Genomic DNA, 1153433 nt, shown 5'->3' with positions numbered 1-1153433 from the left:
GAGTACCAGTCTTTTCAAGTTAGCTAGTTCTCCTAGATGTTGAAAAGAATAATCCTTATGTGCTGTACTGTGGGCTTGACTTCTTTCTTGAAGTGAGGTCTAAGCTGCTGTCCCTTGGCTTGGCTAAAGTATGAAACTATTTTGGAAACATGTTAATGACATAAGTGCCTTCTGAGTTCTCTGTTCAGGCAAGTAATGAACAGAATACTTGAAGCTTAACTGCAGTCCAAAAAGAAACAAACAAGCATCATGTAACAACATCTTTATTAGCAACGTATACATCAATCACTGAGCCACACTTCATGTGTACTCGAAGCTCTGTAGTATTACCTGCGAGTGGTTGAAAAGATGCTTATGCACAGATTTGCATCCTTAAGTGAAATGCCACAGGGTTGGTTGGTGAATTCCTCATCAGTCATTACATTAACGCAAGACCCAGTGTCAACTGGAAATTGGACTTTCCTGCCACAGAGAATAATGTTCAACAGAAAGATTCTATAGTGTCATTGTCTTAAGCAATCATGGTATTGGGGATAAAGAGCGTTTTAATGTTATGATAGAGTTGCATTTCTTAAGGCTAAATGTGTCAGAGACACAGAAGATTTGCTTGTAAGGTTGTCTTGCGTAGTGACATCTTACATGATGATGTGATTTATCATTAAGGTTTCTCAATGCACGTGAATGCTTAAGAAAACAAGCATTTGCAATGCAATAGGTCTCGCATTATTAAACTTTGAGCTATAGGCATTGTTAAATAATGCAACACCAATAGCTCAAACTTTAATAATGCGAGACCTATTGCATTGCAAATGCTTGTTACCATTGGTCTTCACGTTTGAATATATGAATGACAGTACATGAAGTTGTAAAGTGTAGCCAAGGGATTTTTTTCCGTTAGAAGAGGAGTATACAAACACAAGGATTTTACACAATCTTTGTGTGCAGTCAGGTTATGCACAAAACCTTAGTCCATCCTGCTACCATCCTTTGTAGCCTCCATCTCACCTGTCTTTACACATACCTCTTCCATGCGAGGCGCAGCCTTTGCTCCAAGACCCACTCTGGACTCAGACTCCCCACTTTTAGAAGCCCTACCTTGGGGATCCCTCATTCACTGTGCAGATTATGATGGGATGGAACTCTGCCACGGAGCAAATCTGCAGCATTGGCAATCACCTTGTATTCCAAAGGGGAATCAAAACTTGTTGTTTTAATCTGGAAAGTGTTACTTCTCAGTCCACCTACGCAACTCAAATGTACATGAGCGGTGGCGCCTCCACCAGCGTTCTCACCCACAAGCAAATCACAAGTACATGATAATGGCACAATCCTTGTACTATTCGGTCGACTGGATGGAGCATCACATGGACTGCGACATAATCCCGGTACACCCTTGGCCCTCAAGTACCATATCAACTCCCACATTCAGGCACTGCCGCCACTCACCCTCCTTTTGCCCACACAAATGTGCTTTCAGTGATCACTCAAGAGAACCTTTGCAAATTACACATGCATTAACTGTAAAACACATCTTTCATAGACAATGGCTTTCATTGACGAAGATTCAAGTTCGCCACAACACACTAAGAGTACTTCTTTGTCCCGCAGCCGTCCTAGACAAACAACAATACATCTCGCTACTGCGCGTCCATGCATGCGATCCTCACACAAGACAGTACCATTACCGAGACACAGTAGGGGCAGCGGAGGGTAGAAAACATATGTAGCTCTGTTCCCACAAGCATTTGTTAGGCCTTCATCACACATCAGGTCCTTATCTTGATTCGGTGGCGAAGTGACATTTGCGACCGAATAGGAATTACAAGTTGTGTGCAAACTGAGCACCTCACTGTTTTTGGATCGCACTGTTTTCATTAAGTAAAGCCGGGCACATGTTGTGCAGGGAGACTGTGCACATTTCTAGTTTTCACACTGCATAATAAGAGAAAACAGTGCCTTTAGTGTATTCACCTCCATTCCAAGATTTGAAAATCGGAATGATGTGGTAATTGTACCTTAGTTAATTACTTCAGCTACCAATATCGGTATTTACGGGGAGCGCAATTTGCACCCACAATTATGCGGTACATGGACCTTTCAAAGAATTGTGTTCGGCAAATAGTTGAATGTGGCATTAATATTGGACTACTTACTAGACATGAGAACTGGAACAAACATTGGGAAGGTAGGTGCAAATTTTGTCACAAAATCAATGCGCTTGGTACAGGAAATTTCCAATTATAGGTAAACTCCACTCACGAGTGACAGGTAATATTCAGAGCACTTAGTATAGAGAGCAATTGCACTATGAAGAACTGTATAAACCTGCACCTACCTCTCAGTGCCCTCACTGCGTTGCGAAACTTCTCGATGCCGGCCAGGAAGAGAGCAGTGATCGGCGCGTGGCGGAGACGCTGTCGCGTGAGCGTGCGCGCGACTGAATCTGCGCGTGGCCAGCACTTGTCGCTCCCTCTCCCATTAGGAATGCTGGGCACGTGCCCAGCTCTTGTCTCCTTTTTGCCGGCTTTGGCGGCTGACATGATTACAATAGTTCTCTGCCGAGAACGCGCTTCGCGCGTCTCTAGGCCGAGACCTAAAAACCAGCAGTTGGGCAAGTACTTGATGGCACTTTATGTTTACACAGTTGTATGACCGAACCATGCATGCCTTTACTACGCATGCCTTTACAATGCGGTCAATACAAATTTGTGATTACCACACATCCCTTTACCACGCAAGTTGTTACAATGACTTGCCTTAAGGAGGCGCTTAACTTTGGGAAAGTATAATTTACTATTCCAACTCCAGTCTGCGCAACAGTAGGGAAAAGGGAAAGTGTTGTATGTAAAATCCAACACCAGTCCAACAACGCGTTCCCTAAAGCAAGTAGTTCCATCCTTGTACTTGCCATAGAGCACTTGACTCTCACATGACCTACCTGATCCTGCAAAGCAAGAGAGTCTGTGGAAATGTATTATTTTAGCTTGAATATCTACAGTATGGGCAAGCATGAGACTATCTCAAACTGTTAGGGCTTCTGTAGATGTTTGAATCGCAAATTGAGAATGACATCCCATTCAGCCCATAGGCATGAATGGGATGGTATTCCTTAATTGCAATTTCGCAATTTGCTAATCGCAATTAAGGAATACTAAGAAATCGCAAAATATTAGTGAATTTTTAAATACATCCCGTTTTGCGATTCTCAAATAGCGATTCTCAAATAATCGGTATTTGAGAATCACAAAAACGGATTCCGATACATATGCCCCTAAGTCCCCTATGGGCATCCAGAGAACACTAGATGGGTTATGTGGGTTCTGTAGGCACAGGGGGTTGGAGATCAACATAGAAAAGACAAAATAAATGGTATTCAACCCTAGTAGATCAACTCGCCCCAACCCGTATATGAATGGCTCTCCCCTGGAGTGGGTATCTGTCTTTGACTACCTGGGCCTTACTTTAACATAAAACACTGCTTGGGGGCCACAAACAGACAAGCGGACAAGTCAAGCCTTAAACTGGCCCAGACCGCTGGTGGCCTGGCCAAGTTTTATTGAAACTTTATTCACAAGCCTGCAAGTCCAGTAATAGAGATCTATCAAACTCAACTCAGGAGTGCTGCCCTGTATGGGGCTGAACTCTGGGGGCACTGTCACCGAGGTCTATTAACAAAACAGGGAACAGCTTTCACAGGCAGCTTTTCGGTGTACCGGGGAGCTCCCCACTAGTGCCACTGCATCTGGATTTAGGGGTGAGACCCATCGCAGAGGAAATTGGGCACAGACGCTTATTATTTTGGTGACGCCTATGGGCGACACCTGAACTGGCCGAGTACCGGTCTGAGCTTCTAGAACTTTTGAGACTCCCTGGCATAGGTAAGCTGGCTTGGTTTGCACATATCAGGGAAGCTCTTAGTACCAATGGCAGAGACAACCTATGGTACAACCCGGAGTCAGCCTGTGCGGCAATCACGCGCACATAGCTAGTTATAAGTTACAGGCGGGGGTTATCTTGCCAAACTTCATGAAAACTCCACCACTGGATCCCTCACTGTAAATATCCTGGCAGTCAAGGACATGCACTCTACAGAGCCATGCCCTGATGAAATACGACCAGCACTAGCCAGGAAACTGAAAGTGCAATTTCGGCATGGCTCTCTCCCCTTGCGCACATTCACTAATAAATGGTCAAGTAGCGCCACTCTGGGGTGTCCAGCTTGCATTTCGGTAGAGGAGACAGAACTCCATGTATTCTTCTTTTGTCCAGGATATCACAAAATCAGACACAGATGGGTGATCCAATTGTGCAGGAATCTCGGTACACGTCACTGCAAAGAAGCATTCAAGCTCCTAAAATATAACACCGAACTCCACATTGTTTATGCTGTATCCCGTTTTTTAAGCTCTATGTGGTGGGCACGGATGACATTTCTTAAAGACGAAACATTGACCACTAACTGATTGACTTTCTTCTTGTTTTAACCCCAATGGTCTTTTTAATCTAAACCTGTTTTTATCATGTCCTTTTAGCTCTTTTTATCTGTTTTATATCCATTGTATACCATTGTGTATGTTCTTTTTTGGTACACCAACCAAAATATAGAAACTATACAAATAATCCTGGCAACCGGGGTATAGACAGGGCACACTACCGTCAGTAAGGGTATAGTAACTATAACTCATGTATTTATAGTGCCTCAAAAGGGTGGAAAGTGGTCGGCTACCAGACAACCCCACAGCACCCACAAAGTGGGTCTTCAATTAATATACAGATCATTCCTCCCTGAGCACTTCCACAAATAAACTGTGAATTGATAATAGTAATCATTTAACATTAGGTACAGCCAAAAAGAAACAATATTAGTCACAAGTTGTAGATCTCAAAGTACATATGGTGGATCGCCAATCAGTCCTTATTGTTATTCAAAACGTAGATTCTTCCAGATTTGTCTCGAACAAATAATCCAAAAGTAGAGGCATCCAATGTCTTTTATTTAACAAATGTCAGTAATTCCAATGAATCCAAAGGACAAACCCAATTCATCATCAATAGCAAAAAACAGCGAACACGTGTTTCGTCAAGCACTAATCTGTGCTACTTGACTTCGTCAGGGCTGCAACCCAAAAGAAACAATACACAAATCAATATGGTATAAGTGTTAACACTATTATTAAAGTCACAATTTCATAGTCAAAGTGAACGAAGTTAAGAAATAGTTTAGACCAGTCGAGAGTTGTCTCCATATTGGTGTCCAGATAGAGAAACAAAGGTATAGAGAAACAAAGATATACAAAAGACACCAAGGGTTAAGATTCACAGTAGTGCACAATTCCACCAAGAAGTAAGAACTACTGAGATAATAAATATATTTCACCTTTAAACTCAAATTCAAAACTTAACAGTATTAACGTCCTTAGATAATATGTAATTCTCACCACTGTAAAAGAAATAAAGGTTCCAAAATTTTAAACTATTGCTTAAGATTTACTAATAACCAAAAGCATTTTGTGAAGTAATGATAAGCATTCCTCCTTAAGAGACAACATCCTTTTCGATATCATAAGGATTGTTATATTTGTTATTATCGTTTAAAAAGTACACATCTTGTTATATATCACACAGGTTTCCCTCAATTCTAACCCTATCAGAATCTTGCTCTAAATGGCACTCAGACAGTAAGCTATTTTAATCAGAAATTTTCATGATGGAGCGCTAATCCAACCGACACTTATGTAAATATTTATAAACTTAACTGTTATTAACCTGCCCATCTGGGTCTTTTATCCAAAACGACAATAAGAGAGTAGTATATATCCCGCATATATCCAGCAGTCAGCAATAATAAAAGTCAATCCGAAAATATCCTACAATGTGAGTAGTAAAAACAATATACTCCCCGTATTCCAAAGTCCTTTCTAAATTATTAAAAAGCTGCATGAGAATCCGATCACCACATAAATCGAGATACTTATGTATATCCCATATCCTGATACTCATGGTAATAAAAGTGCAAAGATAATTTTCAAGCACCTACTTCATCTCTCCTCAAAATATCTCGTAATCACTAGTTCACGAGTTGTGATGAATAAGTATGACTATAATCAGGAAGTTTTATCTCAACTTAATGATGACAAATATTATGAGAGATTGACAGCTAACCCTTTACAGTCTGTTACGAACAAGATTAACTGTAAACTTAAAGAGGGGTATGACTTATCTTTATTAGATCACTAGCAGCCCGTCCCGACGTTATCCGGGTATGAGTTGCTGTCGGCCAGTAGTATATTGTTTTGTAGGATATCGTTTTGATAACATTTCTTATCTGTGACAGGCCTGTGAAACGCTCCGATTCACAGTGCACTGCTGATGCACTTAAGAGTGCGCGTTCAGTAGTGTGTGAACTTGTAGTGTAGTTCCTATTATCCCAATAGGCTCTGCGCATTGGAATAATACCTTCAATAGTATAGGCCTAGACCAGACGTTAACTAGGTCTACTACTGTCGATATTAGACTTAAAGTGGGTTTGCCAGCTAGCTCAGAGTTCACTAGAAACTTTCTCGAATAGGCAAGGAGGAGTTGAACCTCCCTGGATAGACAAGAAGGGATTTAGTTTCTGACAACCATAGAACATGACAACTTTGCTCTCCCCTAATCAAGAGTGTATCTCTAGAGTCGTGTGAAAACAAAAGACGACTTATTTTACTCAGTCAGTACGTGCATTCTTAGTCTCATCAGATTGTAGAGAAAAGGAAGAGACGGGCGTGTTCAATAAAAGATGGTATTTATTGATCAGTCTCTTTTCTCATACAAGAGAAATGGATCGATATTATTGCAATACTTATGGTTAAGTAAAGTGCATACATTAGAAGCAGAAGTATAAAATAATACTGTAAAAACATTGATATGGTTTCTAAGCCATATGATGGTTTAAAATGGATAAAATAGATACATACACATATACATTTGACTAATCGTACTCAACTGGTGTTTCTAACTACGCCTACCCCAGATGTACCTGACCTAAGCCTAATACGTGGGCGGGAATAGAAAGTAGCAGTTTAAGTTAAGTTTGTTTTGCCAAGTGACTGACTAAAGAATTCTCTGCAAGGGGTTATTCAGTTCTGTACCTGGAATCTAGGATGAATGAGGGATGGTATCTCTCGTCTCTGGTCTCGATATTCCAGGCTGCCTGCGAGGGCTACCCGGAAGCGCCGGAGATGGATTTCTCGGCAGGAGAAAGCAGCGTCTCGTTCTCAGATCGTCAGGAAGGCGGGGCTGCGCCAGCGGGGTCTGCTCTGCTTTGGGCTTCGGCAAGTCTGGCTGCTCCGATCTCGTCACCACCGTGTGTGTTTGCATAGGGCAATATCGGTAATATTTATACCTTTAAGGTGCCGAGATTGACGTAAGGATGGACATAGATACGTCAATAAGGATGTCATACGACTTGGTCGTTAGCACATTCTTTTGCTGAAGTTCTCGATGAAATCAAAACAATGGCCGCAGGGTTTTTCCCAGGTTGTCATAGGTTTGATTTGTTTTGAGAACTCCGTATGCCTTATATGGGGCTGGAGGAATATCGCTTGTCTAATTAGATGGCAAGCGTTATGACCTAATCAGATAACACGTTCCTGTGCCGTAGTGTGGCTTAATCAGATAACGGTTCCTGCATCATGGGGGTTTTCTGCCTCATGGGATGGCTGCTAGTTAACTTGTTAACCAGAATAGGGTCAGGAATAGGGGGATCGATACAGAACCTATAGGAATACATCACACCCACTCCACGCTAACTATGGACATATTTACGAATCTATGCATAGGAAAACATACTGTAGAGTATCATGTATACCTTACCACCCCAAAATACATAAATGCATTTTGAAATTATCAAATATACGGAAAAAACAGTCACATGTATTATATGCACTCAAGCTGTAGAATAATGCTAAAGTAATCACGCATATCTATACATTATAACTAAATTGTATATGAGAATTTACACATGAAATGGCTCTTAATACAGAAAAAAGGTTCGAGACCATTCCATCACAGAATAAAATAATTATGAACATACCAGCGGGCAGCTAATGTCTATAAAGTATCTAAAAATAGAAATTTTAGTTCTCTAAGAATAGTTCTTACTTTAAGCAGAAAATAAGTGTCCCGAAAAATTCGTAAAAATATTTTGGGGCTGCTGAAAAAAATTGCTGTCCGTGAACTGGAGGGAAAATTGTTCATGGTATTTTGCTATTCTAGTTGAAGGCCAAATTCAGGGAACGCCGTGTGCGAGCTTGCTCAAAAGTCTCTATTTCTGCTCTGGTGAGAACATCATATCATTTAGACTGTCGAAAAAGCTGTCAACAGCTTCCTGGGAGAGTTCCACTAACTCGGAAAAAGGTGTAACCATGCATTCGTGCGCATGATTGTCTCCATTGACGTTTTGATTAGAATTGCTGACAGAAGGTCGTACCTGATCAATGCTGCTTTCATCTTGAACTTCACTACCCCTTAATCTTAGTGGTGAAGCTTCCACGAATGCCGTCATCAGGATTGGTAGCCGTTGAGGGCAGCACAAAGCATGAGCCTTTATTGGACTCAACAATGTTTCTGCATCCATTGGCGCATCCGATTGTAGCGTCAGACAGGTGTCTAACACGCATTCTTCTCCGCATAGCAAGCACCTTAATACAGGTAAAACACATCGTTGCCACATTGGTCGAAATGAAAGATACCAAGTCATGTTCAGGTCTCTAAGCCGGGATAGTCCCAGGATTTTTGATATCCGGTCCCGGTATCCAATGGCTAGGATGGTTTCTTCCCTTGTCGCAGGTGTTTTGTCTGTGACATGGTTTGCCATAACGAAATATAAGGACTAGGAATAGGATTCCTGCAATTAGTCCCAAAAGGAGGGGAAGTCCGCCAAAAATCGAATGGACGAAATCTGGAAAAATACCCAGTATGGCTTTGAATGGTGTTAATGCCATCGAAAATACTGTCTTAAATACTTTTGAGACTCCACTGGTATCAGAAATATTTAAGATTTCATTCAGGATTTCTGCGAAATGTATGGGGGAATTAGTTGATAACAATGAGTGAATCTCTGCAGTCGTCCTTGCGACTAGGAGATCATACGTTTCTTTTGATGACGTGAGCCTGGTCGGCGTCTGAAGAAGCACTGTTTTCATTCTGCTTAAAGTATCTATTCGAATAGAAGTAATTTTCAAGTTAGGCCATGCCCTTGCCTCCCTGTCTGGAAGGGAGCTGGGGAACAATAAGCGTCCACAGCACTTGACCTTCGCAGTCGTAGTTACGAGATAAGGAGTCCCGGGCATAAGACTACAACATCTGCGGTCCACAATTAGAATGTAACTCCCATTATAGAGTCTTTGAAAGAATGGTTCTATCTCTGTTGCAGGTGCGCCTAGTTGGTGACATGAAAGGTTATTTGAGTTCCCTTCACAGGCTTCATGCAAACTAATTCCATTACACAGAAGTGTACCGCTCAGTGACATCGCACAATTATTGCCACTAAGAAACACTTTCTGTCCTTTATTACTGACACATGCATGTGAATAGGGCAAGTTCCATGTTGTTTTAATGTACCCTTTTCCCAATTTTTCGTACATGCCAGCCTGTATATATTTTTGGCAGTATTGAAACCTGAAGGTAGATATTGGAATATTAATTATCCCATGTATTATCCATTCACTGACAGGTCGTTCTGACATTGTCACTGGTAATCTCTCGAGTTTCTCAATGCTCAGGATTGTATAATCAGCACCCTTTTGTGCCATACTGATTTGTTTATCAGTGAGGTTAAAGATATTGAATAGTGACGTTGTGTTGATTAAACGCCAAGGCACATAGCCTGAACGCAGATTTTGTAACGTCCAGCCAAGCTGTACAATAGAACGCAATTGGGACTGACCGTGTTGTAACAACAGTAAGTCTTGCGATAATATGTCGATTGCTGAAGACACAATGCTGTCCAGAGAAAAAATTCTGGAGGACAGAGTCATTAACCCATTGTCCACTACAGAAAGTGATTTTTCCAAATTAATACGGTCAATTTCCCGTATACTTTCTGCTGTCTCAATTTGAGTCACCTTCCAGGCCTCGTTGTATGCTGCATATAGAGAGGCTGCTATGAAACGTTTCTGACGCTGTTTGCGCGGTCCCATAATGAAATCACGCAAGTCAGCACCATCAGTAAGTAAAGTTAGGTGTTGCTTAATTTCTGCCAGTGTGGAAGTTTGTAGCCACTGAAGGCATAATTTGCCCACACTGTAGGTGGTTATTATCCCTGGGTGTTGTCTTTGGGAATATCTAGGGTCTGGCCTGGTCATTTTGAACCCCTGTGTTTTGTTCAGGAATCTGTCTTGACAGTTATTAGTATCTGTGGGCCAGATCAACCACTTTTTCCAATCAGGATGTGTTCTGTTTTGGTTTAATACATAATTTACGTCTATCACTTCATCTGTAGAGCTATTGCTGTTCATTGTTGGTTTTGGAATAGACGGTTTATTTAAGTCTTTGATTTTGGCTAGGCCAAGACAGGTAGTTTGTTGAACAGTGTCATTTAAAAATATAATTTGTTCTGGGATCATGCAGGCTCTAAACAAAGATTCTATACCCTGTACTTGCCATTCTTTTGTACCCCAAACACTCTTTACTTCAACATTTTTGTCCCAATAATCAAAACCAAAAGTATTCATTTGTTCAAAGAATGAGTCTGAATATATCAATTTCGTGTTTGTTATCATGGTCTTTGTCCCTGTCTTATTTGACAATTTGAAATAAAATGTTTCAGCATTACTTGTGTTAAAACCTGAAAAGTATGAATATTCGTCATAAACGGTTCTTGAGCTTCCTTTTGGAGGGGTTGCACAATGTTCCCATTGATTATAATTTAAAACATTTCTAGGTTGTGCAGATCTATGTAGAAAATGGTTACCATAGTGGTTATAACAGTACATACTATCATAATTTGTCGAACCCTGCAAATAATCATGTTTGGTAAATTTAGCAGACATCACTAAGTCAGACATCATATTATTTATACTTTCAAAGTCCCAATCATCAGCAAATGAGCTTGGTTTTACAAAGTCACTCAACGAGATCTTAATTTGGTGTGGATATTTCAGGATTTCAACCGGACCATAAATTTCGTAGTCAGTGTTGTCCCATGCTACCCCACCTGGTATAGGATTGGCTGTGAAGTTGACTGAAGAAAGTTCTCTTTTCTCGACGTGTGAAGATGTGTGTGGTTTGAGGATCAAGTTGATTTTCTGACTTGCTGTGTCCATTTTAGCATATTTTCCCTCAATGAAGCGTCCCAAAGTTAGTACCATGATGAGCCAAAGTATGAGGATAAATGCACCAAAACCCACCCAAAATTCAATCCATGGAGAAATCAGATATGTTTCTTTCAGTTGTTTCAAAAGTACTTTAACTTTATCTTTAAAGGTTTTTGTTGATGGCTGTGTGTTTGATTCAGTGAAGCCTTCAGAGGAATCATCGAAGTTTATGAAGTAGCCGGATGCAGTTCTGTCAATTGTTCCAATTGCTTCAGGATTACTGTTTCTTGCATAGTCGTTTGTTACTTCATTATAGATTGGTGTGTCTCTGCTAAATGTTTTTATTTGGGTTTTCAGAGGTCTAAGTTCCATTGCATTGTTGCATAGTCCTTGTTGTAGTTCTGTAGGCGTTTCGAATGTGATTAGCCTTCTAGATTGAACCTCTGTGTTTGTAGCAAATCTTGGTGTTCTACTACTTATCGGGAGTCCACTTGGCCTACTATTTGTTATCGGCCACATGATTGTGGTTTTACCAGGTCGATGGATACAACTCGGTTCTCCTTTTTACCAGCAAGCGGCGGTAGTACAACTGATCTTGTCCCGTTGATAGACAAGACAGGAACTGCTTTTCTGTAAGAAGGCCCAAATTCCTTCTTTACCGCGATCTTTTCTCTGACTAGATCCCCGACTTTTGGAATCCAGACAGGTCTTGCTGGGACAGGTGGTGGTTCTTCAGTGGTTGTTGGCTGCTGTTTCAACTTTATGTTGCTCAGGTCTTTTCTTGTTTCGTTTAAGTCCTGCAAAATAGCCAAACGATCTTTGATATCAAAGCTTTTTTCCTTCACCACTGAAGTCTGACTGTCGAGGTCTAAGACTAACATCCTAGTTCCAAACAATAATTTGTACGGACTGAATCCCTTCAGAGAATTTCTTGGCAGGTTATTTAGACTACGTTGGACACTTATTAGATGTTTGACCCACCCAGCTCCCGAACCTAATACCTTTGCCGTTATAGATTGCTTTATGTCACGGTTTTTTCTTTCAACAATTCCGTTCCCCTCAGGGTGAAATGTACAAGAGTACCGCAATGTAACGCCCATGCTGACCATGGCCTCCTTATAAGCTCTAGAGCTAAAAGCAGGACCATGGTCCGAATGCAGCATGCCAATTGCGTATGTGCCGATAAAGACTCGCAAATCTTTTATAACAGTTCTGGCGTCAGCCGTTCGCTGGGGCCACATCCATATGAATCTCGTGCATGAGTCCACTGCAACCAAGATATATTTATAGTTACCATCCCTTTGTAAGGGACCACAGTGGTCTAGGTAAACACAGGCTAATGGTTTATCCGAGATTAGAAGGGGCGTCTGCGCTGGACGTCTCACCGTTGATACTTTCATTCTTTGACATATTTCACATTCTAAAACATAGTTCCTTGTTTGTCTTCTCATTTGTGGCCACCAGTATCTCTGTTTTAATAATGATACTGTGGCTGAGACGCCAGCATGTATAGAAGCAAGCCCTTCGTGTGCCGCTATTATCAGTCCTAACCTATGTTCCATGTTTGGAATTGCCCTATCCCCCACTCCAGGGATTCGAGCAAAAGGAACATTGTTTGCATCAGTTATGTATGAGTATTTTACTGGAAAGCCTTTCGGGAGTGTTTCTATCGAATCCTTTTCTGTAGCGCTGACAGCCTGTAATATTTCGCTGTCTATTTTTGTTTTTGACCGTGTGATGGCAGCTACGGAAGCCGTTTGCACAGCTGCCTTCGCGGCCTCATCAGCCAATGAATTCCCTGCAACGTGAACGCCATCACGTTGATGACTCAGTGTATGTATCACGTGAGTCTTTGGTAGTTCTTTTTGTAATAGAACTACTTGTTCCCAGAGCATCTTATGCTTGATTGTGCCTCCTTTTGCATCCTTAAAGCCATTCTGAAGCCAGATCTGCAAGTATTCATTGTAAGACTGAACGCAGTAATACGAATCGCACACTATGAGTGTGGGGAATTCTCGATCGGTATTTTCAAGCGCCATCTTGAACGCCAGTAGTTCAGCTCGCTGAGCTGTACAATCTCCTAGAGATTGTGTCTTAGTGATAGCTGGTTTGAATTTTCCTTCGTGCCAGCGACCTTTAACAATCGCGCACGCAGCACTGTAAGCTTGTTTACCCCCTACTGCGGGTTGTGCTGATCCGTCTGTATATATTATACAGCCGTAATGTTCTAGAGGCAGAATTTCGGTCGGCGGAGGACATTCAAATTCATATTGGAGAAATTCTTGTGTTTTTAAGTTAGGATCAAATTCGTATGCCACGTCTGTTGCAGCAAGAGAATTAGCCCATTGTATCCATCTCGGATGGAGCGCTTTAGCATTTGGAATGCTTGCTTTTGTTACAGCCTCTAGGGCAGGTATCGGTGTCACGATTATTATTCGTTTACCTTGTGCCAGGGCTCGTTCTTTTGCTATAGCTGTCTGTGTTGCAGTAAGAATTTTTTCCGTTGGGGTAAATTTCATTTCAGCCTTAGTGTACAAGTGTGATTTGAATGCAATTGGTACCTTTTCTCCCTCATTAGAGGTCAGGTATGTGAATCCGCATCTTCCTGGGATGACTCGAATCACAAGATTGCGTGTGTTATCACGTGTTTCTAATTTTGTTTTAATTAACATGTCTGTTTGTAAGGATCTCAGAATTTCTGTGTGTATTTGAGTCCAATTGGTTCTTTTAAAATCTGGTTTTATTAGATCATAAAGGGGTTTGACCCTTTCTGCGTAATTTGCAATGTATGTTCTTCCGAAATTTAGGAAGCCTAGAATTGACTGTAGGTTTTTTAGTGTTCTAGGTGCTTGGAGTACGGCACATTTCTCTAGGAAATTGTCAGCCAGGCTTTTGCCTTCACTTGATAATTCATATCCTAAGAACAGGACTGTTAGATGGGCAATTCTAGATTTTTTTAAAGTTGAATTTGTAACCCTCTGCTGCGAACCCAAGTATTATGGTGTTCACTCTCTTCAAGTGAGTATCCAAGTCATCATCTGTTAGGTATATGTCATCGACATAAGATAATGCTTCGTCATCATATGTTTGTAGTAACTCTGTTACTCTCGCTGAGAATACCCCTGGGCTATTCTTGTACCCCTGGGCTAACCGACAGAATTGTTTTTGAGTGCCATTTATTGAGAACGCAGACAAATATCTGCTCTCTGGTGCTATGTTTTGACAAAAGAATCCATTAGAGATGTCTAATGTTGTTTTGTATTTTTTGCGCACTATGTTATTCATTAGTGCAGCACTATGCGAGTTTTGCACTGCAAAAGTTTTGCAACATGAGTTAAGGTGTCTGTAATCCAAAACTAGACGATATGAATTGTCTGGTTTGGAGACAGGAAACAAAGGGTTGTTCATTTGTGAGGTGCAAGTTTCAATCACCCCTTGGTATTCTAATTGATCTAGAATTTCTTTTACCTGTTTTTTAGCTTCTTGCTTGATTGGATACTGCCTTTGTGCAGTAGGTTGTGATTTTAACTGGATTTTGTGAGGAGGAGAGTCCTCATCCCATCCTACATGATTTTTATATAAAGCAGGAGCTTGAGCTACTGCCCACTTTCTGGCAAGTGTGTATTTTTTATGAATTGGGATATGATTTGAGAAGGCAGGCATAATTATTTCTTCGCCATGAGGGCACTCCCTGACAAACTCTGGTGGCCAGTCTTTTTCAGCTAGAAGGATGTCATAGCCCTTGGAGAGATTATCCCAAAATAGTCCCCTTATTTTTCTAGTCTTATCCCCTTCTATACGTAAAGTTATTTCATATATTTTGTGAGGTTTGCTAACCCTGGTGTCTGCAGTTTCCACTTGAAGATATTCATTCGTGTCCACTGTCTCCAGATGATTCATAAGGACTTTGCGAGCTATGCTCACTTCTGCTGCGCTGTCTAGCATTGTCTGAGCCCATTCTCCGTTTTTCAGTTGTGTCCTCAGTATTCTCTGCATTGTTTACTACCTTGATACTGGCTACCTTCTTTTTTGGAAATTGTAGTTTCTTTTTTAGATGAGCAGATTCCTTGTCTTTGGACTTGGCGTGCTCTTCTCTTTGTTCTGATCGTCCTCTTCTTTCCGATTTCTGCGAGGAAGTCTGAAAAGATTGAGAGGGACGTGTATCAATGTCTTGATATCTATCAGGTTTCTTTATATTATCCCTATTTCTAAGGTTATATCTTTTCCCAGAGGGGTCACTTTGGGGTGACCTGTGTCTTTGGTTCGGAGATTTTTCTCTCCGCCGAGGAGACCTTCCTCTGGACTGGAATTTCTTTTCTTTAGGATTGGATTGTTTGTTTCCATCCCAGCTCTTTTTTTGTGATGTTGAATTATTATTAAAAAATATTTTTCCAGGACTTTCAATCAGTTGTGGTTTTACTGGTATTCCACCTAAACTATCTCTACCTAGTTCCTCATAGGATTTTTCTATAATTCTGGCAATTTCAGCTGGTTGGTCTGCTATATCTGTCTCCTTTAACCTCTGGCGGATCGCCACGTTTGCCTCTTCTCCCTTTATGTTGGCTAATAATATAGCCGAGACCTGCTTGAAGTCTTTTAGTAATTTCATACCAAGAGTTAAAGCGGGTTCTGGACCGTATTTGTCTTGAATTTGTTTTAGCACATCTGGTATTACCGAAATGGATGGAACACCGTGCATTTTTGTGTAGATGGAAGCAAAGACTGTACCCCAAGTGTCACAGTCCTCCACGTGTGGTGCGATTCCCATTGGAAGGCAGATAGTCAGAATCCTGTGTTTTTCTAACGGGGTGGTGTCTGGAAACACCGCCTCTATTTGGGTGATTTTTTGTGCTAACCAGAATGGTATTTGTTCCCGTTTAGCTGGTACCTTACCTAGGCAGGATTGTATGTTCTGTGGTGTAATTTTATTTGTGTTCCCCTGATGAGGGGTCAGCTGTGGAATTTTAATTGCTGGTTGAATTGTTGAAGTCCGCATCACATATTGGACTAATTGTCTATGTAATTTTATTAATTGTTTTAGCTGTGTTAAAAGCTCTGCTGCAGACATCCCATCGATGTCTGGATGTGGTGTGTATCCGGCTAGAACCGGCCACGTTGCTCCTGGTCTACCTAATGGACCGAGCCTGGTGATGTGATTATTATGTTTTAGGGCGCCATTAAATAAGAGCAGATGCTCTTGAAATTTAAGTGGTACTTCCACCTCCTCGAAAGGAGTGTACTCATTAGGAGGTTCCTCTGTTTTGTAATAGTGGAAAACCTTTGTTACAGCATTAGCTGCTGGAAAGTTTATCCATGTGTAGAATACCTCTGTCTGCCGAAATTCGTGTGCCTCAATTACGAATATGACTGTGCCACCTCTAGGTGTCAGTGCATTTGTGTCAGTGCATTTTCTATAAGTTTTAAAGTTATAGATTTTCTTGTGTTGACCGGGATGATTATTATACCCGGGTCTGCTTCTTGCATAGCAGTATCAGCTGCTGCGAGTTCAGTTGCTATTCTAACTGCCTCTCTTTCTCCTTCATTGTCTGACATTGTACTGTCCAGAAGGTTATTTTGTTTGTTTGCAGATCAGGTTCTTATGGAAACAAAGATTAGATGCACAATATTTTGGAACAGTGTATCCTTCAACGTTGACTAAACCAAGGACCATACATAGGAGTCTCCTCCTGCGAGGTCTGGCGGATATTACCTTTCACCCACTCCAGACGTCTTTGGAGTATTATGGGAAAAAAAGGGGTCTGAGTGAAAAAGCACAACTGAGTTACTCTAAATGTCTTACGTTAGTTTTATCGCCTATCCAAACGCGTTGGGCGCCATGTAGTGTAGTTCCTATTATCCCAATAGGCTCTGCGCATTGGAATAATACCTTCAATAGTATAGGCCTAGACCAGACGTTAACTAGGTCTACTACTGTCGATATTAGACTTAAAGTTTTGGGTTTGCCAGCTAGCTCAGAGTTCACTAGAAACTTTCTCGAATAGGCAAGGAGGAGTTGAACCTCCCTGGATAGACAAGAAGGGATTTAGTTTCTGACAACCATAGAACATGACAACTTTGCTCTCCCCTAATCAAGAGTGTATCTCTAGAGTCGTGTGAAAACAAAAGACGACTTATTTTACTCAGTCAGTACGTGCATTCTTAGTCTCACCAGATTGTAGAGAAAAGGAAGAGACGGGCGTGTTCAATAAAAGATGGTATTTATTGATCAGTCTCTTTTCTCATACAAGAGAAATGGATCGATATTATTGCAATACTTATGGTTAAGTAAAGTGCATACATTAGAAGCAGAAGTATAAAATAATACTGTAAAAACATTGATTTGGTTTCTAAGCCATATGATGGTTTAAAATGGATAAAATAGATACATACACATATACATTTGACTAATCGTACTCAACTGGTGTTTCTAACTACGCCTACCCCAGATGTACCTGACCTAAGCCTAATACGTGGGCGGGAATAGAAAGTAGCAGTTTAAGTTAAGTTTGTTTTGCCAAGTGACTGACTAAAGAATTCTCTGCAAGGGGTTATTCAGTTCTGTACCTGGAATCTAGGATGAATGAGGGATGGTATCTCTCGTCTCTGGTCTCGATATTCCAGGCTGCCTGCGAGGGCTACCCGGAAGCGCCGGAGCTGGATTTCTCGGCAGGAGAAAGCAGCGTCTCGTTCTCAGCGCGTCAGGAAGGCGGGGCTGCGCCAGCGGGGTCTGCTCTGCTTTGGGCTTCAGCAAGTCTGGCTGCTCCGATCTCGTCACCACCGCGTGTGTTTGCATAGGGCAATATCGGTAATATTTATACCTTTAAGGTGCCGAGATTGACGTAAGGATGGACATAGATACGTCAATAAGGATGTCATACGACTTGGTCGTTAGCACATTCTTTTGCTGAAGTTCTCGATGAAATCAAAACAATGGCCGCAGGGTTTTTCCCAGGTTGTCATAGGTTTGATTTGTTTTGAGAACTCCGTATGCCTTATCAGGGGCTGGAGGAATATCGCTTGTCTAATTAGATGGCAAGCGTTATGACCTAATCAGATAACACGTTCCTGTGCCGTAGTGTGGCTTAATCAGATAACGGTTCCTGCATCATGGGGGTTTTCTGCCTCATGGGATGGCTGCTAGTTAACTTGTTAACCAGAATAGGGTCAGGAATAGGGGGATCGATACAGAACCTATAGGAATACATCACAAACTCGAGTTTCCCTACTTTATTTTTCCTTGCAATATTATATAGCGCGAACTCGACAACATGGCATGAGCACAATTTACATTACAGAAGAACACATTCATTTGTGGTAGGCACGGCGAGACAAAGCGATTTGCCTGGAATCACAGGATTTTGAGCTGATGCCGAGATTCGAACGTAGCTCCCCAGCTCTAAAGTTCGCAATTCTAGAACTTATGGTGGGAGGTGTGTCTAAAAGTGTATGTCGGTGCTGGCCATCAATGAGAGAGACCTGTGCATTTTTCAAGTCGGTGGTGAAAAAATATGAGTATGTTGCTGGAGATGTGGGCCACCGTGCCACCAATGTACTTACTGGGGGAGGGTAAACACCCATTATTCCGTACCTTTCTTTCCGCATACCATCACTCCGCATACTTTCATTACGAAAGTACCAGGGGCCTTATTTATGAAGTACTAGCGCCGCCGGTGCATCACTTTTAACATGGGAAAAAGTGACGCACCGGTGGCGCAAGGCTTTCATAAATGAGGCCCCATGACTCCGCAATGCCATTACAACGCATGGCATTACATTTTATATGCTTTTACCACGCATACATTTACAACGAAATTCGTTGTAAATGCATGAATGGTAAAAGCATGTTTTTTTTAATGTTTGGATAAGGTAAGTATGGGTATAGGGGTATATGTTTTGGGGTACTGAGGTATATGTTTTGGGGTGTTTGGGTATTTTAAGGGTTCAGATATAGTTTTGGGTTATGGGGTACAGGGGTCGTTTTAGGGTTTAGGGATAGGTATGGGTTTTAGGGTACAGGGCTAGGTTTGGGTTTTGGTGTATAGGGGTATTTTTAGGGTTCAGGGGTAGGTTTGGGTTTTGGGGTACAGGGGTATTTTAAGGGTTCAGGGCTAAGTTTGGGTTTTGGGGTACAGGGGTATTTTTAGGGTTCAAGGCTAGGTTTGGGTTTTGGGGTACAGGGGTATTTTAGGTTTCAGGGGCAGGTTAGGGTTTTGGGGTACAGGGTTATTTTATGGTTCAGGGCTAGGTGTGGGATTTGGGGTACAGGGGTATTTTTAGGGTTCAGGGCTAGGTTTGGGTTTTGGGGTACAGGGGTATTTTAGGTTTCAGGGGTAGGTTTGGGTTTTGGGGTACAGGGGTATTTTAGGTTTCAGGGGCAGGTTTGGGTTTTGGGGTACAGGGTTTTTTTTATGGTTCAGGGCTAGGTTTGGGTTTTGGGGTACAGGGGTATTTTAAGGGTTCAGGGCTAGGTTTGAGGTTTGGTGTACAGGGGTATTTTAGGGTTCAGGGGTAGGTTTGGGTTTTGGGGTAAAGGGTTATATTTAGGGTTCAGGGCTAGGTTTGGGTTTTGGGGTACAGGGGTATTTTTAGGGTTCAGGGGTAGGTTTGGGTTTTGAGGTACATGGGTATTTATAGGGTTCAGGGCTAGGTTTGGGTTTTGGAGTACAGGGGTATTTTTAGGGTTTAGGGATAGGTTTGGGGTACAGGGTACAGGGTATATTAATATGGTTAAGATGGGTTAGTGCTTAAGGGTTTTGGGGTATTTTAAGAAGTAAGGGAGGATTATGATTATGGGGTGCAGGGGTATTTAAAGGGAGCAGGGTAGACACCCGGAGCTGGAATGTACAGAACCTGGGAAGAAAAAACAATGAAATATTTTTTCCGTAATCCCGCGCCCCGCACACACCCACGCCCCCAGCACACACCCACAGCACACAATATGAGACATGGCATGAAGGGCGGAACGTACCACACGCCCCCAGCATTTGTCACGACCCCAGCACACGCCCACATGAGGTACTGAAATTCTGAACCCGTTTCATAAAATGCATCGTACCATGACGATTTTGGTAGCATCAGACCGAAAATGGCGAGTGTAAGGTGTACAAGTATTATCGTCATATTCGAGTGACGAGATCACCGTGAAATCAGAGTTTCCGTTCTGAACCCTCGGGTTCCATCTTGCGTACGGCAGCCATTTTGTGGTTGCCCTCACATAGGCCGATGACAGTGGCCGAACGAGTCTCCAAGCACACGTACACTTTAGCTGACTTCAGAATGACCTGAGCGAGCGACCCTCTTGCCTGAAGCCAAACTTGTTAAGCCAGTTCCTTTCCCAGTAGCTGATCAAGATTGCTGATCAAGACACAAGACACCATCAAACCCTTTTATTACGCACAGCTATGTCTTATCTTGCTCACACCTGTCTCTGCTCCTTTCTTTATGGTCCATTTACGATGGGGATGTGCCCGTTTTTAGGGTAGGTTCGATCGACCTGTCTGATGAAGAATGTTGGGTTTGACTAAAAATTGATTGTGGGCTGGATAAACTGAAAAATGGGCTTTTCATCATGATTCTGCGGTTTTGTCGTGAAAACATGTGAATGGCCAACTGTAAAATAAGGAATGTTCGCCTGAAGCATAATATTTGGTATAAAAAGGGATGACTAGCTTTGTAAAGTTGAGCAGTCTCCTGAGAACATACACCGTGTTGTACTTCTAGGATACCTGTTACTGGCTGCAGCCAATAAATCTGATCTTTGACGTCACCAAGAAGTTTCTGTGTTTCTGTAGTCTGAGACAGGAGAATCCGAAGTCTTCAGGTGTGTCCCCTGGCACCGCTGGGTTCTAAATACCCCGGTACTTCATTTGGCGCCCAACGTGGGGCGATTTCAGCGGTACCGGTCCAAGCCTGAGGTTCGTGAGGAGCTTCGTGTGAAAATTCTGGAGGAAGGCCAACCACTTCATCGACCCCTGTATGTCGTCGTGGTCCGAAAGTCTTTGCTGCGAGGTTCCCCGCTTTCCGACGGCTACGAAGGACTGCTGCCCTGACTATCACCCTGTCTTGGACCCTTTGATGATTTGTAGAGCGAGACGATAGACGAGTCTTCTGGTGACGTCATCGATACCTCAGTTGAGTATGAGTGGAGCGTCTCCCAGTCCTTAGTTTTTGGGTATCCCCTTGGGATCTTTGATTTGGAACTTGCAAGTACCAAAGCCGAGGGACTCGTGTATTTCACGAGACTATCGTTTTTGATATTCCCTTGAATTTTGAAGCTAGGCTAGTGAGCGAAGATGCCTAGTCTTAGCAGACTTGGAAATTTGTTTTGTTGTGGTTATAATGGGGATTCCCGATTGGATGACTCGTGTCCGGTTCCTCCAATTGGAACTCCAACCTATGAGCTCTATGTGAAGCATGGCGTGTACCCCATCGCATATAACGTAGTATGGATTCGTTACACAAAGAAGGACGGTGTCCTACAATGGCCCCGATATGGTAGTTTCGACACGGAAATTTTAGATAACCTAGAGGTTAGACTTTTTAAGAAGAAAGCCCGGCCGGCGATGTTTGACTCTTTCCGCCTATGGCAAAAAGAAGCCAAACAGAAAGAAATTAAATTAGCGAAGAGAAATAAAAGAGAAAGGGGTATCTCGATAATGCAAGCTGCTATGCAGTATAAGGATGATGAAGAGGAACAAGCGAGTGAACAGTTGCACAGGCAACGTAAACTGGCGATTGATAAATGCTATCCAGTCTTGCCACCTCTTCAGCAAGATGCAACGAAGGAACTTGAGAAAGATCCTTTAATGTCACATTTGTTGAATTCGCCACCCCCTTATGCGCAGAGTGCTACAGCACCTCCGCATCCTTTAGTTGCGCAACAGGTTGATTTGCCTCTTACTATTGCACAGCCGCCAGCTCCTCTTCAGCTGGCTCCTACTCCTCTAGTGCAGCCTTCTCAAGGGCTGCCGACTTTGCTACCTGTTCCGTCTTTAATACCTATGACTTTTTCACCTGTTCTTGCTGCTTCCTCTGCTACTGCTCCTACATTAGCTTCTTCTCAGTCCGCTTTATCTCCTGTTCTGTCAACTTCTCCTTCTGTCCGACAGAGAATGACGGACACTGTTACTAGTCTTTTGTCTCCTTTCTTTGGGTCATTAAACACGACCCCCGCTTCAGAGCATAAACAGTTGCGTAGCCAACTGCCTGATTCTAGAGAGAAGGGAGTATTGGACCACTTGGCGCATAGATGGGTTACCGACCCTACAAGATATGAGTTAGAGTCTGTTATGGATGTCTTCCGCCAATGGGAAGCACCAAAGCAGAGATATGTTTTTGATAAAATGTGTGTTTTTCTTCTCGAAGAATTGGAGGATCGTGATTTGGAACCCAATCCACCTGAGTTGTGTCATGTACAGTTCGAGTTTGCGAATTGTGGGTTCCGACGTTGAGAGAGCAGTTGCGACATTGTTGTCATTTAGGAATGAGGCTATTTCTCGATCGTTGTTTGATCCTGATCCCTCTGTTAGGAGGAAAGTGAGACAGTATCCCATGAGAGAAGTTCCCCAGTTTGGAAAGAAGGGGATCTAACCGCTAATCCACCTGTTCAGCCTCATTTTCAGCGTGTTTGGGTACATGTTCCATGGAAGCGAGCTGAAGTCTTGGCCCTTAAACAGACCTTACCTGTCCCCCGTAAAAATCCTGCAGGCTATTATAAGGAATTATCACAGACTGCAGACTCATGTGTTATGAATTTAGCTGATATAGACATGTTGTTTGGAAATGTGGTCCCACAGCCTTTGTGGGGTTTGATTCGTCACACGGATCATGTGCAGGAGTTAGGGGACACATGGGCTAATATTAGTGCGGCAAATGACAGACAAGTAGGCGGTGCTAAACCTGAGCCTTTAGTAGCAGAACTCCCTAGTAAGATCGTTACTTACATGAAGACTTTAATGCCTGTGATGCGTGTAAATTGGGATAAATTGTCTGCATGCAAGCAGAAGAAAGAGGAAACTGTGTCTGATTTCTTCACTAGGTTTGAAGAAACGTTTATCGACCACAGTGGTCAAGACATGAGTACAGAAGGCGGTCAACGGTTGTTCGTTGACAAGTTTGTGCACAATTTGCTTCCCGAGTTGTGTAAGAAATTGAAAGACTCAGAGAGTTCTTGAGCCGTTTCCTCTTCAGCACAGATATTGGCTACTGTACAATACTACGAAAATAGAGATAAGGATGAGAAGGACAGAGCAGACAAGAAAACGAAAGAGTTAAAAACGAAGGTTCTTTTACAGCAAGCGTATCCGCCCCGTAGTAATGAGCGTGACTATCAGCAACCTCAGCAATTTCAGAGAAACTCGCAAAGGTTCGAGTCTTCTCAACCACATTTTCCTGTAGGCCCTAATCAGTGTGCATATTGCAAAGAAGCGGGTCATTTTAAAAGTAGCTGCCCTGTGTTGTTACAGCGCACAAATGGTGTTTCTAGCGCAAGAGGTCGGGGTGTTCCACAAGCTCTTAGAGGTAGAGGGCGTGGAGGGTTCTCCCAGAACGCACGTCCATTTCCTCCTCAAAATTCAATGAATAGTTTTGATCAGCAGAATAACGCATCTGGTAGGACGACTCAGTACTATGCCGATGACTACTATGCAGAAGGTGAGAATATGGAAGGTGATGATTGCTAGGACAGCCATAGACAAAGAGAGGGAGTTGTTTCAGTTCCAGTAGATCAGAGTGGACCTTATGTTGAGGTGATTACATCAGGTGTGTCAGAGCCTTTTCTGTTGGATACTGGTGCTACGAAGAGTTCTATTATGCACTCTAAACTCCCTGGCGCACCTTTGTCTGGCGAGACAAATGTTTCAGTAGGTTTTTCTGGCGCCCCGGTTAGGAACCCGATTTCTAGTCCTATGTCTCTTGTTGTTGGACCTTGTGAATTTGAAGCACCCCTTATTCTGACGACAGGTTGTGGACGAGAACTTGTTAGGATTGGATCTGTTGAAAAGATTGTATGCAACATTGTATTGTTCTCCTTCGGGAGTACAACTCACATTGGGTAAGAAAGTGGTCTCCCCGATGTATTTGTCGAAGGATAAACTTCCGGCAGAATTGTCATCTCTTCCTGATATTCTGTGGGCTACTGGTCCTAATGACGTGGGTCTTTTGGAAATACCACCATATGTTGTGACGTTGAAAGCGAATGTTAAAATGCCGCGCATTCCCAATACCAGGCAAGACCCATAATCTCTAGCGCAGCGCTTAGATCAGTAGCGCATTTCTAATCATCAGCCTCGAATTCTGACTAATTTTAAAATAACCCGTTTTGTATTTTATTTAAGTAATACGTTATTTCTACCCTGTTTTTAGCGCCACTCACTTGCTCAATAATTGTTTAATCACCGCATTTCGCGGGCCTTCTTCCCTCGGTTTGTATTGGCAGCGCCATCGTGGGGGTATTTTCTTCACGGCAGCGCCACTCAGGGCAGCGTGCTAGGCGGCGTGAATACTGCAAGGTACTTAAGGTGGCTGGACTGGGAATCGGACCTTTGACCAGGCAAGACCCATAATCTCTAGCGCAGCGCTTAGATCAGTAGCGCATTTCTAATCATCAGCCTCGAATTCTGACTAATTTTAAAATAACCCGTTTTGTATTTTATTTAAGTAATACGTTATTTCTACCCTGATTTTAGCGCCACTCACTTGCTTAATAATTGTTTAATCACCGGTTTGTATTGGCAGCGCCATCTTGGGGGTATTTTCTTCACGGCAGCGCCACTCAGGGCAGCGTGCTAGGCGGCGTGAATACTGCAAGGTACTTAAAACGGCCATGGCAGCGCGCAGCGTTCGCGCACAGCGGGAGCACGCCGGAGTCACGCCAGAGTCCAGCCCGTCTGTGCCCGCCCGTGCACGAACGGGCCCAGGGGCTAGGACTCCTGGTCGTAGTATCACGTATTCGTCGGATACTCTACATGGTTTACACTCCAATAAGGTGAGGTTGAGTCCAAATATTATTAGCACGCTTAAAGATATACATATCTTGAAACCCATCAAAGCAAGTTCCAATTTAGGTCAACTTGTATTGAAGGTGGGGAGTTTGAATACCCGGTCTCTCCATAAGCACCACCTGGAAATATTTACCCTTCTGCAAGAGGGAGATATAGATATCCTAACCCTAACTGAAACTTGGTTGGATGGTAATTCAGTACCGGACATCATAGCAGCCCTTCCGGAAGAGTATGATGCGGGCTGGCATAATCGTGCTTATAGCTCACGTGGCGGAGGAGTTGCAATTTTATTTAAAAAGTACTTGAGAGTCGAAAATCTCATAGCGGAATCGGTGGAACTGGCAGACCTACTTGGAATAAAGGTGATTTTTAATAACTCATGTTTTGCGCTTCTTACAATCTATCGGCCCCCTAACACTACTTTAACATTTAATGATCTTTTCGCCCCTATTCTATCAGATATCTGCACTAGATTCCAAAAGGTAGTGGTAACCGGTGATTTCAATCTACACTGGGAAAAAACGCCTAAAGATTCGATATCTCGACAATTGGAGTTTTCTATGTCCTCAATTGGCCTGAAGCAGTTGGTAGAAGGTCCCACGCATAACAGGGGACACACGCTTGACCTTGTCTGGACCGCGGACCCTGAAGTGACGATTCAAGACATCCTACCCTGCGTTTGGTCGGACCACTACCTGATCAAGTATGTTATTCCCATTAATGGGAATTCTGTGACCAAAGCTCCAGAAATGAAGAAAGTCCGCCAATGGAAGAAGGTTGATTTGCAAACCTTGACAGGCACTCTTCTATATTGTATTAATCCCCTTAGCGGCAATTTAGATCAGGATTATATGAAGTTAACTCAAAATTTAACTCAGGCGATCGATCAAATTGCCCCGGAGAGGCTACACAAAGCTAAAGGGCTGGGGAAAGGTGCGCCGTGGTTTACCTCTTTTTTGAGAGAACATAAGAAAGAGCTTCGTCGTGTGGAAAGGAATTGGAGGAAGACAAAGGAGGAAATTGATCGTGAACATTACAAAGTCAAATTAAACACCTATAAGAAATTGATTCTGACAGTTAAAGCAAAATATTTTGACACTCGTATAAAGCAGGTGCAAAATGTTCAGAAGGAAACGTTTAACATCTTGAGAGAATTGACAAAGATACCGGTTAAAGCTGATACAAAGATTGACAGTAACACCTTCCAACAGTATTTCTCAGAGAAAGTGCAAACTATTCTCTCTGAGATCAAAAATAACACAGTAAGGGGATTTATCCCACTGCGGAATACTGAAGTTCCTCAAGATTGTATCATTTCAAGCTTTCCTGAAATTTACTCTACAAAGCTTGAGCAATTGATGAATAGCATTAAATCAGGTTCACCAGCTGACCCCTGTCCCCCTAGGGTCTTCCGGGCGGCGCGTCCCATCTTGGAAAATCATATTGTTTCCTTTCTCAATATGTCATTGTTGAAGGGATATCTTCCACCTAGTCTGAAGGAGGCTCGGGTTAGACCTTTGATAAAAAAAACAGGAGCGGATTCAGCTAACTTCAAAAATTATCGACCGATTTCCCAATTACCATTTATATCTAAAATTCTAGAACAACATGTGCTGCAAGACCTTTCTTCTTTTTTGGAGTCTCACAACCTCCTTCATGGGCGTCAGGCAGGCTTTCAAGCACACCATAGCACCGAGTTAGTGATGCTCTCGGTGCTGGATGAGCTTAGAGGCATGGCTGACAGTAGGAAACCAAGCGCCCTGATACTTTTAGATCTGTCAGCGGCGTTTGATACTGTCAGCCATGACCTGCTCCTGAAAAGAGTGGCCAGCTCGGGAATAAAGGGCGCAGCTTATAAGTGGCTAGAATCCTTCCTAACAGGAAGGCAACAGAGGATCCAACAGGGAGATGATCTCTCCGATGTAGGTATGGTGGAGTGTGGAGTCCCGCAGGGCTCAGCACTATCGCCACTACTTTTTAATCTTTACCTACAACCTCTGATTGAGTCTTTAGTGCACATGGGTTGTCGAGTGTTTAATTACGCCGACGATACTCAGCTGCTTTTTAGCATTGAGAACTCTACTACGGCTCAGGCGCATGTGCTAGAAGTTCTTAGGTATACAGTCAGTTGGATGACTGTCAACCTACTGAAAATTAACCCCCGAAAAGACGGAAGTTTTGGTGGTATCTACTGGTACATCACCTTGGGGTGATTTGTATTGGCCGCAAGAACTTGGTCCTACTCCAACACCAGCAGCAAATGTAAAAAGTCTTGGCATAAAAATTGACTGCGACCTGTCAATGTCTACCCAGATTTCTACGGTAGTTGGCGTATGCATTGGTCTAATCAGGCAATTGCGCAAGCTAGTCCCTCTCCTATCTCAATCGATGCTTCGCACGGTAGTTTCAACCACAATTATATCACGATTGGACTATGGCAACGTCCTTTATTTAGGCCTGCCAAACAGTCTGATCAAGAGATTGCAGGTCGTCATGAACGACGCGGCATGTTTATTCTTTAAACTTCCCAGAAGAGCTCATGCCTCCCCCCTATTGCTTAGGCTTCACTGGCTCCCCGTGAAGCAGAGGGTGGAATTTAAGAGCTTGTGTGTAGCACATAAGGCAATATATGGACAAGCGCCGGTCTATATAAAGGATCGTTTGATGCCTTATAATCCTAAACGATCGCTTAGATCTTCGGACGCTCAGCTGCTGGTTTGCCCTCGCTTTAAATTGGCAACAAAGGGCGGAAGATCCTTTTCCACACTAATTCCACAGCTGTGGAACAAGCTGCCAGACATGCTTTGTAAAGAGACTAATCTTTTACAGTTTAGAAAGCAGTTGAAAACAATTCTGTTCAGGGAAGCCTTAGGCCCCTTGTAATCATATGATATTCTATTCCTCTTCTAGCCGGGAATTGTTGTGTTTTCTTGGTCTGAAAGCGTCTTGAGACCTGTGGGTGAGTTGGCGCTATACAAACTAAAGTAACAATAACAATAACAAGATCTCTAATGAAGGTGAAAAGGCGTTGCTAGCGATCATTTATGATTTGATTGAGAAAGATGTAATTGAAGAAACGAGAGGTAATGTTTGCAATAGCCCTGTTTTACCTGTCTTGAAACGTACTGACTCTTCTCAGCCACCCGTTTATAGGTTTGTGATCGATCTTAGAGAGGTGAATAAAATCGTTGTGCCACAATTTCCTGTTGTTCCTGATATCACAGCCTTATTAACTATGATTCCAGCTTCCGCCACTTGGTTTTCAGTGATTGATTTAAAGAATGCCTTCTTCAGCATCCCAATTGCCGAGGAGAGTAGGGATATTTTTGGTTTCTCTCTACGAGGTCGAAGCTTCCGGTTCAAGCGCGCTCCTCAAGGCTATTGTGAGAGTCCGTCAATCTATAGTCAGGCTTTGAAAACACAACTTGATACGATTGTTCTACCTGATGGTGCTGCTCTTATTCAGTACGTCGACGATTTGTTAATCGCTGCAGATACTGAGGAGATTTGTAAAGAAGCCACCTTATCGTTGTTACGTCATTTGTCTAATTTGCATCATAAAGTGTCTCTTTCGAAATTACAGTACTGTCGACAAGAAGTGACCTACTTAGGTCATTTCTTATCGAAGGAGGGAAGAAGATTGACCCCAGAACGAATTCAAGCAATTGCAAAAATGAGTGTGCCAGTTACACAGAGAGAAGTGCGTGCCTTCTTGGGTATCACGTCATATTGCAGACAATGGATACCGAATGTTTCCCTACTGGCCAAACCTTTGGTGGCATTGACTTGTAAAGATACACCAAATCCCCTTCCGTGGTCCGAAGAGTGTCAGAAAAGTTTTTCGGAATTGCGCGATGCATTGTGTTCGGCTCCTGTGTTGGGTACCCACGACTACAGTAAGCCCTTTACACTGTATGTCCATGAGAGAGAAGGATGTGCATTGTCAGTGTTGACGCAATCTTTTGGGGATAAGCAGCGTCCATGTGCGTATTTCTCGTCGACTTTGGATCCGGTAGCTAGAGCGTTGCCGAGTTGTCAGAGAGCTACAGCGGCAGCAGCTGTTTCTATTCGACAGTCTGCTGGTTTGGTGATGAATAATACGTTGATTGTAATGGTTCCACATGCAGTGGATACTTTGCTAAACAGAACCAAGACACAGCACTTAACTAGTGCTCGATTGTCAGGTTATGAGCTGACACTTTTAGCGAGCCATGTGCACATAAAGAGATGCAACACGCTGAAACCAGCTACGTTGTTACCGATTGTAGCAAAGTCAGATGTTTCTGAACAACATGATTGTTTTCTCAGGACAGAAGAGGAAACAAAAGGGAGAGTAGATCTTAGGGACACTCCTCTTGTGAAGTGTGATGGTACCTTATGGGTGGATGGTTCGTGCTTCAAGCTTCCGAATGGTGATACGACTGCGGCATATGCTGTTACGACTTTGCATACGATTGTTGAAGCTGCACGTATCCCACATAATTCCGCTCAAGCAGCAGAGTTGATTGCACTTACGAGAGCGTGTGTACTATCAAAAAGAATGAAAGTAACCATATATACTGACAGCCAGTATGCGTTTGGTGTGGCTCACAGTTTTGGACGATTGTGGAAGGAACGTGGGTTCCTCACGTCTCATGGAACTAAGATTCAGCATGGTCAGTTGGTAAATGAGCTCCTCGAGTCACTTACTTTGCCATTGCAAGTTGCGATTGTGAAATGCAGTGCACATAAGAAGGTTACTGACGACGTTGGTCGCGGTAATGCGTTTGCTGATGAGGTTGCGAAAGAAACGGCAAGAGATGTGAAAAGTCGAATGTATGTTGCGGGCCCTGCAAGATGGATTGGTGACGCTGGAATGTGTGAAGATACGATAGAGAGTGTGAAGTCTATCCACGCTGAAGCTACAGAGAAAGAATTGAGTGTGTGGCGAGAGTACGGGTAAATTGGATGCAAATGGTTGTTGGGTTGAGTTGTCAAAGCATCAGCGATGGTTGTTACCCGATGCGTACGTGCTTGCAGTGGTTACAATGGCACATGGAATGGCTCACATCAGTGTGAAAGGGATCTGTAAGTTGTTGGCTCCAGTATGGCAAAATGCTGGAATTCCCAAGTGTGCAGAGAATGTGGTTAAAAATTGAATGGTTTGTCTGAGATACAATCCTGGTAAGGGAACTCTAACTCCAGCTGGTTATTTTGCGCCTCCAACGTATCCGTTCGAGGTTTTGCAGCTAGATTTCATCCACATGGAGAGGTGCAACAACTTGAAATACGTACTCGTTGTTGTTTGTGCCATTTCGAGATGGGTAGAAGCATATCCCCTAAAAGATAATACTGCCTTGTCCACAGCGAAAGCCCTTCTCAAAGAGTTCTTCCCTAGGTTTGGTTTGCCGAGAATGGTTTGGAGTGACAATGGGAGTGAATTTGTGGGTCAAGTGATGAAGAGAGTGTGTGAAGGGCTAGGAATCCGCCAGAAGTTATATGCTGCAAATCACCCCAATCTGCTGGACTAGTAGAGTGCTATAATGGCACTCTTAAACTAAAACTGGCCAAGATACAAGCAAGCTCTGGCCTTAAATGGCCTGATGCTTTGCCATTAGCACTTTTGTCAACTAGGATGACTGTACATTCCCGAGTAGGACTTAGTCCTTATGAGATTGTGTTTGGTCGCTCGGCCAACATATGGGGAGTGCCGAGGCCGACGAAATTTAGCGAGATTGAACACCCTGTACTGCTTGATTACTTGTATGATCTGACGGCTAAATTGCGTGTCTTACACCAACAGGTTCATGATACACTGCCTCAGGCTTCTGAAGATCCAGGGCATGCAATCGATCCTGGATCGTGGATACTAATCAAGAACTTCCAGCGGACAAAGAACGATCAGCCCCGCTGGATCGGCCCCTACTTGGTGCTTTTGTCCACAAGAACTGCAGTACGAGTGCAAGGAAAAAAGAACTGGATCCACGGCGTACACTGCAAGAGGGTCCCTTTGCCTCTGCCGTACGACCGGGTCCAGGAGGGTATTGCTGATTCTGAAACTGAGACTGTGCCTCGTTTTCTGCCTTTCACCGATGCACGTTTAATTGGGACAAGTTCTGAGCGTGAAAGCGACGACCTTTTGCAAGAAGCCGTGCCACCGTCAGTTCGATTGGACACTACCGGGCCTGAACTCCTATTCCAAGACCAGACGTTATCTGGAAAAAGCCGTTATAATTTGAGACCAAGAACCATGGACAAATAAAAATTATTTTTTACTTTTTTTAAAAAAAGGTTCAGCTCTCCCATCCGAGAAACTGTTTTGACCGATTTTTGTTTTTCGAACCGCCATCCGGGTTCAGCTGTAGGGTCGCGGCGTCAAGTCTCTGGAGTGCAAGCCGAAGGCACAAGGTCGACGGTTCTGGTTGGTCCTAGGGCGCTCTCCTGGACTGACAGACGCATTCCTTAGCACGGAACACCCTACCTCCGCGAGCAGCAAGGTTAGAGGATGGAGTTTTTCGAGATGGAGAGACCTACCAAAGAGATGAATTTTAGAGCCAAACTGTGTACAGTGATGACTAGAAAACGTTTTCTGATATTATGCATTTTCATGTTGCTTAGCGTGATGATTTTTTTAATGGGATATGTTATATTCTCTTTTCAAGTGACGTTTGCACCCACTACACAGCCCATACTTTCTTCTACTGTTTCTTCGCATTCTTTTCATCCTCTGCCTGAACATGAGACCGTTAGAAGTTTGGAGTTTATTAATAACTCTTTCGTTCAGCTGCTGCACCAACACCAATTAGTAGTGAACACGACTAACTGTTGGGTGTGTGGTCTTATGCCTCATACTACTGATAAAGGTATTCCTTACCTAGTCCTGCCATTCAGCTATAATGGTTCTGTGTGGGCATACCGAACGATGTTCATCTATGCTCGCGAAGTCCACCCCCTACGTTCTGTGAAAGACAACCCAAAGAATAGTGCTCTAGTCAAGGGAATAGTCGACATGATAAAGGGAGCTAGTTCCTATGAGGCTATCCCGAAAGATGAGACACTAGCATATATTGGATGGAAAGTGACTGGATATGGAGCGAGTCTGAGCGAGAACCAGCGAGCAAAAAGATCCTCTACGATTTGGATTGTACCCCATCAGGGTCATCTATGTCTGCAAGGTAATGGCAAGAATCCAAGAGCTCAGTTAGGGAAGAGTATCTGCACTGAGACGTATGTTTTTGCGTCTCAGACTTCCCCATCGTTCCTAGCAGCTAAGGGTATCTATTTCATCTGTTATGACAGAGCATACACATGGTTTCCCCCTGATTTCTCGGGCACATGTTTTGTCTCGTTCCTGTTGCCTCCCACCTAGACAGCTGCGGCAGATTACCACAAGACAAGGGTAGTTAGAGGTGTCTTCAGTAAGGAAGATACTGCAGGACAAGAATTGAGTGACTTCTTGAAGGGTTTTCTGCATTTTGGGGACCTATGGTTAACAGCAGGAACATACGGCAATTGACGAGGGTGGTTGAGTCCACCGTAGTTGAAACTGCCGGTGCCCTTAGTAACTTGACTGCTGAGCTCCAGTCGGATCGTCTTATGACACTCCAGAACAGAGTTGTGTTAGACGTCATACTTGCAGATCGAGGTGGGGTATGTAAAGTGATCCAATCAAGTTGCTGTGTCTTCATTCCAGATAATGCTCCGACAGTGTACCAGGCCATTTCCAGACTGCATAAGATCTCCGAATCTATACATGTGGATAAGGAGATTGGTCGTTGATGGGATAATTCTGGGGACTGTTATCCACGTGGGGATGGAAGATTCTGATGATCATTGGGATGATCTTAGCTATTATTTTCCTGTTCTGTCTGTGCGTACAGTGTGCTCCTGCTATATGTGGCCTCTGTGCTACATCGTGTGTAAGGAAACCTGTATCAAGAGACGTGCTAAGTAATAGGATGATGCTACAGCAACATCTTAATGACCTGATGAGTATAGACCTAGACTCAGACTAACATGGGTTTAGGTTATTGCCTATGTAAGGGCAAAAGGAGGGTCTGAGGTACTGAAATTCTTAACCCGTTTCATAAAAGTCATCGTACCATGACGATTTTGGTAGCATCAGACCGAAAATGGCGAGTGTAAGGTGTACAAGTATTTTCGTCATATTCGAGTGACGAGATCACCGTGAAATCAGAGTTTCCGTTCTGAACCCTCGGGTTCCATCTTGCGTACGGCAGCCATTTTGTGGTTGCCCTCACATAGGCCGATGACAGTGGCCGAACGAGTCTCCAAGCACACGTACACTTTAGCTGACTTCAGAATGACCTGAGCGAGCGACCCTCTTGCCTGAAGCCAAACTTGTTAAGCCAGTTCCTTTCCCAGTAGCTGATCAAGATTGCTGATCAAGACACAAGACACCATCAAACCCTTTTATTACGCACAACTATGTCTTATCTTGCTCACACCTGTCTCTGCTCCTTTCTTTATGGTCCATTTACAATGCCCGTTTTTATGGTAGGTTCGATCGACCTGTCTGATGAAGAATGTTGGGTTTGACTAAAAATTGATTGTGGGCTGGACAAACTGAAAAATGGGCTTGTCATCATGATTCTGCGGTTTTGTCGTGAAAACATGTGAATGGCCAACTGTAAAATAAGGAATGTTCGCCTGAAGCATAATATTTGGTATAAAAAGGGATGACTAGCTTTGTAAAGTTGAGCAGTCTCCTGAGAACATACACCGTGTTGTACTTCTAGGATACCTGTTACTGGCTGCAGCCAATAAATCTGATCTTTGACGTCACCAAGAGGTTTCTGTGTTTCTGTAGAGACAGGAGAATCCGAAGTCTTCGGGCGTGTCCCCTGGCACCGCTGGGTTCTAAATAACCCGGTACTTCACACAGCACAACGCAGACACGCCCACAAGGGGTACTTTGCTGGCACAGTTCTTTTACCTTTTAAATGTATATGGTGGGCGTCTGCATAGCCTATGTCCTTCTGCTGCAACTGCCCTTTCCAACGCTGTATTGGGTGTTGTGATTGATGCTGTGGTTCCTGAGATTACTCGCCTCAAAGGTTTGGGCTCTCTCTTTATTATATTAGTATATAGATGATGAATACTTGTACTTACGTGTTGAAAGCCCTAGATCCCCTTGTATGTATTGTGTGCCTAAAGTTCATAAATACAAACAAAAAACCCCTGGGAGACCTATAATCTCGGGGATTGGGGGGCCAACCGAGAAGATTTCACAGTTTATTGACATCTACTTGAGACCGTATGTACAGAACTTACCCTCACATATAGAGGATACTAAGCATATTCTCAATTTAATGAATGATATTGTTTGTGAACCAGGAATGTTACTTGCGACACTGGATGCAGTGTCATTATATTCGAATATAGAACACGAACTGGGACTCAAGGCACTGGAAAGCGTTTTGAATAAAAGACCAGTAGAACTATTTAACCATACGAACATGTTACTAGAAATGACTAAGTTGGTGTTAGATAACAACATTTTCATGTTTAATGACAAATGGTACAAACAAAAGCTTGGTACTGCGATGGGTTCCAGATTTGCTCCGTCTTTTGCCAACCTCTTTATGGGGTGGTTCGAGGCGGAGTGGATCTGGGTCCCAAGAGGCACAAAGTGGATTGATCATATCTACTATTGGGGGCGGTTCATAGATGACTGCCTCCTTATTTGGAGAGGGTCAGTAGAACAAATTAAGGAATTATTTGTCTATCTGAACACAAATGATGTGAATATGCGATTTACAACTACATTTGATCTACATTTGATTCTGAACATGTGATCTTTCTAGATGTTGAACTGTTGGTGGAGAAGGGCAAACTGTGCAGCAGATTATTTCGCAAGGAGACTAGCTGTAATTCATTGTTACATGCTGATAGCTGTCATCCTAGGAGTCAAATTAATGCCATCCCATATGGGGAGATGTTAAGAGCAAGGAGAAACTGCTCAGAACAACGAGACTTTGAAAATAACTTAGATGATATTGCATTCAGATTTAGGACCTGAGGATATAATGAGAAGGTCATAAACAAAGCGAAATCAAGGCGATTAGACTTGAGAGAGAACAAACTTTGAGGATGAAGATTAAATTACCAGTGACTGAAAACAAGCGAGAGGTAGTAAGAATGGTTACTAACTATGGTGAGGAAAGCCATAAATTATATGGAGTACTCTCCAAATATTGGCATCTATTAAATAGCCATATGGATATTTCCCCGTTTTTGAAAGATACACTGAGTATTACCTTTAGGAAAGGAATTACACTATCTAATATTGTTAGCCCTAGCTATCCTAGAGAGGTTTAAGAACTAACTGGTTAAGCAACCAACTTAAAGGTTTTTATTGTTGTGGCGATTGTAGCTCATGTAGATTGGCCGTGAGGAGAATTAATGAATTTAGCTACAACAATACAGGTGTATACAGGATTAATACTTTTATTAACTGTGATACGACTTTTGTCGTATATGTGATTGTGTGCACCTGCATGAAAATTTATGTGGAAAGCACCATTCGGAGATTGAGAGACAGGATGGTTGAACACTTTCGAGCGCTCAAAAATGGTGATACCAGATATCCAATAACAGCACATGTGGTACAAAATCATGATGACAAGCATATTCATAAATTTAGTTATCATGGAATTGATCATGTTAAGGTGAATAAGAGGGGTGGTAATAGAACACTGCAATTAAGACGTAGAGAGGCCGTGTGGATAATGAAACTTCGGACTTGGAACGGGGATTGAATATTGATTCAGAATTACAATACTTTTTGGGCAAATAATATGAGAGTTTTTGATGAAGATAGGAATCAGTAGAACAATAGATTTGTACAGATTGTTGTATGTATTTATTACATGTGAGTGTATATGGTTATATTTACACTAGTTTATTGACTGACTATTGCAAATGTGATACTATGTTTGTACATTTCTGTTTTTACTAAACTTGCTTTGCCCTTGACATGGTTTTTATATGTATAAATATTTGTCTTAGTTATTGTAACACTACCTTGTTTCTTCTCTTGACCTCAAACTTCCTTTTCATACCTTGTTACTTTAGTTGCGTTTTGGAGCTTTGAACATGTGAAGAGAGCAGAGCTGTCTCTCAAATACGTACTTAACCAAGTGTAATATGATTGGCCCAGTGGAGCGGTCCTTATATCTTTAGTGCAGGATATAGCGGGTTCGAAATCGGGTATGGACGTGCCGATGGACCTGACTTTAACCTCCCATTTAAGAATGTATATTTTATCTTAATAATTAGAGATGTATATGATTTTAAATTGGGAGGTTTAATTAGGATATTATATTTCTAGTTTTCGGCGAATTTGTGAAAGGAATTACCGCGATTTATAATAATGAAAATGGATGACGGACTTAGATACATTATGAGGAATGTGAATGTGGATTGAGTGTTAGTTTTATATAACTTTTCAAATATATATCACAAAAATATGGACCAGCATAAATACATTTCTAAGTCTGGTATGACTAGAAAAACGGTAATGAGTCCTTTTTTGTACATTTTCACTAGTTTTTTACTTCTCAAAGATGGTGCCCACTGGTTTTAGCGTATAAACATTGTCCGTAATGACGCTCATGCAGTACGCGAATCAACTTTGTCGGAGGGACAGATACGTTGGTCTCGGTGAGTGATACTTGTACTGTTTAGTACTGATAAGAATTAGATATGTTTATGGTAGAGTCCTTGTTGACTGATGTTTTATTTATATTTTTTGTAGGTCACGTACTCGTGAACTAGTGATTACGAGATATTTTGAGGAGAGATGAAGTAGGTGTTTGAAAATTATCTTTGCACTTTTATTACCATGAGTATCAGGATATGGGATATACATAAATATCTCGATTTATGTGGTGAGCGGATTCTCATGCAGCTTTTTAATAATTTAGAAAGGACTTTGGAATATGGGGAGTATATTGTTTTTTCTGCTCACATTGTAGGATATTTTCGGATTGACTTTTATTATTGCTGACTGCTGGATATATGCGTGATATATATTGCTCTCTTATTGTCGTTTTGGATAAAAGACCCAGGTGAGCAGGTTAATAACAGTTAAGTTTATAGATATTTACATAAGTGTCGGTCGGATTAGCGCTCTGTCATGAAAATTTTGATTAAAATAGCTTACTGTCTGAGTGCCATTTAGAGCAAGATTCTGATAGGGTTAGAATTGAGGGAAACCTGTGTGATATATAACAAGATGTGTACTTTTTAAACGATAATAACAAATATAACAATCCTTATGATATCGAAAAGGATGTTGTCTCTTAAGGAGGAATGCTTATCATTACTTCACAAAATGCTTTTGGGTATTAGTAAATCTTAAGCAATAGTTTAAAATTTTGGAACCTTTATTTCTTTTACAGTGGCGAGAATTACATATTATCTAAGGACGTTAATACTGGAAAGTTTTGAATTTGAGTTTAAAGGTGAAATATATTTATTATCTCCGTAGTGCTTACTTCTTGGTTGTCAGGGCTGGGGTGGCTTGCGGTCTAGGGCCCGCCCCACTCAGCATTCGGGGGTTCCCGTGTGGCAAAATGCATCTGTCGTCCTTGGGTGGGCGTTGGTGGATGATGTGCTCTAGGCCTGCTTGTACATCTGTCTTGCATCCCTGTTAGAATGTCTGTGCAGGCTGCCTGTCCTTAAACTGCTGTTTAATGCTATTCCGCCTAATGCGTGAGGTTTGGCATGTCGGAAGCGTCCGCCTAATGCGTGAGCTTTGGTAGCCTGGTCGCATGCGTGAGCGCCGTAGGCACGTTATCCTACGCGACCGCGCCCTGTCTCCTGTGCTCACTATTCTAGTGCTTTCTGAGAGGCAGCAGGTGGGTTCTTGTGCTCCGTGTTCATTGCCTTTGCAGATCCAGGCCTTGGGAGGAGATCGTCATCGGAGGCTTTCGGTGAGGAATCCAGGGGGTGTGTCAGTTCCAGCTTCCTTCCGTTTTGCTGATTCTTTGGGAGTATGACCATCCTGTGAGTCCAGAGAAGATAGAGACCTTCACAGAAAGCAGAGTAGGTCGTACTCTGCAGGTAGGCAGAAGAAATCAGAGTAAACTGCGCTTTATTAAACTAAATGGTAAAATTCCTGATTTAAGACAACCTTTGTCAAAAGAAGAAAAAGACAGTCGACGTAAAAATGGTCAATGTCTTTATTGCGGACGAAAGGGTCATTTTGTAAAGGACTGCCTAACTAAGCCTAAAGGAAGATTTCCCAACCCTAGTAAGTCAGCAGCTCTGGAAAAAACTGATCAAAAGTCGGAAAACTAGTTGGCCCAAGATGTTTGAAGGGAGATCTCTTGGGAACCATTGCTTTCCCTTCTGTGAACTCATGTGTCTCTAACTACAAAGCACATTTCAGATTAGCAGTACAAATCAGGTTAATTCGGGAAACATGCCAAATGGAAGTTTTAGTTGATTCAGGGGCTACAGGTAATTTCGTGGACTTAGAAACTGCCCAACGCCTGGGAATTATCTGTGAACAAAAAGAGACTCCAGAAATTGTCCAAGCAGTGGATGGAAAAATATTAGCTGGAGGACCAGTAACCATGCAAACTTCTAAAGTCGTTATGTTCTGCGAAGATGCTAAGCAGCAATTGCATAAGGAAGAGCTTCAATTTGACGTTATTCAAGCACCACAATATGGTTTCATTCTTGGAATGCTTTGGCTCTGTCTACATAATCCAACCATAGATTGGCGGAAGAGAGAACTGGTTTTTCTGTCTGATTTTTGCCATTCTTCTTGTCTAAACACCTCAAAACCAACTTTAAGTCAATTGGCCACAGCAGAAGAAAAAGAAACACTTTTACCTAAAACGTACAAGGAATACGCAGAGGTTTTCAGTGAAGCTAAGGCAGCCCTCCTTCCTCCTCATCGTAGCTATGACTGTCAAATTGATCTCGTACCAGGTTCTAGTGTCCCAAATTGCCGCATCTATGCTCTGTCAGAAAAAGAGAACCAACATTTAAGACAGTATCTTGATCAATATTTAGAGAATGGTTTCATCCGCCCCTCCAAGTCCCCGGCAGCATCTCCGTTGTTCTTCATTCCAAAAGCAAATGGAGAATTAAGAACCTGTATCGACTATAGGGCGTTGAATAAAATCACAGTCAAAAATAAATGTCCATTACCACTCATCCCCGTACTCTGGGACCAAGTTAAAAAGGCCGAAATTTACACCAAATTGGACCTTAGAGGGGCCTACCATTTGGTTCGTATCAGGCACGGTGATGAATGGAAGACTGCTTTCCAAACTCGATATGGATTGTTTGAATATTTGGTAATGCCATTCGGACTGTGCAATGCCCCAGCGGCTTTCCAGTTTTTTCTAAATGATGCCTTAAAGGAATTTTTGGATCTTTTTGTTATCGTCTATATAGACGATATTTTGATTTATTCCGATTCTGAAGCTCAACATGAAGTCCACGTCAAAAAAGTTTTGAGCACTCTTCAGTCTCACAACTTGTATTGTAAACTATCTAAGTGTGATTTTCATGTTCGAGAAGTTGAATTTTTGGGAGTTCTCCTCACACCAACTGGAATGAAAATGACTGACAGGAAGATTAAAGCAGTTGCTGAATGGCCTACTCCGACATCAGTTCGAGACATACAATGCTTCTTGGGCTTTGCGAATTTTTACCGGCGCTTCATTGATCACTTTTCTGCTGTGGTGGCTCCTATTACACGTTTGTTGAGGAAGAAGGTGAAATTTGAATGGACCTCAGAAGCTGAAAATGCGTTCCAGAAGCTAAAAAAAAGCCTTTACTGAAGCACCCGTTCTCATGCATCCCAACGTAGAAGAACCTTTCATCGTTGAAGCTGACGCTTCTGATGTAGCCATTGCAGCCATTCTCTCTCAAAGGCATCACACTACTGGTCAAATGCATCCAGTTGCTTACATGTCTCGAAAACTAAATCCCGCAGAGCAAAACTATGTTATAGCTGAAAAAGAATTGCTTGCTATACTCGAGGCCTTCAAAGAATGGAGACACTACATAATGGGAGCGAAATTTACTGTAACAGTTTATACAGATCATAGAAATCTACAGTTCATGAGTTCAGCTAGAATGTTAACCCCGCGACAACTCAGATTGATGATGTTCTTTGCCGTGTATGATTTCATAGTAGCTTTTCGCCCAGGACAAGACAATAAGAAAGCTGATGCCTTGTCCAGAAAAGACTCTTCTTTGCATCGCTTTGAAGGGACACCACAACCTATAATCGATCCTGGCAAGGTAATCAGTGTGCTCTCAGCAGATCAGTTTCTGGAGAATATTCATGAAAGTTTTCCTCCTTCTCAGTGGAAACTGTGGTTGAACCCCGAAAAAGATCAAACTATCAAAGAAGGAATACCTTTCCATGGAAAACAAGTATATCTGCCCTCTTTGAAATTACAGGAAACTGTGTTCAACTGGTTACATTCACATCCTATGGCAGGACATCCAGGCCCCAGAAAGACTGTGGAGAAAATACAAAAGATGTTTTGGTGGCCTACGCTGCAGAAGGATGTAATGAAGATGTCTAATGATTGTGAAGTCTGCGCAAGATTTAAATCCGATCACACGAAACCAAAAGGTTTTTTGCAGGTTTTACCAACACCAACTGAACCATGGAAACATATTTCATTGGATTTCATTACTGACTTGCCACCAATCAATCAGCATACTGTGATTCTAGTAGTTGTGGACAGTTTAACCAAATATGCACATTTCATTGCTTGTAAGCAATTACCTTCTGCTGGACAATTAGCGCAGTTATTCTTGCAACATGTGGTGCGCTTACATGGCTTGCCTTCAGTTTTGCTTTCAGATCGTGGTTCTCAGTTTTCTTCCAAGTTCTGGCAACAATGGTGTAAAAATCTACAGATTACTTCCAATATGTCCACCAGTTATCATCCTCAAACTGATGGGCAGACTGAAAGACTGAACCAAACTTTGAAGCAATACTTGAGATGTTATGTTACGGACTCTAAGAAATCTTGGTTAGATTTACTTTGGATCGCTGAGTTTGCATACAATACTTCGCCTCATTCGTCAACCGGATCCTCTCCGTTTGAGGCTCTTTACGGCTATGTACCTAACACCATTCCATTGACTCTACCCAATGATGGGAGTGGTGTGCCGGCAGTTAGAGACTCTGTGAAACTTATGCAGACTATTCACCGTCAGATTCAAGATCGCTTATTACAAAGCAAAAGAAAGTATAAAGAGCAGTATGATAAAAGACATCGTTCAGGTCCTGAGTATGCCCCTGGAGACAAAGTTTGGCTCTCCACAAAGAACTTGAACTTTAAACATAAGAGTATGTTTCAACCTAAGTTCATTGGTCCTTATCCAGTCCTGCGTCAGGTGAACCCTGTGACATTCAAACTGTTGTTGCCCAGGTCCCTGCGCATTCATCCGGTCTTTCATACTTCCCTTCTTAAGCCTGCTAATCAGAACCTGGCTCCCCGTCCAGCACCAATTTTAGTTCATGGCAATTGGGAATATGAGGTGCAGAACATTTTGGATTCTAAACGTCGGGGCTCCAGGTTGTGGTATCTTGTCTCCTGGAAGGGGTACGGTGCTGAGAATGATTCCTGGGAGCCGGCTGTCAATGTTCATGCCCCTCGCTTGTTACGCCGTTTCCACCTCCTTCACCCTCTGAAGCCGGGCCCTAGACCGCTCTTGGGAGGGGGGAGTACTGTCAGGGCTGGGGTGGCTTGCGGTCTAGGGCCCGCCCCACTCAGCATTCGGGGGTTCCTGTGTGGCAAAATGCATCTGTCGTCCTTGGGTGGGCGTTGGTGGCTGATGTGCTCTAGGCCTGCTAGTACATCTGTCTTGCATCCCTGTTAGAATGTCTGTGCAGGCTGCCTGTCCTTAAACTGCTGTTTAATGCTATTCTGCCTAATGCGTGAGGTTTGGCATGTCGGAAGCGTCCGCCTAATGCGTGAGCTTTGGTAGCCTGGTCGCATGCGTGAGCGCCGTAGGCACGTTATCCTACGCGACCGCGCCCTGTCTCCTGTGCTCACTATTCTAGTGCTTTCTGAGAGGCAGCAGGTGGTTTCTTGTGCTCCGTGTTCATTGCCTTTGCAGATCCAGGCCTTGGGAGGAGATCGTCATCGGAGGCTTTCGGTGAGGAATCCAGGGGGTGTGTCAGTTCCAGCTTCCTTCCGTTTTGCTGATTCTTTGGGAGTATGACCATCCTGTGAGTCCAGAGAAGATAGAGACCTTCACAGAAAGCAGAGTAGGTCGTACTCTGCAGGTAGGCAGAAGAAATCAGAGTAAACTGCGCTTTATTAAACTAAATGGTAAAATTCCTGATTTATGTTAAAGGTATAAATCTAAATACTAATTAAGTGTTTGAATACACAAGATTTTTGGCTCTTCATTCATGTTCTGCTTGGCACTCGTAATTCTTCTCATTGCTGGCAATGGTTGTTACATTATATACGTGTAGTGCATAGCTTTTTGTGTCGCGTATTCACAAGGGTGATATTGTGATTTTGGCGCAATTCAGAATAGATATATTTTGCGTAAAGGTGTTTGTTTTCTGAGTATATGAAAACGTGTAACTGTGTGATATGATATGTAATCCCTACAACTTTGGTAAAGGAGACAATTTACTAAAGCATATTTCTAATTCTTTAAAGGGAAGAATCTGTCGCTATTCGCAACCAAAGGAATAAACGGATTAGTGAATAGGAAATTGTGTAATGCTTTGAATTGCAAGAAACCTATGGAAAACTAAAGATAATAAGTTTACAGTCTTGTATTTATGTAATTCCCGGTTTGGGGGTTAAAGGTCAAGAAACAGACTTTCAACAAGAAGAGTGTGTTGCTAACTTTTCCTTTTCAGATCTCCTTCCCTGCTGTTCCCTTCCTAATTCCCTTTCCCCCCCCGCTTGATCACTCCAAGATTCTGTGTATTTACTACATTCGGAATCGGAGGTATCGAGAGGTGGGTCCTTATTACTTCACGACAGACCCTGAGGAAGACTTCGCCTGACATTGGTGGAATTGTGCACTACGGTGAATCTTAACCCTTGGTGTCTTTTGTATATCTTTGTTTCTCTATATCTTTGTTTCTCTATCTGGACACCAATATGAAGACAACTCTCAACTGGTCTGAACTATTTCTTAACTTCGTTCACTTTGACTATGAAATTGTGACTTTAATAATAGTGTTAACATTTATACCATATTGATTTGTGTATTGTTTCTTTTGGGTTGCAGCCCTGACGAAGTCAAGTAGCACAGATTAGTGCTTGACGAAACACGTGTTGGCTGTTTTTTGCTATTGATGATGAATTGGGTTTGACCTTTGGATTCATTGGAGTTACTGACATTTGTTAAATAAAAGACATTGGATGCCTCTACTGTTGGATTAATTGTTCGAGACAAATCTGGAAGAACCTACGTTTTGAATAACAATAAGGACTGATTGGCGATCCACCATATGTACTTTGAGATCTACAACGTGTGACTAATATTGTTTCTTTTTGGCTGTACCTAATGTTAAATGATTACTATTATCAATTCACAGTTTATTTGTGGAAGTGCTCAGGGAGGAATTATCTGTATATTCACCAAAATATAGAATTGGAATTGGAGAAAGTAAACGTTCCACGGGACTAATCAAGGACTATATCCGACCCGTGCTCCATTGCAGTCGGCCTGAATTTTTACTTTCACCCAGTCAAGAATGACCAGATAGCCGTGGTTTATGATTTATGCTTTTACGCACTATATTGCAGTTTATGCTTTAAAAATTCATAACTCCGGTTCTACTGCTTGGATTTTTGTCATGGACTTTTATCATTTTCATCTTGTTTTATTTATTAAATTAAGCTCTATTTTTCTAACCTGGTGTGGGATCTTTTTGCATTGTGTTTTCACTGGTTAGTGTTTTAAGTGTTGCGAAAAAGATTGTACACATTGCCTCTAAGTTAATCGTGCCTGCTCTGACACAATACCAGGAGGTTAGGCACAGGTTAATTTGGGATTTTGATTGTGCCTTGCTCTGACTAGGATTGTGACTGCTGCTTAACCAGGGCTCACACCAGTGACCCGATTTGTAACAGTGACCATCGTGGGGTCTAGTTCAGATGTTGTAGCCACTTTTTACTCAATCAGTGGTGTGGAGCACACAGCCCACAAAATATCCTATAATACTCCTTAAATAGAGGTTGTCTGAGAGGCTGTTTCAGGAAGTAGGCCACTTAGGGGATAAGTTCCCATTTTGAGGAACATGGGTGATGTATATCTTCGGGATCAAACAGGTCAGGGGGTTGAGCCCTGTCTTTGGAGAGCTTTTCATAGTCTCTTCTTGGCTTTTTTCTGACCTCTCCTGAGGAATGCCAATCCCTCATACTCTTGGACTCTGTGTCAGACGAAGGAGAGTTTGTGTCTCCTCGGTCTTTTGTGGCCACTGACAGAAATGCTATATTGTCAGGTGGGAAAAAAGACCACTAAGACCAGCCACTTCCTCTAACCCCAGGTCTAGCTGAGGGAGGTGGATAAGCTTGCGTAATTTTTCAAAAGAGTCTGACTTATCAGAATGACCTTCTGGTTCTGGCTTCTCAATGGGTGGCTTACCTGCATCCCTGTGGCTCATCTGTGCTTGACCGCAATGCGAGCCCTGAGTGGTCGAGGCAGGAGAGTCAAACAGATTCTGCCGGGCTCTTGCCCATGCAGAGTCAAAAGATTTGTAAACCTATTGGTCTATAAAATAGTTCATTTCGGGGTCCATCTCAAATGACTCTGACTTAGAGTCCTGCCTAACATATCCATGGTCTGCAGCCAAAGTGGTAAGTATGGGTCTTGCTACCTAGCTACTCCCCAGAGCTTACATGGGGAAAGGAGCCCTCACTAGCTGTCTCCTGCAAAGGGGGCGGAAGAGGGGAAAAGAAATCCCTCAGCAGAAAATTTTGGTTTTAGGAATAGGAATTGGAATTGTCCGCCACGGGCACAAGAGATTTTAACTCATCAGTTGCAAAGAGCGTGCCGGCCAATAATGCACCTAAAATGGCTGTTGCGCTCCCTCACAGAAAAACTGGAGGTCAAGAGCGGACTAGGAGCAATCTCCCTGCTCTGCTCTCGACTAAGGGATCAGCAGGAATAAACAACTTGAGCCCTCCTGGTAGAAGGACGGCTAGGAAGGCAAAATAGCAGCTGCCTGTAGGCCCACCACCCGCTGGGCAATCTGCGCCTCACAGTCATGAATGAAGCAAGAGAGAAAAAACTCTGATAACAGAGTGCTGACATGCTAGATGGAAAAGTGTTAAGTGAAAATGAATGTTCAATACAATTCCACAACGAAAAGCTAATGAAATATGAAGACCAGAAAAGGCTTAATCGAGCTGCTGTGAGGAAGGACTAAATTCAGAGGGACATATTTACAATAACTGGCACATCCCTGCATATCAGCAGGGATGCACCAGTTATTGTGCGCCACGGCTCCGCCACCATGGATGCACCGCATTTACAATGCGGCGCACCATGGGGCAAAAACGGCACTGATGCGTGACGCATCTGTGCCCTAAAGGCGGCACATTGCTGGAGTTGCGTCGCAAACCCGACGCAGCTCCAGCAATGCTCTGGGGGGCCCTATCTTTACAATGCTGCGTCAATCCTTATGCTTGCTTCAAGCAGGCGCAGGGTTTTGACGAAGCTTGGGCTCAAAAGTGAATGAGTGAAATCTTGTACATTTCACTCAGCCACTATGGAAGGCGTTCCTTCGCCGGAACGCCCCCACTGCGCAGGATCGCCTACTTCTGGCGCAGGGCTTAAATACCCCGCAGCATGGCGCATCCTTGCACCGCCGCTGTGTCACAAAAGTGACGCAACAACGGCGTAAAAGAGGCGCAAGGGGCTTGTAAATCTACCCCAGAGTGTTATATATTATTACTGAGGTTATGATTGGTCAGTTTGGAGTCATGTGTTTGTAATTTTTGGTACCTGCCTGTTGGGTAATGTAGCTTTTTAATGGCTGCTGTGAGAAAACAGTAAAGAAAGTTCAGCATAATCTGAGCCATTGGTCCTGACATAGAATCCATTATTTCTATTTCAGCAGCACTGCGTTCTCCCTTTGCTTTACACGTGAACTCCGGACATCGCTATAGTTCATTAATACACCATGACCGTACACGTTTGTTTTGACATCCTGACATGCAGCCCTGCCAGGTACCACACATCAGGCATTTGACTAACACATTTTAATGTGGTGGTCCGCATCACCACACTAAAATGCATTAGTCATGCATTTGCAGCTTCTCCAATCGATGAATGTACAAGGAGGCGCCGCGCTAGAACGATTAACACCACCAAAAGCGCTTCAGGATCTTGTCGTGCAGCTGCTGGTAGTGACCCAGTCAATTTCCTTAGCCACGCTTGGCGCTCGCCACCACTGTATGGCAAGTCTTAATGTTATACATTGTTTCCCCTGCGGTGAGCTGGAATCAAAACAAGCATTTTCAATGCAATAGGACACGCATTAGTGAAACTTTGAGCTTTTGACCATTGCAAATGATGTTTGTTGTTTATTATTTTTTTACACCACAGCGTAATTCTGTTTCCATATTAGGCTTCAAAGAAAGGGTGCAGTACCACAGGCTGTTACTAGGTTTGGAGTTGTAAAGTACTGCACCCTTAATGCAAATATAAACAGATACATTACAGTTGAGCTTACGTTTCCATTTGTTATTATTCAAAGTGAAATTTTTGTTCGCTTGCGTTTTAAAAATGTACCATTGTGGCTTAGTTAGCTTTATTTCACCAGCAAAAATAAATAAACAACAATGATGCATTTTCAAAACGAAAACTAACAAAAATCTCACTTTTTATGAAAACAAATGAAAATGTATGCTACAATCTTGTTCTTTAAAATTCCATTTAGCGTGCACTACCTAATGTGGCTAATAGAGGCCCCTTTACAACTCCATAGGGACACCTAGTAACAGCCTGTGGTTCCGCACCCTTTCCTTCATTCATGGAATTTCATTTACTATTACTTATGCTATTACTCGGATATTTTAAAAAATAAACAAAAAAACTCAGCAAAAATTAGCATTTGCAACGCAAACAGCTCAGAGTTTCTCTAATGAGAGACCTATTGCATTGCAAATGCTTGTTTTCATTTGGCATTGGCTTTTTATTTCTCCCTGCCATCTTTATCCCAAACATACTTATGGGGACGTACATGAAACTAGTTTGCCCCACTGAGGAACAACAGAAGAAATCTCTACTTCGTAAGAACAAAAACCTACTTGTAGCCAGAGGTCAAACCACATGCCGAATTGGGAGCAAAACACCAAGCAAACAATAATCGGGCAGAAGCAAAGACTCTGCAAGTTAGGCACTCAAAGCGTCAAACACAGATCAGGTTGTTGGTCAGGTTTCATTTTATGTAGTAGCGCTGAAATGCCTGTGATCCAGCGAAAGGCCAGGATGAAAATTTCACAATCAACACATTTTTTAAAATGGGCCCACATACATTAGAGTTTTCTGGCTGTTTCGCTAGGGGTAAAGTTTTATATTCACTTTGATCTTGATTAGTCAATGCCTAACTAATCTTCACAGATCAACACTCTTCCTTTGGTCAATGAACCATTAGTCGAGCAGTTGATGGTGATATTAACAAATTAACTAACTATCTTTACAGATCTTAATGAAATAACCACAGACTCTTGGGTAAGATTTAATGGATTTTATATAAGTCTCAGTCATAAGTGAATGCTCATTTGTACAAATTCACATTGCAAACTCCATCAACTTTCATGGGAGAGAAAATTTATTTATCAAATACATTCAATTCACAAACTCATTCAACTATTCAATGTATTGAGAGTGATAGATGAAGTGACAAAGGACATAATAAATCATACATTTGCAAAAGATATGCAAATTTAAGACAGAATAATATTTACCCAATGGTGAAACGGGAAACCCAACCCTCTGGCCAAAGGACTGGTGGAGGTCTCCTGACTAAAGAATCAGGTGACAAAGACTAAAGGACAGAATGAGGATAGGATAATACTTACTAAACTTCTCTAGAACCCCGATGCACCGGAACACATCCCTCTCTTACACTCTCTCCCTCCTCAATACTCTTACGGTATCTTCAATCTAATCATGCTGTCTTTCCAGGGTGAATCTTCTCAGTCTGTTCTCTCGTTTCTCTCCCTCTCGTCTCTCGCATCATCTCTAGAAATCTCCAGCAGCATTAACTTTTAATCTTTCAGACACCTCAATTATACTCTTCGTTGCTGCATGTCCCACCCTCAAAATTTGCAAATATCGGTAAATATTAAATATGATTGGTCGAGACTAGGGGAGTTCACATCATACTATCATGACACAGCCAATTTCTAAAGACCCTTTGTTTTGTAAACCCTTCCCCTTTAGCGCATTGATGTCTTTCTTTCCCATATATATTTTTTTGCGAACTAAATATCATTTTATTCAAGCTCTATTGACAAATATCACACGTTCCCATGTTCACACAGCTGCTGTTCTTAGTCTTTGGCAGTTATTCAACTCTCCGGGCAATAGGTCTCATTACGTCTCTTTCTGGACATGCGCAGTACGATTTTTCTTCCAGCGCCATTTTCTTTCATTGCCAAGGTATACCAGCCCAAATGTACACTATTAATAAAAGAATCATAAACAGATGTTAATTTCTCAAAAATGTGATTGTCACTATTGACCGCCCACTTCTACTCTTCCCCATGTTAAATTATTTTTTCTTTAAGCAAAAGCATTAGCAGAACTAGCTTCTTTTAAAGTTCAGGCAAGCATATGCCCGACACGCGGTGCCTCAAGACTTGCAGTTAGTAACTCTTGCGCATGAATGACAGTTTTTCCTCTCAAACGAGTTAGTCACATGGTTGTTTACGCGGTTCTGGGTTGCACATGTGCAAAAAGGTTTTTCGGTTTCAAGCGGGATTCAGTTGCCTAGCAAATTATTCTTTGTTATTCAAGCATGCGTAAAGCAAGTTTCTTTTTCTTGAATCCTTGCTCCATCAATCCCCCCTATGGTGGCATTTTAGAGCCATCATAAAATAACCATTATTACAAAGTGCCAACTTTATCATTTAATCTTGGTATCTACGTTATTCTCTACACACTCTTTATTTCTCTCTTTTATGTTCACCTCTTTCTTCTTATATAACTGAACTCACAGACACCACTGTGTCCTATGCAGGAATGCACTGTTCAAACTTGCTCAAGTGCAACACCTTTTGTGACTCTCTTTCCAATTACGTGTCAAAATATAAACATACACAATTAATTCTTCATACGTTCCACTTTCTCAAATGTGTAACAGGACAACAATGCAACGTACTGTAAAATTCATTGTTGTATTTTGTTTTCTGCAATTCTTAACAGTACAAGGTTGTTCAAATCATGAAACTTGTAAAACATATTAACAATTAGTTCTCATTGCAAATATGGTTCAAATATTCTTAACAAGTATCTGATTACTACGAGAACAAAACAGCAATTTCATCTGTGCTTGCGTGGATTCCCAATGCATTTCGATGCATCTGCATCTTCATCAGGGGAATTACTGTGTACAAAAATAATGATAATGTAACCATTTGTCCTTATGTCATCTTTTATCATTATGAACATCAGTTTTATAAACATGAAAACACAAGATTCCTTTCGAGATAAAGCAACTACTCTACTGTGTCCAAACATACCAGCTGCCCAAGCAGTAATGTAACAGTTCCTACTGTGGTATCCTAATACATGCCACCAGATTCAAACAAGTGCAATCAACGTCCATGTCGCCTCTGTAATGAAATAACATAACTGGGAGAATAAATAAAAAATAGATGAAAAAGACGTACCCTCCAATCAGGCACTAATACTTGTATCCAGTGTCATAAAATGAACGGCCTGCCCTGCAAACCAAAAAACGAAACTACCGTAAGTGGATGTGAAGAGTCCTGAGCCAACATCATGGCTAAATTCAACTATTTACTTACTTCAAGTGTTTGGGTGTTAAACTCGAGCCTCTTGTTTGCACTGCTCTACCTAGTAACAAAGTAAAAACAGAAACCCACTTTACTAAATAGGTGAGTGTATATATTTACACTCACAAAAACATTCTCATTTAGTCTAAGTGACTCGTTTTGTGTTGACCATACCTTCTTATATAGCTCTGTTCCGCAAACGCTGGATTCCTTGTTCACCACAACTGAAGTGGAGACGCCGCTAAGCAGCGTGTAATGCCGGGATGAGATTAAAACCCGACATCGACAACGGACCGGTGTCCCCGCCCCCTGCTCGTCACAAACTGTATTGCAAAAACGGCTGCAGTACTTCTAATTGAGCGGTTCTCTAATAGATTGTCTTAAATGTTATGTGTAAAAATATAGTAAGAGTAAATTCTATTTTATTTGAAGGCTGACAGCGTTGTGTGAATGAACGCAACGTCCGTCAATAGTCATAAAAAGAGGACTCTCGTGAAAACTACTATAACCCAACTAGGACCGCTGTAATTACAGATCTCCCTCAACCCCCAAATCGCAGATCCAATCCATCCTACATATCCTACGAGCTACCCTAGGGTACATAGTCTATAATGCTCATATATCTCTGTCAGTTAAAAAGAATGAAAAGATAAAGAAAAAATAATGAAATGAAATGAAATGAAAAGGGAAATGAGAACGTGAAATGCTATGTACATAAACGTTGATAGCGCTTAGTCAAAACCTAATCCTGTATTCACAAATCACTTAATTACCACAGACATTGTCACAAAAATTATAAATAACACGCAAATTCAATTTTGTCATTGAACCCACCAGGTTTTACGGTATTTAAATATCTCATCCAAAATGTCTCTCTCTGAGCTATTCTTGTATTGGGATCCACATGAGGTTCAACCAACACCTGCTCGAGTATAGTAAATCTTAGTTGGGGAATGGTGTGTTGTCTCTCCTTCCAATGTTGTGCCAAGCTTGACTTCTCCTGGCCTAGCCTTATGTTTGATTTATGTTCTGTAATCCTTATCTTAATTTTTTATTTGAGGTGCGGCCTACGTAAACTAGGCCGCACGGACATTTGATGGCGTATATCACTGAGCTAGTGTTACAATCATAAGTGTGCCTGAGTTTTATGTGTTTTCCAGTGTGTGGATGTGCGAATGTATCTCCCAACTGTACATTTCCACAATGACCGCTATTGAAACATTTGCGCATTCCTTTCGCCTTCTCTTGTGAGACCTTCTTGTCTCTTTGTTTCAGCAGTTCCTTCAAGTTCCTGGATCTTGACAGTGCGAATATAGGTTTATCAACAAATACTGTTTTGAAATCTTCTTCTTGTTCAATTAACTCCCACCTCCTCAGTATACATTTCTTGATCTTAGGTGTGAGTGTCGATTGTTTCAATACACAAACTTCTCTCCTTGTTGGAGTTTTTTGAACTTTTTTCAGTAGAACTTCTCGTGTTTGTCGTGAGGCTTTTTGCTTAGCTTCTTTGAGTACCTGATCAGGGTATCCTCTCTTACTGTATTGTTGTGCCATTTCATCTATGTCCTCCATCGCCTGTGCTTCGTCACTACAGATCCTCTTTATTCTGGTGAACTGTGAGAATGGCAGATGGTTCTTCAAATTTATTGAATGGAAACTCGAATAATGCAACGCATTATTTCTGTCGGTCGGTTTCTTGAACAGTTTAGTTGAAATTTGTTCTCCTGACTTGGTTATAGTGATATCCAAAAAATTAATGTTATTCCGATCAATGTTATTGGTGAATTTGATCATGGGATGACATCCATTCAGAATCCCAATTGCTTCTTCTAGCTGTGTCTTTGTCCCTTGCCAAACTATCAAGATTTCATCTATGTACCGGACGTACATCTTTAGGTGTTCCGTCCAGTTCAAATTTTCCAAAATATGTGTATGTTCAAATTTGGCCATGAAGATATTTGTGTATGCAGGCGCCCCCGTAAATCCCATTGACGTTCCCGTCTTCTGTAGGTAGAACTTTGATTGCCACGAAAAGTACCCATGATAGAGGCAGAATTGTAAAATTTCCAATAGAAAAATGTTTAGTGACTCTTCATATTCACTTTTTAACAGCATCCATTCCACTGCTTCTATTCCCTCTCCATGGGGAATCGATGTGTAAAGCGCAGTAACATCAATAGTGGCCAGCCATGTTTCACAATCCTTCGGTATTGTCACATTGCTAAGTTTATTGAGGCAGTCCGTGGTGTCCTGTATATATGATACCCACTGTTGTACCAATGGTTGCAGGTAGTGGTAGTATTTTGTTTTCTGCAATTCTTAACAGTACAAGGAACCTTGTACTGTTAAGAATTGCAGAAAACAAAATACAACAATGAATTTTACAGTACGTTGCATTGTTGTCCTGTTATACATTTGAGAAAGTGGAACGTATGAAGAATTAATTGTGTATGTTTATATTTTGACATGGTAATTGGAAAGAGAGTCACAAAAGGTGTTGCACTTGAGCAAGTTTGAACAGTGCATTCCTGCATAAGACACAGTGGTGTCTGTGAGTTCAGTTATTTTAGAAACCTGGCAGGGGTTAGTCAGGGAGCAGGTCTGCACCAATGTGTTGAAGAGACAGAATACAGGTTTCATACACGGTGGTGTGCAGGTTACGCACATATCCTATTTCATAGTCATTTACCCCACCTGTAAACCAGCACCCCAAGAACTAGAGTAAAAAATGAATTTCGAGGAAATATCGCACTTAACAGCCAATCAAGCAGAAGTCAAAGGCTACACTGACGAGGAAGCAAAGAGTATCTACTCTTTGATTAAAGAAACAAGGGCTTTCCAAGCAGCCCCAGGCACAACCAGCAAAACCCTCAAGCAACTGCAATATACTCTTAGGAAAGAGGTAAATCAGAGGCTGCACGCCTCCATGCTCATTCAGTACCACCGGGTTAAACGGATCCCACGAGGACTAAGGATCGCTCTAAAACCGATGCTCTTCAAATTTAATAAACCGTTTATGGTTAAGTGGTATTCGATTCTAAATAAATGCTCACTTGATCTTATACTTTTAATCATAGAAGAGCTATCTGACATTCTTAAAGAACTAGCAACTGAGATTCAGGACCTAAAAACCAACCTGGAAGCACGGATGACGAAGGAAGAATTGGATCAAGCACTTAAGGAAATTAATGAAACAATAGATGCGCATGAGAAAGAAGTACACAAGAGGAAGTTGAGAAAGTTTCGTAGAGACACAATTGATTATAAGCTGGACGAAGTGTACACATGGGCGGAAGTGTATGCTCAAAGACGTCCATTCAAGAAAATGCAGGCCTCTTTGGAAGAAAGTGTGGCAACCGAACAGGATACCCTCCCAAACAGACCACCAGTACCAGCCACAGGAACCACTTTGACGACTGGGAATGGAGCATCCACCAGTGGATCCATTAGGGAGCCTTTTTTAGAGGCAGGTCAGAGGAGCGACCATCCTCCTCAAGAGGACGAAGTAGGCAGGGTAAACGAGTCAGAAGGGGACAAGGCACAACAACAGCAAAAAAAGCCCAAGCCGAAAGGGAGAAACCGCTAGAAGATTTGGTGGTAAACATTTCAAGCTTGGAACTCACGGACAATCAATTGAAAATTCTCAATAAAGGAATGTCTTTCGTACCAACTTATAATACCAATCCATTGGAAACGGAAATAGCATTGTACAAATTTACAAGGAAACTCCGTCTAAGATGGTTCTTTCACAACGTACCTCAAACACCAGAACATGATGCCTCTACGAAGGTGTTTAAACCCAAAAGTACATTAATTCCTCCGACATCACATAAGACTTTGGATTTATTCGAGTTACTAGTGAAAAAAGATTTGGTGGAGACACACAAGAGTGTACCAAAGCAAATGAATTTGACGAAGAAGGAATTGGCAACCTTAACCACACTAAGGAATGATCAGAATTTAACATTTCAAGCGGCAGACAAGGGAGGAGCCCTAGTGGTAATGGATACCATTTATTACAACCAAAAGGTATCGGCCCATGTGGGGGACACTGACACATATATTGCTCTGGATACAGACCCAACAATGACCTTCCAAACCACACTACATGATATTCTGAGGAGAGCAAAGGACTTAGGATGGATCAACGAAAAGACTCACAGATATCTAATCACAGAATATCCAAAGAGACCTCACATCTACATGCTACCCAAGTTGCATAAAGATGCTCGAGACCCTCCTTTCCGCCCTATTGTGGCAGGATGCGGCTCACTACACGAGCCTATAGGAAGATTTATAGATCACTACCTGCAACCATTGGTACAACAGTGGGTATCATATATACAGGACACCACGGACTGCCTCAATAAACTTAGCAATGTGACAATACCGAAGGATTGTGAAACATGGCTGGCCACTATTGATGTGACTGGGCTTTACACATCGATTCCCCATGGAGAGGGAATAGAAGCAGTGGAATGGATGCTGTTAAAAAGTGAATATGAAGAGTCACTAAACATTTTTCTATTGGAAATTTTACAATTCTGCCTCTATCATGGGTACTTTTCGTGGCAATCAAAGTTCTACCTACAGAAGACGGGAACGTCAATGGGATTTACGGGGGCGCCTGCATACGCAAATATCTTCATGGCCAAATTTGAACATACACATATTTTGGAAAATTTGAACTGGACGGAACACCTAAAGATGTACGTCCGGTACATAGATGATATCTTGATAGTTTGGCAAGGGACAAAGACACAGCTAGAAGAAGCAATTGGGATTCTGAATGGATGTCATCCCATGATCAAATTCACCAATAACATTGATCGGAATAACATTAATTTTTTGGATATCACTATAACCAAGTCAGGAGAACAAATTTCAACTAAACTGTTCAAGAAACCGACCGACAGAAATAATGCGTTGCATTATTCGAGTTTCCATTCAATAAATTTGAAGAACCATCTGCCATTCTCACAGTTCACCAGAATAAAGAGGATCTGTAGTGACGAAGCACAGGCGATGGAGGACATAGATGAAATGGCACAACAATACAGTAAGAGAGGATACCCTGATCAGGTACTCAAAGAAGCTAAGCAAAAAGCCTCACGACAAACACGAGAAGTTCTACTGAAAAAAGTTCAAAAAACTCCAACAAGGAGAGAAGTTTGTGTGTTGAAACAATCGACACTCACACCTAAGATCAAGAAATGTATACTGAGGAGGTGGGAGTTAATTGAACAAGAAGAAGATTTCAAAACAGTATTTGTTGATAAACCTATATTCGCACTGTCAAGATCCAGGAACTTGAAGGAACTGCTGAAACAAAGAGACAAGAAGGTCTCACAAGAGAAGGCGAAAGGAATGCGCAAATGTTTCAATTGCGGTCATTGTGGAAATGTACAGTTGGGAGATACATTCGCACATCCACACACTGGAAAACACATAAAACTCAGGCACACTTCTGATTGTAACACTAGCTCAGTGATATACGCCATCAAATGTCCGTGCGGCCTAGTTTACGTAGGCCGCACCTCAAGAAAGATTAAGATAAGGATTACAGAACATAAATCAAACATAAGGCTAGGCCAGGAGAAGTCAAGCTTGGCACAACATTGGAAGGAGAGACAACACACCATTCCCCAACTAAGATTTACTATACTCGAGCAGGTGTTGGTTGAACCTCATGTGGATCCCAATACAAGAATAGCTCAGAGAGAGACATTTTGGATGAGATATTTAAATACCGTAAAACCTGGTGGGCTCAATGACAAAATTGAATTTGCGTGTTATTTATAATTTTTGTGACAATGTCTGTGGTAATTAAGTGAGTTGTGAATACAGGATTAGGTTTTGACTAAGCGCTATCAACGTTTATGTACATAGCATTTCACGTTCTCATTTCCCTTTTCATTTCATTTCATTTCATTATTTTTTCTTTATCTTTTCATTCTTTTTAACTGACAGAAATATATGAGCATTATACACTATGTACCCTAGGGTAGCTCGTAGGATATGTAGGATGGATTGGATCTGCGATTTGGGGGTTGAGGGAGATCTGTAATTACAGCGGTCCTAGTTGGGTTATAGTAGTTTTCACGAGAGTCCTCTTTTTATGACTATTGGCGGACGTTACGTTCATTCACACAACGCTGTCAGCCTTCAAATAAAATAGAATTTACTCTTACTATATTTTTACACATAACATTTAAGACAATCTATTAGAGAACCGCTCAATTAGAAGTACTGCAGCCGTTTTTGCAATACAGTTTGTGACGAGCAGGGGGCGGGGACACCGGTCCGTTGTTGATGTCGGGTTTTAATCTCATCCCGGCATTACACGCTGCTTAGCGGCGTCTCCACTTCAGTTGTGGTGAACAAGGAATCCAGCGTTTGCGGAACGGAGCTATATTGTGATGTATTCCTATAGGTTCTGTATCGATCCCCCTATTCCTGACCCTGTTCTGGTTAACAAGTTAACTAGCAGCCATCCCATGATGCAGAAACCGTTATCTGATTAAGCCACACCACGGCACAGGAACGTGTTATCTGATTAGGTCATAACGCTTGCCATCTAATTAGACAAGCAATATTCCTCCAGCCCCTGATAAGGCATACGGAGTTCTCAAAACAAATCAAACCTATGACAACCTGGGAAAAACCCTGTGGCCATTGTTTTGATTTCACCGAGAACTTCAGCAAAAGAATGTGCTAATGACCAGCTCGTATGACATCCTTATTGACGTATCTATGTCCATCCTTCCGTCAATCTCGGCACCTTACAGGTATAAATATTACCGGTATTGCCTTAAGCAAACACACGCGGTGGTGACGAGATCGGAGCAGCCAGACTTGCCGAAGCCCAGAGCAGAGCAGACCCCGCTGGCGCAGCCCCGCCTTCCTGACGCGCTGAGAACGAGACCCTGCTTTCTCCTGCTGAGAAATCCAGCTCCGGCGCTTCCGAGCAGCCCTCGCAGGCAGCTTGGAATATCGAGACCAGAGACGAGAGATACCATCCCTCATTCATCCTAAATTCCAGGTACAGAACTGAATAACCCCTTGCAGAGAATTCTTGAGTCAGTCACTTGGCAAAACAAACTTAACTTAAACTGCTACTTTCTATTCCCGCCCACGTATTAGGCTTAGGTCAGGTACACTGGGGTAGGCGTAGTTAGAAACACCAGTTGAGTACGATTAGTCAAATGTATATGTGTATGTATCTATTTTATCCATTTTAAACCACCTTATGGCTTAGAAACCATATAAATGTTTTTACAGTATTATTTTATACTTCTGCTTTTATTGTATGCACTTTACTTAACCATAAGTATTGCGATAATATCGATTCATTTCTCTTGTATGAGAAAAGAGACTGATCAATAAATACCATCTTTTTATTGAACACGCCCGTCTCTTCCTTTTCTCTACAATCTGGTGAGACTAAGAATGCACGTACTGACTGAGTAAAATAAGTTGTCTTTTGTTTTCACACGACTCTAGAGATACACTCTTGATTAGGGGAGAGCAAAGTTGTCATGTTCTATGGTTGTCAGAAACTAAATCCCTTCTTGTCTATCCAGGGAGGTTCAACTCCTCCTTGCCTATTCGAGAAAGTTTCTAGTGAACTCTGAGCTAGCTGGCAAACCCAAAACTTTAAGTCTAATATCGACAATAGAAGACCTAGTTAACGTCTGGTCTAGGCCTATACTATTGAAGGTATTATTCCAATGCGCAGACCCTATTGGGATAATAGGAACTACACTACATGGCGCCCAACGTTTGGAAAGGCGATAAAACGAACGCAAGACATTAGAGTAACTCAGTCGTGCTTTTTCACTCAGACCCCCTTTTTCCCATAATACTCCAAAGACGTCTGGAGTGGGTGAAAGGTCATATCCGCCAAACCTCGCAGGAGGAAACTCCTATGTATGGTTCTTGGTTTAGTCAACGTTGAAGGATACACTGTTCCAAAATATTGTGCATCTAATCTTTGTTTCCATAAGAAACCTGATCTGCAAACAAACGGAATAACCTTCCTGACGGTAAAATGGTAGACAGTGATGAAGAAAGAGAAACAGTTAGAATAGCAGCTGAACTCGCAGCAGCTGAAACTACTATGCAAGAAGCAGACCCGGATATAATACTCATCCCGGTCAACATAAGAAAATCTATAACTTTAAAACTTATAGAAAATGGACTGACACCTAGAGGTGGCACAGTCATATTCGTAATAGAGGCACACGAATATCGGCAGACAGAGGTATTCTATTCATGGATACACTTTCCAGCAGCAAACGCTGTAACAAAGCACTTCCACTATTACAAAACAGAGGAACCTCCTGAAGAGTACACTCCTTTCGAGGAGGTGGAAGTACCACTTAAATTTCAAGAGCACCTGCTCTTGTTTAATGGCGCCCTAAAACATAATAATCACATCACCAGGCTCGGTCCACTAGGTAGACCAGGAGCAACGTGGCCGGTCCTAGCCGGATACACACCACATCCAGACATCGAAAGAATGTCTGCAGCAGATCTTTTAATACAAATAAAACAATTAATAAAAGTACATAGACAATTAGTCCAATATGTAATGCGGACTTCAACAATTCAACCAGCAATTAAAATTCCACAGCTGACCCCTCATCAGGGGAACACAAATAAAATTACACCACAGAACATACAGTCCTGCCTAGGTAAAGTACCAGCTAAACGGGAACAAATACCATTCTGGTTAGCACAAAAAATCACCCAAATAGAGGCGGTGTTTCCAGACACCACCCCGTTGGAAAAACACAGGATTCTGACTATCTGTCTTCCAATGGGAATCGCACCACACGTGGAGGACTGTGACACTTGGGGTACAGTCTTTGCTTCCATTTACACAAAAACGCATGGTGTTCCATCCATCTCGGTAATACCAGATGTGCTAAAACAAATTCAAGATGAATACGGTCCAGAACCCGCTTTAACTCTTGGTATGAAATTACTAAAAGACTTCAAGCAGGTCTCGGCAATACTATTAGCCAACATGAAGGGAGAAGCAGCAAACGTGGCGATCCGCAAAAGGTTAAAAGAAACAGATATAGCAGACCAACCAGCTGAAATTGCCAGAATTATAGAAAAATCCTATGAGGAACTAGGTAGCGATAGTTTAGGTGGAATACCGGTAAAACCCCGACTGATTGAAAGTCCTGAAAAAGTATTTTTTAATAATTTAACATCACAAAAAAAGAGCTGGGATGGAAACAAACAATCCAATCCTAAAGAAAAGAAATTCCAGTCCAGAGGAAGGTCTCCTCGGCGGAGAGAAAGATCTCCAAACCAAGGACACAGGTCTCCCCAAAGTGAGCCCTCTGGGAAAAGATACAATCTTAGAAATAGGGATAATATTAAGAAGCCTGATAGATATCAAGAAATTGATACACGCCCCTCTCAATCTTTTCAGACTTCCTCGCAGAAATCGGAAAGAAGAGGACGATCAGAACAAAGAGAAGAGCACGCCAAGTCCAAAGACAAGGAACCTGCTCATCTAAAAAAGAAATTACAATTTCCAAAAAAGAAGGTAGCCAGTATTAAAGTAGTTAACAATGCCGAGAATACTGAGGACACAACTGAAAAACGGAGAATGGGCTCAGACAATGCTAGACAGCGCAGCAGAAGTGAGCATAGCTCGCAAAGTCCTTATGAATCATCTGGAGACAGTGGACACGAATGAATATCTTCAAGTGGAAACTGCAGACACCAGAGTTAGCAAACCTCACAAAATATATGAAATAACTTTACGTATAGAAGGGGATAAGACTAGAAAAATAAGGGGACTATTTTGGGATAATCTCTCCAAGGGCTATGACATCCTTCTAGCTGAAAAAGACTGGCCACCAGAGTTTGTCAGGGACTGCCCTCATGGCGAAGAAATAATTATGCCTGCCTTCTCAAATCATATCCCAATTCATAAAAAATACACACTTGCCAGAAAGTGGGCAGTAGCTCAAGCTCCTGCTTTATATAAAAATCACGTAGGATGGGATGAGGACTCTCCTCCTCACAAAATCCAGTTAAAAACACAACCTACTGCACAAAGACAGTACCCAATTAAGCAAGAAGCGAAAAAACAGGTAAAAGAAATCCTAGATCAACTAGAATACCAGGGGGTGATTGAAACTTGCACCTCACAAATGAACAACCCTTTGTTTCTGGTTTCCAAACCAGACAATACATATCGTCTAGTTTTGGATTACAGACACCTTAACTCATGTTGCAAAACTTTTGCAGTGCAAAACTCGCATAGTGTGGCACTAATGAATAACATAGTGCGCAAAAAATACAAAACAACATTAGACATCTCTACTGGATTCTTTTGTCAAAACATAGCACCAGAGAGCAGATATTTGTCCGCGTTCTCAATAAATGGCGCTCAAAAACAATTCTGTCGGTTACCCCAGGGGTTTAAGAACAGCCCAGGATTATTCTCAGCGAGAGTAACAGAGTTACTACAAACATATGATGACGAAGCATTATCTTATGTCGACGACATATACCTGACAGATGATGACTTGGATACTCACTTGAAGAGAGTGAACACCATAATACTTGGGTTCGCAGCAGAGGGTTACAAATTCAACTTTAAAAAATCTAGAATTGCCCATCTAACAGTCCTGTTCTTAGGATATGAATTATCAAGTGAAGGCAAAAGCCTGGCTGACAATTTCCTCGAGAAATGTGCCGTACTCCAAGCACCTAGAACAGTAAAAAACCTACAGTCAATTCTAGGCTTCCTAAATTTCGGAAGAACATACATTGCAAATTACGCAGAAAGGGTCAAGCCCCTTTATGATCTAATAAAACTAGATTTTAAAAAAACCAATTGGACTCAAATACACACAGAAATTCTGAGATCCTTACAAACAGACATGTTAATAAAAACAAAATTAGAAACACGTGATAACACACGCAATCTTGTGATTCGAGTCATCCCAGGAAGATGCGGATTCACATACCTGACCTCTAATGAGGGAGAAAAGGTACCAATTGCATTCAAATCACACTTGTACACAGAAGCTGAAAACAAGTTCAGCATTAAAGAAAACATTGTTCATGCAGTTCAAACCGCAATAGCTAGAGAAAAAGATAAAGCTGACGGTAGACGTATTACAGTCAGAACAGCAGAATAAGCCTTTGAGGCATTAACAACACCGTGTAATTTACCAACAACAGCATTGAATCCGGAATGGATACAATGGGTGAATTCAATTACAACGGACAAAGTAAAATACTACTTTGATCCAGAATTAAAAGAATTGAAAAATCTAGAATATGAAAGAACATTCCCTCTGCCAATCGACATTCTGCCCTTACGACAATACGCCTGTGTAATCTATACAGACGGACATGCTCAACCCTCCGTTTGGGGAGAACAAGCATACAACCCCACATGTGAGATTACAAAAGAAGTGTGGCGCGGAGGTAAACTAAGACCTCTATTAACAAAAACACACTCAGTAGAAACTAATTCAGAACAACAGACTGAAATAATAGCATTGAAAATGGCGCTAGATAATGCAGATCGCGAATTCCCGACACTCATAGTGTCCGATTCATATTACTGCGTCAAATCATATAACAACGATTTGCAGACATGGATTCAAAACGGTTACAAAGATGACACAGGTGCAACAATAAAGCAAAAACTGCTTTGGGAACAAATAGTTCTGTTAAAAAAAGAACTACCAAAGACTCACGTGATACACTCACTGAGTCATCAACGTGATGGCGTTCACGTTGCAGGGAATTCATTGGCTGAGACAGCCACAGCGGTAGCAACTAAATCGGCTTCCGTAGCTAGAAAAAAGCGTACAGTGAAACACATTGACGGTGAAACAATGCTGGCGGTGAAAACGTCATCAAAAGGCGACTGCTCAGCGCTACCGATCAACTATCCACTCAATTATACATACATAATCGATGCAAACTCCGTCCCTTTTGCTCGAATCCCTGGAGTGGGGGATAGGGTAATTCCAAACAAGGACAGGAGAACGTTGTTAATAGCAGACGCACATATGGGCGAGGGTCTCAGACACCTCAAACTAAAAGATTCTCTGGAAGAATTACAATCAGTGTACTGGTGGCCAGGCATGAGCCTGCAGTATCACATTTTTGTAAAAAATTGCCCGAACTGCAACAGAAATCGCAGTGGCGAGAGAAACGGTATACTACCGTGGCGTTACTCTCCAGAAAGGATCAACAGTAATAAGCCAAGCGTCCGATTAACATATACAGGCTAGTTTCCACTTATAATGTAGATCCCCAGCACTCGGCTGACGTCTGGACTGTTATACAAAGATTTGCGAGTCTAAATGGCATATACGCTAGGAGCATGCTACGTTTGACCAATGTTTTCACTTTAGCCCTCAAGCCTGTGGGGAAACATGGCTAAATGAGCATAGCACAGCGGGATTCTTCTCACTTCCTTCCTGAGGGATACGGGATGGTGTAAAGAAAAAACCAAGGCATAAAGCTATCTATAACGGAAAGGATATTAGGTTCGGGAGCTGGGTGGGTCAAACATCTAATAAGTGTCCAACATAGTCTAAACAACCTGCCAAGAAATTCTCTGAAGGGATTCAGTCCGTACGAATTATTGTTTGGAACTAGGATGTTAGTCTTAGATCTTGACAGTCAGACTTCAGTGGTGAAGGAAAAATGCTTTGATATCAAAGATCGTTTGGCTATTTTGCAGGACTTAAACAAAACAAGAAAAGACCTGAGCAACATAAAGTTGAAACAGCAGCCAACAACCACTGAAGAACCACCACCTGTCCCAGCAAGACCTGTCTGGATTCCAAAAGTCGGGGATCTAGTCAGAGAAAAGATCGCGGTAAAGAAGGAATTTGGGCCTTCTTACAGAAAAGCAGTTCCTGTCTTGTCTATCAACGGGACAAGATCAGTTGTACTACCGCCGCTTGCTGGTAAAAAGGAGAACCGAGTTGTATCCATCGACCTGGTAAAACCACAATCATGTGGCCGATAACAAACAGTAGGCCAAGTGGACTCCCGATAAGTAGTAGAACACCAAGGTTTGCTACCAATACAGAGGTCCTAACTAAGAGGCTAATCACATTCGAAACGCCTACAGAAGAACAACAAGGACTGTGCAACAATGCAATGGAACTTAAACCTCTGAAAACCCAAATAAAAACATTTAGTAAAGACACACCAACCTACAATGAAGTAACAAACGAATATGCAAGAAACAGTAATCCTGAAGCAATTGGAACAATTGACAGAACTGCATCCGGCTACTTCATAAACTTCGATGATTCCTCTGAAGACCTCAGTGAATCAAAAACACAGCCATCAACAAAAACCTTTAAAGATAAAGCTAAAGAACTTTTGAAACAACTGAAAGAAACCTATCTGATTTCTCCATGGATTGAATTTTGGGTGGGCTTTGGTGCATTTATCCTCATACCTTGGCTCATCATGGTACTAACTTTGGGACGCTTCATTGAGGGAAAATATGCTAAAATGGACACAGCAAGTCAGAAAATCAACTTGATCCTCAAACCACACACATCTTCACACGTCGAGAAAAGAGAACTTTCTTCAGTCAACTTCACAGCCAATCCTATACCGGGTGGGGTAGCATGGGACAATACTGACTACGAAATTTATGGTCCGGTCGAAATCCTGAAATATCCACACCAAATCAAGATCTCATTGAGTGACTTTGTAAAACCAAGCTCATTTGCTGATGATTGGGACTTTGAAAGTATAAATAATATGATGTCTGACCTAGTGATGTCTGCTAAATTTACCAAACATGATTATTTGCAGGGTTCGACTAATTATGATAGTATGTACTGTTACAACCACTATGGTAACCATTTTTTACATAAATCGGCACAACCTAGAAATGTTTTAAATTATAATCAATGGGAACATTGTGCAACCCCTCCAAAAGGAAGCTCAAGAACCTTTTATGACAAATATTCATACTTTTCAGGGTTCAACACAAGTAATGCTGAAACATTTTATTTCAAATTGTCAAATAAGACAGGGACAAAGACCATGCTTACAAACACGAAATTGATATATTCAGACTCATTTTTTGAACAAATGAATACTTTTGGTTTTGATTATTGGGACAAAAATGTTGAAGTAAAAAGTGTTTGGGGTACAAAAGAATGGCAAGTACAAGGTATAGAATCATTGTTTAGAGCCTGCATGATCCCAGAACAAATTATATTTTTAAATGACACTGTTCAACAAACCACCTGTCTTGGCTTAGCCAAAATCAAAGACTTAAATAAACCGTCTATTCCAAAGCCAACAATGAACAGCAATAGCTCTACAGATGAAGAGATAGACGTAAACTATGTATTAAACCAAAACAGAACACATCCTGATTGGAAACAATGGTTGATCTGGCCCACAGATACTAATAACTGTCAAGATAAATTCCTGAACAAAACACAGGGGTTCACATTGACCAGGCCAGACCCTAGATATTCCCAAAGACAACACCCAGGGATAATAACCACCTACAGTGTGGGCAAATTATGCCTTCAATGGCTACAAACTTCCACACTGACAGAAATTAAGCAACACCTAACTTTACTTACTGATGGTGCTGACTTGCGTGATTTCATTATGGGACCGCGCAAACAGCGTCAAAAACGCTTCATAGCAGCCTCTGTATATGCAGCTTACAACGAGGCCTGGAAGGTAACTCAAATTGAGACAGCGGAAAGTATACGGGAAATTGACCGTATTAATTTGGAAAAATCACTTTCTGTAGTGGACAATGGGCTAATGACTCTGTCCTCCAGAATTCTTTCTTTGGACAGCATTGTGTCTTCAGCAATCGACATAATATCGCAAGACTTACTGTTGTTACAACACGGTCAGTCTCAATTGCGTTCTATTGTACAGCTTGGCTGGACGTTACAAAATCTGCGTTCAGGCTATGTGCCTTGGCGTTTAATCAACACAACGTCACTATTCAATATCTTTAACCTTACTGATAAACAAATCAGTATGGCACAGAAGGGTGCTGATTATACAATCCTGAGCATTGAGAAACTCGATAGATTACCAGTGACAATGTCAGAACGACCTGTCAGTGAATGGATAATACATGGGATAATTAATATTCCAATATCAACCTTCAGGTTTCAATACTGCCAAAAATATATACAGGCTGGCATGTACGAAAAAGTGGGAAAAGGGTACATTAAGATAACATGGAATTTGCCCTATTCACATGCATGTGTCAGTAATAAAGGACAGAAAGTGTTTCTTAGTGGCAATAATTGTGCGATGTCACTAAGCGGTACACTTCTGTGTAATGGAATTAGTTTGCATGGAGCCTGTGAAGGGAACTCAAATAACCTTTCATGTCACCAGCTAGGCACACCTGCAACAGAGATAGGACCATTTTTTCAAAGACTCTATAATGGGAGTTACATTCTAATTGTGGACCGCAGATGTTGTAGTCTTATGCCCGGGACTCCTTATCTCGTAACTACGACTGCGAAGGTCAAGTGCTGTGGACGCTTATTGTTCCCCAGCTCCTTTCCAGACAGGGAGGCAAGGGCATGGCCTAACTTGAAAATTACTTCTATTCGAATAGATACTTTAAGCAGAATGAAAACAGTGCTTCTTCAGACGCCGACCAGGCTCACGTCATCAAAAGAAACGTATGATCTCCTAGTCACAAGGACGACTGCAGAGATTCACTCATTGTTATCAACTAATTCCCCCATACATTTCGCGGAAATCCTGAATGAAATCTTAAATATTTCTGATACCAGTAGAGTCTCAAAAGTATTTAAGACAGTATTTTCAATGGCATTAACACCATTCAAAGCCATACTGGGTATTTTTCCTGATTTCGTCCATTCGATTTTTGGCGGACTTCCCCTCATTTTGGGACTAATTGCAGGAATCCTATTCTTAGTCCTTATATTTCGTTATGGCAAACCATGTCACAGACAAAACACCTGCGACAAGGGAAGAAACAATCCGAGCCATTGGATACCGGGACCGGATATCAAAAATCCTGGGACTTTCCCGGCTTAGAGACCTGAACCTGACTTGGTTTCTTTCATTTCGACCAATATGGCATCGATGTGTTTTACCTGTATTAAGGTGCTTGCTGTGTGGAGAAGAATGCGTGTTGGACACCTGTCTGACGCTACAATCAGATGCGCCAATGGATGCAGAAACATTGTTGAGTCCAATAACGGCTCATGCTTTGTGCTGCCCTCAACGGCTACCAATCCTGATGACGGCATTCGTGGAAACTTCACCACTACGATTTAGGGGTAGTGAAGTTCAAGATGAAAGCAGCATCGATCAGGTACGACCTTCTGTCAGCAATACTAATCAAAACGCCAATGGAGACAATCATGCGCACGAATGCATGGTTACACCTTTTTCCGAGTTAGTGGTACTCTCCCAGGAAGCTGTTGACAGCTTTTTCGACAGTCTAAATGATATGATGTTCTCACCAGAGCAGAAATAGAGACTTTTGAGCAAGCTAGCACACGGCGTTCCAAACACCCTGAATTTGGCCTTCAACTTTAATGATAAAATTACATGAACAATTTTCCCTCCAGTTCACGGACAGCAAATTTTTCGGCAGCCCCAAAATATTTTTACGATTTTTTCGGGACACTAATCATCTGCTTAAAGTGAGAACTATTCTTAGAGAACTAAAATTTCTATTTTTAGAAACTTTATAGACATTAGCTGCCCGCTGGTATGTTCATAATTATGTTTATTCTGTGATGAAATGGTCTCGAACTGTATTAAGAGCCATTTCATGTGTAAATTCTCATATACAACTTAGCAATAGTGTATACATATGCGTGATTACTTTAGCATTATTCTACAGCGTGAGTGCATATAATACATATGACTGCTTTTTCCGTATATTAGATAATTTCGAAATGCATTATGTGTATTTTGGGGTGGTAAGGTATACACGATACTCTACAGTATGTTTTACTATGCCTAGATTCGTAAATATGGCCATAGTTAGCGTGGAGTGGGTGTGATGTATTCCTATAGGTTCTGTATCGATCCCCCTATTCCTGACCCTGTTCTGGTTAACAAGTTAACTAGCAGCCATCCCATGATGCAGAAACCGTTATCTGATTAAGCCACACCACGGCACAGGAACGTGTTATCTGATTAGGTCATAACGCTTGCCATCTAATTAGACAAGCAATATTCCTCCAGCCCCTGATAAGGCATACGGAGTTCTCAAAACAAATCAAACCTATGACAACCTGGGAAAAACCCTGCGGCCATTGTTTTGATTTCACCGAGAACTTCAGCAAAAAGAATGTGCTAACGACCAGCTCGTATGACATCCTTATTGACGTATCTATGTCCATCCTTACGTCAATCTCGGCACCTTACAGGTATAAATATTACCGGTATTGCCTTAAGCAAACACACGCGGTGGTGACGAGATCGGAGCAGCCAGACTTGCCGAAGCCCAGAGCAGAGCAGACCCCGCTGGCGCAGCCCCGCCTTCCTGATGCGCTGAGAACGAGACGCTGCTTTCTCCTGCCGAGAAATACAGCTCCGGCGCTTCCGAGCAGCCCTCGCAGGCAGCTTGGAATATCGAGACCAGAGATGAGAGATACCATCCCTCATTCATCCTAAATTCCAGGTACAGAACTGAATAACCCCTTGCAGAGAATTCTTGAGTCAGTCACTTGGCAAAACAAACTTAACTTACACTGCTACTTTCTATTCCCGCCCACGTATTAGGCTTAGGTCAGGTACACTGGGGTAGGCGTAGTTAGAAACACCAGTTGAGTACGATTAGTCAAATGTATATGTGTATGTATCTATTTTATCCATTTTAAACCACCTTATGGCTTAGAAACCATATAAATGTTTTTACAGTATTATTTTATACTTCTGCTTTTATTGTATGCACTTTACTTAACCATAAGTATTGCGATAATATCGATTCATTTCTCTTGTATGAGAAAAGAGACTGATCAATAAATACCATCTTTTTATTGAACACGCCCGTCTCTTCCTTTTCTCTACAATCTGGTGAGACTAAGAATGCACGTACTGACTGAGTAAAATAAGTTGTCTTTTGTTTTCACACGACTCTAGAGATACACTCTTGATTAGGGGAGAGCAAAGTTGTCATGTTCTATGGTTGTCAGAAACTAAATCCCTTCTTGTCTATCCAGGGAGGTTCAACTCCTCCTTGCCTATTCGAGAAAGTTTCTAGTGAACTCTGAGCTAGCTGGCAAACCCAAAACTTTAAGTCTAATATCGACAATAGAAGACCTAGTTAACGTCTGGTCTAGGCCTATACTATTGAAGGTATTATTCCAATGCGCAGAGCCTATTGGGATAATAGGAACTACACTACAATATAAGAAGGTATGGTCAACACAAAACGAGTCACTTAGACTAAATGAGAATGTTTTTGTCAGTGTAAATATATACACTCACCTATTTAGTAAAGTGGGTTTCTGTTTTTACTTTGTTACTAGGTAGAGCAGTGCAAACAAGAGGCTCGAGTTTAACACCCAAACACTTGAAGTAAGTAAATAGTTGAATGTAGCCATGATGTTGGCTCAGGACTCTTCACATCCACTTACGGTAGTTTCGTTTTTTGGTTTGCAGGGCAGGCCGTTCATTTTATGACACTGGATACAAGTATTAGTGCCTGATTGGAGGGTACGTCTTTTTCATCTATTTTTTATTTATTCTCCCAGTTATGTTATTTCATTACAGAGGCGACATGGACGTTGATTGCACTTGTTTGAATCTGGTGGCATGTATTAGGATACCACAGTAGGAACTGTTACATTACTGCTTGGGCAGCTGGTATGTTTGGACACAGTAGAGTAGTTGCTTTATCTCGAAAGGAATCTTGTGTTTTCATGTTTATAAAACTGATGTTCATAATGATAAAAGATGACATAAGGACAAATGGTTACATTATCATTATTATTGTACACAGTAATTCCCCTGATGAAGATGCAGATGCATCGAAATGCATTGGGAATCCACGCAAGCACAGATGAAATTGCTGTTTTGTTCTCGTAGTAATCAGATACTTGTTAAGAATATTTGAACCATATTTGCAATGAGAACTAATTGTTAATATGTTTTACAAGTTTCATGATTTGAACAACCTTGTACTGTTAAGAATTGCAGAAAACAAAATACAACAATGAATTTTACAGTACGTTGCATTGTTGTCCTGTTATACATTTGAGAAAGTGGAACGTATGAAGAATTAATTGTGTATGTTTATATTTTGACACGGGAATTGGAAAGAGAGTCACAAAAGGTGTTGCACTTGAGCAAGTTTGAACAGTGCATTCCTGCATAAGACACAGTGGTGTCTGTGAGTTCAGTTATTTTAGAAACCTGGCAGGGGTTAGTCAGGGAGCAGGTCTGCACCAATGTGTTGAAGAGACAGAATACAGGTTTCATATACGGTGGTGTGCAGGTTACGCACATATCCTATTTCATCTCTTTCTTCTTGCCATACAGATTGTCTCTCATTTCCTCTAGCTCTATTTCCTCTCTTTTTTTCTTTCTTCCCATCTTTCTATTCTTGTTTTCAATCATTGACCCAGTTCTCATTTTTCCGCTGCAACATTTTTAGGTCATTATTATCATTAATATCACCAATGCTATTGAAATCACGGGGATTAATATTTTCCCTAATAAACTTCTTCCAAAAGTGGAAAACCAGTTACCTATTTTGCACAGACTTTTACTTAGTTTTTCCCAAACACCGTCAACCTCCAGTTGGGTCCAATCTTTATGAATCTTCATAATATTCTCGATATATCCCTCAATACCTTTACTTTTGTTATGTTATGTTAAAATCACTTATTAAGCGCACGTACACCAAGTGGTTTCATGGCGCTAGAGTCACGGCGAGGCAGCGGCAAGGTGGTTTGCCTAGTCATCATATGCCTGGGAAAACAGCCAGGTCTTAAGCTGTTTTCTGAACTGTGCATAAGAAGTCAAGGACCTCATCTCCAGAGGGAGGGAGTTCCAGAATTGTGGGGCCAAAACTGCAACCTTAAACCACCATGCTTCTTACGTTTGAAGGAGGGGGTTGCCAACAGGCTCAGATGGGAAGACCTCAGGTCTCGAGATGGAACGTAGCGTTGAAGCCTAGACAAAATAAAACTGGACTATTGCCATAAAGAGCTTTAAAAATAGTGGATCCCAACTTGAAGGCACAGCGCTTGACCACTGGGAGCCAATGGAGGCTTTTCATAAGTGGCCTACCATGATGCCACTTGGGTTGGTGAAAAATCAGCCTGGCAGCTCGGTTCTGAACCAATTGAAGGTGTCTCAGTTGGTACGCCGGGAGTATAAAAAAGGGGTAAATGTCTTTTTTTAGTATGACACGTTATTCCGCATACCATTTTTATTACTAGGCAAGTTTTTACTTCGTATACATTAACGCTTTCATTGTAATGGTATGCAAACTAAAAACCTGCATAGTAATGGTTATTGCTAAGTAATAACCGCGTAGTAATGGCATGCAAATTAACGTGTCATATTCCTGAGGCAGCCCTTTCCTGCGTACGTACTGCTCCCTGAGTGGCGCGATAGTATTTAGAGTGTCTCCAATGGAGGCCTCCCATTTTTCTAAGGCCTTATCACCTACCTCTCCTCTGTCAAAGGAGGGGGGACTAAAAGCCTGACTGAACACCACAGGGGTGGCTTTCCTCCAAGCTCTACAAGGACTCACTCTACATTGGGGCTTGCTACCTCTGTCTGTCCTGCTAACTGTAAACTTGAGTGCGAAATGATCGGTCCAGGTTAGTGCCCACGGAGGTTCTGCTGATAGGCCGATATTTGAAAAGATGCTGTCCAGGGACTGCCCTCCTATGTGAGTAGGTTCATGGATCTTTGGTAATAGACCTAGCGACTCCATGGCCAATAACAAGCATTTCGTGTCTGTGTTGGAGGGGTCGTCTAAATGATGATTAAGGTCGCTGACCAAGAAGAAGAATTCCGATTGTAGAATATACGGGGTGAGGGTCTCTAGTAGTGAGGTGCAAAACATTTTATTACTTTCTCCTAGAGGATGATACACTACCGCCCCCATCCCGCTAGCCCCTTTCCAAGACTGCAACCGGAACACCATCAGTTCCATACCGTCTGTCAACACTGTATCGATTACTTTGATGTGATGAGGGGCACACGTGGCTATAGCCAGGCCCCCCCCCCCCCTCTTATTCACCCTGTCAAGTCTCGTGACGGTAAATTCCTCAGGAAACGCAAGGCCAGGACTTGTGTGGAGTGACTCTGCAGACAGGTCTCCAAGATGAGACACAAATCCGGCTTCAAATCCTCTAACAGGTCCCATATTGCCGCAAAATGCTTCGGAATAGATCTAGCATTATTATACAGGGTCTGGAGGGGCTCCTGTTCTACTTTTCACTGTGTATTGTTCCTCAAACGTAAAACTTTGTTGGGTTTATTGCCTTTCTTGCTTCGGGTCTGAGAGTGGAAGGGTTCAGCTTTTGCCTAAGTTGTGTAGCCGACCACCCATATTGACCACAACTCCCGCCTAGTGTTTCAATTTCCCCAGAAAGCTCTCTCATACAACCCCTGCCCTGAGTTTTCTCACTTAAATACAGCAACTTCTCCTTAGAAAAGCTTCGAACCGTCATTTTCCATCTGTTGAGGAGGGCAGTTTCCTGGCAGCCGGCACCATCCAGGCGCGCACGAGCGCAGACAGTCTTGCCTTAGACGGACCAGCGGCATGCCCGCCGCGCACGTCCAAGCACACACTGGATTTATGCCCCCAGAGAGTTAGCAACTAGAGCGCTAACCTCTCCAAAATGGCAGCAAAAGTCAGGTCGCCCCTACCCCTACCTGGCAGCCTCTCTCCACTCAAACAGCCGTTTGTGAGTGCGACCGCGGTGGACTGTAGAGTTGCCACCCCCTCACTAACTTTCCCCGGATCGGTAATTACAGTTTGCGCTAGCTAAAAAGTGTTTAAAAATCTTTAAAATCCAATGCAATCAATACACTCAAGTGCAATCGCAATTTTTAAAACTGGCAGCGCCTAATTATTAGTCAGTTGCTGCGTGTGCCATGCAGCTGTGCGTCCAAGCACACACTGAATTTATGTGCCCAGAGAGTTAGCAACTAGAACACTAACCTCTCCAAAATGGCCACCAAAGTCAGGTTGCCCCTAACCCTACCAGGCAGCCTCCCTCCACTCAAACGGCCATTTGTGAGCGTGACCGCGGTGGACCGGAGAGTTGCCCCCCTTCATTGACTTTCCCCAGATCAGGTAATTACAGTTTGCTCTAGCTAAAAAGTGTTTAAAAATCTTTAAAATCCAATGCAATCAATACACTCAAGTGCAATCACAATTTTTAAAAATGGCAGCGCGTAATTATCAGTCAGTTTCCGCCGAGCACACACTGGATTTATGCCCCCAGAGAGTTAGCAACTAGAACGCTAACCTCTCCAAAATGGCCACCAAATTCAGGTCGCCCCTACCCCTACCAGGCAGCTTCTCTCCACTCAAACATCGAACACCAGTTGAAGATCATCGGCATAGTTGAAGATCATCGGCATAGTTAAACGTTTCAACCTTACTTTCTCTCAGGGAGCAAATTAAAGGAAGTAGGTACAGGTTAAAAAGAAGTTTAGAGAGAGAAGAGGCCTAGGGAATCCCACAGGTCATTTCCCTCTTATTAGATGAGAAGTTGGAGAGACGCACCGCTTGAAGCCAGTTGCTAAGAAAGAAGGAGAGCCACTTCAACGCCAGACCCTGGATTCCGGTATTGCTGACACAGTCAATCAAGATGTCATGATCGACCATGTCAAATGCTGCTGACAGATCCAGGAGAACCAGGGCCTGGGTGATGCCATTATCAGCCCCCCTCTAAATTTGTCCATGACAGCAGAATAACAGACTATGTAGAATGTGCGGGTCTAAAACCAGCCTGATGGGAGTCCAGAACCTCGAAATGTTCAATGAAGGAACTGAGGCAGTTTACTACATGAGCCTCTAGAACTTTACCCAGGTAGGGAGCAAGAAAATGGGGTGATAGTTACTGAGGACCGACGGGTCCGCGCCAGGTTTCTTCAGGATTGGAACAATTTCTGCCCTTTTAAATTAATCAGTGACGATGCCGAGCTTAAGCGAGTTGTTAAGAGATGAAAGGGGAGGGTCCGGACAAGTGGTGAAGGCTTCTCGAAGAATGTGAGGGGGACAACAATCAGTGGGGGAGCTGGAGCCAACCTTTTTAAGTAGATCAAAAAAGATCTCCTTAGAGATCGGATGAATTTGATCGAGCCGATGTGGTTTCTTACCAATGTTTGAATCCTGTATGGGAGAGGCAGGGGGAATGATACTCGCCTTAATGGCGAAAATTTTCTCAATTAAATATGAATTGAGGGAGTCACATAAGGACTGTGAAGGGGCAGGTTTTATCATGACCCTGTATGGTTTAGCGAGCTCGTCAACTATAGAGAAGATCTCTTTAGACTTATTTGTTGAGTTAATGATTTTTTGAGGGAAGTAGTTTGCCTTAGTTTGAAGAATCATATTTTTAAATTCTTTCAACAGGGTTAAGTATATGTCCTTTTTATCTGAGCTATAATGGCGTTGCCATTGGCGTTCCACTTCTCTTAATGCAAGTTTCTTAATTTTTAGGTCGTCACCGTTGTGGGGGCTCATGATCTTTGTTTTCGTACAAGGAGCGACACAGTCACTGGCCGATTCAAGCCTTATCTTAATGCTCTCTGCCGGATTCTGAAATTACTCCAGTACAGACGGTGGTCGATGTCCTTGCGTCTCCAATTTGTGGTCATTTGGTTTTGTCTGGGATATATGTTCAACAGTGTTGTACTTTTCAACATGTCACAGACTCCACCCTCCTTTGCCAATAGAATATCAAGGGCAAGTCTATTTTGTAAAACCATAGATCTGATCGCAACCATTTCAGTATTGATCATTAAGAACCCTCCAGCAGTATCTGTTGATAAACCAATGTGTGGACAATTGACATATCTCATGTGAATTCAATACGACTCCAACTGATGGTATCAGTGTACCAAATATATCACCTACTATTTCTGAAAAACTTGCTCTTTTATTTCTTGTTAATCCTTTACTTATTTCATTCATTTCATTGTTCTTAGTGATGTGGTATACCTTTGGAAATACAATGGCATTGTAACAACTACCATACCATTGTGCAGGTAACCTATAATAGGCATTCTTACCGCTTGCATAATAAATTCTGGGGAATTCAGGATCAGTTCCCCCTTTTAGTCCCCATCCCCCATTGTTAGGAAGGTATGTTCACATTCGCTAGTACCAATGAAAACACTATTATACTCGGTTTTTAATCTATGTAGAAAGAATTTCCCCAATTTTTGACAAGTCCAGGGACATTGCAGCATGAGTCTCGCCTTTCTTATAATCCCCTTCTAAAGTAGCCCATGGAGGTACATGGGACTTTTTCTCAACAGCTTTCTTTTGGAAATCCTGCCTTCTTTCTTCTACTAAGTTTAAGAAATCTTTTTCTTCATCACGAAACAGACTTGTAAGGTTATTTCTATGTGCGTGTGTCATGTCTATTGGATTTGTTGTTAGGAAAAATTCACCCATAAATTCTGCATTCATACTACTAAGTACGGGATTTAAATTTCTACGAATAGGGATTTCTGAAAAGACTAAATCCATGTTACTATAATAGTATTTCAACTTACCAGTAACATAAAACTACATATCACACCATAAGTTGAATGAATGAATGAATGAATTACGGACTTGTACCGCGCACAGCTACCCAAAGGCATCCCGGCGCCTTTCGCTCACACATTCAATAGATTAGACAAACAGGTGAGTTTTTACCAGCCTCCTGAATTTTTGGTGGTTGGATTCCAACCTGATGAAGTCAGGAAGGTTGTTCCAGAGGTTGGTCGCTTGAAGGGAGAAGCGTCTCCCGCCCGTACGTACTCTCCTTGTTTTTGGGACCACTAACAGATTTTTGTTGCTAGATCTGAGGGTCCGTGAGGGGAGGTAGGTGGAGAACATGGCTTGAATTAATCCAGGTCCAGTCTTATAGAATGCTTTGTGTACAGTGATCAAAGCCTTGAACTCTACCCTCCTTTGCACGGGTAGCCAATGTAAATGGCGCAACCAAAGTCTGGCGGATGTTCTCCGTGGGATGTCCAGCAATAGACGTGCGGCACAATTTTGCACAGTCCGAAGGGTTTTCAAGGTATTTTGCGGAGCTCCCAAATAGAGGGCGTTAGCGTAATCAAGCCGTGATAATATCAAGGCTTGTACCAAAATCCGCCTGGTATCGAATGGGAGGAGTTTGATGACTTTTCTGAGTTGTCTCAGCAAGGCAAAGCAGGTCCCTGCTACCTTGCGAACCTGTACTCCAAGGTTAAGAGCGGGGTCGAGCCAAACCCCAAGGCTCTTAATTTGGTTTCTTGGCGGGGGAGGCTGACCAAGGCATAATGGCCACCAATCATCAATATTAGACGGGGGCTTGTGTCCCAGAAGCATCACCTCCGTTTTGGCACCATTCAATTTTAAGAAGGAACTGTCCATCCAAGCATGAATGTTTTCCAGACAAGAGGAGAGGTTATTATAGGGGGCGTTCTTAGATGATAGCGAGATGATCAATTGTGTGTCATCTGCGTATGTCACCAGTTGTACTCCCCAGGGCAGAACCACCTCAGCCAGAGGCCTCATATAGATATTAAAAAGGGTGGGGCTGAGGGAAGAGCCCTGAGGAACACCACACTGGAGACACATTTGAGGGGAGGACACATTGTCCTCAAAGACTGCAAAGGTCCTTTCCGTTAGGAAGGAGCGAAGCCAGTTAAGTACCTGGCCCCCAACCCCTACTTCTCTTAGCCTCTGGAGCAAGATGTTATAATTCACGGTATCAAAAGCCGCGCTGAGATCTAAGAGAAGTATTGCGGCGTTTCCTCCATTGTCAAGGATTGTCCTAGTTTCCTATACTACCGTGATGAGGGCGGTTTCTGTACCCTGGAGGCTACGAAAGCCAGTTTGCGTGGAATGAAGAGCATTCCTTTCCTCCAGGAAGGTCGAGAGCTGGGAATTCACATATTTTTCAGCTAGTTTGCTGACACATGGTAGTAGAGATATCGGCCGGTAATTTGCCCAATCCTCAGGATTGAGATTCGGTTTTTTTAAGAGTGCCTTTACTCTAGCTTGTTTCCACACAGGGGGCACCATACCAGATTTCAATGAGGAATTTATCACCTCCTGAACCAGTGGGGTAACGGTCTCTGAAACCAGATGAAGGAACACCGGGGATGCAGGGTCAAGAGGAGAACCCGATTTTAAATTTTTAAGCAGTGCCTGAGTGGTCGGGCCATCTATAGGAGGGAAATCCTTAAGCTCTGCCATGTCTTCTGCCGGCCCAACACAAAATTCCGGAGGGGAATGAGGGAAAGAGGAGTAGATATTTATAACTTTTTGGGAGAAAAAGGTGGCAAGTTCATTGCAGCGTAATTGTGCTTTACTGGGATCGACTAGGGAGGCAGGTGGTGTAATCAATGATTTAAAGATTTTAAAAATTTCGCTGGGAGCATTGGCTCAGGTGTTAATTTTTTCCTGGAAATAGTTGGCTTGGGTAGTTTTAATTTCATGTTTATATCTCTTCAATGCTAACTTATAGCTCTCCTTACTAGCAACAGTGAAGCTTTTCCTCCATTTCCTTTCCTCTTGTTTACAGCACCGCTTAAGTACTCTGAGTTCTTTGGTATACCATGTTTTTTTTTTCTCTCCTTGTTTATGAGAGAGTTGAGACTTGGGGAGGGTCAAGTCTAGAGAGTTTTCGACCCACTGATTGAATTGGGTGTTAGCTTCTGTGGGGTCGTTCTTTAGGCTAGGTAAGGATTCCCTAAGGTTGGAATTCCAGCTGTCTACCGAGAGCTTGGACCAAACTCGAGTTATCCTCTTAGAGGCAACTGCAGGTCTGTCCCTTCCCATCAAGGACAGACTGAAACGTAGCAGTTTATGGTCTGACCAAGGGATTCTGATTGAGTCGGTGAACTTCAAATTTCCTAGATTAGTGTAGCAGTGATCCAGGGTATGTCCAGCTTTATGCGTGGGCCCTACGACTATGTGGAAAAGTAAATTTTGCCATGTTCTGTGTCCCTACGCGTCCTCCATCATATGTTATGTGTGCATGATTAATATGCATATGTATTCCCCATGTTCGATTAAAGACGCAATTATATTTGTGCCCACCTCTAGTATGCCAGTTTCCGGTTCTCGTGAATACTACGAATATCAGGCCTATTTAAAGCTACGTTGCCACGTTTCTCAGTGTGCACGTTATTTCATTGTAAAGTTCCCGTTTCTAGGCCTCAAAAGGGCCTGGACACCAGATTCAGCTTCTGTCTCCTGAGCCTCGCTGAGGAGCGATACAGCCCCCACCTGTGTTCCTGACCCTTCACTTACTTCCTGCCTCACAGTGCCCGGTTCAGCCTGGCTCTGCCTCTGAGTCTGCCAAGAGTATGTTATGATTCTAGTTATCAGTCCAGCCCTCCTTCTCTGCATTCTTAAAGCTACTGAATCGCATCAATAGTTACCGTCATAGTCTAGCCTTTACGTCTCCATGTTAGAGAAATACTGCATTTAATGGTCATTTAATATTCTTCATCACGCACTACATGTAGAATAATGCATGCTCCAATCTTAGAGTCTGTTCGCCTTTACCCCGATAACTTTTGGATTCTATCAACATGTTCTCTAAACATCAGATACTAGATACTGCTTAGGTACATGTCGCCCTGACTCTCCAGACTTCAGTCTCTGCTCCTAGCACAGAGTTCGTAGCCCCCAGCTTCTCCTAGTAACACGTCATTGCCAGTTTGCGCGCACCATTAGGTTAGAGGTCCCGGCTCCTTAGGTAGCCCCCTCCATGTTTCCGCCCCATTTATGACATATTCTGTTACGTTTGCATCACATGTCTATGTATACGCCCCTGTTACACCCATTTTCACACTTATCTTTCGCGACTGCTATTGACCACACCCACTGCTCCGCCTATCGTATGTATTGTAATGCAACTGTTTTAGTATATATGATCGTGTATTGTTATTAAATGTTAGCGCGCTCATCCCAGATCCAGCCCCGGCAGCTGCCGGGCCCTGCCATCCTACTCCTGTGCAGGTTGTCCTGTTCCTGTCCTTTATGCTGTAATAAACCTGCAAAACTCCTACTACCTCGAATCTTGACTCTTATTTATTGAGCTATCTGTTATTCATTTATCCATTCAAAAATAGAGGTATTATTTATTTATTTACCACATAATGGCGCCCGAACAGGGACTTGCCCTTTCCCCACGCGTCGGTGAAGCCACGCCGACCCCCTGACCCTCTGCAGTCGTGACGGAACTCTTCTGCGCACCGTCAGATATTTCTGCTTCAAGTATCCCTCAGGCCCACGGAGGAGACGGAGGAGGCGGTCCAGCATCCAGACGAGACGGTGGAGGAACGCGGCGAGTCCCGACCAGAGCCCAAGCCGAGAGTCCAAGGTCCGAGGTATCCGGAGGCCCACCTGTAACAGAAGTCTGAAGTTCGTCCGTTCGGCGTCGAAGCAGTCCAGTCCAGTCCGAGGCCTTCCGTTCTTGCTGCCCGGTGAGTACCGTTGCTGGGGTAGTATCTAGACAGGGTCAATCTAATTGACTCTGGTCCGTGGGTTGGTGGTACACAGACCCACAAAACGAAGTGTCCACTTCGGTGGATGCGGGTCCTGACGTGTCTCTGTATGAGACCGGTAAGTTTCGTACTGTTTCAGCAGTGCATCTAGTTTCTGTTCTAGTCAGTTCTGTTCTCGAGAAAATTCATGTATTCTGTTTTCCGTATTCCAGGTAGTATTCTGTTCGAACTGTTATTCTGAATGTTATTCATGTATTTTAATGTCGTGGTATGAGTGTGAAGTAATTATCGTGTTTATTGTGTATTGTGTTGTGTCCAGATTATAGTTCAGTCATGCCGCTCTTTTCAAAACTGCGTCAGTTAAAAACCAGAAAAGGTCTGCTAGAAGCAGCAGTTCCTGTTCCGCCTAGGGACAGTCCAGGTCATTTCATGTATCAGAAGCATGGCATAAGCGCCATATTGTATCTAGATTTATGGGTAGAGTACACCAAAGGTTTGGAAGAAAAGTATAGATGGCCCGTATCAGGTACGTGGGATGCCGAGTGCATCATGAGAGTAGAAGAGGCATTATGGAAAAAGAAAGCCAGACAGTCACAGAAAGATGCCATCGAGTTATGGCGCAAAGAATCTCATAAAAGAACCGAAAAAGAAATCAGGACGTCTGAATTAAGTAGAGAATCCTTAGAGCGAGCCCAAGAAAGGGAATTAATCGAGATAGGTGAACGAGTTAAAACCGAACAGTCAGACAGACAGAGGCATGCTCTTATTAAGGGTATGTACCCTCTTCTTGCCGAGGGCTTGCCAAAAGCGACCCCAGAGGCATCCAGTAATTTCCCGCCACCACTAGTTCCGACCAAGCTACGTCACAAACCGACCGCAGCTGATATTTTCATTTCGTCCTATTTGGACGACACAGTCCCAGAATATGCAAATCCTGTTCCTGCTCCGCCAGTCCCTGTAAATCAGACACTTCCCGCTCCTCCAGACACCGGAGTACCTGTTACGGTACCCCCGGTCCAGCCCGCCATACAAGTCCAGCCTGCATTTCCATTTCCCACTCTGCCAGGACGAAGAGCATCAGTAGACAACTCTAGTTTAGGGGCCGCAGGGGGAGGTCCTCCAGGAACCCCGCCGCCACACAAGCGTTTAACGTTAGCCGAATTACATGCACAAGCGTCACAGCGTACGCCCAGATATCAGTCTGTTGCAGAAATAAGAAAAGCCCTTACCGAATGTGGCTATGATCCAGTCCCAGGCGAGGATAATATGGTTTTATATTCATTACGCGTGAGAAAGGTGACCGAGTATCTAGTCACCCTACCAGATATGAAAGAAGATCTAGACAGAATATATTGTTTCATCCGTACAGGGAATGATCCAGAAAGTATTAGTGACGTCATGTGCCAAAGAAAAGTTGAAGTCCAGCTCATGCTATTAAAGTTTCTGATTAATTGTTTAATACGAGAACAAGATTATCCGACCAAAGATCGAGCCGAAATGAAAGTCCTGACAAGGTGGAGTGATAATATAGCCGAGGGTAAGCATAAGACCATCAGTAGTATAGAGAGTATGTACAAGAAGATTCGTAAAGAAATAATAAGGATACACGAACAACGTAAAGAAGCACGAGTAAGCGAGAAAGAAAGTAACTCTGATACTGAAGAGGTAGAGGACGAGAATCCCGACAGAATAGCGTATGTAGGAAAATCTAGATTTCCAGATCGCCATTTACGTCTAGAATACAAGCCAGTTTTTCACCATCCAGCACTAGAACAAGGTTCTCTAGAACAAGTATTTCAAGCTACCGATTACATTCTGAAATCACGAATCGGTTATAGCGAGTTAAGTACCATGCATGAACAAGAACTAGTCCGATCAGTAGTCCGATGGATAACTGATTCTACCACTTTTCCAGACGAAATAGTGGCACAAATGTTTCTGAAAATGCCCCCAGCCGAGCAACGACTGGCGGGTATGTATATGATCCAGCACCTCATTACATTGTATGAGGGTCAACATTCTGATCCAGGTCCGTTACACGATGTCTTGAACGAGTTACTACAGTATAAATGGAAAGGTTTAGGTACCGATTTAATTAGTGTCATTCTAGAACAGCGCCACAAATACAGAACGTTTCTGAACCCACATTTTGTTCATGTCTCACCCCCAGAAAGTAAACCCTTTTACATAGACAGACAGAATCCGTTACGAGAAGTACATCCAGTTAAGACAGAGGGTGGTGAAATGCAACGAGTGTTTGTTTACACCCCTATCACAAAGATGGAACTCTTAGAGATGAAAAAATGTATTCCCTGTCATGATAAAGATCCAGCAGGGTTCCACCGAGAATTAAAAGACATGCTCCGTATGGGAGAATACACGTATCCAGATATTATTAAAATGTTAAAGGTCCTGTTGCCCGCAGGGGTATATGAGAAACTCAAAGAAAAAGAATGGGAGGTGGGAGAGAAAAAGATCGATTGGGCAGTTCTAGAAGCCGAAGACAAGGCACGAGTACCAGGTACCGGTCTTGGAGATAAATGTAAAGAATTACCAGAATTATTAATACAAGTTTTGCCTAGGTTATTGACAACTAGAAAAGAAGACTGGGATGCAATCTCAGCCTGTAAACAGAAACAAGATGAAGATATTAGTGATTATTATTCCAGATTTGAGAAATGTTTTACCATAAACAGTGGCCTCAAGACAAGTAGCGAATCATACCCTCATCTTTTTGTTACTAAATTAGTCGAGAATTCAAGTCCACAAGTTAAGAATCGAGTTTTGAAAGTCGAAAGTACCTGGCAAGCTAATACCCCGTCCCAAATGTTACAGATGCTTCAATATCACCAGAATAGAATCAGAGAAGAGCAAGAACATGAAAGGAAACGTATGAAAGACACGAAAATGAAAGTACTAGTTGCACAATCCGTTCCTCAAGACAGTCAGAAGAGGGGACCAAATCAAGCCAGTCATCCTGCAGCTCCCGTTAAAGGGAACTGCAATTATTGTAAACAGCCAGGTCATTTTATAAACGAGTGTGCAGTTCTGAAACACAACATAGCTACCGGTAAGACTAAAGAAAGACCACGTCCGCCTAGACAAGAACAAGTTACACAGACTCCTCAGTCACAGAATGCACCACAGACAGTTACAGCACCGCAGCCTATTGCTGCAACACAGCATGTTACACAGCAGATGTACCAGTATGCACAATCCGAGTATCCAGAGTATCAACCGTATTCATGAAACAGCCTAGAGAGGGAGGTAGGCTTGCCTCTCATCGAGATACCTGTAGATCAAGAAGGTCCCTATGTTCACAGTCAAGTATTAGGGAAAGATAGAAAGTTTCTGATTGATACAGGGGCAAGTAGGACCACTATAAGTCACGCCGAAGTTCCAGGGGCTCCGCTCTCAGGCTCTAGAAATGTTTCCCTTGGATTTTCAGGAAAACCTATTGTAAATGAAATATCAAAGCCAGTTACTCTAGAAGTAGGTCCATTGTCCCGCACTACTGATCTGTTACTTACTAAGTCCTGTCCAGAAAATTTGTTGGGCATTAAAACACTGAAAGAATTAGGTGCAGTTATATGCTGTTCCCCAGAGGGAATACGATTGTTCCTACGTGACTTCAAGGGTCACTATGTATTACGAGATTTTGATCCGAGATTGTCTAATGTTCCGCAGCATCTATGGGCGCAAGGTCCAACTGATGTTGGCTTTATGCAAATCACACCCCATCGTGTGACTCTCAAGCCAGGTGTAGTCCTGCCACGAATAAGACAGTACAGACTGCCACCTGAGGCTGTAGCAGCCTTATCCAAAATTATTGACGAGCTCATGGCTCAAGGAGTAGTTGTAGAAACCGACTCCAATGTATGTAATTCTCCGATCATTCCTGTTATGAAACGTACTGATCCAAATGCACCTCCAGTATATCGATTAGTGATTGACCTTCGGGAACTTAATAAATGTATTATTCCCCAGTATCCAGTTGTCCCAGATATCTCTTCCCTATTGACAGCCATTGATTCCGAAGCCACATTTTTTTCAGTCATAGACCTCAAGAACGCGTTTTTCAGTGTCCCCATTCATCCAGACAGCCAGTTTCTTTTCGGATTTTGTTTAAATGGAAGGAGCTATATGTTCACACGCGCTCCTCAAGGTTTCACAGAAAGTCCTAGTATTTACAGTCAAGCACTCAAGAGACAACTAGACAACATTCACATGCCAACTGACACTGCCCTGCTCCAGTATGTCGATGATCTCCTGATCACAGCCCGTTCTGAATGTGCTTGCAAGCGAGCATCCCTTACAGTCTTGTATTTCCTAGCCGAGATGGGACACAAGGTGTCCCCTTCGAAGCTTCAATTCTGTGTCCAGCAAGTGGTCTACTTAGGACACTTACTGTCCAAGAGGGGTAGGCAGTTGACACCAGACCGTATCCAGTTAATAGCGAGTCTTCCTCAGCCCAAGACCCAGAAGGAGGTACGTGCTTTTATCGGCCTTACTTCTTATTGCAGACAATGGATTCCTCAGTATGCATTTCTAGCTAAACCACTGATACAGTTAACGACACAGGAGGCAGCCGTATCGACTGTCCTCCCTTGGACATCTGAACATACACTTAGTTTCAATGAGTTAAAGAAAGCCCTATGTCAAGCTCCAGTTCTAGCAACACCGAACTACAGTAAGTCTTTTACACTTTTCGTCACAGAACGCGAAGGTACAGCATTATCTGTCCTCACACAAGATCAAGCAGGACAATACAAGCCTTGTGCTTATTTTTCGAGCACATTAGATCCTGTAGCCCAGGCTCTGCCTGCGTGCCTCAAGTCAGTTGCAGCCACAGCACTAGCTATCAGACAAAGTGATTCCATAGTATTAGGACACTCCCTGACAGTACAAGTTCCACACTCCGTGGAAGTTCTTTTAAACCGAACACAAACTCAGCACTTGACAATTGCACGTTTAACAGGTTATGAATTGACACTGTTCCAGCCACACATAGAAATCAGACGCTGCAACGTTTTAAATCCTGCTACATTGTTACCATCAGTTACTTCGAATTCTGCCACACACGACTGTGTGGAAGTAGTTAACATCATGACAAAGCCAAGACAAGATCTGACAGATATTCCATTACCAGATCCAGACCTGACACTTTATGTGGATGGTTCATGTATGAGAACAAGTACCGGAGAACTAGTAGCCGCGTATGCAGTGACTACTGACACTGAAGTTATTGAAACACACCGCATTGACACCCTGTCTGCTCAAGCAGCAGAGCTAGTTGCTCTGACTCAAGCCTGCATACACGCCAAGAACCTGAAAGTTAATGTTTACACAGATTCACGTTACGCATTTGGAGTCGTACACGACTTTGGAGTGCTCTGGCAGGAGAGAGGTTTCATGACTTCTCATGGAACCAAGATTCAGCATGGTCTCCTTATTCAGGCTCTGTTAGATGCTATACATTTACCGACATCTATTGCTATCATGAAGTGCAAAGCACATACGAAAGTTACTGACATTATTTCCCAAGGTAATGATCTAGCAGATCGCACAGCCAAGCTTACAGCACAGACACCAGACATTCCAGTTCATAAGACACCGACATACACTCCAGATCTGACTACCTGTATGACAGTTAAAGACCCTACTCAAGATGTCATAGATATCCAGTTACATGCTACTCCCGATGAAATCAAGAAATGGTCCGAACAAGGAGGGGTCCAGACAGATCAAGGATGGTTAACGAAGGGTAAAGCCACATGGTTTCTCCCCGACTCTATGGTTCAAGTCATTATTAATACCGCACATAGTCCAGCACATTTAGGAGAAAAAGCTATGTTAGACAGTATCCAGAATATTTGGTTCAACAAGCATTTACGAGCTGCAGCCAAGCAGAAAGTCTGTACCTGTATGATATGTTGTCAGTTTAATCCAGGTAAAAGTGTCCCGGTGGAACAAGGTGGATTCCAGCCTCCTGACCACCCTTTTGAAGTCCTCCAGATGGATTACATTCAGATGGAGCGATGTCGAGGTTTCAAGTATGTCCTTGTAGTTGTATGCGCTTTGTCCAGGTGGACGGAGGCATATCCAGTTCCAGACTACACAGCCACGACCACTGCCAAGCAGTTGGTTCGTGAGTTCTTCCCCCGTTATGGACTCCCTAGGGTCGTATATTCTGACAACGGCCAGCCATTCTCATCCGAGTTGATGAAACATGTTTCCCTTTTGTTAGGGTACCAGTGGAAGTTCCATTGTGTACGCCATCCAGAAGCAGCCGGTCTCGTAGAGAGACATAATCAGACCCTGAAAATCCGCATTGCAAAAGTTTGTCAAGAGAAAGGTGTGGACTGGCTAGTAGCTCTGCCGGTCGCCCTGTTCTATATGCGCATGGTCGCACATTCCAGATCAGGTCTGTCCCCGTAAGAGGTCGTTTTCGGCCGCCCCCCTAACATGTGGGGTACTCCTAGACCCCGAAGTATTACCGATGTTTCAAGTAATATGCTGACAGATTACCTAGCTTCCTTGGTGTCTGCCCTCAACTCTTGTCGTTCACAGGTTGCCGCCGCATTTCCAGACAATACCGAGGTGGCACCGCATGAAATCGTTCCCGGATCCATGGTCTTAGTGCGAAACTTTGATCGTTCAAGTCCGCTGGAGCCTCGCTGGAAGGAGCCTCGACAGGTCCTCCTGGCCACCCGTACAGCCGTGAAGTTGGAGGGACGCAAAGGCTGGGTGCATCTTTCGCATATCAAAAGGTTTTATGGATTGAAACCAGTTTCAAAGAACATTTCCGAGGATTTAAAGGACTGCCAAAGTACTATTCTTAAGGACTGTCCCGCAAAAGACACTGATACTGCACCCTCCCTGTTAGAGACAACTCCGCAACAGGAGTATAAGAAAAAGTTAAGGTCTAGTAAAATAAGTCAGCCAGTTTGATTGTCTAAGTCCTCCCCTAGGTGAAACGGTTAGACCGGTTTCTGACATGTATAAAATAGACCCCCATAGTGAGAGAGTTAGTCAAAACTCAATCCGATGTATCATTTTTCTAAGTTTCGTTTTATTTCTCAGTATTATGATTTCCTGCACCAGTTATGCGTTTTATCTGTATTTTTCAGTTCCTCATGTAAATAAGTCTTCTAATGTTACAGTAGAGCACACGTTTAGTGATCTGCCTCTTCATGAACTCTCTTACCGCCTCGCTATGCGTAACAATTCTTTTATCCGCATGTTACATTATTCACACCAGACCAGCAATGCCACTAATTGTTGGGTGTGTGGTCGACTCCCCCCTTTCCAGACACCGAAGGGAGTTCTGCCACTCTTTCCTTATCCATTTTCACATAATGGTTCGTGTGAAGCATGGTCCACGTTAACGTCATCCTCAACAGATATGTCTTTTCTTAACAGTACATGTTTCCCAGACAAGCAAGGTCTTCCCCACAGAACAGGGTTAGATCTAGAAAACGAAGTTTACAATTTAGGTAATTATTCTTCGAATTTCATGGTCCTGAATGTTCAGTCTGATTCCACTCCAGACTTACCTGCTATTTCAGTACTACCAGTCAAAGGCGAATTATGTGTTAGAAATAATGGTTCCGTACATGTAGGACATAGTGATTGTACTACTATTGTCAAATATAGTGACAGTGGGAAATCTATTTTCAAAGCTTCACGTCATTCTTATTTTATTTGTGGTCAGACCGCTTATGTTCGTCTGCCCCTCGATTGGGAGGGAACCTGTTACATTGCCTTCCTACTGCCACCTGTTTTCCTAGCCCCATCTGATTATCATAGAAACACACATCTAGTACACATTAGACATAGAAGGGAGTCCCCCATTGTCGATTATACTGAAACTGCTCTAGAACAGTATACAGATTTCAATAGAGGTTTCTTCTTCTTTATAGGACCTATCCAGAATAGTAAGCTAATTCGTAGATTAACCAGAACCCTTGAAGCAGTAGTAAATGAGACTGCCTCTGCTCTAGGTAACTTAACTGAAGAGCAATCTGCTATGAGATTTGTCGTTTTACAGAATCGTCTCGTCCTTGACGTCATACTGGCCGATAGGGGCGGGGCCTGTAGAGTCATCGGATCTAGTTGCTGCATTTTCATTCCAAATAACGTGCCGTCTGTTTATTCAGCTATAACCAGACTCCATAAAATTGCCCATCTGTTACACCAAGATCCAGGCACCTGGACATGGTCCGGTTGGTTCTGGAATATAATTTCCGCCTGGGGATGGAAAGTAATGTCCTTTCTAGGTATTGCAGTAGCAATCATATTCAGCTGCTGCCTCTGTATACAATGTGGCCCTGCGATTTGCGGCATTTGTGCTACCTCTTGTATTCCTAGTCCCAAGTCCCGTTCTAAATCCCGTTCCAAGAAAATTCGAGACGAGCAAATGATACTGTATGAAATGATAGATGGTATCATGAATATTGATGTTTCCTGATGGAAACGTAGTGACAAGGAGGGAATGTGGAAAAGTAAATTTTGCCATGTTCTGTGTCCCTACGCGTCCTCCATCATATGTTATGTGTGCATGATTAATATGCATATGTATTCCCCATGTTCGATTAAAGACGCAATTATATTTGTGCCCACCTCTAGTATGCCAGTTTCCGGTTCTCGTGAATACTACGAATATCAGGCCTATTTAAAGCTACGTTGCCACGTTTCTCAGTGTGCACGTTATTTCATTGTAAAGTTCCCGTTTCTAGGCCTCAAAAGGGCCTGGACACCAGATTCAGCTTCTGTCTCCTGAGCCTCGCTGAGGAGCGATACAGCCCCCACCTGTGTTCCTGACCCTTCACTTACTTCCTGCCTCACAGTGCCCGGTTCAGCCTGGCTCTGCCTCTGAGTCTGCCAAGAGTATGTTATGATTCTAGTTATCAGTCCAGCCCTCCTTCTCTGCATTCTCAAAGCTACTGAATCGCATCAATAGTTACCGTCATAGTCTAGCCTTTACGTCTCCATGTTAGAGAAATACTGCATTTAATGGTCATTTAATATTCTTCATCACACACTACATGTAGAATAATGCATGCTCCAATCTTAGAGTCTGTTCGCCTTTACCCCGATAACTTTTGGATTCTATCAACATGTTCTCTAAACATCAGATACTAGATACTGCTTAGGTACATGTCGCCCTGACTCTCCAGACTTCAGTCTCTGCTCCTAGCACAGAGTTCGTAGCCCCCAGCTTCTCCTAGTAACACGTCATTGCCAGTTTGCGCGCACCATTAGGTTAGAGGTCCCGGCTCCTTAGGTAGCCCCCTCCATGTTTCCGCCCCATTTATGACATATTCTGTTACGTTTGCATCACATGTCTATGTATACGCCCCTGTTACACCCATTTTCACCCTTATCTTTCGCGACTGCTATTGACCACACCCACTGCTCCGCCTATCGTATGTATTGTAATGCAACTGTTTTAGTATATATGATCGTGTATTGTTATTAAATGTTAGCGCGCTCATCCCAGATCCAGCCCCGGCAGCTGCCGGGCCCTGCCATCCTACTCCTGTGCAGGTTGTCCTGTTCCTGTCCTTTATGCTGTAATAAACCTGCAAAACTCCTACTACCTCGAATCTTGACTCTTATTTATTGAGCTATCTGTTATTCATTTATCCATTCAAAAATAGAGGTATTATTTATTTATTTACCACAACTAGTTGAGTTAGCTGGAGTGCTTCCAAGCTGGAAGTTAGTTTGAGACAGGCGGGGGAATCGGGCTCATCAAGATGTATATTGAAATCACCTAGGATTGTGAAGTTGGAGGAAGTGCATGCAAGGGTGATTGCATTAATAAACAGTTCCTCACAAAATTGCCCATATGTACCTGGGAATCTATATACTAGCAGTCCTGATAGGGTGCAGGTGGGGGAGAGTGCAATGGTGAACATAAAACTTTCAGCTCCAGAGATGTACACTTTCTCAATTCTGCCTGTCATTTCTTCTCTTAGAATAATGCCGATGCCTCCACCTCTCGTATCCATCCGGTTTTGCCTTAGGATAGTATAGCCAGGGGGGAGTGCGCGGACAATATCAGGGTCGGAACTCTCGGTGGTCCAGGTTTCCGTAAGAAATAGGACATCGAGCTCTTGTTCCTCTAAGAGTAAATGAAGCTGGATCGCATGACCAGGAAGGGATCTACAATTGAGTAGTCCAAAGGAAATTGGGTGGGGAGAGGCTTCATTGTGCCTGGTGATGTCCTGGGTAAAGCTGAACTCGCACCCTGTACATGAAGGTAAAGTTCTAGTGTGTGTTGTTAATATTCCACATTGAGTGTTTACATTATTCCTTAGTGACAGTAGGGTATTGCGACTGTACGTTATGTGACGGTGGATAAGGTCTGAAGAGGCAGAGTGGTTGGGCCCTGGGTCCGTCCTGGCCTGGACGGGCGCAGACGGGCTTACCTCAGGCGCACCTCCGGCGCTATTACGGCGCGTCCGCACTGCGCGTCCGCTGCGCGGAGGCATGGGGGCGTGTTTAAGTATCTGCACCGAGTGCCTGGGTTAATCAGGACTAGAGCGCCAACCGACCATGGGGAACCTCCCCAAGATGGCCGTCGCGTACAGTGCCCTTCGCCTCCTAGTTCGAGGTTGTACTAAGCCCTATGTGGGTCTAAAATGAAATGTCAGCGTGTCCCTGATTAAAATTGCCACAAAGCGAAAATAAAATGAGAACACAATGACAAAATGCAATTTTTAAAATCGGCCTGGAAGCAGGCTATGTAGCGAGTGTAATGGGTGTAAAAGCTGGTGTAAGCTCTCCCGGCAGCCGCCTACGAAGAGCGAGCGAATCTCGCGAGGCCTGAATCTGGTTCCTTAAGTATCTGCACCGAGTGCCTGGGTTAATCAGGACTAGAGCGCCAACCGACCATGGGGAACCTCCCCAAGATGGCCGTCGCGTACAGTGCCCTTCGCCTCCTAGTTCGAGGTTGTACTAAGCCCTATGTGGGTCTAAAATGAAATGTCAGCGTGTCCCTGATTAAAATTGCCACAAAGCGAAAATAAAATGAGAACACAATGACAAAATGCAATTTTTAAAATCGGCCTGGAAGCAGGCTATGTAGCGAGTGTAATGGGTGTAAAAGCTGGTGTAAGCTCTCCCGGCAGTCGCCTACGAAGAGCGACCGAATCTCGCGAGGCCTGAATCTGGTTCCTTAAGTATCTGCACCGAGTGCCTGGGTTAATCAGGACTAGAGCGCCAACCGACCATGGGGAACCTCCCCAAGATGGCCGTCGCGTACAGTGCCCTTCGCCTCCTAGTTCGAGGTTGTACCAAGCCCTATGTGGGTCTAAAATGAAATGTCAGCGTGTCCCTGATTAAAATTGCCACAAAGCGAAAATAAAATGAGAACACAATGACAAAATGCAATTTTTAAAATTGGCCTGGAAGCAGGCTATGTAGCGAGTGTAATGGGTGTAAAAGCTGGTGTAAGCTCTCCCGGCAGCCGCCTACGAAGAGTGAGCGAATCTCGCGTGGCCTGAATCTGGTTCCTTAAGTATCTGCACCGAGTGCCTGGGTTAATCAGGACTAGTCAAGTCAAGTCATAAAATTTATATAGCGCACTACATACCCAGAGGGTTTCAAGGCGCTTAGGAAGGGGAGGAGGATTATTTGTCAAATATCCACGTTTTAAGCTGCTTTCTGAACGCTAGGTGATTCTGGGTGAGGCGAAGGTAAGCGGGGAGTGAGTTCCATGTTTTGGCAGCCAGGTATGAGAAGGATCTGCCTCCCATGGTGGTCTTGTTGATGCGAGGTACAGTGGCGAAGGCTAGGCTGGAAGAGCGAAGTTGGCGGGAGGGGGTGTAGAAGGACAGTCGAGAGTTGAGGCAATCTGGTCCGATGTCGTAGAGTGATTTGTGTGCGTGGGTAAGCAGACGGAAAGTAATCCTCTTATTGACGGGTAGCCAGTGGAGGTCTTTAAGGTGACCAGAGATGTGTTCGTTGCGTGGGATGTCTAATATGAGCCTGGCTGAGGCGTTTTGGATTCGTTGTAGTTTCTTCTGGAGTTTAGCGGTGGTACCTGCGTAGAGGGTGTTTCCGTAGTCCAGTCGGCTCGTGACTAGAGCGTGGGTGACTGTTTTCCTTGTTTCGGAGGGGATCCAGCGAAATGTTTTTCTGAGCATGCGAAGAATGTTAAAGCAGGAAGAGGATACGGCGCTGACTTGTCTGTTCATTGAGAGTGAAGAATCCAGGATGACGCCAAGGTTCCGTGCGTGGTCTGTCGGGATGGGTGCATTTCCGAGGGCTTCCGGCCACCAGGAGTCGTCCCATGCAGAGGGGGATTTACCTAAGATGAGGACTTCTGTTTTGTCTGAGTTCAGTTTCAGACGGCTTTGTTTCATCCATTCGGCGACTTCTTTCATTCCTTCGTGTAGGTTAGTTTTGGCGGTGCTGGGGTCCTTGGTGAGAGATAGGATCAGTTGGGTGTCATCCGCGTAAGAGATGATGTTGAGGTTGTGTTGGCGGGCGATGGCCGCGAGGGGGCTCATGTATACGTTGAAGAGGGTGGGACTGAGTGAGGATCCTTGTGGTACGCCGCAGATGATTTCAGAGGCCTCGGACTTGAATGGTGGGAGGCGGACTCTCTGGGTCCTTCCGGTGAGGAACGAGGTGATCCATTCCAGTGCCTTTCCTTGGATTCCGATGTTTCTGAGGCGTTGTAAAAGGGTGCTGTGGCAGACTGTGTCGAAGGCTGCAGAGAGGTCGAGGAGGATGAGGGCGACTGTGTCTCCATTGTCCAGTAGAGTTCGAATGTCGTCTGTTGCTGCGATGAGGGCGGTCTCAGTGCTGTGTTTGGCTCGGAAGCCAGATTGTGAGGGGTCGAGTGATTTGTTGGCTTCGAGGAAGGCGGCGAGCTGGTTGTTGACAGCTTTCTCGATGACTTTGGCCGGGAATGGAAGAAGCGAGATGGGGCGGTAGTTTTTGAGTTCGGTGGGGTCTGCTGTTGGTTTTTTCAGAAGGGCGGTGAGTTCAGCGTGTTTCCAGTCTTCTGGGAAGGTAGCGGAGTTGAAGGAGCAGTTGATGACGTCTCGGAGGTGCGGAGCTATGATGGAGTCTGCTTTGTTGAAGATGTGGTGAGGGCATGAGTCTGTGGGGGATCCAGAGTGGATGGAATTCATCAGGCGTATGGTGTCCTCCGTGGAGATTGGGTTCCAGGCGTTAAGGGTGTTAACGAGGGGAAGATGGTCAGCTGATGGTAGGGTGGGTTGGCTTCCGGGTTGTTTGTCAAAGCTGTTGTGGATGTCAGCAATCTTGTTGTGGAAAAAAGAGGCTAGGGAGTCGCAGAGGGTTTGAGAGGGGGTGATGTCGTTGGAGTTGGCCGAGGGGTTGGAAAATTCCCTGACGATGTTGAAAAGTTCCTTGCTGTTGTGGGCGTTGTTGTCAAGTCGATCCTTGAATGCTGTTTTCTTGGCTTTTCGGATTAGTTGGTGGTGAGTACGGATGGCGCTTTTGAAGGCGTCCTTGGTGCTGGTGGATGGGTCTTTTTTCCAGGCCTTTTCAAGGGAGCGGCACAGTTTCTTGGACTTCTTGAGGTCATCGTTGAACCATGAGGCCTTCTTGATGCCAAGTTTGTGTTGACGTTTTTTCAGTGGTGCTAAGGTGTCGGCGGTGTTGGATAACCAAAGGGTGAGGTTGGAGGCGGCTTCGTTGGCGTTAGAAGAGAGGGCTGGGGAGGTTTGAAGGAGCGATGTGGAGATCTGCTCCGTGGTGATTTTGTTCCAGTTTCTTTGTAGAGTTGGTTGGAGGTGGATGATGGGTTTCGGCTTGTTGTAGGTGAAGTGAACGCAGCTGTGGTCAGTCCAGAGGAGATTCGTAGTGTGGCTGAAGGAGACATGGTTGCTGGAGGTGAAGATGGGGTCAAGTGTGTGACCTGCGATGTGGGTGGGGGAAGTGACCAGTTGTTTAAGTCCGAGGTTGGCGAGGTTGTCCAAGAGGGTGGCGGTGTTGCGGTCGTTGATCTTTTCAAGGTGGAAGTTGAGGTCTCCCAGAAGGATGTAGTCTTTGGAGGGGAGCGCGTGTGGGGTGATGAAGTCCGTGATGTCTTCACTGAATTTTGCGCGGGGTCCTGGTGGTCTGTAGAGGAGGGTGCCTCGGAGTGTGGTTTTGGGGTCGATGTGGATCTGGAAGTGAAGGTGTTCGGAGTTAGCGAGGTTAGCGTCAGAGCTGGTTGAGATGCGGATTGATTTTTTATGGACGATAGCGATTCCTCCTCCTGTATGGTCGGTGCGGTCCTTGCGTGTGATCTTATAGTCATCAGGGATAGCGATGGCGATGTCAGGGGCGGAGGAAGCGTTCATCCATGTTTCCGTTAGGAAGGCGACGTCAGGAGAGATGGTGTCTAGTAGGTTCCAAAGGTCAATGGCGTGCCTGTGGACCGAGCGGGTGTTGAGAAGGATGCATTCTAGGTGGTTGGGGTCGGGAATCTGTGTTGTGATCGCAGCGGAGATGTTGTCGGTGCCGCTAAATTTGCAGGAGAGGCAGGAGAACGGTCCATGGGTGCGTCCAGGAGCGGCTTGGACGCAGGTGGGGGCGCGACCGGGGTTAAGGGCTAGGAGGGTGGCGGCATCGTAGGTAACGCGGGGGGGCTGGGCAGCGCGAGGGGCAGGGGGACTGGCGCAGGGCGCGGTCCGGGCGCGGACGGGCGTAGACGGGCTTACCTTTGGCGCACCTTCGGCGCGGCCGTAGCGCGTGGACGCTGCGCGTGGGGGCATTGGCCATAAATGGAAGGTGGGGGGGGGAGGGGCGAGGGCGCTTCAGCTGGGAGGCGGGGCGGGCAAAGGAGGACGACAACAACAACAAAATGGAGGTGGAGGGGTCAGGGCGGCAGGAGCGCTAGGGGGGAAACGCAAATATTACAATAGTGTCACGCTACGGAGCAAAATGCTAATGAGATAAAGCGGCGAGATGAAAACACAATATGCAACAGAGTCACGCTAGCAATATCGCACTGTAAATGGGCAAATCGGTAAATTCAGCAATTAAATGGGCAAAGCGGCAGTTCCAGCACGCAGCGGTAATGAGGGCACACAGCAGGCAGTGATTATAATCGCAGACCAGGTTAGAGCGTAAGCGCTGCACAAACGATACCTCAGCAGCAGGGGAGCGACCACTCAGCTTGGAAGCAGAGAGTGAGTCACTAGAGCGCCAACCGACCATGGGGAACCTCCCCAAGATGGCCGTCGCCTACAGTGCCCTTCGCCTCCTAGTTCGAGGTTGTACTAAGCCCTATGTGGGTCTAAAATGAAATGTCAGCGTGTCCCTGATTAAAATTACCACAAAGCGAAAATAAAATGAGAACACAATGACAAAATGCAATTTTTAAAATCGGCCTGGAAGCAGGCTATGTAGCGAGTGTAATGGGTGTAAAAGCTGGTGTAAGCTCTCCCGGCAGCCGCCTACGAAGAGCGAGCGAATCTCGCTAGGCCTGAATCTGGTTCCTTAAGTATCTGCACCGAGTGCCTGGGTTAATCAGGACTAGAGCGCCAACCGACCATGGGGAACCTCCCCAAGATGGCCGTCGCGTACAGTGCCCTTCGCCTCCTAGTTCGAGGTTGTACTAAGCCCTATGTGGGTCTAAAATGAAATGTCAGCGTGTCCCTGATTAAAATTGCCACAAAGTGAAAATAAAATGAGAACACAATGACAAAATGCAATTTTTAAAATCGACCTGGAAGCAGGCTATGTAGCGAGTGTAATGGGTGTAAAAGCTGGTGTAAGCTCTCCCGGCAGCCGCCTACGAAGAGCGAGCGAAGTTAATGGAAGATGGTGATAGGTTACACCTTCCGAGACAGAAGTAGGTAGTTTCATGGACATGTAACAATCACTCACATCCATTGTATCTACGTAATGATAAAGGAGTTTAGTGGATACATTTAATGACAAATCACTACTCGATTTATCACGATAATACATGCTTTTATCCTTTTGTTCTAAATCTGTAGTAGTAGTTCTCTTAGTAACTGCACTCACTCTTTCACTAGTATTTGTGTTATTCTGATTACTAGTTACCATTAGAACAGGTATCACAACTGTTAATAATAACCACATCAATATTAGTATTGTAATACTACATTTAACAGATCATCGTTTTAAGTTAGATTTTGGATGTTCAGTCACTTTTACTTCCGCCATTTTTAGTATCTAGAATGTATTTCTAAAAAATGTTTTTTTTATTCTTCTCTATAGAAATTATAAGATTGAAAAAAATCTTTGTGTGATCCCACACTTCAAAGGCTTTCAGCTTTTGATCAGTCCCTCCTCTTTTCGATCCTTTCTTCTTTTGATAATTTCTCAATTAGTCCACCCTTTGTACAAAAGTCTTTTCTTTAAGGTGGGTGGTCTCAATTCCCTTTCATTAGATCCTTCAACAATGTTATTTGCTGGTTCTCCATTGTCCTGGGTTCGTTAGGATTGGAGAGGGAGGAGGGGACTGAGAGGAAGAGATGGAGTCAGAGACTTTATAAAAAGTTTTAAGTGAGGGTTTTATTTTTATATAGGACTTCCTCCTTCTGATGGTAATCCTCTCTCGGGCAAACGCAGCCGGGTCGATGGGTGGTTTTCTGATGGACTCCAGCTTGCTCTCACTTCAGGTGTCCGCTTGTCACGCAGTTTCCGGAGCAGTCACCGAAATGAAAGGATAAAGAGGACGGATTTAGTGGAAGGATAGGGTACTCGTAAAGATAAGGACCGGGAGTGAGGGTAACCAGTGCTCACAGTGAAAATATACAGCCATAGTGCGGTGTGCTCGTGCAGGGAACAGGGGAGTCGAGGACTATACACAAGGCTATGCTATATACACTGTACAGGTTACTCGGTAGGCGGTGTCCTACGTCCCACCCAGCCCGCCACTCTGCCCCGTACCTGTTGGAGCCACACTCCTCCCGTGGGAGAGCGTGGCGGGCGACTCGTGGGAACAGTGGCCTCTTGGCTTCTCCGTCTCCTTCCTGGTCTACCGGGCTCTTTCGAAACTCTCCTCTTCGGTCTTCGTCTCATCTCCGATGTAGCAATCTTCTTTCTCCTCCAGGAAAACGCCGTTCGCCACTTCCTGGGTCTTCTCCTCTTTTGACGTCGTGACGCGCGTGGAGGGTGTGTCTACGTGCGGTGTATACTCCCACTTAAAGGGCTCCGTTACGTCCAGCTCCTCATCTTGCCCCCAGCGGTCTTGTACTGCCCACGCATCCGCGGGCCGGCTTCAGGCTGCTGAGACAAGGAAAGGGAAGTATGTGAAAGCGGGGTGGCTGACCACCAGTCCATGTCCTGGGACTGTACCCCCATTGGGGAACCCACCCCATCACATCCATTTAGATCAATTTTTTCAAAATCTTCCAGTATAATATAGGTCCACTCTGGAGCCTTATATTTTCTATTTTGTACTCTCCCTTTTTTTGACAATCTCAACAATATTCTTCTTGTTTTTCTTTGTCTACCTGATTTGACACCTCATTTACTTGTTCTAATTCTTTCCGTGTTTTCCTTTTCAAAATGTATCTCATTCTTTTCACTCCATTCGGCCAGTGATCACCCTTTCTGACCCTCTGTGATTGTACTACCTTTTCACCTTCTTCACCTATTTCAAGTGTTCTTTTATTTTCTCTTTCCTTTGGTTGGTTTGGTTCTGAATTCCCTACTTTTTCTTTTTCTGTTGTTTGTCTTTGTCCTGGGCTCCCTACTCTTCTTTTTTCTTCTTCTGACTGTCTTTGATCAAAATTTTCTGTACTTGGTTTTATTTTGTATTTATTTATTTATTTGAGTTTTATATAGCACTGGCTAGACCCGGAGGTATCAGAGCGCTTTACATGAGGATCATTAAGTTACGTCAGTTACAAGAGCATATTAAAAATATAGGAAAAGGAGTAACAGTGTTACACAGTAAAATGAGTGTTACAAGAGCATGGAATACCAGATACTCCGAAGATTGGCAGAACATTGGTAATTCGTCGGGAGACAGAGGGAGGCAGGAGATAACAGTGGGGAGACGAGGAGAAACAGTGTCCAATGTCCGGCTGGGTAGGTGACGGCCGAGGGGGGGAACTAGAGCCGATCTCCTCTATAGCTGACTGTGTCTCCCCACCGGGTATTGGCCATGTTGCTCGGTCTCAAACACACATGGATAAGTGTCTGTACCATCAAATGTATCGATTATTTTGCCAAGATAAAGCCCTCTTTCGGTCTTTCATTTTGCAGGTCACATTAGGCCTAGGAGTTCAAGCAAGAAAATTCCACCGATCAGTAGTGACACAAACCAACATAAGCTGCCAGAGAATAAAAACACAGCACAGAGAAAGACCGAGCCACAGAAATACATCCATTGCTATGATATCAAACAACAATTGAGAGCAAGTCCCAAGGAACGTGGAGGGGAGTGGAGGAACAGTAAAGGTGTTACAATGAAGATCAGTACTACAGGGGATACCAAAAGAAGTCAGAGTAAGCAAGCCTACAAACTGGCATGGGACCAGTGAAAAAACAACAACTAGTGCCGGACCTCAACACTTCATCGGGTCAAAACAACAAATGGCGTGGGTCCGAAACGGGTCACAAGGGTGCCTCACGTGACCAAAACAAGAAGTGAAAGGTGCAAGAGTCTCCAGAAGTGGTTGACCAGGGCAACGGACCAACTGGCGGCACAGGCGGAGACCAGCGGCAAGAATCGATCAGAGGAATCTGCAGTAGCCGCAAGATGGAGGATCCAAGTTGTGGACCCCAAATGAATTCGCAAACAAAATGGCAGGATTGCAGGAGAACAGAGATATTAACCCAAAGTCACCACGGAAACATACCTCCGGAGCAGGGTTGAAAAGTGGAAGGCAGCCATTAGATCAGGCGGGAGTAAGTCTGGTGGGCGCCAAAACTTCTTCGGGTTGTCACAGTCAGGGGAAGTCAGCGCAGCCACGTCCATGCAGCAACAGCTGCCCACTCTACTTGACTTGTGCTTAGTTGTTCATCATCAATGCGCGCTTCAGAGTCTGTTTCTCTGATTTATTTGCCTTCATAACCTTCAGCTTCTGGCTCTTTTCTTTGTTCTACCAGTTGCAGCTTTTGTCGTTCAGGTGGACTTGGGACTCTTGGGATATGCCTGGCATGGATCCAGTTTGGTAAACCAGCACACTTCAATGCTGTTGTTGTGACCAAAATGATTTGATGTGGTTCTTTCCACCCGGGCTCCGAACACGATTTTCTCGTGTGTTTATTCACCACGACCCAATCTCCAGGACACAAATCATGAGCTTGATTTGGCTGATGTGTGATTGCATCTTCTCCAACCTGGTAAGACACAGAACGTACCAGATCAGCTAGTCCCTTATAATAGTCCAAAACTAGATCATCAGTTATATTCATCAATTTGTTTCCAGGCACAAAGGCTCGTCTCATTGCTCTTCCCATGAGGATTTCGTGAGAACTTAATCCTGTTCTTCGATCAGGAATGCTTCTAAGGCTCATTAATACAATCGGCAAAGTATCAGGCCATTTCAGTGAAGTGGATGCACACACTTACCCTAACCTGGATTTTTTTGTGCCATTTAGATGCTCAACCACTACAGAAGCTTCTGGTCAATAGGCACAATGTAATTTTTGCTCAATTTTGAAAGCTTCACAAATCAATTTGATTATCTCATTGTTAAAATGAGGTCCTCTATCCGATTCAAAGTGACGCGAAATCCAAAACGCGGAATGAGCTCCCTCAACAGTAGTTTGGCAACTGTGAGACTGTCATTCTTCCTCGTGGGATAGGATTCTACCCATCAAGAAAACAGACACACATTGACAAGGACATACTTCAAACCATTGCACGGTGGCAACTCAATGAAGTTAAGTTGCAATCTGGTAAATGGAACCTCTGCCATTCCAATTTTTCCCCAACTAACCACTGTCTTTCTCCCTGGGTTTCATAGTTTACAGGTTAAACATCTTTGGCAGAGACTCTCTGCAACAACCCTAAACTTGGGATTAAACCAGGTCTGTCTGAAATGTCTAATCATGGCATCCCTCCCAATGTGTGTGGTTCCATGATATACCCTAGCCATTTGTGATAACAAGCTATCTGGCATTATTAGTCTACCATCTGGACACACCCATACTTTATCGTCAGCCCTTCTTGTGCAACCTGTTTTGATCCAGTATTCCTTTTCTTTTATGTCTGCCTCGTTCTGTAATTGTCTAACTTCATCCCATGTTTCAAAAGCAGAAAAAACATTAGTTGACAATTGGTAACTTCTTTTTCCAGCCCTCTGTTCAAAGACATTTTATTGCTAGCACAAAATTGCGCCACTTGGTCTGCCTACCGATTACCCAGTGTCACATAATCATTTCCTGACTTATGTGCGGCACATTTGACCACTGCAATTTCTTTTGGCAACTGCAATGCTTCCAATAGTTCTTTAACATCTTTGCCATTTCTTATAGGAGATCCTGAAGAAGTCAGAAATTCCCTTTGTAGCCACAATTGGCCAAGGTCCTGCACAACCCCGAAACCATATTGACTGTCCGTAAATATGGTTACTCTCAACTTCTTCCCAATTTTACATGCTTTTGTTAAAGCGAACGATTCGGCTATTTGTGCAGACTTGACTCCTCTTAGACAGGAAGCTTCTATGATTCCTGACACTGTGCATACAGCATAACCAGACATCAATTCCCCATTTACTCTTTTCCAACATGACCCATCAACAAACAGTACAAAGTTTGATTCTTCCAGTGGAACGATCAGGCCTTGGCTTTGTACACATTTCTGTCACATCCAACAAACAGTCATGATCAACTTCCTCTTTCACTTCTTCACAATAGGGAACGGGCAACAAGGTTGCTGGATTCATCATGGTGCATCTTGTCACACTTACATTTTCAGTGCCCAAAATTATTCTTTCATATTTAGTCAGCCGACTAGGCATCAAATGTCGAGGACGAGTCCTCGTTAAAAGGATCTCAACTGAATGTGATACATATACCTTTATAGGATGTCCCATCACAATTGATGCACTCTGTTCCAAACTCCCACAAGTAGCAGCTACTGCTTTGAAGCAGCCAGGTAACGCCTCAGCCACTGGATCAAGAGTAGCAGAAAAATATGCTACTGGACGTCAGCCAATCCATGTCTCTGGGTTAATACTGAAAGTGCACAAACTTTCCTTTCACAACAGAACAAAGCAAACTCTTTTGTATAGTCTGGCATTCCTAATGCTGGTGCTTGACACAAACAAATTCTCAATTTTATGAACGCTTCCTCACTTTCATCATCCCACTCAATCGGATCCGTCATATCTTTTCGTGTTAACCTTATTAAAGGTTTTACAAGCAGTGAAAATCAACTTATCCATTGACAACAGTATCCAACCACTCCCACAAACATTTGCACTTCCTTTTTAGTTGTAGGTATACTCATTTGTCGAATCACTTTTATTCTTTCTGGTGTCACTTTTCTGGCGCCTCTCTCTATCTTATGTCCAAGATATTGAACTTCTTGTTGGCAAATTTTTTATTTTTCTGGGGACACCTTGTAAATGTAAATGTACATGGATTTGTATAGCGCAAATCACCACTGGTTTCTAAGCGCTTGCTTAGGGAACCCGTCCTGGTATTCCCCTGTGAGATACCCCGGCAGGGTACCCGCAAGGTGAAAGCCAGGCATCCCGCCGCGAGGGGCCGTTGTGGAGATTAAGCAATCTATTGCCCAGAGTCGCAGAGTGTGAACCCATGAATTGATTAGGCACCGGAGCGAGAATTGTCGAGTCCATGGACATTTTAGGACTCAAGACCCCGCCAAGCCGGGAATTGAACCCTGGTCCCGGGCTGACCTCTGCTTCCAGGTCTGCCTCCTCTAACCAGTGAGCCACACTTCTCCTTGTGTTCTCCTTCTGCCAAATGGTTCAGTAAAGCTATTGTGTGAGTGACACAAGCTTCTAGTGTCTTTGATGCCACCAATAGGTCATCAATGTACTGAACCAAAATCGAATTTCCTGGCATAACCAAAGTTTCTAAACATTTTTTCAAAATCTGTTTGAAAATCGAAGGACTATGTATACTATTGAGGAACTCAGCACCATGCCAAAACACGGTCTCCGAACCGGAAAGCAAAAATATATTGGCTATCAGGATGTAATGGAATCAAAAAGAATGCTTCGCACAAATCAATCACAGTATACCAATGGGCATCCCACAGTATATGATAAAGAATCACTGCAGGGTTTGGTACTGCAGGACATCAGGGTAATATTAGCCTATTAATTTTCCTCAAATCTTGCACTATTCTATATTTTCCACTAGGCTTTTTGAAGTCCCATGATCGGTGAATTACAAGGACTGCTCAATATTTCTTTTAAAATACCCTGTTCAATCCAATCATTTGATCAATTACTGCGGCAACTCCTGCTTTTACTTAGTAGGGTCATTCTGTATCGTGGTGTGTTTGGTATATATATTGTACCTTCTTTTTCCACTATTTTGACTGTGTCTACCTTTGGCATTAGACCAATTTCTTTTCCTGTAAAATCCCACACATCTGACCTCACTGCATTTCTTAATTCATTAGGTAAATCATTTCCGGTAAGAAGTGAAAACATCTCATCCACTTCTGTTCCCTGTTTAGCTAGCATCATTTTGAAAGCCACGTCTTCATCTGGTGTTTGGAAAGCCACACCATCAGGCGTACAAAAGATGGTGCAATTCATTTTGCACAATAAGTCCCTACCTAATAGGTTTACTGGACTCCAGTCGCATATCACAAATCGATGCATGTCTCTGAAATTTCCAATATTCACTTCTATTGGTTTTGTGACTGGGGTCCTAATATCCTTATTTGAGACTCCTACAACTTGGATAGTTTCTCCCAAGCAGGACCTGACTGATCTACCTCCAAGAATGCGGCAAACACGCACTCCTCCTCCCCTCTCAGGCACCGTCATTGTGACATTCCCAATTCACTCGCATCACTTTGCATCCAATATTGTTGAACGGTCTGTGTAATCTTACCACTTTCCCCACAGAATCCGGTGGTCACACTGTATCTCTGCACCTGAGCGCTCACATTGTTGGGCAAAGGGGCTTGTGGCACCTGTAACTGAGGAGTAACTATTAGTTGTTGTTGCTGTTCGTTCACAACAACCTCATTCTGCATCTCCGGATTTAAAATTTGATTTACCCCATTACTCTCTTGAATATTTCTACACTCATTCTTCCAATGTCCAAGCTTTCCACATCCATGACAAGGATATTTCTTTCTTGCTTCGTCTCTACTCTTTCGTCCTCTTCCCTTATTTCCGTTCGATACCTGACTATTCTGAATATTCTGATTTTGCACATCCGTCTGGTTGTCATTTTGAGATCCAGAGGCTGCCTCTTGTTGCTCTGCTACCTTCACTTGTGCCCACATCATTTTCTTCTATAGCTTTTTATGTTTTGCATCAATGTCATCACTACAGTACTTTGCGTACTTTAGGATTTCATTGATTGGCTTGCTTTGCCAACAAAGCTTATGCTGTTGAATCATCTGACTAATTTCTGATCTTAGCCCATACACAAACCTATATACGAAATGTCCCATGTCTTTGTCACTAATATTCTCAAATCCACTATACTGCCTAAACACCTGCAACAACCTTTCATAATATGCATGCACTGACTCCTTAGGTTCTTGAGTTGTTCTATGTATTTTAACCCAATCTGTTTCTTGTGGGGGAATTTTTCCTTTTAGAAAAGTAATCACTTGATTATATTTCTTCATTACATCCTCTAAAGGCGCACCTGTCTTCGCGTCTCTAGGATATTCTTCAGTTGGCCAATCAACTGTAATTTTACATTCTGTCCACAAATCTGTTGGTACTACTATGTCAAACATCCAAATCTTTCAACAAAACCTTTGAAACCTTAACAAATCTCTCTACCTGCTTGTACCAGTCAATTGGTTTATCTTCTAATCTAGGGAAATCATTTGTAAAGGATAGAATATCCTGTCTACTCCATGGTACATGAACATATCCACCACCAGGGACTTCTCTCATTGGACACATCCGTTCTACCTTTTCCACCTCCCTCAATGGAAATGTAGATACTTCCTTTGTAGCTGCTTCATCTCTTTTCTTTGTCCATCTACTTATCCATCGATCTACATCTCTCAATTTCTTCAAAAGTTGTAATAATTCCATCATTTGTAATCTCCTTCCTGACACATTCAAGCTTTCTAAGTCCTTCCCAGTAAATTCTGATCTATGGGGTTTTTGTAGTACTTTTGAGTTCTCTATATCTATACCAAATTCTGAAGCTGCTTCTGCTATTTTCTCAGGAAAATTCTTTGCCTCCAAGTTATTTTTTTGCACAAAAACAACAACTCTTCATCTCCTTATCGACCTAATATGTCAAGACTTATCATACCAATGAGCATTTTTTCTAGATCCACCCTCAACTTGCTTACATCTATAGTTTTGGTGGTGTTTTCTGTTTTGTCAATCCTTTTGCCCATTCCTCCAGATCTTCAGGAGAAAATCGAGCACAACTTCTCCTGCCACTGGAGTGACAGTTGATACTTTCCTCCTTGCATCTATGGGTGAAATTCTCTTTGGGGTTTCAGCCACAGTGTCAGTATTTGGGAGATCTAATAATGAAACATTTGAATCAGTCTCGCTAGTTTGATCTTCTAACATTAATATCTCCCTTTTAGTACTATTCTATTAAACTACTGCACTTTGTGATTTTGGTGTACCTCGTTTATCACCATACAATGGAATAACAGGACCAATAGTTACTAGTACTGTCAGTGCTTCCGCATTTAAACCTAAATGATTTATTTTCTAAATTATCTTTTCTTTGGTTTTATTCAATGCATCCCTTTCTTTTTCTTGTGATGCAAGAATGACTGTTGGATCATATAGTACATGTTGAACCAATGGAGTTCCCATCATAGGGGCACTGGGAGTTGTATCTCTAACACTTTCTTGATAAGGCGGAGGTCTCTTTACTAGAATATCCTCTGACAATTCATCACCCGACTCATCACACCCTGTTCCTGTCACACCTACGTGTTTCGTTTTTTCCTTACACTTACTCCTCCCTTCTTTGTCTTCAGCCATCAATACTAGTTACAAACCCTCCAATACTACAGCCCTTCGCCATCTTTTCATTTGATCTCCTCGGGTGTCGAATGGGGATCTGGGTAAAACTCCTCTATTTATTCTTCTGCCTCCTCTGTATTTCTCTTGTTCAAATGCCTCAACTTCCCATTCTTCCAAAGCCTCATACTGTGTTACCTAGGATTTGGTTCTAACAAATTCATCCTGTTTCTCAAATTCTGAAGAATCCTTACATTAAATGTACCATATGAAATGAAATGAAATGAAAAAGAAACTTAAAAAAGTGCACTGCGGCCACGCGGCTTTCTGGCGCTAGGGACTAAACCTGACTCTGCAGAGGGATCGGGGGGAGCTAGCAGGGGAATGCTTGAGAGAACAAAAAAGTTTTCAGGGCTTTACGAAAGTGGGTGTAGATGGGGATAGAACGAGTGGAGAGAGGAAGACTATTCCAGGTCTGGGGCGCCAAGACCGAGAAACGGGTGCCACCCGTTCTGGATTTGCGGAAACGAGGAACGTGCAGAAGGGAGAGAGAAGAGGAGCGAAGAGTGCGGGTTGGGGTGTAAGGAGTAATCATAGAGCTAATAAAGAGGGGAGCAGAGTGGGTATAAGCCCGAAAAGCCAGGCAGGCCAATTTGAAGAAGGATCTGAGGTGAACAGGAAGCCAATGGAGGGATTTAAGTGCGGGCGTAATGTGGGAAGATTTGGGAAGACGAAGGATGAGGCAGGCTGCCTGATTTTGAATGGCCTGTAGACGTCGAATTTCATAGGCAGGTATGCCCATGTATAGGCTATTCCCATAGTCGAGGCGGGAGGTGATGAGGGCCATGACTATGGATTTAAGGGCGTCCGCTGTAAAATACCGAGAGATCTTCCGGATGAGACGGAGGGACAAAAAACAAGAAGATACAACGGAGTTGACTTGGGCATGCATGGTAAGGTCATGGCTGACCTTGATGCCCAAAGTCCGAACGGAGGAAACCGGAGAGGGAGGGGAACCAAAGTAAGGGGGCCAGTGAATCGAGGACCAAGGATTGGAGGGGCCACCCATGAGGACAAGCTCCGTCTTGTCAGGATTGAGCTTCAAATGGTTAGTGCTCATCCATTCAGAAATAAAAACTAAAGTGGAGCAGAATTTGGGAAGGGAATCCGAGGGAGAGGAGAGATCAAAGACGAGCTGGAGGTCATCCGCGTAATTATACACGCAGACCCCCAGCTCGCGGAGAGAAATGATAAGGGGGTGGATATAGAGGTTAAAGAGGAGAGGGGAAAGGGAGGAGCCTTGAGGGACCCCGCAGGTGACTGAGCGAGGGGGAGCGGAGAAACCCGAGAGGTGGACCGCTTGGGTCCTCCCTTGAAGAAAAGACGCAAGCCAGGAAAAGGCTACACCCCGAATGCCCGCTGCGCTGACACGGTCGAGAAGAATGGCATGGTCGACCGTGTCAAACGCAGCGGACAGATCGAGGAGAACCAGGGCTTGGGGAAAATTGGTGTCAGCTTTCCCCTTAAGTTCGTCCAGGACCGCGATGATCACTGTCTCCGTGGAGTGTCCTGGTTGAAAGCCCGCCTGGTGGGAGGCCAGGAGTTGGTTCTCCTCGATGTAGGAGGACAGGCAAGATGTAACGTAACTTTCAAGGATCTTCCCCAGGTAAGGAAGAAGAGAAATAGGCCTGAAGTTAGAAGGGAGAGAGGGGTCTAGACCGGGTTTCTTAAGAATAGGAAGAATCATAGCGGTTTTGAAAGGAGGAGGAACAGAACCCAGGGCCAAGGAGGCGTTAAGAAAGGCAAGGGGAGGAGCGGGACAGCTGGTAAAAAGAACTTTGAGGATCCGTGCCGGGGCACAGTCCGCCGGAGAGCCAGACTTGACTTTAGAGAGCAGGTTAAGAAAACAATCGTTGGGAATGGGAGGGAAATGATCCAAAGAAGAGGAGGGCAGAGGGAGGGGACAGGAGACACCGGGTTGACGCGCCACGGGAATGATGGCCTTTATGTTGGCAATCTTGTCAATAAAATAATCGTTGAGTGAAGAGCAGAGGGCCTGGGTGGGGACAGGACTGGTGGTGGTGCGGTCAGAAGTGGCAAGGTGATGGACCAGAGAGAAAATTTCACGGGGTTTGTTAGCAGAGAGAGCAACTCTCTCGGTGAAATATTTAGTTTTGGCCGTCAAGATTGCTTTTTTATAGTCGTTAAGGAGGGATTTGTATTTAGCACGGAGAGTGGGGCAGTAGTTTTGTCTCCAATGGCGTTCTGAACGCCTGAGATCTAGCTTAAGATCTTTGAGCTCCATGGTGAACCATTTATGTGCGTCGTGGGGGCGGACGGATTTGACCTTTTTAAGCGGGGCGACCTGATCGCAGGAGGAAGAGAGCCAGGTGCTGATGGCTTCTGTCTGCGAATCTAAGGAGAGGCCAGTGAGATCTGGCACTGAGGAGGCCAAGGAAGACGAGAGAAGGTTAAGATCCGTTTGGTTCCAGCTACGAGCTAGTAAGTTTTTGGGTGAGGGCGGTTTAACAGTTGAAGCAGAAAAAATGGAAAAAGAAATAATGGAATGATCAGACCAAATGCAGGGGAGTATAGAAGGGGGTGAGACATCACGACGCAATGACCAAATTTGTTCAAGAATGTGACCCTTGACATGGGTGGGGGCCAAGGTATGTGACGAGAAGTTCAGACACTGGAGGGTGGCAGAGAAGTCTTTAGAAGAAGAGTCTTCCCTTGGGTCACCTGGCCAGTAGTTGAAATCGCCAAGTAAGATAACCGATGAATTATTGACCGCCAGAGTGGCTAAGAGATCCTGAAAGGTAGCAACAAATAGGGGCATGGGTTGAGGGGGACGATACATGAGGACAACAGTGAGAGGATCGGGGAGGTTGAGGGATCGGGCCACCAGGTAGTCCACATTGGGTATGGGTGGGTGATCAAGGAGCTGAAATTTCAGGGTCTACACGAATAATCATTGCCACACCACCCCCAGCCTTCCCTGTCGGGCGATCCGCTCAAAGAGCATAGTAAGTGTCAGGGAGAATAGCCAGGAGATCCGGAATAGAGTCGGTGGAGAACCAGGTTTCAGTGAGAAATAAATAATCTGGAGAATCAGTGCTCAAAAGATTAAAAAGTTCCATCTGATGCCTGACTGCCGAGCGAGTGTTGAGCAGGCAGGCAGCAGCTGCACAGGGGGTAGGTGAAAAGCAGGATGCAGGCGGAAGAACGGGGAGGGAGAAATAGGGCTGTGAGTGGAAAGAGGTGGACAGGGAGAATGGGAGGCAAGAATACCAAAGGAATCAAGGCGTTGCAGCAAAGAGGGGGGGAGAGGGAAGGGGGCCAGATGTGCAGAAAGTTGTGCTGATGAGTAGACCAGAGGACGGGCAGGGTCTGTAGCCCCTGGTCCCGGCCAGTCGCGGACGGGCGCAGACGGGCTTGCCTTAGGCGCGCCCTCTGCGCCCGTCCGCTACGCGTACGTGGGAGGCACAAGGTTTGCAGCAGTGTTCAGGGCGTGGCCTCGCACAGATGGGCGTAGCCTGAGGGGAGGCTCGCTGATGGCAGCGAGTGGGGAGAGCCTGTCCCGCAGCAGCGCTCACCTCGGCTGTGCGGGGGGCAGGAAAACGAGCAGGAATCCCAGAGGGAGGTAAGGGACAAAAGTTTAAAAACGAACAGATAAACACAAGTTTTTTTTAAAAAGGACAAGAATGGGTTGAGCTATGCTCCCGGAGGAGCCTCAGGAGAGTCTAGTGAAGGGCCGAGCTCGTAGTCAGCTCCTAGTTAAATATGGCGATGGGCGTGGCCTCGCACGGATGGGTGTGGCCTGAGGGGAGGCTCGCTGATGGCGGCGAGTGGGGAGAGCCTGTCCCGCAGCAGCGCTCACCTCGGCTGTGCGGGGGGCAGGAAAACGAGCAGGAATCCCAGAGGGAGGTAAGGGACAAAAGTTTAAAAACGAACAGATAAACACAAGTTGTTTTTAAAAAGGACAAGAATGGGTTGAGCTATGCTCCCGGGGGAGCCTCAGGAGACTCTAGTGAAGGGCCGAGCTCGTAGCCAGCTCCTAGTTAAATATGGCGATGGGCGTGGCCTCGCACAGATGGGCGTGGCCTGAGGGGAGGCTCGCTGATGGCGGCGAGTGGGGAGAGCCTGTCCCGCAGCAGCGCTCACCTCGGCTGTGCGGGGGGCAGGAAAACGAGCAGGAATCCCAGAGGGAGGTAAGGGACAAAAGTTTAAAAACGAACAGATAAACACAAGTTTTTTTTAAAAAGGACAATAATGGGTTGAGCTATGCTCCCGGGGGAGCCTCAGGAGAGTCTAGTGAAGGAAAAGGAAAAGCTGGAACACTATCCTCTTTTGTATACTCCACCCAATTCTCCAACCATACACACGTATGATATCCACTTTCCATCATCATAAAGGAAGCAGGCTTATTAGGAGGTGGCATAAGACCTCCCTCCCTAGTCACTACTCTTTTGTCCCTTTTAAAGAAATTCTTAATTTTATTAATCAGTTTAATTTTTCCGATTCTTGTAATTTAACAAATTTAGTCGGCAAAATCCCAAAAACTCTTCTGTATTTTCACAGACCCGGTTGGTTAATCCTCGTCCTATACTAGCGCGTCTCACACCAACAGTCCAATCAGGGCTCACTAGGTATTCCCTTCTTCCACCAATACCAGCACGCTACCTGTCTACTGACCAATCAGAGCTGACAACACACCCACTTGTCTGACCAATGCCAGCGCAGCTCTCTGTGACGTCAGTATTAATCCTTCTACTGACCCTCCCTTTGCAATCTGCAGTTTTCTCACGCCCGTTGCTTCAACGAATACCAGCACGGCTCTCTCTGTGACATCGGTTTGGCTCCTGCTACTGACCCTCCCTTCACACGGTAATACAACAATTTCTTTTCTAACTTTTATTTACAAAATTCTTGTAAGTAACAACGCTGCTCCACTAAACCAAAGATAGTTTCTTCACTCGCTTCCAAGAAAAAATTCCTTCCTGTCACTACGAGTAAAAACCACTGTTTACCCTTCAATTAACTCGGGGAGGGACGGCTACTCCTCTAGGGATGTTCCTCCTTTGGATAAGGCCAAAGACTCACAGACGGGCACTCTGCTGTCATTCACACGCTACTCTTATATGATATAGTCCCTAATATAATACTGCCAGCCCTGCGTAGCTTCTCAGTATTATGACAACAGACGAGTAACCTTCTGCAGTGTGATTTCTTTACCACACTCTTCTAAATTCCGTTCCCAGGATTCCCAGGTATCTCTGTACCTGTGCTTCTTAGACAACATAAAACCCAGCACTAACTCTTAGTGTTTAACATATTGTCTATCAATCAAAAAACAATAATTAATAATCAATGATCAATAATCACCAAACTAATGGATAATAACCATCGCCCTCTTACCAGAAAAACTGGCCAGGATGAACATTTCACAATCAACACATTTTTCAAAATGGGCCTACATACACTCAAGTTTCCTGGCTGTTTCACTGGGGGTCAAGTTTTATATTCACTTTGATCTTGATTAGTCAATGCCTAACTAATCTTCACAGATCAACACGCTTCCTTTGGTCAATGGACCATTACCTCCTCGTCCGTCTTCCTCACCACAGTAATTACTAATGAGCATCCTGCTCCCACAGAAACTCCAAGCAAAAGTTAACATACTAGTCTCCCTATCCCTTCAACATGGCCCCCAGTGGCAACCACCAATCACATAAAAGGATACAAGATCCACAACACAACCTGTTTTTTTGTTTCTGCACTACTCCGAGTGCTGTTCATGTTCCTGTTGATCAGGTATGTTGGGGGCGACGGTCCTGCTATAGCGGACTCTTGTGCCCCGTTCTGAGGGGGGGGTACTGTTTCATTGTTGTACTGTTTGTTCCCCCCTTGGTGGGCACTTTTTCCTTTATCTCCTGTCATGCTCTAGCTGCCTTGTGGGGTCTTGGGGTTGTTTGTGCCATTTTGGTTTTGCCTCCGTGTCCTGCTCTGTCGGATTCTGTGTCTTTTCCTTTTGTTTTGCAGCTGGTGTGTGTGCCGATTCCTGCTCTAGCAGACTCGGCGTCTTTTACTTTTCAACTGATGCGTGTGCTGAGTCCTGCTCTCGCGGACTCGGCGTCTTCTCCTTTTTAGGATAGTGCGTGTACTGAGTCCTGCTCTAGCGGACTCGGTGTATTTTGCTAATGGTTGTTAGCTTCTTGCTCAGCCCTGCTCAGCGGCTCGGGCGTGTTTCTTGATTCGGCCTCCCGCATTAACCCGGCACCATTCGGGTTGTCTTTAGTGTGTCCTGCATTAGCGGACTCGACTTACCGGGTTCGGGGGGCCTTCCGTTCCTTCAGCAGCTAGGCTTCGGGCCGTCTGGATGCAGATGGGCGCATTGGTTGAGTCGCAGTTGCAGGGGTGCATGGAAGTCCCCGTTTTGATCAGTCGTTAGGGCATCCGTCTTTTGCTCTGTGGTCCCGGGGTTTGTGTCCCTGTTCGGGCTGCTGGGTATGTGCAATTATCCTCTTTTTGCATACTCTGCTCCTACTAATTGCTGGAGGCCGGCCATTGGCACGCCCATAACACAGACAGACGGGCATACAATGGTAATGTGGTCCTGTTTCACATTTTGCAGGCTATGGTGCGCCTTTTCGGCGCTCTTGCTTACCGTGGGTGTTTTGCATGCCATTTTGTGTGTGTGCTTTGTTTGGGTCGCAGGTGCTGCGTTGGATTCTGCTGCCGCTCTGAGGTCTTCTGGGTTTCTGGACGCTGCCCCTTCGCTTTCCTTGATCTGGCTACTGTTTCTTTCTGCGATGACTGCCATTTTGGATGATGTGGCCTGGGTTCCTCCCTCTGTTACGGCCGTTTGTGACCCTGGTATCTCCCTTGTCTTGTTGGGGCGGGGATGTGGGTCTTGTAGGTCGTTTTGAGGGGGGGGCTGGTCTTGGTGATTTTCTTCTGTACCTTCGTTCCACACAGTTGTTTTCCGAGTCTGTGGTGGATGTGGTGATCTCTCTTTTCTTTTCGCATGTTGGAGGCTGCATGGATGGGTGTTGTTAGACATGTTTTCCTCCGGTTCTGAGGAACCCTGCTCCCTTGCAGGACTTTCCCGTTGGTTTTCCTGCTTATGTTGTATGGCCGTGGTCGTTTTCCCGCTCTCGGCCTGATGGGATGATGGGGCAGTTTCTTTCTTTCATTTCCTTTGCCTCCTTGGGCCTGTGTTGATTGGAGGTTGCTGGCTGCGCCGGGTTGGTGCCTGGTTAGCCAGCCGCCTTGTGATGCCGGGTGCTGGGAGCTGACGCCTGTTGTGGTTCGGGTCTTGGGGGGCCGTTGCTGCACTGCGAGTTTTGTTTCTGTGCCTTTCTCTTTCTGGTGTTCGCCTTTTGGTGCTCACTTGGTGGTTCTGATCTGTGATTCTGCACCTGCTCATCATGGGCGGGCTCCTCTGACTTTCGTGGTCTTGGGTGTGGCCGGGGTACTTCTTCCTCTGGCTGGTCCCCGTTGCCTGCCACCTCTTCCTCCTCTTCTGCTTCCGCGGGTTGCTCCATGTGTGGATCCTGTGGGAGGTCGGCTGTCTCTCTTTGTGGTCGACTGGATGCGGACTGTGTTGGTCCAATGGGCTCTCCTGGTGGTGTTGACTGGTTTTCTCCTTGTTTTCGTGCTGTCTCCCCTTGATGGGATGTCTCACGGAGGCCTATGTCCGGTGATGGGTCTGCCTTGGTTGGTTTGATGTTTTGATCCCGTCTAATTCCGGTTGGTGTCCTTGCAGGTGTTCCTGCCTCTGCTCATTCATTGGGTTTCTGGATTCCTTCGGTTGGCAGAATGCTTATTTCCATACCCCTGTCCTTTTGACCTCTCGTATTGGTTTGCCCTTGGGACTGTTTTCCTCCCCTCGTGTCTTTGCTGCTGTTCTGGCACCTCTGGTTGGGCTTTTTGGTCGGAGGGGGATTTTGCTCTTCCTTCCCTGATTGTTTGGTTGGGTCTGCTTCTTTTTTCACTGACCCATGAGCTGTAGCTCAATGGTACGTCTTGTGCCTGTGGTGGTTACGGTTCTCACAGGACACTGGTTCGAATCCTGCTAATGCTGTCAAAGTGTCCTACAGTGGCACATTTTCAAACCCTGCTTTAGATGGGAAATGCTCCAGGTCCGGGTGAGTTGCCTGGTCCTCGTGGGTCACGGATTCTCTTGCTTCCTTGTGCCTGCCCAAGTGAGGGTGGTTCTGTGTTGGTGGCTGGGTTTCAGTCATCTGTTCGGATGTCGTCCGTTTCCGTGTGTTCCCTCTCGGATGGTCACTGCGTGTGCCTGTCTGTTGCCCTGGGGGGGGGGCTACTCTGGCCGGTTCTTGGTTGCATGGCTGGTGGTAGGTGGCTCTGCTTTCTTGTTTCTCCGTTTGCAGGGAGCTGACGGCTGTTCGGTTGGATCGCTTGGCATTTCCTGCCTTGATGGAGGTTCACCGTGTTGGTGTCCGGACGGACTCATGTTGTCGTTTTCTGCTTCTCTCTTTGGGGGGGGGGGGTTTGCGATGTTCGATCCCTCTGTTTCCTCTGTCCCCTCTGTTGTTTCTGGACGGGGTCATGGTTGGCCTCCCTGTCTGCGGTTTCTCTCCCAACCGGGAGAATGTGATGACGGGCTGTCTGTATGAGATCTTTCCCTCCTTGGGTTCTTTTTCTCTGTTCTGGCTGATATTCCAGCCATTGAGGCGGTGATTTGGGTGTCCGTTGGTGGCCTTGTCTGCGTCTTCGGGCCATGCCACTTTACGTTGTTTCTGCGCATTTATGCAGTTTTCCATGGGCTTGGGGGATGGTTGCGATGTCCTTCCGGTGGCCGACGGGCCAGTTGTATGCCTGCCTCTGGTTCCCTTGATTCCAGCGATTGTGCTGAGGTTTCGTTGTGGGGGGCTTTGGTGCCTCTGGTGGTTCCGGGTTGGCTTCGCCCCCGTGGTTTCCTCTATTGGTGGCGGCATTGCGTCTGGGTTGGGCGTTGCCGTTCCTTTCCTATCCAGTTGTTGGGCCCTCTGGTTCCTCTTCCAGTGTCTGGTTTGTGTTTCTTCTGGGTTGGCTCTTGTACAGTGTTCCCTGTTCCTGCATGTTTGTTCTTTTGGAGTTGCGGGTCTTATCCCGCTGTGCTGGCGCCCCTCTGCTTGTTGTCTTTCACTCCGCATTGGGTCTCTTTTGCTTTTGGGGTCTGCACTGTGGTTTGGCTCCTGTTCGGGTCCTGGATATTTTTTTGGGGGGGTCGGTGTTGGTTGGGCTTGGCCCTTCCTCCCCTCAATGTTCGTGGGGGCTGCCTTTGGTGCTTTTCTTGGTCTCCCTTTTGTGTCTGGGGGGCCTTTTGATGGCTCGTCTTTCGCTTCTCTGACACTTCTATGCCCTTGTCCTGGGTTGTCTCCTCCCTGTGGGACCTTCCGTTGTTGTTGGGTGCATTGCACGGGGTTCCCGTTGGTCAATTGGAGTAAAGGGACTTGCTGTTTTTGGCCTTATGAAGGTTTCGGTGCTCTTGCGTGCTCTTCCTTCTTTTGTGCCTGCTTGCGCTCTTATTAGTCAGTCGGTGGAGGTGATGCTTCCTGTTGACTCCTTTGCACATTTTTGGTTGGGTGGCGTGCCTTGGTGTTTTTCTTTGTCTCGCATGGCTGCTTTTTCTGTGGTGGCCTCTTGTTTGTCGTTTGGCTGCTCCATCAGGGTCTGTTGCCGTCTCTTCCGCTCTCAATCGGTGGATTTGGATGACTCTCCTTTTGGTGTCTGTTTCAGTTGGTGGTTCCCTCTTGTTTGTTTCGGGGGCGTTCTACTAGTTTTGTTGCGGTTTCTTGGACCGCCTTTCCGGTTGTTTCCATGGGTGTTTTGCGGGTCCACCTCTTGGTCTTCCCCTCCGGCCTTCTTTTCTCATTACCGACTTGAAGTTGTTGCTTCTGTTGCCATTTGCCTCTTTGGTTCTGTGTTTAGTGGTTTCTTGAGGTGTATATCTCTCCTTTATTATCACTGCCATTTTTGTTGTGCTGCCTTCTGTGTGTGGGATGTGTTTTCTATCCATGAAGCTGATATTGCTTTGGTATCTGCTCATTGGTAATTCTTGTGGCGAGGAAGACGGACGAGGAGGTAATGTCCCGGTTACTTACCGGTAATCCTCATTACTCCGAGTCCTAGTCTTCCTCGCCACAGTATGTTATGTTATGGCTATTTGTAAAGCGCAACTGTTACCAAAAAGGTGTCCTGGCTCTGGGAGAAGACCTAAGTAAGGAGTCAAGCCGGATGGGGGGATCAATTGCGTTGGTGAAGATCACTTTGTAAAAAGCCAGGTTTTAAGTGTTTTTCTAAAAACAAGGAGGTTAGTCGTGCTTCTTAATGAAAAAGGAAGTGCGTTCCACGCCTTTGCGGCATTGACTGTGAAGCTTCTGCCTCCCCAGTTAGCCTTTTTCACCCTAGGTACTATAACCAGTTTGGCGTCAGAAGATCGTAGAGTTCTAGTCGGGGTGTAACAGTGGGTAATTTGTCTAAGGAATTTCGGCCCTATACCATGAAGGGCCTTGAAAACCAAGCACAAGGCTTTGAATTGGATACGTTTTCTTACTGGAAGCCAGTGTAGGGCTTTGATTTGGGCAGAGATGGGTATCCTGGTGAGTAGTCTGGCTGCCGCGTACTGAAGAACCTGTAGCTTGTTTAGCGAACCCTCATGTATTTTTAGATACAGACTGTTGCAGTAGTCCAACCTAGGCATGATTAAAGCAGTGACAACAGGTTTTTTTGCCGCTTTAGGGAGAAAAGGTAGTATTTTTTTTACAGGATTGTTGATCTGATCCCTACAACTCAATTTCTCATCAACCCAAAAGCCTAGATTTTTCACTTTTCTGACTGGCTTGGGAAGCTGGCCCATGTCTGTTGGCCAGCAGTCTGGCGTTCAGAGATTGGGATTATTACCGAAAAGCACCACCTCAGTTTTGTTGGAATTTAATTTAAGCAAATTTTGGGCCATCCAACCTCCCACGGCATTCATGCAACTTTGAAGCCTCAAAGAGGTTGCCTGAGTGCCGCCTGGAAGAAGGTTCACCACTATTTGGGTGTCGTCGGCATATGATGTTAGAGTGAACCCAAATGATTCAATGAGGGGTGCTAGTGATGAAACATAAATATTAAAAAGGGTGGGACTCAAAGATGAGCCCTGTGGAACACCGCAAGGCAGAGAGAATGGCTTAGCTTCAAATTCTTCAAGAGCTATGGTTTGTAATCTGTCTGTTAACAAGGAGTTGAGCAGTTTCCAGGCCGAGCCCTTCACACCTATCTTCTGTAGATGGTCCATCAATACCACGTGATGGACCCTATCGAACGCCGCCGAGAGGTCCAACATGATCAGTGCAGCATTACCTCCTTGATCTAAAATCCTTCTAATCTCTTCTGTGGATTTTACGAGCGCCACTTCCGTACTGTGACCTCCTCTAAACCCAAACTGAATTGGGTCTAGGGCAGTGCTTAATTTGAGCCGGAGCTTACCGGTGCTGAGCACCAGCACTTAATTTGTAATTGTCAATGCTACACTTAGGGCAGTCTGCCACAAGGTGGCGCTGCTCATGTAATTTAGAGAGGAGCATTATAACAACTGTGTAGGGAAACAATATACATAAAAAAAATTATTAATACCTGCCTCCCCAGCCATTTATTTAGCTTTGGGGACCAGGAATAATCTTTACTGTCGCATTTACATGCGAGAGCGATGGTTAGTAGTTGTTATGGCACGAATGCGAGGGACGATGGGTGGTGCAATGCTGCAGTGCCTGCTGGTCAGAGCCCTGGCACTTAATATTTTATAAATTATGCACTGGTCTAGGGCCTGCGTGTCTAAGAGAAAGGAGTTAAGTTGAGCATTGATGTTCCTTTCTATGACATTTGCTGGGAGAGGGATTCTAGAAATAGGTCTAAAGTTATTAGGGTCGGTGACGTCCAGATTGGATTTTCTTAGTAGAGGCAGGATTGAGGCCTGTTTCCAAGCTTTAGGGAAATATCCCTCCAGATACATGGTATTAAAAATAGAAGTCAGAATTTTTGAGACAGGTTCTGCAGCTGAAATAACTACTGAAGTGGGGCATGGGTCAGTTGGGGATCCTGATTTTGATTTCTTTATTAGTTTGCATGTGTCTAGTTCTGTTAAAGGGCTAAAGTTAAGCAGAGTCAGGCTTTTTTTGTTAGTTTCTGCAGAGACTGATGCTAAGCTATGTGTAGATTTAAGGGTGGATTCAGAGAAGGTGATGTTGTTCACCTTCTCAAAAAAGCAGTTGGCAATTTTGTTACATAGCTCTTGGCTAGCTGTGAAGGATGGGGTGCATGGGTGTGATAGTTGTTTCACTATTTTAAATATTTCTTTGGAAGAATTTTTGGCTTGGGTGATTCTGTCGGAAAAGTATACTTGTTTTGCTTTGTGAAGCAGCTGTTTGTATACTGCTAGACTAGTTTTATGGTCCTGCTTGTCCTTATCGTTGTAGCCCTTTCTCCACTTTCTTTCTAGGAGCTTACAAGCAAGTTTCTGGTCTCTGAGTTCAGGAGAGTACCATGGAGCAGAGGGATTTTGTCTAGTGCGGTGGAGATGTTTTATAGGTGCTAGTTCCTTACCAGCCTCTGCTAACCAGTTAGTGTAAGAGCTGGTGACCTCATCTAAGTCTTTTGGCATTGATGGTAGGGTTGAGGTGAGTAATTGGTGTATTTCCCTGGTATCTAACTTGTTCCAAGCTCTGGTCACTGAGTTTATTTTCGGGGGTTGAGGGATCACACGGTCGGGCAGTGTAATCTGATATATACCTGCTGAATGGTCTGACCATACCAAGGGAAGGACATAAAGAGTTGCCAATAGTGAGGTATTAAAAAAATCCCATCTAGGGTGTGACCTGCTATATGAGTGGTTTCCTTCACTAGTTGCTGTAGGTTTGCACCTTCCATTAATTCCATCAGTCGGAGGGTGTCTGGGTATAGAGATGATTCCAGGTAGAAATTAAAATCCCCCAGAATGGTGTAGGAGTCAAGGCTAATCCCTCTTTCTAATATACCTCCTATTTGTGTCAAGAACCACCCTCTTGGACCAGGGGGTCTATAGATGAGGGCTCCTCTGAAAGAGTGGTGGTGTGAGAGATTGAGGCAAAATTCTAGGGCTTCGCAATCCTCCATGATAATGGGGCTAAAGGACGCAGAGATGGAGTTGTGATATATGATTGCCAGCCCCCCTCCTTATTTATTGGGTCTATTCAAAGTGTAGCAGAGGTAATTAGGTGGCATGGCTTTAACTAGGTCAGGTCCGGAAGAATCATCCATCCATGATTGCGTAATAAATGCGACCAGGAGTCCTTCTTCTTCGATTAGCGATGCACACTCTATGCTGTGTTTAGCCAGGGATCAGGCATTAAGCAGGGTGCATTTCTGCGCCAGATGAGAGATGTTCCCAACATCGCTAGTTACCTGCGGCTGTAGGGACGCTATAGGTTCCAGAAGAAGTACTGGAAGCATGCTGTTGCACTCTGGGCAAGGTCTACTGCCCTGAGGGACTGCAAAATCCATGTGCAAAATCGAGCATTTTTGTGCTGAGCTTTTGGGATTGAGGGCTTTAAGCAATGTATTTGTGTATTGAATCGTAACTTTACCTGGAGTAATTCGACCAGGGGGATTGGCGTTAGGCGCGGGTCTGGCGCGGACGGGCTTGCCTATGGCGCGCCCGCTGCGCACGTCCGCTGTGCGTACGTGCCTGCATTTGTTTATGTACCGGTAGGGTCTCCAACCACTAGACCGCTGAGCGGAGTACACCTAAAATGGCGGCGGTGCCGCGTTTCGACTGCGGGGAAGAGGAGCTGTGGGCTAGAGGTAGGTATGCCCCCAAAGTGCAAAGTGCAATTTAAAATCACCTAGGCATGCGAAATGACAGTTAAAAACACACAAACATCGTATTTAAAACTGGTTCCCACATGCCCCAAATCGGATTGCAAAAAGCAGCAGTGCTTCAATGAGAGGACAGAAGATAATACAAAGTGAATAGCAAGATTTTTAACGCAATATACCATCTCTCCCGGCTGAGCCTCAGGAGGACTTCACCTTTCTCGCTTGCGCCGGCCTTAGTTATGTACCGGCAGGGTCTCCAACCACTAGACCGCTGACCGGAGTACACCTAAAATGGCAGCGGTGCTGCGTTTCGACTGCGGGTAAGAGGAGCTGTGGGCTAGAGGTAGGTATGCCCCCAAAGTGCAAAGTGCAATTTAAAATCACCTAGGCATGCGAAATGACAGTTAAAAACACACAAACATCATATTTAAAACTGGTTCCCATATGCCCCAAATCGGATTGCAAAAAGCAGCAGTGCTTCAATGAGAGGACAGAAGATAATACAAAGTGAATAGCAAGATTCAGGAGTCAGGAGTATAGTTTCCCTTCCCTCCCGGCCCTTTGTTGTGGCTTCATGTATACAGCTTTGGTTTACCGGTTGTGTTGTGGATCTTGTATCCTTTTATGTGATTGATAGTCGCCACTGGGGGCCATGTTGGAGGGATAGGGAGACTAGTATGTTAACTTTTGCTTGGAGTTTCTGTGGGAGCAGGATGCTCATTAGTAATTACTGTGGCGAGGAAGACTAGGACTCGGAGTAATGAAGATTACCGGTAAGTAACCGGGGCATTAGTCGAGTAGTTGATGATGATATAAACAAATTAATAAACTATCTTTACAGATCTTAATGAAATAACCACAGACTCTTGGGTAAGATTTAATGGGTTTTATCTAAGTCTCAGTAAGAAGTGAACACTCATTTGTACAAATTCACAGTGCAAACTCCATCAACTTTCATGGGAGAGAAAATTCATTTATCAAATACATTCAATTCACAAACTCATTCAACAATTCAATGCATTGAGAGTGATAGATAAAGAGACAAAGGCCATAATACATCATACATTTTCAAAAGATATGCAAATTTAAGACAGAATAATATTCACCCAATGATGAAACAGGAAACGCAACCCTCTAGCCAAAGGACTGGTGGAGGTCTCCTGAATTAAGAATCAGGTGACAAAGACTATAGGACAGGATCAGGATAGGATAATACTTACTAAGCTTCTCTAGAACCTCGACGCACCCGAACGCATCTCTCCCTTACACTCTCTCCCTCCTCGATATCCTTCCGGTATCTTCAATCTAATCAGGCTGTCTTTAAAGGGTGAATCTTCTCAGTCTGTTCTCTCGTTTCTCTCCCTCTCGTCTTTCGCATCATCTCTAGAAATCTCCAGCGGCATTGACTTTTAATCTTTTGGACACCTCAATTATAGTCTTCATTTCTACATGTCCCACCCTCAAAAGTTGCAAATATCGGTTAATATGAAATATGATTGGTCGAGACTAGGGCAGTTCACATCATACTATGCTGACACGGCTAATTTATTAAGACCCCTTTGTTTTGTAAACCCTTCCCCTTTAGCTCATTGGTGTCTTTCTTTCCCATACATATTCTGCTGCAAACTAAATATCATTTTATTCAAGCTCCATTGACAAATATCACATGTTCCCATGTTCACACAGTTGCTGTCCATGGTCTTTGGCAGTTATTCAACTCTCCGGGCAATAGGTCACATTAAGTCTCTTTCTGGACATGCACAGTACAATTTTTCTTCCAGCGCCATTTTCTGGTATACTGGCCCAAATGTACACTATTAATAAAAGAATCATAAACAGATGTTAATTTCCCAAATATTTGATTGTCACGGTTGACCGCCCACTTTTACTCTCCCCCATGTTAAATTATTTTTTCTTCAAGGAAAAGCATTAGCAGAACTAGCTTCTTTTAAAGTTCAGGCAAGCATATGCCAGGCATGCGGTGCCTCAAGACCTACAGTTAGTAACTCTTGAGCATGTGTGAGAGTTTTCCCTTTCAAACAGGTTAGTCACATGGATATTTACGTGGTTCTGGGTTGCACATGCGCAAAAGCGTTTTTCGGTTTTGAGCAGGATTCAGTTGCGCAGCAAATTATTCTCTGTCATTCAAGCATGCGTAAAGCTCTTTTCCCCATATGTGAATGTCGTGTGCATGTTAATTTTCTCTTATTTACTATTTCTAGTTATTAGTACCAGCTAATGAGAGATTGATAAGAGCAAGTTTATTTTTCTTGAATTATTGCTCCATCACCTGCAGAGTGATTTTTAAATGACTCTTTGTTTGCTTTCTTGATCTAGAGTTACTGATGCACAAGGCAGTTCTTTATTCACTGATCCCTACCAGACAAATGTTCTTTGCACAGCCATCGGTGTGTCCCCACGCAAAAATGTTGCTGTAGGTGAAAAGCAATAATTTAGGTGTGCGCATGCCTAAACAACAGTGGCCGTGTATCTTTTAACCCCATGCCAGTTTTTATCTGTCACCAAGTTTTTTTCCCTGTTGGTAGATAAATATTCTCCCTTCACATGGGATCGGTCCTCTGTGATTCTGATTTGACCTGCATCGTTTGCTTCTCTCCGGTAATGATGCAACAGTATCGACAGGGAACATTCAAACCAGATTAAGCAGCTGTTGACGACACCAGTAGACGGTGACGTGGAAGATTAGTCAGATATAGAAGCAGCATATCAAGCGGCGGGGGGCGTGGGCGAATGGGCAGGGCAACAATACCTTAACCAAGAATTGGCAAAAGAGATGGGACATAACCAGTCTAGGGGCACTGTGTTGCAGGGGGTAACTCGTAAGAGTCCAGTGTGTGCTGGACCCCAGCATCAGGGCAAGCTACACCCTGGAATGCTGCAGCATAGGACGAGGGGTAGTGGGGTTAATTGCAAGTGGAACGGTTAAGGGTTGCAGCTCAGTGAGTTGCAAGGGGTGGGGCACAATGGGCAAATTGCTGGCCATGTAAAGGGCGAGTTGAGGGGACACAGCAGCAGAAACATTCTGTTGGGCCTGCAGTGTGTAAGAAGTCAGTGTGTGATGTCCCTGCGACTCGCAGCATCAGCTATGGCTAAAGCAACACCAGCATTTCCACTGTTAGGCGCTAGTCCAGTAGTTCCCAATCTGTGCGCCGCGGCACCCCAGTGCGCTGTCAAAACTAGTCAGGGGCGCTGTGAACAGATGCGCACCAATCACACAGTTTGGGAACCACTGCTAGGTGAACACTTCTGTGATGTCGGATATCTCTAGCACTGAAAGAGTTACAGCTGTTGCTGTCACTGGACACACACACGAACATTTCAGCAGCGTGGAATCCTAGCCTCAGAAAATGCTGCTACTGTGCATCTATTAAACGTGGGACTTTTCCCCGAAATGACTCCTACACAGCCTCGTCTGCCATGGACATGAGGAATCAAAAATTTGCTAGCATTCGCGACAAGAATTTTCAATTCTATTAAGGACACGGAGGCGAGGATTATGCTTCTCAATCTTTACTGCATAAACACAGCAGCCAATGAAAATGTATATTTTCAGTAAACATTAACACAAAAAACTTCATTACCCATGAACACCATGAGTATAGGCACGCCCCCACAGTCCATAAGAACCCCTTGCGTGCTCCCATCATCCTCTTTCTTTGAGGCGAAACAAGTCCAACAAAACTTGAACAGTCACAATCCTCCAACGTGGAAGAACAGCTTCAGGTGTAACATCCTGACATCCGGAGTCGATCAATCCGACTTCTTATCAGATCCTGAAATAAAGGAAATAACACCCCGTAATTCTTGCATAAAAGGGTGGGCAAGCTTAATACATACAGTACATTAAGCCGGGTGGGATAATCCTCGCCTCCGTGTCCTTAATAGAATTGAAAATTCTTGTCGCGAATGCTAGCAAATTTTTGATTCTATTACAGGACCGGAGGCTTCAGATTATGCTAGTTTAACGCTGATTAAATACCACTGAAGTAATATCTCCCACCGGCTTATAATAAAACGTTTTAAACGTTGAATCAGAGGACCAATCTGCACAACGCATGATATCTTGGATACTGGATCACAAACCATATGATTTAGACGCCATCGCGCCTCTAACTGAATGAGCACCAAAGATGGTTGTATCAACACCAGCTTCCTTCATAATGAACCGAAGCCATCTAGCAATAGTGGCAGCCGCCACTGGTTTAAAGGGCTTTTGAATAGCAATCAACAATTGTGAACAGCCCTGCGGCCGCAAGGCCTTTGTACATGCCTCGTAGGTCTTTAAACATTGGACCACACACAGTTTTTCATTTTCAGGAAAAGCATTATAAGATATATGCCTAGACAATGTTTTAGTACGACCTGTAATATGAAATGAAACCCCTTCCGGGGTAAACACTCTACCTGTTACGTCGAGCGCTCTGACATCTGAAGATCTTCTGCAAGATGATAAGCAAAGCAACATGGCTAGTTTAGCCGACAACTGCTTCCTGGACAGGAGGGAATTAACCGGCCATTTGTCAAGCAAAGAGATTACAACTGAGACATCCCACAAACCCGTATACTTGGGTTTGGGAGGGTTAGCCACCCTGATGCCCTTCAACAGTTTACAAACCACCGGGTGCATGCCCACTGGCCTACCGTCCACTTGGGCATGCCCCGCCGAGATGGCCGAGCGAAAGTTGTTGACAGAACGATATGCCAAACCATCGGCCGCCTTTTCCGATAGGAAATTCAAAATTTGGGATAACTCTGCCCCCACGGGATCCAGATGTCGTCCCACGCACCAACCCATCCAGTTCTTCCAGGCAGCGGAATACCGCTTCCTGGTGGAAGGTGCCCAAGCCTGTTTGATAAAATCGGCAGTCTGGCCCGAAATGCCTGGCAACTGCCACTGTTCCCGGAAAGCCTCCATGCCATCAGGGTTAACCTGCCCTCCAGCAGCAACGGGTGCTGTTCCTGACGAGGGCCCTGCAACAGCCACTTCAAATCCGGTAATAGCCGGGGGCGGTCGCAGCTCCACTGTAACAATTTGGGAAACCACGCTTGTGACGTCCACCAAGGAGTCACCATGACTATCTCCGCCCCTTGTCGTATCACCTGAGTCATCACTCTGGGAATCAACAGGAAGGGGGGAAAAGCATACTGGATCCCTTGCGACCACTCCTGTAGGAATGCGTCCGTCGCTGTCGCAAGCGGATCCGGTCTCCAACTGAAGAATCGGGTTAGTTGGTATGTCAACCTGGAGGCGAAAAGGTCCGTCTGAAATGGACCCCAAATCGCTTGTAGCCAAAGGAAGACCTGGGGAAGCAGCTTCCAGTCGCTGAAATCCCTCAAGTGTCTGGAGTTCCAGTCCGCCACCTGATTGGCTTGTCCCGGAATATACTCCGCGATGACTGATATCTGGTTCTGAAGGCAGTAGTGCCAGAAATCCTTGGCTATTTGGACAAGAAGAGACGACCTCGTGCCGCCCAACTTGTTGATATACCTCACCGCTGACACATTGTCCAGACGCAGGAGGATACAACATGATGTCTGCTTCGGGGATAGCGTGCGGACCGCGAACGATCCCGCCAGTAATTCCAAACAATTTATGTGAAGTTCCAGGTCCTGTGATGACCACCTGCCGCCTGTGGAAACCTCTCCACAACGCGCACCCCAGCCCCATCGGCTGGCGTCTGACTCGATTACTACGTCCGGCCGCGACCCAAAGATCGCCCTGCCGTTCCAGGCATCCACGTGGCCTAGCCACCATTGGAGTTCGTGCCGAACCTCGTCCGTAAGCGGGACCGAGTCCGTATATGAGAGACCCTTCTGAAGGTGCCTGATCTTCAGGCGTTGGAGGGCCCTGTAATGTAAAGGACCCGGGAATATCGCCTGAATTGACGACGCCAGAACCCCTACAATCCTGGCCAGGGTTCTGAGCGTGACCAATTGACTGTCCAGTAATTTCCTGATCTCCTTCTTCAGCTCCCTCAACTTCGCTTGCGGAAGATGCAGCTGCGCCGTGAGGGAGTTGATCGTGAACCCCAGAAAATCTATCACCTGAGCCGGGGTCACCACTGACTTCGCTAGATTTATCACAAACCCCAGGCTTTGCAACAAGGAAATAGTCATGGTCAAGTGTTGCAGCAACACTGACCGGTCCTGTGCCATGATCAGTATGTCGTCTAGGTAAATGATCATTCGCACTCCCCTTTCTCTGAGGAAGGCTACCACTGGTTTCATGACCTTGGTGAAACACCAGGGAGCCGAGGAGAGACCGAAAGGAAGAGCTAAATACTCGTACCACCGGCCGTTCCAATGAAACTGCAGGAATCTGCGGTGCGGAGGAAAAATTGGAATAGAAAGATATGCATCTTTCAGATCTAGTCGCACTAACCAATCTCCTTCTTGTAACAAATCCGCTAACATGTGAATACCCTCCATTTTGAAATGGTTGTACACCAGATACTGGTTGAATTCTCTGAGGTTGAGTACAAGCCTGTTGCCACCTCCCTTCTTTTGGACTAGAAAGACATTGCTGGCGAAGCCGCGAGGGCTTCTCTGGCAAATAGCGATCGCGCCCTTCCTCAGCAAGTATGCCACCTCTGCCTCTATAAAACTGTGATCTAGTTGGGAAAAATGGAGAGGTGGCGGGGGGGACGTTTGCGCAGGAGGAGAATAGAATTCCAGCCGGAACCCCTGAACAGTCTGCAAGACCCAAGCATCTTGAGTTAACACCTGCCATTGCAGCAGACAATGCTGCGTGCGACCCCCCAATGGAAGGAAAGACACATCTGTGAGACTCACCGGAACTTTGATGGGCCTTGAAATTCGCCCTGTTGTTTCCCGACTGGAAACGGCCTTTGTTGAAGCCTCTTCGTGATGGATAGAAGGTTCCTCCGCGGGTAGAGTCCCACTCACCGCGGCCGCGGCCAAAATCACCTCTCTGGGAGCCTCTCTGGAACCCTCGGCCTGACGAGCGACCCCCGCCTCGCCCGGCCCTGTTGAAAACACCCTGCGTGAGGGCGCGCTTAATACCGCTCTGGGCCTTATCCAACGCGGTGAAGGTGCCAACATACTTGGTGACATCTTTCACGAACCTGTCTCCAAAGAGACACCCACCGGCCAGAGGGCCCGGTTCTGCCTCCGCCAGTTCCGTTAAATTGCTGTCCATGCGCATTAGTAAGGACTTGCGCCTCTCCGAAGAGACAGCGCAATTCGCGTTGCCCAGAAAGCAAATCGCGCGCTGAGTCCACTCAGCCAAGATGTCCGGATCCACAGGAGTCGCCCCTTCCTTGGCCGCTAAGGCCATCTCTAGGATCTTCGCCAGGGGCCCAATGACATCAAGCCTTTTGTCTTGACAGCCCCGCCAGGCCCTGTCAAGCCCTCTTTTAGGATCCTTGGAAAATTTCTTTAGGAATGTCAGCATACTTGCGTCTATTTCCGGTGTGTCCGCGACACAGTCCGGAATATCTGGACGCGGGCATTCCGACCGCAGCCGGTTGCGCACCTCCCGAGTGAAACTCTTCCGGAGGTGGTCATGAATATAATCAGAGACGTCCGCCGGCGGAACCCAGTCCGAAGACCGCGGATGAACGATGTCAGAAGGGTCAAAGTGGAAAGCCTTAGAGGCTTTGTCCTCCACTGACTTGGGAGCCGGCTTGGCCTTCTTAGGGGGAGGAGGCTGCTCCTCCGAGGAATCAGTGTCCGTATTGGTATCCGTAGTAGTGTTGGTAGTATCCGCGTCTACCACGATCTGGCGCTTACTTTTCGCTTTGCCACCAGAACGATGCTCAGTTGGGACGTCACGAGTCGGCAATGAGGCCATGGATTGTGCATGTGGCCACAGTTGGCGCTCGTCTGAAATGGAAGTAGAGGTAGAGGGAGTAGCTCGCTTCTGCTTCCTACTCTTGTCATATCCGTGGCGCTTAGCAAAGCCTTCTAACTGCTTGCGAATGGGGCGCAGGGCCACTGCGAGTGCTTGCTGCACAGTCTGGGGGACCTTCGTCTCCATTGCTCTCTCAACTCAAGCTTGGACCGAGGCATCCAAAGCTTCGACAATATTGTCCTCAAGAACAGCTTCCTGCTGCCCGTCATTGTTGTCCTCCCCATCTGCCTCCCCCTCTTCGGGGTATTTAACCCAATTTTCCATGGTTACTCAATTAGAAAATACTACTGAGGCAGGTGTAGGGGGTGGTGGGGGGGTCAGCCCACTGCACACAAGAAGGTAGTAAATAGGCAACTGTACCCAAACCCCCTCAGCAAAGCTGTAGTCAGCAAGGTCAAAGACCTAGGTCCCAAATATATGAAGAGTGTGTGCTCACTCTGGACCCTGGATTAATACAGCCAGCACTGGCGGTAAAACGAGGGGCCAGCCGGTGTGTGGAACGAGTAAACGCGCGTTCCAGTAAGCCTGGGGAACGTGCCGAGGCGCGCCGCCCAAAACGCTACCAAATGCTACTAAAAAGCAGCCCAATTGATCAGCGTTTTTGGGCGCGCGCGTCGGCCGTGAGCCACCCGGCCATTACACAGGGCGCATTAGGGAGCTCCTGCGCGCCCTCAGGCTGCCGGCGAACGGGCCCAACTGGTGATCGCGGCGGCCCCCCGCCGGTCAGAGACCGTCCTGATAGCGCTGGACGCGCGCGCTCCACAGCGGGAGCTGCCTGAGGCAAAGCCGGCCCAATACGAGCACAGCGCAAGGTGAGCGCTCGCGATCCGCCTCGCACCACAAAAAGCCCCCAAACACCACAACAGGATAAATAACACCAATAAGCACACCATATAAGACTTATGTCCTCAATCAAGCAGCGGAGCGACCCGCCTCAATCCAAATATATATACACAACAGTCTCCCAAGCACCCCCAAACCAACAAGCAGAGTGAGGGGACAGGGAAGGTGCACTTAACTCTGGCTTGTGAGCAGCAAAGAAAGAGGATGATGGGAGCACGCAAGGGGTTCTTATGGACTGTGGGGGCGTGCCTATACTCATGGTGTTCATGGGTAATGAAGTTTTTTGTGTTAATGTTTACTGAAAATATACATTTTCATTGGCTGCTGTGTTTATGCAGTAAAGATTGAGAAGCATAATCTGAAGCCTCCGGTCCTGTAATAGAATCCTACAGTTGCAAATGCCTTTTTGAACTATTTTCTCACAAGCGGCTATCTCCACTTTCACTTTTGAGTATGTTTATTTGTAGCAGTGCGCAGTGAAAGAGGATAACTTCAGTAAAATATTATCATGGAGTACGCAGACTGGTAGAAACATAAAACGGAGTAATGTCTTCTAGCATGTCGAATTTCAGGTTTGCTGCAGAAAGCAGATAGTTTTTATTAATATGTCTTATTAATGAGGCATGATCTACTGAGGGTGTGTAATTGTTAAAGAGACATGACATACTGACTTGTCATTTTGTTATATAGATGTGCTCTCTACAATCCCATCTGCCCAAGATTGACCCCATAATTTTTACTTTTGGACGCCCTAGATTTTTTTACCTCTGTCAGTGATTGGCACCTACTGAACAGGCCTTAGCCCCTGTATGCTCATTTTAAAATAGCATTCACATCTCATACAACGCAACACTGGTTAGCATTGTCCTGCCCATATTAATAAACAGGACACCATAAATTGGCTGCATACAGCCACTACTATTGGCTTTTTATGGAGGGGGAGTATGTATTCTTTTTCTTGCATTGCCTAACATTGTTTAAAACTTTATTTTTGTCAACTGTGACTTTTTAGCACGTGGCTTGGTGTTAACAAAGCAGCTGGTTCCATACAAAGTCCCAAATATACTATTTATAATTTATATATTATATTTTGATTAGCAGCAGCATATACACACACATTTATATTCAACCCTAGTCTAAATGCCACAGGTAAGTCTAGGATCTTCAGATTTTTCCTTTTGTGCATTATGGAGTGGTGTCCATGTGATCATTTTGGGCAATTTCTTGTGATAAATAAAGTTAGAGGTACCACACTACTATGGCTGCCGCTATCTGCCATATATATGGAGATCGGACGGACGCTTTATCTACATATCATAATTTGCAGATTATACGTTTGAATCCTCAGAAGGTGACTCACAACTCTTCTGTTATAAGATTGGCAAAATCAATACATTTACAGATAGTAATACCAATAGGACTGGGCGCCTCTGGAAAATGTAACATGCCCTCTATCCTCACTCTAATTACCAACAAGAGAAAAAAAGTGTCTTCTCCTCCAACATGCTAGAGGCCATTTTTTAAAACAAAAACAGTGAAAAAATTCCATATGGACGCTCCAGTGCTAAATAGTATTGTTTCTGACTTAACTAACCAATTCAAGTTTTTTTATTAAACAATTGTTATATTTTTATTTTGTTACATCAATGATTATAATACCTTGATCGGCCTGAGGCAGCTCTTGAATCCCTCCAGCCACCCAAAGAAAGTAACATAATGGGGAGCGCGGCCAGCGACCAATAGGTCAAGGGAGCCGTGAGTTGAAAAAGTTTGGGAACCACTGCGCCAATCCATTGACCACTGCTAGATAGCGATATGTAATGGAATGAAGGGATCTGTGATGGAATGGAATGGAAGGAATGTGGGATGCATCCTGTAGCATCTTCCTGATAAGGAATTAAGTTATTGAATTATACGCTCCAATTGTTTCTACCTAGTAGCTCGTAAGACCATTGCACCAAAACGGACAAAGATAAAAATGCTGAAAGCTGCTGCGGTATGTGCTTTGGGTGGTCATGCAGAAGAACGTAAATCCGATGTATTTAAAGGTGATGGCAGTGGCCAATTGGAGGAGGGAGAACAGCATGCATTTTAAAGGGACGGTGATCTGTTGAATAGGCGCATGGGCGCCATTGTTAGCGTAAAAGCCTGACATGGCGTGCTGTTAAAAAACGAAAGAATGTTTTAAAGGTTAATCTAAGCGAGCCGCACAGCACAAAAGAAAGGCGTGCGTCCGCCATGCTAAATATGAATCATAGTGTGGCGCATTGCAAAAATAAACAGAATTAAAGTTAAAGCATGATGTTGTAATGTGCAGCGAGTGCTTTTTGTAAATATAAAGTGTCGTGTCGTGCTGCCACGAATAACACCGACACACAGGTAGGGTGCAAATAATATTTATTCTGCTCGCTGTGCTTGGATACACGTCTGCTCCTGCTGCCCCCTCCCCACACCCTGACCTATGTGGTGTCCTGTGACCTCCTTGCCCCTTGTCCAGCTCGGGGTCCTAGTGCCCACTCCAGGACACTACATCTCCCCCCTTTGTCACAAAGACATGACGAGAAACACACAGTCAGAAGTCAGAGATGGAGTGATAGAAGCAAAGATGGAACAATAGATAGATACATGGAGAGGTGTATCACATTTCTTCTATTAGTCTTTTCGGTCTCATTGCCGCTCTTCTTGGTCGTGCCTCCGTGTCCTGGCCTCCGGCTGGCCCCTTGTCATCTTCTGTTTCCTTTTCATTTCGCTCCAGCTCGGCCGTCCCTTCTGTGCCTGGTGTTCGCACTTCTTTCACCTCCTCTTTTAGTCCTTTGAAGTGTGAGCTGTTTCGTGTGATCCTTTGGCGTTCTGACTCTGCCGTGATCATTGTTCCCTTCATCTTTGTGATTGTCAGCGGATCCTGTGAGAACATGCTGTCAGGCTTCCGGTGCTGTCGCTGTCGCACTATCACGGTGTCTCCTTCTTGTAGTTGTGATGTGGTGGCATGTCGTCTTCTGTCCGCATACTCTTTCATTCTCTCTTTGGCCTCCTTATCTTTTTCTGCTATGCTTCCATGCCCTGACGGTGTTGTTGCTTCTCCTTGTGGGAGTCTTGTCATGCTTGTCCTCCCCAATACTAGCTCCGCCTGGCATTTTCCTGTGGAGCCGTGTGGTGTGTTCCTGTAGTCTCATAGCACCTGGCACAGTACTTGGCCCAGTGAGATCTGTAACATCTTCGCCCTCTGTACCGCCTTCTTGATATTTCCCATGAACCGTTCAACCATGCCATTTGCCTGTGGCCACTGCGGTGTTATTTTCTTGTGTTGTATTCCGAGGTAGGCCATGAATCTGCTAAATTCATCCCTCGAGAACGGAGGACCATTGTCTGTTTTCAAAGTTTCTGGTGAACCCCAGGCTGCAAATATGGCATCCAAAATCGGTAGTGTGGCTGTTGCTGACGTTGATGAGACTGGCCTCACGATGGGGAATCTGGAATACTCATCAATGATCACCAGTAGATAGTTTCCTGTATCCAGCGGTCCAAAGAAGTCAGCTGCTAGTGTTGTCCATACCGCTCTTGGCAGTTCCGACATGTGCAGTGGTTCTCCCCTTGCTGGCTGTCCTGTCACTTGACAGAGGTGACAGGTTGTGATAGTGTCTTCAACTAGACGATCTAGCCCAGGGAACCATACTTTCTCTCTCAGCAACTTTTTGGTTGCAACGATGCCTCTGTGTGATTCATGCGCAATGTTGACCACTTAGCGCCGTAGTGAATTTGGTACCACTATCCTGGTGCCTCGCATTATTATTCCTTGATGTGTCTCTGGCAGTTCTTTGCTTATCTTCTGCAGTGCAAGCATCTCTTCTTTGTTCACTCCCCTTCTCCATGTGCAATTGTTGTCAGCATGTCTCCACCTTTGTTGTCTCATTGTTTCCTGGCCATTTGTAGCGTGGCATCTTCCTTGGTTTCTTTTTCTATCTCCACTAGTGTTATTGGTGCTGGAGTGCTTTGGTTTAGCACGAAGTTGAGGTATTCCTCGGCTACTGACGCCTTCTCTTCCACATGTGGTAATGGGTGTCTCGACATGTAGTCCACTGGATTGTGCTCTTTCCCTGGTTTGTGTACAATCTTGAAGTCATAGTCCATTAGTCGGATGCCTCAGCGCTCAATCCATGGCGGCATCTTTGCTGACGGGTTGCCATATATTGTTACGAGTGCTTGGTGATCCGTGATGATAGTGAACTGCTTCCCATATATGAACATGTGATAATGCTCACACGCCCATACCACCGCTAAGCTTTCTTTCTCTGGCTGTGAGTACGCCTGTTCAATGTCTGTCAGGCTTTTGCTGGCGTAGGCAACAATTTTCCTTGGCAAGTCTCTCCCTGGCAGCTGTTGCGCTAATACCGCCCCTAGCCCTACTGGGCTTGCATCAACCGTCAGCTCAGTGCAGAGCAGAGGGTCAAAGTAGGCAAGATGTTCCATAGTCATCACGGCACTCCTGATCTCCTCAAACGCCTCGTTGCATTGCTGAGGCCAGATGAACTTTTGGCCCTGTTTGGTCAGTTCTCTTAGAGGGGTGCTCACCGTGGCAAAGTCTTGTATGTATCTTGCGCAGTAGCTGGCCAATCCTAAAAATGACCTTATTTCTGCTACATCTGTCAGGGGTTTTGTGTTCTTCAGCGTCTCCACTTTGCTGGGATCTGGCCTCATCCCCTTTTTGGAGAATAGGTGTCCAGAAAATACAAGTTCTTTTCATCCTAGTTCGCACTTTTCTCCATTCAAGGTCAACCCTGCTTGTTCTAGCTACTTGCATACTTGACGTAGAGCACTGTTATGTTCCTCATCGGACTTCCCAAATACTAGAATGTCGTAGCTGTAGTTGAAACTGTTGTGTACTGGCCGTATTACCTGCCTGATCGTCTTTTGGAATATCTCAGCAGCCGACGATATTCCAAAGCTTAGTCTTTTGTATCTGAACAGGCCTATGTGCGTGGAGAATGTTGTTATGTATCTTGATTGGGGGTCTAGTTCTAGTTGATGATACCCTTTACACAGATCTAGCTTCGAGAACCTGCACGCCCCTGTTAGACGGCTGATCATGTCATTCAAGTGTGGTCCCGGGTGGCGTTCTCTTGAGATGGCTGTGTTTGGTATTCTCACGTCTACACAGATGCGTATTTTGGAGGTGTTCTTCTTCGGAACTACCACTATTGGTGATACCCACGATGTGGGTCCTTCCGCGGGCACAATTATGTCTTGCGCTAGTAGGTTGTTTATTTCTTCTTCTACTTGTGGTTGTAAATGTATCGGTACCCTCCTGTGGTGCTGGGCCACCGGCCGGACTGCTTCATTGATATGTAGCGTGATCTGCTTGCCTTTCAATTTTCCCAGACCTTTTAGTATTGCCGGAAATTCTTGCAGTATGTTCTCCTTTCCTGACATGTGATACGTCATAGCAAGTAGCCCCATGACCTGTGCTGTTACATTGCTCAGCAGGCAAGGTCCTGGGATGTCACCTTTCAGCATGTGTATTTCTTCTTGGTGTGTCTTGCCCTGGTATGTTAAAGTCTCGGTGAATTTGCCCATGTTTTCAACCGGTTTCATTGATCCCCATGTGAACATATCCACAGCTGACGGTAGTAAGGTTGGTTTGACTCTCATTTTCATGTATTCAGAAACGCATATGATGTTGCACGTGGCTCTGCTGTCAAGCACGAACTTTGCTATGTGGTTCCCGACCTCGATGTCCACAGTGGCGGTCTTCTTTATTTGCTGCTTCTCCACCAGCTGGATGTGCTCTTGCCGTCTTCCTTCTTTGGGCGTGTCGGGCTTATCTTGTGCTGGTCATCCTTGGTCAGGCTGCTCGTCCCCTCTCACTTCTGAACTGTCTGCTCATGCACGTGCTTGCGAAATGGTTGTCCCTGTTGCATTTTCTGCATTTCTGGCCCATTGCTGGGCACGTACCGACATGTGGGAACTCAAGGCCACACCTGTAGCATGTGTTGTTGGTCTTCCTGGGAGGTAATGGCTCTCGGTGTTCTCTTTTTTTAAAATTTCCAGTGACATGATGTGCTAGTGCCATTCCTTTTTCTTTGCCCATTTGTACTTGCTTGGCATGCTCTGTGGCCCGTGCTTCTGTGTGAGCCATCGTCAAGATCTTCTCAAGCGTCGTCGGTTCCTTCAGGATGCGTGCTCGGAATTCCATCGACTGGCATCTGAAGAGGCGCACACGTATTGCTTGTTCGTTGTCAAACTTCTCAAATTCGCAATACCTGACCAGTTTTCGTAGCCTTGTCGCAAAGTCATCCATGCTCTTCTCTGTTTGTTGGCACGCCATGTTAAACGTGTACCTCTCAAAATCAATATTGCTCTGCGGGTCAAATTTCTCTGTGAGGCATGCTTTTGCGCCTTTGTAGTCTGTTGCTTTGTCACTGGGGAATGTTAGGAGCAAGTCCTCTATTTCATCCCCCGCGAGATTTACAAGCAGATCCAGTCTCTTGCCCTCCACGACGTCCGTTTCTCGCATGTAGCATTCGAATTCCTCTATCCATTTCTCCCATCTGATACTTGCTTGAGGTTCCAATATGCTGATTGGTAGTGGCCTGCGGAATACAGCTTGTGTTCTCTTTGTGTCGTCGTCATTCATCTTCCTTCTTTATTCTTTGTCTTTGTTTCCTTTTCTATTTCCTTATTGCACCTTTTTATTTGCTTGTTTGTCCTTTTCTTGTCCCACTCTTTGCCGTTATTTGCTGTTATTTCCTTTTAATTCTGTCTTTTTTGCAGTCTTTTGGACTATTGCCTGACTTTAAAATGGCTTCCCAGGTTTTCTCTGCTCTGATTGGCTCTCTTTGCCTGACCCTAAGATGGCCGCCACAATCTCGGGTGATTTCGGGCTGCTTTGGAACTTGCCTGGCCTCTCAAAATGGCCACCATGTTTTTCTGGCTGCCGATTGGTCCGTTTGCCTGACCTCAAAATGGCCGCCTTCGGTCTCGCAATATTTTGTCAATTCAGGCGCGCAATATCCTTATCTCCCCAGTTCACCGCTCTTCAGCCTCGCATTAAGTTCCCTCGTTTCCACTTCCCAACTCTGTGGCTTACTTGCTCATTTGTGGTTGCGGCCGGGGTGGGCACCCGCGCCGATGCTTGTTCGTCCTTCTCTCGGCGCTCCGGACCAGGGTGGGCTCCTGGCTCTGATTTTCTGCAACCGGGTGGGCTCCGACAGTCGCAGCAACGACGTGCCTTGCAGATCCCACCTTCGTCGCCATATGTTGTGTCGTGCTGACACGAATAACGCCGCCACACAGGTAGGGTGCAAATAATATTTATTCTGCTCGCTGTGCTTGGATACACGTCTGCTCCTGCTGCCCACTTCCTTCGTTCTGCCCCCTTCCCACACCCTGACCGCATGTGGTGTCTGGTGACCTCCTTGCCCCTTGTCCAGCTCGGGGTCCTAGTGCCTACTCCAGGACACTACATCAAGCAGCCGCATGAGGCGCTGCCACCATATTTTAAGTTAGAGCGTGACGTCGCGGCGTGTGCTTTTTGTAAATGTTAAGTGTCAAATAAAGCACGACCTCCAAAGCAGCTGTAGCCAAGGCGGGGAGCGAGAGTTAAATGAAAAAAGAGTGCTCAGACACTAATAAATAACATGACGAGTAACACCACATGTAAGAGGGGCAGTCCTCAAGGGAGGTCTCAAAAGTAAACAAGAATTATCAATGCCATCGGTCTCACATTTGTGAAAGTTAGAGCTATTGGTGTTGTAAATGGTAATGTTTTTTGCTATAGGAGTCTAGAGGACTAAGAATGAGGAATTACCACTGGGTAGAGAGACACAGTTGCAGCACAGCCTAGAGTACTTAGAATGAGGAATAGCCATTATAACAAGCATTTGCAATGCAATAGGTCTCGCATTAGAAAAGTTTGAGCTATTGATATTGTAAATGACAAATTTTTTATTTATGTTTTGTTTTTGAAAATAGCGAAATTAATAGCATTGTCATTTACAATGCCAATAGTTATAACTTTCGCAAATGTGACACCTATAGCATTTGTAATGCAATATGTGTTGTATTTACGTGACTTACATGTATTGATATTACAAATAACAATGGCTTTTAATTTTTTTAAATAATTAATACTCAAATAAAAGTTATTGTAATTCATAATGGCAATAGCTTAAACTTTTGTAAATAACTTTTGTGAAGATTATGTTCAGTGTATTTTATTGTGACGAAAATCCAAGAACAGAAGTGAAATATTAACATCTTTTTGTTGCATTTGTAATAAAGCTTGAAACATTGAGAGAACATATTTGAACCAGTTGTTGTTGAATGGTTGCACAGATTGATGCTGTGGTGGAGCTGAGTGATGTTGTGATGGCAAACAAGTGATGCTGTGGCATTCAATGATGCTGTTGTAGCGCATAGTGATGTTGTGGTGCCCCTGAGTGATGCTGTGGTGGTGCTGAGTGATGCTGTATGCTATGCTATGTTTTGTTTTGCTATCCTATTTTTTGTTTTGTTATGCTATGCTATGTTTTGCTATCCTATGCTTTGATTTGTTATGCTATGCTATGCTGTGTTTTGTTATGCTCTGCTATGTTTTGTTATGCTATGCTATGTTTTGCTATGCTATGCTTTGTTATGCTATGCTATGTTTTATTATGCTATGCTATGTTTTGTTGTGTTTTATTATGCTATGCTTTGTTTTGCTATGCTATGTTTTGTTATGCTATGCTATGCTATGTTTTGTTGTGTTTGGTATGCTATGTTTTGCTATGCTATTATATGTTTTGTTTTGCTATGCTATGTTTTGTTGTGTTTTGTTAAGCTATGCTATGTTTTGTTGTGTTTTGTTATGTTTTGTTATGCTATGTGTTGTTGTGTTTTGTTATGCTATGTTTTGTTATGTTATGCTATGATTTGTTATGCTATGCTACGTTTTGTTTTGCTATCCTATGCTTTGTTTTGTTATGCTATGCTGTGTTTAGTTTTGCTTTTCTATGCTTTGTTTTGTTTTGCTATGCTATGTTTTTTGTGTTTTGTTATGCTATGCTATGTTTTGTTGTGTTTTGCTATGCTATGCTATGCTTTGTTGTGTTTTGTATGTTTTGTTTTGTTATGCTATGCTATGCTGTGTTTTGTTATGCTATTCTATGTTTTGTTATGCTATGCTGGTGAGGGTGAGTGAGGGTGTGTGAGGGTGAGTGAGGGTGAGTGAGGGTGTGTGAGGGTGTGTGAGGATGTGTGAGGGTGAGTGAGGGTGAGTGTGGGTGAGTGAGGGTGTGTGAGGGTGTGTGAGGGTGTGTGAGGGTGAGTGGTTGTGAGGGTGTGTGAGGGTGAGGATGTGTGAGGGTGAGGGTGAGGGTGGGTGAGGGTGAGAGGGTTGTGAGGGTGAGGGTGTGTGAGGCTGAGGTGTGAGGGTGAGTGAGGGTGTGTGAGGGTGTGGGGATGAGGGGGGTGTGAGGGTGAGGGTGTGTGAGGATGAGGGTGGGAGGGAGGGTGAGGGGATGTGAGGGTGAGGGGGTGTGAGGGTGAGGCTAAGAGGGTGTGTGAGGGTGTGTGAGGGTGGGGGTGTGTGAGGGTGAGGGTGTGTGAGGGTTGTGAGGGTGTGTGAGGGTGAGGGGGGTGAGGGTGTGTGAGGATGAGGGTGTGAGGGTGAGGGGGTGTGAGGGTGAGGGGGTGAGGGTGAGTGAGGGTGCGTGAGGGTGGGTGAGAGTGAGGGTGTGAGGGTGAGTGAGGGTGTGTGAAGGTGTGTGAGGGTGAGAGGGTGTGAGGGTGTGTGAGGGTGAGAAGGTGTGAGAGTTAAGGTGTGTGAGGGTCCAAAGTAAATGGTGGCAGGGCAGACATCATAAGACAGAGAGAAACACAAATGTTAAGATAACAGTGATCGAAGGGGTTGTGAGAAGGTGGAAATGGGATTAAAGGAGAAAGGATGAAAAGTTAAGTAGGAAAGAGGCCAGAAAGGAGACACAAAGGAGTGGAGTGTGTGGCGGAAACAGGGAAAAGCAGAAAAGAATGAAGATGGATCCGAGAGGGTGCTAGTAGGGTTACATGCGGGAGAAGGAAGACTTGTTAGGAGAGTGTGATGAGGGTGGTGCTAGAGAGAACAAACAAGAGGACACGAGTGTGCAGAAAAAAAGAGCTTAAATTAGACATGAGCACAGGCATGACAGGAGGAAGAGCAAGTGGTTCGTATGGGAAAGTCTGCAAAAGAGAACACACAAAAAGATAAGACATAGAGAGAGCAATGGGATGTTACAGAATAAATAGTAGAAGGGGAGTGCGTGGGGTATGATTAGAATAAAACAAGGACTGGGCGAGAAGGGAGGGGGGAATGCCAGCAGGAAGGGAGGTGGTGACAAATGGTGAGCATTTCGCGGCCGCTTAGATGTTCTCAGTGGCTGCGCGGCTCACTGAGAACATCAAAGCGGCCGCAAAATTGCTCCCAAAGCTGCAGGCAGACAAATGGTGCGCGCGCCCGAGCACATGCACTGTGTCCGATCTGCAGACTTTGGGAGCATTTTTGAAAGCCCTACTATACTCTCGCAGAACAACGCATGCACGTTGGTTCTACGAGACCTAAAAATGGACTTTGCAAAGATTGTTGAGTTTCTGGCAAAGCAAAAGAATATTTCGACCAAAAATCTGTATAGCAATGATAAAAGTTCACAGGGAATGAATGTGTGGCTGGTTACATGATAGGGGAGCACATGTATGTTTCATATATCCACATGTAATACCAGTGAAATGGCTCTGAATAAGATACACCTCAGAGCACACAGAAGGACCTTGATTATCAGCCCTTCAATATTGCTCGCTATCGATCACACCTGATACAAATGGCACCTTGATCACTAATATTTATTGGATGCAATAAAGATCATCAATTATGAGCTGTACAGTGAAAATGGGGCAAAACATGGAATTTAGTGCTGATTGCATCAAATCTGCATGTCCCAGAATTTACATTTTCACCCCCTTCAGCTCTGACAGGTTTGACCTGCTGAAATTTATTTGGAGAAAAAAATCAGACTTTTTGATTTGACCTGTGCAAATCTGACACCCGTGCAAAGCAAGGCTTGCGCATGTGCCGGAATTGAATAAGGAACTTATTTTGTAAAATTCTTATATCTGATGCAAGACGTCTGTGTGTCTTCTACTTTTAGGTGTATTTTCTTTGTGTGTGTATTTGCGCTTTGTAATCGGAGTGGGCTTGGTTGTGTTGCGTGATTGGACCCACCTCTTGTGTATCTGTCCGTTCTGTCCTTTCGTTATGTTGGGATTGTATCATCTGTTGCTGCAGCCTTGTGTTTGTGTGATGCATAGGGAGGGAGGTATGTGTTATTATGAGCAGTGCTTAATTTGTAAAAAAAATAAGTGCAGGTGCTGAAAATTTTGCCAAGGAGGCCACTGCTCAAGTCTTCCTCCGGTGATTCACACTTTCAACACTCTCACTGCCTCAGTCTCTATCTTCTAACCTTGATCTATTGTATGTCCCCCACGTCTTTGCTCTAAGAGTCTATTCTCTCACCTCTCTAATTGTTTTCTATCACCTTTGTCACACCCTGTATTTCTGATTTGCCCTTTATTCATTTTAGCCCTGCCCTTTTTTCTCTTCACTTGTATCCATGCTCTGCTCGCTCTCTCTTTCGATCTTGGCTCTTTACTCTCACTCTCTAGCAGTAATTAGCTGTGTCTCCATTTTATCATTTGTCTGTTTCTTTTCCTCTGTCCTGTCCTCCAGATCCTTTCATTCTATCTTCTCTCTTCTCAATGCTCTCTTCTTCACATCATGGCTGCTTTCTCTTTGTATCTGATTTGCTCTCCTCCTTTTCTTCTACTTTGCTCCATTTTATCTCTCTCATCTCTTGTTGTTTCTTCTCCTCTTTACTCTCGCTGTCTCTCATCTCCAACACTGCTGCTGCCTGTGACCCCTGTCGTCAGTCTGTCCATGTCCCTGCTATTTTGAACTCTGCGTTTTCCTGTTGTCATTCCTAAAGAAGCGGAAGATGTTTTACTTTCTTACCAACACTGAGTGCAAAAACAAAATGTACACCTAATGAAAATGTTTTTTTCATATATTAATCAGTGTGGTATGACTGGGTTTATTGCGGAACAGGCGGCTGCTTAAGCACAGCAGGTCATGTCACTGCTAGTGCTGCCTGCAATTAGTAGGTCCAGGGATGGCGGTGGCATCGGCATCCACTGCTCAGCTTGCTGTGATCCTGCCTGCTACAGCACAGGCATTGTCCCTAGCAGTAATGCTGCCAATGCTGGTAAGTATGGCTGTGGTGCCAACTGGACTCACTCAAGCTCAGCAATTACCATGCTGGGGTGCAGCGCACAGATTCTACTGGTGATGCCATGGCGCACAAAAGTTGTGTTGGGCCACAGCCTCATCGAGCACATTGAGTATAGCAGCATTGCAGGGCTGCCGGATATGCTACTCTGGCTACGCAACAAGTGGAAAGTCCACACTTACTTTCATTTATTCTTCCTCAAGAGCCCTCCCTCCCAAGTTCCAAATGCGCTCTTGCAGCTTCCTTGCCTCAACTCTGTCATGAGCCAGCCCCCAGCTACAATTATTCAATGGGAGGTTTAGGCTCAGGCAGTGGCATGGTGCAGCAGACGAGGGGAATAGAATGTAAGCCATAGTTTGTCGATGACTTCTTGGATTTGTGATCAGCGTGATGACATCATCACTAACGTGGTGATACGCAATCATGCTTGCCTGGACAGGCATATGCTGGCCTGCCTATGAACATTTACCAGCCAGTCATCATGCAATGTATGTTATTCTCTTAATTTTGAATTGAACAATTAATATTGTTCAATTCAGGTTCGGAAATTGTAGCCCCGGCCCTGGGAAAGAAGTGCAGGTGCTGAGCACCTGAAAGCACCTGTTCAAATTAAGCACTGATTATGAGCCTGTTTCCTCTTTCTTGTCATTCAAGGTCGACAAATTGAGCATCAAGGAGTAACAGGGACACGTGGTATTTACAACTCTAGGAACCTGCAAGATTGTGCCAGCCAGAACCACGCATAAAGGAAACATTCCCTTTGTGGTCCTTCATAAACTTATCTCTCCTCTGAGTTTAACTCATTGCAGCCTGAATTTACAGGTTATGGCTCTGTATATTATTCCATGAGTTACTTGCAAAATGCCTAACTAGTTCATTGTTCTCGTGCGCTATATGAATATGGTTAATAAACTTAGGTGTCTCCTACAACACCTCAAGCTAAGATTGTAAGACCTTATTCAAAGAATTAGTTTCTGAGGAAATCTACCAGTGGAATGAATTTAGTTCTATGGAAGGTTTTCCGTGGTAGTAAATGTAGGGTTTAGAATGGGACAAAGGTGTGCCACATATAGGTTTCTGATGCATTTTGCATGGAGTGTTCCAACCCGGAAGCGCACACAGCACTTCTTCGGCAAAAGGCATGAGTAAGGACGTTTCTGGGTGGGACAGGACATTGGAAGTGGAGTGAACGTGTTAACGCACTGGCACAGCATTTTTCCTTCAGGGAAAAAAAGAGTGACATTTCTTGGACAAATGTATAATTCCAGCAAACATTTGTGCGGGATTGTCCACTCTTCAGATAATTCTCAGGATAAAATGTAATATTGATACAGATGGACACGTAACATCTGCCCAGATGTACTGCAAAGTTCTGTGGATTTTTGTGACTCCCCCAAGTAGACAATTCTACAGATCAGAGGACTACATCTGAAGAGCAAAGATTTCCAACTTTTCAAAACTGAATGAAATTCGGCTCCTTGGTTATAAATGGGAGACAGACATTTGCTCCTACTGACAGTGAGAGTGCCCACTAGTAATGTACGCCTACTCTGTGGAGTGAGCTCAGCCTTTCAGCGGAGACATGGGAGGTATAGGATAGAAGTGTCCTTTGAGTTGGCCAATGGTGGCTACTTGTGCTAAGATTATGATGTGATTGCTTGTCCTCAGGATGTTATTAGTAGTCTTGGGCCACCAATTTACACATTATTGTTTTCAGGTCTTGAAGTACAATTGGTTCATTGAGATATACTACAACTACCAGAATGCTTTTCTTTGTTGACGAAAAGACTAGGGATGGAAAACTCTTATTCTTGACATGGAGCCCTCTGTTATTCTTATTTCAAGCTGTGTAAAATTGCAAGATGCTATTTAAAAATGAGGTAGGTTAACTGGCAAAACCCGGAGGTGGGAGTCAGGCACAAGAATGTAGCAGTTTATTTTTTCAAATTATCATGATTCACAGATGGAGTTTATTGCTTAGCAAGTGTTGAACTGTAACCTTCTATCCACACTCCACATTGAGGATTTACTGTCACATATCTGTGGTAATCCGATGGCAGCAATTGGGAACAAAGAAGAGACTTTTCAAATAAATAATCCTAGGAATGTGATGTTCCCATTAAATTACAATGTATGAAACGGCTTTAAACAGGAGATATTAAATAAAAGCATATTTTTGTTTTTAAAATCCAGGATTATTCATCCCAAATGGGGTGTGTCGGCGTGTATAGCTGATAACAGACTATGGCATGAGTTCTGGGACCAGATTTAAGGCTGTAAAATCACTCCAGTACTTAGACGTCACTCTGTGATTTCACACCACATGGCAACAGACACTGGAATGGCTTGAGCAGCCTGGCTTGAGATTAAAATGTAACTTCAGGAACCTGAGTCCACAATGCGTCAACAATAAACATCTGTTATTCAGCGCCAAGATGCCTCTGGGCGATGGTGCGCTTTACAAATACATGTGCCATGTAATGCCGGACTGTGACATCCATTTAGGGAACCTGAGACCAGACATCAATCCTAGAACACAGACTATGACATTACTCTTTCATCTCACAACAGGATACAACATCTCTAGGGGAAATCATTGCCAGACATTTCAGGAGCCTAACTTTAGACAGCGACGTCATCAGAGGAACATGACATTACGCCAGACGTGACGTTTCTGCATGCGTTCGGACAGGATTCCTCCATTCTGAAAGCAACGTGTCTAACTACTCAGGTCGCCGAAGAATGGAAAATGATTCATTCAAACGGATTAACACACTGTGCTTTACCGAAACCAAGTAAAAATTAAAGCGTGCACATTGAAATAAACAACAGTAAAAGAGGAGGATAGAAACTAGCAGGAGGCGGAATTGTCAGGCCAGGAGGATCCAATTATGCTTTCTCATTTCTTTATTAGAAATGCTCAGCAGCCAATTGGAAAACAGTATGTAAAACAAAAAACTACAATACACATGACCACTTGGGTATCACATGACAGATCATAGAGTCACCAGTATAAAAGGACACATAGAGAATACCAAATCCTCTTTCTTTGCTGCTCCACAGCCAGTTAAGTCCATTTATTCCATTACTGCTTTATTCATGTCAATCGGGCAGGGCGCATCTCATAAGGAACATAAATTGGCTTTAAAAGCTAAAGCCCAATCATTAATTTACGAGTACAGACTACTACGTAAAAAACTGCACTGCCCGAACTATACTCATCTGCTAAAAGTTATGGCCGCACAAATTCAGCCCAGCCTATCGTATGGTTTAGTCACCTGGTGCGGAAAGGAAGCGAATTTACTAAACGAGCTTCAGACAAGGATTTACATGGCCGTTTTTGAGCTGCCAAAATCTGCCTCTCCTTCTCAGGTCCGACTGGAATTCGGCCTCCAGCACCAGAAATTCCGGGGAATGTGTAGCATTGTCAAACTTTGTCCGCTTCTCAGCATAATCCTTGAACAGATTATGCTGGGCCGAAATTAAGCACCAGATGAACCTTGAAACACCGATCTCGTGGGGAAGCTTCCTGAGAACATCGTTGACTGAGCTGGAATTACAAACAGTATGGGAAAACGGGGATGACAGAGTAAGCTTCGGCAAAGCCGCAAACGCCGCAGATAAAAAGAAATCCTTGCTGGTTGACAAAAAAGTAATTTTAAAGCACCGGCACGGGTGGGCAGTCATCAACTCGTATAGAACCCTAAGGCCTCAAGCTTATCTATCTGCTCATTTCAGCTTGCAGTTAAAAAAGAGCTTTACAAACTTCCGAATGGGTTTGCACGACTCAAAAGACCTGCATCCAACCTGGAAAAAGTATTTTCTATCTGCGAATTGTCGACTATGTGGTTTTAAATCAGAATCCTTAACTCACTTATTATGTGCCTGTCCAGCAGTCCTGGAACAAAGGAGACAGTATTTAAAATTAATCTTTAACGATTTGAACATTCGTTCAAGCAGGCAAGCGGTGATATGCTGGCTGGAAGGCACATCCATCATCTTGGCCTGCCGGGGGGTCAAATATATGACAATAGTCAGAAGACTCTTATGGCAAGTTGATTTAGAGCAAACTCAATAAGTATGATCGAAGTCACCTGTCGACAGTCGACCTATTACACTAAAGAGTGGTCAGTACACTAATCTACGTCTAGCTGCAGGCTGCAAATAGTCGGCCAAGAACATAACAGTCTTGAACATTGGGGCTTCATCAATATAATCGCTTTCCTTAAGGGGTTCCTATATTTTAAATTATGCTGTTCTAAGTTTTAAATCGCAGCCCCCACTGGAGTTGTAATGTGCTGCTAAATTGATAATCCGTCTTTTATATTTTCTATTCAGAAGATGGGGAGAGATTGCATCAAATATGTTAAGAAGCTATTAAGGTTTTAAGCTAGGAGTATGACTCTGTAAGTAGGAATACCTATACATAAGTTTTAAGGAAAAGCAATTGTACTTTTGTTAAATAATTAAGGTATCGTGATAAAATTAGGTGTATTTATAAATGTAATGATATTTTTACTATGATTTTTAAGGATACTGGGGGGAATTGTAATGATTTTAATTATTCAAACAATAAAACATTGACTTGACTTGATAACATACTGTGCTTAACCGAAACCAAGTAAAAATTAAAGCGTGCACATTGAAATAAACAACAGTAAAAGAGGAGGACAGAAACTAGCAGGAGGCGGAATTCTATGTCAGGACAGGAGGATCCGATTATGCTTTCTCATTTCTTTATTAGAAATGCTCAGCAGCCAATTGGAAAACAGTATGTAAAACAAAAAACTACAATAACCATGAACACTTGGGTATCACATGACAGATCATAGAGTCACCAGTATAAAAGGACACATAGAGAATACCAAATCCTCTTTCTTTGCTGCTCCGCAGCCAGTTAAGCCCATTTATTCCATTAATGCTTTATTCATGTGTGTTTATGGCTTATTTCATGTTTAAAGTGCTTACTGTTTTGCCGTTTTGCCGTACACTTTGCTAGCGCTTTGCCCTGTTTCAGCCGATTTTCATTGCTGCATTTGGCACGTATTGTTCTTTGTTGTGAGCAACGTTGCAGGGAGCACGCATTCGACTCCCTGGTTCTGGCGCTACGCGCCCGCATCCTTCAGTTTCTTGTGGAGTGGGAGATATGGGGCAGGGACGCCTGTGCGCGGCGCGCGAGAGCGTCTCCATTCTTCTTGGCAGGCGGTCGTTACCGCGCATGCGCGGCGGCCATTTTCGGTGTTTTGTAACCGATAGCAACACGGACAGCTGCTTCAGACCGGCGTTTATCACCTCGTATGCCCACAGCCAGCATTTTGCCCCTCTTTACGCCCAAACATTGCAATAATTTGCTTGGGCTGCACAATTTTCATAGGCTTTGCCTAGAGTGGCTATTTTAAGCAACCCCTCCCTACACACTTAATTATATTTGTTTACACAGGTTTCTGCCTGCGTGCTGTTGGCTTGCTTTGGGGTTTGGTCACTCCCCCTGCATTGTGCCTTTGTCCGCCTTGATTTCAGTCTCCTCTGTGGTCATTATTGTCGCACTTTGTGTGATTATGACGGAATACTATGAGGAGGATCACTACTATTATGATGATGACGCCTCTGGCTCTATGGAGAAGGATTTGGTTGAGGCTTTGGATCAGGGGGTTCAACACTCTGTCAACAAAGCGCTTGTTCGCTCCCTTGAAATGCCACCTTTCGCAATATGCGCAACAACAAGGTTGGTTGCCATCCACCTCCACTCGTGCTTCCTCTAAGTCTCCCAGTAACCCACATAAGTCTGATTTTCAAAAGTTAGCGAAGGCTTTGTCCTCTGACCGGTCTTCTGCTAAGTCCTCCGTGGGGGTTTCTGCGTCCCAAGTTCAGCATACTGATACTGATGACACTCATTCCTCTTCGTCTTCTGATCAAGATGGTCCTCCACCTTCAAAGAAGACTCGTAAGGAACATTATGTAGATGCTCCCATGCATCCTCCCCTGCTCACCTTTGAATCTTCTGAGATCGCTCACCCCAATTCGTCTTCCTGGCTTCCGTCCCCAGCCGTGGCAGAATATGTTCAGGCACATATTCGCCAGCCTTTTGAAAAGGATGTCAGAGCTCGTCTTCGGTCCGAGGGTCCGCGTCCTGATTTGGCCGACAACTTAGCTGACACTCCAGAGGTTGACCCTACGATGGTCACGTACCTTAAAAAATATGCCAGGGACCCGAAAAAGGGTATTGACAGAGCATGGCGTTCCTGCCAAGATAAGATGTTAGATTTACTGGGGCCTCTTACTAAAATCTTAGACCTGGGGTTTCAGGCCAAGGAGTCCTCCGCTCTTGTGGATCCGGATGAGTTGATTGAATGGTCCCAAAGGGCTATTTGTCAATTGGGAAATGCCAATTGTGCAATATCTTGCGAGCGGCGCTGCTCCATCCTTCTGAAATTGGATCCCAACTTGGCGGGACTATCCTCATCCGAGTCGGTCCACTGGCTCAAGGTTTACTATTTGGCCAGCCTTTCCTGAAGGAATTGACGAAATTTGTAGCTACCTTTAGTGGTCTGGATAAGGCTCAAGCTTCTCTAAGAAGAGCCTTTCACCCGGTTTTTGCTAGGGGCCGGATGACACAGGGGACGATCGTTCGGCCAGAGCTCTAACCAGAATTCCCAGCGGGGATTCCAGTCCCAAAGAGGTGGAGGATACCGGTTACAATAACAGAACCAACTTCTACCCCTCTCGCAAAGGGAGAGGTCAGTATAAGAAAGCAAGATACGGCGAAAATCAAGGAGGTCATCAGGATTCCAACACTTCAGATGAGGTTGATTCCAGATTCGGAAGTTGTATTAGGGAGCAGGATTAAATTTTTTCTACAAAATTGGCATCTGATCTCCAGCGATGCATGGGTGTTGGAGACTGTACAGGGTTACAAGATAGAATTCTACCATCCCCAGCATCAGTCCCACCCTCCTATTCCCCTAGTTTTTTCCCTTCAAGATCAAAAGTTCATTTCAGCAGAGATCGCTTCCCTTCTGAAAAAAGGGGCAATTCTTCGGACCTCCCGCCATCCCAAGGGTTTCGTGAGCACGGTTTTTCTGGTCCAGAAAAAAGGGGGCGGGTCCCGGTTGGTACTAAATCTCAAGGATTTCAACGGAGGGGTGGTTTATTGCCATTTCAAGATGGAAGGCATCCACCTTTTGCGGGATTTTCTTTGGAAAGGGGACTGGATGGTCCGTCTCGATCTAAAAGACGCGTATTTGTCAATTTCGATTTACGGTCCACATCGTGGGTTCCTGCAGTTCCAATGGCAGGGGAATTGGTTTGAATACAAAGTTCTCCCGTTCGGCCTCTCGTCGGCACCTTGGTGCTTCACGAAGCTTCTGAGGCCCCTCGTGGAATCCTTGCGTGCTTGGGGCGTTCGTCTGATTATCTATCTAGACGACATTCTGATTATGGCCGATTGTCCTAAAAAACTGATGACGCACTTGGAGTGGTCTATCACTCTCTTACAGTCTCTGGGTTTTCTAGTGAATCCTCAGAAGTCTGTCTTCCTTCCTTCTCAGGTGATAGAATCCATGCGTTTCCAGGTCAATTCCCTCTATTGTCAGCTCCTCTTGCCCAACCAGAAGATTCGTTCTATCAAGAGGGAGTTGAATTTAGTTATATCCAGACAGAATGTGTCGTTGAGATCTGTAGCACAAATTGTCGGTCTGTTAGCATCCTCGATTCAGGCAATTTTCCCGGGCCCTCTACATTACCGGGCACTTCAACGAATGAAGATCCGTCATCTCCGGAAAGGCCTTCGCTATTCGGATCTGGTCCCTCTTTCAGAGGAAGTGAGGTGGGAGATGCAATGGTGTTTGGACCACATGGATGCCTGGAATTGTGAGGACTGACGAGCCACGCCTGCATGGAAATAGCTATAAACTTCATTTCCCATGATGCAATGGGAAAGGAAGTATTTAGGCGGGTGACGCACAGCTGCCGATGCGCGTAATTCTTGTTTCCGTGTTGTTCGTGTCGGCATGAAGGGAATGCCGGCAGTCTTGGATTCGCGACCGCAAGTTCCATGAAGGTGCGTCTAGGAGTCTGGGGAAAGGCACCGTCCGTCTTGAACGCTCACGGTAGGATTCTTGAGAAAGCGGAGCGCTGTGGTGACAGCCACGCGCTGCCGTTTGTCTCTGCTGTTTCTTCTGGGGTTTTCACAAATAGAGCGTAGTGGTAACAGGAACTACAAGCTGCTGTTTGATTTACATTTGGATATTTTCGTAGGTTAATGGAAAGCTGTGGCGGTCGCAGCTTCGTGTTACCATTATAGTTATCTTGAATTATTGTCCTTTGTTTGAGGCTTGTGACAGGAACACGTTGGCGGTCGCAGCCATGTGTTACCAGGTCATACTTTGTCCACAAGTGTGCATATATATATTGGAAGGGAGCACATTCGTATTGGGAACAAGCGCTGCCCTGGACATTTGTGTTCCGGTTGGAATAAGAAGCTGAACATTGTGGTAGCTGCTACGTGTTACAGTATTCTCTATCTTTTTTTAACTTAATTGGAAGGATTGTATACAGTGGTGATGTAACCATTTCTCCTTTTACAGCCTGGATTATCATTTCCTTTTATTTGGGAACAGTTACATTTGAACTAAAACACCTTATGTGAAATAGACTCCTTATCTTGGATGACTGCTCTATCCTTGATATATATGTTCTATTCAGGTCAACAGGAAAGAGAAGGTCTATTCTCCAGCAATCCTTCTGCGTACCTATGATTGTCCTATATGGTATGTGTGTGGGTTAGAAGAGTGGAATCAGAGTTTATGTGTCTTCAGTGTTGGAGATATTCTCAATCCTCGTTTTGTATATTTCAGATTGCTTGTAGAGTCGTACAAACGGTCTGGGGAGCCAATCATACTGGACCTGTTCATATCGTTTTTCAGGTACACTTGAGTTTAGTGAGACCTAATGAGAGTAGACATATTTTCTATGCAATTGTTATATTGTTATCTTTTGTTGTTTCAGATCTCCCTCCCTGCTGTTCCTTCCCTCATCTGTTCCCTCACCTGATGGTTCGAACACCCTGTATATTTATATCAGTGTGTTGGTAACGTCTGGAGGTGGACCCTTATTTGCATCAACCAAATTCTGTGGAGCACAACCTGACAGAATTACGCGCCCAAGAATACTGCTCCACACGATTTGGTTGATTGCGGTAATGGCTACCATGGAGGACGTCCTCCAAGCCTTAGTCTTGGTCCAACAAGAATTAGCGTCTTCAAAAGTAGAGACCGCAGCTCTAAGAGAGAAAGTAGACAAATTAACGAGGAATCCATTTGACGTTGCCAAGGTAAACACTCAAATACAGGTTACTGTTCCCCCCCCCCCAATTCCTTTGGCCAGTCCAGAAAGATATTCAGGGGACCCTTCAAAACTCAAGTTTTCTTGACACAAATAATGTTGCATTTTTCATGCAAACCTGCTTCCTTTCCTAACAACCATTCCAGGGTAGCTTTTGCTATATCATATCTAGTGGGGGATGCGGCTAACTGGGCTGTACCTCTAGTCAGGAACAACGATGCAGTTTTATCAGATTGGGCTGCCTTTAGAACAGAATTCGAGAGAGTGTTCGATCGGAGAGCCACTACGTTCAGTGCAGACAAGGAATTACTCAAACAAGGGAGAAATGATCTTGTAACCTATTTAACGACCTTTAATAGGTTGGTGGCCGAAACTGCTTGGCCGGAAGAAAAGCGGATGTCCTTGTTTTATCAGGGGTTGAGAGAAGGGTTAAATGATATCATAGCCCAAATAGATCCTCAACCTGTAACATGTGCTGACATGATTAACTTTACATTAAGATTGGATGGGAGGTTATCAGAGAGAAGTGGAGACAGAAGAAAGTGGGATAGAGGGTTTTACAGGTCAGAAAATATCCCACGCAAGTCTTTGCCTTCATCCGAGACAGTAAGTGAACCAATGGAAATAGGAGCTGTTCGAGCTCCCTTATCCAAGGAGGAAAGAGAGAGTCGCAGAGTGCAGGGACTCTGCATGTACTGCGGTAAAAAAGGACATTATGTGAGGGAATGCCCCGCCAAACCAAAAAGCATGGGCGGTTGATCCAGAAACAAAAGAAAAGCCTTATCAACGGTTCATACAGTTGAAGATGGTGGGGAACAGGTCACCAGAGATAAAACCTGGAAAATCCCTTCCCTGACCATCATGACCCTGAGTGATACAGAATCACACATAGTACTTCCCATGAGTCTAGAGACCAATCACAGTCATTGGTAATGATAGATTCGGGAGCTACAGGGAACTTTATTGACAGTGGGCTAGTGACTAGTCTTGCATTAAAGAGGGTGGCTAGGGAAAACCCTGAGGAGGTAGTAGCAGTAGATGGTAAACCTTTGAAGTCCGCACCCATTACTGTACAAACTGAAGTGGTGGTATTAACTGTAGCGGTTGACCAGGGTAAACACAGAGATGAACTGACTCTAAACATCATTGAAGCCCCTCAATACGAAGTCATTCTAGGAATGCCCTGGTTGAGCCATCACAACCCTTCCATTAATTGGAAAACCAAGGCTGTGCAGTTCTTGTCCAAAGAATGCCAAACCCATTTCCTTCCCCGTGAATCTAAAAACACAGCTCCCTTGATGATCCCTTATATAGTGGCTACAGCAGTAGAAAAAGAGGTAGTTCTGCCTATTGAATACCACTCTTACAGAGATGTTTTTAGCGAAACCCAGGCTGAGCAGTTGCCCCCTCATAGAGAGTATGACTGCCGGATAGATCTGATAGAGGGAGCTACCATTCCATCGTGTAGGATTTATGCGCTGTCGGTACCAGAGACACAACATTTAAAGGAATATTTGGATCATTATGTAAAGATAGGATTCATAAGACCTTCCTGTTCGCCAGCAGCTTCCCCTTTATTTTTTATGGCAAAGGCAAATGGGGACTTGCGGGTGTGTGTAGATTATCGCATGCTAAACAAAAACACTGTACGCAACAGATACCCTTTGCCCCTTATATCTGTGTTGCTTGATCAAGTGAGAAATGCTAGGATTTACACCAGGCTAGATTTGAGGGGGGCCTATCACTTGGTCAGAGTGTGTTCAGGGGACGAGTGGAAAACTGCTTTCAAGACTCGTTATGGGCTTTATGAATATACAGTCATGCCGTTCGGCCTTTGTAACGCCCCGGCGGCCTTTCAGTATTTTTTAAATGATGTTTTGAAGGATTATGTGGTGGTCTACATAGACGTTATTTTGATCTATTCTGAGGAAGTAGGGAATCACACAGATCAAGTGAGAGAAGTGTTGCAGAAGTTGCGAGATTACAAATTATTCTGTAAATTGAGTAAGTGTGAATTTGGGGTGACTGAAGTAGAATTTCTGGGAGTGATGCTTTGCCCGGAAAGTTTGCATATGTCTGAGAGAAAGGTACAGGCTGTACAAACATGGCCCACTCCGAGAAATGTAAAAGATGTCCAGTGTTTTCTGGGGTTTGCGAACTACTATCGTAGATTCATTGTCATGTTTTCACAGGTAGCAGTCCCTTTGACACGTCTACTCCGAAAAAGTGTTCCTTTCCTATGGTCTAGTGAAGCAGAGGCCACCTTTGAATATCTCAAGCAGGCTTTCATGTCTGCTCCTGTGCTGGCTCATCCCAAACCAGAATTCCCTTTCGTGGTAGAGGCTGATGCATCTGATGAAGGAGTTGGGGCTATACTATCACAGAGAGATCAAGTCACGGGTCAACTCCATCCTGTTACATATCTATCTAAAAAACTAAGTACTTCCGAAAGAAAGTACACCATAGCTGAAAAGGAGTTGTTGGCAATCAAAAGAGCCTTTCAGGAATGGAGGCAGCATTTGTGGGGTGCGATCTTTCCAGTTACTGTGTATTCCGATCATAGGAATTTGCAATACATGAAGACCGCCTGGCATCTCACTCAGAGACAAATGAGATGGATGCTATTCTTTGCAGAGTACGACTTTATCATTACTTTTAGACCAGGGGCAGAAAATCGGAAGGCCGACTCCCTGTCTCCACAGATAAACATTGAAAACTCTGCAGATCAACCCACTTTAGAGTCCATTATTGAACCTACAAAGGTGATATGTGTGGTACAAGCGGAAAACTTTCTAGATCTGATCAGACAAACAAAGACCCCAATACAATGGTTGTCCTGGGCCAAGAATGAGATGGGTCGCAAGATTAAACAGGGGCTTCCGTTTGTTAACAACAAATTGTATGTGCCCAATACTGAACTACAGAAGCGAGCATACTCCTGGTGTCATGATTCTCCCATGGCAGGACATCCTGGAATACATAAGACAGTTCAACTAGTGCAAAGATATTTTGGGTGGAAAACTATGAAGACTGACCTTTCTTCTTGGGTAGCTCGTTGTGAGGTCTGTGCCAGAGCCAAGACTGAAACGGGTAAGAAAGGGAAACTGGTAACAATGCCTACTCCCCGAAAACCATGGCAGAACATCAGTCTAGATTTCGTAACAGGGTTACCACTTAATCAAGGAAAAACAGCAATATTGGTGGTCATTGACAGCCTCACCAAGTTGGGGCATTTTATTCCTTGTGTTAATCTGCCTACTGCAGGACAAACTGCTCAATTGTTGTTGAGTAACGTCAGTCGGTTACATGGAGTGCCGGAGGTGATTGCCTCGGACAGGGGACCTCAATTCATAGCTAGGTTTTGGAAAGGCTGGTGTCAAGCTCTTCATATCACCTCGGCATTGTCCACCAGTTTTCACCCACAAACTGATGGGCAAACGGAGAGACTCAACCAACCCCTTAAAAAGTTTCTTCGTTGCTACGCTGAGGAGGCTCAGGATTCATGGGTGTCGCTTTTATGGATGGCAGAAGTGGCTTATAACAATGCTTGGCATAGTTCGCTGGGAGTCTCTCCCTTTTGTGCCACTTACAGTTATGATGCAAAGATCCTTCCCATCAACATTCCGGAAGTAGTGGAGAATCAGCCGTCTGTCCTGGCTCAAGTGAAGCATCTGCATGCGGTACACAAGAAAGTCAGACATCATCTTTTACAAGCAAAAAAGGATTACAAAAAATGGGAAGATCACCATAGGAAAGATGGGCCCGAATATCTGGTGGGGGATAAGGTGTGGCTCTCCACCAAAAACATCTGTTTCAAGTTACGGAGTGTTTTCCATCCTAGATTCATTGTACCTTATGTCATTCAGAAAAGAATCAATCAGGTGACCTACAAACTGAAACTGCCTGGTACACTGCGCATCCATCCAGTGTTCCATTGCAACTTGTTGAAACCCGCCTTGTCGGCCAGGCGTCGTGCCCCTCCATCTGTACTCTGTGATGGGGGATTCGAGTACGAAGTATGTAGCATCAAGGATTCCAAGCGCAGAAGGGGTGTTCTGTGGTATTTGGTGTCCTGGAAGGGGTATTCGGCTGAAGTTGACTCCTGGGAACGGTGTCAGGATGTGCATGCCCCTGTGGCGGTACGCTCTTTTCATCATAGGTTCCCCGCGAAGCCTGGCCCTAGCAGGCGCTAGGAGGGAGGGTCTACTGTGAGGACTGACGAGCCACGCCTGCCTGGAAATAGCTATGAACTACATTTCCCATGATGCAATGGGAAAGGAAGTATTTAGGCGGGTGACGCACATCCGCCGATGCCCGTAATTCTTGTTTCCGTGTTGTTCGTGTCGGCATGAAGGGAATGCCGGCAGTCTTGGATTCGCGACCGCAAGTTCCATGAAGGTGCGTCTAGGAGTCTGGGGAAAGGCACCGTCCGTCTTGAACGCTCACGGTAGGATTCTTGATAAAGCGGAGCACTGTGGTGACAGCCACGCGCTGCCGTTTGTCTCTGCTGTTTCTTCTGGGGTTTTCACAACTAGAGCGTAGTGGTAACAGGAACTACACGCTGCTGTTTGATTTACATTTGGATATTTTCGTAGGTTAATGGAACGCTGTGGCGGTCGCAGCTACGCGTTACCATTATAGTTATCTTGAATTATTGTCCTTTGTTTGAGGCTTGTGACAGGAACACGGTGGCGGTCGCAGCCACGTGTTACCAGGTCATACTTTGTCCACAAGTGTGTATATATATATATATTGGAAGGGAGCGCATTCGTATTGGGAACAAGCACTGTCCTGGACAATTGTGTTCTGGTTGGAATAAGAAGCTGAACATTGTGGTAGCTGCCACGTGTTACAGTATTCTCTATCTCTTTTTAACTTAATTGGAAGGATTGTATACAGTGGTGACGTAACCATTTCTCTTTTTACAGCCTGGATTATCATTTACCTTTTATTTGGTAACAGTTACATTTGAACTAAAACATCTTATGTGAAATAGACTCCTTAACTTGGATGACTGCTCTATCCTTGATATATATGTTCTATTCAGGTCAACAGGAAAGGGAAGGTCTATTCTCCAGCAATCCTTCCGCCTACCTATGATTGTCCTATATGGTATGTGTGTGGGTTAGAAGAGTGGAATCAGAGTTTATGTGTCTTCAGTGTTGGAGATATTCTCAATCCTCGTTTTGTATATTTCAGATTGCTTGTAGAGTCGTACAAACGGTCTGGGGAGCCAATCATACTGGACCTGTTCATATCGTATTTCAGGTACACTTGAGTTTAGTGAGACCTAATGAGAGTAGACATATTTTCTATGCAATTGTTATATTGTTATCTTTTGTTGCTTCAGATCTCCCTCCCTGCTGTTCCTTCCCTCACCTTTTCCCTCACCTGATGGTTCGAACACCCTGTATATTTATATCAGTGTGTTGGTAACGTCTGGAGGTGGACTCTTATTTGCATCAACCAAATTCTGTGGAGCACAACCTGACAGGAATGGGCGAGCCCTGTTCCGAGCGTCTCCAGAGGTAGTGATAGAGTCCGATGCCAGCCTGTGGGGCTGGGGAGCCCGTTGCGGTCCGTTGTCGACAGGGGAACGGTGGTCTCGGAGCGAGTTGTCTCTCCATATAAATTGCCTGGAGCTCCTAGCGGGGTCTTTTGCGATCCGTTGTTTATCTCCTCACCGGTCCAATTGTTGCATACTTCTCCGCATGGACAATGTTTCGGCGGTTTGGTATGTCAACAAGTTGGGCGGGACGAACTCCAAGATATTGGCGGAGATCGCCAAAGATTTCTGGCACTTTTGTCTCCAGAGGAAGATCACAGTTATTGCAGAGTATCTTCCCGGTCGCAACAATCTGATTGTGGACTGGAACTCGCGACATCTTCGGGACTTCAGCGATTGGAGACTTCACCCTCACATGTTCTGCTCTCTGTCCCGTGTTTGGGGCCAGTGTCGGATCGACCTGTTTGCCTCTCGTCTCAGCGCTCAGCTTCCCCTGTTTTACAGCTGGAGACCGGATCCGGAAGCCCTGGCCACGGATGCTTTTCTGCAGACTTGGCCATCGCTCCTGTGTTACGCTTTTCCCCCGTTTATGATGATTCCCAGAGTCCTGGCTTGCACAAAGCATTATCAGTCAGAGCTGATTCTGATCACTCCTTTGTGGAGGGCTCAAACTTGGTTCCCAGTTCTCCTGGAAATGTGTTGTGCAGTGTAGTGCAGTTTGTCCTGCTGGACCCTCTCGGCAATCCGCATCCCCTGATTGAGTCCGGCCAGCTTCCCCTAGTTGCATGGCGAATTTCGGGGATCGCTGGCACGTTCCAGGCCTTTCGCGAGACGCTACCAGATTTATCAGCGAGGCTTGGTCACCCAACACTCACAAACGTTATGCAGGGTCTTGGAAACGATGGTGTGATTGATGTGCTCAATTGGAGGTGGATCCCGCTTCAGCAGATGTCTCTCTGATCGTTAATTTTCTGGCTTCCATCGCCTCATCCGGTCTTGCTTATCAAACGGTTAATAATTTCCGTTCAGCCATTTCGGCGGGTCATATCCATATTGATGGCAAGCCTGCGGGTGAACATCCACTGATTTCTAAGTTGCTTAAGGGTATTCGCCTAGCAAAACCTCCTTGTCCAAAATATGTGGCCCTGTGGGATGTTTCCATTGTTTTGCGCTTCTTGGAGGCCTGGCCTTCCAATTCTTTGTTATCCCGCAAACAGCTTTCAGCGAACCTGACTATGCTATTATGTCTTGTTTCATGCAAACGCGTGTCTGATGTTTGGGCACTGGACCTGGCAGGTCGCAGTTTCACGCCTGAGGGTGTTACTTTTGCCATTTCCAGACGCACTAAATGTAGTACGTCTTCTGTTACCTATACGTCTTTTCCCAATAATCCCAAACTTTGCGTTGTCAATGTGTTAAGGATTATGAGGTGAGTACTGCTCCTTTTCGTCAGGATTTGCACGGTAATTGTTAATTGCTTTACAGAAGCCTTTTCGTCCTGCCGCCCCAGCTACGTTGGCCCATTGGGTCAGATGGCTCATGTTTGAGGCTGGTATTGATATCTCTGTCTTTGGTGCGCATTCCGCACGAGGGGCTATGGCTTCTAAAGCTTTTTCAATGGGAGTGACTTTGATTGACATCATGAAGGCCGCTGATTGGTCGTCTGATCCTGTGTTTAAAACCTTTTATTATAAACCGATTGCTCATATTGCTTCTGTTGTGGTGGATCAGCTTTGAACAAGCATAATCGGAGCCTCCTGTCCTGATATAGAATTCAAAATTTGCGAACATACGTGACAAGAATTTTCAATTCTATTAAGGACAAGGAGGCAAGGATTATCCCACTCATCTTTCTGCATTTTACATGTGTTACCTTGTTATTGATCATTGCTAATTGCATATGGTACTTTGTTTATTACTGTTCCTTGTTTTTACCCCCCCTCTTTATTGGTCTTCTGTGCACAAAGTATGTGTATTACGGCTCTACATCTCTTTTCAGGTTCTGACCCTAAATAGAGGTTTATGTCCAGCCTGGTTTGTCCTGCCTGCCGGTTCTCTTCAATTTCCAGTTGTCTGCGGCTGCAAGCATCCTTTTTTTCCTCTTTCTGGATTTCTGGTGCCAGTGGTTACTTCCTTCTGATCTTCATATTGGACTGCTGTTTTTCATTTTGAGCTGTTTTAGTTGCCAAAGAAAGAGGGTTTGGTATTCTCTATGTGTCCTTTTATACTGGTGACGCTATGATCTGTCATGTGATACCCAAGTGTTCATGGGTATTGTAGTTTTTTGTTTTACATACTGTTTTCCAATTGGCTGCTGAGCATTTCTAATAAAGAAATGAGAAAGCATAATCCTCGCCTCCTTGTCCTTAATAGAATTGAAAATTCTTGTCACGTATGTTCGCAAATTTTTAATTCTCAATAAACACGAAGCTAGATGGTGTGCTTCAAATGTCATCGCGATCACGATCGCTGTGAAAGCGAAAGTGATCGCGATGACGCTCTAAAACACGCAAGGGATGCGCACACATGCGCGCGTCCTTGTGCGTGTTCCTGCAAGCTGGTCGCCGCTTTGGGAGCACTTCAGAAAGCAGCTTCTAAATGTCTCTACGATCAGCGCATGCGCGCTGATTCAGCGAGACCTAAAAAGAAAGTTATAGATGCATGCCCTCTTTTGTCCGCACCGAAAAGAAGCAGAGATCTTGTGTGGCCTGTTCAATAATTAAACTGACACAAGAAACAGGAACCTCAATAAGTGCACCAGAAACATGACTGGTCAGAGTTCTTAGTTTAACAATGAGCATAAGGATCAGAATGTCACCCTTGGGTTTGCGTCATATAGTACAGCTTGGTACGTGTTTTCAATGCACATATGAAAATATCTGAGTTAAAATATATATATATATATATATATATATATATATATATATATATATATATATATATGGGAAAATAAACACAAAAGTAATAAATAACTATTAAGACAGCAGCAACACGTGCTATGAAACAAAAAAAAATAGTGTGAGGATGGCACAGCAGCAACCTGTTTTGCAGATATCCGAGCACTCTTAAGGTGGCATAAAGTGCCATACAGCTAACTAGCTGCTCATAACTTCCTGCTATAAAGTGGGAAGGTCACATTTTCCCAGAGCAAGCTTTTATTATATAAAGTGTACTTCTCTTTTTAATGCCTCATTTTTGTTCCCCAGCCCGCTATCACATGCAATGTGAGCAGCGAAAGCAACGTAGTCCTCCTGCTGGAAAGAAAAAATATTGCCTACGGGTGCTTGTGGAAGACAATTTATATAGACTGGAATCCATAGAATGCTAAAGTGATTCTGGTATTTTACTGACCTCTGCTGGTCGTTTTCGATCAAGAAAGTTTATTAGAGGCAGTTGCCAGAAAATTTTTAAAAAGTAAAGTTCCTCAGCAGAAAGCAATTCAGGTATTTTACTGACCTCTACTGGTCGTTTTCTATCAAGACAGTTAAATAGAGGCAGTTGAACAGAAAACAAGTCCGTAAGTGGAAGCAAACCAGTCCTAGGGCTGATTTTCAAAGCCCATAAAGTACATATACATATAAGTATATACTGAAGTATATACTAGAGGTCTTGAATGCTAGACTAAAAACCTTCCTTTATATTCCTAAAATTCTGCATGAAATATTGTTCTTTACTTAAAGCTACTGATTGCTGCTTCGGTTTTCCTTTAACAGACCCCCTGCTTTACTTCCATATTCTGCATACCACTTCTCTGTGTACCTTTCATCTAAGTCACATGCATGTTTGCCCTAATCTCTATAATTGTATCTCTGCAAATTGCCTACAGTTCTTTTCAAAGACCACAACTTCTTCTTCGTTGAACGGTATACCACTGGAGCCAACAAGTCATTTCCTCTATACCATCTATTAACCCCACAACCATCAGCAAGACCTCAAACACTGCCCCGCCCCGCATGATCACACCCAATTCCAATTAATGTAAACTATCACAAAGAAACTGGAGCAAATACATAAAATGGCCTACTTGAGAACACATGAATACCAATAACCAACAATAACCCATAACACTGGACTACCACCAACTTTGGTACACAGAGCAGGGCACTGGCCTGGCCAGCATAAGCAGCTTTAATGCCATGTCCGAGGCAGTAAACGCCGTATAAATGCAATTACCGTAGAACACAGGACTCCAGCTAAACAGCTTCAATGTCATGTCCGGGGTAGTAGGCGCTGTATAAATGCAATTACCGTACAACACAGTACTCCCTCCGCTAGCTTATCTGGGTTATAGTGCTGTGTATACGACCTCCAGCCTTTTACATTCGAGCAACACCTTTATTCAAGAATCTTTACCACTCTCTCCAAACGTTCACTTGAGAAGCTTGAAGATGCTGGCTGTTTTACAGCAAGATCTACAATCACTACAAAGGGAGGAAATGCGGCCATGAGTCTAGAGCTGCCGACATTGGAACTGGGAAAGTAGGTTTGAATCCCGGCCTCAGCTCAACATTCTGTGATTCCCGCTAAAACAGTTTCTGTCTGTCTATTAAAAAAAAAGCCTAACATTGGTTTCTCTTGTAAAACGGGAAATATTGGTCTAGATGCAACTGAAAACAAGAAGGGAAAAAAACAGGTAGTATGATAAATGTCCTTTAAGGAGCAATTTTGAGGTGCAACTCTTCCCAATGTCCCTTACGTTTTTCCAAACCATTTTACACCTTCCGGTATTCTGAAAATATCAACGCTTATTTCCATGGTTTGAAGTTTTAGATTCACTCTCTTCCGGGCATTTTAGGCCAGACTGAATGCTCCTTGAGAATGCTAGATACCGGATTTGGAAGATATGTTACAACAAGGGTATTCAACGCACATCTGGGAGGGCTGGGACCAGGTCAGATGTTCAAAATAACAAATATGTTAAAAAGCTCCATTTAGATTAACTGCGTGTACATTTACAGTGTTTCACCAGTTTTAATGTGTGTGGCATGGATTCAGGCTCTCCTGGGCCTTTGTTGTACACCTGGGTCGTAAAAAATGCAGTCCAAATTCACTTACAAATGTTAAAAGGTTCCTGGATATCCTGGCTTGGCATGGATGCTGCTGTATGTACAATCAAGAGACCCTTATAACCTTGTTAATATCGGGGGGAAAAAACCTGAAAATTCCTGAGAGTCAAATCAAAATTAAATCTTAGGGCATACAGACATTTGTCCTAGATTATAAACTTAGGGGTCCTTCCCTCCCCTAGGCCATGGGTATTTACTGTCTGATAGCAGATATGATAGTCCAATTCTGTTTAACTAGACACTAACAAAATACCAGTGCAGACATCTCAGCACCCCACTATGAATTATGGGGAGTTTGCCTTTGCCAGCCGAAAAACACAATCACTTCACCCTACTGCAAGAATAATTTTCCATGCGCCTTGAGAGCGGGAACCTTCATGGAGAATATCTACTGCATTTAACTTTGTTGGTGGGTATTAGCTTGCTGTTGTGTTCATCCTTCCACCCTTCCACACCTGAGCACCTCCTCCCAGGCCCCAACTCCGGTTTACTCATGTAGAAAAAAAAACTTCAGTTAGCATTTTTTTTTTCGCATGAGCGAGTGGAGTTAAACATTAAGGGCCAGATGTAGGAGAGCAAATACCGGTCGGTAACGGCCGAAATCGGCCGTTACCGACCGGTATTTGGGTTTTCACATGTAGGGGCCATTATTTTACAGAATCTGTAAATTTACCGATTCTGTAAAATACCGAATGGGTAATTTTACCGATTCGGTAAATCCAAATGTAGGTAACACTCCTGAGAGTGCCACAGGCCCTTAAGAGTCGGTATTTTACCACACAATCCTATTGTGTGGTAAAATACCGAATCCAGGTGTGCATGCACATCTGTGCATGCACACTGTGCATGCACACTGTGCAACGTGACACACAGACATGCCCTTAGGGCATGTATGTGTGCCACATGTCACACATGCCTTTACTTGGGGTGCTAGAGGTTGTCAAAGTGACACCCCCTGCACCCTTGCAACATTCGTTATTTACCGATTCGGTAAATACCAAATCGGTATTTCCCAGCCCATAGGAATCAATGGGAAATACAGATTCGGTATTTACCGAATCGGTAAATACCGAATGTTACCGATTCGGTAAATCAAATTTAAAAAATACCTACATCTCCCTCCTTCATATTTACCGATTCATAAATACTGAATCGGTAAAATTCGGTATTTATGAGTCGGTAAATTGAAGTTACCTACATCTGGCCCACAAACATCTAATCAGTGACTCAAGTTACCACAATTATATTGGAAAAAGTTGTCTTTGTTTTGTAACACCCTAAAATAAAAAAAATTTAAAAAGTGATTTCGGCCATTTTTTCTAGTCTACTTTTGTCAGCGCATGTTGAAGTCCAAGCACGTTCCCATTATCTGCAACTCAATTCTCGCTTTCTGCATAAACACCGTACTTTGACTTCCCAAGGTGACGTGCACGCGCATGGCAGCCATCACCTCGCACCTATTACATCGTGTTCTTCGGGCCTGCCAGGCCCAGGAGCCGGATTGTGCGGGCTTCCTCTCCAGCAGCCTGGTAATGGAATGGAAGTGAAATGACCCATTGTTGCAGCGAGAGCCATTTCCAGTCGATGGACCGGAAACCCTGGGGCAATGGACTTTCGCCATCACAAGAGGAAACTACCTTCCTTTTTGTTCGAGGCTGATAAATTGCGTCATGGGAGCCTTCCGTAGAGTGACAACCTCAGCAGTAAACAAGGCCAGAACTCCACCGAGAATCAAAGGGCGTTTGTATTTTACAGAAACTCTGTCCATAAATGGAGTTTGCATGCTTAATTGTTCTCCAGCTATAAAATGAATCCATGAAATAATTTATTTTATAACGGATCAAAAGCAAAAGCTATTTTACGATCTCGTAAATAGTGCTTTCTTTGCGTGACTTTCGCCGCCTATGCAAAATTACACAGGGAACAATTTGCTTTAGTGAAATAGCTGGAAAATTATGCAAAATTACACGAAAAGTGAATCCATCATTTAGTGTTATATTTTAGTGTTAAATGTGTCCTCGTGTCAATTTAGGTCTGAAGGACACATTTTGTGCACAAAAAAAAGCACAAAGATTAACTGCTGTGTAAAACAGTCACTCGCATACTGATTTTTCACGTCCTTCATGTGTTATCATTTTGCTACAAACTGTGGTGCATTACGTGTGGCGCACTGGTGTCATTTCAGAAATTTGAAGTAACAAGTGCAACAAGAAGTTAGTAATTAAAATTTCACCCAGGCCTGCTAACAATCTTGGCTGTCCTCGGGCTCCGCCGCACGCGCTCTCCCCTGGAGGGTGGGGGCAGCTCGCGCTGCGGCCATTACAAGCACAGGGGTGCTCGCGCCTGCTGCCGCCGCTGATGGTGACGTGAGAAGCAGCCGGGCTAGCGCTGCTGATGCTGTGCCCAGGCACAGGCAGTGAGAGCTCCCAGGCCCCTCCCACCGACCCACCCACCTACGCCTTGGCTGAGGTCGCGTGCACGTACTTGACCGAGAGGAGCGGGCGGACTGCAGAGAAACAAGCGCGTCTCAGAAGCGCGTCCACAGACCAGAATCTGCTGTGCCACTTGGTCGGCAACACAACCACAATAAGTCTCGCTGGCGACAGCGCTTCGCGCTGCAACGCCAGGCGAGACCTAAAAAGACTAAAAACTCGTGTCTAAATTCAGGTAGCCACGTCGGCTTTATAAGGAGAATTTATTACTAAGAAATATAAAATTAACTCAAATGTGAAGAAAATGCATGGGGTCACTGCACAGCCTCGTCCAGCCACCCTCTTGTGTGTGGTTTGAAAGTGTGAGCTGATGTTTTCACCGCATCACAAATATATTAAACAAGCCAACTCTCTGCTATACAAGAAGCATGTATTGCTAAGAAATAAGAAATGAGCCCAAATGCAGAGAAAATGCATGGGGTCATCGCACAGCCTCGTCTTAGCCACCCTCTTGTGTGTGGTTTGAAAGTATGAGCTGATATTTTCACAGCATCATAAACAGTGCTTAATTTGTAAGAAAAATAAGTGCAGGTGCTGAAAATTTTGCCAAGGAGGCCACTGCTCATGTCTTCCTCCGGTGATTCACACTTTCAACACTCTCACTGCCTCAGTCTCTATCTTCTAACCTTGATCTATTGTCTGTCCCCTAAGTCTTTGCTCTAAGAGTCTATTCTCTCACCTCTCTAATTGTTTTCTATCACCTTTGCCACACCCTGTATTTCTGATTTGCCCTCTATTCATTTTAGCCCTGCCCTTTTTTCTCTTCACTTGTATCCATTGTATCCATGCTCTGCTCTCTCTCACTTTCGATCTTGGCTCTTTACTATCACTCTCTAGCAGTAATTAGCTGTGTCTCCATTTTATCATTTGTCTGTTTCTTTTCCTCTGTCCTGTCCTCCAGATCCTTTCATTCTATATTCTCTCTTCTTAATGCTCTCTTCTTCACATCATGGCTGCTTTCTCTTTGTATTTGATTTGCTCTCCTGCTTTTCTTCTACTTTACTCCGTTTTATCTCTCTCATCTCTTGTTGTTTCCTCTCCTCTTTACTCTCGCTGTCTCTCATCTCTAACACTGCTGCTGCCTGTGACCCCTGTCGTCAGCCTGTACATGTCCCTGCTGCCAATGCTGGTAAGTATGGCTGTGGTGCCTACTGGACTCACTCACGCTCAGCAATTACCATGCTGGGGTGCAGCGCACAGATTCTACTGGTGATGCCATGGCGCACAAAAGTTGTGTTGGGCCACAGCCTCATCGAGCACATTGAGTATAGCAGCATTGCAGGGCTGCCGGATATGCTACTCTGGCTACGCAACAAGTGGAAAGTCCACACTTACTTTCATTTATTCTTCCTCAAGAGCCCTCCCTCCCAAGTTCCAAATGCGCTCTTGCAGCTTCCTTGCCTCAACTCTGTCATGAGCCAGCCCCCAGCTACAATTATTCAATGGGAGGTTTATGCTCAGGCAGTGGCATGGTGCAGCAGACGAGGGGAATAGAATGCAAGCCATAGTTTGTCGATGACTTCTTGGATTTGTGATCAGCGTGATGACATCATCACTAACGTGGTAATACACAATCATGCTTGCCTGGACAGGCATATGCTGGCCTGCCTATGAACATTTACCAGCCAGTCATCATGCAATGTATGTCATTCTCTTTATTTTGAATTGAACAATTAATATTGTTCAATTCAGGTTCAGAAATTGTAGCCCCGGCCCTGGGAAAGAAGTGCAGGTGCTAAGCACCTGTTCAAATTAAGCACTGATCATAAATATGTTAAACGAGACGAGAGTGCGTTATACAGATTTCTGAAATATTCATGACCGAACATGCTTATTACTCACTGCAAAACCACAGCAAAAACTTAACAAGATTCTTTAAAAGTAAAAGCAATAGTAACATTTTTTTGTAAAGTTACATTTATTGCTTTTAGCAGAGCCTTCCGTATTAAGACAAGCATAAATAAAAATAGAGATTACGCCGAGAAAAAAAATGAAAATAAAGTGCGCTCACCAGTTGTTTTAAAATGTCCACGGGGTATTTTTAGTACTAGGAGGAGGGGACTCGAGAATGAGAGAAACAAGTGTTTGCCATGCAATAGGTCTAGCTTTTGTGAGAGTTTGAGCTATTCGCATTGTAAATGACAATGCTTTTTATTTATGTGTTTTGAAAACTTGCAAGGAGGTGCGTAAACATGCACACTGTAGTGATAGCCTTTGCTTATGAGAAGCAAGGCTGGCAATAACGGTGCCTCTTTTACTGCCAGCCTTGCTTCTCGTAAGCAAGTACTATCTGTACAAAGTGCGTGTTCACGCACCGCTTGCAGGTTTTCAAATCACATAAAAAAAAGGCATAATCATTTACAATACCAATAGCTCAAACTCTTGCAAATGCGAGACCTATTGCATGGCGAATGCTTGTTTTCCCTTGCGATGGAGGCACAGGTGGCCAAACTCTGAGCATGGAGCTTGTCTTGGAGAATCCCTCTCCCGGATGGATTTTATTTAGAAGATTCCCGTTCCCTTGCTGCTGACATACCACAATTGTTTGAAAACTTTGCGGCAGCATCTATTGTTTGAGTTAACTAGACCAAACCATGCACGTTTCCATTGTTCCCCAATATGCCATTCACTCATCATAGCCTAGGCGGCGACCCATTACGCTGCGAGAGCAAAACAATTAGCCATCTGGGCATTAGCGTATACCACTCCCATCAGAGCCTCCTAGCGATTAACTTGTCTAGGACAGTGTCATCCCTCTTTTACCAGATAGAATTTTGTAATAGGGCTAATTGGACGCATACCGCTGTTGAAAATGGTGGTCCTTGCCCAACCGCTTTATTCCATTTCCAATCTTCCGCAAGCCTTGCCCCCTCCTTCTTTAAGGACCTCAATTAACTCCTTGCCGAACTGATCTGGGGTGTGAATAGACAGAGGGTGACTCTTGCAAAATGTTGTCGCCTAGCCAATGAGGGTGGTTTTAGTGCTCTACTTCTAGAGTTTTACTATCTCGCTTCCCAAGTTCAATGGTTGAGGAGGTGGCTTTGAGGCCTCTCCCTTGAAGAGACATCTACTTGTTCACCACTGCTGAAACACAAAAACCTGAACATATATGATTACTCTTGGATCCTAGGCGATCTCATTTACAGCCTCATCTTCTCAGGCTGTGCTGTACTGTTACTTGAATGCTTTGCACCTGACTAAGAAACTCACCTCATATGCACAGCCAATTTCTTTGCTGGGTCTCCCTACATCTACCAGTTCACTTACCATGACCTCTCTTACTCACTGGCACAAGTCTAACCTCTTGACAGTGGGTGACCTATTTGGTGAGGAAAACTTGCTCCCCTTTCCAGAGCTTATAGACACTCACAGGCTCCATCTGGGTCAATTCTTACTCTGCAATACTATCTACTGCGCCCTGAAGAGGCTTTGGCGCATCTCAGATTCCATCCGTGAACCTCACTCATTCATCCAAGTGTTATATACCATGTGTCTAGAACTTTGGTACAACTCTTGGTTCTATAGATTTTTTCTCCACTTGGCACCTCTATGCTAGGGGACTTTAGAGAGAGGCGGGCGGATGAGGCAGGTAGACTCTTTCATGTAAGGAATGGTATCTCACCCTAGAGGTCTCCCAGCTTATATCTAGAAATGCCACATTTAAATTGATGCAGTACTTTGTACTCCACAGATCCTACCTAACTGTGCTCGATCTGCATAACTACCTTCTGCAGGCGGCCTCTATATATCCAAGACGTTCAACCTAAAATGCTGACCTCATGCGTATGCTATAGAGCTGCCTCCTCCACACCCTCTTCTAGACTTACATAACAAAACCTGCTTACATCCATCATATGCAAACCCATCTCTTAGATTGGCCTCCCATAGCACTAGGCATGTACAAGAGGTCCAATTTTGTGCTCCTTCTGGCAAAACTAGCGATAACTCTACATTGGAAGTCCAAGTTTACCTCTTTCACCACATCTTGCTTCCAAACTCTCTTAAAATAGGCCAAATGTGAAGAATTCTGCATTGAGGAGAAAGGAGGCCAAGGGCCTTCACAAATACTCTTTGGCAGCAACCTGGAACTCCCTCCTTGAACATCTGAAAAGGATGGTTGCCGAAATCCTCCCACCTTGATTTCTCTCTGCTCCCACTGACATTCTTGAAACACTGATCCTCACTAGTTATCAGGCGATTCATCAGAAATCAAGCCATTAGTTACCGCCGCTCCACTTTCTCAGGACTTTATCCCATTACCCTTTCCATGCCCTTCATTCTTCCCCCCAGTCTGTAGTTGTCCCTTCCATCCCCTTGCCTCCCCTCTCTACCAGTTACCATCCCAGTTTTCAAAATGGTTATAATGATTAACATGTATTATTATGTCTCAAACATTACTGTGTAAAAATATTAAGACGGTTGGGAAAAAGACAGCCCAGAGGCAGTGGGAACTGGGTTCAGGAATGACTGAATTGAGGATGTATGACGGTACCACGCGTACTTTTACAACGCGTACCGTTACAACGCTACTTTTACCACACAAGTCGTTACAACGACTTGCGTGGAGGGGCGCTGGATAGTAATTTTTTTAATTTACTATTCCAACTCCAGTCCCCGTGGACTCTAGGGAAAGGAGTTGGATAGTAAATTAAACTATTTACTATCCTGGAGCGCCCCCCAGCGCAAGTCGTGGTAACGACTTGCGTGGTAAAAGTAGCGTGGTAACGGTACCGCGTTGTAAAAAATGCGTGGTTACCGTTGTATACCCTGAATTGAGAAGTAAGGGAGCCCAGGTCCAGTTAAAATGCCAAGCAATGTTAAAAATAATGTGGCAAAACAAAATGCACAACATAAGCAACCCAGAGGAAGTCGATATATTAATATCACAGATGGAATGAGAAGATATAGGATATATGGAATACATAGGGTATTAGTTTGTGTTAAAAGGGTTTGAGTTTTCAATTTAGTAGCTTAACACATTAAGAACTGGTATAGAGGGGCTGTTTTCTGTATTATATCTCATTCTTTTTTGGTCTCTCTTTTCTGGGTGAGAAAGGGGAATCGCAAAGGGCGGAATCCATCGCCCAAGATCTGGAGAGGGGGTTAACCAGGGGGGAGGGGAGTGGGGAGCAATGGGAGAAAAACAAAAAAATAGCCCTCATTGGTTTATTTCTTGAAGGGGTGGAGATAAGATCAGAAATGGTCATTAGCCGGAATGAACCTGTATTAGATAACAACTGGGATTACAGTTTTTTAGCATGGGTAAGTTAAAAGTAGTTAATTTTTTAACATGGAATGTTAACGGGTTAAGGTCCAGGAGGAAAGTGTCTCAGGTTTTGAAAACTCTTAAACATAGTCCAGCCCAAATCATACTACTACAGGAAACGCACTTAGAAAGAAGTGAATGTAGGCAATGTTTTAAAAATGCAGATGGATTCAAGAGGTAGTAAGCTCAGATCAGAAGGGGAGCACGAGAAGAGTCGCCGTCTTAATTAAGAGTAACAATAAAATAAGATTAGTCAAATATGAAACAGATTCCTCAGGTAGATGGTTAGTGGCAACTCTTATAGTACAGAATAGGCCTCTGATCTGTGCAGTATATTATGGGCCAAACAATGATAATCTGGAAGCATTAGCAAAACTGGAAACTTATGTATTAGAAACTACGGGACATATTGTGTTGGATGTGATTTAATCTAGTTATGGACAAAGGGCTTGATAGGATTTCAAAAGCCAAGTACACCAACCCACCAAGATCATTTTCTAGATTGAAAAGCATGATGAGGGAGTTCAATTTAATTCATATATGGCGTATTAAGATGAAGGAATTTAGAGAATTTACTTTTTACAATAAAAAAAATACAGACACCACTCCCGTATCGATTCTTTTTTAGTTGATCAAAATATATGTGGAGAAGTTATTGGGTTAACGCATATTCCCGCAAAAGTGTCAGATCATTTGGCAGTCCTTTTGTCTTTGACGGTGCAGCAAAAGGAGGGGCAGAGAAGATGGACATTGGACAGGACCAAATTATTAGATGAGGAGGTGGTTCGAGACTTAAGAGACAAATCGGTGTATTTTTTCAAGTAAACAATGGTTCAGTGATAAATCAAACAGTTTGGGATGCCTATAAGGCCTATCTGAGGGGGGTCTTGAGTTCTATAGGTGCAGGCAAGAGACGGGTGGAAAAACGAGAGGACGAGGATAAAATTGAAGCGATCAAGGTAAAGGAAAGGGAACTCCAGAGGGCCTCGATGGAAGATACAGATAGAGTGCACGTCTTGAGTAAGGAGTTAGAGGGGTTACAGGCAGCCTTCCAAGGGCGGATTGATGAGAAAGTTTTGGATAGATGGAAAACCAGTAAGCTCCAACATTTTGCCTGTGGTGAGAAGTGTAGTGCTTTGTTAGCATGGAAGGCCAAGGATGATAGAACTAGAAATGCAATTCAAGATCTAACTAGTCGGATCACTGGGGAAGCATTACATGTTAATGTTGACATATGTCGAGAGGCCTGTAGTTTTATGAGAGACCTCTATATGGAAGACATCTTCCCTGAGAAGGAAGCTATCGCTGAGTGGCTAGGTTTAACAACTCTCCCACAGCTAACCAATGAACAACAGAAAGTTTTAGTAGGAGAGATAGGAGACGGAGAGATCAGAACTCAGATTAAGAAAATGGTAAAGGGGAGGAGGAGCCAAGCCGGCAACCGCAATGGCTGCTTAGTCCCTCGGCTCCGATCACCATCTCATCCTGAGACCACATCCTGTATGCACTACCGCAGCAAGACGGTGTGCGCGGGGACATGAAAGCGTCCGCTTCCCGAGGGTGAAGCCCCGAGGCCCGTGCCTGCTTCTGGAGGCGAGTTAGGGTCGGCGAAGTTTGCGGCCCGCGACGGCCCTGAGACCGGGGCCTCGGCTGGACTGAAGCGGGTCCCTGAGTGCACAACAGCGGCCGCCGGTGATCTGGAGGGACCGGTCAGCTCCGTGGTGGTGTGTAGCGGCAATTTTTCTGGCGGGCCCATATTGGCGTACTGTGCGCAAGTGTGAGGACCGTGCATATCATTCTGCCTCCATGTGGACGGATGGTGCGACACAGTCTTCGATAGTTCTCCGCCGAGAAGTGTTTTGTCCCGCTCATGGTGGGAGGCTCCCGAATTTCCAACGAGCCGCCACTCAGCTGAACTAACCCCGGCGGTGCCTTTTAATTGCTCTTGGTTACACCGCTTGCCGCCTTGCTGCCTGTGCCGCGGCCCCGCTCCGGCCCTGCTCGGCCCCGTGCAACTATGGAGAAGGGGTACATGATACACGGGGGGCACGGACCGGATCTACATCTTGGCGATTTGATGGCTTCCCTAGCTTCCCTCCGTGACACCTTGGTTCAGGGCGCCCGATTACTGGGGGGCAAGTTGGACGGGGTGGCCCTCACGGTGGAACGAATGAGATCGGCTGACCCGTCAGCACATGGCGAGACGCCGTCTTCGGCACCCAGAAGCTTCAAGATGGCGCCCATTACTGCAGCTGGAGGATCAGAACCACCGTGCCTCGTAACATTCCATGATCGTGCCCTTGGATGCACTGGACAGTTCAGCGGCGCTGGACTGCATTTGACTTATGGACCCTTTTCCTGCGACCTGCTGCCGGAGATCCTGGTGCTGCTCCTGTCGTTTTCGGACATTGCCATGTTGTTCTCCTGTGTTACCTCGTTGCATGATGTGTGGGAGGTCTGTTTTCAAGCTGGGTCTTGCCCGTCGCACTTGCTGGAGTTTGGTAATGTTGCTGGATCTGGTGATATACGTAAGACTGGACAGGGATGACTAACTCTCCTTCGGGTCCTCGTCTTTTGGGCTGGGGGCTGTGAGGGTTACGCGACACGTTGCCTTCCTTAATGCTGCGCTGGGTTGATTTTGTCCCTTGCGACTAGTATACTCTGATCTGACTTTTGCTGCTTTGGTTCCCATCCTGTGTGACTATAATGATTATGTGAGAAGAGGCCGAGGGTTTGCTGTAACTTTGCTTTTTATTTTTGGTTTTTGGTTTATGCTGCATGGGGTACTGTTTTCATAACGTGGTTGTTATAGTGGATGTTGCTGATATGGGGGGCGGAATGTGCTATTTTTTAGCCAATCCTGTACCATGCTTATTACTGCTTCCGCTCCGCTCGCAATAGTCCAGTCTGTCTACATTTTGCTCAATGATGACCCCTTGTACGTTTAGGTTTTGATTGCCGGCTGGGGGCGCTGAATGCCCGGGAGCGAGTCTGTCTCTCTCCTCCTCCGCTCTTTATATTTTTCCCTACTGTGGGGCAGTTCCGGGGCGACAGGCACACTGTTAGTGGGTTTGGCCATAGCCATTACAGGGGTGCGGGGTGGAGGGTGCGGGGGGGGGTTGTTATTTTAGTTCGTTTTGTTCTATGGTCTCTATCGCTCTTTTCCGGCTTTGGGAGGGTTCTTTCCTCTTTATTAGGGTTGGCTGTCTCTGGGTCGCACACCTTCTTCTTTTCTGTGTCTTCACAAGCTTTTCTTTCCTGTTCTTGGGGGTGGGCTCTCTGGGTTTACACCCAGAAATGTTGATTCTGTAAAACTGCTTGTTGTCCAGTCTTACCGCTGCGGCTGCTCAAATTCTATACTTGCCGAACTCATAGCCTATCTCTGATGGTAAATGGGGTGGTTCCCCCTTGTTTCTACTGTATCTCCTTATGTATGGTGTGTAGTCCTTGTTGTTGCAGCCCCCTCTCTTCTTCTAAATTTAAAATGAAACCCTCATATCCTGTGTAGCGCACCCCGCAATCACGTCTGGTGTATTTTGTACTATCCTGAGTGTAGATTCATCTACGGTTATCCTGTTTTTATTGACTGTCTTTGTGGCCGGCCACGATGGTTGTAGGCTTACGCATGTATCTCCTACTTTTCACAATAAAGGTTTTAAAAAAAAAAAAATGTTAAAGGGGAAAGCTGTGGGGCCTGATGGTCTCCCTGTGGATGTTTATTTATGTATTATTGATGTCTTGATTCCAGCCCTTAAAGTTTTGTTTAATGAAATTTATATGGGGGAACATGCTCCGAGTTCCTGGTCAGAGGCTACAGTCACTTTGATTTTAAAACCTAACAAAGACCCACGGAGAGTTGATTCATTCAGACCGATCTCCCTAGTAAACACAGACTACAAGATCTTCTCCAGAATTATTGCTGCTCAGATAGCCAAGGTAATAAAACAGGTTATCCACCCCAATCAAAGAGGTTTTATAACTGTGAAGCAACTCAACGAATTAACATTTCAGTTGATAGGGGTGGTAGATATTGCTGTGACTCGGAATATCCCTTTCACTATAGTGGCGTTCCATGTGGCCAAAGCTTTTGACCAGTTACATTGGAAGTATTTATGGGAGTCCTTACTGAGCTTCGGATTTCCTCAGAATATGGTCACGGCGGTGCAAAATTTGTATTATGGCCCAAGGGCCAGGGTGTTGGTGAATGGGGAACTGTCTGATTGGTTTGAAATGTTTAGGGGAACAAGACAGGGCGGTCCTCTTTCCCCGCTTCCTTTTAACATATACATAGGGCCATTGGCGAACCTGATAAGAACAGAGACCACTATCCTCCCTTTTAGATCTAATGATTTTGAAGTTAAATTGGCATTATATGCCGATGATATGATGTTATACACAAGTAACCTGCTGGAAGTAATCCCTAATTTGAGGAGAAAGGCAGAAATATTTGGCCAGATCTCTGGGTATAAAGTAAATGTTGATAAAACTGAGATAATGGAGTGGAATCAGGACCCACTGAGTCAGGGGGTTTAAACACAAATAAGACACCTAGGAGTTTTAATCACACAGAAGTTAGAGGACATTGTGAAAACTAACTGGAAGAAAACCAGTCAGGATGTGATAGGATTAATGGTAAAATGGGCGAACCTCCCCCTAAACATCTACGGTAGCGTCAATTTAATAAAAATGATTATTCTCCCGAAAGTCACTTTCCTCTTTAATTCCATTTCGTTAACATTTAAGAAAGAACACATAGCTAAACTCCAGGGGAAAATAAGGAGTTTTATTTGGTCATCAAAAGGACCCAGGATATCCTGGAAGAAATTGAGGAGAAGACTTGAGTTGGGAGGTTTGGCATTCCCAGATTTGCTTGCATATTGCTATGTATTTCACTTTAAAAATGTGAGTATGCTGGCAAATAAGATAGATAAGTCATCTATCGGCTCACGTTTCGAGGCCAAGCTGGACGATATCCTGCAAGGTCAATAGCACTTTCGTTTTAAATTCGAAGACCCTAAGTTTTTTAAGAAAGTCAGACTGAAGGTCCTGAAGGCTGCACTGAATACCTAGATGTATGTGAGGAAAACACTGAGAGTTCCATACTTTGTGTCTTATGCTCCCATATGGGATTCTTCAGGCCCCCCAGAGTGCCTGAGTGATCAACTTAGCCTGCCCCTGAAATCAGGGGCTATTCTTTATTGGGTGGATCTCAAGGAGGGCGTTAATATGATAAGTTGGGAGCTTAAGAACAACCTGTCCAATGGACAGCTAACGAGGATCAAATACTACCAACTGCAGACCAAATTTAGCCAGGTGTTTAGAACTGACCAGTGGAAAAAATAAATTACATTTTGGTATTGGGCTTTCTTGGAAGCAGACACAAAATTTGAAAGTGATATTATAAAATTATGGGGTCCGGAGTTTGGGAGAGCAATGTGAAGCAATTGTGGTGGTATCCTACGATCAGCGGTCAAACCAGCATCACTTAAAATCAATCATCTATTTACCACCTATCTGAGAGCCTTAGAATGTTATATATACTAGTGAGTCGGATATGGCTTGTGACGCTACAAGTGAAAAGAATATTTTGGCTCTGTTGGTAAAGTGGAGAGAAAAGACAATGTGAGTCCTATGATTAAGCCAATCTTGCTGTCAGCTACAGTCTCTCCTTTGGGCTGTCCCACAGTAGTAAGGAGATGGAAGTGGACACAGCTATTTGCTTGTGGGTTACTGCGTCTGTCTGTCTCATGGGTTATCGGACAAGCCCCCTGGGTAAGACCCAGATGGATCAGAGTACACTTTGACAAGAGTATTGGCAGAATGAGGACAATAAACATAAAAAAGACGGTTGAGGTGCATCATTTAGAATCCAACATCTTTCAATATTCTACTGAGATTCCAACGTTAACATTACCCACTTTTAAAGCATACTATATGAAAGCTTATATGTGCCTCAGTTTAATGTGATAATGTCCACCGTTATATCACTTTGAAAAAACCTATATAATCAAATAAAGCGTGTTTGGAAGAACAAAATAGCTGCAAAGTACGAATCATGGATATTCTCTCTCTGGGTGTCTGATTGGTCTCAGAATTCACCATCGGAAGGTTTAGACAAAGAACAAACGCACCACTACTGAATTTCTATGATAGATTATATGTTAAAAAAACGCATGTACACTCCAGCACAGTAAGATATACCCCTGCTAGTATTAAACTCACCACTTGATTATTGGTCTTCTTTCCCTTAGAAGAAAACAAAAAGGTGCGCCCATCATCCAAAACCTCAAACTTCTGACGAAAGTATTGCCTATATAAGAGAAAAACAGGGTGTGCATACATTTATACAGATCCTAAGCTACGCGGTTTATATAAAGGACTTTAGCTTTTTCTGTAAGATAACTAATATGACTAAACAAAAGCACCCTATGTAATGTATGTGCTATCGCAATAATGACACGACACACGTGTTACTGGAAACGCTTGTTTAATTATTTAGTTCCCCTAAAGAGCGCCGAGCCGATGCGCACTCGGTAACAGCTTTCGCGCCTCTGAAGACGCGGTGCGCGCGCAGCCTTCAACATGGCCGCCGGCACGTCAGCACGGCGTGACGTGCAACCACTGGAGCGCGACACCACATATCTCCCCTTTTTTCCAAACAATGAAACATTAACTTATAGTCCGCTGCTCATGTCAAAGTCTCGAAACCTTTCCGGTCTCACCACGGCTCTTCCCCTCCGGGTCAGTCTTACCGGGGTGGATGGAGTCTCTTTCTCTTGAGTCTCTACGTCACCCCTTCCACCTCTCAGCGCAGCCGCGCTCTCATCTTGTCTCCTCATGTCCATGTCCTTCACAGTTCCCTGACTGCCATCGTTGTCTCTCTCCTCGTGCTGTTCTCCTCTTCTCTCGTTCAACTCCACCTCCGCTTGTTCCTGCTCTACATTGGATTCCTCCACGTCTTCCTGCTCTGCTCCACCTTGGCTCCATTGTAAGACTTTGTTGCATCTTGCCATGCGATCGTGGGACCACACGTTTCCGTCGCTTAACAGAGCCGCTCGGTCGTACACCTCCTTGACTTGCATAGGTTTACTGTACTTACTGTCCCCCTTCCTTTGTAACGTTGCCAACTTTACTCGCACCCACTCGCCTTTTTCCAGTTCTGTCTTCTTCACGTTTCTGCGGTTGTTGTAGTATTTGGCATAGATGGCCTGTGCCTTTTCCAAGTTGGCTTGTACCACTGCTGGGGACCACTCGCTCGTTATCGTTTTCTCCTTCCATACATGATTGTCCCGAGTGAAAGGTTCACGACCCCTCAGTATTTGGAAGGGGCTATATCCTGTCCCTGTGGGGGTGATTCTGTACGCCCACAGCATGTGCCATATCTCCTTTTCCCAGTCTTTGTTGCTGGAGATCGCTGCTTGCACTGACCCCATCACTACTCTATTGAATCGCTCTACCAGCCCGTTCCCGGCCGGGTGGTATACAGAAGTATGTTTGGTGAGGATGCCATTCCTCTGCATGAAGTTGTTCCACCTATCGGAGGTAAATTGGGGGCCATTATCACTCAGGATTGATTTGGGGATACCCTCTCTCACGAAAGTATCGGACAGGAACTTTAGGATGGTCTCTGTATCCATCACCTCGCCCACTTTTACCTCTGGCCATTTTGAATACTGGTCAATGAGGACACATACGTATTTTTGAATACCTTGTTCATCTAGAATCGGGCCCAAGATATCTATAGACAACTCTTCCCACGGATTCTGCGGGGGGTCAAATTTTCCCAATGCTGGGCGTAGAGGTTTGAGTGTCTTATCTGCTCCATGGCACTGTAAGCAGTCTCTGACGTGTCTCTCAGCCCGTAGGTCCATACCTGGCCACCAGTAATTTTGCTTGGACCTCAATTTCATCTTTCCAATTCCCAGGTGGCCTTCATGGAGCATGCTCAGTAACTTGGGAATGATGGTTGCCGGGGGGATGACCTTATCTCCCCTGTACACGAATACTCCTTGGTCATCCATCAATAACTCTTCCCTGATCTCATAGTATGGTTTCAGGTTCTCGCTGGTTTGTCTTTTGTCCGGTCAGCCCTTTGTGATGTACTCTTTCACCTCTTGTATGGTCTGGTCTTCACCATATGCTTCTTTCCACTCCTGATTGCCGATGACTCTTTCTTGGTCCTCCGTGAGCGCCACCAACTCTTCCATCCCCGATTGGTCTTCTTCACTCTGTTCCATGTCCGCTGCTCTGCTTAAGTAGTCTGCCACTCTGTTCCGGCTGCCTGGGATGTATTCTACATTATACCTGAATTCTAGTAATTTCAGGGTCATCTTCGAGATCCTGAGCGTAGCACTGGCATGTCCGCTGGATGTTAGTACCTTCAGTAAGGGTTTGTGATCCGTTTTCAACTGGAATCATGTGCCCCACAGGAATTGCCTGAACCTTGACATTGCCCACACGACTGCCAGCATCTCTTTTTCTATGACGGTGTATTTCCTTTCGGTGTCGGTCAGTGTGCGGGATGCAAAGCTAAGTGTCTCCATTCTTCCATTCCCTCGGTCCTGCATCAAGACAGCGCCCAAGCCTTTATCGCTGGCGTCCGTTGTAAGTACTGTCTTTCCCTGGGGGTCGTATCCCTGGAGTGGCACCGCTACTACCACTTCCTTTTTGATGACGTCAAATTCTCCCTGGACTTCTTCCGTCCACCGAAACACATAGCTTTCTCTCGTCAGCTGCCTCATGTGATGTGTCTTGGTGGCGAAGTGATGCACAAACTTACTGTAGTACTCCGCCATCCCTAAGAATGACCTGACCTCCTCTTTGTTGGTGGGTGCTGGTGCTTCACGAATTGCCTTCACGTTCTCTGCTTTTGGGGTGATTCCTCGCACCCCAATCTCGTGTCCTAGGTAGGTCACCAACTCCATGCCTAGCCGGCACTTGGTCCATTCCGCTGTGAGGCCCTTAACATCTAGGATCTTCAGTACTTTGTCGAGTTTTGCGTCGTGGTCTATTTTGTCTCGCCCCATTACCAGGATGTCATCTTGAAAATACTGGATGCCATCCATGTTTTTAAACAGTTGGTGCATCAGCTTCTGAAACACAGCATGCGGCAGAACTGATAGCACCCAAATGGGGTGATGAAGGATGTTAATTTCCTACTTTCTGGGTGCAGTGCAATTTGATGGTAAGCTGAGGTCAAGTCTATGGTGGAGTACCACTTGATTCCTCTGGTCTTGGCCAACATTTCTTCAATTCTAGGTAGCGGGAACTTCTCCACCACATGTTCTTGTTCAATTCGCGTAGGCCAACACATAGCCTCACCTTCCCACTGGGTTTCATGACTACCACCAATGGTGCGAGCCACTCCGCGCACGTGATTGGTTCAATGATTCCTTTTTTTTCTAAGTCCTGTAGTTCTTCCTGTACTGCGTCTCTCACTGCTATGGGCACATTTCTCACCTTATGGGCGACTGGTACGGCCTCCTCCTTTAGGACTATCTTGTGTGAGAATTTCTCCAGCCTTCCCACCGTGCCTCCGAATACTTTGGGGTACTCTCTCTTCCATTTGTCCAGGTCTGGCCACACTTCAAGTTCAGTGAGCAGTATCTGCTCCTTTCCACCCGGATCCAGTTTGATGCCCAAGTCGCCTGGTTCCAGCCATCCTAGCACCGATGGCCCTTTCTCCGATATGTATAGCTTGCAGAATGCAGAGCGGCCTCTGAACTCAAACTTCAAAGGCCTGAATCCGACCATGGGTATACGGTCCCCATTGTATGTGACTGGTCGGATGTCCAGTTTTTCCAATTCCGGGCCTAATTGTGGCTTAAAAGTCTCATTCCATACTGCTCTCTGGACGATGGTGTAGGGCGAGCCTGTGTCTGCCACTACGCTTATCGGTACTCCCCCAATTGTCATTTCCAGTACTGGTTTGGTCGTTCTTCTGCCCTCCACACTTAACACTTGGTCATATATGCAAAGTACGGTGACGACTTCTTCCTCCGTGCCTTCCCCATGATCTTCGCGATCTTGGTCTATGTATTTTACCATGCTCTTGGAAGATTACCTCCGGCACACCTTCTCATAATGGCCGACAATGCCACAGTACATACATTTGGCGCGGAACGCTGGGCACTTCCTGTCGTGCGCTTCATGGGACCAGCTCCCGCATCTATAATACGTTTTCTTGCTGCTCCCCGTCTGCTTTCGTGGGTGGCCAGGGTTGCCTAGCCATTTGTTGGGTCCTTTTGCCGTTGATCCCTTGTACTTGTAGTCTCTGCGGGGCTCCTCGTCGTCGACTTTGTTCACCATGGGGCTGGATGTCGTCTCTTTCTTCGTCGCTTCTGCGCACCTGCGCGCCAATTCTGCCCTCTTGACTATCACCATCACCTCCTTCAGCGTGGTCTCCCCGCTGGCCCACAGCTTGTCCTGCACTGCCGTGCTCGTGGTGTGCATCACTATTTAGTCCTTGATGAATTCTTCTTCGAATGTGTTGTATTTGCATGTGGCCGCTAGTTTCTTCAGAGCCGCCACGTATTCCTCTACCGACTCTCCTGGACGTTGTTTCCGTTGCTGGAAGTTGCATCTATCCACCGATACACACACTGCTGGCCTGTAGTGTTCGTTCAAGTCGTCAATGGCGTGGGCATACACATCATCATCTGTGCTTCCTCGTTGTTTGGGCACTAAGCTCTTGTAAATTCTGAGCCCTTCTGGGCCTAGGTTAAGTAGTAGGATGCGCTTCTTCCTCTTGCTGTTGAACTTTTCTTCATTTTCATCTTCAAGTACTTCTATGAAGTTGTCAATGTAGTCCCTCCAATCTTCCCACTTCATGAGTGGCTCTCCTGGTTTTGGCAGGAACTGCACTGGTGCTGTTGCATATCCCGCTTGCGTTCCGCTATGACTTCTGGGGCTGCCTGGTGTGTTATCCGACTCCTGTTTCTCGGTCAGTAGCTGGGGACTTTCCATGTCTGCCCCCTTGCTCTTTCCTGAGGTAGCCAGCGCGGTTCCCTTGTCGCGGTTCACGGCGCTATTGGTTGCCCTTGTCACTGGCTCCGCCTGGGTTCATTCGCCCTTCCCCCTCTTGCTTGACTAACCCTTTAAGGCTGGGGTGGGCTCTGCCGCGCTCTTTAGGGTGGGGGACTGCGTGTAGTGGCTTACTTGTCCGTCCACGGCTGGTAGTCCCCTATGGATGCTGGGGTCCACGGCCTGCACCTTGTTCTGGATGCTTGAATCACTGGTGTTTCCTCTTTTTTTTTTTTTCCTCCAAGGTGGTTTCCCTTTTCCTCGTTATCCACGTTCAGGAGTTCAGCATCCCATCCTCGTCGCCATTGTAATGTATGTGCTATCGCAATAATGACACGACACACGTATTACTGGAAACGCTTGTTTAATTATTTAGTTCCCCTAAAGAGCGCCGAGCCGATGCGCACTCGGTAACAGCTTTTGCGCCTCTGAAGACGCGGTGCGCGCGCAGCCTTCAACATGGCCGCCGGCACTTCACGTCACGGCGTGACGTGCAACCACTGGAGCGCGACACCACACCCTACACACCATGAATCACACCCCAACCAGTCGATGATAAGAGGATTTTAGCTTTTAAGTTAAAGAGCAAGCTGGCCTGCTGGAGTCACTGGGGTGTCTACACTCACATTCAGCGGGAACTCTCGAGGACGTGTTTGGGAGTCAATGGGGTGGGAGCCTCCTGTTTCCGGTAAAAACCGGCACACTAAAGCAGGGCAGATGATAGGTGGGGTGACTGACCACTCCCAGGCAGCATTTACAGCCACTGCCAGGATGTTCAAGGAGCATGACGCCACAGTTGGACCTCAGCAACGAGCTACTAGAGAGGAGGCAGGAGGTGGTATTCCTGCTCGTCTTGGCATCCCCCTCGCTCGCACACTTTTGGCGGGTAGTTTGAATATTTTGAAGCACTCGACGGCAGAAGCCTTGCCATGGACAGCTACTCTGTCTACGTTTTCTGAAGTCGGAAATAAAAGGAGGGCCTGGCTGCAAAGCAGAGATAAGAATGGATGCCGGGAGCAGAGCACGAGCGCCCGGGAAAATGGGTGTACTGAGCACTTACACTGGAGATGGTGAGAGGCTTGTCAAAGTCCTTCCCACCGACGAGCCTGAAGCCCCAGGGTCCTGGGCCATCGATAACGATATGGATCATGCCAGACATGCTGCCGGTGTGCGAGTCCGGGAGGTAGGGCAACAGCCCTGAGATAAGTGTGCATATGCCATCACTCCTGAGTGGATAGATTGGGGGCGCTGAATCCTTTTCCGAGTCAAAGATTTGGGGTTACGATATCAACTTCAACAAGGGGGTAAACAAGCTGTCGCCACTGCGCAAAGGCAGCCGCTTGTTTATATTTGCATCGCACTTTCACTTTACAATAGCTGCCGCCCCCAAAGCACTCGCGACTTGGGGCGGCAGCTATTGTTAAAGTGAAAGCACGATGCGAAAATAAACACGACCGCCATTGCCAAAGCCAAATGAAAACAAAGAATGCTTACCGACTAATGTAGGAGACTGTGTAACGCCACAAGTAAAAGATCCAGTCCTGATGGGCGGTCACAAAAGGAAACAGGGCGGTAACAAGGAGGGACTAAGAAGCCTCATCATCAATCAGAAGCCAGCATTTACCATGGACAATGACACCAGTCAATGAAAAGTATGGTCTGGGCTTCCACGGCACTTCCACAACATACCCTACTGCAGCATGCCTCGCAGAGCGAGCAGCGCATGCGCTGCAATGCTAGCCTCGACCTAAAAAAGGAACAGGGGCTGAGGCCGAGGTTTGAGAGTGCACAAAAGGTGGCTGTGATAAGCGGGGCATTGTTTGTTGCGAGCTGTTTATTTTAGTCCTGGGGGTTGGAGGCCGGACCCTGGCTGCGATCAGCTTGATATGTCACAGTCAGATAAACAGAGAAGCCACCTGGCGCTACTGTCTCTGCTATGTGCTGCTAGGCGGGGCAGTGGGCCTCCATGGCACAGCTAACACACAGCAATCTGCATATAAAAAGAGAGACTACGCTGAACCAAAATGAAACTAAAGTGCACTCACCAGTTGGTTTCAAACTCAACGGGGAGTAGAATGAAAACAAAAGTATTGATTTAGCCAAATATAGGAGCTTGTTTATTAACATTATAAGGTATTTTAGGGAAAGACTTTGATAAATGCTACCAAGGCGCTAATAGGTACAGAGGTGCGTTTATTTTTTATATTAAGCACAGAGTAGAGAAAAGTAGAGCGTGAAACAATCTTTCACAAAGCTGTTTCTTTGATCTAACTGTGTTGTGAGTGCGGTGTAACATCCAGAGCGGATGACTTTGGAACTTGGAACCCAGGTTCGAGTCTCAGCGTCAGCTCTCCCCATGCCTGAACTAAACTAGATGCGTGCCAAGAAGCTGGGTGAGCTTGTCTTGATAGCCAGAGAGTCCACCCTGCACATTAGCTGATGAAGTTGATTATACATCACAAACAATAACTAAAGTGCACAGATTAAAATAAAATAAAGATTAATGGAGTTTACCGAAGCTAATCTTTGATCTCAACATTGCAGGATTCCTGGCGAAAGATTGAAACGTCTTACAATAAATAAACTTGCGAGTATGGAAAACATCAAAGACACTGGCGGAAAGCAGCTGATAGCCCCGTAGCTGAAGCCAGAAAGGAGAAGGAGGGAACATGTGAGGACGAGACACATTAAAGGCGCCGACAATCCTAAAATACCAAGAAATACCATTTACAAAGCACAGTAAAAGTAGCCTGTTCCAAAGTCATCTTGTGCCCGGGGCACCCCCATTTTTTAGGTCTCGCCTATGACGAACGCGCTGAAAGCACGTTCTCGCAAGTGAGAACTATAGTCGTAGTCTCAGCAGTCTGAGACCGACGAAGGGAGACAAGACCTAGTCGCGCGCAGCGTTTCCCCATAGGATAACGTTGTGCGCGCAGCCAGGTCTTGTCTCCACAGCATGGCAGGAAAGGATCGGATCGCGTTGCGCGCCTCGTGGAATGCAGGGGGAGTCTGCGCGGCGCTGTTCACGAGGCGCGCGCCGCTGATAAGCAGGCTGGTTCTTTGAGTGAGCATTTCACGACAAAGCATGTTCTTCTTTACATTGGTAGCCTTTTTTGTTGCTAGTTTCCAGCAGTAGAAGAGATACCAGCGCGGACGGGGAAATGTCTCTTATCGAAGGTTCGTTGAAAGAGTTCTTGCAGCGATCTCCCATCTGCCAAAGCAAAGCAGGCAGCGGTATTTCTATTCCAGAAAGACGGGCAGAGAGTTGGAATTCTGTTTATGGCTCAGCAAGAGGCATGAAGCATAACAGATGTTTATTGTTACCTAACTCAGTGGTCCTCATTGTATCGAACTCAGGCGGATGAAAGGCTGAGATTTGAACCTGTGACCATGAGGTTTCAAACAGGCCCCATACAGTGGAAGCCACATGACAGACATAGAACGGGACATGATGTGGGAATTCTGTTTCTGGCACGGAAATGGGATATGGAGTGAGAATTATGTTACTAGCACAGAAAGGGGGCATTTGGTGCAAATTATTTTCCAGAAAGGTTTGCACAAACTACCCCTGTTGTGATAATGCATGTATGCATCCCGCTGTGTGGCTACAGAAAACCGGTCCATTGAGCAGTTGTCAGTTTGTGCTGGCAGTGGCAGGTGGGGGCACCGACACTCATTTTTAACATCAGCACTTATCTTTCAACCGCAGATTAAAAGTACAAAAAGAGGCTGCCAGAGCGAGCGATGAAGACAGGTGGTGCAGGGTGGTGGGCGAGAGAGACAGGAAGTGCAATCAAGAATAGACTGCCTTGGTATTTGGAAACCCAAGTATCCTTCTGGGTTGGGTGGCGCCTAAAAAACTGGATCTTTGCACTAATTTTTTGTATTTTTCATTGTTTTTTTTTTTTTACAAATTAAGCACTGTTTGGAATGCTCCCTTCCCACAACCCTTCTTTAAAGTGCCTCCTTGTTACTTTGGTGGCCAAAGGCCATGTGAGGTATTTTCCAGTGATGCCATTATTATGGTAATTAGTGGTTTTATAAAACTCAAACAATCTTGCCGATTCATGCGCACACAATCTTGAGCAGCGTAGGGGAAGGGCAGACCAGCCCTGGCTCTGTACCCATCCAGCACGACCAATTGTGCTGTGTGTATCAACGTATCCGTACGGTTGTGGAAGGGAGCAGGGACCAGGAAGTAAGCAGGACAGACGAGATGACACAGAGGCAGACATGACATGGCAGGACGCGTGGGAGCGGGGACAGAGAGCAGGATCAAAAGGAAGGGCTAGGGCAGAGTCATATGTCCGGTTACCTAGACCCTTGGGAACTGTCAGAGGGACTAGCCTGCTGTGACTACTGTTTCTCTCTTCAGTCTTTGTTGGTGTTGTGTTACATCATCGTAAGCACGGTTACATGGTGCATTCCCGACATTTGTAGGGTTCCAACGAGTTTTGGGGCTGTGGGAGGTTCTGGAATTCTCGGCCACCTGAGTCAAAGGGATGTTGGGGTGTGTGTGATTGTTTTGGGGATTGCATTGTTTTGTAATTTCATTATTACCGCTCCTAATGAGGCACAGAAACGCTTTATGACGAGTAGCCCGCTACTCACTAACCCAAGCTTAATGGTTATTCCACTGGTTATTACGTTTAGCCAATGTGATTTTTAACCACGTGTTCTGTGCTTGCTCCCCGAGTTTGCACACTGACGCTTTCTGCATGGCCCCTGGTGCTCTGTGTCAGTGTGCTCAGTGCAGCCACCCCTCGCCAGTGTCAGGGCAGTCTCGCTTTATAACATTGTGTGTTTGGCTTCCTAATGTGTGCATACCCCGGGTGGATGTAAACGTGCTCGTATTTGGTGTGCACATGTTCCGTGTTTCCGTACTCCCCGTTAATGCGGAGGTTCTCCACGCCGAGGTGCACGTGCTCCTTGTGTTTGCGTGGACGTGAGGCCCCAGTCCGCGTGTTTGTGCGCCCTTTTGACGTGCACCTGCCACCGAGCACGCCGCGACCTCTGTGTGGGAGTTAGTTCCCGCGCCGCCCGAGGCTCTGTCAATCTTTAACGGAGGGTTCTTGGGGTGTGGCAGCGTGAGCACGGCAGGCCATGAGTTCCTGTACCTCAGTCCTCACCAACCAGCCTGTGCCAGGGCCGCCTCCAGGGGGAAGGCTGCCGCCCTGCCCTCCTACTAAGGCACCAGCCCTTCTCTAGTTCACTTGGGCTGCTGGCTCTTCTTCCTTTCCAGGGGATTTAAGTGGGCCGGGTCCGGCCGGTACGGAGCACCGGCATTTCTAAAAACAAGCATTTACAATGCAATAGGTTTCGCATTGACGTGAGTTTGAGCTATTGACATTGCAAATAACAATGCCTTTTATTTTATTTTATTTTTTTAAAACATAAATAAAAGGCATTGTTATTTACAATGTCAATAGCTCAGACTTGTGTCAATGCGAGACCTGTTGCATTGCAAATGCTTGTTGCTACCTGGTACTGGTGGTAACTGACTCTGACTGTATACTGGGCTTTGTCTTAGGAATTAGCTGTACCTCGGCACTCTAATATTTAGACTTCAGCAGTTTCCAATATTTGTCATAAGGTATCAAAATTAAGGGCCAGTGTTCAGAGTCTTACAAAAGCATATACCTCATAAGTAAAGAAACATTATGGTTGCATCTAACAAGAAGAGAACATCCAAGAATTCCAATATTTGACGTGTTTGATTTAATGTATAATCAAGAGTATTTAGACACCATGTAACATTGAGATTCAAGTGGCAAAACAAAAGGTGTTCACAGTAAGAACATGATGTAGGAGAGTGGGGTCTGCAATCCTATGTTCACCCCAGATTTTTGCTTTTTGCTTCACTGGTTTACGACTTTCCCTGGCTGTGGGCCTGCTAATCAGACCCACAGCCTAGCTGTTCTCTCTCTAAATTGACAACCATGTACTTTAGGTGCATTTACCAATTGGTACTGGGCCACCTTATCAGTCCCTGTACAGTGTACCTTAGGTATCCAGGGCATAGGTGTACCCAGGGCCTACCAGGGGCTGAAGCATGTATTATGCCACCCCTGGCTGGCCATCTAAAACTGACACAACTGGCTGCATGACAGCTGGGGCAAGGTGGTGTAATCACCCTTTGCTATAGATATAGTATACCTATATCTCACCCTAAAAATGGACACATATCCTCCTATCAGTCAATCCTATGGCAGGCCTTATCAATCCTGAAGGCAGAGTGCTTGGAATTATGTGAGATGGTGCTCTAGCATGAGCTGAACCTGTCTACAGCTTTCAGAACCAAGTCCTTTAGCTGTTTCCATGATAACGCTATACCATATACTCTTAAGTGCATTATCAACCTCGCGGTTAAATGCTAGCTCTGGTATAACATTATCAAAACATGTCGAGTAAGGTGTCATACGAATTGGAATGCTACCCCCTCGCCAATTCTGGCGACGGGGTAGCATTCCACCCTTCTAGAGGGACACGACATGTATGTAACTGTGAACCCCGGTTAAAGTTAACTCGAGCCTTGGCATCACAAAATGGATGCTGCCACCACAGACACAAGTCTGACCTCCTGCTGCTGGGAGTCCTTCCAGCGAGGGAGGCTTGGACAAAGGGTTTCCTCCCTTGGGAGGTGCTAGCACCACCCCAGACAGGATTTTGTGTATCGAGGTAGGGAGGCCTGAAAGGAATGAGACATGCCTGGGGCACACAAGGTGCCCTGTGCATACACCGGTTCAAACCAGTTGCTGGGGCACTCCAGCCCCAGCTCTGGCGGGAAACCGGACAAAGGATAGGGTGTGGAACCACCCCCCTTCCTGGTCCCACCCAGGGGAGGGACCTAGTCAGTAGTGCAGCCCCCTTTAGCAGGATAAAGGTAGTAGATGGTCCCATTCCAAATTAGATTATCCTGAACAATTCTACAAGAAGAAACTCTGGACTTCAACGTTCTGCTCCACAGAAGACTGAAGAATCTCCCTTGTGGGCAAGGAGTGTCCACCCTGCAACTGCAGGCACCATCAAGCGCCCAGCGGCTTCACTTTGTCATCTTCCCTCGAGGATCCAGACTTCAGAGCCCGACGAGACCCGGATTCCCAGACCTCTCTGACCTCAACTCACATCTGCAGCAAAGCTGAGACCCGTGGGTGCGACGAGACACGTGGGACCGGCCATCTTGAACAAACCTGCACTTCGCTTCCAGCACGACTCCCGAGGTAAACTCGACCAAGTGCTTTGGGGATTGAGAAGCCCCATCCCCGAGCAGCCCCTGCACCGAAGATCAGCCCTCCAGCTTCCACCAGATCTGCGTGGGGCCCTTCTGCTTGTTTGCTGCTTGACGCGTTGTCTGGTCACTTGCTGGCTGGCTAGGGGCCTCCTAGATGATGAACCTTTGAATCTTCACTGCTGGTCTGGTTGCTCCAGACTGTCCCTTGCTCCCTTCCAAAAGAGGGGCACCCCGGACTCTCCTAGTCCGCACCAGACGCCTTTTCCGCTCACCGCATGGGTTGCCTTTGCCAAGGTCTGTTGACTCCAATCCCGGATCCGACACTGCCAAAGGCGAGAGCCTGCGTAGGACAGCTCGTGCCTCCATCCTGGTTGTCGAAGACACCTCCTGGTCCACATGGCTGCAGAGTCAAGCGTCCACTCTTCACCTGATCTCGACGACAGCATCTGGTTCCTTCCTGGTTCCACACCGGTCACTGGCTAGTGACTTTGAACACTGTCCCCTCTGCTATCAGGTCCTCTTCTTCACCGATCCACCCTTGGATCGCACCGGACATCTTCTTCCTGGTCGTCTGCAGCATCTTTTCTTCCAGGCTCCATAGACTTCAACGCGAGAATCCGACACACTTTGACACCTATGCACCCGCAGCCCGTGGGTGAGGTAACGAGAGCATTTCGGTGCTCAAGGGTAGTTTAACTGTCCTAGTGTCCAGTTCCACAGTCGTTTTAGTCCTAACTAGTCAGGATTGTCCGTACTCACCTTTTAACTTGAACTGTACTGTCCATAGACGTTGTTAGTTACGCATCTCGCGTGTGAGTTCACACTCTGCACACGCGTTCCATGGGCCTCCTATTACTTACCTAGAGTTAGTGTAGCGTGGTCCCATCGATCCTACAGCCTCTGGACAGCTCCATTCCTTCTATCGACTTTCACATTCCACTTACTTAGTATATGGTTTGTCTTTGTGCAACTTGTCGTATTTTTCGTAAGAGATTGTCATGTGCTTAGCCCTCTGACCTCATAAAGAGTTCAGAGGTGTTGTTATTAATAAATATACTGTTTATTTTCATAACAACCTGTGTGGTGTCCTTTCATCTGGTATTCAAGGGGTTATATTGTGGTAAAACAGCTGGCTTCACATGCCAAAAGAGTTTAGCTTAAGACTGCTTTGTCGAGGGAGGAGCCTAGCTCGCGACCGAGATGGCCGCGTTTTAGCTCGGCTCCATTCAACCACCTGTTTTCTTCGATTATCCTGTATTTCTCCTGCCCCGGGAAGCCCTCCTTGCGGTGTTTCGGTACCGCGGGCACTTTGCGGACACTTACCCGTTGCTCCGGTGATCCTGGGTGCTGTCGATCCTGTGCGGTGGTCCCGCTCGGAGCCTTCGGGGCGGACTGGCCTGGACCTCCTGGCGGCGACGGGACGTGACGGAGCGCGATGGTCGGCCCTTGCTGGCGCTGTGGATCTGGTTGCGGGGGCTGATGTGCGAATGGGCCGGCTGTGCCCGTTGGCGGACCCGACTGACCTGAGCCTAGGGGTGCGGACACTGCCTCCTGCGGGAGAGCCTCCTCGTTTGTCCGGCTTGGTTCCCCCCTTTGTTCCCCGGCCCGGCCATTTTGGATTTCCGCCCGGGCTCGGAGAGCGGGGCCGGCGGCACGGGGGGGCCGCCGAACATCCTTCTTCTGGTGGGTCTCCTTCCTGCCTTGGGGCGCCCCGCCGCAGTTCGGCTGACCTCCTTTTGCTTTGGTGTTGCTCCGGCCGGGGCCCCCGACGACCGAGGGCTTGCTGGGCTCCTAGGATGGCGGCCGACCCTGGGAGTCTCTGCCGGGCCTGGGCGAGCACTGGGGGCCCGCCACACGGCCCGGATGTCGGATCTTGTGAAGGGTTTCCTGCACTTCAGGTTGTCCTGGATGCACTATACTCCTGGCGGACTTCCGTGGCTGTGCCTGTTTCCCCTGTGGAGGCGGACCCACTTTTTGATTTAGGCGGGCCCCCATCGTTGGATTTTGCTTCCTTGTTGCAGGGTACGGCTGGTGTGCTCCTGATCTCTGTGCCTCCGGCGGAGACCGCATCCTTGAATTGGAGACTCTCCGACGCCCTTCGTCGTCCTGCTCTGTTGCCTCGGCCGCTGGTCTGCGGTCCGTTTGCATCCTGTCCAGGCCTCGATGATCCTTTCTGTTTCTCTTCGCGTCGGCTCCCCGGCCGGGGCGCCTGTGCCGACCCAGCTGGGCTTGCCTCGTTGGACTTGTCCATAGAATTGTGCCTGCGGTGCGAAGATTGTACCGTAACTTTTTTATATTCTCCGTATTTTCTTTCACGTTTCTCCTCAGGATTGCCGCTGGATTTACTCCTGAACCCTGTGTCCCTCGTCGTTTGGACTTTGTTTGTTTGGATGATTACAACCTTGGACAAAAGCGGACAGGGCTGAAATGACTTATTTTATGCGGTAGTCTTGTTTTTGATCTAGGACCGACATGTGCTGTTGTGATGTTGCGTAACTTCGTGGGACTCCTGAAACTTATCCTGATGTCGTTTAACTTCCCGTGGGCTCTGCCTCTCCTCTTTTCACAGGTGGTGGGATGGTTGCAGATTATCCTGTTTTTTGCCCTCTCCCGTGTGTAATGTTCCTTCCTTTCCCTGGCCCTTCTTTTTTGCCTTTGTTTCTACCTTGTTTCTTTCTCCTATATTTCGGGTTCTATTTAGGGCGACAGGCACGCTGCTGGGGGGTTGGCCGTAGCCTTCTGCAGGGGTGTAGGGTGGGCTTGTGGGGTGGGTGGGGGGGTCTGTTGCTGTTTTTGGGGGATCTTTTTCCTCCTTTCTTCTCCCTTTTTGGTTCTATGGCCCTTGTGTATCCCTTCTTTCGGGGCTCTGTCTCGTCGTCTGTACCCCTGGTGTCTTTCTGGGGTATTTTTCCGGTACCACGATGATTCTGATTTGTTGGGTGTGTTTTCTGTATTTTCAATGTCTATTTTGTACCGGGTTATTGTTTTCCTGTTTCGTCGCCCGGGGGCGGGTGTTTGGATAAGAGTCCCTTCCTTTCCTTCTTCCCCCTTCCTTTCCCCCCCCCCCCTTATGCGGGGTTCTTTTCTTTTATTGGGGGTCCGTTTCGTATTGTTCTTGTATTTGGGTCCTTTTCTGTGTTGTTCGGTGGTACAGGTGGTGGCTGCGGTGGGCAGGCATTGGACGATGTGTGCGATGGCCTTTCCTCATGTCTGTTGTTTTGACCGGTGCTTATTGTTCTGCCTATTTCGTATTTGTTTCTCCTGTGTTTTTTATGATCATTGTATTGCTGCCCGCCGCGGCCCCGCCCCTTTGGTTTGTCTCCCGGCCCGTCATGCTCCTGTACTCCCTAACCCGTCCTTTAAAAATGAGAAAACTACCTTTCTAATTCTTATCTCCTGTGATTGCTCTAAGATGCTTGTTATTTCTCCTGTTTCTTTGCCTTTGTATGTTGTGATACTCTGTGCATTGCTCCTGACATTCAGCTCTGTGGTGGCCAGCCCGGTGGGTTGTAGGCCCGTATTTGTGAGCTCTTTCTGTACAATAAAGGTTTTCAAAAAAAAAAAAAAAGACTGCTTTGTCCATGCTACCATTAGGATAGCTGGTCTATAAGGTTGACTTACAACCAATCACCATAAGGGTTGTTTGGACTGATACAAGGTGATCACTAGAACTAGTGAGCATCATATATCAGGCCAACTTCTCACAAATGATACATCGTAGCATTAAGCACATTGGGCTCTATAGACAAGAAGTAACGGCCAAGTGGGGGGTCCTAGTCCTAGGGCCTTCCCAGTCTTGATAGTTGGAAGACAGCCGATGACAGCCGACACGTGTTTAATTACGTATATGTAACTTCCTCAAGGCTGTTGATAGAAATAAAAAATATACAATGTAGTGCTCATGACATGTCTGTTTATTATGTACATCTGATGATGTATTTCGTATCGTATCATTCTGAGAGATTTGTGAAAAGGAGGAGAAATTTAGTGCAGAGATGCTCTCTAAAGGTGTTCAAAGCAAGTAAAGCATAATAGGTGATCCAATTTTTGATGGAAAATGTGTAAGTGATAAGAGAAAGGAGAAAAAATCACAAGAAAGCCTTAATTATCCCAAAAGGATGTCCAAAAGGTGATGAAAGAAACGGAAGTGTGGTAAAGACCAAGGAAAGAAGACAAAAAGAAGTCAATCAATAGTTAGATAGGAGATCCTATGGACATGCCAAATTCAAAGAGTCACTGTTTTAAAGTAGTGAGACATGCAAGAATCTGATAATTCCCAGTGGTAAACAATAGATACATTATGTACCTTTTGATAGTAATATTGTCTAATAGTTGATTGTCCCATCCAATTTGTCTTGGCTTTGGTACGTGATAAGAAAAAGTTCTAAGGAATGGGAAGAATAGAGACCATTTGTGTTTTAACACTCTCGGATTGTAACAATCTCAAAGATATCCTGGACAAAGGTTTCTCAACCAGTCTAAAAATATCACGAGCAAAGGTTTCTTAAATGGTACCTGGGATCAGACTTCACACATTAAATTGAATACTGATGATACTGTATGTGTCTCTGCTAACGATGTTAATATTGTTAATCTATCAAAATTTGAACTCACTGAAAATGATGTAAAACTTCTAATCAAGGGCCTTGATTTTTGCCCTACAGAAAAACCTGATTTGTTAATATTCATGTGGATATGTTTACATTTGTCAGAAAAGCGAAATTAAAAAAGTTTTTTGAAGAAAACCCGATTCCACCTGGGTCCACTAACATTATGGTACCATCAAGTAATAAGTCTATCAGTGATGTTAAAAATACACACATGCTATTGTCGATTAATGACAGCTCTTTGACTATGTCTGACACACTAACCAATTTGGGTGTGGAACCAAATCTTAGTATTGACAGTGGTCTTAAAGTTAAATCTGTTTTTATTCCCAATCTCCAATCAGACAATATGAAAGATGCATTTCATCAAGCAGTTACGCAGGATCTCCATACTTTGGAAGACAAACTCAGAGGCACACACCGATCCTATAAATTCAATCTCATGAGACAGGAACATCCGGCACTAATAACATTGTCTAACAAACCAGATTTAATTCTGAAAGAAGCTGATAAGGGAGGGAATATAGAACTGATGCAAGAGGGGGACTACATCAATGAGATTGATAGACAGCTTCAAGACCAACTAGCTTACTGTAAATTGTCCACAAATCCTTTGAAAGGAATCAACAGCCTCATAGAATCCAAACTTAGAGTATGGCAAGTACAAGGTCTCATTTCTGACGGAGAGGCTAGGTATCTTTACACACCATCACCAAAAGCACCATGCATCTACATTCTGTCCAAAATTCATAAGACCAATGCATTTCCTCTGGGCAGAGCGATAGTCTCAGGGATTGGGTCTCCCACAGAACGCCTCTCTGAATACATCGATATCTTTTTACAGCCTTTTGTACTAAACCTCCCCTCATATCTCAGGGACACTGGGGATCTCCTAAACAAGTTAGAAGATATAGAATGGACAACTGAACTCTCTTTTGCCACACTAGATGTGTGTGCATTATACACCAGCATTCCCTGGGAGCAGGGTCTACAAGCATTGAGAGATACTCTTTATCAAAGAGATGCCACTGCTTATGCACACACAGAAATGGTCATAGATATGACGCAAGTTGTTTTGGAAAACAACGTGTTTCTCCATCAAGGCACCTTCTACCGGCAAGTAATGGGTGTAGCAATGGGCTCTAAATTTTCTCCATCGATAGCCAACCTATACATGGGCAAGTTCGAACACAAACATCTATGGACAGACGGCCCTTCTAACCTTACAACACACATTGTGTATTGGGGTCGTTACATAGACGACATTTTTGTAATTTGGGCAGGTAATAAGCTGGAGTTTGAGGCATTGACCAAACATCTGAATAACAACACTTTCAATTTAAAATTCAGCTCGAATTTCAACTCCAAAGAAATAGACTTTTTAGATATCAAGTCTACACGAAAGGCCCAAAAATCCTGTCTAAACTGCATAGGAAGAAAACAGCATGTAATTCTGTTTTACATGCTACGAGTGCTCACCCTAAAGCCCAAATTCAAGCTCCCTCAGACATGCTCATAGAGGCCAGAAAGCGCATCTTGAAAACTCCCAGATGAAACTTGTTAAAAATGAAAAAGCAACAGGCCAACAAGGTTAATGCTAACAAACTTGGCCTCTCATGGGTTTTCATGTTGAGAGTAATGCTGTCTACAGAATTATATCTACACATTCAGGAACATGTTAGGGTAATACAATGACAACAGTTACCCAATGGCAGTCCTCTTCAATAAAGTTCACCCTAATATGACTATCTCACAGATCAGGTTTCATGGGATAGCTCAGGCCTACAATGACCCGGGGGGGGGGGGGGGGACCGAACCTCCAATTTAAGAAGAATGGAAGCACAATGGATAATACTCCTACGGGCGGTTGAACAGGGAATTAATTATGATAAAGAACTACATGTTTTTTTGAAGGATTAACTAATAGCCCTACAACTTTATCCAATTCACACTGGGATCATGAAATCTGCTTATAGTAAAATAACAGACAAATCGTTACCACTTCCTAAATTCTGTAATTTAAGGCTTGAGTATAAATGCTGCCTATGATCTCTGACAACTAACCCTACATTGGAGATAGCTCACAAATGGAGAGATCATCCCCTATAGCACAGTATTACTGCATATCTTCTTAAATGTGCCTTTCAATTTGTCTTGCTTGACATTTACTTTCGATACCTTTTGGTGAAATAGAATGTCCTCAATAATGTTGAAATATTTCTGTGTACCGTATATTGATAAAATGTCATAAAAGATTGGATTGTAACCTGCCTGACATCATCAAACTTTCAAATTACATATGTGATAAATTGCTGCACGGTTTATTGATATGTATTTTAAGTCCATTGCAAGAAAATGCTATTGTTTGAACATCTGTACTTGGTTCGTGCGTTATATTCTGTACTTCACAGCATGTTCACACAAGCACGGTAAGAGGTGGATTATCTCTCCCCTTTTTAGGTCTCGCTGAGGCAAGGCGAGATTCTAGTAAGCAGTACGAAAAGTCTGCCAAAACTCCGGATTAGACACAGTTCATGAGATGTATGCGCGTGCACGCCAGCCACGTCACACCACCATTTGTCTGAGCCTCGCATCAGACTTCAAAGGCTGCCGCTCCCCCGCCCCCGCATCAGACTTCAAAGAAATGCACTCACGCTCCCGCTCCCCCGCCCCCCAACCACAGCAATGCCGAGAGCTCATTTCTGGACGAAAGTGAAAGCCTACCGTGCTTGTTTACCGTAGCATTGCTCCTCAAATGCTGTTGCTGTGTTGCCATCTCTCTAGGGACACGCAGCTTGAAAACACTCGACTTGCTAGCTGCAATGCTACATCCGCTATGCTTTGCCTTTAGACACGTTGATCCTTCGCAGACTGTGCTGACCCTGTCCCTCCTGATTCTGAAACTGACCAACGCAGTCACCACCAGTCTCTTCTCTCTGTCTTATGATGTCTGCCCTGCCAACATTTACTTCGGACCCTCGCCCTCACACCTCCTCACCCTCACACACCCTCACACCCTCACACACCCTCACTCACCCTCACTCACCCTCACTTACCCTCACACCCCCTCACCCTCACCCACCCTCACTCACACACCCTTACCCTCACCACCCTCACAACCCTCTCACCCTCACACCCTCTCACCCTCACACCCCCTCACCCTCACCCTCCTCACAACCTCACTCACCCTCACTCACCCGCACACCCTCACCCACCCTCACACACCTTCACTCACCCTCACACCCTCACCCTCACAACCCTCTCACCCTCACTCATCCTCACCCCTTCACACCCCCACACCCTCACCCTCACACCCCCTCACCCTCACACACCCCTCACCCACCCTCTCACCCACCCTCACCTACCCTCACACACCCTCACTCACCCACCCTCACACCCTCACCCACCCTCACCCACCCTCACACCCTCACTGTCACACCCTCACACACCCTCACTCACCCTCACACTCTCACACCCTCAAACTGGCCAACACAGTCACCACCAGTCTCTTCTCTCTGTCTTATGATGTCTGCCCTCCCACCATTTACTTTGGACCCTCGCCCTCACACCTCCTCACCCTCACACACCCTCACACCCTCACACACCCTCACACACCCTCACACCCTCTCACCCTCACCCACCCTCACACCCTCACTCACCCTCACACCCTTACCCTCAAAACCCTCTCACCCTCATGCACCCTCACACCCTCTCACCCTCACACTCCCACACCCCCTCACCCTCACACACCCTCACACCCTCTCACCCTCAACCCCCTCACACACCCTCACCCTCACACACCCTCTCACCATCACACACACCCTCACACACACACTCACACACCCTCACGCACCCTCACTCACCCTCACACCCTCACCCTCACAACCCACTCACCCTCACTCACCCTCACCCCCTCACACGCCCACACACCCTCACACCCCTCACCCTCACCCTTACCCCCTCACCCTCACAGCCCCACACCTTCACACACCCTCACACCCTCACACACCGTCACTCACCCTCACCCACCCTCACTCACCCTCACACCCTCACACCCTCACTCACCCTCACCCCCTCACCCTCATCCCCTCACCCTCACACACCTCCTCACACCCTCTCACTCTCACACACCCTCACCCTCACACACCCTCACCCTCTCAGCCTCACACACCCTCACCCTCACACCCCCTCACCCCCTCACATCATCACCCTCACACACCTTCACCCTCACACACCTTCACCCTCACACCCCTCACCCTCACCCCCCCCTCACCCACCCTCACATCCCCTCACCCTCACACCCCCTCACACCCCCTCACTCACCCTCACACACCCTCACACCCTCTCACACACCCTCACCCCCTCACAATCACACACCCTCACACCACCTCACCCCCTCTCACCCTCACACACCCTCACTCATGCTCACACCCTCACACCCCTCACCCTCACACACCCTCACACCCTCTCACCCTCACACACCCTCACACCCTCTCACCCTCACACACCCTCACTCACCCTCACACACACTCACTCACCCTCACTCACCCTCACACCTTCACCCTCTCCCTTACCCCCTCACCCTCACAGCCCCACACCCTCACACACCCGCACACCCTCACAAACCCTCACACACCATCACTCACCCTCACCCACCCTCACTCACCCTCACTCACCCTCACCCCCTCACCCTCCTCACTCACCCTCACCCCCTCAGACCCACTCACCCTCACCCCCTCACCCTCACACACCTCCTCACCCTCACACCCCCTCACTCTCACACACCCTCACCCTCACACACCCTCACACACCCTCTCAACCTCACACACCCTCACCCTCACCCTCACACACCCTCACACCCTCTCACCCCCTCACCCCCACACACTTTCACCCTCACACACCTTCACACCCCTCACCCTCACACTCCTTACCCTCACAGTCCTTACCCTCACTCCCCCTCACACACCCTCACACACCCTCACCCTCACACACCCTCACACACCCTCACTCACCCTCACCCCCTCTCCCTCTCACACACCCCCACCCCCTCACCCTCACACACCCTCACACCACCTCACCCCCTCTCACCCTCGCACACCCTCACTCACCCTCACACCCTCACCCTCACACCCTCACACCCCCTCACCCTCACCCCCTCACCCTCTCACCCTCACACACCATCACCCTCACACATCCACACCCTCACACAGCCTCACCCTCACACACCCTCACCCTCACACTCTCACCCTCACAACCCTCTCACCCTCACTCACCCTCACACCCCTCACCCTCACAGCCCCACACCCTCACACACCCTCACACCCTCACAAACCTCACACACCATCACTCACCCTCACCCACCCTCACTCACCCTCGCACCCTCACCCCACTCACTCACCCTCACCCCACTCACTCACCCTCACCCCATCACCCTCACACACCTCCTCACCCTCACACCCCTCACTCTCACACACCCTCCCCCTCACACACCCTCACCCTCTCACCCTCACACACCCTCTCAACCTCACATCCCCTCACTCTCACACCCCCTCACTCACCCTCACACCCTCTCACTCTCACACACCCTCACCCCCTCCCCCTCACACCCTCTCACCCCTCTCACCCTCACCCACCCTCACACCCCCTCACCGTCACACCCCCTCACACACCCTCACTCACCCTCACACCCTCTCACTCTCACACACCCTCACCCCCTCACCCCCTCACCCTCACACACCCTCACACCACCTCACCCCCTCTCACCCTCACACACCCTCACACACCCTCACTCACCCTCACACCCTTGCCCTCACACCCTCACCCTCACACCCTCACACCCCCTCACCCTCACCCCCCTCACCCTCTCACCCTCACACACCATCACCCTCACACCCCTCACCCTCACACTCCTTACCCTCACAGTCCTTACCCTCACTCCCCCTCACCCACCCTCACACCCCCTCACCGTAACACCCCCTCACACCCCCTCACTCACCCTCACACCCTCTCACTCTCACACACCCTCACCCCCCTCACCCTCACACACCCTCACACCACCTCACCCCCTCTCACCCTCACACACCCTCACTCACCCTCACACCCTCGCCCTCACACCCTCACACCCACTCACCCTCACCCCCCTCACCCTCTCACCCTCACACACCATCACCCTCCCACATCCTCACCCTCACACACCCTCACCCTCACGCACACTCACACCCTCACCAGCATAGCATAACAAACATAGCACAGCATAACAAAACACAGCATAGCATGGCATGACAAAAAAAGCATAGGATAGCAAAACGTAGCATAGCATAACAAAACAAAGCATAGGATAGCAAAACAAAACAGCATAACAAAACAAAACATAGCATAGCAAAACACAACAAAGCATAGCATAGCATAACAAAACATAGCATAGCGTAACAAAACACAGTATAACAAAACAAAGCATAGCATAACATAACAAAATAATAATAATAATAATAATAATAATAATAATAATAATAATATAATAATAATAATAATAATAAATAATAATAATAATAATAATAATAATAATAATAATAATAATAATAATAATAATAATCCACATTTGTAAAGCGCACAATCACCCGTAAGGGTCTCTAGGCGCTGGAGGCCGTCGGGAAGATTAAGCGAGCTATTGCCCAGAGTCACATGGTGCTGGGCTAACCTGCCGCCGGAGCCGGGGATCGAACCGTGGTCCCCAGATTCCAGCGTCAGTCGCCCTGGCCGCGGCGCCACACCTCTCCCAAAGCATAGCAAAACAAAACATAGCATAGTAAAACAAAACATAGCATAGCATAACATAAGACAACAAATCATAGCAGAACAAAGCATAACATAACAAAACATAGCATAACAAAACAAAGCATAGCATAACAAAACATAGCAAAACACAACAAAACATAGCATAGCATAACAAAACACAACAAAACATAGCATACATAACAAAACAGCATTGCAAAGCATAGCAAAACATAGCATGGCATAGCATAACAAAACACACCATGGCATACCAAAACATAGCATAACAAAGCATAGCATAGCATAACAAAACAGCATAACAAAACATAGCATAGCAAAACAAAGCATAGCATAATAAAACACAACAAAACATAGCAAAGCCTAACAAAGCATAGCAAAACACAACAAAACATAGCATAGCATAACTGTGACAGGGTGTGTGGACAGGCCACGACTACAACCACGGACTGGTGGTCCGCCACCCCCTCTCACCTTGCCCCTTGTCCCAACAGCTACCAGAATGCACTTGGACGGAAGACCCGGAGTCGGGCTGGCCGGCTCCTCTCCACACACACGTCCCCTTTAACTGTCCGAACAGCGAGGAAGAGACCGCGCCCCTCTGCAGCGTCAGAATGTCAAAAGGAGGAAGTCGGAGAGAGAGGACGGACGGCGTTTCCCTGGAGGAGTCCGGAGCAGGAGTCGGAGCACGACGAGACCTTGAGGATACGGAGGAGGAAGAAGAGACTGGGATCCCGAAGCCAGGAGGCCAACATTCCTACGCTTCGCCGAGCGTGGCTTCAAGAGGTACGGGGTCGTGTGGCGGGCTGGGTGGGGAGAAAGAACCAGCCCCGTGTGTAGATTTGTAAAGCCCCCTGTAAAGTCCCCGTTCCTTCCCTTCACGAGCACTCCTACCTCACGGACTGTACATAGAACCTTTGAGCAACAGTGTCACTGGTTTCCCTCACCCCCGGCCCTGACTAATGTGTAAAGGTCCTAACAGTCACCTGATCCGGTTTTCCTTTCTTTCCTGCACCGGAGCTGAGGAGAGCAGGGAGAGAGACGTCCCCATACCGGAGCCCACCAGTACCCGTCGCCATCCCTGGGAGAATAAAGCACGCTGGAGCAGTCTACCATCCCCTCTGATCCCGCAGCTCATTCCAGGGACCGAGCAGCTACCTTACAACGAAAGACTTATATCCCAATAAAGCCCTCACTTAAACCCCTACTCAAGGAGCCGGTGTTTCTGTTTACTCCTAAACTCCCTGTCAGTCAGACTATCTTAACGGAAGGCCCTGTTACCCCGGCCCCCCTGGGATAATAACAAAACACAACAAAACATAGCATAGCATAACAAAACAAAGCATAGGATAGCAAAACTAAACATAGCATAGCATAACATAACAAAAGAAAGCATAATTTAACATAAAACAAAGCATAGCATAACAAAACATAGCAAAATGCAACAAAACATAGTATAGCTTAACAAAACACAACAAAACATAGCATACATAACAAAATATAGCATTGCAAAGCATAGCAAAACATAGCATATCATACCAAAACACAACAAAACATAGCATAGCATAACAAAACACAACATATCATAGCATAACAAAACATAACATAGCATAGCGTAACAAAATAGAGCTTAGCAAAAGAAAGCATAGCATATAAAACAGAACAAAACATAGCATAACAAAGCATAGCATGGCAACACACAAAAAAACATAGCATAGCATAACAAAACACAACAAAACATAGCATAGCATAACAAAACAAAGCATAGGATAGCAAAATAAAATATAGCATAGCATAACAAAACATAGCATAACATAACAAAACATAGCATAACAAAACACAACACATAGCATAACAAAACATAGCAAAACACAACAAAACATAGCATAGCTTAACAAAACACAACAAAACATAGCATAGCAACACAAAACATATAATAGCATAGCAAAACATAGCATATCAAACACAACACAACAAAACATAGCATAGCATAGCATAGCATAACAAAACATAGCATAGCAAAACAAAGCATAGCATAATAAAACACAACAAAATATAGCACAGCATAACAAAACATAGCATAGCATAACAAAGCATAGCATAGCAAAACATACCATAGCATAACAAAACATAGCATAGCAAAACAAAACATAGCATACATAACAAAACATAGCATAACAAAACATAGCAAAACAAAGCATAGCAAAACACAACAAAACATAGCATAGCATAACAAAACAAAGCATAGGATCGCAAAACAAAACATAGCATAGCATAACAAAACAAAGCATAGGATAGCAAAACAAAACATTGCATAGCATAACATTACAAAACAGCATAGCATAACAAAACACAACAACACATAGCATAACAAAACATAGCAAAACACAACAAAACATAGCATAGCTTAACAAAACACAATAAAACATTGCATAGCAAAACACAACAACACATAGCATAACAAAACATAGCAAAACACAACAAAACATAGCATAGCTTAACAAAACACAACAAAACATTGCATAGCATAACAAAACAAAGCATAGGATAGCAAAACAAAACATAGCATAGCATAACAAAACAAAGCATAGGATAGCAAAACAAAACATTGCATAGCATAACAAAACATAGCATAACATAACAAAACATAGCATAGCATAACAAAACACAACAACACATAGCATAACAAAACATAGCAAAGCACCACAAAATATAGCACAGCTTAACAAAAAACAACAAAACATAGCATAACAAAACAAAACAGATTATAGCCTAGCAAAACATAGCATAGCATACCAAACACAACCAAACATAGCATAGCAAAACAAAGCATAACACACACAACCACACACACAACCACGCACACACAACCACACACACTACCACACACACACAACCACAACCACAACCACAACCACACACACAACTAACTATCTATCTATCTATCGCCCTCACTCTATCTATCTATCTATCTATCTATCTATCTCCCTCACTCTATCTGTCTATCGATCTATCGCCCTCACTCTATCTGTCTATCTATCTATCGCCCTCACTCTATCTGTCCATCTAGCGCCCTCACTTTATCTATCTATCGCCCTCACTCTATCTATCGCCCTCACTCTATCTATTAAGCATGGGCATAAAATCCGTTCCGCTCGCGGAATTTGCGGATTTTCAGCAAATTCGCAATCCGCGAACTCTCGCGAATTTGCCGAAAATTCGCAAATTCGCGCGAAGCGGATTTTTTTGCTTGGTCCCGCTTGACAAATACAATATTATACAATTTTGCGGCGCGCGGCGTTCACTTACCGTCATTCAGCGTTTGAAGAGTTGTTTTTCTCCATGTTTGCGTGTGCTGCGCCATTTTGGATCTTGCTGCGGGATCCCGCGGGAGTTTGTCGACCGCGATTACTTCATCGCGGCTTGCCACCTTGCACAGCGAGAGTTTGTCAACGCGAGTACGTCATAAAGGCCCGTGATCACGCATCGCGGGAGTAAACACTTGCGAACACGTAGATGCGGCGGCCGGCAATAATCTCGCAATTGCGAGATTGAAAATTTTGCAATTTTGCACAAGAAATCCACCAGCAGGCTGCATAAACCTTGACAATGATGATTTTTATCAGAATAACTCCTCAGGTTGACATTTGCCTGCACTTTTTTTTGCAAGGAGTCCATTTTGGGGGGTGGGTGGGAGGAAGGAAGTGCCCCACAGTCTCCAACTTCCTGTTCCTCTCCAGCAGGCTCCTCCCAGTGCTTTGTTCATGTCCTGGTCACTTTGATTTGGATCTTGACCTGGAAGGATTACTTTTTGTGGATGGTGCTGGAGGAACCAGAGAAACCTTCCTGCCTGCCTGCATAGCCCGTGGCAGGGGCTTGCAGCACTCCTGAACACCGCACCGTGAGGGGAACGGTCAAGCTGACCGGCAAAGCCGTGAGGGGAACGGCGGTAGTTCCCATCGGGGAACTACACTATCCAGCAGCCCCGGGACCGGCGCACAACAGAGGGATCACCAGCGCGCCCGGAGGCGCTTCATAGCTTGCGTCTTCGGCGAGCTCGGGGGGAACCAGAGAAACCTTCCTGCCTGCCTGCATAGCCCGTGGCAGGGGCTTGCAGCACTCCTGAACACCGCACCGTGAGGGGAAAGGTCAAGCTGACCGGCAAAGCCGTGAGGGGAACGGCGGTAGTTCCCATCGGGGAACTACACTATCCAGCAGCCCCGGGACCGGAGCACAACAGAGGGATCACCAGCGCGCCCGGAGGCGCTTCATAGCTTGCGTCCTCCACTCGCACCGCGAGTCGCGCGTGGGAGAAGCCCGGGACAAGGGCGGGCCCTCTGTGGCCCTCAGAGGCCACAAGAGGCAGGGCAGGGCAACCCCTTTTGCATCTCGCCTGATTTCCACTGGATAAAGGAGGTAAAACTTATCGACTTATAACAGTGACTGCCTTGACTCACATTTGGGCTAACATAAAAGGACCTTTGACATTATACATTGGCCCAGCACTGGTGTTTGTTGTTGCTTTCATATTTCTCTCATATATGAAAGCAACCCGCATTATGGTTGGTAAAGGGCCCATAAATAATACTAACTCCCATGGGGGGCCTGGAAAGGGGACTTTGGCCAAATTAAAATCCAGCTGTGATTCCCCTTTGGTGACAGCTAACTACTGCCAATCACTATCCTTATTGGAAGAACTTAATGCGCTTTGTAAAACTAATTACACCTGGACTGAAGAGGGAAATAATCAAACTAGTGCCCCAATATCTATAAGTCCTAAGTATAACACACCACCCAATCCTAAAGCAATCCACCTGGGAACCCCCTCTCTAACTTCAGTTAAAGATAGTACTCATTTAATAACTAACCCTCAGACCCCCCCTACTAAAAGAAAGCGGTATGCAAGTTCCCCCTCAGCCACTAGCAATACCCTGAAATCATCCAGGGCATGCTCAACTTCAGATTCTCCCCTATCTATCATACCAACTGACCCACTGGCTCTGATTGAACTTATTGTTAAATCTTTAATATCCCCATTGGTTAAAAGAATTATGGTAATAGGGGAAAAGGTAACATCTATAGAAGAGACAATGAAGGCAAACGCAATCCTTTTAGAAAGTCTGGTAGGAGCTAACAAGGTAGAACCCCCAGCCACTGCCGATCTCCCAACATCTTTCACACAAAGCAGTACCCCCCCAACCCAGTTATCTGCCCCAAAAAAACCTAAAAAGTCACTAATATCCAATACTCGGCAGACTACACCAAAAATGGCAATACCACAGTGCGCTGATAACAGAGTAGGGTCGATCAAAGATCCAACGCCCTTAGTGGGGACTCTCTCCAACTATGGCTATAGACAAAGAAAAATCAACCAAATTGATTTACCACCGGAGGCTGCTCCATTTGTATGCATTCTTTCAGGTGTGCCCGAATTAAGTAATGGTAAGATCGAGGGACAGGCGGAATTGGCAAACAAGGTATCTTTCTGGCTAACAAAGAATAGGCCCCTCCCACCAAACATCATTGGGAAAATTTTGAACGTAAGAAGGGTGAAATGGTTGGGTCCTCTAACTAAAGATACAGCAGGTGATCTGATCCTCGTAAGTTTTAGGGATCCCCGTGTCGTCCCTTATCTGCAAGGCTGGCAGCCTCAAAGGGGTGACGGCCCAATAGTTATAAGGGAATTGAGAGACTTTTACCCCAGAATCGCATACATGCCCCCAGTAAGATTAAAGACAGAAAAGAATCACTGTAGGGACAATAAAGGCCATACACTCAGCAATTACAATTTACCCACTCAGAATCGTTTTTCTGTACTCATACAGATTGGGTGTAGTGACCTGATAAATTGATCCTTGAATGGTCTGACAATAAAATCCAGAAGCCTGGGGTTGTCTATTACCATAGTTAGTGCTACACCAGGAGAACTGCAGAACTGCAGGGAAGGCGGCATTAAGTGTGGGAAAGTTGCTATGAGTAGATTGTTCACATCTAGATTGAGCGAGGGTTGTATCCCCCTTATTATAAACAAATGAAATTTCTTGCTAATGCACTTTGCACTTTCGCATAATTTTAAACTATTTTGTTATATTGTATTTTGTAATATTGTGGTGAATCTATTGTATGTAATGTATGAACCCATCTATGCTTTGGTTTGGTATTTCCTTTTATCATGTATTGATATGAAGTATTTTAAAAATTGTACTGTGCTTTTATGGTTGCTTTGTTTCAACCGAATAAAGCTTGCTGATGATGGGATGATGATGATGGATGCTGCTGGATATTTGGATGTGAGGCCTTTTTGACTTTCTTTGGATCACTTTTGGATTAGAAATTTCACAAGTAAGTTGATGTTGTTTGTTTGGGGCATTACAGTTGCTGCAACTACAATTTTGGAACTTTTTCAGAACAATAAATAAAATATATTGTGGGTAGCCACAGTATCCAGTAGGACCAGGGTTAGTTATGGGTGCATGATGCAACTGTTTTGTTGAATTTCAACATCATTTAGGGCATGGATGGCATTGGATTGTGGTGATTTTGTGTGCTTTTTCGATTTTTTGGCTGTTGTTGGGGCCTTTTGCCCAGGGGTACTCAGTGGTGCATGGGCCTAGACTTTCTGTGGGGTGTCTTGAATGTATACATCATTGAGGGCATGGACGGCATTGGATTGTGGTGATTTTTATGTGTTTTTCGATTTTTTGGCTGTTGTTGGGGCCTTTTGTCCAGGGGTACTCAGTGGTGCATGGAATGAGTCTTTCTGTGGGGTCTCTTTAATGCAAAAATCATGGAGGGCATGGATGGCATTGGATTGTGGTGATTTTTGTGTGTTTTTCGACTTTTTGGGGTGGTGTTGGGGCCTGTCCATGTGGGTGGGGGCCATTTTGAGGCCTGGTCCAGGCAGGGCCTGGCCATGTGGTGGGGGTCTAGGGGCCATTTTAAAGCCAGGCAGTGTGCTTTGTTGTGCCATAGGCCTGCACCCAGTCTGCCATGCTTTCATCCATTATGCCCAGGGGTACTCAGTGGTGCATGGACCGAGTCTTTCTGTGGGGTGTCTTGAATTTCAACATGATTGAGGGCATGGATGGCTTTGGATTGTGGTGATTTTTGTGTGTTTTTCGATTTTTTGGCTGTTGTTGGGCCTTTTGCCCAGGGGTACTCAGTGGTGCATGGGCTGAGTCTTCCTGTGGGGTCTCTTTAATGTAAACATCATGGAGGGCATGGATGGCATTGGATTGTGGTGATTTCTGTGTGTTTTTCGATTTTTTGTGGTGTTGATGGGGCATGGCCATGTGGGTGGGGGCCATTTTGAGGACTGGTACAGGCAGGGCCTGGCCATGTGGTGGGGGTCAAGGGGCCATTTTGAATCCAGGCAGTGTGCTTTGTGCCATTGGCCTGCATCCAATGTGCCTTGCTTTCATCCATTATGCCCAGGGGTACCCAGTGGTGCATGGGCCTAGTCTTTCTGTGGGGTCTCTTTAATGTAAACATCATAGAGGGCATGGATGGCATTGGATTGTGGTGATTTTTGTGTGTTTTTCGATTTTTTGGGTTGTTGATGGGGCATGGCCATGTGGGTGGGGGCCATTTTGAGGACTGGTACAGGCAGGGCCTGGCCATGTGGGTGGGGGTCTAGGGGCCATTTTGAAGCCAGGCAGTGTGCTTTGTTGTGCCATAGGCCTGCACCCAGTCTGCCATGCTTTCATCCATTATGCCCAGGGGTACACAGTGGTGCATGGACCGAGTCTTTCTGTGGGGTGTCTTGAATTTCAACATGATTGAGGGCATGGATGGCATTGGATTGTGATTTTTGTGTGTTTTTCGACTTTTTGCTGTTGTTGGGCCTTTTGCCCGGGAGTACTCAGTGGTGCATGGGCATAGTCTTTCTGTGGGGTCTCTTGAATGTAAACATCATTGACGGCATGGATGGCATTGGATTGTGGTGATTTCTGTGTGTTTTTCGATTTTTTGTGGTGTTGATGGGGCATGGCCATGTGGGTGGGGGCCATTTTGAGGACTGGTACAGGCAGGGCCTGGCCATGTGGTGGGGGTCAAGGGGCCATTTTGAATCCAGGCAGTGTGCTTTGTGCCATAGGCCTGCATCCAATGTGCCTTGCTTTCATCCATTATGCCCAGGGGTACCCAGTGGTGCATGGGCCTAGTCTTTCTGTGGGGTCTCTTGAATGTAAACATCATTGATGGCATGGATGGCATTGGATTGTGGTGATTTTTGTGTGTTTTTCGATTTTTTGTGGTGTTGATGGGGCATGGCCATGTGGGTGGGGGCCATTTTGAGGACTGGTACAGGCAGGGCCTGGCCATGTGGTGGGGGTCAAGGGGCCATTTTGAATCCAGGCAGTGTGCTTTGTGCCATAGGCCTGCACCCAGTCTGCCATGCTTTCATCCATTATGCCCAGGGGTACTCAGTGGTGCATGGACCGAGCCTTTCTGTGGGGTGTCTTGAATTTCAACATGATTGAGGGCATGGATGGCATTGGATTGGGGTGATTTTTGTGTGTTTTTCGATTTTTTGGCTGTTGTTGGGCCTTTTGCCCAGGGGTACTCAGTGGTGCAAGGACTGAGTCTTTCTGTGGGGTCTCTTTAATGTACACATCATGGAGGGCATGGATGGCATTGGATTGTGGTGATTTTTGTGTGTTTGTTTACTTTTGGGGTGGTGTTGGGGCCTGTCCATGTGGGTGGGGGCCATTTTGAGGCCTGGTCCAGGCAGGGCCTGGCCATGTGAGTGGGGGTATAAGGGCCATTTTGAAGCCAGGCCATGTGCTTTGTTGTGCCATAGGCCTGCACCCAGTCTGCCATGCTTTCATCCATTATGCCCAGGGGTACTCTGTCAGTGGTGCATTTTATTGGTCTTTCCATTTTGGGGGGTGGGCATAATAAAAATGCTTACTTGCAAACTATTAATTGAAGCGCTACATATGCAACATTTATTTAACTGATGTTCCTCTGGCTTCGTTTGCTTTTAGGTGCAGAAAGACGAATCATCAGCCTCATCGTTCCTCATCAGTGCCAGGAAGAAGTCCTGCTGCGGTGTGTGCAGCACAACATCACGTGTGGCCACAGACAACTCTGCAACTTGTGCAACTGCGGCCTGCTGTTCTGACATCTGAAGAAGATGGCCCCAAAAAAAGTTGCCCGTAGCTCCTCTAGCAAAAAAGTTGCCAGTAAGGAGCAGAAGAAGCAAGTGGCGCCACTTGCCAAGGAGACTGGTGTGCCGACCGCCACATTTTTTGGGGAAAAAAAAGTACGCCTGCAGCAGCAGCGGGGTCTGCTGGGGACCAAGCTGGGAGCAGCACCTCCGCTCCATTGGGCTCAGTGCCACCACCACCACGCCAACTTAGGTCCAAGCCCTTGAGTGCTGCAGAGGCAGCCAGTATAGTTGTTCAATCACGATTGACCAGTGATGTTGGCTCATCGCAAGAAAGTAGCAGCATCCCTCAATCAACACAGGTTGTTGTAACTAATCTGACGAGTGTTCAACAACCACAGCCGCAACAACAACCACATGTGCTGCAAGTACAAGCCCAAGTACATGTGGAAGGAGAGGTGGCGCAAGGAGAGGCGCAAGCAGAGGTGCATGGAGCGGCACGAGTGCCCACAATAGTTGTTCCTCCCGAAGTAGGGGCACATCAGGAAATCGACATTCAAGCCGAGGTATCATATGAGGAAGCCACTCCTCCTGATGATTCATTGTCTTCCAGATCCCCAGCAAGGAAAAGATCAAGAATGGTGTCTACATCTTCTTCAAGCCTCCTTCCTTCTGATGATATGGATGAAAATTGGGAACCACCAGTGCTGTCTGAGAGTGAGGCACACCATGATATGACAAAGGTAGCTAAGTGTAAAAGGAAGGTCCCCGAAAGTCTCAGAGTTATGGAGTGTGATGATGACGCTGAACAAGAAGTGGCGTATACTCCTGCTGAATGTGCTGATGAAGACTCTCACGACGATGACGCAGTCATCATAGACGTCACTCCAGCCTCAGCAGGCATGCAGCAAACAGACATTTATACCCTATCCCGAAATGCTGCTGAGCGTGATGTTGGCGACGTGTCAATGGGATCACCACCAATGCAGTTAACTAGTACACCACCACCTACAGCTTCCATATTTTCTCGCAGGAAGGGACCTCCATCCACCTCGACCTCCATTTCCTCAATTAGTAGTGCTGTAAGTGCACAACGTACTAAATTTCGGAAACACACAACCTCCACTTCATCTGGCATTAGCAGCATTCCCAGTATCGCCTCCTCCGCCCCCCACAGACATTTGAAGTCCGCAGTTTGGGACTTCTTTAGTGTTAGCCCAACAAGGGAAAACATAGCCATTTGTACCATTTGTAAGGTTCGAGTTAGTCGTGGTAAGCTTGGTACCAACTAGGAAACCGGAGGCCAGAGAGGTCATCTTTAGAGACAGCACACTGTCAAATGGCATGCGCACCTAAGGGAGATCAAGGCAGCCCGAATTGCAAGTCAACAAATTGTATCCGTTGATGTTTCATCTGCTGATGACGAGGAGGAAGAAGCGTCAAACATTTCTTCAAATACACTCAGTACCCCTGTCAGCAGCACACCCCTGGAAGATATATGAGCCAAACTAAGAGTGTGGGAGAGAGTGAGACACCAATGCGAAAAAGTTCATCATCACTGAGCGTAACTGGGTTGAAGAAGTCATCATCATCCCATAAAATGGTCCAGCCCACTATTAGAAGCATGTTGTTTTCAGATGCGCCATTTGAACGCAACCACCCAACGGCGCGTCTGTATAACACTAAGCTGGCTAAAATGCTAGCGCTGGACCTTCTCCCTTTTTCTTTTGTGGAAGGGGTGGGTTTTCTTGAAATGGTGGCAACGCTCTGCCCTAAATGGAAGGTTCCTAGCCGGTTCTATTTTGCCAGAGTTGCGGTTCCAGCACTACATGAAGATGTGCTGGAGGTGATTGGAAAAAAACACATTTGATGGACAGAATGTAGAACAATGTCATACATTCATCCCAGTACAAGGATCTGGGCCTAAATCCATCGTTTTTTTGCACTCCACACCACCCTGGGTTAGACACTGGCTATATGCAATCAGCTCTGACCCTGTGCGTCAATGGAACAGTCCAGTCCGAACTACCAAGCCATGTCTTTCCCAGACCGGAATCAAGCATCCAAGGACCGGTTTCTGGCCATCAGCCTTCATCAGCCTGGATAGCTTGACTCCAGTGGTGTGGAGAGCCTGGGACTCACGTCTGAGCATACCCAGCCCACTCGGGGTGAAAATTGCAAAAAACACATTTGATGGACAGAATGTAGAACAATGTCATACATTCATCCCAGTACAAGGATCTGGGCCTAAATCCATCGTTGTTTTGCACTCCACACCAACCTGGGTTAGACACTGGCTATATGCAAATCAGCTCTGACCCTGTGCCTCATGGGAACAGTCCAGTCCGAACTACCAAGCCACGTCTTTCCCAGACCGGAATCAAGCATCCAAGGACCGGTTTCTGGCTATCAGCCTTCATCTGCCTGGATATCTTGACTCCAGTGGTGTGGAGAGCCTGGGACTTACGTCTGAGCATACCCAGCCCACTCGGGGTGAAAATTGCAAAAAACACATTTGATGGACAGAATGTAGAACAATGTCATACATTCATCCCAGTACAAGGATCTGGGCCTAAATCCGTCGTTTTTTTGCACTCCACACCACCGTGGGTTAGACACTGGCTATATGCAAATCAGCTCTGACCCTGTGCCTCATGGGAACAGTCCAGTCCGAACTACCAAGCCATGTCTTTCCCAGACCGGAATCAAGCATCCAAGGACCGGTTTCTGGCTATCAGCCTTCATCAGCCTGGATAGCTTGACTCCAGTGGTGTGGAGAGCCTGGGACTCACGTCTGAGCATACGCAGCCCACTCGGGGTGAAAATTGCAAAAAACACATTTGATGGACAGAATGTAGAACAATGTCATACTTTCATCCCAGTACAAGGATCTGGGCCTAAATCCATCGTTGTTTTGCACTCCACACCACCCTGGGTTAGACACTGGCTATATGCAAATCCGCTCTGACCCTGTGCCTCATGGGAACAGTCCAGTCCGAACTACCAAGCCATGTCTTTCCCAGACCGGAATCAAGCATCCAAGGACCGATTTCTGGCTATCAGCCTTCATCAGCCAGGATATCTTGACTCCAGTGGTGTGGAGAGCCTGGGACTTACGTCTGAGCATACCCAGCCCACTCGGGGTGAAAATTGCAAAAAACACATTTGATGGACAGAATGTAGAACAATGTCATACATTCATCCCAGTACAAGGACCTGGGCCTAAATCCATCGTTTTTTTGCACTCCACACCACCCTGGGTTAGACACTGGCTATATGCAAATCAGCTCTGACCCTGTGCCTCATGGGAACAGTCCAGTCCGAAATCCCAAGCCATGTCTTTCCCAGACCGGAATCAAGCATCCAAGGACCGGTTTCTGGCTATCAGCCTTCATCAGCCTGGATAGCTTGACTCCAGTGGTGTGGAGAGCCTGGGACTCACGTCTGAGCATACCCAGCCCACTCGGGTGAAAATTTAAAAAAACACATTTGATGGATAGAATGTAGAACAATGTCATACAATCATCCCAGTACAAGGATCTGGGCCTAAATCCATCGTTTTTTTGCACTCCACACCACCCTGGGTTAGACACTGGCTATATGCAAATCAGCTCTGACCCTGTGCCTCATGGGAACAGTCCAGTCCGAACTACCAAGCCATGTTTTTCCCAGACCGGAATCAAGCATCCAAGGACCGGTTTCTGGCTATCAGCCTTCATCAGCCTGGATAGCTTGACTCCAGTGGTGTGGAGAGCCTGGGACTCACGTCTGAGCATACCCAGCCCACTCGGGTGAAAATTGCAAAAAACACATTTGATGGACAGAATGTAATACAATGTCATACATTCATCCCAGTACAAGGATCTGGGCCTAAATCCATCGTTTTTTTGCACTCCACACCACCCTGGGTTAGACACTGGCTATATGTAAATCAGCTCTGACCCTGTGCCTCATGGGAACAGTCCAGTCCGAACTACAAAGCCATGTCTTTCCCAGACCGGAATCAAGCATCCAAGGACCGGTTTCTGGCTATCAGCCTTCATCAGCCTGGATAGCTTGACTCCAGTGGTGTGGAGAGCCTGGGACTCACGTCTGAGCATACCCAGCCCACTCGGGGTGAAAATTGCATAAAACACATTTGATGGACAGAATGTAGAACAATGTCATACATTCATCCCAGTACAAGGATCTGGGCCTCAATCCATTGTTGTTTTGCACTCCACACCACCCTGGGTTAGACACTGGCTATATGCAAATCAGCTCTGACCCTGTGCCTCATGGGAACAGTCCAGTCCGAACTACCAAGCCATGTCTTTCCCAGACCGGACTCAAGCATCCAAGGACCGGTTTCTGGCTATCAGCCTTCATCAGCCTGGATAGCTTGACTCCATTGGTGTGGAGAGCCTGGGACTCACGTCTGAGCATACCCAGCCCACTCGGGTGAAAATTGCAAAAAACACATTTGATGGACAGAATGTAGAACAATGTCATACATTCATCCCCGTACAAGGATCTGGGCCTAAATCCATTGTTTTTTTGCACTCCACACCACCCTGGGTTAGACACTGGCTATATGCAAATCAGCTCTGACCCTGTGCCTCATGGGAACAGTCCAGTCCGAACTACCAAGCCATGTCTTTCCCAGACCGGAATCAAGCATCCAAGGACCGGTTTCTGGCTATCAGCCTTCATCAGCCTGGATAGCTTGACTCCAGTGGTGTGGAGAGCCTGGGACTTACGTCTGAGCATACCCAGCCCACTCGGGGTGAAAATTGCAAAAAACACATTTGATGGACAGAATGTAGAACAATGTCATACATTCATCCCAGTACATGGATCTGGGCCTAAATCCGTCGTTTTTTTGCACTCCACACCACCGTGGGTTAGACACTGGCTATATGCAAATCAGCTCTGACCCTGTGCCTCATGGGAACAGTCCAGTCCGAACTACCAAGCCATGTCTTTCACAGACCGGAATCAAGCATCCAAGGACCGGTTTCTGGCTATCAGCCTTCATCAGCAAGGATATCTTGACTCCAGTGGTGTGGAGAGCCTGGGACTTACGTCTGAGCATACCCAGCCCACTCGGGGTGAAAATTGCAAAAAACACATTTGATGGACAGAATGTAGAACAATGTCATACATTCATCCCAGTACAAGGACCTGGGCCTAAATCCATCGTTTTTTTGCACTCCACACCACCCTGGGTTAGACACTGGCTATATGCAAATCAGCTCTGACCCTGTGCCTCATGGGAACAGTCCAGTCCGAACTCCCAAGCCATGTCTTTCCCAGACCGGAATCAAGCATCCAAGGACCGGTTTCTGGCTATCAGCCTTCATCAGCCTGGATAGCTTGACTCCAGTGGTGTGGAGAGCCTGGGACTCACGTCTGAGCATACCCAGCCCACTCGGGTGAAAATTGAAAAAAAACACATTTGATGGATAGAATGTAGAACAATGTCATACATTCATCCCAGTACAAGGATCTGGGCCTAAATCCATCGTTTTTTTGCACTCCACACCACCCTGGGTTAGACACTGGCTATATGCAAATCAGCTCTGACCCTGTGCCTCATGGGAACAGTCCAGTCCGTACTACCAAGCCATGTTTTTCCCAGACCGGAATCAAGCATCCAAGGACCGGTTTCTGGCTATCAGCCTTCATCAGCCTGGATAGCTAGACTCCAGTGGTGTGGAGAGCCTGGGACTCACGTCTGAGCATACCCAGCCCACTCGGGTGAAAATTGCAAAAAACACATTTGATGGACAGAATGTAGAACAATGTCATACATTCATCCCAGTACAAGGATCTGGGCCTAAATCCATCGTGTTTTTTGCACTCCACACCACCCTGGGTTAGACACTGGCTATATGTAAATCAGCTCTGACCCTGTGCCTCATGGGAACAGTCCAGTCCGAACTACCAAGCCATGTCTTTCCCAGACCGGAATCAAGCATCCAAGGACCGGTTTCTGGCTATCAGCCTTCATCAGCCTGGATAGCTTGACTCCAGTGGTGTGGAGAGCCTGGGACTCACGTCTGAGCATACCCAGCCCACTCGGGGTGAAAATTGCATAAAACACATTTGATGGACAGAATGTAAAACAATGTCATACATTCATCCCAGTACAAGGATCTGGGCCTAAATCCATTGTTGTTTTGCACTCCACACCACCCTGGGTTAGACACTGGCTATATGTAAATCAGCTCTGACCCTGTGCCTCATGGGAACAGTCCAGTCCGAACTACCAAGCCATGTCTTTCCTAGACCGGAATCAAGCATCCAAGGACCGGTTTCTGGCTATCAGCCTTCATCAGCCTGGATAGCTTGACTCCAGTGGTGTGGAGAGCCTGGGACTCACGTCTGAGCATACCCAGCCCACTCGGGGTGAAAATTGCAAAAAACACATTTGATGGACAGAATGTAGAACAATGTCATACTTTCATCCCAGTACAAGGATATGGGCCTAAATCCATCGTTGTTTTGCACTCCACACCACCCTGGGTTAGACACTGGCTATATGCAAATCAGCTCTGACCCTGTGCCTCATGGGAACAGTCCAGTCCGAACTACCAAGCCATGTCTTTCCCAGACCGGAATCAAGCATCCAAGGACCGGTTTCTGGCTATCAGCCTTCATCAGCCAGGATATCTTGACTCCAGTGGTGTGGAGAGCCTGGGACTTACGTCTGAGCATACCCAGCCCACTCGGGGTGAAAATTGCAAAAAACACATTTGATGGACAGAATGTAGAACAATGTCATACATTCATCCCAGTACAAGGACCTGGGCCTAAATCCATCGTTTTTTTGCACTCCACACCACCCTGGGTTAGACACTGGCTATATGCAAATCAGCTCTGACCCCGTGCCTCATGGGAACAGTCCAGTCCGAACTCCCAAGCCATGTCTTTCCCAGACCGGAATCAAGCATCCAAGGACCGGTTTCTGGCTATCAGCCTTCATCAGCCTGGATAGCTTGACTCCAGTGGTGTGGAGAGCCTGGGACTCACGTCTGAGCATACCCAGCTCACTGGGGTGAAAATTGAAAAAAACACATTTGATGGATAGAATGTAGAACAATGTCATACATTCATCCCAGTACAAGGATCTGGGCCTAAATCCATCGTTTTTTTGCACTCCACACCACCCTGGGTTAGACACTGGCTATATGCAAATCAGCTCTGACCCTGTGCCTCATGGGAACAGTCCAGTCCGAACTACCAAGCCATGTTTTTCCCAGACCGGAATCAAGCATCCAAGGACCGGTTTCTGGCTATCAGCCTTCATCAGCCTGGATAGCTTGACTCCAGTGGTGTGGAGAGCCTGGGCCTCACGTCTGAGCATACCCAGCCCACTCGGGTGAAAATTGCAAAAAACACATTTGATGGACAGAATGTAGAACAATGTCATACATTCATCCCAGTACAAGGATCTGGGCCTAAATCCATCGTTTTTTTGCACTCCACACCACCCTGGGTTAGACACTGGCTATATGTAAATCAGCTCTGACCCTGTGCCTCATGGGAACAGTCCAGTCCGAACTACCAAGCCATGTCTTTCCCAGACTGGAATCAAGCATCCAAGGACCGGTTTCTGGCTATCAGCCTTCATCAGCCTGGATAGCTTGACTCCAGTGGTGTGGAGAGCCTGGGACTCACGTCTGAGCATACCCAGCCCACTCGGGGTGAAAATTGCAAAAAACACATTTGATGGACAGAATGTAGGACAATGTCATACATTCATCCCAGTACTAGGATCTGGGCCTAAATTCGTCGTTTTTTTGCACTCCACACCACCCTGGGTTAGACACTGGCTATATGCAAATCAGCTTTGACCCTGTGCCTCATGGGAACAGTCCAGTCCGAACTACCAAGCCATGTCTTTCCCAGACCGGAATCAAGCATCCAAGGACCGGTTTCTGGCTATCAGCCTTCATCAGCCTGGATAGCTTGACTCCAGTGGTGTGGAGAGCCTGGGACTCACGTCTGAGCATATCCAGCCCACTCGGGGGTGAAAATTGCAAAAAACACATTTGATGGACAGAATGTAGAACAATGTCATACATTCATCCCAGTACAAGGATCTGGGCCTAAATCCATCGTTTTTTTGCACTCCACACCACCCTGGGTTAGACACTGGCTATATGCAAATCAGCTCTGACCCTGTGCGTCATGGGAACAGTCAAGTCCGAACTAACAAGCCATGTCTTTCCCAGACCGGAATCAAGCATCCAAGGACCGGTTTCTGGCTATCAGCCTTCATCAGCCTGGATAGCTTGACTCCAGTGGTGTGGAGAACCTGGGACTCACGTCTGAGCATACCCAGCCCACTCGGGTGAAAATTGCAAAAAACACATTTGATGGATAGAATGTAGAACAATGTCATTCATTCATCCCAGTTCACGGATCTGGGCCTAAATCCATCGTTTTTATGCACTCCACACCACCCTGGGTTAGACACTGGCTATATGCAAATCAGCTCTGACCCTGTGCCTCATGGGAACAGTCCAGTCCGAACTACCAAGCCATGTTTTTCCCAGACCGGAATCAAGCATCCAAGGACCGGTTTCTGGCTATCAGCCTTCATCAGCCTGGATAGCTTGACTCCAGTGGTGTGGAGAGCCTGGGACTCACGTCTGAGCATACCCAGCCCACTCGGGTGAAAATTGCAAAAAACACATTTGATGGACAGAATGTAGAACAATGTCATACATTCATCCCAGTACAAGGATCTGGGCCTAAATCCATCGTTTTTTTGCACTCCACACCACCCTGGGTTAGACACTGGCTATATGCAAATCAGCTCTGACCCTGTACCTCATGGGAACAGTCCAGTCCGAACTACCAAGCCATGTCTTTCCCAGACCGGAATCAAGCATCCAAGGACCGGTTTCTGGCTATCAGCCTTCATCAGCCTGGATAGCTTGACTCCAGTGGTGTGGAGAGCCTGGGACTCACGTCTGAGCATACCCAGCCCACTCGGGTGAAAATTGCAAAAAACACATTTGATGGATAGAATGTAGAACAATGTCATTCATTCATCCCAGTTCAAGGATCTGGGCCTAAATCCATCGTTTTTATGCACTCCACACCACCCTGGGTTAGACACTGGCTATATGCAAATCAGCTCTGACCCTGTGCCTCATGGGAACAGTCCAGTCCGAACTACCAAGCCATGTTTTTCCCAGACCGGAATCAAGCATCCAAGGACCGGTTTCTGGCTATCAGCCTTCATCAGCCTGGATAGCTTGACTCCAGTGGTGTGGAGAGCCTGGGACTCACGTCTGAGCATACCCAGCCCACTCGGGTGAAAATTTCAAAAAACACATTTGATGGACAGAATGTAGAACAATGTCATACATTCATCCCAGTACAAGGATCTGGGCCTAAATCCATCGTTTTTTTGCACTCCACACCACCCTGGGTTAGACACTGGCTATATGCAAATCAGCTCTGACCCTGTACCTCATGGGAACAGTCCAGTCCGAACTACCAAGCCATGTCTTTCCCAGACCGGAATCAAGCATCCAAGGACCGGTTTCTGGCTATCAGCCTTCATCAGCCTGGATAGCTTGACTCCAGTGGTGTGGAGAGCCTGGGACTCACGTCTGAGCATACCCAGCCCACTCGGGTGAAAATTGAAAAAAACACATTTGATGGATAGAATGTAGAACAATGTCATACATTCATCCCAGTACAAGGATCTGGGCCTAAATCCATCGTTTTTTTGCACTCCACACCACCCTGGGTTAGACACTGGCTATATGCAAATCAGCTCTGACCCTGTGCCTCATGGGAACAGTCCAGTCCGAACTACCAAGCCATGTTTTTCCCAGACCGGAATCAAGCATCCAAGGACCGGTTTCTGGCTATCAGCCTTCATCAGCCTGGATAGCTTGACTCCAGTGGTGTGGAGAGCCTGGGACTCACGTCTGAGCATACCCAGCCCACTCGGGTGAAAATTGCAAAAAACACATTTGATGGACAGAATGTAGAACAATGTCATACATTCATCCCAGTACAAGGATCTGGGCCTAAATCCATCGTTTTTTTGCACTCCACACCACCCTGGGTTAGACACTGGCTATATGTAAATCAGCTCTGACCCTGTGCCTCATGGGAACAGTCCAGTCCGAACTACAAAGCCATGTCTTTCCCAGACCGGAATCAAGCATCCAAGGACCGGTTTCTGGCTATCAGCCTTCATCAGCCTGGATAGCTTGACTCCATTGGTGTGGAGAGCCTGGGACTCACGTCTGAGCATACCCAGCCCACTCGGGTGAAAATTGCAAAAAACACATTTGATGGACAGAATGTAGAACAATGTCATACATTCATCCCAGTACAAGGATCTGGGCCTAAATCCATTGTTTTTTTGCACTCCACACCACCCTGGGTTAGACACTGGCTATATGTAAATCAGCTCTGACCATGTGCCTCATGGGAACAGTCCAGTCCGAACTACCAAGCCATGTCTTTCCCAGACCGGAATCAAGCATCCAAGGACCGGTTTCTGGCTATCAGCCTTCATCAGCCAGGATAGCTTGACTCCAGTGGTGTGGAGAGCCTGGGACTTACGTCTGAGCATACCCAGCCCACTCGGGGTGAAAATTGCAAAAAACACATTTGATGGACAGAATGTAGAACAATGTCATACATTCATCCCAGTACATGGATCTGGGCCTAAATCCGTCGTTTTTTTGCACTCCACACCACCGTGGGTTAGACACTGGCTATATGCAAATCAGCTCTGACCCTGGGCCTCATGGGAACAGTCCAGTCCGAACTACCAAGCCATGTCTTTCCCAGACCGGAATCAAGCATCCAAGGACCGGATTCTGGCTATCAGCCTTCATCAGCCTGGATAGCTTGACTCCAGTGGTGTGGAGAGCCTGGGACTCACGTCTGAGCATACGCAGCCCACTCGGGGTGAAAATTGCAAAAAACACATTTGATGGACAGAATGTAGAACAATGTCATACTTTCATCCCAGTACAAGGATCTGGGCCTAAATCCATCGTTGTTTTGCACTCCACACCACCCTGGGTTAGACACTGGGTATATGCAAATCAGCTCTGACCCTGTGCCTCATGGGAACAGTCCAGTCCGAACTACCAAGCCATGTCTTTCCCAAACCGGAATCAAGCATCCAAGGACCGGTTTCTGGCTATCAGCCTTCATCAGCAAGGATATCTTGACTCCAGTGGTGTGGAGAGCCTGGGACTTACGTCTGAGCATACCCAGCCCACTCGGGGTGAAAATTGCAAAAAACACATTTGATGGACAGAATGTAGAACAATGTCATACATTCATCCCAGTACAAGGACCTGGGCCTAAATCCATCGTTTTTTTGCACTCCACACCACCCTGGGTTAGACACTGGCTATATGCAAATCAGCTCTGACCCTGTGCCTCATGGGAACAGTCCAGTCCGAACTCCCAAGCCATGTCTTTCCCAGACCGGAATCAAGCATCCAAGGACCGGTTTCTGGCTATCAGCCTTCATCAGCCTGGATAGCTTGACTCCAGTGGTGTGGAGAGCCTGGGACTCACGTCTGAGCATACCCAGCCCACTCGGGTGAAAATTGAAAAAAACACATTTGATGGATAGAATGTAGAACAATGTCATACATTCATCCCAGTACAAGGATCTGGGCCTAAATCCATCGTTTTTTTGCACTCCACACCACCCTGGGTTAGACACTGGCTATATGCAAATCAGCTCTGACCCTGTGCCTCATGGGAACAGTCCAGTCCGAACTACCAAGCCATGTTTTTCCCAGACCGGAATCAAGCATCCAAGGACCGGTTTCTGGCTATCAGCCTTCATCAGCCTGGATAGCTTGACTCCAGTGGTGTGGAGAGCCTGGGACTCACGTCTGAGCATACCCAGCCCACTCGGGTGAAAATTGCAAAAAACACATTTGATGGATAGAATGTAGAACAATGTCATTCATTCATCCCAGTTCAAGGATCTGGGCCTAAATCCATCGTTTTTATGCACTCCACACCACCCTGGGTTAGACACTGGCTATATGCAAATCAGCTCTGACCCTGTGCCTCATGGGAACAGTCCAGTCCGAACTACCAAGCCATGTTTTTCCCAGACCGGAATCAAGCATCCAAGGACCGGTTTCTGGCTATCAGCCTTCATCAGCCTGGATAGCTTGACTCCAGTGGTGTGGAGAGCCTGGGACTCACGTCTGAGCATACCCAGCCCACTCGGGTGAAAATTGCAAAAAACACATTTGATGGACAGAATGTAGAACAATGTCATACATTCATCCCAGTACAAGGATCTGGGCCTAAATCCATCGTTTTTTTGCACTCCACACCACCCTGGGTTAGACACTGGCTATATGCAAATCAGCTCTGACCCTGTACCTCATGGGAACAGTCCAGTCCGAACTACCAAGCCATGTCTTTCCCAGACCGGAATCAAGCATCCAAGGACCGGTTTCTGGCTATCAGCCTTCATCAGCCTGGATAGCTTGACTCCAGTGGTGTGGAGAGCCTGGGACTCACGTCTGAGCATACCCAGCCCACTCGGGTGAAAATTGAAAAAAACACATTTGATGGATAGAATGTAGAACAATGTCATACATTCATCCCAGTACAAGGATCTGGGCCTAAATCCATCGTTTTTTTGCACTCCACACCACCCTGGGTTAGACACTGGCTATATGCAAATCAGCTCTGACCCTGTGCGTCATGGGAACAGTCAAGTCCGAACTAACAAGCCATGTCTTTCCCAGACCGGAATCAAGCATCCAAGGACCGGTTTCTGGCTATCAGCCTTCATCAGCCTGGATAGCTTGACTCCAGTGGTGTGGAGAGCCTGGGACTCACGTCTGAGCATACCCAGCCCACTCGGGTGAAAATTGCAAAAAACACATTTGATGGATAGAATGTAGAACAATGTCATTCATTCATCCCAGTTCACGGATCTGGGCCTAAATCCATCGTTTTTATGCACTCCACACCACCCTGGGTTAGACACTGGCTATATGCAAATCAGCTCTGACCCTGTGCCTCATGGGAACAGTCCAGTCCGAACTACCAAGCCATGTTTTTCCCAGACCGGAATCAAGCATCCAAGGACCGGTTTCTGGCTATCAGCCTTCATCAGCCTGGATAGCTTGACTCCAGTGGTGTGGAGAGCCTGGGACTCACGTCTGAGCATACCCAGCCCACTCGGGTGAAAATTGCAAAAAACACATTTGATGGACAGAATGTAGAACAATGTCATACATTCATCCCAGTACAAGGATCTGGGCCTAAATCCATCGTTTTTTTGCACTCCACACCACCCTGGGTTAGACACTGGCTATATGCAAATCAGCTCTGACCCTGTACCTCATGGGAACAGTCCAGTCCGAACTACCAAGCCATGTCTTTCCCAGACCGGAATCAAGCATCCAAGGACCGGTTTCTGGCTATCAGCCTTCATCAGCCTGGATAGCTTGACTCCAGTGGTGTGGAGAGCCTGGGACTCACGTCTGAGCATACCCAGCCCACTCGGGTGAAAATTGCAAAAAACACATTTGATGGATAGAATGTAGAACAATGTCATTCATTCATCCCAGTTCAAGGATCTGGGCCTAAATCCATCGTTTTTATGCACTCCACACCACCCTGGGTTAGACACTGGCTATATGCAAATCAGCTCTGACCCTGTGCCTCATGGGAACAGTCCAGTCCGAACTACCAAGCCATGTTTTTCCCAGACCGGAATCAAGCATCCAAGGACCGGTTTCTGGCTATCAGCCTTCATCAGCCTGGATAGCTTGACTCCAGTGGTGTGGAGAGCCTGGGACTCACGTCTGAGCATACCCAGCCCACTCGGGTGAAAATTGCAAAAAACACATTTGATGGACAGAATGTAGAACAATGTCATACATTCATCCCAGTACAAGGATCTGGGCCTAAATCCATCGTTTTTTTGCACTCCACACCACCCTGGGTTAGACACTGGCTATATGCAAATCAGCTCTGACCCTGTACCTCATGGGAACAGTCCAGTCCGAACTACCAAGCCATGTCTTTCCCAGACCGGAATCAAGCATCCAAGGACCGGTTTCTGGCTATCAGCCTTCATCAGCCTGGATAGCTTGACTCCAGTGGTGTGGAGAGCCTGGGACTCACGTCTGAGCATACCCAGCCCACTCGGGTGAAAATTGAAAAAAACACATTTGATGGATAGAATGTAGAACAATGTCATACATTCATCCCAGTACAAGGATCTGGGCCTAAATCCATCGTTTTTTTGCACTCCACACCACCCTGGGTTAGACACTGGCTATATGCAAATCAGCTCTGACCCTGTGCCTCATGGGAACAGTCCAGTCCGAACTACCAAGCCATGTTTTTCCCAGACCGGAATCAAGCATCCAAGGACCGGTTTCTGGCTATCAGCCTTCATCAGCCTGGATAGCTTGACTCCAGTGGTGTGGAGAGCCTGGGACTCACGTCTGAGCATACCCAGCCCACTCGGGTGAAAATTGCAAAAAACACATTTGATGGACAGAATGTAGAACAATGTCATACATTCATCCCAGTACAAGGATCTGGGCCTAAATCCATCGTTTTTTTGCACTCCACACCACCCTGGGTTAGACACTGGCTATATGTAAATCAGCTCTGACCCTGTGCCTCATGGGAACAGTCCAGTCCGAACTACAAAGCCATGTCTTTCCCAGACCGGAATCAAGCATCCAAGGACCGGTTTCTGGCTATCAGCCTTCATCAGCCTGGATAGCTTGACTCCATTGGTGTGGAGAGCCTGGGACTCACGTCTGAGCATACCCAGCCCACTCGGGTGAAAATTGCAAAAAACACATTTGATGGACAGAATGTAGAACAATGTCATACATTCATCCCAGTACAAGGATCTGGGCCTAAATCCATTGTTTTTTTGCACTCCACACCACCCTGGGTTAGACACTGGCTATATGTAAATCAGCTCTGACCCTGTGCCTCATGGGAACAGTCCAGTCCGAACTACCAAGCCATGTCTTTCCCAGACCGGAATCAAGCATCCAAGGACCGGTTTCTGGCTATCAGCCTTCATCAGCCAGGATAGCTTGACTCCAGTGGTGTGGAGAGCCTGGGACTTACGTCTGAGCATACCCAGCCCACTCGGGGTGAAAATTGCAAAAAACACATTTGATGGACAGAATGTAGAACAATGTCATACATTCATCCCAGTACATGGATCTGGGCCTAAATCCGTCGTTTTTTTGCACTCCACACCACCGTGGGTTAGACACTGGCTATATGCAAATCAGCTCTGACCCTGGGCCTCATGGGAACAGTCCAGTCCGAACTACCAAGCCATGTCTTTCCCAGACCGGAATCAAGCATCCAAGGACCGGATTCTGGCTATCAGCCTTCATCAGCCTGGATAGCTTGACTCCAGTGGTGTGGAGAGCCTGGGACTCACGTCTGAGCATACGCAGCCCACTCGGGGTGAAAATTGCAAAAAACACATTTGATGGACAGAATGTAGAACAATGTCATACTTTCATCCCAGTACAAGGATCTGGGCCTAAATCCATCGTTGTTTTGCACTCCACACCACCCTGGGTTAGACACTGGGTATATGCAAATCAGCTCTGACCCTGTGCCTCATGGGAACAGTCCAGTCCGAACTACCAAGCCATGTCTTTCCCAAACCGGAATCAAGCATCCAAGGACCGGTTTCTGGCTATCAGCCTTCATCAGCAAGGATATCTTGACTCCAGTGGTGTGGAGAGCCTGGGACTTACGTCTGAGCATACCCAGCCCACTCGGGGTGAAAATTGCAAAAAACACATTTGATGGACAGAATGTAGAACAATGTCATACATTCATCCCAGTACAAGGACCTGGGCCTAAATCCATCGTTTTTTTGCACTCCACACCACCCTGGGTTAGACACTGGCTATATGCAAATCAGCTCTGACCCTGTGCCTCATGGGAACAGTCCAGTCCGAACTCCCAAGCCATGTCTTTCCCAGACCGGAATCAAGCATCCAAGGACCGGTTTCTGGCTATCAGCCTTCATCAGCCTGGATAGCTTGACTCCAGTGGTGTGGAGAGCCTGGGACTCACGTCTGAGCATACCCAGCCCACTCGGGTGAAAATTGAAAAAAACACATTTGATGGATAGAATGTAGAACAATGTCATACATTCATCCCAGTACAAGGATCTGGGCCTAAATCCATCGTTTTTTTGCACTCCACACCACCCTGGGTTAGACACTGGCTATATGCAAATCAGCTCTGACCCTTTGCCTCATGGGAACAGTCCAGTCCGAACTACCAAGCCATGTTTTTCCCAGACCGGAATCAAGCATCCAAGGACCGGTTTCAGGCTATCAGCCTTCATCAGCCTGGATAGCTTGACTCCAGTGGTGTGGAGAGCCTGGGACTCACGTCTGAGCATACCCAGCCCACTCGGATGACAATTGCAAAAAACACATTTGATGGACAGAATGTAGAACAATGTCATACATTCATCCCAGTACAAGGATCTGGGCCTAAATCCATCGTTTTTTTGCACTCCACACCACCCTGGGTTAGACACTGGCTATATGTAAATCAGCTCTGACCCTGTGCCTCATGGGAACAGTCCAGTCCGAACTACCAAGCCATGTCTTTCCCAGACCGGAATCAAGCATCCAAGGACCGGTTTCTGGCTATCAGCCTTCATCAGCCTGGATAGCTTGACTCCAGTGGTGTGGAGAGCCTGGGACTCACGTCTGAGCATACCCAGCCCACTCGGGGTGAAAATTGCATAAAACACATTTGATGGACAGAATGTAGAACAATGTCATACATTCATCCCAGTACAAGGATCTGGGCCTAAATCCATTGTTGTTTTGCACTCCACACCACCCTGGGTTAGACACTGGCTATATGCAAATCAGCTCTGACCCTGTGCCTCATGGGAACAGTCCAGTCCGAACTACCAAGCCATGTCTTTCCCAGACCGGACTCAAGCATCCAAGGACCGGTTTCTGGCTATCAGCCTTCATCAGCCTGGATAGCTTGACTCCATTGGTGTGGAGAGCCTGGGACTCACGTCTGAGCATAACCAGCCCACTCGGGTGAAAATTGCAAAAAACACATTTGCTGGACAGAATGTAGAACAATGTCATACATTCATCCCAGTACAAGGATCTGGGCCTAAATCCATTGTTTTTTTGCACTCCACACCACCCTGGGTTAGACACCGGCTATATGTAAATCAGCTGTGACCCTGTGCCTCATGGGAACAGTCCAGTCCGAACTACCAAGCCATGTCTTTCCCAGACCGGAATCAAGCATCCAAGGACCGGTTTCTGGCTATCAGCCTTCATCAGCCTGGATAGCTTGACTCCAGTGGTGTGGAGAGCCTGGGACTCACGTCTGAGCATACCCAGCCCACTCGGGGTGAAAATTGCAAAAAACACCTTTGATGGACAGAATGTAGAACAATGTCATACATTCATCCCAGTACAAGGATCTGGGCCTAAATCCATCGTTGTTTTGCACTCCACACCACCCTGGGTTAGACACTGGCTATATGCAAATCAGCTCTGACCCTGTGCCTCATGGGAACAGTCCAGTCCGAACTACCAAGCCATGTCTTTCCCAGACCGGAATCAAGCATCCAAGGACCGGTTTCTGGCTATCAGGCTTCATCAGCCTGGATATCTTGACTCCAGTGGTGTGGAGAGCCTGGGACTTACGTCTGAGCATACCCAGCCCACTCTGGGTGAAAATTGCAAAAAACACATTTGATGGACAGAATGTAGAACAATGTCATACATTCATCCCAGTACAAGGATCTGGGCCTAAATCCATCGTTTTTTTGCACTCCACACCACCCTGGGTTAGACACTGGCTATATGCAAATCAGCTCTGACCCTGTGCCTCATAGGAACAGTCCAGTCCAAACTCCCAAGCCATGTCTTTCCCAGACCGGAATCAAGCATCCAAGGACCGGTTTCTGGCTATCAGCCTTCATCAGCCTGGATAGCTTGACTCCAGTGGTGTGGAGAGCCTGGTACTCACGTCTGAGCATACCCAGCCCACTCGGGTGAAAATTGCAAAAAACACATTTGATGGATAGAATGTAGAACAATGTCATACATTCATCCCAGTACAAGGATCTGGGCCTAAATCCATCATGTTTTTTGCACTCCACACTACCCTGGGTTAGACACTGGCTATATGCAAATCAGCTCTGACCCTGTGCCTCATGGGAACAGTCCAGTCCGAACTACCAAGCCATGTCTTTCCCAGACCGGAATCAAGCATCCAAGGACCGGTTTCTGGCTATCAGCCTTCATCCGCCTGAATAGCTTGACTCCAGTGGTGTGGAGAGCCTGGGACTCACGTCTGAGCATACCCTGCCCACTCGGGTGAAAATTGCAAAAAACACATTTGATGGACAGAATGTAGAACAATGTCATACATTCATCCCAGTACAAGGATCTGGGCCTAAATCCATCGTTGTTTTGCACTCCACACCACCCTGGGTTAGACACTGGCTATATGCAAATCAGCTCTGACCCTGTGCCTCATGGGAACAGTCCAGTCCGAACTACCAAGCCATGTCTTTCCCAGACCGGAATCAAGCATCCAAGGACCGGTTTCTGGCTATCAGCCTTCATCAGCCAGGATATCTTGACTCCAGTGGTGTGGAGAGCCTGGGACTTACGTCTGAGCATACCCAGCCCACTCGGGGTGAAAATTGCAAAAAACACATTTGATGGACAGAATGTAGAACAATGTCATACATTCATCCCAGTACAAGGACCTGGGCCTAAATCCATCGTTTTTTTGCACTCCACACCACCCTGGGTTAGACACTGGCTATATGCAAATCAGCTCTGACCCTGTGCCTCATGGGAACAGTCCAGTCCGAACTCCCAAGCCATGTCTTTCCCAGACCGGAATCAAGCATCCAAGGACCGGTTTCTGGCTATCAGCCTTCATCAGCCTGGATAGCTTGACTCCAGTGGTGTGGAGAGCCTGGGACTCACGTCTGAGCATACCCAGCTCACTGGGGTGAAAATTGAAAAAAACACATTTGATGGATAGAATGTAGAACAATGTCATACATTCATCCCAGTACAAGGATCTGGGCCTAAATCCATCGTTTTTTTGCACTCCACACCACCCTGGGTTAGACACTGGCTATATGCAAATCAGCTCTGACCCTGTGCCTCATGGGAACAGTCCAGTCCGAACTACCAAGCCATGTTTTTCCCAGACCGGAATCAAGCATCCAAGGACCGGTTTCTGGCTATCAGCCTTTATCAGCCTGGATAGCTTGACTCCAGTGGTGTGGAGAGCCTGGGACTCACGTCTGAGCATACCCAGCCCACTCGGGTGAAAATTGCAAAAAACACATTTGATGGACAGAATGTAGAACAATGTCATACATTCATCCCAGTACAAGGATCTGGGCCTAAATCCATCGTTTTTTTGCACTCCACACCACCCTGGGTTAGACACTGGCTATATGTAAATCAGCTCTGACCCTGTGCCTCATGGGAACAGTCCAGTCCGAACTACCAAGCCATGTCTTTCCCAGACCGGAATCAAGCATCCAAGGACCGGTTTCTGGCTATCAGCCTTCATCAGCCTGGATAGCTTGACTCCAGTGGTGTGGAGAGCCTGGGACTCACGTCTGAGCATACCCAGCCCACTCGGGGTGAAAATTGAATAAAACACATTTGATGGACAGAATGTAGAACAATGTCATACATTCATCCCAGTACTAGGATCTGGGCCTAAATTTGTCGTTTTTTTGCACTCCACACCACCCTGGGTTAGACACTGGCTATATGCAAATCAGCTTTGACCCTGTGCCTCATGGGAACAGTCCAGTCCGAACTACCAAGCCATGTCTTTCCCAGACCGGAATCAAGCATCCAAGGACCGGTTTCTGGCTATCAGCCTTCATCAGACTGGATAGCTTGACTCCAGTGGTGTGGAGAGCCTGGGACTCACGTCTGAGCATATCCAGCCCACTCGGGGGTGAAAATTGCAAAAAACACATTTGATGGACAGAATGTAGAACAATGTCATACATTCATCCCAGTACAAGGATCTGGGCCTAAATCCATCGTTTTTTTGCACTCCACACCACCCTGGGTTAGACACTGGCTATATGCAAATCAGCTCTGACCCTGTGCGTCATGGGAACAGTCAAGTCCGAACTAACAAGCCATGTCTTTCCCAGACCGGAATCAAGCATCCAAGGACCGGTTTCTGGCTATCAGCCTTCATCAGCCTGGATAGCTTGACTCCAGTGGTGTGGAGAGCCTGGGACTCACGTCTGAGCATACCCAGCCCACTCGGGTGAAAATTGCAAAAAACACATTTGATGGATAGAATGTAGAACAATGTCATACATTCATCCCAGTTCAAGGATCTGGGCCTAAATCCATCGTTTTTATGCACTCCACACCACCCTGGGTTAGACACTGGCTATATGCAAATCAGCTCTGACCCTGTGCCTCCTGGGAACAGTCCAGTCCGAACTACCAAGCCATGTTTTTCCCAGACCGGAATCAAGCATCCAAGGACCGGTTTCTGGCTATCAGCCTTCATCAGCCTGGATAGCTTGACTCCAGTGGTGTGGAGAGCCTGGGACTCACGTCTGAGCATACCCAGCCCACTCGGGTGAAAATTGCAAAAAACACATTTGATGGACAGAATGTAGAACAATGTCATACATTCATCCCAGTACAAGGATCTGGGCCTAAATCCATCGTTTTTTTGCACTTCACACCACCCTGGGTTAGACACTGGCTATATGCAAATCAGCTCTGACCCTGTGCGTCATGGGAACAGTCAAGTCCGAACTAACAAGCCATGTCTTTCCCAGACCGGAATCAAGCATCCAAGGACCGGTTTCTGGCTATCAGCCTTCATCAGCCTGGATAGCTTGACTCCAGTGGTGTGGAGAGCCTGGGACTCACGTCTGAGCATACCCAGCCCACTCCGGTGAAAATTGCAAAAAACACATTTGATGGATAGAATGTAGAACAATGTCATATATTCATCCCAGTTCAAGGATCTGGGCCTAAATCCATCGTTTTTATGCACTCCACACCACCCTGGGTTAGACACTGGCTATATGTAAATCAGCTCTGACCCTGTGCCTCATGGGAACAGTCCAGTCCGAACTACCAAGCCATGTCTTTCCCAGACCGGAATCAAGCATCCAAGGACCGGTTTCTGGCTATCAGCCTTCATCAGCCTGGATAGCTTGACTCCAGTGGTGTGGAGAGCCTGGGACTCACGTCTGAGCATACCCAGCCCATTTGGGGTGAAAATTGCAAAAAACACATTTGATGGACAGAATGTAGAACAATGTCATACATTCATCCCAGTACAAGGATCTGGGCCTAAATCCATCGTTTTTTTGCACTCCACACCACCCTGGGTTAGACACTGGCTATATGAAAATCAGCTCTGACCCTGTGCGTCATGGGAACAGTCCAGTCCGAACTACCAAGCCATGTCTTTCCCAGACCGGAATCAAGCATCCAAGGACCGGTTTCTGGCCATCAGCCTTCATCAGCCTGGATAGCTTGACTCCAGTGGTGTGGAGAGCCTGGGACTCACGTCTGAGCATACCCAGCCCACTCGGGGTGAAAATTGTAAAAAACACATTTGATGGACAGAATGTAGAACAATGTCATACATTCATCCCAGTACAAGGATCTGGGCCTAAATCCATTGTTTTTTTGCACTCCACACCACCCTGGGTTAGACACTGGCTATATGTAAATCAGCTCTGACCCTGTGCCTCATGGGAACAGTCCAGTCCGAACTACCAAGCCATGTCTTTCCCAGACCGGAATCAAGCATCCAAGGACCGGTTTCTGGCTATCAGCCTTCATCAGCCAGGATAGCTTGACTCCAGTGGTGTGGAGAGCCTGGGACTTACGTCTGAGCATACCCAGCCCACTCGGGGTGAAAATTGCAAAAAACACATTTGATGGACAGAATGTAGAACAATGTCATACATTCATCCCAGTACATGGATCTGGGCCTAAATCCGTCGTTTTTTTGCACTCCACACCACCGTGGGTTAGACACTGGCTATATGCAAATCAGCTCTGACCCTGGGCCTCATGGGAACAGTCCAGTCCGAACTACCAAGCCATGTCTTTCCCAGACCGGAATCAAGCATCCAAGGACCGGATTCTGGCTATCAGCCTTCATCAGCCTGGATAGCTTGACTCCAGTGGTGTGGAGAGCCTGGGACTCACGTCTGAGCATACGCAGCCCACTCGGGGTGAAAATTGCAAAAAACACATTTGATGGACAGAATGTAGAACAATGTCATACTTTCATCCCAGTACAAGGATCTGGGCCTAAATCCATCGTTGTTTTGCACTCCACACCACCCTGGGTTAGACACTGGCTATATGCAAATCAGCTCTGACCCTGTGCCTCATGGGAACAGTCCAGTCCGAACTCCCAAGCCATGTCTTTCCCAGACCGGAATCAAGCATCCAAGGACCGGTTTCTGGCTATCAGCCTTCATCAGCCTGGATAGCTTGACTCCAGTGGTGTGGAGAGCCTGGGACTCACGTCTGAGCATACCCAGCCCACTCGGGTGAAAATTGAAAAAAACACATTTGATGGATAGAATGTAGAACAATGTCATACATTCATCCCAGTACAAGGATCTGGGCCTAAATCCATCGTTTTTTTGCACTCCACACCACCCTGGGTTAGACACTGGCTATATGCAAATCAGCTCTGACCCTGTGCCTCATGGGAACAGTCCAGTCCGAACTACCAAGCCATGTTTTTCCCAGACCGGAATCAAGCATCCAAGGACCGGTTTCTGGCTATCAGCCTTCATCAGCCTGGATAGCTTGACTCCAGTGGTGTGGAGAGCCTGGGACTCACGTCTGAGCATACCCAGCCCACTCGGATGACAATTGCAAAAAACACATTTGATGGACAGAATGTAGAACAATGTCATACATTCATCCCAGTACAAGGATCTGGGCCTAAATCCATCGTTTTTTTGCACTCCACACCACCCTGGGTTAGACACTGGCTATATGTAAATCAGCTCTGACCCTGTGCCTCATGGGAACAGTCCAGTCCGAACTACCAAGCCATGTCTTTCCCAGACCGGAATCAAGCATCCAAGGACCGGTTTCTGGCTATCAGCCTTCATCAGCCTGGATAGCTTGACTCCAGTGGTGTGGAGAGCCTGGGACTCACGTCTGAGCATACCCAGCCCACTCCGGTGAAAATTGCAAAAAACACATTTGATGGATAGAATGTAGAACAATGTCATATATTCATCCCAGTTCAAGGATCTGGGCCTAAATCCATCGTTTTTATGCACTCCACACCACCCTGGGTTAGACACTGGCTATATGTAAATCAGCTCTGACCCTGTGCCTCATGGGAACAGTCCAGTCCGAACTACCAAGCCATGTCTTTCCCAGACCGGAATCAAGCATCCAAGGACCGGTTTCTGGCTATCAGCCTTCATCAGCCTGGATAGCTTGACTCCAGTGGTGTGGAGAGCCTGGGACTCACGTCTGAGCATACCCAGCCCATTTGGGGTGAAAATTGCAAAAAACACATTTGATGGACAGAATGTAGAACAATGTCATACATTCATCCCAGTACAAGGATCTGGGCCTAAATCCATCGTTTTTTTGCACTCCACACCACCCTGGGTTAGACACTGGCTATATGAAAATCAGCTCTGACCCTGTGCGTCATGGGAACAGTCCAGTCCGAACTACCAAGCCATGTCTTTCCCAGACCGGAATCAAGCATCCAAGGACCGGTTTCTGGCCATCAGCCTTCATCAGCCTGGATAGCTTGACTCCAGTGGTGTGGAGAGCCTGGGACTCACGTCTGAGCATACCCAGCCCACTCGGGGTGAAAATTGTAAAAAACACATTTGATGGACAGAATGTAGAACAATGTCATACATTCATCCCAGTACAAGGATCTGGGCCTAAATCCATTGTTTTTTTGCACTCCACACCACCCTGGGTTAGACACTGGCTATATGTAAATCAGCTCTGACCCTGTGCCTCATGGGAACAGTCCAGTCCGAACTACCAAGCCATGTCTTTCCCAGACCGGAATCAAGCATCCAAGGACCGGTTTCTGGCTATCAGCCTTCATCAGCCAGGATAGCTTGACTCCAGTGGTGTGGAGAGCCTGGGACTTACGTCTGAGCATACCCAGCCCACTCGGGGTGAAAATTGCAAAAAACACATTTGATGGACAGAATGTAGAACAATGTCATACATTCATCCCAGTACATGGATCTGGGCCTAAATCCGTCGTTTTTTTGCACTCCACACCACCGTGGGTTAGACACTGGCTATATGCAAATCAGCTCTGACCCTGGGCCTCATGGGAACAGTCCAGTCCGAACTACCAAGCCATGTCTTTCCCAGACCGGAATCAAGCATCCAAGGACCGGATTCTGGCTATCAGCCTTCATCAGCCTGGATAGCTTGACTCCAGTGGTGTGGAGAGCCTGGGACTCACGTCTGAGCATACGCAGCCCACTCGGGGTGAAAATTGCAAAAAACACATTTGATGGACAGAATGTAGAACAATGTCATACTTTCATCCCAGTACAAGGATCTGGGCCTAAATCCATCGTTGTTTTGCACTCCACACCACCCTGGGTTAGACACTGGCTATATGCAAATCAGCTCTGACCCTGTGCCTCATGGGAACAGTCCAGTCCGAACTCCCAAGCCATGTCTTTCCCAGACCGGAATCAAGCATCCAAGGACCGGTTTCTGGCTATCAGCCTTCATCAGCCTGGATAGCTTGACTCCAGTGGTGTGGAGAGCCTGGGACTCACGTCTGAGCATACCCAGCCCACTCGGGTGAAAATTGAAAAAAACACATTTGATGGATAGAATGTAGAACAATGTCATACATTCATCCCAGTACAAGGATCTGGGCCTAAATCCATCGTTTTTTTGCACTCCACACCACCCTGGGTTAGACACTGGCTATATGCAAATCAGCTCTGACCCTGTGCCTCATGGGAACAGTCCAGTCCGAACTACCAAGCCATGTTTTTCCCAGACCGGAATCAAGCATCCAAGGACCGGTTTCTGGCTATCAGCCTTCATCAGCCTGGATAGCTTGACTCCAGTGGTGTGGAGAGCCTGGGACTCACGTCTGAGCATACCCAGCCCACTCGGATGACAATTGCAAAAAACACATTTGATGGACAGAATGTAGAACAATGTCATACATTCATCCCAGTACAAGGATCTGGGCCTAAATCCATCGTTTTTTTGCACTCCACACCACCCTGGGTTAGACACTGGCTATATGTAAATCAGCTCTGACCCTGTGCCTCATGGGAACAGTCCAGTCCGAACTACCAAGCCATGTCTTTCCCAGACCGGAATCAAGCATCCAAGGACCGGTTTCTGGCTATCAGCCTTCATCAGCCTGGATAGCTTGACTCCAGTGGTGTGGAGAGCCTGGGACTCACGTCTGAGCATACCCAGCCCACTCGGGGTGAAAATTGCATAAAACACATTTGATGGACAGAATGTAGAACAATGTCATACATTCATCCCAGTACAAGGATCTGGGCCTAAATCCATTGTTGTTTTGCACTCCACACCACCCTGGGTTAGACACTGGCTATATGCAAATCAGCTCTGACCCTGTGCCTCATGGGAACAGTCCAGTCCGAACTACCAAGCCATGTCTTTCCCAGACCGGACTCAAGCATCCAAGGACCGGTTTCTGGCTATCAGCCTTCATCAGCCTGGATAGCTTGACTCCATTGGTGTGGAGAGCCTGGGACTCACGTCTGAGCATAACCAGCCCACTCGGGTGAAAATTGCAAAAAACACATTTGCTGGACAGAATGTAGAACAATGTCATACATTCATCCCAGTACAAGGATCTGGGCCTAAATCCATTGTTTTTTTGCACTCCACACCACCCTGGGTTAGACACCGGCTATATGTAAATCAGCTCTGACCCTGTGCCTCATGGGAACAGTCCAGTCCGAACTACCAAGCCATGTCTTTTTCCAGACCGGAATCAAGCATCCAAGGACCGGTTTCTGGCTATCAGCCTTCATCAGCCTGGATAGCTTGACTCCAGTGGTGTGGAGAGCCTGGGACTCACGTCTGAGCATACCCAGCCCACTCGGGGTGAAAAATTGCAAAAAACACCTTTGATGGACAGAATGTAGAACAATGTCATACATTCATCCCAGTACAAGGATCTGGGCCTAAATCCATCGTTGTTTTGCACTCCACACCACCCTGGGTTAGACACTGGCTATATGCAAATCAGCTCTGACCCTGTGCCTCATGGGAACAGTCCAGTCCGAACTACCAAGCCATGTCTTTCCCAGACCGGAATCAAGCATCCAAGGACCGGTTTCTGGCTATCAGGCTTCATCAGCCTGGATATCTTGACTCCAGTGGTGTGGAGAGCCTGGGACTTACGTCTGAGCATACCCAGCCCACTCGGGGTGAAAATTGCAAAAAACACATTTGATGGACAGAATGTAGAACAATGTCATACATTCATCCCAGTACAAGGATCTGGGCCTAAATCCATCGTTTTTTTGCACTCCACACCACCCTGGGTTAGACACTGGCTATATGCAAATCAGCTCTGACCCTGTGCCTCATAGGAACAGTCCAGTCCAAACTCCCAAGCCATGTCTTTCCCAGACCGGAATCAAGCATCCAAGGACCGGTTTCTGGCTATCAGCCTTCATCAGCCTGGATATCTTGACTCCAGTGGTGTGGAGAGCCTGGTACTCACGTCTGAGCATACCCAGCCCACTCGGGTGAAAATTGCAAAAAACACATTTGATGGATAGAATGTAGAACAATGTCATACATTCATCCCAGTACAAGGATCTGGGCCTAAATCCATCATGTTTTTTGCACTCCACACTACCCTGGGTTAGACACTGGCTATATGCAAATCAGCTCTGACCCTGTGCCTCATGGGAACAGTCCAGTCCGAACTACCAAGCCATGTCTTTCCCAGACCGGAATCAAGCATCCAAGGACCGGTTTCTGGCTATCAGCCTTCATCCGCCTGAATAGCTTGACTCCAGTGGTGTGGAGAGCCTGGGACTCACGTCTGAGCATACCCTGCCCACTCGGGTGAAAATTGCAAAAAACACATTTGATGGACAGAATGTAGAACAATGTCATACATTCATCCCAGTACAAGGATCTGGGCCTAAATCCATCGTTTTTTTGCACTCCACACCACCCTGGGTTAGACACTGGCTATATGTAAATCAGCTCTGACCCTGTGCCTCATGGGAACAGTCCAGTCCGAACTACCAAGCCATGTCTTTCCCAGACCGGAATCAAGCATCCAAGGTCCGGTTTCTGGCTATCAGCCTTCATCAGCCTGGATAGCTTGACTCCAGTGGTGTGGAGAGCCTGGGACTCACGTCTGAGCATACCCAGCCCACTCGGGGTGAAAATTGCAAAAAACACATTTGATGGACAGAATGTAGAACAATGTCATACTTTCATCCCAGTACAAGGATCTGGGCCTAAATCCATCGTTGTTTTGCACTCCACACCACCATGGGTTAGACACTGGCTATATGCAAATCAGCTCTGACCCTGTGCCTCATGGGAACAGTCCAGTCCGAACTACCAAGCCATGTCTTTCCCAGACCGGAATCAAGCATCCAAGGACCGGTTTCTGGCTATCAGCCTTCATCAGCCAGGATATCTTGACTCCAGTGGTGTGGAGAGCCTGGGACTTACGTCTGAGCATACCCAGCCCACTCGGGGTGAAAATTGCAAAAAACACATTTGATGGACAGAATGTAGAACAATGTCATACATTCATCCCAGTACAAGGACCTGGGCCTAAATCCATCGTTTTTTTGCACTCCACACCACCCTGGGTTAGACACTGGCTATATGCAAATCAGCTCTGACCCTGTGCCTCATGGGAACAGTCCAGTCCGAACTCCCAAGCCATGTCTTTCCCAGACCGGAATCAAGCATCCAAGGACCGGTTTCTGGCTATCAGCCTTCATCAGCCTGGATAGCTTGACTCCAGTGGTGTGGAGAGCCTGGGACTCACGTCTGAGCATACCCAGCTCACTGGGGTGAAAATTGAAAAAAACACATTTGATGGATAGAATGTAGAACAATGTCATACATTCATCCCAGTACAAGGATCTGGGCCTAAATCCATCGTTTTTTTGCACTCCACACCACCCTGGGTTAGACACTGGCTATATGCAAATCAGCTCTGACCCTGTGCCTCATGGGAACAGTCCAGTCCGAACTACCAAGCCATGTTTTTCCCAGACCGGAATCAAGCATCCAAGGACCGGTTTCTGGCTATCAGCCTTTATCAGCCTGGATAGCTTGACTCCAGTGGTGTGGAGAGCCTGGGACTCACGTCTGAGCATACCCAGCCCACTCGGGTGAAAATTGCAAAAAACACATTTGATGGACAGAATGTAGAACAATGTCATACATTCATCCCAGTACAAGGATCTGGGCCTAAATCCATCGTTTTTTTGCACTCCACACCACCCTGGGTTAGACACTGGCTATATGTAAATCAGCTCTGACCCTGTGCCTCATGGGAACAGTCCAGTCCGAACTACCAAGCCATGTCTTTCCCAGACCGGAATCAAGCATCCAAGGACCGGTTTCTGGCTATCAGCCTTCATCAGCCTGGATAGCTTGACTCCAGTGGTGTGGAGAGCCTGGGACTCACGTCTGAGCATACCCAGCCCACTCGGGGTGAAAATTGCAAAAAACACATTTGATGGACAGAATGTAGAACAATGTCATACATTCATCCCAGTACTAGGATCTGGGCCTAAATTCGTCGTTTTTTTTGCACTCCACACCACCCTGGGTTAGACACTGGCTATATGCAAATCAGCTTTGACCCTGTGCCTCATGGGAACAGTCCAGTCCGAACTACCAAGCCATGTCTTTCCCAGACCGGAATCAAGCATCCAAGGACCGGTTTCTGGCTATCAGCCTTCATCAGCCTGGATAGCTTGACTCCAGTGGTGTGGAGAGCCTGGGACTCACGTCTGAGCATATCCAGCCCACTCGGGGGTGAAAATTGCAAAAAACACATTTGATGGACAGAATGTAGAACAATGTCATACATTCATCCCAGTACTAGGATCTGGGCCTAAATCCATCGTTTTTTTGCACTCCACACCACCCTGGGTTAGACACTGGCTATATGCAAATCAGCTCTGACCCTGTGCGTCATGGGAACAGTCAAGTCCGAACTAACAAGCCATGTCTTTCCCAGACCGGAATCAAGCATCCAAGGACCGGTTTCTGGCTATCAGCCTTCATCAGCCTGGATAGCTTGACTCCAGTGGTGTGGAGAGCCTGGGACTCACGTCTGAGCATACCCAGCCCACTCGGGTGAAAATTGCAAAAAACACATTTGATGGATAGAATGTAGAACAATGTCATACATTCATCCCAGTTCAAGGATCTGGGCCTAAATCCATCGTTTTTATGCACTCCACACCACCCTGGGTTAGACACTGGCTATATGCAAATCAGCTCTGACCCTGTGCCTCCTGGGAACAGTCCAGTCCGAACTACCAAGCCATGTTTTTCCCAGACCGGAATCAAGCATCCAAGGACCGGTTTCTGGCTATCAGCCTTCATCAGCCTGGATAGCTTGACTCCAGTGGTGTGGAGAGCCTGGGACTCACGTCTGAGCATACCCAGCCCACTCGGGTGAAAATTGCAAAAAACACATTTGATGGACAGAATGTAGAACAATGTCATACATTCATCCCAGTACAAGGATCTGGGCCTAAATCCATCGTTTTTTTGCACTTCACACCACCCTGGGTTAGACACTGGCTATATGCAAATCAGCTCTGACCCTGTGCGTCATGGGAACAGTCAAGTCCGAACTAACAAGCCATGTCTTTCCCAGACCGGAATCAAGCATCCAAGGACCGGTTTCTGGCTATCAGCCTTCATCAGCCTGGATAGCTTGACTCCAGTGGTGTGGAGAGCCTGGGACTCACGTCTGAGCATACCCAGCCCACTCGGGTGAAAATTGCAAAAAACACATTTGATGGATAGAATGTAGAACAATGTCATATATTCATCCCAGTTCAAGGATCTGGGCCTAAATCCATCGTTTTTATGCACTCCACACCACCCTTGGTTAGACACTGGCTATATGTAAATCAGCTCTGACCCTGTGCCTCATGGGAACAGTCCAGTCCGAACTACCAAGCCATGTCTTTCCCAGACCGGAATCAAGCATCCAAGGACCGGTTTCTGGCTATCAGCCTTCATCAGCCTGGATAGCTTGACTCCAGTGGTGTGGAGAGCCTGGGACTCACGTCTGAGCATACCCAGCCCATTTGGGGTGAAAATTGCAAAAAACACATTTGATGGACAGAATGTAGAACAATGTCATACATTCATCCCAGTACAAGGATCTGGGCCTAAATCCATCGTTTTTTTGCACTCCACACCACCCTGGGTTAGACACTGGCTATATGAAAATCAGCTCTGACCCTGTGCGTCATGGGAACAGTCCAGTTCGAACTACCAAGCCATGTCTTTCCCAGACCGGAATCAAGCATCCAAGGACCGGTTTCTGGCCATCAGCCTTCATCAGCCTGGATAGCTTGACTCCAGTGGTGTGGAGAGCCTGGGACTCACGTCTGAGCATACCCAGCCCACTCGGGGTGAAAATTGCAAAAAACACATTTGATGGACAGAATGTAGAACAATGTCATACATTCATCCCAGTACAAGGATCTGGGCCTAAATCCATTGTTTTTTTGCACTCCACACCACCCTGGGTTAGACACTGGCTATATGTAAATCAGCTCTGACCCTGTGCCTCATGGGAACAGTCCAGTCCGAACTACCAAGCCATGTCTTTCCCAGACCGGAATCAAGCATCCAAGGACCGGTTTCTGGCTATCAGCCTTCATCAGCCAGGATAGCTTGACTCCAGTGGTGTGGAGAGCCTGGGACTTACGTCTGAGCATACCCAGCCCACTCGGGGTGAAAATTGCAAAAAACACATTTGATGGACAGAATGTAGAACAATGTCATACATTCATCCCAGTACATGGATCTGGGCCTAAATCCGTCGTTTTTTTGCACTCCACACCACCGTGGGTTAGACACTGGCTATATGCAAATCAGCTCTGACCCTGGGCCTCATGGGAACAGTCCAGTCCGAACTACCAAGCCATGTCTTTCCCAGACCGGAATCAAGCATCCAAGGTCCGGTTTCTGGCTATCAGCCTTCATCAGCCTGGATAGCTTGACTCCAGTGGTGTGGAGAGCCTGGGACTCACGTCTGAGCATACCCAGCCCACTCGGGGTGAAAATTGCAAAAAACACATTTGATGGACAGAATGTAGAACAATGTCATACTTTCATCCCAGTACAAGGATCTGGGCCTAAATCCATCGTTGTTTTGCACTCCACACCACCCTGGGTTAGACACTGGCTATATGCAAATCAGCTCTGACCCTGTGCCTCATGGGAACAGTCCAGTCCGAACTACCAAGCCATGTCTTTCCCAGACTGGAATCAAGCATCCAAGGACCGGTTTCTGGCTATCAGCCTTCATCAGCCAGGATATCTTGACTCCAGTGGTGTGGAGAGCCTGGGACTTACGTCTGAGCATACCCAGCCCACTCGGGGTGAAAATTGCAAAAAACACATTTGATGGACAGAATGTAGAACAATGTCATACATTCATCCCAGTACAAGGACCTGGGCCTAAATCCATCGTTTTTTTGCACTCCACACCACCCTGGGTTAGACACTGGCTATATGCAAATCAGCTCTGACCCTGTGCCTCATGGGAACAGTCCAGTCCGAACTCCCAAGCCATGTCTTTCCCAGACCGGAATCAAGCATCCAAGGACCGGTTTCTGGCTATCAGCCTTCATCAGCCTGGATAGCTTGACTCCAGTGGTGTGGAGAGCCTGGGACTCACGTCTGAGCATACCCAGCTCACTGGGGTGAAAATTGAAAAAAACACATTTGATGGATAGAATGTAGAACAATGTCATACATTCATCCCAGTACAAGGATCTGGGCCTAAATCCATCGTTTTTTTGCACTCCACACCACCCTGGGTTAGACACTGGCTATATGCAAATCAGCTCTGACCCTGTGCCTCATGGGAACAGTCCAGTCCGAACTACCAAGCCATGTTTTTCCCAGACCGGAATCAAGCATCCAAGGACCGGTTTCTGGCTATCAGCCTTTATCAGCCTGGATAGCTTGACTCCAGTGGTGTGGAGAGCCTGGGACTCACGTCTGAGCATACCCAGCCCACTCGGGTGAAAATTGCAAAAAACACATTTGATGGACAGAATGTAGAACAATGTCATACATTCATCCCAGTACAAGGATCTGGGCCTAAATCCATCGTTTTTTTGCACTCCACACCACCCTGGGTTAGACACTGGCTATATGTAAATCAGCTCTGACCCTGTGCCTCATGGGAACAGTCCAGTCCGAACTACCAAGCCATGTCTTTCCCAGACCGGAATCAAGCATCCAAGGACCGGTTTCTGGCTATCAGCCTTCATCAGCCTGGATAGCTTGACTCCAGTGGTGTGGAGAGCCTGGGACTCACGTCTGAGCATACCCAGCCCACTCGGGGTGAAAATTGCAAAAAACACATTTGATGGACAGAATGTAGAACAATGTCATACATTCATCCCAGTACTAGGATCTGGGCCTAAATTCGTCGTTTTTTTTGCACTCCACACCACCCTGGGTTAGACACTGGCTATATGCAAATCAGCTTTGACCCTGTGCCTCATGGGAACAGTCCAGTCCGAACTACCAAGCCATGTCTTTCCCAGACCGGAATCAAGCATCCAAGGACCGGTTTCTGGCTATCAGCCTTCATCAGCCTGGATAGCTTGACTCCAGTGGTGTGGAGAGCCTGGGACTCACGTCTGAGCATATCCAGCCCACTCGGGGGTGAAAATTGCAAAAAACACATTTGATGGACAGAATGTAGAACAATGTCATACATTCATCCCAGTACAAGGATCTGGGCCTAAATCCATCGTTTTTTTGCACTCCACACCACCCTGGGTTAGACACTGGCTATATGCAAATCAGCTCTGACCCTGTGCGTCATGGGAACAGTCAAGTCCGAACTAACAAGCCATGTCTTTCCCAGACCGGAATCAAGCATCCAAGGACCGGTTTCTGGCTATCAGCCTTCATCAGCCTGGATAGCTTGACTCCAGTGGTGTGGAGAGCCTGGGACTCACGTCTGAGCATACCCAGCCCACTCGGGTGAAAATTGCAAAAAACACATTTGATGGATAGAATGTAGAACAATGTCATACATTCATCCCAGTTCAAGGATCTGGGCCTAAATCCATCGTTTTTATGCACTCCACACCACCCTGGGTTAGACACTGGCTATATGCAAATCAGCTCTGACCCTGTGCCTCCTGGGAACAGTCCAGTCCGAACTACCAAGCCATGTTTTTCCCAGACCGGAATCAAGCATCCAAGGACCGGTTTCTGGCTATCAGCCTTCATCAGCCTGGATAGCTTGACTCCAGTGGTGTGGAGAGCCTGGGACTCACGTCTGAGCATACCCAGCCCACTCGGGTGAAAATTGCAAAAAACACATTTGATGGACAGAATGTAGAACAATGTCATACATTCATCCCAGTACAAGGATCTGGGCCTAAATCCATCGTTTTTTTGCACTTCACACCACCCTGGGTTAGACACTGGCTATATGCAAATCAGCTCTGACCCTGTGCGTCATGGGAACAGTCAAGTCCGAACTAACAAGCCATGTCTTTCCCAGACCGGAATCAAGCATCCAAGGACCGGTTTCTGGCTATCAGCCTTCATCAGCCTGGATAGCTTGACTCCAGTGGTGTGGAGAGCCTGGGACTCACGTCTGAGCATACCCAGCCCACTCGGGTGAAAATTGCAAAAAACACATTTGATGGATAGAATGTAGAACAATGTCATATATTCATCCCAGTTCAAGGATCTGGGCCTAAATCCATCGTTTTTATGCACTCCACACCACCCTTGGTTAGACACTGGCTATATGTAAATCAGCTCTGACCCTGTGCCTCATGGGAACAGTCCAGTCCGAACTACCAAGCCATGTCTTTCCCAGACCGGAATCAAGCATCCAAGGACCGGTTTCTGGCTATCAGCCTTCATCAGCCTGGATAGCTTGACTCCAGTGGTGTGGAGAGCCTGGGACTCACGTCTGAGCATACCCAGCCCATTTGGGGTGAAAATTGCAAAAAACACATTTGATGGACAGAATGTAGAACAATGTCATACATTCATCCCAGTACAAGGATCTGGGCCTAAATCCATCGTTTTTTTGCACTCCACACCACCCTGGGTTAGACACTGGCTATATGAAAATCAGCTCTGACCCTGTGCGTCATGGGAACAGTCCAGTTCGAACTACCAAGCCATGTCTTTCCCAGACCGGAATCAAGCATCCAAGGACCGGTTTCTGGCCATCAGCCTTCATCAGCCTGGATAGCTTGACTCCAGTGGTGTGGAGAGCCTGGGACTCACGTCTGAGCATACCCAGCCCACTCGGGGTGAAAATTGCAAAAAACACATTTGATGGACAGAATGTAGAACAATGTCATACATTCATCCCAGTACAAGGATCTGGGCCTAAATCCATTGTTTTTTTGCACTCCACACCACCCTGGGTTAGACACTGGCTATATGTAAATCAGCTCTGACCCTGTGCCTCATGGGAACAGTCCAGTCCGAACTACCAAGCCATGTCTTTCCCAGACCGGAATCAAGCATCCAAGGACCGGTTTCTGGCTATCAGCCTTCATCAGCCAGGATAGCTTGACTCCAGTGGTGTGGAGAGCCTGGGACTTACGTCTGAGCATACCCAGCCCACTCGGGGTGAAAATTGCAAAAAACACATTTGATGGACAGAATGTAGAACAATGTCATACATTCATCCCAGTACATGGATCTGGGCCTAAATCCGTCGTTTTTTTGCACTCCACACCACCGTGGGTTAGACACTGGCTATATGCAAATCAGCTCTGACCCTGGGCCTCATGGGAACAGTCCAGTCCGAACTACCAAGCCATGTCTTTCCCAGACCGGAATCAAGCATCCAAGGACCGGATTCTGGCTATCAGCCTTCATCAGCCTGGATAGCTTGACTCCAGTGGTGTGGAGAGCCTGGGACTCACGTCTGAGCATACGCAGCCCACTCGGGGTGAAAATTGCAAAAAACACATTTGATGGACAGAATGTAGAACAATGTCATACTTTCATCCAAGTACAAGGATCTGGGCCTAAATCCATCGTTGTTTTGCACTCCACACCACCCTGGGTTAGACACTGGGTATATGCAAATCAGCTCTGACCCTGTGCCTCATGGGAACAGTCCAGTCCGAACTACCAAGCCATGTCTTTCCCAAACCGGAATCAAGCATCCAAGGACCGGTTTCTGGCTATCAGCCTTCATCAGCAAGGATATCTTGACTCCAGTGGTGTGGAGAGCCTGGGACTTACGTCTGAGCATACCCAGCCCACTCGGGGTGAAAATTGCAAAAAACACATTTGGTGGACAGAATGTAGAACAATGTCATACATTCATCCCAGTACAAGGACCTGGGCCTAAATCCATCGTTTTTTTGCACTCCACACCACCCTGGGTTAGACACTGGCTATATGCAAATCAGCTCTGACCCTGTGCCTCATGGGAACAGTCCAGTCCGAACTCCCAAGCCATGTCTTTCCCAGACCGGAATCAAGCATCCAAGGACCGGTTTCTGGCTATCAGCCTTCATCAGCCTGGATAGCTTGACTCCAGTGGTGTGGAGAGCCTGGGACTCACGTCTGAGCATACCCAGCCCACTCGGGTGAAAATTGAAAAAAACACATTTGATGGATAGAATGTAGAACAATGTCATACATTCATCCCAGTACAAGGATCTGGGCCTAAATCCATCGTTTTTTTGCACTCCACACCACCCTGGGTTAGACACTGGCTATATGCAAATCAGCTCTGACCCTGTGCCTCATGGGAACAGTCCAGTCCGAACTACCAAGCCATGTTTTTCCCAGACCGGAATCAAGCATCCAAGGACCGGTTTCTGGCTATCAGCCTTCATCAGCCTGGATAGCTTGACTCCAGTGGTGTGGAGAGCCTGGGACTCACGTCTGAGCATACCCAGCCCACTCGGATGACAATTGCAAAAAACACATTTGATGGACAGAATGTAGAACAATGTCATACATTCATCCCAGTACAAGGATCTGGGCCTAAATCCATCGTTTTTTTGCACTCCACACCACCCTGGGTTAGACACTGGCTATATGTAAATCAGCTCTGACCCTGTGCCTCATGGGAACAGTCCAGTCCGAACTACCAAGCCATGTCTTTCCCAGACCGGAATCAAGCATCCAAGGACCGGTTTCTGGCTATCAGCCTTCATCAGCCTGGATAGCTTGACTCCAGTGGTGTGGAGAGCCTGGGACTCACGTCTGAGCATACCCAGCCCACTCGGGGTGAAAATTGCATAAAACACATTTGATGGACAGAATGTAGAACAATGTCATACATTCATCCCAGTACAAGGATCTGGGCCTAAATCCATTGTTGTTTTGCACTCCACACCACCCTGGGTTAGACACTGGCTATATGCAAATCAGCTCTGACCCTGTGCCTCATGGGAACAGTCCAGTCCGAACTACCAAGCCATGTCTTTCCCAGACCGGACTCAAGCATCCAAGGACCGGTTTCTGGCTATCAGCCTTCATCAGCCTGGATAGCTTGACTCCATTGGTGTGGAGAGCCTGGGACTCACGTCTGAGCATAACCAGCCCACTCGGGTGAAAATTGCAAAAAACACATTTGCTGGACAGAATGTAGAACAATGTCATACATTCATCCCAGTACAAGGATCTGGGCCTAAATCCATTGTTTTTTTGCACTCCACACCACCCTGGGTTAGACACCGGCTATATGTAAATCAGCTCTGACCCTGTGCCTCATGGGAACAGTCCAGTCCGAACTACCAAGCCATGTCTTTCCCAGACCGGAATCAAGCATCCAAGGACCGGTTTCTGGCTATCAGCCTTCATCAGCCTGGATAGCTTGACTCCAGTGGTGTGGAGAGCCTGGGACTCACGTCTGAGCATACCCAGCCCACTCGGGGTGAAAATTGCAAAAAACACCTTTGATGGACAGAATGTAGAACAATGTCATACATTCATCCCAGTACAAGGATCTGGGCCTAAATCCATCGTTGTTTTGCACTCCACACCACCCTGGGTTAGACACTGGCTATATGCAAATCAGCTCTGACCCTGTGCCTCATGGGAACAGTCCAGTCCGAACTACCAAGCCATGTCTTTCCCAGACCGGAATCAAGCATCCAAGGACCGGTTTCTGGCTATCAGGCTTCATCAGCCTAGATATCTTGACTCCAGTGGTGTGGAGAGCCTGGGACTTACGTCTGAGCATACCCAGCCCACTCGGGGTGAAAATTGCAAAAAACACATTTGATGGACAGAATGTAGAACAATGTCATACATTCATCCCAGTACAAGGATCTGGGCCTAAATCCATCGTTTTTTTGCACTCCACACCACCCTGGGTTAGACACTGGCTATATGCAAATCAGCTCTGACCCTGTGCCTCATAGGAACAGGCCAGTCCAAACTCCCAAGCCATGTCTTTCCCAGACCGGAATCAAGCATCCAAGGACCGGTTTCTGGCTATCAGCCTTCATCAGCCTGGATAGCTTGACTCCAGTGGTGTGGAGAGCCTGGTACTCACGTCTGAGCATGCCCAGCCCACTCGGGTGAAAATTGCAAAAAACACATTTGATGGATAGAATGTAGAACAATGTCATACATTCATCCCAGTACAAGGATCTGGGCCTAAATCCATCGTTTTTTTGCACTCCACACCACCCTGGGTTAGACACTGGCTATATGTAAATCAGCTCTGACCCTGTGCCTCATGGGAACAGTCCAGTCCGAACTACCAAGCCATGTCTTTCCCAGACCGGAATCAAGCATCCAAGGTCCGGTTTCTGGCTATCAGCCTTCATCAGCCTGGATAGCTTGACTCCAGTGGTGTGGAGAGCCTGGGACTCACGTCTGAGCATACCCAGCCCACTCGGGGTGAAAATTGCAAAAAACACATTTGATGGACAGAATGTAGAACAATGTCATACTTTCATCCCAGTACAAGGATCTGGGCCTAAATCCATCGTTGTTTTGCACTCCACACCACCCTGGGTTAGACACTGGCTATATGCAAATCAGCTCTGACCCTGTGCCTCATGGGAACAGTCCAGTCCGAACTACCAAGCCATGTCTTTCCCAGACCGGAATCAAGCATCCAAGGACCGGTTTCTGGCTATCAGCCTTCATCAGCCAGGATATCTTGACTCCAGTGGTGTGGAGAGCCTGGGACTTACGTCTGAGCATACCCAGCCCACTCGGGGTGAAAATTGCAAAAAACACATTTGATGGACAGAATGTAGAACAATGTCATACATTCATCCCAGTACAAGGACCTGGGCCTAAATCCATCGTTTTTTTGCACTCCACACCACCCTGGGTTAGACACTGGCTATATGCAAATCAGCTCTGACCCTGTGCCTCATGGGAACAGTCCAGTCCGAACTCCCAAGCCATGTCTTTCCCAGACCGGAATCAAGCATCCAAGGACCGGTTTCTGGCTATCAGCCTTCATCAGCCTGGATAGCTTGACTCCAGTGGTGTGGAGAGCCTGGGACTCACGTCTGAGCATACCCAGCTCACTGGGGTGAAAATTGAAAAAAACACATTTGATGGATAGAATGTAGAACAATGTCATACATTCATCCCAGTACAAGGATCTGGGCCTAAATCCATCGTTTTTTTGCACTCCACACCACCCTGGGTTAGACACTGGCTATATGCAAATCAGCTCTGACCCTGTGCCTCATGGGAACAGTCCAGTCCGAACTACCAAGCCATGTTTTTCCCAGACCGGAATCAAGCATCCAAGGACCGGTTTCTGGCTATCAGCCTTCATCCGCCTGAATAGCTTGACTCCAGTGGTGTGGAGAGCCTGGGACTCACGTCTGAGCATACCCAGCCCACTCGGGGTGAAAATTGCATAAAACACATTTGATGGACAGAATGTAGAACAATGTCATACATTCATCCCAGTACAAGGATCTGGGCCTAAATCCATTGTTGTTTTGCACTCCACACCACCCTGGGTTAGACACTGGCTATATGCAAATCAGCTCTGACCCTGTGCCTCATGGGAACAGTCCAGTCCGAACTACCAAGCCATGTCTTTCCCAGACCGGACTCAAGCATCCAAGGACCGGTTTCTGGCTATCAGCCTTCATCAGCCTGGATAGCTTGACTCCATTGGTGTGGAGAGCCTGGGACTCACGTCTGAGCATAACCAGCCCACTCGGGTGAAAATTGCAAAAAACACATTTGCTGGACAGAATGTAGAACAATGTCATACATTCATCCCAGTACAAGGATCTGGGCCTAAATCCATTGTTTTTTTGCACTCCACACCACCCTGGGTTAGACACCGGCTATATGTAAATCAGCTCTGACCCTGTGCCTCATGGGAACAGTCCAGTCCGAACTACCAAGCCATGTCTTTCCCAGACCGGAATCAAGCATCCAAGGACCGGTTTCTGGCTATCAGCCTTCATCAGCCTGGATAGCTTGACTCCACTGGTGTGGAGAGCCTGGGACTCACGTCTGAGCATACCCAGCCCACTCGGGGTGAAAATTGCAAAAAACACCTTTGATGGACAGAATGTAGAACAATGTCATACATTCATCCCAGTACAAGGATCTGGGCCTAAATCCATCGTTGTTTTGCACTCCACACCACCCTGGGTTAGACACTGGCTATATGCAAATCAGCTCTGACCCTGTGCCTCATGGGAACAGTCCAGTCCGAACTACCAAGCCATGTCTTTCCCAGACCGGAATCAAGCATCCAAGGACCGGTTTCTGGCTATCAGGCTTCATCAGCCTGGATATCTTGACTCCAGTGGTGTGGAGAGCCTGGGACTTACGTCTGAGCATACCCAGCCCACTCGGGGTGAAAATTGCAAAAAACACATTTGATGGACAGAATGTAGAACAATGTCATACATTCATCCCAGTACAAGGATCTGGGCCTAAATCCATCGTTTTTTTGCACTCCACACCACCCTGGGTTAGACACTGGCTATATGCAAATCAGCTCTGACCCTGTGCCTCATAGGAACAGTCCAGTCCAAACTCCCAAGCCATGTCTTTCCCAGACCGGAATCAAGCATCCAAGGACCGGTTTCTGGCTATCAGCCTTCATCAGCCTGGATAGCTTGACTCCAGTGGTGTGGAGAGCCTTGTACTCACGTCTGAGCATGCCCAGCCCACTCGGGTGAAAATTGCAAAAAACACATTTGATGGATAGAATGTAGAACAATGTCATACATTCATCCCAGTACAAGGATCTGGGCCTAAATCCATCATGTTTTTTGCACTCCACACTACCCTGGGTTAGACACTGGCTATATGCAAATCAGCTCTGACCCTGTGCCTAATGGGAACAGTCCAGTCCGAACTACCAAGCCATGTCTTTCCCAGACCGGAATCAAGCATCCAAGGACCGGTTTCTGGCTATCAGCCTTCATCCGCCTGAATAGCTTGACTCCAGTGGTGTGGAGAGCCTGGGACTCACGTCTGAGCATACCCTGCCCACTCGGGTGAAAATTGCAAAAAACACATTTGATGGACAGAATGTAGAACAATGTCATACATTCATCCCAGTACAAGGATCTGGGCCTAAATCCATCGTTTTTTTGCACTCCACACCACCCTGGGTTAGACACTGGCTATATGTAAATCAGCTCTGACCCTGTGCCTCATGGGAACAGTCCAGTCCGAACTACCAAGCCATGTCTTTCCCAGACCGGAATCAAGCATCCAAGGTCCGGTTTCTGGCTATCAGCCTTCATCAGCCTGGATAGCTTGACTCCAGTGGTGTGGAGAGCCTGGGACTCACGTCTGAGCATACCCAGCCCACTCGGGGTGAAAATTGCAAAAAACACATTTGATGGACAGAATGTAGAACAATGTCATACTTTCATCCCAGTACAAGGATCTGGGCCTAAATCCATCGTTGTTTTGCACTCCACACCACCCTGGGTTAGACACTGGCTATATGCAAATCAGCTCTGACCCTGTGCCTCATGGGAACAGTCCAGTCCGAACTACCAAGCCATGTCTTTCCCAGACCGGAATCAAGCATCCAAGGACCGGTTTCTGGCTATCAGCCTTCATCAGCCAGGATATCTTGACTCCAGTGGTGTGGAGAGCCTGGGACTTACGTCTGAGCATACCCAGCCCACTCGGGGTGAAAATTGCAAAAAACACATTTGATGGACAGAATGTAGAACAATGTCATACATTCATCCCAGTACAAGGACCTGGGCCTAAATCCATCGTTTTTTTGCACTCCACACCACCCTGGGTTAGACACTGGCTATATGCAAATCAGCTCTGACCCTGTGCCTCATGGGAACAGTCCAGTCCGAACTCCCAAGCCATGTCTTTCCCAGACCGGAATCAAGCATCCAAGGACCGGTTTCTGGCTATCAGCCTTCATCAGCCTGGATAGCTTGACTCCAGTGGTGTGGAGAGCCTGGGACTCACGTCTGAGCATACCCAGCTCACTGGGGTGAAAATTGAAAAAAACACATTTGATGGATAGAATGTAGAACAATGTCATACATTCATCCCAGTACAAGGATCTGGGCCTAAATCCATCGTTTTTTTGCACTCCACACCACCCTGGGTTAGACACTGGCTATATGCAAATCAGCTCTGACCCTGTGCCTCATGGGAACAGTCCAGTCCGAACTACCAAGCCATGTTTTTCCCAGACCGGAATCAAGCATCCAAGGACCGGTTTCTGGCTATCAGCCTTTATCAGCCTGGATAGCTTGACTCCAGTGGTGTGGAGAGCCTGGGACTCACGTCTGAGCATACCCAGCCCACTCGGGTGAAAATTGCAAAAAACACATTAGATGGACAGAATGTAGAACAATGTCATACATTCATCCCAGTACAAGGATCTGGGCCTAAATCCATCGTTTTTTTGCACTCCACACCACCCTGGGTTAGACACTGGCTATATGTAAATCAGCTCTGACCCTGTGCCTCATGGGAACAGTCCAGTCCGAACTACCAAGCCATGTCTTTCCCAGACCGGAATCAAGCATCCAAGGACCGGTTTCTGGCTATCAGCCTTCATCAGCCTGGATAGCTTGACTCCAGTGGTGTGGAGAGCCTGGGACTCACGTCTGAGCATACCCAGCCCACTCGGGGTGAAAATTGCAAAAAACACATTTGATGGACAGAATGTAGAACAATGTCATACATTCATCCCAGTACTAGGATCTGGGCCTAAATTCGTCGTTTTTTTGCACTCCACACCACCCTGGGTTAGACACTGGCTATATGCAAATCAGCTCTGACCCTGTGCCTCCTGGGAACAGTCCAGTCCGAACTACCAAGCCATGTTTTTCCCAGACCGGAATCAAGCATCCAAGGACCGGTTTCTGGCTATCAGCCTTCATCAGCCTGGATAGCTTGACTCCAGTGGTGTGGAGAGCCTGGGACTCACGTCTGAGCATACCCAGCCCACTCGGGTGAAAATTGCAAAAAACACATTTGATGGACAGAATGTAGAACAATGTCATACATTCATCCCAGTACAAGGATCTGGGCCTAAATCCATCGTTTTTTTGCACTTCAGACCACCCTGGGTTAGACACTGGCTATATGCAAATCAGCTCTGACCCTGTGAGTCATGGGAACAGTCAAGTCCGAACTAACAAGCCATGTCTTTCCCAGACCGGAATCAAGCATCCAAGGACCGGTTTCTGGCTATCAGCCTTCATCAGCCTGGATAGCTTGACTCCAGTGGTGTGGAGAGCCTGGGACTCACGTCTGAGCATACCCAGCCCACTCGGGTGAAAATTGCAAAAAACACATTTGATGGATAGAATGTAGAACAATGTCATATATTCATCCCAGTTCAAGGATCTGGGCCTAAATCCATCGTTTTTATGCACTCCACACCACCCTGGGTTAGACACTGGCTATATGTAAATCAGCTCTGACCCTGTGCCTCATGGGAACAGTCCAGTCCGAACTACCAAGCCATGTCTTTCCCAGACCGGAATCAAGCATCCAAGGACCGGTTTCTGGCTATCAGCCTTCATCAGCCTGGATAGCTTGACTCCAGTGGTGTGGAGAGCCTGGGACTCACGTCTGAGCATACCCAGCCCATTTGGGGTGAAAATTGCAAAAAACACATTTGATGGACAGAATGTAGAACAATGTCATACATTCATCCCAGTACAAGGATCTGGGCCTAAATCCATCGTTTTTTTGCACTCCACACCACCCTGGGTTAGACACTGGCTATATGAAAATCAGCTCTGACCCTGTGCGTCATGGGAACAGTCCAGTCCGAACTACCAAGCCATGTCTTTCCCAGACCGGAATCAAGCATCCAAGGACCGGTTTCTGGCCATCAGCCTTCATCAGCCTGGATAGCTTGACTCCAGTGGTGTGGAGAGCCTGGGACTCACGTCTGAGCATACCCAGCCCACTCGGGGTGAAAATTGCAAAAAACACATTTGATGGACAGAATGTAGAACAATGTCATACATTCATCCCAGTACAAGGATCTGGGCCTAAATCCATCGTTGTTTTGCACTCCACACCACCCTGGGTTAGACACTGGCTATATGCAAATCAGCTCTGACCCTGTGCCTCATGGGAACAGTCCAGTCCGAACTACCAAGCCATGTCTTTCCCAGACCGGAATCAGGCATCCAAGGACCGGTTTCTGGCTATCAGCCTTCATCAGCCTGGATATCTTGACTCCAGTGGTGTGGAGAGCCTGGGACTTACGTCTGAGCATACCCAGCCCACTCGGGGTGAAAATTGCAAAAAACACATTTGATGGACAGAATGTAGAACAATGTCATACATCGATCCCAGTACATGGATCTGGGCCTAAATCCATCGTTTTTGTGCACTCCACACCACCCTGGGTTAGACACTGGCTATATGCAAATCAGCTCTGACCCTGTGCCTCATGGGAACAGTCCAGTCCGAACTACCAAGCCATGTCTTTCCCAGACCGGAATCAAGCATCCAAGGACCGGTTTCTGGCTATCAGCCTTCATCAGCCTGGATAGCTTGACTTCAGTGGTGTGGAGAGCCTGGGACTCACGTCTGAGCATACCCAGCCCACTTGGGTGAAAATTGCAAAAAACACATTTGATGGACAGAATGTAGAACAATGTCATACATTCATCCCAGTACAAGGATCTGGGCCTAAATCCATCGTTTTTTTGCACTCCACACCACCCTGGGTTAGACACTGGCTATATGTAAATCAGCTCTGACCCTGTGCCTCATGGGAACAGTCCAGTCCGAACTACCAAGCCATGTCTTTCCCAGACCGGAATCAAGCATTCAAGGACCGGTTTCTGGCTATCAGCCTTCATCAGCCTGGATATCTTGACTTCAGTGGTGTGGAGAGCCTGGGACTCACGTCTGAGCATACCCAGCCCACTCGGGGTGAAAATTGCAAAAAACACATTTGATGGACAGAATGTAGAACAATGTCATACATTCATCCCAGTACAAGGATCTGGGCCTAAATCCATCGTTGTTTTGCACTCCACACCACCCTGGGTTAGACACTGGCTATATGCAAATCAGCTCTGACCCTGTGCCTCATGGGAACAGTCCAGTCGGAACTACCAAGCCATGTCTTTCCACAGACCGGAATCAAGCATCCAAGGACCGGTTTCTGGCTATCAGCCTTCATCAGCCTGGATAGCTTGACTCCAGTGGTGTGGAGAGCCTGGGACTCACGTCTGAGCATACCCAGCCCACTCGGATGAAAATTGCAAAAAACACATTTGATGGACAGAATGTAGAACAATGTCATACATTCATCCCAGTACAAGGATCTGGGCCTAAATCCATCGTTTTTTTGCACTCCACACCACCCTGGGTTAGACACTGGCTATATGTAAATCAGCTCTGACCCTGTGCCTCATCGGAACAGTCCAGTCCGAACTACAAGCCATGTCTTTCTCAGACCGGAATCAAGCATCCAAGGACCGGTTTCTGGCTATCAGCCTTCATCAGCCTGGATAGCTTGACTCCAGTGGTGTGGAGAGCCTGGGACTCACGTCTGAGCGTACCCAGCCCACACGGGTGAAAATTGCAAAAAACACATTTGATGGACAGAATGTAGAACAATGTTATACATTCATCCCAGTACAAGGATCTGGGCCTAAATCCATCATTTTTTTGCACTCCACACCACCCTGGGTTAGACACTGGCTATATGTAAATCAGCTCTGACCCTGTGCCTCATGGGAACAGTCCAGTCCGAACTACAAGCCATGTCTTTCTCAGACCGGAATCAAGCATCCAAGGACCGGTTTCTGGCTATCAGCCTTCATCAGCCTGGATAGCTTGACTCCAGTGGTGTGGAGAGCCTGGGACTCACGTCTGAGCATACCCAGCCCACTCGGGGTGAAAACTGCAAAAAACACATTTGATGGACAGAATGTAGAACAATGTAATACATTCATCCCAGTACAAGGATCTGGGCCTAAATCCATCGTTGTTTTGCACTCCACACCACCCTGGGTTAGACACAGGCTATATGCAAATCAGCTCTGACCCTGTGTCTCATGGGAACAGTCCAGTCCGAACTACCAAGCCATGTCTTTCCCAGACCGGAATCAAGCATCCAAGGACGGTTTCTGGCTATCAGCCTTCATCAGCCTGGATAGCTTGACTCCAGTGGTGTGGAGAGCCTGGGACTCACGTCTGAGCATACCCAGCCCACTCGGGTGAAAATTGCAAAAAACACATTTGATGGACAGAATGTAGAACAATGTCATACATTCATCCCAGTACAAGGATCTGGGCCTAAATCCATCGTTGTTTTGCACTCCACACCACCCTGGGTTAGACACTGGCTATATGCAAATCAGCTCTGACCCTGTGCCTCATGGGAACAGTCCAGTCCGAACTACCAAGCCATGTCTTTCCCAGACCGGAATCAGGCATCCAAGGACCGGTTTCTGGCTATCAGCCTTCATCAGCCTGGATATCTTGACTCCAGTGGTGTGGAGAGCCTGGGACTTACGTCTGAGCATACCCAGCCCACTCGGGGTGAAAATTGCAAAAAACACATTTGATGGACAGAATGTAGAACAATGTCATACATCGATCCCAGTACATGGATCTGGGCCTAAATCCATCGTTTTTGTGCACTCCACACCACCCTGGGTTAGATACTGGCTATATGCAAATCAGCTCTGACCCTGTGCCTCATGGGAACAGTCCAGTCCGAACTACCAAGCCATGTCTTTCCCAGACCGGAATCAAGCATCCAAGGACCGGTTTCTGGCTATCAGCCTTCATCAGCCTGGATAGCTTGACTTCAGTGGTGTGGAGAGCCTGGGACTCACGTCTGAGCATACCCAGCCCACTTGGGTGAAAATTGCAAAAAACACATTTGATGGACAGAATGTAGAACAATGTCATACATTCATCCCAGTACAAGGATCTGGGCCTAAATCCATCGTTTTTTTGCACTCCACACCACCCTGGGTTAGACACTGGCTATATGTAAATCAGCTCTGACCCTGTGCCTCATGGGAACAGTCCAGTCCGAACTACCAAGCCATGTCTTTCCCAGACCGGAATCAAGCATTCAAGGACCGGTTTCTGGCTATCAGCCTTCATCAGCCTGGATATCTTGACTTCAGTGGTGTGGAGAGCCTGGGACTCACGTCTGAGCATACCCAGCCCACTCGGGGTGAAAATTGCAAAAAACACATTTGATGGACAGAATGTAGAACAATGTCATACATTCATCCCAGTACAAGGATCTGGGCCTAAATCCATCGTTGTTTTGCACTCCACACCACCCTGGGTTAGACACTGGCTATATGCAAATCAGCTCTGACCCTGTGCCTCATGGGAACAGTCCAGTCGGAACTACCAAGCCATGTCTTTCCACAGACCGGAATCAAGCATCCAAGGACCGGTTTCTGGCTATCAGCCTTCATCAGCCTGGATAGCTTGACTCCAGTGGTGTGGAGAGCCTGGGACTCACGTCTGAGCATACCCAGCCCACTCGGATGAAAATTGCAAAAAACACATTTGATGGACAGAATGTAGAACAATGTCATACATTCATCCCAGTACAAGGATCTGGGCCTAAATCCATCGTTTTTTTGCACTCCACACCACCCTGGGTTAGACACTGGCTATATGTAAATCAGCTCTGACCCTGTGCCTCATGGGAACAGTCCAGTCCGAACTACAAGCCATGTCTTTCTCAGACCGGAATCAAGCATCCAAGGACCGGTTTCTGGCTATCAGCCTTCATCAGCCTGGATAGCTTGACTCCAGTGGTGTGGAGAGCCTGGGACTCACGTCTGAGCGTACCCAGCCCACACGGGTGAAAATTGCAAAAAACACATTTGATGGACAGAATGTAGAACAATGTTATACATTCATCCCAGTACAAGGATCTGGGCCTAAATCCATCATTTTTTTGCACTCCACACCACCCTGGGTTAGACACTGGCTATATGTAAATCAGCTCTGACCCTGTGCCTCATGGGAACAGTCCAGTTCGAACTACCAAGCCATGTCTTTCCCAGACCGAAATCAAGCATCCAAGGACCGGTTTCTGGCTATCAGCCTTCATCAGCCTGGATAGCTTGACTCCAGTGGTGTGGAGAGCCTGGGACTCACGTCTGAGCATACCCAGCCCACTCGGGTGAAAATTGCAAAAAACACATTTGATGGACAGAATGTAGAACAATGTCATACATTCATCCCAGTACAAGGATCTGGGCCTAAATCCATCGTTTTTTTGCACTCCACACCACCCTGGGTTAGGCACTGGCTATATGTAAATCAGCTCTGACCCTGTGCCTCATGGGAACAGTCCAGTGCGAACTACCAAGCCATGTCTTTCCCAGACCGGAATCAAGCATCCAAGGACCGGTTTCTGGCTATCAGCCTTCATCAGCCTGGATAGCTTGACTCCAGTGGTGTGGAGAGCCTGGGACTCACGTCTGAGCATACCCAGCCCACTCGGGGTGAAAATTGCAAAAAACACATTTGATGGACAGAATTTAGAACAATGTCATACATTCATCCCAGTACAAGGATCTGGGCCTAAATCCATCGTTTTTTTGCACTCCACACCACCCTGGGTTAGACACTGGCTATATGCAAATCAGCTCTGACCCTGTGCCTCATGGGAACAGTCGAGTCCAAACTACCAAGCCATGTCTTTCCCAGACCGGAATCAAGCATCCAAGGACCGGTTTCTGGCTATCAGCCTTCATCAGCCTGGATAGCTTGACTCCAGTGGTGTGGAGAGCCTGGGACTCAAGTCTGAGCATATCCAGCCCACTCGGGGTGAAAATTGCAAAAAACACATTTGATGGACAGAATGTAGTACAATGTCATACATTCATCCCAGTACAAGGATCTGGGCCTCAATCCATCGTTTTTTTGCACTCCACACCACCCTGGGTTAGACCCTGGCTATATGCAAATCAGGTCTGACCCTGTGCCTCATGGGAACAGTCTAGTCCGAACTACCAAGCCATGTCTTTCCCAGACCGGAATCAAGCATCCAAGGACCGGTTTCTGGCTATCAGCCTTCATCAGCCTGGATAGCTTGACTCCAGTGGTGTGGAGAGCCTGGGACTCACGTCTGAGCATACCCAGCCCACTCGGGGTGAAAATTGCAAAAAACACATTTGATGGACAGAATGTAGAACAATGTCAAACATTCATCCCAGTACAAGGATCTGGGCCTAAATCCATCATTTTTTTGCACTCCACACCACCCTGGGTTAGACACTGGCTATATGCAAATCAGCTCTGACCCTGTGCGTCATGGGAACAGTCCAGTCCGAACTACCAAGCCATGTCTTTCCCAGACCGGAATCAAGCATACAAGGACCGGTTTCTGGCTATCAGCCTTCATCAGCCTGGATAGCTTGACTCCAGTGGTGTGGAGAGCCTGGGACTCACGTCTGAGCATATCCAGCCCACTCGGGGTGAAAATTGCAAAAAACACATTTGATGGACAGAATGTAGAACAATGTCATACATTCATATCAGTACAAGGATCTGGGCCTCAATCCATCGTTTTTTTGCACTCCACACCACCCTGGGTTAGACACTGGCTATATGCAAATCAGCTCTGACCCTGTGCCTCATGGGAACAGTCCAGTCCGAACTACCAAGCCATGTCTTTCCCAGACCGGAATCAAGCATCCAAGGACCGGTTTCTGGCTATCAGCCTTCATCAGCCTGGATATCTTGACTCCAGTGGTGTGGAGAGCCTGGGACTTACTTCTGAGCATACCCAGCCCACTCGGGGTGAAAATTGCAAAAAACACATTTGATGGACAGAATGTAGAACAATGTCATACATTCATCCGAGTACAAGGATCTGTGCCTAAATCCATCGTTTTTTTGCACTCCACACCACCCTGGGTTAGACACTGGCTATATGCAAATCAGCTCTGACCCTGTGCCTCATGGGAACAGTCCAGTCCGAACTCCCAAGCCATGTCTTTCCCAGACCGGAATCAAGCATCCAAGGACCGGTTTCTGGCTATCAGCCTTCATCAGCCTGGATAGCTTGACTCCAGTGGTGTGGAGAGCCTGGGACTCACGTCTGAGCATACCCAGCCCACTCGGGTGAAAATTGCAAAAAACACATTTGATGGATAGAATGTAGAACAATGTCATACATTCATCCCAGTCAAGGATCTGGGCCTAAATCCATCGTTTTTTTGCACTCCACACCACCCTGGGTTAGACACTGGCTATATGCAAATCAGCTCTGACCCTGTGCCTCATGGGAACAGTCCAGTCCGAACTACCAAGCCATGTCTTTCCCAGACCGAAATCAAGCATCCAAGGACCGGTTTCTGGCTATCAGCCTTCATCAGCCTGGATAGCTTGACTCCAGTGGTGTGGAGAGCCTGGGACTCACGTCTGAGCATACCCAGCCCACTCGGGTGAAAATTGCAAAAAACACATTTGATGGACAGAATGTAGAACAATGTCATACATTCATCCCAGTACAAGGATCTGGGCCTAAATCCATCGTTTTTTTGCACTCCACACCACCCTGGGTTAGACACTGGCTATATGTAAATCAGCTCTGACCCTGTGCCTCATGGGAACAGTCCAGTGCGAACTACCAAGCCATGTCTTTCCCAGACCGGAATCAAGCATCCAAGGACCGGTTTCTGGCTATCAGCCTTCATCAGCCTGGATAGCTTGACTCCAGTGGTGTGGAGAGCCTGGGACTCACGTCTGAGCATACCCAGCCCACTCGGGGTGAAAATTGCAAAAAACACATTTGATGGACAGAATTTAGAACAATGTCATACATTCATCCCAGTACAAGGATCTGGGCCTAAATCCATCGTTTTTTTGCACTCCACACCACCCTGGGTTAGACACTGGCTATATGCAAATCAGCTCTGACCCTGTGCCTCATGGGAACAGTCCAGTCCGAACTACCAAGCCATGTCTTTCCCAGACCGGAATCAAGCATACAAGGACCGGTTTCTGGCTATCAGCCTTCATCAGCCTGGATAGCTTGACTCCAGTGGTGTGGAGAGCCTGGGACTCACGTCTGAGCATATCCAGCCCACTCGGGGTGAAAATTGCAAAAAACACATTTGATGGACAGAATGTAGAACAATGTCATACATTCATCCCAGTACAAGGATCTGGGCCTAAATCCATCGTTTTTTTGCACTCCACACCACCCTGGGTTAGACACTGGCTATATGCAAATCAGGTCTGACCCTGTGCCTCATGGGAACAGTCTAGTCCGAACTACCAAGCCATGTCTTTCCCAGACCGGAATCAAGCATCCAAGGACCGGTTTCTGGCTATCAGCCTTCATCAGCCTGGATAGCTTGACTCCAGTGGTGTGGAGAGCCTGGGACTCACGTCTGAGCATACCCAGCCCACTCGGGGTGAAAATTGCAAAAAACACATTTGATGGACAGAATGTAGAACAATGTCATACATTCATCCCAGTACAAGGATCTGGGCCTAAATCCATCATTTTTTTGCACTCCACACCACCCTGGGTTAGACACTGGCTATATGCAAATCAGCTCTGACCCTGTGCCTCATGGGAACAGTCCAGTCCGAACTACCAAGCCATGTCTTTCCCAGACCGGAATCAAGCATCCAAGGACCGGTTTCTGGCTATCAGCCTTCATCAGCCTGGATAGCTTGACTCCAGTGGTGTGGAGAGCCTGGGACTCACGTCTGAGCATATCCAGCCCACTCGGGGTGAAAATTGCAAAAAACACATTTGATGGACAGAATGTAGTACAATGTCATACATTCATCCCAGTACAAGGATCTGGGCCTCAATCCATCGTTTTTTTGCACTCCACACCACCCTGGGTTAGACCCTGGCTATATGCAAATCAGGTCTGACCCTGTGCCTCATGGGAACAGTCTAGTCCGAACTACCAAGCCATGTCTTTCCCAGACCGGAATCAAGCATCCAAGGACCGGTTTCTGGCTATCAGCCTTCATCAGCCTGGATAGCTTGACTCCAGTGGTGTGGAGAGCCTGGGACTCACGTCTGAGCATACCCAGCCCACTCGGGGTGAAAATTGCAAAAAACACATTTGATGGACAGAATGTAGAACAATGTCATACATTCATCCCAGTACAAGGATCTGGGCCTAAATCCATCATTTTTTTGCACTCCACACCACCCTGGGTTAGACACTGGCTATATGCAAATCAGCTCTGACCCTGTGCGTCATGGGAACAGTCCAGTCCGAACTACCAAGCCATGTCTTTCCCAGACCGGAATCAAGCATACAAGGACCGGTTTCTGGCTATCAGCCTTCATCAGCCTGGATAGCTTGACTCCAGTGGTGTGGAGAGCCTGGGACTCACGTCTGAGCATATCCAGCCCACTCGGGGTGAAAATTGCAAAAAACACATTTGATGGACAGAATGTAGAACAATGTCATACATTCATATCAGTACAAGGATCTGGGCCTCAATCCATCGTTTTTTTGCACTCCACACCACCCTGGGTTAGACACTGGCTATATGCAAATCAGCTCTGACCCTGTGCCTCATGGGAACAGTCCAGTCCGAACTACCAAGCCATGTCTTTCCCAGACCGGAATCAAGCATCCAAGGACCGGTTTCTGGCTATCAGCCTTCATCAGCCTGGATAGCTTGACTCCAGTGGTGTGGAGAGCCTGGGATTCACGTCTGAGCATACCCAGCCCACTTGGGGTGAAAATTGCAAAAAACACATTTGGTGGACAGAATGTAGAACAATGTCATACATTCATCCCAGTACAAGGATCTGGGCCTAAATCCATCGTTTTTTTGCACTCCACACCTCCCTGGGTTAGACACTGGCTATATGCAAATCAGCTCTGACCCTGTGCGTCATGGGAACAGTCAAGTCCGAACTACCAAGCCATGTCTTTCCCAGACCGGAATCAAGCATCCAAGGACCGGTTTCTGGCTATCAGCCTTCATCAGCCTGGATAGCTTGACTCCAGTGGTGTGGAGAGCCTGGGACTCACGTCTGAGCATACCCAGCCCACTCGGGTGAAAATTGCAAAAAACACATTTGATGGACAGAATGTAGAACAATGTCATACATTCATCCCAGTACAAGGATCTGGGCCTAAATCCATCGTTTTTTTGCACTCCACACCACCCTGGGTTAGACACTGGCTATATGTAAATCAGCTCTGACCCTGTGCCTCATGGGAACAGTCCAGTGCGAACTACCAAGCCATGTCTTTCCCAGACCGGAATCAAGCATCCAAGGACCGGTTTCTGGCTATCAGCCTTCATCAGCCTGGATAGCTTGACTCCAGTGGTGTGGAGAGCCTGGGACTCACGTCTGAGCATACCCAGCCCACTCGGGGTGAAAATTGCAAAAAACACATTTGATGGACAGAATGTAGAACAATGTCAAACATTCATCCCAGTACAAGGATCTGGGCCTAAATCCATCATTTTTTTGCACTCCACACCACCCTGGGTTAGACACTGGCTATATGCAAATCAGCTCTGACCCTGTGCGTCATGGGAACAGTCCAGTCCGAACTACCAAGCCATGTCTTTCCCAGACCGGAATCAAGCATACAAGGACCGGTTTCTGGCTATCAGCCTTCATCAGCCTGGATAGCTTGACTCCAGTGGTGTGGAGAGCCTGGGACTCACGTCTGAGCATATCCAGCCCACTCGGGGTGAAAATTGCAAAAAACACATTTGATGGACAGAATGTAGAAAAATGTCATACATTCATATCAGTACAAGGATCTGGGCCTCAATCCATCGTTTTTTTGCACTCCACACCACCCTGGGTTAGACACTGGCTATATGCAAATCAGCTCTGACCCTGTGCCTCATGGGAACAGTCCAGTCCGAACTACCAAGCCATGTCTTTCCCAGACCGGAATCAAGCATCCAAGGACCGGTTTCTGGCTATCAGCCTTCATCAGCCTGGATAGCTTGACTCCAGTGGTGTGGAGAGCCTGGGATTCACGTCTGAGCATACCCAGCCCACTTGGGGTGAAAATTGCAAAAAACACATTTGGTGGACAGAATGTAGAACAATGTCATACATTCATCCCAGTACAAGGATCTGGGCCTAAATCCATCGTTTTTTTGCACTCCACACCACCCTGGGTTAGACACTGGCTATATGCAAATCAGCTCTGACCCTGTGCGTCATGGGAACAGTCAAGTCCGAACTACCAAGCCATGTCTTTCCCAGACCGGAATCAAGCATCCAAGGACCGGTTTCTGGCTATCAGCCTTCATCAGCCTGGATAGCTTGACTCCAGTGGTGTGGAGAGCCTGGGACTCACGTCTGAGCATACCCAGCCCACTCGGGTGAAAATTGCAAAAAACACATTTGATGGACAGAATGTAGAACAATGTCATACATTCATCCCAGTACAAGGATCTGGGCCTAAATCCATCGTTTTTTTGCACTCCATACCACCCTGGGTTAGACACTGGCTATATGTAAATCAGCTCTGACCCTGTGCCTCATGGGAACAGTCCAGTGCGAACTACCAAGCCATGTCTTTCCCAGACCGGAATCAAGCATCCAAGGACCGGTTTCTGGCTATCAGCCTTCATCAGCCTGGATAGCTTGACTCCAGTGGTGTGGAGAGCCTGGGACTCACGTCTGAGCATACCCAGCCCACTCGGGGTGAAAATTGCAAAAAACACATTTGATGGACAGAATTTAGAACAATGTCATACATTCATCCCAGTACAAGGATCTGGGCCTAAATCCATCGTTTTTTTGCACTCCACACCACCCTGGGTTAGACACTGGCTATATGCAAATCAGGTCTGACCCTGTGCCTCATGGGAACAGTCTAGTCCGAACTACCAAGCCATGTCTTTCCCAGACCGGAATCAAGCATCCAAGGACCGGTTTCTGGCTATCAGCCTTCATCAGCCTGGATAGCTTGACTCCAGTGGTGTGGAGAGCCTGGGACTCACGTCTGAGCATACCCAGCCCACTCGGGGTGAAAATTGCAAAATACACATTTGATGGACAGAATGTAGAACAATGTCATACATTCATCCCAGTACAAGGATCTGGGCCTAAATCCATCATTTTTTTGCACTCCACACCACCCTGGGTTAGACACTGGCTATATGCAAATCAGCTCTGACCCTGTGCGTCATGGGAACAGTCCAGTCCGAACTACCAAGCCATGTCTTTCCCAGACCAGAATCAAGCATACAAGGACCGGTTTCTGGCTATCAGCCTTCATCAGCCTGGATAGCTTGACTCCAGTGGTGTGGAGAGCCTGGGACTCACGTCTGAGCATATCCAGCCCACTCGGGGTGAAAATTGCAAAAAACACATTTGATGGACAGAATGTAGAACAATGTCATACATTCATCCCAGTACAAGGAACTGGGCCTAAATCCATCGTTTTTTTGCACTCCACACCACCCTGGGTTAGACACTGGCTATATGCAAATCAGCTCTGACCCTGTGCCTCATGGGAACAGTCCAGTCCGAACTACCAAGCCATGTTTTTCCCAGACCGGAATCAAGCATCCAGGGACCGGTTTCTGGCTATCAGCCGTCATCAGCCTGGATAGCTTGACTCCAGTGGTGTGGAGAGCCTGGGACTCACGTCTGAGCATACCCAGCCCACTCGGGTGAAAATTGCAAAAAACACATTTGATGGACAGAATGTAGAACAATGTCATACATTCATCCCAGTACAAGGATCTGGGCCTAAATCCATCGTTTTTTTGCACTCCACACCACCCTGGGTTAGACACTGGCTATATGTAAATCAGCTCTGACCCTGTGCCTCATGGGAACAGTCCAGTCCGAACTACCAAGCCATGTCTTTCCCAGACCGGAATCAAGCATCCAGGGACCGGTTTCTGGCTATCAGCCGTCATCAGCCTGGATAGCTTGACTCCAGTGGTGTGGAGAGCCTGGGACTCACGTCTGAGCATACCCAGCCCACTCGGGGTGAAAATTGCAAAAAACACATTTGATGGACAGAATGTAGAACAATGTCATACATTCATCCCAGTACAAGGATCTGGGCCTAAATCCATCGTTCTTATGCACTCCACACCACCCTGGGTTAGACACTGGCTATATGTAAATCAGCTCTGACCCTGTGCCTCATGGGAACAGTCAAGTCCGAAGTACCAAGCCATGTCTTTCCCAGACCGGAATCAAGCATCCAAGGACCAGTTTCTGGCTATCAGCCTTCATCAGCCTGGATAGCTTGACTCCAGTGGTGTGGAGAGCCTGGGACTCACGTCTGAGCATACCCAGCCCACTCGGGTGAAAATAGCAAAAAACACATTTGATGGACAGAATGTAGAACAATGTCATACATTTATCCCAGTACACGGATCTGGGCCTAAATCCATCGTTGTTTTGCACTCCACAACACCCTGGGTTAGACACTGGCTATATGCAAATCAGCTCTGACCCTGTGCCTCATGGGAACAGTCCAGTCCGAACTACCAAGCCATGTCTTTCCCAGACCGGAATCAAGCATCCAAGGACCGGTTTCTGGCTATCAGCCTTCATCAGCCTGGATATCTTGACTCCAGTGGTGTGGAGAGCCTGGGACTTACTTCTGAGCATACCCAGCCCACTCGGGTGAAAATTGCAAAAAACACATTTGATGGACAGAATGTAGAACAATGTCATACATTCATCCGAGTACAAGGATCTGTGCCTAAATCCATCGTTTTTTTGCACTCCACACCACCCTGGGTTAGACACTGGCTATATGCAAATCAGCTCTGACCCTGTGCCTCATGGGAACAGTCCAGTCCGAACTCCCAAGCCATGTCTTTCCCAGACCGGAATCAAGCATCCAAGGACCGGTTTCTGGCTATCAGCCTTCATCAGCCTGGATAGCTTGACTCCAGTGGTGTGGAGAGCCTGGGACTCACGTCTGAGCATACCCAGCCCACTCGGGTGAAAATTGCAAAAAACACATTTGATGGATAGAATGTAGAACAATGTCATACATTCATCCCAGTCAAGGATCTGGGCCTAAATCCATCGTTTTTTTGCACTCCACACCACCCTGGGTTAGACACTGGCTATATGCAAATCAGCTCTGACCCTGTGCCTCATGGGAACAGTCCAGTCCGAACTACCAAGCCATGTCTTTCCCAGACCGAAATCAAGCATCCAAGGACCGGTTTCTGGCTATCAGCCTTCATCAGCCTGGATAGCTTGACTCCAGTGGTGTGGAGAGCCTGGGACTCACGTCTGAGCATAGCCAGCCCACTCGGGTGAAAATTGCAAAAAACACATTTGATGGACAGAATGTAGAACAATGTCATACATTCATCCCAGTACAAGGATCTGGGCCTAAATCCATCGTTTTTTTGCACTCCACACCACCCTGGGTTAGACACTGGCTATATGTAAATCAGCTCTGACCCTGTGCCTCATGGGAACAGTCCAGTGCGAACTACCAAGCCATGTCTTTCCCAGACCGGAATCAAGCATCCAAGGACCGGTTTCTGGCTATCAGCCTTCATCAGCCTGGATAGCTTGACTCCAGTGGTGTGGAGAGCCTGGGACTCACGTCTGAGCATACCCAGCCCACTCGGGGTGAAAATTGCAAAAAACACATTTGATGGACAGAATTTAGAACAATGTCATACATTCATCCCAGTACAAGGATCTGGGCCTAAATCCATCGTTTTTTTGCACTCCACACCACCCTGGGTTAGACACTGGCTATATGCAAATCAGCTCTGACCCTGTGCCTCATGGGAACAGTCCAGTCCGAACTACCAAGCCATGTCTTTCCCAGACCGGAATCAAGCATACAAGGACCGGTTTCTGGCTATCAGCCTTCATCAGCCTGGATAGCTTGACTCCAGTGGTGTGGAGAGCCTGGGACTCACGTCTGAGCATATCCAGCCCACTCGGGGTGAAAATTGCAAAAAACACATTTGATGGACAGAATGTAGAACAATGTCATACATTCATCCCAGTACAAGGATCTGGGCCTAAATCCATCGTTTTTTTGCGCTCCACACCACCCTGGGTTAGACACTGGCTATATGCAAATCAGGTCTGACCCTGTGCCTCATGGGAACAGTCTAGTCCGAACTACCAAGCCATGTCTTTCCCAGACCGGAATCAAGCATCCAAGGACCGGTTTCTGGCTATCAGCCTTCATCAGCCTGGATAGCTTGACTCCAGTGGTGTGGAGAGCCTGGGACTCACGTCTGAGCATACCCAGCCCACTCGGGGTGAAAATTGCAAAAAACACATTTGATGGACAGAATGTAGAACAATGTCATACATTCATCCCAGTACAAGGATCTGGGCCTAAATCCATCATTTTTTTGCACTCCACACCACCCTGGGTTAGACACTGGCTATATGCAAATCAGCTCTGACCCTGTGCCTCATGGGAACAGTCCAGTCCGAACTACCAAGCCATGTCTTTCCCAGACCGGAATCAAGCATCCAAGGACCGGTTTCTGGCTATCAGCCTTCATCAGCCTGGATAGCTTGACTCCAGTGGTGTGGAGAGCCTGGGACTCACGTCTGAGCATATCCAGCCCACTCGGGGTGAAAATTGCAAAAAACACATTTGATGGACAGAATGTAGTACAATGTCATACATTCATCCCAGTACAAGGATCTGGGCCTCAATCCATCGTTTTTTTGCACTCCACACCACCCTGGGTTAGACCCTGGCTATATGCAAATCAGGTCTGACCCTGTGCCTCATGGGAACAGTCTAGTCCGAACTACCAAGCCATGTCTTTCCCAGACCGGAATCAAGCATCCAAGGACCGGTTTCTGGCTATCAGCCTTCATCAGCCTGGATAGCTTGACTCCAGTGGTGTGAAGAGCCTGGGACTCACGTCTGAGCATACCCAGCCCACTCGGGGTGAAAATTGCAAAAAACACATTTGATGGACAGAATGTAGAACAATGTCATACATTCATCCCAGTACAAGGATCTGGGCCTAAATCCATCATCTTTTTTGCACTCCACACCACCCTGGGTTAGACACTGGCTATATGCAAATCAGCTCTGACCCTGTGCGTCATGGGAACAGTCCAGTCCGAACTACCAAGCCATGTCTTTCCCAGACCGGAATCAAGCATACAAGGACCGGTTTCTGGCTATCAGCCTTCATCAGCCTGGATAGCTTGACTCCAGTGGTGTGGAGAGCCTGGGACTCACGTCTGAGCATATCCAGCCCACTCGGGGTGAAAATTGCAAAAAACACATTTGATGGACAGAATGTAGAACAATGTCATACATTCATATCAGTACAAGGATCTGGGCCTCAATCCATCGTTTTTTTGCACTCCACACCACCCTGGGTTAGACACTGGCTATATGCAAATCAGCTCTGACCCTGTGCCTCATGGGAACAGTCCAGTCCGAACTACCAAGCCATGTCTTTCCCAGACCGGAATCAAGCATCCAAGGACCGGTTTCTGGCTATCAGCCTTCATCAGCCTGGATAGCTTGACTCCAGTGGTGTGGAGAGCCTGGGATTCACGTCTGAGCATACCCAGCCCACTTGGGGTGAAAATTGCAAAAAACACATTTGGTGGACAGAATGTAGAACAATGTCATACATTCATCCCAGTACAAGGATCTGGGCCTAAATCCATCGTTTTTTTGCACTCCACACCACCCTGGGTTAGACACTGGCTATATGCAAATCAGCTCTGACCCTGTGCGTCATGGGAACAGTCAAGTCCGAACTACCAAGCCATGTCTTTCCCAGACCGGAATCAAGCATCCAAGGACCGGTTTCTGGCTATCAGCCTTCATCAGCCTGGATAGCTTGACTCCAGTGGTGTGGAGAGCCTGGGACTCACGTCTGAGCATACCCAGCCCACTCGGGTGAAAATTGCAAAAAACACATTTGATGGACAGAATGTAGAACAATGTCATACATTCATCCCAGTACAAGGATCTGGGCCTAAATCCATCGTTTTTTTGCACTCCACACCACCCTGGGTTAGACACTGGCTATATGTAAATCAGCTCTGACCCTGTGCCTCATGGGAACAGTCCAGTGCGAACTACCAAGCCATGTCTTTCCCAGACCGGAATCAAGCATCCAAGGACCGGTTTCTGGCTATCAGCCTTCATCAGCCTGGATAGCTTGACTCCAGTGGTGTGGAGAGCCTGGGACTCACGTCTGAGCATACCCAGCCCACTCGGGGTGAAAATTGCAAAAAACACATTTGATGGACAGAATTTAGAACAATGTCATACATTCATCCCAGTACAAGGATCTGGGCCTAAATCCATCGTTTTTTTGCACTCCACACCACCCTGGGTTAGACACTGGCTATATGCAAATCAGGTCTGACCCTGTGCCTCATGGGAACAGTCTAGTCCGAACTACCAAGCCATGTCTTTCCCAGACCGGAATCAAGCATCCAAGGACCGGTTTCTGGCTATCAGCCTTCATCAGCCTGGATAGCTTGACTCCAGTGGTGTGGAGAGCCTGGGACTCACGTCTGAGCATACCCAGCCCACTCGGGGTGAAAATTGCAAAATACACATTTGATGGACAGAATGTAGAACAATGTCATACATTCATCCCAGTACAAGGATCTGGGCCTAAATCCATCATTTTTTTGCACTCCACACCACCCTGGGTTAGACACTGGCTATATGCAAATCAGCTCTGACCCTGTGCGTCATGGGAACAGTCCAGTCCGAACTACCAAGCCATGTCTTTCCCAGACCAGAATCAAGCATACAAGGACCGGTTTCTGGCTATCAGCCTTCATCAGCCTGGATAGCTTGACTCCAGTGGTGTGGAGAGCCTGGGACTCACGTCTGAGCATATCCAGCCCACTCGGGGTGAAAATTGCAAAAAACACATTTGATGGACAGAATGTAGAACAATGTCATACATTCATCCCAGTACAAGGAACTGGGCCTAAATCCATCGTTTTTTTGCACTCCACACCACCCTGGGTTAGACACTGGCTATATGCAAATCAGCTCTGACCCTGTGCCTCATGGGAACAGTCCAGTCCGAACTACCAAGCCATGTTTTTCCCAGACCGGAATCAAGCATCCAGGGACCGGTTTCTGGCTATCAGCCGTCATCAGCCTGGATAGCTTGACTCCAGTGGTGTGGAGAGCCTGGGACTCACGTCTGAGCATACCCAGCCCACTCGGGTGAAAATTGCAAAAAACACATTTGATGGACAGAATGTAGAACAATGTCATACATTCATCCCAGTACAAGGATCTGGGCCTAAATCCATCGTTTTTTTGCACTCCACACCACCTTGGGTTAGACACTGGCTATATGTAAATCAGCTCTGACCCTGTGCCTCATGGGAACAGTCCAGTCCGAACTACCAAGCCATGTCTTTCCCAGACCGGAATCAAGCATCTAGGGACCGGTTTCTGGCTATCAGCCGTCATCAGCCTGGATAGCTTGACTCCAGTGGTGTGGAGAGCCTGGGACTCACGTCTGAGCATACCCAGCCCACTCGGGGTGAAAATTGCAAAAAACACATTTGATGGACAGAATGTAGAACAATGTCATACATTCATCCCAGTACAAGGATCTGGGCCTAAATCCATCGTTCTTATGCACTCCACACCACCCTGGGTTAGACACTGGCTATATGTAAATCAGCTCTGACCCTGTGCCTCATGGGAACAGTCAAGTCCGAAGTACCAAGCCATGTCTTTCCCAGACCGGAATCAAGCATCCAAGGACCAGTTTCTGGCTATCAGCCTTCATCAGCCTGGATAGCTTGACTCCAGTGGTGTGGAGAGCCTGGGACTCACGTCTGAGCATACCCAGCCCACTCGGGTGAAAATAGCAAAAAACACATTTGATGGACAGAATGTAGAACAATGTCATACATTTATCCCAGTACACGGATCTGGGCCTAAATCCATCGTTGTTTTGCACTCCACAACACCCTGGGTTAGACACTGGCTATATGCAAATCAGCTCTGACCCTGTGCCTCATGGGAACAGTCCAGTCCGAACTACCAAGCCATGTCTTTCCCAGACCGGAATCAAGCATCCAAGGACCGGTTTCTGGCTATCAGCCTTCATCAGCCTGGATATCTTGACTCCAGTGGTGTGGAGAGCCTGGGACTTACTTCTGAGCATACCCAGCCCACTCGGGTGAAAATTGCAAAAAACACATTTGATGGACAGAATGTAGAACAATGTCATACATTCATCCGAGTACAAGGATCTGTGCCTAAATCCATCGTTTTTTTGCACTCCACACCACCCTGGGTTAGACACTGGCTATATGCAAATCAGCTCTGACCCTGTGCCTCATGGGAACAGTCCAGTCCGAACTCCCAAGCCATGTCTTTCCCAGACCGGAATCAAGCATCCAAGGACCGGTTTCTGGCTATCAGCCTTCATCAGCCTGGATAGCTTGACTCCAGTGGTGTGGAGAGCCTGGGACTCACGTCTGAGCATACCCAGCCCACTCGGGTGAAAATTGCAAAAAACACATTTGATGGATAGAATGTAGAACAATGTCATACATTCATCCCAGTCAAGGATCTGGGCCTAAATCCATCGTTTTTTTGCACTCCACACCACCCTGGGTTAGACACTGGCTATATGCAAATCAGCTCTGACCCTGTGCCTCATGGGAACAGTCCAGTCCGAACTACCAAGCCATGTCTTTCCCAGACCGAAATCAAGCATCCAAGGACCGGTTTCTGGCTATCAGCCTTCATCAGCCTGGATAGCTTGACTCCAGTGGTGTGGAGAGCCTGGGACTCACGTCTGAGCATACCCAGCCCACTCGGGTGAAAATTGCAAAAAACACATTTGATGGACAGAATGTAGAACAATGTCATACATTCATCCCAGTACAAGGATCTGGGCCTAAATCCATCGTTTTTTTGCACTCCACACCACCCTGGGTTAGACACTGGCTATATGTAAATCAGCTCTGACCCTGTGCCTCATGGGAACAGTCCAGTGCGAACTACCAAGCCATGTCTTTACCAGACCGGAATCAAGCATCCAAGGACCGGTTTCTGGCTATCAGCCTTCATCAGCCTGGATAGCTTGACTCCAGTGGTGTGGAGAGCCTGGGACTCACGTCTGAGCATACCCAGCCCACTCGGGGTGAAAATTGCAAAAAACACATTTGATGGACAGAATTTAGAACAATGTCATACATTCATCCCAGTACAAGGATCTGGGCCTAAATCCATCGTTTTTTTGCACTCCACACCACCCTGGGTTAGACACTGGCTATATGCAAATCAGCTCTGACCCTGTGCCTCATGGGAACAGTCCAGTCCGAACTACCAAGCCATGTCTTTCCCAGACCGGAATCAAGCATACAAGGACCGGTTTCTGGCTATCAGCCTTCATCAGCCTGGATAGCTTGACTCCAGTGGTGTGGAGAGCCTGGGACTCACGTCTGAGCATATCCAGCCCACTCGGGGTGAAAATTGCAAAAAACACATTTGATGGACAGAATGTAGAACAATGTCATACATTCATCCCAGTACAAGGATCTGGGCCTAAATCCATCGTTTTTTTGCGCTCCACACCACCCTGGGTTAGACACTGGCTATATGCAAATCAGGTCTGACCCTGTGCCTCATGGGAACAGTCTAGTCCGAACTACCAAGCCATGTCTTTCCCAGACCGGAATCAAGCATCCAAGGACCGGTTTCTGGCTATCAGCCTTCATCAGCCTGGATAGCTTGACTCCAGTGGTGTGGAGAGCCTGGGACTCACGTCTGAGCATACCCAGCCCACTCGGGGTGAAAATTGCAAAAAACACATTTGATGGACAGAATGTAGAACAATGTCATACATTCATCCCAGTACAAGGATCTGGGCCTAAATCCATCATTTTTTTGCACTCCACACCACCCTGGGTTAGACACTGGCTATATGCAAATCAGCTCTGACCCTGTGCCTCATGGGAACAGTCCAGTCCGAACTACCAAGCCATGTCTTTCCCAGACCGGAATCAAGCATCCAAGGACCGGTTTCTGGCTATCAGCCTTCATCAGCCTGGATAGCTTGACTCCAGTGGTGTGGAGAGCCTGGGACTCACGTCTGAGCATATCCAGCCCACTCGGGGTGAAAATTGCAAAAAACACATTTGATGGACAGAATGTAGTACAATGTCATACATTCTTCCCAGTACAAGGATCTGGGCCTCAATCCATCGTTTTTTTGCACTCCACACCACCCTGGGTTAGACCCTGGCTATATGCAAATCAGGTCTGACCCTGTGCCTCATGGGAACAGTCTAGTCCGAACTACCAAGCCATGTCTTTCCCAGACCGGAATCAAGCATCCAAGAACCGGTTTCTGGCTATCAGCCTTCATCAGCCTGGATAGCTTGACTCCAGTGGTGTGAAGAGCCTGGGACTCACGTCTGAGCATACCCAGCCCACTCGGGGTGAAAATTGCAAAAAACACATTTGATGGACAGAATGTAGAACAATGTCATACATTCATCCCAGTACAAGGATCTGGGCCTAAATCCATCATCTTTTTTGCACTCCACACCACCCTGGGTTAGACACTGGCTATATGCAAATCAGCTCTGACCCTGTGCGTCATGGGAACAGTCCAGTCCGAACTACCAAGCCATGTCTTTCCCAGACCGGAATCAAGCATACAAGGACCGGTTTCTGGCTATCAGCCTTCATCAGCCTGGATAGCTTGACTCCAGTGGTGTGGAGAGCCTGGGACTCACGTCTGAGCATATCCAGCCCACTCGGGGTGAAAATTACAAAAAACACATTTGATGGACAGAATGTAGAACAATGTCATACATTCATATCAGTACAAGGATCTGGGCCTCAATCCATCGTTTTTTTGCACTCCACACCACCCTGGGTTAGACACTGGCTATATGCAAATCAGCTCTGACCCTGTGCCTCATGGGAACAGTCCAGTCCGAACTACCAAGCCATGTCTTTCCCAGACCGGAATCAAGCATCCAAGGACCGGTTTGTGGCTATCAGCCTTCATCAGCCTGGATAGCTTGACTCCAGTGGTGTGGAGAGCCTGGGATTCACGTCTGAGCATACCCAGCCCACTTGGGGTGAAAATTGCAAAAAACACATTTGGTGGACAGAATGTAGAACAATGTCATACATTCATCCCAGTACAAGGATCTGGGCCTAAATCCATCGTTTTTTTGCACTCCACACCACCCTGGGTTAGACACTGGCTATATGCAAATCAGCTCTGACCCTGTGCGTCATGGGAACAGTCAAGTCCGAACTACCAAGCCATGTCTTTCCCAGACCGGAATCAAGCATCCAAGGACCGGTTTCTGGCTATCAGCCTTCATCAGCCTGGATAGCTTGACTCCAGTGGTGTGGAGAGCCTGGGACTCACGTCTGAGCATACCCAGCCCACTCGGGTGAAAATTGCAAAAAACACATTTGATGGACAGAATGTAGAACAATGTCATACATTCATCCCAGTACAAGGATCTGGGCCTAAATCCATCGTTTTTTTGCACTCCACACCACCCTGGGTTAGACACTGGCTATATGTAAATCAGCTCTGACCCTTTGCCTCATGGGAACAGTCCAGTGCGAACTACCAAGCCATGTCTTTCCCAGACCGGAATCAAGCATCCAAGGACCGGTTTCTGGCTATCAGCCTTCATCAGCCTGGATAGCTTGACTCCAGTGGTGTGGAGAGCCTGGGACTCACGTCTGAGCATACCCAGCCCACTCGGGGTGAAAATTGCAAAAAACACATTTGATGGACAGAATTTAGAACAATGTCATACATTCATCCCAGTACAAGGATCTGGGCCTAAATCCATCGTTTTTTTGCACTCCACACCACCCTGGGTTAGACACTGGCTATATGCAAATCAGGTCTGACCCTGTGCCTCATGGGAACAGTCTAGTCCGAACTACCAAGCCATGTCTTTCCCAGACCGGAATCAAGCATCCAAGGACCGGTTTCTGGCTATCAGCCTTCATCAGCCTGGATAGCTTGACTCCAGTGGTGTGGAGAGCCTGGAACTCACGTCTGAGCATACCCAGCCCACTCGGGGTGAAAATTGCAAAAAACACATTTGATGGACAGAATGTAGAACAATGTCATACATTCATCCCAGTACAAGGATCTGGGCCTAAATCCATCATTTTTTTGCACTCCACACCACCCTGGGTTAGACACTGGCTATATGCAAATCAGCTCTGACCCTGTGCGTCATGGGAACAGTCCAGTCCGAACTACCAAGCCATGTCTTTCCCAGACCGGAATCAAGCATACAAGGACCGGTTTCTGGCTATCAGCCTTCATCAGCCTGGATAGCTTGACTCCAGTGGTGTGGAGAGCCTGGGACTCACGTCTGAGCATATCCAGCCCACTCGGGGTGAAAATTGCAAAAAACACATTTGATGGACAGAATGTAGAACAATGTCATACATTCATCCCAGTACAAGGAACTGGGCCTAAATCCATCGTTTTTTTGCACTCCACACCACCCTGGGTTAGACACTGGCTATATGCAAATCAGCTCTGACCCTGTGCCTCATGGGAACAGTCCAGTCCGAACTACCAAGCCATGTTTTTCCCAGACCGGAATCAAGCATCCAGGGACCGGTTTCTGGCTATCAGCCGTCATCAGCCTGGATAGCTTGACTCCAGTGGTGTGGAGAGCCTGGGACTCATGTCTGAGCATACCCAGCCCACTCGGGTGAAAATTGCAAAAAACACATTTGATGGACAGAATGTAGAACAATGTCATACATTCATCCCAGTACAAGGATCTGGGCCTAAATCCATCGTTTTTTTGCACTCCACACCACCCTGGGTTAGACACTGGCTATATGTAAATCAGCTCTGACCCTGTGCCTCATGGGAACAGTCCAGTCCGAACTACCAAGCCATGTCTTTCCCAGACCGGAATCAAGCATCCAGGGACCGGTTTCTGGCTATCAGCCGTCATCAGCCTGGATAGCTTGACTCCAGTGGTGTGGAGAGCCTGGGACTCACGTCTGAGCATACCCAGCCCACTCGGGGTGAAAATTGCAAAAAACACATTTGATGGACAGAATGTAGAACAATGTCATACATTCATCCCAGTACAAGGATCTGGGCCTAAATCCATCGTTCTTATGCACTCCACACCACCCTGGGTTAGACACTGGCTATATGTAAATCAGCTCTGACCCTGTGCCTCATGGGAACAGTCAAGTCCGAAGTACCAAGCCATGTCTTTCCCAGACGGGAATCAAGCATCCAAGGACCAGTTTCTGGCTATCAGCCTTCATCAGCCTGGATAGCTTGACTCCAGTGGTGTGGAGAGCCTGGGACTCACGTCTGAGCATACCCAGCCCACTCGGGTGAAAATAGCAAAAAACACATTTGATGGACAGAATGTAGAACAATGTCATACATTTATCCCAGTACACGGATCTGGGCCTAAATCCATCGTTGTTTTGCACTCCACAACACCCTGGGTTAGACACTGGCTATATGCAAATCAGCTCTGACCCTGTGCCTCATGGGAACAGTCCAGTCCGAACTACCAAGCCATGTCTTTCCCAGACCGGAATCAAGCATCCAAGGACCGGTTTCTGGCTATCAGCCTTTATCAGCCTGGATATCTTGACTCCAGTGGTGTGGAGAGCCTGGGACTTACTTCTGAGCATACCCAGCCCACTCGGGGTGAAAATTGCAAAAAACACATTTGATGGACAGAATGTAGAACAATGTCATACATTCATCCGAGTACAAGGATCTGTGCCTAAATCCATCGTTTTTTTGCACTCCACACCACCCTGGGTTAGACACTGGCTATATGCAAATCAGCTCTGACCCTGTGCCTCATGGGAACAGTCCAGTCCGAACTCCCAAGCCATGTCTTTCCCAGACCGGAATCAAGCATCCAAGGACCGGTTTCTGGCTATCAGCCTTCATCAGCCTGGATAGCTTGACTCCAGTGGTGTGGAGAGCCTGGGACTCACGTCTGAGCATACCCAGCCCACTCGGGTGAAAATTGCAAAAAACACATTTGATGGATAGAATGTAGAACAATGTCATACATTCATCCCAGTCAAGGATCTGGGCCTAAATCCATCGTTTTTTTGCACTCCACACCACCCTGGGTTAGACACTGGCTATATGCAAATCAGCTCTGACCCTGTGCCTCATGGGAACAGTCCAGTCCGAACTACCAAGCCATGTCTTTCCCAGACCGAAATCAAGCATCCAAGGACCGGTTTCTGGCTATCAGCCTTCATCAGCCTGGATAGCTTGACTCCAGTGGTGTGGAGAGCCTGGGACTCACGTCTGAGCATACCCAGCCCACTCGGGTGAAAATTGCAAAAAACACATTTGATGGACAGAATGTAGAACAATGTCATACATTCATCCCAGTACAAGGATCTGGGCCTAAATCCATCGTTTTTTTGCACTCCACACCACCCTGGGTTAGACACTGGCTATATGTAAATCAGCTCTGACCCTGTGCCTCATGGGAACAGTCCAGTGCGAACTACCAAGCCATGTCTTTCCCAGACCGGAATCAAGAATCCAAGGACCGGTTTCTGGCTATCAGCCTTCATCAGCCTGGATAGCTTGACTCCAGTGGTGTGGAGAGCCTGGGACTCACGTCTGAGCATACCCAGCCCACTCGGGGTGAAAATTGCAAAAAACACATTTGATGGACAGAATTTAGAACAATGTCATACATTCATCCCAGTACAAGGATCTGGGCCTAAATCCATCGTTTTTTTGCACTCCACACCACCCTGGGTTAGACACTGGCTATATGCAAATCAGCTCTGACCCTGTGCCTCATGGGAACAGTCCAGTCCGAACTACCAAGCCATGTCTTTCCCAGACCGGAATCAAGCATACAAGGACCGGTTTCTGGCTATCAGCCTTCATCAGCCTGGATAGCTTGACTCCAGTGGTGTGGAGAGCCTGGGACTCACGTCTGAGCATATCCAGCCCACTCGGGGTGAAAATTGCAAAAAACACATTTGATGGACAGAATGTAGAACAATGTCATACATTCATCCCAGTACAAGGATCTGGGCCTAAATCCATCGTTTTTTTGCACTCCACACCACCCTGGGTTAGACACTGGCTATATGCAAATCAGGTCTGACCCTGTGCCTCATGGGAACAGTCTAGTCCGAACTACCAAGCCATGTCTTTCCCAGACCGGAATCAAGCATCCAAGGACCGGTTTCTGGCTATCAGCCTTCATCAGCCTGGATAGCTTGACTCCAGTGGTGTGGAGAGCCTGGGACTCACGTCTGAGCATACCCAGCATACTCGGGGTGAAAATTGCAAAAAACACATTTGATGGACAGAATGTAGAACAATGTCATACATTCATCCCAGTACAAGGATCTGGGCCTAAATCCATCATTTTTTTGCACTCCACACCACCCTGGGTTAGACACTGGCTATATGCAAATCAGCTCTGACCCTGTGCGTCATGGGAACAGTCCAGTCCGAACTACCAAGCCATGTCTTTCTCAGACCGGAATCGAGCATACAAGGACCGGTTTCTGGCTATCAGCCTTCATCAGCCTGGATAGCTTGACTCCAGTGGTGTGGAGAGCCTGGGACTCACGTCTGAGCATATCCAGCCCACTCGGGGTGAAAATTGCAAAAAACACATTTGATGGACAGAATGTAGAACAATGTCATACATTCATCCCAGTACAAGGAACTGGGCCTAAATCCATCGTTTTTTTGCACTCCACACCACCCTGGGTTAGACACTGGCTATATGCAAATCAGCTCTGACCCTGTGCCTCATGGGAACAGTCCAGTCCGAACTACCAAGCCATGTTTTTCCCAGACCGGAATCAAGCATCCAAGGACCGGTTTCTGGCTATCAGCCTTCATCAGCCTGGATAGCTTGACTCCAGTGGTGTGGAGAGCCTGGGACTCACGTCTGAGCATACCCAGCCCACTCGGGTGAAAATTGCAAAAAACACATTTGATGGACAGAATGTAGAACAATGTCATACATTCATCCCAGTACAAGGATCTGGGCCTAAATCCATCGTTTTTTTGCACTCCACACCACCCTGGGTTAGACACTGGCTATATGTAAATCAGCTCTGACCCTGTGCCTCATGGGAACAGTCCAGTCCGAACTACCAAGCCATGTCTTTCCCAGACCGGAATCAAGCATCCAGGGACCGGTTTCTGGCTATCAGCCGTCATCAGCCTGGATAGCTTGACTCCAGTGGTGTGGAGAGCCTGGGACTCACGTCTGAGCATACCCAGCCCACTCGGGGTGAAAATTGCAAAAAACACATTTGATGGACAGAATGTAGAACAATGTCATACATTCATCCCAGTACAAGGATCTGGGCCTAAATCCATCGTTCTTATGCACTCCACACCACCCTGGGTTAGACACTTGCTATATGTAAATCAGCTCTGACCCTGTGCCTCATGGGAACAGTCAAGTCCGAAGTACCAAGCCATGTCTTTCCCAGACCGGAATCAAGCATCCAAGGACCAGTTTCTGGCTATCAGCCTTCATCAGCCTGGATAGCTTGACTCCAGTGGTGTGGAGAGCCTGGGACTCACGTCTGAGCATACCCAGCCCACTCGGGTGAAAATAGCAAAAAACACATTTGATGGACAGAATGTAGAACAATGTCATACATTTATCCCAGTACACGGATCTGGGCCTAAATCCATCGTTGTTTTGCACTCCACAACACCCTGGGTTAGACACTGGCTATATGCAAATCAGCTCTGACCCTGTGCCTCATGGGAACAGTCCAGTCCGAACTACCAAGCCATGTCTTTCCCAGACCGGAATCAAGCATCCAAGGACCGGTTTCTGGCTATCAGCCTTCATCAGCCTGGATATCTTGACTCCAGTGGTGTGGAGAGCCTGGGACTTACTTCTGAGCATACCCAGCCCACTCGGGGTGAAAATTGCAAAAAACACATTTGATGGACAGAATGTAGAACAATGTCATACATTCATCCGAGTACAAGGATCTGTGCCTAAATCCATCGTTTTTTTGCACTCCACACCACCCTGGGTTAGACACTGGCTATATGCAAATCAGCTCTGACCCTGTGCCTCATGGGAACAGTCCAGTCCGAACTCCCAAGCCATGTCTTTCCCAGACCGGAATCAAGCATCCAAGGACCGGTTTCTGGCTATCAGCCTTCATCAGCCTGGATAGCTTGACTCCAGTGGTGTGGAGAGCCTGGGACTCACGTCTGAGCATACCCAGCCCACTCGGGTGAAAATTGCAATAAACACATTTGATGGATAGAATGTAGAACAATGTCAAACATTCATCCCAGTCAAGGATCTGGGCCTAAATCCATCGTTTTTTTGCACTCCACACCACCCTGGGTTAGACACTGGCTATATGCAAATCAGCTCTGACCCTGTGCCTCATGGGAACATTCCAGTCCGAACTACCAAGCCATGTCTTTCCCAGACCGAAATCAAGCATCCAAGGACCGGTTTCTGGCTATCAGCCTTCATCAGCCTGGATAGCTTGACTCCAGTGGTGTGGAGAGCCTGGGACTCACGTCTGAGCATACCCAGCCCACTCGGGTGAAAATTGCAAAAAACACATTTGATGGACAGAATGTAGAACAATGTCATACATTCATCCCAGTACAAGGATCTGGGCCTAAATCCATCGTTTTTTTGCACTCCACACCACCCTGGGTTAGACACTGGCTATATGTAAATCAGCTCTGACCCTGTGCCTCATGGGAACAGTCCAGTCCGAACTACCAAGCCATGTCTTTCCCAGACCGGAATCAAGCATCCAAGGATCGGTTTCTGGCTATCAGCCTTCATCAGCCTGGATAGCTTGACTCCAGTGGTGTGGAGAGCCTGGGACTCACGTCTGAGCATACCCAGCCCACTCGGGGTGAAAATTGCAAAAAACACATTTGATGGACAGAATGTAGAACAATGTCATACATTCATCCCAGTACAAGGATCTGGGCCTAAATCCATCGTTTTTTTGCACTCCACACCACCCTGGGTTAGACACTGGCTATATGCAAATCAGCTCTGACCCTGTGCCTCATGGGAACAGTCCAGTCCGAACTACCAAGCCATGTCTTTCCCAGACCGGAATCAAGCATCCAAGGACCGGTTTCTGGCTATCAGCCTTCATCAGCCTGGATAGCTTGACTCCAGTGGTGTGGAGAGCCTGGGATTCACGTCTGAGCATACCCAGCCCACTCGGGGTGAAAATTGCAAAAAACACATTTGGTGGACAGAATGTAGAACAATGTCATACATTCATCCCAGTACAAGGATCTGGGCCTAAATCCATCATTTTTTTGCACTCCACACCACCCTGGGTTAGACACTGGCTATATGCAAATCAGCTCTGACCCTGTGCGTCATGGGAACAGTCAAGTGCGAACTACCAAGCCATGTCTTTCCCAGACCAGAATCAAGCATCCAAGGACCGGTTTCTGGCTATCAGCCTTCATCAGCCTGGATAGCTTGACTCCAGTGGTGTGGAGAGCCTGGGACTCACGTCTGAGCATACCCAGCCACTCGGGTGAAAATTGCAAAAAACACATTTGATGGATAGAATGTAGAACAATGTCATACATTCATCCCAGTTCAAGGATCTGGGCCTAAATCCATCTTTTTTTGCACTCCACACCACCCTGGGTTAGACACTGGCTATATGCAAATCAGCTCTGACCCTGTGCCTCATGGGAACAGTCCAGTCCGAACTACCAAGCCATGTTTTTCCCAGACCGGAATCAAGCATCAAAGGACCGGTTTCTGGCTATCAGCCTTCATCAGCCTGGATAGCTTGACTCCAGTGGTGTGGAGAGCCTGGGACTCACGTCTGAGCATACCCAGCCCACTCGGGTGAATATTGCAAAAAACACATTTGATGGACAGAATGTAGAACAATGTCATACATTCATCCCAGTACAAGGATCTGGGCCTAAATCCATCGTTTTTTTGCACTCCACACCACCCTGGGTTAGACACTGGCTATATGTAAATCAGCTCTGACCCTGTGCCTCATGGGAACAGTCCAGTCCGAACTACCAAGCCATGTCTTTCCCAGACCGGAATCAAGCATCCAGGGACCGGTTTCTGGCTATCAGCCGTCATCAGCCTGGATAGCTTGACTCCAGTGGTGTGGAGAGCCTGGGACTCACGTCTGAGCATACCCAGCCCACTCGGGGTGAAAATTGCAAAAAACACATTTGATGGACAGAATGTAGAACAATGTCAAACATTCATCCCAGTACAAGGATCTGGGCCTAAATCCATCGTTTTTTTGCACTCCACACCACCCTGGGTTAAACACTAGCTATATGCAAATCAGCTCTGACCCTGTGCGTCATGGGAACAGTCCAGTCCGAACTACCAAGCCATGTCTTTCCCAGACCGGAATCAAGCATCCAAGGACCGGTTTCTGGCCATCAGCCTTCATCAGCCTGGATAGCTTGACTCCAGTGGTGTGGAGAGCCTGGGACTCACGTCTGAGCATACCCATCCCACTCGGGGTAAAAATTGCAAAAAACACATTTGATGGACAGAATGTAGAACAATGTCATACATTCATCCCAGTACAAGTATCTGGGCCTAAATCCATCGTTGTTTTGCACTCCACACCACCCTGGGTTAGACACTGGCTATATGCAAATCAGCTCTGACCCTGTGCCTCATGGGAACAGTCCAGTCCGAACTACCAAGCCATGTCTTTCCCAGACCGGAATCAAGCATCCAAGGACCGGTTTCTGGCTATCAGCCTTCATCAGCCTGGATATCTTGACTCCAGTGGTGTGGAGAGCCTGGAACTTACGTCTGAGCATACTTAGCCCACTCGGGGTGAAAATTGCAAAAAACACATTTGATGGACAGAATGTAGAACAATGTCATACATTCATCCCAGTACATGGATCTGGGCCTAAATCCATCGTTTTTTTGCACTCTACACCACCCTGGGTTAGACACTGGCTATATGCAAATCAGCTCTGACCCTGTGCCTCATGGGAACAGTCCAGTCCGAACTACCAAGCCATGTCTTTCCCAGAGAGGAATCAAGCATCCAAGGACCGGTTTCTGGCTATCAGCCTTCATCATCCTGGATAGCTTGACTCCAGTGGTGTGGAGAGCCTGGGACTCAAGTCTGAGCATACCCAGCCCACTTGGGTGAAAATTGCAAAAAACACATTTGATGGACAGAATGTAGAACAATGTCATACATTCATCCCAGTACAAGGATCTGGGCCTAAATCCATCGTTCTTATGCACTCCACACCACCCTGGGTTAGACACTGGCTATATGTAAATCAGCTCTGACCCTGTGCCTCATGGGAACAGTCAAGTCCGAAGTACCAAGCCATGTCTTTCCCAGACCGGAATCAAGCATCCAAGGACCAGTTTCTGGCTATCAGCCTTCATCAGCCTGGATAGCTTGACTCCAGTGGTGTGGAGAGCCTGGGACTCACGTCTGAGCATACCCAGCCCACTCGGGTGAAAATAGCAAAAAACACATTTGATGGACAGAATGTAGAACAATGTCATACATTTATCCCAGTACACGGATCTGGGCCTAAATCCATCGTTGTTTTGCACTCCACAACACCCTGGGTTAGACACTGGCTATATGCAAATCAGCTCTGACCCTGTGCCTCATGGGAACAGTCCAGTCCGAACTACCAAGCCATGTCTTTCCCAGACCGGAATCAAGCATCCAAGGACCGGTTTCTGGCTATCAGCCTTCATCAGCCTGGATATCTTGACTCCAGTGGTGTGGAGAGCCTGGGACTTACTTCTGAGCATACCCAGCCCACTCGGGGTGAAAATTGCAAAAAACACATTTGATGGACAGAATGTAGAACAATGTCATACATTCATCCGAGTACAAGGATCTGTGCCTAAATCCATCGTTTTTTTGCACTCCACACCACCCTGGGTTAGACACTGGCTATATGCAAATCAGCTCTGACCCTGTGCCTCATGGGAACAGTCCAGTCCGAACTCCCAAGCCATGTCTTTCCCAGACCGGAATCAAGCATCCAAGGACCGGTTTCTGGCTATCAGCCTTCATCAGCCTGGATAGCTTGACTCCAGTGGTGTGGAGAGCCTGGGACTCACGTCTGAGCATACCCATCCCACTCGGGGTAAAAATTGCAAAAAACACATTTGATGGACAGAATGTAGAACAATGTCATACATTCATCCCAGTACAAGTATCTGGGCCTAAATCCATCGTTGTTTTGCACTCCACACCACCCTGGGTTAGACACTGGCTATATGCAAATCAGCTCTGACCCTGTGCCTCATGGGAACAGTCCAGTCCGAACTACCAAGCCATGTCTTTCCCAGACCGGAATCAAGCATCCAAGGACCGGTTTCTGGCTATCAGCCTTCATCAGCCTGGATATCTTGACTCCAGTGGTGTGGAGAGCCTGGAACTTACGTCTGAGCATACTTAGCCCACTCGGGGTGAAAATTGCAAAAAACACATTTGATGGACAGAATGTAGAACAATGTCATACATTCATCCCAGTACATGGATCTGGGCCTAAATCCATCGTTTTTTTGCACTCTACACCACCCTGGGTTAGACACTGGCTATATGCAAATCAGCTCTGACCCTGTGCCTCATGGGAACAGTCCAGTCCGAACTACCAAGCCATGTCTTTCCCAGAGAGGAATCAAGCATCCAAGGACCGGTTTCTGGCTATCAGCCTTCATCATCCTGGATAGCTTGACTCCAGTGGTGTGGAGAGCCTGGGACTCAAGTCTGAGCATACCCAGCCCACTTGGGTGAAAATTGCAAAAAACACATTTGATGGACAGAATGTAGAACAATGTCATACATTCATCCCAGTACAAGGATCTGGGCCTAAATCCATCGTTCTTATGCACTCCACACCACCCTGGGTTAGACACTGGCTATATGTAAATCAGCTCTGACCCTGTGCCTCATGGGAACAGTCAAGTCCGAAGTACCAAGCCATGTCTTTCCCAGACCGGAATCAAGCATCCAAGGACCAGTTTCTGGCTATCAGCCTTCATCAGCCTGGATAGCTTGACTCCAGTGGTGTGGAGAGCCTGGGACTCACGTCTGAGCATACCCAGCCCACTCGGGTGAAAATAGCAAAAAACACATTTGATGGACAGAATGTAGAACAATGTCATACATTTATCCCAGTACACGGATCTGGGCCTAAATCCATCGTTGTTTTGCACTCCACAACACCCTGGGTTAGACACTGGCTATATGCAAATCAGCTCTGACCCTGTGCCTCATGGGAACAGTCCAGTCCGAACTACCAAGCCATGTCTTTCCCAGACCGGAATCAAGCATCCAAGGACCGGTTTCTGGCTATCAGCCTTCATCAGCCTGGATATCTTGACTCCAGTGGTGTGGAGAGCCTGGGACTTACTTCTGAGCATACCCAGCCCACTCGGGGTGAAAATTGCAAAAAACACATTTGATGGACAGAATGTAGAACAATGTCATACATTCATCCGAGTACAAGGATCTGTGCCTAAATCCATCGTTTTTTTGCACTCCACACCACCCTGGGTTAGACACTGGCTATATGCAAATCAGCTCTGACCCTGTGCCTCATGGGAACAGTCCAGTCCGAACTTCCAAGCCATGTCTTTCCCAGACCGGAATCAAGCATCCAAGGACCGGTTTCTGGCTATCAGCCTTCATCAGCCTGGATAGCTTGACTCCAGTGGTGTGGAGAGCCTGGGACTCACGTCTGAGCATACCCAGCCCACTCGGGTGAAAATTGCAAAAAACACATTTGATGGATAGAATGTAGAACAATGTCATACATTCATCCCAGTACAAGGATCTGGGCCTAAATCCATCGTTTTTTTGCACTCCACACCACCCTGGGTTAGACACTGGCTATATGCAAATCAGCTCTGACCCTGTGCCTCATGGGAACAGTCCAGTCCGAACTACCAAGCCATGTCTTTCCCAGACCGAAATCAAGCATCCAAGGACCGGTTTCTGGCTATCAGCCTTCATCAGCCTGGATAGCTTGACTCCAGTGGTGTGGAGAGCCTGGGACTCACGTCTGAGCATACCCAGCCCACTCGGGTGAAAATTGCAAAAAACACATTTGATGGACAGAATGTAGAACAATGTCATACATTCATCCCAGTACAAGGATCTGGGCCTAAATCCATCATTTTTTTGCACTCCACACCACCCTGGGTTAGACACTGGCTATATGTAAATCAGCTCTGACCCTGTGCCTCATGGGAACAGTCCAGTCCGAACTACCAAGCCATGTCTTTCCCAGACCGGAATCAAGCATCCAAGGACCGGTTTCTGGCTATCAGCCTTCATCAGCCTGGATAGCTTGACTCCAGTGGTGTGGAGAGCCTGGGACTCACGTCTGAGCATACCCAGCCCACTCGGGGTGAAAATTGCAAAAAACACATTTGATGGACAGAATGTAGAACAATGTCATACATTCATCCCAGTACAAGGATCTGGGCCTAAATCCATCGTTTTGTTGCACTCCACACCACCCTGGGTTAGACACTGGCTATATGCAAATCAGCTCTGACCCTGTGCCTCATGGGAACAGTCCAGTCCGAACTACCAAGCCATGTCTTTCCCAGACCGGAATCAAGCATACAAGGACTGGTTTCTGGCTATCAGCCTTCATCAGCCTGGATAGCTTGACTCCAGTGGTGTGGAGAGCCTGGGACTCACGTCTGAGCATATCCAGCCCACTCGGGGAGAAAATTGCAAAAAACACATTTGATGGACAGAATGTAGAACAATGTCATACATTCATCCCAGTACAAGGATCTGGGCCTCAATCCATCGTTTTTTTGCACTCCACACCACCCTGGGTTAGACACTGGCTATATGCAAATCAGCTCTGACCCTGTGCCTCATGGGAACAGTCCAGTCCGAACTACCAAGCCATGTCTTTCCCAGACCGGAATCAAGCATCCAAGGACCGGTTTCTGGCTATCAGCCTTCATCAGCCTGGATAGCTTGACTCCAGTGGTGTGGAGAGCCTGGGATTCACGTCTGAGCATACCCAGCCCACTCGGGGTGAAAATTGCAAAAAACACATTTGATGGACAGAATGTAGAACAATGTCATACATTCATCCCAGTACAAGGATCTGGGCCTAAATCCATCGTTTTTTTGCACTCCACACCACCCTGGGTTAGACACTGGCTATATGCAAATCAGCTCTGACCCTGTGCGTCATGGGAACAGTCAAGTCCGAACTACCAAGCCATGTCTTTCCCAGACCGGAATCAAGCATCCAAGGACCGGTTTCTGGCTATCAGCCTTCATCAGCCTGGATAGCTTGACTCCAGTGGTGTGGAGAGCCTGGGACTCACGTCTGAGCATACCCAGTCCACTCGGGTGAAAATTGCAAAAAACACATTTGATGGATAGAATGTAGAACAATGTCATACATTCATCCCAGTTCAAGGATCTGGGCCTAAATCCATCGTTTTTTTTGCACTCCACACCACCCTGGGTTAGACACTGGCTATATGCAAATCAGCTCTGACCCTGTGCCTCATGGGAACAGTCCAGTCCGAACTACCAAGCCATGTCTTTCCCAGACCGGAATCAAGCATCCAGGGACCGGTTTCTGGCTATCAGCCGTCATCAGCCTGGATAGCTTGACTCCAGTGGTGTGGAGAGCCTGGGACTCACGTCTGAGCATACCCAGCCCACTCAGGGTGAAAATTGCAAAAAACACATTTGATGGACAGAATGTAGAACAATGTCAAACATTCATCCCAGTACAAGGATCTGGGCCTAAATCCATCGTTTTTTTGCACTCCACACCACCCTGGGTTAAACACTAGCTATATGCAAATCAGCTCTGACCCTGTGCGTCATGGGAACAGTCCAGTCCGAACTACCAAGCCATGTCTTTCCCAGACCGGAATCAAGCATCCAAGGACCGGTTTCTGGCTATCAGCCTTCATCAGCCTGGATATCTTGACTCCAGTGGTGTGGAGAGCCTGGGACTTACGTCTGAGCATACCCAGCCCACTCGGGGTGAAAATTGCATAAAACACATTTGATGGACAGAATGTAGAACAATGTCATACATTCATCCCGGTACATGGATCTGGGCCTAAATCCATCGTTTTTTTGCACTCCACACCACCCTGGGTTAGACACTGGCTATATGCAAATCAGCTCTGACCCTGTGCCTCATGGGAACAGTCCAGTCCGAACTACCAAGCCATGTCTTTCCCAGAGTGGAATCAAGCATCCAAGGACCGGTTTCTGGCTATCAGCCTTCATCATCCTGGATAGCTTGACTCCAGTGGTGTGGAGAGCCTGGGACTCAAGTCTGAGCATACCCAGCCCACTTGGGTGAAAATTGCAAAAAACACATTTGATGGACAGAATGTAGAACAATGTCATACATTCATCCCAGTACAAGGATCTGGGCCTAAATCCATCGTTTTTATGCACTCCACACCACCCTGGGTTAGACACTGGCTATATGTAAATCAGCTCTGACCCTGTGCCTCATGGGAACAGTCCAGTCCGAACTCCCAAGCCATGTCTTTCCCAGACCGGAATCAAGCATCCAAGGACCGGTTTCTGGCTATCAGCCTTCATCAGCCTGGATAGCTTGACTCCAGTGGTGTGGAGAGCCTCGGACTCACGTCTGAGCATACCCAGCCCACTCGGGTGAAAATTGCAAAAAACACATTTGATGGACAGAATGTAGAACAATGTCATACATTTATCCCAGTACACGGATCTGGGCCTAAATCCATCGTTGTTTTGCACTCCACACCACCCTGGGTTAGACACTGGCTATATGCAAATCAGCTCTGACCCTGTGCCTCATGGGAACAGTCCAGTCCGAACTACCAAGCCATGTCTTTCCCAGACCGGAATCAAGCATCCAAGGACCGGTTTCTGGCTATCAGCCTTCATCAGCCTGGATATCTTGACTCCAGTGGTGTGGAGAGCCTGGGACTTACTTCTGAGCATACCCAGCCCACTCGTGGTGAAAATTGCAAAAAACACATTTGATGGACAGAATGTAGAACAATGTCATAGATTCATCCGAGTACAAGGATCTGTGCCTAAATCCATCGTTTTTTTGCACTCCACACCACCCTGGGTTAGACACTGGCTATATGCAAATCAGCTCTGACCCTGTGCCTCATGGGAACAGTCCAGTCCGAACTCCCAAGCCATGTCTTTCCCAGACCGGAATCAAGCATCCAAGGACCGGTTTCTGGCTATCAGCCTTCATCAGCCTGGATAGCTTGACTCCAGTGGTGTGGAGAGCCTCGGACTCACGTCTGAGCATACCCAGCCCACTCGGGTGAAAATTGCAAAAAACACATTTGATGGATAGAATGTAGAACAATGTCATACATTCATCCCAGTACAAGGATCTGGGCCTAAATCCATCGGTTTTTTGCACTCCACACCACCCTGGGTTAGACACTGGCTATATGCAAATCAGCTCTGACCCTGTGCCTCATGGGAACAGTCCAGTCCGAACTAAGAAGCCATGTCTTTCCCAGACCGAAATCAAGCATCCAAGGACCGGTTTCTGGCTATCAGCCTTCATCAGCCTGGATAGCTTGACTCCAGTGGTGTGGAGAGCCTGGGACTCACGTCTGAACATACCCAGCCCACTCGGGTGAAAATTGCAAAAAACACATTTGATGGACAGAATGTAGAACAATGTCATACATTCATCCCAGTACAAGGATCTGGGCCTAAATCCATCGTTTTTTTGCACTCCACACCACCCTGGGTTAGACACTGGCTATATGTAAATCAGCTCTGACCCTGTGCCTCATGGGAACAGTCCAGTCCGAACTACCAAGCCATGTCTTTCCCAGACCGGAATCAAGCATCCAAGGACCGGTTTCTGGCTATCAGCCTTCATCAGCCTGGATAGCTTGACTCCAGTGGTGTGGAGAGCCTGGGACTCACGTCTGAGCATACCCAGCCCACTCGGGGTGAAAATTGCAAAAAACACATTTGATGGACAGAATGTAGAACGATGTCATACATTCATCCCAGTACAAGGATCTGGGCCTAAATCCATCGTTCTTATGCACTCCACACCACCCTGGGTTAGACACTGGCTATATGTAAATCAGCTCTGACCCTGTGCCTCATGGGAACAGTCAAGTCCGAAGTACCAAGCCATGTCTTTCCCAGACCGGAATCAAGCATCCAAGGACCAGTTTCTGGCTATCAGCCTTCATCAGCCTGGATAGCTTGACTCCAGTGGTGTGGAGAGCCTGGGACTCACGTCTGAGCATACCCAGCCCACTCGGGTGAAAATAGCAAAAAACACATTTGATGGACAGAATGTAGAACAATGTCATACATTTATCCCAGTACACGGATCTGGGCCTAAATCCATCGTTGTTTTGCACTCCACAACACCCTGGGTTAGACACTGGCTATATGCAAATCAGCTCTGACCCTGTGCCTCATGGGAACAGTCCAGTCCGAACTACCAAGCCATGTCTTTCCCAGACCGGAATCAAGCATCCAAGGACCGGTTTCTGGCTATCAGCCTTCATCAGCCTGGATATCTTGACTCCAGTGGTGTGGAGAGCCTGGGACTTACTTCTGAGCATACCCAGCCCACTCGGGGTGAAAATTGCAAAAAACACATTTGATGGACAGAATGTAGAACAATGTCATACATTCATCCGAGTACAAGGATCTGTGCCTAAATCCATCATTTTTTTGCACTCCACACCACCCTGGGTTAGACACTGGCTATATGCAAATCAGCTCTGACCCTGTGCCTCATGGGAACAGTCCAGTCCGAACTACCAAGCCATGTCTTTCCCAGACCGAAATCAAGCATCCAAGGACCGGTTTCTCGCTATCAGCCTTCATCAGCCTGGATAGCTTGACTCCAGTGGTGTGGAGAGCCTGGGACTCACGTCTGAGCATACCCAGCCCACTCGGGTGAAAATTGCAAAAAACACATTTGATGGACAGAATGTAGAACAATATCATACATTCCTCCCAGTACAAGGATCTGGGCCTAAATCCATCGTTTTTTTGCACTCCACACCACCCTGGGTTAGACACTGGCTATATGTAAATCAGCTCTGACCCTGTGCCTCATGGGAACAGTCCAGTCCGAACTACCAAGCCATGTCTTTCCCAGACCGGAATCAAGCATCCAAGGACCGGTTTCTGGCTATCAGCCTTCATCAGCCTGGATAGCTTGACTCCAGTGGTGTGGAGAGCCTGGGACTCACGTCTGAGCATACCCAGCCCACTCGGGGTGAAAATTGCAAAAAACACATTTGATGGACAGAATGTAGAACAATGTCATACATTCATCCCAGTACAAGGATCTGGGCCTAAATCCATCGTTTTTTTGCACTCCACACCACCCTGGGTTAGACACTGGCTATATGCAAATCAGCTCTGACCCTGTGCCTCATGGGAACAGTCCAGTCCGAACTACCAAGCCATGTCTTTCCCAGACCGGAATCAAGCATCCAAGGACCGGTTTCTGGCTATCAGCCTTCATCAGCCTGGATAGCTTGACTCCAGTGGTGTGGAGAGCCTGGGATTCACGTCTGAGCATACCCAGCCCACTCGGGGTGAAAATTGCAAAAAACACATTTGGTGGACAGAATGTAGAACAATGTCATACATTCATCCCAGTACAAGGATCTGGGCCTAAATCCATCGTTTTTTTGCACTCCACACCACCCTGGCTTAGACACTGGCTATATGCAAATCAGCTCTGACCCTGTGCGTCATGGGAACAGTCAAGTCCGAACTACCAAGCCATGTCTTTCACAGACCGGAATCAAGCATCCAAGGACCGGTTTCTGGCTATCAGCCTTCATCAGCCTGGATAGCTTGACTCCAGTGGTGTGGAGAGCCTGGGACTCACGTCTGAGCATACCCAGCCACTCGGGTGAAAATTGCAAAAAACACATTTGATGGATAGAATGTAGAACAATGTCATACATTCATCCCAGTTCAAGGATCTGGGCCTAAATCCATCGTTTTTTTGCACTCCAGACCACCCTGGGTTAGACACTGGCTATATGTAAATCAGCTCTGACCCTGTGCCTCATGGGAACAGTCCAGTCCGAACTACCAAGCCATGTCTTTCCCAGACTGGAATCAAGCATCCAGGGACCGGTTTCTGGCTATCAGCCGTCATCAGCCTGGATAGCTTGACTCCAGTGGTGTGGAGAGCCTGGGACTCACGTCTGAGCATACCCAGCCCACTCGGGGTGAAAATTGCAAAAAACACATTTGATGGACAGAATGTAGAACAATGTCAAACATTCATCCCAGTACAAGGATCTGGGCCTAAATCCATCGTTTTTTTGCACTCCACACCACCCTGGGTTAAACACTAGCTATATGCAAATCAGCTCTGACCCTGTGCGTCATGGGAACAGTCCAGTCCGAACTACCAAGCCATGTCTTTCCCAGACCGGAATCAAGCATCCAAGGACCGGTTTCTGGCCATCAGCCTTCATCAGCCTGGATAGCTTGACTCCAGTGGTGTGGAGAGCCTGGGACTCACGTCTGAGCATACCCATCCCACTCGGGGTGAAAATTGCAAAAAACACATTTGATGGACAGAATGTAGAACAATGTCATACATTCATCCCAGTACAAGTATCTGGGCCTAAATCCATCATTGTTTTGCACTCCACACCACCCTGGGTTAGACACTGGCTATATGCAAATCAGCTCTGACCCTGTGCCTCATGGGAACAGTCCAGTCCGAACTACCAAGCCATGTCTTTCCCAGACCGGAATCAAGCATCCAAGGACCGGTTTCTGGCTATCAGCCTTCATCAGCCTGGATATCTTGACTCCAGTGGTGTGGAGAGCCTGGAACTTACGTCTGAGCATGCTTAGCCCACTCGGGGTGAAAATTGCAAAAAACACATTTGATGGACAGAATGTAGAACAATGTCATACATTCATCCCAGTACATGGATCTGGGCCTAAATCCATCGTTTTTTTGCACTCTACACCACCCTGGGTTAGACACTGGCTATATGCAAATCAGCTCTGACCCTGTGCCTCATGGGAACAGTCCAGTCCGAACTACCAAGCCATGTCTTTCCCAGACCGGAATCAAGCATCCAAGGACCGGTTTCTGGCTATCAGCCTTCATCAGCCTGGATATCTTGACTCCAGTGGTGTGGAGAGCCTGGAACTTACGTCTGAGCATGCTTAGCCCACTCGGGGTGAAAATTGCAAAAAACACATTTGATGGACAGAATGTAGAACAATGTCATACATTCATCCCAGTACATGGATCTGGGCCTAAATCCATCGTTTTTTTGCACTCTACACCACCCTGGGTTAGACACTGGCTATATGCAAATCAGCTCTGACCCTGTGCCTCATGGGAACAGTCCAGTCCGAACTACCAAGCCATGTCTTTCCCAGAGTGGAATCAAGCATCCAAGGACCGGTTTCTGGCTATCAGCCTTCATCATCCTGGATAGCTTGACTCCAGTGGTGTGGAGAGCCTGGGACTCAAGTCTGAGCATACCCAGCCCACTTGGGTGAAAATTGCAAAAAACACATTTGATGGACAGAATGTAGAACAATGTCATACATTCATCCCAGTACAAGGATCTGGGCCTAAATCCATCGTTCTTATGCACTCCACACCACCCTGGGTTAGACACTGGCTATATGTAAATCAGCTCTGACCCTGTGCCTCATGGGAACAGTCAAGTCCGAAGTACCAAGCCATGTCTTTCCCAGACCGGAATCAAGCATCCAAGGACCAGTTTCTGGCTATCAGCCTTCATCAGCATGGATAGCTTGACTCCAGTGGTGTGGAGAGCCTGGGACTCGCGTCTGAGCATACCCAGCCCACTCGGGTGAAAATAGCAAAAAACACATTTGATGGACAGAATGTAGAACAATGTCATACATTTATCCCAGTACACGGATCTGGGCCTAAATCCATCGTTGTTTTGCACTCCACAACACCCTGGGTTAGACACTGGCTATATGCAAATCAGCTCTGACCCTGTGCCTCATGGGAACAGTCCAGTCCGAACTACCAAGCCATGTCTTTCCCAGACCGGAATCAAGCATCCAAGGACCGGTTTCTGGCTATCAGCCTTCATCAGCCTGGATATCTTGACTCCAGTGGTGTGGAGAGCCTGGGACTTACTTCTGAGCATACCCAGCCCACTCGGGGTGAAAATTGCAAAAAACACATTTGATGGACAGAATGTAGAACAATGTCATACATTCATCCGAGTACAAGGATCTGTGCCTAAATCCATCATTTTTTTGCACTCCACACCACCCTGGGTTAGACACTGGCTATATGCAAATCAGCTCTGACCCTGTGCCTCATGGGAACAGTCCAGTCCGAACTACCAAGCCATGTCTTTCCCAGACCGAAATCAAGCATCCAAGGACCGGTTTCTCGCTATCAGCCTTCATCAGCCTGGATAGCTTGACTCCAGTGGTGTGGAGAGCCTGGGACTCACGTCTGAGCATACCCAGCCCACTCGGGTGAAAATTGCAAAAAACACATTTGATGGACAGAATGTAGAACAATATCATACATTCCTCCCAGTACAAGGATCTGGGCCTAAATCCATCGTTTTTTTGCACTCCACACCACCCTGGGTTAGACACTGGCTATATGTAAATCAGCTCTGACCCTGTGCCTCATGGGAACAGTCCAGTCCGAACTACCAAGCCATGTCTTTCCCAGACCGGAATCAAGCATCCAAGGACCGGTTTCTGGCTATCAGCCTTCATCAGCCTGGATAGCTTGACTCCAGTGGTGTGGAGAGCCTGGGACTCACGTCTGAGCATACCCAGCCCACTCGGGGTGAAAATTGCAAAAAACACATTTGATGGACAGAATGTAGAACAATGTCATACATTCATCCCAGTACAAGGATCTGGGCCTAAATCCATCGTTTTTTTGCACTCCACACCACCCTGGGTTAGACACTGGCTATATGCAAATCAGCTCTGACCCTGTGCCTCATGGGAACAGTCCAGTCCGAACTACCAAGCCATGTCTTTCCCAGACCGGAATCAAGCATCCAAGGACCGGTTTCTGGCTATCAGCCTTCATCAGCCTGGATAGCTTGACTCCAGTGGTGTGGAGAGCCTGGGATTCACGTCTGAGCATACCCAGCCCACTCGGGGTGAAAATTGCAAAAAACACATTTGGTGGACAGAATGTAGAACAATGTCATACATTCATCCCAGTACAAGGATCTGGGCCTAAATCCATCGTTTTTTTGCACTCCACACCACCCTGGGTTAGACACTGGCTATATGCAAATCAGCTCTGACCCTGTGCGTCATGGGAACAGTCAAGTCCGAACTACCAAGCCATGTCTTTCCCAGACCGGAATCAAGCATCCAAGGACCGGTTTCTGGCTATCAGCCTTCATCAGCCTGGATAGCTTGACTCCAGTGGTGTGGAGAGCCTGGGACTCACGTCTGAGCATACCCAGCCACTCGGGTGAAAATTGCAAAAAACACATTTGATGGACAGAATGTAGAACAATGTCATACATTCATCCCAGTACAAGTATCTGGGCCTAAATCCATCGTTTTTTTGCACTCCACACCACCCTGGGTTAAACACTAGCTATATGCAAATCAGCTCTGACCCTGTGCGTCATGGGAACAGTCCAGTCCGAACTACCAAGCCATGTCTTTCCCAGACCGGAATCAAGCATCCAAGGACCGGTTTCTGGCCATCAGCCTTCATCAGCCTGGATAGCTTGACTCCAGTGGTGTGGAGAGCCTGGGACTCACGTCTGAGCATACCCATCCCACTCGGGGTGAAAATTGCAAAAAACACATTTGATGGACAGAATGTAGAACAATGTCATACATTCATCCCAGTACAAGTATCTGGGCCTAAATCCATCATTGTTTTGCACTCCACACCACCCTGGGTTAGACACTGGCTATATGCAAATCAGCTCTGACCCTGTGCCTCATGGGAACAGTCCAGTCCGAACTACCAAGCCATGTCTTTCCCAGACCGGAATCAAGCATCCAAGGACCGGTTTCTGGCTATCAGCCTTCATCAGCCTGGATATCTTGACTCCAGTGGTGTGGAGAGCCTGGAACTTACGTCTGAGCATGCTTAGCCCACTCGGGGTGAAAATTGCAAAAAACACATTTGATGGACAGAATGTAGAACAATGTCATACATTCATCCCAGTACATGGATCTGGGCCTAAATCCATCGTTTTTTTGCACTCTACACCACCCTGGGTTAGACACTGGCTATATGCAAATCAGCTCTGACCCTGTGCCTCATGGGAACAGTCCAGTCCGAACTACCAAGCCATGTCTTTCCCAGAGTGGAATCAAGCATCCAAGGACCGGTTTCTGGCTATCAGCCTTCATCATCCTGGATAGCTTGACTCCAGTGGTGTGGAGAGCCTGGGACTCAAGTCTGAGCATACCCAGCCCACTTGGGTGAAAATTGCAAAAAACACATTTGATGGACAGAATGTAGAACAATGTCATACATTCATCCCAGTACAAGGATCTGGGCCTAAATCCATCGTTCTTATGCACTCCACACCACCCTGGGTTAGACACTGGCTATATGTAAATCAGCTCTGACCCTGTGCCTCATGGGAACAGTCAAGTCCGAAGTACCAAGCCATGTCTTTCCCAGACCGGAATCAAGCATCCAAGGACCAGTTTCTGGCTATCAGCCTTCATCAGCATGGATAGCTTGACTCCAGTGGTGTGGAGAGCCTGGGACTCGCGTCTGAGCATACCCAGCCCACTCGGGTGAAAATAGCAAAAAACACATTTGATGGACAGAATGTAGAACAATGTCATACATTTATCCCAGTACACGGATCTGGGCCTAAATCCATCGTTGTTTTGCACTCCACAACACCCTGGGTTAGACACTGGCTATATGCAAATCAGCTCTGACCCTGTGCCTCATGGGAACAGTCCAGTCCGAACTACCAAGCCATGTCTTTCCCAGACCGGAATCAAGCATCCAAGGACCGGTTTCTGGCTATCAGCCTTCATCAGCCTGGATATCTTGACTCCAGTGGTGTGGAGAGCCTGGGACTTACTTCTGAGAATACCCAGCCCACTCGGGGTGAAAATTGCAAAAAACACATTTGATGGACAGAATGTAGAACAATGTCATACATTCATCCCAGTACAAGGATCTGTGCCTAAATCCATCGTTTTTTTGCACTCCTCACCACCCTGGGTTAGACACTGGCTATATGCAAATCAGCTCTGACCCTGTGCCTCATGGGAACAGTCCAGTCCGAACTCCCAAGCCATGTCTTTCCCAGACCGGAATCAAGCATCCAAGGACCGGTTTCTGGCTATCAGCCTTCATCAGCCTGGATAGCTTGACTCCAGTGGTGTGGAGAGCCTGGGACTCACGTCTGAGCATACCCAGCCCACTCGGGTGAAAATTGCAAAAAACACATTTGATGGATAGAATGTAGAACAATGTCATACATTCATCCCAGTACAAGGATCTGGGCCTAAATCCATCATTTTTTTGCACTCCACACCACCCTGGGTTAGACACTGGCTATATGCAAATCAGCTCTGACACTGTGCCTCATGGGAACAGTCCAGTCCGAACTACCAAGCCATGTCTTTCCCAGACCGAAATCAAGCATCCAAGGACCGGTTTCTGGCTATCAGCCTTCATCAGCCTGGATAGCTTGACTCCAGTGGTGTGGAGAGCCTGGGACTCACGTCTCAGCATACCCAGCCCACTCGGGTGAAAATTGCAAAAAACACATTTGATGGACAGAATGTAGAACAATGTCATACATTCATCCCAGTACAAGGATCTGGGCCTAAATCCATCGTTTTTTTGCACTCCACACCACCCTGGGTTAGACACTGGCTATATGTAAATCAGCTCTGACCCTGTGCCTCATGGGAACAGTCCAGTCCGAACTACCAAGCCATGTCTTTCCCAGACCGGAATCAAGCATCCAAGGACCGGTTTCTGGCTATCAGCCTTCATCAGCCTGGATAGCTTGACTCCAGTGGTGTGGAGAGCCTGGGACTCACGTCTGAGCATACCCAGCCCACTCGGGGTGAAAATTGCAAAAAACACATTTGATGGACAGAATGTAGAACAATGTCATACATTCATCCCAGTACAAGGATCTGGGCCTAAATCCATCGTTTTTTTGCACTCCACACCACCCTGGGTTAGACACTGGCTATATGCAAATCAGCTCTGACCCTGTGCCTCATGGGAACAGTCCAGTCCGAACTACCAAGCCATGTCTTTCCCAGACCGGAATCAAGCATACAAGGACTGGTTTCTGGCTATCAGCCTTCATCAGCCTGGATAGCTTGACTCCAGTGGTGTGGAGAGCCTGGGACTCACGTCTGAGCATATCCAGCCCACTCGGGGAGAAATATGCAAAAAACACATTTGATGGACAGAATGTAGAACAATGTCATACATTCATCCCAGTACAAGGATCTGGGCCTCAATCCATCGTTTTTTTGCACTCCACACCACCCTGGGTTAGACACTGGCTATATGCAAATCAGCTCTGACCCTGTGCCTCATGGGAACAGTCCAGTCCGAACTACCAAGCCATGTCTTTCCCAGACCGGAATCAAGCATCCAAGGACCGGTTTCTGGCTATCAGCCTTCATCAGCCTGGATAGCTTGACTCCAGTGGTGTGGAGAGCCTGGGATTCACGTCTGAGCATACCCAGCCCACTCGGGGTGAAAATTGCAAAAAACACATTTGATGGACAGAATGTAGAACAATGTCATACATTCATCCCAGTACAAGGATCTGGGCCTAAATCCATCGTTTTTTTGCACTCCACACCACCCTGGGTTAGACACTGGCTATATGCAAATCAGCTCTGACCCTGTGCGTCATGGGAACAGTCAAGTCCGAACTACCAAGCCATGTCTTTCCCAGACCGGAATCAAGCATCCAAGGACCGGTTTCTGGCTATCAGCCTTCATCAGCCTGGATAGCTTGACTCCAGTGGTGTGGAGAGCCTGGGACTCACGTCTGAGCATACCCAGCCCACTCGGGTGAAAATTGCAAAAAACACATTTGATGGATAGAATGTAGAACAATGTCATACATTCATCCCAGTTCAAGGATCTGGGCCTAAATCCATCGGTTTTTTTGCACTCCACACCACCCTGGGTTAGACACTGGCTATATGCAAATCAGCTCTGACCCTGTGCCTCATGGGAACAGTCCAGTCCGAACTACCAAGCCATGTCTTTCCCAGACCGGAATCAAGCATCCAGGGACCGGTTTCTGGCTATCAGCCGTCATCAGCCTGGATAGCTTGACTCCAGTGGTGTGGAGAGCCTGGGACTCACGTCTGAGCATACCCAGCCCACTCGGGGTGAAAATTGCAAAAAACACATTTGCTGGACAGAATGTAGAACAATGTCAAACATTCATCCCAGTACAAGGATCTGGGCCTAAATCCATTGTTTTTTTGCACTCCACACCACCCTGGGTTAAACACTAGCTATATGCAAATCAGCTCTGACCCTGTGCGTCATGGGAACAGTCCAGTCCGAACTACCAAGCCATGTCTTTCCCAGACCGGAATCAAGCATCCAAGGACCGGTTTCTGGCCATCAGCCTTCATCAGCCTGGATAGCTTGACTCCAGTGGTGTGGAGAGCCTGGGACTCACGTCTGAGCATACCCATCCCACTGGGGGTGAAAATTGCAAAAAACACATTTGATGGACAGAATGTAGAACAATGTCATACATTCATCCCAGTACAAGTATCTGGGCCTAAATCCATCGTTGTTTTGCACTCCACACCACCCTGGGTTAGACACTGGCTATATGCAAATCAGCTCTGACCCTGTGCCTCATGGGAACAGTCCAGTCCGAACTACCAAGCCATGTCTTTCCCAGACCGGAATCAAGCATACAAGGACCGGTTTCTGGCTATCAGCCTTCATCAGCCTGGATATCTTGACTCCAGTGGTGTGGAGAGCCTGGGACTTACGTCTGAGCATACCCAGCCCACTCGGGGTGAAAATTGCAAAAAACACATTTGATGGACAGAATGTAGAACAATGTCATACATTCATCACAGTACATGGATCTGGGCCTAAATCCATCGTTTTTTTGCACTCCACACCACCCTGGGTTAGACACTGGCTATATGCAAATCAGCTCTGACACTGTGCCTGATGGGAACAGTCCAGTCCGAACTACCAAGCCATGTCTTTCCCAGAGTGGAATCAAGCATCCAAGGACCGGTTTCTGGCTATCAGCCTTCATCATCCTGGATAGCTTGACTCCAGTGGTGTGGAGAGCCTGGGACTCAAGTCTGAGCATACCCAGCCCACTTGGGTGAAAATTGCAAAAAACACATTTGATGGACAGAATGTAGAACAATGTCATACATTCATCACAGTACAAGGATCTGGGCCTAAATCCATCGTTTTTATGCACTCCACACCACCCTGGGTTAGACACTGGCTATATGTAAATCAGCTCTGACCCTGTGCCTCATGGGAACAGTCAAGTCCGAAGTACCAAGCCATGTCTTTCCCAGACCGGAATCAAGCATCCAAGGACCGGTTTCTGGCTATCAGCCTTCATCAGCCTGGATAGCTTGACTCCAGTGGTGTGGAGAGCCTGGGACTCACGTCTGAGCATACCCAGCCCACTCGGGTGAAAATTGCAAAAAACACATTTGATGGACAGAATGTAGAACAATGTCATACATTTATCCCAGTACACGGATCTGGGCCTAAATCCATCGTTGTTTTGCACTCCACACCACCCTGGGTTAGACACTGGCTATATGCAAATCAGCTCTGACCCTGTGCCTCATGGGAACAGTCCAGTCCGAACTACCAAGCCATGTCTTTCCCAGACCGGAATCAAGCATCCAAGGACCGGTTTCTGGCTATCAGTCTTCATCAGCCTGGATATCTTGACTCCAGTGGTGTGGAGAGCCTGGGACTTACTTCTGAGCATACCCAGCCCACTCGGGGTGAAAATTGCAAAAAACACATTTGATGGACAGAATGTAGAACAATGTCATAGATTCATCCGAGTAAAAGGATCTGTGCCTAAATCCATCGTTTTTTTGCACTCCACACCACCCTGGGTTAGACACTGGCTATATGCAAATCAGCTCAGACCCTGTGCCTCATGGGAACAGTCCAGTCCGAACTCCCAAGCCATGTCTTTCCCAGACCGGAATCAAGCATCCAAGGACCGGTTTCTGGCTATCAGCCTTCATCAGCCTGGATAGCTTGACTCCAGTGGTGTGGAGAGCCTCGGACTCACGTCTGAGCATACCCAGCCCACTCGGGTGAAAATTGCAAAAAACACATTTGATGGATAGAATGTAGAACAATGTCATACATTCATCCCAGTACAAGGATCTGGGCCTAAATCCATCGTTTTTTTGCACTCCACACCACCCTGGGTTAGACACTGGCTATATGCAAATCAGCTCTGACCCTGTGCCTCATGGGAACAGTCCAGTCCGAACTAAGAAGCCATGTCTTTCCCAGACCGAAATCAAGCATCCAAGGACCGGTTTCTGGCTATCAGCCTTCATCAGCCTGGATAGCTTGACTCCAGTGGTGTGGAGAGCCTGGGACTCACGTCTGAACATACCCAGCCCACTCCGGTGAAAATTGCAAAAAACACATTTGATGGACAGAATGTAGAACAATGTCATACATTCATCCCAGTACAAGGATCTGGGCCTAAATCCATCGTTTTTTTGCACTCCACACCACCCTGGGTTAGACACTGGCTATATGTAAATCAGCTCTGACCCTGTGCCTCATGGGAACAGTCCAGTCCGAACTACCAAGCCATGTCTTTCCCAGACCGGAATCAAGCATCCAAGGACCGGTTTCTGGCTATCAGCCTTCATCAGCCTGGATAGCTTGACTCCAGTGGTGTGGAGAGCCTGGGACTCACGTCTGAGCATACCCAGCCCACTCGGGGTGAAAATTGCAAAAAACACATTTGATGGACAGAATGTAGAACAATGTCATACATTCATCCCAGTACAAGGATCTGGGCCTAAATCCATCGTTTTTTTGCACTCCACACCACCCTGGGTTAGACACTGGCTATATGCAAATCAGCTCTGACCCTGTGCCTCATGGGAACAGTCCAGTCCGAACTACCAAACCATGTCTTTCCCAGACCGGAATCAGGCATACAAGGACCGGTTTCTGGCTATCAGCCTTCATCAGCCTGGATAGCTTGACTCCAGTGGTGTGGAGAGCCTGGGACTCACGTCTGAGCATATCCAGCCCACTCGGGGTGAAAATTGCAAAAAACACATTTGATGGACAGAATGTAGAACAATGTCATACATTCATCCCAGTACAAGGATCTGGGCCTCAATCCGTCGTTTTTTTGCACTCCACACCACCCTGGGTTAGACACTGGCTATATGCAAATCAGCTCTGACCCTGTGCCTCATGGGAACAGTCCAGTCCGAACTACCAAGCCATGTCTTTCCCAGACCGGAATCAAGCATCCAAGGACCGGTTTCTGGCTATCAGCCTTCATCAGCCTGGATAGCTTGACTCCAGTGGTGTGGAGAGCCTGGGATTCACGTCTGAGCATACCCAGCCCACTCGGGGTGAAAATTGCAAAAAACACATTTGATGGACAGAATGTAGAACAATGTCATACATTCATCCCAGTACAAGGATCTGGGCCTAAATCCATCGTTTTTTTGCACTCCACACCACCCTGGGTTAGACACTGGCTATATGCAAATCAGCTCTGACCCTGTGCCTCATGGGAACAGTCCAGTCCGAACTACCAAGCCATGTTTTTCCCAGACCAGAATCAAGCATCCAAGGACCGGTTTCAGGCTATCAGCCTTCATCAGCCTGGATAGCTTGACTCCAGTGGTGTGGAGAGCCTGGGACTCACGTCTGAGCATACCCATCCCACTCGGGGTGAAAATTGCAAAAAACACATTTGATGGATAGAATGTAGAACAATGTCATACATTCATCCCAGTACAAGGATCTGGGCCTAAATCCATCGTTGTTTTGCACTCCACACCACCCTGGGTTAGACACTGGCTATATGCAAATCAGCTCTGACCCTGTGCCTCATGGGAACAGTCCAGTCCGAACTACCAAGCCATGTCTTTCCCAGACCGGAATCAAGCATCCAAGGACCGGTTTCTGGCTATCAGCCTTCATCAGCCTGGATAGCTTGACTCCAGTGGTGTGGAGAGCCTGGGATTCAAGTCTGAGCATACCCAGCCCACTCGGGGTGAAAATTGCAAAAAACACATTTGATGGACAGAATGTAGAACAATGTCATACATTCATCCCAGTACAAGGATCTGGGCCTAAATCCATCGTTTTTTTGCACTCCACACCACCCTGGGTTAGACACTGGCTATATGCAAATCAGCTCTGACCCTGTGCCTCATGGGAACAGTCCAGTCCGAACTACCAAGCCATGTTTTTCCCAGACCAGAATCAAGCATCCAAGGACCGGTTTCTGGCTATCAGCCTTCATCAGCCTGGATAGCTTGACTCCAGTGGTGTGGAGAGCCTGGGACTCACGTCTGAGCATACCCAGCCCACTCGGGTGAAAATTGCAAAAAACACATTTGATGGACAGAATGTAGAACAATGTCATACATTCATCCCAGTACAAGGATCTGGGCCTAAATCCATCGTTTTTTTGCACTCCACACCACCCTGGGTTAGACACTGGCTATATGTAAATCAGCTCTGACCCTGTGCGTCATGGGAACAGTCCAGTCCGAACTACCAAGCCATGTCTTTCCCAGACCGGAATCAAGCATCCAAGTACCGGTTTCTGGCCATCAGCCTTCATCAGCCTGGATAGCTTGACTCCAGTGGTGTGGAGAGCCTGGGACTCACGTCTGAGCATACCCATCCCACTCGGGGTGAAAATTGCAAAAAACACATTTGATGGATAGAATGTAGAACAATGTCATACATTCATCCCAGTACAAGGATCTGGGCCTAAATCCATCGTTGTTTTGCACTCCACACCACCCTGGGTTAGACACTGGCTATATGCAAATCAGCTCTGACCCTGTGCCTCATGGGAACAGTCCAGTCCGAACTACCAAGCCATGTCTTTCCCAGACCGGAATCAAGCATCCAAGGACCGGTTTCTGGCTATCAGCCTTCATCAGCCTGGATAGCTTGACTCCAGTGGTGTGGAGAGCCTGGGATTCAAGTCTGAGCATACCCAGCCCACTCGGGGTGAAAATTGCAAAAAACACATTTGATGGACAGAATGTAGAACAATGTCATACATTCATCCCAGTACAAGGATCTGGGCCTAAATCCATCGTTTTTTTGCACTCCACACAACCCTGGGTTAGACACTGGCTATATGCAAATCAGCTCTGACCCTGTGCCTCATGGGAACAGTCCAGTCCGAACTACCAAGCCATGTTTTTCCCAGACCAGAATCAAGCATCCAAGGACCGGTTTCTGGCTATCAGCCTTCATCAGCCTGGATAGCTTGACTCCAGTGGTGTGGAGAGCCTGGGACTCACGTCTGAGCATACCCAGCCCACTCGGGTGAAAATTGCAAAAAACACATTTGATGGACAGAATGTAGAACAATGTCATACATTCATCCCAGTACAATGATCTGGGCCTAAATCCATCGTTTTTTTGCACTCCACACCACCCTGGGTTAGACACTGGCTATATGTAAATCAGCTCTGACCCTGTGCGTCATGGGAACAGTCCAGTCCGAACTACCAAGCCATGTCTTTCCCAGACCGGAATCAAGCATCCAAGTACCGGTTTCTGGCCATCAGCCTTCATCAGCCTGGATAGCTTGACTCCAGTGGTGTGGAGAGCCTGGGACTCACGTCTGAGCATACCCATCCCACTCGGGGTGAAAATTGCAAAAAACACATTTGATGGATAGAATGTAGAACAATGTCATACATTCATCCCAGTACAAGGATCTGGGCCTAAATCCATCGTTGTTTTGCACTCCACACCACCCTGGGTTAGACACTGGCTATATGCAAATCAGCTCTGACCCTGTGCCTCATGGGAACAGTCCAGTCCGAACTACCAAGCCATGTCTTTCCCAGACCGGAATCAAGCATCCAAGGACCAGTTTCTGGCTATCAGCCTTCATCAGCCTGGATATCTTGACTCCAGTGGTGTGGAGAGCCTGGGACTTACGTCTGAGCATACCCAGCCCACTCGGGGTGAAAATTGCAAAAAACACATTTGATGGACAGAATGTAGAACAATGTCATACATTCATCCCAGTACATGGATCTGGGCCTAAATCCATCGTTTTTTTGCACTCCACACCACCCTGGGTTAGACACTGGCTATATGCAAATCAGCTCTGACCCTGTGCCTCATGGGAACAGTCCAGTCCGAACTACCAAGCCATGTCTTTCCCAGACCGGAATCAAGCATCCAAGGACCGGTTTCTGGCTATCAGCCTTCATCAGCCTGGATAGCTTGACTCCAGTGGTGTGGAGAGCCTGGGACTCACATCTGAGCATACCCAGCCCACTCGGGTGAAAATTGCAAAAAACACATTTGATGGACAGAATGTAGAACAATGTCATACATTTACCCCAGTACACGGATCTGGGCCTAAATCCATCATTTTTTTGCTCTCCACACCACCCTGGGTTAGACACTGGCTATATGCAAATCAGCTCTGACCCTGTGCCTCATGGGAACAGTCCAGTCCGAACTCCCAAGCCATGTCTTTCCCAGACCGGAATCAAGCATCCAAGGACCGGTTTCTGGCTATCAGCCTTCATCAGCCTGGATAGCTTGACTCCAGTGGTGTGGAGAGCCTGGGACTCACGTCTGAGCATACCCAGCCCACTCGGGTGAAAATTGCAAAAAACACATTTGATGGATAGAATGTAGAACAATGTCATACATTCATCCCAGTACAAGGATCTGGGCCTAAATCCATCGTTTTTTTGCACTCCACACCACCCTGGGTTAGACACTGGCTATATGCAAATCAGCTCTGACCCTGTGCCTCATGGGAACAGTCCAGTCCGAACTACCAAGCCATGTCTTTCCCAGACCGAAATCAAGCATCCAAGGACCGGTTTCTGGCTATCAGCCTTCATCAGCCTGGATAGCTTGACTCCAGTGGTGTGGAGAGCCTGGGACTCACGTCTGAGCATACCCAGCCCACTCGGGTGAAAATTGCAAAAAACACATTTGATGGACAGAATGTAGAACAATGTCATGCATTCATCCCAGTACAAGGATCTGGGCCTAAACCCATCGTTTTTTTGCACTCCACACCACCCTGGTTTAGACACTGGCTATATGTAAATCAGCTCTGACCCTGTGCCTCATGGGAACAGTCCAGTCCGAACTACCAAGCCATGTCTTTCCCAGACCGGAATCAAGTATCCAAGGACCGGTTTCTGGCTATCAGCCTTCATCAGCCTGGATAGCTTGACTCCAGTGGTGTGGAGAGCCTGGGACTCACATCTGAGCATACCCAGCCCACTCAGGGTGAAAATTGCAAAAAACACATTTGATGGACAGAATTTAGAACAATGTCATACATTCATCCCAGTACAAGGATCTGGGCCTAAATCCATCGGTTTTTTGCACTCCACACCACCCTGGGTTAGACACTGGCTATATGCAAATCAGCTCTGACCCTGTGCCTCATGGGAACAGTCCAGTCCGAACTACCAAGCCATGTCTTTCCCAGACCGGAATCAAGCATCCAAGGACCGGTTTCTGGCTATCAGCCTTCATCAGCCTGGATAGCTTGACTCCAGTGGTGTGGAGAGCCTGGGACTCACGTCTGAGCATACCCAGCCCACTTGGGTGAAAATTGCAAAAAACACATTTGATGGACAGAATGTAGAACAATGTCATACATTCATCCCAGTACAAGGATCTGGGCCTAAATCCGTCGTTTTTTTGCACTCCCCACCACCCTGTGTTAGACACTGGCTATATGTAAATCAGCTCTGACCCTGTGCCTCATGGGAACAGTCAAGTCCGAAGTACCAAGCCATGTCTTTCCCAGACCGGAATCAAGCATCCAAGGACCGGTTTCTGGCTATCAGCCTTCATCAGCCTGGATAGCTTGACTCCAGTGGTATGGAGAGCCTGGGACTCACGTCTGAGCATACCCAGCCCACTCGGGTGAAAATTGCAAAAAACACATTTGATGGACAGAATGTAGAACAATGTCATACATTTATCCCAGTACACGGATCTGGGCCTAAATCCATCATTTTTTTGCACTCCACACCACCCTGGGTTAGACACTGGCTATATGCAAATCAGCTCTGACCCTGTGCCTCATGGGAACAGTCCAGTCCGAACTCCCAAGCCATGTCTTTCCCAGACCGGAATTAAGCATCCAAGGACCGGTTTCTGGCTATCAGCCTTCATCAGCCTGGATAGCTTGACTCCAGTGGTGTGGAGAGCCTGGATCACGTCTGAGCATACCCAGCCCACTCGGGTGAAAATTGCAAAAAACACATTTGATGGATAGAATGTAGAACAATGTCATACATTCATCCCAGTACAAGGATCTGGGCCTAAATCCATCGTTTTTTTGCACTCCACACCACCCTGGGTTAGACACTGGCTATATGCAAATCAGCTCTGACCCTGTGCCTCATGGGAACAGTCCAGTCCGAACTACCAAGCCATGTCTTTCCCAGACCGAAATCAAGCATCCAAGACCGGTTTCTGGCTATCAGCCTTCATCAGCCTGGATAGCTTGACTCCAGTGGTGTGGAGAGCCTGGGACTCACGTCTGAGCATACCCAGCCCACTCGGGTGAAAATTGCAAAAAACACATTTGATGGACATAATGTAGAACAATGTCATACATTCATCCCAGTACAAGGATCTGGGCCTAAATCCATCGTTTTTTTGCACTCCACACCACTCTGGGTTAGACACTGGCTATATGTAAATCAGCTCTGACCCTGTGCCTCATGGGAACAGTCCAGTCCGAACTACCAAGCCATGTCTTTCCCAGACCGAAATCAAGCATCCAAGACCGGTTTCTGGCTATCAGCCTTCATCAGCCTGGATAGCTTGACTCCAGTGGTGTGGAGAGCCTGGGACTCACGTCTGAGCATACCCAGCCCACTCGGGTGAAAATTGCAAAAAACACATTTGATGGACAGAATGTAGAACAATGTCATACATTCATCCCAGTACAAGGATCTGGGCCTAAATCCATCATTTTTTTGCACTCCACACCACCCTGGGTTAGACACTGGCTATATGTAAATCAGCTCTGACCCTGTGCCTCATGGGAACAGTCCAGTCCGAACTACCAAGCCATGTCTTTCCCAGACCGGAATCAAGGATCCAAGGACCGGTTTCTGGCTATCAGCCTTCATCAGCCTGGATAGCTTGACTCCAGTGGTGTGGAGAGCCTGGGACTCACATCTGAGCATACCCAGCCCACTCAGGGTGAAAATTGCAAAAAACACATTTGATGGACAGAATTTAGAACAATGTCATACATTCATCCCAGTACAAGGATCTGGGCCTAAATCCATCGTTTTTTTGCACTCCACACCACCCTGGGTTAGACACTGGCTATATGCAAATCAGCTCTGACCCTGTGCCTCATGGGAACAGTCCAGTCCGAACTACCAAGCCATGTCTTTCACAGACCGGAATCAAGCATCCAAGGACCGGTTTCTGGCTATCAGCCTTCATCAGCCTGGATAGCTTGACTCCAGTGGTGTGGAGAGCCTGGGACTCACGTCTGAGCATATCCAGCCCACTCGGGGTGAAAATTGCAAAAAACACATTTGATGGACAGAATGTAGAACAATGTCATACATTCATCCCAGTACAAGGATCTGGGCCTCAATCCATCGTTTTTTTGCACTCCACACCACCCTGGGTTAGACACTGGCTATATGCAAATCAGCTCTGACCCTGTGCCTCATGGGAACAGTCCAGTCCGAACTACCAAGCCATGTCTTTCCCAGACCGGAATCAAGCATCCAAGGACCGGTTTCAGGCTATCATCCTTCATCAGCCTGGATAGCTTGACTCCAGTGGTGTGGAGAGCCTGGGACTCACGTCTGAGCATACCCAGCCCACTCGGGGTGAAAATTGCAAAAAACACATTTGATGGACAGAATGTAGAACAATGTCATACATTCATCCCAGTACAAGGATCTGGGCCTAAATCCATCGTTTTTTTGCACTCCACACCACCCTGGGTTAGACACTGGCTATATGCAAATCAGCTCTGACCCTGTGCCTCATGGGAACAGTCCAGTCCGAACTACCAAGCCATGTCTTTCCCAGACCGGAATCAAGCATACAAGGACCGGTTTCTGGCTATCAGCCTTCATCAGCCTGGATAGCTTGACTCCAGTGGTGTGGAGAGCCTGGGACTCACGTCTGAGCATATCCAGCCCACTCGGGGTGAAAATTGCAAAAAACACATTTGATGGACAGAATGTAGAACAATGTCATACATTCATCCCAGTACAAGGATCTGGGCCTCAATCCATCGTTTTTTTGCACTCCACACCACCCTGGGTAAGACACTGGCTATATGCAAATCAGCTCTGACCCTGTGCCTCATGGGAACAGTCCAGTCCGAACTACCAAGCCATTTCTTTCCCAGACCGGAATCAAGCATCCAAGGACCGGTTTCTGGCTATCAGCCTTCATCAGCCTGGATAGCTTGACTCCAGTGGTGTGGGGAGCCTGGGATTCACGTCTGAGCATACCCAACCCACTCGGGGTGAAAATTGCAAAAAACACATTTGATGGACAGAATGTAGAACAATGTCATACATTCATCCCAGTACAAGGATCTGGGCCTAAATCCATCGTTTTTTTGCACTCCACACCACCCTGGGTTAGACACTGGCTATATGCAAATCAGCTCTGACCCTGTGCGTCATGGGAACAGTCAAGTCCGAACTACCAAGCCATGTCTTTCCCAGACCGGAATCAAGCATCCAAGAACCGGTTTCTGGCTATCAGCCTTCATCAGCCTGGATAACTTGACTCCAGTGGTGTGGAGAGCCTGGGACTCACGTCTGAGCATACCCAGCCCACTCGGGTGAAAATTGCAAAAAACACATTTGATGGATAGAATGTAGAACAATGTCATACATTCATCCCAGTTCAAGGATCTGGGCCTAAATCCATCGTTTTTTTGCACTCCACACCACCCTGGGTTAGACACTGGCTATATGCAAATCAGCTCTGACCCTGTGCCTCATGGGAACAGTCCAGTCCGAACTACCAAGCCATGTTTTTCCCAGACCGGAATCAAGCATCCAAGGACCGGTTTCTGGCTATCAGCCTTCATCAGCCTGGATAGCTTGACTCCAGTGGTGTGGAGAGCCTGGGACTCACGTCTGAGCATACCCAGCCCACTCGGGGTGAAAATTGCAAAAAACACATTTGATGGACAGAATGTAGAACAATGTCATACATTCATCCCAGTACAAGGATCTGGGCCTAAATCCATCGTTTTTTTGCACTCCACACCACCCTGGGTTAGACACTGGCTATATGCAAATCAGCTCTGACCCTGTGCATTATGGGAACAGTCCAGTCCGAACTACCAAGCCATGTCTTTCCCAGACCGGAATCAAGCATCCAAGGACCGGTTTCTGGCCATCAGCCTTCATCAGCCTGGATAGCTTGACTCCAGTGGTGTGGAGAGCCTGGGACTCACGTCTGAGCATACCCATCCCACTCGGGGTGAAAATTGCAAAAAACACATTTGATGGACAGAATGTAGAACAATGTCATACATTCATCCCAGTACAAGGATCTGGTCCTAAATCCATCGTTGTTTTGCACTCCACACCACCCTGGGTTAGACACTGGCTATATGCAAATCAGTTCTGACCCTGTGCCTCATGGGAACAGTCCAGTCCGAACTACCAAGCCATGTCTTTCCCAGACCGGAATCAAGCATCCAAGGACCGGTTTCTGGCTATCAGCCTTCATCAGCCTGGATATCTTGACTCCAGTGGTGTGGAGAGCCTGGGACTTACGTCTGAGCATACCCAGCCCACTCGGGGTGAAAATTGCAAAAAACACATTTGATGGACAGAATGTAGAACAATGTCATACATTCATCCCAGTACATGGATCTGGGCCTAAATCCATAGTTTTTTTGCACTCCACACCACCCTGGGTTAGACACTGGCTGTATGCAAATCAGCTCTGACCCTGTGCCTCATGGGAACAATCCAGTCCGAACTACCAAGCCATGTCTTTCCCAGACCGGAATCAAGCATCCAAGGACCGGTTTCTGGCTATCAGCCTTCATCAGCCTGGATAGCTTGACTCCAGTGGTGTGGAGAGCCTGGGACTCACGTCTGAGCATACCCAGCCCACTTGGGTGAAAATTGCAAAAAACACATTTGATGGACAGAATGTAGAACAATGTCATACATTCATCCCAGTACAAGGATCTGGGCCTAAATCCATCGTTTTTTTGCACTCCACACCACCCTGGGTTAGACACTGGCTATATGTAAATCAGCTCTGACCCTGTGCCTCATGGGAACAGTCCAGTCCGAACTACCAAGCCATGTCTTTCCCAGACCGGAATCAAGCATCCAAGGACCGGTTTCTGGCTATCAGCCTTCATCAGCCTGGATAGCTTGACTCCAGTTTTGTGGAGAGCCTGGGATTCACGTCTGAGCATACCCAGCCCACTCGGGGTGAAAATTGCAAAAAACACATTTGATGGACAGAATGTAGAACAATGTCATACATTCATCCCAGTACAAGGATCTGGGCCTAAATCCATCGTTGTTTTGCACTCCACACCACCCTGGGTTAGACACTGGCTATATGCAAATCAGCTCTGACCCTGTGCCTCATGGGAACAGTCCAGTCCGAACTACCAAGCCATGTCTTTCCCAGACCGGAATCAAGCATCCAAGGACCGGTTTCTGTCTATCAGCCTTCATCAGCCTGGATAGCTTGACTCCAGTGGTGTGGAGAGCCTGGGACTCACGTCTGAGCATACCCAGCCCACTCGGGTGAAAATTGCAAAAAACACATTTGATGGACAGAATGTAGAACAATGTCATACATTTATCCCAGTACACGGATCTGGGCCTAAATCCATCGTTTTTTTGCTCTCCACACCACCCTGGGTTAGACACTGGCTATATGCAAATCAGCTCTGACCCTGTGCCTCATGGGAACAGTCCAGTCCGAACTCCCAAGCCATGTCTTTCCCAGACCGGAATCAAGCATCCAAGGACCGGTTTCTGGCTATCAGCCTTCATCAGCCTGGATAGCTTGACTCCAGTGGTGTGGAGAGCCTGGGACTCACGTCTGAGCATACCCAGCCCACTCGGGTGAAAATTGCAAAAAACACATTTGATGGACAGAATGTAGAACAATGTCATGCATTCATCCCAGTACAAGGATCTGGGCCTAAATCCATCGTTTTTTTGCACTCCACACCACCCTGGGTTAGACACTGGCTATATGTAAATCAGCTCTGACCCTGTGCCTCATGGGAACAGTCCAGTCCGAACTACCAAGCCATGTCTTTCCCAGACCGGAATCAAGCATCCAAGGACCGGTTTCTGGCTATCAGCCTTCATCAGCCTGGATAGCTTGACTCCAGTGGTGTGGAGAGCCTGGGACTCACATCTGAGCATACCCAGCCCACTCAGGGTGAAAATTGCAAAAAACACATTTGATGGACAGAATTTAGAACAATGTCATACATTCATCCCAGTACAAGGATCTGGGCCTAAATCCATCGTTTTTTGCACTCCACACCACCCTGGGTTAGACACTGGCTATATGCAAATCAGCTCTGACCCTGTGCCTCATGGGAACAGTCCAGTCCGAACTACCAAGCCATGTCTTTCCCAGACCGGAATCAAGCATCCAAGGACCGGTTTCTGGCTATCAGCCTTCATCAGCCTGGATAGCTTGACTCCAGTGGTGTGGAGAGCCTGGGACTCACGTCTGAGCATACCCAGCCCACTTGGGTGAAAATTGCAAAAAACACATTTGATGGACAGAATGTAGAACAATGTCATACATTCATCCCAGTACAAGGATCTGGGCCTAAATCCGTCGTTTTTTTGCACTCCCCACCACCCTGGGTTAGACACTGGCTATATGTAAATCAGCTCTGACCCTGTGCCTCATGGGAACAGTCAAGTCCGAAGTACCAAGCCATGTCTTTCCCAGACCGGAATCAAGCATCCAAGGACCGGTTTCTGGCTATCAGCCTTCATCAGCCTGGATAGCTTGACTCCAGTGGTGTGGAGAGCCTGGGACTCACGTCTGAGCATACCCAGCCCACTCGGGTGAAAATTGCAAAAAACACATTTGATGGACAGAATGTAGAACAATGTCATACATTTATCCCAGTACACGGATCTGGGCCTAAATCCATCATTTTTTTGCACTCCACACCACCCTGGGTTAGACACTGGCTATATGCAAATCAGCTCCGACCCTGTGCCTCATGGGAACAGTCCAGTCCGAACTCCCAAGCCATGTCTTTCCCAGACCGGAATCAAGCATCCAAGGACCGGTTTCTGGCTATCAGCCTTCATCAGCCTGGATAGCTTGACTCCAGTGGTGTGGAGAGCCTGGGACTCACTTCTGAGCATACCCAGCCCACTCGGGTGAAAATTGCAAAAAACACATTTGATGGACAGAATGTAGAACAATGTCATACATTCATCCCAGTACAAGGATCTGGGCCTAAATCCATCGTTGTTTTGCACTCCACACCACCCTGGGTTAGACACTGGCTATATGCAAATCAGCTCTGACCCTGTGCCTCATGGGAACAGTCCAGTCCGAACTACCAAGCCATGTCTTTCCCAGACCGGAATCAAGCATCCAAGGACCGGTTTCTGTCTATCAGCCTTCATCAGCCTGGATAGCTTGACTCCAGTGGTGTGGAGAGCCTGGGACTCACGTCTGAGCATACCCAGCCCACTCGGGTGAAAATTGCAAAAAACACATTTGATGGACAGAATGTAGAACAATGTCATACATTTATCCCAGTACACGGATCTGGGCCTAAATCCATCGTTTTTTTGCTCTCCACACCACCCTGGGTTAGACACTGGCTATATGCAAATCAGCTCTGACCCTGTGCCTCATGGGAACAGTCCAGTCCGAACTCCCAAGCCATGTCTTTCCCAGACCGGAATCAAGCATCCAAGGACCGGTTTCTGGCTATCAGCCTTCATCAGCCTGGATAGCTTGACTCCAGTGGTGTGGAGAGCCTGGGACTCACGTCTGAGCATACCCAGCCCACTCGGGTGAAAATTGCAAAAAACACATTTGATGGACAGAATGTAGAACAATGTCATGCATTCATCCCAGTACAAGGATCTGGGCCTAAATCCATCGTTTTTTTGCACTCCACACCACCCTGGGTTAGACACTGGCTATATGTAAATCAGCTCTGACCCTGTGCCTCATGGGAACAGTCCAGTCCGAACTACCAAGCCATGTCTTTCCCAGACCGGAATCAAGCATCCAAGGACCGGTTTCTGGCTATCAGCCTTCATCAGCCTGGATAGCTTGACTCCAGTGGTGTGGAGAGCCTGGGACTCACATCTGAGCATACCCAGCCCACTCAGGGTGAAAATTGCAAAAAACACATTTGATGGACAGAATTTAGAACAATGTCATACATTCATCCCAGTACAAGGATCTGGGCCTAAATCCATCGGTTTTTTGCACTCCACACCACCCTGGGTTAGACACTGGCTATATGCAAATCAGCTCTGACCCTGTGCCTCATGGGAACAGTCCAGTCCGAACTACCAAGCCATGTCTTTCCCAGACCGGAATCAAGCATCCAAGGACCGGTTTCTGGCTATCAGCCTTCATCAGCCTGGATAGCTTGACTCCAGTGGTGTGGAGAGCCTGGGACTCACGTCTGAGCATACCCAGCCCACTTGGGTGAAAATTGCAAAAAACACATTTGATGGACAGAATGTAGAACAATGTCATACATTCATCCCAGTACAAGGATCTGGGCCTAAATCCGTCGTTTTTTTGCACTCCCCACCACCCTGGGTTAGACACTGGCTATATGTAAATCAGCTCTGACCCTGTGCCTCATGGGAACAGTCAAGTCCAAAGTACCAAGCCATGTCTTTCCCAGACCGGAATCAAGCATCCAAGGACCGGTTTCTGGCTATCAGCCTTCATCAGCCTGGATAGCTTGACTCCAGTGGTGTTGAGAGCCTGGGACTCACGTCTGAGCATACCCAGCCCACTCGGGTGAAAATTGCAAAAAACACATTTGATGGACAGAATGTAGAACAATGTCATACATTTATCCCAGTACACGGATCTGGGCCTAAATCCATCATTTTTTTGCACTCCACACCACCCTGGGTTAGACACTGGCTATATGCAAATCAGCTCCGACCCTGTGCCTCATGGGAACAGTCCAGTCCGAACTCCCAAGCCATGTCTTTCCCAGACCGGAATCAAGCATCCAAGGACCGGTTTCTGGCTATCAGCCTTCATCAGCCTGGATAGCTTGACTCCAGTGGTGTGGAGAGCCTGGGACTCACTTCTGAGCATACCCAGCCCACTCGGGTGAAAATTGCAAAAAACACATTTGATGGATAGAATGTAGAACAATGTCATACATTCATCCCAGTACAAGGATCTGGGCCTAAATCCATCGTTTTTTTGCACTCCACACCACCCTGGGTTAGACACTGGCTATATGTAAATCAGCTCTGACCCTGTGCCTCATGGGAACAGTCCAGTCCGAACTACCAAGCCATGTCTTTCCCAGACCGAAATCAAGCATCCAAGACCGGTTTCTGGCTATCAGCCTTCATCAGCCTGGACAGCTTGACTCCAGTGGTGTGGAGAGCCTGGGACTCACATCTGAGCATACCCAGCCAACTCAGGGTGAAAATTGCAAAAAACACATTTGATGGACAGAATTTAGAACAATGTCATACATTCATCCCAGTACAAGGATCTGGGCCTAAATCCATCGTTTTTTTGCACTCCACACCACCCTGGGTTAGACACTGGCTATATGCAAATCAGCTCTGACCCTGTGCCTCATGGGAACAGTCCAGTCCGAACTACCAAGCCATGTCTTTCCCAGACCGGAATCAAGCATCCAAGGACCGGTTTCTGGCTATCAGCCTTCATCAGCCTGGATAGCTTGACTCCAGTGGTGTGGAGAGCCTGGGACTCACGTCTGAGCATATCCAGCCCACTCGGGGTGAAAATTGCAAAAAACACATTTGATGGACAGAATGTAGAACAATGTCATACATTCATCCCAGTACAAGGATCTGGGCCTCAATCCATCGTTTTTTTGCACTCCACACCACCCTGGGTTAGACACTGGCTATATGCAAATCAGCTCTGACCCTGTGCCTCATGGGAACAGTCCAGTCCGAACTACCAAGCCATGTCTTTCCCAGACCGGAATCAAGCATCCAAGGACCGGTTTCTGGCTATCAGCCTTCATCAGCCTGGATAGCTTGACTCCAGTGGTGTGGAGAGCCTGGGAGTCACGTCTGAGCATACCCAGCCCACTCGGGGTGAAAATTGCAAAAAACACATTTGATGGACAGAATGTAGAACAATGTCATACATTCATCCCAGTACAAGGATCTGGGCCTAAATCCATCGTTTTTTTGCACTCCACACCACCCTGGGTTAGACACTGGCTATATGCAAATCAGCTCTGACCCTGTGCCTCATGGGAACAGTCCAGTCCGAACTACCAAGCCATGTCTTTCCCAGACCAGAATCAAGCATCCAAGGACCGGTTTCTGGCTATCAGCCTTCATCAGCCTGGATAGCTTGACTCCAGTGGTGTGGAGAGCCTGGGACTCACATCTGAGCATATCCAGCCTACTCGGGGTGAAAATTGCAAAAAACACATTTGGTGGACAGAATGTAGAACAATGTCATACATTCATCCCAGTACAAGGATCTGGGCCTAAATCCATCGTTGTTTTGCACTCCACACCACCCTGGGTTAGACACTGGCTATATGCAAATCAGCTCTGACCCTGTGCCTCATGGGAACAGTCCAGTCCGAACTACCAAGCCATGTCTTTCCCAGACCGGAATCAAGCATCCAAGGACCGGTTTCTGGCTATCAGCCTTCATCAGCCTGGATAGCTTGACTCCAGTGGTGTGGAGAGCCTGGGACTCTCGTCTGAGCATACCCAGCCCACTCGGGTGAAAATTGCAAAAAACACATTTGATGGACAGAATGTAGAACAATGTCATACATTCATCCCAGTACAAGGATCTGGGCCTAAATCCATTGTTTTTTTGCACTCCACACCACCCTGGGTTAGACACTGGCTATATGTAAATCAGCTCTGACCCTGTGCCTCATGGGAACAGTCCAGTCCGAACTACCAAGCCATGTCTTTCCCGGACCGGAATCAAGCATCCAAGGACCGGTTTCTGGCTATCAGCCTTCATCAGCCTGGATAGCTTGACTCCAGTGGTGTGGAGAGCCTGGGACTCACATCTGAGCATATCCAGCCTACTCGGGGTGAAAATTGCAAAAAACACATTTGGTGGACAGAATGTAGAACAATGTCATACATTCATCCCAGTACAAGGATCTGGGCCTAAATCCATTGTTTCTTTGCACTCCACACCACCCTGGGTTAGACACTGGCTATATGCAAATCAGCTCTGACCCTGTGCCTCATGGGAACAGTTCAGTCCGAACTACCAAGCCATGTCTTTCCCAGACCGGAATCAACCATCCAAGGACCGGTTTCTGGCTATCAGCCTTCATCAGCCTGGATAGCTTGACTCCAGTGGTGTGGAGAGCCTGGGACTCACGTCTGAGCATACCCAGCCCACTCGGGTGAAAATTGCAAAAAACACATTTGATGGACAGAATGTAGAACAATGTCATACATTCATCCCAGTACAAGGATCTGGGCCTAAATCCATTGTTTTTTTGCACTCCACACCACCCTGGGTTAGACACTGGCTATATGTAAATCAGCTCTGACCCTGTGCCTCATAGGAACAGTCCAGTCCGAACTACCAAGCCATGTCTTTCCCGGACCGGAATCAAGCATCCAAGGACCGGTTTCTGGCTATCAGACTTCATCAGCCTGGATAGCTTGACTCCAGTGGTGTGGAGAGCCTGGGACTCACGTCTGAGCATACCCAGCCCACTCGGGGTGAAAATTGCAAAAAACACATTTGATGGACAGAATTTAGAACAATGTCATACATTCATCCCAGTACAAGGATCTGGGCCTAAATCCATTGTTTCTTTGCACTCCACACCACCCTGGGTTAGACACTGGCTATATGCAAATCAGCTCCGACCCTGTGCGTCATGGGAACAGTCCAGTCCGAACTACCAAGCCATGTCTTTCCCAGACCGGAATCAAGCATCCAAGGACCGGTTTCTGGCTATCAGCCTTCATCAGCCTGGATAGCTTGACTCCAGTAGTGTGGAGAGCCTGGGACTCACGTCTGAGCATATCCAGCCCACTCGGGGTGAAAATTGCAAAAAACACATTTGATGGACAGAATGTAGAACAATTTCATACATTCATCCCAGTACAAGGATCTGTGCCTCAATCCATCGTTTTTTTGCACTCCACACCACCCTGGGTTAGACACTGGCTATATGCAAATCATCTCTGACCCTGTGCCTCATGGGAACAGTCCAGTCCGAACTACCAAGCCATGTCTTTCCCAGACCGGAATCAAGCATCCAAGGACCGGTTTCTGGCTATTAGCCTTCATCAGCCTGGATAGCTTGACTCCAGTGGTGTGGAGAGCCTGGGACTCACGTCTGAGCATACCCAGCCCACTCGGGGTGAAAATTGCAAAAAACACATTTGATGGACAGAATGTAGAACAATGTCATACATTCATCCCAGTACAAGGATCTGGGCCTAAATCCATCGTTTATTTGCACTCCACACCACCCTGGGTTAGACACTGGCTATATGCAAATCAGCTCTGACCCTGTGCCTCATGGGAACAGTCCAGTCCGAACTCCCAAGCCATGTCTTTCCCAGACCGGAATCAAGCATCCAAGGACCGGTTTCTGGCTATCAGCCTTCATCAGCCTGGATAGCTTGACTCCAGTGGTGTGGAGAGCCTGGGACTCACGTCTGAGCATACCCAGCCCACTCGGGTGAAAATTGCAAAAAACACATTTGATGGATAGAATGTAGAACAATGTCATACATTCATCCCAGTACAAGGATCTGGGCCTAAATCCATCGTTTTTTTGCACTCCACACCACCCTGGGTTAGACACTGGCTATATGCAAATCAGCTCTGACCCTGTGCCTCATGGGAACAGTCCAGTCCGAACTACCAAGCCATGTCTTTCCCAGACCGAAATCAAGCATCCAAGGACCGGTTTCTGGCTATCAGCCTTCATCAGCCTGGATAGCTTGACTCCAGTGGTGTGGAGAGCCTGGGACTCACGTCTGAGCATACCCAGCCCACTCGGGTGAAAATTGCAAAAAACACATTTGATAGACAGAATGTAGAACAATGTCATGCATTCATCCCAGTACAAGGATCTGGGCCTAAACCCATCGTTTTTTTGCACTCCACACCACCCTGGTTTAGACACTGGCTATATGTAAATCAGCTCTGACCCTGTGCCTCATGGGAACAGTCCAGTCCGAACTACCAAGCCATGTCTTTCCCAGACCGGAATCAAGTATCCAAGGACCGGTTTCTGGCTATCAGCCTTCATCAGCCTGGATAGCTTGACTCCAGTGGTGTGGAGAGCCTGGGACTCACATCTGAGCATACCCAGCCCACTCAGGGTGAAAATTGCAAAAAACACATTTGATGGACAGAATTTAGAACAATGTCATACATTCATCCCAGTACAAGGATCTGGGCCTAAATCCATCGGTTTTTTGCACTCCACACCACCCTGGGTTAGACACTGGCTATATGCAAATCAGCTCTGACCCTGTGCCTCATGGGAACAGTCCAGTCCGAACTACCAAGCCATGTCTTTCCCAGACCGGAATCAAGCATCCAAGGACCGGTTTCTGGCTATCAGCCTTCATCAGCCTGGATAGCTTGACTCCAGTGGTGTGGAGAGCCTGGGACTCACGTCTGAGCATACCCAGCCCACTTGGGTGAAAATTGCAAAAAACACATTTGATGGACAGAATGTAGAACAATGTCATACATTCATCCCAGTACAAGGATCTGGGCCTAAATCCGTCGTTTTTTTGCACTCCCCACCACCCTGGGTTAGACACTGGCTATATGTAAATCAGCTCTGACCCTGTGCCTCATGGGAACAGTCAAGTCCGAAGTACCAAGCCATGTCTTTCCCAGACCGGAATCAAGCATCCAAGGACCGGTTTCTGGCTATCAGCCTTCATCAGCCTGGATAGCTTGACTCCAGTGGTATGGAGAGCCTGGGACTCACGTCTGAGCATACCCAGCCCACTCGGGTGAAAATTGCAAAAAACACATTTGATGGACAGAATGTAGAACAATGTCATACATTTATCCCAGTACACGGATCTGGGCCTAAATCCATCATTTTTTTGCACTCCACACCACCCTGGGTTAGACACTGGCTATATGCAAATCAGCTCTGACCCTGTGCCTCATGGGAACAGTCCAGTCCGAACTCCCAAGCCATGTCTTTCCCAGACCGGAATTAAGCATCCAAGGACCGGTTTCTGGCTATCAGCCTTCATCAGCCTGGATAGCTTGACTCCAGTGGTGTGGAGAGCCTGGATCACGTCTGAGCATACCCAGCCCACTCGGGTGAAAATTGCAAAAAACACATTTGATGGATAGAATGTAGAACAATGTCATACATTCATCCCAGTACAAGGATCTGGGCCTAAATCCATCGTTTTTTTGCACTCCACACCACCCTGGGTTAGACACTGGCTATATGCAAATCAGCTCTGACCCTGTGCCTCATGGGAACAGTCCAGTCCGAACTACCAAGCCATGTCTTTCCCAGACCGAAATCAAGCATCCAAGACCGGTTTCTGGCTATCAGCCTTCATCAGCCTGGATAGCTTGACTCCAGTGGTGTGGAGAGCCTGGGACTCACGTCTGAGCATACCCAGCCCACTCGGGTGAAAATTGCAAAAAACACATTTGATGGACATAATGTAGAACAATGTCATACATTCATCCCAGTACAAGGATCTGGGCCTAAATCCATCGTTTTTTTGCACTCCACACCACTCTGGGTTAGACACTGGCTATATGTAAATCAGCTCTGACCCTGTGCCTCATGGGAACAGTCCAGTCCGAACTACCAAGCCATGTCTTTCCCAGACCGAAATCAAGCATCCAAGACCGGTTTCTGGCTATCAGCCTTCATCAGCCTGGATAGCTTGACTCCAGTGGTGTGGAGAGCCTGGGACTCACGTCTGAGCATACCCAGCCCACTCGGGTGAAAATTGCAAAAAACACATTTGATGGACAGAATGTAGAACAATGTCATACATTCATCCCAGTACAAGGATCTGGGCCTAAATCCATCATTTTTTTGCACTCCACACCACCCTGGGTTAGACACTGGCTATATGTAAATCAGCTCTGACCCTGTGCCTCATGGGAACAGTCCAGTCCGAACTACCAAGCCATGTCTTTCCCAGACCGGAATCAAGCATCCAAGGACCGGTTTCTGGCTATCAGCCTTCATCAGCCTGGATAGCTTGACTCCAGTGGTGTGGAGAGCCTGGGACTCACATCTGAGCATACCCAGCCCACTCAGGGTGAAAATTGCAAAAAACACATTTGATGGACAGAATTTAGAACAATGTCATACATTCATCCCAGTACAAGGATCTGGGCCTAAATCCATCGTTTTTTTGCACTCCACACCACCCTGGGTTAGACACTGGCTATATGCAAATCAGCTCTGACCCTGTGCCTCATGGGAACAGTCCAGTCCGAACTACCAAGCCATGTCTTTCCCAGACCGGAATCAAGCATCCAAGGACCGGTTTCTGGCTATCAGCCTTCATCAGCCTGGATAGCTTGACTCCAGTGGTGTGGAGAGCCTGGGACTCACGTCTGAGCATATCCAGCCCACTCGGGGTGAAAATTGCAAAAAACACATTTGATGGACAGAATGTAGAACAATGTCATACATTCATCCCAGTACAAGGATCTGGGCCTCAATCCATCGTTTTTTTGCACTCCACACCACCCTGGGTTAGACACTGGCTATATGCAAATCAGCTCTGACCCTGTGCCTCATGGGAACAGTCCAGTCCGAACTACCAAGCCATGTCTTTCCCAGACCGGAATCAAGCATCCAAGGACCGGTTTCAGGCTATCATCCTTCATCAGCCTGGATAGCTTGACTCCAGTGGTGTGGAGAGCCTGGGACTCACGTCTGAGCATACCCAGCCCACTCGGGGTGAAAATTGCAAAAAACACATTTGATGGACAGAATGTAGAACAATGTCATACATTCATCCCAGTACAAGGATCTGGGCCTAAATCCATCGTTTTTTTGCACTCCACACCACCCTGGGTTAGACACTGGCTATATGCAAATCAGCTCTGACCCTGTGCCTCATGGGAACAGTCCAGTCCGAACTACCAAGCCATGTCTTTCCCAGACCGGAATCAAGCATCCAAGGACCGGTTTCTGGCTATCAGCCTTCATCAGCCTGGATAGCTTGACTCCAGTGGTGTGGAGAGCCTGGGACTCACGTCTGAGCATACCCAGCCCACTCGGGGTGAAAATTGCAAAAAACACATTTGATGGACAGAATGTAGAACAATGTCATACATTCATCCCAGTACAAGGATCTGGGCCTAAATCCATCGTTTTTTTGCACTCCACACCACCCTGGGTTAGACACTGGCTATATGCAAATCAGCTCTGACCCTGTGCCTCATGGGAACAGTCCAGTCCGAACTACCAAGCCATGTCTTTCCCAGACCAGAATCAAGCATCCAAGGACCGGTTTCTGGCTATCAGCCTTCATCAGCCTGGATAGCTTGACTCCAGTGGTGTGGAGAGCCTGGGACTCACATCTGAGCATATCCAGCCTACTCGGGGTGAAAATTGCAAAAAACACATTTGGTGGACAGAATGTAGAACAATGTCATACATTCATCCCAGTACAAGGATCTGGGCCTAAATCCATCGTTGTTTTGCACTCCACACCACCCTGGGTTAGACACTGGCTATATGCAAATCAGCTCTGACCCTGTGCCTCATGGGAACAGTCCAGTCCGAACTACCAAGCCATGTCTTTCCCAGACCGGAATCAAGCATCCAAGGACCGGTTTCTGGCTATCAGCCTTCATCAGCCTGGATAGCTTGACTCCAGTGGTGTGGAGAGCCTGGGACTCTCGTCTGAGCATACCCAGCCCACTCGGGTGAAAATTGCAAAAAACACATTTGATGGACAGAATGTAGAACAATGTCATACATTCATCCCAGTACAAGGATCTGGGCCTAAATCCATTGTTTTTTTGCACTCCACACCACCCTGAGTTAGACACTGGCTATATGTAAATCAGCTCTGACCCTGTGCCTCATGGGAACAGTCCAGTCCGAACTACCAAGCCATGTCTTTCCCGGACCGGAATCAAGCATCCAAGGACCGGTTTCTGGCTATCAGCCTTCATCAGCCTGGATAGCTTGACTCCAGTGGTGTGGAGAGCCTGGGACTCACATCTGAGCATATCCAGCCTACTCGGGGTGAAAATTGCAAAAAACACATTTGGTGGACAGAATGTAGAACAATGTCATACATTCATCCCAGTACAAGGATCTGGGCCTAAATCCATTGTTTCTTTGCACTCCACACCACCCTGGGTTAGACACTGGCTATATGCAAATCAGCTCTGACCCTGTGCCTCATGGGAACAGTTCAGTCCGAACTACCAAGCCATGTCTTTCCCAGACCGGAATCAACCATCCAAGGACCGGTTTCTGGCTATCAGCCTTCATCAGCCTGGATAGCTTGACTCCAGTGGTGTGGAGAGCCTGGGACTCACGTCTGAGCATACCCAGCCCACTCGGGTGAAAATTGCAAAAAACACATTTGATGGACAGAATGTAGAACAATGTCATACATTCATCCCAGTACAAGGATCTGGGCCTAAATCCATTGTTTTTTTGCACTCCACACCACCCTGGGTTAGACACTGGCTATATGTAAATCAGCTCTGACCCTGTGCCTCATAGGAACAGTCCAGTCCGAACTACCAAGCCATGTCTTTCCCGGACCGGAATCAAGCATCCAAGGACCGGTTTCTGGCTATCAGACTTCATCAGCCTGGATAGCTTGACTCCAGTGGTGTGGAGAGCCTGGGACTCACGTCTGAGCATACCCAGCCCACTCGGGGTGAAAATTGCAAAAAACACATTTGATGGACAGAATTTAGAACAATGTCATACATTCATCCCAGTACAAGGATCTGGGCCTAAATCCATTGTTTCTTTGCACTCCACACCACCCTGGGTTAGACACTGGCTATATGCAAATCAGCTCCGACCCTGTGCGTCATGGGAACAGTCCAGTCCGAACTACCAAGCCATGTCTTTCCCAGACCGGAATCAAGCATCCAAGGACCGGTTTCTGGCTATCAGCCTTCATCAGCCTGGATAGCTTGACTCCAGTAGTGTGGAGAGCCTGGGACTCACGTCTGAGCATATCCAGCCCACTCGGGGTGAAAATTGCAAAAAACACATTTGATGGACAGAATGTAGAACAATTTCATACATTCATCCCAGTACAAGGATCTGTGCCTCAATCCATCGTTTTTTTGCACTCCACACCACCCTGGGTTAGACACTGGCTATATGCAAATCATCTCTGACCCTGTGCCTCATGGGAACAGTCCAGTCCGAACTACCAAGCCATGTCTTTCCCAGACCGGAATCAAGCATCCAAGGACCGGTTTCTGGCTATTAGCCTTCATCAGCCTGGATAGCTTGACTCCAGTGGTGTGGAGAGCCTGGGACTCACGTCTGAGCATACCCAGCCCACTCGGGGTGAAAATTGCAAAAAACACATTTGATGGACAGAATGTAGAACAATGTCATACATTCATCCCAGTACAAGGATCTGGGCCTAAATCCATCGTTTATTTGCACTCCACACCACCCTGGGTTAGACACTGGCTATATGCAAATCAGCTCTGACCCTGTGCCTCATGGGAACAGTCCAGTCCGAACTCCCAAGCCATGTCTTTCCCAGACCGGAATCAAGCATCCAAGGACCGGTTTCTGGCTATCAGCCTTCATCAGCCTGGATAGCTTGACTCCAGTGGTGTGGAGAGCCTGGGACTCACGTCTGAGCATACCCAGCCCACTCGGGTGAAAATTGCAAAAAACACATTTGATGGATAGAATGTAGAACAATGTCATACATTCATCCCAGTACAAGGATCTGGGCCTAAATCCATCGTTTTTTTGCACTCCACACCACCCTGGGTTAGACACTGGCTATATGCAAATCAGCTCTGACCCTGTGCCTCATGGGAACAGTCCAGTCCGAACTACCAAGCCATGTCTTTCCCAGACCGAAATCAAGCATCCAAGGACCGGTTTCTGGCTATCAGCCTTCATCAGCCTGGATAGCTTGACTCCAGTGGTGTGGAGAGCCTGGGACTCACGTCTGAGCATACCCAGCCCACTCGGGTGAAAATTGCAAAAAACACATTTGATGGACAGAATGTAGAACAATGTCATGCATTCATCCCAGTACAAGGATCTGGGCCTAAACCCATCGTTTTTTTGCACTCCACACCACCCTGGTTTAGACACTGGCTATATGTAAATCAGCTCTGACCCTGTGCCTCATGGGAACAGTCCAGTCCGAACTACCAAGCCATGTCTTTCCCAGACCGGAATCAAGTATCCAAGGACCGGTTTCTGGCTATCAGCCTTCATCAGCCTGGATAGCTTGACTCCAGTGGTGTGGAGAGCCTGGGACTCACATCTGAGCATACCCAGCCCACTCAGGGTGAAAATTGCAAAAAACACATTTGATGGACAGAATTTAGAACAATGTCATACATTCATCCCAGTACAAGGATCTGGGCCTAAATCCATCGGTTTTTTGCACTCCACACCACCCTGGGTTAGACACTGGCTATATGCAAATCAGCTCTGACCCTGTGCCTCATGGGAACAGTCCAGTCCGAACTACCAAGCCATGTCTTTCCCAGACCGGAATCAAGCATCCAAGGACCGGTTTCTGGCTATCAGCCTTCATCAGCCTGGATAGCTTGACTCCAGTGGTGTGGAGAGCCTGGGACTCACGTCTGAGCATACCCAGCCCACTTGGGTGAAAATTGCAAAAAACACATTTGATGGACAGAATGTAGAACAATGTCATACATTCATCCCAGTACAAGGATCTGGGCCTAAATCCGTCGTTTTTTTGCACTCCCCACCACCCTGGGTTAGACACTGGCTATATGTAAATCAGCTCTGACCCTGTGCCTCATGGGAACAGTCAAGTCCGAAGTACCAAGCCATGTCTTTCCCAGACCGGAATCAAGCATCCAAGGACCGGTTTCTGGCTATCAGCCTTCATCAGCCTGGATAGCTTGACTCCAGTGGTATGGAGAGCCTGGGACTCACGTCTGAGCATACCCAGCCCACTCGGGTGAAAATTGCAAAAAACACATTTGATGGACAGAATGTAGAACAATGTCATACATTTATCCCAGTACACGGATCTGGGCCTAAATCCATCATTTTTTTGCACTCCACACCACCCTGGGTTAGACACTGGCTATATGCAAATCAGCTCTGACCCTGTGCCTCATGGGAACAGTCCAGTCCGAACTCCCAAGCCATGTCTTTCCCAGACCGGAATTAAGCATCCAAGGACCGGTTTCTGGCTATCAGCCTTCATCAGCCTGGATAGCTTGACTCCAGTGGTGTGGAGAGCCTGGATCACGTCTGAGCATACCCAGCCCACTCGGGTGAAAATTGCAAAAAACACATTTGATGGATAGAATGTAGAACAATGTCATACATTCATCCCAGTACAAGGATCTGGGCCTAAATCCATCGTTTTTTTGCACTCCACACCACCCTGGGTTAGACACTGGCTATATGCAAATCAGCTCTGACCCTGTGCCTCATGGGAACAGTCCAGTCCGAACTACCAAGCCATGTCTTTCCCAGACCGAAATCAAGCATCCAAGACCGGTTTCTGGCTATCAGCCTTCATCAGCCTGGATAGCTTGACTCCAGTGGTGTGGAGAGCCTGGGACTCACGTCTGAGCATACCCAGCCCACTCGGGTGAAAATTGCAAAAAACACATTTGATGGACATAATGTAGAACAATGTCATACATTCATCCCAGTACAAGGATCTGGGCCTAAATCCATCGTTTTTTTGCACTCCACACCACTCTGGGTTAGACACTGGCTATATGTAAATCAGCTCTGACCCTGTGCCTCATGGGAACAGTCCAGTCCGAACTACCAAGCCATGTCTTTCCCAGACCGAAATCAAGCATCCAAGACCGGTTTCTGGCTATCAGCCTTCATCAGCCTGGATAGCTTGACTCCAGTGGTGTGGAGAGCCTGGGACTCACGTCTGAGCATACCCAGCCCACTCGGGTGAAAATTGCAAAAAACACATTTGATGGACAGAATGTAGAACAATGTCATACATTCATCCCAGTACAAGGATCTGGGCCTAAATCCATCATTTTTTTGCACTCCACACCACCCTGGGTTAGACACTGGCTATATGTAAATCAGCTCTGACCCTGTGCCTCATGGGAACAGTCCAGTCCGAACTACCAAGCCATGTCTTTCCCAGACCGGAATCAAGCATCCAAGGACCGGTTTCTGGCTATCAGCCTTCATCAGCCTGGATAGCTTGACTCCAGTGGTGTGGAGAGCCTGGGACTCACATCTGAGCATACCCAGCCCACTCAGGGTGAAAATTGCAAAAAACACATTTGATGGACAGAATTTAGAACAATGTCATACATTCATCCCAGTACAAGGATCTGGGCCTAAATCCATCGTTTTTTTGCACTCCACACCACCCTGGGTTAGACACTGGCTATATGCAAATCAGCTCTGACCCTGTGCCTCATGGGAACAGTCCAGTCCGAACTACCAAGCCATGTCTTTCCCAGACCGGAATCAAGCATCCAAGGACCGGTTTCTGGCTATCAGCCTTCATCAGCCTGGATAGCTTGACTCCAGTGGTGTGGAGAGCCTGGGACTCACGTCTGAGCATATCCAGCCCACTCGGGGTGAAAATTGCAAAAAACACATTTGATGGACAGAATGTAGAACAATGTCATACATTCATCCCAGTACAAGGATCTGGGCCTCAATCCATCGTTTTTTTGCACTCCACACCACCCTGGGTTAGACACTGGCTATATGCAAATCAGCTCTGACCCTGTGCCTCATGGGAACAGTCCAGTCCGAACTACCAAGCCATGTCTTTCCCAGACCGGAATCAAGCATCCAAGGACCGGTTTCAGGCTATCATCCTTCATCAGCCTGGATAGCTTGACTCCAGTGGTGTGGAGAGCCTGGGACTCACGTCTGAGCATACCCAGCCCACTCGGGGTGAAAATTGCAAAAAACACATTTGATGGACAGAATGTAGAACAATGTCATACATTCATCCCAGTACAAGGATCTGGGCCTAAATCCATCGTTTTTTTGCACTCCACACCACCCTGGGTTAGACACTGGCTATATGCAAATCAGCTCTGACCCTGTGCCTCATGGGAACAGTCCAGTCCGAACTACCAAGCCATGTCTTTCCCAGACCGGAATCAAGCATACAAGGACCGGTTACTGGCTATCAGCCTTCATCAGCCTGGATAGCTTGACTCCAGTGGTGTGGAGAGCCTGGGACTCACGTCTGAGCATATCCAGCCCACTCGGGGTGAAAATTGCAAAAAACACATTTGATGGACAGAATGTAGAACAATGTCATACATTCATCCCAGTACAAGGATCTGGGCCTCAATCCATCGTTTTTTTGCACTCCACACCACCCTGGGTAAGACACTGGCTATATGCAAATCAGCTCTGACCCTGTGCCTCATGGGAACAGTCCAGTCCGAACTACCAAGCCATTTCTTTCCCAGACCGGAATCAAGCATCCAAGGACCGGTTTCTGGCTATCAGCCTTCATCAGCCTGGATAGCTTGACTCCAGTGGTGTGGGGAGCCTGGGATTCACGTCTGAGCATACCCAACCCACTCGGGGTGAAAATTGCAAAAAACACATTTGATGGACAGAATGTAGAACAATGTCATACATTCATCCCAGTACAAGGATCTGGGCCTAAATCCATCGTTTTTTTGCACTCCACACCACCCTGGGTTAGACACTGGCTATATGCAAATCAGCTCTGACCCTGTGCGTCATGGGAACAGTCAAGTCCGAACTACCAAGCCATGTCTTTCCCAGACCGGAATCAAGCATCCAAGAACCGGTTTCTGGCTATCAGCCTTCATCAGCCTGGATAACTTGACTCCAGTGGTGTGGAGAGCCTGGGACTCACGTCTGAGCATACCCAGCCCACTCGGGTGAAAATTGCAAAAAACACATTTGATGGATAGAATGTAGAACAATGTCATACATTCATCCCAGTTCAAGGTTCTGGGCCTAAATCCATCGTTTTTTTGCACTCCACACCACCCTGGGTTAGACACTGGCTATATGCAAATCAGCTCTGACCCTGTGCCTCATGGGAACAGTCCAGTCCGAACTACCAAGCCATGTTTTTCCCAGACCGGAATCAAGCATCCAAGGACCGGTTTCTGGCTATCAGCCTTCATCAGCCTGGATAGCTTGACTCCAGTGGTGTGGAGAGCCTGGGACTCACGTCTGAGCATACCCAGCCCACTCGGGGTGAAAATTGCAAAAAACACATTTGATGGACAGAATGTAGAACAATGTCATACATTCATCCCAGTACAAGGATCTGGGCCTAAATCCATCGTTTTTTTGCACTCCACACCACCCTGGGTTAGACACTGGCTATATGCAAATCAGCTCTGACCCTGTGCATTATGGGAACAGTCCAGTCCGAACTACCAAGCCATGTCTTTCCCAGACCGGAATCAAGCATCCAAGGACCGGTTTCTGGCCATCAGCCTTCATCAGCCTGGATAGCTTGACTCCAGTGGTGTGGAGAGCCTGGGACTCACGTCTGAGCATACCTATCCCACTCGGGGTGAAAATTGCAAAAAACACATTTGATGGACAGAATGTAGAACAATGTCATACATTCATCCCAGTACAAGGATCTGGTCCTAAATCCATCGTTGTTTTGCACTCCACACCACCCTGGGTTAGACACTGGCTATATGCAAATCAGTTCTGACCCTGTGCCTCATGGGAACAGTCCAGTCCGAACTACCAAGCCATGTCTTTCCCAGACCGGAATCAAGCATCCAAGGACCGGTTTCTGGCTATCAGCCTTCATCAGCCTGGATATCTTGACTCCAGTGGTGTGGAGAGCCTGGGACTTACGTCTGAGCATACCCAGCCCACTCGGGGTGAAAATTGCAAAAAACACATTTGATGGACAGAATGTAGAACAATGTCATACATTCATCCCAGTACATGGATCTGGGCCTAAATCCATCGTTTTTTTGCACTCCACACCACCCTGGGTTAGACACTGGCTGTATGCAAATCAGCTCTGACCCTGTGCCTCATGGGAACAATCCAGTCCGAACTACCAAGCCATGTCTTTCCCAGACCGGAATCAAGCATCCAAGGACCGGTTTCTGGCTATCAGCCTTCATCAGCCTGGATAGCTTGACTCCAGTGGTGTGGAGAGCCTGGGACTCACGTCTGAGCATACCCAGCCCACTTGGGTGAAAATTGCAAAAAACACATTTGATGGACAGAATGTAGAACAATGTCATACATTCATCCCAGTACAAGGATCTGGGCCTAAATCCATCGTTTTTTTGCACTCCACACCACCCTGGGTTAGACACTGGCTATATGTAAATCAGCTCTGACCCTGTGCCTCATGGGAACAGTCCAGTCCGAACTACCAAGCCATGTCTTTCCCAGACCGGAATCAAGCATCCAAGGACCGGTTTCTGGCTATCAGCCTTCATCAGCCTGGATAGCTTGACTCCAGTTTTGTGGAGAGCCTGGGATTCACGTCTGAGCATACCCAGCCCACTCGGGGTGAAAATTGCAAAAAACACATTTGATGGACAGAATGTAGAACAATGTCATACATTCATCCCAGTACAAGGATCTGGGCCTAAATCCATCGTTGTTTTGCACTCCACACCACCCTGGGTTAGACACTGGCTATATGCAAATCAGCTCTGACCCTGTGCCTCATGGGAACAGTCCAGTCCGAACTACCAAGCCATGTCTTTCCCAGACCGGAATCAAGCATCCAAGGACCGGTTTCTGTCTATCAGCCTTCATCAGCCTGGATAGCTTGACTCCAGTGGTGTGGAGAGCCTGGGACTCACGTCTGAGCATACCCAGCCCACTCGGGTGAAAATTGCAAAAAACACATTTGATGGACAGAATGTAGAACAATGTCATACATTTATCCCAGTACACGGATCTGGGCCTAAATCCATCGTTTTTTTGCTCTCCACACCACCCTGGGTTAGACACTGGCTATATGCAAATCAGCTCTGACCCTGTGCCTCATGGGAACAGTCCAGTCCGAACTCCCAAGCCATGTCTTTCCCAGACCGGAATCAAGCATCCAAGGACCGGTTTCTGGCTATCAGCCTTCATCAGCCTGGATAGCTTGACTCCAGTGGTGTGGAGAGCCTGGGACTCACGTCTGAGCATACCCAGCCCACTCGGGTGAAAATTGCAAAAAACACATTTGATGGACAGAATGTAGAACAATGTCATGCATTCATCCCAGTACAAGGATCTGGGCCTAAATCCATCGTTTTTTTGCACTCCACACCACCCTGGGTTAGACACTGGCTATATGTAAATCAGCTCTGACCCTGTGCCTCATGGGAACAGTCCAGTCCGAACTACCAAGCCATGTCTTTCCCAGACCGGAATCAAGCATCCAAGGACCGGTTTCTGGCTATCAGCCTTCATCAGCCTGGATAGCTTGACTCCAGTGGTGTGGAGAGCCTGGGACTCACATCTGAGCATACCCAGCCCACTCAGGGTGAAAATTGCAAAAAACACATTTGATGGACAGAATTTAGAACAATGTCATACATTCATCCCAGTACAAGGATCTGGGCCTAAATCCATCGTTTTTTGCACTCCACACCACCCTGGGTTAGACACTGGCTATATGCAAATCAGCTCTGACCCTGTGCCTCATGGGAACAGTCCAGTCCGAACTACCAAGCCATGTCTTTCCCAGACCGGAATCAAGCATCCAAGGACCGGTTTCTGGCTATCAGCCTTCATCAGCCTGGATAGCTTGACTCCAGTGGTGTGGAGAGCCTGGGACTCACGTCTGAGCATACCCAGCCCACTTGGGTGAAAATTGCAAAAAACACATTTGATGGACAGAATGTAGAACAATGTCATACATTCATCCCAGTACAAGGATCTGGGCCTAAATCCGTCGTTTTTTTGCACTCCCCACCACCCTGGGTTAGACACTGGCTATATGTAAATCAGCTCTGACCCTGTGCCTCATGGGAACAGTCAAGTCCGAAGTACCAAGCCATGTCTTTCCCAGACCGGAATCAAGCATCCAAGGACCGGTTTCTGGCTATCAGCCTTCATCAGCCTGGATAGCTTGACTCCAGTGGTGTGGAGAGCCTGGGACTCACGTCTGAGCATACCCAGCCCACTCGGGTGAAAATTGCAAAAAACACATTTGATGGACAGAATGTAGAACAATGTCATACATTTATCCCAGTACACGGATCTGGGCCTAAATCCATCATTTTTTTGCACTCCACACCACCCTGGGTTAGACACTGGCTATATGCAAATCAGCTCCGACCCTGTGCCTCATGGGAACAGTCCAGTCCGAACTCCCAAGCCATGTCTTTCCCAGACCGGAATCAAGCATCCAAGGACCGGTTTCTGGCTATCAGCCTTCATCAGCCTGGATAGCTTGACTCCAGTGGTGTGGAGAGCCTGGGACTCACTTCTGAGCATACCCAGCCCACTCGGGTGAAAATTGCAAAAAACACATTTGATGGACAGAATGTAGAACAATGTCATACATTCATCCCAGTACAAGGATCTGGGCCTAAATCCATCGTTGTTTTGCACTCCACACCACCCTGGGTTAGACACTGGCTATATGCAAATCAGCTCTGACCCTGTGCCTCATGGGAACAGTCCAGTCCGAACTACCAAGCCATGTCTTTCCCAGACCGGAATCAAGCATCCAAGGACCGGTTTCTGTCTATCAGCCTTCATCAGCCTGGATAGCTTGACTCCAGTGGTGTGGAGAGCCTGGGACTCACGTCTGAGCATACCCAGCCCACTCGGGTGAAAATTGCAAAAAACACATTTGATGGACAGAATGTAGAACAATGTCATACATTTATCCCAGTACACGGATCTGGGCCTAAATCCATCGTTTTTTTGCTCTCCACACCACCCTGGGTTAGACACTGGCTATATGCAAATCAGCTCTGACCCTGTGCCTCATGGGAACAGTCCAGTCCGAACTCCCAAGCCATGTCTTTCCCAGACCGGAATCAAGCATCCAAGGACCGGTTTCTGGCTATCAGCCTTCATCAGCCTGGATAGCTTGACTCCAGTGGTGTGGAGAGCCTGGGACTCACGTCTGAGCATACCCAGCCCACTCGGGTGAAAATTGCAAAAAACACATTTGATGGACAGAATGTAGAACAATGTCATGCATTCATCCCAGTACAAGGATCTGGGCCTAAATCCATCGTTTTGTTGCACTCCACACCACCCTGGGTTAGACACTGGCTATATGTAAATCAGCTCTGACCCTGTGCCTCATGGGAACAGTCCAGTCCGAACTACCAAGCCATGTCTTTCCCAGACCGGAATCAAGCATCCAAGGACCGGTTTCTGGCTATCAGCCTTCATCAGCCTGGATAGCTTGACTCCAGTGGTGTGGAGAGCCTGGGACTCACATCTGAGCATACCCAGCCCACTCAGGGTGAAAATTGCAAAAAACACATTTGATGGACAGAATTTAGAACAATGTCATACATTCATCCCAGTACAAGGATCTGGGCCTAAATCCATCGGTTTTTTGCACTCCACACCACCCTGGGTTAGACACTGGCTATATGCAAATCAGCTCTGACCCTGTGCCTCATGGGAACAGTCCAGTCCGAACTACCAAGCCATGTCTTTCCCAGACCGGAATCAAGCATCCAAGGACCGGTTTCTGGCTATCAGCCTTCATCAGCCTGGATAGCTTGACTCCAGTGGTGTGGAGAGCCTGGGACTCACGTCTGAGCATACCCAGCCCACTTGGGTGAAAATTGCAAAAAACACATTTGATGGACAGAATGTAGAACAATGTCATACATTCATCCCAGTACAAGGATCTGGGCCTAAATCCGTCGTTTTTTTGCACTCCCCACCACCCTGGGTTAGACACTGGCTATATGTAAATCAGCTCTGACCCTGTGCCTCATGGGAACAGTCAAGTCCGAAGTACCAAGCCATGTCTTTCCCAGACCGGAATCAAGCATCCAAGGACCGGTTTCTGGCTATCAGCCTTCATCAGCCTGGATAGCTTGACTCCAGTGGTGTGGAGAGCCTGGGACTCACGTCTGAGCATACCCAGCCCACTCGGGTGAAAATTGCAAAAAACACATTTGATGGACAGAATGTAGAACAATGTCATACATTTATCCCAGTACACGGATCTGGGCCTAAATCCATCATTTTTTTGCACTCCACACCACCCTGGGTTAGACACTGGCTATATGCAAATCAGCTCCGACCCTGTGCCTCATGGGAACAGTCCAGTCCGAACTCCCAAGCCATGTCTTTCCCAGACCGGAATCAAGCATCCAAGGACCGGTTTCTGGCTATCAGCCTTCATCAGCCTGGATAGCTTGACTCCAGTGGTGTGGAGAGCCTGGGACTCACTTCTGAGCATACCCAGCCCACTCGGGTGAAAATTGCAAAAAACACATTTGATGGATAGAATGTAGAACAATGTCATACATTCATCCCAGTACAAGGATCTGGGCCTAAATCCATCGTTTTTTTGCACTCCACACCACCCTGGGTTAGACACTGGCTATATGTAAATCAGCTCTGACCCTGTGCCTCATGGGAACAGTCCAGTCCGAACTACCAAGCCATGTCTTTCCCAGACCGAAATCAAGCATCCAAGACCGGTTTCTGGCTATCAGCCTTCATCAGCCTGGACAGCTTGACTCCAGTGGTGTGGAGAGCCTGGGACTCACATCTGAGCATACCCAGCCAACTCAGGGTGAAAATTGCAAAAAACACATTTGATGGACAGAATTTAGAACAATGTCATACATTCATCCCAGTACAAGGATCTGGGCCTAAATCCATCGTTTTTTTGCACTCCACACCACCCTGGGTTAGACACTGGCTATATGCAAATCAGCTCTGACCCTGTGCCTCATGGGAACAGTCCAGTCCGAACTACCAAGCCATGTCTTTCCCAGACCGGAATCAAGCATCCAAGGACCGGTTTCTGGCTATCAGCCTTCATCAGCCTGGATAGCTTGACTCCAGTGGTGTGGAGAGCCTGGGACTCACGTCTGAGCATATCCAGCCCACTCGGGGTGAAAATTGCAAAAAACACATTTGATGGACAGAATGTAGAACAATGTCATACATTCATCCCAGTACAAGGATCTGGGCCTCAATCCATCGTTTTTTTGCACTCCACACCACCCTGGGTTAGACACTGGCTATATGCAAATCAGCTCTGACCCTGTGCCTCATGGGAACAGTCCAGTCCGAACTACCAAGCCATGTCTTTCCCAGACCGGATTCAAGCATCCAAGGACCGGTTTCTGGCTATCAGCCTTCATCAGCCTGGATAGCTTGACTCCAGTGGTGTGGAGAGCCTGGGACTCACGTCTGAGCATACCCAGCCCACTCGGGGTGAAAATTGCAAAAAACACATTTGATGGACAGAATGTAGAACAATGTCATACATTCATCCCAGTACAAGGATCTGGGCCTAAATCCATCGTTTTTTTGCACTCCACACCACCCTGGGTTAGACACTGGCTATATGCAAATCAGCTCTGACCCTGTGCCTCATGGGAACAGTCCAGTCCGAACTACCAAGCCATGTCTTTCCCAGACCAGAATCAAGCATCCAAGGACCGGTTTCTGGCTATCAGCCTTCATCAGCCTGGATAGCTTGACTCCAGTGGTGTGGAGAGCCTGGGACTCACATCTGAGCATATCCAGCCTACTCGGGGTGAAAATTGCAAAAAACACATTTGGTGGACAGAATGTAGAACAATGTCATACATTCATCCCAGTACAAGGATCTGGGCCTAAATCCATCGTTGTTTTGCACTCCACACCACCCTGGGTTAGACACTGGCTATATGCAAATCAGCTCTGACCCTGTGCCTCATGGGAACAGTCCAGTCCGAACTACCAAGCCATGTCTTTCCCAGACCGGAATCAAGCATCCAAGGACCGGTTTCTGGCTATCAGCCTTCATCAGCCTGGATAGCTTGACTCCAGTGGTGTGGAGAGCCTGGGACTCTCGTCTGAGCATACCCAGCCCACTCGGGTGAAAATTGCAAAAAACACATTTGATGGACAGAATGTAGAACAATGTCATACATTCATCCCAGTACAAGGATCTGGGCCTAAATCCATTGTTTTTTTGCACTCCACACCACCCTGGGTTAGACACTGGCTATATGTAAATCAGCTCTGACCCTGTGCCTCATGGGAACAGTCCAGTCCGAACTACCAAGCCATGTCTTTCCCGGACCGGAATCAAGCATCCAAGGACCGGTTTCTGGCTATCAGCCTTCATCAGCCTGGATAGCTTGACTCCAGTGGTGTGGAGAGCCTGGGACTCACATCTGAGCATATCCAGCCTACTCGGGGTGAAAATTGCAAAAAACACATTTGGTGGACAGAATGTAGAACAATGTCATACATTCATCCCAGTACAAGGATCTGGGCCTAAATCCATTGTTTCTTTGCACTCCACACCACCCTGGGTTAGACACTGGCTATATGCAAATCAGCTCTGACCCTGTGCCTCATGGGAACAGTTCAGTCCGAACTACCAAGCCATGTCTTTCCCAGACCGGAATCAACCATCCAAGGACCGGTTTCTGGCTATCAGCCTTCATCAGCCTGGATAGCTTGACTCCAGTGGTGTGGAGAGCCTGGGACTCACGTCTGAGCATACCCAGCCCACTCGGGTGAAAATTGCAAAAAACACATTTGATGGACAGAATGTAGAACAATGTCATACATTCATCCCAGTACAAGGATCTGGGCCTAAATCCATTGTTTTTTTGCACTCCACACCACCCTGGGTTAGACACTGGCTATATGTAAATCAGCTCTGACCCTGTGCCTCATAGGAACAGTCCAGTCCGAACTACCAAGCCATGTCTTTCCCGGACCGGAATCAAGCATCCAAGGACCGGTTTCTGGCTATCAGACTTCATCAGCCTGGATAGCTTGACTCCAGTGGTGTGGAGAGCCTGGGACTCACGTCTGAGCATACCCAGCCCACTCGGGGTGAAAATTGCAAAAAACACATTTGATGGACAGAATTTAGAACAATGTCATACATTCATCCCAGTACAAGGATCTGGGCCTAAATCCATTGTTTCTTTGCACTCCACACCACCCTGGGTTAGACACTGGCTATATGCAAATCAGCTCCGACCCTGTGCGTCATGGGAACAGTCCAGTCCGAACTACCAAGCCATGTCTTTCCCAGACCGGAATCAAGCATCCAAGGACCGGTTTCTGGCTATCAGCCTTCATCAGCCTGGATAGCTTGACTCCAGTAGTGTGGAGAGCCTGGGACTCACGTCTGAGCATATCCAGCCCACTCGGGGTGAAAATTGCAAAAAACACATTTGATGGACAGAATGTAGAACAATTTCATACATTCATCCCAGTACAAGGATCTGTGCCTCAATCCATCGTTTTTTTGCACTCCACACCACCCTGGGTTAGACACTGGCTATATGCAAATCATCTCTGACCCTGTGCCTCATGGGAACAGTCCAGTCCGAACTACCAAGCCATGTCTTTCCCAGACCGGAATCAAGCATCCAAGGACCGGTTTCTGGCTATTAGCCTTCATCAGCCTGGATAGCTTGACTCCAGTGGTGTGGAGAGCCTGGGACTCACGTCTGAGCATACCCAGCCCACTCGGGGTGAAAATTGCAAAAAACACATTTGATGGACAGAATGTAGAACAATGTCATACATTCATCCCAGTACAAGGATCTGGGCCTAAATCCATCGTTTATTTGCACTCCACACCACCCTGGGTTAGACACTGGCTATATGCAAATCAGCTCTGACCCTGTGCCTTATGGGAACAGTCCAGTCCGAACTACCAAGCCATGTCTTTCCCAGACCAGAATCAAGCATCCAAGGACCGGTTTCTGGCTATTAGCCTTCATCAGCCTGGATAGCTTGACTCCAGTGGTGTGGAGAGCCTGGGACTCACATCTGAGCATATCCAGCCCACTCAGGGTGAAAATTGCAAAAAACACATTTGATGGACAGAATGTAGAACAATGTCATACATTCATCCCAGTACAAGGATCTGGGCCTCAATCCATCGTTTTTTTGCACTCCACACCACCCTGGGTTAGACACTGGCTATATGCAAATCAGCTCTGACCCTGTGCCTCATGGGAACAGTCCAGTCCGAACTATCAAGCCATGTCTTTCCCAGACCGGAATCAAGCATCCAAGGACCGGTTTCTGGCTATCAGCCTTCATCAGCCTGGATAGCTTGACTCCAGTGGTGTGGAGAGCCTGGGACTCACATCTGAGCATATCCAGCCTACTCGGGGTGAAAATTGCAAAAAACACATTTGGTGGACAGAATGTAGAACAATGTCATACATTCATCCCAGTACAAGGATCTGGGCCTAAATCCATCGTTGTTTTGCACTCCACACCACCCTGGGTTAGACACTGGCTATATGCAAATCAGCTCTGACCCTGTGCCTCATGGGAACAGTCCAGTCCGAACTACCAAGCCATGTCTTTCCCAGACCGGAATCAAGCATCCAAGGACCGGTTTCTGGCTATCAGCCTTCATCAGCCTGGATAGCTTGACTCCAGTGGTGTGGAGAGCCTGGGACTCTCGTCTGAGCATACCCAGCCCACTCGGGTGAAAATTGCAAAAAACACATTTGATGGACAGAATGTAGAACAATGTCATACATTCATCCCAGTACAAGGATCTGGGCCTAAATCCATTGTTTTTTTGCACTCCACACCACCCTGGGTTAGACACTGGCTATATGTAAATCAGCTCTGACCCTGTGCCTCATGGGAACAGTCCAGTCCGAACTACCAAGCCATGTCTTTCCCGGACCGGAATCAAGCATCCAAGGACCGGTTTCTGGCTATCAGCCTTCATCAGCCTGGATAGCTTGACTCCAGTGGTGTGGAGAGCCTGGGACTCACATCTGAGCATATCCAGCCTACTCGGGGTGAAAATTGCAAAAAACACATTTGGTGGACAGAATGTAGAACAATGTCATACATTCATCCCAGTACAAGGATCTGGGCCTAAATCCATTGTTTCTTTGCACTCCACACCACCCTGGGTTAGACACTGGCTATATGCAAATCAGCTCTGACCCTGTGCCTCATGGGAACAGTTCAGTCCGAACTACCAAGCCATGTCTTTCCCAGACCGGAATCAACCATCCAAGGACCGGTTTCTGGCTATCAGCCTTCATCAGCCTGGATAGCTTGACTCCAGTGGTGTGGAGAGCCTGGGACTCACGTCTGAGCATACCCAGCCCACTCGGGTGAAAATTGCAAAAAACACATTTGATGGACAGAATGTAGAACAATGTCATACATTCATCCCAGTACAAGGATCTGGGCCTAAATCCATCGTTTTTTTGCACTCCACACCACCCTGGGTTAGACACTGGCTATATGCAAATCAGCTCTGACCCTGTGCCTTATGGGAACAGTCCAGTCCCAACTACCAAGCCATGTCTTTCCCAGACCAGAATCAAGCATCCAAGGACCGGTTTCTGGCTATTAGCCTTCATCAGCCTGGATAGCTTGACTCCAGTGGTGTGGAGAGCCTGGGACTCACATCTGAGCATATCCAGCCCACTCAGGGTGAAAATTGCAAAAAACACATTTGATGGACAGAATGTAGAACAATGTCATACATTCATCCCAGTACAAGGATCTGGGCCTCAATCCATCGTTTTTTTGCACTCCACACCACCCTGGGTTAGACACTGGCTATATGCAAATCAGCTCTGACCCTGTGCCTCATGGGAACAGTCCAGTCCGAACTATCAAGCCATGTCTTTCCCAGACCGGAATCAAGCATCCAAGGACCGGTTTCTGGCTATCAGCCTTCATCAGCCTGGATAGCTTGACTCCAGTGGTGTGGAGAGCCTGGGACTCACATCTGAGCATATCCAGCCTACTCGGGGTGAAAATTGCAAAAAACACATTTGGTGGACAGAATGTAGAACAATGTCATACATTCATCCCAGTACAAGGATCTGGGCCTAAATCCATTGTTGTTTTGCACTCCACACCACCCTGGGTTAGACACTGGCTATATGCAAATCAGCTCTGACCCTGTGCCTCATGGGAACAGTCCAGTCCGAACTACCAAGCCATGTCTTTCCCAGACCGGAATCAAGCATCCAAGGACCGGTTTCTGGCTATCAGCCTTCATCAGCCTGGATAGCTTGACTCCAGTGGTGTGGAGAGCCTGGGACTCTCGTCTGAGCATACCCAGCCCACTCGGGTGAAAATTGCAAAAAACACATTTGATGGACAGAATGTAGAACAATGTCATACATTCATCCCAGTACAAGGATCTGGGCCTAAATCCATTGTTTTTTTGCACTCCACACCACCCTGGGTTAGACACTGGCTATATGTAAATCAGCTCTGACCCTGTGCCTCATGGGAACAGTCCAGTCCGAACTACCAAGCCATGTCTTTCCCGGACCGGAATCAAGCATCCAAGGACCGGTTTCTGGCTATCAGCCTTCATCAGCCTGGATAGCTTGACTCCAGTGGTGTGGAGAGCCTGGGACTCACATCTGAGCATATCCAGCCTACTCGGGGTGAAAATTGCAAAAAACACATTTGGTGGACAGAATGTAGAACAATGTCATACATTCATCCCAGTACAAGGATCTGGGCCTAAATCCATTGTTTCTTTGCACTCCACACCACCCTGGGTTAGACACTGGCTATATGCAAATCAGCTCTGACCCTGTGCCTCATGGGAACAGTTCAGTCCGAACTACCAAGCCATGTCTTTCCCAGACCGGAATCAACCATCCAAGGACCGGTTTCTGGCTATCAGCCTTCATCAGCCTGGATAGCTTGACTCCAGTGGTGTGGAGAGCCTGGGACTCACGTCTGAGCATACCCAGCCCACTCGGGTGAAAATTGCAAAAAACACATTTGATGGACAGAATGTAGAACAATGTCATACATTCATCCCAGTACAAGGATCTGGGCCTAAATCCATTGTTTTTTTGCACTCCACACCACCCTGGGTTAGACACTGGCTATATGTAAATCAGCTCTGACCCTGTGCCTCATAGGAACAGTCCAGTCCGAACTACCAAGCCATGTCTTTCCCGGACCGGAATCAAGCATCCAAGGACCGGTTTCTGGCTATCAGACTTCATCAGCCTGGATAGCTTGACTCCAGTGGTGTGGAGAGCCTGGGACTCACGTCTGAGCATACCCAGCCCACTCGGGGTGAAAATTGCAAAAAACACATTTGATGGACAGAATTTAGAACAATGTCATACATTCATCCCAGTACAAGGATCTGGGCCTAAATCCATTGTTTCTTTGCACTTCACACCACCCTGGGTTAGACACTGGCTATATGCAAATCAGCTCTGACCCTGTGCGTCATGGGAACAGTCCAGTCCGAACTACCAAGCCATGTCTTTCCCAGACCGGAATCAAGCATCCAAGGACCGGTTTCTGGCTATCAGCCTTCATCAGCCTGGATAGCTTGACTCCAGTGGTGTGGAGAGCCTGGGACTCACATCTGAGCATATCCAGCCTACTCGGGGTGAAAATTGCAAAAAACACATTTGGTGGACAGAATGTAGAACAATGTCATACATTCATCCCAGTACAAGGATCTGGGCCTAAATCCATTGTTTCTTTGCACTCCACACCACCCTGGGTTAGACACTGGCTATATGCAAATCAGCTCTGACCCTGTGCCTCATGGGAACAGTTCAGTCCGAACTACCAAGCCATGTCTTTCCCAGACCGGAATCAACCATCCAAGGACCGGTTTCTGGCTATCAGCCTTCATCAGCCTGGATAGCTTGACTCCAGTGGTGTGGAGAGCCTGGGACTCACGTCTGAGCATACCCAGCCCACTCGGGTGAAAATTGCAAAAAACACATTTGATGGACAGAATGTAGAACAATGTCATACATTCATCCCAGTACAAGGATCTGGGCCTAAATCCATCGTTTTTTTGCACTCCACACCACCCTGGGTTAGACACTGGCTATATGCAAATCAGCTCTGACCCTGTGCCTTATGGGAACAGTCCAGTCCGAACTACCAAGCCATGTCTTTCCCAGACCAGAATCAAGCATCCAAGGACCGGTTTCTGGCTATTAGCCTTCATCAGCCTGGATAGCTTGACTCCAGTGGTGTGGAGAGCCTGGGACTCACATCTGAGCATATCCAGCCCACTCAGGGTGAAAATTGCAAAAAACACATTTGATGGACAGAATGTAGAACAATGTCATACATTCATCCCAGTACAAGGATCTGGGCCTCAATCCATCGTTTTTTTGCACTCCACACCACCCTGGGTTAGACACTGGCTATATGCAAATCAGCTCTGACCCTGTGCCTCATGGGAACAGTCCAGTCCGAACTATCAAGCCATGTCTTTCCCAGACCGGAATCAAGCATCCAAGGACCGGTTTCTGGCTATCAGCCTTCATCAGCCTGGATAGCTTGACTCCAGTGGTGTGGAGAGCCTGGGACTCACATCTGAGCATATCCAGCCTACTCGGGGTGAAAATTGCAAAAAACACATTTGGTGGACAGAATGTAGAACAATGTCATACATTCATCCCAGTACAAGGATCTGGGCCTAAATCCATCGTTGTTTTGCACTCCACACCACCCTGGGTTAGACACTGGCTATATGCAAATCAGCTCTGACCCTGTGCCTCATGGGAACAGTCCAGTCCGAACTACCAAGCCATGTCTTTCCCAGACCGGAATCAAGCATCCAAGGACCGGTTTCTGGCTATCAGCCTTCATCAGCCTGGATAGCTTGACTCCAGTGGTGTGGAGAGCCTGGGACTCTCGTCTGAGCATACCCAGCCCACTCGGGTGAAAATTGCAAAAAACACATTTGATGGACAGAATGTAGAACAATGTCATACATTCATCCCAGTACAAGGATCTGGGCCTAAATCCATTGTTTTTTTGCACTCCACACCACCCTGGGTTAGACACTGGCTATATGTAAATCAGCTCTGACCCTGTGCCTCATGGGAACAGTCCAGTCCGAACTACCAAGCCATGTCTTTCCCATGCCGGAATCAAGCATCCAAGGACCGGTTTCTGGCTATCAGCCTTCATCAGCCTGGATAGCTTGACTCCAGTGGTGTGGAGAGCCTGGGACTCACATCTGAGCATATCCAGCCTACTCGGGGTGAAAATTGCAAAAAACACATTTGGTGGACAGAATGTAGAACAATGTCATACATTCATCCCAGTACAAGGATCTGGGCCTAAATCCATTGTTTCTTTGCACTCCACACCACCCTGGGTTAGACACTGGCTATATGCAAATCAGCTCTGACCCTGTGCCTCATGGGAACAGTTCAGTCCGAACTACCAAGCCATGTCTTTCCCAGACCGGAATCAACCATCCAAGGACCGGTTTCTGGCTATCAGCCTTCATCCGCCTGGATAGCTTGACTCCAGTGGTGTGGAGAGCCTGGGACTCACGTCTGAGCATACCCAGCCCACTCGGGTGAAAATTGCAAAAAACACATTTGATGGACAGAATGTAGAACAATGTCATACATTCATCCCAGTACAAGGATCTGGGCCTAAATCCATTGTTTTTTTGCACTCCACACCACCCTGGGTTAGACACTGGCTATATGTAAATCAGCTCTGACCCTGTGCCTCATAGGAACAGTCCAGTCCGAACTACCAAGCCATGTCTTTCCCGGACCGGAATCAAGCATCCAAGGACCGGTTTCTGGCTATCAGACTTCATCAGCCTGGATAGCTTGACTCCAGTGGTGTGGAGAGCCTGGGACTCACGTCTGAGCATACCCAGCCCACTCGGGGTGAAAATTGCAAAAAACACATTTGATGGACAGAATTTAGAACAATGTCATACATTCATCCCAGTACAAGGATCTGGGCCTAAATCCATTGTTTCTTTGCACTTCACACCACCCTGGGTTAGACACTGGCTATATGCAAATCAGCTCTGACCCTGTGCGTCATGGGAACAGTCCAGTCCGAACTACCAAGCCATGTCTTTCCCAGACCGGAATCAAGCATCCAAGGACCGGTTTCTGGCTATCAGCCTTCATCAGCCTGGATAGCTTGACTCCAGTAGTGTGGAGAGCCTGGGACTCACGTCTGAGCATATCCAGCCCACTCGGGGTGAAAATTGCAAAAAACACATTTGATGGACAGAATGTAGAACAATTTCATACATTCATCCCAGTACAAGGATCTGTGCCTCAATCCATCGTTTTTTTGCACTCCACACCACCCTGGGTTAGACACTGGCTATATGCAAATCATCTCTGACCCTGTGCCTCATGGGAACAGTCCAGTCCGAACTACCAAGCCATGTCTTTCCCAGACCGGAATCAAGCATCCAAGGACCGGTTTCTGGCTATTAGCTTTCATCAGCCTGGATAGCTTGACTCCAGTGGTGTGGAGAGCCTGGGACTCACGTCTGAGCATACCCAGCCCACTCGGGGTGAAAATTGCAAAAAACACATTTGATGGACAGAATGTAGAACAATGTCATACATTCATCCCAGTACAAGGATCTGGGCCTAAATCCATCGTTTTTTTGCACTCCACACCACCCTGGGTTAGACACTGGCTATATGCAAATCAGCTCTGACCCTGTGCCTTATGGGAACAGTCCAGTCCGAACTACCAAGCCATGTCTTTCCCAGACCAGAATCAAGCATCCAAGGACCGGTTTCTGGCTATTAGCCTTCATCAGCCTGGATAGCTTGACTCCAGTGGTGTGGAGAGCCTGGGACTCACATCTGAGCATATCCAGCCCACTCAGGGTGAAAATTGCAAAAAACACATTTGATGGACAGAATGTAGAACAATGTCATACATTCATCCCAGTACAAGGATCTGGGCCTCAATCCATCGTTTTTTTGCACTCCACACCACCCTGGGTTAGACACTGGCTATATGCAAATCAGCTCTGACCCTGTGCCTCATGGGAACAGTCCAGTCCGAACTATCAAGCCATGTCTTTCCCAGACCGGAATCAAGCATCCAAGGACCGGTTTCTGGCTATCAGCCTTCATCAGCCTGGATAGCTTGACTCCAGTGGTGTGGAGAGCCTGGGATTCACGTCTGAGCATACCCAGCCCACTCGGGTGAAAATTGCAAAAAACACATTTGATGGACAGAATGTAGAACAATGTCATACATTCATCCCAGTACACGGATCTGGGCCTAAATCCATCGTTGTTTTGCACTCCACACCACCCTGGGTTAGACACTGGCTATATGCAAATCAGCTCTGACCCTGTGCCTCATGGGAACAGTCCAGTCCGAACTACCAAGCCATGTCTTTCCCAGACCGGAATCAAGCATCCAAGGACCGGTTTCTGGCTATCAGCCTTCATCAGCCTGGATATCTTGACTCCAGTGGTGTGGAGAGCCTGGGACTTACGTCTGAGCATACCCAGCCCACTCGGGGTGAAAATTGCAAAAAACACATTTGATGGACAGAATGTAGAACAATGTCATACATTCATCCCAGTACAAGGATCTGGGCCTAAATCCATCGTTTTTTTGCACTCCACACCACCCTGGGTTAGACACTGGCTATATGCAAATCAGCTGCGACCCTGTGCCTCATGGGAACAGTCCAGTCCGAACTACCAAGCCATGTCTTTCCCAGACCGGAATCAAGCATCCAAGGACCGGTTTCTGGCTATCAGCCTTCATCAGCCTGGATAGCTTGGCTCCAGTAGTGTGGAGAGCCTGGGACTCACGTCTGAGCATATCCAGCCCACTCTGGGTGAAAATTGCAAAAAACACATTTGATGGACAGAATGTAGAACAATTTCATACATTCATCCCAGTACAAGGATCTGTGCCTCAATCCATCGTTTTTTTGCACTCCACACCACCCTGGGTTAGACACTGGCTATATGCAAATCATCTCTGACCCTGTGCCTCATGGGAACAGTCCAGTCCGAACTACCAAGCCATGTCTTTCCCAGACCGGAATCAAGCATCCAAGGACCGGTTTCTGGCTATCAGCCTTCATCAGCCTGGATAGCTTGACTCCAGTGGTGTGGAGAGCCTGGGACTCACGTCTGAGCATACCCAGCCCACTCGGGGTGAAAATTGCAAAAAACACATTTGATGGACAGAATGTAGAACAATGTCATACATTCATCCCAGTACAAGGATCTGGGCCTGAATCCATCGTTTTTTTGCACTCCACACCACCCTGGGTTAGACACTGGCTATATGCAAATCAGCTCTGACCCTGTGCCTCATGGGAACAGTCCAGTCCGAACTACCAAGCCATGTCTTTCCCAGACCAGAATCAAGCATCCAAGGACCGGTTTCTGGCTATCAGCCTTCATCAGCCTGGATAGCTTGACTCCAGTGGTGTGGAGAGCCTGGGACTCACATCTGAGCATATCCAGCCCACTCGGGGTGAAAATTGCAAAAAACACATTTGGTGGACAGAATGTAGAACAATGTCATACATTCATCCCAGTACAAGGATCTGGGCCTCAATCCATCGTTTTTTTGCACTCCACACCACCCTGGGTTAGACACTGGCTATATGCAAATCAGCTCTGACCCTGTGCCTCATGGGAACAGTCCAGTCCGAACTACCAAGCCATGTCTTTCCCAGACCGGAATCAAGCATCCAAGGACCGGTTTCTGGCTATCAGCCTTCATCAGCCTGGATAGCTTGACTCCAGTGGTGTGGAGAGCCTGGGATTCACGTCTGAGCATACCCTGCCCACTCGGTTGAAAATTGCAAAAAACACATTTGATGGACAGAATGTAGAACAATGTCATACATTCATCCCAGTACACGGATCTGGGCCTAAATCCATCGTTGTTTTGCACTCCACACCACCCTGGGTTAGACACTGGCTATATGCAAATCAGCTCTGACCCTGTGCCTCATGGGAATAGTCCAGTCCGAACTACCAAGCCATGTCTTTCCCAGACCGAAATCAAGCATCCAAGGACCGGTTTCTGGCTATCAGCCTTCATCAGCCTGGATATCTTAACTCCAGTGGTGTGGAGAGCCTGGGACTTACGTCTGAGCATACCCAGCCCACTCGGGGTGAAAATTGCAAAAAACACATTTGATGGACAGAATGTAGAACAATGTCATACATTCATCCCAGTACAAGGATCTGGGCCTAAATCCATCGTTTTTTTGCACTCCACACCACCCTGGGTTAGACACTGGCTATATGCAAATCAGCTCTGACCCTGTGCCTCATGGGAACAGTCCAGTCCGAACTCCCAAGCCATGTCTTTCCCAGACCGGAATCAAGCATCCAAGGACCGGTTTCTGGCTATCAGCCTTCATCAGCCTGGATAGCTTGACTCCAGTGGTGTGGAGAGCCTGGGACTCACGTCTGAGCATACCCAGCCCACTCGGGGTGAAAATTGCAAAAAACACATTTGATGGACAGAATGTAGAACAATGTCATACATTCATCCCAGTACAAGGATCTGGGCCTAAATCCATCGTTTTTTTGCACTCCACACCACCCTGGGTTAGACACTGGCTATATGCAAATCAGCTCTGACCCTGTGCCTCATGGGAACAGTCCAGTCCGAACTACCAAGCCATGTCTTTCCCAGACCAGAATCAAGCATCCAAGGACCGGTTTCTGGCTATCAGCCTTCATCAGCCTGGATAGCTTGACTCCAGTGGTGTGGAGAGCCTGGGACTCACATCTGAGCATATCCAGCCCACTCGGGGTGAAAATTGCAAAAAACACATTTGGTGGACAGAATGTAGAACAATGTCATACATTCATCCCAGTACAAGGATCTGGGCCTCAATCCATCGTTTTTTTGCACTCCACACCACCCTGGGTTAGACACTGGCTATATGCAAATCAGCTCTGACCCTGTGTCTCATGGGAACAGTCCAGTCCGAACTACCAAGCCATGTCTTTCCCAGACAGGAATCAAGCATCCAAGGACCGGTTTCTGGCTATCAGCCTTCATCAGCCTGGATAGCTTGACTCCAGTGGTGTGGAGAGCCTGGGATTCACGTCTGAGCATACCCAGCCCACTCGGGTGAAAATTGCAAAAAACACATTTGATGGACAGAATGTAGAACAATGTCATACATTCATCCCAGTACACGGATCTGGGCCTAAATCCATCGTTGTTTTGCACTCCACACCACCCTGGGTTAGACACTGGCTATATGCAAATCAGCTCTGACCCTGTGCCTCATGGGAACAGTCCAGTCCGAACTACCAAGCCATGTCTTTCCCAGACCGGAATCAAGCATCCAAGGACCGGTTTCTGGCTATCAGCCTTCATCAGCCTGGATATCTTGACTCCAGTGGTGTGGAGAGCCTGGGACTTACGTCTGAGCATACCCAGCCCACTCGGGGTGAAAATTGCAAAAAACACATTTGATGGACAGAATGTAGAACAATGTCATACATTCATCCCAGTACAAGGATCTGGGCCTAAATCCATCATTTTTTTGCACTCCACACCACCCTGGGTTAGACACTGGCTATATGCAAATCAGCTGCGACCCTGTGCCTCATGGGAACAGTCCAGTCCGAACTACCAAGCCATGTCTTTCCCAGACCGGAATCAAGCATCCAAGGACCGGTTTCTGGCTATCAGCCTTCATCAGCCTGGATAGCTTGGCTCCAGTAGTGTGGAGAGCCTGGGACTCACGTCTGAGCATATCCAGCCCACTCTGGGTGAAAATTGCAAAAAACACATTTGATGGACAGAATGTAGAACAATTTCATACATTCATCCCAGTACAAGGATCTGTGCCTCAATCCATCGTTTTTTTGCACTCCACACCACCCTGGGTTAGACACTGGCTATATGCAAATCATCTCTGACCCTGTGCCTCATGGGAACAGTCCAGTCCGAACTACCAAGCCATGTCTTTCCCAGACCGGAATCAAGCATCCAAGGACCGGTTTCTGGCTATCAGCCTTCATCAGCCTGGATAGCTTGACTCCAGTGGTGTGGAGAGCCTGGGACTCACGTCTGAGCATACCCAGCCCACTCGGGGTGAAAATTGCAAAAAACACATTTGATGGACAGAATGTAGAACAATGTCATATATTCATCCCAGTACAAGGATCTGGGCCTGAATCCATCGTTTTTTTGCACTCCACACCACCCTGGGTTAGACACTGGCTATATGCAAATCAGCTCTGACCCTGTGCCTCATGGGAACAGTCCAGTCCGAACTACCAAGCCATGTCTTTCCCAGACCAGAATCAAGCATCCAAGGACCGGTTTCTGGCTATCAGCCTTCATCAGCCTGGATAGCTTGACTCCAGTGGTGTGGAGAGCCTGGGACTCACATCTGAGCATATCCAGCCCACTCGGGGTGAAAATTGCAAAAAACACATTTGGTGGACAGAATGTAGAACAATGTCATACATTCATCCCAGTACAAGGATCTGGGCCTCAATCCATCGTTTTTTTGCACTCCACACCACCCTGGGTTAGACACTGGCTATATGCAAATCAGCTCTGACCCTGTGCCTCATGGGAACAGTCCAGTCCGAACTACCAAGCCATGTCTTTCCCAGACCGGAATCAAGCATCCAAGGACCGGTTTCTGGCTATCAGCCTTCATCAGCCTGGATAGCTTGACTCCAGTGGTGTGGAGAGCCTGGGATTCACGTCTGAGCATACCCTGCCCACTCGGTTGAAAATTGCAAAAAACACATTTGATGGACAGAATGTAGAACAATGTCATACATTCATCCCAGTACACGGATCTGGGCCTAAATCCATCGTTGTTTTGCACTCCACACCACCCTGGGTTAGACACTGGCTATATGCAAATCAGCTCTGACCCTGTGCCTCATGGGAATAGTCCAGTCCGAACTACCAAGCCATGTCTTTCCCAGACCGAAATCAAGCATCCAAGGACCGGTTTCTGGCTATCAGCCTTCATCAGCCTGGATATCTTAACTCCAGTGGTGTGGAGAGCCTGGGACTTACGTCTGAGCATACCCAGCCCACTCGGGGTGAAAATTGCAAAAAACACATTTGATGGACAGAATGTAGAACAATGTCATACATTCATCCCAGTACAAGGATCTGGGCCTAAATCCATCGTTTTTTTGCACTCCACACCACCCTGGGTTAGACACTGGCTATATGCAAATCAGCTCTGACCCTGTGCCTCATGGGAACAGTCCAGTCCGAACTCCCAAGCCATGTCTTTCCCAGACCGGAATCAAGCATCCAAGGACCGGTTTCTGGCTATCAGCCTTCATCAGCCTGGATAGCTTGACTCCAGTGGTGTGGAGAGCCTGGGACTCACGTCTGAGCATACCCAGCCCACTCGGGGTGAAAATTGCAAAAAACACATTTGATGGACAGAATGTAGAACAATGTCATACATTCATCCCAGTACAAGGATCTGGGCCTAAATCCATCGTTTTTTTGCACTCCACACCACCCTGGGTTAGACACTGGCTATATGCAAATCAGCTCTGACCCTGTGCCTCATGGGAACAGTCCAGTCCGAACTACCAAGCCATGTCTTTCCCAGACCAGAATCAAGCATCCAAGGACCGGTTTCTGGCTATCAGCCTTCATCAGCCTGGATAGCTTGACTCCAGTGGTGTGGAGAGCCTGGGACTCACATCTGAGCATATCCAGCCCACTCGGGGTGAAAATTGCAAAAAACACATTTGGTGGACAGAATGTAGAACAATGTCATACATTCATCCCAGTACAAGGATCTGGGCCTCAATCCATCGTTTTTTTGCACTCCACACCACCCTGGGTTAGACACTGGCTATATGCAAATCAGCTCTGACCCTGTGTCTCATGGGAACAGTCCAGTCCGAACTACCAAGCCATGTCTTTCCCAGACAGGAATCAAGCATCCAAGGACCGGTTTCTGGCTATCAGCCTTCATCAGCCTGGATAGCTTGACTCCAGTGGTGTGGAGAGCCTGGGATTCACGTCTGAGCATACCCAGCCCACTTGGGTGAAAATTGCAAAAAACACATTTGATGGACAGAATGTAGAACAATGTCATACATTCATCCCAGTACACGGATCTGGGCCTAAATCCATCGTTGTTTTGCACTCCACACCACCCTGGGTTAGACACTGGCTATATGCAAATCAGCTCTGACCCTGTGCCTCATGGGAACAGTCCAGTCCGAACTACCAAGCCATGTCTTTCCCAGACCGGAATCAAGCATCCAAGGACCGGTTTCTGGCTATCAGCCTTCATCAGCCTGGATATCTTGACTCCAGTGGTGTGGAGAGCCTGGGACTTACGTCTGAGCATACCCAGCCCACTCGGGGCGAAAATTGCAAAAAACACATTTGATGGACAGAATGTAGAACAATGTCATACATTCATCCCAGTACAAGGATCTGGGCCTAAATCCATCGTTTTTTTGCACTCCACACCACCCTGGGTGAGACACTGGCTATATGCAAATCAGCTCTGACCCTGTGCCTCATGGGAACAGTCCAGTCCGAACTCCCAAGCCATGTCTTTCCCAGACCGGAATCAAGCATCCAAGGACCGGTTTCTGGCTATCAGCCTTCATCAGCCTGGATAGCTTGACTCCAGTGGTGTGGAGAGCCTGGGACTCACGTGTGAGCATACCCAGCCCACTCGGGTGAAAATTGCAAAAAACACATTTGATGGATAGAATGTAGAACAATGTCATACATTCATCCCAGTACAAGGATCTGGGCCTAAATCCATCGTTTTTTTGCACTCCACACCACCCTGGGTTAGACACTGGCTATATGCAAATCAGCTCTGACCCTGTGCCTCATGGGAACAGTCCAGTCCGAACTACCAAGCCATGTCTTTCCCAGACCGGAATCAAGCATCCAAGGACCGGTTTCTGGCTATCAGCCTTCATCAGCCTGGATAGCTTGACTCCAGTGGTGTGGAGAGCCTGGGACTCACGTGTGAGCATACCCAGCCCACTCGGGTGAAAATTGCAAAAAACACATTTGATGGATAGAATGTAGAACAATGTCATACATTCATCCCAGTACAAGGATCTGGGCCTAAATCCATCGTTTTTTTGCACTCCACACCACCCTGGGTTAGACACTGGCTATATGCAAATCAGCTCTGACCCTGTGCCTCATGGGAACAGTCCAGTCCGAACTACCAAGCCATGTCTTTCCCAGACCGGAATCAAGCATCCAAGGACCGGTTTCTGGCTATCAGCCTTCATCAGCCTGGATAGCTTGACTCCAGTGGTGTGGAGAGCCTGGGACTAACGTCTGAGCATACCCAGCCCACTCGGATGAAAATTGCAAAAAACACATTTGATGGACAGAATGTAGAACAATGTCATACATTCATCCCAGTACAAGGATCTGGGCCTAAATCCATCGTTTTTTTGCACTCCACACCACCCTGGGTTAGACACTGGCTATATGTAAATCAGCTCTGACCCTGTGCCTCATGGGAACAGTCCAGTCAGAACTACCAAGCCATGTCTTTCCCAGACCGGAATCAAGCATCCAAGGACCGGTTTCTGGCTATCAGCCTTCATCAGCCTGGATAGCTTGACTCCAGTGGTGTGGAGAGCCTGGGACTCACGTCTGAGCATACCCAGCCCACTCGTGTGAAAATTGCAAAAAACACATTTGATGGACAAAATGTAGAACAATGTCATACATTCATCCCAGTACAAGGATCTGGGCATAAATCCATCGTTTTTTTGCACTCCACACCACCCTGGGTTAGACACTGGCTATATGTAAATCAGCTCTGACCCTGTGCCTCATGGGAACAGTCCAGTCCGAACTACCAAGCCATGTCTTTCCCAGACCGGAATCAAGCATCCAAGGACCGGTTTCTGGCTATCAGCCTTCATCAGCCTGGATAGCTTGACTCCAGTGGTGTGGAGAGCCTGGGACTCACATCTGAGCATATCCAGCCTACTCGGGGTGAAAATTGCAAAAAACACATTTGGTGGACAGAATGTAGAACAATGTCATACATTCATCCCAGTACAAGGATCTGGGCCTAAATCCATCGTTGTTTTGCACTCCACACCACCCTGGGTTAGACACTGGCTATATGCAAATCAGCTCTGACCCTGTGCCTCATGGGAACAGTCCAGTCCGAATTACCAAGCCATGTCTTTCCCAGACCGGAATCAAGCATCCAAGGACCGGTTTCTGGCTATCAGCCTTCATCAGCCTGGATAGCTTGACTCCAGTGGTGTGGAGAGCCTGGGACTCTCGTCTGAGCATACCCAGCCCACTCGGGTGAAAATTGCAAAAAACACATTTGATGGACAGAATGTAGAACAATGTCATACATTCATCCCAGTACAAGGATCTGGGCCTAAATCCATTGTTTTTTTGCACTCCACACCACCCTGGGTTAGACACTGGCTATATGTAAATCAGCTCTGACCCTGTGCCTCATGGGAACAGTCCAGTCCGAACTACCAAGCCATGTCTTTCCCGGACCGGAATCAAGCATCCAAGGACCGGTTTCTGGCTATCAGCCTTCATCAGCCTGGATAGCTTGACTCCAGTGGTGTGGAGAGCCTGGGACTCACATCTGAGCATATCCAGCCTACTCGGGGTGAAAATTGCAAAAAACACATTTGGTGGACAGAATGTAGAACAATGTCATACATTCATCCCAGTACAAGGATCTGGGCCTAAATCCATTGTTTCTTTGCACTCCACACCACCCTGGGTTAGACACTGGCTATATGCAAATCAGCTCTGACCCTGTGCCTCATGGGAACAGTTCAGTCCGAACTACCAAGCCATGTCTTTCCCAGACCGGAATCAACCATCCAAGGACCGGTTTCTGGCTATCAGCCTTCATCAGCCTGGATAGCTTGACTCCAGTGGTGTGGAGAGCCTGGGACTCACGTCTGAGCATACCCAGCCCACTCGGGTGAAAATTGCAAAAAACACATTTGATGGACAGAATGTAGAACAATGTCATACATTCATCCCAGTACAAGGATCTGGGCCTAAATCCATCGTTTTTTTGCACTCCACACCACCCTGGGTTAGACACTGGCTATATGCAAATCAGCTCTGACCCTGTGCCTTATGGGAACAGTCCAGTCCGAACTACCAAGCCATGTCTTTCCCAGACCAGAATCAAGCATCCAAGGACCGGTTTCTGGCTATTAGCCTTCATCAGCCTGGATAGCTTGACTCCAGTGGTGTGGAGAGCCTGGGACTCACATCTGAGCATATCCAGCCCACTCAGGGTGAAAATTGCAAAAAACACATTTGATGGACAGAATGTAGAACAATGTCATACATTCATCCCAGTACAAGGATCTGGGCCTCAATCCATCGTTTTTTTGCACTCCACACCACCCTGGGTTAGACACTGGCTATATGCAAATCAGCTCTGACCCTGTGCCTCATGGGAACAGTCCAGTCCGAACTATCAAGCCATGTCTTTCCCAGACCGGAATCAAGCATCCAAGGACCGGTTTCTGGCTATCAGCCTTCATCAGCCTGGATAGCTTGACTCCAGTGGTGTGGAGAGCCTGGGACTCACATCTGAGCATATCCAGCCTACTCGGGGTGAAAATTGCAAAAAACACATTTGGTGGACAGAATGTAGAACAATGTCATACATTCATCCCAGTACAAGGATCTGGGCCTAAATCCATCGTTGTTTTGCACTCCACACCACCCTGGGTTAGACACTGGCTATATGCAAATCAGCTCTGACCCTGTGCCTCATGGGAACAGTCCAGTCCGAACTACCAAGCCATGTCTTTCCCAGACCGGAATCAAGCATCCAAGGACCGGTTTCTGGCTATCAGCCTTCATCAGCCTGGATAGCTTGACTCCAGTGGTGTGGAGAGCCTGGGACTCTCGTCTGAGCATACCCAGCCCACTCGGGTGAAAATTGCAAAAAACACATTTGATGGACAGAATGTAGAACAATGTCATACATTCATCCCAGTACAAGGATCTGGGCCTAAATCCATTGTTTTTTTGCACTCCACACCACCCTGGGTTAGACACTGGCTATATGTAAATCAGCTCTGACCCTGTGCCTCATGGGAACAGTCCAGTCCGAACTACCAAGCCATGTCTTTCCCGGACCGGAATCAAGCATCCAAGGACCGGTTTCTGGCTATCAGCCTTCATCAGCCTGGATAGCTTGACTCCAGTGGTGTGGAGAGCCTGGGACTCACATCTGAGCATATCCAGCCTACTCGGGGTGAAAATTGCAAAAAACACATTTGGTGGACAGAATGTAGAACAATGTCATACATTCATCCCAGTACAAGGATCTGGGCCTAAATCCATTGTTTCTTTGCACTCCACACCACCCTGGGTTAGACACTGGCTATATGCAAATCAGCTCTGACCCTGTGCCTCATGGGAACAGTTCAGTCCGAACTACCAAGCCATGTCTTTCCCAGACCGGAATCAACCATCCAAGGACCGGTTTCTGGCTATCAGCCTTCATCAGCCTGGATAGCTTGACTCCAGTGGTGTGGAGAGCCTGGGACTCACGTCTGAGCATACCCAGCCCACTCGGGTGAAAATTGCAAAAAACACATTTGATGGACAGAATGTAGAACAATGTCATACATTCATCCCAGTACAAGGATCTGGGCCTAAATCCATTGTTTTTTTGCACTCCACACCACCCTGGGTTAGACACTGGCTATATGTAAATCAGCTCTGACCCTGTGCCTCATAGGAACAGTCCAGTCCGAACTACCAAGCCATGTCTTTCCCGGACCGGAATCAAGCATCCAAGGACCGGTTTCTGGCTATCAGACTTCATCAGCCTGGATAGCTTGACTCCAGTGGTGTGGAGAGCCTGGGACTCACGTCTGAGCATACCCAGCCCACTCGGGGTGAAAATTGCAAAAAACACATTTGATGGACAGAATTTAGAACAATGTCATACATTCATCCCAGTACAAGGATCTGGGCCTAAATCCATTGTTTCTTTGCACTCCACACCACCCTGGGTTAGACACTGGCTATATGCAAATCAGCTCTGACCCTGTGCGTCATGGGAACAGTCCAGTCCGAACTACCAAGCCATGTCTTTCCCAGACCGGAATCAAGCATCCAAGGACCGGTTTCTGGCTATCAGCCTTCATCAGCCTGGATAGCTTGACTCCAGTAGTGTGGAGAGCCTCGGACTCACGTCTGAGCATATCCAGCCCACTCGGGGTGAAAATTGCAAAAAACACATTTGATGGACAGAATGTAGAACAATTTCATACATTCATCCCAGTACAAGGATCTGTGCCTCAATCCATCGTTTTTTTGCACTCCACACCACCCTGGGTTAGACACTGGCTATATGCAAATCATCTCTGACCCTGTGCCTCATGGGAACAGTCCAGTCCGAACTACCAAGCCATGTCTTTCCCAGACCGGAATCAAGCATCCAAGGACCGGTTTCTGGCTATTAGCCTTCATCAGCCTGGATAGCTTGACTCCAGTGGTGTGGAGAGCCTGGGACTCACGTCTGAGCATACCCAGCCCACTCGGGGTGAAAATTGCAAAAAACACATTTGATGGACAGAATGTAGAACAATGTCATACATTCATCCCAGTACAAGGATCTGGGCCTAAATCCATCGTTTTTTTGCACTCCACACCACCCTGGGTTAGACACTGGCTATATGCAAATCAGCTCTGACCCTGTGCCTTATGGGAACAGTCCAGTCCGAACTACCAAGCCATGTCTTTCCCAGACCAGAATCAAGCATCCAAGGACCGGTTTCTGGCTATTAGCCTTCATCAGCCTGGATAGCTTGACTCCAGTGGTGTGGAGAGCCTGGGACTCACATCTGAGCATATCCAGCCCACTCAGGGTGAAAATTGCAAAAAACACATTTGATGGACAGAATGTAGAACAATGTCATACATTCATCCCAGTACAAGGATCTGGGCCTCAATCCATCGTTTTTTTGCACTCCACACCACCCTGGGTTAGACACTGGCTATATGCAAATCAGCTCTGACCCTGTGCCTCATGGGAACAGTCCAGTCCGAACTATCAAGCCATGTCTTTCCCAGACCGGAATCAAGCATCCAAGGACCGGTTTCTGGCTATCAGCCTTCATCAGCCTGGATAGCTTGACTCCAGTGGTGTGGAGAGCCTGGGATTCACGTCTGAGCATACCCAGCCCACTCGGGTGAAAATTGCAAAAAACACATTTGATGGACAGAATGTAGAACAATGTCATACATTCATCCCAGTACACGGATCTGGGCCTAAATCCATCGTTGTTTTGCACTCCACACCACCCTGGGTTAGACACTGGCTATATGCAAATCAGCTCTGACCCTGTGCCTCATGGGAACAGTCCAGTCCGAACTACCAAGCCATGTTTTTCCCAGACCGGAATCAAGCATCCAAGGACCGGTTTCTGGCTATCAGCCTTCATCAGCCTGGATATCTTGACTCCAGTGGTGTGGAGAGCCTGGGACTTACGTCTGAGCATACCCAGCCCACTCGGGGTGAAAATTGCAAAAAACACATTTGATGGACAGAATGTAGAACAATGTCATACATTCATCCCAGTACAAGGATCTGGGCCTAAATCCATCATTTTTTTTGCACTCCACACCACCCTGGGTTAGACACTGGCTATATGCAAATCAGCTGCGACCCTGTGCCTCATGGGAACAGTCCAGTCCGAACTACCAAGCCATGTCTTTCCCAGACCGGAATCAAGCATCCAAGGACCGGTTTCTGGCTATCAGCCTTCATCAGCCTGGATAGCTTGGCTCCAGTAGTGTGGAGAGCCTGGGACTCACGTCTGAGCATATCCAGCCCACTCTGGGTGAAAATTGCAAAAAACACATTTGATGGACAGAATGTAGAACAATTTCATACATTCATCCCAGTACAAGGATCTGTGCCTCAATCCATCGTTTTTTTGCACTCCACACCACCCTGGGTTAGACACTGGCTATATGCAAATCATCTCTGACCCTGTGCCTCATGGGAACAGTCCAGTCCGAACTACCAAGCCATGTCTTTCCCAGACCGGAATCAAGCATCCAAGGACCGGTTTCTGGCTATCAGCCTTCATCAGCCTGGATAGCTTGACTCCAGTGGTGTGGAGAGCCTGGGACTCACGTCTGAGCATACCCAGCCCACTCGGGGTGAAAATTGCAAAAAACACATTTGATGGACAGAATGTAGAACAATGTCATACATTCATCCCAGTACAAGGATCTGGGCCTAAATCCATCGTTTTTTTGCACTCCACACCACCCTGGGTTAGACACTGGCTATATGCAAATCAGCTCTGACCCTGTGCCTCATGGGAACAGTCCAGTCCGAACTACCAAGCCATGTCTTTCCCAGACCAGAATCAAGCATCCAAGGACCGGTTTCTGGCTATCAGCCTTCATCAGCCTGGATAGCTTGACTCCAGTGGTGTGGAGAGCCTGGGACTCACATCTGAGCATATCCAGCCCACTCGGGGTGAAAATTGCAAAAAACACATTTGGTGGACAGAATGTAGAACAATGTCATACATTCATCCCAGTACAAGGATCTGGGCCTCAATCCATCGTTTTTTTGCACTCCACACCACCCTGGGTTAGACACTGGCTATATGCAAATCAGCTCTGACCCTGTGCCTCATGGGAACAGTCCAGTCCGAACTACCAAGCCATGTCTTTCCCAGACCGGAATCAAGCATCCAAGGACCGGTTTCTGGCTATCAGCCTTCATCAGCCTGGATAGCTTGACTCCAGTGGTGTGGAGAGCCTGGGATTCACGTCTGAGCATACCCAGCCCACTCGGTTGAAAATTGCAAAAAACACATTTGATGGACAGAATGTAGAACAATGTCATACATTCATCCCAGTACACGGATCTGGGCCTAAATCCATCGTTGTTTTGCACTCCACACCACCCTGGGTTAGACACTGGCTATATGCAAATCAGCTCTGACCCTGTGCCTCATGGGAATAGTCCAGTCCGAACTACCAAGCCATGTCTTTCCCAGACCGAAATCAAGCATCCAAGGACCGGTTTCTGGCTATCAGCCTTCATCAGCCTGGATATCTTAACTCCAGTGGTGTGGAGAGCCTGGGACTTACGTCTGAGCATACCCAGCCCACTCGGGGTGAAAATTGCAAAAAACACATTTGATGGACAGAATGTAGAACAATGTCATACATTCATCCCAGTACAAGGATCTGGGCCTAAATCCATCGTTTTTTTGCACTCCACACCACCCTGGGTTAGACACTGGCTATATGCAAATCAGCTCTGACCCTGTGCCTCATGGGAACAGTCCAGTCCGAACTCCCAAGCCATGTCTTTCCCAGACCGGAATCAAGCATCCAAGGACCGGTTTCTGGCTATCAGCCTTCATCAGCCTGGATAGCTTGACTCCAGTGGTGTGGAGAGCCTGGGACTCACGTCTGAGCATACCCAGCCCACTCGGGGTGAAAATTGCAAAAAACACATTTGATGGACAGAATGTAGAACAATGTCATACATTCATCCCAGTACAAGGATCTGGGCCTAAATCCATCGTTTTTTTGCACTCCACACCACCCTGGGTTAGACACTGGCTATATGCAAATCAGCTCTGACCCTGTGCCTCATGGGAACAGTCCAGTCCGAACTACCAAGCCATGTCTTTCCCAGACCAGAATCAAGCATCCAAGGACCGGTTTCTGGCTATCAGCCTTCATCAGCCTGGATAGCTTGACTCCAGTGGTGTGGAGAGCCTGGGACTCACATCTGAGCATATCCAGCCCACTCGGGGTGAAAATTGCAAAAAACACATTTGGTGGACAGAATGTAGAACAATGTCATACATTCATCCCAGTACAAGGATCTGGGCCTCAATCCATCGTTTTTTTGCACTCCACACCACCCTGGGTTAGACACTGGCTATATGCAAATCAGCTCTGACCCTGTGCCTCATGGGAACAGTCCAGTCCGAACTACCAAGCCATGTCTTTCCCAGACAGGAATCAAGCATCCAAGGACCGGTTTCTGGCTATCAGCCTTCATCAGCCTGGATAGCTTGACTCCAGTGGTGTGGAGAGCCTGGGATTCACGTCTGAGCATACCCAGCCCACTTGGGTGAAAATTGCAAAAAACACATTTGATGGACAGAATGTAGAACAATGTCATACATTCATCCCAGTACACGGATCTGGGCCTAAATCCATCGTTGTTTTGCACTCCACACCACCCTGGGTTAGACACTGGCTATATGCAAATCAGCTCTGACCCTGTGCCTCATGGGAACAGTCCAGTCCGAACTACCAAGCCATGTCTTTCCCAGACCGGAATCAAGCATCCAAGGACCGGTTTCTGGCTATCAGCCTTCATCAGCCTGGATATCTTGACTCCAGTGGTGTGGAGAGCCTGGGACTTACGTCTGAGCATACCCAGCCCACTCGGGGCGAAAATTGCAAAAAACACATTTGATGGACAGAATGTAGAACAATGTCATACATTCATCCCAGTACAAGGATCTGGGCCTAAATCCATCGTTTTTTTGCACTCCACACCACCCTGGGTGAGACACTGGCTATATGCAAATCAGCTCTGACCCTGTGCCTCATGGGAACAGTCCAGTCCGAACTCCCAAGCCATGTCTTTCCCAGACCGGAATCAAGCATCCAAGGACCGGTTTCTGGCTATCAGCCTTCATCAGCCTGGATAGCTTGACTCCAGTGGTGTGGAGAGCCTGGGACTCACGTGTGAGCATACCCAGCCCACTCGGGTGAAAATTGCAAAAAACACATTTGATGGATAGAATGTAGAACAATGTCATACATTCATCCCAGTACAAGGATCTGGGCCTAAATCCATCGTTTTTTTGCACTCCACACCACCCTGGGTTAGACACTGGCTATATGCAAATCAGCTCTGACCCTGTGCCTCATGGGAACAGTCCAGTCCGAACTACCAAGCCATGTCTTTCCCAGACCGGAATCAAGCATCCAAGGACCGGTTTCTGGCTATCAGCCTTCATCAGCCTGGATAGCTTGACTCCAGTGGTGTGGAGAGCCTGGGACTCACGTGTGAGCATACCCAGCCCACTCGGGTGAAAATTGCAAAAAACACATTTGATGGATAGAATGTAGAACAATGTCATACATTCATCCCAGTACAAGGATCTGGGCCTAAATCCATCGTTTTTTTGCACTCCACACCACCCTGGGTTAGACACTGGCTATATGCAAATCAGCTCTGACCCTGTGCCTCATGGGAACAGTCCAGTCCGAACTACCAAGCCATGTCTTTCCCAGACCGGAATCAAGCATCCAAGGACCGGTTTCTGGCTATCAGCCTTCATCAGCCTGGTTAGCTTGACTCCAGTGGTGTGGAGAGCCTGGGACTAACGTCTGAGCATACCCAGCCCACTCGGATGAAAATTGCAAAAAACACATTTGATGGACAGAATGTAGAACAATGTCATACATTCATCCCAGTACAAGGATCTGGGCCTAAATCCATCGTTTTTTTGCACTCCACACCACCCTGGGTTAGACACTGGCTATATGTAAATCAGCTCTGACCCTGTGCCTCATGGGAACAGTCCAGTCAGAACTACCAAGCCATGTCTTTCCCAGACCGGAATCAAGCATCCAAGGACCGGTTTCTGGCTATCAGCCTTCATCAGCCTGGATAGCTTGACTCCAGTGGTGTGGAGAGCCTGGGACTCACGTCTGAGCATACCCAGCCCACTCGTGTGAAAATTGCAAAAAACACATTTGATGGACAAAATGTAGAACAATGTCATACATTCATCCCAGTACAAGGATCTGGGCATAAATCCATCGTTTTTTTGCACTCCACACCACCCTGGGTTAGACACTGGCTATATGTAAATCAGCTCTGACCCTGTGCCTCATGGGAACAGTCCAGTCCGAACTACCAAGCCATGTCTTTCCCAGACCGGAATCAAGCATCCAAGGACCGGTTTCTGGCTATCAGCCTTCATCAGCCTGGATAGCTTGACTCCAGTGGTGTGGAGAGCCTGGGACTCACGTCTGAGCATACCCAGCCCACTCAGGGTGAAAATTGCAAAAAACACATTTGATGGACAGAATGTAGAAAAATGTCATACATTCATCCCAGTACAAGGATCTGGGCCTAAATCCATCGTTGTTTTGCACTCCACACCACACTGGGTTAGACACTGGCTATATGCAAATCAGCTCTGACCCTGTGCCTCATGGGAACAGTCCAGTCCGAACTACCAAGCCATGTCTTTCCCAGACCGGAATCAAGCATCCAAGGACCGGTTTCTGGCTATCAGCCTTCATCAGCCTGGATATCTTGACTCCAGTGGTGTGGAGAGCCTGGGACTTACGTCTGAGCATACCCAGCCCACTCGGGGTGAAAATTGCAAAAAACGCATTTGATGGACAGAATGTAGAACAATGTCATACATTCATCCCAGTACAAGGATCTGGGCCTAAATCCATCGTTTTTTTGCACTCCACACCACCCTGGGTTAGACACTGGCTATATGCAAATCAGCTCTGACCCTGTGCCTCATGGGAACAGTCCAGTCCAAACTCCCAAGCCATGTCTTTTCCAGACCGGAATCAAGCATCCAAGGACCGGTTTCTGGCTATCAGCCTTCATCAGCCTGGATAGCTTGACTCCAGTGGTGTGGAGAGCCTGGGACTCACGTCTGAGCATACCCAGCCCACTCGGGTGAAAATTGCAAAAAACACATTTGATGGATAGAATGTAGACAAATGTCATACATTCATCCCAGTACAAGGATCTGGGCCTAAATCCATCGTTTTTTTGCACTCCACACCACCCTGGGTTAGACACTGGCTATATGCAAATCAGCTCTGACCCTGTGCCTCATGGGAACAGTCCAGTCCGAACTACCAAGCCATGTCTTTCCCAGACCGGAATCAAGCATCCATGGACCGGTTTCTGGCTATCAGCCTTCATCAGCCTGGATAGCTTGACTCCAGTGGTGTGGAGAGCCTGGGACTCACGTCTGAGCATACCCAGCCCACTCGGGTGAAAATTGTAAAAAACACATTTGATGGCCAGAATGTAGAACAATGTCATACATTCATCCCAGTACAAGGATCTGGGCCTAAATCCATCGTTTTGTTGCACTCCACACCACCCTGGGTTAGACACTGGCTATATGTAAATCAGCTCTGACCCTGTGCCTCATGGGAACAGTCCAGTCCGAACTACCAAGCCATGTCCTTCCCGGACCGAAATCAAGCATCCAAGGACCGGTTTCTGGCTATCAGCCTTCATCAGCCTGGATAGCTTGACTCCAGTGGTGTGGAGAGCCTGGGACTCACGTCTGAGCATCCCCAGCCCACTCGGGGTGAAAATTGCAAAAAACACATTTGATGGACAGAATGTAGAACAATTTCATACATTCATCCCAGTACAAGGATCTGTGCCTCAATCCATCGTTTTTTTGCACTCCACACCACCCTGGGTTAGACACTGGCTATATGCAAATCATCTCTGACCCTGTGCCTCATGGGAACAGTCCAGTCCGAACTACCAAGCCATGTCTTTCCCAGACCGGAATCAAGCATCCAAGGACCGGTTTCTGGCTATCAGCCTTCATCAGCCTGGATAGCTTGACTCCAGTGGTGTGGAGAGCCTGGGACTCACGTCTGAGCATACCCAGCCCACTCGGGGTGAAAATTGCAAAAAACACATTTGATGGACAGAATGTAGAACAATGTCATACATTCATCCCAGTACAAGGATCTGGGCCTAAATCCATCGTTTTTTTGCACTCCACACCACCCTGGGTTAGACACTGGCTATATGCAAATCAGCTCTGACCCTGTGCCTTATGGGAACAGTCCAGTCCGAACTACCAAGCCATGTCTTTCCCAGACCAGAATCAAGCATCCAAGGACCGGTTTCTGGCTATTAGCCTTCATCAGCCTGGATAGATTGACTCCAGTGGTGTGGAGAGCCTGGGACTCACATCTGAGCATATCAAGCCCACTCGGGGTGAAAATTGCAAAAAACACATTTGATGGACAAAATGTAGAACAATGTCATACATTCATCCCAGTACAAGGATCTGGGCCTCAATCCATCTTTTTTTGCACTCCACACCACCCTGGGTTAGACACTGGCTATATGCAAAGCAGCTCTGACCCTGTGCCTCATGGGAACAGTCCAGTCCGAACTACCAAGCCATGTCTTTCCCAGACCGGAATCAAGCATCCAAGGACCGGTTTCTGGCTATCAGCCTTCATCAGCCTGGATAGCTTGACTCCAGTGGTGTGGAGAGCCTGGGACTCACGTCTGAGCATACCCAGCCCACTCGGGTGAAAATTGCAAAAAACACATTTGATGGATAGAATGTAGACAAATGTCATACATTCATCCCAGTACAAGGATCTGGGCCTAAATCCATCGTTTTTTTGCACTCCACACCACCCTGGGTTAGACACTGGCTATATGCAAATCAGCTCTGACCCTGTGCCTCATGGGAACAGTCCAGTCCGAACTACCAAGCCATGTCTTTCCCAGACCGGAATCAAGCATCCATGGACCGGTTTCTGGCTATCAGCCTTCATCAGCCTGGATAGCTTGACTCCAGTGGTGTGGAGAGCCTGGGACTCACGTCTGAGCATACCCAGCCCACTCGGGTGAAAATTGTAAAAAACACATTTGATGGCCAGAATGTAGAACAATGTCATACATTCATCCCAGTACAAGGATCTGGGCCTAAATCCATCGTTTTGTTGCACTCCACACCACCCTGGGTTAGACACTGGCTATATGTAAATCAGCTCTGACCCTGTGCCTCATGGGAACAGTCCAGTCCGAACTACCAAGCCATGTCCTTCCCGGACCGAAATCAAGCATCCAAGGACCGGTTTCTGGCTATCAGCCTTCATCAGCCTGGATAGCTTGACTCCAGTGGTGTGGAGAGCCTGGGACTCACGTCTGAGCATCCCCAGCCCACTCGGGGTGAAAATTGCAAAAAACACATTTGATGGACAGAATGTAGAACAATTTCATACATTCATCCCAGTACAAGGATCTGTGCCTCAATCCATCGTTTTTTTGCACTCCACACCACCCTGGGTTAGACACTGGCTATATGCAAATCATCTCTGACCCTGTGCCTCATGGGAACAGTCCAGTCCGAACTACCAAGCCATGTCTTTCCCAGACCGGAATCAAGCATCCAAGGACCGGTTTCTGGCTATCAGCCTTCATCAGCCTGGATAGCTTGACTCCAGTGGTGTGGAGAGCCTGGGACTCACGTCTGAGCATACCCAGCCCACTCGGGGTGAAAATTGCAAAAAACACATTTGATGGACAGAATGTAGAACAATGTCATACATTCATCCCAGTACAAGGATCTGGGCCTAAATCCATCGTTTTTTTGCACTCCACACCACCCTGGGTTAGACACTGGCTATATGCAAATCAGCTCTGACCCTGTGCCTTATGGGAACAGTCCAGTCCGAACTACCAAGCCATGTCTTTCCCAGACCAGAATCAAGCATCCAAGGACCGGTTTCTGGCTATTAGCCTTCATCAGCCTGGATAGATTGACTCCAGTGGTGTGGAGAGCCTGGGACTCACATCTGAGCATATCAAGCCCACTCGGGGTGAAAATTGCAAAAAACACATTTGATGGACAAAATGTAGAACAATGTCATACATTCATCCCAGTACAAGGATCTGGGCCTCAATCCATCTTTTTTTGCACTCCACACCACCCTGGGTTAGACACTGGCTATATGCAAATCAGCTCTGACCCTGTGCCTCATGGGAACAGTCCAGTCCGAACTACCAAGCCATGTCTTTCCCAGACCGGAATCAAGCATCCAAGGACCGGTTTCTGGCTATCAGCCTTCATCAGCCTGGATAGCTTGACTCCAGTGGTGTGGAGAGCCTGGGATTCACGTCTGAGCATACCCAGCCCACTCGGGTGAAAATTGCAAAAAACACATTTGATGGACAGAATGTAGAACAATGTCATACATTCATCCCAGTACACGGATCTGGGCCTAAATCCATCGTTGTTTTGCACTCCACACCACCCTGGGTTAGACACTGGCTATATGCAAATCAGCTCTGACCCTGTGCCTCATGGGAACAGTCCAGTCCGAACTACCAAGCCATGTCTTTCCCAGACCGGAATCAAGCATCCAAGGACCGGTTTCTGGCTATCAGCCTTCATCAGCCTGGATAGCTTGACTCCAGTGGTGTGGAGAGCCTGGGACTCACGTCTGAGCATACCCAGCCCACTCGGGTGAAAATTGCAAAAAACACATTTGATGGACAGAATGTAGAACAATGTCATACATTCATCCCAGTACAAGGATCTGGGCATAAATCCATCGTTTTTTTGCACTCCACACCACCCTGGGTTAGACACTGGCTATATGTAAATCAGCTCTGACCCTGTGCCTCATGGGAACAGTCCAGTCCGAACTACCAAGCCATGTCTTTCCCAGACCGGAATCAAGCATCCAAGGACCGGTTTCTGGCTATCAGCCTTCATCAGCCTGGATAGCTTGACTCCAGTGGTGTGGAGAGCCTGGGACTCACGTCTGAGCATACCCAGCCCACTCGGGGTGAAAATTGCAAAAAACACATTTGATGGACAGAATGTAGAAAAATGTCATACATTCATCCCAGTACAAGGATCTGGGCCTAAATCCATCGTTGTTTTGCACTCCACACCACCCTGGGTTAGACACTGGCTATATGCAAATCAGCTCTGACCCTGTGCCTCATGGGAACAGTCCAGTCCGAACTACCAAGCCATGTCTTTCCCAGACCGGAATCAAGCATCCAAGGACCGGTTTCTGGCTATCAGCCTTCATCAGCCTGGATATCTTGACTCCAGTGGTGTGGAGAGCCTGGGACTTACGTCTGAGCATACCCAGCCCACTCGGGGTGAAAATTGCAAAAAACGCATTTGATGGACAGAATGTAGAACAATGTCATACATTCATCCCAGTACCAGGATCTGGGCCTAAATCCATTGTTTTTTTGCACTCCACACCACCCTGGGTTAGACACTGGCTATATGCAAATCAGCTCCGACCCTGTGCCTCATGGGAACAGTCCAGTCCAAACTCCCAAGCCATGTCTTTTCCAGACCGGAATCAAGCATCCAAGGACCGGTTTCTGGCTATCAGCCTTCATCAGCCTGGATAGCTTGACTTCAGTGGTGTGGAGAGCCTGGGACTCACGTCTGAGCATACCCAGCCCACTCGGGTGAAAATTGCAAAAAACACATTTGATGGATAGAATGTAGAACAATGTCATACATTCATCCCAGTACAAGGATCTGGGCCTAAATCCATCGTTTTTTTGCACTCCACACCACCCTGGGTTAGACACTGGCTATATGCAAATCAGCTCTGACCCTGTGCCTGATGGGAACAGTCCAGTCCGAACTACCAAGCCATGTCTTTCCCAGACCGGAATCAAGCATCCATGGACCGGTTTCTGGCTATCAGCCTTCATCAGCCTGGATAGCTTGACTCCAGTGGTGTGGAGAGCCTGGGACTCACGTCTGAGCATACCCAGCCCACTCGGGTGAAAATTGCAAAAAACACATTTGATGGCCAGAATGTAGAACAATGTCATACATTCATCCCAGTACAAGGATCTGGGCCTAAATCCATCGTTTTTTTGCACTCCACACCACCCTGGGTTAGACACTGGCTATATGTAAATCAGCTCTGACCCTGTGCCTCATGGGAACAGTCCAGTCCGAACTACCAAGCCATGTCCTTCCCGGACCGAAATCAAGCATCCAAGGACTGGTTTCTGGCTATCAGCCTTCATCAGCCTGGATAGCTTGACTCCAGTGGTGTGGAGAGCCTGGGACTCACGTCTGAGCATACCCAGCCCACTCGGGGTGAAAATTGCAAAAAACACATTTGATGGACAGAATGTGGAACAATTTCATACATTCATCCCAGTACAAGGATCTGTGCCTCAATCCATCGTTTTTTTGCACTCCACACCACCCTGGGTTAGACACTGGCTATATGCAAATCATCTCTGACCCTGTGCCTCATGGGAACAGTCCAGTCCGAACTACCAAGCCATGTCTTTCCCAGACCGGAATCAAGCATCCAAGGACCGGTTTCTGGCTATCAGCCTTCATCAGCCTGGATAGCTTGACTCCAGTGGTGTGGAGAGCCTGGGACTCACGTCTGAGCATACCCAGCCCACTCGGATGAAAATTGCAAAAAACACATTTGATGGACAGAATGTAGAACAATGTCATACATTCATCCCAGTACAAGGATCTGGGCCTAAATCCATCGTTTTTTTGCACTCCACACCACCCTGGGTTAGACACTGGCTATATGTAAATCAGCTCTGACCCTGTGCCTCATGGGAACAGTCCAGTCAGAACTACCAAGCCATGTCTTTCCCAGACCGGAATCAAGCATCCAAGGACCGGTTTCTGGCTATCAGCCTTCATCAGCCTGGATAGCTTGACTCCAGTGGTGTGGAGAGCCTGGGACTCACGCCTGAGCATACCCAGCCCACTCGGGTGAAAATTGCAAAAAACACATTTGATGGACAGAATGTAGAACAATGTCATACATTCATCCCAGTACAAGGATCTGGGCCTAAATCCATCGTTTTTTTGCACTCCACACCACCCTGGGTTAGACACTGGCTATATGTAAATCAGCTCTGACCCTGTGCCTCATGGGAACAGTCCAGTCCGAACTACCAAGCCATGTCCTTCCCGGACCGAAATCAAGCATCCAAGGACTGGTTTCTGGCTATCAGCCTTCATCAGCCTGGATAGCTTGACTCCAGTGGTGTGGAGAGCCTGGGACTCACGTCTGAGCATACCCAGCCCACTCGGGGTGAAAATTGCAAAAAACACATTTGATGGACAGAATGTGGAACAATTTCATACATTCATCCCAGTACAAGGATCTGTGCCTCAATCCATCGTTTTTTTGCACTCCACACCACCCTGGGTTAGACACTGGCTATATGCAAATCATCTCTGACCCTGTGCCTCATGGGAACAGTCCAGTCCGAACTACCAAGCCATGTCTTTCCCAGACCGGAATCAAGCATCCAAGGACCGGTTTCTGGCTATCAGCCTTCATCAGCCTGGATAGCTTGACTCCAGTGGTGTGGAGAGCCTGGGACTCACGTCTGAGCATACCCAGCCCACTCGGATGAAAATTGCAAAAAACACATTTGATGGACAGAATGTAGAACAATGTCATACATTCATCCCAGTACAAGGATCTGGGCCTAAATCCATCGTTTTTTTGCACTCCACACCACCCTGGGTTAGACACTGGCTATATGTAAATCAGCTCTGACCCTGTGCCTCATGGGAACAGTCCAGTCAGAACTACCAAGCCATGTCTTTCCCAGACCGGAATCAAGCATCCAAGGACCGGTTTCTGGCTATCAGCCTTCATCAGCCTGGATAGCTTGACTCCAGTGGTGTGGAGAGCCTGGGACTCACGCCTGAGCATACCCAGCCCACTCGGGTGAAAATTGCAAAAAACACATTTGATGGACAGAATGTAGAACAATGTCATACATTCATCCCAGTACAAGGATCTGGGCCTAAATCCATCGTTTTTTTGCACTCCACACCACCCTGGGTTAGACACTGGCTATATGTAAATCAGCTCTGACCCTGTGCCTCATGGGAACAGTCCAGTCAGAACTACCAAGCCATGTCTTTCCCAGACCGGAATCAAGCATCCAAGGACCGGTTTCTGGCTATCAGCCTTCATCAGCCTGGATAGCTTGACTCCAGTGGTGTGGAGAGCCTGGGACTCACGTCTGAGCATACCCAGCCCACTCGGGGTGAAAATTGCAAAAAACACATTTGATGGACAGAATGTAGAACAATGTCATACATTCATCCCAGTACAAGGATCTGGGCCTAAATCCATCGTTTTTTTGCACTCCACACCACCCTGGGTTAGACACTGGCTATATGCAAATCAGCTCTGACCCTGTGCCTTATGGGAACAGTCCAGTCCGAACTACCAAGCCATGTCTTTCCCAGACCAGAATCAAGCATCCAAGGACCGGTTTCTGGCTATTAGCCTTCATCAGCCTGGATAGATTGACTCCAGTGGTGTGGAGAGCCTGGGACTCACATCTGAGCATATCAAGCCCACTCGGGGTGAAAATTGCAAAAAACACATTTGATGGACAAAATGTAGAACAATGTCATACATTCATCCCAGTACAAGGATCTGGGCCTCAATCCATCTTTTTTTGCACTCCACACCACCCTGGGTTAGACACTGGCTATATGCAAAGCAGCTCTGACCCTGTGCCTCATGGGAACAGTCCAGTCCGAACTACCAAGCCATGTCTTTCCCAGACCGGAATCAAGCATCCAAGGACCGGTTTCTGGCTATCAGCCTTCATCAGCCTGGATAGCTTGACTCCAGTGGTGTGGAGAGCCTGGGACTCACGTCTGAGCATACCCAGCCCACTCGGGTGAAAATTGCAAAAAACACATTTGATGGATAGAATGTAGACAAATGTCATACATTCATCCCAGTACAAGGATCTGGGCCTAAATCCATCGTTTTTTTGCACTCCACACCACCCTGGGTTAGACACTGGCTATATGCAAATCAGCTCTGACCCTGTGCCTCATGGGAACAGTCCAGTCCGAACTACCAAGCCATGTCTTTCCCAGACCGGAATCAAGCATCCATGGACCGGTTTCTGGCTATCAGCCTTCATCAGCCTGGATAGCTTGACTCCAGTGGTGTGGAGAGCCTGGGACTCACGTCTGAGCATACCCAGCCCACTCGGGTGAAAATTGTAAAAAACACATTTGATGGCCAGAATGTAGAACAATGTCATACATTCATCCCAGTACAAGGATCTGGGCCTAAATCCATCGTTTTGTTGCACTCCACACCACCCTGGGTTAGACACTGGCTATATGTAAATCAGCTCTGACCCTGTGCCTCATGGGAACAGTCCAGTCCGAACTACCAAGCCATGTCCTTCCCGGACCGAAATCAAGCATCCAAGGACCGGTTTCTGGCTATCAGCCTTCATCAGCCTGGATAGCTTGACTCCAGTGGTGTGGAGAGCCTGGGACTCACGTCTGAGCATCCCCAGCCCACTCGGGGTGAAAATTGCAAAAAACACATTTGATGGACAGAATGTAGAACAATTTCATACATTCATCCCAGTACAAGGATCTGTGCCTCAATCCATCGTTTTTTTGCACTCCACACCACCCTGGGTTAGACACTGGCTATATGCAAATCATCTCTGACCCTGTGCCTCATGGGAACAGTCCAGTCCGAACTACCAAGCCATGTCTTTCCCAGACCGGAATCAAGCATCCAAGGACCGGTTTCTGGCTATCAGCCTTCATCAGCCTGGATAGCTTGACTCCAGTGGTGTGGAGAGCCTGGGACTCACGTCTGAGCATACCCAGCCCACTCGGGGTGAAAATTGCAAAAAACACATTTGATGGACAGAATGTAGAACAATGTCATACATTCATCCCAGTACAAGGATCTGGGCCTAAATCCATCGTTTTTTTGCACTCTACACCACCCTGGGTTAGACACTGGCTATATGCAAATCAGCTCTGACCCTGTGCCTTATGGGAACAGTCCAGTCCGAACTACCAAGCCATGTCTTTCCCAGACCAGAATCAAGCATCCAAGGACCGGTTTCTGGCTATTAGCCTTCATCAGCCTGGATAGATTGACTCCAGTGGTGTGGAGAGCCTGGGACTCACATCTGAGCATATCAAGCCCACTCGGGGTGAAAATTGCAAAAAACACATTTGATGGACAAAATGTAGAACAATGTCATACATTCATCCCAGTACAAGGATCTGGGCCTCAATCCATCTTTTTTTGCACTCCACACCACCCTGGGTTAGACACTGGCTATATGCAAATCAGCTCTGACCCTGTGCCTCATGGGAACAGTCCAGTCCGAACTACCAAGCCATGTCTTTCCCAGACCGGAATCAAGCATCCAAGGACCGGTTTCTGGCTATCAGCCTTCATCAGCCTGGATAGCTTGACTCCAGTGGTGTGGAGAGCCTGGGATTCACGTCTGAGCATACCCAGCCCACTCGGGTGAAAATTGCAAAAAACACATTTGATGGACAGAATGTAGAACAATGTCATACATTCATCCCAGTACACGGATCTGGGCCTAAATCCATCGTTGTTTTGCACTCCACACCACCCTGGGTTAGACACTGGCTATATGCAAATCAGCTCTGACCCTGTGCCTCATGGGAACAGTCCAGTCCGAACTACCAAGCCATGTCTTTCCCAGACCGGAATCAAGCATCCAAGGACCGGTTTCTGGCTATCAGCCTTCATCAGCCTGGATAGCTTGACTCCAGTGGTGTGGAGAGCCTGGGACTCACGTCTGAGCATACCCAGCCCACTCGGGTGAAAATTGCAAAAAACACATTTGATGGACAGAATGTAGAACAATGTCATACATTCATCCCAGTACAAGGATCTGGGCATAAATCCATCGTTTTTTTGCACTCCACACCACCCTGGGTTAGACACTGGCTATATGTAAATCAGCTCTGACCCTGTGCCTCATGGGAACAGTCCAGTCCGAACTACCAAGCCATGTCTTTCCCAGACCGGAATCAAGCATCCAAGGACCGGTTTCTGGCTATCAGCCTTCATCAGCCTGGATAGCTTGACTCCAGTGGTGTGGAGAGCCTGGGACTCACGTCTGAGCATACCCAGCCCACTCGGGGTGAAAATTGCAAAAAACACATTTGATGGACAGAATGTAGAAAAATGTCATACATTCATCCCAGTACAAGGATCTGGGCCTAAATCCATCGTTGTTTTGCACTCCACACCACCCTGGGTTAGACACTGGCTATATGCAAATCAGCTCTGACCCTGTGCCTCATGGGAACAGTCCAGTCCGAACTACCAAGCCATGTCTTTCCCAGACCGGAATCAAGCATCCAAGGACCGGTTTCTGGCTATCAGCCTTCATCAGCCTGGATATCTTGACTCCAGTGGTGTGGAGAGCCTGGGACTTACGTCTGAGCATACCCAGCCCACTCGGGGTGAAAATTGCAAAAAACGCATTTGATGGACAGAATGTAGAACAATGTCATACATTCATCCCAGTACCAGGATCTGGGCCTAAATCCATTGTTTTTTTGCACTCCACACCACCCTGGGTTAGACACTGGCTATATGCAAATCAGCTCCGACCCTGTGCCTCATGGGAACAGTCCAGTCCAAACTCCCAAGCCATGTCTTTTCCAGACCGGAATCAAGCATCCAAGGACCGGTTTCTGGCTATCAGCCTTCATCAGCCTGGATAGCTTGACTTCAGTGGTGTGGAGAGCCTGGGACTCACGTCTGAGCATACCCAGCCCACTCGGGTGAAAATTGCAAAAAACACATTTGATGGATAGAATGTAGAACAATGTCATACATTCATCCCAGTACAAGGATCTGGGCCTAAATCCATCGTTTTTTTGCACTCCACACCACCCTGGGTTAGACACTGGCTATATGCAAATCAGCTCTGACCCTGTGCCTGATGGGAACAGTCCAGTCCGAACTACCAAGCCATGTCTTTCCCAGACCGGAATCAAGCATCCATGGACCGGTTTCTGGCTATCAGCCTTCATCAGCCTGGATAGCTTGACTCCAGTGGTGTGGAGAGCCTGGGACTCACGTCTGAGCATACCCAGCCCACTCGGGTGAAAATTGCAAAAAACACATTTGATGGCCAGAATGTAGAACAATGTCATACATTCATCCCAGTACAAGGATCTGGGCCTAAATCCATCGTTTTTTTGCACTCCACACCACCCTGGGTTAGACACTGGCTATATGTAAATCAGCTCTGACCCTGTGCCTCATGGGAACAGTCCAGTCCGAACTACCAAGCCATGTCCTTCCCGGACCGAAATCAAGCATCCAAGGACTGGTTTCTGGCTATCAGCCTTCATCAGCCTGGATAGCTTGACTCCAGTGGTGTGGAGAGCCTGGGACTCACGTCTGAGCATACCCAGCCCACTCGGGGTGAAAATTGCAAAAAACACATTTGATGGACAGAATGTGGAACAATTTCATACATTCATCCCAGTACAAGGATCTGTGCCTCAATCCATCGTTTTTTTGCACTCCACACCACCCTGGGTTAGACACTGGCTATATGCAAATCATCTCTGACCCTGTGCCTCATGGGAACAGTCCAGTCCGAACTACCAAGCCATGTCTTTCCCAGACCGGAATCAAGCATCCAAGGACCGGTTTCTGGCTATCAGCCTTCATCAGCCTGGATAGCTTGACTCCAGTGGTGTGGAGAGCCTGGGACTCACGTCTGAGCATACCCAGCCCACTCGGATGAAAATTGCAAAAAACACATTTGATGGACAGAATGTAGAACAATGTCATACATTCATCCCAGTACAAGGATCTGGGCCTAAATCCATCGTTTTTTTGCACTCCACACCACCCTGGGTTAGACACTGGCTATATGTAAATCAGCTCTGACCCTGTGCCTCATGGGAACAGTCCAGTCAGAACTACCAAGCCATGTCTTTCCCAGACCGGAATCAAGCATCCAAGGACCGGTTTCTGGCTATCAGCCTTCATCAGCCTGGATAGCTTGACTCCAGTGGTGTGGAGAGCCTGGGACTCACGCCTGAGCATACCCAGCCCACTCGGGTGAAAATTGCAAAAAACACATTTGATGGACAGAATGTAGAACAATGTCATACATTCATCCCAGTACAAGGATCTGGGCCTAAATCCATCGTTTTTTTGCACTCCACACCACCCTGGGTTAGACACTGGCTATATGTAAATCAGCTCTGACCCTGTGCCTCATGGGAACAGTCCAGTCCGAACTACCAAGCCATGTCCTTCCCGGACCGAAATCAAGCATCCAAGGACTGGTTTCTGGCTATCAGCCTTCATCAGCCTGGATAGCTTGACTCCAGTGGTGTGGAGAGCCTGGGACTCACGTCTGAGCATACCCAGCCCACTCGGGGTGAAAATTGCAAAAAACACATTTGATGGACAGAATGTGGAACAATTTCATACATTCATCCCAGTACAAGGATCTGTGCCTCAATCCATCGTTTTTTTGCACTCCACACCACCCTGGGTTAGACACTGGCTATATGCAAATCATCTCTGACCCTGTGCCTCATGGGAACAGTCCAGTCCGAACTACCAAGCCATGTCTTTCCCAGACCGGAATCAAGCATCCAAGGACCGGTTTCTGGCTATCAGCCTTCATCAGCCTGGATAGCTTGACTCCAGTGGTGTGGAGAGCCTGGGACTCACGTCTGAGCATACCCAGCCCACTCGGATGAAAATTGCAAAAAACACATTTGATGGACAGAATGTAGAACAATGTCATACATTCATCCCAGTACAAGGATCTGGGCCTAAATCCATCGTTTTTTTGCACTCCACACCACCCTGGGTTAGACACTGGCTATATGTAAATCAGCTCTGACCCTGTGCCTCATGGGAACAGTCCAGTCAGAACTACCAAGCCATGTCTTTCCCAGACCGGAATCAAGCATCCAAGGACCGGTTTCTGGCTATCAGCCTTCATCAGCCTGGATAGCTTGACTCCAGTGGTGTGGAGAGCCTGGGACTCACGCCTGAGCATACCCAGCCCACTCGGGTGAAAATTGCAAAAAACACATTTGATGGACAGAATGTAGAACAATGTCATACATTCATCCCAGTACAAGGATCTGGGCCTAAATCCATCGTTTTTTTGCACTCCACACCACCCTGGGTTAGACACTGGCTATATGTAAATCAGCTCTGACCCTGTGCCTCATGGGAACAGTCCAGTCAGAACTACCAAGCCATGTCTTTCCCAGACCGGAATCAAGCATCCAAGGACCGGTTTCTGGCTATCAGCCTTCATCAGCCTGGATAGCTTGACTCCAGTGGTGTGGAGAGCCTGGGACTCACGTCTGAGCATACCCAGCCCACTCGGGTGAAAATTGCAAAAAACACATTTGATGGACAGAATGTAGAACAATGTCATACATTCATCCCAGTACAAGGATCTGGGCATAAATCCATCGTTTTTTTGCACTCCACACCACCCTGGGTTAGACACTGGCTATATGTAAATCAGCTCTGACCCTGTGCCTCATGGGAACAGTCCAGTCCGAACTACCAAGCCATGTCTTTCCCAGACCGGAATCAAGCATCCAAGGACCGGTTTCTGGCTATCAGCCTTCATCAGCCTGGATAGCTTGACGCCAGTGGTGTGGAGAGCCTGGGACTCACGTCTGAGCATACCCAGCCCACTCGGGGTGAAAATTGCAAAAAACACATTTGATGGACAGAATGTAGAAAAATGTCATACATTCATCCCAGTACAAGGATCTGGGCCTAAATCCATCGTTGTTTTGCACTCCACACCACCCTGGGTTAGACACTGGCTATATGCAAATCAGCTCTGACCCTGTGCCTCATGGGAACAGTCCAGTCCGAACTACCAAGCCATGTCTTTCCCAGACCGGAATCAAGCATCCAAGGACCGGTTTCTGGCTATCAGCCTTCATCAGCCTGGATATCTTGACTCCAGTGGTGTGGAGAGCCTGGGACTTACGTCTGAGCATACCCAGCCCACTCGGGGTGAAAATTGCAAAAAACGCATTTGATGGACAGAATGTAGAACAATGTCATACATTCATCCCAGTACAAGGATCTGGGCCTAAATCCATCGTTTTTTTGCACTCCACACCACCCTGGCTTAGACACTGGCTATATGCAAATCAGCTCTGACCCTGTGCCTCATGGGAACAGTCCAGTCCAAACTCCCAAGCCATGTCTTTTCCAGACCGGAATCAAGCATCCAAGGACCGGTTTCTGGCTATCAGCCTTCATCAGCCTGGATAGCTTGACTCCAGTGGTGTGGAGAGCCTGGGACTCACGTCTGAGCATACCCAGCCCACTCGGGTGAAAATTGCAAAAAACACATTTGATGGATAGAATGTAGAACAATGTCATACATTCATCCCAGTACAAGGATCTGGGCCTAAATCCATTGTTTTTTTGCACTCCACACCACCCTGGGTTAGACACTGGCTATATGCAAATCAGCTCTGACCCTGTGCCTCATGGGAACAGTCCAGTCTGAACTACCAAGCCATGTCTTTCCCAGACCGGAATCAAGCATCCATGGACCGGTTTCTGGCTATCAGCCTTCATCAGCCTGGATAGCTTGACTCCAGTGGTGTGGAGAGCCTGGGACTCACATCTGAGCATACCCAGCCCACTCGGGTGAAAATTGCAAAAAACACATTTGATGGCCAGAATGTAGAACAATGTCATACATTCATCCCAGTACAAGGATCTGGGCCTAAATCCATCGTTTTTTTGCACTCCACACCACCCTGGGTTAGACACTGGCTATATGTAAATCAGCTCTGACCCTGTGCCTCATGGGAACAGTCCAGTCCGAACTACCAAGCCATGTCCTTCCCGGACCGAAATCAAGCATCCAAGGACCGGTTTCTGGCTATCAGCCTTCATCAGCCTGGATAGCTTGACTCCAGTGGTGTGGAGAGCCTGGGACTCACGTCTGAGCATACCCAGCCCACTCGGGGTGAAAATTGCAAAAAAAACATTTGATGGACAGAATGTAGAACAATTTCATACATTCATCCCAGTACAAGGATCTGTGCCTCAATCCATCGTTTTTTTGCACTCCACACCACCCTGGGTTAGACACTGGCTATATGCAAATCATCTCTGACCCTGTGCCTCATGGGAACAGTCCAGTCCGAACTACCAAGCCATGTCTTTCCCAGACCGGAATCAAGCATCCAAGGACCGGTTTCTGGCTATCAGCCTTCATCAGCCTGGATAGCTTGACTCCAGTGGTGTAGAGAGCCTGGGACTCACGTCTGAGCATACCCAGCCCACTCGGGGTGAAAATTGCAAAAAACACATTTGATGGACAGAATGTAGAACAATGTCATACATTCATCCCAGTACAAGGATCTGGGCCTAAATCCATCGTTTTTTTGCACTCCACACCACCCTGGGTTAGACACTGGCTATATGCAAATCAGCTCTGACCCTGTGCCTTATGGGAACAGTCCAGTCCGAACTACCAAGCCATGTCTTTCCCAGACCAGAATCAAGCATCCAAGGACCGGTTTCTGGCTATTAGCCTTCATCAGCCTGGATAGCTTGACTCCAGTGGTGTGGAGAGCCTGGGACTCACATCTGAGCATATCCAGCCCACTCGGGGTGAAAATTGCAAAAAACACATTTGATGGACAGAATGTAGAACAATGTCATACATTCATCCCAGTACAAGGATCTGGGCCTCAATCCATCGTTTTTTTGCACTCCACACCACCCTGGGTTAGACACTGGCTATATGCAAATCAGCTCTGACCCTGTGCCTCATGGGAACAGTCCAGTCCGAACTACCAAGCCATGTCTTTCCCAGACCAGAATCAAGCATCCAAGGACCGGTTTCTGGCTATCAGCCTTCATCAGCCTGGATAGCTTGACTCCAGTGGTGTGGAGAGCCTGGGATTCACGTCTGAGCATACCCAGCCCACTCGGGTGAAAATTGCAAAAAACACATTTGATGGACAGAATGTAGAACAATGTCATACATTCATCCCAGTACACGGATCTGGGCCTAAATCCATCGTTGTTTTGCACTCCACACCACCCTGGGTTAGACACTGGCTATATGCAAATCAGCTCTGACCCTGTGCCTCATGGGAACAGTCCAGTCCGAACTACCAAGCCATGTCTTTCCCAGACCGGAATCAAGCATCCAAGGACCGGTTTCTGGCTATCAGCCTTCATCAGCCTGGATAGCTTGACTCCAGTAGTGTGGAGAGCCTGGGACTCACGTCTGAGCATATCCAGCCCACTCGGGGTGAAAATTGCAAAAAACACATTTGATGGACAGAATGTAGAACAATTTCATACATTCATCCCAGTACAAGGATCTGTGCCTCAATCCATCGTTTTTTTGCACTCCACACCACCCTGGGTTAGACACTGGCTATATGCAAATCATCTCTGACCCTGTGCCTCATGGGAACAGTCCAGTCCGAACTACCAAGCCATGTCTTTCCCAGACCGGAATCAAGCATCCAAGGACCGGTTTCTGGCTATCAGCCTTCATCAGCCTGGATAGCTTGACTCCAGTGGTGTGGAGAGCCTGGGACTCACGTCTGAGCATACCCAGCCCACTCGGGGTGAAAATTGCAAAAAACACATTTGATGGACAGAATGTAGAACAATGTCATACATTCATCCCAGTACAAGGATCTGGGCCTAAATCCATCGTTTTTTTGCACTCCACACCACCCTGGGTTAGACACTGGCTATATGCAAATCAGCTCTGACCCTGTGCCTCATGGGAACAGTCCAGTCCAAACTCCCAAGCCATGTCTTTTCCAGACCGGAATCAAGCATCCAAGGACCGGTTTCTGGCTATCAGCCTTCATCAGCCTGGATAGCTTGACTCCAGTGGTGTGGAGAGCCTGGGACTCACGTCTGAGCATACCCAGCCCACTCGGGTGAAAATTGCAAAAAACACATTTGATGGATAGAATGTAGAACAATGTCATACATTCATCCCAGTACAAGGATCTGGGCCTAAATCCATCGTTTTTTTGCACTCCACACCACCCTGGGTTAGACACTGGCTATATGCAAATCAGCTCTGACCCTGTGCCTCATGGGAACAGTCCAGTCCGAACTACCAAGCCATGTCTTTCCCAGACCGGAATCAAGCATCCATGGACCGGTTTCTGGCTATCAGCCTTCATCAGCCTGGATAGCTTGACTCCAGTGGTGTGGAGAGCCTGGGACTCACGTCTGAGCATACCCAGCCCACTCGGGTGAAAATTGCAAAAAACACATTTGATGGCCAGAATGTAGAACAATGTCATACATTCATCCCAGTACAAGGATCTGGGCCTAAATCCATCGTTTTTTTGCACTCCACACCACCCTGGGTTAGACACTGGCTATATGTAAATCAGCTCTGACCCTGTGCCTCATGGGAACAGTCCAGTCCGAACTACCAAGCCATGTCCTTCCCGGACCGAAATCAAGCATCCAAGGACCGGTTTCTGGCTATCAGCCTTCATCAGCCTGGATAGCTTGACTCCAGTGGTGTGGAGAGCCTGGGACTCACGTCTGAGCATACCCAGCCCACTCGGGGTGAAAATTGCAAAAAACACATTTGATGGACAGAATGTAGAACAATGTCATACATTCATCCCAGTACAAGGATCTGGGCCTAAATCCATCGTTTTTTTGCACTCCACACCACCCTGGGTTAGACACTGGCTATATGCAAATCAGCTCTGACCCTGTGCCTCATGGGAACAGTCCAGTCCAAACTCCCAAGCCATGTCTTTTCCAGACCGGAATCAAGCATCCAAGGACCGGTTTCTGGCTATCAGCCTTCATCAGCCTGGATAGCTTGACTCCAGTGGTGTGGAGAGCCTGGGACTCACGTCTGAGCATACCCAGCCCACTCGGGTGAAAATTGCAAAAAACACATTTGATGGATAGAATGTAGAACAATGTCATACATTCATCCCAGTACAAGGATCTGGGCCTAAATCCATCGTTTTTTTGCACTCCACACCACCCTGGGTTAGACACTGGCTATATGCAAATCAGCTCTGACCCTGTGCCTCATGGGAACAGTCCAGTCCGAACTACCAAGCCATGTCTTTCCCAGACCGGAATCAAGCATCCATGGACCGGTTTCTGGCTATCAGCCTTCATCAGCCTGGATAGCTTGACTCCAGTGGTGTGGAGAGCCTGGGACTCACGTCTGAGCATACCCAGCCCACTCGGGTGAAAATTGCAAAAAACACATTTGATGGCCAGAATGTAGAACAATGTCATACATTCATCCCAGTACAAGGATCTGGGCCTAAATCCATCGTTTTTTTGCACTCCACACCACCCTGGGTTAGACACTGGCTATATGTAAATCAGCTCTGACCCTGTGCCTCATGGGAACAGTCCAGTCCGAACTACCAAGCCATGTCCTTCCCGGACCGAAATCAAGCATCCAAGGACCGGTTTCTGGCTATCAGCCTTCATCAGCCTGGATAGCTTGACTCCAGTGGTGTGGAGAGCCTGGGACTCACGTCTGAGCATACCCAGCCCACTCGGGGTGAAAATTGCAAAAAACACATTTGATGGACAGAATGTAGAACAATTTCATACATCCATCCCAGTACAAGGATCTGTGCCTCAATCCATCGTTTTTTTGCACTCCACACCACCCTGGGTTAGACACTGGCTATATGCAAATCAGCTCTGACCCTGTGCCTCATGGGAACAGTCCAGTCCGAACTACCAAGCCATGTCTTTCCCAGACCGGAATCAAGCATCCAAGGACCGGTTTCTGGCTATCAGCCTTCATCAGCCTGGATAGCTTGACTCCAGTAGTGTGGAGAGCCTGGGACTCACGTCTGAGCATATCCAGCCCACTCGGGGTGAAAATTGCAAAAAACACATTTGATGGACAGAACGTAGAACAATTTCATACATTCATCCCAGTACAAGGATCTGTGCCTCAATCCATCGTTTTTTTGCACTCCACACCACCCTGGGTTAGACACTGGCTATATGCAAATCATCTCTGACCCTGTGCCTCATGGAAACAGTCCAGTCCGAACTACCAAGCCATGTCTTTCCCAGACCGGAATCAAGCATCCAAGGACCGGTTCCTGGCTATCAGCCTTCATCAGCCTGGATAGCTTGACTCCAGTGGTGTGGAGAGCCTGGGACTCACGTCTGAGCATACCCAGCCCACTCGGGGTGAAAATTGCAAAAAACACATTTGATGGACAGAATGTAGAACAATGTCATACATTCATCCCAGTACAAGGATCTGGGCCTAAATCCATCGTTTTTTTGCACTCCACACCACCCTGGGTTAGACACTGGCTATATGCAAATCAGCTCTGACCCTGTGCCTCATGGGAACAGTCCAGTCCAAACTCCCAAGCCATGTCTTTTCCAGACCGGAATCAAGCATCCAAGGACCGGTTTCTGGCTATCAGCCTTCATCAGCCTGGATAGCTTGACTCCAGTGGTGTGGAGAGCCTGGGACTCACGTCTGAGCATACCCAGCCCACTCGGGTGAAAATTGCAAAAAACACATTTGATGGATAGAATGTAGAACAATGTCATACATTCATCCCAGTACAAGGATCTGGGCCTAAATCCATCGTTTTTTTGCACTCCACACCACCCTGGGTTAGACACTGGCTATATGCAAATCAGCTCTGACCCTGTGCCTCATGGGAACAGTCCAGTCCGAACTACCAAGCCATGTCTTTCCCAGACCGGAATCAAGCATCCATGGACCGGTTTCTGGCTATCAGCCTTCATCAGCCTGGATAGCTTGACTCCAGTGGTGTGGAGAGCCTGGGACTCACGTCTGAGCATACCCAGCCCACTCGGGTGAAAATTGCAAAAAACACATTTGATGGCCAGAATGTAGAACAATGTCATACATTCATCCCAGTACAAGGATCTGGGCCTAAATCCATCGTTTTTTTGCACTCCACACCACCCTGGGTTAGACACTGGCTATATGTAAATCAGCTCTGACCCTGTGCCTCATGGGAACAGTCCAGTCCGAACTACCAAGCCATGTCCTTCCCGGACCGAAATCAAGCATCCAAGGACCGGTTTCTGGCTATCAGCCTTCATCAGCCTGGATAGCTTGACTCCAGTGGTGTGGAGAGCCTGGGACTCACGTCTGAGCATACCCAGCCCACTCGGGGTGAAAATTGCAAAAAACACATTTTATGGACAGAATGTAGAACAATATCATACATCCATCCCAGTACAAGGATCTGTGCCTCAATCCATCGTTTTTTTGCACTCCACACCACCCTGGGTTAGACACTGGCTATATGCAAATCATCTCTGACCCTGTGCCTCATGGGAACAGTCCAGTCCGAACTACCAAGCCATGTCTTTCCCAGACCGGAATCAAGCATCCAAGGACCGGTTTCTGGCTATCAGCCTTCATCAGCCTGGATAGCTTGACTCCAGTGGTGTGGAGAGCCTGGGACTCACGTCTGAGCATACCCAGCCCACTCGGGGTGAAAATTGCAAAAAACACATTTGATGGACAGAATGTAGAACAATGTCATACATTCATCCCAGTACAAGGATCTGGGCCTAAATCCATCGTTTTTTTGCACTCCACACCACCCTGGGTTAGACACTGGCTATATGCAAATCAGCTCTGACCCTGTGCCTTATGGGAACAGTCCAGTACGAACTACCAAGCCATGTCTTTCCCAGACCAGAATCAAGCATCCAAGGACCGGTTTCTGGCTATTAGCCTTCATCAGCCTGGATAGCTTGACTCCAGTGGTGTGGAGAGCCTGGGACTCACATCTGAGCATATCCAGCCCACTCGGGGTGAAAATTGCAAAAAACACATTTGATGGACAGAATGTAGAACAATGTCATACATTCATCCCAGTACAAGGATCTGGGCCTCAATCCATCGTTTTTTTGCACTCCACACCACCCTGGGTTAGACACTGGCTATATGCAAATCAGCTCTGACCCTGTGCCTCATGGGAACAGTCCAGTCCGAACTACCAAGCCATGTCTTTCCCAGACCGGAATCAAGCATCCAAGGACCGGTTTCTGGCTATCAGCCTTCATCAGCCTGGATAGCTTGACTCCAGTGGTGTGGAGAGCCTGGGATTCACGTCTGAGCATACCCAGCCCACTCGGGTGAAAATTGCAAAAAACACATTTGATGGACAGAATGTAGAACAATGTCATACATTCATCCCAGTACAAGGATCTGGGCCTAAATCCATCGTTGTTTTGCACTCCACACCACCCTGGGTTAGACACTGGCTATATGCAAATCAGCTCTGACCCTGTGCCTCATGGGAACAGTCCAGTCCGAACTACCAAGCCATGTCTTTCCCAGACCGGAATCAAGCATCCAAGGACCGGTTTCTGGCTATCAGCCTTCATCAGCCTGGATAGCTTGACTCCAGTGGTGTGGAGAGCCTGGGATTCACGTCTGAGCATACCCAGCCCACTCGGGTGAAAATTGCAAAAAACACATTTGATGGACAGAATGTAGAACAATGTCATACATTCATCCCAGTACAAGGATCTGGGCCTAAATCCATCGTTGTTTTGCACTCCACACCACCCTGGGTTAGACACTGGCTATATGCAAATCAGCTCTGACCCTGTGCCTCATGGGAACAGTCCAGTCCGAACTACCAAGCCATGTCTTTCCCAGACCGGAATCAAGCCTCCAAGGACCGGTTTCTGGCTATCAGCCTTCATCAGCCTGGATAGCTTGACTCCAGTGGTGTGGAGAGCCTGGGACTCACGTCTGAGCATACCCAGCCCACTCGGGTGAAAATTGCAAAAAACACATTTGATGGATAGAATGTAGAACAATGTCATACATTCATCCCAGTACAAGGATCTGGGCCTAAATCCATCGTTTTTTTGCACTCCACACCACCCTGGGTTAGACACTGGCTATATGCAAATCAGCTCTGACCCTGTGCCTCATGGGAACAGTCCAGTCTGAACTACCAAGCCATGTCTTTCCCAGACCGGAATCAAGCATCCATGGACCGGTTTCTGGCTATCAGCCTTCATCAGCCTGGATAGCTTGACTCCAGTGGTGTGGAGAGCCTGGGACTCACGTCTGAGCATACCCAGCCCACTCGGGTGAAAATTGCAAAAAACACATTTGATGGCCAGAATGTAGAACAATGTCATACATTCATCCCAGTACAAGGATCTGGGCCTAAATCCATCGTTTTTTTGCACTCCACACCACCCTGGGTTAGACACTGGCTATATGTAAATCAGCTCTGACCCTGTGCCTCATGGGAACAGTCCAGTACGAACTACCAAGCCATGTCCTTCCCGGACCGAAATCAAGCATCCAAGGACCGGTTTCTGGCTATCAGCCTTCATCAGCCTGGATAGCTTGACTCCAGTGGTGTGGAGAGCCTGGGACTCACGTCTGAGCATACCCAGCCCACTCGGGGTGAAAATTGCAAAAAACACATTTGATGGACAGATTGTAGAACAATTTCATACATTCATCCCAGTACAAGGATCTGTGCCTCAATCCATCGTTTTTTTGCACTCCACACCACCCTGGGTTAGACACTGGCTATATGCAAATCATCTCTGACCCTGTGCCTCATGAGAACAGTCCAGTCCGAACTACCAAGCCATGTCTTTCCCAGACCGGAATCAAGCATCCAAGGACCGGTTTCTGGCTATCAACCTTCATCAGCCTGGATAGCTTGACTCCAGTGGTGTGGAGAGCCTGGGACTCACGTCTGAGCATACCCAGCCCACTCGGGTGAAAATTGCAAAAAACACATTTGATGGCCAGAATGTAGAACAATGTCATACATTCATCCCAGTACAAGGATCTGGGCCTAAATCCATCGTTTTTTTGCACTCCACACCACCCTGGGTTAGACACTGGCTATATGTAAATCAGCTCTGACCCTGTGCCTCATGGGAACAGTCCAGTCCGAACTACCAAGCCATGTCCTTCCCGGACCGAAATCAAGCATCCAAGGACCGGTTTCTGGCTATCAGCCTTCATCAGCCTGGATAGCTTGACTCCAGTGGTGTGGAGAGCCTGGGACTCACGTCTGAGCATACCCAGCCCACTCGGGGTGAAAATTGCAAAAAACACATTTTATGGACAGAATGTAGAACAATTTCATACATCCATCCCAGTACAAGGATCTGTGCCTCAATCCATCGTTTTTTTGCACTCCACACCACCCTGGGTTAGACACTGGCTATATGCAAATCATCTCTGACCCTGTGCCTCATGGGAACAGTCCAGTCCGAACTACCAAGCCATGTCTTTCCCAGACCGGAATCAAGCATCCAAGGACCGGTTTCTGGCTATCAGCCTTCATCAGCCTGGATAGCTTGACTCCAGTGGTGTGGAGAGCCTGGGACTCACGTCTGAGCATACCCAGCCCACTCGGGGTGAAAATTGCAAAAAACACATTTGATGGACAGAATGTAGAACAATGTCATACATTCATCCCAGTACAAGGATCTGGGCCTAAATCCATCGTTTTTTTGCACTCCACACCACCCTGGGTTAGACACTGGCTATATGCAAATCAGCTCTGACCCTGTGCCTTATGGGAACAGTCCAGTCCGAACTACCAAGCCATGTCTTTCCCAGACCAGAATCAAGCATCCAAGGACCGGTTTCTGGCTATTAGCCTTCATCAGCCTGGATAGCTTGACTCCAGTGGTGTGGAGAGCCTGGGACTCACATCTGAGCATATCCAGCCCACTCGGGGTGAAAATTGCAAAAAACACATTTGATGGACAGAATGTAGAACAATGTCATACATTCATCCCAGTACAAGGATCTGGGCCTCAATCCATCGTTTTTTTGCACTCCACACCACCCTGGGTTAGACACTGGCTATATGCAAATCAGCTCTGACCCTGTGCCTCATGGGAACAGTCCAGTCCGAACTACCAAGCCATGTCTTTCCCAGACCAGAATCAAGCATCCAAGGACCGGTTTCTGGCTATCAGCCTTCATCAGCCTGGATAGCTTGACTCCAGTGGTGTGGAGAGCCTGGGATTCACGTCTGAGCATACCCAGCCCACTCGGGTGAAAATTGCAAAAAACACATTTGATGGACAGAATGTAGAACAATGTCATACATTCATCCCAGTACACGGATCTGGGCCTAAATCCATCGTTGTTTTGCACTCCACACCACCCTGGGTTAGACACTGGCTATATGCAAATCAGCTCTGACCCTGTGCCTCATGGGAACAGTCCAGTCCGAACTACCAAGCCATGTCTTTCCCAGACCGGAATCAAGCATCCAAGGACCGGTTTCTGGCTATCAGCCTTCATCAGCCTGGATAGCTTGACTCCAGTAGTGTGGAGAGCCTGGGACTCACGTCTGAGCATATCCAGCCCACTCGGGGTGAAAATTGCAAAAAACACATTTGATGGACAGAATGTAGAACAATTTCATACATTCATCCCAGTACAAGGATCTGTGCCTCAATCCATCGTTTTTTTGCACTCCACACCACCCTGGGTTAGACACTGGCTATATGCAAATCATCTCTGACCCTGTGCCTCATGGGAACAGTCCAGTCCGAACTACCAAGCCATGTCTTTCCCAGACCGGAATCAAGCATCCAAGGACCGGTTTCTGGCTATCAGACTTCATCAGCCTGGATAGCTTGACTCCAGTGGTGTGGAGAGCCTGGGACTCACGTCTGAGCATACCCAGCCCACTCGGGTGAAAATTGCAAAAAACACATTTGATGGATAGAATGTAGAACAATGTCATACATTCATCCCAGTACAAGGATCTGGGCCTAAATCCATCGTTTTTTTGCACTCCACACCACCCTGGGTTAGACACTGGCTATATGCAAATCAGCTCTGACCCTGTGCCTCATGGGAACAGTCCAGTCCGAACTACCAAGCCATGTCTTTCCCAGACCGGAATCAAGCATCCATGGACCGGTTTCTGGCTATCAGCCTTCATCAGCCTGGATAGCTTGACTCCAGTGGTGTGGAGAGCCTGGGACTCACGTCTGAGCATACCCAGCCCACTCGGGTGAAAATTGCAAAAAACACATTTTATGGACAGAATGTAGAACAATTTCATACATCCATCCCAGTACAAGGATCTGTGCCTCAATCCATCGTTTTTTTGCACTCCACACCACCCTGGGTTAGACACTGGCTATATGCAAATCATCTCTGACCCTGTGCCTCATGGGAACAGTCCAGTCCGAACTACCAAGCCATGTCTTTCCCAGACCGGAATCAAGCATCCAAGGACCGGTTTCTGGCTATCAGCCTTCATCAGCCTGGATAGCTTGACTCCAGTGGTGTGGAGAGCCTGGGACTCACGTCTGAGCATACCCAGCCCACTCGGGGTGAAAATTGCAAAAAACACATTTGATGGACAGAATGTAGAACAATGTCATACATTCATCCCAGTACAAGGATCTGGGCCTAAATCCATCGTTTTTTTGCACTCCACACCACCCTGGGTTAGACACTGGCTATATGCAAATCAGCTCTGACCCTGTGCCTTATGGGAACAGTCCAGTACGAACTACCAAGCCATGTCTTTCCCAGACCAGAATCAAGCATCCAAGGACCGGTTTCTGGCTATTAGCCTTCATCAGCCTGGATAGCTTGACTCCAGTGGTGTGGAGAGCCTGGGACTCAAATCTGAGCATATCCAGCCCACTCGGGGTGAAAATTGCAAAAAACACATTTGATGGACAGAATGTAGAACAATGTCATACATTCATCCCAGTACAAGGATCTGGGCCTCAATCCATCGTTTTTTTGCACTCCACACCACCCTGGGTTAGACACTGGCTATATGCAAATCAGCTCTGACCCTGTGCCTCATGGGAACAGTCCAGTCCGAACTACCAAGCCATGTCTTTCCCAGACCGGAATCAAGCATCCAAGGACCGGTTTCTGGCTATCAGCCTTCATCAGCCTGGATAGCTTGACTCCAGTGGTGTGGAGAGCCTGGGATTCACGTCTGAGCATACCCAGCCCACTCGGGTGAAAATTGCAAAAAACACATTTGATGGACAGAATGTAGAACAATGTCATACATTCATCCCAGTACAAGGATCTGGGCCTAAATCCATCGTTGTTTTGCACTCCACACCACCCTGGGTTAGACACTGGCTATATGCAAATCAGCTCTGACCCTGTGCCTCATGGGAACAGTCCAGTCCGAACTACCAAGCCATGTCTTTCCCAGACCGGAATCAAGCATCCAAGGACCGGTTTCTGGCTATCAGCCTTCATCAGCCTGGATAGCTTGACTCCAGTGGTGTGGAGAGCCTGGGATTCATGTCTGAGCATACCCAGCCCACTCGGGTGAAAATGGCAAAAAACACATTTGATGGACAGAATGTAGAACAATGTCATACATTCATCCCAGTACAAGGATCTGGGCCTAAATCCATCGTTGTTTTGCACTCCACACCACCCTGGGTTAGACACTGGCTATATGCAAATCAGCTCTGACCCTGTGCCTCATGGGAACAGTCCAGTCCGAACTACCAAGCCATGTCTTTCCCAGACCGGAATCAAGCCTCCAAGGACCGGTTTCTGGCTATCAGCCTTCATCAGCCTGGATAGCTTGACTCCAGTGGTGTGGAGAGCCTGGGACTCACGTCTGAGCATACCCAGCCCACTCGGGTGAAAATTGCAAAAAACACATTTGATGGATAGAATGTAGAACAATGTCATACATTCATCCCAGTTCAAGGATCTGGGCCTAAATCCATCGTTTTTTTGCACTCCACACCACCCTGGGTTAGACACTGGCTATATGCAAATCAGCTCTGACCCTGTGCCTCATGGGAACAGTCCAGTCTGAACTACCAAGCCATGTCTTTCCCAGACCGGAATCAAGCATCCATGGACCGGTTTCTGGCTATCAGCCTTCATCAGCCTGGATAGCTTGACTCCAGTGGTGTGGAGAGCCTGGGACTCACGTCTGAGCATACCCAGCCCACTCGGGTGAAAATTGCAAAAAACACATTTGATGGCCAGAATGTAGAACAATGTCATACATTCATCCCAGTACAAGGATCTGGGCCTAAATCCATCGTTTTTTTGCACTCCACACCACCCTGGGTTAGACACTGGCTATATGTAAATCAGCTCTGACCCTGTGCCTCATGGGAACAGTCCAGTACGAACTACCAAGCCATGTCCTTCCCGGACCGAAATCAAGCATCCAAGGACCGGTTTCTGGCTATCAGCCTTCATCAGCCTGGATAGCTTGACTCCAGTGGTGTGGAGAGCCTGGGACTCACGTCTGAGCATACCCAGCCCACTCGGGGTGAAAATTGCAAAAAACACATTTGATGGACAGATTGTAGAACAATTTCATACATTCATCCCAGTACAAGGATCTGTGCCTCAATCCATCGTTTTTTTGCACTCCACACCACCCTGGGTTAGACACTGGCTATATGCAAATCATCTCTGACCCTGTGCCTCATGGGAACAGTCCAGTCCGAACTACCAAGCCATGTCTTTCCCAGACCGGAATCAAGCATCCAAGGACCGGTTTCTGGCTATCAACCTTCATCAGCCTGGATAGCTTGACTCCAGTGGTGTAGAGAGCCTGGGACTCACGTCTGAGCATACCCAGCCCACTCGGGGTGAAAATTGCAAAAAACACATTTGATGGACAGAATGTAGAACAATGTCATACATTCATCCCAGTACAAGGATCTGGGCCTAAATCCATCGTTTTTTTGCACTCCACACCACCCTGGGTTAGACACTGGCTATATGCAAATCAGCTCTGACCCTGTGCCTTATGGGAACAGTCCAGTCCGAACTACCAAGCCATGTCTTTCCCAGACCAGAATCAAGCATCCAAGGACCGGTTTCTGGCTATTAGCCTTCATCAGCCTGGATAGCTTGACTCCAGTGGTGTGGAGAGCCTGGGACTCACATCTGAGCATATCCAGCCCACTCGGGGTGAAAATTGCAAAAAACACATTTGATGGACAGAATGTAGAACAATGTCATACATTCATCCCAGTACAAGGATCTGGGCCTCAATCCATCGTTTTTTTGCACTCCACACCACCCTGGGTTAGACACTGGCTATATGCAAATCAGCTCTGACCCTGTGCCTCATGGGAACAGTCCAGTCCGAACTACCAAGCCATGTCTTTCCCAGACCAGAATCAAGCATCCAAGGACCGGTTTCTGGCTATCAGCCTTCATCAGCCTGGATAGCTTGACTCCAGTGGTGTGGAGAGCCTGGGATTCACGTCTGAGCATACCCAGCCCACTCGGGTGAAAATTGCAAAAAACACATTTGATGGACAGAATGTAGAACAATGTCATACATTCATCCCAGTACACGGATCTGGGCCTAAATCCATCGTTGTTTTGCACTCCACACCACCCTGGGTTAGACACTGGCTATATGCAAATCAGCTCTGACCCTGTGCCTCATGGGAACAGTCCAGTCCGAACTACCAAGCCATGTCTTTCCCAGACCGGAATCAAGCATCCAAGGACCGTTTTCTGGCTATCAGCCTTCATCAGCCTGGATAGCTTGACTCCAGTAGTGTGGAGAGCCTGGGACTCACGTCTGAGCATATCCAGCCCACTCGGGGTGAAAATTGCAAAAAACACATTTGATGGACAGAATGTAGAACAATTTCATACATTCATCCCAGTACAAGGATCTGTGCCTCAATCCATCGTTTTTTTGCACTCCACACCACCCTGGGTTAGACACTGGCTATATGCAAATCATCTCTGACCCTGTGCCTCATGGGAACAGTCCAGTCCGAACTACCAAGCCATGTCTTTCCCAGACCGGAATCAAGCATCCAAGGACCGGTTTCTGGCTATCAGACTTCATCAGCCTGGATAGCTTGACTCCAGTGGTGTGGAGAGCCTGGGACTCACGTCTGAGCATACCCAGCCCACTCGGGTGAAAATTGCAAAAAACACATTTGATGGATAGAATGTAGAACAATGTCATACATTCATCCCAGTACAAGGATCTGGGCCTAAATCCATCGTTTTTTTGCACTCCACACCACCCTGGGTTAGACACTGGCTATATGCAAATCAGCTCTGACCCTGTGCCTCATGGGAACAGTCCAGTCCGAACTACCAAGCCATGTCTTTCCCAGACCGGAATCAAGCATCCATGGACCGGTTTCTGGCTATCAGCCTTCATCAGCCTGGATAGCTTGACTCCAGTGGTGTGGAGAGCCTGGGACTCACGTCTGAGCATACCCAGCCCACTCGGGTGAAAATTGCAAAAAACACATTTGATGGCCAGAATGTAGAACAATGTCATACATTCATCCCAGTACAAGGATCTGGGCCTAAATCCATCATTTTTTTGCACTCCACACCACCCTGGGTTAGACACTGGCTATATGTAAATCAGCTCTGACCCTGTGCCTCATGGGAACAGTCCAGTCCGAACTACCAAGCCATGTCCTTCCCGGACGGAAATCAAGCATCCAAGGACCGGTTTCTGGCTATCAGCCTTCATCAGCCTGGATAGCTTGACTCCAGTGGTGTGGAGAGCCTGGGACTCACGTCTGAGCATACCCAGCCCACTCGGGGTGAAAATTGCAAAAAACACATTTGATGGACAGAATGTAGAACAATTTCATACATCCATCCCAGTACAAGGATCTGTATCTCAATCCATCGTTTTTTTGTACTCCACACCACCCTGGGTTAGACACTGGCTATATGCAAATCAGCTCTGACCCTGTGCCTCATGGGAACAGTCCAGTCCGAACTACCAAGCCATGTCTTTCCCCGACCGGAATCAAGCATCCAAGGACCGGTTTCTGGCTATCAGCCTTCATCAGCCTGGATAGCTTGACTCCAGTAGTGTGGAGAGCCTGGGACTCACGTCTGAGCATATCCAGCCCACTCGGGGTGAAAATTGCAAAAAACACATTTGATGGACAGAATGTAGAACAATTTCATACATTCATCCCAGTACAAGGATCTGTGCCTCAATCCATCGTTTTTTTGCACTCCACACCACCCTGGGTTAGACACTGGCTATATGCAAATCATCTCTGACCCTGTGCCTCATGGAAACAGTCCAGTCCGAACTACCAAGCCATGTCTTTCCCAGACCGGAATCAAGCATCCAAGGACCGGTTTCTGGCTATCAGCCTTCATCAGCCTGGATAGCTTGACTCCAGTGGTGTGGAGAGCCTGGGACTCACGTCTGAGCATACCCAGCCCACTCGGGGTGAAAATTGCAAAAAACACATTTGATGGACAGAATGTAGAACAATGTCATACATTCATCCCAGTACAAGGATCTGGGCCTAAATCCATCGTTTTTATGCACTCCACACCACCCTGGGTTAGACACTGGCTATATGCAAATCAGCTCTGACCCTGTGCCTCATGGGAACAGTCCAGTCCAAACTCCCAAGCCATGTCTTTTCCAGACCGGAATCAAGCATCCAAGGACCGGTTTCTGGCTATCAGCCTTCATCAGCCTGGATAGCTTGACTCCAGTGGTGTGGAGAGCCTGGGACTCACGTCTGAGCATACCCAGCCCACTCGGGTGAAAATTGCAAAAAACACATTTGATGGATAGAATGTAGAACAATGTCATACATTCATCCCAGTACAAGGATCTGGGCCTAAATCCATCGTTTTTTTGCACTCCACACCACCCTGGGTTAGACACTGGCTATATGCAAATCAGCTCTGACCCTGTGCCTCATGGGAACAGTCCAGTCAGAACTACCAAGCCATGTCTTTCCCAGACCGGAATCAAGCATCCATGGACCGGTTTCTGGCTATCAGCCTTCATCAGCCTGGATAGCTTGACTCCAGTGGTGTGGAGAGCCTGGGACTCACGTCTGAGCATACCCAGCCCACTCGGGTGAAAATTGCAAAAAACACATTTGATGGCCAGAATGTAGAACAATGTCATACATTCATCCCAGTACAAGGATCTGGGCCTAAATCCATCGTTTTTTTGCACTCCACACCACCCTGGGTTAGACACTGGCTATATGTAAATCAGCTCTGACCCTGTGCCTCATGGGAACAGTCCAGTCCGAACTACCAAGCCATGTCCTTCCCGGACCGAAATCAAGCATCCAAGGACCGGTTTCTGGCTATCAGCCTTCATCAGCCTGGATAGCTTGACTCCAGTGGTGTGGAGAGCCTGGGACTCACGTCTGAGCATACCCAGCCCACTCGGGGTGAAAATTGCAAAAAACACATTTTATGGACAGAATGTAGAACAATTTCATACATCCATCCCAGTACAAGGATCTGTGCCTCAATCCATCGTTTTTTTGCACTCCACACCACCCTGGGTTAGACACTGGCTATATGCAAATCATCTCTGACCCTGTGCCTCATGGGAACAGTCCAGTCCGAACTACCAAGCCATGTCTTTCCCAGACCGGAATCAAGCATCCAAGGACCGGTTTCTGGCTATCAGCCTTCATCAGCCTGGATAGCTTGACTCCAGTGGTGTGGAGAGCCTGGGACTCACGTCTGAGCATACCCAGCCCACTCGGGGTGAAAATTGCAAAAAACACATTTGATGGACAGAATGTAGAACAATGTCATACATTCATCCCAGTACAAGGATCTGGGCCTAAATCCATCGTTTTTTTGCACTCCACACCACCCTGGGTTAGACACTGGCTATATGCAAATCAGCTCTGACCCTGTGCCTTATGGGAACAGTCCAGTCCGAACTACCAAGCCATGTCTTTCCCAGACCAGAATCAAGCATCCAAGGACCGGTTTCTGGCTATTAGCCTTCATCAGCCTGGATAGCTTGACTCCAGTGGTGTGGAGAGCCTGGGACTCACATCTGAGCATATCCAGCCCACTCGGGGTGAAAATTGCAAAAAACACATTTGATGGACAGAATGTAGAACAATGTCATACATTCATCCCAGTACAAGGATCTGGGCCTCAATCCATCGTTTTTTTGCACTCCACACCACCCTGGGTTAGACACTGGCTATATGCAAATCAGCTCTGACCCTGTGCCTCATGGGAACAGTCCAGTCCGAACTACCAAGCCATGTCTTTCCCAGACCGGAATCAAGCATCCAAGGACCGGTTTCTGGCTATCAGCCTTCATCAGCCTGGATAGCTTGACTCCAGTGGTGTGGAGAGCCTGGGATTCACGTCTGAGCATACCCAGCCCACTCGGGTGAAAATTGCAAAAAACACATTTGATGGACAGAATGTAGAACAATGTCATACATTCATCCCAGTACAAGGATCTGGGCCTAAATCCATCGTTGTTTTGCACTCCACACCACCCTGGGTTAGACACTGGCTATATGCAAATCAGCTCTGACCCTGTGCCTCATGGGAACAGTCCAGTCCGAACTACCAAGCCATGTCTTTCCCAGACCGGAATCAAGCCTCCAAGGACCGGTTTCTGGCTATCAGCCTTCATCAGCCTGGATATCTTGACTCCAGTGGTGTGGAGAGCCTGGGACTTACGTCTGAGCATACCCAGCCCACTCGGGTGAAAATTGCAAAAAACACATTTGATGGACAGAATGTAGAACAATGTCATACATTCATCCCAGTACAAGGATCTGGGCCTAAATCCATCGTTTTTTTGCACTCCACACCACCCTGGGTTAGACACTGGCTATATGCAAATCAGCTCTGACCCTGTGCCTCATGGGAACAGTCCAGTCCGAACTACCAAGCCATGTCTTTCCCAGACCGGAATCAAGCATCCAAGGACAGGTTTCTGGCTATCAGCCTTCATCAGCCTGGATAGCTTGACTCCAGTAGTGTGGAGAGCCTGGGACTCACGTCTGAGCATATCCAGCCCACTCGGGGTGAAAATTGCAAAAAACACATTTGATGGACAGAATGTAGAACAATTTCATACATTCATCCCAGTACAAGGATCTGTGCCTCAATCCATCGTTTTTTTGCACTCCACACCACCCTGGGTTAGACACTGGCTATATGCAAATCATCTCTGACCCTGTGCCTCATGGGAACAGTCCAGTCCGAACTACCAAGCCATGTCTTTCCCAGACCGGAATCAAGCATCCAAGGACCGGTTTCTGGCTATCAGCCTTCATCAGCCTGGATAGCTTGACTCCAGTGGTGTGGAGAGCCTGGGACTCACGTCTGAGCATACCCAGCCCACTCGGGGTGAAAATTGCAAAAAACACATTTGATGGACAGAATGTAGAACAATGTCATACATTCATCCCAGTACAAGGATCTGGGCCTAAATCCATCGTTTTTTTGCACTCCACACCACCCTGGGTTAGACACTGGCTATATGCAAATCAGCTCTGACCCTGTGCCTCATGGGAACAGTCCAGTCCGAACTACCAAGCCATGTCTTTCCCAGACCAGAATCAAGCATCCAAGGACCGGTTTCTGGCTATCAGCCTTCATCAGCCTGGATAGCTTGACTCCAGTGGTGTGGAGAGCCTGGGACTCACATCTGAGCATATCCAGCCCACTCGGGGTGAAAATTGCAAAAAACACATTTGATGGATAGAATGAGAACAATGTCATACATTCATCCCAGTACAAGGATCTGGGCCTCAATCCATCGTTTTTTTGCACTCCACACCACCCTGGGTTAGACACTGGCTATATGCAAATCAGCTCTGACCCTGTGCCTCATGGGAACAGTCCAGTCCGAACTACCAAGCCATGTCTTTCCCAGACCGGAATCAAGCATCCAAGGACCGGTTTCTGGCTATCAGCCTTCATCAGCCTGGATAGCTTGACTCCAGTGGTGTGGAGAGCCTGGGATTCACGTCTGAGCATACCCAGCCCACTCGGGTGAAAATTGCAAAAAACACATTTGATGGACAGAATGTAGAACAATGTCATACATTCATCCCAGTACACGGATCTGGGCCTAAATCCATCGTTGTTTTGCACTCCACACCACCCTGGGTTAGACACTGGCTATATGCAAATCAGCTCTGACCCTGTGCCTCATGGGAACAGTCCAGTCCGAACTACCAAGCCATGTCTTTCCCAGACCGGAATCAAGCATCCAAGGACCGGTTTCTGGCTATCAGCCTTCATCAGCCTGGATATCTTGACTCCAGTGGTGTGGAGAGCCTGGGACTTACGTCTGAGCATACCCAGCCCACTCGGGGTGAAAATTGCAAAAAACACATTTGATGGACAGAATGTAGAACAATGTCATACATTCATCCCAGTACAAGGATCTGGGCCTAAATCCATCGTTTTTTTGCACTCCACACCACCCTGGGTTAGACACTGGCTATATGCAAATCAGCTCTGACCCTGTGCCTCATGGGAACAGTCCAGTCCGAACTACCAAGCCATGTCTTTCCCAGACCGGAATCAAGCATCCAAGGACCGGTTTCTGGCTATCAGCCTTCATCAGCCTGGATAGCTTGACTCCAGTGGTGTGGAGAGCCTGGGACTCACGTCTGAGCATACCCAGCCCACTCGGGTGAAAATTGCAAAAAACACATTTGATGGATAGAATGTAGAACAATGTCATACATTCATCCCAGTACAAGGATCTGGGCCTAAATCCATCGTTTTTTTGCACTCCACACCACCCTGGGTTAGACACTGGCTATATGCAAATCAGCTCTGACCCTGTGCCTCATGGGAACAGTCCAGTCCGAACTACCAAGCCATGTCTTTCCCAGACCGGAATCAAGCATCCAAGAACCGGTTTCTGGCTATCAGCCTTCATCAGCCTGGATAGCTTGACTCCAGTGGTGTGGAGAGCCTGGGACTCACGTGTGAGCATACCCAGCCCACTCGGGGGAAAATTGCAAAAAACACATTTGATGGATAGAATGTAGAACAATGTCATACATTCATCCCAGTACAAGGATCTGGGCCTAAATCCATCGTTTTTTTGCACTCCACACCACCCTGGGTTAGACACTGGCTATATGCAAATCAGCTCTGACCCTGTGCCTCATGGGAACAGTCCAGTCCGAACTACCAAGCCATGTCTTTCCCAGACCGGAATCAAGCATCCAAGGACCGGTTTCTGGCTATCAGCCTTCATCAGCCTGGATAGCTTGACTCCAGTGGTGTGGAGAGCCTGGGACTCACGTCTGAGCATACCCAGCCCACTCGGGTGAAAATTGCAAAAAACACATTTGATGGCCAGAATGTAGAACAATGTCATACATTCATCCCAGTACAAGGATCTGGGCCTAAATCCATCGTTTTTTTGCACTCCACACCACCCTGGGTTAGACACTGGCTATATGTAAATCAGCTCTGACCCTGTGCCTCATGGGAACAGTCCAGTCCGAACTACCAAGCCATGTCCTTCCCGGACCGAAATCAAGCATCCAAGGACCGGTTTCTGGCTATCAGCCTTCATCAGCCTGGATAGCTTGACTCCAGTGGTGTGGAGAGCCTGGGACTCACGTCTGAGCATACCCAGCCCACTCGGGGTGAAAATTGCAAAAAACACATTTGATGGACAGAATTTAGAACAATGTCATACATTCATCCCAGTACAAAGGATCTGGGCCTAAATCCATCGTTTCTTTGCACTCCACACCACCCTGGGTTAGACACTGGCTATATGCAAATCATCTCTGACCCTGTGCCTCATGGGAACAGTCCAGTCCGAACTACCAAGCCATGTCTTTCCCAGACCGGAATCAAGCATCCAAGGACCGGTTTCTGGCTATCAGCCTTCATCAGCTTGGATAGCTTGACACCAGTGGTTTGGAGAGCCTGGGACTCACGTCTGAGCATACCCAGCCCACTCGGGGTGAAAATTGCAAAAAGCACATTTGATGGACAGAATGTAGAACAATGTCATACATTCATCCCAGTATAAGGATCTGGGCCTAAATCCATAGTTTTTTTGCACTCCACACCACCCTGGGTTAGACACTGGCTATATGCAAATCAGCTCTGACCCTGTGCCTCATGGGAACAGTCCAGTCCGAACTACCAAGCCAAGTCTTTCCCAGACCAGAATGAAGCATCCAAGGACCGGTTTCTGGCTATCAGCCTTCATCAGCCTGGATAGCTTGACTCCAGTGGTGTGGAGAGCCTGGGACTCACATCTGAGCATATCCAGCCCACTCGGGGTGAAAATTGCAAAAAACACATTTGATGGACAGAATGTAGAACAATGTCATACATTCATCCCAGTACAAGGATCTGGGCCTCAATCCATCGTTTTTTTTGCACTCCACACCACCCTGGGTTAGACACTGGCTATATGCAAATCAGCTCTGACCCTGTGCCTCATGGGAACAGTCCAGTCCGAACTACCAAGCCATGTCTTTCCCAGACCGGAATCAAGCATCCAAGGACCGGTTTCTGGCTATCAGCCTTCATCAGCCTCGATAGCTTGACTCCAGTGGTGTGGAGAGCCTGGGATTCACGTCTGAGCATACCCAGCCCACTCGGGTGAAAATTGCAAAAAACACATTTGATGGACAGAATGTAGAACAATGTCATACATTCATCCCAGTACACGGATCTGGGCCTAAATCCATCGTTGTTTTGCACTCCACACCACCCTGGGTTAGACACTGGCTATATGCAAATCAGCTCTGACCCTGTGCCTCATGGGAACAGTCCAGTCCGAACTACCAAGCCATGTCTTTCCCAGACCGGAATCAAGCATCCAAGGACCGGTTTCTGGCTATCAGCCTTCATCAGCCTGGATATCTTGACTCCAGTGGTGTGGAGAGCCTGGGACTTACGTCTGAGCATACCCAGCCCACTCGGGGTGAAAATTGCAAAAAACACATTTGATGGACAGAATGTAGAACAATGTCATACATTCATCCCAGTACAAGGATCTGGGCCTAAATCCATCGTTTTTTTGCACTCCACACCACCCTGGGTTAGACACTGGCTATATGCAAACCAGCTCTGACCCTGTGCCTCATGGGAACAGTCCAGTCCGAACTCCCAAGCCATGTCTTTCCCAGACCGGAATCAAGCATCCAAGGACCGGTTTCTGGCTATCAGCCTTGATCAGCCTGGATAGCTTGACTCCAGTGGTGTGGAGAGCCTGGGACTCACGTCTGAGCATACCCAGCCCACTCGGGTGAAAATTGCAAAAAACACATTTGATGGATAGAATGTAGAACAATGTCATACATTCATCCCAGTACAAGGATCTGGGCCTAAATCCATCGTTTTTTTGCACTCCACACCACCCTGGGTTAGACACTGGCTATATGCAAATCAGCTCTGACCCTGTGCCTCATGGGAACAGTCCAGTCCGAACTCCCAAGCCATGTCTTTCCCAGACCGGAATCAAGCATCCAAGGACCGGTTTCTGGCTATCAGCCTTGATCAGCCTGGATAGCTTGACTCCAGTGGTGTGGAGAGCCTGGGACTCACGTCTGAGCATACCCAGCCCACTCGGATGAAAATTGCAAAAAACACATTTGATGGACAGAATGTAGAACAATGTCATACATTCATCCCAGTACACGGATCTGGGCCTAAATCCATCGTTGTTTTGCACTCCACACCACCCTGGGTTAGACACTGGCTATATGCAAATCAGCTCTGACCCTGTGCCTCATGGGAACAGTCCAGTCCGAACTACCAAGCCAAGTCTTTCCCAGACCAGAATCAAGCATCCAAGGACCGGTTTCTGGCTATCAGCCTTCATCAGCCTGGATAGCTTGACTCCAGTGGTGTGGAGAGCCTGGGACTCACATCTGAGCATATCCAGCCCACTCGGGGTGAAAATTGCAAAAAACACATTTGATGGACAGAATGTAGAACAATGTCATACATTCATCCCAGTACAAGGATCTGGGCCTCAATCCATCGTTTTTTTTGCACTCCACACCACCCTGGGTTAGACACTGGCTATATGCAAATCAGCTCTGACCCTGTGCCTCATGGGAACAGTCCAGTCCGAACTACCAAGCCATGTCTTTCCCAGACCGGAATCAAGCATCCAAGGACCGGTTTCTGGCTATCAGCCTTCATCAGCCTCGATAGCTTGACTCCAGTGGTGTGGAGAGCCTGGGATTCACGTCTGAGCATACCCAGCCCACTCGGGTGAAAATTGCAAAAAACACATTTGATGGACAGAATGTAGAACAATGTCATACATTCATCCCAGTACACGGATCTGGGCCTAAATCCATCGTTGTTTTGCACTCCACACCACCCTGGGTTAGACACTGGCTATATGCAAATCAGCTCTGACCCTGTGCCTCATGGGAACAGTCCAGTCCGAACTACCAAGCCATGTCTTTCCCAGACCGGAATCAAGCATCCAAGGACCGGTTTCTGGCTATCAGCCTTCATCAGCCTGGATATCTTGACTCCAGTGGTGTGGAGAGCCTGGGACTTACGTCTGAGCATACCCAGCCCACTCGGGGTGAAAATTGCAAAAAACACATTTGATGGACAGAATGTAGAACAATGTCATACATTCATCCCAGTACAAGGATCTGGGCCTAAATTCATCGTTTTTTTGCACTCCACACCACCCTGGGTTAGACACTGGCTATATGCAAACCAGCTCTGACCCTGTGCCTCATGGGAACAGTCCAGTCCGAACTCCCAAGCCATGTCTTTCCCAGACCGGAATCAAGCATCCAAGGACCGGTTTCTGGCTATCAGCCTTCATCAGCCTGGATAGCTTGACTCCAGTGGTGTGGAGAGCCTGGGACTCACGTCTGAGCATACCCAGCCCACTCGGGTGAAAATTGCAAAAAACACATTTGATGGATAGAATGTAGAACAATGTCATACATTCATCCCAGTACAAGGATCTGGGCCTAAATCCATCGTTTTTTTGCACTCCACACCACCCTGGGTTAGACACTGGCTATATGCAAATCAGCTCTGACCCTGTGCCTCATGGGAACAGTCCAGTCCGAACTACCAAGCCATGTCTTTCCCAGACCGGAATCAAGCATCCAAGGACCGGTTTCTGGCTATCAGGCTTCATCAGCCTGGATAGCTTGACTCCAGTGGTGTGGAGAGCCTGGGACTCACGTCTGAGCATACCCAGCCCACTCGGATGAAAATTGCAAAAAACACATTTGATGGACAGAATGTAGAACAATGTCATACATTCATCCCAGTACAAGGATCTGGGCCTAAATCCATCGTTTTATTGCACTCTACACCACCCTGGGTTAGACACTGGCTATATGTAAATCAGCTCTGACCCTGTGCCTCATGGGAACAGTCCAGTCCGAACTACCAAGCCATGTCTTTCCCAGACCGGAATCAAGCATCCAAGGACCGGTTTCTGGCTATCAGCCTTCATCAGCCTGGATAGCTTGACTCCAGTGGTGTGGAGAGCCTGGGACTCACGTCTGAGCATACCCAGCCCACTCGGGGTGAAAATTGCAAAAAACACATTTGATGGACAGAATTTAGAACAATGTCATACATTCATCCCAGTACAAGGATCTGGGCCTAAATCCATCGTTTTTTTGCACTCCACACCACCCTGGGTTAGACACTGGCTATATGCAAATCATCTCTGACCCTGTGCCTCATGGGAACAGTCCAGTCCGAACTACCAAGCCATGTCTTTCCCAGACCGGAATCAAGCATCCAAGGACCGGTTTCTGGCTATCAGCCTTCATCAGCCTGGATAGCTTGACTCCAGTGGTGTGGAGAGCCTGGGACTCACGTCTGAGCATATCCAGCCCACTCGGGGTGAAAATTGCAAAAAACACATTTGATGGACAGAATGTAGAACAATGTCATACATTCATCCCAGTACAAGGATCTGGGCCTCAATCCATTGTTTTTTTGCACTCCACACCACCCTGGGTTAGACACTGGCTATATGCAAATCAGCTCTGACCCTGTGCCTCATGGGAACAGTCCAGTCCGAACTACCAAGCCATGTCTTTCCCAGACCGGAATCAAGCATCCAAGGACCGGTTTCTGGCTATCAGCCTTCATCAGCCTGGATAGCTTGACTCCAGTGGTGTGGAGAGCCTGGGACTTACGTCTGAGCATACCCAGCCCACTCGGGGTGAAAATTGCAAAAAACACATTTGATGGACAGAATGTAGAACAATGTCATACATTCATCCCAGTTCAAGGATCTGGGCCTAAATCCATCGTTTTTTTGCACTCCACACCACCCTGGGTTAGACACTGGCTATATGCAAATCAGCTCTGACCCTGTGCCTCATGGGAACAGTCCAGTCCGAACTACCAAGCCATGTCTTTCCCAGACCGGAATCAAGCATCCAAGGACCGGTTTCTGGCTATCAGCCTTCATCAGCCTGGATAGCTTGACTCCAGTGGTGTGGAGAGCCTGGGATTCACTTCTGAGCATACCCAGCCCACTCGGGGTGAAAAGTGCAAAAAGCACATTTGATGGACAGAATGTAGAACAATGTCATACATTCATCCCAGTACAAGGATCTGGGCCTAAATCCATAGTTTTTTTGCACTCCACACCACCCTGGGTTAGACACTGGCTATATGCAAATCAGCTCTGACCCTGTGCCTCATGGGAACAGTCCAGTCCGAACTACCAAGCCAAGTCTTTCCCAGACCAGAATGAAGCATCCAAGGACCGGTTTCTGGCTATCAGCCTTCATCAGCCTGGATAGCTTGACTCCAGTGGTGTGGAGAGCCTGGGACTCACATCTGAGCATATCCAGCCCACTCGGGGTGAAAATTGCAAAAAACACATTTGATGGACAGAATGTAGAACAATGTCATACATTCATCCCAGTACAAGGATCTGGGCCTCAATCCATCGTTTTTTTTGCACTCCACACCACCCTGGGTTAGACACTGGCTATATGCAAATCAGCTCTGACCCTGTGCCTCATGGGAACAGTCCAGTCCGAACTACCAAGCCATGTCTTTCCCAGACCGGAATCAAGCATCCAAGGACCGGTTTCTGGCTATCAGCCTTCATCAGCCTCGACAGCTTGACTCCAGTGGTGTGGAGAGCCTGGGATTCACGTCTGAGCATACCCAGCCCACTCGGGTGAAAATTGCAAAAAACACATTTGATGGACAGAATGTAGAACAATGTCATACATTCATCCCAGTACACGGATCTGGGCCTAAATCCATCGTTGTTTTGCACTCCACACCACCCTGGGTTAGACACTGGCTATATGCAAATCAGCTCTGACCCTGTGCCTCATGGGAACAGTCCAGTCCGAACTACCAAGCCATGTCTTTCCCAGACCGGAATCAAGCATCCAAGGACCGGTTTCTGGCTATCAGCCTTCATCAGCCTGGATATCTTGACTCCAGTGGTGTGGAGAGCCTGGGACTTACGTCTGAGCATACCCAGCCCACTCGGGGTGAAAATTGCAAAAAACACATTTGATGGACAGAATGTAGAACAATGTCATACATTCATCCCAGTACAAGGATCTGGGCCTAAATCCATCGTTTTTTTGCACTCCACACCACCCTGGGTTAGACACTGGCTATATGCAAACCAGCTCTGACCCTGTGCCTCATGGGAACAGTCCAGTCCGAACTCCCAAGCCATGTCTTTCCCAGACCGGAATCAAGCATCCAAGGACCGGTTTCTGGCTATCAGCCTTGATCAGCCTGGATAGCTTGACTCCAGTGGTGTGGAGAGCCTGGGACTCACGTCTGAGCATACCCAGCCCACTCGGGTGAAAATTGCAAAAAACACATTTGATGGATAGAATGTAGAACAATGTCATACATTCATCCCAGTACAAGGATCTGGGCCTAAATCCATCGTTTTTTTGCACTCCACACCACCCTGGGTTAGACACTGGCTATATGCAAATCAACTCTGACCCTGTGCCTCATGGGAACAGTCCAGTCCGAACTACCAAGCCATGTCTTTCCCAGACCGGAATCAAGCATCCAAGGACCGGTTTCTGGCTATCAGCCTTCATCAGCCTGGATAGCTTGACTCCAGTGGTGTGGAGAGCCTGGGACTCACGTCTGAGCATACCCAGCCCACTCGGATGAAAATTGCAAAAAACACATTTGATGGACAGAATGTAGAACAATGTCATACATTCATCCCAGTACACGGATCTGGGCCTAAATCCATCGTTGTTTTGCACTCCACACCACCCTGGGTTAGACACTGGCTATATGCAAATCAGCTCTGACCCTGTGCCTCATGGGAACAGTCCAGTCCGAACTACCAAGCCAAGTCTTTCCCAGACCAGAATCAAGCATCCAAGGACCGGTTTCTGGCTATCAGCCTTCATCAGCCTGGATAGCTTGACTCCAGTGGTGTGGAGAGCCTGGGACTCACATCTGAGCATATCCAGCCCACTCGGGGTGAAAATTGCAAAAAACACATTTGATGGACAGAATGTAGAACAATGTCATACATTCATCCCAGTACAAGGATCTGGGCCTCAATCCATCGTTTTTTTTGCACTCCACACCACCCTGGGTTAGACACTGGCTATATGCAAATCAGCTCTGACCCTGTGCCTCATGGGAACAGTCCAGTCCGAACTACCAAGCCATGTCTTTCCCAGACCGGAATCAAGCATCCAAGGACCGGTTTCTGGCTATCAGCCTTCATCAGCCTCGATAGCTTGACTCCAGTGGTGTGGAGAGCCTGGGATTCACGTCTGAGCATACCCAGCCCACTCGGGTGAAAATTGCAAAAAACACATTTGATGGACAGAATGTAGAACAATGTCATACATTCATCCCAGTACACGGATCTGGGCCTAAATCCATCGTTGTTTTGCACTCCACACCACCCTGGGTTAGACACTGGCTATATGCAAATCAGCTCTGACCCTGTGCCTCATGGGAACAGTCCAGTCCGAACTACCAAGCCATGTCTTTCCCAGACCGGAATCAAGCATCCAAGGACCGGTTTCTGGCTATCAGCCTTCATCAGCCTGGATATCTTGACTCCAGTGGTGTGGAGAGCCTGGGACTTACGTCTGAGCATACCCAGCCCACTCGGGGTGAAAATTGCAAAAAACACATTTGATGGACAGAATGTAGAACAATGTCATACATTCATCCCAGTACAAGGATCTGGGCCTAAATCCATCGTTTTTTTGCACTCCACACCACCCTGGGTTAGACACTGGCTATATGCAAACCAGCTCTGACCCTGTGCCTCATGGGAACAGTCCAGTCCGAACTCCCAAGCCATGTCTTTCCCAGACCGGAATCAAGCATCCAAGGACCGGTTTCTGGCTATCAGCCTTGATCAGCCTGGATAGCTTGACTCCAGTGGTGTGGAGAGCCTGGGACTCACGTCTGAGCATACCCAGCCCACTCGGGTGAAAATTGCAAAAAACACATTTGATGGATAGAATGTAGAACAATGTCATACATTCATCCCAGTACAAGGATCTGGGCCTAAATCCATCGTTTTTTTGCACTCCACACCACCCTGGGTTAGACACTGGCTATATGCAAATCAGCTCTGACCCTGTGCCTCATGGGAACAGTCCAGTCCGAACTACCAAGCCATGTCTTTCCCAGACCGGAATCAAGCATCCAAGGACCGGTTTCTGGCTATCAGCCTTCATCAGCCTGGATAGCTTGACTCCAGTGGTGTGGAGAGCCTGGGACTCACGTCTGAGCATACCCAGCCCACTCGGATGAAAATTGCAAAAAACACATTTGATGGACAGAATGTAGAACAATGTCATACATTCATCCCAGTACACGGATCTGGGCCTAAATCCATCGTTGTTTTGCACTCCACACCACCCTGGGTTAGACACTGGCTATATGCAAATCAGCTCTGACCCTGTGCCTCATGGGAACAGTCCAGTCCGAACTACCAAGCCAAGTCTTTCCCAGACCAGAATCAAGCATCCAAGGACCGGTTTCTGGCTATCAGCCTTCATCAGCCTGGATAGCTTGACTCCAGTGGTGTGGAGAGCCTGGGACTCACATCTGAGCATATCCAGCCCACTCGGGGTGAAAATTGCAAAAAACACATTTGATGGACAGAATGTAGAACAATGTCATACATTCATCCCAGTACAAGGATCTGGGCCTCAATCCATCGTTTTTTTTGCACTCCACACCACCCTGGGTTAGACACTGGCTATATGCAAATCAGCTCTGACCCTGTGCCTCATGGGAACAGTCCAGTCCGAACTACCAAGCCATGTCTTTCCCAGACCGGAATCAAGCATCCAAGGACCGGTTTCTGGCTATCAGCCTTCATCAGCCTCGATAGCTTGACTCCAGTGGTGTGGAGAGCCTGGGATTCACGTCTGAGCATACCCAGCCCACTCGGGTGAAAATTGCAAAAAACACATTTGATGGACAGAATGTAGAACAATGTCATACATTCATCCCAGTACACGGATCTGGGCCTAAATCCATCGTTGTTTTGCACTCCACACCACCCTGGGTTAGACACTGGCTATATGCAAATCAGCTCTGACCCTGTGCCTCATGGGAACAGTCCAGTCCGAACTACCAAGCCATGTCTTTCCCAGACCGGAATCAAGCATCCAAGGACCGGTTTCTGGCTATCAGCCTTCATCAGCCTGGATATCTTGACTCCAGTGGTGTGGAGAGCCTGGGACTTACGTCTGAGCATACCCAGCCCACTCGGGGTGAAAATTGCAAAAAACACATTTGATGGACAGAATGTAGAACAATGTCATACATTCATCCCAGTACAAGGATCTGGGCCTAAATTCATCGTTTTTTTGCACTCCACACCACCCTGGGTTAGACACTGGCTATATGCAAACCAGCTCTGACCCTGTGCCTCATGGGAACAGTCCAGTCCGAACTCCCAAGCCATGTCTTTCCCAGACCGGAATCAAGCATCCAAGGACCGGTTTCTGGCTATCAGCCTTCATCAGCCTGGATAGCTTGACTCCAGTGGTGTGGAGAGCCTGGGACTCACGTCTGAGCATACCCAGCCCACTCGGGTGAAAATTGCAAAAAACACATTTGATGGATAGAATGTAGAACAATGTCATACATTCATCCCAGTACAAGGATCTGGGCCTAAATCCATCGTTTTTTTGCACTCCACACCACCCTGGGTTAGACACTGGCTATATGCAAATCAGCTCTGACCCTGTGCCTCATGGGAACAGTCCAGTCCGAACTACCAAGCCATGTCTTTCCCAGACCGGAATCAAGCATCCAAGGACCGGTTTCTGGCTATCAGGCTTCATCAGCCTGGATAGCTTGACTCCAGTGGTGTGGAGAGCCTGGGACTCACGTCTGAGCATACCCAGCCCACTCGGATGAAAATTGCAAAAAACACATTTGATGGACAGAATGTAGAACAATGTCATACATTCATCCCAGTACAAGGATCTGGGCCTAAATCCATCGTTTTATTGCACTCTACACCACCCTGGGTTAGACACTGGCTATATGTAAATCAGCTCTGACCCTGTGCCTCATGGGAACAGTCCAGTCCGAACTACCAAGCCATGTCTTTCCCAGACCGGAATCAAGCATCCAAGGACCGGTTTCTGGCTATCAGCCTTCATCAGCCTGGATAGCTTGACTCCAGTGGTGTGGAGAGCCTGGGACTCACGTCTGAGCATACCCAGCCCACTCGGGGTGAAAATTGCAAAAAACACATTTGATGGACAGAATTTAGAACAATGTCATACATTCATCCCAGTACAAGGATCTGGGCCTAAATCCATCGTTTTTTTGCACTCCACACCACCCTGGGTTAGACACTGGCTATATGCAAATCATCTCTGACCCTGTGCCTCATGGGAACAGTCCAGTCCGAACTACCAAGCCATGTCTTTCCCAGACCGGAATCAAGCATCCAAGGACCGGTTTCTGGCTATCAGCCTTCATCAGCCTGGATAGCTTGACTCCAGTGGTGTGGAGAGCCTGGGACTCACGTCTGAGCATATCCAGCCCACTCGGGGTGAAAATTGCAAAAAACACATTTGATGGACAGAATGTAGAACAATGTCATACATTCATCCCAGTACAAGGATCTGGGCCTCAATCCATTGTTTTTTTGCACTCCACACCACCCTGGGTTAGACACTGGCTATATGCAAATCAGCTCTGACCCTGTGCCTCATGGGAACAGTCCAGTCCGAACTACCAAGCCATGTCTTTCCCAGACCGGAATCAAGCATCCAAGGACCGGTTTCTGGCTATCAGCCTTCATCAGCCTGGATAGCTTGACTCCAGTGGTGTGGAGAGCCTGGGACTTACGTCTGAGCATACCCAGCCCACTCGGGGTGAAAATTGCAAAAAACACATTTGATGGACAGAATGTAGAACAATGTCATACATTCATCCCAGTTCAAGGATCTGGGCCTAAATCCATCGTTTTTTTGCACTCCACACCACCCTGGGTTAGACACTGGCTATATGCAAATCAGCTCTGACCCTGTGCCTCATGGGAACAGTCCAGTCCGAACTACCAAGCCATGTCTTTCCCAGACCGGAATCAAGCATCCAAGGACCGGTTTCTGGCTATCAGCCTTCATCAGCCTCGATAGCTTGACTCCAGTGGTGTGGAGAGCCTGGGATTCACGTCTGAGCATACCCAGCCCACTCGGGTGAAAATTGCAAAAAACACATTTGATGGACAGAATGTAGAACAATGTCATACATTCATCCCAGTACACGGATCTGGGCCTAAATCCATCGTTGTTTTGCACTCCACACCACCCTGGGTTAGACACTGGCTATATGCAAATCAGCTCTGACCCTGTGCCTCATGGGAACAGTCCAGTCCGAACTACCAAGCCATGTCTTTCCCAGACCGGAATCAAGCATCCAAGGACCGGTTTCTGGCTATCAGCCTTCATCAGCCTGGATATCTTGACTCCAGTGGTGTGGAGAGCCTGGGACTTACGTCTGAGCATACCCAGCCCACTCGGGGTGAAAATTGCAAAAAACACATTTGATGGACAGAATGTAGAACAATGTCATACATTCATCCCAGTACAAGGATCTGGGCCTAAATCCATCGTTTTTTTGCACTCCACACCACCCTGGGTTAGACACTGGCTATATGCAAACCAGCTCTGACCCTGTGCCTCATGGGAACAGTCCAGTCCGAACTCCCAAGCCATGTCTTTCCCAGACCGGAATCAAGTATCCAAGGACCGGTTTCTGGCTATCAGCCTTGATCAGCCTGGATAGCTTGACTCCAGTGGTGTGGAGAGCCTGGGACTCACGTCTGAGCATACCCAGCCCACTCGGGTGAAAATTGCAAAAAACACATTTGATGGATAGAATGTAGAACAATGTCATACATTCATCCCAGTACAAGGATCTGGGCCTAAATCCATCGTTTTTTTGCACTCCACACCACCCTGGGTTAGACACTGGCTATATGCAAATCAACTCTGACCCTGTGCCTCATGGGAACAGTCCAGTCCGAACTACCAAGCCATGTCTTTCCCAGACCGGAATCAAGCATCCAAGGACCGGTTTCTGGCTATCAGCCTTCATCAGCCTGGATAGCTTGACTCCAGTGGTGTGGAGAGCCTGGGACTCACGTCTGAGCATACCCAGCCCACTCGGATGAAAATTGCAAAAAACACATTTGATGGACAGAATGTAGAACAATGTCATACATTCATCCCAGTACACGGATCTGGGCCTAAATCCATCGTTGTTTTGCACTCCACACCACCCTGGGTTAGACACTGGCTATATGCAAATCAGCTCTGACCCTGTGCCTCATGGGAACAGTCCAGTCCGAACTACCAAGCCAAGTCTTTCCCAGACCAGAATCAAGCATCCAAGGACCGGTTTCTGGCTATCAGCCTTCATCAGCCTGGATAGCTTGACTCCAGTGGTGTGGAGAGCCTGGGACTCACATCTGAGCATATCCAGCCCACTCGGGGTGAAAATTGCAAAAAACACATTTGATGGACAGAATGTAGAACAATGTCATACATTCATCCCAGTACAAGGATCTGGGCCTCAATCCATCGTTTTTTTTGCACTCCACACCACCCTGGGTTAGACACTGGCTATATGCAAATCAGCTCTGACCCTGTGCCTCATGGGAACAGTCCAGTCCGAACTACCAAGCCATGTCTTTCCCAGACCGGAATCAAGCATCCAAGGACCGGTTTCTGGCTATCAGCCTTCATCAGCCTCGATAGCTTGACTCCAGTGGTGTGGAGAGCCTGGGATTCACGTCTGAGCATACCCAGCCCACTCGGGTGAAAATTGCAAAAAACACATTTGATGGACAGAATGTAGAACAATGTCATACATTCATCCCAGTACACGGATCTGGGCCTAAATCCATCGTTGTTTTGCACTCCACACCACCCTGGGTTAGACACTGGCTATATGCAAATCAGCTCTGACCCTGTGCCTCATGGGAACAGTCCAGTCCGAACTACCAAGCCATGTCTTTCCCAGACCGGAATCAAGCATCCAAGGACCGGTTTCTGGCTATCAGCCTTCATCAGCCTGGATATCTTGACTCCAGTGGTGTGGAGAGCCTGGGACTTACGTCTGAGCATACCCAGCCCACTCGGGGTGAAAATTGCAAAAAACACATTTGATGGACAGAATGTAGAACAATGTCATACATTCATCCCAGTACAAGGATCTGGGCCTAAATTCATCGTTTTTTTGCACTCCACACCACCCTGGGTTAGACACTGGCTATATGCAAACCAGCTCTGACCCTGTGCCTCATGGGAACAGTCCAGTCCGAACTCCCAAGCCATGTCTTTCCCAGACCGGAATCAAGCATCCAAGGACCGGTTTCTGGCTATCAGCCTTCATCAGCCTGGATAGCTTGACTCCAGTGGTGTGGAGAGCCTGGGACTGACGTCTGAGCATACCCAGCCCACTCGGGTGAAAATTGCAAAAAACACATTTGATGGATAGAATGTAGAACAATGTCATACATTCATCCCAGTACAAGGATCTGGGCCTAAATCCATCGTTTTTTTGCACTCCACACCACCCTGGGTTAGACACTGGCTATATGCAAATCAGCTCTGACCCTGTGCCTCATGGGAACAGTCCAGTCCGAACTACCAAGCCATGTCTTTCCCAGACCGGAATCAAGCATCCAAGGACCGGTTTCTGGCTATCAGGCTTCATCAGCCTGGATAGCTTGACTCCAGTGGTGTGGAGAGCCTGGGACTCACGTCTGAGCATACCCAGCCCACTCGGATGAAAATTGCAAAAAACACATTTGATGGACAGAATGTAGAACAATGTCATACATTCATCCCAGTACAAGGATCTGGGCCTAAATCCATCGTTTTATTGCACTCCACACCACCCTGGGTTAGACACTGGCTATATGTAAATCAGCTCTGACCCTGTGCCTCATGGGAACAGTCCAGTCCGAACTACCAAGCCATGTCTTTCCCAGACCGGAATCAAGCATCCAAGGACCGGTTTCTGGCTATCAGCCTTCATCAGCCTGGATAGCTTGACTCCAGTGGTGTGGAGAGCCTGGGACTCACGTCTGAGCATACCCAGCCCACTCGGGGTGAAAATTGCAAAAAACACATTTGATGGACAGAATTTAGAACAATGTCATACATTCATCCCAGTACAAGGATCTGGGCCTAAATCCATCGTTTTTTTGCACTCCACACCACCCTGGGTTAGACACTGGCTATATGCAAATCATCTCTGACCCTGTGCCTCATGGGAACAGTCCAGTCCGAACTACCAAGCCATGTCTTTCCCAGACCGGAATCAAGCATCCAAGGACCGGTTTCTGGCTATCAGCCTTCATCAGCCTGGATAGCTTGACTCCAGTGGTGTGGAGAGCCTGGGACTCACGTCTGAGCATATCCAGCCCACTCGGGGTGAAAATTGCAAAAAACACATTTGATGGACAGAATGTAGAACAATGTCATACATTCATCCCAGTACAAGGATCTGGGCCTCAATCCATTGTTTTTTTGCACTCCACACCACCCTGGGTTAGACACTGGCTATATGCAAATCAGCTCTGACCCTGTGCCTCATGGGAACAGTCCAGTCCGAACTACCAAGCCATGTCTTTCCCAGACCGGAATCAAGCATCCAAGGACCGGTTTCTGGCTATCAGCCTTCATCAGCCTGGATAGCTTGACTCCAGTGGTGTGGAGAGCCTGGGACTTACGTCTGAGCATACCCAGCCCACTCGGGGTGAAAATTGCAAAAAACACATTTGATGGACAGAATGTAGAACAATGTCATACATTCATCCCAGTTCAAGGATCTGGGCTTAAATCCATCGTTTTTTTGCACTCCACACCACCCTGGGTTAGACACTGGCTATATGCAAATCAGCTCTGACCCTGTGCCTCATGGGAACAGTCCAGTCCGAACTACCAAGCCATGTCTTTCCCAGACCGGAATCAAGCATCCAAGGACCGGTTTCTGGCTATCAGCCTTCATCAGCCTGGATAGCTTGACTCCAGTGGTGTGGAGAGCCTGGGATTCACTTCTGAGCATACCCAGCCCACTCGGGGTGAAAAGTGCAAAAAACACATTTGATGGACAGAATGTAGAACAATGTCATACATTCATCCCAGTACAAGGATCTGGGCCTAAATCCATCGTTTTTTTGCACTCCACACCACCCTGGGTTAGACACTGGCTATATGCAAATCAGCTCTGACCCTGTGCCTCATGGGAACAGTCCAGTCCAAACTACCAAGCCATGTCTTTCCCAGACCGGAATCAAGCATCCAAGGACCGGTTTCTGGCTATCAGCCTTCATCAGCCTGGATAGCTTGACTCCAGTGGTGTGGAGAGCCTGGGACTCACGTCTGAGCATATCCAGCCCACTCGGGGTGAAAATTGCAAAAAACACATTTGATGGACAGAATGTAGAACAATGTCATACATTCATCCCAGTACAAGGATCTGGGCCTAAATCCATCGTTTTTTTGCACTCCACACCACCCTGGGTTAGACACTGGCTATATGCAAATCAGCTCTGACCCTGTGCCTCATGGGAACAGTCCAGTCCGAACTCCCAAGCCATGTCTTTCCCAGACCGGAATCAAGCATCCAAGGACCGGTTTCTGGCTATCAGCCTTCATCAGTCTGGATAGCTTGACTCCAGTGGTGTGGAGAGCCTGGGACTCACGTGTGAGCATACCCAGCCCACTCGGGTGAAAATTGCAAAAAACACATTTGATGGATAGAATGTAGAACAATGTCATACATTCATCCCAGTACAAGGATCTGGGCCTAAATCCATCGTTTTTTTGCACTCCACACCACCCTGGGTTAGACACTGGCTATATGCAAATCAGCTCTGACCCTGTGCCTCATGGGAACAGTCCAGTCCGAACTACCAAGCCATGTCTTTCCCAGACCGGAATCAAGCATCCAAGGACCGGTTTCTGGCTATCAGCCTTCATCAGCCTGGATAGCTTGACTCCAGTGGTGTGGAGAGCCTGGGACTCACGTTTGAGCATACCCAGCCCACTCGGGTGAAAAGTGCAAAAAACACATTTGATGGACAGAATGTAGAACAATGTCATACATTCATCCCAGTACAAGGATCTGGGCATAAATCCATCGTTTTTTTGCACTCCACACCACCGTGGGTTAGACACTGGCTATTTGTAAATAAGCTCTGACCCTGTGCCTCATGGGAACAGTCCAGTCCGAACTACCAAGCCATGTCTTTCCCAGACCGGAATCAAGCATCCAAGGACCGGTTTCTGGCTATCAGCCTTCATCAGCCTGGATAGCTTGACTCCAGTGGTGTGGAGAGCCTGGGACTCACGTCTGAGCATACCCAGCCCACTCGGGGTGAAAATTGCAAAAAACGCATTTGATGAACAGAATGTAGAACAATGTCATACATTCATCCCAGTACAAGGATCTGGGCCTAAATCCATCGTTTTTTTGCACTCCACACCACCCTGGGTTAGACACTGGCTATATGCAAATCAGCTCTGACCCTGTGCCTCATGGGAACAGTCCAGTCCAAACTCCCAAGCCATGTCTTTTCCAGACCGGAATCAAGCATCCAAGGACCGGTTTCTGGCTATCAGCCTTCATCAGCCTGGATAGCTTGACTCCAGTGGTGTGGAGAGCCTGGGACTCACGTCTGAGCATACCCAGCCCACTCGGGTGAAAATTGCAAAAAACACATTTGATGGATAGAATGTAGAACAATGTCATACATTCATCCCAGTACAAGGATCTGGGCCTAAATCCATCGTTTTTTTGCACTCCACACCACCCTGGGTTAGACACTGGCTATATGCAAATCAGCTCTGACCCTGTGCCTCATGGGAACAGTCCAGTCCGAACTACCAAGCCATGTCTTTCCCAGACCGGAATCAAGCATCCAAGGACCGGTTTCTGGCTATCAGCCTTCATCAGCCTGGATAGCTTGACTCCAGTGGTGTGGAGAGCCTGGGACTCACGTCTGAGCATACCCAGCCCACTCGGGTGAAAATTGCAAAAAACACATTTGATGGCCAGAATGTAGAACAATGTCATACATTCATCCCAGTACAAGGATCTGGGCCTAAATCCATCGTTTTTTTGCACTCCACACCACCCTGGGTTAGACACTGGCTATATGTAAATCAGCTCTGACCCTGAGCCTCATGGGAACAGTCCAGTCCGAACTACCAAGCCATGTCCTTCCCGGACCGAAATCAAGCATCCAAGGACCGGTTTCTGGCTATCAGCCTTCATCAGCCTGGATAGCTTGACTCCAGTGGTGTGGAGAGCCTGGGACTCACGTCTGAGCATACCCAGCCCACTCGGGGTGAAAATTGCAAAAAACACATTTGATGGACAGAATTTAGAACAATGTCATACATTCATCCCAGGACAAAGGATCTGGGACTAAATCCATCGTTTCTTTGCACTCCACACCACCCTGGGTTAGACACTGGCTATATGCAAATCATCTCTGACCCTGTGCCTCATGGGAACAGTCCAGTCCGAACTACCAAGCCATGTCTTTCCCAGACCGGAATCAAGCATCCAAGGACCGGTTTCTGGCTATCAGCCTTCATCAGCCTGGATAGCTTGACTCCAGTGGTTTGGAGAGCCTGGGACTCACGTCTGAGCATACCCAGCCCACTCGGGGTGAAAATTGCAAAAAACACATTTGATGGACAGAATGTAGAACAATGTCATACATTCATCCCAGTACAAGGATCTGGGCCTAAATCCATCGTTTTTTTGCACTCCACACCACCCTGGGTTAGACACTGGCTATATGCAAATCAGCTCTGACCCTGTGCCTCATGGGAACAGTCCAGTCCGAACTACCAAGCCAAGTCTTTCCCAGACCAGAATCAATCATCCAAGGACCGGTTTCTGGCTATCAGCCTTCATCAGCCTGGATAGCTTGACTCCAGTGGTGTGGAGAGCCTGGGACTCACATCTGAGCATATCCAGCCCACTCGGGTGAAAATTGCAAAAAACACATTTGATGGACAGAATGTAGAACAATGTCATACATTCATCCCAGTACAAGGATTTGGGCCTCAATCCATCGTTTTTTTGCACTCCACACCACCCTGGGTTAGACACTGGCTATATGCAAATCAGCTCTGACCCTGTGCCTCATGGGAACAGTCCAGTCCGAACTACCAAGCCATGTCTTTCCCAGACCGGAATCAAGCATCCAAGGACCGGTTTCTGGCTATTAGCCTTCATCAGCCTCGATAGCTTGACTCCAGTGGTGTGGAGAGCCTGGGATTCATGTCTGAGCATACCCAGCCCACTCGGGTGAAAATTGCAAAAAACACATTTGATAGACAGAATGTAGAACAATGTCATACATTCATCCCAGTACACGGATCTGGGCCTAAATCCATCGTTGTTTTGCACTCCACACCACCCTGGGTTAGACACTGGCTATATGCAAATCAGCTCTGACCCTGTGCCTCATGGGAACAGTCCAGTCCGAACTACCAAGCCATGTCTTTCCCAGACCGGAATCAAGCATCCAAGGACCGGTTTCTGGCTATCAGCCTTCATCAGCCTGGATATCTTGACTCCAGTGGTGTGGAGAGCCAGGGACTTACGTCTGAGCATACCCAGCCCACTCGGGGTGAAAATTGCAAAAAACACATTTGATGGACAGAATGTAGAACAATGTCATACATTCATCCCAGTACAAGGATCTTGGCCTAAATCCATCGTTTTTTTGCACTCCACACCACCCTGGGTTAGACACTGGCTATATGCAAATCAGCTCTGACCCTGTGCCTCATGGGAACAGTCCAGTCCGAACTCCCAAGCCATGTCTTTCCCAGACCGGAATCAAGCATCCAAGGACCGGTTTCTGGCTATCAGCCTTCATCAGCCTGGATAGCTTGACTCCAGTGGTGTGGAGAGCCTGGGACTCACGTCTGAGCATACCCAGCCCACTCGGGTGAAAATTGCAAAAAACACATTTGATGGATAGAATGTAGAACAATGTCATACATTCATCCCAGTACAAGGATCTGGGCCTAAATCCATCGTTTTTTTGCACTCCACACCACCCTGGGTTAGACACTGGCTATATGCAAATCAGCTCTGACCCTGTGCCTCATGGGAACAGTCCAGTCCGAACTACCAAGCCATGTCTTTCCCAGACCGGAATCAAGCATCCAAGGACCGGTTTCTGGCTATCAGCCTTCATCAGCCTGGATAGCTTGACTCCAGTGGTGTGGAGAGCCTGGGACTCACGTCTGAGCATACCCAGCCCACTCGGATGAAAATTGCAAAAAACACATTTGATGGACAGAATGTAGAACAATGTCATACATTCATCCCAGTACAAGGATCTGGGCCTAAATCCATCGTTTTTTTGCACTCCACACCACCCTGGGTTAGACACTGGCTATATGCAAATCATCTCTGACCCTGTGCCTCATGGGAACAGTCCAGTCCGAACTACCAAGCCATGTCTTTCCCAGACCGGAATCAAGCATCCAAGGACCGGTTTCTGGCTATCAGCCTTCATCAGCCTGGATAGCTTGACTCCAGTGGTGTGGAGAGCCTGGGACTCACGTCTGAGCATATCCAGCCCACTCGGGGTGAAAATTGCAAAAAACACATTTGATGGACAGAATGTAGAACAATGTCATACATTCATCCCAGTACAAGGATCTGGGCCTCAATCCATCGTTTTTTTGCACTCCACACCACCCTGGGTTAGACACTGGCTATATGCAAATCAGCTCTGACCCTGTGCCTCATGGGAACAGTCCAGTCCGAACTACCAAGCCATGTCTTTCCCAGACCGGAATCAAGCATCCAAGGACCGGTTTCTGGCTATCAGCCTTCATCAGCCTGGATAGCTTGACTCCAGTGGTGTGGAGAGCCTGGGACTTACGTCTGAGCATACCCAGCCCACTCGGGGTGAAAATTGCAAAAAACACATTTGATGGACAGAATGTAGAACAATGTCATACATTCATCCCAGTTCAAGGATCTGGGCCTAAATCCATCGTTTTTTTGCACTCCACACCACCCTGGGTTAGACACTGGCTATATGCAAATCAGCTCTGACCCTGTGCCTCATGGGAACAGTCCAGTCCGAACTACCAAGCCATGTCTTTCCCAGACCGGAATCAAGCATCCAAGGACCGGTTTCTGGCTATCAGCCTTCATCAGCCTGGATAGCTTGACTTCAGTGGTGTGGAGAGCCTGGGATTCACTTCTGAGCATACCCAGCCCACTCGGGGTGAAAAGTGCAAAAAACACATTTGATGGACAGAATGTAGAACAATGTCATACATTCATCCCAGTACAAGGATCTGGGCCTAAATCCATCGTTTTTTTGCACTCCACACCACCCTGGGTTAGACACTGGCTATATGCAAATCAGCTCTGACCCTGTGCCTCATGGGAACAGTCCAGTCCAAACTACCAAGCCATGTCTTTCCCAGACCGGAATCAAGCATCCAAGGACCGGTTTCTGGCTATCAGCCTTCATCAGCCTGGATAGCTTGACTCCGGTGGTGTGGAGAGCCTGGGACTCACGTCTGAGCATATCCAGCCCACTCGGGGTGAAAATTGCAAAAAACACATTTGATGGACAGAATGTAGAACAATGTCATACATTCATCCCAGTACAAGGATCTGGGCCTCAATCCATCGTTTTTTTGCACTCCACACCACCCTGGGTTAGACACTGGCTATATGCAAATCAGCTCTGACCCTGTGCCTCATGGGAACAGTCCAGTCCGAACTACCAAGCCATGTCTTTCCCAGACCGGAATCAAGCATCCAAGGACCGGTTTCTGGCTATCAGCCTTCATCAGCCTGGATAGCTTGACTCCGGTGGTGTGGAGAGCCTGGGACTCACGTCTGAGCATACCCAGCCCACTTGGGGGGAAAATTGCAAAAAACACATTTGATGGACAGAATGTAGAACAATGTCATACATTCATCCCAGTACAAGGATCTGGGCCTAAATCCATCTTTTGTTTGCACTCCACACCACCCTGGGTTAGACACTGGCTATATGCAAATCAGCTCTGACCCTGTGCCTCATGGGAACAGTCCAGTCCGAACTACCAAGCCATGTCTTTCCCAGACCGGAATCAAGCATCCAAGGACCGGTTTCTGGCTATCAGCCTTCATCAGCCTGGATAGCTTGACTCCAGTGATGTGGAGAGCCTGGGATTCACGTCTGAGCATACCCAGCCCACTCGGGGTGAAAATTGCAAAAAACACATTTGATGGACAGAATGTAGAACAATGTCATACATTCATCCCAGTACAAGGATCTGGGCCTAAATCCATCGTTTTTTTGCACTCCACACCACCCTGGGTTAGACACTGGCTATATGCAAATCAGCTCTGACCCTGTGCATCATGGGAACAGTCAAGTCCGAACTACCAAGCCATGTCTTTCCCAGACCGGAATCAAGCATCCAAGGACCGGTTTCTGGCTATCAGCCTTCATCAGCCTGGATAGCTTGACTCCAGTGGTGTGGAGAGCCTGGGACTCACGTCTGAGCATATCCAGCCCACTCGGGGTGAAAATTGCAAAAAACACATTTGATGGACAGAATGTAGAACAATGTCATACATTCATCCCAGTACAAGGATCTGGGCCTCAATCCATTGTTTTTTTGCACTCCACACCACCCTGGGTTAGACACTGGCTATATGCAAATCAGCTCTGACCCTGTGCCTCATGGGAACAGTCCAGTCCGAACTACCAAGCCATGTCTTTCCCAGACCGGAATCAAGCATCCAAGGACCGGTTTCTGGCTATCAGCCTTCATCAGCCTGGATAGCTTGACTCCAGTGGTGTGGAGAGCCTGGGACTTACGTCTGAGCATACCCAGCCCACTCGGGGTGAAAATTGCAAAAAACACATTTGATGGACAGAATGTAGAACAATGTCATACATTCATCCCAGTTCAAGGATCTGGGCCTAAATCCATCGTTTTTTTGCACTCCACACCACCCTGGGTTAGACACTGGCTATATGCAAATCAGCTCTGACCCTGTGCCTCATGGGAACAGTCCAGTCCGAACTACCAAGCCATGTCTTTCCCAGACCGGAATCAAGCATCCAAGGACCGGTTTCTGGCTATCAGCCTTCATCAGCCTGGATAGCTTGACTCCAGTGGTGTGGAGAGCCTGGGATTCACTTCTGAGCATACCCAGCCCACTCGGGGTGAAAAGTGCAAAAAACACATTTGATGGACAGAATGTAGAACAATGTCATACATTCATCCCAGTACAAGGATCTGGGCCTAAATCCATCGTTTTTTTGCACTCCACACCACCCTGGGTTAGACACTGGCTATATGCAAATCAGCTCTGACCCTGTGCCTCATGGGAACAGTCCAGTCCAAACTACCAAGCCATGTCTTTCCCAGACCGGAATCAAGCATCCAAGGACCGGTTTCTGGCTATCAGCCTTCATCAGCCTGGATAGCTTGACTCCAGTGGTGTGGAGAGCCTGGGACTCACGTCTGAGCATATCCAGCCCACTCGGGGTGAAAATTGCAAAAAACACATTTGATGGACAGAATGTAGAACAATGTCATACATTCATCCCAGTACAAGGATCTGGGCCTAAATCCATCGTTTTTTTGCACTCCACACCACCCTGGGTTAGACACTGGCTATATGCAAATCAGCTCTGACCCTGTGCCTCATGGGAACAGTCCAGTCCGAACTCCCAAGCCATGTCTTTCCCAGACCGGAATCAAGCATCCAAGGACCGGTTTCTGGCTATCAGCCTTCATCAGTCTGGATAGCTTGACTCCAGTGGTGTGGAGAGCCTGGGACTCACGTGTGAGCATACCCAGCCCACTCGGGTGAAAATTGCAAAAAACACATTTGATGGATAGAATGTAGAACAATGTCATACATTCATCCCAGTACAAGGATCTGGGCCTAAATCCATCGTTTTTTTGCACTCCACACCACCCTGGGTTAGACACTGGCTATATGCAAATCAGCTCTGACCCTGTGCCTCATGGGAACAGTCCAGTCCGAACTACCAAGCCATGTCTTTCCCAGACCGGAATCAAGCATCCAAGGACCGGTTTCTGGCTATCAGCCTTCATCAGCCTGGATAGCTTGACTCCAGTGGTGTGGAGAGCCTGGGACTCACGTCTGAGCATACCCAGCCCACTCGGGTGAAAAGTGCAAAAAACACATTTGATGGACAGAATGTAGAACAATGTCATACATTCATCCCAGTACAAGGATCTGGGCATAAATCCATCGTTTTTTTGCACTCCACACCACCGTGGGTTAGACACTGGCTATTTGTAAATAAGCTCTGACCCTGTGCCTCATGGGAACAGTCCAGTCCGAACTACCAAGCCATGTCTTTCCCAGACCGGAATCAAGCATCCAAGGACCGGTTTCTGGCTATCAGCCTTCATCAGCCTGGATAGCTTGACTCCAGTGGTGTGGAGAGCCTGGGACTCACGTCTGAGCATACCCAGCCCACTCGGGGTGAAAATTGCAAAAAACGCATTTGATGGACAGAATGTAGAACAATGTCATACATTCATCCCAGTACAAGGATCTGGGCCTAAATCCATCGTTTTTTTGCACTCCACACCACCCTGGGTTAGACACTGGCTATATGCAAATCAGCTCTGACCCTGTGCCTCATGGGAACAGTCCAGTCCAAACTCCCAAGCCATGTCTTTTCCAGACCGGAATCAAGCATCCAAGGACCGGTTTCTGGCTATCAGCCTTCATCAGCCTGGATAGCTTGACTCCAGTGGTGTGGAGAGCCTGGGACTCACGTCTGAGCATACCCAGCCCACTCGGGTGAAAATTGCAAAAAACACATTTGATGGATAGAATGTAGAACAATGTCATACATTCATCCCAGTACAAGGATCTGGGCCTAAATCCATCGTTTTTTTGCACTCCACACCACCCTGGGTTAGACACTGGCTATATGCAAATCAGCTCTGACCCTGTGCCTCATGGGAACAGTCCAGTCCGAACTACCAAGCCATGTCTTTCCCAGACCGGAATCAAGCATCCAAGGACCGGTTTCTGGCTATCAGCCTTCATCAGCCTGGATAGCTTGACTCCAGTGGTGTGGAGAGCCTGGGACTCACGTCTGAGCATACCCAGCCCACTCGGGTGAAAATTGCAAAAAACACATTTGATGGCCAGAATGTAGAACAATGTCATACATTCATCCCAGTACAAGGATCTGGGCCTAAATCCATCGTTTTTTTGCACTCCACACCACCCTGGGTTAGACACTGGCTATATGTAAATCAGCTCTGACCCTGAGCCTCATGGGAACAGTCCAGTCCGAACTACCAAGCCATGTCCTTCCCGGACCGAAATCAAGCATCCAAGGACCGGTTTCTGGCTATCAGCCTTCATCAGCCTGGATAGCTTGACTCCAGTGGTGTGGAGAGCCTGGGACTCACGTCTGAGCATACCCAGCCCACTCGGGGTGAAAATTGCAAAAAACACATTTGATGGACAGAATTTAGAACAATGTCATACATTCATCCCAGGACAAAGGATCTGGGACTAAATCCATCGTTTCTTTGCACTCCACACCACCCTGGGTTAGACACTGGCTATATGCAAATCATCTCTGACCCTGTGCCTCATGGGAACAGTCCAGTCCGAACTACCAAGCCATGTCTTTCCCAGACCGGAATCAAGCATCCAAGGACCGGTTTCTGGCTATCAGCCTTCATCAGCCTGGATAGCTTGACTCCAGTGGTTTGGAGAGCCTGGGACTCACGTCTGAGCATACCCAGCCCACTCGGGGTGAAAATTGCAAAAAACACATTTGATGGACAGAATGTAGAACAATGTCATACATTCATCCCAGTACAAGGATCTGGGCCTAAATCCATCGTTTTTTTGCACTCCACACCACCCTGGGTTAGACACTGGCTATATGCAAATCAGCTCTGACCCTGTGCCTCATGGGAACAGTCCAGTCCGAACTACCAAGCCAAGTCTTTCCCAGACCAGAATCAATCATCCAAGGACCGGTTTCTGGCTATCAGCCTTCATCAGCCTGGATAGCTTGACTCCAGTGGTGTGGAGAGCCTGGGACTCACATCTGAGCATATCCAGCCCACTCGGGTGAAAATTGCAAAAAACAAATTTGATGGACAGAATGTAGAACAATGTCATACATTCATCCCAGTACAAGGATTTGGGCCTCAATCCATCGTTTTTTTGCACTCCACACCACCCTGGGTTAGACACTGGCTATATGCAAATCAGCTCTGACCCTGTGCCTCATGGGAACAGTCCAGTCCGAACTACCAAGCCATGTCTTTCCCAGACCGGAATCAAGCATCCAAGGACCGGTTTCTGGCTATTAGCCTTCATCAGCCTCGATAGCTTGACTCCAGTGGTGTGGAGAGCCTGGGATTCATGTCTGAGCATACCCAGCCCACTCGGGTGAAAATTGCAAAAAACACATTTGATAGACAGAATGTAGAACAATGTCATACATTCATCCCAGTACACGGATCTGGGCCTAAATCCATCGTTGTTTTGCACTCCACACCACCCTGGGTTAGACACTGGCTATATGCAAATCAGCTCTGACCCTGTGCCTCATGGGAACAGTCCAGTCCGAACTACCAAGCCATGTCTTTCCCAGACCGGAATCAAGCATCCAAGGACCGGTTTCTGGCTATCAGCCTTCATCAGCCTGGATATCTTGACTCCAGTGGTGTGGAGAGCCAGGGACTTACGTCTGAGCATACCCAGCCCACTCGGGGTGAAAATTGCAAAAAACACATTTGATGGACAGAATGTAGAACAATGTCATACATTCATCCCAGTACAAGGATCTTGGCCTAAATCCATCGTTTTTTTGCACTCCACACCACCCTGGGTTAGACACTGGCTATATGCAAATCAGCTCTGACCCTCTGCCTCATGGGAACAGTCCAGTCCGAACTCCCAAGCCATGTCTTTCCCAGACCGGAATCAAGCATCCAAGGACCGGTTTCTGGCTATCAGCCTTCATCAGCCTGGATAGCTTGACTCCAGTGGTGTGGAGAGCCTGGGACTCACGTCTGAGCATACCCAGCCCACTCGGGTGAAAATTGCAAAAAACACATTTGATGGATAGAATGTAGAACAATGTCATACATTCATCCCAGTACAAGGATCTGGGCCTAAATCCATCGTTTTTTTGCACTCCACACCACCCTGGGTTAGACACTGGCTATATGCAAATCAGCTCTGACCCTGTGCCTCATGGGAACAGTCCAGTCCGAACTACCAAGCCATGTCTTTCCCAGACCGGAATCAAGCATCCAAGGACCGGTTTCTGGCTATCAGCCTTCATCAGCCTGGATAGCTTGACTCCAGTGGTGTGGAGAGCCTGGGACTCACGTCTGAGCATACCCAGCCCACTCGGATGAAAATTGCAAAAAACACATTTGATGGACAGAATGTAGAACAATGTCATACATTCATCCCAGTACAAGGATCTGGGCCTAAATCCATCGTTTTTTTGCACTCCACACCACCCTGGGTTAGACACTGGCTATATGCAAATCATCTCTGACCCTGTGCCTCATGGGAACAGTCCAGTCCGAACTACCAAGCCATGTCTTTCCCAGACCGGAATCAAGCATCCAAGGACCGGTTTCTGGCTATCAGCCTTCATCAGCCTGGATAGCTTGACTCCAGTGGTGTGGAGAGCCTGGGACTCACGTCTGAGCATATCCAGCCCACTCGGGGTGAAAATTGCAAAAAACACATTTGATGGACAGAATGTAGAACAATGTCATACATTCATCCCAGTACAAGGATCTGGGCCTCAATCCATCGTTTTTTTGCACTCCACACCACCCTGGGTTAGACACTGGCTATATGCAAATCAGCTCTGACCCTGTGCCTCATGGGAACAGTCCAGTCCGAACTACCAAGCCATGTCTTTCCCAGACCGGAATCAAGCATCCAAGGACCGGTTTCTGGCTATCAGCCTTCATCAGCCTGGATAGCTTGACTCCAGTGGTGTGGAGAGCCTGGGACTTACGTCTGAGCATACCCAGCCCACTCGGGGTGAAAATTGCAAAAAACACATTTGATGGACAGAATGTAGAACAATGTCATACATTCATCCCAGTTCAAGGATCTGGGCCTAAATCCATCGTTTTTTTGCACTCCACACCACCCTGGGTTAGACACTGGCTATATGCAAATCAGCTCTGACCCTGTGCCTCATGGGAACAGTCCAGTCCGAACTACCAAGCCATGTCTTTCCCAGACCGGAATCAAGCATCCAAGGACCGGTTTCTGGCTATCAGCCTTCATCAGCCTGGATAGCTTGACTTCAGTGGTGTGGAGAGCCTGGGATTCACTTCTGAGCATACCCAGCCCACTCGGGGTGAAAAGTGCAAAAAACACATTTGATGGACAGAATGTAGAACAATGTCATACATTCATCCCAGTACAAGGATCTGGGCCTAAATCCATCGTTTTTTTGCACTCCACACCACCCTGGGTTAGACACTGGCTATATGCAAATCAGCTCTGACCCTGTGCCTCATGGGAACAGTCCAGTCCAAACTACCAAGCCATGTCTTTCCCAGACCGGAATCAAGCATCCAAGGACCGGTTTCTGGCTATCAGCCTTCATCAGCCTGGATAGCTTGACTCCGGTGGTGTGGAGAGCCTGGGACTCACGTCTGAGCATATCCAGCCCACTCGGGGTGAAAATTGCAAAAAACACATTTGATGGACAGAATGTAGAACAATGTCATACATTCATCCCAGTACAAGGATCTGGGCCTCAATCCATCGTTTTTTTGCACTCCACACCACCCTGGGTTAGACACTGGCTATATGCAAATCAGCTCTGACCCTGTGCCTCATGGGAACAGTCCAGTCCGAACTACCAAGCCATGTCTTTCCCAGACCGGAATCAAGCATCCAAGGACCGGTTTCTGGCTATCAGCCTTCATCAGCCTGGATAGCTTGACTCCGGTGGTGTGGAGAGCCTGGGACTCACGTCTGAGCATACCCAGCCCACTTGGGGGGAAAATTGCAAAAAACACATTTGATGGACAGAATGTAGAACAATGTCATACATTCATCCCAGTACAAGGATCTGGGCCTAAATCCATCTTTTGTTTGCACTCCACACCACCCTGGGTTAGACACTGGCTATATGCAAATCAGCTCTGACCCTGTGCCTCATGGGAACAGTCCAGTCCGAACTACCAAGCCATGTCTTTCCCAGACCGGAATCAAGCATCCAAGGACCGGTTTCTGGCTATCAGCCTTCATCAGCCTGGATAGCTTGACTCCAGTGATGTGGAGAGCCTGGGATTCACGTCTGAGCATACCCAGCCCACTCGGGGTGAAAATTGCAAAAAACACATTTGATGGACAGAATGTAGAACAATGTCATACATTCATCCCAGTACAAGGATCTGGGCCTAAATCCATCGTTTTTTTGCACTCCACACCACCCTGGGTTAGACACTGGCTATATGCAAATCAGCTCTGACCCTGTGCATCATGGGAACAGTCAAGTCCGAACTACCAAGCCATGTCTTTCCCAGACCGGAATCAAGCATCCAAGGACCGGTTTCTGGCTATCAGCCTTCATCAACCTGGATAGCTTGACTCCAGTGGTGTGGAGAGCCTGGGACTCACGTCTGAGCATACCCAGCCCACTCGGGTGAAAATTGCAAAAAACACATTTGATGGACAGAATTTAGAACAATGTCATACATTCATCCCAGTACAAGGATCTGGGCCTAAATCCATCGTTTTTTTGCACTCCACACCACCCTGGGTTAGACACTGGCTATATGCAAATCAGCTCTGACCCTGTGCCTCATGGGAACAGTCCAGTCCGAACTACCAAGCCATGTCTTTCCCAGACCGGAATCAAGCATCTAGGGACCGGTTTCTGGCTATCAGCCTTCATCAGCCTGGATAGCTTGACTCCAGTGGTGTGGAGAGCCTGGGACTCACGTCTGAGCATACCCAGCCCACTCGGGGTGAAAATTGCAAAAAACACATTTGATGGACAGAATGTAGAACAATGTCATACATTCATCCCAGTACAAGGATCTGGGCCTAAATCCATTGTATTTTTTGCACTCCACACCACCCTGGGTTAGACACTGGCTATATGCAAATCAGCTCTGACCCTGTGCGTCATGGGAACAGTCCAGTCCGAACTACCAAGCCATGTCTTTCCCAGACCGGAATCAAGCATCCAAGGACCGGTTTCTGGCCATCAGCCTTCATCAGCCTGGATAGCTTGACTCCAGTGGTGTGGAGAGCCTGGGACTCACGTCTGAGCATACCCATCCCACTCGGGGTGAAAATTGCAAAAAACACATTTGATGGACAGAATGTAGAACAATGTCATACATTCATCCCAGTACAAGGATCTGGGCCTAAATCCATCGTTGTTTTGCACTCCACATCACCCTGGGTTAGACACTGGCTATATGCAAATAAGCTCTGACCCTGTGCCTCATGGGAGCAGTCCAGTCCGAACTACCAAGCCATGTCTTTCCCAGACCGGAATCAAGCATCCAAGGACCGGTTTCTGTCTATCAGCCTTCATCAGCCTGGATATCTTGACTCCAGTGGTGTGGAGAGCCTGGGACTTACATCTGAGCATACCCAGCCCACTCGGGGTGAAAATTGCAAAAAACACATTTGATGGGCAGAATGTAGAACAATGTCATACATTCATCCCAGTACATGGATCTGGGCCTAAATCCATCGTTTTGTTGCACTCCACACCACCCTGGGTTAGACACTGGCAATATGCAAATCAGCTCTGACCCTGTGCCTCATGGGAACAGTCCAGTCCGAACTACCAAGCCATGTCTTTCCCAGACCGGAATCAAGCATCCAAGGACCGGTTTCTGGCTATCAGCCTTCATCAGCCTGGATAGCTTGACTCCAGTGGTGTGGAGAGCCTGGGACTCACGTCTGAGCATACCCAGCCCACTCGGGGTGAAAATTGCAAAAAACACATTTGATGGACAGAATGTAGAACAATGTCATACATTCATCCCAGTAGAAGGATCTGGGCCTAAATCCATCGTTGTTTTGCACTCCACACCACCCTGGGTTAGACACTGGCTATATGCAAATCAGCTCTGACCCTGTGCGTCATGGGAACAGTCCAGTCCGAACTACCAAGCCATGTCTTTCCCAGACCGGAATCAAGCATCCAAGGACCGGTTTCTGGCTATCAGCCTTCATCAGCCTGGATAGCTTGACTCCAGTGGTGTGGAGAGCCTGGGACTCACGTCTGAGCATACCCAGCCCACTCGGGGTGAAAATTGCAAAAAACACATTTGATGGACAGAATGTAGAACAATGTCATACATTCATCCCAGTACAAGGATCTGGGCCTCAATCCATCGTTTTTTTGCACTCCATACCACCCTGGGTTAGACACTGGCTATATGCAAATCAGCTCTGACCCTGTGCCTCATGGGAACAGTCCAGTCCGAACTACCAAGCCATGTCTTTCCCAGACCGGAATCAAGCATCCAAGGACCGGTTTCTGGCTATCAGCCTTCATCAGCCTGGATAGCTTGACTCCAGTGGTGTGGAGAGCCTGGGACTCACGTCTGAGCATACCCAGCCCACTTGGGGGGAAAATTGCAAAAAACACATTTGATGGACAGAATGTAGAACAATGTCATACATTCATCCCAGTACAAGGATCTGGGCCTAAATCCATCTTTTGTTTGCACTCCACACCACCCTGGGTTAGACACTGGCTATATGCAAATCAGCTCTGACCCTGTGCCTCATGGGAACAGTCCAGTCCGAACTACCAAGCCATGTCTTTCCCAGACCGGAATCAAGCATCCAAGGACCGGTTTCTGGCTATCAGCCTTCATCAGCCTGGATAGCTTGACTCCAGTGATGTGGAGAGCCTGGGATTCACGTCTGAGCATACCCAGCCCACTCGGGGTGAACATTGCAAAAAACACATTTGATGGACAGAATGTAGAACAATGTCATACATTCATCCCAGTACAAGGATCTGGGCCTAAATCCATCTTTTGTTTGCACTCCACACCACCCTGGATTAGACACTGGCTATATGCAAATCAGCTCTGACCCTGTGCCTCATGGGAACAGTCCAGTCCGAACTACCAAGCCATGTCTTTCCCAGACCGGAATCAAGCATCCAAGGACCGGTTTCTGGCTATCAGCCTTCATCAGCCTGGATAGCTTGACTCCAGTGATGTGGAGAGCCTGGGATTCACGTCTGAGCATACCCAGCCCACTCGGGGTGAAAATTGCAAAAAACACATTTGATGGACAGAATGTAGAACAATGTCATACATTCATCCCAGTACAAGGATCTGGGCCTAAATCCATCGTTTTTTTTGCACTCCACACCACCCTGGGTTAGACACTGGCTATATGCAAATCAGCTCTGACCCTGTGCATCATGGGAACAGTCAAGTCCGAACTACCAAGCCATGTCTTTCCCAGACCGGAATCAAGCATCCAAGGACCGGTTTCTGGCTATCAGCCTTCATCAGCCTGGATAGCTTGACTCCAGTGGTGTGGAGAGCCTGGGACTCACGTCTGAGCATATCCAGCCCACTCGGGGTGAAAATTGCAAAAAACACATTTGATGGACAGAATGTAGAACAATGTCATACATTCATCCCAGTACAAGGATCTGGGCCGCAATCCATCGTTTTTTTGCACTCCACACCACCCTGGGTTAGACACTGGCTATATGCAAATCAGCTCTGACCCTGTGCCTCATGGGAACAGTCCAGTCCGAACTACCAAGCCATGTCTTTCCCAGACCGGAATCAAGCATCCAAGGACCGGTTTCTGGCTATCAGCCTTCATCAGCCTGGATAGCTTGACTCCAGTGGTGTGGAGAGCCTGGGACTCACGTCTGAGCATACCCAGCCCACTTGGAGGGAAAATTGCAAAAAACACATTTGATGGACAGAATGTAGAACAATGTCATACATTCATCCCAGTAGAAGGATCTGGGCCTAAATCCATCTTTTGTTTGCACTCCACACCACCCTGGGTTAGACACTGGCTATATGCAAATCAGCTCTGACCCTGTGCGTCATGGGAACAGTCCAGTCCGAACTACCAAGCCATGTCTTTCCCAGACCGGAATCAAGCATCCAAGGACCGGTTTCTGGCTATCAGCCTTCATCAGCCTGGATAGCTTGACTCCAGTGGTGTGGAGAGCCTGGGATTCACGTCTGAGCATACCCAGCCCACTCGGGTGAAAATTGCAAAAAACACATTTGATGGACAGAATGTAGAACAATGTCATACATTCATCCCAGTACACGGATCTGGGCCTAAATCCATCGTTGTTTTGCACTCCACACCACCCTGGGTTAGAGACTGGCTATATGCAAATCAGCTCTGACCCTGTGCCTCATGGGAACAGTCCAGTCCGAACTACCAAGCCATGTCTTTCCCAGACCGGAATCAAGCATCCAAGGACCGGTTTCTGGCTATCAGCCTTCATCAGCCTGGACATCTTGACTCCAGTGGTGTGGAGAGCCTGGGACTTACGTCTGAGCATACCCAGCCCACTCGGGGTGAAAATTGCAAAAAACACATTTGATGGACAGAATGTAGAACAATGTCATACATTCATCCCAGTACAAGGATCTGGGCCTAAATCCATCGTTTTTTTGCACTCCACACCACCCTGGGTTAGACACTGGCTATATGCAAATCAGCTCTGACCCTGTGCCTCATGGGAACAGTCCAGTCCGAACTACCAAGCCATGTCTTTCCCAGACCGGAATCAAGCATCCAAGGACCGGTTTCTGGCTATCAGCCTTCTTCAGCCTGGATAGCTTGACTCCAGTAGTGTGGAGAGCCTGGGACTCACGTCTGAGCATATCCAGCCCACTCGGGGTGAAAGTTGCAAAAAACACATTTGATGGACAGAATGTAGAACAATTTCATACATTCATCCCAGTACAAGGATCTGTGCCTCAATCCATCGTTTTTTTGCACTCCACACCACCCTGGGTTAGACACTGGCTATATGCAAATCATCTCTGACCCTGTGCCTCATGGGAACAGTCCAGTCTGAACTACCAAGCCATGTCTTTCCCAGACCGGAATCAAGCATCCAAGGACCGGTTTCTGGCTATCAGCCTTCATCAGCCTGGATATCTTGACTCCAGTGGTGTGGAGAGCCTGGGACTTACATCTGAGCATACCCAGCCCACTCGGGGTGAAAATTGCAAAAAACACATTTGATGGACAGAATGTAGAACAATGTCATACATTCATCCCAGTACATGGATCTGGGCCTAAATCCATCGTTTTTTTGCACTCCACACCACCCTGGGTTAGACACTGGCTATATGCAAATCAGCTCTGACCCTGTGCCTCATGGGAACAGTCCAGTCCGAACTACCAAGCCATGTCTTTCCCAGACCGGAATCAAGCATCCAAGGACCGGTTTCTGGCTATCAGCCTTCATCAGCCTGGATATCTTGACTCCAGTGGTGTGGAGAGCCTGGGACTTACATCTGAGCATACCCAGCCCACTCGGGGTGAAAATTGCAAAAAACACATTTGATGGACAGAATGTAGAACAATGTCATACATTCATCCCAGTACATGGATCTGGGCCTAAATCCATCGTTTTTTTGCACTCCACACCACCCTGGGTTAGACACTGGCTATATGCAAATCAGCTCTGACCCTGTGCCTCATGGGAACAGTCCAGTCCGAACTACCAAGCCATGTCTTTCCCAGACCGGAATCAAGCATCCAAGGACCGGTTTCTGGCTATCAGCCTTCATCAGCCTGGATAGCTTGACTCCAGTGGTGTGGAGAGCCTGGGACTCACGTCTGAGCATACCCAGCCCACTCGGGGTGAAAATTGCAAAAAACACATTTGATGGACAGAATGTAGAACAATGTCATACATTCATCCCAGTAGAAGGATCTGGGCCTAAATCCATCGTTGTTTTGCACTCCACACCACCCTGGGTTAGACACTGGCTATATGCAAATCAGCTCTGACCCTGTGCGTCATGGGAACAGTCCAGTCCGAACTACCAAGCCATGTCTTTCCCAGACCGGAATCAAGCATCCAAGGACCGGTTTCTGGCTATCAGCCTTCATCAGCCTGGATAGCTTGACTCCAGTGGTGTGGAGAGCCTGGGACTCACGTCTGAGCATACCCAGCCCACTCGGGGTGAAAATTGCAAAAAACACATTTGATGGATAGAATGTAGAACAATGTCATACATTCATCCCAGTACAAGGATCTGGGCCTCAATCCATTGTTTTTTTGCACTCCATACCACCCTGGGTTAGACACTGGCTATATGCAAATCAGCTCTGACCCTGTGCCTCATGGGAACAGTCCAGTCCGAACTACCAAGCCATGTCTTTCCCAGACCGGAATCAAGCATCCAAGGACCGGTTTCTGGCTATCAGCCTTCATCAGCCTGGATAGCTTGACTCCAGTGGTGTGGAGAGCCTGGGACTCACGTCTGAGCATACCCAGCCCACTTGGGGGGAAAATTGCAAAAAACACATTTGATGGACAGAATGTAGAACAATGTCATACATTCATCCCAGTACAAGGATCTGGGCCTAAATCCATCTTTTGTTTGCACTCCACACCACCCTGGGTTAGACACTGGCTATATGCAAATCAGCTCTGACCCTGTGCCTCATGGGAACAGTCCAGTCCGAACTACCAAGCCATGTCTTTCCCAGACCGGAATCAAGCATCCAAGGACCGGTTTCTGGCTATCAGCCTTCATCAGCCTGGATAGCTTGACTCCAGTGATGTGGAGAGCCTGGGATTCACGTCTGATCATACCCAGCCCACTCGGGGTGAAAATTGCAAAAAACACATTTGATGGACAGAATGTAGAACAATGTCATACATTCATCCCAGTACAAGGATCTGGGCCTAAATCCATCTTTTGTTTGCACTCCACACCACCCTGGGTTAGACACTGGCTATATGCAAATCAGCTCTGACCCTGTGCCTCATGGGAACAGTCCAGTCCGAACTACCAAGCCATGTCTTTCCCAGACCAGAATCAAGCATCCAAGGACCGGTTTCTGGCTATCAGCCTTCATCAGCCTGGATAGCTTGACTCCAGTGATGTGGAGAGCCTGGGATTCACGTCTGAGCATACCCAGCCCACTCGGGGTGAAAATTGCAAAAAACACATTTGATGGACAGAATGTAGAACAATGTCATACATTCATCCCAGTACAAGGATCTGGGCCTAAATCCATCGTTTTTTTGCACTCCACACCACCCTGGGTTAGACACTGGCTATATGCAAATCAGCTCTGACCCTGTGCATCATGGGAACAGTCAAGTCCGAACTACCAAGCCATGTCTTTCCCAGACCGGAATCAAGCATCCAAGGACCGGTTTCTGTCTATCAGCCTTCATCAACCTGGATAGCTTGACTCCAGTGGTGTGGAGAGCCTGGGACTCACGTCTGAGCATACCCAGCCCACTCGGGTGAAAATTGCAAAAAACACATTTGATGGACAGAATTTAGAACAATGACATACATTCATCCCAGTACAAGGATCTGGGCCTAAATCCATCGTTTTTTTGCACTCCACACCACCCTGGGTTAGACACTGGCTATATGCAAATCAGCTCTGACCCTGTGCCTCATGGGAACAGTCCAGTCCGAACTACCAAGCCATGTCTTTCCCAGACCGGAATCAAGCATCCAAGGACCGGTTTCTGGCTATCAGCCTGGATAGCTTGACTCCAGTGGTGTGGAGAGCCTGGGACTCACGTCTGAGCATACCCAGCCCACTTGGAGGGAAAATTGCAAAAAACACATTTGATGGACAGAATGTAGAACAATGTCATACATTCATCCCAGTACAAGGATCTGGGCCTAAATCCATCTTTTGTTTGCACTCCACACCACCCTGGGTTAGACACTGGCTATATGCAAATCAGCTCTGACCCTGTGCGTCATGGGAACAGTCCAGTCCGAACTACCAAGCCATGTCTTTCCCAGACCGGAATCAAGCATCCAAGGACCGGTTTCTGGCTATCAGCCTTCATCAGCCTGGATAGCTTGACTCCAGTGGTGTGGAGAGCCTGGGATTCACGTCTGAGCATACCCAGCCCACTCGGGTGAAAATTGCAAAAAACACATTTGATGGACAGAATGTAGAACAATGTCATACATTCATCCCAGTACACGGATCTGGGCCTAAATCCATCGTTGTTTTGCACTCCACACCACCCTGGGTTAGACACTGGCTATATGCAAATCAGCTCTGACCCTGTGCCTCATGGGAACAGTCCAGTCCGAACTACCAAGCCATGTCTTTCCCAGACCGGAATCAAGCATCCAAGGACCGGTTTCTGGCTATCAGCCTTCATCAGCCTGGATATCTTGACTCCAGTGGTGTGGAGAGCCTGGGACTTACGTCTGAGCATACCCAGCCCACTCGGGGTGAAAATTGCAAAAAACACATTTGATGGACAGAATGTAGAACAATGTCATACATTCATCCCAGTACAAGGATCTGGGCCTAAATCCATCGTTTTTTTGCACTCCACACCACCCTGGGTTAGACACTGGCTATATGCAAATCAGCTCTGACCCTGTGCCTCATGGGAACAGTCCAGTCCGAACTACCAAGCCATGTCTTTCCCAGACCGGAATCAAGCATCCAAGGACCGGTTTCTGGCTATCAGCCTTCATCAGCCTGGATAGCTTGACTCCAGTAGTGTGGAGAGCCTGGGACTCACGTCTGAGCATATCCAGCCTCTCGGGGTGAAAATTGCAAAAAACACATTTGATGGACAGAATGTAGAACAATTTCATACATTCATCCCAGTACAAGGATCTGTGCCTCAATCCATCGTTTTTTTGCACTCCACACCACCCTGGGTTAGACACTGGCTATATGCAAATCATCTCTGACCCTGTGCCTCATGGGAACAGTCCAGTCCGAACTACCAAGCCATGTCTTTCCCAGACCGGAATCAAGCATCCAAGGACCGGTTTCTGGCTATCAGCCTTCATCAGCCTGGATAGCTTGTCTCCAGTGGTGTGGAGAGCCTGGGACTCACGTCTGAGCATACCCAGCCCACTCGGGGTGAAAATTGCAAAAAACACATTTGATGGACAGAATGTAGAACAATGTCATACATTCATCCCAGTACAAGGATCTGGGCCTAAATCCATCGTTTTTTTGCACTCCACACCACCCTGGGTTAGACACTGGCTATATGCAAATCAGCTCTGACCCTGTGCCTCATGGGAACAGTCCAGTCCAAACTCCCAAGCCATGTCTTTTCCAGACCGGAATCAAGCATCCAAGGACCGGTTTCTGGCTATCAGCCTTCATCAGCCTGGATAGCTTGACTCCAGTGGTGTGGAGAGCCTGGGACTCACGTCTGAGCATACCCAGCCCACTCGGGTGAAAATTGCAAAAAACACATTTGATGGATAGAATGTAGAACAATGTCATACATTCATCCCAGTACAAGGATCTGGGCCTAAATCCATCGTTTTTTTGCACTCCACACCACCCTGGGTTAGACACTGGCTATATGCAAATCAGCTCTGACCCTGTGCCTCATGGGAACAGTCCAGTCCGAACTACCAAGCCATGTCTTTCCCAGACCGGAATTAAGCATCCATGGACCGGTTTCTGGCTATCAGCCTTCATCAGCCTGGATAGCTTGACTCCAGTGGTGTGGAGAGCCTGGGACTCACGTCTGAGCATACCCAGCCCACTCGGGTGAAAATTGCAAAAAACACATTTGATGGCCAGAATGTAGAACAATGTCATACATTCATCCCAGTACAAGGATCTGGGCCTAAATCCATCGTTTTTTTGCACTCCACACCACCCTGGGTTAGACACTGGCTATATGTAAATCAGCTCTGACCCTGTGCCTCATGGGAACAGTCCAGTCCGAACTACCAAGCCATGTCCTTCCCGGACCGAAATCAAGCATCCAAGGACCGGTTTCTGGCTATCAGCCTTCATCAGCCTGGATAGCTTGACTCCAGTGGTGTGGAGAGCCTGGGACTCACGTCTGAGCATACCCAGCCCACTCGGGGTGAAAATTGCAAAAAACACATTTGATGGACAGAATGTAGAACAATTTCATACATTCATCCCAGTACAAGGATCTGTGCCTCAATCCATCGTTTTTTTGCACTCCACACCACCCTGGGTTAGACACTGGCTATATGCAAATCATCTCTGACCCTGTGCCTCATGGGAACAGTCCAGTCTGAACTACCAAGCCATGTCTTTCCCAGACCGGAATCAAGCATCCAAGGACCGGTTTCTGGCTATCAGCCTTCATCAGCCTGGACAGCTTGACTCCAGTGGTGTGGAGAGCCTGGGACTCACGTCTGAGCATACCCAGCCCACTCGGGGTGAAAATTGCAAAAAACACATTTGATGGACAGAATGTAGAACAATGTCATACATTCATCTCAGTACAAGGATCTGGGCCTAAATCCATCGTTTTTTTGCACTCCACACCACCCTGGGTTAGACACTGGCTATATGCAAATCAGCTCTGACCCTGTGCCTTATGGGAACAGTCCAGTCCGAACTACCAAGCCATGTCTTTCCCAGACCAGAATCAAGCATCCAAGGACCGGTTTCTGGCTATTAGCCTTCATCAGCCTGGATAGCTTGACTCCAGTGGTGTGGAGAGCCTGGGACTCACATCTGAGCATATCCAGCCCACTCGGGGTGAAAATTGCAAAAAACACATTTGATGGACAGAATGTAGAACAATGTCATACATTCATCCCAGTACAAGGATCTGGGCCTCAATCCATCGTTTTTTTGCACTCCACACCACCCTGGGTTAGACACTGGCTATATGCAAATCAGCTCTGACCCTGTGCCTCATGGGAACAGTCCAGTCCGAACTACCAAGCCATGTCTTTCCCAGACCGGAATCAAGCATCCAAGGACCGGTTTCTGGCTATCAGCCTTCATCAGCCTGGATAGCTTGACTCCAGTGGTGTGGAGAGCCTGGGATTCACGTCTGAGCATACCCAGCCCACTCGGGTGAAAATTGCAAAAAACACATTTGATGGACAGAATGTAGAACAATGTCATACATTCATCCCAGTACACGGATCTGGGCCTAAATCCATCGTTGTTTTGCACTCCACACCACCCTGGGTTAGACACTGGCTATATGCAAATCAGCTCTGACCCTGTGCCTCATGGGAACAGTCCAGTCCGAACTACCAAGCCATGTCTTTCCCAGACCGGAATCAAGCATCCAAGGACCGGTTTCTGGCTATCAGCCTTCATCAGCCTGGATATCTTGACTCCAGTGGTGTGGAGAGCCTGGGACTTACGTCTGAGCATACCCAGCCCACTCGGGGTGAAAATTGCAAAAAACACATTTGATGGACAGAATGTAGAACAATGTCATATATTCATCCCAGTACAAGGATCTGGGCCTAAATCCATCGTTTTTTTGCACTCCACACCACCCTGGGTTAGACACTGGCTATATGCAAATCAGCTCTGACCCTGTGCCTCATGGGAACAGTCCAGTCCGAACTACCAAGCCATGTCTTTCCCAGACCGGAATCAAGCATCCAAGGACCGGTTTCTGGCTATCAGCCTTCATCAGCCTGGATAGCTTGACTCCAGTGGTGTGGAGAGCCTGGGACTCACGTCTGAGCATACCCAGCCCACTCGGGGTGAAAATTGCAAAAAACACATTTGATGGACAGAATGTAGAACAATGTCATACATTCATCCCAGTACAAGGATCTGGGCCTAAATCCATAGTTTTTTTGCACTCCACACCACCCTGGGTTAGACACTGGCTATATGCAAATCAGCTCTGACCCTGTGCCTCATGGGAACAGTCCAGTCCGAACTACCAAGCCATGTCTTTCCCAGACCAGAATCAAGCATCCAAGGACCGGTTTCTGGCTATCAGCCTTCATCAGCCTGGATAGCTTGACTCCAGTGGTGTGGAGAGCCTGGGACTCACATCTGAGCATATCCAGCCCACTCGGGGTGAAAATTGCAAAAAACACATTTGATGGACAGAATGTAGAACAATGTCATACATTCATCCCAGTACAAGGATCTGGGCCTCAATCCATCGTTTTTTTGCACTCCACACCACCCTGGGTTAGACACTGGCTATATGCAAATCAGCTCTGACCCTGTGCCTCATGGGAACAGTCCAGTCCGAACTACCAAGCCATGTCTTTCCCAAACCGGAATCAAGCATCCAAGGACCGGTTTCTGGCTATCAGCCTTCATCAGCCTGGATAGCTTGACTCCAGTGGTGTGGAGAGCCTGGGATTCACGTCTGAGCATACCCAGCCCACTCGGGTGAAAATTGCAAAAAACACATTTGATGGACAGAATGTAGAACAATGTCATACATTCATCCCAGTACACGGATCTGGGCCTAAATCCATCGTTGTTTTGCACTCCACACCACCCTGGGTTAGACACTGGCTATATGCAAATCAGCTCTGACCCTGTGCCTCATGGGAACAGTCCAGTCCGAACTACCAAGCCATGTCTTTCCCAGACCGGAATCAAGCATCCAAGGACCGGTTTCTGGCTATCAGCCTTCATCAGCCTGGATATCTTGACTCCAGTGGTGTGGAGAGCCTGGGACTTACGTCTGAGCATACCCAGCCCACTCGGGGTGAAAATTGCAAAAAACACATTTGATGGACAGAATGTAGAACAATGTCATACATTCATCCCAGTACAAGGATCTGGGCCTAAATCCATCGTTTTTTTGCACTCCACACCACCCTGGGTTAGACACTGGCTATATGCAAATCAGCTCTGACCCTGTGCCTCATGGGAACAGTCCAGTCCGAACTCCCAAGCCATGTCTTTCCCAGACCGGAATCAAGCATCCAAGGACCGGTTTCTGGCTATCAGCCTTCATCAGCCTGGATAGCTTGACTCCAGTGGTGTGGAGAGCCTGGGACTCACGTGTGAGCATACCCAGCCCACTTGGGTGAAAATTGCAAAAAACACATTTGATGGATAGAATGTAGAACAATGTCATACATTCATCCCAGTACAAGGATCTGGGCCTAAATCCATCGTTTTTTTGTACTCCACACCACCCTGGGTTAGACACTGGCTATATGCAAATCAGCTCTGACCCTGTGCCTCATGGGAACAGTCCAGTCCGAACTACCAAGCCATGTCTTTCCCAGACCGGAATCAAGCATCCAAGGACCGGTTTCTGGCTATCAGCCTTCATCAGCCTGGATAGCTTGACTCCAGTGGTGTGGAGAGCCTGGGACTCACGTCTGAGCATACCCAGCCCACTCGGATGAAAATTGCAAAAAACACATTTGATGGACAGAATGTAGAACAATGTCATACATTCATCCCAGTACAAGGATCTGGGCCTAAATCCATCGTTTTTTTGCACTCCACACCACCCTGGGTTAGACACTGGCTATATGTAAATCAGCTCTGACCCTGTGCCTCATGGGAACAGTCCAGTCAGAACTACCAAGCCATGTCTTTCCCAGACCGGAATCAAGCATCCAAGGACCGGTTTCTGGCTATCAGCCTTCATCAGCCTGGATAGCTTGACTCCAGTGGTGTGGAGAGCCTGGGACTCACGTCTGAGCATACCCAGCCCACTCGGGTGAAAATTGCAAAAAACACATTTGATGGACAGAATGTAGAACAAAGTCATACATTCATCCCAGTACAAGGATCTGGGCATAAATCCATCGTTTTTTTGCACTCCACACCACCCTGGGTTAGACACTGGCTATATGTAAATAAGCTCTGACCCTGTGCCTCATGGGAACAGTCCAGTCCGAACTACCAAGCCATGTCTTTCCCAGACCGGAATCAAGCATCCAAGGACCGGTTTCTGGCTATCAGCCTTCATCAGCCTGGATAGCTTGACTCCAGTGGTGTGGAGAGCCTGGGACTCACGTCTGAGCATACCCAGCCCACTCGGGGTGAAAATTGCAAAAAACGCATTTGATGGACAGAATGTAGAACAATGTCATACATTCATCCCAGTACAAGGATCTGGGCCTAAATCCATCGTTTTTTTGCACTCCACACCACCCTGGGTTAGACACTGGCTATATGCAAATCAGCTCTGACCCTGTGCCTCATGGGAACAGTCCAGTCCAAACTCCCAAGCCATGTCTTTTCCAGACCGGAATCAAGCATCCAAGGACCGGTTTCTGGCTATCAGCCTTCATCAGCCTGGATAGCTTGACTCCAGTGGTGTGGAGAGCCTGGGACTCACGTCTGAGCATACCCAGCACACTCGGGTGAAAATTGCAAAAAACACATTTGATGGCCAGAATGTAGAACAATGTCATACATTCATCCCAGTACAAGGATCTGGGCCTAAATCCATCGTTTTTTTGCACTCCACACCACCCTGGGTTAGACACTGGCTATATGCCAATCAGCTCTGACCCTGTGCCTTATGGGAACAGTCCAGTCCGAACTACCAAGCCATGTCTTTCCCAGACCGGAATCAAGCATCCAATGACCGGTTTCTGGCTATCAGCCTTCATCAGCCTGGATAGCTTGACTCCAGTGGTGTGGAGAGCCTGGGACTCACGTCTGAGCATACCCAGCCCACTCGGGGTGAAAATTGCAAAAAACACATTTGATGGACAGAATTTAGAACAATGTCATACATTCATCCCAGTACAAAGGATCTGGGCCTAAATCCATCGTTTCTTTGCACTCCACACCACCCTGGGTTAGACACTGGCTATATGCAAATCATCTCTGACCCTGTGCCTCATGGGAACAGTCCAGTCCGAACTACCAAGCCATGTCTTTCCCAGACCGGAATCAAGCATCCAAGGACCGGTTTCTGGCTATCAGCCTTCATCAGCCTGGATAGCTTGACTCCAGTGGTTTGGAGAGCCTGGGACTCACGTCTGAGCATACCCAGCCCACTCGGGGTGAAAATTGCAAAAAACACATTTGATGGACAGAATGTAGAACAATGTCATACATTCATCCCAGTACAAGGATCTGGGCCTAAATCCATCGTTTTTTTGCACTCCACACCACCCTGGGTTAGACACTGGCTATATGCAAATCAGCTCTGACCCTGTGCCTCATGGGAACAGTCCAGTCCGAACTACCAAGCCAAGTCTTTCCCAGACCAGAATCAAGCATCCAAGGACCGGTTTCTGGCTATCAGCCTTCATCAGCCTGGATAGCTTGACTCCAGTGGTGTGGAGAGCCTGGGACTCACATCTGAGCATATCCAGCCCACTCGGGGTGAAAATTGCAAAAAACACATTTGATGGACAGAATGTAGAACAATGTCATACATTCATCCCAGTACAAGGATCTGGGCCTCAATCCATCATTTTTTTGCACTCCACACCACCCTGGGTTAGACACTGGCTATATGCAAATCAGCTCTGACCCTGTGCCTCATGGGAACAGTCCAGTCCGAACTACCAAGCCATGTCTTTCCCAGACCGGAATCAAGCATCCAAGGACCGGTTTCTGGCTATCAGCCTTCATCAGCCTCGATAGCTTGACTCCAGTGGTGTGGAGAGCCTGGGATTCACGTCTGAGCATACCCAGCCCACTCGGGTGAAAATTGCAAAAAACACATTTGATGGACAGAATGTAGAACAATGTCATACATTCATCCCAGTACACGGATCTGGGTCTAAATCCATCGTTGTTTTGCACTCCACACCACCCTGGGTTAGACACTGGCTATATGCAAATCAGTTCTGACCCTGTGCCTCATGGGAACAGTCCAGTCCGAACTACCAAGCCATGTCTTTCCCAGACCGGAATCAAGCATCCAAGGACCGGTTTCTGGCTATCAGCCTTCATCAGCCTGGATAGCTTGACTCCAGTGGTGTGGAGAGCCTGGGACTCACGTCTGAGCATACCCAGCCCACTCGGATGAAAATTGCAAAAAACACATTTGATGGACAGAATGTAGAACAATGTCATACATTCATCCCAGTACAAGGATCTGGGCCTAAATCCATCGTTTTTTTGCACTCCACACCACCCTGGGTTAGACACTGGCTATATGTAAATCAGCTCTGACCCTGTGCCTCATGGGAACAGTCCAGTCAGAACTACCAAGCCATGTCTTTCCCAGACCGGAATCAAGCATCCAAGGACCGGTTTCTGGCTATCAGCCTTCATCAGCCTGGATAGCTTGACTCCAGTGGTGTGGAGAGCCTGGGACTCACGTCTGAGCATACCCAGCCCACTCGGGTGAAAATTGCAAAAAACACATTTGATGGACAGAATGTAGAACAAAGTCATACATTCATCCCAGTACAAGGATCTGGGCATAAATCCATCGTTTTTTTGCACTCCACACCACCCTGGGTTAGACACTGGCTATATGTAAATAAGCTCTGACCCTGTGCCTCATGGGAACAGTCCAGTCCGAACTACCAAGCCATGTCTTTCCCAGACCGGAATCAAGCATCCAAGGACCGGTTTCTGGCTATCAGCCTTCATCAGCCTGGATAGCTTGACTCCAGTGGTGTGGAGAGCCTGGGACTCACGTCTGAGCATACCCAGCCCACTCGGGGTGAAAATTGCAAAAAACGCATTTGATGGACAGAATGTAGAACAATGTCATACATTCATCCCAGTACAAGGATCTGGGCCTAAATCCATCGTTTTTTTGCACTCCACACCACCCTGGGTTAGACACTGGCTATATGCAAATCAGCTCTGACCCTGTGCCTCATGGGAACAGTCCAGTCCAAACTCCCAAGCCATGTCTTTTCCAGACCGGAATCAAGCATCCAAGGACCGGTTTCTGGCTATCAGCCTTCATCAGCCTGGATAGCTTGACTCCAGTGGTGTGGAGAGCCTGGGACTCACGTCTGAGCATACCCAGCACACTCGGGTGAAAATTGCAAAAAACACATTTGATGGCCAGAATGTAGAACAATGTCATACATTCATCCCAGTACAAGGATCTGGGCCTAAATCCATCGTTTTTTTGCACTCCACACCACCCTGGGTTAGACACTGGCTATATGCCAATCAGCTCTGACCCTGTGCCTTATGGGAACAGTCCAGTCCGAACTACCAAGCCATGTCTTTCCCAGACCGGAATCAAGCATCCAAGGACCGGTTTCTGGCTATCAGCCTTCATCAGCCTGGATAGCTTGACTCCAGTGGTGTGGAGAGCCTGGGACTCACGTCTGAGCATACCCAGCCCACTCGGGGTGAAAATTGCAAAAAACACATTTGATGGACAGAATTTAGAACAATGTCATACATTCATCCCAGTACAAAGGATCTGGGCCTAAATCCATCGTTTCTTTGCACTCCACACCACCCTGGGTTAGACACTGGCTATATGCAAATCATCTCTGACCCTGTGCCTCATGGGAACAGTCCAGTCCGAACTACCAAGCCATGTCTTTCCCAGACCGGAATCAAGCATCCAAGGACCGGTTTCTGGCTATCAGCCTTCATCAGCCTGGATAGCTTGACTCCAGTGGTTTGGAGAGCCTGGGACTCACGTCTGAGCATACCCAGCCCACTCGGGTTGAAAATTGCAAAAAACACATTTGATGGACAGAATGTAGAACAATGTCATACATTCATCCCAGTACAAGGATCTGGGCCTAAATCCATCATTTTTTTGCACTCCACACCACCCTGGGTTAGACACTGGCTATATGCAAATCAGCTCTGACCCTGTGCCTCATGGGAACAGTCCAGTCCGAACTACCAAGCCAAGTCTTTCCCAGACCAGAATCAAGCATCCAAGGACCGGTTTCTGGCTATCAGCCTTCATCAGCCTGGATAGCTTGACTCCAGTGGTGTGGAGAGCCTGGGACTCACATCTGAGCATATCCAGCCCACTCGGGGTGAAAATTGCAAAAAACACATTTGATGGACAGAATGTAGAACAATGTCATACATTCATCCCAGTACAAGGATCTGGGCCTCAATCCATCATTTTTTTGCACTCCACACCACCCTGGGTTAGACACTGGCTATATGCAAATCAGCTCTGACCCTGTGCCTCATGGGAACAGTCCAGTCCGAACTACCAAGCCATGTCTTTCCCAGACCGGAATCAAGCATCCAAGGACCGGTTTCTGGCTATCAGCCTTCATCAGCCTCGATAGCTTGACTCCAGTGGTGTGGAGAGCCTGGGATTCACGTCTGAGCATACCCAGCCCACTCGGGTGAAAATTGCAAAAAACACATTTGATGGACAGAATGTAGAACAATGTCATACATTCATCCCAGTACACGGATCTGGGTCTAAATCCATCGTTGTTTTGCACTCCACACCACCCTGGGTTAGACACTGGCTATATGCAAATCAGTTCTGACCCTGTGCCTCATGGGAACAGTCCAGTCCGAACTACCAAGCCATGTCTTTCCCAGACCGGAATCAAGCATCCAAGGACCGGTTTCTGGCTATCAGCCTTCATCAGCCTGGATATCTTGACTCCAGTGGTGTGGAGAGCCTGGGACTTACGTCTGAGCATACCCAGCCCACTCGGGGTGAAAATTGCAAAAAACACATTTGATGGACAGTATGTAGAACAATGTCATACATTCATCCCAGTACAAGGATCTGGGCCTAAATCCATCGTTTTTTTGCACTCCACACCACCCTGGGTTAGACACTGGCTATATGCAAATCAGCTCTGACCCAGTGCCTCATGGGAACAGTCCAGTCCGAACTCCCAAGCCATGTCTTTCCCAGACCGGAATCAAGCATCCAAGGACCGGTTTCTGGCTATCAGCCTTCATCAGCCTGGATAGCTTGACTCCAGTGGTGTGGAGAGCCTGGGACTCACGTCTGAGCATACCCAGCCCACTCGGATGAAAATTGCAAAAAACACATTTGATGGACAGAATGTAGAACAATGTCATACATTCATCCCAGTACAAGGATCTGGGCCTAAATCCATTGTTTTATTGCACTCCACACCACCCTGGGTTAGACACTGGCTATATGTAAATCAGCTCTGACCCTGTGCCTCATGGGAACAGTCCAGTCCGAACTACCAAGCCATGTCTTTCCCAGACCGGAATCAAGCATCCAAGGACCGGTTTCTGGCTATCAGCCTTCATCAGCCTGGATAGCTTGACTCCAGTGATGTGGAGAGCCTGGGATTCACGTCTGAGCATACCCAGCCCACTCGGGGTGAAAATTGCAAAAAACACATTTGATGGACAGAATGTAGAACAATGTCATACATTCATCTCAGTACAAGGATCTGGGCCTAAATCCATCGTTTTTTTGCACTCCACACCACCCTGGGTTAGACACTGGCTATATGCAAATCAGCTCTGACCCTGTGCCTCATGGGAACAGTCCAGTCCGAACTACCAAGCCAAGTCTTTCCCAGACCAGAATCAAGCATCCAAGGACCGGTTTCTGGCTATCAGCCTTCATCAGCCTGGATAGCTTGACTCCAGTGGTGTGGAGAGCCTGGGACTCACATCTGAGCATATCCAGCCCACTCGGGGTGAAAATTGCAAAAAACACATTTGATGGACAGAATGTAGAACAATGTCATACATTCATCCCAGTACAAGGATCTGGGCCTCAATCCATCATTTTTTTGCACTCCACACCACCCTGGGTTAGACACTGGCTATATGCAAATCAGCTCTGACCCTGTGCCTCATGGGAACAGTCCAGTCCGAACTACCAAGCCATGTCTTTCCCAGACCGGAATCAAGCATCCAAGGACAGGTTTCTGGCTATCAGCCTTCATCAGCCTCGATAGCTTGACTCCAGTGGTGTGGAGAGCCTGGGATTCACGTCTGAGCATACCCAGCCCACTCGGGTGAAAATTGCAAAAAACACATTTGATGGACAGAATGTAGAACAATGTCATACATTCATCCCAGTACACGGATCTGGGTCTAAATCCATCGTTGTTTTGCACTCCACACCACCCTGGGTTAGACACTGGCTATATGCAAATCAGTTCTGACCCTGTGCCTCATGGGAACAGTCCAGTCCGAACTACCAAGCCATGTCTTTCCCAGACCGGAATCAAGCATCCAAGGACCGGTTTCTGGCTATCAGCCTTCATCAGCCTGGATATCTTGACTCCAGTGGTGTGGAGAGCCTGGGACTTACGTCTGAGCATACCCAGCCCACTCGGGGTGAAAATTGCAAAAAACACATTTGATGGACAGAATGTAGAACAATGTCATACATTCATCCCAGTACAAGGATCTGGGCCTAAATCCATCGTTTTTTTGCACTCCACACCACCCTGGGTTAGACACTGGCTATATGCAAATCAGCTCTGACCCTGTGCCTCATGGGAACAGTCCAGTCCGAACTCCCAAGCCATGTCTTTCCCAGACCGGAATCAAGCATCCAAGGACCGGTTTCTGGCTATCAGCCTTCATCAGCCTGGATAGCTTGACTCCAGTGGTGTGGAGAGCCTGGGACTCACGTCTGAGCATACCCAGCCCACTCGGATGAAAATTGCAAAAAACACATTTGATGGACAGAATGTAGAACAATGTCATACATTCATCCCAGTACAAGGATCTGGGCCTAAATCCATCGTTTTATTGCACTCCACACCACCCTGGGTTAGACACTGGCTATATGTAAATCAGCTCTGACCCTGTGCCTCATGGGAACAGTCCAGTCCGAACTACCAAGCCATGTCTTTCCCAGACCGGAATCAAGCATCCAAGGACCGGTTTCTGGCTATCAGCCTTCATCAGCCTGGATAGCTTGACTCCAGTGATGTGGAGAGCCTGGGATTCACGTCTGAGCATACCCAGCCCACTCGGGGTGAAAATTGCAAAAAACACATTTGATGGACAGAATGTAGAACAATGTCATACATTCATCCCAGTACAAGGATCTGGGCCTAAATCCATCGTTTTTTTGCACTCCACACCACCCTGGGTTAGACACTGGCTATATGCAAATCAGCTCTGACCCTGTGCATCATGGGAACAGTCAAGTCCGAACTACCAAGCCATGTCTTTCCCAGACCGGAATCAAGCATCCAAGGACCGGTTTCTGTCTATCAGCCTTCATCAACCTGGATAGCTTGACTCCAGTGGTGTGGAGAGCCTGGGACTCACGTCTGAGCATACCCAGCCCACTCGGGTGAAAATTGCAAAAAACACATTTGATGGACAGAATTTAGAACAATGACATACATTCATCCCAGTACAAGGATCTGGGCCTAAATCCATCGTTTTTTTGCACTCCACACCACCCTGGGTTAGACACTGGCTATATGCAAATCAGCTCTGACCCTGTGCCTCATGGGAACAGTCCAGTCCGAACTACCAAGCCATGTCTTTCCCAGACCGGAATCAAGCATCCAAGGACCGGTTTCTGGCTATCAGCCTTCATCAGCCTGGATAGCTTGACTCCAGTGGTGTGGAGAGCCTGGGACTCACGTCTGAGCATACCCAGCCCACTTGGAGGGAAAATTGCAAAAAACACATTTGATGGACAGAATGTAGAACAATGTCATACATTGATCCCAGTAGAAGGATCTGGGCCTAAATCCATCTTTTGTTTGCACTCCACACCACCCTGGGTTAGACACTGGCTATATGGAAATCAGCTCTGACCCTGTGCGTCATGGGAACAGTCCAGTCCGAACTACCAAGCCATGTCTTTCCCAGACCGGAATCAAGCATCCAAGGACCGGTTTCTGGCTATCAGCCTTCATCAGCCTGGATAGCTTGACTCCAGTGGTGTGGAGAGCCTGGGATTCACGTCTGAGCATACCCAGCCCACTCGGGTGAAAATTGCAAAAAACACATTTGATGGACAGAATGTAGAACAATGTCATACATTCATCCCAGTACACGGATCTGGGCCTAAATCCATCGTTGTTTTGCACTCCACACCACCCTGGGTTAGACACTGGCTATATGCAAATCAGCTCTGACCCTGTGCCTCATGGGAACAGTCCAGTCCGAACTACCAAGCCATGTCTTTCCCAGACCGGAATCAAGCATCCAAGGACCGGTTTCTGGCTATCAGCCTTCATCAACCTGGATATCTTGACTCCAGTGGTGTGGAGAGCCTGGGACTTACGTCTGAGCATACCCAGCCCACTCGGGGTGAAAATTGCAAAAAACACATTTGATGGACAGAATGTAGAACAATGTCATACATTCATCCCAGTACAAGGATCTGGGCCTAAATCCATCGTTTTTTTGCACTCCACACCACCCTGGGTTAGACACTGGCTATATGCAAATCAGCTCTGACCCTGTGCCTCATGGGAACAGTCCAGTCCGAACTACCAAGCCATGTCTTTCCCAGACCGGAATCAAGCATCCAAGGACCGGTTTCTGGCTATCAGCCTTCATCAGCCTGGATAGCTTGACTCCAGTAGTGTGGAGAGCCTGGGACTCACGTCTGAGCATATCCAGCCCACTCGGGGTGAAAGTTGCAAAAAACACATTTGATGGACAGAATGTAGAACAATTTCATACATTCATCCCAGTACAAGGATCTGTGCCTCAATCCATCGTTTTTTTGCACTCCACACCACCCTGGGTTAGACACTGGCTATATGCAAATCATCTCTGACCCTGTGCCTCATGGGAACAGTCCAGTCCGAACTACCAAGCCATGTCTTTCCCAGAACGGAATCAAGCATCCAAGGACCGGTTTCTGGCTATCAGCCTTCATCAGCCTGGATATCTTGACTCCAGTGGTGTGGAGAGCCTGGGACTTACATCTGAGCATACCCAGCCCACTCGGGGTGAAAATTGCAAAAAACACATTTGATGGACAGAATGTAGAACAATGTCATACATTCATCCCAGTACATGGATCTGGGCCTAAATCCATCGTTTTTTTGCACTCCACACCACCCTGGGTTAGACACTGGCTATATGCAAATCAGCTCTGACCCTGTGCCTCATGGGAACAGTCCAGTCCGAACTACCAAGCCATGTCTTTCCCAGACCGGAATCAAGCATCCAAGGACCGGTTTCTGGCTATCAGCCTTCATCAGCCTGGATATCTTGACTCCAGTGGTGTGGAGAGCCTGGGACTTACATCTGAGCATACCCAGCCCACTCGGGGTGAAAATTGCAAAAAACACATTTGATGGACAGAATGTAGAACAATGTCATACATTCATCCCAGTACATGGATCTGGGCCTAAATCCATCGTTTTTTTGCACTCCACACCACCCTGGGTTAGACACTGGCTATATGCAAATCAGCTCTGACCCTGTGCCTCATGGGAACAGTCCAGTCCGAACTACCAAGCCATGTCTTTCCCAGACCGGAATCAAGCATCCAAGGACCGGTTTCTGGCTATCAGCCTTCATCAGCCTGGATAGCTTGACTCCAGTGGTGTGGAGAGCCTGGGACTCACGTCTGAGCATACCCAGCCCACTCGGGGTGAAAATTGCAAAAAACACATTTGATGGACAGAATGTAGAACAATGTCATACATTCATCCCAGTAGAAGGATCTGGGCCTAAATCCATCGTTGTTTTGCACTCCACACCACCCTGGGTTAGACACTGGCTATATGCAAATCAGCTCTGACCCTGTGCGTCATGGGAACAGTCCAGTCCGAACTACCAAGCCATGTCTTTCCCAGACCGGAATCAAGCATCCAAGGACCGGTTTCTGGCTATCAGCCTTCATCAGCCTGGTTAGCTTGACTCCAGTGGTGTGGAGAGCCTGGGACTCACGTCTGAGCATACCCAGCCCACTCGGGGTGAAAATTGCAAAAAACACATTTGATGGATAGAATGTAGAACAATGTCATACATTCATCCCAGTACAAGGATCTGGGCCTCAATCCATTGTTTTTTTGCACTCCATACCACCCTGGGTTAGACACTGGCTATATGCAAATCAGCTCTGACCCTGTGCCTCATGGGAACAGTCCAGTCCGAACTACCAAGCCATGTCTTTCCCAGACCGGAATCAAGCATCCAAGGACCGGTTTCTGGCTATCAGCCTTCATCAGCCTGGATAGCTTGACTCCAGTGGTGTGGAGAGCCTGGGACTCACGTCTGAGCATACCCAGCCCACTTGGGGGGAAAATTGCAAAAAACACATTTGATGGACAGAATGTAGAACAATGTCATACATTCATCCCAGTACAAGGATCTGGGCCTAAATCCATCTTTTGTTTGCACTCCACACCACCCTGGGTTAGACACTGGCTATATGCAAATCAGCTCTGACCCTGTGCCTCATGGGAACAGTCCAGTCCGAACTACCAAGCCATGTCTTTCCCAGACCGGAATTAAGCATCCATGGACCGGTTTCTGGCTATCAGCCTTCATCAGCCTGGATAGCTTGACTCCAGTGGTGTGGAGAGCCTGGGACTCACGTCTGAGCATACCCAGCCCACTCGGGTGAAAATTGCAAAAAACACATTTGATGGCCAGAATGTAGAACAATGTCATACATTCATCCCAGTACAAGGATCTGGGCCTAAATCCATCTTTTGTTTGCACTCCACACCACCCTGGGTTAGACACTGGCTATATGCAAATCAGCTCTGACCCTGTGCCTCATGGGAACAGTCCAGTCCGAACTACCAAGCCATGTCTTTCCCAGACCAGAATCAAGCATCCAAGGACCGGTTTCTGGCTATCAGCCTTCATCAGCCTGGATAGCTTGACTCCAGTGATGTGGAGAGCCTTGGATTCACGTCTGAGCATACCCAGCCCACTCGGGGTGAAAATTGCAAAAAACACATTTGATGGACAGAATGTAGAACAATGTCATACATTCATCCCAGTACAAGGATCTGGGCCTAAATCCATCGTTTTTTTGCACTCCACACCACCCTGGGTTAGACACTGGCTATATGCAAATCAGCTCTGACCCTGTGCATCATGGGAACAGTCAAGTCCGAACTACCAAGCCATGTCTTTCCCAGACCGGAATCAAGCATCCAAGGACCGGTTTCTGTCTATCAGCCTTCATCAACCTGGATAGCTTGACTCCAGTGGTGTGGAGAGCCTGGGACTCACGTCTGAGCATACCCAGCCCACTCGGGTGAAAATTGCAAAAAACACATTTGATGGACAGAATTTAGAACAATGACATACATTCATCCCAGTACAAGGATCTGGGCCTAAATCCATCGTTTTTTTGCACTCCACACCACCCTGGGTTAGACACTGGCTATATGCAAATCAGCTCTGACCCTGTGCCTCATGGGAACAGTCCAGTCCGAACTACCAAGCCATGTCTTTCCCAGACCGGAATCAAGCATCCAAGGACCGGTTTCTGGCTATCAGCCTTCATCAGCCTGGATAGCTTGACTCCAGTGGTGTGGAGAGCCTGGGACTCACGTCTGAGCATACCCAGCCCACTTGGGGGGAAAATTGCAAAAAACACATTTGATGGACAGAATGTAGAACAATGTCATACATTCATCCCAGTACAAGGATCTGGGCCTAAATCCATCTTTTGTTTGCACTCCACACCACCCTGGGTTAGACACTGGCTATATGCAAATCAGCTCTGACCCTGTGCCTCATGGGAACAGTCCAGTCCGAACTACCAAGCCATGTCTTTCCCAGACCGGAATTAAGCATCCATGGACCGGTTTCTGGCTATCAGCCTTCATCAGCCTGGATAGCTTGACTCCAGTGGTGTGGAGAGCCTGGGACTCACGTCTGAGCATACCCAGCCCACTCGGGTGAAAATTGCAAAAAACACATTTGATGGCCAGAATGTAGAACAATGTCATACATTCATCCCAGTACAAGGATCTGGGCCTAAATCCATCTTTTGTTTGCACTCCACACCACCCTGGGTTAGACACTGGCTATATGCAAATCAGCTCTGACCCTGTGCCTCATGGGAACAGTCCAGTCCGAACTACCAAGCCATGTCTTTCCCAGACCAGAATCAAGCATCCAAGGACCGGTTTCTGGCTATCAGCCTTCATCAGCCTGGATAGCTTGACTCCAGTGATGTGGAGAGCCTTGGATTCACGTCTGAGCATACCCAGCCCACTCGGGGTGAAAATTGCAAAAAACACATTTGATGGACAGAATGTAGAACAATGTCATACATTCATCCCAGTACAAGGATCTGGGCCTAAATCCATCGTTTTTTTGCACTCCACACCACCCTGGGTTAGACACTGGCTATATGCAAATCAGCTCTGACCCTGTGCATCATGGGAACAGTCAAGTCCGAACTACCAAGCCATGTCTTTCCCAGACCGGAATCAAGCATCCAAGGACCGGTTTCTGTCTATCAGCCTTCATCAACCTGGATAGCTTGACTCCAGTGGTGTGGAGAGCCTGGGACTCACGTCTGAGCATACCCAGCCCACTCGGGTGAAAATTGCAAAAAACACATTTGATGGACAGAATTTAGAACAATGACATACATTCATCCCAGTACAAGGATCTGGGCCTAAATCCATCGTTTTTTTGCACTCCACACCACCCTGGGTTAGACACTGGCTATATGCAAATCAGCTCTGACCCTGTGCCTCATGGGAACAGTCCAGTCCGAACTACCAAGCCATGTCTTTCCCAGACCGGAATCAAGCATCCAAGGACCGGTTTCTGGCTATCAGCCTTCATCAGCCTGGATAGCTTGACTCCAGTGGTGTGGAGAGCCTGGGACTCACGTCTGAGCATATCCAGCCCACTCGGGGTGAAAATTGCAAAAAACACATTTGATGGACAGAATGTAGAACAATGTCATACATTCATCCCAGTACTAGGATCTGGGCCGCAATCCATCGTTTTTTTGCACTCCACTCCACCCTGGGTTAGACACTGGCTATATGCAAATCAGCTCTGACCCTGTGCCTCATGGGAACAGTCCAGTCCGAACTACCAAGCCATGTCTTTCCAACACCGGAATCAAGCATCCAAGGACCGGTTTCTGGCTATCAGCCTTCATCAGCCTGGATAGCTTGACTCCAGTGGTGTGGAGAGCCTGGGACTCACGTCTGAGCATACCCAGCCCACTTGGAGGGAAAATTGCAAAAAACACATTTGATGGACAGAATGTAGAACAATGTCATACATTCATCCCAGTACAAGGATCTGGGCCTAAATCCATCTTTTGTTTGCACTCCACACCACCCTGGGTTAGACACTGGCTATATGCAAATCAGCTCTGACCCTGTGCGTCATGGGAACAGTCAAGTCCGAACTACCAAGCCATGTCTTTCCCAGACCGGAATCAAGCATCCAAGGACCGGTTTCTGGCTATCAGCCTTCATCAGCCTGGATAGCTTGACTCCAGTGGTGTGGAGAGCCTGGGATTCACGTCTGAGCATACCCAGCCCACTCGGGTGAAAATTGCAAAAAACACATTTGATGGACAGAATGTAGAACAATGTCATACATTCATCCCAGTACACGGATCTGGGCCTAAATCCATCGTTGTTTTGCACTCCACACCACCCTGGGTTAGACACTGGCTATATGCAAATCAGCTCTGACCCTGTGCCTCATGGGAACAGTCCAGTCCGAACTACCAAGCCATGTCTTTCCCAGACCGGAATCAAGCATCCAAGGACCGGTTTCTGGCTATCAGCCTTCATCAGCCTGGATATCTTGACTCCAGTGGTGTGGAGAGCCTGGGACTTACGTCTGAGCATACCCAGCCCACTCGGGGTGAAAATTGCAAAAAACACATTTGATGGACAGAATGTAGAACAATGTCATACATTCATCCCAGTACAAGGATCTGGGCCTAAATCCATCGTTTTTTTGCACTCCACACCACCCTGGGTTAGACACTGGCTATATGCAAATCAGCTCTGACCCTGTGCCTCATGGGAACAGTCCAGTCCGAACTACCAAGCCATGTCTTTCCCAGACCGGAATCAAGCATCCAAGGACCGGTTTCTGGCTATCAGCCTTCATCAGCCTGGATAGCTTGACTCCAGTAGTGTGGAGAGCCTGGGACTCACGTCTGAGCATATCCAGCCTCTCGGGGTGAAAATTGCAAAAAACACATTTGATGGACAGAATGTAGAACAATTTCATACATTCATCCCAGTACAAGGATCTGTGCCTCAATCCATCGTTTTTTTGCACTCCACACCACCCTGGGTTAGACACTGGCTATATGCAAATCATCTCTGACCCTGTGCCTCATGGGAACAGTCCAGTCCGAACTACCAAGCCATGTCTTTCCCAGACCGGAATCAAGCATCCAAGGACCGGTTTCTGGCTATCAGCCTTCATCAGCCTGGATAGCTTGTCTCCAGTGGTGTGGAGAGCCTGGGACTCACGTCTGAGCATACCCAGCCCACTCGGGGTGAAAATTGCAAAAAACACATTTGATGGACAGAATGTAGAACAATGTCATACATTCATCCCAGTACAAGGATCTGGGCCTAAATCCATCGTTTTTTTGCACTCCACACCACCCTGGGTTAGACACTGGCTATATGCAAATCAGCTCTGACCCTGTGCCTCATGGGAACAGTCCAGTCCAAACTCCCAAGCCATGTCTTTTCCAGACCGGAATCAAGCATCCAAGGACCGGTTTCTGGCTATCAGCCTTCATCAGCCTGGATAGCTTGACTCCAGTGGTGTGGAGAGCCTGGGACTCACATCTGAGCATATCCAGCCCACTCGGGGTGAAAATTGCAAAAAACACATTTGATGGACAGAATGTAGAACAATGTCATACATTCATCCCAGTACAAGGATCTGGGCCTCAATCCATCGTTTTTTTGCACTCCACACCACCCTGGGTTAGACACTGGCTATATGCAAATCAGCTCTGACCCTGTGCCTCATGGGAACAGTCCAGTCCGAACTACCAAGCCATGTCTTTCCCAGACCGGAATCAAGCATCCAAGGACCGGTTTCTGGCTATCAGCCTTCATCAGCCTGGATAGCTTGACTCCAGTGGTGTGGAGAGCCTGGGATTCACGTCTGAGCATACCCAGCCCACTCGGGTGAAAATTGCAAAAAACACATTTGATGGACAGAATGTAGAACAATGTCATACATTCATCCCAGTACACGGATCTGGGCCTAAATCCATCGTTGTTTTGCACTCCACACCACCCTGGGTTAGACACTGGCTATATGCAAATCAGCTCTGACCCTGTGCCTCATGGGAACAGTCCAGTCCGAACTACCAAGCCATGTCTTTCCCAGACCGGAATCAAGCATCCAAGGACCGGTTTCTGGCTATCAGCCTTCATCAGCCTGGATATCTTGACTCCAGTGGTGTGGAGAGCCTGGGACTTACGTCTGAGCATACCCAGCCCACTCGGGGTGAAAATTGCAAAAAACACATTTGATGGACAGAATGTAGAACAATGTCATATATTCATCCCAGTACAAGGATCTGGGCCTAAATCCATCGTTTTTTTGCACTCCACCCCACCCTGGGTTAGACACTGGCTATATGCAAATCATCTCTGACCCTGTGCCTCATGGGAACAGTCCAGTCCGAACTACCAAGCCATGTCTTTCCCAGACCGGAATCAAGCATCCAAGGACCGGTTTCTGGCTATCAGCCTTCATCAGCCTGGATAGCTTGACTCCAGTGGTGTGGAGAGCCTGGGACTCACGTCTGAGCATACCCAGCCCACTCGGGGTGAAAATTGCAAAAAACACATTTGATGGACAGAATGTAGAACAATGTCATACATTCATCCCAGTACAAGGATCTGGGCCTAAATCCATAGTTTTTTTGCACTCCACACCACCCTGGGTTAGACACTGGCTATATGCAAATCAGCTCTGACCCTGTGCCTCATGGGAACAGTCCAGTCCGAACTACCAAGCCATGTCTTTCCCAGACCAGAATCAAGCATCCAAGGACCGGTTTCTGGCTATCAGCCTTCATCAGCCTGGATAGCTTGACTCCAGTGGTGTGGAGAGCCTGGGACTCACATCTGAGCATATCCAGCCCACTCGGGGTGAAAATTGCAAAAAACACATTTGATGGACAGAATGTAGAACAATGTCATACATTCATCCCAGTACAAGGATCTGGGCCTCAATCCATCGTTTTTTTGCACTCCACACCACCCTGGGTTAGACACTGGCTATATGCAAATCAGCTCTGACCCTGTGCCTCATGGGAACAGTCCAGTCCGAACTACCAAGCCATGTCTTTCCCAAACCGGAATCAAGCATCCAAGGACCGGTTTCTGGCTATCAGCCTTCATCAGCCTGGATAGCTTGACTCCAGTGGTGTGGAGAGCCTGGGATTCACGTCTGAGCATACCCAGCCCACTCGGGTGAAAATTGCAAAAAACACATTTGATGGACAGAATGTAGAACAATGTCATACATTCATCCCAGTACACGGATCTGGGCCTAAATCCATCGTTGTTTTGCACTCCACACCACCCTGGGTTAGACACTGGCTATATGCAAATCAGCTCTGACCCTGTGCCTCATGGGAACAGTCCAGTCCGAACTACCAAGCCATGTCTTTCCCAGACCGGAATCAAGCATCCAAGGACCGGTTTCTGGCTATCAGCCTTCATCAGCCTGGATATCTTGACTCCAGTGGTGTGGAGAGCCTGGGACTTACGTCTGAGCATACCCAGCCCACTCGGGGTGAAAATTGCAAAAAACACATTTGATGGACAGAATGTAGAACAATGTCATACATTCATCCCAGTACAAGGATCTGGGCCTAAATCCATCGTTTTTTTGCACTCCACACCACCCTGGGTTAGACACTGGCTATATGCAAATCAGCTCTGACCCTGTGCCTCATGGGAACAGTCCAGTCCGAACTCCCAAGCCATGTCTTTCCCAGACCGGAATCAAGCATCCAAGGACCGGTTTCTGGCTATCAGCCTTCATCAGCCTGGATAGCTTGACTCCAGTGGTGTGGAGAGCCTGGGACTCACGTGTGAGCATACCCAGCCCACTTGGGTGAAAATTGCAAAAAACACATTTGATGGATAGAATGTAGAACAATGTCATACATTCATCCCAGTACAAGGATCTGGGCCTAAATCCATCGTTTTTTTGCACTCCACACCACCCTGGGTTAGACACTGGCTATATGCAAATCAGCTCTGACCCTGTGCCTCATGGGAACAGTCCAGTCCGAACTACCAAGCCATGTCTTTCCCAGACCGGAATCAAGCATCCAAGGACCGGTTTCTGGCTATCAGCCTTCATCAGCCTGGATAGCTTGACTCCAGTGGTGTGGAGAGCCTGGGACTCACGTCTGAGCATACCCAGCCCACTCGGATGAAAATTGCAAAAAACACATTTGATGGACAGAATGTAGAACAATGTCATACATTCCTCCCAGTACAAGGATCTGGGCCTAAATCCATCGTTTTTTTGCACTCCACACCACCCTGGGTTAGACACTGGCTATATGTAAATCAGCTCTGACCCTGTGCCTCATGGGAACAGTCCAGTCAGAACTACCAAGCCATGTCTTTCCCAGACCGGAATCAAGCATCCAAGGACCGGTTTCTGGCTATCAGCCTTCATCAGCCTGGATAGCTTGACTCCAGTGGTGTGGAGAGCCTGGGACTCACGTCTGAGCATACCCAGCCCACTCGGGTGAAAATTGCAAAAAACACATTTGATGGACAGAATGTAGAACAAAGTCATACATTCATCCCAGTACAAGGATCTGGGCATAAATCCATCGTTTTTTTGCACTCCACACCACCCTGGGTTAGACACTGGCTATATGTAAATAAGCTCTGACCCTGTGCCTCATGGGAACAGTCCAGTCCAAACTACCAAGCCATGTCTTTCCCAGACCGGAATCAAGCATCCAAGGACCGGTTTCTGGCTATCAGCCTTCATCAGCCTGGATAGCTTGACTCCAGTGGTGTGGAGAGCCTGGGACTCACGTCTGAGCATACCCAGCCCACTCGGGGTGAAAATTGCAAAAAACGCATTTGATGGACAGAATGTAGAACAATGTCATACATTCATCCCAGTACAAGGATCTGGGCCTAAATCCATCGTTTTTTTGCACTCCACACCACCCTGGGTTAGACACTGGCTATATGCAAATCAGCTCTGACCCTGTGCCTCATGGGAACAGTCCAGTCCAAACTCCCAAGCCATGTCTTTTCCAGACCGGAATCAAGCATCCAAGGACCGGTTTCTGGCTATCAGCCTTCATCAGCCTGGATAGCTTGACTCCAGTGGTGTGGAGAGCCTGGGACTCACGTCTGAGCATACCCAGCACACTCGGGTGAAAATTGCAAAAAACACATTTGATGGCCAGAATGTAGAACAATGTCATACATTCATCCCAGTACAAGGATCTGGGCCTAAATCCATCGTTTTTTTGCACTCCACACCACCCTGGGTTAGACACTGGCTATATGCCAATCAGCTCTGACCCTGTGCCTTATGGAAACAGTCCAGTCCGAACTACCAAGCCATGTCTTTCCCAGACCGGAATCAAGCATCCAAGGACCGGTTTCTGGCTATCAGCCTTCATCAGCCTGGATAGCTTGACTCCAGTGGTGTGGAGAGCCTGGGACTCACGTCTGAGCATACCCAGCCCACTCGGGGTGAAAATTGCAAAAAACACATTTGATGGACAGAATTTAGAACAATGTCATACATTCATCCCAGTACAAAGGATCTGGGCCTAAATCCATCGTTTCTTTGCACTCCACACCACCCTGGGTTAGACACTGGCTATATGCAAATCATCTCTGACCCTGTGCCTCATGGGAACAGTCCAGTCCGAACTACCAAGCCATGTCTTTCCCAGACCGGAATCAAGCATCCAAGGACCGGTTTCTGGCTATCAGCCTTCATCAGCCTGGATAGCTTGACTCCAGTGGTTTGGAGAGCCTGGGACTCACGTCTGAGCATACCCAGCCCACTCGGGGTGAAAATTGCAAAAAACACATTTGATGGACAGAATGTAGAACAATGTCATACATTCATCCCAGTACAAGGATCTGGGCCTAAATCCATCGTTTTTTTGCACTCCACACCACCCTGGGTTAGACACTGGCTATATGCAAATCAGCTCTGACCCTGTGCCTCATGGGAACAGTCCAGTCCGAACTACCAAGCCATGTCTTTCCCAGACCGGAATCAAGCATCCAAGGACCGGTTTCTGGCTACCAGCCTTCATCAGCCTGGATAGCTTGACTCCAGTGGTGTGGAGAGCCTGGGACTCACGTCTGAGCATACCCAGCCCACTCGGGGTGAAAATTGCAAAAAACGCATTTGATGGACAGAATGTAGAACAATGTCATACATTCATCCCAGTACAAGGATCTGGGCCTAAATCCATCGTTTTTTTGCACTCCACACCACCCTGGGTTAGACACTGGCTATATGCAAATCAGCTCTGACCCTGTGCCTCATGGGAACAGTCCAGTCCAAACTCCCAAGCCATGTCTTTTCCAGACCGGAATCAAGCATCCAAGGACCGGTTTCTGGCTATCAGCCTTCATCAGCCTGGATAGCTTGACTCCAGTGGTGTGGAGAGCCTGGGACTCACGTCTGAGCATACCCAGCACACTCGGGTGAAAATTGCAAAAAACACATTTGATGGCCAGAATGTAGAACAATGTCATACATTCATCCCAGTACAAGGATCTGGGCCTAAATCCATCGTTTTTTTGCACTCCACACCACCCTGGGTTAGACACTGGCTATATGCCAATCAGCTCTGACCCTGTGCCTTATGGAAACAGTCCAGTCCGAACTACCAAGCCATGTCTTTCCCAGACCGGAATCAAGCATCCAAGGACCGGTTTCTGGCTATCAGCCTTCATCAGCCTGGATAGCTTGACTCCAGTGGTGTGGAGAGCCTGGGACTCACGTCTGAGCATACCCAGCCCACTCGGGGTGAAAATTGCAAAAAACACATTTGATGGACAGAATTTAGAACAATGTCATACATTCATCCCAGTACAAAGGATCTGGGCCTAAATCCATCGTTTCTTTGCACTCCACACCACCCTGGGTTAGACACTGGCTATATGCAAATCATCTCTGACCCTGTGCCTCATGGGAACAGTCCAGTCCGAACTACCAAGCCATGTCTTTCCCAGACCGGAATCAAGCATCCAAGGACCGGTTTCTGGCTATCAGCCTTCATCAGCCTGGATAGCTTGACTCCAGTGGTTTGGAGAGCCTGGGACTCACGTCTGAGCATACCCAGCCCACTCGGGGTGAAAATTGCAAAAAACACATTTGATGGACAGAATGTAGAACAATGTCATACATTCATCCCAGTACAAGGATCTGGGCCTAAATCCATCGTTTTTTTGCACTCCACACCACCCTGGGTTAGACACTGGCTATATGCAAATCAGCTCTGACCCTGTGCCTCATGGGAACAGTCCAGTCCGAACTACCAAGCCAAGTCTTTCCCAGACCAGAATCAAGCATCCAAGGACCGGTTTCTGGCTATCAGCCTTCATCAGCCTGGATAGCTTGACTCCAGTGGTGTGGAGAGCCTGGGACTCACATCTGAGCATATCCAGCCCACTCGGGGTGAAAATTGCAAAAAACACATTTGATGGACAGAATGTAGAACAATGTCATACATTCATCCCAGTACAAGGATCTGGGCCTCAATCCATCATTTTTTTGCACTCCACACCACCCTGGGTTAGACACTGGCTATATGCAAATCAGCTCTGACCCTGTGCCTCATGGGAACAGTCCAGTCCGAACTACCAAGCCATGTCTTTCCCAGACCGGAATCAAGCATCCAAGGACCGGTTTCTGGCTATCAGCCTTCATCAGCCTCGATAGCTTGACTCCAGTGGTGTGGAGAGCCTGGGATTCACGTCTGAGCATACCCAGCCCACTCGGGTGAAAATTGCAAAAAACACATTTGATGGACAGAATGTAGAACAATGTCATACATTCATCCCAGTACACGGATCTGGGCCTAAATCCATCGTTGTTTTGCACTCCACACCACCCTGGGTTAGACACTGGCTATATGCAAATCAGCTCTGACCCTGTGCCTCATGGGAACAGTCCAGTCCGAACTACCAAGCCATGTCTTTCCCAGACCGGAATCAAGCATCCAAGGACCGGTTTCTGGCTATCAGCCTTCATCAGCCTGGATATCTTGACTCCAGTGGTGTGGAGAGCCTGGGACTTACGTCTGAGCATACCCAGCCCACTCGGGGTGAAAATTGCAAAAAACACATTTGATGGACAGAATGTAGAACAATGTCATACATTCATCCCAGTACAAGGATCTGGGCCTAAATCCATCGTTTTTTTGCACTCCACACCACCCTGGGTTAGACACTGGCTATATGCAAATCAGCTCTGACCCTGTGCCTCATGGGAACAGTCCAGTCCGAACTCCCAAGCCATGTCTTTCCCAGACCGGAATCAAGCATCCAAGGACCGGTTTCTGGCTATCAGCCTTCATCAGCCTGGATAGCTTGACTCCAGTGGTGTGGAGAGCCTGGGACTCACGTCTGAGCATACCCAGCCCACTCGGATGAAAATTGCAAAAAACACATTTGATGGACAGAATGTAGAACAATGTCATACATTCATCCCAGTACAAGGATCTGGGCCTAAATCCATCGTTTTATTGCACTCCACACCACCCTGGGTTAGACACTGGCTATATGTAAATCAGCTCTGACCCTGTGCCTCATGGGAACAGTCCAGTCCGAACTACCAAGCCATGTCTTTCCCAGACCGGAATCAAGCATCCAAGGACCGGTTTCTGGCTATCAGGCTTCATCAGCCTGGATAGCTTGACTCCAGTGATGTGGAGAGCCTGGGATTCACGTCTGAGCATACCCAGCCCACTCGGGGTGAAAATTGCAAAAAACACATTTGATGGACAGAATGTAGAACAATGTCATACATTCATCCCAGTACAAGGATCTGGGCCTAAATCCATCGTTTTTTTGCACTCCACACCACCCTGGGTTAGACACTGGCTATATGCAAATCAGCTCTGACCCTGTGCATCATGGGAACAGTCAAGTCCGAACTACCAAGCCATGTCTTTCCCAGACCGGAATCAAGCATCCAAGGACCGGTTTCTGTCTATCAGCCTTCATCAACCTGGATAGCTTGACTCCAGTGGTGTGGAGAGCCTGGGACTCACGTCTGAGCATACCCAGCCCACTCGGGTGAAAATTGCAAAAAACACATTTGATGGACAGAATTTAGAACAATGACATACATTCATCCCAGTACAAGGATCTGGGCCTAAATCCATCGTTTTTTTGCACTCCACACCACCCTGGGTTAGACACTGGCTATATGCAAATCAGCTCTGACCCTGTGCCTCATGGGAACAGTCCAGTCCGAACTACCAAGCCATGTCTTTCCCAGACCGGAATCAAGCATCCAAGGACCGGTTTCTGGCTATCAGCCTTCATCAGCCTGGATAGCTTGACTCCAGTGGTGTGGAGAGCCTGGGACTCACGTCTGAGCATATCCAGCCCACTCGGGGTGAAAATTGCAAAAAACACATTTGATGGACAGAATGTAGAACAATGTCATACATTCATCCCAGTACAAGGATCTGGGCCGCAATCCATCGTTTTTTTGCACTCCACACCACCCTGGGTTAGACACTGGCTATATGCAAATCAGCTCTGACCCTGTGCCTCATGGGAACAGTCCAGTCCGAACTACCAAGCCATGTCTTTCCCACACCGGAATCAAGCATCCAAGGACCGGTTTCTGGCTATCAGCCTTCATCAGCCTGGATAGCTTGACTCCAGTGGTGTGGAGAGCCTGGGACTCACGTCTGAGCATACCCAGCCCACTTGGAGGGAAAATTGCAAAAAACACATTTGATGGACAGAATGTAGAACAATGTCATACATTCATCCCAGTACAAGGATCTGGGCCTAAATCCATCTTTTGTTTGCACTCCACACCACCCTGGGTTAGACACTGGCTATATGCAAATCAGCTCTGACCCTGTGCGTCATGGGAACAGTCCAGTCCGAACTACCAAGCCATGTCTTTCCCAGACCGGAATCAAGCATCCAAGGACCGGTTTCTGGCTATCAGCCTTCATCAGCCTGGATAGCTTGACTCCAGTGGTGTGGAGAGCCTGGGATTCACGTCTGAGCATACCCAGCCCACTCGGGTGAAAATTGCAAAAAACACATTTGATGGACAGAATGTAGAACAATGTCATACATTCATCCCAGTACATGGATCTGGGCCTAAATCCATCGTTGTTTTGCACTCCACACCACCCTGGGTTAGACACTGGCTATATGCAAATCAGCTCTGACCCTGTGCCTCATGGGAACAATCCAGTCCGAACTACCAAGCCATGTCTTTCCCAGACCGGAATCAAGCATCCAAGGACCGGTTTCTGGCTATCAGCCTTCATCAGCCTGGATATCTTGACTCCAGTGGTGTGGAGAGCCTGGGACTTACGTCTGAGCATACCCAGCCCACTCGGGGTGAAAATTGCAAAAAACACATTTGATGGACAGAATGTAGAACAATGTCATACATTCATCCCAGTACAAGGATCTGGGCCTAAATCCATCGTTTTTTTGCACTCCACACCACCCTGGGTTAGACACTGGCTATATGCAAATCAGCTCTGACCCTGTGCCTCATGGGAACAGTCCAGTCCGAACTACCAAGCCATGTCTTTCCCAGACCGGAATCAAGCATCCAAGGACCGGTTTCTGGCTATCAGCCTTCATCAGCCTGGATAGCTTGACTCCAGTAGTGTGGAGAGCCTGGGACTCACGTCTGAGCATATCCAGCCTCTAGGGGTGAAAATTGCAAAAAACACATTTGATGGACAGAATGTAGAACAATTTCATACATTCATCCCAGTACAAGGATCTGTGCCTCAATCCATCGTTTTTTTGCACTCCACACCACCCTGGGTTAGACACTGGCTATATGCAAATCATCTCTGACCCTGGGCCTCATGGGAACAGTCCAGTCCGAACTACCAAGCCATGTCTTTCCCAGACCGGAATCAAGCATCCAAGGACCGGTTTCTGGCTATCAGCCTTCATCAGCCTGGATAGCTTGTCTCCAGTGGTGTGGAGAGCCTGGGACTCACGTCTGAGCATACCCAGCCCACTCGGGGTGAAAATTGCAAAAAACACATTTGATGGACAGAATGTAGAACAATGTCATACATTCATCCCAGTACAAGGATCTGGGCCTAAATCCATCGTTTTTTTGCACTCCACACCACCCTGGGTTAGACACTGGCTATATGCAAATCAGCTCTGACCCTGTACCTCATGGGAACAGTCCAGTCCAAACTCCCAAGCCATGTCTTTTCCAGACCGGAATCAAGCATCCAAGGACCGGTTTCTGGCTATCAGCCTTCATCAGCCTGGATAGCTTGACTCCAGTGGTGTGGAGAGCCTGGGACTCACGTCTGAGCATACCCAGCCCACTCGGGTGAAAATTGCAAAAAACACATTTGATGGATAGAATGTAGAACAATGTCATACATTCATCCCAGTACAAGGATCTGGGCCTAAATCCATCGTTTTTTTGCACTCCACACCACCCTGGGTTAGACACTGGCTATATGCAAATCAGCTCTGACCCTGTGCCTCATGGGAACAGTCCAGTCCGAACTACCAAGCCATGTCTTTCCCAGACCGGAATTAAGCATCCATGGACCGGTTTCTGGCTATCAGCCTTCATCAGCCTGGATAGCTTGACTCCAGTGGTGTGGAGAGCCTGGGACTCACGTCTGAGCATACCCAGCCCACTCGGGTGAAAATTGCAAAAAACACATTTGATGGATAGAATGTAGAACAATGTCATACATTCATCCCAGTACAAGGATCTGGGCCTAAATCCATCGTTTTTTTGCACTCCACACCACCCTGGGTTAGACACTGGCTATATGCAAATCAGCTCTGACCCTGTGCCTCATGGGAACAGTCCAGTCCGAACTACCAAGCCATGTCTTTCCCAGACCGGAATTAAGCATCCATGGACCGGTTTCTGGCTATCAGCCTTCATCAGCCTGGATAGCTTGACTCCAGTGGTGTGGAGAGCCTGGGACTCACGTCTGAGCATACCCAGCCCACTCGGGTGAAAATTGCAAAAAACACATTTGATGGCCAGAATGTAGAACAATGTCATACATTCATCCCAGTACAAGGATCTGGGCCTAAATCCATCGTTTGTTTGCACTCCACACCACCCTGGGTTAGACACTGGCTATATGTAAATCAGCTCTGACCCTGTGCCTCATGGGAACAGTCCAGTCCGAACTACCAAGCCATGTCCTTCCCGGACCGAAATCAAGCATCCAAGGACCGGTTTCTGGCTATCAGCCTTCATCAGCCTGGATAGCTTGACTCCAGTGGTGTGGAGAGCCTGGGACTCACGTCTGAGCATACCCAGCCCACTCGGGGTGAAAATTGCAAAAAACACATTTGATGGACAGAATGTAGAACAATTTCATACATTCATCCCAGTACAAGGATCTGTGCCTCAATCCATCGTTTTTTTGCACTCCACACCACCCTGGGTTAGACACTGGCTATATGCAAATCATCTCTGACCCTGTGCCTCATGGGAACAGTCCAGTCCGAACTACCAAGCCATGTCTTTCCCAGACCGGAATCAAGCATCCAAGGACCGGTTTCTGGCTATCAGCCTTCATCAGCCTGGACAGCTTGACTCCAGTGGTGTGGAGAGCCTGGGACTCACGTCTGAGCATACCCAGCCCACTCGGGGTGAAAATTGCAAAAAACACATTTGATGGACAGAATGTAGAACAATGTCATACATTCATCCCAGTACAAGGATCTGGGCCTAAATCCATCGTTTTTTTGCACTCCACACCACCCTGGGTTAGACACTGGCTATATGCAAATCAGCTCTGACCCTGTGCCTTATGGGAACAGTCCAGTCCGAACTACCAAGCCATGTTTTTTCCCAGACCAGAATCAAGCATCCAAGGACCGGTTTCTGGCTATTAGCCTTCATCAGCCTGGATAGCTTGACTCCAGTGGTGTGGAGAGCCTGGGACTCACATCTGAGCATATCCAGCCCACTCGGGGTGAAAATTGCAAAAAACACATTTGATGGACAGAATGTAGAACAATGTCATACATTCATCCCAGTACAAGGATCTGGGCCTCAATCCATCGTTTTTTTGCACTCCACACCACCCTGGGTTAGACACTGGCTATATGCAAATCAGCTCTGACCCTGTGCCTCATGGGAACAGTCCAGTCCGAACTACCAAGCCATGTCTTTCCCAGACCGGAATCAAGCATCCAAGGACCGGTTTCTGGCTATCAGCCTTCATCAGCCTGGATAGCTTGACTCCAGTGGTGTGGAGAGCCTGGGATTCACGTCTGAGCATACCCAGCCCACTCGGGTGAAAATTGCAAAAAACACATTTGATGGACAGAATGTAGAACAATGTCATACATTCATCCCAGTACACGGATCTGGGCCTAAATCCATCGTTGTTTTGCACTCCACACCACCCTGGGTTAGACACTGGCTATATGCAAATCAGCTCTGACCCTGTGCCTCATGGGAACAGTCCAGTCCGAACTACCAAGCCATGTCTTTCCCAGACCGGAATCAAGCATCCAAGGACCGGTTTCTGGCTATCAGCCTTCATCAGCCTGGATATCTTGACTCCAGTGGTGTGGAGAGCCTGGGACTTACGTCTGAGCATACCCAGCCCACTCGGGGTGAAAATTGCAAAAAACACATTTGATGGACAGAATGTAGAACAATGTCATATATTCATCCCAGTACAAGGATCTGGGCCTAAATCCATCGTTTTTTTGCACTCCACACCACCCTGGGTTAGACACTGGCTATATGCAAATCAGCTCTGACCCTGTGCCTCATGGGAACAGTCCAGTCCGAACTACCAAGCCATGTCTTTCCCAGACCGGAATCAAGCATCCAAGGACCGGTTTCTGGCTATCAGCCTTCATCAGCCTGGATAGCTTGACTCCAGTAGTGTGGAGAGCCTGGGACTCACGTCTGAGCATATCCAGCCCACTCGGGGTGAAAATTGCAAAAAACACATTTGATGGACAGAATGTAGAACAATTTCATACATTCATCCCAGTACAAGGATCTGTGCCTCAATCCATCGTTTTTTGCACTCCACACCACCCTGGGTTAGACACTGGCTATATGCAAATCATCTCTGACCCTGTGCCTCATGGGAACAGTCCAGTCCGAACTACCAAGCCATGTCTTTCCCAGACCGGAATCAAGCATCCAAGGACCGGTTTCTGGCTATCAGCCTTCATCAGCCTGGATAGCTTGACTCCAGTGGTGTGGAGAGCCTGGGACTCACGTCTGAGCATACCCAGCCCACTCGGGGTGAAAATTGCAAAAAACACATTTGATGGACAGAATGTAGAACAATGTCATACATTCATCCCAGTACAAGGATCTGGGCCTAAATCCATAGTTTTTTTGCACTCCACACCACCCTGGGTTAGACACTGGCTATATGCAAATCAGCTCTGACCCTGTGCCTCATGGGAACAGTCCAGTCCGAACTACCAAGCCATGTCTTTCCCAGACCAGAATCAAGCATCCAAGGACCGGTTTCTGGCTATCAGCCTTCATCAGCCTGGATAGCTTGACTCCAGTGGTGTGGAGAGCCTGGGACTCACATCTGAGCATATCCAGCCCACTCGGGGTGAAAATTGCAAAAAACACATTTGATGGACAGAATGTAGAACAATGTCATACATTCATCCCAGTACAAGGATCTGGGCCTCAATCCATCGTTTTTTTGCACTCCACACCACCCTGGGTTAGACACTGGCTATATGCAAATCAGCTCTGACCCTGTGCCTCATGGGAACAGTCCAGTCCGAACTACCAAGCCATGTCTTTCCCAGACCGGAATCAAGCATCCAAGGACCGGTTTCTGGCTATCAGCCTTCATCAGCCTGGATAGCTTGACTCCAGTGGTGTGGAGAGCCTGGGATTCACGTCTGAGCATACCCAGCCCACTCGGGTGAAAATTGCAAAAAACACATTTGATGGACAGAATGTAGAACAATGTCATACATTCATCCCAGTACACGGATCTGGGCCTAAATCCATCGTTGTTTTGCACTCCACACCACCCTGGGTTAGACACTGGCTATATGCAAATCAGCTCTGACCCTGTGCCTCATGGGAACAGTCCAGTCCGAACTACCAAGCCATGTCTTTCCCAGACCGGAATCAAGCATCCAAGGACCGGTTTCTGGCTATCAGCCTTCATCAGCCTGGATATCTTGACTCCAGTGGTGTGGAGAGCCTGGGACTTACGTCTGAGCATACCCAGCCCACTCGGGGTGAAAATTGAAAAAAACACATTTGATGGACAGAATGTAGAACAATGTCATACATTCATCCCAGTACAAGGATCTGGGCCTAAATCCATCGTTTTTTTGCACTCCACACCACCCTGGGTTAGACACTGGCTATATGCAAATCAGCTCTGACCCTGTGCCTCATGGGAACAGTCCAGTCCGAACTCCCAAGCCATGTCTTTCCCAGACCGGAATCAAGCATCCAAGGACCGGTTTCTGGCTATCAGCCTTCATCAGCCTGGATAGCTTGACTCCAGTGGTGTGGAGAGCCTGGGACTCACGTGTGAGCATACCCAGCCCACTTGGGTGAAAATTGCAAAAAACACATTTGATGGATAGAATGTAGAACAATGTCATACATTCATCCCAGTACAAGGATCTGGGCCTAAATCCATCGGTTTTTTGCACTCCACACCACCCTGGGTTAGACACTGGCTATATGCAAATCAGCTCTGACCCTGTGCCTCATGGGAACAGTCCAGTCCGAACTACCAAGCCATGTCTTTCCCAGACCGGAATCAAGCATCCAAGGACCGGTTTCTGGCTATCAGCCTTCATCAGCCTGGATAGCTTGACTCCAGTGGTGTGGAGAGCCTGGGACTCACGTCTGAGCATACCCAGCCCACTCGGATGAAAATTGCAAAAAACACATTTGATGGACAGAATGTAGAACAATGTCATACATTCATCCCAGTACAAGGATCTGGGCCTAAATCCATCGTTTTTTTGCACTCCACACCACCCTGGGTTAGACACTGGCTATATGTAAATCAGCTCTGACCCTGTGCCTCATGGGAACAGTCCAGTCCGAACTACCAAGCCATGTCTTTCCCAGACCGGAATCAAGCATCCAAGGACCGGTTTCTGGCTATCAGCCTTCATCAGCCTGGATAGCTTGACTCCAGTGGTGTGGAGAGCCTGGGACTCACGTCTGAGCATACCCAGCCCACTCGGGGTGAAAATTGCAAAAAACGCATTTGATGGACAGAATGTAGAACAATGTCATACATTCATCCCAGTACAAGGATCTGGGCCTAAATCCATCGTTTTTTTGCACTCCACACCACCCTGGGTTAGACACTGGCTATATGCAAATCAGCTCTGACCCTGTGCCTCATGGGAACAGTCCAGTCCAAACTCCCAAGCCATGTCTTTTCCAGACCGGAATCAAGCATCCAAGGACCGGTTTCTGGCTATCAGCCTTCATCAGCCTGGATAGCTTGACTCCAGTGGTGTGGAGAGCCTGGGACTCACGTCTGAGCATACCCAGCCCACTCGGGTGAAAATTGCAAAAAACACATTTGATGGCCAGAATGTAGAACAATGTCATACATTCATCCCAGTACAAGGATCTGGGCCTAAATCCATCGTTTTTTTGCACTCCACACCACCCTGGGTTAGACACTGGCTATATGCAAATCAGCTCTGACCCTGTGCCTCATGGGAACAGTCCAGTCCGAACTACCAAGCCATGTCTTTCCCAGACCGGAATTAAGCATCCATGGACCGGTTTCTGGCTATCAGCCTTCATCAGCCTGGATAGCTTGACTCCAGTGGTGTGGAGAGCCTGGGACTCACGTCTGAGCATACCCAGCCCACTCGGGTGAAAATTGCAAAAAACACATTTGATGGCCAGAATGTAGAACAATGTCATACATTCATCCCAGTACAAGGATCTGGGCCTAAATCCATCGTTTGTTTGCACTCCACACCACCCTGGGTTAGACACTGGCTATATGTAAATCAGCTCTGACCCTGTGCCTCATGGGAACAGTCCAGTCCGAACTACCAAGCCATGTCCTTCCCGGACCGAAATCAAGCATCCAAGGACCGGTTTCTGGCTATCAGCCTTCATCAGCCTGGATAGCTTGACTCCAGTGGTGTGGAGAGCCTGGGACTCACGTCTGAGCATACCCAGCCCACTCGGGGTGAAAATTGCAAAAAACACATTTGATGGACAGAATGTAGAACAATTTCATACATTCATCCCAGTACAAGGATCTGTGCCTCAATCCATCGTTTTTTTGCACTCCACACCACCCTGGGTTAGACACTGGCTATATGCAAATCATCTCTGACCCTGTGCCTCATGGGAACAGTCCAGTCCGAACTACCAAGCCATGTCTTTCCCAGACCGGAATCAAGCATCCAAGGACCGGTTTCTGGCTATCAGCCTTCATCAGCCTGGACAGCTTGACTCCAGTGGTGTGGAGAGCCTGGGACTCACGTCTGAGCATACCCAGCCCACTCGGGGTGAAAATTGCAAAAAACACATTTGATGGACAGAATGTAGAACAATGTCATACATTCATCCCAGTACAAGGATCTGGGCCTAAATCCATCGTTTTTTTGCACTCCACACCACCCTGGGTTAGACACTGGCTATATGCAAATCAGCTCTGACCCTGTGCCTTATGGGAACAGTCCAGTCCGAACTACCAAGCCATGTTTTTTCCCAGACCAGAATCAAGCATCCAAGGACCGGTTTCTGGCTATTAGCCTTCATCAGCCTGGATAGCTTGACTCCAGTGGTGTGGAGAGCCTGGGACTCACATCTGAGCATATCCAGCCCACTCGGGGTGAAAATTGCAAAAAACACATTTGATGGACAGAATGTAGAACAATGTCATACATTCATCCCAGTACAAGGATCTGGGCCTCAATCCATCGTTTTTTTGCACTCCACACCACCCTGGGTTAGACACTGGCTATATGCAAATCAGCTCTGACCCTGTGCCTCATGGGAACAGTCCAGTCCGAACTACCAAGCCATGTCTTTCCCAGACCGGAATCAAGCATCCAAGGACCGGTTTCTGGCTATCAGCCTTCATCAGCCTGGATAGCTTGACTCCAGTGGTGTGGAGAGCCTGGGATTCACGTCTGAGCATACCCAGCCCACTCGGGTGAAAATTGCAAAAAACACATTTGATGGACAGAATGTAGAACAATGTCATACATTCATCCCAGTACACGGATCTGGGCCTAAATCCATCGTTGTTTTGCACTCCACACCACCCTGGGTTAGACACTGGCTATATGCAAATCAGCTCTGACCCTGTGCCTCATGGGAACAGTCCAGTCCGAACTACCAAGCCATGTCTTTCCCAGACCGGAATCAAGCATCCAAGGACCGGTTTCTGGCTATCAGCCTTCATCAGCCTGGATATCTTGACTCCAGTGGTGTGGAGAGCCTGGGACTTACGTCTGAGCATACCCAGCCCACTCGGGGTGAAAATTGCAAAAAACACATTTGATGGACAGAATGTAGAACAATGTCATATATTCATCCCAGTACAAGGATCTGGGCCTAAATCCATCGTTTTTTTGCACTCCACACCACCCTGGGTTAGACACTGGCTATATGCAAATCAGCTCTGACCCTGTGCCTCATGGGAACAGTCCAGTCCGAACTACCAAGCCATGTCTTTCCCAGACCGGAATCAAGCATCCAAGGACCGGTTTCTGGCTATCAGCCTTCATCAGCCTGGATAGCTTGACTCCAGTAGTGTGGAGAGCCTGGGACTCACGTCTGAGCATATCCAGCCCACTCGGGGTGAAAATTGCAAAAAACACATTTGATGGACAGAATGTAGAACAATTTCATACATTCATCCCAGTACAAGGATCTGTGCCTCAATCCATCGTTTTTTGCACTCCACACCACCCTGGGTTAGACACTGGCTATATGCAAATCATCTCTGACCCTGTGCCTCATGGGAACAGTCCAGTCCGAACTACCAAGCCATGTCTTTCCCAGACCGGAATCAAGCATCCAAGGACCGGTTTCTGGCTATCAGCCTTCATCAGCCTGGATAGCTTGACTCCAGTGGTGTGGAGAGCCTGGGACTCACGTCTGAGCATACCCAGCCCACTCGGGGTGAAAATTGCAAAAAACACATTTGATGGACAGAATGTAGAACAATGTCATACATTCATCCCAGTACAAGGATCTGGGCCTAAATCCATAGTTTTTTTGCACTCCACACCACCCTGGGTTAGACACTGGCTATATGCAAATCAGCTCTGACCCTGTGCCTCATGGGAACAGTCCAGTCCGAACTACCAAGCCATGTCTTTCCCAGACCAGAATCAAGCATCCAAGGACCGGTTTCTGGCTATCAGCCTTCATCAGCCTGGATAGCTTGACTCCAGTGGTGTGGAGAGCCTGGGACTCACATCTGAGCATATCCAGCCCACTCGGGGTGAAAATTGCAAAAAACACATTTGATGGACAGAATGTAGAACAATGTCATACATTCATCCCAGTACAAGGATCTGGGCCTCAATCCATCGTTTTTTTGCACTCCACACCACCCTGGGTTAGACACTGGCTATATGCAAATCAGCTCTGACCCTGTGCCTCATGGGAACAGTCCAGTCCGAACTACCAAGCCATGTCTTTCCCAGACCGGAATCAAGCATCCAAGGACCGGTTTCTGGCTATCAGCCTTCATCAGCCTGGATAGCTTGACTCCAGTGGTGTGGAGAGCCTGGGATTCACGTCTGAGCATACCCAGCCCACTCGGGTGAAAATTGCAAAAAACACATTTGATGGACAGAATGTAGAACAATGTCATACATTCATCCCAGTACACGGATCTGGGCCTAAATCCATCGTTGTTTTGCACTCCACACCACCCTGGGTTAGACACTGGCTATATGCAAATCAGCTCTGACCCTGTGCCTCATGGGAACAGTCCAGTCCGAACTACCAAGCCATGTCTTTCCCAGACCGGAATCAAGCATCCAAGGACCGGTTTCTGGCTATCAGCCTTCATCAGCCTGGATATCTTGACTCCAGTGGTGTGGAGAGCCTGGGACTTACGTCTGAGCATACCCAGCCCACTCGGGGTGAAAATTGAAAAAAACACATTTGATGGACAGAATGTAGAACAATGTCATACATTCATCCCAGTACAAGGATCTGGGCCTAAATCCATCGTTTTTTTGCACTCCACACCACCCTGGGTTAGACACTGGCTATATGCAAATCAGCTCTGACCCTGTGCCTCATGGGAACAGTCCAGTCCGAACTCCCAAGCCATGTCTTTCCCAGACCGGAATCAAGCATCCAAGGACCGGTTTCTGGCTATCAGCCTTCATCAGCCTGGATAGCTTGACTCCAGTGGTGTGGAGAGCCTGGGACTCACGTGTGAGCATACCCAGCCCACTTGGGTGAAAATTGCAAAAAACACATTTGATGGATAGAATGTAGAACAATGTCATACATTCATCCCAGTACAAGGATCTGGGCCTAAATCCATCGGTTTTTTGCACTCCACACCACCCTGGGTTAGACACTGGCTATATGCAAATCAGCTCTGACCCTGTGCCTCATGGGAACAGTCCAGTCCGAACTACCAAGCCATGTCTTTCCCAGACCGGAATCAAGCATCCAAGGACCGGTTTCTGGCTATCAGCCTTCATCAGCCTGGATAGCTTGACTCCAGTGGTGTGGAGAGCCTGGGACTCACGTCTGAGCATACCCAGCCCACTCGGATGAAAATTGCAAAAAACACATTTGATGGACAGAATGTAGAACAATGTCATACATTCATCCCAGTACAAGGATCTGGGCCTAAATCCATCGTTTTTTTGCACTCCACACCACCCTGGGTTAGACACTGGCTATATGTAAATCAGCTCTGACCCTGTGCCTCATGGGAACAGTCCAGTCCGAACTACCAAGCCATGTCTTTCCCAGACCGGAATCAAGCATCCAAGGACCGGTTTCTGGCTATCAGCCTTCATCAGCCTGGATAGCTTGACTCCAGTGGTGTGGAGAGCCTGGGACTCACGTCTGAGCATACCCAGCCCACTCGGGGTGAAAATTGCAAAAAACGCATTTGATGGACAGAATGTAGAACAATGTCATACATTCATCCCAGTACAAGGATCTGGGCCTAAATCCATCGTTTTTTTGCACTCCACACCACCCTGGGTTAGACACTGGCTATATGCAAATCAGCTCTGACCCTGTGCCTCATGGGAACAGTCCAGTCCAAACTCCCAAGCCATGTCTTTTCCAGACCGGAATCAAGCATCCAAGGACCGGTTTCTGGCTATCAGCCTTCATCAGCCTGGATAGCTTGACTCCAGTGGTGTGGAGAGCCTGGGACTCACGTCTGAGCATACCCAGCCCACTCGGGTGAAAATTGCAAAAAACACATTTGATGGCCAGAATGTAGAACAATGTCATACATTCATCCCAGTACAAGGATCTGGGCCTAAATCCATCGTTTTTTTGCACTCCACACCACCCTGGGTTAGACACTGGCTATATGCCAATCAGCTCTGACCCTGTGCCTTATGGGAACAGTCCAGTCCGAACTACCAAGCCATGTCTTTCCCAGACAGGAATCAAGCATCCAAAGACCGGTTTCTGGCTATCAGCCTTCATCAGCCTGGATAGCTTGACTCCAGTGGTGTGGAGAGCCTGGGACTCACGTCTGAGCATACCCAGCCCACTCGGGGTGAAAATTGCAAAAAACACATTTGATGGACAGAATTTAGAACAATGTCATACATTCATCCCAGTACAAAGGATCTGGGCCTAAATCCATCGTTTCTTTGCACTCCACACCACCCTGGGTTAGACACTGGCTATATGCAAATCATCTCTGACCCTGTGCCTCATGGGAACAGTCCAGTCCGAACTACCAAGCCATGTCTTTCCCAGACCGGAATCAAGCATCCAAGGACCGGTTTCTGGCTATCAGCCTTCATCAGCCTGGATAGCTTGACTCCAGTGGTTTGGAGAGCCTGGGACTCACGTCTGAGCATACCCAGCCCACTCGGGGTGAAAATTGCAAAAAACACATTTGATGGACAGAATGTAGAACAATGTCATACATTCATCCCAGTACAAGGATCTGGGCCTAAATCCATCGTTTATTTGCACTCCACACCACCCTGGGTTAGACACTGGCTATATGCAAATCAGCTCTGACCCTGTGCCTCATGGGAACAGTCCAGTCCGAACTACCAAGCCAAGTCTTTCCCAGACCAGAATCAAGCATCCAAGGACCGGTTTCTGGCTATCAGCCTTCATCAGCCTGGATAGCTTGACTCCAGTGGTGTGGAGAGCCTGGGACTCACATCTGAGCATATCCAGCCCACTTGGGGTGAAAATTGCAAAAAACACATTTGATGGACAGAATGTAGAACAATGTCATACATTCATCCCAGTACAAGGATCTGGGCCTCAATCCATCGTTTTTTTGCACTCCACACCACCCTGGGTTAGACACTGGCTATATGCAAATCAGCTCTGACCCTGTGCCTCATGGGAACAGTCCAGTCCGAACTACCAAGCCATGTCTTTCCCAGACCGGAATCAAGCATCCAAGGACCGGTTTCTGGCTATCAGCCTTCATCAGCCTCGATAGCTTGACTCCAGTGGTGTGGAGAGCCTGGGATTCACGTCTGAGCATACCCAGCCCACTCGGGTGAAAATTGCAAAAAACACATTTGATGGACAGAATGTAGAACAATGTCATACATTCATCCCAGTACACGGATCTGGGCCTAAATCCATCGTTGTTTTGCACTCCACACCACCCTGGGTTAGACACTGGCTATATGCAAATCAGCTCTGACCCTGTGCCTCATGGGAACAGTCCAGTCCGAACTACCAAGCCATGTCTTTCCCAGACCGGAATCAAGCATCCAAGGACCGGTTTCTGGCTATCAGCCTTCATCAGCCTGGATATCTTGACTCCAGTGGTGTGGAGAGCCTGGGACTTACGTCTGAGCATACCCAGCCCACTATGGGTGAAAATTGCAAAAAACACATTTGATGGACAGAATGTAGAACAATGTCATACATTCATCCCAGTACAAGAATCTGGGCCTAAATCCATCGTTTTTTTGCACTCCACACCACCCTGGGTTAGACACTGGCTATATGCAAATCAGCTCTGACCCTGTGCCTCATGGGAACAGTCCAGTCCGAACTCCCAAGCCATGTCTTTCCCAGACCGGAATCAAGCATCCAAGGACCGGTTTCTGGCTATCAGCCTTCATCAGCCTGGATAGCTTGACTCCAGTGGTGTGGAGAGCCTGGGACTCACGTCTGAGCATACCCAGCCCACTCGGATGAAAATTGCAAAAAACACATTTGATGGACAGAATGTAGAACAATGTCATACATTCATCCCAGTACAAGGATCTGGGCCTAAATCCATCGTTTTATTGCACTCCACACCACCCTGGGTTAGACACTGGCTATATGTAAATCAGCTCTGACCCTGTGCCTCATGGGAACAGTCCAGTCCGAACTACCAAGCCATGTCTTTCCCAGACCGGAATCAAGCATCCAAGGACCGGTTTCTGGCTATCAGCCTTCATCAGCCTGGATAGCTTGACTCCAGTGGTGTGGAGAGCCTGGGACTCACGTCTGAGCATACCCAGCCCACTCGGGGTGAAAATTGCAAAAAACACATTTGATGGACAGAATTTAGAACAATGTCATACATTCATCCCAGTACAAGGATCTGGGCCTAAATCCATCGTTTTTTTACACTCCACACCACCCTGGGTTAGACACTGGCTATATGCAAATCATCTCTGACCCTGTGCCTCATGGGAACAGTCCAGTCCGAACTACCAAGCCATGTCTTTCCCAGACCGGAATCAAGCATCCAAGGACCGGTTTCTGGCTATCAGCCTTCATCAGCCTGGATAGCTTGACTCCAGTGGTGTGGAGAGCCTGGGACTCACGTCTGAGCATATCCAGCCCACTCGGGGTGAAAATTGCAAAAAACACATTTGATGGACAGAATGTAGAACAATGTCATACATTCATCCCTGTACAAGGATCTGGGCCTCAATCCATAGTTTTTTTGCACTCCACACCACCCTGGGTTAGACACTGGCTATATGCAAATCAGCTCTGACCCTGTGCCTCATGGGAACAGTCCAGTCCGAACTACCAAGCCATGTCTTTCCCAGACCGGAATCAAGCATCCAAGGACCGGTTTCTGGCTATCAGCCTTCATCAGCCTGGATAGCTTGACTCCAGTGGTGTGGAGAGCCTGGGACTCACGTCTGAGCATACCCAGCCCACTCGGGGTGAAAATTGCAAAAAACACATTTGATGGACAGAATGTAGAACAATGTCATACATTCATCCCAGTTCAAGGATCTGGGCCTAAATCCATCGTTTTTTTGCACTCCACACCACCCTGGGTTAGACACTGGCTATATGCAAATCAGCTCTGACCCTGTGCCTCATGGGAACAGTCCAGTCCGAACTACCAAGCCATGTCTTTCCCAGACCGGAATCAAGCATCCAAGGACCGGTTTCTGGCTATCAGCCTTCATCAGCCTGGATAGCTTGACTCCAGTGGTGTGGAGAGCCTGGGATTCACTTCTGAGCATACCCAGCCCACTCGGGGTGAAAAGTGCAAAAAACACATTTGATGGACAGAATGTAGAACAATGTCATACATTCATCCCAGTACAAGGATCTGGGCCTAAATCCATCGGTTTTTTTGCACTCCACACCACCCTGGGTTAGACACTGGCTATATGCAAATCAGCTCTGACCCTGTGCCTCATGGGAACAGTCCAGTCCAAACTACCAAGCCATGTCTTTCCCAGACCGGAATCAAGCATCCAAGGACCGGTTTCTGGCTATCAGCCTTCATCAGCCTGGATAGCTTGACTCCAGTGGTGTGGAGAGCCTGGGACTCACGTCTGAGCATATCCAGCCCACTCGGGGTGAAAATTGCAAAAAACACATTTGATGGACAGAATGTAGAACAATGTCATACATTCATCCCAGTACAAGGATCTGGGCCTCAATCCATCGTTTTTTTGCACTCCACACCACCCTGGGTTAGACACTGGCTATATGCAAATCAGCTCTGACCCTGTGCCTCATGGGAACAGTCCAGTCCGAACTACCAAGCCATGTCTTTCCCAGACCGGAATCAAGCATCCAAGGACCGGTTTCTGGCTATCAGCCTTCATCAGCCTGGATAGCTTGACTCCGGTGGTGTGGAGAGCCTGGGACTCACGTCTGAGCATACCCAGCCCACTTGGGGGGAAAATTGCAAAAAACACATTTGATGGACAGAATGTAGAACAATGTCATACATTCATCCCAGTACAAGGATCTGGGCCTAAATCCATCTTTTGTTTGCACTCCACACCACCCTGGGTTAGACACTGGCTATATGCAAATCAGCTCTGACCCTGTGCCTCATGGGAACAGTCCAGTCCGAACTACCAAGCCATGTCTTTCCCAGACCGGAATCAAGCATCCAAGGACCGGTTTCTGGCTATCAGCCTTCATCAGCCTGGATAGCTTGACTCCAGTGATGTGGAGAGTCTGGGATTCACGTCTGAGCATACCCAGCCCACTCGGGGTGAAAATTGCAAAAAACACATTTGATGGACAGAATGTAGAACAATGTCATACATTCATCCCAGTACAAGGATCTGGGCCTAAATCCATCGTTTTTTTGCACTCCACACCACCCTGGGTTAGACACTGGCTATATGCAAATCAGCTCTGACCCTGTGCCTCATGGGAACAGTCCAGTCCGAACTACCAAGCCATGTCTTTCCCAGACCGGAATCAAGCATCTAGGGACCGGTTTCTGGCTATCAGCCTTCATCAGCCTGGATAGCTTGACTCCAGTGGTGTGGAGAGCCTGGGACTCACGTCTGAGCATACCCAGCCCACTCGGGGTGAAAATTGCAAAAAACACATTTGATGGACAGAATGTAGAACAATGTCATACATTCATCCCAGTACAAGGATCTGGGCCTAAATCCATCGTATTTTTTGCACTCCACACCACCCTGGGTTAGACACTGGCTATATGCAAATCAGCTCTGACCCTGTGCGTCATGGGAACAGTCCAGTCCGAACTACCAAGCCATGTCTTTCCCAGACCGGAATCAAGCATCCAAGGACCGGTTTCTGGCCATCAGCCTTCATCAGCCTGGATAGCTTGACTCCAGTGGTGTGGAGAGCCTGGGACTCACGTCTGAGCATACCCATCCCACTCGGGGTGAAAATTGCAAAAAACACATTTGATGGACAGAATGTAGAACAATGTCATACATTCATCCCAGTACAAGGATCTGGGACTAAATCTATCGTTGTTTTGCACTCCACACCACCCTGGGTTAGACACTGGCTATATGCAAATCAGCTCTGACCCTGTGCCTCATGGGAACAGTCCAGTCCGAACTACCAAGCCATGTCTTTCCCAGACCGGAATCAAGCATCCAAGGACCGGTTTCTGGCTATCAGCCTTCATCAGCCTGGATATCTTGACTCCAGTGGTGTGGAGAGCCTGGGACTTACATCTGAGCATACCCAGCCCACTCGGGGTGAAAATTGCAAAAAACACATTTGATGGACAGAATGTAGAACAATGTCATACATTCATCCCAGTACATGGATCTGGGCCTAAATCCATCGTTTTTTTGCACTCCACACCACCCTGGGTTAGACACTGGCTATATGCAAATCAGCTCTGACCCTGTGCCTCATGGGAACAGTCCAGTCCGAACTACCAAGCCATGTCTTTCCCAGACCGGAATCAAGCATCCAAGGACCGGTTTCTGGCTATCAGCCTTCATCAGCCTGGATAGCTTGACTCCAGTGGTGTGGAGAGCCTGGGACTCACGTCTGAGCATACCCAGCCCACTCGGGGTGAAAATTGCAAAAAACACATTTGATGGACAGAATGTAGAACAATGTCATACATTCATCCCAGTAGAAGGATCTGGGCCTAAATCCATCGTTGTTTTGCACTCCACACCACCCTGGGTTAGACACTGGCTATATGCAAATCAGCTCTGACCCTGTGCGTCATGGGAACAGTCCAGTCCGAACTACCAAGCCATGTCTTTCCCAGACCGGAATCAAGCATCCAAGGACCGGTTTCTGGCTATCAGCCTTCATCAGCCTGGATAGCTTGACTCCAGTGGTGTGGAGAGCCTGGGACTCACGTCTGAGCATACCCAGCCCACTCGGGGTGAAAATTGCAAAAAACACATTTGATGGATAGAATGTAGAACAATGTCATACATTCATCCCAGTACAAGGATCTGGGCCTCAATCCATCGTTTTTTTGCACTCCATACCACCCTGGGTTAGACACTGGCTATATGCAAATCAGCTCTGACCCTGTGCCTCATGGGAACAGTCCAGTCCGAACTACCAAGCCATGTCTTTCCCAGACCGGAATCAAGCATCCAAGGACCGGTTTCTGGCTATCAGCCTTCATCAGCCTGGATAGCTTGACTCCAGTGGTGTGGAGAGCCTGGGACTCACGTCTGAGCATACCCAGCCCACTTGGGGGGAAAATTGCAAAAAACACATTTGATGGACAGAATGTAGAACAATGTCATACATTCATCCCAGTACAAGGATCTGGGCCTAAATCCATCTTTTGTTTGCACTCCACACCACCCTGGGTTAGACACTGGCTATATGCAAATCAGCTCTGACCCTGTGCCTCATGGGAACAGTCCAGTCCGAACTACCAAGCCATGTCTTTCCCAGACCGGAATCAAGCATCCAAGGACCGGTTTCTGGCTATCAGCCTTCATCAGCCTGGATAGCTTGACTCCAGTGATGTGGAGAGCCTGGGATTCACGTCTGAGCATACCCAGCCCACTCGGGGTGAAAATTGCAAAAAACACATTTGATGGACAGAATGTAGAACAATGTCATACATTCATCCCAGTACAAGGATCTGGGCCTAAATCCATCTTTTGTTTGCACTCCACACCACCCTGGGTTAGACACTGGCTATATGCAAATCAGCTCTGACCCTGTGCCTCATGGGAACAGTGCAGTTCGAACTACCAAGCCATGTCTTTCCCAGACCGGAATCAAGCATCCAAGGACCGGTTTCTGGCTATCAGCCTTCATCAGCCTGGATAGCTTGACTCCAGTGATGTGGAGAGCCTGGGATTCACGTCTGAGCATACCCAGCCCACTCGGGGTGAAAATTGCAAAAAACACATTTGATGGACAGAATGTAGAACAATGTCATACATTCATCCCAGTACAAGGATCTGGGCCTAAATCCATCGTTTTTTTGCACTCCACACCACCCTGGGTTAGACACTGGCTATATGCAAATCAGCTCTGACCCTGTGCATCATGGGAACAGTCAAGTCCGAACTACCAAGCCATGTCTTTCCCAGACCGGAATCAAGCATCCAAGGACCGGTTTCTGTCTATCAGCCTTCATCAACCTGGATAGCTTGACTCCAGTGGTGTGGAGAGCCTGGGACTCACGTCTGAGCATACCCAGCCCACTCGGGTGAAAATTGCAAAAAACACATTTGATGGACTGAATTTAGAACAATGACATACATTCATCCCAGTACAAGGATCTGGGCCTAAATCCATCGTTTTTTTGCACTCCACACCACCCTGGGTTAGACACTGGCTATATGCAAATCAGCTCTGACCCTGTGCCTCATGGGAACAGTCCAGTCCGAACTACCAAGCCATGTCTTTCCCAGACCGGAATCAAGCATCCAAGGACCGGTTTCTGGCTATCAGCCTTCATCAGCCTGGATAGCTTGACTCCAGTGGTGTGGAGAGCCTGGGACTCACGTCTGAGCATATCCAGCCCACTCGGGGTGAAAATTGCAAAAAACACATTTGATGGACAGAATGTAGAACAATGTCATACATTCATCCCAGTACAAGGATCTGGGCCGCAATCCATCGTTTTTTTGCACTCCACACCACCCTGGGTTAGACACTGGCTATATGCAAATCAGCTCTGACCCTGTGCCTCATGGGAACAGTCCAGTCCGAACTACCAAGCCATGTCTTTCCCAGACCGGAATCAAGCATCCAAGGACCGGTTTCTGGCTATCAGCCTTCATCAGCCTGGATAGCTTGACTCCAGTGGTGTGGAGAGCCTGGGACTCACGTCTGAGCATACCCAGCCCACTTGGAGGGAAAATTGCAAAAAACACATTTGATGGACAGAATGTAGAACAATGTCATACATTCATCCCAGTACAAGGATCTGGGCCTAAATCCATCTTTTGTTTGCACTCCACACCACCCTGGGTTAGACACTGGCTATATGCAAATCAGCTCTGACCCTGTGCGTCATGGGAACAGTCCAGTCCGAACTACCAAGCCATGTCTTTCCCAGACCGGAATCAAGCATCCAAGGACCGGTTTCTGGCTATCAGCCTTCATCAGCCTGGATAGCTTGACTCCAGTGGTGTGGAGAGCCTGGGACTCACGTCTGAGCATATCCAGCCCACTCGGGGTGAAAATTGCAAAAAACACATTTGATGGACAGAATGTAGAACAATGTCATACATTCATCCCAGTACAAGGATCTGGGCCGCAATCCATCGTTTTTTTGCACTCCACACCACCCTGGGTTAGACACTGGCTATATGCAAATCAGCTCTGACCCTGTGCCTCATGGGAACAGTCCAGTCCGAACTACCAAGTCATGTCTTTCCCAGACCGGAATCAAGCATCCAAGGACCGGTTTCTGGCTATCAGCCTTCATCAGCCTGGATAGCTTGACTCCAGTGGTGTGGAGAGCCTGGGACTCACGTCTGAGCATACCCAGCCCACTTGGAGGGAAAATTGCAAAAAACACATTTGATGGACAGAATGTAGAACAATGTCATACATTCATCCCAGTACAAGGATCTGGGCCTAAATCCATCTTTTGTTTGCACTCCACACCACCCTGGGTTAGACACTGGCTATATGCAAATCAGCTCTGACCCTGTGCGTCATGGGAACAGTCCAGTCCGAACTACCAAGCCATGTCTTTCCCAGACCGGAATCAAGCATCCAAGGACCGGTTTCTGGCTATCAGCCTTCATCAGCCTGGATAGCTTGACTCCAGTGGTGTGGAGAGCCTAGGACTCACGTCTGAGCATACCCAGCCCACTCGGGATGAAAATTGCAAAAAACACATTTGATGGACAGAATGTAGAACAATGTCATACATTCATCCCAGTAGAAGGATCTGGGCCTAAATCCATCGTTGTTTTGCACTCCACACGACCCTGGGTTAGACACTGGCTATATGCAAATCAGCTCTGACCCTGTGCCTCATGGGAACAGTCCAGTCCGAACTACCAAGCCATGTCTTTCCCAGACCGGAATCAAGCATCCAAGGACCGGTTTCTGGCTATCAGCCTTCATCAGCCTGGATAGCTTGACTCCAGTGGTGTGGAGAGCCTGGGACTCACGTCTGAGCATACCCAGCCCACTCGGGGTGAAAATTGCAAAAAACACATTTGATGGACAGAATATAGAACAATGTCATACATTCATCCCAGTACAAGGATCTGGGCCTAAATCCATCGTTTTTTTGCACTCCACACCACCCTGGGTTAGACACTGGCTATATGCAAATCAGCTCTGACCCTGTGCCTCATGGGAACAGTCCAGTCCGAACTCCCAAGCCATGTCTTTCCCAGACCGGAATCATGCATCCAAGGACCGGTTTCTGGCTATCAGCCTTCATCAGCCTGGATAGCTTGACTCCAGTGGTGTGGAGAGCCTGGGACTCACGTCTGAGCATACCCAGCCCACTCGGGTGAAAATTGCAAAAAACACATTTGATGGATAGAATGTAGAACAATGTCATACATTCATCCCAGTACAAGGATCTGGGCCTAAATCCATCGGTTTTTTTTGCACTCCTCACCACCCTGGGTTAGACACTGGCTATATGCAAATCAGCTCTGACCCTGTGCCTCATGGGAACAGTCCAGTCTGAACTACCAAGCCATGTCTTTCCCAGACCGGAATCAAGCATCCAAGGACCGGTTTCTGGCTATCAGCCTTCATCAGCCTGGATATCTTGACTCCAGTGGTGTGGAGAGCCTGGGACTTATGTCTGAGCATACCCAGCCCACTCGGGGTGAAAATTGCAAAAAACACATTTGATGGACAGAATGTAGAACAATGTCATACATTCATCCCAGTACAAGGATCTGGGCCTAAATCCATCGTTTTTTTGCACTCCACACCACCCTGGGTTAGACACTGGCTATATGCAAATCAGCTCTGACCCTGTGCCTCATGGGAACAGTCCAGTCCGAACTACCAAGCCATGTCTTTCCCAGACCGGAATCAAGCATCCAAGGACTGGTTTCTGGCTATCAGCCTTCATCAGCCTGGATAGCTTGACTCCAGTGGTGTGGAGAGCCTGGGACTCACGTCTGAGCATACCCAGCCCACTCGGGTGAAAATTGCAAAAAACACATTTTATGGACAGAATGTAGAACAATGTCATACATTCATCCCAGTACAAGGATCTGGGCCTAAATCCATCGTTTTTTTGCACTCCACACCACCCTGGGTTAGACACTGGCTATATGTAAATCAGCTCTGACCCTGTGCCTCATGGGAACAGTCCAGTCCAAACTACCAAGCCATGTCTTTCCCGGACCGGAATCAAGCATCCAAGGACCGGTTTCTGGCTATCAGCCTTCATCAGCCTGGATAGCTTGACTCCAGTGGTGTGGAGAGCCTGGGACTCACGTCTGAGCATACCCAGCCCACTCGGGGTGAAAATTGCAAAAAAACACATTTGATGGACAGAATGTAGAACAATGTCATACATTCATCCCCTTACTAGGATCTGGGCCTAAATTCGTCATTTTTTTGCACTCCACACCACCCTGAGTTAGACACTGGCTATATGCCAATCAGCTCTGGCCCTGTGCCTCATGGGAACAGTCCAGTCCGAACTACCAAGCCATGTCTTTCCCAGACCGGAATCAAGCATCCAAGGACCGGTTTCTGGCTATCAGCCTTCATCAGCCTGGATAGCTTGACTCCAGTGGTGTGGAGAGCCTGTGACTCACTTCTGAGAATACCCAGCCCACTCGAGGTGAAAATTGCAAAAAACACATTTGATGGACAGAATTTAGAACAATGTCATACATTCATCCCAGTACAAGGATCTGGGCCTAAATCCATCGTTTCTTTGCACTCCACACCACCCTGGGTTAGACACTGGCTATATGCAAATCAGCTCTGACCCTGTGCGTCATGGGAACAGTCCAGTCCGAACTACCAAGCCATGTCTTTCCCAGACCGGAATCAAGCATCCAAGGACCGGTTTCTGGCTATCAGCCTTCATCAGCCTGGATAGCTTGACTCCAGTAGTCTGGAGAGCCTGGGACTCACGTCTGAGCATATCCAGCCCCCTTGGGGTGAAAATTGCAAAAAACACATTTGATGGACAGAATGTAGAACAATTTCATACATTCATCCCAGTACAAGGATCTGTGCCTCAATCCATCGTTTTTTTGCACTCCACACCACCCTGGGTTAGACACTGGCTATATGCAAATCATCTCTGACCCTGTGCCTCATGGGAACAGTCTAGTCCGAACTACCAAGCCATGTCTTTCCCAGACCGGAATCAAGCATCCAAGGACCGGTTTCTGGCTATCAGCATTCATCAGCCTGGATAGCTTGACTCCAGTGGTGTGGAGAGCCTGGGACTCACATCTGAGCATACCCAGCCCACTCGGGGTGAAAATTGCAAAAAACACATTTGATGGACAGAATGTAGAACAATGTCATACATTCATCCCAGTACAAGGATCTGGGCCTAAATCCATCGTTTTTTTGCACTCCACACCACCCTGGGTTAGACACTGGCTATATGCAAATCAGCTCTGACCCTGTGCCTCATGGGAACAGTCCAGTCCGAACTACCAAGCCATGTCTTTCCCAGACCAGAATCAAGCATCCAAGGACCGGTTTCTGGCTATCAGCCTTCATCAGCCTGGATAGCTTGACTCCAGTGGTGTGGAGAGCCTGGGACTCACATCTGAGCATATCCAGCCCACTCGGGGTGAAAATTGCAAAAAACACATTTGATGGACAGAATGTAGAACCATGTCATACATTCATCCCAGTACAAGGATCTGGGACTCAATCCATCGTTTTTTTGCACTCCACACCACCCTGGGTTAGACACTGGCTATATGCAAATCAGCTCTGACCCTGTGCCTCATGGGAACAGTCCAGTCCGAACTACCAAGCCATGTCTTTCCCAGACCGGAATCAAGCATCCAAGGACCGGTTTCTGGCTATCAGCCTTCATCAGCCTGGAAAGCTTGACTCCAGTGGTGTGGAGAGCCTGGGATTCACGTCTGAGCATACCCAGCCCACTCGGGTGAAAATTGCAAAAAACACATTTGATGGACAGAATGTAGAACAATGTCATACATTCATCCCAGTACACGGATCTGGGCCTAAATCCATCGTTGTTTTGCACTCCACACCACCCTGGGTTAGACACTGGCTATATGCAAATCAGCTCTGACCCTGTGCCTCATGGGAACAGTCCAGTCCGAACTACCAAGCCATGTCTTTCCCAGACCGGAATCAAGCATCCAAGGACCGGTTTCTGGCTATCAGCCTTCATCAGCCTGGATATCTTGACTCCAGTGGTGTGGAGAGCCTGGGATTTACGTCTGAGCATACCCAGCCCACTCGGGGTGAAAATTGCAAAAAACACATTTGATGGACAGAATGTAGAACAATGTCATACATTCATCCCAGTACAAGGATCTGGGCCTAAATCCATCGTTTTTTTGCACTCCACACCACCCTGGGTTAGACACTGGCTATATGCAAATCAGCTCTGACCCTGTGCCTCATGAGAACAGTCCAGTCCGAACTCCCAAGCCATGTCTTTCCCAGACCGGAATCAAGCATCCAAGGACCGGTTTCTGGCTATCAGCCTTCATCAGCCTGGATAGCTTGACTCCAGTGGTGTGGAGAGCCTAGGACTCACGTCTGAGCATACCCAGCCCACTCGGGGTGAAAATTGCAAAAAACACATTTGATGGACAGAATGTAGAACAATGTCATACATTCATCCCAGTAGAAGGATCTGGGCCTAAATCCATCGTTGTTTTGCACTCCACACGACCCTGGGTTAGACACTGGCTATATGCAAATCAGCTCTGACCCTGTGCCTCATGGGAACAGTCCAGTCCGAACTACCAAGCCATGTCTTTCCCAGACCGGAATCAAGCATCCAAGGACCGGTTTCTGGCTATCAGCCTTCATCAGCCTGGATAGCTTGACTCCAGTGGTGTGGAGAGCCTGGGACTCACGTCTGAGCATACCCAGCCCACTCGGGGTGAAAATTGCAAAAAACACATTTGATGGACAGAATATAGAACAATGTCATACATTCATCCCAGTACAAGGATCTGGGCCTAAATCCATCGTTTTTTTGCACTCCACACCACCCTGGGTTAGACACTGGCTATATGCAAATCAGCTCTGACCCTGTGCCTCATGGGAACAGTCCAGTCCGAACTACCAAGCCATGTCTTTCCCAGACCGGAATCAAGCATCCAAGGACCGGTTTCTGGCTATCAGCCTTCATCAGCCTGGATAGCTTGACTCCAGTGGTGTGGAGAGCCTGGGACTCACGTCTGAGCATACCCAGCCCACTCGGGGTGAAAATTGCAAAAAACACATTTGATGGACAGAATATAGAACAATGTCATACATTCATCCCAGTACAAGGATCTGGGCCTAAATCCATCGTTTTTTTGCACTCCACACCACCCTGGGTTAGACACTGGCTATATGCAAATCAGCTCTGACCCTGTGCCTCATGGGAACAGTCCAGTCCGAACTCCCAAGCCATGTCTTTCCCAGACCGGAATCAAGCATCCAAGGACCGGTTTCTGGCTATCAGCCTTCATCAGCCTGGATAGCTTGACTCCAGTGGTGTGGAGAGCTTGGGGCTCACGTCTGAGCATACCCAGCCCACTCGGGTGAAAATTGCAAAAAATACTTTTGATGGATAGAATGTAGAACAATGTCATACATTCATCCCAGTACAAGGATCTGGGCCTAAATCCATCGTTTTTTTTGCACTCCACACCACCCTGGGTTAGACACTGGCTATATGCAAATCAGCTCTGACCCTATGCCTCATGGGAACAGTCCCGTCCGAACTACCAAGCCATGTCTTTCCCAGACCGGAATCAAGCATCCAAGGACCGGTTTCTGGCTATCAGCCTTCATCAGCCTGGATAGCTTGACTCCAGTGGTGTGGAGAGCCTGGGACTCACGTCTGAGCATACCCAGCTTACTCGGGTGAAAATTGCAAAAAACACATTTGATGGACAGAATGTAGAACAATGTCATACATTCATCCCAGTACAAGGATCTGGGCCTAAATCCATCGTTTTTTTGCACTCCACACCACCCTGGGTTAGACACTGGCTATATGCAAATCAGCTCTGACCCTGTGCCTCATGAGAACAGTCCAGTCCGAACTCCCAAGCCATGTCTTTCCCAGACCGGAATCAAGCATCCAAGGACCGGTTTCTGGCTATCAGCCTTCATCAGCCTGGATAGCTTGACTCCAGTGGTGTGGAGAGCCTAGGACTCACGTCTGAGCATACCCAGCCCACTCGGGGTGAAAATTGCAAAAAACACATTTGATGGACAGAATGTAGAACAATGTCATACATTCATCCCAGTAGAAGGATCTGGGCCTAAATCCATCGTTGTTTTGCACTCCACACGACCCTGGGTTAGACACTGGCTATATGCAAATCAGCTCTGACCCTGTGCCTCATGGGAACAGTCCAGTCCGAACTACCAAGCCATGTCTTTCCCAGACCGGAATCAAGCATCCAAGGACCGGTTTCTGGCTATCAGCCTTCATCAGCCTGGATAGCTTGACTCCAGTGGTGTGGAGAGCCTGGGACTCACGTCTGAGCATACCCAGCTTACTCGGGTGAAAATTGCAAAAAACACATTTGATGGACAGAATGTCGAACAATGTCATACATTCATCCCAGTACAAGGATCTGGGCCTAAATCCATCGTTTCTTTGCACTCCACACCAGCCTGGGTTAGACACTGGCTATATGTAAATCAGCTCTGACCCTGTGCCTCATGGGAACAGTCCAGTCCGAAGTACCAAGCCATGTCTTTCCCAGACCGGAATCAAGCATCCAAGGACCGGTTTCTGGCTATCAGCCTTCATCAGCCTGGATAGCTTGACTCCAGTGGTGTGGAGAGCCTGGGACTCACGTCTGAGCATACCCAGCCCACTCGGGGTGAAAATTGCAAAAAACACATTTGATGGACAGAATGTAGAACAATGTCATACATTCATCCCAGCACAAGGATCTGGGCCTAAATTCGTCGTTTTTTTGCACTCCACACCACCCTGGGTTAGACACTGGCTATATGCCAATTAGCTCTGACCCTGTGCCTCATGGGAACAGTCCAGTCCGAACTACCAAGCCATGTCTTTCCCAGACCGGAATCAAGCATCCAAGGACCGGTTTCTGGCTATCAGCCTTGATCAGCCTGGATAGCTTGACTCCAGTGGTGTGGAGAGCCTGGGACTCACGTCTGAGCATACCCAGCCCACTCGGGGTGAAAATTACAAAAAACACATTTGATGGACAGAATGTAGAACAATGTCATACATTCATCCCAGTACAAGGATCTGGGCCTAAATCCATCGGTTTTTTTGCACTCCACACCACCCTGGGTTAGACACTGGCTATATGCAAATCAGCTCTGACCCTGTGCCTCATGGGAACAGTCCAGTCCGAACTACCAAGTCATGTCTTTCCCAGACCGGAATCAAGCATCCAAGGACCGGTTTCTGGCTATCAGCCTTCATCAGCCTGGATATCTTGACTCCAGTGGTGTGGAGAGCCTGGGACTCACGTCTGAGCATACCCAGCCCACTCGGGTGAAAATTGCAAAAAACACATTTGATGGATAGAATGCAGAACAATGTCATACATTCATCCCAGTACAAGGATCTGGGCCTAAATCCATCGTTTTTTTGCACTCCACACCACCCTGGGTTAGACACTGGCTATATGCAAATCAGCTCTGACCCTGTGCCTCATGGGAACAGTCCAGTCCGAACTACCAAGCCATGTCTTTCCCAGACCGGAATCAAGCATCCAAGGACCGGTTTCTGGCTATCAGCCTTCATCAGCCTGGATAGCTTGACTCCAGTGGTGTGCAGAGCCTGGGACTCACGTCTGAGCATACCCAGCCCACTCGGGTGAAAATTGCAAAAAACACATTTTATGGACAGAATGTAGAACAATGTCATACATTCATCCCAGTACAAGGATCTGGGCCTAAATCCATCGTTTTTTTGCACTCCACACCACCCTGGGTTAGACACTGGCTATATGTAAATCAGCTCTGACCCTGTGCCTCATGGGAACAGTCCAGTCCGAACTACCAAGCCATGTCTTTCCCGGACCGGAATCAAGCATCCAAGGACCGGTTTCTGGCATTCAGCCTTCATCAGCCTGGATAGCTTGACTCCAGTGGTGTGGAGAGCCTGGGACTCACGTCTGAGCATACCCAGCCCACTCGGGGTGAAAATTGCAAAAAACACATTTGATGGACAGAATTTAGAACAATGTCATACATTCATCCCAGTACAAGGATCTGGGCCTAAATCCATCGTTTCTTTGCACTCCACACCACCCTGGGTTAGACACTGGCTATATGTAAATCAGCTCTGACCCTGTGCCTCATGGGAACAGTCCAGTCCGAAGTACCAAGCCAAGTCTTTCCCAGACCGGAATCAAGCATCCAAGGACCGGTTTCTGGCTATCAGCCTTCATCAGCCTGGATAGCTTGACTCCAGTGGTGTGGAGAGCCTGGGACTCACGTCTGAGCATACCCAGCCCACTCGGGGTGAAAATTGCAAAAAACACATTTGATGGACAGAATGTAGAACAATGTCATACATTCATCCCAGCACAAGGATCTGGGCCTAAATTCGTCGTTTTTTTGCACTCCACACCACCCTGGGTTAGACACTGGCTAGATGCCAATTAGCTCTGACCCTGTGCCTCATGGGAACAGTCAAGTCCGAACTACCAAGCCATGTCTTTCCCAGACCGGAATTAAGCATCCAAGGACCGGTTTCTGGCTATCAGCCTTCATCAGCCTGGATAGCTTGACTCCAGTGGTGTGGAGAGCCTGGGACTCACGTCTGAGCATACCCAGCCCACTCGGGGTGAAAATTGCAAAAAGCACATTTGATGGACAGAATTTAGAACAATGTCATACATTCATCCCAGTACAAGGATCTGGGCCTAAATCCATCGTTTCTTTGCACTCCACACCACCCTGGGTTAGACACTGGCTATATGCAAATCAGCTCTGACCCTGTGCCTCATGGGAACAGTCCAGTCCGAACTACCAAGCCATGTCTTTCCCAGACCGGAATCAAGCATCCAAGGACCGGTTTCTGGCTATCAGCCTTCATCAGCCTGGATAGCTTGACTCCAGTGGTGTGGAGAGCCTGGGACTCACGTCTGAGCATATCCAGCCCACTCGGGGTGAAAATTGCAAAAAACACATTTGATGGACAGAATGTAGAACAATGTCATACATTCATCCCAGTACAAGGATCTGGGCCTCAATCCATCGTTTTTTTGCACTCCACACCACCCTGGGTTAGACACTGGCTATATGCAAATCAGCTCTGACCCTGTGCCTCATGGGAACAGTCCAGTCCGAACTACCAAGCCATGTCTTTCCCAGACCGGAATCAAACATCCAAGGACCGGTTTCTGGCTATCAGCCTTCATCAGCCTGGATAGCTTGACTCCAGTGGTGTGGAGAGCCTGGGATTCACGTCTGAGCATACCCAGCCCACTCGGGGTGAAAATTGCAAAAAACACATTTGATGGACAGAATGTAGAACAATGTCATACATTCATCCCAGTACAAGGATCTGGGCCTAAATCCATCGTTGTTTTGCACTCCACACCACCCTGGGTTAGACACTGGCTATATGCAAATCAGCTCTGACCCTGTGCCTCATGGGAACAGTCCAAGTCCGAACTACCAAGCCATGTCTTTCCCAGACCGGAATCAAGCATCCAAGGACCGGTTTCTGGCTATCAGCCTTCATCAGCCTGGATAGCTTGACTCCAGTGGTGTGGAGAGCCTGGGACTTACGTCTGAGCATACCCAGCCCACTCGGGGTGAAAATTGCAAAAAACACATTTGATGGACAGAATGTAGAACAATGTCATACATTCATCCCAGTACAAGGATCTGGGCCTAAATCCATCCTTTTTTTGCACTCCACACCACCCTGGGTTAGACACTGGCTATATGCAAATCAGCTCTGACCCTGTGCCTCATGGGAACAGTCCAGTCCGAACTACCAAGCCATGTCTTTCGTGATTGGGGCAGCTTTGCAGAAGAGTGCTGTTCACACTATACATCTGACAACAGACATGTGGACCAGTTGCGCAGCCACTGATTACATGTGCATCACTGCACACTGGGTCTCTTTTTCAGGGGTTAAAGCAAAGCTAAACGCAGGTGTTGACACGGACAAAGTTTATAAAGCTGCTCGGAAACATGCAACAATAGCCATGTTTGCCATGGAGAAAACTCATACTGGAGAAAACATTTTGCATGAGTTTAACACAAAGGTCTTTGAATGGCTGTCCCCAAGAACACGCATGATTGGTTATGTTTCCACGGATAATGGCGCCAATGTAGTTAAGGCCATGGATAAGGGTAACTATTTCAGAGTGCCGTGTTTGGCGCACTGTATAAACCTGGTTGTTAAAAAATTCTTGAGTGAAGAAAGTCCAGTCTCCGAGTTACTGACCACCTGCTGAAGAATGTGCACACATTTCAACCATTCCTTTAAGGCCCGGAAGCAGCTGAGGTGCTTGCAACATGAACGTAAAGTGCCAGTGAAAGCACTCATCCAGGAGGTGGCAACACGTTGGAACTCAACCTTCTACATGCTTGAGCGTCTGTATGAGCAGTATGCGGTAGTCGATCAGTATTTCTTTAAACTGGGTACACCTATGATAGACATGAGGATACAGGTAGAGCAATGGGAGCTAGTTAAAAGCATGACAGACATGCTTCGTCCTATTGAGGTCTTCACGCGTGCAGTCAGCAGGGAGGACTGTAATTTGGGAAAAGCTATCCCATTGTTGCGCATGCTAGAGCACCAACTGAAGGCGGTGTCTTCTAGGTTTGAAAAAGATGGAAAGGAAGAAGCATTGGAGTTGGCGGAGAAGTTATTACAGCGCCTACTTCGCGATAAACGTCTTGAAAAGATCCAGACAGAACAGCATGACATTTCTGCTACTATTCTGGATCCACAGTACAAAAAGGCAGTGGCAGGCAGAGTATTCTTTCCTTTTGATGACGCAGATGTGACAAAGTACAAGCATTGTCTAGCTGTGTCAGCCACTCGGTTTGAAAGAGAACGGCAGGAAATTGAAGGAAAAGGCAGTACATCAGCAGGCCATCCGCAGTCAAAAAAATCCACTTCTGCATCTGTGGCTGTGGCAGAAGTGAGTGATTTTCCCTCTCAGCCGTTAACGACACCAGCAACCGTATCATCTGTACCAGACACAACAGTAATATTGTGTGACGAAGAGGATTGGCTAACTGAGCTTGGGTTTGCTTCTCAAATGGTCCCAGAAAAAAGTAAGCAAAGTGGAGGAACCCTGGAGAACCCTGAGTCGATGGTGCAGGCCTATCTGAATGACTCAACAGAGGTCCATCTTTCTCATGACCCATTGGCGTATTGGCATGGGAAAACAGATGTGTGGCCAGAGATCACCAACCTGGCTATAAATTACTTGTCTTGCCCACTCGCAAGCGTGTCTTCTGAACGTGTTTTCAGTGCTGCTGGTGGCATTGTAACTTCCAAAAGGACCCGCCTCTCGCCCAAAAATGTGGAGAGGTTAACAATGATCAAGATGAATCAGCACTTCATACTACCAGATTACAAAATACGAGAATGCACGCAGGAAGAAGACGAGGAGGACACCAAGTTAGATGAGGGAAGTTCTTCCCTGTTAACTGACCTACTCCCGTCTGAATTAGCAGAGTTTGAGGACGAGCTCTTCTTCCCTGACACCGAGCCCTGAAAATGAGTCAATGAATCACTAACTTTCTTTTTCGTCCTTATTCACTTTTATTCCTGTGTGTCTGTCTTTCTTTGATTTGCAAAATCTATATTAAAAAACTTTAATCACCTAATCACAAAAACAAGCCCATCAGCAGAACTGTCTTCACTTATTTGCTTATTGATTTGAAGGTGCCGCAGTCTGCATTCCTCAGGTTCACAAGTTCACAAGAACATGCTCCTCTATCCTCCTCCTCCAGACTCCAATTTCCCTCAAAGCAGATGGCTGGATTACGCCCAATGAAGAAAGACTCTGCACTTGTGGGGGTGTTCTACTTCTTTGCGGGTGAGTTGACGGGTCTGGGGCATTGCTGTGAAGGTCTAATACCGGCTAAAAGTGGTTTGGAGAAAATCGGAGCAGAAAAGGTTTTTGCGCTTTTGATCACTTGCCTGTCTTTGGGGTGCTGTTTGGGGGGCTTTTAGGTTGTTGGGGGTGGGGTTTTGGGTCTGTGAGCACTGCTGGCACATTCTAATGTTGATTGCATTTGTTTTACAGGAAATCCATGGTGGAAAAGGGGAGTTAGGGCCTAGCTGCAGAGCTCATTTGGACTGCATTCCAGGTAGGCCCACAGTTTCCTAAGTGTGGCTTTTCCTGGTTTTGCTCTTTGGCTTTTTGGGGGGGTGAAACTTGTTTTTGCCAGGGTTCACGGGTCTGGGGGCCTTGCTTGGAAGGTGTAATACCGGCTAAAAGTGGTTTGGAGAAAATCGAAGCAGAAAAGGTTTTTGCGCTTTTGATCACTTGCCTGTCTTTGGGGTGCTGTTTGGGGGGCTTTTAGGTTGTTGGGGGTGGGTTTTGGGGTCTGTGAGCACTGCTGGCACATTCTAATGTTGATTGCATTTGTTTTACAGGAACTCCAAGGTGGAAAAGGGAAGTTAGGGCCTACCTGCAGAGCGCATTTGGCCTGAATTCCAGGTAGGCCCAAAGTTTTCTAAGTGTGGCTTTCCCGGGTTTTGCCTTTTGGCTTGTTGGGGGTGTTAAACTTGTTTTCGCCCGGGTTGACAGTTGTGGGGCTATTGCTGGGAAGGTCTAATACCCAAAAGAAAGTGTTTTGGAGACAATCCCTGGGGAAAAAGTTTTTGCATTTTCTGAGATTTCGCTGACTCTACCGTTTTCGGGGGGCTGTTTGTGGGGGGGTTTGCGAGTCTTGGAGCAATGCTGGGTATGGATACTTTTGCTTGCTTGCAAGTGGTTTGAATACAATCCATGGTGGGTAAGGGGGGATTTGAGCCTACTTTACTTTCAAAGTACGTTTGGTCACCATTTTCTACTAGGCCTCTGACAGGTAGCAGTATCGCACGTTTTTGAGATCTGATTGGGGTCTTCTACATTTTTAAGGGTCTGGGAGCACTGCTGGGAAGGTCTAATTTTGTTCTAAAACACAGTTTACAGTACACCTAGCTTAAGGGGAAAGATCCGCTAAATTAATTCGCCCATACTTATTTATCCTTCAAAAGGAGACTCAGACAGAGTACGCACTTTCAAAAATATTGTACTGTCTATTAAGAAACTCAAAGTGTGACTTTTTGCACTACAGAGCGTACATACCTTATATTTATTTATCAGTGGTGTTCTAATATCACTTCCTGTTTTTCCATCAATAATTACAGGCCGGGTTTCAGCCTGTGCAATGGGAAAAAAAGGATGAAGTCAGGCTTCACATTAGCGAGCCGCAATTCAGCATCCGCCAGGCAGGCAGTGGACAGGGTGTCTTCTGGTCACCAACATTGATGGACAGAGCGTCAGATGGAATGGAGGAGTACCGCTAATAAGAGGCATGGTTGGATGCATGCAACTTACCAAATTCAACAGGACAACTACAACAACATACAGATACAGTATCCGTTCTTTTCTAATTATCTTTTAAGTAATGTTATTGCTGTGAACTTCTATGAGTGTGACTCTGCATTTCTTTGATCTCTGCTTCTAAATTCATCCCTACAGCCATTCTATAGGTTTTACTTCTGCTATTTTTCAAACCTAATTTAATGTAAGAAGTGTTTCTCTGAGTGCAGAGATAGGCAAGTGAAAACGCATAATTATTACTGCAGCCCTGTACTGTCGCATTCTTTCATTCACGGTTGTCGAAAGTACTACTTACTTTTCAGTAACCATGCATGCAGTAGTGCATGTACTTCCTTTATGTCACTTAAAAGATTTATGGATAGCTTTGTACCCAAAGATTTGTTTATCTTCAATTATTGTTTGTCCATGCTGTGCTTTTTTTTCTTCTCTCAACAAAACTTTCCCAAAAAACCCCATTCCCAAGCATTTTCCAAACCCTAACCCTCTACCCCCGGGCTGTGTGGTTTTGATTGATGTGTGACTAAATCAGAGCAATAATTCCACACACTTGCTGGGGAGGATAAGGTCATAGCAACAGGCTGGTGAAGGAATTTGAATTTGAATTTAAAGAAACCTACGTTAGCCCCAAGAGTACATGGGCCACCTCCATGTAAAAAAAGGCGACAAGGGGGGGTTCCACCTCAACCAAAAATAAGCCATTCAGACTTTGGGAAAAGGTCGAAGACTTTTGTAGCTAGCACTGATATTATTCCAGTTGCTACCGAAGGGCTTACTACCATTGCATCCCCGCTACCGCCTGTTATGCCCATAGACATGGAGGATATTGCGGGAGGTTCTGTGACGTCCGAAGTGCCCCTCTTAGTTCGTCATCCTGTCACCTTGGACTCCATAGAAAGTTTAATTAACACCTACTCTGCATCAATCCTGGAGAGGTTGATTGAAGTGGAATTAAGACTAAGCTCACTTGAGCGTGCACTGGGAAATAAGGGCGAGTCGAATTTTAAAGCATCGAACCCAGCAACGCATAAAACATCTAGCGTGATCAAGCCCAGCCCAGCCGCTCTAGCTCCACCAGCTAACTCTACTCTGCTGACGAAACCCTCTATTTTAGCGCCCAAAGGGAACACTTTAATAACTGACCAACCAAATGCACCCCCACAAAATCCACAGAATAAAACGGCTCCTATGCCACTTGCTGCCTTAACTAAACCACCTAATAATATAGCCAATATTCCAACTGAAAACCAATCGTTGGAGGCGAGGGGACAAAAGCCAAGATGGGGAAGGCCCAAACAGGTCCCAAACCCAGAATTACCACCAGAGGCAGTGCCCTTTGTGGTAGTCTTAACAGGGGTTCCGGTGTTACAAACTAGCAAGCGGGAGGGCTTCATGCAATTAAAAAATAAGATCATGCATTGGTTACGTGTATTTAGGCCAATAGCACCCCATATTAATGGTGAAATTATCTATGTCCGACGCCTCGAATGGTTGGGAAGTAGATCAAAAAATATTGAGGGCGATGTGGTGGTTGTAAACTTTAGGGATCCCAATGCAGTCCAATTTGTATTAAATTGGCCTCCAGGTATTACAAGTAGCTGCATAACACCCAGACCGTTGACATATTTCTACCCTAGGTCTGTGGTTTTTCCCTTTCAGCAACAACCAGCCGCGCATACATCATCACAAACTATACCCTGCCCTTATCCATCAGTTATGCAGAGGGCCGGCAATATACACCAAATGACGCCACCACCAACTAGACCTAATTTCATGGAGCCCTTTTATCCCTTAAACCCCGTACTTGCACCTGACGCCTCTGGTTGGAACTGTGTCCCATATAGGCAAACGAACTCCAACAATAGAAGAATGGATCACCTAACGCCCTTTACCCCCTTAGAAATTTTCAATAGATTTGACATCTTCAGTGGCCTGGATGACTGTGATTGATGCCAATTGTCTAGGGGGTTTGATGGAAATAAGTTGGAGAATGGCAATTTGTTGAGGGGGGGGAAGTTGAAAGTGAACTATGTTTACTGAGAGCTTGTGTTAATATCAATGAAACTAAACCTTTGGGGAATGTAAGTTTATCGCCTGTGTTGGTACCAATAATTGGGGACAGTCCAATACCGAGGGAAAGCACTGTACTCCAAAATGATTTGATGACTATAGAATCCAATGTCACTGGCCCAGAATGCCATACTATAGTTCCTGGGGAGGTGGGAAATGTACTGATGCAAAGAACTTCGGAAGCCTGCCAATTAATAAAACTGGTTTCCTGGAATATAGCAGGGGTATCGAAAAATTTAAGGGACCCGGAGTGGGCAAGCTTCATTGACACCTTTGATTTTTGTATGTTGCAAGAAACTTGGTCAATAGAAATTATACATAGGCTAGGATACAAATCTTATGGCATTAGTGCGATTCCCTCCAAGAGTGGTAGGCCCTCGGGAGGGCTGTTGATCTGGGTAAAAGTTAACCTAAGAGTGGATATAGAAGTAATGGATACCAACTCCCCTGACATATTGATTCTGAAAATCACTGTTTGTAAAGGGAAAAAACTCTATTTAGTGAATGTCTATAATAGACCAACATCCCACACAAGAGAATCCCCTTTATTAATCCATTTAGATCTTCTATTGGGTAAACTGGATACTAGAGAGAATTATGTCATCATGGCAGGTGATTTCAACTGTAATTTTGAGCCCATTATGGGGTTTAGTGACATCTTCTTAGAAGAAGACGAGGCTAATGGGATCCCTGTACTAGATAATATTAAATCAGTTAAATGTTCGCCCCTGGCCCTCCAAATGATGAAACTGTGTGCAGAATATAGCATTAGGGCATGCAATGGACGGCTACCATCAGACATTGTGAAGAAACCTACCTTTTATAGAGGGAAATACAAAAGTAACATAGATTACATTACTGCCTCGGTGTCATCATGGAAATTTCTTCTTGACATGCAGGTAATTGAAAGATTAGAAAGTGATCATTTCCCCCTAGTTCTTCAGATTGAGGACTCCCTATTTGGAGATATAGTTTCTATCCCGATTGGAGAAGCAACCAACGGTGACCACAATGAGATTCTTATTAGCAATAATAGACGTTCTCTTAAATGGCCACTATTACTGGGCAATGGGGAAATTATATCAGAAATTTATAAGCTCTTTGCTAGCATCTTTGGAGCATATTTAAACGATACCTCAAAGGAGGATAATGGTAGTTATTTTATGAAGCTCCATCAAAAAATTTTTGATGCTTTGAAGCTCCTAGTTACCAGGATGCCGAGGAAAGGGCAGCAGAAGACTCATAATTTGCCCCATAGTAAACCTTGGTACAATAAAGACTGTAGGGAGTCTAAGAGGGCGCTTCTAAATGCGATTAAATCAAAGGCACAACCAGATGTCATGTTAGCCAGGAATAATTACAAACTGATCCAAAAAACATGCAAAATGGCATGGGAGGAAGCAAAATGGGCAGACCTGCTGCATGCAGCAAAAATACGTGATAACATAGCCTTTTGGAGGTTGATAGCGAATGGGAATCATCAAGGCAGAGTGGTCAAGGACGTCTATCTAGACGAACAGACTTGGGTAAACCATTTTTCTAACCTCTATAAGGAATATGAGGAACCCACCACAGATAGAACCCCAAGCCATGACACCGTGAGGGATACCTTGGATTTTACTCTAGGAGAAACAGAATTAGCAATAACACAGATCAAGTCTGGTAAAGCTCCTGGGTTAGATAAGATTCCGGGAGACTTGTATAAACACGAATTAAAAATATGGGCTCCTTATATTAACCATCTGTGTAACGAGCTATCCCGGAACCTGGACTTCCCAGAGAGCTGGAAGGGGGCGGAAATCGTTTTAATTTACAAGAAAGGCGATAGGATGGACCCTTCAAACTATCGTCCAATAAGTCTAATGGACATTTTACAAAAAATCTATACAAAACATATCCTATTTCGTGTAAATGATTGGCTGGACGAAAAGGCAATTCTGTCTAGATACCAAGCGGGATTTAGACCTAAAGTTAGTACAATTGACCAAATCTTTCGCTTTTGTTGCCTCTATTGGAAATACATCAAGATTAAAAAGGGCCAACTTCATGTCGCGTTTGTCGACTTAAGGGCGGCGTTTGATTTAGTCCCACGCAACTTATTGTGGGAAACATTGAGTTTAGTAGGGATGCCACCCACTCTGATAGCCCAAATTAAAGAGCTCCATAGAGGTAATTTTGCGAGAGTACGTTGGGGCCCAAAAGGTGAACTAACTCCCAAAATCCCCATTGAACGTGGAGTGCGCCAGGGGTGTGTACTAGCCCCCACATTGTTTTCGCTATTTGTGAATGACATTCCTCTATATTTGGAGGGTTGCAAAAATGACTCTCCCAAGCTGAATGGCGAAAAAGTTACTTCCCTATTGTTTGCGGACGATACCATTCTAATTTCCCAGACAAAAAAAGGTCTCCAAGCTCTGTTAAACTCTTTTAACGATTATTGTAATAAGAAAGGTCTGGAGATTAACGGGAAAAAGACAAAGTGTATGGTCCTAAACCCAACTAAAACTGACAAGGGCTGTCCAACCTTAAATGGATTAAGACTGGAATCTGTCCCGCATTTTGGTTATCTGGGGGTAACACTGGACTCCAATTTCACATGGAAAGCCCAATTGGAAAAATGTAAGATGATGTTTACCCAGAATACAAAACCTATTCTTAGAGAGCAAGGCCAAAGTACCAGTAAGGCCGTGTCCCCTGCAGTTGAACTTTTTAAATTTAAGGTGCAACCGGCAGTGTTATACGGTTCAGAAATCTGGGGCCCATGGTCTAAAGATGCTTTTAGGGTCTTGGACAATAATTTCTTGAGAAGTTTGGTCAGAGTCCCTAGAAGTACTCCTCTGGTCCCACTTCAGCTTGATTTAAATTTCCGTAGAACGGACCATCATATTATTCTACGTCCTTTATTATTATGGATCAGGCTGTGGCGTGTACCCGAGCTGCAAGTATATAGAGATGGGCTCATAGAAATCATGGAGCTTGATAGCTTCAAGGTGATACCCTGGTTTAAACATGTTAAATTTTGGCTTACCTTACTAGGTTTGAAGCATTACTGGGAATACCCAGATTCACTTCCACCTAATTCAAAAACTATGGTAAAGGAGTGCTTTTGGTCGTACATTAAGGATATGACCAAAAACGCATCATCTAGTGGGTCACTAGTAACAAGGTTTTTTACCTTCAAAGACGATTCATTCTTCGAGACCTTTTTGGATGAAATAGAACCACCCTTAGCAAAGACCTTATTTTTGAAATTTAGATATGGCAATCTCCAAATCGGTTCAACATTGGCTCGTTGGTCTGGTGGCGCAAACTCGACAAACCACGGAGAAGATGAGTTATGCACCATGTGTGGAAGTAACCAAAAAGAAAATGAGTCACATGTCCTCTTTCTCTGCCAAGCATATGCTCAGGCTAGAAAAAGATGGATCAAACCTATATGCTTAATATTAGGTGTAAGATCATGTTCCCATGCTTTAAGGATTTTTTTGTCTAACACTAGCCAACCTATTGTGTTTAGTGTCAGCAAATTCTTGTATAGCATCTTTTTCCTAAGAAGAAAAATGGGATATAAATTGTAAATGTCAAAATTGTTGCTTATTAGTAAGAGAAGGATAAATGATGAAATTTCATTCCTGTCGCCCATAATTGTTCTTAACAAATTGTATAGCTACTATGAATGTTTTAATTCTTTGGATTTTACTTAAGAATCGACATGAAAATCGAACGAACTTATATAGCAAGTTGTGTATTTCAAAAGAAATGTTTTATTGTACCTATGTAACTGTTCTTTTATGGTATTCATGCCGAAATAAAGATTTAAATGAAAATGAATTTAAAAACATTTATAGAGCGCTCATATACTAAACAGTTTCTTGGCGCTGTAGGAATCCGAGGATATATTCTTACTCAGCTTGACACTGAGTCACTATTGGTAAATGAAAGCAGATTTTCATGTGCGCCATCAACTTGATTGGTCATCAAGAACATCCTCCTCCTAGACGTGGCAAATTATTACGCTGCTGTGTCCTTCACCTTCAGTACTATTTCTTGTAGTAGTAGCCAATGTCAAAGAAATTCAACGCAAGTACTAGTTATACTTTCAATACTTTACCATTTGTTAGGCTACATTGTGGCACTGTTCTAGTGTACTGTCACCTGCTATATTCTCTATCATACCGTTCTAATGCTACGGTAAGGACAAACAAGGTTTAATTTTCTTTTTTTTCAGATGCTGCAACTGTCACTGTGTAACACCACAAGTACCACCGCAATGATGACATTTCATCCGCCCAGGATTGCCAACCTTAATCGCCATTTCCCGTGCAGCCAGCCCTGTGCCTAGCGCTATTTCCAAACACAAACTACAGGTAAGATAAGCGTTTGGGGGGAGGTAGTATAATGGAGTATTAGGAGAGACGAGAGACTGACGGTCCTAGGACTATTGAATTCACTTACTCTGTGACAGGCACTTAGTTTTGAAAACATTTGGGCAATTACTAGTACTTACACAACTTGAATCAAGATGCCACTTAAGTTTCAGGAAAACAAACTTACTATTAAACCGCCGCCCACCAGCCTCAAAAGCAGTAAAAAACACGTATGCTAAGATAAAGTTTAAAGTATATTTATATATCCCTAACATAAATAATCTCCCCAAGACCCAACCCACCCCCCCTCCCGAACCCCAACGAATGTCCGTGAAAACTAAGTCCAAAAAAGTAGAAAACCCAACTCCCAATTCCCACCCCAGAAGTCTTTAAAAAAGGGGCAAGGGACAGTCTCCTCCTACTGCTGGCTGCTGTTGACTTTTCGGGCCAGGTCAGCATGCTCCTTGCGGAGGGTCTCGAGCAGGGTTTTGGTGTTGAGGAGCTCCTGCTCGAGGTAGGACACCCTAAGTGAAAGGCGGTGCACGCGTGCCTTGCACCTGCTGTGGGGGGCAGCTGATTTCTTTGCTGCTCGGTGGTGGCGGGTGGCTGCGGTACCCCGGCTCCGTACCGTTGGAGACCTGCTGTACTGACTGGCTGACCCAGGGAGCGCGGAGGAGGATGCAGGTGTCGCCGTGGATGTTGTCAACATACTCTGCGTGTCCCCCTCCTCCTGGGCCACCAGCCGCCAATATTCGGCGACAGTGGCCTCCAGCCTCCGTTGCCGGGCCCTTTTAGCCAGCTCCTTCCGTGTTGGTTTGGAAGGAGCATCTATATGAAGAAAGAAAGACATAGTCTGTAACCAATGCTCTTTAAGATTAACACAAAATTATTCAGCAGAAAGTTGTGTCACAGTAGAACTAGCAACTTGCAAGCGCAGTACATAACTATTGTGGCCAGTATCTATCTAACCTCCCACTTCTTCATCCTTGCTCTAACATTAGTGGGAGTTTAAGGAATCAATTCTACGAGCACTATGGACTCACTCCATTAGAGTCGACTATGACAGTACACCAGTCTTATTCTTCTTCTTCTCTCTTGTTTAGCAAAATTGCTACGTTAACTGCCAGCGCAGTCAACTTGCACCCGAGAAAAACAGACGCCCGCCATGATGAGTGAGACAGACTTGCGTTACTGTACCAGTCCAGTACATGCAGGTGGTGATGCTCTTACTTTTCTATTATGGATGGCAGTGAGAATACTCTGTTACAAGGGCTACTGCTTAATTAATTTAACTTTCACCCTACAGTGCCAATGAATACTAGAAAAGGAAAATGAAGAAGATAAATAATCTGATTATCTATCACTGCACATGGTATGTATTTGCTTACATATGGGATGACTTTAGGTGCTTTGCTTTTTATTGAGTCAACAGTGATACATCCACACATGAATGACCGAGTTCTACTAAACTTATTAACAGAGGTAGTGAGTGGCCATCGTAATAGCCGGATATATGCTGTGCTTGCAATACAAACTACTGCTACTATTCATGGTAGTATTCGGACAAAATTACAACTTCTTTTCCTTGCCTTTCCTACACTGGGACGGACGTGCGGGTGCGGTGTTACATGCTCTTCAAAGTAACACTTAGTTCATCCAGTGACCGTCTACTCTCTCTAGATACACATATGCTATCTAAGAGTCAGATAGTACCATGATCCAGGCACCCATCCATTCAAACTATATGTCAATCATTCTTCTTCATGTCTCTCATCTGGACAAACCTTACGTTTTCTCACGGGAAAACAACCTTTTCATTTTATTTGGGAAACCGCAAGCCATACATCCGTGCTTGACTTGCATTTGAATTTCAACCAAAGCATATATTGCGCAAACATACAGTTTCTGTTTCACCCACCCAGGCTGTTCTCCTTCCACCCATCCTTGCTTCATCATTCACCCAGCCATGCATCATATTCCTTCCCAGCCACCTCGGGCACCAATCAAACACGTATCATTCTTCTTTGTCAGTCATCATTACATTTAACTTGCTCGTCCTTCCACACTTACTTACACCCTTCTTTCGCTTTTCGTTCATCCCATCCATCAAGTTCATCTCAGATCTGATTTGGATTCTCGAAAAAAAATCACAGCTGAGTTGAAGTAAATTTAGAGGAGGCTACTACCTGGTTGATAAAAACTTTGTTCTAAATTTGAAAGTCTGCTTAACAGTATAGTAACTTAACTCTAGAACATATATACTACACCCGTGCAGAGAGCACACTATGCAGTCTGCTATCTCAATAAGTAAGGAATATAAGAGATTACCACTGCCCGCCACTACCGTGGCAACCCGCACAGCAGTTTCGTCCGGCACTTGCACCACCTCCTCCCCAGAAGTGTCCTCCTCCACCTCCGCGCTGGGCCCAGCACCAGATGTTCCACCTACAAAGTACATTTAAGAATGTTAGATGTCATAGACATACACCACTCACTAGTATTTTGTCTAGAAATGAAGAAATGTGAATACAGAAACCAATCTAATAATTTGTGACTGTCTACTCTAAAGTAAAAATGTCCCTTTTTCCAGGGAAGGGTGTTGTCTTGCTGCACTTTTTGGCACAACTGATGAATGCTTGCTTTTTAACACACACCATTTTTCTCATAACAGACAGAAGCTTTACTTCTAAGAACAAATCATCCTCACTAGGACGGAGTGACCAACGATTCAGCACCAAAAAGAAAAATTAAAGTTCAAACCAGGTGAGGGCTCGGCTCGCCCACAATAAATGAGTGAAATAAATCACTAAGCACTTTTCCATTTTTAATCAACCGTTTATGTTTTATGACAAGCTTGATTTTAATAAATATTTTTACTTTTAATAAAGCTTTAAAACTTAAATAAACTCTGTGGTTTTTGGTCAAGAGTGAATGAGCAAAAGGTTTTGCAATTTGCAAGCATGAGTCCGTGCCTCTGACACTTCTGGACTCTGACTCCGTACTCTTGTCCTGCGTTGGATAATCATCATTGGGGATCAATCATCGATGAATTCGGGAGCTAAATGACTCTGCCACACTATCTAGTCAGATTATCTAGTCTGGTCAGAACCTATCTAGGTTCTTCAAAGTCTGATATCACTGAGGTATGTGGAAAGTCTACCTGCGCCTATTATAATTGATAAACAATGCACTATTTAGTGTCCATAGTTCTGTTTGTGCAGATTTGTCCCAGAAACAGTAGTAGTAGTATGGATTGTCCTCCTATCCAAACCAAAAGTAAAGTAGTATCTTATTCTTTCTTGGTGGTCATTCACCTTTTTATTGTTGGTAATTGTCAAAGCATAAACATTTAGAAGACTTGAAAAGACATTATGGACAATCCCAGAGGACTGCACTCAGTGCATAGAGCTATTGCTGACTAGAATGGGAGTTTCGTTTAACACCTTTTGCCAAATGTGCAATCTTAGTTAGCTACACAGACAGACTAATAAAAATAATCTAGTAATACCACAGGGAGTCATAGTAGAGGCAGGATAAGAATTTAGATACAGTCTACAAGAAGTTCAAAGACGATTTAGAAAAAATCGAATGAGGAACGCTAGGAAAAAATAGGTACTCTATATTAAAATTAAAACTTACCGGGGCCAGCAAAGGAGCCCTCGCCTGACCGATCCTGGCCTTGAACAGCAGCAGCAGCCGATAACCCCTCCTCCTCTGTCCTCTTGCCCCTGGGGGGAGCTGATGTACAAAATGAAAGAAAGAAAGACCCGAAAACATGGATGATTGTTGTCAACCAAATCAAACATTTCAAAAGAACAATAACAAAATATTTTGGCGAATTAGCAAATAGACAACTATTCCACGGGATATATTGACCTATCTCATGTGGTTTACTACGATATTAGTATTGCTTGATTTGCGGACCGTCGACTTGGAAAGTTATGTAACTCACTAAACAAACTACTAAAAAGGTTCGCCTAGGACTGGCAGGCAGCAGTCCGCAGCACGCGAAGTGACAGACAAACTCCATCGTGATTGCAGATCAGCGACAACACTAAAAAGTTTCCTACTACATTAACCAGTCATTAAAATACTCAAACTATCAATCCATCACCACTATTTCTTCTTATTGTCAGGTGTACAAAGGAAGGACTGGACTTGAGTCTGTAGGGGCAGATTTACAAGCCCCTTGCGGCTCTTTTGCTCCATTGTTGCGTGACTTTTGTGACGCAGCAGCAGAATAAAAGAGGCGCCATGGTGCGGCGTATATTAACAACGTGACGCATATGGGAGATGCATCCCGTTGTAAAGCCCTGCGCCATCAGGGGGCGTTCCGGCGCAAGGGAGGGCGTTCCTGCGCAGGAACGCATCCTAAAAGTGGCTGAGGGAAATCTACAAGATTTCAATCAGTCACTTTTAGGACAATGATGCGTCACTCAAACCCTGCGCCTGCTTGAAGCAGACGTACGGCTTGATGCAGCATTGGGGAGATAGGGCACCCCAGAGCATTGCTGGAGCTGCGGCATCGTTGCGACGCAACTCCAGCAATGCTCCACCTTTACGGCACAGATGCGTAACGCTTCGGTGACGTTTTGGGCCCATGGTGTGCCGCATTGTAAATACGGCGCACAATGGGTGGTGGTGGCGTGGCGCACAATTACTGGTGCATCCCTGCTACTTTGCAGGGATGCGCCGGTAATTGAAAATCTGACCCTTAGTGTCTAGCATTACGCAGTTCTTTAAACTACACTCATACATAATTTCTCAGGCCAATGAAATTAACACAAAATCGAAAACAAATAAGCATAGTAGCAACGCTACTGAGAAGGAGAGCAGTGCACCTGAAATGCACAGAAGATTTTGAAATATAATTTACCTACAATGTAATCGGCAGGCAGCATTATTGCTCTTGGTAAAAAACAAAAATTTGCAATATAATAACAGACAGAGCAGGAGAAAACAGAGTAGTGTTGAAATAGCTACTACTACTCACCAAGCCCGGGGATCTCGATGCCGAGCAGGTCGAGCAAGTCGCGTTCCCGGTCCAGGAGATCCGTCCAACGGTGGGTGGCCTGGTTGTAGGTGCGCCGGACCCGAGAGTGTTGATACATGGCCCGGCACACCTTCTCCCACCACTTCCGGCGCTCCCGGAGCCCGTAGCCGCTAGCGATCTTGCCGCCTGCCATGATGGTCCTGGGGAGGCGGCGCTGGACATAAAACACTAGTGCGGCCACCTCCTCCGTGCTAAAGATCTCCCGGGGCATTACTAGCTCCCCCCTCAAACACCCGCACGGGAGTCGGGCACGGGGTGCGGGACCCTTTCCCTTCTCGGGCTGCTTCCCGGCTCCCTTTACCATGGTCTGGGCAGAAAGGAAGGTAAATAATAAATAAGAAATAGAATAGGGAAGAAGAAAAGAAAAGAGTTTTAAAAAGTAGTTTAAAATTAACCAAAAGTAGCAGAAAACACAAAAATATAGAGCTAGAAAAATAGAGGGATAGATAATAAGTAAAATAGATTAAAAAAAACTTCAAACAAGCAAAGGATGGCAGAGATTGACAGAGGATACAGAAAGCATGCCCAGAACCATAGCAATGAATGAAAAATAAGATGGCCGCGCCCATTCACGACCGTGTGGGTAAGTTCGCGCGAGATTTCCCTCACGATCACACGCGAACTTGTACTAGCGAGCCGCACACTTTGCGAGATTACACATAGCGCCCAGAAATGGAAATACGTCACGCAAACAAGATGGCCGTACCCATGTACGACCGCTAGGGTAACTTCGCAACATTGCGCTACAAGCGGCTTGCGAAAACGCAAAAAATCACGCGAACTAACATGCAGCAAGAAAAACAAATCGTATATTCGCACGAATTCGCGGCTTCCGAATTCGATCTTGCGCAAATTCGCGCCCCGCGAATCGCGCGAAATTGCAGAAAAACAATTTTTGCAAAACTGAAAGCACTCAGCAGGTGCAAAAGTTCAATCTTATCATTAGTAACCATTCCCTGTAGTGCTTCCTGAGGGGCCCCTCCAGAGTTCAGTTGCCTACTTGCAACTATTCTATGACCCTGCTCTGACCCTCACAGCAGGCTCAGAGAATAGCACAAGTATGCCACAAAGGTCCTGTTAAAAAAAATTACACTGCAACAGAAAGCAATTACAGATAAGGAAGCAGGTGCCAGACTGGAAGTTCAAATTCAGTGACACATTAACCAGCCCCTAATTCATTCATGTCAGTTGAGGCAGGGCAGGTGTGCTAACGAATTTTACAAAACTGAAAGCACTTAGCAGGTGCAAAAGTTCAAGCTCATCGTTAATGAGGAAGCACTTACAGCTAAGGAAGCAGGTGCCAGCTCAAATTCAGTGACACATTCATCAGCCCCAAATTAATTCATGTCAGTTGAGGCAGGGCAGGTGTGCTTTTCCCCCCAAAATCTACAGTGATGAACCAGAGGATGGCATGGGTGAGCCAGAGGGTGGCAATGGTGAAACAGAGGGTGGCAGTGGTGAAACAGAGGGTGCCTTGATGAACCAGACGTAGAAACAACATGGTCACGACCGTTGCTACCCGACAAGTAAATTCGCGTTTGCGAACTGGTAAAAAAACCCTTGCGAAATGGCAGAAACACTTGCGAACACACAAAAAAATTCAGCAAAATTTGCGAGAGTTCGCGAATTTTGCAGATTGCAAATCCGTAAAAAAGCAATTTCGCGGATTGCGAATTCGGAAAATTTGCCCATACTTACTATCTATCTATCTATCTATCTAACAATCTATCTATCTATCGGCCTCACTCTATCTATCAATCTATCTATCTATCGCCCTCACTCTATCTAGCTATCGCCCTCACTCTATCTTGCTATCGCCCTCACTCTATCTATCTATTGCCCTCACTATCGCCCTCACTCTATCTATCTATCTATCTATCTATCTCCCTCAATCTATCTATCTATCTATCTATCTATCTATCTATCTATCTATCTATCTATCTATCTATCACCCTCACTATATCTATCGCCCTCACTCTATCGCCCTCACTCTATCGCTCTCACTCTATCTGTCGCCCTCATTCTATCTCTCTATCTATCTATCGCCCTCACTCTATCTATCGCCCTCACTCTATCTATCGCCCTCACTCTATCTATCTATCAATCTATCTATCGGCCTCATTCTATCTATCAATCTATCTATCTATCGCCCTCACTCTATCTATCCCCCTCACTCTATCTATCTATCGCCCTCACTCTATCTTACTATCGCCCTCACTCTATCTATCTATCTATCGCCCTCACTCTATCTATCTATATACTGATCGCCATCACTCTATCTATCTATCGCCCTCACTCTATCTATCTATCCATCTCCCTCACTCTACCTATCTATCACCCTCCCTCTATCTATCACCCTCCCTCTATCTATCTATCACATTCACTCTATCTATCGCATCACCACAGCATCACTCAGCACCACCACAGCATCACTAAGGGGCAACACAACAACACTATGCGCTACCACAGTACCATTCAACAACAACTGGTTCAAATATGTTCTCTCAATGTTTCATGCTTTATTACAAATGTCACAGAAAGAGGTTAATATTTCACTTCTGGTCTTGGATTTTCGTCAGAATAAAATACACTGAACATAATCTTCACAAAAGTTATTTACAAAAGTTTAAGCTTTTGCCATTATAAATTACAATACCTTTTATTTAAGTATTAATTATTAAAAAAATTAAAAGCCATTGTTATTTGTAATATCAATACATCTAAGTCACGTAAATACAACACATATTGCATTACAAATGCTATAGGTGTCACATTTGCGAAAGTTATAACTATTGGCATTGTAAATGACAAAGCTATTATTTTCGCTATTTTCAAAACCAACACATAAATAAAAAATGTGTCATTTACAATACCAATAGCTCAAACTTTCCTAATGCAAGACCTATTGCATTTCAAATGCTTGTTTAAACTTTACTGTCCTTTTACTGTCGACATCCAAAATTAACATTGTAATAGTACACCTCTTCCTCTAATATCATGAAAACGTATCCATTTGTTCTAATATATATATGCACATGGAACATTACCGTCTATAAATATGGCGCCCGACATAGATTGGATTTATGAATCTAAGTCCTTCCTCTACTAGTTAGTAGATAGGACTACGTCGTCCATGGAGACCTTTTTTGCCATCTTCAATGATCCGGATGATCAGAATTAGAAAAAAAGTCCTCCCTTTCTTTCTACCTATCAGAAACGGCAGTGGCAGAGGATTTTCAATTCCCTCTTTCCATTTCCGTGACTCTCATAATATAAAGAGAAGAAGGAGCGCAATATGGCCGTCTCAACATATCGCGTAGGATTGCCCCGATCGTCGGACCGCTTTGCAGCTCTTTCTAACAACTAAGTGACATAGCAGAATTACGAACGAAAGTAATCCGATAGCCGTATGTTGCTCAAGACTAATTTCTATCCACTTAATCCCATCTCTCTCCTATCTTAGGGACATACTCAAAGACCTTGCTTGTTACAACAAACACATTTTCACGTAAGTGTTTGTTTTTATATTTTTCCTTGATACGCCATCTCTAATGCAAAATATTCCTAATACTAAATTTTCATTGATTGTCATGTCACATTTTCTTATACCACAGGCCACTCATGGACCCCTTTTTAAACGGTATGAATATTATATTGAATATTTATTTTTTTTTCCCTCCAGGAAAAATATAATTTATTGATTTCGACCCAACACAACGTGTTTCAAGCTAAAAAAGCCCTTGTTCACGTGCAATATGTGTACATGTCATCATGATTTTTTTTTTATATATATTTTTATTATTTGAAGAAAAACAAGAGGGTGAGTACATACATCGGGTACCGTACAACAGAGCACATTGCGGAGGTGAACAGGCAAATAGACTAAAGGGGTACATATCAATTAAACGATGACTGAGACGTCAACACTAGCAAATACGTAGCAGGAGTAAGGACATAACAATCCACAACCCGGCTAGGCTGAAACCTTCAGGGCCCGTCCACCCGCAAAATCAGGATGATTATAGCCAGAACACATGACACCCGAATATGAGAAACAGAGCAGCTCAGAATAATCCACCCACATCTCGTAGAAGAAAGAAAGAAAAGAAGAGAAGGCCATAGAAACAAAATAAAGACAAAACAAAAAAAAAAACATCCCCCCACCCTGCACCCCTGCAGATGGCTACAGCCCAACCCACTAGCAGCGTGCCTGTCGCCCCAGCTAACTAAGCCCTAAAAGAAGGAAGAAACGGAGGAGGGCATCGTCTATCATATCCCCGGCCTCCCTCCCCCCGCCCGAACCAAGAATCCCCTGAAGTAAATCAAAAACGTAGTAAGCTGTAAATTCGTGGCGTAACAGGGGAAACTTCAAATACCGCCCTGCCTTCCATAGATAGTACCATCGCAAACCCTGTGTCCAGCGAGACTCGATGTGAAACTCAGTCTCTCAATCTCAACTTTGTCCCCGTCGAGCAGACACCCGAACCCCTTCCGGACGAATAGCCGCTTCAGCAGGATAGTCAAAACATAAAAAGATCGGAACAGAGTCAAAACCAGGATGTAGCACCGGGTGGAGAGTGCCGATAACTCCACCAGGGTCCGAGACTCCCCTAACCCTCACGGATGCACAGCGTTGTTGCGGCTGCCATCTTAGCGGCCTAGACACACAGGGGAGTAACGCAGGCCCAGGCCGACAACAGTTCCCAGCGTTGGGTTCCGGAAGGGGAGCGGCAGGTAGTCCATCCATAATCAGCAGTAGTCTTAGGCCACACGATCCAATCACCACTTCGTGTTCTCTCCGTTCACACACAACACCGTTCAAAGGCTCTGACACCTCCCACAGCACAGGGTCTGGATCCTCCGTCGAAGTGGCCATCAAGGGCATCTCGAGTAATTCTGCTTCCCGCAGTGGAACAGGGTCCGGTCCGGTCCGCTCAATTCCAGTCAAGCAAGTTATCATTGTGCGAAGGTGTGCATCAATACACTCATGGAATGACCCTATGGCCGCCAACACAGTTAGTAGTGACGGGACACTACCGGTTCCTTCCACAACACTGCATTCGGTCTCAATCATAGTGTCGGCTCCGGAGAGCCCGGTCCCTCGGAGGGGAAAACAAGTGGATGCGGAACGGAAGACTGCAGAGGGGGACACTCCGTTGGTGACAATGATAGTCCGGACGCAGCTACCGCAGGCGGAGAACCCCACCCGGCGAGCACCGGCCGCTCCCAAAACCGGGCCACCGGGCCAGGAACCCCGGTCCGCTGCCGCAATTATGTGTCGTCACCCCTCTTTCAATGTATACCAAGCACACCAATCGCCGTCCGTAGCGGGTCAAAAGAAAACTTGCCACCTCAGCTGACCGGACCCTGTCACACAACCACGGCCGATGTTGTTCAACTTCAGCCCGGCTGGGCCAGTACTCAAGACCCCGGCTTTCAAGCTGGTGTAGGCCGCAAAGTGCCACACGACGTATCTTTTTCCATCGGAATGGCAGAAATCTCAGGATTGCACCATTTCAATCCAGACCAGTTCAGACACAAGAAGGCAGGGCGCAAATTCAGGATATATGACAGGATCTACTGGCAGGAGACGGAGGTCGGCGGAGCCAGGAACTCACGCGGCCATCTTGGTTGCTATCCTTATATTGAATTTTTAAGCATTAGAATTCCACATGCTTATTTTATAATGTTTCGAACAAAGTAGATTTGAGAGAAATGCTTCATGTCTTCTCTCAACTAAATAGAAATTTTCGATATTTTCCAGACTTTTGACACATGCTATATTATATCTGACTAGAATGACATATCCAGCAAGGAGAATACATGGATCACCTAAAGCATTACCGAAAGTAATGACTATCTCCCCTTATATTTTCTGATTATGAAGAACATATGGCGTTCCCATAAAATATTCACATTTACTGGTTGTGAACTCAAACGAGGCAACTTTCTACTTGATCGCGTACCAGGTATATATCACATATTTCTATGTTTTGAATAACTACCTATCCTTCAAGATTTCCTCGGCTCTTTCCGGATAGAATATTGGTTCATATTTATGGCACTATTACTCAATAGTCTATCCTAGGATGTTATTTTAATTTCTATTAACTGGACTTCTAGGACATTGTTTTTTAACTTAAATTTGTTCCTTTGCCACGGACAGTAATCTATTCCAGATTATATGGAGACCACATATATGGAGAATGAACATCCAATTTTTGTATTTGAATAATTCGGTTCAATACCACTGTATAGGATTCAATAAGATGGATCTTGCCTAGCTCTCTTCCGCCTTTTATGGGATACTTGACTCCAAATCCAAAGGAGATCCACATGACTTAAGAATCCCAGGTACCATTTAAGAAACCTTTGCTCGTGATATTTTTAGACTATTTGAGAAACCTTTGTCCAGGATATCTTTGAGATTGTTACAATCCAAGAGTGTTAAAACACTAATGGTCTCTATTCTTCCCATTCCTTAGAACTTTTTCTTATCATGTACCAAAGCCAAGACAAATTGGATGGGACAATCAACTATTAGACAATATTACTATCAAAAGGTACACCTGAGAATTATCAGATTCTTGCATGGCTCACTACTTTAAAACACTGACTCTTTGAATTTGGCATGTCCATAGGATCTCCTATCTAACTATTGATTGACTTCTTTTTGTCTTCTTTCCTTGGTCTTTACCACTCTTCCGTTTCTGTCATCACCTTTTGGACATCCTTTTGGGATAATTAAGGCTTTCCTGTGATTTTTTCTCCTTTATCTTATCCTTACACATTTTCCATCAAAAATTGGATCACCTATTATGCTTTGCCTGCCTTGAACACCTTTAGAGAACATCTCTGCACTAAATTTCTCCTCCGTTTCACAAATCTCTCAGAATGATACGGTACGAAATACATCATCAGATGTATATAATAAACAGACATGTAATGAGCACTACATTATATATTTTTTATTTCTATCAACAGCCTTGAGAAAGTTACATATATGTAAGGAAACACGTGTCGGCTGTCATCGGCTGTCTTCCACCTATCAAGACTGGGAAGGCCCTAGAACTAGGACCCCCCACTTGGCCGTTACTTCTTGTCTATAGTGCCCAATGTGCTCAATGCAACGATGTATCATGTACTTACTGTGAACACCTTCTGTTTTGCCACTTGATTCTCATTGTTACGTGGTGTCTAAATATCCTTGATTATACATTAAATCAAACACGTCAAATATTGGAATTCTTGGATGTTCTCTTCTTGTTAGATACAACCATAATGTTTCTTTACTTATGAGGTATATGATTTTGTAAGATCCTGAACACTGGCCCTTAATTTTGATACCTTATGACAAATATTCCAAACTGCTGAAGTCTAAATATTAGAGTGCCGAGGTACAACTAATTCCTAAGACATTTGATCACAGGTATTTGATACGTGTGGGTTAGACATCCTTGGTAGTGGGATGCCTGCGTTACCTTGAATGGTACCATAATCTCTTTATATGATATCTACAGAATAACCTTGGGTTACTGAAAGACTCTGATGTGCGACAGTTCTAGCCATCACTACCGGCATATGCCTTTTGTATAATGGACTCTGTTGGGCAGGCTCAGGACCAGTGCTATGGTGAAAACACATTGAGAATATAGTGAAAACACTGACATAGATTAGGGTACACTATATATTGAGGTATACTTATAATTGCATGACCTACCCTATTAGGCCCTAGTACATAATAGGGCAGGGGATTGAAATAACCTTTAGGTCCCTAGTATATAATAGGGCTTGCGAGTTTAGAGGCCAGCAGCCCTTCTTGTACTTGCATGTGTGCACTGCTGAGAGCTTGAGGTCATTTAAAAAGCAGTTGTGTGTTGCAGGACTGCTTTTAAGGTAAACTGCGCTCAAATTCGACTTTGGTGGTAGGGGCACTTAATTGATATGCTACAATATTTTGGCATATTAGGTACCACCGGGGTCTCCCCTAGATGTCCCATGGGTGGGGGTTATGTCATTATAAGGAGGGTCCTTATAAATAATGTTTTACATGCTCTGGGGATATAGAAATTACACATTTTATTTCCCTCATTGTAGAAAAGTTGTTCCCAAGATCGAATTTGGTGCTAGGTACACTGTGAAGGGAGGATCAACACTATTTTTACATATTCAAGATCCCTAACATTGCTCCAAGATGTTCCAGGGGTGGGGGTCATGTAACAATGAGGAGGGCCTTTATAAAAGATGTTTTATATGCCCTGATGCAGGAGAAATTGCACATGGCAGTTTCCCCATTGTAGATGCCGAACCTCATGGGATGACATTGCAATAGTTTATGAATGCATAAATATTGATAGACACCAAAGAAAAATATCATTCAAGGATTTAGGAGAATAATATTGATAAATCCAACAATATGCTATTGTTGTATTTATCCTAAAGTGTACAGAACAGAAGTTATAAGACGTTCTTGTCTGTAAGCCAAAATTCAGCCTTCCTGAGGTCTTCTCTGATTGATCAGCCAGGCTGCTTTGATGAAGTGGTAAGTGGCTCACCCAGAAGCGGGGCTATCTGTTAGAATGAGCTCTGCTCCACATGAAATGTCAGAGCGGGTCGTAAAGCATCAGCTTCAAAGGGAGGATGGGAAAGGAAGAAGGTAAAATCTTGACCAGGGCCTCCCACTTAGTGTATCTGACAAGGGCACCATTACCGCCAGCCTCTAACTTTGACTTTGTCCCGGTCAGAGGCGACCAAATGTCTAGAAGTGGCTCTATTGGTTTTAAAACCCTGGAAAGTGTTTCATTTAAAAAAATTCATATCAGTGGTTCCTTATATTGGATGTTTGTCATTTTGGTGTCATTTTAAAGATTCAAATATTTCCTATTTCTATAAATTGGTGTTGGATTTTTATTGTGTGTTGTGTCTTAATTATTCACTGAATTGGTGATTTTAACTACTTTACATAACTGTCTCCAACATTAAGCCTGCCTGCTTGCAGCCAACCTACCAAGGGTTGAGCATGGGACTAACTTTTTGAGACCTGTACTGAGCCTTAGACCACTTAGTGGCCTTACTGACATTGGTAAATATATATTTACTACTACTAATAAGCCACTTTCCAACAGAGCCAATTCGAAAGATGGGTGTTGCTTAACGTCCATATCCTGAATACAGCATGTCTCGAAAAGACAGCAAAGGCGCTGCCTAGGTGAAACCTGAAAAACGTCATGCGGATATAATCTCAAGTTTTAATCTCAAAGGAAGGTGCAGCCGGATCCACATGGGCTCGCCCCAGCCAGCACTTGCCTTCTTTTCTTTTCCTGGCAACTCTTGATGGCTCCGGCGGCAAGTCAAGCCTAGGTTCAACCTTTTTTTCCTCACCCTGCCACTGTGCGGATATTATGGTGGTTCAAGTTTATCAGACTGTGCATGGGTGCGTGCAGCATAGCAGAGTCTGCCTGCCCATGATGCCGCCACCTCCAATCACACGGCTGCACACTGTGGAAGGCCCAGCTGCTCCCCCATGCATCATGGCTGTGCCGCTGTGTCTTCAGTGGATAGCGCAGGCGGGCCAAGGCGTGCGCACCCAACAATCTAAAGGCAGGTCGTCAGGTGCCTGGCACCCTGTACAGAGGCACCACACTTACATTTCAGGCATAGCCAGATGAATGCTCACATGAAGCATTTTATAATTCCTCAAATACTGAAAATTGTTGCGAAAACATGGTTTGGAAGTCAGCAAATTTTTATAAACTCTTTTACTGTTATTAAATTCTTTCGTTAGTAACAGTCTCGCAGCTCTCTGATTTTAGAGACACATGCAAGCCTTCACTCTTGGCAGATTGCTCAGAGGTGCAGAGCTGTGGCTTCTTGCATAATGGCATATAATGGGAGTAACAGTTTTCGGTGCCGCGTGATTTTAGTCTAAGTGTGTGATGGAGTCTAATTTCACTAGCCCTCGTACATTTAATTACTGAAAGAGCCCTTTGAAGATAAAACATACAATCTTATTCTTATGTAATACTTTATTTCGGCCACAGGCCATAAAAAGTTTCACAGTAAAACAAAATTAAAATATTTCCATATACAACTATACATCATTCATGGTGGGTTTCTACTCAGTGCACATAACATTCATGGATTTTCTGTTTGCATTTCAGTCCAAAGTATTCAAACAAGGACTATGCCCCAGGCAAGAACCTCCTATGGTCTGCCTTGCTTGGAGGAAGGCTAAGGGTGAACAGCCATTAGTGCGTGGCTGTTTGTACGCATGCTGTTACTTCGCAAGCGATACTACTCATGCGATGTAAGAATACATTGCCTTTAGTGCGTGTTCAGTTACATCGCAAGTGTAGTAATGCCGCATGCTTAGGGGGCGTGCGCCGCTCTTGAAGCTCGTCATGGCGGCGGCCATTTGCTCCAGTGAGGGGTCTGCTGCTGCTTTTCCGTGTGCCACTCTCGCGCCTGCCCATGACGGATCGAAGCCGGAAGGGGGAGAACATTTGAACAATGCGAGGTAAGTGGGGCTTGTGTTAGTGTAGTGTAGAGTTGTGGGTTGAGTACCTGTGTTAGTGTAATGTAGAGTTGTGGGTTGTGCACTTGTGTTAGTGCAGTGTAGAGTTGTGGGTTGTGTACTTGTGTTAGTGTAGTATAGAGTTCTGGGTTAAGTACTTGTGTTAGTGTAGTGTAGAGTTGTGGGTTGTGGGGGTAGTGTTTTAGGGTTTAGGGTACTGTTGTAGGGATAGTGTAGTGTAGGGTTGTAGGGTTAAGGGTACTGTTGTGGGGTTAGTGCAGTGTAGGGTTTTAGGGTTTAGGGTAGTGTTGGGGGTTGTGCAGGGTAGTGTTTAGGAGTATTGTTTGGGGGTATTGTTTTAGGGTTTAGGGTAGTGTAGTGGTGTTTAATTAGTGTAGGGTAGTGTAGGGTTTGAGGGTTAGGGTAGTGTTATGATAAAAATAGTTAATTAAAATGTGTATAAATAGTGGAAGGACTTTATTAGATAAAAATTACAATATGCTAGAACAATTTAGTTTGAAAAGATGTATCTAAAAAACATAAGCAAAATTCAATTGTTAAAAAAAATTAGTTATGCGTTTAATGTTCGTTTTTTAGCTCAGAATTAATGTTTTTGAAAAGAAAAAAAGAATGTTTGATTATCGGACTTAAAAATTATTTAAAAGATGACGGACATATTCATTTTGAAAAAAGATCGCAATTTGTGTGTATTTAAGAAAATAAGTCGTGAATGTTATTTATTACCAAATAAATAATTATTAGTTGATTTCTTAAATTAATCCCCCCACCCAAAACACATATTTCCTTGTCATCACAACACAGTGGATTGGTTAATTTTTTCAAAAATATACACGTATTACGAGGAAAAAAAGCATTTCAGTGGCATGCGTAAGAACACAGAGAGTCCGCCTCTCCCCGTTTCGATCCGAGGCCACCGAAGTCATCTGCGGCGTCCCGCAAGGATCATCACTCAGCCCCACCCTCTTCAACGTCTACATGAGACCTCTTGCAACCATCGCACGCCAACACAACCTCAACAGCATCACCTACGCCGACGACACCCAGCTGATCCTCTCCCTCACCAGAGACCCCAACACCGCCAGAACCAGCCTACACGAAGGGATGAAAGACGTCGCCGAGTGAATGAAGAACAGCCGCCTGAAACTGAACTCGGACAAGACGGAAGTCCTCATCCTGGGACCATCGCCCTCCGCCTGAGATGACTCCTGGTGGCCCCCCGCCCTGGGCAGCGCACCCAAGCCAACAGACCATGCACGCAACCTGGGCTTCATCCTGGACTCCTCCCTCTCGATGACCAGACAAGTCAACGCCGTCTCCTCATCATGCTTTCACACCCTTCGCATGCTCCGCAAGATCTTCCGATGGATCCCGACCGAAACCAGGAAGACGGTCACCCAGGCACTCGTCACAAGCCGACTGGACTACGGAAACACCCTCTACGCCGGAACAACAGCCAAGCTACAGAAAAGACTCCAACGCATCCAGAACGCCTCCGCCCGACTCATCCTGGACATCCCCCGACGCAGCCACATCTCCGGCCACCTGAGGGACCTGAACTGACTCCCCGTCAACAAGAGGATCACGTTCAGGCTCCTCACCCACGCACACAAGTCTCTCCATGACCTGGGCCCCAAGTACCTCAACGACCGCCTGACATTCGCCACGCCCACCCGCCAGCTACGATCTACTAGCCTCGCCCTCGCCGCCGTGCCACGCATCCGAAGAGCCACCGCCGGAGGCAGATCCTTCTCCTACCAGGCGGCCAAGACATGGAACTCCCTCCCCATCCACCTTCGGCTGACCCAGGACCATCTCGACTTCAGGAGACAACTCAAGACCTGGCTGTTCGAGCAGTAACGGACCTCCTCCCCCAAGCACCTTGAGACCCTTCCGGGTGAGTAGTGCGCTATACAAGTGTTATGATTGATTGATTGATTGATCATAGAAAACGTATTTTTAGTACTTTTCAAAGCAGTTGTGAAATAAAAGCATGTGCAGTAGAAAACTGCGAAGTAATGGTATTTGCAAAGTAAAAACGCTGAACTAAAAACATGCAAAGTAATGGTTTGCGTAGTAACGACATACATTCCTGCTAAGTGCTTGTCCTTGGGCCTCTCTTTTGGTATTGTGTTGGAGAAAGGCCATACTTTGTGAAGGGCTTAATAACTTTTTGTTCTAGTTAAACCCAATAAAATTCATATATATATCAGTTAAAATCATTCAATAGGTAAGATACAGTATTTACAGTAAGGCTACCTGTAATCACAATAAGATACTTTGAGGAAGAAGTATATTATTCATTGCAGCATCACAGTTTCAGCCTCATCTTACTCTGTGCGACTCCTACTCCTAATAAGTATTTAGATATAGCAAATATTATGAATGGTGTTGAATTGTGTTTCATCACACTTAGAGCGTCTTGATGTTTCCTGAAACCTAACTTGTTGCACAGTGGGCAAATCCTTTTTTCCTTGACCTGGCATATGCTGGGCAAAAGAAGAGAATATGCACAATGTTTTCAGTATGGCCTAAAGTGCATGAAGTGCAGGTTAACTCTCCCTAGGTTTCCCAGCTTGCAGTATAGCTCCTGATTTCCGTACCGAAATTTCAGGTACAAGATTTTCGCCAGGTGTGGCTGGATAGTATCAAGGAACTCTTCATAGCATGGGTTTGTTTTAAAATTGAGGAATTGTGTTGTTATTCTGCCATAGTCCTGCTCTCAGGGCAGACCGCCGGATGTATACACACATCATCCTCTGGCCAGAGGTGAATTAATAAAGGGAGTTGACCGCTCGAGGGCTAACTCCGAGACCAGTACACTAGAGTCTGGGTGCCAGTTATTTAGTGTGGCAGAACATGTGGGCTGGTGGTAAGTTATACCCAGAGCAGGGCTGACTCACAGCACCACACTGGCGACGAGGGCAGGATGTGTCCCGTGCACCAGTGAGACTGTAGATTACAGCACACCCCGCCTGCGAGGAACAAAATGCACGCCTCACCTGCCAACTGTGACCACATCACCGCCACGGGCGTTCCTCATGCCCTGCAGACCAGCGTCACAGGAACAAGGAACACTGCGCCGGTGGTTGATACCCTCGCCTGCTGGGCGGAGCGACTGCACCCGTGCACCGCAGTGAGTAGCACGTGGGGACAAGCCCATTGCAAAAATGCGTGTGCCCCTGACAGCTCTCTGCTTGCTGAAAGGCCCACCTCAAGCCCAGAAAGCCACGGAACACTCCAGGCACCAGCTCCAGACTCTAGGAGCAAGTCAGAAGCAAAAAAAGAAGGAAAGAGAGAGGGAAAAACACCCAGACTTAATACATAAAATAAGAGAAGAAAAGAAAGGGCCCCTGAGCAAAGCCCAGACAGCCATACAATGACCCAGGCTGCTGCTGCAGGCCCCCAGAAAACAGAAAGGACAGGAGGAAGAAGGAAAAAAAGAGAGGAAAAAATAATACAGCAAAACAGAGCAAACAAAAAGAAGAGAAAGGAAAGCAAGTCAGACCACAGACGCTCAGTGAAGCCCCAAGAGTGAGCCCGCATGGCGACGAAGCCCGAGCTCCTCCTCAGCTGCAAGCCTCAGTACAACATGCCCTCACATGGGTCCTACCACCGTTCAGCAAGCTAGCGGACTCTGCGACCGCCTCCCCACAGTGGAACATTTGTATAGAGCTACTAGAAAACTACTTTGTCGCCACAAGAGAGACCGATGGAGTATTCAGGAGGTTATTGCTCCTTCATTATGCCGGAGAATAAATGTACAAGTTATTCAAGCACTTACCAAACACTGGCCCTGCCATGGATCACGATGCATCTGTGAGGGCACTCAATGCCCACTTCGACCCACAGCTGAACCTGGACTTTGAGAGATTGAAACTGCACCAAGCCCAGCAACCGGAGGGGGAATCAATTGATGCTCTCTATGCCGGGTGACATGAACAAGCCAGCACCTGCACAGCAGATGACCAACCCAGGCATAGGTCATCCAAGGATGCTGAGACAAAACGATGAGAGGCCTAATTATGCGCCAAGCCAACATCAGCCTTGAAGACATTCTAATCCTGGCGCAAACACATGACCTATTCGCTTCATTAGCCAATGAAATGGATCAGGCCTTCACACGGGCCCCGGAGAAACCAGTCAACGCCAACATAGAGCGCACCGATGCTGTCTGGATGAAGAGCAGGAGTGACACTGCCAAGGGATGGAAATTTCAGACAACTAAGTCTAAATGCGGGTATTGTGGCAGAGAACACCCCATCAATGAGTACCCAGCACAAAGCTGCACCTGCTCCAACGGTGGGCTCCCCAACCATTTTGCATCGTTCTGCAGGAAAAAGTCGTGAGGCAACGAAGTCAAAGATAACAGATCACTAACAATCACGGTGCGCCAACTGTCCATTATGAACCTAGCGCACCAAGACGACTCCAGGGGGCAGGGAAGCCAACCCGCCTCTTTGAAGACTCCTTCCAATAAGAAGAAGAGGAAGAGACCTTTCTCATTTCTTTCATGCAGGAACTGAAGCATCGTAGGAGACCGCAGCAGACATGTGTCCGAGTTGCTGGGTCGGAAGTAAAAGCCATTATCGATACCAGAGCATCAGTCAATGAAATGGGGACCCAACAGTACAACGGCCTTCGACCGAATCCACAAGTGATGCCATCTCGCATCAAGATTTTCGCTTACGTGAGCCACTCCTCACACCACTCAGAGGGCGCAGGTCTGTACCCATACAGTCCAATGATCAAGAAGTCATGACGACGATTCACGTCATTGACCAGGAGGCTGACATGCTGATTGGCAGCCACACCACAGAAGACCTTGGCCTGGTGTCTTTCGCAAACAGTGTACGATCACACCAAATCGCTGATCTGCTGTACTAATTTCCAGAGCTATTCAAAGGATTGGGCTGCCTCAAATGCACCACGATAAGACTGCACATCAATCCTTTGGTTGCACCAGTAGCACTTAGACACTGCTGCATCTCTTTCCACTTCTGGCCGCTGGTTAAGAAATAACTTGAGAAGCCAGTAGAACAAGGCTTCATAGAGAAGGTATCAGGACACACCCCGTAGGTCTCCCTGAACCCAGACAACCTGGAAAAATCTGCCTGTATATCGACATGCGATTACCAAACTGCGCCATCAAGAAGGAATAGTATATCACACACACAGTTGACGATTTCCTAGCAGATGTCAATGACTCCCAGTGGTTCTCAAAGCTGGACCTCAATGCCAGATAGCACCAGCTGCCACTGGCGGAGAAAGCCGGTATGTCACCACATTCAGCACTCACCTGGGACTGCGCCAATACAAATGCTTGACTTTTGGAATCTCGTCAGCTGCCGAGGCCTTTCAAAACATCATACCTGAATCCCTGTCAGGACTCAGCGAACATGGGGTGAAATTACATTGTGACAAGTGTTCCTTCTTTCAGAAGTCCCTTGAATTCTTCGTGTATGTTTTCAACCAAGGCATGATCCAAGTAGACTACCGCAAGTCACAGGCAATCAAGTGAGTGCCTGCACCCAGCACACCCTCAGAATGGAGGAGTTTCCTCAGCATGGCCATGCATTGCGGGATATTCATCCCTAACCTTGCAACGTTGGTGGAACCACTCGGGCCCTCACAAAAACTGACACAAAGTTGGCTTGGAATCGCCAAGAGGAGGAAGTGTTTCAAAATATCAAATACAACCCAGAAAAACACACTGAACTGCTGGTAGACGCCAGCCCAGTAGGGCTAGGAGCAGTGCTGGCTCAAGAACAACAGCCAGGGCGATAGGCATCACTGGCATGTGCTAGTAAAGTGCTGATGCGAACTGAGGCAGAGTACGCACAAATCAAATGGGAAACCCTGGCAATCGAGTGGGCTTGCAGGTATTTTTGCCTGTACGTGAGCGGCCAACCCTTTGAGGTTGTCACTGACCACCAGCCTCTGGTCCCACTCTTCAGAGGGTCAGCTTCTCACCCGCCTCCGCGGACTGAGAGATGGGCCATCCAATTGCAACATTATCAGATGGATGTGGTCTACAGACCAAGATCAAAAAACCTCGCTGATTTTCTGTCGGCTAGCCCATGCCCTCCTAAAAACAAGATGGCCCGACAAAGTAAAAGACTATGTCCAGATGATGTTGAGTACTGCTTGCCGCCGAGCCTTAAGTCTGGAAGACATCAAAGAAGCCGCTGAATCGGGCTTCGCCATTGCCCGAATGTACAACACCATACAGAGTGGCACATTGAGAGACTTCCTCCAGGACGCCAACGATTGGGTGCCCGAAGACAAAGAGAGTCTGATGAAGATGTGGAGGGTACGAGACTAATTCAGCGCCTCGCAGGACAGAATCCTATTTAGAAGATCTCGCATAGTAATCCTGAAAGCCCTCAGATACTGTGTCACGCAATTGGCCCACAGAGGACACTAAGGTGTCACGAAGATTAAATCAAGGATGTTAGAAAAGGTGTGGGTCCATGAGCTAGAGGAAATGGCTGAAGATCTCATGCAAAGGTGCCCAGCGTGCCAGATGACGAGCGCGACTGAAAGGCCGGCACTAGTGATCATCGAAGAACCGTTTACCGATCCCTTGTCCAAACTGAGCATGGATTTTGGAAGTTTCCCCAACGGAAAGACCACTCTTGACCTAGTGCATGCCTACTGCAAGTATCCTGTCGTAGAAGTAATTGCCTCCCCGGCGTTTGTCCACGTGGCTCCTGTTCTGAAGGTGTTTGCAAACTTTGGTCTCCCGACAGAGATTAGAAGTGACAACAAGCCCTTGTTCAACGGAGCGGGGTTTGCTGATTTTATCGACCAGTGAGGAATCCGTCACCACTGTATCCCCCCGCAGTGGCCGCAAGCTAACAGCAGCGTGGAAAGGTTTATGCGTACGTTAAACAAAGCAATTCGTATTGCCACCGTCGAACAGGCTGATCATGAATGACTCCTACACCTGTTCCTCAGAGAATATCAGAGCACCCCCCACTGCTCGACTCAACAAACCCTTTAGGCCCTGATGTCAATGGTCCATGGAGGGACTACATCCCCACATGCCCAGGGTGGGCGATGCTGCCTCATGAGGCACAGAGAACACAAGCATGCCGCGAGCAGCAAAACACAAAAGCCAGTATACGTCACCAGGCTAGACCAAGATCACTCTGGCCCGTAGATTAGGTCATCATCAAAGACGGCCGACCTGGGTGGAAATTCAGGACACCATATGAGCCTGGGATATGGACAGCCATTGCCAGTGAAGGTATGGTAACAGCCAGGAAAGGAATCAAGAAACATTTCATAGTCCAAGGAGGTCACGCCTCTCCTCAAGTGTGTGCAACAACGAAGATGAAGTTGGCTGGCCGTAATGTGGGGACGGCAACACCGGTGGGAGTGAACCTGAGGGCCAAAACCCAGGGAGCCCCAACGAAGACCAACAAAACACTCCTCCGCTTGTGCTCCCTGCCAGTGAGCTGCCCATATGCAGCCAGTCCCATCGATACAGCGTCCGGCTAAATCCTCAACTGAGCCGACAGCTCAAAGACTTTGTATGTTGAACACAAGGAACTTCAATCTTCAAGACCCAGTTCGATAGTGATGTAGCAGGCCAGCGGTCCTGTCAGGGCAGACCGCCGGATGTACACACACATCATCCTCTGGCCAGGCTGGCCAGAGGATAATTAATAAATGGGAGTACACAGCTCGAGGGCTATCTCCGAGACCAGTACACTAGAGTCTGTGTGCCAGTTATTTAGTGCGGCAGAACACATGGGTTGGTGGTAAGCTATACCCAGAGCAGGCCAGACTCACAGCACCACAGGATAGGCATCTGTCAAGGACTAGAAGTTCTTTGATTCCCTCTCTATAGTACACCAAATCTGGCATTGTCCAAAACCTAATCCAATAGAGCAGTGGGTGTAATACTGCAATTCACCCTATCCGTTTTATATTTAGGTTGTGGAACATCGATATAAGTGTTGTTGGCAGTGGTAGCCCACGCAAAATCTAAATTGCCTTCTGCACGGTTTTATTTTGTAGGGGTATGAATCTATCATGGGGGTAGGTGGGAAGGGGCAGCCATACATCTTGCATGGAAATTGCTGGCCCTGGAAGTAGGGAGTGTGGTATTTTTATCGAGAGACACAGTGTGCTTTCCCTGAGCAGATCTGGTTTCAGATTAGATCTGGCCAGCTCTGATCTTTCTATTACGCACTGCAGGTGCAGGGCGATATGTTCTTACCTGGCACCATATAGTAGTGCAGATGGTTAACATGCTTGCACCAAAAAATTGTACCTTGACATCACCTAACTGTATTTTATGTAGATAGCTCAGTGGGTTATTGCTTTTACCACAGAGATCCCCTTTTGTTACTTGCGGTTCAGCCGCACCTGCGGCTGAGCTGGGGTCCGAGGGTGCTGTGCTTAGACATAACTTATTGGTGTAAAAGCTCTTACTGGTGTTATTTTCTAGTAGCAGTTTTGACTCACCACTTCCCCATTTGCGACAGGAGTAGACAAGATGAAGCCTTAGGGAAATTCCTAGGGTCAAAGGGTCTAATTAGCTTAAATGGTAGGACAGGTACTTACCTCCAGCGAACCAGACGTTCAGAAGAGGTAAACAACACTGTCCCATAGATAACGTGTTTGTACATGCCTGGAACTTTCCTAGGGTAAAAAAGTTTAAGGTAATCCAGTGCAAAGAAAGTGGCCATTGTCAAGTCGTTCCTGACTCAATGACCACGCGGACAACGGTTTCTGGGGAGCTTCTTTATTTAGGTCCTACAGCTCTGGTGGTCAGTGGTGAACTGCCCCTTATTCCCCCAGCTCCTCCCTTTCCTCCCGCCCTCGGCTTTCCCTCGGGCTGGTCCTAGTGCCTGACCAGTGTGGTCACTGGGCACTGTCCATTCCTAGCCATTCACAACATTACATCTCCCCCCTCGGTGGATGATGACACAGTGGCATTGTCCCTGGTCAAGTCACGAGTTTGTTTCTTTACGGTTCTTCAATCAGGCGCGATGGTTTCTTGATCACCCGTCTGGGGCGTGCTTGGGGGTCGGAGTTGTCACTCTCATTCTCGTCAGTGAGTCCACTGGGCAATGGGCTGTTGATTGTCAGTGTCTCGCGGTCTTCTGGCTCCGCTTTCGGATCAGCCAGCAACTCGGTGACATTGGGTCCGCACTTTTTGAAGTATGTCACGTTTCTGGTGAGTCGCTTCCCTTCGGCCTCTGCTGTGATCATGGTTCCTTTCTGTTGGATCACTTTGAGGGGAATCTCACTGTATCGACAGTCTGTCTTCCGGTGTTGCTCTTGTCTCGCTAGCACCCAGTCTCCTTCCTTTATTTGCGGGGGGGCCGCGTGGCGTCGCTCATCCGCATAGTCTTTCATCTTTTCCTTCTTTTCTTTGTCTCTTGCCGCGATCTCTTCGTGCTCAGAATCAGTGTCCAGTTCTGGCGCCGTTGGGGTCATCATTGGTATTCTAGTGCGCACCGGGCGTCCTAGCATGACGGTAGCGGGACATTTGCCCGTGGTAGAATGGGGCGTGTTTCTATATGCCCGCAGCACTTCGTCAAGTGCTGTCTGTATGCGCCTCCCGGTGATTTCTGCTTGCTGGAAGGTCCTCTTGATCGTGGCCATGAAGCGTTCAATCATTCCATTGGCTTGTGGCCAGAGCGGCGTGATCTTGCGGTGCGTGAAGTTGAGGTGTTGTGCGAACTCAGCAAAGTCGTGGCTATTGAACGGTGGTCCATTGTCCGACTTCACCACTAGGGGGATTCCCCATGCGGCGAAGACCTCGTCTAGGATGGGTATGGTACTTGATGCTTTTGTGGAACCGCACAATTGGGCGATGGGGAATCTAGAGTACTCGTCCATGATGACTAGGACGTATTGGCCCGATTTGATTGGCCCAAAGAAGTCAATGGCGATGTGTTGCCAGACGCCCTCCGGTAGTGGGGACATTTGCAGTGGTGCAGGGGGGTCCGGACGACTCACGAGTTGACATTGCGGGCAGTCCTTTAGTGTCGCCTCCACCATTTGGTCTAGGGTTGGGAACCAGACTCTTTCGCGGAGTGCTCTTTTTGTAGCTACCACACCCCGATGTCCTTCATGCGCTAAGTGAATGACTCCTTGTCTGAGTTCTCGTGGTATTACTATTCTTTTGTCTCGTAGAATGAGTCCATTAGCAGCGATCGACAGGTCTTCATGGACGTGTTTGAATGCCGCCATGTCCGTGTCGTTTTGTCCATTGCTTGGCTGGCGTCTCCAGCCATTAGTTTGGATCAAGTTCTTTACTTCCTGCAAAGTGGCATCCTTTTCGGTCGCGTCGCAGATGGCATCTAGGGGTACCGCCGGAGGTCTCGCTTGATTCACTACGAAGTGAATGTATTCGTCCGCTATTGATTGTTCTGATTTGTCATCTTTGATGGGGTGTCGTGACATGTAGTCGGCCGGGTTTGCATCTTTGCCAGGCTTGTGAATGATGGTATATGTATATTCTTGCAATCTTAGGCCCCACCTCTCTATTCTTGGTGGCATTTTTGCTTTTGGGTTTCCAAAGATCGTGGTCAGGGCTTGATGATCAGTTATGAGTGTGAAGTGCTTCCCAAAAATGAAGATGTGGAAGTGTTCACACGCCCAGACGACCGCCAGGCTTTCTTTTTCTGGTTGCGAGTAGGCTCTCTCAGTGTCCGTCAGGCTTCTGCTCGCATACGCTACTATGTGCCTTTGGTCTTCTTCCCTGTCATACTGGGCTAGGATGGCTCCGAGCCCTACCGGACTGGCGTCTACTGTTATCTCTGTCTTCATTGTGGGGCTGAAGTATGCTAAATTCTTTGCTGTTTCCACAGTTCTCTTAATTTCGCGAAATGCTCCTTCACACTGGGTGGACCACTGGAAGGGTTGCCCTTGTTTAGTGAGCTTCCTCAGCGGGAAACTTAGTGTAGCATAGTCGGGAATGTATCTTGAGCAGTAGCTGGCCATGCCTAGGAACGAGCGAATGTCGCCCACGTCCCTTGGGCTTGGTGTGTCATTTAGCGCTGCTACTTTTTCTGGGTCAGGTTTCATTCCATTTCCAGAGAATAGGTGTCCAAAGAACTTTAGTGTTGGTTTGTGCAGTTCACATTTAGCCTCGTTGAGTGTGAGGTTCGCGTCTAGCAGGGCTTGACAGACTTGATTCAGCGCTTTGTTGTGTTCAGCTGTCGTTGCTCCGTATACAAGAATGTCGTCACTGTAGTTCAGAACCTGTGGGATGTGGTGTATCGTTCTCCTGATGGCCTCTTGGAATATCTCTGCTGCTGATGACACTCCGAAACTTAGCCTCTTGTATCTGAATAGGCCAAGGTGTGTCGAGAATGTTGTGATGTATCGAGATCGTTCATGCAGCTCTAGTTGATGGTATCCTTTGTTGAGGTCCAGTTTTGAAAACACCTTTGCTCCGTTGAGGGACGTGATCATGTCACTGATGTGTGGTCCAGGATGTCTCTCTCTTTCGATGGCCGTGTTGGGCGCTCTCATGTCTACACACAGACGAACTTGACTCGTTTCTCCTTTCTTTGGGACTACCACGACCGGGGAGACCCACGGCGTCGGCCCTTCCGTTCTCTCAATGATGTCTGCTTCCAGCAGGTCGCTGAGTTCCTTCTCCACGGCTTCTTGTAAATGAAATGGTATTTTCCTGTGGTGTTGCGCCACCGGCGTGACTTGGTCATCTATGTGTAGCTTTATTTGACAGTTCTTCAATTTTCCTAGTCCTTGGAATAGCTTTGGGAATTTTCGGATGAGTGATGGTTTGTCAGTGACCCTGAATAGGATGTCTACCAGTTTCAGACGTTCGGCTGTTGCTAGGCTCAGTAGGCAGTCAGCCTCGGGCCCTTCAATGACGTGGATGTATGCTGGTATTGTCTGACCTTCATATGACAAGTCAGTTTCGAACTTCCCCAGGCATGTTAGTGGCTTTTCGGCCATGTATGTGTACACCTGCACATAGGCCTCCATTAGTTCGGGTCGGGGATTCATCCGGTGATATTCAGCGGCTGGCAGATAGTTTAACGTTGCCCCACTGTCGAGCACGAACTGCGTGGGGTGAGAGCCAATGTTGATGTCCAGACGCGGGTATTCCTTTAGTTGGTCAAGGTCTGCCACTCGATTGAGGTATTCTTTTCGAGGAGCGGGTGGTGGAGATTGAGATCCTCTGGAGGAGGATCGCCGAGACCGACAGGTCTTGCAGGAGCGGTCGCTTGATTGTGACGACCCCGATGATGAGTCGCGTTTGGCTTCGACGGCTCTGGCATGATGGCGACTTTCTGGGTATCGTCGGTGACTTCCCTTGTGATCACTCTTCGGCACTGCCCCGCACATGCTTTCGAAATGGTTGTCTCTCCCACATTTCCGGCATTTCTCACCCAGCGCTGGGCATGCATCTGCATGTGGATAGTCGTATCCGCATCGGAAGCATTTGCTGTGCTTGTCCGAGCGTCCTTTCGGGTATCTCGTGTCTTTGTGCCCTCTGTGAGACTGGTGGTGGTGTTTGTTAGACCTGGATGAGCGGTCACGTGGCGGAGACCGCCTGTGTTCGTGCCGAGATTGCATCCTGAATGCTTGTTCCGGTCTCTCGCTTTTCCCGCTTTCCATGCTTTTGGCGTAGTCGTCAGCTTGCTCCTCGACTCTCGTCATGTCCACGATTTGTGCTAGTGTGTAGCTTTTCTTCAGTAGCTTGCGTCTTAATGGTTCGGAGAGGCAGCCTTCGATGACTCTTAGTCGCAGAGCGTCTTCCTTTGAAAATTTGTCAAACTCGCAGTGTTTCGCTAGGCGGTTCAGACGAGTCACGAACGCCTCCATCCGTTCCCCGCGCTCTTGCACCGCTCTGTTGAGGGTGTACCTCTCAAAATTGACGTTCTTTCTGTGCAGGAATTTACCATTCAGCGCTTCTCGTGCTTTTGTGTAGGACTCCAATGCTTCTTCTGGCAGTTCTTTCAGGACCCGGCCTCCGTCCCTGCCAATCAGGTTCCTGAGGAAAAGTAGTTGTCCTTCCTCGTCAGTTATCTTGGAAGCTTTTATGAAGTCGTCGAAGTCTTCAATCCATTCTTGCCACCGCAGGCTCATGCTCCTGCCGGATTCGATAATGAGGGGTTCAGGGCGCCGCAGGAGAGATGCTCTCGACATGCTTTCAGGGAGAGGGTCGGTCATTGTTTGCTCGTAGTGTCTGCTGCCTACTTCAGTCCGTCTATCCTCTTTGATTCGGTCTCGTTGCACTCACCAGTGCTTGTTTGGCGTTTCCGTTGCACTCGCCAGTGCTTGTTTATCCTCTTCTATGCACTCGCCGGTGCTTGTTGATGAACTGCGTTGCACTCACCAGTGCTTGTTTGGTGTTTCCGATTTTTTTTTTCTTCTTGCACTCGCCAGTGCTTGTTTATCCTCTTCTGTGCACTCGCCAGTGCTTGTTTATCCTCTTCTATGCACTCACCAGTGCTTGTTTGGTGTTTTAGGGCCTTTGCCTGACCCTAAAATGGCCGCCGGGAATCCCTCGCAGGGGATTGGTTGAAGCCGCCTGACTTCAAGATGGCCGCCGGGAATCTCGTTTCCGGCGGGATTTCGGCCGATCTCAGGCAATCGGCTGCCGGGAGTCTGGCTGGGTCGGCTATTTCACTCACCGGGGCCGCTGAAGACAGGTAACAGTCCTTCTTCTTTACTTTTTTTCACCGCCGAGGTGGGCACTCGGTGGGTGGTGATCTCGCCACGCTTCTGCCGCCGAGGTGGGCACTCGGTAGGCTCTTCTCTGGCTCTCGGTGCCGCCGAGGTGGGCACTCGGTAGGCTCGTCTGTGGCTCTCGGTGCCGCCGAGGTGGGCAGTCGGTAGGCGCGCTCCTGGGTCCCGGTGCCGCCGAGGTGGGCACTCGGTAGGCGCGCTCCTGACTCTCGGTGCCGCCGAGGTGGGCACTCGGTAGGCGCGCTCCTGACTCTCGGTGCCGCCGAGGTGGGCACTCGGTAGGCGCGCTTCTGGGTCTCGGTGCCGCCGAGGTGGGCACTCGGTGGGCGCTTCTTATCTTATTTCGCCGCCGAGGTGGGCACTCGGTGGGCGCTTTCGGTCCGCTGTTGCCGCCGAGGTGGGCACTCGGTAGGCTTTCACTGCAGGGCACTGCAGGGGTCCACACGCGCAGGCTGCGATTATCCTCGTCGCCAGTTGTCAAGTCGTTCCTGACTCAATGACCACGCGGACAACGGTTTCTGGGGAGCTTCTTTATTTAGGTCCTACAGCTCTGGTGGTCAGTGGTGAACTGCCCCTTATTCCCCCAGCTCCTCCCTTTCCTCCCGCCCTCGGCTTTCCCTCGGGCTGGTCCTAGTGCCTGACCAGTGTGGTCACTGGGCACTGTCCATTCCTAGCCATTCACAACATTACAGCCATCACCAACTGTTTTGTGACAGTCTAAAACCTAATCCAAGAGTGCCTACAAAATTCGGTGAAAGAGCCCTCCCCCAATCGATGGCATACCCAAAACACCTGACTACACAATTAACAGACAAATAACTAGTAAAACTAACTACATTTCAACTAAATTTACCCTTAGAGGTACCAAATGATCAGAAGATTTCATGGTTTGAGGAAAAAAATCTATCAAGTCAAATCTATCAAGTCGTACAATGCCTCAGGGCTGATCTAAAGAGGAATGAAAAGGGTACTAAAGATTCACTAGCCCGATGTAGAAAGCAATAAAGCTGGTTTGACTCAGTGTGTAGGGAAAAAAAAGGTTAAAAAGGTTAATAAGAAGAGAAGAAAGACGTCTTTGGCTAAGGTATGATCAGGAGGGCTTTTCCAACTTAACTCAATTAAGGAAAGAATATCAAATATTAGTGAGGTATAAGAAGAGGAGTTTTAAAGAAAAATGTTGTGATAACCTATTGAAAACAATAGAAACAAAAAATATCAACGGTTTCTGGAAGTTGATTCAAGACGCCTCGGGCTAACAATGCACCAGTAACAAGTACCCTCATTCTCGGTAGAAAAAGTGAAGGATACCATAAGGAGGCTAAACTTAACTCGAGCTGACGGGCCAGATAATATACCTGCTTTAATATTTAAAACAGAGTTAAACTGATGGGCACAATTGTTTTCGAATATGTTTTCTGTGGTACTAGATTTAGGTATTATCCCAAAATCGTGGAGGGGTGCAGTGATTAGGCCCCTGCACAAGAAAGGGGAACAGGAAGGACACAAAAAACTACAGATTAATTAATTTGTTAGATATTGGGGTGAAAGTATTCTCTAAAATTATCCTAGGTAAATTGAAGGATTGGGTAGAGATACACTTGATTGCACCAGTAGAACAAGGAGGGTTTAGCTCCTCCCACACTCATGACGAACTCAGCTCGTCATGAGCCACGGTGCTCGTGTGCTCATGACAAGCTGAGCTCGTCATGACGGTCCGAACACTCGCAAGCGGGGCTATTTCCCCGCTGTGCTGAACGTTCTTAAAAACAGGTGTGGCCGTGACGAGCTCAGCTCGTCATGAGCACACGAGCACCGTGGCTCATGACGAGCTGAGCTCGTCATGAGCACCGGGGCGCTGTGTGCGCGCCCTGCCCCCCAGCACAGCGGGGGAATTAGCCCCGCAGGCAAGGGGTTAAGGAAGGGCACTCAACCACTGATCACTGCTTTGCCTTATGGGCATTAGCTCGGAAGTCGCTAGAACAGCAAGGTAGAGTTTACAGCAGTTTTGTCGACTTTCGGGCGGTGTTTGATCTAGTGGACAGAAAGTGTTTCTGGGAGTCGCTAAAAAGTTATAACATTCCCGAAGAATTCCTAGTAATAAGTCAGGAGTTGCATAGCCATAACTGGGCTCAGGTCATCAAAGATACTATGGGGGGCTTGACATTGGAGACTGCGATTAATAATTGACTAAGACAGGGCTGCGTATTAGCCCCACTTCTTTTCGCAATCTTTCTTGCTGATCTATCTTCCTTTTTAATGACGGAGAGAAGTGCAAGCCCAAAGGTAAATAGGAAGCATGCGTCCTGTCTAATGTACGCAGACGACTTAGTATTTCTCGACCAAACAGAATTGGGTCTACAAAGGAAGCTAAATGCGTTTGATGCATATTGTGCATCAAAACGCCTCACAGTGAACATGGATAACACAAAAATATTGTGCTTTGGGAAGAGAGATCACGAATGGAATTAGTTTTTGGGGCAAACAAAACTAGAAGATGTCAACGAATATAAATACTTGGGAATATGGTTTGACAAGTAATTAAAATGGAGCATGCACTTAGAGACCCAGAAAGCCAAAGCCTTAGCCTCGGTCTGAAAAAAATTCAACCTTCACTATGTCCCATTGACCCTTGACCTAGGCCTACAATGCAATGATCCCTTCACAATTGCAGTATGGGGCAGACATCTTATGTCTAGGAGGGAAAAGTACCTGGGACAGTGAGGAAGGGAAATGCCTAAAAGAAATGATGTTGTTGCCTAGCTCATCAATGATTGAGGCTATTAGGCTAGACTTGATATCATGGAATGTCCAGGTCCAAGTGAATCTACTTAGATTTTGGAAACGACTGGGGGCAGGGGAAGATGGGAAAGTGTCATGTTGCTGTATGAAGGGAATTCAGCAGAGTGAACTAAAGAGGGCGAAAGTAATAGGAAAGAAACTACTCTACCTGTGACAATCTGAAGGTGAAAATCGACCCCCAGTCATTCACTATTGAAGAACCAATAAGTGTACTAAAATCTCTAGGGAACGAAAGGTCTAGACTAATGGATCTGGAGTATCTGAGAGTAAAAGAGTCTGTGCAATTCATGATAACGCGCTGGAGGAACGAAAATTGGTGTCCTTAGCTAGACATCCTACCAAATCAATAGCTCAGAATGGAATTACTAAGAGTGAGAGTAAGTAGTTTATTGTGTTGATTATTTAAAATCTTACAATATTACACATTAAAAAGAAGAAAACAGTAAAAGCTATATTCATGTATAAAACACTTACAATACCAATACATCATGTTTGTAGTCAGTTACATATTAAAAACAATTATACTCCTAATTTCATTTTAACTATCATTAAAAACTTTACAAAGGTTGCATTAAAGATTATATCATTCGGGTGTAGGCACCTAATCAGGGCCTGCCTACATGTCCTTATGCCTCGTACGTTGAATGGAATCTTAAGCAATGTTCTTCTCTCCTGCAAGAGTTCTGGGCAAATACACAATAGATGGAGAATGTTCTCCTCACCATTATTACAGAGTCTGCATAGCGTTTGGGTTTCCACTCTCTCCCATGGTGGAAGATCACACAGGTCTGGCATTGTTCCAAATCTTGCTTTAAGGAGCACCTGTTTGTTTTTTTCCTTCCAGGGTGTTTCCAGATATTGTTGAATTTCCTTTTTTTATAGCCATTTATTATTGTCCAGGCATTTTTTCTCTTTGTAAGGATAGCTTTATCGTTTACAATGGATAGTTGGTTTGCAGTTTTATTAATTATTTTCTTAAATGATGCCTTGGTTATATTATTTTCCCAAATGGACGTGACTGCAAACTCCCTTATTGCTTCCATAAGATAATGCCATGCAGTAGAGTTTGTGTTGTTATTTATTTCTCTCCATATTGGCTGCTATATCTCATTTTCGTGGTCGCTTTTTATTCGATTCCATACTTTTATGAAGTGTCCTTGCCTTGCATAGTGTTGATTGATTAGTCCGAACTCCAACCTTATTTGAGCAGGAGACGCATTCGCTGGGAGATGAAATAGGGCCCGATATGCTCTGGTTATGGCTTTGTTCAGGGTTTCAGTATCCTTACCCATTGCCGCTTCGCTACCATATGTGATAGTTGGTAGGAGTATTGCTCCTATAATACTTAGGAGAGGGCCATAGGTTAGGCTGGGAAGTGACTTCTGTACAGTTCTGAAAGCTGCAGTTAGTACATTAGTTTTCCTTTGGATGTCCTTTTTTTGCAGCTGGTAATTACCCTTCTCATCAAATAACACACCCAAATATTTATATACCTCTACTTGTTCCAGTTGGGTGTTGTTCATGAACCATTTACTTTTGTATCTTATCTTGTTATTTTTGGTAACTACCATGATCTTAGTTTTTGTCTCGTTTATCACCATCCCATTGTCCTTTGCGTACATATGGGTCCGACTAATTAGGCGCTGTAATCCCACTTTCGTGTGGCTCAATACCATGACATCGTCCTCATACAGCAAGTTAGTGAGACGCTTTTCAGCTAATTTCGGGGGGTGAGCATTCTCGTCGTCTAGTATTACAGTTAGGTCTGCAAGAAACAGATTAAAGATGAGGGGGGCTAAAACACAGCCTTGTTTTAGGCCTTCATTTGCTGGAATCTCCTTAGATAACGTTTGTCCATCCCCCATCCTCACACTCACCCATGTCTTCGTATATAAGAGACGAATCAGCTTTAGTAGGGCAGCTGGAATTTTCATTTTCTCTAGTTTTTTCCATAGTACATTTCTTTTGACACAGTCAAATGCAGATTTGAAGTCTATGAAGCATAGGTACAGAGGTTGCTCCACTCTGTTTGACTTATCCATAAGCATAGCTAGAACCAGTATGTTTGTAGTTGTCCCCAAACCTTGTATAAAGCCTGTTTGGTTTAAAGCCAGTATTTTGTTTTCCCTGACCCATTCGGCTAAATTAGTCAATAAAATTCTGGCGAACAACTTGGCGTCCGTGTCTTGCAGAGTAATCAGTCTGTAATTTTCTGCAAGCGCCCAGTTTCCTTTTTTGAAGATTGGGGTTATTAAGGATCCTCGTCATGACTTGGGTACGGCTTCTTTTAGAATGACTTCTCTATATAGTTTCTCTAAGTGTGTCGCCCACAATTTGGGATTTTCTTTATAGAGTGCAAACGGTATCCCATTTGGTCCGGGAGCACCGTTCTTTTGTTTTTTTATTAATTTGATTATCTCTTCTTTTTCTATTTGTATTGATGTATCCGTACAGTTGTCATGAAGAGAAGTTTCCGTGTCAGTGTCGTTTTTGCACCTGTGTTGCTTTTCCGTTAACCATGACTGTGTATTATCTTGGTTTAGGTGTTTCCTCAGAAAAGTCTCCCATTCCTGCTCGGTTAATGGTGATGAGACCACATGCTTATTTGGTCTAGCAAGTCCGTTGACGATTTTCCAGAATTCTCTTGGATTCTTTTGCTTGCTGGCGTGGAATAGTTTTGACCAAGTTGCCTGTTTTGCTTGATTTTTCTCGCTCCATATTAGTTTCTTCAAATTTTGATTTAGTAGCTTCAATTTGCTCAGGTTTTCCGCTTTTACCCCAGGTTTCTTCGTTAACCTAATAATCCTATTTTGTTCTTTTTTCAACTTCATTATTATGTATGGAAGATTTATATAGTTTTCCTTGTCCCTATTCATTTCTTTCCACTTTGGGTTCTTTTTTGTTTGTGTTTGATTTTGCGTTTTGATCAACATCCCAGTGAAGTTTTCCCATTGCTCTATCACTATTTCTGGTATTATGTCATTTAAGCATGCTTCCACAAGACTTTCCACCTGTTCGTACGTTTCTTCTTTATTTCCAACATTCCAGTACAGTTGTTTATAGTTAGTTGTTCCAATGCACCCCTTAACAGTCTGGTAAGGTTTGTTTGTATTCATTCCAATATTCATTATAATTATCTGCTGGGCGTGATCACTTTCGGTTACTTTCTTTAGTTGATACGAGGTAATGCTATGAAACATATATAATGAGCTCATGGTGTACTCAATCCTGGACTGTGAGTTATACCCAAAATAACTGTATGCTGGATGCACATCCGTTTTTATTCTACCGTTAAGAATTCGAAGTCCCATCGATTCCATGTCCTTAACTAATTTTTTACCAATTCTGTTCAAAGTGGAATTAGTCTCTTTCCCTAAGTGTTGCTGGGGAATTAGCCATTGGTGGTTTTGCGATTGCGTTATATCATCTCTTGTGTGAGCGGACATTAGATTAAGATTAAAATCCCCAGTAGTCAGAAAGTCAGCTATAGGATCCTCCAACATTTTATTAATTAGGACATTGTTCAAGTTCCCACAAGTTGTCTCCCTACAGATGTTTTTGGAGGACCATTCCCCAAATTCCTTGCTGTCAGCTCCCAGTCTTTTTTAATTATTTCATTAGTACTGTGTTTTTGGTGAGGAGGAGTTATTTAGGTTGATTTTATAGGGCTACTTGCATTCATTATGTTAGAGTTAGAGATACTTGGCACTCTTTCTTCTTCCTCTTGTTTTACATCATGTTTGGCTACCTGTGGCGGGTTATCTGGGGTCCTATTGCCCAATTGACTTTCTACTACTGTATTATCGTTCCTTATTGCATACTGTGTATCATCTCCTTTGGGGCACTTTGTTGGACTTGGTCCAGTTGTTGGGTTTTGTCCAAAGATAGGGAAGTAGTGGTTTCTACCCTTGTGCCTAGCATCCGTGGTTGTTGGTATCCGGTCATCATCTGTCTTTGTTGTGGCACCTAGTTTCGATTTTTCATTTTTTCTTGCTTTGCGGAGTTTTTTCCTTTGACGTTTTGACATCGTAGTAAAAGCATCTGAGTCGCTATCATTGTAGATCAGATCCTCTTGGATTTCTTTACCAATAATTTCGTTTCCAGGTTGGTCCGATACTTGCAGTACTGGGAGGTTTACTGATGCATCAAGTTGTTTCATTAGCTGTTTCGTTTCTATGCCATTAGAGCTTGCGGACCCATTCCTAGTTTCGTTTTTATTCTTTTCCTTACTGATAGTGTTATCCGCATTAGCTTTCCCCTTACTGTTTTGGATATCTCTTTTGGTATCTTCTATTATGCTCTTTAGAACTGCCGGTAGTAGTGCTAATTTATCCATAATAGGTACGTAAATACATTCCATAGTTGTTTTTTCGTTTTCTGTCTGTGCTCTAATTATCAGTTCATTAAGTTGGGCGAGTTTGTTATCAATTCCCACTACAGTATTTGCCATCATTTTTAAGAGGTCGATTTGGATGTCCATTTTATTTGATTGATATTGGAGGGCTTCTAGCGTGAGGGTCGAAGTTTGGTAGTAAATATCCCAGGATATCCCTGGTTCTTGCTGGTTTTATTCCGAATTCTGTGTTTTGAGCCACCTCACACTTAGCATGTTTGATATCCCGGGTGTTTTTGTACTCCACCATATGTTTATCGGTAATATGTGTAGCTAAGTCGTTTCTTTCTTGATTTCCTTCCTCGTCTTCCCCGACCGGCTTGATTTCATTTGTTGTTCCATTGACCATAACTTTGTTGTTGACACTCCCGTGTTCATCCCTATGATGGTTTAGTTGTTTTTCAGGTTCCTCAGGGGCTAAACGCGACCTTTTTTTAATTTCAACATTGACTTCAATAGGGAACATTGATAGCGCTTGTTCCCTCCAATCTCCGTGGTGGTGATGGTTAGTTTCCGGAGTTTTTGAGTGAGGTTTATTTGTGGGAGAGTAAATTTCCATAGCCTTTGGCTCTGTCTCAGGCGTTATATTGCACTTTTGCAGTTCTTTTGGAGTTTCATGCTGCATTGACCCTCGCAGTTGCTCTCCAATCATTATATCTAGGTCTGTAATTTGGTATTTGTAACGTGTGCGGGAGGAAGGGTCAGGAGACGAGTTTGGGTTAAGGAAGGCTTTATTGCTGCATACAAATAGTCTGTGCAAGTTTTTCTAACGTGGATGGTCCGACGTGGGGATCTACTGCGGCTGGTTCTTTTCGGCTTCCCCTTGGTGGATTCACTCCTCCGTAGACCTTCGGGGTTCCTCCGTGGTCGGGACTCGTCCTCTTCCGTGGTGCCTCTCAACCGTAACCAAAAGCAAAAGAAAGGTGTATCAGGGGGAGTGTCCTGCTATACACACGTGCAGAGAGAAAAGGCAGTGAGGGATACAACCCGTGTCACACTCAGCGGTCGATCGTGAAGGGGGCAGTGCACAGGGAAAAGGGATACCAGGAAAGGGGGGACCCTAGTTACGAGGTGGCCCGCACTTCCTCCCCAGCCAACCCGCAATCCTTCCACGTACCTGGGTCAGCCACACACCTCCCCCGGGTGGGTGGCAGGGCGGCTCGAGGGAACGGTGGCCTCCTGGCTCAGTCTCCCCTTCGGGTACGGCTTCCCCCCTTGGCTCCTCTTCCTTCGATCTTCTCTCGTTTTCCTCTTCGGCTGCTCTGCTCCTTCTCTCTCTCGAACCTCCTCTACTGTCTCCTACTCTCCGGGTGAACAAGCACACCGTCGCTGCCGGGTTCCGCATTTTACGTCACGGCGTCTCCTGCTGGCTCCGCCCACTCATCCTGGAGTGCAGAATTAAAGGACCAGTGGATCTCATCTTCGTCCGATGACCTAGCACAGTACTCCATTGAGGGAAGTTTGTTCTGTGGAGGGCACCTGGGGAGCACCCGCTCCGTTACACACCTCCCCCCCTGGATGCTACCGTTCGGGGAGTGGATGGCGAGATAGACAGTCTGCGCCAACATTCTCGGTTCCCTTACGGTGGCGGACCGAGAAGACGTATGGCTGCAAAGACAGGAACCACCACATAACCCTGGCGTTGTTGGACTTGTTGTGGGCCATCCACAACAAGGGGGCGTGGTCCGTGTACAGAGTAAACGGGTGTCCCTCAAGATAATAAGAGAGTTTGTCGATAGCCCATTTGATCGCCAAGCATTCCTTTTCAATGATAGGATACCTAAGCTCGCGGGGGAATTACTCTCGGATAATGTAAAGGATAGGGTGGTCCAGGCCGTCCTCTGTCAATTGGGATAGTGAAAGTAAGTAGTTTATTGTGTTGATTATTTAAAATCTTACAATATTACACATTAAAAAGAAGAAAACAGTAAAAGCTATATTCATGTATAAAACACTTACAATACCAATACAACATTTTTGTACTCAGTTACATATTAAAAACAATTATACTCCTAATTTCATTTTAACTATCATTAAAAACTTTACAAAGGTTGCATTCAAGATTATATCATTCGGGTGTAGGCACCTAATCAGGGCCTGCCTACATGTCCTTATGCCTCGTACGTTGAATGGAATCTTAAGCAATGTTCTTCTGTCCTGCATGAGTTCTGGGCAAATACACAATAGATGGAGAATGTTCTCCTCACCATTATTACAGAGTCTGCATAGCGTTTGGGTTTCCACTCTCTCCCACGGTGGAAGATGACACAGGTCTTGCATTGTTCCAAATCTTGCTTTAAGGAGCACCTGTTTGTTTTTTTCCGTCCAGGGTGTTTCCAGATATTGTTGAATTTCCTTTTTTTTATAGCCATTTATTATTGTCCAGGCATGTTTTCTCTTTGTAAGGATAGCTTTATCGTTTACAATGGATAGTTGGTTTGCAGTTTTATTAATTATTTTCTTAAATGATGCCTTTGTTATATAATTTTCCCAAATGGACATGACTGCAAACTCCCTTATTGCTTCCATAAGATAATGCCATGCAGTAGAGTTTGTGTTGTTATTTATTTCTCTCCATATTAGCTGCGATATCCCATTTTCGTGGTCGTTTTTTATTCGATTCCATACTTTTATGAAGTGTCCTTGCCTTGCATAGTGTTGATTGATTAGTCCGAACTCCAACCTTATTTGAGCAGGAGACGCATTCGCTGGGAGATGAAATAGGGCCCGATATGCTCTGGTTATGGCTTTGTGCAGGGTTTCAGTATCCTTACCCATTGCCGCTTCGCTACCATATGTGATAGCTGGTAGGAGTCTTGCTCCTATAATACTCAGGAGAGGGCCATAGGTTAGGCTGGGAAGTGACTTCTGTACAGTTCTGAAAGCTGCAGTTAGTACATTAGTTTTCCTTTGGATGTCATTTTTTTGCAGCTGGTAATTACCCTTCTCATCAAATAACACACCCAAATATTTATATACCTCTACTTGTTCCAGTTGGGTGTTGTTCATGAACCATTTACTTTTGTATCTTATCTTGTTATTTTTGGTAACTACCATGATCTTAGTTTTTGTCTCGTTTATCACCATCCCATTGTCCTTTGCGTACATATGGGTCCGACTAATTAGGCGCTGTAATCCCACTTTCGTGTGGCTCAATAGTATGACATTGTCCGCATACAGCAAGTTAGTGAGACGCTTTTCAGCTAATTTCGGGGGGTGAGCATTCTCGTCGTCTAGTATTACAGTTAGGTCTGCAAGAAACAGATTAAAGAGGAGGGGGGCTAAAACACAGCCTTGTTTTAGGCCTTCATTTGCTGTAATCTCCTTAGATAACGTTTGTCCATCCCCCATCCTCACACTCACCCATGTCTTCGTATATAAGAGACGAATCAGCTTTAGTAGGGCAGCTGGAATTTTCATTTTCTCTAGTTTTTTCCATAGTACATTTCTTTTGACACAGTCAAATGCAGATTTGAAGTCTATGAAGCATAGGTACAGAGGTTGCTTCACTCTGTTTGACTTATCCATAAGCATAGCTAGAACCAGTATGTTTGTAGTTGTCCCCAATCCTTGTATAAAGCCTGTTTGGTTTAAAGGCAGTATTTTGTTTTCCCTGACCCATTCGGCTAAATTAGTCAACAAAATTCTGGCGAATAACTTGGCGTCCGTGTCTTGCAGAGTAATCAGTCTGTAATTTTCTGCAAGCGCCCAGTTTCCTTTTTTGAAGATTGGGGTTATTAAGGATCCTTGCCATGACTTGGGTACGGCTCCTTTGAGAATGACTTCTCTATATAGTTTCTCTAAGTGTGTCGCCCACAATTTGGGATTTTCTTTATAGAGTGCAAACGGTATCCCATTTGGTCCGAGAGCACCGTTCTTTTGTTTTTTTATTAATTTGATTATCTTTTCTTTTTCTATTTGTATTGATGTATCCGTATAGTTGTCATGAAGAGAAGTTTCCGTGTCAGTGTCGTTTTTGCACCTGTGTTGCTTTTCCGTTAATCATGACTGTGTATTATCTTGGTTTAGGTGTTTCCTCAGAAAAGTCTCCCATTCCTGCTCGGTTAATGGTGATGAGACCACATGCTTATTTGGTCTAGCAAGTCCGTTGACGATTTTCCAGAATTCTCTTGGATTCTTTTGCTTGCTGGCGTGGAATAGTTTTGACCAAGTTGCCTGTTTTGCTTGATTTTTCTCGCTCCATATTGGTTTCTTCAAATTTTGATTTAGTAGCTTCAATTTGCTCAGGTTTTCCACTTTTACCCCAGGTTTCTTCGTTAACCTAATAATCCTATTTCGTTCTTTTTTCAACTTTATTATTGTGTATGGAAGATTTATATAGTTTTCCTTTTAATTTCTTTCCACTTTGGGTTCTTTTTTTCTTTGTGTTTGATTTTGCGTTTTGATCAACGTCCCAGTGAAGTTTTCCCATTGCTCTATCACTGTTTCTGGTATTATGTCATTTAAGCATGCTTCCACAAGACTTTCCACCTGTTCGTTCGTTTCTTCTTTATTTCCAACATTCCAGTACAGTTGTTTATAGTTAGTTGTTCCAATGCACCCCTTAACAGTCTGTTAAGGTTTGTTTGTATTCATTCCAATATTCATTATAATTATCTGCTGGGCGTGGTCACTTTCGGTTACTTTCTTTAGTTGATACGAGGTAATGCTATGAAACATATATAATGAGGTCATGGTGTAATCAATCATGGACTGTGAGTTATACCCAAAATAACTGTATGCTGGAGGCACATCCGTTTTTATTCTACCGTTAAGAATTCGAAGTCCCATCGATTCCATGTCCTTAACTAATTTTTTACCAATTCTGTTCGAAGTGGAATTAGTCTCTTTCCCTAATTGTTGCTGGGGAATTAGCCATTGGTGGTTTTGCGATTGCGCTATATCATCTCTGGTGTGAGCGGACATTAGATTAAGATTAAAATCCCCAGTAGTCAGAAAGTCAGCTATAGGATCCTCCGACATTTTATTAATTAGGACATTGTTCAAGTTCCCACAAGTTGTCTCCCTACAGATGTTTTTGGAGGACCATTCCCCAAATTCCATGCTGTCAGTTCCCAGTCTTTTTTAATTATTTCATTAGTACTGTGTTTTTGGTGAGGAGGAGTTATTTGGGTTGATTTGATAGGGCTACTTGCATTCATTATGTTAGAGTTAGAGATACTTGGCACTCTTTCTTCTTCCTCTTGTTTTACATCATGTTTGGAAACCTGTGGCGGGTTATCTGGGGTCCTATTGTCCAATTGACTTTCTACTACTATATTATCGTTCCTTATTGCATACTGTGTATCATCTCCTTTGGGGCACTTTGTTGGACTTGGTCCAGTTGTTGGGTTTTGTCCAAAGATAGGGAAGTAGTGGTTTCTACCCTTGTGCCTAGCATCCGTGGTTGTTGGTATCCGGTCATCATCTGTCTTTGTTGTGGCACCTAGTTTCGATTTTTCATTTTTTCTGGCTTTGCGGAGTTTTTTCCTTTGACGTTTTGACATCGTAGTAAAAGCATCTGAGTCGCTATCATAAGATCAGATCCTCTTGGATTTCTTTACCTATAATTTCGTTTCCAGGTTGGCCCGATACTTGCAGTACTGGGAGGTTTACTGATGCATCAAGTTGTTTCATTAGCTGTTTTGTTTCTATGCCATTAGAGCTTTCGGACCCATTCCTAGTTTTGTTTTTATTCTTTTCCTTACTGATAGTGTTATCCGCATTAGCTTTCCCCTTACTGTTTTGGATATCTCTTTTGGTATCTTCTATTATGCTCTTTAGAACTGCCGGTAGTAGTGCTAATTTATCCATAATAGGTACGTAAATACATTCCATAGTTGTTTTTTCGTTTTCTGTCTGTGCTCTAATTATCAGTTCATTAAGTTGGGCGAGTTTTTTATCAATTCCCACTACAGTATTTGCCATCATTTTTTAAGAGGTCGATTTGGATGTCCATTTTATTTGATTGATATTGGAGGGCTTCTAGCGTGAGGGTCGAAGTTTGGTAGTAAATATCCCAGGATATCCCTGGTTCTTGCTGTTTTTATTCCGAATTCTGTGTTTTGAGCCACCTCACACTTAGCATGTTTGATATCCCGGGTGTTTTTGTACTCCACCATATGTTTATCGGTAATATGTGTAGCTAAGTCGTTTCTTTCTTGATTTCCTTCCTCGTCTTCCCCGACCGGCTTGATTTCATTTGTTGTTCCATTGACCATATCTTTGTTGTTGACACTCCCGTGTTCATCCCTATGATGGTTTAGTTGTTTTTCAGGTTCCTCAAGGGCTAAACGCGACCTTTTTTTAATTTCAACATTGACTTCAATAGGGAACATTGATAGCGCTTGTTCCCTCCAATCTCCGTGGTGGTGCTGGTTAGTTTCCAGAGTTTTTGAGTGAGGTTTATTTGTGGGAGAGTAAATTTCCATAGCCTTTGGCTCTGTCTCAGGCGTTATATTGCACTTTTGCAGTTCTTTTGGAGTTTCATGCTGCATTGACCCTCGCAGTTGCTCTCCAATCATTATATCTAGGTCTGTAATTTGGTATTTGTAACGTGTGCGGGAGGAAGGGGCAGGAGGCGAGTTCGGGTTAAGGAAGAATTTATTGCTGCATACAAATAGTCTGTGCAAGTTTTTCTAACGTGGATGGTCCGACGTGGGGATCTACTGCGGCTGGTTCTTTTCGGCTTCCCCTTGGTGGATTCACTCCTCTGAAGACCTTCGGGGTTCCTCCGTGGTCGGGACTCGTCCTCTTCCGTGGTGCCTCTCAACCGTAACCAAAAGCAAAAGAAAGGTGTATCAGGGGGAGTGTCCTGCTATACACACGTGCAGAGAGAAAAGGCAGTGACGGATACAACCCGTGTCACACTCAGCGGTCGATCGTGAAGGGGGCAGTGCACAGGGAAAAGGGATACCAGGAAAGGGGGGACCCTAGTTACGAGGTCGCCCGCACTTCCTCCCCAGCCAACCCGCAATCCTTCCACGTACCTGGGTCAGCCACACACCTCCCCCGGGTGGGTGGCAGGGCGGCTTGAGGGAACGGTGGCCTCCTGGCTCAGTCTCCCCTTCGGGTACGGCTTCCCGCCTTGGCTCCTCTTCCTTCGATCTTCTCTCGTTTTCCTCTTCGGCTGCTCTGCTCCTTCTCTCTCTCGAACCTCCTCTACTGTCTCCTACTCTCCAGGTGAACAAGCACACCGTCTCTGCCGGGTTCCGCATTTGACGTCACGGCGTCTCCCGCTGGCTCCGCCCACTCGTCCTGGAGCGCAGAATTAAAGGGCAAGCGGATCTCATCTTCGTCCGATGACCTAGCACAGTACTTCATCGAGGGAATTTCGTTCTGTGGAGGGCAGATAAGAGGGGAGGGGTCTCGTAAGTTCACCTGGGGAGCACCCGCTCCGTTACACACCTCACCCCCTGGACGCTCCCGTTCGGGGAGTGGATGGCGAGATAGATAGTCTGCGCCAACATTCTCGGTTCCCTTACGGTGGCGGACCGTGAAGACGTATGGCTGCAAAGACAGGAACCACCGCATAACCCTGGCGTTGTTGGACTTGTTGTGGGCCATCCACAACAAGGGGGCGTGGTCCGTGTACAGAGTAAACGGGTGTCCCTCAAGATAATAAGAGAGTTTGTCGATAGCCAATTTGATCGCCAAGCATTCCTTTTCAATGGTAGGATACCTAAGCTCGCGGGGGAATAACTTACGGATAATGTAAAGGATAGGGTGGTCCAGGCCGTCCTCTGTCAACTGGGATAGTGAGAGTAAGTAGTTTATTGTGTTGATTATTTAAAATCTTACAATATTACACATTAAAAAGAAGAAAACAGTAAAAGCTATATTCATGTATAAAACACTTACAATACCAATACATCATTTTTGTAGTCAGTTACATATTAAAAACAATTATACTCCTAATTTCATTTTAACTATCATTAAAAACTTTACAAAGGTTGCATTCAAGATTATATCATTCGGGTGTAGGCACCTAATCAGGGCCTGCCTACATGTCCTTATGCCTCGTACGTTGAATGGAATCTTAAGCAATGTTCTTCTCTCCTGCAAGAGTTCTGGGCAAATACACAATAGATGGAGAATGTTCTCCTCACCATTATTACAGAGTCTGCATAGCGTTGGGGTTTCCACTCTCTCCCACGGTGGAAGATGACACAGGTCTGGCATTGTTCCAAATCTTGCTTTAAGGAGCACCTGTTTGTTTTTTTCCGTCCAGGGTGTTTCCAGATATTGTTGAATTTCCTTTTTTTTATAGCCATTCATTATTGTCCAGGCATGTTTCTCTTTGTAAGGATAGCTTTATCGTTTACAATGGATAGTTGGTTTGCAGTTTTATTAATTATTTTCTTAAATGATGCCTTGGTTATATAATTTTCCCAAATGGACGTGACTGCAAACTCCCTTATTGCTTCCATAAGATAATGCCATGCAGTAGAGTTTGTGTTGTTATTTATTTCTCTCCATATTAGCTGCGATATCTCATTTTCGTGGTCGTTTTTTATTCGATTCCATACTTTTATGAAGTGTCCTTGCCTTGCATAGTGTTGATTGATTAGTCCGAACTCCAACCTTATTTGAGCAGGAGACGCATTCGCTGGGAGATGAAATAGGGCCCGATATGCTCTGGTTATGGCTTTGTGCAGGGTTTCAGTATCCTTACCCATTGCCGCTTCGCTACCATATGTGATAGCTGGTAGGAGTCTTGCTCCTATAATACTCAGGAGAGGGCCATAGGTTAGGCTGGGAAGTGACTTCTGACAGTTCTGAAAGCTGCAGTTAGTACATTAGTTTTCCTTTGGATGTCCTTTTTTTGCAGCTGGTAATTACCCTTCTCATCAAATAACACACCCAAATATTTATATACCTCTACTTGCTCCAGTTGGGTGTTGTTCATGAACCATTTACTTTTGTATCTTATCTTGTTATTTTTGGTAACTACCATGATCTTAGTTTTTGTCTCGTTTATCACCATCCCATTGTCCTTTGCGTACATATGGGTCCGACTAATTAGGCGCTGTAATCCCACTTTCGTGTGGCTCAATAGTATGACATCGTCCGCATACAGCAAGTTAGTGAGACGCTTTTCAGCTAATTTCGGGGGGTGAGCATTCTCGTCGTCTAGTATTACAGTTAGGTCTGCAAGAACCAGATTAAAGAGGAGGGGGGCTAAAACACAGCCTTGTTTTAGGCCTTCATTTGCTGTAATCTCCTTAGATAACGTTTGTCCATCCCCCATCCTCGCACTCACCCATGTCTTCGTATATATAAGAGACGAATCAGCTTTAGTAGGGCAGCTGGAATTTTCATTTTCTCTAGTTTTTTCCATAGTACATTTCTTTTGACACAGTCAAATGCAGATTTGAAGTCTATGAAGCATAGGTACAGAGGTTGCTTCACTCTGTTTGACTTATCCATAAGCATAGCTAGAACCAGTATGTTTGTAGTTGTCCCCAAACCTTGTATAAAGCCTGTTTGGTTTAAAGGCAGTATTTTGTTTTCCCGGACCCATTCGGCTAAATTAGTCAACAAAATTCTGGCGAATAACTTGGCGTCCGTGTCTTGCAGAGTAATCAGTCTGTAATTTTCTGCAAGCGCCCAGTTTCCTTTTTTGAAGATTGGGGTTATTAAGGATCCTCGCCATGACTTGGGTACGGCTCCTTTTAGAATGACTTCTCTATATAGTTTCTCTAAGTGTGTCGCCCACAATTTGGGATTTTCTTTATAGAGTGCAAACGGTATCCCATTTGGTCCGAGAGCACCGTTCTTTTGTTTTTTTATTAATTTGATTATCTCTTCTTTTTCTATTTGTATTGATGTATCCGTATAGTTGTCATGAAGAGAAGTTTCCGTGTCAGTGTCTTTTTTGCACCTGTGTTGCTTTTCCGTTAACCATGACGGTGTATTATCTTGGTTTAGGTGTTTCCTCAGAAAAGTCTCCCATTCCTGCTCGGTTAATGGTGATGAGACCACATGCTTATTTGGTCTAGCAAGTCTGTTGACGATTTTCCAGAATTCTCTTGGATTCTTTTGCTTGCTGGCGTGGAATAGTTTTGACCAAGTTGCCTGTTTTGCTTGATTTTTCTCGCTCCATATTAGTTTCTTCAAATTTTGATTTAGTAGCTTCAATTTGCTCAGGTTTTCCGCTTTTACCCCAGGTTTCTTCGTTAACCTAATAATCCTATTTCGTTCTTTTTTCAACTTTATTATTGTGTATGGAAGATTTATATAGTTTTCCTTGTCCCTATTCATTTCTGTCCACTTTGGGTTCTTTTTTGTTTGTGTTTGATTTTGCGTTTTGATCAACGTCCCAGTGAAGTTTTCCCATTGCTCTATCACTGTTTCTGGTATTATGTCATTTAAGCATGCTTCCACAAGACTTTCCACCTGTTCGTTCGTTTCTTCTTTATTTCCAACATTCCAGTACAGTTGTTTATAGTTAGTTGTTCCAATGCACCCCTTAACAGTCTGGTAAGGTTTGTTTGTATTCATTCCAATATTCATTATAATTATCTGCTGGGCGTGATCACTTTTGGTTACTTTCTTTAGTTGATACGAGGTAATGCTATGAAACATATATAATGAGGTCATGGTGTAATCAATCATGGACTGTGAGTTATACCCAAAATAACTGTATGCTGGAGGCACATCCGTTTTTATTCTACCGTTAAGAATTCGAAGTCCCATCGATTCCATGTCCTTAACTAATTTTTTACCAATTCTGTTCGAAGTGGAATTAGTCTATTTCCCTAAGTGTTGCTGGGGAATTAGCCATTGGTGGTTTTGCGATTGCGTTATATCATCTCTTGTGTGAGCGGACATTAGATTAAGATTAAAATCCCCAGTAGTCAGAAAGTCAGCTATAGGATCCTCCAACATTTTCTTATTTAGGACATTGTTCAAGTTCCCACAAGTTGTCTCCCTACTCAAAAGGGTAGGCGATATATATACATTAATCAGGTATAAAGATTTTGATTTCTGGTTATTTATTTTATAGTTCAGTTTAACTATTAGGATGTTCGTACTATCTACTTCCACTTGCTCATGGTGTGCCTGTATGGAGTTTGAAATAAATATTGCCTGGCCCCCACTTGCTCGGCCGAACCTTTGCTCTTTCTTTGCATTTACATAATAACCTGCGTATCCGTGTAACAGAAATTATTAATTTCCCATGTTTCTTGTAATAATATAATCTGGCATGGTCCCACTAAAGAATCTATGTGTGCGTTATGGATCTTACCTCTCAATCCATTAATGTTCCATGAACACATTACTATTTTTTCTGTGTCATTGCTTATAACAACTGCTTGCTTTGGTCTATCATCTCATTGTTTATGGTTATTATGAAGTGCCATATTTATCCATTTTTCATTTATTTCTACGTTTCTATCTACAGGGCTTTGCTGCGGGGTACATACGTTTTTCATAGGGGATCGACCCAGTGTGTTTTTTAGGACTGAAACGATCTGTTTATCTACTTTTTCATGAATTAGTTTAGTTTCATCCCCAATAAAAGGCGTAGAATATACCTCTGGCATTTGTTTGGTTATTACTAGGTTTTGAACGTCGTTTGCTCGTTCATGATCTGGTCAGCTACTGTTGGTGATATTAATGTTATTAGCGTTGGAGTCTGACTGCTGAGTTTCCCCTCCATAAACTCAATAGAGACAATGTCCTTACTTACAATATTAATTAGTGCTGGTATTGATTTAAATAATCTGAGTAGGTTCCCACGGTTTAGTATATCGTGCCTCCCTCTAGACTGAAATTCTGGTGTAAATATAAGTTTTTCACTGATCTTAGGATTTTGGTAATTGGGGACCTCACTTTTCTCGCTTTGCATGGGTTTGTAGCTGATTGTTTTTACCCCTTCCCTACTTTTAATCAGCAAATGGTCCCATTCAGATGTTTTTGGAGGACCATTCCCCAAATTCCTTGCTGTCAGCTCCCAGTCTTTTTTAATTATTTCATTAGTACTGTGTTTTTGGTGAGGAGGAGTTATTTGGGTTGATTTGATAGGGCTACTTGCATTCATTATGTTAGAGTTAGAGATACTTGGCACTCTTTCCTCTTCCTCTTGTTTTACATCATGTTTGGCTACCTGTGGCGGGTTATCTGGGGTCCTATTGCCCATTTGACTTTCTACTACTGTATTATCGTTCCTTATTGCATACTGTGTATCATCTCCTTTGGGGCACTTTGTTGGACTTGGTCCAGTTGTTGGGTTTTGTCCACAGATAGGGAAGTAGTGGTTTTTAGGTCTCGTCCTTTACCATTCCGAAGGAATGGGAAATGGCGAGAATTCAAGTGCTCGAACTGATTGTCAAACCACCGCATTTTTTCGTGGCGTTTTCTTCAAGTGCACGTGGCCACAGGCACGCGCTTTTGGCCCATACACTTTCATGGCCATCTGTTCCTCAATGTCCCTCCCACCCTTCGTTTGATCTTGCCGCGAAATGGCCCTCCCCCCTCCCCCTGCACAGAGCGCGCATCGCGGCCGCACAGCACATCAAAGGGCTTCTCCCAGCGTGTGCTGTGCGGCTTCTCCTCCCCTAATTATGTGGCCGGCCGTACTTGTGTTTCCCGGCTGCTTCCCGGCCGCTCTTGTATTTAATTAGCAGCAGCAGCATTTCTCCTGCGCCAGGCCACATCAAAGGCTCTGTGCCACTTTCACCCACACAGCAACACTTACAGACACACAACGCCACTCACACCCACGCAAGCCCACTATCATCCACGCAACGCCACTCACACACGCAACGCCACTCACACACGCAACGCCACTCACACACGCAATGCCACTCACACGCGCAACGCCACTCACACGCGCAACGCCACTCACACGCGCAACGCCACTCACACGCGCAACGCCACTCACACATTGTGGGTGCAGATTGTGGGTGCAGATTGTGGGTGCAGATTGTGGGTGCAGATTCAGGGTGCAGATTCAGGGTGCAGATTCAAGGTGCAGATTCAGGGTGCAGATTGTGGGTGCAGATTGTGGGTGCAGATTGTGGGTGCAGATTGTGGGTGCAGATTCAGGGTGCAGATTGTGGGTGCAGATTGTGGGTGCAGATTGTGGGTGCAGATTGTGGGTGCAGATTCAGGGTGCAGATTGTGGGTGCAGATTGTGGGTGCAGATTCAGAGTGCAGATTGTGGGTGCAGATTGTGGATGCAGATTGTGGGTGCAGATTGTGGGTGCAGATTGTGGGTGCAGATTCAGAGTGCAGATTGTGGGTGCAGATTGTGGGTGCAGATTGTGGGTGCAGATTGTGGGTGCAGATTGTGGGTGCAGATTCAGAGTGCAGATTCAGAGTGCAGATTCAGGGTGCAGATTCAGAGTGCAGATTCAGAGTGCAGATTCAGAGTGCAGATTCAGAGTGCAGATTGTGGGTGCAGATTCAGAGTGCAGATTCAGAGTGCAGATTCAGAGTGCAGATTGTGGGTGCAGATTCAGAGTGCAGATTCAGAGTGCAGATTCAGAGTGCAGATTCAGAGTGCAGATTGTGGGTGCAGATTGTGGGTGCAGATTGTGGGTGCAGATTGTGGGTGCAGATCGTGGGTGCAGAATGTGGGTGCAGATTGTGGGTGCAGATTCAGGGTGCAGATTCATGGTGCAGATTGTGGGTGCAGATTGTGGGTGCAGATTGTGGGTGCAGATTGTGGGTGCAGATTGTGGGTGTAGAATGAGAGTGCAGATTGTGGGTGCAGATTGTGGGTGCAGATTGTGGGTGCAGATTGTGGGCGCAGATTCAGGGTGCAGATTCAGGGTGCAGATTCAGGGTGCAGATTGTGGGTGCAGATTGTGGGTGCAGATTGTGGGTGCAGATTCAGAGTGCAGATTGTGGGTGCAGATTGTGGGTGCAGATTGTGGGTGCAGATTGTGGGTGCAGATTCAGAGTGCAGATTCAGAGTGCAGATTCAGGGTGCAGATTGTGGGTGCAGATTCAGAGTGCAGATTGTGGGTGCAGATTGTGGGTGCAGATTGTGGGTGCAGATTGTGGGTACAGATTGTGGGTGCAGATTGTGGGTGCAGATTCAGAGTGCAGATTCAGAGTGCAGATTGTGGGTGCAGATTGTGGGTGCAGATTCAGAGTGCAGATTCAGAGTGCAGATTCAGAGAAAACTCAGCAGCACCACCACCATTGCAATGCAATAGGTCTCGTTTTAACGCAAATTTAAGCTATAGGCCTTGTAAATGACAAAGCCTTTTATTTATGTTCCAAAAACCAGAACGCAAAAATAAAGGGCATTATCATTTACAATGCTAATAGTTCAGACTCGCGTTATTGCGAGACCTATTGCATTTCCAATGCTTGTTACCCTTGTGCCTAGCATCCGTGGTTGTTGGTATCCAGTCATCATCTGTCTTTGTTGTGGCACCTAGTTTCGATTTTTCATTTTTTCTTGCTTTGCGGAGTTTTTTCCTTTGACGTTTTGACATCGTAGTAAAAGCATCTGAGTCGCTATCATTGTAGATCAGATCCTCTTGGATTTCTTTACCTATAATTTCGTTTCCAGGTTGGTCCGATACTTGCAGTACTGGGAGGTTTACTGATGCATCAAGTTGTTTCATTAGCTGTTTTGTTTCTATTCCATTAGAGCTTTCGGACCCATTCCTAGTTTCGTTTTTATTCTTTTCCTTACTGATAGTGTTATCCGCATTAGCTTTCCCTTACTGTTTTGGATATCTCTTTTGGTATCTTCTATTATGCTCTTTGGAACTGCCGGTAGTAGTGCTAATTTATCCATAATAGGTACGTAAATACATTCTGTAGTTGTTTTTTCATTTTCTGTCTGTGCTCTAATTATCAGTTCATTAAGTTGGGCGAGTTTGTTATCAATTCCCACTACAGTATTTGCCATAATTTTTAAGAGGTCGATTTGGATGTCCATTTTATTCGATTGATATTGGAGGGCTTCGAGCGTGAGGGTTGAAGTTTGGTAGTAAATATCCCAGGATATCCCTGGTTCTTGCTGGTTTTATTCCAAATTCTGTGTTTTGAGCCACCTCACACTTAGCATGTTTGATATCCCGGGTGTTTTTGTACTCCACCATATGTTTATCGGTAATATGTGTAGCTAAGTAGTTTCTTTCTTGATTTCCTTCCTCGTCTTCCCCGACCGGCTTGATTTCATTTGTTGTTCCATTGACCATATCTTTGTTGTTGACACTCCCATGTTCATCCCTATGATGGTTTAGTTGTTTTTCAGGTTCCTCAGGGGCTAAACGCGACCTTTTTTTAATTTCAACATTGACTTCAATAGGGAACATTGATAGCGCTTGTTCCTTCCAATCTCCGTGGTGGTGCTGGTTAGTTTCCGGAGTTTTTGAGTGAAGTTTATTTGTGGGAGAGTAAATTTCCATAGCCTTTGGCTCTGTCTCAGGCGTTATATTGCACTTTTGCAGTTCTTTTGGAGTTTCATGCTGCATTGACCCTCGCAGTTGCTCTCCAATCATTATATCTAGGTCTGTAATTTGGTATTTGTAACATGTGCGGGAGGAAGGAGCAGAAGGCGAGTTCGGGTTAAGGAAGACTTTATTGCTGCATACAAATAGTCTGTGCAAGTTTTTCTAACGTGGACGGTCCGACGTGGGAATCTACTGCGGCTGGTTCTTTTCGGCTTCCCCTTGGTGGATTCACTCCTCCGAAGACCTTCGGGGTTCCTCTGTGGTCGGGACTCGTCCTCTTCCGTGGTGCCTCTCAACCGTAACCAAAAGCAAAAGAAAGGTGTATCAGGGGGAGTGTCCTGCTATACACACGTGCAGAGAGAAAAGGGAGTGAGGGATACAACCCGTGTCACACTCAGCGGTCGATCGTGAAGGGGGCAGTGCACAGGGAAAAGGGATACCAGGAAAGGGGGGACCCTAGTTACGAGGTCGGCCCGCTCTTCCTCCCCAGTCAACCCGCAATCCTTCCACGTACCTGGGTCAGCCACACACCTCCCCTGGGTGGGTGGCAGGGCGGCTCGAGGGAACGGTGGCCTCCTGGCTCAGTCTCCCCTTCGGGTACGGCTTCCCGCCTTGGCTCCTCTTCCTCCGTTCTTCTCTCGTTTTCCTCTTCGGCTTGTAGTGTGTTTTATCTAGGTACCTGAATCAATATCCTATTATTTGCCCTTGTCCGGTTATAAATCAATAATATCCCTGCAACGGCATAGAAACCCTTTTTCATAATTCAGTCATAGCGCATGCTGTCACATTAAGCAAGCCTATTCCCCCAGCCCCCTAGAAAGCACACCGAGTTCTTAAACAAATCCAAGCCTCCAGCAACCTGGGAAATTCCCGCTGCTTTGTTTTGATTTCGTCAGAAGAACTCCTGTAAAGCACTGTAAGAACGACCACTTCTTAGTGACATCTTTATTGACGTCTTATGTCCAGCCTTACGTCAAACTGGGCACCTTTCAGGTATAAATATACCAACGTTGCCTTAAGCAAACACACGGTGGTGATTAATCTGGAGCAGCTACTACTTGCCCGAGAGCCCAGCTGATGCGAGAGCCCATGGACGCTGCCCCTCCCTTTTGACGCGCTGAGAAAGACGCTGTCTTTTCTCTTGCCGAGAAATCCAGCCTCCGGCGTTTCCAGCCTACCCTTGAGGGTGACTGGGATACCGAGTCCTGAGAGAGAGATACCAACCCTCCTGCCTTCTAATACCCAGGTACTGAACTGACTAAACCCTTACAGAGAATTCTTGAGTCAGATTCTTGGCAAAACAAACTTAACTTAAACTGCTACTTACTTACTCCTTCCCACGTATTAGGCTTAGGTCAGGTACACCGGGGTAGGCGTAGTTAGAAGCACCAGTTGAGTACGATTAGTCAATGTATATATGTATGTATCTATTTTATCCATTTTAAAGTATCATATGGCTAAGAAACCATATCAATGCTTTTACAGTATTATTTCATAATCCTGCTTTTACTGTATGCACTTTACTTAACTATAAGTATTGCAATTGTAGCAATTCATTTCTCTTGTATGAGGAAAGAGACTGCTCAATAAATAACACCTTTTATTGAAAACGCCCGTCTCTCTTTTTCTCTGCAATCTGGTGAAACTAAGTACGCACCTTTGACTGAGTGAAATAGCTGTCTTTTGTTTTCACACGACTCTAGAGATATACTCTTATTCAGGGAGAGCAAAGTTGTCATGTTTTATGGTTGTCAGAAACTAAATCCCTTCTTGTCTATCCAGGGAGGTTAAACTCCTCCTCGCTTATTCGAGAAAGTTTCTAGTGAACTCTGAGCTAGCTGGCAAACACTTAAGTCTAATATAGTCAGTAGAGACCTAGTTGACCTCAGTCCTACGTCTACACTGCTGAAGATAATATTCCAATGCGCAGAGCCTATTGGGAATATAGGAACTACACTACATGGCGCCCAAGGTTTGGTAAGGCGATAAATCTAACGCAAGACGTTAGAGTAACTCAGTCGTGCTTTTTCACACAGGCCCTTTATCCCGTATATACTCCAAAGACGTCTGGAGTGGGTCAAAGGTTAAAATATGCCGGAACTTAGTAGGAAGAGATTTCTATGTATAGTTTTTGGTTTATTCAATGTTGAAGGATACAGTGTTCCAAAATATTGTGCACCTAATCTTTGTTTCCTTGAAAACTTAATCTGCAACAAAAAACCTTCATGTCAGTAAAATGTCAGACAATGAAGAAGAAAGAGAGGCAGCTAGAATAGCAGCTCGTCTCCTAGAGGAAGACACAAGTCTCCTACAGCAAGACCCGGATGCAATACTCATCCCGGTCAGCATAAGAAAAACTATAACTCTTAAACTAATAGAAAATGGACTAACATCGAGAGATGGTACAGTCATATTCGTAATAGGGGCACATGAATATCGGCAGACAGAGGTATTCTATTCATGGATAAACTTTCCAGCAGCAAACGCTGTCACACATGAGTTCCACTATTACAAAATAGAGGAACCACCGGATAACTACACTCCTTTCGAGGAGGTGGAAATCCCAATAAAATACCAAGAGCACCTGCTCTGGTTTAAAGGCGCCCTAAAACATAATATTCACATCACCAGGCTCGGTCCACTAGGTAGACCAGGAGCAACGTGGCCGGTTCTAGCCAGCTACACACCACATCCCGACATTGAAAAAATGTCAATACCAGAACTTTTGGTACAGTTAAAACAACTGATTAAAATACATAGACAATTAGTCCAATATGTAATGCGGACTTCAACAGTCCAACCAGCTATTAACATTCCACAGCTGACCCCTCATCAGGGGAATACAAATAAAATAACACCACAGAACATACAGTCATGTCTGGGTAAAGTACCCATAAAACGGGAACAAATTCCATTCTGGTTAGCACAAAAAAATCACTCAAATAGAGGCAGTATTTCCGGATACCAACCCTACTGAGAAACACAGAATTGTGACTATCTGTCTTCCAATGGGGATCGCACCACATGTGGAGGACTGTGACACTTGGGACACAGTCTTTGCTTCCATTTACACAAAAACACATGGTGTTCCGTCCATGGCGGTAATACCAGATGTGCTAAGACAAATTCAAAACGAATACGGTCCAGAACCTGCTTTAACTCTGGGTATGAAATTACTGAAAGACTTCAAGCACGTCTCAGCTTTATTATTATCTAACATAAAAGGAGAAGCAGCATCTGTGGCGATCCACCAGAAATTGAAAGAAACAGATATAGCAGAACAACCATTTGAACTTGCCAGAATCATAGAAAAATCCTATGAAGAGCTAGGAAGAGATAGTTTGGGTGGGAAACCAGTAAAACCCCAACTAACTGGAAATCCTGAAAAAATATTTATTAAAAATAATTTAAACACTCCAAAAAAGAGCTGGGATGGAAATAAACAATCCACTCCCAAAAAAAGAAAGATTCCAGTCCAGAGGAAAGTCTCCTCGGCGGAGAGAAAGATCTCTGGACCAAGGACACAGGTCTCCCCAGAGGGAGCCCTCTGAGAAAAGATACAACCTTAGAAATAGGGATAATTTGAAAAAACCTGATAGATATCAAGATATTGATACACGTCCCTCTCGATCTTTTCAGACTTCCTCGCAGAAATAGTGAAGAAGAGGACGGTCAGAACACAGGGAAGAGCACGTCAAGTCCAAAGACAAGGAACCTGCTCATCAAAGTAAAAAACTACAATTTGCAAAAAAGAAGGTAGCCAGCATTAAAATAATCAAACATGCCGAGGATCCTGAGGACACAGCTGAAAAACGGAGAGTGGGCTCAGACAATGCTAGACAGCGCAGCAGAAGTGAGCATAGCTCGCAAGATCCTGATGAATCATCTGGAGACAGTGGACACGAACGAATACATTCAGGTGGAAACTGCAGATACCAGAGTTAGCAAACCTCATAAAATATTCGAAATAACATTACGTATAGAGGGAGATAAGACTAGGAAAATTAGGGGTCTATTTTGGGATAACCTCTCCAAAGGCTATGACATCCTTTTAGCTGAAAAAGACTGGCCACCGGAGTTTGTCAGGGAGTGCCCTCATGGCGAAGAAATGATTATGCCTGCCTTCTCAAATCACATTCCAATTCATAAAAAATATACACTAGCCCAAGCCCCTGCATTATATAAAAACCATGTTGGATGGGATGAGGACTCTCCTCCTCACAAAATCCATTTAAAAAATCAACCAACTGCACAAAGGCAGTACCCAATTAAGCAAGAAGCTAAAAAACAGGTCAGGGAGATTTTAGATCAACTTGAATACCAGGGGGTGATTGAAACATGCACCTCACAAATGAATAACCCTTTGTTTCCTGTCTCCAAGCCAGACGATTCATATCGTCTAGTTTTGGACTACAGATACCTTAACTCATGTTGCAAAACATTTGCAGTACAAAACTCACATAGTGCAGCACTAATGAATAACATTGTGTGCAAAAAGAACAAAACAACATTAGACATCTCTAATGGATTCTTTTGTCAAAATATAGCACCTGAAAGCAGGTATTTGACCGCTTTCTCAATAATGGGCTCGCAGAAAAAAATTCTTTCGACTCCCACAGGGGTTCAAGAACAGCCCAGGATTATTCTCAGCAAGAGTAACAGAGTTACTACAAATGTATGATGATGAGGCATTATCTCATGTCGATGACATCTATCTAACAGATGATCACTTGGATACTCACTTGAAAAGAGTGAACACCATAATACTTGGGTTCGCAGCAGAGGGTTACAAATTCAACTTTAAAAAGTCACGAATTGCCCATCTAACTGTCCTGTTTTTAGGATATGAATTATCAAGTGAAGGCAAAAGCCTGGCAGACAATTTCTTAGAGAAATGTGCTGTAATCCAAGCATCAAGAACGCTGAAAAACTTACAATCAATTCTAGGTTTCCTGAATTTTGGAAGAACTTACATTCTAAATTATGCAGAGAGGGTAAAACCTCTCTATGAACTAATAAAACAAGATTTTAAAACAATCAATTGGACTCAAAAACACACAGAAATTTTGAGATCATTGCAAACAGACATGTTAGCTAAAACAAAATTGCAAACACGCGATAACACTGGCAACCTTGTAATCCGAGTCATCCCAGGAAGATGCGGATTCACATACCTGACCTCTAATGAGGGAGAAAAGGTACCAATAGCATACAAATCACATTTGTACACAGAAGCTGAAAAAACATTCAGCATTAAGGAAAACATTGTTCATGCGGTTCAAACAGCTGTAGCAAAAGAAAGAGACCAAGCTGATGGCAGACAGATTACTGTTAGAACGGCAGAATCAGCCTTTGAGGCATTAACAAGCCCATGTAATTTACCTACTGTGGCATTAAATCCAAAATGGATACAATGGGAAAATTATCTTGCTACAGACAAAGTGAAATACTATTTTGACCCGGAAATGAAAAAATTTAAAAATCTAGAATATGAAAGAGAATATCCTCTGCCAATCGACATTCTGCCCATACGACAGTACGCCTGTGTAATATACACAGACGGACATGCACAACCATCGGGTTGGGGAAAACAAGCCTATAACGCCACATGCGAGATTGTTAAATATGTGTGGCGCGGAGGTAAATTGAGACCTCTGGTAACAAAATCACACTCTGTAGAAAATAATTCAGAAAAACAAACTGAAGTAATAGCGTTAAAAATGGCGCTAGATAATGCCGATCGTGAATTCCCGACACTAATAGTGTGGGATTCGTATTACTGCGTCAAATCATACAATAACGACTTGCAGAAATGGGTTCTAAACGGTTACAAAGATGACACAGGTGCCACAATAAAGCAAAAATCGCTTTGGGAACAAGTAGTTCTTTTACAGAAAGAACTACCAAAGACTCACGTGATACATTCATTGAGTCATGAACGTGATGGCGTTCACGTTTCAGGGAATTCATTGGCTAAGACAGCCACAGCAGAAGCAACTAAACCGGCTTCCGTAGCTACAAAAAAGCGTTCAGGAAAATACATAGACGGGGAAACAATGCTGGTGGTAAAAACGTCATCAAAAGGCGACTGTTCAGCCCTACCTGTCAACTATCCACTCAATTATACATACGTAATCGATGCAAACTCCATTCCTTTTGCTCAAATCCCTGGAGTGGGGGATAGAGTAATTCCAAACACGAACAGGAGAAACTTATTAGTGGCAGACGCACATATGGGTGAGGGTCTAAGACACCTTAAGGTTAAGGAATCTCTGAAAGAATTACAATCAATATACTGGTGGCCGGGAATGAGCCTGCAAAACTACAAATTTGCATTTTACTGTCAAAACTGCAACAGAGACCGCAGTGGTGAAATGCCCGGAGTACTACCAATGCCCTTCTTTTAGAGATCACAGTAATACCAATACAAAATACCCAGAAAAAATGCGTCCTATTAATATTATTTAAGACTAGCTTCACTTAAAATGTGGACCCCAGCTCTCGGCTGACGTTTGAACTGTTATAAAAAGATTTGCGAGTCTATAGCGGCATAGACGCAATTGGCATGCTATATTCTGACCAGGGTCCTGCTTTTAGCTCTCGAGCTTATGGGGAGGACATGACCAGCATGGGCATTGCATTGCGGGAATCTTATCACTTCCTTCCTGAGGGAAATGGGATGGTGGAAAGAAAAAACCGAGACATAAAGCAATCTATAACGGCAAAGGTATTAGGTTCGGGTGTTGGGTGGGTCAAACATTTAATAAGTGCCCAACGTAGTCTTAATAATCTGCCAAGAAATTCTCTAAAAGGTTTCAGTCCGTACGAACTATTGTTCGGGACTAGAATGCATATCCAGGACCTCGATAGTCAAACTTCAGTGGTAGAAAGAAAATGCTTTGATATCAAAGATCGTTTGGCTATTTTACAGGACTTAAATGAAACAAGAAAAGACCTGAGCAACATAAAGTTGAAACAACAGCCAACAGCCACTGAAGAGAAACCACCTGTCCCAGCAAGGCCTGTCTGGATTCCAAAGATTGGGGATCTGGTCAGAGAGAAAATCGCGGTGAAGAAGGAATTTGGGCCTTCTTACAGAAAAGCAGTACCTGTCTTAGCTGTCAACGGAACAAGATCAGTTGTACTACCGCCCCTTGCTGGTAAAAAGGAGAACCGAGTTGTATCCATTGACCTGGTTAAACCACAATCATGTGGCCAATAATAAGTAGTAGGCCAAGTGGACTCCCAAGAAGTAGCAGAACACCAAAGTTTGCTACAAAACAAGAGGTTCAAACTGAGAGACTAATCACATTTGATAAACCTACAGTGAATCAACAAGGACTATGCAACAAAGTCATGGAACTTATGCCTCTTGAAACCCAAAATTACAACAATTCGTCAAGAAACACCTGTCTACAACGATGTAGCCACAGACTGTGCTAATAAAACAAGGAAAAATCCAGAAGCAATTCCAATATTTGACAGAACTGCGTCAGGCTACTTCATCAACTTCGATGACTTTTCTGAGGATCCGAGCGAACCTGAGGAACAGCCAACGACAACAACAACTTTTAAAGACAAGACTAAAGAACTCTTTCATCAACTAAAAGAAACCTATCTGATTTCTCCATGGATTGAATTTTGGGTGGTGCTAGGTGTACTTTTCCTCCTGCTTTGGCTCATCATGGTGCTATGCTTGGGACACTTCATTGAGGGAAAATATGTTACAATGGACACAGCAAGCCAGAACATCAACCTGGTCCTAAAGCCACACAAGTCTTCACACATCGAGAAAAGAGAACTTTCTTCAGTAAACTTCACAGCAAATCCATTACCCGGTGGGGTAGCATGGGACAAAACAGATTACGATATATATGGCCCGGTCGAGCTCTTGAAGTATCCTCATCAATTTAAGGTTTCATTAAGTGACTTTGTAAAACCGAGTACATTCTCTGATGATTGGGACTTTGAAAGTATTAATGATATGATGTCAGACTTAGTTATGTCAGCAAAATTTACAGAACATGATTATTTACAGGGTTCATCAAATTATGATCAGATGTACTGCTACAACCACTATGGTAACTAATATTTGCATAAATCTGCTCAGCCTAGAAATGTTTTAAATTATAATCAATGGGAACATTGTGCAACTCCACCAAAAGGTAGTTCAAAAACATTCTATGAGAAATTCCCATACTTCTCAGGGTTTAACACAAGTGAAGCAGAAACATTTTATTTCAAACTGTTAAATAAGACAGGAATGAAAACCATGCTAACAAATACAAAATTAAGCTATTCAGAATCATTTTTATTAAAAAATGAATACATTTGGTTTTGATTTTTGGAAAAATAACATTGAAACAAAAACAATCTGGGGTACTAAAGACTGGCAAGTCGGAGGTATAGAATCATTATTCAGAGCCTGCATGATCCCAGAACAAATTATATTTTTGAATGACACAATTCAACAAACAACCTGTCTTGGCCTAGCCAAAATTAAAGACTTAAACAAACCGTCTATTCCAAAGCCATCACCTGATAGTAATAGCACTACAGATGTTGAGATAGACGTATCGCATATTTTTAACCAAAACATAACACATCCTGATTGGAAGAAATGGTTGATCTGGCCCACAGACACAAATAACTGTCAAGATAGATTCCTGAACAAAATACAGGGGTTCAAATTGACCAGGCCGGACCCTAGATACTCCCAGCGACAACATCCAGGGATTGTAACAACATACAGTGTAGGTAAACTATGCCTTGAATGGCTACATCCATCCACACTGGCAGAAATTAAGCAACACTTAACTTTACTTAAAGAAGGTGCTGACTTGCGTGATTTCATTATGGGACCACGCAAACAGCGTCAAAAACGTTTCATAGCGGCCTCTATATATGCAGCTTATAACGAAATTTGGAAAGAAACTCAAATTAAAACAGCAGTGAAAATACGGGAAATTGACCGTATTAATTTGGAAAAATCACTTTCTGTTGTGGACAATGGGTTAATGACTCTGTCTTCCAGAATATATTCACTGGACAGGATTGTATCATCTGCAATCGATATAATAGAACAGGACATGCTACTGTTACAACATGGTCAGTCCCAATTGCGTTCTATTGTACAGCTTGGCTGGACGTTACAAAATCTGCGTTCAGGCTACGTGCCTTGGCGTTTAATCAACACAACGTCACTGTTCTCTATCTTTAACCTTACTGATATACAAATCAGCTTGGCACAAAAGGGAGCAGAATATACGATTCTGAGCGTTGAAAAACTTGAGAGATTACCATTGACAATGTCAGAACGACCTGTCATTGAATGGATAATACACGGGATAATAACTATTCCGATAACAACTTTCCAATTTCGATACTGCCAAAAGTATATAGAGGCAGGCCAGTATGAAAGGTTGGGTAAAGGATACATCAAGTCATCATGGAAATTACCTTACACTCACACATGTTATAGTGAAAAAGGACAGAATGTATTTCTTAGTGGTGATAATTGTGAAAAATCACTAAGTGGTACACTTCTGTGTCAGGGTATAAATCTACATGGGGCCTGTGAGGGGACTTCAAATAACCTTTCATGTCACCAGCTTGGCACACCTGCAACTCGAATAGAGCCATTCTTTAGACGGCTTTCAAACGGGAGCTACATTCTAATAGTGGACCACAGATGTTGTGGCCTGGTGCCAGGAAAAGCTTATCTCGTAAGCGTAACGTCCAGGGTACCTTGCTGTGAGCAAGTATTGTATCCCAACGACACTCCAGACAGGGAGGGAAAAATGTGGCCCAGTTTGAAAATCTCTTCTATTCGAATTGATACTTTAAGCAGAATGAAGTCTGTTCTTCTACAGACGCCAGTGCACTTGACGTCATCAAAAGAAACGTATGATCTCCAAGTTGCAAGGACAACGGGAGAGATACATAACCGTTTATCAACAAATTGCCCCCTACACTTCACAGAAATGCTAAATGAAATCTTAAACATTTCTGATACGAATGGTATCGCGAGTGTATTTAAGACAATTTTTTCGGGACTGTTGACACCTTTCAAAGCAGTCCTGGGCATCTTTCCTAATTTTGTCCATTCACTCTTTGGCGCCTTCCACTCCTGTTGGGACTTGTAGCAGGCATTTTATTTTTGATTCTCCTGCTTCGTTATGGCAACACACGTCACAGACAAAACTCCAGCAACAATGGAAGAAACGATCCTAGCCATACGCTATCGGGACCGCATAACTAAAGTCCTTGGATTAGCCCGGCTAAGAGACCTGAATATGACCTGTTTTTTTTCATTCAGACACATCTGGCAGAACTGTATCTTACCTGTGCTAAGATGTATGCTGTGCGGAGAAGAATGCGTGTTAGACGTCTGTCTTACACTACAATCAGAAGTACCATTGGATACAGATACTTTGCTAAGCCCAGTAAAGGCTCATGCATCGTGTTGTCCCCAGCGGTTACCCATCCTGATGACGGCATTCGTTGAGACTTCACCACTGCGATTGAAGGGTAGTGAAGTGCAAGATGAGAGCAGCATCAACCAGGTACGACCTTCTGTGAGCACTGCTGATCCTGTCATCGATGATAGCAATCATTCTCACAACTGCACAGTTGCGGCATTTTCCAACTTGGTCGAACTTTCACCGGAAGCGGTAAACGGCTTTTTTGAAAATCTGTCTGAAATGATGTTCTCCCCCGAACAGAAAGAATAAACTTTTAAGCAAACGAGCACTCAGCGTTCCCTGAACTCTGAATTTGGCCTTCAGCTTTGAAAAACAAAAGCTTCTGAAAATATTTGGAACTGTTTTGACTTCTTCCCTTGAAAAACGAAACTATTTTTTCCCCGATTCCAAAATATTTACCTTTTTTTTTTGGCACTCATCATCTGCTTAAAGTAGAACTATTCTTAGAGAACAGAGCTTCTATTTTTAGGAACTCTAGAGACAATATATTACCTCAGCCTCTAGCATATTTACAAGAAACTGTATTTAAATGTGATGGAATGGTCTCGCACTTTTCTTTTCTGTATTAAGAGCCATTTCATGTGTCATTTTTGCAAATCATTCATGCTGATATATATGTGCATCCTTTTTAATGAATGATTACACTGCTTGAAAGCATACAGTACCTATACTCATTTTCGTGTATTTCGCATATACCATTTCAGATGCAAAATAATGTATTTTGGGGTGGATCGGTATACACATGCACCGTTAGATATGTTTACTATTGCTTAGTTTAGTAATTATGGACATAAATTCGTGGAGTGGGTGTAGTGTGTTTTATCTAGGTACCTGAATCAATATCCTATTCTTTGCCCTTGTCCAGTTATAAATCAATAATATCCCTGCAACGGCATAGAAACCCTTTTTCATAATTCAGTCATAGCGCATGCTGTCACATTAAGCAAGCCTATTCCCCCAGCCCCCTAGAAAGCACACCGAGTTCTTAAACAAATCCAAGCCTCCAGCAACCTGGGAAATCCCCGCTGCTTTGTTTTGATTTCGTCCGAAGAACTCCTGTAAAGCACTGTAAGAACTACCACTTCTTAGTGACATCTTTATTGACGTCTTATGTCCAGCCTTACGTCAAACCCGGCACCTTTCAGGTATAAATATACCAACGTTGCCTTAAGCAAACACACGGTGGTGATGAATCTGGAGCGGCTACTACTTGCCCGAGATCCCAGCTGATGCGAGAGCCCACGGAGGCTGCCCCTCCCTTTTGACGCGCTGAGAAAGACACTGTCTTTTCTCTTGCCGAGAAATCCAGCCTCCGGCGTTTCCAGCCTACCCTTGCGGGTGACTGGGATACCGAGTCCTGAGAGAGAGATACCAGCCCTCCTGCCTTCTAATACCCAGGTACTGAACTGACTAAACCCTTACAGAGAATTCTTGAGTCAGATTCTTGGTAAAACAAACTTAACTTAAACTGCTACTTACTTACTCCTTCCCACGTATTAGGCTTAGGTCAGGTACACCGGGGTAGGCGTAGTTAGAAGCACCAGTTGAGTACGATTAGTCAATGTATATATGTATGTATCTATTTTATCCATTTTAAAGTATCATATGGCTAAGAAACCATATCAATGCTTTTACAGTATTATTTCATAATCCTGCTTTTACTGTATGCACTTTACTTAACTATAAGTATTGCAATTGTAGCAATTCATTTCTCTTGTATGAGGAAAGAGACTGCTCAATAAATAACACCTTTTATTGAAAACGCCCGTCTCTCTTTTTCTCTGCAATCTGGTGAAATTAAGTACGCACCTTTGACTGAGTGAAATAGCTGTCTTTTGTTTTCACACGACTCTAGAGATATACTCTTATTCAGGGAGAGCAAAGTTGTCATGTTTTATGGTTGTCAGAAACTAAATCCCTCTTGTCTATCCAGGGAGGTTAAACTCCTCCTCGCTTATTTGAGAAAGTTTCTAGTGAACTCTGAGCTAGCTGGCAAACACTTAAGTCTAATATAGTCAGGAGAGACCTAGTTGACCTCAGTCCTACGTCTACACTGCTGAAGATATTATTCCAATGCGCAGAGCCTATTGGGACTATAGGAACTACACTACATGGCGCCCAACGTTTGGTAAGGCGATAAATCTAACGCAAGACGTTAGAGTAACTCAGTCGTGCTTTTTCACACAGACCCTTTCTCCCGTAAATACTCCAAAGACGTCTGGAGTGGGTCAAAGGTTAAAATCCGCCGGAACTTAGTAGGAAGAGATTTCTATGTATAGTTTTTGGTTTATTCAACGTTGAAGGATACAGTGTTCCAAAATATTGTGCACCTAATCTTTGTTTCCTTGAAAACTTAATCTGCAACAAAAAACCTTCTTGTCAGTAAAATGTCAGACAATGAAGAAGAAAGAGAGGCAGCTAGAATAGCAGCTCGTCTCCTAGAGGAAGACACAAGTCTCCGACAGCAAGACCCGGATTCAATACTCATCCCGGTCAGCATAAGAAAAACTATAACTCTTAAACTAATAGAAAATGGACTAACATCGAGAGGTGGTACAGTCATATTCGTAATAGAGGCACATGAATATCGGCAGACAGAGGTATTCTATTCATGGATAAACTTTCCAGCAGCAAACGCTGTCACACATGAGTTCCACTATTACAAAATAGAGGAACCACCGGATAACTACACTCCTTTCGAGGAGGTGGAAATCCCATTAAAATACCAAGAGCACCTGCTCTGGTTTAAAGGCGCCCTAAAACATAATAATCACATCACCAGGCTCGGTCCACTAGGTAGACCAGGAGCAACTTGGCCGGTTCTAGCCAGCTACACACCACATCCCGACATTGAAAAAATGTCAATACGGGGGCGTGGCCAAGATGGCGTCGGAGTAGGACGCACTTCTGAGTCGCTCCGGCGCCCGATTTTCTTAGCCTTGTGTAGCGGTACCGGCGGGACCTAGAGCCGCTTTGCAACGCTCACGGAGCTCGGCGGTGCTGAGCTGAGGAGTCCGGTGAGCTCATCACATCCTGGAGCGGCCATACGACGCCACCCGGTGTCCTTCCGAGCCAGGCCCATTGAGCACCGGCCTGGAGTAGAAGCGAGGCCGCCGGAGAGTGCAGCGGCTCGGCGTCGACTGGGCGGGGCTTAGCGGAGCGGAGGCCCCCTTCCTTCGGGCTCCTCGTGCGGAGACGGCGGAGCTGCAGTGTGACCCGAGGCGACCAGGAGCCCACCCTGTGCCTCGAGTACCGGAGCGCGGCTGCCCCGGTGGGGCCGTGCGGGGGAGGGGCGGACTGCCGACGCCCGCCCGACTCACCCATCCTCGGCGGCGACGCGTCGGAGCCCGCCCGAGTGCAAAGTGACGACGTGTGGACCGGCGGGGAGCCCGGCCAGCGGCCCCCAGTTGCGCAGGCCCAGCGGAGCCCACCCGAGGCCTGAGGGCGATACCTGCGGCGTGCGGTGCTCTGCCTAGCACTGTGGCTTAGTGCGGACCCTACCCGCCAAACGAGGACATTGCTCTGCCTGTGACGGCGTCGGACCCTGGAGTTGAGGAGACGTGCTGAGCCGACTTACCCTCTTACCGGCTGCCGCTGCACCGTGCGGACTGGGGAAGAGGTGTGGGCGGGGGCCCGACACAGCAGCGAGCTCCTCGAGGGGTGCAGGTGAGCCTGGACCGACTGAAGAGACCCTACACCTTGGCACTCGGGCGTCATCGGGCGTCCTTGCGGCCTAGGGTGTTCCATCTATCCTTGGCCTTCCGAGTCCGCACGGGGGGGGCCCCCCGAACCTGTGATCTGGGACTATCTGGGGCTGTTGGTGTGTACGGAGCATCTGGGCTTCGCCTTTGCCGTGGAACCTTGCGTGGCCAATCTCCCGGCGGCCTAGTGTCCGGGGTTCTGCCGAGATGGCGAACTTGCCGCGCAAGGGAAGGGCAGTGAAGGAGGGAGCCTCGAAGGGATCGCAACCGCCGAACTCCCCTGGAGCGAGTGGCTCGACCAGACAACCTGACGATGAGGCGCCAGCCACCAAGGCCTTCATGGTGGAACTCTTTGCCTCGATCAAGGAGGACATATCTGAGCTCCGTGCTCAGTTGGCGTCGGACCTGCGTGAGGTCCGGAGAGATGTGGACGGCATTGGAGAGCGGGTGGCCGTGCTAGAGGATCACGACTTAACTATGGCAAACGACGTTCACCAGTTGCAGCAGGATGTCCTTCGCCTTACGGATCAAAACCTGAACTTGCAGGCATACACCGAGGACCTGGAGAATCGCTCCAGAAGGAACAACATCCGTGTCAGAGCGGTCCCCTGGGATGGCGAGGCTGGTGACCTGAGGGGGTATGTACATGCCCTCTTCCTCCAGGTGCTGGACGGGGAGGAGATGCGGGAAATTAAGTTGGATCGAGTGCACAGAGTTGGCCTACCCAGGCGGGGCGGCCCCCCTCCGGACATTCTTGTGTGTGTTCACGACTTTCAGATTAAAGAACGCATCCTCCGGAACGCCAGGGCCCTCGGTTCCCTGAACTTCCGAGACCATCAGCCTCAGCTCTTCCAGGATTTGGCGGCGTCCACACTGCAAAAGCGGAGGGACTTTCGGCCTGTGACTGCCTTTTTGAGGGAACAGGGCATCTCCTACTCCTGGGGTCACCCTTTTAGGATTATCTTCCGCTGGCAGAACAGGTTGGTGCAGCTCCGCTCTCTGAAAGCCGCAAGGGATCTGTTGGGTCTTGAGGAAGATTCGGCTTCTCAGGCGACACAGTCCTCCTCTTCGCGGCGCCGACGCCGCTCTTCATCCTGGCACCGAGTTGGAGCTTCCCCAGAACGGCTGAGACCGGATCATTCTGTTAGCCTCCTGGAGAGGGGAGCGGCGGTGGAGTCAGTGGCCTCGGCCACTCTTGCGGACTCTCAGCGGTCCTCCGGTGCGGCGTGATCCCTGCCTTCTTTGATGTTCGGGCGCCGGAGCGCCTCTGTCCCTGCCCTGGGGTACTATGGTACTTTTGGAGAAGACACCCCGGGGCTTGGCCCTGGGGGCTCTTGTTTTGGAGCCCCCACCCCGATACCAGTCTGATGAGGACCCTGTGCCCTGTGGCCCATTGGAACTGTCGAACCTTCGTTTCAGGTTATGGGCCTGGTGCCCTCTGTTTTCTGTGTTGGGGTTGTTTCCAGGGGGCGGGTGGGTTGGTGCTCTGCAAGTAGTTGTAATGACAGTGCGCTTTGGGTTGGGAGGGGGGTTGGGGGGGGTGGTGGTGGCGACTATGAGTGTTGATTGTATGATGATGGTGCCTTCCATGGTGTTTGCTTACACGGCTCTTGTTTTGATCTGCCTGTTAACTCCCTTAGCTCTTATTCTTCTTGGAGGAGGGTCCGTCCTGGGGGGTTCGAGGAGTAGGCGGGCGACCCCCTTTCTGTGGCTCGGACTGGAGTTCTGCCCTTGGTTTCCCTTGCTTGCTTGTCCCCGATGGCCTTGGGCTCCCCAGTATGTCGAAGGGTTACCTGGGATGAGTGGTTTTTTAGAGTGTGCATGGCGTGGGATCTCAATCTACCATTATGCCTGTTAGCATAGGCACTTGGAATGTCAAGGGCCTTAACTCCCCGCAAAAGCGACAGAAGATTTGGAAGTACATTTTGGACCATCACTTGGATGTGGTTGCTCTCCAGGAAACCCACTTAGCTAGGAGGGACGAACTGCGACTTCGTCATAGACAGTTCCCTCTTATCTATAGGGCTTCCGCGGCCACGAAGCATAGAGGGGTGGCCCTTCTCTTCCGGGCCTCCCTACATTTTCAACCTATGGGGGTGAGTGCTGACAGGGAGGGCCGCTGGCTTATGGTGAAGGGGATGATGCACGGCCGCCTCTGTACTTTTGCAGTGCTTTATGCTCCAAATACGGGCCAGAATAGCTTTTTGCAAGGTTTGCTGGACAAGGTTGGGGACTTTGTGGAGGGGCATTTGTTCTTGCTGGGAGACTTCAATTTGGTGTGGGACAGGGACTGGGATAGCTCTGGTGCGCGTAGAGCGGACACTGGCGTTTTCACGGACGGCTCTAAACGCCAGGTGAGTGATCTGGGGCTCATAGACAGCTGGCGCTTTATTCATACGCAGGCTAGGGACTACACCTTCTTTTCTGGCGTTCATCGCTCGTACTCCCGCATTGACTATATCTTGGTTAGTCAGGCTCTTCGGGGGGATATACGAATGTCCGCTGTCTTCCCACTCTCAGTGTCCGACCATAGCCTGGTGGTTCTGGGGCTACATTGGGCCGCTGGGGGGGACGGTTGGCGTAAGTGGTACTTTCCGGCCGCTCTTGTCAGAGACGAGCTGTCTTGTACGGCCCTGCGCAAGGCTATTGGCGAATTCTTTCTCCTCAATCCTCCTTCGGATACCTCGGTATATAACACGTGGGACGCGTGCAAGGCCTCCTTGAGGGGCACGTGTCTTGCTCTTAACGCGAACCTGAACAAGCTGCGACGCGAGGAGCGGGAGGCCCTCGAATCGGAACTTGCCACCCTGGAACAGGCCCATAAGGCGAACCCTTCCAGGGTGACTTTGCGCCCCCTGACGGCGGTGCGCGGGAAGCTGAGGGCCCATTATAACAACAGGGCGGAGTTTACTCTTTTGCGTCTGCGACGTGCCTCCTACTCCCAAGGCAACAAAATTGGGCGCCATCTTGCACGGCAACTTCGTGACAAACGCGAGCGAGATTATATAGGGGGTATACGTGACCGCGCGGGCTCTGTTCAACATGGGGACGCGGACAAGGCAGCCGTCTTTGGGCGCTTCTACTCGGAACTTTATGCGGGTGATGCTCTCGACCCGGAGGCTCAATCCGAGTTTCTGGAGGGATTGCCTCTTCCGAAAGTCTCTACGGAATGGAACGACTTGTTGTCCTCCCCCTTCACGCGAGAGGAGGTACTGGATGCCATCAAAGGTTTGAAGCTGCATAAGGCCCCTGGGCCTGATGGCTACACGGCCCTCTTCTACAAGACGTTCGCGACTGACGTTTGCGACTACTTAGTCTCTCTCTTCAATGCCATGGCGACTGATGGTAGGACCGCGGACTCTATGGCCGAGGCGTTGATTACTGTTATCCCCAAGCCAGGGAAAGATCCCACTTCTTGTACATCTTATCGCCCAATAGCGCTGCTCAATCTTGACGCTAAATTGTACTCCTCCATATTGGCGAGCAGACTGCAGGACCTGATGCCTGCCCTGATCCACCCTGATCAATCTGGGTTCATTAAAGGTAGGCAGACTCACGATAATCTGCGCCGAGTTGTCCACCTCATTGAAAAAGCGGAGCGGTTCCGCGTGCCTGCGGTATTGATCGGACTTGACGCGGAAAAGGCCTTCGATCGTGTCGATTGGGGGTTTTTACACAAGACTCTGGTGGCCTTTGGGTTCTCGCCCCACTTCGTGAGAATGATCGAAGCTAACTACAGTTGCCCTACTTCTCGAGTGTTGGTCAACGGCCATAGATCCGGAAGCTTCCGCCACTCCAGGGGGACTCGCCAGGGATGTCCCCTCTCGCCTCTCCTCTTCGCTCTTAGCATAGAGCCGTTGGCGTTGGCGGTGCGGGAGAATGAGCGGATTCTGGGGCTTCCTATTGCGGGAGAACAGCATAAGATCTCGCTCTTTGCCGACGATATCTTGTTGTCCGTTCGTGACCCAGCGTTGTCACTCCCCTTTGTTCACTCGGTACTCTCCACCTACGAGGGTGTTGCAGGATTTCGGGTTAATCTTGATAAATCCTACCTCTTGAATTTGACCCTGTCGCCGGAGGAGGTACAGCGGATCCGGCCACTTACCCCGCTTCCATGGGCGTCTTCGTCCTTGCTCTATCTGGGAGTGCGATTGACTCCCACCATAGGTGCCCTGTTCCAAGCTAACTTTCCATCCATCCTGTCTTCGATTCGGGATGAACTGGAGCGGTGGAAGCCCAAATTTATTTCATGGATGGGCAGGAGCCATGCACTCAAAATGGTTCTCCTCCCCAAGCTCTTGTATTTGTTTCAGGCGTTACCCATCCCGATTGGGATGGACTTCTTTCGCCGATTGAAGTCCATGATGCTGAAATTTGTTTGGCAGGGTGGCCGAGCGCGACTTCCGTTTGTGGTTCTTCGACGTCCGCGTTTGGAGGGTGGAGTGGGCTTTCCAGATATGCATCTGTATTACAAAGCTGCCCAATTGAGAATTTTGGTGGAATGGTCCCAACAGCTTTCGGAGAAACACTGGCTCCATATGGACCGGAGTGTCGCGGGACGCTCCATCTGGGATTTGGCCTGGAAACCCAGGATGGACCGACCGCGAAATGCGTACGTTAGCACCCCCACGAGCACGGTTTTGAAGGTTTGGGATACATTAAGCGGCGACGACCGTTGGACCACATTCCCATCGCCATTCACCCCCATCCATTTTAACCCGGCCTTCCCCCCTGCTCTGTCGGAGGGTCCGTTTGAGATTTGGAGGGAGGGTGGCTGCAGGGCCCTCACCCACCTATTTCATGGCACCGCTCCCCTCACTTTCCACAACTGTATGAGGGACTATGGAGTTCTACCTACGGAGCGCTATAGACATCTCCAGCTCCTGCACTGGGCGACGTCGCCTGCAGTTGTGGACGCCGCCACCAGACCTCTGACGAAATTTGAGTCCTTTCTTCTCCGCACTTCCACCATGAAAGGGGCGATCTCTTTTCTGTATAGATTGCTCTTGGACACTACTGTGTCCCCGCGGCCGCGCTACCAGGAACACTGGGAGTCCACCCTGGGAAGGGGCATCTCCGTCACCGAGTGGCAGGGACTATGGCGGGATGTAACGGCACATAACCACTCAACTGACCTCAGGGAGGCCCACATGAAACTCATCTTTGACTGGTACTTATACCCGTCTAAACTACACCGCATATTTCCAACTACCTCAGATAGATGCTGGCGGGGTTGTGGGATGTTGGGTGACTTTAGCCATATATGGTGGGACTGTCCCACCATTCGGCCGTTCTGGGCCGAGATCCTCTCCCATTTGAAAGATATTCTGGGCTACCCGATCCCTGATTCCATGGCCTTTGTCCTATTGGGCCTAAGAGATCCGATGCTTGAACACCAAACTAGGGCGGATAAGCGTGTCCTGTGGCTGTGTTTGGGTGCGGCTAAGATGACTTTGGCAGCTGCTTGGAAGTGCCCATCTGCCCCGGCTGTTTCCCTGTGGCATGCCCGGTTATGGCGTTTATTGAGCATGGAACGTCTATCTGACATATTTCGGGGGAACTTTAAGAATTTTATGTGCAATTGGGGCCCACTTGTGAGATTTCTGTCCCGAGGCCTGCCTTCGGCGGTCTGCCCATCAGCGCTGAGGTCCCTCCATCTCTTTCAAATTTGAGCGCTTAAGGGTGGTCTTCCGTGCAGTACGGGAGTCACTGTGTGGGTCTGTGAGCTTGACTGTCGCCACCACTAGGGGGGAGGGTGTGGGGGTGGTTATGGGAGGGGGGATAGTTGGGGTAGTTAATTTTGGGTTCATTCTCTTGTTACGACTTGCCTGGCTCTGGGGTTGGTCATTGAACCTCGGCTGAGGTTGGGGCTGCCTGTATTAATCACGACCACTGCATCCAAGGCTGAGGCATCGGGACTGTTCTGAACATTGTGCTGGGCGGCCTTCTGGCCCGAACCCTGTTGCTTTGCCTAGCTGCTGACGCCTTGTGGTGGACTTGGAGTTCTACTGCCCCCCCTTTTTGCGAATGCTTCCCTCCCCGAAATTTTTTGCTCCCCCTGTGTGGGGATTTGTGATGCTTGTCGCCTATTTTCTCTTTCCTCTTTCTTCTCCTCTTGCTCTGTTTCCCTTCCCCCTTTCCGATTCCCTTGCATATTACAAAATAAAAATTTAAAAAAAAAAAAAATGTCAATACCAGAACTTTTGGTACAGTTAAAACAACTGATTAAAATACATAGACAATTAGTCCAATATGTAATACGGACTTCAACAGTCCAACCAGCTATTAACATTCCACAGCTGACCCCTCATCAGGGGAATACAAATAAAATAACACCACAGAACATACAGTCATGTCTGGGTAAAGTACCCATAAAACAGGAACAAATTCCATTCTGGTTAGCACAAAAAATCACTCAAATAGAGGCAGTATTTCCGGATACTACCCCTACTGAGAAACACAGAATTCTGACTATCTGTCTTCCAATGGGGATCGCACCACATGTGGAGGACTGTGACACTTGGGGCACAGTCTTTGCTTCCATTTACACAAAAACACATGGTGTTCCGTCCATGGCGGTAATACCAGATGTGCTAAGACAAATTCAAAACGAATACGGTCCAGAACCTGCTTTAACTCTGGGTATGAAATTACTGAAAGACTTCAAGCAGGTCTCAGCTTTATTATTATTTAACATAAAAGGAGAAGCAGCATCTGTGGCAATCCGTCAGAAATTGAAAGAAACAGATATAGCAGAACAACCATTTGAACTTGCCAGAATCATAGAAAAATCCTATGAAGAGCTAGGAAGAGATAGTTTGGGTGGGAAACCAGTAAAACCCCAACTAACTGAAAATCCTGAAAAAATATTTATTAAAAATAATTTAAACACTCCAAAAAAGAGCTGGGATGGAAATAAACAATCCACTCCCAAAGAAAAAAGATTCCAGTCCAGAGGAAAGTCTCCTCGGCGGAGAGAAAGATCTCTGGACCAAGGACACAGGTCTCCCCAGAGGGAGCCCTCTGAGAGAAGATACAACCTTAGAAATAGGGATAATTTGAAAAAACCTGATAGATATCAAGATATTGATACACGTTCCTCTCGATCTTTTCAGACTTCCTCGCAGAAATCGGAAAGAAGAGGACGGTCAGAACACAGGGAAGAGCACGTCAAGTCCAAAGACAAGGAACCTGCTCATCAAAGTAAAAAACTACAATTTCCAAAAAAGAAGGTAGCCAGCATTAAAATAATCAAACATGCCGAGGATCCTGAGGACACAGCTGAAAAACGGAGAGTGGGCTCAGACAATGCTAGACAGCGCAGCAGAAGTGAGCATAGCTCGCAAGATCCTGATGAATCATCTGGAGACAGTGGACACGAATGAATACATTCAGGTGGAAACTGCAGATACCAGAGTTAGCAAACCTCATAAAATATACGAAATAACATTACGTATAGAGGGAGATAAGACTAGGAAAATTAGGGGTCTATTTTGGGATAACCTCTCCAAAGGCTATGACATCCTTTTAGCTGAAAAAGACTGGCCACCGGAGTTTGTCAGGGAGTGCCCTCATGGCGAAGAAATGATTATGCCTGCCTTCTCAAATCACATTCCAAGGGTGGGGGCTGGAACTAGCACCCGTGGTATAGCCGAGGAGAAGGTTACAGAACAAGGGAGGCGACTGAAATGGTCCAAAATAGATGGGGCAAAGTTCTTTAAAACACTGGGTGACAAGGGTTTACATGCCATTAACAATTGCCTAGACCTAGAAGTTCAGGGAGTAACGTTACTGGATGCATTTGAGCAGATTGCTAACTTGATAGATGGCCTATTAAAGTCCAGTGCACCCTTACGCAACTTGGTCAATCCACGGTGGTTTGACAAAGACTGCTCTAAGGCACTAAGGGAGCTGAAATGCTGCCTAAAGCTAAAACCGAGGGACTCCCAAAAAATTAGGGCGTGCAGAGCGAAATATAATAAGGAAGTCAAAAGGAGGAAACTTGCCCTGCAGGCCGAAGCTTGGGCAGACTTAAGAGAGGCAGGGGAAAGAAAGGATCTCGCAGGTTTCTGGAGAATTATTAATAGTCCAACCTTTCAAGAAAAGGATTCCCCAGACATAGGGGCTAATATCCTTCCGGAACAGTGGACAACACACTTTAGAGGCTTATATAATTATGAGTCTGGTACCTCTGTAAAACCACCGGTAATCATAAGTCAGGTCTCCCCGGTGGTATTTTCCCTTAAAGAGATTATAGCAGGGATGGAGGGTTTGACTAAAAATAAAGCTCCGGGTCCGGATGGGATTCCCCCATACCTATTCCTTAGCAATATAGATTTATGGGCCCCTTTGATGACCAGTGTCATAAATACTGCCATCACTTGTGACCTCCCACCATCTTGGTCAAAAGCAATTATTGTGCCAATTTTTAAAAAGGGCAATAGGGACGACCCTAAGTGTTACCGGCCAATTTCCCTAATTGACGTATCGGCCAAACTTTTGGGTAGGGCAATCCTGAATAGACTGTCCGAGTGGACCGATGAGAACAACATCTTCTCGGACACTCAATACGGATTCAGGACAGGGAGGTCCACTAGTGACCAATGCCTGAACCTTTATATGCTGACTGCAAAATACACTCTGGCCAGTGATGAACCAATCTACATGGGTTTCATGGACTTGGCAGCAGCTTTCGACCATGTCAACAGAGGAAAGTTATGGGACCTGATGTCAAGTATGGGAATTGAGAGTGGTTTAATCGCTATATTAAGGGAACTACATAGCGATACCTCGGCCAGGGTTCGTTTTAACAGGGAGGGAGGTGTGACTGACTCTTTTCCATGTAAGAGTGGAGTCAGACAAGGTTGCATCCTTGCCCCTTTTTTGTTTTCCCTTTATATCAATAACTTGGAGCAGTTTCTCTTGGGTTTAAAGGCTGATTGCCCCAGGGTTGGGCAGAGACATATTCCTGTCCTGCTTTACGCGGACGACGCGGTTTTGCTCGCCCGCACCCCGCGAAGTCTACAAATTCTGATAGACGGGTTCGTTAAGTTTATGAGCACTCTGGACCTATCTGTCAACCTGGGTAAGTCTTATGTGCTCCTGGCCGGTAAAAAACCGTCCTCTAAGTTCACCTATACAATAGGTACCCATATTTTAGAGGAGGTCAAAACGTTCACTTACCTGGGAGTGACCTTTGATGGTGCTTTACAGTTTCACTCCTTGGTGACGGAACGTTGTAGCAAAATGATTGCCTCTAACGGGGCAATAGCAGGTTATGGCAGGAGATTAGGTCGATGGAGCCCGGAACAGGTAGTGAATTTGTATCGCTCCGTATCATGCTCCAAAGTAATTTACGGGGCAGAAGTATGGGGCTTCGTGAACACCATCAGAATCCAACAGGAAGAAGATAAATATCTGAAATCTGTCCTGAGGGTACCACCCAGCACTGCTGGATTTATTGTACATAGGGAGCTAGGGAGGCCATATTTGGATGACCTGTTAAAACTCAGGCCAATTGTGGCCTGGTTAAAAATATGGGCTAATCCAGAGGCGTACCTAAGTAGAGAAATCTTACTGGATTGCTTAGACAGGACCAACTGTATGCGTATCCCTTGGCTCAAATATGTGAAGAAAACCCTCGAAGATCTAGGTTTTGGAAACCTCTTCACGAACCCAACAACAATCTTAGCCCAGCACAAGAAACAAGTAGGGGACATTTTTCTAGAGCGGAAAACCCAAGAAAGAGCTGAGGCAGAAACACTTAAAAAGACTGTGAGGGCTCATAGCCTGGTGAAGAGTGTGGAGGGTATGGAGCCTTACCTGTACCTTATGCATAATGCACAGGATCGATTCCTCATGTGTCGCTTTAGACTGAATTTATTGCCTTTTGTGTTGGCTTCACCAGCAGGCTTTTCTATGTCAATTGAGCAGAAGGGACCCTGCGGCTGCGACAAAAGGTCTCCGCAGGATTCCCTTCATTTTGTTTTGCTCTGTCCCTACTATTCTATGCCTAGGCGCAGTTTCCTTGTAACTATTTTAAAAAATGCCCATCAGGAACATGCTAGGGATGCACTAGTCTTTTTGCAAAAAGCCTCCGATCCCCTTACCTTGTGCTGTGTCATGAATTTTATTAAGGTTGCGGTCCGATTAAGGATTACCAGGGGTCAGATATGAAAGTTTTTACTCTGTATGCTTATGGATTTGTACATTGATATTTTTATCTATGTTAATTTTGTATAAGGATCTTGATCAATGTTTAATAATTTTTTAACCGTGTATATATGCTTGTGCTTTTATGGTGTTTTTTAATCACCGAATAAAGATTCTTGAAATGAAAAATGAAAATGATTATGCCTGCCTTCTCAAATCACATTCCAATTCATAAAAAATATACACTAGCCCAAGCCCCTGCATTATATAAAAACCATGTTGGATGGGATGAGGACTCTCCTCCTCACAAAATCCAGTTAAAAAATCAACCAACTGCACAAAGGCAGTACCCAATTAAGCAAGAAGCTAAAAAACAGGTCAGGGAGATTTTAGATCAACTTGAATACCAACTGATTGAAATGATTGAAATGATTTCAATCATATCAACTTGATTGAAACATGCACCTCACAAATGAAAAACCCTTTGTTTCCTGTCTCCAAGCCAGACGATTCATATCGTCTAGTTTTGGACTACAGACACCTTAACTCATGTTGCAAAACTTTTGCAGTACAAAACTCACATAGTGCAGCACTAATGAATAACATCGTGCGCAAAAAGTACAAAACAACATTAGACATCTCTAATGGATTCTTTTGTCAAAATATAGCACCTGAAAGCAGGTATTTGACCGCTTTCTCAATAATGGGCTCGCAGAAAAAATTCTGTCGACTCCCACAGGGGTTCAAGAACAGCCCAGGATTATTCTCAGCAAGAGTAACAGAGTTACTACTAATGTATGATGATGAGGCATTATCTTATGTCGATGACATCTATCTAACAGATGATCACTTGGATACTCACTTGAAAAGAGTGAACACCATAATACTTGGGTTCGCAGCAGAGGGTTACAAATTCAACTTTAAAAAGTCACGAATTGCCCATCTAACTGTCCTGTTTTTAGGATATGAATTATCAAGTGAAGGCAAAAGCCTGGCAGACAATTTCTTAGAGAAATGTGCTGTAATCCAAGCATCAAGAACGATGAAAAACTTACAATCAATTCTAGGTTTCCTGAATTTCGGAAGAACTTACATTCTAAATTATGCAGAGAGGGTAAAACCTCTCTATGAACTAATAAAACAAGATTTTAAAACAATCAATTGGACTCAAAAACACACAGAAATTTTGAGATCATTGCAAACAGACATGCTAGCTAAAACAAAATTGCAAACACGCGATAACACTCGCAACCTTGTAATCCGAGTCATCCCAGGAAGATGCGGATTCACATACCTGACCTCTAATGAGGTAGAAAAGGTACCAATAGCATACAAATCACATTTGTACACAGAAGCTGAAAAAACATTCAGCATTAAGGAAAACATTGTTCATGCGGTTCAAACAGCTGTAGCAAAAGAAAGAGACCAAGCTGATGGCAGACAGATTACTGTTAGAACAGCAGAATCAGCCTTTGAGGCATTAACAAGCCCATGTAATTTACCTACTGTGGCATTAAATCCAAAATGGATACAATGGGAAAATTCTCTTGCTACAGACAAAGTGAAATACTATTTTGACCCGGAAATGAAAAAATTAAAAAATATAGAATATGAAAGAGAATATCCTCTGCCAATCGACATTCTGCCCATGCGACAGTACGCCTGTGTAATATACACAGACGGACATGCACAACCATCGGGTTGGGGAAAACAAGCCTATAACGCCACATGCGAGATTGTTAAATATGTGTGGCGCGGAGGTAAATTGAGACCTCTGGTAACAAAATCACACTCTGTAGAAAATAATTCAGAAAAACAAACTGAAGTAATAGCGTTAAAAATGGCGCTAGATAATGCCGATCGCGAATTCCCGACACTAATAGTGTGCGATTCGTATTACTGCGTCAAATCATACAATAACGACTTGCAGAAATGGGTTCTAAACGGTTACAAAGATGACACAGGTGCCACAATAAAGCAAAAATCGCTTTGGGAACAAGTAGTTCTTTTACAGAAAGAACTACCAAAGACTCACGTGATACATTCATTGAGTCATGAACGTGATGGCGTTCACGTTTCAGGGAATTCATTGGCTAAGACAGCCACAGCGGAAGCAACTATACCGGCTTCCGTAGCTACAAAAAAGCGTTCAAGAAAATACGTAGACGGGGAAACAATGCTGGCAGTAAGAACGTCATCAAAAGGCGACTGTTCAGCGCTACCTGTCAACTATCCACTCAATTATACATACGTAATCGATGCAAACTCCGTTCCTTTTGCTCAAATCCCTGGAGTGGGGGATAGAGTAATTCCAAACACGAACAGGAGAAACTTATTAGTGGCAGACGCACATATGGGTGAGGGTCTAAGACACCTTAAGGTTAAGGAATCTCTGAAAGAATTACAATCAATATACTGGTGGCCGGGAATGAGCCTGCAAAACTACAAATTTGCATTTTACTGTCAAAACTGCAACAGAGACCGCAGTGGCGAAATGCCCGGAGTACTACCAATGCCCTTCTTTTAGAGATCACAGTAATACCAATACAAAATACCCAGAAAAAATGCGTCCTATTAATATTATTTAAGACTAGCTTCACTTAAAATGTGGACCCCAGCTCTCGGCTGACGTCTGAACTGTTATAAAAAGATTTGCGAGTCTATAGCGGCATAGACGCAATTGGCATGCTACATTCTGACCAGGGTCCTGCTTTTAGCTCTCGAGCTTATGGGGAGGACATGACCAGCATGGGCATTGCATTGCGGGAATCTTATCACTTCCTTCCTGAGGGAAATGGGATGGTGGAAAGAAAAAACCGAGACATAAAGCAATCTATAACGGCAAAGGTATTAGGTTCGGGTGTTGGGTGGGTCAAACATTTAATAAGTGTCCAACGTAGTCTTAATAATCTGCCAAGAAATTCTCTAAAAGGTTTCAGTCCGTACGAACTATTGTTCGGGACTAGAATGCATATCCAGGACCTCGATAGTCAAACTTCAGTGGTAGAAAGAAAATGCTTTGATATCAAAGATCGTTTGGCTATTTTACAGGACTTAAATGAAACAAGAAAAGACCTGAGCAACATAAAGTTGAAACAACAGCCAACAGCCACTGAAGAGAAACCACCTGTCCCAGCAAGGCCTGTCTGGATTCCAAAGATTGGGGATCTGGTCAGAGAGAAAATAGCGGTGAAGAAGGAATTTGGGCCTTCTTACAGAAAAGCAGTACCTGTCTTAGCTGTCAACAGACCAAGATCAGTTGTACTACCGCCCCTTGCTGGTAAAAAGGAGAACCGAGTTGTATCCATCGACCTAGTTAAACCACAATCATGTGGCCAATAATAAGTAGAAGGCCAAGTGGACTCCCAAGAAGTAGCAGAACACCAAAGTTTGCTACAAAACAAGAGGTTCAAACTGAGAGACTAATCACATTTGATAAACCTACAGTAAATCAACAAGGACTATGCAACAAAGCCATGGAACTTATGCCTCTTGAAACCCAAAATTACAACAATTCGTCAAGAAACACCTGTCTACAACGATGTAGCCACAGACTGTGCTAATAAAACAAGGAAAAATCCAGAAGCAATTCCAATAATTGACAGAACTGCGTCAGGCTACTTCATCAACTTCGATGACTTTTCTGAGGATCCGAGCGAACCTGAGGAACAGCCAACGACAACAACAACTTTTAAAGACAAGACTAAAGAACTCTTTCATCAACTAAAAGAAACCTATCTGATTTCTCCATGGATTGAATTTTGGGTGGTGCTAGGTGTACTTTTCCTCCTACTTTGGCTCATCATGGTGCTATGCTTGGGACACTTCATTGAGGGAAAATATGTTACAATGGACACAGCAAGCCAGAACATCAACCTGGTCCTAAAGCCACACAAGTCTTCACACATCGAGAAAAGAGAACTTTCTTCAGTAAACTTCACAGCCAATCGATTACCCGGTGGGGTAGCATGGGACAAAACAGATTACGATATATATGGCCCGGTCGAGCTCTTGAAGTATCCTCATCAATTTAAGGTTTCATTAAGTGACTTTGTAAAACCGAGTACATTCTCTGATGATTGGGACTTTGAAAGTATTAATGATATGATGTCAGACTTAGTTATGTCAGCAAAATTTACAGAACATGATTATTTACAGGGTTCATCAAATTATGATCAGATGTACTGCTACAACCACTATGGTAACTATTATTTGCATAAATCTGCTCAGCCTAGAAATGTTTTAAATTATAATCAATGGGAATATTGTGCAACTCCACCAAAAGGTAGTTCAAAAACATTCTATGAGAAATTCCCATACTTCTCAGGGTTTAACACAAGTGAAGCAGAAACATTTTATTTTAAACTGTTAAATAAGACAGGAATGAAAACCATGCTAACAAATACAAAATTAATCTATTCAGAATCATTTTATGAAAAAATGAATACATTTGGTTTTGATTTTTGGAAAAATAACATTGAAACGAAAACAATCTGGGGTACTAAAGACTGGCAAGTCGGAGGTATAGAATCATTATTCAGAGCCTGCATGATCCCAGAACAAATTATATTTTTGAATGACACAATTCAACAAACAACCTGTCTTGGCCTAGCCAAAATTAAAGACTTAAACAAACCGTCTATTCCAAAGCCATCACCTGATAGTAATAGCACTACAGATGTTGAGATAGACGTATTGCATATTTTTAACCAAAACAGAACACATCCTGATTGGGAGAAATGGTTGATCTGGCCCACAGACACAAATAACTGTCAAGATAGATTCCTGAACAAAATACAGGGGTTCAAATTGACCAGGCCAGACCCTAGATACTCCCAGCGACAACATCCAGGGATTGTAACAACATACAGTGTAGGTAAACTATGCCTTGAATGGCTACATACATCCACACTGGCAGAAATTAAGCAACACTTAACTTTACTTAAAGAAGGTGCTCACTTGCGTGATTTCATTATGGGACCACGCAAACAGCGTCAAAAACGTTTCATAGCGGCCTCTATATATGCAGCTTATAACGAAATTTGGAAAGAAACTCAAATTAAAACAGCAGGGAAAATACGGGAAATTGACCGTATTAATTTGGAAAAATCACTTTCTGTTCTGGACAATGGGTTAATGACTCTGTCTTCCAGAATATATTCACTGGACAGGATTGTATCATCTGCAATCGATATAATAGAACAGGACATGCTACTGTTACAACATGGTCAGTCCCAATTGCGTTCTATTGTACAACTTGGCTGGACGTTACAAAATCTGCGTTCAGGCTACGTGCCTTGGCGTTTAATCAACACAACGTCACTGTTCTCTATCTTTAACCTTACTGATATACAAATCAGCTTGGCACAAAAGGGAGCAGAATATACGATTCTGAGCGTTGAAAAACTTGAGAGATTACCATTGACAATGTCAGAACGACCTGTCATTGAATGGATAATACACGGGATAATAACTATTCCGATAACAATTTTCCAATTTCGATACTGCCAAAAGTATATACAGGCAGGCCAGTATGAAAGGTTGGGTAAAGGATACATCAAGTCATCATGGAAATTACCTTACACTCACACATGTTATAGTGAAAAAGGACAGAATGTATTTCTTAGTGGTGATAATTGTGAAAAATCACTAAGTGGTACACTTCTGTGTCAGGGTATAAATCTACATGGGGCCTGTGAGGGGACTTCAAATAACCTTTCATGTCACCAGCTTGGCACACCTGCAACTCGAATAGAGCCATTCTTTAGACGGCTTTCAAACGGGAGCTACATTCTAATAGTGGACCACAGATGTTGTGGCCTGGTGCCAGGAAAAGCTTATCTCGTTAGCGTAACGTCCAGGGTCACTTGCTGTGAGCAAGTATTGTATCCCAACGACACTCCAGACAGGGAGGGAAAAATTTGGCCCAGTTTGAAAATCTCTTCTATTCTAATTGATACTTTAAGCAGAATGAAGTCTGTTCTTCTACAGACGCCAGTGCACTTGACGTCATCAAAAGAAACGTATGATCTCCAAGTTGCAAGGACAACGGCAGAGATACATAACCTTTTATCAACAGATTGCCCCCTACACTTCGCAGAAATGCTAAATGAAATCTTAAACATTCCTGATACGAATGGTATCGCGAGTGTATTTAAGACAATTTTTTCGGGACTGTTGACACCTTTCAAAGCAGTCCTGGGCATCTTTCCTAATTTTGTCCATTCACTCTTTGGCGGCCTTCCACTCCTGTTGGGACTTGTAGCAGGCATTTTATTTTTGATTCTCCTGCTTCGTTATGGCAAGCCACGTCACAGACAAAACTCCAGAAACAATGGAAGAAACGATCCTAGCCATACGCTATCGGGACCGCATAACTAAAGTCCTTGGATTAGCCCGGCTAAGAGACCTGAATATGACCTGGTTTCTTTCATTCAGACCCATCTGGCAGAACTGTATCTTACCTGTGCTAAGATGTATGCTGTGCGGAGAAGAATGCGTGTTAGACATCTGTCTTACACTACAATCAGAAGTACCATTGGATACAGATACTTTGCTAAGCCCAGTAAAGGCTCATGCATCGTGTTGTCCCCAGCGGTTACCCATCCTGATGACGGCATTCGTTGAGACTTCACCACTGCGATTGAAGGGTAGTGAAGTGCAAGATGAGAGCAGCATCAACCAGGTATGACCTTCTGTGAGCACTGCTGATCCTGTCATCGATGATAGCAATCATTCTCACGACTGCACAGTTGCGGCATTTTCCAACTTGGTCGAACTTTCACCTGAAGCGGTAAACTGCTTTTTTGAAAATCTGTCTGAAATGATGTTCTCCCCCGAACAGAAAGAATAAACTTTTAAGCAAACGAGCACTCAGCGTTCCCTGAACTCTGAATTTGGCCTTCAGCTTTGACAAACAAAAGCTTCTGAAAATATTTGGAACTGTTTTGACTTCTTCCCTTGAAAAACGAAACTATTTTTTCCCCGATTCCAAAATATTTACCTTTTTTTTGGCACTCATCATCTGCTTAAAGTAGAACTATTCTTAGAGAACAGAGCTTCTATTTTTAGGAACTCTAGAGACAATATATTACCTCAGCCTCTAGCATATTTACAAGAAACTGTATTTATATGTGATGGAATGGTCTCGCACTTTTCTTTTCTGTATTAAGAGCCATTTCATGTGTAATTTTCGCAAATCATTCATGCTATTATATATGTGCATCCTTTTTAATGAATGATTACACTGCTTGAAAGCATACAGTACCTATACTCATTTTCGTGTATTTCGCATATACCATTTCAGATGCAAAATAATGTATTTTGGGGTGGATCGGTATACACAAGCACCGTTAGATATGTTTACTATTGCTTAGTTGAGTAATTATGGACATGAATTCGTGGAGTGGGTGGAGTGTGTTTTATCTAGGTACCTGAATCAATATCCTATTCTTTGCCCTTGTCCGGTTTTAAATCAATAATATCCCTGCAACGGCATAGAAACCCTTTTTCATAATTCAGTCATAGCGCATGCTGTCACATTAAGCAAGCCTATTCCTCCAGCCCCCTAGAAAGCACACCGAGTTCTTAAACAAATCCAAGCCTCCAGCAACCTGGGAAATCCCCGCTGCTTTGTTTTGATTTCGTCCGAAGAACTCCTGTAAAGCACTGTAAGAACGACCAGTTCTTAGTGACATCTTTATTGACGTCTTATGTCCAGCCTTACGTCAAACCCGGCACCTTTCAGGTATAAATATACCAACGTTGCCTTAAGCAAACACACGGTGGTGATGAATCTGGAGCAGCTACTACTTGCCCGAGAGCCCAGCTGATGCGAGAGCCCACGGACGCTGCCCCTCCCTTTTGACGCGCTGAGAAAGACGCTGTCTTTTCTCTTGCCGAGAAATCCAGCCTCCGGCGTTTCCAGCCTACCCTTGCGGGTGACTGGGATACCGAGTCCTGAGAGAGAGATACCAGCCCTCCTGCCTTCTAATACCCAGGTACTGAACTGACTAAACCCTTACAGAGAATTCTTGAGTCAGATTCTTGGCAAAACAAACTTAACTTAAACTGCTACTTACTTACTCCTTCCCACGTATTAGGCTTAGGTCAGGTACACCGGGGTAGGCGTAGTTGGAAGCACCAGTTGAGTACGATTAGTCAATGTATATATGTATGTATCTATTTTATCCATTTTAAAGTATCATATGGCTAAGAAACCATATCAATGCTTTTACAGTATTATTTCATAATCCTGCTTTTACTGTATGCACTTTACTTAACTATAAGTATTGCAATTGTAGCAATTCATTTCTCTTGTATGAGGAAAGAGACTGCTCAATAAATAACACCTTTTATTGAAAACGGCCGTCTCTCTTTTTCTCTGCAATCTGGTGAAACTAAGTACGCACCTTTGACTGAGTGAAATAGCTGTCTTTTGTTTTCACACGACTCTAGAGATATACTCTTATTCAGGGAGAGCAAAGTTGTCATGTTTTATGGTTGTCAGAAACTAAATCCCTTCTTGTCTATCCAGGGAGGTTAAACTCCTCCTCGCTTATTCAAGAAAGTTTCTAGTGAACTCTGAGCTAGCTGGCAAACAGTTAAGTCTAATATAGTCAGTAGAGACCTAGTTGACCTCAGTCCTACGTCTACACTGCTGAAGATATTATTCCAATGCGCAGAGCCTATTGGGACTATAGGAACTACACTACAGGCTGCTCTGCTCCTTCTCTCTCTCGAACCTCCTCTCCTGTCTCCTACTCTCCGGGTGAACAAGCACAACGCGTCTCTGCCGGGTTCCGCATTTGACGTTGCGGCGTCTCCCGCTGGCTCCGACCACTTGTCCTGGAGCGCAGAATTAAAGGGCCAGCGGATCTCATCTTCGTCCGATGACCTAGCACAGTACTTCATTGAGGGAAGTTCGTTCTGTGGAGGGCAGATAAGAGGGGAGGGGTCTCGTAAGTTCACCTGGGGAGCACCCGCTCCGTTACACACCTCACCCCCTGGACGCTCCCGTTCGGGGAGTGGATGGCGAGATAGATAGTCTGCGCCAACATTCTCGGTTCCCTTACGGTGGCAGACCGAGAAGACGTATGGCTGAAAGGACAGGAACCACCGCATAACCCTGGCGTAGTTGGACTTGTTGTGGGCCATCCACAACAAGGGGGCGTGGTCCGTGTACAGAGTAAACGGGTGTCCCTCAAGATAATAAGAGAGTTTGTCGATAGCCCATTTGATCGCCAAGCATTCCTTTTCAATGGTAGGATACCTAAGCTCGCGGGGGAATAACTTACGGATAATGTAAAGGATAGGGTGGTCCAGGCCGTCCTCTGTCAACTGGGATAGGACGCCCCCGATACCGTAATCGGATGCATCGGTGTGTAGAGAGAAGGGTTTGGTGAAGTCAGGGGATGCGAGCACGGGGTGGACGTGATGAGATGTTTTAGGGTGTGCAAGGCCTTTTGCATGTTCTCTGTGGGCTGTATATATGATTTGGACTTTCCCTGTCCTCGAAGGGCATCTGTGAGAGGGGCCGATATGTGTGCAAATTGGGGAAGGAACCGTCGGTAATAACCGACAGGTCCCAAAAATGATCTCATCTCCCTTCTGTTGGATGGAAAAGGCATGTCTGCTATAGCCCTTATTTTTTCAATTTGGGGCTCGATGAGACCATGCCCTAACACATACCCGAGGTACTTTACTTTCTGATACGCCACTCTGGATTTCTTGGAATTGACTTTGAGGCCGGCTCGTTCCAGGGCAGAAAACACTTCGTGTAGGTGAGAGAGGTGGGTATGCCTGTCAGGGCTGTAGATGACGATGTCGTCTAGATACGCCGAGGCAAAACCAGTCAGATCTTTCAAAACAGCGTTCATTGTGCGCTGAAATGTGGTAGGTGCCCCATGAAGTCCGAAAGGGAGGACGGTAAATTCATAGTGTCCGTTGGTGGAAAAAGTGGTCTTCCTTCGGTCTTCCTCCCTTAGGGGCACCTGCCAGTAGCCCTTGGTGAGGTCCAAGGTGGTAATGTATTTGGCGTCACCTAGCTTCTCGATAAGTTCATCTACTCGAGGGTTTGGGTAGGCGTCAAAGCTGGAGATCTCATTCAGAGCGCGGAAATCCATACAAAAACGACGGGATTCATCAGGCTTTGGTCCAGTCCAATAGTAATGATCCCAATTGCTCTTTGATGCCCTGATGACCCCTAGGTCCAACATGTCCCGTACTTCTTGGCGGATAGCTGTTCTTCGGGCCTCTGGTACTCGGTACGGTCGTATCCTGACTATTTTCCCGGGTGGGGTTTCGATGCAATGTTCGGCGAGTGAGGTTTTTCCCAGTAGGTCGGAGAACAACTCAACGTGTGGCTGGAGGGCTTCTTGTAGTTCTTGATGCTGTAGCTCCGTCAGTTCATCATTGAGCACCAGCTGGTCTAGGGTGGACCGAGTGTCTTTCTTGGGGGGGTGTTCATCAGATTCACTCCGGCAGGAAGAGGGCCAAGCCATTTTTTTAGCAGATTTATATGGTAAATCTGCGTTTTGTGATGGCTCATTTGTAACTTGTAGCTAGTTTGGCCAACGGTGGACAACACTTTGTAGGGCCCCACCCATTCGGCTTTAAACTTCTGGGCCGACGATGGCAACAGCACCAGGGCCCAATCGTTCACCTGTAACTGTCGCCACTTCTTTCCCTTGTCGTAGGCGTTCTTTTGTCGACTCTGGCTCCTTTCAAGATGGGTGTATGCGAGATCCCTAAGTTTCCCCAGCTTCACCTTTAGGTTTTGAGCATATTCCAGAGGTTTCGTAGTTTCTTTGAGGGTCTTATTTTCCCAGGCATCTCGGGTCATCTCCAACAAGGAGCGGGGCTGTCTGCCGTACAGAAGCTCGAAGGAGGAGACTCCGAGACTGCTTTGTGTCTGTCCTCGTATTACATATAATGCCAATGGCAATAACTGATCCCATTCCGTACCGTTGACGTCTAGCATTTTTCGAAGGGTTGTTTTCAGTGTCCGATTATAGCGCTCCACCAGGTCATCTGTTTGCGGATGGTAAACAGAGGTTCGTATTTGCTGTATATTCAGGTTTTTGCACACCTCCTTCATAAGCGGGGAGACAAATGGTGTTCCCTGGTCCGTTAAGATTTCCTTGGGGGAATCCTACGCGACTGAACAATTCAATCAACTTATCCGCGACTTGTTTCGTGGTGGTGGTGATGGAGCAAGGATTCGCATATATTAGGCGACTTGCTTGGATTCATGAACCTCGAAATAACATGTAACAACGTAATTCAACCTGTTTGTCATACTAATTTCCCTTTATTCTGACATTGGGGTGTCCTAGAGATGCTTGCATATGTGTTTACTAATTCAATACCTCTTGTTCCTAAAAATGGCCGCTGCTTGGCGGGTTTTCTTTCTGCGCATGCGTTAGTCACACTCACGTGACGTGACGTACTTGCAGTTCTGGTGGGAACCTTTGCGCTTGCGCACTGGCTTTTAAGATGGCTGCCTGTGTCCTCACATGGTGAAGCTTGCACTGATGCTTTCATGTCATTGTCTGTTGCACTAAACTTTAATGCCATAGTATATTTTTAAGTAAAGGGGTATAGAGTAGCTATTCATGGTATACAGTGTATTCATTTATTTTCTGTGTTTTAATTTGTTTTCGCTTACTTTTCATGTACCGGGTTTTTGAGGGTCTGCGAGACACGCAGGAATCCATATTGAAGTACACCACTGCGCATGCCTGTCTTCTGCCGGTGGCATTGAATTCATGCCAACCTGAGGTCTCAGCCAAAACGTGCCTGGGAAGATGCACCTTCACCCAGCCGAAGAAGCTGAGATGTTCTACAATTGAAACAAATGTATTTCTTTCCATTGTATTCTGTAGAATAGGTCATGGGAACCCCAAAATCAATAGGCGGTCCCAGAATATGCAAATATAGGCTTGTAGAAATTAAATGTGATTGGTGTGTTGACCTATCCTACTTGGGGACCAATCGAATTTGGGGATTCTGACACTTGCAACATTTGGGGGGTGGTACACTGACCCAAAAACAGTATAACTAGCCTAGGTTTAGCTAGAGAAATTGTCCGACTTGTCCGAATAGCTGACCTGTCACTGACCCAACGCACTCAATAGGTGACTTGATACAGAGGGCTGCGGAGCACTCTGTCCGAAATTTCCATAGACTCAGGGGGTTTTGCTAAAGAAACCCTAAGTGCTGGCGGAGCACTTTGCTGGGGAGTTCGATAACCCAATCGGGGTTCTGGCCGATAGCTGCAGAGAGGGTGGAGCGCAGGCGTTGCTTCCAAACTGCGGGTGCTGGTCGTGCCTTGGTGGTCCTGTCCTGATCCTAATCTGGGTTTCCTGTCCTGTCCTGGGGTGTCCATTCTGCACCTGCTGTCCCATTGATGACTGTCCTTCCTTGGGGTTTTTCCTGTCCTTGACTGATCCGTGGCCAGGGTTGGTCTTCACACCATTCTAGGTAATTATAGTGCTGAAAACTCTATACTGCACCTTCTATTTTTCCAGTATTTTGCTTTAATAAAGACATACCTTTGCGCATAGTTGATTTTCCATGCTTTCGCAAAACTACTGAATGAAAAGCTCATACGTTATTACTGTTTTTCTAGCATGTTCCTGTGTTACCCTTCCTTTAAGTACCTTTATACAGATTTTTATGAAATATAGATGTGGTTTACAATTTTTCCCTTTTTGCTAAATGAATTGATGCTCCCAGAATTGTAGCGTGTTCCATTTTTACCTTCCCTATAGGTGTATAGTATTCCAGAATCTTTTAATATAAAGTAAAGCTCTTCTCCCTACCCGTATATCAGGGGTATTATTATTTTTCCAATAGCGACCTCTAGCGTGTTCTTAAAATTTCCGTACTTCAGTCACTTCATTTAAACCTAAACTCTGAACTTCCTGACTAGCATGTTTCTTGTTCTTACTTTACCGTAAACCCATAAATGATCAGCTTAATTTACTTCTTGTATGGTTATGTGCTCTTCATTATTTTGGTTATTTATTGTCTTTTGGTTGTAAACTTGATGCTTTCCGAATCTGAAATTTAGATAAAACCTTTAAAACTTCCCAGTAGTCTGTGGTCATTTAATGAAATATAAAAGAGTATATGTTGGTATTTTGTTCTGCATCTTTCTTCACAGCTAGCTCCCTGATCCATTGAGGTCATTAGGTGCCCGTAACGGTGGATTGGTAAGTCGGGCACTTGTAGGAATAAATAGAAAGGAACTAGGGTTACTGGTAGCAGAGTGTAAGGTCACCCGATTAATGTATATAATAAATTTAAGTTTATGGGCCCGATACATATATGATGAAATTGTTGGTTGGGTGACCTGCGCGCTCTATCAGTAATTTTCTGGTAGCAGAGGAAATGGTTAGGGACTAGTTAAAGTTAGGTAGGACTAGTTAAGATAAGTAGGTCGGTCGGATGCTGCTATAAAGATTTTGCTGCTAAATTGTGAATATTTTTACTTCTGAAATTGATCAATCACGTGAAATGTTTTTGCTTTGAAAATTATGAAATGTTTTAAATTGTTTTTCTTATTGTCATATTGATTTATGTATTAACCCACTCGTTAGTAATTGTTTAGTGTTTGTCTGGAATCCCCGGGGAATTGAATAGCGGGTGGTAAGAAGAATCCACGCCGTGGTGAGGTCACTGACTCTAGGAAAATTGGTGCAGGTAGGCAGAACTGGAAGCACTAATTAGGGTTTTCTGAATATATGTTTGTATAAATTATAGCAACGAGTTCGCTGGCAAAACCTCTATTGTGATATAACCTAGTAAGGGTCACACCGGAAGGAGTAGCAGTTTCATCGAAGCTTGGGTGATAGCAAAGGGGTTCGCTAGTGAAACTTTAGAGTTAGTATATATCCCGAAAAGAAGTGGATGAGTCAAAGAAGTAGCAGGTTCCCTAATGCTTGAGTGAAGGGTAGGCGGAAGAGATCTATCCGTAGTGTGTGAAAAGTAGACAGAAGAGGCTTACTTGCAGTAAAACGTATCTTTTCTTTCTAGACACTCGAGTACAGTGGCGAATGTGTTTTCGTTGTTAAATAACTAAAAGCACTTGCACTTTAAGAGAGAAATTAAGTTTCCGTTACCTTGTGAGGGAGGGAGTCAGTTGCGGAGCTGCTCTGACGTCACTCTGTGCCGCGCTGGTATTGGTCGAAACAGCGGGTGTGTAGCGGAGCTGGAATTGTAAAGGAGGGGTGGGTGCCGAAGCGTGAGAACCTGTCTCGCGAAAAGGCCGCGCACCCATTGGTCGAAATTTTTGAACTCGTGCATTCTATTGGTTGCACGAAAATAAAGGACGCATTTGGATTGGGAGTGATTTGTAAACAAAGTCGCTCGCAGAAGTCGTATGTGGCATACATACAGGCCGAATACTAGACCTGATCCACGACATTTAGGATTTGAAAACGATCAGTGGAAAGGGCATAACACTAGCATTATGTACGGAAATAAGAGAAAATTGTCCCTTGTAAATAAAGTGAAGAATTACTTCAAAAAGGACAAACCTATAAAAACTAGAGAAGGTGTTGTCATACCGCCACCTAATACCCCTGCATCTTTCATGATGTTTGATAAAGGGTACCACTCATGTGTATGGTTGGAAAATTGGGCGGAATACACAAAAGATGACGGAATTTTGGCTTTCCCGTTAGAAGGAACATTTAATGGCAGGATTTTATTTAATTTGAGAACCCGAATGAATGATTTACATCCCAGACCTAGATTACCGCAGTACGAAGCATTAGAGGAATGTGAGATCGAGGCTTTTGAGAGAGACAAGCCCCGATTGGACAAGGGGTTAATAAAATTGTATCCGAAATTAAAGCAAGAAACCCGAGATAAAAAAATGAAACAGTGGAGACAGAATATGATTGTAGAAGGACTGTTTCCAATGATGGCAATGGGAGGTCCTGCGGGAGAGAAAAAGACAGAAAAGTGCAAGCATTGGGTGTCCAATGGGGATTCAGATGATGACTTACTAGATGACATGTTTATGAAAAATCCGCCTCCTTATAATGAAGGTCCCAGATCATCTAGTGTAGAGGATACTTCCCAATGACCCCCGTGTCAGGAAGGGAATAGATCTGTAAATACCAGAGACAGCTGTCAAATACCTTCCTATGGCGAGGGCCTGGGACTCATAGGTGCCGGAGACACCTGTCTAAGACCACCATTTAGTGGAGAATCAAGATATTCAGGTGAAAGAGACTTTTGTCCCAGACCTCCTTATGAGGAAGGACCGAGATCCGTAAACACAGGAAGCTGTTTCCCAACTGCCCCAACATTAAGTCCGCAAATAGTACTTGAAATAAGCCTGGAAAGAATGCTGCAGGAAAAAGAGCGAGAGGCTCTAGCCAAACAAAGAACCGAAATAATTCAGAAACTCTCCCAGTTAAATACAAGCCCCGAAGCTTTGACAATCCCAGTAACTATTGGACCAGTTGTTCCTTTGTATGGGGATAGACAAGGAGACAAGGAAGTCCAAGAGCCCCAATTATTACCCCAACTGTAGTGCAGCCAAGAAAAGAGCCCTTAATTGTAGATGATCAGACGAGTGAATGTGAATCTGAAGCTTCTTTAATGGATTTGCCGATTAGGAACTCAGGAAGGAGTTTGCAGAAGAGACATAATCCTTTCAATACGAGAGAGATTCAAATGGAATCGACTTCAGGTACCAAGAGTGTCACATTGGTGACTCCTGAAGAGATTGAGAGATGGAGTAGAGAATTAGAGAGACAAACTCCTCAGACAAAACCATTAGATATTTACGAATTGAGAATTGAAATGGAAGAACTGACGGCCGGAAACGTGGGGTTAGACAGATTAAATACCTATTCCGAGGAAGAGCTGCTGTTTATCTGCAAGAGTCTTACCCGTAATACCAAAGTGCTCCATGAGAAACTAACAGACACTGCAGCCAGTATGGGAATAGATATTTCAAAATCAAAGCCATTACAAAAACCCTACAGAGCAGATTTCTCAGACAAAGATCTAGAGAATATGAATGTGTCAGGAAAGAAGGTTCAGATCAAAGAATTGTTGGCCGTGTTGCAAAAATGGGGAGATGTAGACAAGTGGAAAGCCAGGTGGGCAAAGAAAAAGGAAGAGGTTAGATCCAGACAGACGACTTCTGAGTTTGCTTTAAGGGAAGCAGACAAGCCAGAGCAGTTATACCCCATGCGAGAAGTGCCAGGTGGGAAGTATGTTCCAGTAGATTTGTGGACGGATTGTAAAATTGGTTGGCCTAGTGAGGAATACCCGAGGGATCCTATTTCAGGAGCACCTTCCGATGAGGTAATGAAAAAATACCAGCAAGTAATGTTACACTTGAAGGGAAAGGTGCCTGCAAAGGAAACTGATTGGACCAAAATTTATAGAACTACACAGGAAAGAGATGAGACTGTGCATTCCTTTTATGAAAGACTGTTACAGGTGTTTAAAACATACAGCGGTATAGATAACATCGAGATGAAGGGTATGACCCACTTCATTTACAGGTTTGTAAACGGTTTAAGACCTGAAATTTGTCAATGGATAAAAGATAATAAAATCTGTTGGCAGTCTAAGAAAATGGATGAAGTCTTGCGATACGCAAAGTATTGCGAAGACGAGATGGCTGATAAGCGAAAGGCTCGGAAAGAAAAGGTCATGTGGGCACAAGTAAAACTAGCGGAACAGTAGGAAAAGCAATTGGGTAAAATGAATAAGCATTCCCAAATTCAAGGTTCAGGGGGTGGAGGAAAGCCTAGAGTAAAAATGAGTCGAGAGGAAGCCAAAAAGAAGTTCCCCTGTCACCAGTGCGGAGAAATAGGGCACTGGAGAGACGAGTGTCAATACGCACAGCATAATACCCCTCAAACCCCTGATTTAAATCCACAGACGCAGAATGAAAGACCAAGAAAGACTCAGCAACAGGTAAAGGCGAGTCAGTTGCCTCGTGCACCTAAACCAAATTATAAGGGAAAGACATCACAGGGTGAAGACATAGAAATCTGGGGAGGACAGGAGGATAGAAATGCAGCAACTTCGCAATTTCTGTTGAATGACACTTTTTTCTGTGATGAACCTTACTGACGGGGCCTGAGGGGGGAGGACGAGGAGTGCATACTTGGCGCCTCCTTGTGAGGAAAAACAGCCCAAATTACAACCGATGCCCAGGCTGCTAGCATAAGACGCCTCTTAGTTCCCATCTTGAACAGTTACCAAATAAAGAGACGGGCGCTGAAAGCGTGAGTGCAAGAACAGGTTTTTATTTCTCATGAGGAGAGCCTGTCATTTCGGACACACGCACAATGTCTTCAAGAGGTGCTCTAACAAGTTTTTCTGAGGCTCCGTCTTTTATACACAGGTTTATGATGCACAAACATTCCTTATTGCAATAAAGAAACTTTGAAGTACGAAAAGGCATGTTTGGAATTCCAGCTTCAGGCCTATTCCCACACCCGTCGCTCGGATGTCGTTTCCCCTCCCAAATGTAACATGTGATTGTAATCTTGCAGCCGGACATTCCAACAGGACACGAGGGCAAGAGGGGGTGGTCAGATCTAAGGTTGGGCAGGCGATAAGATCGGGCACTTCGGTTGGTGTATCACGTTTTGCTATGCGGGGCCAGGGGGGTACATCCATGAGGCTTTGTTTTATGACTTGGGACCGGGTCGAGAGGCCAGGTGTAGCCGGGGGGGGGGTCATCAGAAGAGGGGAAGGGTGTTCCTGGGAGGAATGCAGGGGGTGTAGGTCAGGCGGGGTGTCATTTTTAGAGCAGGGTCGCGCAGAGGGAGAGGGTTTTATGGCCTATGCATGATAGAGCGGGGGTGTTCAACGGGGGGGGCGTGCTGGGGATTTAACAAAACGGGCAGAGAGGCCTTGGTACCTAAAAATGGCTGTCGTGTACGTGCGTGCATGGGCCTATGCTGGCGGGATGATGCAGTAAATGCTTCGCGGTATTCGTTCTGCTTACAGCGAGGGGTATGGTGAACACAAATGAACGCCGCTTATGTACATACACATTGTCATTTTCCACAGTCGCCGCTTTTTAACATAAGTTAGTTCATTTCCGTGTTTATCATAACTGACGGGGTGTACATATAGCCATGTGTGGTCAATGAAATAGCGTTTGTCAAATACTGGCGAATTGCATATAACCATGTGCAGTCGATGCGATAGACGAGGTGCAATACATATGAATTTACATTTGTCGTGTTATATATACGAGTCTAGAGATCGGTATACAACTTAGTCGGAGTCAATCAAGGAAATGTTCCGACACATTATGGAACCATGTTCTGACTCTCTCTCCGGCGGTATCAATGTACAGTTAAAAGTGACCGATGAAACATTTTGAAAGCAATGCAAAGTGGTTGAGGGAGAAATCCAGTTCAATACAAGCAATTAGTCCAGGGGGGGGGGGGGGCAGGAAGTCCAGAAAGGGGAGGGGGGGTCTTCGCCACAGTGTCCTTTTTTGGCAGCGAGACATCACTGGTAGGCTCTAGTAGTTCGTTTTCTTCCGTTGGCGCTGTTGAGCACCGGCGGTGGAGCTATAGGTCCAGCTCGGATCCATCCTTACACGTCGCAGGGTGCGATCTGTCCTCTGCTGTTAGACCACAGTCCTGTTTCCTAACTAATCTTTTTAAGGGTGCCTCATGCTGGGCACCTGCATTTCTTTCTCCTTCCGTAGCAAAACCCTATCCTACCTAAATGCTGTTCTTCTTCTCTGAGTCAAAATCCATGTGAAAAAAAAGGGGGGATTGTCGGATAATCGAGGGAAGAGAGGGCGGAGTGGGATCAGATCTTTGAGACAAACCAAGGGAGCAAAGGATAACGAGCAGGCAGGCCAATCAATCGGGCTCAAAGGGGCGGGGACTTCTGGCACGCGTGGGTCAGCAAGCAGAGGGCTTCAAGGCAGCCCTTCATCCTTTCATTTTCCGTGTTTGAGAGTAGTGCCTCGTCCCGCGTCTCGTTGCTCTGCGGCTCCACCTTTGGTCGAGGTCACATGTGCTTCATGATCTGCGGCTAGGCTGTGCATCACGTCCGGCCCCTCTCCTCCGGTGATTGTGTATCTTTGAATGGGTACAAAACAAGCTTTAGAGAACTGGCAGGAGAAGACATTTATACATTTCAATTCCGCCCCCAATCTTAAGTAGTTGGGGGGTACGTTCATCGGTCACGATCAGAAGTTATCACTATGGAGTATGTATGCGGGCATTTCTACTGAATTTGTACTAAGTCTATTTGGCGTTCATTCATGACGTATATGGAGAGAAGTCAGACTCCTATCAACTGCGTATTCCATCAAACTCGAAATCGGATCCTTCGGTAGAGACTCGTCTTTCTAACCCAAGCCCTGGCAGTCTTCTATCATCATGAGAGAGGGACAGAGGCTAAACATTCTTTTCTCGGGGAGCAACGGTTAATCAGGGTCATCAGTTATACTTCGGGATATGGAGCTGGGGTCAATCGGGAGAAACGAGGACGCTTTGGACGTCCGTACTTGGGTGCAGAGAGGTGGGGAGATCTGGGCATTGGGGATTGTGTTTCTAACGAACTGAAGGCCACTGACATATAGTCCCCCCATAAAAAGGAGGCCAGATTAGGGGACATCAGTCGTCTTACCTGTCCTTTCCTTCTTAGCCAATTCAAGTTCCATCATTTTACAGAAAGGAGAGGTAGTAATATGGCAAATTACAATTGTTTTAGTTTCTGTCAATTTCGACGAACACCTTTGTGTTAAAAAACCAATTAGGCTTGTGCCGGCGGGGCACAACGTTATCGCACAAAGGAAGAGGGAACAGGGGGACCCTCAGAGAGAGAGTCGTCCGCATTCTAAACAAACTATTCGGTACACGTACGACATGGAGAGAGAGAGAGAGAGAAACGTGTACAATAATAGGCCATTTAGTGCGCACACAACACAGAACAGCAGGGGTCAAGTTATATAGAAACACAGGCTGAGGGACGACGTAGATCCATACATTACGTACACATGAATTCAGGCGGGGGGGATAGTACATGCATTATATACAAAAATCCAAGACAAAACATAGAACAGTACTTGGCCAAAAAGAATTCTTCCTGCATGCTGCGCATCCTTAGTATCCTACTTAATTCATCTGGCTGCCTTTGCTGGTGGCCTCGGTTGCAAATACTTACACCTTTGTCAATTGTTCGGGATCTAACCTGGTCGGGCTAATACTCACGGTGGGATCTTCGAATCATTTTTTAGCGAAGGGGTATCCAGGCTGAGGCAACGGGGGGTGTCAGTCGGGAGAACAATGGGGCAGCTTTGAGTTTCATGTCTATGAGGGTGCAAGAAGGAGGTGGTAAATCTTAAACATTTGACAATATTCCTAGTCTTCCAGGAGGAGGGTACTTGGGTAAACCTCACCTCAGAATATTCCTAAACCTTTCCCTATTTAGTTACCGTATGAATTTACTCAAGGGTGCACGTCATTCTTGGTTGCATTATTTGGGGTGCCGGTTGGAGTCATATTTTGTCATACTGCAATAACCCGTCAAGTTTCTGCTTCAGGCCACCCTCCCAGTCGCTGGGTTCAGAGAGAGAGAGACAGTCGTTTCTAAGTAAGGGAGTGCTATATCTTTGTTTGTTCGTCGTGTATAGGCACCATGTTCAGACCCCTTTTCCCCATTCCATCGGCCATTCGGTCATCACTTAAGTCATACATAAAACATTTCTCTTATCAATCCAAACGTGTGTAACGTGTATTCAGTCGAGCTATACGCATCAGGGCATACACGCGTGCATTCATATCACACAAATTCGTCACGTTCTCAGGGGCAGTCCCCATAGACAATATACAATTTTTCTGTGCGGAACCATGGCGTGTTGCTTAGGTCTTCTCCATACTCTAGTCGACGTTCCGATGTGACCTGCAGAAAAGAAGGGAAAAAGAAGGGGTGGGGGCAGCGTTTTTTTTTTAAACACATCCGCGCGCATAAACCCGAAAATGCTTTTACTTACCACATACTCGACCTATCTCCGCGGGATGCAGTCCCTTTCATCTCGGCGTTTAAGCCCAGAGGAACCGGTAGTGCGGGAGAGATAATCATTGATGGACTGTGTATTGCATAGATCGCCCAAGTGTGGTATTACGGATCGTGTGTAGGGAAGGGTCAAAACAAAGGGCAGTCAGTGTAAAGTGGGGGGTGAACTCGTGCTCTCCTTCGAGGAGGAGGGAAGGTCTACAGTGGTACAGGGTCGTTTTTGTTCGTCAGGCACGGAAACTAGAGGGGCTAGGTGGCATTCCTTCGGAGTGGCTTAGGGGCATCTGAAACTACTTCCCTGATACATGTGGCACATAAAGTAAAGGCTAAATACCGGGACCTTTATCGATTGCTTTACGTTGCACAAAAATAAAAATATAATAAAAACAACACACACACATACAACAAACCTGGACCATTCACATTTGCAATATTTCTGTGTACTTTGCTTTTTAACCTTCAAGTAATCGAGTTGCTTCATTTCACCTGTATTTTACTTATATCGGAAACAGTGGTCATTTATTCGAAACTTACCAATCTAAGCGCTACATCTATGTTTGCTTTTCAAAAACCTTTATTTAAAAATGTTGGCGCACAAATACGGGTCTACAACCACGTGGGCCAGCCACGGAGCAGACTGGAACTGTACATGAGGGGATATTTATTTGAGGAAAACGTAACGGAATCGGTGGTCATTGATTTCATAAAGGTTCTACAAGTGCAATAAAATCATATCGAAAATTCATCGTGGGCAAGTACCATAAGTGTCGAAAATTCGAACTTTCAATAATACGGTAATCAATGACGCGTCAGAACTTAATATCAATTCATTGTCCGAACGTTCAATCAGTACCCATCCCCTCCCGCCATGCAATCAAGGCTGAGCAACCGGAACACAACAGGGAGTTGCGAGTTTCATTTGTACCGGCGCTATTTTGGGTGAGGTCAGGCAGGTCCAAGTATAGTCAAAATGTCTCCACCAACTCCTGGTTGGACCAGAGCCTCTTTCGGCTCCAAAAGTTTCGTTAAAGGGCAACAGAAGGGGCCGTCGATAAGAACCATCAGTCAAAGGGGGGAGGGAGGCAACAATCTTTCCTACCGGGTCATACTGGTGTTCCACCGGAACTGATCAAATTGGTAGTCGGCAGGATTTTGGTCATTCAAACTGAGGCTGGCGCCAGCATGAGAGCGCCGACGTCTCGTGGCTACTTCTTGGTCGTTCCGCGGGCAATCATGGCAGTCATTCCCCATCGGAGGGGTCCGCGGGGTCGGGGGCCCCTGCGGTTCTCATAGAATCTTCAAAGCTGAGGAGAAGGTTTCTGGACGGGGGGCTCATTTTCTAGCTGGCAAGCGACCAGGCCATCTTTGCACGCCAGGCCCAATCCTGCAGAGTCGACCGTCATGTTACGAGTTCCGCGGCAATCAGCAGTCGCTGGCTCGCAAGAGCAGACGGTCTCCAGCCTGTCGGGCGTGGCGTTGCACCGCAAGAGTGGACGAACCCTTGTCGGGTGAGTGGAGCGTTGGGGGTGCAGCTGAGGGGCCTCCACCTGGGGAGGTGGGAGAGGCTCGTCCGCGCCGCCTCTCCCTCCCAGTGCACCCCACGCCGTCTTCTGGCGCTGACATTCGTGATGGCCGGACCAGGCGATGAGAGAGGGGGGGGTCGGAGGCATAAGCAAGACATCCCCCCCCGTGGCCTGCAAGGCGCCAGAAGAGGAGGATGGGAATACCAGTACATTCCGGCCCATCCACCTCACGACCTCTCCGGCCGCTGACATTCGTGATGGCCGGACCAGGCGATGAGAGGGGGGGGTCGGAGGCATAAGCAAGACATCCCCCCGTGGCCTGCAAGGCGCTAGAAGAAGAGGATGGGAAGACCAGTACATTCCGGGCCATCCACCCCTCTCCTCTCCGGCCGATGGCGGCCAGCCGGGCCCCGCCCTGCATGTGTCGAGGCCTCGTCTTCCGGATGGGCGTGACCGTGGACCTGTTGCACTTCGGGAGCTTCCGGAATGGGGGTAGGTATCTGCTGACTTGTATCTATCTTGTGTTACCGTTATTGGGCGTGGCGGGCGGTGGGACAGACATGTTTGGAGCAGTGAGGGGCGGCGGAGCCTAGCTATCTCGTGGCTGCCGTGATGTCAGGCTTGGCTTCTCTCACCACTTTCATGTTTCTTATTGCGGGCTATTTCCAACGTTTCTTATTTCTAGCGAAGTTAAAAAACTCATCAGCGGCCTACTGATTTTGCTCGATTTCTTTTTCCTTCCTTTTCTAGTGTGTTTTTGCGCTAAAGTTTCTGTTAACAGGATACGGTGATTACTTCGTATTTTACATATGTCCTTTTTATTAGGGGCGCCCTCCGGTTGAGCCAGATGATCTACCTCTAATAACTGGTCCGGGTGGAACTAGTTTACCAATCAGTGGGGAGTAGATAGGCATGACAGATTACAACGGGGGACAAAGGTCCGCATTACCTACCCTTCACTACTTGCAAAGACTAGACAGAATATTTCTATTCCACGTTATTTGCAAACAGAGAATACCTCAAAAGAACTATTCCTTGAACAATAAATGTCCAGACAATCAATCAATCAGTGGGGAGAAAAACAGGCATGACGGATTACAACGGGGGACAAAAGTCCGCATTACCTATCCTTCGCTATCTGCAAAGGGAGACAGAATATTCCTATTCTTCTCTGTTTGTAGACAGGGAATATCTCAAAAGAGCGATAATCGATAAAAATCGATAACAAACAATCCGTGGGGAGAAAAATAGGCATGACGGATTACAATGGGGACAAAAGTCTGCATTACCTACCCTTCACTATCTGCAAAGGGAGACAGAATATTCCTATTCTTCCCCGTTTGTAGACAGCGAATGTCTCAAAGAGCAACAGAGCAACCAATCAATCAGTGGGGAGAAAAATAGGCATGACGGATTACAACGGGGGACAAAAGTCCGCATTACCTATCCTTCACTATTTGCAAAGAGAGAGGAACGTTCCTATTCGTCGCTGTTTGCAAACAGAGAATGTCTCAAAAGGACCAATACTTCAAGTAGCAACCAAGGCTAAATGAACCAATCAATGAACAATACCAGTATTTAAATGCCGATTATCAGACGTAAAGACGTCCTACTTAACCTTACCCGGACCGGACCGTGTGGACAGTTCTTCGCCTTCCCTTTCCAGCACCCGATCGTTCTCTTACTCCATGTTTTTACCGCAGCATTCCTGTGGGATCCCAGTCAGGACAGTAGGTCGCTTGAGAGAGGTCCGTTCGGAATCGGTGAAGTTCATTCAATCGGCAGCCGGACGAGGGCCCTCTCAAGGCAGGTATACTCCAATCGTTCAGATGTTCACCCCATCGTCTGGACCTCTCTTACCGGACCTTATGTCGCTTATGGGCCCCACGTTGGGCGCCAATTGAGGAAAAACAGCCCAAATTACAACCGATGCCCAGGCTGCTAGCATAAGACGCCTCTTAGTTCCCATCTTGAACAGTTACCAAATAAAGAGACGGGCGCTGGAAGCGGGAGTGCAAGAACAGGTTTTTATTTCTCATGAGGAGAGCCTGTCATTTTGGACACACGCACAATGTCTTCTAGAGGTGCTCTAACAAGTTTTTCTGAGGCTCCGTCTTTTATACACAGGTTTATGATGCACAAACATTCCTTATTGCAATAAAGAAACTTTGAAGTACGAAAAGGCATGTTTGGAATCCCAGCTTCAGGCCTATTCCCACACCCGTCGCTCGGATGTCGTTTCCCCTCCCAAATGTAACATGTGATTGTAATCTTGCAGCTGGACATTCCAAGAGGACACGAGGGCAAGAGGGGGTGGTCAGATCTAAGGTTGGGCAGGCGATAAGATCGGGCACTTCGGTTGGTGTATCACGTTTTGCTATGCGGGGCCGGGGGGGTACATCCATGAGGCTTTGTTTTATGACTTGGGACCGGGTCGAGAGGCCAGGTGTAGCCGGGGGGGGGTCATCAGAAGAGGGGAAGGGTGTTCCTGGGAGGAAAGCAGGGGGTGTCGGTCAGGCGGGGTGTCATTTTTAGAGCAGGGTCGCGCAGAGGGAGAGGGTTTTATGGCCTATGCATGATAGAGCGGGGGTGTTTAACGGGGGGGCGTGCTGGGGATTTAACAAAACGGGCAGAGAGGCCTTGGTACCTAAAAATGGCTGTCGTGTACGTGCGTGCATGGGCCTATGCTGGCGGGATGATGCGGTAAATGCTTTGCGGTATTCTTTCTGCTTACAGCGAAGGGTATGGTGAACACAAATGAACGCCGCTTATGTACATACACATTGTCATTTTCCACAGTTGCCGGTAGACCAGTCAGGTCCATACATTGAAGGAAAGGTTGAAGGCAATGATGTCACCTTTCTGTTGGACACTGGTGCTACCCGTTCTACTGTGAGAACAGCAGACGTTCCAAACCTGCCCCTCTCGGGAGAAGCAATCCAAGTAGTGGGTGTATCTAATCAATTGATTAGTACCCCAGTTACTGAGCCCATGGAGATTACAATAGGGAAATTCAAAGAAATGCATAGATTTGTAGTTTGTGACACCAGTCCTGTAAACTTATTAGGACATGATTTGTTATGTAAAATGAACTGTACCATCTTTTGCACACCAAAGGGCGTCGAAATTCAAACCCCAGACGAAGATGGAATATATAAGTTAATGTTAATCAGACCTGACTCAGAAATTAAACCACTGACTATACAAGATTTACCTGAAGAACTCCAACAGACAGTGAAACCAGAAGTATGGGACTTTACTGGAAAGGATGTAGGCCTGATGGCAAACGTTGACCCAATCAAAATCGCCATGAAAGAAAATGCAGTTTACCCCAATACCAAGCCTTACAAAATGAGTGCAGAAGTAAGAGCAGGAGTTGCCATTGAAATAAAAAGATTATTAGAAGCAAACATCATACAAGAAGTGATGAGTAGCCCGTGTAACTCACCCATAATTGGAATCAGGAAACCTAGTGGCAAGTACAGAGTAGTACAGGATCTGAGAAAGGTAAACAAAATTGTTGTTCCCTGCTGCCCTATTGTTCCGAACCCAGCAGTGATCCTGTATCAAATTCCTTGGGATGCTGAATGGTTCACTGTAATTGACCTATGTCATGCATTCTTTTCGATCCCATTGCATCCAGACAGCAAATTTCTTTTCTCATTTGCCTTCGACAGTCACGTGTTTGTTTGGAATCGCGTCCCCCAGGGGTACACAGAAAGCCCCTCAATATTTAATCAGATTCTGAAAAGGTGCCTTGAATCTTTAGTCTTACCTGGAAACTCAGTTTTGGTGCAATATATAGACGACCTTTTGGTGGCGTCTAAAAGTCAGAAAGACTGTGTTGTTGACACCATTGCACTACTAAATCACTTAGGTGAAGGAGGACACAAAGTATCACCTGACAAACTGCAGTTCTGTACCAAATCAGTAAAATATCTGGGGCACCAGATAGAGAAAGGTATCAGGAAAGTTACTTCAGAAAGAATTAGGATAATTCGAGACATGCAGTTACCCAATACTCAGAAAGAAGTCAGAATGTTCCTTGGAGTGGTAGGATACAGCAGGCAATGGATTGTGGGATTTGCCGTTCTAGCTAAGCCTTTGATCAAAATGACGAAAAAGGGAGCAAAGGACTCAGTGGAATGGGATGAGGAAAGCCTGACAGCCTTTACTAAATTACGAGAATGTCTGTGTACTGCCCCTGCTTTAGGCATGCCTGATTATTCTAAAGAATTTTCACTGTTTTGTGATACGCGAGACAATTGCGCACTGTCAGTCCTAACCCAAGCCCATGGGCTGACTAGACGTCCAGTGGCATATTTTTCTGCTACTTTAGATCCAGTGGCTGCTGGATTACCCGGATGTCTGAAAGCTGTAGCTGCAACTTGCACGAGTCTTGAGCAAAGTGAATCCATTATTATGGGACATCCTGTAACTGTGTATGTTCCACATGCAGTTGTAATCTTACTGACAAGAACTAAAACTCAGTACCTCACCCCTAGTCGGCTGACTAAGTACGAAAGGATCCTAGTAGGTGCTACAAATGTAGTCATTACTCAGTGTAACATATTGAACCCAGCAACCTTGTTGCCTGAGTCACTGATTGCAGAAGCAAAGGGAGAGGTCGAGCATGATTGCATTGACCTAACAGAGTTCAGTACCAAGCCACGTCCAGATATCAAAGAGATGCCCCTGCCTGTAGAAGATTGCGAGCTGTTTGTAGACGGCTCATGTCTGAGACATGAACTTGTAGGCCTAAGTGCTGCTTATGCTGTAGTCACGGTATCACGCACTATAGAAGCATCCTGTCTATTTGGAGTAAAGTCTGCACAAGTAGCCGAATTGGTTGCAATGGCCAGAGCCTGTAAAATTGGGAAACACAAAAGAATAACCGTATATACTGACAGTCAGTACGGTTATGGGGTTGTGCATGACTTCGGCCAGTTGTGGCTGCAAAGGGAGTTTCTGACTTCTTCAGGTACTCCTATCAGAAATGGAAAAGTTGTACAAGAATTACTGGACGCAATCCAATTACCAAAAGAATTGGCAGTGGTCAAATGCGCTGCTCACAAATCTGGCACTGATCATGTGACAGTAGGAAATGACTATGCTGACCGAGTAGCCCAACATTGTGCCAGACATCGAATGTCTGTTAATATCAAATTGGGGGATATGGAAACAGCTGCCAACTTATGGTGTTTGAGGATGTGCCTACATGGGAGGAGTTGAGAGATTGGCAGTATGCTGCACCACCAAAAGAAAAGGAAAAATGGAGAAAGCTTGGTTGTCGACAGAGAAGCGAGGATGGTATCATTGTGGGCCCTGACAGTATGCCTGTGTTGCCTAGACGCTTGCTTGCTTCTATGGCCAGACTGATACATGGAGATACACACGTTGGTAGGGATGCCATGATACGTGTTTTCCAACAGACATGGTACAACCCGAAGTTCAGGAAGGTAGCAGAGTCAATCTGCCAGAGGTGCTTAACATGTCAGCAGTTCAACGCTGGAAAGAGAACGGTAGTTGAGATGGGAAAAATTGGGAAGTCGGGGGTCCCTTTGTAAGATTACAGATAGACTTCATTCAGTTGCCCCTTTGTAAAGGAATGAGATATGTCCTTGTCATTGTCTGCCTGTTTTCAAAATGGGTGGAAGCTTACCCGCCAAAAAGAATGACGCCATCACTGTAGCTAAGTTGTTACTGCGAGAACTAATACCTAGGTACGGGGTTCCGATCACAATTGAATCAGATAGAGGTGGGCATTTCCAGAATGAAGTAATTGATCAGCTCTGTAAAGCTTTCAAGATTACCCGAAAACTGCACTGTGCATACCGTCCAGAGGCTTCTGGAGTGGTGGAACAAGTAAATGGCACTATCAAGTCGAGATTAGGAAAGATGTGTGAATCTACTGGCATGAACTGGATAGAGGCTTTACCTCTTGTTCTGATGGCAATCCGAAGTATTCCAGACCGAAAAACAGGCCTGAGTCCCCATGAAATCCTGATGGGAAGAGTGATGAGACAGGCATGGGTACCAGGACACAAACTGATAAGCATTTCTGATGATTTGGTACTTGAATACTGCAAACAACTGGGTGACCAAGTGCGTTCTATCTCTCGCCAGATTGGGGAAGACGCCGTCGCCAGTCCAACAACTCCAGTCCATAAATTGGTTCCAGGCGATTGGGTTGTACTCAGGAAACATACTCGTTCAAATTGCCTTGCACCGAAGTGGGGAAAACAGCGCCAAGTGATACTGGTGACCACGACAGCCGTGAAGTGTGCCGGCGTTCCAAAGTGGATCCATGCCAGCCATACAAAGAAGGTGACCAAGGACGAGGAAACTGACGCTGAAGGTTGTCCAGCTGAGGGGTCTCCAGACGTTGGTCCTGAAGTAGCTGATGACGAACAACCGAGCACCAGTCAAAATGATTGGATACCCATAATCGACCTGACTAATGACCCAATCAGAACAAGAAGTCAAACCTACGCAGACAGAGAGTGGAATAGTGAGGAAGAGACAGGAATAGGAGCAGACAATCAGATTATCGAAATACATGTCAAATCTGATGAAGAAGAAAATCAGATAGGGACAGAACAGGTGATCGACACACCTCCAAGAACTCCTGAAGTTGAAAAGGGACAGACAGAAATTAGGGCGAAAGTTCAAGCGGAAGAAAATTAAAGGTTCGAAGTGCTTGAACAGGATCAGACAGAACTAGACGAATGTGTTCAGGACACAGAAATTGAAATGCCCAAAAGTCAAATCCAGTCTACCCCTGAACAAGGTCAGCTTAGTAACCAGGCAGAAGATACAGATACAAGACCTGGGACTAGTCAGACAGGAAGGGAAAAAGAAGAAGCAGAAGTAGAAATGCCACAACCAAATGAAATTAAAAGAGCTTTAGAAGAAAGCCAAACTACAGTGCCAGTCAAAAGACTCAAGAAAAAGAAAAATACTGAACCAAGGTTCATTAATAGACTGAGACTGAGACTAAAAACAGTAGGTGAAAAACTTGAGCAAAGAAGACAAAGTTCCAGTATAGCAAAGCAAACTGGAGAGAGTTCCAAACGAAGGAGTGACCGAATAAAAAGACTGAACGAAAAGTATCGAGATCCTGAGTGGACTTACTTGGTGTTGGAAGAATTTGAGGATCTTGATATAACTGACGAAAGTGACGAAGAACAGACAGCTGATCAGTCTGCCGAAGAAGACGAACCAACCTGAAGTTGCTCAGTGTAAGCTATCTGTGCAAAGTTACAAAGAGGGGTTGGAAAACTTCTGTTAAGCAGAAATGTCTGATTCAAATGTGAACGGAAGACCTAGACGTAGTTGTTGTAAAACATGCTGCCAAGTATGTTTATGTAGTGTAGCAATAGTACTGATCCTTTGGATAGGACTGACTGTAACCCTTCCTTCTCTGATGAGTAAAAATCCAAGGCTGTACCCGAATAATAATTTACCTGACGACACTGTAGAAACACACACTAGGATTACACCACACAGAGTAGAGACATTGGACAAACCACTGAGCCTGAAACGGAGACAGTTAAATTTAGAAGCACCAGATGAGGAAGCATTACACTTTAACAAGATTAAAAACAAGACTCATTTAAACGTTTTCGCAAACCTGTTATTGCATTATGTAGAAACTATGGAAATAGACGACTGCTATGTCTGCATGAAGCTACCTACTTCTGTAGCTGAAGGCGTGACTTATCATCACTTGCCCTTAACCTATGGAATTTCCTGTAGTGTACTGACTAGCTTATTTTACAAAAGAGGACCTTTACAGTATTACCATTCAAACTATGACGTGACATTTTCTGAACTTCCTGTTCGAAGAAACCTAAACCCTGTACAGACGACTAGAGATGTAGCTAAATACATGAGTGATTATTTTCTAACGGTAGGAAAAATTAATATAGATGATGCACATAAAAATAACCTGACCTGTTCTTTACATGAAAAGGAAAAAGAATTTCTGGACATGGTAGAGAAAAGAAGAGAGAGTTTCCAAAGGAAAGCAAAAGACAGGAACCATAGAGTTCCTAAATGGGCAGAAAGTATAGGGAGCACCTCAAATGGTGGAGCTACTGCTGCTATGCTCCTTGATTTCGAAAAGAAGGGGAAGCTCTGTCTTAAAAGGGAAATGACTAGTTATTATAACAATGTTTTCATTGGTTCCAGTGAATGTGAGCATAATTACAAGGTAATTGGAGGGTGGGGTTTCAAAGATGGGACAGAGCCTGTGTTTCCTGGGATTTATTTTATTTGTGGGAACAAAGCTTACTTCAAATTGCCCGACCATTGGTACGGGAGTTTGTATTTTGGTATTGTCTTCCCAAAGATATACCATGTGGGGAAAATCACTGGAAGCAATGAAGAAACTAACAAAGTAGTACGCAATAGAAGAGAAACTGCTGGTGAGATTGTAGGAGATATTTTTAGCGCAATAATACCTGCAGTGGGAGTGGTTCTGAACTCAAACAAAATTTGCAAATTATCAACAGTAGTAGATCGGTTATCTACCGACACTGCTGGAGGTTTCCTGATGGTCAATACCGAAATGGTTGCGATCAGATCAATGGTTTTACAGAACCGACTTGCCCTTGATACCCTATTAGCGAAAGAGGGCGGAGTCTGCAGAATGTTGAAAGCGCAACATTGTTGCACTTACATACCTGACAAAAGTGTAGGAATCCAAAGGTATGTAAGGAACATTACAAATTTGGAAAAGGAACTTAAACCACTGGAGGTTGACAGTGCCTGGAAAAGACTTACTGATGGTCTCTCTGCTGTAGGTCATTGGTTTGCACAGTTAGGTAGAGGTTTGTTGTTTAAGGTACTGATGCCAATTGCCATAATAGGTTTTATTATATTCCTTATATTTGTCTGTTGCAAATGTCGCAAACACCAAAAGAAATACACAGTGAATAAAAGAGGGGTGAAACGGAGTGTGGATGAACTGGAATTAGAGGAACTGAATAATCAGATTTATAAAAGGGTGAAGAATTCACACCCTAACAAAGAAACAAAGGAGAAATTAAATCGAATGTTAGAAGAAATTGAAATGAACAAAGTGTGAGAGAAAAGTTAGCATCTGATTCCATTGGTTTTGTGATGATAGTAAATATCATCAAAGAGGGGATTGATGGAGCAAGGATTCGTATATTACGCGCCTTGCTTGGATTCATGAACCTCGAAATAACATGTAACAACGTAATTCAACCTGTTTGTCATACTAATTTCCCTTTATTCTGACATTGGGGTGTCCTAGAGATGCTTGCATATGTGTTTACTAATTCAATAACTCTTGTTCCTAAAAATGGCCGCTGCTTGGCGGGTTTTCTTTCTGCGCATGCGTTAGTCACACTCACGTGATGTGACGTACTTGCAGTTCTGGTGGGAACCTTTGCGCTTACGCACTGGCTTTTAAGATGGCTGCCTGTGTCCTCACATGGTGAAGCTTGCACTGTTGCTTTCATGTCATTGTCTGTTGCACTAAACTTTAATGCCATAGTATATTTTTAAGTAAAGGGGTATAGAGTAGCTATTCATGGTATACAGTGTATTCATTTATTTTCTGTGTTTTAATTTGTTTTCGCTTACTTTTCATGTACCGGGTTTTTGAGGGTCTGCGAGACACGCAGGAATCCATATTGAAGTACACCACTGCGCATGCCTGTCTTCTGCCGGTGGCATTGAATTCATGCCAACCTGAGGTCTCAGCCAAAACGTGCCTGGGAAGATGCACCTTCACCCAGCCGAAGAAGCTGAGATGTTCTACAATTGAAACAAATGTATTTCTTTCCATTGTATTCTGTAGAATAGGTCATGGGAACCCCAAAATCAATAGGCGGTCCCAGAATATGCAAATATAGGCTTGTAGAAATTAAATGTGATTGGTGTGTTGACCTATCCTACTTGGGGACCAATCGAAATTGGGGATTCTGACACTTGCAACATTTGGGGGGTGGTACACTGACCCGAAAACAGTATAACTAGCCTAGGTTTAGCTAGAGAAATTGTCCGACTTGTCCGAACTCGCCCCTCTAAGGACCCCGCCCAGCAGATCCTGCAGCAGAAAAACACCATGGTTCACCGACGAACTCAAGAGCTCCAAGAAAAACTGTCGAGCCCTCGAGAAAGCCTGGAGAAGGGAACCAACGACGGACAACATGACTACCCTCAAGCTCGCCACCCGGAAACACCACCAACTGATCCGCGCCACCAAGAAAAATGCATACAAGGACCGGCTGGACAACAACGCACACAACTGCAAGGAACTCTTCAACATCGTGAAAGAGCTCTCCAACCCCAACGCCGGAAACAACGACATCACACCGTCGCAAGACCTCTGCAACTCCCTCGCGTCCTACTTCCACAACAAGATCACGGACATACACAACAGCTTCAACAACCAACCAACGCAAGCCACAACCGCAACGACGCCACCATCCACCACCCTCCGCACCTGGACCCCGATCAGCACCGAAGACACCATCCGCACCATGAACTCCATCCATTCCGGATCTCCGACTGACCCCTGCCCTCACCACGTCTTCAACAAGGCCGACGCTGTCCTCGCACCCCACCTGCGGGACATCATCAACACCTCCTTCGACTCCGCCACCTTCCCTGAGAGCTGGAAGCACGCCGAACTCAGCGCTCTCCTCAAGAAACCCACAGCAGACCCCACCGACCTCAAGAACTACCGTCCCATCTCGCTCCTCCCGTTCCCGGCCAAAGTCATCGAGAAGACCGTCAACAAACAGCTGGCCGCCTTCCTCGAGACGAATGGATCCCTCGACCCCTCACAGTCCGGCTTCCGAGCGAACCACAGCACCGAGACCGCCCTCATCGCCGCCACCGACGACCTTCGAACTCTGATGGACAACGGAGAAACAGCGGCCCTCATCCTCCTGGACCTCTCCGCGGCTTTCGACACTGTCTGCCACCGCACCCTAGTACAGCGCCTCAGCAACATCGGAATCCAGGAGAAGGCACTGGAATGGATCACCTCCTTCCTCGACGGAAGAACACAAAGAGTCCGCCTACCACCGTACAAGTCAGAGGCCACCAAAGTCATCTGCGGCGTACCCCAAGGATCCTCGCTGAGCCCAACCCTCTTCAACGTCTACATGAGCCCCCTCGCGGCCATCGCACGCCAACACAACCTGAACATCATCTCCTACGCCGACGACACCCAGCTGATCCTCTCCCTGACCAACGACCCCGCCACCGCCAGAGCCAACCTGCACGAAGGGATGAGAGACGTAGCCGAATGGATGACGACCAGCCGCCTGAAACTGAACTCAGACAAGACGGAGGTCCTCATCCTGGGCTCCACGCCCTCCGCCTGGGACGACTCCTGGTGGCCCCCCGCCCTGGGCACCGCACCCAAACCGACGGACCACGCACGCAACCTGGGCTTCATCCTGGACTCCTCCCTCTCCATGACCAGACAAGTCAACGCCGTCTCCTCGTCATGCTTCAACATCCTGCGCATGCTACGTAAGATCTTCCGGTGGATCCCCACCGAGACGAGGAAGACGGTCACCCAAGCCCTCGTCACCAGCCGACTGGACTACGGCAACGCCCTCTACGCCGGAACCACTGCCAAACTCCAGAAGAGACTCCAGCGGATCCAGAACGCCTCGGCGAGACTCATCCTCGACATCCCCCGACGCAGCCACATCTCCGGACACCTGAGAGATCTGCACTGGCTCCCGGTCAACAAGAGAATCACCTTCCGGCTCCTCACCCACGCGCACAAAGCCCTACACGACCAAGGCCCGAGCTACCTCAACAACCGGATCAACTTCTACACTCCCAAGCGCCTCCTCAGATCAACCAACCACGCCCTCGCCGCCGTCCCCCGCATCCGAAGAGCGACAACAGGAGGAAGATCCTTTTCCTACCTGGCCGCCAAGACCTGGAACTCACTTCCGACCAATCTGCGCCTGACCCAAGACCACCTCTCCTTCAGGAAGAAGCTCAAGACCTGGCTGTTCGAGCAGTAGCGGCACCCCCCCCCCTCCCAGCGCCTTGAGACCCTACGGGTGAGTAGTGCGCTCTACAAATGACCTGATTGATTGATTGATTGATTGATTGACCTGTCACTGACCCAACGCACTCAATAGGTGACTTGATACAGAGGGCTGCGGAGCACTCTGTCCGAAATTTCCATAGACTCACGGGGTTTTGCTAAAGTAACCCTAAGTGCTGGCGGAGCACTTTGCTGGGGAGTTCGATAACCCAATCGGGGTTCTGGCCGATAGCTGCAGAGAGGGTGGAGCGCAGGCATTGCTTCCAAACTGCGGGTGCTGGTCGTGCCTTGGTGGTCCTGTCCTGATCCTAATCTGGGTTTCCTGTCCTGTCCTGGGGTGTCCATTCTGCACCTGCTGTCCCATTGATGAATGTCCTTCCTTGGGGTTTTTCCTGTCCTTGACTGATCCGTGGCCAGGGTTGGTCTTCACAACATTCTAGGTAATTATAGTGCTGAAAACTCTATACTGCACCTTCTATTTTTCCAGTCTTTTGCTTTAATAAAGACATACCTTTGCGCATAGTTGATTTTCCATGCTTTCGCAAAACTACTGAATGAAAAGCTCATACGTTATTACTGTTTTTCTAGCATGTTCCTATGTTACCCTTCCTTTAAGTACCTTTATACAGATTTTTATGAAATATAGATGTGGTTTACAATTTTTCCCTTTTTGCTAAATGAATTGATGCTCCCAGAATTGTAGCGTGTTCCATTTTTACCTTCCCTATAGGTGTATAGTATTCCAGAATCTTTTAATATAAACTAAAGCTCTTCTCCCTACCCGTATATCAGGGGTATTATTATTTTTCCCATAGCGACCTCTAGCGTGTTCTTAAAATTTCCGTACTTGAGTCACTTCATTTAAACCTAAACTCTGAACTTCCTGACTAGCATGTTTCTTGTTCTTACTTTCTCGTAAACCCATAAATGATCGGCTTAATTTACTTCTTGTATGGTTATGTGCTCTTCATTATTTTGGTTATTGATTGTCTTTTGGTTGTAAACTTGATGCTTTCCGAATCTGAAATTTAGATAAAACCTTTAAAACTTCCCAGTAGTCTGTGGTCATTTAATGAAATATAAAAGAATATATGTTGGTATTTTGTTCTGCATCTTTCTTCACAGCTAGCTCCCTGATCCATTGAGGTCATTAGGTGCCCGTAACGGTGGATTGGTAAGTCGGGCACTTGTAGGAATAAATAGGAAGGAACTAGGGTTACTGGTAGCAGAGTGTAAGGTCACCCGATTAATGTATATAATAAATTGAAGTTTATGGGCCCGATACATATATGATGAAATTGTTGGTTGGGTGACCTGCGCGCTCTATCAGTGGCGGTTAGGGGGAAGGCCTCCGGGAACCTGGTGGCGTAGTCGACTACGACCAAGACATGCTGGTATCCCTTCCGGGTTTTGGGCAGAGGTCCTATAAGGTCCATTCCGACCCTCTCGAACGGTTTTCCGATTATGGGCAAGGGTTGTAAAGGAACGGCTGGAGGCTTGGTCATGTTTTTGCGTTGGCACACCTCACATTCCCGACAGTATTCTGACGTGTCCTTATAGATACCGGGCCAATAGAACTTGCGGAGGATGTTCTGGGTGGTCTTTTCTGACCCGATATGTCCAGCTGTAAGGTGGCTGTGTGAGAAGAACAACACCTGTCTTCTGAAGGATGCCGGCACCAGGAGCTGAGAGGGGTCATCTTTTCGTCCTTGACGATATAAGAGGTCGTTAGAGATAAAGAACCCAGGATATTTTGGGGGGACGTTTCCCTGTGTACGGTGGGCCTGTTCCCATGCGTTAAAGAGGGTATTGTCATTGGCTTGGGCGAACTTAAAACTCCTGTCCAACACCCAGGGGTCCGGGGAGATTAATGCGGGAAGTGGGTCTTGCGGGTTTCGCAACTTATGGGTGGGGGCTGGATCTTGGTCTATACTGCTTTTGAACATGTGTAGGAAGTCCGGATTGTCGGTACCAATGATGAGATCTTCCGGGAGGGAAGACAAACCCCCCACCCGTATAACATGTGGTTTTCCCTGTAATGGTCGTATAGGGATCTCAGCCACTGGGTATGGTTTTATGTCCCCGTGTACGCACCTTATGTTTACTACCTCTTGGGGTAAATACTGGGGGGGGTCTACGTGTTGTGTCTGTATCACTGACTGATGGCATCCTGAATCTAAGAGGGCGTGTATAGAGGACCCGTTTACCCGTACACTCACGCGGAATGAACTCCTCATCTCTGCGGAATAGAGGACAGCTTTGGGGAGGTATCCCACCTCCATGGGTTCGTCAGGTTGTTTTCTCCGGGGACATAATCTGGCAATATGCCCCCAGTTCCCACAGTCAAAACATTGGGGTCCAGCAGGCCCAGGAGGCTCAGGCCTCCAGGTACGAGGACTGGGAGGTTCCGGGACCCGGTGTCGGCGCGGTTCCGGTTTAGGTACCGGTCTGTTCGTTCTTTCTGACTCCCAACTGGGGCCTTTCGGCTGGGCTCCGGCGAAAGACGCGGCGATGTCTATCGCCTGGGTAGTGGTCAGATTATGGTGCTGTCGTAGCCACCGTTGCGTGGCATAGGGGAGGGCATCTAAGTATTGTTCTAAGTAGATGCGATCCATTATTTCCTCCTTTGAGCTGGTATTGGGGTTGAGCCACTTATCTGCAGCCATCTTTAATCTTACGAAAAGTGTCTTGGGGTTTTCCCCAGGGGTACCCCGTTCTTTTCGGAATCTTAGTCTATAGGCTTCTGCATCCAAGCCTAAATGATCGAGTATGATCTTTTTCACTGCGTTGTAGGGGGTATCCCCTGTGGGGTTGGCCACTTGATAGGCGGCCTGTGCTTCGCCAACCAGGAGGGGGGCCAAGAAGAAAGGCCACTTACTAATGGGCCACCCGCAGGCCCTAGCCGCCCTCTCAAAATTGAGGAGGAAGGAATCAGGATCCTCTCCAGGTTGGTACTTTTGCAGTGCCACTCCTGCTGACCCATGGGGTATGATTCTCTCCTCTGTAGATCCTCGGTAGGGGGGCTCTATCCAGGGTTGCACGGGAGGGTCAGGATTCCGGGCTGTCAGGGCTGTTTTCAATATCTCTCTATCCGCCTGAGCAGAGTTCAGCTGCTGCTCTACAATCCATTCCAGGCGCTCCTGCCCTTTTACTAACTGTTGTACTATGGTTTCCATCTCTTCGGTACAGATGGGCGTTCTGCCTGCATTCTCCACCACTGTAATGTGTGCGAGAGGAAGGGGCAGGAGGCGAGTTCGGGTTAAGGAAGGCTTTATTGCTGCATACAAATAGTCTGTGCAAGTTTTTCTAACGTGGATGATCCGATGTGGGGATCTACTGCAGCTGGTTCTTTTCAGCTTCCCCTTGGTGGATTCACTCCTCCGAAGACCTTTGGGGTTCCTCCGGGGTCGGGACTCGTTGTCTTCCATGGTGCCTCTCAACCGTAACCAAAAGCAAAAGAAAGGTGTATCAGGGGGAGTGACCTGCTATACACACGTGCAGAGGTAAAAGGGAGTGAGGGATACAACCCGTGTCACACTCAGCGGTCGATCGTGAAGGGGGCAGTGCACAGGAAAAAGGGATACCAGGAAAGGGGGGGGACCCTAGTTACGAGGTCGGCCCGCTCTTCCTCCCCAGCCAACCCGCAATCCTTCCACGTACCTGGGTCAGCCACACACCTCCCCCGGGTGGGTGGCAGGGGGCTCGAGGGAGCGGTGGCCTCCTGGCTCAGTCTCCCCTTCGGGTACGGCTTCCCGCCTTGGCTCCTCTACCTCCGATCTTCTCTCGTTTTCCTCTTCGGCTGCTCTGCTCCTTCTCTCTCTCGAACCTCCTCTCCTGTCTCCTACTCTCCGGGTGAACAAGCACACCGCGTCTCTGCCGGCTTCCGCTTTTGACGTCGCGGCGTCTCCCGCTGGCTCCGCCCACTCTTCCTGGAGCGCAGAATTAAAGGGCCAGTGGATCTCATCTTCGTCCGATGACCTAGCACAGTACTCCATCGAGGGAAGTTCGTTCTGTGGAGGGCAGATAAGAGGGGAGGGGTCTCGTAAGTTCACCTGGGGAGCACCCGCTCCGTTACAGTATTCCTCAAAATGTTGTTCTGTTTGTACAATTTGCTTATTGTGTTGTGTTGTGTTATCTATTTCGCTGGTAGTAGGTTTCATAGGAGTCTGTAATTTGTCCTTATCTAATTCCGACTTCATTGACAGTAGAGCTCCGGATGGGTCCTTCATAAATTGAAATTTATCCGGTATTTTACCGGATTTCTCAAACATCCGTGCTATTGGAGAGATAAGAGTCTGGGTCAATCCTGGTGTGTTGGTTTTTACCTTTTTTGACATGATCGCATATTTCCCGGTTTGTAATTTACTTTATGTTTGAGTGTAATTTCAGGGACCGCTTACTCTGTTTACTCCAAGACCCGTGACCAAACCGTACTATTTATGACTCCACCTCCCCAGCATGTGTGCACTTTCTTTTCCTGCAATCCGGGTCACAAGATTTTATATTTTGTATGTCCACCGTTGACTGTGGCAAATGCCAAACAGCCGAACACTGCCTAAAGCCAATCACAGGCAGCACAGGGCAAGTTTAGTGGTGGCGGGATACACGAGTGTCAGAACACCCGGGGACTGCAGGTACTGGGAGCACCAGCCGTCGGGGTCTAGCAGTGGAGTTCAGTAGGGGTCATGCGGGTGGATGTAAGGGCGGCCCCCACCCAATAGTGGTTCAAGATCAAATGTCTCAATCAGCAGTGCTTACGCAACTGTGCGGTATAATCTCTACAGATCCCGTCCCAAGCCAGGTCCCCTTCTTGTGTGAATACCCTCCTTACAGCTTCAAGGGCTACTTTAATATCTTGCACATTCCTCCTTCTGGCCCATACAGTTCCCACACAGCACCGGAGACCAATTGCTCACCTCAGCTCACCTCTGCTCACTTCTCTGCTGGTCAGGGGTTCACTGTCTTTTATCTGCTGTCTGTTATCTTCTGTCTTTCTGCTCCCCCCTGGTCAGCGTAAGCTCCTTTGCCAGGTGATCCTTCTGATGGTCCTCTGGCATACAATGATCTCCGGACTCTGGGCTCTGGGCTCGTGAATGACCTTAGTGCGATCAGCGGCTCCTGCCGCCTCTAGTGTGGCCCAGGTTGCTATTGTTCTCTCTGCCTGGTGCCTGAAGGCCCCAACCAGAATGCTCCTCCCACTTTTACCGGGATGTTCCCGGAATGTGCGGAATGTGCGCTGCCCAAGTGTGCCGGTTGTCAATTGCTCCGTGCTCCCCCTGGTCTGCCGAGGGCTCAGCCGAGGCTCTGCTGAAGTTCCCGCCCCAGCCGGGTCGTTCCCTCGTTTACCGCGGCTGCGGCCGCGAGAGAGACCGCACAGAGAGAGATGCGGGAGCGGTAGCGGCACAGAGCAGATTGGAGTTCGTGACCCCCCCTCTTTCCCCCCTCTTGCCTCCCGGCTCCGCGGCACGAAGAAGAAATCCACCGAGATCGGCTCTGGCGAGCCGGCAGGCTGCAGGAAGCACCCTCAAGGGTCGTGCTCGCACAACTGACGATTGCTCGGATTGCTCGGCTCCCTGCTGACCTCTGGCGGCAAACAAACTAGCCTCCGAGTGAGAGTAGGTATTAATCCCGCTCGAGCCAATGATAAAATAAAAAGAATACTGATGGACCCTGACGGTAGATGTACATGCAGGGTGGGCATGAAATTTAATTGTTTACACATTTTAATGGATTGCCAAAAATTGGTAGCGCAACGAAAATTGTTCCTATGCCCTGTTTTCTTAAAGTATGGTATGACGTCACGGACGCAAGCAATTTAGCTCCTTAAAGACATGCAGTATCTTGATATTGCAATAGCAGTGGCGAAATTTATCCAGGCTGTTAAAAGGTTATTTATGGAATAGGGAATGGAGGAGTTGACTGTGTTTTGATAAAATTAAATTTTAAACTGCGTAATTTAAAATGTTTTAAATAGAAATTTAAAATGCTTGGATCATATATGTGTTTTAGATTGCGTTCATAAATTTGGTATGGAATTGTCTTCATAAAATTAAGGTTGATGTTAGGAAAATAAGTTATGATGTAAGGAGATAATGAACATGTAATAATTGTTGCTTGTTATTTAAGGATGGCTTTTTTTTATAATTTTAAATGAATGTTGTGTTTTATGCTGTTTAAAGACCTATGTTCTAAATAAACGTACTTTTTTGGATTGATTGACTCACCATAAAGTAGCCCAGATGGTTAAAATGCATGCTGCAAAGATCACTTGCTTTGCACCAGTTTCAAGATCTTCTCGTAGCTCAAATGTATGTAATTTTTAATATTTATGTTTCCTTCGTCTACATTGCTTGATTTTGCTTGTGAAAAAGTGCCACTCATAGTTGTGACAGATCAATCATAATTACCACTGAAATCATGAAAATGTCACATACAGCAATCAGAACCCATGGCAGCTACGGACATGTTAAGTGTTGAAAAAAAGAGATACATCATAACATGACGTCCATAAAAGTCAAAGAAAGGGCGAAGCCTATGTACAAATCTCTTCCCTTGCGTGCTCGATGGCTTTTCTTTCAGCGGCGCAATTGCACAGAAACGGGGTATCCTTAACCGAGCTCACAATTTCTTGGAAATTTGATCAAGCAGCTGCATCGGATCTACAACAGTTTGAGTGCCGTAACGCCGGTGTCTGTCTTCGAATAACCTTTTTAGGTTTCGCCTGTCGAAAGCTGCGCATCGCATAATCTTATGTCTTACACTGTGTGGCTTTATTCCGCCTCTCTGTTCCATTGGCTAGCTCCATAAATGGAGGCCAGCCATTGGAACAGACATCTGTCCGTCATTGCCGGAGCAGATTTGTGGGCGTTCCCGAGAATTTTTTGCTTTTTGCCCACGTCATGAGGCGGTGGGCAGTGCTTTGTTTTTTTTTTGTCTCGGCATCCTTCATCACACCAGCCTGCTCGCTCTCCCTGTGAGGACGCAGATCCGACCTGCTCCCTACTCCGAGCAGGGGTGGGCTGCACGATATCACTTTCCTTGCAGGTAATCGGCATTTTCACTATTTTTTGTATCCCGTTCCCGCCCCCCCTCCCGCTGTCCGTGTGCCCGTTCCCGCCCCCCCTGCCCGTTAACCCGCCCCCCTCCCGCTGTCCGTTTGCCCGTGCTTAATGCTTGTTGTTTTGTGACTTTTTTAACAAGCATTGAAAATGCAATAGGTCTCGCAATAGAAGAGTTTAACTTTTTTCGTTTTGCAAATGGATGAGTGGCGTTGCGTGGATGAGTGGCGTTGCGTGGATGAGTGGCGTTGCGTGGATGAGTGGCGTTGCGTGGATGAGTGGAGTGTGAGTGGCGTTGCGTGTGTGAGTGGCGTTGCGTGTGTGAGTGGCGTTGCGTGTGTGAGTGGCGTTGCGTGTGTGAGTGGCGTCGCGTGTGTGAGTGGCGTTGCGTGGGTGAGTGGGGTTGGAATGCAATAGGTTTCGCATTAGAAAAGTTGTAGTTATTGGTCTTGTAAATGACATAATTTATTTATTTTTTCGTTGTTAAAATTGCTAAATTGATGGCTTTGTCATTTACAATGCCAATAGTTATAACTTTTGCGAATGTGACACCTATAGCATTTGGAATGCAACATGTTTTGTATTTACGTGACTTATATGGCAGCTCTGGTCGTTATGCTACATCTCTAGATAGTTTTATCTTTCACAAATGTGACACCTATTGTAACACAATATGTGTTGTGAGGGTGAGTGAGGGTGAGGGGTTGAGGGTGAGGGGTTGAGGGTGAGGGGTTGAGGGTGAGGGGTTGAGGGTGAGTGAGGGTGAGGGTGAGTGAGGGTGAGGGGTTGAGGGTGAGTGAGGGTGAGGTGTTGAGGGTGAGTGAGGGTGAGGTGTTGAGGGTGAGTGAGGGTGAGGTGTTGAGGGTGAGTGAGGGTGAGGGGTTGAGGGTGAGTGAGGGTGAGGGGTTGAGGGTGAGTGAGGGTGAGGGGTTGAGGGTGGGTGAGGGGGTGAGGGGTTGAGGGTGAGTGAGGGTGAGGGTGGGTGAGGGTGGGTGAGGGTGGGTGAGGGTGGGTGAGGGTGAGGGGTTGAGGGTGAGTGAGGGTGAGTGAGGGTGAGGGGTTGAGGGTGAGTGAGGGTGGGTGAGGGTGAGGGGTTGATGGTGAGTGAGGGTGAGGGTGAGTGAGGGTGAGTGAGGGTGAGTGAGGGTGAGTGAGGGTGAGGGGTTGAGGGTGAGTGAGGGTGAGGGGTTGAGGGTGAGGGGTTGAGGGTGAGTGAGGGTGAGGCTGAGGGGTTGAGGGTGAGTGAGGGTGAGTGAGAGTGAGGGTGAGTGGTGGGTTGAGGGTGAAGGGTTGAGGGTGGGTGAGGGTGAGGGGTTGAGGGTGAGTGAGGGTGAGGGGTTGAGGGTGAGTGAGGGTGAGGCGTTGAGGGTGAGTGAGGGTGAGGGTGAGTGTGGGTGAGGGTGAGGGTGAGGGGTTGAGGGTGAGTGAGGGTGAGGGTGAGTGAGTGTGAGGGGTTGAGGGTGAGTGAGGGTGAGGGGTTGAGGGTGAGGGGTTGAGGGTGAGTGAGGGTGAGGCTGAGGGGTTGAGGGTGAGTGAGGGTGAGTGAGAGTGAGGGTGAGTGGTGGGTTGAGGGTGAAGGGTTGAGGGTGGGTGAGGGTGAGGGGTTGAGGGTGAGTGAGGGTGAGGGGTTGAGGGTGAGTGAGGGTGAGGCGTTGAGGGTGAGTGAGGGTGAGGGTGAGTGTGGGTGAGGGTGAGTGAGGGTGAGGGTGAGTGAGGGTGAGTGAGGGTGAGGGTGAGTGAGGGTGAGGGTGAGTGAGGGTGAGGGTGAGTGAGGGTGAGTGAGGAAAGCATGTTAATAAAAATAAAATAAAATACTGGTGGTTGTGAGTGGGAAGCGGTATACAAACGAGGGAGCAAGAAAGCAAATGGTCTCCGACGAAGTGCTGAGAAAAAATTGATATAGAGTAAACACTTGTATAAAATTCAAAATAAGCTATATATAGATTTGTCACAACTACACAAAAACTATAGTTCATCAAAATGTGCTCCAAGTCGCAGCACAGTGCAAGTGAACAAGTATTAGGTGCATGGAGAAAGTTAATTAAAAAGAGAAACAACGTCTCTTTTTTGGCTTCTACAATAAATTATTTGCAAGGGCACCGACTTCACCCAATGTGAAGGCTGCAATGCATAGAATTATTTGCAAACGGTATCAGTGGAAGCATAAGCGTTTTGACCCCTTGCAACACCTTTTCATGTGTCTTCATCAAGACAAACTAAATGTAGCATACTACAATATAAAAAGGTATAGTTATGGGCCCTACCAATGGCAGCTAGAAGACTATGAACTGCTGAGGTAGCTACACATCTTACCTCTACTACAGCAGTCCAACAGTATCCAGAAGATTAAATAAGAAATATGTTTCATAATACACACAAAATGCAAGTGTTAATGATTAAGTGCCAATGGTCACACCAGTAGACTCCTGCTGAAATTAAGCCCCCAGCCCAAGAACGCGCTCATTCTGGGCGCTGCCTACAAAGGTTCTAAGTAGAAGCAGCGCTTACAAACATTATTGTATCTATTAGTTTGAACAGTTCCACCTGTGCCTGTTAAAGGTTTGTTTAGATAAATGAAAACAACTTTTAAATTCAGAAACGTGAAAACAGAAAATGAATTTAAATCCTTCACATTTACAGGTAACCCGCAATCCACCAGGTGCCAATGTTAATTATTTACAGAGGCAAAAAAAAAGAAGGCCAGAGAGACGTGGAAGTGTGCCTTTGTCACAGTGTGTATCGCAGTTTGTCAAAAGGGAAGTAGTTATAACAACGTGCTCAGCTCACTGTGATACATGTTGGAGTGTTGGATATTTCTATTGCCACCCAATTATTAAAGTAAGTCAGTTATTGCGACCTGCACAGTGAGGGGTACCGAATGTGCTTTATGAATTACACTTTATTATGCGTGAATGTGAGGAGCACAGATAGGCATGAAATTCACCAGTAAAAGAAGCGCGGACACAAAAGTGAAAGCGACCTCGACTGCACTGTGTTAATTAGTGGTAAAATCTTCAACAACGGGAGGAATGCAGCTGTGTGCCACTGCTCTCTCCCGAGATCCAAACGCCATGGGAAGGAATGTTTAGAGAGGAGTGAAGGGGGCGGGTGAGGAGCCAGTGAACGGAGATAGATTGCAGTGATAAGAAGCAGTACACAGACTGTTTACTGTAGAGCTGTTTGTTAGAAGTATGGGAGAGGTGCTGGGTCTGCCTCCTATTACAGTGAGGGGGCTGGTGTGCTTCCTGTGTGGGCAGCACAAGAGCACAAATGTTGCCGTGGCCCAGACACCTAGGATGAATAACATAATAAGCAGAACACAGATAACTTACACTTTTGGGTGTTAAAAAACGGAAACAGCATATTCCTTAAGTAATATGTATTACAACATGCCCAGAGTAAGCGCCAGGAATTAAACGCCAATGTGCGCACCGGTAAACCCCGGCTGAAATTAAGCCCTAGCACAAGAACACGCTCAGTATAGGCCCTGTCTACAAAGGTTCGAACTAGAAGCAGCGCTTGCAAACATGATTGTATCCACAGTGAGAACAGTTACAACTGTGCCAGTAAAAGGTTTGTTCAGATAAATGAAAACAAACTTTTAAATTCAGAAACGTCAAATCAGAAACTAAAATTAGATCGCTTCACATTTACAGGTAACCCGCAATACCTCAGATGCTAAATTTTAATTATTTACAGAGACAAATTAAGACGAGGCCAGAGAAAGGTGGGAGCGCGCAATGTACCTTGGACTAGCACTACCCTTCCCTAAGAAATATAATCATAATACGCCCACAATGCAAAAGTAAATGACAAGCTGCGAACAAAGCATCCGAAAGCAGCCTAAAGGGGAGAAAGGAGGGGTGAGTGTAAGCCGAGGTGACAATAAGGGCCGCTGTGGAGGGGGAGGGGCGAGCCAGCAATGCGGAGGAAGATATAACAAACAAGGAAGAGAAAATAAACAAGAGATGTTACCACTGTTGCTGACTGTGGGACTTTTGTGGGGGCTACGGTACAGTACACACAGAAGTTGAGAAAATGGCAGCTTATTTCCACTTTTGGTGATGCAAATGTGTTATTTGCAGATCAGTTGGAACGACAAGTAAGTAATATGCAATGCAGGCGCTGCCACAAGGAAGTACACCGTGGATAACTTACAAAGCCCGAGGAATGCACTTTCCATCTTCATTTGAACACATATAAAGTGCAGCAGAGTGTACAAGGTCGTGCGTGAAAGGGAAATTAATGGCATGTAACGGCGAAATAATAATCGTACCTGCTCTAATTCGTTTTGGCCGCAGGCCTGGATTTTGTGGGGTGGGGCTGGGGTGTTAACCATGCCGGACTGTGCATATCAGAGCAGTGGGCGTGCAGCTGCTACTCTATAAACGCTGGCTCCCGTGAGGCTCCGAGGCCGCCAAAGGAATAGTTGCTCACACTTTTCAAAACCCCAAAATGAAATGATAAAGCGAGGCATATGGGTGAAGGAACGGGTCCTGCTGATGTCAGAGTGCCCCCATCTATGCGCCCATATCACACATGGGAGAAGCTTTGACACGTATGGACCTTGAAACAGCCTGCACCTTAATCGATTGAATTACATTCCTATCCCTTATGAGGTACACATACAATGTTCTACTCTATTGATCATGGCGTACAAGAGTAGAGGCATAGGTTTGACCTTCAACTCACTCAGCGGGGACACTTCTGTCTCCTACTGCTGGCTTAACACTGTCCAATGAAAATAAAGTGTATCAGGTGCAAATCACAGGACCTCCCACACCCCTACCACCGGTACCTGGTGCATATTCTGTGCAAGTGACAAACGCATGTTAGAACAGCAATTTTTGCACATGCGTCTCGCGTGCAGATTCATTTTGTCATTATGAACATGCGTAAAAAGTGCCGCATTTCCGATCTGCGTTAGAGCCTATTGAAAACTACGGCTGTCTGTGGCCTTTTGTGTAAGTCCCTCCATATTCCCCTTTGGAATCATGCCCTTTGTTTTTTGAAGCTGGTGCAGCCATGGCGCACCAGAACTATCTTTTTTTTTTTTTTTTTTTTCCGTATCTGTGTAAACTCCGCTGCTATTTCACACAGCTGCATGCTAATATGGCAGCGGGAACCAAAGCAGTGAACGGCGGGAGGGATAACAGAATCATGGCGCATTTCCTCTACCTGCTCGTAAATCATCTTGGGACAATGTAATGTATTCCGAACTTGACTTTATAAAACTGGCAAGTTATCTCTTTTACAAACAAGATTGAAGCTCGCTCGGGAGAGTAGGTGGAGGAGGGGGGAGGAGAGTAGGAGGAGGAGGGGGAGGAGAGTAGGGGAGGCACGGCGAAGTGAAGAGACAAGACGGAGGGAAGGCAGAGAAGGGGAGGGGGGAGGAGAAATGCGACACGGCGGGCAGGGGAGGGGGCGGAGCGGGGAGGGGGTGTGAAAACAGCAGGGGCCTGGAGTGCGGCTGAGGGAACTGATGTGCACGCGCTTTTAAGCTCAATGCACATGCGCATTGAGCTTAAAAGTCACGGGCACTGCAAGGAATCGCCACGATTCCTTGCTTCTTAGTTAAACGTTGTTAAAGCCGCAATAGGCTTGCAAGCTCGATGCGCATGCGCATCGACAGGCGAGACCTAAAAAGGCAGGAACACTGTGAATTCACCAGAAATCGATTAGAGCTAGTAAATACTGTTCTCTTGTCTCTATACACAGGGGAGAGAGGAGCGTGTGGCGAAGAAACAGATCATAAACCTCTATTTGTGTAGCGCGCATTCACCCCGAGGCGCGTTTTGGCGCTATGGGAAGAAGATGTGCCGTAAGGGCCAGAGTTGTCGACTATGGAACTGGGGATCCAAGTTCGAATCTCGGCGTCGGCTCAACATTCTGTGATTCTGCCCAAATCATGCAATCTCTCCGTGCCTACCAAACACGAATGTGTCCTTGTGTAATGTAACTAGTGCTCATGTAAAGCTTTCGGGTCGAGTTCGCGCTGTATAAAACTGCAAAATACAAAACAAAACACAGGTAATCGATGTTTACTGTTTGCAGATTCCGGTACTCCTTGCATCGACCACTGAAGAATGAAGGGTGGTGTCATCCGACACGTTTGAACCTGTGATTTTGAAGTTAAACGCACGTCCCAGCAGGGGCTGCATTAGACCACTGATATACCTGCAGAGGAGGAAGGCTGTTTTTCATGGAAAACCGATTTTTTTGGGGGTGGAGGAATACAATATATCCGCAGCTCATAGGAACAATTGTGTCAACTCGACCGTGATGAGGAGCGCCGCTTCCTGGTGGGCTACTGTTTCCTTTCATGCTTGGCGCCTCTAAACGTGATTTTTAGACGGCACACAAGGGGCCACAGAAAAAAACCTGCCCGAGCCACGCACAACGGGTGATCAGCATAAACGTGCGCATGCGCATATCTCACCCCTCTTCCCTCTTCTCTGCACCCCCTTTTCACTCTCTCCTGCCGTATACTTCCTTGCACCTTCCTCAATCCACCAATCTCCCTGCACACTCACAATGCACCCACTGACTGAACTCGCTGAATGTTTCTTTAACTTTCATCATGTCAGTTTCTTGACAGCTGTGTACCCCTTCACATACTTTTCTTATAATTACAATTGGCACGACTTTCCATGGCTCTATGGAATCTGCAGAGAGGCCATGGATTGAATGAGTATGTATTCCAAACCTAGGGTGTCCAAGCGTCCCGGATTTCGCCAGGAAAAGTCCCAGTTTTTGAACATTTGTCCAGGCTGAATCCAAATTTACTAAGTCACTGCCCCGGTTTTCAGAAAGGGGAAACTGCACAAACTTTTATGTGTTCGACTGCAGAATTTGGTACCAGTCTTTTCATAAACCAATCCAATTAGCACTTACAGTAGTCTGTGCAAAAGTTGTATTTAATTTATTTCCCTTAGTGCCTCTATATCTGTTTTTTCTACATTGGTAAGCGATGTATTTATTTATTTCTTTATTTCTTTAAGCGATTTATTAAGCACACAAATACCCTTGGGTCTTTGAAATCATTCTGTGCCCTTTGATCGATGTGAAATTGTAGTCCTACTTCTATTTTTGTGAAATGTCCTGGTTTTAGGTTTTGAAAGTGTGATCACCGTATGTTACTCCTTTATGTCCCACTGACCAGCACTGTGAGAAATTTGCTTGTTTGAGTATGGCTGTGGCCTGGAGCCACGCCACAGGGAAGGACTTGGCACAATGAGAGTGCCCCGCAACTGACGTCTGAATATGATTTGACTGCTGGCGAGTGACAGGAAGAAGCTACTTACAAGAGTCACCATTGTTCAGGGGCAGTGAGAGAAGGCGAGTTTTTCTAAAGTAGTGGATTGCGCAATAGAGGGAGAGAGATTTACGAGGTACGAGGTTAATCAATTTTTCGGAGAGGTTTTTAGTAAACACGATTTACAAAAAACAAGTGGAGAAGTGTGGCTCAGGGGTTAGAGGCAGCAGACCCGGAAGCTGAGATCGTTCCTGGACCAGGGTTCAATTCCCCGCCTCGGCGGGGTCTTGGGCTAAAAAATTCCACGGACTCGATAATTCTCGCCCCGGTGCCTCCTCGACTCACGGGTTCACACTCTGCGACTCTGGGCAATAGCTTGCTTAATCTCCACAACGGCCCCTCGCGGCGGGATGCCTGACTTTCACCTTGTGGATACCCTGCTATCTCAGAGGGGAATACCAGGAAGGGTTCCCTAAGCAAGCACCGGGAAACCCACTGCGGGTAGCTGTGCGCTATATAAACTCAACTACATTTACATTTACAATGTTTAATTTGGAAAAACAAAAATGAAGCAAAATATGTTTTTAAAGCCCATTGTTTTCTGTGCTGACCCGCATCGATGTTTGCTACGGTGCCATATATATCAATTTGAGAGAATCAGCTATAAAGGATGGATGTTCAACAATATGAATGCGTTATAATGACTTTTGGGGTCCAGCGTTTCCTCGGATGAACACATTTTAGAGAAACAGTGGTAAAAGGGTGACATGCAAATAATCCTACATAAGGGAATGACTAATGAACCCTAATTTAAATGGGATATTGTTTTGAACGAGTCTAAGTGATAAAAAGGGCACATATCCAAGAGTAAATGTACTTTATCATTTATGAATCACACACATTCTGCACCTGTGTCCCCTTGATGTTTATTACACATTTGTTCAATGTGTGTATATGTCCTGCATCGGGTAACCTTTTTTTTCTTCACACGCTCTCCCAGTGTTCCTCTTTGATTACAGAAGGTGACCCTTTTTAGGTTTCGCCTGGCACGTGTATTAACTAGCACATATGCAGGCTTTATTGCTGCAGTGCAAATCCAATGTTTGTGCCGTAGTAAAGCTGTGTCTTCTGGAACTAAATCACTGCTGTTCACTGTGGCCTATGCAATGGGATTGTGCGGTGTCGTCTTAAATGCCTGCAATGCACTTGCAGGAAGATAATGCAATAAACCCTACATGGGAGAGGAATACTATTTTTAATAGGGGGCGGGTCATAATGACCCACAAGACTTTGTCTCCTGAATCGTCACACCTTCCCACACACTGAGTATATACATGTTGTACTCTGCGCATCTGTGTAAATGTCATGAGGATTTTCAGAGTGTATATGCCACTAACCAGGTTTCAGACACAGACCTATTCAAGCAGCAGGTGCTCTGCTGTGGGGTACTTGGGGCTGAAGATGCAGCAGAGGTAGGCAAGGCTCGAGCCAAATGTGTGGCTCTAGCTGAGCGGGAATAACTTTTGGACCCTCAAGCCCCAAATGATTTAACTTTCAAGTGGCTTAGCTTGCTGCCCGTGAACCTCATTCGCCAGGAATTCAAGACAAAGTATGAACCTATTGATTTAAACAGGAGAGTAAGAAACCCATCTACCTCAATACTGACAAACCTATCCAGCGCTAGACTGCTTTTATCTTTATCCTGATGTATTTATTTTGCCCCTGTTGTAATTATTTACCTTTATGTGTATTGAGGGTACCAAAGGAGATGTAGTGTGGTAGGTGATAATAAATAGCATGTGTATGGTTTGTGTTTGTGGTGTGTAGGTATGGGTGAGGCGTTTGAATGAATTGGATAGTGGGGCCAAGTTCCTAGTCATTTGTCAGTTATTGGGTGTAAGTTTTTTTTTTCTGTTTATTGAACTGTTTACATAAGGTATCAAAGTATATTTGAATAATTTGTATTAAATGCGTATACATGTATGTACTTGTACTTCTATTATTGATACTTTTCGTATTTGTGTGGCTTGGTTATATTGGGGCTATAAATCCCAGACAATAGCAAGACAATCCGCACCCAGTTATCAGTGGCAGGGTTGTTATGGTTCGTTTGCTCCTTGCTCTGCCTGTTAACATGTTGGCTCCCCCCACCTATAAATAGTCAGGGCTGAAGATATGCCCAAGCATTTTGGAACCAGTGTGCACCCCCTCTTCCCACACACAATAGGTAGCACTATACTGTCTGACGTTTACCAGCTGTTGCGATGTGCGTAGGGATCTGTAGCCGCATACTGCAGTCACAAGTCAACGACTCACTATTCCCAGAGTCAAAAGTGCGATTGTATAAAAGGTCCGAACTGGCTCAAGGTGTCACACTACTAGTGAGACCACTTGGTCACTGTTACTTTATCAAGTCAGTTAGGCTAGTGCAGGTTCCTGGGTACCAATGCTCATATAAGGTATTCTGGGAGTTGTTTTCGTTTGAGTGGCAGGCCAGATACCAATGGTTTGTTCAGAATAGCCAAGCACTGGAAACTTGGCTGTGCTTGCTTCCCTGCCCCCTGGCTGTGCTTGCTCCCCTGCCCCCTAGCTGTGTTGCTTTCCTGCCCCCTGGCTGTGCTTGCTTCCCTGCCCCCTGGCTGTGCTTGCTCCCCTGCCCCCTGGCTGTGCTTGCTTCCCTGCCCCCTGGCTGTGCTTGCTCCCCGGCCCCCCTGCCCCCTCGCTGTGCTTGCTTCCCTGCCCCCTCGCTGTGCTTGCTCTCCTGAGTGTGTGTGTGGCTCTGGGTGGGTGTGTGTGGCTCTGGGTGGGTGTGTGTGGCTCTGGGTGTGTGTGTGTGGCTCTGGGTGGGTGTGTGTGGCTCTGAGTGTGTGGCTCTGTGTGTGTGGCTCTCTCTGTGTGTGGCTCTCTCTGTGTGTGGCTCTCTGTGTGTGGGTCTGTGTGTGTGGGTCTGTGTGTGTGGGGGGTCTGTGTGTGTGGGGGTCTGTGTGTGTGTGGGTCTGTGTGTGTGTGGCTCTGTGTGTGGCTCTGTGTGTGTGTGTGTGTGGGGGGGGCTCTGTTGGTGTGTGTGGCTCGGTGTGTGGGTCTGTGTGTTTTTGTGTGGCATTTGCCTGAGATTAAACTATTGGCATTGTAAATTACAATGCCATTTATTTATCTGTTTTCAAAACCAACGCATAAATACAAATGTCATTTACAATGCCAATAGCTCAAACTTTTCAAAAGGCGAAACCATTGCATTGTAAATGCTTGTTTTTTTTTTTTTTTTGCTCATTTGACTTTATTTAAATATGATGTTTTGTTTTTGGTTTGTAAATACATATCGATATTCAAACTCTAATCGAAATTAGTAGACTGCTATATTTACTGAATATATTTAAAACATATATTTTTTCTTCTAGGACACTTATTTAATTCAATGTTGTGGTTGTTTGCTATGAAGTGTAGATTTAAATACATTTTAGATTTAATTTCCAATATGGCTGAAACGTTTCTTCGCAGCTCAAGTTGGGCTGTTGTCCGTCTTCCGTTTCGTTGTCACTTACGATATTCTGTCACAGTTTAGTCCTTCGTTTACCTTCAGACGAGCCCTTCGGTACCGTAGTCCTTCGTTTACTTTCAGACGGGCGTTTCGGTCCCGTGACGTCTCTGTGGCAGCACGACAGCGCGTGGCAGGAGCATTGTGACCTCACTGGCTGGAACGCGCGGCGCTACGGGGGTTTTGAGCACGCGCCGAGGCACAGAAGCGGGATCATCTAAGTAGGCTTTAGGGAGGGGGAGGGCGGGGCCACAAGACTGAAGGGACGTTAACATTCAGGGAGAGGACCAAAGGAGGGGCATTGATAAGTAACGACAACCGTTATCCCCAGTTGAAGAAGAGGAGGACCAAGTTAAGGGCGTTAGCACTGAAAGGTGGAATTTACCAACAGGCGAGGCATTAATAAAGCATCTAAGAAGAACGAGAAGTTTGAAGGGCCAGCGGAGGGGCAGAGGGATAAGGAGAGACGAGAGGAAAAAGGGATTTATTGGTGGTAGATTATTAGCAAGAAAAAATACAGAGGGTTATTGACTCATAGGAGAGTGGCTGTAAACATCTGGAGATACGTTAACTGCAAGGGACGGTCATGGGAGACGGGGGCGTTAATAGAACATAATGGCGGGCGTTAATAGCTGGGTGGCAAGAGGATAGAGATGTTAGTATACTAGGCAGGGAGACAAATAGAGAAACGGGAATAATAACTAGCGGGTGCTATTTCTGTCGCGAAAGGGAGTGACAAAAAGGGGTAAGAACTCGTAGTTAAGAATTAACACATATTGGCGGAAACGGCAATGTAGATTCCTGGTTATAGAGCTAATAACTGAGAGTGGATATTTGCATTAGGACGGGGAGGTTGGTCAAGACTGGAATTACAAGGACAGACCAGGGCAGGACTTCGTTGGAAAAGGCAAATTAAGAGGACAGATAAGGATAGGGCTTCGTTGGAAAAGGCAATTGGAGTACGCAGAAAAGGGACATGGGAGGGCACAGACTTTTTTCATAATGTGGCCATAGTGTACATTGCACAGGCCAACGCATCCCAGATCGCGCTCTTCGGTGCCAGAGGGCATTTGAAGGGATCTCTGGACTTCTGTCACCGTGGATTACCCAGCAAGGCATCACCATCACTTGTGAGTATTCAAACATGACTGTCACTTGTCTGCCTGTCTGATCTGGGCCAAGTCCTCCATTATGCATTCTGTGATAATGGATTGTTTCAAGTCGCTGAGGAGTTCAGTGACCATTTAAAAGCACAAAGCAGCATTTTTTTGTGGGCTTTTAGCTACTTTTAAATACAAGATCTCTCATACATGTTGTATGAGTAGATAAAAAGGATCAACACAAATGAAGGATGCCTCTTGCCTCCCCAACACACTTTTTACATTTATTATGCTGCCATTTTAATATAAGAAACAAACTGACAATTTTCTCCAAAAAGATACATGAGAACTACCCTCACTGAAATAGAGAACCAGTAGTTTATGTTGAGCTGAACCAAAGTCTGGTTATTGTGAAGCTTAGCACTTCATTTTCCATGTTTATGAGACACGCAAATTATGTTTTCAGGCATATCCGGTTTGGGATTGATGTTGATCAAAATGTGCTATTTTTGAGGAGTCTTCTTTTCAAGAACCAAAGGTGTGCCCTACCTAGGGATGCACCCACTCTCCAGTGGCTGGCTGCACTTCTTCATGATTACTTTCTTGACGTGCCTGGGCAGACATGTTACCTAAAGGAGCACCCGACCATTTGAAATCATCCAAAACATTTATGTTTACGTAACTTTCTCTACCAAGATACAGACTGGCTGTGCACCCCCTACCCCATTGTATTGCTATTTTTGAGAGGTAACATAAAGGTTTTACTAGCTAAGTTCTGGAGTTCATCCTTTCAATATAAAATTATAAGAAAGATTTGCATCAGGTATAGTCTGTTACACAAAAGTGTATATTTTGAAAGCACTAGCTTTTATTACATGCTAAATCGTTTTGGACATTTTCCGTCAGTCTTATAATTTAATACAATTTTAAATAAACTTATTCACGATGCCTTATGTTGCTGGCATAGACCTCTCAGCACTGCAAATACATATCCCTATTACTCACAACACCAACCATGATTCAGTTCTGATACTCTAGTTTCACACGCACAGAAATCTGCTGTCACATTAACCCTTTCATAATGTTAAGAGTGCATTTCCAACCCACTAGTTTAACCTGCATACATTAATTTTTTTATTTTTTAAAGACCTTTATTAACATCAAAGTCATCGTCGTTACATATGTATTGACAAACGTACATTGCTTGGCTACACAAAGCTCAATAACTCCTCAGTCAAAAGTGTTACACAGCCATAGTAACCGGCATCCCGGGGGCCCGGCGGCAAAATGTAGTGGAACCAGCACAGCATTGTTGGTATTAACTCCCCCTCGGAGGCAGCTCGCAATGCAGCACGACAACTGACCACCCATCAATAAAAACTCGAAGGCAAGGTCTCTTGTTATGGAAGGTCAAAGGGAAACAAGAACATTCAGAAACCTACCCAAACCCCTATTCCAAACTCCCCCCTCCCACCCGTGTGTGTGTCCGTGTAATGCCAAGTTGGTCTGTACAAGAATAAACGTGGTGTGTGTATACCGTGTCCCGTCCTACCCCGTACCCCCGATTGCCTAACCCCTTCAGTGGCCCACCCTCCATACCCCTCACGTGTTTTGAAACGGCAAGGCTATCCCAGCACCCCCCCACTAACTCCATCACTCCTCATCCCATAGGAAGGAACCCCCGCCCGTCCAGCCCTCTACTCTGAAACTTGGTCCTGAAGATCCACCACCTCTGACGTGCCCGAGCTTCCCTCCTCCCCCTTCTGTAAATATTCCTTATAGAGGTCCCAAAAGTTTTTCGGTCTACTCCTAGGTGGTAGCAATTCACTGTACAACTCAGTTTGTGTACAGCAGTACCGCAGATCCCTCCTCCATCTCTCCACGGTGGGGAGCGGCCCACGCATCCAACAGGACGCCACAACTCTCCTGGCGATCAGCAACGCCATATCGGCCAGCCGGCGAAGTGATGGCGGGAGTGGCTTAGAAAAACCGAGCAGTGCCAGCGCCGGTGCCCGGGGCAGCGTCTCCCCTAGCATCTGATCAAGCTCAGCGAACACCTCCTGCCAGAATGCGTGCACTCCGGGGCAGAGCCACGCCATGTGGAAAAAGTCGGCAACCAGAGTGCGACAACGCTCACATTCCGCCGAGGGCCGTAGGCCATAGCGGTGCAGTCGTTCGGGAGTGTAATACACCCTCTGGAGGAACTTAAAATGCACCAGCCTGTGCCTGCCATTAAGGGAGATCTTACGGGTGCTGGAGCAGCAGTATCGCCACATGATGTCGTCTATAGGCGATTGCAGATCCTCCTGCCACGCCTCTCTGGCTTTAGAGTGCAGCAGCCGCTGGTGCGCCACTCCCAACCTGTTAACATTCGAGAGTAGCTTAGCCGGAGTTTTAGTTTTAATAATATAGGTCAGCTCAGGGACCTCCTCGGGTTCCTCCACAGCCAAGCCCACCTCCTCCCGGTAAGCCGAGCGCAGCCTGTGGAACTGAAATTGCTGGAGCAATGAGGGGCCCGCAGTCTGCGGAGCAAGCTGATCCCAGGTTTTAAGTGTGCCCTCAACAAACAGGTCTTCCATCCTCACGATTCCCAAAGAGCGAAGGGACTCAACAACGCCTCTCTCTCTCTCAGGGGTCCTAGCCAGAGCGCCCACTCAATCGGCATCAGAGGTGAGTATAACCTTGCACAGTCGCGTGCACGCATCAGTGCATGCCATGCATGGTTGGTCGCCTTAAGGGAGTCGAGTCGCCCGACCGATCGATCCAGTGGGAGGCTTATCGTGGCTGGAAGAGGGAGCGGGTCTGCAAACAGTCGCTCCAGGATCAAGTGCGGTGTGCGTGCTTCGCCGTGGACCCATGAATGCAGGTGAGCCGCCTGCGCTACTCGGTAGTAACGTTCCATGTCAGGGGCACCCAGACCCCCCATTTCGCAGGGAAGAATCAGCGTCGCCCACCGTATTCTAGGTTGTTTGCCGGCCCATGCCAGCCGAATGAGAACTTGCGTGAGCTGCTTGAAGAAAGCCTTCGAGAGCACCACTGGTATATTCGTGAAGAGAAACAGGAACCGGGGCAGTACGATCATCTTCATAATAGCAATCCTGCCCAGGAGGGACAGCGGGAGTTTGCTCCAGGCGTCCACATCCTCTACCAATTTAGAAAAGGCCACGCCGTAGTTATCTCGTACCAGAACCTTCGGTGTGCAGCTGAATACCCAGATATCGGACCGAATCAGTGGTCCACCTTAGGGGGTACTCCATAGTGAAGGGTTGTGTCACAGGAGTGAGAGGGAAAGCGATAGATTTATCCCAATTCACTCGCAGACCCGAGAGTGAGCCAAAGCGGACCACCTCTCTGAGGACCGAAGTCAAGTTCGACTCTGGGTCTCGGACGTACAGCAAGGTGTCATCAGCGTACGTCGATATCCCTATCTTATAGCAGGGGAAGCTGATCCCCTCCAAACTGTGGTACTCCCTGATGGCGCAGGCCAGAGGCTCCGCAACCAGCGCATAAAGTAGCGGCGATAGGGGGCATCCCTGCCGTGTCCCCCTACTGATATGAATCGGTGCCGACACCCTATCCCCCAGTTTTAGTCTGGCCGACGGACGGTGATACAGGGCGCCAACCCTCTGCAGAAATGGTTCTCCCAAGCCCAGCTTCCGAAGCACCCGAACCATAAACGGCCATTCAACAGAGTCGAATGCCTTTTCCATATCCAGGAAAATCGCCAGCGCGCTGTTCTCCTGCCTCACATGCTGCATGGTGCCCAGGACTCTGCGTATATTATACGTCAGATTCCTGCATGGGACGAACCCAGACTGTTCAGGTGCCACCAGTTTCGGGACTAAGAGGGCCAGCCGGTTGGCCAGCACCTTCGCGTATATCTTAGCGTCCATGTTGAGCAGACTAAGGGGCCTGTATGAACTGCACTGATTCGGAGGTTTCCCCGGCTTCGGAATGGTGACCCGCAGTGCCTCCCGCATGGAGAGGGGCATTTCCCCATCTTCACAGATCTCGTCGAAGAGGGTGACCAAGTGTGGGAGCAGGATTCCCTTGTAGGCTTTATAGAAGCCCACCGTGAGCACGTCAGAACCCGGTGCACTACCCGCCCGCATGCCTGCTAGGGCCTCCAGGATTTCGTCTTCTTGAAAGGGGGCCATCAGGAATTCCCTATCCGAATTCCGCAGGAGTGGCATAGCGATATGTCCCAGATAGTCGTCCATGGCATCTTCCGCGCCTAGAGACTTGGACCGATAGAGGTCAGCATAATAGCGACTGAAGGTTGTCAGGATTTGCTCCTCATCTGTGACCACGTCACCCTCTGGGGGGGTCAGCTCGTCAATCACCAAAGGTTTGCGAGAACCCCTGACCATACGGGCCAGAAGGGCGCCCGGCCTATCCCCCTCTCCGCATATTTTCCCAGGTAGAGAACCTCCCTGTCAGCCAGCGTCTGATACTCTGATAACAAAGGGGTGAGCAGCATGTCCCTAAGCTGTCTGCTCTCCAAGTCCGCCAGCTTGACTTCTATCGCTGTTAACTCCCGTCTAATAGAGCGCAATACACTGGAATGTTTAGACATAGCCATACCTCTGATAAAAACCTTGAACGTCTCCCAGACCGTGGAGAAGAGATCTACAGAGCCCAGATTAGTGGCAAAGAATCCTTCAATATCCTCTGCCAATTCGCCCCTAAATAGATCATCCAACAGGGCGAAGGGAGGGAAGGGAGGGAACCTCCAGGTAAATGCCGGGATACCCCTCCTAGCTGTGGTGAGATGCACCATAACGGGAGAGTGGTCAGAGAGGGTACGCGGGAGAACCTCGCAAGTGCCAATACAACGCTGGACCGAAGGAGTCGCCAACCAATAGTCTATCCGAGTGTGGACATTATGAAAAGCCGAGTAGTGTGTGAAGCCACCGAGCGTGGGGTGTTTTTCCCTCCAGACATCAACCAGGTCAAGTTTAAGTAGTTCGGCCCTCATGTAGGCAGCAGAAGCCACTGGCCGCCGGGCAGGGCCAAAGGAGCGGTCCCTCTCAGGATCATTCAGGGCGGCATTCGACATTGCAATCGTGATTGTACCATCGTGACTCTAAAGATGGCGAGAGCAACGCCCCCCAGGCCGAAGGCAGTCACCGGTAGCACCAGGCAATAAATAAGACACAGCATTACACATTTCCCCGTCGCAGGCCGCAATCTCCTCAATATTTGAACATTCCCACGTGCTTGAACACACAAATCCCCCCCCCCCCCCTACCCCCAGTCATCATACACAACATACCCAACAAAGGAACTAGAGAACAACCTCCCTCCCGCCCACAGCCGACCATCCCCAACCCGGTCAGACAGACCCCATCATCCCCCCCCTGTCCGTCAACAAACTCTACAAACCCCAAAGAGCCCCCGAAGGAGCCAAAAGCACAGGGGCAGAGGTATCTAGCCAGACAACAGCTCAAAAATGGGTCCAAGACCTTAAACTTCTCACGCTCCCCCACCCCGCCCCCGCCCAGCATTCGACATCCCTGCCAGCTCTTGTCTTCTCAGTCAATTAATGTAGTTCCCGCTCGTGGGAAGGTCCACCCCACAGCAACACATAGCCAGCTGAGCGTCACGCCACCCACTCCCCAGCACAGTCAAACCGTCCCGGAAGAAACCAGAAAGATCTCACCCCAAACTCATGTCTCGACGGACCCGCACCGACTGTGCCCCGGCCCCGGCGCAACCAGGCGCTGTCAGACCATCAACGCCACCCATTCACTCAGCTACTCCTGGTCGTCCATTTGGGACGAAGCATCCATGTCCTCCCGCTGACTCCTCTGGCTATTACGTTTGTCCTTCTCCCACACCTTCAGGGATTTCTTGAGTTCCGCGGGGTCGGTGAAAAAGTGAGAGTGACCCTGCCTGTTGATGCGAAGCCTCGCAGGGTACAGCATGGCGTAGTCAAGCCCTAGATCTCTCAGTTGCTTCTTGTATGGGGCAAAGCGCTTCCTTTCCTCCTGCACTCTCGCCGTGAAGTCCGTCTCCCTTCTCTCTGGCCAGCCGTAGCGCCAAGTCCCGATCTCGATAGTTCAATAGCTTCGCTATGATTGGTCGCGGTGGGAGTCCTGGTTGCGGCCGCGGCCCCAGAGTGCGATGGGCCCTCTCGACAATGAACATAGGGGAGAAGACATCCTCCCCTAAGAGGGTCTGAAGGAGTTTCTCAACAAACAGCTCCATTTTACCGGTGCTAGTGGATTCCGCCACTCCCGTAATGCGTAGATTGGAGCGCCGCGAACGCGCCTCCAAATCTTCCGTCTTATCTTGAATGACTTGGAGTAGTCGTCCGAACTGCTTGCGGTCTTTATCCCATTCCGTCTGGGCCTCCTCCGCCTCCGTCAGCCGCCTCTCCGCCATGTCCAGCCGCTCCGCGTGTTTATCAACTCTCTCGGACATGCGGTCCATCCGATATGTCAGGGCATCAATTTTAGTACTGATCGCTGCCATGCTGTCTTGCAGGCCTTTTTCCATAACCCCCAGCATATCGCGGATTTCCAAACATAGGGAGTTCTCAGAGGTGGCGGGACGCGGCGAAGTGGCCGGGGCTGGCCCTTCAGCCCCCTTCGCCTTCCGTTGGTCGAACGACAGCTTGGGCTGGGATTTGTCGCCTTTTCCCATGGCGTTCCTGGTGGTCATGCGGTCGATGTGCCCAGTAGCCAGGAACGCACCACCTGCGGCTGGTAGTTGGGCAAGCAGTGGGTGCTGTGGAGGCGGCTACTCCAGGCCGGGGTGTCACGCAGCAAGCCCGGTGCACAAGATGGCGGCTGTCCGCACCGGGATGCAGATAGGCCCTCCTTCCGAGACGCCACCCCGAACAGTGTCCCTCCTGGACCTCTCGTAGACTGGGCAGCCGGCCCACCTCAATTCCAGGGCGCAGTACACTCACAGTTTCGCCATGCTCCTCACTCAGCGTGGGGCCAGGTACAGGCAAACAGGGCGCCTCTCCGGTAGACCAGCAGGTCACTTGGGCCTCCCTCCAGCAAGCGCGCGCCTCTCCCACGCCTTTACTGTTGTCCCTCTCGAGGCTGCACAGGACGGGAGCCGATCCGCTCCAACACCGCCCAGAGCCAGTCGTGTGAGCACCGACCAGGCCCAGCCGATCAGCAGCTGTTGAAGGAGGCCGAGCCCGCCTCTGCCCCTCGAGCCGCACGCAATGCGACGCAGCCCGGGCAGCCCCCTAGGATAGTCCGGGGATCGCGGCCTGGTCCGTCCCAGCGCCGTCCGCCTCGCTGCTAATCTTCCCCTCACCGGATCTCAGCCGGGCAAAGGGCCGTCACCAGACCGGAGCCCAGTCCAGAGGTCCGCTACCACTTTGAGCGCAGGCAGGGTGTCAGAAGGATGATTTTGACGAAGTTTGGCGGGGCACAGGCGAGGAGCTCAGCGCTAACGCGTCTTGCATGGACGCCAGCTAGCTCCGCCCCCCTACCTGCATACATTTTTCATTTAAGTTTTGTACGTTATACTTTATATGCAGTTCCCTGAAGATGAAAGCCCAGCAAAGTAGTTAACAGAATAATTTGTTCTTTTCAGCCACGTCTCTGAACCTGCCCCCTCACTCTCTAACCCCGATCCCATTACACTCAGATTTACGGTTTCAATACCTTTTTTGTTTTAAATGCCCTTCAACCCCCTGTTGTAGCGGAACAATGGTCAGAGTCAAGAAAATTAAAATACAGGCGCGCACAGCAGATGCTCGCTATAATCTCTCAAGTTCAGATTGAAATTTAAGGCAGGAAGCCAAGACACTGCGTCGCTGGTGGCCTGGCTTGGAGGGACATAGAGGAATACATAAAAGTGATGGATGGAATGCTTGAATTAATTTCAGCCACTGGAAATTACTCCGGAACACCTTCCAGTGCATCTTTTTGCCCATTTCACTACCCCAGACTAGACCCAACATAAGCAAATCAGCCTTGAACCTGCTCCATAAGGAACAGTCCAGCCACAACTGCCAAGCCAGGTCATCTTGAACCAGAACAGTATCGGCCTATCTGGGCTGCTTCAGTCTGGTGCAGCGGCACAGTGGGCTCAGGACCAACTTATGGGCCTATTAACTGCAGCCCTTATCGCGTTACATCAAACACAAAAGCTGGTGGGGGAAATATTTGCAAATAGTCTAACCATTGACAATCGCTCCCAGTAGCATTTCAACCTATTGTTCTGTTTCTCACCACGCAACCTCCCAGCCATATACAAATCATCTTTTTTGGTCCTGTTCCAATAGGAGCAGTTTTGCCAAACTGCCCAGCTTTTTGTGTGTTAAATTAAAGGATGCCATCTCGATTTTTGCCACACAAACAATGCCTCTGTCCTGGATGTTTGAGCTCTCTCACTCATCTGTTTCAGATGTGTCTGCTGACAGCCTTATTCACCATGTGGCCCAAGACACTGCACCTACACAGGTGCAACCCCTACCTGAAATACAGAGAGTGGAGAATGGCGGCACCAGCTTGGGATCTGCAGTTTTGGACATTGCAAGGGGCAGAGGTGCAAAAACTAGAGCCAAATTTCGGGGGGGGGGAGGGGGGGGGGCTAAGAAACAATTTCGGGGGGGGGGGGGCTGAATCTTTGAGCAACATGCAGAGTGGAGCTGCAGGGGCTCTTAAAAGGTGTGAAACAACAGCAAGGCGTCATTAACATGCAAATGGTCTGTAAAAGACCTGTGAAGTGCTCGGGTGCGGCTGTGTGTGCGCCCAGGAAGTGTCTCATCCCGGGCTGCCACACACGAAGCGGGGCGCTGAAGCCCTTTCAGTCCAATGGGTGTTGCGCGCCTGGCAAGGGGCTAATGACACTGTGAGGTGCGGAGGTTTAGTATATTAGGGGCACAGGAACCACGAGCCAGCAATATATGCCCTTTCAGGCGCACTTGGCTACCATGAAAATGGTCTGGAAAAGGCTATGAATCAAAATCGGGCAGAATAAAGGCAGGAGACTCCCAGAAAGGTTAATTGGGAGGCTATCTGTTACAGTCGAATAAAGAACTAGTTAGTGCCACTGCAGCAAATGTGAGTCACAAATTTTAGCCACCGTCTATTCCAGCTGTCAGTTCACCAAAATAGGGAGCTATGATGTTAAGGGTCCTGTCCAAATGGTTTGAGTTTAGAAGCATGGTATACTGAATGTTTTTTCATATGGGCGGAAGCTATAGTTGAACAGCTAAGGAAGATGAGTGGGTGGACGAAAACATGTGAAAATAACCAGAGACAATCCCCCTACAAACAAGCATTGGAAATGCAATAGGTCTCGGATTTATTTGAGTTAGAGCTAATGGCATTGTGAATGGCAATGTCTTTTAGCCATGTGTTATAGAGTGTATGCATGTGGTGTGTAGTGGAATTATGTGGGTTGGATTGGAATTGTAGCAATGGTGGCATGCTGCGCTTTAGATGAATATGTTTAAAAGTAAAGTGCACCATACTGCGATTGCTACAATAGTTAATTGTGGATGCGTTAACAATTGATGTGTGCACTGATGGCTTGTGGTGCGTGTGCCTGTAGAAATTGTGCACTGATGACTAGTGGTGTGTGTGCCTGGTGGAAGCGTGCACTGCTGGCTGGTGGTTTGTGTTCCTGGTGAAAGCGTGCACTGACGGCTGGTGGTGTGTGTGGCTGGTGAAAGAGTGCACTGATGGCTGGTGGTGTGTGTGTTTGGTGAAAGCGTGCACTGACGTCTGGTGGTGTGTGCCTGGTGGAAGCCTGCACTGACGGCTGGTGGTGTTTGTGCCCGGTGGAAGCCTGCACTGACGGCTGGTGGTGTTTGTGCCTGGTGAAAGCGTGCACTGACGGTGTGGTTGTGTGTGTGTGGTTGCGTGTATGGTGGTGAGTGTGCGGTGGTGAATGTGTGGTGGTGAAATGTGTGGTGGTGAATGTGTGTGTGTGTGGTGGTGTGTGGTGTTATGTGTGTGTGTGTGGTGGGCTTAGTTCGAGTTTTCGTACCCTGCACACTCACACACTGCCCCTGCACACTCACACACTGCCCCTGCACACTCACACACTGCTCACTCTACACACTCACACGCTGTTCACCCTGCACACTCACACAGTGCTCACCCTGCACACTCACACACTGCTCACCCTACACACACACACTGCTCACCCTACACACACACTGCTCACCCTGCACACTCACACAATGTTCACCCTGCACACTCACACAATGTTCACCCTGCAGACTCACACACTGCTCACCCTACACACACACAATGTTCACCCTGCACGCTCACACACTGTTAACCCTGCATACTCACACACTGCTCACCCTGCACGCTCACACACTGCTCACCCTGCATGCTCACACACTGCTCACCTTGCACGCTCACACACTGCTCACCTTGCACGCTCACACACTGCTCACCTTGCACACTCACACACTGCTCACCTTGCACGCTCACACACTGCTCACCTTGCACGCTCACACACTGCTCACCTTGCACGCTCACACACTGCTCACCTTGCACGCTCACACACTGCTCACCCTTCTTAATGCAAAAAGACCTAGCTCTGCTCTTTGGCCTGTGTTGTAATCGTACAGTAGGTTGTGAATAGTTGCACTTGATTGGTTGGGGCGTCCCCTCCTTGCTGCTCCCCACACAGAGGGCCGGGTGCCTCCATGAAGCTCCCAAGACACGTGTTCAGCTGTTCTTTGTTTTAGCTCCTGTGTGTCAGTGCACCGTATAAGTGCCCAAGCATACCCTGCTCTATCTGGAACACTCACACCGCTGAGTCTCTCTCACACCGCTGAGTCTCTCTCACACCGCTGAGTCTCTCTCACACCGCTGAGTCTCTCTCACACCGCTGAGTCTCTCTCACACCGCTGAGTCTCTCTCACGCCGCTGCGGAGTCTCTCTCACGCCGCTGCGGAGTCTCTCTCACGCCGCTGCGGAGTCTCTCTCACGCCGCTGCGGAGTCTCTCTCACGCCGCTGCGGAGTCTCTCTCACGCCGCTGCGGAGTCTCTCTCACGCCGCTGCGGAGTCTCTCTCACGCCGCTGCGGAGTCTCTCTCACGCTGCTGCGGAGTCTCTCTCACGCTGCTGCGGAGTCTCTCTCACGCTGCTGCGGAGTCTCTCTCACGCTGCTGCGGAGTCTCTCTCACGCTGCTGCGGAGTCTCTCTCACGCTGCTGCGGAGTCTCTCTCACGCTGCTGCGGAGTCTCTCTCACGCTGCTGCGGAGTCTCTCTCACGCTGCTGCGGAGTCTCTCTCACGCTGCTGCGGAGTCTCTCTCACGCTGCTGCGGAGTCTCTCTCACGCTGCTGCTGAGTCTCTCTCACGCTGCTGCGGAGTCTCTCTCACGCTGCTGCGGAGTCTCTCTCACGCTGCTGTCACCCCCACTCTGCTGTCACCCCCACTCTGCTGTCACCCCCACTCTGCTGTCACCCCCACTCTGCTGTCACCCCCACTCTGCTGTCACCCCCACTCGCGCTGTCACCCCCACTCGCGCTGTCACCCCCACTCGCGCTGTCACCCCCACTCGCGCTGTCACCCCCACTCGCGCTGTCACCCCCACTCGCGCTGTCACCCCCACTCGCGCTGTCACCCCCACTCGCGCTGTCACCCCCACTCGCGCTGTCACCCCCACTCGCGCTGTCACTCGTGCTGTCACTCTCACTCGTGCTCACTTGTGCTGTCACTCTCACTCGTGCTGTCACTCGTGCTGTCACTCTCACTCGTGCTGTCACTCGTGCTGTCACTCGTGCTGTCACTCTCACTCGTGCTGTCACTCATGCTGTCTCACTCACTCGTGCTGTCACTCATGCTGTCTCTCTCACTCGTGCTGTCACTCGTGCTGTCTCTCTCACTCGTGCTGTCGCTCATGCTGTCTCTCTCACTCGTGCTGTCGCTCATGCTGTCTCTCACTCGTGCTGTCACTCACTCGTGCTGTCACTCTCACTCGTGCTGTCTCTCTCACTCGTGCTGTCACTCATGCTGTCTCTCTCACTCTCTCGTGCTGTCACTCTCACTCTTCTGTCACTCACTCGTGCTGTCACTCTCACTCTTCTGTCACTCACTCGTGCTGTCACTCTCACTCTTCTGTCACTCACTCGTGCTGTCACTCTCACTCTTCTGTCACTCACTCGTGCAGTCACTCTCACTCTTCTGTCACTCACTCTTCTGTCACTCACTCTTCTGTCACTCACTCTTCTGTCACTCACTCTTCTGTCACTCTCACTCTTCTGTCACTCTCACTCTTCTGTCACTCTCACTCTTCTGTCACTCTCACTCTTCTGTCACTCTCACTCTTCTGTCACTCTCACTCTTCTGTCACTCTCACTCTTCTGTCACTCTCACTCTTCTGTCACTCTCACTCTTCTGTCACTCACTCTTGTCACTCACTCTTCTGTCACTCACTCTTGTCACTCACTCTTCTGTCACTCACTCTTCTGTCACTCACTCTTCTGTCACTCACTCTTCTGTCACTCACTCTTCTGTCACTCACTCGTGCAGTCACTCTCACTCTTCTGTCACTCACTCTTCTGTCACTCACTCTTCTGTCACTCACTCTTCTGTCACTCACTCTTCTGTCACTCACCTCACTCTTCTGTCACTCACTCTTCTGTCACTCACTCTTCTGTCACTCACTCTTCTGTCACTCACTCTTCTGTCACTCACTCTTCTGTCACTCACTCTTCTGTCACTCACTCTTCTGTCACTCACTCTTCTGTCACTCACTCTTCTGTCACTCACTCTTCTGTCACTCACTCTTCTGTCACTCTCACTCATGCCGTCACTCTCACTCTTCTGTCACTCACTCATGCTGTCACTCTCTCTTCTGTCACTCACTCTTCTGTCACTCACTCGTGCTGTCACTCTCACTCTTCTGTCACTCACTCGTGCTGTCACTCTCACTCTTCTGTCACTCACTCGTGCTGTCACTCTCACTCTTCTGTCACTCACTCGTGCTGTCACTCTCACTCTTCTGTCACTCACTCGTGCAGTCACTCTCACTCTTCTGTCACTCACTCTTCTGTCACTCTCACTCTTCTGTCACTCACTCGTGCAGTCACTCTCACTCTTCTGTCACTCACTCTTCTGTCACTCACTCTTCTGTCACTCTCACTCTTCTGTCACTCACTCTTCTGTCACTCACTCTTCTGTCACTCACTCTTCTGTCACTCACTCTTCTGTCACTCACTCTTCTGTCACTCACTCTTCTGTCACTCACTCTTCTGTCACTCACTCTTCTGTCACTCGCTCTTCTGTCACTCACTCTTCTGTCACTCACTCTTCTGTCACTCACTCTTCTGTCACTCACTCTTCTGTCACTCACTCTTCTGTCACTCACTCTTCTGTCACTCACTCTTCTGTCACTCTCACTCATGCCGTCACTCTCACTCTTCTGTCACTCTCTCTTCTGTCACTCTCTCTTCTGTCACTCACTCTTCTGTCACTCACTCTTCTGTCACTCACTCGTGCTGTCACTCTCACTCTTCTGTCACTCACTCGTGCTGTGACTCTCACTCTTCTGTCACTCACTCGTGCTGTCACTCTCACTCTTCTGTCACTCACTCGTGCTGTCACTCTCACTCTTCTGTCACTCACTCGTGCAGTCACTCTCACTCTTCTGTCACTCACACTCTTCTGTCACTCACTCGTGCAGTCACTCTCACTCTTCTGTCACTCACTCTTCTGTCACTCTCACTCTTCTGTCACTCTCACTCTTCTGTCACTCACTCTTCTGTCACTCACTCTTCTGTCACTCTTACTCTTCTGTCACTCACTCTTCTGTCACTCACTCTTCTGTCACTCACTCTTCTGTCACTCACTCTTCTGTCACTCACTCTTCTGTCACTCACTCTTCTGTCACTCACTCTTCTGTCACTCACTCTTCTGTCACTCACTCTTCTGTCACTCACTCTTCTGTCACTCACTCTTCTGTCACTCACTCTTCTGTCACTCACTCTTCTGTCACTCTCACTCTTCTGTCACTCTCACTCTTCTGTCACTCTCACTCTTCTGTCACTCTCACTCTTCTGTCACTCTCACTCTTCTGTCACTCTCACTCTTCTGTCACTCTCACTCTTCTGTCACTCACTCTTCTGTCACTCACTCTTCTGTCACTCACTCTTCTGTCACTCACTCTTCTGTCACTCACTCTTCTGTCACTCACTCTTCTGTCACTCACTCTTCTGTCACTCACTCATGCTGTCACTCACTCATGCTGTCACTCACTCATGCTGTCACTCACTCATGCTGTCACTCACTCATGCTGTCACTCTCACTCTGCTGTCTCTCACTCTGTCTCTCTCACTCGCGCTGTCACCCCCACTCGCGCTGTCACCCCCACTCGCGCTGTCACCCCCACTCGCGCTGTCACCCCCACTCACGCTGTCACCCCCACTCGCGCTGTCACCCCCACTCGCGCTGTCACTCGTGCTGTCACTCTCACTCGTGCTCACTTGTGCTGTCACTCTCACTCGTGCTGTCACTCGTGCTGTCACTCTCACTCGTGCTGTCACTCGTGCTGTCACTCGTGCTGTCACTCTCACTCGTGCTGTCACTCATGCTGTCTCTCTCACTCGTGCTGTCACTCATGCTGTCTCTCTCACTCGTGCTGTCACTCATGCTGTCTCTCTCACTCGTGCTGTCGCTCATGCTGTCTCTCTCACTCGTGCTGTCGCTCATGCTGTCTCTCACTCGTGCTGTCACTCTCACTCGTGCTGTCACTCTCACTCGTGCTGTCTCTCTCACTCGTGCTGTCACTCATGCTGTCTCTCTCACTCTCTCGTGCTGTCACTCTCACTCTTCTGTCACTCACTCGTGCTGTCACTCTCACTCTTCTGTCACTCACTCGTGCTGTCACTCTCACTCTTCTGTCACTCACTCGTGCTGTCACTCTCACACTTCTGTCACTCACTCGTGCAGTCACTCTCACTCTTCTGTCACTCACTCTTCTGTCACTCACTCTTCTGTCACTCTCACTCTTCTGTCACTCTCACTCTTCTGTCACTCTCACTCTTCTGTCACTCTCACTCTTCTGTCACTCTCACTCTTCTGTCACTCACTCTTCTGTCACTCACTCTTCTGTCACTCACTCTTCTGTCACTCACTCTTCTGTCACTCACTCTTCTGTCACTCACTCTTCTGTCACTCACTCTTCTGTCACTCACTCTTCTGTCACTCACTCTTCTGTCACTCACTCTTCTGTCACTCACTCTTCTGTCACTCACTCTTCTGTCACTCACTCTTCTGTCACTCTCACTCATGCCGTCACTCTCACTCTTCTGTCACTCACTCGTGCAGTCACTCTCACTCTTCTGTCACTCACTCTTCTGTCACTCTCACTCTTCTGTCACTCACTCGTGCAGTCACTCTCACTCTTCTGTCACTCACTCTTCTGTCACTCTCACTCTTCTGTCACTCACTCGTGCAGTCACTCTCACTCTTCTGTCACTCACTCTTCTGTCACTCTCACTCTTCTGTCACTCACTCTTCTGTCACTCACTCTTCTGTCACTCACTCTTCTGTCACTCACTCTTCTGTCACTCACTCTTCTGTCACTCACTCTTCTGTCACTCACTCTTCTGTCACTCACTCTTCTGTCACTCACTCTTCTGTCACTCACTCTTCTGTCACTCACTCTTCTGTCACTCTCACTCTTCTGTCACTCTCACTCTTCTGTCACTCTCACTCTTCTGTCACTCTCACTCTTCTGTCACTCTCACTCTTCTGTCACTCTCACTCTTCTGTCACTCTCACTCTTCTGTCACTCACTCTTCTGTCACTCACTCTTCTGTCACTCACTCTTCTGTCACTCACTCTTCTGTCACTCACTCTTCTGTCACTCACTCTTCTGTCACTCACTCTTCTGTCACTCTCACTCTTCTGTCACTCTCACTCTTCTGTCACTCTCACTCTTCTGTCACTCTCACTCTTCTGTCACTCTCACTCTTCTGTCACTCTCACTCTTCTGTCACTCTCACTCTTCTGTCACTCTCACTCTTCTGTCACTCTCACTCTTCTGTCACTCACTCTTCTGTCACTCACTCTTCTGTCACTCACTCTTCTGTCACTCACTCTTCTGTCACTCACTCTTCTGTCACTCACTCATGCTGTCACTCACTCATGCTGTCACTCACTCATGCTGTCACTCACTCATGCTGTCACTCACTCATGCTGTCACTCACTCATGCTGTCTCTCACTCATGCTGTCTCTCACTCATGCTGTCTCTCACTCTGTCTCTCTCACTCTGTCTCTCTCACTCGTGCTGTCACTCACTCGTGCTGTCACTCGTGCTGTCACTCTCACTCGTGCTGTCACTTCGTGCTGTCACTCTCACTCGTGCTGTCACTCACTCGTGCTGTCACTCTCACTCGTGCTGTCACTCTCACTCGTGCTGTCACTCTCACTCGTGCTGTCACTCTCACTCGTGCTGTCTCTCTCACTCGTGCTGTCACTCATGCTGTCTCACTCGTGCTGTCACTCATGCTGTCTCTCTCACTCGTGCTGTCACTCATGCTGTCTCTCTCACTCGTGCTGTCACTCATGCTGTCTCTCTCACTCGTGCTGTCACTCATGCTGTCTCTCACTCGTGCTGTCACTCATGCTGTCTCTCTCTCGTGCTGTCACTCATGCTGTCTCTCTCACTCGTGCTGTCACTCATGCTGTCTCTCTCACTCGTGCTGTCACTCATGCTGTCTCTCTCACTCGTGCTGTCACTCATGCTGTCTCTCTCACTCGTGCTGTCACTCATGCTGTCTCTCTCACTCGTGCTGTCACTCATGCTGTCTCTCTCACTCGTGCTGTCACTCATGCTGTCTCTGTCACTCGTGCTGTCACTCATGCTGTCTCTCACTTGTGCTGTCACTCATGCTGTCTCTCACTCGTGCTGTCACTCATGCTGTCTCACTCACTCGTGCTGTCACTCATGCTCTCTCACTCGTGCTGTCACTCATGCTGTCACTCTCACTCGTGCTGTCACTCTCACTCGTGCTGTCACTCTCACTCGTGCTGTCACTCTCACTCATGCTGTCACTCTCACTCATGCTGTCACTCTCACTCATGCTGTCACTCTCACTCTTCTGTCACTCTCACTCTTCTGTCACTCTCACTCTTCTGTCACTCTCACTCTTCTGTCACTCTCACTCTGCTGTCACTCTCACTCTGCTGTCACTCTCACTCTGCTGTCACTCTCACTCTGCTGTCACTCTCACTCTGCTGTCACTCTCACTCTGCTGTCACTCTCACTCTGCTGTCACTCTCACTCTGCTGTCACTCTGCTGTCACTCTCACTCTGCTGTCACTCACTCGTGATGTCACTCTCACTCTGCTGTCACTCATGCTGTCACTCTCACTCTTCTGTCACTCACTTATGCTGTCACTCACGTATGCTGTCACTCACTTATGCTGTCACCCTCACGCTGCTGTCACCCTCACGCTGCTGTCACCCTCACGCTGCTGTCACCCTCACGCTGCTGTCACCCTCACGCTGCTGTCACCCTCACGCTGCTGTCACCCTCACGCTGCTGTCACCCTGCTGTCACTCTCACTCATGCTGTCACTCTCACTCTGCTCTCACTCTCAGCTGTCACTGCATGCGCAGTGTACGCTAGGCCCGAGACCTAAAAAGACAGAAATAGGGGTGGCGTGAATGTATCACACTGAGTTTGCAAAGGTCTGGAAGGAACTCCCTACATCCTTTCGACTCGCCCCTCAACAGAGCCTCCACCCCTCAACATAGCCTCCACAGCTTTTCAAAATCAAAAGAACATAACAAGAGGGGGTAGCAGTTGCTCTCAGTTCAAGTGTGTAGTAGAATTTGCCTATACCATTTACTGCACTGTGGCATTTACACAGCACTTCATCCCCGGGCTGTGGAGCGCTTCGGTTTGCACGAAGACCCTAGGTGCAAAGGTTTAAGATGGCGTGGGTTCGAGGGTGACCAGTGCCTGTGATGCTGGGTGACGCGTGTGAGGTCTGGAGACGGGGACTCTGCGCAAGCGCAGATCGGCCCTCTTACATAGCTGGTTATACTACTTTGCGCAAGCGCAGACATGCCCTCCCTCTTACATGGCTGCGCAGCCAAGTTTTAATGTGCTCCAGTTTTTCTTGCTATTTGCAAAGTCCTCTTATTCCTGCTGGCACGGAGTGGCGCCTCTTCGGCGTTTCACCCGGTGCAAGATTTGTTGAAGGAAGGACCAGATAGGAGAGGGGCTGCTCCATGACACAGTGGTTGCCTTGACAGTAGGTGCTCACTTTTGTTTGCTGGGGGGAACGAACAGACAGGCTGACATTGCAGCATTCACACAGAAAGACGGACCTCGGACACTGCAGGCACACAGAGAGACGGAGACTGCAGGCAACAGAGAGACGGAGACTGCAGACACACTGACAGGCTGACACTGCACGCACACAGACAGACGGACACTGCAGGCACACACACAGCTGGACACTGCAGGCACACAGACAGCCGGACACTGCAGGCACACAGACAGCCGGACACTGCAGGCACACAGACAGCCGGACACTGCAGGCACACAGACAGCCGGACACTGCAGGCACACAGACAGCCGGACACTGCAGGCACACAGACAGCCGGACACTGCAGGCACACAGACAGCCGGACACTGCAGGCACACGGACAGCGGGACAGCCCATGTTAGGCCGGGGTCTGAACTCTGCCTGCTCCCGGCAGCCTCCGCGCCTCTAATGAGCACAAGGTGCTCCGGAGCTGTAAGCCGATCCCGGGGCTCGCACCAGCCCGTCCTGCCTCTGACAGCCACCGCTCCCCTCGGACCGCCTCTGGTTTCTCGGGCCTGCTTTGGGTTAGCCGCCCTCCGCTCCCCCCCGGCATACGCCCGCCTGCTGGGCCCGCGCTCAACCTGTTGATGATGGAACCCAACCCTGGCCCCAAGAGCGGCCCTGGCTGGCGGAGGACGCCCCTGATATGAAAGGGCCAGTGATGGAGCCCCCAGAGATGAGAAATGAATTGTATGAGGCCCCTCCAGCAGCCCCCGCTCTGCCACTGGCGGCTCTTCCCAACCGAGAGCTGTATGAGGACCGCGGCCATGTCTGAGCGAGCGGCCAAGAGCAACAGCCAAGCAAGAAGAGGGCAAGAAAATGTAAACGAGCGGGTTCTACAGAGCAGCGGTGAGAGAAGTGCTCAGGACCGTGATCAGCAGTAGGGTGCTCGCGAACCCCCCCAAAAAAAAACTGTGAGTGGTGCGCGCGCGCGCCACTGCGAGCATATGTTTTGAATTATCGCGGCTGTGAAGCCGCGATAATTCAAAACATATGGCCTCTGGTGCGCGTAACAGACACCAATAGGCCATGGGTGGAGCTACTGGACCGCCCTTGGCCTATTGCGTGTTCTGTTTCAAAAGCACACGCATGCGAAGGCCAATGGACCTAGGAAATAACACGCACTGCGTGGAATTCCTAGGTCCATTTTCAAGACGCCCGGAATAGGCTCGCGCTGCGCGACACTGCATGTGCAGTGTGCGCTTGGCCCGAGACCTAAAAACAATGGTGCTGGTAGGTAATTACAGTACGCATTCTCTTTCATGCGCTTTGGCCTGGCCAGTGATCCCTGCAATGTTCTTTTTATGCTTGAAAAACCCTCAAAGGTTCTGCTGCACCCGGGAGCAAGATGATAGAACGAGGGCCATGTCAAAACACATAGGTGGGATACTCATATATGCAGAAAAAGGATATTACCTTGGTGGTATTGAGAATTAATGTAGCCACATTTCGAAAGTTGATCCTATTGTTCCATGAAAACATCATATATTTTGATGCAAGATCTAATTTATGAGTTCTGTTTAATCAGTATTCTAAGAAAATAAGAGAATAGGACATGCTCTCTAGAAAGAGTCTTACTGTTTTGCCAAATCAAGACTACATGTAGTTCTCGACATGACTTTTAAGGGGTGTTGAAATGCATTTCTTCCTTTAGGTCTCGCACCTGGCGATTACATCGCGGAAGCGCTGGGTCGCCTGCGAGACCTATAGCTGTCGACTCTGCTTCCCAGGAGACAGGAGATGGGCACGCGCAGCATGCCGGAATCGGATCAGGTCGAGCGCGTGAACATGTGCTCCGATTCCGGCATGCTGTTCACAGTGAACAATGGATCAGGAAGCGCCCACACACGCGCACAGACACACGCGCACAGACACACGCGCACGCGCACACATCCCTCCCTCCCCCCACTCACCGGGCTCTTTCCGCGTGTCCCTCTCTCCCTCGGCTGCGGGCCAACCTCGGCAACAGGCGGGGCTCTCCACGAGCACGGGAGCCCCGCTAGCTCACACGCTCACTTCCGGCTGGCTTCACAGGCACAGGAGCGCGGGGTAGGCTCCCGTCTGCTTCCTGTCTTTTTGCGGCCCCGCCCCCGTCCCAACACAGGTTGCCTGGTTTCCTGTCCAAGCCGGGCTGCGGCGGTGAGTTTTTCAATACGTGACTTCCCGCTACCATTTTTACCAGCAGTAAACAATTATTTTCTGCCTTCTTAAGTTCGAATCGCATGTAATTGCAAATTGTACTTTATAGCACTTACTACCCAGTGCGAGGTCTTGAAGTGCTTTCAAGCGAGTAGCATATGTGTGGCAATAACGACTTTACAATATAAAGAGCGAAGCTATGTGGCAAGTGGTGGCTTCGCGAGGAATCCACATGGGTCCGATCTCGAAGCTGTACCAAAGCAAACAGTGCGCCGTGCTCCGGGACACAATGGGCGGAAACGCGTTGCTTGTCGCTTCCTGCGCTGCCCTAACTTTCCTCAGGAATTGGAAAGAAGCACCCCGGGACCCTGGAGAATTCCAGCAGCACAGATGGCTGCATTTGCGGTCCAAATCCACAGAAACTAATAAAAATTCATGTGAACGTTTAAAAGACGTAAGTCTAAGATGTTATTACTATTTTTAAAACATTTTTTTTCAAATACCTAACACGTTTTCATATAACATCTGCCACTATCAATGAAGTCATTTTAGGGGAGTGTTGCCACCCCTCGCCCCCCATCCCCCATTCCGAAAGAACTGACATAAGTGCCCTAACACCCGAGCGCACATAAGCAGCCCTGTGTGCCTGCTGGAAGGACCTGAAAAATATGTTCAAACATTGGTGAGGAAATGCATTTATTCGGAAATCCTGAACCCTTCACACATTTTCTCTCCCCCCATCCACTAAGCCTTTTTCAGCTGAGCTTCAAAAGTTAGACTGACCCACTGGGCCGTAGCAATCAATGGTACAGCAGGCGCAGTGGTACCGCAGCGCCGCCCCTCTGAAGCTTTGTTCCATTCTGGAGACAGGTGCTGCCATCTCCAGTCACGCAGCGAGGGACCATTTACTTTCGTGGCGGGGGGCTTGTGTCTATGAAAGGAAGCAGCCCAGCTCCCCTGTTCACATTCTGCTGCCGAATTGCGTGAAAGAGATAGCACATAATTACTTAATCTCTGGCTGGTGCTAGCCAATCACTCTCAAAAGTTTCATGGCATTGTTTAATGCCCCCTTATTCCTTAACATTAATCAGTGGACTGTTTTGCATAGTATAGATATTCCAGGACGAATGAGCGACCCATCCAGACAGTCTTCAATAAGAAACCAAGGGCTTTTAGACTACCACCTCAGGGTCCCATCAGGTGATGCCACGACACTCCGGTCATGCACCTTTATCCTTGCCCTCAAGTTTCTTTAGAGACTGAGGCTAATTGGCTGTTTCCGTGAGCATCCTTAACCCATGCAAAGGCATCTCTAGGAGCCATCCCCAAGCGCCAAGGGCACTCTGCAATTTGTACTTCTTGTTCGCCTGGCCTGGCCCTGTACGACCGGTTCATGGTTCAATTGAATGTGTAGAGTCAGTGTGCTGTGCACAGTCTAGTTAAAGTACAATTGCTGAGCCTAGAGATGCTGTGTTTTGTAGCACAAATTTCGTTTGTTATTTCAACTTCACACTACCTCTGCTAACCACAGTGATGCTACATAATCCAAACTTGCACAACTCCCAAACTCAGCATCCTGCACCCCCATCCCGCTGCTCCCACCCGCGCCCTATCCAACAATCCCAACTGGCACAAAGTGCAACATTTCACACTTCCATTCTCCCCCTCCCCCCTGCAGTGCCCAATAGTTCACTCCCCGCATAGTTCGTTCAGTTCGGATTCTGTGCCAGCCTGACCGTTGACACAGTCTGGAGTACTGGCTGCATCGCTCTTTGAATAGGAGTCTGAAAAAACGCATGCACTTGTTACGGTCACTCAGGGGCACCACCACAGGATCACTCGGGGGTACCACAACATCACTATGCGCTACCACAGCATCACTGAACTCCACAGCGTCACTCGTCGCCACCACCACATCACTCAGTGCCACCACAGCATCACTCAGGGACACCACAACATCACTATGCTCTACCACAGCATCACTGAACGCCACAGCATCACTCGTCGCCACTACAACATCACTCGGCGCCACCACAGCATCAATCTGTGCAACCATTCAACAACAACTGGTTCAAATATGTTCTCTCAATGTTTTAAGCTTTATTACAAATGTCACAAAAAGATGTTAATATTACACTTCTGTTCTTGGATTTTCGTCACAATAAAATACACTGAACATAATCTTCAGAAAAGTTCTTTACAAAAGTTTAAGCTATTGCCATTATAAATTACAATAACTTTTATTTAAGTATTAATTATTTAAAAAATTAAGCCATTGTTATTTGTAATATCAATACATCTAAGTCACGTAAATACAACACATATTGCATTACAAATGCTATAGGTGTCACATTTGCGAAAGTTATAACTATTGGAATTGTAAATGACAAAGCTATTCATTTAGCTTTTTTCAAAACCAACACATAAATAAAAAATGTCATTTAAAATACCAATAGCTCAAACTTTCCTAATGCGAGACCTATTGCATTGCAAATGCTTGTTTTTTGTTGGCATGGTCTTGTGGAAGAATTCAATGCATTAAAAATATATAGTCCTCTTGCAGTTCTTTCATCTTGGCAAGAATGGAGTGGATAAGACTGATTGGAGCTGCAGGAATGTTTACTCCAGTGTCTCTTGGATAACGTTGTACCTTGTTCATATTGAGCTTTGTATCCATTTTACCAGCATCATGTTGTGTGTGCTAACCAGCTTCTTTCAGCTGGTGGCCGAGGGGGCTTTGTTACAGGCAATCCAGTGCCTATCTTGACAGTCCTATAAGTGCAGCGTGCTCGCTTTGCCAGGTGTGGCTCCTGTTGGTCCCACGTGCACTCGGAGAAGAGGGAATTTTGAAAGCTGCCAGGTGCTATGCATATATTGCCTTTGAATCTGACACTGTAAAGTTTTCTGGAAGGAAAAAAGACGGCACCTCATCTGACCACTGTCTCTATACCCTAAATGCCTCCTGTTCAAGGTACATATTATAACATAGATTGAGAATATAGCACAGGCAGTGGGATCCCTGTTTCAGTTCTGTGGGGTGATAGTAACCACACCAGCCAAACATGTGAACACAGTTATTTTTACCAAAGTCCTTTAAAGAAGGAATCATTTTCTACTCCACGTACAGGGAATCATTGACTCAATATTCCCAGAGGAGGATAGGGAAGATGCCACTCCGTGAGAGCAAGGGTTTTTCAGTAGATGCTTCGGTAAGGAAGGCAGTGAACGAAACTCTATTGGCTTTTGGGAAGCAACTACTATTGGTTGCATCTTGCCACACTGAACAACTCTACTGGGGTGCAGCTCCAGAGGCCACAGGGACATAAACTTGCCAAGACGAAAGCTGAACAAAAATGGGAGCAAGCCAATTCTGCAGACAGCTTTGACAGGTTTGAGGAGGCTTTCCTGGCGTGACTCCACCTCAGCTGGACTTCCTAGAGGAGCTAGCAGTGAGATGCTTCGGGGACATTGTCACCCCCAAATATGCACCACCGGTGATCCCTATCCAGTCAGACGAGGGGACTGATGCAGATGACCCCACAGGTGATTCTAGACCTCGAACTACTGCATTTTCTCACAGGTTAGTGGGAAACTGTGTTTAAGTTTTGTTTTATGCATGCTGTTGGAAATAAATGTGTATGAAGAAAGCATAATCCTAGCCTCCGGTCACATTTTCGAGTTTCACAGATAACTGGATCTGTCTGTCAGAGACATCTTAAGATCTCCTTTATATGTTCCTAACGTGGGCCGCCTTCTTGGGGGAAAAAATTACCAAGAAGAATATTGTTGAGTTCAAAACTGCAAACTGAGAATTTCCCCAAAAACATGGTTGATGTATCTTTGAAACACAGCTGGTGTCTTGCAATGTCCAAAAAGCATAACACCCTGCTAGTACTGCCCAAATTAAGCCCTAAAGCAATCTTTCATGTGTTTCCTTTTTTAAATAAGAAGCACATTGTAGGCTCCAGATAAATCTAATGTGGTGATGTTAGCACCCTTAATAGAGTTTAAGATATCGCTGATGAGTGTTAATGTGTACTTCTTCTTGATGGGTACTACATGAAGGCATAAACCACAGTAGAGGGCAACGAACTGACATGTTTTACGCGGTCCAGCACAACTCCTACTCAAAGTCCAAGTCAAATTGATGGTTAAGGTTGAGGAGAATTCACCTTCGTTCTGATTTGGTGATGTTTTTTGGCATCTAGTAAACAATGTGCTTGAGATGCAGTGCAAATGTATCATGAAAAAACACCTTTGTGCCCTGGAGTTTCATCGTGAGAAGGGTGTCCTCTGCTTATGTCATAAAAAGAATGACTTAAAGTGAATACTTGAGTATAAACATTAGATACCAGCAAAGCCTGGGATGATCCCTAAGGAGCACTGCATGTTATAGACTAAGACAGTGAAGAATAATGTCATGATACAGTGGGCTTGGTGCTAGGCACCCCCAAGGAGCCACGCTACATTACTGCTTTCCTAAGCAAGTTAGTAATATGTAATGGTTTACAGCTTAATAGGATGTGAGCTTCTACACTACCTTTATCCATCTTGACTCGACTACTGCCAGCAGCATGAACTCTGCCGCTTCTGTGCATCGAAAGCCACCTGGAGTAAAGAGAAACAAGCAGGAAAACCTGTACTGTAGCACTCCTGCAGTAAAGAGATAGCACATGGATGACGTTTCTGTGACATGAATGCAGAAGGGGAATTTAGAAACTCCTGTCAGTACTACAGCTCGCCTCCTCTAGGAATAGTAATTCCCACAATAAGTACAAGATGGCATGGAAAGTACTGAGAAGAGAACGGTAGCACTCCAACATGGCTGCATTAAGAGGATGGAGAACGCTAGCCACTGTAGTACAGCATGATATCGTTAAGGGGTATGGGTTGCAAGGAACGATCGTGCTGGAGCATGAATAGCTTAAGCAGAGGAAAATGGAACGGCAATACTCCAGCATGAATGAAAAGTGCCTTGTTCAGGCACTACTGCATGCTGCAGTAAGGGGATGGTACAAGGAATGCAATACTCCAGCATGAATGGAGTAAGGCGATTGAGCAAGGAATAGCTTGCAGTGAAACAAATACCTTGCAAAGGTCCAGGTGGGCGGCTGTAAGCAATGTCCATAATCCAGAGTGTGTGATGGGAGGATATAGGGCCTGTGTGTAATTTCGTTATTTGTGTGCTCGTCTGCTGCTACTGACCTGATAGAGGTATTACTTTTTCTGTTCAACTCTTAGTGCCCAGCAAACAGAAGGCATGTGTCCTGCAAAAATGTGCCCAGCAAGACAAACACAATTGCAAAGATGTATTTTCTATAGGTAACTTTATTGTATTTGACCAGTCTTCTTTTCTCATTTTGCACTCATGTTTTCGTTTCTTTTTGCTTGTGGGTGCTGTTCTCAAAAATATTATTTTGTGCAAAGCAACTTTGTTTCTTTTTTGTGTGTAATTTCTTGAATGATGCTTTAACACACAGTACAGCCCAATCCACCCCACTCAATCCAGACTGCCCTACTCAACCCAATGCACCCCAGACCAATCAAAAACCACTCATTCAAATCCATTCTGTCCACTACACTCCAACCCTCACAACCCTTCCCACTTCAATTTACCAATCTCCAGTTCCCCCACTCCGATCTGCCCCACTCCAGTCTACTCCAATCTGCCTCACTACAATCCGCCCCACTCCAGTCCAAAACAGTCTGCCCACTCCAATCCGCCCAGCTAAAGTCCAAAAAAGTCTGCCCACTCCAATCCAAGACAATTAGCCTACTTCATTCCATCTCATCCCAATCTGCCCTACTCCAATCCACCTCGCCCCATTTCAGTCCACCCACTCCTATCCACCCCACTCATTCTAGCCCACTGTACCCCAATCCAATCAAATTCACTCCAGTCAATCCACCCCACTTCCCCAATCCACGCCACTCAAGTTCAAGTTCAAATAGCTTTATTCTACAGTTTTGTCATAAAAGCACAAACATATACATTACACACAAAATTTAAAATCTATAAATATCTGTTTGCCTTAAAGCAATTACTCCTTAAAAGATATATTAAACATCAGCGCACTGTCGGATAAATGGACTTTAAAATCAATTAAGTTCATAGATCTATATTTTCAGATAATCCCAGTTAATTCATAGGTGATTCAATACAGAGAATAAAAGGAGGGTGACATCATAAAATTAACTCAACATTGTTACAGAAAGCTCCCTGGCACGAATAGACCAGGCCCAACCCAAAAATGTTGCCACTGCAATTGCTATAGGTAATGTTGGATTCGTAGATAAAACTCTCAAGGCCTCATTATGCCTATTGAAACCTAACAACTTGCAAATCTGTATTACCCACATTGCACGCGGTTTTTTGTATAAGGGGCAAAAAAACAACAAATGACTAACTGATTCCTGCTTGTCCTTGCACTTAGGGCACTCCTTCTCACTAGCCTCTTTCCATTTGCTGGTAAACGCCCTGACGGGAAGGGTACCAACCCTTAGTTGGAAATACAACTTCCGGTCAGTTGGTTTTTCGATGGCGTCCCAGTACTGCTCTAAGCCAGGCCTTGTCTTAAAATCTAAAAACTGGCCGGTCAAGCGCCCTACTAATCCCCCAGAACATACTGATGTCATAACCATACCCCAATACATTTCCTTCAGGGATTTCTTGGAGGGGAATGAAGCATTAAGCGGATCAGTCCATAGATTACTCAGACCTAAGCTCCCCAACAGTGACCTAACCTCTCTCAGCCATTTAACCACATGGAAACTGTCATTATTCATTACATCTTTAACTCCTTTAGCATAATGTGCCAACTCAGCTGGACACCACAACCTACGCCAATATAAAAGCAGGCGGAGTTTCGCCATATCCATTACTGCATTTCTTCCCAAATCAAACAGCAGTGGGCGGATTGGCGTACTTTTTGGGGCACTAGTTACATTTCGAAGAAAGGAGTTTTCTGCGGCAGATAAGGTCGATAGGTTCGAAAACCCCCTAAGTTCCGCTCCATAAAGGGCAGAGCTTAACACTTTCATGTTATAAATCTCCATCAGTGGGCTGATCGGTTTGATCAAGGAGGATCTAAACTTTCCAGCGAGGATCCCAGCCTGCTGCTTATGTTTCAATGTGGCCATATCAACTTGCTTTGACCACCCCATATTTGCCTGTAGCGTAACTCCTAGTTAGGTAAAAGCATCAACCCTTTCAAGAGGTGCATTATTCATGTATAACTTACCCTGGAATGATCTATGCTCGTTGAAAGACATAAACTTTGTTTTTCCTGTATTAATTACAAGGCCTCGGATCAAGCAAAAGTCCTCAAACCTCTTTAGCGCGTTTTGCAGGCCGCTGGGAGTCTTGGAGATGATTAAAGTATCATCTGCAAACATGAGGATGGGTATAAACTCTTTCGCCAGCAACGGAGCGTCCGAGGGGCCGCGAAGAAGAAATCGGCCACCCCGTTGACGAAGAGCGAGAACAGGGTCGGTGCGAGCACACAACCCTGCCGCACTCACCTACTCATGGTGAATGACTCGGTAACCTCTCCCCTGGCCCCCCACCGAACCCGTGCATGGTTTCCCTCATGTAAGCGGATAATTAGGGACAATCACTCAGGAGACATCCCCATTTGGCTTAGGACCTCCCACAGCCTACGTCGGGGCACCAAATCAAAGGCTGCTTTCAGATCCACAAATACCGCGTACAGGGCCCCCTTTCCCAGAACAACTGTCTTCCAATAGATATTAATAAAGCGGATGACCTGATCAATGGTACTGGTAAGGGGCCGAAAACCCGCCTGCAGTGAAGTTAAAATTTGCTCGTCATCCATCCATGACTGCACTTTTTGTAAGATCAGCCTTCCCATAATCTTTTGGATGGAGTCGATAAAGCTACTTGCGATTTGTCACCCTTCTTAAATATTGGGATTATCTCGGCCCCTTTCCAGGATGCCGGAATTGGAGCGCCGCAGGTGATTGCGTTTGCTAGATATTTAATGTACAATCGCCAGGAGGGTTTATAACTTAAAAAGACATCCGCAGGGATGCTATCCATTCCTGGGGCACGACCCGGTGTAATGGAATCTACTGCCCTGTCAACATCTACTAATGTAAAGATCCCGCCAGGAAAATAAGAGTGAACATACAAGTCCGTTTTCACCTCATCCTCTGTGGAGGCATATTGGGGTTCAAAATATTCGACCCATAAATGTTGGGCAACATTGTTCTGGGGGTGGGGGGGGTCTGGACTCCCCTCCCGCCCCCTATCCCACTTGTACATGTCCCAGAATATTTTAGAGTTTCGGGACAAGCATGCTTCCTTAAGCTCCAACCATCTAGCCTGGTCCCAGGCTTGCTTTGCTTCTTTTACTACCTTCCTGTTGGAATCCCGTGCCAATCTTACTTTTTCTAAGTCCCCAACACCTAACTCAATCCCTAGTATCCTCCGGGACTGGCGGCACTTTTCATTGTACCATCCTTCCACTTTCTTATACCTTGTTTTCTTGGTGTTGCCAGGTTTACAGAAGAATAGTTTTAACCGGTCGTAAAGGATAGTGTGCGTCTCCGCAATCTTTGACAGCAGGATCTGATTTCCCTCCCCAGTCCCCCACTCCTCCACTACCCTATCAACCTCCTTATTTATGGCTAATAATACTTCTGGGAGTTCGGAAACATTTCGCCATTTCAAATGACGCATGTCATTGAATATTACCACCTCAGCAGCCCCTTCCTCCACCCCTTTAGGTGAGACATCACCAAACAAACCTGTCATTGTAACAACAAGCGGGTCGTGATCACTTTTCAGCCGGGATGTAACGACCATATCCCTTACAGACCGCCACATTGGCAGGCTTACCAGAATATAATCAATACGACTTGATCTGAGCCCATTATTAAAAGTGTTGGCCCCCCGCCTGTCAGACAATGAGCGCCCATTTAGGGCCCTCAACTGCTGGCCTACGGACATCCCCTTCATTTGGATTGCTGCCTCAGTCCACCTATTGATTGGCTCAATCTCTAAAGAGGGTATGCCCCATCTTGCGTCTTCTTCCTCTGTAAGTCACTGATCCTCTGGTCCTAGTGGTTCGAACGTGGTATTAAAATCCCCCCCAATTATCACACCAATGTTCCTCGGCACACCTTCCACCCACCCTTCCAGGTCTGCAACAACCTCTGACCTCCGCTGTCCCTTAAGTGCCCTTGCATAGACATTAAAAATGCACAAGTTAGAGCATTGCTCTGGGATGACCTTTATCCCAAAGATATCAATATTGTTAATGGGCATCTGGTATTTTTTACAGCGCAACGTCTGCCGGACCCAGACCATCAGAACTCCCATGGCACGACCTTTCGCTGGCTTCACTGCGGGAAATAGGAATAGGAGGTACCCTAATGGAAACACGGGCTCTACCGCCCACGTCTCTTGAAAGAGGCATATATCGTGGGCCTCTAAAATCTGACCACTCGGGGACCTCAAGTTTGGAACCCAACCCTGCAATATTCCAGGACAAGAGCGTTACTGCGGTAGCTCCGTGTACTGTCCTACTCATGTCCATAGGCCATCTTTCCTGTGTACGGGTCAAATTGTCCCCAGATATCCGTCCCGGAGTTGATATCAATCCCCTGACCACGGCTCCACTAGGGGGCCTAGGATTTACAACTACTGAGCGTATGCTCCCCGTGATTCTCGGGGGCGAGAGGGTAAATGAGGTAACGCCAATGTTAGCCAAGTCACTACTACTAGGGAGCCTTGGGCTTACGACAACTGGAGCTGTACTCCCCAGAGTTCTTGAGGGCGAAGTAATAATTAAACTAGCACCAGAGCTGGCCATGCCACCTACTTTTTTAACAGAAAGGGGGAAGGCATCAACCATAGGTCCACACACTATCACTTGGTGGCTGGGGGAGTTTCGTTGTCAATCACACTCCTCCAGCCCAGATAGAGCATCATACCTATTCCCTACTGGGACCCCAAACCCACCCCCAGGCCCTCGGACAGGCCTGGTCCTGCCTGCCTGGTAAGCACATATAAGTGATTCTGTGCCTTGCAGATCCCAGCTGCAAATGTGCTCAACAACTCTTCGATCCCTAAAGTTGATGATTATACTGTCCCCCTTTATATTTTTCATTCTCGGCCCCACCCAATTTACCCTCCTAGCAAAAAGGATTTCGGCCGACACACCATGGGGTAAGGAACGATTCGTATTGAGCCAGTAGACACACTTTATTTTTGAGGTCTAAATAGTCCTCACGCTGGCCTGATCTTAATGATGGGACCCCTGTCAAAATACATACATATGGGGCGGAGGCCTGGGGGAGATCTATACATGGGAGACCATCTGGCGATGGATCATTAATCACCCGTTTGCAAATACCATCACCCCTGAATCCTAAGTTCTGGCCACCCATACCCGTGTCCTTCCCTCCTAATTGCGAAACTCCCATACCACTACCCATATTGGCTTGAGCAGCTACATTACTAACAGGCAGTGTAACAGCATTTCTCAAATCCTTTACCTGATTAGACTGCGTTAACAAATCCGGGTTTGGGGGTACCTCTGGAGCTACTTCTACTCCTAGCCTATTCCCTGCACTAACCATAGACCCTCTAGCATCATCAGCCTTGTCCCTCTCGACTTCAAGAATTGACAGTCTCTTTTCCTTGAAATCTAATCTATCATAAATTGGGATACAGGACCTATAAAAAAGCTGCTCAAGCTTGTCCCATATATCCTGCGACCAGTCCGACGGGGCATCCATCCCTGGGTCTACCGTTACTGTCACCGGAGATAAGGTCTCAATAGTGTCAATAGTGTTTGGTGACACGGCTGTGGTCCCAGAAAGTCCATCAGATACAATAAGTCCTCTTTACCTTAGCTTTTCTTCCTCTGGGGGCTGCACCACCTCGCTTTCTTTTTATTGACGGCATTGTTTGCGTATGTCTCACTTCCTGCGTACGGCATGCCCTTGTGGATCTCTTGCTGTGGTTGGGCAAACCAGTAGGTTCCATAGAGCTATTACCTACTTCCTGTGAGTTATTCTGGTTAATACTTAGGTGAGCTGGCTCCCCACATACCGGATGGACAATAACAGAATGGGTAGAGACGTTTACCCCCGAACCCCCGCCGGGGGAAACAACACAACCTCGACTTGGGGACGCCACTCTCGCCAGATATCCTATTGACGAGCGTTTATTGAAGGCAGGATCTAAAGACAATCGTTTCTCTACCACATCAATCTCATGGGCTAAAATGGATGATGCCCGAACAATAAATGTGTCCAATGATCCTACGATAGTACCAGTAGAGGCTAGATTCCCTCCCTTCACTGCTTTTGGAGGCATTCTGCGGCAGTGAAAATCTTCACACAAATAATGCTTAAGTGGGGTAGCCTTTAAGCAGTCTACACGCTGTCGCTGGATTTAAACCGTATTTAAACCAGATACCACAGTCATCAATGTCCTCTCACCTTGAGGGTCGTTGAAAAGGGGTGGCCCCGTCCCATCCTCGAGCGGTGCTCGAACGGGCTCAAACGGGCCCGCCCTTGGCCCGGGCTTCGCCCGGCACGCAACCGCGCGCGAACCGCGCAGCTGTTGCTGTGATGAGATAAGTAGTCTCGCTGATGGCTGCAAGCTGGCTCAGGTGTGGTCAGCGAAATGGCCCCCTGGGACTCGTAGTTTTGCTCCTCCGTCCTCTCCGGATACCAAGGGCGATGCGGCTCCCCACGCCACTCTGACACTGCACTCTATGAATCTGTCACTGAACTCTGCCCCCTCTACAACATTCTACCCCACTCCACTCTACGACACTCTCTAGTCCAACAAATCCAGTCTACGACACTACTCTCACCACCCTACTCTAGGACACTCCACGCCACAAACGATTGGGAAACATCATTTACCACGAAGCAAATAACACGCATAACGTTTACCACGCGTCACTCACCACGCAAAGGTCTTTCCCACGCGTAAACCTTCAACGACCGTCTTTACCACGCGAGTGGTATTCCTTCCTGTCGTCGTTCCGCAAGTACGATCTGCGTTGGCTTTGGGGGGCTGGGGGGAGGGGGGATTAAGGGGCTGGGGGGGGGACTGGGGGGAGGCTAGGGGGGGTTGGGGGGGTCTCCCCCCCCCAAAAAAAAAACAAGCGGATAATAATAAATAAATAAGAAGAAAATTTCAAAAACGTAAAAAAAAACGCTCTACAATGCCTCAAAACGCTGAAGTAAAAGAGCACGTCATAATAGAAGTCCGTTATCAGTTTTGATAGACGTGTTTTGACGCTTGTTTCCGTGGTCGGTGGAAGAAAGGGCTGATGGTGAAAGACGTACAGGGGTAAGATATGAATCAAAACTTTGTAAATTAGGGTATTAATTAAGCGCATTATGAAAAAAATCAAAATATAATGTAAGGGAATCTGTTTATTATTGTTTAAAACATCGATCTTTTCCTTCGTACTGCATGTAGCCTATCAGTATCATTATGTAAATGGGACGTCAGATGTTTCGTAACGTTATGATTGCGGAGTAAAAACATGCGTTGTCAAATGCTGCGTGCAAAAGACACATGCGAAGTAAAATTTGCGTGGTAAAGGCATGCGTGGAACTTGAAATCATATATTCACATATGCTGAACTGCAGCCACACTTGTGTACAGCATGGCAAAAGCACAGTGCCAATGACAATAGCTCTTGTATAGGTGAGACCGATTGGCTTTGCCAATGCTTGTTTCAGGAGTGACGGTGTGAACGCGGGGCAGCTGTGCTCGCTGTAGCTTGGCACACTGCTGTAGCATTTCGCGCTGGCACTGACGCCACTGTTGGACTTGGCATGAGATCCGGTACTTATCAACACCAAAGCCTCGGCAAACAATCACCAGGTACTTGTAGTATTATTGCTGCCAGATCTCCAGGAAGGCGACTCCACGGGGCTGCGCCCTGCGGCCCCTCCTCGTCCCCTTTTACCTGCTTCCTGATCCCTGACAGCCCGTGGAGGCTGAGACGTCGCTGACGGTGCTAACGCAAACACGCCAGACCTGTTTGGAGAGACCCGGGGCCGCCTGCCATTCTCGCTCTTGCAGACGGAAGCAGGGAGGTGAGAGGGCAGGGCTGCCGCGCGGCGTGTACTCCGTGCCCTGAAGTCGCTCCTGCTAGAGGACCCTATACAGGATCGGGTAGGTTGGGGTGGGTGCATGCCCTGCTGGCTTTACTATGAGGGGGTGTTCGGTGGACAATCGCCCAAGTTTTGTCTGGAGAAACCTTGAGTTTTATTACTCGGTGTTTCACATCCCGTGCCCGTGGGCATTTGCACACAGCTCATGCCAGGCAGAGAACAGGTTCACTTGCCTGCTCAGTCTTGTTTCCCTCTTCTGGCTCCGCGTTAGGCAGCTCTGCACCCCTGTGTTTTATGTCGTGCTTTCTGTGCCTGTGTTGATTGCTCAATCACCTGTCATTTTATTCTGTGGCTCGCCTTCCATACAGAGAAGTGTCCGGACAAATGGGTGTATTTAGGGCTTGCGTTTGGTGTTGGTGAAAGGTGCCACATTGAAATCACGGAGGAGTTTCTCACGCTACCCTCTTCTGCTCATCAGGTTCTCACGGTGTGCCCTCGGATTTAGCGTTTGCTACTGCCCATGAGCATTACTGAATCTTCTCACACTTCTCACCGGTGCAGGTCGAGCTTCTTGCACTGCCCACTAGTGCGCATCCAGCGTCAGACTGCTCATGGCTGTGTGCCTGATTTCTCACACTGCCCACTTCGCTTGCTGCCCTCTAGAGTACGTGCATCTTGCCACACTGCCCACGAGAGACTCCCAGCTTTTCACCCTTCCTACTTGTGAACATGTAGCATCTTGTGCTGCCGACCAGCAGTCATCCAGGCATAACCTCTGCTCACAGGTGAATATCGAACTTCTCTCTGCCCAACAGCTCACACTAAACTTATCCCACCGAGTTTAGGCTCTCCACATTCAGTCTTCTGAACAGAAGTAATAAACTGTTCTTTATATGGAGACACATATAACTGTAACAGGTAAGAACGGCACCATGGTAAATTTGGAGGCACAAAAACGAGAATTCACCAAAAAGTAATAGCTGTTGCTGAGCCATCAAAAAGGGTTCAACCCCTTAAGAAGGCAAAGCCGGCGCTCCTTCCTCCAGGTAGTTTCAAACTGTTTCTCGGCTCACTCAACACATTCAGTGGTTCTTGGTTGCCAGGTATATGATTGCCCGTGTCCTTGCTTTGTGGAGCTTTCATGGGAAGAGGTGGGGGGGAGGGGAGGGGGTTGGGGGGAGGGTAATACAATTTTCTTGGGGGGTGGGGCAATTCTTCCAGCGAGATGCAGGGGCTCTAAGAAGGGGTGAAAAAACAAGAAAGCCTCGTTAACAAGTAAATCGTCCTCTAAAGACTGGTGGAGTACTCGGGTGCGGCTGCAATAAGACGAACGCCAGACCAGCCAGCCTACAGCAGCTCAAAAACTGTGTGTGTGTCTGGGAAGCTGTCCCAGCCCGGGCTGACACACACGATGACAAGAGGGGTATGGGGGGTTTGGGGTATGGGGTATGGGGTAGGGAATGAAGCTTTTTGAGCGCTATGGGCGTTACTCTTCTGCCTGTCACATAGAGCACGTACACATACAGTGTAGTTTCCAAAATGCCAGAGACTACTATGGCAATGTGTGCTTCTTGAGAACAAAAATAACTTTAGCTTTTAGCAAAAAAAAAGTGCTTTTAGTTTGATGAGGGCACCTCCGCTTCCACAGCAATAACGCTTGTAAAACCCTGACTACACAAGGATGTGGCCTAACGGCTAGGGTGGCAGATCTCATCTGGGTAACCGGGTTCGAGTCTCGGCAATGACGCTCAACATCCTGTGATTCTAGGCAAATCACGGGAAACGGCCACTACAACGCTTCCGTTTCCACGAATACCTTAACCACGCATGCAGTACAATGCATGCGTGGTTGTCACGAAAGCCTTTACCACGCATACCTTTACTACGAGGTATGTAGTAAAGGCATATGTGGTAAAGGTTAAAAGTAAAAAAAGGGGGCTTGGGGGAGTCTTTCCCCCCCCCCCCCCCCCCGAAACAAAAACTCACCAGAAGTCACGTCGGGATATGCAGACAATCAACGTCGTTTAAGAGAAAGCGGAAAAAACTTCTGCTTCCTCTTAACGACGTATGACGTCACAACGGAAGAATTCGAGGAAAAGCAAATGCGTAGAAATACCATTCCATTGTAACGCATGCGTGGTAAAGGCATGCATTGCAACGGAATGCAAAGTAAGAACATACAACCCATATCACTTAATCTCCCTGTGCCTAACAAAAATGAATGTTATGTTATGTTATTTTTATTTGTATCGCGCACAGCTGCCCCAGCAAAGGGGCGTCCTGGCGCTTTGACAAGATCAGAACAACACAACACCGCAGAAAACCAAAGGGGTCACAGAATACAGCATGAGGGCTAAACAAATAAAATAGTTTTGTTGGCCCGTCTGAACAAAAGAAGATTGTCCATAGCTCGAATATGCACCGGGAGAGAATTCAACCAATTTGCCGCTAAGACTCAAAAGGAGCGGCCACCAACTCTACTAAGTCTAAAACGCGGAACAACAGCCAAATTTTGACCTACGGATCTAAGAGCTCGCAAAGGGACATATGGTATGAGCAAATTCTCCCAAGATTTGGGGAGATGTGCCCTTGAGGATTTTAAATGCAAGGCATAAAACCTTGAATTTAATCCTCTGGTGTACCGGAAGCCAGTGAAGAGAGTGTAGAGATTTAGCAACCGAGCTACGCCTTGATAGACCCAGCACTACTCTGGCTGCCGCATTCTGAACTCGCTGCAGTCGAGAAAGTTCGGATAGGTTGATCCCAGCCAAAAGCGAGTTGGCATAATTTAGCCGGGACAACACTGATGCTTGAACCACCAGCTGCCTGGTGGGGGCATTGAAGAATCTAAGGATTGGCCTGAGTCCTCTAATAATGCCATAGCAAGAAGCTGCCACCTTCTTGGTATGGAAGATGAAACTGAGGGACGGATCAAGCCATACCCCCAGATTCTTTATCTCCGATACTGGAGATGGAGTCACGCCCAATTCAGAAGGCCACCACCTGTCGCCCCACAATACCGCCTGCTTGCCGACTACCATGACCTCAGTCTTCTTGGTGTTCAACTGGAGACAGTTGGCATTCATCCAGTTGGCCACCGCCCGTAAGCCGTCACAGAACCTGAGGGCCTCCATGTCTGAGTCCCCACTCAGCGTGACCGCCAGCTGCGTATCGTCAGCATATGAGACCATCGTCAGGCCCCATAGCTTGACGACCGCAGCCAGCGGCCTCACGTAGAGATTGAATAGAGTGGGACTCAGCGATGACCCCTGTGGACCCCCAGGTCTAGCGGATAGATTTTCGACTTACCGGGCGGAATCGCGACCTGGAATGACCTGTCAGCGAGAAAAGATCGAAACCAGCACAGGGCGGAGCCTGCGACCCCCACCTCCTCAAGTCGTTGAAGCAAAATCCCGTGCGAGACTGTGTCGAACGCGGCACTAAGATCTAATAGCAACAGTGCCGCCGTTCGACCAGCATCAAGCACGGAACGCAGGTGTTCGACCATGGAGAATAGGGCCGTCTCCGTGCTGTGGCCCGCACGGAACCCATTCTGGGTAGGGTCAAGAATGTTAGCCCTAGCTAGGTGGTCTACCAGAATGGTGATCACATGGGCCTCCGCGACTTTCGTGGCCCAAGGAAGCAACGAGATAGGCCGGTAGTTCTCAGGCTTGAGAGGGTCTAGAGTTGGCTTTTTCAGAATAGGCGTGACTACAGCCTGCTTCCACCTGGCGGGGACTCTCCCAGAGGAGAGCGATAGGTTGATCAAGGAAAGCACCGGAGTGCTGCATGACGATGATAGTTTCATCAGCTGGGCCGGTTTCAGCGGATCTGCCGGGGATCCCGATTTGATTTTGAGGCTAAGAGAATCAAAGGCCTCCATAGACAGGGGAGGCAGAGTCATGAGGCAGTCACTGTCTCTCAAAGTACAGCTAACCCGCTCTGGTGTAGACACTCCCGTCGGGAAAGAGCGATAGATGGCCTGTACTTTCTCCCGGAAAAAAGAGGCTAAGCCCTCGCAGTGGGAGTCCGAGCAGATTTCCGCCCCCGCTGTCCTCTTCGTCATCAGATCTTTTAACACCTTAAAAATCAGTTTTGAGGGGTTCGGGTTATTCTGGAACTCGTGAGCATAAAAGGCTGCTTGAGCTCTACACACGGCCCTATGGTAAGCTTTAATCTTAACAAGGTAGCAGACCTTTAAATCGGGATCATACGCTTTCCTCCATAATCTCTCAGCCTGTCTGCAAGCTCTTTTGAGTGACGCCAAGGCGTTATCATACCATGGGCTAGGCTCGTTTCGATGACACTTAGTCCACCTCTTGGGGATCAAAGAATCGAGGGCACCCGAGATCCACTTGCAGAAGGAGTCATACCCCTGATCCACTTCAGTGAGAAGGCCTAGTGGTGCCACCTCAAGCAGGCGGTAGAAATCCTCCAGGCTAAGTTTGTTCCAGTGTCGTTTGAGGACGAGTCTATCATGGGATATGAAAGGGGATTCCGATATGGAGCATGTCAGTTTCACCAACATGTGATCTGTCCAAATCAATTGGGTGGGACAGTGAGCCCTAACTCCCTCCAGATTCGTAAAAAAAGGATCGAGAATGTGGCCATCTCTGTGCGTGGGAGTATCGATCGGCTGACAGAGCTGCAGGGCCTCTAAGTTGGCCAAAAAGCTCTTAACAGCGGGCAAAGACGGGCAGTCCAAATGAAGATTAAGATCTTCTATCACATTAAAATTAGCACATCCCAATGCCTCTATGCTAATAAGATCCGGGAGAGCAGCCCTAAAGGCCGAGTCACAACCCGGAGGGCGATAGATTAGCAAGCCCGAAAGAGTAAAATGGCAGCTAAACGAAATTTTAAAACGAGCACTTTCACACCCTGGAAGTTTGACAGCCTTCCATTCGCACGGGTAGCAGCTCTTAATGACCATGGCAATTCCCCTTCCCCTAGTAGCCCGATTAAGGGTAAAAATGGAAAAGTCCGGTGGGATAGCCAGATTAAGTATAGAGGTATCTGAATCCTGCAACCAGGTTTCGGTGAGGAAAAGCGCATCAGGCGAATCATCTTTAAGAAGATTGTATATCTCCTGGTAGTGCTTTGTCAGAGATCTGACATTAAGACTTCAAATATTAAGTTCCCGTAGTTCTGTCTTACGACTATGTAGGGAAGGACACTCCAACGAGCGAATAAGGGAAGGGGCATCCAACGACCAAGCACCGCAGGAACAGTGATACTGACCGCATAAAGGATCCACGGGCAGAAAATCACACCGGATAATCCGATCACGGATAGCCAGCAGAGCAGCCAGTTGATAGGTAATAATAGGCAGAGTCATGATGTCATAGTCTGGAGTCCTGCCGCGATCCGCGCTTCCTTAGCGCTGACGGGCGCAGATGGGCAGGACTCTGGCACGACTCAGGCACAGCGAAGGCACGCCCGCTGCGCGTAACCGCTGCGCGGGAGAGGGAGCTTTAAGTAGGTATCCCTCTGGTCGTCAGGAGCGCTAGACCGCTCACTGCTGGTGTTCCCTCAGAGTCCACACCACACCACTCCAAAATGGCGCCCGTTATTACCCCACCACCCGGAACCGGACCCGGCAAAAATGCGGTGATTACCGATTAGCGTGCAGGTAAGGGGGCCGTGTCCTCTTGTAACCCAACTGGTGCTCTTGTAAAGCGCTCTGATACCGGATACCTTCGGGTCAAGTTCGTGCTGTATAAAAACTCCGAAAAAAAGCAAGAGATTTGGCAGCAATGCCACACAGATTGGCTTTGATGTTGATGATGTGCTCGTTCTCCGATCTTGCACATATGCTCACCTCTTTGGTTTGTGTTATATTAGCTGATCCTAAAGATCTGAATACCAATTGCTGGTGCTGTAAAGAGTCAGATCTGCGACTGTCTCAAATCTTGTATTTGTAGGACCTTCTGATTTCTGGTTCTTGCATCATTTGTATGTATACTTTTGATACCTAGTATTTGCATTCACCTTTACGTTCCAAAATCCTGGTGCCTAGCACTCTCTGTGAAACTCTAACATCTGGGATTGGCACAGCCTTCTGTGACGGTTGTAGTTGTTAGGTAATTTTTGTACAGCTTTGTATGTCAGTGCTTTCGCCTTTTGGCACTGTGCTTCCTAGTGAGTCCACATTTCCGTATCGGCCTTGGATATTTTACTTTCCCACCTCCATGTTGGTGATTCCTGGTGTCTGCAGTGTTGTCTTTGGCAGCCTGAGATTTTCTATGTGCAGAGATAGTAATTGCTGGCAAATGTATTTGTGCCAGCTCTATTATTTGTTCACCTATTTGAATAAAACTTTGATGCTGGCTGACTTATGTATGCTTTTCTCTGTTGACAGACCCAGTAGTTCCTCAGAAGTTGGCACTCATGTCTGCCGATGCGCTATGCGGGGGGGTGGTCGCTGTGCCAGACTGTTGTGGCCTAGTAACGGTATTGACCTTTTCACATGTTTGCCGGCTTCTTTTTCGGTATTTAAAAATGGGATTTGGGAGCTATTTTCGTTAGACAGTACAGTGTTTTACGTATTCTCTGTGATCCAGATCACAGCATGAACTTCTATATTGTGAGAGGCGTACAGGAAGCCGCCTTTGATGTCTTCCACTCATGTAGGTGTACCGCCAACATGCTTTTTAGATCGAGGCCTGCCAGACAATGCAGCTGTCTGGTTTGCCAACTGCTTCCCTGGGAATGCAATCCGACCTTCATTTATCATTGGCTTTATGGTTTGTAACTCACATTTGCTTGCTTTAATTTGCTATTTGTTTTAAACTGTCCAGCTCGAATTAGTCCCTCCCCTTACCCAAACCCTATTTATTGTATTGTTCCACTAGTGTTCGATTTTTGTAAGCAGGCCTTTAACCCTTTGAATGCTCGTGACAGCCGAGATCAGTCACGCGTCAAGGTGGGCGTGTGCGCAGGACGGCCCCCGCCTGTCCGAATCCCGCCCACTTTGTAAAACCCCCATGCAGCCCAAAAATTCGCGCTGCACACAAGGGGTTACATTTTGTCACATTTACTGTTTATTCAATTACGGAGGTCAAATGCAGACTCTCTCTTTCAGGGAGCATGGTATTTATTTTTCTTTCTCTGGATTCAAATTGAGAGGATTTATGTGACAATCATGCTGGCTCCATAGAGGGGGGGGGGGCGCGGGTGGGAGTTTAGTGCTTGATGAAGGCTGTACGAGGTTATTTTTTTCTACCACACAACAATATTTAAATGTCTGTAAATAAACTGTGCAGTTATTTCAGAATTAGAAAAGCCCAAATGAAGCACATTTTGGGGTATTTCTGTAGTGGGCTGGAAACATATTTTAAAACAATCAAAACAAACCAATACACTAGGTGATGACATTTCACAAGCAAATGTTTTTTGTTTGTTTGTTGTAAAAGCGCCCCATGCCGTGCTTTCACTTTAATGGTGGCCACACCCCTTTCTTTTGACGCGGCTCGCTGTAAACTGAATGCAGCAAGCAGCGTCTAAAGAAAGGGGAGCAGCCACCATTAAAGTAGTCTTGCATTTGCGAGACTTTGAGCTATTGGCATAAGAAATGACAATGCCTTTTTATATATTTGTTGGTTCAAAACGCATAAATTAAAGGCATTGTCATTTACAATGCCAGTACCTTACACTCTCGCTTATGTGAGACCTATTGCATTGCAAATGATTGTTTTATTGAGTGGCTGTTTTTCACTTTGTGCCATGCCCATTTTGGTGGGTGTATGTGTACACCTCTGGGAAATCCTGGTTCGTCTAACAATAAGGGCTAGGCGCACAGCAAACGTTAACAGTTCTATCAGATAGTTTGCAAGTGTTTGAAGGATTTTTGAGGTGCTCCTGCAGGTATCGCAACTGTTCGGATGCGACTGGAATTAGAGACAAAGTTGAGTATGCTACAGGAATGTAGGCATATCCCTGCGGCGGGCACACTGACTCTGGTTCGAAGACACCAAAGATGGTGTGACGAATTCCAATAAAGTTCAAATCAAAAGGTTATCTTTTGAAGTTTTCAATTTATTATCCATTTCGTTCGTTCCTCATGGAAATTCATATTTTCATCATATGAAACATCACGGTAAGTACATAAATCTTTGTATGACGCTGGATTTACTCCAATGCATTTCGGACTGGAGGTCCTTTGTCAAGGAGCACTACAACAGAAAGAATAAACGGAGTATCAATCAATGGGGATCCTGGATAAACCAGGCTGTAGCTGTTGAATGATCTCATGCACTCATGCATTCATGCACTTAGGAGACCCACGTAGTGAAGAAGGAGACTAAGTGAATATCATGCGGAAGGAAGAGTTCTAATGGTGGCGTGTTTGGTGAGTGGGCAGGTGGATGGGACAAGGCTGATGTGTCCAGGTTGGGAAACGAGTGAAAGAAACTGGGCTCGTGACTTTAACGAGTTAAAAGCAAAAAGGACGAGTGCGGTGCGGTGGAGTTCAGTAAACGGGCTGCTCAGTGTTATCTGAGACTTATGTCCTTTACAAGGTGAAAAACGGTTGCGATTATAAACAACTTACTTCAGATATCAGCGTCTCATGGCAGCATGAGGGTGTCAGGTTCAATGGCTCCGCGGAGTTGAAGCGGAGTTAAGGTGGGGAAAGGGTGATGGTGATCAAGGAAGGACTAGAACACAAGCGTGAAAAAATGTGAAAATGAAAGGCGGACTATAACGGGAGTGTAGTAAGGATAGAGGAACTAAGGCGGCCATATTGGAAAGGGGTTGAAATGAGAAAAGTAACGTGCACGGAGAGTAACATTAATAGCCAACAGAATTACAAAAATACAGTGCATCAAAGTAGTCCGTTATAAATAGCAGCTTAATTCTGTGCGATCATTGAGACCAGCCGGTTTCTGTGACTGGAGTCTATAGATCCAAGATGTTTCACGTTGGAGTAACATTTTGTTGTTATCTTTACCTTCAACTTTCTGGACCAGTTCAAGAACTAAATATCTCAACTGTGCCACGCTGTGGTTGGCCTCCATGAAGTGGAGGGCTACATTGGATTTGGAGTTTCTGGTCCGAATGTTCGATTTGTGTTCATTGATTCGGGTCTTGATCTTGCGGGTGGTTTTTCCCACGTAGATTTTGCCACAGGGGCATTTCAATAGGTAGACCAGGTTGGCAGAGTCGCAGGTTGCGTCCACATTGAGTTTAATGTTAAACCCTCGCATGGGGTGATTGAGGGAATTGCCTTTTATAATGTTGTTACAGTTGTTACAATGGTAACAGGGGCGGGTTCCAGTGTGTTGAGTGGATGTGGTAGTGATGTTGGTTTTGGATAAGATTTCTTTCAAGTTCATGGGACGGGTGTATGCGAAGATGGGTGGTTCCCTGAAGAGATCCTTAAAATCAGGTTCTGACGACAGAATGCGCCAATGCTTCAGGATGATGTTTTTATAGCTTTTGCTTGCGGTGGAATACCTGGATACTAAAACCATTCGTTTTTCATCAGTCTTGGTTTTGTGTTGAAGGGCTTCAGTCCTGGATATGGTTGAGGTTAGTTCAACTGCTTGATTTAGGATTTCATCAGGATACCCTCTATGTCTGAATCTAGTGGCCATGGATTCCAGTTGGGTCAATCTGGTGTTAGGGTTTGAAACAATTCGTACCACTCTCAGCATCTGACTGTAGGGTAAGTGTCTTTTAAGAGAGTTCTGGTGGAAGCTACTGTAAAGTAGAGAATTGTTGCGGTCGGTGGGTTTCCGAAAAAGGTCAGTCTCAATTCCATGAGGGGTTAGTTTAAGCAAGACATCCAGGAATGTAATTTCCTGGTTGCTGATATTCCAGGTAAATTCAATGCGGTCGTCTTTGGTGTTGAGGTCTACAAGTGCATGTTCTAGATTCTCCTTTGTGTCTCTCCAAATGAAGAACAAATCGTCAATGTAACGTGCATAGAATTTGATATTATTCATCCAGTTTGTGTTTTGATAAATATGATTGTTCTCAAAGTTCCCCATGTACAAATTCGCGTACGTCGGTGCTGCACAATTGCCCATGGCCATGCCCGACATTTGAAGATACCAATCATCTTGGTGTTTGAAGTAGCTGTGGTATAAGGTGTATACCATCAGTTCAAGTATAAAGGCTTTTAGAGAATCGTCCATCTGAGCTGATAATAACGCTTGTTCTACAGCCTCAATCCCTCCTTGATGGGGGATTGAGGTGTACAGACTTTTTACATCAGCCGTGCATAGACAAATAGCTTCATCTTCCAGAATTTGTACCTCAGATAGTTTGTTTAAAAAGTCAGTGGTATCTTTTATGTAGCTCTTTAGTTCAAGGACCATCGGTTGGAGGTATCGATCAATTAGTTTTCCTGTAGGTTCATGAATAGACCCTCTTGTGGAGACGATGGGGCGAAACGGGGGATCCGTTAAGTTTTTGTGTATCTTGGGTAACATCGTTATCGATGGACTTCTTGGATGTTCCACAGTTAAGTACCTTTTCGTCCGGTCGTCGATGATGCCATCAGATGTTGCTTTTACAATGATCTCAGTTAGTCCCAGTTTGAATTCGTTCGTTGGATTACCTTCCAAAGGTAAATATACTTCCTGGTCGGTGACGTGTTCATGGACCTTTTGATTGTAAAATTCCGTGTTAAGAATTACCAGGGCTCCGCCCTTATCTGCCTTTACGCATTTGATGAGGGGATTCTTGGCTAGATTTTTAAGTGTGTCCAGTTCTTTGTTGGTGATGTTTTTATGAACTTTTTTCCGGAAATTGATCTTAGATATGTCCTGTTTCACTAAAGTTTCGAAAGTGTCTATGCTTTTATGGCTGGTTGGTGCCATGAATGTGCTCCGTGGTCTTAAACCTTTGAGTTGGTCTGGTTTGTTGGAGTTTGCTGTGTCGGGTATGTTCTCGAAAAAATGTCTGAGTCTCAATTTTCTGGTAAGTTTGAACGTGCTTACGTCCAATTCAAGAAGGTTCGTCTCGCTAGTGGGGATGAAAGACATGCCCTTTTGAAGGGTTTTAGTTTCAAAATCGGTGAGGGTGACATCTGAGATATTGATCACTAGCGATTCTTCTTGTTTTTTTGTCTTGTCTTCGTGGTTGGTTGGTTGTCTTCGTGTTCTTTTGCCTGTCTTTTTGCCCCGTCGGGGTCTGTGGTTTTGTCTGGACCTACGCCTAAAAAAGGCTCAGTGGTAGTTAAGTCGATGTTAGATGTCGACGGTGCTTCATTGTTGGGACCTGTGGAGGTTGTTTGACCTGTAGGATATCTTTTCGGTGGGCGGTTGGTGTTATCGCTACCTGAAGATGATGTGTCGGTGTCGGGTTTGAACGGTTTGTTCCTACGTCGTTGAGCGTATACGTCCGCCCAGGTGTATACCTCACCTAGCTTGTAGTCCAAGGTGTCCCGACGGAATTTTCGAATTTTCCGTTCGTTTATTTCTCTTGTGTGGCGGTCTAACTGTGTTTTTATATCCTCTAAGGTTGCGTTAAGTTCATCAGTTGTGATGAATTCTTTTAACTCATTATGAATAGTGTCAATTTCTTGCTGCAATTCAATCAGGATTCCAGATAATTCTTCTACAATTAGAAGTATAAGGTCCAGGCTGCATTTGTTGAGGATGGCATTCCATCTCTCAACGAATGTCTTCGAGTTCTTGCACAGAGACGGTTTCAAAGCAATCCGGAGGCCTCGGGGAATGCGCAGTACCTTGTGGTATTTAATGAGGGTAGATGCATGTAGTTGTTGGTTAATGCGACGTTTTGAGAGATATAGCAACTGTTTGATGCATTGTTCTTTGGATCTGTTAGCTGTAGTCTGAGTTAAATCTTCATTGATCAGTGCGTAAATTCTTTCGGTTGCATCCGTGTCAAAAGCTAAAGTGTCTGCCCTTGCTTCTGTGGATTTTGAAATTTCATCGTATTGCATGGTGGAGGTTAGTTGGGTGCGTGCTGCCGGCCCAACCTGGACACATCAGCCTTGTCCCATCCACCTGCCCACTCACCAAACACGCCACCATTAGAACTCTTCCTTCCGCATGATATTCACTTAGTCTCCTTCACTACGTGGGTCTCCTAAGTGCATGAATGCATGAGTGCATGAGATCATTCAACAGCTACAGCCTGGTTTATCCAGGATCCCCATTGATTGATACTCCGTTTATTCTTTCTGTTGTAGTGCTCCTTGACAAAGGACCTCCAGTCCGAAATGCATTGGAGTAAATCCAGCGTCATACAAAGATTTATGTACTTACCGTGATGTTTCATATGATGAAAATATGAATTTCCATGAGGAACGAACGAAATGGATAATAAATTGAAAACTTCAAAAGATAACCTTTTGATTTGAACTTTATTGGAATTCGTCACACCATCTTTGGTGTCTTCGAACCAGAGTCAGTGTGCCCGCCGCAGGGATATGCCTACATTCCTGTAGCATACTCAACTTTGTCTCTAATTCCAGTCGCATCCGAACAGTTGCGATACCTGCAGGAGCACCTCAAAAATCCTTCAAACACTTGCAAACTATCTGATAGAACTGTTAACGTTTGCTGTGCGCCTAGCCCTTATTGTTAGACTTGTTCAACGCCCACTGTTCAAACGGCCGGCAGCACGCACCCAACTAACCTCCACCATGCAATACGATGAAATTTCAAAATCCACAGAAGCAAGGGCAGACACTTTAGCTTTTGACACGGATGCAACCGAAAGAATTTACGCACTGATCAATGAAGATTTAACTCAGACTACAGCTAACAGATCCAAAGAACAATGCATCAAACAGTTGCTATATCTCTCAAAACGTCGCATTAACCAACAACTACATGCATCTACCCTCATTAAATACCACAAGGTACTGCGCATTCCCCGAGGCCTCCGGATTGCTTTGAAACCGTCTCTGTGCAAGAACTCGAAGACATTCGTTGAGAGATGGAATGCCATCCTCAACAAATGCAGCCTGGACCTCATACTTCTAATTGTAGAAGAATTATCTGGAATCCTGATTGAATTGCAGCAAGAAATTGACACTATTCATAATGAGTTAAAAGAATTCATCACAACTGATGAACTTAACGCAACCTTAGAGGATATAAAAACACAGTTAGACCGCCACACAAGAGAAATAAACGAACGGAAAATTCGAAAATTCCGTCGGGACACCTTGGACTACAAGCTAGGTGAGGTATACACCTGGGCGGACGTATACGCTCAACGACGTAGGAACAAACCGTTCAAACCCGACACCGACACATCATCTTCAGGTAGCGATAACACCAACCGCCCACCGAAAAGATATCCTACAGGTCAAACAACCTCCACAGGTCCCACCAATGAAGCACCGTCGACATCTAACATCGACTTAACTACCACTGAGCCTTTTTTAGGCGTAGGTCCAGACAAAACCACAGACCCTGACGGGGCAAAAAGACAGGCAAAAGAACACGAAGACAACCAACCAACCACGAAGACAAGACAAAAAAACAAGAAGAATCGCTAGTGATCAATATCTCAGATGTCACCCTCACCGATTTTGAAACTAAAACCCTTCAAAAGGGCATGTCTTTCATCCCCACTAGCGAGACGAACCTTCTTGAATTGGACGTAAGCACGTTCAAACTTACCAGAAAATTGAGACTCAGACATTTTTTCGAGAACATACCCGACACAGCAAACTCCAACAAACCAGACCAACGCAAAGGTTTAAGACCACGGAGCACATTCATGGCACCAACCAGCCATAAAAGCATAGACACTTTCGAAACTTTAGTGAAACAGGACATATCTAAGATCAATTTCCGGAAAAAAGTTCATAAAAACATCACCAACAAAGAACTGGACACACTTAAAAATCTAGCCAAGAATCCCCTCATCAAATGCGTAAAGGCAGATAAGGGCGGAGCCCTGGTAATTCTTAACACAGAATTTTACAATCAAAAGGTCCATGAACACGTCACCGACCAGGAAGTATATTTACCTTTGGAAGGTAATCCAACGAACGAATTCAAACTGGGACTAACTGAGATCATTGTAAAAGCAACATCTGATGGCATCATCGACGACCGGACGAAAAGGTACTTAACTGTGGAACATCCAAGAAGTCCATCGATAACGATGTTACCCAAGATACACAAAAACTTAACGGATCCCCCGTTTCGCCCCATCGTCTCCACAAGAGGGTCTATTCATGAACCTACAGGAAAACTAATTGATCGATACCTCCAACCGATGGTCCTTGAACTAAAGAGCTACATAAAAGATACCACTGACTTTTTAAACAAACTATCTGAGGTACAAATTCTGGAAGATGAAGCTATTTGTCTATGCACGGCTGATGTAAAAAGTCTGTACACCTCAATCCCCCATCAAGGAGGGATTGAGGCTGTAGAACAAGCGTTATTATCAGCTCAGATGGACGATTCTCTAAAAGCCTTTATACTTGAACTGATGGTATACACCTTATACCACAGCTACTTCAAACACCAAGATGATTGGTATCTTCAAATGTCGGGCATGGCCATGGGCAATTGTGCAGCACCGACGTACGCGAATTTGTACATGGGGAACTTTGAGAACAATCATATTTATCAAAACACAAACTGGATGAATAATATCAAATTCTATGCACGTTACATTGACGATTTGTTCTTCATTTGGAGAGACACAAAGGAGAATCTAGAACATGCACTTGTAGACCTCAACACCAAAGACGACCGCATTGAATTTACCTGGAATATCAGCAACCAGGAAATTACATTCCTGGATGTCTTGCTTAAACTAACCCCTCATGGAATTGAGACTGACCTTTTTCGGAAACCCACCGACCGCAACAATTCTCTACTTTACAGTAGCTTCCACCAGAACTCTCTTAAAAGACACTTACCCTACAGTCAGATGCTGAGAGTGGTACGAATTGTTTCAAACCCTAACACCAGATTGACCCAACTGGAATCCATGGCCACTAGATTCAGACATAGAGGGTATCCTGATGAAATCCTAAATCAAGCAGTTGAACTAACCTCAACCATATCCAGGACTGAAGCCCTTCAACACAAAACCAAGACTGATGAAAAACGAATGGTTTTAGTATCCAGGTATTCCACCGCAAGCAAAAGCTATAAAAACATCATCCTGAAGCATTGGCGCATTCTGTCGTCAGAACCTGATTTTAAGGATCTCTTCAGGGAACCACCCATCTTCGCATACACCCGTCCCATGAACTTGAAAGAAATCTTATCCAAAACCAACATCACTACCACATCCACTCAACACACTGGAACCCGCCCCTGTTACCATTGTAACAACTGTAACAACATTATAAAAGGCAATTCCCTCAATCACCCCATGCGAGGGTTTAACATTAAACTCAATGTGGACGCAACCTGCGACTCTGCCAACCTGGTCTACCTATTGAAATGCCCCTGTGGCAAAATCTACGTGGGAAAAACCACCCGCAAGATCAAGACCCGAATCAATGAACACAAATCGAACATTCGGACCAGAAACTCCAAATCCAATGTAGCCCTCCACTTCATGGAGGCCAACCACAGCGTGGCACAGTTGAGATATTTAGTTCTTGAACTGGTCCAGAAAGTTGAAGGTAAAGATAACAACAAAATGTTACTCCAACGTGAAACATCTTGGATCTATAGACTCCAGTCACAGAAACCGGCTGGTCTCAATGATCGCACAGAATTAAGCTGCTATTTATAACGGACTACTTTGATGCACTGTATTTTTGTAATTCTGTTGGCTATTAATGTTACTCTCCGTGCACGTTACTTTTCTCATTTCAACCCCTTTCCAATATGGCCGCCTTAGTTCCTCTATCCTTACTACACTCCCGTTATAGTCCGCCTTTCATTTTCACATTTTTTCACGCTTGTGTTCTAGTCCTTCCTTGATCACCATCACCCTTTCCCCACCTTAACTCCGCTTCAACTCCGCGGAGCCATTGAACCTGACACCCTCATGCTGCCATGAGACGCTGATATCTGAAGTAAGTTGTTTATAATCGCAACCGTTTTTCACCTTGTAAAGGACATAAGTCTCAGATAACACTGAGCAGCCCGTTTACTGAACTCCACCGCACCGCACTCGTCCTTTTTGCTTTTAACTCGTTAAAGTCACGAGCCCAGTTTCTTTCACTCGTTTCCCAACCTGGACACATCAGCCTTGTCCCATCCACCTGCCCACTCACCAAACACGCCACCATTAGAACTCTTCCTTCCGCATGATATTCACTTAGTCTCCTTCTTCACTACGTGGGTCTCCTAAGTGCATGAATGCATGAGTGCATGAGATCATTCAACAGCTACAGCCTGGTTTATCCAGGATCCCCATTGATTGATACTCCGTTTATTCTTTCTGTTGTAGTGCTCCTTGACAAAGGACCTCCAGTCCGAAATGCATTGGAGTAAATCCAGCGTCATACAAAGATTTATGTACTTACCGTGATGTTTCATATGATGAAAATATGAATTTCCATGAGGAACGAACGAAATGGATAATAAATTGAAAACTTCAAAAGATAACCTTTTGATTTGAACTTTATTGGAATTCGTCACACCATCTTTGGTGTCTTCGAACCAGAGTCAGTGTGCCCGCCGCAGGGATATGCCTACATTCCTGTAGCATACTCAACTTTGTCTCTAAATCCTGGTTCGTGCCATCCATCACACAAATTGCTTAAGAATGTGGCACAATTTATCTTTGATACAGTATCATGCCTGAGATGGGGTAATGGCTTGTATTTTTAGTAGGGTGCATCGTATTAACAATGCTGCTTGGTTTTTGTGAATCACATTTCATACCTTGTGAATTAAAATACAAACTATGTTTTCAGTATACCACGTTTTAGATTTTTTCCCCCTGAGTTTTCCATTAAAAAATTTTTTTTCTTATCTCACACCTGGAGTACATTTCATGACCACACTCCTGCCCTTTTGGGTACCTCTGAACATTTGGTCACACAGTCCCATACCAATCGTCATGGAACCATAAATTCAGAGCTTGTGGATGATGTATGTAGGAGTGTGGTGGAACCCTTCCAACCCTCCCCTCCACATTACAGAGCACAGTCGCAGCGATGAGCCAGCTCTCCTGTACTCAATGTTACATTGACCCTTATGCTAGTTAGTCCTAGTGCAAGTTTTAAAAACGTTGTGGGTACTCAATGCACCTCAGAGCTGCTGGCCATGGTATGCACTCATCTATGGAACAATACTGCCCCCCTCAATTTACATCAGGTCCTTTCTCTGTCTGATCGGTTTCCATCCTCACAGTTAGAATTTTTCCAGTTGCAGCACACTTACCCTCCCAAGTAACCTTTGCAGGTTTTCCTGTTCGAAATGTAAGGTGCTTCTTGAATAAAAATTGCAAAATATTACCAATGACAACTATTGTGATCTCGTGCCACATTCTATACTATATTTGTAGCTCATCATGTACATGTGCTACAGATCTATGCTATTCGTGTTGTCGCTACTTCCTCTCGATTCAGCCTTATAAAACCTCTCCTGACTAGGATCCACTGGTTGCCAATTAAGGACGGTGTACCTATTGTTCAAAGTTCTATGCACAGTATAGCCATTCTCCCACCTTATTAAAGACAGGCCTCAATTATAGTTCTCTACCAGCCAACTGAGATTTTGTAACACTCTTCCCTTAGAATGCTTGAATTAAATATAGCCTGGATTGGTGGACACATGTCCTCTGATTGAACTCCTAAGCTGTTGAACTCACTCATTTTGGACATCTTCCCTATTCCCTCTCTAATAATCTTCCACCAAAGGAGCTCTTTAAATAGAGTTTTTACTTATTCTCACTTGACCTTTACAAAATGTGCTTTGCTCTACCTAGAGGATCATCTCTCTTGCCCATCATGTTGACGATTGTTCAGTGTAACATTCCACCACTTACGAAATACTTGTATTACGATGCATGGTGAACTACTTTACATCTCAAAAGTACACCGACCCATCACAGTTTATTTATCTCACAGTTGCATTGTATACAGAGAGCATTTTTTTCCCACTGCAGTGTGATTTTTTTCATATTTTCCTATTTTACTTCAGACTCAAACTGCAAGTTAGACCTATTGCTTTTGCAGGCGCTTGGTTGGGACTGCAGTCAGTTGCTGTTGCATCACCTAGTGCTAAGAAAGGAAGTAAGGGCGGATATGTGCTTCGTAACACTCTAGTACTATCGCATAACATTATGTCACTGCAAACAAGCTTACCGAATAAGTGCGCTAATTGAGTTTTGCCCAATAGGTAAGCTATTTTTGCAAGACCGGCCGCAGGAAAAGCTTGGTAATAACCCATGTTGACTAGATCTTGGACTAAAGATTGTCAAGGATTTTGCTGCATGAAAAATTTGGAACACAAATTAAATTTTCTGGTACGCTGAGCACAAAGAAATAAATAACTACAAATACAGTGTGCTTTGGGTGTCCTCTTTTGGTGCATTTTCATGTGGAATCGTACAGGCATCTCCTTTTCTAATCCCAACCTCTGTTTTTGACCGAAAACTACCTCGAAGTAATGTCACCCTATAACACGATTAACACTGCCATTTGGTTGCCATCATTTATAGAAGTGGAAGACACAGCTGTGGGACCTAGTGTGAGACCCAGCAGCCTTCCTCCCCAACCACCCTCAAGTATCAAAGTATAGCTATTCTATTTTTTATTTCATGTCGTGCTAGTTTCAGGTCAGGAGTTAAAATTCTAATTATGTAGTTTATTTATTTATGAATCTGCATCATAGGCTGTATGCAAACTTCAAGTCATAAGCTTAGATACTTATATATATCTTTTTCTTTCTTTCAATCTTTATTTATTCTAAGGGTGCTTGAAGAGGTTCTTGTATAGTTACAAAAACGAATTTGTAAGTGCTGTTTCAATGGGTATTGGTGTAATCCCTGATTGTGTTTGTATTGTTCGCTTTAAGTTGGCAGGGTATTCCCAAACTTGGGTCCCTTGCTCACTTTGCCACTGGATTTAAGCTAGGCTGAATAATGAGGGGTGTTACCCGAAACTGGTCCCAGGATGCTTGTTCCCGGTCCAGGGAAGGCCTGGCTTGGCATTTCGGGCTGGACTGTTTCCATGAGGAACAGGGTCAAGACTCATTTGGATATGGCTGGGTCTAAACTTGGGTGACATGGTGAGCAAAAGAACAATGATGGATTTAACCCAGATCTAATAGTGACTTTGGATGAGTGTCTGAAAAGTTTCAGCACTTCGTCCATCATCTTATTGTTTGCCTAATACCTTATATTGCCTTGCACATCTCTTACATACAGGGCCTGGAGAAATCAAAAACCTGACTCCAAACCGTAGTTTATCTCTTAGGCACCTGTTAACTAACAAGTTTGGTGTATTTCCTTGATGGCATTGAATCAACGAGTCAGGCTTCCGCAAATTATCAACCAGAATGATACTCTAACAAAAGGAGTGCTGATGGACCTTTAATTGAAACATTTGTGTTGGTCTTAGCTGGATCTAAAAATAAGAGGCCTCCCTCATCCCCTGCAATTTGCTGCTCTGAACTCAAAGCATACATGGTGTGAGCACAACTGAATGTGTCCGGTGTCTTCAAATTACATCTGGCTCACTAATAGCTTATGGGTACCTTATTTTCCAGCTCTGGTTTAGATTGGCATGAGCACACTTTTGGGCCTCGACTAGCTTGAGCTTGCGCGGTGTCTTGGAGGCATTGTTTCCATACTTTGGGCTTACAACTCACCCATAGATTATGATTGATGTTTGCTTCAGCGCCGCTCTCATTTGCTCCATTCCCATTTGTTAAGGCATGCATGCTTCACATCCTCTTCTTCTGTTTGGCCCTCTCCTGGAGCATGGACCAACTACTTGTGTTCTTCCGCTGCTCCCATTTTTGGAGCAATGTTTTGTGTTCAATCATACTGTATACGTTTTTCTGTTTATAGTCTGGCTCCCATATCCCCATTAATGTTGCTCCTTTTCCTTCCCACCTACCACTGGTCCATGTTGCTGTTTATCCCTACCACCCTCTCGCCCCTGTCCATTTCTCCTCCACCTGACCTCGTTCGTATTGAGCTTTTCCCATGTCAGTCGCTCTATCCCTCCCATTGTTGTGTTGGCTTCTTCACTCCCACTCCTTTCCCCTGTGTTGCCCCTCACTCCTAAAGTCCCAGCCACCATAACAAAACAAAGCTCTATGACGTGGACATCGCTGGCTGCGTCAGTGTTTTTTTAACCTCCTCCCCCCGGTTCTCGTTCCCCCTCCCGTATTGTCTTGCTTGTTTTGTCCATCCTTCTACGCAAAAGCTCTGTGACTCAGCGAGCACTGCTTTCATCATACTTCTTTTTTTCCATAACTTTCAGCCATGCTGAACTGCAGCCGTGCAGCTATACAACATGGCTAAAACACATCGACATTGTCATTGGCAAAGCCAATAGTTCTCACATTGCCGGTACCCATTGGTTTTACTAGATGCTTGTTTTAAAACCCTTTACTTTAAGTTCTTGCTTTAAAGGAAGGAAGCTGGGAGAGAGGCTTTAGTTAACTTTCTGTTTCTTCGTTTTTCACAGGTTGGTCGTTGCTATAAGAAACTGTTTCTGTTTTGATCTAACAACAAAGTATGAGACTGTCTGCTTAGAGCCACAAATTAAATTTCATCTTGAGTGGCAGTTTTGCCTACAGCCTCAGGAAAGTTTGCTTCAATGCCAGTCCTCTTGCTCAATTAATATTATTTTTGCACTATATAGACATCACACTGCTGTAATGTGTCTGCTGCAATGTAGCTGCTGCTGTCTGGAAGAGACTTCCAGGGACTGGTCACTGTTTGACCATGGGCCTGGACCTACTCCTCTTTCAAGAGCCTTACTGAACCTGAGAAGTAATTGGATTTCCCTGGTAGATAACTACCTGATAGTGGCATCTCCAAGAGAGAACAAGCTGAAAGATCAGCCCTCTTGCTTTTATGTATTTAAGATATTGCTAAAGGAGTGCCCAGAAGTTCACCCTGGAGCCTCTGACATTTTGTTTTATCTGCGATTGGTCCGCCTGTAGCCACTGCCTTGAGGCCGCTGTGTGCGGACAAACATTAGTGACATTTTGAGAAATTACCTTTGTACCTGAGTAAATCAATCAATCAATCAATCAAGTACTTGTGTAGCGTGGCTTATCACCTGGGGGAGCATCCAGGCGCTGGGAAACTGACGACCTATAGTCGAAGAGCCAGGTCTTGAGTCCTCTCCTGAAGTCGGAGAGGATGGTTGTGGTCTGCAGGTGGAGGGGGAGGTCGTTCCAGGATTTGGAGGCGAGGAAGGAGAAGGAACGACCACTGCAGTGACTATGAACGCATGGGAGGTGGGCGAGGAAGGTTGAGCGGCATTCTCTAGCGGGTTGGTGGAAAGTCAGGTGGTGGTTGATGTGGTTTGGTCCGATGTTGTGGAGGGCTTTGTATACAAGGGTCATTACCTTGAACTGGCATCTCTTCTCTGCACAGAGAGTTAGTGGATGCTTCTGAGGTGAGAGGTGATGCTGGTCCATTTGGGAAGGTCTAGAATGAATCTGGCTGCGTAGTTCTGTATAGTTTTGAGGCGTTGAGGAGTTGTGTGGTGGTTCCAGTGTAGAGTGCGTTTCCTTAGTCGAGTCGGCTGGAGACAAGGGCTTGGGTTACCGTTCTTCTGGTGTTGACGGGGATCCATCTGAATATCTTTAGTAGCATGCTGAGGATGTGGAAACAGGAGGAGGACACTGTTGATTTGTCCCTTTAGGATAAGTTGGCTGTCGATGATTATGTTGAGGTTGCGTGAGTGGTCTGTCGGGGTAGGAGTTTGTTTGTCATCCCATGGTAAGGTATTGTTTTCGAAGATGAGCACTTTTGTCTTGTCTGTGTTCAGCTTCAGGCAGTTAGACCTCATCCCATCGGCGACGCTGGTTATGGCGTATCTGATATTGGATCTGGAGGTGTCGTGGTAATAGGTGAGGGAGAGGATGAGTTGAGTGTTGTCAGTGTAGGAGATGATGTTGAGTCCAAGGGTGCAGACGATGTCGGCCAGCGGTGTTGTGTAGGTGTTGAAGAGGATGGGGCTGAGGGAGGACTCCTGGGGGACGCTGCAGATGATTATCTTGGATTTGGAGGTAAATGGTGGTAAGCAGATTCTCTGGGTGCGTCCTTTGAGAAAGGAGTTAATGCAATTGAGGGCGTTGCCCTGTCTGGTGATGAAGGTGTGATGGGAAACTGTTTCGAATGCCACTGAGAGGTCCAGGAGAATCAAAGCGGCCTTCTCTCCATGGTCGATCTGATGTCTGGTGCGGCGATCAGGGCAGTCTCGGTGCTGTGGTTGGCGCGGAAACCGGATTGGGAGGCATAAAGCAGGTTGTCTTTTTCCAGGTGTTTGGAGAGCTGCAGTTTGAAGGCTTTTTCAAGAACTTTGGTGGGGAATGGTAGCAGCGAGATGGGGGCGGTAATTTTTGGGTTCGACGGGGTCAGCCAATGGTTTCTTTAAGAGCAGTTTGACCGCTGCGTGCTTTCATGCGTTGGGAACGGTGGTCGTGGTGATGGAGACGTTGAGGATGGGTGTGAGGGCGCTGCTAATTTCCCTCTGTCCCAATTGAAGGCATGGTGGAGGCAGGGTTCAGTAGGTGCTCCGGAGTGGATCATGTTCATGATGGCTGTGGTGTCCTGTGTTAGCAGATTCCAGTCCGTAAACAGGTGGCTTTGGGTGGTGTCTGCCGGCGTTAGAAGGTGGTTGACTTTGGTTGGTTGAGGGTCGAAATTGCAGTAGGTATCCAATATTTTGTCGTGGAAGTAGTCTGCTAGAGTGTCATAGAGGTCCTGAGATAGTTGAATCATATTCTCGGTGGCTGAGGGATAGGAGAACTGTCTGACGATGTTAAAGAGCTCCTTTGTCTGGTTTGTGCTCGTCTCGATGCGGTTGACCAGGGCGTCCTCCTTCGCCTCCCTGAGATTGTGTGATATTTGCTGAGAGACTCTTTGAAGGTGGTGCGGTCTGTGGGGTTGTTGCTGGTGCACCATAGTCTCTCTAGTCGCTTGCATTCTCTCTTTAGTGGTCAGAGTTCGGGTGTGACCCACCTGGCGTGATTGCTGGATCTGCTGGGGTTATATTTCCTTATAGGGGCGACTACTTTGGCGCGGTGAGGATCTAGTTGGAGAAGTTGCGGCTATCTTGGTTGAGGTTGTCAGAGGTCTGTTGGTGGTGAGGGTGGTGGTCCATTGGGTCTCGGTAATTTTTTCCCCACCTGTGGTGTAGGAGGATGGGGGGTGCAGAGTAGGGTTCCGTTGAGCTTGTGATGGCGAAGTATATGATTCTGTGGTAGGTCTAGGTTAACTCCGTTGTGTGGGAGAATTTGATTCTGATGTTGCTCATCTTGTCATAGACGTTGGCGGAGTTGGTGTCTTTGAGGTGGAAGTTGAGGTCTATGAAGATGTAGTGTTTAGAGTCGATGGCCAGGGCGGAGAGGAAGTCCGAGATGGAGTTGCAGAAATCGGGGCTAGGGCCCGCTGGCCTGTACGCGAGGTTCCTCTGATGGCTGTTTTGATGTCAGTTCATTTTTGGAAATGAAGGTGTTCCATGATGAGTGATGTGTCGTCTTCGGATGTGGTACCTTGTGGATGATGGGGATGCCTCCTCCGTGCTTGTTGGGGTGGTCTCTGTGAATCATCTTGTAGCCTTGAGGGTTGCACTTGTATTGTCAGGAGCTGATGCGGGGTGGGCCAGGTCTCTGTGATGAATATCTGGTCTGGGTTGAGGGTGGTTATGGTGTCCCAGATTTCAGTGGCGTGTTTGCAGAGGGATCTGACGTTGAGCAGCAGGCATTGGAACTGTTCAACAGGAAGAGGGGTTGTTTTGCAGGTCCAGCGGGTGCTTTGGTGTTGCAGGTGAAGCGGCAGCGGGTGCAGGCGAAGGGGTCCTCTGTGCACTGTGGAGAGGTGCTGCAGGAGCAGTTGTTGCAAGTTCGGGGTCTAGGGCCTGCAGCTCGGTGGTGTAGTACCAGCGGATGGTGGGAGATCCAGCATTCCTGTCGCTGGGCACAGTCCAGGTGTGGACCTTAGGCACACCCGCTGTGCGTGGCTGCACTGCGTTCTCCATTAAGTAGGTCCTGGGGAGGAAGGGGCCCTAGGAGGCGGGCTGGCGGTAGAGCAGAGCAAACGGCAAGAAAAATGGAAGCGGCGCATGAAGCTAGCTAGTACAAAACAAAGGCTGACTGACTTTTAATGGGCAACAAGAGGGAAAACAAAGTTAAGACATGAGTGGCTAAATGATGCTGCTGAATAAAGATATAGTGGCTAAACAAGTACAAACGATTCTGCTAAATCAAGGTACAGTGGCTAACAAAGACACACAATACTACTAAATAAAGGTAAAGTGGCTTAACGGGGACACAGTGGCTAAAACGGCAGACAATGGACAGGCCGGGCACACTTGCGACACTAACGGTCACTCAGGAAGTGGAGGCAGGCAAGCAGGGATCACTTGCTGGTGGGCTGGACGTGGCAGCCCTGCACACAGTAGTGGATGGGGGTCCGCTACCAGGTAGGAGCAGCCAGAGGTGTCAGGAAGAGCTGGCACAGGACCTGCTCAATGCTGCCACGCTGTGCACTCCATTAAATAGGTCCTGGGGAAGAGAGAGCCGCTGGGGTGGGCTGGCAGCAGAGCGGAGCAAATGGCGGGGAAAAAACTGGATTGGCGGAGTGGGCTAGCTAGTACTGAACAAAGGCTACCTGACTTGGTTCATTCTCTGTCTAGTAGTTCTTACACACAAGTGTGGGGCGGCCTGAAAGAAATATCAATTTAACCATATGCCAGTGTTGGTTTATTGAAAATTATGTCAGTACCTCAAACAAATTAACAAAACACTACTTTTGAAAGAACATGTTACTGCATAGAATAATCTCAGCCACCGTTCTTGCACTTCATTCCTATTGTGAACCTTTGGATTCTAAACTATTATGGTATTAGCTGTTAAATGATTGCATTACATCCGTTTTAACCTTCTTTTAATTCTATTTTTACTTTGCAAACTTGTTGGGGTAAAGTGCTATATCGATTTTAGTATACACGCTGGCTGGGCACAGCTGTTTATTGTACTGCTGTGGTAGACTGTATGTAGGCATGAAAATCTGGCATAGAAGCCATGTACTGTCCTCCTCACTTATTCATTCTGGTGGACTCTCTGCTTTCTTGCTAAGGTGAACGACATGATGAGTTCTCCTGGTACGTGAACCTTCTGTTTGTGTTTCTCAACAGTAGAGTTCTAGGCCATGCGGAACTGTCAGGGTCCACTCAGATTTGAACTCTTCTAAACAAGGATAACAACTCGCAACAGTTCACGAATTACACTTTGTGAGTTTGTCTGTAATGTTTGGGTACATAAGGAGTGGGGTAGTGCAGCATGGGTGTTTCCCAATGAGTCTGTAATCCCAAGATTGTAAAGCATGCTGTGTTCCCTCTTCTGCATGTCTTTCTGTGCTGATCTCCCTCCCTTGCATCAGTCATCGCAAGCAAAGATGTTGGAGCAGGAAGATTCCTTTGTGTTTACCTTCCATGGATAAAGTGGTTTCCAGGAGTTCATGCAGTGGCCTGAGAAGGAACACATGAACAAAGGACTGTGGACAAAGGCCAATGTAAAACACAGTGACAAAGGGCATGAAATACCTACTCAGTCCCTGCATCTTATTTTCAGCCCTGGTGACAAAAACTAAGCTCAACTTCAGCCATTGATTGCCTTGACGGTGTCGGGGTCAAAAACACCAGCCTGTTGGACATTGTAATATGCCTGCCATCGCCAATTGGTCTGGTGTGACTGTTCACATTTTGGAAAGCTTGCTTGCTTTGAACTGAACTTTACCTACATCAAAATGCACGCTGCAGTCGTTCAATCAATCAATCAATCAATCATAGTACTTGTAGAGTGCGGTACTTATCCGTGAGGGTCTCAAGGCGCTGAGGGGAGGGGAGGGTGCTGCTACTGCTCAAAGAGCCAGTTCTTGAGGACTCTTCTGAAGGCGAGTAGGTCTTGGGTCTGCCGTATGTGGATAGGGAGGGTGCTCCAGGTCTTGGTGGTGAGGTAGGAGAATGATCTGCCACCGTAGGTCGTTTGTTGGATGCGGGGACAGCGGCGAGGGCGGGCTGGCGGACCGGAGCTGGCGGGTGGTGGTGTAGAAGTCGAGTCTGCTGTTCAGGTAGGCTGGTACGGCGTTGTGGAGTGCTTTGTGTGGGTGGGTGAGGAGCTTGAAGGTGATCCTCTTGTTGACGGGGAGCCAGTGTAGGTCTCTCAGGTGGGGGGTGATGTGGCTGTGGCGGGGGACGTTGACGATCAATCGGGCGGGGACGTTTTGGATGCGTTGTAGTTGTCGTAGGTGTTTGGCTATGATTCCTGCGTAGAGCGCGTTGCCGTAGTCCAGTCTGCTGCTGACGAGGGCCTGTGTCACCGTTCTTCTTGTTTCGGTCGGGATCCACTTGTAGATCCTGCGGAGGATGTTGTAGCAGGAGGAGGAGACAGCGTTGACCTGCTTAGACATGGAGAGGGAGGAGTCGAGGATGAATCCTAGGTTGCGCGCATGGTCGGTGGGTGTTGGTGCTGTTCCCAGTGTAGTCGGCCACCAGGAGTCGTCTCAGGCTGAGGGGGTCGGTCCGAAGATGAGTACCTCCGTCTTGTCCGAGTTCAGCTTCAGACGGCTGCTCCTCATCCAGTCGACGACTGCATTCATTCCCGCGTGGAGGACGGTTTTAGCGGTGTGTGGGTCCTTGGTGAGGGAGAGGATGAGCTGGGTGTCGTCGGCGTAGGAGATGATGTTGAGGTCGTGATGGCGGGCCACTTGTGTGAGGGGGGCCATGTAGACGTTCAACAGCGTCGGGCTGAAGGATGAGCCCTGGGGGATGCCGCAGATGATGTCGGTGGCTTTGGATCGGAAGGGTGGGAGGCGGACGCTCTGGGTTCTGACGGAGAGGAAGGACGTGGTCCAATCGAGGGCCTTCTCTTGGATTCCGGCTTCGAGGAGGCGTGTCTTTAGAGTGCGATGGCAGACCGTGTCGAAGGCGGCTGACTGGTCCAGGAGGATGAGGGCTGATGTTTTGCCGTTGTCTAGTTGGCACCTGATGTCGTCTGTGGCGCCGGTGAGGGCTGTCTCGGTGTTGTGGTTTCGTCTGAATCCAGACTGGGACGGGTGCAGGATGTTGTTGTCTTCCAGGTGGCGGGCCAATTGCCTGTTGACGATTTTCTCGATGACCTTTGCCGGGAACGGGAGCAGGGAGATGGGTCGGAAGTTCTTGAGGTCCACCATGGGCTTCTTGAGGAGGGCGTTGATTTTGGCGTGCTTCCAGCTTTCCGGGAACGTCGCTGTTTCGAAGGAGATGTTGATGACCTTCCGTAGTTGGGGTGCGATGGCTGCGTCTGCTTTGTTAAATACGTGGTGAGGGCACGGGTCTGACGGAGATCCTGAGTGGATGGAGTTCATGACCTTGCGTTTCTCGTCGTCGTTGACGTTGGACCAGGAGGTCAGGCGGATGGAGCTGGTGGTGTTCACAGGGGAGGTGGAGTCTGGCGTTGTCGGGATGGTCATGGTGTTGAAGCTGTCGTGGATGTCCGCGATCTTGCGGTGGAAGAAGATGGCTAGTGAGTCGCACAGTTCTTGTGAGGGCGTGATGTCATTGGCGTTGGCGCTGGGGTTGGAGAGTTCCTTTACGATGCTGAAGAGCTCTTTGATGTCGTGTGCGTTGTTATTCAAGTGGTCTTTGAAGGAGGATCTCTTGGCTAATCTGATGAGGTGGTGATGTCTGCGGGTGGTGTCCTTGTGGGCTGCGTGGTTGTCCGGTGTGCTTTCGTCGAGCCATATTTTCTCCAGTTTCTGGCATGCGCGTTTGGAGGTCTGGAGCTCGTCGGTGAACCAGGTGGCTCTCTTGCTGGCGTGGCTGTTGGAGGGTTTCTTGAGCGGGGCAAGGGTGTTGGCGCAGTCGATGATCCACTGTCTGAGGTTGTGGGCTGCGGCATCTGGGTTGGTGGGGTTGGTGGGTAGGTTCTGGGGGAGGGTGGTGATAAGCTGGTCTTCTGTGACTTTTCTCCAGCAGTTGCGAGGCAGCTGTTGAGTGCGGTGGTGCGTGGTTGGTTTCTTGAAGGTGAAATGGATGCAGCGGTGGTCGGTCCAGTGAAGTTCGGTGGTGTGGTTGAAGTGCTACTTTAAATCGGGGTCTCCGTTTGACTTATCCCAAATTTCCACTGTTACTGAATATAAACGGGCCCAATGAGCCAGGCATCCAAATTCACCTTTATTTCAAGAAGATCTTTCCGTGCAGTGGAAATACATACACCAGAGTCAGGGCTTGGCTGGCCCCTCTGAAGGAATAGGGGAAAAATCATGGCCTGGATAAAAAACTGCTGTTACTTATAATGGAAAGGAAGGTACGTAGGCTGCCTGGTGTGCAGATAAACGTTCTATTTAATCCACTACTACAGACCCTGCAGCTCTATGTGATTCAGTAAGAATTTCTACCTACAAGGGTGGGGGGCCTATGTTCAGAGGCCTGTTTCCACGGTCTAGCCCGACCAGAGTCCTAATCTTTGAGCTCACACAAACCTTTACTCCTCACCCCAGGAGAGGTCCGAAGCATACATATTTGCCGGCTGTTATGTGAGTGAGGGAGGAGTTCAAGCTGCTCAAAGGGCAGACCACTACCAAAGACTCACCTTTCCCCCGTTTTACAGTTGATTAACTAGACCCCCATTTGTTTGGAATCTTCAATACTGCACGCCTTCCCATAGTTGATTCCCCTCTGCAGCCCTTGGCAGTGACACTCGACCGCCAAGTTGCATACCATAACATAACATGTGTTTTAAAAGTGCACGTTCACCCCAACTGGGTTCCTCAACGCATAATAACAGATGTTTATTGTTACCCAACTCAGTGATACTCATTTTATGGACCTCAGATGGATGGAAGACTGAGTGGACCCGCCGGGATTTGAACCTGTGACCATGAGGTCGAACACAGGCCCCTGCAGTGGATGAATTCATCCACTGGGCCACCAGACCCTGCATCAGTCCGTGGCTGCACAGCCTCTTGTTTCTTTGCAACCTTTGCGCTTGTCGACCCATTCTTCGCTGTGGGATACTGCCCGCTGCTGCATCCCCTTCCTATTGCACCCAACCAGTTCACTGAAGCTAGTTTGTATAGTCTGATCTATGGTATACTGCCACAGAAGGATACTGCCTTCTGCTGCGCCCCCTTCCCTCAGCTTTTGTGACTGGCAATTGACTGCTAGCCACAGTCACCCCTCAAACTATCATCACACTGGTCAGTACTTGTAGAGCGTGGCTATTTACCCTGAGGATATCGAGGCACTGCAGTCTGCTGGTCTCAGTCGAAAAGTCAGGTCTTGAGGTTCCTTCTGAGCTCGTTGAGTGAGGGTACATTCGCAGGTGGAGGGGTAGGTTGTTCCAGGATTTGGCCAGGGGGTAGGACAATGAACGGCATCCGCAGTAGTTTCGGTGGATGCGTGGAACATGTGCAGGTGCGAGGGAGGCGGAGTGCAGTTGTCTGGCGGGTTGGTGGAAGTTTAGGCAGTGGTTAATGAATGTTGTACCCTGGTCGTGGAGGGCCTTGTAGACGTGTGTCAGCATCTTGAACCGGCATCTCTTCTGGTGATGGTGGCAGTAGAGGTTCCTGAGGTGGGGCATGATGTGCTTCCGTTTGGAGAGTGGAGGATGAGTCTGTCCGCTGCTTTCTGTATGGTCTGGGTCTTTTGAGGAGCTGGGTGGTAATTCCGGCGTAGTGTGTTCCCGTAGTCCAGCCGGGTGGTGATGAGGGCTTCCGTGACGATCTTGTTGTTAAAGGGGATTCATCTGAAGATATTCCGGGGTATGCGGAGGGTGTGGAAGCAGGCGTACTGGCAACAGTATTATTGCCCATTATTTCTGTGCTGCCTGCATTACACTAAAACAGAGCGTCTTTACTGTTTGTTCGACAACCCTTTGAAAGCCGAAGCACAGGGATGGATGGACGTGGCATTTCGGTGAATTTACCTAGTTCAAGGTTCCACTTTTGTCTACTTGGCACAATGATGGCCAGCCGCCTGTGAGCCCGGTAGGACCGGAGAGCTGGCCTGAGCCCTCCACATCCTTGAGCGCGTCGGAGTCCACAGTGGAACACGGCTAAACAGTGAAAACAAAAGTGAAATAGGAAGGCGTGGCAGCCGGCCAGCCCAGATTTGACTTGGTAGACATAGTTCTTCCTTCTCCTTCATGTAGCACAGTGAACGCTTAGCTCTTTATTTCCGTTCACCAAGTGGATTGTCGCTAGGAGAGGTCTCTATTTCCCTCACTACGTTCCCCTGTCACTTGGTTCTGCATAGACCGGTTCTCGGTTCAGGGTTGGCAGAGAGTCCCGTGCCTGGGACCGGCTGCTGCCGCCTGCTTCCTCGTGGTTTGTGGACAATGATTTACCAGCTCGTGAACGTCATTCATAAATGTACAGCTTGTCACGAGCGAGAGGCCGCCAACGTTTCAGTGCCTCCTCCGGGGCCATTACGTTTTGTCACAGCCCGCCATGTCCTCGGCACTTCACCTCTCGCACAGCCTCCTTCCCACGCCGGCCCCTCGTGCCTCAGCCTCGCGTGACGTGGGTGAGACTTTCCGCGGCCTGTCAGCGGCGTGGGTTTCCGCGGAGTGCACATAAATAGATGTGTCGCCTGGCTGGAAAGGAGGCTGTCGAATTACTCCGAGCCAGACCCAACTGCAAAAGTGAGTGTTCAAAGGCGTTTATCAAAAGGGGAAAGAAGCTCTTGTTTCACAGGCAGCTGGGAAAGGTATAGTTTATTTCTTAGTAAAAAAAAAAGAAATACCGATTGTTTTTTTTGCGCATGCAATCAGTACCGCTTGTTGCACAAGTCCATCATCACCGAGGTGAAAGTTCCGTTTCAAATGTTCTCTTAACTTGAGAGTAGAACTGTGGGTCCCATTCCTCCTTCCCCCGCCCTGACTACTCTCCTGCACATTTCTACCTCCTGACTTTTTAGCAACCTCCATGCTGTGCGGTAAATCTGGTTGCGTCACATAAGACCTTGGGCAGGGTTAGACCGCGGTATAAAATAGGCTCGGGCATAACATTAAGTGACATCCACTTTTGAATTAGATAGCTAAAACGCGTCCCGCATTGGCAAATTGGGACAGTTTTGTACTTTTAAAGACACGCTGCATAGGCGTTTGGGCACAGTGTGGGAGACTGCATGTATGTGTGCTTGCTGCAGGCATGGTCTGTGGTAATATCCGAGAAATCAATGCTAAACACCTGCCCATAAAATCCAAAAAACAGCCCATTCACTCATTTGTAAGACCAGCCCTTCGGGCACCGCCAGACTGCCCTGATCAGTGGCGTAACATGGACGGGCTGCTTGAGCCGGTCATTCCAGTCTGACCCTGATCTCTGTTTAACAGCATTCTTTCCTCCCACCTCCTCTTCACTGCGTCTTTAGCCGTCGCCCTCCGGCTGCCTCAGACTTAAAAGAAGATTAGGTCAAAAGACCAGTAGCTCACGGTGCATATGTGGGGGCAGGGTGACAGATGAGCCAGTCTTTCCTCATTCCGCCCTGATCCCACTCATGTTCCTTCTTTGACACTTCTCCGTCCCTTCACGCCCTTGCTTTACCTGTTGCTCTCCATCTGTGCTGCATAACTGGATTGGGCAAAATATGTTTCCAGTTACATGGGCAAGCTTGTCTATTCCATTTTCAACCTGACCCCGATTACCTCTCCGCCTCTCCGTTCCTTGACAACCCCTCCTGCGATTCTCCTGCATCTCTAGGCCACGCCCTCCTCAATAATGACAACCAGATGAGCTTGTCTTACTTTCCTGCCCAGCTCCCAATCAGCTCTTCTTTCCTCAGTACCTCTTTTCTTTTCCCCTTTCGCCTCAGACCCCTTTGTCGTAGTCTCTGCAATTTTGCACTATAAAGCTGATCATAAAAATAGGTCTAAGGACTAGTAGAGCATCCTCTTTTTCCTCTCTCCGAAATATTTACCTCCCCCCCCCCTCACTTATTTTCTCCTCTTTTCCCTACCACCTTAGTGGGTTCACCCAGCCTCCATGGTACAGAGCATGGGTACTCACAAACATGTTCCCGGGGAGCCCAAATGTTTTGTCTCTGATATGCATGTTGATACCAACCAGAAGCTACTCATAAACCAAGAGCCATGTTGATCTCTAATAGAGAATGACTAACACAATCATGACCTTCAACAAGAACTAACTATTTATACGATCTCTTCTTAGGTACTCCTTTATATGTGACTAGCGTGCAACTTTTCTTATGATGTAACTTTTGTAAAGGTCTCTGATACCCTCATCGGGTCTAGTCCGCGCTATATAAAACTCTATAAATAAAATAAATTATCAAGGGCCACATTGATGCCAGCAGGGTGGTGGTCCGAAGAAGGTTCCGGGGGTGGTGCCAGCAAGGTGGGAGCATTGGAAGCGAAGCTTATACATCTGCTGAATTGCACAATGTGAAACCCAAACACCTGGAATAGCACAATATCAAACCAGAAAACCTGGACTGAATCCAGAGAGCCCCACTTTATCACATTGTGTGATCCTATTTCACTTTCCCTCCTTTTTTCCATTATTACAATATAAATATAAAAATTATTACATATAAAACGATGGCAAAATACATAACTTCAGGATGTGCAATACCTTCTCCTGTGTTTGATTTAATAAACTAAAATGTTTGCTTATAATAGGAACCCTGCCCAAATAGTGTACTTAACAATTGACCTGCATCTTAGTTCACTATTGACATTGTTGACAGGGTACGGAAGAATGACTGTACATTCATGTTTTAAAAAAATCCCTTTAAAAAATATTTACTTCTCAATGCACTGATATGTGATGTACACAGCTGAAACGGTTATGTATGTTAATGAGATACTGTTTCAGTTTGAAGAGATTTTATCTTATTTTTACACTTGCTGCAAGTTAAGCAGTGTAGGATAACCTAGTTACTTCGTTTCTTTAACTTCAGTCAACCTTTACATGAAGGCTTGCCTGTTTATTTAACTTCTTTTTCAATGTTAGTGCTGAGTCGAGATAACAAGGACACTAGTGCTGCTTTTGACTGGGGGCTAGGGGGTTGCAAAGTTCAAGAGGGTGGCGGCACCCAGTGAGTACAGAGGAACCGAAACAGCAAGAGGGCCCCTCATCTACTCAAGCTCTTTGTATGTCTTGGTGCTGGTAGGTGGGCAATAACATCAGAGGATGATACTCTTAATGGATCTATCTGTTGTTCTGTACTGTGTACCCATAGATGGAGTTGAAGCTGGTCTTTCCGTAGACCCCCCCCTCCTCCTTTCTGCTAGTTCCTTTTGGGGAAAAAAGTGTTTTTTGTTTCCTTGCCGTTTTGACAGACTGTGCTTCTAACTTGCACTCATGCCAGAATTTGGAATTTTACAGTTATTATCTGACTACCTTTTAGTTGTCAGACGACCTGAGGTCTTGCTTGCAGCTGCATTTTTTTAGGTCTCGTGACCTACAATGCGCGCAAGCGCATTTGGGATCGAGAATTCAAGTGCTCGATCGACTAGTGAAACCACTGCGGTTTCTTCACAGTGCATGTGAGGTCACGTGGCCACAAAAGCGGGTCACGTGACCACACAAGCACGCGCATCTCCCTATTCCGCCTGCATCAACTTCGCCTCCCGTCGCTCGTATTCCCGCCCCCCCGCCAGGCTCTCCCGCGCTCTGGCCTCCGAGAGCTTCAAAGCTTCCCCGCCCACTGCTTCACACTTCACGGCCGGCAGGCCGTGAGATCCATTTCTTGCTTCCCGCGCTCCGAGAGCTTCAAAGCTTCAAAGCTTCCCCGCCCACTGCTTCACACTTCACGGCCGTGAGATCCATTCCTTTAATACAGTTGGAAAAGCCCAGCCATCTGCAGTTCCTTGTTATTTATATTTAATTAGCAGCAGTAGCATTTCATATAATGTGTTTCCAGCATGAGATATTCATCGCTTTTTGATCCTTGCGCCTTTTCCCTTTCAGTTTGAAGGCTCGAGGTCTCCTTCACGCTTCACTACTCACAGCGTATTTATTTTACATTAGAGACTCGTGCTGCCCTTCACGCTCCACTGCACGCAGAATATTTACGTTTGGTTGGCTTAGCTGATGCGCACACACGCAACACCACACACACGCAACACCACACACACGCAACACCACACACACGCAAGCAACACCACTCACCCAAGCAACGCAACTCACCCACGCAATGCAACTCACACACGCAACGCAACTCACACACGCAACGCCACTCATCCACGCAACGCCACTCATCCACGCAACGCCACTCATCCACGCAACGCCACTCATCCACGCAACGCCACTCACCCACGCAACGCCACTCACCCACGCAACGCCACTCACCCACGCAACGCCACTCACCCACGCAACGCCACTCACCCACGCAACGCCACTCACCCACGCAACGCCACTCACCCACGCAACGCCACTCACCCACACTGTGCAGTGCACAATAGGTCTCGCAGTAGGAAAGTTGGAGCTATTGGTTTTGTAAATGACAAAGCCCTTTATGTTTTTAAAATGAAAACAAAAATAAAAGGCATTGTTATTTGCAATTGTAATAGCTCCAACTTTCCTACTGCGAGACCTATTGGCAACGCCAGTGCTTGTTTTATTTGCGATTTCTACTGCTGTGCAGGACCTTATAAAAAAAATAATTTAGAGCACCTCCACATTTTTCCTCCGTCTCTGTTCCCCGGTTAGTTCCTCCTCTGCCTATTCCAATATTATGTGTGGAGCTGTCTCCCTTTTGTTGTAGTTTGTGTGTTTGCGGAAGTGTCGTTTGGCTCTCAGCTGAATTCCTAGTTGGCTCATGGCCAGGGCTGGCCTGTGAGCCAAGAGCAGTACTGCCAAATGTGTTCAAACCAGCCCTGCTCCTTCCATGTTGCTCTCTCATCTCACTCCTCTTCTTCGTGTCCTATCTCTTTGCGCTCACTCTTGTAGCCCCCTGCCCTCATGCCTGCTGTACTCTTCCAGGGAAGCTGGAGAAAGTGACAGGCACCAGCAGAAGCCACCCTGCTCTAAAAGTCAGCCTCCAAAGGCTCCAGCCCACAAGGGAAATGCCCGGTGAAAAAAACCAGTTTGGACTTGCTCACAACGCACCAAAGCAACATCCGCTGCCAAAATCAGTAAACTGTAAATGTATACAGACATCCTATTGTGTAACCAGCTGGTCACACATAACCTGTTATTATCCTGTCTTCCAGGCGGTGTTTCTCTTTCTCTCTCTCTCTCCCGATTCTTGCTGCCGGTAACAAGTTCCTGTCTTAGAGATGGCAGGGTCTTTCAGCCGGTCTACATTTCCTGAAGCTGATGTAGTCCCCTTCATTACTTAAAACTAAATGTTTTCCTGATAGATATTTAAAACCACAGATTCCTCACCTTGTGAATATTCGACCAGCCATCAGACTGATGCCTTTGGATTCTTGCTTGTATGACAGACTATAGGAAATACTCAATAGTAGTTCCTTTGTCAATTTATTAGCACATTTTTCCAAGTTTCACCACGTTATGCATAAAATCACATACTTCTAAAGCAGTTCTTGCATTCCTTTTTCAAACCATGGGGTCTCCAAATTTATATGATATCCGTATTACACCCGTATAGAGTGTTCCAGCCACGAAGCAGTATAGAGCAGGTATTGCTTTATAGCCTTATCTTTCTTTCTTTATTGAACTGTTGACACGTTTGTGATCTACATCTTTTGAGACTCCTCGGGACAAAATACAAGGAAGTGCATTATTCCAATAAAACCATGCTCCTATTGGACAGACTGCTGCTCTCTCCTAACTAGCAAAGCCTAGTTTGGATAACTGTTATAATCTGCATGATTTAACCAAGACTTAATTTCATTTCTTCCTATTTGTGTTGCCTCATCAGTGCTACCCTGGATACAGTGCAATTTCATGTCTTCCTGCTGGAGCGGAGAGTCTAGGAGATTTAGGCTATGATCCCAATGTTTCAGCCTCTCTCCTGGTTCTTGGTGACCAGTGGGACCTGAAGGCCCAGTGGGCACAGTACCAGGGGTACGCATTTGATTCTATCCAGGTTTCAAAGGAGACTGCAAAAAATCTCCAGTGGTTGGTAATGGACCCCAATGGGTCAGTGGCAGATCCCTAACCCACCCAGAGCAGACATTGGTCATGGATGCATCACTGTTGGTCTGATGAGGCTATCTGGAAGAGGTGGAGATCAATAGGTTCTGGTTTCTGGCAGAAACCAGCCGCCACCTCAGTTTGTTGATCCGCTTGGCTTTGAACGCCTTTATACCATCTAGATCTAGTGGTCTCCTAATTGTATTTCTGGCCTGTCTCTGAAATTGCGATGTAACATATATTCTGATAGTTCATGGTGCAGACTCTCCAATTGCGGTCGTGGAATGGCCTGCCTCATGAATATTAATTAGGCAGATCGCGATTTGCGGCACCCTCATTGGCTACCTATTCAGCATTGGTGGCCTGCAAAAGAACATTCCCAAACAATTAGCTATATATTTTGTTTAGTTATACACATTTCTTTTTTTTAGAATATACAGAAATAAAAACAACTAAAAATAATATCAACAGACGTAAAACTGTATGCATGAGGTACGAGTTGATGAGATCCACCTCCCCCTCCCCAAATAAAAAAACCCTTTGTGATATGAATTAGAACAACTGTTTAGCTGGAGTACAGAGCTAATAAGGAGGAGGAGTAAGAGTGAGAAAAACAAACCCTAATCATAAGATTGTACTCTAGTACTTTGTAAATGTGGTGAGTATTTGTACATAATTAAAAGATTGGAGTGAGCGTCGCTGAAAGAGAGTGCAAACCTAGAGATGTAAAAATAGGCATAAGCAGATCAGATTTGAAGTGAGAGAGAAGATCAGTACATTTTAATAGGGGTGACTGTTGTTTCCTGTGCAACCTAATCTGTTCACTCAAGAGTGGTTCTTAAGAACATGGAGTAGTAAGAGTTTTACTATCAGGTAAAGGAACTCCCATCTTAAGGATTGTTGACCTTCTGAAGATATTCTTCCAATGTATTGCAACTGTGTGAATAGTAACACAAGTTCTATTATCAAGAGTGTAAGGGCTGATGGGCACATCTTAGAAAGGCAAGACATGCTCACAGCCGAGGAGCTGCACGTATGCCAAGTGTAGTTGTAAGAAAGTCGAGATCTCTGTGAATCTTAAATGTCTTCGAGGTGTGGCCTGATGTTGTCCCAAACTAGATATCTGAATTTACAACAAAAGAAAATGTGCTTGAGGAAACCTTGTATTTCGTATATGTGTTGGAAGACACCAGAACCAGGAGTTTGGTAGGAGTCCAAAACATTTTATAGAGGGAGTCGTATTTACATTAGGTATGTGACAGGCTTTTGATAGTGAAAGCATTGAGACAGATGGCTGACCAAGTCTCCTTGGTCAAGCTGGATTGTCCCCAGATTGTAGAGATTTTAGCATGATTGAAATTCCTCAGGCCTAACTTAGGGGAGGTTGCAATAGTGATTTCTTAGTTCAAAAGTAATCTGATTAAATGGTTGAAGTATAATGTGGTAAAGTGATGGAAACAGAAGAATAGTGTCCTGCAGAGACTATGGCATTATTTTTAGTTGTAGGCATTTATGCGAAAGATGTAGTTCTTAGTTGGATAGTGCCTTGAACAGAGTTGCTAATTCCTTTCCAATTTATAGTGGAACTGTCCTTCTGTTACAGTTGCTTTTGCATCTCTGGTGTTCAGCTTTATATTGTATTTTAAATGTGCAGGGGTCACCTATTCTTGTGGGGCATTCAGTACCTCTTCCATCTCTTTTATTGTGCGAACTGACTAGTAGAGTTAGGTAACCAGTAGTTCCACATTATATTATTTTTTAGACCAGTTTTCCACCATCTGCATAAATCAAGGGCAGTTTCTTGCGTTGTGATTAGAAACTCAGGAGCTATGTACAACTGTAAGCTAATCTCACTGAATTGTTGGTACCGCTTCTTTTAGGTTTTGTTCTTCAGGGATCGCCATGTCAGTCACAGTCTATGAGGTTGGTGTGGGGGTAGAACTCTTAGGCCAGTCTGCACACATCTCTCAAAATAAATATACTGTCATGCTTAGTAACGTCATGAGGTATAGATTTCTTCTTATGAAAGCATGACAGTTGCTGTTCAGCTTAATTCTAGAAAGTCTGCTTGTATAGAAGGGTTACAGGTACACACCTTGACTGGGAAAGGGTGCACCCAGGCAGAGTGTAGGACCTTGATGATCAATGTCACAACATTTCTTAATCTGTTGCCAATTTGGCGTGGAGTGCTCTTGCTTCATGCAGGTAAAATAATGATCACTGCAGTACCCTAGACTCTGTCCGTGTTGGGAATTGACAGAAGGGTAGACGGTGGTAATGGCAATAGAAAACAGAGAGCTAGGAGACACATCGCCCTCTCACCTCTTCTTTAGGATAGTCCAGGAAGAATCATAGTGTAGCCTTAGTCAGTGCTAGAAGTGTAGTGTAGCATTAGTCATCCCTGCTCAGGGAAACTGAGACCTGCCCCGCTTCTCCTGCTTGCTCAGGGAAGCAGTGGGAGAGGTGGTGGGCTTCCTTGCCTCTTCTGTGGCACAATTCAAAGATTAGAGGTATAACAGTGGCAAAAGGTACGCTGGCCCTCATGCATTTCTTCGGCCACTTGAAGTAATGAAGGTGCAACAGTGACCAAAGGCCAGGCAATCCTTCAGACTATTTTTCAGCCTCTTTGGGAGAATGCAGGTGCTGCAATGACTAGAAGAGCCTTAACTCTTTGATTCAGTGCTTCTTGGTGCTACGATCTGCAGATAGGGTTGGCAGCTCAGTAATTGTGATTTCAACAAACTTTCCTCACAGAAATGCACAGTGCTTGCCGGACTGAAACACTGATCATAGCCGGTAGGTTCTCCCCTTTCTAGATACTACACCTCTTTACTACATTTAGAGTGCTGCATCAAGAAGTCTTCTCCTTTCTCAACAGTCCCAAATGAAAAAACGTAATCCAACAAGGATGTGAGACCTCATAGACCATGGCTTTGGGTTTTTAATGGATACCCAGAGAAGCAGATGATGACTGGAATTTGGAAATCTTATCACAGGTAACACTAGACAATGAAGATTGTACAGGACTTTGCCTGCAAACATGAGTTGTGCCGTATTACATGCTGGTACAAACAGACATGCCTCTTCAATGTTTCTGGTTTGGGGCATGAATGCAGTCTAACAAAACACACTTTACTGACCATGAGATTTGAAAGTGGTAAATATGTTTACAATGGGGGAAACAGTTGAAAGGTTCCTCTAAAGTATTTTGCTCTGCTTAGAACGTGGCCAAGCAAGATGGCCAACAGGACGAGGCTCTGAGGTCCTCTGATATCCCTTGTCGACATCCTTCAAAACCTTGGCCGAATCCTGACTACACATTGCGCATCCAACACTGATATAATGTGGGACTCGCTGGGGAATACTCTGGCAGGTTTTTGGTCACTGTGTACTAGATCTATGTCCTGGCATGCCTCTGTAACCCTGACCACTTAAATGGAAACTAATTGAGGACAGCAGGCTCAAGGGCAACCAAGTGGGAAGCCATGAAGGCTGTGGTAAGGAGGTAATGTAGGAGTATGACATAAGGGGTGAAATGGCATTTCCACATTGAATTGGCCGAGCAGGAGGAGGTATTGGTGGAGCAACAGAGGCTTACGGGTGAATCTCCTGAAGCCCCATTTGGGGAGCGGCAGAGACAAGGCGTCGGGTGGCAGAGGTATGGGATAGACTGGACAAATTCACATTGAAAAAATTAGTCAAAAACTACATAGGGATAGGAACAAACCAGGAAAATCACTAGCATAGATATGAAGGAGGGAAACTGAAATGTACCCTGCCTCAAGCCTCCTTTGTCCAGATGCCACCATTGCCTTCACACAATTTGAGGTCCTGGAAACGTTTAGAGCCCACCTGCTCCTGATTTATCGGGAAAAGGGAACAGAATTTAAAGACTCTATTAGGCCATACTTAGCTCAGGTGGATCTCCCCCAGGACAAACAAGACAAACTGGAGGACAAGATCACATTGGAAGAACTGTGGGGGACATTTAGCTCCTTACCCAAAGGAAAAACCCCGGGAATCAATTGCTCCTCAGCTGAGTTTTTATACGTTAACTCCGCATCTCCCGGAGTGACTGCTGGAAGTATATACGGAGGCCTAGCAACAGGGAATATTACCTCCCACCATAAGGGAAGGGGTCATCTGCATGATGCGAAAGCCGGGTAGGCGATGCTGTGGACCCATCCTTTTATAGGCCTGTGCTGCACTAGGTATAGAGGGGAGAGGACCTGGCGTTTGGGTTGGTGGATCTGGAAAAGTCCTTTGAAGCCTTAAGCTAAGCCCGTGTTATGGAGGTGTTGAGAGCCATGTCCCTTGGCCCCTCTTTTTGTGGGTGGATTAGGCTACTATATACTGAGGCAAGGGTCTGAAGGAGCCTTCTCTTATAGCTTGAACATTGGTAGGGGCACCAGATAGGGGTGCCCACTCTCACCACTGCTTTTTGCCTAGGCCCTGAAACCAATGGATGTCAAGATGACGTTGGAAATGTGAGAATGGGGGATTGAGGTAGGGCTGACCTTGGATACACGCTTTCTATATGCAGATGACTCTCTGTTCTGTCTTCGCTCTCTTATGGAGTCACTGGTGCATTTGGTCGAAATGCTTGGAAGCCTTTGGTACAGTATCAGGATTGCGAGTGAACAGGTGGAAAACAATACTCTTTCCAGGGGCCACATTACTTGGGGTCCTGTCGGCACAGCTGCTGGATCTGGGCATTCAGTGGGCAAGCGACTTCTTTCGAAATCTAGGGCTCATGGTCACCATGACAGAAGACAAGCAATGCAGGTACAACATAGGAAGGATCTTTAACGTCCTAACTGCATCCTTTAAAGTTTGGAACACTTCCCCCTTTCAGTGATGGGAAGAGTGGCTATTGCACAGATGGTCTTGTTACTGCGATGTTTGTACTCCATTAAGAACTCCATCTGCCCGCTGAGGCCCTCAGTCTTTAAACAATTGAATAGCCTGATGATCTCAGTGGTGTGGGCTGGAAGGCATAGTAGGGTGGTGTTGGGTACCCAGATTATGGGCCGAGTGGGGTTTGGGGAGGGGAACTGGCACTCCCAGATTTAGAACTTTTTTTTATTTTTTTTATTTTGGGTTATAAACTTTTATTCATTATTCAAATGCAGTACACCGCTATTCAGCCAACAACCCGGAGGCAGGCAGCATCTTTAGTATCATGTTGACCATATCTTGCGGTCCTGCACCATGTACATGTGCAAGGATCATGTTTCAGTAACTTTTCAAATAACCTATACAACCAAACCAACAACGCTTTGCCATTTGTGATAAATTATTTGTCAATATAAAGGGCTTTTTGACACTTATATTAGGGCGATTTCCAAGTAGGTCACGTCAAAGAGGTTGTGGGGGGGGTATGTGCGTGTGGAGAACAACTGCACGTGTGAGGGGGGAACTGCGCAGCACCCGAACTATTCAATTCAATCCTCCCAGAAGCACTCACGTAGTCACACGTTCGATTTCCATCGTTATACAGCCAAAAACCTTAGTAATGTTCCTCTAGTGAAATCTCACACCACGTATGTCCAATCTCCATGCACCATTCATCCATCGCTACCAGGCATCTCCAGCCTCTCACATCCAGGCTCATTCGTCTATCTCTGCTCCAGCCAACCAGGTCGTAAGGGGCAGCCAGATATCAGCAGGTCTAGACCGCGGTGGTAGGAGCTCCCAATACGTAGTCAGTTGATCCCGACAGTATAGTGCCGAGTTTATCCACCCCGTCGTTTTTGGAGCAGTTTTCCTTTTCCAATGTAGTTCAATTTGTCTTTTCGTCAGTAGGAGTAACAACGCAGCTAATTTCCTTGAGGCACTGGGTATGCCAGCGACATATCCCAGTAGAGCCACCACTGGGTCAGGAAGCAGTGTTTCTCCTATTATCTGACCCAATTGTGAAAAAAACTCCACCCAATATTGCTGCATCGGCGTGCAACTCCATGTGAAGTGAAAGAAGTCCGCCTCTACAGCCCCGCATCTCCAACAGCGAGAGTCAGGTAGCAATCCTATTTTAAAGAGTTGCACAGGTGTGCGATACGTTTTATGTAGGAAATTAAAGTGTATCAATCGCAGCCTATAGTTAGGCGACAAGTTCTCCAATTGGTCGCAGCAGAATTGCCATTGTTTATCGGTTATGTCGATTCCCGCCTCCGTCTCCCATAGCGATTTCGAGGTAGGTCGCACCCATGGCGCCGTTTCTTGCGTTATTTTATAGATCCGGGTGATCAGCTTTCTTGGAGAGCCGTTGGTCAGTACGTTCTCCAGTGCCAAAAGCGACGGAGGCACTGCTGGGAGCATCGGGTATCTGGCCTTACATGCCGCTCGCAGTTGGTAGTATAGCAGCAAGTCAGAGGCCGTAGGTACTTCTGATTCGCAGATGTCCCTCAGTTTCACAAACGTGTCGTCTGGGTATAGGTCACTCGCCACCACCAGACCACGCTGTCGCGCCCTCTCAGAAATCGCCGCATCTGTCAGAGGACCTAGCAAGGGGTTGCCGCTCAGCGGCATGGATGGGGCATACAGCTCAGAGATGCCTGCCCGGTTCGCGATGCCCTGCCAGGCCCATCGCACTGTTTCCACCGTGTTTACGTCATCCGGCGATCTTTTGTATTTGTGATACAGCGTCGTTTTCAAAGGGGTGGGTGCCGACACATCCATTTCGATCGCCACGTGGGGCTGATATGGGATCGGGTGGTGCCAGAAGTGTAGATATTGAGCCTGGGCGCAGTAGGCATATAACTCGAAATCAGGAGCCGCCAGACCACCCTGGCGAAAAGGGAGCGTCAATACTTTCCACTGCACTCTAGGCTGTTTGCCCGCCCACACTAGTTCCAGTAGGGCCGAGCGAACGCGTTTGAAAAAGGATTGTATAAGTGGCAGGGGCACATTCGCAAATAGATATAAGAACTTTGGCAGTATAATCATTTTTGTTATGGCTATACGCCCTGTCAGTGACAGCGGCAGGGTGATCCATTTTTTCACCTTCGTCTCAAGCCAATCCACGGCGGTGCCATAGTTGAAAAGCCATAGGTCTTGTATCGAGCGGCTTATATGTATTCCCAGGTATTTCACCTCACCGTCCACCCAAGTGATGGGGAATTCGGTAGGGCATTGCGTCGTACCGTCAGTCAATGGCAAAAGCGTGGATTTGGACCAGTTGACGTTAATGCCGGTCAAACCGCTGTATCTCACTAATTCCCTCATCAGGGGGCCAAAATTGTCAGCCGGGTTTTGCATAAAGATTGTTATATCGTCCGCGTACATGGACACTAATAAACCCCTGGAGGTGAATCCTATACTTCTCTGGGTGTTATGTTGTCTCAATCTCGCTGCTAACGGCTCTGTGGCGATGGCAAAAAGCAGCGGCGATAACGGGCATCCCTGTCTAGTCCCCCTAGTGATCCCTATAGGCTGTGAGACTTTCCCGTTAACTTTCACTCTAGCCGTGGGGCCACTGTAAAGGACGCAAATTTTTGGGATAAACAACTTGCTGAACCCCATTCTTGTGAAGAGTGCCTGTAGGAACTTCCACTCAAGAGAATCGAATGCCTTAGTTGCGTCCAACAAGGCAGCCGCGGCCTGGACTTTTGGGTCTAGATAGTGAAGTAAACCAAATAGCGTGCGTAGGTTGTGTGACGTGGATCTGCCCGTAACGAATCCAGACCGATCCGAGAGTGCTATTTGGGGTATCATTGGTTTCAGGCGTTCCGCCAGTAGCTTGGCATAGATCTTGGCATCTAGGTTGATCAGGGACAGCGGCCAATACGAATCCGGACATGTGGGGTCCTTGCCCGGCTTCAGAAGTGTAATTATCATGACCTCTCGGAGTGACGGGGGAAGGCTCCCGGTCTCAATCACTTCCATGTATACCTTGTGCAGCCGTGGGACCAAGATGTCAGCATATTCTTTGTAGAATGCAGCCGTGAGGCCGTCAGGTCCAGGAGCCTTACCCAAGGGCATGCCGGCGATGGTCAGACGTATGTCTTCCTGCGTCAGCGGTAAATCCATATATTCGCGTGCTCCGTTGTTGAACCACGCTAGCGCCACCGTATCTAGGTAATCTGTTATCATATCATCACTCGGCTGCATTTTGGAGGCGTACAGGTTCCCATAATATTCTTCCATAGCATGCAAGATATCACTCGGCGTCCGAGCCATCTCGCCAGTTTCAGTGGCCAGTTCCAAAATATAATCCGCTCCTCTAGGTTTTCTGAGCATGGCGGCCAACGTCCTCCCAGGGCGGTCTCCCTCCCCATATCTACGAGCCTGAGCGTATTTATGTAGGAATTTTACCTCCCTCTCTGCTTCTTCCTGATACTGGGTCAGTTTCGCCCTGAAGGCCGCCCGGGCCCTATCTGTAGGCGATGTCGTAATCTCGACTTCCAGCGTCGCTAATTCTTTTTCGAACGTATCAAGTGTGCCTCTAATGGATCGCAGTACTCCAGTCTTTAGCGCCATACAGTGCCCCCTAGTCACCACTTTACAGGACTCCCAGAGTGTGCCTGGCGAATCCACTGTCCCTTCATTGAGCTCAAAGAACTCCTCTAGTTTACCTCTCAGTTCCTCTTTAAACACAAGATCTAATAGGGCCTGCGACGGAAACCTCCAGCTAAATGGCTGTGTGTATTGAGTGGGGGTCGCCAGCGTTATTCCCACCGGAGCGTGATCTGATACCGACCTTGGCAAGTGCATCGCCGTCAAGACTGACGTATGCAGGTCTCTGGACAGTAGCCAGTAGTCAAGTCTCGACCACGCGGCTCTATGGGCTGTGATGCAAGTACCCGCCCTCGTCTGTGGGTGTAACAGCCTCCAGGAATCTACCAGGGATGCCTCTCCAACAATGGCGCCCAGTGCCTCAGCCGCCCTCGGGTGGTGCTCTCGGGCAGCGCCTTGTCGATCCATAGCGTCAGACAGCACTACATTGAAGTCCCCCGCCCAGAGGATCGCTGCAGTATCAAATTGACGCATTTTACCCCACAAGCTCTCGTAAAATTCAGGGTTGTCGTCATTCGGGCCATACACATTTACAAGCAGTACTTGGATGCCACACAGCACCCCTAGAATCAACGTGTATCTTCCATCCTCACCTCTCAGTACCTGGTGTGTCACCCAGTGTAGGCCCTTACGGATCAGAACCGCCACTCCTCTGGCATAATTCGAGTAAGGGGCGTGTATCACCTCCCCCCATCTCCTGTGTTTGAGCTGCGAGGCATCTGTGATATGTAAGTGCGTTTCTTGAAGCATGCAGATGTCTACTCGTTTCCTCTCTAAATAGGCATGCACCAGTCTCGCTTTCCTCCTGTCATTCATTCCTCTCACATTCCACGATAGGCATGTTATTGACGCCATTACGGCCTGCACATCAGGGTGTATAGTTTCCCCACTCCCCAGTCTATCTGTAGATTCCACCACTGTGCCAGAGTATAAGGGTGCAATAAGATTAGTAGAGCGCCCCTTGCAGTCCTCCTAGGGCACAAGCGTTCCAGCTCCACAACCACTTGTAAAATCCACCACACCCCTCCATCCCCTAGGCATATCTCAACAGTGTCAGCGCCCATCATGTAAGTGAATGTCAGTGACAATTGCAACAAAGCGTTTTCATATGTGAACAGAACAAACCAAATAAAACCAACCCCCATCCCACCCGCTCCAACCCCCCAATCAGGTCGTGCAGTCTTCCCCCCCCCCTGTACCCTCCCACTCAACAACAGTAGTAGAAGGGCTAACCATAGTTTGGGAGTCATCCCTGGGGGTACGCAGGTTGTTGCCTTCCAACCCTGTACTTATGACAGGGCGATCGAGCGCGGTTCGGCTCTGTGCGCTACAGGGCCCCCCGGCCCCCCAATCAACCGGAGCATCGGTCATCTCCTAACATTCTGCAGGATAATGTAGTAAAAAGTACGACACCTCCCCAAGGAAGCAGCCAGCGCCCCAAAATTCCCGGTAGCAATGCCGCACATACCCTCCCTCAGCACAGAAGGCCCTAATGACTCAATATTCAACAACACAGGACATTATTCAATATCACTTAGCTGGCCAGAGTCCCCTTGGTCACCAGTCTCCGTCCGTCCTTTCTGGTCTTTAGCAAGCTGCTTGGCGAACTTCAACGCCGCCTTGGCATCCGTGAAGAATGTGGGTTTACCCGGGCCCTGCACCCTCAGTTTCGCCGGGTAAATCAAGGAGTATTTCGTGCCTATTTGTTGGAACACCTTCTTAGCGGGTAAAAATTCCCGCCGGGCAGATTGGACTTGGAGCGTGAAATCAGGGTACATAGCAATACGATTTCCTTTGTTTTGTAAATCCGCCATGTTGCGTGCCAGACGCAGGATCGAGTCCCTATCTCTATAATTCAACACGCGTGCAAGGATTGTCCTAGGTGGAGCTCCTGGCTTGGGCACTGGACCCAGTGTGCGGTGCGCCCTTTCCACCAGAAACATAGGGGAGAGACTCTCTCCAAACAGGTCTTTCATCATCTGTTCAACATAGCGTTCCATATTCGCAATGTCCGTCGATTCTGCCACTTCCGTGATGCGAACGTTGTTTCTTCTGGACCTCGCTTCCAAATCCTCATTCTTCATTTGGATCAGGGAGAGCACTTTGTCCATTCCCCTTAGTTTCTTGTCCAGTTCCGATTGGCATTCCTCCGTGTCCGTCACACGTGTTTCCAGGACCCCGACCACTCCTTCCTGCTTATCCATTCTCCTCGTCATGCCGTCCATACGTGCAGCCAATGCGTCCATCTTACCATCTATGCCTTGCAGACTTGACTTTAGTTCTTGAAACATTGCCTTAATGTCATCCGCCGGTAGCACAGGTTGGCTTGCACCCGATGTTTCCTGATCCGGCGCTTCCTGGCTTGGCGGTTTCTTGGTCGTCTTGTCGAACATAATTTTGGGCTGTCGTGTGTCCGGCTTGCCCATGGTGACGACCGGCCTCGTCACGCCTTGCTATCGCCGTCCAGGAGCGCCTGACTTCCACTGATATCAGTCAACCCGGATTATGGGGTGCACCTCGTCGCCCACGTGCAACTTCAGCGCTGGACGCATAGGCGCCAGTCTACAGCAATGTGTTCTGGTCCCCGAGTCGGCGGCACCAACCAGTAGGTGTGGCGGTCAATGGCACATCAAGTCCGGTGCCCTCACTGTAGGTAGAGGTCCGCAGACTGCCTGTATAATTCCACTGTGTCTTAGGCCATATGGCTGTGCAGCGCAATAGTCTCCCTCCAGCACTCAAATTAGAGGCACTAGCTCGCTTTTGGCGCCTTCACTGACCCCTGCAGTGCCAAGGCTCAAACTCCGGGACAAAATGGCGGTATGCGCCCGTCCACCCTCAAACGGCGTTTTTCGCCAATGTCAGTTAATGGAGGGGATTCATTAGTGCCCAGCAGTTTAAAGTTCCATTTCACCCAGAAATCGCAGTCTCGGGCAGTTAGCTTATCAGGCGCCCCACCAGCTCCTTACCGGCGGCTGCACGTCTGTGCCTCTTCCCGCTGAACGATCTCGCGGCTTGTAGCGTGCATCGCGGCTCAGCGCCTCTTTTCCTTCAAGCGCCATCGCACCTGGGTCTGGGGCAGAGGGTAGGCGCAGCCGTCCACTCCGCCAGACGCCTGTACCAGGCGTCCGCTAGCCAGCGGGCGCAGTCCGTTTCCCCAGTCGACCGATCTGGCGACGCAGCGCCGGGCACGCAGTCACTTCCGGCCCGCCAGTGCGAGCGCAAGGGTCCGGCGCCACACACCGTAGCAGGCCTCTCACCGGCAGAAGGTCTGGGAGGTGTCTCACACCAATGCGCTGGGCGGATTCCTGTCAATCCGTCTTGAAGCGATGGAGGGTCGCTCCGCTCGTGGAAGGGGGCCGGGACCCGAGCCCCAGAGTCGGTGGAAAGCGGATTTATGCCGGATTAATACACTCGATCAGCGGAGCTGCGCTTTCAGGCAGCCATTCCGCTCGGCAGCCAAGCCACGCCCCCTTCCCAGATTTAGAACTTTACTATTACGTGGGTCATATCCAGCAAGCAGCCAAATGGATGACCATTGGGAGAGGCGTCTCTTGCAGGGAACGAACACATGGAGATGCCACGCTGGTGATGGTGATGTGGTGGTCTGGATGCAAGGGTCCCGTATGGGATACAACAGATGGCAAAAATATGGGGTAAAATAGTGACCAAGATTCTATATAGAAATCACCGTTAGGCGGGAAATTAAATTTATGGCACCTTTCTGGGACATTGAAACCACAATGTCTATGACTGCTGGGAGAGACAATGAATATGGGCGGGTTACCTGTATCCCGGATAGACATTCCCAGAAGCAAGGGAGACAATCTGACTGAACACAGGAACATTTCTTCAATATGCAAAGCTAACTAGCACTGCCCACCTACATGTTACCAGTAACCCAGTACATACATTTGGGAAGCACGGAGATTCACACGTCCGGTCAATAAGGCACTTGGTGAGGGGCTACCAGGTATGCAGCCCTTTCTGTCCAAAAATCTAGCGGGGAGTACTTGACGACGTGCTGGTCATCAAGTATAGATTACTCCGAGTTGGGGGAGGGAGCGGACGTGACGGGTTCCGTTTTTTGGGCTTTTTTATTCCAAAGGCTGCAATGGTAAATCATTAAATATTTGTTAAAGTATTTCGCTGTGTTTGAATAACCACACTGAAATAATTATTTTGTTAAATTATGGGCTGACATTTAATTACCTTAATTGACTTAAATTATAATACATTTCTTACACGGCACTTAAAATCTAACAAGATTACAAGGTTAGCACAGTGATACTCAAAGTACGCTGCGGCTTGGCAGACCTTTCCTTGCGACCCGCTGACTTCGGGGACCTCTGGTAAACTGAGAAGGAAAACTTCTCCAGAGCCATTATTGGCTTTTTCTGATAGACCATCAACATGACGTCCTTCTGGGCTTTGTTCCTATAGTTAGTTAAAGTCTAGAATCAACAAGCATTTACAATGCAATGGTTTTGCCTTTGTTAAAGTTAGAGCTATTGCCATTGCTCTTGACATTATTTTTATTTATGTTTTTTTAAACAAATAAATGGCATTGTCATTTACAATGCCAATAGCTTAATCTCTCGCAAATGACACACACAAACACCCACAGAGAGCCCCCCCACACACACACACAGAGCCCCCCCACACACACACACCCACACAGAGCCCCCCCACACACACACCCACACAGAGCCCCCCACACACACAGCCACACAGAGCCCCCCCACACACACAGCCACACAGAGCCCCCCCACACACACCCAGAGCCACACAGAGCCCCCCCACACACACCCAGAGCCACACACACACCCAGAGCCACACACACACACCCAGAGCCACACACACACCCAGAGCCACCCACACACCCAGAGCCACACACACCCACACACCCAGAGCCACACACACCCACACACCCAGAGCCACACACACCCAGAACAACCAAGGTCAGCCTCTTGTGCTAAAGAAATGGCCAGGAAGGACACAATTTCAGATTCTCGCGTTTGTAACTCATTTACAGAGGTCCCAGCACTTCTAGACATCTGCGTGCTTCGTGCCATGACTTTAAGTGGCCTTCTGGTTTGAGGTGTAGGGCAACACCCGTAGTCAGACAGTTTTTACCAGTGTTATTAGACAGACCTTCCTAGCAGGCTGAAAGCCCCATTACAGATCTGTGATGGTCATGTTAGCGCTACACCTTGAACCATGAACCGAAGAACACAGATGCATGGCCTGAGGGTGGGAATACAGAGGACGCTGCCTACGACCTTCCAGATAAGGGGCTCTTGCAGAAAAAACATTGATTGGAAGGTCTGTAGGATGGAACTGTACAAATATAGCACATACTTCCCGGAAATGTAAGTGACTCTTCCCCAGCCCTTCAGGAGAAACAAAGGCCTGTACCATACAGTAAACTCGAGATTCCCTGATTAGACATTACTTCTAAGCTGGTGGTTAAGTAGTGTCAGACTCGTATGTTGGGTACATATGTGAAAATTAGCAACAGTGTCTCCACTGTACTTGCTTGCTTAAAAAAAGCCACAGGAGTGACGGACTGCATTCTTGGTGACATTGAGTCATCTAGGAGCCTTGTGTTGGATACTCGAGTTCTCAATACTTCATATAATACGTTAATGTTTTATTATACAAAATATCTAGGGTGACAGGTGGGACATGAGTTCTGGATTGATATTTGGGGGGGGGTCGTGTTAGGTGGAACCTGGTCAGACTGATGGTCTGTTTGCTATCGTAAAAGTATGCATCACTGGTAATAACTGTGAGGGGGCGGTGAAACCTGCAGGATGTGCATATACATACCTGGGGGCTCCAAGTGCAGACAGATAAAAGATATCAGACAACATCTGATGAGCAGATGTTGGGACGAACTCCCTAGGGTGGAGTGCCGCTGATATTGTGGTTACTTAGTGGGTATGATGTCTACGTCCAGTGCTGGAGACGGGGTGATAGTTAACTGCTGGCTGATGTTTAGGCAATATCACTTTGCATTCTGTGAAGTGTACTTTCAGATCACCGGCATATACGTTCCAGCGAGATGACGTGGGAGGACTTTCCATCTAAATACAGGTGAGTAATAATGGTCGGGTGTGTGGAATTCGGTTGCTAGAATGGTGTATAATTAAATATACACGGTAAGCAAGCGGGGAAATTGATAGAAATGCCCAGTCACAACTATATACTTCACTTGTCAAAATGTAATAACGGCCTTGGGAATCAGACATCGAACTACTCGTCCAACATTAACTCCTTGTTGAAACGTGCTGGTCCGGTTGCACATTTTGAAGGAATGTAAGAAGCTGCTCATAGTTTAACAATGTACAGTTTGCGTCGATTAGAGAGCGATGGTGTCTGATTTATGGGTAACAACTGGGGGTGATGACCCAGGATAGGTATCCATGGGTGCAAGATATGAGGGTTGGTGATGCAGCCCTACTTTGCTATGTGTTCCCGGGCAACAGGATGCGGACAGGAAGACGGTTCACACCCTGCCACAACTCTCCCCTCTCACTCACCTCGGGAGCCACATAAGATATAAAAGTGGGTTTAGCAGGTTTCGGTCCTCCAACGGCTCCCAATGACCCCAACATCTCGCAGGAAGCCAGGTGTATAGGATACCTTTTCCGCCACTACTGCTTCAGCCCCGCCCAACACAACCCACAATAAACAGACGGACCGTCCCCCACATGGACACAGAAAAGGGACAACAACGACAAAACTCCTGACAGGGTTGATTGTAATAGAAAACGTCCTAAACGCCGAAGAAATCCGCCACACGGCACAAAAATAGCGGCCGTCTTAGACGTTTTAACTTCTGATCAGTGCGATGGAAGTTGGGATAAATTCGGAGCCACCTGGGGGATGGTTTTCACAGTGCTGTTTAGTGAAGTCCACTCTGAAGAAAGTGGTACCAAAGGGGAGGGGGGACAACTTACTACAGAGCTCACTTCTAAGCTTGAAGCTCGAGGCACTCCTTGTGTGGGAAGGTGCTGGTACTGCGAATTGTAATGAAGTTATCTGGAGGGCAGCTCCTCGGGCGGGTGAAGGCATATTTGTGCTTGTCTTGGAAGGAGGGTGCCGGCAATGCCGGACCAGATTCGGGGGCGTTCCCGAGAATTTTTGGCTTTCGGCTGACGTAGCGTGACGTCGCCAAAAGCGAAAAATTCTCGGGAACGCCCCCGAATCTGGTCCGGGATTGACGGACAGAGCCTTCTCCCAATGGCTAGCCTCCATTTATGGAGCTAGCCAATGGGAGGAGGGGGCGGATACCCGACCCCACAGAGAAAAACATAAGATTTTGCTAGCGCCTGCGTACTTCGTATGCATTGGCTAGGCAAAACCAAAAAGCGATGTTGCAAAGGAACTTTTTTGTGCACTTTTGGTTACGGGCTTTGTTTTTACAGACATTGTAGCTTGTACTTTAAACAAGGCAACCCTGCTCGTTGGTGAAACCTTAGATAAAAGAAGAGTGTAAGTGCTTAAAGAAAATTAAGGGAAATGTGGCCGTGATTACAATGGCATGGTGAGTGGGGGGAGGGGTGGTAGAGAGGGAGTTAAAAAGTACACAATATTCTGTAACTGTTTTGTTGGTCTTTTAACCTACAAGTACCTGAATATAAAATATAATGTGAACACCTTAAATGAAAAAAATTAATGCAAATTAAACTGCTTTTTGGAAAAGTATTGATTTGGTAGGAAAGCTGAGCTAGTTAGTGCCATCTCTACAGAATTCACATCTGTGTATGTAATTACTGGGTCACTGAGATGCATCGTGGTTGGTGCACTGTAGAAAAGTGATGTGCATATATAATGTTCGGAGGTCCCTTCCTGTGACAGAAAACAGTGTGAATATGCACGTCATTAGTTTACAGATGTATTACACAGTATAACATAGCCTGCACAATTTGAAAACATGTAAAGGCTACACACACAGTATAACACAAACTGCTGCAAAAAGTGCAAGAAAGACTTTAAAAGGAGCATTTTCTAGTAATCTTTCGAAAGGTGTGTTTTTCTTTTGTCTTGATCATCCCCTACATGACTCCTTATTGATGCCACGGCATCGATGCGGCCCTCAGGCACACTCCAAATTACATTTTGGTCCCAAGAAAATATTTGTGAGTTCCCATGGTTTAGCATGGTTGAGTTGACTTTTCTAACCAGTGCTTTTCACTCTCGTGCTTCTTTATGTATCACATTCTAAGTGCAAGGTTACAAGTATTATAGCAAAGAAAAAACAGATGTGGATGAGCTCGCCTCATCTGACATGGAGAATGAAGGATTTATGTGGGTGTGAAATACCAATGGCCAAGTGGTTGGCTTGACTTTTTCCAAGGGACTATTGTTTATGAAATGCATATGCTAGAAGGTGTGCTCTACCTTTACTGGATCAAAGGTTGTTAAAAGATATCAATTTTTTATGTAAGACAGTGACACGATTAAATAAGACAGGTTTTTATTTTGTAAATGCTCATTTTCTTGGGTAGTTTTTCTTTTGGAGTTCTGTGTTCATAAACTTCTTTGGAAAAGTTGATTCATACTGATAACAAATAGTCTTGGCACTTATTTGGAGAAGGGTTGGAAGAGTTGGACTGAACCCTCATGGATCCGTCAGTCAGGCCTTTGCAGTCCGACCTGATCAGGGTGGCTCCAAGCACTGATCTTGTTGGACTTGTCTGCAGAGTTTGACATGGCTGCTCATTTGGTGCTGATAGAGCCGTTAGTGAGCATGCAGGCGTCTGGTTTGGCCTCGAATCATTACATTCTTCCCTTCAGAAAGATGTATTTTTTTCCCTCTTTTTTTCCTCCTTTCCTATCCAATGACTTCAACGTATACATGTGTCCGCTGGCAGCCCTGAGTAGATCTTTTATTTTTTCCTGCATGACATAAGCACGTCTCCATCTCTGATAATCTGACTGAAACGCAGAGTCCTATTTCCACGTGAATGTGGGCTGTTTTTGAATTGATGAACTACATATTTTATGTTATGTATTTTGTTCTGGCCATCTGTAAAATGTTTCAATATGTACCTATTTCGCTTGTAAAACTACAGCCCAGGCCTGTCGCCTGGACTATGCTAATATGTTCTATTTAGATCTGTCAGCTACTCTTGACAGGCTACGAATAGTGCAGAATGTGACGGCTCGGGTTATTCTCAATCTTTCTCGCAGATCTTGGGTAAATCCTAAGCTTTACTATCTACTTGTTCGGCAGAGGTGTCTTTTAAGGCACTCTGCCTGGATTTTAAAGCCATGAAGGATGTTGGCCCTGTTTACTTGTTTTCAAAGAACTGTTTGTGCCTACTTCAAAGCACTTTCCATTGTACTGGAGCCAGATGTCTTCAGGTTCCCAGATTGCCATCGTGTGGGAGGGCATTTTTCTTTACCACACCACCACGTTTCTGGAACTTTCTGCCCCGCTACTTTGAGGTTTTCATCTGATTACTTCTCTTTTACAAAGCTATTGAAATCGTTGCTGTTTCAGCAGCAGTAATGATCTCACTTATTATGTCAGTTTTCAGTGCCGGATAACCCGTTCCTGGGGTAACCGCCCACTTTAGAGGAACTAACCAATCAAGTGGTTTGACCCGTGGGATGCAATTCAAACCGTCCTTTTTCATGGTCGGGGGTGGCTTTGACATTTGGGATTGGGCCTCCTCTGTAGGGAAGTCCACTAGACCGTTGCAGATATGAAAAGGGGGTACTGGCTCTGGGGACGCCCTGCATTTTCGTTTGGATTGAGAGGAGTTTGTTGAACCCTGATGTTTGCCTTCATCGTTGTGTAGATTGAGATAAAAATATATTCTGTAATCCTGAACCAAGCTGAACTTGTGCGGCTCAGGAGCGAGCGAGCAGCCTCTCCCGAGATAAAACTTGGGCCGGCAGCTGGAGACTAAGCACCAAGTAGCAACACTCCGTCATTTTAAAAGAAGAGAGTAGTGGGCCTTCCTCCTTTCTGAACAAAGTTAAACCAGTGCGACTCAGAAACAAGTGAGCAACCTCTCCTGTGATGGACTTAGACAGGCAGCTGTAGACTAACCACCGAGGACCAACACACACTCTCTTGAAACAGGGAAAGGCTCACTAGCCTCGCTCCACCAGCAATTCAGCCGAGCCTTTATGGACGCCTAAAGAGCCCCTGTTTGCCCATCCTGAGTACCAACAGCCTGTTACCCCGGCTGTAAGACAGGGAGATGAACTCAAGGATTCAGAACTGGTCTTCATACCCTGTTATTGTCCAAAAGGCCCACAGGGTACACTCAATACAGGAAATCTGTTGATTTGTCAGCCACATTCTCGCACTAAAACCTATAACCGTAGAGGACCGTGAATGGGTGAGATTCGATCCACCACTCCTAAACTCAAATGGGGAAGTTACTGCCTCGGTATGGATGAAAGAGGCCCAGAGAGAATTGGTGTGGGTTGAAAAGGCCACCTTAGCTTAATGGGGGCTAGACCTTCACAAACCTGCACCAGTGAAATATCCTTATGTTCTCTTAAACCCACAGCCAAGACAATCCACCATGAGTGTCCCGAAGGGCACAACAGGAGGCAGTCTAGGCTGGGCCATGAAAGCAACCGAGGGATCACGTGCCCTAAAAATTTTATTCACATGCAACCGGAGTGAAGTATGCTCTGACATCCCAAGTAATACATACATAGAGCAGGGAAAGTCTCAACAACCCACAGCCAGGAGAATGGCTTGTCATCCCTAGCCCCGAGAGATGCCGACCACATTACCCCGGGGGTCTAAATGCCCCCTCTTAGTGGTCTCTTGGAACGTGGCCAGCCTTAAAAGCGTTATTGGGAATAGGAAGCCATGTCCTACCTTGAGTCAAGTGACATTCTCTGTCTCCAGAAGACTTAGGCTTAGGCCCCAACAACAGTGCCAGGGTTTCATGAGACCTTCACACCAGCAGTCCACACAAGTCTTTTTGGACGCCCTTAGAGGGGGGGCTTGCCTATTTTCATCAAGCACATAAGCAAATCGGAGGCCACAGCTTTGGATCTTTGCTGCACGGCGGCCAAAGCTGTTTCTATCAGAGACCTGAAACTTGATCAGGAAGCCTTCGGCCTGATATTGGTTAATTGTTAAATTAACGCACCAAAATAAAAACCCGTCAATGACAGCAAGTAATCTGCTCAACAGCCTGGAGTAGCTCCTATTGTATCACAGAAAATTATAATTGTAGGAGACTTCAATACTCGAGGCTTGGGGCAGCCATCAGAAAGTAACACTCGGCCGAGAGTTGGGTCTAACATGCAAGACCAACAAAAGCCCTTACCAACTCGGAATCACTCAGATTCAGCTCTTCAGTTGTGGGCAAATTGTGTGGAAGATCTCAGAATGCTTCTGCTAGGAAACAGGACCAAGCCTAACCTTCAACAGGCTAGTCGAGATAGGAGAATTGTTGTTTCCTAGTATGACAAAGCCATCATCTCCACAAGAAGAGCTCTACGCCAAGCCCAGTGAGTCCACAGTCAAAGCCTTCTAACAGTGCAGCAGGAAAATTCACGAGATTAGCTCACAAAAAAAAACAGTTTGTTAACAAAAGGAGGAAAGGAACCAAAAAGAATGGGCCACTATTTTACATCTGCTCAACGATCCAAACCAAGCGTACTTCTGGTACCACATCAACAAATTAAACAGCAAAGCATCCAGGGAGAATGGCGTTTCAGAAGCAGCACGGGCCAGGCATGCAACTGAGTGATATGTGGATCAGCCCGTAGCCTCCCAGATGACCAGTCAGGCCGCAACAGTGGACTGCAAGACCACTACTATTCTAGAACCAGTTACTGGGGAATCCGCCACTTGGTCGTCAAACAGAGCTGAACTAGGGCAAGAACCAGCCATCAATTTTGATGTGAACCAGAGCGCTATAGCAGAATTAACTACTTACAAGAAACTTTCTTGCAAAATTAGCCACTTGAGAAAGGATAGGGCACTTGGCCCCAACGGTTCACCTGCTAGCCTATTCAAATGCGCCCCTGAAAACTGGTCCAGGTTGCTAACTCTGCTTTTCAACCTTGCCTGTCAAACGGCGGCCGTCCCCGAAGCGTGGAGAGGGTCTACTCTCTGTCCTATATACAGAAAGGGGAATAGGACACTGGTCTCAAACTGTTTGATCGTGCTTCTGGACGTAGAATACAAAGTCTACGCTCGAGTCGTATTGGGGCAGCTCGAAGCTTGGGGACATGAGCAGGACATCCTACCGTTTTTTCATTCTGGCTTCCGGGCAAGGCGTCAACCGTTGACAACATTCCAGCGGTATCCTACCTGAGACATCGAGCTGTCCAAAATAACATATTGCCTCTCTTCTGCTGTTTCATGGATGTCCTTTCTTTTTTTTTTTTTTTTTTTTTTACAGTACAGCATTTGATAGGGTTGACCGGGCAACGCAACGCTATAGAGAAAGTTTGGCACCTGGGGTATACCCCCATTGCTGCTAAGAGCTGTAATCTCATTATATACCGAGTTACAGGTCCATGTGAAAACTGGACTCTTCAAGGTTACTTGCGACACTAATCAAGGCCTAAAGCAGGGCTAAGTCTTGGCTCCCCAGCTGTTCAAACTTTATACTGCTGATCTGGGAAAGTCTTTGAAGCCTGGATCTTTGGTCCCTCCCAAACCAATATGCAAATAATTCAGTATGCGGACGACATTGTAATTATGGACCACACCAAAACCGGCCATTAAACATGCTGAATACATTCAATGTGACCAAGTATCTCCAGGTAAAACAGGACAAAATAAAAGTATTAATCTTTGGGAGATATCAGAACTGAAAGAATGTGACCTGGTGCTTGGGCAGCAAGACAGTTAATACAACCACGAAGTACAGTTACCTCAGTGTGAGATTCAGCGAAAATTGCACACCTGTGGAACAAGCGAGAGCTATTTAAAAAAAAAAAGAGGCTGCCATTACCTATGGGGTTGGTCAGTTGATTTGACTACTAAGCAGTGTCTCGGCTGTCCAAATTCTAAGGGTAATGAAGGCAACACTAATCTAAGCGTTACAATCTGGTCACCACTCATACCCAGGGGCTCTCGGCTCAGCCTCGGAGCCAATTAATTGAAGTGCTTCTAGAAAAATCTTTCATCAGCCACGATACACCTGTATTTCAAGGTTAAAAATATAATTGGGCATTGTGAATCAATTCTTAGAGTTTAAAGCCTCCTTGCTGAAATTATATATCCGGTCTAGGAACGCCCTAGGATGCTCATTAAAGGGCTACTTGAAATTTATATTTGAAGCCCTAGGATTTCCTTGGTTCAAACAAGTGAATAGTACTATTGCGTCCCTCCAGATCAATGAAGCAGCCCTACAAGTCCAAGTTGTTGCATATACAGCCTGGAAAAAAGGCAGTCAATTAACTACTGAAGGAGACCTAAAAGGGTGCAAGACCTACTATCAACTTGGTGATGGTGCAGCCCCTGAATGACACCTGCCTTGTTGGGAAGCCGCAACCCTATTTCCTGAAAGCCATAAACGCAGAAATACGCAAACAAATACTGCACATGAAATTACTTGTGCTCCCAGTAAAAGATTTCAATCCAGCCTGGGTTGGCTGAGGAGTTAAAAGGAACTGCAGGTTATGTCATTACATGCATGATACTTGGCTACATCTGCTATGCTGCAGCCCCTCTTTAAATCCTCAAAGGAGGTTGTTGCTTAAACCGGTCTTATTGTTCCTAGGGGCGCGCATATGTCAAGATTCTTTTTCAATCTGCTTTCAAAACTTTGCTCCTTGTGTGCTGACAAGATGTGCCAAATTCTTCAAAATACTCGGGCAACAGCTCGCCTCGTTCACCATGACCGCACCATGCCTCAACCAATGGCAAAACCCAATAGCAAAGTACACAGTCCATGTCAGGCAGAACATGATGTAAAGGGAGACGCCGATCTTGGATTCCAGACAATCCCAACGCACTTTTACATGTTGGGTTGGGTCCTATCGCATAACTCTGGTTCCTTGTGATCGATTCTGTTTTTACTGACTGAGTGCTTCTGGTCCTTGCACATTGGACTTTGTACATTTTAACTGCCTTTTGTAAAGTTCTGAATGACCACTGTAACTGCACAGTGGTCCTTGGCACATGGCACTGTGAATATTTTAACTGTCTTGTATCTTGGGGGACTTAGGATTGCAATGCTGTTTTATTATGATCCGGCCAAAACCCAGCAAGTCGGGTCGGGTCCTGGTGTACGACCCTGGCCGGGTCGCTTGCTGCCTTAGTGAAGCACTGACTGCCTACTGTAACTGCTCATTGCATATTTCACTTTCAGTAAGTCTTTTATCTGCTTTTATTCAATTCCAATGGTTTTATTAACTAAACCATAAACCTCCGAATACTGAAATGCCCTAATTGTTCCGTTCAGGAGTCTTCAATGGTGAGGGGTTTTTATCTATTGCTAGCTTCCCGTGAATCTCGAAGTTGTTCGTTTTTTTTTTTTAATTAATCTTTTTAGTGAGGGAAAAATAAAGAACGATTCACGTTATATCACAAACATAAACACACAAAAAAATGCAGTCATGACATTTTTTAGCAAATAGAAAAGATGTGGCAAAGAATCAGTCCGACACAATACAGAAGCAGCACATTTGTACAAGAGCTTTAAGTCCAGATAACTTCAGTAGAACTGTGGTCTGAGAGCGCCAGATTACAGCGTCCATTGCAAACGGAGAGGTCTCGCCAAAGGGGGTGCACAGCCAACCTCTGCTTTCATTCCATGGGGCCCAGATTTTGGTCCATTTCCCCGGGCAGCCCCTGCTTTCATACACGCTCTTTCAGCCTGCATACACCAATCCATATCGGAATTCCAATCTGAGCATTTCAATTCAATTCCACCCTTCCACGTTCTGGCGATGTTACGCTTGGCCACCATGCACCCCAGGGGGACCCATAATCGCTCTGGCCTAGCCAGATCAGTGGCCTCCCAAATATTCAAGAGGCAAAGTCTCAGGGAACTTTCAATATCTTTCCCGCAAATCTGGGTTAAAGCTGTGATAATCTCCCCCCAGTATTTATGGAGAACAGGGCATTCTCACCATTGATGTAGATAAGTGCCCACTTGTCCACAACCTCACGGGCAGACAGGAGAACTCTAGACTCATTTTTACCAGGACCGAGCTCATGTAATAGGTCCTGTGCAACAACTTGAGTTGGACTAGTTTGAACTGGGACCGAAAAGCAACCTCCCGGGGCAAAGCGAGGGCATCTCTCCAGTCCTCATCATCAATTTCACCCACATCTAAACACCATCTTTCCCGAAGTTTTGCAAGTAGGTCGGGCGAGTTATTCAGGAGTTTATGATAGGTTAGAGAGATGGCCTTATCTGGAAGATAATCATCCAAGAGTCTGTCCTCCAAAGGGGAGGACACCGGTAGAAGACGTTATTCTTATTACAAATGGTTCATGATGATTTCTGCACTTGTTTTTATGTTAAAATTTAGATTTTTGCACCCCTTTAGCGCTGTCTTGAGGCAAAACCAGATTGCCCCAGATTGCCTGCATCCATCCAGTTTCAACGTTGTAAGGAAAACGTCACATCCTTTACTAGCTCCAACTACTACTCGTTTTCATGAGGAAAAACTGAACCTGCGGGTAGGCCAGTGATTGTGATGTTTACAAGACTTTGGTCACTGTGTGTCTGAGCTCTGAGGATGGAGTGGCAGGTGCTATGTGCAACATTGCTTACACTATAGGTGAGGGTCCAGCCTGCTTGATGAGCCTTCACTGCTCCATAAGGCTCTTTCATGTATTGCAAGTATTACCTGGTGTGAGACAACTGGGCAAACTTCCAATCGTTCCAATTGTGGATCTTCTTGCACTCTGGTTCCACTCAGTCTTTCTGCCCTCATTGATGACTATCCTTTCCTCGAATGACCCATACCCATTATTTGTAACTTGGAAGATTGGCCGAGATAAACGATTGCGGGGATGCATAGGTACTTTTTCTGCCATGAATCTGCATTACGGACTCTGAAAGAATATGCTTAGTAGGTAAGAGAATTTGTTAATCTACTGAGTTGATCCTATTGTATTAAAGTGAACATTGTAAAATGCAGGGATGTGGAGTTCAATAAAATATCTACCTTTCCAAGGGACAGGTTGCTTTATAAATCTACTTGTCCTGTAAAAAAATCTACTTGTCCATTTAGTGCTATGTAATGCAGCAACAAATTATGGTAGCAATCTCAATATATAAGAGCTCTGATAATAGCCTCTCTAATTATGCCAGGGCTAATACTATAGTAGGGCTTTAATACTAGCAATTTCTTTATTTTACCACCTCTCCGCAGATCCTCATACTGGGGCTGGAGAAAGCAGTAAGCAATAGTTCCAGGGATGAAATGCCCTTTTGAGTCTGTGCAATAATAACTTGCATGTTGTAAGGTTTTCCACCAGCTTTTCTCAAAAAAAATTCTAGACTGAGAAACGTTTGGACATTTACTTCTGACAAGGGCAAAAGTAAAACTTCTTCCAGGGTTGGGGAAAAAAGTGAGCTTGTAAACGCTCAACATATTTTCGTATGAGCAAATCACAGATGCATATTTGCTCGTGCTAAAAAACAGTTCACAAATATTTTCTAGGAGTACGATTTCCTGGTCTACTTCTGTAAATTCTTATGAATTCATTAAATACATAAATCTGCACTAATGCTAAGACCTATACCATGGGTGCACTTTAATGAATTTCTTGGAGAACTGGGCCCCTAATTAAGTCTGGTGTTTATTTTTATTGAAATTCTCTCCCTATCCATCTATCAGCTGGTGAGTGATAGCATTCTGCTCTTTCACAAGAAGCATATCGGCACACAAAGTGCCAGCAACTAGCATGGCAATGTGTGCTTTTTGAGACCAGAAAATATTCTGGCTTTTTGGCAATGTTTGGGCCTGGCAGCTCCCACAATAATAAAGTTTTCCAAGAGCAATGTTGAAACAAGACACGCTTTGTCAAAGCCAAAAGAATGATGACCACCAATCCCGGACCTATTGGGTTTTCCTATTCTTGTTTAATTTCATATTTCCCATAATCTTGTTGAAACTGGTTACACTGATTTTCCATTCTGAATAGTTTTTGAAAATACTAGCGTTCATAAATACATTTTTCTAAATGGTGCTTCTAAGAAATGGTACCTAAAATGTTATAGTTGTTAATCAAAACAATATTTTTCCTAGTTGCATTTTTTTATGAACCTTTTATTTTTAAAGCAGAAAGTCATCAATCTTGCTTTCAAGCTTCTGCAAATATTTGCATTTAATCAGATCACATTCTGGGAGCATTATTGCTAGTCTCATATTGCCTAACTTTGCAAATGTATGTATATATTTTAGCTGGAACCACTATCTGTAGTGGTTCCAGGGGCCTGTGTTCGACCTCATGTTCACAGGTTCAAATCCCGGCGGGTCCACTCAGCCTTTCATCCATCTGAGGTCGATAAAATGAGTACTATTGAGTTGAGTGGCAATAAACATTTGTTATTCAGCGCCAAGATGCCTCTAGATCATGGGTACTCACAAACTTTCTCTCGGGGGCCACATTTACAGTGTGGTTTGTGTCTGAGGGCTGCACAGGTGGGGGCGGGGTCAGTGGGGGAGGGGGCAGGCGTAGAGCAACAAAAAAACTGTGACCATGAGGTTTATCACAGGTCCCAGCAGCAGACGCCTTTGTCCACTGAGCCACCAGACCCGGCATACAAACATCTCTCTCTATCTCTCTCGTTCTTTCTCTGTCGCTCTCTCTCTCTCTCTCTGTCTCCCTCTATCTCTACCTCTCTCTCTCTCTCTCTCTTCCTCTGTCTCTCTGTCTCACTCACTCTGACTGTCTCACTCCCTCTCTCCCTCTGTCTCACTCACTCTGACTGTCTCTCTCTCTCTCTCTCTCTCTCTCTCTCTCTCTCTCTCTCTCTCTCTCTCTCTCTCTCTCTCTCTCTCTCTCTCTCTCTCTCTCTCTGTTTCTCTCTCCCTCTGTTTCCCTCTCCCTGTTTCCCTTTCCCTCACTCTGTTTTCCTCTTCATCACTCTGTTTCCCTCTCCCTCACTCTATTTCCCTCTCCCAATCTCTCCTTCCCTCTCCCTCCTTCCCTGTCTCCCTCTCTCTCCTTCCCTCTCCCTCCTTTTCACTGTCTCACTCTCTCTCCTTCCCCCTCCCTCTCTCTCCTTCCCCTCCCTCTCTCTCCTTCCCCCTCCCTCTCTCTCCTTCCCCCTCCCTCACTCTGGGGTCTCCCTCCCTCGCTCTCTCTCCCTCCCTCGCTCTCTCTCCCTCCCTCGCTCTCTCTCCCTCCCTCGCTCTCTCTCCCTCTCTCTCCCTCCCTCCCTCGCTCTCTCTCCCTCTCTCTCCCTCCCTCGCTCTCTCTCTCGCTCTCTCCCTCCCTCGCTCTCTCCCTCGCTCTCCCTCCCTCCCTCTCCCTTCCTCTCCCTCCCTCTCCCTCTCCCTTCCTCTCCCTTCCTCTCCCTCCCTCTCCCTCCCTCTCCCCCTCCCTCCCTCTCCCTCTCCCTCCCTCTCCCTCTCCCCCTCCCTCCCTCTCCCTCCCTACCTCTCCCTCCCTACCTCTCCCTCCCTCCCTCTCTTTCCCTCCCTCTCTTTCCCTCCCTCTCTTTCCCTCCCTCGTTCTCCCTCCCTCGCTCTCCCTCCCTCGCTCTCCCTCACTCGCTCTCCCTCACTCGCTCTCCCTCACTCGCTCTCCCTCCCTCCCTCCCTCTCCCTCGCTCTCCCTCCCTCGCTCTCTGCCTCTCCCACTGTCCCTTTTTCTCCCTCTTTCTCCCTCTGTCTCCCCCTCTTTCTCCCCCTCTTTCTCCCCCTCTGTCTCCCCCTCTGTCTCCCCCTTGTCTCCCTGTCTCCCCCCCCCTGTCTCCCCCCCCTGTCTCCCCCCCCCTGTCTCCCCCCCCCTGTCTCCCCCCCCTGTCTCCCCCCCTCTGTCTCCCCCCCTCTGTCTCCCCCCCTCTGTCTCCCCCCCTCTGTCTCCCCCCCTCTGTCTCCCCCCTCTGTCTCCCCCCTCGCTCTGCCTCCCTCGCTCTGCCTCCCTCGCTCTGCCTCCGTCTCCCTCCCTCGCTCTGCCTCCCTCGCTCTGCCTCCGTCTCCCTCCCTCGCTCTGCCTCGTCTCCCTCCCTCGCTCTGCCTCCGTCTCCCTCCCTCGCTCTGCCTCCGTCTCCCTCCCTCGCTCTGCCTCCGTCTCCCTCCCTCGCTCTGCCTCCGTCTCCCTCCCTCGCTCTGCCTCCGTCTCCCTCCCTCGCTCTGCCTCCGTCTCCCTCCCTCGCTCTGCCTCCGTCTCCCTCCGTCCCCTCCCTCGCTCTGCCTCCGTCTCCCTCCCTCGCTCGGCCTCCGTCTCCTCCCTCGCTCGGCCTCCGTCTCCTCCCTCGCTCGGCCTCCCTCGCTCTGCCTCCCTCGGCCTCCCTCGCTCTGCCTCCCTCGGCCTCCCTCGCTCTGCCTCCCTCGGCCTCCTCGCTCTGCCCTCCCTCGGCCTCCCTCGCTCTGCCTCCCTCGGCCTCCCTCGCTCTGCCTCCCTCGCTCTGCCTCCCTCGCTCTCGCTCCCTCGCTCTGCCTCCCTCGCTCTCCCTCCCTCCCTCGCTCTCCCTCCCTCGCTCTCCCTCCCTCGCTCTGCCTCCCTCGCTCTGCCTCCCTCGCTCTGCCTCCCTCGCTCTGCCTCCCTCGCTCTCCCTCCCTCGCTCTCCCTCCCTCGCTCTCCCTCCCTCGTATAGCTGCTGTGTAGTATGTTCTTAACATAAATGTTAAAAACAAGGACCCCCTGAATAGTAAAAAAAAATTCAATTCCTAGGACAGGGAAATATAGTTTGGGTGAATCAATCCTAGGCAATTTCAGTCAATTTGTTATATGACTCTGCCTCTGTCTGCCGGTCGCTCTCCCTCGCTCTCCCTCACTCTCCCTTGCTCTCCCTTGCTCTCCCCTCACTCTCCCTTGCTCTCCCTCCCGCCATCTCCCTCGGTCTGCCTCTGTCGTTTCTCCCTCGCTCCCTCCCTCTCCCTCCCTCTCCCTCCCTCTCCCTCCCTCTCCCTCCCTCTCCCTCCCTCTCCCTCCCTCTCCCTCCCTCTCCCTCCCTCTCCCTCTCTCTCCCTCTCCCTCTCCCTCCCTCCTCCCTCCCTCCCTCGCTCTCCCTCGCTCTCCCTCGCTCTCCCTCGCTCTCCCTCGCTCTCCCTCGCTCTCCCTCGCTCTCCCTCGCTCTCCCTCGCTCTCCCTCGCTCTGCCTCGCTCTGCCTCGCTCTGCCTCTCTCGCTCTCTCTCCCTCCCTCGCTCTCTCTCCCTCCCTCTCGCTCTCTCTCCCTCGCTCTCTCTCCCTCGCTCTCTCTCCCTCGCTCTCTCTCCCTCGCTCTCTCTCTCCCTCGCTCTCCCTCGCTCTCCCTCGCTCTGCCTCGCTCTGCCTCGCTCTGCCTCTCTCGCTCTCTCTCCCTCCCTCGCTCTCTCTCCCTCCCTCGCTCTCTCTCCCTCGCTCTCCCTCCCTCGCTCTCTCTCCCTCGCTCTCTCTCCCTCGCTCTCTCTCCCTCGCTCTCTCTCCCTCGCTCTCTCTCTCCCTCGCTCTCTCTCTCCCTCGCTCTCTCTCTCGCTCCCTCGCTCTCTCTCTCCCTCCCTCGCTTCTCTCTCTCCCTCCCTCGCTCTCTCTCTCTCCCTCCCTCGCTCTCTCCCTCTCCCTCCCTCCCTCGCTCTCTCTCCCTCCCTCTCCCACTGTTCCTCTTTGCCCCTCTGTCTCCCCCTCTGTCTCCCCCTCTGTCTCCCCCTCTGTCTCCCCCTCTGTCTCCCCCTCTGTCTCCCCTCTGTCTCCCCCTCTGTCTCCCCCCCTCTGTCTCCCCCGCTCTGCCTCCCTCGCTCTGCCTCCGTCTCCCTCCCTCGCTCTGCCTCCGTTCCCTCCCTCGCTCTGCCTCCGTCTCCCTCCCTCGCTCTGCCTCCGTCTCCCTCCCTCGCTCTGCCTCCGTCTCCCTCCCTCGCTCTGCCTCCGTCTCCCTCCCTCGCTCTGCCGCCGTCTCCCTCCCTCGCTCTGCCGCCGTCTCCCTCCCTCGCTCTGCCTCCGTCTCCCTCCCTCGCTCTGCCTCCGTCTCCCTCCCTCGCTCTGCCTCCGTCTCCCTCCCTCGCTCTGCCTCCGTCTCCCTCCCTCGCTCTGCCTCCGTCTCCCTCCCTCGCTCTGCCTCCGTCTCCCTCCCTCGCTCTGCCTCCGTCTCCCTCCCTCCCTCGCTCTGCCTCCCTCGCTCTGCCTCCCTCGCTCTGCCTCCCTCGCTCTGCCTCCCTCGCTCTGCCTCCCTCGCTCTGCCTCCCTCGCTCTGCCTCCCTCGCTCTGCCTCCCTTGCTCTGCCTCCCTCGTATAGCTGCTGTGTAGTATGTTCTTAACATAAATGTTAAAAACAAGGACCCCCTGAATAGTAAAAAAAAATTCAATTCCTAGGACAGGGAAATATAGTTTGGGTGAATCAATCCTAGGCAATTTCAGTCAATTTGTTTTATGACGCTGCCTCTGTCTGCCTGTCGCTCTCCCTCGCTCTCCCTCACTCTCCCTCTCCCTCCCTCGGTCTGCCTCTGTCGTTTTCCCTCGCTCTCCCTCGATCTCGCTCGATCTCGCTCTCCCTCGCTCTCCCTCTCCCTCCCTCTCCCTCCCTCGCTCTCCCTCGCTCTGCCTCCGTCTCCCTCCCTCGCTCTGCCTCCGTCTCCCTCCCTCGCTCTGCCTCCGTCTCCCTCCCTCGCTTTGCCTCCGTCTCCCTCCCTCGCTTTGCCTCCGTCTCCCTCCCTCGCTTTGCCTCCGTCTCCCTCCCTCGCTTTGCCTCCGTCTCCTTCCCTCGCTTTGCCTCCGTCTCCCTCCCTCGCTTTGCCTCCGTCTCCCTCCCTCGCTTTGCCTCCGTCTCCCTCCCTCGCTTTGCCTCCGTCTCCCTCCCTCGCTTTGCCTCCGTCTCCCTCCCTCGCTTTGCCTCCGTCTCCCTCCCTCGCTTTGCCTCCGTCTCCCTCCCTCGCTTTGCCTCCGTCTCCCTCCCTCGCTTTGCCTCCGTCTCCCTCCCTCGCTTTGCCTCCGTCTCCCTCCCTCGCTTTGCCTCCGTCTCCCTCCCTCGCTTTGCCTTTGCCTCCGTCTCCCTCCCTCGCTTTGCCTCCGTCTCCCTCCCTCGCTTTGCCTCCGTCTCCCTCCCTCGCTTTGCCTCCGTCTCCCTCCCTCGCTTTGCCTCCGTCTCCCTCCCTCGCTTTGCCTCCGTCTCCCTCCCTCGCTTTGCCTCCGTCTCCCTCCCTCGCTTTGCCTCCGTCTCCCTCCCTCGCTTTGCCTCCGTCTCCCTCCCTCGCTTTGCCTCCGTCTCCCTCCCTCGCTTTGCCTCCGTCTCCCTCCCTCGCTTTGCCTCCGTCTCCCTCCCTCGCTTTGCCTCCGTCTCCCTCCCTCGCTTTGCCTCCGTCTTCCTCCCTCGCTTTGCCTCCGTCTCCCTCCCTCGCTTTGCCTCCGTCTCCCTCCCTCGCTTTGCCTCCGTCTCCCTCCCTCGCTTTGCCTCCGTCTCCCTCCCTCGCTTTGCCTCCGTCTCCCTCCCTCGCTTTGCCTCCGTCTCCCTCCCTCGCTCTGCCTCCGTCTCCCTCCCTCGCTCTGCCTCCGTCTCCCTCCCTCGCTCTGCCTCCGTCTCCCTCCCTCGCTCTGCCTCCGTCTCCCTCCCTCGCTCTGCCTCCGTCTCCCTCCCTCGCTCTGCCTCCGTCTCCCTCCCTCGCTCTGCCTCCGTCTCCCTCCCTCGCTCTGCCTCCGTCTCCCTCCCTCGCTCTGCCTCCGTCTCCCTCCCTCGCTCTGCCTCCGTCTCCCTCCCTCGCTCTGCCTCCGTCTCCCTCCCTCGCTCTGCCTCCGTCTCCCTCCCTCGCTCTGCCTCCCTCGCTCTGCCTCCCTCGCTCTGCCTCCCTCGCTCTGCCTCCCTCGCTCTGCCTCCCTCGCTCTGCCTCCCTCGCTCTGCCTCCCTCGCTCTGCCTCCCTCGCTCTCCCTCCCTCGCTCTCCCTCCCTCGCTCTGCCTCCCTCGCTCTGCCTCCCTCGCTCTGCCTCCCTCGCTCTCCCTCCCTCCCTCGCTCTCCCGCTCTCCCTCCCTCGTATAGCTGCTGTGTAGTATGTTCTTAACATAAATGTTAAAAAAAGGACCCCCTGAATAGTAAAAAAAAATTCAATTCCTAGGACAGGGAAATATAGTTTGGGTGAATCAATCCTAGGCAATTTCAGTCAATTTGTTATATGACTCTGCCTCTGTCTGCCTGTCGCTCTCCCTCGCTCTCCCTCACTCTCCCCTGCTCTCCCCTGCTCTCCCCTGCTCTCCCCTGCTCTCCCCTGCTCTCCCCTGCTCTCCCCTGCTCTCCCCTGCTCTCCCTCGCTCTCCCTCGCTCTCCCTCGCTCTCCCTCGCTCTCCCTCGCTCTCCCTCGCTCTCCCTCGCTCTCCCTCGCTCTCCCTCGCTCTCCCTCGCTCTGCCTCTCGCTCTCTCTCGCTCTCTCTCGCTCTCTCTCGCTCCCTCGCTCTCTCTCCCTCCCTCGCTCTCTCTCCCTCCCTCTCTCTCTCCCTCCCTCCCCCTCCCCTCCTTCCCCTTCGCTCTGCCTCAGTCTCCCTCCCTCGCTCTGCCTCAGTCTCCCTCCCTCGCTCTGCCTCAGTCTCCCTCCCTCGCTCTGCCTCAGTCTCCCTCCCTCGCTCTGCCTCAGTCTCCCTCCCTCGCTCTGCCTCAGTCTCCCTCCCTCGCTCTGCCTCAGTCTCCCTCCCTCGCTCTGCCTCAGTCTCCCTCCCTCGCTCTGCCTCAGTCTCCCTCCCTCGCTCTGCCTCAGTCTCCCTCCCTCGCTCTGCCTCAGTCTCCCTCCCTCGCTCTGCCTCAGTCTCCCTCCCTCGCTCTGCCTCAGTCTCCCTCCCTCGCTCTGCCTCAGTCTCCCTCCCTCGCTCTGCCTCAGTCTCCCTCCCTCGCTCTGCCTCAGTCTCCCTCCCTCGCTCTGCCTCAGTCTCCCTCCCTCGCTCTGCCTCAGTCTCCCTCCCTCGCTCTGCCTCAGTCTCCCTCCCTCGCTCTGCCTCAGTCTCCCTCCCTCGCTCTGCCTCAGTCTCCCTCCCTCGCTCTGCCTCAGTCTCCCTCCCTCGCTCTGCCTCAGTCTCCCTCCCTCGCTCTGCCTCAGTCTCCCTCCCTCGCTCTGCCTCAGTCTCCCTCCCTCGCTCTGCCTCAGTCTCCCTCCCTCGCTCTGCCTCAGTCTCCCTCCCTCGCTCTGCCTCAGTCTCCCTCCCTCGCTCTGCCTCAGTCTCCCTCCCTCGCTCTGCCTCAGTCTCCCTCCCTCGCTCTGCCTCAGTCTCCCTCCCTCGCTCTGCCTCAGTCTCCCTCCCTCGCTCTGCCTCAGTCTCCCTCCCTCGCTCTGCCTCAGTCTCCCTCCCTCGCTCTGCCTCAGTCTCCCTCCCTCGCTCTGCCTCAGTCTCCCTCCCTCGCTCTGCCTCAGTCTCCCTCCCTCGCTCTGCCTCAGTCTCCCTCCCTCGCTCTGCCTCAGTCTCCCTCCCTCGCTCTGCCTCAGTCTCCCTCCCTCGCTCTGCCTCAGTCTCCCTCCCTCGCTCTGCCTCAGTCTCCCTCCCTCGCTCTGCCTCAGTCTCCCTCCCTCGCTCTGCCTCAGTCTCCCTCCCTCGCTCTGCCTCAGTCTCCCTCCCTCGCTCTGCCTCAGTCTCCCTCCCTCGCTCTGCCTCAGTCTCCCTCCCTCCCTCTGCCTCAGTCTCCCTCCCTCGCTCTGCCTCAGTCTCCCTCCCTCCCTCCCTCGCTCTGCCTCAGTCTCCCTCCCTCCCTCCCTCGCTCTGCCTCAGTCTCCCTCCCTCCCTCCCTCGCTCTGCCTCAGTCTCCCTCCCTCCCTCCCTCGCTCTGCCTCAGTCTCCCTCCCTCCCTCCCTCGCTCTGCCTCAGTCTCCCTCCCTCGCTCTGCCTCAGTCTCCCTCCCTCGCTCTGCCTCAGTCTCCCTCCCTCGCTCTGCCTCAGTCTCCCTCCCTCCCAACCTCGCTCTGCCTCAGTTTCTCTCCCTCCCTCCCTCGCTCTGCCTCAGTCTCTCTCCCTCCCTCCCTCGCTCTGCCTCAGTCTCTCTCCCTCCCTCCCTCGCTCTGCCTCAGTCTCCCTCCCTCCCTCCCTCTGCCTCAGTCTCTCTCCCTCGCTCTGCCTCAGTCTCTCTCCCTCCCTCGCTCTGCCTCAGTCCCTCTCCCTCCCTCCCTCTGCCTCAGTCTCTCTGCCTCAGTCTCTCTCCCTCCCTCCCTCCCTCTGCCTCAGTCTCCCTCCCTCCCTCCCTCGCTCTGCCTCAGTCTCCCTCCCTCGCTCTGCCTCAGTCTCTCTCCTCGCTCTGCCTCAGTCTCTCTCCCTCGCTCTGCCTCAGTCTCTCCCTCGCTCTGCCTCAGTCTCTCTCCCTCGCTCTGCCTCAGTCTCTCTCCCTCGCTCTGCCTCAGTCTCTCTCCCTCGCTCTGCCTCAGTCTCTCTCCCTCGCTCTGCCTCAGTCTCTCTCCTGGCTCTGCCTCAGTCTCTCTCCCTGGCTCTGCCTCAGTCTCTCTCCCTGGCTCTGCCTCAGTCTCCCTCCCTCGCTCTGCCTCAGTCTCCCTCCCTCGCTCTGCCTCAGTCTCCCTCCCTCGCTCTGCCTCAGTCTCCCTCCCTCGCTCTGCCTCAGTCGCCCTCCCTCGCTCTGCCTCAGTCGCCCTCCCTCGCTCTGCCTCAGTCGCCCTCCCTCGCTCTGCCTCAGTCTCCCTCCCTCGCTCTGCCTCAGTCTCCCTCCCTCGCTCTGCCTCAGTCTCCCTCCCTCGCTCTGCCTCAGTCTCTCTCCCTCGCTCTGCCTCAGTCTCTCTCCCTCGCTCTGCCTCAGTCTCTCTCCCTCGCTCTGCCTCAGTCTCTCTCCCTCCCTCCCTCGCTCTGCCTCAGTCTCTCTCCCTCGCTCTGCCTCAGTCTCTCTCCCTCCCTTCCTCGCTCTGCCTCAGTCTCTCTCCCTCCCTCCCTCGCTCTGCCTCAGTCTCTCTCCCTCCCTCCCTCTGCCTCTCTCCCTCCCTCCCTCCCTAGCTCTGCCTCTCTCCCTCCCTCCCTCCCTCCCTCGCTCTGCCTCTCTCCCTCCCTCCCTCCCTAGCTCTGCCTCAGTCTCTCTCCCTCCCTCCCTCGCTCTGCCTCAGTCTCCCTCCCTCCCTCCCTCTGCCTCAGTCTCCCTCCCTCCCTCCCTCCCTCGCTCTGCCTCAGTCTCCCTCCCTCCCTCGCTCTGCCTCAGTCTCCCTCCCTCCCTCCCTCGCTCTGCCTCAGTCTCCCTCCCTCCCTCCCTCGCTCTGCCTCAGTCTCCCTCCCTCCCTCCCTCGCTCTGCCTCAGTCTCCCTCCCTCCCTCCCTCGCTCTGCCTCAGTCTCTCTCCCTCCCTCCCTCGCTCTGCCTCAGTCTCTCTCCCTCGCTCTGCCTCAGTCTCTCTCCCTCCCTCCCTCGCTCTGCCTCAGTCTCTCTCCCTCCCTCCCTCGCTCTGCCTCAGTCTCCCTCCCTCCCTCCCTCCCTCGCTCTGCCTCAGTCTCCCTCCCTCCCTCCCTAGCTCTGCCTCAGTCTCCCTCCCTCGCTCTGCCTCAGTCTCTCTCCCTCGCTCTGCCTCAGTCTCTCTCCCTCGCTCTGCCTCAGTCTCTCTCCCTCGCTCTGCCTCAGTCTCTCTCCCTCGCTCTGCCTCAGTCTCTCTCCCTCGCTCTGCCTCAGTCTCTCTCCCTCGCTCTGCCTCAGTCTCTCTCCCTCGCTCTGCCTCAGTCTCCCTCCCTCCCTCTGCCTCAGTCTCCCTCCCTCGCTCTGCCTCAGTCTCCCTCCCTGGCTCTGCCTCAGTCTCTCTCCCTGGCTCTGCCTCAGTCTCCCTCCCTCGCTCTGCCTCAGTCTCCCTCCCTCGCTCTGCCTCAGTCTCCCTCCCTCGCTCTGCCTCAGTCTCCCTCCCTCGCTCTGCCTCAGTCTCCCTCCCTCGCTCTGCCTCAGTCGCCCTCCCTCGCTCTGCCTCAGTCTCTCTCCCTCGCTCTGCCTCAGTCTCTCTCCCTCGCTCTGCCTCAGTCTCTCTCCCTCGCTCTGCCTCAGTCTCTCTCCCTCGCTCTGCCTCAGTCTCTCTCCCTCGCTCTGCCTCAGTCTCTCTCCCTCGCTCTGCCTCAGTCTCTCTCCCTCGCTCTGCCTCAGTCTCTCTCCCTCGCTCTGCCTCAGTCTCTCTCCCTCGCTCTGCCTCAGTCTCTCTCCCTCGCTCTGCCTCAGTCTCTCTCCCTCGCTCTGCCTCAGTCTCTCTCCCTCGCTCTGCCTCAGTCTCTCTCCCTCCCTCCCTCGCTCTGCCTCAGTCTCTCTCCCTCGCTCTGCCTCAGTCTCTCTCCCTCCCTTCCTCGCTCTGCCTCAGTCTCTCTCCCTCCCTCCCTCGCTCTGCCTCAGTCTCTCTCCCTCCCTCCCTCTGCCTCTCTCCCTCCCTCCCTCCCTAGCTCTGCCTCTCTCCCTCCCTCCCTCCCTCGCTCTGCCTCTCTCCCTCCCTCCCTAGCTCTGCCTCAGTCTCTCTCCCTCCCTCCCTCGCTCTGCCTCAGTCTCCCTCCCTCCCTCGCTCTGCCTCAGTCTCCCTCCCTCCCTCGCTCTGCCTCAGTCTCCCTCCCTCCCTCCCTCGCTCTGCCTCAGTCTCCCTCCCTCCCTCGCTCTGCCTCAGTCTCCCTCCCTCCCTCCCTCGCTCTGCCTCCGTCTCTCTCCCTCCCTCCCTCGCTCTGCCTCCGTCTCTCTCCCTCCCTCCCTCGCTCTGCCTCCGTCTCTCTCCCTCCCTCCCTCGCTCTGCCTCCGTCTCTCTCCCTCGCTCTGCCTCCGTCTCCCTCCCTCGCTCTGCCTCCCTCGCTCTCCTAAATGTGAAAAACAAGGACCCCCTGAATAGTAAAAAAAAATTCAATTCCTAGGACAGGGAAATATAGTTTGGGTGAATCAATCCTAGGCAATTTCAGTCAATTTGTTATATGACTCTGCCTCTGTCTGCCTGTCGCTCTCCCTTGCTCTCCCTCCCTCTCCCTTGCTCTCCTTCTCCCTCCCTCGCTCTGCCTCTGTCATTTTCCCTCGCTCTCCCTCACTCGCTCTCCCTCACTCGCTCTCCCTCACTCGCTCTCCCTCACTCGCTCTCCCTCCCTCCCTCTCCCTCCCCCTCCCTCTCCCTCCCTCTCCCTCTCCCTCCCTCCCTCTCCCTCCCTCTCCCTCCCTCTTCCTCCCCCTCCCTCTCCCTCCCTCGCTCTCCCTCGCTCTCCCTCTCTCTCCCTCCCTCCCTCGCTCTCCCTCCCTCGCTCGCTCGCTCTCCCTCCCTCGCTCGCTCGCTCTCCCTCGCTCGCTCGGCGGTGGTTCCGGCGTAGAGGGCGTTGCCGTAGTCCAGACGGCTGGTGACGAGGGCCTGGGTGACCGTCTTCCTGGTCTCGGTGGGGATCCACCGGAAGATCTTGCGTAGCATGCGCAGGATATTGAAGCAAGACGAGGAGACGGCGTTGACTTGTCTGGTCATGGAGAGGAAGGAGTCCAAGATGAAGCCCAGGTTGCGTGCGTGGTCTGTCGGTTTGGGTGCGCTGCCCAGGGCGGGGGGCCACCAGGAGTCGTCCCAGGCGGAGGGAGAGGAGCCCAGGATGAGAACTTCCGTCTTGTCTGTGTTCAGTTTCAGGCGGCTGGTCGTCATCCACTCGGCTACGTCTTTCATCCCTTCGTGTAGGTTGGCTCTGGCGGTGGCGGGGTCGTTGGTGAGGGAGAGGATCAGCTGAGTGTCGTCGGCGTAGGAGATGATGTTGAGGTTGTGTTGGCGTGCGATGGCCGCAAGGGGGCTCATGTAGACATTGAAGAGGGTGGGGCTGGGCGAGGAGTCCTGAGGGACGCCGCAGATGACTTTGGTGGCTTCTGATCTGAACGGGGAAGGCGGACTCTCTGTGTCCTTCCGGCGAGGAAGGAGATGATCCACTCCAGTGCCTTCTCCTGGATTCCGACGTTGCTGAGGCGCTGCACTAGGGTGCGGTGCCAGACGGTGTCGAATGCCGCGGAGAGGTCCAAGAGGATGAGGGCCGCTGTTTCTCCGTTGTCGAGCAGGGCTCGGATGTCATCGGTGGCAGCGATGAGGGCGGTCTCGGTGCTGTGGTTGGCCCGGAAGCCAGACTGCGAGAGGTCGAGGGATCCATTCGTCTCGAGGAAGGCGGCCAGCTGCTTGTTGACGTTCTTCTCGATGACTTTGGCCGGAAACGGGAGGAGAGAGATGGGGCGGTAGTTTTTGAGTTCGGTGGGGTCCGCTGACGGTTTCTTAAGTAGAGCGCTGAGTTTGGCGTGCTTCCAGCTCTCAGGGAAGGTAGCGGTGTCGAAGGAGGTGTTGATGATGTCCCGCAGGTGGGGTGCGATGACAGCGTCGGCCTTGTTGAAGACGTGGTGGGGGCAGGGGTCGGTTGGAGATCCAGAGTGGATGGTGTTCATCGTGCGGATGGTGTCTTCGGTGCTGATCGGGGTCCAGGTGCGTAGGGTGGTGGTGGGGAGCGTAGGTGCGGTCGTGGGGAGCGTTGGTTGAGTGCTGAAGCTGTTGTGAATGTCGGCGATCTTGTTGTGGAAGTAGGAGGCGAGGGAGTTGCAGAGGGCTTGAGATGGGGTGATGTCGTTGTTTTCGGCGTTGGGGTTGGAGAGCTCTTTCACGATGTTGAAGAGTTCCTTGCTGTTGTGTGCGTTGTTGTCCAGTCGTTCCTTGAATGCAGTTTTCTTGGTGGCGTGGATCAGTTGGTGGTGTTTTCGGGTGGCGAGCTTGAGGGTGGTCATGTTGTCTGGTGTAGGGTCTTTGCGCCAGGTTCTCTCGAGGGCTCGGCAGTGCTTCTTGGAGCTCTTGAGTTCGTCGGTGAACCAGGGTGCTTTCTTGCTGCTGGGTCTGCTAGGTGGGGTCCTCAGTGGGGCGAGGTCGTCTGCGCAGCTGCTGATCCACTTCGTGAGGTTGTTGGCGGCCTGGCTGGGGTTCGGTGGGGGGGTGCTGGCTCAGGGATGCGGCGAGCTGGTCGGCTGTGATCTTGTTCCAGCTTCTGCGTGCACCCTGTTGCTGGTGGTGGTGGACCGTTGTTCTTTTGAAGCTGAAGTGGATGCAGCTGTGGTCCGTCCAGTGGAGTCCAGTGGCGTGGCTGAAGACGATGTCCTTGCTGGATGAGAAGACGTGGTCGAGTGTGTGTCCGGCGTAGTGGGTGGGGGTGGTCACCCTCTCCCTTCATGTGGTGTTGCATCGATTGTTATGTGCACAAAGCACAACTTTGCATTTGACTGAGTTGAAGCCAATTTGAAACTTCTCTGATTCTTTAATAATGCTTTAAAAAAAAAAACAGCCAAGTTACCAGTTTTCTTTGACATGATTTGGTATCACCGGTCTTTTATCCCACCTCCTATATTGTCACTTCTAAGCATATTAGACTGTGAATTAGTCCTTGTGGTGTCTCCCTTATCTTCCCCTATGTTACACAAGTGCAGTGATAAAAAAAATACAAGTTAATTTATTGGAAGGTACAACCGAAAAGGACATTAATTTGACAATAGTCCTATAAGAATTGACTGTTAAGGGTAACTGATCAAACTGCGATGATCTTTACATATGGAGATCGGTTCTTGTTCTCTTTTTCATGTTTTATGTTAATTTGTTCTTTATTTTAATATCTTATGTTTCTCTTGTTTAAATTTATAATTTATTCCACAAATGTATGCAATATATCCTAGAGCTGGACTTGAGGAGCAATGACCGATTCGCCTTTTGATAATTTAATTATAACCCGATTACATATGGCTGTGTGGCGCTGTGGAGTGGAGCAGCAAGCTGCCCAGCGTAGTAGACTCGGAAATGTTATTTGACTGCGTGCTTGCTTATGCCCCTACCCATGCCATTCGATTTTATTGCTCATCTTCAATATTAACATTATGCCTCAATTGTCATGCAAATGCTCTGGATGTTACTTTATTAAAATCAATAAAAATCATTTATCAAAAAAAATAGGGTAACTGATCAAATCTGACCCTAGCTTGGATGTAGATGTGAATATTATATTTCATGCTGACTATCTAGAGTGATAAGTGTAAGTAGCTGGGTGATGAATATGATAGCGAAAAAGGTCGAAGCAACTTGACCAGTGCATTAAATAAGTGGCCTACCCCCCCTAAAAAAAATGCAGCATTTCAACTTGCCTACAGAATGCTAGTGCCGATGTTCAATCCAACATCATGTTGAGAAGAGATGTGTAAGAGAAAACCTTTCAGAGGCACGGGGGGGGGGGCACCATGATGCAGCACTGTCTTCTGCCAGGAGAGCAATGCAGAAGGTATACTAATATGGAACAGCTGATGGATAGATGGTGGAAAGTGTGATCATTGGGCATCGAATCATCAGACAGACTGTTTTCCATAAGCATATTATGTTAAATCTCTATGTATGTATACCTCTTAGGTGTGGTTATGTATCTACATATTTATATATTTTCCTCCCACTGCAGAGGGAAAAAAAACGAATCTTCCCAAACCTCACTAAACCACCACTCTGACTCATCCTATTTCTCTTCCAAAATATCCCCTACTCCCACTCTGACTCATCCCAAATCACCATTTCTACACTCTTCCCTCCTCTATCCATCCTTTATTGTATTAATTTAACTAACAGACTTTCAGATCTACTACTCCCAATAACAATGTATATTTCCCTGTACTAATCCACCACTTCGGGTTCTGGAGTAGTGCGCTACTTGCCGAAAAGCGCCTCATCATGGGGATAATGAGAGCTACAGCTACATAAATACAATTGAATTGCCTGGGCTCCCTTTTCCAAGTAGTGATGCAGCGGTGCTGTCCGTGCCCTGCCTCTCCTCGTGTTTACTGAGCTCCGGCCCTCCATCTAGGTAAAGGTTCACCTCGCCGCACCCAGGAGTATGGAAGTGAAGTAAAGGTATGTTTACTGACACATTCCTTTCTAGGGACGGGGCTCAGTATCTCACTGAGCTGTGAAATGTTTGAGTTTATTGTCTACTGGCGCATACCATCTGTTATCCTTCTGTAGCATACACTTCTGGGCAGGGTCTGCAAGAGGTCCAGCCCTGAGTTAGAGACTGCTCTTCAGAATCTGTTGCTTGCTTGGAGCCACGGTTCTTTTTAGTTTTCTACCCGTGCCAATGAATAAGAATTGTTTAACGAAACAAAATGTGTTCTGACTAGTATTGTGAGTAACTAGCTCGTGCTCATTAGACAATCAATGACATTAAGTATTTGTCAAAGAGTATGCAGTGTCATGTACAAGTACATTTGTCACTTAGATGGAAAACGATGGTATGATTAGTATAAAGTCGTTTTGATAAGTGAAGCAGATGAGGACTTTGTGCGGGAAACAAACTTTAGGACTTTTGAAGTATTTCTAACTTTGAATAAATATATGCCTTTATAGTTTACTCTATTTGTGTCCTACTGTCACTAAATAAATGTCGGTATCAGCAAGTATTTGGTTAAAACCTTCTAAATCTCATCTGGCCCATAAGTTTTACCTGTTTTGTACTGACGGGCAATTATTTTGTACGATCTCGTTAACTTTTTAATTAATGATGGCTCCACCAGAGAACCCGGTCTAAAAACATTGCATTCTGCAGCCCACTCCCTCCTCTGTTTGTCTGACCCCTTTCATTCTTGCTTTCGTTTGGGAATATAGTGAACACTTCTTATGTGTGCAATTTTCCCCCCTTGCCAACCAGTCCCACACTAAGGTCCTTGGGTTTCTTTGTATAATATAAACCTACAAGACTTTCCCCTCTTCATCAGTCTGTTGTTCTTATGTGTTTACACCATTGCTTCCATCACTGCTTGTCTCCTTGTTAGGTCTCGCCTGGCAAACGCAGTGCGAAGTATTGTTACTGAGTTGCCTCTCATGGAAGACAAGAGATGGGCACGCGCAAGAGACAGATTGGAAATGTAGACGTGCGCGTGAACAGGAGATGTTCACATGCGTAGGGCTCAGCTCGTTCCCTGTCTCCCCCTCCCTCCCTGTCTACGCGCACGCAGGACAGGAGATATGCACGCGCGCTCGCACAACATCAACAGCATTTTAAAATGCGCCTTGGCGTGCTCTTGTTGCCACCTCCCTCGGGCCAAGCCTCGTTATTCAGTGCGCGCTCGCACAATGCAGACCGTTTTTAGGTAACGCATGTGCAGGATGCCCCCGTGAAATCAACTGCGGTGACAGAGACTGCTTCACAGCCTGCCGCAGCCTCTTGCAGGCCCCAACTCCTTGCCCCTCTCCTCTTAACTCGGACTCCTGTCGGGGACTTACTCTTCACTCTCACTTCCCTTTTGTTTTTACGTATTTGTCCTTCCCTCCCTCCCCCGCCGTTTGAATCAGGGACGCTGCATGATTTCAGCCCCCACCCCCTAAAGCCATATGAACTGGTTATTCCCGTTTTATCGAGTGAGTAGAAGAAGGATAGAAGGATAATTGAGAGGGGGTTTAATGAGAGGCGAGTGGGAAAAGGTGTCAGAGTATGTGTGAATCAGCGACCTGGGACACCAGAAGGATCTTTAAGAAAGAAAGGAGTGAGAAGAAGGCGGTAAGCACTTTTTTTTCATGCGCGCAAATTCTTGTTTGGTCTCTGCAGCGAAGAGAGAAGAAAGGGGACATCTGGGAAGTGGGCAGTTTCTTCTGTCCTCTGCTTCAGGGTGAGCCATATTCCATCCAAGGCTGCCTCTAAGCATTTTGCTGCTGAGACACTTGAACAGCAATATTGAGCCCTGAGGACTTTGAGTCCTGGGTCTGTGACTTCTGAGGGAGCTGAGAGTAGGCGGGTTTGCAAAGGAGGGTCTGTGGCAGGTTGTGGACTTACAAGCCTTTCTCGTTGTGAGACAGGCCAAGTGTCTGGGCCTTGTCTACACAGAGGCTGCCTTTCTGTGTATGGACTAGAATCTGGTAAACATCCTCCCTGCAGATAGGATGGAGAAGTCTGAGGCTTTGCCAGGTAAGGGATCCGGCCAGGTAAGGGATCTTAAGACTTTCTCTGGTCTGTACCTGCAGCCGGTGCACCGAGTCTAGCTGCTGCGGCTTCCATTAGCAGGAGGAGAGTCAGGCCAGGAAATGCCACTGCCCTCAGCACTGGAAGGCTAGGTTCAAAGTCCAGACAGGGCATCAGAGTCTTTAGTAATATGTCTCATCCCTCCTTGGTAAAGTGATCAAGTTTGCCTCCCATAAGCTCTTCAAGGTCTCAGCTAAACATCGGACAGTAACTTCTCGTGAGCTGCTGACAGAGTTCACCTGAATAAACTGGTCAGATAAGTAGACGTGCTCCTCCAAACTTTCTGGGTAGGGGGTTCTTTGACAACAGAAGAGATGAGCGGACAAGCACAGTGTGGATGCATGCAATAGGTCTTGCATTTGTTAAAGTTAGAGCTGTTGGCATTGAAAATGACTTTTATTTTTGCTATTTTTATGCCAATAGTGCTATGCAAATATAACTCTACTACAAATAAAAAACAAAAAGTAAAAAAACATTGTTATTTTGAACACCAACAGCTCTAAGTTTAACAAATGCGAGACCTATTGCATTGCAAATGCTTGTTGATGATGTTATAAACCTACTTCTCTGATCACGTTATTATCCTTCCTTGTTTCACCCAAATGCTGACCACCTATCCATTTCTGTGGACTCTCTTGAGCTCCATAGTCCCCGCTCGTCTTCTTTTTGTTTTCTATTCTGGTTTGGTGGTTTGAAAGCGCTGATGCATTACCCATATGCCTCTACAGTGCTAAGGCCACCTGAAAACATCTCGGGAAAGCGTAGACTCTTGAAATCGGTGGGCTCTGCTATGGGCCTTAGTTTAAATCAAGGTTTTTTTCATTGCACCCTAGAGTTCCCCCTACTTAAACGTAGGTAACATGGTCTTGCATTGCGAGCCATCCCTGTACTAACTTCCTAAGACTGTTTAAGGTGAGCCTCTGTGAGAGAGACCTAGTTAGCTTTATCCCCTGTGTTGCCTTCTGGCAGGTTCACCCCTAAACTTTTTGCTTTTAATGGTGATGGTGATTTTTGGGTTCTGCGCACTTTCACTGTGTCCCAGTGGAAAGTGCGTGCGCACTTTGAGTGCATGTGGTGAGATAGGCCTGCCCTCCCATAGGAATGAATGGGGAATGTCTGTGTCCCTGGTAGTTCCTGATGCGTGAGGTGTGCATGCTCGAGTTTGGTATGTGTGAACTCGTGTGATTAAATGCTGCGCAATGATGTATGTGGCATGATTGTGTTTTGTGCGGAAGTACCACTTCTAGACATGGCTATGTGTGTTCTGTGAAGGTGCTGGCGTGTGATTGGCTGGAGCTGGCTGGGATGCCAGGCTCCATGAGTCATGATGGGTCTGCCCGGTGGGGAGAGTGGAGATTAGCATGCCGATGGCTGGGGAGGAGTGCACCTGGTTCCTGATGGGGCTGGGCTTTCCCCACACAATGCTGGCTCCGCCCCCTGTGGTGCATCTAATGACCCTAGCCCTGCCAGTGAATAGAGTGAGGGGATGTGCCATCAAGGGTGCTCCCAAGACCAGCTGCGACTGGTCTCTAACCCCCCCCCCCCCCACCCTGCACCTACAAACAAAGGATTTCATAGTATAAAAATGGGGCTGTGTCCCCACAGAAGCTGTTCTCTTCCAGGATCCTGCCTGAGGGGGCTGCTGCTGTTGCTGGGCCAGAGGACCGCCACTTGGACTGTCTCCCTGTCTGGAGACCCAGTGAGCTGGCTCTGGGCCCAGCCTTGCCCCCTGCCTGCTTAAAGGAACTTCTGTGCTGGTCCCTGGACTTTTAGGACCTGGTAGCACTTTTATTTTCCTTATAGCGCTTGAGAGCGCTTGATCCTGCCCTCCAGCGCTTGGGAGCGCTGTGACCCTGTTCCTAGCGCTGGGACCGCTGTATTTGTCCTTGGCGCTTGAGAGCGCCTCCCTGGTGCCTCGCCGGTGCCCACCCGTCATTTGACCCGTTTTTGCCGATCAGAAAGTCCCCTGGCAGGTGCCCACCCTGCCAGGGACATTGCCGCCCTAATATCGAGTGCCCACCTCGATTTATAGTGATTTTAAACCAGCCGGTGCCCACCCGGCATCGCCCCTCGAAGATCACCGCCGCAGCCCAGGGGCATTGAAATCATTGCCGGGCCGCTGCCTTGTGCGACCCGAAAGTGCCGCCTCCACGTCCCCCAGGGCCGCGCTGCTACTGGTTGCCCTCAGCAGCACGACCCGGAAGTGCCCGCGGCTCGCCTGGTTGAAGGCGGGGCCTCGGGACCAAAGGAGAGGCGTGCGAGGGAGCCTTGGAGGCTCCAGAGAGAAGTGTCTGCCCCGTCGGAGCCGTCCCAGGAGACCGGCCGCCGCACAGAGGGAGCAGCCGCGGCTCCAGAGAAGGAGAGCCGCTGCAAGACAAGAGGCCCGTTGAGTGTAGGCGTCTTGAGGCTCAGGGGCATTGCTGGTGTTTGAGCCCAGCCAGGCTCGGGCCATCCGTAGGTCTCCTTGTTCTCTCGGTGAGTGCGCAGTAGCTGTGAGAGAAGGGAGGGGGCGCTGGGGCACTTTGCCGGTGCCCGCCCCTCCCCCCTAGTGAATGGCTCGTGGGGGCCTTACCTGTTAAGCCTGTCGAGGCTCCAGTATCCCGGGGCATCCTTTTAGAGTCCCAGAGGGACTCCAACGGCGGCCATTATTGATTTCGAGCCTAGAGAGGCTCAGGGGGCATTTTGTTTCTCGAGCCCAGAGAGGCTCAAGGGGGCACAGTTGTTTTACGAGCCCTGAGAGGCTCGGGAGGGCCATTCTGTTTGTTTAGAGCCACGAGGCTCTTGGGGGACACTAGTGCTTTGTCCAGAGCCTGGGAGGCTCCAACATTGTCCCCATCATTGTTCTTTCAGCTGCCCAGCACTTCGTGGGCAGCTGCCACGTTTAGGCCCCCTGACTTGGGACACAGGGCGTCCTAGCCCTAGAGAGGCCAGTTGGCCTAGGGACTGCCACAGGTTGTGGCTAATGTGATTCTGGCGCATTTATGATTTATGTGCCAATGTGATTACTGCGCAATTGTTATTGCTACACCTCTGAATGTTTTTAGGCATCATGTGTTTTCCTCCCCTGCACCTCTGAATGTGTTTTAATGCGTCATGTGCCATGTTCTTACACCTCTGAATGTATGTTATGCATCATGTGTTATGTGCTTACACCCCTACAGGTATTTTTCTCCTAGTGCAGGTGGTGCTAGTGAGGTCCTGGTTACCAGTAGTTACTGGTTGTGTACTACAGTGATTTCACATTCTATGTGCTATGTTCTAAAAGTGTAACTTCTAAAAGTGTTGATTCCGGACAGTGGTCCAGGTGGCCCTGTCTTGTACATATCCCCTGTAAATTCTGCCCGTGCCTGTTGGCACATTGTAAAGTGTGTGTTTTTATCTAATGTGTTTTGGTGTAATACAAAGGCTATTTTTATACATAACCTTGTGTGGAGTTTCCTTTGTGGTGGGCCCTGGGTGTTGTTGCTGGGGGTGCATGCGCAAGCACTTAACTTACATCGCCTCCAAGTTTAGCCTTGCTGCTCGCGCCACGTTACCTAGAGGGTGAGAAGGGGTTATCTTGGCGTATAACTCCCTTGCCCTGACTTAGGAGTGGTGGTCTCTGACTGACTTTGGCGCAAGCCCTGGCCTGCCAGGGATCCCATTTCTAACACCCTGAGTTATGGACGCATGGGTGGTGCCGCATTATGAGCTAGGACAGAGACGCGCTTGACCTATTATGCCTTCATTTGAGGTCAAGAATGCAGTTAGCGATACACAATTCACTGACCCTGAAAGTCCAAAGTGTACAACTTATTTAGAACATAGAAGCGTTTCGTGAGTTCTTCTAGAGAAGGGATTCTCGAAATGCGCCCCGGGGGGCTCTTGAGCGCCTCCTGACCTTTACATTCATTCATCTGGTGAAGAGCAGCACTGGACTGCTGTTTACTTGACTGAATGCGAACATTCAGAAAGCATACATTTATTTACACTTTAACTAAAGTAAAGGAAAAGAAGCAAATAAGTTGTCCTGCACAACTTGTATTTTGGAACACGTTAGTTTTTAGAGCTATTGTGCAAAAACATTATTTTTCAGAATCTGATAATATATCAGATTAGAAGCGTTAATGAAATGCACTTTTTGAAGAGACTAAGGTGAAACGCTTCTATCACTGCATTGAGAGACATTTATTCGAAGTGATAATTTTCAGACATGAACCTAGAAACATTCACATACCTCTTTCTGCCCCGCCAACAATGCCATCAGTGAACCAAGATGCAAGTCATTTGTCATGTGTACCCTCTCAGTGGTCTAGGTTGTAATACTTGGGACAACTTTATACTTTATTAAATCAAACACAAGAAGCAGCGTTTTTGTATAGCACACATCCTGAACTCTAATATTTTAAGGTGCTCTTATATGCGATAAAGAAGAAAAGGGAAATAAAACAATTGCCTAGGCTCACACAGTTGGTCAAACGGCATTGACACGATTGATCGCATTCTCTGGTTTCACAAGGTACAATTCGGCCACTAGATGGGTTTCTCTTTTCCTCTCACGGTTTATAGCAAAAGTAAATTCTTTGTCTTTAAGTCTTGAGGTTAAAGTGTGGGTGGCGAACGAGCAACATGAGGGCTCTGTTTGTTTTGGGCTTCGAGGATCCAGTGGATCCATGAGCAAAGCCAGGCATCTTACTCGAGCCTTCTGTGGCTCATCCAGCTCTATCACATAATGACAATTAAGGGGACTGGGGCATATGAAAGATATGATTTGATCCTCATAATAGCACCATGCTTCCATATCCCCATCATGTACATGCTGTGCTTCCTTTACGCCCACCGTAAACCATCCCTGACCCTCACGCTGCTTGCATCAATGTGACCCTCAGACCTGCTAGAGTGAACTTTTTGGCCCCTGGAAAAATATTTGTGAATGCCCATGCTTTAAAGAATTTCACCCTGCTTTAATATCCATACTGAAGTCCCCTTTTAGCTGAAATTGTGTCCTTTATTTACTTAAGTTATGTTACATATCTTAGGCATGACACTTCTACTCTGTCCAGAGAGAACAATGGTTACCTTGCCAGATTTGACTAGTCTAACCAGTACTGCATGTGCATTTACATTCTAGCATTTGTTTGTTTTGCAATGTAACCGCAGGACTATAGTATTGGACAGCACAAAAAACTGGTCTGGATGAGCAAGCCTCTCCTGACCGGGGAAACTCGAGATATGAAATACCAATCGGTGCCCAGATGTTGTCTTGACCTTTTCTAAGGTCTCGCCAGGCCTATTATTTATTAAATGCAGATACGAAGAGGAGCTCTTCACTCGCAGGAACAGAGATTATCACAGGCTATTTTTTTCCTTCTGAAAATGCCATTTGTCACACCTGTTTGCATGTTGTGTTTTGCTAGATCTTTCAAAGTAACCGGAGAGACTGTACTTCTCCTCAACCTCAGGCCCTCTCCTTCTCCAGGACTGATGACTAGACTTCTGTGAACTACATACACAGTGGCACAGCATGTAGCGCTGGATAACACTTTCCAGACCCTCTTGTAGAACCCTGTGCTGCCTTCTACGTAGGGCATCCTAGGTATATCGCTCAGGTTCTGCCCCATTTGCTGAGGTCTTGATCACTTAGCTCATGGGTACTCTCAAACATTTTCCCAGGGGCTACACAATATGGTTAGTGGTGTGCCCAAGAGCCGCATCGATGCCAACATGGTATGAGGTAAGATGAGTGTTGGGGAAGTGAAGCATGTACATGGTGTGGTCACTTAATCATGGGTTATTTTGAGGGTATGGTTCCATACTGCTCTAGAAGTCATACCTTTGCCAAATCTGTTATGCAGTATCTGAATCGCTATCCCTCTACCAGCCTTCTCTACTTGCTATCACTATCTCTGGTGAGTCAGGAGTAAAAAAAGAAGTAACTTCCTTATTGAATTGGAAGGAAATAGAATTGCACAATGTGAAAGCAAAAAACATATGGTCAATCCTGGATTTCTCACCTGACTAAATTGTGCAATCCTAGGGAATTGTTTTATTATACTATGCCTCCCTTTTCTTCACTTCACATGTAAGAGAACCTTGAAATATATGTGTTCGGGATATGCACCGTACAAAACTTTCTTTTGTGGTTGAGTTAATAAACTATAATGTTGCCCATGTATAACAACAACCTAGGCAACCCAGAAGGTTCGACGTGACAACTGACTTGCCTAGTTAGTTCACCATTAGCATTCTTGCCAGGGTGGGAGGAGGCATGAATGCTTTTACGTTTTTTTTTTAACTATCACTTTTAAAATCTACTTCTCAATGAACTGACTTCTGCATGTTAATAAACATTTTGAAATTTGAAGAGACTGCCATTTTTATGCAGGTTTGTTGAAAGAGGTCTTAAAAATGAATGTGTTCCTATAGTTAAATGGTGCAGGATACCTCTTTTGCTTCTTTTCTTTTACTACAGTTTTCTTGAAAATAAATGCTTGCCAGTGTATTTAACATCTTTCTGAAAGTTAGTGCTTTCTTACGTAAATAGCAGTCTAGTGCTGCCGTTCATCAGGGGCAGCATGTGAAGGTTCGAAGGGCCGCAAGCAGCCCCCGAGCCGTACTGAGTATCACTGATTTAGCTGCTTTAAGCATTGCTTTATACAGCATGAAATAATAAACGGGACCGCTTTTGCACAGTAATTTCTTTTTCTCCCTAATCTAATGGAAGCAGGCAAGAATTTTCCTATTTAGGCAAAATCTACCCACATTCGCAAATTTCTTAGAATTTAGTTATGCCTTTTTACAGTCCAGTAATGTGTAATTTTCCTGAAAACGACATGTATCTCGTGAAAAAATACTGCCCTGTTTTAACCTCTGACACGTTGCTGTCTTTGTCCAAGGTATGCGAGAACTGTGTCCTGCGCGTCCCCTGCTCGGGCTTGATCCCCGCCTTGGTGCTTTATCGCTGCCTTATCGGGGATATGTATCCCTGGCAGTTGGTTGCTGGCTGTCTCCTTCCAGTCAGTGCCTTCTGTTCGGAGCTGGCCTTGAACAGCCGATAGCATATCTCCACAGGAGTCCGCGGCGAAAGCAGGGCAGTAAAACCGATGTAGATACCGTGTATTGTTTCCCGAGGATTTGCAGACGGTGCGTTACCTAAGGAGTTTTCAACCCTAAGGCCTGCCCACTTTCTGCAAATGGGACCCTTGTGTAAGCGGGGAATGGCGGAGCAGTGACGGGGTGAACCTGCACGCCTCAAGTGCAGGCTGTTCCACGTGGTCCTCTGCATTGCGGTGGGGTTGTGAAGGGATGACTGGGTGAACCTGCACGCCTCAAGTGTAGGCTGTTCCACGTGGTCCTCTGCATTGCGGTGGGGTTGTGAAGGGATGACTGGGTGAACCTGCACGCCTCAAGTGCAGGCTGTTCCACGTGGTCCTCTGCATTGCGGTGGGGTTGTGAAGGGATGACTGGGTGAACCTGCATGCCTCAAGTGCAGGCTGTTCCACGTGGTCCTCTGCATTGCGATGGGGTTGTGAAGGGATGACTGGGTGAACCTGCATGCCTCAAGTGCAGGCTGTTCCACGTGGTCCTCTGCATTGCGGTGGGGTTGTGAAGGGATGACTGGGTGAACCTGCATGCCTCAAGTGCAGGCTGTTCCACGTGGTCCTCTGCATTGCGGTGGGGTTGTGAAGGGATGACTGGGTGAACCTGCATGCCTCAAGTGCAGGCTGTTCCACGTGGTCCTCTGCATTGCGGTGGGGTTGTGAAGGGATGACTGGGTGAACCTGCATGCCTCAAGTGCAGGCTGTTCCACGTGGTCCTCTGCATTGCGGTGGGGTTGTGAAGGGATGACTGGGTGAACCTGCATGCCTCAAGTGCAGGCTGTTCCACGTGGTCCTCTGCATTGCGGTGGGGTTGTGAAGGGATGACTGGGTGAACCTGCATGCCTCAAGTGCAGGCTGTTCCACGTGGTCCTCTGCATTGCGGTGGGGTTGTGAAGGGATGACTGGGTGAACCTGCATGCCTCAAGTGCAGGCTGTTCCACGTGGTCCTCTGCATTGCGGTGGGGTTGTGAAGGGATGACTGGGTGAACCTGCATGCCTCAAGTGCAGGCTGTTCCACGTGGTCCTCTGCATTGCGGTGGGGTTGTGAAGGGATGACTGGGTGAACCTGCATGCCTCAAGTGCAGGCTGTTCCACGTGGTCCTCTGCATTGCGGTGGGGTTGTGAAGGGATGACTGGGTGAACCTGCATGCCTCAAGTGCAGGCTGTTCCACGTGGTCCTCTGCATTGCGATGGGGTTGTGAAGGGATGACTGGGTGAACCTGCATGCCTCAAGTGCAGGCTGTTCCACGTGGTCCTCTGCATTGCGGTGGGGTTGTGAAGGGATGGTTGCACAGTCTGCTATCTGATGCCACGTGCTGCTGATGTTGAAGTCTGCTCGACTTAACTCGCTCCCTCCTTTGTACCCTAGCAGGGAGGACTTTGCATCTTCATCATGGCAGAAGCCCACCAGGCCGTGGCTTTCCAGTTCACAGTCACCCCAGAGGGCATTGACCTGCAGCTCAGCCAAGGGGTGCTCAAGCAGATCTACCTCTCTGGACTGCGCTCCTGGAAGAAGAAATTTGCACGACTTAAGGTGAGACATGAGCGATTCTTCTGGAAGGAGTTGTGCACTTGAAGGGAGCATACCGCACACGCACCTTCTGCATCACTCACTGCACCGCATAAAGAGAGCGCACACACACACAACATCTTGCTCTTTCACCATCACACGAAACATCTTATTCAGCGACAGGCAATGCAGTTCATAAACATGATAAACAGCCCACGAGAAAACAAACTTATACACATGCAGAGCGTATGAGAAAAAGGGCAGAGCTGGAAAAATAGGTGCTGCCAATGGTACAGACCGTATCCTTGGAGTGAGCTTGACTGTATGGGTGTCCTCCTCCGCCTGTCCTAGTGGTGGTGGTAGGACATACCTACATGGGCATTAGTATATGCTCACCGGGACAACAGGCACGTAGGCCTGTAAGTGTTATGTTTTTGTGTTGTCTAAGATCTTGAGTCATCATGTTAGCCGCCAGTCTCCCAATTCCCAAAATTCTGGAGGTAAAAGCAGAATTGTTCATGTCATCTACCACTTTGCTAACTCTGATCCAATCATAATTTCTATTATTGAACTTGTCGATATTAGTTTCATGCCCCCATTTCCTGCAACACCTGCCTGACTATTGTGCTTAGCGTTGGATGGATCGAAAGATGCATTTATCCACTGTTTCCACGAGACTCGAGAAAGAAGAGTCCTGTCAGCTGGGTTGGATTCCCCTTCCTCTCTTTTCCCTGTCCCTCAGTACTCTAAATTGAATGCTCCAGGTGTTGGGTAGCATGGGAGCAGTGACCTCGTGCTTCTTAAGAGGCAGCCACGGGTTACCTCCTTCGGGAATTATTTGAAGGATGGAGGCTAGAGCAAATGGTCTGCAGTCCTGTGTGATTATCATCCGTATTATTTGTGACCTCTGCCTACGGGTTCCAACCTGGTCCGACTTCCCAAGCTGGGAATGTAAACTTGTTGTTGGCCGTTAATTGAACTGTTGCCACAACCCAGTTAAAAAAGGTAATTCATTTTTTTGTGTTGATAAACAAACATCCAACTTGCGCATTTACCAACTAGCTGTATTCACGCCGCCTGCTTGGGAACACAACATGTAGCTGGGAGAAATCTTACATTTGCTACCCCAGCATCAGTTTTTACCAACCAGAATGGAATAAAATGGGGACATTCTCGTCATCATTTGGATATACCCAGACAGTGCAATGTTAGTTGCTTTGAAAATATCTGTTTGTGTTTCATCTCAGAGATAACCCTCTAACAGAGCCTTTTGCTTGGGCTCCTCAGCAAATACAAAAGCGTGGTGAAACATCAGACGTCACCATAAGTGTAGGATTGGGCTCCTTTTTTCATGGTTACCCCCTAACGTTTTGCCTGATATCTGATGCTAACTTGACTGAGTGTGTGCTGATAGCCTGCTAACCAGGCCCCAGCACCTGTGTTCTTTCCCAACCCTGTACCATTGCTCCCACAATTGGCATACTTCTGGCCCACATACAAGTCCCTTGCAAATGGTACCAGTGGTACCAAGGGCCTTGTACCAGAGTGGGTCCCTTAGGGCTGCTGAAAAACACATATTTCACTATACTAATTCATCACTAATCCTTTAATGGGTTCTGGTGTAGCGTGCTACTTGCCAAAAAAAAAAGAAGCGCTTCAACACCCTATCAGGGGTAACAAGCGCTATATAAATGCAAATCTTTTCCCTCTTCTATCCTTCCACTATCCTTCTGAATCCACATAACTGACTTACCTATTCACCACTGAAATGACTTTCATATTTCACTATACTAACTCAACACTAATCCTTTATGGGTTCCAGAGTAGCATGCTACTCGCTGAAAAAGCACTTTGCCGCCTTGTCATGGGTAGTAAGCGATATATAAATGCAATTACAATACAATTCCATTTATCCAAGTTTTATCATTTTTACTGTGTGGCCATGTTATGTTAAAACTGTAATTCGGTGTTGTACTGGGTAAATAACCTCGTTTTAATAATGAATGGCTTCAGATCTTTTGCCTTGTAATCATCTGATTCCCTATACGAAATAAAAGGGGGCAGGATGTGGATTCTTATGCTGACTTAAATATCCCTCAAAATATTGGAATCTATATTGAAAAGGTGTTAAACATTTGAAGATGCGTTACTTTCATTGCTATTGCAAAATGGCTTAATGTTGGAAGATCATCTGTATCAATGGCCATCAAGCACGGGGCTAGTGCACTGATGTTGCTTGGGTGACCTGCAAGTAAGTTAATCATATGTAGTCACTACTTCTATTTTGTAGAGAGCTCTAGGGTGTGAGGCTGGCAGCAGGAAGTGTGTAATTTGGTGCTCTTGTTTTCAGAATACCTTTGTTACCGGCGTATATCCAGCCAGTCCTTCCAGTTGGCTCTTTGTTGTCATCACCATCATGGCGACGATGTATGCCCGTGTGGATCCGTCCATGGGCATGATCGGAAAGATTAAGGAACATATGCCTGTCAGGTATGTGGCTCTAAGCTAATTATTTTCTGGTTTGGTACTCCCTCCTTTTTTTCTTAATTTTCATTTTTTACTCTTAAATTCTTTTTAATTTCATTTTTAATATAGGGCTTTAGCCAAAACGGTTCACAAAAGTGGCAGTGGTCCAATATTCATGACTACATCACATCCCATAGATAAAACTAGGCAATACAAATGATAAAGCTAAATCAAAATTATCCTGAAGTAAAGGTCACTGGAAACACAAATTATGCAAGTGTTTTTCAATAGACACCAAACTGGTCAAATAATGGGTCACCGGGACAGACATACGTGCAATTCTTATATTAAGGACCATTACTAAGAATGACTTGGAGAAACTGGACACATGGTAGAGAGGGAACACCAAGATGAACTAGAGATGTTGGATCACATGACTAAAAATGGTACATATAGAGAATTTGGAGGACTTACAAAGGTGCCTGAGAGGATGAACACATTTTCAAAACACTAAGAAGCGAATGTTACGGATGAACGAGGATTCAATAAAAAGAGATAAGAAAAATGATGATGTGAACAGAAGATGGGAGCTGAAAGATCAATTTCAATGCATATATCTAAGGGACATATTTTGAAGTCTAAGGAGAATAGTTATGCAAGAAAAGTAGCAAAGTAAGATTCAGGGTTTTCGTAGCTTGAAAAGGAAAACATTTTCTGAATGTTGTAGATCTGATCTCTGCGTCTGTGAGGTAAAAAAGGAAGTGTGCATTGAGCTCGCCAGATAAGATTTGAAGTTCACTTCCAAATTATCTGCTGCTTTTAACCAAGAGGGGCTAGGAGGACCAGGAAATGAAAATTCTTAGATGAGAATATGAACATTTATAGATCAGGGAAGCATATCAAAAGGTTGAACAATGCCAAGAAAAAGTGTTTATTTTTATAATTTGATGTGTAAGTGAAGAAAATTGGTAGAGATCCAGGATTTATCAGTGGAACGACCATTACAAATGGTACAAAGAAGCAAAATAGAAGGAACGATTTGTGAATCATCGGCATAAAAGTGGCAGAATAGGCCATGATGCTTTTTGATAGGTGCCCAAGGAGTAAACACTCTACTCCATGTAGCACCATAAGAAAAAGGAAGGCAAAAACATCATGACCAGTTGAGAAATTTACTAAGAACTTCTAGCTAAAGGACCACCAAGATAGTGTAAGACCAGAGATGATATTTTGATGCAGTGAAAGCAGAAAGTTTGACAGAAGTGGATTTTGGCTGTGTGAGCTGATAGAAAGCTAGAATACATTTTTTTTAAGTAGCAGTCTAAGAATATATAAATGTGATGAATTGCAACAATTTTAGCTGGTTGCAGAGACACAGAAGTAAAAATATAAGGGGGGAAATTGTGTAATAGGGACATTGATGGGCACGTTTTTTTAAGAGATATCGATTGGTGGCATTAATAAAAATAAATTAATCTTTTGAGAGCAAAAGATGAAAGATTTGCTCCAACATGGAAACGAGACACAAAAGAAAGGGCGAGTCTCGAAATTATTGGTAGAAATACTTTTTGTGCTGGCCAGAAACATGAAAGGGTTCAGATCATGATATGGGAGAGGAAGAGATTATGTTTCTTGAACATGAAATACCTTGAAAAAAACAAGAGACAAAAGATGTTTGGCAAACAGGAACAATTTGTTTAATTAAACAGAGCAGCCAGGAGCACAGTTACCGGCATAGGGTCTGAGGTCTGTCTCAACTTACAATCGATCTGAGATGTGTTTATATACTGTTCGTTGAATGCCATAAATCGTTCCGGCGATCCATGTATGTCAAGGCTGCATTTGGAGTCGTAAATCAACTTATTCAATGGGGAATCCAGGTGGGCCTTGAACTTGCATGGACATATTGTGGCCAGTGGGTAATGTGCCCAGATGTCCGGTATGGGGAGCGTGTGATCACTGCGTGTACTGTGTGTGCTGTGTCCTGATTGGCTATATGTTCCTAACTTATGTGGCATCTGACTTTATGGTGTTTTGGGAGCACACATACCTCTCCGGCCACATGTGCCTCATTGGGGCCAATTTCCTTGGACCATTGTGGTGTTGCTGCGCCTATCTGTGGAATTGATCTGGGATTTTTTGTTAGTGCGTTTGTCTGCCAGCTATGTGCCGCCCCACCTGTGCCCCGTCAATCAGTGACCTCAGGCCTAGATCTCAGAGCCTGCCTGACTACATATGTCTGAATCAGGTTGATGTGGAGTTCACAACGAGCAAATTGGTTGATAAAGATTCAATTTCCTTTTTATACATGAATATATCGTTTTTCATATTAACAAAATTAATATTCCCCCTTCTAGTTGAATTTTCAACTACACTAACCCATACTTAGTGACAGTTACTTTATTGTGGGCCTATTGTTTTTTAAATTCACTTTTGACAATTACTACTTTCCTAGTTACTTGCATTCTATCCAGTTTGAGGGCTGTGTTTTTACAGCAGGAAATCCCCAATTGTACGGATCGACACAAAAACACAATGAAAACAGGCTACAATGATCTGCACAGACCAGAGATCCGCCGGGGGAGCCAGGAGAACCAATTCGAGAGCCACTCCTGGCCAGGGGCACCTCCCTCCTGACACATGTCTCTATGTAAATAGTACAGTGCTAGGATGAGATGAGTCAGTGTTCCATTGTCCATATAATTCCCTGGAATAAATGTGCAGCAGGACACATCGATCTTGGCTAACACCCCTCACTCCATCATGGTTATTAAGTCTAACACATATCGATGCTGCATCACCATGAGGCAGATTGCTCTAATTTCTCCTTGATTGAATTTAGGCCAAGCTCAGTGCTTTTTATCATTTTAAGCATCATCCACCTGGTTATTTATAAGTAGCAGGCGTTCCTTTGTGTCTGAACAGTCTGAATTCTTCTGGAATGTCCTTGTACTGAGCCCAGCCAAAATAATCCACAGTTTGTTTCATGCGCCTGATGCAGTTAGGTTGTCTTTTTTCTTATTTAGTGGGTGTTGGTTCATATCCAGCAGTTTTTCTCTGGGAATGATTAGGGTCGTGGTGTGTATGGTTACTAGGGAACAAAGTCCGTGCCATATGGGGACAAACTGAGTGTAGGCAAACTCACCGCACTGCCAGTAAAAACCCATCAGCGTGGAGGTGGCCCCATTACATGTTTGGAATGTGCATAATCGTGCTGCAGTTCTCATTTATGTCCAGTGGAAGCTTCCCTTTACCACTGAAAAATAGGGAATACAGTGTAAGCTTTCGTACAAACTAGGGGTTGCCATTTCCCTTCTAGCCAAGTGTATCTACCCACCTTGGTATCTCAGTTTTCCTGTCATGGGGAATCCAGGCTCTCATTTAACCCTCCCCCATGTGATTCATCACCTTTTTATCCTCAAACTGGATGGTCCTACACAGGAAATCCATGTCTGTAGTCCATTTGTTGTTCAAGACTGCCCCAGATGCGCTAAGGGCCACCCTTGGACCATAAATGTAGGCAGGAGCGGATGTGTGTTGTGCATTGAGTCAAGAGTTTTGCTGCCTCCAAGAATCTCTTGTGTGGGAAATCTCTAGGTCAAACCGTATCCTCCCCAATGGTGGTTTTCTGCAAATCCTCTCCAGGTCAGTTTGAATATTGCTAGGCACGGTAAAATAGTATGGAGCCATTTGGTTGGTTTCGTGTCAGGCCAGATTAACTACTACCTCGTGGGGTTCTGCTGATTTGGGTTGGATTTTGGCCCTAATTCTGCAGATGTATAAATTAAGAAGGCATTTACCTAAATAATGTCTGTCGGCGCCCACCGCAGGCGGTATCAGTGAACAGACGTAACATGACCTGGCTGATGTCTGGGAGCCACTACAGTCATGAGCTGATCCCACGTGTTGTGCAAGAGGGCGCTGTGTAGTGCATATGGGATGCTAGTGTTTAGTTGTAAGTGACATGGGATAGATCCCTGCGCAATGCTGTGGCAGTTTTTGAACGAACTCCATTTAGCCAGGACTCCATAGACAGAGGGTACATAGAAGTGCAATAATACATAACTTGTTAGTGAACATTGCAAGACTTGATATGGATCCATGGGGTCTGTGTCCCTCTGGTTTCACATTTAACAGTTCAAACAAAAATGTTTTCAGTGTTCATTCGTAATCTTGATTCGTACACTTTGAATCTGTGCTGGGGTGTTAATGTGGCAGCTGAGAGTTGGTACACTCAGAGATTCTGCAAGTGTGCCATAGTCAATGATTTTTCTGAGGTTCCTGTACTTCACTTAGGGGTGTGTTCTCCACACTCCACGTCTCACAATTTTAGTGAGCCACCAGAAGGTGACTCTGGGGGTATCTTTTTGGTAGTTTAAAATTAGAGGTGGTTTATTGGTAATCCAATGGATGAATCTCTTTTATGAGCCGATGAGCCCCCCCACCGTCTCTCTCCCCCCCCTCCTTCCTACCTAACTGGGTGCTTGAATTAGTGCATACATTTATGGAGTTGTCTTGCAGTCCATTGGGATGGTTCGCATCAGTTTTTAGTCTGGATTCTATAAGCACCACCAGCTTTCCAAGAACATGCCTCTCCAATTTGTGCACGGAGGCGCTGTCGATGTGGGCTGCGTCTTTCAACCTACATGGGCACAGGATTGTGCGAGAAGGGGGCATGTCACTGTTAAGTGTTGGTTGTGGTTGCTACGTGCCCCCCAGATTAAGTGTGTGTGTATCTCTCAGTTCCCGGTATGCAATGTGACACTCCCTTGTGGCACCAGATATCTCTACTCCACCCTTTCTCTAGAGTCTTCTTTTGGGCTAACTTTGGGCTTCTTTTGTTGGTTTTTGGGTATTTTCCTAGGTCTTGCGTCCTGCTGCCTTATTTATTGCGAGGCAAAGGGGTTGAAAATTTGTTCCGTGGCGCCCATGTACCCCTGATTATGCCATTTGTGGTGTCTGAGGTCGGGGTCTACATGCTTTGGATGGTGCATGTGAAGCTTGGTTCGTTGGTTAGTTGCTAGGTCTGACATGGGGATCTGTGCATTCAGCGTTCTTCTCTTGCCTGGGACTGTGATGGACACTGGGGATCCCCCCTCTCCTAGGCACATCCCTCTCCCCTCTGACCACTTCCTACTACCGTTCAGAGCATTTGGACATGCTGTTCCCTGTTTGTGGCTAGGGTCTTCTGATGAGTAGGCATGCTTCTGTCGCTATTAGGCAGAGGTGTGAACTTTGGTTGGGCTTTGAAAATTGAAGACATAACGTGAAGAGCCCCGAGCAAAGGCCAAACAACTTACACTGCAGTCTGCCAACTGATGGTGTTGAACCAGGACTGCCCCAGCAATTCTGGGCCATCTGACTCCTCTGGCAACCTTCACCCCCAAAAGGCCTGCATTCGACATCGTGTGGACGCCTCGCTGCTTATTGGTTCCTGTCCGTGTTGGGTGGCGGTTGTAGGGTCTTCACTATCCCAGGCGTACGGCAACCCTGGCTACCACCACTGGAGGACAGCTTTATTTTAGAACTGAAAGGGGGGGCTCCATTGGGTGGAGACCTCTAGTTTTTGTAGGCGCTGTTGGGGCTACAATACACAAAGGAAACCTTGGTACTTGGCGAATGGCCGAGAATGGTGTCCTTTCGACTTAGTGATTAGAACCCGTCCTTATTGACTTTTTGGGCATGGCGACCTGGGTGCCTGGGTTTTAAGTACATTATCGGGGAGACACCCACTCCCTTGTCAGACTGCCCTCCCTCTGTGTTGTGGCCAGCCAACCTCGTCCTGGGGGGTCAGCAGCAGAGTGGGTCCTTGCCGCCCATAGGCACCCTTGATGGCGAACTTTAGTGAGGATACCTGTTCGATAGAGTGCATACAGTAGCTCTGAATCCCTAAATGTAAGTAAAAGCTTGGATTCCCACCGGTGTCTCCTTGGTCCTTCTTTTTGGTTTCGTACAATTTTTGGGGATGTGGGTGAAGGGGTGCTATTTGTTCTGGGGAGTTTCTTACTGCACATTTGACCTCTGTGTTTGTGTGAAGGTACTGCAGAGGTTGTGGCCCTGGTCCCTGTTGGGCTGAGTTCCCTGTCTGTGGTCGCTGCTGCCACGTGTTTGTCCAACTACCTGATTCCCCCAACCCCCCCGCACCCCTCCTCCCCCCCTCCAGCCCCCCCCTCCCATCCCCCACGGGGTGCAGTGACTGACGGACCTTCCTGTGGCTGAATGCAAGGTGCATGGCTTTATGGATGAATAAACAACAAATGCCCATGGGTCTGGAATGGAAACAACTCTGTACTTTAGTATGACATGAACCTACCAAATAAATCCAACGTAAAAAATCTATAAAGTGTGAATACTACTGCAAGATACCCATTAGTATTGAAGGATACCCTTCAGTAGCTGTCCAGTACCGCCCTATTCATCATTTGGGCTTCCTCATACCGTGTGACTTATACGTTCACCTACAGGGACCAGATGTATATGTCCCATGCCTTTGCGTGAACTGGATTGAGTGGGACCCGGATATGAATAAATCTGTAGCTATTGAGTTTCAGTGCAAGAAAAAAGTGAAACAATTAAAAAAATATATGTGTGTAGTTAAAATTGGAGGAAATGAGAGAAATTAACAAATTTAATGGTGTCCCTCATTTGTCCAAAATTTCAAAACAGTGCAAAAATAGCAGTTCAAACAAATATCTGCTACTAGAAGTTATATGGTCAACATGTTTCAGCAGATCAATGGACAAAAGTGTCCTCTGCCTTCGTCAGGACCTTAACAGATGTTTCTGCTACTGCGATAGGTGAATAAATAAAGACAATAAATCAAAAACCATATCACCTGGACTCCTAGGTGTAGCTGGTTTCACCTCCTGTCAGTGAATCACTTGTAGGAGATGATGTAGGTTACATGTCATAAAAGAGAACAAAGAAAAATACTGTTGGTATCATATGAACAATACTTACATGTTACCAAGTGAATGTCATTCAACCAACAGTGCATAACCCCATGTGCTTATCACAGGGTACATCGTCCCTCTTACCTATTGTACAGGAAGGATTGGCCTCACCTCACCTAGCTGCAGCTCAGACGAATTCACTGACAGGAGGTGAAACCAGCTACACCTAGGAGTCGAGGTGATATGGTTATGGAGGCCAGTGGTCCTGACATATCCCCTGACACTGGTTTCATCTCTCCTCCCTCCGTGGATACGGAGGAGGATGCTACGTATGGTATGGTGTGGTGTTGTGCAGGGCAGCCAAGGCCTTGGCTCTTGAGCTCCCTCCTGCGGCTGTGAGGACTAATCTCCTCACCGAGGTGCTTCAACCACCAGAAAGCTCTTCGGAGCCTATGCTGCCGTTCAATGAGGCCCTCGATGACTTTCTGATGGGCACTTGGTTCAAGCCCTCCACAGTACCCCCTGTGGATCGGAAAGTGGCCCGACGCCACAGTTCGGCTCCTGGCGACCCCTGCTTTCTGTCCGAACACACCACCCCCAAGAGTCTGGTGATCCAGGCCTCCAAGTCCCAGACTGCATTCCCGACCGCTCCCCCGGATCAGAAATCCAAAAGGATTGATCAGTTTGGGAAGAAACTGTTCTCCTCAGTCAGCTTGGGGTTGCGGTCCATTAATACTGCATGCCTTTTGGGCTGTTACACCCACACTCTGTGTGATACGGTGGCGGACGTGCTGCCTTAGTATCTAGACAAGGCCCAGACACGGCTCGCCCAGGCTCTTGCTGAGGGGCGGGACGCAGCACGGTATTCCATCCGATGTGGACTTGATACCACGGACTCACTAGGCAGAGCGATTTCCACGACGGTGGCGATCCGTTGCCACGCCTGGCTGAGGTTCGCCAATTTTTCAGGGGCTGTCCAGAACACGCTCATCGACATGCCCTTCGATGGCCGTCGCCTTTGTGGCAACAAAGCAGACAGTGCTCTTGAGCAATTCAAGGACACCAGGGCTACGGCCTAGTCCTTGGACCTGTCGGGCCAGCGCCAGCAGACTTCTGCTTTTTGTCCCTTTCGTGGCCAAGGAAGGGTTGCCCCCAAACGTTCGTCCAGCCACTGGCCGCAGAACCAACCTCAACGCGGTCGCGGACATGGTAACCGCCGTGGCGGTGCAGGGGGTCAGAGGCCCGGTCAGTCCACATCCACTCCCGCCTCAAAGCCTTCCTAGTCCAAGCTTTCAGGCCCATTCAACACCACCATCACTTCGGACAGGTGGATGCTGCAAATTGTCCGAAGAGGCTACTCCCTCCCCTTCGAGGCGACCCCTCCAGCCATGCCACCGCAGTACCACCGCATGTCGGGGGATCACTTGCAACTTCTGCGGGAGTAAGTTACGGCCCTCTTGGCCAAGGAGGCCATTGAGCGCGTTCCTGGGCCAGAAGTAGGACTTGGTTGCTACTCCCACTACTTTCTGGTTCCCAAGAAGGGCAAAGGGGTCCTGCGCCCTATCTTGGACCTCCGGAGCATCAACGGCTTCCTCTGGAAGGAGAAGTTCAAGATTCTGACTTTAGCTCAGGTCCTGGCTGCCCTGGACCCTGGTGACTGGATGGTTGCGTTGGACTTGCAGGACGCATATTTCCACATCCCCGTCCTGCTGGCCCACCAGCGCTACTTGCGGTTCACGGTAGGCCACAAGCACTTTCAGTTTACCGTGCTCCCCTTCAGCCACACCAGCGCCCCTCGGTGTTCACAAAAGTGATGGCCGCAGCTCATCTGCGCAGATTAGGGATTCCAGTCTTCCCCTATCTCGACGACTGGTTGTTGAAGGCGGGCTCACCACAACCCGATCTCCTGCACTCGCTGGGGGTTCTCCATCAACGTGCCAAAGTCCCACTTGAGTCCCTCTCAGAAGCTCCTCTTCATCGGAGCGGTTCTGGACTCGGCGCAGTTTCGGGTTTATCCTCCCGAGCAGCGGGTTCGAGATATTCAGGCTCTGATTCCGATCTTTCGGCCTTTATCCCGAGTTTCGGTCAGGATGACGCTGCGGCTCCTGGGGCTGATGGCTTCCTGCATCCTGCTGGTACATCAAGCCAGGTGGCGGATGCGGGCTCTGCAGTGGGACTTGAAGTTCCAGTGGGCACAGCATCAGGCCAACCTGTCCGACCATGTCCTGATCTCAGAGGGCACTGCGAATCAGCTGCAGTGGTGGCTCACGGACCGCGATTGGGTCAGTGGCAGATTCCGCTCCCTTCCCCAACCGGAGCACACAGTGGTGACGGATACGTCCCTCATGGGATGGGGGGGCCCACATGGGAGAGGTGGAGATCGGAGGCCTCTGGTCTCCCGACAGAATCCCGGCTCCATATCAGTCTTATGGAGCTGCGCACGATCCGGTTGCACTGAAGGCATTCTTTTCCTCTGTCCAGGGAAGTGTAGTGCAAGTGTCTACGGACAACATCACTGCCATGTGGTACTGCAACAAAGAGGGCGGGGTGGGATTGTGGACCCTTATCAGGAGGCTCTGCGCCTCTGGACATGGCTGGAACACCAGGGCGTCCCCCTGGTGGTTCAACACCTGGTAGGTTCCCTGAACGCCAGGGCGGACAAACTCAGCCGCCGGTGCATGATTGATCACAAATGGCATCTGAACTCGGACGTGGCGCAAGGTCACTTTCAGCAGTGGGGAGAGCCTTGGTTAGATCTATTCGCCATCGAAGGGAACGCGCAATGTCATCAGTTCTGCGTGTTGGAATTTCCAAGGCGGCACTCGCTCGGCGACGCTTTTCATCACGAGTGGAGTTGCAGTCTGTTGTACGCCTTTCTGCCTATACCACTTCTGCGCAGAGTGCTAAAGAAGATCAGGTGTGACCGGGCCAAAGTCATCCTTGTGGCTCTGGACTGGGCACGAAGATACTGGTATACTGAGCTACTCGGTATGTCAGTCGATCCCCCGATTCTTCTGCCTCTTCAGGGAGACCCTCCTTCGCAGCAACAGGTGGCGGTCCTCCACCCGAACCTGTCCAGTCTCCACCTACATGCGTGGAGATTGAGCGGCGACAGTTGAGGCCATTTGACTTGCCTCCTGAAGTCTGTGATGTCATTCTGGCAGCCAGGGGTCCCTCCACGAAAATAGTATACGCCTGCAGGTGGAACACATTTGTGGCATGGTGCACAGCAAAGGCTGTGGATCCGTTCTCTGCCCCTCAGAGGGTCTCCTCTTTCTTCTCTTTCTTGCCCAGCAAGGCTCTGCTCTGGGCACTGTCAAGGGCTATCTGTCAGCCATTTCTGCCTTCTTGAGGCTTCCTGATCAGCCTTCTCTTTTCAAATCCCCCCTGGTAAATAGGTTCTTAAAAGGCATCACGCACATGTTCCCTCCTGTTCCTTTCGTGATGTCTCAGTGGGACTTGAACCTGGTTCTTACTTATCTGATGTGCGCTTCCTTTGAGCCGCTTCATAATTGCCCTCTTCGTCTTCTGACTCTCAAAACTGCTTTCCTGGTTGCCATCACCTCTGCCAGAAGAGTGAGTGAGCTCCAGGCTCTTTCTTCTAAGCCTCCTTTCCTCTCCGTCAATCTAGACAAGGTTGTTCTGAGGTCTCGTCCTTCTTTTCTGCCCAAGGTTGTTACTGCCTTTCACATCTGCCAGTCCATTACCTCGCAAACCTTCTTTCTGCCTCCGCATCCCTCGAAAGAGGAAGAGAGGCTCCACGATCTGGACCCAAAATGTGCGCTCTCCTTTTACCTCAACCGCACACAACAGTTCCGGGTGAACGACCAACTCTTTGTTCGCTATGTGGGAGGTAAGAAGAGATGGGCGGTACACAAGCGGACCATCTCTCGGTAGGTGGTTTTGTGCATCAAGGTCTGTTATTCCTTGGCTAAAAAGGAGCCTCCTGTGGGGCTGCACGCCCATTCCACTCGGGCCATGGCTTCTACTGCCCTGGGTCAGGGAGTCCCTTTGCAGGACATTTGTCAGGCAGCTACGTGGGCCTCGCTGCACACGTTTGCCAAGCACTTCTGCCTGGACAGTCAAGTCTGGAGAGATGACTTTTTTGCCCATTACGTTCTCCAGGACTTCCTGGTGTTATCTTCGTTCGCAGGCCCACCACCGGGGTTGGTATTGCTGGGGTATCTATTCTAAGGTAAAGAATCTAACTAACGTGTTTCTTTCAGATGAACAAGTTACTTACCTTCGGTAACGATATATTTGTAAGACACATTAGTTAGTTAGATTCCTTACCGCCCCACACATCCTCCCTGTTTTGTGAACCGATATCTAGGGTTAAGGTATCTCCCTTTGAGGGGCCCTAGTTTCATGGCACTATTGTCTGTTTCTTGCATGGCTCTGCGTTCCTGGCGCGGAAAGCTATGTACAGAACTGATGTCAGCTCACGAGGGCGGCGTCTAAGTACTCCGATGATGTCATCCCGGCGATCACGACGTCGATGACTGACCCGCAGACGACGCCTACCGACTTGCAGAGGTACTGCTGACGAAAAGCTTTCCGCATCCAGTCTGACGCCTGGGCATATTCTAAGGTAAGGAATCTAACTAGCTAATGTTTCTTACAGATATATTGTTACCGTAGATAAGTAACTTGTTCATTTAGTTCAGTAATATTTCTTTGTTCCAAGAAAAAGTGAGCAGTAGAAAGAGAAAACTTACAATGCAATACAGTGCAATATATTTAGTAATAGCGAAATATGAGTTTGAGGGAATTAGAGGCAAGAAAAAAGATGTAATAGTAAGATAAAGAACAGAAGGAGTGTCGGAAAGGATTAAAAGGAAAAGTGATGGAAGATTAACAGAAGAGAGGGTGCAGGAAAAAGCTCAAAGGAGTGAGTTGCAGAAAGAGGTATCTAACAAGAAAGAGAGAAAGAAGAATGACGAAGAGGCTGATGGCGGCAGTGGGATGTCAGGAGGGCTGCCGTCAGGGTTGGATTGGGATTAAAAATCGGCATGGGCTAAAAAAAAGTGACCCACATTTGCATATTACCTTTCCTCAAAACACTGCTTCAGTGAAATCTTATTTAAAAAAAAAAAAAAAAGGGGGTGGTAAAAAAAATGCACGGATTAGTTTACACTGGTAAAACGCACCTGAAAACAAGTGAGGCCCCTACTGCTCAGGCCCCATACCCCCACTCAATCTGCATACATTAATGGGCCGGCCCAACGACAGAAGAGGAGTGACACCTCTGCCTGTTAATAAACGGGAGGTAATGAGCGCCTATCTGCCTCCTGAAAGGCCACTCAGGCACCCAATGGGCCGCTGGCTGTATCCGAACAACAGCGACACCGCCCATAATCCCCCCCTTCCCCTGACTGTTCAAAAAAGCAGCCCACAGCTGCAACTCAGACGCCGGCCCCTCAGGCATTGCCTGAGTGCCCGCGTTACCAATCCAACGCTTAGCCCGTGATGAATGAAGCTTACTTGCTTGAGTTTTACATTTAAAATATATGTTAGAAAGGCGAACCCGGGGGAGGCAGAAGGTGTCTGACTGACCACCCCTAGGTCTACCCCTCCTTCAGAGAAGGGACCGAGCGATGTCGAGAGGCCTCCGACGGGAGGGCCCTCTCCTAGAATCGTACAGCAGAGTAACCACACCACTACAAATATACACCACACGTAGATAGTTTTCAATCTTTATCGGGCAATAAGTATCGTTTCAATATATACAGCAGATCCAGAGATCTGGAGTGTCTCGTGGCAAGGGGCAAGGTAGCGGGACAGTCTTATAGATGGTCGGTTGCAATGGGACCCTACGCACAGCTCTCAATCCTCGAGCTGGGGGGTTCCGGAAGGTTGGGCCGCGGCAGCGCCAGCAGGCTCCAGGATGGTTCAGCGAGTGTGGACCGCGGCCGCGCCAGCAGGTTCCAAGATGGTTCAGCGAGTGTGGACCGCGGCAGCGCCAGCAGGTTCCAAGATGGTTCAGCGAGTGTGGACCGCGGCAGCGCCAGCAGGTTCCGAGATGGTTCAGCGAATGTGGACCGCGGCAGCGCCAGCAGGTTCCAAGATGGTTACAGCCAAGATGGACCGCGGCAGCGCCAGCAGGCTCCAGGTAGAACAGCAAGGTGAGTTCGTCTCAGGGTCAGCCGCGACAGCGTCAGCAGGGCTTCTCGACTCCGGGATACAACTCCCGTCCTACTCCGGTGCTGGCCCAGATATAGGTCCTTTGATGTCCGGACCCTCTCGCCTGGGGGTCAGAGGGGCCGGGATGATAGTGTCCAGACACCCAGCAGGGGGGTGGAGCCGGAGCCCAGGGAGGCCGGAGGGTGATCGAACCCAGGCATCCGGGGATGGTTGGAGAGCCATCAAAACTCCCCTCTCCTTGTCTCTGGTGGAGTGGCCACTCTACCACCCGGAGGGTTCTTGGTGCCTCGATGGCGGGCCCGCTGGGGCCGTGGCCGCAGCTGGTCCGGGACCACGTGTCTGTCACGTGATGGGCCCAAGATGGCGTCGGGCCTGGAATGAGGGTCCGGGGTGGGCACCGGACCGGTAATGCTGGGGCTGCCCGAGGGTGCCGTGTCAGTGGTTGTGGGCCGCCGGGTGGCGGATCTGGTGGTTTGGAGGGCATGCAGAGGTGTGCCCAAGGCCGACCCGGGCTGGATGGAGGGCCGATGTCGTCCGGGGCCCGCCATGGGGGAGGGGTAGGACCACGCCACGAGGCCGGGTCCAACACGCGTCCCCCCAGCTGAAGGCAGGGGAGAGTCACCATCTTCTTGGGGATTCTCCTCGCCAAGGCGGAAGAATCTGGAGAGGCCGTTAGCGTTGGTGTGGTCGTTGCCAGGGCGATGTTCCACGGTGAAGTTCATCCCTTGGAGGGAGATGGACCAACGTAGCAACTTCGGGTTCTCGCCCCGCATCTGCATCAACCACCGCAGGGGCCGGTGGTCGGTCTGTACTCGGAAGTGGGTGCCGAAGAGGTAGGGCCGGAGCTTCTTTAGGGCCCATACGACGGCGAATGCTTCCCTCTCGCTGGTGCTCCATCGTTGATCTCGGGCCAGCAGGCGCCGGCTGATGAAGGCCACAGGAAGGTCAACTCCGTCAGAGTTCATTTGGGACAGTACGGCCCCAATGCCGTGTTCCGAGGCGTCAGTTTGGACGATGAACTCTCGGCTGTAGTCGGGGGGCCTGGAGCACCGGGGCGGTGCACATGGCAGTCTTTAGTGTCTCAAAGGCTACTTGGCACTCGGGGGTCCAGTGCATCTTTGGGGGTAGTCTCTTGGAGGTTAGTTCTGTGAGGGGCCCCACAATGCTCCCATAGTCCTTTATGAACCGCCGATAGTATCCAGTGAGCCCCAGGAAGGCTCGGACGGTGGACCCTTGACCGATCTGGCACTTGCTGGCTTTTATTGTTAGTCCGGCCCGTTGGAGGGCCGTCAGGACCTTCCAGAGGTGGGTCAGGTGCTCGTCCCAACAGAGGCTGTACACCGCAAATGTACAGGAATTTATGTAAATGTAAATGTAAATGTACAGGAATTTATATAGCGCAAATCACCGAGCGGTTTCTAAGCGCTTGCTTAGGGAACCCGTCCTGGTATTCCCCTGTGAGATAACCCCGGCAGGGTATCCGCAAGGTGAAAGCCAGGCATCCCGCCGCGAGGGGCCGTCGTGGAGATTAAGCAAGCTATTGCCCAGAGTCGCAGAGTGTGAACCCGTGAATCGAGTAGGCACCGGAGCGAGAATTGTCGAGTCCATGGATATTTTAGGACTCAAGACCCCGCCGAGCCGGGAATTGAACCCTGGTCCCAGGCTGACCTCTGCTTCCAGGTCTGCCTCCTCTAACCAGTGAGCCACACTTCTCCACTCCGCAATATCGTCCAGATAGGCGGCGCTGAGCTCTTCCAGCCCTGCCAGCACCCGATTCACTAGTCTCTGGAAGGTGGCCGGAGCATTCTTCATGCCGAAGGGCATCATGTTGAAGTGGAAGTGGCCATCGGGGGTCGAGAAAGCGGATCGTTCTTGTGCCCCTGGCGTGAGGCCGATTTGCCAGTATCCGGCCGTGAGGTCGAAGGTGCTGAGGTACCTGGCGGCTCCCAGGCGATCGATCAGTTCATCCGCTCGGGGAATGGGATGGGCGTCTGTCCTGGTGACGGCATTCAGTCCCCGGTAGTCGACACAGAACCGCAGCTCCGGGGGCACCCCGGGGGCGGCGGCCTTAGGGACCAGGACGACGGGACTGGCCCATGGACTGTCTGTCTGAAGGTTCGACTACCCCTAGGGCTAGCATCTTGGAAACTTCGGCTTGGATGCAGGCCCGGACTCGGTCAGGGACTCGGTAGGCTCGGTGCTGCACGGACGGACTGTCCCCGGTGTCGACGTCGTGAACACACCACTGGGTGACTCCGGGGGTGAGGGAAAATAAGTTCGCAAATTGACCCAGCAGTTCCTGGCAGTCCTGGCGCTGTTTGGGTGTCAGCGCGGGAGAGAGGGAGACTCCCTCGACGGAGCCATCTTTCTCGGAGGTGCTCAGGAGGTCTGGTAGAGGCTCGGAGTCGTCCTCTGCTCCGTCATCGGTAGCCAACAACAGGCTCAGTTCGGTGCGGACAAAGTGGGGCTTGAGCCGGTTGGCGTGTAGGACCCGGAGGGGGTTCCGGGGGGACTCCATGTCCACTAGGTAGGTGACGGGGCTCTTGCGCTCCACCACTTTGAAGGGCCCCGTCCATCTGTCCTGGAGGGCGCCGGGGTCGACCGGGGACATGACCCAGACCTGCTGGCCCGGCTCGAATTCAATGGACGAGGCATTTTCATCATACCAGCGCTTCATCTCCTCTTGACTGGCCTTCAGGTTGGTTTCGGCCAGTTCCCGGAACTTCCGAGTCTGGTTGCGGAGAGTCAAGAGGTATCGGAAAACATCGGGCGGAGTATCGGAGGCGGCCAGCTCCCACCCTTCCTTGACCAGGCTGAGGGGGGCCTCGCACCGGGTGTCCATATAATAGTTCAAAGGGGCTGAACCCCAGGGACTTCTGGGGTACCTCCCGGTAGGCGAACAGGAGGCATGGCAGCAGAACGTCCCATTTGCGCCAGAGGGGCTCTTCTAGGCCCTTGATCATTCCTTTCAGGGTCCTATTAAATCGCTCCACTAGTCCATTCCCTTGAGGGTGATACGGGGTGGTGAACTTATACGCGACCCCGCACTGTTGCCACAGGGACCGCATATATTTCGATATAAAGTTTGTGCCCCGATCACTGACGACCTCTCGGGGGAAGCCGACTCGGGAGAAGATCCCCATTAGCGCCCGACCCACTACGGGGGCTGTGATAGTCCGGAGGGGGATAGCTTCTGGGTAGCGGGTGGCATGGTCCACCAGGACGAGGATGAAGCGGTGCCCCTGGGAGGTTGGAGGATCCAGGGGCCCCACGATGTCGATCCCTACTCGCTCGAAGGGAGTGGTCACCACGGGAAACGGTTGGAGTGGGGCCTTGATTTTTCCCCCCACTCTTTCCGCTGGCTTGGCAGGTCGGACAGGTTCAGCAGTTGTTGTACACATCGCGGCGCATCTTCGGCCAATAAAAGTGGGTCACCAGGCGGCTGTAGGTTTTGTCCTGCCCCAGGTGTCCGGCGAGGGGCACATCATGTGCCAGGTTTAAGAGAAAGTCTCTGAAGTGGAGGGGGACGACTAGCACTCGGCCGGCCCCCAGCTCGGCGATCTTTTGTTCACTGTACATGAGGTCCTGGTCCCAATAGATCCAGTGGGACCCCGAGGAGTCTCCTGTGGCTTGCGTGGCGGCTTGTTGTCGGAGTCCCTCAAGGGAAGGACATGTCTTTTGTTCCCGACGGAACTGCTCGCGGGTGGGGCCCCCTTCTTGGAGCCACTGGGCTAGTTCGGGAAGGGGCCCGAGCTCGGGAAGTTCTTCATGGCTGGGGCCCTGCGGCCCCAGTTCGGGTTCGGCCGTGGCAGTGGCGGGTGGCGGAGGTGCCGGCCATTCAGGTTCTTCGGGCAGATTGTCTTCGGTTGGGACGGCGTCCCGGGTGGACATGGATCGGGTCGTTACGCAAACCCATTCAGGAAGGCCTAGCATCCCCAGATGCTCTCTTCGCTCGATCTGTGCCCAGGGGGAACTTTCTAGGTCGTTCCCTAGGAGGCAGTCCACCGGGGCATCGTCTCGGACGGTGACTTTCAGCAGGCCGGACACTCCTCCCCACTCGAAGGGGATGCGGGCCATCTGGCACAGGCTCTCGGAATTGTCCGCTGACCGGACAGGGCACAGAACGTGGGGCAAGATTTGTTCTGGGGTCACCAGATGGCAGCGGACGGCGGTTATGCTTGCCCCCGTGTCACGGAGAGCCTCGGCCCGGCGTCCGTTGATAGTGACCCACTGGCGGTACTTCTGGGTGTTGACCGGAATCTGGTCTCGGGGGATCATGTCTTTGTCGCCCAGGGAGGCGAGGCACATGGCCGCGGACTCCCATTCTTCTGGTTCCATAGGGACCTCTTCTTCTTCATCCCTTTCTGCGCTCAGGGCAGCTGCAGTGATTTGTCGACCGGGGGGCCCGGTGGTGCCGGGCCGCTGGTTCATGGGGCAGAGAGGATCATTGGCATAGTGACCCAGCCGTTGGCATCTGTGGCACGTAACGTTGGGGCGTGGCCCCGGTCGGGCTGAATGGGCCCCCCTCGGGCTGGCGGCTGGTGTAGAGGAGGCGGGCGGAGACCCCGGCGGAAGGTCTCGACCTCGGCTGATGCCAGACTCGCCGCCTCGCGGCCGGTGGTTCCCCGGGGACCCTCGTCCGTATTCTCCTGTGGTGTTCCGGTGAACGCGGTTGCTCGCCCACCGATCTGCTTCGCCCGCTAGCTTCCGCGGCTCGGTCAACTTGCTGTCGAGGAGGTGCTGTCGTAATTCCATGAAGCAGTTGTTGGAGAGGTGCTCCCATAACATCAGGTCGACCAACTGCTGGTAGGTAGTGACCTGACTGCCTTTGACCCACCCCTCGAAGGCTCTGCTAAAAAAGTGCACATATTCTACTCAAGTGGTACCGGGGATTTTTTACAGTCTCGGAACCTCTGCCGGTACATTTCAGGGGTGAGTCCGTAGCGCGTGAGTAGGGCCGTTTTCATGTGTTCATAGGAGGTCATTTCGGTGTCAGGGAGTTCCAGCAGGGCGTCTCTCCCTTCGTTGACGAACTTTCCCCACAGGCCGGCGCCCCAATCCTTCAGGGGCACCCGATGGGCGGTCATGGCCACCTCGTAGGCTTTGAACCATTGTTGGATATCATCGTTCTTGTAGTATTCTTTGACTACATCTTTCGGTAGGTGAACCTTGGTGTCCATGGGAGGGGCCGAGGTCTTGGCCCCGGCCGCGCGATCTTCGTTGATCTTGGCCTTAATTTCTAGTTCTCTCAGGCCTCGTTCGTGTTCATATGCTGGTCGTTTTTCTTCGAGGTCACGTTGTCTCAGTTTCTCTTCTAGATCCCCCTCCAGCCGTAGTTGCTCGAGGGCTATCTTTTTCTCCGCTAGCTGGAGTTCTCCGTCTAGCCGGAGTCGTGCAAGTTCCACTTCGTGTAGCCGGTTGCGCTCTCGTTCTCGAGCGTCTTCATAGATGAGGTCCGCGTTTAGTGTTGCGGTTCTTTCCCCCGTCGGGGGTGCGCTGGTTTCCTGTTGCCCGTTCGGGCCATTCTCCTCTTGGGGTGGTCTGTCTCGGGTTTCCACCCAGGCTTGTAGGGCCGATTTGAAGTCCTCTTTTGTGCTCAGGCCAGTGGTAGCGATACCCATGTCTTTATAGAATTGTTTTAGTTCTTTGTGGCTGTATTCTTCTATCTTCTCTTTCTGGAATTCGGCAGGTAGGTTGGTTCCTTGGGTCGTCATGGTCTCTGTGTGTTTTTCCGTCGTAGCGGGTAGATCACTCTCTGTACGATTTTGCGTTGGCTCGGATCGCAGCGCCTGCCACCAATGTTAGAAAGGCGAACCCGGGGGAGGCAGAAGGTGTCTGACTGACCACCCCTAGGTCTACCCCTCCTTCAGAGAAGGGACCGAGCGATGTCGAGAGGCCTCCGACGGGAGGGCCCTCTCCTAGAATCGTACAGCAGAGTAACCACACCACTACAAATATACACCACACGTAGATAGAGTTTTCCATCTTTATCGGGCAATAAGTATCGTTTCAATATATACAGCAGATCCAGAGATCTGGAAAGTCTCGTGGCAAGGGGCAAGGTAGCGTGACAGTCTTATAGATGGTCGGTTGCAATGGGACCCTACGCACAGCTCTCAATCCTCGAGCTGGGGGGTTCCGGAAGGTTGGGCCGCGGCAGTGCCAGCAGGCTCCAGGATGGTTCAGCGAGCGTGGACCGCGGCAGCGCCAGCAGGCTCCAAGATGATTCAGCGAGTGTGGACCGCGGCAGCGCCAGCAGGTTCCAAGATGATTCAGCGAGTGTTGACCGCGGCAGCGCCAGCAGGTTCCGAGATGGTTCAGCGAGTGTGGACCGCGGCCGCGCCAGCAGGTTCCAAGATGGTTCAGCGAGTGTGGACCGCGGCAGCGCCAGCAGGTTCCAAGATGGTTCAGCGAGTGTGGACCGCGGCAGCTCCAGCAGGTTCCGAGATGGTTCAGCGAATGTGGACCGCGGCAGCGCCAGCAGGTTCCAAGATGGTTACAGCAAAGATGGACCGCGGCAGCGCCAGCAGGCTCCAGGTAGAACAGCAAGGTGAGTTCGTCTCAGGGTCAGCCGCGACAGCGTCAGCAGGGCTTCTCGACTCCGGGATACAACTCCCGTCCTACTCCGGGGCTGGCCCAGATATAGGTCTGGAGTCCTTTGATGTCCGGACCCTCTCGCCTGGGGGTCAGAGGGGCCGGGATGATAGTGTCCAGACACCCAGCAGGGGGGTGGAGCCGGAGCCCAGGGAGGCCGGAGGGTGATCGAACCCAGGCATCCGGGGATGGTTGGAGAGCCATCGAAACTCCCCTCTCCTTGTCTCTGGTGGAGTGGCCACTCTACCACCCGGAGGGTTCTTGGTGCCTCGATGGCGGGCCCGCTGGGTCCGTGGCCGCGGCTGGTCCGGGACCACGTGTCTGTGACGTGATGGGCCCAAGATGGCGTCGGGCCTGGAATGAGGGTCCGGGGTGGGCACCGGACCGGTAATGCTGGGGCGGCTCGAGGGTGCCGTGTCAGTGGTTGTGGGCCGCCGGGTGGCGCATCTGGTGGTTTGGAGGGCATGCAGAGGTGTGCCCGAGGCCGACCCGGGCTGGATGGAGGGCCGATGTCGTCCGGGGCACGCCATGCGGGAGGGGTAGGACCACACACGAGGCCGGGTCCAACAATATACATTTATTTTCCCTTTTTGATTTTGAATATATTCTCCTGATGGAGACAAGGAAGTAGATATATTAATCTGCAAGTACATGGTATAAAGACTTATATCAAGGCCAAGTTCTAATTTCCAAGCGCAACTCAGGTCCACCAACAGCTGGCAACAGAATATGCAAATGATACACAATTAACATCACATTGACTTGTGGCAAAACTGTCACACGCACACATGCAGCCACTCACCCACTCGTCACACATGCTACCATACACACACATAGCTGCATGTTAACTCTCACACATACACATACATCAGCAGTCACACGCCCATCTGTCATGAAATAATCAATCACACACACATGCTCACATGTCCATTCGTTAGACAGCTGCCCTCTACCCCCAACCACATAGTCACTCTCACACATACTGCTAGAAACACAGAAGCAGCCACAAATCCACTCGTTATAAAAAACGTCCCATATACATACAGTCATAAGTTCACTCCTCATACATGCTGATACACCGCCCCCACCCACTGTTCTCAGAAACACACACACACAACACTGTTCCCAACAGTGTCGGGCATAAAAGTGCCTGCTCTCCTTAATAGGCCAGGAGTCTAAAAACTCAGGCCGCAGCGGACGGTCCTGACTGTCTTTGTTTCCATGCCTTCACATAACCTGAGGCTTTACTCATCAGTGGTGGTCTAAAGGGTTGTCCTAAGCACAACCTAACAACGGTGACCACAATTGATAAACGTCCACGCTGGCGCAGGATGAGGGGGGTCTATTTTGTAGATGGATGGTTCAACTAGTTCCACAAGTGGGGCGACTCAACTCAGTCAAAAAGTAAAGTAAAGTCCACATTTGTAAAGCGCACAATCACCCGTAAGGGTCTCTAGGCGCTGGGGGGCCGTCGGGAAGATTAAGCGAGCTATTGCCCAGAGTCACATGGTGCTGGGCTGACCTGCCGCCGATAGCAGAAAAACCAAGGAACTGAGTGACGCAGCCCTGCCAAGTACCACGCATCAGGCATTAGGGTAAGGCATTTCAGTGTGGTGGTCCGCATCACCGCACTGAAATGTAATAGCACGCATTACACTCCTCGCCTGTGAAGCCGGAGCTGCTATAATGCACCATACTGAGAATACTGCGATGCACCAGGTAGGCAGCTGGGAGGCTGGCTCGTCTGCTCACAGCGCTAATAGCTGCTAGTAGCTGCTACAATGTAACAAAGTACACCGGATACCACGCTGCATGTCATATTCACATAGACTACGTGCCTGTGGTGCCCAATACAAACATTATGTTTAATTTGTCACAACCAATGTTCGTCCGGAGCGCGAGCAGGTCGCATTTTAAGAAGTTTGGAATGGGAATGCACAGTTCACGGTAACGCGGCTGAAGACAGCTTATGAGGATGACTGCGGCACACTTTTATTACATAGCAAGACATTGCCAACTCCGAGAATACCGCCTCTGTCACTCGGGCACAGCAACTTTCTTGTTTGCGAGGTGAGTCGGCACTGCGGCACAGGCAGGCCCCATGACAGGCCCGAACTCGTGGACTCCCGCAGCAACCAACGCGAGGCTGCATGAATCTGGCACACATACTGGACTGATGACACTGCTCTGTGTTGAGGATGACCACTCCTGCGGTCCGTGATTCACAGATGCCGGTGCCAGGTAGGGAGGTTAGAGTCAGTCCGGATGCGGGATCCATTACCACCACAGTTATCTGTGCGAGCAGGTCATCTCTTATGGCCAGCAGCAGGTGGGGATCAAGTCCATCTAGTCGCGGGATCACATACTGCTGCAGTGTCAGTCACGAAGTCTGTCTGCTCGGGTGTTTTGTACGTTAGTGCGATAACTCGTTTTTTGTCAGGGGAAGCTGCAGGCAGTTGGACGGACACACACACAGACATGCACGAAACGCCACCTTCTGCTGCAGCCATCATGTCCTCGGGTAGAACACTGTTCATTCTGCTCCAGGACTCCAGAGCATATATCACACAACACAAGCCCGCCATATCAACCCACAACAGGCATGAGGAAAGCATGAGCGAAGGGTCCCTCTTATTAAAAATACTGAAAGGAATTTCCACAAGTGGCAAGAAGGCCGTAAAGGTAAAGGAGTCGTCGTGATCTACTGAGGTGAGGACGCACTTCCCTGTTGCGCTGATGAAGAAACAGAATTAAACAAAATGATCAGCGCTTCCAGCAAGCTCACTGACATTGAGTATGTAGAAGAAAAACACATAGCAGGCCACAATAGCAAAGCTACCTTCTCATTGTCCAATAACTGCAGCCACTTGTGACTCTCCTCCCGCCCTAACGAGGCACGTGTGGGAGATTTTGCACTTGTGCTTTAAGTGATGCCTGCTGCTTGCTAAAGGATATTAAACATATTTGCAATGCCATATTTCTTGCATTTAAATACGAGACCTATAGCATTGCAAACAAGCAGCTGCCATTGTCCCAGCTACTTCAAAAGTGAAAGCAGGCATGGCACGCTAAACGTAAGCAAAGCACATCACGCCTGCAGTAAGAACAAGCATCAATCTCTTGTCTTTATGGGGCTATGTGTTTCTAATTAAAAACACATGGCCCCATAAAGATAACAAAGTGCTTTGCGACAGCAGCAAAGCAGGCGACCCAGTCCGGATCAGAGGCGCGAAAGGGAGTCTACAAAAAACCCTCATTTCCAATGGCAGGCCACCGTTTAGCATAAACTGTTACGCCAGCCAATGGAAATGAGGTGCGGGGCTTCGAGTTCCTTTCTGAAAGCCCCTCATCCACAAAATCTCTCGCCGAGCGTGCAGCGCTTTGCGCTGCAACGCCAGGCGAGACCTAAAAAGGCGACTTCTGCTGGATCGCTTCTGAGGCTGCCTTACAACTACTCGACTAGGACATATAAAATAGATAATATGCCAGATTCTGGTATCTTTTTACTCTTTTCTTAGTTTGCCATACACCAAATGCTTTACTAAGGTTCTGATGTAATTTATTACCCTCAATTGCAGTGTCTGCTCATCCTCCTTGCTTCACACACTTGAAACCGCCTGGGCAGTTTCCTTACTTTGGCTGCAGTTGGATTCCAGGTACCAATCAGCTCTGATGTTGGCTCGCAAAATGTTGCTTGAGCATGAAATAACTTAAAAAACAAACAAGAGGCGTGGCAAAACAGGAACAGTCTGTTTAATTATTCCAGCCAGGAAAACAGTTACAGGCATAGAGTCTGAGTACTGTCCCAACTTACAATCGAGTTGAGATGGATTTATATATAATTGATTGAATGCCATAAGCGATTCTGGTTATCCTTGTATGGTAATGAAGCCTTGTGGTTTAGATCAATGTATTCGATCGGGAATCTGGGCCTCTACCTTACGTGGACACAATGTGGCCATTGGGTAACGTGTCTAGGCGTTTGGCATGGGGAGCGCGTGATCACTGCATGTACTGTGTCCCAATTGGCTATATTTCCTAACTTATGTAACATCTGACTGTATTGTGTTTTTGGAGCGTTCATACCCTTTCTGCCATTTGTGCTTTATTCGGCCCAATATTCTAGAATCATTGTAGTATTGCTGCGCTTATCTGTGGAATTGATCTGGGATCTCCTGTTTGCGCTTTTGTCTGCCGGCTACATGCCGCACTACCTGTGACCGGTCAGTCAGTACCCACAGGCCTAGGTCTCAGAGCCTGTCTGACTATGTATTGCTGAGTTGGGGTTGACATGGAGTTCAAAACGGACCAATTAGTTAATAAAGATGCTATTTCGTTTTTATACATGAATAGCTCGTTCCTCATATTGACATCGACTTTCTCAATATTAACAGTTATGAATATAGGAAGGCAAGATACCAGTGTGAAGGTACAATGGACGAACCATAAGATGTAAAAGAGAATAGTAGGGCCTGGTTAGATGTAATTGACAAGGTGACTAGGCCTGGCCAGGTCTGTATATTAGTCACCTTCGATTTTGATACCCTTTTCTAATGATGTCCTTTGTTTTTTACTTTCTTCTTTTCATTTGAATTCTTTGCCTCAGAATATTTTTATCTTGCTTTCTTTCTCCTCGATATTTTACTTTTACCCTTTCCACATCTGTGCTATCCTTTACGAAATTCATCATACGTAACTTTAAGCCTGCTATCCATCTTTGCAGACCACTGTCTCAGTGACTGTTCCGTAAGCCTAGCTGACCTGTCACTGATGTCTGTCACTCTTTGTCCATTCAGATATGTCTCTGAAGTCTGTTATCCTTCAGTAAGCCAGTCGAGGTAACTTGTTTTGGTATCTGATTACCTCCCAAGCACATTGGTCTCTGTGATTGCTCTCCTTTTGCTTCAGACAGTGTAGTGTAGTTCCTATCTTCCCAATAGGCTCTGCGCATTGGAATAATACCTACAGCAGTAAAGGCCTAGGCCAGACGTTAACTAGGTCTACTACTGTCGATACTAGACTTAAGTTTTGGGTTTGCCAGCGTAGCTCAGAGTTCGCTAGAAACTTTCTCGAATGTTCAGGAAAGAATTAACTCCCCTGATTAGACAAGAAGGGATTTAGTTTCTGACAACCATAGAACATGACAACTTTGCTCTCCCCTAATCAAGAGTGTATCTCCAGAGTCGTGTGAGCACAAGGCAATTATTTTACTCAGTCAGTACGTGCATTCTTAGTCTCATCAGATTGTAGAGAAAAGGAAGAGACGGGCGTGTTCAATAAAAAGGTGTTATTTATTGATCAGTCTCTTTTCTCGTACAAGAGAAATGGATCGATATTATTGCAATACTTATAGTTAAGTAAAGTGCATACATTAAAAGCAATAGTATAAAATAATACTGTAAAAACATTGATATGGTTTCTGAGCCATATGATGTTTAAAATGATTAAAATATATTTACATACACATATACATTTGACTAAACGTACTCAACTGGTGTTTCTAAATACGCCTACCCCGTGTACCTGACCTAAGTCTAATGCGTGGGCGGGAATAGAAAGTTACAGTTTAAGTTAAGTTTGTTTTTGCCAAGTGAATAACTAAAGAATTCTCTGTGAGGGGTTATTCAGTTCTGTACCTGGAAGTTAGGATGAATGAGGAATGGTATCTCTTTCTCTGCTCTCGATATTCCAGGCTGCCTGCGAGGGCTGCCCGAAAGCGCCGGTGCTGGGTCTCTCGGTAGGAGATAGCAGCGCGTCTCTCAGCGCGTCAGGAAGGCGGGGCTGCTGCCAGCGGGGTCTGCTCTGCTTCTGGGCTTCGGCAAGTATGGCTGCTCCGTCTCGTCACCACGCGTGTGTTTGCATAGGGCAAGATCGGCAATATTTATACCTTAAAGGTGCCGAGATTGACGTAAGGATGGACATAGATACGTCAATAAAGATGTCATACGACTTGCTCGTTAGCACATTCTTTTACTGAAGTTCTCTGTGAAATCAAAACAATGGCCGCACGGATTTTCCAGGTTGTCATAGGTTTGATTTGTTATGAGAACGTCGTATGCCTTATCAGGGGCTGGAGGAATGTCGCTTGTCTAATTAGATCTCAAGCGTTATGACCTAATCAGATAACACGTTCCTGTGCCGTAGTGTGACTGCGTCAGATAACGGTATCTGCATCATGGGGGCTTTTCTTGCCTCATGGGCTGACTGTTAGTTAACTTGATAGTTAGTTTAACCAGAATAGGGTCAGGGATAGGGGGATCGATTTCAGAACCTATAGGAATACATGACACCCACTCCACGCTAACTATGGTCATATTTACTAATCTATGCATAGTATAACATAGTACAACATACTATAGAGTATAGTGTATACCTCACCACCCCAAAATACATAAATGTATTTTGAAATTTTCAAATATACTGAAAAATTGCAGTCATATATATTGTATGCACTTAAGCTATGAATTAAACGCTAAAGTAAACACGCATTTGTAGACATTATTGCTTATTTGGTATATGAGAAATACACATGAAATGGCTCTTAATATGGCTATACAGAAAGAAAGTTCGAGACCATTTCATCACATAATAAAATATTTGTGAACATACCAGCGGGCAACTAAAGTTTATAAAGTATCTAAAAATAGAAATCTTAGTTCTCTAGGAATAGTTTCTTACTTTAAGCAGAAGATAAGTTTCCCGAAAATTTTGTAAAAAATAATTTGGGGCTGCTAAAAAAATTGTTGTCCGTGAACTGGTGGGAAAAATTGTTCATGTGACTTTATTTTTAAAGTTGAAGGCCGAATTCAGGGAACGCCGTGTGCGAGCTTGCTCAAAAGTCTCTATTTCTGTTCTGGAGAGAACATCATATCATTAAGGCTTTCAAAAACTGTCAACAGCTTCATGGGAAAGTTCCACTAAGTCGGAAATAGGTGTAACCATGCATTCGTGCGCATGATTGCCTCCATTGACATTCTGATTCGCATTGCTGACAGAAGGTCGTACCTGATCGATGCTGCTTTCATCTTGAACTTCACTACTCTTCAATCGTAGTGGTGAAGATTCCACGAATGCCGTCATCAGGATTGGCAGCCTTTGAGGGCAGCACAAAGCGTGAACCTTGGTAGGAACCAACAATGTATCTGCATCCACTGGCGCATCCGATTGTAGCGTCAGACAGGTGTCTAACACGCATTCTTCTCCGCATAGCAGACACCTCAATACAGGTAAAACACATCTTTGCCACATTGGTCGAAATGATAGAAACCAAGTCATGTTCAGGTCTCTAAGCCGGGAGAGTCCCAGGATTTTTGATATCCGGTCCCGGTATCCAATGGCTAGGATTGTTTCTTCCATTGTCGCGAGAGTTTGATCTGTGACATGGGTTGCCATAACGAAAAATAAGGACTAAGAATAGGATTCCTGCAATTAGTCCCAGGATCAGGGGAAGTCCGCCAAAAATCGAATGGACGAAATCTGGAAAAATACCCAGTATGGCTTTGAATGGTGTTAATGCCATCGAAAATACTGTCTTAAATACCTTTGAGACCCCAGTGGTATCAGAAATATTTAAGATTTCGCTCAGGATTTCCGCGAAATGTACGGGGGAATTAGTCGATAATAATGTATGTATCTCTGCAGTCGTCCTTGCGACTTGTAGATCATACGTTTCTTTTGATGACGTGAGCCTTGTAGGCGTCTGAAGAAGCACTGTTTTCATTCTGCTTAAAGTATCTATTCGAATAGAAGTAATTTTCAAACTGGGCCATCCCCTTGCCTCCCTGTCTGGAAAGGAGCTGGGGAACAAAGAACGTCCACAGCACTTGACCTTCGCAGTCGTAGTGACTAGATAAGGAGTCCCGGGCATAAGACTACAACATTTGCGGTCTACAATAAGAATGTAACTCCCATTATAGAGTCTTTGAAAGAATGGTTCTATTTCAGTTGCAGGTGCGCCTTGCTGGTGACATGAAAGGTTGTATGAATTCCCTTCACAGGCTCCATGCAAACTAATTCCGTTACACAGAAGCGTGCCGCTTAGTGACATGGCACAATTGTTGCCACTAAGAAACACTTTCTGTCCTTTATTACTGACACATGCATGTGAATAGGGCAGGTTCCAAGTTGTTTTAAGGTACCCCTTCCCCAATTTCTCGTACATGCCAGCCTGTATATATTTTTGGCAGTATTGAAACCTGAAGGTTGAGATTGGAATATTTATGATTCCGTGGATTATCCATTCACTGACAGGTCGTTCTGACATTGTCATTGGTAATCTTTCTAGTTTTTCAATGCTCAAGATTGTATAATCAGCACCCTTTTGCGCCATACCGATTTGTCTATCAGTAAGGTTAAAGATTTGGAATAGTGACGTTGTGTTGATTAAACGCCAAGGCACATAGCCTGAACGCAGATTTTGTAACGTCCAGCCAAGCTGTACAATAGAACGCAATTGTGACTGACCATGTTGTAATAACAGTAAGTCTTGCGATAATATATCGATTGCTGAAGACACAATGCTGTCCAATGAAAAAATTCTGGAGGACAGAGTCATTAACCCATTGTCCACTACAGAAAGTGATTTTTCCAAATTAATACGGTCAATTTCCCGTATTCTTTCTGCTGTTTCAATTTGATTAACCTTCCAGGCCTCATTGTATGCTGCATATACAGAGGCTGCTATGAAACGCTTTTGACGCTGTTTGCGTGGTCCCATTATGAAATCACGCAAGTCAGCACCATCAGTAAGTAAAGTTAGGTGTTGCTTAATTTCAGGCAGTGTGGAAGTTTGTAGCCACTAAAGGCATAATTTGCCCACACTGTAGGTTGTTATTATCCCTGGGTGATGTCTTTCGGGATATCTAGGGTCTGGCCTGGTCATTTTGAACCCCTGTGTTTTATTCAGGAATCTGTCTTGACAGTTATTTGTATCTGTGGGCCAGATTAACCATTGTTTCCAATCAGGATGTGTTCTGTTTTGGTTTAATATATGGTTTACGTCTATCTCTTCATCCGTATCAGAGCTATTGCTAAACATTGTTGGCTTTGGAATAGACGGTTTATTTAAATCTTTGATTTTGGCTAGGCCAATACAGGTGGTTTGTTGAACAGTGTCATTTAAAAATATCATTTGTTCTGGGAACATGCAAGCTCTAAACAAAGCTTCTAAACCCTGTACTTGCCATTCTTTTGTACCCCAAACACTTTTCAAATCAACATTTTTGTCCCAATAATCAAATCCAAAAGTATTCATTTCTTCGAAAAAAAAAAAAAAAAAAAAAAAAAAAAAAAATATATCAACTTTGTGTTGGTTATCATGGTTTTCATCCCTGTCTTGTTTGACAATTTAAAATAGAATGTTTCAGCATTACTTGTGTTAAAACCTGAAAAATATGAATATTTGTCGTAAACGGTTCTTGAGCTCCCTTTTGGAGGTGTTGCACAATGTTCCCATTGATTATAATTTAAAACATTTCTAGGTTGTGCAGATTTATGTAAAAAATGGTTACCATAGTGGTTATAGCAATACATACTATCATAATTTGTAGAACCTTGCAAATAATCATGTTTTGTAAATTTAGCAGACATTACTAAGTCAGACATCATGTTATTAATGCTTTCGAAGTCCCAATCATCAGCAAATGAGTTTGGTTTTGCAAAGTCACTCAAGGAGATCTTGATTTGGTGTGGATATTTCAGGATCTCGACCGGACCATAAATTTCATAGTCAGTGTTGTCCCAGGCTACCCCACCAGGTATAGGAATGGCTGTGAAGTTGGCTGAAGAAAGTTCTCTTTTCTCGACGTGTGAAGATGTGTGTGGTTTGAGGACCAAGTTGATGTTCTGACTTGCTGTGTCCATTTTAGCATATTTTCCCTCAATGAAGCGTCCCAAAGTTAATACCATGATGAGCCAAAGTATGAGGATAAATGCACCAAAACGCACCCAAAATTCAATCCATGGAGAAATCAGATATGTTTCTTTCAGTTGGTTCAAAAGTTCCTTAGCTTTGTCTTTAAAGGATTTTGATGATGGCTGTGTCTTTGATTCAATGAGGCTTTCAGAGGAATCATCGAAGTTGATGAAGTAGCCGGATGCAGTACTGTCAATTGTTCCAATTGCTTCAGGATTTTTGTTGCTTGCATTTTCACTTGGTACTTCATTATAGATTGGTGTGTCTCTGCTAAATGTTTTTATTTGGGTTTTCAGAGGTCTGAGTTCTATTGCATTGTTGCATAGTCCTTGTTGTTCTTCTGTAGGCGTTTCGAATGTGATGAGCCTCTTTGTTAGGACCTCTGTACTGGTAGCAAACCTTGGTGTTCTGCTACTTATTGGGAGTCCACTTGGCCTACTGTTTGTTATCGGCCACATGTTGTGGTTTTACCAGGTCGATGGATACAACTCGGTTCTCCTTTTTACCAGCAAGTGGCGGTAGTACAACTGATCTTGTCCCGTTGACAGACAAGACAGGAACTGCTTTTCTGTAAGAAGGCCCGAATTCCTTCTTTACCGCGATCTTCTCCCTGACTAGATCCCCGACTTTTGGAATCCAGACAGGTCTTGCTGGGACAGGTGGTGATTCTTCAGTGGTTGTTGGCTGTTGTTTCAACTGTATGTTGCTCAGGTCTTTTCTTGTTTTGTTTAAGTCCTGCAAAATAGCCAAACGGTCTTTGACATCAAAGCTTTTTTCTTTAACCACTGAAGTCTGACTGTCGAGGTCAGAGATAATCATTCTAGTTCCAAATAATAATTCGTACGGACTGAATCCCTTCAGAGAATTTCTTGGCAAGTTATTTAGACTACGTTGGACACTTATTAGATGTTTGACCCACCCAGCTCCCGAACCTAATACCTTTGCCGTTATAGATTGCTTTATGTCACGGTTTTTTCTTTCAACAATTCCGTTCCCCTCAGGGTGAAATGGACAAGAGTACCGCAATTGCACGCCCATACTGACCATGGCCTCCTTATAAGCCCGAGAGATAAAAGCAGGACCATTGTCCGAATGCAGCATGCCAATTGCGTATGTGCCGATAAAGACTCGCAAATCTTTTATAACAGTTCTGGCGTCAGCCGTTCGCTGGGGCCACATCCATATAAATCTCGTGCATGAGTCCACTGCAACCAAGATATATTTATAGTTACCATCCCTTTGTAAGGGACCGCAGTGGTCTAGATAAACACAGGCTAATGGTTTATCCGAGATTAGAAGGGGCGTCTGCGCTGGACGTCTCACCGTTGATACTTTCATTTTTTGACATATTTCACATGCTAGAACATAGTTCCTCGTTTGTCTTCTCATTTGTGGCCACCAGTATCTCTGTTTTAATAATGATACTGTGGCTGAGACGCCAGCATGGATAGAAGCAAGCCCTTCGTGTGCCGCTATTATTAGTCCTAACCTATGTTCCATGTTTGGAATTGCCCTATCCCCCACTCCAGGGATTCGAGCAAAAGGAACATTGTTTGCATCAGTTATGTATGAGTATTTTACTGGAAAGCCTTTAGGGAGTGGTTCTATCGAATCCTTTTCTGAAGCGCTGACAGCTTGTAATATTTCGCTGTCTATTTTTGTTTTTGACCGGGTGACGGCAGCTACGGAAGCCGTTTACACAGCTGCCTTCGCGGCCTCATCAACCAATGAATTCCCTGCAACGTGAACGCCATCACGTTGATGACTCAGTGTATGTATCACGTGAGTCTTTGGTAGTTCTTTTTGTAAAAGAGCTACTTGTTCCCAGAGCATTTTATGCTTAATTGTGCCACCTTTCGCATCCTTGAAACCATTCTGAAGCCAGATCTGCAAGTATTCATTATAAGACTGAACGCAATAATACGAATCGCACACTATGAGTGTGGGGAATTCTCGATCGGTATTTTCAAGCGCCATCTTGAATGCTAGTAGTTCAGCTCGCTGAGCTGTACAATCTCCTAGGGATTGTGTTTTAGTGAGGGTTGGTTTAAATTTCCCTTCGTGCCAACGACCTTTAACAATCGCGCACGCAGCACTGTAAGCTTGTTTACCCCCTACTGCGGGTTGTGCTGATCCGTCTGTATATATTATACAGCCGTAGTGATCTAGAGGCAGAATTTCGGTTGGCGGAGGACATTCAAATTCATATTGGAGAAATTCTTGTGTTTTTAAGTAAGGATCAAATTCGTACACCACGTCTGTTGCAGCAAGAGAGTTAGCCCATTGTATCCATCTTGGATGGAGTGCTTTAGCATTTGGAATGCTTGCCTTTGTTACCGCCTCTAAGGCTGGTATTGGTGTCACGATTACTATTCGTTTACCTTGTGCCAGGGCTCGTTCTTTTGCTATAGCTGTCTGTGTTGCTGTAAGAATTTTTTCCGTTGGGCTAAATTTCATTTCAGCCTTAGTGTACAAGTGTAATTTGAATGCAATTGGTACCTTTTCTCCCTCATTAGAGGTTAGGTATGTGAATCCGCATCTCCCTGGGATGACTCGAATCACAAGATTGCGTGTGTTATCACGTGTTTCTAATTTTGTTTTAATTAGCATGTCTGTTTGTAAGGATCTCAAAATCTCTGTGTGTGTTTGAGTCCAATTGGATCTTTTAAAGTCTGGTTTAATTAGATCATAAAGGGGTTTGACCCTTTCTGCTTAATTTGCAATGTATGTTCTTCTGAAATTTAGGAAGCCTAGAATTGACTGTAGGTTTTTTAGTGTTTTAGGAGCTTGGATTACGGCACATTTCTCTAGGAAATTGTCTGCCAGGCTTTTACCTTCACTTGATAACTCATATCCTAAGAACAGGACTGTCAGATGGGCAATTCTGGACTTTTTAAAGTTGAATTTGTAACCCTCTGCTGCGAACCCAAGTATTATGGTGTTCACTCTTTTCAAGTGAGTATCCAAGTCATCGTCTGTTAAGTAAATGTCATCGACATAAGATAATGCTTCATCATCATATAGATGTAGTAATTCTGTTACTCTCGCTGAGAATACCCCCGGGCTGTTCTTGTACCCCTGGGCTAACCGACAGAATTGCTTTTGAGTGCCATTTACTGAGAATGCAGTTAAATATCTGCTCTCTGGTGCTATGTTTTGACAAAAGAATCCATTGGAGATGTCCAAGGTTGTTTTGTATTTTTTGCGCACTATGTTATTCATTAGTGCAGCACTGTGTGAGTTTTGCACTGCAAAGGTTTTGCAACATGTGTTAAGGTGTCGGTAATCCAAAACTAGACAATATGAATTGTCTGGTTTGGAGACAGGAAACAAAGGATTGTTCATTTGTGAGGTGCAAGTTTCAATCACCCCCTGGTATTCTAGCTGATCTAGTATTTCATTTACCTGTTTTTTAGCTTCTTGCTTAATTGGGTACTGCCTTTGTGCAGTAGGTTGTGATTTTAACTGGATTTTGTGAGGAGGAGAATCCTCATCCCATCCTACATGATTTTTATATAAAGCAGGTGCTAAGGCCACTGCCCACTTTCTAGCAAGTGTGTATTTTTTATGAATCGGGATTTGATTCGAGAAGGCAGGCATAATTACTTCTTCGCCATGAGGGCACTCCCTGACAAACTCTGGTGGCCAGTCTTTTTCAGCTAGAAGGATGTCATAACCCTTGGAGAGGTTATCCCAAAATAGTCCCCTTATTTTCCTAGTCTTATCTCCCTCTATACGTAATGTTATCTCGTATATCTTGTGGGGTTTGCTAACTCTGGTGTCTGCAGTTTCCACTTGAAGATATTCATTCGTGTCCACTGTCTCCAGATGATTCATAAGGACTTTGCGAGCTATGCTCACTTCTGCTGCGCTGTCTAGCATTGTCTGAGCCCACTCTCCGTTTTTCAGTTGTGTCCTCAGTATTCTCGGCATTGTTAACTACCTTGATACTGGCTACCTTCTTTTTTGGAAATTGTAATTTCTTTTTTTGTTGAGCAGGTTCCTTGTCTTTGGACTTGGCGTGCTCTTCTCTTTGTTCTGATCGTCCTCTTCTTTCCGATTTCTGCGAGGAAGTCTGAAAAGATTGAGAGGGACGTGTATCAATGTCTTGATATCTATCAGGTTTTTTAATATTATCCCTATTTCTAAGGTTATATCTTTTCCCAGAGGGGTCACTCTGGGGTGACCTGTGTCTCTGGTTCGGAGATTTCTCCCTTCGCCTAGGAGACCTTCCTCGGGACTGGAATTTCTTTTCTTTTGGATTGGATTGTTTGTTTCCATCCCAGTTCTTTTTTGGTGAATTATTATTAAAAAATATTTTTTCTAGACTTTCAGTCAGTTGCGGTTTTACTGGTATTCCACCTAAACTATCTCTACCTAGTTCTTCATAGGATTTCTCTATGATTCTGGCAATTTCAGCTGGTTGGTCTGCTATATCTGTCTCTTTTAACCTCTGGCGGATCGCCACGTTTGCTGCTTCACCTTTTATATTGGCTAATAATATAGCCGAGACCTGCTTGAAGTCTTTCAGTAATTTCATACCAAGAGTTAAAGCTGGTTCTGGACCGTATTCATCTTGAATTTGTTTTAGCACATCTGGTATTACCGAAATGGATGGAACACCGTGCGTTTTTGTGTAGATTGAAGCAAAGACTGTACCCCAAGTGTCACAGTCCTCTATGTGTGGTGCGATTCCCATTGGGAGACATATAGTCAGAATCCTGTGTTTTTCTAGCGGGGTGGTGTCAGGAAACACCGCCTCTATTTGGGTGATTTTCTGTGCCAACCAGAATGGTATTTGTTCTCGTTTAGCCGGAACTTTACCTAGGCAGGATTGGATGTTCTGTGGTGTGATTTTATTTGTGTTCCCCTGGTGAGGGGTCAGCTGTGGAAGTTTAATCGCTGGCTGAATTGTTGAAGTCCGCATTACATACTGGACTAATTGTCTATGAATTTTTAGTAATTGTTTTAGCTGTATTAACAGCTCTCCAGTAGACATTCCTTCGATGTCTGGGTGTGGTGTGTATCCGGCTAAGACCGGCCACGTTGCTCCTGGTCTACCTAAAGGACCGAGCCTTGTAATGTGATTGTTATGTATTAGGGCGCCATCAAATAAGAGCAAATGCTCTTGGAATTTGAGTGGTACATCCACCTCCTCGAAAGGAGTGTAAATGTCGGGTGGAACCTCTATTTTGTAATAGTGGAAGTACTTTGTTACAGCATTTGCTGCTGGAAAATGTATCCATGTATAGTATACCTCTGACTGCCGATATTCGTATGCCTCAATTACGAATATGACTGTGCCACCTCTAGGTGTCAGTCCATTTTCTATAAGTTTTAAGGTTATAGATTTCCTTTTGGCGACCGGGATGAGTATTATATCCCCGTCCGCATCTAGTGCTGCAGTATCAGCTGCTGCTATTTCAGCTGCTAATCTAACTGCCTCTCTTTCTTCATCACTGTCTCCCATTTTACCGACAGGATGGTATTATGTTTGTTTGCAGATCAGGTTTCTTATGGAACAAAGATTAGATGCACAATATTTTGGAACAGTGTATCCTTCAACGTTGACTATACCAAGAACCTTACATAGGAGTTCCCTCCTGCGAGGTTTTGGAGGATATTACCTTTCACCCACTCCAGACGTCTTTGGAGTATTTGGGAAAAGGGGTCTGAGTGAGAAAGCACGACTGAGTTACTCTAAATGTCTTACGTTAGTTTTATCGCCCTTTCCAAACGCGTTGGGCGCCATGTAGTGTAGTTCCTATCTTCCCAATAGGCTCTGCGCATTGGAATAATACCTACAGCAGTAAAGGCCTAGGCCAGACGTTAACTAGGTCTACTACTGTCGATACTAGACTTAAGTTTTGGGTTTGCCAGCGTAGCTCAGAGTTCGCTAGAAACTTTCTCGAATGTTCAGGAAAGAATTAACTCCCCTGATTAGACAAGAAGGGATTTAGTTTCTGACAACCATAGAACATGACAACTTTGCTCTCCCCTAATCAAGAGTGTATCTCCAGAGTCGTGTGAGCACAAGGCAATTATTTTACTCAGTCAGTACGTGCATTCTTAGTCTCATCAGATTGTAGAGAAAAGGAAGAGACGGGCGTGTTCAATAAAAAGGTGTTATTTATTGATCAGTCTCTTTTCTCGTACAAGAGAAATGGATCGATATTATTGCAATACTTATAGTTAAGTAAAGTGCATACATTAAAAGCAATAGTATAAAATAATACTGTAAAAACATTGATATGGTTTCTGAGCCATATGATGTTTAAAATGATTAAAATATATTTACATACACATATACATTTGACTAAACGTACTCAACTGGTGTTTCTAAATACGCCTACCCCGTGTACCTGACCTAAGTCTAATGCGTGGGCGGGAATAGAAAGTTACAGTTTAAGTTAAGTTTGTTTTTGCCAAGTGAATAACTAAAGAATTCTCTGTGAGGGGTTATTCAGTTCTGTACCTGGAAGTTAGGATGAATGAGGAATGGTATCTCTTTCTCTGCTCTCGATATTCCAGGCTGCCTGCGAGGGCTGCCCGAAAGCGCCGGTGCTGGGTCTCTCGGTAGGAGATAGCAGCGCGTCTCTCAGCGCGTCAGGAAGGCGGGGCTGCTGCCAGCGGGGTCTGCTCTGCTTCTGGGCTTCGGCAAGTATGGCTGCTCCGTCTCGTCACCACGCGTGTGTTTGCATAGGGCAAGATCGGCAATATTTATACCTTAAAGGTGCCGAGATTGACGTAAGGATGGACATAGATACGTCAATAAAGATGTCATACGACTTGCTCGTTAGCACATTCTTTTACTGAAGTTCTCTGTGAAATCAAAACAATGGCCGCACGGATTTTCCAGGTTGTCATAGGTTTGATTTGTTATGAGAACGTCGTATGCCTTATCAGGGGCTGGAGGAATGTCGCTTGTCTAATTAGATCTCAAGCGTTATGACCTAATCAGATAACACGTTCCTGTGCCGTAGTGTGACTGCGTCAGATAACGGTATCTGCATCATGGGGGCTTTTCTTGCCTCATGGGCTGACTGTTAGTTAACTTGATAGTTAGTTTAACCAGAATAGGGTCAGGGATAGGGGGATCGATTTCAGAACCTATAGGAATACATGACAACAGACCAACTGTGATATATTCTCCCTCTAGACCAAATACGTTTATCTCAGTTGCTTTTTTCTCGAATGGGCCTTTGAGGTCCCTTCTCTTGAATTCAAGTGGATCCGTCTGTGATGTCCTATTCTACGTTCTTCCTTCCCATAAATGCCTAATTCTCTTTCCTTCTTCTTTTCTTTCATATTTCTCCCATTTTCTCTTTTGTTTGTAGCACCTATTTTTCTCACCAAGGACAGAGTATCCTGAGTGCCCTGCTCTTCTCCACGGGTCTCTGGCTGGCTCTCATCCTAACTATGCGCTTCATTTTGAAGCAGCTCCTGTCCTACCACGGCTGGATGTTTGAACAACATGGGCATATGTCAGTGAGCACCAAGTTATGGCTGGTACGTTTCTTTGATCTAGTTTTGTCTCTAAGTGACAGATACTAACTGCTTATTCATTTTACAGAGTTTTTTTTATTGTTTGTATGACTCCTGTTAAGCATTTCAATATAACTATAAGACCTTCAGCACACCTTTATTTTTCATATGCATTAGCCGTCTAAGATGGCAACAAAGCAAAATTATCAAAACGATGAAGCAACGGAAGTGAATGTTTAACTAGTGTTTGACCATTAGGACTGCGTGTAAGGAATGTGATGCTTCTATGATTGGGTAGGGAGAAATCTGTACATTGGTGGTTGAAGAAAGAGGTCTATTGGCTCAGTACTTGGGTGTGAATAGCATGGACAGGAATAGCTTGGATGGGTGTGAATAGCATGGACAGGAATAGCTTGGACTGTCTTGTTTTTGGGTTGGAAGAGGCTGAATGATGCTCTGGATAACTTTAAAAAAAATAAAAAAATATTAGTTTATTTTGCAAGTTTCAGAGAGGGGTCAAACAGTGACCCCAAAACTAACTATGTAGCTATTTGATAGTTTGTGTTTGGGTGGGAAGAGGTCAGTTGGTTTGGGGATTAGATGGATAGCATGGATTCAGAGGATATAGGAGATTGGTAAATAGAGAGTTAGTGGTCCACTAAACAGCTGGGAAGAGAGAATAGTCTGACCTTGAAATGGCAAGAGACCTGATGGCTAGTTGGGTGGGCATGAGCTTGTTCTAAAGGTTGGTGGGCATATGTTGGCTGGTTCTGTGTTTTTGTTCTGAAGACATGGGGCAGTATTAGGATGGGAAGAAAGAGGTTAGATTTTGAGGAGATAATAAATCTGTGATGTTCTAATGTTCTTGTTTTCTGTCCACAGTTCATGGTGAAAATTTTCTCTGGTCGAAAGCCCATGTTGTACAGTTTTCAGGCTTGTCTTCCTCGTCTGCCTGTTCCTAGCATCAAGGGCACCATGCAGAGGGTGAGTCTAGAGCCCCATAAAGCTCCATTGCAGGGATAGTACTGAATCAACAATTAGAAACTGCCTTTTATACATGGGTTGCAGGCTCCCATGTATTATATTTAGGGCACCCAGTTTTCAGTTTTTACTGATTTTAACCGATAAATACAGACAGAAAAAAAATGTGTGTCCTGTAAGAATTTATTTTTAAAAATGGTAAAATATAGAAAAATTGGCTTTTTATAATGCCTTTCCATACAGTCTTTCTTTAATTCCAGGCCAACAGCTTGGCAGATAGATGGCATGGATTAGGTTTCATTAAATAAGTCATGTCAACATCCATTTATAGTATAATACCAATACTTACCTGTGGGTGTATTGTTTTGTTATATTTGTTGGATTAATTTGCTAAAACATGACTGGCGTCAATGTATGAACACACATTTATTAGTTAAATAAATGTGGAACTATACCATATAACTTAATCTAATCAGAAAACAGGGAAATGTTAAAAAGATAAATACCATAAAACCAGGAGCCCTAATTATATTTATGCACATTTATAGTTTTGCGTGAGATTCATGCCAACATGTTTGGGTTCTGTGTTTTGGGTTACACTTTAGAATGACTCTTTAGTCAAAATACAGTTTTATTTCAGTACCTTGTTTTAGTACTGGAGACCCGGTAGCACACTGTCTGCCACTAACCATACAACTCCAAACCTTTTGCACGACCTCTAACCTTATGCATATTGCCTACACTGTAAATCCACATTCATCCAACAAAGTGAGTAGCCATCTTGTCTATCAGCCAGATAATGCTCCGTGGCATCTTAAAGGGTCTGAAGCATTATACAAATGGTACATTACAATACAATACATTGCATCAAAAGTTAGGAGCTTAGAGATCCTTTCACTTGACTCTGCTGAGGGTGAAATGAGGCTCCCAGTGAAAAATATACCTCTGATTATGGTTAGTAAATTGTTCTTCTTTAGGTTTTTAAAGAATTCTCGGAGACAGTAAAATTGTTGGACCTATATGATTTTAATGAAATTGAACTAAACCTTGAGAACAATGAAAGCAAAGAAGATGTGTTCAATAAAATAATTCTTTACAGATGTCTGTGTACCATGTTTCTTTACCACCATGTACCAACTGCAGCCGACAGAGAAGGATGTCCCAAGACTTTTCTGCTAATTGCTCATATTCATTCTGAATTCCCATCTCAGAAAGTGAGGAGGATAGACTTTTACTCACCCGTCAATGAGCTAGCCCTGTTGGGTTCTTTTCAGTAGGTGAGCTGAGGGTCCCTCTCCAAAATCCACACCAGTCTCCCTCTCATAAATTATTTTCACACAGTCTCACTAGCGCTGTTGCTCACAGTCAACAAGTTCTTAGACCTCGGAGTTCTGGGGTAATTTCCTTGTTGTGGACAAGATGGGTGAATGTACAAATTGTCCTCACCTCCTAAACCTTGTTCTAGCGAAGGCAGCTTCCAAGATGAGGCCTCCGTTCAAGATACGTGCTTCCCTTTACTGGGGCAAGGCCTCTGCAGATTTACAGGATGTGTACATCATACATCATTCTGAAAGTTGCACAGACGATACTATGTTTTTATGGCTAAATATAACCATTCGGGTTCGTTCTCCGACCTGAGTACTACATCACATGGTAAAGACCACCGCAATGGAGCGCACACCGCTAGCCCCTCCTCCGGATCGCCCCTCGGGATTCTGGTACTTGTAGTTCAGTAGTGGATCACCCAGGTGGGTGCAAGTCGGTACTTGTTGGACTGATGAATCTCTAGACCCGATACATGTCCCGGGTTTTTGGGTATCGCCCGAGACATGGCTCGGGTTTCGGGATAACTTCCCTCATCAGTAGAGAAATGGTATGGGGTGGAGGAGAAGGCCGCCAAACAACCGTCAATGGCCTCGATGCCCGAACCGGCACGCAGGGCAGCATCCAGGAGCCCGTCGGCTCAAAGCTCAAGGGAGCCAATTAGTAAAGACCACCGCAATGGAGCGCACACCGCTAGCCCCTCCTCCGGATCGCCCCTCGGGATTCTGGTACTTGTAGTTCAGTAGTGGATCACCCAGGTGGGTGCAAGTCGGTACTTGTTGGACTGATGAATCTCTAGACCCGATACATGTCCCGGGTTTTTGGGTATCGCCCGAGACATGGCTCGGGTTTCGGGTTAACTTCCCTCATCAGTAGAGAAATGGTATGGGGTGGAGGAGAAGGCCGCCAAACAACCGTCAATGGCCTCGATGCCCGAACCGGCACGCAGGGCAGCATCCAGGAGCCCGTCGGCTCAAAGCTCAAGGGAGCCAATTAGTAAAGACCACCGCAATGGAGCGCACACCGCTAGCCCCTCCTCCGGATCGCCCCTCGGGATTCTGGTACTTGTAGTTCAGTAGTGGATCACCCAGGTGGGTGCAAGTCGGTACTTGTTGGACTGATGAATCTCTAGACCCGATACATGTCCCGGGTTTTTGGGTATCGCCCGAGACATGGCTCGGGTTTCGGGATAACTTCCCTCATCAGTAGAGAAATGGTATGGGGTGGAGGAGAAGGCCGCCAAACAACCGTCAATGGCCTCGATGCCCGAACCGGCACGCAGGGCAGCATCCAGGAGCCCGTCGGCTCAAAGCTCAAGGGAGCCAATTAGTAAAGACCACCGCAATGGAGCGCACACCGCTAGCCCCTCCTCCGGATCGCCCCTCGGGATTCTGGTACTTGTAGTTCAGTAGTGGATCACCCAGGTGGGTGCAAGTCGGTACTTGTTGGACTGATGAATCTCTAGACCCGATACATGTCCCGGGTTAGCGGTGTGCGCTCCATTGCGGTGGTTTCTACATCACATGGTTTCACCATAATCAAAACAATGGTTCGTGCCAGCTTCAAGTGATTGGGGATCCATAGTTCACTACTATATAAATGGCTGATTAATCAAAACTTCTACCTTTCAAATCTGTTTTATGTTGCTACTGTAGATCGCCCTGTTCTTGCTTTGTGTAAGCAGCTAAATTTGAAAGATAATTTTATCCCATCAAGAGTATTGGTACCACTTCGGAGCGAAGTGATTCACCACAACATGGTGGTCCCACAAGGTGCGTGTGGTCACTCATAAAAGGCTCAAAATCTTTTTTGAAGACTAAATCCCCCCCCCGTCTCCAGGGGAGCACATGGTGGCAGAGGTTGACGCGGCGCCGCAAGTGCCCACTCCGGCGCGACCAACGTCAGTCAGGCACCGGTGGCGGATTCCACGAAGCCGCACCGGCGTCGGGTTCTTGATTCGCCTCCCAAGGTTCCTTCCTCTCCGGAGGTATGTCATCTGTTGGTGTCTTCCTCCCCGAAGACGGGGCGCCGTATTGTTGCCTTTTCACCGGCATCTTCCAGGGAGAGCTCTTTGCCGTCCCCACAGCCTAAATCCTCGAACCCTTCTTTCCGTGGCTGGCCTTTCCACCGGCCTCTCCGCCTTCCCACAGAGCCCCTCAGGTTCCCCACTCTTTTGTGGATCCCCCACTATTCCGGGGCTGTCCACCTCCTTATGCAGCTAGACTTGGGGACGTACGGTGCCTATTAGACCTGTCAGCCTTAGGGTGGTCTTTCCCCGTGATTTTTTGCCCTGGCTTCATTTTTTCTACCTATTTTTTTGTTGGCCCTTAGGTCTTCGGGCACCTTTTCGCAGCTAACCTGTGTTAGGGTGCAGGTGCTCTCTACTTTCAACATGGCTGCCACTGGCCCCTGCTACTGCAGCGTGGTCTTTTTAGTGTAGCACCCTAGTTGCCAGGAGCAGGCTGGGTCCCCATACAATGTTGCAACACCAGCCACCCAGCCCCTGTCCATAGTTAGAGTGGGGAAGCTCCTGGAACCTTCCAGAAGGAAGGCGGACCTGACTTTTCCCGCCTTAGAGAGTGGTCACCTGACCTGGGCATATATAAGCCAGGGAGGGAACTTTTTCCAGTCAGTTGGGGCATCACTGACCTGGGGAACCCACGCAGGAGTTTTAGGCGGGAGGGCCTAGTGAGGAACCTATGCTACTGGGAGTGACAGGATTTAGATGCTGCCTCTTAAGCTCAGTGAGGTGTCCAAAGCTAGCCCCCTGATCTGGCCCAGTGGTAGGGAACCCCAGGGCCCATCTGCAGTGACTGAGTAGAAATTCTTCAAGCCTTCAACTCATTCCCCCCTCCCTCTTCAACTTCAAGGAACAAGCAACTGAGGGCGCAGAACCATCCAAGCGCCAAGAAACCTGTTTCCTGGGACCAGGTACTGGACTGAGCTGCCCTGCGCATTCCCTGCCTCCAGCTGGGCCTACCTGTCTCCCCCTGATTGTACTGTGTGACAAGCGCTACAATTTGTCCCCATCCTGCCTGCAGTTCTGACTAACTAACGTGCAGAGCGCTGTAATTTGCCCTTCTGTCAAGCGCTGTGACTCTGAGACGCTTTTCACCTCAGAATACCTTCTGCTGCTGTTGCCCCCAAAAGCGCTCTCCTGAGCTGACTGATCGATCCCCCCTCACGAGTAGCGCTGTGGCGCCCGACACTGTCTCCACGAGGCGCTAGTCTGATCCCCACTCACCGCCGCAGCCCGGAGCTGTGGGAAACCATCTGAGGCCTTCGCGCTGCCCCGCGGTGAGGCTGCCTGGTCGGTGTGTGGCGCCTCGCGCCAGAGTCAATTGCCCTCATCGGCGGCGCCCATATGTGAGGAGAGGGCCGCCGTACTTCGTCGTGCTGGGCCGCAGTAGGTCGAAGCCAAGCGGTCCCCGATCACGTGACCGGGGAGCTCCTCCGCCCCGCCCCCGGGCGCCGCGCTGCCATGGTCCCGGCAGGCGCGCCCTCGAGGTGGGCCACGCGGTTGGCTGGAGCCTCCCCGGCCACATCCTGCAGCGTCCCCGGCCCGGAGCCTTGTCAGTAGGCCCCGAGTAGGCCCAACAATAACGCGGAGGGGGCCGTGGAGCCTGAGTGCCCCCTCCCCTTTAGACCTGCATATTGGCCTTGCCCCGGCGCCCAGAAGCCGCAGCGACGCCGGGCCGAGGGAGGCCCTGGGAGGGACGGACACCCCTTCCCTCTGCCCAGAGCCAGCATCTTCGCAAGGGCCCCGGAGGGCCGAATAAGAGAGGTAACCCCTTGGGGAGGAGGGCGGTAGGCCGAGTGAAGCCCGAGGTCGCCCCTCCCCCGGGGTTAACTGTGACTGGGCCCTGTTGGCCCCTTTTTTGAATGTGCCTCAGTTTATTGTCTTGCTTACATATTTACAAGCCTGAGTTATCCTTTGTGAACCATATTTACAAGCCTGAGTTATCCTTCGTGAACCCTATTTACAAGCCTGAGTTATTCTTCGTGAACCAGAGAGTCACTTCACTGTACTGAATTTTCTTGCAGAGGTGGGCTTCTATAACACTTTTGATGATCTGTTTTGGGTCGCAGCCGACCCGTATTCACAAGAAGAAAGGCTTCTCACAAATGACTAAAGGCTGTGTTCTTGGAAGGTCTTTGTTAGACTGATGAATACTTGCTGATATGCTTTATTTCCTTTCTAGGAAAAGCGACCATGAGAGGTTTGATGTGCTATTTAGATGCATTATAATTGTCGCTTCTTGTAGGATCCTCCAGGTTTATACCATTACCCCTTTGCCTGTCCAAGAGTCTGATGTGACAGGCGGGGTCAGTTAATGTTTCATTGCATAGATGAGCCGGCTGTAGTTTTAATGAAAAGCTTTACTGAAATGCTTACTCTTCACAGGAAATGCAACCTGCACGTGATATATGAAATGTCTTAATGAAATGCTCATTTGAAATGCTAGTGAATTACCAATGCCTTGCTCTCATTGAAATGACCCAGTACTCATCCCTGACCCAGTACTGAGGCGGATGCCGGGTGCTGGAGGAACGAAATACCTTTGCTAAACTCTTGTATTTTTAACTTTTGTGTGGTGTCACTCGACCTGTAATTAATGTGTTATTTTAAAAACTATTACCTGCCAAACAGCAATTCCTCATCTAGCACACAGCCGATGTAAACGCTGTCGCGCTATTCTCTTTGTTGAGCGGCCGCCATCAGACCAGGCGTGCTCGCCGACCACGCCCACTATAGGCCACGCCCCCCAACGCTAGAAATGTGCATGCACAAGAAGCGCAGCGGACGAGCGCAGCGGGAGCGCCGTTTGCGCGCCGAAGGCGCGCCTAAGGCAAGCCCGTCTGCGCCCGTCCGCGCCAAGACCGCGACAGGCGCAGGAAACTCTGCCCAAACCTTACCATGCATCAGGTACCTTCCTAGCGACCTTCACCTATTACGGGGTACCAACTATTGCTCCTGCAAACTCGACTTATCTAACCTCTCTGGCTCGTTCTGCTGCAAGCATTGCCGCTGGCCCTCCATCGAAAACCCAGCCCATGTACTCACTCCCCTATCCCCTCCCAGTGGCTCCCCGCCGCCCTTTAAAGGTGGCCTGATCAATGCCCGCTCTATGTGTAAGCATAGCCAAGACATACACGACCTCATCCTTGACTCTGACCTTGACTGTCTCATGATAACTGAAACCTGGCTAACGGAAGACAGCAATCCGGATATAGCCATTGCCCTCCCCCAAGGTTTTTCCCTCTTCAGACAAGACAGACTTAAAGGGAGAGGGGGAGGAGTTGCCATTATACTGAAAAATACTTTTACTTGTCACACGTTCAATTTAGACCCCCTAAAAGACACAGAAGGCCTAGGCTTCTCTATTAAAATCAGCGAATCCTCCTTCTCAGGGAGTCTGATCTACCGCCCACCTGGTAATGCTTCCAAGTTCCTAGACTCATTGTGCGACTCTCTGGGTCACTTTTTACTCCGATATCCACATTTCACCCTTCTCGGGGATCTCAACCTTCACCTTGAATCCAAATCTGACTCTCAAACCAACAACTTTCTTCAGACCCTCGAAATATTCAACCTCCAGCAAAGTATCCTACTGTCTACTCATTCGCTAGGTCATACCCTCGACGGCGTCTGTACCAATTTCCCCTCCCTAACCACCCTACCTCCTGTGCCCCAAATATGGACAGATCATAGCTTGATCCCGTTCCATATCAAAAACGTACGTCCACTAACCTTCAGTAAAACGAACCCTCACCGTGACAACCCCGTCAACTGGAAAAAGGTTCAAGAAAATCTTACTCTTAACCCCATCCTCCAATCGCAGTCCCCCACTCTATCTGGTAACATCGAACTGGACGTTAACCTTTTTCATAACTGGATTTCACAAGAAATCAGAACTCGGAACCCCTCCAAACGCCCCTGCACAACTCATAAACAAACTAAAAACAACTCCCCTTGGTTCACCCCTGATCTCGCTACTTCTCATCTACTGTGCAGAAAAGCAGAACGAAAATGGCGCAGAACATATGACAATAACGATCGTCTCTTTTACATCCAACAAAGGAAAAATTACCTCTCCAACATTAAATCTGCCCAAAAAAATTTCTACGTCAACGCCATCAAGGAGTCCAGTCAAAAACAAAAAACATTGTTCTCAATAGTAAAATCGTTCACCCAGCCCAAAGCACTTCAACCCGAAATCCCCCCATCCCAAGACCTTTGCGACAAAATATCAGACTACTTTGAGGACAAAATTGTCTCCATCCAAAGAAATTTCCCCCTTTCACAAACAACTCCTGGTGTTCCTATCCCCTCTCAACTGGATTCCCTAGCAGGTAGCCTTAAGAACTTTTCCCCTGTCACCCTGGCTCAAACCAGAGAAGTTATCCTGGCGTGCAAGTCTGGCTCTCCGTCTGACCCCTGTCCTCCCAAAATCCTCCACCAACTCATCGACGTGGTGAACCCTATCATCAACGCTATAGTCAACTCGTCGCTTCGCACCGGATCTGTCCCCCGCCTGTGGAAAAAGGGTACAGTCAAACCCCTCATGAAAAAGATCAACAAATCCCCGTCGGACCTGACCAACCTTCGGCCGATTTCACTTCTCCCGGCTCTGGGAAAAATAACCGAACAGATGGTATACAGAGAACTCAAATGTTATCTGGAAACTCATAATATACTCCATCCACAACAATCTGGTTTTCGCCCCAATCACTCAACTGAAACAGCTCTGATGGAACTGTCAGACACAATCAAGACGTTACAAGATCAGAGGAAGAACGCAATTCTCATTCTTCTCGACCTCACTGCGGCGTTCGATACCATCTCCCACTCCATCCTAATCAGCAGATTGATGAACATAGGAATTTCAGAAACCGCCCTCTCCTGGATAAAATCATTTCTTACCGACAGGTCCCAAACTGTCGCCCTTGGCCCCTTCTACTCCAAAGAAAAGAAGGTTTCCTCCGGGGTTCCTCAGGGGTCCATATTAAGTCCCCTTCTTTTTAATATCTACCTTATTCCACTCATTTCCCTGATTGAATCATTCGGCATACCGGTAACATCGTATGCCGATGATACACAACTCATTGTACCCCAAGAGGATAATTCAACCAATGCTGAGCTCAACCTCAAAAATTGCTTGACTGCAGTCTTCCAATCGATGGACACTAACCATCTCAAATGTAACTCCAACAAAACGGAGATCCTCCCTATCGGAAAGAACACCTCCTTCTGCCCAGCCCTCTGGTGGCCGGATGACTCAGCTGCACCTCCCCAGACTGTAACAACAGCTAGGAATCTCGGCGTCCTATTCGACTCAGATCTATCATTCGACCAACATGCTAGGACTGTAGCTGGTTGATGTTTTGGAATAATAAAATCGCCAATTTTTTTTTTCGACTTTCTTCCACTTGACGCCAGAAAAATAGTAACAGTAGCCCTCATTATCTCACGCTTAGATTACTGTAACGGTCTCCTTGCGGGGGCGAAAAAGACCACTCTGACCAAGCTTCAAAGTGTTCTTCACACGGCCGCACGACTGGTCCTAAAGCTGCCCCGAAAATAATCTATCTCCGCAGCTCTAAGATCCTTGCATTGGCTCCCCCTCCATAAAAGAATACTTTTTAAACTAGTGATTGTTGGCTTTCGAGCCTTTAACAAATCTGGTCCAAATTATCTCATTAGGCGCTTCCCCCACTACAACCCTAGTCGATCCCTCCGTTCGTCCCAGGACAACCTCATCCTCCCCTCTAGGTACAACTTGAAGACTAAGGGTGGTAAAACCCTAAGCTTCCTGGCCACCAAAGCCTGGAACAACTTGCCCAAAAATCTGAGACAACAAACTCTTGAAAAACCTTTCAGAAAACTTCTAAAGACTTGGATCTTTAACCTTCCCGACAACTACACTAAAGCAGCCATCTAAACTCGTACTGCTACTATGACTGGTCCACCAGGAATTTCAGCACCAAGATGCTCCTTCCGGAGCGAACGCTGCGCTTTATAAATACCCCCACCAATAACCAATTGAAAGCCTATATAAAAGATCTTGATTTTTCCAATACAACCTCTGGTGTGGTCTCCATTATTGCGCCACTGTGTGTTTTATTGGATATGTGTGTTAAGTAGCTGCTTTACACATAAGCTCCTGGCCGCCTTCCTGCTCGAGCCATGCTACCCCCCGGAGAACTGGCGGTCCCAGTTCTTACATTGGTGCCGAGCGGTGGGATACAGGACCTGTAGCTACCTAACACCCTCCAGTGAGACGGAGTGTGCTGCAATTAATTGGACACCTATCGTGCTTCAAGCAAACCCAATTGCTCACCACTGTCTAGCCTGCAACAGAGTGTGTTGAACCAGTATTGTTGCCCACGTCCTAGAATTTTTCTTCCAGGTTATCTAGGTCCTCACCTGACAGAATGGAGTTACAGCTGGCTGACCTTGATAAGTACACGGCAGTGCAGTTAAGGGAGTTTTGTCAGGGGATGGGGGTGCCTGTGGGGACGAGAGCTGTAAAAGAAGAGCTCCGTACCGCCTTAAGGGCATGGGTAAGGGCCCACCCAGAGGAAGAAGAGGATGGGGAACAGGTCATACACGGGGAGGTGGATACTCAGGAAGACCCAGGTCTGCTCAACATTGACATATCAGACAATGTGTTGCCAGGACCACGTTCCAGGGCAGGGAGCAATGCATCTAGGGAGAGTGTGTCACCGCAGAAGTACGAGGACAGGAGGGAAGAGAGACGATTGAAGTGGGAGCTTGCCAAGTTAGAGCACGAGAGAGAGAGAGAAAGAGAAGATAAGAATCTGGCTTTAGAGAGAGAAAGGGAAGATAAGCAGTTTGCTTTGGAGAGAGAGAAATTATCACCCCAGACTAACGGGCTCGTAGAGCGCTTCAACAAGACCTTGAAGGGGATGATCCGGAGTCTGCCAGAAGACCTGAGGCGGAAATGGGACATCCTCCTCCCTTGCTTGCTGTTCTCGTACCGCGAGGTACCCCAGAAGGGAGTCGGATTCAGCCCCTTCGAATTGCTCTATGGCCACCCCGTTAGGGGACCCCTTAGTCTGGTCAAGGAGAGTTGGGAGAAGACTTCGAGGAAGCTTCCCCGGGATGTTGTCAACTACATTCTGGCATTCCGCAGCCAGATGGCTAAGCTGTGGAAGGAAGCCTCAGACAATCTGGAGGCTAGCCAAGCCGTCATGAAGGAGTGGTATGACCACAACGCTCGGACGGTGGAGTTGGACACTGGACAGAAGGTGTGGGTCATGGAGCCTGGGGAGCTTAGTGCCCTCCAGGACCGGTGGACTGGATCGTACGAGATTGTGGAGCGTAAAGGCCAGACCACCTATGCCGTGGACTTGAAGACCCCCCCGACAGCCCCACCGGGTGCTCCACGTCAACCGCCTGAAGCCTCATCATGAGCGTTCGGAGCTTGCTCTCCTCATGGTGAAGGATGGGAGCGAGGAGGAGGAGGAAAGTGAGCCTCTTCCTGACCTTCTAGCGGCTCAGGAGAAGGATGGTTCCGTAGAGGGAGTTGTCCTCCCCCCATCCTTGACCCCAGAACAACAGAGGGACTGCCGCCAGGTTTTGGCGCAGCACGCCTCGTTGTTCTCCCTCACGCCTGGAATCACGCATCTGTGTACTCATGATGTGGACACAGGGGACAGTCCGCCAGTGAAAACCAAGTCTTACCGGCTGTCCGACAAAGTAAAGAACAGCATCCAGGGTGAGGTAACCAAGATGCTGGAGCTGGGAGTAATCGAGCCCTCCAGCAGCCCGTGGGCTAGTCCGGTCGTTCTAGTGCCAAAAGCGGCTCCACCGGGCGCCACACCAGAACTTCGGTTCTGTGTGGATTATCGGGGGTTGAACTCTGTCACCAAGACAGATGCTCACCCGATACCACGGGCAGACGAGCTGATTGACCGACTGGAAGCAGCCAAGTACCTCAGCACCATCGACTTGACATCAGGGTACTGGCAGATTGCCATGGCCGATGGAGCAAAGGAGAAGACAGCGTTCTCCACCCCCGAGGGTCACTTCCAATTTCGAGTGGTGCCCTTCGGGCTCAAGAATGCTCCGGCCACCTTCCAGCGGTTGGTGAACCAGGTATTATCTGGCCTGGAGTCCTTCTCAGCAGCTTACCTGGATGACATAGCTGTCTTCAGTAACACCTGGGAGGACCATCTGCAACATCTCCAGGAGGTGCTGCGGGCGTTACAATGGGCTGGCTTGACCATCAAAGCTAGCAAGTGCCAGATTGGACAGGGCTCTGTCGTGTACCTGGGACACTTGGTGGGCGGAGGTAAGGTGCAACCCCTCCAGGCCAAGATTGAGACCATCATGGCCTGGGAGTCCCCCAAAACTCAGACTGAGGTCCGAGCTTTCCTCGGCCTCACTGGCTATTACCGCAGATTCGTCAAGGGGTATGGTACCATCGTGGCCCCCTTGACCGAGTTGACGTCCAAAAAGCAGCCCCGTCAAGTCATCTGGACCGCTGCTTGCCAGGAGGCATTTGAAACACTGAAGCGCGCGATGTGCACCGCTCCGGTGCTGGCCACTCCGGACTTCCAAAAAGAATTCATCGTGCAGACATATGCCTCAGAGCATGGCGTAGGCGCCGTGCTGTCTCAACTCAACGATGATGGTCAAGACCAACCTGTGGCCTTCATCTCCCGAAGACTCCTTCCTCGGGAACGGCGATGGAGTACCATCGAGCGAGAAGCCTTTGCTGTGGTCTGGGCTTTGAAGAAGTTGAGGCCATACCTCTTTGGCTCTCACTTCCTGGTTCAAACCGACCACCGACCCCTTCGCTGGCTCATGCAAATGAGGCGAAAACCCCAAGTTGCTAAGGTGGTCCATTTCCCTACAGGGGATGGACTTTAGGGTGGAACATCGGCCCGGAGCTGACCACGCCAATGCTGACTGTCTCTCCCGGTTTTTCCGCCTTAGTGACGAGAACTCCCTAGAGGTTGGGTAGCTCTCCCCACTTTCAGCTGGGGGGGACGCATGTTAGACCTGTCAGCCTTAGGGTGGTCTTTCCCCGTGATTTTTTGCCCTGGCTTCATTTTTTCTACCTATTTTTTTGTTGGCCCTTAGGTCTTCGGGCACCTTTTCGCAGCTGACCTGTGTTAGGGTGCAGGTGCTCTCTACTTCAACATGGCTGCCACTGGCCCCTGCTACTGCAGCGTGGTCTTTTTAGTGTAGCACCCTAGTTGCCAGGAGCAGGCTGGGTCCCCATACAATGTTGCAACACCAGCCACCCAGCCCCTGTCCATAGTTAGAGTGGGGAAGCTCCTGGAACCTTCCAGAAGGAAGGCGGACCTGACTTTTCCCGCCTTAGAGAGTGGTCACCTGACCTGGGCATATATAAGCCAGGGAGGGAACTTTTTCCAGTCAGTTGGGGCATCACTGACCTGGGGAACCCACGCAGGAGTTTTAGGCGGGAGGGCCTAGTGAGGAACCTATGCTACTGGGAGTGACAGGATTTAGGTGCTGCCTCTTAAGCTCAGTGAGGTGTCCAAAGCTAGCCCCCTGATCTGGCCCAGTGGTAGGGAACCCCAGGGCCCATCTGCAGTGACTGAGGAGAAATTCTTCAAGCCTTCAACTCATTCCCCCCTCCCTCTTCAACTTCAAGGAACAAGCAACTGAGGGCGCAGAACCATCCAAGCTCCAAGAAACCTGCTTCCTGGGACCGGGTACTGGACTGAGCTGCCCTACGCATTCCCTGCCTCCAGCTGGGCCTACCTGTCTCCCCCTGATTGAACTGTGTGACAAGCGCTACAATTTGTCCCCATCCTGCCTGCAGTTCTGACTAACTAACGTGCAGAGCGCTGTAATTTGCCCTTCTGTCAAGCGCTGTGACTCTGAGGCGCTTTTCACCTCAGAATACCTTCTGCTGCTGTTGCTCCCAAAAGCGCTCTCCTGAGCTGACTGATCGATCCCCCCTCACGAGTAGCGCTGTGGCGCCCGACACTGTCTCCACGAGGCGCTAGTCTGATCCCCACTCACCGCCGCAGCCCGGAGCTGTGGGAAACCATCTGAGGCCTTCGCGCTGCCCCGCGACGCCCTGCGGTGAGGCTACCTGGTCAGTGTGTGGCGCCTCATGCCAGAGTCAATTGCCCTCATCGGCGGCCCCCATATGTGAGGAGAGGGCCGCCGTACTTCGTAGTGCTTGGCCGCAGTAAGCCGAAGCCAAGCGGTCCCCGATCACGTGACCGGGGAGCTCCTCCGCCCCGCCCCCGGGCGCCGCGCTGCCATTGGTCCCGGCAGGCGCGCCCTCGAGGTGGGCCACGCGGTTGGCTGGAGCCTCCCCGGCCACATCCTGCAGCGTCCCCGGCCCGGAGCCTTGTCAGTAGGCCCCGAGTAGGCCCAACAATAACGCGGAGGGGGCCGTGGAGCCTGAGTGCCCCCTCCCCTTTAGACCCGCATATTGGCCTTGCCCCGGCGCTGGTGTCCAGAAGCCGCAGCGACACCGCGCCGGGCCGAGGGAGGCCCTGGGAGGGACGGACACCCCTTCCCTCTGCCCAGAGCCAGCATCTTCGCAAGGGCCCCGGAGGGCCGAATAAGAGAGGTAACCCCCTGGGGAGGAGGGCGGTAGGCCGAGTGAGGCCCGAGGTCGCCCCTCCCCCGGGGTTAACTGTGACTGGGCCCTGTTGGCCCCTTTTTTGAATGTGCCTCAGTTTATTGTCTTGCTTACATATTTACAAGCCTGAGTTATCCTTCGTGAACCATATTTACATGCCTGAGTTATCCTTCGTGAACCCTATTTACAAGCTGAGTTATTCTTCGTGAACCATATTTACAAGCCTGTTAAATGAGTGGGAGAGTCACTTCACTGTACTGAATTTTCTTGCAGAGGTGGACTTCCATAACACTTTTGATGATCTGTTTTGGGTCGCAGCCGACCCGTATTCACAAGAAGAAAGGCTTGTCACAAATGACTAAAGGCTGTGTTCTTGGAAGTTCTTTGTTAGACTGATGAATACTTGCTGATATGTTTTATTCCTTTCTAGGAAAAGCGGCCATGAGAGGTTTGATGTGCTATTTAGTTGCATTATAATTGTCGCTTCTTGTAGGATCCTCCAGGTTTATACCATTACCCCTTTGCCTGTCCAAGAGTCTGATGTGACCGGCGGGGTCAGTTAATGTTTCATTGCATAGATGAGCCGGCTGTATTTTTTTTATTTTTTTTTAAAACCTTTATTGTACCTTTAAGTTTACACAGCTGTTGGCCTACAACCCAGGGGCTGGCCGCTATCACAATCTTATATGCACTATGCAGTACTATGAAACTGAAGTCTGAATATTATTCGTTACAATCCTCAATTCTACATGAAATTAAAAGGTACTGTAAAGTCAATATTATGCTGATCAGTACAGGTTTTTTTTTTTGATTTTCTATTTTTTAACAAAAACAACAACAAAACAAAAACAAAAAAAAATCAAAAAAATCTGAGGAATCACATTGCGGTCGTTCATTGTTGGTTATTGGTCGCATTAAATCAGTAAGGAAGCGTCCCTCCAGTGTCGACTTAATCTGATTCCCCCCTGGACTACACTAAGACGTGGCAATGAGAGTGTTCAGGTTCCCTCGGATGCAGCTCCTCTAGTGTCTCCCCCTCCCTGTCCCTCTATCCCGTCATCCAAATCCATGGTCCACCCCGCGTCCCGCGGCCACCCCTTCTTGTGTGATCTATGAAGTCTATTAATCCTCCTCCCCTCCCTCATCCGACATTGCTTGATCATCTTCCAGCAAGGGTTCACAGATCTCCCCTCTGTATACATTCCATGTGGTCCAGATTTTGTTCTATTTCCCCGGACAGGCCCGGTTAGAATACACCGCCCTTTCCGTCACCATCGCCCTATCCATGTTTAGACGCCATTGTGATTTTGTCGGCACTTCCGCCGCCCCCCAACGCTGTGCGATATCTCGTTTAGCTATGATCATGCCCAACGTGACCCATAGCTGACCATGTCTGGACAAATCAGTAGCGTCCCAAACGTTTAAGAGGCACTTTCGTGGCTCGGGGAGCAGGGAGGTCTCTAGTGTCTGTGATATTGTTTGCATTATTCGCCTCCAGTATTCCTGGATGTGGGGGCAATCCCAAAATGTGTGAAAGAACGTGCCCTCTTCTCTGCACCCCCGAAGACAATAAGGGTGTTGTGCTCTGTGAATGCGGTGTAGTGTGGTCCTTGTGTAATATACCCTATGTAAGACTTTTAGTTGTACAAGTCTTAACCTTGCAGAGATGCCAACTTCCTTAGGTGACGCCATCGCCTCATTCCATTCGTGTTCGTCCATTTCTTGGATGTCACCCTCCCATTTCTCCTTCAGTGGGGTCATCAGATCCGGTAAATTGTTAAGTAGTTTACGGTATGTGAGCGATGTCGCACGCTCAATCATGAAATCTGTGAGAAGGCGGTCTTCAAGCGGAGATGACTCCGGCACCTCCATTTCAGGGGGTATGGCCGCGAGCAACGCATGCCGTATCTGAATATATCTGTATGACTCCCTCGCCCCCAGATCGTATAGTTCCCTTAACCTGTCAAAAGGCACCACCCCACCCTTGTCCCATAGATCCCCAACTGTAGATATTCCTATTGCATCCCATTGTGAGAAGCCTCTGCTATTTCTCAGGTTTCCCAGCGCGCGGGAGTCCCACAGTGGTGTGAGTTTGGTTATTCTCCCCTTCCATCCCAGCACCGCCGTCGCTGCATGCCACAGCGCCGCAGTAAGTCTAGTGGGTCCTTCCAATTTACGCACTTTACTTTGGTCGTACAGCGGAGCCAACATGCTGTTTGTGCCTAGTTGTGCCCTATCGGCTTGAAATGCTGGATCATTTTGCAGGGTATGTATCCATTGATTAATGGGTTTCAATTGTGCCGCCCAATAATACAATTTCAAATTAGGCAATGCGATTCCGCCATCGTACCAACCCCTATGTAGTTTGGTCTGTGCAATGCGTGCCGGGAGGTTCCCCCATAGAAGATTCGAGACCAATGCCGCTACTTTCCTAAAGAATCTCGGAGCCACCGGATATGGGGTGTTCTCAAGTATATATAAAAAACGGGGCAAGGACATCATTTTATACAGTGCGGCCTTACCCAATAACGTCAGAGGCAGCCCCGCCCAGAACTTAACATCCTGTTGGAGTCGTTCCATGGGAGGCCCCAGGTTTTTAGTCATAAAGTCCGCTGGGTCCCTTGTAACATGTATGCCCAAATATTTAAAAGAAGAGCCAGCTGTCCTCAGTGGGCATTCCGTACTCAGTGCCGGGACCGGACCCTTCAAGACATACATCTCTGACTTGCTCCAGTTTAACGTGTAGCCCGATATCTTACCATGGCTGTCACCGAGAGTCAGGAGCGCCGGCACCCCATTTTCTGGGTCCGTTAGGTAAACTAGCATATCGTCCGCATATAGGGAAAGCCGGTCCTCCCATCCCTCCACCCAGCGTATTCCTTTCAGCAGTGGTGTTGTTCGTATTAACGTGGCTAGTGGCTCCAATGCTACAGCAAACAGCAACGGCGAGAGAGGACATCCCTGATGAGTGCCTCTCCCCAGATGGAACGTTCGCGAGATATGGCCATTTGCCGTCACCTGTGCAACCGGGTCAGCGTACAATAACCTAATCCATGCAATGAACTTGGGGCCGAAGCCCAGATGGGCCAAAACCTCAAACAAGTAGTTCCACTCTACAAGGTCAAAGGCCATCTTTGCGTCTAGAGCCAGTATAACTGCCTGTGTAGAGATAGAGTCCGCCTTAGCCAGCACTCCGTGTAATCTACGCAGATTCAGCGCCGTATTCCTATGAGGCATAAACCCGGATTGGTCCGGGTGTATGAGGTTGGGCATAAGAGGCATAAGTCGGGCTGCTAGGAGCTTGGCAAGGATTTTAGCTTCTGCATTAAGTAGCGAGATAGGGCGGTATGAGGCACACTCCTCTGGCGGTTTCCCGGGTTTGGGGATTGCTACTATAGTGGCCAGTTTCTGATCTGGTGGGAGTATTCCCTTCTCTAAACACTCCTTGTACATTGCCAGTAGATGCTTACTTAGCCTCTCCGGCGTTGATTGGTACCATTCTATAGGTATGCCGTTTTGTCCAAGGCCTTGCCTGAGTTTAGAGCGCTTATAGCCAATTGGATCTCTTCCGCAGTTATATCCGCATCTAACTCTGCAGCATTCGCTGAATTAAGTGTCTGGACCCCAATCGGCTCTAACGCCGCCCTAGCCATTTCCGCTGTGACTACCCGTTCCGGGGCATATACCTCTTCGTAGTGGGACGCGAGTGCCTCGACTATTTGTTCCGGGTTTGTGTGTACCACCCCTAGTTTGTTCCTCACTTGTTGTATTCCTCTGGAACTGCCTCCCCTCTTGTCCAGCCATGCCAACATTTTACCCGCTTCATACTACTTCATAAATCCTATTTTGTGTGTCAGTTATATGTCCCTTAACTTGATTCCGGACATGGTCCGTGTAGAGTTGCTGTTGGAGGTGAAGTGCGTGGGACGTGTCTGGAGTGGGGTGTGCCTCATGCGCCGCTGACAAATCCCGCAATGTTAACTCCAGTCTAGTCAGTTCTTGTGCCTGCTCCCTTTTGTAGCCAGTTATTGAATTTATGGCTTGTCCCCTCAGTACCGCCTTATATGCTTCCCATATAACCTCCGAGGAGCGGATTGAGTCTACATTATCCTCGAAGTATTGTGTTGTCACCTTTTTAAGAGCTTTTTGAACTTGAGGGATCTTAAGGTATGTGGCGTGTATGGGGTATATTCTTTTGCGTGACTTCTCCTGGGTGGAAATTGTTAGGGTGATCGGGGAGTGGTCTGATATTCCCCGTGGGTGAATTTCTATGGTGTCTATGTGTTGAATTCCATTGCCCAGGGCCAAGAAGTGGTCAATTCTCGACATGCTGCCATGCACAGCGGAGTGAAAGGTGTATTGTTTTGCCTGGGGGTGTGTATGTCTCCATATATCAATTAGACCTATAGCTGTCAAAAAACGCTGGAAGCGGGTGGGCCCTCCAGTGGGTATCATCGCCGGGAACCTATCCAGCCGTGTGTCCACAATTGCATTGAAGTCGCCTCCGAGAATAACGTCCCCCTCGGGAAGAGTCAGTAAGAAGTCTGCCAACTTCGGGAGCTGCACTGAGTGGAGCGCTGGGGGAATGTACACTGAGACCAAATTAAGGAGTCTACCCTCCCACTGCCCCTGCAGGGCTGCGAAACACCCTTGTCCGTCCGTCTTAGTGTTCAGTGGAATAAATTGCGAGGATTTCTGAATTAAGATACCAGTCCCTCTTGATCCTGACGTAAATTCTGAATGGACTACCATTCTGATAGATACATCTGCCGTGTGGATTCCTCACCTTGTGAATATCCCCTTGCGTCAGCAACATTCGGAAATTCTTTTGTAGCTTCGCGCCGACGTGGATCCGGACGTCACAGAGGCACGGCATCGCACGCGACCCCGCTGACGTCACCGGCGCCTATAACAGGCCCACGCCGGCGTGATGACATCAGTTCCCTTTTTTCCACGTCGTCGACGCTAACGGTTTTCAGGGATCGTGTAGTAGCTTACAGTAACTTTGTTACTATTTCCATATATTTGTGTCTTTCTTCATTCTCTTCGGGATGTCGTCGAAGAAGACTGGGTTTAAAGCCTGCGGTGAATGTGGCAAGACCATGTCAATCACCGACCCTCACGAATGTTGTGTCTGGTGTTTGAGCTCCGACCATGATGTTGAGGACTGTTCCTGCTGCAAAAAGATGACTCCAAAAGCCTTGAGAGAGAGAGGGAGACAAAGCTTCTCGTGGCGAAACTCAAGAGCAAGAAAGCTAAGAAGCAGGGGTGTGGAATTTAATGAAATATGTACTTGTCCAAGGGATAAGTAGCTTCATAAATCTACTTGTCCTGTAACAAAAATCCACTTGTCCCTTTGGTGCCACATAGTGCGCCGTAAAATAATGGCAGCCATCTCAATATAGAAGAGCTCCGATAGTAGCCTCTCTGGTTAATGTCAGGCTAATACTATAAAAGGATTTGACTTTTGGGGGTTTTCACTAGCTTTTCTCTAATCTTTTCCCATGCTGAGAAAGATTGGAAATTTACTACCCCTGACAACGGCAGAAGTAAAGTTTCTTCCAGGGCTGGGAAAAGTTAACTTGTAAACACTCAGATTTCCACTGGGGTACATTTATCTTTGCTCATGCTAAAATGCAATTTGCAAATATTTTCTAGAATTACGGTTTCCTGGCCTACTTAAGGAAATTCATGTGAATTCATGAAAAACGTAAATCTGCTTTAATATAAGGACGTATATCCTGGGTGCACTTTTGTGACTTTCTTTAACATTTGATCCCCTAATTCAATCTGAGTTAACCAAGACTTTTTGTTTTTATTTAAATGCTTTCTCATCCTATCTATCGGCTGGCTTCATTGTGTGTGACAACATTCTGCTCTTTTACAAAGTAGTTTTGTTCAGTACCAGGAATTTCTATGGCAATGAGGCCTTTATGAGACCAAATACTGGCTGTCTAGTAAGAACGTGCTGGCGAACAGCACCACACCTACCTGATAATCCCCAGGTAGAGAAAGGAGCTTAGTGCAGGCCAAGTGAGTAACCAGAAAATTGAAATACCCCCCCACTTTGATCCAAAGCTCTTATGCCACCAAGCAAGCGAAAAAAGTCACTGGAGTCCTCTCCAGAATTGCTCTGTCTCTTCCATCTAAGCATCCATCCATTCATCCTTTCACCCACTGATATCTAGCATTTCATCTTTACATGGCCATCCATTCATTCTTTGATCCATTAGCCTTTCACCAATATGTTCGTCCATCTGTTGATTTGTCAGTCCATCCGCTCATCAATATTCAAACCCACCCATCCATCTCCAAACCTAACCATTTCAGCCATCTGTCCATCCTTTCGCTCATCCATACAGCCACCCTTTCCCTCCATCCATCTATCCATCCATCCATCCTTTCACTTATCCATCCATCCTTTCACTCATCCATCCACCCTTTCACTCATCCATCCACCCACCCTTCTACCAATCCATCAATCCATCCTTCCACTCATCCATTTATCCTTTACACTCATCCATCCTTTCGCTCCCTAATCCATACACCCTGTAACCCATCCATCCATTCAGCTTTTCCTTCATTTTAACATCCTTTGTCCATCCACTATCCCCGTCACTCAACCATCCCTGTCACTCATTCATCCATGCATGACTTACACTCACTCATCCTTTCACCCACACATTCATCCATCCTTTCACTCACACCCACCCTTTCACATTAATTATGAGCCTTTGTCTGTCGAGCTGCAGACAGAAGAGGCCCATCAAGAGCTCCACCTCTACAGTAGCTGCTAAAGTGGGGTGTTCACGAAGCCCCTGTTCATACCTATCCTTCCATCTCCAAACCTACCTATCAAACTCATCCATCCCGCCTTCCTTTCACTCATCCATCCTTTTGCTCATCCATCCATCCTTTCACCCCACACATCCTCCTTTTCGCTCATATTCATCCACCCTTTCACTCATCCCTCCATCCATCCTTTTGCTCATACATCCATCCTCCTTTTCACTTGTATATCCTTCCACCCTTTCACTTCCTCCATTTATGCTTTAGCTCATCCATCCACCCTTTTACCCCATCAATCTTCCATTTCGCTCATATATCCATCCACCCTTTCACTAATCCCTCTATCCACCTTTACACTCAACTATCCACCCATCCATCCACCCTTCCACCCACCCTTCCACCCAGCTAGCCACCTACCCACCGATTCACCCACCCACTCAGCCATCCATCCATTCATCTACTCTATCTCTCACCCATTAATCCCCCTTTCATTCAGCCATCCATCCTTTCAGTCATCCATCCACTTTCACCCCATCCATCCACTTTCACCCCATCCATCCACTCAGCCATCCATCCTTTCACCTTTGCCCATCCATTCTTTCACGCATCCTTCCTTACATCCATCATTTCACTCATTCATTCATGCATCTATCCATCCACCCTTTCACTCCACCCATTCATCCATGCACCTATCCATCCAACCTTTCACTCATTCATACATGCATCTACCCATCCACCCTTTCACTTATTCATCCATGCATCTATACATCTACCCTCTCACTTATTCTTCCATGCATCTATCCATCCACCCTTTCACTCATTCATTCATGCATCTATTCATCCACCCTATCACTCATCCACCCACCCCTTTCAAATCCATTATGGGTCTTTGTGTGCAGACCTGCAGACTGAAGAGGCCCATCAAGAACTCCACAGCTGCTGTAGTTGCTATGGCAGTGTGTTCAAAATGCCCCTGGTGTATGCACAAAGTGAGATGAGAGGCCCAGTGCAAGGACAGAAATGGGGGTGGCCTTAGGACTGCATGAAAGCCTCATGGAGAAACTTATGAGCTTTAATGTAAGCCCTGAATGACTGAGAAAACGAGAGGCCAAGGGGAGCAGGTCCGGGCTGTCAGAGAGGCGGTGTTAGCAGGTTTAGGCACAGGGTGAAACATAAAGTGTACAGGAAAGAAAAAGTGCAAAGGAGGGCACGGGGGGTGGGGGGCACGAGGTGCATGAGAAGGGAAAGCACTGCTCTTGGCATGAGGCCCGAGAGTGGAGCAGAGATTAAAACGCAGGGGTCATAGAGTTCAAGTCAGAGCAAGGGGCCAAGAGGCAGATAAGGCAGCCTCTCACATGACAATGCTGTGAGTGTTCTGGAGCTGCAGAAGCACGATGTTTGTCTCATGCTCAAAGAACATAAAAGGAACAGGGGCGGGCCTGGGGGCCACACAAGCTTATGGAGCTGGCTGCAACTTTGAGCTCTGCTGTATCTCTGTTGTTGTTCTGCTCTGGGAAAATTAAAGTGCGGGCCCCAGCACCATTAAACTGTCTACTTGTCCTTTGGACAAAATGCTAATTAAAACTTCTTGCCCTCCTAAGAAATCTAGATGTCTCGGGCGTCGGGAGATAGGAATTCCCCACCCCTGTAAGAAGTCATCGAAATCTCGATCTCGTCGGTCGAGGTCTCGTTCGAGGTCGCACTCGGAGTCATCCTCGGCTCACGCTTCGAAGTCTTCGAAGAAGAAACACAGGAAGAGGACCCATGAGTCACGTCATCGCTCTGGGAAGGACTCTGACTCAAGACCGAAGTCCCAAGTCAAACTCATGAGTAAAGAAGTGGAGGTTTCGGAGTCGAAACATGAAGAGGCTTCGCATCCGGGTTCACCCGAACCTCAAGAACAGGTCCATTCTCCGATTCCATCCAATCCTTCTGGTCAGGAGGATGAAGGTGAGGAGCAGGGGGCTGGTGGAGCCGAAGTTCCGGCACCTGATGGTTCATCGACTCCGGTTCCGGCGCCCGAAGAAGAGGTCGATGTCGTATCGACTCCGCCTCCCCAGGAACAACCAAGAGGTCCATATCCTGAGTTTCCGACTCCAGGTCAGGATCCTACCCAGTTCCTGAACGCCATGTTTGGTGTATATTCAAGGGCAATGTTCCCGTCTGGTGCACCTGTTGGTCCCACGGGTCCTATGGCCTTTAACTTAGGGGTTCCACAGGCTTATGCCCCTGCACCCTTCATGCCTTTTATGCCGGCTCTACCACCGCAGTGGCATTTTCCGACACCACCTGTGTCGTCGACGCCGAAGCGCACGACGCCGGCTCCATCGACGCCGATCCCATCGACGCCGATACCCGCGACTCCGAGGCAAGATTCCGTCCGACCTCGTGTCGAGAGACCTCGACCGACGTCTGGTTCGACGCCGGCGCCGACCCCGTCGGAGTCGGTTTCGAATCCTTTGACTTCGGTTGTGAAAGAAAGGTCTCGGAGAAAGGCCCAGAGACTTCTAGAAGAGGAGAAATATGGGTATTCTGATACTGAAGAAGGAGAATTGCAGGATTCTGAGCATCCCTTTGAAGACTTGTGCGAGGCCAGTGGGCTTGAGCTATCGCCTGAATGGGAGTTAGCTTCTGTATCGAATGTTCCATCTAAGGATGTGGTGCCTTACCACACTGTCATTAAGAAGGCAGCGAGTTTGCTAAACATTACTCTACCTACGGCTGATTATAAGCCTAATATTTTAACTAAGGTGCTTCATTCACCCTCATCTGTGATCGAACCTATGTTGCCCTTCAACGAGGCATTGTCTGAACCTGTCTATGAGGTCTGGAAAAAACCCTTATCGGCTCCTGCGGTTTCTAGAACGGTGGCGAGGAGGTATAGAGCTGCACCGGAGGATCCTGCTTTTTTAACAACGCATCCTCTTCCTGAGAGTTTGGTAGTGCAGGCTGCCTGCTTTAAGAAATCTGCTGGAGCGTTTCCACAGGTTCCTGGAGACAAGGAATCCAGGAAACAGGACCAAAGTGCCAAAAAGGTTTTCTCATCAGCCAGTATGGCATTAAAATCAACCAATGCTACGTGTCTGATGGGGAGATATATCCATGCTTTGATGGACTCTGTCAAGCAGCTTATTCCAAAGATTCCTGAGGAGGACAGGAAGGATTTTCAAGAAGTAGTTTCGGACACCCAAGCAGCTGCGAGACAGGTCATCCAGAGTGGTCTGGACACTGCAGACTCGGTGACAAGGGTCATGGGTTCCTCTGTGGCTACTAGGAGAGCTGCTTGGCTCAAATCTTCAGAGTTTTCTGCTGATGTCCAGTCTGCGTTAATGGACTTACCTTTCGATGGATCAGGTCTGTTTGGAAAGAAAGCTGATACTGCCTTGGAGCGTTTTAAGGACAGTAGGGCCACTGCAAAATCTTTGGGCCTTCAGTCCAGGGGTACTACCGGAAGACGCTTCAGAGGATTTGGCCGATCTTCCTTTCGATCTTACAGATCATCCCAGCAACAGCCTCAGCAGCAGCAGAATACGCTGTACAAGTCATACAGAGGCAGACAAAGATCCCGTCCTAGAGGTCGTCAAGCTTCCTCCTCCTCCTCTCCTTCCCAACCCCCGGCCAACGCAGCAAAGCAGCCCTAGATCCGCCATTCCGGATCATGTGGGCCCAGTGGGGGGTCGGCTTACTAATTTTCTACAAGATTGGGAATTTATAACATCGGATCTTTGGGTTCTCAATCTTGTAGAGAATGGGTATGCTCTTCCTTTCCAGGAATTCCCTCCCAATTACCCTCCTTGCCAGGGTTATTGTTTGGAAGACCACCTGCTTCTCCTGCAGGAAGAAGTCCTGGCACTATTCCGAAAGGGTGCGATAGAGGTGGTTCCAGAGCAGGAAAGGGGTCAGGGGTGCTACTCCCGGTATTTCCTGATCCCCAAGAAAGATGGCAGACTTCGGCCAATCCTGGACCTCAGGATTTTGAACCTTTACCTGAAGCAGGAAAAGTTCAAAATGCTCACTCTTGCACAGGTTCTTCAAGCGCTGTTGGAAGAGGACTGGATGGTGTCGATCGACTTGCAGGATGCGTATTTTCATATTCCCATCTTGAAGTCGCACAGAATGTATCTCCATTTCATGGTTGGGTCACAGCACTACCAGTTTGTGGTCCTTCCGTTTGGCCTTACTACTGCACCTCGAGTCTTCACCAAGGTGATGGCAGTGGTGGCAGCTCATCTCAGAAGATCGGGGATTCATGTGTTTCCGTATCTAGACGACTGGCTGATCAAAGCGGAGTCGCCAGAGAAGGTGCTCCATCATCTGCAGGAGACAACTCAGTTGTTGCACAGGTTGGGTTTTTCGATAAATGTACCCAAGTCTCACCTGGTGCCCTCACAGCGCAACCTGTTCATAGGTGCGGTACTGGACACTACTGTATGTCGTGCATTCCCTCCTCAAAGGATTCGCGACATACAGGAGATGATTCCTTTATTTTTCGATGGAGCGGTCGTTCCAGTCTTGAAGGTTCTTCGCCTGCTCGGTCTGATGGCTTCATGCATTCTGTTGGTCAACCATGCACGCTGGCACATGAGGGCACTCCAGTGGTGCCTCCGCAGGCAGTGGTATCAACACAATGGAGATCTCAGGGAGTCAGTGAGGATCTCCAGAGAAGCTGCGGCGGATCTATCTTGGTGGGGCGTGGAAGGCAATCTGTCTCAAGGAAAGCCTTTCCAACTGCCTCCATCGGTGGCCACAGTGATATCGGATGCATCCACCCTGGGGTGGGGTGCTCATCTGGGGGATCTGGAGGTCAAAGGTCTTTGGTCTCCAGAGGAAAGGTTGCTTCACATCAACCTTCTGGAATTGCGGGCGATACGTTTGGCGCTCAAGGCCTTCCTCCCTTCCCTTCGCGGTCAGTCGGTTCAAGTCCTGACTGACAACACGACCGCGATGTGGTATGTCAACAAGCAGGGAGGAGTGGGGTCGCAGTGTCTCTGCAGAGAGGCTCTGCGTCTCTGGTCCTGGGTTCAGGACCATCAGATTTGTCTGATGGCAAATCATCTGGCCGGAGTGTTGAACGTTCGTGCAGACAGTCTCAGTCGGCAGTTCTCTGCCGACCACGAGTGGAGGCTTCACCCGGAGGTGGTTCACGACATCTTCCAGATGTGGGGGACTCCTCGGTTGGACCTGTTCGCCACTCGCGAGAATGCTCACTGCCCGTCTTTCTGCAGTCTCCAGTTTCCGATGCAAGGAGCCTTGGGGGATGCGTTTCAGTTGAGTTGGGGAAATCAACTCCTTTACGCGTTTCCTCCCATACCCTTGGTTCCTCGGGTTCTGAGGAAGATTCGCCAAGACCGGGCCCAAGTCATATTGATCGCCCCGGATTGGCCGAGAAGGGTGTGGTATTCAGACCTTCTCCACCTCTCCTCTCACCCGCCGCTCCGTCTCCCTCACAGGGCAGATCTCCTCTCTCAGATGGAGGGGCAGGTTCTACACCCCCACCTCCAGACCTTACACCTTCATGCCTGGAGATTGAGCGGGGCAATCTGATTTCTTTTTCTCTCCCTCACGATGTGGTGGATGTCATTTTGTCAGCCAGGCGTGACTCCACTAAGTCCATCTATTCTTATAGGTGGTCTAAATTTGTTGTTTGGTGCAGGGAGAAATCTATAGACCCTTTGAGGTCCCATTTATCTGATGTGCTCCAGTTTGCCCTTTCTCTGGCCCAGCAGGGGCTTGCTGTTGCCACGGTGAAGGGTTATCTTTCTGCGCTGTCGGCGTTTATCTGTTTGCCTGACCAGCCTTCTCTTTTTAAGTCTCCCATTGTTTTAAGGTTTTTGAAGGGCCTTACTAATAGGTTCCCTCCTACACCCTTTGTTGTGCCTCAGTGGGATTTGAACCTAGTTTTGACATTTTTAATGGGTGCTCCCTTTGAGCCTCTTCACAAGTGTCCCATGAGGCTTCTGACTTTGAAAACGGTTTTTCTCGTTGCAATCACCTCGGCAAGGAGGGTAAGTGAGCTTCAAGCTCTTAGTTCCAAGCCCCCATTCCTGACCATTCATGCTGAACGAATGGTTCTTAGGACCAGGGCTGCTTTTCTGCCTAAGGTGGTTACTCCTTTCCACCTTGGTCAATCCATTACCCTTCCTACCTTTTATCCTCCCCCTCACCCTTCCAAGGAGGAGGAGCGGTTACACCGTCTTGACCCCAAGAGGGCGGTGTCTTTCTACTTGGACAGGACTAAAGACTGTCGAGTGGACGACCAGCTCTTCGTTGGCTTTGCTGGCTGCAAGAAAGGAAGAGCGGTCCATAAGAGGACTTTGTCGAGATGGATCGTGCTCTGCATTAAGATCTGCTACTCTTTGGCTGGTAAGGACCCACCAGAGGGTATTAGAGCACATTCGACTAGAGCAAAGTCTGCAACATCTGCTTTGTCTAGAGGTGTTCCTGTTGAGGACATTTGCAGAGCCGCGACTTGGGCCTCCCTCCACACTTTCGCAAAGCACTACTGCTTGGATACCGAGGTGAGGAGGGACGGCCACTTCGCGCGCTCTGTCCTCCAAGATTTCCTGGTATAGCAGAGTGGACACCCTCCTCCGGGAGTGGGGACTGCTGTGGGACTCTATTCACAAGGTGAGGAATCCACACGGCAGATGTATCTATCAGAAGAACAAGTTACTTACCTTCGGTAACGCTTTTTCTGGTAGATACTATATCTGCCTGTGGATTCCTCACTGACCCACCCGCCTCCCCGTTGTCCACTCTTCTATGCCAGTGGTTTATATAATGTATTATTTTATGGTCAAGGATTTGTCTATTTCAAATGTTTTATTGCATTTGCTTCACACTGTGTGTGTTACCTTGTTTTCTATACTACGTATACTGTGTATATTTCTACTGTCATCGGTCCGTCCGTGTGCCTCGAGGGCACGGAAAAAAGGGCGGAACTGATGTCATCACGCCGGCGTGGGCCTGTTATAGGCGCCGGTGACGTCAGCAGGGTCGCGTGCGATGCCGTGCCTCTGTGACGTCCGGATCCACGTCGGCGCGAAGCTACAAAAGAATTTCCGAATGTTGCTGACGCAAGGGGATATTCACAAGGTGAGGAATCCACAGGCAGATATAGTATCTACCAGAAAAAGCGTTACCGAAGGTAAGTAACTTGTTCTTTTGTACCCTCTCCTGTCCATGGCTTTGGATGCCCCCCGTCAAATGCATCTCTTGCAGGAGTGCTATGGCGGGTTTCTGCCTCTTCAGTGCGGTCAACACCAGTCCACGTTTTACCTTGTCCCCCAGCCCTCTTACATTCCATGTCAGTATTCGCAGGGGTGAGCCCCGTGAATTCGATTCAATCCCTTCCGTTCTTAGTGTCGGGTTGGCTGCCATATGCAGTTACGTGGACAAGCGTGTGTCTAAAGTGATTCGTGTCATGAACGCTTTGTCTCCCCCGGTTCGCCAGACGGCGTAGAGTCATAATGTAATAGCTAGACCTTATTCGTAGATACCAAACTTTTACTAAGCATCCCAAATGTGTACCATTATTCCTCGACCATGCATGTGTATTCCGAACAGTTCCAAAACAACCCCCCCCCCTCACCCCCCCTCCCTGCCCCCCTGCTTAACGGACTTCCAACTGCCTGCCTCCCCAACTGAGCAGAGTGCTTAACCCATCCCAAAACCAGAGTACTTGCGTGTTGGGGGAGAGTGTCTCCCCGAGCAGGCGGCATCCCTGCTCTCATCCGGGGCTAACCAGGCCAGCGTCCATCCGCGACTGTGAAAGACTAGTTCCAGTAACAAGAGACAGCGTTCACTTTTATCCCATTCAACTCGGGTCATTCTTCTCCGTCCGCCTCCGTGAGTTCATGCCTCTGGGATCTTCCCGCACCTCCTCCGCCTGATGTTTGTGACCCTGTCCGGCTGTCATCTTGGTGTCCGTGGGGCGTCCTACGGGTTCTTCGTGGCTGGCCCGCGGTGCGCCAACCCTCAAGCCAGTCCCTGGCCGCATCGGGGGAGTCAAAGAACCAGACCTTTTTATCAGCTACCACCCGGAGTCGAGCTGGGAAGAGCATTGAGTAAGGCAATTCTTTTTCTCTCAGCGTCTTTTTCACCTCAAGAAAGGTTTTCCTTTTCCGTGATACTTCGGCCGTGCAGTCCGGGAAAAAGGACACTCTGGAGTTTTGAATCTGGATGGCCGGCGCCACTCTAGCCGCCTGTAGAATAGCTTCCCGGTCCCTAAAATTAAAGAGTCTCGCTAGTATCGGCCTTGGCGGGCCTCCTGTTTTCGGTTTCCCCCCTGGCACCCTATGGGCCCTCTCCACTGAGAAAAAATGCGAGAGTCCTTTGGGCTGGAGCTGATTTTTGATCATATCTTCCACGTAGATGCCCATAGCTCCTGTCGTTTCGGACTCCGGCACACACAAAATTCTGACGTTGTTCCTTCGTGAGCGTCCTTCCTGATCGTCCAGTTTTTCTCTAAGCGTTTTGTTGTCTGCTTGCAGTTTTCCCATTTCTATTTGTAATTCAGACACATCCTCGACTAAGGATTTGGTCACCACTTCGACTTGTTTTACTCTTTCATTCATCTTCTGAAGGTCTGCGCGTATTAGGGTAACTTCGGTCGCCGTCGCCCCCACGGTCACTTGTACCTGAGCCAATGCTGCCAGAACATCCTCCAGTGTGGCTTTCTTCGTCCCTTCCGCGTCCGCCATCTTCCCCGCGGGCTTGCGTTGCTCCAGGGGGGAGTCTGCTTGTCGTAGGCAAATTTATCGAGTTTGGCCCTCGTGGAGCTGTGCCTGGGGCCTCTGTTCGCCATACTGTATGACCTGTGACTGCTCTCGTCTCCAAAAGGGCGTGCTGGCTGTCCAGGGGTGGGACACCACTCGTTGCTCCTGGAAGATATCTGCGTTTTATCCGTGTCCACCCCTCCTTATTGAGTGATATGAGCCTTCCCCCGCGTAGAAGTGTCCACTGGCTAGACCGCTGTGTGTAGTGCAGGCTTGGGCAGGATCCCTCGCAAGGTTTCCACCATCGGGGTGTTCCCTCCACCCCTCTCCGAGTGCCCAGCGCGGTGCACTCTGTCCGCTGCCCCTCAGTAGCGCCCTGGGGTAATGAGCCTTCTGGTCAGAGGAAGATACACCTCCTATTGTCCGTGCCAATGTGATTGCGCTTTGCCAGTACCTGTCCAATGGGCAGATGTGTGGTATGCCCGGAGCATGTCCTCTTAGAACCGCTTTACAAACCTTTATGCGGTCAGGCGCTGTCTCGTCTCCAGCAGTGGGGGGGGGAGGAGCTGCCTGCGTCCTGCCGGCCCGGAGCACGCCCTGTTCCGCTGATGGAGTGACCCGGATGTCTGCGGGGAGCGTGGACCGCCCCACTCGCCACCCGGTACTTCCCTCCCAGTCGCGTCACCTCAAGCTTTCAGGCACGGGGGTCCAGTGCTTGTCTGTAGGGGCTGCCTCACCCAGAACGATTCCGTCTTCGAAAATGGCGGTGCCGCCGGGGCTCCCATGGAGCCCTTTCTTCCGTATCTCGTGGCCGCGCCCATCAGTCTGACCATCCGCCAGCCAGTCCGATGGTTTCGGAGGCTTCTCGAGTCTGTCCGCTGTACCTGCCGACGTTCCGTCACTTCCGGCGAGGGAAACCCGCCGAAGCCTCACTTCCGCCCGGGTTCCGACTGCAGTCCACACCGCTGCGCCGAGGAGGATAGTAGGCCCCTCCCCTCACTTTGCCGTTCCACCGAACGGCGAGCCGCCGCTGCCTCTAAATGGCTTCTTTGGTTGCCGCACGTCCACCAGACCCAGTCCGCCCCGTCTGGAAGATAAATTTGTCGGATATTGCCTCCGGATGTATGCGGGATGCCGCCTTACAGCGGGAGCCTCCCTAAGTCGCTGCCGACATCGTTGGCTGCTAGCCACGCCCCCCGCCGGCTGTAGTTTTAATGAAAAGCTTTACTTTAATGCTTACTCTTGACAGAAAATGCAACCTGCACGTGATATATGAAATGTCTTAATGAAATGCTCATTTGAAATGCTAGTGAATTACCAATGCCTTGCTCTCATTGAAAGCCTATATAAAAGATCTTGATTTTTCAAATACAACCTCTGGTGTGGTCTCCAATATTGCGCCACTGTGTGTTTTATTGGATGTGTGTGTTAAGTAGCTGCTTTACACATAAGCCCCTGACCGCCTTCCTGCTCGAGCCATGCTACCCCCCGGAGAACTGGCGGTCCCAGTTCTTACAGTGCCCTACTGAGGCCAGTGTGGCCTTTGTTCGGGCTATTTCCACAGCTGCTGGTATTCTGAGGATGGGTGAACCTGTCACTCCATTTCCTATAGACAACCTCTTGGAAGTTCTCCACCAGGGCTCTGGTGGACAGGAGTTGTTCCTTCCTTTCGAAGCGTCACTCCATAATTCTCTTATGGGGCGCCCTGCCACAGGCGATCGGTGCCTCAGGTGCTCCTGCCTCGCCACCGTCCTGCTCCGCATGACCCGGTTTGTCTTACCTTCCATCCTTCTACTCGAGGCGCTCTTCTGCGGAATGCATTTCCGTGCTTGCCTGTGGTGGTGTTTCCTCAATCTTGGGAGGCCCGGTGGTTAGATTCATAGGGGCAGTAATTTCTTCGCTTTTTCCAGTGCCGCCTTACGGGAGCTTAACACTTTGTGTGTGTTCCAGGGCTACTTCCAGCCTGTGGGACTCTGTGGAGTCTCTTCTTTCTCATGAGGGTGCCCGTGCTGATCTGCGGGGCCATGGATGGTAGGAAGTTGGCCGCATTTATTCTTTGTCCAGCTTTGGATGTTGGCAATGCCCTCAGCTGTGCTATGGCCACTTCTGTGGCGCTCCGTGCTTTGCTACGTGATGTTGTTTTTTCTGAAAATTTTAGGGAACGTCCTGTTGATCTACCCTTTGACGGGGTCCTCCTGTTTAACACTCATGCGGACTCTGCCATTCAGCGTCTTCTTGCGGGGCTCCGTCCTTCTCCTCAGTAGACGGGTTCGTTGATCTTCCGGGACTTGGTGGGAGGTGTTATCCCACTTGCTACCGGTATTGCTGTTTGGAGTGACTGTTACACTTTGTGTGGTTTGCTGTGCCCTCAGGGTCCCTTGGTTGGCCCCTCTCTTCAGTTGGCTGCTGGTCCAGCCCCTTTTTTGGCAAGGATATATTTTTTGGCTGGTTTCTAAGCCTTCTGTTGTTTCTGCCGTAGGTTTATAGTTTTGTCCTCTGATTCAGGATTTCTTCCCTAAGAGTGGTTCCCATTCTTTCTTTGGACATGCTCTACCCTACGTGGGGTACTTGTATCTATTGTACAGCCCTATCTTCCTCTGCTGGGCAGGTGTGGATTCCCCCTTGTGGGTTCCTCGCCCTTCCTGGTGTCACTGTATGCCGCTGGTGCAGTTTCTGGGTCAGCTATGGCGTTGTGCTGCAGTGTTTTTGCCCTTTGTCTGCCATTCGGCCTGGTCCTCTGTCTGGTGTTCCAGAGGGGTTCGTTTCCTATGTTGACGACTTGATTCGTCCTACTTGTTTCCTACTTGTTTCTCCTCTTATCTTCTGGCTGGTCGTTCGGGATTTTTTCTGGCCTCGCCCTTGTTGAGTACCGCTGTGGTCTGGGCGTTCAGTTTCGTGGCCCTTGTCAGCATCCAGCTGCGCCCACCTGCTCTTCTGATCTACGACCAGGGGCCTTGGCATGGGACCTGGCGCTCCTGCTTCTGGTTTGGCGGGAGCCTTGTGAGACTATGGTTTTCTTCTCACGCCTGCCTTATTGCTGAGGCGCTGTTCTGTCTGGCCTGTTGACTTCCAGCTATGATGGATTTAGCCGCCCTCTGCACTGGGTGTGGTTCCGGTAGACGGCTCTTGTCTTCGTTTCTACCCCTTCTCCTTGGAGTCTGTGGGTTGCTCTTCTTCCTCTGCGTTGCCTGTACCTCTGGGGCTTCCGGTGGAGGTCCCCTGGTACATTGACTGGGCTTGGGCTGTACTGACCTACTTGCGTATTGCTCTTGCTTTCTCCTGCTTGGTGAGGGCTGGGCTGCCACTTTTGTTGTTATAACACATCCCCTATGGGGCTGGTGTTCTTCTGCGATGCTGAGATTCTCTGCTGCTTGGGGGGACCGGGGTTTTTCCCCTGTCCCTGTGGCTCTTCCTCTGTAGGGGAGGACTGGGCTATTTTCCCTGTCCCTGTGACTTGTCCCCTGTTGGGGTCTTATGATCGTCCGAGCTGGAGACGTCCTCTTGCAGACCCTCCTTCCCTTGGGTATGGCTAGGGTATCTATTCTACGTTAAGGAATCTACGGATAGTAGTCTCTATCAGATGTACGAGTTACTTACCTTCGGTAACGATGTATCTGGTAGAGACGATTCTAGCAGCAGATTCCTTTACGACCCGTCCTTCTTCCCTGTTCTGCGAGGACCTTTCTTGGTCTTCGGCACTCGCCTACCTCTGGGTGGTTGTCCTCTGCAAGTGCCTTTTCTTACTTCCTCCCAAGGGGGATGCTCGTCTTGTTGTGGTTTGCTCTCTTCCTTTCTTCCTGTTGAATGGTTGGTGGTTTCGTGGGCACTTTGGCGCCCCTGCACTCTGGTCTCAAGTGTGGGGTTGCTCATGTTCTTCTTCCTTTCATTGCTTACATTTCTGACTCCTTTGGTGTCCTTGGGGTCGAGGTCCCTGGCTGGGTTTTTGCCCTTAACCCCTTTTCAGGAAATGTTCTCCATGCTGGTGTTGGCTGGGGATGAATGATTGTTACTCTTCCGTTCTGGCCCTGGTACCCTTCTCGGATCTGGGCAGTGGTTGCAGACTTCTTTGTCTACTCTGCAACTTTTCACAAGTTTTCTGCCCGGCGGGGGTTGTTGTATTAATTTGCAGGCTTGCTGTGCAGGAGCTGTATTCTTTCATTCCATGTCTTTTGGTACCATAGTGCCTGGCACTAATCTGGATGGTGCTGTTCCTCACCATTTGGTTTTTTCCCCCTCTCTGTTGGCTGGCTTTTTCGCATACTGTTCCAGTATTCTCACAGTTTTTGGTTGTGATGGGTCCGCATTGTGGCACGGAAACAGTTCTCCGAAGAAAACTTATGTAGGCGCGCCGGGGTGGGACTAATGTTTCCTCGCTGACGTCACGCACGCGGAGAACGTCAGGGCGGAGTCACGTGGTGCCTTCCCCCCCGGCGCGGGGGGATGCTGTGGCAAAAAGTTTTCCGGATCCAGTCTCACGTCCGGGGATAATTCTACGTTAAGGAATCTGCGGCTAGGATCGTCTCTACCAGATACATCGTTACCTGTAATCCGCCATGCCACTAGCTGTAACGAGTTCTGCAGGACTAGAGGATGAGGAAATAGGTGTGGGTCCAGAAGCGCCGGAAAGAGGGGGAGTAGGATTGGAGAATCCCAGGAAAGTTCCAGAAGAACTGGAAACCACACTTAAGATCTCCACAAGGGGGAGAGAACCAGCAACTCCGTCCTCTGCCTCCTGACCTGAGCCATCAGACGAGTGAGCCATGCAAAAGGGAGAAACGCGTACTCCTCTCCAGGCTCCAATCCTGTAGAAAGGTATCTGTGGCCACTGCCAGGGGATCCGGCCTCCAGCCAAAAAATCGGGGAAGCTGGTGATCGAGCCTAAAGGCAAACGGGTCTATCAAAAACGGACCCCAAATGTCATTCAGGCTCTGAAAAACTGCTGGATCCGATTTTCACAGACTTGAATCTGCGAAGTTGAGGGACTGAAAATCCGCCACCAGGTTCCCCTGTCCGGGGAGGTACTCCGCAGTCACCGACACGTGGTGATCCAGGCAGTATTGCCAAAAACCAGCTGCCAAATCGGAGAGGGCTTTGGACTTCGTGCCAACCAAGTGATTGATGTAGCGGACTGCGGATACGTTGACCATCTTCAGAAGCACAGAGGACTCAATGGAATCTCTCGTCCAACAGCGCACAGCGATGGAGCCTGCCGGGAGCTCCAGACAATTGATATGTAATCTGCATTCGTCTGAAGACCACAACCCTCCTGTGGAAAACTCTCCGCACCTGGCTCCCCAACCCATGGTGCTGGCGTCTGATTCTATAATAAGGTCTGGAGCTGAGCCGAAAATCGCTTGGCCATGCCACACTTCCATGTGTTGAAGCCACCAACGTATCTCTCCTCTGGCGCCTTCTGAAAGGACCACTCTGGGAGAGTATGGGAGCCCCTTCCAGAGATAGAACGCTTTGAGGCGCTGTAACATGAGGCTTGGTTAGAGGCCGAGAGCAGACCCGCTAACTGAACTAAATCCCTGTGTCAGACCTGACTCTTGGCGAGCGACTGTCGCAGTTTGTGCCAGATCTTTGTCATCTTCCTTGCCGGAAGGCTGAGAGTGGAGGACCTTGAGTCTATCACGAACCCGAGAAACTTCAGACATTGTGAAGGGGAAAGCATTGATTTTGCCTCGTTGATGACAAACCTCAGACTCTGGAGAAGATTGACTGTCATCTGAAGGTGCTGGTGGAGTTGAGTAGGGCAAGCATCCATAAGGAGGAGGTCGTCGAGATAGATGATCATCCGAACGCCCCGAGCCTTCAACCACTCTATCACTGGTTTGAGAACCTTGGTAAAACACCAGGGGGCCAATGATAGGCCGAACGGGAGAGAGGCAAACTCGAAAGCCTGATCGTGCCAAAGAAACTGGAGGAAACGCCGGTGTGGGGAAAAGATCGGAACCACCAGGTAAGCATCCTTCAGATCTAGACGGACCATTCAGTCTGACGGCCGTAGAATATCTCGGAGAAGGTGGATACCTTCCATCTTGGAGTGGCGGTATACCAGCCACTCGTTGAACTCGCTCAAATTGATCATCGGGCGCTTGCTCCCATCGACCTTGTCTACCAAGAAGAGATTGCTGACAAATCCCTTGGTGCAGGGAAGTGGGAACGTTAACCCCTTTTGCTAAGAGGGAGGAAACTTCCTCGTCTACCAGGATAGTGTCCTGATGTGAAAACTGGATAGGGTGGGGTCTGACCCTTTGGCAGGGATTCCCCAGGAACTCTATATGGAAACCCTGAATGGTCTGCAGAACTCAAGGGTCCCCTGTGACAGAAGTCCAAGCCTGGAAAAAATTCCCCAGCCGCCCCCCTATTTTTGAAAGGGAAGAAGGGAGTACACTCATCAGTGGAAGAGGTTGCAGCTCCTCGGTAAACTCGTCCTTTCCCTCGGCGACCCCTTGTAGGGTAGAAGTTACCAAAATGGGATTGGTCCTGGCATTGACCTCTGTTGGAGCCTTGCCTTCTAGGCCGTTGATTGGAGCCACGGCCGGTCTTGCGGCTCCTGCCTCGACTAGCCCCTCTGAAAACCTGGGGGAAAACCTTTTTGATGGTGGACTGCGCACTGTCGAGGGAGGTGAAGGTGTTTACGAATGTACCCAGTTCTCTTACGAACAGGTTACCAAAAGACCCCCTTGGGCCACTGCACCCAGCTCGGAATCAGCCAAATCCCCAGGTTTGGGGTCCACTTTAAGGGATCGACAACCCTCAGTGAATATGGTGCAATTCGCATTGCCGAGTAAACAATGGCTCTTTGCGCCCATCCAGAAAGGGTGTCAGGGGAGATGAGGGAACCAGATGACTTTGCTTCCTCTGCCATGTCTGAAATTTTCTTTTGGGGGCCTAAAATTTCGAGGAGCTTATCCTGACAGGCCCGCCAGGATTGATCAATCCATTTCTTGGGGTCCCTCTTAAATTTCTGAAGGAAAGTCGCCATGCGGGCATCAATTTCTGGGATAAGGGCGACTTTGCCTTCTAAGGAAGGACGAGGGCATTCTTTTTTTTTTTGTCCTCATACGCCGATAAAGATTTGTGTTTGATTGTACCAAGAATCTTTATGGGAGCTCTTTTTGCAGACACCCAGTATAAATCTCACACTGCGAGCATGTGGATAGTCAACTCAGTCTCGCACTATTCCAGACCCTAGACTGATCTTCGGGTGGATCATTCTGCAGAAAGGGCTAATCATTGGACAAAGTTGTTATAAACCATCGAGCCAAATAATGCAGGGAGTCCAAAAGTGCTTCCTTCTCTTCCATACCATACTGTCCAAACTGAGAGTGTGCCGGATTGCCCTACGGGCTAAGACAATTAGATACAAAAATAACTTATTATTATCTCGTGATACATTCTCATAATTAGAAGGAATTCCCCAAAAAATTTGTTGCGTACTAACCTGTATTTCATACCCAAATAGGGCTTTCATACCTTCTTGTATATCAAACCAAAATTCTCTGAGTGCGGGACAGGTCATAAACATGTGCAGGTCATCTGCTTTTTCCAATTTGCATTTTGGACAACAAGAAGTAGGCCCCTTCGAAAATTTAGCGAGCCTAGCTGGAGACCAATATACTCTATGAAGAGAAAACAGGTGGTTCCGCTTTAAATTGGCAGGTGAGACTGTGAGATGTAATAGATCAAAAGATACTTGCCATAAATTCTGCAAGTCGGAATCCGGTACTTGATCCCTCCATAGCTGATCTGGGAGGGCAAATTCTCCATCTTCTTCCTCGAGTATTGTCCAATAAAGGACTGATGTTTTTAGTGTTCTGGTTTTCTTCATTAGGAGCTCATCAAGAACAGTCTTGACACCTTTATCCCCTGTAACCGCCTGAGTCCAGCTTTTAATTTGAAGATACTTGAATTTAGATAGGTTCTTGTCTGTTAGATCTGAAATATCTTCCCAGCTTAAAAGATTCCCTCCCGGCAATAACTGGCCCCATGTTCTGATATTCGCATTCTGCAAAGCGATAGATAGTACATCCTTAGTCCATTCAGGAGAGCCAGGAGAGTCCCATATTGGGGCAAGAGCGGAAAAATATGAGATATTCAACGCTCTTCTAACTCTGGCCCACACATATGACATGTCTCTGACGACCTTTAGTCTTACTTTTTTAAAGTACCGCATATCTCCAAACTTAAACAAAAATGCATTAGATCCTCCCTGGATCTCTGATAACATGTTCTGAAACATAAAGTCTGTTTCTGTCTCCCCTGGGGTGTCAAATAACCTTAATCCCGCTTTCAATAATAAGGTCCAGGCATATACTCTCAGATCTGGTGCGCATAATCCACCCTTGCTTTTCTTCCTGCGAAGCTTTTTCCAAGAGATCCTTATTCCTTTAGAGGCCCAAATAAAGGAGTTCCATTTGGTTTGAATCTTACTTAGTTTGGCTTCATTGAAAGCAAGTGGAATGTTCTGAAATATGTATATTAATTTCGGTAGCAGCATCATTTTTACTACATTGATTCTTCCAATTAGGGTCAGAGGCAAGAGTGACCAACTTTTCAAGGATTCCTCAATTTCTTTCTGAATTTTAGAGAGATTTTTTTCTGCAAGTTGATTTATGTCCTGCGTGATTTGAATTCCCAAATATCTAATTTGATGTTTTAAAGTTGGGATAGAGTTTGCATATGTAATGTTCCAGCACATACATTCTGATTTGGATTGATTAATCAGGTACCCAGACACTTGACCAAAGTTCTCTGCTGCTTTATATAAGAGGGGAATTGATTTGATCGGGTCAGCGGTGTACAGCATGAGATCATCTGCATATAAAGCAACTTTTTTCACCCAGTTGTTGCATTTGAAGGGTGTAATATCTTGATCTTGTCTGATCTTTTCTGCGAACGATTCCATATATAGATCAAAGAGCAAGGGGGAAAGCGGACATCCCTGTCTTGTTCCTCTCTGAATTTTTATGGGAGATGATAAGCTTCCATTTATTAATAATCTAGCTGTCGGAGCCTGGTAAAATGCTGCAATTGCCCTACAAAAATTTCTCCCTAAATTGACTTTTTCTAATACTTTGACTAGAAATGTCCAGTTAACGCGGTCAAAAGCTTTGGCAGCGTCCAGTGTGATAACCGCTAGTGGAATTTTAAAGTAAGAGGCAACATCTATTGCACCCACCAAAGCTTGTGTAAGATCTTGTATAGAGCGACCTCTAACAAAGCCCTTTTGGTCTGGATGCAGCAGTTGGCCTGCTACCCCATTTAATCTTTCTGCTAATATTTTAGCCATAAGCTTGTAGTCCGTATTAAGGAGGGAGATCGGCCTATATGAGTCACAATGGAATGGTCTCTTCATTGGTTTTAAAATAAGGACCACTATGGCATCATTCCAAGAGATAGGAATTTAGCCTCCTTCCTCATATATAGAAGTGAAAAGCAATTTCAAAAACTGGTATTACTACCGGTGCGAGCACTTTATATATCTCGGAAGGTAGCCCATCGGGGCCTGGAGCCTTACTTTTTTTAGCAGAGTCAATTGCCGAAGCTATTTCAATAGAGCTGATATCTCTGTTAAGATTGATAGAGGCCTGATCATTTAAAGCTTTAACCTGATATTGATCTAGCCACGACTGTATTAATTGCTGTTGTGGTAAGAGGTCTTCCCTATATACTTCGTCGAAATAGTGGTAAAAAGCCTGATCAATATCCGTCCTTTTATCTGAGATGAGATTTGTGTTTAATATCTGTACTTCCTTAATAGAGTTCTTCTTGATATCTTTTTTTGTTTTCCAGGCTAAAAGTTTTCCGCTGACCTCGCCATATTCAAAATGTGCTAATGAGCTAGCCTGCCATCGTTTCCTCAGCCTATCATCTAGTAATTGTTCCAGCTGTAGTTTACATACTAGCAAGTCTTTCTTATTATTCTCTTGATCAGTCAGGCTGGGATCTAGTACATCCTGTTCAAGAGCTTTAATCCTAGCTTCAATCTGGGAAATTTGTGCCTTGTATGCTGAGTATTTTGCGATCTGGAATGATAACAAACGCCCTCTCAAGAAGGCTTTGTATGTATCCCAGACAACCGAAAGTGAAGCAGTGCCTAAATTAATAGTGAAGAACTCGCTAGATTCCTTAAGTAGTTTATCTACTATTTCCTCTTCCAAGAGAATACTTCTATCTATTGTGTATCTCTTAATCAGCTGGGGACCTGACAATTTTAGAGTTAGAGAGACCGCTGAGTGATCAGAGATGTGGGCACCAAGATGTTTTATCTCCTCTACTTGCTGAACTAGATGTTCCGCTATCAAAAAGAAGTCTAATCTGGACTTGTTTCGTAATTTCTTGTTGTGGAAAGTAAATTCTCTTTTTGTGCCATTTTTTTGTCGCCAGATATCTTTCCATCCAAACTGGATAATTGCATTGGATAGAACAACTCTAGTTTTGGGATTATGTGTGAACCTAACAGTGGTAGATTTATCTAGCTGTGGATCAAGTACTAAATTAAAATCTCCTGCTAGAATCACCGGATCCTCGTAATCTAAAAGTTCAACAAAGAGGTCTTTAAGAGGAAGAGTGTCATCCAGATTGGGACCATAGTAAAGGACGAGGGCATTCTGCCTGAAGACAGTTGCGAGCCTCTTTTTCCAAAGGTTTCCGGATACGCATAGCTACGTACCCCGCCACCTTATCAGCCGGAGCCCAATCGGAGGAACGTGGGTGTATTAGGGGGGGGAGGGAGAACGTCCCCTGGTGGCATGGAGGGCTGGGTAGCCAAAAAGGCTTGCCTGAGGCGCTCAAAAGCACTGGAGTCCATACCAGGGTTGCGGGCCCGCTTGGCCGGAGGAGGGGAGGGAACTGGTGCCACCATCTGAGAAGCAGGAACGAGCGGGGCCAAAGGGGGGCTAGTGAGTCGTGCAAGAGCTTGATCTATTTTTATGTTAGCCGCTCCTCTAGTGGAGATGGAGCTTTCCCCACCGCTCAGTAAATTGAGGCATCCACCGCCTCGTAGAACTCCTGGTCCCACTGGAGGTCTGTCGGGGCATTGTCCCCTCCCTGGTAATCATCCTCATATTGAAACTCCATAGTGGAATGAGGATGTAAGTAGTGATGAGCCTTAATTAAGTGGGTCTGGGTGGCAGACCGGACTGCAAACAGAAGAAACAGTCTGTGAAGGGCTGGGTGTCAGCCTGTATTATGGGTGAAAAAAATCGCAATCAAGGCAAAGGGCAAAGCCCTGGGCACGTGTGTCTGGTGTCTAAAAGAGATACCAATAGAAAAACACCCAACTGGCCTGGGAAGTGCCCACTGAAGGTAGAATGGTAAATACGTGACCTTAGTAGGTGTAAAATGCAACAATACAGATTTCGCTGTTAAGTGCCAAGCAGAGCGTAGTAACGCGATCGCCCCCTGAGCTGGTAACGGTCCGAAAGCGCCGACAATTACACCTCGGAATAGGCATTGACGTCCGGCCAGGGCTCGCCGCTACGGAACGCCACACAAACCCTTCTGGGTTTGAATGCGTGGAGAAGTGTGGCTCAATGGTTAGAGCGGCAGACCCTGATGCAGAGGTCTAGCCCAGGACCAGGGTTCAATTCCCCGCCTCGGCGGGTCTTGGACTCAAAATTCCACGGACCTGATAATTCTTGCCTCGGTGCCTATTCCAATCATGGAGTCCCACTCTGCAACTCTGGGCAATAGCTTGCTTAATCTCCACAACGGCCCCCATAATGCTAAGGATGCCTGGCCTCCACCTTGGGGGTGCTCAGGTGTGGACACCTCACAGGGAAAGCCAGGATGGGTTCCACAGCGGTATTCGTACAAGCGCCTTGAGACCCTTGCGGGTGAGTAGTGCGCTATACAAGTATCAATTTACATTTACAATTTACAATGCGTGCGCCGTAACGAAAAAAAGGAGACCTCACACGCCCCCTGATGGCGGGAGGTCGCAGGCGCACCAGATGAGCCGTGTAGGAGGGGAAACCCTTCCGCGGCTCCACAACAATGGACGCGGCACTTGTCCACAGAGAATAACAATTCAGCCACTATAAAGGTAACAAAACATGCATTGCAGGGGAAACAAGCAACCTGCCAAGTCAGTACGACAATGTACAATAAAGAAAACAAGCTTATAACACTAGTACAGCATTGTACGATAAAGCTAGCATAACTGGTACAGCATAACCAGGAACATTTGACGAGGAAAACAGAAAGCACTTATCTCTGCTGCGCAGCAGCGAAGAAGGAGGAGGAAGGACCAGTGAGAGCAGGCTCTGTGGACGCTGGAGGGACCTGATTGGTGGACCCAGGACTGTTCTTGATTGGGCATTTTGTTGACTACTTATTCCCCTAGAGTTCATGGGAATCGTAGTCTTGTTGTTTTGAATGGCTGTGCTGTGTAAGAATAAAGTGAAGAAAGAAGGCATAATCCTCGGACCTGACGTAAAATTCTGAAGTGTGATGGAAATAAATATTTTAACAGGATCAAAACAAATCAAAACACTACACCTGGTGATGCACAACTACTAAATATTTACTAAATCCCTATTTCCACATATCATTTGAGTGCAACATACTTTTTTCAGTAACACTTTTGTATGTCTGTGCAAATTTAGTGCACGTTTCAATGAAAAATGTGCTGTCTGTATATAACAGTGCGCTACCGCATGGTGCTTTAATTACATAAAAATCGCCTGTCTCCTACTCATTAAAGTTAAGTAGATTGTGAAAGTTTGTCAATATAACAATTGGGCTGTGGTTCGTTTGGGGAAGTACTGCTTTAGGGAATGAATTTCTCTCATGCTTTCATTGCAGACATTGTTTGTTGCAAGATAGGATTCTGCTTCTTCCATCAAAAGTGATTACTGTGGATTGATGGCATATGACAAAAAAGAGGGTTAATCAAAGGGGAGTGGTGCCACTATAACGTCCTTCCTATCCAGAAAAACTTTAGAGTTTACTCTCATGGCCTGCTTAATTATTGAGTCCAAATCCATCTAGGCCATGAGAGGAAACTCCAGTGGATGAGAGTCCTTTTAAACCCTTAAGGTTTTTCAGGTTAGGAAGGACGTTATAGTGGCCCCACTCCCCTTTGATTAACTCTGTTTGCTATTTGAAAGTTGAGTGGGGTCTCACTCCTCGTACTTTTCACTCCCCTTTTTAGTTATTTCAATAAAGAGGCCCATCAAACTCACAACAGGTGATGGGAGGAAGACTTGCAATTTGTCTAAACACTGGCAATTGCTCAGCCATTTGAGCTGGACTGTTCCAATGAGGAGCAGGGTCAAGGCTGATTTGCATATAACTAGGTCCAAACTGAGGTAGCATGGTAAGCAAAAGAAGAATGGGTTGGGATGCTACACCGAGCGATTGCTAGTGTTTAGACAAATGCAAGCGTTCCTCCTGTCACCGTTTGTGTGTTTGAAATAAAGAGGACCTCACAACCTTTCGTCCTTCATTATCACAAACGTCTATGTTGAACATTTCAGAACACATCACCAGCGTTACTGAAGGAGATTAAAAACACCATCTCTTTGGCACCATACAATTGGTACTAGATGACAAATTGTCTCGGTTTTTACTATAGACACTTCATTGTCTCAAAGAAATGTGAAAGAGGGACTTTAGTCTGAGCTTATTTCATTTCATGGAATTTTTCCACATGTTGAGTTTGGCCCGAACTCTGGGGGCCTTGTAGCTGTAAAATTGGATAGCGGTGTAATTTTAAGATCCAAACCTCCATATTGCCTCAAGGAAGGGCCATTGTCAATACCTAAAGTTAGTTATTTATGATCATTATTAAAAATAAAAGTGCCTCCCATCTAGGCCCAACCCAGCTGAAAGTGTTTACAAAGGTACTTTGTTGGCGTCATAGCATCGGCTGCAGGATGTTAATTGATACTAGTTAAAGGCTGATCTCAAGAAGAATCCTTTTAGTATAGGTCTGTTTTGAACAACCACACTCTCTATAAGTAACAATAAGCCCGGGCTAGTTCTTTGTCACATTGCTTAGGGCGATGGTAAGCACCTCAGTTTGTATGCACCCATACCCCTAACCTTCCCCTCAAATCAGTGTTCACTCTAAAGCAGGCAGTCCTCCAACTGCAAGATCTTCCTGGCAATTTCAAAGACTTTCATGATTTACAACAACTTATGTTCTTATAGTACTTACTGCAAGCTTCAAATTGAGTTCAGACACTAGTGGACTGAAAGTCTGGGCTACTCACAGGATTTCTACTTGTGGCACCTCCTTCTCAGATCATTTCTTAACAGGCTTTTGAAAGTGTGGTTGAAAAATAGAGAATGCCTACATTTACAAACATGTCTTGAGCAGACCGCTCAAGACTTTTCCCTACAGGTCAGAATTCCAGATCTCAAGACAATGTTTGTGGAGTGAAATTCCTTTCTTCCTCACCTCCGAGGGAAATTTGTATACAAATGAACAACACAGTCACAGTTGTCTGTTTGAACGTTCAGGGAAGGACCAAATCTTAAGCTGTTTTCTTGCTTATAGTCCAACTGTAGGCTAGTCCTCTCTGTGCATTCCAATCCGAAGAAAAGTGTAATATGGAAGTGGATACACTGAATAGGGTTTACCATGCTGCTTATTAATTCCATCCCAAGTGAAATATGGCACATATGTAGGGAAGGTAGGACTTGGAGCTTTCCTCTGGTAGTCTTTGCCACAGAGAAGAATTCTCAGAATCTCCATTTTGCCTTTTGCCTAAAAGCTAAAGGATCTCATGGGGGTACTCTTATTCTAGGTTGGTAAAATAAGTGTTTATTCCTTTACTGTCACACTTCTGATCTATTAATGTCCCCGGAGTTTCTTGAACCCCAGCAACTGTTACATGATCCTGATAGCCTGCACAGTGTTCGCCTGTTTTCAAATCTGGTTTTCACAGCATTTAAGCCTATCAAAAGCATTTTATAGATTGCGTGATACTTTCTCCGTATATAATGTGACTCTAGAGAAGCATTTCCCTTTAAATACCCAGCTCCTCAGTTGGGCCTTAACTTGACATAGATTCTTTTAAGAACAAGTCTTGCAAACCTTCAGCTTTGTAGAACAGTTACTTGCTGGATTAGAAGACTGCGTTCAGAGCGATCAGAGGGCACTAATTAAAGTAAATTTGTTATTAGGAGAGAGAGGAACCCCTTAAGTAAATCAAGGGAAATAGGGTAATAGACCTGAGAATAAACTGGTTCCCTTGCGGAATAAAACAAATAAGCTAAAACTTAGGCTTTAAGTCAAACAGATAAAATCATGAACTAATGCGGTCATAAACATAAAGTACAGCAACATTTATTAAAGAAACAAGAATAAAAACAGTTTACATTTATACATCATAGAGTTCCTAAACATAACAATTAAAATTCAAACTAAAAGTACAATCTTATTGTGACCTGCACAATACAAAGGACAGACAGAAATTTGTAAAACATAACAAATTGTAAAATACAAATGGTACATTCAACGCTATAATTTCATCACACCCTCGTTGTATAGCCACAAATTTTATATAAACAAGGGGGGAAAAGCTTGAATTGTACAGTGGTTAGGCGTCGACGCGTTTCGGTGGTACTGGACGGAAATGTGCTCCACCTTTGTCAAGACTGAGGTTTGATGTCTGTCTTGTTACTGGGTCTGGGCAATTACCCTATAATAAATATACATACAATTAATCATACCATTCACCTAAAATACTATCACAATTGTGATACTCAGTCTACTCATAACATTTCCATATCACATTGTTGACCCTCATTTCCTATTGCAGGTCGCCATTTGCGACTGACATAGTCCAACTATGCTCTATTTGTACTGTCATGCATTATTTCTGTTATCCCCAACTTTGCTAACTATTATGGACAGCCAGATCAAAATGTTTACTGGGAATTTAGATAGAAAAGGGTCTTCCTCTGTACTCGGTTAGTACTTGGGTGCAACAGCTGTATTTTACACTATCGTGTTCTATTAGAATATATATGGCCATCTTATGTGGTTTTATGGACACCCTCCCTTCATGGGAGTATTTATGTCTAGGAACATTTAGAACCTCATTCATTTCGAATTTCAGAAAGGGAGCTCGTTAAGTGTCTAATACTTTTAAGTAGCAATTCTGCTATTGTAATGTGGTTTTTGAAACGGAACTCGTTCAGTGGCTCATACTTTTGAGTAACCTATATGCTATTATAATGTGAATTATTAAGTCTCCATCTTACCTATACAAATCAGCAATGCATGGTTGACTAATGGGTCTGGAAGCCAATTCTCAATCGTGTTATTTATATGCCATGTAGGCCAACATCCTTATTGGTTCAGAAAGGTGTTATTCAAAATATCTGCAAGGATAAAACAATTATGTAAACTAAGTTTGGCACAATTATAATATGGTGCTTGAATCTTTATCCTAAGTTGTATATTACGGAGTTTTAAGTGGAGGGGTCAAAGAGCCTCGATTACTACTACCCTTAATTAGGATAAATCGGATTTGCAGGATGAGTAAATTGCATTTTATAGAAAAATATACCTGTAAGATCTGTTCGGTAAATTGAATGAAAAACGCTCTGCACTTGCGTAGGAATGCGTGAATACGTGATTCCTGTGGTGATTAAAATCGTGTTCGATCTAGGTAAAAGAGAGCACAAAAACCCCTTGTCAGAGAATTATGATGAGAGAGTTGACAGGTTAAGTTGTAAAAACCTTCATACACGTACCTCCAAAAATAGAGTGATTCGTTCTCTCCAGATTATGGAAGAGAAAAGTGCTTTGGAAACCGTTTGTAGAGGGGAAGCGTTTTCGCGCTTGTTCAGCCTGTTGCTGCTGAAAGTTGCAGGTGATTAAAGGCGGAGAGCTCTAATGGTAGATATAACGGCTTCCCCAATCAAAGTTTGAATGGCCCCTAATGAAGTAAAATTAACATAAGAGTATTATCGTTTCTGGTGAGATTATTGAAAGAAGGATGATGCTAATTAGTCTGTTTATCTATTCTCGAGTAACGCGGCAGGTAGAATCTTACCTTCTCGTGCGGATAAATCACGCTGTCTTGGGGGTTCTGGAAGAAATGGTACAACAACCAGCAACCACCCTTGCTTAAGTATTAGGTGCTGTAGTCGGATTGGTCTGTGCCGATTTATATATCGACCTATCGTCTTTACCTATTTAGAGGTTTGAAATTTACATACTGCGCTTGTAATCCGCACGATCCTATTGGTTGTTTATACCATGCTTGGAAGCCCACCTCTACTAGTTGGTTAAGTTTCCACCGCGGTCCTCCCATTGCTCGTATTTATCCGTGCCCTATCTGGAGGGTGTATTGGGATACGTCTGATTTTATATCTCGCACCCTAAACTTATTTACGGGATGCACAGCGTTATCGCAGCTCTTTCCTGGAAATGGAAAGGGCTATACTATCGTAAGGGCGAGAGGTTTCCTTAAAGTGAGAGTAACATTACTTCCCTATGAAGGTTGCTTTTGTGCGCAAGAGACTTGCTACACTCAAGTCTAAAGATTACCGAAGTCTGTAATCTTTCATCTATGGCTTATTCTGATAACGTATGAACGTTTATCGGGATTGAAAATGTGCCACGCGATGGTGTAATAAGGCTATGTAGTCCATCTCTGCGCATGTGCTGTCGCTTTCTTGGATCGGAGGGTCATATCACAAAGAATGGCCCTTCTAGTCTGGTCATGTCGAAGTAATAAAGCGAAATTGCTAGGAGGTATACTTAAATAAATTCACCTTCAAATATCGAATATTACGATACAAGCCTATTGAATGTCACAAATCATAGGCAAGTAAACAGTTTTCCAAAATCCAGTCCTAATTTAGAGTTGGATTTTTAGAATAATGTTATTATGGAAAGAGAAAAATACACCTGTCGTTTATGATTGGGGCCAAATAAGAGTGGGAGTAATACTTGATACGAATCACCACCCTTACCCAGTAGAACAAAGAAATAAATAGAGTAAATGGGTTTGGTGCGATTATTGGGGAAGCGCGATTAAAGGCACTTTGCCCAATCTTCCCGAGTATTAAGGCCTTTGTCGATGGTATTAAGGTGGCAAAAATACCATTGTTCTCTAACTTTTCGCAGTCTATCTGAATCTCCGCCTCTTCTGTTTATTTTTATCTTCTCTAAAATGAACCACCTAATGTCATCACAGGAGTGGTTCATTGTTTTAAAGTGGTCAGTCAGGGGCGCATTTATCTTGGAGGTGCGTATCGCAGACTTATGTTTCAAAACTCTAATCCGTAGTTCTCTACCTGTTTCGCCCACGTAACCAAGGTTACAAGGACAAAGTAGGAGGTACACTACGTTCTGGCTGCGACAATTGTTGAATGTAGTCGGTTGGAGTTTCTTGCCATTGTATTCAACAGTGTTACCTATAATAGAATGGGGGCAGACTGAACAGGTTCCGCATTTATAGTTGCCTGATGCTACATGTCCTGATAGTGTTAGTTGGTTTTCTTTAGGGGCGGTATAAGTGTGTACCAGACTATTCTTAATTGTCTTGTTCCGGCGGAATGAGAATAGCGGTTTGGTTAACTGGGTTTCACTATTATGATTAAGTATTTTCCAATGTTTATTCACAATATTCTTGATTTGATTGCTCAAATGGGAATATTGGGTGACAAATACTATCCTGTCTAAAGGTAAATTTTTATTGTTTGATTTTCTTTGAGGGTCCAAGAGACTGTCTCGATCGTAATATCGAGCACGTTTAAGTGCGTTTTTTATCAGTTTCTTGGGATACCCTCTATTTTCTCATTTTAACCTAGTATTCTCCGCATGTTTATAAAAATCGTTAAGGTTGGTACAGTTCCTGCGAAGTCTCAGGAACTCCCCAAATGGTACGTTGTCTTTTTGTAATTTGGGGTGATTACTTGAGTACAACAGGAGGGTGTTTTTGTCAGTGGGCTTTGTGAAAAGTTCCACTTTTAGAATCCTCTCTTCTTCTTTGATGATAATATCAAGGAAGGTGACTTGTTGGTTGCTATGGTGTCCCGTAAATTTAAGATTGGGATCACCCAAGTTGAGCCACTCGAGAAAGTTGGTAAGGGTCTCACTGGCACCGCTCCTGATGAAGATATCATCTATGTAGCGATGCCAGCAAGTGATATTCTCGAAGTATGGGGCAACCTCATTGTATATATGTCTGTCCTCGAAGTTACTGACATACAAGCATGCCAGACTGGGGGCACATGTGGCCCCCATACTGGTCCCTTTCACTTGTAGGTAGAGGTCATCCTTGAAGAGGAAAAAGTTTTTCTTCAATATTAAATATATACATGACATAATAAAATGATCATTTCCTCCCTTTAGATCTTCATTTTCTAGAATTGAGGCTATTACTTCTATGGTATCATTTTGGGGTATATTAGTGTAAAGGGCTTCTATGTCTAAAGCGACCAAAAATTGGGTCGCCTTATTGAACCCTCTACCTTCAAATGTTGTGATCGCATGTGTGGTGTCTTTTAGATAAGATCTGTTTTTTTACTATAGACTGGAGGAAAAAGTCCACATAGCGACTCAATGGCTCTAGAAGAGAGCCAATCCCGCTGATAATGGGTCTCATAGGTGGATTATCCAGTTGTTTATGAATTTTGGGGAGACCATAAATCGCTGGGATGACCGGATGGTTGTTCAAAAGAAATTTATATTCATTGTCACTAGTGTAACCTTCATCTCTCCCTTTGTTCAGCAATTCAATGACTTCTAATTTTAATGTCTTCAATTCCGTAAATCTAGCTTTTTTATAATGTTCCTCCACGTTTAAAAGGTCTCTAATGTTATTTTCGTAATGTGATGTGTTGAAGACTACAACTCCTCCCCCTTTGTCTGCCGGCTTTATAGTAAGCTCTTCGCATTTCTGTAGATTAGTAAGAGCTACTCTTTGCTCTTGCGTTAATTAAAGTAAACACAAGGAGATGATGGAGCGAGTGCTGAAACTTTTCAGACACTTTACCCCCCTCCCCCCGTCACAGATCTGGGTTGAATCCATCATTGTTCTTTAGCTCAATTAGCCACCCCAGTTCAGACCCAGCCATATGCAAAAAAGTATTGACCCTGTGCCTCATGGGAACAGTCCAGCCCGAACTGCCAAGCCAGGTCTTCCCATACGTGGGTCTAAACTGGGGTGGCCTGGTGAGCAAAAGAAAGATGGATTTTACCCAACTGGGGGTGAATGTTTGATTTGCTCTACTTTCCGTCCATCATCTGTTTGTCTTCTACGTTCTCACCCTAAGTGTGCCGTGTATGCCCAGACGTGGATCCCGGACTCACTGTGCCACTGGATTCAAGCTAGCCTGGCTGGTGAGGTGGTGGTGTCCAGAAACTGGTTCCAGGATGCTTGTTTCCGGTCCATGGTGGACCTGGCTTGGCAGCAAGGGCTGGACTGTTCCAATGAGGCACAGGGTCAAGACTGATTTGCATATGGCTGGGTCTAAACTGGGGTGGCATGGTGAGCAAAAGAACAATGGATTTAACTCGGATCTATTGACTGGGGATTAAGGTTTGATTTGCTCTGCATTCCATCCGTCATCTGTTTGTCTTTTGCCTTCTTTTTGATGAGAATTATAAACTGAAGACCACTCTTCATCTATTTTCCAACCTAGACCTTAGGGTCCCTGCCTGCAGGGATGATAGAAATCTAGATGTATCCATGTAGTTGCAGCTGTGGTGCCTTTACCAAGAGCCGCACATTAGACATTTTGTAGCTTTAAAAAAAAAAAACGTTGTCATTTTTCAAAATATATAAAAACAAATGAAAACAATATCAAGAAGGGAATCACATATGCAATCCAAATAACACAGTGTATCACACTCATGGCAGAGTTGTACAGAGGAAACCGAGCATCCGCACAATTCTAGTATAGCATCACAAAAACAATCGTATAATGACACGATAATTCAATAGTCACGTATAACCAATAAATGGGGGAAATCAGTGGCCGTTACAATAGTGGCATGAAAGGATATCCAGCGTCCCAGCACAAATGTAGGGGGAGGTGACCAGAAATACCCACAGCAGCAAGGCTATGTATACCCAGAGGAGACCCTGGCGTGGACTGGCAGGCCACGACAGCTGACCACAGCAGCCCTCAGGCGGCCTGCCTGGGATAGACTAAGTAAGCAGCGCCCATCAGCCCGCCCCTTTTGGGACCACCTGACTCCCCAACTGGGACTGGCGTTCAGCAGTGATCTTAGCTATGTAATCCCGGTAGGGACCCCAAATGTCAAGAGGGCGAGAGGAAGCGGCGATCGTGGAAGAGTACTCCACGCCATTAATGTTGCAGAAGGCCATACTGCGCAGCCAGGATTTCAAGCTGGGGTGCCTCCTGGAGCACCACAACAGAGCTATTTCTCTTTTTGCCAATAGAAACCCCAGTGCCGCAAGCTTACGGACAGACCGTGGAAAGTTCGAAACATACCCTAGCAGTGCAATCTCTGGGGTAGGGGACAAAGGAACCCCAAGCACCTGACTAAAAGTGTGAGGAACCTGGGACCAGTAGTCGCACAACAAGGGGCAAGTCCAGGAAAGGTGGGCAAAGTCTGCGTGAGGTGCACCGCACTTTGGGCATTGATGAGAGCTGGTGTGGTCAATCCTTTGGGCCAAAGCGGGAGTGTGGTAAAGGCGTCGCAAAAACTTGAAGTGAATACGTTTATGCCTACTGTTAACGAGACTTGCTTAGTGACCCTGCAGCACTGGGCCCATTGGTCGTCCGAAATTGGTTTCCCCAAGTCTACTTCCCAGGCCGCCCGCACCCTGCCGTCCCGAGCCGGCAGCGCAGAACAACACAGTCTGTATAATCTGGCTACCAAATGCGCACCAGAAGGGTGTTGAATGATAGCCAAGAGCGGGAGAGCCTCATCTGGGGCCAGCGGGAAAGTAGGAAAAACAGAGCGCATCATAGATCTGAGCCTGGTCAATACAAAAACGTCCATAAAGGTGCGTTCTGTGAAGCGGGGGTCATCAATTATGCTAAAGGCATGGCCGTCGGGGAAGAGGTCTCCAATCGTGTGTAGGTTAAACTTAGCGAGGGTATGTTTAACCACCGACTCACCGGTTATCGGAAGCCAGTGTGCGTTCGGGAGAGGAAGGGAAAGAGAGTACAGTATGTCAAGGCCCAGCAACCTGCGCACTTTATCCCACGCCCAGCACGTGGAGGATACAGTCTGGATATCCTGGCGATCCCTAGGAATCCCCTTGGGAAGAATCGTTGATAGCGTGTGCGGTAGGGCCAAGTCAGCTTCAGGCCTAAGATATAATATACGGGCATCAGGGTGGAACCAAGAGGAAGCGAAGGAGCACTGAGCAATCAGAAAAATACAAATAAAAGTCGGGCACCCCGAGGCCACCCCGGTCATATGGGAGAGTAAGCACTTGCCAGGATACGCGCGCGTTTTTGTCTCCCCAAACCAATCGCAAAAGCAGGGAGCGTAATTGGGAGAAAAAAATCTTCGTGAGGAGGATAGGAATATTGTTAAAAAGATACAAAAATCGAGGAAGTACGACCATTTTTATAATGGCGATGCGTGCAACCATCGACAGTGGTAGGCGTATCCAACGGTCTATATGGTCTTCCAAGAAATCTAATGCCCTACCGTAATTTAACCTTATAATGTCCACAGTGTCAAGATGAATGTGTATCCCCAAATATTTAACTGAGTCCGCGCACCATTCCAAAGGGAACTCGCTGTCCCACTGGGTGGTACTCAGGGTGAGAGGGAAAATAAGGGATTTATGCCAGTTCATTCGAAGCCCTGAGAACTCACCAAATCGCGTGATTTCGGCCAGCAGCGGTTCCAGATTCACATCGGGCGTTCAAACATAATCATGTCATCCGCGTACAGCGACATTAAAAGCGGTCCAGTGCGAAACTGGAGGCCTCTAAACAGGTGATTTTCCTGGAAGTGTCGGTCCAGAGGGTCCATAGCCAGTATAAAAAGTAGGAGGGACAGTGGGCAGCCGTGCCGTGTGCCACGCGATAAAGTGAATCGTTCAGTGATGGTGCCATTCAGGCGAATCCGGGCCGTTGGGAGAGTATACAGCAAAGCTACAGTCGAAACCAAGCATTCGGGCATACCCATGCGTCTCATGATTGATTAAAAAAAAAAAGGGCCATTCTAGCGAATCGAACGCCTTTTCGGCGTCTAATAAAATGGCGGTGGCCGGGGTGGCAGGGTCGATGCGGTGTATGACCGAGAACAGAGTTCGCAAATTTAAAGAGGTGGACCGATGCGGGACAAACCCGGACTGGGCCGGAGATATTATAAACTCCATTAAAAGGGAAAGCCGAACGGCTACAACTTTGGCTAGAATCTTGTAATCGAGGTTCAATAACAAGAGAGGTCTGTAGGAACTGCACAAAGTGGGGTCTTTACCTGGTTTGGGGAGGAGGATTATCACCGCTTCCCTGAATGTAGGGGGTAAATATCCACAATCAAGGGCTTCAGCATAGACTTCAATAAGCCGGGGAGCGAGCTCTTCTTTGTAAGCTTTATAAAAATCGGCCGAAAAGCCGTCCAAGCCAGGGGCCGACGAGCCTCTCAGCGCGTCGATGGCCTCCATAACGCTTTCCAGGGTAATAGGAAGGGAAAGAAACTCCTGCATGTGCCTCTCAAGGAAGACCAAAGCAATCTCATCTAAATATGCAGTCTGACCGTTTAAATCATCAGATAGGGTGGAAGTGTATAGAGTCTTGTAGTAGGACAAGAAGGTCTCGCAAACTTCCGGGGTGGAATGGCGGAGACTACCATCCGGCGCAACGATGCCCGTAATGTACGGCAACTGGCGTGGTGGTCGAAGCAATTGCGCCACCAATTTCCCGGGTCTGTCACCCTCCCCGTACTGCTGTGCCGTGTTGACAAACATTTTAGTTCCCTGTCCGCTTCCTCACGGAAGTTAACCAACAATGCTAACCGCTGCGCTTCGCCCTCAGCAGTAGGAGCCCGCTGCAATACTTCATCAAGCGTTTGCATGTCTTTCTCGATACGGGAAAGGGAAGTCCTGATGTCGCGCAAAACACCGTGTGTGGCGATACAGACCCCACGAATAGTGGCCTTAAACCCCTCCCATAAGGTCGCGCAAGACTCCACGGAACCAGTATTCAATTCAAAATAATCGTCTATGGCTTTGCGGATCGTCTCGGTGAACACCGGGTCTGCCAAAGCCCTCCCAGGAAATCGCCACTGCCTCTCATATCCACCTAGCCGGGGGACCCCCAAGCGTAGCACCACCGGAGAATGATCGGAAAGCGTGCGTGGAAGTGTGAGCAGGGATTCGACCTATCCAGCCACCCCGGGGGAAGTCAGACAATAATCTAACCAGGTCCACGTGTTATGGAAACTGGAGTGGTGTGTGTATTCAGGGGAGAGCGTGTGTAACCGAGCTTAGATGTCGATAAGGGAGAAGTGTTCACAAAGGTCAGACAATATAGGTCGCGAACGAGTCCTGGTGTCTGCGGAGGAAGATGTGCCATCACGGTGGGGGTTCAGCAGCAGATTGAAATCCCCTCCGATTAACAACAAGCCAGGGTCCAATGTCATTAACTTCACCTGTAGAGTCTGGAAAAAGGCGGGAGTGTCTGTATTGGGGCCATATACGCCAACCAAAGTAACCTTATGTCCAAACAGGGAACCTGATAAAATCAAGAATCGACCCTCTGGATCAGTTGTAACAGAGGACATAACGAAGGGCACCCTCTTGTGTATAACTATAGCCACCCCTCTGGAATACCTGCTGTAGTGTGAGAAATACCGATAAATACCGATGCGTGCCCCAGCTCCTGCAAAGGGTCTGCGAGCCCGAGGGGCACAAGTGCATTTCCTGTAGGAAAGCGATGTCAATGTCGTGTCGGGCAATGTAGTTAAAAACTTGCCTACGCTTTCTCATATCGTTCAGCCCTCTAACGTTCCAAGAAATCAGGGAGAGCTTGGACGGGCCATTCCGTAGATCTAAACCGGCCATCTGGGAGCCCACAAAGCTGCCATGCGGTAAGCGGACATAGAAATGACAAAGCCCAATGCATTTAGTGATTCGCAACAGTAAATGAAAACAAAGTCAAAAACAGAAAAAAAGAAAAAACCCAACCCCCACCCACCTCCCAGCCTCATTGCAACCCCAGAGAGGCAAACCCAGAACAACTGATTACCAATGGGAACAGACAATGATGGTGTCGTACAGGCACTGGAAGAGTACAACTGATCTAGAAATACCCCATTAACCAAAACTGTAGTGGCATCCGCCATGGGGGGGAGGCAACGCCACGCCGGCCGGGAAGACCGACCACCCATTCAAACCAATGAGAAAATTATCAATAGCATAAGAGAACAGTTCCACAAACTTCAGAGGAGGACCAAAGCGTTCTGTGTAGATAGTCAGCCACATCCAGTCTCAGTGAAAAGGTCAGCACTGCCTTGCGAGTCCGCTCGAGTCGGGGAGATCGGGCCCGGCGTGTTGGTAGGGGTCGAATTGGATCCCCGCTGTCTGTAATGCTGGCTCCTGTGCCTCCGCAGGCGATTCAAAAATGCGGAATCTACGTGCCACAGGCCGGTAGGCGCGTCGGGTATAGCATACCGTACTTGAGGCCTAAGTTGCGAAGCGTGGCCTTCACGCCATTGAATTTCTTACGCGCCTCCTGGACTGCAAACGTAAAGTCTGGGAAAAAGGATAGGGTGCCACCCTGCCATGTCACCTCACCTCACCTCGTTCACGGGCTGCCCTGAGCACCGAGTCTCGGTCCCTGAAGTTCATGATGCGAGCAATGGTGGGCCTTGGGGGGAGGCCAGGACGCGGCCTAGGCCCCAATGACCTGTGGGCATGTTCCACCACAAACCCCTGAGTAAACAGCTCTCTGCCAAACAGTTCGACTAATAACTGCTCAACGAAGACGTCCATCCGGCCCGTCGGTGTCGTCTCTGCCACGCCAATGATGCGTACGTTGTTGCGTCGTCCACGCGCCTCTAGATCTTCATTTTTCACCGCCACCTCTTTAAGGATTCTCTCCACCCGCTTGAGCCGTTTCAGGGACTTAGCAGCGTTGTCCTCAGAGTCGGATACTCTGGATTCAACCAGGTCCAATCTGCAATCATGGGCCTGAATTTTAGAGCTCATGTCCGCCATTTTTTGTTCGAGGCTGTCGAAGCGGCCATCTAGCGATTTAAAGCTGGCCCTCATTTCTGTCATCATGGGTCATCATCAGAGTGGTAGTATCATCAGAGTCAGCACCCCCCGTCGCCCCAGAGGAGGAGTCGTGTTGGGGTTCAGCAGAGGGAAGGGACGACCCAGCAAAGTTGAGTTTCTGTTGGTTTGGGTCTTTTTTTACCATGGTGGTACTAGGGAGGCCGGCGACAGTCCAAGCCTTTGAAGGGAGGGCAAAAACGCAGGTATCCAGCAAAGGTGGTAAAGACTAAGGGGAGGCAGGCAGGCGGCAGGGCAAAGATTACAGGCCCAGACAATAATAAATGGTGAAGGCTGCCCAGGCGAGAACAAGGGCCTGGCAGCCCTTTCAGATTGGGGTGGGGCAGGCAAGTAGGATCCACAAAGCCAGGTGCAGGAGGAGAGACCAGCCGGCGGAAATACTCCCAAAGTGCCACTTGCAGGTATGCTCACACAGTCAGGGGAGCCAGTGGGGCCAGAGCCCCAAAGCTCGAGGCAGGAGGACTCACTGCGCCAGGAGCTGGAGCGATAGCCGTGGTCCGTCGTTCAGGCTCGGGGGAGGGTAGCAGTGGGTCCCTTCAGTGCCAGACACTGGCTCAGGCCCCGTAAATCCTCAGGCCGATGGTCGGGCGGGGCCGCTGGAACTGGGAAAGCTCAATAGCCCGCAGCGCCCCCCCCACAGTCCCCAGGCCTCTCCCGCCTCGCGGCGCGCCCCTCGCCACACCCGCGCCCCAGCCGCCTGACCGCAAATCCAGTCCCCGGCTCGGGGCGCCGCCGCAGGCCCAAGGACCGGGCACCTGACTAAGGCTGTAGCTGTAGCTGCAGCAGCAACTAACCGGGACAAGGAGGGCGGCACTGAAGGCAGGGCAGCAGCGCAGAGCACGCCCGACACGCCGCGGGGGCCGGGGAGCAAGCGGGACGCCCTGAGCGCCGAGCCACTCACCAGAACAGCGCAGCAAGGGAGGCCGACCACGAGGCACCCGGCACACAGTACCCTCTGCCGTATCACCGATCTCCCTCCACCGGGAGAGTCAGGATCACCCTCGTCGGATCGGCTGCAGGATGGCGGTACGAGGTCCTCCAAAAATCAGCGGTTCACATGGTTTTCAGGGCAATCGATCCCTGTGCCGGCGGAGCTTCAGGCAGAGGCGGCCATCTTGGTCGCCTCCGTGGCCACGCCCAGACATTTGTAGCTTTAGACTGTATGCTTGTGAGCAATACTCTTGTCAATCTTCTTGAAAAGATTCAGCATCAGCTGCAAAGTTCTATCTAATCTTGTGCTTGGATCCTAATTCAGCATATATTCACTTTGCCTTCCTTTTATAACACCCTTTCATGTTTCTAGTTGCAAAATCATCTTCGCATCCGGTTGAGAAGCAGGGAGAGCAGGATGAAAGAAGTAATATTTACCACAATGTAATTCCATTACTTTTAGTGATCTTTACACTCCCTCTTTTGTACTTTGTGTTAGGCCTGGGTGGTGAACTTTCCTCAGTTTGCTGAGTTTCCTGCACTCCGCGGAGCTCGCGCAGTGCAGAAAACTCCACTTCGCGATGTGCAGCGGAGTATTTTCCCCCGCTCGCGAGAACGCAAGCTGTCGCTCGTGTAGAATTTCTACCCGAGCGGCAGGAATACCAGCACAAACTGCAGTTCGCACTGCAATCTGCCACTCGCGGAACTACGCTGAGTTTTTTGTAACTTCACGGAGTTCCGCGTAGCAAATCTCTGTGAACTACGCTCAGGCCTACTTCATGTGTGTTTTGCTCTAACTTTACCTACAGGAAAGAAACATAATGGAATTGGATTGAGACGGTTCGTGATTTACACGTATGGGGACCAAACTGTATTTTAAGAGGGAATGGAGTCTCTGATACATTTTAAAAGGGATAGAATTTTTTGTTCATCCTGTGGCGCAGGCAATTCCCACTCCTTGCACATACTGGGTGTTCAAGATTGCTCCCAGGATGCTCAACTGTATGGTTTTGGAACCTCAAAAAATTGCACACAAATCCCAACTTGTTTTTCATGAAATGCGCTTCAATCATAATAGTGACTGGTAGCAAACTCCTGCCATTGATCTCTAAGCTAGGGTTCCATGGAAGTCTCAAAAATGTGCATGTGCTAATAATTAGAGTCTGCTACTGAGGAGGTTCCAGAATTTCCTGGCTTGACACTTGCAAATAGGAAAAAAGTAATCTGTGTAAAAGTTTGAAAGTTGCCAATGCTGCATATCTATAGTTGTAGGATGTATTTTCCTCCAGCTAGTACATCCTCTCTAAATTCCTATGCTACACAGTCTCTCTACTTGTACTTCGAGTTGAATATCATTGCTGTGAAAATTAACTTTACTAGCTCCAACAGAGCCTGGCATTCTGTATGGCCTCTGTCCCAAGAGGGCTGTGACCGCAAACAAGGCTTCCTGGTGGCCTTCTGTAATTTTTGAAAGTGCTATGCATTCTGGATATTTAACCACAATAATGTGCCTCATGTGATGTCTGGTTTTTCATCTCCTGTTATATATTTGGGAGTAACATTCTCAACATGAAAAGTACTGTTGGCTAAAAAAACATAGAATGCTGAATATGTGTCCATTGCTGCCATTGTTACAGGTAAGTAACTGTTCAATTACCCTACACTTTTATTTCTGAGGCAGTGAGTTTGTCGAACATCCTTACTCGGAGAACATTGAAGTCGTAAAGTGAATAATGCAGGGTTAAGTGATCTGTACATTACTTATCTTCACTGAATGACATAATCAGGTTTTGTGATACATAGGTCTATGGCTAGATCTCATGTCCTCAGTCCTGATCCCGACCTTCCCTAATAGTCCTTGCTAGGCATCCACATCCAGCTCTGATGATGCAGATCAATCTTTACCGAGCCCTCTTGCTTTTCGAGTGCTGTAACCCACAAACCACTACATCCGTGCACTTCAGTCATGATCTGCATTTCCCTTGCATACCAGCTCTGGGAGCCACTGTCACTCTGTTGTTCCTTAGTCCTGCCTTGCAGCTCACTTGGGTCCACTCGCCGCCTTATGGATACAAATTCCAAATAGTCCATCTACGCTGACCCTCAGAGTGAATGGGTTTGATAGTAAGTATTTGCCATCAGGATCATTGTAACATTGTCTTCATAATATGTCCTGGTACAGGAATATCCTTTGTTTCTTGCTGGATAGCAGAGTGGCGTGTTCTGGGTGTAACTTGATGGGAATCTTTTTGTCCAACAGTACTTGGAGTCCGTCAAGCCTCTGATGGATGATGAGCAGTTCAAAAGGATGACTGCCTTGGCAAAGGACTTTGAGGTGAACCTAGCTCCACGGCTGCAGTGGTACCTGAGGCTCAAGTCTTGGTGGGCGTCTAACTACGTAAGAGGAATCATTTCAGATTAAACTTTCTTTTGTGTATGCTTCCCCTCTTTATTCCGCTCTCAAAATAATGGATGCTCCTTCACCCTAGCTCATGCCGTGATGTTTCTCTCATGTTCGAATTGATACATATCGACTTTGATAGTGTGACAGCCGTTTATTGTCTTTCATGCTTGGCAGCTGTGTCATACTACCATTTTCCCTGTAGTACATTGTTGTGTTTTTTCGACTCATATGAGTGGGTGTAAAAAGACAATGTTGATTGGCAATACTAAACACTCAGTTACTCGATCTCGACTTTCACTGCTGTCGGGTTTTCTGTGTGGGATTGCAGAAACTCAGTGCTTTTTTGAACTACCAAAGTGGCAATGAAAATGTTAACAATTAATTTGGAAATGTTGTCTTCTGTAAATTAATTCAAATACATTTTTTTCTCGATCAGTGAATTGTTGCCCGCTCCTGGTGTTCATATGTCATTGCAACTGCACAACTTTTCCATTAGTTGATAGGAATGACCAAGGCTGGCCTTGTTCCTTACTTCTTAATCAGCACATTTTAGGGCGGTGACCTGAAGCAAGCAAAGGATTAGGGGTCAATATCCGTTCCAGTAAGCTATGTGACCCTAAAAGGATCCTGACCCTAAACCTTGAGTAGAAAACAAAATTGTGTATATAGAATGGCAGTGAAAAATAATCAACATTATTGAGGTCCCCGCCCAACATCTACACGACGCAGCAGGTATCATAACATTTGCCTGAGGCCATGATCAGTGTCTCCCATTGTCACTGAAATTGCTTCTGTTATGCCAGTTCAGACCCTCTGCCCTCTTCATCTGCATAATTGGTTCCAGTGCAGCCACAATCTGGATGGCATCATTTTGATAGCTGCGGCGTTATCATTTGTATGGTCACCACTTCTGTTGGATACTTCTAAATGCAGATTTCTCACCTTGTGATCTCCAGATGTGTCAGAATGAATTCAGCAATTCTTGCAATAGCACCTACGCACCAGCAGGTGAAACCATCGGCCTCCTTCACAGCTTCATTCCACTTCCAAACACGAGAAAGTGGAACCACATTTATGCACCACCCCTGCACTTTCTGATTTTTCGCAACCCACCATGTTGATCAGGAGTTTGACTGCTTCCGAATTTGGTACTCTTACAGAAGCCATTTTGCTTTAGACAAATTATTTCGGCAGTCTGAAGGGATGTCACCAACAAAGATAATAGGTTTCCATCCGTCATGTGGGCCCGGTTATAGACCTGCTAATCGCTTCCCCGTGGGACCACAGACCCAAACATAACTCCTAGTTTGTGACAAGTGCTACATGATACTTCCCAAAGCTTTCTGGAAGCGGGAAGCCAAGCACAAGAAGCAAGGTCACTTCTGATCCACATCATGAGGACAGGTGGTTGTTCCTGTTCAGGTCGTTTTAATCAGGTAAGTCAAAAGCAAATACAAGAGGTAATTTAAGAAGAAAAATAGAAAGTGCAAGATTTGGTGTTTGACTTCCATGCACTCTCCCTCTAGAGCGTGGCCACAAATTCAGTGTTTGTGAAGCCAGACATCGGAAGTGCTGCCTTCTTCGAACCAGATGCTAAACCTTGAGCCGATGAGCCCTAAGTCCCCCTGGCCATGGTTGACTCCATGGTTAGTTGTGGCCTTCAAAAAGGTCATACTAAAGATTTTCAAATTAATCCCAGCTCCCTCTGGACTGCCTTCTGGCCCCACTTATCACCAGTCTAACTTCTGCCAGCAGGCTTTCACCTGCGCAGCTGCCCAACAAAGTCATCCCACTCCACCGCCAGTGCGTGCCCGTACTCCTGTGCCACCGGCCTAACAAGTTGCCCTTCTGTCTGCACTGTCTTTAGCTCCAGTGGTATCGGTTCCAGATCTTGTTTTGGCTTTGTTCAGCTACTATCCACTCTGTCATGGTATACCACAACTGAAGTGCAGTCATACATAGAGGACGACTTCCTTCCAGTGCCTCACCTCTAGAACTCCTGAAGAATGGAGACCATTTTCGGAAAAAATCCTGATGCTGTGCAATACCTTCGCCAGTCCAACATGAATGTGTTGAAGAAGAGGAGGCGTATAATTTACTTCTCCTACATTACAGTGATGCTGGTGTGTAGCTTGACTCGGAAAATGGTAGTCGTTTAGATTCTTTGCCTTTCGCACTGGATTCTCTTTGGGCTCCCCAGATGAAAGAAACATCATTATTTGCTCTGTTGGTCCAGAAGGTGGGAGAGGTTTTGGAGCTGCCACTCTCCACTGAAGGGATTATGGGTAATCTCCTGATGGAGATTGTACAACCTAGCCCCCACTTCGAGTCCTCTGTTGCCATTTAACAAGACTTTGATCTAATCATGGCAGCTTGTTGAAAGCCATTTTAGCTCTAACAGTGAATCAATCCATTGCTAGGAGTATAGACTAGTGTATGAACACCCCAAGTTCCTAATGGAGCATTGTACTGTGATATACATCGAGGTGGAGGCCTCCCCTTGAAAGGACAATTCTAACTTAATTTCATCCACTTCACCTGATAGGGAATAAAAAATAATTGAAGCAGTGGACAAGAAAGTTTCTTCTTTGGGCTGTTTGGAACTGCGTTTCTTGATTGCAGTTTGTGTTTTTGTACAGTTCAGCCACACCGTTTTACGACAATACCTATGAGGTTTTGCCCATGTTGCCTAAGAACATTCTTGATACTTACACACAACAGCCCATTATGTACAAAATGTAATGAGACCTATTCTCCTTTCAGCTCTGTTTGTCATGGGCAACAGTGTCGTCATAAAACGCCATGGCTGAATGCACTCCACCAGATTTTCTGGAGATTTCCAGTCATCTTTGATTGCTAGGACCTTGGATGGGGCTAGACCCATTGGAAAGACAAACAATGCAGCTTTGTAGTGCCTCAAGAAATTCAAGGGTACAGCCTGGTCTTTGGTGCCTCCCATACCATCAGCAGTGCAGAAAGTGCAGAGGTTTCTTAAGAGGCCTCCACTTTCACTATTGACAGTCTTCTCAAACCCATCCAACAGCTAGTGCCGCCGTTTTGTAGCACATGCGGAAGTGTCCGTGCCAAAGGCAAGGATCACGTCAGCTACATCAATGCTTTGCTTCCTACTCCTGGTAACGGTGGCAGATCCTGTTAGATCTCCCTCGAGCACACATCTGGGTCCGGTAGGGGTAATCCAACTATGCTACCTTACTGGCGCACCATTACTTCAGACCAATGGGCTCTTCAGGTCGTTATGCCCTCCCCTTTCTGGACTCCCACAGATGTCTGAGTGTACACATGAGAAAGATCACTCTAGTATCCTTTAAAGATTTGTTGATATTGCTTGCCAAACAAAGCGATCAAGACTTTGCCTGAGTAAGAACAGGGATGGGTTTATACTCACCGTACTTCCTGGATCGCAGCAAGGTGACGGCTTGATACTGATTGTAGACCACAGGATGCGGAACTTGTTCATCAAGAAAGAAAGGTTGGGTGTAATGACCCATGTGCAGATTCTGCTGGCCTTAGGCCATAAGGATAGGATGGTGTTTTAGGACTTTCATGTACTGGTTTATAGACCCACAGGAAATGTCTTAATTTTTTTTTGTGGGGGCAGACCACGTACAGCTCATTGTCCAGCATTTTGACCTTACATAGACTACTCAGGTTTTTAGCAAGTCAAGGTGGTGGTTGTAGCACATCTTCATAGGTCAGTGATGCACATAATCCTGAACCACGATTCTCTATTTAAGTTGGGTTTGCTTCAGCTGGTGTCAGAGTACCTGCAGAAAATTATGTCATCGTTGTCCACCCTCGGGTTTTCCATTAACCCGTCCAAGGGTTATTGTCAACCCTCACCAACGCAGATCTTTATCAGGTCTTTTTTGGACATGGTGGCCATCAAGGCCTTTCTTTCTCTTCAGCGAGTCCAGGACTTTCATGCTGTGATCCCGATATTTCAGGCAAATGCTGTTGTACCAGCTTTAACAGTTCTTAAGCTGCTTGCCCTTCTGACATCTTGCATTCTGCTTGTGCCTTATGCTCAGTGGCACATGTGAGCCCTTCAGAGGAACTTGTCTCTGCAGTGGGCCCAGCATTGGAGGTGCCTTTAGGACCAGATCCACGTGTCCAACAAGGCGATCAAGACTTTTAGTGGTTGATGATGGACATCAAGTTTTTTTTTAGTTTTCAAAAACCTTTATTTACTGCTTCAACACAGACATGGTACACTTATTACATAAAAATAGAGCTTTTTACACATTTGGCGAGTCCCAAAGCACAATAGACATATGAGCATTCGAACAGAACTAGAACTCTGATAAAAGGGTCTGACATCCCAAAGCGTCTTCAAGCCAATGGGTGAACTTGGGCACCGGTCTGCATCCCCAACACATAGCCACCCTGCGCCTCGCGAGGACTAGTAACATTGCAGTTAATCAGCGAGAGGCGTCCGGACAAAACTTGACAAAGCCCAACAGGCACAACGGAGGGTCGGGGACAACCCGAGTGGAGGTTATCTCTGAGATGGCGGCGCAGACCTCCAGCCAGAAGGCAGACAACCTGGGGCACAACCAAGCAAGATGCGTGAAGTCCGCAGCAGGGGCAGAGCGGCGCATACAATTGTCATTGGGTATGAGTCCCACTTTGTTCAGCTGGACAGTGGAGCGATATTGCCGGTGTAAGTATTTGCAGTGTATAAGACGGAGATGATAGTTAGGAGACAGTTTCTTAGTCTGGTTACAGCAGTAAAGCCAGTCAGCTTGGGAAATGTCCACACCTAGTTCCGCATCCCATGCCACCCGAGCACGCTCGGTAGATATGGAGGAGGTCGACAGCGTTAGGGCATACAGTTTAGTTACCAGCTTTCGGGGAGTGGGGGGATGTGTATATAAAGTCAAGAGTGAGCAGAGTGGGCGGAGGCTGGGGAAATGTTGGGTGAAGCTCCCTACAAATAGCACGCAGCTGATAAAAAGCAAAATATCCATCGAACCAGAGGAGGCAGGGAGAGAATAAAACGTATCCCTGTCTTGCGCCTCCGTTTATTACCTTTTTGTCTGTGTTTATGTTCCTCATTGCGGACGTGTTCCTAATGGTTTTCTGACTCTTTCCTGCCCCTTTCTTGTATCAGGCAGTATCTTTTGTTCTTTCTTGCTTTCTCTTATCTCAATGCCTTTTGCTCCTCCTTGTTCCAGAATTTCTCCTATCGCCTGTGTGTCGGCATCACTCTCCCTCATGCCTTCTTATCTTCTTTGTTCTTGTCTCATCGCTCTGTTCACTCTTGTCTGTTTCTTCACTCCTATATTTGCTCTTTTCAGTGTTCCTTTCAAAGTTCTTACATATTCAGATCAATTTTCTCATGTCTGTGTGCGTCGTCTTCAATTGTCATGCTTACTTCCCACGTCTAAATTCCTCTTTCTCTCGCATCTCTGCTTATCATAATTCTTAACTTGTATCTGTTGCTGTTCATTGGGTTTATTTCTTCACTCTTTTTTCCTGTTTCTTTGCTTAAATTAATTATTTTAGTTTATTTCAGGTAAGCGACTGGTGGGAAGAATATATTTATCTCCGTGGACGAAGTCCGATCATGGTGAACAGCAATTACTATGCTATGGTAAGACTTATTTCTTCTATCATACTTTACTTTTTTTCTAGACAAATTACCCCACTCTCTAAAACTGGATTGCATAACACAACTTTAGTCCTTGTTCCTTTGCAGTTTCATTGTGGAATTAATTTATCCCGGTCTGTGTGTACTATAATTTGTCAAACATTCTCTGGTACTTCTAAGGTGCCCATGTCTGACAAGCAGATAAGGGAGCCCATACATTATAAAATAGTGGGATTGCCACCACTTATTTTTTTTTGCCTCTGCTTACCCTCAATCACACCTGGTTTTGAATGACTGTGCAGGCAGACAAGAATGCTTCTTTGAAAAGAAATGTTATTTTAAAGCTGTTTGAGATCTTATGGGTGCGTCCCTGTGACCCACCCTATGGCAAACCCACGAAAACACACATCCTACCCAACATGTCAGAAGAGTAGAGAGAAGATTTTGTCATGTGTATTGATACAGCTTTCAGTGCCTGTATAGAGGCATTCTTGCATTTTTGTTTGCGACAAACATTGAAGCTATAAGAATAACCAAGCTAGAATAAAACAAAGCACAAATCATTACCAAATTTCGGTTGAGACCTGCTTTCACCGGTCTGGACTTTTATGACATTAGACTTGATGTTCCTCAGCAATTTACTTTCAGTCTCAGGGGCAAAAAGTATCTACTCCTAAGACAAGTGTGAAATGCGCTATTTCTTCCTTCCACTATAGCATTTGTTTAGTGCTCCAGGAGGAGGAACAAAGGGCCAGATGTACTAAGATGATTGTCGCACAAAGGGGTTGCTAATTGCAACCCACTTTTGTGCGACCAGAATCTACCTTTCTGCACCAACCCTTGTACTAATAGGAGTGTTCGCTAAATAGGCCTGGAAGAAAAATGATCACATCATCCCTATACCAATGGCACTTCATTGGCTCCCATGACAGCCTGCACCTCTTCAAAACTAGCTGCACCATTGAGAAAACGTTCTTGACAAGCGCTCCCTCTCATCTTGCAGACAAGTTCACCATCTCTGGTGGTTTCTGCTCATTCACAGTCAGTACACCCTCAGACTGCAGACTTGGAAGTATAAATAAGGAAATCAAAGCAACAACTTTTTCCATTTATGCATCCATGATCTGGAACCATATCCCTATATCCAAAAGGCCGCCCCAGGTTGCTTCAATTTAGGAAAGAGCTGAAGACACACCCCTTTAAAGAACAATGCATGAACCATGCACAAACCAGCTGCATCTCCCGTCACTCATTGGTGTCTTTGACCCTGTATGCTTGGCTATCTTTTGGCTTGGCTCATGCTATAGAAATACAATATACCTACATCTGTACGTACATAGGGAAAGGCAGGTAGTTGCAGAATGACCTCCCATATTATTAATTAATCAGGGTGCAATTTGCGACCTCAAGCAATTGGCTGTTAGGACAGGAATGGTGGCTTGGAAGGGACCGGATTCCACCATCCCCCCTCATAACATTGAGCCCCAAGCCAAGCCTGAAGAAGCACCAACCTTCTGGTGAGGTCAGCAGCTGAAACTTTTCTACTTCGAGAGCCACCTTGGATTCTCCACCATCAGCGAAGGACACCAAACTGTGTAAACCATCACCACCACCACCTCAACCCCAAGGTACCAACAATCCGGCCTTTGAACTCACTGCTAAGGCTGCTAAGCATACCCACCCTGAGGTGTGCGCCAAAGGAAATTTTAACTATCAGATTGGACTCTAGTTTGGGACTGATCATGTTGGTGCTCTTAGAGGACTCGGGTGTACAATATCGACCTCCCTCTCATTAATAATATTCATACACCCCTCCAAATCCCCAAAAAAGCAAGGCTTACTCTTTGAGAACAGCTATCTTTTGAGATCCCCTACCCTCTGCTATTTCAAAGAGATCCATGAACTGGGGCATCAGTCCACCTTCACTGCCCTCTGCTCCTATAGTTAGGGCACTACCCTCTCCACCCCATGCACTCACCCAACCCCACGCCCAAAATCTCCATAGTCCCCTCCACAGTTAGTACACACTGGCTCCGATCGGAAAAGCCAATCCAGCCCCATGGACCTTCTGAAGACCCAGGAGAAGGAGAGCAATAAGCTAGATGCAGCGGGAACACTTGTGGCAGTGGCAGCTGCAACAGAGTTGAGAATTACAAACTCTGCTTCCTCTTCTGATACAACCACCACCATTGGGAAATTGGGAGAGAATGTAGGAGGTGATCGAAAACCTCCCTGAGGCCTATCGGAAAAGGGGACGAGAACTGGTGGCTGAAGGAAAAGTGGTCTCCATTGAGGACGATCAATACAAGTATCCTTTGTGAAGTCATGTTTGGCTGCGAATTGCTAGCTTCAGGGCAGAATTTCAGCAACTTTTTTTAAACGTGCTCTTCAACTAAAAGCATAGTTTTGGTCTGCATGTCAATACCATGCTAGAAAAAATATATAGGAGGGGTGACTCTCCCTCAAAACAATGACTCCCCTTTGATTACACCCTCACCCTTGACCATTCAGCACCTGTCAGGGGAAGACTGAAGTTTTCCCTGCCCAATTGGTAGAAGATGGCCTCCGACAAGTGGGTGATTTCAGTAGTACAGTAGGGGTACTGCTTGCAGTTTCACGCCACTAAACATTTCACCTCAACGCCACACCAGATCCTCAGCCGCAAAAATCCGCATCTAATGAAGGAGGAAATACAGACACTTCTCGCCAATAATGCCATTGAGCTGGGGCTCCCACATTAGAGTGGTGAAGAAGCATACCTCCCCTGGACTGTCTAATCCCCAAAATGAATGGGACCTTTTGGTCAGTCTTGGACCTCAGGCCATTAAATCATTATATCTTATCAGAGCACTTCTACATGGCCACCCTGCTGTACATCATCCTGTTGCTCCGACATCCCCCATACATCCAACCCATCACCGGTACCCTCTAATTTGTGGTAAATGGACAACACTACCTTTCAGGGTCACCACAGCCCCAAGGGTGTTCACAAAGTGTCTAGGGAGTGTATTTGCTCAGAATCGCCTCATGTCTTTTCGTAGCTAGATGACTGGCTTATCAGGACCAATTTGCAAGTCCGACTGGCACTCAGTGCATTTTGGCCTGCATTTCCTCCCCTTGACCCTCTATGTGGTCAGAAAATGAGGCAAATGTCAATGATCCTCATTTTGGTGCCACAAACTTCGCAACCATGTTACTTCATGCTGCTGGAGATGTCCGTGCATCCGCACAATTAACTGCCATTGAGGCTAGATCTTCTGTCTCAGCATGTGGGTCAGCTCAGGCATCCAGACCCCAGACAACTCAAACTATAGAAAAGGGAGGACCTAGAAAGTGTTTATTGGGAGATCATAACAGCAGGAGGCGGTTTGAGATGAGTAGAGGGCTTTAGAAGGCTTATTTGGTAGCTCTGAATAGTAAGAAGATTGAGTTATGCAAGGCGGTTTAGAGGAGGGAAGAGTCTAGAAAGGGTTATTTTGGGGATCACTATTGTAGAATAGGGTTTTGGAAGAGTCAGAGGAAAGGTATAGGATATATTGAGAGAGGTATAGGGTGAGATATAAGGTAGTGCATCGGAGATACTGATTTAGGAGTAAAGTAATAAATATAAAGATACAGAAGTACATAGAAGGTGTATAAGTATGGTAATATATCTAGATTGAAGTTGTATAAAATTAACTCCGACTTTTCAAGTGTTGCTGTACTTTAAGCTAATTTTTTTTTGTATAAAATGTCTTTTATTTAATAGTGTAGCAACTGTAGATCAATAGTTAAGATAAAAATTATACTTATTTATGCAGTGGCTTGTGTACATGTTAAACATAGAATAATGTATCCATGAGTGATATGTACATTTGTAAGCAGAACTAACTAATACTATATATTTATATACATGATTATTATACACATTTATACAAAGGAATATATATATATCTAGGTACACATATATAATCCTCCATAAATAGTCCACCCCTTTGCTCGACATCGCAACAGTGAGGATTGTAACCACTTGGCGGTGGTCTGCCGTTTTTGCCTGGAAAGTTACCCGCAAGCCCAGAATCCGACTACAACGACGAGGCGCTCCCTGAGATACTGTTGACCAGGCAGTGGACTTATAACAGAGTCGCAAAGAAGCGCTGGTCGAACACATATACGTTTCTCCCTGCTACTGTCCCGAATACTTGTGGAAGAGGCAGTTGATCCCCTGAGACTACTCCTGCCCAGTGACTGGTTTGGAGTTAGCTGAGTCCCGTCGCATCGAGGCTGGTGAGTCCCGCCGGCCGTCCTGGGCGAGAGCCTGACCCTGCAGCCGCTGGGTGAGTCAGAAAGCCTCACAGCGCTCCCCATGCTCAAATTGCTACGGAGTCCGAAGGAGCTGTGCCACGTTGTCCGTATCCTGACCCCGCAGCCGCTGGGTGAGTCAGAAAGCCTCACAGCGCTCCCCGGGCTCAAATTGCTACGGAGTCCGAAGGAGCAGTGCTACGTCGTCTTTATCCTGACCCCGAAGCGGCTGGGTGAGTCAGAAAGCCTCCCAGCGCTCCCTCGGGCTCTGATCTCTACGGACACTGCAACTTCTAAGGAGCTGTGCCACGTCGTCTGTATCCTGACACCGCAGCTGCTGGAAAACTGATCCGACAAAGATTACCGTTGTCTTGGACCAACAAGGAGTCCGACTGACCCCCATACCACTGTTGGTCGCTGAGTACTTCCCCTACTCCCCCTTCCCCGGTCGCTCACTTTTGGGCTGGGGAGCGAGTTCTCGTTTCCTGGTCTTGCGCTCGCCCAAACAAACGGAGTCCCCTGCCGCGAGAGCAATTTGAAGCACGGCTCCATCAGGGGCCCTCCGGCGCGAACTCCCCCCACCAACCCCCCCACTCAGAGAAAAATTAATAAAAATAAAATCATAGAAGTACCTGGTGGGCCGAGGCCCTTACCTAGAGTGCCGGCCACCTACTTTTCTTCACCCGACTCAGATGCGTTTTCTGATGGCGGAGCACCCACCGCACATTTAGAAACTACAGGTACCAATAGAACCGGCCCCTTTTTCGTGACCGAATTCAGCTCTCGGTAGTCCACACAGAACCGGAGTTCGGGTGTGGCCCCTGGTGCTGCAGCCTTCAGGACCAAGACCACTGGGCTGGCCCAAGGACTGCTGGAGGACTCAATCACCCCTAGGGCAAGAATCTCTGAGACCTCCTCTTTGATGCAAGCCCTCATCCTGTCAGTTGCCCTGTAAGACTTGTGCTTCACAGGCAAGCTGTCTCCTGTATCCACATCATGGACACACCAATCTGTGATACTAGCAACCAGGGAGAAAAGATCAGGAAACTGTCCCAGCAACTGGCGGCAGTCATTCTGTTGCTCAGGGGTCAGGGTGGAAGAGAGGTTAACACCATACACTGACCCATCCTGCTCTGTGGCTGTCAGGAGGTCAGGAAGAGGCTCAGTCTCCTCCTCCATTCCAGCATCTGTCGCCAAGAGCATGCCCACTTCAGACCTCTCTAAGTGGGGCTTAAGACAGTTGACATGCAGGACCCTCAAAGTGTTCCTGGGAGACCACAATTCCACCAAGTAGTTAACTGGACTCTTGCGCTCCACAACCTCAAAGGGTCCGGTCCACTTATCCTGGAGCGCACAGGGCTCCACTGGGACCATGACCCACACTTTCTGTCCAGGTTGAAGCTCTACCAGAGTGGCATTCTGGTCATACCAGCGCTTCAGCTCCTCCTGGCTGGCTTCCAGATTCGCCTCAAGCGAGTTGCATGAAACGCCTAGTCTGGTTCCTGAAGGCCAGCATGTAGCTTTATACATCCTGGGGAGGGTTCCTGGGAGATTACTCCCAGCCTTCCTTAACCAGACTCAGAGGTCCCCTGACCGGGTGTCCATAGAGAAGCTCAAAGGGACTGAACCCTAGAGATTTCTGTGGCACCTCCCGGTATGCAACCATCAGGCATGGTAAGAGGACGTCCCACTTATGCCTCATGGGTACCTCAAGACCCATAATCATGCCTTTCAGGGTTCGGTTGAACCTTTCAACCAACCCATTTCCTTGGGGTGGTAAGGAGTGGTGAACTTGTAAGTTACACCACACTCCTGCCACAGGGACTTCATATACTTGGAAATGAAGTTGGTCCCCCGGTCGGACACCACCTCATGAGGGAATCCCACTCTGGAGAAAATTCCCATCAGTGCTCGTCCCACCACGGGGGCCATCACTGTCCTTACAGGTATGGCTTTCGGGTACCTGGTGGTATGGTCCACAAAGACCAGGATGAACCTGTTGCCCACGGTTGTCTTGGGTTACAGTGGCCCCACAATGTCGATCCCCACTCGCTCAAAAGGGGTACCAACTACAGGGAATGGTTGGAGAGGAGCCTTCTGCTTCCTCCCCCTCTATCCACTTGCCTGGCAAGTCTGACAGGTCCTGCAGTGAGTGTCTGAACTCCTGCACATTTGGGGCCAATGAAAGTGGGTGACAAGCCTCTCAAATGTCTTGTCCTGCCCCAAATGTCCTGCCAATGGCACATCATGAGCCAGCTCCAGTAGGAAAGCGCTTAAGCGCTGGGGTACCACTAGCACACGGGCTGACCCAGGCTCCGCAACCTTAGGCTCGCTATACAGAGACCTTTCTCCCAGTAGATCCAATGTGACCCAGACTGATCACCTGCTGCCTGGCTTGCAGCCTGTTGCCGCAAGTCCTCAAGAGAAGGGCATTCTCTCTGCTCCCTGCAGAATTCTTCCCTGGAGGGGCCTCCTTCTTGCTGCCAATGGGTCAGCTCAGGCAGGTCCCCCTGTTTATTGCTCTCCGGTAGGCTCCAGGGCATCCCCCTCATGGTCAACCTCCTCCTGGGCCGTGGGAACTTCAGGGGCCGGTTTCCCGTTCCCCCGGCCATTTCTCTTTAAGGCAGGTTCCTGGGCCTCCCTCTCAGGCTCCAGGTCCTCTTGAGCACCTCTACTGGCTGTCATTGACCGGGTGGTCACGCAAGCCCAGTGAGGCAGACCTACCATCCTCAGGTGAGTACTGTTCTCCACCTCCCATTGTGAGCTCTCCAAATCGTTCCCTAACAAACAGTCAACAGGCATGGCAGGCCTCACAGCTACCTGAAGAGTACCAGAGACCCTCTCCCCCACTCAAAGGGAACCTGAGCTATTGGACAATGACTCTGTGTTGTCGGCGTTCACAACTCGGCAGAATGCATGTGTGACAACCTGCTCTTGAGACACCAGGTGACACCTGACAGCTGTCACACTGGCTCCTGTGTCTCTAAGAGCCTCCACCTTTTGGCCATTGATGGTCACCCACTGACAATATTTCTTAGTGTTGTTGGGCATTTGGTTCTCTGGGAGCACCTCACAGTCTCCTAAAGAGACAAGGGACATCTCTGCGGTACCCCACCCACCTTGGATTTCCACCTCCTCCCCAAAGGCTACACTAGCCATCTGCCGGGGCCGGGGTTTACCAAACAGACGGCACCTGGTATAATTCGCCTTATGACCCCGGTCCCCACATCTGTAACATTTCAGGGGTCCCTGTGGAACAGGATTACCTGTTGGGATCACTGGCTTTTTCTCAGGGGGAAGCTGGGAACCTTACCCTTGGTTCCCTTGGGAATTACTTTGGTGCTCTCTCCGGAGCTCCCTATGTTTACCCTTGTCCCCCCTCCCCACTCTTCTGCTGGGGACCCTGCCCACCTTTGGCTGAGTCTACCATGTGACCCTTGTGGACCCTGGTACTGGCCCAGTGGTCTGCCTCCTCAGCAAGCTTCCTAGGGTTAGTCAGCTTGCTATCAATCAGGTGCTGGCGCAGCTCTGGAAAACAATTATCAGACATGTGCTCCCATGCAATCAAATCCAAGAGACCTTGAAAATCATTTACTTTGCTGCCCTTTACCCAACCATCCAATGCTCTGCGAAAGAAAGTGACATACTCTACCCAGGTACTATTTTCTATCTTCTAGCACTTCCTGAGCCTATGCCTATAAAGCTCAGGAGTCAACCCATACCTAGTCATGAGTTCCTCTTTCATGTGGCTATAGGAATTATGGACTTCAGAAGGCAAGTCCAACAGTGTGTCCCGCCCCTCACTAAGGAACCTTCCCCACAACCCCGCTCCCCAATCTCTCTCAAGGACCCGGTGGGAAGACATGGCTACCTCATAGGCTCTGAACCACTGCTCAATATCATCATTCTTAAAAAACTCCTTTACCACATCTTTGGGGATGTACACTCTACCTTCCCCAGGTGCTGACAGCATGCTGTTCCAGAGGGAGTAATCTCTAGGCTCCTGGCTTTCAGATCCAACCCCCTTAAAACTTTGTCATGGTCCAATTGCAATCTCTTTTCCTCTACAGCCATCTTCTTGCTTTCTAGCTCCAGTTGCCCATTCATTTATAGCTTGGCCATCTCCATTTCATGCATCCTGTTTTCTCTCCTGACTGCCAACTCTTCTGGGAACAGACCTCGGGCAGAAACACTGCTACCCACTGGGGAGGGCGTACCCCTCCTCTCAGGACCCAGTGGCCCACCAAGCTGCTCTTCTGTATCCTCATAATTCAGTAACTCACCAGGGGCATTCCTTGCTTCCACCCAGGCCCTCAGCGCCTTGTGGCATTGCTCCTTTTTGGTGATTCCAGCTACTGAAATTTTAAACTTTTTGCAGAAGCTCTTGAGCTGGGTGTTGGTGTAGCTTTCTAGTGTTCGAGGCATGTGGGCTGCTGAATTCATATCTATAGCATAGATCGCCGCCTAGTGTTGGGTCCAGATGATTGCACATTGTTGTCCTGGAAGAGTCTTCGAAGTATCACAAGATAGGTGGCTCCTCCCCTGGACTACAGTGCGCATGGGCATCGATCCATCCCCAGATTGTTTTTTTCCGCCATTGGGTTCGGATGCATATTTGATCACTCAAGTTCGGAATCGATAGAAACTTTCTTTTCGGCCTAAAGGCCTTTCCTATTGCGTTCGGTGCCCAGCTCTGTTCCGGCTCAGTTCCAGAGTCGGACATCCAGAGGAGTCGCGTGGCTCTTCGGTGCCCGAGGCCCAGTCAAAGCAGCCAGACTATCGACGACACATCATGGAACGGAGCCCGTTCAAGAGATGCCCCGTGTGCAACTCGAAGTATCTAGGTTATCAGGTGCGGAAATGGACACTTGTTACAATTCTAAACCTTTGGATAGAAAACTCTATAGCACCCTCATAGTTACTAGATCTATAAGTGTATTATTAAAGGGTTTGACAAAACCTTTAATAATACACTTATAGATCTAGTAACTCGATCTATTACAAGTACCGCTTACGTTTTACTACAATAGACTCACACATTTATTAAATACTTCCAGGTGTTATTCTATTTTTTAACTTACATTTTCACTCACCCTTACTTAGTGGGGGCATCCTACAAATCTCTGGACACTGCAATCTAGACCAGAGGAGCCTCTGGATGAGACGGGCATCAAGCACTGACTATAGCACCCTATGATAAATGCCACAACTACAATGTGGGGCGGATGAAAGACATATACCGCAATACCGAGATACATTGGGTTTTTGAGGGTGCTATAGAGTTTTCTATCCAAAGGTTTAGAATTGTAACAAGTGTCCATTTCCGCACCTGATAACCTACATACTTACCCTGGGGAAGTAATGGACATTTATTCCTCCTCCCTACCTCCTTGATTATCCAGCAACTCGAAGTATCCCCCACATCGATGTCCACCCAGTGTGCAACAAGTGCCTGTCGCCGGATCACGATGAAGCCAACTGTATGGCTTGTTCCCGTTTTCGGTCCAAGAAGACGATTCGACTTCGGCGCGTGGCGCACCAGGAGGCCCAGCAGACGGCTCCTGACCCGGTGAACATTTTCGAGGGGGAAGAAGCAGACGAGTAGGAAGATCGAGAGGCGATTACAACTCCAGCGGCGGAGATCGACTCCAACTACGACGCAGACGTCGAAATGCTCGATACAGAAGACGTCGTCGACGAGGTAGGAGACGACAATGAGGCCTATGGGGCCACGGAAGATAGCTCAGGTGAAGAGCTATGCCCCGTTCGAACATTAACATTAACTAAGGCTCAGGTCGAGGGATCGCCACATGGCCTTACCCAAGATCTTGCACCTGGATCCACGGTCTTGCCTCTGGGCCTGGCTACGGAGCCGCCATTGGTCAAATCGAAACCGAAAGTGAAAGCTTCGGTCTCGACAAGACCGAAAGTGGTAGAGGCGCCGTCGACACAAAGCGCCTGTCGCCTTGGTCGGCTCCACGTCTTCAGACCTGTCGGTGCAGACGAAGCCAAAGACGGTTGTCGAACCAGTGAAGTCGCTCAAGGGCGTCGAGCCGAAGACTGGGGCACCGAAACCGCTTGTCAAGGCCGCCGACCCGAAACCGTCGGCGCCAAAGGCCGTCGATGTCAGGATGCACTCCGCAGGGTCCAGTCACAGCAAAGCTGGCTCCACCTCCTGACCTCCCCAACACCCTGATAATGTATTACACAGGGTGTTAGAGTGATCGGGCGAGGGAAAATAAAGAGAACAGGGAGGGACGGAAGGGGACAGCAGGGAAGGGATAGCTGAAAGACAAAGAACACACTGGGGTTAACTTCACAATATGCAAGGCTACTAATTTCATTCTCGCTAAATGCCTTTCTATTCACCTGGTTCAAAATATCCAAAGGTGCCCTCCTGCTTGAATAGGTATTTACACTCATATGATTCTGATCCCTGATGACCGAGAAAATACAAGTTATTCCTCAGATTCATACATAAGTAAGCAATGGTAAAAGGAAGGACAGTAAATGGGAACTATAACGCACCCCCTAGTATTGTGTTCATACGGTGAGAGGCTTCGTAACACTATTCCCAGGAATGAAAGAGGAAGCCTCCTCCAACTCTTCTGTGAATGTTTAAATCCGAAATCAGTAGAAAAGGGTTCCTTCACCCAAACCATAAACATCAAAGGAAATGGAAGACAAACGGTAAGATGTAGCCTCCTACTACTATCTTCCGCTGCATAGTTCAGTTACTGAGTCTTATAGCAGAGTACATGTAAACAAACTAGAACCCAATCTCCAAACACGGTAAAGTGTAGAATCCTTCTACTACTTTCCGCTTTGGCACTTGTTCTTGATATCTCGAAATTCTTCCCAGCAAAGCGGGACTTCTTAGCGGTAACGTGCAGCGCAGCCACGGCTTTCCGCTCGCTAAACAAACAAAGGAAATGTTTCTGTGTGGCAAACAAAAGAATGAAAGAAACCTCCAACGGCAACAGTTTTCAGAAGTTCAGCGTTATACTCACGCTTACGATGTGCTCACCAGCCGGCTCGGCTCGGCAAACAGAAGCTAAGCAAAGCAAAAACCCGGAAGCAAAGGACTTGAGGAATGATGCTAGGCAAGCACCTCGCTCGAGAAACCCCGGGCAGTAACAAGACACGAAACCAGGGAATCTCCGTGAAAGTCAAAAAAGGTGCAGGGTAACAGAAAAAAGTTCTTCCTTCATCAGCGGGAAACTCCGGAAACAAACACAGTTCAAAATCACGCACAAGGACTCCCGGCCCCGCCTCCGTTTATAAGAGAAGGAACCACGCCGGGCATTATGGGGGATGTAGTTTAAAGATCAGGTAGGCGCTGCTACGCGATCCTAACAGTCGACACAGACAGAGGACTCGGAGCTCCGAAAGCTGTCGACCCTGCACGTCGGCCGGAAAAGGCCAAAAGTACTGTCGCCCTCGAGTCTGCACATGGTGGTGGATCGAGAGCACCCGTCGGGTCGACGAAACCGTCCGCATCCTTCACGAAGCAGGTGTCGGACTCGTTGCAATACATCAAGGACAAGGCTTCCGCGGTCGATCTGAAGGATACTTCCACCCCGAAGCATACCCCCAAACCACAAAAGTCGTCGGCGCCGATTCAGTTCACGCTGCCGCCGAAAGTGGCGCCGAAGGCGTTCGCGCCCACGACGGTCGTCGACACGTCCATGAAGGTGTCCACGGGACTGAAGCCTAACCCTGCAGTTGTAGGCACAAAGCATCGACAACCCCTACTGGAGGAGCAGTCGGAACAATTTATCGACGCCGACACCGGTAAACCTTCCATCTACAAGCGAAAGAGCACAGCCTATGAGTCCTACACAATTCCTTTGAAGAGGAAAAAGGCTTCTACGGATTCCCCTGTTCTTGTTGAACTGATTACTCCACGTGCCCAGGACACTGCTCCAATCTCGCCCACTTACTCAGATGTGGAGGCTGGGGAAGGGGACGATGAGGAGTACAACTACCCTGCCGACACTGATCCTGAGGATCACCATGACACATGGGCAGATGCTGGGGACCCAGGGGATCCGCAAACTGCCCCGGACACTCAATTACATACTGTCAAAACATCCCTCACTGAGGATTCTGCGGCATTTAATGCACTAATTGAGAGGGCAGCTAAGAATCACGACATCCAGCTGCATGCTGACCCTATTGAAGTGGACTTTCTGTTTGATACCTTTTCCACCTCTGAAAAGACTGTCAAGACTCTGCCAATGCTGAAGAGTGTCTTGAAACATGCTGCAGACATTTTTAAAGAGCCCACTTGTGTCACGGTTATAAGCCCCAGAATTGAAAAAAAGTACAAGCCGGCACCTGGCGACCCTACCTACATCAAAGGCCAGTTGCCGTTGGACTCCCTGGTTGTTTCTAATGCCCGGAAGAGGGCAAATTCACAGACTACTGGTGATGCTCCTCCCGCTGACAAGGAATCTAAAGTGCTAGAAGCATCAGGGAAGAGGGTGGCGGCTCAAGCGGCTAATATCTGGCATATTTCTAACACGCAGGCGCTCTTGGCCAGATATGACAGGGCACACTATGATACACTTGAAACCCTGTTACAACACTTGCCAGATGAGTATAAGGAGGCAGCAGAGATGCTCATTCAAGAAGGGAAACTCATCTCAAATGCTTCTATTAAGTGTGCACTGGACGCAGCGGACACCGCGGCCAGGGCCATTAACACAAGTGTTATGTTGCGGCGTCAAGCCTGGCTCAGAATCTCCGGGTTCAAACCGGAGATACAGACCACCATCCTCAATCAGCCTGTAAACCCTGATCACTTATTTGGACCTGAGGTGGACACCACCCTGGAAAAAATCAAAAAAGACACAGAGACTGCAAAGTCCTTTGGGTGTTCTCCAGTCCCAGCAGTTATGGGGTGGTACTTTTCGTCGCTCAAGCAATAGAAGTGTTTCCAGAGGCCAGATGTCCCAGCAAACACAGTACACTAAAAGTGGTGCACAAACCTCTTACAACAAGCAGAGTAGAGGCGGATATCGCGGCAACCGCACCAAGGGCAGAGGTCGTGGAAACAGCAACTCCCGATCCTCCGCCGCCAACAAACAGTGACGCCTTGTCACTGCCCCCCGACCATACAACAACACCTGTCTGGGGGAGACTCCAACAGTTCCTGCCAGTCTGGAAGTCCATCACCACAGACAGGTGGGTCAGAAAACGTATCCAGTACGGTTATTGTCTGGAGTTGACATCCACTCCACCCAGCATCCCCCCAAAGCACCGTCCTATGTCAACAGAGCATTTGCACTTATTGCAGCAAGAGGTGCTCGTCATGCTGCAAAAAGGGGCAATCGAGCTCGTGCCAGTGGAACAAAGAGGCTCGGGAGTGTACTCCCTGTACTTCTTGATCCCAAAGAAAGACGGGTCCTTGCGACCCATACTAGACCTCAGGCCCCTAAACCAGTACATTCTCTCAGAACACTTTCATATGCTCACGTTGCAGCAGGTTCTTCCGTTGCTCAATCAAGGGGTTTCCTCGCAACATTAGATCTAAAAGACGCATATTTTCACATTCCACTACATCCGTCACACAGAAAATACCTCAGATTCACCATTCAGAATCAGCATTACCAGTTCAAGGTCCTCCCTTTCGGAGTGACCACAGCGCCCAGGGTGTTCACAAAGTGCCTGGCGACAGTGGCTGCGCACCTCAGGAGACAAAACGTGCACGTCTACCCGTACTTGGACGACTGGCTTGTCCAAGCAAAGTCGGCCCAGTAGTGCGCTGCCAACATGTCCCACACCATTCACCTTCTTCTCGATCTGGGATTCTTACTAAATTATCCAAAGTCCCACCTTCAGCCCGCCCATGTGCGGCAGTATCTGGGCGCGATGATAGATACTCTGGTGGCCACAGCGCAGCCAAATTCTGTGAGGATCAACAGCATTCAATTGCTAATACAAAAATTCAGACCGCAACACTCGCTTCCAGCACGAGTGTTCATGCAGTTGATAGGCATGATGGCCTCCTGCATCTTCATAGTCCCGCATGCGAGACTACATATGCGTCCGCTTCAAGAGTGCTTAGCACGTCAGTGGACTCAGGCTCACGGACAGTTGAAAGACCTAGTGTTGGTGACCGGTCGTGCATACAACTCTCTGCATTGGTGGAATCCACACAACCTTTGCAAAGGCCGACCGTTCTAGGAGCCTGTGCCACAAATCATCCTAACAACGGACGCATCTCTCCAGGGATGGGGAGCTCATGTACTCCACTACACGGTGCAGGGACTATGGACAACACAGCAAAAGAAGATGCACATCAATGTCCTAGAGCTGATGGCGATCTTCATGGCAATGAAGGCATTCAAGGTACATCTGTGCAACAAGGTCATGTTGATCCGGACGGACAACATGACGGCCATGTACTACATTCAGAAGCAGGGAGGTACACACTCTCCACAGTTGTCTCATCTGGCTCAGAGCATGTGGAAGTGGGCCATTCAAAGGAACATCTTCCTCATGGCGGAAGACCTCCCAGGCAAGGACAATCAGATGGCGGATCTGCTCAGCAGGTACAGCCACCAAATGCACGAGTGGGAGCTACATCCATCAGTATTCCACCCGTACTTCCAGCAGTGGGGTCATCCAGAGATAGACCTGTTCGCCACAAGGGAAAACGCCAAATGCCAAAGCTTTGCCGCCAGGTTCCCGCACCCACAGTCGCAGGGCAATGCGATATGGATGAACTGGTCAGGCAAATTTGCGTAAGCTTTTCCCCCAGCACCTCGAATACCGCTGGTGGCACGAAAGCTAAAGCAACACTCGATGACGCTCATCCTGGTTGCTACAACGTGGCCACGCCAACCATGGTACACCACGTTTCTAGAACTTTCCGTGGTGCCGCATCAAAGGCTGCACCTCACGCCCAGACTTTTGACGCAGAGCCATGGCGACATTCAGCACCCAGCTCAACCTGGCGATCTGGCTCCTGAGGTCTTAGAGTTTGGCTACCTCAACTCGCCTCCAGACTGCATTTATATCATACGGGAGGCAAGAAAGCCCACCACCAGAGCATGCTATGCAGCAAAATGGAAGCGGTTTGTCGTTTATTGCGTAGACCTCAACATAGACCCGCTTGACGCGTCCACGCACAACATCATTTGTTATCTGTTACATCTTTACAAATGCAATCTAGCATATGCTTCCATTCGAATACATTTATCCGCCATAACAGCTTATTTCCAAAACAGGCAGCATCTCTCCCTTTTCAGAGTGCCTACCATTAAAGCCTTTCTAGAGGGACTCAAGCGAGTCATTCCTCCCAGGACCCCACCTGCTCCTGAATGGAATCTTAATGTGGTCCTCACCCGGCTAATGGGTCCACCTTTTGAGCCTCTACATTCATGCGAGATTCAGTTCTTAACATGGAAAGTGGCTTTCCTGATAGCCATTACGTCACTGCGACGTGTTAGTGAACTCCAGGCACTAACTGTACAAGAGCCATTCATACAAATTCACTCCAACCCGGTGGTGCTGCGCACTAACCCTAAATTTCTTCCAAAGGTGGTTTCACAGTTCCATATCAATCCGACTATTGAACTGCCTGTGTTCTTCCAAAACCCTGAGACAGTGGCAGAACGAATGCTCCACACTCTTGACGTCAAACGAGCTTTTATGTATTACATTGATAGGACCAAAGATTTTAGGAAGACAAAACAACTCTTTGTTGCCTTTTCCGCACAACACAAAGGCAACCCCATTTCCAAAGCAGGTATAGCCAGGTGGATCGTTAAGTGTATTCAGATTTGCTATCAAAAAGCTAAGCGCACTTTAACAATCCCCCCAAGAGCCCACTCCACCCGCAAGTTGGGGGCCTCCATGGCTATCCTTGGAAATATCCCTTTAGAAGACATTTGTAGAGCAGCCACATGGTCTACCCCACACACATTTACGAAACACTACTGTGTAGATGTGCACTCCAAGCAGCAAGCAGCTGTAGGGCAGGCTGTTCTAAAAACACTTTTTCAAACTGCTGCAGCTGGCACAGGCGGCCGCCGCTAATGGAGGGACTGCTATGTATTCTATGCTATAGATATGAATTCAGCAGCCCACATGCCTCGAACTGAATATGCTACTTACCAGTATGCATCTGTTCTTGGCATGTAGGGCTGCTGACATTCATATCGCCCGCCCTCCTCCCCGGCGCCTGTCGCGGCTGCAGCACTTACACTTACTCTTAGCATGGTCATCGCTCACACTGTTACACTCCATCTTCGCCACAATGGCTAAAAACAATCTGGGGATGGAGTCGATGCCCATGCGCACTGTAGTCCAGGGGAGGAGCCACCTATCTCGTGATACTTCGAAGACTCTTCCAGGACAACAATGTGCAATCATCCGGACCCAACACTAGGCGGCGATCTATGCTATAGATATGAATGTCAGCAGCCCTACATGCCAAGAACAGATGCATACTGGTAAGTAGCATATTCAATTTGCAGCCTAAAACATTTCCCAACTGGCAAAATTGCCGCAAAATTACATAAACTAGCCTACATACAGTAGTACTCTCCCAACCCCTAAGGAAGAAAGAGAGCAGAAAACATTTGTATACTACAATGCTTTATTGCCATAGGAAAAACCTGTAATAGCTGGCATTTGCCAGTAGGCTGCAGTAGAGTATAAAGCAACAAAGAAAACTGACACCTTGCCTTTAAGGCATTAGAGTAGGGGGTACCGTGCCTTTAAGACCTGAAGGCAACCCCCTGCTCCCATGGTGCACCACAGGTGGCAGTTGGGTCAGTTCTTTTTTCCGGCTCCTTCTGTGAGGATCCTGGAGCTTGAGCTCTTCAGTTTTCAACTGAAATTGTGTTTTTGAGAGAATTTTCTCTGATATTTCGACATTTTTTGGATTAATAAGGCTTCCGATTTATTTTTCTGTGGTAACCCACAAGAATTTCCTGTCAGAATGCCTGCTCTGTTCCGGAAATGTCCTTCTTGTGACAAAAAGATGGCTCTGGCTGACCCACATTCTGTGTGTATTGTGTGCCTACCATCTGCACACAACCCTGATCAGTGCCATCACTGTCAAAAGTTTTGTAGACGAACTCTTCGCGACAGGGAGAGAATTCGACTTCATGCCATGCAGGAGATAAACATAAGTCACCAGGACGGTGCTTCTACAGTCCCCAGGTCTTCTCCTACAAGCAAGCACGGCCATAAACAGCGTCATTTCACTTCTCCTGTCCCCAGGTAGAGGAAGGAAGGTCGAAGAACTCCGTCGAGGTCGCCGTCGAAGAGGCCCAGATCATCTTCACGACGTCGAAGATTTCCGCCGCAGTCAAGTAAGTCGGCGTCGAGGCGCCATGCTTCGGGCTCGAAGTCCATGGCTGCTACCACCTCTAAGTCGACGTCGAGGCTTCCGTCGACGTCGAGACGCTCTCCGCCGCCCCTGAGAGGATCGGCGTCGAGAGCTAGGACGGCATCCAGGTCGCTGCCGGCTGGCGGGCCGCCGTCGAGAGGGACGGTCAGATCCCATCCTTCGATGTCAAGGAAGTCGACGCCGAGGCGACGTCGGAGAAGGTCCTCGTCGACACGACGTTGAGAGTCGTCGTCGATACGGCGTCATGGAGCATCTCCATCTGGTCGACGTCGAAGTCTCTGGATCGACGTCGAGGTTCTCAGTCGAGCCTCTCTCGACGTGGTCGGTCGCCGTCGAGATCATCAAGACACCGCTTGACGCCACTAGTCACCCAGACGTCTTCGACGTCGAGGCTTTCGCCGTCGAGGGATCAAGTGGCGGTGGTGGTGGAGTCCCCTGGTTCCGGATCTTCAGGAGGCAAGTCATCATCTCCGGTTTTAAATGTTATGTTATGTTATGTTAAATTGATTTTTATAGCGCACAGCTGCCCCAGCAAATGGGCGTCCCGGTGCTTTTGAACAGGCAGATAACAATATAGTGATATTAAGATAATAAATATCGTGGAGATCTCCCCGGAACACTCACCCAGATCTACGGACAGGTCACGCAGTTTGGTGCCTCATCATCCTCAAGAGGCTGTATCTGGAGGTCAAAGTAGCCCGGGCTCGGGTTACTCCCGTACATACTCTCCGTCTACAGCAAGAACGCCGACCAGACCGTCTAGGTCTCCTCGGAGTCCCAGGATTTCACCCAGGCCAAGATCTCGGGACAGATCACGTTCTCCAGTACGGCCAAGAACGCCTGTCAGGCCAAGTTCTCCAATCCGGCCAAGACAGAGGTCTCCATCAAGACATCGCTCTAGGTCCAGGGACCGTCACAGCAGGAATCGTGACAGGCCCCATAACAGACGGCGTACAAGATCTTCCACACGGTCGTCTTCGACTAGGTCGTCTTACCGAGATTACTCTCCAACCTTCTCATCTACGCCTCCTTCCCGAGTCTCTCCAATTGACGACATCGCGACTTTCTCCGATGTTCTGGGCAGGGGAGCAAAAAAGCTGAACATTACGCTGCATACTCCAGTGGTTCCCACTTCTGTGATTTTTGATACCCTTCATCATCGCACAGCGCCTAGGCCTCTACTACCCCTGGTCCCCGGCCTCCTAGAACCTGCTATGGCTACTTTCCTCACACCAGCAGTGGTGGGATCTGTTCCATCTCGGATAGCCAAGAAGTACAAGGCCCCTGCAGAGGATCCCTTGTTCCTCAGATCTGATCCTCCTGCGGACTCCATTATTGTGGTGGCTGCCATGAAGTCCCATGCCGGCTCTACTTCTTCCTCAGTACCACCTGAAAAAGACAGCAAACTTATGGACTCTTTTGGTAGGAAGGTATGCAACACCTCCTCTTCATTTATGAAGGTGTCTAGCGCCTTTGCCTTGCTTGGAAGGTATGATAGGTCCCTTTGGGACTCCCTGACTCGCTTTACAGACAAGCTCCCCAAGGAAGATCGTCAAGATTTTCTGGAGATTATACAGGAGGGAGGCCTTGTAGCCAATCCGGTTATTAGCGCCGCAGTGGTTGCCTCTGACCTTGCGGCCCATGGCTATTCACATGGTATTTGTTCCCGTCGTTCGGCCTGGCTCCGCCTGACAGGGCTCAAGCCAGAAGCCCAGAAGAAGATTTTGAATCTGCCATTCAATGGGAAATCTCTGTTTGGAACACACGCTGACGACGAAATGTCCAAAATGAAAGCGGAGATGGACACCGTCAAAGCGGTGGGATTAGAAAAGCGCAAGGAATTCAAGAAACGCTTTCGCCAGGGAGACAGGAGGTCTTTCCAGCAGAGGGTTCAAACCCCTCAGTGGCAATCCCAGTCTCAGCAGAAAACGCAGTTCCAGCAGCGTCGTCCTGGCAGAGGAAGAGGTGGCAATAACAAGCAGCAGTCCTCCTCCAAGCAACCTCCCAAGCATTGAGCCATTGCTTCCTCCACGTCTGTTCGCCACTCTGGTGGGAGGGAGCGTTTCTCATCATCTGGTAGAGTAGGAATCCATTACAAAAGACAAATGGGTGCTGAATATTGTGCAGCATGGTTACTTGCTGAGGTTCAAATCTCCTCCTCCGCAAGTCCTCCTTCAGGCACGACACCTTCCCCGTTTCCAAAGTCAACTGCTACAAGACGAAGTCTCTGTCCTCCTAAAGAAAATGGCCATAGAGGAGGTTCCCTCCATTCACAGAAATCAAGGAGTGTACTCACGGTATTTCTTGGTTCAAAAACGAGGAACTGTCAAATAATACAGGCCCATTCTGGATCTTCGAATGCTGAACAAATTCATACTAAAAGAAAAGTTTCGCATGCTCGCCCTGCACCAGATCTTCCCGCATCTTCATCAGGGAGACTGGATGTGTGCCATCGACCTGCAGGACGCCTACTTCCACATACCAGTGTCAGTCAAGCATCGGAAATTTCTAAGGTTTCAGATCGCACGCCGTCACTACCAGTATCGAGTGCTGCCGTTTGGCCTGAAATCTGCACCTCGGACATTCTCCAAGTGCATGGCAGTGGTGGCTGCTTTTCTTCGCAAAAGAAAGATCTTCGTCTATCCGTATCTAGACGATTGGCTGTTGAAAAGCTCCACTCTGACGCTGCTTCAAAACCATCTGTCGTTCTGCCTCAAACTGATGGACTCGTTGGGTCTTCAAGTCAATCTGAAAAAGTCAGTTCTCGACCCTTCCCAACGGATCCACTAACTGGGTGCTTCTCTGGACTCACTACAGGCAAGCGTGTGTCCTTTGGAGGAGAGGTTGTCATCTATGCTCCTGAAGGGTCGCCTTCTTCTGGACACTCACGCCCCCACAGCCAGACAAGTGTCCTCTCTCCTGGGATCGATGGCCTCGTGCATCTACATTGTGCCCAATGCCCGCCTTCACATGAGGCCTCTGCAACAAGCCCTCGAAGACCAGTGGTCTCAGAGATCGGATCAGTGGGAAGACCGGGTCTTGCTTCCTCAAGAAGCCAGGGACTCGATCAGATGGTGATTGAAACGGTCCAATCTCCTCCAGGGAGTTCCATTCCTTCGTCCTCCTCCGTCCCAGTCAATTGTCACGGATGCCTCCCTTCAAGGCTGGGGCTCTCACATGGACCGACTCCAAGTTCAAGGCCTCTGGTCCGAGGTAGAGCAAGGCTACCATATCAACTTCCTGGAGCTTCGAGCAGTTTATCTGGCTCTCAAGTCTCTTTATCCTTCTCTGCGCACCAACTACCTCCAGGTTCAGACGGACAACACGACAACTATGTTCTATCTGAACAAACAGGGAGGCACGAGGTCAAGAGTCTTGTCTCTGGAAGCACAAGCCATCTGGCACTGGCTCCTAGCAAGGGGCCTGTCCATCGTGGCAGTCCATCTACCAGGAGTTCAAAATGTCCAAGCAGACTGCCTAAGCAGAGTGTTCGTAGAAGCGCACGATTGGGTGCTCAACGAGGAAGTCGCACAAGAGGTTTTTCGGTGCTGGGGCGTACTGGACGTAGACCTGTTCGCAGACGCAGCAAATGCAAAATGCCCCGTCTTCGCGTCCAGGTTTCCCCAACAGGGATCACTAGGGAACGGTCTTTTGATCAGCTGGTCGCAGACATTACTCTACGCCTTTCATCCCCTGCCTCTGATCCCGGCGGTGATCCAGAAGTTCTACAGGACCAACACCAGGATGATCCTGATAGCACCAGAGTGGCCACGCCAGTGGTGGTACCCCGATCTTCTACAGCTGTCGGAGGTTCCGCACCGGCGCCTACCATGCCGTCCAGACTTGTTGACCAAAGACCAGGGGAAGGTGTTTCACCCCAACCTTCCTTCCCTTCGCTTGACGGCATGGCTCCTGAGGTCATCCAGTATGGACATTTAGACCTCCGAGCAGACTGCATGACTATTCTTAAAGAATCAAAACGACCCTCCACTAGGAAGTCCTATGCTTTCAAGTAAAAGAGGTTCTTCTTATGGTGTCATGAGCACTCTCTTGACCCGGTACATGGCCAAGAGCAGGTGATTCTTCCATATCTATTGCTCTTAGCGAGATCAGGCCTGAAATACCCTTCCATCAGGGTTCATTTAGATGCAATCACAGCATATAGGAAGACTCCTAATCCGACATCTTTCTTCCTTATGCCTGTAGTTAAAGATTTCCTAGAAAGTCTTCCCACCGGTGAGGTCCCCCTCCCCTCCCTGGGAGCTTAATATCGTCCTGACTAATCTGATGGGTGCTCCTTTCGAGCCTATACATAAGGCCTCTTTGCAGCACTTGACCTGGAAAGCTGCTTTTTTAGTGGCGATTACCTCTGCCCGTAGGGTCAGCGAAATCCAGGCCTTGTCTTGTAAGGAACCTTACACAGTTTTTCATGCCAACAGGGTGGTCTTAAGAACACACCCAAGTTTTCTGCCTAAGGTAGTTTCAGACTTTCATATCAACCAGTCTATTACCTTACCTACCTTTTTTCCTAAACCTTCCACTCCCCCGGAGAGGTCATTACACTCTCTAGATCTCCGGAAGGTCCTGAAGTTCTACTTGTCAAAAACCCTTCCTCTTAGAAAGTCTGACCGGCTTTTTGTTAATTATGGCAGTACTAATACTGGCCTGTCAGCTTCCAAAAGGTCAATTTCTTGCTGGATTGTCTCCTGTATAGCTTTAGCTTATCAGCTAGCTAACAAGACCTTGCAGGGTAAACCGCATGCACATTCTACTAGAGGGAAAGCTTCCACTACAGCTCTCCTTCGTAATGTTCCTATTTCTGAAATTTGTAAAGCGGCAACTTGGCGGTTTGTCCATACCTTTACCCGCCATTATTGCCTGGACTCAGATACTCAGGCCGATGCCAGAGTAGGGCAGGCCTCTTTAAGAAACTTATTTGCATAAGATGCATTTGCAATATGTTTCTTAGTCATTCTGTGAAGTTTTTACTTCTTGCTCGTCCGCGAGACTTTGGGTATGAGCTTGCTAATCTATTCATAGATTATGACTATTGATGAGTATCCCTTGGATGAGAGGGATTAGTTACTTACCTGTAATCCTAGTTCTCATCCAGGGGTATACTCATCAAAGTCATAAGCTCCCGCCCACCTCCCGGACGAGCAGATTTACAAAGTTATGAGATGTTTTTATTGTGGATCTCCTCAGGTGTTATGCACCTCCAAAAAGAACTGACCCAACTTCTACCTGTGGTGCTCCATGGGAGTAGGGGGTTGCCTTCAGGTCTTAAAGGCACGGTACCCCTACTCTAATGCCTTAGATGCCTGCAATTACAGGTTTTTCCTATGGCAATAAAGCATTGTTGTATACAAATGTTTTCTGCTCTCTTTCGTCCTTAGGGGTTGGGAGAGTACTACTGTATGTAGGCTACTTTATGTAATTTTGCGGCAATTTTGCCAGTTGGGAAATGTTTTAGGCTGCAATATATGTTTTCACATATATATACATATATATTTATATGTATTTTCTATATGCTCCGGGATCCCGCACATGGGCGGGGATTATTCATAGTTTATGACTTTGATGAGTATACCCCTGGATGAGAACTAGGATTACAGGTAAGTAACTAATCCATCTGTGCTCCACCTAGCAGCCAGACTCATCACTGGCTACAAACGCTTTGATCACCTCTCCCCTGCCGTGAAGGCTCTCAATTGGCTTCCTACTTAAGGTAGATCCTCCTATAAGACAGCATGCATCACACATAAAGCCCTACACCAGAATGCCCCGCTGTACCTCACAAACAAACTTAAAAAAGGACGATGAGGAGCATAAACACGTTCCTCCTCACCCCCCCCTTTATTCAAAAAGGAAAACACTCCATTCTGTGAAGTTTTTACTTTTTGCTCGTCCGCGAGACTTTGGGTATGACCTTGCTAATTTATTCATAGATTATGACTATTGATGAGTATCCCTTGGATGAGAGGGATTAGTTACTTACCTGTAATCCTAGTTCTCATCCAGGGGTATACTCATCAAAGTCATAAGCTCCCGCCCACCTCCCCGGACGAGCAGATTTACAAAGTTATGAGATGTTTTTATTGTGGATCTCCTCAGGTGTTATGCACCTCCAAAAAGAACTGACCCAACTGCTACCTGTGGTGCACCATGGGAGTAGGGGGTTGCCTTCAGGTCTTAAAGGCACGGTACCCCTACTCTAATGCCTTAGATGCCTGCAATTACAGGTTTTTCCTATGGCAATAAAGCATTGTTGTATACAAATGTTTTCTGCTCTCTTTCTTCCTTAGGGGTTGGGAGAGTACTACTGTATGTAGGCTACTTTATGTAATTTTGTGGCAATTTTGCCAGTTGGGAAATGTTTTAGGCTGCAAATATGTTTTCACATATATATACATATATATTTATATGTATTTTCTATATGCTCCGGGATCCCGCACATGGGCGGGGATTATTCATAGTTTGACTTTGATGAGTATATCCCTGGATGAGAACTAGGATTACAGGTAAGTAACTAATCCATCTGTGCTCCACCTAGCAGCCAGACTCATCACTGGCTACAAACGCTTTGATCACCTCTCCCCTGCCGTGAAGGCTCTCAATTGGCTTCCTACTTAAGGTAGATCCTCCTATAAGACAGCATGCATCACACATAAAGCCCTACACCAGAATGCCCCGCTGTACCTCACAAACAAACTTAAAAAAGGACGATGAGGAGCATAAACACGTTCCTCCTCACCCCCCCCTTTATTCAAAAAGGAAAACACTCCATTCTGTGAAGTTTTTACTTTTTGCTCGTCCGCGAGACTTTGGGTATGACCTTGCTAATTTATTCATAGATTATGACTATTGATGAGTATCCCTTGGATGAGAGGGATTAGTTACTTACCTGTAATCCTAGTTCTCATCCAGGGGTATACTCATCAAAGTCATAAGCTCCCGCCCACCTCCCCGGACGAGCAGATTTACAAAGTTATGAGATGTTTTTATTGTGGATCTCCTCAGGTGTTATGCACCTCCAAAAAGAACTGACCCAACTGCTACCTGTGGTGCACCATGGGAGTAGGGGGTTGCCTTCAGGTCTTAAAGGCACGGTACCCCTACTCTAATGCCTTAGATGCCTGCAATTACAGGTTTTTCCTATGGCAATAAAGCATTGTTGTATACAAATGTTTTCTGCTCTCTTTCTTCCTTAGGGGTTGGGAGAGTACTACTGTATGTAGGCTACTTTATGTAATTTTGTGGCAATTTTGCCAGTTGGGAAATGTTTTAGGCTGCAAATATGTTTTCACATATATATACATATATATTTATATGTATTTTCTATATGCTCCGGGATCCCGCACATGGGCGGGGATTATTCATAGTTTGACTTTGATGAGTATATCCCTGGATGAGAACTAGGATTACAGGTAAGTAACTAATCCATCTGTGCTCCACCTAGCAGCCAGACTCATCACTGGCTACAAACGCTTTGATCACCTCTCCCCTGCCGTGAAGGCTCTCAATTGGCTTCCTACTTAAGGTAGATCCTCCTATAAGACAGCATGCATCACACATAAAGCCCTACACCAGAATGCCCGCTGTACCTCACAACAAACTTAAAAAAGGACGATGAGGAGCATAAACACGTTCCTCCTCATCCCCCCCCCCCCTTTATTCAAAAAGTAAAATACTCCATCTCGCTCCTTCGCTGGAAAAGCGCTGATAGTCTGGAATGCCCTCCCAAAGGAAATGCGTGGCAACCCCTCCTTCATTGCCTTAAAAAAAGACTTTAAACTGCATCACCTCGGCAAATACGGGAGTCCTTAATCCGACCTTCGACCTCTTCCGACCCTACCCTCCTCTACCTCACTCCTTCCCCTTCATCCCCACAGTCTGTCTCTCCCATCCTGCTCCCAGCTCCTCTCCCTCCTCCCTCTTAAAACCCATCCAGGCTGTCCTTCCCCCCTCTCCCAATTCTGACATTCGCCCTGCCTTTCCTCTTTCAAAATTTCTACCTCACCCACAGCTCAGCCCTTAATCCCCCCCGCCCCCCCCCCCCCAGCCCCTATATATGTAAATGTATCGGTTCTGTTATGTCTCTTCTTTAGACTTCAGCTGTAGGTTTGTTTTTATTTACTGTTTATATTGTGTGCTGTTTGAGCAACTTCTGTAATCTTGTTTCTCACACATGTAAAGCGCTCTGATACCCTGGAGTCTAGCCAGCGCTATATAAAACCTTTCAAATAATAAAATAAATAAATAAAATCCAAATAACTGCTTATATACACAGGGATAGGCTGTATATTTACGTTTGAGTATGGTGGTTATGTGGGGAAGAGCCAACTCTTGAGTAATCTCCTTAAGATAAGGTAGTTATCTGTGGATCTTATTTTTGTGTTAAAGAGTTAGTGCCAGTAATGACTTCATGTAGATGTTGAAATGCAAAGGTGAGACTATAGAGCCTTGAGGAACCCCTGCTTTTGTGAAGTATGGTTTGGATGAGAAAAGGGCCATATGGATAACATTTGTTCTGTTTTGAAGGTAGGATTTGACCCAGTCGAGAGCAGTTCCCTCTATGCCGGCTTTGTAGTGCCTTTGTATTAGTGTGTCATGGTCAACTATGTCATAGGCAGCTGAGAGGTCCAAGAGAAGTAGTGCTGCAACCCCGTTCCGTTCAACTGTGTTCTTAAGGTCATGCTGGATGGCAAAGAGGACAGATTCTGTGCCTCTTCCTGGACGGAATCCTCTGTGGAAATCTGAAAGTATAGAATTATCTTCAATGAATTGTGACATGTGGGTGAATGCTGCTCTTTCTATCAGTTTGCACAGGAAAGGTCCATTTGTAATCCGTCTGTAGTTGTCAGTGTTAAGCAGGTATAGGTTTTTCTTTCTAATGGATGTATGTATGACTTTTTTAGGTCTTCTGAAAATATTCCCGTAGTTAAGAAATTGTTTTGATTCTTCCTACTGGTGTGGCAGCATAGGTAGCTTGAAGAATTTACTTGAGGGTTTGTGGTGTACATTGGTCAGAATGACTGTCAGCAGTCCTACTTGCTTTGACCAGGTCGGAAAATTCATTGTGAGGAAAGACACCATTAAACCAAATAGTATGCTCCCAGGCTGTCAATGGAATTTCAAGTAATCTATAAGGGCGATAATTTAGCGGAACTGCGGCTGGTGTATATTCATGAAAGAAAACATAATTCCCATCCACTGCGGGAAATGTAACCCGAGAGTAAAAAACCTCGAAGCAGTAAGTCGCATCTGCTTCGACAACAAAAATGAAATCAGCCCCCGCATCAGGGATTCCTTGTTAAGTCACATGAGTAGTAACCGCAGCAACATTATGTGCCACAATAGCGAATGCTTGTAACATATTAGGAATGAAACAAACCGAGAAAACGGTAGCGCAAAAGAGGGCAAAGAAAAACCTTTTAAACTTTAAAGCTTGGAGAACCTATAAACATACAAATATAGGAGGCTCAGCTCCCTCACCACGGACGTCTCCGGAAACGGTTAGAGGGTGGACAAGCACACGCGCTACTCAGGAGTCTCGCGAATAAGTACAAGACCAAACGTTGGTGGCGCCGTGTTGCAGGGATTCTGCACAAACACAGAACTATGCGTAGGATTATGGGACCTTGGTGTATAGGGACTGAGTCTTCCTACCACCTTAGTACCCACGAGCTCAGGACCGGCTAGCTATAGTGTCTCACTTGCTCCCCAACTCACCCACAGAGAAGCAAATGATTAGACACCACAGAACACAACACTCCCAGATCTCTCAGGAATCGAGGTAACAAGAGACACCCTTTCGCTCGTACTCTTGTACTCGTCCACAATAAGATCTGACAGAGACACAAAATAGTTTAAAATATTTATTTTAACCAACGTACCCTAACATGCAGTATACGTGCCACGACAAACAGAAAAATGCATAGTATAAAAACAGTCCGCATAGTAGATAGTCCATAAATCATGAAGGGAGATGTCATCATAAAAAGACAATGGAGCCTAACCTCCCTCCCTTTGCTAAGAAGCAGTATTACTATATGTTAGAAGATCTCTTGGCTTTGTCAGCAGACCCCATACCTCAGCCTATAGATGGCAGATCTACGCCATAGGTACTGTCTCACTCTTCTCCCTGGCGAGGTACCTCTCCAAGTGTGTCTCACCTAATTTGTGTACCCCACTAAAAGCCAAATTGTCCAAACAGCTGCATCAGTATGTTTTGTCTAAGAGCTACGTTCTGTCCAGAACAAAGTAATAAGGGGGCAATGTTGTATGACCTTGCATATAATGTTCAGTCAAAATCCCAGGAACATGCAGAGTGTGGACACAGCGATGAGTTCTCATGTGAAAGCAGTCATTGCAAAAATAAAGATGTGTAGTAATGTGCGCAAAAGCGTCAGGCAAGCTGGAACGTGCTCATGCTAAATTAGTGAAAAACGACAGTGTCCGTTTGGGCGACTTGATGATAGGGCTGTAGTGTGTATGCTGCTGCTTCCTCTTGATTACATGCGAAGAAAGCTGTCTGTCTACTCATCTGCCCGCCGGGCCACTCCTCCCAGAATCTTTTCTTTTAAAACATGGTTTTCTGTGCCTCCGACCACTTGATTTTGTCTAGCTGCAATCTTTTGGTGTGCGTCCAAGCGTAGGTCAACCTGTAAAAATGCTTGACTTTATGGGATGGAATGAAACCGTTGTATTTATTCTGTAATTCATGCTGGTTAACATCTAGCCCACTCCTCAATTTCTGTATTTTCTTGGGGAACTTCTGTGACCAAATATTTGAGGCAAATACAGTTTTATAGGACATTTTAAAAAATTGTTATAAGGGGTTCAGCATATAGCTAGAATGATATGGGTAACAGACTAGAGAATAATTAAGAATTGCAGGAAATCTGTATAGTAGGCATACCATCATGCATGTCGTCTTTTTCAATTGTACCAGTTGTGGTTAATAATGTACCTTTTCCCAATCTTAGGATTTCCTCTATGTTACTCCTACTCCAATCCAGGCAGCTCGAGCAGGTAACACAGTCCATGCCCTACTGCTGTACAGACGCAAGCTTTCCAAAGAGGAAATAGAGCCGGTAAGCTTGGAAGTGTTTCTGATTGCAACTGCACATTTCTGGAAAGCAAAAATAGTTCTCTTTATGTAAAGAGAAACGTTGTGACCCTGACTTTAAAGAGTAACATATAACCTGCCTCCCCTGACTAAACAGGGGAACTTTCATACAGGGAAAACAAACCTCCTCTGTATGTACTGAAAGTATTCCCTCGTTATGCATGTAAAACATCCCCAGAGCAACCCAACCTTCAAAATGTCTGCAATCGCCTGTTCTCCATGTTAAACCTCAATCATTGTTCCAGTCCTGGAGCTCAGTGAGTTAGTGGTTTCTGCTCTATAGACTTAGAAAACTACTGAGTATCCAATAAGTGATACAGACATACTTGCTAATTATGCTATAACCTGTTGTGGCACCCCGGCAACTGCAGAGTAGTGGTGCTGACAGAAGGAATCCACATCAGATACCATTCATGAGAGAGGGCGACTAGCCAGGAACATACAGTGGGGGTATAGTGGCAGTCACTGGATATTTGTGTGAAGATTGTTTGGTCACCACCAACCCACATCAGCTTATTTTTTACCGTCCTGGCGAAGGGTGTGCATTGTGGCAGATGAAAAGGTGTGAAATGGCTGATACACGAAGAAAAAGTCAGCCCTGCTTATGAACGACCCTTAGCCCTCCGTAGATGATCTGGCAATGACCGTGCTTGGAAGAACAGGCATTAACCCAGTACTGGAGTCACTAGATCTTATTAGGGCCATCCTTTGTAGTCTTTATAGGCATTTAGTAATGTCATACAAGCAGAATACTGGAGCCGAACTAATTCTTGAAGCCCATAATTCTACATTCTACATAGCGAGGGGAAACTGCGGAACCAGGGACCAGATAAACCAGTGGGCATTACAAGAGGTGAAGAGGGAAGCGAGGATGCTTCTGAAATCAGTTAATCATCTGCAAGCTTATTCCACCACCAAGTTGAACCACATTGAATAGACTATTGTGGCTGTCAAATCTAAAATGGAGATACTAGCTGTGACAGGTTTGGAGCACAGCTCGTTAAAATGCGGAATGTGTTAGCTCTCTTAAGCACATCCAGTCTTCAAAAGAAAGCTTTCAGAATGCACAGATGTACATTATAGAGGTGCTCCCTTTTTCTGCTGGATAAGGAGCTACTGACTAAACCGAGCTGCAGGGTGAACAGGAGATGACAAGTTTGGGTTATCTGGTGAAGACCTTTAGACTACCAAGTAAAGGTACAGATGATGGAGAGGTTAGTGGTGGAAGTGCATCAGTGACTCAGATCACCTGAAGGTTGAGATAAATTGAGAGCATCTGTGCAGGAAAAAAAGCTTTAATGTGTGTGGGATAGTCAATCTACTAAATCTATAAATGTCCTGATCTGATGAATGACTGATCAGGACTCTGTTGGTTATTTACAAAGAGGTCCAGAACCTGAACAGCCTTGCCACTGTCTGCTAACCAGCAAAACTTAAGGGAACTCTTCAAAGGAAGAGTAATGTATTTGCAAAAAATTAACAAGCAAGGTGTTTTCTCAATTGGGTAAAAAGCTCTAAATAGTGAGAATCTCTCATTCAACTTTATCCACCTTAGCTTCTTGTAATACCCTTAAATGTTAGTCATGCACTGTCCCGAATATTTTGAGCATTTGCACCTCATGGAGAACGACATAGAGGTGTTATTCTTGGAGGTTAAGCTGTAGGCTGTTTTTCTTATATTTGATTCTTATCTTGTTGCGCCGTATTTTGTTTCCCAAAGCCCACTTTCTCTGTGAGACAGAGCGGTTACACCATTTTTCGTTTGAGGACATATCACCATAATCTGTGTGTCGATACTAGTGATGCCTTGCTACTCTGTGCTGTTCATATTGAAATATTCCTCCTGCTTCTAGGGTTGGAGAGTTGCGTACATAGGCAGTATGATATTTATTCGAAAGCACATTCAGTCGTTTGTCTCCATTGACCTGTAACAGAATGGATGACATACTTTTAACAAAGTCCATTCCTAAATTAGCTGTATTTGCCAAATTTATACCATGGACTGGACCTGACATCTTTATTTTGCATTTCCTAAAGCTAGTTTTATTTTTAATACTGTCCGTCACTTTTGTCTGTAGATACTCGGACTCATTTAGCCAGGGCCTTCCTATAAATCGAGAAATGGTAACGTGTCAGGGTAAACACCTTGGTCCAAACAGCAGATATCTTGGTTTAAAAATGTTCACCTTTTGCACTAATTCAAGTGGCGTGTGACATTCAGTTCTATGTAGCGAGAAAGAAGAGGACCTAAAGCTGCCTTCTAACCACTGACCTTAAACCCCGATTTTTTTCTCTCAACGAAGTGTATCCTTGTTGAACTTCTGTGTGGCTAATGATTAGTAGATCAGAAGTTTAATCCTCATTAAAAGTATTCTCGAAGCCTATGGGCCCATTTATTTTTAAAATGTTGTAATTTGTACTGTTTTCTCTGAAACGTCCAAAATTCTTTTAAAGTCACAAAAGAAACAGTCTTAGAAACTGTTCGTGTTTTTCCTGAAAAATTCTGTAGAATGTTGCATGGTAATTGCCAGAATCCTAGACTTTCTCTGAAAATATTTTGTTGATATTTTGCACAAAATGCACATAATGTAAAATTTTTGTGCAATATGAGCGAAATAGTGGTCCTGTGTCGCCCATAAAAACATGCAAGATTACATTCTAAATTGATTGTTTTCATCCTCTGGAGTAAGGGGTCAGGGCAGTCATCAGGACTAGGGGTTTGTGGGAGGTTTGACGCTATTATGAAAATGTACTTGGTATCAATGTCAATTATTTGCATTCTGTTATCTCCTCTTCATGGGCACCTTTTCGGCGTTGGCCTTGCATGACCATTCCCTGCCCCCTTTCTCCGAGCACAGAACAGGGTCCCTGGATCTATAATCCCGCTGTGCTCCGCCCAGTGGGAACGCTCCTTTAACACCACCCGCATTCCCAGAGAAGAAACAGGTGAGTGCAAGTAGGGGTGATTGATGCCCCGCGATGGTGGTGGGTGGTTCATAAAAAAGCTGGATTCAACACTTTTTTTTCTCTATCTTTTGCTGTTCTATTTTCTTCTTTTTATCTTTAGGTTTTGTTCACTTGGTTATGAGCTTTTACGTAATCAGTGAGGCACAACACAGCCGTTCCATAGAAATCTTCTTTCAGAATACACAATGCTTTAATTCTAGGGTGGGAATCACTTTTTTGCAAGAAACAATTCTATCTATTAATGTTCAGTTTAAACTAGAAATAACATGTCAGAGCAGTTGTTCCAAGTATCTCATCATTGACGAAGATAACTTGATGCGTGTAATATATTCCAGGATTCTTTAGTAGTACGTCATACCCTATATTTCCAAACAGATGCTGAACAAAATTAATTTTTCACGTTCCTGTTAATATTACAACTTAAACAATGTGAGTGGGGTCTGCTATAGAGTTCATCAGTATTTGTTTGTTAAGGGTGGCACATACATTGCTGTCATAGGGAGTGGGGGGAGCTGGAGTTCATGTGCCGTGACAGCATATTGTGTGCATGTTTGGGAATGATTTGTACAGTGAGGGTTCACACAAGCCGATGGGGTACAATGCTTAACATTTCCTATTCCCTTTCTCCCAGTCATTCACGCAAGGTCCTTGACCACCACCAGCAGTAAGCAAGCTAATGGTAGATTTGACATTACATTATTAAAGAAAAACTATCTTTTATAAAGCCCAGTATGCAGACTCTCTCTCTCCATTGCTTGAAGTCTGGGGCTCTGGTTGATTTCCACTTTAATGCTATACACCTTTTACCCATCAGAAGGAATAGGGCAAAAACCTATTTCCAAGTTTCGGCTTCTTCCGGCTGAGGCACAAATCCTAAGAGGCAAGTTTCCAGATTTCTCAGCAGTGTGAATTCTAACATGTCCTCTCCCAAAACTAAATCATGTTCGGGCGGTACCGAACCATGTTGTAGAAATCAGTTTAGGTGCAATTGGCCTGTGTTGAGGAGTAAATCAGTCAATATAGCTAGTCTGAGAGATGGTCTATGCAAATAATTGACTTGTTGCTGTAGTTTCACAACCAATCTGCATCCATTTAGTCTAGACCGTTATCTCTTAACTCCATATGATCAGTGTTTGCATTGGCCAAATCTTCTGTACTGTAATGTCCCCATCGTCCTTCGCATCCCTACCTTGAGCAGCATCTGTAGGCCATTGATTGTGTGTAGTTCAGCAGAAACCTTCCTCTTCCATTCATGAATCCATAGTTTCACCAGGCCTCCGTAAGTCATTACCTGACATGCTGTGGCTCTTGTGTCTAATGTCAGGTCTCCGATAGCTCTCAGGGTTTTGGATTCATCTGGTCTACCACTACCTTAATGCCATGAATGTCCCATCACACTGTCCATTTCCCTGGCAGTCTGAATAACGCTTGAAGTAAGATGCCAGTAGGATAGATCTTCACAGGCACACTTTTCATGTAGCACATCCAACAGACTGTTAACTTCATACACTCTGGCCAAAGATGTGAAACACTGTTTGCACATACATGTATAGATAATGAATGTCTAGCTTAAATCAGAATTACAAAAAATATGCACATTGGAGTGTTACATTACATACCTAGGCTGTGTGTATTTATAATATGAATTAATAGCAAGAAAGGTTTCAGAGGCAAATGTGACTGCAGGTGAACACACAAAAAATTGGAAGGGGAAAACAAGAAAAACAAAGTGGGGTGGCTAGACAAAAGCACACCACAGGTAGTGTTGTATAATGTGCAGTTTACTACTTTGTATGTTCCCAGTATATAGCCTGGTCTGCTTTTAACTCCTTCTGCGCTGATGACGAGCTCCGCTCGTCATGAGGTTTACCTGCCGTGCGCTCATGATGAGCTGAGCTCGTCATGAACCGCGGGGTTTTAAAAACTTCAGCGTGCAGCGGGAAAACCCGCCGCACGCATGTGGTTAAACTTCAGATTCTTAGTGATGCTTGAGAACATAGCCCAATAGTCTATACATTTTGGCCTCTTTTCAAGGTGGTTTTTATAAAATCCAGGGGTATATTGCTTCTATTCGGATTTACCATCCCTTGTCTAAATGCAGCAATTTAAGCACTGGGGTCCACACACGGTACTTTACACAGGTATAAGGAAGTATTTTCATAAGGCTTGACTAATGCTCATATGCAATGTATAGAGCACAACTGCGCTGGTCTTGTAAAATCATCTGTCACAGATTTTCTTTGCTAAAAGTTTGTATCTGTAATTAGACTAATAGGAGACATGTATGGTTAATTTAAGAAAAAGAGCAGCGCCAGAGCATTTTAAGATACAAGAGTGAGTAACTCACACTCATGGAAGGACTTTTAATGTGATAGTGCTTATCGGGGCAAGTTTCCGAAATTATATTCAAGGAAATTCCCAAATTGCTGATCTGTGAGTTCACCCATGAGCATAATTGAGTACTTGTGATAGATTTTGTGACCAGTGAAATCTTACATAATGCTCACTTGTTTTAGTGATATTTCCTGATGACAGGAAAGTAGTAGGGGGTCTCACCAAATCTTCGGTGAATCAGTTCGACTTTGACAATCATCACTTATTTCCCATCTTCTGTATGTAGCCAAACTACTCAAATCTACTGCTGCTGAACAAGAGTTTCGGGCCAGAACACAGAAATGGAGGAGCACAAACACTCTTGCATCTATTGTTGGCCCTCTCTTTCACAGACTCTTTCTTACTATAACGTTGCCGTTCTGTATTAGGCAAAGTCTTTTCGGTTAAAAATATCTCAACCCATCATGTTTCTCCCATTTTAGTGCAGTCCTTAACAGATCCACTGTGGCGAACCTCAAGTTTCAATATTATCAACCATATTGTTCACTCTTCCACTTGCAAAATTATTGCAAGTTTAATCAGGCCTGTTTTTATGTATGTTAATACTACTGCGACTTTTATGCATCAAAATACCCTTCTGTTAATATTTAGCAATGGTCAGCCTGCTGATGGCCAGTACCTTTCTGAAGATTAACCCTTTTAAAACGGAGGTGTCTCTCACAACTTTAGATTCCCCATCTTGGAGAGGCTAAATTGTAGTCAATCGTAATAAGATCTGGTTCCAAACCAGTCTCTACAATGAAAAACGTTGGCATCCTCATCAGTCGTCAACTCTTAATCTTGTGTCGGGGTAGAGCAGTTCAGGCAACCTGTTTTACTGCCTCTGCTCTCTAAATCGCTGCTTACCACTCCTTGAACCTGGATAGCGTATTTAAACTACAAAAACCTTTATCCAGACTGGATTATAGTAATAGTCTGTATCTTGGATCTCACAATATGCCTTGAGTCAAATTTGAAGGGTCAAAAATGCCTTATCCAGAGCCTTGTTTGGCCTTAATCAATTTGTATTTGCTTCTTGTTGCCAAGCAGATTATTTTAAACTGCTATTCATTGTGCAAAGGGTAGTCTGTACAGGGAGTCCCTCAAATCTTGCATGCAACTTAAAGATATTCTGTTTACTTGCAAATTAATGTCATGCCATTCTCTGAAGGATTAGGATCCATGTTTGGCCTGGAATGTTGCTGCATCCAAGTTCTGTAATGTACTCCCTCCATAATTTAACTATCTCTATATATTTGTGTCTTCCACTAATTGCTAATTTCAAGATCATTCCAATCTGATTCAGACATGTAGATGTGAAGGCTTTAAGTCCTTCAAGTCAACCAGTTGTATAACTTGTTAAGTCATCCTTGTAATAAATACATGCTGAATTGGATAACAATTTTCACTGGATATCACTTGTGAGATTACTGATCTCCACGTCTTGTTAAGATGGGATCTACACCTCCATACTTAAGTGTTTAACAAAACAACATCAACAATAAGCTTGTCTTAGGATGGCAAGCTGACTTTCCTGTGCAGCTGTAAACTGTGTTAATTTTCAGAAATGTCACTCATTTGTCATACTGTAATCACGTTTTCTTTGGTGAACATTGGGGTCTGTAAATGTTCTGTCTCCAATCAAGGAGGCATATTGATGTAGTGCAATTTTGTGGTCTCCTGCCAGTTACGTGGCCGTGTATCTGAAGGACAGATATTTCAGACGGGAATAGCTTTACACTAGCTCCTCACTTGCATGTCTCCTCAGATTATGTACATTTAATCACATGGTAGGCACCTGCATCTTCTCTCTAAATATTCATCTGTCACTTGGAGATAAACTTTGTCTTTGTCTTGATTCTAGCAGGCACTGCTGGATCTTCCCTCAAACTGTGCTACCCAGAGGCTGCTGGGTTTGGTAGTTTGTAGTATATGTGTTAAAGCTGTCGGATGCATCTGCCTCTGTACTCCCCTCTTCTTTACAGTAATTATGAGCCAAGGAAGGATGAGTTTACCTGTTTTTTCTCAATCAGGACATGTCATGGGTTTTTATAACTAACCACATAGCCAAGCCCCTAAACATTTTGGGCCGAGTTGATCTAAATTTCTCTTGCCTGTGTTCTATGCAAATGTACATCTTTTAGTCAATGCAGTATTCTGTGGGTTTATTGACGAGAGTAAAAGGAAAAGGAGGATGAAGTAGTTCCCTTTCTAGAAGCCCAGTGGGTTGAAAAATCCAGCCAAAATTGATTAGGATGAACTAGACCATAGGTACATTCACAGCTGGGAGGTTCATTTTCAAAAACAATTAGCTAAAGAATCACAACTCACAGAAATAAGTTTTCATATGCTGCATTTAATCTGTATTCAAAATTTATAACTACTTTTAACTTCAACACTGAACAAAATATTTTGCATTTACAGTGACAATGCAGCTTTCAATGTTTTAAAATATTTACTCATTCTCTATCCGCTTATAACAATGGTAATATATTCATATTGGAAGCAGCCATCGCATATGCAACACTGTCAAAATTAAGAACAGCCAACTCTTTTCACAGTATCAGGGTCCTGCTTCTTTAAGACTGTTTAAACATTTAGCAGCAGATATTCAGTATTGTTGTTGAACATAACAAAGAAACAACATTCCAGACACGACAAACTGTAAAAAAAAACAATAATAATTTAAAAAAGACACATTTATCAAAATGAAATTAAACACACAATGTTCTGAATGTGATACAAATGCACAATAAAAGCCAGAGTACCTTTATTTCAAACCATTACATTGCTAGATGAGCAAAACATAATGTAAAGCATTATGCATTTTAATGTCTTTTCATATTGTAGCAAAAAGTAGCATCCTGTTTTCTCTCTTCTTGGGCCTCCTCAGGTTTTACATAGCATACATAATGTGGTTACCTATTACTTTAATCCTGTGGCAATTATCTGATTATTAATGCAAAGGACCTCTTAAAATACATTTACAGGTAATTTGCAATAAATAATCCACACTATACCTTTTAATTTATTTATAGAATGATTTACTCCAGAATCTTAAGCAGTCATAAATCTCCCTAAGTTTATATCCGCATTTACAGGACAAAAATATGAAAAACATTACAACCTTCCTTCAATGTTAGATATATAGATTAATATCTGCTATTCTTGGAATACTACCCTTATTCAACTTGTTGAGAGTGTTAACAGTGTAGAAAGTAGTGTAAACAGTGTAGAAAGTACTTTCTCTTCCAGGGGATACTCATCATTAGTCATAAGCACTGAATAATCCCCGCCCATGTGCGGGATCCAGGAGCATATAGAAATATATATATATATATGTATGTATGTGTATGTATGTATGTGTATGTATGTATATGTATGTATGTATGTATATGTATGTATGTATATATATATATATATATATATATATATATATATGTATGTATGTATACATATATACGTGATCAAAAAGTGCCCAGCACTACCACGACATACATATATACATGAATATAATAACCATAAATGTGAAGCCTAACATATTTCCAATAGGGCAACATGCCAAAATTACATAGGTTTTTCTTGCATAAAAAGTAGTATTACACATAAATACTGTAATAGAAAACATACACTGAATTTTTTATTTTTATTTTAGCGATTTGTAGAGCGCCTGGTGACCCGGAGGCATCCCCGCGCTATAACATTTGTGGAGACCAGAGGAGAAAAAGAGGGGACTTTATTTTGGGAATAGCAGCGTTTTCAGTTTTTTCCTGAAAATCAGATGACTGGGTTCCAGCCGCAGGGGGCGGGGAAGTGAATTCCACCCGGAAGATGCTTTAACAGAAAAGCGTCGGCCGCCGGTACGTGTCTTCCTGTATCTGGGGACGTTGGCCAGACGCTCATTATCCGAGCGAAGGGACCTGGGGGCCTTCTAAGGGGTAACCAGGTCTCTCAAAGTAGCAGGGCCAAGATCATTAAACAGTTTGTGTGCAGTGCACAGGGCCTTGAATTCGACCCTTTGACGTATTGGAAGCCAGTGGAGGGCCTTAATTGCTGGTTTGGCTGATACTCTGGAAGGGAGGTTCATAAGTAACCGGGCGGCTGCGTTCTGCGTGCGCTGGAGTTTAGCCATGGTAGCTTCTGGAGCTCCCAGATATACCATGTTGCTGTAGTCCAGCCGCGCAAGGATCAGACCTTGGACCAGGAGTTTCCTGGATAGGGGCGGAAGTATTGGGAGGATCCTGCGGATAGAGCGCATGAGACCAAAGCAGGTACCTGCTGTTTTGGATGCTTGGGTTTTCATCGACAGCTCTGGTTCTAGCCAGACTCCTAAGGTCTTAATTTCTTGTTTCGGGGTGGGAATTTCCCCGAGCACGTCTGGCCAGACCGATGGGGGGATGGTGGTCCATTGCTTGCCCAGAAGCATGACTTCAGTCTTTGACCCGTTTAGTTTGAGCGATGACTCGCACATCCAGTTGTGAATTTCCTTGAGGCAGTTCGGCAAATTGTCTGGATAGTTGTCCAGTTGGGAGAGTGAGACGACCAGTTGCGTGTCGTCCGCGTAGCTCACTATTTTGATCCCGAAGGGGGTGACCACGTCTTCGAGAGGGGCCATGTAAGCATTAAATAGAGTGGGGCTTAGTGATGACCCCTGGGGGACCCTGCTTGTGACGGGGAGGGTGGCAGAGTGGAAGTTGCCGTCCCATACCTGGAACGAGCGCCCTGAGAGGAAGGATTCTATCCACGTGAGCGCCGAACCTGCGATCCCTGCCGCAGCCAGCCGATGGAGTAAGACACGATGGTTAACTGTGTCGAAGGCTGCGCTGAGATCCAGGAGGATCACTGCCGCTGACCCTCCTGAATCCAGAATGCACCTTGCCTCCTCGATGACGGCGAGAAGGGCGGTGTCTGTGCCATGGCCCGGGCGAAACCCAGTTTGGGACTGCCGTAAGAGGTTATTTGCTTCTAGAAACTGTGACAGTTGCCCATTGACCAGTTTGCTGATGCAAGGGAGGAGTGAAATTGGCCGGTAGTTCGCCATGTCGGCCGGGTCCAGCTGGGTTGAATAATAGTGTCATACAAGAAAAACTTTATTTTCATAAATAAAAGCAGGTAATAGAAGGCATTTGGCCTAAAGGCTGCATAGGTGAATAAACATTACAGTACAGTAAATAACTGGCACCTTGAAGTCCCTGCCGCGAGCTAACCGACTGTCGATGTCGAAATCTCCGTTGCAGTCGATGCGCTTGCCGTCGAGAAAATTGACGCCGAAGACGTTCGACGTCGAAATCTCCAGTTAGACGACGAGGGCGTTCGATGACGAGGGCTATGCCGAGATGGGAATCCTCCAGGATCTCGCCGGCGGGGAAGTCGACGTCGAAGGTGGCGCCAACGGTGTCGTCCAAACATCGGTCGATGTTGAGGGACAAAGATCCTGTGGCCATGTCTGAGGAGGTTGCAGAGGAGGAGAGGTCTACATCGAGGTCACGACAGTCGACATCGAGGAGAGCTTCATCGTCTCTGGGCCTTAACATCGTCCAAATTTCACCTGAGGGTTGTCGGGTGTCACCCAAGAAATCCAACCCTTTTAACCTGTTGGCTAGAAGTGACTGGACATTCTGTAAAGAGAGGTGCTGATAATGGAAGTCAAGATTCGGGTTATTCTCGCACCTACTCGCCATCAAGAGTTACCAGAAATCTGACTACTTCATCGAGGGTTTCTCCTAAAAGAATCCTGAGAAGATCTAGATCTCCTGTCTCCCCCCATACAAAATCAGGGGAACGATCTCGTTCACATCACACTTCCTCTACCAAGAGGAGGAGGCGAAGATCTCCAACGTGGTCGACATCCACCAGTTCTTCTATCAGAAATTACTCTCCAACTTTGTCGACAACACCTCCTTCCAGAGTTTCCCCTATTGATGACACAGGGACTTTCAATGATGTCCTCTGCAGCGGGTCCAAGAAGTTCGGCATCACTATGTCGTCTCCTACAGTCTCCACATCTATTATTTTTGAGACCCTGCATCATAGAACATCTTCCAGACCTCTGCTTTCACTGGTCCCAGGCCTCATAGACCCCGCCACGCAGACTTTCCTAACTCCAGCCACAGTAAGTTCTGTGCCATCTCCCATTGCCAAGAAGTACAAGGCTCTGGCTCAAACTCTCTATTTCTGCACTCAGACGCCCCACCAGACTCAGTTATTGTGGCGGTGGCCAGAAAAGCACACTCTGCTGCATCATCTTCTTCATGTCCTCCCGAAAAAGACAGCAAGATAATGGACTCCCTGGGGAAGAGGATGTGTAATACCTCAGCATCGGTGATGAAAGTAGCCAGCGCCTCAGCTCTGTTAGGGAGGTATGATAGATCTCTTTGGAACTCCCTTGCCAGGTTCACGGAAAAACTCCTGAAAGAAGATCAGCACAACTTTCAGGAGATACTGCATGAAGGTGGCTTGGTAGCTGACCAGGTGATTAGTGTGGCTGCAGATGCATCTGATCTACTGCCCACGGTTATTCCCACGGTATCTGTTCCAGGCGTTCCGCTTGTCTACTCCTCACAGGCCCGAAGCCGGATTGCCAACTTCCGTTTAATGGTTCCTCATTATTCGGTGCTCATGCGGATGATGAGATGGCCAAGATGAAGACGGAGTTGGATACAGTGAAGGCGGTTGGTCTCAAGAAATGGAAGGAATTCAGGAAAAGCTTCCGCCCCTATGACAAGCGGGTTCAAACCCCTCCGTGGTCATCTCAAAATCAACAACAGCAGAGGTCTCAGTTCCAACAGAGACGACCTGGCAGAGGAAACAGAAGGCAGCAGTCGTCAGTGGCCAAGCAGCCAGCCAAGCAATGAGCAGAGACTTCCTTCTGGCCCGTTACCCACTCCGGAAGGAGGAAGTATCACCTTTTAGCTGAAAGAATGGAGATCCATAACAAACGCCAAATGGGTGCTGAGTATTGTCCAAAATGGGATACTTGCTGAGGTTCAAAGCCCCACCTTCATCAATTCCTCCTCAAAGCAAATCCAATCATCATCTCCAATTGTTGCAGCAAGAGGTGGACAGTCTACTGCAGAATAATGCCATAGGGAAGGTTCTGTAACACCAGCAAGGTCAAGGAATCTATTTCTGTTACTTCCTGGTCGAAAAAAGAGGCCCAGCAAAAGAATACAGACTAATTCTCAACCTAAGGCTCTTGAACAGGTTCATCTGCAAGGAGAAATTTCAGATGTTGGCCCTACACCAGATCTTTCCACTTCTACATCAGGGAGACTAAATGTGTGCTATAGACTTGCAAGACGCCTGCTTCCATATTCTGGTGCCCAGGAGGCATCACAAATTTCTCAGTTTCCAAGTAAGCTGTCAACATTTTCAATTTTGAGTTCTTCCGTTCGGGCTCAAGTCAGCTCCCCAAACGTTCTCCAAGTGCATGGCGGTGGTGGCAGCTTTTCTACGGAAGCACAAGATCTTCATTTACCCCAATCTGGACGATTGGCTCCTGAAGAGTGCCACCCCATCGCTACTTCAGAATCATCTCAACTACTGTCTTCAGCTGTTTCACACGTTGGGGCTTCAGGTCAGCTTCAAAAAGTCAGTCCTCAACCCAACCCAGAGAATCCATTATCTGGGCGCCTCTCTGGATACCGTGAAGGCAAGCGTGTGTCCTTCGGAGGAGAGATTGTCATTGAATTGAAACAAAGGGAGCAATCTCCTCAGTGCAAGTCATCCCACAGTCAGGCAGGTCTTGTCACTGTTCATCGTTCCTAATGCGAGATTGAACATGCGTCCTCTGCAGCAGTCTCTATAAGACCAGTGGATGCAAGTTTCAGGTCGCTGGGAGGACCGTGTCACTCTGCCTCAGTCTGCCAAGGACTCCATCAGGTGGTGGATGAAAAGGTCATACCTGCTGAAAGAAGTTCCATTTCTCGAGTTACGAGCTGTTCACCTGGCTCTCAAGTCTCTGTATCCTTCTCTCCAGTCCAGCTCTCTCTTAGTTCAGATGGACAACACCACAACAATGTATTATCTGAACAAGCAGGGGGTCACCAGGTCGAAAACGCTCTCTGGAGGCACAGACCATTTGGAAATGGTTTCTCGCAAGAGGTCTTAACATCGTGGCCATTCATCTTCCGGGTTCCATGAACACTCAAGCAGATTCACTCAGCAGGGACTTTGTAAAAGCGCATGACTGGGTGCTAAACGCCGAAGTCACTCAAGACATCTTTCGACAATGGGGAGTGCCAGACATCGACCTCTTCGCAGACGCGGCCAACACCAAATGCCACGTCTTTGCGTCCAGGTTTCCCCCAACAAGGGTCACGAGGGAATGCCCTTTTGATAAACTGGTCTTGGACATTACAATACGCCTTTCCACCGCTTCCTCTGATCCCTACAGTAATCAACAAATTTTATAGGTCCAACACCATAATGATCATGATGGCTCCGGAGTGGACGCGCCAGTGGTGGTACCCGGACCTTCTACAATTGTCCGAGGTGCGACACCGCAGGTTGCCTTGTCGTCCGGATCTGTTGTCCAAGAACGAGGGGAGAGTGTTTCATCCCAATCTCTCCTACCTCAGATTGACAGCATGGCTCCTGAGATCATTCAGTACGGATACCTAAACTTACCAGCGGAGTGTATGTCGATCCTGAAAGAAGCCAAGAGACCCTCCACTAGAAAATCCTATGCTTGCAAGTGGAAGCGGTTTTACCTGTGGTGCATGGACAATGCTCGTGATCCGGTCAAGGGTCAGGAGCAGGTACTGTTGCCATACTTACTACATTAGGCCAAGTCTGGCTTGCAGTTCTCTTCGATAAAAGTGCACCTAGCAGCTATCACTGCATACAGGAAATCTGCATCTCAAACCTCTTTTTTCAAAATGCTAGTGGTGAATGATTTCCTTGAAGGGCTAAAAAAGGTTTACCGTCCAGCGAGATCCTCATCTCCTCCTTGGGAGCTCAACATAGTCCTTACAAAGCTTATGGGTGCTCTCGTTGAGCCTATTCACAAGGCGCCTCTGCAGCATTTATCATGGAAAAAAGCCTTTTTAGTCGCCATCACTTCTGCCCGCAGGGTTAGTGAGATGCAGGCTTTGTGTTGTAGAGAGCCTTATACTGTCTTCCACGCTAACAGGGTAGTTTTAAGAACTCATCAGAGCTTCCTGCCAAAGGTGGTCTCAGATTTCCACATCAATCAGGCGATTACTCTCCCTACCTTTTTCCCCAATCCCTCTACTCCACCGGAGAGGTCTCTCCATTCTTTGGACCTCAAGAGGGTTTTGAAACTCTATCTTGACAAAACTAAGTCCTTGAGACACATGGACCGGTTTTGTGTTAACTATGGTGTCATAAATAACGGAAATGTGCCTAGGTCAGAAATTTGTAAAGCAGCTACTCGGCGCTCAGTTCATACTTTCACCCGCCATTACTGCTTGGACTCTGATTCTCAGGGAATTGCCCAAGCTGTGCAAGCCTCACTGAGGAATTTGTTTGCTTAATGTCATGTTAAGATGCTTGGTCATGTATTTTTCTATACTATTTGCATGTGCGCTAGGTAGTGGGTTTGGGCTTGCTACTCTATTCAGTGCTTATGACTATTGATGAGTATCCCCTGAAAGAGAAGGATTCGTTACCTACCTGTAATCCTAGTTCTCTTCCATGGGTATACTAATCAGTCATAAGCAACCCTCCCTCCTCCCCGGGCGAGCATTTTTAGTATATTTGGTAGTGATTGCACCTGTTAATCCGGTTGCCACAAGGTAGTACACTGTGAAAAAGAACTGACCTAACTGTCATCTGTGGTGCATGATGGGAGCAGAGGGGCTCCTGGAGGTCTTAAAGGCACGGTGTCCAAGTTCTTGTAAGCCTTAAAGGCAAGGTGCCAGTTTTTTACTGTACTGTGATGTTTATTCACCTATGCAGCCTTTAGGCAAAATGCCTTCTATTACCTGCTTTTCTTTATGAAAATAAAGGTTTTCTTGTAGGACCCTATTATTCAGTGTATGTTTTCTGTTACAGTATGGATGTGTAATACTACTTTTTATGCAAGAAAAACCTATGTAATTTTGGCATGTTGACCTATTGGAAATATGTTAGGCTACATATTTATGGTTATTATATATATATGTATTTATGTATGTCGTGGTAGTGCTGGGCACTTTTTGGTCATGCCAACACATATATGTATGTATATTTCTATATGCTCATGATCCGCACATGGGCGGGGATTATTCAGTGTTTATGACTTTGATGAATATACCCCTGGAAGAGAACTAGGATTACAGGTAAGTAACTAATCCATCAGGATCCTGACAGCCTTTTATAGTAATTGCTCAATATTTAAATATTAAGCTTCAGGATTTGTTTTTAAAGTTGGTGACCTATGGTGAAGTCATCTTAAAATCAAATGTAAACACAATATAGATTTCATTTTAACTAGGCTTCCCCTTCTGGTAGTTCAAAATCTACTGCTGACTAATTCAAGCAGCGATTCGGATTGTGCTGTGTATTCAATATATCACACCTCCATATCATTGGTGGTTCTCAAAGTGAGAATAAATATGACCATGAAGCAGGTGCGATAGTCACTGAGAGTGCGGCACACTCGTGACAATTGTGCTTGAACAAATCATACCATAGACCACAACTTCAGGAGGAAATCCTGAAGGTTAAGTGTTGAAGGTTCTCAAAGTACTTTTAATGCTGTGTACAGGCTCACAAAGAATAATTGCTTGTGTTCTAAGAGTAGCACAAAGTACTACCAATAACAAGCTCAAATTGTTTTTTATATTTTTGGCATGCCAGAGAATAAATCTTTAGAACATTTCTTCTTTAAAGATGTGGATGTACATTTGGGCAGATTTAGAGTACTGAAGAGTCTGTAGTAGAGTGTTCTATAAATAAACTATAGGGTTACATTTTGTAGTTGAGGGCTGACTTTAAGTTTGTTTTAACAGACTTAAAAATCTGCCTGCCCCTATAGGATTAAAGTAAATGATTAAATAAATTATGTATACTATGTAAAACCTGTACAGGCACCAGAAGAGTAGAAATAGGAGGTTTTATGTACAATATGGGAAAAAGATTAAAACGTGTAATGGATTTGATGACGATTTGCTATGTTATTATTGTAATTGCTTGGAAATAGGTGCTCATGATGACATTGAGTATTTATATCACAATGCAGATGTATGTTATAAAAGTGCGCAATGAATACTAGTACTTTGATACATGTATGTTTTAAATAATTCTCTGTTTTTACTTTTTGTCTTGTCATACATATATGGAAAGTTGTTTGTTTCTTTATAATATTAAACAATAATAATGAATGACTTATGCTAATTTGTTTATACACCCCTGAATAAGAGGGACTTCGATACTTTGAAACACATGTTAGCTGGTCTTGACATTGAGTGATGCATATGTGTTGATTGCTTCTGACATCTTATAATTATTGTAAGTTACTCATGATATCATTGTTATAAAAGGATGGAGAAAGCATTAGTGTTCAAAAATATTGAAAACCAAGTTGTCTTACTAAATATAATATGTTTTGTACCGTGTTGAATTCGTGTTTGTAAATTTTGAAATACGAATAAAGTGCAGCCTATAAAAAATTGTGAATTGTGATTTTTGATGTATGTGAATATATCTTGAAACTGTGACTCCCCACTGAGAAAGTACCTTAGGGTCTAGGGTGCCTCTGATACAACTTTTAATGACCACATTCACCCAAATGCTGCTATTTACATACATTTCTTTTAATATTTAAAGAAATATATACTTATTTTTGTTGCAGACCTTGGAAAATCCAGTGGGCATCTGCTGAAGCCCTGGTCACATTATCCACTTAAATCATTGAAACCCGTTTTTAATGGAATACTAACTCCTTGTTACTCACTGGCTGAAATTAACATTTACAATAAAATGCCTTTCCATGATGAAATCTAAATGCACTTCATAATTGACACTATCCATATTGCTTAGTAAGCTCAGACTGGGACCGCAGTGTGTGCCATGTGACTTAGAAGCAACGACAAAGCTCGGCTCCGAGTGAACAAAATCTACAGAGAATTGGAGTTCTAAGACTGGCGCTTTAGCAAAAGTGTGTTGCCCTGCCACTGTCCTGTTTAGGCTTTCTCATCTTTGTTATTTGAATTAATACCAGTATGATACTCTGGCATTTTGCTTATTACTGATTGTATGTTTCTTTTCTCCCCTCCCTGTCTTCTTACCTCTGTGTTTCTGCATGTCTCTGTATTACACTTTCTACTGTTCTGCTGTTTCTCTAATAATTTACGCCTTTCGCTCACCATCTTTCTTCTCTCTACTGCTCACTCTTCTTTTGCTTTTACTAATTGTTTTGCAACATTCTTCTTTCGCTCTGCCTGCCCTTTCTGCATGCATCTGTCTTCTGCTATACACCCCTTCTCCTGCTTATATACCGCCTCTTCACAGCTGATGATCCAAGACTCCATACCTATGTGCTCTGCCCAGTTCGAGCACATGTTTAATACTACACGCGTCCCTGGAATCAACACAGGTAGGCGCTTTCCTGTGAACTAATAGGTAGACTCTGACCACCACAATCACTTCATAACCCCATATTTGAATGAACAGTTCATAACCTTCCACTACTTGCACTCACCTTTTCAGCTCTGTAGGAAAACCGGACACCTACTTAATCTATGCACTATCTTCTACAACTGTTTCAATAACCTAAATGGAGTACCTCTCTTACGTTAACATTTCCTCAAATCTTGGAGACTGGTGGGGTATCCACTCCTGGTGCCTACCATCACATCATTTTAGAAACACCACAGTACTTCATTTAGTTCCCATCATCCACCTTACTGTCATGCAGGAAATGTACCAAGACCTTTCACATTCTAGATTAACCTTCACTGGCATGCATGAACAATCAAGCTTTTCTCTCCCTTCATTAACCTTTACTACCTTGTAGATACATTTGTTGAATTCCCATTTAGTGCATCACCCATTGCAGTTCTGCATGAAAATTCCATTGTTTTCCACTACCTATATTAATCTTCACAAACCTTCAAATACTCAACTAATTGACATAAACATCGCACCAGACACACTGCTTTTAAGTTACCAAAAAGGGTCTTGGACCACATAGCTCCTTCCTATAGCTACCGTTTACCTCATCTTTGTCCTTGCCTATTTATCACCAAGTGGGAATTATCCATGATAACCTTAGTCTTCTGCAGTGATTCTATACTAATTGGTGATTCACTCTGCATGGTGGCAATGCTATGGGTTCTGGCACTAAGTCTAACAATTTGCTAGCTGTGTACATAGGTTCTGGGAGAGGAAGAGGAAGTAAGGCAATGAGTCAAAGCACTTGTACATCTTGTGCTCATCTTCACATTCATACACATTAGAATAGCTCCTCGTATGTGTAGAATCACATGACCTATATTAATTTGCATATTCAATTTTCCTTTCTTTTTAAACAAGCTGCTAGAAAAAAGCATGCCTTTTGAAGACAGGATTTTCTGATTTTGTAAGAATTCAATTAGAATTGTATTTAAAAACGATAAAACACATTTATTCAAATACCACTTTTTTCTCCATACCCAAAAAAGAAAAACAAAACAAATCGCAGAATGGTGCATTTCTCCACCTTGTGATCTTCTTGTTCTGGAAATTCAAGCATTCAAATATGTGAAACCTACCAATGTTGGAGAATCAAGTAGCTCCTATGCCTAAAAATGCATATTCGTATAGTTACACAGTTACTTTTTCTTTAGTGCAAAGATCCCTCACCTTAGCAGTGCCTTTTTAAGAGCAGTCTTCAAGGCTCTAGTTGCTGTCTTCGAGACCAATACTAATAGAATGCACTCTGTCAGAAGAGAAAGCACTCTGTCAGAAGAGAAAGCACTCTGTTAGAAGAGAGAGCACTCTGTCAGAAGAGAATGAATATGCTGACACTATCACCAGGACAGGTGATCTGTAACAGAGTTCCAAAATGCCAACCCTCTGCCTCCTTTGGAACATTATCCTCTCCATCTCAGCTGTCGTAGCCTAAAGAGGAACCCATCTACTGCCTGTACCTGTGCCTCCATCTCAAGGTGACATTGGGCAAAGGTCACACAGCCTGAAGAATGATAAACTAGAAACTTCAAATCTCGAAAAAATCTCCTCATTGGCACAAACCGCATACAAGGTCAGGATTTGCCATAAGCATGTACTTACAGTGGATACCAGGGGCATAGGAAATCATGAGCTTTTTGCAGTTCTGTAAAAATCCCCAGTAACTGGAAGGCAGTGACTCATTTTGTCTTCACCTGCCTACCCAGTGGAAGAAACTTATCAAACTACCGTTCAAAGTAGAAAAAAAAGACAAACAGGTACTTGTGTTGATCAAATATTGTACAGAGTGGCTGCTAGCTCACATTTCGGCGTTCCCGAGTAGCGTTCGACGCATCATGACCTTTCATCCGCCATATACTGAAACCATTAAGTATATAATTTGATCAAGAAAAGGGCTGTAGAGAGAATGGGAAGTCATTCACTAAACAACTTGCTCTAATTTATAGCAAAACAAAGAGATGCTAAGGAGGAAGTCACCCATATTAGATGTCAAAAACCCAAACAAATGGATCAGGAATGAAGAAGCTTCGATTATTCACTACTCAAAATTGTCCAACTGTTAGAACAGTGGGATTTGGATGTACAACATAGATTTGCACATACCAATCCTCAAGAATCGCAGGAAACCTCTTTGCTTCAAGATCTGCAATCAGTACTTCAAGTACAAAGTTCTCCCTGATTATATGTATGTAGTGGGACATATTAAAAGGAAAATAGTGTATCCATATTTAGATGACTAGTTAGCCAGATTCTTATTTGGTTCTAGGAGACGTAAGATTTATACAAAGCTGTAGAAGTTCTACGAGTTCTGTGCCTTGAAATTAACTACCAAAAACTTAAAAGTACCACAGTCCAATTGATCCTATATTTAAGCTTCATTAAAAAACAGTAGTTCACCTTACAAGCCTTTAAAACGCATAGGCATACCAATTAAGCATATCCTTTGGAGTACAGAATGTATACAGCCTGGTAAACTAGAAATATATTTAATCTTGTTGAATCGCACACAATACAACCAGCCAGATCTCCTGTCTTGGTCTCCATAGCTTTATCCCTATTCATAATCTCATCATCCCAAAGTCCAATTCAACATTTACCCCTTTAATAAACGTCTGAAATATAATTTTATAGGTAAAGATAGAAAATCAAAATGGCTATTTTTAAGTCATGAGGCTGTTTGTAATGGTTCAGCCATCTCAAAATAATCCACATCTCGATTTATGTTCAGACCAAAAGAGGAAAATTAAGAGGTCTTTCAAAGCAACTGGTAGACATCTGTCTCGTTATGTCGTTACAAATACATTTTGAATACGGAAAAGAGAAACTAAAAAGAGAGTAATGCAGGTTGATCCAAATATGGTTATGACACCATTTAAGATATGAACATATTTTAATAACAGTAAAGTTTTTTGATTTTTTTCAAAACACAGAATGAGAGACTTGAGAACAGTGGCTTGATGGTATTGAGTTCATTGTTTTGGCTGGAACAGCTGGAAAGGATCGATTTGAAGATTGCATGGGTCAGACTTTTTATGTCTTCAGCTTTATGAATCTTTGATTCGGGGTTTCCTGAAATCCCTGGAATCTGAATCAGGCTTCCCTGCGAAGGGCAAGTATGAGAGTCTAGAGTCTTGTAGGTCTTCAGGATAGTTTGAAATGGAGTCTTGCATTCTGTTGAAGCCTATGAATGTCCTTGGGGGTTGTGGTAATGTGCTTAAATACTTCAGTCTAATGACCTAAATTTCTGGTTTTAGAAGAGCCAGGCTAGATGTGAGACTGCTAACAGTTGGTTATTTTTTAAGATGACCTGTAACACAACCATAGCTTGAACAGCAGACAAAAGACATTTAGGTTGAGACGCAGTTTTGCTTCATTAGAAATAATTAGAGACTGTAGCATGTACTTAACATGTACATGTTCGGAGAGGAGGGGTTTAACATAAATCTTGGGGATTTTACCTATGTTACGAGATAAGTTGTTTTCAAGATTAGTTTGCCCTGACAGGTTCCACTTGGTGGTGTGTTTTGGTGTAATGTTCAGTGGTTAGTCTTATTCGGGTTGATCATCAAGTTCAGTGACAACAAAGAATGTATTGGATTACAATGTAGTTTGATATTCTCCATCATTACTGGGTTCCATCCACATACTGATGGATTTTTTCGCTGTGTCCTCCAACTGGAGACCCAGCTGCTCTGGGTACAGATTTAAAAGAATATGAGCTAGAGTGGATCCTTTAAGGAACAGTATGTGTTTTCTGCATATCTTTATTAGTTGGTCCATGTTGTGTCAAAATGGAATATCCCAGACGAGAACCATGGGAATCATGAGTATTCCGTGATGATCTATATCTGAAACAGTGGAGAGATTCAGAAATATGTGCTAGCAGGAGTCCCATCAACCACTGTGCAGAATGTGTCTCCCATTATCCTAAGTGTTGCCACTTTCAAGGCAGTATTCCTTGAGTGAGCCCGACTGGTAGGGAGCAAGGTAGCAGAAGCATCCACATCCTTGTTGTTGATCAGATGCATTGTCATGAATTTCTCAAAGACTATTCTTCGAAGAGGCCGTAAGACATGGGGAGTAAGTTGGTCATGAAGTTGATGTTTTTTGATGTCTAATATGAATCTGTGTTAACCAGTTCTGAAAAAGTCAGAACTAGAGGATAACATTGGATCACAGAGGACGCTACTTTCGGGTCTGGGTCTATGTAGGCGGATAATATTGGCTAAAGTAGTGCAATCCTGCTTGTAAAAAAAAAAAAATCAACCCCTTTGAGCTAAACAAAGAGGCAAAGCATCCACTGCTACCCTTATTGCAAAGCCCCTGTTCCTAAAAGTTCCAGTACAAGCTGCTGGCAGACCCAGCCATGCCATGGTTAAACATTACTGCATTGATTCCAAAGTGAATGCATACCTTAATAGTCTAGGGCTCGCTGTGCAGGATTAGTATACCTTGATTTACTCTGTTTTTCCTGGTTTGCTCACCTTCAGAGTAGAAGAATGTGCTTGCATTTCTATTTGTTTATTCATATCAAGAAGAACCCTGAAAAAAAAGGAAGTTACCTCCAATTTAATGCAGTTCTCCATCATGGTCATTACATTTAAACTGAGGAGTATACTAAATTCCTTATTGAAGCAGTTCAAAATTCCCATATTTAGTTTTGTATCCAAGTGTGACAATTCCTCCCCTGGCAACTCAAAGAGCTCCTTCCAGTTAGAAAAATGGTAAAAACCTGGCTGTTTCCCAGGACGTAGTGGCCGGTGCCTGTTCCTTTAACTTGCTCCCCCTTGAGTCACGTTTCCCAGCGCCAGGATGCCTGCTAGGTGATAGCGCGCTATATAAATTGAATAAATAAATAATAATACATTCACTGTTTTGTTTTCACATTTTTAAGAGAAGAATTAAAGTGGGATTTCAGATAATTGTGTTTTATGGTTTACAATTTGATTTTAATTGGCTCTTTCTTTAAAAAAAAGGCTAAAATAACTAATTCTTGTAAGCATATTTAAAAAAATATATAACCTATTACCTATTAACATGTTTAGGTTCCCAATGTCCGGGAAGTTATTCTGCTGTTTATGAATCCAAAGAGATGCTGTTAATTGGGAACTAGCAGAACTTAAAAATAACTTATCCTTAGTGTTCAGTAGTGCAAAGATTCCTCTGTGAGGAAAATAAAAAAGAGGTTTCTTAGAACAAAGCATACCTGTGTAGTCCACTGTGGGATTGAAGATTCATTTTGTTGGTTCAGTAAAGAGGTAAACTGAGTGCAGCAAGACTACTGCTTAAGTGCAGGTAAAATACTGCTCTGCTGCAAATAGAGTGTAATTTCACGTCCCTGACTCACAAAAAGTGTACATATGCTTTGGTATGAAAATTTCATTTAGAACATCACATACGAGCACTCCGTCTCACATTTTATTTATAGTTACAAAGCTCCCGTTTGGAGCTTAGAATTCCACCTTTACAGAATTCCCACATTCTCTCAATCCAAAATGTTATTCTGTTCTAAGTTCCTTAATGATTTTTTTCAACAATGTGTTTGTTTCAATGCGAGTGAACTAATTCTTGACTCTTGATTCAACATATGAAGTGTGAGTTTGACGTACTAGGTGAAAGCTCCACCACAGGCTGTTTTATAGGCCTTGCTGTTCATAAAATACATCTGGCTTATGGCATTCAGTGCCATTTCTGCCACATGGCAAAGGAGTTGAGGGAGCATCCTGTTCAAAATACTTTGCAGCATCAGGTCGGCTAGGCATAAGGTTATGGTGGATTGTATTTTGAAGAGTTCTGAATAAGGCTAGTCCTAAAACTACAGTGAGTGAGAGAAACTAGGCGCTGTTTAAGCCCTCATTTCCCAAACTATGTGCAACAGGGGTATATCTGGGAGTACATTCTTTCTTCGGGGAAACTTAGTGTGGGGTCACAGCTAATGTCCTGTCACTCTACTTTTGTTCCTTTCTTGACTTGGTCTTTCTCTGTAGATGTCATTCAGCATTACACAGACAGTGAACATATTGTGGTGTATCACAGAGGACGCTACTTTCGGGTCTGGGTCTATGTAGGCGGACGTCTCCTGAAGCCTCGGGAGCTGGAGGTACAATTTCAGCGGATCCTTGATGACGACAGCCCCCCGCAACCAGGGGAAGAGAAGTTGGCAGCCTTGACAGCTGGGGACAGGTGAGAGGAGATCCCAGGTCACTTTCTGCATTAGAAGGATATGTAGTATGTTTCATGTTACATTTTCTAGATCTTTGCTCTTCAAAGTGTGAAAACCTGCCTAATAATTCATAACCAGTTCTCAAGAAACATCAGGGGTTACATTTTTTAATTCAAATGTAAATAGTACACTGTATTATATATCCAACACTAACATAGGAAACTGACTGTTGCTGGCTTTGAAAAACAGAGTTTTGCTTGTGTTACACTGATCTTCACTTAAATCTGGACAGAATATACTTTTCCTTTTTTAAATGCATCTATGTAGATTTTGATTCTATGAAGAATTATCAGTGTGAAGTCCTGGAGCCTTTAATAAACCTTACGTTTTTGATTGTAAGTGATTAGTAAAGCACTCGCCACACATCTTTCGGAGAGCTTAGTTATGCAAAGAACATGCTATCATAAAAATGTCCCATTAACATTTCCAGCAATGCTATGCACCTGGAATTCTCTCCAGAGCTCTTAGGTTGGACAACATTCAACCGACTTTGTGTTATTTCTACTTTTTCCAATTTTTGTAGAAGGCGATTTAGAGTCAGCCAAAACCTTTATCACCACACATTTTATCATGTAGGAGTGCACATCTTTGCTACTTTCCTCCTTGAATGCCTCTTCCCCTAGTAGCATTAACTTTTGTTTTTCATTCAACCAACTACTATTCTGTTAACATTCCACTCTTAATTTGATTGGAACACAACCTGGCGAAATGATCGTATTGGTCAAGCACCCTACATACTCCTTTCTATTTTGTGTATTCCTTATCATTTGCAAACAACTCGCACTCAAACATCTGTAACACTTCGTTTTGAAAACCCATGCCATACCATTATATGCATTGTTAAACTCTCCTTTCCGGTCTCTCCCCACCTTCTATTTAATTCCCTTTTTTTGCCATCAACAACCTCACATACTTCATGTTCATTTTAACTCCATACTCTATTGTAATAGGTTACAAGACAGCCACAAACTCAGTTGTATCTTGAGATTTCATATTTCAGTGCCTGCAGATCCCTTACGTGTTCATCATTGGCACAGCAGCAGACAGGAACGAAATTGAAAGAAAAACGGAACTTCTGATGATCTCTTGATACTTAAGTCCCTCCGCAACATGCTGACATCTCATCACATCAGCCAATGCAAAGTATACTGACACTATTTGTGGCCTACTACCAGCTCTCTTTCCGAAAGAAAGAGAAACCGTTTCTCCAGAAAGCAACTTGTACTCTGGCAACTAGATGGTGGTAAGGCCCTGCTCCCCGGCCTCCCAGATGCCACACTGGCACCCCATAATGGCACCCTACAGTCCTCAGCATATCTCATCCAGGGCCATGAAGAATTATAATCCGAATATCCCTCATATTGGTGGATCTCCACTGGCTCCCCTTGCCGTCACACACCATCTTTAGAATCCGCTGCATCATTTACAAAGTATCATGACCAATATTCCTTCTTGCGTTGCAGAGAAGCACACCTGCAGCCAGAAAATCATCAGTTTGCAGACTAAAAAGTGTCAACGGAAAAAAAAGACAGCAGGTCTACACCAAGGATCTGAAACAACATACCCAATTCTGTCATAACTGCCCCCAGACTGCTCCGATTTAGGAAAGGGTTGAAGACTTGCCTCTTTAAAGAACAATTCATCACAATGTATTAACCTTCCACAACCCAGATTCCTCTCTCTAGGAAATCTCCTTACCTGCTTGCTCAGCCCATATTTTTCACCTTTTTTACGTTACCCTATATTTCTTCTGCCTTAAAAACTCTGTGCACTTTACCCCTGTTAATCCATGGTAAAATGTCTGTGTTCCCCCTTTAAACTGGGTATATATTCTAAATGGATATATTTAACTTACCTCTAAGTCGCAAGTATATAGTATAGAATGTACCCAGGGCCTGTAAGTTGAATGTCACTAGTGGGCACCTAGTGTGCCATTTCACTAAAGTGACAGTGTAAAACATGTTTTCAGGCCTGCCAGTGTAGTCTGACTGTAACAGAGTAAAGAATCAAAAAGGAGTTGAGCCCTGAGACCTCGAGGGCTCTTGATAAGAAATATGTATGACTCTAAACAGCCATTTTCTGCCTATGGTATGTTTTTGGCCATCGGCGTAGTCATGGTTGATAGCATCATCATCGGGTCTTGTGGCCTCCACCAGGAGGTGATCCCGAGGAAATGTTCAATCAGGAAACGGGACTTCTAACGACTTCCCCCACACTGATGCTCGATCCTCCTCTTTCCTACTGCGAACACATCCAGCAAATCTCCATATTATTAGTGTCCATTCCTATGAAATAAAAAGACGTTACAGCTCTAGACAGAGATAAACGTGTAAAGTTTCATTCAACGTAAGCAATATTGTCTTTGGTAGGATGTTAAATCACAGTCTTGCAACAGTCAATTATCAAGAAAGGTTACTTACATCTCAAACGTGGATTTTTCGGGCGGGAGTTACAAATCTGGGAGGGCTAATCCTTGACTCAGAGTCCTTAATATAAGTGATACATTTCCTAGCTATTGCAAAAGAAAGTTTCATTCTGTGTCATGACCAGAGGCGAGGATTAGGCTAGTTTAAAGCTTGTCCACCACCAAAGATGCCATTTTCATCACCGGCTTAAAGTAGAATCACTTGAAGGTGGAGTCGGAGGACCAATCTGTTGCATTTAGGATATCCTCCAGCTGCGCTCCCTGAGAAAATGCTTTAGAGGTCGCCATACCCCCCACCCCCCTCCGAAATGAGTGGGCACCAGATCGGGAGATATTGATCCCTGCTTCTTGCATAACCCAGCGGACCCACCTTGCAATCGTTGGGGAGGACACGCCCTGTGTGGCTTTGTGAGTGCAATAAACCTATGGACGTATGTCTTCTGTCACCACTTCATAAGCTTTGGGCGCTCTTAGCACACATAGCTTCGGGACATCCGAGAAAGCTGGATAAGACACAAATTTCTAGTTATACTTTGTTTTCCTGGATATATAAAAAAATTCAAAACTCTGTTAACATCCCATAGGGAAGAGTATCGGGGCTCATGTGGAACAGACAACCTGATACCGCTTAAGATTTTCCATACCAACTGATGTTTCCCCTACTGGATGGCCATCCACCGGATTATGCCCTGACAATATGGCCGACCTGAATTATTAATTTACCTATAGGCTAATCCCTCTGCCAACAAAGAGGTAAAAAAGTTTGGAATGTGGACAGCATCGGCCCCCATCGGATCCACCTGTTGTCGAAGACACCAACCCCCCCCAGCGAGTTCAGGCGTAGCGGTACCCTTATTGGTACTTTCGGCCCAAGACTTTGCAAGCAATGAGACAGAGTCTGCTGAAAGGCTCGGCACTTTCCAGCATCCCCTTAATGTACTAGACCATTAGGTGAAGTGCGCCCTTGAGAAGCAGGTGATGGGATTCCTGTGGGCATCCCGAAGGAGATCCTGAGACTGGGGTAGACGGATTGGAAAATCCCAAGAACGTTCTATCAGAACTGGAAACCAAGTGGCAATCTCCAAATTGGGGTAATCACCACTAGATCTGCCTGTTACCTTCGCACTTGTATTGACAACCTCATGTTCATCACAAAGGGAGGGAATGCATAAGTCTTCTCGATGCTCTAGTCTTGGAGAAATGCATCCACTGCTATTGGGTCCGGCTGCTAGCTGCAATACCTCTGGGCTTCCAGCCGGGAGGCAAAGAGGTTGATCAAGAAGGGGCCCCAACGGGATTGAAGGTCCTCGAATGCCATCGGATGTTGTTTCCAGAGCCTGGTGTCCTGCCAATGATGTGAGTGCCAGTCTGCCACTTGATTGAACAGACGCCACAAAGGTGCTCTGCCGACAGTGAGATCTGGTTGGCCAGCCAGTATTCCCAGAGGTCGCAGCCAGATCCAATATGGCTTTGGACTTCGTCCAGCTGAGGTGATTGACATAGCTGACTGGCGCCACAATGCCCATCTTGAGAAGGAGGCAGCTTTGGGCCTTGTCCTTGGTCCAGCATTTCACCGTAAAGGACCCTCACATTAATTCCAGGCGGTTTGTGAAGGTCCGGTTCAATGGAGGACCATTTTCCTCCGGTAGAGACAGCCCTGCAGTGAACACCCTAGCCGGAACCGCTGGCATTTGACTGGATCACCACATCGGGTTGGGAACCGAAAATGGCCCGACTGTTCCACTCCTCCATATGAGATATCCAAAACTGCAATTCAGTTTTTGCCTCAGAGTGGAACAAACTGGGAAAAGGTGAGGCCTTTGCGCAAGTACGAGCACTTGAGACTATGAAAAGCCTGGTAATGAAGGGGGCCCGGAAATATGGCTTGTATTGATGAGGATAGGAGGCCCACCACCCTGGTTAAATGGCATAAGGATATTGTGGGCTTGGGCAATGTGCGTTTGAGTTGTGTCTGATTTTTGATAGCTTGCGGGAGGGAAGGCATAGGTTCGCCTGACTAAATCCACCAGGAACCCGAAAAATGTAATCCTTTGAGAGTGGATGAGGCTTGATTTTGATTCTTTGATCACAAAACCCAGGGACTCTAACAGATTCACTGCCTGTTGCAGTTGAGAAAGCAGTAGCTGAGGGCATTGGTTTATGATGAGGATGTCACTATCAGTCTGAGACCACTCGATCTGAAGTGCTCCACCACGGGCTTCATCACCTTGATGAAACACCACATAGCGGAGGATAGACCAAAAGGGAGGGAGGTGAATTCGAATATCTGGGACCTCCACTGGAATTGAAGGAAGTGTCTGTAGGGGAAATATGGGGATAGTGAGGTAAGCATCCCTGAGCTCTAGGCAGATCAACCAGTCTTGACCCTTGAGAAGGTCTCTGAGAAGGTGGATTCCTTCCATCTGGAAATGGCGATAAACCAGCCACTATTTGAGCTCCTTGAGATTAATTGCTGGAAGATAACCCCTGTCCCGCTTCTCCACCAGGAATAGGTTGCTTAGGAATCCTCTGGGATGAAGGGTAGAGGCCACCATCGCCCCTTCGACAAAAGATCGGAAATCTCACCATCTATCAGTCCCATCTGCTCTGGAGGGAAGGTAAGGGGTCTGGGGCAGGATAATCAAAGAACTCTATTTGGAAACCCTCTACTGTCTGTAGGACCCAAGCATCCGAGGTTAAGGAGGCCCAATTGTGAGATAATAATTGCTGTCTGCCCCCTAATTCTATTCCCACTGACCTCTGAACACTCGCCTTGTTGGGAGTTGTAAAAGCCATTGCCTCTTCATCTACCACCTCTGTGGCGCCGATTTGACCTTGTGGGATAGAAGTTCCCAAACTTAGTCTGGTCTGGCCAAGGTCCTCTGCGGGATTCCACAGCCATATAGCAAGCTTGGTTGTAAACCTTTCTTGGGTCCCGAATAAATGTACCCAAGAAGGTTTTCAACTTAACATCCACTTCTGGCTTGAGGGAAAAATTTCCCTCCAATGCCAGCCTCGGGCACTCTGCGCAGAGACAGCTACCTAATGGTCAAGCTGTTTGTGGTGCCTGGCTGCCATATAGGCCGCCACCTATGGGGCAGGAGCCCATTCCGCTGACCGCGTGTGCAGAAGATCGTCAGGGTTTAGCATATCATTACCTGGGTCCTGGGGTTCTGTGATGGGTCCTGCCGCTGCTGTGAACAGGGTCTGCCTGAATCCCCATCTGAGTTCTAGGGGCCCTCCGCTATGGGTCCGGTCTCCAAATTTACAAACACCACCTCAGTTCTCTCGAAATTGTGCCATTTGTGTTCCCCAAGAAAATGACTGCCCTCAACACCCAGCTAGAAACTTTCTCTAGAGAGACTAACAAGCCTAAGGCTTACCCTCCTATGCCATATCCAGAATCTTTGCTAAAGGCCCAGCGGTGTACAACAAATTGTCTTGGCACGCCCGCCAAAACCAATCAATATCTTTCATTGGGTCCCGAATAAACGTAGCCAAGAAGGTACTGAACTTAGCATCCACTTCTGGCATGAGGGAGACCTTCCCCTCCAATGCCAGCCTCGGGCACTCTGCGCAGAGACAGCTACCTCTTTGTCAAGCGGTTTGCGCAGCTTGGCTGCCACATAGGAGCCCATTCCACTGACCGCGGGTGCAAAAGATCGTCTGGGTTCAGCATCTCATTACATGGGTCCTGGGGTTCTGTGACTGGTCCCGTCACTGCCGTGAGCGGGGTCTGCCTGAATCCCCATCTGAGTTCTAGGGGGACTTGTCCGGATATCCCATGGGCGATGTATCGGGATCCCAAGATGGTCCCCCAGGTCTCCCAAGGGGCGAGTGGGACTAGGAGGAGCCTGGGAGTCCATAAAGGCGTTTTTCAGGCATGCAAACGCATCAATATCTACCCTTGCCTCCTTTGCGTTTGGGGCCTGCGGCAGATGTGGAGGGTTGCCCTCGAGGTAGGGGGTTCGGGCCTATGAAACATCTTCCCTCGGCCTGAGGTGTTTTTGACACTGGGCCTCGAGTTGGAGGATTTTCTTCTCTAATGGCACAACCACCTCGAAATAGAGGTATCCATCACTTGGGAGAAGTGATAGTCTTTGGGGAGGTAAGTATCCTCCTCCTAACAGTAGTTATCAAAGTCCTCCATGCTATAGATTAGTGAGGACTGTGGAGGATGGGGATAATGGAGGGGAATTCCTCTGTAATAGACTTCCCAAAGGGTAATGAGGAAGGCTCAGGGCTTAGGACAACCCCCTTTGCTTATATTGTGGGTCTCGATTGCATGGGCTAGTCCCCCTAGCAAGGCTGATCTTACCCAATACCATGGGTGTTTTTGCTCCAGGCAATGACTCACATTTGATTAATTGTGCCAAAGAAAGCATTTGTGTCATCCCACGAGTTAGGGCAGCAGCCGTGCGTGTCTCTCTGCACCGGCCGCACCTGGGGTAAAGATTTAGCATGTGAAGGAAATCACGAGGTTCCTCTAGCTGCCGGTCGGCTGCACCACGGAGAGAGCCGGCAGGCTGTTTCAGCGGCTGCGAAAGAGGCAAGAAATGCTAAAATGGCCATTACACGGTAAACCGTAATAAAACCATCGGACACGTGCTGATAGAATAGACAAAGGCAAGCACTATGCACAACATAAGCATGCACGTTGGATGCAAGAAATATACAGACATTAAAGCCGTTTACAGCAATATATTACAGCATGACATGAGGGAAAAATTAAAATACTTAGCTTGATGCTGCTGGAACAGAAAAGAAAGAGGAGGATAGGGCGTCCTCTGGGGAAGTCCTTGGAAGACCTGCTCCCTGATTGGACATTATTGTTGAAGTTTTCTCTTTCCATTTCCTGAAGTCTCATGGGATTTTTTTTTTTATATAAATCTTTTTATTAAACAGACTCGACAGAAAGGTACAGTTCCACAAAGGTCAATAAAGAGGGTACAGCAAAATCAAATACGCATACAAATACAATAGGATAGTTCATTGGAAATCACAGGGAGGGAGAGGAGTACAAATGTTGCCATGGTATGCATTCCAGGAGGCCCATATCTTGGACCATTTTCGGGGCAGCCTCGGGCTGTATATACAGTCTTTTCACTTAGCATACACCAATCAAGGTCTTTTTCCCAATCTGTAATCGTGGGTGCATGTGAGGCTCCCCAGAGATGCGCGATAGTCCTCTTGGTGATCATACAGCTGAGTGTGACCCACTGTGTGGAGTGTGTGTTGAGGTCGGTCGGTTCCCAGATTTTAAGAAGGCACCTGGGCGCTTCTGGCTTAATTTCGACCTCCAATGTTTAGCTCATGACTGCGTGTATTTTTCGCCAATATTCCTGGATTGGTTCACAATGCCATATAATGTGCATGAATGTGCCAATTTGAGTGCAATCCTACTCTACAAGACCTGTCCGTCAGCCCACACATGTGTACCAGTTGGGGACCTGCTACATAGATTCTGTGCAGGATCTTTAGTTGCACTAGCCGAATCCGCGCCGGGATAGCAACTGTTTTGTAGGAGGAGACTGCCGTTTGCCAACTTTCATCGTCCAATTCGATGCCATCTCCAGTCCATTTTTCACGTAGTGATAGTAGGGGATCATCCATATTGTTGATGTGTTTTCGATAGGTATGGGAAATAGCCCTTTCTGGTAGGTGGCCATCTAGCAGTCTGTCCTCCAGTGGGGAGCTATCTGGTGCAGAGGAGTTACCGGGCAACACTGTCTGTAGTACGTGTCGGACTTGCAGATATCGAAAAAGCTCCGTATCTGCCTAGAGAATATTGACTTTGGAGAATGTCGAAAGGCTTCACACCCCCTGTACCCCATAGGTCCCTAATGTGGGAGATGCTAATTAGGTCCCATTTGTCGAAACCTTTGGAGTTTCCCAAGTCTCCTAGCTTTTGTGAGTCCCACAAGTGTGTGGCGAGGGTCAACCTATTGTTCCAGCCAAGCGATTTGGTTGCAGCAAGCTAGATTCTAACTGTGTGATTGGTAGGATCAGTAAGTGGGTATCTGTCTGGTTTGGGGTATAGTGCACGGGTGTAGGCCCCGTTCGGAAGGAGCCAACGATCCATATTGAGCCCCAGGTCGTCAGGGAGGCTGTACGTGCCGTGGTTTATTGCTGTAAGATGTGCTGCCAAGTAGTATTTTTTAACGTCTGGTAGTCCGATTCCACCATCCTACCAGCTGAGCATGAGTTTTGGTAAAGCAATGTGCTGTCTCCCACCCCATAGAAGGTCCTGTTGGAGCCCTTCAATTTCTTTAAAATACGAGTTTTGTAGGGCATAGAGGAAACGGGGCTGGGACATCATTATAGAGAGCGGGAGTGACTTCCAATTTGTGATCTCACATTTGAGTCTCTGCAGGGGGGAACAAGGTTACGGGCATTTCTGACCGAGGGGTCGAGAGAAATGAATATGCCTAGGTATTTGTAACCTTCTGAAACTATCGATATGGGGAAGTCCCTGGGTAGCAGAGGAGGGCCCCCACAGAGGACATATAGGAGAGATTTTTGCAAGTTCATACGAAATCCAGAATATCTGCTAAAAATGTCTAGGATGTCGAATACGGCAATCAGGGATCATTTGGGGGATGTGAGATACAGAAGGATATCATCCGCATATAAAGATATACTGTCTTCCCAGTCTGCCGTTCGCCTCCCTCGGATCATTACATCCTTACTGATCCATGCTGCAAGGGGTTCGAGGGCAAAGTGAATAGTAAAGGAGATAGGGTACATCCGTGGCGGGTCCCCCGGCTAAGTGTGAAGGTCTCATATTTTTTATTGTTTACGACTACTTGAGCCATAGGTGCGCTATATAGTAAGCGTACCCATTGGCTGAAAACCGGTCTAAATCACAGTTTTGCAAGTACGGCAAAAACATAAGACCATACAAGTGTTTTGAATGCCATAGTAGCATCTAAGGAGACTATGACTGCATCTTCACGTATGGTCAGTGCTCTTCCCAGTACCCCATGCACTCTTCGCAGGTTTAGAGCAGTATTCCTCCTTGACATAAGCCCTGATTGATCAGGATGTACTAAGTCTCCTACTACCTTGATTAGTCTATTGGCAAGTACTTTAGCTAGGGTTTTGGGTTCTGCGTTCAGCAATGAAATGGGTGGTAGGAGGCGCAGTCTGTTTTTGGTTTCCCTTCTTTGTAAATTGTGACAATGGTCGCGATTCTCTGGTCAAGGGCAGTGATCCCTGTACAAGGCTGTCGTCATACATGGATTTCAAATATGGGGCTAATTTGTCAGGACAGAGCTTATACAGTTCAATTGGGATACCGTTTGGGCCAAGGGCCTTACCCGGGTGGAGCGCCCGTATCGCAAGTGCTATTTCGTCAGTGGTGAGGGCACTATCCATAAACGTTTGGTCAGCATCCAAGAGTGTAGGAAGGGAGATATCTCTAATAAGGTCTGAGGAATCTGCTTCTGTGTATGGTGTCACCGAGCTATAGACTGTGTGAAAGTGGGTTGCAAACTGATTGGCTATGTCTTGGGGGTCCGTTATGGGGGACATGTCAGCGTCTCTAAGTTCCGGGACGAGCCTACTAGTGTGCTCTTTTTTATCAAGCCAGGCAATCAATGTTCGAGGCATATGAGCTGTAGATTGCACACTGTGCATAGATCGCCACCTAGTGTTGGGCCCGGATGTTTGCACTTTGTTGTTGTCCTGAAAAGTACTTTGGAAGTCACAAGATAGGTGACTCCTACTTAGGACCACATTGCGCATGGGCATCGGCTCCATCCCCAGATTGCTTTTTTCCGCCATGGGGCTCGGATGCGTTTCCTGCGCTCCATTTTGGAACCGATTTTCCTTTGGCGCGCAATCCTCACCCAGTTCGACGGTATTGTTTAGATCGTGCTACATCGACACGATTTTCTACCACTTCGAAGTCTTCGATTCCGGTCGTCGACGAAGGCCTTCGGGCCTACCTAGGCCTTGCTTTCTGGCTCATGGAAAGAATGCCATTCAAGAAGTGTCCTCAATGTGGGTCGAAGTTTTCCCACACCGACCTACATGAGGTGTGCAACCTTTGCCATTCACCGGAGCACAAGGCCAAAGACTGTTCGGCGTGTGCCTCATTCTGCTCCAAGAAAACCATTCGAGACCGATGAGCTCGGAGAACTATGGCTCACTCGTCAGCTTCGATCCCCGACGACATCTTCGAAGAGGGCGTTGACATGCCAGAACACCAGCATGCCGAACAGAGTATCGGATCCTCCGATGCCGAAGACTCCGACGTCGAGGACATCACTCCAGCTCAACGGGTCGTAAGTAAGCCCGTTGACCCCAACCCTTCCTCGACACCCTCAAAAAAGGCTTTGGTCACACCCCCCCCTTCGGGCATGGGTACACACCGAGAAACTGCTTCCCACCCCCCGCCTTCGGGCCCGGCAGAGAAGCCCACTAAGCCTTCAGGCGGCTCGGGCTCAAGCCAGCCTATTCCCGGTGCCAATCCTATACCAACACCGGAAAAGAAGCCATCTTCCTCTAATACGCCGAATGTTGCTCCGACACCTAAGCACACGGCGCCGAAGACTGGCAGCGGCTCATCGATGCCGAAACTGCACTTGGAGCCGAGTAAAAAACCGCCCAAAGCGGCAGATTCACACGCGCCGAAGCCGAAAAAACACCCGGAACCGAAAAAACAGGTTCCGGTAAAAGACATTGCAAAAGGGCACACTCCTAAGCCAAAAGACTCGACACCAGCTACCGACTTGGTGCCGAAAAAACCTACGGAGCCGAAAACTTCGACGCCGAAGGATTTGCCCCACTCAGAAGAACTTTTTACACCGGATCCCAATCAGAAAACCCTTGTAAAGGATCCTAAAACCGGACAATTGACTCTCAGCTCCAAGAAGAGACCACTTGAGGCGCCAGCACCTCCTCCCCCTCCAAAGAAGGACATTGCAACCTCTCCATTAAGGGTCCCTTCTCCACCACCTCCCCATATTGTTATTCCTCCTACACCACATCATTCACCTACTCCATCTACGAATCCAGATGATGATGCAGACACAGATTCTGACGACATAGGTGGGGGTGCCCACGACCCAGCAGGCACCAATAGTCCCCCTCAGTCACCTAATCCATGGGATGATTACAACACCCCTGATGTGCCTTACGTCCCACAAGATGACGTATACCCTTCCAGACCTTCCCCACCAGAGGACACTCTAGGGTTTAACCTACTAGTCCAAAGAGCTGCACAATATCATGGGGTGGACTTACACACTGACGCGGTGGAGGAAGATTTCCTACTAGACACTTTTGATAACACACAAAGGTCTACTGCCATTCTACCAATGCTTGATGGTGTCATCAAGCACTCAACAGAGGTTTTTAAGGATCCTGTCAGGGATAGGGTCCTCAATCCTCTCATTGAGAAAAAATATAAAGCTGCCCCTACAGATCCAGTTCATATTAAAGGTCCAGCACAATTAGATTCTCTAGTAGTGTCTAATCCACCAGATAAAGAATCTAAGCTCCTTGACGCCTCCGGCAAGCGAACACCGGCACAAGCAGCTAACATCTGGCGCATTGCCAACACCCACGCGTTGCTGGCAAGATACGACAGGGCACATTACGACAAACTAGAGTCCATAATGTAGCACCTACCAGATAAATACAAAAACAGGGCTAATGAACTTATACAGGAAGGTAAAAATATCACTAATACTTCCATTCGTTTTGCCCTAGACGCTGCAGATACCGCCTCAAGGGCAATCAATACCAGCACCCTACTACGTAGACATGCCTGGCTACGTATTTCAGGTTTTAAACCTGAGGTACAAAACTCCATCCTTAATCAGCCATTTGATGAGACACATTTATTTGGCCCAAATGTTGTTGTGTCTTCAGAGAAAATGAAAAAAGACACCGATACAGCAAAATCTATGGGAGCCTTGCAGCAGCAAGCTATCAGACGTTCCTTTTGTCGCTCATCATTTAGAGGCAAAACAAGAGGCTACTCCTCAGAAAGTCCCTCCACTTCCTACAAAACCCCTGGTCAATCCACATTCACTAAGGGCTACCAGAGAGGGGGTTACAGGGGTAACAACAACAAAGGCAGAGGCAAAAACAACAACTCATGCTCTGCCTTTACCCCTACCCAATGACTTTCCTCCCCTTCCCCCTCAACATTCCACTCCTGTGGGGGGAAGACTGCAACAATTCCTTCCTGCCTGGATCAACATCACATCAGACAGGTGGGTGCGACAAAATATTCAGTCAGGTTACTGTCTAGAACTAACATCTACCCTCCAAACATATCACCCAAACAGCGTCCAATGTCACAAGAACATCTATCACTGTTAAAGCAAGAAGTAGTATCCCTGCTAGAAAAAAGTGCAATAGAACCAGTTCCTCTGCACCAACAAAACAAGGGGGTTTACTCTCTATATTTTCTGATTCCAAAGAAGGACGGCTCTCTAAGGCCTATTTTAGACCTCAGACCGCTAAACATATACATACAGTCAGACCATTTTCACATGGTCACACTCCAACAAGCCCTTCCGCTCCTGCTGCAAAACGACTTCCTGGCTACTCTAGATCTCAAGGACGCATACTTCCACATTCCCATTCACAAGGCTCACAGGGAGTATCTCAGATTTGTAATAGACGGGCAGCACTATCAATTCAAAGTAATCCCATTCGGAGTTAGAACAGCACCAAGAGTATTCACCAAGTGCTTAGCAGTAGTGGCAGCGCATCTACGAAGACAACACATCCATGTCTTCCCGTACCTTCGACGACTGGCTCATAAAAGGCAGCTCATACAATCAATGCGTGGAACACACTCATACCACCATCCAACTGCTCCACAACTTAGGGTTCACAAAAAGCCACACCAAGTCTCATCTATAGCCATCCAAAGTACAACAGTACCTCGGTGCCACAATAAACACCTCAACAGCGCTAGCTTATCCCAGTCCAGCAAGGATAGCCAGCATGCAAACTCTTCTAACAAAGTTACAGCTACAACACTCCCTCCCAGCACGAGTGTTCATGCAACTCATAGGGATGATGGCCTCTTGCATCTTCATAGTACCCCATGCAAGACTTCAGATGCGTCCTCTCCAAGAGTGCTTATCACGTCAATGGAAACAGGCTCAAGGTCACTTAACAGACCTAGTGTTGGTAGACGGTCGGACTCATCGCTCTCTGCAGTGGTCGAACACCAAAAACCTTTCCAAGGGACGACCGTTCCTAGAGCCAGTTCCTCAGATAATCTTGACCGCGGACGCATCGCTCTCCGGGTGGGGAGCCCACCTACTGCAACACACCATGCAAGGCAGGTGGACACCGCAACAAAAATTACTCCACTTCAATCATCTGGAGTTACTAGCAATATTTCTAGCACTAAAAGCTTTCCAGAAGCAAGTAGCAAACAAAGCTGTGTTAGTCTGCACAGACAACATGACAGCAATGTACTACATACAGAAGCAGGGAGGCACACACTCCCTGCAACTCTCTCAACTAGCACAGGACATATGGAGGTGGGCTATACCTCAAAACATATTCCTCCTAGCCCAGCATGTTCCGGGAGTACAAAATATTATAGCGGATCTGTTAAGTCGTCAAACGCAACAGACCTACGAGTGGGAACTTCATATGCAAGTTCTTCAACAATTCTTTCAGATGTGGGGACAACCTCAAATAGACTTATTTGCCACCCACGAAAACGCAAAATGCCCAAACTTTGCCGCCAGATATCCACACCCACTGTCAAAAGGCAATGCAATATGGATGAATTGGTCGAACAGATTAGCGTACGCTTTTCCACCTCTACCACTCATGCCATTAGTAGTACGCAAACTACAGCAGCATTCTCTGACCCTCATCCTAGTTGCTCCAGCGTGGGCCAGACAACCGTGGTACACCACACTGCTACAACTGTCTGTAGTACCGCACCAAAAACTGCACCTGTCTCCACACCTCTTAACACAGAACCGTGGAGAAAAGACACCCGGACCCAGCTCAGCTCAACCTTGCGATCTGGCTCCTGAAGTCCTAGAATTTGAATATCTGAACCTTCCTTCAGACTGCATGAATGTCATTAAAGTAGCTAGACGTCCAACCACTAGGGCATGTTACGCGGCCAAGTGGAAACGATTTGTGATATATTGTCACAACAACAATATTGATCCCCTAAATGTGTCTTTTCAACACATCATAGGATACTTACTGCATCTCCAAAGATGTAACTTAGCCTATACGGCTATTAGACTACATCTTGCTGCAATAGCAGCATATCTGCAAAACAGACAACATTTATCTTTGTTCAGAGTGTCTGCAATTAAAGCCTTTATGGAAGGCCTTAAAAGAATAATCCCTCCCAGAGTACCACCTTTGCCTGTGTGGAATTTAAATGTTGTTCTCACACGGTTAATGGGACCTGCCTTTGAACCTTTACACAGATGTGAATTACAATTTTTAACATGGAAAGTTGCTTTCCTAGTAGCTATTACTTCTCTGCGGAGAGTTAGTGAACTACAACCCACTAACCATCCAAGAACCCTTCTTGCAAATGCATCAAAATAAGGTAGTTCTACGTACTAATCCAAAATTCCTGCCCAAAGTCATTTCTCCATTCCATTTCAATCAATCTGTGGAACTGCTGTTTTCTTCTCGCAACCAGTCAGTAGCAGAAAAAGCTCGTCACACATTAGGAAAGAACTCAACCTTTTCGTAAGACAAAACAACTTTTTGTGTCTTTCTCACCACCACACAAAGGGAATCCCATTTCAAAATCTGGGATAGCTAGATGGATTGTCAAATGCATACAGATTTGTTACCACAAAGCTAAACGTACGTTATCTGTTCCTCCTAAAGCCCACTCTACAAGAAAAATAGGGACTTCAATGGCATTTTTAGGGAACATTCCGCTAGATAACATCTGCAGGGGCTACATCGGCTACACCGCACACATTCACAAAACACTATTGTGTAGATGTGCAAACAAAACAACAAGCTAATGTGGGCCAGGCTGTTCTCAAAACATTATTCCAAACTACTGCAACAGATCGGGGTGGTCGCCGCTAAGAGTGGGTACTGCTATACAATCTATGCATAGTCTGCAATCTGCAGCTCATATGCCTCGAACGGAAAATGTAACTAACCAGTATGCATTGGTTCTTGGCATGTAGAGCTGAGAGTTGCACACGCCCACCCGCCTCCCCGGCTACCCTTGTCTGTTCCAGTATTATCTTAATTAGATACAAATTACATGGCCACCCTTCCTTTCCTTGCAAAGCTCCATCATTTCCCTAATGGCGAAAAACAATATGGGGATGGAGCCGATGCCCAAGCGCGATGTGGTCCTAAGGAGGAGTCACCTATCTCGTGACTTCCAAAGAACTTTTCAGGACAACAACGAACTGCAAACATCCGGGCCCAACACTAGGTGGCGATCTATGCACAGTGTGCAACTCTGCAGCTCTACATGCCAAGAACAGATGCATACTGGTAAGTAGCATTTTCCTTTTCAGCTTTGTCTCCCCAGTCATAGATCCGGCCCAGTCTTTCCTGCCCAATTAGTTTGGCACTGTCGGTGACCAGAGCCCGTATTCGTCCTGGCGTAAACGGAGGGAGTGAAGGGCTTCAGGAGTGGCGTCAGAGTTCACGTCTTGTTCAAGATGATAAATCTCTTGTTCCACGTCAGAGATGACTTTTATCCTGTCCTTTTTTTTGGCCTGCTATTAGGGAAAGGGCTTGACCCCGGACCACTGTTTTAAAGACTTCCCATAATTCTTGAGGGGACTCAACGGTCGGTTCATTTTCCACGTAATAGTCTTCAATAGACTTAACCAGGTCTTTGAGGTGCCAGGGATTTATAGGGGCAATGCGCCCTACTTGTGTATGATCTAGAACTATGTGCACCAATAGAGGGGGATGGTCGGAAATACCTCTGGCAAGATGTCGGATCTAGTGGAAATCTGTGACTTGTGGAGCTGGGACAATTATATAGTCAAGACAGGAGAGACTGTTGTGTGCCCCAGAGTGAAAAGTGTGCTGGATCTTGTCCGGGTTGTAGGTTCTCCATCCGTCCACTAATCCCATTGCCTCTAAAAAACTGGAAAAAGAGTGAGCGGCCTGGGGCATTGTGCGAGAGGGGTGTCTATTGGGCGAGCCCGATAAGACGGAGTTAAAGTTGCCGTGGAGCACTAGGTGCCCATCAGGCAGTGTTAGCAGCATAGCACTGAGGTCAGTGAATGATTGTAGCCATGGAGGTGCATATATCGACAGGAAAGTAATGGTTCGGCCTTCCCAGGTGTCCGTGACCCCGACATATCTCCCTCTGTCATCTACATAGGTGGACGTAATAAATAAGGGGAATTTCTTTGCATGATGCCCACCCCTCTTGAGTTAGATGCAAAGCCCACGTGTGTCACCATTGAGTATCCCTATCTGTGCATTGCTTTGCACATATTGCCTATAAGGTGAGTTTCCTGAAGCAATACAATATCCGGTGATAGTCTCTTGATATATTGCAACACCACACTTCTCTTAATTTCGTCCTCCAACCCGTTAACATTCCAACGTAAGATTTTGACTTCTTTGTTCCGCTGTATACCCATTGACATGTACGTAGAGCGTGACAGTTGCTTTGCAAACAGGGACTATACCATCGAGATAATGCAAAAAATAGTAAACAAGAAAAAAAAAACTCCCAACAACCCCCCAACCTGCTTCCCTGCACTCTGGGTCAGAACTGCCAATAGTTATAAAAATGCAGAATGCCTGTCGCCCAACAATATTTCTAAAAGAAGAACGTGGGGGGAGGCCTTAGCGCCCCGTTAACCCCTTTTCTTACCGTTGCAGATTATAGGTGCATTGTGTGGTAGAAAGCCAAAATACAGAATACTAGGTCCTTCAGTAATATAGTGCACTGTTCCTCGTCTTCGAATGTCAAGAGACCGTGAGCGGAGCCCAGCTTATGGAGAGAAAAGGTGGTCCGAAACCATCAAAAGTCATCCGATGAAGTAACACTATCTGTTTCAATGGTCGCTGGAGCTTCTTTCCTGTGAGACTCCCCAGTTGTCCAGCCAGTCCTCTCCCACCTCTGGTAGGTCGAAGCAGCGGATTTTTCCATTGACCTCGACACGTAGACGCACAGGGAAGATCATAGCGTATTTAAGACCTTTTTCCCGCAACCTTCGTTTGACATCCAGGAATGAGCGTTGACGCATCTGCACTGCCCTAGTGAAGTCAGGAAAGAAGGTAATTTCTGATTTGTCCAGTTGGACCGGAGGAGCGACCCTGGCGGCTTGGAGACTTGTATCCCTGTCTCTGTATTTCAGCAACCGGACCAGTTTCGAACAGGGTGGGGCTCCTGGCTTCGGACGACCTCTGGGTACCCAGTGCGTTCTTTCGGTCACAAACCGCTTGGACAGTCCCTTCGGTTGCAATTTTGTCGTGATCAGGTTTTCAAGGAACAGGTTTGCGGTGGGACCCTCCAATTTCTCCGGCACCCCAAGGACGCAGATGTTGTTGCGTCTTAAGCGCCCCTCATAATCGTCCAGCTTGTCCTCTGCGAATCTACGGAACACTTGGAGCTCTTTGACGTCATTCTGCACTTGCGAAGTGTCTTCCACAAGGTTGGCAGGTGAGCTCCAGCTGCTTGACCTTTCCCCTATATTTTGTAAGGTCCGCCCTGATCAGTGTCACTTCAGAGGATAGGGCTTCAATGGATGTGTGAACCCCTGCTATTGCCGCCAGTATGTCTTTCATTGTGGGCTCTGAAGAATCCTGTTTTGCACCGCTTAGTTGCTTGTCGCTTGTTCCCTTCCGTTCGGGTAGGTCCACCTTTGGACAGGTGTAACGGTCAAGCCTGCTTTGTTGGGACGTCTTTGTACCTTTTGCGTTGGACATGGTGAGGCCTTTGGTCGCGCGTCAGGCCAGCGATGCGCTGATTGATGAATAAACCGGGTCAGAATCGCTGCTCCAAAGCGCTAGCACACAACAATGTCCAAAAAGTCACTTGAGTAAGGGCGCCCAGTGCGTAGCTCGCAATTTAGGCACTTTAAAACAGGCTCTCGCAGTGATCCACGCACTCCCAGTGAGTCGTGGGGGCCTCCTCACCTCCGTCCAGCAAGCTTGGCAAGACAAGCGTCCGATAGTTCCGTCCCAGTACGCAAGGGCACAAGAGTCAGTTTCGCTTTCCTCTGCGTAGGCCAGCTTCAGCGGCTCGGATGGAGGAGCTAGAAGAAAGAAGGGGGGCGGAAAATGGGGGCCGCCAGCGGCTTTCACTGTCTTAAGTGTGAAGAGTGATGGGTGCATGTTTGCCCATACAAGTACAGGCCCCCCCAGGGTTCCACTACAGCCTGCACAGAGAGCAGTCTGATTCGCCAGAAGGAGCGCGGACAGTTAACGTCCCAGGCTCTGGGGCAGCGAACGTCACAGGCTAGGTGCCTTACTTACTTAAGATCTGTGGCACTCCCGGGATGGCTCAATGGTGACCCGCCAGTCCCTTGAGGTTTTGCTGCGGCGAATACTGCTGCACCGGGTGTCGGCCTGTACACTTGGAAGGTCCCAAGCGACGCGCCCCACATCCTTAGTCCCAGGCGATCCTGTTGGCCCCCCACTGAAGGCCTCCCGAAACTCCCGGTTCGAACGTTGGGACCCGGCTCCGTCACGCCAGGTCCAGCTCGCAGGTTTCAGGCTTTAAGTCGAGGTGTGGGGTTGCAGTGCTGCCGTACTCTCGGTATTGTGAGGCGTTGGTGAGCCTCGCGTTCATGATCTGCAACCCCCCGGGGATGGAGGAGGAGGAGGAGGGCACGCCCGCTCCCTCAACGTCTGCAACGACAGGCGCTACTACACGAGGCCCCGACTTTACCATGCTGTAGGCCCCAAGCGCCGATCAGAATAACTCCGGCTCACGTCGTCCGTTTTTGGTCAGGGTTGCAGCGCTGGGCACCGCTACTCCTCCGGTTTTTCAGATTTACACACGAAAGTCGGATCTATGCAGCGGATTGATGGGTGGGAAAGGGGGCTCCAGAGAAGCCCTAGCAAGCGGCCATGTTGGTTCGCCGCGAAGCCACGCCCCCAGGGAAATTTTGTTTTGTTATGGTTATGAACTACTAATGGCTGCTGGATAAATAAAGTGGAGAAAGAAAAGCCTAATCCTCGCCTCAAGTCCTGACATAGAATTCAGATCTGGCCTCAATCTCTTTTTCAGAAGGAAAAGGGCAGTTCTCGTCCAGGGGATACTCATCAATAGTCATAAGCAGTGGATTATCCCCGCCCATGTGCGGTGGGGAGGGGGGCGACCTTAGGTCCCTCAAGGACCTGTACAATCTGGAACAGGAAGGTGGAATTTCTGATGAATGGGATCCAGGGGTGAACATTGTTGCACGTGATGACCTGGCAACACAGGATTTACTCACTCCGGGCTTTGAAACATGTGCCAAACCGGACACGATGTTCAAGGAAAAATCCACATTCATGCCGATGCCTCGTGATGCCATTGATCTATTTAACCAACAGGTAGTGAATGAGATTAAACTTCTCTACAAGGAGACCAATATAAACAAAACACATATTGACAATGAACAACGTAAATATCAATAACTGATGCTAAAAATCAGTGAGAATAAAAATGTGGTAGTGAGACAGACAGCAACGTGGTGCTTTGGTCCCTTAAAGATTATTCGGAGAAGGCCACAAAATAGCTGTGTGATATAAACTGCTACCGGAAAAGTTCCATGCAAAGATTTTAACAGATTCAGGACAATTTCTTCAGTAAATTGTCAGCATGGAAAAGTACAGACCTTCTTAACCTTCAAGAATTCAAGTACCTTAAGAAAGAAAATCCTACTATCCCCCTATTATATTTTTTGCCAAAGGTCCATAAATCAAAACCACCGGGAAGACTGATATCTGCCTGTGACGGCCCTTTGGAAAATATGTCAGTGTACATTGATTTGTTTTTGCAACTCCACATGAAATCTTTGAAATCATATGTGCAAGATACAAGCGAGTTCATCTGTAAATTGGAGGGAATTAAATGGCATAAGGACTACTGTTTGATGGCTCTAGATGTCACAGCATTGTATACTTGCATTCGTAATCATGATGGAGTCAAAGCGGTGGAATACTTCTTAGCCAATCGACCCATAAATTTTGCCAAACATAATCAAATGTTAATAGATCTATTGACATTCTGTTTGGAAAATAACATATTTTTACATAGAAATCAGATTTACCAGCAGATACAAGGTGTGGCAATGGGGGCCAGCTTCTCCCCTAGTTATGCCTGTCTCTTTATGGGACGGTGGGAGGAGCTGGTCCTCATGAAGAGACACATCCACACCTTTAACAATAATGTTATATGCTGGTTAGTATTTATTGACGACCTTTTTGTAGTGTGGAATGGGTCAATTGAAAGTGCATAGAAGTTTGTTTCTGAATTAAATGAGAACAATGTAAACTTAAAATTTACATGTGACATTAGCCGTGACAACATCACATTTTTGGATACACGGGTATATGCATCCGATTCAGGCCTGTCAACCACCCTGTTCAGGAAGCCCACAGCAGGCAATTCGATATTGCACGCGAAAAGTGCCCAACCCCCTCTCTTGCTTAACAGCTTCCCCTACGGGGAGATGCTGAGAATTAAGAGAATTTGCAGTGAGGAAAAGGATATGAGGCAAAAGCAGGAGAAATGCAAGAGAAGATACTTGCAACGTGGGCATAAGAAACAAACCATAGAAGCTGCAATATCGAAAACTAGGGCTAAGACTAGACAGGAACTTTTGAAATACAAAACTATATCTGACACAGGGACCACTACAAAAGAACCTGTAAGAATGATACTGGGATACAATAGACAGGAGGGACGGATTAGGGCCATAATTAGACGTAATTGGCCCATCCTCAAGGGGGACCCAGTTATTGGGAGAATGTTGCCCAGGCAACCATCTATAACTTTCAGGAAAAGTATGTCAATGGGCAACACACTTATTAAAAATAACCCTGAGGATATTAAACCCAATTCATGGTTAACGTCCAGACTTGGCTTTTACAAGTGCCCCAATTGCAAGGCCTGTCAATATGGTGTGAATACTAAATATTACCAAACTGCATTTAGTCCTAAACAACATACCATTGCCAAATACTTGTCTTGCAAAACAGAATATGCGGTTTATGCATTAGTATGTAGTTGCAATCTTACATACATTGGCAGCACGAAATTGCCTGTCCACTAGAGAATCCTGCAACACACCAGGGCTATTGTAAACAAAGATCCCAGCTATCCGGTGGCGAGGCATTTTAAAGATCAGCATCAAAGCAGCCTCGAGCATTTTAAATATTATGTGTTAGATACAGTACCTATCGGCAAAAGAGGTGGTAATAGGGAGAAAAAGCTACGACGTTTAGAGACCAGGTATATATTAGAATTGGACACCAAACATCCTAAGGGTCTCAACACCTGTGAAGATTTGCACACATACCTATAATTGATTAGGGCATCTACTGTTTACATCTATGCTATCTATTGCACATAACTGGCCGGTTGATTTTTTTTATCCAATATTTAGGCACGTATTTATTTATTCTATCTATGTAATTGCGTATTTGATTGTTGGGCATTGATCGGCGGGTTCACAATGTTGGCTCAATGGTTTGTGAAATTGTTATATCTGGGTCTACAAATGTCTTTCCGATGCCGGAATACAACTGTAATAAGAACTGAACTACCGACATCTGAGATACTAAATTAGTAATATCTCATAACTTGTATATATTCCACTTTTTGATATTATGTGAATTTATAGGATGATTTTAGGTATTTTATTGGAATTTTAGGTTGGAATGATTTTATATAAATTTTTATATGGTATATATCATTTAGTGGGAACCAATCTATTGACCTTTTCTTTACGATTACTGTGTTGTTCTTCCTATAATCTCCTTTTGACCGTGTGGCAACCAGCACATAAGTCTATTATTATTATTAGAATTAGATCTTATCTATATCTATATTATAGTATTCTAATCAATAGCTGCTTGCACTGATTACAATCTTTGCACAGTAGATTGTCACATAGTGGCCTTGATTGTTTATAACAATGGGGGATTTTTTTTTCCTTTTTGCACTTAGTCACTTTACTATAGTATCGGCAGGAAATAGCTGGTGGAGCAGGGGTATTGTTTTCCTAATTGATGTATATAGGATATACATATATAAGTATCCCCTAGCAGGAAGTTTAATGACATTTCTAAACAAAGCGAGTAAACACTGTGTGTATTTTACAGAATCATAGGTGCTTTTTAGGAATATATTTGTTATTAACTGTTTGCCCCACCATGCAATAATTGATTTTATATGCATTTATACTGCTATATATGGAGTTTTTAAAGAATTTATGCTGCTATCTACAGTATTGTTTTTGAAAAAAATTAAAAAAAAACTTAAATGTATGGTCTTGAATGTTAAAAGCATTTACGCTGTCATTGGAAGCCATGTATATAGTATATTTTCTATTTCCATGCTGAGATATGTATCACCTTGCACTTTAAAAAGGAGACACTGCCGCCCATGCGCTGTTGAGTGAACAAGGCCGGGTGTCTCCGGCCGAAACGCGTCATGGCGACAGGGTGGTAGCACAATAAAACCACTTTTAATTGACTTGGTTCTGCACTTGCTTTCTTCGTGCGAAGGAGGATTGGGGCAAGCATGCTGTAATATATATATATATATATATATATATATATATATATACAGGTGCATGTCTCAAAACTAAAGTTTATAAACTTTAAACCGCATACACCCAAATATGTATGAAAACCAACATATATGTAACTATGCAGCCCCATAAAAGAATCCAAACTAAAAAAAGGGACAAACAGCCAGAAACAAGTCAGCAATACTTGTATAGTAATAAGTCACTTAAGACAACTTGTAATAGAGACCATACACCCAAATGGCTTCATACAAGAATCTTTTATTTTCCAGAACAAGGAAAAAATACAAGTAATTGCAGGCAGTTTGGCCCATAGGCTGCATAGGAATAACTGTCCTAAGACAGAAAAGACAACTGGCACCTTGCCTTTAAGATTTACAAGAATCTAGGCACTTTGCCTTTAAGGACCTCAGAGAGCCATATGCTCCCAGCATGCACCACAGGTGACAGTTAGGTCAGTTCTTTTTGTAAAGGCGTATAAAACCCACTTAAAACCTGTACTAATATTGCTAGACCGGGGAGGCGGGCGGGGTGCTTATGTCTTTGAGTATACCCCTGGAAGAGAACTAGGATTACAGGTAAGTAACTTATCCTTCTCTTCCAGGGGATACTCATCAATACAAACAACAAATCTGGTAGTGGAGGGTCTGAGGAATATTTAAAGACCAGCCTAGGTTAAACTCCTCTCAATCATTACATTAACAACACAAAAACCTAGGGGTCTAAAAAAGAGCAAAAGAGGAACCTCTATATCAAACGATCAAACAAGTGGATGTCTAAATTAGTACAGCCAGGTTCTGTCTAGACTCACTGGTTCTGACTCAAGGACATAAAAATCACAAGAGTAAACTAATAGTGATTGTGTTGGAAACACATTCAGGATTCCCATCAAAGAATTGTATGATCAATATTATCATTTGGTCATCCTTAAAGGGTCATATGTCTCTAGATCATTGAGACAAGGATCGTAACCATATCTGAGAGAAGGGTTTCGGAGCCACAATCACTTATGGACCAAATGATATAGATCTGATGAGAATAAGTGCAGTGCAAACAAAAGCAGTGAAAGTGGTGAATCTAAAATAGGATAGAGAACCGATAGGAGAACTTTTTAATTAATGGAACAGCCTCTTCCTAATTAGAAACAAGAACAGTGCAAAACTAAATGCAGTTTAACCAAACACCTGCATGGGGGCCAACATGTTTCAGCCTCTTGGGTATAGGACCCTAGGCTTTTTTCAGGGCCTCTGTTCTATCTAATAGATGCTACTGTGTGTAATAACTAACATGTGAGAGTAAATTATAATGACATAAAAAGGATAAGGTTTCCCGTCATCTGTTTAGTGCTTCTCCGTGTCAACTGGTGTTTCGTACATCTATAATAACAATCAAGGGTTGGATACATAATTAGAAAACTCATTGTGCCCACAAGGGTACTCTCCAGTGGCATTTAAAAACGCCCTATAAGACAGTATTTACTCACCCAGTTTGTCCGGGGAACAGACCTCACCTCTCCTGGACCTAGCTCAGGAACTGTGAGACTGATAGAGATAGAGATATAATTTTTACGATATACGTATTGGGCCCATAAAAATGTTCAATTCACCATATTCATTAGTCGGGGAACCTTACACTCTACTACCAGTAATCCTTGTTCCTTCCTATTTATTTCCAGTGTACCCAACTTACCACTCCACTGCTACGGGTACCTAATGACCACTATGGATCAGGGAGCTAGCTGTAAAAGAAAGGCAGACACCAAATACTCTATTTGCTCAATTTGCACTCATATAATAACCAGAGACACGGGGAAGTTTTAAAACCTTTATCTAAATTTCATCGGTTTCATTAAGCATTTGGTTTACAGCCAATAAACTATCAATAACCAAAATTATAAAGAGCACGTATCCATATAGGAAATAAATCAGACCAACCATTTAGGACTCTAAAGGAAGGTAAGAACAGGGAACATGCTAATAAGACTCTTCAAGAATTTTAGACTAGACATAGTGTGACTAAAGGACGGGGAAAGATAAGGAACATACTGGAATGTCACAGTCGAATTACCCCTAGAAAGTGGGTACGGGAAAGAACTTTAGTTTGTATTACAGAAAATTCCGAGATACCATGTAACTATGGGGAAGGTAAAGGTGGAACACGCTATTATTCCAGAGCAATCACTTTATTTGGCTAAAGGAGGGTAAAGAAAAGGGAACATCTATATTTCATGAACTGTATGCAGGATAGAACTTATAGGATGGGGAAAAATTGGAACATGCTAAAATAACAACGATAATGTAGGACCGTTTAATTTATCAGGGCAGAAAGGAAAAAAACATGGAAAATCAATATGCAAAGATACGTCTTTATTAAAGCAAGAAAAAGAGTGAAGGATGCAGAATAAGTTTCCCAGCACTATAATTACCTAGTATGGTGTGAAGACCAACCCTGGCCACGGGTCAGTTAAGGACAGGAGAAACCCCAAGGAAGGACAGTCGCCAGCAGGTGCAGAATGGACACCCCAGGACAGGACAGTAAGACCAGATTAGGATCAGGACAGGACCACCAAGGAGAGACCAGCACCCTCAGTTTGGAAGCAATGCCTGCGCTCCACCCTCACTGCAGCTATCAGTCAGAACCCCGATTGGGTTATCGAATTTCCAAGCAAAGTGCTCCGCTAGCACTTAAGGTTTCCCAAACCCCCCCCAACCCTCCCCGCCCCCCTGGTCTATGGAAATTACGGACAGAGTACTCCACAGCTCTCTGTATCAGTCACCTATTGAGTGCGTTCGGTCAGTGACAGGTCAGTTATTCGCACAAGTCGTACAATTTCTCTAGCTAAACCTAGGCTAGTTATACTGTTTTTGGGTCAGTGTACCACCCCCCAAATGTTGCAAGTGTAAGAATCCCCAATTTCGATTGGTCCTCAAGTAGGACAGACAACACACCAACCAGGATAAACTTCTACAAGTCCAAATGTGCATCTTTTGGGACCGCCTATTGAATTTGGGGTTCCCATGACATATTCTACAGAATACAATAGAGAGTACACAGATTATATACAATTGTGTCAATTGCAGTACAGTTCAGCTTCGTCCTGCTGGGTCGCAGGTCATTTCTCATGAGCATCTTGACTGTGGCTGCCAGCTGGCTGAGTTCCACTGGTACAAGGTTTTTCCTCCCTCTGCCAGGGTGACATGCGCAGTAGGGACTTCTAAGATGGAGTTTCATGTACTTCCCCGACCCAAAAGACTCGCCACATGAAAAGTAAAAGAAAACAATTTAGAACATAAAAATAAATGAATACACTGTATACCAGGAATCCCTATATGACTCCCCTTATTTTATATTAACTATAGCATTAGGATTAGTGCAAAACAAACAATAGCGCAAAAGGCTGCAGAGCAAGCATCGGCATGTGAGAACACAAAGCAGCCATCTTAAGTCGAGTGCGCAAGTGCGAAAAGTTCCCACCAGAACTGCGAGTACGTCACGTCACGTGAGTGTGACCAACGCATGCGCAGAAGAAAACCCCGCCAAGCAGCGGCCATTTTAATAGCAAGCGTATTACAGTTAATAAACACATATGCAAGCTTCTCTGGGACCTTCCCAATGTCTGAATAAAAGGGAAACTAGTAAGACAAACAGGTTGGTTACAAGCTGTTAATGTTATTCGAGGTTCTTGAATACAAGCAAGACGCTTTACGTGCGAATTCTTGCTCCATCAATCCCCTCTTTGATAATATTTTATATCATCACAAATCATAGAACCAGATGCCAACTTTCTCACATTTTGCCCAATTCAATTTCCTCAAACATTCGATTCAGTTTCTCTTTTGTCTCTTTATTAGGGTGAGAATTTTTCACCCTTTTATAAATCTGATTATTCAGTTCCTCTAGTTCAAGTTCATCCACATTCCTCTTTACTCCTCTTTTATTCACAGTGTACTTCTTTTGGTGCTTTCGACATTTACAACAAATGAATATGATGAATATTACTGAAACTATTCCCGCAATTGGCATCAGCACTTTAATCAAAAAACTTTTACCTAAGTTAGAAAACCAATGACCTACAGCGGAGAGACCATCAGTAAGTCTCTTCCAGGCACTGTCAACCTCCAGTGGTTTGAGCTCTTTTTCCAAATTTGAAATGTTCCTCACATACCTTTTGATTTCCACACTTTTGCTAATAGGGTATCAAGAGCAAGCCTGTTTTGAAAAACCATTGATCTGATCGCAACCACTTCGGTATTGACCATCAAGAAACCTCCAGCAGTGTCAGTAGATAACCGATCCACTACTGTTGACAATTTGCAAATTCTGTGTGTGTTCAGAGTCACTCCCACTGCAGGTATCAGTGCACTAAAAATATCTCCTACAATTTCACTAGCGCTTTCTCTTTTAGTGCGCACTAATTGATTAGTTTGTTCAGTGCTTCCAGTGATTTTCCCCACATGGTATATCTTTGGGAAGACAATACCAAAATAGCAACTCCCGTACCAATGGTCGGGCAATTTGAAGTAAGCCTTGTTCCCACAAATAAAATAAATTCCAGGAAACACAGGTTCTGTCCCATCTTTGAACCCCCAACCTCCAATTACCTTGTAATTATGTTCGCTTTCACTGGAACCAATGAAAATATTGTTATAATAACTAGTCATTTCTCTTTTAAGACAGAGTTTCCCCTTCTTTTCCAAATCCAGAAGCATTGCAGCATTAGCTCCACCATTTGGGGTGCTTCCTATACCTTTTGCCCATTTAGGAACCTTCTGGTTCCTGTCTTTGGCCTTCTTTTGGAAACTCTCTCTTCTCTACCATGTCCAGAAATTCTTTTTCCTTTTCATGTAAAGAACAGGTCAGATTATTTTTGTGTGCATCATCTATATTAATCTTTCCTACGGTTAGAAAATAATCACTCATGTATTTAGCTACATCTCTAGTCGTATGTACAGGGTTCAGGTTTCTTCGAACAGGAAGTTCAGAGAATATCACGTCAGAGTTTGAATAATAATACTGTAAAGGTCCTCTTTTGTAAAATAAGCTAGTTAGTATACTACAGGAAAATCCATAGGTTAAGGGCAAGTGGTGATAAGTCACACCTTCAGCTACTGAAGTGGGTAGCTTCATGCAGACATAACAGTCATCTATTTCCATAGTTTCTACATAATGTAATAACAGGTTTGCGAAAACATTTAAATGTGTCTTGTTCTTAATTTTGTCAAAGTGTAGTCCTTCCTCATCTGGTGCTTCTAAATCTAATTGTCTACGTTTCAGGCTAAGTGGTCTGTCCAATGTGTCTACTCTTCGTGGTGTAATTCTAGTATGTGATTCTACAGCAGGGGTACTCGTAGTACGGGCCGGTGGCGGCCCGGCAAGCCTTCCTGGGTGGCCCGCGGACCTTGCAGACACATGTGTTTAAAAAAAAAAATCATTAGTGTTCGCAAATACAGCCGCAGCAGCGCGGACTCAGACTCTGCTCTCTGGGGGGCCGGGGGATTCCAGTATTGTCAGAGGGGAGCTGCAGGGGCCTAAGAGGTGAAATTCAACAAAGCCTCATTAACATTTAAATGGTCTTTTAAAGACCCGTGAAAGACCCGTGAAGTACTTGGTGTGGCTGTGTGTGCTTGAGCTGAGGAACCTGTCGCTGCCAGGGCTGAGGGCTGACACACACACACACACACACAGGTGAGAGGGAGGGAGGGAAACGGAGAGAGTGGGAGGGAGACACAGAGGGTGGGAGGGAAACACAGAGGGAGGGAGACACGGAGGGAGGGAGGGAGACAGAGGGAGGGAGACACAGAGGGAGGGAGGGAGACACAGAGGGAGGGAGGAAGACACAGGGGGAGGAAGACACAGGGGGAGAGAGGGAAACATAGAGTGGGAGACAGGGAGGGAGACACAGAGGGAGGGAGGAAGACACAGAGGGAGACAGGGAGGGAGAGTGGGAGACAGGGATTGAGACACACAGAGAGAGTGGGAGACAGGGAGGGAGACACAGAGGGAGACACAGAGGTAGAGTGGGAGACAGGGAGGGAGACACAGAGAGAGAGAGTGGGAGCCAGGGAGGGAGACACAGAAGGAGAGTGGGAGACAGGGAGGGCGACACGGAGGGAGGGAGGCACATAGGGAGGGAGGGAGACACTGAGGGAGGGAAACAGAGAGTGGTAGACAGGGAGGGAGACACGGAGGGAGGGAGACACAGAGGGAGACAGGGAGGGAGAGTGGGAGACAGGGAGGGAGACACAGAGAGAGAGTGGGAGACCGGGAGGGAGACACAGAGGGAGAGTGGGAGACAGGGAGGGAGACACAGAGGGAGGGGGGGAGACACAGGGGGAGGGAGGGAAACAGAGAGGGACAGGGAAGGAGACACAGGGGGTAGTGGGAGACAGGGAGGGAGACACAGAGGGAGAGTGGGAGACAGGGAGGGAGACACGGAGGGAGGGAGACAGAGGGAGAGAGGGAGACAGGGAGGGAGGGAAACAGAGAGTGGGAGACAGGGAGGGAGACACAGAGGGAGGGACGGAAATAGAGAGTGGGAGACAGAGAGGGAGACACAGAGGGAGGGAGGGAGACAGGGGAAGGGAGGGATACAGAGAGTGGCAGACAGGGAGGGAGACACAGAGGGAGAGTGGGAGACAGGGAGGGAGACAGGGAGGGAGACACAAAGGGAGAGTGGGAGAGAGGGCGGGAGACAGAGGGAAAGTGGGAGACAGGGAGGGAGACACAGAGGGAGAGTGGGAGACAGGGGAGGGAGACACAGAGGGAGAGTGGGAGACAGGGAGGGAGACACAGAGGGAGAGTGGGAGAGAGGGCGGGAGACAGAGGGAAAGTGGGAGACAGGGAGGGAGACAGAGGAAGAGTGGGAGACAGGGAGGGAGACACACAGGGAGGATGGGAGACACAGAGGGAGGGAGACACAGAGCGAGGGTTGGAGGGAGACGGAGGGAGGGAGACACAGGGAGGGAGACGCAGAGGGAGGGAGACGCTGGCGGAGGGAGAGAGAGGGAAGGAGACACGGGAGAGGGAAGGAGACACAGGGAGAGGGCGGGTGACACAGAGGGAGGGAGGGAGAGAGGGTGAGAAGGAGGGAGAGAGAGAAGGAGGGAGAGAGAGAAAGATGTGTGTATGCTGGGTCTGGTAGCTCAGTGGACGAAGGTGTCTGCTGCAGGGACCTGTGTTTAACCTCATGGTCACAATTTTTTTTGCTTTGGCCCGCCCCTCCCCCTCTGACCCCGCCCCCACCGGTGCGGCCCTCGGCCGCAAACCACACTGTAAATTTGGCCCTCGAGAGAAAGTTTGTGAGTACCCATGTTCTACAGTGTCGTCAGGTAAATTATTATTTGGGTATAGACTTGGGTTTTTGCTCATCATAGAAGGAAGGGTTATTGTTAGTTCTATCCAAAGGATCAGTACTATTGCTACACTACATAAACATACTTGGCAGCATGTTTTACAACAACTTTGTCTCGGTCTCCCACTCTCAAAAGAATCAGACATTTTGACTCAAAAGAAGTTTTCAACCCCTCTTTGTAACTCTGCACAGCTTGCTTACTCGTAACTTTTCAGGTTGGGTTTGCTTCTTCACTTGTCTGTTCAGCAATCAATTCTTCATCACTTTCATCACTTTCATCACTTATTTCTAGATTCTCGAACTCTTCCAATACAAAGTAGGTCCACTCAGGGCTCGCGTACTTGTTATTCAGTTTCTTGATGCGAGCACTTCTTCTTTTTATTTTTGTGTGCACTGGATCAGTTTGACTTGAAACCTCGTTTATTCGTTCAGGCTCCTCATTTATCGTCTTCAGACGCAGTCTCAGCCTTTTCACAAATCGAGGTACTAAGTCACCTTTTCTGAGTCTTTTTACTGGCACTGTGTCTTTACTTTCGTCGTCCAACACTCTTTTGTTTTCGTTCAATTGGGGCACATTTGGATCAAGTTTGTCTTCAGTATTATTCCCTAACTGACTAGGTCCAGGTCTTTCGTCTGTTTCTTCTGCCTGGTCCCTAAACTGGCCTTGTTCAGGTATATGCTGATTTTGGTTTTGGTCTGTTTCGATCTCTTCTTCCTGAACACAATTGTCTAATTCTACCTGTTCCTGTTCAAGCTCTTCGAACTCTTGATTATCTTCGCATGAACTTCCGCCCTAATTTCTATCTGTCCCTTTTCTGGTGCAGGTGTTCTTGGTGGAGTGTCAATTACCTGCTCTTCCCCTATCTGGTCCTCCTCAGAATCTGATTTTACATGGATTTCGATGATCTGAGTAGCTTCTTCTTCACCTGTCTCGTCCTCACTATCCCACTGTCTATCTAGCTGGGCTTGACTTCTGGTTCGTAAAGGGTCGATTGTCAGATCGATGAGTGGAATCCAATCTTCTTGACTGGAGCTCGGTTGTTCTTCTTCAGCTACTTCAGGACCGATAGCTTGGGATCCTTCAGCCGGGCAACCTTCAGCTTCAGTTAGGTCAGGCTCAGTCACTCTCTTCGTGTGGCTGGCATGGATCCAGCGAGGTACTCCTGCACACTTTACAGCTGTGGTGGTAATCAGGATCACCTGTCGTGGCTTTCCCCACCTGGGTTCAAGGCAGCTTTTCTGTGTGTGCTTCTTTATTGCGACCCAGTCACCTGGATTCAGGCCATGGGCTGGAGTCGTTGGTCTGGCGAGGTCTTCTCCCCCAACCTGGCGAGAGATAGAACGTACTTGGTCAGCCAGCTCTTTACAATATTCCAGTACCAAATCATCAGATATGCTTATTATTTTGTATCCTGGCACCCATGCTTGCCGCATTGCTCTTCCCATCAGGATTTCATGGGGACTCAAGCCCGTGTTCCGATCTGGAATACTTCTGAGTCCCATCAACACAAGAGGCAGAGCATCTGGCCATTCCAGTTGAGTGTATTCACACATCTTTCCCAATCTTGACTTGATCGTGCCATTTATCTGTTCTACCACTCCAGAAGCCTCTGGACGATATGCACAGTGCAGATGTTGCGTGATTTTGAATGCTTCACAGATTTGTTTTATTATTTCATTCTGGAAATGACTTCCTCTGTCAGATTCAATTAAGACCGGGAAACCGTAACGAGGTATAAGTTCCCTAAGCAATATCTTTGCTACTGTGATGCTGTCATTTCTACGTGCAGGGAAAGCTTCCACCCATTTTGAAAACCGGCAGACAATGACAAGTAGGTATTTCATTCCTCGACAAGGGGGCAACTGAATGAAGTCAAGTTGTAGTCTAATAAAGGGGCCTTCTGCCTTTCCAATTTTTCCTGGTAGCACTATGGTCTTCTTTCCAGGGTTAAATTGTTGGCAGGTCAAACACCTCTGGCAGAGTGCCTCTGCTACGCTTCTGAATTTTGAATTGAACCATGTCTGGCGGAACATGCGAATCATCGCATCTCTGCCCACATGTGTGTTCCCATGCATTAATCTGGCCATAGGAGCAAGCATACAGTCTGGCAACACAGGCATCCCGTCAAGATAAACAATGACACCATCTGCATCTCTCCTTCGACACCCAAAGTTTCTCCATCTCTGTTTCTCTTGTGGCTCTGCTGCTTCCTGTAAGTCTCTCACTTCCCCCCATGTATTCACTCCCTCTAGCATCAAAAGTTGGCAGCTGTTTCCAGTTCCCCCAACCCTTATTTTGATTGAAATTTTGTATTTTGCACAATGTTTGGCTAACTGGTCAGCATATTGATTACCTGCTGTCACATTGTCATCACCAGATTTGTGAGCAGCACACTTGACCACAGCCAATTCTTTTGGTAAGTGGATTGATTCCAGTAAATCCTGCACATAGTTTCCATTTCTGATAGGGGTACCTGAAGAAGTCAGGAACTCCCTCTGTAGCCACAATTGGCCAAAGTCATGCACAACCCCATAACCATACTGGCTATCAGTATATATGGTTTTTCTCAAATTTCTCCCAAATTGACAAGCTTTTGTCAATGCAATTAATTCGGCTATTTGTGCAGACTTGACTCCATACAAATAGGATGCTTCCACTGGACGTTCTAGAGTGCACACTGAGTAGGCAGCGCTCAGGCCACCATCCTCATGTCTCATGCATGAGCCGTCAACAAACAGCTCATAATCCTCTCTGTACAAAGGGTTTTCTTTAATGCCAGGGCGTGGTTTTGTACTGATTTCAGTCAAGTCAATGCAGTCATGGGCAAATTCTTCCCTCACTTCCTCTGCAAATGAGCTAGGTTGTAAGGTAGCTGGATTCAAAATGTTACATCGTTTGATGGTTACATTTCCTGCACCTACAAGCATTCTCTCATATTTAGTCAGCCGACTAGGGGTGAGATACCGCGTCTTGGTTCATGTTAACAGAGTCACAACGGAATGTGGAACATATACAGTTACTGGATGTCCCATCACAATGGACTCACTCTGCTCCAGACTCATGCAAGTTGCAGCTACAGCTTTCAAACACCCAGGTAATCCAGCTGCTACTGGGTCCAATGTGGAAGAAAAGTATGCCACTGGACGTCGAGTCATACCATGAATTTGGGTCAGGACTGAAAGTGCACAATTGTCTTGTGTGTCACAGAACAGTGCAACATCTTTTGAATAGTCAGGCATTGCCAAGGCAGGAGCAGTACAGAGACAATCTCGTAATTTGATAAAAGCTGACATGCTTTCGTCATCCCACTCCACTGGGTCCTGAGCTCCTTTCTTTGTCATTTTTATCAATGGTTTTGCGAGGACTGCAAATCCCACAATCCATTGCCTGCAGTACCCTACGACTCCAAGGAACATTCTAATTTCCTTCTGGGTATTTGGTAACTCCATGTTTCGAATTATCCTGATTCTTTCTGAGGTGACTTTCCTGATTCCTCTCTCTATCTGGTGCCCCAGATATTTCGCTGATGTGGTACAGAATTGCAGCTTTTCTGGTGATACTTTATGCCCTCCTTCACCTAAATGGTTCAGCAAGGCAATGGTGTCAGTCACACAGTCTTTTCGACTCTTAGACGCCACCAAGAGGTCGTCTATGTACTGCACCAGAACAGATTTTCCGGGGCAAGATTAGGGTCTCAAGACACTTTTTCAAAATCTGATTAAAGATTGAGGGGCTTTCTGTATACCCCTGGGGGACACGATTCCAGACGTACATCTGACTGTCGAATTCAAATGAGAAAGGAAATTTGCTGTCTGGATGCAATGGGATTGAAAAGAATGCATGACATAAGTCAATGACGGTGAACCATCCAGCATTCCACGGAATTTGGTACAGAATCACTGCAGGGTTTGGCACGACAGGACAACAGGGAACCACAATTTTGTTAACCCTTCGCAGGTCCTGTACTACCCTGTACTTGCCGCTAGGTTTCTTGATTCCAATTATGGGTGAATTGCATGGACTGCTCATCACTTCTTGTATGATGATGGCTTCTAACAATCTTTTTATTTCAATGGCAACCCCTGCTTTCACTTCTGCACTCATTTTGTACTGTTTAATATTTGGGTATACTGCATTTTCTTTTATGGCTATTTTAATTGGGTCAACATTTTCCATTAATCCAACATCTTTTCCAGTAAAATCCCATACTTCCGGTTTCACTGTCTCTTGGAGCTCTTCTGGTAAGTCTTTTGATGTCAGTCTTTTAATTTCTGAGTCGGGTCTTGCTAACATTAATTTGTAAATTCCATCTTCGTCTGGGGTTTGAATCTCAACGCCATTTGGTGTGCAAAAGATAGTACAATTCATTTTACACAACAAATCCCTCCCTAGCAGGTTTACAGGACTGGAGAGTCGCAAACGACAAATCTATGCATCTCCTTGAAATTTCCAATTTTAATCTCCATAGGTTTGGTAACTGGGGTACTAATTAGCTGATTCGAAACGCCCACTACTTGGATCACTTCTCCCAAGAGGGGTAGGTTTGGAACGTCTGCTGTTCTCACAGTAGAACGGGTGGCACCAGTGTCCAATAGAAAGGTGACATCATTTCCTTCAACCTTTCCTTCAATGTATGGCCCTGACTGGTCCACTGGCAAGGAGGCGCTAAGTACGCACTCCTCGTCCTCCCCCCTCAGGCACCGTCAGTAGGTGTCATCATAGAGAAACGTGTCTTTTAACAGAAATTGTGAGGTTGCTGCATTCTTATTTTCCCTTACTTCCCACACTTCGGTGTCTTCACCCTGCTGTGCTTTGCTTCTGAAATTTTGTCTAGGTGCACGAGGCAACTCATTCTGTTTTACCTGTTGCTGGGTCTTCCGTGGTTTCTCATTCTGCGCCTGTGGATTTAAATCAGTTATTTGGATATTACCATTCTGTACATGTGGACACTCATCTCTCCAGTGACCTATCTGTCCGCACCCGTGACAGGGGAACTTCTTTTTGGCCTCTTCTCTACTCATTTTTATCCTGGGCTTTCCCCCACCGCCGGGGCCTTGTTTCTGATTACTGCTTAATTTATTTAGCTGTTCCTGTTGTTCTGCCAACTTTACCTGTGCCCACATGACCTTTTCCTTTAACGCTTTTCGTTTGTCTGCCATCTCATCCTCACAATATTTGGCATACTTCAGGACCTCATCAATTGGTTTAGACTGCCAACAGATTTTATTGTCTTTGATCCATTGCGAAATCTCAGGCCTTAACCCTAGCACGAATCTATAAATGAAATGGGTCATGTCCTTCATTTCTATGTTATCCAGACCACTGTACGTTTTGAACACCTGTAACAGTCGTTCATAATAGGAATGCACAGTTTCATCTCTATTCTGGGTAGTTCTGTCTATTCAGGTCCAATCAGTTTCTTTTGCAGGCACTTTTCCCTTGAGATGCAACATTACCTGGTTGTATTTTTTCATTACCTCTGCAGAAGGAGTCCCTGTGTTTGGGTCTCTTGGATATTCCTCACTAGGCCAATCACTAGCAATTTTACATTCTGTCCACAGATCTACAGGCACCACAATGTCAAAGAACCCATCTAAATCTTTCCAGAGGCATTTCTGAACCTTCAAAAATCTCTCGACCTGTCTGTACCAATCTACAGATTTTTCTCGCAATTTTGGGAAGTCATTGGTAAAGGACACAATATCCTTTCTGGACCATGGAACATGTACATACTTTCCACCTGGTACTTCTCGCATAGGATACAATTTTTCTGCTTTGTCTGCTTCTTTTAAGACATACTCGGAAGCCATCTGTTTTGATCTAATCTCTTCCTTTTTCTTAGCCCATCTGGCTTTCCACCTTTCTAATTCTCCCCATTTTTGCCACAGGTTCAATAATTCTCTGATCTGTACCTTTTTCCCTGACACATTCATGTTTTCTAAGTCTTTGTCTGAGAACTCTGCTCTGTAGGGTTTTTGCAACACTTTAGATTTCCCAATATCTATTCCCATACTAGCCGCGGTGTCAATTAATTTCTCATAGAACACTCTGGTATTACGGGTGATACTTTTGCAGATAAACAGCAATTCTTCCTCAGTAAAGGTATTTAGTCTGTCTAATCCCACATTTCCAGCCATCAGTTCTTCCAATTCAATTCTTAATTTGTAAATATCTAATGGTTTTGGCTGAGGATTTTGTTTTTCTAACTCTCGGCTCCATCTTTCAATCTCTTCAGGAGTCACTACTGTGACATTTCTAGTACCTGAACTTGATTCCATTTGAATTTCTCTCGAAGTGAAGGGAGGGTTCCTTTTCTGTGACCCCCCTTCTGGTTCCCTCACTGGTAAATTCATTAAGGAATTCACAGATTCGCATTCACTCGCCTGGTCATCCACAATTAAGGGCTCTTTTCCCGGCTGCACTACAGCTGGGGTAATAATCGGAGTGTTTGGACTCCCCTGTTTATCCCCGTACAAAGGAACCACTGGTCCAATAGTTACTGGGATTGTCAAGGCTTCAGGACTTGTATTTAGTTGGGAGATTTTCTGAATTAATTCTGTTCTTTGTTTAGCTAGAGCCTCTCGCTCTCTCTCCTGCAGTACCCTTTCCATGGAGTTTTCATGCAATATTTGCGGAGTCAAGGTTGGAGTATAACTTGGAGCAGTCGGATGTGTCATACTCGGACCTTCACCATAATTAGGTTTTAAGAAGGGGTTTCCTGTACTAAAAGGTCTTGCTTCCTCCCGATATGGAGGTCGCATGCAGGTATCTCTTGCATCTAGGGATCTAGACTCTTCCTGATATGGTGGTCTCAGGCACGTATCTCCTATACTTGAGGATCTGGGCCGTTCATTTTAAGGAGATGGATTCTTCATCATTAATTCCTCCAAATAATCATCATCTGAATCCCCACAGGTCATCAAATGCTTTGTTTTCTCGGTCTTTTTCTCTCCCAGGGGTGCTTCTAAGGCTATCACAGGGTACAGTCCCTCGACTATCATGTTCTGTCTCCATTCTTTCATTCTTTTCTCTCTGGTTTCTTGTTTCACTTCTGGATACCATTTGGTTAACCCTTTATCCATTCTGGCCTGTCTCGCTCAAAAGCCTCTATCCCCCATTCTTTTAATGCCTCGTATTGCGTTAATCTGGGTCTGGGATGTAAATCATTCATTCGGGTTCTCAAATTGAACAGAATCCTGCCATTAAATGTACCATCTAGCGGAAAAGCCAAAACTGTCATTTTTAGTATATTCCACCCAATTCTCCAACCATACACAAGAGTGGTACCCTTTATCAAACATCATAAATGATGCGGGAGTATTAGGCGGTGGAATGACAACACCTTCTCTAGTTTTGATAGGTTTGTCCTTTTTGAAATAATTCTTCACTTTGTTTACTAAGGTCTTTTTCCTCTTGTTTCCGTACATAATGTTGTATCTACGACCTTTCCACTTCTCTTTTCCAAACCCTAAGTATTTTGGATCAGGTCTGGTCTCTGGGTTAGACGTCTGCCACATATACTTTTCCGCAATTTACCTTTGTTTACAAAATCGCTTCCAATGCAAAGGCGTCTTTTATTTTCCGTGCAACCAATCACATGCGCAATTTCAAAACAATTCAGCCAATGGGTGCACGGCGTTTCTCGCAAGCGAGTTCTCACGCTCCTGTGCTCATCCCTCCTTCACAATTCCGCCTCAACTACACGCCCGCTGTCTCGACCAATACCAGCGCGGTACAAAATGACGTCAGCGCAGCTCCGCGACTGACTCCCTCCTTCACAAGGTAAGAAACGCTACGGTTTCTACCCTTTAAAGTGCAAGTGCTCAGTTTAATTAACAACGTAAACACATTCGCCACTGTACTCGAGTGTCTAGAAAGAAAAGATTTGTTTCACTGCAAGTAAACTTCTTCTATTTACTTTTCAAATACTGCAAGTAGATCCCTTCTGCCTACCCTTCACACAAGCATTAGTGAACCTGCTACTCCTTCGACTCATCCACTGTGGGATATATACTAAGCCAAAAGTTTCACTAGTGAACTCCTTTGCTACCAATCAAGCTTAGATTCAGGATTAGTGCAAAACAAACAATAGCGCAAAAGGCTGCAGAGCAAGCATCGGCATGTGAGAACACAAAGCAGCCATCTTAAGTCGAGTGCGCAAGTGCGAAAAGTTCCCACCAGAACTGCGAGTACGTCACGTCACGTGAGTTTGACCAACGCATGCGCAGAAGAAAACCCCGCCAAGCAGCGGCCATTTTAATAGCAAGCGTATTACAGTTAATAAACACATATGCAAGCTTCTCTGGGACCTTCCCAATGTTGAATAAAAGGGAAATTAGTAAGACAAACAGGTTGGTTACAAGCTGTTAATGTTACTCGAGGATCTTGAATACAAGCAAGACGCTTTACGTGCGAATTCTTGCTCCATCAAGACCCCGCTCTGTAAAGGCAAGAATGACTAGGCTAAGGGAAGAGTCTGTCTCTAAAGGTAGATTATTTGCACGTGGGCTTTAATTATTAAAACTACACAGAATGGAACAGACAAGGTCTCCCTTTCTGGTTGTTTTTAAAGCCTAGTCATTCTTGCCTTTACAGAGCGGGGTCTCACAGTTCCTGAGCTAGGTCCAGGAGAGGTGAGGTCTGTTCCCCGGACAAACTGGGTGAGTAAATACTGTCTTATAGGGCGTTTTTAAATGCCACTGGAGAGTACCCTTGTGGGCACAATGAGTTTTCTAATTATGTATCCAACCCTTGATTGTTATTATAGATGTACGAAACACCAATTGACACGGAGAAGCACTAAACAGATGACGGGAAACCTTATCCTTTTTATGTCATTATTATTTACTCTCACATGTTTGTTATTACACGCAGTAGCATCTATTAGATAGAACAGAGGCCTGAAGAAAGCCTAGGGTCCTATACCCAAGAGGCTGAAACATGTTGGCCCCCATGCAGGTATTTGGTTAAACTGCATTTAGTTTTGCACTGTTCTTGTTTTTAATTAGGAAGAGGCTGTTCCATTAATTAAAAAGTTCTCCTATCGGTTCTCTATCCTATTTTAGATTCACCACTTTCACTGCTTTTGTTTGCACTGCACTTATTCTCATCAGATCTATTTCATTTGGTCAATAAGTGATTGTGGCTCCGAAACCCTTCTCTCAGATATGGGTACGATCCTTGTCTCAATGATCTAGAGACATATGACCCTTTAAGGATGACCAAATGATAATATTGATCATACAATTCTTTGATGGGAATCCTGAATGTGTTTCCAACACAATCACTATTAGTTTACTCTTGTGATTTTTATGTCCTTGAGTCAGAACCAGTGAGTCTAGACAGAACCTGGCTGTACTAATTTAGACATCCAGTTGTTTGATCGTTTGATATAGAGGTTCCTCTTTTCCTGTTTTTTAGACCCCTAGGTTTTTGTGTTGTTAAAGATACTCCTCAATAGTCATAAGCAGTGAATAGAATAGCAAGCCCATACCCCACACTTCACGGACTAGCAATGTAGCACTAGTAATAAGATTAATACTGAAACAGTAGGTACCAATAATTAACCGAACAGATTTCTCAGAGATGCTTGACCGACTTGAGCATCTGCCTGAGCATCTGAATCTAAGCAGTAATGGCGAGAGAAGGTATGAACAGATCGCCATGTAGCTGCCTCGCAAATCTCTGCTATGAGAATGTTCCTGAGGAGAGCCGTAGTTTAGGCTTTTCCTCTGGTTGAATGCGCTTTAGGCCTTCCTTGAAGAGCTTTATTAGCTAACTGATAGGCCAAGGAAATACAGGAGACTATCCATCTCGAGATGGACCGCTTAGAAGCTGCTAATCCAGTATTGATGGGACCATAATTGATAAATAACCCCTGGAAGAGAACTAGGATTACATGTAATTAACTTATCCATTTGCATTGTTGGCGTTTTCATTGATGAATAAAAACACCAACACATCTAGAAGAATACCAGAACCCCCAAAAACTAAATTCTGCAAGAGCGAAAACACGTTTTTTTTTTTTCCTTGCCTCTGCTGCTTAGTCATCAACATCTGTTGACCGCCTCTATCAACATAGTTATTATGTGTTTTTAGGTCGAGCAGACGTACTCTCAATGCGTGAGCATTGAGGTGTCTGCTTCAGACCTATTGCTACCCGTATTTAGTTTTGAGGACACCAATCTGACACGCGCTTTTCGTTTGCAGTTTTCACCGCGGGAGCGCGCTTCGTCAGTTTCGCTTTCGAGGCAGTGCCCCTGGGGAGCCTCGTGGGCTCTGGAGCGATGCCGGCACTATAGTTGGGAGTCCCACACTGGGGACTCCAAATACCATGGCCCCCGCAGCCCTCAACATGCCCCGAGTACCTCCTGTCCCCAGAAACGCAAGTACGGAGCCCCACTCACCCGGACTTCGCCTCCGCAGGACTCTTCCGGGGAGACAACGTGGCCAGCCAGGTCCCGCTCCGGGGCTGCTCCCTCCGGCGTCAACGGGCACAGGGACACTGGCACTCCGCTCCTTGGCTTCCCGGGCGGACGCCGGCTGCACGCAGGGCTCTCCTCTCTCTGCTCCGGAGCCTTGCGCCAGCCATTGCAGCCTGCCTCCTCGGAAGCTCCGGTCGCGGTCGACTTCCTGCTTCTGGTCAGGCCCGCCTCTGTCTCGAGGAGGGCTGCCTGACTTCCGCCCAGCCCGGGCTGCTTTCGCTGGAACAGCCGCCGGACGATCAGAGCCATCAGACGAGCACAAGAGGTTTACGGTAAATGTCTTTTTTTAAAAAAAATGTATATACACTATTACTAGCCTATGCACTGATTCTCTTATCCCATACCCGCATATGCTATCTCTCATCACGCATCTCACTATATGAGTGACATTTTGATAACGTATGAAACTTTTTGAGAGGCACTTCACTGCGAGTAGAAGGCGGCAGTTATGTTGATGTAATAAAATGAATATAAGAAATAGATTCCTTTGTGCGTTACAGTAGGCACTTAGCTTTGTTCCCATTCAAGCATGGGTTTCCCCGGTCCAACATACAAGTGGCGATGACTAAAAATACAGGACTGCCTGAACAAATAAACTTTCAAACAATACAATGATTTTGGACTTTAAGCAAAAAAAAACGATAGATTAGTTTTGCATAGCCCACTGTTATACAGCGCCTTCACTGAGTGAATTTAATTGTCCTGGTGGCAGACACTCACGAAAGCTACACAAATGAAGCCTTTTTTCCTACATATTGCCCCTTTGTTTCTCTCGTCTCTGCTTTATATCGACCGCCTCAATACAATTTCTTTTCCCCTCTGCCTTTCTCTTCAACTCTTCTCTCATCTCCCTGCTCTCGCTCTCCCTCCCTACTTACACCCTCCCCTCTATCCACACCCTGTGATGTCGGCTTACAGGGCCTCTTGCCGCACATGGAATCTACCCGTCTCTCACTGAGAGTGACTATTTTAAGTGAAAGTCGATGACATTATGTAAGCCACTGGTTTTTAAATGCCGCAAACTTTTATCCCCCTCCTGTGATGTGAACCTTCTTTCGGGACGTGGTCGCCTATCGCCACCTGCAGGCCAAAACTGCAGGCCTCACACCCTCACTCACCCTCACTCACCCTCACACCTCCTCACCCTCACACCGCCTCACCCTACCCTCACTCACCCTCACTCACACACCCTCACACACCTTCAGACCCTCACACCCCCTCACCCCCCTCATCCTCACACACCCTCACTCACCCTCACCCCCTCACTCGCCTTCGCCCCTCACCCACCCTCACTCACACCCTCACCCACCTTCATACCCTCACACACCCTCATCCTCACTCACCCTCACACCTCCTTACCATCACACACCCTCACATCCTCACCCACCAACACACCCTCACCAACACACCCTTACCCTCACTCACACCCTAACACCCCCTCATCCCCTCACCCCCTTATCCCCTCACCCCCTCAACTACCCTCACACACCCTCATTCACCCTCACACACCCTCACTCACTTTCACACCCCCCACCCTCACACCCTCACCCCCTCATCCTCACTCACCCTCAAACCTCACCATCGCACACCCTCACATCCTCGCACCCTCACCCACCCTCACACACCCTCACACACCATCACTCACCTTCACACCCCCTCACCCCCTCATCCTCACACACCCCTCACCCTCACAACCCTCACACCCGCACTCACCCTCACCCCTCACTCACCTTCACACCCTCACACCCCCTCACCCTCACACCCCCTCACCCTCACACCCTCACCCCCTCATCCTCATACACCATCCCTCACCCCCTCACCCTCACCCCCTCACTCACCCTTACACCCTCACACACCCTCACTCACCCTCACCCCCCCACTCACCCTCACACCCTCAGCCTCACCCCCCCATCACTCACCCTCACACCCCGTCACCCTCACACCCCCACTCACCTTCACACCCCCTCACCTTCACCCCCTCACCCCCTCATCCTCCTACACCCGCACTCACCCTCACACACCCGCACTCACCCTCCCACCCTCACTCACCCTCCCACCCTCACTCACCCTCACACCCTCTCACCTTCACCCCTCACACACCCTCACTCACCCTCACTCACCCTCACCCTCACACCCTCCGCCTCACACACCATCACTCACCCTCGTCACCCTCACACCCTCATTCACCCACCCTCACTCACATCACACCTCCTCACCATCACACACCCTCACATCCTCACGCCCTCACTCACACCCTCACCCACCCTCACACCCCTCACCCCCTCATCCTCACTCACCCTCACACCTCCTCACCCTCACACCCCCTCACCCTCACACCCTCACCCTCAAACACCCTCACCCACCCTCACACCCTCACTCACCTTCACACCCTCACACACACACTCACCCTCACACCTCCTCACCATCACACCTTCACATCCTCACCCACCCTCGCACCCTCACCCACCCTCGCACCCTCACACACCCTCACTCACCCTCACCCCCTCACTCGCCTTCGCCCCTCACCCACCCTCACTCACACCCTCACCCACCTTCATACCCTCACACACCCTCATCCTCACTCACCCTCACACCTCCTTACCATCACACACCCTCACATCCTCACCCACCAACACACCCTCACCAACACACCCTTACGCTCACTCACACCCTAACACCCCCTCATCCCCTCACCCCCTCATCCCCTCACCCCCTTATCCCCTCACCCCCTCACCCACCCTCACACACCCTCATTCACCCTCACACACCCTCACTCACTTTCACACCCCCCACCCTCACACCCTCACCCCCTCATCCTCACTCATCCTCAAACCTCCTCACCATCGCACACCCTCACATCCTCGCACCCTCACCCACCCTCACACACCATCACTCACCTTCACACCCCCTCACCCCCTCATCCTCACACACCCCTCACCCTCACAACCCTCACACCCGCACTCACCCTCACCCCTCACTCACCTTCACACCCCCTCACCCTCACACCCCCTCACCCTCACACCCTCACCCCCTCATCCTCACCCCCTCACCCTCACCCCCTCACCCTCACCCCCTCACTCACCCTCACACCCTCAGCCTCACCCCCCATCACTCACCCTCACACCCCGTCACCCTCACACCCCCACTCACCTACACACCCCCTCACCTTCACCCCCTCACCCCCTCATCCTCCTACACCCGCACTCACCCTCACACACCCGCACTCACCCTCACACACCCGCACTCACCCTCCCACCCTCACTCACCCTCCCACCCTCACTCACCCTTACACCCTCACTCACCCTCACCCCCCTCACTCACCCTCACACCCTCAGCCTCACCCCCCATCACTCACCCTCACACCCCGTCACCCTCACACCCCCACTCACCTACACACCCCCTCACCTTCACCCCCTCACCCCCTCATCCTCCTACACCCGCACTCACCCTCACACACCCGCACTCACCCTCACACACCCGCACTCACCCTCCCACCCTCACTCACCCTCCCACCCTCACTCACCCTCACACCCTCACACCCTCTCACCTTCACCCCTCACACACCCTCACTCACCCTCACCCTCACACCCTCCGCCTCACACACCATCACTCACCCTCGTCACCCTCACACCCTCATTCACCCACCCTCACTCACATCACACCTCCTCACCATCACACACCCTCACATCCTCACGCCCTCACTCACACCCTCACCCACCCTCACACCCCTTACCCCCTCATCCTCACTCACCCTCACACCACCTCACCATCACACACCCTCACATCCTCACTCACACCCTCACATCCTCACTCACACCCTCACTCACCTTCACCCCCTCACACCCCCACACACCCTCACTCACCCTCACCCACCATCACTCACCCTCACACCCCCTCCCACACCCTCTCACCCTCCCCCACCCTCACTCACCCTCACACCTCCTCACCATCACACACCCTCACATCCTCACCCACCCTCACACACCCTCACTAACCGTCACCCCCTCACCCTCACACCCTCACCCTCAAACACCCTCACCCACCCTCACACCCTCACTCACCTTCACACCCTCACACACACACTCACCCTCACACCTCCTCACCATCACACCTTCACATCCTCACCCACCCTCGCACCCTCACCCACCCTCGCACCCTCACCCACCCTGACTCACCTTCACCCCCTCATCCTCACTCACCCTCAAACCCTCATCCTCACTCACCCTCACACCTCACTCACCCTCACACCTCCTCACCCTCACACCTCCTCACCCTCACACCTCCTCACCCTCACACCTCCTCACCCTCACACCTCCTCACCCTCACACCTCCTCACCCTCACACCTCCTCACCCTCACACCTCCACACCCTCACACCTCCACACCCTCACACCTCCTCACCCTCACACCTCCTCACCCTCACACCTCCTCACCCTCACACCTCCTCACCCTCACACCACCTCACCCTCACACCTCCTCACCCTCACACCTCCTCACCATCACACCTCCTCACCATCACACCTCCTCACCATCACACCTCCTCACCATCACACCTCCTCACCATCACACCTCCTCACCATCACACCTCCTCACCATCACACCTCCTCACCATCACACCTCCTCACCATCACACCTCCTCACCATCACACCTCCTCACCATCACACCTCCTCACCATCACACCTCCTCACCATCACACACCCTCACATCCTCACACCCTCACTCACACCATCAAACCCCCACACACACTCACCTTCACACCCCCTCACACCCTCATCCTCACTCATCCTCACACCTCACCATCACACACCCTCACACCCTCATCCTCACCCACCCTCACACCTCACCATCACACACCCTCACTCACACCCTCACACACATACAACCACGCACACACATACAACCACGCACACACATACAACCACGCACACACACACAACCACGCACTCAACCACGCACTCAACCACGCACTCAACCACGCACTCAACCACGCACACAACCACGCACACAACCACGCACCCAACCACACACATACAACCACACAAATACAACCGCACACACACAACCGCACACATACAACCGCACACATCTATCTATCGCCCTGACCCTATCTATCGCCCTGACCCTATCTATCGCCCTGACCCTATCTATCGCCCTGACCCTATCTATCGCCCTGACCCTATCTATCGCCCTGACCCTATCTATCGCCCTGACCCTATCTATCGCCCTGACCCTATCTATCTATCGCCCTCACTCAATCTATGGCACCACCACAGCATCACTCAGGGGCACCACAGCATCACTCAGGGGCACCACAGCATCACTCAGGGGCACCATAACATCACAAAACGCCACAGCATCACTCAGCGCCACCACAGTATCAATCTGTGCAACCATTCAACAACAACTGGTTCAAATATGTTCTCTCAATGTTTCAAGCTTTATTACAAATGTCACAAAAAGATGGTAATATTTCACTTCTGTTCTTGGATTTTCATCACAATAAAATACACTGAACATAATCTTCACAAAAGTTATTTACAAAAGTTTAAGATATTGCCATTATAAGTTACAATAACTTTTATTTAAGTATTAATTATTTAAAAAAATTAAAAGCCATTGTTATTTGTAATATCAATACATCTAAGTCACGTAAATACAAAACATGTTGCATTACAAATGCCTATAGGTGTCACATTTGCAAAAGATAAAAGTATTGGCATTGAAAATGACAAAGCTATTAATTTCGCTATTTTCAAAACAAACACATAAATAAAAAATGTGTCATTTACAAGACCAATAGCTCAAACTTTCCTAATGCGAGACCTATTGCATTGCAAATGCTTGTTTTTAGTTTGTATTTGGATTGCACAGTAATTACCATAAGATATCTAGCAGGTTTTAAACCTCTAGGAAGATTATCTACGTACAAAAAGGAATCCAATAAACTACTGGAAAGAGCGCGTATGCTAAGCTATTCCATAACTTGGATGGGGCAACAGAAAATGCTTTTCCACTTAGAGAGGTACAACAGAATCTTGGAATTAAAGCCAAACTGGCTTTTTCATAACTCAGATGGCACTTTGGTTTGTATATCAAAAATGTTCTTGACAACTGGTTCTGTTCTCGGCTGTAGAATGCTTTATGGATAAGTGATTTAAAATAATTCCCTGCTTAACTGGCAGTCAGTGCAGCTTAACTAATATCAATGAATGAAATGGAGTAAAAAATGTTCAAGTCATAAATAAGTTTAGCTGATTTTTGTGCAAGTTATAATTTCTTTCGCGTATTTGCAGGAAGACCAAGGTAAATGCCGTTGCAGTAATCCACTCTTGATGATATATTACAATAAAAAAAGTGACTTCTTTGTTGCATAGAAACAGTTGTTTAAAGATGCATAACTGGTATATGCAACTTGTTACCATCTCGTTTAACCTGTTCCATGCTCATGACAAGGTCAGCTCGTCATGCAGTGCACTGATCCTGTGCTAATGACGAACTGACCTTGTCATGAACAATGGAGTTTTCCATAAATCAACACAGGAGGGGACAAGCCTTAGCAGCCAAGGTGTTAATCGCTCAGTCATACTAAGTTGTTTGGCATATTTAACCCTTAGGTTTCACACTTTGAGCGAAGGTGTACTTTTCTCTGAACAACTTTGGCAAAAAAGAAAAATCTTATATCAAGGGCTCAATTGAGTTGATTCCTAATCATCCATGCTTCAACCCTTTGGAGGCAGTTACATATATTGCCTACTTTCATTTTCAAATCCCTCTCCATTTAAAAAATAATTTGGGTATAATCCGCATACATCAGGACTGATAACCCAGAAATCAGTGCTGCGAAAAGGGGCAGTATAAAGATACAACGGTAGTGGATCTCAGCAAAACTTCTCAGGACTACACCCTAGGTTGGGAATGACAGGAGTTGAAGTATACATAGACCCACCTATTTTGCAAAGAAAACTTTGAAAAAAGGTTGCTAGGACAGTTTGTGCTTTAAAAAAATAGGAATCTACCACAATTCCTATATTCAAAGTAGTGTTAATATCTAGTTTACAGTTTTGATCAGGAATTGTCACCTTCCTGAAACAGCATCTGCTCCTGAACCTGTTGGGTTACTCTTCTTAGAATGTGGCATTGGTTCTCAGTCAGCAGAGAAAAATGGGAGAGTACTGAGGATACAATTACAGTTGTCTTTTCAAACCTACTCCATGGAGTGAAATTGATCAACATTTAAAATTTCTGAACATAAACTTAAAATACGTTAGAATGAATGTAATCGAGCAGTTGCCATATTTCGGCTATGTGACTGGTAAGTTCAATATTTGATGTGCATTATATAGTTAATCAAAAAAATGTTTTCGGAGCATATGTTTGTAGATACACATGCTGTGCATATTCCTGTCATCTAGTGTTTGGCTCAGACATTTGCAACTTGTTTTCCTTCGAAGAATTCTCTTGACTCACAAGGTATTGTGCTCCTCCTCCCCATGGTATTGTGCATCGTCTTCCGCCCCATTGTTAGGTTGTTTTTCTCTGCCATCAGGCTTGGACGGGTTTTGCTATAGCTCTGGTTGTCATCGCCTTTTCGAAGCCTTGCGACTACCGAGCCAAAACGATTCTTTGAAGAAGACCTCACTAACTCAATATCATGCAAAAGGGGAGTCACCGGATCAGAGCCACAAATGATCTGCCTTGTGTTGGACCCAAACATCTTCCACTCCTGGCCAGGAAATGTGCCATCGATGGAGATGGATCGGTCTCTATTCCAAAAGTGCCCTCAATGCAATGCAAAATATCCTCACAACGACCACCATCAGGTCTGTATCCTGAGCACAGCAAAAGTCTGTTCAGCATGTCTGTTGCTTCATTAAAAAAATACTCTGAGGTATCGAAGAGATCTTCTTGCTTACAAGATGGCAGGCCGAGGGAGAGTTTTCAGGAGAGGATGAACTGGTTGGCACTGAGGAAAAGGAGGAAGTCATGCTTTTATTGAGCCTGCATTATTTTGTCTCAGGAGACCGACTTCGAAATTGAGGAAAGAGAGGCAGAACAGCCGTTGGCGTCCTTCAGCGACAGATCCCTTTACAGGTGACCTCGGTGCAGTAAAGGGATCTGGTGCGAGAATGGAGACTCACTAACGGTTGTGAGTACTATGGGCCATTGTGCCCAAACATGCCCTTTAAGGCTGCAGGAGGTGCAAGAACCACACCCTATTGGGTGGGAGGGTGTGGCGAGGTAGCAGGGTAGTCCTGGGGCTACACAGCACTCATGTCTTGGTGCTCTAGAATCAGCTGGTTTTGGTCATCAAGAGAGGGCTCCAAGACAAAGCACAGCAGAAGCTTCAACACACGTTTTGGCGTTGAAATCCTTGGTGCCAAAAACTTCAGTACTGAAAAGGGCACAGATGGAAGAACACAGGGAACCGTCTGCATCAAGTGGAAAGTAGATGCTACAAAAATAATCGGCAGTAACTGCTTGGGAACATGAAGGTCCAATCCGTGAAAAATTACAGCAAGCACTGGACCAAGTTCAAAGGACATTCGTTATTGATCTACCAATCTGGAAAACTGACCACCTCATCAAAGATCAGGCTTAAGTTGGCAGAGCCTATGTATTGCCCCCAAAGAAGAAACTTGTGGCACAAAAAAGGCACCAGTCTACCACCATCTAAGACTCATTCACAACATTCTCTACATTATTCACCATCTCCAGTACAATCTACCAATGTCTGCACTCTCGTAGGCAGACACAGGCAGTCAAAACCCTTACTCTCCTGCAGAGTACTTCGGGAGCCAATATACCTATCCCATACTCCAGCACATCTTGTGAACATTAGGATGTCGACCCAGAGGACGATACTGACCTAGAACCTGCACCTATTAAGCCATCCACACCTGATGGCACTACACTCTACCATATTGTCATCCAACGGGAAGCAGCGTGTTATAAAGTACATATGCATTAAACACCTAAGTTTGACTTTCTGGTTTAGTCTTTATCCAAGACAGAAAGGTCAGTTCAGTAGTTATCTGTGATAAAGTCTATGCTGAAACCAGCTGCAGTTTCTTCAAAGACCCAGCGAAGGCAAGAGTGCTTACTCCACAAGTGAAGAGAAAGTATAACCCCCCCCCCCCTCAGACCCACTGCACATAGCAAATGCATTGATGCTGCCGAGAAAAGGGTGGTCATAGGGAATGCCAATCCCTGGAGGATTGCTAAATCAGTGGTCTTACTCTCTCAGTACAACAGAGCCCACTGCAGTGAGATAGATGATCTCCTACAACATATCCCAGAGGAGTGCAAAAAAAAGGTGAGGAATTAGTGAGTTAGGGCAGACGAATATCTAATGCACCAATCAGGTGTGTGCTAGACCCTGCTAACACCTCTAGGACTATAAACTCTGCCACCATTTTATGTAGACATGCATGGCTGCATATTTATGGATTCAAGCCAGAGGTACAGCAATACCTACTTAACATTCCGTTTGATGGTGAGCATTTATTTCGAAAGATATTGAGACAGCAAGCCCCATGGGGGCGTTGCAGACAACAAATCCACTCCAGCCATGTTGTAGGCCTCAAGGACATAGCAGTGCCAAAGCATTTACCTCCGAGCTGGCACAGTCTTAGCAAAGGCAACTACAATCCTATACGCAACAAGGTGGTAGAGGCTACAGTAGAGGAGCCTATGCAACTAATGAAATGAGTAGAGGCACACCTGCAAAGAGTGCACGTTTATTTGGCCATCCACTCTCCTCAATGCCTGAGTCTGCCAACATTCTACAGTGAACTCTAGAGAGGAGAGTCCATTGGGAGAGAAGGGAAAGGGGTGGAAGGAATGTACCAAGGTAGGTAACACTGGAATGAAGGAAGATTACAACAAGTGTTCACTACATTGTCTATACTAAGAAAGAATTCAATAGTAATCAATAGAGAACATTTTGTCGTTTATACATTAAATCAGTCAGTCAATACATTTGTAGAGCCCGCTACTCATCCATTTGGGTCTCCAGGCGCTGGGGGTAGGGGGGGCAGTGCTGTTCCTGCTCGAAGAGCTAGGTCTTGAGTAACCTCCTGAAGGTTAGTAGGTTTTCGGTCTGCCGTAGGAGGATTGGAAGGGTGTTCCAGGATTTGGCGGCGAGGTAGGAGAAGGATGCTTGCTCTTCGGATGCGGGGGATGGTAGCCAGGGCGCGGTCAGCGGAGCTGAGCTGGCGGTTCGGGGTGTAGTAGGTGAGTCGTCTGAGGAGCCTGAAGGTGATCCTCTTGTTGACGGGGAGCCAGTGCAGTTCTCTCATCTGGGGTGTGATGTGGCTTTGGCGAGAGATGTCGAGGATCAGGCATGCAGAGGTGTTCTGTATGCGTTGCAGTCATTTCAGCAGCTTGGCCGGGGCTCTCGCGTAGAGGGCGTTTCCGTAGTCCAGCCTGCTGCTGACGAGGGCCTGGGTGACCGTTTTTCTTGTGTCGGTGGGGATCCACGTAGATCTTTCGGAGCATGCGGGGGGTGTTGAAACAGGAGTACGAGATGGTGTTCACTTGCTTGGTCATGGAGAGTGTTGAGTCAAGGATGAATCCCAGGTTGTGTGCGTGGTCGGTGGGTGTCGGTGCGGTTCCCAGGGCAGTCGGCTACCAGGAGTCGTCCCAGGCTGAGGGGGTGGAGCCAAAGATGAGGACCTCTGTCTTGTCTGAGTTCAGTTTCAGACAGCTGTTCTTCATCCATTCGGCGCCGGCTTTCATTCTTGTATATATTTCATGAATTTTATTTGTATGTCAGATGTTAAATGATTACACTATTGTGGATATGTATTTTGTGGTTTGTTTCAAACTTGTATTGTATAATGTATATATTTATTGTGCATTCTAATTGTTTTATATTATTAGAAGTGTGGCTTTTCTCTTTCCTTCTCTTTTTTCTAATTTTCTTTTCTTATTTTATTGTCTATCACGACTTGTTTACTTAATCAATTGACAGTCTCCCTATAGACTTATTCTGAAATTAATTTATATATTTAAAGAAGAAATAATCAGTATTAAACAATGAATACATAATTTTTTTTATAAATATTACTAATTTAATGTTCACATATGGCCTTTATTATGTAATTACTTGAAAACATTAGTGGTTACCAAGGGGTATTTTATTACGTTGCTGATTTGTCCCCTGCCCTTGGAACCCTGATCTATTCCCAGAGGGCCCCATTTCCTTATACTCTCAACAGATACATTCTGTCGAAACATTTTCATATGATCACACTACAGCTTGTCATACCACTCTTCAGGAAGACGACTTCATGGCTGCTCTCGACCTAAAGTATACATACTTCACATTTCCATCAACTCTGCTCATTCCATTAGCTGGGGTTTGTGGTAAGAGGACGCCATAACTGATTCAAAGTTCTACCTTTTGGGGTCATCACAGCTTCAAGGGTATTCACAAAGTTCCTAGCTAGTAGTGGGCACACTTCTAAGGAGACAGAGCATTCATGTTTTCCCTTAGCTAGATGACTAGCTGATAAAGGATTCAGACAAACCCAAGTTTATAAAGTATACACAAGCCTCAATCCATCTTTTCGACAGGCTGGGATTTACCATAAACGTGATAAAATATTACCTAGAATTACTTCTGGTTCACCATGGAGTTATTCTCAATTTGATTACGGCAACGCCTACCCCAATCCACAGAGGGTTCTGAACTTCCAGAACCAACTGGCACTTTTTCAGCCACATTGTCACCTGATAGCCAAGACAGAAATGCGTATCCCTAGGCATGATAGTGTCCTGCATAGCCATTGTCCCGAGTGCCAATGAGTGTCTTGCGTCCCAGTGGTCTCAAGTAGAGGGCAGTTTACAGGATCTAGTGTTGATTTAGCCCAGGATCTATCACTCTGCAGTGTTGGAACAAGAACAACCTGTTGCAGGGCAGGCCCTTTTATGATTCCTACACCACTGGCAACCATCACTACAGACTTATCACTCACAGGTTGGCAGCACAATTGACGGTCATGCCGGTACAAGGGTTGTGGACTGCTCTGCAAAAGACCCTCTTTATCAACTGTATTGGAACTACTAGCGCCAAGTCTTTCATCGAATATTCAGCACAAAGTAGTTCTCATAAAGACATGACTGCCATGTATTACCTACAGAAACGGGGGGGTTGTACTTGCTTCAGGTGTCCCACAACTTTGCAGACCGTATCCAAAACTTTACTTCAAGTATTTGCACAAACCAATGATTAGCCACCCTCTAAGGCGAACTGCTTTACAGTACATACACACATGAACGAATGGATCATGTTACTTACCCTGTATGCATCTATTTTTTGCATGTTGTGCTGTAGATTTACGTGTGCCCACCCACTTCCCTGGAAGTCCTTGGTTGTCGCAGATACCGTTTTTACTGTATAGAGTGGCAATGCTTAGTCCGCATCATGTACTATTTTAAACTGCTCTAATTTGTGCACCTGATGCACGAAAAACAATCTAACATTGGATTCAATGACCATGCGCATTACCATGGAGAGAAGGAGCCACAATACTTCAAGATTTGAAAGACTTCCTAGAAGAAAGACAAGTTATAAATGTCCATGCCCAACACTAGCTAGCAGGAGTATGCACAGCATGTGAATCTACAGCACTACATGCTGCAAATATTTACTTACAGGGGAAGTACCATAATACAATTTGACTACTAAGCGATCAATTGACTTTCTCTTAGAGAATTCACATCATCATGTAATACTGTGACCTATGCTTGATCCTTTTAAGTACAGGAGGAGACCAATAATGTAGCTTTCTTTAAATGTTATGGTTTACGTACACTCACGTAGCATGCTGTGCTCTTTTTTTATTAGGACCATCTGGGCCAAAGCTCGAAAGTCATTTTTCAAGAGGGGAAAAAACAGAGTTGCTCTGGATATGGTGGAAAAGGCAGCCTTCTTTCTCACTCTAGATGACAGTGAGCAGGGTCTGCGCAATGAGGACCCTGTTGCGTCGTTGGATGCCTATGCCAAGTCGCTGCTGCATGGGAAATGTTATGACAGGTAAGGAGAGTTACCTGAGCTTCTTTATAGTATCCTCTGCCTGCTTTGTGTTTGAACTGTTTCTTCCTAGGAAACATATCTGTTAGTTTTGGATCTGTACCCTTATTCCTTGGAAGTACTGCTCTCTTTAGTTCATCCCCTATTCTAGCATTGTACCTGTTGTTTTGTTGTGTACGTTACAACTCGGGCGTAACTCTACAAGGTGTGCCCACCCACTGGTGACACTTTAGAAACTTTGTTGAATGATTAAAAAAAAAGCTTTGCAAGTTACAAAAGATAAGTGTTACGCATTAAAAGAAGATAAAACCCCAGTTCTTAGTAAAAGACCCCCACGCCCTCCATTTTTCAGAGTACACAATCGTAGTTGCCCTTTCGCCGACACGTTAAATATAACCCTTTGGGGCAATGGTGGTAGTGTCCAAGATTTGAAATCGAATCCCGCATTAAAAGAAGATATAACCCCAGTTCTTGGTAAAAGGCCCCCAGGCCCCTAGTTTTTCAGAGTACACAATCATAATTGCCCTTTCGCCGACACGTTAATAATAACCCTTTGGGGCGTTGGTAGTGGTGTCCTCGATTTGGAAATCGAGTCCCAGAGTGTGGCAACCTATGCACTGAGCCCCTCCAGTCAGTTAGTTTGGTGCCTCTGACAATTATTTATTCCTTTGCCAGAGTTCCTGCAAGGAGGATCTGCCGGTTGTTTTTCTGGTGGAGGTTGCTGTTAGTGAATCCCCTCCCCTAGTTTTTTTGCAGCACGATCCATAAACCTTACTAGAGCACAGTTTAGGTTGGTGTTCCTTGGGTCAAAGCAGGCTAGTACTGCGACTCTGCACGATCTGACCTCGTTGATGATCCATCCTCTCTGTAAAAGGTATCTTCTTTCCTTCAACAAACTTGGACACAGGCAAAGGATGTGTGTTATGTCTTCCCTATGGTTTCCACAAAGCCGACAGTGTTGCTGGGCTTGTTCTCTTTTCCATTTGAGAAGATGGCATGACAAGTTGATCACTCCCATTCTTATTTTTAAGAAGCAAAGTTTAGTGCTTGCGGTGAACGGCAAAATTAGATACCCCTGAGGCGTCTATGCATGGGTTTAGTACTGGAATCCTATGTTTTACAATTACTCAATCGTGTATACATTAGCGTTCACAACTTAGGGGGTGGGTTGCGTACACAATTTACAATTTTGCAAGATATATCCAACATAACATCAACAACAATATTCTACATTTTAATAAAGATATTTCTGATGGATACATCTGCCAGTGGATTCCTCACCTTGTGAATATCCCCTGCACCAGCAGCATTCAGAATTTTTTTGTAGCTCTCCACGCCGATGACGTCACAGAAGCCCGGCTTTGCTCGCGACTCCGCTGACGTCACTGGGGCCATAAGAGAGCCTCGTCGGCGTGATGAAGTCAGTTCCCTTTTTTCCGCGCCGTGGACACGAACGGTTTTTCTAGGACTCTCTGTTGATACGCTTGATACTTTGTGTTTCTGACTGTGTTCCTGTGCTTCTTCTTGTTTCTTTCCATGGATGTCGTCGAGGAAGTCCGGGTTCAAGCCTTGCAGAGAGTGCGGAGGACATATGTCCATTACTGATCCACACGAGGACTGTGGTTTTGGTGTTTAATGTCGGATCACGACGTCGAGGGATGTGCCTGCTGCAGGAAAATGAATCCGAAGGCACTGAAGGAGAGGGAAGCGAAGCTCTTCATGGCGAAGATAAGAAAGAAAAAAAAAGGTAGGAGAAGGTTGAGGTCTCGGTCTGGGTCGTGTTCGAAGTAGACGTCGGAGCATGCTTCGAGAGCCAAGAAGCACAAGAAGAAGAGACATTCTTCAAGGCACCATTCTGATGAAGAAGCTGCGCCGAAGTCGACCTCTCCATCTCGACGATGCCGTAAGGACTTCGTGTCTCCTTCTCCATCGAATTCAGCTCCTCCTGAAAAATCGGCTTAGCCTGCAGCCTCTCCACATCGATCTCCGACGCCGGTTCCCTCACCGACTTCAGTTCATTCTCCGGCTCCAGAAGAAGAGATTCCTGTGCCGGATGAGCAGGCGACTCCATTGGTTCCCTGCCAGCGCCGGCTGGCCCGAACACAGTAATGCCTGCCTCATATCCAGTCCAGGGGGCCTATCCTCCTTTTCCAGGTCCGGGTCAAGATCCGTCGCATTATCTCAATGCTATGTACGGAGTCTTCAACAGGGCTATGTACCCCTCTGGTGCACCTTCGGGTCCCATAAGTCCATTAGCTTTTAATTTGGGGGTTCCTCAGGCCTATGCCCAGGCCCCTTTCATGCCTTTTCTTCCGGCGGCGCCGTCTTGGCACTTCCCGGCGCCGAGGACATCGACGCTGTTTCCATCTTCTCCGGCACCTTCTATTCGACCTCGTTCGGCGCAGGCGGCGCCGTCGGATCCGTGTACGACACCGGCTCCGAATCTGGCGGAGTCGGTCTTGGCTCCATCGTTGCCTGCACCTAGGATAAGATCTAGGAGAGAAGCCCAGAGGGTTACAGAAGAACAAAGTATCAGTTGGAGGAGATGGAGGAAGTTGGAAAAAAGGCGGATGCTGCTTTAGAGAGATTTAAGGACAGCAAGGCTACAGCCAAATCTCTTGGACTTCAAGCTCAAACTAGAGGCTCTTCTTTCAGGAGATATAGGACATTTGGGAGGTCGTCCTTTCGGACATATAGGCAACCTCAACAGCAGCAACAAAACACCTTGTACAAATCCTACAGGGGCAAAAGCAGAGGTCGCCCACGAGGCCGTCAGCCCTCCTCCTCTCCTCTTCCTCTACCCCCCCCCCCTCATAAAACAGTAAAGCAGCCCTAGATCCACCATTCTGGATCATGTTGGTCCTATGGGGGGTCTGCTTACTCACTTTCTGCAAGATTGGGAATCGGTCACTACTGACCTTTGGGTTCTCAATCTTTTGGAGAATGGGTATGCCCTTCCCTTTCGGGAATTCCCTCCAAATTACCCTCCTTGCCAAGGGGCTTGCTCGGAAGACCACCTTCTTCTCCTGCAGGAGGAAGCGTTATTGAAAAAAGGTGCGATAGAGGTGGTTCCAGAGCAGGAGAGGGGTCAGGGATGCTACTCCCGGTATTTCCTGATACCCAAGAAGGATGGTAGGTTACGTCCAATCCTGGATCTCAGGATCTTGAACCTTTTTCTGAAACAAGAAAAGTTCAAGATGCTCACCCTAGCGCAGGTTCTTCAAGCGCTGCAGCAAGAGGACTGAATGGTGTCGATCGACTTGCAGGACACGTATTTTCATATCCCGATCCTGAAGTCGCCCAGGAAGTATCTCTGTTTCACGGTGGGGTCGCAACATTATCAGTTTGTGGTTTTCCCGTTTGGACTTACTACTGCACCTCAAGTCTTCACCAAGGTGATGGCAGTGGCGGCAGCCCATCTCTGGAGAGCGGGGATTCCAGTTTTCCCCTATCTGGACGACTGGTTGCTCAAAGCCGAGTCGCCGGAGAAGGTGTTTCATCATCTGCAGGTGACAACTCAGCTGTTGTACAAATTGGGTTTTTCGATAAATGTGCCCAAGTCTCACCTGGTGCCCTCTCAGCGCAACCTGTTCATAGGGGCGGTACTGTCGAGCATTCCCTCCTCCACAAAGGATTCTCGACATTCAGGAAATAATTCCCTTGTTTTACAATGGAGCGGTCGTTTCAGTCCTGAAGGTCCTTCGCCTGCTCGGTCTGTTTGCTTCCTGCATTCTGGTTAGTCAACCATGCACGCTGGCACATGAGGGTGCTCCAGTGGTTCCTCCGCAGGCAGTGGTATCAACACAACAGAGATCTCAGGCAGTCTATCAGGATCTCCAGAGAAGCTGCTGCGGATCTGTTTTGGTGGAGCGTGGAGGGCAATCTATCTCCAGGAAAGCCTTTCCATCTTCCTCCATCAGTGGCCACAGTGATAACGGATGCATCCACTTTAGGGTGGGGTGCTCATCTGGGGGACCTGGAGATCAAGGGTCTTTGGTCTCCAGAGGAAATGTTGCTTCACATCAACCTTCTTGAGTTGCGGGCAATATGTTTGGCGCTCAAGGCCTTCCTCCCTTCCTTCGCGGTCATTCAGTTCAAGTCCTGACTGACAACACTACCGCGATGTGGTATGTCAAAAAGCAGGGAGGAGTGGGGTCGCATTGTCTCTGCAGAGAGGCACTGCGTCTCTGGTCCTGGGTTCAGGACCATCAGATTTGTCTGAAGGCAAATCATCTGGCCGGGGTTCTGAACGTACGTGCGGACAGTCTCAGTCGGCAATTCTCTGCCAACCACAAGTGATGGCTTCATCCGGAGGTGGTTCATCACGTCTTTCGGACGTGGGGAATTCCTCAGGTGGACCTGTTTGACACTCACAAGAATGTTCACTGCCTGTCATTCTGCAGTCTCTAGTATCCGATGCGGGGAGCTTTGGGGGACGTGTTTCAGTTGAGTTGGGGCTCACAACTCCTTTACGCATTTCCTCCCATACCCTTGATTCCTCGGGTTCTGAAGAAGATTCGCCAAGACCAGGCCCAAGTCATATTGATCGCTCCGGATTGGCCAAGAATTGTGTGGTACACAGATCTTCTCCACCTCTCCTCATGCCCTCAGCTCCGTCTCCCTCTCAGGGCAGACCTCCTCTCGCAGTCACAGGGGCAGGTTCTACACCCCCACCTCCAGGGCTTACACCTTCATGCCTGGAGATTGAACGGGGCAATCCGAATTCTTTCTCTCTCTCGCCTGATGTGGTGGATGTGATTCTTTCGGCCAGGCGACACTCCACCAAGTCTATTTATTCGTATAGGTGGTCCAAATTTGTCTCATGGTGTGGAGAGAAGTCTATTGACCCCTTAAGGGCTCGTTTATTCAACATCCTTCAGTTTGCTCTTTCTTTAGCCCAGAAGGGTTTTGCCGTGGCTACTTTGAAGGGCTATTTATCGGCTTTGTCGGCTTTCCCTTGCTTGCCGGATCAGCCGTCCTTGTTTAAATCGCCTATTGTGTTACGATTCATTAAGGGCCTTACCAACAAATTTCCGCCCTCTCCATTTATTGTGCCTCAATGGGACTTAAATCTTGTCTTAACCTACTTGATGGGTTCTCCTTTTGAGCCCTTGCACAAGTGTCCCTTGAGACTGTTATCTTTTAAAACAGTATTTCTGGTTGCTATTACCTCGGCAAGGAGGGTAAGTGAGCTTCAAGCTTTGAGTTCAAGACCCCCATTCTTGACCATTCATGCTGAAAGAATGGTACTCAGGACCGGCGCTGCTTTTCTGCCTAAAATGGTAACTCCCTTCCATCTGGGGCATTCCATTATCCTTCCTACCTTATATCCTCCCCCCTCACCCTTCCAAGGAGGAGGAGCGGCTTCACCGCCTGGACCCTAAGAGGGCGGTGAGTTTTTACATCGATAAGACTAAAGACTATTGTGTGGATGCCAGCTCTTCGTGGGTTTTGCTGGCTGCAGGAAAGGCAGAGCGGTGCACAGGCGCACCCTTTCAAGATTGATTATCTTGTGTATCAAGATCTGTTGCTCTTTGGCCGGTAAGGAACCCCCAGAGGGTATTAGAGCTCCCTCTGCTAGAGCAAAGTCATTAACATCTGCTTTGTCTAGAGGTGTTCCTGTAGAGGACATTTGTAGAGCGGCAACTTGGGCCTCCCTCCACACCTTTGCGAAGCATTACTGCTTAGATTCCGAGGTGAGGAGGGATGGTCACTTTGCGCGTTCCGTCCTTCAGGACTTTTTGGTATAGAAGGGTGGACACCCTCCTCTGGGAGTGGGGACTGGTGTGGGGCTCTATTCACAAGGTGGCAGATGTATCCATCAGAAGAGCAAGTTACTTACCTTCGGTAACGCTTTTTCTGGTGGATACAGTATCTGCCTATAGATTTCTCACTGGCCCACCCGCCTCCACGTTGTCCACCCTTGTATACCTACAATGTTGATATTGTTTAATTGTACTTTCAATGAAAGTATTTTTCTGAACTGTTTTCACACTGTGTGTATTGTTTCAAATCCTGTGTACTAATTATACTGTACATATTGATGTCGGTCCGTCCGTGTGCCTCGAAGGCACGGAAAAAAGGGCGGAACTGACGTCGTCACGCCGAAGAGGCTCTCTTATGGCTCCAGTGACGTCAGCGGAGTCTCGAGCGAAGCCGGGCTTCTGTGACGTTGTCCTCGTCGGCGTGAAGAGCAGGGGATATTCACAAGGTGAGGAATCCACAGGCAGATACTGTATCCACCAGAAAAAGCGTTACCGAAGGTAAGTAACTTGTTCGTTGGGGGCTGAGCAATATGGATGTGGTTTCTGTATTACTATAACTCTCTTTTCACCCCTGTCACGACATGCTCCCTCTTTCCTTTATCCCGATGCAGGGTATCACAGAATAATGTGGGGTCACTACCGCATAGTTTGTTTATTGTAATTGCAATAGAGGGGTCATTAGTATATTCAGGTAACCTGGGGTCGGATATATTGGGGGAGGGAGAGTCTTATCCTACTTGTGTGAAGCAGGAAGCGCTACTTAGTCGTGTCTTTGTTGGGCCTTGTCGGGGTGTTGAGTGTGGCATATGGGGCTACATCCAATATGGCCTCTATGGCAGTAAGATATGCTCTCCAGTCGGGAGTATTCAATGGTTTACGTTTAGATGAGCACTTGGTGACCCTTAATATAAAATGTTGCCCACTTATTGATACTAGTGTATCCGTGGTCTCTGTCAGTATTTCCGATATCTTTGTCCAGAACTCGACTATATTCTGGCACAGCCATACCATATGAACAAAAGTGGCCTCTGAGGCAATACATCCCGGGCAGTTGTCCGCTGCTCCTGGGTACATTTTGGCTATTCCCTGAGTGGTGAAATAAGTATGAAGTAACTAATTAAACTGTGTGTATTCAAATCTTGCATTTATTGAGAATACTTTTGAGGATCCTATGCATTGTTCCCATTGTTTATCCGACAGTGTAATTGATAGTTCCTCATCCCAATAGGCCCTCGGACACGCCAGTGAATAAGTTTCATCTTGGAGCAATGCGCTATATAACATTGTGACGGCTTGGCTGGCTGTACCACGCAGTAGGAGTGTTTGGGGGAGTCTGGATATCTTTGGCTCTGCGTGTTTTGTTTTCCATATTACTCTCAATTGGTTTGCTAAGGAGGCATACAACAAGAAGGAACCCAGAGATAATCAGTTATCTTCTAGGGCATCAAATGTGTAAAAAATTGAGTCTATGAACATGTCGCCCCATTTGTCCAGTCCTGCGTTCGACCAACTTATTGCCTCTGTTCTATGGCCCCGTGTTACATTTCCTGGTGATGCGGGAATATATGGGGCAAAGGGTTGTTTCCTGTACAGGCACCAGCATAATCTAGTGGTATTCATCAAGCGGTTACTTATTTTTTGGGGTACAACAGTATCTTTACTCTACAACCACTCAGAGTGCGGTTGTGGGTGTCGATGCTGTCAATTCTCCCAGATCCACCTGGTCGGCCATTGTTACTGAGCTGCTGCATAATAAAATCAATAAATCCGTGCTCCCAAACCGCTTCATACAATGGTGTATACAATTTCTTTATGGAAACTAGTTCCCTATTCTTACCCCATATTAGTGCCACCTGCACTGATTTCAAATACTCTCTGGGGTACTTGTAATGGAATGTCTGTGAAGAAATACAATAGCCTCGGTAGTAAGAGCACATTGGAGATGGCGATACAACCCATGAGTAAGAGGGGTACTTCTTTCCAAAATGGAAGAGAGGATCTGGCGCTGGATACCTCCCTATTCAGATTCCCATCTAATAAGTCTGCAGGTGAGTGATACACCTGGACCCCTAAATATCTTAGTTCCATGAAAACGGTGTGGTCGGGAGCGTGCCTCTGTTCAGGTGTTAAGAGGGTCATAGGAAAAAGATTGTTCCCAATTAACCGTACGCCCAGAAATCTTTCCAAATCGCTGTAGTAGCAACATCAGTGCAAGTAGGATCGTAGCACTACCGCGCATGTATATAAGTGCGTGATCCGCGTACAATGAAACCACATGCCATCTATCATATGCCCTTATTCCCCAGTTCAATGCTTGCTTGCCCAGTGCGCGTGCCAGCGGTTCCATTGCCAGTACAAAGATTATAGGTGATAGCAGGCCTTCTTGTCGGGTGCCTCTTTTGATTTTGAATGGTTCCGAGATAATGGAGCCAGTTCGGACATGCAGTAGGGATATCCACTTCATGAAGTATGGCTCCATACCATAACGTGTAAGTACATCTGGTAGATAGTGCCAGCTGAGAGTATCACATACTTTCTGTATGTCTAAAGATGCTTGTTTTTGCACAGTCCATCAGCATGAACAGTGTACGTAAATGTAAAAAGTGCACCTGTTCAGTATAAAGCCATTTTGGTATGTGTGCACCAGCAATTGGACCGCCTCCATTAATCTATTGGCTAATATTTTCCCCAGATTTTTGTAGTTGGTTTTTAATAGGGACAATGGACAATATGATCCAAGGAATAGTGGGTCATTGATCGGTTTTGGGAGTACTACCAGGATTGCCTCCTGGAGGGAGGGTGTACCTACATTATATGCTTCCAGAAACATTTTGTGAAGGTGGGGTACTAGTTGAGAGCGGAAGGTTGCATAGAACTCTAGTGGCCAGCCGTCTGCTCCTGGGGTTTTTACCTTTTGTTGTGTGGATTCTTCTTTCTCTGTGGTCGTGATAGGAGATTCCAGCTCAGTCAACATAGCTGGTGGGACCAGTGGCAGCGTGATGCCCTCCAGAAAGGATTGCAGGTCCGAGATACTATTCCCCTGTTGTGCACAGTATAGGGTGGGGTAACATGTATAAAAGGCGTTGTTTATCTTAGGTTGTGTATTAATTATTTGTCCAGTGCAATCTTTGATGGCCAATATTGAGTTTCTAGGTGTGTCTGTGCTTTGCAACCAGGCCAGTACTCTGCCAGCCTGATCCCCCTCTGCATGCTGCTTGGCTATGTATTCTCTGTAATCTATTGCTCCCAAGCGGTCTATTACTTATTTGAAACTTAGTTTGATTTTTGTTAGGTGTGGTGCCGACAGTGGGGTGTCAGGAGCTCCCTGCTCTAGGCGCCTGATCTCTGATTCCAAGTGTGTTATTTCCTTGCATAGTATCATTTTAATGTGTATACTGTCTTGATCATATGTCCGCTCAACACCACTTTAAATGCATCCCATTCAATTCTAAAGTTGCGGTAGTTCCTGCATTTTCATGAAAATAGTAGACAATAGATAGGGAGGTACGTAATGGTGTATCAACGCTTCCACAAGGAGCCGCAATGTTGGAATACTTGACCTGGTCCTTCCCTATGCCTAATACAGCTGCAGACGGCAATGATCTGAGAGCGTGCTGCCCAAGTACTCCACTCGGGTCACCCTAGCGAGGGCCTCATGAGAGTCGTATATCAAATCGATTCGTGTGTGTAAGTCATGCAGTCCTGAGTAGTGTGAGTAAATGACCAAGTGTACAGTTGAAATCTTCTCCCTAGTACACTGGTGCTAATGTATTGTGCGGTAACGTAGGTGTTAAGGTTTGTAGGAGCGCAGTTTGGTTGGTGTTTGGGGCTTATGATACTAGCGATATTGGGTGTCCATCTAGTTGTCCCCCTAATACCACATAACGGCCCTCTGGGTCGGCATGTGTGTATTGAACCTCCAGCATAGTCCCGGGGGCTACCCATATTAAGACCCTCCTGACATAACTAGAGTACTTAGTTCCTATTAGGGTACCACTCCAGCATCTACGTATGTTTGCCAATGTATGTGCTGTGAGATGAGTCTCTTGTAAGAGATCTATATGAATCTTGCGCCTCCGGAGGTATTGGTATATTCTGTAGCATTTGGTGTACCCAGCCAGTCCGCACCCATTCCAGGTCAACAACACTATTTCAGTTTTAAATGTGATTGCCTGTGGTTGCATATTAATATTTGTAGTAATTGAGTCACTAAATCAGTTTTTCGTATCACCAGCCCACCCTTCAGTGTTCCTTGTGTATACCCCCCCAACATCACTTCCTCCCCAATTCTTCTAATAGTAACCAGTTAAAAACACTGTGGCTAATAATCACTAACTTGCACTTCCTAGCCAGAACACCAATGGGTGGCCAGCTGTCGCCTATAACACTAGAATAATTAACAGTTATAGTAAGCCAATTATAGATAGTCTGTGCAGATGTGAGCGGACCATAAGGTGATCACCGTGTGCCCTCACCATTAATCTTACTTCCTACTCCTGTTCATTAAAATGGAGGAATGTAGTTCTACCTTGCTACAGGCATCTGTGTGTCCATACACATTCACGCACCCACACCAAACCTATTTGTGGCTAGTCACATTTCTCAGCCGTCTGTGATGTGACCACAGGACCCTCCAAGCTCTGCTGCGAATTGCGTAGCTGACATTGGCATAGGCTCGCCTTGCTGTGTCTGAGTCCGTCCCTGAAGGGGAGATGGCACAAGCTGCTCTACATCTTTCAACGTTTTAATTCTTTCTGCCACTGTTTGTTCCCTGGTAGGGCCCTTCTGTCTATTGTTCTGGTAGGCTTTGCGCCTATGCTGCGACTGTCTCGGATGTGTTGCATTTGGTTCGGTTCTCCGTTCAGGAGCCATCCCCTTTCGCTCGAGCTAGGATCCAACCTCCTATGGGGTCATCCAGAAATCTGTGGTATCTTAAGGATTGCCGTAAAAATGAAGTGCATATTTTATGTTGTGGGCCTGTAGGGATTTCTTTACTTCAAGGAAAGAGGGCCTGCGCTTCTGCACCTCTAGGGTGTAGTCTGGGTAAATATGCTCCTCAGAGTTTTCGTAAATGCCATGGTCCCTTAGCCCTTGTCACTTGAAGGATGTGGTCCCTGTCCCTATAGATGAACAGGCGTGCTACTGATGTGTGGGGCGCCTGGACAGGTTGGTGCCCCCGGTACCTAATGGGCTCTTTCTACTGAGGAAAAAGTAAACTGCTTTCCTTGCAGGATAGTGTTCACAAACCAGTCTTCTAGGAAGAGCCCAATATTGTGTCCTCCTCCCCCCTCTGGTAGACCTACTATGCGTACATTATTGCGCCGGGACCGCCTTTTTTTTTTAGTTTCTCCAGTCTGCGCCTCAGATGTTCTATCAGTCTGAAGGGATCGTAGCCGCTTGTCTGATTCTTTCACTGTGGGCCTCATGGTCGCAAAGGTTGACTGTTTCCATGACTCAATCTTTCAGTTTAATATGTTCCTCTCGTACAATGCTCATGTTGATGCTGATTGAGTCAAACTTTGGCTCCAAGGTAGATTTAATGTCCATACCTTCCTCTAACAGATCCTCAATCTTGTGAGAATGGTCCATAAGTGTTGCTGCCAAGGCCCTGTCTGAATGTTCCAATTTGTTGTACTAATGTTCACAGGGTCATCTTCTTTTTCATTTAAACAGATGTGGGAAAAAGGAAACTTCCATGAATGGAAGAATTCTTCATAGATTTATATCTAGGCATATGAGCTGCAGATTGCACTGTGCATAGATCGCCACCTAGTGTTGGGCCCGGATGTTTGCCGTTTGTTGTTGTCCTGAAAAGTTATTTGGAAGTCACAAGATAGGTGACTCCTCCTTTGGTCCTTTGGACCACATTGCGCATGGGCATCAGCTCCATCCTCAGATTGTTTTTTCCGCCATCGGGCTCGGATGTGTGTCCGGTTTGGAACCGAATTTCCTCAGCGCGCAATCCTCACCCAGTTTGACGGTATTGTTTCAATCGCGCTCCACATCGACGCGATTCTTCACCAGAAGGATTTGCCCTTTTCAGAGACATTTTTCACACCTGATCCTAACCAAAAAACTCTTGTAAAGGATCCTAAGACTGGTCACTTGACTCTCAGCTCAAAGAAGAGACCACTTGAGGCGCCAGCACCTCCTCCTCCTCCAAAGACGAGAGACATTGCAACCTCTCCATTAAGGGCCCCTTCTCCACCACCTCCCCATATTGTTCCTCCTCCTACATCTCCTCCACCTCACCATTCACCTACACCATCCCCTAATCCAGACGATGATGCAGACATAGACTCTGATGACACAGGTGGGGGTGCACATGACCCAGCAGGGACCAATAGTCCCCCTCAGTCACCTAATCCATGGGATGATTACAACACCCCTGATGTGCCTTATTTCCCACAAGACAATATATACCCATCTAGACCTTCCCCCACCAGAGGACAACATAGGTTTTAACCTACTAGCCCAAAGAGCTGCCCAATATCATGGGGTGGACTTACACACTGACGCGGTGGAGGAAGATTTCCTACTAGACACTTTTGATTACACACAAAGGTCTACTGCCCTTTTGCCAATGCTTAAGGGTGTCATCAAGCACGCAACAGAAGTTTTTAAGGATCCTGTCAGGGCTAGGGTCCTTAATCCTCGCATTGAGAAAAAATATAAAGCTGCCCCCACAGATCCTGTCTATATTAAAGATCCAGCACCATTAGACTCTTTAGTAGTGTCTAATACACGTAAACGTGCTAATTTTCAGACATCAGACAAAGAATCTAAGCTTCTGTAGTAGGGGATCTCTGTGTATAGTCATAATCTAGTGAATAGTCCCACCCATGTGCGTGGACCCCGGAGCAATAAAAAATAATCTCTTAAATTGTCAAAAAATGCAGAACTGCACAGACACTTAAGAGAGAATTTAAAGACAGATAATGCAGCCTATATCGGGCTACACTGTCCAGTACTTCAACTAGAAATTCCACCAAAAATCCACAAACAGCACAGCCTGTCCAGGTTTTTCTATCCAGAAAAACATGCTTTTACCAGAAAAACCCTCAGGAATGATAGAGAGGAAGAAGTGGACAGACAAGCCCCATAGGCTGCCATTATGTGGCTCAGAACAGGATACTGTGCCTTTAAGAGAACTTTCCAGAAGTCTCACAGTATCCCAGAATGCACTGCAGGTCCCTTTTACTTTCAGTTCTTTTTTCCGGCTCCTGCAAGCAGGACCCTGGAGCATTGAGCTCTCCCTTTTCAAGGGTTTATTGGTGATTTTTCACTTTTTTCAAGTTATTTGAGTGCTTTTCTGAAGTACTTTGGGCTTTTCTTCCTTGTGTGTATTTTGGTGCACTCTTTGATTGTCAATATGCCTGCATTATTCGACAAATGCCCAGAGTGCTCCAGGAAGAAGGCCAAGTCGGACCCACACGAGGTGTGTATCATCTGCCTTCCCTCATCTCATGTCCCAGAGGAGTGTGACATTTGCCAGGGCTTCTCTAGCAGGACCCTGAGAGATAGGATGAAGATCAGGCTTCAGGGCCTGGAGGACAGAAAACTGAAGGCACAAGGTGGGTCTGGAAGGGCTTCCTTTGCCCATGCTGAGGCCTCTGGGGGGCTCCCAAGGGGCAGGAAGACCAGCAAATGTCCCCATTCTCCGTCGGCGTCGATTGCACTGACTACGGCGTTGAGAGGGATGACTACAGTCTGTTCCCCGTCTCCCCAGGGCTCTTGGTCGAAGCGTCGTCGATGTTCGGCGTCAAGGGAACTGAACAGACCACCGTCGAGATCTCCGGTGACGATTTCGTCGGCGGCGGCGCCGTCGTCGAGTAATCGACGTCGAGAGGTGGCCCGGCGTCGGCGCTCGCCGTCGAGGCGACTTCGCCGTCGGCGAAGAGGAGAAGGTCGTCGTCGAGGGGATCCTTGATGTCGAGGAGAAGATCGCCGTTGAGGCGAAGGTCGCCGTCGAGGCGAAGGCATTCGCCGTCGAGGGAGAGGCGTTCGCCGTCGAGGAGAAGACGCTCGTCGTCGAGGGGCCGACGCTCGCCGTCGGGTCGTCGTTCTTCGACGCCAAGAAGGCGCAGAAGGAGTTCTGGCGCCAGGAGTCAGTCTAGCAGGCACAGGTGCCTATGGGAGACTCTCCAACGTCCCAGCCTAGAAAGGAAGGCGGATCATCGGGCTCGGTGTACTCAGTAGTACTCAGTAGTGTATACCCCTTACGAGGCAGAAGTCGATTACGCCCCCTCCTCCCTTGCGGAGAGGGCTTCCTCTGCGGGCTCCCACCCCGCCTCCACTTCCAGCTGCCGGCTGACAAGCCTCCTCCGATTCCTCGGAGGACGGCTTCACTGCCACGATATCCGACTCCTCGGCCGAGGGCCCTAGCCAAGCCAAAGTCGCCCGCCCCTGTGGAACCGGCGGAGTGACCGAAGCCAAGGAGGACGCGATCGCACTCCGGACGGAGGGGGAGATCGCGGAGTCGTCACAGGTCTTCATCAAGGTCAAGACGGCGCCACAGGAGGCGCGGATCAAGGTCCCGCACGGACTCTTCCAGGACCAGGACCTATTCACCGACTTTGTCGGAATCCCCGGGGACGAGAGTGTCTCCGGTGGACGACATCGGCACGTTCCAGGATGTTCTCCTGAGGGGTGCAGCAAAGTTGGGTATCACGGTGACGGCTCCAACACCCACGACGTCCGTGATTTTTGAGACACTTCATAAAAAGCATTTGTCTCGCCCTTTACTACCTCTAGTGCCAGGATTGGTAGAGCCAGCGGAGGAGCTGTTCCTCACACCAGCAGTGACGAAGGCCGCTCCCTCCCAGCTCCTTAAGAAGTACAGGGCCCCGGATTCTGACCCGGCTTTTCTGCGGATGGATCTGATTCCGGACTCTGTTATAGTGACGGCGGTCAGGAAACAACATGCTACCTCCCCGTCTTCTACTGTACCTCCTGATAAGGAGAGCCGATGGATCGACTCAGCTGGCAGGAAGGCCTGTGGGACGGCATCTACGGTTATGAAGGCGTCTAGCAATGCGGCTCTGCTAGGGTGGTATGATCGTGCCCTGTGGGAGTCCCTCCAGCAGTTCACGGAATTCCTGCCCCGAGAGAAGGAGGATTTTCAGGAGATCCTGAAGGAGGGGATGCTGGTGTCGAACCAGGTCATCAGCGCGGCTGCTGATGCGTCTTTTTTGGCAGCCCATGGGTACTGTCATGGGATCAACCAACGGCGCCATGCTTGGCTTAGGCTCACATCACTCAAGCCGGAGGCTCAGCAGCGGGTGGCCAATCTGCCCTTCTCGGGGGAAACCCTATTCAAAAGCATGCGGACGATGAGATGGCCCGCATGAAAGCGGAGGCCGAGACCCTGGCGGCTGTTGGGTTGGAGAAGCCCAAAGAAAAGAAGTCCTACCGCCCGTTCTAAAGACGGTTCGGGGCGAGGGCAGGCTTCGGGACAGCAGCAACAACAGCAGCAGCAGTTCCGGAGGCCCTTCCAGAAGCGCCAGAAGGGTAGAGGCGGCCAGCATTCCGCTGCAGCGAACAAAGGACCAGCTGGGTCTCGACCCTGAGCGGTTACTTCCCCTACATCTGTTACCCACTCCGTGGGGGGAAGCGTTCAATTTTTTCTGGCAGAGTGGAGAAAAATCACTCAGGGCAAGTGGGTGCTGAATATTGTTTGCAATGGATACAGTCTTCGGTTCACCAGCTCGCCTCCAGCGATTCCTCCGGTCTGCTCGCAGTTTCAGCTGCGAGAGCTCCAGGCGGAGTCTGATATCCTGTTAAGGAAAAGGGCGATAGAAGACGTACCTCTGTCTCAAAGAGGAAGAGGTCTGTACTCCCGGTTCTTTCTGGTTCGCAAGAAGGACAAGAACGAGTTCAGGCCCATTCTGGATATGCGACAAGCAAACAGGTGGATTCGCAGAGAGAAGGTTTGCATGCTGTTGTTGCATCAGATTTATCCTCAGCTGCAACGGGGAGACTGGCTACGTGCTATAGACCTACAGGATGCGTACTTCCATGTGCCCATTGCACACAAACACAGGAAGTTCCTGCGATTCCAAGTCGGCGCCAATCATTATCAGTACACAGTATTGCCATTCGGGCTGAAGTCTGCGCCCAGAACATTTCCGAAGTGCATGGCAGTGGTAGCGGCACACCTGAGGAAGAACAAGGTGTTTGTCTACCCGTACCTGGACGATTGGTCGATCAAGGCCTCCGCCTTCTCGGAAGCTCAAAAGCACTTCCAGAAGACGTGTGTTCTCTTGAACAAGTTGGGGTTGCACGTCAACATGTCCAAGTCTGTCACGACTCCAGTCCAGTAATAATAATAATAATAATATCCACATTTGTAAAGCGCACAATCACCCGTTAGGGTCTCTAGGCGCTGGGGGCCATCGGGAAGATTAAGCAAGCTATTGCCCAGAGTCACATGGTGCTGGGCTAATCTGCCGCCGGAGCCGGGGATCGAACCGTAATCCCCAGCGTCCAGCATCAGTCGCCCTGGCCGCGGCGCCACACCTCTTCCAGTGCATACAGTACCTGGGAGCCTCCATCAATACGCTGTCAGCAAGCGTGTCTCCTTCGGAGGAGAGACGATTATCACTCCTTCGGAAGGCTCAGGCTCTTATGATCACTCCATCTACAACAGTGAGGATGGTGTCTTCTCTACTGGGATCGATGGCCTCTTGTATCTTCCTCACGCCACACGCACGGCTGCACTTGAGACCATTGCAGGAGTGCTTGGAGGATCAGTGGGATCAGAGGAAGGGATCGTGGGACGACAGGATACGACTGTCTCTGCATGCTCTTCAGTCTCTGAAGTGGTGGGGTTTGGCAGAGAATCTCCTGAGAGGGGTTCCCTTCCACAAGGACATTCCCACGCAGACTATCGTGACGGATGCGTCTCTCCACGGCTGGGGGACGCACTCCGGAGACTTACAGATTCAAGGGACGTGGTCCCCGACGGAGTCCAGGTACCACATCAATTTCCTGGAACTCAGAGCAGTTCACTTGGCGCTGAAGGCCTTTCATCCGTCCTTCCAGACTAACTCTCTGCTTGTGCAGACGGACAATATGACCACGATGTATTACCTCAACAAACAGGAGGGCTCGAGATCACGCACTCTGTCGCAGGAGGCGCAGGCGATCTGGTACTGGCTTCTGGCCAGAGGACTGACGATAACGGCTACCCATCTACCAGGTGTGCAGAATGTTCAGGCAGACGCACTGAGCAGACTGATTCAGGAAAACCACGAATGGGTCATAAACGACAAAGTACTAGGAGAAGTCTTCGCAAGGTGGGGGACTCCAGACGTAGATCTGTTCGCCACCGCCGAAAACAGCAAATGCCAATACTTCGCCTTCAGGTACTACCAGCCAGGGACGCTGGGGAATGCGTTATGGATCAACTGGTCGAACAGCTTTCTGTACGCTTTTCCACCTATTCCCCTGATTCCGACGGTACTCATCAAGCTGTCCCAGTCCAGGGCGCGGATGATCCTGATTGCCCCGGAATGGCCCAGGCAGTGGTGGTTCACCGACCTGCTTCACCGGTCTCTCCTTCCTCACGTACGGCTGCCGTGCAGGCCGGACCTTCTCACGAAGTTCGGGGGGCAGATGTTGCACCCCAACCTCTTGTCTTTGAGTTTGGTGGCATGGCTCCTGAGATAGTGCAGTATGGACATTTAAATCTGCCTGATGATCGCATGGACATACTGAAGGAGGCTAAGCGACCTTCCACTAGGACTTCTTATGCTTACAAGTGGAAGAGGTTTTGCATCTGGTCCAAGTCCAAGAACTATGACCCAACGACGTGTAAGGAAGATGTCATCCTTCCTTATCTTCTACATCTGGCGCAGTCTGGCCTTAATGTCCATTCCATTAAGGTTCATCTTGCTGCGCTGACTGCCTACAGGAAATGCCCTTCACAGACTTCCTTCTTTCAGATCCCTGTGATCAAAGATTTTTTGGAAGGCTTGAAGAAAGTTTTCCCTCCTGTCCGGCTTCATTCGCCTTCATGGGAATTGAATGTGGTGCTGTCCAGATTGATGAAGGAGCCTTTTGAACCTATTCATAAGGCTTCGTTGCAGCACCTGTCCTGGAAGGCGGCGTTCTTCGTGGCCATTACATCGGCCCGCAGGGTGAGTGAAATTCAGGCGTTGTGTTGCCAAGAACCTTATACTGTATATCATGCTGCTAAGGTTGTTATGCGTGCTCACCCAAAATTTCTTCCAAAAGTTAGATCTGATTTTCATGTTAACCAGACCATAACTTTACCTACATTTTTTCAGAATCCTTCCTCTCCAACGGAAAGGGTGTTGAAATTTTATCTGGATAAAACCAAGGATATTGGTAGGACAGACCAATTGTTTATCAATTATGGATCAATCAGGACGGGTCTTGCTACCTCTAAACAGTCCATCTCGAGGTGGATTGTGTCCTGTATACAATTGTGTTACCAAAAAGCTAATAAGATCTTAGGGGGTAGACCTAAGGCTCATTCCACCAGAGGCAAAGCTGCCACGACTGCTTTGCTCCGTAATGTTCCAATTGCAGAAATCTGCAAGGTGGCCACTTGGAAGTCGGTCCATACCTTTGCTAAGCATTACTACCTGGACACTGATGCCAGGGCAGACGTGCAGGTTGGGCAGGCTTCGCTGCGAAATCTGTTCGCACAGTAGTGGTGTTATTTCTCTTTTCTCCACCGCCGCTTTGGTGTGGGGATGGGCTTGCCATTCTATTCACTAGATTATGACTATACACAGAGATCCCCTACTACAGAAGGAGTAGTTTCTGTCCTGTAACTCCAGTTCTGTAGTAGGGTTATCTCTGTTATAGTCATAAGCGCCCACCTTCCTCCCCGGTGGAGAGAGTTATTCATGTAAGAAATGCTACAGGTCTGGCGTGTTACACCTTCAAAAAGAACTGAAAGTAAAAGGGACCTGCAGTGCATTCTGGGATACTGTGAGACTTCTGGAAAGTTCTCTTAAAGGCACAGTATCCTGTTCTGAGCAACATAATGGCAGCCTATGGAGCTTGTCTGTCCACTTCTTCCTCTCTATCATTCCTGAGGGCTTTTCTGGTAAAAGCATGTTTTTCTGGCTAGAAAAACCTGGACGGACAGCCTGTGCTGTTTGTGGATTTTTGGTGGAATTTCTAGTTGAAGTACTGGACAGTGTAGCCCGATATAGGCTGCATTATCTGTCTTTAAATTCTCTCTTAAGTGTCTGTGCAGTTCTGCATTTTTTGACAATTTAAGAGATTATTTTTGATTGCTCCGGGGTACACGCACATGGGCGGGACTATTCACTAGATTATGACTATAACAGAGATACCCCTACTACAGAACTGGAGTTACAGGACAGAAACTACTCTTACTTGACGCCTACGGCAAAAGAACAGTGTCACAAGCAGCTAATATCTGGCGCATTGCCAATACCCAAGCGTTGCTGGCCAGATATGACCGAGCACATTATGATGAACTAGAGTCCATAATGCAACACCTACCAGACAAATACAAAAATAGAGCCAACGAACTTATACAGGAAGGTAAAAATATTACTAATACTTCCATTCATTGTGCCCTAGATACTGCAGATACCACCTCAAGGGCAATCAATACCAGCACCCTACTACGTAGACATGCTTGGCTATGTATTTCAGGTTTTAAACCTGAAGTACAAAACTCCATCCTTAACCAGCCATTTGATGAGACACATTTATTTGGCCCAAATATTGACGTGTCTTTAGAAAAAAATGAAAAAAGACACTGATACAGCAAAATCTATGAGAGCCTTGCAGCAGCAAGCTCCCAGACGTTCTTTTCGTCGCTCATCATACAGAGGCAACACTAGGGGCTACTCCTCGAAAAGTCCCTCCACTTCTTACAAGACCCCTAGCCAATCCACATTCACGAAGGGCTACCAGAGAGGGGGTTACAGGGGTAGCAACAACAAAGGTAGAGGCAAAACTAACAACTCCTGCTCTGCCTCTACCCCTACCCAATGACGTTCCTCCCCTTCCCCCCAACATTCCACTCCTGTGGGGGGGAAGACTGCAACAATTCCTCCCTGCCTGGATCAACATCACAAGGTAGATACCAAGGTTTGGGTCCTGTATCTGAACTGGCTTGGACCACTAAACTATGCTAAACAAACAAGGGGGCCACACAGAATTGTTTTACAATTTATGATCCCAAACAGCAAATTAATTCTGGATGGTCATCTGTTTTATTTTAGTTTTTTTGTATTTTTTAGAAAAACATTTAGATATTTGAAATATGTCATCAAATAAACAGTCATCAGACAGTGAAATATACATACAAACAATGAAAATGTGCAAACAATTGTACAAGTGCTATACAGGTGGTCAAAAATCAATACTATACATTGACACACGTAACACCAAACAATGTTGAATCAATTACCTGACATAACTTAACCATTAGGAACCAGTCCTTTCTATTGGGTACAAAAAGACAAGCGGACCTCTAATCACAGAGAGCTGCCTGCCTGTCTGGCTGAGCCAAGGATAAGGGAAACAAATTTACGGGGTTGCACAACAAGGGATAACACTGTATAAGTCTAAATGGTCCTAGCGGCACCCAAATTCTTTTTCCGAGGCTGAGTCAACGCGTTTCGAACCTCAACGCCAGTAAGGGTTCTCCTCAGGACACGGACTGGATGGAGCCGAAACTGCAAATGATAATAGTGAGGAAAATTGGTGTGTGTTGTGTACTATTGTGAACTATAGACTCAGATTCGTGACTCATATCTCGAAAGAAAAATGAATAATACCTGGGAATGACAGTTAATTGTCACTTGTAAATAGATGCACTATGGTAGGGCCGGGATTTCAGTCAGGCAAAGGTTGCAGGATACTGAAACACCTCTCAAGTATCGTGGTTCTGAAACCAGATGAGAAGGGAAATCAATACCATCGAATTGCACACAATTTACTACATTTGCGCTTGTTTAAATAAGGGCCTACCTGTTTGGGAGGGCGTTTTTCGCACTGATTGCCAGGATTGCAATTGTGCTTGGCAGCGCTGGTAATTTTTGGGAGAGTCTGAGCTGGCGCTAATCTAGAGAAAAAATAAAGGTATAGCGTTTGTGTCCACGTGTGACGCTTGCTCGAAGCAATTATTTCTACACATGTAACACAGTTCGTGATGGGCCGAACCCATGAAAGGCTCGGTATTTTTGAAACTCACTGTTTCAGAAGGCGCCCTGCGCCAAGGTTCAGTAGTCGCTCTCGTTTAATTTTTCGTCAACAAAGTCGATGATTCTGAAATAGTGAGAAAACCAGGTGTCAAAGACCCAGCCCATTCTGGCTCTCACCGCGCCGCACGGCAGCGCTCGAAATTGTGATTAGACTTACTCGGAGTACGATCTGACGGGGTGATCAGTTTCCTGCATTAACGGGCGGCGTGCAGCTTGTGCAAGCCGCGCGAGTTTGAAGTTGCCTTAAAGGGAACACTACTGGTCACGTGTACCGACGAGATTTCTGGTACATGTAGTGCATCTGAGTGATGGCTGGAAGTGGGCAATTCCTTTACAGCTGACTGGAGGGGGCCCAGGTTTTACAGCGTATGCCAGAGACTTTCAGACTAATTGGAACACGCCAGAACCCAACACGCAACGGACATTGTTACCAAAATAGAAGGTGGGTGCGACAAATTATTCAGTCAGGTTACTGTCTAGAACTAACATCTACCCCCCCAAACATACCACCCAAACAGCGTCCAATGTCACAAGAACATCTATCACTGTTAAAGCAAGAAGTAGTATCTCTGCTACAAAAAAGTGCAATAGAACCAGTTCCCCTGCACCAACAAAACAACGGGGCTTACTCTCTCTATTTTCTAATCCCAAAAAAGGACGGCTCTCTAAGGCCGATTCTAGACCTCAGACCGCTAAACATACACATAAACATATACATACAGTCAGACCATTTTCACATGGTCACACCAACAAGTCCTGCCGCTCTTGTCACAAAACGACTTCCTTGCTACTTTAGATCTCAAGGACGCATACTTCCACAATCCCATTCACAAGTCTCACAGGAAGTATCTCAGATTTGTGATAGACGGGCAACACTATCAATTCAAAGTACTCCCCTTCAGAGTCACAACAGCACCAAGAGTTTTCACCAAGTGCTTAGCAGTAGTGGCAGCGCATTTACGAACATAACACATCCATGTCTTCCCATACCTCGACGACTGGCTCATAAAAGCCAGCTCAAATAACCGATGCGTGGAACACACTCATGCCACGATACAGCTGCTCCACAAATTGGGGTTCACAATAAACCACGCCAAGTCCCATCTACAACCATCCAAGGTACAACAGTACCTCGGTGCCACAATAAACACCTCAACAGCGCTAGCTTATCCCACTCCAGCAAAGATAGCCAGCATGCAAACTCTTCTAACAAAGTTTCAGCTACAACACTCCATTCCAGCACAAGTGTTCATGCAACTCATAGGGATGATGGCCTCTTGCATTTTCATAGTGACCCATGCAAGACTTCAAATGCGTCCGCTACAAGAATGCTTATCGCGTCAATGGAACCAGGCTCAAGGTCAATTAACAGACCTGGTGTTGGTAGACGGTCAGACTCATCACTCTCTGCAGTGGTGGAACACCAAAAACCTTTCCAAGGGACGACCGTTCCTAGAGCCAGTTTCTCAGATAATCTTGACTGCGGACGCATCGCTCTCCGGCTGGGGAGCCCGCCTCCTGCAACAGGTGGGCTCCCCAGCTGGACACCACAACTAAAGTTACTCTGCTTCAATCATTTAAAGTTACTAGCAATATTCCTAGCACTAAAAGCTTTCCAAAAGCAAGTATCAAACAAGGCTGTGTTAGTCCGCACAGACAACATGACAGCCATGTAATACATATAGAAACAGGGAGGCACACACTCCCTGCAGCTCTCTCAACTAGCACAAGACATATGGCGGTGGGCTATTCCTCAAAACATATTCCTTCTAGCCCAGCATGTTCCAGGAGCACAAAATACCATAGCAGATCTGTTAAGTCGCCAAACACAACAGACCCACGAGTGGGAACTTTATACAAGTTCTTCAGTCATTCTTTCAGATGTGGGGGCAACCTCACATAGACCTATTTGCCATCCACGAAAACGCCAAATGCTCAAGCTTCGCCGCCAGATATCCACACCCACTGTCCAAAGGCAATGCGATATGGATGAACTGGTCAAACAGATTTGCGTACGCTTTTCCACTTCTACCACGCATGCCACTAGTAGTACGCAAACTACAGCAGCATTCTCTCACCCTAATTGCTCCAACATGGGCCAGACAGATGTGGTACACCACACTGCTACAATTGTCGGTAGTCCCACACCAAAAATTGCACCTGTCTCCACACCTCTTAACACAGAACCATGGAGAGATCAGACACCCGGACCCAGCTCAGCTCAACCTTGCGATCTGGCTCCTGAAATCCTAGAATTTGGATATCTGAACCTTCCTCCAGACTGCATGAATGTCATTAAAGAAGCTAGACATCCAACCATTAGGGCATGTTATGCAGTCAAGTGGAAACGATTTGTAATATATTGTCACAACAACAATATTGATCCTCTAGATGTATCTATTCAACACATCATAGGATACTTACTGCATCTCCAAAGATGTAACTTAGCCTATACCACTATTAGACTACATCTCGCTGCAATAGCAGCATATCTGCAAAACAGATATCTATCTCTATTCAGAGTGCCTGCCATTAAAGCCTTTAAGGAAGGCCTTAAAAGAATAATTCCCCCCAGGGTACCACCTTCACCTGTGTGGAATTTAAATGTTGTTCTCACACGGTTAATTGGACCTCCCTTCGAACCCTTACACAAATGTGAACTACAATTTTTAACGTGGAAGGTTGAATTCCTAGTAGCTATTACTTCTCTGCGGAGAGTTAGTGAATTACAAGCACTAACCATTCAAGAACCCTTTTTGCAAATGCATCACAATAAGGTAGTTCTGTGTACTAATCCAAGATTCTTGCCCAAAGTAATTTCTCTCTTCCATCTCAATCAATCTGTGGAACTGCCCGTTTTCTTCTCGCAGCACAGACAGTAGCAGAAAGAGCTCTTCATACCCGAGATGTCAAAAGAGCATTGCTATACTACATAGAGAGGACACAACCCTTTTGTAAGACAAAACAACTTTTTGTGTCTTTTTCACCACCACACAAAGGTAATCCCATTTCAAAATCTGGGATAGCTAGATGGATTGTCAAATGCATACAGATTTGTTACCACAAAGCTAAACGTACGTTATCTGTTCCTCCTAAAGCCCACTCTACATGAAGATTAGAGGCTTCAATGGCATTTTTAGGGAACAGTCTCCTAGATGACATCTGCAAAGCAGCTACATGGTCTACACCGCACACATTCACAAAACACTATTGTGTAGATGTGCAAACCAAACAACAAGCTAATGTGGGCCAGGCTGTTTTCAACACATTATTCCAAACTACTGCAACAGATAGGGTGGTCCAAAAGTTAGATCTGATTTTCATGTTAACCAGACCATAACTTTACCTACATTTTTTCAGAATCCTTCCTCTCCAACGGAAAGGGTGTTGAAATTTTATCTGGATAAAACCAAGGGTATTGGTAGGACAGACCAATTGTTTATCAATTATGGATCAATCAGGACCGGTCTTGCTACCTCTAAACAGTCCATGTCGAGGTGGATTGTGTCCTGTATACAATTGTGTTACCAAAAAGCTAATAAGATCTTAGGGGGTAGACCTAAGGCTCATTTCACCAGAGGCAAAGCTGCCACGACTGCTTTGCTCCGTAATGTTCCAATTGCAGAAATCTGCAAGGTGGCCACTTGGAAGTCGGTCCATACCTTTGCTAAGCATTACTACCTGGACACTGATGCCAGGGCAGACGTGCAGGTTGGGCAGGCTTCGCTGCGAAATCTGTTCGCACAGTAGTGGTGTTATTTCTCTTTTCTCCACCGCCGCTTTGGTGTGGGGATGGGCTTGCCATTCTATTCACTAGATTATGACTATACACAGAGATCCCCTACTACAGAAGGAGTAGTTTCTGTCCTGTAACTCCAGTTCTGTAGTAGGGTTATCTCTGTTATAGTCATAAGCGCCCACCCTCCTCCCCGGTGGAGAGAGTTATTCATGTAAGAAATGCTACAGGTCTGGCGTGTTACACCTTCAAAAAGAACTGAAAGTAAAAGGGACCTGCAGTGCATTCTGGGATACTGTGAGACTTCTGGAAAGTTCTCTTAAAGGCACAGTATCCTGTTCTGAGCAACATAATGGCAGCCTATGGGGCTTGTCTGTCCACTTCTTCCTCTCTATCATTCCTGAGGGCTTTTCTGGTAAAAGCATGTTTTTCTGGCTAGAAAAACCTGGACGGACAGCCTGTGCTGTTTGTGGATTTTTGGTGGAATTTCTAGTTGAAGTACTGGACAGTGTAGCCCGATATAGGCTGCATTATCTGTCTTTAAATTCTCTCTTAAGTGTCTGTGCAGTTCTGCATTTTTTGACAATTTAAGAGATTATTTTTGATTGCTCCGGGGTACACGCACATGGGCGGGACTATTCACTAGATTATGACTATAACAGAGATACCCCTACTACAGAACTGGAGTTACAGGACAGAAACTACTCCTACTTGACGCCTGCGACAAAAGAACAGCGTCACAAGCAGCTAATATCTGGCGCATTGCCAATACCCAAGCGTTGCTGGCTAGATATGACCGAGCACATTATGATGAACTAGAGTCCATAATGCAACACCTACCAGACAAATACAAAAATAGAGCCAACGAACTTATACAGGAAGGTAAAAATATTACTAATACTTCCATTCATTGTGCCCTAGATACTGCAGATACCACCTCAAGGGCAATCAATACCAGCACCCTACTACGTAGACATGCTTGGCTATGTATTTCAGGTTTTAAACCTGAAGTACAAAACTCCATCCATAACCAGCCATTTGATGAGACACATTTATTTGGCCCAAATATTGACGTGTCTTTAGAAAAAAATGAAAAAAGACACTGATACAGCAAAATCTGAGAGCCTTGCAGCAGCAAGCTCCCAGACGTTCTTTTCGTCGCTCATCATACAGAGGCAACACTAGGGGCTACTCCTCGGAAAGTCCCTCCACTTCTTACAAGACCCCTAGCCAATCCACATTCACGAAGGGCTACCAGAGAGGGGGTTACAGGGGTAGCAACAACAAAGGTAGAGGCAAAACTAACAACTCCTGCTCTGCCTCTACCCCTACCCAATGACGTTCCTCCCCTTCCCCCCAACATTTCACTCCTGTGGGGGGGAAGACTGCAACAATTCCTCCCTGCCTGGATCAACATCACAAGGTAGATACCAAGGTTTGGGTCCTGTATCTGAACTGGCTTGGACCACTAAACTATGCTAAACAAACAAGGGGGCCAGACAGAATTGTTTTACAATTTATGATCCCAAACAGCAAATTAATTCTGGATGGTCATCTGTTTTATTTTAGTTTTTTTGTATTTTTTAGAAAAACATTTAGATATTTGAAATATGTCATCAAATAAACAGTCATCAGACAGTGAAATATACATACAAACAATGAAAATGTGCAAACATATGTACAAGTGCTATACAGGTGGTCAAAAATCAATACTATACATTGACACACGTAACACCAAACAATGTTGAAACAATTACCTGACATAACTTAACCATTAGGAACCAGTCCTTTCTATTGGGTACAAAAAGACAAGCTGACCTCTAATCACAGAGAGCTGCCTGCCTGTCTGAGCCAAGGATAAGGAAAACAAATTTACGGGGTTGCACAACAAGGGATAACACTGTATAAGTCTAAATGGTCCTAGCGGCACCCAAATTCTTTTTCCGAGGCTCAGAGTCAACGCGTTTCGAACCTCAACGCTAGTAAGGGTTCTCCTCAGGACACGGACTGGATGGAGCCGAAACTGCAAATGATAATAGTGAGGAAAATTGGTGTAAGTGTTGTGTACTATTGTGAACTATAGACTCAGATTCGTGACTCATATCTCGAAAGGAAAATGAATAATACCTGGGAATGACAGGTTCGAGGCATGTGGGCTGCTAAATTCATATCTTTTGCATAGATCGCCGCCTAGTGTTGGGTCCGGATGATCACACCTTGTTGTCCTGGAAGAGTCTTCGAAGTATCCTGAGATAGGTGGCTCCTCCCCTGGACTACAGTGCGCATGGGCATCGGCTCCATCCCCAGATTGTTTTTTTCCGCCATTGGGTTCGGATGTGGTCTCGACGTCTCTCTGTCGGAACCGAGAAAACTTACTTCTTTAAGGTCAAAAGACCTTCGTTACCTACGTCGGTATTGTTTGCGTGCGGTCTCGAGTTTCTCCCGTCTCTTTGAGGCGGAATCTGCGGAGTCGAGTTACTCTTCGGACATCGAGGCCTTCTCATCGCAGCAAGACCGCGACTTTTTCAACATGGACCGGAGCCCGTTTAAATACTGTCCCGTCTGTGGGTCCAAATACCCACATATCGACGTGCACCCGGTCTGCAATAAATGCCTCTCGCCGGACCATAACGAGCAGAACTGCAAAGCCTGCTCCAAGTTCCGGTCGAAGAAAACGCTCAAGCTTCGGCGCGCGGTGCGCCTCGAGGCCCAGCGAGCGGCACCGGCACCCGATAACATCTTCGACGACCCAGAAGACGAGAGCCTAAGCCATCATCTTCAAATCTCACCACCTGCGACGGAGGTCGAAGCTGCTCCCGACGAAGACGACGGGGCCATAGAACAAGACCTTGAATACGTCGACGAGGTAGGGGACGTCGAAGAAGTTTATGGGGCCGCGGAAGATAGCTCAGGGGATGAGCTATGCCCCGACAGTTATACGGATCAGGCTCAGGTCACGGGATCGCCTCTCGGCCTTACCCAAGACCCTGCACCGCAAGCCACGGCCCCGCCTTCATGCCCGGCCACGGACACCTGCGGGGGCTACGCAGCCCATATCGAAACCAAAACTGAAACCAACGGTATCGACTGCACCTAAAATGGCCGACGCAAAATCGAAACCGAAACCACCGGATTCGAGTGCACCTAAGATGGCGGACGTTCCATCTAAGACGCCAAAGCCTGTTACCTCATCGGCTCCGTCGACCTCCGGGCCACTGAAGCCGAAGAAGACTGTTGACTCAACAGTGCCGAAGTTATCGGAGGGAGATGCGTCCTCAAAGAAGGTCGTCCGTCAAGGGTCGACCAGAGCGGCACAGACTAAGTCCGCAAAAGTCGTCGATAAACACTCGGTGCCGACAGGGGCACCGTTAGCCGGACGCATCGTCGAGGCCGAGTCTACGAAATCCCTCGGATCCATGAGCGGAGGCTCGGCTCATAAGCCCAAGGACTCCGTCCCTAAAGCTGCGGCATCGACGTCTAAGCCTCCAAAAGTGCCCCAGAAAGTCGGGGGCGGCGGCCCGCTGGTGGACTGCTCGTCGGCGCCAGGTGCCTCGGCGGGTGGAGCATCACTAATCGTCAGTTCATTGCAACGGATTCGTGAGAAGGCTACTGCGACATCGGCTTCCGCGCCGTCGCACCAGAAGACACTGGACGTGCCTGTAAAGCCTACTGCCAAGCTCTTATATATTCTGCCGCCGAAGGAAGCCCCGAAAGCCTTTGCCCCAAAGACGGCGCCGAAGACATCAGAATCTTCAACGTCTAGCGGCCTCTCGGGTCGACAACACGACTCAGGAGACGAATCTGAGCGTTTTATCGACGCAGACACTGGCAGGCTGACCCTTTATAAGAGGAAGATCACTTCCCCGCCAGTGGACTCCTTTATTATTCCACTGAAGAAGAAAAGGCCTACACAGGACATTCCTGCCCTGGTTGAACCTATCCAGCCTCCGCCTAGGAGAAGTCCAACACCTTCCCCCGACCACTCTGGGGGAGAGGAGGAGGGACTAGATGACCAATATAATTTCCCCATCAATGACCCTGATGCACAACAGGATTCCTATGATGACGCTGGTGACCAGGGACACCAACCTGTGGGGCAAGACCCACAGCTTTTCAGTGCACGGGCATCCCCAACAGAGGATTCTGCAGGATTTCATGCATTAATCGAACGGGCAGTTGCTAATCATGACGTGGACATGCACGCTGACCCAGTGGAGGAAGACTTTCTATTTGACACTTTCTCTGTCTCTGAAAGAACAGTCAAGACACTTCCTATGCTGAAAGGGGTCCTTAAACATGCTGCAGAGATCTTTAAGGAGCCTACCAGAGCGAGAGTGGTCAACCCACGCATCGAGAAGAAATACAGACCGGCACCTGCTGACCCCGCATATATTCGGGGACAGTTGCCTCTTGACTCTCTAGTGGTCGCAAATGCCCGCAAACGGGCCAACTCCCAAACGACTGGTGAAGCTCCTCCCCCAGACAAGGAGTCCAAAGTGCTTGAGGCAGGGGGCAAAAGAATAGCTGCGCAGGCTGCCAATTTCTGGCGTATTGCAAATACACAGGCGCTATTGGCACGTTACGATAGGGCGCATTACGACACCCTAGAGCAACTTTTACAACACCTGCCTACACAGTTTCAAGAGGGTACCAAACTGCTCATAGAGGAGGGAAAACTCATCTCCAACGCAGCAATAAAGTGTGCACTTGATGCCGCAGACACAGCAGCTAGGGCTATTAACACTAGCGTCATGCTAAGACGACAAGCGTGGCTACGCATATCAGGGTTTAAACCAGACATTCAAACAACCATACTCAATCAGCCCGTCAATCCTGATAGACTGTTTGGTCCTGATGTTGACACCACCCTCGAAAAGATTAAGAAAGACAACGAAACGGCTAAGTCTATGGGGGCCCTTCAGTCACAACAATTCCGGGGCAGCACTTTTCGTCGCTCAGGTGCACGTGGGGTCACCAGAGGGCAGATGGGTCAACAATCACAGTTCACTAAAGGTGGAGCACAGTCCTCGTACCCCAAGCAGAATAAAGGAGGTTATCGATGAAACAGCACCAGGGGACGTGGCAGAGGAAACAACAACTCCCGTTCCTCTGCCCCAAACAAACAGTGACTCTCTGTCACTGCCCCCCGACCATTTAACACCTGTCGGGGGGGAGACTCCAGCAGTTCCTGCCAGTCTGGACAAACATCACCACGGACAGGTGGGTAAGACAACTTGTCCAGTACGGTTATTGTCTAGAGTTAACGTCCACTCCACCCAACATTCCACCAAAGCAACGGCCTATGTCCGCAGAGCACTTGCACTTATTGCAGCAAGAAGTAGTGGTGATGCTGCAAAAAGGCGCAATAGAGCTCGTGCCAGTGGAGGAGGAAGGCACAGGGGTCTATTCCCTGTACTTCCTTATTCCAAAGAAGGACGGATCTCTCAGACCCATTCTAGATCTGCGCCCCCTCAACCTGTATATACTGTCAGAACATTTCCATATGCTCACACTGCAACAGATTCTTCCCTTGCTGAACCAAGGAGACTTCCTAGCAACCTTAGACCTCAAGGATGCTTATTTCCACATACCACTACACCCGTCCCACAGAAAGTATCTCAGGTTCACTATCCAAGGCAAACGTTATCAGTTCAAAGTCCTACCCTTCGGAGTGACCACCGCCCCCAGAGTGTTTACCAAGTGTCTGGCGACGGTAGCGGCGCACCTCAGGAGGCAGAACATCCATGTCTACCCCTACCTAGACGACTGGCTCGTTCAAGCCAAGTCGGAACAACAGTGCGCCGCGGACATGTCGACTATCATTCACCTCCTTCACAATCTGGGCTTCTCGCTGAACTACCCAAAGTCGCACCTTCAACCAGCACATGTACGGCAGTTTCTGGGTGCGACAATAAATACCCTGACAGCTATGGCTCAGCCAAACAAGGTCAGGATAGACAGCATACAGTCTCTAATCCAAAGGTTCAGACCACAACACTCGCTTCCAGCGAGAGTGTTCATGCAGTTGATAGGCATGATGGCCTCCTGCATCTTCATAGTCCCTCACGCAAGGTTACATATGCGTCCGCTCCAGGAGTGCTTAGCAAATCAGTGGACACAGGCTCAAGGACGAATAACAGACCTAGTGTTGGTTACCAGTCGGGCGTACAACTCTCTGCATTGGTGGAATCCACACAACCTTTCAAGGGTCGACTGTTCCAGGAGCCAGTGCCACAGATTATCCTGACAACGGACGCATCTCTCCAGGGATGGGGAGCTCATCTGCTCACTTACACAGTGCAGGGACTATGGACGACGTAGCAACAGAAGATGCACATCAACTATCTGGAACTGATGGCAATCTTCATGGCGCTCAAGTCCTTCAATGTACATCTGTGCAACAAGGTAGTGTTAGTCCGGACGGACAACATGACAGCGATGTACTACATTCAAAAGCAGGGAGGCACCCACTCGCCGCAGCTGTCTCATCTGGCTCAGAGCATGTGGAAGTGGGCCATTCAACGGAACATTTTCCTCATGGCAGAACACCTCCCGGGCAAGGACAATCAGATGGCGGATCTGCTCAGCAGATACAGCCATCAAATGCACGAGTGGGAGTTACATCCATCAGTACTCCGCCCGTACTTCCAGCAGTGGGGTCATCCACAGATAGACCTGTTTGCCACAGGCGAAAACGCAAAATGCCAACACTTTGCCGCCAGGTTCCCTCACCCACAGTCGCAGGGGAATGCGATATGGATGAACTGGTCAGGCGAATTTGCGTACGCTTTTCCACCAGCACCTCTAATACCGCTGGTGGCAAGAAAGCTAAGGCAGCACTCAATGACGCTCATCCTAGTTGCTCCAACGTGGGCACGCCAACCATGGTACACCACGTTTCTGGAACTCTCAGTGGTGCCGCATCAAAGGCTGCGCCTAACACCCAAGCTCTTATTCAGCATCCAGATCCGCAACAGCTCAACCTGGCGATCTGGCTCCTGAAGTCCTAGAGTTTGGCTACCTTCACCTACCTCCAGAATGCATGGACATCATCAAGGAGGCAAGGAAGCAGACTACCAGAGCATGCTATGCTGCAAAATGGAAGCGTTTCGTCATTCACTGTACAGCCAATAACATAAACCCGCTAGATGCATCTATCCCTAACATCATTTGCTATCTGTTACATCTTTACAAGTGCAATCTAGCGTACGCTTCCATTCGGATACATCTATCCGCCATTGCAGCTTATCTTCAGAACAGGCAACATCTCTCTGTCTTCAGAGTGCCTGCCATTAAAGCCTTCCTTGAAGGTCTGAAACGAGTCATTCCCCCGAGAACACCGCCAGCTCCGGTGTGGAACCTCAATGTGGTCCTCACCAGGCTGATGGGACCACCTTTTGAGCCACTGCACTCGTGTGAACTCCAGTTCCTAACATGGAAAGTGGCTTTCCTTATTGCTATTACGTCACTAAGACGTGTCAGTGAGCTGCAAGCGCTCACAATCCAAGAGCCATTCATACAAATTCATCCAAATAGGGTGGTACTACGCACTAACCCCAAATTCCTTCCAAAGGTGGTGTCACAGTTTCATCTCAACCAAACTATTGACCTGCCCGCATTCTTCCAAAACCCACAAACAGTGGCGGAAAGAATGCTCCATACTTTGGACGTTAGGAGGGCGTTGATGTACTATATTGACAGGACACAACACTTTAGGAAAACAACACAACTTTTCGTTGCCTTCTCGCCACAGCACAAGGGCAACCCTATTTCCAAAGCAGGAATAGCCAGGTGGATTGTTAAGTGCATACAAATCTGCTATCAAAAGGCTAAACGTACCTTAACAATACCCCCAAGGGCGCACTCCACACGCAAATTGGGGGCATCCATGGCTTTCCTAGGGAACATTCCTTTGGAAGACATTTGCAGAGCAGCCACATGGGTTACACCGCATACCTTTACAAAACACTACTGTGTTGATGTGCATTCCAAACAGCAAGCAGCTGTTGGACAGGCTGTTCTCAAGACACTCTTTCAGGTTTCTGCAGCTGGCACGGGCAACCGCCGCTAATGGAGGGACTGCTATATATTCTATGCAAAAGATATGAATTTAGCAGCCCACATGCCTCGAACTGAATATGCTACTTACCAGTATGCATCTGTTCTTGGCATGTAGGGCTGCTAACATTCATATCGCCCACCCTCCTCCCCGGTGCCTGTCGCAGCTGCAGACATACTCTTGCATTCAATCATTAGCATGGACATCCTTTACACTTTTCACTCCATCTCTGCCACAATGGCTAAAAACAATCTGGGGATGGAGCCGATGCCCATGCGCACTGTAGTCCAGGGGAGGAGCCACCTATCTCAGGATACTTCGAAGACTCTTCCAGGACAACAAGGTGCGATCATCCGGACCCAACACTAGGCGGCGATCTATGCAAAAGATATGAATGTTAGCAGCACTACATGCCAAGAACAGATGCATACTGGTAAGTAGCATATTCATTAATTGTCACTTGTAAATAGATGCACTATGGTAGGGCCGGGATTTCAGTCAGGCGAAGGTTGCAGGATACTGAAACACCTCTCAAGTATCGTGGTTCTGAAACCAGATGAGAAGGGAAATCAATACCATCGAATTGCACACAATTTACTCCATTTGCGCTTGTTTAAATAAGGGCCTACCTGTTTGGGAGGGCGTTTTTCGCACTGATTGCCAGGATTGCAATTGTGCTTGGCAGCGCTGGTAATTTTTGGGAGAGTCTGAGCTGGCGCTAATCTAGAGAAAAAATAAAGGTATAGCGTTTGTGTCCACGTGTGACGCTTGCTCGAAGCAATTATTTCTACACATGTAACACAGTTCGTGATGGGCCGAACCCATGAAAGGCTCGGTATTTTTGAAACTCACTGTTTCAGAAGGCGCCCTGCGCCAAGGCTCAGTAGTCGCTCTTGTTTAATTTTTCGTCAACAAAGTCGATGATTCTGAAATAGTGAGAAAACCAGGTGTCAAAGACCCAGCCCATTCTGGCTCTCACCGCGCCGCACGGCAGCGCTCGAAATTGTGATTAGACTTACTCGGAGTACGATCTGACGGGGTGATCAGTTTCCTGCATTAACGGGCGGCGTGCAGCTTGTGCAAGCCGCGCGAGTTTGAAGTTGCCTTAAAGGGAACACTACTGGTCACGTGTACCAACGAGATTTCTGGTACATGTAGTGCATTTGAGTGATGGCTGGAAGTGGGCAATTCCTTTACAGCTGACTGGAGGGGGCCCAGGTTTTACAGCGTATGCCAGAGACTTTCAGACTAATTGGAACACGCCAGAACCCAACACGCAACGGACATTGTTACCAAATGGAAGGTGGGTGCGACAAATTATTCAGTCAGGTTACTGTCTAGAACTAACATCTACCCCCCCAAACATACCACCCAAACAGCGTCCAATGTCACAAGAACATCTATCACTGTTAAAGCAAGAAGTAGTATCTCTGCTACAAAAAAGTGCAATAGAACCAGTTCCCCTGCACCAACAAAACAACGGGGCTTACTCTCTCTATTTTCTAATCCCAAAAAAGGACGGCTCTCTAAGGCCGATTCTAGACCTCAGACCGCTAAACATACACATAAACATATACATACAGTCAGACCATTTTCACATGGTCACACCAACAAGTCCTGCCGCTCTTGTCACAAAACGACTTCCTTGCTACTTTAGATCTCAAGGACGCATACTTCCACAATCCCATTCACAAGGCTCACAGGAAGTATCTCAGATTTGTGATAGACGGGCAACACTATCAATTCAAAGTACTCCCCTTCAGAGTCACAACAGCACCAAGAGTTTTCACCAAGTGCTTAGCAGTAGTGGCAGCGCATTTACGAACACAACACATCCATGTCTTCCCATACCTCGACGACTGGCTCATAAAAGCCAGCTCAAATAACCGATGCGTGGAACACACTCATGCCACGATACAGCTGCTCCACAAATTGGGGTTCACAATAAACCACGCCAAGTCCCTTCTACAACCATCCAAGGTACAACAGTACCTCGGTGCCACAATAAACACCTCAACAGCGCTAGCTTATCCCACTCCAGCAAAGATAGCCAGCATGCAAACTCTTCTAACAAAGTTTCAGCTACAACACTCCATTCCAGCACAAGTGTTCATGCAACTCATAGGGATGATGGCCTCTTGCATTTTCATAGTGACCCATGCAAGACTTCAAATGCGTCCGCTACAAGAATGCTTATCACGTCAATGGAACCAGGCTCAAGGTCAATTAACAGACCTGGTGTTGGTAGACGGTCAGACTCATCACTCTCTGCAGTGGTGGAACACCAAAAACCTTTCCAAGGGACGACCGTTCTTAGAGCCAGTTTCTCAGATAATCTTGACTGCGGACGCATCGCTCTCCGGCTGGGGAGCCCGCCTCCTGCAACAGGTGGGCTCCCCAGCTGGACACAACAACTAAAGTTACTCTACTTCAATCATTTGGAGTTACTAGCAATATTCCTAGCACTAAAAGCTTTCCAAAAGCAAGTATCAAACAAGGCTGTGTTAGTCCGCACAGACAACATGACAGCCATGTAATACATATAGAAACAGGGAGGCACACACTCCCTGCAGCTCTCTCAACTAGCACAAGACATATGGCGGTGGGCTATTCCTCAAAACATATTCCTTCTAGCCCAGCATGTTCCAGGAGCACAAAATACCATAGCAGATCTGTTAAGTCGCCAAACACAACAGACCCACGAGTGGGAACTTTATACAAGTTCTTCAGCCAGTCTTTCAGATGTGGGGGCAACCTCACATAGACCTATTTGCCATCCACGAAAACGCCAAATGCTCAAGCTTCGCCGCCAGATATCCACACCCACTGTCCAAAGGCAATGCGATATGGATGAACTGGTCAAACAGATTTGCGTACGCTTTTCCACTTCTACCACGCATGCCACTAGTAGTACGCAAACTACAGCAACATTCTCTCACCCTAATTGCTCCAACATGGGCCAGACAGATGTGGTACACCACACTGCTACAATTGTCGGTAGTCCCACACCAAAAATTGCACCTGTCTCCACACCTCTTAACACAGAACCATGGAGAGATCAGACACCCGGACCCAGCTCAGCTCAACCTTGCGATCTGGCTCCTGAAATCCTAGAATTTGGATATCTGAACCTTCCTCCAGACTGCATGAATGTCATTAAAGAAGCTAGACATCCAACCATTAGGGCATGTTATGCAGTCAAGTGGAAACGATTTGTAATATATTGTCACAACAACAATATTGATCCTCTAGATGTATCTATTCAACACATCATAGGATACTTACTGCATCTCCAAAGATGTAACTTAGCCTATACCGCTATTAGACTACATCTCGCTGCAATAGCAGCATATCTGCAAAACAGATATCTATCTCTATTCAGAGTGCCTGCCATTAAAGCCTTTAAGGAAGGCCTTAAAAGAATAATTCCCCCCAGGGTACCACCTTCACCTGTGTGGAATTTAAATGTTGTTCTCACACGGTTAATTGGACCTCCCTTCGAACCCTTACACAAATGTGAACTACAATTTTTAGCGTGGAAGGTTGAATTCCTAGTAGCTATTACTTCTCTGCGGAGAGTTAGTGAATTACAAGCACTAACCATTCAAGAACCCTTTTTGCAAATGCATCACAATAAGGTAGTTCTGCGTACTAATCCAAAATTCTTGCCCAAAGTAATTTCTCTCTTCCATCTCAATCAATCTGTGGAACTGCCCGTTTTCTTCTCGCAGCACAGACAGTAGCAGAAAGAGCTCTTCATACCCGAGATGTCAAAAGAGCATTGCTATACTACATAGAGAGGACACAACCCTTTCGTAAGACAAAACAACTTTTTGTGTCTTTTTCACCACCACACAAAGGTAATCCCATTTCAAAATCTGGGATAGCTAGATGGATTGTCAAATGCATACAGATTTGTTACCACAAAGCTAAACGTACGTTATCTGTTCCTCCTAAAGCCCACTCTACATGAAGATTAGAGGCTTCAATGGCATTTTTAGGGAACAGTCTCCTAGATGACATCTGCAAAGCAGCTACTTGGTCTACACCGCACACATTCACAAAACACTATTGTGTAGATGTGCAAACCAAACAACAAGCTAATGTGGGCCAGGCTGTTTTCAACACATTTTTCCAAACTACTGCAACAGATAGGGTGGTCGCCGCTAGGAGTGGGTACTGCTGTACAATCTGTGCACAGACTGCAATCTGCAGCTCATATGCCTCGAACGGAAAATGCTACTTATCAGTATGCATCTGTTCTTGTCATGTAGAGTTGCACACGGCCACCCGCCTCCCTGGCTACCCTTGTCTGTTCCAGTATTATCTTAATTAGATACAAACTATATGGCCATCCTTTCTTTTCTTGCAAAACTCCCATCATTTCCCTATGGCGAAAAACAATCTGGGGATGGAGCCGATGCCCATGGGCAATGTGGTCCAAAGGAGGAGTTGCATATCTCGTGACTTCCAAAGAACTTTTCAGGACAACAACAACTGCAAACATCCGGGCCCAACACTAAGTGGCGATCTATGCACAGTGTGCAACTCTGCAGCTCTACATGCCAAGAACAGCTGCATACTGGTAAGTAGCATTTTCCTTTTTACTGTCGTAAAAATGAAGCGTTGTAATAGGGAATGAAATAATTCTGTGAATTTACCAGGTAATAGGTGGAGTATCACGGACTGTAAATGGTGCACCTCCAGCTTGTTCTATTCTTAATATTGTGTGTATATTCTTTCTGGATACGCGTTTGCCTCCTGTGTGTCCCCCCCGGATGCTACAATCTTACTCAATTTTGGTTTCATCCTGCCAGTTTGAGAAATACATAAAGGCCCTAGGCTTTTCTCTGTGCTACCTTGCTTGTGTTAGGGAAGAGTAGGTTATTGCCAACTGTGGTGGTGATATTAGGAGTAGCTAGCCTAGTTTGCTGGTAATAAGGTGCGTATATTGACGTACCATAGATCTGTCTGCACTTCACTGCTCCATTTTATCCACTCCCTTTTGGGATCACTCGTGTTTATTGTCCCCAGCAGTTTGACGTGATACTTGCCTCTTTATTTCCACTCATGTTTATTTCCCCATCTTGTTGCTTTTATATCTTGTGTGCCTGTTTGTTTTATTGATGGGCCCCAGCACTGCGCATGTGCGTGCCCGTACTAGTTCCCATGTAACCGGGAGGGGAGGGGGGCTCTGTATTTAGGATCCTCTGTGTTGCTCCAGCTGTACATAGGCTGTGGGGCGGAAGGGATTCAGTCGCCTCCTGGTGCAGCGATCCCCGTACGTGGGTCCAGCACCCCGGATCCCCTGCTCGCGTCGATCTCGCCTCTGTCATCAGGCTCAGGGAGCCGGGACCGCCAGAAGGAGAGTCTGGCTTCTCCGACCTGAATGTCGTCGAGGTTCCTGATCTGGATTGTAGTGGTCTCCCCCGCCCTTCTGGCTGCGATCCTCCTTCCGTGCTCCGCTTCTCTCCCCAGCTCGGCCTGCAGGGTGGAGGGTGCCCCATGCTGGGTCGGCCCACCCGTCCATGTCACCTCGGGCTGTCTCCTCCGCTCTCCATCTTCGGTCCCACGTTGAGGACCTCACTCGATTCCTCACACCCCCGCAGCCTTGCACACAGCCCCGGGAGTGGGAGCACCGATCCAGATGCCCAATCTTCACTTCTAATGACCACAGCCCGGTAGAGAGGCTCTCGTGAGTTTGGCTCCTGGCCTGGGCCGAATGCTTCTCAGAGGACAGGCTTGACTAACTGCTCCGCCTTTGCTAGGTGAGCTCTATTAATCCTGTACGTCGGTTCGTTGGTGTAATCTTTGTTCCACTGAGCTGCCAACAGCTCCTGTAGTCCCTGCCAGTCGGTGTAGAGGGAAATACCAGTGTGGGATTTAGAATATTGCAGTATTTGAGGGGCCTTTCACCTTTTACTGAGCTCTTTAAGATGTGTCCCTAGCCGAGGGGTGATCCTAATGATATTTCTAGGAGTAGGATAGGAGGTCCTTCCACAACAATGTATTGTTTTTGAAACTCTAATCTGGTATGGCGGGCCGCATTTCAACCCACAGCAAGTAACATTTAGTAAAAATAAATGAGAATTGTTATTTATGAGTTCCTGATGTGTGGGAATGGATGCAATGGGGTAAACAGATAAAACGCAACTTAACCCTGGCATCGAAGCGCTACACTTTCCATGCAGTAATGTGATGTTGCACAGAAGGGAATGTCCAAGGAGATTTCTCCAACTTGCTGTACTAATGTTCACAGGGTCATCTTCATTTTCATTTAAACAGATGTGGTAAAAAGGAAACTTCCAAGAATGGAAGAATTGTGCATAGTTTCATATCGGCCATTAGATTTATATTCATTACAGTCGTGAAAATGAAGCATTGTAAATGGCAATGAAATAATTCTGTGAATTCACCAGGTAATAGGTGGAGTATCACTGACTGTAAATGGTGCACCTTCAGCTTGTTCGATACTTAATAGTGTATGTAGATTATTTCTAGTGCATTGTTTTTTGCGTTTGTATGGTTCAAACAGGGCTGTTTCATTAAGTTGCGGCCAAGGTACAAAACCTGATCTAAATATTTGTATTGCCCAGTTTAATTGTATAATTGTTCTTAACTGCACCTGCCTGTGTTGCAATAAATTCAAGTCTGCTTTTAGGACATCTAAGGCTGAGGCCAGAATGTGGTTTGAGGAGTACACCCTCTTAATAAATGTATGGAGTCCATTGTCCATTGTCGATAACTTTAAAAACTGTTTACGTGTTTTCCTGATCTATTTGCCTAATTCTGTCTGCAGCTCCTTTCCCTGAATATTTATTTAATGAATTGTAAATTGCATATATTCCTGTGGCAAAGAATTTTTTTATTTCTTTTAGGACACAGTCCCAGAACAAAGTCAGAAATATCCATGTTTTAAATAAATACTTTATTTCTGCCATAGCCATAAACGTTTGACACAGAACAAGATAAAATACATACAAAATCGTTGTTAATTCACAGTTCATTGCACTTAATAAATCAAACATTAAAATTTGCATGGGGTAAAATGAGCCACAAAACATGCATAGCCTACGAATGATCGTTGTCATATTGCCATGATTCAGCGTAGCTAAGTAAATACACCTTATGAGGTGTCACGTCAGTAGCAAGTGACCAATGATTTGTGGTTAAAATACAAATGTCAACAATGTAATATACAACAAGAAGAAAGGCCTAAAAGCATGAACAATACATCAAAAATGAAATAACTGGTAAAATACTGCATGATAATATTATGCCAAATAGCAATAGAGCATTAGGCCCTGATGACAGTTGCTAAAGAGCAATGAAGCAGTGTGCCTTAAAGAGGGTTGTCCGGCAGCTTACCTAGTCTCACAACCTTACTCTCCAAGAACAAAGGAGGTATCTTGAAGTGGCAAAGGTAAGATGTTCCTAAGTGTCACATCTCAGGAGCCTGGCAGCCTCCCAGTAGTGGGTTGTGCCCAGCAAACTACACACCGGAAGCTATCCAGCGCTTTCTTGGAATCTCTTAATCTGGAATAAAAAACAGGAGTGATCCTCTGACTCAATAGTTAATGGGCAGAAGGGGCAATCGGCAGTCGAGTTCAGAGATCCTTCCCATTTTGCTGTGAAGGGTTTCAATGGAAGGTTGCCAGTTCTGAACCTAATGTAAAATCCATGTTTTCATTAATTAAGGAAAAGTGCGAATTTACTACTGAAAAACTAGAATGTTCTAGCCATTGTTGACACGGTTTACCTACACTATATGTTGTAACTACTACAGGTATTTGTGTATTACACTGTGGGTCAGGGCAATTAATTTTAGGTCTGGAGTGCTGGAAAGGAAACGCTGTACACAGGTGTTCTAATCGTAAGGCCAAACCTTCAACAGGAAATTGAGTTGAATCATAGATTTCATTTTGTATCATCCTATTTATGTCAGATTCAGACATTTTAACCCCTTCGGGCTGATGACGAGCTGAGCTCGTCATGAGCGTAACCTGCGCTACGCTGATGACGAGCTCAGCTCGTCACGTAACGCGGTATTTAGAAAAACGCAGCGCGCAGCGGGAAAACCGCTAGCGCGCATGCGGTTAATAGCCGATCATTGAACATAATGAAGTTGACTATTGGAATGGAAGAGTTCTTGAAGTGAAAACTCAGAGGTATGCTGTATAGTTTTGTTTAGAAAGACCACCATTTCTTTCGGTAATCTATGGTCTCTAAATAAGGCGTCCTTGCCTTGGATTTGCCAAAATTTGGTTCTCCAAATACTCTTCATTAACATTTGCTTTCCAGTACTCATATCCTTGAATAGCCAGATTTTGACTAAACTCAGTAGAGTAAATCTACTTGTTGGTAATGATTAGATTTTTTGGCAAGCTGCTGTGGTTTATGGGTGAAATTAAAGGCTAAAGGGTGTGATCTGTTAGCACTTCAAAAGTAAAGACATTTCTTTAGAAATTAGAATGACTATCTGGAGGTGGCGCCTTACAATGTTCGCACTGTGTGTAATTGTGACTTTCTGTAGCATAGCTAGTCCTATGTATGAAATATATGCATAGTGGTGATAAGAATACATTTATTTCACATTTGCTGAATTCAAATAAGGATCTTCATTATTCAAAGTAGCATATGCCTGTAATTCAGACATCATCATTTTAATAGTCTGACTATCCCAATCATCTGAAATAAAACCAGGTATTATAACATCATTCATTAAAACCTTTATCATATAAGGCAATTGCAATGTTTCAGTGGTTTTTATAATTTTGTATGGAACCTTCTCCCAGGCTATGCCCTGGGGCACGAGATAAGCTGTAATATTTGCAGCGCTGAGACCTCTTCTGACTCTGTGGGACAAGAAGTGTGGCTGTAGTTCATGAACCACAGTTGAGAAAATTGTTTTCACAGGTACAAAATGTCCATTCAGTGTCAGTAGAACAGCCTATAATGTTGAAAACAACAAAAAGTTCCCAAAATCCAAGCATAGGACTACGGAGGAGTCAAATACTTGTCACAAAACTATTGACAAACACGAAGCAGTCTCTGGCGGTGAGAGGCTGTAGAAGGGGTTGGAAAATCTCTGGTTGTTGGAAATGGCCCTTTCTACTGGATTGCTTCAAACATTTTGCCTTCCTCCTTTTTTTTCTGACCTTGTTTTGTTGGCCTTAGGACTCTGAGAACTTTACCACTGCCGGCCAGTGCTAAAGTGTATGTGCTTCTTCCCTAAACATGTTTGTGATTGGTGTATACTTGATTGACACGTTTAATGTAATTGTAGTACCCTTGTAAAGTAGCACTCCGTGTACCCAGGGCATATAAGTTAGATGCTACTAGGGGGCTTGCAGCATGGATTGTGCCACCCACAGAAGTAGCCTTTCAAACCTGTCTCAGGCCTGCCTTTAAAGGGCCTGTGAGGGCAGTTTACTGCCACTTCGAAAATCACATTTAAAACCTATTTGCCAAGCCTAAAACTTCCCTTTTATTACCTATAAATCACCCCTAAGGTAGGCCCAAGGTAGCCCTAAGGGCAGGGTGCAATTCACGTAAAAGGTAGGACTTGCACCTTTGTTTTGCATGGCCTGGTAGTGACAAACAGCCCATTTCATTTATCACTACTGAGAGACCTACCCTACTCATATAGTAGCATTGGGAATTCCGTAATAATATTTTAAGCTCTAATTCCTGATCAGAGAAGTGTAGTGTTATATCCTAAGTATTACATTTATATGTAATCAGCCTAGGTCCTCCTAGCTACTCAGCCAGAGTGAGAGATGGTAATGGAATGTTGGTGTGACTGTGATGAATGGAATGCCTGTGTGGATGAGTGGTGACAGCTGGAGATGGGTTGATCAGCTAGGCAGGCTGCTCCTGGTGTAGGAGAGCTGGTACATGGCTGAACTGAGATTGATACTACACTGAACTGGAACCAATAAAGAAGACTTCAGAACATGCAACATGGCTACCAGTGTCTCTATGTGCAGGGTACAACATTTATTTTGGCGACAAGGATGGGACTCAAGCATCTCTAAGGATGGTACACAAACCAAGAGAAACTAAAAGAGATTACAGAGTTAAGGCGATTACAAGGAACTTGAGTGCCAAGATATAAGAATTTAACCGTAACAAAGAAAAGAACGTCTTCATTGGAGCAACAGGCAAGCCAGCCCCACCAGTGTCCATGTCATCGGATGGCCCTACCAACGTGTGTGCCCAGCCTGTACTTGCTCCATGGAATTGTCTGCAGGTATCATCTGTTTTGGTGCAGATGTCTGGATTAAGTCTCTCCAAATCCTTATGTGTATGCCTCTAGGATGCTTCAAATGTGTAATAGATTTGTAGCTGCACAGATGCGATTTTTGGACTTATTCAGTGAATGGACTTCACAGGTACCACACAGGAACGGTGTGACTCTACTAGTTGTTCAAGTCATTCTCAGTGTATCACAGGCGCTAAGTGGCACTACTCATTTTGTTTCTTGGATGAACATGGAGTGCGAAAGCAGTTGATGTGAGGAGTATCCCAAATGTGTCTGATTTCACTCGCAGTTAATTACATTGAAGCTAGTTTACTGTTCACATTGTCTGGGACAGCAATCAAATGATCAAACTGTGTTTACAGTCTACCAGCGATCTCCAGAGTCTTATTAACCTGTTCCGTGCTTGTGACGGAACCACTCCGACACGAGCCACAGGCGCGCTGTGCTAATGACAGAGTGGTTCCGTCACGCCGCGGCTGCTCCGCCCTCGCTACATCAATTCCGCGGCTGAATTAATGAGCGGGCGGGGCCGTGACGGAACCACTCCGTCATGAGCATAGCGCGCCCGTGGCTCGTGACGGAGAGGTTCCATCACAAGCATAACGGCGCCGCACAACCCCCCCCCACCGACCCCCCCCAGCGCAGCGGCGGAATACCGCCGCGGCCAAGTGGTTAAGAATGTGTTTAACCCAGAGAGTCCGCCTCCCACCATTCAAGTCAGAGGCCTCTGAAGTCATCTGCGGCGTGCCACAAGGATCGTCACTCAGCCCCACCCTCTTCAACGTATACATGAGCCCCCTTGCGGCCATCGCTCGCCAACACAATCTCAACATCATCTCCTACGCTGACGACACTCAACTGATCCTCTCACTCACCAAGGACCCTAACATCGCCAAGGCCAACTTACACGAAGGAATGAAAGAAGTAGCCGAGTGGATGAGGCACAGCCGTCTGAAACTGAACTCGGACAAAACGGAAGTCCTCATCTTAGGCACCTCCCCCTCCGCCTGGGATGACTCTTGGTGGCCAGAGGCCCTTGGAAAAGCACCCATCCCGACGGACCACGCACGGAACCTGGGCGTCATCCTGGACTCCTCACTCTCGATGACCAGACAAGTCAACGCCGTTTCATCATCTTGCTTCAACATTCTTCGCATGCTGAAAAAAACATTTCGCTGGATCCCCACCGAAACTAGAAAAACGGTCACCCACGCACTGGTCACGAGCCGCCTGGACTTCGGAAACACCCTATACGCCGGTACCACCGCAAAACTCCAGAAAAAACTCCAACGCATCCAGAACGCTTCAGCCAGGCTCATACTAGACATACCGCGTAAAGAACACATCTCTGGTCACCTGAAAAACCTCCACTGGCTCCCCGTAAATAAGAGGATTACTTTCCGCCTCCTAACCCACGCACACAAAGCACTTTACGAACTTGGACCCGAATGCCTCAACACACGACTGTCCTTCTACACCCCCTCCCGTCAGCTACGATCCTCCAACCAAGCCCTTGCCACTATACCTCGCATCAACAAAACCACCATGAGAGGTAAATCCTTCTCCTACCTGGCAGCTAAAACTTGGAACTCACTTCCCACTCACCTTCGCCTTACTCAGAACCACCTAGCATTCAGAAAGCAACTTAAAACTTGGATATTCGACAAGTAATTCCCCACCCTTCCTCAAGCGCCTTGAGACCCTATGGGTATGTAGCGCGCTATATAAATCTTTTGACTTGACTTGACTCTTACTTGTAATTCGATCTGAAAGTTACTCTGCACTACAACAATGATCTGCATGTGTATTGGATTGGCAAACATCTGCACACTGTGCCAATGTGTTGTGGACGTCGATGACGGAGTTTGGATTGGGAGTGCAATGTTTTTGTTTTGGCAAGGTTCACGCTTCTGCCTTCAACTCGTTTTTGTGGTATGTTTCTACATGATGTCATTTGAGACAAACTCTCCATTTTTGACTTCTTTTCCCATCAACATGGAAGTATTCAACACACTCCACTGCCTGTTTTTAATTCCTGATGAATGACAGTGTGACATTGCAAATAATGGTGCACATATTCCGTGTGCAGGTGTGGACTGTTTTGAATCTGAATTTTGTTTCAAGCAGTGCATGTCAATTGGTAGTTTAACAGCAGAGTTGCGGTTTAAAAAAGAGGCGAATGAAGCGCGCGCTCTTACCTTGCTGTGGTTTCTCCTTCTTTGTCCATGTCATCACAGCTATGCAGCTCCCTCCGCTGCCAAGAGACTCAATCCAGCTCGGACGCTCCTCAAGCCACCCAGTGCACGTAGCGCATGCGTGCCAAAAGCTTGCCTGTTTATTCCTGTTTTCACCGCTATTGGGAATTGTGCAACTAACAAACCACATTTTAGAAAGCCACGAACTTTTGTGCCACTTGCAAGTAAAGGATGTTTGTGGCGCTTCAAGAGGTTTCGTTTTCTTGAAGATTCCTTTTTGCTTAGCGGTTCTGCTTCTGAAGTCCACGTTTTGGTAAAGTTCCAGTGACTTTAACTATTATTTATTTTACTACAGTCATTGACACGCTGGAGTTATGTTATGTTATTGCTATGTTAAACAGTTTTCTATAGCGCACAGCTGCCCCAGCAAAGGGGTGTCCCGGCGCTGCAAGAGATCGAAAAACACACACAGCAGGTCAGGTCGTGGCGAACGTCATCAGACCAGTAGACTACACTGAAGGGAAGAGGAAGGTTTTAGTAGCTTTCCTGAAGGCAAGCAGGCAGCCCAAAGCCTGAATTTGCACAGGCAGCGAATTCCATAGCCTAGCAGCCGGACAGCGAAACGAGTGCCCACCTACACTTTACAATTTGACCCGAGGGACAACAGCCAAGTGTTGCCCCAACGAGCGAAGCTGCCTGGGGGGGCATAAGGAATCAGAAGGTCGCTCAGTATTTCAGGGCTGGCAGTTTTCAAGATCTTGAAGGATAGACATAGTGGTTTAAAATGTATCCGCTTTTCCATAGGAAGCCAGTGCAGCCCTCGAATAGTGGCACCCACAGAACAAGAGCGCGGAAGACCCACCAACATTCTAGCTGCAGAGTTTTGAACACGTTGCAGCCGAAGTATCTCCGCTTTATTAGCCCCTAAAAGAAGTGAACTCGCGTAGTCCAGACGCGATAATATAGTTGCCTGCACAATTAGCTGTCGTACTGACGGATCAAAACATTTCAGAAGAGGTTTAAGACCTCGTAGTAGACCTACACAGGTGGCGGCTACTTTCTTTGTGTGGATTTGGAAACTAAGAGTAGAATCCATCCAGACACCAAGATTTTTAACCACTGTCTTAGGCGTAGGCATGTTTCCTAGGGCTGACAGCCACCAATGCTCACTCCACAACGCAGCATTTTTTCCAACCAACAAAACCTCCGTTTTGTTAGCATTTAATTGCAAACAATTGGTGGCCATCCATTCGGCTACCGCTGCCATCCCATCTCTAAATTTGGTGGCCGTTGTAGAGGGCCCTTCAGCTAAGGTAACAACAAGCTGCGTGTCGTCTGCATATGAGACCAAAGTAAGATCCCATTTTTTAGCGACCGCAGCCAGAGGCTGAACCTGGAGATTGAACAGCGATGGACTCAGTGCTGAGCCCTGAGGGACCCCCTGCCCGATGGAGTGAGTCTGGGAGAGGAACTGGGGGGCGGACACTCGGAAAGATCTATCCGTCAAAAAAGATCTGAACCGTTCCAAGGCTGACCCAGTGACCCCCGCTGCCTCTAATCGCACAAGAAGGATGCCATGTGACACCGTATCAAAGGCGGCGCTGAGATCTAACAGAAACAGCGCCGCACTAAGACCGGCATCAAGAATGGACCGGAGATGTTCAGTAGTAGCCAAAAGAGCCGTTTCCGTGCTATGGCCCGGTTGAAAACCATTCTGCGATGGGTCCAGGGTCTTGTTGGAGCTCAAGAATTGAGTCAGCACATTATTGACATGCGCTTCAGCAATCTTGGCCACCCAAGGGAGAAGAGATATAGGTCTAAAGTTCTCAGGTTTAGAGGAGTCTAACGTGGGCTTTTTAAGGATGGGTGACACCCATGCCTGTTGCCATGAAACCGGCACAGTAGCGGTAGCAAAGGATGAATTAAGTATTTGACAGAGCAGCTCCCGCAAAATCGGAAGCGATTCACTAAATTGAGAGGGCTTCAAAGGATCAGAGGGTGAACCGGTTTTAATTCTACCACTCAGTCTGGTGAACTCTTCCTCTGAGATGTTTGGAATTGCAGACAACATTGGACGAGTTCCATCACAAGGAGACAAGGAGACGGAATACGGAGGGACGTGTGGAAAGGATTGATAGATGGTTCGTACTTTTTCCACAAAGAAAGTCGCAAGCTCATCACACTGCTGTGCAGACACTATGACAGGCATAGTCGCTGTCTTAGTCCTGAGATCTTTAAAGATCTTAAAAATGCATTTCGCTGGGTTGGAACTAGACCTTATTTCATTTGCATAGAAAGCCGCACGAGCAGTACAAATAGATCTATGATAGAGCTTAATTTTAGCAAGATAGCTTAGTTTTTTTCTCATATTCATAGTCCCTTCTCCAGTCTCGTTCAGCTTTTTTTGCATGCTTTCCTAAGGACAATCAATGAGTCATTGTACCAGGGATTGGTGTTAGAAATGCGTCGTCCCTTGACCCATCTAGCAGGGATGAAAGTATCTAAACCCTTTCTAATCCAATCGCAAAACGAGTTATAGTTGCCTGCTGCATAGTCTAATCTGTCTCACAATCTGGAGGCTTTTGTCATGTCTGATGTCTATTATCTCTGTGTGCTTTGCAGACAACTTTGTTCTGACTCACATTCTTCAGTGGTAATTTACTTGGTTGTGTTTTCTTAAATGGGTCAGTTTTTTCACTTGAACAGAAAGTAGTAGATTTATTTACACTGCTTTATTCTATTTGTCTCACCCACCTCAGGCTTGATGTCTATTTATGAAGAGATTTTATTAGTATTGTACACTGTAATGTTGTACACTTGGGACATTCTGTGGTTTTATCTCTACTGGCTTTAATTGATTTACATGTTTAATGTGAGTGCACTATACATGTGTGTATACATGGAGTAGTGCATCTCGGGTATGAAGTCGCTCACTGGTGTGGTTTACAGTTTACTATGTAGCACTATTGGTAATGTTTTTGCAGGTCTTTGGGATTTTTGTTTTAAGATTGTCGTGATGCCACAATTTACGCTCCATTACATATGGGTGTCCTGTGTAAGTCGCCCTGCGCTTCAGGTGTTGTTGTGTGTAAGTCGCCCTGCACATCACTGTGTGTACCCTCTATGTGGTCCATATTGTGGTACACGTGTATTTTGGTGTTGGTTCACCCGTGTTGCCTGTTTTTGGCCTCGGGTGTTAGTCGTGGGGTGTGTCCACCCTTTACTACATTATTTTCTAATGTTTTTTTGGGAAGGATGGGGTTATTGCTAGCTTGATATTTATTTATCATTTGCCGATTTTTATTTCTTCCCAAAAGTATGCAATGTTTGCTTCTCTGCGTTTTAATATTGTTTGTGGTTTAATAACTAAATGTCTTGATAATTTTCATAAGGGAGAATGGGGGATAATAATCCACATTTTATATGTCGTATTATGCCCATCTTTTCTTGATTTGCATTGTTCACTCTCTGGTGATGTTTTGCTTTTGTTTGCGTCTCTGAGTTATGAACATTACCGCTTTCTTGTGTATAGTTTTCTTCTTTACAATTGTAAGTTTTGTTTTAATTTTAAAAGGAAAGAGATAATGCTATATCCTAAGTATACATTTATATGTAATCAGCCTACGTCCTCCTAGCTGTTTGGCCAGAGTGAGAGATGGTAATGGAACGTTCGTGTGACTGTGATAAAGGAATGCCTGGGTGCCTGTGTGGATGTGTGGTGACAGTTGGAAATGGCGTTGAGCAGCTAGGCAGACTGCTCCTGGTGGGGCTGGTGTAGGAGATGGTACATGGCTGAACTGAGATTGATACTCGCCTGAGCTGGAACCAATAAAGAAGACTTCGGAACATACAACATGGCTACCAGTGTCTCTAGGTGCAGGGTACAAGTAGCTTTTTGATGTTTCATATGTTTGGAATAGTATTGATAATTCCTACTTACAGGTAAGGTTAGATTTAACTTTACTAGTTTAGAAATGCCACTTTTAGAAAGTGGACATCTCTGCACTTACTGATCCGTGTGCCCGACAGCCTGTCTCCAGTACATGTCTGGGCTGGCCTGGGTGACCGCTACATTTGTGCATTCTCTGTAGACAGCCTCAACACAGGATACTCGACTGCATCTGCATACTGATGGGTGATCCTGGGCAGGAGGGGGGAAAGGTGGTAACACTTAACTTGAATAGTCCAGAGTCACCCCTAAGGCATCCCATCTTAAGCAACACAGTGAGGTGACCTAGCCGTTGCCTGATGTTTTCACTTTTGAATGGCCATGCTCAAGAGTTCTGGTAGCGTAATCTCTGTAAAAGCATCAGTTAAACTTGAGAGGTTTCCGCTGCTACAATTCATGGCCTTAAAAAGTATGTTATTCACCATAGTAAATATTATATTTTTAGTCCTTACAGCCCTACCAAGGAGAAGTCCTCCAGTAAGGCAGTATATGAGAGCAGGTCCCAAATCTCCGAAGAGCTTTGAAAGCTTCACTTCAGGAGTTTGGAAATTGGAAGCTCAGCCTGCTCCTATTTCTCCCCCCTATTACCCATCTATGCTACTGCACTGCATTTCTTTTTCCCCACTGTGACTGGTGCTGTTTCATAGGCAGCGATGAAAGACATGAAGGAAAGGATGATGGCTCATATTCCTTGAATGTCTTAAGAGATAAGTATCCTATAGTTTCTATAATGATTAATAGTTAGCAACGCTTCCTCCTTCCTTTTGTCCTATGCTTGGGAATGTTGCGAATCTGTACCATTTACAGAGAAGTAAAAGACTCGGTCTCCTTTTAGTTGAACAAAATATATCCTTTAGCATGACTTGACTAAACTGGGTACTTGTCTGGGCCAACAGCTAAGTAATATTTGTTAGTAAAGATGAGCTGGCTACTTTACTAATAATATTGGTTCATGCCTGGAGATTGAATATTCTGGAGGATGCAAAATTATCCAACAAGTTAGACCTATTAAGTCTGTTTGTGTGGAGAGTCTGCAAAAGTCTGAGTAGTTATGAGCTTTCTAAAATCATATATTAAAGTAAACAATGTAAGGCTTGGTTAACATCCAGGGTGTGCAGTATCATTTCTCCTTTGGAATTAGTCTGTAAAAAAATGTGAATAAATAGATGTTCTGGTATAGATGAAATTCAAAGTCAATTTCAAATGAAATGAGTAATTTGGACTTTTATGAAGATCGTTTGATAAACATTAGCTGGCAAGTCCTAAAGCTTGCTTATTGTACAAGCTGATATTAGTACCAGACATCCATTTTCCAAGTTTTTTGTCTGTCCTTTTTAGCTATACTCTTGTGGTATGTAGCTTAGTGCATGTAGGACTGTTAAATGCCCATGTATAATTTTCATATCAGTGGGAACAATCTTGCCAAGACTAGAAAATTAATGGTTCCATTAAAACTTGTTGATGGCTTGATATGGTTATCCAAAGCCTAGTAGCAGAAGTGTGGCCACATATGTTTTTTTCAGTATCTATACACTTAAGATTAAGGTTCTAAGGACTCCCAGCCACCTATTGTGAGGCATGATGATGGCTTGTTATAAGAGGGGCACCCTGGGAGGAGGAAACCAGCCTATCACAAAGAAAGGGGACTAGGGGCGCTTGTAGGGCCAGCATGTATACCCCTCAAAAATATAAATGATCACAAAACAAGTATGCAGTTCCCTTAGAAAAATGGGAAAGAAAGGAGAAATTGAGCTCCTTTGCGGTGCCTGTCGGGCATTGCAGCGCCGGCCCAACTAGGAACAGCGCCTTATGATGAAGCATGACACCAATTTGGGTGTGTGAGGGTTTGAGTTCCAAAAAGAAACTAACCCCTTGGCTGTCAACTTGGACATTGACCGACCACTCAATTTCTCCCTTACTTCTGATTTTTCTATAGGAACTGCATACTTGTTTTGATATAAAAGGAAGAAACCAGTGCCCGAGTCATGCCTCCAATCTGTGAAAAATAGACTTGGCTCAGCCTAAATGTGGTGATTAGAATTATTTAGCATGGGATTCTCCTGCACAGCTTCTTTATGTATCATTGACTCAGTATAAGATGTGGGAAGCAGCGCAGAAACGTTCCTTTATGAACCAGAAAAACGGTATCCCTTAAGGCAGTGTTTCCCAAACTATGGGGCATTAGCCGATATCTGGTGGGTTGTGAAAGTGCAAGTAATAAATAAAGATGCCTTTATATTCTGTATTTATCTTGTCACATTTGCTGCTCTTCAATGACAAAAGTTAAATATCTGGCTATGCTTTCCGAGAAATTGCTGCTTACGTTTATTTAACATGGGGATTGTTGTTGTTTTTTTACAAATCTTTTTTTATTGAGAAGAAATCAACATAAAACTATACACATAAAACAGGTGCAGTGAAGAGCAGTTGTCAAGATGTTCAAAAACGATCCACGTAAAATGATAGTTAAATACAATTAGCATAATGGGTCAGTAACGCAATCAGAAGAATCATGGTACCATTTATCTATTAAAACCTTACAGCGTCTCATTATCAACAACGAATAGGGCCCCATATTTTCATCCATTTGCCTGGGCATCCCCTGCTTTCATAAACCACCCTCCCCGCCTGCATACACCAGTCCATGTCGGACTCCCAGTCAGTATATCTAAACGCAACTCCTCCCTTCCATGTTCTGGCGATATTGTGTTTTGCCACAATGCAGCCCAACGAGACTCACATTTGTTCAGTTCTGGACAAATCGGTAGCTTCCCGGATGTACAATAGACAAAGCTGAGAGGAAGCCTCAATAGGTTTATGACGTATCTGGGACATGGTGAGCACAATCTTGTACTGCGGAAGGATAGGACATTCCCACCACTGGTGTAAAAAGGTAGCAGTGGAAACACACAGCCACGAGGGCAGACCGGGGAGCCAAGAAGCCCCATCTTAACAAGGGCTGTACTAGTGTAGTAGGCTCTGTGGAGTATTTTCAGCTGTCTGGGTTTGAACCGGGAACAGATAGCCACCTTCCGGGGCGAGGCCAGGGCCTCCCTCCAATCCTCATTGGTCATGTCCCCTACATCATCAACCCATTTTGTACTTATTTTATCATGAGTCTCCGGTGAATTATTGAGGATTTTACAATAGGTCAGTGAGATGGCTTTTTCTGTGAGGTAATCATCCAGAAGCCTGTCCTCCAAAGGCGACGAGACAGGTGGGTCAGAACCCTTGGGAATTGCTTTATATAATGCACTTCTTGCCTGAAGATATCTAAAGGTTTCCCCCTCATGCAGTTGGTACCGTGTCTGCAGTTTGCCAAACGGGACAACCCCGTCCTTCGCCCACACGTCCCCAACCTTCAAGAGACCAATCAGATCCTATTTGTCAAATCCCGGCTGCCTTGCGAGCATACCTAATTGACAGGACTCTAGCAGTGGAGTAACCCGTGTAATCTTGCCCTTCCAGCCCAAAGCAGCAGTTGCAGTGTGCCAGATGGAAACCATGGTAGAAGGCGAGGTATATTTAGGTGTGTATCTTGTCCCTCCATAAAGTGCCCTCAAGTAGTTGCCTTCAACCATATTGTGCCTGCCCATTCTATATGCTGGGTCTGTAATAGGTCTGTGCATCCAATGTTTAAGGACCACCAGCTGTGAGGCTCAGTAGTATGCTCTAATGGCTGGCAAAGCGATGCCCCCGTCATACCAGCTTTTTATGAGCTTGGCGAGAGCGATTCGGAGCATGCCGTTGTTCCAAAGCAGAGTGCGTACTTCAGAGTCACCTGACTGAAAGTATGGAGGTGGGACTAAATATGGCATATTCTGCAAGGCGTAGAGGAAACTGGGAAGTGCCATCATTTTATAAAGGGCAGCTCTACCTGGTAGCGTAAGACGTAATGTTTTCTAATGCTGCACATCTGCTTGGAGGCGATATAAAGGAGGTAAGAGATTACTTTGGTGGAAGAACCCTGCATCTCTCGTGATATATTTGCCAAGATATCAGAAACCGTCTGTGACCATATTGGCGCCGCAACCCGTGGGAAGGATTGGGGGTTCCTCACTTAAAACGTAGACCAATGATTTATTCCAGTTAATGGTATAACCGTAGTATTTTTGGAAGAGGGCAAAAATACGTAATATCCTATGAATCGTCGGCATAGAGGGAGATTCTAGCCGACCACTCTGTTGACCAATTAAGTCCCCGAATAAGGGGATCACCCCTAATCAATAGAGCCAGAGGCTCCAGAGCCAAAGCAAACAACAATGGTGACAGGGGACAACCCTGCCTCGTACCCTTTCCCTACTCGGAGATTGACGACCTGCCACCGTAATCCGTACCAGGGGTTTTGAATAAAGTAGACGCACCCAGAATAAAAACCAACCACCAAATCTGTATCTCTCGAGTGAGGCAAACAGAAGGGCCATTCTATCATATCGAAAGCCATCTTGGCGTTTAAGGACATAATCACTGAATCCTCTTGTTTGGTAGAGGCCCTGCCCAGTACCCTGAGATTGAGCGCGGTGTTCCTAGCAGGCATAAAGCCGGACTGGTCCGGGTGTATCAGTTTGTGGAGATATGGCGAGAGGCGGAGGGCCAAAATCTTGGCTAATATTTTAACCTCGGAATCAAGGAGAGCGATAGGTCTGTATGAACAGCATTGCTCTGGGGGGGTTCCCCTTTTTGTGTATGACGGCAATATTTGCCCAACTCTGCATTTCAGGCAGAATCCCCTAGACTCTCGTCATACATTTGCATTAGAAACGGAGCAATCACAGAGGAGACAGTTTTGTAAAGTTCAATTAGGAGGCCACTGGGGCCCATGGCTTTTCCAGATTGTAGTGCGCTGATCGCCTTAGATACCTCATTAGGAGACAAGGCGACTTCAAGCTCTGTTACATCCTGGGGAATCTAACACTGGCAGGGGCAGAGTGGAGAGTAATTTGGCTTCCGCTTCCTGGGTGGATGCGGATGGCGGGATATAATCCCAGTTAAAATGGTTAGGGAATGCGTCCGCAATCTCGACTCAATCATGTTGCCGCACTCCGTTCGGATCTACAATTTCAGTCTCCCACCTATTGGCAAACTCTGGTCTATCAAGCCATGCCAACAGCTTACTGGCTTTGTCACCGATGTCATACACACAGTGTTGAGTGGCCCGGTATTTGGTCTTGGCTGTATCATCTGCGATGTCTCTATATTCTTTTTGTTTTACAGCTTGTTTATGTGTGGCATCTGATGATGCAGATGCCACCAATTTGTTTTCAAGAAGGGCCACCTCCCTCTCTATTTCTTCCAGATGTTTAAATGTTTCTTTCTTGTGGCCCGTTACTGCCGCCACCCCACAACACAGTCTTATATGCCTCCAATAGCGTTACATTTGACTCAACAGAGCCATAATCTTCCTCAAAATCGTTTTTGGTGGCCTCCATCAGCTTGTTCCGTATTGCTGGTACATTAAGGTACCAAGGGTTGAGAACCACTTTGTGGCGAGTATGGGGTAGCATGCCACCGTAGTGACTCATAATGGGAGAGTGATCAGAGATACCTCTGGGAAAGAAGGAGATCTCGCTGAACATGGGAAGTTGGAGGCTTTGCAGAAGAGATAATCTATACGGGACATACTCACATGAACCCCGGAGTGGAAGGTGTACTGTCTGGTGGTAGGGGTAGCGTACTCGCCCAACATCTATCAGTCCCGTGGCCCCCAGAAAATCTGCCAATAGCTTCCCCAGAGGTTCCCCTGGCCGAGGTGGCAAGCGGTGAAGATTGCCGTTTAAGGCAGCATTACAGTCTAGGTTATTCAAAGTAGCGGATTGTAGTTTGGGAGATAAATATAAGGAGGTCACATTGAGGGACCTACCCTCCCTTTGTCCAGCAAAGCGACCAAAAGGGTCGTGAGTGATTTTATGGACCTGAAATGGGAGGGAACTGCATGCCAGGATGCCCTCCCCCCTGGATCCCCGAGCGTAACCCGTATGAGCTATAAGATTATAACCCCATTTTAAGTGCACAATTGGAGGTATCTTGGATATGTGTTTCTTGAAGTAGCACTAGGTCAGGGGTTTGACGTTTTAGATATTGTTATACTATTCCCCTCTTAATTCGGTCTCACAGTCCATTCACGTTCAGTGAGAGTAATTTGAGGCGACCCAGTGATGGAGTAGTATTATGGTCGACACTCATCTGTACATATAACTGGGGGCCCTGCTTCCCACAGGAGCAAGAATAAATATCAATACAATCCTTTATTGCAAGACACAAATGTGGATACATTACAATTTCGACCATGGAAACATTTGTAAATCGACTTATTGCGACCCAAGTGACATAAGCTATTGGACTGCACAAAAAACACAATAAAAAACTACAATAAACCCCAATAAAACTCCCTGGAGCCCTTCCCCACCCTGCCTCCCTGCAACGAGGATTTAAAACTGCCCACCCCCAATTTTGCAGCGCGTCTGTGTACCCCAAGACAAATAAACTGTGTTAAGGGGAACGCTACACAGCCAAAACTACCCTAGATTGTAGTCTAAATCCCCCATAAAAGCAGTTGTGTGCCCAAGATATCGCACATTAGACCTCCTGTGCTATGACTGGGGTGATACATACCCAGCCACAGTATTCTATCCTACTCCAAGTGATGACCAACCATGACTGGACCAAAACCGTAATAACCGTTGGTTGCGACCCCCAAATATTAAATGCACAGAAAGAGTGGAAGTTAAAAACAACTTTTTCGCCAAATATACTCACCCTTGCCCCAGTGGGCTAATAGCTGATCTTAGTTCCTGTGAGGTGTCCGGGGCCGCGTCTTGTTTGCGGAGGGTAGGACGGGCCATCACCACGGATTGCGGTCAGCCATAAGTCAGACATTCCCATCTTGATCAGTCCTCTCCAGTTGACCCTCAGGTGTCTGCATGCGATTAGGGGAAAAGTGTCTCTGTGAGCCAGAGGATCACTGTTCGACCTGGGGTTACCAGTCCACATAGGGTAGCCTGGCGCAGAGTAGGTAAGGCTAAACTCAGAGACAAATTGTGTATAGCTTGCATCACACCATGGACAGTAACTCAGCGCACAACCACCAGAAAAAGAATGACTCTACACCAGGTTGGAAAAATACGGATTGCTTTATAAAAGTTTCTCAAGTTGTCCTCTTTTGTCAGTCAACACTAAGCACATCCACATTCGATTATCTGCATCAATAATCATACGACAGTACATTTAGTATTAGCACTTGGTTTCCTTGGGGAGTATGAATTCAGTAATTTTCGTAATGTGGGATCTTTTAGACAATACTCTTTGTGTTTCAAATCAATCTGAACAGGAAAAACATACTACTTCACTATAAGGAAGCAAATTTGCACATTACCACCGTCTGGAGTCCATCTATGAATCTCTGTTCTAATAACATTAGTTTATGCCAAGACACAGCAGTAGACAGTAAAATTCACTTCTAGTAAAATAAGAACAGGCATCAATTTTCATCTCAACATGCAGTAGAACTGGACATACGAATTGTTCTAGCTTTTGATTTAACTTTAAAGATACGCTAGCAGTAGTTCTAGGACTGGTAAGTCTCAATGAAGTGATCCTGTCACTCGAGTTCCCTTGGCTACACAACCATGTTTACCTCAGATTCCAGAGTTCAGTCCACCCACTAGGCCCTAAATCGTTCTCTCTGGACTTATGTCCCACACCAGCCCCCAGACCCCAGTTAACTTGTGGCCTTAGAACTATTCGTTTTTGTGTCGGTCGATTCAGGCAGTTGGAATTTACTGTGCCACACCTACAGCTTTGAGATGTAGCGTCAAATCCCTCGCAGGCACGGCCGTCTCACACAGTGGGCCTGCGCGGGGGAAAGTACGCTCTGGTGATGATACAGCCGCCTATGTTCGGGCCCGACCGAACGTCAAGGCCTCCACTTTGCCACCCTGAGTGCCGCGCTTCACTGGGCCTGTGCGGGGAATCAGCGGCCGCACTGCCGCGCCGTCAGGCTCCTCCTCAGACCTGCGTGGTACCAGGGACACTTCTGCGTTGTTCCACCCCCTCAGCTTTGCCGTCAGGCTCCTCCTCAGACCTGCGCGGTACCAGGGACACTCCTCCGTTGTTCCGCCCCCTCAGCTTTGCCGAGCCCTCCTCCTCGACTGCGCTGCAGTCGGATGCCTCAGCCACCGGCCACACTACCGGCGCGCCTCCAATCCCGACACTGTGAGTCGGCCACTTCCCCCACTACAGCGGGCCCTCGCTCCACCTGCGCCCGAAAGGAGAGAAGAAGGGGCGACCTCGGTGCAGCACTTCTGCTCACAGGTAGGAGGGGTCAGGCCCGGGCAGGTGCAAGTTCATGAGGGGACCCGGAGTAAAGGAGGTCGGTCTCTCACCGTCTCCCCAAGAGGTAATTTAACTAATCGGTCCGCTTGATATGAGCCCCAGCAGTCCCTGGTGTCCACGAGGACTCTCAGTCAAAGTTTTAAAGAAGGAAGGTTCAGGTGAGGCCAGATCTATGGTTAGAAGGGGGGGGGGAACGAAATAAGGGAGCAACCCTCCAGAGTAGTCAACCCTCACAAGGTTCTAGTCCCCCCTGACACCACAGCCTGCACTCCCACCAACTCCTTGCTGAACAAAATGGCCGCTAAGGTTCTGGCCTTGTATACCCTAGGTCCAGTTCACCAGAATGGGCCAGAAGGTTCTAGATTCCTCCCATTGTATTCCTATGGCTCAGGTCCCTGAGGTAAAAAAATGTGGCAGTTACCAGCCACCATTTTGTGTCTCTCTTATACACTACTTCTGAGACGTGCGACAAGGCCTCAAAAAGTTATGGAATAAGATAGCACCTAAACCCAAGAACAACACCAAAAAGTCAAGTGGACATAAAAATGAAAGGAGTTGGAAGGCAAAAAGGGGACAAAAATAAATAAATAATAGGAGGGACCACCCAAAGGGCTGACAGGTCTAACACGCGTCCCCCCCCCGCCCCCAGCTCCAACCCCTTGGGAGTTCTCATCACTAAGGCGGAAATACCTGGAGAGACCGTCTGCATTGGCGTGGTCTACTCCAGGCCGATGTTCCATCCGGAAGTCCATTCCCTGTAGGGAGATAGACCATCTCAACAGCTTGGGATTCTCCCCCTTCATTTGCATCAGCCAACGAAGGGGGCGGTGGTCAGTCTGAACCAGGAAGTGCGAGCCAAACAAGTATGGTCGCAACTTCTTCAGAGCCCATACCACCACAAAGGCTTCCCGCTCAATTGCACTCCACCTCTGTTCCCGGGGAAGCAGTCTCCTGGACAAGAAGACAACAGGTTGATCCAGACCCTCTTCATTGAGTTGCGATAACACTGCCCCAATGCCATGCTCTGATGCGTCTGTCTGGACAATGAATTCCTTGGAAAAATCAGGTGCTCTTAGGACTGGAGCCTCACACCTTGCTTGTTTCAACTTTTCAAAGGCTTGCTGACAAGCCTCTGTCCAAACTACCTGTCGGGGTTGCTTCTTGGATGTAAGCTCAGTTAGGGGTGCCACAATAGTGCCATACCCCTTCACAAAGCGACGGTAATATCCTGTGAGGCCCAGGAAGGCTCGGACCTCGGTCTGGGTCTTGGGGGGCTCCCAGGCCATGATAGCCTCAATCTTCGCCTGGAGGGGCTGCACCGTTCCCCTGCCCACCAAGTGGCCTAGGTACACAACCGACCCCTGCCCGATCTGACATTTACTGGCCTTGATTGTCAAGCCAGCCTGTTTCAGGGCCTGGAGAACAGCTAGTAGGTGACCCAAATGGTCCTCCCAACTGCTGCTGAAGACGGCAATGTCATCCAGTTAAGCAGCGGAGAAGGCCTCCATCCCTGAGAGGACCTGGTTCACCAGCCGCTGAAAGGTGGCAGGGGCGTTCTTGAGCCCAAAGGGCATTACGCAGAACTGGTAGTGGCCCTCAGGCGTGGAGAAGGCTGACCTTTCCTTTGCTCCATTTGCAAGGGAGATCTGCCAGTACCCTGAAGTGAGGTCAAAGGTACTCAAGGATTGGGCAGCTCACAGCCGGTCAATAAGTCCATCCGCCCTAGGGATCGGATGAGCATCAGTCTTGGTCACTGAATTCAGTCCCCGGTAATCCACACAGAACCTTAGTTCTTGAGTGGTGCCCGGTGGGGCAGCTTTTGGTACCAGAACCACCGGACTGGACCAGGGGCTACTCGAAGGTTCAATTACTCCCAGCTCCAGCATCTTAGTGACTTCACTGTGGATGCTGGCCTTCACCTTATCTGACAGCCGGTAGGTCTTAGACTTCACTGGTGGGCTGTCTCCTGTGTCCACATCATGGGTACACAGGTGGGTCCTTCCCGGGATAAGGGAGAACAGCGAGGAGTACTGCTCCAGGACCTGGCGGCAGTCCTCACGCTGTTCAGGAGTTAGGGATGGGGAGAGAATCACTCCCTCCACCGACCCATCCTTTTCCTGAGACGAAAATAGATCAGGGAGAGGTTCACTTTCCTCTTCCTCTGCTCCATCAGTCACCATCATCAAGATGACCTCGGGCCTCTCATGGTGGGGTTTGAGGCGATTAGCATGGAGCACCCGCAGGGGCTGCTGGGGGGTCTTACCCTTCTTCTCCATCACCTCAAAGGGGCCTAACCAGCGATCCTGGAGGGCACTAAGCTTTCCAGGTTCTATTACCCACACTTTCTGGCCAGGCTCCAACTCCACAGGGTGAGCATTGTGGTCATACCACTCCTTCATCACTGCTTGGCTGGCTTCCAAGTTGTCAGAAGCTTGTTTCCACAACTTAGCCATTTGGCTCCGGAAGGCCAGCATATAGCTCACCACATCCTGGGGAAGCTTCCTGGGAGTCTTTTCCCATCCGTCTTTCACCAGGCTATGAGGTCCACGCACAGGGTGCCCATACAGAAGCTCAAAGGGGCTGAAGCCCACTCTCTTCTGTGGTACTTCCCTGTAGGAAAACAACAGACAGGGTAGGAGGACGTCCCATTTCCTCCGCAGGCTTTCAGGCAGACTTCTGATCATGCCTTTCAAGGTTTTGTTGAACTTTCCACTAGACCATTGGTCTGTGGGTGGTAAGGAGTGGTGAACCGGTAGGTAACCCCACACTCCTTCCACATAGCCCGCATGTAAGCTGACATGAAGTTGGTTCCCCTGTCGGACACAACTTCCTTGGGGAAACCCACCCGGGTAAAGAGCCCCATCAGGGCCCTCGACACTGCAGGTGCAGTAATGGTCCTCAGAGGAATGGCCTCTGGGTACCGTGTGGCGTGATCCACCAGAATCAGGATAAACCTGTGACCAGCTGAAGTTGGTGGATCCAATGGCCCAACAATGTCGATGCCCACCCTTTCAAAGGGGGTGCTAACGACAGGAAGTGGTTCCAGGGGAGCTTTCAGCTTCACCCCTGTTTTCCCACTGGCTTGGCAAGACACACATGTCCGGCAGTAAGTGTCGGACGCCACCTTCATCTGAGGCCAATAAAAGTGGGGGACAAGCCAGGCGATGGTCTTGTCCTGACCTAAGTGTCCTGCCAAGGGTATCTCATGAGCCAGTTCTAAAAGAGAGGCTCGGTAACGTTGAGGGACAACCAAGGCCCGTGACGAACCGTGCACTGGTGCCTTTGGCTCACTGTAGAGGAGACCATCCTCCCAGTAAATATGGTAGTTCCCCGTAATGTTACCTGCTGCCTGGGCTTCGGCCTGTTGCCTCAGTCCCTCAAGGGTAGGGCACTCCTTCTGGCCCTTACCAAACTCCTCCCTGGTAGGCCCTCCTTCCACATGCCACTCGGCAGGGATAGGTAGGTTCTCCAGGGAGATAACATCCCCCTCCGTGGACTCCTGGTCCACCACTGTAGGTGGCCTATCTGTCTCACGGGGCGTGGATGCCGAGGCAGGGTTCTCCTGTCCCCGCATCTTTTCCTTTCTGGCAGCTGCCTGTGCCTTTGTTCCAGGCTCCAGCCCAAGCGAACTCCCCCTCCGGGTATTCGCGGACCTTGTGCTAGCACAGGCCCAGTCAGGTGTACCCAGCATCTCAGAATGAGTCCGGTATTCCACCTCCTTCCAAGCATTGTGCTCCATATCATTCCCCAACAGACAATCAACTGGTACGGCAGGGCTTACGGCAACTCGAAGTGAACCTGCAACCCCTTCCCACTCAAATGGAACCTCGGCCACTGGGTAGTGGCCCATTCTGCCGTCGGCCATCGCGGCGGGGTGGAGTACATGTGGAATCACCTGCTCTGGAGACACCAGATGACTTCTTACCATAGTCATACTGGCTCCTGTATCTCCCAGAGCTTCCCCTCTTTGGCCATTGACGGTGACCCACTGCCCATACTTAGTAGTATTTGAGAAAAAACAACACTGGGTGTGGGCTCCCCACAGTAAGGCCAAGCCTCAATATCACTAAACAATTAAACAAAGAGCCAATACTGCAAAAAAAAATTTACAACGAGAAACTAGATCGCTACGCACTGAGAATTAAACTAAGCGCGAGTGGGGACAGTTTTATCAGAATAAATCACATTTATTTTTTATCAAAGTTTGTAGTTATTCGTTGGTTCAAAGTTCACCATGAAATTCAAAACAATAATAATACGGACAATACAAAATACAATTTTCATAAAAATGACATCATCACATAAATAGTACAAATTAGTGAAAGGACAACATTCATACGTGATTGATCAATATTCTCATTCCAAACTAACTCTTTCACACATACCAGGCACACACAAGACAATATTTACAATCTAGAATGTTACAAATTGAATTAATACAACAAAAACACCAAAGACACTCTTTCAATATAATTTGAGTAATTGGTAGAGTCGTAGCAAGCTGTTTCAAGAATTGCGCTCTTAAGGTGAAGGAAAACGGTCTACGCGTTTCGAACCATTATTCAATTGGGGGGTTCTCATCAGGACCTCAACACTTTGGTATGAGTACACACTAATGTGAAACAAGCCGGGCGATGACAATGTATTTTATATCAATATCGTGTTTTCTGAATTTGGTAGACTCAAGTGTTCGGCAAAGGAATGTTCAAAGAAGGGCGGTCTGGAATTAATCAGGGACCTTACGCCTGCTGGTGTGGTGTATCAGAGTAGAGTACTGCAGGCATACAGAGCGGACTCTACTCTGATACACCACGCCAACACTAAGCACATCCACATTCGATTACCTGCATCAATAATCATACGACAGTACATTTAGTATTAGCACTGGGTTTCCTTGGGGAGTATGAATTAGGTAATTTTCTTAATGTGGGATCTTTTAGACAATACTCTTTGTGTTTCAAATCAATCTGAACAGGAAAAACATACTACTTCACTATAAGGAAGCAAATTTGCACATTACCACAGTCTGGAGTCCATCTATGAATCTCTGTTCTAATAACATTAGTTTATGCCAAGACACAGCAGTAGACAGTAAAATTCACTCCTAGTAAAATAAGAACAGGCATCAATTTTCATCCAAACATGCAGTAGAACTGGACATACGAATTGTTCTAGCTTTTGATTTAACTTTAAAGATACGCTAGCAGTAGTTCTAGGACTGGTAAGTCTCAATGAAGTGATCCTGTCACTCGAGTTCCCTTGGCTACACGACCGTGTTTACCTCAGATTCCAGAGTTCAGTCCACCCACTAGGCCCTAAATCATTCTCTCTGGACTTATGTCCCACACCAGCCCCCAGACCCCAGCTTACTTGTGGCCTTAGAACTATTCGTTTTTGTGTCCGTCGATTCAGGCAGTTGAAATTTACTGTGCCACACCTACAGCTTTGAGATGTAGCGTCAAATCCCTCGCAGGCACGGCCGTCTCACACAGTGGGCCTGCACGGGGACAGTACACTCTGGAGATGATGCAGCCGCCTATGTTCGGGCCCGACCGAACGTCAAGGCCTCCACTTTGCCACCCTGAGTGCCGCGCTTCACTGGGCCTGCGCGGGGTATCAGCGGCCGCACTGCCGCGCCGTCAGGCTCCTCCTCAGACCTGCGCGGTACCAGGGACACTTCTCCGTTGTTCCGCCCCCTCAGCTTTGCCGAGCCCTCCTCCTCGACTGCGCTGCAGTCGGACGTCTCAGCCACCGGCCACACTACCGGCGCGCCTCCAATCCCGACACTGTGAGTCGGCCACTTCCCCCACTTCAGCGAGCCCTCGCTCCACCTGCCCCCGAAAGGAGAGAAGAAGGGGCGACCTCGGTGCAGCACTTCTGCTCACAGGTAGGAGGGGTCAGGCCCGGGCAGGTGCAAGTTCGTGAGGGGACCCAGAGGGAGTAAAGGAGGTCGGTCTCTCACCGTCTCCCCCAGAGGTTGCCAAAATCTCCGTCAGCTCTTCCTCTCGATGGGGTAATTTAACTAATCAGTCCGCTTGATATGAGCCCCAGCAGTCCCTGGTGTCCACCAGTGGAAGGGTCAGTCCTTTTTCTTGCCTACGAGGACTCTCAGTCAAAGTTTTAAAGAAGGAAGGTTCAGGTGAGGCCAGATCTATGGTGAGAAGGGTGGGGGGGGAGTACCGAAATAAGGGAGCAACCCTCCAGAGTAGTCAACCCTCACAAGGTTCTATTCCCCCCTGACACCACAGCCTGCACTCCCACCAACTCCTTGCTGAACAAAATGGCCGCTAAGGTTCTGGCCTTATATACCCTAGGCCCAGTTCACCAGAATGGGCCAGAAGGTTCTAGATTCCTCCCATTGTATTCCTATGGCTCAGGTCCCTGAGGTGAAAAAATGTGGCAGTTACCAGCCACCATTTTGTGTCTCTTTTATACACTACTTCTGAGACGTGCGACAAGGCCTCAAAACGTTATGGAATAAGATAGCACCTAACCCCAAGAACAACACCAAAAAGTCAAGTGGACATAAAAATGAAAGGAGTTGAAAGGCAAAAAGGGGACAAAAATAAATAAATAATAGGAGGGACCACCCAAAGGGCTGACAGGTCTAACAATCACAAACTTTCCAACCAGTCCAAGGTGTCTTCCGGTGTCTGAAAAAACAACAACTTTCCATCTGCGTGCACTCGCAGTTTTGCTGGAAAAAACATTGCGTATTTCAGATTGTAAGCTCCGAGCACGTGCCTGACTTCCAGAAAGGACCTTGTATGTTAAGTCCGGAAAAAAGGTTATGATTGAGTTTTCAAACTTCAGCGGCGGGGCGGCCCTTGCCGCTTGGAGGATAATGTCTCTTTCACGTAAATTAGAAATTCTTGCCAGTATGGGATGCGGCGGTGCTCCCGGCTTCGGGGGCACCCTATAGGCACGCTCCATAGAATAGTATCAAAATCAGGTCTTCGACAAAGAGATCTGTGGCTTGCCCCTTTGTTTTCTCTGGAATCCCCAACATACGCACATTGTTTCTGCGAGCACGTCCTTCCTAATCCTCCAATTTAGCTGCAAGGTTCAATGTCTGGACCTGTAGTCGCTTGACTGTAGTTTTGAGCAGTTTTGTAGAGTGTTGAAGGGTTGAAACTGAATCCTCGGTCACCTTGACGCTTTCACCTAAATTTCGCAGATCAGCATCTATAAGAGTAACTTCCTTGGACACCGTGTTAATCTTGTGCTCCAGTGCAGTACGAACCCCCCGAAGGGCCTCCATCACATCCACCAGTGTCTGGGCCCCATCGTCGGCCGGCCGCTTAGTTTCGGAGTCGTCCTGTCTCTCCTCGACAGTGTCTGACTTGGAGTGGGCGAATTTCGCTAGCTTCAACACGTGGGATTGCCTGGAGCCCTTTGCGGTAGCCATGGGGGCAAGCTTTAATATAGGTTGAGGAGCCCAAGCCAAAGGAGCAGTGCAGTCCTAGAGAACAGAGTCTGCCAGTAGCGTGGCCGGATAGTAGTGGTAGTGAGCCTCCACAAGGTACCCACAGTACATAAATCCCTCCGTGGTCCCAGCAATCAGCAGTTGTGGTTGAGTCAGGAGATCTGTAAACGCGCTTCTCAGCTGCCACACCTTCCTGGCCACGTCTCCACTTTCCAATGTCCCGGTTAAAGTGTTACTGTCGGGTGCATAGAAAGCTTGTGATCCTCAAGGGAGCCTGAGGGCTGACTGTGTATTTGCTGCCCTATAATGCACCTGGGAAGCGACTGGGGGCACCTGCGTTCTAGTGGGGCCCTGAGTTCTAGGGGGCCCCTGAGTCATGTGCATTCTGAAATGCCTCACTCAGGCTGGCCTGAAACCGCGAGGGAGGGGCGCGGTAAACTGTAAGGGAATGAAACTTCTCCTGGAGGGTAACTCACCTCCCCCAGGTGCTGAGCTCACACCAGTCCACGTGCACTGGGGGGGTGAGGCGGAGCTGCAAATGTGAGGCGGGGCTGCAAACGCGGCACCACTTCACACCTCTGTCACATGGCACCATAAGGAAGGCGGGAGGAGAGCCCCAGGGTGGCCACACGCACCGGAGTCCACACAGTGCATTAGTCCGCTCGCATACGGCTGGAGGCCTCTACCGCAACTCCGAGCAGTCAAAGCAAACACTCGATTGGGAGGCGACAAGGTGTGTGGTCCCAACATGGCATGGCTGTGCCTCAGACCGCAACGCACGGCCTCCGGGCCCGTGTCTGATGTACCGGTCTCGCGTAGCAGAGCGCCGTGCGATGTCACTGCCGGATCGCTCTCCTACTCGCGGTCGGCAACTCCGGGGATGGGACATCGGATTATGGGTCGGGTGACGCATGGGCACCAGGTGCTCCCGGTCTGTAGGTAGAATGGGCAAAACTTGTTTGCTGCCCTGCTGGTTGGCCCTTCGTGGGAATTGGAACCCTGCTTGTGTTGTTGCTGGGGCTGTGTGGACGTTGCAAGCGCCGTGCCGGCTTTACCGGTGTGCCGCTGACCACCTCCCTACCGCTGCGGGACTGCGAGGCGATTGAACCAGCTGCAGCCTCTTCCCGCAGCGGCCACGCCCACTTGCCTGCTGAGGGTTACAAGAGCAGGTTGGGCTCTCCGCGAAGCGTGACGTGCGCAGGACAAAGCACGGGGCTAAGCCCGGGCAAAGGGCGGGCCCTCTGAGGCCCTCAGAGGCCGAGGGAGGCCGGGCAGGGCCTACCCTTTTCCTCTTACAGACTATTATAGTTATTTGCTCTCTGATGGCTCAAAGTCCGGCCCAATTGCAGCTAGAGAAGGCTGGGTGTAGTTTCAGTGGACCTCTCGATAATTACTTTTCAAAGGCTCTCATTGATCAAGACAGAGAGAGTACTTTGGCAGATCGAAGGGCGGAGCGTCGTCGCTCTCTTGAATGCATAAAGAACAAGGTTTCTGCCGGTTCTCCACCCAAAGCCCTTACGCTTACACTCGGATGTACTCTCTCAAATGAAGATCCCTTAGGCTTGGAAAGTTTTCCACTCTTGCTACGTGACTGTACTCCTACACCAGTTGGCCATACAGACCAGCCTGTGAATACTATTCTTCTCCCTAGCTCGTCATTGCCTGATGCTGACTTGTCTATTCGTACTCTGGCCCAGCCTAAACATGTTTTAAACAAACAGAACAAACTTGCGAAGGCTAAGAGTCATGGCCCACCACCTGCAAAAAGAAGACGGAAGGGGGGGGGTACAGCAAAAGCCAAAGATTAGCCATTCGGACTTTGGAAAATCTTCTAAAGTTAACATTATAACTGCTAAGTACCCTGTTGTTCCTCAATCTGACATACCAACTTCGGCTTCCTTGTTACCCTCGGCACCAGTTGTACAACCTATGGATATTATAACTCCAATTGTTATTCCGGATGATTCACCCCATATGGATGTTTCCACTATCGCTTCATTGGATAACATGGAACATTTAATTAGGTCCTTATACTACCTATTATAGAGAGGCTGAGGAGGGTGGATAAAAAGCTTGAAGCGTTAGAGGCTGCAGTTAGCAGCAATCAGGGACCGTCTATGGTAGTGGTGAGTGGGGGTCCAGTACCTCCAGCAGTGGTGCCGACGTGTATTTCTGGCGCCTTAAAAGGTTCTGATCAATCAATTAAACCAACAAACTCTAAGCTGCAGAAGGTTCCCTCACATAAACTGAACATAAGTTCAGTCCCAACAACAGTAAATGTCGTGGCGAGTGGACCTACAAAATCTCACGTGGGGACCTCACAACAGCCTATAAGGGGTTACAACGGCAATAACAGGCCTTCGCCTCGTAGAATTCCTCAAGCTGAATTGCCGCCCGAAGCCGCCCCGTATGTGGTTGTTCTTACGGGGGTTCCTAGTTTACCAACAAATAAGAGGGAGGGTTATTTCCAGCTTAAAAACAAAATCATGCATTGGTTAGCTCAATTTAGACCGTTAGCACCTAATATCAATGGTGATATTGTGCATGTTAAACGTCTCCCATGGTTGGGTAGTAGGGCCAAGGATATTGATGGTGATTTAGTGGTTATAAACTTTAGAGACCCTTGTGCAGTCACCTATATATTAAATTGGCCTCAGGGTGGTGGTGGCAACTCTATTGCACCACGCCCTTTGACCTACTTTTATCCGAGATCCTTGGTGTTTCCCCCAAACCACATTGGTGCTCAGATACCCAACCAGATTGCCCCCTTGATGTCCCTTAACACTGGGCTCCCACCAGAACTTTCATATTATCATCATGTTGCTCATCCCCTTGGGTGGAATATGGTACCCCCCAGGTCTTCCAGATACCCTAATAGGAGAATGGAACACCTGAGACCGTTTACACCCCTGGAGACAGCAAATAGGTTTGACATCTTCTCTGGTTTGGATAACTGCGATTGAAGATCACAGAAGGACCACTGTACGGTTGGTCATACAAATGTAATCCAAACTGAGAAAACTGATGGTGGCTGTAAACTGAATGGAAATATACAACAGCCAGTGTTGGGGAGCCTAGGATCTGCCACTCTAAGTAATTCAGTAGCTATCACACAGAGAGCTGAGTGGGATCCAATCCTGAAGTCTATTACTATTGTAGATCAAGTGGTTCATGACCTGATGCCAGCCAGGTCCAACCAAGGGGGAGTCGATACTGAAGTAGGAGGTGTCCCGACCTTAAGGCAAGTCACTATAGACCCTATAGACAGTCCAATGCTAGTTAGGGAAAGATCACTTACGCAACACAAAATTACCTTGATATCTTGGAACATCGCTGGTTTGAAAAAAAATCTTTCTGACCCTGATTGGTCTAATTACATAGATGCCAGTGACTTTTGCCTGTTCCAAGAAACCTGGTCCCTCGAAACACCACATAGGGTGGGATACAGGACATTTAATATTGAGGCAGTTCCCTCAGTTAGAGGTAGGCCATCATGGGGGCTCACGGTGTGGGTCAGTGTGTCATTAGAGGTAAAAATTACACAATTAAACACGGACTCAGCAGACATACTAGGACTTGTAGCCAACTTGAAGGATGGTAGGCGCATTGTCGTGTTTAATATATATAACCGTCCATGCGGGCTATCAAATGAATCGGTTATTTTTGATAAACTGGAAAAACTCTTTACAGATTATGTAGATGTGACTAGCAGTGTAATGGTTTGTGGTGATTTTAACTAACTTTGAACCGATTATAGGGTTTGGAGATGTTTTTGCTGACGAGGATAGGGCTAACAACATCCCCTCTTTATCTTCTATGAAGGGTGTGAGCTGTACTACCTTAGCTACCCAGATAATGAGATTGGTATCCGTACATGGTCTGAGGGCCTGTAATGGACGTTTTCTATCAGATTCTCCAAAAGCACTAACTTTTGTTAAAAATGATTCCCAAAGTAGTATTGATTATATTTTGGTATCTTTTGATATCTGGTCCTTCCTATCTGACTTTGTAATTGACCCTAGGTATGAAAGTGACCATCGACCACTGCATTTGACTATAGATCACAGATTAATCCCTAGTACTAGTAGTCCGATGGATTATACTATGTTGGATATCTCAACTACTAATGGCCCTTTGATGAGCAACAATAGGCGTTCCCTTAAATGGGCTAGCCTATTGAGCAATAAAGAGGCATTATCCAGCATTTATTTACTTTTTGCTGATACCTTTGTTAACCATTCGCTTCAACCAGTAGAGGGTAAGGTTTTTATTGACCTACATACCGAATTCTTTAAAGCCTTGGTACCTTTCGTGTAGAAAATGCCAAGCAAAAAACAATTGCAAAAAACTAGCTCTATTGGCATTAAAACCTGGTACAATAAGGAATGTCGGAATTGCAAGGGTTTACTCCTAGAGGCAATCAAGAGCAAAATACCATATGTAATTAGGACCTTAAGGCAAGAATACAAGAGGGTGCAGAAAAAGGCTAGAATTAACTGGGACGAGGAATGCTGGGAGAACATGTTAACAGCTGTTAAAGCAAAGGATAACGTGGGCTTCTGGAAACTAGTTGCTAATGAGAAAATTGGAGAAAGGTCACCGGATGATGTGTTTATTGATGAGCAAACCTGGGTTAACCATTTTACTCATCTGTATGAAGCACCAAGTAGTGAGGTGACTGTTGATGGAAACAGCTCATGGTTGGCCTCACTTGTAAACACTATAGAGTTTAGCCTTGAGGAAACAGAGTTGGCAATAACCGCTGTAAAAAACGGTAAAGCCCCAGGACTAGATAAAATACCGGGGGACTTGTACAAGCATGAGATCAGTGTATGGGCGCCTTATATAAACAAGTTTTTTAATGTATTAGTGGCCGGAGGGACCTTACCAGACAGCTGGCGGGGAGCAGAAATTATTTTAGTTTTTAAGAAGGGAGATAGATATGATCCTTCTAACTATCGTCCCATTTGTCTTTTAGACATTTTACAAAAACTCTTTTCGAGGCATCTTTTAAATCGAACGGATCTATGGATCGATGAGAACGAGATCTTTACAAAGTTCCAAGCAGGTTTTAGACGGAACACAAGCACGATAGACCAAGTATTTAGGTTTTGTTGCATTTGTTGGAAATATGTTTCTTTACTTAAAGGGCATATTTATGTGGCTTTTGTTGACCTTAGGGCAGCTTTTGATTTAGTTTTGCGGTATCGTTTATGGGATTGTTTGTTTGCACTGGGCTTACCATCATGTATACTCCAGCAGATTAGACGATTACACGACAATAACTTTGCAAGAGTACGTTGGGGCCCGAAAGGGGAATTAACAGAACCCATTCCTATCAGACGGGCAGTCCGTCAAGGATGTGTGTTAGCCCCTACACTTTTTTCTCTATTTGTCAACGACATCCCAGAATATTTAGACAAATGCAATAATGATTCCCCAAAACTGAATGGTGTGAGGGTTCCTTCACTCCTATTTGCGGACGATACAATTCTGATTTCGCAAACGCCCATGGGTCTACAAACTCTTCTAAATTCCTTTAAAATGTATTGTGATTCAAAAGGCCTAGAAATAAACACAAAAAAAACCAAATGCATGTGCATAAATTCCCATAAATCATTTAAAGGGCAATTCTTTCTAAATAACCAGAGGCTTGAACTGGTTTCAAACTTCTCGTATTTGGGGGTTTCCTTAGATTCAACAACCTCATGGAAAACGCAAATTGAAAAAAGTAAAACTATTTTCAATCAGAGTACTTTACCCATTATAAAGCGCCATGGGGCAAGTTTAAGCAAGTCCATCTCACAAGCACTAGAAGTTTTTTAATTTAAGGCTCAATCTGGTGCTTTATATGGAGCAGAAATCTGGGGTGTAAAGGCAGGTAACATCTTTACGATTAGTGAAAACACTTTTTATAGAAGGCTTTTGAGATTGCCCAAATGTACACCACTTGTTCCATTATTTATGGACTTAAATATGAAAAGGACAGACCACATTGCATTACTTAGGCCACTTTTGTTCTGGGTCAGACTCTGGAGTACTCTGGATCTTGAAGATTATAGACAAGGAATCTTGGAAGTCAAGAACCTTGATGTTTATTCTACTAACCCTTGGCTTAAGTATGTTAAAAATTGGTTTTATCGGATAGGCCTTGCCCATCTTTGGGATGATCCAACATGCTTGAGACAAAGATGTAAGACTCTGGTCAAGGCAAGATTTTGGTCTTATATAATACACAATTTCCAAAATGGCGATTCATGTGGATCCATTACACGTAGTTTTCTTGACTTCAAGGACTCTCCATTTTTTGAAGACTTTTTAGATGAGATCCAACCACCCCTAGCAAAAAGCCTGTACTTAAAATTTAGATATGGTATACTTAGAACAAAATTTGTACTAGCGAGATGGGATAAGCTTTCAGGGCAATCAAAAAATGTAAATTGCACATGCTGTCAGTTAAACCAGAGAGAGGATGACAGCCATATATTGTTTTTCTGTACAGTCTACGAACTAGCGAGGAGGAAATGGATTAAACCCTTGTGTAAAGCCTTAGGTATACGTTCATACTTGGAAGCATATAGGATTGTTAAGACAGACACTGGACGCCTTACAGTCTTTTGTGTTAGCAGATTCCTATTAAGTGCTAGTTATACCCGTAAAAACTTGGCTCTTGATCTGTAGACATTAAATGGGTGCAAATTGCATATAAGCTAGATTGCCCTGATACTGGCTAGTGGTGGTTTTTGTAAAAATATCTGTTTTACTATGCCTATTTTTTAACTTGGATATTTATTGTATTAGCTGATGAATTGTATATTTTCTGCTTCCCATTGACATGTTGAATTGACTGTATGTGTATCCTCCGTGCCAAATGTATTGTTGTTGCTTATGCATCTTTTATGGCCGAATGAGCCGAAATAAAGATTAAATGAATGAATAAATGAATATATGTAAACGGATGTGGAGGAATTTCAATTCAGCGGCGATCGGAACACAATTCCCGAACGGCCATCATGGGTGTTGGACAGCCACGCCCCCGGGATTGGTTTTAACAAATTCCTCCCACTTTGCAATTAGGGAAAGAAAAATAAAGTTCATTATGTGACAATCTTTGCAGGATACAGGGGGCGTGAAATAAAGGCTGTAAGATGTAAAATCTTTGTAACACACAACAACATGTAAATGCCTGTACACATTCAGCAGTTCAGAAAGACATGAAAACTGAAGCACAATTATTTGTTATCCTGAAGTGTGATGAAACCAGAGAATTTATTAGGATCAAAACAAATCAAGACCCTTTATTTGATGTTGCCGAATGATAATTATTCACTGAAACCAGATTTCAACACATTATCCTTTGAGTGCAATATGGTTTTATCAGTAAAACCTCATGTCTGTGCAAATTAAGTGCCCATTGACCAAGTGCTACTACATAATGCTTTTTTTAAAATTAAAAATCGCCTGCTAAAAGCTAGGTTGGTCGTGAAAATTTGTCATGCTTAAAGTGAGTCATGGTTCTAAAAAGTTTGGGAAGCACAGCCTTAGACAGTAGATGTTTCCTCATCCTTGATAGAAACAAGACTATGCTTTGAACCTTCCTTAATGTTACCCTTCATGCCCTGCAAGTTTGCAGAGATCATTTCCATATCTCTTGTGGGAAAATTCAGAAATGTCTCCCCTGAACACCTCAGCTGGTTCTGTAGAAGTAAACTGATTTTCCTTAAAGTGTTTTAGCATTTCCCAAGAGAACCAGGAGTGTCAGGACAGTATTATACCGCTACAAGCAGAATCAGTATCTCTTTGTGTAGTCTTTCCACGTGCTGCCTCATATCTTGGAGCCTTCCTGATTTGGGAAATAATAGTAGTAGCTCTCTAAGACGTGTTTTCCTATTAAGGCATAACATTGTTTTTGATATTTTTAACATTTGTATACTGTACTATGACCCTGTAGGGTATCTTGGCTCTGAACAATAGATGTTTACGGTTATCCAACTTGCTGATACTCATTTTATCAACCACGAGGGATGAAAAGCTTAGTGGACAGTCCGAGATTCACACCTCTGACTTCGAAGTCCAACACAGATGTACGTCTTGTTCCACTGATCCATAACACCCACCCCCACATCTGGTCTTGAAACCTGGGTCTCATTTGTAACACTCTTCAGGGTCCAAGGTTTTCTGTCAGTCAAAAGTCTCATTTGATTCAGTCCAATGAAATTCTTTTTATAGTGTGATGTTGGACTCCTACATGGGTCAACTGTAAAGATGCAGACTTATAAAGTTTACAACTAGATTACCTTTTATTATAGAAATACTCCTTTTGGAGGGTGAAGCCATCTCTATTTTCTAAGAAATGTGTTCGACCTCTATGCAGAGTAGTCTTTGATCGGTTATAGGTGCGAGTGGTGACTGCTTCTGTAAAGTAAAAGTCCAATTTTTCCTTTGATTTCATGAACATACTGTAAATGTGTTGGAGAAGTAGGATATTGGTTTCACACATGAATTTTCTTATTTATCTCCTCCCACTTAGGTGGTTTGACAAATCTTTTACCTTTATCGTGTTTAAGAATGGGAAGGTTGGTCTAAATGCAGAGCACTCCTGGGCAGATGCCCCTATTATTGGACACCTGTGGGAGGTAAGTAGAGGGTGATTGTTGTTGCATATGCATTGTTATCATCTGTACTCAGACAAACAATTTGCTTCTTGTCACCCATGTAATACTTTTTGCACATTCAACTTGTCTGACTTTTTGGTTACCTCTTCTCATCAGTCTGTGCTGGCAACCGATTGCTTCCAACTGGGTTATAACACAGAAGGGCATTGCAAAGGAGAGACAGATGGAATACAGCCGGCTCCCCAGAGGCTACAGTGGGATATCTCCAATGAGGTTAGTTTTCAACACTTTCAAGATATTTAGTGACTTCAGTGAGATGAAAACCTTTGTCCAAACAGCAAGAGCCTTAACCTATTAATGTTTTGTTCTTGGCTATCCACAAGGGGAATCTCTTTAAAGTCTATGAAGTTGATTTGCTTGGGCCAAATTAGGGATATGTTGAACCCCTTATAGGGGAGGTCCATCGAGGTGTCTTTTGAGGCTAGGATTAAATGTGTGTATTATAATTATTTTTGTATATTTCTTCCAGTTAATAATCTAAATAATGTGGACAGCCCATGGATGTCTAACATATTACCTCAGTAGTACAGAGAACATCAACGGGCTGTCCATGTCATTAAAAAAGATCATGCTTTTGGTTGAAGCGTCTTAGATTATCCAGACTCAATTGTGAAGGTACCACAAAGAAGTGCTCAAGCTTTAGTACTAGTCTGAAGAGGCTTGGAGTGGTTGGTACGGAGTCTACTTTGCAGCATCCCAAAAAACACACAAGGAGTAAGGCAAAAAGCATAATTTATTATTGTATTCTGTGATTTTATCAGTAAGATTGATGCAATGTTTAAACGTTTATGGGTCATCTCGTTGGTTGCTAAGGATATCCAGTTTTCAGTACCTATTCATCCTGACACAGTTAACATGATTTTCTCAGATTTTGAAAATGATTGCATTCATCCTAATTCTTCTCAGTCTGTTCTTAGTATGTTTTGCAAACCCTGATAAGGTTTCTCCTATGCTACCTCTTTAGCTTTTGTCCTAGGATTGGGCATTCCATCCAAACAAGGGCAGTGGTTTGATGTGTTTTTTACAGCACTATCTTGGCTCCCTTTAACTGATGTTCCAATGAATGCCTAAAATTAATGAATCATTTTCTTTGCTGATTCATTAATTGGAAAATCTTTCACCAAATTTTTTTGCTCATGAAAAAAGCAGAACATCGCATATTTTTCAAAATCCATTCTATCAGAGCCTTTCCTACATTAAAAAAGAGTGCATCCTATTGGTTCCTAGATTTTAGGGCTAGTGTTGTGATGGGATAGTGTTAGGTCTAGGGTTCCCATTGGCCTCTAGGGGTTTCCTGATTACTAGGGCTATAAAAAAGGCCAGGGTTAGGGCGTCTCAGCCCAGGCGTCGAGGCTAAGGGCAGAGAGGACAAGGGCAGTTGCCTGTTTGAGCCTGTTAAGGGCAGAGAGGACAAGGGCAGTTGCCTGTTTGAGCCTGTTAAGGGCAGAGAGGACATGGGCAGTTGCCTGTTTGAGACTGGTCGGGACTAGGGCCAGAAATGCTACCCTTTTTCTCATTTAGCAATACCCAGCCCACACCATCCACATCCACAAACAGAGCAACACACTCACACCAAATGTACACCACGCACAACACTATGCACAGATTAATGTACCAGCCTGCACTACAAACCCAACCAAACCACATCTACACACCCTACTATCCCAACTACCACACATATCCACCATTACCTACAAACAGTACACAACTCTATCCTATACCACTAACCAATACACTCATCACTAACACAACACCACTCAACACCATACATAAGTACATCCCATTCAGACACACTCTCCCTGCTGTAATTACACCTAACAGACCTTCCATCAGTTTTCAAACAAACACCCTCCTCTCCCTTCTACCATAATAACACTAACGCACAGCACACACACTGCACACCACCACACTTTGTAACTCTTGCAACGCATATACTTTCAGTGTAATTATGGATCTACATATTTATCACTTTCTTCTAATTTAGCATTTCCAATGCACTACCCTATTTCTCAGCCTGTACTTCGCTCAGTATATCTTCTAGCCCAACCTTCTGAGTCATCTCAAACTTCTTCTACTACTCCTTCCAATGCACTACCCTATCTCTCATCCTATACACCTATCAATATATCCTCTACATCCACTCTCTCATTCATCCCAAACCCCATACCACTACTATGATTGCCAAAATAACCTTTTCAAGACTCTCGCCTACTCTACCCCTCCTTGTATCATCTGACACCTCTTTTACTATACCGATCCCCTAAAACAAAGCTTTCTAAACTCTTTCCTCTGAGTCCTCCCCTCCAAAACTCCTTTTTACTCATCCAAAAGCTTCCTCCTATTGCTAAGACCTAAAAATAAATAAAATAAACATCTTTCACTCTTTTATCCCTCCACTATCCTTTTTAATCGCAATTAACAGACTAACATGTTCACTTCTCAAATTCCATATTAAACTATACTAATATACTACCCAAATAACTGAATAACATATCCACTACTCAAATTACTTTTTTTTTTTTACTGTGCTAATTTTCAACAGTAATCCTTTATGGGTTCCGGAGTGGCGTGCTACTCGCCAGAAAAGCGATTCAACACCCATCAAGGGTAACAAGTGCTATATGAATGAAAATCTTTCTTCCCCTTTTATCCCTCCACTATGCTTCTCACTCCAAGTAACTGACTAATAATATCCACCACTGAAATGACTTCACCATATTAATTCACCACTGATCCTTTGTAGGCTTCCTGAATAGCGTGCGTCAACAAGCGCTATATAAATACAAACCTTTGTCCTCCTCTATCCTTCTGCTATCATTCCAAATCCAAATAACTGACTAACCTATCTACCACTTAAAATGTACTTTGCATGTTTCACTATACTAATTCAACACTAATCCTCTATGGGTCCCGGAGTAGCGCGCTACTCGCCGAAAAAGCACTTCAACGCCTCGTATGGGGTAGTAAGCGCTATATAAATGCAATTACAATACAATACAATCCTCTACAGCAAAATGTGACTCTGGCTTAGTACTTCACGTAAATCTATGTTCCATCATGAGATCAAGACAAACTTCATACCCTTTTCCATTGTGTTTTTAAAAAAAATTATTTTGATTAACACGTTTGCCAGTACAATGGGATGCACATTTTGCATATTCAGTACATGACCATTCAGAATCATGCAGTCGTGAGTCTGAGCCATAACGTTTGTGAAGTTTACAATTCGGTTATATATCACCAGAGAATATTCAATGCAATGTTCTTCTGATAGATACATCTGCCTTGTGGATTCCTCACCTTGTGAATATCCCCCTTGCGTCATCAACGTTCAGAAAATTCTTTGTAGCACGCCGGCGTGGACAACGTCATAAGAGCACGGCATCGCGCGCGACTCCGTCTGACGTCACCGACTCCTTATTAGACCCACGTCGGCGTGATGACGTCAGTTCCCTTTTTTCCGCGTCGTCGACGCTAACGGTTTCTGGTGGGATCTTCTGTGATTCAGATAGTAACTTGTTGCTATTTTGTGTTACTGTTTCTCTATCGAGTGTCTGTTCTTCGTCGAGGATGTCGTCGAGGAAGACTGGGTTCAAGCAGTGCGGATCGTGTGCCCGAATGATGTCTATTACCGATCCGCACGACGATTGTTTGTGGTGTCTTGTGTCGGACCATGATGTCAAGAACTGTCGATCCTGCCTCAAGATGAACCCAAAGGCTTTACGAGAACGTGAAGCAAAACTTCTGCTGGCCAAGGTGAAAGGAAAAGAGGCTGGAAGGTCTTCGAGGTCAACATCTAGACGTTCGAGGTCGAGGCAGAAGTCCCGATCGAAGTCGAGATCGGCTTCGACGTCCAGAGTGAGGTCGAGGTCCGGATCGAAGTCTGCTTCGGGTCATACTTCGGGCTCCTCGAAGAAGCACAAGAGGAGGAAGCATAGCTCAAGACATCACTCTGGTAAAGAGTCTTTGGATTCGAAGAGAAGTCTTCATCTCGAAAACATCACAAGGACTACGTGTCACCTTCACCTATGCGATCTCGTGAGGGTGCCCCGGTTCCGGAGCAAGAACCAGATCCGGAGTCGTGCCATTCTTCGGAGCATGAAGGAGATGGGGAGATTTCACGGTCACCGACTCCGGTGGGAAACCCTGGAAATCAAGATGGCCAAGATGAACCGATGCCGGAGCAGCCTCCTTCGGAGCAGCCGATGGGTTCGTACCCTCCCCTCCCTTTCCTGGTCCTGGACAGGACCCCTCGCATTTCCTTAATGCTATGTTTGGCGTTTATGCGAGAGCAATGTACCCCAGTGGTGTTCCGGCTGGTCCCATGGGTCCATTGTCTTTTAACTTGGGTGTCCCTCAAGCTTACGCTCCGGCACCTTTTATGCCGATTATGCCGACGCCTTATACACCATGGCTCGGTATGGCACCGCCGATGTCATCGACTCCGCACACGGCTTCGCCGGCTCCGGAGCGACCTCGAGAACTGGATCGAGGTACGACGCCGGTTCGAGATTCTCATCCTCCAGCTGTCCCGGCTCCTCGTTCGACGCCGGTTCCAGCTCCGTCTGAGTCGTTACCGGATCCGTCGACTTTGATTCGTTTGGAGTGGTCGAGGCGCAGAGCTCAGCACCTCTTGGAGGAAAAGGAGTATGAAGATCCTGAAGTAGAGGAAGGAGAACGTCTGGATCAAGGGGACTGTTTTGAGGACCTGCATAGTGCTAGTGGCCTGGAACTTTCTCCTGAGTGCGGTTTACCATCAGTTTCTGATGCACTATCTAGGGACGAGGCACCCTACCATGTTGTCATTAGGAAGGCTGCGGATCTGCTCAATCTGACTTTACCTACCGTTGAGTTCAAGCCTAACATCCTCCCGGAGGTTTTGCATTCGCCTTCATCTATTATAGAGCCTACACTCCCATTCACTGAGGCTTTGACTGAGCCAATAATGGAGGTCTGGAAGAGACCATTGACTGCTCCTGCGGTGTCCAGGTCGGTGGCAAGCCGTTATAGGGTAGCACCTGGTGACCCTGAGTTTCTCTTTTCGCATCCTTCTCCGGAAAGTCTGGTTGTGCAGGCCGCTTGTTCCAACAGGTCTGCAGGTTCTTTTCCACAGGTGCCTGCAGATAAAGACTCTAAAAAATTGGACCAGTCTGCGAAAAAGATTTTCTCCTCGGGTAGCATGGCTCTTAAATCTACCAATGCTACTTGCCTGCTGGGGAGATATGTTCATGCATTGATGGACTCCGTGAAACAATTGTCAACTAAGCTTCCGGAGGAAGATAGAAAGAACTTCAATGAAGTGGTCTCTGATACTCGGGCTGCAGCCCACCTAGTAATTCAGAGTGGCATGGACACGGCGGACTTTGTGGCCAGGATAATGGGCTCTACTGTTGCCACGAGGAGGGCCGCATGGCTCAAGTCTTCTGAATTTTCAGCAGATGTACAATCTACTCTAATGGACTTACCATTTGACGGATCAGGCCTCTTTGGGGAAAAAAGTGGATGTAGCTTTGGAGAGGTTCAAAGATAGCCGGGCAACGGCAAGGTCTTTGGGCCTGCAGGCTAGAGGCTCTGCCACTAGGAAGATTAGGGGATTTTGTAGATCTACTTTTCGTCCCTATAAACAAGACCAGCAGCAGCAGCAGCAGCAGCAGCAGCAAAACCCTTTGTATAGATCATACAGAGGTAAACAAAGGGGTCGTGCTAGTGGACGCCAAGCCTCCTCCTCCTCTACTTCCTCCTCTAACAATCAACCCCCACCCGCATCAGCAAAGCAGCCCTAGATCCGCCATTCCGGATCATGCGGGTCCGGTAGGGGGTCGGCTTACTCATTTTCTACGGGATTGGGAATCGGTTACATCGGATCTTTGGGTTCTCAATCTCGTAGAAAATGGGTATGCACTTCCTTTTCAGGAGTTTCCTCCCAATTACCCTCCTTGCCAAGGTTATTGTTCGGAGGACCACCTGCTTCTCCTGCAGGAAGAAGTCCTGGCACTGTTCAGAAAAGGTGCGATAGAGGTGGTTCCAGAGCAGGAAAGGGGTCAGGGATGCTACTCCCGGTATTTCCTTATCCCCAAGAAGGATGGCAGGCTTCGGCCAATCCTGGACCTCAGGATTTTGAACCTCTATCTCAAACAGGAGAAGTTCAAAATGCTCACACTTGCACAGGTTCTTCAGGCGCTGATGGAAGAAGACTGAATGGTGTCGATAGACTTGCAGGATGCGTATTTTCACATCCCCATTCTGAAGTCGCACAGAAAGTATCTCCGTTTTACGGTGGGATCGCAACACTACCAGTTGGCTGTCCTTCCGTTTGGGCTTACTACTGCGCCTCGAGTTTTCACCAAGGTGATGGCAGTGGTGGCTGCGCATCTCAGAAGGTCAGGGGTTCCTGTGTTCCCCTATCTGGACGACTGGCTGATCAAAGCAGAGTCGCCGGAGAAGGTGCTCCATCATCTGCAAGAGACAACTCAGTTGTTGCACAAGTTGGGTTTTTCGATAAATGTACCCAAGTCTCACCTGGTGCCCTCCCAGCGCAACCTGTTCATAGGTGCGGTACTGGACACCTCTGTATGTCGTGCATTCCCTCCTCCTCAAAGGATTCGCGACATACAGGAAATGATTCCTTTATTCTACAATGGAGCGGTTGTTCCAGTCCTGAAGGTCCTTCGTCTGCTCGGTCTGATGGCTTCTTGCATTCTGTTGGTCAACCATGCACGCTGGCACATGAGGGCACTCCAGTGGTGCCTCCGCAGGCAGTGGTATCAGCACAACGGAGATCTCAGGGAGTTAGTGAGGATCTCCAGAGAAACTGCAGCGGATCTGTTTTGGTGGAGCGTGGAAGGCAATCTGTCTCAAGGAAAGCCTTTCCAACTGCCTCCATCGGTTGCCACAGTGATAACGGATGCATCCACTCTCGGGTGGGGTGCTCATCTGGGGGATCTGGAGATCAAAGGTCTTTGGTCTCCAGAGGGAAGGTTGCTTCACATCAACCTTCTAGAGTTGCGGGCGATACGTCTGGCACTCAAGGCCTTCCTCCCTTGCCTTCGCGGTCAGTCGGTTCAAGTCCTGACGGACAACACGACCGCGATGTGGTATATCAACAAGCAGGGAGGAGTAGAGTCGCAGTGTCTCAGCAGAGAGGCTCTGCGTCTCTGGTCAGATTTGTCTGATGGCAAATCATCTGGCCGGAGTTCTGAACGTTCCTGCAGACGTTCTCAGTCGGCAGTTCTCTGCCGACCACGAGTGGAGGCTCCATCTGGAGGTTGTTCACAACATCTTTCAGATGTGGGGGGACTCCTCGGGTGGACCTGTTCGCCACTCACGAGAATGCTCACTGCCTGTCATTCTGCAGTCTCCAGTATCCGATGCAAGGAGCTTTGGGGGACACGTTTCAGTTGAGTTGGGAAAATAAACTCCTTTACGCGTTTCCTCCCATACCCTTGATTCCTCGGTTCTGAGGAAGATTCGCCAGGACCGGGCCCAAGTCATATTGGTCGCCCCGGATTGGCCAAGAAGGGTGTGGTACACGGACCTTCTCCACCTCTCCTCTCACCCGCCGCTCCGTCTCCCTCTCAGGGCAGACCTCCTCTCTGAGATGGAGGGGCAGGTTCTACACCCCCACCTCCAGACATTACACCTTCATGCCTGGAGATTGAACGGGGCAACTTGAATTCCTTTTCTCTCCCTCACGATGTGGTGGATGTCATTCTTTCTGCCAGGCGTGACTCCACTAAGTCCATCTATTCTTATAGGTGGTCTAAATTTGTCTCTTGGTGTGGGGAAAGGGCTGTTAACCCTTTGAAGGCTCATTTGTCTGACATTTTACAGTTTGCTGATTTGCTGTTGCCACAGTCAAGGTTTATCTTTCGGCCTTGTCGGCATTTCTCGGTTTGCCTGATCAGCCTTCTCTTTTTAAGTCTCCTGTGGTTTTAAGATTCTTGAAGGGTCTCACTAATAAGTTCCCTCCTACTCCTTTTGTTGTTCCTCATTGGGATTTGAATCTTGTGTTAACCTATTTGATGGGTTCTCCCTTCGAACCCTTGCACAAGTGTTCCTTGAGGCTTCTATCTTTTAAAACGGTCTTCTTGGTTGCAATTACCTCGGCAAGGAGGGTAAGTGAGCTTCAGGCTCTTACAGGTAGATTCATCAAGCATTTTTGCGAGCGCAAACGGTGCGAATCGCAAAATTCGGCCGTTTGCGCCCGCAAAAACGGCATTTGGAATTCATCAATGGGTCATGAACTCGCAATTTTAAAAATCGCAAATAATTGCGATTTCTCAAATTGCGATCGCATTTAAGGAATCTCAATTAGAGATTCTTTAAATGCTTTTTATGAACCTTTGAAAAATTGCGAATTCGCTATTTTTTACCGCTATTTACCGCGAAGTCTGACTTTGTGGTAAATAGCGAAAACTTAGAAAAATGCACATTAGTGCATTTTTCTAAGTGGTATGTTGCACACACACATGTCCATAGGAAATGTGTGTGAGTAACATCAGTCTACATTGACATTTCAGGGCTGCTACAGGGTGTCCTTTGGACACCCCTGGCACCCTTGAAATCGCATCCTTATTTGCGATTAGCTAATTGCTAATCGCAAATAAGGATTGACTCCCTATTCATTCCTATGGGCCTTTAGGCCCATAGGAATGAATGGGGAGTAATTCCTTATTTGCGATTAGCAATTTGCTAATCGCAAATAAGGAGGCTGTAGGAATCTCAATTTATTTTGCGATTTCTACATGAATCCCGATTTGCAAGTCCTTAATAGCGATTCCTTAATAATCGCTATCAAGGACTCGCAAATCGGGACATTGATGAATCTGGGGGTTAGTTCCAAGCCCCCATTCTTGACCATTCATGCTGAAAGAATGGTTCTCAGGACCAGGGCTGCTTTTCTTCCTAAGGTGGTAACTCCCTTCCATTTAGGACACTCCATTACCCTTGCTACCTTTTATCCTCCCGCTCACCCTTCCAAGGAGGAGGAGAGGCTTCATCGCTTGGACCCAAAGAGAGCAGTCAGTTTCTATCTTGATAGGACTAAAGACTGTTGAGTTGATGATCAGCTCTTCGTGGGTTTTGCTGGCTGCAGAAAGGGCAGAGCGGTGCACAAGCGCACACTTTCCAGATGGATAATCCTGTGCATCAAGATTTGCTACTCTCTGGCGGGTAAGGACCCTCCAGAGGGTACAGAGCGTATTCCACTAGAGCAAAGTCTGCAACATCCGCTTTGTCTAGAGGTGTTCCTGTTGAGGACATTTGCAGAGCCGCGACTTGGGCCTCCCTCCACACTTTCGCGAAGCGTTACTGCTTGGATACCGAAGTGAGGAGGGATGGCCACTTCGCGCGCTCTGTCCTCCAAGATTTTTTGGTATAGCAGGGTGGACACCCTCCTCCTGGAGTGGGGACTGCTGTGGGACTCTATTCACAAGGTGAGGAATCCACTGGCAGATGTATCTATCAGAAGAACAAGTTACTTACCTTTGGTAACGCTTTTTCTGGTAGATACAGTATCTGCCTGTGGATTCCTCACTGACCCACCCGCCTCCCCGTTGTCCACTCTGCTATACCTAAGTTTATGTATATTTATATTTATATTTGTATATATATTGGGTTGTTGATGCCTTTGCTTCGCACTATGTGTGCTGTTCTGATTTGTATGTACTATGTACACTGTATATATGTATATTTGCTGTCATTGGTCCGTCCGGGTGCCTCGAAGGCACGGAAAAAAGGGCGGAACTGATGTCATCACGCCGACGTGGGCCTAATAAGGAGTAGGTGAGGTCAGACGGAGTCGCGCGCGATGCTGTGTTCCTATGACGTCGTCCACGCCGGCATGCTACGAAGAATTTTCCGAACTTTGCTGACGCAAGGGGGTTATTCACAAGGTGAGGCATCCACAGGCAGATACTGTATCTACCAGAAAAAGCGTTACCGAAGGTAAGTAACTTGTTCTTTACAGTCGTTGCTGCGCCACTTCCCCTGCGGTGATTGTTTGTTATTTTATGATTGCTCCTGACCTCGTCGTCGCCCTCCTTGTGCGGGATGGCATTCTTTGCACTGGTTGAAGTGACTTCTGACGTGTTAAGACCCATTGTGGTGGTGGTTTTAGTGGTTTGTGTGGCCTGGGTGATGGGTGCCGTTGCTTTTCTTTTTTTATAGGCTTGAATATGCTGTATACGTTTGGTGACTGCGAGTGTCCTGTTATGGTTTCGATTTGACTTATTGCGATAGAGATCCTATTAGTGGATGGAGAAGTTTCAACCTCTAGGCTGACACCCTCAACTTTTGTTGATATTGTCTCAACTTCACTTTGAGTCGCGTCTTGCTTCTTCGTGGTGCTGGTTGCATTCTGTGCCTGTCTTTGTTTTTTCCCCATTTCTGGCCTTTCTTCTGGCCTCTCCCATTTCTGGCATTTTCTTTCCCGCTTGGATAGTGGGGCTATTATTTTTGGTGACTTGGTACTATGATCAGTTGATGGAGAGGCCAGGGGGCCTGGGTTCCTTAAGACTGCTGTTGGTGGTGATTTATTAATATTTCCCGGTGATTGGGCTAGGTTGGACTCCAGTGCTTTTGCATTTTGCTCCTTAAGGGGGCTAGAACAAACCGTATCCTCTTCCCTCAGTGTTTCTTTCACTTTGTTGACTGGTGGGTTGGTCTTGAATGCGGTCTCCCTGGAGACCCCCAATAATTCAGACATTAAACCTGGGATTACAGCCAATTGATCTATTATTTGAGTGCAGTGGCAATGACATGTTTGAAAAGTAGTTTCTCGGTCTTGCTGCACCCTCGTGATCATGTCGCTAAAGTTTTGCAACTTTTGTTAGCTAAGATGTTTAAGAGATCCACTTGGGTGTCTAACTTGTTGGCGTGATAGATCATAGCTTTACCGACGGTGTCCAGGGTATTTAACAAGTGCGTCCAGACAATTGTCGGTGGTGATCTGGCTTTCTCCTCCTGTAGTAATTAGAGGTCCGGAGACAGTAAATTCAGTGAATCCGGAATCTCACTTGGTTTTTCCCTTTTTTGTGAATCGGCACAGTGGGGAAATTTTGAAAGTTTTTAAAATTGAAGGACGTGTCATCATATTGGTTAGAAAATGGGAGATCCTGGCCACTTTGATACACTGTTGCCAATAGGTGTTGAGGCGTGATGTGTTGGTATTGCTTCTTGTTGTTTATTTCGACAGGGTCCATGTCGTCTATAGGCGTGGGTATATGTTTGTTTCCAAATGGACTGAGAATGTTTAAACTCGTCTCATGTGTTAGAACTGCCTCATTGCTGCAGTGGCGGCTAAGTGCTGTTTGTTTTTCCGGCGCAAATGAGATTCTGAAATGGGTGGATGATAATGGTAGTCTATTAATGCCTCGGTGGCTTTAGTTTTGTGGCTTTGTCCCCTTTCTAGAGGAGTTTTGGTTGTGTGGAATTGCGAGTCTTGGGCTTCACTATTTGTCGCATTTTGGTGACCTGGTCACGTTTACCGAAATTCCTCTATTTCTTGATTTTGGCTCTTGCTGCTGCTTCTCACCCGGAGAGACTTTGTGGCGACTTCACTTTGAGTATCGGTGGTATCTTTGCTGATTTTGTAATGTTCAGGGCGTTGGAGTTCAGTCTGATCCTGTTTAATCTTGATGTTTTTTGTCGTCACTTTTAAGAAATCAGTGATCAGTGCCGTGTACTGCTATTCGGGCATGAATGATGCCTCGATGGTGCCGGAGGAGTACCTTGCTTGCCACCTTCAAGAGCTACGTGTGGAGCCGACTCAATAAATTTTTTGCTGGTGATGGGCTTGGTGCTTGACTTTGCAAGGGTCACTGCGCTGATCGTTGATGAAATTCTAAACATGTACTGCTTGTCGCAGTTTATTTACGTTGGCTCTGTTTGGATTGCTCCTCCCTTCAAGGAGCCAAGTGGGCTGCTGGTTTCCTCCGCGGTCAACGCCGGGGGGCCTTCCTTTTCTGTTTCCTTTTTGGAGTTTGCTAACAAATTTTTGTCTTTTTTCTCCCCTCCTCTTGTTCTTCCAGACCTCATAGTGAGTTTGTTTCCCTTTCACCTAGTGAACTGGGATTGTGGGCTTGGTCAGTGTCTCTTGGGGAGGGGTTTGCTTGATGACTTTTGGTGTTTGGGTTGCTTGCCAGAGCTTCCTGTAGCTTCCTGCGGCTCCCGCGGTACAGGAACTCTGTACCTGCTCCACTAACTCAGTTCTTTAAAGTGCTGAGGAAGGTTTTTCTAAGTAAGATGGGGAGTGAGATGGGGAAAGTCCAGTGCTCACCTCACCACACACCTCAGCACTTTGGTTATCACTTAGAGTGTCCTGGTTGGGGCTCTGGTAGGGATTCTCACAATTGGTCTTTCCGTCTACCTGTCTGACTGCCTTGATTCCTGATGGTTGTACCACCTGGCTGGCAAAGTGGCTAGGGAAGGCTGCCTCACAGCTCCTCAGCTCCACAACTCCTCACAGCGCCTCTCTCCAAGGGTGCAAACCAGAAGGGGGGCAGAGGCAGAGATTTCCAGTCTGTTCATTCCTGCTACCCCAGTTGCCCCCGTAATCTCACCGCAGTTCTCTATGCGGTGTGGAGTGTGGGACGGCAAGCTGGGGGTACTACTGCTGCAGCTAGGACCCTCGTTGTCCTCACTACGGCTATTGCGGCTGCTGAAAACACCTCAAATTCCGGGTGCCGCTGCTGTGGGTGCTACACAACACTGTGATGTTTTGTGGCAAGCTCACCGTCACCCGGGACCGGGATCCTCGACCGATGACACATGCAGTGGGATCAAGGATGGGAACAGGAGTGCCCAAGTGTCTGGAATGGCCAAAGCGGGCACGCCCACTTGCGTTCGGTCCGCTGGGTGGGCACAGCTATGGGCTGAACCGGACCAGACCGCAATCCAGCTGCCCCCGGAGAAGGAGCCCGGTGCCCGATGCTGGAGTGAAAAGTGAGGCTGGAGCCCGGCGTGAGCTCGATCGCCGTGGCCTCGGCGTCTCACTGCTCCCTGCTCGCAGCAGTTGGCGAACAGTAAAACGAGGATCAGGATCAGCCTGGGGGTCGAACGAAATTCAATCACTGCCCTTGTCGTCAAACAGTACACCAAGGTATTTACAAGCTTTCACTTGTTCTAGCTGCCAACTGCTTCAGAACAGAATTTTTGGCTATGTTCCGCCTTAAATAAATAAAAAAGACCTGGACTTTTCACCAAACAGACGATGTCTTAGTGTTCCCTATTTAGGATTAAGGGGCGGTTCTCTTGGGGATATCGTCTTACTCTAGTGTCGTAAGAAATTTCGTATGCCTCTCCTCCCACTGTGGCTACAGTGAGTGACTGCATGCATCAGGATTGGGATACTTGGGTGTGTGCACTGACTGTGCACCATCTCTGTGAGGTACGCAATCCGTGCACCGCCTGAGGGCCTCTTTACCTCTGCGCCTGCATCTGTAATATGGCACAGTGTTAAGGATTCACTCATTTGCACTGAGTCACGCACCCTTGCAAAAGAGGTCATGCACTCTGGGGATTAATCCAGTGCGCATTTAGTGCTGGTGTGAGCCATATTTCAGAAGTGGCTGCACAGGTGTCTGTGACCTCTTGTGTAAGTGCCTGGGGGTGGAAAACATAGGTGGACACACTGTTGTGCCCTAGCGGCATCACCATCGTCATCCCCGACTCCAGCATTGTCCATTGCTGGGCTGCAGGCTCTGGAGCCGACAAAGGCAAGACACCACATGTCAACTGAGCCAGTGCCTTATTATTTTGATAAACATGGAATTGGGGGCAAATGGGAGGGGCCAGAGGACCCTTATGGTTACCAGTACTCTGTAGAAGAAGTTGAGGACAACTGGTATGAGGAGGAAAAGGAGTATGAAGATCCTGAAGTAGAGGAAGGAGAACGTCTGGATCAAGGGGACTGTTTTGAGGACCTGCATAGTGCTAGTGGCCTGGAACTTTCTCCTGAGTGCGGTTTACCATCAGTTTCTGATGCACTATCTAGGGACGAGGCACCCTACCATGTTGTCATTAGGAAGGCTGCGGATCTGCTCAATCTGACTTTACCTACCGTTGAGTTCAAGCCTAACATCCTCCCGGAGGTTTTGCATTCGCCTTCATCTATTATAGAGCCTACACTCCCATTCACTGAGGCTTTGACTGAGCCAATAATGGAGGTCTGGAAGAGACCATTGACTGCTCCTGCGGTGTCCAGGTCGGTGGCAAGCCGTTATAGGGTAGCACCTGGTGACCCTGAGTTTCTCTTTTCGCATCCTTCTCCGGAAAGTCTGGTTGTGCAGGCCGCTTGTTCCAACAGGTCTGCAGGTTCTTTTCCACAGGTGCCTGCAGATAAAGACTCTAAAAAATTGGACCAGTCTGCGAAAAAGATTTTCTCCTCGGGTAGCATGGCTCTTAAATCTACCAATGCTACTTGCCTGCTGGGGAGATATGTTCATGCATTGATGGACTCCGTGAAACAATTGTCAACTAAGCTTCCGGAGGAAGATAGAAAGAACTTCAATGAAGTGGTCTCTGATACTCGGGCTGCAGCCCACCTAGTAATTCAGAGTGGCATGGACACGGCGGACTTTGTGGCCAGGATAATGGGCTCTACTGTTGCCACGAGGAGGGCCGCATGGCTCAAGTCTTCTGAATTTTCAGCAGATGTACAATCTACTCTAATGGACTTACCATTTGACGGATCAGGCCTCTTTGGGGAAAAAAGTGGATGTAGCTTTGGAGAGGTTCAAAGATAGCCGGGCAACGGCAAGGTCTTTGGGCCTGCAGGCTAGAGGCTCTGCCACTAGGAAGATTAGGGGATTTTGTAGATCTACTTTTCGTCCCTATAAACAAGACCAGCAGCAGCAGCAGCAGCAGCAGCAGCAAAACCCTTTGTATAGATCATACAGAGGTAAACAAAGGGGTCGTGCTAGTGGACGCCAAGCCTCCTCCTCCTCTACTTCCTCCTCTAACAATCAACCCCCACCCGCATCAGCAAAGCAGCCCTAGATCCGCCATTCCGGATCATGCGGGTCCGGTAGGGGGTCGGCTTACTCATTTTCTACGGGATTGGGAATCGGTTACATCGGATCTTTGGGTTCTCAATCTCGTAGAAAATGGGTATGCACTTCCTTTTCAGGAGTTTCCTCCCAATTACCCTCCTTGCCAAGGTTATTGTTCGGAGGACCACCTGCTTCTCCTGCAGGAAGAAGTCCTGGCACTGTTCAGAAAAGGTGCGATAGAGGTGGTTCCAGAGCAGGAAAGGGGTCAGGGATGCTACTCCCGGTATTTCCTTATCCCCAAGAAGGATGGCAGGCTTCGGCCAATCCTGGACCTCAGGATTTTGAACCTCTATCTCAAACAGGAGAAGTTCAAAATGCTCACACTTGCACAGGTTCTTCAGGCGCTGATGGAAGAAGACTGAATGGTGTCGATAGACTTGCAGGATGCGTATTTTCACATCCCCATTCTGAAGTCGCACAGAAAGTATCTCCGTTTTACGGTGGGATCGCAACACTACCAGTTGGCTGTCCTTCCGTTTGGGCTTACTACTGCGCCTCGAGTTTTCACCAAGGTGATGGCAGTGGTGGCTGCGCATCTCAGAAGGTCAGGGGTTCCTGTGTTCCCCTATCTGGACGACTGGCTGATCAAAGCAGAGTCGCCGGAGAAGGTGCTCCATCATCTGCAAGAGACAACTCAGTTGTTGCACAAGTTGGGTTTTTCGATAAATGTACCCAAGTCTCACCTGGTGCCCTCCCAGCGCAACCTGTTCATAGGTGCGGTACTGGACACCTCTGTATGTCGTGCATTCCCTCCTCCTCAAAGGATTCGCGACATACAGGAAATGATTCCTTTATTCTACAATGGAGCGGTTGTTCCAGTCCTGAAGGTCCTTCGTCTGCTCGGTCTGATGGCTTCTTGCATTCTGTTGGTCAACCATGCACGCTGGCACATGAGGGCACTCCAGTGGTGCCTCCGCAGGCAGTGGTATCAGCACAACGGAGATCTCAGGGAGTTAGTGAGGATCTCCAGAGAAACTGCAGCGGATCTGTTTTGGTGGAGCGTGGAAGGCAATCTGTCTCAAGGAAAGCCTTTCCAACTGCCTCCATCGGTTGCCACAGTGATAACGGATGCATCCACTCTCGGGTGGGGTGCTCATCTGGGGGATCTGGAGATCAAAGGTCTTTGGTCTCCAGAGGGAAGGTTGCTTCACATCAACCTTCTAGAGTTGCGGGCGATACGTCTGGCACTCAAGGCCTTCCTCCCTTGCCTTCGCGGTCAGTCGGTTCAAGTCCTGACGGACAACACGACCGCGATGTGGTATATCAACAAGCAGGGAGGAGTAGAGTCGCAGTGTCTCAGCAGAGAGGCTCTGCGTCTCTGGTCAGATTTGTCTGATGGCAAATCATCTGGCCGGAGTTCTGAACGTTCCTGCAGACGTTCTCAGTCGGCAGTTCTCTGCCGACCACGAGTGGAGGCTCCATCTGGAGGTTGTTCACAACATCTTTCAGATGTGGGGGGACTCCTCGGGTGGACCTGTTCGCCACTCACGAGAATGCTCACTGCCTGTCATTCTGCAGTCTCCAGTATCCGATGCAAGGAGCTTTGGGGGACACGTTTCAGTTGAGTTGGGAAAATAAACTCCTTTACGCGTTTCCTCCCATACCCTTGATTCCTCGGTTCTGAGGAAGATTCGCCAGGACCGGGCCCAAGTCATATTGGTCGCCCCGGATTGGCCAAGAAGGGTGTGGTACACGGACCTTCTCCACCTCTCCTCTCACCCGCCGCTCCGTCTCCCTCTCAGGGCAGACCTCCTCTCTGAGATGGAGGGGCAGGTTCTACACCCCCACCTCCAGACATTACACCTTCATGCCTGGAGATTGAACGGGGCAACTTGAATTCCTTTTCTCTCCCTCACGATGTGGTGGATGTCATTCTTTCTGCCAGGCGTGACTCCACTAAGTCCATCTATTCTTATAGGTGGTCTAAATTTGTCTCTTGGTGTGGGGAAAGGGCTGTTAACCCTTTGAAGGCTCATTTGTCTGACATTTTACAGTTTGCTGATTTGCTGTTGCCACAGTCAAGGTTTATCTTTCGGCCTTGTCGGCATTTCTCGGTTTGCCTGATCAGCCTTCTCTTTTTAAGTCTCCTGTGGTTTTAAGATTCTTGAAGGGTCTCACTAATAAGTTCCCTCCTACTCCTTTTGTTGTTCCTCATTGGGATTTGAATCTTGTGTTAACCTATTTGATGGGTTCTCCCTTCGAACCCTTGCACAAGTGTTCCTTGAGGCTTCTATCTTTTAAAACGGTCTTCTTGGTTGCAATTACCTCGGCAAGGAGGGTAAGTGAGCTTCAGGCTCTTACAGGTAGATTCATCAAGCATTTTTGCGAGCGCAAACGGTGCGAATCGCAAAATTCGGCCGTTTGCGCCCGCAAAAACGGCATTTGGAATTCATCAATGGGTCATGAACTCGCAATTTTAAAAATCGCAAATAATTGCGATTTCTCAAATTGCGATCGCATTTAAGGAATCTCAATTAGAGATTCTTTAAATGCTTTTTATGAACCTTTGAAAAATTGCGAATTCGCTATTTTTTACCGCTATTTACCGCGAAGTCTGACTTTGTGGTAAATAGCGAAAACTTAGAAAAATGCACATTAGTGCATTTTTCTAAGTGGTATGTTGCACACACACATGTCCATAGGAAATGTGTGTGAGTAACATCAGTCTACATTGACATTTCAGGGCTGCTACAGGGTGTCCTTTGGACACCCCTGGCACCCTTGAAATCGCATCCTTATTTGCGATTAGCTAATTGCTAATCGCAAATAAGGATTGACTCCCTATTCATTCCTATGGGCCTTTAGGCCCATAGGAATGAATGGGGAGTAATTCCTTATTTGCGATTAGCAATTTGCTAATCGCAAATAAGGAGGCTGTAGGAATCTCAATTTATTTTGCGATTTCTACATGAATCCCGATTTGCAAGTCCTTAATAGCGATTCCTTAATAATCGCTATCAAGGACTCGCAAATCGGGACATTGATGAATCTGGGGGTTAGTTCCAAGCCCCCATTCTTGACCATTCATGCTGAAAGAATGGTTCTCAGGACCAGGGCTGCTTTTCTTCCTAAGGTGGTAACTCCCTTCCATTTAGGACACTCCATTACCCTTGCTACCTTTTATCCTCCCGCTCACCCTTCCAAGGAGGAGGAGAGGCTTCATCGCTTGGACCCAAAGAGAGCAGTCAGTTTCTATCTTGATAGGACTAAAGACTGTTGAGTTGATGATCAGCTCTTCGTGGGTTTTGCTGGCTGCAGAAAGGGCAGAGCGGTGCACAAGCGCACACTTTCCAGATGGATAATCCTGTGCATCAAGATTTGCTACTCTCTGGCGGGTAAGGACCCTCCAGAGGGTACAGAGCGTATTCCACTAGAGCAAAGTCTGCAACATCCGCTTTGTCTAGAGGTGTTCCTGTTGAGGACATTTGCAGAGCCGCGACTTGGGCCTCCCTCCACACTTTCGCGAAGCGTTACTGCTTGGATACCGAAGTGAGGAGGGATGGCCACTTCGCGCGCTCTGTCCTCCAAGATTTTTTGGTATAGCAGGGTGGACACCCTCCTCCTGGAGTGGGGACTGCTGTGGGACTCTATTCACAAGGTGAGGAATCCACTGGCAGATGTATCTATCAGAAGAACAAGTTACTTACCTTTGGTAACGCTTTTTCTGGTAGATACAGTATCTGCCTGTGGATTCCTCACTGACCCACCCGCCTCCCCGTTGTCCACTCTGCTATACCTAAGTTTATGTATATTTATATTTATATTTGTATATATATTGGGTTGTTGATGCCTTTGCTTCGCACTATGTGTGCTGTTCTGATTTGTATGTACTATGTACACTGTATATATGTATATTTGCTGTCATTGGTCCGTCCGGGTGCCTCGAAGGCACGGAAAAAAGGGCGGAACTGATGTCATCACGCCGACGTGGGCCTAATAAGGAGTAGGTGAGGTCAGACGGAGTCGCGCGCGATGCTGTGTTCCTATGACGTCGTCCACGCCGGCATGCTACGAAGAATTTTCCGAACTTTGCTGACGCAAGGGGGTTATTCACAAGGTGAGGCATCCACAGGCAGATACTGTATCTACCAGAAAAAGCGTTACCGAAGGTAAGTAACTTGTTCTTTACAGTCGTTGCTGCGCCACTTCCCCTGCGGTGATTGTTTGTTATTTTATGATTGCTCCTGACCTCGTCGTCGCCCTCCTTGTGCGGGATGGCATTCTTTGCACTGGTTGAAGTGACTTCTGACGTGTTAAGACCCATTGTGGTGGTGGTTTTAGTGGTTTGTGTGGCCTGGGTGATGGGTGCCGTTGCTTTTCTTTTTTTATAGGCTTGAATATGCTGTATACGTTTGGTGACTGCGAGTGTCCTGTTATGGTTTCGATTTGACTTATTGCGATAGAGATCCTATTAGTGGATGGAGAAGTTTCAACCTCTAGGCTGACACCCTCAACTTTTGTTGATATTGTCTCAACTTCACTTTGAGTCGCGTCTTGCTTCTTCGTGGTGCTGGTTGCATTCTGTGCCTGTCTTTGTTTTTTCCCCATTTCTGGCCTTTCTTCTGGCCTCTCCCATTTCTGGCATTTTCTTTCCCGCTTGGATAGTGGGGCTATTATTTTTGGTGACTTGGTACTATGATCAGTTGATGGAGAGGCCAGGGGGCCTGGGTTCCTTAAGACTGCTGTTGGTGGTGATTTATTAATATTTCCCGGTGATTGGGCTAGGTTGGACTCCAGTGCTTTTGCATTTTGCTCCTTAAGGGGGCTAGAACAAACCGTATCCTCTTCCCTCAGTGTTTCTTTCACTTTGTTGACTGGTGGGTTGGTCTTGAATGCGGTCTCCCTGGAGACCCCCAATAATTCAGACATTAAACCTGGGATTACAGCCAATTGATCTATTATTTGAGTGCAGTGGCAATGACATGTTTGAAAAGTAGTTTCTCGGTCTTGCTGCACCCTCGTGATCATGTCGCTAAAGTTTTGCAACTTTTGTTAGCTAAGATGTTTAAGAGATCCACTTGGGTGTCTAACTTGTTGGCGTGATAGATCATAGCTTTACCGACGGTGTCCAGGGTATTTAACAAGTGCGTCCAGACAATTGTCGGTGGTGATCTGGCTTTCTCCTCCTGTAGTAATTAGAGGTCCGGAGACAGTAAATTCAGTGAATCCGGAATCTCACTTGGTTTTTCCCTTTTTTGTGAATCGGCACAGTGGGGAAATTTTGAAAGTTTTTAAAATTGAAGGACGTGTCATCATATTGGTTAGAAAATGGGAGATCCTGGCCACTTTGATACACTGTTGCCAATAGGTGTTGAGGCGTGATGTGTTGGTATTGCTTCTTGTTGTTTATTTCGACAGGGTCCATGTCGTCTATAGGCGTGGGTATATGTTTGTTTCCAAATGGACTGAGAATGTTTAAACTCGTCTCATGTGTTAGAACTGCCTCATTGCTGCAGTGGCGGCTAAGTGCTGTTTGTTTTTCCGGCGCAAATGAGATTCTGAAATGGGTGGATGATAATGGTAGTCTATTAATGCCTCGGTGGCTTTAGTTTTGTGGCTTTGTCCCCTTTCTAGAGGAGTTTTGGTTGTGTGGAATTGCGAGTCTTGGGCTTCACTATTTGTCGCATTTTGGTGACCTGGTCACGTTTACCGAAATTCCTCTATTTCTTGATTTTGGCTCTTGCTGCTGCTTCTCACCCGGAGAGACTTTGTGGCGACTTCACTTTGAGTATCGGTGGTATCTTTGCTGATTTTGTAATGTTCAGGGCGTTGGAGTTCAGTCTGATCCTGTTTAATCTTGATGTTTTTTGTCGTCACTTTTAAGAAATCAGTGATCAGTGCCGTGTACTGCTATTCGGGCATGAATGATGCCTCGATGGTGCCGGAGGAGTACCTTGCTTGCCACCTTCAAGAGCTACGTGTGGAGCCGACTCAATAAATTTTTTGCTGGTGATGGGCTTGGTGCTTGACTTTGCAAGGGTCACTGCGCTGATCGTTGATGAAATTCTAAACATGTACTGCTTGTCGCAGTTTATTTACGTTGGCTCTGTTTGGATTGCTCCTCCCTTCAAGGAGCCAAGTGGGCTGCTGGTTTCCTCCGCGGTCAACGCCGGGGGGCCTTCCTTTTCTGTTTCCTTTTTGGAGTTTGCTAACAAATTTTTGTCTTTTTTCTCCCCTCCTCTTGTTCTTCCAGACCTCATAGTGAGTTTGTTTCCCTTTCACCTAGTGAACTGGGATTGTGGGCTTGGTCAGTGTCTCTTGGGGAGGGGTTTGCTTGATGACTTTTGGTGTTTGGGTTGCTTGCCAGAGCTTCCTGTAGCTTCCTGCGGCTCCCGCGGTACAGGAACTCTGTACCTGCTCCACTAACTCAGTTCTTTAAAGTGCTGAGGAAGGTTTTTCTAAGTAAGATGGGGAGTGAGATGGGGAAAGTCCAGTGCTCACCTCACCACACACCTCAGCACTTTGGTTATCACTTAGAGTGTCCTGGTTGGGGCTCTGGTAGGGATTCTCACAATTGGTCTTTCCGTCTACCTGTCTGACTGCCTTGATTCCTGATGGTTGTGCCACCTGGCTGGCAAAGTGGCTAGGGAAGGCTGCCTCACAGCTCCTCAGCTCCACAACTCCTCACAGCGCCTCTCTCCAAGGGTGCAAACCAGAAGGGGGGCAGAGGCAGAGATTTCCAGTCTGTTCATTCCTGCTACCCCAGTTGCCCCCGTAATCTCACCGCAGTTCTCTATGCGGTGTGGAGTGTGGGACGGCAAGCTGGGGGTACTACTGCTGCAGCTAGGACCCTCGTTGTCCTCACTACGGCTATTGCGGCTGCTGAAAACACCTCAAATTCCGGGTGCCGCTGCTGTGGGTGCTACACAACACTGTGATGTTTTGTGGCAAGCTCACCGTCACCCGGGACCGGGATCCTCGACCGATGACACATGCAGTGGGATCAAGGATGGGAACAGGAGTGCCCAAGTGTCTGGAATGGCCAAAGCGGGCACGCCCACTTGCGTTCGGTCCGCTGGGTGGGCACAGCTATGGGCTGAACCGGACCAGACCGCAATCCAGCTGCCCCCGGAGAAGGAGCCCGGTGCCCGATGCTGGAGTGAAAAGTGAGGCTGGAGCCCGGCGTGAGCTCGATCGCCGTGGCCTCGGCGTCTCACTGCTCCCTGCTCGCAGCAGTTGGCGAACAGTAAAACGAGGATCAGGATCAGCCTGGGGGTCGAACGAAATTCAATCACTGCCCTTGTCGTCAAACAGTACACCAAGGTATTTACAAGCTTTCACTTGTTCTAGCTGCCAACTGCTTCAGAACAGAATTTTTGGCTTTGTTCCGCCTTAAATAAATAAAAAAGACCTGGACTTTTCACCAAACAGACGATGTCTTAGTGTTCCCTATTTAGGATTAAGGGGCGGTTCTCTTGGGGATATCGTCTTACTCTAGTGTCGTAAGAAATTTCGTATGCCTCTCCTCCCACTGTGGCTACAGTGAGTGACTGCATGCATCAGGATTGGGATACTTGGGTGTGTGCACTGACTGTGCACCATCTCTGTGAGGTACGCAATCCGTGCACCGCCTGAGGGCCTCTTTACCTCTGCGCCTGCATCTGTAATATGGCACAGTGTTAAGGATTCACTCATTTGCACTGAGTCACGCACCCTTGCAAAAGAGGTCATGCACTCTGGGGATTAATCCAGTGCGCATTTAGTGCTGGTGTGAGCCATATTTCAGAAGTGGCTGCACAGGTGTCTGTGACCTCTTGTGTAAGTGCCTGGGGGTGGAAAACATAGGTGGACACACTGTTGTGCCCTAGCGGCATCACCATCGTCATCCCCGACTCCAGCATTGTCCATTGCTGGGCTGCAGGCTCTGGAGCCGACAAAGGCAAGACACCACATGTCAACTGAGCCAGTGCCTTATTATTTTGATAAACATGGAATTGGGGGCAAATGGGAGGGGCCAGAGGACCCTTATGGTTACCAGTACTCTGTAGAAGAAGTTGAGGACAACTGGTATGAGGAATTTGCATATGCCAGTAGTTTGAATACCTCCCCAAAACAAGGGCTTGGTCTCTCCCCCTACCGTGGCTACAGAGTAAGTTGCCTCATTTGCTATGATGGTGAGGAGGGCGGCTCAGGTCTTCAACCTTTGGCTAACCTCAATGACAGTCCAGACTAACATCTTGACGATAGTGCTTCAGCCAGAAGTTGCCCCATACAAGCATTTAGTCCCTTTTCTTGAACCACTTATTAATGTCCCTCTTGGGGCCTGTTCCAGGCCCTTCAAGGCAATTGGCTGCCATCGCTCTGCTCCAGGGGATCTCCATTCCCTAATTCAGCACCCAAGTTAACCCTTGTGCATTCCTTTCCACTACACTGAATGAAAGAGGCTGGACAACTTCAGTAAGAGGGTTTTCTCTTCCGCCAGCCGAGCATTGCGGTTGGTGAACTCTGCATGCTCATCGGGCTAATATGTCCACACAATCTGGGATTCCATTACTGAAGTGCTACTAATGGTCTCTTAAGAGGGCTGAGTCATACTGTCGCAAGCAATTACAGATGGCAGAGATGCAGCAAAGTTCAGCATCCGATGTGTTCTAACCAACTCGCTGGGTAGAGCAATTTCATAGTCTGTGGCATTGTGATGCCATGCCTGCTAAGTAACACTGGCTTTATAGGGGATGTCCAGACCTCTCTCATGGACATGCTCTTGGATGGCACTCATCTCTTTTGAAATAAGACGGAGCGTTTTAAGGACTGTAGGGCTACGGCCAAGTCTTTTGGTTTTTCCATGGTTTCTTGGCAACCCCATTTAGCCTTTTCCCTCTTTTGTGGCCACAGGAGTAGCTTCCAACCGCATCTATACACACCCAACCACCCTGGCCAGCAAACTGCACAATCTTTTCTTGGCAGAGAATGCGGTTCCCACAGACATGGGGCAGGCAGCCAGAAGTCGAGCCAGTCCACCAACCCCTAACAGCTGCATCCTCCAAATCCCCTTAGTATGCCGTCCGACCTTCATGGGCATTCCGTACGGGGGCAGGTTACACCTTCACATGCACAACTGGAGGAGCTCTGGGTTTTGCAGCTTGTCCAAAGGGGCTACTCGCTCCCCTTTGTGACTACCTACCTACTTATGACAAGCTGACAGAGGATCACCTCTAATTGCTCCGTCAGGCGGTGTTAGCTCTCTCTGGGTAAAGAGAGCTATAGAGAAGGTGCCAACATCAGAAGTAGATCGTGGTTGCTATTCCCCCTACTTTCTGGTGCCTTAGAATGATAGAGGCCTTAATCCTAATCTAGACCAGCACCTGCTCAACGTCTTCATGAAAAAAGAGACATTCAAAATGCTCACGCTTGAGTCCTGTCTACCCCGAACCCAGGAGACTGTATGGTATCGTTGGACTTACAGGACGCTTATTTCCCCATCCCCCTTCTGCCTGCCCACAGGCATTACCTGTGATTCGCGGTCAGCCAAGAGCACTTTCAGCTTGCTGAGCTCCCCGTCAGCCTTACCAGAGCCAGAATGTTTCGGCCTCTATCCTGGGTTCCTGTGAGACTTACTCTGATGCTTTTGGGACTCTAGGCCTCCTGCATCCTTCTTGTAACACATGCCCTTTGGCATATGAGGACTCTGTAGTGGGACCAGAAATTCTAGCGGGCACAACATCAGAAAAATCTCTCTGGCTTGGTTCAGAACTCTGAGGGAATTGCAAAAGACCTGCAGTAGTGGCGAACTACCCGGTATTGGGTCAGTGGCAGACCCCTCTCCCTTTCCCAACCAGAGGTGGCTATCGTGACAGATGGGTCACTGCGGGGGTGGGGTAGTCATCTGGAGAGGTGGAGATCAGAGGACTAGGTCTCCGATGGAATCCGGAATCCACATCAACCAGTTGGAGCTCTGGCTGACATTGAAGACCTTTCTTCCTTCAATCCAGAAAAGTCTGTAATAGGTGTTCACCGCTATGTGGTACTGCAACAAATCGGGGCGGGGTAGGGTTGTGGGTCCTTTGTCAAGAGGCACTGTGCCTCTGTAACTTTGCTAGGATCTTCTGTCACCGCAACAGGTCATGGGCAGTAATGAGGTAGGTTGATGGCTTAATTAACATTCATTTTTCCCATCAGACATCGAGCTTCACAATGCGCCTGAAAGGTTGGGACCGCGGTGCTCCACATGGACTCAAGTGGCCTGGGTTAAGCTATTGTTTGCATTACATGAACACCATGCTTTCCTTGTATATTATGTTATGTTATTTGTATTTGGAACATGCACACCTCACCCCAAAGAGTATCCTAGCACAGATGACGCATGGCGCTTGCATACAGAAAACATCAGCATTGGGAGGCCACGTAAGAAAATACGTGCCTTCCAAAATGTTGGAGGCACCATCCCTGTGGTAGATTGATCCCAACAGTTTTTTCCACCAACAAAGCTAGCTGAGGCCCGTCTTCATAAACAAAGCAGTTCTCCATGTGGGAACTGTGATGTGGGGAATGTCAAAAGGTTATGTCGGAGCCAGCAAAGTGTCTGCTTTATAAGCGCCCTTATGTCTGCTATCTTACCATTTTCTCTCATTTCAAGTTTTCATTCCAATTGCCCTTCTCTCTTGCAGTGCCAGGATGAAATAAACTGCTCACTGGATGTGGCGAAGGCACTGGCAGATGATGTGGATTTCCATGTTTTCCCATTTAACGACTTTGGAAAAGGACAAATTAAGAAGTGCAAGACCAGCCCAGATGCATTCATTCAGATTGCTCTGCAGCTGGCACATTACAGGGTAAGACTCTCTCTTGATTTTTGGTCTTCAGTTTTCTAGTCTTGATTCTCTGTATCACTAGACGTTTTCTTATTTGAGTTCACTTTCACTATTTTTTTGGTTAGCTTTTGTTTTTAAAGATTCCTATTTGTTTGCCCTCTTTTTCATAGCCATTTCTCTAGTATGTTATCCTTACTCCCGTTTGTCTAACCATCATTATAGTTTCATGGTTTCTGATTTGTGTCAACCTATAGAGTTTCTGAAATGTTTTTCATTTGTTTCTGTAAAACTTCTTTCTGATTCTTTTTCCCTTTGATACCTTTCGCTTTTATTTTGGGTACATTTTAAGTTTTGTTTGACTCTAGAGTTATGGTTCAATCTCAGAATAATTTTTTTATCTCTACAGTTTTTGTTTCTTGTTCACTTCGCTTTTTGTAATCAAAATGTGTGTATCCCTTTGCCTGTGTTTAGTTATTTCTTTTCTGTTTCTTTTGTTTCACCCTTTCTACGATTGCTGATCCATGTTCTCTTGCATCAGCTTGTCTGCCGAGTTTCTTATTCATACCCCCTTGCCTTTTCCATCTGTGGTTTGTTATATTGTCTTGAAATCTCTCAGACCTTGGAGATCCATCAACTAGAACCCTAAAGGATCTCTAGTGAACAGACATTAAGCACTATCAGCTCTGACCTTGCTTCCAATTTAGTATCGGTCAATGAGACCAGAACTGGGTTTGGAGATTCAGAAGTTGCCCTAAATTTGATCAATTATTTATTGACAGTCTGAGTATTCACACTGGTTCTAATCCATTCGACAACACTCACATGCTTCCACCATCAGGAAAGACACCATCAATGAAGGTCACACTGTTAAAGCATTTTTAAGAACTATGTCAATGAAGAAATCATCAGTTCGCTGGGGTGCTTACAAAATGACGGTACAAGACATCAGGACCCCTCAGTACCAGGGGTACCACATACTCTATCTGGAACTGCTAGTCGTACGTTTAGCCTTCAAAGTATTCCTCAGACTCATTTAGAGCAAGACAGGCCTAATAAAGATGGACAACATGACAGCCATGTATTATATCCATAATGGGGGGAATAGGGGAGCACTCTCACCCAGGTCTCTGCACTGGCTCAGGAACTCTGGCACTGGGCAACCCTCAACCATATTCACCCTCAGCTGAGAGTAGAAAAGGACTTGCAGACCTGCTCAACAAGTGGGAACTCCACCCATAAGTCCTTTTCAAGTATTTTCATGAATCTATGTGGTCTTTCTATTGAGTGAACCTTGCCAAAAGTAATAAATAGCACATTACACTATGTGCATCTGCCTAGATGGTATGTTGCCTGACCTGTTTCATTTGTATTTGATTTCACAAAAGGTGTTTAACCAAAACTAGGATGCAAGTGGCTAAATGTGTGTAGTAAGATAAAATCAGATTGAAGAGGCCTTCTGACCATTGGGAGATTTCCTTGGAGTTTTGTTTTTTTGTGTTTTCCGATGTTAATTTTGCTGTATTGAAGTAATAAATTCACATTTGACCTTTGCACCGAAATAATAAATGTGGGAATGTGTTTTACTAGTATGGTTTCTTTTAATAGTGCGGGAATGGACCACATTTATTTTCAGTGCCCTGGTTCTATAAATATATATTTATTTGATTTTTCTTTGTTTAGGTAAAGACTCGCATCACAATACTTCAAAAAAGAGGAATACACTCCAAAGAGAACAAATAGGATTATGCTAGATCACACTGTAAATTCCTTTGTATACCCCAAACACCACAAGCTTGAGAAACAAACATTTATGAAGGGAGAGCACCGCATTGCAAACTCTGCTTCTACTGACATGCATAAACCTGAGAGATCCATCCAAATGATGGCCACAGCAAGGAGTGCATGATCGCCGAGGAATCAAGCAGACACAAGCTCTCTTAGTCTGTGTTTTGTCTTCATGGAGTACTCTTTGTCTAGTGGAGTACGGAAGGGAACCATTTTTGACTTGCCTATATCTTTGGTGCTGTTGGATGAATCTTCACAAACGTTTCCAGAAGAAGAGTGCTGGTGATTCTAGTTTTGAGGCAATCCAGCAAGCGGGGGCCGAGAAAAGGGGAAGGGGCAAAAAATGTATGTTTCCCATGTTAACTCCCATAGGAATTTCAGACACAACTACAGCTCGAACCGCTGAATCGTAGTGCACCAAATTTAGCAAAAAAAGGTAGCTGTTGGTCCAAAAAGTGACCTTTTTGTGAATTGGTGTAAATCTGTTCAGTAGGTTTTGAGAGATTAAAAGAAATCCAAATTTGTATATATGGGGACTTTGATCCTCCGAAGGATCCAACAATCCCCGTGCTGAAATTGGATTGGCTTTAAAAACTTCAACTGGAAGTGTTTGCAGCCATCTTGGGACTCTGCTTCAGTCGAGTCCCCAAAAAATGTTAAAGAAAGAAAAGGAGTAGAGTAGGAAAACCCTGGCCCCCTAGCTCTGGTCCTATCGCCCCCCTGGGACCCTGCCAGGGTAAAAAAGCATTTTTCTATATTTTGCCGCAAAATTGCGACAGAGTTACAAATTTACTGCTAACATTTTAAACAAAGAAAAGCATAAGCTCTTGCGCTTGTTTGTAGATTTGCCCCGGGTGGTCCAGGTTACGGGGCCTTTTTTTTTTTTAAATATAAAACAAGGGAAGGGGTGCACCCCCGTTTCCCCTTAGCCAAACTTGGCACCGCGGACCACCACTTTCCCAGGGCTGGCCAAGCCTGTTTTTCAATGAAGGAGGGCCGCTCACAGAACCATAGTGCCACTCAGAACTAGTCACAGACCCTTGCAGCCACTCATACACCCATTCTCAAAGTTTACAGGTTACAGTTAGGAACTAACTTTTTTTTTCAAACTGTAGAAATTTACTGAAAATGAAAGATTATAGGAATTTTATTGTTAGGAAATATTTAAAAAAATTGAAACCTAGAAAGTAACTGAAAAAAGGCTATAGGAACGTTATAGTTAGGCTCAGATTTCACTTTGTACAAAACCATAGAATTTCAGTAGTTATAGTAACCAGAGCTAACTGCAACTTACGCTCTCTTAATGCACTGCTTATGACCTCACATATTACATCACTCATGACATGGCAGTGACATCCCTGATGACGTCTCAACTGCCATCACTGATGAAATCATCGACAGAACCACTCACATCCCCATAGAATGTCTCATACACCCATGCCCACACAACCACTCACACATTCATCCTATTACTTATACAGACCTCACACAACCACTAACTGTTCCATAGAGCTACTCATGCACCTACTCACTCACCCATACACCCACCTAGTCAGTCACCCATACAGTTTCTCACTTACTCACACACCAACTCATTTACTCAGACATATACTAACTCATGTACTCACTCACTATACAGTCACTAACACAAGCACACACTCACCCATACAGCCACTCTCACATATACTCACTCACCCATACTCACTCACACGCTCACTCACCTATAAACAACATACCCTTACAACACTTATGCACCCACTCACTCATACAGCCAATGACACTCTCCATTACTCACCATTACAGCCTCTCGCATACCCACCCATTCACCACTGACAAACCCACTCAATCACACAACCACACACTCACCCATACAATCACTCACACACACATAGAACCACTCAGACACTAACTCACACATGAATACACCTCGTCACTCACATAACGTGTTACAAATAGTATCACTCATTAGTAGTACACAATGTTTACTAATTTAACATTTTTCATACCTTATTCCAGAGTTCTTCAATCTGTGGGGTGCGCCCCCCTCGGAGGAGGGGATAGAGCTTTTGTAACATTGCTGGGGGGGGGGGAGGCTTGTTCGGTGGTAATGACGAAGGGTTTTTAGGGGGAGGGAGGGCGGGAAATCGATGGGACACGAAGTGCCCATGCTGTTGCAATTTCACCCGAGCTAACCAGGTTAATTCCTACAGCTGAAATGCTTTAGCTGCAGTGGGAGGCAAGGAGCCCCCTGTGCTAAAACTGAAAGCGACGATTTCATAGCAGAGGAGACTCCTTGCCTCACACTGCAGATGAAATTAATGTCTGTTATTTGACCACAATGTCAAGCGCACACAACCTGCATATATATTCAACAGTTAAGTTTGATATTCATTTGATGGAAAGGATAGGATCAAACTCCAATGTCTTTGACTCGTAAGGTGTTTATTCAATCAATTTCAGTATTTGTTTCACAAGAAAAACCAGCCGACACGTGTTTTGTCAACACCGGGGTAAACCCGTGACTCTTCAGGGCTGTAGGGTATGATGATATAAGCTGTGTCCTCGGACCGGTGATAGTTCCAACCCGGTCCTGATCGGGTGTGAGCGACGGAGGACGCGTGGAAGAGGTGCTTTCCGAGCATCTCGGTAGTCAAGGAATTGGGAAAGTCCGACGCCGGATAAGCGATCGGGAGGCACAGGGAAGCAAATCCGCTATCCCTAGCCTTAGAGCTTGTGGTCGTAGTATCGAGGGAGAAAGATGTCCGCGCGTCTGCGAGTAAATTCATAAAGCTCTATTTTCAGCACTTATCTGTGTATACTTGGAACAGCAAATATAAATAGAAAGCACTTTAAATGTGTTTTAGGGGTGCCTGAATGATATGACTGATAATAAAAGGGAACAAAGACAGAAAAGTCATATCATAAATGAATACATAATTCTTTATTTATAACCCATATTTAGTGTCAAGAGAAGCAATTTGCAGGCTGTTTAAACACCTGACTGGGATTTGTCTTTTGGCAACTTAAAACCCTTTTAGCCCTGTGATAGTTGCGCTCCTGCAGGTGTAATTTAAAAAGCAACATTGTCGCCTTTCTGGGAAGAGCTAACCCTCCCTGGACGGGGTTAAATTCCGAGAGCTGAAATGCTTCAGCTGCAGTGGGAGGCAGGAAGCCTTCTCTGCTAAAACTGAAAGCAAATAACAGACATTAAGGTTCAACGAGGGGTTATGAGAGTGTTCAGAAATGTTTAGGCGCTCTACAGGTAGTGGTGAGTGGGTCACTTGAAAGAAATTTTTGGTGGTTGGTGCTACTTGCTCTGAGATAACCCTAGTCTCAGAAAAAGGAAGGTAGGTGGAGGGAACCTCTAGCAGTGTAGCGCCAACGCGGACACCATTGCACCATAGTGCAAGGGTGTCTGTGTGCAGGGGAAACATTGTTTATGTACAGGAGGGGGACCTTCCTGTACATAAACAATCTTTAAATGACATTTGTCACACTTCCATGTATGCTGCTTAATGCAGCACACACGGAAATCACAAAATGTTTTTTTTTTTTTTTAAAGATTACAAATACAAGGCATTTTGCTTTTTCAATGTGTACTTCACTAGGGAGCACACATGGATGAAGCAAAAATGAGGAGAAATAATGCATTTCTCCTAGTTCCGCCAGCGTAAGACCAGGTTTTCCCTGTTCTTAATTTTAACGCCGCCTCCCTTTTACGCTGCCCTTGTAAATAGGGCGCAGCATCAAAATCTGTTCCTGTTGCAGTGGAACGCCCACAGCAACACCCTCTGCCCACCCTTTCACGCTAAGCATAGCATGAAAGGGGGCCTTATTTACAGCGTTAAGCCAAGTTAAGTGGCTTAACTCTGCCTTGTAACTACGGCATTGCCTCTTATCGCCACCACAACGTCGTAAAACGTGACGGTGTGGTTTCTATAGGGGCTTGTACATATGCCCCTGAGTATGATGAAACTATGAGTAGCACTATAAAAAAAATGATATGTTTGCCAGAGAGGTGCTATAGAGAGATGAGGTGCATTGTTGGTGAGTGGTAGTGAGGAAATTCATGGAGAAGGACGAAACACTCATTGTTTCGAACATTATTTGCCAGATATGGCCCGGGATATGCGGGTGGCGGTCGATTATGTAGTGTACCAGATTCCAGAAGTTTCTGTCAGGTGGTGGGGGGGCCCGACATTTAAAAAAATTCAGCTGGGGGGCTCAACCTTCAAAAGTTTGAAGACCCTTACTATATAGCTTTACGTTTCTGAGAGTTAAAGAAAACAATCACTGGATGACATTTTTAGTATCTTTTATATGGCTTTAACACTCAGAATCTTAAAGAGAACGCTCACAATCACTGGATGTTGTTATCAGTGATGTCACTGACCATGTCATGAGGGATATAATATGTAAGGACATAAGCAGTGCATTGCGGGGGCGTAGGTTATAGTTCTCTCAGGTAACTATAACTGCTAATTTCTGTAGTTTTGTACAAGTGAAAGCTAAACCGAATTATGAAATCCTACTTTGGGTTTTTTCAGTTAATATGTGTGTGTGTGTGTTCGGCAAGTGCCGAAACGCGTCGTCTGTCCCTGTGTAATTGCATTAATGGTGCTATGAAAAACTATATAAAACTTGGAAATTCGAACCCTGCGGTGCTGCTTGATTTCTACTGCATCGAGAGAAATCCTCAGTGGAACGAGTGGCTAGGAAGCCTTTTTTAGTTCAGCCACGTTACCATGTTACCTGTAGCCAGATAAGGACGGCGACTCTACTTACATTGAACTGATTGGTCTCGAGGGTGACTAGGTGGCTGGGTCCGGACGACTGCCGAACCAACTCTAGTTGAAAGACGATTTCTTTCAGTTGGAATTTTAACAATACGTATTCTTGTGAGAGAAACTTTGTTGTCTATATGCGTCGACGCCTATGTTGGGCTAAATTTGAGGAACAGAGAGACACATTAGAAGAGGTTTTTTTCATAATCATGTGCCGTCGTCACTGATTTGCAAAATTAACAAGATAAGACAGATGTAATTGTCTTGTTTCTCTCTTTTCCTTTGTGATAAATGTGTTGATTTTATTTGTAATTTGATGCGTTAACGTTTTTTTTTTACCTTGACTATTTGAGAATGACTCTCCTCATGTGATATATTTTTATGTAAGAATGGTCCTTATTTTTGATACACCAATTGTAATATTTGTAAAGATTTGTTATCAAAATCCTAAAAAATTATTTTAAATCATTTGTGGTACTTTCCTTACTTAAGATTGGGGTTATGCGTATATGGTGATTGACATTTTAACTCGGAATGTATGAATGAAAAGTTGGTAGATTCAGTGTGGAGTACTGTTTCTCCAGAGGGAAATATTTGTGACATGATAGTCTTTTACGGAGTTGTGTCCCTTTGGGCTGTGGTGTCCCTCATTTTATTTACACAAACCTTTCATCTACAAAGCATACCAGAATTAGAACTTATTACCTCCAACGAATTACCTCTGAATATGTGCAAGGTGACTTGCCAAATGAAGCTACAGACTTCAAAGTTGAGATATTGTATTTATTTGAAAACAACCTACCTCCGCCCCATCAAGGTCCATTATGTGTGTAGCAGAATGTGTGCTCTAAGATCTGAAGACGACTTCTGTGGGCAGAAGCCTAATCACATTCACTTATTGCCTGAGGTTGAGAAGCCCTGAATAATGTTTACGAGTTACTGTTTAATAGATGCTTTAAATCTATAATAATATGGTATGGAATGTGTTGAGTATGATTCCCAAAGAACTTTGCTAGGTTAAGAATGGTTCAACTCCATCTACGAATTCATTGGACACAGAAATCTGAAACCTAGTCCTACAAGACTGTAACGAAGTTATTGGTGAAAAACAACGTCCTATGGTGTAACACAGGACAGAGTCTCCTGTCACGTTGCTTTTTGCCGCTTCGATCTCCATAAGGACTTCTCAGAGTCCAGCTGGACAGCTTCTTTTGGGGCTTCTAAACCCATTGGAACTTTGACCGAACCATTTAAAGGCCATAACATTCTTTCTCTCGTCTCAAGACAAAGGTACTTTATATTCTCTCCCCCCTACAAATAAAACGCACCACCAATGCCAAAGTATGCTATGTGTGTGATTACGACCTGGAGCGTGATTCTTTCAAAGAGCATCAGTCTGTCGACCCAAACACTCTAATATTTCCTGCTTAGGCTTGCTGACTCCCCTCATGATTAGGAGCTTCACAGAGAGGTAGTTTGGCCCTCTTCTTCCAAATCTCGATCAGTAGATGGAAAACAAGTGCCATAATTTGGCCTTTTGAATATCCATGGACTAGGTTCCCTGAGTGATGCCTTTCTGTTCAACAGGTTCATGAGTTTCCGACGTGGTTTCCCAACCTTTTTTATCCACAGAAAATTACAAGTTGCACTAGTGCAAGGGTGCCAGTTATCCTAGGGAATTCCAAATAATCCTGTATTCTAACCACTTGTAGATAACCAACTCTCATCTGTTTCTGTCTCTAAAGGAATCTTCCTCTCTCAACCGAAGGAGCTAGTGATTTACTTCCAGTTCTTTATGATTGTGTCTCAGTGCTACCTGAATAGTTGGCCTCCACCACCTACGACTCTTGCAGTGCTGCACTGCTTTTTGGCTAGGCTTGCACAATATAAATACCATGTATGGACAAAGCAGTATTGCTTGTCTGAGTGAAGGCATAAAGCTTCTCACTCAAAGGCAGTATCAACACACGCGATTGAGAGTCTGCCAGGCCTGTACTTCTGCTAAGCTCTGTAGTAAACATTTCTGATGGAGACTTCTAGCTGCAGATTCCTTATCTTTTGAATAATGCCCAGGTGTGAGGCTGGATCTGTAAACTTTTCTGACGTACCTCTGTGTCCCGAAGGTTGCGCTTTGTTCCTCCGCACCAACTCCATTCCTCTCTGGAAGGGACACACGGGGCCTTATATAGGCACCACTCCTTTGTCCTGAAATAAGTTACCTTCTTAGGATCTAGAGCATTTCTGAGACCCTTCTTCACATGTTCCCTGTTTGTTTTCTCTCTCACCCGTCAAGGCCTTGCAATGGGCACTGTTAACCGTTATCTTTCAGTCTTCCTGCAATTGCCTGATCAGCCTTCATTATTTATGTCACAGGTCTTGATGAGGTTTTTGAAAGGGCTGCGGCACATGTTACCCACTTCTCCTTTGGTGATGCCCCAGTGGGACCTCAATCTCGTCCTTATTTATTTAATGTGTAACTGCCCCCCATGGCTCCTCACCAGCAAAACCTCGTTCCGAGGTGCCATCACTTCAGCGTAGCCTGTGCGTGTCCATACACCACCTTCTTCCCTGATACGCTGGTTATGAGTTCTCTGGCATCCTCTTTACCGAAAGTGGTGACGTGTTTTTCGAAACATCATCCTGATGGGGTTATATGCTCCCCTCGGCCATTTAAGTAGGAGGAGAGACTCCATCGCTTGGACTCCAAAAGAGCGCTCCGTTTCTAAATTTACTGTTTACTGTTCGTCAGAGCTCTTTTCTCCGATGAGACTTTAATCTCGGGACAACACTGATATCTTACATCACTTGTTCAAATATTGAATTCTCATTTTATTTTTAAGCCCTGACAAAGTTCCTTTGGCATCATGGAGCGAAACACGTTGCCTCTATGCCAGTTTTTAAATGACGACTTTAATGAAAGAAGACTGATGGATTATACCGGTCTCTTTTGATTGACTTCTCTCTGAGTGCACCTCCCTTACCCATGAACTTTCTTGAAACATTGGCATTCATCAACTGTTGTATAGCTCCTATATATCCTTATATCGTGTTAAGTTAGCATAGGTACATTTGAGATTTAAACGCCATTTTTCCTTTCTTGCAACTTCTGCACACGACCCTTAATTGTTGACTTAGCTTTCAACCTAGTGGTTTGCCGTGGTGTATGTGAGAATAATATGTTATTGCTCTGATATCAGTTTTGTTTAATAAACCATGTCTGCACGGAGAGTGCTGAAGTTTCAGGAGCAACACGATATGGAATTGTTATGAGGTCTGATCTCCACGCCTTCATAGTCATAACACAAGTGCAGCCTTTGCCAACTTGGGCTTGAGGCGGGATTGATATTGCTTTGCACGAGAATTGTTAACACACTTGATGCGGTGCACATGCAGAGAGAGCTGGTGTATGCTGATGTGATTCCTTCATGCTAGGACACTAAGGTATGGGCCCGCCCTAAAACAACCCAAAGAGACCTTCTTAGCTAATAATATAATATATGTGTTAGGGAGGGTGAGATATAAGTGTTGTTAACTCTTATTCATTACAGCATGTTAACATGCTGTCACCATTCGCTTTTTATGTCTTAGTAACTATGCTGATAATTTTGATACTGATAATAAGTATACTTGTATTATCTAAGATACTGCGCCTGAGAAGACGGCATTAGTAAATAAACATTTCAAATGCACATGTGTCTTCTTTACTCCATGTTCTGGTTTGTAATGATAATATAACAAAAGAGTGTTCATGAGTCCCACGTACCCTGAGGTACTGTAAGTTCATGTTCTGGTTTGTCTAAACATTGGGAGTTTGATATGTCCAATGAGACACTGTAGCTAGCTCGGTAAGGGGTGAGTTGGTTGCTAAGGTAAGTTTTGGGACATCCTAATTTGCCGAGGTTCCACTCCTCTGTGCACAGTTCTGTGTGAGTACAGAAACCCTGCAACATGGCGCCCAACGGTTTCGGTGGTCTTATATCATGACACTCGAGTAGTTTATCGTTCATGCCTTAACCCCTTCACATCCGTTTCCGGAAAACGGGGTGTCGGTGAAACCTACCTATTTTTTGAAATAGGTCTTTATTCAAGCTTGATTCTTTCTTAAACGGTTTCTTTGAATTACTACCCAGTTGTGCTACAAAGTATTCTTTGTGTGTTCTTGTTTCCAGTGTTGTCATGGCGGCGGTGGCTATTGCGCAGCATAGTCGCGTAGCGGTACGCAACCATCTTCAGACGTACCAGGTCCCAGTAGATGGGATGGCTGTGATTTTCGTGGTATGTGCAGATCCGGCATTTCCTTACGAGTTGTTTTACTCTTGGGTTACGTTTCCGGCTGTGGACGCTAATTCTGGTTTGTTCCACTCCTACACCGCCTCGGATGTCCCAGCTGAATATACGCCGTACAGGGCATTGGAAATACCTATTGATCATTGGCAGCATCGAGTTTGGTTTGATGGCGCCCTCCCCCACTCTTTGTCCCCTGCGAGGTTAGGTCCACTCTCAATTCCAGGTACAAATTGGCCTGCGTTGGGTGGCTTTACCCCGCACCCGAATCACGGGGCTTGTACCCTGGCAGAAATTCGCAGGCTACATGTAGTTTCCATTTCCGTGATTCGTGCTTTAGTGCAATACATCGGTCGTCATCTTCCTGGTGGTCCCCAGGGGGGTGCGGCCGCTCCCATGGAACGAGGCGGAATGCGTCTCAATCCAGTGATGGTTAATTCGGTTTTTGGTGCGCGTCCTGTTGACAATGATGACTTCCCATTCTGGCTAGCAGAGAAGTTTGATCAACTGGAGGCGGTTTTTCCGAATTCTACTCCTGCTGATAAACATAGAATGTTAACGATTACTCTACCAAAGGATATTACACCTGAACTTGCTGACTGTGAAAGCTGGGGAAAAACTTTTGCGGCAGTTTATACGAGGTGCTTCGGCACCCCGTCTATGAATGCTCTGCCTGAAATAATTAGACGTGTTCAGAATGATCACGGTCCAGAGGCAGCGGTTGAATTGGGTATGCGCCTGTGTGGTTCGTTTGAGATTGTAAGTGATCTCATTCTCTCCAATGTTAAAGGAGATGCAGTTAACTTTCAGGTGTCGAATGCTTTGGCTGCTCTGCCCGATGCCGACAAACCCCGCCAGTTAGCAAAGATTGTGGTGGCCGCTTATAAGACAATTGGCCGCACAAGTAGAGGTCTGAAATATTTTCCAGTGAAGGATAAAAAACAACCTCAGGGACAATCTGCAGTGACAGATGTCCAGCCCAAGTCCAAAAAACAGAATTGGCCTAAAAAACAGACACAGGGGAAGCAGACTAGGCAAACTCTGGATCCTGTTCCTGCAATACAAGCTCCTGCGCCGGCAGACAGAGTTTATGATTTGCGCGATCGCGCGATGATTAAATCACCTGATCGTTTTCAGGGTTCTGATCAACGCTCTCCTCGTTCCTTTCAGGAAACATCGGCCCAGAAGACCGGTGGTGGAGGAGGGGGTGGACGTGGACGTGGTGGCCAGCAAGGACGTGGTCAGTCCCGCCAGACAGACGGCGCAGTGAAGCAGGAGGATTCTACGCCTAAGCGTCCGCAGTTTGCGAAGAAGAAAGTCGCGGCCTTAACAGCGCATAGATATGCCACAGATAGTGAGAACGCGGCTTCGGAATCTGACGTGGGCTCTGACCTTGCTGGACAGCGCGGCGGAGATTACCATAGTCAGAGAGGCGCTCCGTCCACTACTGAGGGTGACAGCGACTGAAGTTTTTGTTGTTATAGAAACAGCCGATACGAGATTGGCTCCCCCTGAAAGACTTTTTGAAATTGTCCTGTTAATTGAAGGTGACATACAGCGTACTGTCAGAGGGGTATTTTGGGAGAACCTTTCGTCTACGTACGACATTTTGCTTTCCGAGGCTGACTGGCCCCCACCTTTTGTGCTCGCAGCGCCGCGAGGGGAGGAGGTAATCCTTCCCAGTTTCGCGCACACTGTCTCAACTGAGCATGCGCAGCATTTTGCAGAAGAGTGGGCTCGTGCTCTAGCACCGGCTCTCTACCGCAACCAATGTGGTTGGGACAAATTGTCCCCATGCCACGAAATTCCTTTGCGGTCTGAGCCGCAGCCTCAGCCTCAATATCCCATTCGGCGTGAAGCTAAAGCGGCCGTCGCAGAAATCCTTGAACAATTGGAATATCAGGGAGTTATTGAAACGTGTGTGTCACCAATGAATAATCCCCTTTTTACTGTGACCAAACCTGACGGGTCATATCGTTTGGTATTGGATTACCGGCATTTGAACTCGCATTGCCGTAACTGTGCAGTACAGAATACTCACGGCTCTGCCCTAGTGGATAGTCTAGTGCGTAAGCGTTTCAAGACAACGCTTGACATTTCCAATGGTTTTTATGCCCACAGACTGGATGGCTTTAGCTCCCAATGGACAAGTTTTACGTCCGCTGGTGTGCAAAAATGCTTCCGGCGACTCCCAATGGGCTACAAAAATAGTCCTGGGGTCTTCACCTCCAGAATAGTCACACTATTGGAGGGGATCGATCCGGATGCATGTTCTTATGTGGATGATATTTATCTCACAGACGACGAAATTTGGATGCATCTGTGTCGAGTGAATTCCATAATTTGTACCTTTGCAGACATGGGTTACAAATTTAATTTTGCAAAATCGCACATTGCAGAACACACAGTGTTGTTTTTGGGCTATGAGCTCAACAATGAAGGTAGAGGTTTGGCTCCTCACTTCTTAGAGAAGTGCGCACAATTACGCGCTCCAACAACACTGAAAAAATTACAATCTTTACTGGGCTTTTTGAATTTCGGCAGAACTTACATTCCGGAATATGCCCAGCGTATCAAGCCTTTGTATGCTTTGATACAACCAACTTTCTCAAAATCATGCTGGCTGCCTGAGCATTCAGCCATTTTGCTATCCTTGCAGGCTGATCTGCTCGCTTCTAAATATTTACTGACTCGTGATAACCACACCAACCTGGTAATAAGAATAATTCCCGGGACGGTGGGTTTCACATACCTCACTTTTAATGAAGGTGACACAGTACCTATTGCTTACAAGTCACACTTGTACACTTCGGCTGAGATGCGGTTTCCCACAGTGGAAAAAGTTTTAACTGCTGTACAGATGGCAATTCTGAAAGAACGAGCTCTGTCACAGGGGAAACGCATGCTAGTGGTAACACCCTGTCCTCATTTGGAGGCAGTCACGAAAGCCAGTGTACCAAATTCAAAGGCTTTGCACCCTCGGTGGATTCAGTGGGCTGCGTCATTGTCATCCACGGATGTCATGTTTATTTTTGACGCTTCCTTACGGTCGCAGGAGTACTTGCAGTATGAATTCGTTCATCCTGCTCCTCTGGCGATGCGACCTTTGGAGGACTTCCATTGCATCATTTACACTGATGGGTCGGCGCAGGTTGCGCATGGCTCTAAACATGCCTACGTTTCCGCATGCGCCATTGTGGTCGGTGCTATGTTGAATGATGAGTTCATTTCCAGGGAGGTACACACGTTGCCCCTGGGCGATTGCACCGCACAATTGGCAGAGCTTCGTGCTCTCTTACTAGCTTTGGAGTACGCAGATCCAAGTGTTACTACTCTAATTGTAAGTGATTCTTACTACTGTGTCCAGTCTTACAATGAAAACTTGTTCTTTTGGATTCAAAATGATTTTCATGATTCCAAGGGTAGCACAATAAAACATAAAATGATCTGGGTTCGAGTGGCAGAGCTTAAGGCTATGTTGCCACTCGTTTATGTGATTCATACTCTCGGTCATCAGCGCGTGGGAGTTCACGCTGTTGGCAACTCGCTTGCTGATGAAGCGGCGAAATCAGCGGTATCTACATACTTAGTTGCAGCAGTTACTAGGTCTAAAACCAAGATTGATAGCGACATCTTGGCAGCGATTGCTGCCTCTGAGAAGGGAAGTAAACATCCTGCGGGATTCCCTTCGAAGTATAAATACCACTTAAGTCCCGAAAAGGTTCCTTTTGTGACAATTCCTGATGTTGGGGAACAGCTGATTCCCAACTCGGATCGCAGAGCAGACTTGATTACAGCGGCTCATGAAGGTGTGGCGTCTGCGCATGCGGGCGTCTCGGCCACTGTAACTCAATTACAATTACGTTTCTGGTGGCGGGGACTGTACAAACAGACGCGTGATTATGTCCTTCTTTGTGACATATGCCAGCAGATTAAACCTTCAACTGCTACGCGTCCGCCTCAGACTCAGTTGTACATTTCTAATAAACCGCTAGGCTGTGTTTATTTAGATCACTGCGGTCCATTTTCATCTGATACTGCGTATAAATACATCTTAGTAGCAGTTGACTCATGCACACGCTTTGTGTGGGTATGGCCACATCGCAGCGCTGATTCACGGACTGTCATTAGAGATTTGCGTATCTTTATAGGGATTTTTGCCTGTGGTACCTTCCATTCGGATCAGGGTCCGGCTTTCGCCTCTAAGGCGTATAAGGATGCCATGATTTCGATGGGGGTCCAAGTCAAGTTTTCGTCACCCTACAGACCTGAGGGTAATAGTGTAGTTGAACGAATGAACCGTGATTTAAAGCAATCTTTGACAGCCCGAGTTATAGGCACTGGCAGAAACTGGCTGGCTCACCTCTATGGCGTGCAGCGTGCTCTTAATAATCTCCCTAGAAGGTCTCTGGGTGGGCGGACCCCATACGAAATGCTCTTTGGCATCAAGATGTACGTCCCTGACCTTGACGGTCTAGACTCTGTGGTTCGCGCCACTTCCTTTGACGCAGATGAACATTGCAATGTTTTACAGAATCTACAAAAGACCAGAGACAGTCTTGCAAAGGAACATTTGCCCTCCACTTCGGATGATGCGTTGCAGATCCCGGTAGTTGGCTGGCTACCCCAAGTTGGAGAACTGGTTCGAGAGAAGATCGACAACAAGAAAGAGTTTGGTCCCTCCTATCGAGCTCCAGTCCCAGTGCTTGGAGTGAAGGGCACAAGAACAGTCATTTTACCACCACTTCCAGGTCGTAAGGAAAACAGGTTTATTTCTATTGACAATGTCAAGATACACAGAGTGGCCGATTCTTCTTAGCATGACACCGGCTGTTTCCTGTCCTTCCATTGTGAGAAATTCAATTATGCCCACTGCCTCTAATATTGAACCTGAAGTGGCCATCGAATTACCTGCTGTTTCCAGTCCATTATTAAATAATTTGCCCGGAACTAACATGGATGAGACAGACTATACATACCCCACTAATTTGTCTATGCCTGACCTGCAAGCTCGTTTAGCCACGGAATCCAGATTTTCATTTGACTCTGCTTCTCTTGCCTCGAAAAAACCCTCTCAAATTGCGGTATATGCTAGCCTGTTTAAAAAACATTTTTTGATTCCTCCTTGGATATACATTTGGCTGGTTCTTTTTTCGGTTTACCTTTTTATGTCAATTGGTTTTGTGTTTTATTTTTTTCGGATTATGAATGGACACTATGTCGAGGAGAGAACTTGCATTACTCATTTAAATGGAACATTGGCCCCACTTTCCTCTTCACATTCTACACACAGATTAAAAAGAGACTTGACTTTGGTTAACATCACAGCATGGCCTGTTCTGGATGGAATCGCGTGGGATGCAGTTCGTTTTCAGATTCATGGCCCAACGGAAGTCGTTAATGTTCCTAATGTACTAAGAGTTAATATGGGGGATGTGGTGAAACAAAACATTCGTTCTGATGATTGGGATGTTAATGCTGTGGAAAGTTTGTTTTCTGATTTGAAATACTATGCTGCTTTTGATGCTGAGGATTTATATTTAGAATCTGCTAATTATGGTGAATTGTTCTGTTACCAACATTATGGCAATCACTTCTTACACAAAACATCTTCCCGAAGGGAGGCTGTTAATTTTACTCAGTGGGAACATTGCCCAGCTCCTACACAAGGGAGTTCAGAAACGTTTCTTAAAAAGTATACTTATTTCACTGACTTTAACCAGTCCAATCCCGAGTCCTTTTATTTTAAATTTCACAAACAGCCACTGTCCAAGGTTAGACTTACCGATACAAAATTGTTGTACTCGAAGGCCTTCCTAGATCAATTAGTTACTGGGGGCTATGAGTTATGGAAGGAAACAATAGACCTTAAATCAGTTTGGGGTTCAAGGGCCTGGCAGGTACGAGGCACTGAGGCTTTGCACCGTGCATGTCTCATCCCAAATCATATGTTGTTTTTAAATGAAACCATTTCCCAGACCACATGCTTTGGATTGGCTACGTCTAAAAGGTTAAACACCCCGTCTTTCCCGGAGTTGGAGGAATATGAGGATTGGAGTAATTTTACTCAATTGTCCATTAAAGATATACAGGCTCTGCTTCTTAATTCCTCTTTTAACATTTCCAGTATGAATCCCAGGGGTTGGCTGCTTTGGCACCGTAGTGCTGATTCTTGCCAAAAAAGATTTTTGAATATATCTGACGGTTTTAAGACTGTTAGATCTGATCCCCGGTTTGATTTGAGTCATACTGTCACCTCTTACTCTGTGGGCAAGTTGTGTCAAGCTTGGCTGAAACATTCAACTTTACCTGCGGTTAAGTATCACCTTTCCAAACTGAATGCAGACGTGGATTTGAATGATTTCATTAAAGGCCCAGCTAGTGGCAGGTCGAAAAGGTGGTTATATGGGGTTTACAATGAAATTTGGAAACTCTCACAGATTGAGGCCGCTTCACGCCTTAGGGCTATTGATCAGGCGAATCTTGAGAAAGTGCTTGCAGTTGTTGACAATAGCATTAACGTGCTTTCCTCTAGAATTTACACATTAGATAATATTGTGTCGTCTGTTGTTGATATTGTGCATGATGAAGTGTCAGTATTATACCATGGTCAAAATCAATTACGGTCAATCATGCAGTTTGCATGGACACTTCAGACTCTGAAAATGGGTAAAGTTCCCTGGGGATACATGAACGTTTCCTCTTTATTTTCCCCGTTTAATTTGACAGACAAACAACGCTTGCTTTCAATGCGTGATGCTTCCTTTTCTATGCTCCATATTGAAAGATTGGAGTCTTTACCTTTTTCTGTGGCAGAAGCCACTACTGCTACGTGGCTTATCCACGGTTTAATAACACTGCCTTTTGCTTTATATAAGTTTTCAAATTGTATGAAATATGTGCCAATAGGTCGTTTTGAACCCTTAGGTAGCGGTTTTCTTCATGAGGTCTGGTCACTCCCATACACATACAGATGTTTCAAGGATGAACAAGAAGTTTATCTAACAGGGGATGAGTGTACTGAGACGCCAGATCATTCTTTAATGTGCAGACACATACAGTTACACGGTTCATGTAACAAGGACCGACCGAATATGGCTTGCGTTTTACAGGGCACGCCAGTTCCTGCTATCATCCCCACGTTTAAATTGTTAGAGAATGGTAGTTATTTAATGCTCAATAATGAAAACTGTTGTGGTTTAATTAAAGGTATAGCTTTCATAGTAACGGTTAGTGAGCGAGTTATTTGCTGCAGAAATGTTCTTTATCCTCCCACACGTGAACATAGGGAGTCTTCCATTTGGCCACAGATACCGACCTTGGGAGCAGAATTCAGCGGCATGGCTAGAATAAGAGCTCTATTGTCCCAGAAAGAGGTGGCCTTGAGCTCGGCCCGTGAAACTTTCGTGCTTCACATTGCTAACACCCGTACGGAGGTTCAGGCTCTTTTAAATACTGATTTGCCTTTGCATTTCGGAGCCATGGTCCGTTCTATCTTTAACGCATCCTCCACAACGGGCCTAGCACATTTTTTTAAAGTTGTTAGCGGTGGTCTCGTGACTTCCTTTGAGAAGATTTTTGGAGTCATCCCTGCCTTCTTCCATTCTATTTTTTCATCCTTATTTGGAGGGTTCCCGTTTTTACTTGCATTAGCGGCTGGCGCATTGGTGGTTTTCTGCCTTTTTAAATATGGATGCCCTTCCTGGGCAGGACCACGCTCAGCTGCTACTGACGCGGTTTCGCAACCGCATGCTTGATTATTATGGCACACTGCCGTTGGCGACTCTAAGCACGGCGTTTGGATTATCTTTTCGGTTCTCCTATTTCACCTGTGTCCAGCCTGTATTTCGCTGCCTGACCTGTGATTTCCTTTGGGCCATTGATTTGTGTCTCTGCGGACCAATATCTTCTGACGTCGATTTTGATCAACTGATGAGTCCTATCATTGCTCACGAGTTGGTTTGTTCTGACGAAAGGATTATGGCCTTGGCGGTGGCACATGGACTAATGGGTCCCTGGGATGTGTTGTCGGCAGCGCGAAATTTCTTGGAACGAAGTTTTCTTGAAAACCCACCGAGCTGTCCTCTGATGGTTATAGAGGATCCGGTGCTGGAAGATCACGTATGTTCCTTTCATCTTTTCAATTGGATGGCTGAACTGTTTTCGGATGAGGACAGTGACTTCCTCCTGGAGGCTGTTGCGGCTTACTTTTCATATACAGTCTTATCATAGACACTGCCTCAAATTGACATGCTGATTGATAGCATTTCCTTGATTTTATTGACTTTTGGTCAAGACATTTTATTTTTGCTTGCCTATTGGCTTGAGCCACATTATACTTGTGGGCTATTTTTTTGCATTGGTTTTTATAATTGAATTTTTATTCATGCTCGTTTATAATTGGATTCTGCTCTCATGTGATGGCACTTCTGTTATCTTATTTAGTCCGTTCTCGGATCATGGGGGGGTGTTGTATAGCTCCTATATATCCTTATATCGTGTTAAGTTAGCATAGGTACATTTGAGATTTAAACGCCATTTTTCCTTTCTTGCAACTTCTGCACACGACCCTTAATTGTTGACTTAGCTTTCAACCTAGTGGTTTGCCGTGGTGTATGTGAGAATAATATGTTATTGCTCTGATATCAGTTTTGTTTAATAAACCATGTCTGCACGGAGAGTGCTGAAGTTTCAGGAGCAACACGATATGGAATTGTTATGAGGTCTGATCTCCACGCCTTCATAGTCATAACACAAGTGCAGCCTTTGCCAACTTGGGCTTGAGGCGGGATTGATATTGCTTTGCACGAGAATTGTTAACACACTTGATGCGGTGCACATGCAGAGAGAGCTGGTGTATGCTGATGTGATTCCTTCATGCTAGGACACTAAGGTATGGGCCCGCCCTAAAACAACCCAAAGAGACCTTCTTAGCTAATAATATAATATATGTGTTAGGGAGGGTGAGATATAAGTGTTGTTAACTCTTATTCATTACAGCATGTTAACATGCTGTCACCATTCGCTTTTTATGTCTTAGTAACTATGCTGATAATTTTGATACTGATAATAAGTATACTTGTATTATCTAAGATACTGCGCCTGAGAAGACGGCATTAGTAAATAAACATTTCAAATGCACATGTGTCTTCTTTACTCCATGTTCTGGTTTGTAATGATAATATAACAAAAGAGTGTTCATGAGTCCCGCGTACCCTGAGGTACTGTAAGTTCATGTTCTGGTTTGTCTAAACATTGGGAGTTTGATATGTCCAATGAGACACTGTAGCTAGCTCGGTAAGGGGTGAGTTGGTTGCTAAGGTAAGTTTTGGGACATCCTAATTTGCCGAGGTTCCACTCCTCTGTGCACAGTTCTGTGTGAGTACAGAAACCCTGCAACACAACGGTAGATGCTGGGAGTAGCTGCACCCAACCAAAATATATAAAACAAGTGTAATTGAAGTGTTCAACCTTGGTCGGCCGTTGTTTGCTTTTTCTGTTCTCTGTTTCTACATTGATCGTACCAAAGACCACGGGGCACATAATCAGCTTTTTGTGGTGTTCGTCAGAGCATGAAAGGGCCAGGCTGTGCAGAAGCAAACAATTACACATTGAATTGTGCTCTGCATTAAGATCTGCTACACACGGGCAAAGAAGCAACCCCAATATGGGCTGGCCAATTCCACCAGGGCCAACGGTGCTGCTACTACTGCAATTGCTTGCCACGTCCATGTCCTAGACATCTGCCAGGCAGCTACGTAGGCGTCCCTACATGCGTTCACGAAGCACTTTTGTCTGGACAGCTAAGTCTGACAAGAAGGGCACTTTGCCCACTGGGTCCTGCAGGACTTTCTGGTTTGAGTCTATTCGCAGCCCACCTCCTCTTCAGTACTGGTTTGATAGTTAACCAAATGGTGAGGAATCTGCAGCTAGAAATCTATCAGAAGAATAGGTGACTTACATTTGGCAATGCTTTTTCTGGTAGAAACTCTGTATAGCTGCAGATTCCTCACTGACTCTCCCATCGTCCCCAGTCTGTGATTGGACTCTACCCATCAATAAGATCCCAGTCTAGGAATCTGCACACTGGTTTATCAGTATACTTTTGTGGCTCCGCGTCCAGGGGCGCTGATGGTCCCGAAAGCATTTGACGTCCGCTTGCGGGAGTGGCACCTATTTGGACCCTGCACATCCCTTCCGGTGCGGAATAGCTTCTGAGCATAGACACGCAGCGCATCCTTCCGGTGCACGGAGGTAGCATGGAAAAGTTTCCGGATCCAGACGGATACCTGGGGAGTATTCGAAAGGTGAGGAATCTGCGACTAGATACTCTCCTCCAGAAAGAGCATTACCGAAAGTAAGTACCTTGTTTGTTAATCCTTTCAAGTTTTTGTTGGACAATGTCATTTTAATCTCTGCGCTGCCCAACTGTGATACTGAGATATTCTTCTGAAAGGTCTTTCTAGCTGCCATGAGCATTAAAAAAAAATCCCAGTATTTAGTGTGTCCAATTCTATTGTCTACCCCAGTTGTTTGTCAACCTGCAGCAGCTTTAGTATCTCGTTGTTCTGTCAGCTGAAAACAGATGACCTTTTGATCCAGTTGTTTCCTTTCACTTAAAACTGTTTTTCTGGAAATTCATTGCATCCATTTTAGCTACAGGACTAGTAAATTACAGGCTAATTTGGCATCGGAATCCTGTACTATTTTTGTTATAGCACCTACCCCCATTTAGGCCTCAAGCCCCATTTGATGTTTTGACAGCTGCAAAGGTATGATCAGAGGGTCCGTTTCATTTTATCTAGAGTCTTTAAATTATCTGCTGTTCATGCAGGCCTTTCACAATGTTTTGGTAAACTTTGTCCCGGAAACTAAGAACTAAAATGTATATTGTCTGCTGGGTAGAACCCTTTATCCCAAAGTGGTGCCATTGGTGGCCTTTTAAAATTAGTTCTTATTTACTTGACTGCTACATAGGTGATCCATTTTGCAATTATTGTGCCTGATTTGACACTTAGTTTGGTCATGCTTTACGTCAAAACGTATTTAACTAGAATTTATTCTGCCTCCCCTATGTTGGAAAAAACATATTTATAATCGCTGGTATGAGCGAAGGGAACATACACTGTATTTTTGGTTTTGTAATCGTTTTTCTTGCCTGATTTAGAGTTTGTATCTTTTTTTGCTTTCTTATTATGAGATCATGAACATTTAAGTATATGTATCCAGGGTGCATATTACAGTTGCATGCATAGTTGGGTGTGTCTAGCTTTCAGGCCTGTAATACTGCTCCTATTTCTACTCCCCAGGACAAAAGGAAGTTCTGTCTCACATATGAAGCCTCTATGACTCGCCTCTTCCGAGAGGGGAGAACTGAAACTGTACGTTCTTGCACTGTTGAATCCTCAAACTTTGTGTTGGCTATGATGGATCCATCTCAAAAGGTGAGTTATATTGTTTAAGCACTGGACTAATCTGGGAGAGCATTAGTAAAACAGTTAAACATGTGTCATGATAGACAAAGAGAAAGGTAGCCCTTGTTATCAAAATTACAGTGACTTGAGGGCTCGCAACTGGAGAAAAGCGACAGTTACTTACCCATACATATGTAAAGAAAAGGAGAGGTTGAGACAAAACTCATCCTGACTCTGAAAGGTGAAGAAAGATGACAAAGTCTTTTATGAATAGATACTTGTACTTTTGACCATTAGAAATTCAAAGAAGACCGCTCCTTATACTAAGGGGCACCGATAAGAGACACTACTTCACCAAGAGTGATATGTACGTAACAGTGCAGTGTTCATATCCTCGTTCTGAGAGTAAGAGACAGGCAACCTCTCCGATGCCAGAGTTGTGTAGACCGGACTATATTCCCTGTACTTAGAGATGCAGACATAATGCATATCCTTATTCTGAGGAGTGCAACTCTTTGTTTTTAATAAGAAAGGCAGTGCTTATTTTAGCTTATTTTGTTTTGTAGGGTGTAAAAACAGGAGACAACTCGTTTGCCTCTGAGGTACAAAGAAGAGATTTTGATCATGTAGTAAACACTCATGTTCACCTTAATCTTAATGTTTTTATAATTTCCTCTCAACACTAGAATGAGGATCGCCTCAAGCTGTTCAAGGTTGCTGCAGATAAACATCAAATGCTCTACAGGAATGCCATGACTGGCTCCGGAATCGACCGCCACCTTTTCTGTCTCTACGTTGTTTCCAAGTACCTACAAGTGGACTCGCCTTTCTTAAAGGAGGTATAATGTCAATTTCGAGTGTGCTCCTTAATCACTCCATCACATCAAGCATCCTCATCCTGGTTCATCCATGTGTGCCACTGGGTTATGGGACAAATACACCATTATTAAAGTGCATGCCTCGGTATATAGTTTAATTGTGCTTAGTTTATATCCACTTCTATAGCAGCACAGGCTCTCATCAAGTGAATATATGTACAGTAAACATGGACCCTTCTGGTTGTGGATATATATAGAACTTGTAGGTTCACCAAGAACCAGAGGAACCCAGAGCCAATAACTGAGCTGCGTCTTGCAATGGTTTTTCCTTGTGTACCAGGTATATATCAATTAATTTGGTAAAATATAAGGAGTGAAAAATAGGTCTCAGGGACACCTATGTATTTCCGAAACGGGAACAAAATATAGAGTTTAGAAGCAGTAGCTATTTGCACATCTCTGAAATTGTGGGTACCCATACTAGCATGTGAATTATAGGAAATCTTTCAAAGTGACTTCTTTTTTCCACATTGTCATACATTTGGAAGGCTGAAATGCATAGAAAGTCAATAGGTAATAACAGTTGCTCTACAATTTTGTGTTCCCCTAAGTCTCCAGATAAAAATGGTACCTCACTTGTGTTGGTAGGACTAGTGCCCGGGACAGGAAATGTCCCGAAACGCAATGTAGGCACACCACATTTATACAGTGAAAACAGACCCTTTTTTAGGTCTCGCCTAGGCAGCGCGTATGCGTTGCTCTAGGGGGGCCTTTAGCCATCGGTCTTCATTTTTCAAGCACTGCACTCGTCCTTGTGGCGGCATCCACCTTGAGGGAGCGAGCAGCAGCACGCCACGAGTGCAGTGCTTGAAAAGTGAAGACTGCTCTCCCAAGCATTCGCGGACCCAACTCCTACTCCCCCTCTCTCTCACAACCTCTTCCTTATCCTAAATCACTCCCTCCCCCCCCCCCTCCTGGCACCCAACTTATTTCTACGTTTCCCCAACCATTCACCCCTCCGCCTCTCTCTCCCACTCTGACGGGACGTCTGCAGGCTGCTGCAGCCTGCACGCATCTCCCCTACCATTCAGGTATCCTCCTCTTTCACCCGTTGCTTTTTATTCTACTTTCTGCCTCTCGCTTAGCCTTTCTTCTGCACTCACCCATTCGCTCGCTGTGTGGCTGACAGTGTAGAGCGCTACTTGGCTGGCTACGTTCAGCGCTTGGGAGCAGCAAGAGCAGGCTTTGAAGCTCTAATAACTAAAAATGATATAATACTGAAAACAATGTGCTACAATGCCCGTGCTTTTGCGGTCAGCCATTATTTCAGCTAGGATATCATTTATGCTGCACATGGCAGTCGCTTTGCAATTGCCTACAAGGTTTTTAGTTATAAGGTTCTGTAACACGATTTTCCGCGGACATATCATGTGTAAATTATTTCAGTTTGTTAAGAGCTGTTGAAGACAGAGTCTCCGGCTTATCAGTGCTTTATGAATACACAAAAATTCACATGTGTACGATCCATGTTCGACTCCGTCTTCCTTCCATCTGAGCCCAATGAAGCAAGCTGCGTGGCGTGACATCACGTGCACCTCCTACTATTACATCTAACTTTAGTTTTATATGGTACTTTAAACCCCAAACTTGCCCCTTTTTTTAGCACTGTAACTGATGCTCCAGGGTTTACCGGGGTTTGTTCTCTTTCTACACACCTCCACTTCCAGCCGCTATATCCGAGGCACAGGCAGCCATCCAGGATTTGGCACCATATACTAATCAAATCCAGTTCTCCTGTTCCCACAGGTGACAGCTGCACCACAAGACCTCTTATTCTCAGTACATGTCACGCAGGTAACTGCATGGCACCCATTACTGAAGTGCCACGACGCAGTCAGTTTTTGAAACTGAGCATCATAAATTACCAATGTTACTTAGTAAGCAGCCTTCTATTACATCTCATAACCTGTGTTTTTAAATCCATATTGTGCGTTTGGGGGCAGTGGTATTTCTGTGAGCGTGGTTTGCTGACATGTATCATATTTTGCGCGCTCCTTTGGCACACACCTGCAGACACCCTTCTGTGGTTGAAGCGATTAAACGGCAATTAATGCAATCACAGCGCTTCTGAGAGGTGGGGCTCTTTCAGAGTGCTCACAATTTTTGACAAATTAAGTTATTTTGGAAAACGCATTACAGTTCAATGCCCACAGTCGCACAATTAATCGAGTGAGGAAAAACCAGATTAAAACTCAAAGTCTTCATTTTGTGCAAGCAAGAACTGTGGAGTCCAAACACAAAATTGATTTTATCATCTACGCAAAGGCAGCAGAAGTGCACTGCAGCATTATACCTGCCCCAACCTCCATTGTTAACAAGCATTGGCATAGCCAATAGGTCTCGCTTTTGGACCTTGTAAGTGTTTAGCCATGCAACAGTGGATGTTGTTGCACCAAGGATATTGTGCTGGGTAACTAAACACTTATAAGGTCCCAAAGGCGAGACCTATTGGCTATGCCAATGATTGTTTTGCAAAGTGCCTAGCTGTGGATTTTGAATACTAGCTCAGCCAGCACCTAGGGAAACCTAGCAAACCTATACATTTTTTTAAAACTAGACACCCAGCGGAATCTAGGATGGGGTGACTTGTGCGGCTCTCACTAGGTTCTGTTATCCAGAATCCTTTGCAAATCTCGAACTTTGCACACAAAAAAAAAAAAGCGAGAGAAAAAACTTTTTCTTCACATTTCTGTGATGGGATGGGAAGTTCTGAAATCTGCGTGGATGTGCAAAATTCCACCCACTCCGCATTCCTCAAAGTTTTCCATTAAAAATGATACATCACTTCTGTGGGTAGGCCTAGGGCCCGCAACAGGAAACTGCCCAAAACACAATGTGTCATTGAAAGGAAACCTGAAGCACACCCTTTTTGTTTCTGTGCTATTTGTAAATTCATCCATTTATCAAGTTTGGCGTACATACACACTTTAACGCTCCGAATGCGCAAAATGAGTTAATCACAAGGTGGTGACACGAACTTCTCGTGTCACGAAAGGGTAGCACAGCCTGATTCACGTTTGTGATAGATTATCCACGTACTCAATACTGTTTGTCACAATTCATCCATTTTATTTGACAATTTTCTCCATCTTGATAAGTCACGCCAAAGAAACAGAGTTACATCTTTTCTCGCATCTTCAATTGCTCAAGAATTACCCATCCGGGCTTATTCACTGGCACGTAAACACACTCCGTTGCTCCACCACAATAAATTCACCCAATGCATTTCGGTCTTTAAATGACCTTCTTCAGGGGTATCTGTTGGGGATTAGCGATGATACAGTCTTCTCGCCCCAAAACTCTAACGCCACATCTTTGGGCCCCAGTTTGAGGAGTTGCTGGAAAAGATTAAAACGGACAAAGACTGCAAAGACCGTGGGCACCCCCAGCCGCCCACCCCTCGTGGGTCCTTACTCAGGTCAGTCTACTGTGGCGGCTCAAAGTCTGCCTCTGCTTCTTTCCAATATCAGCAGGGTCAGCAACCCTCCAAAAGGGACTGCTTACAGGGGACATAACGGGGCAACAGCTCAGGATGTAGAGGCAAAGGTGGTTCTCTGAAAGGAGCTGCCCCAGCCAAGCAGTGGCTTAACCCCTGGCCACACAACACCTGTCTGGGTCGATTCCAAGTTTCTTCCCCACCTTGCAACATGTCACCTCAGACCAGTGGGTGTTAGACATCATTTAACACGGTTAATCTTTGGAACTCATTCCCAGGCCTCTCAGCAGATCATTTCACATGCACACCCTCTCCCCAGAACACCCAACTCCTGCTTCGAGAAGAAATCGAAGCACTTCTTCCCAAAGGAGCTGTAGTCTGTGCCCCGACACCTGCAGGGCACAGGGTTGTAATCCCTCTACTTCCTCAATCCCAAGAAGGATAGTTTCTTCCGACCTATCCTGGACCTCCATCCCCTCAACAAGTACATCCTGTCCACATGGTCACTCTTCAGGATGTCATGCCAATGCTACAGCAAGGTATCTTCATGGCTGCACTTGACCTCAAAGACTACTACCTCCATATCCAGATTCATCTAGCACATCACTACCTCCCGTTTGCGGTAAGCGTCATACACTATCAGTTCAAGTTGCTGCCTTTCGGAGTCACCACCACACCCTAGGTGTTTAAAAAAATGCCAAGCTGTTGTAGCTGTGCATTTGCTCTGACAGAGCATTCATATATTCCCTTACTTAGATGATTGGCTGTTAAGAGCACAACTCAGCAACAGTGTCGCGCATACACCCAGGCTACTATAAACCTCTTACAAAACTTCAGGGTTAACATCAACACCGCCAAGTATCACCTCCAACCCTTCAGATCCAGCCCTATCCAGGGGCAGTCCTCAATTCAGAAAGAGAGCAAGGTCTGTCCCAGCCCTGCAAGGATGCATTCCTTCAATGCATTACTCCCTATTTTTCAGCCAAATCAACAGCTCACAGTGTGGACAAGCATGTGCCTCCTTGGCTTGATGGCCTCCCGCATTGCCATAGTCCCTCACTCCAGATTACACATGCGCCTGCTGCAAGAATGCTTAATGGAGTAGTGTGGCTCACTGGTTAGAGGCGGCAGGCCTGAGAGCAGAAGTCAGCCCGGGACCAGGGTTCAATTCCCGACGCGGCAGGGTCGTGGACCTTGGTCAGCGGACTCGATAATTCTCGCTTCGGTGCTTACTCTAATCAGGGGTTACACTCGGCAACTCTGGGCATTAGCTTGCCTAATCTCCACAACGGCCCCACCAATTCCGGGGATGCCTGGCTCCACCTTGGGGACTCCCAGCAAGGGACCATCCCACAGGGAAAGCCAGGACGGGTTCCCCAGAGTTATACAGCGCCGGGACGCCCCGTTGATGGGGCAGCTGTGCGCTTTACAAGTATACTACATTTACATTTAATGCATCAATATTCTCCAATGGAGGGCCATTGGGAAGATCTAGTGTTGATCAGCATCCGCACTTATGGCTCTCTGCAAATTGTTGCAGGGGTGGCCTTTTCTCGACCCAATTCTGCAGATCACCATTAAAATGGACACCGCTCTCTCAGGGTGGTGTGTGCTTTTGCAGGACCGGACTGTTCAATAACAGTGGGAACCCAGTCACTAGGGTCTCTACATCAACTATCTAGAGCTGTTAGTTCTCCAACTAGCGTTGAAGGCCTTCCTTCGCCACATTGTGGGCAAGGTAGTCCTCAGACAATTACATGATAGACCTGTATTACCTACAGAAGTCAGGTGGCACTGGCACTCACCAACTCTCATAGCTAGCCCAGACTATTTGGCAGTGGACTCTCCATCACATGATCCATCTTCTGGCAGAGTACCTTTTGGGAGGGTGGGCAATGACTTTGAAGACCTCCTCAGCAGGATGCAGCTACAAGTCCATGAGTGGGAACTCCACCCACGGGTCCTTGTCCTGTGCTACCAGCAATGTGGGATTTCAAACTTTGAACTCCTCGCTATGACCGAGAATGCAAAATGCTAAAACTTTGCCTCCAGATTCCCGTACCCACAGTCCTGGGCAATACACTATGGATGAACTGGTCAGGCATGTATGCCTACACTTTTCTGCCTCTCCCTCGCTTTCCTTTTGTGGTTCGGAGGCTTTGGCAAACTTCGCCCTCATCCCGGTCGCGCCAACCTGGGCCAGGCAGCCTTGGTCCACCACTCTCTTTGAGCTCTTGGTAGTTCCACACAAGAGGCTTCCCAGCAAACTAGACCTTCTCGCGCAGTACCATGAAAAAGTCTGGCACCCTGGACTCAGGCCGTGAAACCTTGTGATTTGGCTTTTGAGGTCTTAGAGTTTGGTTATTGCAACCTATCTTCTAAATGCATAAACATTCTGAAGGAAGCATACAGGCCTACTCGCGCCTGTAACGCTGCTAAATGGAAAAGGTTTGTACATGCCTCTCAAAACACATTGATGCCTTAGCAGCTAGCATCCAAGACCTTGTCTACTATCTACTACACCCTCAAAACTTGCTACACTTACCTGCTTTGGCTGCTTATTTCCAAAATAGGCAACACATTTCCCTCTTTTATTAACAGTTTTATGGGGGGTTTCAAAAGGGTCATTCCTCCACTGGTCAAACCCTCATCACACATCCCACCTGCCCCTCCCTCCCCCTCCCCAATTGTGTGGAATCTCCGTATCGTCCTCATAAGACTTGTGGGTCATCCATTCAAACCCCTCCATTCCTGCCTGTTTCAATTTCTCTCTTGGAAGGTGTAGTTTCTGGTTCCTATCACCTCTCTCAGGCGTGTCAATGTGCTCCAAGCATCAAGATTGGAGAAAGCTTTTTTTCAGGTATACAGGGATAGGGTTATCCTTTGCACTAACCCTAATTGCTTCCTAAGGTGGTCTCTTCATTCCACTTTAATCAATCTATAGAACTGCTAGTTTTCTTTCCTCAAACTGACTCCGTGGGAGAACAGGCCCCCAATGCCTTAGACATTAAGCGGGTCCTAATGTACTATGTAGACCGGTCAAAATCCTTCATAAAAAGCTCAACAACTCTTTATTGCCTTTTTCAAACCCCATAAAGGAGAGTCTCTCTTAAAATCAGGCATAGCCAAATGGATAGTCGGGTGTATCCATACATACTATGCAAAAACCAAGTGGACTTTTCCTATTCCTCCAAGACCCCACTCTATATAGCCATCCTGGGGAACATTCCCATAGCTCACATTTCCAAAGCTGCTACTTGGTCAACAGCAAACACTTTCACAAAACACTATTGTGTGGATGTGCTACCAGGCCAGGCTGTACTCTGTACACTATCTCAGTCTATTACAACTCATAAAGGCTAGCCACCACTTATGAGAGAACTGCTTTACAGTGTATGCAAAGCCTGTGTATCTACACCCATGCATGCCTTGAACGAAAAATGTTATCCTGTAAGCATCTGTTCGTGGCATGTAGTGCTTTAAAGAAATACAACTGCTGTCTGGTTGTAGATGTTTAATTTGTGGCTGCATAAAGGGCAGGATAGTCTCAAAGATTAGTAGTGCCCAAAATCAAGTTACTGGCATTTGTTTCAGTAGTTCTATGATGTTGCAGCTAATGCTACTAGCAACAAATGCTAAAGTGGTTGGCCCTTCAGAAAGTTTGCTGCAATTCCTTTTCTTGGTCGAAGAAAGGAATTGTATGTTTTGTGGTAACACCTTTAATTCGGTAAAAACATTCACAAAGCGGCCCAATAATTAACAACTTGCACAGTATTCCCCATTCCATTAGTACCTTTAGTGGGATAACTTATGATCCCCTAGTGACATTTGGCTGAAGTATGACCCATACCCCTAGTATCTGTAGTAGTACCACCGTAAATTGAAATCCAGTTAATAATTTATTTATTTAAGAAGCTTATAAAGCACACAGCTATCCCCTTAGGTGGTGTCCCGGCGCTACAGATTGCAAGCTAGAAAGGAATAAGCTGCTTATGAGGTGGTAAACAGCCAAGTTTTGAGTTTGCTTCGGAACACAGGCTCCGAATCAATGAACCTGAGATCCAGTGGGAGGCTGTTCCAAAGTTTAGCTGTAACTACTCCGAACGCTCTGCCCCCGCTCCTGGCACGACGAAATCTGGGTACCACCAGGAGGCGTAGGCTGTTCGATCTCAACGATCTAACAGACTGAGATAGTGTAAGTCTCTTTCTCAAATATCCAGGGCCTAACCCGTTAAGAGCACGGAAGGCCAGGATCAAAGCTTTGAACTGAATGCGGCGGGCAATGGGAAGCCAGTGCAGTTTTTTCCGGTAAGATGCAACCGAGTGGCGGAAAGGAATATTGCCAATCAGTCTCGCGGCAGCGTTTTGCACAATTTGTAAACGTTCAATAAGGTAAAGGGGAGCGCCCGCATCATTCCCTCCCCTTCTTCCCTCCCCCCCCCCCCCAAACCCCTCCCTTTTGTCTTATTTTTTATAAATAATGAGGGCCTTCGTGATGAACAATGCTTTAGTGACTGGTTAGAAACCACACACTCCTTCCCCATGGCCTCTTCACCATTCAGAATACCTGATCCGAAAAGGGCCTGCCAATATTCTAGTGTTGAAGCAAGCCAGATGTTTTCCCCTCTAAATATCAGTGTTGAGGCAGATGTACAGCACAGCTGCCAGGCACTACCTGAATTACAGGGAAGAACCAGATCCAGGACTCTCAAGGAATGCTCTTACAATGTGATACTGTTTTAGGCATGCGGGTTGCAGCAGTACACCTGTTATTGTGGCTGATGTTAAAAGCTGATGCACTAAGCAGTTATTTGTCCAAACTTACTCAAAGAAATGTTGAGGCCATGGGAAAGGAACTTGCTTAATATATCTATTTGTATCAGGCATCTGAGCCTAGCTGTAAAGGGGTGTGCCTTTGAAAAATTGGTCAGTCATTTTTCTATGTGTGCTTCCTGTTTCCCTCTTCTGTCAGGACAATTTCATGCTCGTAGAGCATAGAATACAAATATTCCCTATGACCCCGTCATGGTCACACTATTGGTGATTTCAGGACCTCCTTAGTCTATCAAGGATTGATTGCAGACCATGCCCCTTGTAAAGAACTGATACCATCGTCCATGATTACAACTATGCATCACTGACCGAGAGTACATTGCTCTTGAATACCTCCGCTAATGCCATCTGTACCTGAAGAGATTCTCCTTTCGCTTCTTAGATGTGAAGGGTCATCCTAGAAAACACCAGGAAGAGGCAGCTTTGTCTTATCTTCACTTGGCCATGGCAGGTGTGCAGCACTATTCTATTAGCAATATAAGGAGCCCATCTCAAAACTTATTTATCCCCCCTATTTTTTTTATGAAGGACATTTAGAAGGGATTAAAATGTCTACACCAATCTCCTTGTGGTTTAATTGTAGCACTTTGAGATGTGAGGATAGTCATTTGAGCCAATATATAGGGTTGGCATTACTTCAGTTTATGGTGGAAGCATGTTTCAGGCTCAGGCTCTGTATTCTTATTAGCTCTTCTAAGTGTATATTAGATTGTCATGTACACCAAACCATTTTTCTGCAAGTTTGTATTTTAATCCACCTTCTCCTGTAGAGATGATCGCTCACACCCATTATGTGAAAGAGTTATTCAATCTTATCTTTAAAAAATCAAAGAAATTAGGAAATCCAAGAAGCTCGTGTTTAATTATTGCGTCATAGCGCAGGCTTGCTAATCTGTAAACGACCCATTGCTAGGGAGTTCGTTTCATCCATTTCATTGTTGAAAGATGAACAGACTCTTTATGTGTTGCTAAGTATCTTACTCTACAGCTCAATTAAAAATGTCTCCATTATTGAAATCTGCATATCTGCGAAATGGATTGACCACAATATAACAGCAGTGCCTGACATTACTGTTTAGACAGTCACTCACAGACACTGACTTAGGTCTTGCTTCTTTGTGAAACATGTTGCATGTATTAACTTGTCTTTTTCACTTGTCTCCTCTTCTCTTTTTTCTGATTTTCTGCACCATTGGTTAGAAGGTGAGCTTGTCATTCAATTCACTGTTTAGAGATGTTAACGAGGATCCCGTGATGGGGAAGTGAAGATAATGACTTGAAATCTTGGTTCTCTTCCTATTATGTTTTGAGAATCAGCTGAGAGGCAGTATATAAACACTTTGTCCATCTGTGCACCTTGGCAGTGAGCCAACATATTCCTTTATTTCCTTTATATTCATGTTTTATATAGCACAGCCTTGCAAATTGGAAAGATTTGACATGCTGCTTTAAGTAGCTTTAATAATTCCCAACTACCACTGAGGTTAGGGTGAACGTAACTCCGGCTTTTCTACAGTGACTTACTGTACACTGCTATGATCATTCATAGCCACAACTTAGCACGTCATGTTTCATGTTGTGTGAGGTCATATGCAAAGGATGTTTTTTTCATAATTAGTCTTTTCCTATTCCTTTTTATCGACAGGTATTGTCGGAACCGTGGCGTCTCTCCACCAGCCAGACTCCTGTTCAGCAGATAAAGCTATTTGACTTGGTGAATTACCCAGAGTACATCTCCTGTGGGGGAGGCTTCGGGCCGGTCAGTAAAATTTTATTTATTTGAACTAGAAAGTAACCTATATTTTCTGAGTGATTAAAATCCAGTTTCTTCTTTTGTTTGGGTTGGGGGGGTGGGTGAGGAGAATGTATTGAATATAGTTCATTGTGGCTCATGGAGCTGTACATAATGCCCATCTGTTTCCTAGGGCCCTAAGTCTGTTTTCTGTTCTTACAAATGTCTCTGCATATCTCATTAGCGCGGCTAGGAGTCTTTGACTTTCCTCCTTCCACTTTCTTCTAGGTGGCTGATGATGGATACGGTGTCTCCTATATCATCGTTGGAGAAGATCTCATTAATTTCCATGTGTCCTGCAAGTTTTCTGGACATCAGACGGTATGTTTGTGTGTGGTTGTATTTTATACCGCAATCCTAGCTACAGAGTAGCTGAGAATTGAACAGTAGTGGGGCATACAATTTGGGCTTAGTGAGCTTGGAACTGGCAAGATGCATAGGACAAGTTCCTACTTTCTGTGTATGGATGTGAAGAGGGCCAGAGTTCATTGCCCTCCTTAGGCCCCCGCTGTTTCCAGGGTATATATATAATGTGTCTACGTCAATTGCCCCTGCCTATGATAAATTCCCTTTCATTTGACTGTGCTTTTATTCTTCTTTCTGATTATTTTTAGGTATCGCCTAGGCAGCACATGCACTGTCTCTTAGGGACATGCTGTATTCACTCTGTGGGCTTACAGCCTGCCCATTGCTTTTAATTTGTTAATGATCGCATTGTTCGAAAAACTTGGTTCCATGTGGTTTTGTTTTGTTATGTCTCTCCTCCTCGTGTTTTGCTCCTTCCCAGGAGCACAGGCCTATTGGGTTTTGTAACATGTGTATTTCCCTTTGTGTATGCACACTATTTTTGTTTGTTGCAGAGTGCCCATATTTTAGGAAGGTTCATTTAAAAACAAAATGTTTTAATATAATCTTGCTAAAGCTTGTGGGAGTTGCGTCCAAAGCGATTTTGCTTACGATGCACTTGCTTTCCCTTGTTGGCGGCCTTTTTAAAAAACTGCGATTTTCCCGTGTTGACAGGAAGATTAAGTAATTTGCCCAAAAGCACAGGTTGTTGAGCTGATGCCAACACTCAAACCTGGTTCACCTGTTCCAAAGTTGTCCGCTCTGTAAAAAGTTGACCTGGTATATGATGTCCACTATTCTAGTGGGCACCTTGCACCAGTCCAAACGACCCTTATTGATGGTAGGTTGTAAAGTCAACCTTATAGAAAGCTATCCTAGTGGAGCTGTGGAGAGCAGCCTTCGGGCTAAGACTTAGAGGCGAGTTAAGAAAATTGTTTCTGATAGATACATCTGCCGTGTGGATTCCTCACCTTGTGAATATCCCCTTGCGTCAGCAACATTCGGAAATTCTTTTTGTAGCCTCACGCCGACGTGGACTCGGTCGTCATAGAGACACGACATCGCTCGCGACTCCGCTGACGTCACCGACGCCTACAATAGGCCCATGCCGGCGTGATGACATCAGTTCCCTTTTTTCCGCGTCGTCGACGCTAACGGTTTCGGGATACTCTGTAGCTTCTAGTAACTCCGTTACTGTATTTCTTCATTTCTCCGTTCTCTGACCTCTTTGCTCTTTTATTATGACGAGGTCTCGAGAGGCGTCGGCTTCGAAGTCTTCGTCAGATCATACTTCGAGGTCTCATAAGAAGCACAAGAAGAGGAGACATGAATCTCGACGTCATTCGGGTGATAAGTCTGACTCGAGGTCGAGGTCACCGAAGAAGATGAAATCGAAAGTAATTCCTCCACAAGAATCGGAGGCCTCACCTTCGGAGTCGCGAATTCATTCTCCGACTCCGGTTCCCGATCCTACTCCGGCTCCATCTCCGGCTCCATCTCCGACTCCAGAAGACGTCGGTGAAGTTCCTGTTGAGGAGGAGGTTTCGACTCCTGTTGTTAAAACAGATTCGAATCTGCCTCGAGGTCGACCTGAGCATCCACCTTTTCCAGCTCCAGGTCAGGATCCTTCGGCGTTTCTCAACGCTATGTATGGTGTTTTCTCGAGGTCATGGTACCCCTCTGGAGCGCCTTCGGGTCCCATGGGTCCAATGGCATTTAATTTGGGTGTACCTCACTCTTATGCCCCGGCTCCTTTCATGCCGTATATGCCAGCCCCGACCCCGATGTGGCAGTACCAGGCTCGACCGAGGTCGACGCCGATGTCGACGCCGGCTCGACCGAAGTCGACGACTCCAGCACCGGCGTCGCCCGCTCCAAGCAAGTCTATGGAACATCCTTCTAAGCCTTCGGATTTGATTCCGACGTCGGCTCCGGCGCCGTCGGAGTCGACAGTGGATCCGGCTGCACTCCGTGTTAAGCAGAGGTCTAGGAGAGAGGCTCAACGTCTCCTGGAAGAGCAGAGGTATTGTGAGTCTCATTCTGACTTGGAAGAAGGTGAGCTGGATGAGAATTATTTCGAGGACCTGGCAGAGGCGAGTGGTCTTGAATTTTCCCCAGAGTGGGTTTTACCATCAGGCCCTGATGCACCCTCTAAGGATGTTCAACCATATCATGTGGTTATGAGAAAGGCAGCGGGACTTTTAGGTTTAACTTTGCCTACTGTCGAATTTAAATCAAATCTGCTAACTGAGGTTCTTCATTCTCCGAGCTCTGCTGTGGAGCCATTACTCCCGTTTAATGATGCTTTGACTGAACCCATTATGGAGGTGTGGAAGAAGCCTCTTTCTGCTCCTGCTGTTTCGAGAGGTATAGGGTAGCTCCTGAGGACCCTGCCTTTTTGTCATCTCACCCTTCTCCTAGAGAGTTGTGTGATTCAAGCGGCATGTTCAAAGAAGTCGGTTGGTGCGTTTCCAAAGGTACCTGGCGACAAGGAAGCTAGAAAGCAGGATCAAGTGGCCAAGAAGACTTTCTCTTCCGCAAGTATGGCGTTAAAATCAACAAATGCCATTTGCCTTATGAGAAGATATGTCCACGCTCTTATGGACTCTATGCGCTCATTGATCCCTAAGGTTCCAGAAGATTGCAGTGGTGACTTTGAGGAAGTTTTATCTGACACTCAAGCAGCAGCTCGTCAGGTTATCCAGAGCGGTCTCGATACTGCAGAGTCTGTGGCAAGGATCATGGGCACGGCTGTTGCCACAAGGCGTTCAGCTTGGTTAAAATCTTCTGATTTTTCTGCTGATGTACAGTCTGCTTTGTTAGATCTGCCTTTTGATGGTGAAGGACTCTTTGGCAAAAAGGCAGATACGGCCTTGGAGAGGTTCAAGGATAGCAGGGCGACTGCTAGATCTCTTGGTCTTCAAGTCAGAGGTTCTACGACCAAGAAATTCAGAGGTTTTGGTCGCTCTTCCTTTCGTACATTTAGACAAGGTCAGCAGCAGCAACAGCAGCAGCAGCAAAATACCTTGTATAGATCGTACAGGGGAAAGCAAAGGGCACGTCCTCGAGGGCGTCAAGCCTCTTCCTCCTCCACCTCTTCCAACCCCCCAGCCACAGAAAAGCAACCCTAGATCCGCCATTCAGGATCATGTGGGTCCGATGGGGAGTCTGCTTACCCACTTTCTATGAGATTGGGAATTGGTTACATCAGATCTTTGGGTTCTCAATCTCGTAGAAAATGGGTATGCCCTTCCCTTTCGGGAGTTCCCTCCCAATTACCCTCCTTGCCAAGGATATTGCTCAGAGGAACATCTGTTACTCCTTCAGGAGGAAGTTCAAACTCTATTAAGAAAGGGTGAGATAGAGGTGGTCACAGAGCAGGAAAGGGGTCAGGGATGCTACTCCCGGTATTTCCTGATACCCAAGATCTCAGGATCTTGAATTTTTATCTGAAGCAGGAGAAATTCAAGATGCTCACCCTTGCTCAGGTTCTTCACGCACTGCTGGAAGAAGACTGGATGGTGTCGCTCGACTTGCAGGATGCGTACTTTCACATCCCCATCCTGAAGTCGCACAGGAAGTATCTCCGTTTTACGGTGGGATCGCAACACTATCAGTTTGCGGTCCTTCCGTTTGGGCTTACTACTGCGCCTCGAGTCTTCACCAAGGTGATGGCAGTGGTGGCTGCGCATCTCAGAAGGTCGGGGATTCCTGTGTTCCCTTATTTGGACGACTGGCTGATCAAAGCAGAGTCGTCAGAGAGAGTGCTCCATCATCTGCAGGAGACAACCCAGTTGTTGTACAGGTTGGGTTTTTCGATAAATCTGCCCAAGTTTCACCTGGTGCCCTCCCAGCCCAACCTGTTCATAGGTGCTGTACTGGACACAACTGTATGTCGTGCATTCCCTCCTCCTCAAAGGATTCGCGACATACAGGAAATGATTCCTTTATTTTACAATGGAGCGGTCGTTCCAGTCCTGAAGGTCCTTCGCCTGCTCGGTCTGATGGCTTCATGCATTCTGTTGGTCAACCATGCACGCTGGCACATGAGGGCGCTCCAGTGGTGCCTCCGCAGGCAGTGGTATCAACACAACGGAGATCTCAGGGAGTCAGTGAGGATCTCCAGAGAAGCTGCGGCGGATCTGTCTTGGTGGGGCGTGGAAGGCAACCTATCTCAGGGGAAGCCTTTTCAGTTGCCTCCTCCGGTGGCCACAGTGATAACGGGTGCATCCACTCTTGGGTGGGGTGCTCATCTGGGGGATCTGGAGGTCAAGGGTCTTTGGTCTCCAGAGGAAAGGTTGTTTCACATCAACCTTCTAGAATTGCAGGCGATACGTTTGGCGCTCAAGGCCTTCCTTCCTTCCCTTCGCGGTCGTTCACTCCAGGTCCTGACTGACAACACGACCGCGATGTGGTACATCAACAAGCAGGGAGGAGTGGGATCGCAGTGTCTCTGCAGAGAGGCTCTGCGTCTCTGGTCCTGGGTTCAGGACCATCAGATTTGTTTGATGGCAAATCATCTGGCCGGAGTTCTGAACGTGCGTGCAGACAGTCTCAGTCGGCAGTTCTCTGCCGACCACGAGTGGAGGCTTCACCCGGAGGTGGTTAACGACATCTTTCAGATGTGGGGGACTCCTCGGGTGGACCTGTTCGCCACTCGCGAGAATGCTCACTGCCTGTCATTCTGCAGTCTCCAGTATCCGATGCAAGGAACCTTGGGGGACGCGTTTCAGTTGAGTTGGGGAAGACAACTCCTTTACGCGTTTCCTCCCATACCCTTGATTCCTCGAGTTCTGAAGAAGATTCGCCAAGACCGACCCAAGTCATATTGGTCGCCCCGGACTGGCCAAGAAGGGTGTGGTATACAGATCTTCTCCACCTCTCCTCTCACCCGCCGCTCCGTCTCCCTCTCAGGGCAGACCTCCTCTCTCAGATGGGGGGGCAGGTTCTACACCCCCACCTCCAGACATTACACCTTCATGCCTGGAGATTGAACGGGGCAACCTGAATTCCTTTTCCCTCCCGCCTGACGTTGTGGATGTCATCTTATCTGCCAGGCGTGACTCCACTAAGTCCATCTATTCTTATAGATGGTCGAAATTTGTCACGTGGTGTGGGGAAAAGTCTATTGACCCTTTGAGAGCCCATTTATCTGATGTTCTCCAGTTTGCCCTTTCTCTGGCGCAACAGGGACTTGCTGTTGCCACAGTGAAGAGCTACCTTTCAGCGCTGTCGGCATTTCTCTGCTTGCCTGACCAGCCATCTCTTTTTAAATCTCCTGTGGTTTTAAGATTTTTGAAGGGCCTCACAAATATCTTCCCTCCTACTCCTTTTATTGTGCCTCAGTGGGACTTAAATCTTGTATTGAACTTTTTGATGGGTGCTCCCTTTGAGCCTCTTCACAAATGTCCTTTGAGGCTTTTGACTCTCAAGACAGTCTTCCTCGTTGCTATAACCTCGGCAAGGAGGGTAAGTGAGCTTCAAGCTCTTAGTTTCAAGCCCCCTTTCTTGACCATTCATGCTGATCGAATGGTTCTTAGGACCAGGGCTGCTTTTCTGCCTAAGGTGGTAACTCCCTTCCATCTAGGACAGTCCATTACCCTACCTACCTTTTATCCTCCCCCTCCCCCTTCTAAGGAGGAAGAGAGACTGCACCGTCTAGACCCCAAGAGGGCGGTGTCTTTTTACTTGGACAGGTCTAAAGACTTTCGTTTGGATGACCAGCTCTTCATTGGTTTTGCTGGCTGCAAGAAAGGAAGAGTGGTCCATAAAAGAACCTTGTCGAGATGGATCGTCCTCTGCATTAAGATCTGCTACTCTTTGGCCGGTAAGGAACCACCAGAGGGTATAAGGGCACATTCTACTAGAGCTAAGTCTTCGACCTCAGCATTGGCTAGAGGTGTGCCTGTAGAGGATATTTGTAGAGCGGCAACTTGGTCTTCCCTCCATACATTCGCGAAGCATTACTGCTTGGATTCCGAAGTGAGGAGGGACGGTCACTTTGCACGCTCTGTCCTTCAGGATTTCCTGGTCTAGAAGAGTGGACACCCTCCTCCGGGAGTGGGGACTGCTGTGGGACTCTATTCACAAGGTGAGGAATCCACACGGCAGATGTATCTATCAGAAGAACAAGTTACTTACCTTCGGTAACGCTTTTTCTGGTAGATACAATATCTGCCTGTGGATTCCTCACTGACCCACCCGCCTCCCCGTTGTCCACTCTTCTATGCCAGAGTTACTGTAATGTAATGTATATGTTCGAGGCATATGGGCTGCAGATGGTACATTTATGAATAGATCGCCATCTGGTGTTGGGCTCGGATGATTGCACTTTGTTTTTCTTCTGGAGAAGTCTTTGTCGTCATAGATGACTCCTCCTCTCGGTGTTAGTGCGCATGGGCATCGGCTCCATCCTTAGATTGTTTTTTTCCGCCATCGGGTTCGGATGAGGATCGAAGCGCTCCGGACCGACTTCAACAAAGAAGGTTATAACCGGCGCGTATTCCTTTCCAAATCGACGGTATCGTTACCGAACGCGACTTTACTCCATACCGACGCGGTTCGAAGGACGACGACTACGAGAAACTCGACGTAGTCCAGCCCGGGGTCCATGGAAAGGACTCCATTCAAAAAATGTCCAACGTGTGGTGCTAAGTTCCCACACAAGGACCTACACGAGGTGTGCAACCTCTGCTTGTCCCCTGAACACGAATCCAGGGACTGTGAGGCCTGTGCGGCGTTCTCTTCAAAGTCGACGATTAGAAACCGTCGAGCCCGAAGACACGAGGTATCGAGAATGCAGTCACAAGCAATCCCGGAGCTGTTCGAGGACCAGCACCCAGAAGAGGCCGACGAGGCGGGGTCTGAAGCGGACGAGTCTGACGTCGAGGAAATCGACGTCCAACAAACCGTGAGTGACGACGTCCCTTTACCAAAAAACAGACCCCCCACGGTATCGACCCCGCCTTCGAGCCCGGTCAGACAACCGAAAAAAGTTTCCAACGCCCCGCCTTCGAGCCCGGCAACGAAACAGAAACCGAAACACTCGGTCTCCCATCATAGTGGTTCCGGTTCCGATAAACGGACCACATCGACACCGAAGCACCAAGTCAAGGAAAGCTCGAAGTCGAAGCAGTCCATGTCGACACCGAAGCACGCTTCGGCGTCGAAAACACCCTCGACACCGGGGACATCTTCGATACCGAAGAAATCGGATCCGAATAAGATCTCGGCACCGAAAATACAAATGGACATTCAAAAGAAAAAACACCTTTCGGACCCGAAAACTGCGGTACCGACACAGGAACACGGGACTGATCCTAAACAAAAGACTCTGTTTATTGACCCAAAGACTGGCAAGGTAGTCACAGAACTACCTAAAAAGAGGAAGAATGAACATTCGGACGACAAAACTCATCCGAAGAAGAGAACAATGGGGACGAATACAACTCCTCCCTCTTCTCCCAAACCTAGACACACACCATCTTCTCCTCTTCCTCACAATAGGCCAAATATTCCTCCCACACGACCATCTACACCTACAACAGATGTAGAGAGTGACACAGGGGAGGGGGAACATCCTGGGGATGATGAAGACACAATCCCAGAGGAGGCAGACCCATGGGAAGAGTATAATGTAGGGTCAGATAATGATACCGACCCTGAATTGTATCCCTCAAAACCTTCACCTCCTGATGACAATACTGGGTTTGCACAACTCATTAATAGAGCAGCAACATATCATAAGGTAGAACTACATGCAGAACCTCAAATACAGGATTTCTTATTAGAATCACTACCTACTGCACAAAGAACATCAGGAACACTACCAATGCTTAAGGGCCTTCTCAGTCATACAGCAGAGATATTCAAAGACCCAGTGAGGGCTAGGGTATTGAACCCAAGAATCGATAAAAAATATAGGGCAGCTCCAAAAGACCCAATATACATTAAAGGGCAAATTCCTCTAGACTCACTAGTGGTCACAAACGCTCGTAAGAGAGCAAACTCTTTATCTACAGGAGAAGCTCCACCTCCTGACAAAGAGTCTAAACTAATAGATGCCTCTGGCAAGAGAGTAGCATCTCAAGCGGCAAACAGTTGGCGCATAGCTAATACGCAAGCACTACTTGCAAGGTATGACAGAGCGCATTATGATGAGTTAGAAAAACTCATCACACATCTACCTAAAGAACATCAGAAGAGGGCAGATCAACTCATACAAGAAGGGAAGTTAATTACTAACACTTCAATAAAGTGCGCCCTAGACGCGGCAGAAACTGCAGCAAGGTCTACAAACACAAGCATCATGTTAAGGAGACATGCATGGCTCAGAGTATCAGGGTTCAAACAAGAGGTACAAACATCGTTACTGAACCAACCTTTTGATGGGAAAACACTTTTCGGCACAGGGACAGATGAGGCCCTAGAAAAGATGAAGAAGGATACCGAAACGGCTAAATCAATGGGAGCATTGCAACAGCCGACACAAAGAGGTTCCTTTCGTAGATCCACCTATAGAGGAGGATCCAAAAATACAGGTACAAGCCAGCAGCAAACCTCTTTTACACCTACATCACCCAGAGGTAATTCTAGAGGTGGCTACAGGGGTAACAACAACAAGGGTAGAGGTCGCGGAAACAACAACAACCGCAACTCTCCAACCCCAAAACAGTGACTTCATACAGCTCCCCCCAGACCATATAACACCGGTCGGGGGACGCCTATCACAGTTCCTACCTGTCTGGGAAAACATCACATCAGACAGGTGGGTAAGACAAATTATCCAACATGGTTATTGCCTAGAACTCACAGCTACCCCACCAAACATCCCCCCCAAACAGCGTCCAATGAAACAAGATCACCTGACACTGTTAAAACAAGAAGTACTATCACTGCTAGAAAAGCATGCCATAGAGAAGGTTCCACAGCACCAACAAGGAACAGGAGTATACTCCCTATACTTCCTAATTCCCAAAAAGGACGGGTCTCTAAGGCCAATACTGGACCTAAGACCTCTCAACGCATACATAAATTCGGAACATTTCCACATGGTCACGCTCCAACAAGTACTTCCTTTACTGAAGAAAGGGGACTTTCTTTCTACACTGGATCTAAAAGACGCTTACTTTCATATCCCTATTCACAAAGCCCACAGGAAATACCTCAGGTTTGTGGTAGAAGGACAACATTATCAGTTCAAAGTCCTTCCGTTTGGTGTCACAACGGCACCAAGGGTGTTCACAAAATGCCTGGCAGTGGTGGCAGCTCACCTAAGAAGACAACAAATTCATGTCTTCCCATACTTGGACGACTGGCTAATAAAGGCCAGGTCACAAGAGGAATGTCTTCAAAACACACAAAAGACAATTCAGCTACTACACCAGCTAGGGTTCACGGTGAACTACACAAAGTCACACCTACAACCAAACAAGGTTCAACAATATCTGGGGGCTACTATAGACACAGAAAAAGCCAAAGTGTACCCCAACCCAGTCAGGATCCAAACAATGCTTACAATCATTCAAAGATTTCAGCCACAACACTCACTAACAGCAAGAGTGTTCATGCAGCTATTAGGCATGATGTCATCCTGCATACTGCTAATACCATATGCCAAACTACAAATGCGTCCGCTACAAGAATGCTTAGCGACACAGTGGAATCAGGCTCAAGGGCAGATTACAGATCTGGTGTTGGTAGACGACCGCACACACCGCTCTCTGAAGTGGTGGAACATAACAAACATTACCAAGGGGCGGTCGTTCCTAGAACCAATTCCACAGGTGACAATAACAGCAGACGCATCGCTCACCGGATGGGGAGCACATATGGACAAATACACAGTACAAGGAAGGTGGAGTGTGCAGGAAAGAACACTGCACATCAATCATCTAGAACTACTAGCAGTGTTTCTAGCATTGAAAGCCTTCCAGATACATGTTATCAACAAAGCAGTCCTGATCAGAACAGACAACATGACAGCAATGTATTATATTCAAAAACAGGGGGGGACGCACTCTCTCCAACTATCCAGACTAGCACAGGAAATTTGGAGATGGGCCATTCCTCAAAACATCTATCTGTTAGCCGAACACCTACCAGGAGTCCAAAACCAGATAGCAGACATCTTAAGCAGACAGTCGGAACAAATACACGAATGGGAACTGCACCACCAAATACTGCAGCCATTCTTCCAAAGATGGGGACAACCAGAGATAGACCTCTTTGCCACTCATCAGAACGCAAAATGCCAAAGCTTCGCGTCCAGGTATCCACATCACCTGTCGCAGGGCAATGCGTTATGGATAAATTGGTCCAACAAATTTGCATACGCTTTTCCCCCTCTCCCACTAATTCCAGTAGTGGTCAGGAAGCTGCAACAACATTCAATGACCATGATACTAGTAGCACCCACGTGGGCAAGACAGCCGTGGTTCACCACGCTCCTGCAACTCTCACAAGTGCCACATCAAAAGTTACGAATTCTACCCATGCATCTTACACAGAACCATGGAGAAATAATGCACCCAGATCCAACTCAATTGAACCTAGCGATCTGGCTCCTGAAATCCTAGAATTTGGGTACTTAGATCTACCCCCAAATTGCATGGAGATAATTAAACAAGCGAGACGTCCAACCACCAGAGCATGTTAAGTGGAAGAGGTTTGCTATACACTGTACTAATAACAATATCAACCCTCTGGACGTATCAACAAAGGAGATTATTTGCTACTTATTACACTTACAGCAATGTAATCTAGCGTACACATCTATCAGAGTACATCTAGCAGCTATAGCAGCGTACCTACAAAACAGGCAACACATATCACTGTTCAGAGTACCAGCGATAAAGGCATTCATGGAAGGCCTTAAAAGAGTCATTCCACCAAGATTACCACCTTCCCCAGTCTGGAACCTCAACGTAGTACTCACCAGACTAATGGGGCCACCCTTCGAACCTATGCTGATACTCCTCCCTCGTCCCGCCCCTATTTAGGAGCGCGTTTCACCGCTCTGCTGGTGTTTGGCGGGCAGCCCGGTGGCAGTGGGCTCGTTCTGCCGACATTTGAGAGCCGAGAGTGAGTGAGAGCCTCTCGTGACATTTGTGGTATCTCGCCCCGCTGATTACGAGCGGTCGCGCCTTTTTTAGCACACTGGTTTTAATATTGCTTAATAACCCTACCTCAAAGTTATCCAGGTTACTAATTCCTGATTTCTTTTGCAGAGTGGAGCGGCTGGCTGGGGGCTGTTTGAAATCGCGGGTCCCCAGCGCAGCGGGCGCCATCTTAGTTTGGGCTTCCCTCTGCATCTAACTTCCCTGATACTCCTCCCTCGTCCCGCCCCTATTTAGGAGCGCGTTTCACCGCTCTGCTGGTGTTTGGCGGGCAGCCCGGTGGCAGTGGGCTCGTTCTGCCGACATTTGAGAGCCGAGAGTGAGAGAGAGCCTCTCGTGACATTTGTGGTATCTCGCCCCGCTGATTACGAGCGGTCGCGCCTTTTTTAGCACACTGGTTTTAATATTGCTTAATAACCCTACCTCAAAGTTATCCAGGTTACTAATTCCTGATTTCTTTTGCAGAGTGGAGCGGCTGGCTGGGGGCTGTTTGAAATCGCGGGTCCCCAGCGCAGCGGGCGCCATCTTAGTTTGGGCTTCCCTCTGCATCTAACTTACCTGATACTCCTCCCTCGTCCCGCCCCTATTTAAACGGCCATTATGTGTCAGCGCAGCGGACGAGCGCAGCGGGCGCGACGTAGGCGCGCCGGAGTTGCGCCTGAGTTAAGCCCGTCTGCGCCCGTCCGCGGCAGGCCGGGGCACGGGGCACCTCACTTTGTTCCCAGCCTTATTCTTCCCCGTTCACTTATCATTTCCCTTCATGATTTTGCTTTCCCCCCCCCCTGAGCCCTCAGTCAAATACGCTGTCTGCGGCTTGCCTGCTCCTAGGACCACATTCCCTGAGATCATTCTTTCATCTCCTATCCATACACCTCCGGACTCCTCCGGCAAGTCCTCGCTTCCCATCCCGGGACTAGGACCTAACCCTTCTTTATCTGTGATGTACCTTAACACCCGGTCTCTGGTTGGCCACCAATCTGACATCTTTTATCTTCTAGGATCGGAACAGCCTGATATCCTATTCCTGACCGAGACCTGGCTCACAGATGACTCCACTCCCGATATCCTGGCGGCTATCCCCCCCGGATATTACATTCTACAAGCTAACCGCCCCTCTGGTAAAGCGGGCGGTGGGGTTGCAGCCATCATTAGGCACCCAATCCGGTGTTCCATGGTGCCTATTATTAGTATTTCCATGGTCGACTGTTTGGCTCTTAGACTGGAGCAACCCGGCTCCTCCCTAGTATGTGTCCTAGTCTACCGTCCTCCCCAATCCATGCCAAATTTTTCTGTCCAGTTCGGCGAGCTTATCTCGCAGCTGACCATCAACAACACCAATATTTTGGTCCTGGGCGATTTTAATTACTGGCCATCTGACCCTCACGAAACCTCTGATTCCCTCGCCTTTTCTGAGCTTATGCTGGGTTTTAATTGTACCCAGCATATACACACACCCACGCACACCAAAGGTCATATTCTGGATCAGGTATGGACCTCTTCCCTGGACATCTCCACCCCTCTCGTTCTCCCCTGTCTTTGGTCGGATCATTTACTCATCACCTTTTCCCTGGCTAAGCCTGCTCCGGTTAGCGCTGCCCGAGAATCCAACTTTCTGGCACGCAACTGGAACAAGGCTGACATTAACAAATTCACCTCCCTCCTGAGCTCATCTGCTCCCTCTATCATGGAATCCCTTATTTCTATTGACTCTCAGTCCGACAATCTTGTCCACTGGCTGGTTTCCGCCGCTGACTCGGTGGCACCCTTAAAACCTGTTAAAACGCGGCGAAATCACGACGCCCATAGGTGGTTCACCGAGGAACTTAAGGCACTGAAACTTAGCCTCCGTCAGGCCGAAAGGCGCTGGCGTCGAGACTATTCCTCACAGTCTAAAGTTGTCTTTTCTTCCCAGCTGAGAGAATACAAGTCTGCTATAGCCAGGGCCAAATCTTGTTATTTCTCCAATAAGATCTTGAATTCCATCAACAAGTCTAAAGACATCTTTTCTATTGTGGAGGAATTATCGAACCCGGCGAGAGTCACCATTGCTCCTCTCCCTTCCCAGCTATTGTGTGATTCTCTGAATCAATTTTTTGTGGACAAAATCGTCAAAATTAAAACCAGCATTGTCCATGCCTCTCCTGTTTCCACCCTTCCCATTCTTTCCCCGCTCCATCGCACCGACACCCTCACCCAGTTTCCACTCATTTCCAAAGACAAATTCCTTTCTCTTCTGTTTAAAGTTTCCTCTGGATCTCCCAGCGACTGTTGCCCCCCGTCGGCCCTACGAGAAGCCTTCACTTCATGCCCGGACCCCCCTTTAGCTCTTTTAAACAGCTCTTTGACCATGGGGGTGGTCCCAGGTTCTTTTAAACGGGCAGAAGTGGTTGCTATCTTGAAAAAACCTACGGCCGACCAGTCCAACATGAGCAACTACCGCCCAATTTCCCTCCTCCCCTTCCTTAGTAAGGTCTTGGAGTCTCATGTTACCCAAACCCTTACTTCTTTTGTGGAGGACTCCTGTGTTTTGGACCCCCAGCAGGCTGGATTTAGACCAGCACACTCCACAGAAGCAGTCATCCTCTCTGTGATGGACGAACTTCGCAGGGGCGCTGACACTAACACCTGTCAGGCCCTGGTCCTTTTGGATCTGTCAGCCGCCTTTGACACGGTCGACCATGACATCCTGGTCGACCGTGTCGGAGAGGCTGGCATCCAGGGCATTGCCCTGGACTGGGTGCGCTCTTTCCTGACCCACCGCCATCAGGCCGTCAGACTGTCTCAGTTCTCTGCCTCTCAAGTCGAGCTGACCTGTGGTGTCCCTCAGGGCTCTTCCCTATCCCCTCTTCTTTTTAATTTATACTTGGCCCCATTAATCCGTTCCCTCCACCGTTTTAATGTCTCCGCATTTAATTATGCGGACGACATTCAATTGGTTTTCACCATTGACTCTGGGCCCGAATCCATCTCTACCTTTCAAAATGCCCTTTGTTTCATCAGTGATTGGATGGGTGCAAACCACCTGAAACTTAACCCCGACAAGACCGAGCTGGTGCTTGTCGGGGGACCCTCCAATCCTTGGCATCCCTCTTTCTGGCCGGCCAGCCTGGGTTCCCCGCCTTGTCCTGTCAACTCAGCAAAAAGTCTGGGCGTTGTCATCAGCAACGATCTATCGATGACACCCCAGATTAGTGCTGTAGTCTCCTCTAGTCATTTCCAGCTCAGGAAGATACGCAAGATCTCGCGCCTACTTACCACCGATGCCCTTATTTTGGCCCTACTTGCGTTAGTCATGTCTAGGCTTGACTACGCGAACGCATTATATGTAGGCATCCCTGCTTATCAACTTAGGAGACTACAGCTGATCCAAAATCAGGCCGCCCGTCTGATTTATCACCAGCCGAGAGACCAACATGTCCAACCGCTTCTAAAGGACCTCCACTGGCTTCCGGTCTCTGCTCGTTGCAAATTCAAGCTGGGTTGTATCACCTTCAAATCCCTCTCTGGTCAGGGCCCCGCTTTCATTTCTTCTCTGTTACATCATTATGTCCCCTCCCGCACCCTCCGGTCCTCCCACATGGCTCTTGAATCTGTCCCCAGATTCAAGCGGAAGAAACACGGTGGCCTCAGGTTCTCCTTCCTAGCCCCGTCCTTTTGGAATTCTTTACCTCTCCCGCTCAGGTTATCCTCTCCCTATTCCAGTTTCAGATCCTCCCTCAAAACTCATCTTTTCATTGAAGCTTATAATTAACTTTTGTTCCATTGTTATGTTAGTTCTGTCTCTCTCTGCTCTCTCCGAACAGCGCCAAGAAACCTAATGGTGTTAGCGCGCTCAACAAATTACTTTAACATAACATATGCATAGGTGCGAAATACAATTCCTTACATGGAAGGTGGCTTTCCTTATAGCCATTACCTCACTCAGGAGAGTAAGTGAATTACAGGCATTGACAATACAAGAACCATTCCTACAGTTACACCAGAATAAAGTGGTTCTTAGAACAAACCCAAAGTTCTTGCCTAAAGTAATTTCAGCATTCCACATCAATCAGCCAGTGGAATTACCAGTCTTCTTTCCAAAGCCACAGACGGTGGCAGAAAGGGCTCTACATACACTAGATGTCAAAAGAGCCATTTTGTACTACATAGAAAGAACACAAAACTTCAGGAAAACTAAACAACTATTTGTAGCATTTTCCCCAACACATAAGGGCAATCCTATCTCTAAAGCAGGCATCGCTAGATGGATTGTAAGATGTATACAAATATGTTACATTAAAGCAAAGAGAACATTAACTGTTCCTCCTAGAGCTCATTCTACACGAAAACTAGGAGCATCTATGGCATTCTTAGGGAACATTCCCCTAGATGACATATGTAGAGCAGCAACTTGGTCTACACCACATACATTCACAAAACACTACTGTGTTGATGTACAGGCTGCACAACAAGCCAGAGTGGGCCAAGCTGTATTAAAAACTTTATTTCAAACAGTTGCGACAGACACTGGTGACCACCGCTAGGGAGGTAACTGCTTTACAATCTATTCATAAATGTACCATCTGCAGCCCATATGCCTCGAACGGAATATGCTACTTACCAGTATGCATCTGTTCTTGGCATAGAGGGCTGCAGAGTGGTACATGCCCTCCCAGCCTCCCCGGAAACCTGTGTCTGTCCCAACATTATCTTATTTAGATACACTTACATGGGCATATCTTTATGTACTATACTACACTACTCCATCTAACCCTACTATGGCAAAACAATCTAAGGATGGAGCCGATGCCCATGCGCACTAACACCGAGAGGAGGAGTCATCTATGACGACAAAGACTTCTCCAGAAGAAAAACAAAGTGCAATCATCCGAGCCCAACACCAGATGGCGATCTATTCATAAATGTACCACTCTGCAGCCCTCTATGCCAAGAACAGATGCATACTGGTAAGTAGCATATTCCTTATTTTGTTGTCAAGGAAATGTTTCAATTGCTTTCCTGCATTTGCTGTTCACTGTGTGTTTTGCCTTGACTATTGTGTACTGTGTATACTTTGTATATATCTACTGTCATTGGTCCGTCCGTGTGCCTCGATGGCACGGAAAAAAGGGCGGAACTGATGTCACCACGCCGGCGTGGGCCTATTGTAGGCGTCGGTGACGTCAGCGGAGTCACAAGCGATGTCGTGTCTCTATGACGTCCGAGTCCACGTCGGCGCGAGGCTACAAAAAGAATTTCCGAATGTTGCTGACGCAAGGGGATATTCACAAAGTGAGGAATCCACAGGCAGATATTGTATCTACCAGAAAAAGCGTTACCGAAGGTAAGTAACTTGTTCTTTACCAATTATAAGCTCTTGAATGATCAAATGAAAGCACACCACACAAGGTATATATCAAATATATATGTATTTATTATAAACACAACCCCTCCGGACTCTTTATGAGGTCCGAGGTAAAAGTACAATACAAGGACCTTAATTGGCATACGATAAGTTGCACAGTATACATTATGCCCTACGGGCCTCACAAACCATATACTAAAATAGTTGTATAAGAACCTCGTCTAGAATAGAAAGCAGGCCTAGGGCCTGTGGAATTGATGGGGCTGCCTAGAACCACCAAAGGTTAGGATGTCCACGGGAGACGCGTGCAGTGTCTAAACACAGCCACTGGTTACCATTGACTTTCTATGGAGAACGAACCAGTTCCAAATTTAAAGATTAAGGGTATAAGGAGGTGAACTGCGATAGAACCCTTTTAGACTAGGACACTTGGATAGTCAATACCCATGGGAGCACCGGAGTACTCGTGTTACCTCATCCAGGAAAGCTGGGTTAATAGGTGTCTTTTGGTGTCGGGTTTCGTCGTTGGTTCAAATGGAGAGCTGCGAAGAAGTGCTGTATGCGACCAGAGGAAAAGTGTCTGGGTGGATCGGAGATGTGAAGAACCTGAAAGCAGAAGGGACAGAGTCTGGGTCACTAGCCAGTCACCAGGGTGGCGGAAAGAAGATGCCAGCCGATGTTGGGTGATTTCAGGTGCAAGAGGTGAAGTTTGTCTCTTCAGCCACGAGGTCGACGACGACCAGGAGCTGGATTCGAGCTGTCCCACGAAAAATCTAGTTGACTCCGGTGTCGGTATCCGGATTGGACTCAACAAGCCTTGGCAAACGCAATCCACGCAGAATGTCGAGATTGGCTTTGTTGCAGACCAGCAGGGTCTGAGAAACTCCTCCTTTGGAGAGGAGTAGGAGCAAGCCTGGAGCAACCAGCAAAGCAAAGTAAATCAAGGATTGGTCTTCGTGGGGGCTCACTAGCCAACGGACTAGGAACCACGAAGACGCGTCAAGCTGAAATGCACAAAGCAGGCCCACTGGACACTCATGAAGTGTGGGCCTCTGAGCTTCGGTGCAAAAGGTGCTTGGGGCTTCAAGCACCCCAATGCACAACTTCGGGATCACTCGGGAAGTAGGTGCAGTTTGCAAAATGCAGGATGTCCAGGAGTTCCGGTCCCACGTCTCTCATGTCCGCTACAGGTCTCAGCTTTGCTGGGAGCTCAGGTCAGCGTCAGAGATGTCTGGAAGTCCATGTCCTGTGTCGCAGATTCTTTGGGATCCGGCAGGAGCCTCGAAAATGCAGACCGGCAAAGATGCAGTTGGTGCCTGTTTGAACAGGGTGGTCACTCCTTGACCACAAGGGAGATTTCTTCCAGTCGATATGGAATGTCGAAGGTCCAAGATATATGTTGCAGAGTTTCGTCCAGGATAACCTAAAGTCCTAGGGACTGGGATCCTATTCTTATAGCAAGATTAGAGGTTGAGCTAACTCTAAGGTCCCTCCTATGGGTGGACCTGGGGTGGGGATGGTTACACCCGGTCCCCTTTGTCCAGTTTCGCACCAGAGCTGGGGCTGAGTGCCCCAGCAACCAGTTTGAACTGGGAAATGCATGGAGCACCTTGTGTGCCCCAGGCAGTGTCTGAAAAGCATTCGCTGAATGCAACCCACCCTGCCCCAATACACTAAAGCCTGTCTGGGTAGGTGCTGGCACCTCCCTGGACAGGAAACCTATTGTCCAGGCCTCCTCTGCCGGAGTTTCATCCAGCAGCAGGAGGGCAGACTCCTGTCTGTGGCAGCAGCATCCATTTTGTGATTCTGGGGCTCTGTTTAACTTTAAACGGGCTTAACAGTAACTACATGTCTTCTCCCTCTAGAAGGGTGGAAAGCTACCCCCGCTGCCAGGACTGGCGGGGGTAGTATTGATAGAGATCGCGGGTCACCCGGCTAATAATTTCACCATACACGTACCAGGCCCATGTACCTTTTCTCCAATTTAATCATACACATTAATCGGGTGACCTTTTACTCTCTACTACCAGTAACCCTGGGTTCCTTCCTATATAATTCTAGTGTACCCGACTTACCAATCCACCGTTGCGGGTACCTATGACCACAATGGATCAGGGAGCTAGCTGTGAAAGAAAAAGGCAGGCAACACAAATACCAACTTTATATCTCCCTTTGTACTCATAAAATGACCACGGACAACTGAGAAGTTTTAAAAGTTTATCTAAGATTCAGTTTCGGAAAACATTAGGTTTACAGTTAAAAGGCAATCAATAATCAAGATAACAAAAAACATAACCGTAGATGAAATAAATCAAGGCAACCATTTATGAATTCTAATATGAGATGAGAACAGGGAATACACTAAGCGGATTCCAGATGGGGTTTAAGAAGGGACAACTATAAATGGGCAAAATTATGCACGTACTAGAATTTCACTATGGAGATGTACTTCAAGTGTATGAATGAAAGTTAGGGATCCTATACATCTATAGGAAGGGGTAAAAATTGGAACACACTATAAATCTAACAATGTTACTTCAATCAATTTGCAAGGGGAAATTATAAACCACATCTATAGTTCATAGACAGTTAGAAAGAATATATTCTAAAAGTTAGGGAAACATAGGAACATGCTATGGAAATAAATGCATGGACTTTTAATTTAGAAGATTGCGGAAAGCATGGAAATTTAACGTATGCAAAGATATATCTTTATTGAAGCAAAGACAGAAAAACAGAAAGTGCAGTATAGAGTTTTCGCACTATATATTTACCTAGAATGGTGTGAAAACCAACCCTGGCCACGGATCAGTCAAGGACAGGAAATACCCCAAGGAAGGACAGTCATCAATGGGACAGCAGGTGCAGAATGGACACCCCAGGACAGGACAGGAAAACCAGATTAGGATCAGGATAGGACCACCAAGGCACGGCCAGCACCCGCAGTTCGGAAGCAACGCCTGCGCTCCACCCTCTCTGCAGCTATCAGTCAGAACCCCGATTGGGTTAGCGAACTCCCCAGCAAAGTGCTCCGCCAGCACTTAAGGTTTAGTAAAACCTTACAGTCTATGGTCAAAATTCGGACAGAGTGCTCCGCAGCGCTCTGTATTCAGTCACCTATTGAGTGCGTTGGGTCAGTGACAGGTCAGCTATTCAGACAAGTCGGACAATTTCTCTAGCTAAACCTAGGCTAGTTATACTGTTTTCGGGTCAGTGTACCACCCCCCAAATGTTGCAAGTGTCAGAATCCCCAATTTCGATTGGTTCCCAAGTAGGATAGGTTAACACACCAATCAGAACAAACTTCTACAAGCCTAAATTTACATTTTATGAGACCGCCTAGCAGGTTTGGGGTTCTCACGGAAGACTCCACAGAATACAATGGAAAATAACAATTGTATCGAGTTAAGGACATTTTAGCTCCATCCTTCTGGGTCAGAGGTTGTGTTCACAGGAGCATCTTGACCGTGGCTGCCAGCTGGCTGAGTTCCACTGCTCAAGGTTGACTTCTCCCTGGCTGCGCGGCATGCGCAGTAGGGACCTTCAAGATGGTTCTCGTCTCATTCAGACCCCCCAATTATCGCGGTACATGAAAAGTAAGCGAAAACAAATTAAAACATAGAAATAAATGAATTCATTTGTATATTATGAATAGTTACTTTATACTCCTTATTATAAAAATATACTATGCGATTACGAATTAGTGCAACAGACAATAACACGAGAGCATCTGCGCAAGCTTCACCACGTTAGAACACAGACAGCCATTTTAGACGCAAGTACGCATGCGCACATTTTCCCACCAGAACTGCAACTACGTCACGTCACGTGAGTGTGACTAACGCATGAGCAGTAGACAATCCCCAAGCGGCGGCCATATTAAGAACAAGGGTTATTCGTATTAGTAAAACACATAGGCAAGCGTCACTACTATATATGTACATCCAAAATAAAAGAAATTAGTAAGGCGTACAAGTTTGAATTACGGGATTATAAGTTATTCGAGGTTCTTGACTCAAGCAAGTCGCGTAATATGCGAAATCTTGCTCTATCAATCCCCTCTTTGATGATATTTACTATCATCACAAACAAATGGAACCAGATGCCAACTTTTCTCACACTTTGTGCATTTCAATCTCTTCCAACAGGCGATTCAGCTTCTCTTTCACATCTTTATTAGGGTGAGAATTTTTCACCTTTTTGTAAATTTGATTTTCATTTCTTCCAATTCAAGCTCATCCACACTCCGTTTCACACCTCTTCTATTCACAGTGTATTTCTTTGTGTGTTTGCGACATTTGCAACAGACAAATATGAGGAATATGACAAAACCTATCACTCCAATTGGCATCAGTACCTTAAACAATAAACCTTTCCCTAAATTAGCAAACCAATGACCTACAGTGGAGAGACCATCAGTGAGTCTCTTCCAGGCACTATCAACCTCCAGTGGTTTGAGTTCCGTTTCCAAATTTGTAATGTTCTTCACATATTTTTTAATTTGTACACTTTTGTCCGGTATGTAAGTGCAACAATGTTGCGCTTTCAACATCCGGCAGACTCCGCCCTCTTTTGCTAATAAGGTATCAAGCGCAAGTCTGTTCTGCAAAACCATTGATCTGATCGCAACCATTTCGGTATTGACCAGCAGAAATCCATGAGCAGTGTCAGTAGACATCACAAACTACAAAAGGGGATACTCGGTCATGCGTGTGTGTTGGCACAAAAGCTGAGGTGAAAGAGACCACATACTACACATGCTGAGTTATATCTGGCTGAGAAATACCCATCCGACCACCCTTATTGGCGGAGTATCGTCATATGGGAGTTGATACATGATCCTAGAACCGCCCAAACCATCGAATGACGGTGCAGGTCTGGATCTGTAAAGACACTCTTGCCAAGATAATGCTCAAAAGGGTAGAAAAAGATGAAGGTAAAGTGCAGTGCCCAAAGTGAAAAGTCAGACTAAAATTGACTACTTAAACAAAAAATATGTTTAATCAGGATTATCTAAGTGTCAAAATTAAAACCACGCCCTGTAGTGGAAATTAATAACTACAAAGTGGCGCTATGCAGGACGGTCAACATGTTTCAGCCAGTTGGAGAAATTATCCGGCTTTCTTCAGGACCCAATGATATAACAGCTACTGCAAATATACAAAGTGTAGTGAAAACAAAAATTAATACTTTACAGAAACAGCAGTCTCCCTGGACCTTGGAGCCCCAATGTATCCTGGAGAACTAGCTTTCTTTTCCTGTTTATAAAAAAAAGGGAAACTTTCAGCATACATATATGTATAGTGTATATAGCCACCTCACACACAAAGGAAATTGTAGAAAACACACACTAGCATAAGTAATATTTACTTAGCCGCAACACAAGAGTAATAAATCTCTATTTCAGGGAGGTGTTAGCCTCCACCGAGATACTCACCCAGCTTTATGTGGGAGAAGACCTCACCTCGCCCGGCAACCTGCTCAGGAAATTGAGGCCCGCTCTAATTTGCAATAAAGAAAAAAGGGGAAAACATAATGATATTCATACAATGTCCCCAGCTCACTGGCTTTGCATAAAAAAACCTAATTTTAAAAACACTGGGCTGCACGCCCTAAATCACAGCCTGACCAAATACAGGACCAGTGAATATAGAAGTTTGGTTAATCATGTTGACAAAATTTGTTTTATTGGTATGTTTGAGAAAACAAATGGCAATCAAGGATCCCAAGAGCAAGAGGAAAAAAGGAAAAAAACCTTGTTTTTTACTCAAACTGCAGAGAATACCAGGAGAAAACAAAAAGCGATATTTGTTTAAACTAAGAAAGAATTTATTTACATATGGAGCTAAGGTGTCATGGAGCTCATACAGAGACTAATAACTACCACCACAGAGCGACTATGAGCTGAAGAACTCACCTGTCCGTCGGTACCTCTCGCTGTCATCCGAGGGGAAGTGGAGGTACCGACCAGACAGCCTCTTCCGTTTATATACTCTCGCTAATTGGTCGAGATTGCGAGATTGTTTGTTGCGAGGGGCCACTTAGTTGTTAAATTTCCACTTAATCGTGTGTGATTACTCACGAGCGCCTGCGCACTCGCCCTGGCATTAGGGACGCTTTTTACTTGCTATGTCCAGCGCGCATGCGCGAAAATATAGTGAACCGGGTGCTCGCGATGCGCGTGTTCACGGAGCAATGTTGTGTATCATGCTCATGCTCGTGCGCATGCGCAATGGCTCGCTATTGTATTTGCTAGTGAAGAAAAATAAACGGAGGGAAAGGGAAACATTATTTCATATTAGTTTGTAGGGCCAGAAAGTATATCGATATTTAGGGTCATTCTTAACTACAGTGATATAGATGTTAAAAATTACTTTATTTTTACATGTTAGGTGCAAAAACAATCGGTGAGGAAACCACAAGCAATATTTAATGCAGTATTAGCTTTGTTGAGAGGCGGTGAATACTGTATGAATGACAGTGACTCACTGCTATCTCCGTTTTTCAGTGCAGAAACGAATGAAAAACCAAATTACTTTATTTTTACATGTTAGGTGCAAAAACAATCAGTGAGGAAACCACAAGCAATATTTAATGCAGTATTAGCTTTGTTGAGAGGCGGTGAATACTGTATGAATGACAGTGACTCACTGTTATCTCCGTTTTTCAGTGCAGAAACGAATAAAAAACCAAAAAGCAATATTTGCTTTGTTGAGTGGCGGTGAATACTGTTTAGATGGCAGTAGCTTACCACTATCTCTGTTTATCAGTGTACTAGTGTTGTGAGAGATGAAAAATCGTACCCAAAACACTGAGGTCCCAAAGAACATACATCATGATGACTAGTCATGACTACAAGGAAACCCAAGGAATGGCATCATTAAGGCCCTTGGTGTCACATTGAAGTTTATAAATCCATTTCTGTTCTTTCAAAAATAGGAACTTTGAGACATCACTGATGTGTGGCGGAATGAATGGATGCTCTAAAATCACCCACCGCAGGTCCTCTGCTTTATGTTTGAGAGAGATGAAATGGTTAGTAAGGCAAGTGGACTGTTTGTGGCGTCTGATGGTACTCTTATGTTCACTAATTCGTATTTTCATTTTGCGGGTGGTGTGGCCAACATATCTTAGTGAACATGGGCAGGTTATCATATATATGACGCCCTCAGTATTACAATTGGTATGCTTTCTTAGCAACCATGGTCTCCCTGTGCCTATGTCAACTTGGTCGATCTTATAGGTTTGTGGACATGTGCTACATGACCCGCAGGGATAGTGACCTCGTACAGGTGGAAGATTCCACAGTGTATTAGTCACATCTCTGGTCTGTAATCTCGGTCTGGTGTGTACTAAGGTGTCACGTAAACTGGGTGCTCTTTTGAAGGAGAAGAGTGGTGGTGTTACTGCAGTCTGTGCCACATTCAAGATATTCCAGTGTCGCCTGATGGTTCTTTGAATCTGGTTTGAGAGGACACTAAAAGTGCTGACAAACGGGAGCCTCTCCATTGGTTGTTTTTCTGTTTTCTTTTCCAACAGAGCTTCTCGATTGTTGTTAGAAGCCCTTTTCCATGCTCGATTTACGAGATGGCGAGGATATTCTCTTTCCTGGAGCTGCTGGGCCAGTTTTGTGGCATGTTTTTCATAAAGTGGTAAAGACGAACAGTTTCTGCGAATTCGCAAAAACTGTCCCACTGGAAGATTTTCCCGTAGGGCCCGCGGATGGTGGCTATTGAATGCAAGCAGTGAGTTCCTCGACATAGGTTTTTTATATAGTTCACTCTCCAGTTTGCCACCACTTGGAAAGATTAAAATATCCAGGAATGGCAATTGATGTTGACTATATTCAACGGTGAACTTAAGGTAACGATTCTGCTGAGGGAAACATCATTTACTACGAAGTAATTACCACTAATAACGTTTTCCACGAGTCACTTACCACGAAAACGTCTTTTAAACGCGGGTGCCTTCCACGACCTCCACTACCACGCAAGTACGTTCTGCGTGGGCTTTGGGGGGGGAGACGTGGTAATCCTTCCAGTCGTTCTGCGTGGGCTGGGGGGGGTACTTGGGGGGGCTGGGGGGGTCTCCCCCCCAAAACAAAAACAAAGGAGCAGGTTACTTCGAAAATAAAAATACGCACTTCAGTACCACTGAAGAAAAAGGAAAGTGCCTCCCCCAAAGACGTGCCGTGTACGTCAAAATAGCAGTCCGTTTTTAATGTTGGTAGACGTGTTTTGACGCTTGTTTCGATGGTGGATGGAAGGAAGGGCTGCTGGTGAAAGACGGGAAGGTGTAAGGTAAGTAAATAATCTTTATTTAAAATATATAAATATTTAAGCGCACAGTAAAATAAAAGAATTTATAAATCTAGGGTAATTTGTTGTTTTTGAATGTTGAAAAAAAACGATTGAATGGGTTAAGCAGTTACTACAAACTCTAGACATACTTTTTTTGCCTATCAATTTCATTATGTTTCATTTGTGCTTAGTGGACGTTTCTACGCGTGTTATAATCCATTGTTGTAAATTCCAGCGTGGTAAAGCCACTTGCGAACTAAAATTTGCGTGGTAATGCCATGCGTGGAACTTGCAATCGTGGTAACATCATATATTCTTCTGCTGATTGAGCCATCCATGGAATGCTCCAACCTCAGATGGTGTGCCTCGCCAAATCACCAAGATGTTATCAATGTATCTCTTCCATAGCAACACCTGGTTGTAGTACGGGTTGCTATGGTTGCGTACATGAGCCTGTTCAAACAAGTGAACATAGAGGTTGGCGAGGCTGGGGGCAAAAATGCTACCCATGGAGGTCCCTGAGGTTTGGAGATAGATATCATCCTCAAATCTAAAATAGTTCTCCATCATTGCCAATCTGGCGCACTCCATGATGAAGTTAACCGGAGTAATACTATTTAAGTCACGGGCATCCAGAAGCAGTCTGATGGCCTCTAAGGTTTCTTCCTGCGGAATGCAAGTATATAATGACTCAACGTCAAAACTGACTAGGTCAGTCCTGACGTCGAAATCAACCTCTGGTAACAACCTAAGTACGTCAGCTGTGTCTTGAAGGTATGTAGGCATCTCTTTTACTAGAGGCCTAAGAAAAAAATCCACAAAGGTGGAAAGTGGTTCCAGAAGAGAACCAATCCCTGAAATGATAGGTCGCCCAGGCGGGGGCCTGGTTGCCTTGTGTATTTTTGGCAGGCAATAGAACCCTGGCATTACGGGATTTGGGGTGACCAAAAATTGAGCCTCCTGGGGTGTAATCCAACCTTCTGCGTTGCCCTCATCGACCAGAGTTTTGATCTCCAAGAGTAGTCTTGGAGTAGGGTCACTGAGTAAACGTCGGTACGACCTGTGATCGTTCAATTGTCTGAGGCATTCCTGGCGGTAGGTTGTCATATCCATGACAACCGCTGCGCTGCCTTTGTCTGCCGGTTTTATTATAATTGATGGATCCGAGGACAAATTTGTTAGAGCAAATCTTTCTCTAGTTGAAAGATTTTGAACATTTGGTTGGTTACTCTCAAAAAGAGCCATAACGTCATGTGTTACAGCTTGTTCAAAAGTGCTCACCTTAGAAGGTACTTGGTGTACTTGGGGTGTAAACGTAGACTTCGGCCGTAGACCTGTATTAGTGGAGCTATCATCTCTTAATAACGTATCACTCTCTTTAGATTTGAAAAAGAAGTGAAGACGTATTTTTCTAAAAAACTTTTCTAGCTCACATCTGGTTTGAAAAGGGTCACCTTTGTTGGTTGGGACAAAGCCCAAACCTTTCCTCAGAACGTCTTGTTCATCGTCAGCTAATTGTTTGGAACTCAGGTTGACTACTAGGTCCCTGTCGTCTCTGTTGTCAACGTTTGTTGTGCTACCCTCCTGCTCCTGGTGTTCTGGAAGGGTTGTTCTGGTTCCCAATGAACGTTTTGCTGCCCATTCCTTCTGCCATAGCTGCGCCCTCGGCCCTGCAATAAAAAAGAGGGATCTTGAAAAAATTGTGGTTGGTATTGTGGGAAACCTTGCATCTGTTGCGCAAACAACCATCGAGAAGCTCTGTTGGAAAAGAAAACAGAAAAACAACCACTGGAGAGGCTCACGTTTGTCAGCACTTTTAGTGTCCTCTCAAACCAGATTCAAAGAACCATCAGGCGACACTGGAATATCTTGAATGTGGCACAGACTGCAGTAACACCACCACTCTTCTCCTTCAAAAGAGCACCCAGTTTACGTGACACCTTAGTACACACCAGACCGAGATTACAGACCAGAGATGTGACTAATACACTGTGGAATCTTCCATCTGTACGAGGTCACTATCCCTGCGGGTCATGTAGCGCATGTCCACAAACCTATAAGATCGACCAAGTTGACATAGGCACAGGGAGACCATGGTTGCTAAGAAAGCATACCAATTGTAATACTGAGGGCGTCATATATATGATAACCTGCCCATGTTCACTAAGATATGTTGGCCACGCCACCCGCAAAATGAAAATACGAATTAGTGAACATAAGAGTACCATCAGACGCCACAAACAGTCCACTTGCCTTACTAACCATTTCATCTCTCTCAAACATAAAGCAGAGGACCTGCGGTGGGTGATTTTAGAGCATCCATTCATTCCGCCACACATCAGTGATGTCTCAAAGTTCCTATTTTTGAAAGAACAGAAATGGATTTATAAACTTCAATGTGACACCAAGGGCCTTATGGATGCCATTCCTTGGGTTTCCTTGTAGTCATGACTAGTCATCATGATGTATGTTCTTTGGGACCTCAGTGTTTTGGGTACGATTTTTCATCTCTCACAACACTAGTACACTGATAAACAGAGATAGTGGTAAGCTACTGCCATCTAAACAGTATTCACCGCCACTCAACAAAGCAAATATTGCTTTTTGGTTTTTTTATTCGTTTCTGCACTGAAAAACGGAGATAACAGTGAGTCACTGTCATTCATACAGTATTCACCGCCTCTCAACAAAGCTAATACTGCATTAAATATTGCTTGTGGTTTCCTCACTGATTGTTTTTGCACCTAACATGTAAAAATAAAGTAATTTGGTTTTTCATTCGTTTCTGCACTGAAAAACGGAGATAGCAGTGAGTCACTGTCATTCATACAGTATTCACCGCCTCTCAACAAAGCTAATACTGCATTAAATATTGCTTGTGGTTTCCTCACCAATTGTTTTTGCACCTAACATGTAAAAATAAAGTAATTTTTAACATCTATATCACTGTAGTTAAGAATGACCCTAAATATCGATATACTTTCTGGCCCTACAAACTAATATGAAATAATGTTTCCCTTTCCCTCCGTTTATTTTTCTTCACTAGCAAATACAATAGCGAGCCATTGCGCATGCGCACGAGCATGATACACAACATTGCTCCGTGAACACGCGCATCGCGAGCACCAGGTTCACTATATTTTCGCGCATGCGCGCTGGACATAGCAAGTAAAAAGCGTCCCTAATGCCAGGGCGAGTGCGCAGGCGCTCGTGAGTAATCACACACGATTAAGTGGAAATTTAACAACTAAGTGGCCCCTCGCAACAAACAATCTCGCAATCTCGACCAATTAGCGAGAGTATATAAACGGAAGAGGCTGTCTGGTCGGTACCTCCACTTCCCCTCGGATGACAGCGAGAGGTACCGACGGACAGGTGAGTTCTTCAGCTCATAGTCGCTCTGTGGTGGTAGTTATTAGTCTCTGTATGAGCTCCATGACACCATATGTAAATAAATTCTTTCTTAGTTTAAACAAATATCGCTTTTTGTTTTCTCCTGGTATTCTCTACAGTTTGAGTAAAAAACAAGGTTTTTTTCCTTTTTTCCTCTTGCTCTTGGGATCCTTGATTGCCATTTGTTTTCTCAAACATACCAATAAAACAAATTTTGTCAACATGATTAACCAAACTTCTATATTCACTGGTCCTGTATTTGGTCAGGCTGTGATTTAGGGCGTGCAGCCCAGTGTTTTTAAAATGAGGTTTTTTTTATGCAAAGCCAGTGAGCTGGGGACATTGTATGAATATCATTATGTTTTCCCCTTTTTTCTTTATTGCAAATTAGAGCGGGGCCTCAATTTCCCGAGCAGGTTGCCGGGCGAGGTGAGGTCTTCTCCCACATAAAGCTGGGTGAGTATCTCGGTGGAGGCTAATACCTCCCTGAAATAGAGATGTATTACTCTTGTGTTGCGGCTAAGTAAATATTACTTATGCTAGTGTGTGTTTTCTACAATTTCCTTTGTGTGTGAGGTGGCTATATACACTATACATATATGTATGCTGAAAGTTTCCCTTTTTTTATAAACAGGAAAAGAAAGCTAGTTCTCCAGGATACATTGGGGCTCCAAGGTCCAGGGAGACTGCTGTTTCTGTAAAGTATTAATTTTCGTTTTCACTACACTTTGTATATTTGCAGTAGCTGTTATATCATTGGGTCCTGAAGAAAGCCGGATAATTTCTCCAACTGGCTGAAACATGTTGACCGTCCTGCACAGCGCCACTTTGTAGTTATTAATTTCCACTACAGGGCGTGGTTTTAATTTTGACACTTAGATAATCCTGATTAAACATATTTTTTGTTTAAGTAGTCAATTTTAGTCTCACTTTTCACTTTGGGCACTGCACTTTACCTTCATCTTTTTCTACCCTATTGAGCATTATCTTGGCAAGAGTCTCTTTACAGATCCAGACCCGCACCGTCATTCGATGGTTTGTGCGGTACTAGGATCATGTATCAACTCCCATATGACGATACTCCGCCAATAAGGGTGGTCGGATGGGTATTTCTCAGCCAGATATGACTCAGCATGTGTAGTATGTGGTCTCTTTCACCTCAGCTTTTGTGCCAACACACACGCATGACCGAGTATCCCCTTTTGTAGTTTGTGATGTCAATTAGGGGTATGGGATGCTAGGTCGGTAAATATTCCCCTTTGACCCCCTTTATAGTGTTATTTTGCCCAGTGTCAGTAGACAACACATCCACTATTGTGGATAATTTGCATATTCTGTGTGTGTTCAGAACCACTCCCACTCCAGGTATCAGTGCACTAAAAATACTACCCATTATTTCACCTACGCTTTCTCTTTTGCTACGCACTAAGCCATTAGTGTTTTCATTGCTTCCAGCAATTTCATTCACATGGTATATTTTCGGGAAGACAATGCCAAAGTAGCAGCTTCCATACCAGTGATCCGGTAATTTGAAATAAGCTTTGTTTCCACATATATAATAAATTACGGGAAACACAGGTTCTGACCCATTTTTGAAACCCCAACCTCCAATTACCTTATAATTGTGCTCACATTGACTGGAACCAATGAAAATGTTATTATAATAACTAGTCTTCTCGCGGTGAAGACAGAGTTTCCCTTTCCTTTCGAAATCCAGCAACAAAGCAGGACCAGCCCCACCATTTGAGGTGCTTTCCATGTTTTCAGCCCATTTAGGAGTTTTCTGTCTTTTGTCATTTGCCTTTCTTTGGAAACTCTCCCTTCTTTTCTCTGCCATGTTTAGAAACATTTTTTCTTGTTCATGTAATGAACAGGTCAAGTTGTCTCGGTGTGCTTCATTTAAGTCTATGGTATCTATAGTCAGAAAGTATTCTCCCATATAACGTGTAACGTCACTTTTGGTATGTACAGGATTTAGATTTCCACGTATAGGAAGTTCAGAAAATATCACGTCTGAGTTAGAGTAGTAGTACTGTAACTGTCCTCTTTTGTAAAATAAACTTGCTAAAATACTACAGGAAATTCCATAAGTCAAGGGTAGGTGATGATAAGTCACGCCTTCAGCTACAGAAGTAGGTAGTTTCATGCAGACATAGCAGTCTTCTATTTCCATAGTTTCTACATAATGCACGAACAGGTTTGCGAAAACATTTAAATGAGTCTGGTTCATAACTCCGTGATAATGTAGTCCTTCCTCATCTGGTGCTTCTAAGTCTCGTTTGGTTTGTCTGAGTGCTTTTTCACGTCCTTCTACACTTCGTGTTGTCAGTTCTTCAGTATCAGTAGTCATAGTCTGTGTAGGGTCAATATTAGTATTTTTGCTTACCATATACGGAATGAAAACTGTTAGTCCTATCCAAACTATTATCACTATAGCTACACTACATATACATACTTTGCAGCATGTTTTGCAACAACTGCGTCTAGGCCTTCCATTCACATTTGAATCAGACATTTTCGCTTAGAAGAAATTTTCAACCCCTCTTTGTAACTTTGCACAGGTAGCTTACTCTGCGCAACTTCAGGTTGGTTCGTCTTCTTCAGCAGACAGATCAGCAATCTGTTCTTCGTCACTTTCGTCAGAGATATCAAGATCCTCAAAATCCTCCAAAACTAAGTATGTCCATTCAGGATCTTGGTATTTTTCGTTCAGTCTTTTTATTCGATCACTCCTTCTTTTGGAGCTTTCTCCAGCTTGCTCTGTTATACATGGACTTTTCCTTCCTTATGCAAGTTTCTCTTCTACTGTTTTTATTCTCAGTCTCAGTCTCTCGATATACCTTGGTTCGATATTTTTCTTTTTCTTGAGTCTTTTAGCTGGTACTGTGATTTGGCTTTCTTCTAATGCTCTTTTATTTTCGTTTGTTTGTGGCACTTCTGCTTCTGTTTCTTCCCTTCCTGTCTGACTAGTTCCAGGTCTTGTATCTATTTCTTCTGCCTGGTTACTAAGCTGGCCTGGTTCAGGTGAATTTTGGTTTTGGCTTTTGAATGTCTCTATTTCTGAGTCCCGAACACATTCTTCTATTTCTATCTGATCCTGTTCAAGCACTTCGATCCCTTCATTTTCTTCTGCTCGAACTTTTACACTAGATCTAGTCTGTCCCTTTTCAATTTCAGGAGTTTGTGGAGGTGTGTCGATTACTTGCTCTGTCCCTGTCTGACCTTCTTCTTCCTCAGACTTGACGTGAATCTCAATAATCTGAGGATCTACGCCTGTGCCTATCTCTTCCTCTCTATTCCACTCTCTATCTTCGTAGGTTTGACTTCTTGTTCTGATTGGGTCATTAGTCAGGTCGATTATGGGTATCCAATCATTTTGACTGGTGCTCGGTTGTTCGTCATCAGCTACTTCAGGACCAACGTCTGCACACCCCTCAGCTGGACAACCTTCAGCGACAGTTTTCTCGTCTGGAATCACCTTCTGTGTATGGCTGGCATGGATCCACTTTGGGACGCCGGCACACTTCACTGCTGTCGTGGTCACCAGTATCACTTGGCGTTGTTTTCCCCACCTTGGTGCAAGGCAACTCGAACAAGTATGTTTCTTGAGTACAACCCAGTCGCCAGGAACCAATTTGTGGACTGGAGTTGTTGGATTGGCGACGGCGTCTTCCCAAATCTGGTGAGAGATAGAACGCACTTGGTCACCCAGTTGCTTGCAGTACTCAAGTACCAAATCATCAGAAATGTTTAACAGTTTGTATCCTGGTACCCATGCCTGTCTCATTACTCTTCCCATCAGGATTTCATGAGGGCTCAGTCCTGTTTTTCGGTCTGGAATGCTTCTGAGTCCCATCAGAACAAGAGGCAAGGCATTTACCCAGTTCATGCCTGTAGATTCACACATCTTTCCTAGTCTTGATTTTAGAGTGCCATTTATTTGCTCCACCACTCCAGAAGCCTCTGGTTGATATGCACAGTGCAGCACCTGTTTAATCTTGAATGCTTTACAAAGTTGTTCGATTATTTCATTCTGAAAATGTCCGCCTCTATCTGATTCAATTGTGACTGGAACCCCGAACCTAGGTATTAATTCTCGTAGTAACAATTTGGCTACGGTTATGGCGTCATTCTTTTTGGCAGGGTAGGCTTCCACCCACTTTGAAAACAGGCAGACAATGACAAGGACATATCTCATTCCCTCACAACGAGGCATGGTGATGAAGTCAATCTGTACTCTTACAAAGGGACCCCCTGATTTCCCAATTTTCCCTAATTCAACTACTGTCCTTTTCCCAGCGTTGAATTGCTGACATGTTAAGCACCTCTGGCAGAGTGACTCTGCTACTTTCCTGAACTTCGGATTGTACCATGTTTGTTGGAAAACCAGAACCATGGCATCCCTACCAGTGTGTGAATCTCCATGTATCAGTCTGGCCATAGAAGCAAGCAGATGTCTAGGCAACACAGGCATACCATTTGGGCCCACAATGACACCATCTTCACTTCTCTGTCGACAACCAAGTTTCCTCCATTTTTCCTTCTCTTTCGATGGCACAGCATGCTGCCAATCTCTCAATTCATCCCAGGTAGGCACCTCTTGAAACACCATAAGTTGGCAGCTGTTTCCAGGTCCCCCCAGTTTAATATTTACAGACATGCGACTTTTGGCACAATGTTTGGCCACCTCATCAGCGAATTGATTTCCCAAAGTTACATGATCAAAGCCAGATTTATGAGCCGCACATTTGACCACTGCCAATTCTTTTGGTAACTGGATTGCCTCCAGTAAGTCTTGTACAACTTTTCCATTTCTGATGGGAGTACCTGAAGAAGTCAGAAACTCCCTCTGTAGCCACAATTGGCCGAAGTCATGCACAACCCCATAACAGTACTGACTGTCAGTATATACTGTTATTCTTTTGTTTTTCCCAATTTTGCAGGCTCTTATCAATGCAATCACTTGTGAAGACTTCACTCCAAATAAACAGGATGCCTCTTTAATGCTGTCTATAGAGACTACAGCATAAGCAGCACTTAGGCCTACAAGTTCGTGTCTCATGCATGAGCCATCCACGAACAGCTCCTCATCCTCCACTGGTAAAGGCATTTCCTTAATGTCTGGGCGGGGTTTAGTACTGAATTCTGTCAGGTCAATGCAATCATGCTCGTCCTCTCCTTCGGCTTCTGTAATCATTGAGTCAGGGAGCAGGGTGGCTGGGTTCAGAATACTACACCGGGTAATGACTACATTTGCTGCACCCACGAGAATCCTCTCGTATTTAGTCAGCCGACTAGGGGTGAGATACTGAGTCTTAGTTCGGGTTAATAAAATTACAACTGCATGTGGGACATACACAGTTACAGGATGTCCCATAACAATGGATTCACTCTGTTCTAAACTCGTGCAAGTTGCAGCTACTGCTTTCAGACACCCAGGTAATCCAGCAGCCACAGTATCCAAAGTGGCAGAAAAATATGCCACCGGTCGTCTAGTCAACCCATGCTCCTGAGTTAGGACTGACAATGCACAATTGTCTTGTGTGTTACAGAACAGGGCAAACTCTTTAGAATAGTCAGGCATCCCTAAAGCAGGTGCTGTACACAGACAATCTCGTAATTTAGTAAATGCTGTTAAGCTTTCATCATCCCATCCCACTGGGTCTTTTGCTCCTTTCTTTGTCATTTTTATCAAAGGCTTTGCCAGGACTGCAAATCCTACACTCCATTGCCTGCAGTAACATACAACTCCAAGGAACATTCTGACTTCTTTCTGAGTACGGGGTAACTGCATCTTTTGAATTATTCTGACTCTTTCTGAGGTGACTTTTCTGATGCCTTTTTCTATCTGGTGCCCCAGATATTTCACTGACTTTGAACAGAACTGCAATTTGTCAGGGGACACTTTATGTCCCTTTTCACCTAGGTGATTCAGTAAAGCAATGGTGTCAATAGCACAATCTCTATGACTTTTAGACGCTACCAAGAGGTCGTCGATATATTGCACTAAAACAGACTTTCCAGGTAACACTAAAGATTCAAGGCACTTTTTCAGAATCTGATTAAAGATAGAGGGGCTTTCTGTGTACCCTTGAGGGACACGATTCCAAACGAACACGTGACTGTCGAAAGCAAATGAGAAAAGAAATTTACTGTCTGGATGCAGTGGGATCGAAAACAATGCGTGACATAGGTCTATCACGGTGAACCACTCAGCATCCCATGGAATCTGATACAGGATCACTGCTGGGTTCGGGACAATAGGACAGCAAGGAACTACAATCTTGTTTACCTTTCTCAGGTCCTGCACTACTCTGTATTTCCCACTAGGCTTCTTGATTCCAATTATGGGTGAATTACACGGACTACTCATCACTTCTTGTATGATGTTTGCTTCTAGCAATCTTTTTATTTCAATGGCAACTCCTGCTCTCACTTCGGCACTCATTTTGTATGGCTTGGTATTGGGGTAAACTGCATTTTCTTTCATGGTTATTTGTATTGGGTCTACGTTTGCCATTAATCCTACATCCTTTCCAGTAAAGTCCCATACTTCTGGTTTCACTGTCTTTTGTAATTCTTCGGGTAAGTCTTGTATAGTCATTTGTTTAATTTCTGAGTCAGGTCTAATTAACATTAATTTGTATATGCCATCTTCGTCTGGGGTTTGAATTTCGACGCCCTTTGGTGAGCAAAAGATGGTGCAGTTCGTTTTGCACAACAAATCACGTCCCTGTAAGTTTACTGGACTAGTATCACAAACTACAAATCTATGCATTTCTTTGAAGTTCCCTATTGTGATCTCCATGGGCTCAGTAACTGGGGTACTAATCAATTGATTAGATACACCCACTACTTGGATTGCTTCTCCCTTGAGGGGTAGGTTTGGAATGTCCGCTGTTCTCACAGTAGAACGGGTAGCACCAGTGTCCAATAGAAAGGTGACATTGTTTCCATCAACCTTTCCTTCAATGTATGGCCCTGACTGGTCTACCGGCAAAGAGGCGCCAAGTACGCACTCCTCGTCCTCCCCTCTCGGGCCCCGTCAGTATTGGTCGTCACAGAGAAAAGTATCATTCAACAGAAACTGCGAAGTTGCTGCATTTCTATTCTCATTGCCTCCCCAGATCTCTATGTCATCACCCTGTGGTGACTTTCCCTTATAATTTGGTTTTGGCGCTCTGGGCAATTGACTTGCCTTTACCTGATGCTGGGTCTTTCTTGGTTTTTCATTCTGCGTCTGTGGAGTTAAATCAGGGGTTTGGGTATTATCATGCTGTAAATATGGACACTCGTCTCTCCAGTGCCCAATTTCTCCGCACTGGTGGCAGGGAAATTTCTTTTTAGCTTCTTCTCTGCTCATTTTTACTTTGGGCTTCCCCCCACCCCCAGAACCTTGATTTTGGGTATTCTTATTCATTTTATTCAATTGCTTTTCCTGTTGTTCTGCTAGCTTCACTTGTGCCCACATAACCTTTTCCTTTAGAGCCTTTCGCTTATCTGCCATCTCGTCCTCACAGTACTTTGCGTACCGTAAGACCTCATCCATTTTCTTAGACTGCCAACAAATTTTATTATCTTTGATCCACTGGCAAATTTCAGGTCTCAAACCGTTTACAAACCTGTAAATGAAGTGGGTCATATCCTTCATCTCGATGTTATCTATACCACTGTACGTTTTAAACACCTGTAACAATCTTTCATAAAAAGAGTGGACAGTCTCATCCCTCTCTTGTGTGGTTCTATCTATCTTGGTCCAATCAGTTTCCTTCGCAGGTACCTTTTGCTTTAGGTGTAGAATTACCTAATCATATTTTTTCATTACTTCATCAGATGGTGCTCCTGTGTTAGAGTCCCTCGGGTACTCCTCACTAGGCCACCCAATGGCAATCTTACATTCGGTCCATAAATCCACAGGAACCACTATATCGAAGAACCCATCCAGGTCCTTCCATAAGCATTTTTGCACCTTTACAAATCTTTCCACCTGCCTGTACCAGTCCACAGGCTTCTCTCTCAATTTTGGAAAGTCATTGGTAAAGGACACAATATCCTGTCTGGACCATGGAACGTGCACGTACTTTCCACCTGGCACTTCGCGCATAGGGTATAACTGCTCTGGCTTGTCCGCTTCTTTTAGAATGAATTCAGGAGTCACCTGTTTGGATCTTGCCTCATCTTTCTTCTTGGCCCATCTGGCTTTCCATTTTTCTACATCTCCCCATTTTTGCAACACAGTCAATAGTTCTTTGACCTGTGCCTTTTTTACTGACACATTCAGGCTTTCCAAATCTTTGTCTGAGAAATCTGCTCTGTACGGTTTTTGCAATGGTTTTGATTTTGAAATGTCTATTCCCATACTAGCTGCAGTGTCTGTTAGTTTTTCATGGAGTACTCTGGTACTTCGGGTAAGATTCTTGCAGATGAATAACAGCTCTTCCTCAGAGTAGGTATTTAATCGGTCTAATCCTACATTTCCTGCCATCAGTTCTTCTATTTCTACTCTCAGTTTGTAGAGATCTAAAGGTTTTGACTGAGGAACTTGTTTTTCTAACTCTCAACTCCATCTTTCAATTTCTTCAGGAGTCACTAACGTGACACTCTTGGTACCCGAAGTTGATTCCATTTGAATCTCCCTCGTGTTGAAAGGATTGTCTTTTCTGTAACCTTTTTCCTGCATTGCTGATGGGCAAATCCATTAGCGAGACCTCAGACTCGCATTCACTAGTCTGGTCATCTACAATTAAGGGCTCTGGTCTCGGCTGAGCTATAACTGGGGTGATAACTGGAGTTTTTGTACTCCCTTGTCGGTCCCCATACAACGGAACCACTGGTCCAATAGTTACTGGGATTGTCAATGCTTCAGGACTGGTATTTAACTGGGAGATTTTCTGAATTATCTCGGCCCTCTGTTTAGCTAGAGCTTCTCGCTCCTTTTCCTCCAGTAACCTATCTAATGAATTTTCATGTAATACCTGCGGGGTCAAAGTTGGAGCATAACTCGGGGCAGTGGGATGCGTCTCACTTGGTCCTTCACCATAATTAGGTTTCGGGAACAAACTTCCTGTGCCTAGGGATCTTGGTTCTTCCTCATACGGAGGTTTTAAAAACGGAATTCCTGAAATTGATGGTCTTGCCTCACCTTCCTTGGAAGGTCTAGAGCAAAAATCTTTCTCGTGAGTATCTTGCTTCTCCACTAGCGGGTATTCTGGGATACATATCTCTCGTACCTAGGGGTCCCAAACCCTCGTTATAGGGAGGTATTTGACAACCCCCCCCCCCCTACACTTGCAGATCTGGCCTCATCCTTGGGAGGAGGTTTTCGAGAATTATCCCCTTCACTAGAAGGTCTGTGTCCTTCATTATAAGGAGGCGGACTTCTATTAAACATGTCATCCAACAATTCATCATCCGACTCCCCAATGGGCACCCAATGTTTGCATTTTTCTGTCCTCTTTTCCCCCCCAGGAGGACCACCCATTGGCATCATTGGAAACAGTCCTTCTACAATCATATTCTGTCTCCACTGTTTCATCTTTTTGTCTCGGGTCTCCTGCTTCAATTTCTGATAAAATTTTGTTAACCCTTTATCCATTCGGGGCTTATGCCTTTCAAAAGCCTCGATTTCCCATTCCTCTAGTGCTTCGTACTGCATTAATCTAGGTCTGGGATGTAAATCATTCATTCGGGTTCTCAAATTAAATAGAATCCTGCCATTAAATGTACCTTCTAACGGAAAAGCCAAAATTCCGTCATCCTTTGTGTATTCCGCCCAGTTTTCCAACCATACGCACGAGTGGTACCCTTTATCAAACATCATAAAAGATGCGGGAGTATTCGGTGGCGGAATGACAACACCTTCTCTGGTTCTAATCGGTTTGTCCTTTTTAAAATAATTCTTTACTTTGTTCACCAGGGATAATTTTCTCTTATTTCCGTACATAATGCTGGTGTTATGCCCTTTCCACTGATCGTTATCAAACCCTAAATGTCGTGGATCAGGTCTAGTATGCGGTCTATACGAATGCCACATACGATTTCTGCGAGTGACTTTGTTTACAAATCACTTCCAATCCTAGTGCGTCTCTTATTTCCGTGCGACCAATGAAATGCACGAATTCAAATAAATCTGGACCAATGGGTGCGCTGCCTTTTCGCGAGACGGGTTCTCACGCTTCGGCACTCACCCCTCCTTTACAATTTCAGCTCCGCTACACACCCGCTGCGTCTACCAATCCCAGCGCGGCACAGAGTGACGTCAGAGCAGCCTCGCAACTGACTCCCTCCCTCACAAGGTAACGGAAACTTAATTTCTCTCTAAAAGTGCAAGTGCTTTTGTTATTTAACAACGAATACACATTCGCCACTGTACTCGAGTGTTTAGAAAGAAAAGATACTTTTCACTGCAAGTAAACTTCTTCTGTCTACTTTTCACACACTATGGATAGATCTCTTCCGCCTACCCTTCACTCAAGCATTAGGGAACCTGTTACTTTTTTTGACTCGTCCACTTTTTCCGGGATATATACTAAGTTCAAAATTTCACCAGCGAACCCCTTTGCTATCACCCAAGCTCCGACGAACCTGCTACTCCTTCCGGTGTGACCCTTACTAGGTTATATCACAATAGAAGTTTTGCCAACAAACTCGTTGCTATCACTTATTCAAAACATATATTCAGAAAAAACCCTTATTAGTGCTTCCAGTTCTGCCTAACCTGCACCAACTTTCCTCGAGCCACTGACCTCACCTCGGCGTGGATTCTCTTTCCACCCGCTATTCAATTTCCCCGGGGATTCCAGACAAACACTAAACCATTACTAACGAGTGGGTTAATACATGAATCAATATAACAATAAGAAAAACAATTTAAAACATTTCATAATTTTTCAAAGCAAAGCATTTCACGTGAGTGATCAGTTCACAAAAAATGTTTACCCTTAATAGCAGCATAAAAAAAAACTCTTAGCAGCATCCAACCTATCTAACTTAACTAGTCCTACCTAACTTTAACTAGGCCCTAACCACAGCTCTGCTACCAGAAAATTACTGATAGAGATCGCGGGTCACCTGGCTAATAATTTCACCATACACGTACCAGGCCCATGTACCTTTTCTGCAATTTAATCATACACATTAATCGGGTGACCTTTCACTCTCTACTACCAGTAACCCTGGGTTCCTTCCTATATAATTCTAGTGTACCCGACTTACCAATCCACCGTCGCGGGTACCTATGACCAGAATGGATCAGGGAGCTAGCTGTGAAAGAAAAAGGCAGGCAACACAAATACCAACTTTATATCTCCCTTTGTACTCATAAAATGACCACGGACAACTGAGAAGTTTTAAAAGTTTATCTAAGATTCAGTTTCGGAAAACATTAGGTTTACAGTTAAAAGGCAATCAATAATCAAGATAACAAAAAACACATAACCGTAGATTAAATAAATCAAGGCAACCATTTATGAATCATAATATGAGATGAGAACAGGGAATACACTAAGCTGATTCCAGATGGGGTTTAAGAAGGGACAACTATAAATGGGCAAAATTATGCACGTACTAGAATTTCACTATGGAGATGTACTTCAAGTGTATGAATGAAAGTTAGGGATCCTATACATCTATAGGAAGGGGTAAAAATTGGAACACGCTATAAATCTAACAATGTTACTTCAATCAATTTGCAAGGGGAAATTATAAACCACATCTATAGTTCATAGACAGTTGGAAAGAATATATTCTAAAAGGTAGGGAAACATAGGAACATGCTATGGAAATAAATGCATGGACTTTTCATTTAGAAGATTGCGGAAAGCATGGAAATTTAACGTATGCAAAGATATATCTTTATTGAAGCAAAGACAGAAAAACAGAAAGTGCAGTATAGAGTTTTCGCACTATATATTTACCTAGAATGGTGTGAAAACCAACCCTGGCCACGGATCAGTCAAGGACAGGAAATACCCCAAGGAAGGACAGTCATCAATGGGACAGCAGGTGCAGAATGGACACCCCAGGACAGGACAGGACAGGAAAACCAGATTAGGATCAGGACAGGACCACCAAGGCACGACCAGCACCCGCAGTTCGGAAGCAACGCCTGCGCTCCACCCTCTCTGCAGCGATCAGTCAGAACCCCGATTGGGTTAGCGAACTCCCCAGCAAAGTGCTCCGCCAGCACTTAAGGTTTAGTAAAACCTTACAGTCTATGGTCAAAATTCGGACAGAGTGCTCCGCAGCGCTCTGTATTCAGTCACCTATTGAGTGCGTTGGGTCAGTGACAGGTCAGCTATTCAGACAAGTCGGACTAAACCTAGGCTAGTTATACTGTTTTCGGGTCAGTGTACCACCCCCCAAATGTTGCAAGTGTCAGAATCCCCAATTTCGATTGGTTCCCAAGTAGGATAGGTTAACACACCAATCAGAACAAACTTCTACAAGCCTAAATTTACATTTTATGAGACCGCCTAGCAGGTTTGGGGTTCTCACGGAAGACTCCACAGAATACAATGGAAAATAACAATTGTATCGAGTTAAGGACATTTTAGCTCCATCCTTCTGGGTCAGAGGTTGTGTTCAAAGGAGCATCTTGACCGTGGCTGCCAGCTGGCTGAGTTCCACTGCTCAAGGTTGACTTCTCCCTGGCTGCGCGACATGCGCAGTAGGGACCTTCAAGATGGTTTTCGTCTCATTCAGACCCCCCAATTATCGCGGTACATGAAAAGTAAGCGAAAACAAATTAAAACATAGAAATAAATGAATTCATTTGTATATTATGAATAGTTACTTTATACTCCTTATTATAAAAATATACTATGCGATTACGAATTAGTGCAACAGACAATAACACGAGAGCATCTGCGCAAGCTTCACCACGTTAGAACACAGACAGCCATTTTAAACGCAAGTACGCATGCGCACGTTTTCCCACCAGAACTGCAACTACGTCACGTCACGTGAGTGTGACTAACGCATGCGCAGTAGACAATCCCCAAGCGGCGGCCATATTAAGAACAAGGGTTATTTATATTAGTAAAACACATAGGCAAGCGTCACTACTATACATGTACATCCAAAATAAAAGAAATTAGTAAGGCGTACAAGTTTGAATTACGGGATTATAAGTTATTCGAGGTTCTTGACTCAAGCAAGTCGCGTAATATGCGAAATCTTGCTCTATCAGTATTTCAAATTGTTTGACACCGTACACAACCTGTTTTGATAAAGCCAAACCAAAGTTAGCATTAACCGCGAGGATTATAATGCACTTAAGAGTATATGGTATGGCTATATCATAGAACAGCTATAAGGAGATGGTTCTGAAAGCTGCAGAGGGGCTCAGCTAATGCTAGGGCACCCTCTCATACAAAACCAAGCACTCTGCCTCCAGGATTGTCAAGGCCTTCCATAGGAGTGACTTATAGGTTAATATGTGTCTATATATGTATTAGATATAGGTATACTATATCTAAGTACGGGTTGATTACACCACCTTACTCAAGCTGCAATTGCAAACCTGTGGTGTCAGTTTAGAAGGCTAACCAGGGGTAGCACAATACATGCCCCTGGTACACCTAGGGTGCACCTAAGTACCTAAGGTACCATATACAGGGGCTCACAAGGGTGACCCAGTCACAATCTGGTATGTACCTAAAGTACATGGAGTCCATTTTATAGAGAAAGCAGATAGATTGGGCCCTGAATAGCAGGGTCCCAATCCAACTAAGTCGAAAACCAGTAAAACACCAGGCAAAAAGTGGGGGTAACCGTATAGTCAGATTCCACCTTCCTACACGCTCTACCCATGACACCACATACATGTGATTTATTCTGTTCCAGCCTGTTAAGTGCTTGTTTCCTCCTCAGCCTTTCCAACCGACCAGACGCTACGATTTTATTTAATATTTCACTACCATACAAGTGGCTTCATTCCCAACCCTACTGGCCTTTCTCAAACGGCAGTTAATAAACTGGTTACTGCCAGTTCAAAAGATGCAGTTTATTAGAAGTGACTGACTTAAAAGTGCCTGATTCGATTCCAGCCCGGCCAGCCGAGTAAAGGCTCTGATTTTATTTACTATTTTGCTACCATACAAGTAGCTTCATTTCCAACCCTATTGACCTTACTCAAACGGCAGTATATAATCACTGGTTTCTCACTTATGTTATTATTTTACGTTATATGTGATTGGCTATGTCCCCAACCCTATCAGCCTTTTAGAGATATTATTCCTTTTATAATTGATGAATTGTGCTTGGATTTACTGGCCTTTTGGGTGTTTTTTGATTATTTATTATTTTTTGGGAGAGTGGGGGTAGTTTTATGTAGCACAAACTCGACAGGAAGGTTTTATTATGCTTTATATAAGCAGCAGTTACATTACACAACTACACACTCGTTTTGCTAGGCATGGGGATAGTAGGTACATTACCAAAAGCACAGCATGTTGAGCTGATTGTAATTTGTAATTTGTAACTGGGTTTTGTATCGCGCCAACTCACCGACAGGTCTCAAAGCGCTACTAACCAAGTGCAGCAACAAGAAACAGGATGAGTATATGAGAGAGTCTGAGGTATGTAGCCGACCACTAGGAAGTAAATGCGTCTTTGAAGAGTAGAGTCTTCAAGGACTTCCTGAAGTGGAGAAGGTTTGACTCTCTGCGAAGCGCCTCCGGTAGCTTATTCCAGATAATCGGAGCCTGAACTGAGAAGGATCTACCTCCTTTAGTTGCCAGCTTAAAGCGTGGGCAGGATAGCAAAAAGGAGCCGGATGATCGCAGGGCGCGCTTAGGTTCGTATATTTCGAGCCTTTCTTTTATATAGGCTGGCGCCTGTCCGTGGATTGCTTTGTGGCAGATACACATACTCTTAAATTCGACTCTTTGTACTATAGGCAGCCAATGTAGCCTATAGAGCAAGGGGGAGGCATGAGTCCGCCTTGGCACTCCAAATATCAGGCGTGCTGCGTCATTCAGAATAACCTGAAGACGGTTGGATAGGTTTTTTGGGAGGCCAAGGTATAACGCATTGCCGTAGTCGATTCTAGACACTATTGTGGCTGAGACAATGGTTCGAAGCATATTCCTTGAGAGTATGGGGACGATCTTACGCAGTTGCCTGATTAGGTTGGTACAGGAACCAACTACAGCGGACACTTGGTTAGCCATCGAGAGTTCTTGGTAAATTTTCATACCGAGGCTCTTAACGCTAGGGCACGGTTTAGGAGTGGGTCCAAGTTCTTGTGGCCAGAACAAATCATTCCAGGGGGAGGTCAAGGTTGAAACTACGAGAACCTCCGTTTTATCTGGGTTGATTTTCAATAAATTGGACGACATCCAGTTTACTGTAAAACGTAATATGTCTTGGGCCATGGACTGAGCCGATGATGTGTTGTCGATACTCAGCAGCAGCTGAGTATCATCGGCATAATTAAAAACTTTACAGTTCATGTTTGCCAGGGACTCTATCAATGGCTGTAAGTAAAGATTAAATAGGAGTGGAGAGAGCGCAGAGCCCTGCGGGACTCCGCAGGCTAAGGCACCCGCTTCGGAGACCTGATCTGCTACCTGGATTCTCTGCGTCCTCCCAGATAAGAAGGCTGTTAACCATTTGAGGGCTTGCTCTCCTATCCCGAACCGAGCCAATCTGCCCAGGAGCAGTGCATGGCTGACAGTATCAAACGCCGCTGAAAGATCTAATAATATCAGGGCGCTTGGCTTTTTACTGTCAGCCATGCATCTAAGCTCGTCTAGTACGGATAGCATCACTAGTTCTGTGCTATGGTGGGCACGAAAGCCAGCTTGCCGCTCCTGGAGAAGATGGTGAGATTCCAGGAGGGATGACAGGGATTTTAGCACGTGCTGTTCTAGCACTTTTGACAGAAATGGCAACTGGGAGATAGGCCTGTAGTTCTTCAGGCTGGATGGATCTGCCCCAGGCTTTTTTATCAGGGGTCTGACGCGTGCCTCTTTAAAGGAGGTTGGTAATGAGCCAGTAGCTAGCGAGGTGTTTAAGAGGTCTAAGATCTGATCCTCTAGGATTGGGATTGCTAGTCGGAGGATGTCGGGTGGGCATGGGTCGGCAGGGGAGCCTGACTTGGTGGATGCTACAAGTTGTCTCAGGGTGGTAGGGTCGATTTCGGGGAATCTGGTAAAGATAGGGATTGAGGGATTTAAAGGAGGCAGTTGTTCAATGTGTGAGACTGGATTATCCTTCTTAATATCAGACAAGATGATCGCCACTTTTTCGAGGAAATATCCTTGAAAGGTATCACAGTCGATCGATATGTCTATCTTTTCCTCCTTCTTACTTAGCTCTTTCAGGATTTGGAAGGTTTCTCTCTGGATGTTTGTAGCGTTGTTTATGCGTGCCTCGTAATAATCCTTCTTGGCTAAAACGATAAGCTTTTTATATGTTTGAAACGATGTTCTATATAATTCCCTATCGGTATCCTTTTTGGATTTCCTCCAACATCTTTCCAGACAGCGGAGCTTTCTTTTTTGTTCACGTAGACTTTGAGTGAACCAAGGGGCTCCTTTCTCTGCACCCTTTACTCTTTGTACCTTTTCGGGGGCTAGCTCATCGATTGATTGCCTAAGGGTAGTTGTTCACGCATCATACTTTAAATCAAGGTCAGTATCACCTTGGGAAATTATGGAATTCTGTTTGTATTTGGGCAGAGTTTTGGCCAGGGTGTCGGAATTCACTTTTTTCCATTGGCGCACTTTTTTAGTTTTTAAAGGGAGTTTGGCCTGGGAATTGTTTAACGGTATGTCGTACAGGATTAGGTGATGATCCGACCAGATACAGGGTGTAATGCTTGTAATGACCGCCTTTGGCATGGAAGACCAGATAAGATCTAAAATATGGCCTTTTATGTGGGTTGGAGCTTCCACAAGTTGTGCTAATCCAAGAGCGGTCATAGTAGTCTGTAATTTCTGGACTAGCGGATCTTGATCACTTTTATCCCAGTGGACATTGAAATCACCAGTTACCAGGATGCTTTTGTAACGTGTGCATAAGTCTGATATTATAGGAAAAAAGAGATCGTTAAACATTGAGGTACTTTGGGGTGGGCAATACACTGTTAGGATAGTAAAACAGGAGTTGTTCATAGTGATTTTTATCCCTAATAGGTCGACGGTATTTATGATGCCATCACTAGAACCTGGTTCACCTGTTCCAGACTCAGCTGCTCATCATTTACACCACATACATGTAATTTATTGAGGTCCAACATTATAGGTGTTTATTCGTCCTCAGCCTTTCCAACTGGGCAAAGGCTACGATTTAATTTAATTTTTCACTAATATGCAAGTGGCTTTATTCCCAACTCTACTGGCCTTTCTCAACCAGCAGTTTCTAATCTCCGGTTACTGGCCATTGAAAAGCAGGCCCTTTAAAAGCAACAGATTGTCACTTTAGGCTGTTCTGATGCTCTCAGTTTTCGAATGTAAGCAAGTTGTCCAGTGGGCACACATTACACTAATTTTATTTCCAGTTGTTTCTACAGCTAATGCTATGCTTTCTCTACATGACCCATGCACTCTTATCACAGGCAATAAAGTGGGCAGGTTGTGGCGGCAGCTGGAGTCTAGTCCAAGGGGACCGGTATTTTTACCTCTACCTCTCCTCTTTACAAGTTTACTACTGGTGTCAACTACACGTCCTTGTGTTAATGACATGAAAACCTGCATGCTCCTTGCCGAGACCCTCACTGGTTTTAGCTGTGCTTGGGGGAGCCTCTCTTTAGTTGTGAGTGTGCAGCTCACCCATCTCACCCTCTTCCTTTGTTGGCTACCATGTCAGACTCTCTGAACTCCCTACTGCTCCAGTACTTTTGGGGATGTTCTCCCATTACCGGGGACACAATACAGTGCTTGCTTGTGCCCTTCCTATTGGAGTAGTAACTGGCATCTCTATACCCGGCACAGCTTCAGGGCTCTCGAAGATACATTTTTGTACCAGAAGTTGGTCTCAATCAGAACTTCTTCCATCAGCGACAGGAAACTCCATGGCGGACAGATTGAACTTGTCTGATGTTTCAGACCAGGAGCAGCTGATCAGGAGTTGACAAACCCATCCAGTCACCCCCAGGATCAGAGTACAGAGTATGAAACTTCCCGAGATCCATCTTGTTGACTTTGTCCACTATAGTTGTCCTGTTTTTTTCCTAGCCCAATGAGTCCAGAAACACAAACAAGGATTCCTTTCTTCCCTTAATATTGCTGTAAGTGCAGGGGAGCTGGAAGGTCATTCTGCCTGGAGAGCACACTTCCTCACTGCATCCTCTTTAAGATTGTGTTCTTCATTTAATCTAGATTTTGTGATGTTCTAGCACTAGTGTGTTACACCAGATAGCAACTTGTGCTGGCTGAGCTGAAACCTGTGTGAGTACAATAGACTATAGGTAAGACTGTGATCTCCCTTTCCCTTGTCTTCATCCCAAGTAAGGAGGCTCTAGGGCCCCCAGATAAGATGTTTCCAATATATGCACATTACTGACCACTAGTGTTGGGATGTTGCATTGCATGTTGTTCTTTGAAGAAGTAGTGTCCGTTTGAGCTGACTCTTGATACCTTCTATGAAACCCCAATGCACTAGGACACAGACGCCAACGCAGATTGTTTTTTCAACTAATGAGTTAAGACACTTTTTCACAGCTCCACAACCATTGCGCATCGAAACATTATGTTCAGCACTGCCTAAACAGGTCACCTTTAGCAATGCAACAGAGTATTGTAGAGAATACATCAGCAAGGCATCGCTACATCAAAGCAAAATAATTTAAAGAAGTTCAGGGAAGGTCGTATAAGAATGACCCACGTGGGGAGAGGGTATGGCAAACACACCTACAGTTCCTTTAGTAGGAGGTGATTTTCCTGGTAGCATCCTTGCTCAAAGTTAGAGGGCTACAAGCTTTATCAGTTGTAGAATCTTTTATACAAGTATACAAAGGCAGTTGTACTCAGAATGCAGCCTTGTATTTTTCATGTTAATTAGTCTGTCGAACTACCTTATTTCTTACCACAATTGCTGGCAGAGTTTCACATTCTTTACATGTTAGAAAATCCATTATCTAAGACATTGACCATACAAAGCCCATTGAGGAAAAAAGCTCCAACCCAATCTGGAAAGTGTGTCTTGTAAACTGTACTGTATGTACATTAAATGCCACTCAAAGAGCATATGCTACTCATAAGAAAGGTGCCACTATGGCTTTTCTGTGCACTATCAAATTAGCAGACATGTAAAACTTCTGCTTTATCATCTGTCCACATGTTCTCTAAACATTACTTTGTTGATATTCATGCGCAATAAGAAACACGAGTCTGACAAACAGTACTGAAAATATTGTTTTAGATACCGTCAACTACTGTTCTTAATCCACTACATTAAGGGAATGGGCACTGCAACAATATCTAACAAACGTTGCAGCTTGCAGTGCTGGAGATTTGCAAGCAACCTACTAATTTCCCCAGATGCGATCAATCGATAGGACGTCTAATACTTAAAAACTAGCTAGTTAAATGTATATTTCATTTTCTGGCACACATGGCAGTCGTCCTTTTGCTTAGCACTTATGCATTAGCACATAACTAAAGGGGAAGAAGATGCACCCGGGCTGAAACCTGTGTCCTAATGTAAAATAGCAAGTCAGTTCGAAAATGCAACATCTGAGCACTATATGGCAGGACTGTACACAGCATGTGAATTTACTATATATAAGCCCTCTGCTTCTGAGACAGAGTTCACGGACTCCAGCTTGCCACCTGTGGCCCGCAACTCCAGGGCCCCTCCAATGGTCCCATTTTGGACCTTCTAGAGGGCCTGCAGATCTGGTACAGGGTCAGATATTTGGAGGTCCAACATATATAACTTACACCGGCTTTCGGAGCACTGTAATGGTGTGTTGTTGCCAGCCAGTTGCATTGCTTGTTCCCGTGGGTGTCCCATGGAACTTGCCAATCAAAATGTTGTTTTTATTGTGATATATATATATATATATATATATATATATATCACAATAAAAAGAACATTTTGATTGGCAACAAGTTATATATATCTGGGTCCTGTAGTTCAAGTACCGACTGTACGAACTACCTGTGGTGGAGCCCTTCAGGGGGAGGAGTAATGGCAGCCAATCCAACTGTAGCAGGACACCTAAAGGTGCAGACCCGCTTCCTTCTTCCCATCATTTCCACGGCGCTGATGAAGGCAAAAAGACGCCGAAATGCATTCGCCTTGGTGGAATTTTGTGTAAATAAAGGCTTCCTACCTGTTCCTGTGCTGGCCTCCGCCTTTTCTGTTTGGGAAGGACTGTTGTGCATCAATTACGTGCCTGCCAGTGGCGTGTTTGGAGGCCCACGCACATCAAGTGGCCTGACGAGTTGCTGGCAACGCTTCGGCATCAGACTTGGTCATGGATTGACATTGTCAGGCCCACCACATCATCCAGGTGAAATGGACGCGGTGTTGAGGACACTGTTCCTTGCGCTGGGCTAGCTGCACGCGCGGCATGCCCCCGCGAAAGAGACATCTGGGAAGTGTGGTTGTGCGGTGGGGACGGAAGGAGGCTCTTTCTTTGCCAACTTGGGAAACACTGGACAGTGAGAGTGCACCGCCCTGCTTAATGGCTTTTCCCGATATCAACGCCGCGGGACCTCGGAATAAAACTTTGCATTCTGGGTCCTGTAGTTCAAGTACCGACTGTACGAACTACCTGTGGTGGAGCCCTTCAGGGGGAGGAGTAATGGCAGCCAATCCAACTGTAGCAGGACACCTAAAGGTGCAGACCCGCTTCCTTCTTCCCATCATTTCCACGGCGCTGATGAAGGCAAAAAGACGCCGAAATGCATTCGCCTTGGTGGAATTTTGTGTAAATAAAGGCTTCCTACCTGTTCCTGTGCTGGCCTCCCCCTTTTCTGTTTGGGAAGGACAGTTGTGCATCAATTACGCGCCTGCCAGTGGCGTGTTTGGAGGCCCCCGCACATCAAGTGGCCTGACGAGTTGCTGGCAACGCTTCGGCATCAGACTTGGTCATGGATTGACATTGTCAGGCCCACCACATCATCCAGGTGAAATGGACGCGGTGTTGAGGACACTGTTCCTTGCGCTGGGCTAGCTGCACGCGCGGCATGCCCCCGCGAAAGAGACATCTGGGAAGTGTGGTTGTGCGGTGGGGACGGAAGGAGGCTCTTTCTTTGCCAACTTGGGAAACACTGGACAGTGAGAGTGCACCGCCCTGCTTAATGGCTTTTCCCGATATCATCAACGCCGCGGGACCTCGGAATAAAACTTTGCATTCTGGGTCCTGTAGTTCTAGTACCGACTGTACGAACTACCTGTGGTGGAGCCCTTCAGGGGGAGGAGTAATGGCAGCCAATCCAACTGTAGCAGGACACCTAAAGGTGCAGACCCGCTTCCTTCTTCCCATCATTTCCACGGCGCTGATGAAGGCAAAAAGACGCCGAAATGCATTCGCCTTGGTGGAATTTTGTGTAAATAAAGGCTTCCTACCTGTTCCTGTGCTGGCCTCCGCCTTTTCTGTTTGGGAAGGACTGTTGTCCATCAATTACGCGCCTGCCAGTGGCGTGTTTGGAGGCCCCCGCACATCAAGTGGCCTGACGAGTTGCTGGCAACGCTTCGGCATCAGACTTGGTCATGGATTGACATTGTCAGGCCCACCACATCATCCAGGTGAAATGGACGCGGTGTTGAGGACACTGTTCCTTGCGCTGGGCTAGCTGCACGCGCGGCATGCCCCCGCGAAAGAGACATCTGGGAAGTGTGGTTGTGCGGTGGGGACGGAAGGAGGCTCTTTCTTTGCCAACTTGGGAAACACTGGACAGTGAGAGTGCACCGCCCTGCTTAATGGCTTTTCCCGATATCATCAACGCCGCGGGACCTCGGAATAAAACTTTGCATTCTGGGTCCTGTAGTTCAAGTACCGACTGTACGAACTACCTGTGGTGGAGCCCTTCAGGGGGAGGAGTAATGGCAGCCAATCCAACTGTAGCAGGACACCTAAAGGTGCAGACCCGCTTCCTTCTTCCCATCATTTCCACGGCGCTGATGAAGGCAAAAAGACGCCGAAATGCATTCGCCTTGGTGGAATTTTGTGTAAATAAAGGCTTCCTACCTGTTCCTGTGCTGGCCTCCGCCTTTTCTGTTTGGGAAGGACTGTTGTGCATCAATTACGCGCCTGCCAGTGGCGTGTTTGGAGGCCCCCGCACATCAAGTGGCCTGACGAGTTGCTGGCAACGCTTCGGCATCAGACTTGGTCATGGATTGACATTGTCAGGCCCACCACATCATCCAGGTGAAATGGACGCGGTGTTGAGGACACTGTTCCTTGCGCTGGGCTAGCTGCACGCGCGGCATGCCCCCGCGAAAGAGACATCTGGGAAGTGTGGTTGTGCGGTGGGGACGGAAGGAGGCTCTTTCTTTGCCAACTTGGGAAACACTGGACAGTGAGAGTGCACCGCCCTGCTTAATGGCTTTTCCCGATATCATCAACGCCGCGGGACCTCGGAATAAAACTTTGCATTCTGGGTCCTGTAGTTCAAGTACCGACTGTACGAACTACCTGTGGTGGAGCCCTTCAGGGGGAGGAGTAATGGCAGCCAATCCAACTGTAGCAGGACACCTAAAGGTGCAGACCCGCTTCCTTCTTCCCATCATTTCCACGGCGCTGATGAAGGCAAAAAGACGCCGAAATGCATTCGCCTTGGTGGAATTTTGTGTAAATAAAGGCTTCCTACCTGTTCCTGTGCTGGCCTCCGCCTTTTCTGTTTGGGAAGGACTGTTGTGCATATATATATATGTATATATATATATATATTGTTCACCAAGTGCCAAAGGCTTCGAGAGGCACACTGCGGAACTCTTCCCTCCGGGCTATTCATGTCAGCACGCCTCTCCGCATTACATTCTCTCAGGTGTCCGACGCGTTTCAGGGGGCCTCCCCCCCTCATCAGGGGCTGCTTCCAAATACACTCGTTGAGGCATCACGTGTTTTCTGACATTTAAACAAACCCCCTGGTAGGCATGTGTTCAGTACACCGTCATACCTTGATTTGTGGGATTTGAAGTCCTTGTGATGCAAAGGATATACACTTTTCAGTAAAGTCGAGCGTTTTGGATCATTGATGCATTACTTTGACCTTTGGTAGGCTGTGTATGCGGTTCAGCGCGCCGTGTTTTGACACAGAATCCTGCGCTCATAGTACCTCCAAACAGTTCAGAAGTCCGAGCCTCATCCTGCCGGCCAGTCAGTCCCCAGCCAACAAGCGGTGGTGCTCTCTCCACGGTAAGGCCACCGTGCGATAAATTGTTCACCAAGTGCCAAAGGCTTTGAGAGGCACACTGCGGAACTCTTCCCTCCGGGCTATTCATGTCAGCACGCCTCTCCGCATTACATTCTCTCAGGTGCCCGACGCGTTTCAGGGGGCCTCCCCCCCTCATCAGGGGCTGCTTCCAAATACACTCGTTGAGGCATCACGTGTTTTCTGACATTTAAACAAACGCCCTGGTAGGCGTGTGTTAAGTACACCGTCATACCTTGATTTGTGGGATTTGAAGTCCTTGTGATGCAAAGGATATACACTTTTCAGTAAAGTCGAGCGTTTTGGATCATTGATGCATTACTTTGACCTTTAGTAGGCTGTGTATGCGGTTCAGCGCGCCGTGTTTTGACACAGTGTCCTGCGCTCATAGTACCTCCAAACAGTTCAGAAGTCCGAGCCTCATCCTGCCGGCCAGTCAGTCCCCAGCCAACAAGCGGTGGTGCGAAACTCTTCCCTCCGGGCTATTCATGTCAGCACACCTCTCCGCATTACATTCCTGATGAGGGGGGGTGGCCCCCTGAAACGCGACGATATTTCTCAAGACTCTAATACTAATAAGTCTCTCCCTCGTAATCTATCAATAAGACCATCGAAACGTGTCGACGCCCTACAGCACGATCAAGGGAGAAAAGACCTAGCCTGTAGACTAATGAGTATATATTGCCAGGATTGTGTCTATATGAAATCCTACAAACGTGCAACACCAATTGACAAGTTGTATGTCTTGTATATGTCTCTCTTTTTCTTTCCCCTCGTCTTTGAGCATCGCAAGTGTTAAATAATTACATTGTTTTTTTTTTATTTATGTGTATTGATTGTTTTTCAGCAAATTTGTTTGTACATTTTTATCCTTGGCTCCCTGTGAGCGGTTTTTAATGATTTAATTGTATATGTATGAATACTTTTTTATAATAAATAATGAACTACATAGCTGTTGTTTAAGTGTATTAGTCAGGGAAGTGGTTTAGTGGGCTTAACAACTAGGTTGGCCAAGACACCTACTCTAGGTTGTCCCATGTAAGATCGGTTCACCAAGGGAAGTAAACATTTTCGCTTACTGACAAAGTACCCTATTCCCCTGGTTGCAAGGGGGTCTCTCTCAAATCTTGAAACAACCATTGTAATAGCCTTATGTCAGGATTCCCACTGGGGACCATTTTGTTTCCCAAAAATTATGCATAGTCTGGATGCTGTTCAAGTTTGTTTTTTATTTTTGTGGTCCAATATGTCTAATAGAAATTCTGGCAACATTGCTGAAGGGGATCACATAGAAGCTAACGATTTAAGCTCAGCACCGCTTCTTTATGATTGCTGAACATTTATTTATTATTATTACTATATTTATATAGCCAGGACCGGAGTAGCGGAGTGCCCCATAAAACAAGATTACACAGAACTGTGCAACTACTGCAACAGATGCGGGTGGTCGCCGCTAAGGGAGAAACTGCTGTGCAATCTATGCTATTGTGTGGTCTGCAGCCCATATGCCTCGAACGGAAAATGCCAGTATGCATCTGTTCTTGGCATGTAGGACTGCAGAACCACACATGCCCACCCGCCTCCCCGGCTACCTGTATCTGTTCCAGTATTATCTTATTTAGATACACAACACATAGTCCTCTTTATCTGTATTCATACAAACTCTATCATTTGCCCAATGGCGAAAACAATCTGAGGATGAAGTCGATGCCCATGCGCAGTACGATCTAAGGGAGGAGTCACCCAACAGACAAAGACTCTTCCAAGACAACAACAAAGTGTAATCATCTGGGCCCACCCCCAGATGGTGATCTAATGCTATAGTGTGTGGTTCTGCAGCCTTACATGCAAAGAACAGATGCATACTGGTAAGTAGCATTTTCTTTTCCAGATATACCCCAACTAGGACCCTATGGTTCTCTTCCCAAATTCAGCTGGCTGTTTCAAGATTGAAGAAAACCTGATTTGAAAGACAGATGCTCTGGTTGATCATCCAGAAAGTCTGGAAGAGCATGCTTCTTCACATTCGTTCCCAATGCAACTCAACGCAGTTTAGGAAAGATCCTAAAACGTATTTATTCAAGCGTAGTTATCGTTCTTTTCTGTTTGTGTACTGCAGTCTTTTGTGAGCGCCAGGACATCTCTTCTTATGGGAGATGGAGAGGTGTGGCGCAGCAGCCAGGGCAGCTGACTCCGGAGCACAGGGCTCACGGTTCGATCCCTGTCTCCCGCGGCAGCTCAACTCAGCAACATGTGACTCTGGGCAATAGCTCACCTAATCTCCACGAAGGCCCCAGTGCCTTGAGAACCGTAGGGGTGAGTAGTTTGCGCTTTACAAATGTACGGATTTTTATTTTTACTCCATTTGTGGGCTTTACAAATGTCCTAAGTCAAATTGGCTCCAGGTGAAGGACTAATCCTGAGGCATTTGTTAATCTGACAGACTTACTTTAATGATATGCTTAAGCCAAATGTGATAAAAAAATTATAGAAAATGAAAGCTCAATAAAGGTGAAGTATTCTAATGATTTAATTTAGGCTAGGTTAATATGTTTGTCTTTATCTGCAGTCCTTCTACATCTAGTCTTCTTTCTGTCATTTTGCTTCTCTCGCTATCTCTCTTCTCTGTCTCGTCTGTTTTTTATCTCTCTCCATGCAGTTTGCTCACTCCAAGTTTGAGACCATCCTTTATATTTCTCACTTTTCAAGTTCTACTTTGCCTCAGTTCTCTCTCGCTCTGTCTTCCCTCAAGGTCTCACTCTCTCCCGCTTGCCCCCTGCCCTTTCTGACTAATGGCAGAGGCCACTCCAGTTACCTTAACTGGTGATTTTTGTGTGCCTCACATGTGGATTGCAAGATTGCTGGGTTCACTCCCACTCTTGTGACCCAATTTGCATGCAAGTCTTTCTGTGTTCTCTCTTCTTGTACAAGCTTCAATATTGAATATTATTAACCAAATATGTCCATGCGAATGTCACTACACTGGTCATTAACTCTTGTTAAGAAGTGCATTTATTTTTTAGTTGGAAGTCCTTTATGTGGCAATGTTGCTACTGTGACCTGTAGTCCTATATATTTGTCAATATTGATTATTGGCTGTTTTGTGCCTTTGCAGGATGCACACCGGTTCGGCAGTAACATCCGCAGTGCCCTTAAGGATATCTTGGCCCTATTTCCTGTTGGCAAAAGCAACCAAAAGAAGTAGAGTGGCACACGATCCGACAGCTACTCTGTGCTAGAGTCCATTCCCAGTGCCAAAAAAAACTTTTCCAGGAGAACACCCAATAAATTGCAGCACACAGCAGTGGGTTGGTTGTCTCAACTTGTTGGATTCCACTAACTCAATCAAAAAGGATCCTGTGCTCAAAAGAAAATTCATAACTCACACGAAGAAAAACGCAGGTGAACACTCGCAACAGTCAATGGTGATATAGTACAACTACATGTAAGAGGCAGATAAAAACCACACTCACCCACCCACTGTTTCTTACTTGCACAAAATGCGGCCTGACACGCCACAAAAGTACACCCTTGCACAAACACATGCCCAAAAATAGAACCAACACTGCATTGGGTATAGTTGATTGTCCGTGCACACCTTCACTTGCACAGTTGTCCGAACATAGCTGCATCTGGACATACCGCACAGATAAGTATGTTGGAGACTGGCCAGGAAAGGAAGCTGAAGGAAATGTTGGCTTCTTTGAAGTTTTGTCTGTGAGTTGGTGCCTTATATGTAAAGACATTTCTTCAATTTTTATCATTTTAAAGTAGGAGCCTACATCAACAGGTTTGGAAGCAGGTTCTTGTGATAAGATCTATTTTTTCCGACATCTGTTCCTGGTGTGGACTCAACGATCTGTGAAACCTCCAATGAACTGTATCTATTTGAGCGGCTACTCGGCTGCCATGCATTTATTTTAATATTAATTACACTTGGAAACCGGGGACAGAACATACAGTCCTAAACTGAACAGTTAACTTCCTCAATATGGCAATGTGAGCTCGAAACAAAGTACAGACAGAATTATCAGTTGCATGACAATCCGGCACTCATGTACTTAAGTTCCTCTGTGAGCTGCAGTATGTGTTCGCCGTACCACAGGAGGGGCCATCACTGTTTGATTAACTTCTGCACAGCTCATTTGTTCACTTCATAGTTTGTTCTCTACCCTCCCTGTTTTTGGTAGACTGCACCAGGGTTGTCAGGGCGAAGACAATCTGCACTTGTTCCAACTTAATGGAGCTGGATGCACCATTCCTTGACAATGTGTAGTCCATTCAGTCATCTCTGGTAAAACAGTCCTGTTGTCAAACGGAAGCTCTCTCAACATGTGCCATGTGTTCCACCATTACCGAAGAGGGTAAGGCATTTGATAAATATTTTCTGGAAATATGAAATGTTCCATAAGAGGCTTCAACCCAGAAGTTGTGGCGTTGTGGGTGCAGCTCACCCCCACCACCAAGACATTCATCATGAGGACTTCTGCTGGATCTTTCACCTGTTTGTCATGCTGTGAGCTTACCTGGAGACACTTTCCTAGCATTTTCAACGTCTCCTTCTTGCATCAAATAATGCTGTGCATCTTTCACACATGGGCATAATCTCTGCTTAGACTCCCATGCTGTGCTCACCTCCTGGGTTGTAGCCATTTGCAGGCATGAATTCTGTGTTCATCATACACATGTCCCTGAACCACATCAGACTTGGATGCAGTACTTATCTAGTGTATGCTTACTGTTCCTCTGTAGACATGAATTCATGTTCACCTCATTCATTGCTCCCAGATCAGCAGATACTTTGATACATACACACCTCATACATGATTCTTTGTCCAGATCAGACTGGGATGCCCCGTTCACCTCATGCATGGTTCCTGACCTTGATCAGACTTCAACACCATGCTCACTACACTCACGGTTTCTAGACTTTGATCAGACATGCAAACGCTGCTCACATCATGCATGGGTCTTCTCTTTGGTTATACTTGAATACTGCACTCCCTTCATAAATGGGTCCGAAATCCCTACTGACTTGAAAACCATTACCTCATTTATGCGCCTCATTCTTTTGCAGACTTATATATCATGCTCTAATATTGCATAGTTGACAGATTTTATATGATTTGGAGCCCATACTTATCACATGCATCAGCCTCAGTTCTGTGCAGAGTGATACTTTTTTAGCTGATGATACCATAGTCTGCCCACTGCTATGTGCTATTTAGATTGTCTGAACATATGCCTAATTGATGTAGGTTATGGCAGCTAATGCTAAACGTTCAATTTACTCACTGCATCAAAAAAATTACATACCATCTATCTATGCTGAGAATAAGTATGACAAAAAATACATTAGTTGCCATTTAGAAAACTTAAATGGAATTTAATGTATTTCTTACCGCTCAACTGTCCACACAGGCCAATGACTAGAAGACAATTGCATTTCCTCCTAGTAATTCATCCAATCAAGGGAAACTGGGTGACAGCCTTCATGCTAGTCGTTCTTCATTCGGCAAATAATGGGCTTCCATATCCGAATAGTTCAGGACTGATGTTTAGGCTCTATTGTATTCCAAAACTGTCTTGCCATTTCAGCCAAGCAAATTGAGGAGCTCTGCCAAATATTTACATAAAATCATACAAGTTTTTTTTGTAAAATAACAAAATTGCATCATTATTTTGTAGGAGGATATGCTCCCTTCCACGCAAACGTACACAGGCACCACCGCCTGGTATTGAACGGCAGGGAATTTTGTAATGACCAAAGGACTGTCCAGCTGGGCAGACTTTCCATAAGTTCAGCAGTCAAAATAAGATGGACTGGCTTTTCGTGAAAAAAGATTGTCGGGCCTGTTTTTACAAGGCAGATAGATCTGGTTTATCCCAGATAATAAATGGCAGCCTTGTCTATACAGCAGAAAATGGAATGTTCCTGGTTTACTCAGTATATTGATTGGTAGACCAGATCTATGCTACATAGTTTGGAATTAATCTGGTTTATCTTGAATGGAGGAGACCTTGCTAGGAACCTTCCATCCATTTACACACACATAAGTTTTCAACCTGGACCCTCTCCTGCATGCCTTTGTGGCACAGGGTGAGGGTTGACCTGGTTTAGCCTGAAAAGCTGCTCACAACCTCCCATATGTGTAGTACTGATAGGAAAGTCACAGTGAGCGTAATTTCATGCCATTAGCAGTAGATGATGTGCCTGTAGTGTTTGCTATTGATTAGCAATTGAACATGACCGGTACTGCAGACGAGGAGTTACTATTGGTTCCTCTTTGGAAAATCGTGCACATGTGCCTAGTCCCTGATCTTCTAAAGCTCTTTGCTGAAATCCATTGTATATTTACTCATCTAATCACTGGGGAATTGATTACGAAAATCTCCGTTATTGAGCATCTTCAGACTGTAACCATGAACCAGTCAAGATCACTCCGTGATTCCTTTATATGAGATGCAGAAGCTGAGTACTTTGCCTCCATCAATCCATCATTCAGACACTGAAAGCCTTCTCAAGAGTGGTCAGTGAAGACTTGCCAAAACCTTTACACTGTATTTTCATAAACCTCTCCAAGCATAGAACTTTTATCTCTACAGAGTTAAAACCAGCTGCCTGCTCCGAGAAAACTCGCTATTCATGAAACAAAAACTCCTCCTGCACTATTAACTTGCTCCTGCCATCTCAACTTTGTATATTCCAGAATGCTTGCGCTCTGTGCCGTTGAGATATTGGGGCCATACCTTCTTCCTATATAGAATCTCGAATGTATCAATCTGTTTCCGAAAAAAAGGGAAGAAAAAAAGCGGTTTTCCTTTTTAAGCTATCCTTTCATGCTATCATTTTATTCTTGTTTTCTACAGTATCTCTTAAGCTAATGTTTATTGCCGTTATCAATGCAATGTACAAATTAAAAATAACTTGAGGGCTATTAAAGGCCAGTATTTAAAACTTGACGCAAAGAGTATCGTTTTTCTTGTACGTTTGTACATTAGTGTTTCAAGTCTATCATAAACTTTCTCTAAGTTTTGCAAATGAACCTGGTTTTTGGACCAAAATAAGTAACCCTGTCACCCGATGCATACAGCAGTGAAAGGAAGCGAAAGCAGTAGTCAATGAATTATTAAATAGTAATTAAAAGAATAATCTGGTAAATGGCATCATCTGCAAATACACTGTGTCCACTTGACTGCATTATCCATGAAACTGGATACTTGATGAATACTTCCAAATTCAGATTCTTCAC

At 47.1% G+C, this 1153433-nt stretch overlaps 1 protein-coding gene across 10 annotated transcripts; it reads left to right on the top strand.

Moving 5' to 3' along the window:
• Nucleotides 1–627926: 627926 nt before the first annotated feature.
• Nucleotides 627927–1153143, top strand: LOC144770575 (carnitine O-palmitoyltransferase 1, liver isoform-like). Of its 10 annotated transcripts, none has more exons than XM_078655216.1 (19): nucleotides 627927–628970; nucleotides 749554–749718; nucleotides 752045–752184; nucleotides 789042–789213; nucleotides 790072–790173; nucleotides 849002–849139; nucleotides 854682–854759; nucleotides 883395–883502; nucleotides 886396–886483; nucleotides 907480–907675; nucleotides 961535–961723; nucleotides 1035197–1035302; nucleotides 1035438–1035554; nucleotides 1060999–1061163; nucleotides 1083305–1083439; nucleotides 1084096–1084248; nucleotides 1094202–1094315; nucleotides 1094577–1094669; nucleotides 1149296–1153143. In XM_078655216.1, the coding sequence occupies exons 2-19, from the start codon at nucleotides 749578–749580 to the stop codon at nucleotides 1149383–1149385; spliced, it is 2325 nt and encodes a 774-aa protein (XP_078511342.1). In that variant the 5' UTR covers nucleotides 627927–628970; nucleotides 749554–749577; the 3' UTR covers nucleotides 1149386–1153143. The 10 variants fall into 10 exon arrangements, with proteins under 10 accessions (XP_078511342.1, XP_078511347.1, XP_078511343.1 ...); XM_078655221.1 differs by having other exon boundaries at nucleotides 627932–628970; nucleotides 749557–749718; XM_078655217.1 differs by lacking the exon at nucleotides 627927–628970 and adding an exon at nucleotides 662099–662519.
• The last annotated feature ends 290 nt before the right edge of the window (nucleotides 1153144–1153433 follow it).

Source organism: Lissotriton helveticus, chromosome 7, assembly GCF_964261635.1.
Source record: "Lissotriton helveticus chromosome 7, aLisHel1.1, whole genome shotgun sequence".
Taxonomy (NCBI): Eukaryota; Metazoa; Chordata; class Amphibia; order Caudata; family Salamandridae; genus Lissotriton; species Lissotriton helveticus.
This window is presented reverse-complemented; position numbering and strand designations above follow the sequence as displayed.

Bases quoted from the DNA above. Each gene is read 5' to 3' on its own strand.
- LOC144770575 (XM_078655213.1), top strand. From the start codon at position 693,132: ATGTGTCGCCTGGCTGGAAAGGAGGCTGTCGAATTACTCCGAGCCAGA. The intron at 886,484-907,479 runs GTGAGTGCAAGT...CTTTCTCTGTAG, and splicing joins CATTCCCAGAGAAGAAACAG to ATGTCATTCAGCATTACACA. The intron at 1,094,670-1,149,295 runs GTATGTTTGTGT...GTGCCTTTGCAG, and splicing joins AGTTTTCTGGACATCAGACG to GATGCACACCGGTTCGGCAG.